At 50.3% G+C, this 1022833-nt stretch overlaps 378 protein-coding genes and 3 non-coding genes across 381 annotated transcripts in view; 183 read left to right on the forward strand and 198 right to left on the reverse strand.

Moving 5' to 3' along the window:
• BGZ61DRAFT_533733 (uncharacterized protein) overlaps positions 1–2472 on the reverse strand; it is a gene marked incomplete at both ends in the record, with an annotated part of 3765 nt that extends 1293 nt beyond the window's left edge. Inside the window, one exon of the mRNA XM_046254046.1 lies at positions 1–2472. This exon is cut by the window's left edge and continues 1293 nt beyond it. Coding sequence (XP_046102554.1) covers positions 1–2472 — 2472 coding nt within the window.
• Positions 2473–3891: 1419 nt separating this feature from the next.
• On the forward strand, positions 3892–5607 carry BGZ61DRAFT_479287 (uncharacterized protein; the record flags this gene model as incomplete). The annotated part of the gene is made up of 1 exon (XM_046249091.1): positions 3892–5607. One exon carries the CDS (start codon positions 3892–3894, stop codon positions 5605–5607), a length of 1716 nt encoding a protein of 571 aa, XP_046102555.1.
• A 1413-nt stretch (positions 5608–7020) lies between these two features.
• BGZ61DRAFT_392750 (heterokaryon incompatibility protein-domain-containing protein) lies at positions 7021–9484 on the forward strand. The gene is made up of 2 exons (XM_046242851.1): positions 7021–7515; positions 7571–9484. The coding sequence occupies exons 1-2, from the start codon at positions 7080–7082 to the stop codon at positions 9151–9153; spliced, it is 2019 nt and encodes a 672-aa protein (XP_046102556.1). The 5' UTR covers positions 7021–7079; the 3' UTR covers positions 9154–9484.
• A 1497-nt stretch (positions 9485–10981) lies between these two features.
• BGZ61DRAFT_507022 (flavonol synthase) lies at positions 10982–12350 on the forward strand (the record flags this gene model as incomplete). Its single annotated transcript, XM_046251887.1, has 5 exons — positions 10982–11060; positions 11136–11432; positions 11511–11587; positions 11645–12013; positions 12072–12350. 5 exons carry the CDS (start codon positions 10982–10984, stop codon positions 12348–12350), a joined length of 1101 nt encoding a protein of 366 aa, XP_046102557.1.
• Positions 12351–14887: 2537 nt separating this feature from the next.
• BGZ61DRAFT_322622 (heterokaryon incompatibility protein-domain-containing protein) lies at positions 14888–15643 on the reverse strand (the record flags this gene model as incomplete). The annotated part of the gene is made up of 1 exon (XM_046238957.1): positions 14888–15643. A coding segment is annotated over one exon (756 nt), but the record flags the coding sequence as incomplete, so codon positions are not given.
• A 2647-nt stretch (positions 15644–18290) lies between these two features.
• On the forward strand, positions 18291–19542 carry BGZ61DRAFT_547771 (uncharacterized protein; the record flags this gene model as incomplete). The annotated part of the gene is made up of 5 exons (XM_046255372.1): positions 18291–18459; positions 18626–18693; positions 18744–19117; positions 19169–19362; positions 19436–19542. The coding sequence occupies 5 exons, from the start codon at positions 18291–18293 to the stop codon at positions 19540–19542; spliced, it is 912 nt and encodes a 303-aa protein (XP_046102559.1).
• A 1144-nt stretch (positions 19543–20686) lies between these two features.
• BGZ61DRAFT_297531 (uncharacterized protein) lies at positions 20687–21326 on the reverse strand (the record flags this gene model as incomplete). The annotated part of the gene is made up of 2 exons (XM_046238652.1): positions 20687–21038; positions 21133–21326. Coding segments are annotated over 2 exons (546 nt in total), but the record flags the coding sequence as incomplete, so codon positions are not given.
• Positions 21327–24617: 3291 nt separating this feature from the next.
• Positions 24618–25867, forward strand: BGZ61DRAFT_354963 (uncharacterized protein; the record flags this gene model as incomplete). The annotated part of the gene is made up of 2 exons (XM_046240671.1): positions 24618–25060; positions 25123–25867. The coding sequence occupies 2 exons, from the start codon at positions 24618–24620 to the stop codon at positions 25865–25867; spliced, it is 1188 nt and encodes a 395-aa protein (XP_046102561.1).
• A 1191-nt stretch (positions 25868–27058) lies between these two features.
• Positions 27059–29282, reverse strand: BGZ61DRAFT_479294 (uncharacterized protein; the record flags this gene model as incomplete). The annotated part of the gene is made up of 2 exons (XM_046249092.1): positions 27059–27585; positions 27650–29282. The coding sequence occupies 2 exons, from the start codon at positions 29280–29282 to the stop codon at positions 27059–27061; spliced, it is 2160 nt and encodes a 719-aa protein (XP_046102562.1).
• On the forward strand, positions 29236–31212 carry BGZ61DRAFT_533740 (uncharacterized protein; the record flags this gene model as incomplete). The annotated part of the gene is made up of 1 exon (XM_046254047.1): positions 29236–31212. The coding sequence occupies one exon, from the start codon at positions 29236–29238 to the stop codon at positions 31210–31212; it is 1977 nt and encodes a 658-aa protein (XP_046102563.1).
• Positions 31213–31250: 38 nt separating this feature from the next.
• BGZ61DRAFT_533741 (uncharacterized protein) lies at positions 31251–32111 on the forward strand (the record flags this gene model as incomplete). Its single annotated transcript, XM_046254048.1, has 1 exon — positions 31251–32111. One exon carries the CDS (start codon positions 31251–31253, stop codon positions 32109–32111), a length of 861 nt encoding a protein of 286 aa, XP_046102564.1.
• Positions 32112–32254: 143 nt separating this feature from the next.
• Positions 32255–34426, reverse strand: BGZ61DRAFT_518956 (uncharacterized protein). Its single transcript, XM_046252377.1, has 5 exons — positions 34385–34426; positions 34174–34337; positions 33461–34121; positions 33248–33408; positions 32255–33177 (listed from the first exon to the last, which is right to left on the reverse strand). Exons 2-5 carry the CDS (start codon positions 34300–34302, stop codon positions 32413–32415), a joined length of 1716 nt encoding a protein of 571 aa, XP_046102565.1. The 5' UTR covers positions 34303–34337; positions 34385–34426; the 3' UTR covers positions 32255–32412.
• Positions 34427–35251: 825 nt separating this feature from the next.
• On the reverse strand, positions 35252–36816 carry BGZ61DRAFT_51108 (uncharacterized protein). The gene is made up of 5 exons (XM_046252098.1): positions 36534–36816; positions 36116–36473; positions 35965–36056; positions 35788–35901; positions 35252–35724 (listed from the first exon to the last, which is right to left on the reverse strand). The coding sequence occupies exons 1-5, from the start codon at positions 36681–36683 to the stop codon at positions 35299–35301; spliced, it is 1140 nt and encodes a 379-aa protein (XP_046102566.1). The 5' UTR covers positions 36684–36816; the 3' UTR covers positions 35252–35298.
• Positions 36817–38028: 1212 nt separating this feature from the next.
• Positions 38029–39106, forward strand: BGZ61DRAFT_355719 (carbon-nitrogen hydrolase; the record flags this gene model as incomplete). Its single annotated transcript, XM_046240732.1, has 2 exons — positions 38029–38195; positions 38254–39106. 2 exons carry the CDS (start codon positions 38029–38031, stop codon positions 39104–39106), a joined length of 1020 nt encoding a protein of 339 aa, XP_046102567.1.
• Positions 39107–39463: 357 nt separating this feature from the next.
• Positions 39464–40883, forward strand: BGZ61DRAFT_494938 (aromatic prenyltransferase; the record flags this gene model as incomplete). The annotated part of the gene is made up of 3 exons (XM_046250813.1): positions 39464–39517; positions 39739–40734; positions 40866–40883. 3 exons carry the CDS (start codon positions 39464–39466, stop codon positions 40881–40883), a joined length of 1068 nt encoding a protein of 355 aa, XP_046102568.1.
• A 671-nt stretch (positions 40884–41554) lies between these two features.
• On the forward strand, positions 41555–42382 carry BGZ61DRAFT_589449 (uncharacterized protein). Its single transcript, XM_046256579.1, has 2 exons — positions 41555–41732; positions 41800–42382. Exon 2 carries the CDS (start codon positions 41928–41930, stop codon positions 42357–42359), a length of 432 nt encoding a protein of 143 aa, XP_046102569.1. The 5' UTR covers positions 41555–41732; positions 41800–41927; the 3' UTR covers positions 42360–42382.
• A 364-nt stretch (positions 42383–42746) lies between these two features.
• On the reverse strand, positions 42747–44518 carry BGZ61DRAFT_355621 (major facilitator superfamily domain-containing protein; the record flags this gene model as incomplete). The annotated part of the gene is made up of 5 exons (XM_046240721.1): positions 42747–43360; positions 43415–43851; positions 43907–44084; positions 44138–44282; positions 44339–44518. The coding sequence occupies 5 exons, from the start codon at positions 44516–44518 to the stop codon at positions 42747–42749; spliced, it is 1554 nt and encodes a 517-aa protein (XP_046102570.1).
• Positions 44519–46228: 1710 nt separating this feature from the next.
• Positions 46229–47590, forward strand: BGZ61DRAFT_454188 (uncharacterized protein). Its single transcript, XM_046246172.1, has one exon. The coding sequence runs from the start codon at positions 46308–46310 to the stop codon at positions 47301–47303; it is 996 nt and encodes a 331-aa protein (XP_046102571.1). The 5' UTR covers positions 46229–46307; the 3' UTR covers positions 47304–47590.
• Positions 47591–48701: 1111 nt separating this feature from the next.
• Positions 48702–50759, reverse strand: BGZ61DRAFT_454191 (cytochrome P450 monooxygenase). Its single transcript, XM_046246173.1, has 5 exons — positions 50586–50759; positions 49710–50507; positions 49295–49609; positions 49048–49214; positions 48702–48941 (listed from the first exon to the last, which is right to left on the reverse strand). The coding sequence occupies exons 1-5, from the start codon at positions 50664–50666 to the stop codon at positions 48785–48787; spliced, it is 1518 nt and encodes a 505-aa protein (XP_046102572.1). The 5' UTR covers positions 50667–50759; the 3' UTR covers positions 48702–48784.
• Positions 50760–53241: 2482 nt separating this feature from the next.
• On the reverse strand, positions 53242–54850 carry BGZ61DRAFT_392772 (uncharacterized protein; the record flags this gene model as incomplete). The annotated part of the gene is made up of 2 exons (XM_046242852.1): positions 53242–54707; positions 54791–54850. The coding sequence occupies 2 exons, from the start codon at positions 54848–54850 to the stop codon at positions 53340–53342; spliced, it is 1428 nt and encodes a 475-aa protein (XP_046102573.1). The 3' UTR covers positions 53242–53339.
• A 470-nt stretch (positions 54851–55320) lies between these two features.
• BGZ61DRAFT_547793 (class I glutamine amidotransferase-like protein) lies at positions 55321–56086 on the reverse strand (the record flags this gene model as incomplete). Its single annotated transcript, XM_046255373.1, has 2 exons — positions 55321–55709; positions 55762–56086. 2 exons carry the CDS (start codon positions 56084–56086, stop codon positions 55321–55323), a joined length of 714 nt encoding a protein of 237 aa, XP_046102574.1.
• Positions 56087–56602: 516 nt separating this feature from the next.
• Positions 56603–56966, forward strand: BGZ61DRAFT_454194 (uncharacterized protein). Its single transcript, XM_046246174.1, has one exon. It carries the CDS (start codon positions 56632–56634, stop codon positions 56869–56871), a length of 240 nt encoding a protein of 79 aa, XP_046102575.1. The 5' UTR covers positions 56603–56631; the 3' UTR covers positions 56872–56966.
• An 8-nt stretch (positions 56967–56974) lies between these two features.
• On the reverse strand, positions 56975–57959 carry BGZ61DRAFT_392778 (uncharacterized protein). The gene is made up of 3 exons (XM_046242853.1): positions 57836–57959; positions 57237–57787; positions 56975–57188 (listed from the first exon to the last, which is right to left on the reverse strand). The coding sequence occupies exons 1-3, from the start codon at positions 57903–57905 to the stop codon at positions 57033–57035; spliced, it is 777 nt and encodes a 258-aa protein (XP_046102576.1). The 5' UTR covers positions 57906–57959; the 3' UTR covers positions 56975–57032.
• Positions 57960–58784: 825 nt separating this feature from the next.
• Positions 58785–61160, reverse strand: BGZ61DRAFT_494947 (FAD binding domain-containing protein; the record flags this gene model as incomplete). The annotated part of the gene is made up of 2 exons (XM_046250814.1): positions 58785–60472; positions 61145–61160. 2 exons carry the CDS (start codon positions 61158–61160, stop codon positions 58785–58787), a joined length of 1704 nt encoding a protein of 567 aa, XP_046102577.1.
• A 1918-nt stretch (positions 61161–63078) lies between these two features.
• On the forward strand, positions 63079–64452 carry BGZ61DRAFT_479307 (uncharacterized protein; the record flags this gene model as incomplete). Its single annotated transcript, XM_046249093.1, has 3 exons — positions 63079–63880; positions 63921–63961; positions 64003–64452. The coding sequence occupies 3 exons, from the start codon at positions 63079–63081 to the stop codon at positions 64450–64452; spliced, it is 1293 nt and encodes a 430-aa protein (XP_046102578.1).
• A 288-nt stretch (positions 64453–64740) lies between these two features.
• Positions 64741–65268, forward strand: BGZ61DRAFT_355603 (uncharacterized protein; the record flags this gene model as incomplete). Its single annotated transcript, XM_046240717.1, has 1 exon — positions 64741–65268. A coding segment is annotated over one exon (528 nt), but the record flags the coding sequence as incomplete, so codon positions are not given.
• A 942-nt stretch (positions 65269–66210) lies between these two features.
• Positions 66211–67902, reverse strand: BGZ61DRAFT_454196 (uncharacterized protein). Its single transcript, XM_046246175.1, has one exon. It carries the CDS (start codon positions 67845–67847, stop codon positions 66327–66329), a length of 1521 nt encoding a protein of 506 aa, XP_046102580.1. The 5' UTR covers positions 67848–67902; the 3' UTR covers positions 66211–66326.
• Positions 67903–68984: 1082 nt separating this feature from the next.
• On the reverse strand, positions 68985–70013 carry BGZ61DRAFT_533756 (uncharacterized protein; the record flags this gene model as incomplete). Its single annotated transcript, XM_046254049.1, has 3 exons — positions 68985–69184; positions 69263–69697; positions 69791–70013. The coding sequence occupies 3 exons, from the start codon at positions 70011–70013 to the stop codon at positions 68985–68987; spliced, it is 858 nt and encodes a 285-aa protein (XP_046102581.1).
• Positions 70014–71269: 1256 nt separating this feature from the next.
• BGZ61DRAFT_454198 (uncharacterized protein) lies at positions 71270–73151 on the forward strand. The gene is made up of 2 exons (XM_046246176.1): positions 71270–71464; positions 71517–73151. Exons 1-2 carry the CDS (start codon positions 71394–71396, stop codon positions 72997–72999), a joined length of 1554 nt encoding a protein of 517 aa, XP_046102582.1. The 5' UTR covers positions 71270–71393; the 3' UTR covers positions 73000–73151.
• Positions 73152–73432: 281 nt separating this feature from the next.
• BGZ61DRAFT_533758 (uncharacterized protein) lies at positions 73433–75713 on the reverse strand (the record flags this gene model as incomplete). The annotated part of the gene is made up of 6 exons (XM_046254050.1): positions 73433–73726; positions 73829–74340; positions 74432–74581; positions 74654–75466; positions 75582–75612; positions 75669–75713. 6 exons carry the CDS (start codon positions 75711–75713, stop codon positions 73433–73435), a joined length of 1845 nt encoding a protein of 614 aa, XP_046102583.1.
• A 480-nt stretch (positions 75714–76193) lies between these two features.
• On the forward strand, positions 76194–84633 carry BGZ61DRAFT_533759 (uncharacterized protein; the record flags this gene model as incomplete). Its single annotated transcript, XM_046254051.1, has 4 exons — positions 76194–76900; positions 76959–77418; positions 77491–78136; positions 78329–84633. 4 exons carry the CDS (start codon positions 76194–76196, stop codon positions 84631–84633), a joined length of 8118 nt encoding a protein of 2705 aa, XP_046102584.1.
• A 961-nt stretch (positions 84634–85594) lies between these two features.
• Positions 85595–87038, forward strand: BGZ61DRAFT_454202 (ankyrin repeat-containing domain protein). The gene has a single exon (XM_046246177.1). The coding sequence runs from the start codon at positions 85685–85687 to the stop codon at positions 86855–86857; it is 1173 nt and encodes a 390-aa protein (XP_046102585.1). The 5' UTR covers positions 85595–85684; the 3' UTR covers positions 86858–87038.
• A 545-nt stretch (positions 87039–87583) lies between these two features.
• On the forward strand, positions 87584–91310 carry BGZ61DRAFT_392794 (uncharacterized protein). Its single transcript, XM_046242854.1, has 3 exons — positions 87584–87858; positions 87912–91051; positions 91120–91310. The coding sequence occupies exons 1-3, from the start codon at positions 87731–87733 to the stop codon at positions 91188–91190; spliced, it is 3339 nt and encodes a 1112-aa protein (XP_046102586.1). The 5' UTR covers positions 87584–87730; the 3' UTR covers positions 91191–91310.
• A 38-nt stretch (positions 91311–91348) lies between these two features.
• On the reverse strand, positions 91349–91789 carry BGZ61DRAFT_533762 (uncharacterized protein; the record flags this gene model as incomplete). The annotated part of the gene is made up of 3 exons (XM_046254052.1): positions 91349–91465; positions 91522–91549; positions 91608–91789. The coding sequence occupies 3 exons, from the start codon at positions 91787–91789 to the stop codon at positions 91349–91351; spliced, it is 327 nt and encodes a 108-aa protein (XP_046102587.1).
• A 706-nt stretch (positions 91790–92495) lies between these two features.
• BGZ61DRAFT_479316 (3-dehydroquinate synthase) lies at positions 92496–94031 on the reverse strand (the record flags this gene model as incomplete). Its single annotated transcript, XM_046249094.1, has 3 exons — positions 92496–93096; positions 93150–93590; positions 93655–94031. The coding sequence occupies 3 exons, from the start codon at positions 94029–94031 to the stop codon at positions 92496–92498; spliced, it is 1419 nt and encodes a 472-aa protein (XP_046102588.1).
• Positions 94032–95119: 1088 nt separating this feature from the next.
• Positions 95120–98115, forward strand: BGZ61DRAFT_494954 (putative O-methyltransferase; the record flags this gene model as incomplete). Its single annotated transcript, XM_046250815.1, has 6 exons — positions 95120–95368; positions 95435–95993; positions 96039–96048; positions 96315–96441; positions 96658–96720; positions 96754–98115. The coding sequence occupies 6 exons, from the start codon at positions 95120–95122 to the stop codon at positions 98113–98115; spliced, it is 2370 nt and encodes a 789-aa protein (XP_046102589.1).
• Positions 98116–98474: 359 nt separating this feature from the next.
• Positions 98475–99647, reverse strand: BGZ61DRAFT_297401 (uncharacterized protein; the record flags this gene model as incomplete). The annotated part of the gene is made up of 1 exon (XM_046238646.1): positions 98475–99647. A coding segment is annotated over one exon (1173 nt), but the record flags the coding sequence as incomplete, so codon positions are not given.
• Positions 99648–100969: 1322 nt separating this feature from the next.
• On the reverse strand, positions 100970–101185 carry BGZ61DRAFT_355508 (glucose-methanol-choline oxidoreductase; the record flags this gene model as incomplete). The annotated part of the gene is made up of 1 exon (XM_046240708.1): positions 100970–101185. A coding segment is annotated over one exon (216 nt), but the record flags the coding sequence as incomplete, so codon positions are not given.
• Positions 101186–101648: 463 nt separating this feature from the next.
• BGZ61DRAFT_454206 (uncharacterized protein) lies at positions 101649–103157 on the reverse strand. The gene is made up of 4 exons (XM_046246178.1): positions 102565–103157; positions 102436–102511; positions 102296–102384; positions 101649–102238 (listed from the first exon to the last, which is right to left on the reverse strand). The coding sequence occupies exons 1-4, from the start codon at positions 102739–102741 to the stop codon at positions 101993–101995; spliced, it is 588 nt and encodes a 195-aa protein (XP_046102592.1). The 5' UTR covers positions 102742–103157; the 3' UTR covers positions 101649–101992.
• Positions 103158–104792: 1635 nt separating this feature from the next.
• On the reverse strand, positions 104793–106903 carry BGZ61DRAFT_422672 (putative allantoin permease; the record flags this gene model as incomplete). The annotated part of the gene is made up of 5 exons (XM_046243534.1): positions 104793–105266; positions 105404–105625; positions 105680–106477; positions 106609–106712; positions 106786–106903. The coding sequence occupies 5 exons, from the start codon at positions 106901–106903 to the stop codon at positions 104793–104795; spliced, it is 1716 nt and encodes a 571-aa protein (XP_046102593.1).
• Positions 106904–107567: 664 nt separating this feature from the next.
• On the forward strand, positions 107568–109574 carry BGZ61DRAFT_392802 (major facilitator superfamily domain-containing protein). Its single transcript, XM_046242855.1, has 4 exons — positions 107568–108330; positions 108413–108532; positions 108620–108875; positions 108977–109574. Exons 1-4 carry the CDS (start codon positions 107607–107609, stop codon positions 109521–109523), a joined length of 1647 nt encoding a protein of 548 aa, XP_046102594.1. The 5' UTR covers positions 107568–107606; the 3' UTR covers positions 109524–109574.
• Positions 109575–109836: 262 nt separating this feature from the next.
• On the reverse strand, positions 109837–111924 carry BGZ61DRAFT_422678 (putative amidase). The gene is made up of 3 exons (XM_046243535.1): positions 111422–111924; positions 110359–111362; positions 109837–110280 (listed from the first exon to the last, which is right to left on the reverse strand). Exons 1-3 carry the CDS (start codon positions 111555–111557, stop codon positions 109858–109860), a joined length of 1563 nt encoding a protein of 520 aa, XP_046102595.1. The 5' UTR covers positions 111558–111924; the 3' UTR covers positions 109837–109857.
• Positions 111925–112262: 338 nt separating this feature from the next.
• BGZ61DRAFT_51261 (uncharacterized protein) lies at positions 112263–112640 on the forward strand. The gene is made up of 3 exons (XM_046252151.1): positions 112263–112363; positions 112424–112499; positions 112552–112640. The coding sequence occupies exons 1-3, from the start codon at positions 112309–112311 to the stop codon at positions 112580–112582; spliced, it is 162 nt and encodes a 53-aa protein (XP_046102596.1). The 5' UTR covers positions 112263–112308; the 3' UTR covers positions 112583–112640.
• Positions 112641–115177: 2537 nt separating this feature from the next.
• On the forward strand, positions 115178–115747 carry BGZ61DRAFT_479324 (chitin deacetylase 1; the record flags this gene model as incomplete). Its single annotated transcript, XM_046249095.1, has 1 exon — positions 115178–115747. One exon carries the CDS (start codon positions 115178–115180, stop codon positions 115745–115747), a length of 570 nt encoding a protein of 189 aa, XP_046102597.1.
• A 470-nt stretch (positions 115748–116217) lies between these two features.
• BGZ61DRAFT_518974 (fungal-specific transcription factor domain-containing protein) lies at positions 116218–118997 on the forward strand (the record flags this gene model as incomplete). Its single annotated transcript, XM_046252378.1, has 5 exons — positions 116218–116239; positions 116431–116434; positions 116541–117300; positions 117424–117786; positions 117964–118997. 5 exons carry the CDS (start codon positions 116218–116220, stop codon positions 118657–118659), a joined length of 1845 nt encoding a protein of 614 aa, XP_046102598.1. The 3' UTR covers positions 118660–118997.
• Positions 118998–119100: 103 nt separating this feature from the next.
• On the forward strand, positions 119101–119604 carry BGZ61DRAFT_547817 (uncharacterized protein; the record flags this gene model as incomplete). The annotated part of the gene is made up of 2 exons (XM_046255374.1): positions 119101–119255; positions 119318–119604. The coding sequence occupies exons 1-2, from the start codon at positions 119183–119185 to the stop codon at positions 119602–119604; spliced, it is 360 nt and encodes a 119-aa protein (XP_046102599.1). The 5' UTR covers positions 119101–119182.
• A 368-nt stretch (positions 119605–119972) lies between these two features.
• BGZ61DRAFT_t134 lies at positions 119973–120044 on the reverse strand. The gene has a single exon. It is a non-coding gene; the product is annotated as a tRNA-Gly (tRNA).
• An 829-nt stretch (positions 120045–120873) lies between these two features.
• Positions 120874–122043, reverse strand: BGZ61DRAFT_355339 (uncharacterized protein; the record flags this gene model as incomplete). Its single annotated transcript, XM_046240697.1, has 2 exons — positions 120874–121316; positions 121371–122043. The coding sequence occupies 2 exons, from the start codon at positions 122041–122043 to the stop codon at positions 120874–120876; spliced, it is 1116 nt and encodes a 371-aa protein (XP_046102600.1).
• Positions 122044–123446: 1403 nt separating this feature from the next.
• Positions 123447–125624, forward strand: BGZ61DRAFT_454217 (cytochrome P450). The gene is made up of 3 exons (XM_046246179.1): positions 123447–123933; positions 123990–124374; positions 124430–125624. The coding sequence occupies exons 1-3, from the start codon at positions 123697–123699 to the stop codon at positions 125419–125421; spliced, it is 1614 nt and encodes a 537-aa protein (XP_046102601.1). The 5' UTR covers positions 123447–123696; the 3' UTR covers positions 125422–125624.
• Positions 125625–126558: 934 nt separating this feature from the next.
• Positions 126559–128771, reverse strand: BGZ61DRAFT_392814 (alcohol oxidase). The gene is made up of 4 exons (XM_046242856.1): positions 128614–128771; positions 128211–128554; positions 127331–128151; positions 126559–127258 (listed from the first exon to the last, which is right to left on the reverse strand). The coding sequence occupies exons 1-4, from the start codon at positions 128672–128674 to the stop codon at positions 126670–126672; spliced, it is 1815 nt and encodes a 604-aa protein (XP_046102602.1). The 5' UTR covers positions 128675–128771; the 3' UTR covers positions 126559–126669.
• Positions 128772–129202: 431 nt separating this feature from the next.
• On the reverse strand, positions 129203–130924 carry BGZ61DRAFT_454220 (uncharacterized protein). Its single transcript, XM_046246180.1, has 5 exons — positions 130385–130924; positions 130310–130332; positions 129897–130261; positions 129800–129840; positions 129203–129744 (listed from the first exon to the last, which is right to left on the reverse strand). Exons 1-5 carry the CDS (start codon positions 130645–130647, stop codon positions 129339–129341), a joined length of 1098 nt encoding a protein of 365 aa, XP_046102603.1. The 5' UTR covers positions 130648–130924; the 3' UTR covers positions 129203–129338.
• A 1638-nt stretch (positions 130925–132562) lies between these two features.
• On the reverse strand, positions 132563–134279 carry BGZ61DRAFT_392820 (amidase signature domain-containing protein; the record flags this gene model as incomplete). Its single annotated transcript, XM_046242857.1, has 1 exon — positions 132563–134279. The coding sequence occupies one exon, from the start codon at positions 134277–134279 to the stop codon at positions 132603–132605; it is 1677 nt and encodes a 558-aa protein (XP_046102604.1). The 3' UTR covers positions 132563–132602.
• A 553-nt stretch (positions 134280–134832) lies between these two features.
• Positions 134833–136659, reverse strand: BGZ61DRAFT_547821 (major facilitator superfamily domain-containing protein). The gene has a single exon (XM_046255375.1). It carries the CDS (start codon positions 136645–136647, stop codon positions 135079–135081), a length of 1569 nt encoding a protein of 522 aa, XP_046102605.1. The 5' UTR covers positions 136648–136659; the 3' UTR covers positions 134833–135078.
• A 1133-nt stretch (positions 136660–137792) lies between these two features.
• Positions 137793–139705, forward strand: BGZ61DRAFT_454224 (uncharacterized protein). Its single transcript, XM_046246181.1, has 3 exons — positions 137793–137907; positions 137975–138570; positions 138631–139705. The coding sequence occupies exons 1-3, from the start codon at positions 137865–137867 to the stop codon at positions 139561–139563; spliced, it is 1572 nt and encodes a 523-aa protein (XP_046102606.1). The 5' UTR covers positions 137793–137864; the 3' UTR covers positions 139564–139705.
• A 1107-nt stretch (positions 139706–140812) lies between these two features.
• BGZ61DRAFT_533780 (ras-like GTPase Ras1) lies at positions 140813–141745 on the reverse strand (the record flags this gene model as incomplete). Its single annotated transcript, XM_046254053.1, has 4 exons — positions 140813–141045; positions 141103–141378; positions 141474–141588; positions 141728–141745. The coding sequence occupies 4 exons, from the start codon at positions 141743–141745 to the stop codon at positions 140813–140815; spliced, it is 642 nt and encodes a 213-aa protein (XP_046102607.1).
• Positions 141746–142971: 1226 nt separating this feature from the next.
• BGZ61DRAFT_479336 (glyoxalase-like domain protein) lies at positions 142972–143441 on the forward strand (the record flags this gene model as incomplete). The annotated part of the gene is made up of 2 exons (XM_046249096.1): positions 142972–143305; positions 143365–143441. 2 exons carry the CDS (start codon positions 142972–142974, stop codon positions 143439–143441), a joined length of 411 nt encoding a protein of 136 aa, XP_046102608.1.
• A 1345-nt stretch (positions 143442–144786) lies between these two features.
• Positions 144787–145798, reverse strand: BGZ61DRAFT_479337 (uncharacterized protein; the record flags this gene model as incomplete). Its single annotated transcript, XM_046249097.1, has 3 exons — positions 144787–145590; positions 145637–145672; positions 145796–145798. 3 exons carry the CDS (start codon positions 145796–145798, stop codon positions 144787–144789), a joined length of 843 nt encoding a protein of 280 aa, XP_046102609.1.
• A 1671-nt stretch (positions 145799–147469) lies between these two features.
• Positions 147470–148360, reverse strand: BGZ61DRAFT_422703 (uncharacterized protein; the record flags this gene model as incomplete). Its single annotated transcript, XM_046243536.1, has 1 exon — positions 147470–148360. One exon carries the CDS (start codon positions 148358–148360, stop codon positions 147470–147472), a length of 891 nt encoding a protein of 296 aa, XP_046102610.1.
• A 1027-nt stretch (positions 148361–149387) lies between these two features.
• On the forward strand, positions 149388–150806 carry BGZ61DRAFT_310691 (thioredoxin-like domain-containing protein; the record flags this gene model as incomplete). The annotated part of the gene is made up of 4 exons (XM_046238805.1): positions 149388–149698; positions 149749–150118; positions 150164–150603; positions 150659–150806. Coding segments are annotated over 4 exons (1269 nt in total), but the record flags the coding sequence as incomplete, so codon positions are not given.
• Positions 150807–150971: 165 nt separating this feature from the next.
• Positions 150972–151418, reverse strand: BGZ61DRAFT_533784 (dhal domain-containing protein; the record flags this gene model as incomplete). The annotated part of the gene is made up of 1 exon (XM_046254054.1): positions 150972–151418. The coding sequence occupies one exon, from the start codon at positions 151416–151418 to the stop codon at positions 150972–150974; it is 447 nt and encodes a 148-aa protein (XP_046102612.1).
• A 699-nt stretch (positions 151419–152117) lies between these two features.
• Positions 152118–153034, forward strand: BGZ61DRAFT_494969 (uncharacterized protein; the record flags this gene model as incomplete). Its single annotated transcript, XM_046250816.1, has 3 exons — positions 152118–152135; positions 152622–152791; positions 152830–153034. The coding sequence occupies 3 exons, from the start codon at positions 152118–152120 to the stop codon at positions 153032–153034; spliced, it is 393 nt and encodes a 130-aa protein (XP_046102613.1).
• Positions 153035–153943: 909 nt separating this feature from the next.
• On the forward strand, positions 153944–157118 carry BGZ61DRAFT_494970 (uncharacterized protein; the record flags this gene model as incomplete). Its single annotated transcript, XM_046250817.1, has 10 exons — positions 153944–154454; positions 154485–154753; positions 154784–154882; positions 154981–155736; positions 155813–155923; positions 155957–156544; positions 156596–156733; positions 156770–156784; positions 156818–156847; positions 157107–157118. 10 exons carry the CDS (start codon positions 153944–153946, stop codon positions 157116–157118), a joined length of 2529 nt encoding a protein of 842 aa, XP_046102614.1.
• A 26-nt stretch (positions 157119–157144) lies between these two features.
• On the reverse strand, positions 157145–159230 carry BGZ61DRAFT_392834 (catalase-like domain-containing protein). The gene is made up of 8 exons (XM_046242858.1): positions 159157–159230; positions 159064–159103; positions 158875–159007; positions 158359–158818; positions 158020–158307; positions 157878–157962; positions 157427–157825; positions 157145–157363 (listed from the first exon to the last, which is right to left on the reverse strand). The coding sequence occupies exons 1-8, from the start codon at positions 159157–159159 to the stop codon at positions 157302–157304; spliced, it is 1470 nt and encodes a 489-aa protein (XP_046102615.1). The 5' UTR covers positions 159160–159230; the 3' UTR covers positions 157145–157301.
• Positions 159231–159935: 705 nt separating this feature from the next.
• On the forward strand, positions 159936–161698 carry BGZ61DRAFT_479345 (Oxidoreductase, molybdopterin-binding domain-containing protein; the record flags this gene model as incomplete). The annotated part of the gene is made up of 2 exons (XM_046249098.1): positions 159936–160138; positions 160219–161698. 2 exons carry the CDS (start codon positions 159936–159938, stop codon positions 161696–161698), a joined length of 1683 nt encoding a protein of 560 aa, XP_046102616.1.
• An 816-nt stretch (positions 161699–162514) lies between these two features.
• Positions 162515–164334, forward strand: BGZ61DRAFT_589479 (uncharacterized protein; the record flags this gene model as incomplete). The annotated part of the gene is made up of 3 exons (XM_046256580.1): positions 162515–163846; positions 163904–164062; positions 164119–164334. 3 exons carry the CDS (start codon positions 162515–162517, stop codon positions 164260–164262), a joined length of 1635 nt encoding a protein of 544 aa, XP_046102617.1. The 3' UTR covers positions 164263–164334.
• Positions 164335–166175: 1841 nt separating this feature from the next.
• On the forward strand, positions 166176–167294 carry BGZ61DRAFT_533790 (uncharacterized protein; the record flags this gene model as incomplete). Its single annotated transcript, XM_046254055.1, has 1 exon — positions 166176–167294. One exon carries the CDS (start codon positions 166176–166178, stop codon positions 167292–167294), a length of 1119 nt encoding a protein of 372 aa, XP_046102618.1.
• A 344-nt stretch (positions 167295–167638) lies between these two features.
• On the reverse strand, positions 167639–169879 carry BGZ61DRAFT_454232 (cytochrome P450). Its single transcript, XM_046246182.1, has 3 exons — positions 169358–169879; positions 168842–169276; positions 167639–168780 (listed from the first exon to the last, which is right to left on the reverse strand). Exons 1-3 carry the CDS (start codon positions 169597–169599, stop codon positions 167859–167861), a joined length of 1599 nt encoding a protein of 532 aa, XP_046102619.1. The 5' UTR covers positions 169600–169879; the 3' UTR covers positions 167639–167858.
• Positions 169880–171079: 1200 nt separating this feature from the next.
• Positions 171080–173200, forward strand: BGZ61DRAFT_518990 (FAD binding domain-containing protein). The gene is made up of 2 exons (XM_046252379.1): positions 171080–171722; positions 171777–173200. The coding sequence occupies exons 1-2, from the start codon at positions 171421–171423 to the stop codon at positions 172795–172797; spliced, it is 1323 nt and encodes a 440-aa protein (XP_046102620.1). The 5' UTR covers positions 171080–171420; the 3' UTR covers positions 172798–173200.
• Positions 173201–173688: 488 nt separating this feature from the next.
• On the forward strand, positions 173689–176551 carry BGZ61DRAFT_51365 (uncharacterized protein). The gene is made up of 4 exons (XM_046252180.1): positions 173689–174377; positions 174422–174894; positions 174949–176012; positions 176061–176551. Exons 1-4 carry the CDS (start codon positions 173977–173979, stop codon positions 176322–176324), a joined length of 2202 nt encoding a protein of 733 aa, XP_046102621.1. The 5' UTR covers positions 173689–173976; the 3' UTR covers positions 176325–176551.
• A 508-nt stretch (positions 176552–177059) lies between these two features.
• On the reverse strand, positions 177060–179165 carry BGZ61DRAFT_354905 (uncharacterized protein; the record flags this gene model as incomplete). The annotated part of the gene is made up of 4 exons (XM_046240669.1): positions 177060–177544; positions 177617–177936; positions 178012–178500; positions 178576–179165. The coding sequence occupies 4 exons, from the start codon at positions 179163–179165 to the stop codon at positions 177060–177062; spliced, it is 1884 nt and encodes a 627-aa protein (XP_046102622.1).
• A 2286-nt stretch (positions 179166–181451) lies between these two features.
• Positions 181452–182536, forward strand: BGZ61DRAFT_454237 (quinone reductase). The gene has a single exon (XM_046246183.1). It carries the CDS (start codon positions 181546–181548, stop codon positions 182527–182529), a length of 984 nt encoding a protein of 327 aa, XP_046102623.1. The 5' UTR covers positions 181452–181545; the 3' UTR covers positions 182530–182536.
• Positions 182537–182864: 328 nt separating this feature from the next.
• On the reverse strand, positions 182865–184038 carry BGZ61DRAFT_518993 (uncharacterized protein). The gene is made up of 4 exons (XM_046252380.1): positions 183877–184038; positions 183732–183818; positions 183515–183670; positions 182865–183460 (listed from the first exon to the last, which is right to left on the reverse strand). Exons 1-4 carry the CDS (start codon positions 183913–183915, stop codon positions 182927–182929), a joined length of 816 nt encoding a protein of 271 aa, XP_046102624.1. The 5' UTR covers positions 183916–184038; the 3' UTR covers positions 182865–182926.
• A 287-nt stretch (positions 184039–184325) lies between these two features.
• Positions 184326–185619, reverse strand: BGZ61DRAFT_454239 (uncharacterized protein). Its single transcript, XM_046246184.1, has one exon. The coding sequence runs from the start codon at positions 185512–185514 to the stop codon at positions 184588–184590; it is 927 nt and encodes a 308-aa protein (XP_046102625.1). The 5' UTR covers positions 185515–185619; the 3' UTR covers positions 184326–184587.
• A 536-nt stretch (positions 185620–186155) lies between these two features.
• BGZ61DRAFT_533798 (uncharacterized protein) lies at positions 186156–187061 on the reverse strand (the record flags this gene model as incomplete). Its single annotated transcript, XM_046254056.1, has 1 exon — positions 186156–187061. One exon carries the CDS (start codon positions 187059–187061, stop codon positions 186156–186158), a length of 906 nt encoding a protein of 301 aa, XP_046102626.1.
• Positions 187062–188985: 1924 nt separating this feature from the next.
• Positions 188986–190934, forward strand: BGZ61DRAFT_392857 (peptidase M24, structural domain-containing protein). The gene is made up of 4 exons (XM_046242859.1): positions 188986–189165; positions 189227–190392; positions 190445–190531; positions 190586–190934. The coding sequence occupies exons 1-4, from the start codon at positions 189120–189122 to the stop codon at positions 190640–190642; spliced, it is 1356 nt and encodes a 451-aa protein (XP_046102627.1). The 5' UTR covers positions 188986–189119; the 3' UTR covers positions 190643–190934.
• A 245-nt stretch (positions 190935–191179) lies between these two features.
• On the reverse strand, positions 191180–193814 carry BGZ61DRAFT_533800 (FAD-binding domain-containing protein; the record flags this gene model as incomplete). Its single annotated transcript, XM_046254057.1, has 5 exons — positions 191180–191927; positions 191980–192725; positions 192775–193145; positions 193192–193463; positions 193513–193814. 5 exons carry the CDS (start codon positions 193812–193814, stop codon positions 191180–191182), a joined length of 2439 nt encoding a protein of 812 aa, XP_046102628.1.
• Positions 193815–194900: 1086 nt separating this feature from the next.
• On the forward strand, positions 194901–195899 carry BGZ61DRAFT_533801 (epoxide hydrolase; the record flags this gene model as incomplete). The annotated part of the gene is made up of 1 exon (XM_046254058.1): positions 194901–195899. The coding sequence occupies one exon, from the start codon at positions 194901–194903 to the stop codon at positions 195897–195899; it is 999 nt and encodes a 332-aa protein (XP_046102629.1).
• Positions 195900–196145: 246 nt separating this feature from the next.
• Positions 196146–197664, reverse strand: BGZ61DRAFT_494982 (aldehyde dehydrogenase mitochondrial precursor; the record flags this gene model as incomplete). The annotated part of the gene is made up of 3 exons (XM_046250818.1): positions 196146–196742; positions 196851–197194; positions 197247–197664. 3 exons carry the CDS (start codon positions 197662–197664, stop codon positions 196146–196148), a joined length of 1359 nt encoding a protein of 452 aa, XP_046102630.1.
• A 464-nt stretch (positions 197665–198128) lies between these two features.
• On the forward strand, positions 198129–199193 carry BGZ61DRAFT_533803 (alcohol dehydrogenase; the record flags this gene model as incomplete). Its single annotated transcript, XM_046254059.1, has 1 exon — positions 198129–199193. The coding sequence occupies one exon, from the start codon at positions 198129–198131 to the stop codon at positions 199191–199193; it is 1065 nt and encodes a 354-aa protein (XP_046102631.1).
• Positions 199194–199763: 570 nt separating this feature from the next.
• Positions 199764–201671, reverse strand: BGZ61DRAFT_494984 (general substrate transporter; the record flags this gene model as incomplete). Its single annotated transcript, XM_046250819.1, has 8 exons — positions 199764–199922; positions 199983–200211; positions 200264–200390; positions 200440–200856; positions 200910–201010; positions 201064–201224; positions 201279–201587; positions 201642–201671. The coding sequence occupies 8 exons, from the start codon at positions 201669–201671 to the stop codon at positions 199764–199766; spliced, it is 1533 nt and encodes a 510-aa protein (XP_046102632.1).
• Positions 201672–202342: 671 nt separating this feature from the next.
• On the reverse strand, positions 202343–204619 carry BGZ61DRAFT_547837 (uncharacterized protein; the record flags this gene model as incomplete). Its single annotated transcript, XM_046255376.1, has 5 exons — positions 202343–203451; positions 203501–204093; positions 204174–204326; positions 204380–204474; positions 204530–204619. 5 exons carry the CDS (start codon positions 204617–204619, stop codon positions 202343–202345), a joined length of 2040 nt encoding a protein of 679 aa, XP_046102633.1.
• Positions 204620–205800: 1181 nt separating this feature from the next.
• Positions 205801–207581, forward strand: BGZ61DRAFT_494986 (cyclohexanone monooxygenase; the record flags this gene model as incomplete). The annotated part of the gene is made up of 2 exons (XM_046250820.1): positions 205801–206089; positions 206173–207581. The coding sequence occupies 2 exons, from the start codon at positions 205801–205803 to the stop codon at positions 207579–207581; spliced, it is 1698 nt and encodes a 565-aa protein (XP_046102634.1).
• A 208-nt stretch (positions 207582–207789) lies between these two features.
• BGZ61DRAFT_454246 (uncharacterized protein) lies at positions 207790–209179 on the reverse strand. Its single transcript, XM_046246185.1, has 8 exons — positions 209021–209179; positions 208866–208970; positions 208610–208813; positions 208327–208557; positions 208146–208269; positions 207990–208089; positions 207920–207928; positions 207790–207869 (listed from the first exon to the last, which is right to left on the reverse strand). Exons 1-8 carry the CDS (start codon positions 209064–209066, stop codon positions 207843–207845), a joined length of 846 nt encoding a protein of 281 aa, XP_046102635.1. The 5' UTR covers positions 209067–209179; the 3' UTR covers positions 207790–207842.
• A 587-nt stretch (positions 209180–209766) lies between these two features.
• On the forward strand, positions 209767–211479 carry BGZ61DRAFT_533808 (cyclopentanone monooxygenase; the record flags this gene model as incomplete). Its single annotated transcript, XM_046254060.1, has 3 exons — positions 209767–210089; positions 210136–211055; positions 211139–211479. 3 exons carry the CDS (start codon positions 209767–209769, stop codon positions 211477–211479), a joined length of 1584 nt encoding a protein of 527 aa, XP_046102636.1.
• Positions 211480–211491: 12 nt separating this feature from the next.
• Positions 211492–212866, reverse strand: BGZ61DRAFT_454249 (uncharacterized protein). Its single transcript, XM_046246186.1, has 2 exons — positions 212641–212866; positions 211492–212570 (listed from the first exon to the last, which is right to left on the reverse strand). The coding sequence occupies exon 2, from the start codon at positions 212551–212553 to the stop codon at positions 211960–211962; it is 594 nt and encodes a 197-aa protein (XP_046102637.1). The 5' UTR covers positions 212554–212570; positions 212641–212866; the 3' UTR covers positions 211492–211959.
• Positions 212867–213056: 190 nt separating this feature from the next.
• Positions 213057–213551, reverse strand: BGZ61DRAFT_479367 (uncharacterized protein; the record flags this gene model as incomplete). Its single annotated transcript, XM_046249099.1, has 1 exon — positions 213057–213551. One exon carries the CDS (start codon positions 213549–213551, stop codon positions 213057–213059), a length of 495 nt encoding a protein of 164 aa, XP_046102638.1.
• A 422-nt stretch (positions 213552–213973) lies between these two features.
• Positions 213974–215035, reverse strand: BGZ61DRAFT_354987 (glycosyl hydrolase; the record flags this gene model as incomplete). Its single annotated transcript, XM_046240676.1, has 2 exons — positions 213974–214608; positions 214675–215035. The coding sequence occupies 2 exons, from the start codon at positions 215033–215035 to the stop codon at positions 213974–213976; spliced, it is 996 nt and encodes a 331-aa protein (XP_046102639.1).
• A 1565-nt stretch (positions 215036–216600) lies between these two features.
• BGZ61DRAFT_355653 (uncharacterized protein) lies at positions 216601–217973 on the reverse strand (the record flags this gene model as incomplete). Its single annotated transcript, XM_046240724.1, has 4 exons — positions 216601–217132; positions 217223–217617; positions 217672–217776; positions 217824–217973. 4 exons carry the CDS (start codon positions 217971–217973, stop codon positions 216601–216603), a joined length of 1182 nt encoding a protein of 393 aa, XP_046102640.1.
• Positions 217974–221253: 3280 nt separating this feature from the next.
• Positions 221254–222750, reverse strand: BGZ61DRAFT_494992 (cytochrome P450; the record flags this gene model as incomplete). The annotated part of the gene is made up of 3 exons (XM_046250821.1): positions 221254–221682; positions 221736–222445; positions 222498–222750. 3 exons carry the CDS (start codon positions 222748–222750, stop codon positions 221254–221256), a joined length of 1392 nt encoding a protein of 463 aa, XP_046102641.1.
• Positions 222751–224031: 1281 nt separating this feature from the next.
• Positions 224032–227018, reverse strand: BGZ61DRAFT_454254 (uncharacterized protein). Its single transcript, XM_046246187.1, has one exon. It carries the CDS (start codon positions 226758–226760, stop codon positions 224121–224123), a length of 2640 nt encoding a protein of 879 aa, XP_046102642.1. The 5' UTR covers positions 226761–227018; the 3' UTR covers positions 224032–224120.
• A 595-nt stretch (positions 227019–227613) lies between these two features.
• On the reverse strand, positions 227614–228276 carry BGZ61DRAFT_454257 (uncharacterized protein; the record flags this gene model as incomplete). The annotated part of the gene is made up of 1 exon (XM_046246188.1): positions 227614–228276. A coding segment is annotated over exon 1 (335 nt), but the record flags the coding sequence as incomplete, so codon positions are not given.
• A 781-nt stretch (positions 228277–229057) lies between these two features.
• Positions 229058–229713, reverse strand: BGZ61DRAFT_479372 (uncharacterized protein; the record flags this gene model as incomplete). Its single annotated transcript, XM_046249100.1, has 2 exons — positions 229058–229115; positions 229184–229713. 2 exons carry the CDS (start codon positions 229711–229713, stop codon positions 229058–229060), a joined length of 588 nt encoding a protein of 195 aa, XP_046102644.1.
• A 430-nt stretch (positions 229714–230143) lies between these two features.
• Positions 230144–233076, reverse strand: BGZ61DRAFT_547850 (caspase domain-containing protein; the record flags this gene model as incomplete). The annotated part of the gene is made up of 3 exons (XM_046255377.1): positions 230144–230898; positions 230933–231024; positions 231197–233076. The coding sequence occupies 3 exons, from the start codon at positions 233074–233076 to the stop codon at positions 230411–230413; spliced, it is 2460 nt and encodes an 819-aa protein (XP_046102645.1). The 3' UTR covers positions 230144–230410.
• A 2319-nt stretch (positions 233077–235395) lies between these two features.
• On the forward strand, positions 235396–238251 carry BGZ61DRAFT_355756 (CHAT domain-containing protein; the record flags this gene model as incomplete). Its single annotated transcript, XM_046240736.1, has 1 exon — positions 235396–238251. The coding sequence occupies one exon, from the start codon at positions 235396–235398 to the stop codon at positions 238249–238251; it is 2856 nt and encodes a 951-aa protein (XP_046102646.1).
• Positions 238252–238814: 563 nt separating this feature from the next.
• BGZ61DRAFT_313724 (uncharacterized protein) lies at positions 238815–242453 on the reverse strand (the record flags this gene model as incomplete). Its single annotated transcript, XM_046238845.1, has 3 exons — positions 238815–239675; positions 239820–240593; positions 240873–242453. Coding segments are annotated over 3 exons (3216 nt in total), but the record flags the coding sequence as incomplete, so codon positions are not given.
• Positions 242454–243441: 988 nt separating this feature from the next.
• BGZ61DRAFT_454261 (uncharacterized protein) lies at positions 243442–244136 on the forward strand. The gene is made up of 2 exons (XM_046246189.1): positions 243442–243591; positions 243645–244136. The coding sequence occupies exons 1-2, from the start codon at positions 243543–243545 to the stop codon at positions 243890–243892; spliced, it is 297 nt and encodes a 98-aa protein (XP_046102648.1). The 5' UTR covers positions 243442–243542; the 3' UTR covers positions 243893–244136.
• A 2430-nt stretch (positions 244137–246566) lies between these two features.
• On the forward strand, positions 246567–247565 carry BGZ61DRAFT_533818 (uncharacterized protein; the record flags this gene model as incomplete). Its single annotated transcript, XM_046254061.1, has 3 exons — positions 246567–246818; positions 246873–247062; positions 247129–247565. 3 exons carry the CDS (start codon positions 246567–246569, stop codon positions 247563–247565), a joined length of 879 nt encoding a protein of 292 aa, XP_046102649.1.
• Positions 247566–249117: 1552 nt separating this feature from the next.
• Positions 249118–249729, forward strand: BGZ61DRAFT_479377 (uncharacterized protein; the record flags this gene model as incomplete). The annotated part of the gene is made up of 3 exons (XM_046249101.1): positions 249118–249278; positions 249326–249399; positions 249452–249729. The coding sequence occupies 3 exons, from the start codon at positions 249118–249120 to the stop codon at positions 249727–249729; spliced, it is 513 nt and encodes a 170-aa protein (XP_046102650.1).
• Positions 249730–250043: 314 nt separating this feature from the next.
• BGZ61DRAFT_422751 (uncharacterized protein) lies at positions 250044–251897 on the reverse strand. The gene is made up of 3 exons (XM_046243537.1): positions 250713–251897; positions 250617–250664; positions 250044–250567 (listed from the first exon to the last, which is right to left on the reverse strand). Exons 1-3 carry the CDS (start codon positions 251753–251755, stop codon positions 250171–250173), a joined length of 1488 nt encoding a protein of 495 aa, XP_046102651.1. The 5' UTR covers positions 251756–251897; the 3' UTR covers positions 250044–250170.
• Positions 251898–252268: 371 nt separating this feature from the next.
• Positions 252269–254324, reverse strand: BGZ61DRAFT_355365 (benzoate 4-monooxygenase cytochrome P450; the record flags this gene model as incomplete). The annotated part of the gene is made up of 7 exons (XM_046240700.1): positions 252269–252467; positions 252510–252615; positions 252669–252964; positions 253015–253139; positions 253287–253594; positions 253664–253846; positions 253898–254324. The coding sequence occupies 7 exons, from the start codon at positions 254322–254324 to the stop codon at positions 252269–252271; spliced, it is 1644 nt and encodes a 547-aa protein (XP_046102652.1).
• An 866-nt stretch (positions 254325–255190) lies between these two features.
• BGZ61DRAFT_355607 (alcohol dehydrogenase) lies at positions 255191–256555 on the reverse strand (the record flags this gene model as incomplete). The annotated part of the gene is made up of 7 exons (XM_046240719.1): positions 255191–255250; positions 255300–255406; positions 255455–256036; positions 256091–256189; positions 256235–256255; positions 256317–256396; positions 256446–256555. 7 exons carry the CDS (start codon positions 256553–256555, stop codon positions 255191–255193), a joined length of 1059 nt encoding a protein of 352 aa, XP_046102653.1.
• A 567-nt stretch (positions 256556–257122) lies between these two features.
• BGZ61DRAFT_495000 (4-trimethylaminobutyraldehyde dehydrogenase) lies at positions 257123–259031 on the forward strand (the record flags this gene model as incomplete). The annotated part of the gene is made up of 9 exons (XM_046250822.1): positions 257123–257413; positions 257472–257601; positions 257666–257695; positions 257815–257872; positions 257924–258139; positions 258187–258247; positions 258302–258334; positions 258387–258696; positions 258742–259031. The coding sequence occupies 9 exons, from the start codon at positions 257123–257125 to the stop codon at positions 259029–259031; spliced, it is 1419 nt and encodes a 472-aa protein (XP_046102654.1).
• A 457-nt stretch (positions 259032–259488) lies between these two features.
• BGZ61DRAFT_355145 (major facilitator superfamily domain-containing protein) lies at positions 259489–260817 on the forward strand (the record flags this gene model as incomplete). Its single annotated transcript, XM_046240684.1, has 2 exons — positions 259489–259616; positions 259674–260817. The coding sequence occupies 2 exons, from the start codon at positions 259489–259491 to the stop codon at positions 260815–260817; spliced, it is 1272 nt and encodes a 423-aa protein (XP_046102655.1).
• A 475-nt stretch (positions 260818–261292) lies between these two features.
• On the reverse strand, positions 261293–270002 carry BGZ61DRAFT_355047 (uncharacterized protein; the record flags this gene model as incomplete). Its single annotated transcript, XM_046240680.1, has 4 exons — positions 261293–262367; positions 262422–268843; positions 268898–269713; positions 269769–270002. 4 exons carry the CDS (start codon positions 270000–270002, stop codon positions 261293–261295), a joined length of 8547 nt encoding a protein of 2848 aa, XP_046102656.1.
• Positions 270003–270949: 947 nt separating this feature from the next.
• Positions 270950–272758, forward strand: BGZ61DRAFT_454267 (uncharacterized protein). Its single transcript, XM_046246190.1, has one exon. It carries the CDS (start codon positions 271098–271100, stop codon positions 272394–272396), a length of 1299 nt encoding a protein of 432 aa, XP_046102657.1. The 5' UTR covers positions 270950–271097; the 3' UTR covers positions 272397–272758.
• Positions 272759–275554: 2796 nt separating this feature from the next.
• BGZ61DRAFT_533827 (uncharacterized protein) lies at positions 275555–278660 on the forward strand (the record flags this gene model as incomplete). Its single annotated transcript, XM_046254062.1, has 2 exons — positions 275555–277014; positions 277064–278660. 2 exons carry the CDS (start codon positions 275555–275557, stop codon positions 278658–278660), a joined length of 3057 nt encoding a protein of 1018 aa, XP_046102658.1.
• Positions 278661–279460: 800 nt separating this feature from the next.
• On the reverse strand, positions 279461–279974 carry BGZ61DRAFT_547863 (uncharacterized protein; the record flags this gene model as incomplete). Its single annotated transcript, XM_046255378.1, has 1 exon — positions 279461–279974. One exon carries the CDS (start codon positions 279972–279974, stop codon positions 279492–279494), a length of 483 nt encoding a protein of 160 aa, XP_046102659.1. The 3' UTR covers positions 279461–279491.
• Positions 279975–281598: 1624 nt separating this feature from the next.
• On the forward strand, positions 281599–283637 carry BGZ61DRAFT_422766 (ergosterol biosynthesis ERG4/ERG24). The gene is made up of 3 exons (XM_046243538.1): positions 281599–281805; positions 281880–282187; positions 282251–283637. Exons 1-3 carry the CDS (start codon positions 281768–281770, stop codon positions 283345–283347), a joined length of 1443 nt encoding a protein of 480 aa, XP_046102660.1. The 5' UTR covers positions 281599–281767; the 3' UTR covers positions 283348–283637.
• Positions 283638–283787: 150 nt separating this feature from the next.
• Positions 283788–287012, reverse strand: BGZ61DRAFT_533830 (heterokaryon incompatibility protein-domain-containing protein; the record flags this gene model as incomplete). Its single annotated transcript, XM_046254063.1, has 1 exon — positions 283788–287012. One exon carries the CDS (start codon positions 287010–287012, stop codon positions 283788–283790), a length of 3225 nt encoding a protein of 1074 aa, XP_046102661.1.
• A 956-nt stretch (positions 287013–287968) lies between these two features.
• Positions 287969–289668, reverse strand: BGZ61DRAFT_422769 (iron transporter; the record flags this gene model as incomplete). Its single annotated transcript, XM_046243539.1, has 4 exons — positions 287969–288232; positions 288288–289025; positions 289097–289266; positions 289410–289668. 4 exons carry the CDS (start codon positions 289666–289668, stop codon positions 287969–287971), a joined length of 1431 nt encoding a protein of 476 aa, XP_046102662.1.
• A 79-nt stretch (positions 289669–289747) lies between these two features.
• Positions 289748–292530, reverse strand: BGZ61DRAFT_454274 (uncharacterized protein). The gene is made up of 6 exons (XM_046246191.1): positions 292409–292530; positions 292228–292331; positions 291376–292177; positions 290542–291314; positions 289944–290493; positions 289748–289893 (listed from the first exon to the last, which is right to left on the reverse strand). The coding sequence occupies exons 1-5, from the start codon at positions 292448–292450 to the stop codon at positions 290232–290234; spliced, it is 1983 nt and encodes a 660-aa protein (XP_046102663.1). The 5' UTR covers positions 292451–292530; the 3' UTR covers positions 289748–289893; positions 289944–290231.
• A 255-nt stretch (positions 292531–292785) lies between these two features.
• BGZ61DRAFT_454276 (POT family protein) lies at positions 292786–294968 on the reverse strand. Its single transcript, XM_046246192.1, has 4 exons — positions 294753–294968; positions 294326–294702; positions 293610–294275; positions 292786–293548 (listed from the first exon to the last, which is right to left on the reverse strand). The coding sequence occupies exons 1-4, from the start codon at positions 294872–294874 to the stop codon at positions 292845–292847; spliced, it is 1869 nt and encodes a 622-aa protein (XP_046102664.1). The 5' UTR covers positions 294875–294968; the 3' UTR covers positions 292786–292844.
• Positions 294969–295411: 443 nt separating this feature from the next.
• BGZ61DRAFT_519014 (uncharacterized protein) lies at positions 295412–296743 on the forward strand (the record flags this gene model as incomplete). Its single annotated transcript, XM_046252381.1, has 3 exons — positions 295412–296093; positions 296297–296346; positions 296523–296743. Exons 1-3 carry the CDS (start codon positions 295549–295551, stop codon positions 296741–296743), a joined length of 816 nt encoding a protein of 271 aa, XP_046102665.1. The 5' UTR covers positions 295412–295548.
• Positions 296744–297887: 1144 nt separating this feature from the next.
• BGZ61DRAFT_495008 (Alpha/Beta hydrolase protein) lies at positions 297888–299092 on the reverse strand (the record flags this gene model as incomplete). Its single annotated transcript, XM_046250823.1, has 2 exons — positions 297888–298975; positions 299035–299092. The coding sequence occupies 2 exons, from the start codon at positions 299090–299092 to the stop codon at positions 297888–297890; spliced, it is 1146 nt and encodes a 381-aa protein (XP_046102666.1).
• Positions 299093–299925: 833 nt separating this feature from the next.
• On the reverse strand, positions 299926–301436 carry BGZ61DRAFT_454281 (uncharacterized protein). The gene has a single exon (XM_046246193.1). The coding sequence runs from the start codon at positions 301028–301030 to the stop codon at positions 300002–300004; it is 1029 nt and encodes a 342-aa protein (XP_046102667.1). The 5' UTR covers positions 301031–301436; the 3' UTR covers positions 299926–300001.
• A 613-nt stretch (positions 301437–302049) lies between these two features.
• BGZ61DRAFT_507075 (TOXD protein) lies at positions 302050–303187 on the forward strand (the record flags this gene model as incomplete). The annotated part of the gene is made up of 1 exon (XM_046251888.1): positions 302050–303187. Exon 1 carries the CDS (start codon positions 302093–302095, stop codon positions 303185–303187), a length of 1095 nt encoding a protein of 364 aa, XP_046102668.1. The 5' UTR covers positions 302050–302092.
• A 279-nt stretch (positions 303188–303466) lies between these two features.
• BGZ61DRAFT_392909 (C6 zinc finger domain-containing protein) lies at positions 303467–305138 on the reverse strand. The gene is made up of 3 exons (XM_046242860.1): positions 305055–305138; positions 304848–304997; positions 303467–304784 (listed from the first exon to the last, which is right to left on the reverse strand). Exons 1-3 carry the CDS (start codon positions 305121–305123, stop codon positions 303732–303734), a joined length of 1272 nt encoding a protein of 423 aa, XP_046102669.1. The 5' UTR covers positions 305124–305138; the 3' UTR covers positions 303467–303731.
• An 804-nt stretch (positions 305139–305942) lies between these two features.
• Positions 305943–307643, reverse strand: BGZ61DRAFT_355699 (Alpha/Beta hydrolase protein; the record flags this gene model as incomplete). The annotated part of the gene is made up of 7 exons (XM_046240731.1): positions 305943–306029; positions 306095–306223; positions 306381–306522; positions 306585–306783; positions 306842–307133; positions 307160–307316; positions 307375–307643. The coding sequence occupies 7 exons, from the start codon at positions 307641–307643 to the stop codon at positions 305943–305945; spliced, it is 1275 nt and encodes a 424-aa protein (XP_046102670.1).
• A 1742-nt stretch (positions 307644–309385) lies between these two features.
• BGZ61DRAFT_454285 (uncharacterized protein) lies at positions 309386–311889 on the reverse strand. The gene is made up of 3 exons (XM_046246194.1): positions 311596–311889; positions 310643–311543; positions 309386–310586 (listed from the first exon to the last, which is right to left on the reverse strand). Exons 1-3 carry the CDS (start codon positions 311652–311654, stop codon positions 309522–309524), a joined length of 2025 nt encoding a protein of 674 aa, XP_046102671.1. The 5' UTR covers positions 311655–311889; the 3' UTR covers positions 309386–309521.
• A 1123-nt stretch (positions 311890–313012) lies between these two features.
• Positions 313013–314730, reverse strand: BGZ61DRAFT_547891 (uncharacterized protein; the record flags this gene model as incomplete). Its single annotated transcript, XM_046255379.1, has 8 exons — positions 314610–314730; positions 314421–314556; positions 314187–314371; positions 314098–314134; positions 313981–314045; positions 313545–313927; positions 313422–313474; positions 313013–313365 (listed from the first exon to the last, which is right to left on the reverse strand). The coding sequence occupies exons 1-8, from the start codon at positions 314706–314708 to the stop codon at positions 313013–313015; spliced, it is 1311 nt and encodes a 436-aa protein (XP_046102672.1). The 5' UTR covers positions 314709–314730.
• Positions 314731–316348: 1618 nt separating this feature from the next.
• Positions 316349–317939, forward strand: BGZ61DRAFT_51580 (oxidase). The gene is made up of 3 exons (XM_046252260.1): positions 316349–317271; positions 317319–317493; positions 317546–317939. Exons 1-3 carry the CDS (start codon positions 316461–316463, stop codon positions 317874–317876), a joined length of 1317 nt encoding a protein of 438 aa, XP_046102673.1. The 5' UTR covers positions 316349–316460; the 3' UTR covers positions 317877–317939.
• A 62-nt stretch (positions 317940–318001) lies between these two features.
• Positions 318002–320092, reverse strand: BGZ61DRAFT_589509 (uncharacterized protein; the record flags this gene model as incomplete). Its single annotated transcript, XM_046256581.1, has 5 exons — positions 319907–320092; positions 319691–319830; positions 319293–319616; positions 318815–319199; positions 318002–318705 (listed from the first exon to the last, which is right to left on the reverse strand). Exons 1-5 carry the CDS (start codon positions 320028–320030, stop codon positions 318002–318004), a joined length of 1677 nt encoding a protein of 558 aa, XP_046102674.1. The 5' UTR covers positions 320031–320092.
• A 650-nt stretch (positions 320093–320742) lies between these two features.
• On the forward strand, positions 320743–321734 carry BGZ61DRAFT_495014 (uncharacterized protein; the record flags this gene model as incomplete). The annotated part of the gene is made up of 3 exons (XM_046250824.1): positions 320743–321186; positions 321260–321607; positions 321672–321734. 3 exons carry the CDS (start codon positions 320743–320745, stop codon positions 321732–321734), a joined length of 855 nt encoding a protein of 284 aa, XP_046102675.1.
• Positions 321735–321923: 189 nt separating this feature from the next.
• BGZ61DRAFT_533841 (uncharacterized protein) lies at positions 321924–323046 on the reverse strand (the record flags this gene model as incomplete). Its single annotated transcript, XM_046254064.1, has 4 exons — positions 321924–322174; positions 322254–322600; positions 322659–322888; positions 322942–323046. The coding sequence occupies 4 exons, from the start codon at positions 323044–323046 to the stop codon at positions 321924–321926; spliced, it is 933 nt and encodes a 310-aa protein (XP_046102676.1).
• A 591-nt stretch (positions 323047–323637) lies between these two features.
• BGZ61DRAFT_355555 (uncharacterized protein) lies at positions 323638–324770 on the forward strand (the record flags this gene model as incomplete). Its single annotated transcript, XM_046240713.1, has 4 exons — positions 323638–323742; positions 323796–324025; positions 324122–324459; positions 324514–324770. The coding sequence occupies 4 exons, from the start codon at positions 323638–323640 to the stop codon at positions 324768–324770; spliced, it is 930 nt and encodes a 309-aa protein (XP_046102677.1).
• A 904-nt stretch (positions 324771–325674) lies between these two features.
• On the forward strand, positions 325675–326383 carry BGZ61DRAFT_454292 (uncharacterized protein). The gene is made up of 4 exons (XM_046246195.1): positions 325675–325812; positions 325862–325990; positions 326038–326221; positions 326270–326383. Exons 1-4 carry the CDS (start codon positions 325800–325802, stop codon positions 326304–326306), a joined length of 363 nt encoding a protein of 120 aa, XP_046102678.1. The 5' UTR covers positions 325675–325799; the 3' UTR covers positions 326307–326383.
• Positions 326384–327620: 1237 nt separating this feature from the next.
• On the reverse strand, positions 327621–328733 carry BGZ61DRAFT_454295 (Alpha/Beta hydrolase protein). The gene has a single exon (XM_046246196.1). The coding sequence runs from the start codon at positions 328640–328642 to the stop codon at positions 327704–327706; it is 939 nt and encodes a 312-aa protein (XP_046102679.1). The 5' UTR covers positions 328643–328733; the 3' UTR covers positions 327621–327703.
• A 1109-nt stretch (positions 328734–329842) lies between these two features.
• On the forward strand, positions 329843–331162 carry BGZ61DRAFT_507083 (uncharacterized protein; the record flags this gene model as incomplete). Its single annotated transcript, XM_046251889.1, has 7 exons — positions 329843–330068; positions 330115–330134; positions 330183–330219; positions 330276–330343; positions 330401–330753; positions 330813–330908; positions 330959–331162. The coding sequence occupies 7 exons, from the start codon at positions 329843–329845 to the stop codon at positions 331146–331148; spliced, it is 990 nt and encodes a 329-aa protein (XP_046102680.1). The 3' UTR covers positions 331149–331162.
• A 570-nt stretch (positions 331163–331732) lies between these two features.
• BGZ61DRAFT_495019 (uncharacterized protein) lies at positions 331733–332668 on the forward strand (the record flags this gene model as incomplete). Its single annotated transcript, XM_046250825.1, has 1 exon — positions 331733–332668. The coding sequence occupies one exon, from the start codon at positions 331733–331735 to the stop codon at positions 332666–332668; it is 936 nt and encodes a 311-aa protein (XP_046102681.1).
• A 677-nt stretch (positions 332669–333345) lies between these two features.
• Positions 333346–334349, reverse strand: BGZ61DRAFT_296845 (uncharacterized protein; the record flags this gene model as incomplete). The annotated part of the gene is made up of 5 exons (XM_046238638.1): positions 333346–333416; positions 333476–333646; positions 333699–333790; positions 333843–334045; positions 334107–334349. Coding segments are annotated over 5 exons (780 nt in total), but the record flags the coding sequence as incomplete, so codon positions are not given.
• Positions 334350–335893: 1544 nt separating this feature from the next.
• On the reverse strand, positions 335894–336468 carry BGZ61DRAFT_51655 (uncharacterized protein). Its single transcript, XM_046252293.1, has 3 exons — positions 336378–336468; positions 336178–336331; positions 335894–336117 (listed from the first exon to the last, which is right to left on the reverse strand). The coding sequence occupies exons 1-3, from the start codon at positions 336419–336421 to the stop codon at positions 336031–336033; spliced, it is 285 nt and encodes a 94-aa protein (XP_046102683.1). The 5' UTR covers positions 336422–336468; the 3' UTR covers positions 335894–336030.
• A 1153-nt stretch (positions 336469–337621) lies between these two features.
• Positions 337622–338383, forward strand: BGZ61DRAFT_454300 (uncharacterized protein). Its single transcript, XM_046246197.1, has 4 exons — positions 337622–337791; positions 337856–337965; positions 338014–338063; positions 338119–338383. Exons 1-4 carry the CDS (start codon positions 337745–337747, stop codon positions 338200–338202), a joined length of 291 nt encoding a protein of 96 aa, XP_046102684.1. The 5' UTR covers positions 337622–337744; the 3' UTR covers positions 338203–338383.
• Positions 338384–339385: 1002 nt separating this feature from the next.
• BGZ61DRAFT_479408 (uncharacterized protein) lies at positions 339386–339936 on the forward strand (the record flags this gene model as incomplete). Its single annotated transcript, XM_046249102.1, has 2 exons — positions 339386–339462; positions 339525–339936. 2 exons carry the CDS (start codon positions 339386–339388, stop codon positions 339934–339936), a joined length of 489 nt encoding a protein of 162 aa, XP_046102685.1.
• Positions 339937–341609: 1673 nt separating this feature from the next.
• On the reverse strand, positions 341610–342779 carry BGZ61DRAFT_495021 (uncharacterized protein; the record flags this gene model as incomplete). The annotated part of the gene is made up of 1 exon (XM_046250826.1): positions 341610–342779. One exon carries the CDS (start codon positions 342777–342779, stop codon positions 341610–341612), a length of 1170 nt encoding a protein of 389 aa, XP_046102686.1.
• A 2718-nt stretch (positions 342780–345497) lies between these two features.
• Positions 345498–346304, forward strand: BGZ61DRAFT_292167 (heterokaryon incompatibility protein-domain-containing protein; the record flags this gene model as incomplete). Its single annotated transcript, XM_046238585.1, has 1 exon — positions 345498–346304. A coding segment is annotated over one exon (807 nt), but the record flags the coding sequence as incomplete, so codon positions are not given.
• Positions 346305–348657: 2353 nt separating this feature from the next.
• BGZ61DRAFT_355728 (Alpha/Beta hydrolase protein) lies at positions 348658–349604 on the forward strand (the record flags this gene model as incomplete). The annotated part of the gene is made up of 2 exons (XM_046240733.1): positions 348658–348822; positions 348885–349604. 2 exons carry the CDS (start codon positions 348658–348660, stop codon positions 349602–349604), a joined length of 885 nt encoding a protein of 294 aa, XP_046102688.1.
• Positions 349605–350950: 1346 nt separating this feature from the next.
• BGZ61DRAFT_355690 (arabinan endo-1,5-alpha-L-arabinosidase A) lies at positions 350951–351910 on the reverse strand (the record flags this gene model as incomplete). Its single annotated transcript, XM_046240730.1, has 1 exon — positions 350951–351910. One exon carries the CDS (start codon positions 351908–351910, stop codon positions 350951–350953), a length of 960 nt encoding a protein of 319 aa, XP_046102689.1.
• Positions 351911–352704: 794 nt separating this feature from the next.
• On the reverse strand, positions 352705–354533 carry BGZ61DRAFT_355206 (major facilitator superfamily domain-containing protein; the record flags this gene model as incomplete). Its single annotated transcript, XM_046240689.1, has 6 exons — positions 352705–353153; positions 353205–353494; positions 353560–353798; positions 353858–353917; positions 353975–354354; positions 354410–354533. 6 exons carry the CDS (start codon positions 354531–354533, stop codon positions 352705–352707), a joined length of 1542 nt encoding a protein of 513 aa, XP_046102690.1.
• A 1428-nt stretch (positions 354534–355961) lies between these two features.
• Positions 355962–356960, forward strand: BGZ61DRAFT_454308 (uncharacterized protein). Its single transcript, XM_046246198.1, has one exon. It carries the CDS (start codon positions 356261–356263, stop codon positions 356705–356707), a length of 447 nt encoding a protein of 148 aa, XP_046102691.1. The 5' UTR covers positions 355962–356260; the 3' UTR covers positions 356708–356960.
• Positions 356961–357169: 209 nt separating this feature from the next.
• BGZ61DRAFT_495027 (Tetratricopeptide repeat-domain-containing protein) lies at positions 357170–359333 on the forward strand (the record flags this gene model as incomplete). Its single annotated transcript, XM_046250827.1, has 9 exons — positions 357170–357225; positions 357415–357483; positions 357547–357718; positions 357752–358213; positions 358337–358531; positions 358595–358627; positions 358670–358765; positions 358799–359096; positions 359209–359333. The coding sequence occupies 9 exons, from the start codon at positions 357170–357172 to the stop codon at positions 359331–359333; spliced, it is 1506 nt and encodes a 501-aa protein (XP_046102692.1).
• Positions 359334–360274: 941 nt separating this feature from the next.
• On the forward strand, positions 360275–361860 carry BGZ61DRAFT_354999 (major facilitator superfamily domain-containing protein; the record flags this gene model as incomplete). The annotated part of the gene is made up of 3 exons (XM_046240677.1): positions 360275–360966; positions 361026–361259; positions 361317–361860. 3 exons carry the CDS (start codon positions 360275–360277, stop codon positions 361858–361860), a joined length of 1470 nt encoding a protein of 489 aa, XP_046102693.1.
• Positions 361861–362042: 182 nt separating this feature from the next.
• On the reverse strand, positions 362043–362995 carry BGZ61DRAFT_354979 (beta-lactamase-like protein; the record flags this gene model as incomplete). Its single annotated transcript, XM_046240674.1, has 2 exons — positions 362043–362455; positions 362512–362995. The coding sequence occupies 2 exons, from the start codon at positions 362993–362995 to the stop codon at positions 362043–362045; spliced, it is 897 nt and encodes a 298-aa protein (XP_046102694.1).
• A 1250-nt stretch (positions 362996–364245) lies between these two features.
• Positions 364246–368974, forward strand: BGZ61DRAFT_547946 (uncharacterized protein; the record flags this gene model as incomplete). Its single annotated transcript, XM_046255380.1, has 3 exons — positions 364246–367466; positions 367515–368074; positions 368148–368974. The coding sequence occupies 3 exons, from the start codon at positions 364246–364248 to the stop codon at positions 368972–368974; spliced, it is 4608 nt and encodes a 1535-aa protein (XP_046102695.1).
• A 634-nt stretch (positions 368975–369608) lies between these two features.
• On the reverse strand, positions 369609–371942 carry BGZ61DRAFT_422818 (uncharacterized protein). Its single transcript, XM_046243540.1, has 4 exons — positions 371561–371942; positions 371123–371508; positions 370200–371055; positions 369609–370139 (listed from the first exon to the last, which is right to left on the reverse strand). The coding sequence occupies exons 1-4, from the start codon at positions 371849–371851 to the stop codon at positions 369723–369725; spliced, it is 1950 nt and encodes a 649-aa protein (XP_046102696.1). The 5' UTR covers positions 371852–371942; the 3' UTR covers positions 369609–369722.
• Positions 371943–372438: 496 nt separating this feature from the next.
• Positions 372439–373547, reverse strand: BGZ61DRAFT_454318 (uncharacterized protein). The gene has a single exon (XM_046246199.1). It carries the CDS (start codon positions 373330–373332, stop codon positions 372604–372606), a length of 729 nt encoding a protein of 242 aa, XP_046102697.1. The 5' UTR covers positions 373333–373547; the 3' UTR covers positions 372439–372603.
• Positions 373548–374576: 1029 nt separating this feature from the next.
• Positions 374577–375250, reverse strand: BGZ61DRAFT_283393 (peptidase S8/S53 domain-containing protein; the record flags this gene model as incomplete). The annotated part of the gene is made up of 2 exons (XM_046238486.1): positions 374577–374999; positions 375059–375250. Coding segments are annotated over 2 exons (615 nt in total), but the record flags the coding sequence as incomplete, so codon positions are not given.
• A 4113-nt stretch (positions 375251–379363) lies between these two features.
• Positions 379364–380305, forward strand: BGZ61DRAFT_533862 (uncharacterized protein; the record flags this gene model as incomplete). Its single annotated transcript, XM_046254065.1, has 1 exon — positions 379364–380305. One exon carries the CDS (start codon positions 379364–379366, stop codon positions 380303–380305), a length of 942 nt encoding a protein of 313 aa, XP_046102699.1.
• Positions 380306–381152: 847 nt separating this feature from the next.
• BGZ61DRAFT_589526 (uncharacterized protein) lies at positions 381153–384652 on the forward strand (the record flags this gene model as incomplete). Its single annotated transcript, XM_046256582.1, has 4 exons — positions 381153–381511; positions 381562–381852; positions 381910–382878; positions 382930–384652. The coding sequence occupies 4 exons, from the start codon at positions 381153–381155 to the stop codon at positions 384650–384652; spliced, it is 3342 nt and encodes a 1113-aa protein (XP_046102700.1).
• Positions 384653–384872: 220 nt separating this feature from the next.
• On the forward strand, positions 384873–385842 carry BGZ61DRAFT_51774 (uncharacterized protein). The gene is made up of 3 exons (XM_046252340.1): positions 384873–385151; positions 385202–385550; positions 385626–385842. The coding sequence occupies exons 1-3, from the start codon at positions 385092–385094 to the stop codon at positions 385661–385663; spliced, it is 447 nt and encodes a 148-aa protein (XP_046102701.1). The 5' UTR covers positions 384873–385091; the 3' UTR covers positions 385664–385842.
• BGZ61DRAFT_51775 (uncharacterized protein) lies at positions 385843–387165 on the forward strand. The gene is made up of 2 exons (XM_046252341.1): positions 385843–386554; positions 386610–387165. Exons 1-2 carry the CDS (start codon positions 386021–386023, stop codon positions 387075–387077), a joined length of 1002 nt encoding a protein of 333 aa, XP_046102702.1. The 5' UTR covers positions 385843–386020; the 3' UTR covers positions 387078–387165.
• Positions 387166–388167: 1002 nt separating this feature from the next.
• On the forward strand, positions 388168–390703 carry BGZ61DRAFT_454320 (uncharacterized protein). Its single transcript, XM_046246200.1, has 5 exons — positions 388168–388300; positions 388369–388638; positions 388687–389426; positions 389494–389765; positions 389864–390703. Exons 1-5 carry the CDS (start codon positions 388238–388240, stop codon positions 390373–390375), a joined length of 1857 nt encoding a protein of 618 aa, XP_046102703.1. The 5' UTR covers positions 388168–388237; the 3' UTR covers positions 390376–390703.
• An 843-nt stretch (positions 390704–391546) lies between these two features.
• Positions 391547–392494, reverse strand: BGZ61DRAFT_495032 (methyltransferase; the record flags this gene model as incomplete). The annotated part of the gene is made up of 2 exons (XM_046250828.1): positions 391547–391782; positions 391834–392494. The coding sequence occupies 2 exons, from the start codon at positions 392492–392494 to the stop codon at positions 391547–391549; spliced, it is 897 nt and encodes a 298-aa protein (XP_046102704.1).
• A 1925-nt stretch (positions 392495–394419) lies between these two features.
• BGZ61DRAFT_355469 (uncharacterized protein) lies at positions 394420–395685 on the reverse strand (the record flags this gene model as incomplete). Its single annotated transcript, XM_046240707.1, has 1 exon — positions 394420–395685. One exon carries the CDS (start codon positions 395683–395685, stop codon positions 394420–394422), a length of 1266 nt encoding a protein of 421 aa, XP_046102705.1.
• A 222-nt stretch (positions 395686–395907) lies between these two features.
• On the reverse strand, positions 395908–397875 carry BGZ61DRAFT_495037 (C6 transcription factor domain-containing protein; the record flags this gene model as incomplete). The annotated part of the gene is made up of 1 exon (XM_046250829.1): positions 395908–397875. The coding sequence occupies one exon, from the start codon at positions 397873–397875 to the stop codon at positions 395908–395910; it is 1968 nt and encodes a 655-aa protein (XP_046102706.1).
• Positions 397876–398036: 161 nt separating this feature from the next.
• Positions 398037–399692, reverse strand: BGZ61DRAFT_454328 (nucleotide-diphospho-sugar transferase). Its single transcript, XM_046246201.1, has one exon. It carries the CDS (start codon positions 399530–399532, stop codon positions 398477–398479), a length of 1056 nt encoding a protein of 351 aa, XP_046102707.1. The 5' UTR covers positions 399533–399692; the 3' UTR covers positions 398037–398476.
• Positions 399693–401443: 1751 nt separating this feature from the next.
• BGZ61DRAFT_479430 (uncharacterized protein) lies at positions 401444–401897 on the forward strand (the record flags this gene model as incomplete). The annotated part of the gene is made up of 2 exons (XM_046249103.1): positions 401444–401511; positions 401636–401897. The coding sequence occupies 2 exons, from the start codon at positions 401444–401446 to the stop codon at positions 401895–401897; spliced, it is 330 nt and encodes a 109-aa protein (XP_046102708.1).
• A 994-nt stretch (positions 401898–402891) lies between these two features.
• Positions 402892–404779, reverse strand: BGZ61DRAFT_355017 (uncharacterized protein; the record flags this gene model as incomplete). The annotated part of the gene is made up of 4 exons (XM_046240678.1): positions 402892–404043; positions 404092–404456; positions 404511–404530; positions 404586–404779. 4 exons carry the CDS (start codon positions 404777–404779, stop codon positions 402892–402894), a joined length of 1731 nt encoding a protein of 576 aa, XP_046102709.1.
• Positions 404780–405500: 721 nt separating this feature from the next.
• On the forward strand, positions 405501–407965 carry BGZ61DRAFT_51888 (uncharacterized protein). The gene is made up of 6 exons (XM_046252373.1): positions 405501–405684; positions 405741–406566; positions 406615–406885; positions 406934–407097; positions 407147–407327; positions 407379–407965. Exons 1-6 carry the CDS (start codon positions 405518–405520, stop codon positions 407774–407776), a joined length of 2007 nt encoding a protein of 668 aa, XP_046102710.1. The 5' UTR covers positions 405501–405517; the 3' UTR covers positions 407777–407965.
• On the reverse strand, positions 407788–409596 carry BGZ61DRAFT_454331 (uncharacterized protein). Its single transcript, XM_046246202.1, has 3 exons — positions 409103–409596; positions 408802–409041; positions 407788–408752 (listed from the first exon to the last, which is right to left on the reverse strand). Exons 1-3 carry the CDS (start codon positions 409451–409453, stop codon positions 407850–407852), a joined length of 1494 nt encoding a protein of 497 aa, XP_046102711.1. The 5' UTR covers positions 409454–409596; the 3' UTR covers positions 407788–407849.
• Positions 409597–409975: 379 nt separating this feature from the next.
• BGZ61DRAFT_454332 (uncharacterized protein) lies at positions 409976–411203 on the forward strand. Its single transcript, XM_046246203.1, has one exon. It carries the CDS (start codon positions 410078–410080, stop codon positions 411029–411031), a length of 954 nt encoding a protein of 317 aa, XP_046102712.1. The 5' UTR covers positions 409976–410077; the 3' UTR covers positions 411032–411203.
• A 1351-nt stretch (positions 411204–412554) lies between these two features.
• Positions 412555–414039, forward strand: BGZ61DRAFT_355420 (uncharacterized protein; the record flags this gene model as incomplete). Its single annotated transcript, XM_046240703.1, has 3 exons — positions 412555–412739; positions 412790–413023; positions 413073–414039. 3 exons carry the CDS (start codon positions 412555–412557, stop codon positions 414037–414039), a joined length of 1386 nt encoding a protein of 461 aa, XP_046102713.1.
• A 555-nt stretch (positions 414040–414594) lies between these two features.
• BGZ61DRAFT_507101 (uncharacterized protein) lies at positions 414595–415674 on the reverse strand. The gene is made up of 4 exons (XM_046251890.1): positions 415524–415674; positions 415427–415473; positions 415342–415379; positions 414595–415281 (listed from the first exon to the last, which is right to left on the reverse strand). The coding sequence occupies exons 1-4, from the start codon at positions 415600–415602 to the stop codon at positions 414720–414722; spliced, it is 726 nt and encodes a 241-aa protein (XP_046102714.1). The 5' UTR covers positions 415603–415674; the 3' UTR covers positions 414595–414719.
• Positions 415675–417055: 1381 nt separating this feature from the next.
• On the forward strand, positions 417056–419297 carry BGZ61DRAFT_589538 (fungal-specific transcription factor domain-containing protein; the record flags this gene model as incomplete). Its single annotated transcript, XM_046256583.1, has 4 exons — positions 417056–417087; positions 417144–417354; positions 417413–418056; positions 418103–419297. The coding sequence occupies 4 exons, from the start codon at positions 417056–417058 to the stop codon at positions 419295–419297; spliced, it is 2082 nt and encodes a 693-aa protein (XP_046102715.1).
• A 281-nt stretch (positions 419298–419578) lies between these two features.
• On the reverse strand, positions 419579–421399 carry BGZ61DRAFT_495044 (uncharacterized protein; the record flags this gene model as incomplete). Its single annotated transcript, XM_046250830.1, has 4 exons — positions 419579–420504; positions 420555–421193; positions 421246–421328; positions 421383–421399. 4 exons carry the CDS (start codon positions 421397–421399, stop codon positions 419579–419581), a joined length of 1665 nt encoding a protein of 554 aa, XP_046102716.1.
• Positions 421400–423976: 2577 nt separating this feature from the next.
• BGZ61DRAFT_392981 (fungal-specific transcription factor domain-containing protein) lies at positions 423977–426062 on the forward strand. Its single transcript, XM_046242861.1, has 2 exons — positions 423977–423994; positions 424117–426062. The coding sequence occupies exon 2, from the start codon at positions 424226–424228 to the stop codon at positions 426041–426043; it is 1818 nt and encodes a 605-aa protein (XP_046102717.1). The 5' UTR covers positions 423977–423994; positions 424117–424225; the 3' UTR covers positions 426044–426062.
• A 570-nt stretch (positions 426063–426632) lies between these two features.
• Positions 426633–427811, reverse strand: BGZ61DRAFT_479440 (uncharacterized protein; the record flags this gene model as incomplete). Its single annotated transcript, XM_046249104.1, has 4 exons — positions 426633–426659; positions 427000–427135; positions 427225–427679; positions 427740–427811. The coding sequence occupies 4 exons, from the start codon at positions 427809–427811 to the stop codon at positions 426633–426635; spliced, it is 690 nt and encodes a 229-aa protein (XP_046102718.1).
• A 2013-nt stretch (positions 427812–429824) lies between these two features.
• BGZ61DRAFT_533879 (uncharacterized protein) lies at positions 429825–431083 on the reverse strand (the record flags this gene model as incomplete). Its single annotated transcript, XM_046254066.1, has 2 exons — positions 429825–430730; positions 430796–431083. 2 exons carry the CDS (start codon positions 431081–431083, stop codon positions 429825–429827), a joined length of 1194 nt encoding a protein of 397 aa, XP_046102719.1.
• Positions 431084–432596: 1513 nt separating this feature from the next.
• Positions 432597–434318, forward strand: BGZ61DRAFT_454336 (uncharacterized protein). Its single transcript, XM_046246204.1, has 5 exons — positions 432597–432696; positions 432805–432859; positions 432928–433455; positions 433538–433861; positions 433943–434318. The coding sequence occupies exons 1-5, from the start codon at positions 432660–432662 to the stop codon at positions 434016–434018; spliced, it is 1020 nt and encodes a 339-aa protein (XP_046102720.1). The 5' UTR covers positions 432597–432659; the 3' UTR covers positions 434019–434318.
• A 655-nt stretch (positions 434319–434973) lies between these two features.
• Positions 434974–436428, forward strand: BGZ61DRAFT_422863 (uncharacterized protein). Its single transcript, XM_046243541.1, has 2 exons — positions 434974–435621; positions 435672–436428. Exons 1-2 carry the CDS (start codon positions 435154–435156, stop codon positions 436290–436292), a joined length of 1089 nt encoding a protein of 362 aa, XP_046102721.1. The 5' UTR covers positions 434974–435153; the 3' UTR covers positions 436293–436428.
• Positions 436429–436900: 472 nt separating this feature from the next.
• On the forward strand, positions 436901–438625 carry BGZ61DRAFT_354969 (fungal-specific transcription factor domain-containing protein; the record flags this gene model as incomplete). Its single annotated transcript, XM_046240672.1, has 1 exon — positions 436901–438625. The coding sequence occupies one exon, from the start codon at positions 436901–436903 to the stop codon at positions 438623–438625; it is 1725 nt and encodes a 574-aa protein (XP_046102722.1).
• Positions 438626–438946: 321 nt separating this feature from the next.
• Positions 438947–441434, reverse strand: BGZ61DRAFT_495049 (OPT family small oligopeptide transporter; the record flags this gene model as incomplete). The annotated part of the gene is made up of 4 exons (XM_046250831.1): positions 438947–439144; positions 439204–440465; positions 440548–440614; positions 440673–441434. The coding sequence occupies 4 exons, from the start codon at positions 441432–441434 to the stop codon at positions 438947–438949; spliced, it is 2289 nt and encodes a 762-aa protein (XP_046102723.1).
• A 574-nt stretch (positions 441435–442008) lies between these two features.
• BGZ61DRAFT_454342 (FAD dependent oxidoreductase) lies at positions 442009–443808 on the forward strand. Its single transcript, XM_046246205.1, has 4 exons — positions 442009–442246; positions 442305–442524; positions 442608–443157; positions 443207–443808. The coding sequence occupies exons 1-4, from the start codon at positions 442191–442193 to the stop codon at positions 443680–443682; spliced, it is 1302 nt and encodes a 433-aa protein (XP_046102724.1). The 5' UTR covers positions 442009–442190; the 3' UTR covers positions 443683–443808.
• Positions 443809–443908: 100 nt separating this feature from the next.
• BGZ61DRAFT_51993 (uncharacterized protein) lies at positions 443909–444296 on the reverse strand. The gene has a single exon (XM_046252425.1). It carries the CDS (start codon positions 444253–444255, stop codon positions 444058–444060), a length of 198 nt encoding a protein of 65 aa, XP_046102725.1. The 5' UTR covers positions 444256–444296; the 3' UTR covers positions 443909–444057.
• Positions 444297–444499: 203 nt separating this feature from the next.
• On the reverse strand, positions 444500–446374 carry BGZ61DRAFT_355657 (uncharacterized protein; the record flags this gene model as incomplete). The annotated part of the gene is made up of 2 exons (XM_046240725.1): positions 444500–445732; positions 445787–446374. The coding sequence occupies 2 exons, from the start codon at positions 446372–446374 to the stop codon at positions 444500–444502; spliced, it is 1821 nt and encodes a 606-aa protein (XP_046102726.1).
• Positions 446375–447506: 1132 nt separating this feature from the next.
• Positions 447507–448817, reverse strand: BGZ61DRAFT_495052 (uncharacterized protein; the record flags this gene model as incomplete). Its single annotated transcript, XM_046250832.1, has 2 exons — positions 447507–448751; positions 448800–448817. The coding sequence occupies 2 exons, from the start codon at positions 448815–448817 to the stop codon at positions 447507–447509; spliced, it is 1263 nt and encodes a 420-aa protein (XP_046102727.1).
• Positions 448818–449270: 453 nt separating this feature from the next.
• BGZ61DRAFT_589546 (uncharacterized protein) lies at positions 449271–451588 on the reverse strand (the record flags this gene model as incomplete). Its single annotated transcript, XM_046256584.1, has 6 exons — positions 449271–449644; positions 449709–450913; positions 450965–451145; positions 451195–451341; positions 451408–451421; positions 451473–451588. The coding sequence occupies 6 exons, from the start codon at positions 451586–451588 to the stop codon at positions 449286–449288; spliced, it is 2022 nt and encodes a 673-aa protein (XP_046102728.1). The 3' UTR covers positions 449271–449285.
• Positions 451589–452879: 1291 nt separating this feature from the next.
• On the reverse strand, positions 452880–455344 carry BGZ61DRAFT_507108 (glycosyl hydrolase family 3 N terminal domain-containing protein; the record flags this gene model as incomplete). Its single annotated transcript, XM_046251891.1, has 3 exons — positions 452880–454824; positions 454883–455195; positions 455254–455344. The coding sequence occupies 3 exons, from the start codon at positions 455342–455344 to the stop codon at positions 452880–452882; spliced, it is 2349 nt and encodes a 782-aa protein (XP_046102729.1).
• A 724-nt stretch (positions 455345–456068) lies between these two features.
• On the forward strand, positions 456069–457142 carry BGZ61DRAFT_479451 (RTA1 like protein-domain-containing protein; the record flags this gene model as incomplete). Its single annotated transcript, XM_046249105.1, has 3 exons — positions 456069–456246; positions 456317–456565; positions 456673–457142. 3 exons carry the CDS (start codon positions 456069–456071, stop codon positions 457140–457142), a joined length of 897 nt encoding a protein of 298 aa, XP_046102730.1.
• Positions 457143–457673: 531 nt separating this feature from the next.
• On the forward strand, positions 457674–459945 carry BGZ61DRAFT_507109 (FAD-dependent monooxygenase; the record flags this gene model as incomplete). Its single annotated transcript, XM_046251892.1, has 3 exons — positions 457674–457713; positions 458090–458423; positions 458482–459945. 3 exons carry the CDS (start codon positions 457674–457676, stop codon positions 459812–459814), a joined length of 1707 nt encoding a protein of 568 aa, XP_046102731.1. The 3' UTR covers positions 459815–459945.
• Positions 459946–461052: 1107 nt separating this feature from the next.
• Positions 461053–463907, forward strand: BGZ61DRAFT_533890 (uncharacterized protein; the record flags this gene model as incomplete). The annotated part of the gene is made up of 7 exons (XM_046254067.1): positions 461053–461128; positions 461202–461925; positions 461986–462143; positions 462193–462556; positions 462622–462972; positions 463024–463625; positions 463702–463907. 7 exons carry the CDS (start codon positions 461053–461055, stop codon positions 463905–463907), a joined length of 2481 nt encoding a protein of 826 aa, XP_046102732.1.
• A 145-nt stretch (positions 463908–464052) lies between these two features.
• Positions 464053–465248, reverse strand: BGZ61DRAFT_589549 (RTA1 like protein-domain-containing protein). Its single transcript, XM_046256585.1, has 2 exons — positions 464836–465248; positions 464053–464771 (listed from the first exon to the last, which is right to left on the reverse strand). The coding sequence occupies exons 1-2, from the start codon at positions 465005–465007 to the stop codon at positions 464095–464097; spliced, it is 849 nt and encodes a 282-aa protein (XP_046102733.1). The 5' UTR covers positions 465008–465248; the 3' UTR covers positions 464053–464094.
• A 328-nt stretch (positions 465249–465576) lies between these two features.
• Positions 465577–466977, forward strand: BGZ61DRAFT_454350 (Upc2 protein). Its single transcript, XM_046246206.1, has one exon. It carries the CDS (start codon positions 465638–465640, stop codon positions 466877–466879), a length of 1242 nt encoding a protein of 413 aa, XP_046102734.1. The 5' UTR covers positions 465577–465637; the 3' UTR covers positions 466880–466977.
• Positions 466978–467690: 713 nt separating this feature from the next.
• On the reverse strand, positions 467691–468426 carry BGZ61DRAFT_454352 (uncharacterized protein). The gene has a single exon (XM_046246207.1). The coding sequence runs from the start codon at positions 468263–468265 to the stop codon at positions 468065–468067; it is 201 nt and encodes a 66-aa protein (XP_046102735.1). The 5' UTR covers positions 468266–468426; the 3' UTR covers positions 467691–468064.
• A 324-nt stretch (positions 468427–468750) lies between these two features.
• Positions 468751–469588, forward strand: BGZ61DRAFT_533893 (uncharacterized protein; the record flags this gene model as incomplete). Its single annotated transcript, XM_046254068.1, has 2 exons — positions 468751–468991; positions 469050–469588. 2 exons carry the CDS (start codon positions 468751–468753, stop codon positions 469586–469588), a joined length of 780 nt encoding a protein of 259 aa, XP_046102736.1.
• A 418-nt stretch (positions 469589–470006) lies between these two features.
• On the forward strand, positions 470007–471476 carry BGZ61DRAFT_548021 (Alpha/Beta hydrolase protein; the record flags this gene model as incomplete). The annotated part of the gene is made up of 3 exons (XM_046255381.1): positions 470007–470155; positions 470532–470921; positions 470977–471476. The coding sequence occupies exons 1-3, from the start codon at positions 470020–470022 to the stop codon at positions 471474–471476; spliced, it is 1026 nt and encodes a 341-aa protein (XP_046102737.1). The 5' UTR covers positions 470007–470019.
• Positions 471477–471837: 361 nt separating this feature from the next.
• BGZ61DRAFT_454354 (uncharacterized protein) lies at positions 471838–475014 on the reverse strand. The gene is made up of 2 exons (XM_046246208.1): positions 474430–475014; positions 471838–473304 (listed from the first exon to the last, which is right to left on the reverse strand). The coding sequence occupies exons 1-2, from the start codon at positions 474886–474888 to the stop codon at positions 471922–471924; spliced, it is 1842 nt and encodes a 613-aa protein (XP_046102738.1). The 5' UTR covers positions 474889–475014; the 3' UTR covers positions 471838–471921.
• Positions 475015–478380: 3366 nt separating this feature from the next.
• On the forward strand, positions 478381–480556 carry BGZ61DRAFT_507112 (putative cytochrome P450; the record flags this gene model as incomplete). Its single annotated transcript, XM_046251893.1, has 6 exons — positions 478381–479172; positions 479204–479306; positions 479367–479434; positions 479504–480059; positions 480117–480247; positions 480278–480556. The coding sequence occupies exons 1-6, from the start codon at positions 478783–478785 to the stop codon at positions 480554–480556; spliced, it is 1527 nt and encodes a 508-aa protein (XP_046102739.1). The 5' UTR covers positions 478381–478782.
• A 593-nt stretch (positions 480557–481149) lies between these two features.
• Positions 481150–482810, reverse strand: BGZ61DRAFT_548031 (major facilitator superfamily domain-containing protein; the record flags this gene model as incomplete). The annotated part of the gene is made up of 5 exons (XM_046255382.1): positions 481150–481686; positions 481740–482282; positions 482339–482436; positions 482496–482598; positions 482652–482810. 5 exons carry the CDS (start codon positions 482808–482810, stop codon positions 481150–481152), a joined length of 1440 nt encoding a protein of 479 aa, XP_046102740.1.
• Positions 482811–486841: 4031 nt separating this feature from the next.
• On the forward strand, positions 486842–487839 carry BGZ61DRAFT_533898 (uncharacterized protein; the record flags this gene model as incomplete). Its single annotated transcript, XM_046254069.1, has 2 exons — positions 486842–487511; positions 487568–487839. 2 exons carry the CDS (start codon positions 486842–486844, stop codon positions 487837–487839), a joined length of 942 nt encoding a protein of 313 aa, XP_046102741.1.
• Positions 487840–488139: 300 nt separating this feature from the next.
• Positions 488140–489966, reverse strand: BGZ61DRAFT_548032 (uncharacterized protein; the record flags this gene model as incomplete). The annotated part of the gene is made up of 2 exons (XM_046255383.1): positions 488140–489359; positions 489415–489966. 2 exons carry the CDS (start codon positions 489964–489966, stop codon positions 488157–488159), a joined length of 1755 nt encoding a protein of 584 aa, XP_046102742.1. The 3' UTR covers positions 488140–488156.
• Positions 489967–490799: 833 nt separating this feature from the next.
• On the forward strand, positions 490800–492111 carry BGZ61DRAFT_479464 (uncharacterized protein; the record flags this gene model as incomplete). The annotated part of the gene is made up of 4 exons (XM_046249106.1): positions 490800–490802; positions 490864–491413; positions 491464–491550; positions 491612–492111. The coding sequence occupies 4 exons, from the start codon at positions 490800–490802 to the stop codon at positions 492109–492111; spliced, it is 1140 nt and encodes a 379-aa protein (XP_046102743.1).
• Positions 492112–493085: 974 nt separating this feature from the next.
• BGZ61DRAFT_533901 (P-loop containing nucleoside triphosphate hydrolase protein) lies at positions 493086–495484 on the reverse strand (the record flags this gene model as incomplete). Its single annotated transcript, XM_046254070.1, has 3 exons — positions 493086–493189; positions 493265–493505; positions 493556–495484. 3 exons carry the CDS (start codon positions 495482–495484, stop codon positions 493086–493088), a joined length of 2274 nt encoding a protein of 757 aa, XP_046102744.1.
• A 1534-nt stretch (positions 495485–497018) lies between these two features.
• BGZ61DRAFT_533902 (uncharacterized protein) lies at positions 497019–498482 on the reverse strand (the record flags this gene model as incomplete). Its single annotated transcript, XM_046254071.1, has 4 exons — positions 497019–497360; positions 498143–498248; positions 498305–498370; positions 498421–498482. The coding sequence occupies 4 exons, from the start codon at positions 498480–498482 to the stop codon at positions 497019–497021; spliced, it is 576 nt and encodes a 191-aa protein (XP_046102745.1).
• Positions 498483–499083: 601 nt separating this feature from the next.
• Positions 499084–499936, forward strand: BGZ61DRAFT_454367 (uncharacterized protein). The gene is made up of 2 exons (XM_046246209.1): positions 499084–499441; positions 499503–499936. Exons 1-2 carry the CDS (start codon positions 499220–499222, stop codon positions 499833–499835), a joined length of 555 nt encoding a protein of 184 aa, XP_046102746.1. The 5' UTR covers positions 499084–499219; the 3' UTR covers positions 499836–499936.
• Positions 499937–500611: 675 nt separating this feature from the next.
• On the reverse strand, positions 500612–501325 carry BGZ61DRAFT_355796 (alginate lyase 2; the record flags this gene model as incomplete). Its single annotated transcript, XM_046240741.1, has 1 exon — positions 500612–501325. A coding segment is annotated over one exon (714 nt), but the record flags the coding sequence as incomplete, so codon positions are not given.
• Positions 501326–501941: 616 nt separating this feature from the next.
• On the reverse strand, positions 501942–503229 carry BGZ61DRAFT_454368 (uncharacterized protein). Its single transcript, XM_046246210.1, has one exon. It carries the CDS (start codon positions 503167–503169, stop codon positions 502348–502350), a length of 822 nt encoding a protein of 273 aa, XP_046102748.1. The 5' UTR covers positions 503170–503229; the 3' UTR covers positions 501942–502347.
• Positions 503230–503429: 200 nt separating this feature from the next.
• Positions 503430–505645, forward strand: BGZ61DRAFT_454372 (uncharacterized protein). The gene is made up of 6 exons (XM_046246211.1): positions 503430–503649; positions 503707–504236; positions 504284–504585; positions 504635–504952; positions 505007–505205; positions 505251–505645. Exons 1-6 carry the CDS (start codon positions 503490–503492, stop codon positions 505596–505598), a joined length of 1857 nt encoding a protein of 618 aa, XP_046102749.1. The 5' UTR covers positions 503430–503489; the 3' UTR covers positions 505599–505645.
• Positions 505646–506683: 1038 nt separating this feature from the next.
• BGZ61DRAFT_454374 (uncharacterized protein) lies at positions 506684–508566 on the forward strand. The gene has a single exon (XM_046246212.1). The coding sequence runs from the start codon at positions 506796–506798 to the stop codon at positions 508353–508355; it is 1560 nt and encodes a 519-aa protein (XP_046102750.1). The 5' UTR covers positions 506684–506795; the 3' UTR covers positions 508356–508566.
• Positions 508567–508829: 263 nt separating this feature from the next.
• BGZ61DRAFT_355382 (serine/threonine protein kinase) lies at positions 508830–510185 on the reverse strand (the record flags this gene model as incomplete). Its single annotated transcript, XM_046240702.1, has 3 exons — positions 508830–509515; positions 509570–509922; positions 509980–510185. The coding sequence occupies 3 exons, from the start codon at positions 510183–510185 to the stop codon at positions 508830–508832; spliced, it is 1245 nt and encodes a 414-aa protein (XP_046102751.1).
• A 349-nt stretch (positions 510186–510534) lies between these two features.
• On the reverse strand, positions 510535–511161 carry BGZ61DRAFT_454377 (uncharacterized protein). Its single transcript, XM_046246213.1, has one exon. It carries the CDS (start codon positions 511151–511153, stop codon positions 510563–510565), a length of 591 nt encoding a protein of 196 aa, XP_046102752.1. The 5' UTR covers positions 511154–511161; the 3' UTR covers positions 510535–510562.
• Positions 511162–514656: 3495 nt separating this feature from the next.
• On the forward strand, positions 514657–515408 carry BGZ61DRAFT_454378 (uncharacterized protein). Its single transcript, XM_046246214.1, has one exon. The coding sequence runs from the start codon at positions 514744–514746 to the stop codon at positions 515308–515310; it is 567 nt and encodes a 188-aa protein (XP_046102753.1). The 5' UTR covers positions 514657–514743; the 3' UTR covers positions 515311–515408.
• A 412-nt stretch (positions 515409–515820) lies between these two features.
• On the reverse strand, positions 515821–516516 carry BGZ61DRAFT_479474 (uncharacterized protein; the record flags this gene model as incomplete). The annotated part of the gene is made up of 1 exon (XM_046249107.1): positions 515821–516516. One exon carries the CDS (start codon positions 516514–516516, stop codon positions 515821–515823), a length of 696 nt encoding a protein of 231 aa, XP_046102754.1.
• Positions 516517–517957: 1441 nt separating this feature from the next.
• On the reverse strand, positions 517958–518792 carry BGZ61DRAFT_533910 (uncharacterized protein; the record flags this gene model as incomplete). Its single annotated transcript, XM_046254072.1, has 2 exons — positions 517958–518606; positions 518650–518792. The coding sequence occupies 2 exons, from the start codon at positions 518790–518792 to the stop codon at positions 517958–517960; spliced, it is 792 nt and encodes a 263-aa protein (XP_046102755.1).
• Positions 518793–519958: 1166 nt separating this feature from the next.
• Positions 519959–522374, forward strand: BGZ61DRAFT_454380 (heterokaryon incompatibility protein-domain-containing protein). The gene has a single exon (XM_046246215.1). It carries the CDS (start codon positions 519975–519977, stop codon positions 522342–522344), a length of 2370 nt encoding a protein of 789 aa, XP_046102756.1. The 5' UTR covers positions 519959–519974; the 3' UTR covers positions 522345–522374.
• Positions 522375–522701: 327 nt separating this feature from the next.
• BGZ61DRAFT_454381 (uncharacterized protein) lies at positions 522702–526037 on the forward strand. The gene is made up of 3 exons (XM_046246216.1): positions 522702–523298; positions 523369–524125; positions 524177–526037. The coding sequence occupies exons 1-3, from the start codon at positions 522731–522733 to the stop codon at positions 525738–525740; spliced, it is 2889 nt and encodes a 962-aa protein (XP_046102757.1). The 5' UTR covers positions 522702–522730; the 3' UTR covers positions 525741–526037.
• Positions 526038–526750: 713 nt separating this feature from the next.
• BGZ61DRAFT_479478 (uncharacterized protein) lies at positions 526751–527476 on the reverse strand (the record flags this gene model as incomplete). The annotated part of the gene is made up of 2 exons (XM_046249108.1): positions 526751–527328; positions 527440–527476. 2 exons carry the CDS (start codon positions 527474–527476, stop codon positions 526751–526753), a joined length of 615 nt encoding a protein of 204 aa, XP_046102758.1.
• Positions 527477–529654: 2178 nt separating this feature from the next.
• On the forward strand, positions 529655–530969 carry BGZ61DRAFT_533913 (uncharacterized protein; the record flags this gene model as incomplete). Its single annotated transcript, XM_046254073.1, has 6 exons — positions 529655–529998; positions 530049–530207; positions 530258–530286; positions 530340–530463; positions 530519–530630; positions 530682–530969. The coding sequence occupies 6 exons, from the start codon at positions 529655–529657 to the stop codon at positions 530967–530969; spliced, it is 1056 nt and encodes a 351-aa protein (XP_046102759.1).
• Positions 530970–530977: 8 nt separating this feature from the next.
• Positions 530978–532315, reverse strand: BGZ61DRAFT_393023 (Alpha/Beta hydrolase protein; the record flags this gene model as incomplete). The annotated part of the gene is made up of 2 exons (XM_046242862.1): positions 530978–531987; positions 532055–532315. The coding sequence occupies 2 exons, from the start codon at positions 532313–532315 to the stop codon at positions 531109–531111; spliced, it is 1140 nt and encodes a 379-aa protein (XP_046102760.1). The 3' UTR covers positions 530978–531108.
• A 3205-nt stretch (positions 532316–535520) lies between these two features.
• Positions 535521–536301, reverse strand: BGZ61DRAFT_479481 (uncharacterized protein; the record flags this gene model as incomplete). Its single annotated transcript, XM_046249109.1, has 3 exons — positions 535521–535579; positions 535664–535970; positions 536086–536301. The coding sequence occupies 3 exons, from the start codon at positions 536299–536301 to the stop codon at positions 535521–535523; spliced, it is 582 nt and encodes a 193-aa protein (XP_046102761.1).
• A 1379-nt stretch (positions 536302–537680) lies between these two features.
• On the forward strand, positions 537681–539288 carry BGZ61DRAFT_422899 (uncharacterized protein; the record flags this gene model as incomplete). The annotated part of the gene is made up of 1 exon (XM_046243542.1): positions 537681–539288. The coding sequence occupies one exon, from the start codon at positions 537681–537683 to the stop codon at positions 539220–539222; it is 1542 nt and encodes a 513-aa protein (XP_046102762.1). The 3' UTR covers positions 539223–539288.
• Positions 539289–547828: 8540 nt separating this feature from the next.
• BGZ61DRAFT_533917 (uncharacterized protein) lies at positions 547829–550753 on the reverse strand (the record flags this gene model as incomplete). Its single annotated transcript, XM_046254074.1, has 3 exons — positions 547829–549650; positions 549700–550405; positions 550465–550753. The coding sequence occupies 3 exons, from the start codon at positions 550751–550753 to the stop codon at positions 547829–547831; spliced, it is 2817 nt and encodes a 938-aa protein (XP_046102763.1).
• Positions 550754–551767: 1014 nt separating this feature from the next.
• BGZ61DRAFT_355595 (peptidase S8/S53 domain-containing protein) lies at positions 551768–554348 on the forward strand (the record flags this gene model as incomplete). Its single annotated transcript, XM_046240715.1, has 4 exons — positions 551768–552167; positions 552266–553193; positions 553258–553648; positions 553734–554348. The coding sequence occupies 4 exons, from the start codon at positions 551768–551770 to the stop codon at positions 554346–554348; spliced, it is 2334 nt and encodes a 777-aa protein (XP_046102764.1).
• An 825-nt stretch (positions 554349–555173) lies between these two features.
• On the forward strand, positions 555174–556186 carry BGZ61DRAFT_548062 (uncharacterized protein). Its single transcript, XM_046255384.1, has one exon. The coding sequence runs from the start codon at positions 555231–555233 to the stop codon at positions 556083–556085; it is 855 nt and encodes a 284-aa protein (XP_046102765.1). The 5' UTR covers positions 555174–555230; the 3' UTR covers positions 556086–556186.
• Positions 556187–557142: 956 nt separating this feature from the next.
• On the reverse strand, positions 557143–558015 carry BGZ61DRAFT_422903 (uncharacterized protein; the record flags this gene model as incomplete). The annotated part of the gene is made up of 2 exons (XM_046243543.1): positions 557566–558015; positions 557143–557512 (listed from the first exon to the last, which is right to left on the reverse strand). The coding sequence occupies exons 1-2, from the start codon at positions 557904–557906 to the stop codon at positions 557143–557145; spliced, it is 711 nt and encodes a 236-aa protein (XP_046102766.1). The 5' UTR covers positions 557907–558015.
• A 3730-nt stretch (positions 558016–561745) lies between these two features.
• BGZ61DRAFT_454396 (uncharacterized protein) lies at positions 561746–563764 on the reverse strand. Its single transcript, XM_046246217.1, has 3 exons — positions 563321–563764; positions 562983–563258; positions 561746–562928 (listed from the first exon to the last, which is right to left on the reverse strand). Exons 1-3 carry the CDS (start codon positions 563713–563715, stop codon positions 561833–561835), a joined length of 1767 nt encoding a protein of 588 aa, XP_046102767.1. The 5' UTR covers positions 563716–563764; the 3' UTR covers positions 561746–561832.
• Positions 563765–564336: 572 nt separating this feature from the next.
• BGZ61DRAFT_454397 (uncharacterized protein) lies at positions 564337–567493 on the reverse strand. The gene is made up of 5 exons (XM_046246218.1): positions 567428–567493; positions 567105–567352; positions 566762–567054; positions 565275–566714; positions 564337–565217 (listed from the first exon to the last, which is right to left on the reverse strand). Exons 1-5 carry the CDS (start codon positions 567452–567454, stop codon positions 564349–564351), a joined length of 2877 nt encoding a protein of 958 aa, XP_046102768.1. The 5' UTR covers positions 567455–567493; the 3' UTR covers positions 564337–564348.
• A 2100-nt stretch (positions 567494–569593) lies between these two features.
• On the forward strand, positions 569594–570007 carry BGZ61DRAFT_533923 (uncharacterized protein; the record flags this gene model as incomplete). The annotated part of the gene is made up of 2 exons (XM_046254075.1): positions 569594–569663; positions 569727–570007. 2 exons carry the CDS (start codon positions 569594–569596, stop codon positions 570005–570007), a joined length of 351 nt encoding a protein of 116 aa, XP_046102769.1.
• Positions 570008–572994: 2987 nt separating this feature from the next.
• On the forward strand, positions 572995–573459 carry BGZ61DRAFT_479491 (uncharacterized protein; the record flags this gene model as incomplete). The annotated part of the gene is made up of 1 exon (XM_046249110.1): positions 572995–573459. The coding sequence occupies one exon, from the start codon at positions 572995–572997 to the stop codon at positions 573457–573459; it is 465 nt and encodes a 154-aa protein (XP_046102770.1).
• A 1166-nt stretch (positions 573460–574625) lies between these two features.
• BGZ61DRAFT_393034 (uncharacterized protein) lies at positions 574626–575506 on the reverse strand. Its single transcript, XM_046242863.1, has one exon. The coding sequence runs from the start codon at positions 575488–575490 to the stop codon at positions 574657–574659; it is 834 nt and encodes a 277-aa protein (XP_046102771.1). The 5' UTR covers positions 575491–575506; the 3' UTR covers positions 574626–574656.
• A 287-nt stretch (positions 575507–575793) lies between these two features.
• Positions 575794–578126, reverse strand: BGZ61DRAFT_479493 (peptidase S8/S53 domain-containing protein; the record flags this gene model as incomplete). Its single annotated transcript, XM_046249111.1, has 2 exons — positions 575794–576884; positions 576965–578126. The coding sequence occupies 2 exons, from the start codon at positions 578124–578126 to the stop codon at positions 575794–575796; spliced, it is 2253 nt and encodes a 750-aa protein (XP_046102772.1).
• Positions 578127–578940: 814 nt separating this feature from the next.
• BGZ61DRAFT_519087 (uncharacterized protein) lies at positions 578941–581426 on the forward strand (the record flags this gene model as incomplete). The annotated part of the gene is made up of 3 exons (XM_046252382.1): positions 578941–579310; positions 579364–579940; positions 579989–581426. The coding sequence occupies exons 1-3, from the start codon at positions 579037–579039 to the stop codon at positions 581424–581426; spliced, it is 2289 nt and encodes a 762-aa protein (XP_046102773.1). The 5' UTR covers positions 578941–579036.
• An 853-nt stretch (positions 581427–582279) lies between these two features.
• On the forward strand, positions 582280–584058 carry BGZ61DRAFT_355204 (P-loop containing nucleoside triphosphate hydrolase protein; the record flags this gene model as incomplete). The annotated part of the gene is made up of 1 exon (XM_046240688.1): positions 582280–584058. The coding sequence occupies one exon, from the start codon at positions 582280–582282 to the stop codon at positions 584056–584058; it is 1779 nt and encodes a 592-aa protein (XP_046102774.1).
• BGZ61DRAFT_589577 (uncharacterized protein) lies at positions 583971–586439 on the reverse strand. The gene is made up of 3 exons (XM_046256586.1): positions 585933–586439; positions 585014–585887; positions 583971–584969 (listed from the first exon to the last, which is right to left on the reverse strand). Exons 1-3 carry the CDS (start codon positions 586170–586172, stop codon positions 584305–584307), a joined length of 1779 nt encoding a protein of 592 aa, XP_046102775.1. The 5' UTR covers positions 586173–586439; the 3' UTR covers positions 583971–584304.
• A 2425-nt stretch (positions 586440–588864) lies between these two features.
• On the forward strand, positions 588865–589264 carry BGZ61DRAFT_495073 (hydrophobin precursor; the record flags this gene model as incomplete). Its single annotated transcript, XM_046250833.1, has 3 exons — positions 588865–589027; positions 589081–589166; positions 589217–589264. 3 exons carry the CDS (start codon positions 588865–588867, stop codon positions 589262–589264), a joined length of 297 nt encoding a protein of 98 aa, XP_046102776.1.
• Positions 589265–590203: 939 nt separating this feature from the next.
• On the forward strand, positions 590204–591979 carry BGZ61DRAFT_507123 (uncharacterized protein). The gene is made up of 5 exons (XM_046251894.1): positions 590204–590641; positions 590707–590729; positions 590782–591146; positions 591199–591239; positions 591298–591979. Exons 1-5 carry the CDS (start codon positions 590382–590384, stop codon positions 591779–591781), a joined length of 1173 nt encoding a protein of 390 aa, XP_046102777.1. The 5' UTR covers positions 590204–590381; the 3' UTR covers positions 591782–591979.
• Positions 591980–592274: 295 nt separating this feature from the next.
• BGZ61DRAFT_52214 (uncharacterized protein) lies at positions 592275–593427 on the reverse strand. Its single transcript, XM_046252531.1, has one exon. It carries the CDS (start codon positions 593270–593272, stop codon positions 592457–592459), a length of 816 nt encoding a protein of 271 aa, XP_046102778.1. The 5' UTR covers positions 593273–593427; the 3' UTR covers positions 592275–592456.
• Positions 593428–595382: 1955 nt separating this feature from the next.
• BGZ61DRAFT_52220 (uncharacterized protein) lies at positions 595383–598417 on the forward strand. The gene is made up of 8 exons (XM_046252538.1): positions 595383–596064; positions 596129–596181; positions 596229–596482; positions 596544–597087; positions 597141–597459; positions 597524–597583; positions 597682–598133; positions 598186–598417. Exons 1-8 carry the CDS (start codon positions 595791–595793, stop codon positions 598213–598215), a joined length of 1986 nt encoding a protein of 661 aa, XP_046102779.1. The 5' UTR covers positions 595383–595790; the 3' UTR covers positions 598216–598417.
• On the reverse strand, positions 598186–602192 carry BGZ61DRAFT_52233 (acyl transferase/acyl hydrolase/lysophospholipase). The gene is made up of 5 exons (XM_046252543.1): positions 601977–602192; positions 601791–601929; positions 601457–601741; positions 600809–601410; positions 598186–600754 (listed from the first exon to the last, which is right to left on the reverse strand). The coding sequence occupies exons 1-5, from the start codon at positions 602014–602016 to the stop codon at positions 598620–598622; spliced, it is 3201 nt and encodes a 1066-aa protein (XP_046102780.1). The 5' UTR covers positions 602017–602192; the 3' UTR covers positions 598186–598619.
• Positions 602193–603019: 827 nt separating this feature from the next.
• Positions 603020–604307, forward strand: BGZ61DRAFT_422926 (uncharacterized protein; the record flags this gene model as incomplete). Its single annotated transcript, XM_046243544.1, has 1 exon — positions 603020–604307. Exon 1 carries the CDS (start codon positions 603072–603074, stop codon positions 604305–604307), a length of 1236 nt encoding a protein of 411 aa, XP_046102781.1. The 5' UTR covers positions 603020–603071.
• A 423-nt stretch (positions 604308–604730) lies between these two features.
• On the reverse strand, positions 604731–606097 carry BGZ61DRAFT_533936 (uncharacterized protein; the record flags this gene model as incomplete). Its single annotated transcript, XM_046254076.1, has 4 exons — positions 604731–605207; positions 605274–605482; positions 605534–605900; positions 605963–606097. 4 exons carry the CDS (start codon positions 606095–606097, stop codon positions 604731–604733), a joined length of 1188 nt encoding a protein of 395 aa, XP_046102782.1.
• A 3196-nt stretch (positions 606098–609293) lies between these two features.
• Positions 609294–609914, forward strand: BGZ61DRAFT_533937 (uncharacterized protein; the record flags this gene model as incomplete). Its single annotated transcript, XM_046254077.1, has 4 exons — positions 609294–609335; positions 609388–609473; positions 609548–609712; positions 609770–609914. 4 exons carry the CDS (start codon positions 609294–609296, stop codon positions 609912–609914), a joined length of 438 nt encoding a protein of 145 aa, XP_046102783.1.
• A 1279-nt stretch (positions 609915–611193) lies between these two features.
• BGZ61DRAFT_454415 (uncharacterized protein) lies at positions 611194–612651 on the reverse strand. The gene has a single exon (XM_046246219.1). It carries the CDS (start codon positions 612620–612622, stop codon positions 611552–611554), a length of 1071 nt encoding a protein of 356 aa, XP_046102784.1. The 5' UTR covers positions 612623–612651; the 3' UTR covers positions 611194–611551.
• A 4084-nt stretch (positions 612652–616735) lies between these two features.
• BGZ61DRAFT_454418 (tyrosinase) lies at positions 616736–618936 on the forward strand. Its single transcript, XM_046246220.1, has 7 exons — positions 616736–617054; positions 617106–617182; positions 617235–617317; positions 617369–617416; positions 617470–617838; positions 617888–618625; positions 618687–618936. The coding sequence occupies exons 1-7, from the start codon at positions 616894–616896 to the stop codon at positions 618849–618851; spliced, it is 1641 nt and encodes a 546-aa protein (XP_046102785.1). The 5' UTR covers positions 616736–616893; the 3' UTR covers positions 618852–618936.
• Positions 618937–619869: 933 nt separating this feature from the next.
• On the reverse strand, positions 619870–621811 carry BGZ61DRAFT_533940 (uncharacterized protein; the record flags this gene model as incomplete). Its single annotated transcript, XM_046254078.1, has 3 exons — positions 619870–620310; positions 620365–620874; positions 620927–621811. The coding sequence occupies 3 exons, from the start codon at positions 621809–621811 to the stop codon at positions 619870–619872; spliced, it is 1836 nt and encodes a 611-aa protein (XP_046102786.1).
• A 1400-nt stretch (positions 621812–623211) lies between these two features.
• Positions 623212–624105, reverse strand: BGZ61DRAFT_355202 (ribonuclease H-like domain-containing protein; the record flags this gene model as incomplete). The annotated part of the gene is made up of 1 exon (XM_046240687.1): positions 623212–624105. One exon carries the CDS (start codon positions 624103–624105, stop codon positions 623212–623214), a length of 894 nt encoding a protein of 297 aa, XP_046102787.1.
• Positions 624106–626493: 2388 nt separating this feature from the next.
• BGZ61DRAFT_355372 (putative aldehyde dehydrogenase) lies at positions 626494–628198 on the forward strand (the record flags this gene model as incomplete). The annotated part of the gene is made up of 3 exons (XM_046240701.1): positions 626494–626526; positions 626617–627327; positions 627377–628198. The coding sequence occupies 3 exons, from the start codon at positions 626494–626496 to the stop codon at positions 628196–628198; spliced, it is 1566 nt and encodes a 521-aa protein (XP_046102788.1).
• A 625-nt stretch (positions 628199–628823) lies between these two features.
• Positions 628824–632596, forward strand: BGZ61DRAFT_454424 (uncharacterized protein). The gene is made up of 5 exons (XM_046246221.1): positions 628824–629342; positions 629393–631277; positions 631331–631929; positions 631980–632313; positions 632373–632596. Exons 1-5 carry the CDS (start codon positions 628885–628887, stop codon positions 632541–632543), a joined length of 3447 nt encoding a protein of 1148 aa, XP_046102789.1. The 5' UTR covers positions 628824–628884; the 3' UTR covers positions 632544–632596.
• Positions 632597–634293: 1697 nt separating this feature from the next.
• Positions 634294–636304, reverse strand: BGZ61DRAFT_355021 (AAA family ATPase-like protein; the record flags this gene model as incomplete). The annotated part of the gene is made up of 4 exons (XM_046240679.1): positions 634294–634545; positions 634606–635267; positions 635329–636097; positions 636155–636304. The coding sequence occupies 4 exons, from the start codon at positions 636302–636304 to the stop codon at positions 634294–634296; spliced, it is 1833 nt and encodes a 610-aa protein (XP_046102790.1).
• A 1233-nt stretch (positions 636305–637537) lies between these two features.
• On the forward strand, positions 637538–642288 carry BGZ61DRAFT_548100 (uncharacterized protein; the record flags this gene model as incomplete). The annotated part of the gene is made up of 6 exons (XM_046255385.1): positions 637538–637938; positions 638148–638996; positions 639031–639240; positions 639300–640301; positions 640387–641402; positions 641462–642288. The coding sequence occupies 6 exons, from the start codon at positions 637538–637540 to the stop codon at positions 642286–642288; spliced, it is 4305 nt and encodes a 1434-aa protein (XP_046102791.1).
• Positions 642289–644466: 2178 nt separating this feature from the next.
• BGZ61DRAFT_533946 (uncharacterized protein) lies at positions 644467–647298 on the reverse strand (the record flags this gene model as incomplete). Its single annotated transcript, XM_046254079.1, has 2 exons — positions 644467–646813; positions 646868–647298. The coding sequence occupies 2 exons, from the start codon at positions 647296–647298 to the stop codon at positions 644467–644469; spliced, it is 2778 nt and encodes a 925-aa protein (XP_046102792.1).
• A 1419-nt stretch (positions 647299–648717) lies between these two features.
• Positions 648718–650602, forward strand: BGZ61DRAFT_454429 (heterokaryon incompatibility protein-domain-containing protein). Its single transcript, XM_046246222.1, has one exon. It carries the CDS (start codon positions 648724–648726, stop codon positions 650563–650565), a length of 1842 nt encoding a protein of 613 aa, XP_046102793.1. The 5' UTR covers positions 648718–648723; the 3' UTR covers positions 650566–650602.
• An 893-nt stretch (positions 650603–651495) lies between these two features.
• BGZ61DRAFT_355467 (uncharacterized protein) lies at positions 651496–651915 on the reverse strand (the record flags this gene model as incomplete). The annotated part of the gene is made up of 2 exons (XM_046240706.1): positions 651496–651672; positions 651802–651915. The coding sequence occupies 2 exons, from the start codon at positions 651913–651915 to the stop codon at positions 651496–651498; spliced, it is 291 nt and encodes a 96-aa protein (XP_046102794.1).
• A 2478-nt stretch (positions 651916–654393) lies between these two features.
• On the reverse strand, positions 654394–655270 carry BGZ61DRAFT_454432 (uncharacterized protein). The gene is made up of 2 exons (XM_046246223.1): positions 655146–655270; positions 654394–655098 (listed from the first exon to the last, which is right to left on the reverse strand). The coding sequence occupies exon 2, from the start codon at positions 654968–654970 to the stop codon at positions 654509–654511; it is 462 nt and encodes a 153-aa protein (XP_046102795.1). The 5' UTR covers positions 654971–655098; positions 655146–655270; the 3' UTR covers positions 654394–654508.
• Positions 655271–655394: 124 nt separating this feature from the next.
• On the reverse strand, positions 655395–657271 carry BGZ61DRAFT_355463 (uncharacterized protein; the record flags this gene model as incomplete). The annotated part of the gene is made up of 3 exons (XM_046240705.1): positions 655395–656145; positions 656356–657152; positions 657218–657271. 3 exons carry the CDS (start codon positions 657269–657271, stop codon positions 655395–655397), a joined length of 1602 nt encoding a protein of 533 aa, XP_046102796.1.
• Positions 657272–658033: 762 nt separating this feature from the next.
• BGZ61DRAFT_454437 (uncharacterized protein) lies at positions 658034–659936 on the reverse strand. The gene is made up of 3 exons (XM_046246224.1): positions 659424–659936; positions 659058–659356; positions 658034–658982 (listed from the first exon to the last, which is right to left on the reverse strand). Exons 1-3 carry the CDS (start codon positions 659564–659566, stop codon positions 658303–658305), a joined length of 1122 nt encoding a protein of 373 aa, XP_046102797.1. The 5' UTR covers positions 659567–659936; the 3' UTR covers positions 658034–658302.
• Positions 659937–662001: 2065 nt separating this feature from the next.
• BGZ61DRAFT_355171 (uncharacterized protein) lies at positions 662002–663624 on the reverse strand (the record flags this gene model as incomplete). The annotated part of the gene is made up of 2 exons (XM_046240685.1): positions 662002–662370; positions 662410–663624. The coding sequence occupies 2 exons, from the start codon at positions 663622–663624 to the stop codon at positions 662002–662004; spliced, it is 1584 nt and encodes a 527-aa protein (XP_046102798.1).
• A 3941-nt stretch (positions 663625–667565) lies between these two features.
• On the reverse strand, positions 667566–668869 carry BGZ61DRAFT_454447 (uncharacterized protein). The gene is made up of 6 exons (XM_046246225.1): positions 668626–668869; positions 668484–668573; positions 668223–668429; positions 667981–668168; positions 667854–667932; positions 667566–667659 (listed from the first exon to the last, which is right to left on the reverse strand). The coding sequence occupies exons 2-5, from the start codon at positions 668491–668493 to the stop codon at positions 667864–667866; spliced, it is 474 nt and encodes a 157-aa protein (XP_046102799.1). The 5' UTR covers positions 668494–668573; positions 668626–668869; the 3' UTR covers positions 667566–667659; positions 667854–667863.
• Positions 668870–669180: 311 nt separating this feature from the next.
• BGZ61DRAFT_454449 (uncharacterized protein) lies at positions 669181–671202 on the forward strand. The gene has a single exon (XM_046246226.1). The coding sequence runs from the start codon at positions 669406–669408 to the stop codon at positions 670894–670896; it is 1491 nt and encodes a 496-aa protein (XP_046102800.1). The 5' UTR covers positions 669181–669405; the 3' UTR covers positions 670897–671202.
• A 746-nt stretch (positions 671203–671948) lies between these two features.
• BGZ61DRAFT_454452 (uncharacterized protein) lies at positions 671949–673615 on the forward strand. The gene is made up of 3 exons (XM_046246227.1): positions 671949–672317; positions 672413–672845; positions 672909–673615. The coding sequence occupies exons 1-3, from the start codon at positions 672150–672152 to the stop codon at positions 673490–673492; spliced, it is 1185 nt and encodes a 394-aa protein (XP_046102801.1). The 5' UTR covers positions 671949–672149; the 3' UTR covers positions 673493–673615.
• A 1840-nt stretch (positions 673616–675455) lies between these two features.
• Positions 675456–677490, reverse strand: BGZ61DRAFT_454454 (uncharacterized protein). The gene is made up of 3 exons (XM_046246228.1): positions 676988–677490; positions 676444–676922; positions 675456–676384 (listed from the first exon to the last, which is right to left on the reverse strand). The coding sequence occupies exons 1-3, from the start codon at positions 677177–677179 to the stop codon at positions 675841–675843; spliced, it is 1215 nt and encodes a 404-aa protein (XP_046102802.1). The 5' UTR covers positions 677180–677490; the 3' UTR covers positions 675456–675840.
• A 778-nt stretch (positions 677491–678268) lies between these two features.
• BGZ61DRAFT_52537 (Alpha/Beta hydrolase protein) lies at positions 678269–679539 on the forward strand. Its single transcript, XM_046252746.1, has 3 exons — positions 678269–678730; positions 678818–679171; positions 679232–679539. The coding sequence occupies exons 1-3, from the start codon at positions 678365–678367 to the stop codon at positions 679403–679405; spliced, it is 894 nt and encodes a 297-aa protein (XP_046102803.1). The 5' UTR covers positions 678269–678364; the 3' UTR covers positions 679406–679539.
• A 1329-nt stretch (positions 679540–680868) lies between these two features.
• Positions 680869–682333, forward strand: BGZ61DRAFT_454457 (family 53 glycosyl hydrolase). Its single transcript, XM_046246229.1, has one exon. It carries the CDS (start codon positions 681204–681206, stop codon positions 682251–682253), a length of 1050 nt encoding a protein of 349 aa, XP_046102804.1. The 5' UTR covers positions 680869–681203; the 3' UTR covers positions 682254–682333.
• Positions 682334–683127: 794 nt separating this feature from the next.
• Positions 683128–686842, reverse strand: BGZ61DRAFT_519112 (uncharacterized protein). The gene is made up of 6 exons (XM_046252384.1): positions 686331–686842; positions 685979–686279; positions 685646–685930; positions 685355–685598; positions 685165–685309; positions 683128–685117 (listed from the first exon to the last, which is right to left on the reverse strand). Exons 1-6 carry the CDS (start codon positions 686699–686701, stop codon positions 683176–683178), a joined length of 3288 nt encoding a protein of 1095 aa, XP_046102805.1. The 5' UTR covers positions 686702–686842; the 3' UTR covers positions 683128–683175.
• Positions 686843–688250: 1408 nt separating this feature from the next.
• BGZ61DRAFT_355343 (major facilitator superfamily domain-containing protein) lies at positions 688251–690095 on the reverse strand (the record flags this gene model as incomplete). Its single annotated transcript, XM_046240698.1, has 1 exon — positions 688251–690095. One exon carries the CDS (start codon positions 690093–690095, stop codon positions 688251–688253), a length of 1845 nt encoding a protein of 614 aa, XP_046102806.1.
• Positions 690096–690681: 586 nt separating this feature from the next.
• BGZ61DRAFT_454460 (uncharacterized protein) lies at positions 690682–693981 on the reverse strand. Its single transcript, XM_046246230.1, has 6 exons — positions 692920–693981; positions 692597–692851; positions 692486–692545; positions 692372–692419; positions 692162–692317; positions 690682–692105 (listed from the first exon to the last, which is right to left on the reverse strand). Exons 1-6 carry the CDS (start codon positions 693824–693826, stop codon positions 690883–690885), a joined length of 2649 nt encoding a protein of 882 aa, XP_046102807.1. The 5' UTR covers positions 693827–693981; the 3' UTR covers positions 690682–690882.
• Positions 693982–696242: 2261 nt separating this feature from the next.
• Positions 696243–698578, forward strand: BGZ61DRAFT_533959 (uncharacterized protein; the record flags this gene model as incomplete). The annotated part of the gene is made up of 6 exons (XM_046254080.1): positions 696243–696842; positions 696903–697098; positions 697172–697309; positions 697360–697494; positions 697561–697593; positions 697662–698578. 6 exons carry the CDS (start codon positions 696243–696245, stop codon positions 698576–698578), a joined length of 2019 nt encoding a protein of 672 aa, XP_046102808.1.
• A 113-nt stretch (positions 698579–698691) lies between these two features.
• Positions 698692–698850, forward strand: BGZ61DRAFT_355179 (uncharacterized protein; the record flags this gene model as incomplete). Its single annotated transcript, XM_046240686.1, has 1 exon — positions 698692–698850. A coding segment is annotated over one exon (159 nt), but the record flags the coding sequence as incomplete, so codon positions are not given.
• Positions 698851–700168: 1318 nt separating this feature from the next.
• Positions 700169–702238, forward strand: BGZ61DRAFT_495101 (uncharacterized protein; the record flags this gene model as incomplete). Its single annotated transcript, XM_046250834.1, has 4 exons — positions 700169–700220; positions 700300–700448; positions 700521–701129; positions 701186–702238. The coding sequence occupies 4 exons, from the start codon at positions 700169–700171 to the stop codon at positions 702236–702238; spliced, it is 1863 nt and encodes a 620-aa protein (XP_046102810.1).
• A 343-nt stretch (positions 702239–702581) lies between these two features.
• Positions 702582–704607, reverse strand: BGZ61DRAFT_589603 (uncharacterized protein). Its single transcript, XM_046256587.1, has 2 exons — positions 704392–704607; positions 702582–704345 (listed from the first exon to the last, which is right to left on the reverse strand). Exons 1-2 carry the CDS (start codon positions 704555–704557, stop codon positions 702625–702627), a joined length of 1887 nt encoding a protein of 628 aa, XP_046102811.1. The 5' UTR covers positions 704558–704607; the 3' UTR covers positions 702582–702624.
• Positions 704608–705070: 463 nt separating this feature from the next.
• On the reverse strand, positions 705071–706675 carry BGZ61DRAFT_495102 (transmembrane amino acid transporter protein-domain-containing protein; the record flags this gene model as incomplete). The annotated part of the gene is made up of 3 exons (XM_046250835.1): positions 705071–705730; positions 705788–706371; positions 706432–706675. The coding sequence occupies 3 exons, from the start codon at positions 706673–706675 to the stop codon at positions 705071–705073; spliced, it is 1488 nt and encodes a 495-aa protein (XP_046102812.1).
• A 1479-nt stretch (positions 706676–708154) lies between these two features.
• BGZ61DRAFT_479530 (fungal-specific transcription factor domain-containing protein) lies at positions 708155–709695 on the forward strand (the record flags this gene model as incomplete). The annotated part of the gene is made up of 2 exons (XM_046249112.1): positions 708155–708191; positions 708248–709695. The coding sequence occupies 2 exons, from the start codon at positions 708155–708157 to the stop codon at positions 709693–709695; spliced, it is 1485 nt and encodes a 494-aa protein (XP_046102813.1).
• Positions 709696–709734: 39 nt separating this feature from the next.
• On the reverse strand, positions 709735–710906 carry BGZ61DRAFT_548183 (uncharacterized protein; the record flags this gene model as incomplete). Its single annotated transcript, XM_046255386.1, has 3 exons — positions 710260–710906; positions 710027–710202; positions 709735–709966 (listed from the first exon to the last, which is right to left on the reverse strand). Exons 1-3 carry the CDS (start codon positions 710773–710775, stop codon positions 709735–709737), a joined length of 924 nt encoding a protein of 307 aa, XP_046102814.1. The 5' UTR covers positions 710776–710906.
• Positions 710907–712920: 2014 nt separating this feature from the next.
• Positions 712921–714216, forward strand: BGZ61DRAFT_355606 (uncharacterized protein; the record flags this gene model as incomplete). The annotated part of the gene is made up of 1 exon (XM_046240718.1): positions 712921–714216. One exon carries the CDS (start codon positions 712921–712923, stop codon positions 714214–714216), a length of 1296 nt encoding a protein of 431 aa, XP_046102815.1.
• Positions 714217–714696: 480 nt separating this feature from the next.
• BGZ61DRAFT_355063 (acyl-CoA N-acyltransferase) lies at positions 714697–715182 on the forward strand (the record flags this gene model as incomplete). The annotated part of the gene is made up of 1 exon (XM_046240682.1): positions 714697–715182. The coding sequence occupies one exon, from the start codon at positions 714697–714699 to the stop codon at positions 715180–715182; it is 486 nt and encodes a 161-aa protein (XP_046102816.1).
• Positions 715183–715444: 262 nt separating this feature from the next.
• On the reverse strand, positions 715445–716827 carry BGZ61DRAFT_52597 (uncharacterized protein). The gene is made up of 3 exons (XM_046252860.1): positions 716742–716827; positions 715642–716692; positions 715445–715552 (listed from the first exon to the last, which is right to left on the reverse strand). Exons 1-2 carry the CDS (start codon positions 716788–716790, stop codon positions 715797–715799), a joined length of 945 nt encoding a protein of 314 aa, XP_046102817.1. The 5' UTR covers positions 716791–716827; the 3' UTR covers positions 715445–715552; positions 715642–715796.
• A 482-nt stretch (positions 716828–717309) lies between these two features.
• BGZ61DRAFT_454471 (uncharacterized protein) lies at positions 717310–717942 on the forward strand. Its single transcript, XM_046246231.1, has 2 exons — positions 717310–717447; positions 717507–717942. Exons 1-2 carry the CDS (start codon positions 717360–717362, stop codon positions 717854–717856), a joined length of 438 nt encoding a protein of 145 aa, XP_046102818.1. The 5' UTR covers positions 717310–717359; the 3' UTR covers positions 717857–717942.
• A 1279-nt stretch (positions 717943–719221) lies between these two features.
• BGZ61DRAFT_355331 (putative Zn(II)2Cys6 transcription factor) lies at positions 719222–721045 on the forward strand (the record flags this gene model as incomplete). The annotated part of the gene is made up of 3 exons (XM_046240696.1): positions 719222–719552; positions 719611–720503; positions 720557–721045. The coding sequence occupies 3 exons, from the start codon at positions 719222–719224 to the stop codon at positions 721043–721045; spliced, it is 1713 nt and encodes a 570-aa protein (XP_046102819.1).
• A 61-nt stretch (positions 721046–721106) lies between these two features.
• Positions 721107–722563, reverse strand: BGZ61DRAFT_495108 (Rieske [2Fe-2S] iron-sulfur domain-containing protein; the record flags this gene model as incomplete). The annotated part of the gene is made up of 6 exons (XM_046250836.1): positions 721107–721298; positions 721352–721510; positions 721574–721577; positions 721631–721812; positions 721872–722170; positions 722227–722563. The coding sequence occupies 6 exons, from the start codon at positions 722561–722563 to the stop codon at positions 721107–721109; spliced, it is 1173 nt and encodes a 390-aa protein (XP_046102820.1).
• A 496-nt stretch (positions 722564–723059) lies between these two features.
• BGZ61DRAFT_423001 (FAD dependent oxidoreductase) lies at positions 723060–724411 on the forward strand (the record flags this gene model as incomplete). Its single annotated transcript, XM_046243545.1, has 2 exons — positions 723060–724156; positions 724219–724411. 2 exons carry the CDS (start codon positions 723060–723062, stop codon positions 724409–724411), a joined length of 1290 nt encoding a protein of 429 aa, XP_046102821.1.
• A 633-nt stretch (positions 724412–725044) lies between these two features.
• Positions 725045–727274, forward strand: BGZ61DRAFT_548189 (uncharacterized protein; the record flags this gene model as incomplete). The annotated part of the gene is made up of 7 exons (XM_046255387.1): positions 725045–725103; positions 725168–725187; positions 725239–725337; positions 725386–725455; positions 725505–726487; positions 726538–726702; positions 726760–727274. The coding sequence occupies 7 exons, from the start codon at positions 725045–725047 to the stop codon at positions 727272–727274; spliced, it is 1911 nt and encodes a 636-aa protein (XP_046102822.1).
• Positions 727275–727836: 562 nt separating this feature from the next.
• BGZ61DRAFT_355768 (putative sugar transporter) lies at positions 727837–729601 on the reverse strand (the record flags this gene model as incomplete). Its single annotated transcript, XM_046240737.1, has 6 exons — positions 727837–728047; positions 728105–728413; positions 728462–728867; positions 728923–729033; positions 729093–729363; positions 729419–729601. 6 exons carry the CDS (start codon positions 729599–729601, stop codon positions 727837–727839), a joined length of 1491 nt encoding a protein of 496 aa, XP_046102823.1.
• Positions 729602–730377: 776 nt separating this feature from the next.
• Positions 730378–731099, forward strand: BGZ61DRAFT_479540 (cupin domain protein; the record flags this gene model as incomplete). The annotated part of the gene is made up of 5 exons (XM_046249113.1): positions 730378–730530; positions 730583–730640; positions 730691–730860; positions 730909–731060; positions 731093–731099. The coding sequence occupies 5 exons, from the start codon at positions 730378–730380 to the stop codon at positions 731097–731099; spliced, it is 540 nt and encodes a 179-aa protein (XP_046102824.1).
• A 474-nt stretch (positions 731100–731573) lies between these two features.
• On the reverse strand, positions 731574–733389 carry BGZ61DRAFT_495114 (amino acid permease/ SLC12A domain-containing protein; the record flags this gene model as incomplete). The annotated part of the gene is made up of 5 exons (XM_046250837.1): positions 731574–731611; positions 731646–731830; positions 731942–732754; positions 732872–733296; positions 733336–733389. The coding sequence occupies 5 exons, from the start codon at positions 733387–733389 to the stop codon at positions 731574–731576; spliced, it is 1515 nt and encodes a 504-aa protein (XP_046102825.1).
• Positions 733390–735504: 2115 nt separating this feature from the next.
• On the reverse strand, positions 735505–737157 carry BGZ61DRAFT_355547 (putative flavin-containing polyamine oxidase; the record flags this gene model as incomplete). Its single annotated transcript, XM_046240712.1, has 2 exons — positions 735505–735829; positions 735887–737157. The coding sequence occupies 2 exons, from the start codon at positions 737155–737157 to the stop codon at positions 735505–735507; spliced, it is 1596 nt and encodes a 531-aa protein (XP_046102826.1).
• A 1642-nt stretch (positions 737158–738799) lies between these two features.
• BGZ61DRAFT_507154 (cytochrome P450) lies at positions 738800–740686 on the forward strand (the record flags this gene model as incomplete). Its single annotated transcript, XM_046251895.1, has 6 exons — positions 738800–739045; positions 739079–739213; positions 739282–739379; positions 739471–739849; positions 740077–740262; positions 740329–740686. The coding sequence occupies 6 exons, from the start codon at positions 738800–738802 to the stop codon at positions 740548–740550; spliced, it is 1266 nt and encodes a 421-aa protein (XP_046102827.1). The 3' UTR covers positions 740551–740686.
• A 206-nt stretch (positions 740687–740892) lies between these two features.
• Positions 740893–742190, reverse strand: BGZ61DRAFT_355737 (C6 finger domain-containing protein; the record flags this gene model as incomplete). The annotated part of the gene is made up of 2 exons (XM_046240734.1): positions 740893–741984; positions 742071–742190. The coding sequence occupies 2 exons, from the start codon at positions 742188–742190 to the stop codon at positions 740893–740895; spliced, it is 1212 nt and encodes a 403-aa protein (XP_046102828.1).
• Positions 742191–742290: 100 nt separating this feature from the next.
• Positions 742291–746972, reverse strand: BGZ61DRAFT_507156 (CHAT domain-containing protein; the record flags this gene model as incomplete). Its single annotated transcript, XM_046251896.1, has 7 exons — positions 746572–746972; positions 746047–746442; positions 745603–746007; positions 744340–745569; positions 743335–744304; positions 743134–743238; positions 742291–742377 (listed from the first exon to the last, which is right to left on the reverse strand). The coding sequence occupies exons 1-7, from the start codon at positions 746901–746903 to the stop codon at positions 742291–742293; spliced, it is 3525 nt and encodes a 1174-aa protein (XP_046102829.1). The 5' UTR covers positions 746904–746972.
• An 826-nt stretch (positions 746973–747798) lies between these two features.
• On the forward strand, positions 747799–749795 carry BGZ61DRAFT_454479 (uncharacterized protein). Its single transcript, XM_046246232.1, has one exon. It carries the CDS (start codon positions 748002–748004, stop codon positions 749397–749399), a length of 1398 nt encoding a protein of 465 aa, XP_046102830.1. The 5' UTR covers positions 747799–748001; the 3' UTR covers positions 749400–749795.
• Positions 749796–750291: 496 nt separating this feature from the next.
• BGZ61DRAFT_454481 (aflatoxin biosynthesis ketoreductase nor-1) lies at positions 750292–751256 on the forward strand. Its single transcript, XM_046246233.1, has one exon. It carries the CDS (start codon positions 750422–750424, stop codon positions 751196–751198), a length of 777 nt encoding a protein of 258 aa, XP_046102831.1. The 5' UTR covers positions 750292–750421; the 3' UTR covers positions 751199–751256.
• A 378-nt stretch (positions 751257–751634) lies between these two features.
• Positions 751635–752768, reverse strand: BGZ61DRAFT_548207 (beta-lactamase-like protein; the record flags this gene model as incomplete). The annotated part of the gene is made up of 3 exons (XM_046255388.1): positions 751635–752249; positions 752305–752621; positions 752765–752768. The coding sequence occupies 3 exons, from the start codon at positions 752766–752768 to the stop codon at positions 751635–751637; spliced, it is 936 nt and encodes a 311-aa protein (XP_046102832.1).
• Positions 752769–753859: 1091 nt separating this feature from the next.
• BGZ61DRAFT_423017 (uncharacterized protein) lies at positions 753860–755138 on the reverse strand. The gene is made up of 3 exons (XM_046243546.1): positions 754853–755138; positions 754382–754796; positions 753860–754333 (listed from the first exon to the last, which is right to left on the reverse strand). Exons 1-3 carry the CDS (start codon positions 755024–755026, stop codon positions 754005–754007), a joined length of 918 nt encoding a protein of 305 aa, XP_046102833.1. The 5' UTR covers positions 755027–755138; the 3' UTR covers positions 753860–754004.
• A 640-nt stretch (positions 755139–755778) lies between these two features.
• On the forward strand, positions 755779–756356 carry BGZ61DRAFT_355801 (uncharacterized protein; the record flags this gene model as incomplete). The annotated part of the gene is made up of 2 exons (XM_046240743.1): positions 755779–756198; positions 756297–756356. The coding sequence occupies 2 exons, from the start codon at positions 755779–755781 to the stop codon at positions 756354–756356; spliced, it is 480 nt and encodes a 159-aa protein (XP_046102834.1).
• Positions 756357–756600: 244 nt separating this feature from the next.
• On the reverse strand, positions 756601–758570 carry BGZ61DRAFT_355514 (nucleotide-diphospho-sugar transferase; the record flags this gene model as incomplete). The annotated part of the gene is made up of 4 exons (XM_046240710.1): positions 756601–757023; positions 757076–757267; positions 757320–758220; positions 758293–758570. 4 exons carry the CDS (start codon positions 758568–758570, stop codon positions 756601–756603), a joined length of 1794 nt encoding a protein of 597 aa, XP_046102835.1.
• Positions 758571–760243: 1673 nt separating this feature from the next.
• BGZ61DRAFT_495124 (uncharacterized protein) lies at positions 760244–762213 on the reverse strand (the record flags this gene model as incomplete). Its single annotated transcript, XM_046250838.1, has 2 exons — positions 760244–761722; positions 761773–762213. 2 exons carry the CDS (start codon positions 762211–762213, stop codon positions 760244–760246), a joined length of 1920 nt encoding a protein of 639 aa, XP_046102836.1.
• Positions 762214–762557: 344 nt separating this feature from the next.
• On the forward strand, positions 762558–764201 carry BGZ61DRAFT_354970 (uncharacterized protein; the record flags this gene model as incomplete). Its single annotated transcript, XM_046240673.1, has 2 exons — positions 762558–763378; positions 763667–764201. 2 exons carry the CDS (start codon positions 762558–762560, stop codon positions 764199–764201), a joined length of 1356 nt encoding a protein of 451 aa, XP_046102837.1.
• An 82-nt stretch (positions 764202–764283) lies between these two features.
• On the forward strand, positions 764284–765630 carry BGZ61DRAFT_355681 (kinase-like domain-containing protein; the record flags this gene model as incomplete). The annotated part of the gene is made up of 2 exons (XM_046240726.1): positions 764284–765447; positions 765499–765630. 2 exons carry the CDS (start codon positions 764284–764286, stop codon positions 765628–765630), a joined length of 1296 nt encoding a protein of 431 aa, XP_046102838.1.
• A 192-nt stretch (positions 765631–765822) lies between these two features.
• BGZ61DRAFT_454490 (uncharacterized protein) lies at positions 765823–767459 on the reverse strand. Its single transcript, XM_046246234.1, has 2 exons — positions 767328–767459; positions 765823–767263 (listed from the first exon to the last, which is right to left on the reverse strand). The coding sequence occupies exon 2, from the start codon at positions 767252–767254 to the stop codon at positions 765890–765892; it is 1365 nt and encodes a 454-aa protein (XP_046102839.1). The 5' UTR covers positions 767255–767263; positions 767328–767459; the 3' UTR covers positions 765823–765889.
• A 1330-nt stretch (positions 767460–768789) lies between these two features.
• On the forward strand, positions 768790–769917 carry BGZ61DRAFT_454492 (ankyrin repeat-containing domain protein). The gene has a single exon (XM_046246235.1). The coding sequence runs from the start codon at positions 768841–768843 to the stop codon at positions 769810–769812; it is 972 nt and encodes a 323-aa protein (XP_046102840.1). The 5' UTR covers positions 768790–768840; the 3' UTR covers positions 769813–769917.
• A 287-nt stretch (positions 769918–770204) lies between these two features.
• On the reverse strand, positions 770205–771359 carry BGZ61DRAFT_355684 (uncharacterized protein; the record flags this gene model as incomplete). Its single annotated transcript, XM_046240728.1, has 1 exon — positions 770205–771359. The coding sequence occupies one exon, from the start codon at positions 771357–771359 to the stop codon at positions 770205–770207; it is 1155 nt and encodes a 384-aa protein (XP_046102841.1).
• Positions 771360–772621: 1262 nt separating this feature from the next.
• Positions 772622–773815, forward strand: BGZ61DRAFT_533990 (zinc-binding dehydrogenase; the record flags this gene model as incomplete). Its single annotated transcript, XM_046254081.1, has 2 exons — positions 772622–772835; positions 772905–773815. 2 exons carry the CDS (start codon positions 772622–772624, stop codon positions 773813–773815), a joined length of 1125 nt encoding a protein of 374 aa, XP_046102842.1.
• A 994-nt stretch (positions 773816–774809) lies between these two features.
• On the forward strand, positions 774810–777167 carry BGZ61DRAFT_52682 (multicopper oxidase-domain-containing protein). Its single transcript, XM_046253020.1, has 5 exons — positions 774810–775762; positions 775830–775919; positions 775983–776714; positions 776766–776965; positions 777022–777167. The coding sequence occupies exons 1-5, from the start codon at positions 775001–775003 to the stop codon at positions 777071–777073; spliced, it is 1836 nt and encodes a 611-aa protein (XP_046102843.1). The 5' UTR covers positions 774810–775000; the 3' UTR covers positions 777074–777167.
• A 1045-nt stretch (positions 777168–778212) lies between these two features.
• BGZ61DRAFT_454499 (uncharacterized protein) lies at positions 778213–779200 on the forward strand. Its single transcript, XM_046246236.1, has one exon. The coding sequence runs from the start codon at positions 778302–778304 to the stop codon at positions 779022–779024; it is 723 nt and encodes a 240-aa protein (XP_046102844.1). The 5' UTR covers positions 778213–778301; the 3' UTR covers positions 779025–779200.
• BGZ61DRAFT_423038 (uncharacterized protein) lies at positions 778817–779200 on the forward strand (the record flags this gene model as incomplete). Its single annotated transcript, XM_046243547.1, has 2 exons — positions 778817–778839; positions 778905–779200. A coding segment is annotated over exon 2 (165 nt), but the record flags the coding sequence as incomplete, so codon positions are not given.
• A 170-nt stretch (positions 779201–779370) lies between these two features.
• Positions 779371–780466, reverse strand: BGZ61DRAFT_423039 (uncharacterized protein; the record flags this gene model as incomplete). Its single annotated transcript, XM_046243548.1, has 3 exons — positions 780098–780466; positions 779902–780058; positions 779371–779736 (listed from the first exon to the last, which is right to left on the reverse strand). Exons 1-3 carry the CDS (start codon positions 780328–780330, stop codon positions 779371–779373), a joined length of 756 nt encoding a protein of 251 aa, XP_046102846.1. The 5' UTR covers positions 780331–780466.
• A 3806-nt stretch (positions 780467–784272) lies between these two features.
• On the forward strand, positions 784273–786265 carry BGZ61DRAFT_548222 (maltose permease; the record flags this gene model as incomplete). Its single annotated transcript, XM_046255389.1, has 6 exons — positions 784273–784420; positions 784488–784900; positions 784953–785368; positions 785424–785673; positions 785731–785777; positions 785835–786265. 6 exons carry the CDS (start codon positions 784273–784275, stop codon positions 786151–786153), a joined length of 1593 nt encoding a protein of 530 aa, XP_046102847.1. The 3' UTR covers positions 786154–786265.
• A 241-nt stretch (positions 786266–786506) lies between these two features.
• BGZ61DRAFT_454505 (uncharacterized protein) lies at positions 786507–791040 on the forward strand. Its single transcript, XM_046246237.1, has 4 exons — positions 786507–786774; positions 786833–789757; positions 789814–790514; positions 790646–791040. Exons 1-4 carry the CDS (start codon positions 786713–786715, stop codon positions 790765–790767), a joined length of 3810 nt encoding a protein of 1269 aa, XP_046102848.1. The 5' UTR covers positions 786507–786712; the 3' UTR covers positions 790768–791040.
• Positions 791041–791809: 769 nt separating this feature from the next.
• BGZ61DRAFT_355228 (uncharacterized protein) lies at positions 791810–792936 on the reverse strand (the record flags this gene model as incomplete). Its single annotated transcript, XM_046240691.1, has 2 exons — positions 791810–792227; positions 792278–792936. 2 exons carry the CDS (start codon positions 792934–792936, stop codon positions 791810–791812), a joined length of 1077 nt encoding a protein of 358 aa, XP_046102849.1.
• Positions 792937–795732: 2796 nt separating this feature from the next.
• Positions 795733–796614, forward strand: BGZ61DRAFT_548235 (Kif17 kinesin; the record flags this gene model as incomplete). The annotated part of the gene is made up of 2 exons (XM_046255390.1): positions 795733–795792; positions 795835–796614. The coding sequence occupies 2 exons, from the start codon at positions 795733–795735 to the stop codon at positions 796612–796614; spliced, it is 840 nt and encodes a 279-aa protein (XP_046102850.1).
• Positions 796615–798449: 1835 nt separating this feature from the next.
• On the reverse strand, positions 798450–798536 carry BGZ61DRAFT_t133. The gene has a single exon. It is a non-coding gene; the product is annotated as a tRNA-Tyr (tRNA).
• A 710-nt stretch (positions 798537–799246) lies between these two features.
• BGZ61DRAFT_454508 (uncharacterized protein) lies at positions 799247–800172 on the forward strand. The gene has a single exon (XM_046246238.1). The coding sequence runs from the start codon at positions 799276–799278 to the stop codon at positions 799879–799881; it is 606 nt and encodes a 201-aa protein (XP_046102851.1). The 5' UTR covers positions 799247–799275; the 3' UTR covers positions 799882–800172.
• Positions 799904–800467, forward strand: BGZ61DRAFT_479566 (uncharacterized protein; the record flags this gene model as incomplete). The annotated part of the gene is made up of 2 exons (XM_046249114.1): positions 799904–800146; positions 800288–800467. 2 exons carry the CDS (start codon positions 799904–799906, stop codon positions 800465–800467), a joined length of 423 nt encoding a protein of 140 aa, XP_046102852.1.
• A 306-nt stretch (positions 800468–800773) lies between these two features.
• On the forward strand, positions 800774–801725 carry BGZ61DRAFT_454509 (uncharacterized protein). The gene has a single exon (XM_046246239.1). The coding sequence runs from the start codon at positions 800881–800883 to the stop codon at positions 801634–801636; it is 756 nt and encodes a 251-aa protein (XP_046102853.1). The 5' UTR covers positions 800774–800880; the 3' UTR covers positions 801637–801725.
• Positions 801726–802060: 335 nt separating this feature from the next.
• Positions 802061–803719, reverse strand: BGZ61DRAFT_454510 (uncharacterized protein; the record flags this gene model as incomplete). The annotated part of the gene is made up of 2 exons (XM_046246240.1): positions 802061–803310; positions 803372–803719. Coding segments are annotated over 2 exons (1359 nt in total), but the record flags the coding sequence as incomplete, so codon positions are not given.
• Positions 803720–806885: 3166 nt separating this feature from the next.
• Positions 806886–809037, forward strand: BGZ61DRAFT_52776 (uncharacterized protein). Its single transcript, XM_046253159.1, has 6 exons — positions 806886–807474; positions 807570–807595; positions 807662–807698; positions 807764–808217; positions 808271–808661; positions 808715–809037. Exons 1-6 carry the CDS (start codon positions 807258–807260, stop codon positions 808799–808801), a joined length of 1212 nt encoding a protein of 403 aa, XP_046102855.1. The 5' UTR covers positions 806886–807257; the 3' UTR covers positions 808802–809037.
• Positions 809038–810620: 1583 nt separating this feature from the next.
• Positions 810621–812434, forward strand: BGZ61DRAFT_507169 (ammonium transporter AmtB-like domain-containing protein; the record flags this gene model as incomplete). Its single annotated transcript, XM_046251897.1, has 5 exons — positions 810621–810719; positions 810769–811051; positions 811117–811243; positions 811297–811727; positions 811787–812434. The coding sequence occupies 5 exons, from the start codon at positions 810621–810623 to the stop codon at positions 812299–812301; spliced, it is 1455 nt and encodes a 484-aa protein (XP_046102856.1). The 3' UTR covers positions 812302–812434.
• A 929-nt stretch (positions 812435–813363) lies between these two features.
• BGZ61DRAFT_495137 (uncharacterized protein) lies at positions 813364–814914 on the forward strand (the record flags this gene model as incomplete). The annotated part of the gene is made up of 3 exons (XM_046250839.1): positions 813364–813871; positions 813927–814389; positions 814443–814914. The coding sequence occupies 3 exons, from the start codon at positions 813364–813366 to the stop codon at positions 814912–814914; spliced, it is 1443 nt and encodes a 480-aa protein (XP_046102857.1).
• A 3818-nt stretch (positions 814915–818732) lies between these two features.
• Positions 818733–820180, forward strand: BGZ61DRAFT_454517 (uncharacterized protein). The gene is made up of 2 exons (XM_046246241.1): positions 818733–819779; positions 819829–820180. The coding sequence occupies exons 1-2, from the start codon at positions 818751–818753 to the stop codon at positions 819871–819873; spliced, it is 1074 nt and encodes a 357-aa protein (XP_046102858.1). The 5' UTR covers positions 818733–818750; the 3' UTR covers positions 819874–820180.
• Positions 820181–821578: 1398 nt separating this feature from the next.
• Positions 821579–822476, forward strand: BGZ61DRAFT_393185 (uncharacterized protein; the record flags this gene model as incomplete). Its single annotated transcript, XM_046242864.1, has 2 exons — positions 821579–822148; positions 822216–822476. Coding segments are annotated over exons 1-2 (678 nt in total), but the record flags the coding sequence as incomplete, so codon positions are not given.
• Positions 822477–826902: 4426 nt separating this feature from the next.
• Positions 826903–830132, forward strand: BGZ61DRAFT_519149 (ankyrin repeat-containing domain protein; the record flags this gene model as incomplete). The annotated part of the gene is made up of 3 exons (XM_046252385.1): positions 826903–827035; positions 827085–827204; positions 827262–830132. 3 exons carry the CDS (start codon positions 826903–826905, stop codon positions 830096–830098), a joined length of 3090 nt encoding a protein of 1029 aa, XP_046102860.1. The 3' UTR covers positions 830099–830132.
• Positions 830133–830782: 650 nt separating this feature from the next.
• BGZ61DRAFT_519150 (uncharacterized protein) lies at positions 830783–832016 on the reverse strand. The gene is made up of 2 exons (XM_046252386.1): positions 831849–832016; positions 830783–831779 (listed from the first exon to the last, which is right to left on the reverse strand). Exons 1-2 carry the CDS (start codon positions 831928–831930, stop codon positions 830974–830976), a joined length of 888 nt encoding a protein of 295 aa, XP_046102861.1. The 5' UTR covers positions 831931–832016; the 3' UTR covers positions 830783–830973.
• A 1350-nt stretch (positions 832017–833366) lies between these two features.
• On the reverse strand, positions 833367–834347 carry BGZ61DRAFT_454526 (uncharacterized protein). Its single transcript, XM_046246242.1, has one exon. It carries the CDS (start codon positions 834124–834126, stop codon positions 833749–833751), a length of 378 nt encoding a protein of 125 aa, XP_046102862.1. The 5' UTR covers positions 834127–834347; the 3' UTR covers positions 833367–833748.
• Positions 834348–836103: 1756 nt separating this feature from the next.
• BGZ61DRAFT_393190 (uncharacterized protein) lies at positions 836104–838391 on the reverse strand (the record flags this gene model as incomplete). Its single annotated transcript, XM_046242865.1, has 3 exons — positions 836104–837092; positions 837155–838197; positions 838338–838391. 3 exons carry the CDS (start codon positions 838389–838391, stop codon positions 836156–836158), a joined length of 2034 nt encoding a protein of 677 aa, XP_046102863.1. The 3' UTR covers positions 836104–836155.
• A 1961-nt stretch (positions 838392–840352) lies between these two features.
• On the forward strand, positions 840353–842573 carry BGZ61DRAFT_589634 (fungal-specific transcription factor domain-containing protein). The gene is made up of 2 exons (XM_046256588.1): positions 840353–840496; positions 840566–842573. Exons 1-2 carry the CDS (start codon positions 840386–840388, stop codon positions 842513–842515), a joined length of 2061 nt encoding a protein of 686 aa, XP_046102864.1. The 5' UTR covers positions 840353–840385; the 3' UTR covers positions 842516–842573.
• A 183-nt stretch (positions 842574–842756) lies between these two features.
• Positions 842757–843116, reverse strand: BGZ61DRAFT_423067 (RmlC-like cupin domain-containing protein; the record flags this gene model as incomplete). The annotated part of the gene is made up of 1 exon (XM_046243549.1): positions 842757–843116. One exon carries the CDS (start codon positions 843114–843116, stop codon positions 842757–842759), a length of 360 nt encoding a protein of 119 aa, XP_046102865.1.
• Positions 843117–843975: 859 nt separating this feature from the next.
• Positions 843976–845121, forward strand: BGZ61DRAFT_355346 (uncharacterized protein; the record flags this gene model as incomplete). The annotated part of the gene is made up of 1 exon (XM_046240699.1): positions 843976–845121. The coding sequence occupies one exon, from the start codon at positions 843976–843978 to the stop codon at positions 845119–845121; it is 1146 nt and encodes a 381-aa protein (XP_046102866.1).
• A 758-nt stretch (positions 845122–845879) lies between these two features.
• Positions 845880–847145, reverse strand: BGZ61DRAFT_423069 (uncharacterized protein). Its single transcript, XM_046243550.1, has one exon. The coding sequence runs from the start codon at positions 847110–847112 to the stop codon at positions 846114–846116; it is 999 nt and encodes a 332-aa protein (XP_046102867.1). The 5' UTR covers positions 847113–847145; the 3' UTR covers positions 845880–846113.
• A 455-nt stretch (positions 847146–847600) lies between these two features.
• Positions 847601–848743, forward strand: BGZ61DRAFT_479583 (uncharacterized protein; the record flags this gene model as incomplete). The annotated part of the gene is made up of 2 exons (XM_046249115.1): positions 847601–847754; positions 847830–848743. The coding sequence occupies 2 exons, from the start codon at positions 847601–847603 to the stop codon at positions 848741–848743; spliced, it is 1068 nt and encodes a 355-aa protein (XP_046102868.1).
• Positions 848744–850287: 1544 nt separating this feature from the next.
• On the forward strand, positions 850288–852718 carry BGZ61DRAFT_423074 (Sodium:solute symporter family-domain-containing protein). Its single transcript, XM_046243551.1, has 3 exons — positions 850288–850536; positions 850583–852246; positions 852295–852718. The coding sequence occupies exons 1-3, from the start codon at positions 850461–850463 to the stop codon at positions 852592–852594; spliced, it is 2040 nt and encodes a 679-aa protein (XP_046102869.1). The 5' UTR covers positions 850288–850460; the 3' UTR covers positions 852595–852718.
• On the reverse strand, positions 852699–853861 carry BGZ61DRAFT_355588 (uncharacterized protein; the record flags this gene model as incomplete). The annotated part of the gene is made up of 3 exons (XM_046240714.1): positions 852699–853607; positions 853656–853675; positions 853738–853861. The coding sequence occupies 3 exons, from the start codon at positions 853859–853861 to the stop codon at positions 852699–852701; spliced, it is 1053 nt and encodes a 350-aa protein (XP_046102870.1).
• A 1092-nt stretch (positions 853862–854953) lies between these two features.
• BGZ61DRAFT_454539 (uncharacterized protein) lies at positions 854954–855785 on the forward strand. Its single transcript, XM_046246243.1, has one exon. The coding sequence runs from the start codon at positions 855293–855295 to the stop codon at positions 855701–855703; it is 411 nt and encodes a 136-aa protein (XP_046102871.1). The 5' UTR covers positions 854954–855292; the 3' UTR covers positions 855704–855785.
• Positions 855786–857551: 1766 nt separating this feature from the next.
• BGZ61DRAFT_423077 (pectin lyase fold/virulence factor) lies at positions 857552–859671 on the forward strand. Its single transcript, XM_046243552.1, has 5 exons — positions 857552–858050; positions 858100–858206; positions 858261–858338; positions 858384–858635; positions 858683–859671. The coding sequence occupies exons 1-5, from the start codon at positions 857734–857736 to the stop codon at positions 859642–859644; spliced, it is 1716 nt and encodes a 571-aa protein (XP_046102872.1). The 5' UTR covers positions 857552–857733; the 3' UTR covers positions 859645–859671.
• A 1416-nt stretch (positions 859672–861087) lies between these two features.
• BGZ61DRAFT_495147 (amino acid/polyamine transporter I) lies at positions 861088–862562 on the reverse strand (the record flags this gene model as incomplete). The annotated part of the gene is made up of 4 exons (XM_046250840.1): positions 861088–861230; positions 861283–861894; positions 861982–862171; positions 862221–862562. 4 exons carry the CDS (start codon positions 862560–862562, stop codon positions 861088–861090), a joined length of 1287 nt encoding a protein of 428 aa, XP_046102873.1.
• Positions 862563–864201: 1639 nt separating this feature from the next.
• Positions 864202–866246, reverse strand: BGZ61DRAFT_393208 (uncharacterized protein). The gene is made up of 2 exons (XM_046242866.1): positions 865432–866246; positions 864202–865369 (listed from the first exon to the last, which is right to left on the reverse strand). Exons 1-2 carry the CDS (start codon positions 865949–865951, stop codon positions 864435–864437), a joined length of 1455 nt encoding a protein of 484 aa, XP_046102874.1. The 5' UTR covers positions 865952–866246; the 3' UTR covers positions 864202–864434.
• A 632-nt stretch (positions 866247–866878) lies between these two features.
• Positions 866879–868099, reverse strand: BGZ61DRAFT_355615 (uncharacterized protein; the record flags this gene model as incomplete). The annotated part of the gene is made up of 2 exons (XM_046240720.1): positions 866879–867270; positions 867337–868099. 2 exons carry the CDS (start codon positions 868097–868099, stop codon positions 866879–866881), a joined length of 1155 nt encoding a protein of 384 aa, XP_046102875.1.
• A 510-nt stretch (positions 868100–868609) lies between these two features.
• Positions 868610–871153, forward strand: BGZ61DRAFT_454546 (uncharacterized protein). The gene is made up of 6 exons (XM_046246244.1): positions 868610–868832; positions 868884–869823; positions 869889–869991; positions 870044–870388; positions 870452–870593; positions 870667–871153. The coding sequence occupies exons 1-6, from the start codon at positions 868769–868771 to the stop codon at positions 870894–870896; spliced, it is 1824 nt and encodes a 607-aa protein (XP_046102876.1). The 5' UTR covers positions 868610–868768; the 3' UTR covers positions 870897–871153.
• Positions 871154–871805: 652 nt separating this feature from the next.
• Positions 871806–873112, forward strand: BGZ61DRAFT_548310 (uncharacterized protein; the record flags this gene model as incomplete). The annotated part of the gene is given in 4 exon segments (XM_046255391.1): positions 871806–872140; positions 872170–872171; positions 872190–872555; positions 872602–873112. The coding sequence occupies 4 exon segments, from the start codon at positions 871806–871808 to the stop codon at positions 873036–873038; spliced, it is 1140 nt and encodes a 379-aa protein (XP_046102877.1). The 3' UTR covers positions 873039–873112.
• Positions 873113–873227: 115 nt separating this feature from the next.
• Positions 873228–874314, reverse strand: BGZ61DRAFT_355786 (uncharacterized protein; the record flags this gene model as incomplete). Its single annotated transcript, XM_046240740.1, has 2 exons — positions 873228–873629; positions 873700–874314. 2 exons carry the CDS (start codon positions 874312–874314, stop codon positions 873228–873230), a joined length of 1017 nt encoding a protein of 338 aa, XP_046102878.1.
• Positions 874315–874733: 419 nt separating this feature from the next.
• BGZ61DRAFT_355546 (fungal trichothecene efflux pump) lies at positions 874734–876567 on the reverse strand (the record flags this gene model as incomplete). The annotated part of the gene is made up of 5 exons (XM_046240711.1): positions 874734–875178; positions 875241–875466; positions 875524–875672; positions 875721–876184; positions 876241–876567. Coding segments are annotated over 5 exons (1611 nt in total), but the record flags the coding sequence as incomplete, so codon positions are not given.
• A 2003-nt stretch (positions 876568–878570) lies between these two features.
• BGZ61DRAFT_495153 (Sodium:solute symporter family-domain-containing protein) lies at positions 878571–880863 on the reverse strand (the record flags this gene model as incomplete). Its single annotated transcript, XM_046250841.1, has 6 exons — positions 878571–878654; positions 878696–878870; positions 878927–879915; positions 879973–880243; positions 880297–880497; positions 880556–880863. The coding sequence occupies 6 exons, from the start codon at positions 880861–880863 to the stop codon at positions 878571–878573; spliced, it is 2028 nt and encodes a 675-aa protein (XP_046102880.1).
• A 1591-nt stretch (positions 880864–882454) lies between these two features.
• On the reverse strand, positions 882455–883633 carry BGZ61DRAFT_52901 (uncharacterized protein). Its single transcript, XM_046253340.1, has 2 exons — positions 883214–883633; positions 882455–883156 (listed from the first exon to the last, which is right to left on the reverse strand). The coding sequence occupies exons 1-2, from the start codon at positions 883506–883508 to the stop codon at positions 882636–882638; spliced, it is 816 nt and encodes a 271-aa protein (XP_046102881.1). The 5' UTR covers positions 883509–883633; the 3' UTR covers positions 882455–882635.
• Positions 883634–884294: 661 nt separating this feature from the next.
• On the reverse strand, positions 884295–885426 carry BGZ61DRAFT_454550 (Alpha/Beta hydrolase protein). Its single transcript, XM_046246245.1, has one exon. The coding sequence runs from the start codon at positions 885275–885277 to the stop codon at positions 884432–884434; it is 846 nt and encodes a 281-aa protein (XP_046102882.1). The 5' UTR covers positions 885278–885426; the 3' UTR covers positions 884295–884431.
• Positions 885427–885697: 271 nt separating this feature from the next.
• Positions 885698–886813, reverse strand: BGZ61DRAFT_589646 (putative nucleoside-diphosphate-sugar epimerase). The gene is made up of 3 exons (XM_046256589.1): positions 886473–886813; positions 886151–886367; positions 885698–886083 (listed from the first exon to the last, which is right to left on the reverse strand). The coding sequence occupies exons 1-3, from the start codon at positions 886706–886708 to the stop codon at positions 885796–885798; spliced, it is 741 nt and encodes a 246-aa protein (XP_046102883.1). The 5' UTR covers positions 886709–886813; the 3' UTR covers positions 885698–885795.
• A 1293-nt stretch (positions 886814–888106) lies between these two features.
• Positions 888107–890025, reverse strand: BGZ61DRAFT_548322 (uncharacterized protein; the record flags this gene model as incomplete). The annotated part of the gene is made up of 3 exons (XM_046255392.1): positions 888107–888252; positions 888302–889757; positions 889882–890025. The coding sequence occupies 3 exons, from the start codon at positions 890023–890025 to the stop codon at positions 888107–888109; spliced, it is 1746 nt and encodes a 581-aa protein (XP_046102884.1).
• Positions 890026–891366: 1341 nt separating this feature from the next.
• BGZ61DRAFT_454552 (uncharacterized protein) lies at positions 891367–892395 on the forward strand. The gene has a single exon (XM_046246246.1). The coding sequence runs from the start codon at positions 891601–891603 to the stop codon at positions 892264–892266; it is 666 nt and encodes a 221-aa protein (XP_046102885.1). The 5' UTR covers positions 891367–891600; the 3' UTR covers positions 892267–892395.
• Positions 892396–893534: 1139 nt separating this feature from the next.
• Positions 893535–894491, forward strand: BGZ61DRAFT_534029 (uncharacterized protein; the record flags this gene model as incomplete). The annotated part of the gene is made up of 3 exons (XM_046254082.1): positions 893535–893543; positions 893598–893801; positions 893865–894491. 3 exons carry the CDS (start codon positions 893535–893537, stop codon positions 894489–894491), a joined length of 840 nt encoding a protein of 279 aa, XP_046102886.1.
• A 457-nt stretch (positions 894492–894948) lies between these two features.
• On the reverse strand, positions 894949–895918 carry BGZ61DRAFT_52921 (uncharacterized protein). The gene is made up of 7 exons (XM_046253365.1): positions 895823–895918; positions 895693–895749; positions 895627–895642; positions 895413–895538; positions 895287–895357; positions 895097–895238; positions 894949–895045 (listed from the first exon to the last, which is right to left on the reverse strand). The coding sequence occupies exons 1-7, from the start codon at positions 895823–895825 to the stop codon at positions 895005–895007; spliced, it is 456 nt and encodes a 151-aa protein (XP_046102887.1). The 5' UTR covers positions 895826–895918; the 3' UTR covers positions 894949–895004.
• Positions 895919–896226: 308 nt separating this feature from the next.
• BGZ61DRAFT_479603 (uncharacterized protein) lies at positions 896227–897315 on the reverse strand (the record flags this gene model as incomplete). Its single annotated transcript, XM_046249116.1, has 1 exon — positions 896227–897315. One exon carries the CDS (start codon positions 897313–897315, stop codon positions 896227–896229), a length of 1089 nt encoding a protein of 362 aa, XP_046102888.1.
• Positions 897316–897555: 240 nt separating this feature from the next.
• Positions 897556–899583, reverse strand: BGZ61DRAFT_355313 (uncharacterized protein; the record flags this gene model as incomplete). Its single annotated transcript, XM_046240695.1, has 1 exon — positions 897556–899583. The coding sequence occupies one exon, from the start codon at positions 899581–899583 to the stop codon at positions 897556–897558; it is 2028 nt and encodes a 675-aa protein (XP_046102889.1).
• An 802-nt stretch (positions 899584–900385) lies between these two features.
• BGZ61DRAFT_355217 (cytochrome P450) lies at positions 900386–901948 on the forward strand (the record flags this gene model as incomplete). Its single annotated transcript, XM_046240690.1, has 1 exon — positions 900386–901948. The coding sequence occupies one exon, from the start codon at positions 900386–900388 to the stop codon at positions 901946–901948; it is 1563 nt and encodes a 520-aa protein (XP_046102890.1).
• A 1106-nt stretch (positions 901949–903054) lies between these two features.
• Positions 903055–904832, forward strand: BGZ61DRAFT_479606 (general substrate transporter; the record flags this gene model as incomplete). Its single annotated transcript, XM_046249117.1, has 3 exons — positions 903055–903244; positions 903300–904373; positions 904435–904832. 3 exons carry the CDS (start codon positions 903055–903057, stop codon positions 904830–904832), a joined length of 1662 nt encoding a protein of 553 aa, XP_046102891.1.
• A 549-nt stretch (positions 904833–905381) lies between these two features.
• On the forward strand, positions 905382–909795 carry BGZ61DRAFT_589650 (uncharacterized protein; the record flags this gene model as incomplete). The annotated part of the gene is made up of 7 exons (XM_046256590.1): positions 905382–905478; positions 905548–905562; positions 905612–905761; positions 905811–906430; positions 906498–906810; positions 906863–907497; positions 909367–909795. Exons 1-7 carry the CDS (start codon positions 905430–905432, stop codon positions 909793–909795), a joined length of 2211 nt encoding a protein of 736 aa, XP_046102892.1. The 5' UTR covers positions 905382–905429.
• Positions 909796–912282: 2487 nt separating this feature from the next.
• On the reverse strand, positions 912283–912386 carry BGZ61DRAFT_t132. Its single transcript has one exon. It is a non-coding gene; the product is annotated as a tRNA-Met (tRNA).
• On the reverse strand, positions 912375–914123 carry BGZ61DRAFT_52986 (uncharacterized protein). The gene is made up of 7 exons (XM_046253470.1): positions 913991–914123; positions 913894–913938; positions 913789–913836; positions 913267–913736; positions 912794–913211; positions 912667–912740; positions 912375–912611 (listed from the first exon to the last, which is right to left on the reverse strand). The coding sequence occupies exons 1-7, from the start codon at positions 914042–914044 to the stop codon at positions 912530–912532; spliced, it is 1191 nt and encodes a 396-aa protein (XP_046102893.1). The 5' UTR covers positions 914045–914123; the 3' UTR covers positions 912375–912529.
• A 338-nt stretch (positions 914124–914461) lies between these two features.
• On the reverse strand, positions 914462–915893 carry BGZ61DRAFT_519172 (uncharacterized protein; the record flags this gene model as incomplete). Its single annotated transcript, XM_046252387.1, has 4 exons — positions 914462–915006; positions 915054–915276; positions 915352–915813; positions 915873–915893. The coding sequence occupies 4 exons, from the start codon at positions 915891–915893 to the stop codon at positions 914837–914839; spliced, it is 876 nt and encodes a 291-aa protein (XP_046102894.1). The 3' UTR covers positions 914462–914836.
• A 269-nt stretch (positions 915894–916162) lies between these two features.
• Positions 916163–918384, forward strand: BGZ61DRAFT_589653 (uncharacterized protein). The gene is made up of 6 exons (XM_046256591.1): positions 916163–916437; positions 916565–916776; positions 916837–916891; positions 916951–917170; positions 917221–917360; positions 917415–918384. The coding sequence occupies exons 1-6, from the start codon at positions 916292–916294 to the stop codon at positions 918289–918291; spliced, it is 1650 nt and encodes a 549-aa protein (XP_046102895.1). The 5' UTR covers positions 916163–916291; the 3' UTR covers positions 918292–918384.
• A 3330-nt stretch (positions 918385–921714) lies between these two features.
• On the reverse strand, positions 921715–922098 carry BGZ61DRAFT_393245 (ankyrin repeat protein; the record flags this gene model as incomplete). The annotated part of the gene is made up of 1 exon (XM_046242867.1): positions 921715–922098. A coding segment is annotated over one exon (384 nt), but the record flags the coding sequence as incomplete, so codon positions are not given.
• Positions 922099–930337: 8239 nt separating this feature from the next.
• BGZ61DRAFT_393246 (uncharacterized protein) lies at positions 930338–931893 on the reverse strand. Its single transcript, XM_046242868.1, has 2 exons — positions 931663–931893; positions 930338–931594 (listed from the first exon to the last, which is right to left on the reverse strand). Exons 1-2 carry the CDS (start codon positions 931806–931808, stop codon positions 930577–930579), a joined length of 1164 nt encoding a protein of 387 aa, XP_046102897.1. The 5' UTR covers positions 931809–931893; the 3' UTR covers positions 930338–930576.
• A 449-nt stretch (positions 931894–932342) lies between these two features.
• BGZ61DRAFT_454574 (fungal-specific transcription factor domain-containing protein) lies at positions 932343–935045 on the forward strand. Its single transcript, XM_046246248.1, has 5 exons — positions 932343–932857; positions 932909–933137; positions 933209–933240; positions 933292–934522; positions 934578–935045. Exons 1-5 carry the CDS (start codon positions 932666–932668, stop codon positions 934739–934741), a joined length of 1848 nt encoding a protein of 615 aa, XP_046102898.1. The 5' UTR covers positions 932343–932665; the 3' UTR covers positions 934742–935045.
• A 162-nt stretch (positions 935046–935207) lies between these two features.
• Positions 935208–937303, reverse strand: BGZ61DRAFT_495169 (major facilitator superfamily domain-containing protein; the record flags this gene model as incomplete). Its single annotated transcript, XM_046250842.1, has 6 exons — positions 935208–935314; positions 935387–936022; positions 936076–936256; positions 936321–936656; positions 936756–937037; positions 937115–937303. 6 exons carry the CDS (start codon positions 937301–937303, stop codon positions 935208–935210), a joined length of 1731 nt encoding a protein of 576 aa, XP_046102899.1.
• A 981-nt stretch (positions 937304–938284) lies between these two features.
• On the reverse strand, positions 938285–940541 carry BGZ61DRAFT_507192 (major facilitator superfamily domain-containing protein; the record flags this gene model as incomplete). The annotated part of the gene is made up of 7 exons (XM_046251898.1): positions 938285–938645; positions 938698–939024; positions 939078–939781; positions 939836–939931; positions 940047–940158; positions 940208–940339; positions 940516–940541. 7 exons carry the CDS (start codon positions 940539–940541, stop codon positions 938285–938287), a joined length of 1758 nt encoding a protein of 585 aa, XP_046102900.1.
• A 2115-nt stretch (positions 940542–942656) lies between these two features.
• On the reverse strand, positions 942657–944383 carry BGZ61DRAFT_534044 (major facilitator superfamily domain-containing protein; the record flags this gene model as incomplete). The annotated part of the gene is made up of 5 exons (XM_046254084.1): positions 942657–942908; positions 942961–943542; positions 943603–944052; positions 944105–944111; positions 944163–944383. The coding sequence occupies 5 exons, from the start codon at positions 944381–944383 to the stop codon at positions 942657–942659; spliced, it is 1512 nt and encodes a 503-aa protein (XP_046102901.1).
• Positions 944384–945849: 1466 nt separating this feature from the next.
• On the forward strand, positions 945850–947728 carry BGZ61DRAFT_454577 (S-adenosyl-L-methionine-dependent methyltransferase). The gene is made up of 11 exons (XM_046246249.1): positions 945850–945955; positions 946010–946047; positions 946110–946195; positions 946247–946269; positions 946318–946447; positions 946512–946549; positions 946604–946641; positions 946704–946841; positions 946898–947317; positions 947369–947392; positions 947439–947728. Exons 1-11 carry the CDS (start codon positions 945914–945916, stop codon positions 947446–947448), a joined length of 987 nt encoding a protein of 328 aa, XP_046102902.1. The 5' UTR covers positions 945850–945913; the 3' UTR covers positions 947449–947728.
• Positions 947703–950666, reverse strand: BGZ61DRAFT_53296 (fungal-specific transcription factor domain-containing protein). Its single transcript, XM_046253939.1, has 6 exons — positions 950266–950666; positions 950078–950206; positions 949372–950023; positions 948807–949322; positions 947846–948760; positions 947703–947786 (listed from the first exon to the last, which is right to left on the reverse strand). The coding sequence occupies exons 1-5, from the start codon at positions 950388–950390 to the stop codon at positions 948092–948094; spliced, it is 2091 nt and encodes a 696-aa protein (XP_046102903.1). The 5' UTR covers positions 950391–950666; the 3' UTR covers positions 947703–947786; positions 947846–948091.
• Positions 950667–951517: 851 nt separating this feature from the next.
• On the forward strand, positions 951518–952921 carry BGZ61DRAFT_454591 (major facilitator superfamily domain-containing protein). The gene is made up of 4 exons (XM_046246250.1): positions 951518–951938; positions 951988–952384; positions 952435–952566; positions 952618–952921. Exons 1-4 carry the CDS (start codon positions 951696–951698, stop codon positions 952689–952691), a joined length of 846 nt encoding a protein of 281 aa, XP_046102904.1. The 5' UTR covers positions 951518–951695; the 3' UTR covers positions 952692–952921.
• Positions 952922–954428, reverse strand: BGZ61DRAFT_519183 (uncharacterized protein). The gene is made up of 2 exons (XM_046252388.1): positions 954196–954428; positions 952922–954139 (listed from the first exon to the last, which is right to left on the reverse strand). Exons 1-2 carry the CDS (start codon positions 954326–954328, stop codon positions 953052–953054), a joined length of 1221 nt encoding a protein of 406 aa, XP_046102905.1. The 5' UTR covers positions 954329–954428; the 3' UTR covers positions 952922–953051.
• Positions 954429–954873: 445 nt separating this feature from the next.
• On the forward strand, positions 954874–955857 carry BGZ61DRAFT_355634 (uncharacterized protein; the record flags this gene model as incomplete). Its single annotated transcript, XM_046240723.1, has 1 exon — positions 954874–955857. The coding sequence occupies one exon, from the start codon at positions 954874–954876 to the stop codon at positions 955855–955857; it is 984 nt and encodes a 327-aa protein (XP_046102906.1).
• A 165-nt stretch (positions 955858–956022) lies between these two features.
• Positions 956023–960945, reverse strand: BGZ61DRAFT_534050 (ABC-2 type transporter-domain-containing protein; the record flags this gene model as incomplete). Its single annotated transcript, XM_046254085.1, has 11 exons — positions 956023–956440; positions 956496–956766; positions 956820–957006; positions 957058–957437; positions 957488–958058; positions 958106–958454; positions 958512–959107; positions 959155–959642; positions 959692–959788; positions 959837–960288; positions 960342–960945. The coding sequence occupies 11 exons, from the start codon at positions 960943–960945 to the stop codon at positions 956023–956025; spliced, it is 4413 nt and encodes a 1470-aa protein (XP_046102907.1).
• A 901-nt stretch (positions 960946–961846) lies between these two features.
• On the reverse strand, positions 961847–962882 carry BGZ61DRAFT_393276 (Alpha/Beta hydrolase protein; the record flags this gene model as incomplete). The annotated part of the gene is made up of 3 exons (XM_046242869.1): positions 961847–961932; positions 961985–962411; positions 962466–962882. 3 exons carry the CDS (start codon positions 962880–962882, stop codon positions 961862–961864), a joined length of 915 nt encoding a protein of 304 aa, XP_046102908.1. The 3' UTR covers positions 961847–961861.
• A 555-nt stretch (positions 962883–963437) lies between these two features.
• On the forward strand, positions 963438–964304 carry BGZ61DRAFT_354937 (beta-lactamase-like protein; the record flags this gene model as incomplete). Its single annotated transcript, XM_046240670.1, has 1 exon — positions 963438–964304. One exon carries the CDS (start codon positions 963438–963440, stop codon positions 964302–964304), a length of 867 nt encoding a protein of 288 aa, XP_046102909.1.
• Positions 964305–965179: 875 nt separating this feature from the next.
• On the forward strand, positions 965180–965683 carry BGZ61DRAFT_355240 (uncharacterized protein; the record flags this gene model as incomplete). Its single annotated transcript, XM_046240692.1, has 1 exon — positions 965180–965683. One exon carries the CDS (start codon positions 965180–965182, stop codon positions 965681–965683), a length of 504 nt encoding a protein of 167 aa, XP_046102910.1.
• A 624-nt stretch (positions 965684–966307) lies between these two features.
• On the forward strand, positions 966308–967526 carry BGZ61DRAFT_454595 (thioesterase-like superfamily-domain-containing protein). The gene has a single exon (XM_046246251.1). The coding sequence runs from the start codon at positions 966380–966382 to the stop codon at positions 967346–967348; it is 969 nt and encodes a 322-aa protein (XP_046102911.1). The 5' UTR covers positions 966308–966379; the 3' UTR covers positions 967349–967526.
• Positions 967527–967939: 413 nt separating this feature from the next.
• BGZ61DRAFT_454596 (maleylacetoacetate isomerase) lies at positions 967940–968713 on the forward strand. Its single transcript, XM_046246252.1, has one exon. The coding sequence runs from the start codon at positions 967990–967992 to the stop codon at positions 968650–968652; it is 663 nt and encodes a 220-aa protein (XP_046102912.1). The 5' UTR covers positions 967940–967989; the 3' UTR covers positions 968653–968713.
• BGZ61DRAFT_423156 (uncharacterized protein) lies at positions 968700–970158 on the reverse strand. The gene is made up of 2 exons (XM_046243553.1): positions 969154–970158; positions 968700–969094 (listed from the first exon to the last, which is right to left on the reverse strand). The coding sequence occupies exons 1-2, from the start codon at positions 970085–970087 to the stop codon at positions 968751–968753; spliced, it is 1278 nt and encodes a 425-aa protein (XP_046102913.1). The 5' UTR covers positions 970088–970158; the 3' UTR covers positions 968700–968750.
• Positions 970159–970934: 776 nt separating this feature from the next.
• BGZ61DRAFT_507205 (uncharacterized protein) lies at positions 970935–972672 on the reverse strand. Its single transcript, XM_046251899.1, has 2 exons — positions 971902–972672; positions 970935–971848 (listed from the first exon to the last, which is right to left on the reverse strand). Exons 1-2 carry the CDS (start codon positions 972618–972620, stop codon positions 971269–971271), a joined length of 1299 nt encoding a protein of 432 aa, XP_046102914.1. The 5' UTR covers positions 972621–972672; the 3' UTR covers positions 970935–971268.
• Positions 972673–973809: 1137 nt separating this feature from the next.
• Positions 973810–975546, reverse strand: BGZ61DRAFT_534058 (uncharacterized protein; the record flags this gene model as incomplete). Its single annotated transcript, XM_046254086.1, has 1 exon — positions 973810–975546. One exon carries the CDS (start codon positions 975544–975546, stop codon positions 973810–973812), a length of 1737 nt encoding a protein of 578 aa, XP_046102915.1.
• Positions 975547–976527: 981 nt separating this feature from the next.
• On the forward strand, positions 976528–978044 carry BGZ61DRAFT_479633 (uncharacterized protein; the record flags this gene model as incomplete). The annotated part of the gene is made up of 3 exons (XM_046249118.1): positions 976528–977032; positions 977134–977826; positions 977974–978044. The coding sequence occupies 3 exons, from the start codon at positions 976528–976530 to the stop codon at positions 978042–978044; spliced, it is 1269 nt and encodes a 422-aa protein (XP_046102916.1).
• A 177-nt stretch (positions 978045–978221) lies between these two features.
• Positions 978222–979526, forward strand: BGZ61DRAFT_479634 (uncharacterized protein; the record flags this gene model as incomplete). Its single annotated transcript, XM_046249119.1, has 5 exons — positions 978222–978318; positions 978567–978629; positions 978689–978764; positions 978833–978976; positions 979052–979526. 5 exons carry the CDS (start codon positions 978222–978224, stop codon positions 979524–979526), a joined length of 855 nt encoding a protein of 284 aa, XP_046102917.1.
• An 863-nt stretch (positions 979527–980389) lies between these two features.
• Positions 980390–981401, reverse strand: BGZ61DRAFT_355428 (uncharacterized protein; the record flags this gene model as incomplete). The annotated part of the gene is made up of 2 exons (XM_046240704.1): positions 980390–981025; positions 981093–981401. 2 exons carry the CDS (start codon positions 981399–981401, stop codon positions 980390–980392), a joined length of 945 nt encoding a protein of 314 aa, XP_046102918.1.
• A 748-nt stretch (positions 981402–982149) lies between these two features.
• On the reverse strand, positions 982150–982786 carry BGZ61DRAFT_423161 (Mss4-like protein; the record flags this gene model as incomplete). Its single annotated transcript, XM_046243554.1, has 2 exons — positions 982550–982786; positions 982150–982494 (listed from the first exon to the last, which is right to left on the reverse strand). Exons 1-2 carry the CDS (start codon positions 982622–982624, stop codon positions 982150–982152), a joined length of 420 nt encoding a protein of 139 aa, XP_046102919.1. The 5' UTR covers positions 982625–982786.
• A 397-nt stretch (positions 982787–983183) lies between these two features.
• On the forward strand, positions 983184–984315 carry BGZ61DRAFT_454600 (tryptophan synthase beta subunit-like PLP-dependent enzyme). The gene has a single exon (XM_046246253.1). The coding sequence runs from the start codon at positions 983259–983261 to the stop codon at positions 984198–984200; it is 942 nt and encodes a 313-aa protein (XP_046102920.1). The 5' UTR covers positions 983184–983258; the 3' UTR covers positions 984201–984315.
• A 142-nt stretch (positions 984316–984457) lies between these two features.
• Positions 984458–985940, reverse strand: BGZ61DRAFT_355682 (putative O-methyltransferase; the record flags this gene model as incomplete). Its single annotated transcript, XM_046240727.1, has 3 exons — positions 984458–984985; positions 985080–985646; positions 985698–985940. 3 exons carry the CDS (start codon positions 985938–985940, stop codon positions 984458–984460), a joined length of 1338 nt encoding a protein of 445 aa, XP_046102921.1.
• A 1611-nt stretch (positions 985941–987551) lies between these two features.
• On the forward strand, positions 987552–987974 carry BGZ61DRAFT_479639 (uncharacterized protein; the record flags this gene model as incomplete). Its single annotated transcript, XM_046249120.1, has 1 exon — positions 987552–987974. One exon carries the CDS (start codon positions 987552–987554, stop codon positions 987972–987974), a length of 423 nt encoding a protein of 140 aa, XP_046102922.1.
• A 5518-nt stretch (positions 987975–993492) lies between these two features.
• Positions 993493–994119, reverse strand: BGZ61DRAFT_282220 (uncharacterized protein; the record flags this gene model as incomplete). The annotated part of the gene is made up of 1 exon (XM_046238470.1): positions 993493–994119. A coding segment is annotated over one exon (627 nt), but the record flags the coding sequence as incomplete, so codon positions are not given.
• A 1709-nt stretch (positions 994120–995828) lies between these two features.
• BGZ61DRAFT_548387 (uncharacterized protein) lies at positions 995829–996362 on the forward strand (the record flags this gene model as incomplete). Its single annotated transcript, XM_046255393.1, has 1 exon — positions 995829–996362. A coding segment is annotated over one exon (534 nt), but the record flags the coding sequence as incomplete, so codon positions are not given.
• A 1521-nt stretch (positions 996363–997883) lies between these two features.
• BGZ61DRAFT_479642 (uncharacterized protein) lies at positions 997884–1001115 on the reverse strand (the record flags this gene model as incomplete). The annotated part of the gene is made up of 20 exons (XM_046249121.1): positions 997884–997949; positions 998241–998258; positions 998309–998332; positions 998390–998410; positions 998473–998490; positions 998543–998563; positions 998634–998654; positions 998717–998737; positions 998809–998829; positions 998891–998911; positions 998970–998990; positions 999127–999192; positions 999278–999383; positions 999437–999492; positions 999796–999825; positions 999898–999916; positions 999999–1000014; positions 1000080–1000100; positions 1000276–1000548; positions 1000635–1001115. The coding sequence occupies 20 exons, from the start codon at positions 1001113–1001115 to the stop codon at positions 997884–997886; spliced, it is 1341 nt and encodes a 446-aa protein (XP_046102925.1).
• A 727-nt stretch (positions 1001116–1001842) lies between these two features.
• BGZ61DRAFT_423170 (major facilitator superfamily domain-containing protein) lies at positions 1001843–1004132 on the reverse strand (the record flags this gene model as incomplete). Its single annotated transcript, XM_046243555.1, has 7 exons — positions 1003800–1004132; positions 1003720–1003745; positions 1003565–1003664; positions 1003220–1003503; positions 1002834–1003162; positions 1002473–1002773; positions 1001843–1002419 (listed from the first exon to the last, which is right to left on the reverse strand). The coding sequence occupies exons 1-7, from the start codon at positions 1003938–1003940 to the stop codon at positions 1001843–1001845; spliced, it is 1758 nt and encodes a 585-aa protein (XP_046102926.1). The 5' UTR covers positions 1003941–1004132.
• Positions 1004133–1008048: 3916 nt separating this feature from the next.
• On the forward strand, positions 1008049–1008860 carry BGZ61DRAFT_53404 (uncharacterized protein). The gene is made up of 2 exons (XM_046254083.1): positions 1008049–1008307; positions 1008364–1008860. The coding sequence occupies exons 1-2, from the start codon at positions 1008099–1008101 to the stop codon at positions 1008728–1008730; spliced, it is 576 nt and encodes a 191-aa protein (XP_046102927.1). The 5' UTR covers positions 1008049–1008098; the 3' UTR covers positions 1008731–1008860.
• Positions 1008861–1009516: 656 nt separating this feature from the next.
• On the forward strand, positions 1009517–1010923 carry BGZ61DRAFT_454608 (uncharacterized protein). The gene has a single exon (XM_046246254.1). It carries the CDS (start codon positions 1009586–1009588, stop codon positions 1010831–1010833), a length of 1248 nt encoding a protein of 415 aa, XP_046102928.1. The 5' UTR covers positions 1009517–1009585; the 3' UTR covers positions 1010834–1010923.
• A 433-nt stretch (positions 1010924–1011356) lies between these two features.
• BGZ61DRAFT_534068 (zinc metallo proteinase) lies at positions 1011357–1013756 on the forward strand (the record flags this gene model as incomplete). The annotated part of the gene is made up of 4 exons (XM_046254087.1): positions 1011357–1011614; positions 1011673–1013314; positions 1013406–1013596; positions 1013661–1013756. The coding sequence occupies 4 exons, from the start codon at positions 1011357–1011359 to the stop codon at positions 1013754–1013756; spliced, it is 2187 nt and encodes a 728-aa protein (XP_046102929.1).
• Positions 1013757–1014267: 511 nt separating this feature from the next.
• Positions 1014268–1014948, reverse strand: BGZ61DRAFT_479648 (uncharacterized protein; the record flags this gene model as incomplete). The annotated part of the gene is made up of 1 exon (XM_046249122.1): positions 1014268–1014948. The coding sequence occupies one exon, from the start codon at positions 1014946–1014948 to the stop codon at positions 1014268–1014270; it is 681 nt and encodes a 226-aa protein (XP_046102930.1).
• An 865-nt stretch (positions 1014949–1015813) lies between these two features.
• Positions 1015814–1021978, forward strand: BGZ61DRAFT_534069 (uncharacterized protein; the record flags this gene model as incomplete). Its single annotated transcript, XM_046254088.1, has 9 exons — positions 1015814–1015970; positions 1017748–1018014; positions 1018073–1018484; positions 1018549–1019231; positions 1019293–1019896; positions 1019947–1020054; positions 1020104–1020426; positions 1020482–1021165; positions 1021218–1021978. 9 exons carry the CDS (start codon positions 1015814–1015816, stop codon positions 1021976–1021978), a joined length of 3999 nt encoding a protein of 1332 aa, XP_046102931.1.
• Positions 1021979–1022833: the final 855 nt, after the last annotated feature.

Raw genomic sequence — 1022833 nt, forward strand, 5'->3', positions numbered from 1 at the left:
TTTGATATCATCAATTTGATCAGTCACCAGGGCATCCAAGTCGGCGAGAATCTTTTCAACGGACGAGAGATCTCCCCCTGGCTGCTCAGAGCTAGTGACCTGAGCCGAATCGGTGCCGTTTTGCGTGTGATAGAGCGCCCAGTGAGCTTGCGGGCTGTCTGAGCCTTGAACTTGGTTGGTCTGCTTCTGTTGCGTCCCTATACTCTCGCCGGGGTCGGTCACACCAGCCCACCCATTCACAATATTCTCAGCGTCGACGAAGAAGGTGTCTATATTTGTGGCCATGACATCAATAGAATTGATGAAATTCTGGATCTGAGCCTTCAAGGTATACTTCATGACGCTGTGGGACCGCTTGATATCCTGCCAGGAGAAGATGAAGCCCAGCCAGCGAAATAGATCCTCAAAGGCCACTTCCAACTTCTGGAAGACAAACTCGACGGCGTTGACAACGGCCACCACCGTGTCGAGCACTGCGTGATACACGTCAGTGCCAATCGTGGCGACAAAATGCCACGCCTCGTTCGCAAAGTGCACGACGAACTCCGAGACTGTCTGCGTTGCGAGCTTCAAGAACTGGAAGAAGTCTTCGGCCGCTATCTCAACACTATGCTCCAGCAAATCGACCGTCGAAGTAGAAGAGCCTGTGAGCGAAGGCGCAGTCGGCATGTTTGCATCTACAGTGGGCGGGTTGCTTTGAGGGTTGGCTGAGGCTGTGGTTGAGGACGGAGGATCCACAGAGCCCCCTGTTCCGTTGACTGTGGTATTGGACAGAGATTTTGCATCAATGCCGGATTTGGCTTGCATGAGCTGCGTCAGGGCTTGTGCGGCAGCATTCCGCGTGTCACTGCTGACATTGCTGGAGATCAAGGGCTTCTGGGAGCCATCGTCGGTAGGGATGGTTATGTTGGCAAGATCATCACCAGATTGAATGGACTGAAGCTTTGCGCTGGCTTTGATGAGCGGATCGACTGTACTGCTAACAGGACTTGGACCATCGACGGTTGCCGTGAGCTTGACAGCACCGAGCGTATTTGTTTCTTGAATGACGGTTACCGAGCCTCCGCAATCTGTCTGGACGGTGACAGGAACAGTGGGACCTAGCACATGATATGTGTCGTTGATGTAAACAGACACTGGGACCTCGGAGGTGATGTTCATGTTTTGGAATGGAATCGGAGACCCATAATCATCCTGCAAAGCAATGCGGGTAGTGAAGCTGGTAAACTCAACATATTTGCTCGATTCGCTGGGTGGCATCAAAATGTGTCGTTGAACCCACTCTCCCGAAGGCTGCTGAGTGAATTGTAAAATGTCTTGACCAGACGAGTATGCGAATAAGACGATGTTTGTCGAAGCCGCGTTCAGGAAGAACGCAAACTGGTTGATGTTGGCGGAGAAAGGGACTGGAGTTGACCAGGCCGATGGCGTCGTCTCCTCTCCCGCTGTACAATCGACATGGAAAAGCTGGCCTTGTTGTCCCAAGGCCCAAACCACGGTCTTGTTGCCCGCAGTGTAGGCTGCAAGCGAAGTTATGTTGGCAAACAAATCGACGCCCCCTATGGTTGCGTCGGGCACAACCAAGGTCCCAGAGGCGCCATCATATTGAGCGTTCGGAGCGAACACGTACAGGCCCGATGCCGCGGCAACGAACAGGTTGGAATAGCCCGAGCTGTTGAGTGCCGAGGCTATAGTTCCTGGCTGTTGTGGCAACTGTAATCGCGCAAGTGGAGGCTGTAAATTCTGGTCCCAGAAGTTGTACTCCGGGACAAAGATGAGTTCTTTTGTGCCTTCCAAGCTCCCAAAAGTATAGATACCTGGTATCTCGTCTCCCGTGCGTCGCCCGAGGCAGCTGTCTATCAATCCTGCCCCCAGATTTATAGCCCAAGGGTGGCGAACCCACTTGGTAAGGCCACTTGACAGGACATAATATCGGTCAAGGTCGTTCGTGGGACTATGAATCACATCGACAAAGCAAGTTAAAGTTCCCGGCTGCGACTCATCATCTGGATTGGCAATGGTCATAAGATAGACGTCCGAGACAACCAGCGGGTTCGGAATCGATACCCCAGCGGCGTCAAAAGGGATCTCGGTCCATGTTATGCCGGAAGCCCAGTCAGCCGCAGTATTGCTGTGGTTGGTTGACATGTAGAGCAGATCATTGCCCGAGATGGTGATGACGACAGCCACATCAAACATTTGCGTCTTGGGATTCTGGGCAAGCGCAAAAGTCTTGACGACAATGGCAGCTCCGCCCTGCAGCGTGGAAATCGGGCTTGACAGATCCACGCGAGTCCATCCCGTTTGAGTCTGATTGACTTCTCGGGTAACATAGAAGATGTTGTCTGTGCCAATTGAGAAAAAGAGGGAGTCCCCTTCCGGCGTCTGAAGCACATCAAAGGTCTTGGTTGGAGACAAGACCTCTGCGTGCTTCTGATTTTTCATCAATTCGGATTTGCCGGTGATTTGCATTTTGGATAAACGAATTAACAGAGTTTGGATATGTGGATGTCAAAGTAGAAAGAATAGAATGATGCCAAGTTGGTGGTAGGTTGAATGAAGGAGCAATATTTGGGGTCTTTTAAAGGCTGCGAGGTCGACGATTTTCGCCTTCCTCCTGCTTCAACCACACCACAATCTGCTTTAGCGCACTCAATGTGACTCTGGAAAATGGTGAGCAAACATTCCAGACTCTGAACATTCTCTCTCTATGACGAGTGGCTGGCCTAAGGTACCCAGAACATTCCTCTGGCAATCCTCGACGAGTAAGTGGCTTAAGTTAGCCAGACCATTCACCGGTGTAGAAATCTTTTATCACAAGTGACTGGATGAAGTTACCTGGAACATTCCTCAGTACCAATTCTCGACGAGTAGATGGTCAAGGTTTGCCGGAACATTCAGCAGTGTAGTAGTCTTTGTGACAAGTGGCTGGCTGAGGACACGATCAATAAAGCGCTAGAGACATGGTAAGTATCTCATTGAGGCTTGCACCGACCAAGCTTGATAGAAATTGTGTGTTGAAAAAACGAAAGTTTGCGCTATACTCTGCAATTTTACCGAATCAAAGGCTCACCTCAGGTCTTTTAGAGTCTTGCAGCGATCAGTAGTGGCAAAGTGGATTGCTGATGAACTGTGGCTGGCGGAGGTATGTCACTAGTGGGTGCTCACGACTGAAGTAAATAGACATTTGCTAAGCAGGGTTCAATGTTAGTCAAGCCTTCTTTGTGTTAAGCTGGGTGGATGGTACAGTAAGAATGGCTCAACGTTCTAGTCTATCAAGAGCCCCGCTGAGGCGTATCAGTAGTTCTTTAAGGCTTGTGACTGTAGGCTAGCTTACAAAACTGGAGATTAACTATTATGGCCTGACGGAGAGGAGATAGAATATTCCAGACTCTCACCCCTGTCCCAAAATGGAAATCTAGCTTGGTATCTAGACTTTGGTTGCGACACGAGGTTTCCTATGGTAGGCTTGCAAAGATGGGATGTGAGATGCGACAAAGTAATGGGGAATGGATGTTCAGGGATCGCTAAAACCCCGGACCTAGGTGGATTTGTGCACACCTATACTCCAATTACTAGGTCAGGATAAGTGTAGGCTGCGGAGCCCTCAGGAATGAGTACAGGAATGCTTTTGGAGTGGCCGAAAGATAGCCGTATGACCGACGGCCTCAGCGTCCGAGGCCCAGACATATACGCATTCCTCTGATAAGGTCATTAGTTCGGACACTTGAATGTAGGCTTTCCAATTACGGGTATATAAAGGATTCTATGGCTCAACATATTTTCGGCTTGACCACCACATCATCTCAATCAAAGGCATCTTAAACTCCTTTATCACTACCTCACAGTTCCAGAATTTCTTCAACCCACGAGTCATCAAACGTCTCAGCCATGTCTGCATCCGCCTGCTATCTCTCTGATCCTCACTACGGGTACGACTTCGTCGTGGCTGTCACCCAGGAAAGCATAAATGCTACGCTTAAGGCGTACTTGGCGAGTCTGCAGGAGCCTATGGTCAACGTTTGCTTTGTTGCTGCTGTCGATGGCACTCCAACGCCAATGGATTACGAGAGTTTCTTGACCCTCTCAGGGGGCACGGATCCTTTCACCATGCCGGACGGTGCGAACCCAGAGGGTTCTGATGTTCAAAACCTCATGAAAGCACGCTTCATGGCTGGGTTCAAGGCCCAGCTGGGCATACCATCAGTGCAAAACCCGGCAGATCTCCCGGATATCGTCACACTCAGTTCCAGCATAAGCACTGTCCAGTACAACATGGTCTGCTCCGAGTTTACTATTGTCCAGGTGAACGCGAGTGTCTATGCGCCACCTTCATTCACAAGCATTTCAATGCCCAGTGACAATCCATGGTACATGCAGTCGACGGTCAATCTCGACCTTTCTACCGTTGAAAACGCCAACTACAATGGACTGCCGCCAGCTATACAAGCGCAGATCAAGAACATGTCCGGCTCGGCGTTCAGCGTCCAACAACTGCTCTTTGACTTCAATAGCGCGAAACTTTCGTCACTTCCCAAAGTGGAGGGTGTGAAACCAGGGACTCCAACTTACACGCTGCTCGAGACATGGTTTACCGGGGCCTACTTCACCGAGATGAAGACCGATAGACAACCACTGCTAGGCTGCTCAATTGTACCGCAGACGGCACCTGCAGCTACCATGACAATCACCGATATGAATCTGATGGTTAACCAATACGTCGGCTCTGATGGAAAACCTCAGCCGAGTCCTTCTTATCTTCAACAGAGTCTCAGCACCTTAAACTACCTGTGTGCTGCAGACGGTAAAACACTCGCACCGCCGGCTCCCTTTAGTTGGAACTGGCTCGAGCAAGCCGACATCAGCGACCACGACGGGGTACTCGCCATCAACCGCAACTGCTTCCGAGACTACTTCAACGACAACATCGCAAATTACATCCCCACCGTCTGCTTCCAGGTCGATGCTCACTGTAACGCAGACGGGCTGAGTTCCGACATGAGCGTCGACTTGACTCCCGGTGGGCAGGCTAGTCTGAGCGAAAACACGGGTGAGACGGTATTGAGCTACAGCTACAACACAAGCAGCTACGACGAGGCTGGTCTAAACGGAGACCTCGGCTCACTCTCCGTCGGTACTACCTACAACATGAATACCCAGTTCACCACCGTCAACGGCAATGCAACTGTTGTCATTACCCAGAATCTTGTAATCAGCTGCAACATGAAGAGGAACTTCACCCGGACATCAGGCAACATTGTCGACACGACCATTGTCGACACTTATACACTCGCTGTTGACGAGAGTGGCAAATTGGACGCAACGCTGATTACTAACACGACGGACAACTCAGTCACGCCTTCGACGGATGGTTTCGAAGACTTCTTCACTCACTCCAACGAGGTGGCTGCAACTATCAAACAGCAAGCCGACGCCCTTGTTTCAAGCAACCTCCAGGACATTCCCCTCTCGGTTCTACAGAACTATATCTTCCCAGGCGGTCAAACCTTTGCCTTCAAAGATGTTCGATTCTCAAACAATCAGGACCTGCTTGCTTCTATTTCCTATGTTGATCCTACGGCCCCTCCCACAACTGTGCCTTCATAGGCATTTTGAGTATGCCTGGCAGGGCGGAAAATAAGTGGATGTGAGCAGCATACGAAGCTTTCAGGTTGTTGTGGGGGGAAAGTGCAACTCAAGAACTCTTAGGTTTTTAGTAGTTGAAGGTTGAAACAAGGATAAGGAAGTTGAGATTGAACAGGGATAAGTTTGAGGTTGAAATATGGATAAGTAGTTAATTCTGTTATTTTTAAAATAAAATAAAATCTGTTTTAAAACCTGTTATTGTTTATAAGTATTTCCATTAATGTAAGTTTGAATCCTCACTTGGAAATATTTACCTAAATCAAACTCGATTTGCACTTTCAAATTATTCTAGTTTATAAATCTCTACCCTAAGATTGTAAAATCCAGTTTAATCGGCCATCCAACGCCCACGTAGTTGGGAAAGAATCTGGGTCTTTACTAATTATTCGTAGGAGCCGGGTGTAAATATGGTACCTGTTACTGCTATTGCATTCTGTGAGCAGTAAGGTTCGCTTTGCTTCGTCTACAAAACTCTTTCACCTTGCCAATTACTTTCCAACCTCTCAACCCGATCTTAGTGCGGTGTCAGTTCGGTGACAGAGGTAAAGAGTGGAATTCAGCGACCCAGCCTCTAGTGACAGGGTTAGGCCGGTATCAGATAATTTGGCGTGTAATTGTAAGTCGAAACGTTATTTTAGCTTCCACATTCTTCCCATCTACAGTGAGAACTGTTAGGAGACGATTCACATTACACAGAAACCGACGACAGAAAGAAACAGATTCCGATGCAACTGACCTCGAACAGCTACGCCTTTTCAAGGAATATAAAAATTCAGCGTTGAAACAGCATTGCCTTCATATTGAGGGTTTTATACTGTAGAGTCTATTAACTATCCCTCTGTTGATATCGACGGTAAACTTGTTGCAGGTAGGTGTGACGGCCGTGCTAGGTCTGGGGTGACGGTCTAGGGTAGGGACAGATCGTGGGGTTCAGGTCCTAGTGGGGATCAGGATATTTGACTGTAACTTAAGTCGTGGTACGGTCGTTGCGAACGGGGTAAAGCAGTAGAGTGAAGATGCTAAGTCTGATAATATCTAACTGGTGCAGTAAGCTTGGTGACTAAGTTCTATTGATAGCTGGGGAGCCGGTGTTCTAGGTACATTCAGGTTCCGGGTTTTTTTTAGCCGACTGTGTTGGATCCGCTACAGCCAAATTGATCCAAGGAATAATGCTCCGATTGATGATGATGATGATGTTGATGATCCTTTGTGCCGGTTATCCGGACCGACCTGAAGAGTGTTATCAGACCACCCCGTCTCACTGATTGATGTCAGGATATCGGTCTATCAGAGGTTTCGTAATACAGGGTCATCTTCCAACATCAACCCATATCTTCGGTGCACGTGAAGACGATCTTCTTTGCTGCGCCACCAATCTTATATCCCTCACCAACACAGCAAGTTTCATCAACACATACATCTATACGTCAATAATGGCCTCTCTATGTGCGCTTTGCGAGTCCATGTCTTACGAGGCACTTCCAGATTTCCCAGACGAGAATTACATGCGAACCCTCAGCGGTTATGCAAATCTCCAGCACCTGATCGTGCGAAAGTCCAAGAGGTCAGAGTCCTTGGGCTTCAAGCACCATCCAGACCTGGAGAGCCTGAGGCACTCGGCGAAAGAAGGATGTGACTTGTGCCAGCTTATTGAGGCGCAGGCAGATGATGTGCTATCCGATTTTGAGAAAGAGGAAATGCCGCTGTTGCGAGAGCTGGGAATCGGCGAGGGCGCACATCTCACATTCGATCTATGGGTCACCAAACGCCCAGATGGTCAAGACGGAATCTTGGTTGTTACCAATTGTTCGTGGGAGCCGGGTGTAAAGGTGGTGCCCGTCGCCGCCATCGCATTCTGTGCGCAACAAGGTCCGTTTTGCTTCGTCTACGAAAGGACTTTCACGTTGAGACTAACTCCTCGCAGATGGCCCCTTAGCCGAGATCATAAAAGGCCACGTAATCAGTGACACTCCAGATGAGATCGTTTTAAGTCGTATTTGTGGTTGGGTAGCCGCCTGTGACAAGCATGACCGTTGCGCCCAGCAGGATCGAACCATGCCAACTCGCGTCATTGATGTCGGCGACGAGACGACGGGAAACTCTGTGAAACTGGTCGAAACTACCGTGGACGATCAGGAGAGATATATCGCTTTGAGCTACTGCTGGGGCATTGGCACCAAGCAGTACGTGACAACAGAGGCGATAGTAGCGGAGCGCAAACAGGGCATCGATGTGTCAACTTTGCCCAAGACATTTCAAGATGCTATCGCCTTATCGAGGCAACTTGGTGTGAGATACATCTGGATCGACAGTCTCTGCATCTGCCAGGATCAGATTCATGAGTGGGAGCGAGAATCAACAAAAATGGCCGCGGTCTACACCAACGCCTATCTTACGGTCGCTGCCACGGGCGTCGACAGCAGCGACGGCGGTCTGTTCTTCTCTCGAAACCCCCCAAGAAGCATAGAGTTGCCGTACATATCAGGCGAAACGAGCGGCACCGTTCTCGTGCACCCGTTACCGTTCGACAGGGAGATCATCAAGCAGTACCACACTGAGATGAGGGACGAGCCGCTCACGCAGCGAGCTTGGGGCTTCCAAGAGCGCGTCCTCTCTCGACGAATCCTCCACTTTGCGAAGCACCAAGTGTACTATGAATGCATCGAAGGAACACAGACAGAAAATGGCCTCACACTACCCGATCGATTTCAGTACGCCTATGACGCGTTAGATAAGACCAAGACAGAGATGATCGAAAAAACGTTTAGCGGAAAGCCGAGAAGAAAAAGGTCGTCCAACGAGGTCCTCCAGCAGTGGTACGGGCTCCTTTGGGGCTACGGTGGGAGGAAGCTGACGTGGGCCTCGGACAAGCTGCCTGCCATGTCCGGCCTTGCGAGGATCTACCACGAAATACTCCAAGACGAGTATCTTGCCGGGGTTTGGAAAACCAATATAGTCGAGGGAATCTGTTGGCAGGGGTTGGATTGTTCCTCGCCGCCCAACGACGAGTACCGCGCTCCGTCGTGGTCGTGGGCCTCGGTGGACGGCATCGCCGCAACCGGCTTCTCTGGAAACGACTACCTCGCCACAGCGATTGATTCGCACGTTGAAGTTGACGGAGAGAATCCATTCGGCAAAGTAAAGAACGGCTGGCTTCGACTCAAGGCGCCGCTCGTGCCTCTCACCCTCTCGGACACCAAGGGACCGACGGGACATATGTTTCTTCGGACTCTGGATGGCGACGAAGGGTGCTATGCGGGATTCGATGTGATAGATCGGAATTCTAAAGTGTCGGCGGAAAAGGTCCGCGCCATGCAGTTGTTTGCTCTGATCATGGTACGAACGGCCCCCACTGAGGATGACCCTGATTCAACATATTTCGCACTCATTGTCGAACCGGCGGGTTCTGAGATGGAAACATTCAGAAGGATCGGGTTTCTCCTGTGTGGACGAGAAACATTTGGCCCTAACGATCTTGACAAGATCTCTGAAGTCAAACTAGTTTAGAGAAATGCGCAGCGTGTTTGATTCTATTCGACATGCTGATGCGTGTTGCCGAAAGCTAGCTGAGGTTACGTTGGGTTGTCTCTCCAAATCCTGGCCGTTTGGATGGTTGGTATGTGTAGATGGAAAATAACAGACACACATCAATCGCATACGTTTGTGTTTGCAGGATACTTAGCTATGAAATCGTAAAGCCTTATGTTTGGCTGACGTGTGCTTGCTTAAAATATTGAAAGGCTTGCTCTAGTACTATCCCAGAACTGTAAGCTTCAATATTTGATGTTGTTCATGAGAGCTCAAGACAATCACACTCCTATCTCGTACACGAGTAGATAAAATAGAAGCCGCTCAGTCCATCTTAATCTCAGCCTCATCATACCTTCCGGTACCTTTCTCGGCGTCTCCCCTCGCCATCTCACCCATCATGACCACCAACGCAGACTTGACTCATCACTACTACTCTCCCATCAACGGCTCCAAGACTGGACTCCGCGCTCATGTCGTCGTGTCCGAGCTCTGCAAAGGTTGGCCTGTCTACCTTGGCAACCGTGAATGGTTCAACTCTCCTCCCTCTTCAAAACCACTTGTACTTTATCGATACCTAGTTCAATCCTGAGACTGCACAGCACATGAAGTAGCACAACACATCGAGAGGGCAACCGAACTTGGGACGAGGTCATCTCCATGGACGAGATTTCGGCTACGACGGATGTGAGAAACACTCTGAGTAACGAAAGAATTCGATCCCCCCTATGGCAGAGCGCTATTTGAGGCAGGAATCAACCGTTGTACCACGGGAGTCGGTCTGGGGGCTTCCAAGCTATCATGCTAAGTTGAGAAATTGGCTTAGGACCAAGTCACCATGGGATATTATTCCATCTATAAAAGTTATGATTAATATACCCAACAGGAGATAAGAGACAGCAGACTCACCAGTGCTAGGTACTCTCTTTCCGGGAGGCTGTTCATATTCTTCAACCGGGATAAACCCAGGAGGCCAGAGACGGTAAGTAGATAATGACAATATTATTCCCTGCACAAATGGAAGCAACCCACACGTACCAATCAATCAACTTACTCCGTATTCCCGAAATCCGACTCCGAATATCCCAAAGAGGAAGGCCAGCCGTCAGGGTTGCGCAGCCGTCGAAGCAAACAGGAACATCAGGTCGACTCAAGTGCGTCGATGTTTCGCCTTTGTGTAATTCGCAATGAGTCTCAGCTTGTTGAAGAGTCAAACTTTAGGCTACATGAATGGTGGTTCACAAGATTTCAATTGAACCCTTGAGTTTTCTTGACTAATTCAAAATACCATCAGCTCACCGTACGCCAGCTACTTATTCAACTATTGTTCGCTGTTCTGGAGTACTTCAACATCAAGGCATCTCTATACCGTTCAGCCAAGTTCTGCTTGCTACGCTGTGAGCCTCAATAGCTAGGCAAGGTCTAAAAACGTGGGATAATGATGCAATATGCGCATAATAGCCGCTTTGGGAATGAACATAGTAGATCCATCGGGCACACTGGTAGCGCGGCTTGATGGCGCAATATGACATGAAATGGTGAGATGTGGGATAAAGCTCCGCATGCGTACTTAGGCTAAGCGACCAACATGTTGACCTATTTATGAGCGGGAGATCCGATGACGACATCGATTAGAAATTATATGCCGTATTGCTATTGGCTATCCAGCTTCGACTAACGCTGCATGCTGCACTGACTCTTGGGGTGAGTAGGATATGGGTATTTACATGTTGACATTATATATTGAGCGCCTCTGCCGTGAATGTCATGAGATCTTAGCGTAGCCGTACTTTGAAATGATCTCAAGATGCCGTCTGTAGTTCTTCCCGAGTTAGAACCCTACACCCATGTCCCCGAGACTAAGGAACAGCTCGACTGGGCGTCCCGTGAGTACCCACCTGTTGCATCAAATGGACTTGCATTTTATCTAGTTCCAGTTTGCTTATTATGGTAACTCGTAGTCACAACCATCGACTTGTCCAAGTATGGCACTCCCGAGGGCAACAAGGAACTCTCCCAGACCCTAATTCGAGCCATCAACTCCAAGGGCTTTTTCTACGTCACCAATTTTGGGATCCATCAGCAAGATGTGGACCTCCAATTCGCACTTGGGCAAGCATTCTACAAGCTCTCTCTGGAAGAAAAGTTAAAGTACATTGCCGACTTGGACGCGGGAAACTATACTGGGTATCGACCTGCTGGCAGGCGGCCATTGCCAGGGGGCGTTCCAGAGAAGATAGAGATGTGGAACATGTCGAGTATGTTGTCTTCTAATCTCGTAGTTCCATATCGGCATTTATCAGATCTGTTCTTCGGTACTAATATGGCTCGCGAAGCTGAGGATGGGCAGATTAGGCAATCCCTACCAAAACCACTGAATAACTACCGTGACGAAATCAAAGACTTCTCCAAGGTAAAGAGTCCTATTGTGTGCAAACGCCTCAAGGTCCTGATGCTCTGGAATTTTTAGGCCCTCCATGACAAGATTTTGGACCCCCTGAACCATCTTATTGCCCTGGCACTTGAGCTGCCAGAGGATTACTTCAAAGAACTCCACAGATGGGACACCAACGATGAGTCACACTTGAGGTACATGAAGTACTCCAGGTTTTCTCAAGAGGAGGTTGATTCACTTAAAGATAATCTGTGGATCCGTGGACATACAGATCTAGGTTCTTGGACTCTGCTCTTCCGTCAACCAGTTGCCGGACTTCAGATCCGAGACCCGGAGACAAACGAGTGGAAGTGGGCCAAGCCTCTTGATGGGAGCCTCACTGTCAACGCTGGAGATGCGCTAAGTTACCTGACAGGAGGATACATCAAGTCCACCGTGCATCGGGTAAGCACCCTCCTCTCCCTGTAAAATTTCGGCGAGACTGATCATGCTCGATACACAGGTTGCGGTACCCCCAAAGGATCAGCGAGATGTCGATCGTCTGGGTTTAATGTACTTCACCCGCCCTCAGAACGAGGTGCCGCTCCAGACGGTTGCGTCTCCCTTCCTTCAGAGAGAGGGCTATGCGCAGAATGATTTTGAGGCTGGTGGACACGAGATACCAACCATGGCCGAGTTTACCAGGCTAAAGCAGACGTGGAACCAACGGAAAGACGTCAGCCAAGAACAGCGAGATGGGCAGCAGATTCTTCCCGGTGTTATAGAGAAGCGCTTCCTGTAATCCAAACAAAGAGACCGGTTTGAAACCGATATTTGACGTGCCCCGTATTTATTTGCGAATCGTGTTGACGCCTTGTTAAGTGTGTGGAATCTTAACTCCAATCGTGGACCACTTTCAGCTTAATCGAGGCTTTTGCGCGAAATCTCAACTATTCTAAACTGGACCCTGGTCTCGCAAACGGGTGATTGGCGAAATGGCTCATATAATTCTCCCGCGCAGTCCGAAGCTATGCCGGGAAAGTCTCCCTTGGGGGAAAAAGTCCAAGGGCTTAATCCAACAAACTTGCTGGGCGTTGAACAATCCTAGCTCGTTTTTATCTGCGCCCTCGATGCCCTTATGACAAAGAGGCCTGTGTTATCATTAGTAAAGAGGAAGGCGTCGACAAGTCTAATGTTGTGAGTAGGCTTTAGCCATTAAGAAATTCTGGTTTTGGAATGACTTCTCCGTTGAAGAAAGAGGGCTCTGAGGCTGCAAAGTGTGATTTTCTAGATCTATTGAATCTCATCTTGACCTGGAGGCATTCTTTGAAAAGTCCCACAGAAAGCTCCAGGATGGGAGGAGAATTCGATGAGGCTTTAACTAGGTACTTAAAGTTACAATCCCTAGTAAATGTAAATTAGCATTGGATCTCAGGTAGTTTAAGTATAGCCTGAGTATAATTAAGCAGTATAATATACCTAACATATGTATTCTTTAAGTGTGTATATATACAATGTACAAGTGTAAAGGTTTAATTAAATTAGAAAATTTAAAGTAACAATAAGAATATAATAAAACATAATATACTGAAATTATACTATATATCAAGAATGCTAGTAATGCATTTTTAAAAGAACCTCAATATACTATTCAGGATTCTTATATAAAATCAACTCCTATTCTATTATCTACTTATACAGCTAACATCCTTTCAACCAGCACCACATTCCCGCCCTTCCCCCCTGTCTATATACTCCTCCCGGCCCTGCATACTGACTCGTAGGTGCCGATGCTAAGCCTTGTACAAAGCTCTCACAGAGAGTCAAGTACCATTGGATCGTCATTGTGCGCCCAGCGGCCACTCTGTAGTGCGACGTGATTCCGCCAAGCATAGTGACATACCACCAGTAAAACGTCCAAAACCGTGGAACAACTGGGCCCACAGCAACTCCCAGAATGCAAAAGCAGCCGAGAATAGCCCATTGAGCTCTTCTCCAAATGGATGACCATCTGGGGATCAAACAAGACAGAGCGGGTGCCACAAGGGAGCCATAAGATGCCATCACAGCGGCAACATGTAGCCTGTGAGTCATTTGGATAGCATCCCATTGGAGCAGAGACGTCTCCAGGCTCGTATAAAGAGATCCTTCTGGCATCAAGTGCTTCCTGATGATTTTTTCACCAAGACGGCGAGCAATAAAGGGGCCTCCAAGGTTGCTAAGCAGAAATGCCTGCAGCAAAACTCTTAGCCATCGAAGGTAAAATTCGTCGAAACATTGACATATGTCCCAGATTCTGGCTGCCCTTTTCGATGTTTTCGTCACGGCAGCCTCGAAGCGTTGATACATGGGAAACGAGCTACGCGGGTTGAAGTGGATAGAAGGCTTATCAATGTTAATGTCGAAGAGGCTTCGATCCAGATGTTGCCGTCGAATGGCTTTGACGCTTACTGTGCGACCGTTGACCCGAGTATCCGTCGTCAATCTGTAAAATGGGTTGAAAACTTGACGATGGATATCTCCGACGTTATCGAGGGAGGTCCCTGGGATGATGCGGAAATGAAGTTTTTCCCCGTCAAGCATGAAGAATAAGCTCCGCAAGATCAAGGCGTTCATACTGAGTATAGCATCAGGCGAACCTGCGCCGGAATTCCGCTTCGACGCCGTGATGACGACGGTAAAGCTGTCTCTGGAGTCGTAGGCCTCGAGAAATAGAGCACTTGTCTCGTTGCCGTGCGGGTATCTCAGCAGCGCGTCGTCTGGTTGGCTGTCTTTCGAGACGCTGTACGGCCGCCAGCCGTCTGGCGTGTAGACGTGGAGCCGTTCGATTGTCTTCGGCACGCTCCTTATCCATAAGCTGCTGCCGGGTCCGTTCAATAGGCCAATGCCGGCTGGTCTCTTGGTTTTGAGGAGTATTGCTTGGGGTACCCATTGGTGCCATGCATAGTGGTTAATGGTTCGTACGGGTGCTGAGCATCGGGAGTACGCCATGTTTGCGTCCTGTCTCACAGGGACGGCTAACAGGGTCCAGGGATCGTGCCGCACTCTGCATGGCAGGAGGACGTACGGATCTTTGTCTTCGGACATAGGGAGAATTATTCTGAGCCCTTGCGCAGTGAAGTCCCACTCCAGGGCGACATCGCAGGCCACGACGTCGTTACATTGGGCAAAGTAAGTTGGACTAGGGGCTAGAAGACCCATGAAGACTTCGCTGGTAGGCTCATGAGGACCTGCTCGCAAAGGATGATCACTCCCAGCAAGGGTCTTAATCGCCAGCAGCCACGAGGAGCTTGGCCGCGTTTTCTGCCGCGCCAAGGGCCCTCTGTTGTGCAATGCGTCCCAAGCCAAGATGGTCGGATCAAAAGAGGTCCGCACCACTTCCTCTTGAAGCCTAAGGAAAGCTCTCTCGCCTTCTCCGTAGATGAGCGGCATGTTCACACCCAGGATTCCGAGCAGGCAGTAGGCCATATCCTCCTTTCTAGTGGTTTCCCGCTTCGAAGCCCAGCTCATCTTCTCGGCCACGCTGGTTCTGGCGAGCAGGTCTCGCTGGGCGGCGAGTGTTGCGCCGACAAGGTGTGCTTCCTTGATGTTTGTAATATGGCTGATGCGACTCGCAAGCTCATGTCGGTTCGCAATTAGTGTCCAGTCATTGGCAAAGAAGTCGAGCTTCTGCGGCGCCACGAGCTCCTGCAGCGTCCATCCGCGGGTGAACCAGCGAGACGTGTCGAAGTTGTCATGGGGTGAGCCGAGGGCCGGCGGCACGTCAGACAGGTAGGCAAAGCAAACGAGCGCTTCCTCGTACCAGGGGAACATAGAGTTGATGGCCTCGGAGAGCTCTGCGCTGCTTGTTTTGTCGATGCAGCAGGTGTCGACCCAGACGTGGTGGATGCCGTATTGAAGGGCTTTCTCGCATGCTTTGTGAATCTTCGCGTAGCCAGGTTTGGCTTTAGTGTCAGCCGAGGGTTGGCGGAACTCTTGCATGGATATTTCCCCTTCAGTTTCCCAGGTATGAGATAAGATGGCGTATCCATCGTCAGGCATGGGCTTGCCTGAGAAGTTTTTCAGTTCAAGTGTCTTGGCATCGATGAGGAACATTTTCGTTTTGTCTGGAGGAGGTTAGGCTACGATACGAGGGAGGAGTAAGGTAGCATTGTTATTCAAAATTTAGGCAGACATTTTGATGCAGGGAAATCAGCCTCACACCTCCACAGCAAACCCAGCCATAGGCTTACCTGGCACACGTTTTCCTGGTAGTGATGCATGTAAGATTCAAAGATAACAGCTTTGATAGGAGTGGTAGAGAGAAAAACAGGAGATCCACTGATTAGGTAAAGCGCTTAAAAGGGTAACGTTGAGTACTGAAGTCCTGCACTTTGCTTCTAAAAATGGAAGACTGTTTAAGATAAGGTGGAAACAAGCCGCAGCTTTAATACTCAGCGGATAAAATTACCTGTAGTTTAAGGTTGAAATTTTTATTTCTTTCAAGAAATATATATTAGTTTTTCTTTCTTTAAATTTTATTTTGTCTACTAGTTAAATCCTATGAAATATAGGTAAAGATTTTAAGATTAATACCTAATTATTAGTTAGTAAATACAAAGTATATTATTGTTTCTACTTAATATATAAAAGCTTTCAAGATGTTTACTTAACTATATCGTATAACTAAATACAAACCAGCAAATTATACAAAGTATTTTTAAGGAGGAATTCTATTTTACCTCTTATATATCCATATCCCACATTCTAGCTAACCTATAGTATATCCATAATTCCTTTCAGATCCCTCCCACAGTTAAAGAGATTATCTCCTTGTAAGAAATTCCCTCTGCGCTCTATCGTCGCTGAGACATCAATCATATTATCACGGTACCTTCAGTGGTGTTCATTAATTACGACAGCATTCGAACTCAACAAATGAACGCCAGTGGTGGAAGCGACAAAGGGCTAGCGCAACAACGACACATGCTTGAACTCGACCGAATCCTTGAGAGCAGCGACGTTACCCTCGGGCGAAGTGGCACCGTCTGGTGGCGATGACCACGTATCGGAATAAATGACGCATGCAAGACTTTGGATTTCCAGTTCCACTAGGCCATCGGATAAGATCCTTCAGAGAGGCATAGCATACTGCGCCTTGCCAGATGGGATAGGCGTCACTCCTAGCTCGGTTGCACGCGGATGAGGCCTCGTCACCGAATAGACAAAGATCCAGGGGTCTGACGAGCCAAGGTGGAAATAGCAAGAACTGTTTCGCCCCTAGAAATAACCCCTGGGAACCTCCGTTCGGTGGGGATAAATAACTACGTGAGATTGGGCCCCAGATGGACGACCCGCCCTGACCTGAGACATGAGTGGATATCTGGACCACCCACGTCTCATCGCGGCCAGGGATCATTGTCACGAGCTATCCACAGGGAAGGATTATGGGTTCAGTTGATGCTCCGCAATGGATCGAGGTTTGAGTTTCGGCCGTTTCGCCAAATATCGTCTTTGATTCTTAACACGTGTGTATGTGGCCAGGGTGTTCACGATTGAATCCTCTCAGTAAGCCTAGCAGCCAACCACGTGCAGTTATCCTTCCTGCTTCGACCTCCAGAGTTCATGTCATTGTTCGGAGTTGCTAGAAATCTTGCCATTGGAATTGACATGATCAGTGGGTGGCTGACATCCATTCCTCCTCTCCAGTTCTAGTGTTCTCGCTGGTTCAGAATGAGTCTACTATGGGCCATGGGGACATGGAAGAGTTCAGGTGACTCTTGCCACAGAGAAACGATGTTGATTCTGATTGATGCGGTCTGCCACGTCCAAGATCATCTTCACCATAAATAAGCATAACAAGCAGCGCGGAGAGTACTCGGACCGACGGCGGGCGATGGCGACCCCGTAGCAAGCTAGACAGGGCTCAGTTCTCGGCCCGCTTTGACGTCAGACCCCCTGGTCCTCTAATCTCGGCCCGCTGCCCGATCGGATTCGGATGAGATCAGATGGTGCAATTGTGGCAAATTCGCATTCCAAACACACTCATGTCGGGCATACAGCCATAAATAGTGAACTGATTATAATCCCTTACGGGCATCCCAGACTTTCGTCCCGATCCGTGACCGTGCTACACTGCACAGTCTAGATGAGGAAGGCCACAGGTGACGACCCCTGTTTATCACCGGAGCCCGAGGATAGTGGGCTTATACTGGTCTACGACTGGCTATTCCCGTTGACAGGTTATCACTGAGCGGCTATAGGGGCCTGTATTATAGAGCGAGGACTATCGTTTCGGATGAGGCGGTTGAGGGAAGGGGCATGTGGTGATGAGCTGGCGATGTTGCTTTCCGTCACTATCTGAAGATAGTTTTGGAGGAAGACTTCCTTCCGTAGTGATCTGTTGTGATAGTCCATTCCAAGGCATATTTTGCAGAAAAATAGCAGTGCTAGCACAAACTACCATATTCTAATAGCATATCGCAGTCAATGCGAGGCAGACGTCTCAATGAGAAACGCGTGTGGAGTGCGGCGCCTTTGCACAGACGCAACTGACTCGTGATACTGAATTAGTCATGACCTTGTCTCTTCGATGCTACATTCAAAGCAGCCTCAAACGTCGTATCCAAGCCTCTAGCGTAAAGTCTATTTCGCATGTGTAGCCTCAAAAAGGTATTGGTTCTTCCTTCCCTCGCCACTGTTGATGGCCCATATTCAATATTCATTTCTCTCACCTTCTCATATCTCATTCTGAGACGTCTCAATGACAGCCTCATCATATTCGGAACAATCAAGATCCAATACTGTCATTGGTGTTGTAGTACTTTGTCAATTTCTTGCGACCCTGATAACAGGGCTCCGTTTATGGACGCGGCGGGTCATTCTGAACCAGCTGGGCATTGACGATTGCTTTGCAGCTCTCACTTTGGTTAGTTGGCCACCCTTTGCGTGCTTCCTCACTATAAGTACCAAAGACACATACATAGCTTACCAAGGATGTCATAATAGGTAGTAACGCTTCTTTGCAGCACGTTTGTATTACTCGGTAAGTTGCCTCTGTACCGCTTCTCAATCATTCCGGTACTGAATCATTCATAGAGATCCAATACGGCCTTGGAAAGCATGTCTCGGCTGTCAAAACTACCGACCTGCCAAAGTTTCGCAAGGTTAGTCGTCTTCCAACTCAACGTTGGGCTTTACTCATTAAGAGGCCCAGATGTTCTACTTCAGCATCATGTTCTATAACTTGTCCATGGTATTTGTCAAGTTGACATTCCTCTTCCAATACTACCGGGTCTTGGCCACTCAGGAAATGAGAAAGATTTACATAGCCGTTATTGCAGTAGTCACTGGCTGGACCTTATCCCAAGTATTCGTTTCCATCTTTGGCTGTTGGCCTATCTCCGGATTCTGGGATGATAGCATAGGCGCGCGATGTATTCCCACACAGCCATATTGGTACATCAACGCCGCAGGGCACATCCTCACGGATATTGTCATACTAGTATTACCTATACCTGCTATCAGTCGTCTTAAGCTCCCACGACGTCAGAGATATATCCTCATGGGCATATTCTGCCTGGGATTCTTGTAAATCTACCCCATTCACTCTCGAGAAACTCATTATGCTAACCATATTAGCACTGTGGCCATTTCCATTATTCGAACGACACATCTCGGCGAACAGTCGGATCTGACCTGGGACAACGTGACCTCCGCATTGTGGTCCGTTAGTGAGCTAACCTCGGCTCTTGTGTGCGCCTGCCTTGCCACTCTCCGACCCTTCTTTTCTTCTTACTTCCCTGCGTTGGCCGCAAGATTTGCCCGCTCCACTGGTCGTTATTCCAGGAGCCAGAGTTGGATGGGCCGCGAGAATCCCAGAGATTTTGTGTCTGATGAAGCAGACAGGGTCTCGAACCAGAGTGAAAGACAGCTTTATCGGGGAGGCGGTTCAGCGCCAGAGCTACAGCGCCCAAATACTAGCTATAAAGTTGGGCATACCTGGCATACATTAGAAGAGATGCCCGGCCATCGATAGTAACATAAAGTAGTGTCTTTATACAATAACTGAGTTGTTGAATCTTTTTTTGGATTTATTTTTTCCCTGACCCTGCTAACTCAGACAACGACTGCCACTTAGTATAAACTCAGAAACTTTTAATTAATAATATTAAATTTGTCCTAATGTCTACAATACTTACTCTACTCTTTACTTCTAACTTCAATTCTATCTTTGACAATGGCTAGGTTTTCTTAGTTACTTCAATCTTGACCTACTCGTATATCAATTTTGCTACAATAGACACTGCAACGGTAAGTGGTAATACAGCGACGATGTCAGAAAAGGTCATGTTGATCCCGTTGGCGCCAGTCTTGGAAAGCAACGTCGCAAGACTCAGCATGTTCTTGTTAGTCCCTCCCTCCGTCGACGCGTAACCTACTCAGCACTCCCGCCTATCTGTTAATATTGAGTAAAGCGAAAAAGAAAATTATATGTCTTGGGCGCAGGGATATTTCATTTGTGGGCAATCTGATAGACTTAAGTACTCAAGCCTACAGTCGAAATTCCAGAGATGTAGATAGAATTGAAAGTGTACATAACATATAGCATTGCTTCCACAGCGCCTGCATCGATGCCTTCAATTTTAACAGGGGGGCTACTAGAGAGACAGAAACAGCATCAAATTCCTTTTATAAGTAGGCAATACCTAGATGTTCTTAAAGTAGAAAGGCGGCAATCAGAGGAACCACGTATAGCTGGACTTTGTTCACCATATGACCATGTCCGCCCTCGTTTGGAATAATCTCCGCAGGCCCAGAACTAGTTGGTGCAGCTGTTCCAGTGCTAGTTCCAGTGCCGATACTAGTAAAAGTGCCTGAAGCAGTGGCAAAAGCAGTGCCTGAAGCAGTGGCAAAAGCAGTACCTGAAGCAGTGGCAAATGCAGTGCCTGAAGCAGTGGCAAATGCAGTGCCTGAAGCAGTGGCAAATGCAGTACCAGGAACACTACCAGGAGCAGTGCCAGGGCCAATGCGAGTCTTGGACTCCAAGATAGGGACAGAGCCAGAGCGCCCACCTTTGCCTGTTGCACCAGGGGCTTTGGTTTCCTGACCACCATTAGCAGACTTTGTCTGCGTGGCCTCACCCGGGGTTGCTAAGCTCTTCGCCTCGGCCAACCTGATACCACGGATAGTGACATCCACGGGCTTCGCGCCAGATTCTTGGATTATTTCAAGCTTCGGGTTATCTGAGCTCATAGTCTTTTCACTCTCCACCTCTTTGAACTTCCCCGCCGTGGTCTCAAGCTCTTTATCGTAAATGGTTTTCTGGTCCATAATCATCTGCAGAGTGGAGCCTGTCAAGTCTCGTCGTAAGAGCAACCCAACCTGCGGACTTGGAGCGCCAACTTCTTCAACTCTGATTGAAGCTATGAGCCTGACGAGCTCGCCTGGCGCGATATCCAGCGGTTTCGTGATGTTAAGACTGAAAGATGCATTGCCATTTGGCGGAGCGCTTAGCAGACTATTGTCCATGTCAGCTTATAACAGATGCGAAGTCACTGTTGGGAGGATCTTACATTGCTGTCTCACCGTCCACGGTGATAAACGTTGCGTGTTGGCCGAGCGTGGCGTCGCTGAGGTCTAATTCGATTGACTTGCCCGTTGGCCTTGAAGAAGGGCTAGTAAGTGTCCTAAATCCCGTGGCCTGGGGTTGTGTTGCACCAGTGGGCTCATTGACAGGCCTGGTTGGTTCCTGGGGAGTATTGAAAGTCCCGGCAGCACCTTCCGTGGTCACGAGGGGCCCAATGGCCGTAGACTCAATAGGTATGCTAGTGGGCACATTAGATATCGGTTGAATTGATGTTTGGGTCTGCTCGGATGGTGTTTCGGGCTGCTGAGTAGATGGCTCGACTTGCTGAGTAGATGGCTCGACTTGCTGAGTAGAAATCGGTTGAATAGTTGTTTCGGGAGGCGTTTCGATGGACGTAGGAAGGGCACTGGGTATTGAAGCTTGGGATGTGGGAACTTGGGTTGCAGGAGCTTGGGATGTTGGGATATTGGTTGGAGCTTGTGATGTTGGAACATTGGTTGTTGGAGCTTGGGATGTAGGGGCCTGGGATGGGGGAGTTTGAGACGTGGGGGCTTGCGATGCGGGAGCTTGCGATGTTGGTGGTTCAGATGTGGGAGCTTGTGATGTAACTGGTTGAGATGTGGGAACTTGGGACGCTGGTTGAGATGTGGGAGCTTGAGATGTAGGAGCTTGAGATGTGGGAACTTGGGAGGTGGGAGCCTGAGATGTAGGTAGCTGAGATGTAGGCGGCTGGGATGTAGCTGGTTGCGATGTAGGAGCTTGCGATGTAGCCGGTTGAGATGTAGCTGGTTGAGATGTAGGCAGTGGAGATGTAGGAGCCTGAGAGGTGGGAACCTGGGAGGTGGGAGCCTGAGACGTAGCTGGTTGAGATGTAGCAGGCTGCGATGTAGGACCTTGAGATGTGGGAACTTGGGTGGCCGGTTGAGATGTGGGAACTTGAGATGTAGCTGGTTGAGATGTAGCTGGTTGAGATGTAGCCGGCTGAGATGTGGGAACTTGAGATGTAGCCGGCTGAGATGTGGGAACTTGCGATGTAGGTGGTTGCGATGTAGGTGGTTGCGATGTAGGTGGTTGCGATGTAGGTGGTTGCGATATAGGTGGTTGCGATGTAGGCAATTGAGATGTAGGTAGTTGAGAAGTGGGAGCTTGAGACGTGGGAGCTTGAGATGTAGCTGGTTGAGATGTAGCCGGCTGAAATGTAGGAACTTGAGATGTAGCCGGCTGAGATGTGGGAACTTGCGATGTGGGAACTTGCGATGTAGGTGGTTGCGATGTAGGTGGTTGCGATGTAGGTGGTTGCGATGTAGGTGGTTGCGATATAGGTGGTTGCGATGTAGGCAATTGAGATGTAGGTAGTTGAGAAGTGGGAGCTTGAGACGTGGGAGCTTGAGATGTAGCTGGTTGAGATGTAGCCGGCTGAAATGTAGGAACTTGAGATGTAGCCGGCTGAGATGTGGGAACTTGCGATGTAGGTGGTTGCGATGTAGGTGGTTGCGATGTAGGTGGTTGCGATGTAGGTGGTTGCGATGTAGGTGGTTGCGATGTAGGTGGTTGCGATGTAGGTGGTTGCGATGTAGGTGGTTGCGATGTAGGTGGTTGCGATGTAGGTGGTTGCGATGTAGGTGGTTGCGATGTAGGTGGTTGCGATGTAGGTGGTTGCGATGTAGGTGATTGCGATGTAGCCGGCTGAGAGGTGGGAACTTGCGATGTAGGTGGTTGCGATGTAGGTGGTTGCGATATAGGTGGTTGCGATGTAGGCAATTGAGATGTAGGTAGTTGAGAAGTGGGAGCTTGAGATGTAGCTGGTTGAGATGTAGGAGCCTGTGATGTAGGCAGTTCAGATATGGGAGCTTGAGATGTAGCCGGTTGAGATGTAGGCAGTTGGGATGTAGCCGGTTGAGATGCGGTAACTTGAGATGCAGAAGCTTGAGATGTAACAATTTGAGATGTAGGAACTGGAATCTGAGATGTAGGGGCTTGAGATGTAAAAGCTTGAGACACAGATGCTTGAGACGTAGGAGGTTGAGATGTAGGAGCTGGAAGTGGAGATGTCTGAGGTTCGACTGTGGGCACCCCGGACGTTTGGGCCCGGGCCCTTTCGATTAAAAGGCCGATGATCAGGCCGTTTAACAGACGCATTGTAGTCGATTTCGATTTATGCCGAGAATGACATGGACAGACTGAACAACTGAGCATGTCTCAGGAAGACACAAGCCTTGTCATTAATTGCTATACATATGAGCCGTCTCGTGTCTGCTAATATATCATCCTTTCACATGCTTATGCCTAGCTCGTGAGCGATAGAATTTGGAGTCGGCAAGAAGAGGCTTTGAGTATGTGCTAAGCCATGCGATGCGACTGTGTTGGTTCAATGGCGGCCACTTTGCTTGATTGAGTTCATTGAAGGGGACAGAAGCAGGCTTGTTTCTCCGCGACACTCTTGCTGAGCGATATAATTGGTTCAACTGTATTAAAATGGCGTACGCCACCGGAGGCTGTGGTTTGGCTAATTTTTGGGCAAATCAAGTCACGTCGCTGACGTCCACATCTTCGTATTTAAGGATGTTGTTATGTCGAGAACCAAAGCATCAACAAAGAGAAAAGAAATACAACCGTCGACATATTGACATCATCAATCAACTTGACTAAAATAATCAGACCAGGCTTGACAGCTTCTTTCATTTAAGAGGTCTGGAGCCGAGGAAACCATAGCAGACAAGGACAGGCTAAAGAGCTGAAACGCCTCACCTGCGGGGACAGTATGAGATGGTCACCCGGAACTGTAGGGTACTGCAGCTATATATAATAATACCAAACTTAATGCTGGGGAGAGGTGTGGTATTCTGCGGGACTCCTGATAGGGTGTGCTTACGTATTGAGACTTTGCCACACACCAAGTCAACATCCTTAATCCCTGCGACCTGTACGATTCGGAGTCGACTGATCCGACTGGCTGATCACATGAATAGATCGTCTGTACCCTCTGGGCCGTAATCCGCGGAATTCAACGTCTTTCTCGATGTGCCCAGACTCCAGTGCATGACACTTGGGTAGATAGAGCGGGCGCAGAGGCAAGGAAAGATGATGATTCCCTGGCAGTGAGGCTACACATGGATTCGGAATCTGGAGAAGACGAAATACTCGTTGATCGAAGCGTTTACGAAGAGACTGGGAACTGAGCTGCATCATCATGACCCTTCCCCCGCATCATTAGGCCAGCCTCAGCCTATACCTTCAGCCCTTGTGCGGCTCGCGGACCAAGCCACATCGATTCTAGACTTCAGCGCTGCTAGCCACTCGGGGATCGGTTGGTTGGCATCATTGCGTCCTATAGCGCGAGGGCGTGAGACACCTTATTCTGGTGCCAATCAGGGCCGTCCGACGATGCCTGCATGTCGCCACTGGTGAGCTGATGACATGTAAAACTGAACCCCCGGTCGGTGTTTTGCGAGGCATCCCTACCGACGGTTTCTTCGCCATCTTGCTGCCGTCGACTCCAAGATGAGTAGCCTACTATATTCTTTGATAGCCCTCGTTTTGTGGGGTATACAGCGCTCATACGGACGAGTCCTCTCCCAGCCCACTCAACGACCACGCGAGGCAGACCGTGACCGACCACTTGTGCAAACTCGCATGGTAGAGATCCCTGAGCTCAGACTCAGACAGTTGGCAAAGCGTCAACAAACCAGCCTCTCAAACGCTGTCTTTACCGTCACAATAGCCACAGATGAAACATGCGGTTGGCTGTCAGGGTCTCCGGGGAGCCCGATTACTTGCCAGAACCATCAACCCTGCATGTGGGCTGGTTCACTGGGCATAATCTGCGGCGTGCCTGACAAGCCAAATGACTGGGAGGTTCATGTCAGGTGTGTTGAGAGGGCAGTGGCATTGAACACGGCCCTTTGCAACGATGTCTGCGAATCCAACAGCTTCTTCCTTCGCTGGTGAGCCGAATGTCCCCGCAGTCGTACGGGATATGTTGTTGACGGCTGGACTTGCACTCTAGCACCGACTCTTCGGCCGCTTATTGTCGAACGTATGCCTACCCAGAGGGAATCGTGGACTTTAGATGTGCACCGACGCCCGTGGCCAGAGTTCAAAGCGTGTCTTTTACATACGATGGCCAACACGACGCCGGGTTTCTCACTTCAACCTACACCGATATCAACTCACAAGCCTCATCGACGAAACCGGTTTCTTCCACCACATCGCATCCGCCTCCGCTTCCGCCTCCCCCTTCTCATACAAACCATAGCAATACCGGAGCCATTGTCGGTGGTGCGGTTGGAGGTTTCGTGGCAGTGTCGCTCGTGGCATTTGCCATCTTCTGGTTTGTTCGACGACGGAAGACTGCCCATGCCCAGCAAGTCGCTCCTCCAATGGAGGGTGCTCCGGTGGAACAGGGTCCACCAAATGGGGCAGCGCTGAATGCTGCAAAGGCGAGCCCAAGTCCAAGTTCCGCGGTGCAGTCCGAGTGGCGAGACTCGATGATGACTGTGTTGAGCCCGGGCAGCAATCCCACCTCGCCTCAGGCATGGCTGGATCAACCAGTGTCACCGGGTGATCAGAGTGTTTTGTCTGAAGGTGTATCGCCGCCTGTAGCTCATGAAATGAGCGGGGGTTCCGTTCAACCTCGTGTCTACGAAATGTCCGGAGACCCTGCCCATCCGCAAGTCTATAGAACGATGGGGGATCGTGCCCATCCTCGGGTCTACGAAATGACAGGAGACAATTCTTATTTTCGGACCTAGATTGTTAAAATAATATTAGTTACAGTTAACTAAGTAACAACACCATCATGCGCAATGACAATACGACCATCCGCCCTCCTTGTGAATACCGCCAAGCAAACCAACCAAGAGTCTCAAAGCCACGTATGCGAGCTAAAAGTCCACGTAAGCTAATACGATACATGCAGTCTAGTATTAGGCAGCAATGGGTCGCCTTCTTTCGCCTTCAGCCCTTAGATTGAGTTGCGCGAATCAGATGTCAAAGACGTAGCCACCTAAATCCCCTCGCCAAACTTAGCCGGCAGTTTTGGTGGACGAATCGAATCGTGAGTCGGCTGGCCTTGCACTATTTCTAGATCGCGTACTGAAAAAAATTCTCTCTGGAGCTGGGTTCTCTATCAAACTTGTGTGGGATTTGACTCGAGTGGCTTCCCACGCCGGCAGCACGGTCTAGGCCCAGCTGCCTACATTTCCATTCGAGGATGCCTTTTAGGCTGCTCTGAATAGAAAAGGCCTTGTACAGGCAAACCTTTCTTTGATCTGCCGGCCCAAGGCCTTGTCGGTTGAACTCTTCGACTGGGGCGTTGGGTTCATGATTGAGCTTGATGGAAAGGACACGGGGCGTTCTTTTAGTAGCTATCCTGTCTCCTAGTGTGTACTGGAACAGTTTCCGATAACAGATTTTGTAACGATATCACCAATTGCATTACTTCCTTCCATTGCGAAACAATGGCGATGGGTTCTTATCGTGCCGCAGAGCTGGCGTGGGAGTCACGACACATTACTTTTGGACCTGAGACAAGACATCAATGATAATTGAATAAGCTGACGGGTTTAATTAGCATTGGAGGCTTGGAATTTGTATCCTACCAAAAGGTTCCGAGAATACATGGCTACGTTAACAAAGTAATTTAAGAAGCTGGACCATCCTAGCGTGTTGACTGTTGCAGAGGCAGTGTTGCAGTGTAGGGTAGTGTGGCTGCGTTGGAACCAGGTCTCGGCAAATAGTCTGAATGAAGGATTTGATGAGATGGTAGATTTGTATTAGTTATATAGCCAACTAGTTCTGCAGTAACATTAAGAAATAAAGTTAATTCGGTGAATTTGTAAATAGATTCCCCAAGTGATTTCACACTCTGTGCTGCTAGAGCTCGTTGCCGTAGCCATGTGTGGGTATTTTAAGAGAACCGCTTGAGAACAAAACCTGCCTAGCTATGAGAGCTCGGCATGAGAGCTCGGCTTTGGCTTTGGAGTGAGGTACGGCGGCCAGAGGTAATACGAATCAAAGTTGTCCAGCAGCTCCGGAAGCCTCTCCTTCGGCATCTGCCAGGCAAACTCGCCCTCCTGTAGCTTCTCAGCCTCCCAGCCCAGCTCGTCCAGCCCAACCTTCTTCCAAAGACTGATAGCATCTTCCGCAGGCTTACAGTCCTCACCTGCACTACGCCAGGCGCTTACCACAGCATCCCACTGTCCTGGTTTATGAGCAACTGGGACAGGGGAGGAACCCTCGCTTGATGTCTTAGTGTATGGGCAGGGAAACGATCGGCGTTTGTTTTCATCCTCTACGTCCGAGACAAACATGCGCTTGTATTCAAACGGTTGTAAAGTGTCCAGTGTGGCTGGGAGCGCGCTCGGCGCAGCGATGCTGACCTCGGCGAGGAGCTCGACAGTGGCATCTTTGGTTCCGTCAAGAAGGCCACGGTTGTTGGCGCTGTAGGCTGGATCCGCCGCTTTCGAATCTGCGAGTATGGTCAGTTAGTTGCTTTAAAGGGTTGTTTCGACAGCTCGATGAGCGATGACTACCTGCATTTCCCCCAAAGTCCGGCTGGCATCTTCTTGATAATGCCACGATTATTCTCCCGCAATGGCACCGCCCGCGCGGAGGTTCAAGCATCTTGTCTGCCGGTGTGGGTTTAAAACGAAATTTCACAGTCAAAACGGAAGAGATGGGACTCTCGTCTTTCATAGGTTTAGCAAAGATGGGCATTCCTGAGCCCGGAACTGACGGCTTTTCCTCATCTCCCTCGGTTTCTATGACGGCCTTGTCGATCGGGATTTTGCACGCGATGCTGAAGGCAAAGCCCACGGGTTGTACAACCCACGGCTCGGAGCTTGGTTTCGAGTCTGTTTTGCCGCTGGGGACGAGCCCTGATTCGACTGATAGCACATGCGGTCCGGTGCCGACTGCGGCCGGGGGTTCTGAGTCTTCAGTATCGGAGGCGGACTGCGAATCTGGAGTATAGAGACGCGGTCCTGACGACCTGTCCGAACGATCGAAATCTGAGTACGCGTCTGCGAGTGTCAACCCGCTAAGCGGTGTCGATGCAGTAATAGTGTCAAGAGATGCCTTCTCCCCACCTTCAGACTTTTCGCAGGCCAGTTGAATCATCTCATCAATGGAAATGCCGGGTGGACTATCAGTGCCACTACCAAATGCGATATCAAAGCCAAACACCCAGAAGCACACGTGCACAGTGCCATGGATTGGCGGGCCCTCGATGTGCAAACTCGCCGCAATATCAACCGCGATGTTCAGCGTTACAAGCCAAAGGTCCAAGACAAATCGGACACTAACACTGATGGCTCCGTCGGCGATGAAATGGAAGGGCTGGAAGTTGATCAGGAAGTCAATATGGGCCTCGTAGAAGGCCTCGAGAGGACCGAGTTGCAGAGACACGTTCCACCGCCCACCGCCCATGCACACGGCCGGCGTGATAGCGAAGTAGGCCTCGCCGCGTATTGAGATGGCGTTGCTGAACTGCCAGGAGATGCCCAGACGCGGTGGCTGCGGACACTGCGGCGGCGGCGTGTACTGGCGGTGATAGCCGCCCAGCGAGAAGACCCAGTCACCCTTGAGGTCTGAGTGTTCTCCAAACCACGCGTATAACGCGAAGCCCCCGGAGAGACGGCAGTCGGGGGCCAAGATGAAGGAAGAGGGCGCCAGCTGGCCGTCAATGAAGAGCGTTCCCGCCTCTGCGTCTAGAGTAGCCGTGAGCCCAAGCTCGACATAGGCGAACCGGATGCCACCGGGTATCAATTGAGGCGGCATGCTTGCCGTGGCTACAGCGAAGATGCCTAGGCGAAGACCAGCTCCCCATTCCACCACGGCGACGGCCTGAACTTCGAGCATCTGGAAGGCCTTGACCTTGAGCCCGGCCGCGATCCAGAACCCGCCGTCCTTCGGAGCCACCCAGCCGCTACTGACGATGGAGCCCAACGTCTCAATCAGCGGCGGTTTCTCGGCGTCCTTCTTAGGGCTGGAGCGCGAAAGGAGAGGAAATTCCATGACCTCGGCGGCGGTGGGGAAGCGCATGTGCGTGTTGTAACCAAAGCCGGCCGTGACGCCCGAAATCTGACCAAAGGAGAATGTGATGAGGGGCCCTTCGAGCATGGCGTACAAAAATGCCCACGAGCGTATCGTCAACACCCAGGGCATGGCCGTCGCTGGCGCTGCGAGTGAGGGCGAAAAGGGCACCTTTGGCGTCGTCGTCGGTCAGCGATCCGGCCCGACCAACATCACAGCTCCAACTGCCGTACATGTGCATCTCGTTTCAATCGAAGGGGTCGAACAAATGGAAACTTGGCCCATCACTGGCAAAGCTCAGTATGTAGCCCTGTCATCGCTTCACAGTTGGACGTACATGTGTCTGCCGCCCAGCAGCCGCACCATCTACGATGACTTTGTAGATCTCGGCCAGTCTGTTAGCCTGCTCAAGCCTAGACTGTCTAACGAGGTCAAGGAAAGACTGAAGAACACCAAGCCAGCCGGGCCACGCATGCTAAATAGACTGGAAGAGGGCTTCAGCCTCTCGCGCTACCGCACACAGACGGGAGAGATGACGGGTTGTCTGGTCCACGGACCGCTCGTACCCTGTGATGTGAAGCTTCCAGATTGGTGGAAAGCCATCTCTATGACTGGCCAAGACCTGCAGTTCTTGGACGGGGAGCTCGGCCTCATGGATATCAGCTACTCGGCCGCGTGGCAGCTGGGTAGGTCCATGGCCATGGCGGATGCGGCTTTCACGACATCCTTGTTCCGTATTCGCCAAGATACCCTCGGGTCCGGACATGCAAAGGCTGCCGAGACCTTTATGAAGTCTGCCGCAGGCTACAAGTCTAGAACTGACATGGTCAAGTCGCTAGAAGACGTGGTCGACCGACTTGGAAGCCTCGATGAGCCTAACCGTGTCAACGCAACAGCCATGTCCAAGAGATGGTGCCGCTCGACCGGTCCGGCTACGGATTTTGATCTCTCCTACCACGGAGAAATAGTAGATTCGCTCATCGATGGTGCTCTCCAAGAGCGAGCCACTTGGGTAACGGGCGCGTACGAAGCGGGTAGTTTAACCTGGGCTTCCGACCCGCCGAAGCCGTACAACGAATACAACACGCCCAATTCACCGGATTGGGTCGTCGTTCAGCGCTGGGTGCTCGACAGAATGCTGTTGGATGGAATACCATCGCATTACCTCATAACAGACGCAAGTCATCTGCCGCTCGAAAGCATCCGCTTCTTTCAGATCGACGACGCCTGGTCTGACAGCTTTTTAGACGGCGCACTCAGTCTAGGAAATCTCGTTGACCAGCACGAAGACAAGATCCGGAACTTTATCAAAGAACGCATCAATGACTATCTCAAGGCGTCCCTTCCAGGCATTGACGCCCACCCGCCTATGCCGCGGTATGGATGCTATGTCCGTTCAGGCCTCGTCAAGAAGTTCCCAGACCTGATCGTTACTGTGGAGCCGGCGGATGATGCTACCCCTGCCATCCTTGTTCGCCACAGCGTCCTCGATAATGGGATCATGCTGTGTCTTTTCTCCGCCGCGCCGAACAAGTCCACATTTACCGGACTGAGATTCACCAAGCCACCACACCAGCAGACTTTCATCGCCGGCCGTGACCTCACGGATACAAATCTGACCATGGAGTACCGGCGGGCATACACAGAAAAAGACAGGGTGCGTGATGACAAGGACCACCGTACACTGGTCAGCGAGCCTCGGTGGGATCGTACAAGTCCCGACGAGAAACGCGGCACGGGTTTCCTCTGGGAGGTTTCGAATTCGTTCGACGCAAGTGATGCCAGCCCCATTGCTCTGCGGGTCGTCCATGTAGAGAACCTCGCCGTGGACTACCTACGGCAGCTGAAAGACAAGATGCCTGCGGGATACTTCAAAGATGAATTCGCCAGCTCAGCGCTGTTGGGTTATCAGTTAAGTGAGCCTTCGTACGCTTTACACATCGAGTTCAAGGAAGATGCACCGAATCTGCTAAACGCCGGCCCTGAAGATGAGCCTCACCTGCCCTGCTGCCGACTCGCACGCGGCCACGACCGCCTGTCCCGACGATTCCATCCCCAATGATCCAGCGAGATTTCCCTGCCGAGACCACCGTTGGCGATATGACCTTGGCTCATCGTGAGCAGCGCGTCATCCCGAGCCATGTCCTCGCCCCTTCGCCCACGACTCGCTGCGCCCGCACACTTCCAGACATATTCTCCCCCGATGTACGTGCCGCCATCGACACCCTGAACAGTCGCCAGATGGAACAGCAGCAGACTATTTTCCGCGATGGACTCCTCGGCCTGGATTCACCTAACACAGACACTCCCGTTTTACAAAACACGTACCCTTACTACGAGTATTGGTTCTGGTCAGCCGACCATCCCGGCAAGCCTGGCTCACCCGGTTACATTCCTATGCTCAGCGGCTTGGGGCGTGATGGAGAGCTGCTATCGCTGCCGCAGGACATCATCTTCAGCATCTCCATCCAGGGTGATTCGAGGCCGGGAACCTACAAAATCAAGTTCGTGGATATAAAGCTGGACCTCGGCCCGCCTCCCAAAGGTATGAAATCGGCTTCGTCCTCGCCTCGGGAGTCATCAACTACAAAGCCTGCCATAGTTCCGGGCGCCCTGACAGATCGCAATGCAGACGGCGGTGGACCCCGCGCTTCAATGCTTTCCAACCTCCGCTTCAACCCGAGACTATCATATAGCGCCGACGGTCGGTATATGACCGTGACGCTGCTCCCTCGCGGAGCAAGTCACGTACCCGCAAATCTGGCGCGCGAGTTGTCGTTCATGTTGTCAGGAGTGTGCGTCAACATCGCGCCTCCTGGGATCGATCAGGTCGTTGTGTCGCCGTACATCTCGATCCAGTACGATGGATGGGGACTCCAAGGACCGACTCAGAGGCCCCCACCGCATATGATACTTTCTCGAGACTCACAGCCAGAGTTAGAAAGTTGGAGGCTGACCTAATGATTAGGCTCTCATTGATGCTCCATCGAGGTGGGCGTGAGGAGACTTTGTTGGCATGTATTCCAAATCTTTGTGCTAATATACATGTCGGTTTATGGGGCATTTGGATGGATGTGGCTTTTTATTTACTTATTAACAACCCAGTCCAGACTTAAAATCGTATGAATACAGCTTTTCATCGTGTCCAAACTGGATTCAAGTAATCAGAGTAGTGCCGGCCGCGGAAGAGCCGTCCAAACCCAATGCCAGTAAAGAATGAAACGATGTTGCATCGACAAAATAAATTAATATCTTGCTACATCTAAGCCGTGGAAAGCTTCGTCTGCCGGTGAAGCTCCCTGGTGGGTTGTGTTCCACTCTTCGAAATCGCCTGTCGTCTTGCTCCTCTACTCAAATGCCTCCCGTCGTCGCTGCTTCGGATATAATATGCCAGATCCGCTGTAGGGTCCCACTCAGTTTGAGAGAGGCCGTCACCCAGCCAGGAGAATCGGTTGCCACTGTATTCAAAGTCGTAATCCTCGAAGCGCGGCTCGCGCAAAGCCTCCAAGTAATGGAGAGTCGAGCCAGGCCATGTGATGGAGGACTGCCCCCAGTTGCTGCGGACATTGTGAGAGTTGCGGCAGTTGTCCGACCAGACCATCTTCTTCGTGACCTGCGCTACGTAGGCTTTGAAGTCATAGGACGCGGCGGCTTTGAGATGCATACTATGCATTCCTGGTTCTGTCTGATATTTATCGATGAACGCGCAGACAAAGTCGGTTTGCGATTCAATGGCAACAATGACTGGACCGTTCGAGATTGGCGTCCAGGGCCCTGCAAGTGTGAACGAATTTGGGCATTCGGCGATCCCAACGCCCATGTAGCCCGTAATGGAGGCGTTCCAATCATCCTGAAGGTTGTGACCTTGGAAGAGTATAGGGTAGCGCGGGACGAAGGAGGTGTCGAATCCGGTTGCGCAGATAATCACATCGCCGTCATGGGACTGTCCATCTTCACTGATGCAGCCGGTTTCAGTGAAAGACTTCACACCTGAGTAAATGACTTCCACGTTGTCTTCTTTGATGGCCTATACAATGGAATGAGTATGTGTACTGGCTGTCGCCCGGCAATGGTTCCGGGAACGGTATGCAACTCACGTGGAGGAATTGATCTCCCGAAGGTAAGATCCTTTTGCAGCCGACAGCAAAGTCTGGCACCAGCCTCTTCTGCATCTCTGGATCGGAAATGACTTTCTTCATCTCACTCTCCAAGTGCTTCCGGGCCTGGTCTTGCAATATTGTGCCTTTCATATACATAGCTAATACTGTTAAGGCCTCTCGTAAAATTAGAAAGCATAGGCATTCACTTACTGAAAAAGCTGTTCAGAGTTCGTTCATTTTCTAGCCGGAGATTCAAAACCGTGTTGGGCTCATTGACGAACCTCTCCATCTCTTCTGGCGAGAACTTGCCCTTCTTGGAGTTGACGGAGGGTAATGTCCATCGTGGTGTACGGACGAAAACCCTTGCGGTCTTGACTATCGGCTGAATTGCCGGTAGTATCTGAGCGCTAGACGCGCCTGATCCTATCAAAAGGACATTCTTACCCTCAAGCGAGACGCTTTCGTCCCACTCCGCGCTGTGCAGCTTAGGTCCTTGAAAGGCCTCAGTGCCCGGTACAGAAGGCCACGCTGGCTTGTTGAGGTAACCTGTTGCATGGACCAGAATATGACACCAGTCATCCACAGTCGTCCCAGACTGTAAGTCCGTGACAGTGATATGCCACTGACCTTTCAGCGGGTCCCATGACGTCTCGGTGACACGGTGCAACGTTTGAATATGTTGTTGCAACTCATACTTGGCAGCAAATCCCTCAAAATAGTCTTGGATTTCCTGTGAGCTGGCAAGAACCGATGAGAAGTCTGCCTTTGGCTCAAATGAATACGTGTAGTTGTGTGACGGGACGTCGCAGGCACAGCCTGGGTATACGTTTTCGAACCACGTTCCGCCAAGCTTGGGGTTCTTTTCATAAATCTGCAACCTCCAATTAGCATAATGGCATTAGGAATTACCGGGAGACAGCTACCGTTAGGGAGTAATTCTCGAAAGATCGCCGAAGCTTATACGCAAGACACAGGCCTGAGACTCCAGCGCCAACGCAGACGATCTTGACGAAGCGCTGGTGGTGAATGGCGTCTTCTCGCAGTGGGTCCATATTTCTGGCAAGGTATAGGGTAATTTGAGCATCAACTGAATGGTTAGATATGATGGTGTTATTTGCGGCGTAGCTAACCTACACGCTTTATATCTATATTCCAATTCTGGTTGCTGAAATCCTGTGATAGTTAGAAGTAGGTAAACTTAATGCACCGACAAGTTGCCCATACCTAAATGTGAAACCCCCTGCCATGCAGAGCAGGGGTGTTTCGGCTGAGGGAGAATTTGTCATCGGATCATCAATCTCAGACGTCTTCCACAAGGTTTTCCCCATTCCTTTCTTGGATTCATTATCACATGTTTGGCCTATCTGCTGGCTGAAGCCCTCGGACGACATTCATGGGACGACTCCACTCCACAGAGACAGCTTTCTTTAAATGCCCTCGTACCAAGTCGGAGCTAACACCACATTCGGATTGCCTCGGGCGGACTGCTATTACCTATAACTAAGGCATATAGCCCGCGCCGCCTAATGCAATGCAGGTCTGCGGCGCTGTCACTTCTCGCAGCACCGAGACTATCTTGCAGCTTGCCAGTGGCCTGTCAAGCGTCCCGCCTTCCCGATCTTGACACAGTTAAGGTTTTGGACTGTTTCTGGTTTCTACTGACTTTGTCTTCTTCGCTACCGTGGTAATATCACCGCGTATCCACTCCTCGATCAGGAAATCCGTCTCCCCCAGGACCTTTCTGGTTACCGAGTCTCAGTCAACAGGGGTAGCTGCTTCTCACGGCTCCACCGATTGGTAGTTGAGTGGGTAAGAGAGGCTGCGGGTGAATTTCGCAATTGAAGTTCGGTATTGGTCATTTCATTTCCTATGAAATGGGCCAGTTCTTCTAAAAAATAAATACGATATCTATCCGACAACCTTGCAGGGACTACCAAAATACCACATAGACGGCATCTTCACTTATTTTTGGACCAGCCGGCTGCAGCATCCGCATTACTACCTTAGAACATATTCGCCACCCACATCGAGTCGAACCCTTCCTATTGCTACCAACGGGGATCGCCAGTGTTTTTGTAATCTCCTTCCAATCCTTCAATCTCAATTCTGGACTGCACTAGAATTCCATTGTGAGGTTTTTGGAGCAGTTCCGGTTGCGCTGGGGACTCCAAATTCCTCCTTACCATCTCTTCTTGACTCTCTGACCCTATACCGAGCGTAGTCATTGAATAGGGATCGTGCGCTCTCCTGCTGCTGACAGGGGCTGTCGACCTAAGCTGATAGCTTTCGCCTGGATTGCGGTGGGAGAATTCGCGAATGCGATTATTTGAGCTCCCAGACTTTGACGTAGCGTAGCCAGTATTAACCCAGAAGCGGCGCTTGAGCATTGGCGTGATCATCGGGGCTTGTCCAACGAAGATTCCAACGCAGTCTTCCCGCAGAGACCACATAGCCGACACTCCGCGGTGGTTGAGCTGGTAATCAAGACGTCAGTGGACTTCTCTCTTGTGAACGGGATGTGTGATTGTTGTACGTACATTGAAGATGAGCACGAATCGTAGCACCGCGGCGAACATGCAAAAGAAACCCAGACTGAACAGAAAGTAGAGTCCAACCTTCTGGAAGCGGTTTATTTGGATTCCTCTGAGTACCTACAACCATGATGTGAGCTTGTGGGACTCAACCGATATCCTTGTAGGGAGTGTAAAACGTACTGGAATTGGTACAAGCATAATACAGAGATCCGTGAGCAGATTGAACGTCAACATAACGACGAAAAAGACGATGTTCTGAGGCACACATTGACCTATATCGAACATAATCAGTGCAAGATCAACGAAAAATCACGACTGGTTATTGCCATACTTCCTGGATCAGGCCAGACTTGCCAGAGATGGTTGAAGGGACGACATGTGAGAGCGAGCGTGAAAATAATCGCGGTTGCTGACAATCCCACCATCACCATCAGCGGCTTGACGAACTTCTCGGTCCACAAGCCACGAACGACGCGGCTGTAGAAGCACAACATGTTGAACTTGAGTGTCCAGAGAATAACAAAATACCCTGTTAGGCCCAGGAGAAAAATCTGAGAACCATACGCCCACTCTTTGCGCTCGGATTCACTCATGTTTTTCCTTTCGTTGAACGTCAGGTCAGACGTGTGCCGCCCCTTCGCACCTTGCACGAAGACCTGGCCAATAACGGGCGCCGCTGTCCACATACACTACAGAGACAAATAGATGATAAGTTGGATGCAATCAAGAGAGAGCGATTCAGCACTTACAGCCAAGGCCACTATTAGGTAGTCGTCCCACTGGTAGCCTCTGTAGCCGACTAGCTTTGTGCGGCAAAAGATGCGCGCCGCTATCATGGAGGCACCGATGACGTAAAGAATCCATATCTCGACTATTTGGCCTGTGACAGACTGAGCCATAGCGCAAGAAAGGTGGCAGAATTGTAATCAGAAGCTAGGAATGCCAATATTGTGGGAAAGTCAAAGGTATGTTTCTTGTTGCCCGGGGAAGGCCAGAATATTTGGTTTTGAACCAAGCCATCAAGCCATAGACCACTCTACCTCGCCACAGAAGGAGGTATAAAGATGCATGTAACTGTATCTGTAACCTATACCCCTATCCCTGGTCTGATCCCTGCGCCTGCACAATGCAATTCCAGCTGCTATAGTTATCAAAGTTATGAAAATGCCTGGTTGTGAATCGTTACATGCTCGAATTTTGCTGATCTTTACTCCGTACAAAAGAACCCACTGAGAACCAGGCACAGTGGCGAATTAGCTGGTCTCAAGAACCATGTGGGCGATGTTCATGCAGTTGGTTGGAAGTGTTACGCGCTCCGTATCCACCAACCCGACAAGGCCTTGAGGAATAAGGTTTACGGGGGCAGATGAAGGAAATCGTAAGTTTTCTCGGACGATTTATGGGCCTTCGCTTTGCTGCGTTCCGCCCGGTTTTGATGCAACCGTAATGGTGAATGGAATCCGTGTGCTCGGGGCTCGTTGGCCAGTATGCAGGTGTCAGGTTTGAGCAAACTTCCGGGCGATGCTACTAATGCGGGTGAGGGCTTCGAACTGCAACAGTAACGAAACGGCGTGGGGATTTTCTCGGCGAATTACCGCAGGAGGAAGCTGCGTATATCTCGTAATGAGAACGGTTGCCGAGCAATTACGAAAATGCTGTGGACCAGCTGTTGCTTATAGACATGGCTCAGAGCAAAAGAACTCGGAGTAGATGGATCATCATGCCTAAGCGAGCAACGGGTTGTGGATATCAGTACATATTGTGAGGCGTATGAGAAGCAGCGCGGACCCTTTGCCAGGACGAGAAGTATCTACATAGTATGCGAGTGGGATAGGCCGTTCCTGTTCATATCGCAAATCGGCGGCCTTGACTATGCAAGACATCTCCTATAACCGAGTCTGGGGTGAATACGAAGAAATCCACTCCCCTGCTTTCGCGGGAGCCAAGGGTTCGGGGGGCCGGAAACCAGACTTCCGCCGGCCACACTATGCAAAATATGGTTAGTTCATAGATCTTGGCTTCCGTGCGTCGTATGTTGATGTTGGTCCAGTGTCGCGGCGTAGCCAGATTTGTAAGGCCTTATCCTATCATCCTGCTGCGTGGGTATTTTTCGTAATGGCCCGCGGCCGCAGTGTGCATTACTTAGACGATGGCTCGGCCCATCCCTCCCCCATCTGAGTTTTCCCATTACAGTACCCCATATTACAAACCATCCATCTATCGTCTTTGAACTCTGCTGGAGCCATGGCCGCCCCGATCCGAGTTGCCGTCACACAGGCAGAGCCTGTCTACCTCGATCTGGCAGGTTCTGTGAAAAAAGCATGCGCTCTCATTACTGAAGCGGCACAAAACGGAGCTAAGCTTATTGCTTTCTCCGAATGCTGGCTCCCGGGTTATCCTGCCTGGATCTGGTAAGCGATTACGCTCTTGGCATACGAGTGCTTTACTAATGCGACTTGTTTGTGACAGGGCACGATCGGTCGATTTTGAACTTCAGACTCGGTACATCTACAATTCACTTCCTGTGGAATCAGAAGCAATGGAGCTAGTCAAGGCTACTGCCAAGGAGTGCTCGATCGCGGTCGTGCTTGGGTTTTCGGAGCTGAGCCCATCCCATAGCATCTACATTTCACAGGCTATTATATCTCCCCAGGGTGAGCTTTTGTTGAACCGACGAAAGATCAAGCCCACCCACATGGAGCGTACCGTCTTTGGTGAGGGATCAGGTGGCGATCTAAACAATGTTGTCGAGGTCGATTTCGGGGCGGAGCATGGTAAGATCAAGGTCGGATGCTTTGCCTGCTGGGAGCACACACAACCACTGTTGAAGTATCACAGCATCTCCCAGGGAGCGGCAATCCATATTTCGATGTGGCCACCGATTGATCCTACGACTGGTGTGGACCATCCAGGCCTATGGAGCATGACTGCTGAAGGGTGCCAGAACCTATCCCAAACCTACGCCATCGAAAGCACTGCCTACGTGCTTCACAGCACTTCGGTATGCACTCAGAAGGGGATCGAAGTCTTGAAAACCCAGGATGGCCTGTCTTGCCGGCAGCCGGGTGGTGGCCATAGTTGCGTGATTGGACCTGATGGTCGACGCATGACTCCGCCTCTCGGCGACGGGAAGCCCGACACAGAAGGCATCGTTTACGCCGATCTTGACCTTACCAAGATTGTAGCAACCCGGGGGTGGTTGGACAATGTTGGTCATTATAGCAGACCAGATCTGCTGTGGTTGGGTGTTGATAGACAGCAAAAGGAATGCGTCATTGTAAAGCGGCACAAGTCAACGGAACTGGAAGAGCTGGAAGAATAGCCTAGAAAGAAACTTGTATCCTCTATAGTGTAGTGTCCACGGTAAACATGACCTGTCTCAGTCTTGCATTGACCGCTATAAAAGCTATGTTATAACTGTCTTTTGGGTTAACGCCGAGTATCCGGTAACAGTTCCGATTCACATGGAAGCGGCTTAAATCTAATCAGGCAACTCGCCTCTATATCCGAGATCCCTAGATGGGAATAGGGAGTTGCGACATATCCCTGCGTGAGCGGCATGCCCGATTATGCCTACACCGACATAGCCGATCCACCTACCCGAGAAGATTCTGATCAACGAGTGCAGCCCACTTTCGGAGACATGCGATCAATTCTACGAGGCTAAGGTATTACCGACATGGCAGGGATAAATCCTGGTACAATTAATCTAAATCCACCATACGGAGTAAAGGTTCAGTCATAGCGCTCGGTCGTGAGTCTAAGGATGAGTTTCTATAAAGAGCTGTCCAAACTGCGTCTCAACCGCCAGAGGCCTCTGGATCAGTAATCGAGTCTACCATCCTACGGACTCAGACCAGCAACATGAACCGCCCAGGGAACCTCTCTGGAGACGCCAAACCATGGCACCTCGTCAAAGCTAGGACCGACGGCCTCCTTAGCTCCCAACAGCAGTACTGGTACCAGACAGTTGGATATGTGCTAGCGGCTCTTGTCGACAGCGCTGGGTACAGTCACCCAAGACAAGTCAGAATCCTCAATCACTTCGCGAGTCTGGTTGCGCCATATTTGGGCGTTGCCCCTTGGTCAGATTTGCCTCGCTGGAAGAGCTTCATGACGGACGACCACACTCCCGTCGAACTGAGTTGGGACTTCCACACAGGCATCGAGCAACCCACTATCCGCTATTCCATCGAACCAATTGGTCTTGATGCTGGCACAGTCGCAAATCGCCGCAACGACAGAGCCGCAGCAGACTTCAAGCAAGGCCTGGTCAAGGCATTCCCAGACACAGACACCGCCTGGCTTGACCACTTTGAAGCATGCTTCAATGCGTGTCGGACTGATGGCGTTTCAGAAGGCCACCGTTCCACCATGTTCTGGGCGTTCGACCTGACCGAGCAGGCTATCATGAATAAAGCCTACTTCTTCCCCGGCGCCGTGGCATATGCAAGAAATCGGTCCAAGTTAGCCGTCATTGAAGATGCCATCACCTCTGCCCCTGGATACAGCTCAGAAAGCCTCATGTCTTTCAACGTCTTTACCGACTATGTGGGCCAGCACTTGGACGTGAAGCTCGAGGTAGACATGTTGGCCCTGGACTTGGTCCCGGTAGACAAGTCCAGACTCAAGATCTACTTTCGGGACAGAAGGACAGATTTTCGCGCTGTCCAAGAAAACATGTCTCTAGGGGGCCGGATAAAAGACCCCAACTTTGAGATGGGCATACAAAGGCTAAGGCGGCTTTGGGATGCCTTATTGAGCACACGAGACACACCTGATAACGTCCCCCTCCCCCACAAAGATCACAGGACGGCGGGCATCCTCTATAACGTCGAGTTCCGCACGCACTCCAAAGTCCCAGTGGTGAAGGTTTACATACCCGTGCGACATTATGCAAAAAACGACAAGCAAATCATCAGCGCGTTGACGGGATTCTTAACCGAGGAGGTTGGAAAGCAGCGAGGTCTTGCAGTCGCACCGGCAAATCCCGAGATGTACTCCAGATGTCTACAGAATATTTTGTAAGTCAGATGCGACAACACTTACCACTTTTGCTACATGGAGCTGACTCTTTCCAGCAATGCGGAAGCCCTTGACAGCAGTCTTGGTGTTCACACCTATATTGGCTGCTCTATACAAGACAAGGGAGACCTGCGCTTGGTGTCTTATCTTAACCCCCAACAGTTTAAGATGAAAAGTCGCATAGCGTGTGTCAGAGGTTAGGGTTCTCAATTATCACATGATGAGCAACGAATAGTACATAGGATGTTTGTCTTGGAAGAAGAATGTTTGCGCCAGTTACAATAGAAATAGTTGTATTTTATACTTCCGCGTCCGACTGGGTTCCCATAACATAGAATTGCTGCGTCCTAGACTCGTGGCGCAAAACATGTGGCATCGTAGTAATAGAGAGTAGGTGCCGGCCAAACTGGCACGTCTCCGCAGCCGGGTCTCTCTTAATCAGGTAAGCTTGACTGTCATAAACAGTGTCCAGTGTTCACAGAGATACTCTGATAGATAGCAACACCGGCGTGCCATCTTCGGAGCATTATTTCCACTGTGTTGGAAATTCAGTTTGTATCAAACAGATTGTTTCTTCCCCACACGCACCCTCTTCATTCAGACCCTTGTCGCAGCTGATGACTGGCTACATCTGATGGGTTGATGGGTTGATCCATGAGGCTGTGTCAACCAACACAACACGTGACAGCCGTCTAGATAAAGCGCAGGGCAACATGTGAGAAGATGGTAAAATTCTCCACTCTCACCATCATCTGCAAGACATCAACAATTCTGCTCGAGGTCCACCCAAAATGTCGAACGCGACCAGAACACAACAACACAAGGCTATCATCCAAGAATACGTCTCGCAGAACCAGGACATATCTATCCAGGTGCCCATCATAGGTCATAGCTGGAGCAGTTGTCGCAGCATCTTGCACAGGGTAGGATACACGCCTGTTCCGTAGATCCCTGTAACGTATCGAGTCTCAAGACAGCTAAGTTCATCAGCTTGCCTTTCAACACGACTACTGGTATGATGATCCCACGACAACTGCGAAGAGACAAAAAGTATCGAGGTTGAGGGTCATCGTGTTACTCTGATCCTTTGGGTGTACGAGGGCAACAATCACGCTTTCATGGCCGAAGTACTCCGAAAAAGAAATATCTTTCTGCTCGCATATGACGTCACCGACAGGAATACTTTCGATTATATCAAGAAGTTCCATCCTGAGGTCTTTGGAGCTGATCAGGACGGTAAGCCCATCTTGGTGTGCGCTGGCAAGTCCGAACGCCCGGAGGAGGACTGGGCTGTATCGGCACAAGAGGCCGAGGAGTTTAGCACGACTATCGGAGCTCGGTTCATGAAGTACTCAGGCCGGACTGGATACGGGCTAGACGATGATTTTGCACGTCATATTGCCGCAAATGCGTTGCTGGACTTGGCCGGGGTCAACTATCGGGGGCCTAACAAGATATTGCAGGTGAGATCTGTCCCCAAACGGTGGCGTCTTCATTTGGGTGCCATATGCGAGAAAGTACGAAACTGTTTTCGGAACCCTTCCAAATAGTTTACTGTCTTTGCTTTTGAACGCCAACGTAATCTTTAATTGTCAACGCCTCCACCCAGACTCAAATTTTGTCACGTCATGCATATGTCGATGACTACTGTAGTGTACCAGAAGATACATCCCTGGATGATATCAAGCCTCCGGGGACTCATACAAGCTGCATGGTACAATGTGACGAATGAGATATGTCGGTGGCTATTCGCGGACAGTGGCATGTCGCCAAGGCAACACTAACAATTGACACAACTAATAGATATCGAAGATAGGAGTTGGCTTTAGGTGCAATTCCCAAATAGAGAAAGTCGCAATAGTGGCGAGAACTGGTATTCGAATGCGCATAGCAATAATCCCATCATCAAGCTGTCTACCTCTCCGCAACAGGAATCCTTACAGGACATGTTTAAACAACGGAGACCTGTCTCCCATCTCGAACAATTCCTCCTCGGTGTACTTAATTCTTGCCTCGTCAGCAATCTTGGCCTTCCGCGCATTCTCCATCTTGTAGCTCAATTCGAGGAAAAGCGCAACGATCAATCCTGTGGCACCAAAAGCCAAACTGAGACCAAACCCTGTGTAATACTTTGGCTTCTCTCTCTCGAGGTACATAAAACTGCCAATGATGCCGCCGCAGTTTCCAACGCAGTTCATCAGCGCGATACCGACTGCTCGTCGCGAAGAAGGGGCAATGTTGTTGGCGTTCCAAGAGGCTGCTGCGGCTTGGATAGGATAGATGCCGACAACAGCGAGGACCACGGAGAAGTAAGCGACGGCCTTCTTTTCTTCAAGGGCTCCATTCAGTGATATGATGATGGAATAAGCTGTTGCAACAATTGCCATCGGGGTTACAACGAATGGCATTCGCCAGAAGAAGCGATCGGAAATCTTGGCAAAGACGATAGCTGATATCGCAGCAGCAACATAAGGGGGAGCAGAAGTCAGCTGAGCTTCAGTGTTGTTGAAACCCATAGATTTGGTGATGGTTGGGAGTGTGAACTTGATGCCTGTTCCCTTTGAGTTAGCGCGAAGTTGCGTAGGCTTGTCTGGGATAGTTGTACCGTAGGAAAGTGCCGACTGGCACAGGAGGAAGTAAGCTTGCACGTAGATCCTCCAGTTTGTTATAACCATCTTGATATCCTTCCACTTGACAGCATTCTCCTCGTGGAAACCTCCTCCTTGCTTGATGAACATTGAAATCTCGAGATATCGGATCTCCTCAGGCTCTAGCCAACGCGAAGATAGGGCGGGGGTGTCTACCAGTAGGAAGAAACACCCGATGCCAATCAGAATGGTAGCAAGGCCTTCGAGGATGAAGATCCAGCGCCAGCCTTCATAGCCGCCGACGCCATCCATCTCAGCGATACCAGCAGCGAGCAGGCCGGAAAAGGCACCGGACAAGGCGCTTGCGCAGTAGAAGTATGAGATTCGAACCGACAAGTCTTTGGGCATGTACCAGTATGAGCAGAGATAAATGGCACCAGGGAAGAAGCCTGCTCTATAGTTCAACATGTTAGTGGAGAAAAAGACAGCATTGACACGAAAAGACTTACTCGAAAATGCCCAATAGCACGCGAGTAGTCATTAGACCGCCAAAGTTCTGAACCAAGCCTGTGCAGGTCATGATTGTACCCCAGCAGGTGGTGAGAATGCCGAGGTACATTGATGGACGCTTGAACCTCTTGAGTAGAATGTTGCTAGGGACTTCGAATAGGACATATGGGACAAAGACTGCCGTGTGAAGTATTAGCATGTTCACTGGGCGTTGATCAAGTATCCCTTACAGATAGCCAGAACAGTATTGTATTGCACTCCACTCATGCCCAAGTCCTCCACCATGCCCTCGATCTTGGCATTGCCGATGTTGGCACGGTCGATATGGCAGATCAGATATAAGATCGCTAGTGCAGGGATGAGACGAACATCGACCTTTGCAGGATGTCAGTCTCTGCTGCTTCGCTTGCATAGGACCAAAGCATTCTTACCTTGCGAAAGACCTTCTTGCGTTTCTCCTCGGGGTAGTTCGTGTAGAAATCGGCATCGTCTGGATCCAGGCCGAAGACACGAAAGGTGCCGATTTCGGTTACTTCGGCTGCACCTTCAAGATGAGAGACCTTGTGATCGAGATCAAGGTCATTCTTTTCGATCGAGTTTTTGGTAGCCATGGTGGGCCAGAAGGTGCCAAAAAAATGTTGGAATCTCAGAGGCCGGACCCAGGTGGTGAATGGCGTTGTGACGTTTTCTAGACGGCGTTTGACAGGACTAGGCGACGTCTTATACCCAGAAACCTTCTGGTTCTGTCACATCTTCTACTCAACCCTTGCTACTTTACCCCAGAAAGCCCTGGTCGAGGCAACATCCCGGGTGGACATGTCATCACCAAGTGCGGGGTTAGTCGTATCATAGCACGGAAACACAAATGAGGAGGCCGTGTTTTAGACTCGTGATACGGATAACAAGCGTTAGGTTATCCGATGTAGCATTCCTATGATGCGGAAAACTTAGCGTTGCATTAAGGTGGTCGCGGCGGATAACGTGCCGCGGACTATTCTTCTTAGATCATCTCGTGTAGATCACGGAAATAACCCATCGGATATCTGCCCCAGGCTAGTACCCTGGCATCGTGACGGCTGCATGCCGACTACATATCTATCCCGTAACGCAGATCGCGCAAGTAGCCCTAGTATTCCTTTCCGCCCAAGACAAAAAGCTCCCCGTGACTTATCTTCGTCTCGACGTGTTTCGCCAAGCTAGCGGAGTCACCAATTCAAGGCCCTACTACCTTGTGGTAATTCGGATTTCTATTCAAGGACGAGATCCATCAGCTTCGCGCAAGAGTCTGAGAGAACGCAGGTGTGCATTTGTCTCAAGGTTTGAGACCTTGCACAGGGCTTAGCTTGGGCAACGAATGAGCTGATTGTTTGCTTTTTATGGCAAACATATCACCAATGTATTTGCCCGGTAAGATGTCATTGTAAAATTGTCGGAGCCCTCCCCCGTGAAGGCCCTGTTCTCGGTTGTCATTGTCAGTTCAGGCATGGACCTCTTGAGCCTGAAGCTGAGGACTACTCCCGTTCAGAGAGCGCAAAGTCACAAGCGTACAAGGCAATAAAGAGCTCGCGCTCAGGTATCGTTGCTCGGAATTTTACTATTTGTTATATTCCAACACCAACTCAACCCTCCAACGTTCAAATATCCGACAGCATCATTCCCAACACGGAGCCCCTCGCAGAGTAGCAGGCCACCACCAGCGCTCAATACAACCATACAGCAGAGCACTACTCTCCTAACGGAGAACACTCCTCCTCTTCGACTTCGGTACTTGAGAGGAGCACCGCCGTCGCCATTTGTGTTCGACCTTGTCTCCAGGAAGGACTTGCCAATGGCGAATCCTAGGGTGTCTCGGTGTGCTCGTGGCGAACTAGCGTTGCTGATACCCATGAGTTCCAACGCAATACGATGGGCGTGCTCTCTAATCGCAATGCAGTGCGCTATCTACTCGCTAATATCCATTTTCCTATTGTACCAAGTCACTGTTGCATGTCGTCCATTACACACTTTCTGTCCTCGCATGCGCGGCGGGTTTTCCTCTCACTTCATCAGAGTGTATAGTGAACGAACCTCAGGAAATCACTGCACCTCGTAATCCAGCCACGTGAACAATGAATCAGCGCAGTATTCCTACTCAATATTATTGGCCCGGCCTTGCATACTTTTAGCACGCGCAGTGAGACAGACAGTTTGTGGTACAAAGAATCACATGATGAGTGTGAGCACGGCGTTTGAAAAAGCCCGAAACCCGATGCTGCGGGGTGGCGTTGTTCCGTTTTATCATGTGTTACGCAACAAAAAGGCTGTTCTCCCGTCAGCCTCGCCTTCTTAAAAACCTGACCCGATCACAAATCTGAGAGAAGAGTCTCAACTGCTCTCAACTTCTCTCTTCCACCACCCGCAATGGTTTCTTTCAAAGAAATAAAGGCCTCCAACGCCCTCATCAACGATGCCACCGCCCCAGGCGTCGCCGTCTTCGTTGGCGGCACATCAGGCATCGGACAACTCACAGTGAGAGCCTTGGTCGCCACAGGCGCAAGCGTCAGAATCTACCTCGTCGGGCGCAAGAGTTCCGAGGAGCGCACGCGTGTCTTCATTCTGGAGTTACAGGCCATCAACCCCAAGGCGGAAGTCATTTGGACCGAAGGCGAGGTCTCGCTGCTCGCCGAAACAAAGAGAGTTTGCGAGGTCATCAAAAGCAAGGAGTCACGCATCGACCTACTCTTCCTCACCCCGGGATACGCACCATTCAACACACGCCAGGAGACTGCCGAGGGCTTGGAAATGGTTCAGAGCTTGGCATACTACTCGCGAATGCTGTTCATTCATCATCTTCTGCCTCTTCTGAATAAAGCAGAAGCCCCCAAGGTCGTCAGCGTTCTGGGCGGGGGGCTAGAGCAGACGACTATCCTCTTGGACGACTTGGACCTGAAGAAACCCGAGAACTTTGGCCCTATGAAGGTTCAGCTGCAATACGTAACGATGAATACGACGTCTTTGGAAAAGCTGGCCAACGACAACCCCGATGTGACCTTCATCCACTCCTGGCCCGGGTGGGTCAACACTGGAAATGTATGGAGGGGAGTAGACCCGGGTTCGATCATGGCCTGGTTCATCTGGCTTATTCTTGAGCCCCTTATCCGCATATTTTCGTTCAGCGATGAGGAGTCTGGACAGAGGCATTTGTTCCAAAGCACCAGTGCTGCATATGGCGGTCGGGGTGTACCATGGAACGGCAAGGAAGGTGTGAATTCGCTGGAGAAGCCGACGAATGGGTTGTTTATGGTCAACTATAAGTGTGACTGTACTCCGAATGCAAAGGTCATGCATACTCTTCGAGAAAAGGCGCAGGCAAAGATTTGGGACCATACCCAGGAACTCCTTCGACCTTATCTATAGGCCGGAAACTTCTTCATGAGTTCAATAGACCTTCTTTTGCCCCTTTTTTCATCAACAGGTATCAGAAAGTGGATCTCAAAGACGCAAGTGTCTAGAAAATAGATTAGACGTACTCAACTCTTTATTACACTGAGAAGCAGAAATGCTACGACTCCTCCTGCGCAAAATAATTTCACTTTATAGTTTGCATGATTTCCAGCAGATCTAGCTTTTTCAAGACGCAGCTGTTACTGCAGCTCATTGAGGTATTGGGAAAGGTAATCAGTTGGACTAGAAACCTTAGTCTGTCTAAGTGTACTGTTTGTTAACCTTTAAATAGACCGGGTATGTAGTCTGTATTGTTGATACTAGTGTTGGTGTTTTCTCTTTTTACTTTTGAGCTTCTAGTCCCCCCTCTGGGTATGTGTACTAGGGCACCCTAATCTCTTGATACTTTACATGATATCTCGCATAACTTCAACAACTTCCTTGCTTCAAGTAGACCTGACAACTGCGCTCCATTATGCAGGCGACCAGGTTCTAGTGCTGAGGGCGAACATGAGGCTGGCCCCGCTAACAGTATTAGTGATCTGTGATTCATCAAATGCGACTACTCGATTCCCATCTGCAACTCAATAGAACACTATCTGGCGAGCCAAGTCACGAGAGTGTTTAAACTGTCCAGTTCCTTATTTTCCCAACAATTTCAGGTTCACATTAATCTCCTTCCCCAAGGGAGTCCATACCACATCCCAGCTGAATATCCAAGGTGGCAGTTGTTTAGCCCGCATACGTCGTGGTTACCTCAGGACATCAGACAGTACCCATAAGCAATTCAATAGAACCCATAAATAGAAACATCAACAACATCCAGCTTATTGTAACCCTGCCTCATTATCTGACGAGATTTGAGCTTCTGTCTCCATTTCGCCGAACTCCCACAATGTTTAAGGCCCACGAAACCTTGAACTTAGGGCTCAAGGAAGGATGTGAAAGTTGAAGGAGAAATTCCTAAGAAGCCAAATGGTATATATTGCAGGGTAGGTATTATCATGTTGCCGTGCCTGTCACGCCCACTCACTCCTCCGTCTAGCTAATTTATTCAAGGCGCCTACTATAATAGGGACCGTTACTTAAAGTCGATCACCTTTCACGGAAACGGGAGCATCGGGTCCTTCTAATCAAGGACGAAACATGACGTTCTAGCAAGGGTACGTCATAACTCAGCGCCTCCTTATCTAACGGAAAGCTGGGCGTGCTCTCTTCGTCTAGCTCGTTTTCTAACCATTCCTGCGTCTGCGTCATCTTGGATAGCACCGCCAACACGAACGTCGTCAATACGACCAACTACTGGCGCTTTGCGAATTTGGTCTGCTTACGAACTTCACCCAAGTATTATGTCACTACTTATTTAATTCTTCTCATTGATATTTGCGAATATTTGCCTAGCACCCTTGTAACCAACCGTTGGTCACGATCTTCATCCTTCTCCTTTAAAAATACTAGCTTCTCGGCTTTAGGTACATATTCATGGGGCCTTTCTCCCATAGGAGGTAGAATGCGCTCCGGTCATCCCAACCCCTACTCTCCTCGGCGACCTGGATGTCAAAATTCCACACAAGCCTGGCGAGTATTAAACGCATCTCGGCATACGCAAGGCTGTGCAGATGTAAAAAGAGTCAAGTTAGCGCACATCAGAAACCACAGTAATGGGTATCCTTAAAACCAATAGGCATTGGAAATTGCAGATAGGCTATCAACTCACTTCTTCCCAATACAATTCCGCGAGCCAACCGAAAACGGCTGGAACGCTTCAACTTTATCGTTTGCGAAACGCGGGTCCCCAAGCCAACGCTCGGGGATGAATTCGTCTGGTCTGGTGAAGTTCGCTGGGTTATGGTGTGTAGCCCACTGCCAGACTTCGACTTTTGTCTGTGAATCAACGCAAATATTGCAATGTCAGAGATCGTACGCATTTCTCAGGCAGGCACGCCCATATAAGGACCACTTACACCTGCAGGCATATACATGCCCATGATCTCGTCGCCTCCTTCGCAAATAATCCGTGGCTGACCCCCTGGTGCGGGTGGATACATGCGCATAGCCTCATCTAACACGGCCAGCATGTAAGGCAGCTTCTGCACGCTAAGCAAGTCGATCTCTCCTTCGGTGGAGAACGTCGTGCGAACCTCCTCCGTAAGAATGGCCAGCGCTCGCGGATTTGTTCCTAGGTAATACGCTGCTGCAGACAGGGCAGTGGCTGTTGTTTCGGAACCGGCAGTGATGAGTAGTGATGAGTGTGACGCCAGCTCATCGAAGGTAAGCTCCTAAGTTTCAGTCAGTCGCCGGCCACTTAATCAGCTGAGACTCCTCTAGCGTATATAGTATATGCTAGCTGCCCAGTTATCATATGTTTGAGCTACTTACATCCCCCTTGGACGAACCACGTCTCGTCGTCATGGCTGTGATGAAATCTGGGCGGTTAGTCTCCCTCGCCAGCCTTTGGGACACCTTGGCTGCTGAGAGCTGATTGTGTTCTGCGAGCTTTGTGGCCAGAGTCTTGGGTATAACAAACCTCCTTAACAGAGGACCAATGAGAGCAAAGCGTTGTAGCTGAGCTACATATGTCAGGTTCTTGATGCTGGAGAAAACAAGCGACACCCAACCGTGATACCTCGATTCTTCAAGGCAGCCAAAGGGCTCGCCAAAGGCTAGATCGCCAATGATGTCAAAAGTGGTATAATTGAACCACTGGACCATGTCAACCCGTTTCGTACCGCCAGCACTTTCGTCGTGAAGCTTTTGGATGAACATGTCGACGTATTGCTTGATAATGGGCTCCTGGTCAAGCATGACTTGGGCTGAAAAGCCGTGGGCCAAGGATCGCCGGTATCGTGAATGGTTTGCCCGATCCGCGCCAAGAATGGTCTTGCCTAGGGGTCCAAGGTGCTTTGGGTCTTTGCCGTGCTCTCCCATACCTGCCTTGCGGTGGCCACGAATTTCCTTGGCTGCATCAGGGTGACTAAAGGCTACAACACCGGGCGCCAGTCTCACGGCAGGGCCGTAAGCCTTGTGAAGTTCCAGCACTTCCCGAAGAGCCTTGCCGGACAGGAACATGCGAGTATAGGGTATCAGTGTCATGGCCCAGAGCTTCGGCCCAGGGACATTCCGCAGGGGGTGGAAGTAAACATTGTATATTGCGGTCAGGAGGAAGTATCCAACTCCCTGAAGTGGCAGATTTGCGGTTAGTAGGTGAATGCACGGGAAGGGGCATGCCCGTGGGATTTGGAGTGTCCAGCATACCAGTCCAATTGAAAGCAACGCTAAAGCCGTAGCAAAATGCATCTCAGGAAGTGGCGTGATGTTTTGGGCGAGGAGTCCCATGTTGAAACGTGTGTCGGACTCGTTCAAGATGTTGGAAGTTATTGCAGACTGCTCGACGCAAGAGATTGTATCGCCGTAGTAATGGAAGCTATGATGAAGCTCAAGGAAATCAAAATATTTTAGAAGCCGCGGAGTGAGGTCGCTTTATATCAATTACAACTACGAATGCCGGAGATGAAACCTCCGAGATCAGCATCGGTATCGGGTGCCTTAAGACCGATCAATCTCCATCATGATTTCTTCCTGCATGACGAGAAAGGCATAGATATACATGGACTGGGGATATGGAACTGCCAAGGACAATTCTAGAGGCGGCAGACTGCGGCTAGCAAAGCCGAAGCGGCTGGGCCCGCACATGCATACCCCTTACTCGGGAAATAGCCCGGCTACGTCGGCAGTTGGATGGATTCATTGGTGGAGATAGATTCGGAGAGATCGGTGGCTGCCAAATCCCGCGGGCGTCTCAAGTCCGCGGACCCGGACAAAGGAGAAGCGACACTGGGCAAAGCCTCATTCCCACAGGTAGATGATCTCCTTCAACGTCGCATCCAAATTAAACGTGATGCCGAAAATGACAAAGATGAGGGTCATGGTAGCAGTGGAGGCCATTTATCAGGCGATCTACTGCGACGGGTGACGGCGATAACAAAGGCCCACGGCGATTAACCACCCGCCGTCCACCACCTGCTCCCTTTGTATTGATCTCCAGCACAGATACTTCCTGAAAGTTGATATAATCCCGAAGTAGTTACTACCAAGAGATTCCCCACCAGTGTGGAGAATGCCGATCGCTGCTTTCACCGAGTCAGCGGCATCCCCATCACACTCTGTCCGAGATCAGTCGGGCTTTCATCCCGATCATGTGAAAGACAAAGAACAGTTATTTCCACTTAGCACTCAATCGCTCATCTCCGCTTTTTGGCGCGCCGCCTTTGCAGATGTACACCTCGGGGACGGCGGCTTCACTCCTTCACATGAATGGGAAGCAACGCGAACCATCTTGCATCATCAGCGAGATGACTTGGAAGAGGTGAAGCTACCAACCTCCAGCATGGCTGAGTATCTAGAGTACATGCTCATATGAACTGGTGGTTGGTCACGGTCTGATTGGTACGGCGCCGAGACTTTTTGGAAGTATGCCGATAGTATGAGTGCGCATGAGAGGTTCTGTGTGCTCCGGGCAGTCAGGAGACATATAGTTCCAGCCACAGCCGATCCCTACACGTTTGTAAAATCACGAAACATGGACTGTGTCGGCCGCGGAGTTGCCCTGTCCCAGCTTCCGCCGTCACTGCCGCTCAACTATGGACATGGCGTGAAGATATCGCTCCCCAAGGTTCCTTATCGCACGGAACTATCTTAAAGCTTGTAGCTACCTAAACATTTTCCTAGTTGGTCACTTATAATAAACATTTCACAGTTAACAGTGACTGAAGGGGTGTCCCGACAAGATTTCAAAGGGTTTCCTGCGACTCTTGACACTTCCCAAAAATGATTCTTCAGACCCAATCGCGCCCATAATAAGGTGCTCTAATCCATCCGCAAGCTGTGGCCACACCTTTTCGACGAACTCAGAAACAGGCATACCAAAAGACCGGCCCCTATCAAGTCCCATCTAATTGTGAAGCTCGGCTTTGAATAGTTAGTTTCATCCGATGTGGAAACAATACATGCCCTATGAAGGGTGACCTACCCTGTACAACTGGAGCCGAGACCTCAATGATCTTTGTAGAAGATCCCACATTCTGTCGGTGCAGACAGTCTACTTACGCGGTCAAGGCCGCCTTAGAAGCAGAGTATGCGGGCATAGTGGCGGCTGGAACATGTGCAAGTATGCTACCCGTGATAATCAAGGCAGTTGGGGAGGACTTGCTCAGGAGATGGGGGAGGAACTTGATGGATAGATCCACGAGTCTGGTGAAGTTGGTGGTCATTTCTTGATGGAAGACATACAGGTAAACCTCTGTAGCTTTGGACAGCTTTACTTGGCTTTGTGTTCCAGAATTGAGGAACACGCAATCGAGATCGAGATACTGATTCACGATTCTGCAATTGGGTCAGAATTGTGCCAGCACAATAAGTATATTTACTAGAACCAACTACCCATTGACGAATGCATCCATTCCAGCTGTGTCCGTGACGTCATATCTTACGCCACTGGCCTTGACCGTTCCGTGCTTCTCGACAAAAGCATCAAGTCTCTCCTGGCCCTCCCAACGGCAATGACTTTGCTGCCTTCGAGGATGAACTTGTCTGCCAATGCAGCTCCAATCCCAGAGGTGGCGCCGACCAAGAGAACACGTTTGTATGGAGAAGACCTGGTTAATTTGTGTCGTAAGCTCGAGGAATCAGAGCGTTCTTTGGTCGCGCAATCTGCATTCGGATGGAATGGATGGCGGCTTTATATAATCGTTGAGGCCAGCTCGAGAAATACTCAGATAGCTCCGAGCTGGCTCTTGCGGTAAGATACTAAATTTACCTAATAGGGTAGCCTTCGGGAAGGTTGGCGGGCATTCTGGCCACAGCTGTGAGTAACGGTGACGAGTCTTTCCGTCACGCCCGGATACTGTGGAACAACCATAGAGACGCAAGCGCCCTAGCAGCGATACTACATTCGGGTAGATTCAGAAATCACCGAAGGTCCGTGTGGTTTATTCAATAACCCAGCTGCTCTCATGCAGTCATTGCATAACACCCCGTCATCGCCCATACAGTCCAATAGTCGATATCTGATCTTGTCCTAAGCATATCGGTGATATCTTTGGCTACCCGGATGTTCCCCTTCTCTGCCATATAGTCTATGGAATTGCAGATCCATTCCTGGATATGCGTGTCTGTTGAAACACACGCGGCGAGGTAAAGTGGCGCCAGCAGAGCCCTGCACTGGAGCTTCTGTATAGATGAGAAAGGTTCTGCATTGTCTGGTCTGGCCCCTGGAAGGATGAACTGGGGCACCGTGTGGCATATTCGCCGTGAAATACGGTTGATGGTTTCAGAGGCATCAGGTTCGGAACTCTGATGATAATCTTTGATAATTTTGGCCATCTCTAGACGCATTGCCCTCAAAGTGTTCCAAAGCTGTGTTGCAAAATGGCTGGGGTAGACGTCGTATTGCCCATCGAGAAGCTGTAGCCCATGGTTGTCGGCCGCTAGGACGACTACGGGCTTCCAAAACTCCGGTAGCGTCTTCTCCAAGCTTGCTAGATTTCGATCAATATCCTTTGCCTTCTCAACGACCCTGGTCCTGTCGCCACCTCCGTCGTGATAGACATCGGCTCTCAGATTCACGATATGAAGTAGTATGGCCATAAAGTCCCATTTTTTGTCCACACCAGAAACGTCGAGCTCTTTGCGTAATGATATTATGGATTCGGGAACTGGGACCATGGCAGCTCCGCAACTGATGATTAGTGTTGTGACCACACTTCTGGTCAGCTGGCAAGCGATTGGGTTGGAGAAGTTCAAGGATCCCCGCGCTGCGACCAGCGACATTGCTCCTTGGACATGGCTCATCCATGAAGGCCGTGTGTGAGCTTCGCGATTGGATAACTTCTCGTACACATCCAGGACCAAGACCGATTGCAGAACCTCGTTGCTCTCGAGCGCCTTGGGGTCTCGCAAAGCTTGACCCAGGTTCTGAATGGCTGCCACGTACCTCTTTTTTGCGAAGCTCATGATTTCTTGGCTCTCGAATTGGACAGCTGTAAAGGCCAGACTGACTGCGTCGACACTGCACGCGAGGTGCCCCGTGGCTGGAGCTTGGGTATAGAGGGTGACGAGAGAGGTATAGCTGTGTGAAAACCCTGTAAGATACAGTGAAAAGAAGGTTTCTCGACAGCATGTAGTCATGTCCATACTCAGGCCCCACAAGGAAAAGGGAAGACAGGATGCTTCAGCGGGATAATGCCTCGAGCGGGCTAAAACCTTGTGCCTAGCTGCATCCGTCTCGTCGCGGAAGACCAAGTCCTGCAGATTCCGGTATCCATGGCACACGATTTTGGCTCTCTGGCACTGACCGCAGCTTTCAAGCTTCAAGTCGCACTGCAATCTCTACATTAGCGAACCTCGGACAGGTGATGTACTCTCCTCCTAGGAGGTGGGGGTAAGGGTCAACCACGCCATACCCGGAGCTTCCGCTTCCTACAAGGAAGACAGTCCTTAGAAGGCCGGCCTCTGTTCACCATGGTACTTGGTTCAGGACCTTCTTATTGGCGTAGCTTGTACCTGGCGAGACAACGCCGATGAAAAGATGGAGGTGGCCGAAGTGGATTGAATCTGGATGATAGCGATCTGCTGAATTGGAGGTGAGGCCACTTGTAACGGAAAAGGAAACCCATCCGGAGTTTAGAACAGCCCATTCCGTGATGGGTCAAGCGCTTATCAGTTGGAAGCTTGGAGAGAAGAAACTTTACCGCCTTCTTGGTGGGGAAGAGTCCCTTTCTTGGCATAGCTTCGTGGAGAGTAGATTGAACGATGTGACAACTGCGTAAGGCTAGCCCGATTAGCTTAGTTGGTGGGAATAATTACGACAGCTACATGGTTTAATGGCAGACTACACATGCAGCTCCTGTGGAGCAAACAACCTAGATTTAGATGATTCAAGACGTCAATGTTTCAATTTCGAGCTGCTTGAGCGGAATTTTATCTCTATCGCTCAGGATTGAAGCTTCTGAATCACCTCCACCAAAGTTTTACCGATAACTCCAGCACTGGGCGGGTTCTGTCCAGTCACAAGATTCCCGCTCTTCCCACTAACAACCACCTTGACGCCAAACAACTGATCCGCCTTCTCATACTTTCCGCCGTGGTTTCGCAGCTCATCTTCAAGCAAGAAAGGCATCGCGTCGGTGAACTTATAGGCATCTTCCTCGGCGTTGGAAAACCCCGTGACTGCCTGGTCCTTGACCATATACGTCCCATCCGAGAGCTTGATATTGACCAGGGCCGCAGGGCCGTGACAGACAGCTGAGACAATCTTTCCTGACTCGTAGAATTCCCGAACCAGCGCGTGTGATGTGGTGTCCACGGCGAGGTCAAACATGGCTATTGTGGATACGTTAGTCTCAGCAATGGAAGGGGGTACGAGCGGACTTACGGCCATGGCCACCGATGAAGAAGATACCAGCATAGTCGGAAGACCGACCTAGAAAACTCTCGAGTTTCATGGTGTGTTTCCAGAGGTGCTCTTTGTCTCTCAAAAATTCTTGGCATGCCTCATCCCCTTTGGAGTCCTCAATAGAGTAGGGATCAATCGGGGCCTCGCCTCCCTTCGGGGAAGCCATGACGATATCGACATGAGAGACGAGATCGTTGTATGGGTGGACTAGCTCAGGGAGATACCAACCAGTCTTCATATTATCCCGCGTGGGGAGAACATCCTGAGACGTGAGGACGACGAGCAGCTTCGGTCTGGCAGACATGGTAGATGGATGCGGTCAACGCTGGTGGCTATTCAAATTGTAGGATATTGAAGATGTTGCTTGACTCGAAGCTATGATACACGACAAAATAAGACGGGAAGAGCGTTCGTTTTAATACCGAAGGTTTTCGGAGCTGGGCGTATGCGGAGGGCCCCCGTGCTTACGATGCATCGCTTCACAGAACTTTGACTTTGACTAGCCAAGCCAAATCATGGCCCTAAATGAAGTCATTTGTGGATCAAGATTTACCGTCGGACTTAAGGTAAGGACCACGTAATCATTTAACGCCGAAAATGTCGGCGTTTCCGAGATGTGAATTGGTATAAACTCCCGTCAACCTAGTCAAGTGTCTCGAACCACTTCTCATCTACAACCACGATCGTATCATTCGCTATATATCTTCATCCTCATCTCAAAGCTCCATTACTCATACAAAATAATATTTTCATCTTCAATTTACATCCAAAATGGCCTTCACCGTCACCGTCGTCTTCCCAAATGAGCCCGACGCCAAATACGACATCGACTACTACCTCACAAAGCACATGCCCATGATTCAGGAGCGTTGGGGAAAATACGGTGTCACCAGCTGGTCAGCCACAAAATTCATCGATGGGCTAGATGGCTCGCCTTCCCTCTACGCCTTTGGATCGGTTGTCAACTGGGACAATGCGGGCCAAGTCAAGGCCGCCTTCGCTGGGCCTGAGGTGGCGGAAATCATGGGAGATGTCTCGAACTTCAGCAACAAGCAGGCCATTTTCCTCCTTGGCGAAGTTCTGCACTGAGGAATTTCATCGGGTCTGCGAACCCGGTATGATGCTTGATTGTGGCAAGCTTGCAAATGCAAGGGGCTAGTCAATGGTATTATTTCAAGAGACCTTTTGTGAAATCATGTCATACTTGCGCCTATGATGTCTCAATGAACAGTCTCTACTCGCATTTACCGCTACCATGGAAGTTCCTGCTCATCCCAAGACCAAAACCTTCCCGATGTCTTCTCTCTCGTCGCTTTGTCAATGACGTTAACTATGCCGTTCACACCATCTTCTACGGCAACGGGAGCCTGCGGCAAACCCGAGCTCTGGGCTGCATGATTTCCAAGCTATCAACGGTTAGCACGAACCCCTATGTGATGCTGCAGAAAACACACATCTGTCTGCAGCCAGCCAGGATTGATAGAAAACGCAATCAAATACGAATTCTCGAAGTGGATCTTTCTGGTGATAAAGTTCAACGCTGTTTTGGATGAGCCATAGGCCGTGTTCTCGACCATTAGTTTATCCATTCCGCCAATGCTCCCAGCGCCAGACGAGATGGCGACAAATTTTGGCGTTGGTGATGCCGACAGCAGACGCGACGCGGCCTGGAAAAGGAGCAGGGGGCCAACGGCGTTGATTGTGAAATGATCCAGCATTTGCTGAACCGGGGTAACGGTCGCCTTTCCAAAGTAATTTGAGATGCCTGCGTTGGCAATGACTAGGTCCAGCTTTTCAATGCCGTGCTGCGATCTGAGGGTTTCAATAGCCGTAGGGAAATCTGCCTCGGAGGCGCTGTCGATCTTGACCAGTATGGCTCTGCTGCCTCGTCCAAGGGCAAAGGAATGCAGCGCTTTAGAACTCTCGCTATCAGGGCCCCGTACTGCGGCAATTACAGTGTGGTTGGGCCTACATGCCCAAGCCTTAAAAAGAGCCTTTCCAATTCCTTAGGCAACAATTAGCCCTGTAAACTGCACAAGAAAGAAGAGAATACCTCTGTTAGCCCCCGTGATGAGAACATTCATGGTGTCTTGAGTCTCGGATGGAACTGTTTTCGTGGACATAATGTGTCGCTGCTTCTTGATTTCGGACTGTAGCTTAAGATCTACTAAGGATTCGGTTGTCGGTGAAGTGAGAAGTCCGAGCATGAGACAAGACTTGGGTGGCTTACCTTTTATCATATTGTCAATGGCAGCTAAGTCCAATTCAGCTAGCCTTCCGTAGTAAATTGCATTGCCGACGACAGCTAGGTCAAGTTAGGCTAGCCCTCGGTAATAAATCCTGCCGACTCTCAGTCTACTATTCATTTGTCAGACTCCCACTGCACGCTTTTGAATGCCAGGGCTTAACTGACGATACTTCTAAGCCGTACAAAACTATTAGATCAAGACCCTCTTGTCTATTGCTATTTTTATAGGATAAGAGCAGTAATTCGAGAACTGATAGATTCTCGATATCAAGAGGTTGGGGTGCCTTGGTACAGACATACCCAGAGGGGGGATTAGAAGCTTAACAGTAAAAAAAACACTATTAATAATATGAATAATACAGGCTATTTACCTAGTACAGTCAAAGGCTAATATTTAGTCAGACGGATTAAGGTTTGGTGCGTGATTAATATATCATTATTATTCGTGCAAGCATATTATTATTATTCGTACAAGCATATTATTATTATTCGTACAAGCATATCGGAATTGATAGAAGTGATTATTTTAGCATAAAATATAAGGGTATGTGTAATAATACTGAAAGATAAATTGGAGACTTATAATCGCTCAACCCTTGTGATTTAATATTCGAACTGTTAACTGGTTTGAGGAACTATTTTCTGCACGGATATCTTCCTCTAAATAGGTCCTATTGTGAAATTGTAATCGAAATTATAAACTTTAATAAAAAAAGGATATAGCCATCAAGATAAAAATACATTCAACCCCTGCTCAGCCCTTTGACGCCATATGGTTAATCGCAATATACGCAAAGGTCAAAGCCGGACCCAGCGTCGACCCGGCTCCTAGATAAGCCCTTCCCATAACGCTGGCGGTAGTATTCCCAGCCCCGTACAAGCCCTCCAGAACAGCCCCGTCCTTCTTGAGAACTCGTGAAAATTCATCTGTGAGCAGGCCCCCTTTCGTACCTAGATCTCCAGGATAGATCTTGACGGCGTAGTACGGAGCCTTCTCAACGGGTCCCATGTTTGGATTCGGCCTGATGTTGAGGTCTCCAAAGAACTGATCGTAGGCGTTTGCGCCCTTGTGAAAGTCCTCGTCTCTGCCTTTGACACACATCTCATTCCACCGTTGAATACTACCTGTTAGCCCTGCAGCATCGACGCCGATTTTCTCGGCAAGACCAGCGAGTGTTTCTGAGCAGAACAAACGACCCGCTTCCTCTGCTTTCTTCTCCTTAGCTCGATTCCGAGGCGGTAGGGAGCCTAGTGTGTACATGTCAAGGTACTTCCGATCCATAATCAGCCACGAAGGCACTGCCGGAACCTCTTTGTGTCGTTCGTACATGATACGGCCCGTATCCGTGTAACTTGCGGCTTCGTTCATATACCGCTGCCCAGCCGAATCGACGATAATGCAGAATGGCCGAGTACGTTCAGAAAGGGCAAAATGAGGATTACCCATTACAGGGTCCAGGATTGTCGGACCCCACCAGGCTTCCTCCAGCAACGCCGTTTCTGCGCCGGCATCAACACCTGCTGTGATGGCGTCTCCGTTGTCACCCGGAGGCACACTCGTCCATTCCACGCTGGCGGGTTGGCGTCCATGCTTCTCCCGCAGCTCTTTGTTCCTCGCAAAGCCTCCAGCGCAGAGGAGGACGCCGTGGCGAGCTTTGATTGTGCGTACTGCATCATTGTGCTTTACAGTCGCCCCAATGATGGCGCCGTTAGGTCCAGAAATGAGCGACAATAGCGGCGAGTTGCGCCATATCTCCCGTTCTTTCTGCTTGTTCAAGTATAGAAGCTGTGCAATGAGGGCGTGGCCCAGACCGACTTGCTTCTGGCCCAATGCGCGCCTGACAAGTACCGGTGTCATGAGTCGCGCTGCGTACAAGAAGTCTCGCACAGATGACATTGCCCTCGTCAAGCGAGCTGCTTGATAGATGTGAAATGGCGGAATGTAGCCGTCTCTCGCCAGCACCCAATCTGCCCAATCGCCCAGCTTTCTCTTGTCGAAAAACTCAGGCTCGAGTGTGCGCCCGCCGGTCTCACTGGCTCCGGGCAGATGGGGGTAGTAGTCTGGATAGTGTTGCGTGAAATGCCACCGATATCCCTGGTCTTTCAAGAAGTCAACCATTTGTGGCGCGTTGTCAATGAAGGCCATCCGACGAGCGATGGATGACGCTGGGCCAGGGTCGCCGTGCTGCATGATGCCATGTTCCATGTATTTCAAGAGATTCTCGCGGTTCTCGTTTACGCCATGGGATTTGGCGATTGAGTTTCCGGGCACCCAGCATCCTCCTCCAGAATAAGCTGTCGAACCGCCTACTTTCTGTCCTTTCTCGATGACGATGGAGTTTAAACCGAGGGAACCGGCGCGGAGGGAGGCTGTCAATCCGGCTCCACCACTTCCTACGATGAGGATGTCTGTCTCCGTGTCGAACTTTGTCTCGCGTAGAGCTTGCGTGGAAGCGAAGAATCGAGGTGTAGCTGACAAGGGCCTAGACCATAGCCGAGTTCTGCTGATGGAGGACTGGAAAACAAGTGCACTTGGACACGGCCTGCAGGTCCTGGGTAGAATCATTGCGAATTAGTGTCAGGGCGGCAATATTCAAAAGTGGACGAGCGCACCATTTCCTCAAAGACTAGATTAACATATATAAGACACACATATCACAAGGCCATAAAGCAAATAAGTAATCAAGACACTGGTCAAGGTTCCCCGCAAAGAACGGACGTCTCTTGGAACCCGTACCCGAAAGCGAAAGCGAGCATCCCACCATCTCTCTCGAAGCCAAAGCGATCTTCTGATCTGGGGAAGATGCCACTTTAAGCGGAGTAGCTACTCCATAGGGTTAGTGGATGCAAGGATAGCAACCAGTGATGGCACTTCAATATCGACGAATAACACCTCCTCTTCAAGCCACCAGCCAATTGCTATTGAACATGATGCAGCCCGTCCTCCCTCCTCCCTTGGCTTAAGAAGCAGCGTCCCTGGAAACACGTTGCGTTAGCACGCTTGTCCTCCCTGGCACAACACCAGGCTGCGTTTGTGACGTTTGAACCTCATGAGAAAACTGCTTGGCAATGACTTCCCAAGATTGCCAGTCGGGCTGGTAACGAGACCAGCACTTTCTTCTTGTGACATGTTGATGCGAAGTGAGGGGATTTTGGATTGAATAGCGGAATTCGAAACACGGCAATAGCTCACAAACACCGATTAAACCTCTCCTTTTAAAGACCGCCAAAAGCCTGTATAATATTTTATGACGATTTATGAATAACTCTCGGCATGAGAGCTTCCGATACGCTGGCTAAATAAACCCTGCTCTCGTATACGCGTATATATGCATCCCTCGTATGAAGCATCCCATTCCAATCCTACCGCTTCCCGGTAATCACAATCTACTCACCGTCTTTGCTCGGTTAGTGTACTTCCCTCCCAGGCATCTTTAGGTTAGATTCTGCCAAGGCCGTAGTTGATTAAAAAATAGGTGAACAGGGATGACTCCAAATGCCCTGCTCTGGGTTATTATGGAAGATGTTCGCTATTTTGGGTTTGTGCCAATCACCTTGAGTAGAAAACCACCACCCAAGGTACTCCCTGAGACAGACCCCTTATAAGTAGCGGATTCTGCTCGAGGGGGGAGAGTAATAGGCATCTAGATATATATTGGAGCTATGCATAGTGCTCCTTGTCGATACCGCCGGAATCCTTTGTCACGGCAGATGTATAGGGTAGTTCGGTACCTGAAATGTTCCGACGATCATATTATAAGTCTTGGGTGGCCGGGTCTTTTATCGTATCTCATTGATCGTGGAAAGTGCTTGTGGGGTAGCCTAAACGAATCGGATTTCAGCCGGTACACAACTCAGTTAGCGGATACTATATCTATAGCCGAGCCGACTATGGCAATTGTGGTATCTGTTCAACGTAGGGAAATCCTGAACTGCTCCACAAGCACTTCCACTGTCAAGGAGATTGTCCATGAAAGCTGAGTCGAATTCGACTATCCGTCCTTGGTCAGTCGCATTGTCTAGGAGAGCTAGGTCAAATTAGGCTAGCCTTCCGTCGTAAATCATGCCGAACTGAGACTCCGTCTACCATACTTGTTGATTTGTCGATTAGAGTAGCGGTATGTATGCTTGACGCTGAGGGTTGGGGTCTTGTAGCTAAGCTTAAATATTCTTAAATTACTGGATTATATTTAGAATGCGGCGCGGCCGATTGCTATTCCCGCCTATTTCCGAAGTCTTCTCCTTTCAGTCTATATCCCCTCCAGTAAATTCCTCGTTCATAGAGTAGCACCGACTGCAGAGTGTTGTTACTTGTCGAGGTGGGAGCATTGTGTGGAAGTAGATAGTTGCTCAACCGGAACGCTAGCCTGTTCTGGTCCGTGTAGTTGCTAAGTCTACCTCTGCCGTCACATAGCTAGGAGTCGGCGGGAGAACTCGCGCCCATGCCCGATTACAAAGCAGCATCGGCCTTCGGATAGACCGAGGCTGAAGCCGAAGCTGTAAGACGACCGGTGCAGGGTGCGATCTCGGTCTCGCGACTTCAATCTCGCGACTTTGGTCTCGCGTTTCGGTCTCAACCCCCACGGATTCAAAGCAATATTGCCCGCTCATAGACGGGAGTCCAGAAGCTAGGTTATGAAATCCGTTATGCCATAATATCGACTAATTACCCTTGCCACACATAAGGCCTTTGTACACCCAATGAGAGCCCTACTTTACCCCAGTTGAAAACGGGGGGGCTTGTATGACTCTGTTGTCTCTTCTTGTTCTTTCAGGCCAGATGCTGGGTTTACCTCAAATAGTCTTCTGTCCGGACGTTTCGCTTATTGGATATAACTCGAGTACCTGTGAAAAGCTCTGGACGGATTGTCCATTATGATTTAGCCCTTGCGTCCTACAATATCAGCTATAGCTCCCACGCTGCATCTAACTATTTCGTAGAGTAAACATGCTCGTTCCTAAGACTCTTGTTGATTATTAAATCTCCCCATTAATACCTTCCTCCTGGAACTCCGGGACACGGCTTCGATGGATATCTTGAGACGATAATGGGGAATGGCAGTATATTCCTCGCCTCCCCTCAGGCAACCGAGGTTTTCGAATGCATGGCGGCGGAGGCTGGCCAAAATCCCGCAGACCTGCGGCAGCTCTTAAGCACCGACGCCAACATGCTCAGCTCTGACGGGGATCAGATGACCGGTCTCTCAGGGCTATCCTTTCATGCCAACAACACATGGGGTCGCTACAGCTGGAGGGATCGCGTTCTTGACACATTACACACCATTGATAGAAAAGGCAGGCAGAAGTACCCTCTGGACCTTAAGCTCAACTCATATGCCTCCAAGATTATCTTCAACAAACCCAAGAAGGGCTCGACTCCCCGAGCTATAGGGCTAGAGTATTTGGAAGGTAAAAGTGTCTACCAGGGCGATCTGCGCTACAACTCGTCGAATATAGGAACCCTTCGTCAGGTATATGCGAAGAAAGAAGTCATCCTTAGTGGCGGCGCGTTCAACACGCCGCAGCTGCTGTTGCTGAGCGGTATTGGACCGGGTGCTGACCTCAAGACGCTTAATATCCCAGTTGTTGCCGACCTTCCGGGAGTTGGTGCTAATATGCAAGAGCATAATGAAATTGCTGTCATCGGGGAAGCATCTCAGATCTTCAATTTTGACGCAGCCCCCGGGTTCCCTCGCTCGCAGTGTACATGGGGTGCCCCTGGTGATCCTTGTTATAAGCTCTGGCTACAGGGAGAGGGACCGTATACACAGCCCGGCCTTAACTCGGACGTAACGTTCCTCAAGACCAACCATTCCAACATTGACGAGCGCGACATCGCCATCTTCTCCGGTCCGTTTGCTTTCCGCGGTCTATAGCCTGCAACTCCCAGTCAGTCATGGCAAGATCCCCCCACCACTTGGGGGCTGCATAGTGTGCATATGTATGGGAGCAACCGCGCTGGATACCTCAAGCTTCGCTCCAGTGACCCAACTGTTCCACCCGAGATCAACTTCCGATTCTTTACCGACGAGGGTGCCGACGAGGATATTGTCGCCATGAAGGAATTCATCTGCTGGGGCCGCCGTGTGTTCAACCGCGTCCAGCAGCCGGTTGCTCCCTTTAACATCACCTGGCCCCCTTGCGCGGGCTCGATTGATACAGACGGCAGCTGCTCTATTGTTAAAAATGACGAAGACTTCATTCGCGAGAATAGCTTTGGCCATCATGTCACTGGAACCTGTGCTATTGGTCATAAGGATAACCGGAATGCTGTTCTCGACTCCGACTTCCGTGTTCACGGCGTTTCTGGCCTGCATGTCGTCGACGCGAGTGCTTTCCCTAGGTCCCCAGGGGCCTTTCCCGTTCTCGCAACCTATATGCTCAGTGAGAAAGCAGCAGAGGCTATTTTGTCACACAAATGATTCTTTCTGTCGGGTATCACAACCAGAATAAAAAGTCTATATCTCTCTTAGAGTGCTTTTATTCGGCCACTCTTTGTTTTCTAATTTTCTCCGAGATAAAAATACAACTTTACTTTACTGTTCCTGTTGACGCAGGATAGTGTTTTTTACCTGAATATATTAACTTGGCACATACGCTGCGCTCCATTAAAGTCGCACATTGCTGAGTATCTACGAGCATAAAAGCGCTGAACTTCTTCACGACAAGCCTTCCAACCTAACGGCAATGGGCGGCAGGCTCAATGTTGGCTTCCGTCTTTTTCGCCTGACGGAACAAAGCTGGTGTACCGCCTATGGGACTGGGAGGCTACAATTCTGCTGGGCTTGCGTATCCTCGACCTGACGACGGGCCACACAAGTAGCCTGACATGGGGCTGGGACAACACGACGAGATGGTCCCCTGACGGCGGGCGCATCGTTTTCACCCGGCAGGTTAACTGGACATCAGAGTACGCCAGTGTTTGGTACGAGGACCGCTTCGACATCATGACTATCCGGCCAGACGGCACCGACCTGACGCGTGTGACTGATAGCTTGGTAAACGATGCCCACGTGGTGGGGTTGTATGACGGCCATATCCTGTGGAGCAGCGGCATGTACGGCTTCCGTGACGTGTCAGCCCAGTACGACAACACGTTTCAGCCCTACGGCCAGGTCATGGTGATGGATGCGGATGGCTCCAACAAGCGTATGTTGACCGACAGTTTGTGGGAGGACTCAATGCCAATGTATGTGCCCGTAGGTAGGGGCTCAAGGACGGAGGGCTCTCCCTTGTAGCTGAGATTAAGTCGTAGTAGTAATCCTAGTTGTATGTATTGAAAGTGCTCGCTGGTGAACTGGATGTGGGCCAATCGTGGAACTCGGGGTCTCGTCAGGCTCCAGTCGTAGGTACCATGCTCCCGTTTCTTAGTCGAAGCGTTGTGTATATAGTTTCATGGGCCACTCCGGAGATAAGAGTAGAGACCCAGCTATACCCTTCTCTGAAGACTAATATTAATCAAGATGCAAGGATAATCGAGCAAAGATGATCGAGCAAGGGTGGTTTTTGCGTTACATTAATGATGCGAGTAAATATCAAGCCTGTGGGGTCTGAAAGTCGGTGCCAAGATTTAGGCTGGCTGCCAGGTTGTCTGCCTAGTGCGGCTGAGGTTGTACATACCTACTTACAACACGCTATGTTCCATCGCAGGTGGATTAGTCAACGGAGTAAATACTCCCGCATCGTAGATACTTTATCTTTATCAGTTGCCCAGCCCAAGGCCCGCTCAATTTGCCAGCTATATACTCAGCCCTTCGTCCTGTAAAACCATCATCAGCCTCCCATTCTCAAACGGTAAATTACAATCATGTTTCTGCCCGCCAAGTCCATCCAGTGTGGAATGAGTAAAGAATTAAAGATGCCCGACTTTGCCTTACATGCTTCCATTGGTATCTGGAGAAGTCGGACGAAGCTGAAAGCTCCGTCACCACGACTACGGTGTCACCTCCGTCGACAGCGTCGGGCGCGCCCACGCCTCCGGCCGAGACGCATGAGGGACAGCCGTCGGATTGCAACAAGTGGGACGTCGTTGAACATGGTGGAACGTGCGACTCGATATCTGCCGCCGCCGCCATCTCAACAGCTCAATTCTTTATGTGGAATCCTGCTGTTAGCGAAGATTTCCTTACAAACTTCTAGCTGGGATACGTCTACTGCGTTGGCGGTCTGAAAAGTGAACCCTTCGATAATGGCTGAATAAATGTTGGCAAGTCTGTGTGTTAAATGCACTCCTCAGTCTTAACCCGCTGATTCCGATTATTAAAAAAAGAAGCCCAGTTAGAAACAGAGAAAATGCCTAAGGTTCCAGTCCGTTAAACTCCTTCCAAACCATCTTAAGTTCACCATGCCCACCTAGATCTTCAAACAACTCCATAACGCCCTCGTGCGGTCTCCACGATCCGACCTGCCATTCCAATATCCCCTCAACACCGTCTTTCCCGGGAACGTACCTCAATCCCCATCTACGACCACCATATTCGGCATCGTAGGGCGCCTCATCTCCGTACTCGTCCAATCTTTCTGTCGACGGGTTCCAGGACACATGCGTGAATAGCTCTGCCTCCTCGAGGGCGGGCATGCTTTTCAACGCCACAGCAAACGCCGACAGAAGTGGCTCGATCTGCTCTGCCAGCGGTTCCGTACGGAACATGTCGGGCGTGAGGTCATCCCTGACCCAGTTCTCCTCCCAATCCTCGTCGAACTCCTTATCCGCCTCGTTCGGCCCCGTGGGAGGGTAATGCTCATCGGTGACCTTGTAGCCGTCTGGGTTGGGATTCTCGCCCCGCGGCCCGACAAAGTACCAGCGTCCGTCAGGTCGGCAGGGATGAAATTCAACGCGAAGACGACGCATGCGCAGCCATTGGGCCTTGAAGAGGGCGGGTGTCAGAAAAGCGCGTAGATCAAGCTCCTCGAGGTACGGCGCCATGATGCTAAGCCCAGCTGATACGGGATCCTCGTCGGCGGGGTGCACAAGATCCGGCATCGGAACGGCTTGGTCATCACTGAAGCTGTAACGGCGCTCCCAAAACCAGAACCTGACCTTTCTCAACGACACGGGGATCTGCTCACGGAGTTCGTCTACTGCCCGGCCAAATTCGTGGCGCGAGTCACGCCACAGACCCTCCCAATCACGCGTGTAGATGCGCAGAAAAGGCGACTCGTAGGCGATCAGTGTCCGCTCACCGAGGCCGGGCCAATCGACCTCTTGCAGATCTGGGAGTCGTATTATGCACTCTACTATCGTTCGCGGTGAAACTGGACGAACGTGTTCAATCCCGCTACTGCCGGTGCTGTTGAACCTCAACTTGGTGAAGTACGGCAGTGAAGGTAGCGTGGCTGCATCGCTGAGATGGAGACGACGCGAGTGAAAATCGCGATGCAGGCACACGGGAAAGATGTCGTAGGATTGACGCTCAATTTCAATTTCGAGATAGGAACCATCTTGCTGCAGTGGCTGTCTGTCGGCTTCGGCGCTTGAATCCTGATGGGCTTTGAGGGCGTTAAAAAGGGCGTGAATCTGGGAGGAAAAATATGCGTTGATGTCTTCGAACTCGCCTGGCGTCTCGCGACAGGGCAGAGGTTTCTCTCCTGGGCTTAGCTTAAGGGGCATCCTCATCCTCATGTAATATCTTAGCGGTTCGGAGCACCCTTTCAGTTCATTCAAAATGTGCTCCTCTCGAGACGGCAGCGACTCGTACGAGTACAGCTTTTGGGACTCGTCATAGCCATAATAAAGCAGCGGCGGCGTTTGTTCGGCGGCCGCCTTGGCACGAACAGGAAGAGTCTGGCCTTTCAGTTCCGAGTCAGAAGAAGCCATGATGAGAAAAATCAATGAGGGTTGAGAAAGAACAGATGTCAAGTGTTATGTTGCGTGGAAGGAGTTGCAGAATCTTGCGGGAATGGGAGCGGTTTTATACCGTAGGTGCCTTACTTTACCGAGCTACGTGCCTAAAAACAGGGTGCCTACGACCCCTGTATCGGCTATGATAAGAATTACGTGGGGCGGGCTCCTTACTTGGACCAGGATCCACAAGGCCTTAATTCGGCTGTCAAATATTCGCTTCTACTTGTATTACAGGTATAAATTGTTAAGTAGCTAAAAGAATAGCCGGATCTCACCGGCGAATAGATATTCTAGGGTTATATAGTGCTATTCCAATACTGACTGACCTCGCCACCCGGATCATCCCTACCTCGTCCCCTGGTGTCGCCAAGTGTTGATAATATCTACATCTGTCCTATTCTGAATACTGAGCGAGGACGGAGTTTCTGAAATGACAGCAACGTACGGCACCTAAGGTCTTTTTCGAATGGTCAATTGCACAGTCTACAGTCTGTTCCATTGCCCAGTGCAACCCAAGAACGATGGCAACTTCCTAACCCCAAGGAGTGGTCCAGTGAACTCCGCAAGCACACCACGTACTTGAGCAGATACCCTCAGGAGGCGCTACTGTGTATTAAACGTGTAGATGGTTAACCCGTACTGACGGACCTAGCTACTACTGTACAAAGGAAAGCTTGCGATTTACCAATATACAAAAGTCACTTTCCGTCATAAGCCCCTCGTAGTCTGGTGTAATTCCCTCCAATTTTCCGGAAGGGACGTGAGGAAGGGGAACTATTTCGAAAATTGTTTTCTAGTCTTAACTCCGGTGCTAGAGTGTGGCTGAGGGCAGAAAACGTGCTAGTTGAAGCGCCTTCATATCATATTCTCAGTCTAGATCCCGGGCTCGGCCCAACGTTGCCTCACTTACGCATGAGTCTTATGTGCACTGCAATTGAGACCTGGCGTTTACCTTGGTTTTATATATAAGTCCCATGTTCAAAAGCCAAAGAAGTAATGAACTGTAGCTTTCACAGGTTTCCTTTCATGCATTCTCAACCATCTTGAAACCCCCCATTGTAAAATTAGTTTACCTTGGCCAATACTTCGCGTGGTTGGCAGAATTGTTCGTTAGAAAAGCCGAGCTAAAGGATTCAAGTGCCCTCGTCCTACTGCAGCGGCAGTGCTTATTGGTGCATCTCCAGCCTGCCTGGTGCTCGTGGCGGCCGACTGTGACGCATTGAGCTGTCCCCCGTTAAGAGTTGCGGCAATAAAGTCGTAGCCCATGTCGAATTGAATTCCGTCAGGATTCTTGATGCCGTATTCAGAGTCTACAGCATGTCATGTCAGCTGAAACCGCGCAGTTACGCCGAGAAGGGAGGAAATGAGTTTATGAGGATGATACTTACACCAATCACCAGTCGCCTCTGGATGTGGACCAACAACACCGACCCAGCCTTTACCATAAGGTGTCACGGACGCAGCCACATCTCCATTCTTGGAGTACGTTGCTATCACTCTTCCGTGTCCCTCACTCTCCAAAGCCTTCTTTAGTCCAGTAAAGGCGGCGCCGTCTTGAAAGTAGACCCATCGATTCTTCTCAGTGTGACCGGAAGAGAATGTCCAGTCAACTTGAATAATAGTATCCTTTTCAGAAGTGACCTGGGCTCCGTGCTGGGAGCGCTCGTCCGTAGTATCAGCGCCCCTTGGCAGGAGGCCAAATCCAGGCGAGTTACCTGCAAGATATGCACCAAGGCAGAAGCCCATATAATGCCCGCCAGATGATACAAAGTCGTGTAAAGAGTCGTTGTACTTTTTGACCCTTCCCCATGCGTCATCCAAGTCTGTCACTCTGTGTCAGCCACGCCACCGGAAATAGGGCTGAGTAATTGCCTGCAGAGTTGACATGGGTTTGATCACTGTGAGGGAAATCTTACCGGGACCTCCAGCCTGAGCATAAACTTGTACGCCTTTTAGACTGTTTTCGTCTACATCCACATCTTCATCGGGCCCAGCATACGTGACATGAAATTTCCAGGGAGATGATTCAAGTAACTCGGCAATGGCTTCGGGACAGCCAGGGCACGCAGCTGGGCCACGGTACACCAATGCTCTCGGTGACGAATCTGTAGCTGCCATGGCACCTGTAAGAATGGACATTGTGATTAGCAACGTGTGTCGCATAGTACTCAACCTTGGTTTAGAGCAAGGCTTGAATGAAGAGGAAGGTGTAGACCATAGATGAAGTTGATGAGGGAAAAGTTTAGAGATTAGGAGCGGAACCAAGGCTTAAATATTGGAATGGCGAAGCCGCGCCAACACTGATGCGAACACTGAGATGTGGCCTTTGTGGCGTTTACGATTATACCAATCACAGGTTCAGCTAAATGTTGGCTCGTCATTTTGAGGCCTCTCTCGAATATGGTATAGATCCCCTAGTGCTATTATCCCTTTGAGTGTCGTAAGCCTCCACTTCCGTACCGTATATGGGGCTCCAGCCAATTAACGAAAGACATCTGAGAGGTACTTAAGCAGTCACCCAAATTTGGTGGCAGCAGAAGTCTAGTCCACGTTAGGGCGGTACGAAGATCTACATTGAATAGTGCCAAACCCGACCGTAATTGCTATTGCCACAGGTTCCTCTGGGTCAATCAACATCTTGAAGGGCTCTGTGGGGCTAGGTACGGAGGTGGAGGCTTACGACACTCAAAGGGATATGTTAGCGTGGCTGCGGCAATGGCAAAGTCGCTGGCGCAGTCCCACTCACAAATCTATGGCGTTTTGCGGTGGATGCTACTGGCGCTTTCGTACAGTATTGATCCAATGGAAGTTGGCTGATATTACGGGGTATGTGATCTTCAGAGCTAAAGCTTCAAGGCACCGCGGAATCTAACTCAGACGTTTGGACACCAGCAGCAGTGTGCTCTATATGCTACGCTCTTTAATTCACTTATCTCGTCATCTCATGACATAAGGTGCCGATTGACGGTATATGCCTAAAGTCACCGACTCAGGAGGTTTACATTCCAGACCACCCTATCAATCAAGAGCATGCAATGAAACATGTCACCAAAAGTGTCTTTAATCGGCGCTCTCCCATTTATGTCAGCATCAACCTTCCTGATAAACCTCACATTTCCGGCTGGGGTTACAATATCAACAGTCCCGCGATGGACAGAACATTTCACAACCACAAGACAGGCGAACTTCGCGTACGGGAGCCAGTAATTGGATCCACCACCTCAACACTGATCTGATTGGCTCCTCCGTAAAAATACAAGATGATCGGCCGTTTCCGGGGCTTGCTAAATAGCTCTGACATAAGCTCCCGGGATGACTCAGGCCGTGTTTTGGACTGGTTTTGGTATACGAGGTGCACGTGTTTTTAAGACCAAGCCCGCCACGCATCGTCTTGACTCCATCTCGTAAATTGGCGCAAATCACATCATTTCTCAGCCCAACCGACGCCAGCTCAGCCATGGCAGAGCCTGTAAAGAAGATAAAGTGGACGCGTGCGAGAGCGCCGAGAGTGAGGACGGGATGTGTAACATGGTATGTCGCCAATTCTGCAAGACGTTGAATACCTTACCTATAGTTGATTCACTTAGCAAGTCGGTAGTCCTCTCCCACGTACAGAGGTCGGAGAGCTTATCACCCATATAGAATACGCCATTTGAAATGCGATGAAGGTAAGCCAACCTGCAATCGTTGCGACAAAGATAAGTTCACTTGTGGCGGCTATGTCACTGTACCTGCTTTCATCCGCCGTCCCAAGCGCAAGTCAATCGTCAGGCCTTCGACCAAATTACCCTTCATCGCACCTTCATTATGCATCTCACTCCCGACGCCCTTGTCACTCCAGCCAGATGCCTCGTCAACCGAGCTTGACCTCTTCCACCATGTCCGGGCCTACACCGTCTTAGAACTTGCCAACTCCCTGCCTCCCACCGAATTCTGGCACAACTATGCTCTTCCTCTTAGCCACACCTACCAGCCCATCGAAGCAGCTATCTGCGCCCTCGGCAGCGCGCACAAGTACTTCAAACGTCAGGGTCAAATGGACCTTGTTACTCGAAGGACTTGCGAAGACGAATCTGTTGTGCAATACAACCTAGCTATCCGTGCCGCGCATCAGTACATGGGCTCATCTGAGAGGAAGCTCGAGGTAATCCTCACCTGTTGCCTGATCTTCATCTGCATAGAAAACCTCCACGGCCGCTATCAAAATGCTCTCCGCCATCTTGAGTCCGCTTTCTCGCTACTCAATGCGCCCTACCAATGGAACAGTTTGGAACCTTCAACGACTCCGGGTCAGCGACAGGATCTGACCGTTTTCCTCCGACACATCGAACCTTTGCTCTGCGGACTAGCTTCGGACGCGCAGTTTTACATGGACGATGATATGTCGATGAAAGTCATGTCTGGTCTTATAGCGTGGGTCGAAGCCCAGAAGCCCGTCGACCTCGGGGACACACTGGCTCCGTTCCCTTCTGCTCAAGCTGCAGCCTTGGCATTGAACCGGCTACAGAGCATGTGCGATGTGGAGCTTTGCGCAGACTGCATTTCCTCGGACGGGAACTGTTGCCACACTTCAACATCCAACTGTGACTCGGAGGACTGGTTCATAGAGACGCTGTTTGAGGCCTGGAACGCTCGTTTCAAAGCCTTCAGAGCGCTTTTTGATCCCGAAAAGGCTATCGAATCGGAGATTCACCGAGTGAAAATTCTGGACCTGGAGCAGATCACATGGGAAGCAACTATGAAAATGGACTCCATCAACGACGATCTGGATAGATCAGACTGCGAGGAAATTCTCCGGAGAGCAGAATCGCTGATTCAATATGAGAGCACCGGTCTAGGACGCACCTTCAGCTTTAATGGCCATTTGGTCCCACCGCTTTCGTTGGTGATCATCTCATGTCCAGATCCTGACATTCAGTGGAAAGGTGTGAGTCTGCTCCGATCCATGCACCGGCGGGAGGGTATGTGGGACAGTGAGGAGATGGCGAATGTGTATTCGGAGATGATCACAGCAAAGGAGAAGAAGCTTTTGAGCTGGGATGACATCCCAGGGGACGTGCCGGGCTTGACGGGGTTGCTTGCATCCCTGCAGCTTTCGCCGTCTTCCGTCAAAGACCTTTTGTAGAAGCATCAGGTTTCAGAGCCCCCTTGCTCGGCTCCCATAGTTAGCCAATGCTATCAATATTTGCTCCTGTCTTGAAGCCGATCAATCATCAAAAATATCCCCTTGAGATTCCAGATCTACAAGACGAATATGAAGAATTGACTGCTGTAAAGATTAGACAGGGATTCAAGACCCCCTCTCTCGTGGGAGAGAGAATCGACTATTTACTGTCCATCGCCCAAAATCCGGCGCCTGGCCCAACGTCCAATACGCGAACATCGAAATCCGGCTCAGGACTAATGCAGAGAGCTTTATTAATTTCCCCTCTTTTCCCCTCAAGACCTTGGATCCCTGACACACCAGACGCACCATCCAGCATTATTTGTATCCCGTTGTTGTTTAATATGCCGATAAGTCTGTCAGATATACTTCCAATACCTCCCCCAAAAGATGCTTATGGAAAAGCAGGCGGCATGAACGGCGGCGGCCCGGCCACTTGCCACCATTCATTTGGATGGAAAAACTCATACGGCTTGTCGTTCGCATCCAAGTAGAACAGCACTGAACCGTAGCTCTGTCGTTGATTGTCCGGCGAAGGCATGAGGATGTGAGCCTCGTACTGGAGGTGATCACTGGGCGCATAGTCGTGCGTCTGGAGAAGTGTCTTGAGCGGGCTAGGCTTCAATGTGGTCGACTCCAGGGCTTTTGGGTCCGAGAAGAAGAGGCGATAGTTTCTACCGTTCCCTCTCTAATCAACATCATCATCATTAGCAGGAGTACGTACAGTACACTTTATCTCTTTCGCTTTCTCATTGAAAGTTTTGGGGCAGGTTATTTTGTGATCGCCTACCGGATTGTCGTAAAAGCCCTTCACGATGGCCTGCAGGCTCGACAACCGCGGGTTTCCATGTGTCGAGTGTTGTGCAGAAATGAAATACACATCCGCCCTGACAGCAGAATAGAATTGCGCATGCGTCGTCTTTTCTGACCCATGATGCGGAATCTTCATCGCGCTGAACTTGAACAGTGGCGCCCCGGCAGCTAGGCCATTCTTCCACATGGCGATGCTGTGTCTGATATTTGATTCCTGTTCATACGCATCACCGGTGAATAACATGTCAAAGTCCTTCTCGCGGCGGCCGAACACCGTGACCACAGAGGCCCGGTTCAGGATCTTTTCAGCGTTTTCCGCCTCGTAGATGATGTCTTCGAAGGTGGGATCCTTTGTCTTCGCCTTGAGATAGTTGGGAATGTCGTAGCGCTGGCGCAGTTGATAAACATCCAGCATGGGGCCGACGATGGCTTGCGTTACATCGATGTCGTTGAGGATTCCATTTGTATGTTGACGAAAGACTTTCTGATCTGAGATGAGTTAGATCCAAGCATTTGTTGCTCTACCCATGGCTTGCTTGCAATATAAGAGTGCAGAGAGCAAGAGAGGGAGGCGACTGACCATAAAGAGGCCGTTCGTGGGTAATCTTATTGCTATGTCTCGTCTTGAGCAGCGCCTCCAACTCGGCGATCCGTCTAGTTACCACCTCAAACGGAGGATTCCAAGTGACCATCGGCTCTAGGCCATTTACTACTCCGGAAGTCCGACTAACTATGCGAAGTTCATTGTCAGCTTGGTCCATTAAATGCAGAGAAGAAAGAGAGAGAAAGAGAAGGGATTTACAATGATTCTGCGAGAGGGTATCTCCAATGAACGCCAACATCCACGGTATTACTTTTCGCAAATCTAGCGACATCTCGACATTTTCTCTCAGCACGCTCCTTGGCGCGTAGGAAGTCTCGTTTGTAGTATCGTTAATCTCACACAGGAACCCAAATTCAAACGTGCCTTTTCTTAGTCCATGACCAAATAAGTAATCGGCAAACCCCTTGACCATTGAGATCGGAATCAAGTAGCTTAGCATCTCCGATTCGCTGACTGTCGTCGATGACACGCCAACGCTGAAGCCTTGACCTTGCGTAGTGGACAGCCTGGCCGTGGCACCCGCGAAGATGGGAACGAGTCCAATATTTCCAAGCCGGGTCTGCCATTGGATCAGGTTATCCAGCCGGAACTCGAACCGGATATTAGGCTCGACGACCTCGGCCGCGGTGAAGTGGGCATCGATGTTTGGCATGGCTGGTGGGATATCCGAGTATCGTACGATAAGGGGGACAGAGTCCTGGCCCGGCTGGGGGTCAGGAGGAAGCTGGTCCGAGTTCAAGTTATTGAGGACGGACACAGCATTGCCGATGTGATCTTGGTCCAAATGCGTGACTTGGAGCTCGTAGAGGCGCGGCACGATGGGCTGTGGGTGAGGGGTGGACTCAGGGAGGGGGAGCCCGTGGTTCACGAGGGCGTGGATAATGGCATTGGCGATTTTGTTCTTTTTGGGGCCAGTGTCGATAAGTGAGCGGCGGACGAGGGGGGTGATATACTCATTCTCGAGGCCGAGGGCGAACTCGTACAGGTCGATGATGTTGGAGTCACCGTAGTCTGGGCCCGTCAACACTTTTCTTTGTTTTGATGCCTGCTAACATCAAGCGTTTTACTGTTGCCATCATTTGTTCTCCAGGATTGAAGCCCATTTAGAAGACAGCGAGAGACTGACCTGCGTCAATTACTGTCACTTGGGCCAGCAGCTGTATCCCAATTAGAACGAGCTACATTAATTCTCTACAGAAAGAAAAGAACGTACATTTTCTGGCGGGATATTGTCTGGGTACGGGAGGCATGTCGCCATCGTGGCGGCTTCGTAGAAGATGATTGAGACGAGTACCGACCAAACTGCATCTTGTGATGGGAATTCCAGGCCGCAGTATTCTTTTCTATGTACGTACTCCTCTCCGCAATGCGACCTACTACGTAGTACAGCAGATATTGAGCGTCTGCAGCAATAGTCCGGCCTAGCCATGCAGTCCGTCGATAGTCTGAACTACGCCGTTCAATAGTGCCAACGCTCCCACCCCGGCTCGGCCCGTTCTGGAAAGCTGCATGGCAATAGAGACTGTCGGCCAATAGCCAGTGGTCACTGGTGTGCTGCAATCGGCCACCTTGAGCTCTTTTCTTCTTGCTTCAAGACTATTGAAAGGGTCTCCCATACTAGGTCGGTAGTCCAGTACGTAGTCCTCTTTTAATTTTGGACCTTCAATCACTGAATACATCTTCTCTAGCATGTCTCGATCGCTGGAAAGAAGGCGAAGTAAAATAGCGACAGAAAAACATGTCGGACCCGGGTTCTGGCGTCCAGCAAGCCGTCAGTGATGTGCTATCTAATGTCCTCGCCGGCTTCGCCCTTCCAGTACCAACACCGACTCCACATCCACCTACATCTATCAAACATGCCTCCCAGAAAGATTCTTCTATCAACAATACATCTCCATCTTTGATCGATGCGAATGCCACCACACTCGACTACTCCCTCGACGCCACAGCCACCATCCGCCTCAACACCTCCTGGACGGTCCTCACCGGCTTTGAGCTCACACAGGTACAGTTTGGTGTACGCATCTCCAAGCAGGCTGCCCAGCAGCCCACACTTATCTCGCTGAGTATTCTCGCTCTACTTTCAGTCGACAAGGTCCCCGTCCGCGTCGTCGGCTGGGTTCCGCAGATCGGCATCCAGGCTGACGGCTCCATCACGTCGCCCGTCGAGCTGCACTTCCGGCTCGAAGCAGCCAGCTGCCTCAGCTCGATCAGCGCAAAGCCCTTGGTTGCTATTTGCGCTGGCACCGACTCCAATCAGGGCTCGGCAGCCAGTGCCTTGTCGAACAGCCTGCTGAGCCAAGTCGGGCCAGCTTCGTATGATTCCGGCAATGGACTGGCTACCCACGCAGATATCGTGGTCGTGCGAGATCCTGCTTCTGCGGCTCCCTCCAGCACTGACAATGGAGAGTCAAATGGACCAACGTACTATTTACGCAAGTTCGAGTTCGCCTTGTCTCAACAGACCGACTGGACCATCATCCCCCAAAGTCCTGACCCTCAGCCGGGTCGACACAGCTCTAAGCATCTTCCGCAAGAGAGCAAGTGACCCGTTCGATGGCTACGTCGACGTCTCAGGAACTCTTGCAGTCAAAACAAAGACGACTTTGAAAGCTACGTCAATTCTGTTGAGGGGTAGGATATGGTGGGAGAAGGCCAAAGTTTCAGTTGCAGTCTGGTGCGAAATCGGGACCGAAAGCACCGTCAGCCCAATCGAGGTTGTTGGCGTTTTAACTGCTGGCAGTGACACAGCAAGTGAGTCCCAGAAAGCCTTTTCACCCCCACCGGGCATCAATAAATATCCCGATGCCAACGGTAGGAATGCGTTCCGCGTGTTTGCCGTCTTTGAGATGCCGCTGGGTCCCTCGGGTGGAAGTAATGGCGGCTGGCAACTATCCGAAGTTCGTTCGGCCTTGATCATGCGAGTGTATTGGGAGCCTCTGCCAGATGTTATGCTGAAAGAGGTAACCATTGTCCTCGCTGCATGGTGACCAGGTCTTTTACCCAAGCCAGATACAGACGAGAACGACAAAAAGGTCGTTGAGGAGAGAAAACGGATGATCCCACCAGACCGAGCGCACCTGGACCCAAACCCAACTCTACCTCCACCTCTTACAAGCGACGAGAGTGGCAATGTGAATGAGATGGCCTACAGCGCATTTGTTAGTGGGAGAATCTCACTGGGTGGCAACACCCTCCATGTCTCAGCCTCGTACCAATCCAACACGGATATGCTCTCGCTGCGCTGCGACGTACCCGAGGAGAGCGTCACCTCACTCGTTGCGGTAGTGAGAGACCCCCAGCTAGCCTCCTTCTACGGCCACAAGCCCCAAACCAAAGATCCCAAGCCGCTGTTTGCCCTACTGGAAGAAGAAGAAGAGGAGGAAGAAGAGGAGGAACAGCAAGACGATGAAGAAGATGGCGATTCCGTCACTAGCTTCAGGACGGCTATCAGCACGTACGGCATTGCCTCTAGAAACACCACCAACACTGACCAGGATGCTGTCAACGACGTCCTCAAGACAATGCAGTTCCCAGGCAATTGTCCCGTAAGCCCTACATGGGCTAACTCTCCATTTATGGGCCGCCAGCGGTACTGCGTTGTGTGTATACAGGATTCCAGCATCGACCACATATCGTTTGCTGCCAACTTTTCCAAAGTCGACTGGACCATTGTCAAGGGTTTTGTGCTGAACTAACTCGGTGGTTGGTTCGAGATAAAAAGGCTGCCTGCGCCTCCTACTACTCCTATTTCTGCTTCACCTTCATTGAGTATCAGAGGATGCGCATTCGGCAGATTCACTGTCGCATCGACGATAAATCTGTTCGCTCTTGTCGCAGGATCTACGAACAATACACAAAAAGCCTGTCTAGTCCGGATCTCAGCTACTCCGGTGCCCAGCGGCAGAATCACAAATATCACCCCGGCCCGAATCTTGAACGATCCCCTCTTCTCCTCGACACTGCATCTGCCTGTGCCGGCCAAGGGGGAAACTTGGGATCTGCCAGATACGGTTCCTAGTACTGGCCCCGATACGGCGCTGCAGTCACTGGCCGCAGACCTCGTTCTGAGCTTCTCTACTGTTGCGTCTACCTCCTCGGAAGCTGGTGATCAAATGACTCTGCAGTATGCTCAAGCCAGTGCATCTATCACAGGCAGCTGGGAACTCCTTCCAGGCCTGGTGCTGGAGAAGCTTAATTTTGCCGTGCTCATGTACGCTCCAACAACCGCGAGTGGTACAGCAAAGACAGTTGAAGTTCATCTCGGGGGCCTCTTTACTTTCACACCGACGTCGTCGACGGGTCCTGCGTCCCTACAAGTTACAGCATCATTTGAAAAGACAAGCTCGTCCAGATTCTTTGCAAGCATCAGCGCAGAATCTTCGACATCAACCTCTGATGATGGCCAGGAGAAGAAGGCCCTCGGGATGACGCCCAACACCCTGCTGGCTCTTCCTGAATTTGGAGCCCAGCCCCTAACACAGGCTGAGACTGAAGCCGGCGAACTTGTTATCCCTTCGGCCTTCCCCGTGCAAGAATCCGATCTGGTTGCGGCGACGACTATATCGTGTGAGATTGACGTACTTAAGACTACCAATGCCGTGGGTTATGCTACTCCAGAGTGGAAACTCTCCAGTATGCTGTTCTTATTGAGTGCAACACCCACCCAGGCCGTTGATCTTCTTCCGGGCGTACTCTCCCTCTCTAGTATCTCGCTGTTGCTTATTTTTAAGAATGACCTTGCGTCTGTTACGCTATCGCGTAGTATTATGTTTACAGCAGATGCTACTATGAAGCTCGGCGTGTTACTGACTCTATTAACCCGTATTGAATTCTTTCAGAAAAAAAAGCAAAAGGTGTTGCGCTTCTTAGCAATTGCTGCGCCACAGGATGTCAACCTGGCCGTGCAAGCGCTCACCTTGCAGCCTCTGTCTTCTCTTCTCCCAGATGGAGCTCCTCCACTGGTGGGAAGTGGTAGTACTGTTCTATTGCTTGCGTTTGGGTTTACCTGTATAGGTTCGATTGGTAGTGATAATGCCAGTGAGTCCTTCTTGTTATCTGAAATCTGGGTTTCGTTCGATCCGGCCCAAATATGGACTATCGGCCCTCTCTCACTTACGTCACTGTCTGCTTCTATCTCATGGTCTGCCTCGTCTTCTTCCTCTCGAGGTCAAGTGAAAGGAAACGCCACTTCGGTGCAATTATCAGCCACAGCCGTCATTGGCAACATCCCCACCATGCTGGACATTTTATACCTGCCCTCTTCGGGAACTTCATCCGGCGAGACGCTGTCCTTTAGCGTCTTGGCCACCAATCATCTATACCTCAAAGACCTCATATCCCTCGGGAATACTTCTACGGTTCCTGTTCCCGAAGCGGAACCCCGCGAGTGTCCCGACTTTGGTCTCATCCCACTCGCCTCGCTGACGGGCATGTTGTCCCGGCCCCAGCCCACGCCTGAGACGCCCAACCCGTCATTTGCCCTTACAACATTCGACGCTGCTGTCCACTCATCTACCAGCATTAATATTATGCCGATAACCCCTGATCTCAGCCTGGTTCTGCAGAAGCTTTCGTTCTTGTGGACGTATCACGTTGGAGCCACACCCCCCAACAAGGCTAGTATTTATGCCCTGCTGGAGCTCGGCCCTGCCACACTGCAGCTCGTCTACTCTCAGGACTCGAACAAGAACGACGTGTACGCAGGTGTTCTTGCCGTGGGAAGCTCGCCAGCAGAATACGACAGTATTCTCAGCTCTCTGCTCCCAGGAACCGCGTATGCTATCGATCAGGATCTCAATGCGCCTCCGGCAAGTGCCCTCCCCATGGCGGCTGTTGCAGCTGTCGTGACGAGGAATGTGGGTGCCAAGATCTCTGCACAGGCTAGCGGAGGGACTTCGAACCCGTGGACGTTGCCATTTGAGAAGGTGACTCTCGCTCTGGACTCTGTGGGCATCGACGTGCAAGTGGGAACTAACCTCTTCCTTGTGCGCATCGACGTTGCTCGTGCCGGTGTGACTATCACCAATACACTCCACGAGGATATCAACTGGTGGTTCATGACACTGCATAAGCCGTCCCTGTCCATCTCATCACACTCCTCCACAGGAACTGGACCCTCGTTTACGATCGCCACGGATGCTTCCTTCTTCGACTTCGACACGACCATCAAAACGTCCATCACGTACATCCCACCAGCCTCTGACAAGGAATATCCCACGTATGAGGCCATGCTAGTCTTGCCGGACCCCTTCCCCTCTGTTTCACTTCTTTGGAGCGACGGCGCTTTTGGCATCGGGGGTTGGAATTTTCAACCCTACTGGGGTGAGGTGCTCAGGACCCGGGGCATTGGCAAGCTCGAGGATGCCATTCGTGAGGCCTCCAAACCCACAGGATCGTGTACTTGTGAGGAAATGGTGGATTTGATATTCGAAGACGTCGTCAAGACGAAATTCAACTTTTCATTGGGAAAGCCTAAAAAGGGAACTAAGTTGCTGGATGTGGATGACAAGGGCAACGCCACGCTCAACGGGTCTCTGCACATCACAATCGATATTGTCATTAACTTGGCCGAATCGGAAGCGTCCGGGATTGAAACCACGGAGCCGCCCCTCATCAAGGATCTCGATATCGGCACGTGGCCCGTCTCGCTGACCGGTCCGTTTAAGAAGGATGAGCTTTTCGCAATGTTCCTTAACACGGTGAGAAACAACTTTGTACAGCTTGGCAAGGCGATTCTCGAGGATGGATCAAAGCCTATAGCCAAATTGACGACGTTCATTCTCACCAAAGATCTTACCCGCAAGCTAGTCAAGTCGCTGCTGTGCCGGGACGTCAACGAGAAGCGCGTTGTGGATGCCGGAAACAATCAGGTTGGGTCTGACCAGGATGTTGCCTTCGAAGATGTCGTCAAGGTAGTGAGCAAGCTTGTCTCAGCCATCAAGACGGCAATAGACATCGGAATTGGCATTGGATGTGCCCTGTTTTTCGGGTTCTTGGTGGTTCTTGGCATAGCCGGTGCCGTGGGAAAAGAAATCTCAAAGCTCATGAATGATCTTTACGAGGACGGAGGGTTGGGCAAGCTCTTGACGAGCTTGGAGAATAACGAAAAGAGGGACAATCTTCTTGCGCGGCAGAAGGAGATTCTCGATGCACTGGCGACTGCTGAAGCCCGCAAAGCAGAGCTAATACAACACATGCAAGAAGCCATGGCGCTCAAGGGAGTCCCGTCGCTAACACTCAACGATCCTCCTCTTGTCCCAAGTCTCGAGACGCTGCTGGTCGACTGGACGAATGTCGTCCCGAACTCGCTGAAACCAGACCCAAGCGAACAGCCCCCTCCCGAACTGTCCAGCCTCGTTTGGAATGTCCTCGTCGGCACCACCAGCGATCCTACCGTGGCCAAGCAGGTAGCTACCGTGGCGTACCCTGCAACGACGGCTTTGCTCAACACATCGGCTTTCACGGCCGGGACACTGCATGTGTGGGTGCGTGTTAACCTGGTCAGCAGTGACAAGACCTCTGTGACTGCAGTGCCTGGCCCGGTGGCCACGCTCGACTTTGTCCCCCGGGCTTCTGCTCCCACGAGCGTCGTGTTCGTCACGGAGGGCTTATCAACTGCGTCAACTATGGTACAGATCAATGTGGAAGGCGTCGAAAATGGCGGCACGTATGGCTTGTACGTCGTTCCGGCGGGCATCACCACCATTGACTCGCCACTATTCTCCCAGTCGATGGTAGTGAGCACTTCCGCTACCAATCCCACCTTTTCCCAACTTAGTTTCCCGCTATTTGCGCTTCGTGCCATTCCAAGTGGCGTCACTGGGTTGAGCGTTCTCGTCCAGCATGCGTCGACGGATAACACCAAGTTCCGACCCTCTGCAATTTGTGCTTCGTCTCAGTCCGTATCACTGCAGCAGCATGGTGATTTTTCACAATTTCAGAGCTGGACAACCAACGAGCCATCATCCACGGCGGTGCTCCAGTGGAGCCAGCCACAAGGTCAAGCCGTGGCGTTCGATATCGTCATGCTCGACTCCCTGACATCCAAAACCCCCATCACCTGTACGCAAGCACCCGTTCCAGGAGCATCTGCTGTCGAGCTGGTGTTTGCCGAGCTGTTACAGTCGCAAGCCACGCTCTTCTTTGCTATTCGTCAACGCGTGATCCCAGCCCAGTCAGGAATGGTGGTGCCGTATCTGCTTGCTCAAGCGTCCGTCACCCACCAGCCCGCGCCCACAGCCTCGGGTATCTCGTACGATGCTGCAACTCATATCCTTTCCCTGATCGTCTCGCTTGGCACGGTGCCCCTGTTTCTGAGCCAGACAGTCATGCTCGCCCTGCAGCCAAGCGGAACAACCGTCCCTTGCCATCTTGCCCCCCAAAATCCGCCTCAGTTTCCAACCGGCGTACCCGTTGCCGTCACAGCATCATTAGCTAAGGTCGACAAGAACGTCGTCTCATCAACTCAAAGCATCTGCGTCGCTCTCCAGACACCAGGGCCCAAAGAGGGCCAGCCGACGTTGGGCCCTTGGTCGCCATCACTGCTATTTCCACAAGTGCCAGCCGCCCTCAATATCTCCATGGCCATGATGACTTTGTCTGAGGAAAACACCATTCGCTTCTCATGGTTGCCTCCCAAACTCCCCGCGGGATCCTCATGCAAGATTGTTTTTGTTCCGACGCCCAATACCAGCCGCTCAGCGCTTGAGCCCATTGTCACTCCCGCGGATCCTGGAACCATCTTGCTCAGCTCGTCCCAGCTGGGGAGTAAGCGCTGGTCCAAGGTCTCGTTCCTTCAAACGACGTATTACAGCATCCCAGGAGTCACCGATAGCACGGTCTCGCAGACGTTCGTGTTCTACCGCGCACCCATTACGGCTCTCACACGTCCACCGGACGGAAACCGTAACAACTTCATCACGTTATCAACCAGGGAAACAGCTGTCATTGCCAACGAATCTAGCCTTATTTGGGTCAATGGATCGGATCAAAACTTGCAATACTTCAGCGTCTTGTTCTCCGGCGAAACAACCTTGGGCGCCGTCACCATCGACACCCAGGCGAAACGGTATGAAGATGCGAGCACGTGGGCTGCCACCATACCCAACGCGCAGACAAGTAAGTACGGCTCGAAGATGGCGTCGTACTATTCCAAGGGCAAGTTGTTCATCTTCTGGGCCTCGGCGGTGGACATGGCGGTGCGCTTTGTCTCAACAACGACAACCCCCGCCCAGCGCTCAGGTAACCCTGGCACCTGGACGAGCGAGGCTGTGGCACCTTTCAACAAGGAAGGAGATGCATCCATTGAAAAGGGCGGTGCGATTGCAGCTCTTGATAACAGCGAAATTCCGTTTATGATATGGCAGGCACCGAATTACAATTTACTGATTGCCTGGGAAAGGCGTGACAATGGCGGATGGACCCATGGCACGCTTCTCGCTCACGAAGATCGCAGGATAGTAAGCCTCATTGTCGTCAAACTGCTGGAGCCTCCAAATGCCGTCTCTCCTCGTCCAGTCAACCCCGCCGAGGGACCCGTCTTTGGCGGGCTTGCGGCTTGGTCGACAGAGGCCGGTAGACTGATGCTACAGGTAGTCGGGTCCGGGAGAGAGCCTGAGGCCATCCCCACCGGTGATCTTGCTCCGGGAGAATTGGCCATTCATCAAACGTTGGATTCGGACGGCTCTGTGGTGGTTTTGGTGTTTTACACCGACAGCTATGAGTTGGGGTGCTCGATTGGTCGGATGAATGGATCAGCCACACCTCCCCCATGGACTACGATCCGTGTTGCTACACAGAACTACGCCCACGACTCCTCGCCTATACGTATCTTCCGTCCAAGTATGTCAGGCTCAAAGGAAACGTTCTTGGTTGTGTGGTATGATAGCTGGGGTGGGATGATGGTGGCTGTGCCGTCAATGGTGGTCGATGGCCAGACGGGGCGCAAGTCGCTAGCGTTCTCGGTGCAGACATTTCCGAACCTCTCACGTGGGACGGTTGATCCCGGTGGTTTGCGGATGAATATGAGTGTAGCTGTGGCGAAGGGGAAGCCGACTATGTGGATGATCTTTCCGGCGAGTGGGAATGGAACATTTTTCGGCATGCCGTTTACGTGTGGGCTGCTGCAAGAGATTCAGGTGCCGGATATAGATGGTCGTAGAGAGGATTCTAGATAAGGTAAGTATTATAATAGTTGAGAATTTTTATAGAAAGACTCGTGTATCTATCCAGTCTAGTTATGCTCCACCAAGACGTGGTTGGATTGCGCAGTAGTGTTATTAGCATTCGGGTCGTTACGCATAATATTTGCTCAGGCGGAAAGCAACATTCTCTCAGTACAGAGTGCAAAGGGGCAAATACAAATCAACAGGACATAGAGCCTGTAAAATAAAGAATGCAAATTGTGCGTGATAATGTCTCCTAATTGCAATGTCTTATCTTTATCTGTCGTCATCCTTTCGTGCTGTACTGGTATTTGAAGTCCTACCTGATGATGCGCTACCCTAGACAACAGGAGGACAACTACCTGGGAAAGAAGTAATCTAAGATGGGTCCATGACTACCTATATAAAATAGCATGCCATGACAATTCCATCATCCAAACTTTAATATCTATGGACCAGTGCGTTGTTTTGTCGGTCGCGAATTTCCTCTCCGGTTAGGATTGCTGATGGGGACCACATTTGTTTTGGAAGATCTAGCAAGGAACACTGCCACTCCACAGTGCACTATTAATAACCTGTATCATGTAGCTAACACTCCCCAGTCCTCGATTTTATGTGTAAATGGATTACTTAACAGACCCGATACCTGCAAGAAGCCTTTGAAAGAGCGCAAGGTGATGACGGTGATGGAGATCTCCTGGTGGTGGAATGTGGGTGGCTGAGACAAATCGCTTCTGGTTTAGTCATGTCACTTGTGAAGCGTTCACGCTGTCTTTAGCACTAATAAATCACATTAAACGCCCCGATAACATGGCTTTGGCACTCTACGGGATAGACGTGCGATGGTGAATCTTTGAGCTAATACTTATGACGTCACCCGACAAGAGCGCTGACATGGCATCGTCAGCCGGAGGTACTTTAATTAGTTGCACCCATGGCGGCTCGGACTTTTACCTTGCACCACTAACCCACAATCAGAGCAACGGCCATTTAACACGGAACCACATGCAATTTAACTTGAACGAAGCAAAGGAAAGAAAGACAAAGAAGACCAACTTCGAATATGGCATCACAAGAGGAACAGGCTCTACAGCAGAGCATTTTGCAGGCACGAGAGCGACAATTGCAGGTGCTGGCAGCCAGACAGCTACAACTACAGCAGCAGCAGCAGCAGCAGCGAGGCATGGGTGGTGTGAATCAGATGGGAAATCAGATGGGACAACAAATGGGCCAGCAAACAGCCCAGACTCAACCAAGAATCATGGGAACTATGGGAACCATGGGAATGTCAATGGCCCCAACCATGGGTTCATCCATGGGCACATCCTACGATGATATCCCCATCACAGAGCCAAATGACTTGCAGCTATTCTCAGGCCAACCCGTCTCGCAACCGGATTTCGCTTCATTTCAAGCCGCCTGCCGGGACGGCTCTCTCTCCACCATAGGGTCCATCATCACTTCCAAGCCTCGCACGCCGGCTTTTCTGCATCAAGGCCTGATCCTCGCTCTTGGCTCTGGCAAAGTCGATGCTGCCCGCCGCTTGCTCGAGGCTGGCGCGCCCATTGCCCGGCAAACGCCAACACACATCCTCTCGGCACCGGAAGACCAGAAGATTCCCCTGTTCGAGCTTCTCACGCAGCACGGCTGGACGACCAATACGCCGGGCTTCTACGGTGCCGTGCTGCTCCCGAGAGTCGTCACCAACGACGCCCTGCTCGACTGGTTCCTCGCCCACGGCGCAGATCCCAACCTGGGAGCGCAACGCGACAACCGCGACCGCAATGGCGCGCCCGATGCCGACTCGTGCGTAGCGCTCGAGACAGCCGCATCGCACGGCACCGCCGAGGCAGTGCAGAAGCTGCTAAGCGCCGGCGCGCAAATGCGAAACGGAGCGCCGCTGTACTTTGCAGCGGGCGTTTGCCCTGCCGGCGCGAACCCCCATGCAGGTCCCGTCACGCCAAGCAGGGAAATCGATGCCGGAAGGATTCCCGTCATGGCGCAGCTGGTGGAGAATGGCGCCGACGTGAACCAGAAGCTGGAGTCTCGCCACATGAACCCGCAGTATCCGATTGTCAACGCCGTCATGGCGGGGGCCGTTGAGAGAGTGAAGTGGCTGCTGAGCCAGGGGGCCGATCCTGACTTGCGAGGCGCGTTTGGGAGTGCTACCCAGTATGCTGAGAGGATGGGGAGCGATGAGATGAAAAGGATTCTCCAGGAGGAGCGCAGGGGTTAGTTAGGGCCGTTACAGTACTCCACAAGGCTGTAAAGCAGCAGTTATTACAGGGTTGCAGGGGGTGGACGTGTTTTAAATATAGCGAGTAGCTACGTCGGTACTTTCAATCGTGATTTAGTTTGTATTGTAGGTATACAACGGAAGCTGAGCGAAGTAAATAATTCTCAAAATACACGTACTGCCTTGAAGTCGGCCAGCCACAGAAAATGTAGGCTCGTCAAGCACGGAATTGCTTTCTTCGCTCTTTAATCCCTGGAGCCTGTGAGGGAGACGTTGTAGCGTATGGGGCACTAAGATACGTACTACTGTACAGCATAAATTTAGTACTTCGTACGGACATTTTGACTCCTCCCCTGCAGGGCAGCTGAGTGCAATCTCATCCTTCAGGACCTGAAATAAAACCTGGCAACCTGGCCCTAAGAACGGGCCGTAAGGCAAAGCGCGTACAGCGATGCATCATTGGTAGTACAGGCCATACATACAGGGGGCAGCTCCTGCGGTGCAACAAGGATCGAGCTTGAATTGCACATCTTAATATGGAGTTTCTTGGGGGCCGTAATCTGGGAACAGGGCGAGCCGTGATCCCGGAGGATGGGGGCATTCCTTGAAGGATTTTAGTGCTACGGTGCTAAAATCTGACCCGTTACACGGAACTTTGGCCATTTCGCTAGTTATGACAGCGGATGCATTGTTATTTCTCCGGATGGAGGATATAGAAACAGATATCCTCGATGTTTTGACTGTTGAAGGACAACCACGGGCTGTCGGCCATCCGCTCACGCTCTCCGTTCGTTCATTGTCGACTGCCTCTCAAGTTTATTCTTTCACTTAAACTTCTTCGTTCGTTCTGGCCTTCGACAATTGACGAGCAAAATGCGGTCTCACGGCTGGTCAGTATCAGCCGGTCGCGCATTCCTTGTGCTGGCCTCGCTGCCACTGTACGTGTCTGCGCAAGTAGATATCTTCAATACTCCGGTATCCGTGGCCCAGCCCCCGACAACGTAAGTGATGGTTGGAATCTCTGAAAAAGAAAAGGCCCCTAACTCGATGTTAGCACCCAAGATCCCACCAGCACTACCGTCTTCGTTCCCATCTTCAACACTCCTGTCGAGCAGCCCACCACTGAGACTTCCATCGCTGTTGAGGAGACTACGACAACGAGCTTGATTCCTGATGTTCCCGAAACTGTCGACCCTGTCAATACTCCTGGTAGCGAGACGACGACTACTGAGGTGCTGATTCAGGACACCACGACGACTGAGCTGCCTATTGACACCACCACCACTGCATTGCTTGTTGACACCACGACTACTGAATTGCCTCTCGGTACTCCCACCACTGAGTTGCCGGTTCCTGTTGACACCACCACCACTGAGTTGCCTGTTGACACTACCACCACGGAACTGCCTGTTGCTGCTGATACCACTACTGATCTGCCTCTCGGTACTCCCACCACCACAGATCTGCCTGTTGACGTGACTACCACAACGGAGCAGCTCCCTGAGACTACCACCACCACCCCTGGATTTCCCGAAGATACCACTACCACCGCTGTGCAGCCTATCGATACTACGACTACCACTGCGCTGCCAATTGAGCCTCCCACTACAACTACAGAGCTTGCCGCTGAGACTACTACTACGGTCGAACAAGCCGCTGATACTACAACCACCGCGGGTGATCCTGCGGCCACCATCACCGATGCCCCGGTCCTCACCACTGCTACAGGTGCTGCTGCCACCTCGAGCGTGTCTTCCGTGTCGACTGAGATCCTGGGTCTGATCCCCATCATCAACTCCTGGAAGGACAACGTCGATGCCCTCAAAGATGAGACGAAGAACAAGGTCGACGAAGTAAAGGACCACGTCCTCGCCGTCATCAAGGACCTGGGCGGCGACTCCACCAAGGGCTGCGACAACAAGAGGAAGCGTGGCCTTCTCGGTTTCATCGGCGACATCGTCAACAGTCTGGTCTGTATCGCTCAGGACCTGACTGATATCTCGAGTAATATCGTGATCGGCGATGTCACTGCTGTTACCAGTGTCATAAGCGGTGTCCAGTCCACGACGGAGGAGCTCACTGACGAGGAAAACAACGACCAGAGCGACCAGAACAGCGAACAAGAGTCGACGGAGCAGCAGTCTTCTACAGAAGAGCCCACCTCGACCACGACGTCTCCGTGTACAGACGATACGGCCGAGCACGTAACCATCGTCTGCAAGCCCACCACCATCACGGAAGATGGCAACGTCCGCTCTACAGAGACGTGCTTCGAGTCCATCACCATCGAAGTCACCGGCTGCTCCGTCACCGAAGCAACAACGGTCATCTCAACCACCGGCACAGCGCCGGCCATCACGCCCTGTGCTCCCGACACTTGCGGCGGCGTTGATGCGTGCCCCCTGGGCGAGCTTCCCCTGAGCGGTGCTGCTATGAACTACGTCTCATCCCAGGCAGACTGCGCAGCCCTTTCCACCATCACCACCTCAGAGCTTCCCACCGGCTATGGAACTCTCAACGACATCTCTGTTGCTGAGCCCACAGCTCGCCCTGAGTCTGACTCTCCCGCTGTGAAACGAGGCTTTTCTGACGCCGAGAAGCGAGAATTGTCTGCTCGTACCTTTGCTCACAACACCACTCCTAACCCGTTCTACGTCGCGAGCTTGTCGCCTGTCTGGGTCAGCCAGCTGGGAGATGCGTCTGGACACTGGTTCGACTTCCCTCAGACGGGCCAGGGATTCGCAGGTGTCAACGGCATCTACGGCTGCACGGCCGTTATCATCGCTTCGGAGAGAGGTGTCTATCTCTCACATATCTGGGAGAACCCTGTCTTTATCGACATCGACTGGAATCCGACCGATGATGCGTCCTTCAACGCAAATGCATTTGAGGCCCTCCGCGATGGCACTGCATATGCACAGAGCATCACTGCACTTGTTGGTGACGATGCTAACCCCGGTGTCTTGAACGCCATCTACTCTCCCAAGGTCTTCGTCCTCACTCCCTTCACAGGCCCCAATGACCCCACGGGCGTCACCACCAGGTTCCGATACCAGGACCGCGCTCAGCAGCTTGCCGATAACCTCGCCAGCGTCATCCCCGGCTCTGGCGGCAGCGGCTACCTCCTGGGCTACACCCGCACCAACCAGAAGCTCTCCACCGAGGACATCGGGACTTGGGGTCGAGCTATTTTTGAAGTCGACGTTCTGCAGTCCGTCCTGATGACTCCTTTCGCCCCCGAGGGCAGTCTTGGCCTTCGTATTGGCCGATGGAGGCTGTGGGTTGAGGACCAGCTCATCACGTACCAGGACTTCTGGATTCCCGACGTTACCCCTGCAGGGAACCAGAAGCGACAGGACTCGGATGCCGACGCCTGCTTAGTTGTGGGCAACAGTGATGGTAGTACTACTGAGGCCACTTCTACTGCCACTGGCCTTACCACGACGGACATTCAGACAACGGATACTACTGGGACCCCTGTCGAGACAACAACCGCCGAGCCAACTACTGTCGAGCCCACCACTGAGACCACCGAGACTATCGAGACGACAACGGACTCTACCAAGGTCCCTACAACTTTTGAAACGTCCACCATCTTCACCACGCCCGCGCCAGACACCACTACAGACCAGGAGACCACCACGACTGAGGCAGCCTTCACTGGTCCAGTCTACTGTGTCAACTTTGGCGGTCCTCGCGTCGCTACCCCTTACTGCCAGTGCTCCACTACCACCGCGGGCCAGACTTTCTTTGCCACGGCTCCTCTCATTTCCGGTCACTGCACCGACTATACCAACTTCCCCTCCGCCGTCACCGTTGAGCCCACAGAGGTCGTGACTGCGGCACCCACTACCACTCAAGCCGCGATCCCTGTGACACCACTAACAAGGCAGGCGATTGTTTGTCACAACGAAGCCGACTTCCCCGGGCACGCGGACATTAACGGCGGCTCTCAGGACGACTATTCAACAGATTTTAGCGGACTGAGCGGACCCAACGGGGACGACAACCTTTACGACGGAGCGGGAATTATTGAGTTGAGCAAGTCGGATAAACACGGCGTCTCATACTACTACTCAGTCAACTGGATAGATGGATGTGTAACAACCCAAGACACACAAAACTTCCGGTTTCCCTTGGGCATGGGTGGTATTATCACTGCCTACTTGATGGTGAGAGAAGACTATACAAAGTGTAAGTGATGATAAGATTATATCCCTGAGACCCTTTCAAAGAGGATACGTGCTGACTTTATCCGTTAGGTACCAACGGCGGTGTTGGCGGAAGTGTACAGGTTGGCTGTTTGTTATACACATTCACTGGTGGAAAGTAAAGATAGGGAAAAATCACTTATACTTTCGAGAAGCGAAATTTAGAGCTGCATTTTATAGAATTAACAACTTTATCTACACTGAGTTTACACTTTCATGAATCTAGGATATTAAATGCTTCACTTGGGGTGCAGACGCTTATATAACAAACAAGCTCGCCCTACGCCGCGTAAAAATATCCCTCCATGCGATTGTGGATCTGAAATTGACGGGGCTTGACAAAAAGCGGCTCTGTAGCCTCAAAATAGGGCTTATAATACTCCTTCGTCATTTGGTGCTGCATGATATTAGTTTCTCTCCACTGGGTCGAACAATCTTAGTGCGGTTACAAACCTCCTGGAACCATTTTACCGACGCAGACCTTCGCTTCGTTAGCTCTGCCAGAACCGTACGGGAGCAAGACAAGTAACTGAACATACCAGTTTTCTACCCAGCGGAGTTCTCCTGGATTCTCTGGTGACTGGTACACCTCGAAGAATGTGCATTCGGGCTCGGCAATCACGTTTTCGTAGGCGAGCTTGAAATGCTTGAAAAACTCTGCCACATTCAGTGGATCAATAAAGATCGTGACGTGGAGACTGAATCCTGATTTGGCTGCCATTTGGAGTATCTTAGCAAGGCTGAGATGAATATTTGGAGTACATCGAAGACTCACCTCACCTCGAGGGGAAGCACGAAATTTATGCATCATCATTAAGCTCGCTTAGTCAGAGTGTCACAAGCATGCAAGCATTGCATCTTTATAACCTTGGTGGCGGATTGTTACGTCGATCGAGAGGGTGCGTCAGAATTACATCAGCACTACGAGAAGACTCCCAGACTGACAGGTAGACCTTTAAAAAGACTATGAGGTCTTATTTAGCACTAATACTGCTGTTCTGCAAATTTCGCGTCTTTATTCGCCTTGCTACAAATTTCTTGCGGGCAAATCGAAGAACACTTGGTCTTCTTCCATTGACGTGCTGAGAATAGCCGGCATTATGTACAGCACTTTCACATCGGTTATGGTGGTGCAGCTTACCACACTGTTTTCATTGAAAGCAGGCGAAGATGCGCTGACATACCGATTCGGCGATTTCCACATCCGCGATTTCCACATCCGCGATACTCACGTAGTCATGGTGAAATAATGAACCAATCCGGGGGAAGATCACATCTGACGCGAAGTAATGTTACCCGTCACAGTGGGCCTAAACTTCCAAGTATGGATAGCAAGGGACATGTTTATTTTTGAAGGCAACAACTATCATATGATTCTGAATGGTTAAACTATGCTACATGATACATGGTTAATCATGCAAAAATGCTCAGGCGTTGCCGCTTCCATTGGCAACAACTACTGGAATACGGCCATCCATGCCATGTGCCAAGTCATGGATATCTTTCTGTATGTGGTCGGAAAATGCCCTTGGAGTTTTGTTCTCCCGCTTCGTACTGGCGTGGTTGTCACTCTTTGCCGAATCTAACCCCATTCCCTTTTCAACAGTTGCACCCTGAATCGTATATCCAGTGTCACTAGAGTCAACGTACGCATCCAGGCCCTCGCCCCTTCGTGGAAACTTGTGCATAAGTTTCTTGTGAACCTGCAAAGCCTGGCACATCTCGTCGTGGCTGACATCGTTCAAGAACACACACTCACCCATGGGACTGACAGGCACAGCGGCGCGCAGCTTGCCATCCCTGGTCTTGAGGATTGCACTTGTCGCCTGCTTAAGTAGCGGCCCGTCAAACTGATGATGATCCATGGACAGACCCGCGCGAGAGAACAACTTGAGAATTCTCTCGTGATCAGAAGAGCTGAGAAGTCCTCGGAGGTTTGACAGTGTCGCAGAGTAGGCCATGTCGATTGAAATTGCATGACCGTGACGAAGAGGCGTCTCAGGCACAAGCTCGTGAAGAGGGGACCATCTAAAATGGTTAGCAACAGTAGGTACGGTAGAGTGGATAGAAGATGGGCTCACGTGTGACCATAGGCAATGACCCTGTCAAGCATGATTTCGTGGAGGTTGGGCGTCTCGAGTTTCAGCATCTCATGAATACCCGCCCGGCAAATGCGATCAGCTGCAATCCTGACTTCTTTTGGTGCATCACCTAGCCGCCCAAAGGCCGTCTCAATCAAATCCTCGCAGTAGCGGTCGAGCAGATCAAACGTAGACTTGTGTGCACACGAAGAAATTTTAATAAGCTCTGCAAATCCATTGCGGATCTGAGCTACCGGGAGTGTCCGGAGGAAAGTGAAGTCGAGAAACGTGTGCATAGGTGCATGGTATGCTCCGAGGCGATTTTTGTATCGGCCATAGTTGACCGCCACCTTGATAGAGACGGAAGCGTCAATGAGGCCAATGACTGTTGTAGGAATGCGGATATAGTCGGTGTTGCGTCGGTATGCAGCACAGGCAAATCTGGCGGACAAGTAAGTCAATATTGTGCTTCACTCGGGCTAGAGCGTGGATGAGCGTGGCATACCCGGCGACATCAGTGACTAGTCCTCCTCCAACAACTAACACGGGTTCCTTTCGATATATACCAAACTCGGTCATGCTGTCGACGATCTTCAACATGGTGTCCATGCTCTTGGCCTTTTCGCCAATCATGGTTTTGTGTATTTTTAACTTGATGTCGTAATGGTCGAAATACGTTTGCATTCGACCTCCATACAACTGAAATATGTTCAAATCCATGACCGCTAGGCAGCGCTGCCATGTCTGGTAGTGCTCTGCCAGCTGGCTATTTTTGATGTCAAAAACGCCGTCGAGAAACTCAAAGTCATACTCGATCTTCTCGTAGCCGCAAACAGAGAATCCCTGCTTAGTGGGCTCGACGGTGGCTTTCATATCAGACATGATGGATGAGGTGTTTGTTGAGTATCAAAATTGATGCAGAAAATTGCTGGATGATAGTGAGAGGAGAGGAGAAAAAAGCTTACGGAGCGAATGACGGGCTTTTATGATGTTGCCGGCGCCATCAACAATCCAGCCATAGTCGCACACTTGACAGACCCATTGATGGTCAATCTATTAACAAATATTCCAAATTCTCCACCTCTTAATCGATACATCATCCTGAAACCAAGCCCACGCTGGGTAATGAGCTCATCGACCCGCCTGAGGAGCACTTCATCCAGTGTACTGGATACTGAACGAGCCTAGCTATTTCATGTCTCAAGAGGTACCAGTTTCTCACATGGGAGGTCTATGACGGGATCAGTTTGGTGTGGTACCGATGTCTGGAGTGCTTGGCATGTTAAGGTGAATGCACCATGCACTGCATGTTGTGGAAGCTTAAGCAGTGCATACGGGGCCATCATGGCTACCTATGCACGAAACCGATCATGTATGTAAGTGGTGATGTATTCGAATCTAATATTTGAATCTACTTAGCGCCACGAAATCCATGAATATCTCTAGCTGCGGCCGACTCGGCGAGCGTAAGGGGAAGCTTTCCATCTCATGGTGTCATCCACTAATGACGGCCTCGCATGAGGAGAGCATAGAAAAGTGAAACACGTCCCTGCCCTGACTAATAGCAAGCATTCGGAACGTTAAATTACTTTCATGTCGGATAGATCCATGATTCATCGAAACGATTCCTACCCTTATGATACGTCCCCGCGAATATGCGGCCCGAGACTTTTCGGAATTTAAGGGAAGTCTGGCTTACCTTTCTGAGCTTAATGCATGCCACCCCATTATCCAGGATGGACTGGGCCGTGAAATTTTACGTTACCTATGCGTTGATAATTCACGCTGTTTCAAGTACAGAGAAATATGACTCAACTCAAATGTGCGTGTCATCATTTTCGGTTTCGTGATATTCCGAAAGCTTAACCACCAGGTGGAGTAAAACGTGAAGATGGAGTTAGATCCGAGTTTAAAGATGGTGCGAAGGGAACAGGTTCATCTGGTGAATCTTTTGACGGTGAAGACCGAATATGGCCAGTTTCGACCAGACCAGAGCCTATGCGGCGCAAGAAGATGTCTTCTTCAACGACGGTCGTGAGATTGAACTCCTTCACTTCGTATACGACCATGCAAATCTTGAACAAATTCGGGGATCGCCGCAGCGCGTCTTGGAGGCCATTGATGAGTTTGGTCGCACTCGGAAATATTTGATGAATATTGGCGAAGACAAGGGCAACATTGTGACAGATCTCATCTCAGAGGTCAAACCAAGTGTCATGGTGAGTGCGCTATCGGTCTAAAATGAAGTGTAGTATGCAGACCCGTCTAATCTTTCCCTAACGTAGGTGGAGCTCGGTGGGTATGTTGGATACTCGGCCATCCTCTTTGGTGATGCCTTGAGAAAGGCAGGTGGTCAGAAGTATTGGAGTCTCGAGCGAAACCCGGAATTTGCAGCTGTCATCACTTCCCTCGTCGAGCTCGCAGGGTTACAGGACATTGTCAAGGTCGTTGTTGGCTCCAGCGATCAGTCCCTTCGACGATTACACGCTCAGAAGCATTTGGCAAAGATTGACTTATTATTTCTGGACCATTATAAGCCTGCTTACCTACCGGATCTAAAGTTGTGTGAACAATTGCGCCTCGTCACTTCGGACTCTGTCCTTGCTGCCGACAACGTCATCAAACCCGGAAATCCCCCATACCTGGAATACGTCCGAAGTAGTGTAGAGGAAAAGGAAGTCAAGGCAGACCCGGCATCGACACCTAACGGTGTGACTGATAGCACAAATCAATACGCGGACAAGGAAGGGTCAAAGGAAACGAATACAGGTCTCAGCGGCAACCCACACCTCATATACGAAAGTAAGCTGATTCGGAGCTTTGAGCCAACAGGCATTCCTATAAGTAGGTTGCAATATTTATCCGAACCATTTATACTAATACAAAGAGATACAGGATGGTATTGAGGTCACATACTGCCGTGGTGAAGCTCGTGTTAGTTTATAGAGAAATGTCAATGTGGTCGTACTGTGCTCATATTGAGAAGGAAATGAGGGCTGAGATATATCACCAACGAATAAATTAAAATAGCATTGACTATGTTCAGGTTGTAGTATCATTTCAAGATGAGCTAGGATTGCTACAAAATCCTGAGGTGCCAAGAAGTTAAACAGCCTCTAGCCCAAGAATGAAGCGGGAACAAGACAGATGTCCCCGACAGTGCAGTGAAATAATAAAACACTTCCTACTAATGCGTCGGAGATATGCCCACTGCACTGCCTTGAGCTGTAAAGTGATCAGGTCGCAGCAAAACGAAGATTTATTCTTTCGTGTTTTGAATATTACCAGAAACGTAGGTGTGACGCCTCTTGACGAGGCTCGAAAACTTAGAGGTCCAGTCCGCGAGTCTATGACGTCTGCACTGCCCATCCACACTTATGTACGTGCCACAGATAATCCCTTTTTGTTCCCTCGCGACTGGATTGTTCACTCCTACAAAAGTCCCAAGTCAATCATTTCTGGCTCCGGCTTCAACATGGCTGCCAAAATGCTCTGGCACTTCTCAAAGAATCTCCTTCTCCTTGTTCTAAGCCTTCTATTTCTTCCATTGAACACATCTCTGCTCCTGTTAGTGAGCCTTTGGCAAGCTGTTCTCCCCGCCAAGCACAAACATAATTGTCACACGGATGAATTAGCGACTGCGAGTCCCAGGACCATTCTTGTTACTGGAATCAACATGTCCAAAGGGCTAGCTGTTGCGCGGATGTTCAAACGCAGTGGTCATCGTGTCATTGGAGCGGACTGGCATAGGCTATCTCTTGGAAAGGTTTCGAGTGCGATTGACGCCTACTACGCTGTTCCGCCGCCGTCTGAACTCTCAGATAGGAACCTGGACGACCCATATGCGGAGAAAATGCTGGAAATTGTGCTGAAAGAGGATGTAGATCTGTGGATCTCTGTGTCTGATGTAAATTCCGCACTTCAGGACGCCGCTGTTAAGGAGAGGATTGAGGCTGAATCAAAAACCAAGGCCATTCAATTCGGTGTCGAGTGGACTCGCACTCTCCACAACAAGGAGTCTTTCATGGACCACACTCGAAACATCGGGCTCCGAATTCCCGATGTTGGGACTGTGAAGTCACGAAAGGAACTCATACAATTCTTAGAAGACAGAGGGAGTCTAGAGAAGCGGAGTGGTGGACGACAGTACCTTATCAAACCTTGTGGTGTGGATGATGTTGCCAGATTCGACATGCCTCTACTGCCCTTGGAGAGCAAGGAGGCGACATTGCGGAGAATACAACAGATACCCTTCCAGAAAACTCCTCAGACATTATTTCTCGCACAGGAATTTATCGGCGGTCTGGAGTTCTGTACCCACGCTCTCGTCATTCGCGGCCAAGTTCACGCATTCGTGGCATGCCCGTCTGCAGCTGTCTTGACGCACTACACGGCGCTCCCGTCAGACTCGCCCATTAGCCAAGCCATGGAAGACTTCACGAAGAGGCAGGCTGTAGCTGGCGGCGAGAGTTTCACCGGTCATCTGAGTTTTGATTTCATGCTCAAAGTTGCACGCCCTGCTGAAAAAGAAAAGGTGGAAATTTATGCCATCGAATGCAATCCGCGGGTTCACACCGCGATTGTCCTATTCGGCCGGACACCTCAGCTTGTAGAAGAGTATCTCTCTGCACTTTCACCGTCAGATGGACCTTCTTGTTCTCCGCCACTAACACCCGAGAGCCCTGCCCAGTACTACTGGGTTGGGCAAGACATGGTCGAACAAGTAATTCACCCTTTATACTGCTGGATTTTTGCCGGCACGATATCTGTCAGCCAAGTTTGTCAGTCTACTACAATGTTTTTCAGGCGCTTATTATACTGGAAAGATGGAAGTTGGGATACTTCGGATATTCTTCCATTCTGGTGGTTGTATCATGTGTACTGGCCTCTACACTTTATCAGATACTTGTTTTGGGGGCGTTGGAGCAAGATTAATGTCAGCACCGGAAAAGCCTTTCAGATGTAGATAGCGACGATGGACATTGCATGGGAGTTTGACTGGCTGAAGATGATGAGTGAGAAAAGGAAACTATAATGCAAAAATGAGCGCAGCATTGGATTGAGTGACGGTTCCCACCGGTGAGCCTTCTGCTGGTACGTAGGTCTGTTTTAACTTAGTGTTGCATGTCGGCGACGAAAAGGGCTGGCTAATAATAATACATGCTTGTCTGAGACTATCAAAGTGGGCTAATATGTAGAACATACACAAATTAATTTGAACTTCTGCCCGAGGTTGAAAATTTACTACCGCAATGAGCCTCCTTTTCACCTACTCTGAGACACATCCTATCAGCACTCCAGATACAAAGGGTCGCCAGCTGGCCCAGCTGCAAGCAACATCATCTCCATAAACCCAGCTCCAACCTGCCGGACATTGTCGTGGTACTCGGCCGCATCAGGATAGAACGGGCAGGTTGGATCTGAGCTACTCCCAGCACCAAACTCCATGGTCAGACCGAACATACGACTCGAGCCGCACGCCAGCTTGCCGTAGTATCGTCCCATCGCGTAGTCGTTGCTCGCCCCAGATGTCGGGTATAAACCGACGGCCGGGTACGCGTCATAAGGGACAGAGCCTGCAGCCAGCATGGCCTTGACCATGACAGACGTGACATCCTCCTCCGTCTTGAGGTCCTCAGCGGTAAAGTACTCCTTGTAGACGCTATCAGGTGGATCTTCTCCCACATAGCCGCGCTTGCCGTCAAAAGCAGGGTTAACGAAGTTCTGCTCCGGCTCTTCATGACCGGCATCATCATCGCCCCAAGAGTAAAGGATGCTTCCGGTGTACGAGTGCAGGTCCATGAACCAAGTAATGTTCTGGTACTGGTCGAGGGTCCATACTACAGCTTCAGTCTCAGGTTCGGAAGCGGGACCCGTGCCATAGAAGACCTCGCTTGATGGGTCGTCTGACGCGGGCGAGTCCGAAGCGTTGAGGTTGAAGGCCGTTTTGTAATCCCAGACGAAGTCGTAGTTGCGGTTCAGGTCGACTCCCACGTCACTTCCGTCTGCGGCTCCTGAAGATGATTCCGTATTGCGGTTCTTGCGCCAGCATGTATCTGTGGTTTGGTCGTACGCCACACCGTCGGGGTTCGTCAGCGGAAGAACGACGATGCCCGCGGATAGAGCTGTCTTGACATCCTCAGCGGTGTAGTTCTTGCCGCCGTATGAAAGCCCTGAGCGAGCTTTGCGTGCAGCGAGGAGGTCGGCGAGGAAGTAGATGACGTTGTCCGGACCACCGCGCTCCCGCGCATGGATGCCGCTCATGATGAACACCCTAGGATTGTCGCCCACCACGGCGCCGTGGATCTTTCTACCCTCAAATGTTTTGAAGGGAGGCTCGAAGAGCTGAACTTGGCGGGGATAACCCTTCTTCAGCCCCTTTAGGGCGGAGGTGATTTCCTTGACATTCAAAACGGATTCGAGTTCACGGTCCTTGACACCTAGTCCAACCGGTTTGACACACCCGTGAGCAAACCGATCGCCGGTGCCAATGGGAAATGTAGTGGAAGCTTGGCGGCGGGGAATGGTTGAACGCCGGTCTGGACGGACACCAGTCAGGGCGAATTGGCGGTCAGCCTCGCGCTCTCCAGGCAGAAGACAGGCGTTGACAGAGGATGTAATGCCGAGCGCCGCAACAAACGTGGGAAACCTCATGTTGGCGAGTCTTGCCGAATTTGATCTGCGTGGTGATGGGTATGCCTTGGACGCAAGGGTGAGAGGAGCAGCAGTACAGGAGACAGAATTTAAAGGTAAAAGGGAAGGTCGTGAATCATATGAGGGACTTAAGCATAAAAATGGTACCAGGTTTCGATTCAATGCCAAGTCTTGATGCTTATATTGACCTGCCTAAATAGGCAGGTAGGTATGTGGCATGCCGATCAAGCAACGGGCATTGATCAAAACGCCCCAAACAAAAGGTCATTGCATTTCTCGTATTTTGAGTCTTGGCGGAATTTTTAGCATTGATTTTCGTGCGGCTGAGTGAGAGAAGATTAACATGAAATCTTGTACAACACTCGGAGAAATGATGGTTTTCTCATCGGTGTGGTTAGAGGGAAAGAATGAATGATTTTAGTGTTATTTAGGGATGGCACAGTTGATGTCTCGCATATCTTGAGCTGCTTGTTTGTCTCACCCGTTGGCCATTGTGTTCAACAGCGGATCCAATACCAACCACCATGGCGTTTACTGTTGCACGGAGGCCAAGGGAATTCAGAAACATCACTCATTGCCAAAGACTGGCTTCATTCAAGTTGTAATGAGTCTCAAGAGGTAACAACGTTTCGCTATCCCGCTTGCCAGGTCAAGTCTTGCAGCGGCGAAAGCACCCAAAACTTCTGGGTAAGCTGGATTCGTTGTTCTGTCTCTGCTCATCTTTTTGTAATGGTTTAGGGTGAGTGCACAGTCCTATGTGGCGGTCAGTCATGCACCCATCGTCCTTACTGCATTGGAGTCGTTCCTAGGATCGTGTAAGCACTAGCCGTGCTTGGCGCAGGAGACAAATACAGCTGGATTGGGGTCTCGAGCGCAATGTGACGATAAGGGATCTTGATAATTCTGGACACGTCAAGAGGAGTGCTATGTGCAGATGGAACAACAACTATTATCAGGGCTACTGTAAACACTTATATAAGAGACCCTAAGAGGTGTTGGGAGACTTAATATATTCAGCTATGAAGCAATATCTTGCGTGGACATGAGCCGTGAAGGAGAGTTGCATCTTTGTCTCAGAAAATTGGGAAAAGAAAAAGCTACCGAATAAAGGGACTCCAATAGGGACGTCGACTTTTCATTCTGGAAGCGGTGCCAGACAGACAGAATTATTTGACTAATAGAATAGCTTCTACTGCTTTCTCACTAAGCACATAGGTCGCGAGAATGGGAATGGCCCCTGGGAACCTCGGGAAAGCACTCGCATCAACAGAAACGCCGTGTACAGGGAAGTTGGAGTCGGGAACAGCGTTCCGGTCACCCCTCAGGCTGATGACACAGGTTCCTGTGACATAATGGCCGAAGCTATTCTCGCGAATAAAGTCCTCGTCGTTATGAGCTATGGGTCAACTGCCGTCCACCTCAATCTAGCCCGCGCAAGGAGGCCAGGTGGTGAGATACCTGTTGCAACTCACAGTCCGCACATTGACCATCCGAAAGAGTATAGCACTGGGACATTCTGGCCGCTGACTCAACCGTGGGTTAGGGTAAGAATCCTTGATAGTTTTGGCGGGATATTGCAAGGTGAGGAAGTTATGAGGCTGGCAAGATAGACAACTTTAGAGAAACAATTCCTTCCAATATAGTTTTGCAATACGTTTTGCAATACGGAGTAAGTAAGACGAAGTGTGCGGAGAAGCATATCCAGCTCAACCACTTAGTGTTACTCAAACCTGAGAGAAGCTGAGGGTAGGGTCTTTGAAGACACAAATCTACTGTCCACATTATTGATGCAGCTTTGAACTATCGTAAGACATCGTTTGAGGTACAAGTTCCACTAGATCAAGAGGTTAGGGTGCCCTACTACACACATACCCATAGGGGGGACTAGAATTTCAACAGTAAAAAGAAATACCAGTAGGATCAACAATATAGACCAGATACCCAGTCTATTTAAAGGTCAACAGTTTACTCAGACGACAGTTTACTCAGACAGAGTAAGGTTTTTATGCTATTTATATTAAAGATAAAAAGGAAAGAAAGAAAATTCTCAAGCGCCCTTAAGCTGTAGAACGATTTCCCATTCCTGGCACGCACAAGCCTAGTACGTCTTGCAGTACAGCCGCAAGGATATAGGCCCTGGCCAGTGACACATTCACCCTGCCTCCATAGTCTATTTGCACTCTCAATCTCTAGTGCAAGTCATTCTTGCCGCCAGAGTCACAGCTCTTGAAGGGAAGCTTAGGGCCGCAGTACATGTCGCTCTCAAAGTGATTGGCAGGACCCATAAGAAGGTACCCGTTCCAGGTACCACTGTGAGTCAGGTCCAGGCACTCAGTGCGGCACAGCTCGCCATCAGTCTCGGTCTTAAGATGGTGTTCAAGAGCACCAGCAATAGTCTTCAACTCAGCTGCAGTGTCACAATTACGACCGGTAGCCTACACTCTATGCGTTAGAAAATTGCTGCAGGAATTGAGACAAAAGGATTTACTGACGTAGTAACGATACTTGACTTTTCCGCCGGCAGCCGTGCCACTGACAGTAGCGCAGCTCTTCTCGTCGCTTAATTGTTTTATAGCGGTAGCTGCATAGTTAGCATGTGGAATAGAAATAGTATTCGAGTGCCATTATTTACCAAAAGTCATGACAATCTGCTGTAAACCCACAGCGATAGTAACGCAGTTGGCAGCAACACCAACGTACTGGCAGACCTTCAAGAAATAATTAGCCCCAAATCTCAACTCACGTTCGAGCTTCATCACACCTGAACATTGGTACGCTTCTCAATCGATCCCTGGTCCTCGAAATCTTCAAGCTCGTACAGGTAGGTTGCGCCGGGAAATTTAAAAGGCGGAGGCTCAGTACCCGGCAATGCGGCTCCAGAACAGATGGAAGGCAGCAAGGACATTGAAGCCAACAAGCCCCATATTCCGAGCTTCATCTTGGCGGAAGTAGTCAAAAAGATTGAGAATGAAGAGAATAAGAGTAATGATAGTTGGTCCTGTCGTGAGGATTCTCTGGGCAACACTTTGGGAAGCGCGCTCAGGGTGCTGTAGCTTGGTGGTCTCCATAGAGCTTAGAAATAGAGAATATTATTACTGATTGAGGGAGTCTTTATACTTGGAAGAAATAATCGTTGAATATTGTTGGAAGAGGAAAATTTCAGGAGTCGGAGACAGAGAGCGGACAGATCAAGCTTGCCGATGGGCTGCAGCTAGGGAGCGGGCCGAGCTGAGTCTCCAACATGGTGTGATGTTGTTGGTTGGTGTTGGTCCGAGATGGATCTAGGCCGCAGGATGGCCCGGAGTAGAACCAACAGACATTCTGCAGAACCAACACGCAAAACTAGCCAATGAGGGTTTTATACTCCGGGAAACACGGCATCGCTAAGCTTCAGAACTAATACGTTTATATACATGGAGGGCCCTTTCAAAAGGCATGTCCAAGCGCTAGCAACGCCACATCTCAATACCTTCTCAGTTACCTAAGATATATGGTGGTCGAAGCAGCATACCCGAGAGTCGGAGCCAAGACATCCGCTTTGCCTGCTGTAGCTCCAGGGTATTATGGGCTACTGGCCCTCTATATGTATAGAGAAGTGGGATTTTGAAGGGAACAGGCGTAGAGAGGTTCGAATGGGGGTTAGTGTTAGACTGTTGGTCGGATTCAACACTGCCTGTCTGCAGAGCCAGCGCACATACTACTCACTGATCGTCTTTTCCCCTCCGGAAGTGCGGCATCTCAGAGCTCAGAACTAACCCAGTAGAAGGCAGGGCTGTTTACGAGAAAAAAGTGGGCTTAACTCGGAGAACCTAAGGCACCCTCCCTGCTAGCCCATGGAATAAAAGCCGGTCCGGAGGTGCCTGACAGGGGGTGATAAATAATTAGAAGGGAAGGTTAATCTCGCCTAGCTCAATCGGCCTCGGCTGGTCGGGAGCGGCGCAGCCTGTGCCCCCATACCGAGCCTCAGTCCGTGAGAGGAATAATACACTAGATGGCATTATAAGGGCGGGGTGAAGGGCCTCTAGTAACTATATTCCAGCTCTCTACCTAGTCCAGGATGCTATTTACATTAAAGATAAAGAAGAAAGAAACAAGTTCCTAAATGCCCCTGAGCTATAATCGCGTCAGACGATAAAGGGCCAATTTTCTAAAAGAAATGCCCGTGAAGGGTCCACGCTGTCAAAATCCGACATACAACACCTCTCAGCATAGACTCTCAATAGCCGTCGAATAAAGAATGCAATCCACATGAGAATCAAATGGTGCGCGCAAAACCAACAGCCACTGGACTTAATCAACGTGGAACACGTCACTCGGTTGGCATGTCATGCCGCAACCAAATCTGAGCGACTATCTGAATAAAGTGCGGTAAAAGAAGCGGGAATATCCAGATCGTTAAATGGTCTGGAAGTGTGAAACTTTGTCAACTCATGGGCAAGTAGAGCGGGCTTCCTAGTATTTTATTGCAATTTTAGAATGAGGAATATAATCCCTTTACAAAACTCCTTCGATGACTGACTATTTTCATAAAAGGTTTATGCAAGATATAGATTATACCCCCAACCCTATGACTAAACAGACTACAGCTAGAGCTGCTGCATTTACGGTTGTTTACCCTCGAAAGATAACGATTCCGCTTACCCTATATTAACCACCCAGAGTAATGTCATTTTTACAGCAACATACTGATTCGCTACATCACTTACCTTCCAGTATCCGTCGTGCTCAGTATTTATTTCTAAAATTCCATAATGGTTATGTAGAGCTAAAGATGAGACTCAATATTATCAAGAGGCCAGGGCGCCCTAGTACACACATACCCAGAGGGGGGACTAGAAGCTTAACAGTAAAAAGAAACACCAACAATAGTATCAACAATAGAGACTCAGTATTATAGTATTACTTGAAGCGATGTGTCTAGTGTCTTATTGTCAATCCTGATTGGAAAATGAGAGGCCAATTGTAAAATCTCCTGAATAAACCAAATATTTAGACACTATACTTCTCCCTCGAGGTCTCCGTCATTGAACCCTTATGGTAGTCTCCAGAACCTTGTTCTGTATTATCTACTGCACCAATAACACCTCGAATATCATCCACTGTCTCGCCCTCAAAGAATCCTTCCGACGGCGCCATGAACTCAAAAGTGGTGTCTGCTTCCGCGGCTACCGGGTAGATTGGCGGCGGCCAGATGAGGCAGAGTACGTAATAGACAGCAGAGCCCATCAAGAAAGACAGTAAAAAGCCTAGCTTATACATGTTCTTGCTGGCCTGGTTGACGGAGTTGGGGTCCAGGGAACCTGCAATACCGTGGACTGTGAATGCAACGCCGGAAATCCATGCGGCAACGGCCCTCAAGTTCCAACCGTTGTGGTAGGAGTACGGGCTGCCATCAGCCTTGGTGTAGAGGCTCGGCACATGGATGTTCCCTTTGCGAATAATCCAATAATCCACAACCATAACCTGGATTGACAGTGTTTGTTAGCAACTATACTCTAATTATTGCGGAATGTCAATCGATGACCCCTGTTACACATGGGAGGCAGAAAGAATTTTTGCGAGGGATAACTTCTTTAAAAAATGTTTCCTGGCACACTTACACCGCAAATTGGCATGAGGAAGACAGTGTATGAGCCCAAAAAGGTAAGGAATGATTTAGCACTGGCAATGATCTTCCACGGCACGCACAGTGGCGCCATCAGAGCACAAAACACCTGACCGCGCACAATGTTGATGTACTTTGGCCAGAGACCTGTGATATCAGCGCCAACTGGTAGGGAGTTGGAGCCTGCATTGGTAGCAATGACGGCTAGCATCATACCCTAGATAATATGGTCAGCAATTTTATCAGACTGGCAGAGGGCGTCAATACTGACCAGACAAGCGAAGAAAATGCCGGCACGGGCTGCAGGTCCCCAGTAAGCTGTGAGGATTGCGTCATAAAGATCCCATACGTTCCAGTAGCTCTCTCCCAGAACTCCAGTACAGGCGCTTGTCGTAGCACAGCTCAAGAACATGACGATGACCTTACTGATGAGGATACCAGTCGACTGCGACCACGTTGCCTGCGCTGGACTGGTTGCATATCGGGCGATATCTGGCTGGTTGATGAGAATGGGGCAAAGTGCCGCCATGATGGAGTTGATGGCCTGTATCATCGGCCATACAAGAGCTCCTCCCTTCAATGCCGTACCGCCAAAATCGAAGTCACCAATAGTGCCGCCATTTGCATGGATAGCCCATCCCATTACACCAAAGAGAGCAGCGGTGGTCGCGACAGACTTGACGACGAACAGATGCCTGATTACGGTAGGGTGGACAAACATGACGGGGAACTGAATGATCCAGAAAATAAAAAAGGCAAGCAGATTTTGGGACGTAATTCCCGCGCTCTCGGGAAGTCTGTTGGGGATCTTCTCCCAGCCATGGCCAAAAATGGCGCGCAAGGCAACCGAGGTAATGCGGCCGCCATAGTATGACTGGGTCGCGAAATAGATGATGGCAACAGAGGCCCTCACCGCAATGAACAGCTTGGACCCGGTAATGCCAGCACTGGCACGCACATACGTGGGGAATCCGATGTGGTATCTGGTTGCTCCTCTTGAGTTTAGGATGACGATGATGCTAAGGATGCCGGAGCCGATGACTGCGGCGATGATGCCATGCCACCATTTCTATCGAGTGATGTTAGTTGTGCCAACTTTTAGGGAGGTGAAGTCCTTTGACTTCATCCACATTTCTGGGTTCATTTTTTTTTGGAACTGGAGAGGAGAGGTCAATTGATAATAGCTGGGCCTGCACGTACCAATCCGATAGAGATCAATGTTGCTCCAAGATTATAAGAGCTTGGCGAAAAGGTTTGCGTCAAGTAGTACGCAAAGAAATGCAAAGCTGTCCAAGTGCGATGAGCTGCGGTAGGTGAATAACCAAAGTCAGTCAACTATCTTGAGTGTAAAATAGGTTTGTGTTGGTTATTTCTCACATGGAGGCGAAGGAAGAAGATCCTCGTTGAAGAATTCTCCTCTCTCTTTCGTCTGCAAGAAATTCTTCAATTCCTGCTTGGAGGAGACGGCTTTCTTGACCCGCCGAACGATTGCCATCTCGAATGCACTGTGAGCTTTCGTCTGCGGAATTGTCGATGCCACAAGGCGCTGAATTGATCGGCCAAACCTCGACAAGAGTGCATATGTCGTCTACATATACATGTCGAGATTGCGTCAAAAGAAGAGCCAGCCGTGTGACTCTACCTAATGAAGTTGGATATCTTAATCTATCCGTGCATTGAGTGTGCCTCGACCCAGGTGCTCGCTGAATGAACCTAATGATAACCTTACCTTTGTCAGACTAGTGCCCCCGGTCATGACATTGATAACGGAGATAATGTGGGCGATAATCATCTGCACGACTTCGGACCTCCGACGAAAGTGGCCCCCGATCAATCTCTCACTCGCTTATCATTGCTCGTGGGTCTCTTTCGGAGCTCCGAAGCAGCCCAAGCGTAGTCGGGACAGTCGGAGACCCATCACATCTGCAACAACCAACAAGAGATGAACAGTGAAAGCATTGATATGGAGTATCCACATAGGATTCACCCCTGGATGTGAGCGAATACAGTATTATGTAAAGACAATTCCGGGATTGGAGAACCGACAATTCGGGGCCCCACGATGACGAAGGGAACATCCGCTGGGGGCAAGAGATGTGGTGTTCAAAAGCCACCATAACATATCGCCTGGTATCTCTGTTTCTTTATCTCTTAGCACCGTTTGCTTTCTTCAGATCGATATTTTGCCAATTGTCATTATGGGTAGAAGCCATCAGCATACCACCGTGTCAGAGCGCGCCATCCATGACCAGACGAACCTCCTACCCCGGCCTCAATTAATAGTCGTCTTCACCGCATTGTCGTTGACGCTCTTGATCGCCTTTATTGATCAAAATGGCATCAGTGTCTCACTTCCCACCATCGCTGCGGATCTCAACGCCGAGGATACCATCTCATGGGCCGGCACAACATCATTGGTCGCCAACACCATGTTCCAGATGCTATATGGCCGGCTGTCCGACATCTTCGGTCGCAAAGCAGTTTATCTCACCGCAATCGCTACACTCATCATTGCCGATATACTATGTGGCATAGCTCAGAATGCAGCTTCATTTTATGTTTTCCGTGGGTTGGCCGGTATTGGCGGAGGCGGAATCACCAACCTCAGCATGATCATCATCTCAGATATTGTGACTCTGGAGCAGCGTGGGAAGTACCAAGGCATTATCGGCTCCATGGTGGGCTTGGGCAATGTTGCTGGACCGTTCATAGGGGCGGCCTTCATTCAAAAGACCGGCAGTTGGAGAGGCTTCTTCTATATGTTGGCGCCACTCGGTGCTGTGGTTTGGGTTATCACATTCTTCCTCCTACCATCAAAGCCTCCGTCAGGGTCGTTCCAGGAAAACGCTAGGAAGGTTGACTATATGGGATCCTTTACCTCCTCACTGGGGGTTATTTTCTTGTTAATACCCATATCTGGCGGTATGTCCTTTGGTGTTGGGATTCTTTGGTCCATACACGATTCCTTTGGTTTCTATGTTCACAAACTAATTTTTTATCACAGGAGGCGCATATTTCCCATGGGAGTCTCCAATGGTGGTCAGTATGCTTGTGATTGGCTCTTTGGCTATGATAGTATTCATCATCATTGAATGGAAGCTCGCCAAACTTCCAATGATGCCATGTGCGTGAGCCCTTTTCTGAACCCGGCGCATTCTGTTAGCAAAGTTGATGTCGCTTGGTCATATTTCTAATCATATCGAATTCACAGTGGCCATATTTTCTAACCCAGTCACTACAATCATGCTTGTACAAAGTTTCTTGTTTGGAGCTGTATATCAGTCATACTTGTACTATATCCCGATGTATCTCCAGAACGCCCATCAATTCTCACCCACCATGTCTGCTGCTATTTCAGTTGCCCTGATGGGCTTACAGACGGTATCGTCGGTTCTTTCCGGTCAATACATCTCCCGTATGAAGAGATACGGAGAAGTCATCCAGATAGGCTTCGGATCGTGGACCTTGTAAGTTTAATTCCCCTTCGACTTGTTCTGACAACGAGTTTGCGATTGCCGAGATCATGACACCTATAGATGCTGACAATGGAATGATATGCTTCCATTAGGGGTTCTGGTCTTACATTGCTTCTTGATCGTAAGAGTAGCCCAGGTATCATCATCATTCCACTCATGTTCGTCGGCTTTGGTGTAGGATGTATCTTTCAGCCAACACTCGTTGCATTGCAGGCGCACTCGACCAAATCACGTCGCGCCGTCATTATATCTAACCGGAACTTCTTTCGGTGTTTTGGTGGAGCCTGCGGGTTAGCGGTTTCGGCTGCTGTTTTGCAGGCCGTTCTGAGAGCTAATCTTCCGCCGAAATATGCCTACCTCGCTGATGAGACATACGCCGTTCCTAGGCTGGGCGGTGATGACAAAGACGGAGTTTTGGATGCATATATGGCTGCTAGCAGGGCAGTATTCATACTGCAGATTCCTTTGATTGGATTGTGCTTATTAGGATGCGTTTTCATCAAGGACAATGGGTTGGAGGCCATCGATGAGCGTCCAAACCCTGACGCTGTCGAAGATGGGACGACGAGTACCATGCAAGAATCTCAAATATCATCGACGGAAAATGGATTTGGCGGTGCCATTAAGGAAACGAAATAGATAAAAGCAACCGCACCTAGACAGGGATAGAACTTATAGAGGTTTAGAGCCAATAGCGCACATCTGCGATTTCTTAAGCCAACCTACGATCAGTATTGATTAAGACTGCAGTTCAGCAATGACGATAATAGTATTCAACCCTTTTAACGCTCAGTTTCTCTTGCATCCGTATCATCGTATACGTATATCTGTCATCCAGAGAGTTTTCACTTCACATAATCGAACAAATTGTCCATCTTTGACCAGAGGCACAGCACATGTAACTCTTCACTTTCAAACAAAAGGAGGTAGAGGCGACTTTTCATTTAACAACCGAAATTTCTACAATTCATCTCTAGAATGTTCTCCAGTCAATGCTATTCTCCCAAGCGTAAGCAGCTCGTAGGATCCTTGCTTCATCCCAGTACTTGCCAACGATCTGTATGCTCGCTGGCAACATGATCTTAGGATCATCCTTGGCGGGTACAAAACCAATGGGAACAGCTAAAGCCGGGTGACCGGACGCATTAAATGGCGAAGTATTTTCTAGCTTTCCGGCCGATGCGTCCATATCTTGACGAGGGGTTGCGCCAACGGGAGGAAGCGGGTTGCTCGGTGTTACTGTCGTGGGCATAACGAGGAGATCAACCTCGTCCAACACAGTGTCGTACTCATGCTGTAGTTTTCGGGACAGGTTTATCGCCTTCGCATAAGCGAGTGGATGATTCTGCCATCCAAACTCCCCAGATAACAAACCTTCCTTGCTCACTGTATTCATCTGCAAAAGTGGAAGTGTCAGTGGTTTGTTATTTAATATGAATGGCAGTAGATGTTCATGTAGTTGTCTAACACGCACCTTTGATACGGAATCCTGTGAAAACGGAAAGCTCTTCTTCTCGAGAAGGTCGGTGAGCATGACCTGTCTTCTCCCAGTTGCCCTCCCTTGCATGCCCATATGATTTCCCATTTTGCTCATGACAACGTAAATGGTGCGTGCAAACTGGTGCATGGGAACGCTGACTTCGGTGATTATGGCACCAAGCTTTGCGAATTCCGCAACAGCCGCCTTGAACTTCTTCTCCACCTCGGAGTCAAGCATTGGTGATGAGAGTCCCTCTTTCAAAATTCCAATTCTCATACCCTTTACTCCTTGGCTCCTTGTTGCCTCGAGGATTTCTGCGTATTTGGGAACATCTTTCACAAACGGCGTCCCCGCAATCTGCCGATCGTCCATGCCGTCGGCACCAGCAATAGCTTGTAGCAACTTGGCGCAGTCCAAACACGTCCTTGTCATGGGTCCGACGTAGTCAACACTGGCGTCATTGCTTGCAATTCCAGTATAGGGAACCAGACCTACAGTAGCTTTGAAGCCGTAGAGCCCACAAAGACCAGCAGGAATCCTGATACTCCCGCCTTGATCGCATCCGATGCCCATGTCGACCGCTCCAGATCCAACGAGAGCAGCAGTACCAGAGCTACTCCCACCGGCAGAGTACCCTTTCGCATACGGATTGTGAACAGGGCCCGTAGCAGCCGTAGAGCTGACGGCACCGCGGGACAAGTTCTCGCAAACTGCCTTGCCGGAAATTGTGCCACTGTGCGACAATATGCGAGTAACTACCGTGGCGTCTGTCTTTGGAATCCAACCAGTGAAGCTCTCGGTGCCTAGGAGGCAGGGAACACCGGCCATTGCGATGTTGTCCTTGAGACAAAATGTCTTGTTCTCGAGGAGAAGAGATGGAGGTTCTCTGTGTACACATGTACAACGCCATGCCCAACCTCCGAGTGCATTGTCGGCTTCTTCTGGGAAATGGACATTTGTACGGGCGGATGCCTCAAAATCCGGCACCGGCTGGTAATCTGATTGGAGGTTAGCTTTTCCGAATGTGCATTTCATACTCCAGCCGGGGATTTCAAACCTTCAGAATTGGTAATTGCTTCCAGACTGGATTCAAACTTCTCCAGTAACTCTACATAATCCTTGAGATCTGCGTCTGGGATAGCGAAGCCCACTCCGCTGGCGATGCCATGGACAGCATCGTCAGTGATGGCCATTATGTTGAGGGTTTGAAATATTGGTGGCTAGCTAAAGCATTTGCGGGTGAAAAGGCCTAATCGAGTGAGATATTCTGTGATATCTGAAGTGATTTCTTACCAAAGCCGGACTCGCACTTTTGAATGGTTAATCAATCTCGATTTTCGGACAATGGAATGTCTTCTCGCGTGTGCTTGCAACTTTGAGACCGCAACTGTGAGCGAATCACAAGTAGTGAGACGCTATCTTCACGACAGCGGGTCGCCAATGGCATTCCAGATTGACATCAGCCAAGATCTGATCCGGTCATGCCATTTCCTGTCGGACCTCCGATGATTGCCAGAGATGCCGATAACGTGGTGGGTTCGGCAATGAGCTATCGTCAAGAAGAGGGGGCGGTCCAAACCATTCCGAAGGGTTCTCGGAATAGACCCAGTTATTCATTCCCTTATCTATCGGACGACCGATGCCGATCACCAAGAGCTGGCGATAACAGATTGCCATTGAACGTGAACCCCGCAAGTAGGCCCTGGTCTTATCAGCGTGTCTTGATAGGTCCAATGTTTCGGCTGATCCAGGATCTGGCTCTTTGCAAGAGGCTTGCTTATTCTTTGATTGAGCTTGAGGTGTTGGTGGCTCCATAACTAACATTGGGACTGGTGCTATAAATGCCCAGAGATCTGAAAAGGCCGTAGGCTGCGCATTGCACTGCTACAGATTGCATAATTTCTTGTCCCATACCTAATAAAACGGGAATAATTCCACTAGTTTATGAGAACCATGGTTCATATTGAAGAGTCGCTCCAGCTCCCCAGAGACTTTGAGGGTAAGTATTCAAACTTGTGCATAATTTAATCAGTGCATATCATCTCTAACTATTTTACAGGTTTTGGAGAGGAGGGCTTTGACCCAAAGTGGCCAAATGGTGCCCAAATTGCCGTATCGTTTGTCTTGAATTATGAGTAAAATACCCTACCCTACACTCCCATTCAACCCAGTACGCTAACCGGTAAGGGATTTCCCGGTGATCTGCCGGATCTGGTGATTCGCCGGACTTACACCTACTTGCATTCCAGACATCAATCTATAATAGCTCCACAGCCGCAGTCCCAAATCTTCCAAAATTAAACACATAATGAAAATGCAACTATAAGATATGTCTCAGTCTATTTCGCAGTCATCAAGCCATCGTGGTCGCTTGCTATTCCGCTGCGGCCGCCCGGTACCCCGAAATGCGACTACCATCTCCCGATCACTCTCAACAGCTAGACAGGGTCTTTTCGGACGAGCGGTACGGATTGGAGTGGTCGCTGCCTTCCCTTTTCGGTTGTCTTTTGGTAGATCTAGGGCCTGTGATGCTACCGGCGGCTCTGGTATGAGTGGAAGAGCGACGATTATCTCGTCTCGAACGTCCGGACTCTTCTCGCGGCCTTCAGAAGCCACCCGTCGTTCATGTTGCATTTCATGTGCCATTTCCAGATTGCGACGCTTAAGTTCTTGTCGAATCTGTCGATTGGTCTCCTTCTCTTGCTGCCTGGCCTCCCTTACCTGCCGTTTTCTCTCTATTTCCGCCTCTCGTTGCCTCCTCTTCTCCAGAGCGAGAGCTTTTTGCTCCGCCGCCTTCTGCTGTCGCTGAGCCTTTTGCGATTCCTTCTGCAGAACCTCCTCTTTCTTTTGGGCGTCCATCGCCGCTTTCTTTAGGCGGGCTTGAGCGACTTTTGCTGGGCTAAACACCTGAGCTGAATTTGGATCTGTACGATCAAAGAGCAGATCTTTCAGAGCTTTACCGCGCTGTCTGCGCTTCTTTTCTTGGCTAATTGTCTCGCGGAGTCCTTGATTCTCATATCGAAGCAGTTCAACCTCAGATTGCAGGCTTTCGAGGGTGTTCTTCAGCTTTCGGCTGTTGCGGTCAGCATCGATAGAGGATTTGTCGACTACTTTGTCAATAAGTCGGCGTAAATCTCGGGCCGTAGGTTGCTGAAGGGCTAGTGATTCTGCCGAGTCGCTACCCGTATTCGAATCATCATCTTTTTTCTCAGTGATCTGCGATAGGACCACTTCTGGGTCAAAAGGCAGGAGACCAGTCCGTTTCCACCCACTCGCAATGTTCTCGGAAGAGAAGGAAGTCTCAAATGCGTTCCAAAATAAAGTCCAGAACTCACGTTTCGATAGGCCAATAAGGCCTTGTGTTTTTGCTGTCCACTGGATAAGCTGATTTGAGTATGCGGTCGAAAGGGGGCTGAATAGCGACACGTCCAAGGGTTGCAGCCGATGCGTGGAATGGGGGGGAAACACCGCAACGATAATCCGGTGCTGGTCACACCACTCCAGAAAGTCCATATTAACATGGCTAGAGTGGCCGTCGGTAATGAGAAGGCGATAATCACGACCGTTTCGAGCTTTTGCCTTAGTAAAGCGATCGAAAACACCGACGAGCCACTCTTTTCCAAGCTCGTGATTTGTCCACCCCGTTTCTGAGGTGGTAAAGAAGGCTGATTGATGTTCTGGGTCAAATTCATTGAGCCAAGAGTCCTGGACTTGTCCTGGTTTGCCTTGATAGATGAGGAATGGGGGCAGCGATGTCATGTCCTGGCTGATGCACGCCAGGAACGTAATCCAAGATCGATTACCATCTTGCGACGCACCGAGCAATTTGCCTTGCTTTTTGACGTTAATGGAAAATACTCTCTTCGTTCGATTGATCACACCCAAGAGAAATCCTTTCTCATCCGCGTTATACGTGTTGCAGGGTAGGATGTTGTATTTCTCGATTTTTGTGCGGATCTTCCACTGTCAGTTGTGAAAGGGAAGCTTCGTGCATTGGCTTACAAGCTCAAAATAAGCCCTATACCTAGAGGCATTATCGGCTCTCTTTCGCGCGATGTCCAACCCGTCGAACCATGTACAACCTAACTCATCACGATTGCGTCGAACGAAGCTGTACGGCCAGTCCTTTCCGACCTCGATTTTGGCGATATCCTGGGCGAAGTTCTTTATCATAGGTAAGGTAGGGGGAATGCCACGCGATGAAAGCTTATGAATATAAGCGATAAGATCCCGTTCTTGTTGTTTTGACAGACGTGACTTATACAAACTGTCGGCATCTCGTCTTGACCGCTGTTTGCCTTGATGTCGGCGTCGCAAGGTCGTCTCGTCGCAATTGAAACGCCGTGCAGTCTCAGCATAATTAACTGATTCCGACGATTTCAGGAAATCAAGGGCCTCATCAATCGGCGCCATGGTTGTTGAGTAATTGTCGATTGATGTTGAGTGTGCGAAGTGGCGGTGATCCGGCGGATCACCAGATCCGGCAGATCACCGGGAAATCCCTTATCGCAGGGAGGGCGGAGAGCGGAACATTCTGGACGGCGACCCTTGCAGTGAGCCCTACCTCTGGGAAAAGGGAGCTTCGGGTGGCGGGAGAGATGGCGCTCGGTACATTAATGCAGAGCAAGATTTCGAATATGGTAGTCGGGTTGCTTCGTGGAGAATCTTGCGCCTTTTCAAGGAGTTCGGTTGGAATTTCACCACGTACGCTGTGGGAGTCGCTTTGAAGAGGAATCCCACGTATGCCAAAGCATTGGTTCGTGAGGGACATGAGATCTCTTGCCACGGCCTCCGATGGTTAGACATCTGGGACATGACCATTGAGGAGGAAACCGAGTACATCAAGGAGAATATCCGGATGCTCACCGAGGTCTCAGGCGAGGCTCCCGTCGGCGTGTACTATGGAAGAGGGACTCCCAACACGCGTGCCTTGTTCCCAGAGATCTGGAAGAGCCTTGGATTGCCATTTCTGTGGTCTTCCGAGTGCTACAACGATGATGTTCCATACTGGGTGGATCTTCCCAGGGAACAGAGCCTCCCCGAGGACCAACGCGAGGGCATGCTACTGATTCCGTACAACTATGACTGCAACGATGGAAAGTTCCACATGTCGCCTGGATTTGGAAGCTCCGTCGCCGAGACATACGAGCAATACCTCAAGAACACGTTCGACTGCCTCTACCGCGAGGGCGGCAAGATGATGAACATCCCGCTGCACACGCGCATTATCGGCAAACCCGGACGATCGGAGGCGCTGCGTAAGTTCATGAAGTATGTTTCTGAGAAGCCCCGTGTTTGGGTTACAACGAGGAGGGATATCGCAAAGCACATGAGGAGTGAGTTTCCATACAAGCCAGAAGGGGCGTGGAAGCCAGCAAACTAGATTATCAAGCATGAATAGTATGGATTAGCCATCACAGCATGGAGTTCGAAATTCGACTTGCCTCTTTTTTCGTATCATTAAATCCGTGTCGTAAACATAGGATTCGCTGTCATCGCATCTCCAACCTACAATCCGCATGAGATTGTGCATTCCGTGAAATCCCGGGATCTGACCAGACCCACAACTCGTAGCCTCAACCTTGCAATCAGTCCTCGAGCGATAAAGAAGCCCCGCCTCTGTCTTATCTCTGCTGCTGTGGTCATAAGTCTTCTTCTTCGAGAGATTGGACTGGGGTGCAGACGGCTCTCCCACTTCATCGTTCATTGCACCTTGTCGGCACGCAAATTGTCAGTACCTATTGACAAAAACAGGCTTCCCTCATCTCAGGAGTTTTCAGGCATGTCATCATTTTCTAATTCTGTGGGAACGGGTTTAAATCCGAGAAAGAGGAATAGGACAGCATGCACACGATGCCAAAGGCGCAAGCAAAAGGTTAGCTTCCTCCAGGCCCATCCCGTTGCAGACCCGAGTGGTTGCACCCTTAGTACTTGATCTTGGAAATGGCTGCAAATTCATCACTGATTGCTTGAGTCAGTGCGACGATCAGCTGCCATCTTGTTCCAATTGTCTCCTTGCAAGAGCACGTTGTGACAAGTCTATTGTTGCAAATGAAACCTTTTCAGTTGCGTACGTGATATTCCCATTCATAAATGGAAATGGAGAAACATATCTCAAGGACGCTTTATTCTCGCATCTATGTGGCTCGTCACTAATAACACCATAACACATCCAGGTATACAAAGGCGCTTGAGGATCGAGTAGCATCCCTTGAGATACAACTGGCTCAGAGTGCAAGCAACAATAGCCCTTCCAGGCAACTTGATGAAGGCGCACATTCACAGCAACATGAACGACTACATCAACCTACACCAAGCGTTGGAGTTGGCGTGATGAATACTCCAAGCCCAGCAACCACAGCAGATATTCGATGCCCAGATGCCCTAAGCGAGGTAGTCGACATGATTTCCATGGGTAATTTCGAGGCCCCTGCCTATGTAGGACCATCTGCTGGCCTGTCCCTGGCCCTAAATCTAGGAGAAATGGTGCAAGCAACAGTTTGGAAGGAAGCGATCCCGAGCATGACCCACGATCCCAATCCAAGTCCTATTGGTGACAGCAACGAACTCAAGCGAGGCCCAGAAGACCACGTTTCGACCCCAGGCGCAGGTCACAAGAGCCACCTATATGGACCGAATGTTACCGCGCGTGCGATGACAATGGAGGAAATAATGAAATACGGTGCCAAGGAGCCTCCCGATGAGAGTCTGGGAAGCCGGATCCTGAACGCGTATCTACTACGGTTGCATCCTCGATATCCATTCCTTGATCCAGCGGAAGTATGGGAACTGCACAGAGAGAGAACAGACTTGACATCTTCAGCTAATGCAGCCCAAATTCTGTCTCGTCGGTTCAAAATATTCAAGTTGTACATGGTTTATGCCATTGGATCGACGTTGCTTCAGCTTACGGATAATGTGACGGTGTCACCTGAGGTGAGTAGTTGTTTGCATGAGGCAGTTCTACAATGCCCAAAGTATACGATACTCATTGAACGAACGGGAGCTAAATTAAACTCTCTTTACCATCTATAGAGCTTCTACATGACTGCGCTACAGCATATAGCAGTCGCAAAAGAGGGCAGAACTGTCCACAATGTTGAGGCAATGACACTACTTGTGATCTACCATCTCCGATCTGCATCTGGCCACGGCTTATGGTACATGATCGGACTAGCAATGCGAACATGCATCGACCTCGGCATGCACCGTAAGGGATATGAGCAAGGTCTACTGCCTAGTATCGTTCACAAGCGCCGACGTCTTTTCTGGACCGTTTATTCACTCGAACGAACCATTGCAATATCGCTCGGGCGCCCTTTGAGTATAGCAGAGCGAGACATTGATGTCGAGCTCCCTGAAGCGATGCCGGAAGATTCGCCATCGTCTACCTGCACCACTGCATCCCCTCCAACGGCCTCGGTACAACCAACAGAGTATATACAACATGCCATTTTTCTCTTCCAGCTGCGCCGAATCGAGTCACGCATATACCACTCCATTTACCGCGCGGACAAGTCTCTGACTGCTCTTCGCCCCAAACTCGACCATCTCTACCAGACACTGGAGGAATAGCGTGCCTCACTGACAAAGTGGCAGCTCCCGGATTCCTCAATGTTTGATTATCTCATGCTGCACTATTTCCGCGCCGTTCGCATGCTTGTCCAGCCATTCCTGACGCTTCTTCAAGTATCCGACCCATACTACGCACTGTGCCTACGAGCAGCCGGCGACATTTGCCAGACACATAAGCGCTTGCACCAGACCCTCGACTACGGGCACAGCTTCATTGCTGTGCAGACTGTCTTCGTAGCGGGGGTGACCCTGCTGTATGGGCTGTGGACTCAAGCCAACGCCATGTGGTCTGTATCGTTCGCAGATGACGTTCGAGCATGCTCGCTGGTGCTCTTCGTCATGGGTGAGAGGGCATCGTGGGTTCGAAAATACCGTGACGCCTTTGAGATACTCGTTGGTGCAGCGATGGAGAAACTGCGGATGGGCGAGGCTGGCGTCATGGGAGCATCTCACAATCAGTCTCATGGGGAGCAGCGGCAAGCCCAAGACTTGCCCCGTGAAGCCGGTGTAAACAGCGGGGAAGATCGAAGTGCAGGAACCCACAGCATCGGGGATATGCTTGGCTCAAATTCAGCGTGGTCCGGTGGTAATGCAGCCATGAACGGCGAGGATGGTGATGCCTGGCGAGTTGTTATGGAGTTGGCTCATTGGATTGATCGGGATGATGAAGAGCCTCTGTGGATGCCGAATTTTGAGCATTTACAGAACCTCTCCGGTTGAAATGTGGGAACTGGTGGTTCGGTAGGGGGGTAACTCAAGGCCGCTGACCGGAACCCATATCGAGGGAACATAATGTTGCAATCACGCTACAGAGGAGCCGGCCTTGGCAGAAGGGTTGAAGACAGGGTGTTGCAGCACATTATGCACACTATGAGCTCTCTAGTGGAGCGTTCCTTTCTTCTTGTTGGTCCAACGAAGGGAAATACGGCACAGCATGGAGCAGTGCGTTGGCGACAGCCGGTGAGAAGGATCGTGTTCGGCGATCATTTCGGGGACCATTTTATATTAGCCAATGATATTACCGCAACCCCGTATCAGCACAAGGCAAATTTAGGCATGAAACAAGCTGCCAGGGTTCCCTGATGTCTTTGCTATTGTTAAATAGACGATGCCCAAACCCAATCCGTTTGCGCGTTGGGAGACACTCATCACCTTCCAAAGCTTCGTTTCGTCCTAAGCCAGTAAATTGATTACAACGCACTCAAGACTGCACCCAAACCGCACACCGCACACACTTTGCACTATGGCCCACGTTAGCAGGCAAGACGACAGCTATCATCAGCTCATGGACCAATCGGACCGTGGTAATGGCACCTGTACGGCGGTCCTCCTTCTTTCTTCCTCAGCCCCCGTATGCATTCTAACCTGCTCCCAACAGACCAACAAAATGGCGGCCATCTCGAGAATGCGGGAATTACCCCGGCACCGCAACGGCCGGTCTTAAAATTGTCGGACAAGATCTCCTTCGTTGCTATTCTGGTCATGCAGCTGTCCTACATTGCCATAATTATCATGATAGCAATGAAGTGGAAGGGTTGGGATAAAGAAGCAACAACCGATAAGATATGGGTGATTGGAGGTGCTATAGTCCTCGTACTTTCAGTGGTGTATCAAGTCCGCTTCTTTCGTCTCTGGCGCAAATCTAGGAAAGGCATTCGGGCATAACCCACCGGTATAATATCAAGGGCAGGGGAGAGTTCAATAAAAGCAGACAGAACCATTGTCTTCTGAGACATGACGAATAGCGAAACCAAGAGTGAAGTACAAACCAGATGCCCAAATCGTGAAAAGAACCTCCTAACCGCCTCTATCTCGTTACTATATGTCCAGTCCGGGCCACTATGAGGGAGGATGAATTTGTAAGAGCAATATATCTAGCACAGGCCGGATACAGGCATAATCCAGCTCAATTAAAGATGAGAAAAAAAAGCGGTTCAATCTTGCCCGGGTGGATAACAATGGACTTCGAGCATCCACAAATACCCTGTGCCCCAAAAATATTAGGAGATAAAAAGTATTGACAGCAAAAAGAATGCGACTAAGGGGAATTGAACCCCTCCCTATTGCTTGGAAGGCAACAATGCTAACCACTACACCATAGACGCTTGGTTTGTCCGTCTACGAGGAACCGTGCCGCTTAAGTGATACTATCTTCTATTGAGCTGACTGAATTTTTTCAACACTTATACTCGACTCATAGGCCCCTCAGTCTTCATTTGCCGACTCTGTTTGCTACTCACTTGGTAATGTGGAGGCGGAGGTTAGAATAAACCGAGCTGTCAAAAGCCCATAAGAGTTCTTTAAGCAGGTGGAATGCTGCTTCCGGGAACCCACCGGCACCTTTCAACTAATAATGAGCGCGACAAACACAACTGGTTCCAGGGGATGGGAGTAGTCACAATACCATTCCAATCTAACAAGCAATGCGAAAACCTTAGACCTAATGCCGATGATAGAGAGTATGGTCGGTACCCAACCACCACTATCTGGACATGATTAATATGCGTCAGAATATTTCAGGCTATAGAAAACCTGCAGCTTCAGTCGGGTCTATGAATACGGCCGGTATGGCGTCGATTATTGTTCTGATGGACGGCTCCGTTGCGTTGGAGGAGAACATCAGCTAGAAATTCTTCTTGCTGTTAATCATACACCACATTCTACTGGTTTGCCATCTAGTATTTACTCCCAGAACCCGGGAAGCGGCCACTAGAAGATACCAGCGAAAGCTTTAGGGAAAGGTTGCAGTGCACTACTATAGAACGACCAAAGGTGAACAGGAATACATGGATGCTATGGAGGGCAGCACCGACCAGGGACACGGTATTCAACTGAAAGATATAGGTTCTCGAGCAGAGCATCTGGAAACCAGAGTTGTGTATTAACGCACCTAACAACACATAGCACTGCACACTTGTCCGTCATGTAAAATAGCTAAGGCGAGAGACTAGAAATGTCCCCATGCTCTAGCCGGCATTCCCTGTCCTTGCTCGACATCTCTCCCCTCTTAAGACAGTCCAAGCATCCAAACCATCCTTTCTGCTTGGGAATATTCATGGACAGTACATTCAAATTCTTTGTCAAGCTTTCTTTTTTGTCTCCCGAACAATCGCAATTGTACCGATTTGTGCAGTCCTTCACAGCGAGATACGGCAACCCAGACGAAGCCCTGAGTAGGAATCCGAGTCGATGATCCCTCAGGTCTACCTCGTAAGGCACAATACCCGATTTCCTGAGGGCTTCGGTATATCTTCCAATGACGTCTCTTGCCCGGTAGCATCCCGAACTTAGACTTACCCATTTCCATGTCGTCCACGGCCCCGTTATCGCGCGATGAAAAGCCTCGCAGAATCGAAATCGCTTCCGGTCCAAGTAACCTACACGGATGTGTTAGTAAATCCCTTCCATGCAATTCTGAGTTGCATTCTTACTTCCGACATCTTGGTACAGAAGAGGATGATCGATCAGCTGGACCGCCTGGGTCTGCTCTCCCGCAAGAGGTCCTTTGTGATGAAGAAGCAGCCTCCATGCCACCTCGCAAAACTCATACGGCAAATCTGCCACGTATGAAAAGATCAGGAGGCGACAAATGTCCTCGATTGGCGGTTGGCTTAGAAGGTCTAGGTAAAGGAGCCAGTTTCTAACCCACAAGGCGCCGCAGTATTTGAGTGTCTGAGTGCACTGGTACTTGTCACAAACGCTGGCCAAGGCCAAGAGCAAGTCGGAGTTGGGTCGGGCGGCGATATCGCTGACTTTGAAATGCAGCACTTTGCAAAGAAGCAACATTGCTGCAAAGTCGTCGTCGGGAAGCGAAAGCCGAAATGGTTCCTTGTCGGGCGACGTTTTCGCGTCTGACAACTGAACGCCCTCGCGAAACCTCCCATCCAGCATGACTTGGAAAACGGGTGATGCAGTTGAAAGGATCTTGGAGGAGACCAGTATGTCTCTCGTCTCAGGCTTTGAAGGGTCATCATTTGGGTCAGTCTTGGAAAAAGGCTCTGCGTCTGGAGGCTCGGATGGCTCGTCAGATACATCTGTCTCAAGGTCGTACGGCACAACGAGCACCATATCTCCAGTAGAATCGACAGTGCGTATTGATAGCATCACCTCGGCTTTCGACATTGCGGAAATGACCTGCAGCGCGTTTCGGTTGCGAAAGGTGTTTCTGGATGTCCTTTTGAAGCAATTACGGATGAAAGAGCAAGAGAGCAAATTCGTCCGGCGTCAGCTGAGATCACGCACTGAAGATTAGCCACGGCGCTTCGTCGACGAGTTGACTGGTGATTACGTGGGCCTCAAACTTGGCGCGCTGGGATTGATGTTTTAAGCGCCCAGAATGCAGGGATGAGCCCAATCACATGTGGCCTCGAGAAGAGACCGCGCCGAACAACGTCAAGAAGCCAATTATCAATCGACGGTCGATTGAGATCAGCAAAAGACAGGATTTAAGGCTATTGGGGCATGTTGTTAACTCAGATCTCGGCCACTGGGGCATCAGCGTCAACCCAATCTAAGCCGCGGACCCGGGCAGCCTTGGCCGTGCTCAAGGTGCGATAATTACAGCAATGCAACCAATCCAGCATCCTTGCCCATTTCTGCTTTATCTCTCGGCCAGGTGACCTATCGCAGAGGTTATGGAAATCTTTGAGGTCAGTCCCAGCTGCGGTGAAGATGCGGAGGTGCGGTTTCTTCTCGGCTTTCCTCATCGTTCCTGTCCAAGATTATCTTCGGCGACAACGACTATGACGAGATGTTTCGATAACTTGGACCAGTTACATGTGGGAAGGAAACCCGCTATAGATTATCTTCCGAGACCAACGACAAGCAGAGCATCACTTTGTTCAGTATGCTATTGGCGACGACCAGGCTCATGTCATCGCTGCGTCCATGGCTAGTGCGCCCTTTGCCGAGGATATGACTGGATTTAGCTTTGGCGATGTCGAGAGTACAATGATGAGAGCGCTGGAGCCACATCATTGTCTCCGTTGCTCTAATGCTGCGACCTGCTGGCAACCACACTACGGAGGATGAACATCTTGAGACGATAAAAAAAAAACCCCAATAAATGAGCTAAAGGGACGCAGTATATACAGCAAACTAAAATAACAGAATTGTAGGCAAATTTTATATTTGCAGATCAATGGAAAAATTGATTACCCTCAAAGAGATTGGCGTAATATTCGAGGGTCACACACATGGACCTGGACGTTACCTTGACGGAAGTCCTTGAGGGCGAATCAGTCGCGGAAGCTAGCGATCAGGTTTCAAAGCTCAAGGACTGAATTCTATTCACAGCAGGTATTGGTTGTCATCGGGTAATGGGTGATTAAATAGACAAGCTGAATGGAGGACTCGTAGGGCAATTATTATTTAATAGATGTGGGGATATTCCTGAACATTTGCTTTGTAGATTCGAACATCGATCTGATTACCTCATCGACCTAATCTGGCGTTTATCGCGTGGAGACACACCGCCCCCTCAGCCCTACACCCAACCTCTTGATAATCTGGATGGGACTTCAGTTGGGGACTTGTGGCTAAATACAAGACGGCTGGCCAACCACGCAATGGCAATTTGATGGACGTCAGCACTAGTAGTGGCACTGCAGCGTGATGTCAGACAAGACGAATTGATTTGGCCTCGATCCGTCACGTTATCGGAGCCATCGGAACAGAGACCACGTCCATTTATCTGGGTATCGACCGTCTCACCATCTTTTAATTCTTACATCTCACCCAACGCGTGTCAGATTCAGCATGGCACCCGTATTTCTCGACCATCTGCCCCCGTTGGCGAGTCCTCTCGGCTTCGCCTTGGTCGCCGTGGCAGGATTCGTTCTTCTCTATCTGATTGAGCGCTATGTTCTCGCCGTCCCTTATCCCCAAGGGATCCCTATTGTCGGACAGTCTGCAGGGAGCCGTCGCCTGAGCCTGCGCACCAGATTGAGGTATTATACCGACTGCGAGAGCCTGTTCCGCGAGGCCTACGACAATGTGTGTCCCCTCGTCGACCCCGCGCTTTCGGCTGCCAGACTAATCGCCCTGTTCAGTATGTCAAGAAGGGCAAGCCAGTCATCCTCCCTGGCTTCGGCTTCCGCAAAGAGGTCATCATGCCTCAGAGCGCCATGAAATGGGTCCTTGCCCAACCAGACGACGTGCTAAGCGTCGACGCAGCATTTGTTGAGGTCGATCAGGTCAAGTGGGGGCTGGGCCACGAGAAGATTGTCGCGGATGCATGGCAGGCCATGCTCGTCAAGAAGGAATTGAACCAGGTCCTCGAGGCCATCTGTGCGGCCATGAACAATGAGCTGGGCTTGGTGTTTGACGAGCACTTCGGTACCGATACCGCCAACTGGAAAGAAATCGATCTCGGTCCAACTATCCAGATTATCGTTGCCCAGGCTGCCAGTCGATTTACTGTCGGTCTTCCGCTCTGTATGTCTCAGCCGCCGGCGACATGTTCCTCAGAGTATCATGCTAACAACAATAGGCCGCGATAAGGGGTACATCCGCAATGCCCTGAAAATCAACGAATGGCTCATCATCAATGCTGGCGTCACCGGCGGAACCCCTCGTATCCTGCAGCCCATCGTTGGCTTCCTCCTCAATATTCCAACACGTCGACTGCTCTCCGAGATGAAGAAATGGTTCGTCCCCCTATGGGAGAAGCGTCTAGAGCTCCTCCCAGTCGACCCCCAAAGCCCTGGCCACGAAGAGCCCCAAGATCACCTCCAGTTGATCCTCCGCTACGCCCAGCGCGAGCGGCAGCACGAGCTCCATGACTTCCCACTTATCCTCCGCCGCCTTGCAGCCACCAACTTTGGCTCCATGCATCAAACCAAAATCCAGGTGACGAACGTCATTCTCAATGTTCTGGGCTCCGACGCAGAGTACAACACCATCGCCGTCTTGCGCGATGAAGTGGATCGTATCCTTGGAGACGACAAGAACGCCGCCTGGACCAAAGCCAAAGTAAGCCAAATGACACGCGCCGACAGCGTTTCCCGCGAGACCCTTCGACTCCAGTCCTTCGGGGGCCGCGCCATCTTTAGAAAGGTCATGACGTCCAACTTTGAGACACCGGACGGTTACCATCTCCCCAAAGGCACGCTGCTGTCGTTTCTCAGTCAGCCGGCGCACGTAGACCACGACAAGATGGACGATGCGGCAAAGTACGACCCTTTTCGCTTCTCTCGGCTGCGCGAGCTTGCCGAGAGTCGCAATGAGAAGATCGCGCCCGTAAGCCTCGTGTCTACGTCGCCCGAGTTTCTACCCTTTGGTCATGGAAAACACGCGTGCCCGGGACGGTTTTTGATTGATTTTGAGCTGAAGATGATTCTGGCATATGTGCTGAGGAATTACGATATTGCCTTTGCAGACGAACTCAATGGGAAACGACCTCCTAATATTTGGTTGACAGAGGCCATGCTCCCGCCGAACGGGGTCAAGATTCGAGTGAAGAGAAGGGAAAGGAATACATAGAGACAGCAGGGAGAGGGTAGACCTGTAGAGATGCATGTGATAGAGAGCATCACGGCCAGAGCTAGATCCAAGAAAATGTTCAGTTCGAGTCTCTCTCTGGAATTCGAGGGCCGTGATAACCTAAGACGAATCTCAGAGTTTTCACAGTGTTGTATATATGCCGAGGTACAGACCTCATCTCTCCAATATATCCCAGATTCGAGCACGAATTCGGCCTTTTTCCTGCTCTGCTACCACAGAACAGGTAAAAAGGTTCAGCGTAATTAGATCGAGCTGACTTGTAGTCTTGAGGCCTGACGTTGGCTATCTGAGGGATAGCAGAAAAGAAGTAGTAACCGGCAATCGCAGACAAGTGTCCAAGAACCTCAGTATACTCTTCGCTTAACACAATTACTATTTCTCATCTTCAAATAGCACTACCAAGCCTCCCTAAAAATAAGGGGCACTTGACCGACGAAAGTCAGCAAAGTTGTAGTCGAAAATATCCCATCCAATGGGTTCATCCTCCCGGTACATCTGCCTCTTCATTGTCGCTCTAGAAAAGAGTGATCAGTATGTAATCTCAAAAGCAACACCCAGGTTACATACCAGTATTTAGAAATGTCAGTAGAATTCCCTCGCATAAGATCTCAGAACAAGAAACGAGGCTTTCATCTTCAGTTAAGCAGTTCTGGGTCGAAGTCTTGCCGAAGCCCTCCAAATTTTGTGGTTCTCGTGGTGATTTCATCCAGTTTTCAGTCACCAAGGTCAAAGAGAACAGCGGAAACACGCCCCTCAGAAGGGAATGTAAGGTAAAGAAAAAAGGTAGGACAACAAGGGAAGTCAAGACGAAAAATTTTCAAGAGAAGGACCAAGTAGTCTGCTCCATAGTAAATTTCTTATTGAGTTATAATGACCAAACTTAACTGCACAGTAAATTAGAGCTTCTGTGACCATTTCGGTGCTTACTGTAGAAAGTGAGCTTGATCAATTTACACGACATCGACTAACACCGAGGCTTAGGCTCATTATACGACCAACAACTACAAGACAGGATAGTATTTATGGTACGTAGTGAGAAATTACAATCAACGGGTGTGTGACAACTGTGCAATCATTTGACCACATCATTATTCTCCGGTCTAGGGGCCTCGCAAGTGAAGCAAAATAATAGATCATTCATATTTGCCTTTCTAAGTTGGTTGCTTGAGGTAGTCCTGGGATGGCGTAGTGAAAGCATCATAAGTGCGATCAGAAATATTCAACTATTTAAAGCCCCAGCTCCTTAATGAGAATAGCTGCCGCCTTCTCTCCCACGACAATAGCAGTATTGTTCGTGTTCGCACCTACATTCATAGGCGGGATACTCAAGTCTGCAATCTTGAGCTTCTTTGTTCCCCACACGTCCAGAGACTCGCTGACAACACCGCCTTCTTCGCGAGGAGCCATCTTTGCAGTACCTAGCGAGTGCCAAGTCGTGCCGATATTCTCTCGCAGCCACTTCTCAATGGCTGCATCATCCTCAGCCGTGTACTTGAGGTCCTCGACATTGGAGAGTGGCGCTTCGGCTTCAATGCATGCGGCTGCAGATCCCTCGGGGAAGGCCGGGTGACCGGGGGCAAGCTCGCCGCGATACATGGCCGTGCGACGCATGATCTCACGATGCTTCTTGTAGGCCCAGATCTGCTTCTTCACGTCGATGTCGTGTTGGTCCGAGAAGAAGCCAACATCGAAGTCGAGGGGATCGCTGAGCTCCGGCCCAGTGATGTGCATGTGTCCACGGGAGTAGGGGTATGCTGTATAGTTTCCAACCGTGACGTACTGTGCCTCCGGGACAGATGACGGGTCGCCCAAAAAACTAAGTCCGGCTGTCAGCACCTATGCTAAGGGAATTTTGCAAAGACTTTGGAAGTGGTCCGGGAAAACTTACCATGACACAACGCCCATGAGCATCAGTGGCCTGTCAGGGGAGTTCTTGTAGTCCCGGTTCCAGGCAGCTTGGAACTCGGGGGCAAAACCTGCCACATCTTCTTCACTCGGTCGAAGCTTCGACGAGATGTCGATGGAGTTCCAGCCCAAGACATCATCTTTATCGTCAATAAGCTTCTGTCGGTTACCCGGGTTCCTCAGGACGCGGTCAATAGTCTCGTGAGGTTGGAGACTTGTCCTGTAAGGGTAAAGAGCCAAGTGGTGATCTTGGTAATTACGACCCACTCCCGGGAGATCGACAACGACAGGAACGCCAACCTTCTTCAGTAGCTCGGGATCGCCCAGGCCAGATCTCTCAAGGACTGGCGGGGTGCCGCATGCGCCGCAGGATACAATGACCTGCTTCCTTGCTCGGACAGTGAGCTTGGGGTGCTGCGGAGTCTGTACAGCGGGTTGGAGGTCTGGGTTGGGCGTGTACTCTACGCCAACAGCTTGCTTGTCGTCGTCGAAGAGAACACGCAGAACCTTTGACTCAACCAGCACATGCAAGTTGGGGTAGTTTCCTGACTGGAGCTTCTCATGGACGTATTTGTGCGCCGTGTCTTGTCGCTTGCCGTCCTCTGAGATGTAGTTCTGCCATCGCTCGATGCCGTTGTTTGCATCCAGAGTCTGAAGGTCCTTGATCTCAGGCCAACCGACCTTGGCCGCAGCGCCGAGGAAGTCGTCCTGGAGTCCGCGGGCGCGGAATGTACTGTCGGAAATATGGACCGGGCCGTCGTAGCCGTGATGATCCTTTTCGCCTTGACCGCTGTAGTTCTCCAACTGTTGGATTGACGAATTAGCACAAACGCGCCCCTGCTAGCATAAATAGCTAGACGTACCTTCTTCATATATGGCAATAGATCATCCGCAGACCAGCCGCTGGACTTCCATGAATCGAAGTCAGATCGTTGGCCTCGTGTGTACATCATGAAGTTGATAGATGATCCACCGCCAAGGGTTCCACCTGAAGGCACGATGACCTCGCGGTCCGCGAGCTGAGCCGCTTTGTTGCCCTTGTAGAAGATGGTGGTCTTGCTGGTGGGGAGAAGGTGATCAAGGAAGAACACCGGGTGAACAATGTTTGGAACGTTGTAGTTGTTTGGGCCACCCTCGATAAGCAAGATCGAGAGCTTGGGATCGGCCTCGGCCAATCTGCCGGCCACCACGCATGCCGCAGTGCCACCTAAGATCAATGAGATGTGAGCAGACGATCATGAACCAATACAGGGCGATTGTACGTACCGCCGGCAATGATCACATCCACCTCCGCAAGGTCATCGGCCAGTTTGGTATACACGCCCATAATGATTCGGCAAAGTAAAAAGATGCTCAAGATTGTTTATGGTTTATGCTAAGAGAAGTCGAAACAAGGCTGCAGTCTGCAATAATGAACAAGAATGTATTCCCACCCCACCATATATAACTTCTCCCGTTAGCATCGCCTTTAACCACCCATGATACGCGGCAATTACCGCACAGGCCCTGGCCAACGGCATGTTCTTGCCCCTGTCTCTGCTACATGGGGGAAACCTAGTCGTGGCTAAGCTAACCCCTGGCTCCGCTTGGAATGTCACCGCGGTTCCCCGATTTCGACCTGTTGGCGGGGACCCCGTTGGGCGAGGACCCGTTGGAGCGAAGGCTACCAGGCTCGGCTGCTTTGGTACAATATTGGAAAAAGCTCCGGTTCCGCAATGGGATCTACAGATCAATCCGGTATCACTTGGCGGGGCCAGTATGGGGCTTTGCTACTCCTACAGGATCCCTTGTCTTACTGGCGGTGTGTCCTCGTACCGGCATTGTGCAGATACGCAGGTCCCGATGCAAGTCAAAATGAACCAAAACAGTGTGCCTTAGTCTCATTATGTTTGGCCAATCTACTATGTACCAAACTGATGTGCCGCTGGGCGTGTCCCGCCGTCTAATCTAGTACCGGTACTCAAGAAAATTACAAGTTCGATCCCGCGAAATCATACGAATTGGCCTCGGTATGGCTCCGAGTGGTCCTTCAGCCGACGCGTCGATGACTGCGAGCTCCCATCTTCATTATCCTCCACCTCGTCATGATTCCGCGGCGTCACCGTGATCCGCGTCTGCACCATTTTTGTGATTCCACGGGGAAAGCCCTTGGGAGCGTCATCGCCCGTCTCAGCTTCAACCTGCGTCTGAGTGCCGTGATTTCCGGAGAACATGTGGTTTGACGGCACGGTAGCCCCGGATCGGTTGTTCGGTTTCGACTGCAGTTCGGTGCCGGTTGTGCCATTTGCATACGAGCTGTTGTCGCCTGTCGCGCGGACAACCTTGACGATTAGTGCCGAGATGTTCATCTCGATGTGTAGCTTCAGCATGTACACCAGCGGGTGAAATTGGACATAACTAGGTGGAATATGGTAAGCGTAAGCCACAAAACGATAGAAACTCGGTGACGTACATGAATCCATTTCCAATCGACATGCTGCCAATGAGGATTACCTACAATCTCCAAGTCAGTGACCAGACTGCAGCAACTGCACTCGGGATTCGCTTACATCTAGACTCATCGACACTGCCACCATCATCAGGTTGAACCTGAACAACGGGACGTACTTCTCAAGCCCGTTCGCTATCAACTTGACTCGAAGGAGGTAGATGAAGTACAGGTGCAGACATGCGTCAATGACCAAGAACAGCACCTTCTCGATTCGATCGTAGATTTCGTTGACGTGCACCCACATGGGCGATATCTGCAGGCGCGCAGGAATCCAGACGATGAAGACGCTGATGTTGATCAAGCCCAGGGCAAGAGCCGCGCCCCATCGAATCTTGTTGGCGTTGCGCTTGTCCACCATGAGGAGAGCGATTCGGTTGATGATGATGCCGCAGATGCATTGAATCTGGACGACCCAGAGACACACTGGAAGGGGTTAGCAAACGATGGCGCTGAAGGAATGGGTTGGCGGACAGAATGTAAAGTAAATCCAAAAGCTGCACGCCGTCGTTAGCATCAAATCCGCATCCGATTCGCAGTGCAACTCACCTTGGCGTAATGAATCCGCGAATAAAGGTCCAAGACAGAACGCCGATGACCATGGACACAGTCCACTCAGCCCAGATCATTATCGCGTACGCATGCAGGCGGTGCGACCGTCTCCATGTGGCCCAAGTCTGCTTGAACGCCTTTGTGCCCGAAAAGACGCCCGTCGCCAGGGTGAATCCCCAGATGATACTTGCAATCAACAAGTCATTGAGGCTTGGTTGTACCACCACGTAGGTGTCTGGCACGAGGAAGCCGAACGCCATGATAGAAAGTCGAGAAGTCGCAGACCTCTCCAGACAGCAGCGATTGGGACGAGAATGAGTGGTTCGAGAGTTGGTCTCGTTTCATGCTAATGAGGGCGCTGAAGGAGAGTATATCTACGCCGGGTTGACCTGGCTCCAACGTGCCGGCAGCGCCGTGACGAGCAGAGGTGCGCTCCATCGGGCCGCAAGGCTCCGCGTTGAGTCGCTGGCTCAAATTTTAGCTGTCAATGCTCATTGCTACGGAGTCATTGCTACGGAGTGACGACCATGATGGATCGGATCCGCGGTGGCAGCGTATTCCTAGATTCCGGGACGGCGTTAAAGAATCTAGTCCCCTAGCAGTACTACCCTGGGTCTCTAGTACTGTCCAGTCCTAGTACTGTCCAGTCCTACCCTGAGTCTCTACGGTACTACCCTGGGGTATATGGAACATCTCCGTGCCGATCTCACTTTCCATGCATGCTCTGGACAAGCGGAGTTAACCGTCGCCCGTTGAGCTTGTTTCACGACCCGCTACAGCCATTGTCACCTCGTGGAGCCGCGTCCAACGCTGGATGGAATAGCGTGTTATGCAGCTTGCAGGGGTCCTTTACTCGCGGCCCCCGAACTAGTGAACTGAATCCACAAGACCGTTGCAGGCACGACTCGCGAGGCGTGGAGCGTGGGGTTTAAAAGCCGGGGACTCTGCACGCACTCCGCCCTCAGATTGGCGCCAGGCGTCGCGAGAGGTCACCCACGGCATCTGGAAGAAGAAAAGGAAAGGGATTTACAGAGCTAGGGCAGGTGGTTGTCGCCACTCAATTGCCCGAGTAAGTCAGACGTCATTGTATCCGAATCCGTTTCCCATGTAGTCTACCAGCATCAAGTATATGCCACGTACATAGTACGCCGACAGTTCCCAGAAATGGTACGAAAAAGGAGACCCCAGCTACGCCACTCCCGCTAGTACTACGTTGCACATCTAGCTGGTCACTCAATGCAACGCCAGGTAGGATTTGTGCCTCAACGCGTCAGTTCTCACGTCTCGGCGGTCCAGGTGCAGCCCATGTTGGCGTTGCCGATCTCCAGATTCATCCCTGGCATACCCGTTATTGCCACAACGGTTCGGACGCTACGCTACGCTATTCGTGCTTCGTACATCCATGAAGCGCGGAAACAGTCACGGATTGGCTCAAGGTTGCATTCGCCTACCTCTCTTGTGACAGTCCACTTTTGATGTCCCGCGTTTTCCGTCACGAAAAAATGGCTGGGTCCAAGGGGGGAAGCGATTGATAGACACTACATGAAGCCGCACTCATGTGGTGACAACGTCGGATGCGACCCTTTTGGAGGCAAAATTCCCTCCCCCTGGTCCGTTCGTTGCAGAAGTTCTAATGATGAGCGATACGATACAGCCAGACGTTTCTGCTTGTTTCATCATACTTGCCCGAGGCCACTAGGTTACGGCCAAGCAACGAGTGACAGCCGCCTCACCGCCAAATTACAGCCACACGCGTGTTTGATAAAACATTCTCTCAACGACGATCATTCTAGTAGCTCTTCAAATTGGCTAGCTATTCACTTGCTGCGAAATCCCGCTTAGTAAATTGACAAGTCACAAATCGGCCAAATCCTGACTCGAATGCCTTAGGCGACTCATAGGTCAACCACAGCATTGGCGATCCGAAATTAGATTCCGCAAGATGCATTGACCCATTGGAGGTCTTTCCGTCTATCGTAATCCAACCAATACACAGCTTTCACAAAAAGTGGTTCCACATCCATTCACCCGCGCTGCTGAAGCGGTCTCAAGCAGGTCAGCTATCGTATGGCTGTAGGGTAGACCGGCAAGGAAATGCAGTCGGATCTGGGCAATGGTACTGGTAACAAAGTATCGTGGGAATGAGAGGAATAGTTTTTGGTTTATTTTATCTCTCTCGACAAAGCAAATGAAGACTGTAATACAACAGAAGAATTTATTCGTTGACCCTTTGAAGGACATCTTTCAACATGTCCAACGCAACAAACAAGCCATTATCATCGTATCTTCTTGCAACAATTTGGATATTAATTGGAGCGCCCTCAAAGTCTCCGTTGGTCCACAATTCTCGAACATGCTTGCACTGATCGCTAAGCGGAGTTCTTGAAGCATAGCTTTCAGCCCCTGCACAACCAGCTTTGACTGGGGTAGGGACTACGGCCGCAGGATAATCAACATAGTTCCACAACGCGGTGTAGTTCCAGTAAAAGGCTGTGTCGTGTTCACACGCAGGGCCGACAAACACGGGACAGATGACCACATCGACATCTTGAGCCTCCCAATGTCGCGCAAAGCTGCAGCGGAATTCATCCCGAGCTATGCGCTGCTCCAGAACGCATGAGGCTGTGAGTTCGGCTCCCTCGGCGTCTTTGATGATCCATTGAGTTAACGGGAACATTGGTTCGCCAGTGGCTGCTAAATGTGCCTTCACGGCACGGCCTCCATCAGGCCAATATGCCAATCTGATGTTCTGCATCGCTTTTGCTGTCTCATAAGGCTGAAATGGCTTCAGAATCAAGTCGGATGATTTTTGAATCTGGGATTGTGCCCATTCCAAGGCCCGAGTGACTGGAGGTTGAGGCTCAATCACCCCATCGTTCATCATAATTCCAATCTTCAAGGGTGCTCTCGGCTTCTGAGTCAGTGCGGACCCTGTCCAAGGGATCGGAATAAGTCGAGGATCCTCTAGATAAGGTTTCGCAGATGCCACCACAGACATAAAGTATTCCAGGTCTCGTAGAGATGTGCACATGGGCCCCGTTGAACACAGCACATTCAGCTCCGCCCCAAAACCACCCGCGAGAAAATCCTTCATCGGGAGGGTATAAGATGTGGGTTTGAACCCATATATACCACAGAAGCCTGCAGGGCCACGGATGCTCCCACCAATATCCGTCCCAACCCCGAGGATTGAGCCGCGAAGAGCTATCAATGCTGCCTCGCCGCCAGTAGAGCCTCCAGCGGAGAGACCGATGTTGCAAGGGTTGAGTACCCTCCCTAAGGACGAATGGCTCTCCAAATGCATAATGGATTGGGGTTGGTTGGTCTTGCAATAAAAGACGGCACCTGCTCTCCGCAGGATCTCAACCATTTGGCAGTCGACCGTATCCTTTCTTCTTGTCTCCAGATATCCGACACTGCTCCAATGGCCAGCTATCGGGATATGCTCTTTGATGCTGATAGGGACACCGTGAAGCGGCCCCACAGGTTTCCCTGTCTTAAGGTGAGCATCCAGGATCCTGGCACGCTCAACAGCCTCGTCCATGAACCATTCTGAAAGACAGCCGCTGAGCTGGTGAGAAATGATGGCTCGCTTTGCAAACGCAGTTGCTACAGAAACAGCTGTAAGCTTCTGAGAAGCAATCGCTTGAGCAAGTGCAGTAGCATCGTATGTTTCCGTGATTTCCAGTTCCCTGTCGGAGAGAATCGAGCATTTTTGAGGGATGCCCGTGACATCTTTAGGAGGGTTCTGAATCATGGAGTCTGGTAGGAGAAGCTCTTGGGGAACAGATGACCAGAGTTCAGTCCGTATAGAGTCCCGCAAGGCTTCATATTCGGGGGAACCCGAAATTACTGACCCTCTTTGGATGGTCACAAGAGATTTGGAGGACATGGTGATGGGAAGTAGAGTAGATGGACAAGAGAATGTGGCCTATTGGGGGAAGAAGGTGTCTATGCCTGTAGGTTCGGCCTTGGCCTTATATATGTACAGAGTGAACCAACGCTCCCAACCTCGGGGTGAGACAACCAATTAAACACATTACCGCGAGCCGCGACACAGGGTCAAGTGAGATACCCCGCACTCCGATTATGACAAATATGGCTTCCCAATATGAGGGACATCTGGGTCTTTGTGGTGGGGGGAGGGCCTAAGAAGGGAGGACCCAATGAGGAAAGACATCCTTATCTCGGCTCTGAGCCCCTTTCTGGAGAAGATGAGGGCATCTTTGGTCTTAGCCACTTCAGCTGCGGTCAAAAGTCCGCTAGAGTTATCTTCTGGTGTCTGCTGTGGTCGCAAAGTGGCCACGGAGCAGTTATGTCACGGTTACGAACACAACAGACCAAAGCTATCGGAATTTATGCCACTTTTGTGTTTCTCGATTCCCAAAAGTGTGATTTCGTCATGGCTACTATTTTAATAAGGCACACTTGTATGTGATTAATGGGCGATTTCTTCGATGTAGCTTATGAAACCTATGTAAAGAGTGTCGATTTCTGACCGCAATACACAACAGGAATAGTGCGGTTCACCCCTTGAGATATCAATGTCCATCTACATACAATAAATGTCCAATCCAACTATGAGAGCCCTTTATCCAGAGACTTCTGTGAATAGGACAGGGGGAGAATTAAAATGTTCTTGGACTGTCCGTGGCAACAGGCCCAAAACGAACACATAGAGCAGAGCTGGCCTAATGCCCGCCAGCAGCCCGATCTTCGGAGACATAAGCCCAGTACCTTGCGGCAGAAAACATGCGGAGTTTCTTTCCCCACACAACCATGAGAAGAAATGTACCGGTCGAAAACAAAGAGATCATAGCGACGGAAATGAAGCAGTTCTGAAGTCCGAGACTGTCGATCCAAGGGTTTATGGCGTAATTGAATGCAAAGCCGAGAGAGTTGCGAATGAGGATGACAGTAACAAGAGACTCTCCAGCTATTTCCTTGAAGCAGTCCACTGCATAGGACAGGGAAATGGCGCCCCCGCAGACAACTCCAAAGGTTGTAAAGCCAATGCCAAAGATCAGTCCCATGAAATGAAGGTCGTGACTGGCGCCCACTCCCCACATGACTAAACCGCCCGTTGAGACAATGGCCGATAAGATGAGAGCCCAAAGTCGATGTTCTGGTTCTCGAATACCATGATTGCGTCTTGCTAACCGAAGGGCAACCAAGTCCGCAAACCAACCCGACCAAATTGAGGCGACGGCACTAAAGGCCAAAGGCGATAGATAGGCAACTCCAACCATTGCCGGTGAGAAGTTGTAGGGGCTCCCTCCAAGAATGCTCGACATTGTTCCATTGATGACGCTGTACCAGGCAAGGTTGGTACCGTATAACAGACCCGCCCACACAATGTTGGGAAACCAGATTAAAATCTCAAAGGCCCGCCACACCTTCTCGATTGTTTGTCGCGGGGTGGGGCCTCCTTGGGCGACCGTGAACAGCCGAAGCTTTTGCAAGTATGGTTTAGGTGCTGGAATAGATGTTTCCGAGGTTTCGTGGTATGGTGACGAGGTCTTTTCGTCCGTGGTGATGGTGCCACCTTCTGTGGTTTCTCGGAAGTACATGGTTTCTTCCATGAAGAAGAATAAAAGTATCGCACAAGCAACCAGCAAGATGGCAGCAAAGTACATAACCCAATGCCAACCGGCGCCGTCGTTGATGAACCCTGCGAGAAAGGGCGCAAAAAAGTTGGACCCAAAGAGCACCAGGGCATAGTATGCCATAAAGCTACCGCGCTCATGGGCGAAGAAGAGATCCGGCACCGAAACTTCCGGGAGAGACTCGATTGGGGCTGCAATGAAACCGAGGATGATGCGATGGGCGTACCATTGACTGGCACCATGAGAAAAGGGAGTCCAAAGGACGGGGGCAATGCAGAGGACTATAGAGGCAATGTAGACTCCTCTACGGCCGTATGCCATAGCAATGGGCTGCCAGAACAAGTTCCCCCACCCCAAGAAAAGGAACATCAGGCCTGTTCCGAGATTGAGTTGGCTGACTTGAAGATTTTGAGCGTCGGCGATCTGAGTCAAGACGGAATAATGCACTGTCGTGCAAATACCAACTCCCAGGACATAGACATAGACCATACCGATGGCTAATGACTTCCTCGACCTGCTCCAGTTGAGTGGATCGTCGGGATCACTGCTTGGCTGGGGCTGAAGCACAACTTGGCCCTCATGACTGAGCGCGTTTGGGGTTTCGGTTGCATCCCAGAGGAGGATTGTGCCTGGCACATCATCGGGATGTGACATGTTTGCAGGACTCGTGCTCACGAGAAGAAAGAAGATGGATTGGGTTGGGGGTTCGAGTTTGTGTGAGAGGAAAAGGTATCACAACTCCTTTGACTGATGTGCGGAACCATCTCCAGACTTTCGGTGCTTTTATGATAAAGTCGGAGTACCTAACGGCCGCAGATGTGAGGGAGGTATGGCTTTCAACGTCCCACCGTTCGGTTCACCGGACATGTGAGTTTGATTAGTCTAGAGAAGCAACGAGGCTTATCGGTGAAGTCCAGAACACAGCGCGGCAATGAAGGCCATTGGCTCACGAGGTGGAAGATGTGTGAATCCATCACGAGTCATGCCATGAGTTGAGATCTTCTCCGGCGATGCTACCCCGCCTATACGCGAAGCCACGAATCACCTCGAAAGCTGGGGGCGGAGACATTGTGTTGGCCAATTGTATCAAATTGCGAGAGATAGTCTAGGCCCGACGCTGGATTCTGATGATGGAAGGGTGGGACCGGGAAAGGTCCAACTCCATGAACTGGCCAATATCAGACAATGGTTATCTCTTGGACCAATCATTTTGAATTGCGAGAACTTGATAAGCCATCTTTTGCTAGCCCCCATGAATTCTGGACTAACCCAAAGCATTCTTGCTGCGGGTCAAACCCCAGATGCAAATAATCAGTGCCGAGCTGACCAGACGTCGTCTACAAGACGTCGTGGCAAGTCTAACTGGGCTGGCTGATGTTGGATTTGATCGTTGCTCCACAGAGACACTCCAATCTGCAACCAACATTACGCATCTACCATTTCAAAGCGCGCGTCCGAGGCCAACGCGGGTCGCATGGGCGAACGGATCGAGTTGAATCCGCTGCACCGGTAGTTTTCCGTGACAGGGATTACCTCTTGCGTCATCGAATTTGCATTATGCCTCTAAATTGAACGTCCGAGACACCTTATTCATAGGTATCTTCAATGAGATGGCCAGATCGAAGTTACATGAATCACAATGGCCCTGTTCACTTGTATTAGCCTTGCCAGAATATCTTGACAGACTAATGCAACCCCGCATCACAGATGATAACGTGACCCACCCCGAGATAGCAAAAGGACGGCCATTTCCCGCACATGGCCCACATCTGGCAGCTTCACAGTCTCTCCACCGTCAAGTGAAGTCGACTCATCGCTCCGGCCAGTGGACGACGTGACATGCTACAGGCATTGGGCACAACTCCATCGCCATGGGGAACGCGAGATTGCGGACCAAGACCGGATGCCTGAATTGTAAGTTGTCTAGCCGCCCCTGCACTCTTCTATCATGCCTTACCAACGCATCCGGCTCGTGTCCCAGGTAGGAAACGCAAGGTGAAATGCGGAGAAGAGAGGCCATCGTGCCGGAACTGCTTTACTAGTCGTCGCCAATGCCATTGGCCTTCATCTGCCGATCTCCGGGACCGCCGGAATCTTCCCCGTAAAGGCCAGGGCCATGTATCACCAGGCAGTCCTGGCTCGGCAACATCGTCAGAGGATCCAGAATGCCGAGGCGATGCACCTCCGAAGACGTCGGAACTGACCCTGTCGACGAGCCTGAACACGGCAGCTTCGGCCATTCGCTCCGAGGTTAAGGTCGAGCTGATCTACCACTTTCTCAACAAGTTCTTTTCGCTCCTGGTGCTTCCGACCTGGAACAAGACGTATTTCCTGGAATATCAATTCCAGCTCGTGAGCATGATGATGCACTGCGACAGCGTCAAGTACGCTGTTCTTGCTAGCTGTGCCGCCAACAAATGCATCCTGTCTAACGACCGTCGGTATCAGCATCACGCTCTAGTCTACTACTCTAGGGCGGTACGAGGAGTCAACCAAGCAGTACTTCAGCTGCATTCTCGCCCAAGAGTTCCCGATGATTCACTACTAGCTACAGTCGTTTTTCTATATCTTCACGATGTACGTCCCTGATCTCTCCTTTCCTCATCTTATTAGTGTTGCGACCAACGTTCAAACCAGTTTTGGGGCCTTGATACTGTGGTGGATCCGCGGCAACATGTGGCTGGTGCCATTAAACTCCTCAACTTGCGATACAATGACCAATCTTGTCCGCTTTCCATGTCGCGACCCTTCGACCGTCTAACAGCAGAAAGCGTCCTCTATCAAGCATTCCTACTTGCTTCGAGGCGACCATTCTCATCTAATTTCCATGTTGACGGAGAGTTTCTTGATAATACAGAGAATATTCTTGATTGCAAGAAGCTAATAGACGCTCTCCCCATGGATTCTTTTCCTGTCTTGGGCATTCCTCTACCATTATTTCGCCATATTCTCGACATCATTAACTTTTACAACTCGACTCAAAGTCAGAGTTCCGAAACTCTTGTCCAGTTGAGGCTGGGTATGAATTATTGGGAAGCCGAGGTTTTCAGCCCAAATGTCATGGACTGTTATCCGCCATTGCTCCAAAGCTTCCACTCCGATACTGTTACCCTCTACGTCCATGCAGCTTCATTACTTCTCGACTGGATTACGGATTCTTATAGCGCCCAGCCCCGAATTGACGTCATTGGCTTGCTGGACAAGTCTTTCCGTTGCAAATGTACTCAGAGTCCACGCCCTTGGCAGCTCGACAGCGCATTATCCATCTTGCGTCAGCCAACCTTTTTCGAAACCTGGAGTCGTTGTTTTATAGGAGCTTGGCCCATGTTGATATTCGGATATGCTGTCAGCAATGACGATGACATCAGATTGATACGGGATGTCCTTCGTCGAACTCGGCAGCGCGTGGGGTATGGCGAGATGCAAAGGATCTGGGATGAGCTGGAGCTGAGATGGGCTTGGCCCGATAATCATTGGAGAGTCGAATCAATCGCAACGTCCGAGGAGCGTTTCACAGATGGTAATCAAGATGTAGGGAAATTAGGCAATATGCTTCCTGAGGAGGTATGAAGTCCCACCGATAAGGATCACTGCACTCCAAAGGGTTAGTGTTGGGGCAGCTGGAAGAAACCACGAGATATCATCTTGCTGTATCCCCCAACTAGAGATGTGCTTCATAATGAAATGCTCTGAAGCAGGATTCTCCTCCTGGTCAGAAGCTGCTTCGACAGCGCCGTTTCTGTGCTCGCTAGGTGAGCCGCTGACCTTAAGTCGGTCTACTTCCGCATTATAAGCAAGACCCTCGCGTAGTTTTCTTGCAATCAGGGTGTTGCGAGCTGGGCCATCATCCATAAAAACCTTTACACGCTCTTCCAGGCTGATTCCTCGGTAGGACTTCCAGTTGACGCTGGACGCGGGATTGCACAATCTGGTCTTTCAGCTGTTGGGGGCCGTGAGAGGTCGCCATCTTGGCTGCAGTTTGAAGCCACAGCCAATATTGTGAGGCTGCTTCAGCTTAGACACCCGCCATGAGTGCATGAGGATAATGATAATAGCTTCCGAAGGCAAATGTCAAGACTGTTCGAAGAAATGGACGGGACGCGTTTCGCGAAGTGCCCAGCCGGTGAGTCACGTGTCATTTTGGCAGGTCAGGCACGTGACTATTAGCGAGACAAGTCGTACGGTAAAAACACTTGACTTTAATCATAAACAAGCCTTAAATTCCATGCCGGAGAGGCATGCCTACCGGTATTGGAAGCGAAAGCTGCCCTGAACCTATACTCTGATGTGTTTGGGGCACCAAGATTCATTCATCGATCCGCTCTGTACGATACGTGGCACAACCCACGGCAAAATAACGCCGCGAAGAGTAACATTGTCCGGCTGTTTTCTACCTCAACTTCGGAGAAAATTCGATCCCGAACAGCCTGAAAGTTACCACGTCAGGCCGCTGTTGAAAGTCCAACCACGGCCGACTGTTGATTTACTGGCAGTTCGCCTTCAAAGACTCAATCTAGCTCTGATACAATTCTCAGCAAGGCCCTTTCTAACTTGATCAACGAGATCAAGGCACCCCTTGGAAATCATTGCGGAGACGAGCTCAGTGTTTTAGCAATGTCACTGAACACCGACACCTTAACAGGAGACAAAACAGTGGCAGGTGCTAACTTAGGTAGTGGCGTTATTACAGTCGTGAGGCGCTCGCTCATCATACACGTACATCAAGAATTTCCTGACAATCTACCCATTTGAAAATACGGTCGTGAGGCCATGATAGAAGGAAGAGAAGCGCAGCAGAAGACAGGGTAGAATGGGTCCTTTACATTACCACACACTTGGAGCAACATCCAGCTTGTTGATCTCCATCATCAATATCAATGGGCTTGAGAGGGCCGTTTCTGCCGCCGGCACCAGTCGATGAACTTTGCATCTCTCGGTTGTATCTCCGAATCTCTCGCACAAGATCGTAGAAAGCCTTTTCGACATTGATTCGGGCCTTGGCTGATGTCTCGATGAACTTACAGCTGAAAGCCTTCGCAAGTGCCTCGCCCTCTATGTATGAACGTTAGAAATCTTTAACCAATTGATGTAGTATAGCTCTTGGTGTACCTTGTTGCGTAACTTCTCGTCTGCCCTCTAAATCGCACTTATTGCCAACAACGACCATGGGGAAATAGTCTCTATCCTTGACTCGCAAAACTTGTTGCTGGAAAGTACTAATTTCCTCAAAACTTTGTCGGGATGTGATGGAATAGACCAGCAGAACACCTTCGCCGGTTTGCAGGTACTGATCTCGTAGAGCGCTGTACTCCTCCTGGCCGGCGGTATCGAGGATGTCGAGGAGGGAGACCTCATCATCTATAATACACCGCTTTTGGTAGGCATCTATTCAAAGTGGGATTTGAATCAGCATAATGAAGATGGAACCCAGATATGGTGTAATGGAGGTTTGAGGGCTGGGGGGTGTTGTAGCAACGAACCTTCAATTGTAGGATCATATTCATCGGCGAAACGGTTTTGGATTAACTGAATGGTCAAGCACGATTTACCGACACCGCCACCGCCGAAAATGACGAGCTTGTACTCTCGCATCAACTGAACAATGGGCGTAGGGTTAGCAGTAGGAATAGCAGCAGGAAAGCGGAGAAGGAGGAGAGGGAGGGCATGGAGCAAGAGTGGAGCGGCCAACGCGGTAGCACTACTGGGACCCAACAGGAATTTCGGAGCATCGTACCTTGGTCAATGAAGCCATTGTGTTCCGTAATTTGACGCAGATATCGAGGCAATTTTGTTTCGAGACTCAGAATTAACTCGTGTAGAGGGGCTAGTCGTCCCCGAATCATAGGACAGACGGCGGGGATTGGGACACTGGGGATGATATGAAAGGAAATAGAAAAGATGTCGAAAAGGGGGGGAATTGAAGGCAGCTGAGCTTTGTGGCGTTTGATGAGTCGCGAACGCTAGGCACTAGACACATACTACGCAGGCATCCCATACCACACTCGGGTAATCTCAAAATCTGCACGCGTTCGCAAGGCTGACACGGGGCTTAATCGACACAAGGTCGATTTCACTCTGGCAAGTCTTTTCCGCACCTCCCACTTCAGAACGCTCGCCCGGTCAGTGTTTGCTCGCTTCACTGGGCCATTCGTGGTTTGTTTTAGACACCCAAGGAGCTTGTACAATAACCTGACCCACAGACAGCCTTCTCGTGACCTTGCCTTAAAGTCCAAAATAAGGCAGAGTTCCCACATGATCGTGGGTTGTAACGATAAAGATGCGTCTGCAACTGCAAGGAGGGTCGAGGCGAGGGTCAATGAAAATGAACAAAAGAGACAAGACTGATGGATGCCACGCACGCAGTCTAAGCTCGATCTTATTGGAATTACGGGTATTGATACAAGTGAGAATAGGTGACTAAAAGGAGTGATTGAATTGAACCCGCAGCCTCCGAGGCTCGAACCTAGCGACGTTACGTACTGCTCACACTTCGGTTGCTATAGCAAATAGTCGTTGGCGCAGAGCCTTAGCACAGGATTGTGGCGTGGATAGCCCAAAGTTAGTCTTGTAAGCGAGAGACTGGTCACCCATCCTCTTCTGTTCGATTGGACTTGTGAGGGATTTACAGGGCAAAGACGGAATCCCACCTCCGATCAAAAAGAGGGGAAGGAGACACAATGTATCAATACGATCAAGACTTGTTCCTCATCGAGCCTAGATCATCAAGAAAACGTCCCGCGTTTGGAACATCCACGTCAGGTTCACGTCGCGGTGCACGAATTCAAGGACTCAGCAGTGCACAAATTCACGCACTAAGTGATGCCTGAATCCGGATTGATGGTACTTCACGAAGTGATTGTTTTGAGTGTCAGAGGAGATACTTAACCACAGCCCGTCCACAACGAGTCTCATCTCGGTAGCGATTTCTTCTCAAGGATTCAAGTTCCATACCAGCTTGCGGTTCTTTCTCCTGTCAAAATGCTTGGCCACGTTTCTATCCGTGTTTCAGATCTTGAAGCCTCAATCGACTTTTATTTGGCGGCTCTAGCCCCTCTGTCCTATAAAGAGATGCGTTTCCCAACTGTTGTCGGACTTGGCCCAACTTCATCCGCAGCTCCCATTCCTGACTTCTGGCTCCGCCAGCATAGCCGTGGGCCACAAAACGGCCACGCAACCAAGCCAACGCCGGTGCACGTCTCATTCTATGTCAGCGAGCGCAGGCTTGTGGATGACTTTCATGCTGCAGGAATTCGCGCTGGAGGATCGGACAATGGGCAGCCTGGAGAGCGGCCTTGGTTAGAGGGATACTACGGTAAGGGGTCTGGAATCCTGCGTACTCCGAGATGTAGGCACTGATAGTCATGAACTTAGCTGCTTACGTTTTGGACTTGGATGGCAATAACATTGAAGTGGTTTGCTTTTCTAAGCAGACTGAGGCTGCCTCGTGATTGCCTTCGGTTCCGTCCCCGCTGTTTTCCGTGAGGCAATTAGGATATATGCCTTCAAGGTTACAACTAAGGTTTACGATCTTGTATAATTACAAGGGGTAGTTTGAGAGCTAAATAAAAAAGGCGGGGGAAATCATTCACAGTTTGATTGCATCCATGTTACGCTTGTCACTTGCTCTCAGACTCGACTGTCCCGAGACCACGACGGGATATAGCATAAAGCTATGTTGTGACTTAACTTGCTTTATCTAGTATGCAATAACCATCAAAAGCGATGGTCACTGGTTATTCTCCGTATCGAAATAGTAGAGCAGTATCTTGGCAGTTCACAAAGGATGCCAACGGCAATGGTCCGGCAACGTCTTGTGATCAACTACGATGCTCTTGATGAGTTCTGTTGAGTTCTAGGTATATTACTAGGCTTTATGAAGAGGAAAACGATGCCGGGTAATTTCAGAGTAATTTCAGCAGCACGGCTGGCTCATGGAAAGTTGTCGGGCACATCTACAGCACAGCTGCAACTCAGCATGCAATTTGGGCACATAAATACCTTCCTACCCTAATTTGTGGACAACTAGATGTCTATAAACTCTACTATATAAACATTCGCACGTTTAATCCATAGCACATCTTATAATCATGCCATGCCAGTCCCATTGAAGGCTCTAGCTCGGATGACTCTGATGAGATAGAGAGTCCTGCGATGGACATTCGGCCGCTCAACCGCTGTTCCTTGTTCAAGGTAGTTGCCACGCTGACATTAGATTCGAGCCAGCAGGTTGCGAGAATCGTCATGTTGTTGGCGATTGGTTGTGACTGCAGTAGCGTGTTACGCCTTCTGCGGGAGGCCCACCGTTGTGTACCATGAGGCAATCTTGGGCAGACCACGTTGATTATTCCTTATACTCCGCACATCCCAGTAATCTTTTGTTCTTTCTTCATCTGTTTCAATAACTCTGTAGCGTAAATCGAAAGATGGCTACGAATGAAACTTTCCTGCTTACTGTGCTCTTTCACCACCTCGTGCTCCCCCGAAGCTCCCACGGAGCTTCGACGGTGACAACATCGCCCTGACCCGAAGCCTCGGGCAAAGGCTACTGAATGGCTTGGCTTTATTTAGCCACGTTGGCGACACGAGGGTCTGGCGGACGCTAGTGGCTTCGTTACAAGCCACAGCAGACTTGAATCAAAGCCCTCTATATCGTGATGATCTTCAGAAGGCACTCGAACTCGTCAGAGATTCCGATGAGAATGTTTGGCTGGGGCTCCATGTCGTGCCGCAGAATGCTGCACTGATCGTCCACCAAGACACTGCGTATGTCCACCACGGCTCTCTGATTTTCAGTTATAAATATCTGACTTCTCCTGCAGCACTGGCGGTGTCATCTTCGAGCAATTCCAGGCCGCGGCGCCTGTTTCCGATGTTCTCAAGGCAGACCATGCCCTCGCCTGGGACTTCCCTAACCGGGCCGTCACGGTCCTGCTCAGCGACTTCAGCAACAATTCCTTCCTGAGGAACTTGTCCCTTTTTCTTGAACAGGCCAGCACTCAAGCTTTTGACCGGTTTTCTGCGCGAGCCTCTAAAGGCGGCCAGTCCGTTGTCGAGACTCGCGACTGCCCGAGCCCGGCTCTCATCAGCGAAATGCTCATGTCTCTTCTCGAGGGACTCGGAAGGCCGGCGAATGTTCATCGACTGCGCAAGCAGGTGTGGGATGATGCCGTCTTGGATGCTTCCGAGATCCCCTGGAGGTGCTCGTCGTACTGGCTCGTCCTTCGCGTCACCGTCGGGCGGCTCCTCTCCACGCTGTTGGAGGATGCTGACGAGGCGATGGGACGCGTGTATTACAAGTTCATCATTTGTGCGGTATTGAGCAATCTTCTCAGGGACTGCGTGGGAAAGCTGCACCCGGAGATGATGCTGATGTTGCAGGCAAAGCTCTGTCGTCGCCTCGCCAAGCTCGAGTCGGAGAGGAAGTCTGTCTCCGGGCCTCTGCAGACCGTATATGGCGATTTCTTCGCCACCAGTCGCGACTATTTCGAGGCCATTGTAACTGATGCCAGGAACCGCGTTGCCAGCTCGTGGGAGGAGTATAAAAGGGGCATCGTCCGTCGGATCCCGACCCTCCCTCTTCGCGCTTCCAGGAACGACCTGTTACTACATTTACCCAACAGCCACGCCACTCTTCTACGCTTACTATCCCAAAGCTTCGACTCTCCCTGCCGGAACGTGTCTGTTAACCTTTCGTCACTGAGGGAAGGGACATTCTTTCAGGTCAACCAGCTTGCAACTCAGCACATCCAACTTATCAACTACAAGGCGAGTATAACAGGCGATAACGCTCTGTATTCTTTACCATCTCCAGGGGACAGATACACAGAGCTTGCAAAGAGTATTTAGGAGGCTCTATAATATCATACTATATATTAAAGCTAGCCCTCAACAGCGCCAATTCTTCAGATCCATACAAATTGGCGGCGATCTGGCTACATTTGACGGATTGGAGGTAAGCCCCCCTAGTGCGCGTCGCAAGGTAGTTGCGGCGTCCTACACTTCCGGTTTCAGTACTGATATTGGAGTTTGTTGTAGCTTGTCCAAAGTTAGTCCATGCACTGGAATTCTTATTTCTTATTAATTAGATGCGCTCTTAATGTTAAAGAACGTATCCAGCTCTTCTGCGATCAATATGAGCCTCTCCAAAGCGACAGAGACATCCTAAACCAACGCCTCAGCCCATGGCAATGGGACGAACTGGGACACCTCCATGACCAACTCAAGATATTCTACAAGGCCACAGTAATAAATAAAGGCAGATAGTAGACTCTTGTAGATCATTTTCAATTGCTGGACTGGCTTATGGATGAAATCCACCTTGCTCGGCGAAAGTTTGAATAGCTCGCTAAAGACGCCCTGTAGAAGCGTGGCCCGAATAGACAGGCAGAACGAATTTGACAACTATAACTGGCTTGCTGCGGCTGCAGAAGTTGCCTGGCAGAAATGCAAGAAGTACTATAACAAGACCGATAAGTCGCCCGCTTACTACGCCGCCATATCGTTGAATCCAAGCCTTAAGAACCAATGATACTACTAGGTTTGGAATAGCAGTAATGATAAGCGTGCCTGGATCCAAGCTGCTGTTGGAGTAGTTAAGGAGCTCTGGGTTGACGAATATAAAGGCAAGTTCGCCTACGGCGTGCCAGTTCCTACCCACGTCTTTAAGGCCCCAGAACTAAAAGAGAAATCATTTACTTTAGTAAGAAACCATAAGCATCTCAAACTACGCCACCTCAATCCTAATTCAAGCCCCAAACTGCCCTCAACCAATCACTACAATGAGTTTATCACCGGTGACGTTATCGGCCTTAATGATGACGAGGAATTCGACCCCATCCAGTACTGGAATGAGCATTACCACTTACAGGTGGACCTAGCTTGTATAGCGCTGGATGTTTTAGCCCTACCTCCTATGTCAGATAAGTGTAAGCGCCTTTTTAGCAGCGCCAAGCTCCTCCTTACAGATCATCGCTCACAGCTCTGGATGGACGTTATTGAAGCCAGCGAGTGCTTACGAGCTTGATATGGTCGCCCGGAGCAGAAGGCATTTAATAACTCTTCCATCGGTTTGATGGAGGGTGAGGCAGGGAATACAGTTAGGGCGGATGGGCTGGGTGAGGGAGAGGAAGGCGGCGAAGATGATGGAAGTGAGAAGTCGAATATTCAGCAGCACATTGATTGTCCCAAAAGGGTAAAAATACGAACTGGATCGGTTCTGGATATCCTGGAGGCTGCCCGTCCCTACATCTGGACTGGATTGAATCGGGGCTCGGATCCAGCTCCAATCCAATCCAATAACATCACTGCTTCTAACGGTATGTGTCATGAATTTGATTTATCGAGGCTGTACAGTATCCTTTCCATCTCGAAATCTCTCCAAGACTAAGACCCAGTTCCATCCCAGCTAGCATCACCCCCGACCTCAACCTCACTCTCACCCTTGCATCCGTTCTAATCTGACTCTTGTCCTTAGAGTCTACTGATACAGACAGTTGATACGAAGACCAGTAGCAAAGTAGGGACCGACAATCGGGATGAAGTCAGCAACAAAGGCAGCAATAGCCCCTGCCTTTCCACAGCCACCCGAACCAAGTGCCTGGGAGGCGACTCGCGCTTGGTAGGCATCGGCACGGAGCGATCCGTCGCGGTTGTAGACGTTCATGCGCATGATACTAGGAAGCCAGGTGCCCCATTTCATGCCAGTGCACTCCATACCTTCCAAGGGGCAGTCCTTGTTCTTCGGACATTTGGTCTTTGACAAGCCTCCACAGGCCGAGTTGGCCTTGTTAGGCTTTCCCTCCTGCCAAGTAAAGCCGTAGCAATTGTTGTAGACAGTGTAGCCGTTCTTCTGGCCAAGTCCATCGGCCATCTTCCACATAGAGCGAATCAAGGCATCTCGCATCGCCCAGCCAGTCACACGGCCCACAGCGCCCCATTGCCCATCAAGGACAAAGTTCGTGCTGACGCCGGCGCCTGCAGAAGGACCGTTGCAAAACTTGCTCCAAGCACCACGGCTGACGTCGGAGAGACCTCCGCGGTCGTTGCTTACGTCGTACATGCGCTGCCAGAGCATGTAGAAGGTATCGACATCACCCACGTTGACCAGACGGTCAGTGTACATTCCATAGATTTGGAAGATCCAACTATCTCTGGAATCGATGGCGTCGGTTTCGTTGAAGGCTAAGGCTTCCTGCTTGGCAGCTTCTTCCTTGACCGCCTGGAGCCAGTTGTCAGGGTCGACTTGATAGATCTTGGCCAGCGCGTCAGGCAGCTTTGCTTGTTCGACAGAGTGTTGAACTTCAGCTGGCAGAGCGAGAGCCAGAGGAATGCTTGCAAGAATTGCAAGGGAAGTAGAGGAGAACTTCATGATGGTCGATAGTTGGAGACCAGATAGGTAATTGAGGAATGAATGTTTGGGTACGGATTCTAAGTTATCTGTGGGAGGGGAGTGCTCTTCTTGTACTGCTGGGAACCATAGCACCGGCAAATCTCCTCTAATTGTAACTATCACAGCTTCCTCATGTACAAGGGAGCAATACGAATCTCTAGACTGGACCTGGCTACCGCTATTGATCCAAGCTTAGCTTGGTAAGAAATCTGGTTACCGAGAGCTTGTGCACAACCGCCTTCCCTATGAAGTCCATCCTCTTAGCGGTGACTGAAGATGAAGAAACCTTAGTCGATATCTCAATGAGTTGTTTTGGGGGCAACAAGGCTACCATCACGAACCACGCCAGATGTTACTCCACAATTGATATATGACTTTTAGCGACTGACAGCTATGGGTAGTTTTTACACCAATCATACAGGAGGGAATACGGAGAGACCGAAACTCTACCACTTTGTCTTAGCAAGTCTAGTCCTCTTTAAGAAGCGATTCGCAGATGAAGTTGAAACCTTAAGCTAAGCGTGATCAATTTCCCAGGATCTTGCGATAATTAACATGTTATCGGTCTGCCCCTGCAATCGTACCCCTTGTAGGCTTTTAGCTTTCAGATGGAGTCATGAACGGTTCTATTCGTATTCCAGAACGTGCTAAAAGTGGCCATTAGTGCCGTAACCGACTCTGGTCCACTAGTTTACAATACCTGCCGCTATGAGCTAGCTTTGAGATGAAAATTGCGCAGTTTATAATTTGCGCTAACCTTCAGTAGCATGGTCACCTGAGATAGCAACTACCAATGGGTTGTCTCTTATCTGAAATAAGATGGCTTGACGGACCAGTTGTGATAATTCGTAATCAAGACAGGCAATTCGTATCATGATGGAGAAGCTTCATGAATGGGCAATTATTCGAATATATGCTTCAAGCTTTCAACCTACTTTCTGATAAGCTTCAAGTTCTCATCCTCCTTTCTAAACCGGTTCATCGTATCACCATGCGTCTCTTTGCCCTGCTCTTACTTGCTGCTCTTTACACTCCAACGACATGCATCAAACTCCGCAAAGCCGAGTTCAACGTTTTGATATTCTCAAGACAGTCGCTCATCCTGTTCACAGCAGACGGCTGTAAGGAATGCGATCGAGTACAAGGGTTGCTGGACAGTGCATCCTCAGTACTCACCAAGACAGCCATTGCCTCAGTCAATTGCAACGAGGAGCCGTCTGCCTGTGATGATGCACAGGTATTCACCGTCCCTACGTTGAAGTATACAACAGGCGACGGCAACTTGGTTACGTACAAGGAAGCTTTGGACGCGTCTTCGTAGGCTTCTACCTCGACATCTACCTGTGCACTACTGACCATGATGACAGAGTTGTCAAGTATATCGAAAGACAATCTGGTTCTCCAGTCACGGATCTGACCAGTAAGGGTCACATTGATTTCGCGACTTCAGCCCGAGTGGCGGTCGTTGCATTTCTTGGCTCATCAGACCGCCAACAAGACCGCAAGAATTTTTACAATGTTGCTGAGCGGTGGCGGGCGCATTACAGCTTTGGTTCTGTTGATGCTTTAGACGGACACAGTACGCAACCTTCCATCGCTGTTTATACACAGGAGGAAGACGATCCTGTCTACTACCGCGGGCCCTTCAACGTGGACTATATTAATACTTTCTTGCAAAACGCAACTACGCCTCTGATCCGCGAACATGATCCGGTGATTTATGAACAAGCCATTGCAGTAAGCCATCCTTACTTGACACATTCTTCCCGCTGACCGATTTAGGACGGAAAACCACTGGCTCAAATCTTCTTCAGTAAACGTGAAGAAAGGGTTGAGCTTACCAAGTCTTTGATTCCTCTTGCCAAAAAGTATCAGTATCAAATGACATTTCTGACAGTCTTTGCCCCGGATTACCCTGCGAGATGCAAGCAGATGCATCTAAGAAATGATGTCAAGCGTGGGTTCGCTATTGCAGATCCCCGAGGAAGGGCGTATCCTATGTCGACATCGGCATTCAATGCCAATAGGATTGACAAGCACATATCTGCATACTTGAAAGGGACATTAACACCGACTATCAAATCCGAGCCAGTATCTACACCATCTGCTTCCCAGCCTTTCTTGACCACGTTGGTTGGCAGCAACTTTGACGAGTTCGTCTATGACAAGACTCGGGATGTCCTTGTTGAGTTCCACGTCCCATGGTGTCAATACTGCACAGAGTAAGTCCACCAATCTCCAAAGTCGCTCTACATAATTACTGACAGGCTTGGATAGCCTTCATGGGACGATGAAAGAGCTTGGGTCCAGATACTCAAAGTCGGGTCTTTCCAAGCAGGTTTCTATAGCTGTGATCAACGTCGATGCTAATGATGTGCCGATTGAGATTGACTCATATCCGTCGATCAGGTTGTATCGCGCTGGCACGAATGAGATCATATCTTTCAAAGGCAAATTTACTCATATGCTGACAGAAGAACAACTGGATAATTTTATATTTACAAGTGGAAGTCATGGAGCTAGCGTCTTTAATCAGGATAGATTAAAGCACCATGATGAGCTGTAGATTAGAAGAACTATAATATATTTGTTAAGCCTTTTTACTTCTGTATAGAATTCCTTTTAATTTCGATCTTCCCCCAAGACCAATACCCAATTCCACTCCACCCAGCATCTCATACAAAGCCCAAGCCCCCGGATCCGGCACCTGTTGCTCGCTCGCCTCACCCACATACAGAGCTCTTCCCAGTTTCGACTTCAGAAAACGTGTAGCTTCTGCCTTCTCCTTCGCCTTTCGCATTGCAGCCTCAAAGCTCCTCGTCTGCACAAGCTCGTCTGTAAATGGGATCAGAACATCCATGACCGTACGGTCTCCCTCTCGTGCTGTAGTATACACCTTGAGGGACTCAACAGCTATGCCAAGAGCGTCGGAGAAAATCGCAGCGGTGACAGCTCCTTGAGATGTGAATTGGCGCTTGAAGGCGTTGTTAAAGGCTGTGAGTAGGATGCCTAGAATAGCTCCTAGTGTTCCGCCCATATCGTCGACAGTATCGGTGATTGCTCGGGGTATGTTGAGTTGCCGAATGCGTCTCTTTATATACTTGACGAGGATACGATCTTTTTGGTCGTTGCTCTCCTTGAGGTCAGAGAGAAGCTGTGTGATATCTTCTGCTTTGAATTCCCCCGAGCGCACACCGTACGGCCCTATCCCCACTCATCCTGCCTCAAGTCCGCGTTTGTCAAGGGGCCAAGTCGAGCAACATCAGGTACATCGCACCCGACAAGTGATTCTGATGAAGCCGGCACGAAGGGAGTGCCAATTCCGCACCGATGATGGAGTCGGCCTGATTTACTATGCGAATTCCGGTCCTTTGGACTGTCTAGCTAGCACACACACCTTTTAAAGGGTGACCCGGCCAGGGCCCGATGGACCTAATCAAGTATCCTTCGTTCATCTACACGAATTACACCGTGGCGTCAGCGTTCGCTCTCGTATTCCGGAACAACCCTCGGACATATCCCCACAACCCCCCAGCACAAAGCTGCACCAACAGGTGGAGAGGAAGCAACAGCTTGGGATCAGCGGGGATTATCGTTCTGATTTAGACCGAACGACGAAGCTGCACGGACAGCAGAATGAGACGAATCAAAAGATCATCGTGTGATCCCTTATGATAAACCCAAGACACCCTAGGATTCCCCGCATCCCCACACTTCTTCCCTAGCTCTCCACGTCATGATCTTGTGTCTGGAGGTCTGGAAGGCATACTAAAGACGGGATCATTTTGATTAGATGTAGGTAGGCATGGCAAACCCTAGGATCAGTCTATGAACTGAAGAAACATTCTGTTCTGTGTGTACTACGATTATTAGGTGATTTCGCCATATTCATGTGCGCCCACTCATCATCAGCTTAGGTAGGGACAGGCAGGTGTCTATCGTAACCCCTGGATCTTAGCTCTGGCACTGATGAATAACTTGCTATCTCCAGAGTCATTTCTCCGTACCCATACATACCTCTCGGTTCTTGTCGAAGCTTGAATCGAGCTACAAGGGTCTCAGTTAAGCCTTTCTCCTCACCTTGGTAATCGGGCATCGGTGTAAGTCAGGGCGAAGATCGACAGACAACTATAGTTTTAGAATTGGCCAGGCTTCTGTGTGACCTTCAATGTGCCACATCCATCATTACTCCTAACCGTTGCCCAATATGGCGCTGTGAAAACACGATTTGCGAGGTCAGACACTCGTTCTGGCCATCACTTTGGCATCATGCCAGGCTTTTCTGTTCCTCGGTTTCGACCAAGGGGTTATGGCTGGGCTGATTGGAGCAGAAAATCGTTTTGAAAGAGACTTTAATCACCCTGATGCTGATATGCAGGGTAATATTACAGCTTTGTACGACATTGGCCGGTGGTCGGGTTGATCATGTGCTACTTTATCGCCGAGAGATTTGGTCGCAGAACCATGTTGATCGCTGGCCGTAGTATCATGATTGTTGGAGCTGCAATTTTGGCTTCATCTTACACAGTCGCACAACTCATCGTCGGTCGCATCGTCACGGGGATTGGGAACGGAATGAACTCTTCGACGGCCCCCGTTTACCAGAGGGAATGTTCATCGGCTGCTATCCGAGGTGCGCTGTTGACCCTATAGGGCACAGTGACGATTCTAGGAGTTGTGATTTCTTACTGGTGAGTACACGTCGATGGCTTGGACATGGTATGGTGTCGCTAACTCAAGTTTCCCCAGGATGGACTATGGGACTAGCTTCACCGAGTCCTCGCTTCAGTGGAGATTCCCTCTTGCATTCCAAGCTCTATTTGCCATCTTGCTCATCTTGCTCATCTTGCAAGTCATTGGTCTTCCCGAATCCCCTCGATGGCTCGTCCAGCACGAGCAGTACGAAGAGGCTCGCCATATCATCGCGGCCATTGCCGATAAGCCCGATGACGATGCGGATGTTAATCGAACCTTACTCGATATCCGCAATGGCTTGGAAGAGGAGCAAAAAGATGGCCCTTCAGCATCAAGGAACTTCTCTTCTGGGGCGAGGTCCAGAACTTGCGGAGACTGCTCATTGCCATCTCCATCCAGCTTGTACAGCAGTTCTCGGGCAGCAACATGATCAACTACTATGCGCCCGTAATCTTCCAAGGTAGCATTAGACTCAGTCGAAATACTTCCCTCATTGTCGGAGGGTTTTCGCAAATCACCTACCTTATTGGAAGCTGCATTCCAGTCTTCTGGATGGATCGCTATGTAGGTAAGCTGAGTTTAAGCATTCAAGTCAGCAAACCCGAATTTTCTTTTTTAAAAAAAACATATAGTATAACTAATTATGCATTCTTAATCTTAAGTAACCTAAATATAATTATAAGAAAGATTGAAGGTTGATTTGGAATTTAAAACTTATTTCTCTTTCCATCATCTCCCCGGCTTCTGGATCCAATTCGGTTCTCCAGATGAACATGGGCCAAGGTTTGTCCTCCCTTCTCTCACTTCTGCTCCGCGAAGATGCTAAATTTATTCCCTCATTTAGGCAAGACTTCATGTATCATGCCCATGGCTGTGGCCGTTCTGGCCGATAAGATCTTTCTATGTAGGCTGGTCGTTCCTCGTCCTCTTCTCCTACAAACGGCGCAGGTGATCCAGAGCCGAATCGGTGGACTTGTTGGTCGGGCTGTTCGTCACATCCCCTATTATCGACGATCACCGACACAAATGGACAACCTTGATCTTTTTCAGAGCATCCATCAAGACATGCGCAGTTCAGGCAGCATCATGCTCTGTCTTCCCGAGCACATGTTGTCATTCAAGCTGAGCGGGATCCAGCGACTGGCAGACGGAGGGCTCAAGTTGGCCAAGAGGATGATTGAAATTCAGAAATGGCTAGAAAATTTGTGTCGCGACGTTCTCGATGAATCGGACTATACGCTCTCGGCAAAGATGCAGCTGATATACCCCAGTGGCACCCCAATGACGATCGACGGCCATCCTCAGCGTTGGCAATTAGTCGAGGAGCTCTTGTTACTTATTGAAGATCACGTTCCATACCTTCAATCGAGATTCGGGGGTGGCATCGACATATTGTAGCGGCACCAAGGCTATCCGATCATCCATTTCTTGCGCGCCGAAGTCGAGGATAGGCTCAACGCACTTCTTGTCAACGACGTTCGCGAAGGCCGTCTTCCTCAGCTCCAGTTAAAGAACACAAGCAACGTCAATGCGCTGAGGGACGTTGGCTTGATCGTATCGGGCGTCGATGTCGACCTGCCTACCTGGGAACAAGCTGCTGAATCCCTAACAGACGACGTCTTTGGCTTGAAGAACCTTTACCTGCTTCGGGGTCTCATTTCCCAACGTTTGTTGCTGGTATGCCTAAAGAAATGATGGAACGTGCAGTATAGTCTGCATCCCCAACGAGCCCCTATTGCAGTCCCTTTTGAAGCAAAAGGCATTCCCTCGCCAACTGCGGAGTATGGCTATCCGGATACAGCCTTAGTGTTAACATACCTTGCCTTCTACTAGATAGGACTTACAAAGCACCAGGTAACTCAAGCCTCCTGCATATTCTACAGTCTGATGATCCTCCTACATAGTACAAGCAATTGGTTCACGGGTATAAGCTACCGGCCCGCCTCAAACACTGGAACTTGCTCCACACCGACGATGAGGCCCAGATCGAGGAACTATGGACATACTTGAGGCTCGACAGAGGCGTACTAAACTACTTCATAGACAACTTTGCATTCCTAGTATATGCAAAACAGTTTAGGACCAAGCTTCAGACTTTAGGCTGGGACATCCCCCTTTTGTCAAATAACGCCTCCTCAAGGAATCTCACCATGGGCTTCAGCAGGACTAATGATAACAAGACCATGCTCCCTCAGTCAATTAAGCAGGACGACTTACCCAGCCTCGTACAGACAAATGCAGAAGTTCTCGGTTACCTCTTAGAGCCGCGGAACCAGAAGTGCATTCAAGCCGTCAACAGAAATGGTCGGCACCTGACCGAGAAGGGACTGCTGGAACTTCTTGGCAACAAACAGATACGCATTCTCATCGATGCGGGAGCTTACATCTTGGAGATGGAGAATCTAGATCTTGCAGCCGCCTGGCTTGACATCTATTCCGAGGCTCAAGATGCCGTCTACTTTGACCGTAATAACAGAATCATGGTCCGCGCCCGTTTTCAGAAGGCCCCTGTGCCTCTTCTTGCAAGTCTATTTGCCGAGAATCTCGAGGAATGCGTTGTATACATCGATGAAGCACACACGCGTGGTACGGATCTAAAGCTACCTGTTAACGCCAGAGGGGCCGTGACGCTTGGCCTTGGCCAGACAAAAGACCAGACAGTTCAAGATGAGCAGGCGACCTAACTTCGCACGAGCATGATAATTGACAGGCATAGCGACGATGAGACTCAGACAGCTTGGCTCGATGCAGTCCATAGCACTCGTTATGCCTCTTGAGGTGTACCAGAACGTTCTCGATCTCCGACCTAGCGAGGACCGCACGCAATCACAGGTGGTATCTGCGGACGTAGTGTACTGGCTGCTCGAGTAGAGCTGTAAGGCAAATGAGAATATGATGTCTCTCCATACGGTACAGGGGTTTGACTTCTATCGGCGCACTAATGCATTGTGGAAGTACTCGGACTTTTCCACTAATATAGAAGACAGGCTACAGCTTCTCAATGCCATCCAACGGCGAGAAGACCAGACTCTTGAGCAGCTTTATGGTCCCAGACAGTCCAGACTGACCTCGGGAGCCACGGCCCAGCTCGAATTTGAATGCTTGAAGGCGTTTGCCACCAATTTGAGCCAGCAGAACGTTGACCCATCGGGACACGACTCGTCAGCATTCCAAGAGGTTGAGCAGGAGCGAGAGGTCGAGTTTGAGATCGAGCAGCTTCGTGAGAAGCAAAAGCCCGTGAACTACCTCGCGCTCACTTTCCCTGGGCTCGATCCCACCATCTTACGTTTCGCCCAGACCGGAGAGCTTCAAGAAGGCGGCAATTTCACCCAGGGGTTTGACTTCCTAAGTAGGACGAAGATAGGACGGAAATTCAGCATAAAGAAGACTCCCTCTAGGTTCTTTACCTCGAGGCAGTTCTCCAGAAGTATCGGAAGTGGTCGTTCTAATAAAACCTACGATTTTGTGGTAAGTCTTCCATAAAAAGAATAAGTTAAAACAATTAACTAACGCATGTAGCGGCCCGTTGAATGGGTTCTCTGGAGCGCGGAGACGGAGACAGCCCTCATCGTTATTCCTGAAGAGGCCGAGCTTCTTATTGCGATGTTTCGCGACACGAGCAAGATATGTGTGTTGCTGCTGACTTATTCTGCACCAGTTACGAAGTCTATGTAGCTGTTCAACACGCTTAAGTACTTTACAATACCAGTGCGAGAGAAGAGCCCAGCGTTTCCTCTATAGCTCTTAATTGAGATTGGGGTTCTTGTGCTTGTACTTTGATTTCACAGAGTATACGCCGCTTGTTATATGGTTGGGAGTCGATGAAGCGACCGCGCCGTCAACCGGTCTTTTGAATGAGCCATCGCAGGAGACAATTTCAGTTGCGCGCGGCTTATTCGTCGACCAGCCTCTGAAGTTTCTCCTAGAGTGGCTGACATATCGACGCCAGACGTTAGACATTATGCGCACCCGGATGGGCTATATATGTCAGAGGCGGAGGCTGTACAGTGAGCATTCTTTTTTCACTCAGGCAGTTGATTAGTCCTGGATTTGAGGGGCCGGGGTTGGCTAAGAAAGAGATTTGGATATTGGTAGATAGGTAGATATACCACTTCATTATTTGGACCTGAAATCACTTTGAGATTCGATACAAACTGAACCAGCATATCACAGTTTTTTTCCCCAGGAGGCAGTTGACAAGCCACCCGTTGAAGAACAGGTTTAATTACTTTGAAAGCTCTTCCTTAAGAAGCTCCTTCAAGTCGTCGTCAACACGTCCAAAATAATCTGTACATCAGTTAACACTGCAATAGTAGCTAAAGACATCATCAGAGAGCGAGCGTAACTTACCCAACACCTTGTTCTTCAACCTATCGGGAATATCTCGCAACGTTGGCAGAATATTATGCAGGAACTGCTCCTTGTCATCCGGCTCCTTGCAAATGATATCCCAGAGCATTCGAGCCTGGACAAAATCCTTGTCGTTAACAGACGTCGAGAACGCAGTCACATGTCCGGCCCATAGCTCATGGGTTGGCATCTGCACCCGCTTGCTCACGGTGACAGGGCGGAGTTCCGAGAAGACGTAGTCGGGATCGCCACCGTAGTTGCCATTCGAGGTCCCAGGGCCATCTCGGACGTACGGAGAGTACACGGTATTGGTTGGCTTGTTGCACGGGAGCTGGAAGTAATTCGGCCCAACTCTGTAGCGGTGGGCGTCGGGATAACTGAACATCCTGGCTTGAAGGACTGTGGTAATCTCAGTTAGCTACGTTGTGAGAGACATGGTGTTTGTACATACCGGGATCAGCAGATGGTCCAATGCCTGGAACCATGTTGGAAGGTGAGAAGCAGGCTTGCTCAATGTCCTGGAAGTAGTTCCTGGGCTATTTAAATACCGTCAGCTGTTCGTGTCATACATGCTGGAATTTAGGGATACTCACATTCTCGTTGAGCGTCAACTTTCCAACGAGACGCAAGGGATACTCGTCAAACGGCCAAGTGTAGGTGTCATCAAAGATGTCAATCGGAGCAGACCTGACCTCTTCAGGCCTCATGACCTGGATGAAAACCGACCAGCTGGGATAATCGCCCTTCTCAATGGCCTTGAAGAGATCCTTGACGTGGTAGTCGGGCTCGGATCCGGCCAGGCGGACAGCGGTATCGGCATCCATGGTCTTGATGCCATCATCGGGCTGCCAATGCCACTTCACGTAGACATAGCTTCCATCCTAGATTCCGTGAGCTTGAGTCAACGGCAAATAACAAGAAACAAGGCTTACGGCTTTGTTCAAGGTGTAGGTATGGACACTGAATCCGTTGATGTTTCTCAGCGAAGCCGGAATCCCGCGCTGCCCAAACAGATGCATCAATGCATGGATTCCTTCGGGATTGTTGACGTGAAAGTCCCAGAACATGGTGTTGTCGGGGCAATTGGTCTGAGGATGCCGCTTATGGCTTCGGTTCATCGAGGGAAACTTGATGGGATCCCGAATGAAAAAGACCGGAAGATCATTGAAGACAAAGTCCTGAATACCTTCTTCGGTATAGAACTTGGTTGCCCAACCTCGAACATCGCGAACTGTGTCGCTGGATCCCTTCTCGCCCCCGACAGTTGACATGCGAGTGAGCACTTTGGTCTTCTTTCCAACGCCGGTCAGGAAATTGGCGTCGGTAAAATCCGAGACATCTTCAAGAACCTCGAATTCACCAAAGGCACCCGCGGCCTTTGCATGAACGCTTCTGCAGTAGGGTATGAGTCTATACGAGCTCACAAAACAGGGCCGACTGGTTCTTACCGCTCAGGAATGCGCTCACGGGCGAAATGAGCCAGAACCTCGACGGTTTGCACGTCGCTCAGGACGACCAAGCCACCATTGCTGGTGCCGTAGCGGACCTGCTGAACTGAACCGGGGTTCTCACTCGGCTGGCCTAGAGAATGGCGGTCAGGGAGCATTCGGCCAGGACAGAAAGGGAAACGGTCTTACCGTTGGCGAGTGTGTACAGAGGATTCTCGGTCGAGGTGGACTATGATAGGTGGGCCAAGGATACTTGAACATGCATCAGAATTCAAAGCTCACCATGATGATATCTTGTACTTGATTGTAGTCGAATGTAGTCAATTCTAGTCAATTCAACGAGCCGAAGACGAGGACAGCGATGCACCGACGACGCCTTCACTCGCCAGATTCCTCAAGTGAAACACCATTGTCTTATCATTTTCCCTCCAACATGCCTGTCTCGCACAACGCCATGATTGGAATAAGCTCTCATCAATTGACTTCAAGGTGCAACGCCGCAGTAGCATTACGCCCGCCATTGCGTCACGATGATGACCATCCGCCGCATCCGAGTCCTCGCAGTGGCCGAACCCCGCCCTGTAACCTCGTGTTAGCGTTGGGTCATGATGGCATCACCAGTCATCACACACTTCCAGATGCGACTGCTGCAACCCCAACAGCCAATGCTTTGAGACACATTGGGCCGAAACAAAGCAAAAAGGCGGAGAGTTGTGGAAGCGAGAAACACACTTTCTTATCGCACCAATCTGTGCCATCTAATGTGTCGCGCTAATCCAGCCCAGTCTCTCTGCGAAAGCTTGCATAAACTCGACGGTTGTCATTGGGTCGATTGTCATGCCAGAATCGTCTAGATCTCTGATCATCACATCTTGGCACTACTGCCGACCCTCCATTTGAAACTGGGATGAGGGCACACGACCCTCTTCTGAGTCAACCAGGCCACGGCCAGCATACTTCGACGGGCTCAGATATGAGGGTAGAAGTACTTCCGTCTGTCACTCTCCCCTCCCACTCCATCGTTGCAATTTTTGACCTGTAGAACACACATTGTCGCAATCATGAAGACTACAAACCGTCCAGATGAGTGGAAGATCGAGCAGGGACTGTCTGGAGCTGTGCTCCCAGTCCTTGACATGACAGGACCCAAGACCGAGCGTCTAGATCCCCAGGTTTTTGGCGAGCTCACCAAAGATGAGAAAGCTATCAAGGATGTTGGCGACCCCGAGAAACTCTTTTCCAGGGAGCGAAAGGGCTGGATCGGGTAAGTTGCAGCTTTGGTCAAGACATGGAGCATCTATCGCTCTAGGATTGAGATTTGTGCTGACCGATTCTCGCCTCCAGCTTCGTCGAGTGGGAGAACTACCCCGAGAAGAAGGCCGCCGCACACAAGATCTTGACGTCCCAGACCTTCCCGCCAAACCCCGAGTTCCAGCTCGGCCCCATCCCTGGAACAAACCCAGTGCTTCCCGGTACCCATTGGAAGATGTGGCACCATGCTCTCGGCGGCGAACTCGACAAAATCCCCGAGGACTCTTGGTCTACCGTCCTCAAAGAGAAGCACGCCGACATGCTCCACCTGCTCCAATTCCCGTACAACGGAGAGCCTCCGAAGCGTCTCGTCACCGACAAGGTGATTACTCCCAACCCGCTGCATTTCGTGAGGAACCACGGAGGCATCCCCATTGTCAACAAGGAAGACTTCAGCTTCATCCTCGACGGCCTCGTGGCCAAACCTCAGTCGTTCACGCTGGACGACATCATGGATGAGTCCAGGTTCCCGCGCATGGAGAAGACCATCACGATGCAGTGCTCTGGAACGCGCCGCATTGAGCAGATCCTCAAGTACCCTGGCCAGGGCGACGAAGTTCCCCAGGCACCATGGGCGGAGGGCGCAATCGGCAATGCTCGATACACTGGTATCAGCCTCAAGAAGGTTATCAAGGCCTGTGGCGGATTGATTGATGGTGCGAAGCACTTGGAATTCTACGGTGCCGACACCTACTTCAAGGACGACAAGACCATGAACTATCTCGTCAGCGTTCCATGGTCCAAGGTCAAAGCAAATGAAGTCATGCTGGCTTGGGACATGAACGGAGAGCCTCTACCTCGCATCCACGGATATCCACTGCGTATCATGGTCTTTGGATATATCGGAGCTCGAAGCGTAAAGTGGCTCTATCGCATCAAGGCCATCAAAAACCCTTCCCTCGCCCCAGTGCAGAGCCAAGAGTACCTCTACTTCCCCCAACAGGTGGGAAAGCACAACTTCAAGCTCACAGACGGCATTCAGATTCAGGAAATGCCAGTCAGCTCAGCCATCATGTCGCCATGGACCAAGCAGGTCGTCATCCACAATGGCAAGATTCGCTGCAAGGGCTGGGCGTACTCTGGAGGTGGCCGCTGGCCTGAACGCGTTGAACTGTCCGCTGACGGTGGCTTCAACTGGTACACGGTCCCGGTTGAGAACATGTCCAAGAAGCGGCAGTGGACTTGGCGTACCTGGGAGATCGACCTGCCTTGCGATGTTGAGGGCTGGGTTGAAATTGTTTGCCGTTGTTGGGACAACTCATTGAATACCCAGCCACCGGATGTCCGAACCGCTTGGAACTGGGGTCTGCACGTCACAAGCTCTTGTCATCGAATCTCGGTGTACAGCGTCAACAAGAGCAAGCCTCTGACCAAGGCTCGTCTTGATGAGTTTGAGAACAAGCACATTCCGTTCGGCCCCATCACTGTACCTTTGGCATTCCCTGCTCAGAGTTGGGAGGAGTACGGCAAGTACTGGGAAAATCATGATCCGCGTGATGCGGAGGATGATTGATTCGATCGTTCTATACTCAGAATAAAAGTATCCCCCATGGCAGCTTCTATCCCGTAGTCTAGTCATTTTCTAATTATCATTATCTGTATTACTCCATATCGACTATCGCTGGACACCTCTCCTAGAGGAGATAGACATTGACATTTGTGATAGTGGACGCTACAAGTAGAATACTCAAACATACACGCACCGATTTCAAATATACATACACAGCAGGGATACCTTAATAAAACTAGTCCCAATTAGGAAAGGCCTGTTTCTTCTCAGACCCCCCAAGCAATTCTTCCTTTATCTCAAGTGAGGCCGAGGTACGAGAGCCCCCGCAAGAGCGTAGCGATAGAGGGTGCCCCGGAGCTGCCCCGGAGCGCAGCGTAGGTCGCAGCGTAGGTCGCGGCGGGCCGAACGTATTCTGTCAATTCACCAAAAGAAAGCCAAAAGATATAAAAGCCAGCTGCAGGCATTATAGTAAGAGAGTGTACCTGTTATTAGCAGGTCGAGAGAGAGGAAATTAGTTCTATCCGAATTGGGGCTAGTAAGATTAGCTAGATAATAGCTATTAAGCTCGGGCAGGCTCGTCATAAAGAAGCGCCACACTCACAACTGGCTAATCCTGCGTTACAGTCTGCAGTTTGTTTCTAGCGCCAATGCGGGAGGCCGACCAGGAGCCGTGAGGGGTCTCCATGACCAACACAGGGAAAAAAGGGAATAACTTGGCTCTCTGCTCCCTCACGATGATCTTTGTTAACAAGCTTCCCTCTCCCCAAGCTGACCACAACACGCCAGAAGTCTTTCACAGAAGCCACAGCCATCTTCCTCATGGCTGATACCAACCCTCTATATCTCGTCCAAGGCGTCCCCGGAAAGGGTCACGGTCTTGTTGCAGCTTCAAAGATCTCCAAAGGCACACGCATCCTCTCCGAGGCTCCCCTGATACAGGTGCCTCGAGATGTGAATGACAAGGATCAACTTCGTCGTTCCATAGCCGCCAAGCTTGCCTCCCTCTCAGAGGATCAACGACGGTCATACTTCGCATTGAAGAATTCTCATGCAGAAGAGGGCAGCGAACTCGGGATCGCTAAGACGAACGCTCTCCCTTTGGGCTCGGGTGCGCCTAAAGGGGCCGTTTTCTTGGTTGCGTCTCGCATCAATCATTGCTGCCATCAGAACGCCCAGAATACCTGGAATGAGAAGCTTCAGAAACTCACAATTCATGCCTGTCAAGACATTGAAGAAGGAGAAGAAATCACCATCACGTACCTGTCAGAGCATGCAGGCTATGTGGCCCGCCAGCGCACTCTTCAAGCCAGGTTTCGCTTTCGCTGCTCCTGCCATGTCTGTTCTCTGCCCATTTCCGATCGCAAACTGAGTGATGGCAGGCTGCATGAGATTCAGAAGCTAGACGATGCAATCGGTGACGGAATGGCGCTTCTTTCCACCCCTCTCGACACCCTCCACAACGTGCAGAGATTGTTGGAGCTGCTCAAAGTCGAGGGCCTTGGCGATGCAAGCGTCCCCAGAGCTTATTATGACGCATTTCAGGTCACTGTCACTCATGGAGATCTAGCGAGGGCTAAAGTCTTTGCTGAGCGAGCAATGTCGAGTCGAAAGGTTCTGGAAGGAGACGACAGCCCTGACGTGGAAAGGCTACAGCGACTATACCACAATCCATCTCAGCATAGATCCTACGGCATCTCAAACAAGTGGAAATCTAGTATTGGAGACTTCCCAAAAGAATTGGCGGCTGATGAGCTTGAACTTTGGCTTTGGCGGCAGCAAAAGCCTTGCGACTTGCAATTTGCAGACCTACGATGCGAGCCAACCTTCCCAGCGTTTGAAAATCTTCCTGGGGAACACGACGTCAACTTCGAGTTCTACGAAAGTACGGTCGGGGTTACTCTTCATCCAAACAAGCATTGGGCTTTCTTGGGCGAAATCGTGGACGTGGAAGCTATGTTCCGCTTGAGGCTTATCGTCAAGGACAGGAACGAGCAAGAGATCCCGGTTGCTTTCTACACTAACCAAGCTGGGTACGAACTAGCTCCCTCGATGCGCGTGGTTGGATATACTGTTGTAATACTCTACGCCGAACAACATGGATTTTTGGATCTTACTTTCGGTATCCGTCTTGAGAGACCAGAGCTTCTGAGGGTAAGCCCGGAATAACATCCACAATGGGGCTTTCCTGCTAATCGTTATTAAAAATAGATATTTCCTGTCTCTCTAAATGAATTGCATCTGCTGAGTGACAGAGTGCAAAAGCATGCCAAGGTTGTCGATGGCATGAGAACTTGCCAGGGCTGCAATAGCAAATCAGCTTCCCTACGGAAATGCGCCAGGTGTGGTTTCTTCTGGTACTGTAACAAGGTAGGAGACCCCAGAACAACAGAAACTCGTACCTTTCTGATCACCCGATATCCTAGTTCTGCCAGACTATGGGTTGGAATGACAACGGCCACAAGAAGGATTGCAAACTTCTAAAAGATCCTGACCTGAGGGGACTGTTTCTTCTGAAGTGGAACAACTATGACAGGCACATGACCTTTCCTTTGAGGTTGGAAGATTAAATATGTAGCAGCTTAGGGCTGTTCGATGGAGACACACCTCTACACCGGGCTGCGTACAAGGGACTTAAGGACGTCGTTACATATCTACAAGAAAATGCGAACAAAAAGCTGCGAGACAACAACAGTAGAACTGCCTTGCATCTAAGCAGCGATAGCGGGAATAGAGGAAGGAGTAAAGTCGCTCGTTGAGATAAGTACCGACAAGGAGGCCAATAATAGGGACGGCTGGACGCTGCTGCACCTACGGCCTGGAGCGGGCACACGGGGACGGTGTGGGCGCTCGTCAAGGAGCTCGAGGCCGACAAGGAGGCGCAGGATGAGGCCGGCCGGACGCCGCTGCACTTGACAGCCAGTAAGGGATAGCTAGGCTACTCGCGTAACATTTTAGCCAACACCCCGCCCATGTCCTGCTGCCCTTCTTTGTTTATATAGGTGCCGTCGTCCTAAGACAGTGATAGTCCCTGGACTTCAGTCTTAGGACTAAGCTAGCCCTGGAACTCCGGTCGTCACAGGACAGAGATAGTCCTGGCATAGGGGCAGCCTGGGGATATAGGTTGTCATGGGACGTTTCTAGGCCTAGAATAATGGTAGTTCTAGGGCTTCAATCGTTCGGCGGTATTCGGACGTCGTAGGAAATCGGGGAGGCTTGTTCAAAGTCGGGCTTGAGATACTACAATTCCTGGCATTGATGACTATGAGATGTCGAGGAAAGAAGTGGGTGATACATAGTGGGATACGAAGCGTTGTTTTCTTTCGCTTCCTGTGGTGCATCCTTGATGCCGAAGGCGCCTAAGCGTTCAGACCTGTCATTGACGGCTCCGGACAGTTCAGGTCCACCTACAGATGACGCGGCCTGCACGAATAATGGTACGTACGACCAATAGAAATAAAACTACAGCCAGAAAACACGCCCCTCTATGCGCGTGACCTCTCTGGCCTCAGCTACGGCGCTTCGGGGCTGTCCTGCCTACCCAATCGACTTAGATTCTTAGGCAATTTAGAATTGAAACCTGATTAGACAAAGCCGAGTATTAGGTGGAGTATAGGTACAAAGTCATAAAACCAAGGGCTAACTGACCCGAGAGAGCCTGGAATTGTATATATATTAGTAGAGGGCCTCTACCTGAGGTGGGCGGGGTTGATTTTGACGGTGCTAGCAAAGTCTGCTTAGTCAAGCCCCTGGGTACCCTTGGTACCCTCATTTAGAGCATGTTAATTGGACCGGGATTCTAGTCGATACCAGTCCGGAGGCTTGTGAGCATCCGGAGATTGGGGAAATCTCCCCGGGCAGAATTATCATCACCTGATCAGCTACTCCGTAGAATATGGTGTACTACTAATGCCAGCCTCTACCAAAAAGCTCTCATGCTGTGTCAGGCTTAACAGCTTTCTTCTTTAGTAACTAGATATACATATCCGCATGCGTTAATAACCGGCGGTATATACTGGATACTGCCACTCTCACGTCGACTAGAGAAGTATCAGAAGTGCATGTACAAGCGAGTCAAGTAACGAATTAACGGCCCCACCCCCTTCTATAGGATGTCCTCATTAACTCTTCACCCAAATAGAGACAGCGTAAGACGAGCACTCGATGAACCGGCTGCCAATTTGCTGTTTTGGTAAAGGAATAGCTAGGTAAGACCATGTAGACGTTACGACGCTCACAGAAGCTGAAGCAAGCATCTTAACGTAGACAAACGTCATGTTTGAGCTAGCGCCAGTCTCGTTTCGGCCGGAGGGCTTCGGTGCTGTCCCGGCCGGTTGGCTTTGGTCCCGTCGCCGCGGAGGGCCTCAGTTCCGTTCCGGATATGGATAATAGCGCCAGCGACAAATCCGCAATGTAGAATATCGAACATTTCCTTATTCACCGTTGGACCTTGTCCCTCAAGTGCACCTTTACGTGATCCACCATGGAGGATCGGACTGCTCCATACAAGATTTGCGTTTTCGGCCCTGGCGACGCCGGCTGCATCATCATCCGCGAAGCTTGCCGCCTACCAGAGTTTGAAATCGTCGGAGTTTTCGTGTTTCAAGAACAAAAGGACGGTGTTGATGCAGGCACACTGGCCGGTATCAACCCAATTGAGGTCAGAGCAACGCGCAGCTGGGAAGAGTTCTTGGCCATCGACTGCGATGTTGTGGTTCACACGGCTCTCGATTCTCCGGCGACACCTCCGCTTTCGACGTATATAAGACTACTCGATGCAGGCAAAAATGTCCTGACGACCCATCCGTACAGCTACCTTCCAGCACGGGACAAACGTTTCGGAGACGAGATCAAGGCAGCATGTCAGCGAGGAAAAGCAACTTTTCATGCTGGAGGTCTTAACCCCGACTTCATGACACAGCGCTTCACTACCTTGCTGACGGGGCTTTCAAACGATGTTAAACGAATCAAGATCGAAGAGTATTTCGATTGTGCCGATCAAAAAAATACAGGCCTGCTGAAAGTCATTGGTCTGGGAGGAGTTCCAGATGAGACTATCGACGAGAACAGCCCTGCAATATGGTATCAGAAGCATTATAACTACCAAATGATCCAGCATCTGGGCGAAGAGTTTGGGGTCAAGATTTCGAGGATCGGCGGGGACAAGCAAGTATTCGCCGCGCCGCGAGACATCACCCGGCCGGTTATGGAAATCAAAAAGGGCGAGACCGGCCGCATTTCATATACGTCCACAGGATATCTCGAAGACGACGCTCCTTTTATCAGTATCACGATTACATATTTCTTCGACACTTTGATGAGGCCTGAGCATCTTGAGCCTGATAACACATATATCGTCACTATTGAAGGTCGTCCTTCAACTCGAACAGTTCTCAGCATCCGGCCGTCATATCTGACAGAGACAAAGGAGATGCAGAATGAGCCTGCGGCACCCGCTTACTTTACGTTTGCTGTTACGATACTCCAGGCTGTACCTGTTGTTGTCGCGGCGCCGCCCGGGTTTAAAGCACCGGATATCCCTGTGGTGCATTGGAAGAAGGACCAGAGGAAGAGTGTAGGCAGATGTTACGCAGAGCATTAGTATTAGTCGGATCAACATTGAAAGAATTATCCTAGTAGCATGAGAAACGTGTTTCAGTGACGGAAACCTGAAATCTTTTCGGGTGATAGCATTCCCGTCCCCTTGGTTGGTTGTCATTGACTTGACTCGCAGGTTGATCTTGCAGGCCCGTGGGACTAGATAGGCGGACACCTTTTAGCCACAAAATATGGATTTATTGTCCTTTCCAACTTTCATACGTTGTCAATGTTCTTCCCACGTCTTTAAGCCCAGAAGAGCCTTGAATTTGTCTTGGCGATTTTAGATGTGGGAACTGACCTCGCAAAAGCGGCTTTGTTTATTCCACGTCATCCAGAACCGCGAGACCTCATTGAAAGGCATGAGTGACATCTGATATTAGCACCATCAACTTAGTAATAGAGGCCAATAAAAGTCCCTGATTGCCTATTCGCCGATTCAAAATGCGGATGGTCCCGTGATTAATGACGTTGGGAATGGTGTAACATCAGCTGCATTGCCTTTTTGGCTGTGTTACCAATAACTAGATTTCTCTCCACCAATGATAAACCGAGTGTTCAGCTGCTTCTAAGACAAAAACAACCATTTGGTCGATTCCCAGCCCTTCTTCTTCTGAATTCGGACCCCAAATCCTTCGCCATTATTAATCGGCTTGCCCGCCGCTTCAGAGAAACTACATCTCATCTTGACTGGGACCTTGAAGTCAACATCCTGGCCCAATGGCGAAACGTCAAAGCCCAGGAGCAGACAGGTCACAAAGCCCAAGTTCTCCGCAAAGGCAAAGTTGCGCCCGGGGCACAGGTTTCGGCCGCCGCCAAAGGGAATAAACGACAACCGCTTTGCCTTTTCAGTCTGAACATTCTCTTTTCCACTCATCTCGATAAACCGCTCGGGGTCGAATTCGTCTACGTTGTCACCCCAAACACCCTTCAGACTGTGGAGAACCTCGGCGGACATCTGTACGTTGAGACCCTTCTTCAGCAGATACGAATTGCCCTTTCCGTCCGAGACGGTGGTGTCCTCCAATACTCTGCGGTTACCCACAGCCTGGTTGGAGAGTCGAATAGCCTCGCGGTAGCAGCTGACGAGTAGTGGGCACTTCTGGTCTAACGTGGTGATATCGATGGTTACCTCGTTTTCAGTGCCATGTTGTGCCGCCGGCAACGCTTCTTCTCTGAGCCGCATCACGAGTTCGGGCCGGGTGAATATTTGTGCCATGAACCAAAACAGCGTGGGTATAGTGTTGGCCGTGGCGACATGCAGCAAAGCAAGCTCAAAATTGCCAACTTCTGTGCCGGGAAAGCCGTAACTTCGGAGAACGTTTGCTCGGGTTTTCACGATCTGGGCTGCGTCCTCGTGATGGTCCTTTTCCGCACCGTAGTATTCTGCCAGGGCAGCTTGTAGCTTGGCCCTTGCATTGTGAGCTGCTCGTGCTGTGATGGCTGGAAACACGTTCAACAGCAGCATCGGCAAGTCTCGCTCGAAAGTCCTAGAGTGGTCAGTCAGTTTAACCACTAACAAATGTTTACAAATTCCGGGACTCTCCGCACCAAAGATCTTGAACCAGGTCAGGATACTTCTTCATCGGATTGTCGGGTCCGTATAGGGCTTCTGTGGTTGCCAGTGTCATCAAATCTCGCACCCATTGGTAGAGATTAAGAACTTCCAAGGGCTTGCCACTGCTGCCAATGGCGTATAGCTCATTCGATACATAATTGAGAGCGGTTGCGTTCATCCGATGCAGATGTGCACCCGTCATTGCTGGGTGAATCACGGAGAAAAACTCAGGTACAAGGGTAGTTTCCTGAATGATCTTGAGCGCGTCGTTGCTAAACCTGAGCTCCCTCTGTGCAAACTCCACCGCAAAAGGCTCGAACGACAATTTCTTGTTACGATACGCGGACTGAATTATGGCGGAGTCAAATATGACGTAAAGTTTGCCATTGAGGATGGGCAGAGTAGCAATCTGTTCTCGCGTCGAGTCGCTGGGCGATGCATCAGTTTAGGCCCGGATTGTGCTCGTACGAGCCGTGGCTTCCGGACGATTTCGTCTGCCTCGCACTTACTACAGGATCTTGATGTAGCCACCTTGGTGTCGAAGAAGCCCGATTAAGTGTCCGAGAACCGGAATCCTAGGCTTAAGCAGAGGAGGCTCCCGGCTGTCGTTATGTGGAGAGAACAGCTTGTGCAAGAGGGTTGCCGAGATAAGCACGCCCAGAACTGTCAGATATGCTGCCTTTGACTGCTTGTAGTCATCTGCCAGAAAGTTCAGGAAGCCCTGAGACTCCGATGTGACGTTCCCGGCCATGATTTCGACGGAGGTCGTGGTTCGTTGACAGAGATGTGGCAACGGGTCTCCGATGGCAAGGTCCGCCAATGCCTTGCGAGATCGTTAGGACAGAGTGATTCAAAGTTTGGAGAGAAGACAGAGTTTGAAGATACGCAGCGGGAATTTCCAGCCGTTAGCTACTTGGCGTTCGCTTGCCATCACAGGGTACGGATTGGGATGGAGCAATGACGATTAGGTGAGATTTTAGTGCTAGGATGGACCCTGGTCTATGACAACTCGTCATCTTAATCAAGGTTTGATTAGCAAGCGGAAGAAATGATTCGCCAGTTTGGCGCTTTGGGGGGCATCTTACTTCGACGGGTGTTGGCGCTAGGCTTAATTAGTTCCGTCATGATACGATACAATTTATGACTCCCGGATGAATCCCCCTCTTATATTTACTTGTAGATTGTGAAGGGGATAAGTAAAAGCTCAACGATTCCAGAGTCACAGGCTTCGAGCCAGCCGTGAAAACACCGATAAACCTTCCACAGGAATCCCGATGTTGGTCAGGATGTTAGTGAAGAAGTATCAGTCTCGGCTATCTCCGTCAGTCTTGTGAGTCACTTCGACCAGACGCTCTCACACAGTAGATATCTACTCGGATTATGCAATAGCATTTTCATATTACCACCCGCTCTCAATTTGAACTATGCTTTATCTCGCTGTTGATACATTGTTCTCCAAACTTAACGATGACGACGAAAAGTCATTTGCCAAACCTTCAACTGCCGAGTGTGTTGAGTTGTAGTGCGCAATTTCGCTTACTGATCAGGCCAAAGGGTGAAAATACACGCTACACAACCAACGTACGTATTGAAGATAAGAGCCCGAAGCCTTTTAGGTTATATGCGAGGTTACCTAGAGAATACATAATAACAATTACTGGACCTTGACCCCGGTATATCACTGATCGGGATGCCATGGTCAACCATCATACCTCCGCATTCCCGCCTACCCTAGACTACCACGGGGACGTGCACGATTGATACACAACTGTTGCTCCAATTGCTCCAGATATTGATTTATTTATTATTCTTACTCTATTTAACTAGTAGCGATTATCTAGATTATCTGCTGTGTCTAGGGTACGAACTGTGTAGGTCTAGTCGAGATCCAGCCGACTACACTTAGTGTGGGGAGGTATGATAACTCATGCGTTAACGCTGTCCCACAATTTACGTCGCTTCAGGTCATCAATTCGATCATTCTGTCTCCAAACGTGCCTCCAATGGGCAAAAATGACCGTCCTGCGCGTGTGAAATAGGACACAGATTCGATCCTGGGCTGTTCAGAACTTCAGTCGGTCCGCAGGGCTTAAACGGCTGTGGGGCAAAAAGGTAGATCGCATTCTGGAACGTCGAAAGAATGAAGTATAAATCTAGAGCGAGTCATGAAAATGCGGCATGCACCAAAAACGCCGTAGATGGTAATATTGGGTTCCCTCATTAAGGGGCGAGGCCTTTCGTGGAACGCCGCTCTACCTCCTTACCACAGCCTGCGCCCCATTTCACGGCCCTTATCTATTCCTTTACAGCCAACCCTTTACGATATCAGCTATTGATCGGTCCCCATGCTGACCATAATCCCTCCTAGTCTGCGTTAGACATCTGGTGTCGATGCCTTAGGCCTGTGCAAGCTGACACCCCCTGAATCTGAATAAGCTCCGGGCTAGTGGAACGTCTTGAATAAGCGTCGATGCTGACCAAAGTCCCATTCTCACTCCTCCGTGACTCTTCACGGCCTTCTAACCATTACATCTCAAGAAAGATCCCTTCCAGCCATTAAATCTCAAGAAAAATGTCGACATCTGAGGGCAAGTTTCGTGTCGTGATCGTCGGTGGCGGCCCGGTAGGTCTCTGCCTTGCCCACAGCCTGTCTCTCGCCGGGATAGACTACATCCTGCTCGAAGGCCGCAGTACCGTTGTGGAAAAGACCGGGTTGGGCCTGGCTCTATGGCCACATGGCGTCCGGATTCTCGACCAAATTGGTCTGCTCGAAGAAGGCCGTAAGGTGTATTTGCCAGTGAAGGACAAGTACAACCACTTGCCTGACGGCTCTGAGATCAATCATTCTGACCTGTACCAAGAAATCGAGAAGAAGTGAGTGATTGTGGGTCCCTATTGTGGCTTTGAACTGCAGCTAATTCCTGGTAGCCACGGCCATCCTTGGATGCTCTTTCATCGACAGAAGCTCCTTGAGCTGCTCTACACCCATATTCCAGAGAACGACAAGCGGATTCTTACCGACAAAAAGGTCGTCGCTATTGACACACATGATCAAGGCGTCACGGTGCATTGCTCTGACGACACCACCGTAGAGGGGTCCATAGTCGTTGGGTGCGATGGCGTCCACAGCAGGGTACGCCAAATCATGCGCGATGCGATGCTGAAAGCCTCAGTCAAAGTCAGGGACAGCGATTCACCCATGGTGGCGCAATATCAAATGCTGGCCGGCCATATTGGTCGACTCCCCGACATGGAAGCTGGTCGCTTGTGGGAAACCCGCTACGACAGAGGGAATATACAGACATTCATGCTGGAAGACGAAGGTTGGTTCCTCGCCTATAAGCGGCTGCCCGTCCCGATCAGCGAGTCGACACGATACACCGATGAAGATGCCGAGTCGTTTGCCAATTCAATCATGGAGAGCCAAATCACGCCGGACAAGAAGTTCAGCGATCTTTGGGCTGTTCGAAAGTGGTTCCACTTGTTTAACCTGGAAGAAGGATTTGTCCGGTCTTGGCACTGGGATCGTATTGTGCTGCTGGGTGACTCGGTCCACAAGATGACCCCAAACTCAGGCCTGGGACTGAATCAGGGCTGGCAGGGTGTGGCTGCCTTGACCAATATCCTCCGCAAGCTGCTGATCGACAACCCGAGCCCCAATACGAAGACACTAGGGGCGGCATTTGCAGAGTACAAGAATCAGACGGAAGGGATGGCTAGGGACAGCATGCGGCTTTCAAGTTTGTATACCCGCATTACGTCCTGGCATAACCTGTTCTACAAGGCGGCCGATTACGTGGGGCCGTATGTGGGAGGTGATTTGTTGCTGTTCAGGATGCTGGCTTCTCCGATTGTGAAGAGGGGGATCGTTCTAGACTTTGTGCCCGAGAGCGGACTTGTCCCTGGTAGGATCAAGTGGGTCAATGATGCACCTCATGAGAGTATATGAGTGAAAGAGGCGGGAACGGAAGTGTGTACAGACAGATTGTTTCAGGGATAAGCCAGTGCTTGGGTACGGGATCCACGCTGGTCTAGGCCGTAACCAGCAGACAGACAGATAAACCAGACAGATAAACCAGACAGATAGACCGAAAGAGACAAGTAAAGAATCAGACCTAAGCCCGAGAGAGCCAAGCCAGCCTGCGAGTTTCCACCTGACCCTTGTTCGGAGCGGAGGTCGGAAAATGAGAAGGACAGATGATCTTGTCGACTGAATTCCTTTGTCTAGAATCCCGCGGCATATTTCTACTTCGAGTATGGTTGGCCTTGGCTTTTGCTGCTTTGTTCTTTCTCAACCTCTGCTGAACTTCAGCAATACTGTTTGCAAGACACACAATGTTGTAGAATTGAAGCTCGACAAGCCGAGTGTGGTCAAGTTGGTCTGCACTAAGTATGTTCTCCATTTTACTCCGTAAAGCTGCAGTCTAACCCAAGTAAATGTCATGCGGATGGCGTCAGCCCATATCCCTGCTACTTAAGCCGACCCTCAACTTGCTGTGCCATTTCATGAGCCATGCTCGTGATAGAATTAGGCGTCGATATTGTCGAGCTTTCCTACTGAACAATGAATCCAGCTTCGTCCACGCTGACGTGAACATCGGTTACGTTCGGTTCTTCCAAGCGCCAGCTCGCTTCGTCTAACCTTTCTGGGCATGGACTGCCTCCACACCACCGGTATAAAGCTATCTGTCTTTATGCCATACAACGCATATCGACCCGAGCATTCGGTAAGACGTTATCCCGTTCCGTATTTCTAAGCTCTCGTCGAGTGGGCCGAGACTTGAGGCGTGCCACGTATTCTGCGGTGGCTCCATTTTGCCGCCGCTTAAACCCACTATGGAAATCTCAAGGTAACATTGGGCATGCGACTGGTTGCCACGTTCGCGTTGACGTGTATCGCCGAGACAACAGCGCACTTCACCGCTTGTTCCGGCGCTGTCAAGTTCGCAGATGACTGGTTGGCGATCCTCCACCATGTGGATCGCGTTGGGTTCGCATCGCCCTAGTAGATCTGCACGAATGCCTTAGCCACAGACCCCGGTGGGATCATCGAGCAGCCGAAGTGAGTCAACAAAACAGGAGGCATCGAGGGGGAAACTTGAGGATTGGTTCTCACTCTGGTTGAGACATGGAAGCCATGAATGGGAATAGCATCACTGAGCTGGGCATTCCTCGGCTCATCGAATCCACATCCATCCTGTACAAGACTCTCGAGGACCACGTGACTGGCAGCGTGACTCTGGACACGCCCAAGGAGTTGCATGATGAAGTTGCCGAGTGGATGAGGCTCCTGGAGCACATCAGCCAGGTGCAAATACCAGGCAGTGGTCTGGAGAACAAACTCCATGAAGGCCAAAACCTCTTCGGCAAATACGCTACGACACTGTTTGACATCAACATCCATCTTGAGATCTCCAAGCGATCCATGGACCCAGAGAAGAGTTCTTGGGCCAGAGATGAGTTGTACACGCTTCGACGGTCACTTCAAGAGCAGCGTGGTGATGTGGAAAGGTGGATGACAGAAACAACGTAAGGAGACCCATTTTAATCATGCTTGATCTAACATTGTGCAGGGTTGTGCCGACCTATTCAGAGGGTACTATGCGAGGAACATATCTTGACCCTCAGCCTATGGACCTCCGTGTCGGTGCCATTTTGAGAGATGCGCCAAAGGTTCAACTCAGCAACCGTTGGAAGGAGGGAGAGCCGAATTTCCAACATGGGTCTCCCAACCAGCAGACCTGGGGCCATTCGCCAGACGTCCCAGAACGCCAGCGTCTACAAACTCCGGCTCCAGAGCCCACTGAGCAACAACAGTCTTGGCATTCACAGATGATGGAAAAAGCCAAGTGCATTGCCACAGGCATGGAGGAGATGGGGCTTCACCTGAACAACCTCAACAAGTTTGATATCTCGGCCCACGACTCAACGCAAAGTCGAGGGCACCTCACGACGCTATTCGACCAGACAAAGGAGGACTTTTGGAAGTTCCTGCAAGATTTCCATGATCTCGAAGCGAAATTGGCCACCGAGGGCCCTGCCAAAGGTAGTGTGTATACTATTCTCCGAAAGACGCATGCTGACATAGAAGCTCCTTCAGAGAAACAGAGGATGGCTAGTAACAGCACTCAAACCGGACACAGGTTCCACTCGAACTCTGAACTGCGCAAGTCCGTCGACTCCACAAACTCTGCCAACGAGTGGCGGCAATTCGACCAAACGAGAGACTCCCCTCGACGGCTGTCCTATCACCAATCGCATGCGGTCGAGTCACGCGAAATACATGATGGTGATGGCAGCACCATCGTTGCGCCGTTGACAGAAATGGCACTCAACGGCACTCACACTATTGACGCAACATCTACAATCGAAACTTTCCTTACAGCGCTCCCCGAAACCCATCCGATGTCCCCCATTGTCAGCGATCGAGAAAGCGAGGCCCTGGTCCTAAAGTACCCTTCATTTATTGGTGTCGACAGCATATCAAAGGCTATCATTGAAAAGGACACCAGGCCATTCACCAAGTCATTCTCTCAGATTGTTGGCGGGTCTCTCGGCAAAACCGGCTTGGAGTTGGGTGTCCTCGAGGTCGACGGGAGCAATTGGGTGGCTCAATTCTGCGACACGCACCGTTATCTCTGCGGAATTCTGATTGCCATTACTGTTCCAAAGGACCTTTTCCTGTGGCATACCCGACACTTCCCCGTTGATTCCGACACCTGGACCAAGGGAGCCCTTGTCAGAACGATGTCCATCGTGACAGAACCGCCTCGATATCTACACTCTTATCCGCTGCGCCACGGCCGAAACCTATCGTTAAGCAACCCCAACTTCCTTTTGCACTGGAACCTCGAAGATATCAAGGAACCTCACGTCTCGGCCCGATTCAAAGAGCTAGTGCAGGTGGGAGGTGAGCTGCAGAAGAGAGTTGGGTCCTTTTCCTACAAGCAGCTGGTTGTCTGCATCACGATTCCGTGGTGGATATGCTACAAAGACACGTCCGGAGACCGGAAACAGGCAATGGAGTTTTTGGAACGAATGGGAATTGTCGGAGCGATACCCGTGAATGAGAAGTCCGACGGAGGAGTTCGGAAAACGCTATGGTGTCCGTCACGCATCAAACTCGGCGGATCGGACCAGAGCGTGCACGCATTCCTTCAAGAGGTAAGTCATCTTAGCCTTGGACATGCGAACGATATACTGACTTCTTAGACCACATTTACCGGATCGCCAGAACTGCAACCAGCCATTTCTGCCACGCCCACACGGTTCGTCGTGGTCACAGTTCGGAGAGGTCACGTTTCCGACTGGGTGGATGCCGTCCAATATGCTCTTGGGATGGACAGCAAGACCCTACGGTACTCGGTACCGACTAAAGAGCCCATCAGCTTCAGCCAGCTGAACAGATTTTATCGGAATGGCAGGAACCCAGGTCCAGAGCAATCGAAGAAAGTTGCACCGTCAGATAGATCATGAAATACTAGTTTGTTTTCATTTTTCTTTTAAGATTTCTTATGTTAGTCTTCTTCATTTCCTCGGCGATCTCGAACAGTTATCACTCCGGCTCAGCCTGTACCAAATGCATCTTCCACGGAGAGTCTAGGCACCTTTGTTTCCTTCCTTGATTATAGTGACGTTTCATGAGGTGCGTTAACCTATCCGTGAGCCCAACCCTCTACGTAGCTGGCACCGGATCACTTCACCACCTCATTCCGTTGCTGGACTTATACGTATGGTATCTCTCGCCTTGTCTATGCTAGGTATCTTTCCCCGTAAGAAGCCAAACTCAAGTGTCAAAATCCATAGTCTGTACTAAAAGTGTCCCTACTGTTCAATTAACTAATCGTAATAAAATGATATAGCCAGTGATTGAATTCTCAACCAACTTGCATACGAGTCCTCTAGCTCTCCTATTTTGGGATCCTCGTGAGACATCTGGAATAGTTTCCAGACCGGGTGGCAGGAATCTGGACGGCGGTCTTAAGCCCTTGGACCTCGGCCCCGGAGGCTGCTGGAGGCTGCCCTCATCTTCATCAGTAAGACCGACCCCTAGCCCTTGGCTTGATAGGAAATAAAGGGCTTTCATAATCGTCATTCTGATCTTATCTACTAATTGTGACAGCAGCTAGTTTTCTTGATTGGTAACTAGGCAACGGAGAATTCAGAGCATTTAGGCAAATTTAATGTTATTTATTCTGCTTAAATCGAGCCTCAGCTATAGTGAATTCCTGCTCTGACACCCTGTTTATCCTTCCTGGCACTTGCATCCTTAATTTGTTGTCTGCATTGACCTTCTTCTTCTGTCCCATCACTGTCCCCCAATACAATTTCCAACTGTTGATTCTCACCCACCGCCCTCACCCTTGCGGTTGCTGTCCATGTTTGAGAACTCTCAACGCCTCCACCCACCTTCCCTAAGCTACTGGGAGATGTTGAACGCAATGCAAGTATTAGCATCTGCCCAACGCTACCCCAGCTGGAGCTGTGCCATGGATGAGAAGATAAAAGAATTGTTGCTATATGAACGAGAACAATGATGATATGCAGGATAAGAATGGCGAACGCACAAGGTATAGCGCGGCTATTTAGAAAATTGTACATGAATGGCTTGTTATACACAGTATTGTGAATAATCGTATAATTCTGGGGATCTTTTTCGTTGATATGAACCGCTTCCGTGTAGGCTGAATAAGGCGCTAGTTTGTCGTGGAAGGACTTAACTTTCTGTTCATTTTGACTATCACAAGAGTCCACTTCCCTGCTGTGACTCCCCGATAGTGCGTCGGCAAGGTGAGCTGCAAGGGACATCGGGAGGCAGTTTTCAAAAAATCCATGATTGTTGCCGCAGAATCGGAGTATTTGCTGATATGCAGAGTTTGATGGCGTGATGTCTGGAAAGTCTATGCCAGTGAACCATCCATCTCCCATCCGAATGAGGTCTCCTGTTGATAAAGACCCATTCGAACGTTCAAACCCATCATCGATCGGAAGATCCAAGTGGCTTTGGATGACATTCGCCTTTTTCTCAATCCAGATGTCCGCCTGAACCCAGTGAGCCGAAATAATACAAAGACTGAGTTTTAAGACGCTTGGGTTGACGGGATTCCACATGGGATTGCTCCCTTCATTGAGTTGCATGCTCTCGTTAACACGCGTTGCGAACAGAATGCTGGCGCTGATTGGCTGACTTGTGATATGGTTGATGTTCAGAAATCTATAGCTTACAGGGCCTGGCGGAGTCTCGACCTCATTCAGGTCTTTAAGAGGAGAAGTATTTTTGACATTTAGAGAAATTGTGTCATTTAGAACCTTGGAGTTAAATTTGAACGCCGCAGTTCCTTTGTCCATCTGTGCATCGGAACAAGATACAGACACAGAAGGCTGTTTCCACTTCAACAAATCAGGAGAATCCGCCCTCTTCTGAGCGGACCTCACAAGCCACTCCGTTGTATTTGACTGGAATGAACAGACGTAATTGTGAAGTGACATAGCCACTAAATCCATGGGACACGTCGCGGTGATCAAAACGTCCGGCTGTGTAGGGGCAAAGTCCGCGAAAAGCGATATGTATCGCCACTCGAGGTTGTAAAAGTAAAAAGCGGAGTGTGTAATGTTTCCGAGAAAGACATCCGTAGTGCCGTACCCATAGTCCCTTTCAGGCCGAGAAATGATGTTGTGAATGAGAGGAACAAAATTTTCCAACAGCAAAGTTGGACTGGATTTAGACCCTAGCTGGATGGTCCCTAATGCATTCCAGGCATGTCGAGAGTCGAGATTTGTCTCGAAAGCCAGGCCATTAACGCACCAGGTGTTCCAATCGCTGTCAAAAAATGACCACCCTTGGCGTGGAATCATTATGATTGCTGAAAGAGGTCCCAAACTTATGGCAAGTAGAGAGATTAAGATGATCAAGATACCCGTCATTTGGTGCAGCAGGCGATTCGCCGCTGGCTTTAGCAAGACTCCCCATAACTCCCAACTCACTAAATACTGAATCGGGGAGCCAAGGTGAAACGGTGAAGAAATGAAGCCGAGGGGAATGCCGCCATCTTCAATGAGGCCGTAGCATATCCTATGCAGGAGGATGTCCGTAAGAGAAACCAGCACCGAAGCTTCATGTGCCTTAGCTGCAAATTGGAGGGCATTTAGCTGTTCATTTGTAGGTTCTGCCCATTGTAAGTTTGATGTGTAGAATGAGAGTAAGACCAAGGTAATCGTGATTGACGGTAGATGAATCAGTGCGAAGCGGCGTAGAGCCGACTTTTTTCTCCCACTACAGACGACCTTTGAGGGCTCGACACCATTTAGCCTCTCCATGTAGGCCGCCAAGGATCGATGCAACGTTGGCCCATTTTCGGTAGCATTTGTGGGCACAGCTTCGTATGAATGTCGGACCGTATCAGTACTGTCGTAGACGGATTCGGCTCCAATGCTGGAGGTGGCTGCTTCTATGGGCGTAATTTCTTCAGGCAATGTCGATGCCCGAGATTCGGCTTCCGAGTGGAGTCGAAGACGACAAGTTATGGGTTCTTTATGCAACTCGGATGTTAGAGACGGCCGGATCAACAGCGCATTTTCTTGCAACTCTTCATCTTCGACGCTCTATGAGTGGTTAGAATTAGAAAGCAAGATGCAGTTAAAAGGCATGAATACCTTTTGCTCCTGTGCATCTCTGCCCGGATCAAGAGGCTTGGGATTTGACGATTCGAGATCGTTGTTGTGGCACATGATTGCTCCTTGCGTTGGGTTGCGATGGAGATTTTGGTGTTGAAGAAAAGGATTGCGAAGATTTTGGTTGGTCGATGGCAGCAGTGAAGAGAAAAGCAGGCAGTAGAGTAAGGAGTGGACTTGACATAGAAACTCATCAGATCGCGGAATGATCGATCGGGGACAGTAAGGGGTTATTTGTGACCACTCCAGCAGTAAGCGCGCTTAGTATGTTGATGGTAGGTCAGTTTTCATGCAGGCATCACCAAAAATATGCTGTGGTACGTTGGCTATGAATACGCCACCTCCTTTCCGAAGTAATACATGGCGCTGTTAGGTGTGACGGATGGAAAGATGGTGTACATTCATCGGGCCGATGGAGCGAGAAGTTTTGTGTACAACATAAACCCCATCTCGAGAAGCAGCCGACTTGTACTAGTGCCGCGGTAGCGATTGGAGACTGCATGATGTATCGACCAGAATCAAGGGACCATATCTAAAGGATGGCTGGGGAGCACAACCTCTTTGTATTAGCTTGAGGTTTGGTCTTGAGAATCTATACCTGGAGACACGTGTATGCAAAATCGAAGGAGAATCAAGAAGAATCTAGCAACTCTTTAGATGCAAGTGGCTACCTCTTGTATCCACAAGTTCGCTAGAATGAGGATGACTGCATTGAAAGTGCAACTGCCCCTCATGCGGTGTCTCGCGAATGAAGGGCCGATAGTCATGGACCCTAATGCAAGCCTTGTTCCACCACATACACGAGGCTCATTCATGTCTCTGCTTCTCACTTGGTTAGGCGCCAATCTTTCAGCGTCACTAGATTGATCCTGCTCTTCAGGGCAGCTGAGCATACATATGCCTGTCCGACTTCATAAGGTGGTTGGACTCCCTGGCATATACATGGGCCTTTCCAAGATACTTACACCTGGCTAGGCCCCCCCCCCCCCCCCCCCCCCCACCAAGAGCTGACGCTTTGTGGTATTTCCCCTCTGAATCGAGATAGCAGAGCCGCAACGTCGGACAATTCTCAGGGTCTCCGGGCACCCCCGCTGTCATTTTCTCGCGGTTGTGCAGCAGTTTCATCTCTTATAGGTGTCCATAATATTACGATCTACGCGATCCCCCAGGCTTCGCTGTGCAGCAACATAGTCGAGAAACAGTATACCCCCTTCCAGCCCATTGCCGTGATCTTATGTAAACACATAGTGGCAAATTACTATGTGCCGGCCTTCCGATCGTACTTATTTCGTAGATGCTTTACGCCCGTAATGCCTGCCCAATCCCTGTTGGTCCTAAGTCGAGGCGGTTGGAATAGTGAGGTCAAGTCCAAAATACCATGAACCCTGCTTACTTCCCGCAATGGCCGGTAGCAGTTATAGGATCACATATCGACGGCTTCCTTAAGCCAATCGTCCTTCTCGATATAGGCAATGAAGGTCATATTCCGTCGAAAACAATGTGCTGGAGTTCTTTGGGAGTCCACTTCGGCTGACACGCTGACAGGCGACGGATGACTCGGAGGTTTGACCGCGTCCTGAGCCCTCCCCCACCTCTGCTGCCGGAGCTAACTTAGTTTCCAGGCCCGGTGCCTCATCTTGAATTCGTGTTTTTGGCCTCCTATTCCAGCATGGACTGTCGAGTTGTAGCACTTGTAGGGCGCCCAAACCTACAGCTGATTAACATGTGAAGAGGGGAATAGGGCACTGCAACACTCGTCCGCGTCATCCGGGGAAGAAGCGCTTTAGGCTGTAATTTACTCACTGATCCCTGCTTCTTGTGGTTCTTGACCTCATGACTGCGTCACAGGTATTGCCGAGATCCGGCCAGAATTCCCTTCCTTCAGCAAACATTTCACTAAATGAGATACAAAAGAATTCGCACAGCTGCCGGAATTCCAATCGGTCAGCTTCTCCTCACGATTTATTTCTAGAGGCATACTTATTCTCCCATTGTCATTTTCGGGCTCCGGGGCATAAGCGGCGCGATGGCAGCAGGCACTATGGAAGCCGTTGTTCTTCACGAAGCTGGAGGTCCCGACAATTTAAAACTGGAAAGGATTCCAATTCCGCAGCCAAGCCGCGGGCAAGTCCTTATCCGCGTCAAGGCCTTTGGACTCAATCGGTCTGAACTATTCACTCGTCAGGGTCATTCTCCCGATGTTCGCTTTCCTCGTGTGCTAGGGATCGAAGCGGTTGGATTGGTTGAAGAAGCGCCAGGCGGGGAGTTTGAGAAAGGAAGCATCGTCGCGACTGCAATGGGCGGGATGGGAAGGGCATTTGACGGAAGCTACGCGGAATACACCTGCGTTCCGGTTCAGCAAGCCCAGGTTATCTCTACGAAACTGCCCTGGAGTGTCCTCGGTGCCTTGCCAGAGATGCTACAAACAGCGTACGGTTCGCTCTTCAAGTCACTCCGCCTCAAAAAGGGCGAACGCTTGCTCATCCGCGGCGGCACCACGTCAGTAGGATTAGCTGCAGCTGCGATTGCCAAATCACACGGTGCCTTCGTAACATCAACAAGCCGCAGGGCCGACCGTGACCAAATGCTGCGTGAACACGGGGCGGACGACACGGTCGCCGATGACGGCGGCATATCTCAGAAGATCAAAGAACCCTTTGACAAAGTTCTGGAAATGGTGGGAACCGAAACATTGCGCGATTCATTGCTCTGTGCAAAGGAGGGGGGAATCGTCTGCATGACAGGTATAGTCGGAAATAAGTGGACGCTGAGCAACATCAACCCGATGGAATTTATCCCATCAGCGGTGTGCTTGACGGCCTATGCGGGAGGGTCTGGCGATTTCATGGCAACGCCATTAGATGAATTGGCCAAGACTATCGCGGCAGGGAGCTTGAAGGTTAAAGTTGGGAAAACCTTTCAGCTCAAGGACATTGCTGCGGCACATCGAGTAATGGAGGAAAATACTGCTGGTGGGAAAATTGTTGTTCTAACCGGGGAAGGGGAGTGAGTTAGGCTTGAAAAATATTTTTTCTATTGTTATTTTGTGCTATGGTGTCCTTTCCGTTTTCGCGGTGGAAAAATTTGAACTTATCTAACGGCGAAAACGGGAAGGGTCTCGTAGTCGAGGTATTCTATATCGAAGGCCACCCTTGACACCAAGTCAAAGAAAGCCACGCTAGATGCAAGTGGAAATCTAAGGAACATCTAGCTTCCCTTGTAATACCTTCCGATATTCATCAGAAGCAGCCTGGTCACTTTGACATTGAGATTGACCGTAACGACCCAGGAGCAGGACCTGTAAATACTACACTAAAAGACTCGTTGAAGGGACAGATGATTTAGCTCGAGTATCGACGCTTTGTCATTTATTTCTCTACTGCTCCACGACACGACAAAGAGGATTTCTACTCATTTTCCCGACGGGAGTTCCATTCTCGATCGAAGCGGGTCAACGCTCTCTGAGCTGTAGGAACACAGTCCAAAGCCTTGATGGAGATTCTTTCTGGTGCCCTCAGCATGTAGATAACCGAGTTGGCCAAGTCCTCGGCGATCAGTGGTTCGTATCCTTTAAAAAACTCATCCATGGCCTCCTTGTCGTACTGGACGCGTTGCAGGTGGAAGTGTGTATCAACACAGCCAGGACGCAGGGTAAGAACTCGAATGTCGGACTCAGAAGTCTCCATTCGCAAGCTGTTGCTAAATCCCTCTAGAAATGCCTTGCTTGCGTGGTACACAGCCTCACCATTAAATGGGGGGCATTCTAGACCCGTCACAGAAGAAACATTGATGATGGTACCCTTCTTGCGAGGCCACATGCTGCGGTTGATTACCGAATGAGTGGTGAACATGACACCGTTGATGTTGGTGCCAGACATTTGCTGCACAAGCTCTATCGGAAGCTCCCAGAACCTCGCAGGAGCCCCAAGAGCGAGACCAGCCTGGCAAGAGTTAGTCCAGAGGGCATATTTGCCTGGATTCAAGAAAAGACTCACATTGTTGACGAGAATATCAATCTGTCCAAGGTCCGAAATTGCTTGCGCCACTGCCTTGTCGACATCGCTGTGGTTCTGTATGTCCACCGCGTACACTCCAATCTTAACTTGGTACCCTTTTTCTAGGATCGCGACCCGGGTAGCTTCGAGTTTGTCCTTTCGCGCAACGTCAATTTCCATCTGTTCATGGCACACAATTTTACAAAAATGTATATACCTTGCTTCTGGACACGAGAGCGACGTTTACGCCATGCTTAGCAAGCTTTATGGCAATAGCCTGGCCAATGCCCATAGAGGCGCCGGTCTGGTAAATCCGATGATCAGCATATTACTGCGTATTCCAGGGACGGTGGGTGCCTCACAATCAGCGCAGTTCGTCCGGTCAAAGATTGAGATTCCATGGTTAAGATTGGATCTTGTATCGCCGTGCCGAAAGGAGTAGTGAAGTAACCTGTACTTGGGCCAGGTATATTATTGTCGAGATGGATACGGGCACGACGCTTGTCTCTAGAAGCTCAGTCCTTGCGTATTTAACAACTTCGTGATGACAAATCCACAGTGGAGAAACATCATCGATTTCATGGAGCAATGGATCGACTAGGTTCCCCTTGAGAGGCGGGGAACCCACGCGTGATTAAATTCCCCGCGGTTTGATCTCCGCGCGGGTTGATCTCCGCGCGGGTTGATGAATCTGCACGCGGGCTAGTCTTCGCTGGCACTATATCCACACACTTAACACTACAGTATCAACTCGGTAAATTCGTACTGAATTTCTCCCCCATTTAAAGTGGCTTATCGGTCCGCTAGCAGTTATCGGGACGACTATAGCGAATCATTCAACTTAAGCTATGGGATTTGTGGGCTTAGTGGAGAAGAAATTCAGTACGAATTTACCGAGTTGATACGGTAGACCAGGACGCCTTAAGCTCCATAGCTATCGACGCAATTGGCGACGTCCTAATCCCACTTGATGATACAATCCACATCCCAAGCTACCCTATACATCCACCTTGGTGCAACCATGTTGGTCCAGCCGGATCGTTACACACAACTCAAGCCATTGTCTTCCGACATCACCAACGCTCCCAGCCTAGCTTCACAGCATTTTCCGTTGCTCTATCAGCCTCCTTCACCCAATGTGAACGGTTGCTCCGTGACATCCAATAGGAAAGCATACTTTCAGACTCAGGGCCCAAGGCCTCCATCCGTTTTGAACAAATAGGATGCTCCATTGGGTCGAATGTGGCACCCTCTTCCTCATACCAGTCCTGAGGAATAGGGTCGAACGTGACAAGGTAGACATCGTGAACTTCGCCGGCGGCACCTTTGAACCTGACTTCTACGTCTGGATATATGAAGAACCAGCCGCGATACCAGATATCTTCAACATCCCGATCGCATTTCGGCCAGACCAAGCCAGGAAGTTGATTGTCCGCATTAGTGTCTTCATCAGAGGCGGACTCTTCATCAAAAGATGACTCTTCCTCAGGACTGGGATCTTCAACAGAAGTGGACACTTGAATAAAGGTGGACTCTTGCGCGGAATTATCCTCCGGCTCTTTGCCCTGCTTCATATTCTTGACGGCTCGCTTGACCTTGCGGATTTGGCGCCACATGGTACCGCGAGCCTCCATCTCTCCAAGGTAGTGCGCGTGGCATTCTTCGGGTGTGGCGCCAGGAAGAAAGAAGAACTCGTACCGATGGTCCCGATCATGGACTTGAGCTAAACTGTGGGCATTCTCAAGGCTATCGCGAAATTCACAGCCGTCGAAGTCATTTGGCACACCCGGATGGACCATGTAGAAGACCCAGGAGGCGAGGGGAGGCAATGCACGCTTGACTCCCAAGCTCCACCATGACATCAAGGCTGGTCTGCCGGCGTGGTCCTTGAAGATGAGGTTATTGTTGATTTGTTGGACTGCCAGTGGCAAGCGAATGTTGGGGGGACCGTTCGGGTAACATTCTGAGAAAGTTCGGGCCCGCGTCTTTGTTCGGACCATATTGACAAGATGGTCGGTTTTTTTAAAAAAAAAAAAAACGATGGACAGCTTGTGGACCGAATGGTATCATTCTAAAGGGGAAGTGAGATAGAAAATAGTGTCTGGAGATGAAAAACGTTCTGGAGTACAGAGTGTTGGTCGAACGTGTTTTATACATGACCGCTTCGAAGGACGGCGGTCAAATATGGCAGAATCTCAACAAGGGTCTGTCCATACCACTATCACTCTCAACTTGCTGGCCCCGCTAGATCGTGGAAATGGACTTGGCAACTTCTACAGTTTGTCTTTTCAAGTAGAAAATGAAAGAAATTGTAAAGCAGTGAAAAATTTAGTAGCAATTTACCTATAAGGATGAACTAGTAGTTTATTAACTAAAACAAAAGAGACTAATAGCAAGGTTTAGGCAGACCAAAATACCCAGTCGATAACTCAAACAAAGGAAAAGATAAAAGAACGACTAGCTATAACTGGCTAAAGGGGTTTTTCCCCATCGTACTGCCGAAGTTGAAAGGGGCTGATGATGATCTTGTCTGCTGCAGAGACCTCCGTCGACACATCACCCCCTGATTGGCCTTGGAAGAGTTGACACCTTGGTCCAATCCACTTGCCTCCATTTCTTTTGTGCTAATAAACTTGCCATTTTAATAGTTCTCCATCCAAGATCTCCACTTCCAAACATTGTAAGATACCACTCTCTCAATCGTTCTCTCAGAGGTCCAAGCTAATTTGCTCGTGAACTTGATTTGCCGGTAAGTAAAGCGCGCGACCCTGGTGTATTCGTAAAGAAATCGTCCGATGTATGTGAAAAGGGGATACTTTTCGCTGTAAAAGTACTGAAAGATATAATACCACACTGCCAGCGAGAAAAAGAGGATGAAACCGAGTCCCAGTAGGCCAGTATGGACCTTGCAGATGATCCTGCTCAGATCCCCTAGTAGACCCCATGCGAATCTGGCAAGTTGTCTAGACAACCGAAAGATATTTGCGGCAGTATTTCGAACAAACCGTAAGATATCCTTGGAAATTACCACCCAAAAGTGGACCAGCGGTGTAACAAGGATAGCGCAAGTAAATCCGAAAAACACTTTGTCTCCGAATACAAGGTACGGTGTGAAGATGTGAGCGGCCAGAGCGGAAGATACCGCAGTAATGATTGCGAAGTTCAAGTACCATCTTTTAAGATAGGTTCTTACGTACTTCACAACCTTGAGTCCAATGTAGATGACTGCCGAGCTCGTAAGAGTGAGAGCAATCCAGAGTAGGTGCTTGTTTGACAAAAGGGGGTAAAGAAGAAAAACCAAAACGGCGAGGCAAAGGTACCACCCCCCAAGGTGTTTGGTTCGAAGTGCCAGTGCTGCAAGAAGGGAAATTCCTTCTAAGAGGGCGTAGAAAAATGCAAGTAGCTTAGATGGCCACAAAAACGTATCGCTCAGTTTGTGGAATTCATCCAGGAGAGCAGAGAGCCACGCCTTGACACTCCAGTATCTGGGCACTTCTGGCTCCATATCCTCCCGCACCCGGTTTTCCATGCGCATTTCCTCAGCCATTTTGGCACTCAGTTGGCAGACTTTTTCCAGGAAGATGAAGGAGGTGGTTGACTCTCAGAGGTTGACTTTATTCTGGAGACTCTGCTGTTAGTCTTGGGGAGTGGTTCGCTTTGCTGGGGGGGCGGCCTGAAAAGTCTGCTGTTGTTGCGTTGCTTTTGTTGTTCGTGGTGTGATCCTATTTTCTAGAGCTAGTTTGAAGCAGACTTTATAGAAATTAGACATTGCACGTGAGGAATCATTTGAGTACAGTGGATGAAAAGGTGTTCGTCGAAATCAGTGGCCAGTTCTGATTTCTCCCGCGCTGTTTGGATCTGTTATCAACTATAGACAAAGAGGGTCGCAAGCAGAGGCTCTTAAACTACCGGTCGTTGTTTATACTCCTTTGCGAAGTGTTCACACGTTCTTCTTTGACGACCAGGAACTTCTTAAAATGTGTATGGAAATCAGTGGCAGTTCGCTCCGTATCCATGGAAGACAAAGAAGGCTCACAAGTCGGGGCGCTCGGACCACCAGTATTGGCTCTGGTTTATTGGTTTAGTTCTTAATCTTGCTTTTTTGTGTCTAAGTCTAACATCTTGATGTCAATCTAACTTGTTTATGTCTTGATATCAATTGTACTTGTCGATGTGGTCCTTTTTATTTTCAAGCTCTTAAGTTCTCTTACCCAGCCTTCAGGGCAATCTTTGTCTTGATATGGGTCTGGTTCAGTGTTCTTGTTCCAGCGTTCGATCTAATTTCTTTCACGACATCGGCATCGTCCAGTTTTCTCTCCACAACAAAGAGGGCCCAACATAAGGTGATCTCTAAACACCGAACTATGCTTCGCTCTTGTGTCATTTCGTCTTGATACCCAAAATTTGCTCACTTGGAAGGGGGCGAATGGTTGTAGCTTAGTTTGACTCCGTACCGTCGATATCGACCAGGTGGGGTGTTTGGTGGGGTGTTGGGAGCAGTAATTGAGTGGTCCTGAAGTGCATGTCCATTCATTCTATCTTGATCTCACCTGGCGTCGAAAATTTCCACCTCCTTCGGCTTGGAATAGTCCGGAGTGTCGGGCTCTAGTATAAGTCCGACAAGGTAGGTATATAGTCATAGTCGTCGGAGTCACTGGTGTTCCTAGCAACTTGCCCATCCTTGAAGGAGATAGATATTTCTACCGATCTAGAGAATGATTGGAGAGGAGAACAATTTTACGATACCAAAGTAAGATAAAAACAAATTTGGTAATAATTACTGAGAAGGATGAGACCGTTTCCTAAGGTAGTCTCTTCCCGCCTCCAACATGGCACTAAGGTGATGATACCACGGTTCTCGGCGGGGGGATCGTGTAATATCTGGGTAGGCCCCAGATATTTCGCTCCGGCTAAGTCCAGCACTTCTTCGGTGGCAATTCGATGCATAAAAGTATCGTCCAATTCGAGTCCGGTCTGACTTGAAAAGTTCAGAAACCGGGCTCCGATTAGGATGTATAACCTTGCTTCTTGTAACTTGCCACGGCTTGGGATCGTTTCCGTAGATACTCGACTAATTTGAGATCATTGACAATCTTGTCTTCTTTCTGTTTAGCCAATTTTGTTGGAGCATTCCCATGAAGCACGAGCCGGCTCATCAAATTGATGAAATCCGATGTAAAGTGTGTGATGCTGGAATGGAAGCATTTGAACAACCGATAGGGCAGTTGAGCGCGAGCTTAATTACACCGCCATCCCACATGACTGAGCTTAAATTAATGCAATATACTTATGACACTTTTTTGCAAAATTTCTTCTAGACTTGTGGGCTCGATGCCCACGTCGACGCATCACTGAAAACGTCACGCCCTTGAGATAACACCACGCCCTTTGCACTACATGGCGACACGTGACCATGGGTCGGTACTTAACAGCAACAATCAGCTGTTTATGCATGCTCTCGTATCTCTCTCAATCAACATCGTTGGATTCAGTTCATTCATCACTGATCATCACTCAGCTTCTGTGAATTCTGGCTGTGCAGTAGCTAACGCCAAGACTGACTACTGATTGCACCAAACTCCAACAGACCTCTCCTGTCGTCAAAATGGCTGCCAAGGAAGTCCCCATGGATGAGGCGAACAAGTCCAGCGGTGCGCCATTTGTCTCTTGAAGGAATTAGAAAGCGACAGGGACTAATAGACGCTTGAATAGCCGATCAATCTGGAAAGGCGAACGGCTCCGCCCATGCTAACGGAACCGCGAACGGCTCGGCCGCAGAAAACCCTGGCGGGGAATCAGATGACGACCCTGACGAACATGTCATTGATGCCAGTGCTGTCGCTGGTGAAGGTGGTGCCAAGAAGAAGAAGAACAAAAAGAAGAACAAGAAGAAGAAGAGAAAGGGTCTGACTGTGCAGACCGATCCTCCCTCCGTCCTCATGTCCCAACTGTTTCCAAACAACAGCTACCCCAAGGGCGAAGAGGTTGAATACCAGAACGAGAATGCATATCGCACCACCGACGAAGAGAAGCGCCATTTGGATAACATCAACAGCGACTTCCTCTCCGATTACCGCCAGGCCGCTGAAACGCATCGCCAGGTTCGTCAGTGGGCACAGAAGAATATCAAGCCAGGCCAAACCCTCACTGAAATTGCCAACGGCATCGAGGATAGTGTACGTCGTCTAGTCGGACACGATGGCTTATCCGAAGGCGACGCGATTGTCGCCGGAATGGGATTCCCAACTGGCTTGAACCTCGACGAAATTGCCGCACATTTCAGCCCAAATGCCGGTAACAAAACGGTGCTTCAGCAAAACAACGTCATGAAGGTTGACATTGGCGTCCACGTGAATGGTCGCATCGTGGACAGCGCCTTCACCATGGCGTTTGATCCTACATATGACAACCTGCTCGCAGCCGTAAAGGACGCGACAAATACTGGTGTCCGCGAAGCCGGGATTGATGTTCGCCTCGGCGAGTTAGGTGGCCTCATCCAGGAGGCTATGGAAAGCTACGAGTGCGAGATCAACGGAACTACACATCCGATCAAGCCGATTCGCGGCCTAGCCGGGCATACCATCTTACCGTACAGCATCCATGGCACAAAGAGCGTCCCCCTTATAAAGACGGACGACATGACCAAGATGGAAGAGGGCGATGTCTTTGCCATTGAAACATTTGGCAGCACTGGCACCGGCCGGGTTTGGGACGAGGGTGAAACCTCGCATTACGCCCTCCGCAAGGATGCGCCCAAGATGGACTTGCGTCTGTCTTCGGCCAGATCCCTGTTGAACACGATCCAGAAGAATTTCAGCACCATTCCGTTCTGTCGACGCTATTTGGACAGAATTGGACAGGAGAAGTATCTGCTTGGTGTATGCCATCCCAGTCAGAAAACATGGATATTAGTGACTAACAATTGGGTAGCTCCACAATCTCGTGAAATCCGGCATTGTTGAAGATTATCCTCCTTTGGTTGATAAGAAAGGGTCATACACGGCCCAATTTGAACATGTAAGTGCCTGTCTTGGTAGCCTTGGAATATCCCGTATTAATGAAGAATACCAGACGATCTTGCTCAGACCTACTGTGAAGGAGGTCATCAGTCGTGGAGACGACTACTGAGTAGGCTAGGACTTTTTGAGCGGTCATGGCATATCAAGAGCTCGGGGATCGTGGTTTCCCGTGCTATACAGATTGAAACATATCTGGCACCCACGAGTCAATGAAGTATTCTCTTCGCCTCCTTCCAGAGAAGGAACCTCACTGTCATTACATTCTTTCTAAACACACAAGATTGTTAAGTATTCTCTACGACTCATTTCAGCGGAGCAACCACACCGTCATTACATAGTTATCTACTCAGACTCGCTTGCAGAATGCAGACTCTGAGAATCTTATTCGTGTATTGTCACTACCCCGAGACCCTCTGTGCTTGTGAATGCTATGGAATCTCTTGGGTGGCATGATAAACATTTCTCTGACGAGACCCGACATAGCAAGTCAATTACATAACACCAGCTCCTCGCCACAACGGAGAAAGGTAGTAGGATTGATGAACCTGTTGATAACTTCTTGCTTAGGTTTAAGATAGAGATATCTCGGACATATTAAACCTTGAAATATGTGCTGCCCATACCTCCGAAGTGCCAGAGCATGCAGTTAGTTCAGGCCTTGAGTGAAACAGGTCCTGGCTAGGGCGTTCTCTCTCCAATACCAAACCGCTGACATAGTAGCACCGGGGCCGATAATGAGGCTGCTTAAAGCGATGATGGTTGAAGCATTGCCAACGTTGACTGCTGTCCTGCCCATTCGCTTTAAATCCCAAACAGCCATGCACAGCCAAGCGTAGGTGGCAATGTGGAAGCCCCAGAAGTCTGCCAAGAAGAGAGCGATAAGACCTTGGCCAAATGACTTTGATTGTCCAGTAAAGTCAGGCCAGAAGACTGACGCCAAGCTGATATTGGGGGACAACGTGATCTTGGCAACGCAGTAGACATGTAGCACTAGACCAAGCACACCAGTAACAACGTAAACCATGTTGAGATGTGGAACGTCAGGGAAAAGCTGGTTGGCTTTCTTGGGGGTCTGAACGAGGCTATGTCTCCTGGTATAAAGGTGCCCAAGAATCCCGCACATGAGCGGGACAAGCATTGGGGACACTTGCCAAAGAGACTCAAGGTTTTGTACTGTGTTGGGGCTATTCCACGGTATGAACATGAGAATTGTTGGAAGCGTGTAGCCGATCAGAACGGCCGGTAGGAGTGATGAAGCAAATTGAATCTGAACTTCTCGGTTGAGTGGCCACCAGTACGTTTCCGCCTCAGAAATGTACGTATAGACGGCGTAGTAGATTGGCATGTAGATGCCAATGCCGGCCGACTGGAAAAGTGTGAACCAGATCGTAATTCTGAAAGCAAGTAAGCCAATAAGTTGAGCCATGAGCAAAGAAGGATACCCACAGTGATACTGGCGTCAGCATGTTGCGTTTGCGATATGCTTCAACAGTCCACACCGCAATGGGTTGGATGAGCATTCCCAGGAAATACAATTGCAAGACCCTGAAGTCCTGATCCCAATTATTCAAACCTGGCATGAATACTGCTGCCAAGAACACCAAATAGTCATCGATTGGCTTGATACCAATATAGTTGCGCTTGAGGGTGAAAGCCGGATCGAACGTGAACCCCCCAGTCTTCAGCACAGCCTCCAAATGATCTCCAAGGCCGTAATGGGCAGACCAGACCCACATGCCATAGTAAACGATGGCGGCAATTAGCAAGTAGAATCCCATAAAGTACCACTTCTTGACACCTCGGGGCTGTGGGCTGCTTAGAAGCTCGTCTTTGTAAGGCACGAGTCTCGAGACAGGGCTCAATTTCGGATTGTCCAGCTTTTCAGCGAGCGGCATGTTGCGGGAGAAATTAAAGGTGACGTCCTCCTTGTCAGTCATCGGCAACAGATAGAAGGCCGCGAGCTGATGGAACGGCGTGTCGATTGACTCAGTTCGCTGTTGTTCGTGCGAGTGTTCTTTGAGGGTGGTCGCCCGTTCCTGGCGAACCTTTTGAGTCGTAGCAAACACATGTTCAATCTGTTCCAGTGTTGGCTTGCCGCCTCGAGATTTCGCAAGCACTTTACGAAGGGCGTTGACAAGAACTGCTGCTGATTCGAAACAAGCATTGCCACCATGACCACCGATTGGATGGAACTGCGGATTGTCAGCGTTGCCTGGTGTCTACAGAGCATGGTATGCGTACCTTGTGTGCGGCGTCACCTATGGTGATGATACGCTTGAAATACCACTGTCGAAAGACGTATTCCTGCAAAGGCACCAAAGCCGTCGTAACCCTACGATCTATAAGTTCCTTGAACTTGAGATTCGGCGTGATGTTGTCATTTTCTCGCTGCGCGAGTAGCTTCTCCTCGTCTTGTTTAGTGTAGGTTGGAATGTCGTCGCCGTAGGCTCGCCGCGCCAGCTTGAAGAAATAGAACCAGTAGACGCGACCCTCCGGACCACCGTTGACGATGTAAGACTCATGCTTCTTAAACACCGAGTTCGACGCACCGGGCTCAATGCCCTTGCAATTGTTGGAAATTCCGAAAACACATCCATAATCGCAAGGGACCGCTGAAACAGGTTAATACAGATCGGTATGAGAGATGCCTGAACTCACAAACGGGCTCATCGGATGGAATCCACCCAGGCGAAATTTCATTCGCAATCCTCAACATTTCTCCTCTCACAGAGCTGTGGATTCCATCGGCCCCAATGAGGATGTCGCCTTTGTAGGAAGAGCCGTCAGAAGTCTTCACCACCACGCCGTCATCAGTCATGTCGACCTTTTGGACGTGTTTCTTTGTGAGAATTTTGGTTTTGTCACGGATGTTGTCGTATAGCACTTGAAGCACCATTTGACGATCCAAGAATGCGATTGGATAACCGTGCCTAGAGAGTTTAGATTTTATGTCGTCTCGATCCCATGTAGTAGCCTTACCTCTCCCTCATCGACTGGTCCATGCCTCGGAATTCGCAAATTATGTTGCCCGTCTCATCACGAAAGTGGAATGAGTCCAAAGGGGGACATAGATCCAGAACCTTCTGGTACAAGCCGAGTTGGTCTAATATCCGGTTCCCATGTGGCAATATGCCAATACTTGCGCCCACCTGGGGCGCAATATCCGGATATGACTCGAGCACGACGAAATCGATATCGTACAGCTGCAGCATGTTGGCCACGGTAAGACCGGTGATGCTGCCGCCTCCAATCACAACCTTGAAATCGCTTTTGGCGTCCATTTTGTTTGTAGCTGTTGCGAATGAATGTCTGAGTAAGAAACACAGATCAAGGAGTAACAGTTACGCAACTAAAGTAGGACGTGTTGGCTTATATTTCCAACTCGAATCGGAAAGTTAGATCGGGAATGCTTAATCGAGTCAATCCGCAGCCTCACGCCTCAAAGGCTCGATGGGGATAGCCGCAAAAGCCAGCTCGGATAACCCCGAATCGGTTCGGAGTTCCACCGACAGATAAATTGACTTGGTAACCATCCGGGTTCCTACTAGGGCTCCGAGGGCCGGCCTCACGCCTCGAAGGGCCTATGGGGTGGCCTCAACAGCCCGGTCGGATGACCCGAATCGGTTTGAAGTTGTACGCATAGATGAAAGGATTTGATAACCATTCGGGTTCCGACAAGAGCTGCAAGGGTCGGCATACGCCTCGAAGGACCGGTGAGGATGGATTCGGGTTTCGACTGATGTTACGTTGTACAAGAGGGGCCTCAGAATCGACACCACCCCGGTGTGATTCCTTCTTCCTTCACACGAATCCAAGGGGAGCCGCTTTTGAGGCCCCCCTTGTACAACGGTAAGGATATCCGAAGTAACAACCCGAAGAACCGGAATTGCGGCCCGACCGATTATGCACTAGTGCGCTGGCCTTGAACGCGCCAATTCGTAGCTTCACGAGTAGTCATTCAATTTACAGGTGCTGTGCTATTCGGAATGCTGTAATTTAGTTCGGCAATTGCAGGGAGGTCGTGCTTAACTGTGCCACCGTTGGCTGATCGGAAATCCTCAACACATTGGGCTAGGATCTGGAGACGTGGCCGACAGTTCAGGCTCTCGGTCTGGCGTTTCACTGTTTCAGGCTCCCGGTCCGACTTAACCGGTGTGATACAAACCGATCTTCCGAGAGAGAAGCAGCCCTAGGCAAAGAAATTGCTCCTTTAATCTATAAACAAGAGAACGATTCGAAGCAGGGGAATTGTCGGTCTTTTTTGAGGCGCGTATCATAACAAATTCTTTTCTGCGGATCCTCCATTGGTCTGAAATCATACCTTCGCGCCGTCTCGATATTTCTTTAGATAATCACCAGTTTTCACCATGGACACCTTCCAGCGAAAAGAGCTCGTCACACAGCGTTCGCTCAAGTACAGATACTTCGTGTCACCTTCGGGTGAATCTACCAAGCAGCATCCCGCCTTGTTTTTTATTCACGGCTTTCCCGATTCGGCGCATCTATGGTCAAGTGTGATCGCCTCACTTTGCGACCTACCAAACAAAATAATTATTCCTGATTGCTTGGGATATGCGGGTACCGACAAACCAGAAGACACAAATCTGTATGCGTACAAAGGTCAAGCCGACGACCTTGTAGATATCCTCAATAACGAGGACGCTAAATCCACAATCATCATCGGACACGATTGGGGTAGCGCACTCGCCCAGCGCACCTATCTTCACCACCGAGAACTATTCAGCGGCGTGGTCCTCCTCAATACCGGGTACATGGTGCCATCAAATCAACCATTCGACCTGACCTCCATAAATGAGTTCACGGAAAAGGCCTTGGGCTATCCACAGTTTTCGTATTGGGAGTTCTTCACGGCACCCGATGCTGCCAAGATAGTAGACGAGAATCTGGACAAAATGTGGCAGGTGTTGCACGGCGATAAAGAAGATTGGATGAAGAAGTTGTTCTGTGTTCCAAACGCTATGCGCGAGTATTTACTCGGCAGCAAGGAAGTGCCGTTGAAATCATACGCCCGCCAGCCAGAATGGAAAGACAAGTTTATGCAGCAATTCAGCACAGATGGTTTTGGCTCAACTTTGCAGATGTACAAAGCTACTGCTTCCAACATACAGACCATATCGGACTCGGCTATTCCTAAGGAGAGCTTAGCGATCGAGGTGCCAATACTGTTTTTCATTTGCACTAAAGATGCCGTCTGTGTGCCAGAAATGATGAGTCCAGCGAAGGATCAAGGTCTCGTGCCTAATTTAAAGGAAGTTGTTCTTGAGTGTGCACATTGGTCGCCGATGGAGAAGCCGGATGAAATCGCATCACACATTAGAGACTTTGTGATCAAGGCTTGTATTTAATTAAAATCTTTCCTACCTGAATCTCAATCAAAGCATACATTCATCTTGCACACCTATTCTGTAAAGGCGAGCTTATAAATTTGTTTGAATAACATTGATACAATCCAAGATACATGTCAATAAATTGGAGACCTTCTTGACCTTGCACATTGTACAGCGAACTCTTACAATTTTAAGCACATTTATTTGCGAAGATGAAGATCCAGATTCTCTTCAAGGGGTTCTATTCCATTATGACTATAATAGCTACGCGGCCATGTTGATAAGGACCGTCTTTGGCTCGGTAAATAGCCTCAGCGCATACTCACCGAATTCCCGCCCAACCCCACTCTGCTTCTTGCCCCCGAAAGGCACTTGCATGTTTTGCAGGCTGACACAGTTGATGCCAACGACTCCCGATTCCAGTGCTGAAGACATACGCAGGGCTCGCGTGATGTCCCGGGTGAAGACTCCAGACATCAGCCCGTACTCGGTGTCGTTGGCCAGCTTCAAAACCTCTTCCTCCGTCTCGAAAGTCTTGATGATGCTGACCGGGCCAAAGATCTCGTTGCGGTAGATTTCGGCATCATCCTTTGGGTTCAAAAATACCGTGGGCTCCATGTAACACCCGGTATCGCCATGCTGAACACCGCCGACAACCAGCTCAGCCTCAGATCTTCCTCGCTCCACCATCTGTTTTACCCGCTCAAGCTGTCCCTCGTCAACCATAGGCCCCAATCGAACATCTGGATCTTGAGGATCTCCCAAGTCATTCGCAGCTGCCTTCATCCTTTTCTTGTATTCGTTGATGAATTGATCTGCGATGCCCTTCTGGACATACACTCTTGTGGCAGCGACACAAAGCTGCCCACTTCGTGTCAAGACTGCGTTTATTGTCCACGTAAGTGCGTTTTCGAGGTTGGCGTCGTCGAAAATGACTGCCGGACTCTTTCCTCCCAGCTCAAGTGTGACTCGTTTCAAGTTACTTCTGGCAGCAGCCTCTTGGATCCTTCTGCCCGTTGCGATTGAGCCAGTAAAGCTGATTTTGCGGATCCTCATATGCTCGGCAAGCAAAGCACCAGTAGATCCGGGTCCTGTAATAACTTGTATGACTCCAGGAGGAAAGCCGGCCTTTTCAAATAGGGATGCGACAGCCAAGGATCCCAGTGGTGTTTTCTCACTGGGCTTCACAATCATGACGTTTCCAGTCGCCAGTGCCGGTGCAGCCTTGAGAAAGAAGCATGCCAAGGGTGCATTAAAAGGGTTGATGGCAGCACAGACACCAAGCGGTTCATGCCGAACCAACTTTACAAATCCTGATACCGGGTGGTCAGTTACCAATAACAGCTATTGCCAATATTCACTCACCATCATCAGCGGGGAAGTAATCGCCTTTCTGCTTGTCCGTCCACCCTGCGTAATACAGGACACAGTTTCTGATATAACTTCGCTCACGAACTGGGGCCAACGAAACTGGGATCCCAGATGTGAGTGAGTCAAGTGTTAAAATTGACATAAGCTCCTCCTCAAGCAGCGAGGCTAATTTTAGTAGGCACTCAGTCCGCTGGATGGCTGTAAATCGACTCCATGGTCCATGGAATGCCTCCTCAGCGTGCTTAACGGCCGCCTCGACATCTGCAGGCCCAGCGATGGGGATTTTATCGCAGACGATGGTGTTATCCTTGGGGTTTTTGAGGCTATAGGTTTCGTCGTTCTGCGCTGTGACGTATTGTCCGTTCAAGAACAACTTGGTGTAAGATTTCGGGTCCAGGCCAGTACAAGCCATTGCTAAGTCGTTCAATCTTATTTCCGGCTAAACAGGAAGCTGGTCAGGTCAAAGCGCCTAATAATGATTGCAACACTCTACTGACGTGTGTTTCTCATTAGACATTTAAATTCCGTTTGCTAGACTTGTTTGGTTACCGAGGTCGACTAGCACCCCGGCCCGGGCCGAAAGTTGTACAATTTCGAGTCTTGGACAAACGCAACATGTCGGTTCGGATATGCATTGCCTGTAGATCTCGTTTCAACTCCAGACTAGTCGTATTCAGGCTTCGGGAGAGCTTCCGGACCCGTCTACCGCTTCGCAACCCCACGTCGGTGACGGCCGGGCGTGTGGAGCCTCTACCTCTACGGCAATTGACGAGAGCTCGGCCAACGCCGACAAGGCTTGGTTACCGTAATAAATGCCGGCGAGTTGCTGCTACAGGACTGAATTTCTCAAATCACAAGCTATTCGATCAACCAATAATGGAAAACCTAATGGATGTCTGGGCCTTGACAGAATGGGATAAGCCTCTCCAGAAGATCCGCCAGCCCATTCCAACACCACAGGGAACAGATGTTCTAATTAAAGTCACCCACGCTGGCGTTTGCCATTCAGACCTGCATACGGCCGAGGGTTTCTATGATATTGGAGGAGGACAGCGGTTTTACGTCAAAGACCGCGGCATTCAATTACCTATCGCCTTGGGACACGAAATACTCGGAGAAGTCGCTGCTGTTGGGCCCGGTGCAGGGTCCATCCCGGTAGGGTCGCGTCAGATCGTGTACCCGTGGCTTGGTTGTGGTTCATGTACACGCTGCAGCCAGGAAGAAGACAACTTGTGCGCCGGGCAGAAAGGACTTGGAACACTCCGAAATGGCGGCTTCGGCGAGTATGTCGTGGTACCACATCCAAAGTACCTTGTCGACCTAGGCAACCTTGATCCTGCGGTGGCATGTACATTTGGCTGTTCTGGAATCACAACTCTCAGTGCAGTCAGTAAGGTTATGCCCCTGCCGTCGGATGAGCCGGTCCTCCTCATCGGCGCGGGAGGTCTAGGCCTCGCTGCGATCTCAGTGCTGAAATCGTGGGGGCACAAGTTCATTGTCACTGCAGACATAAACGACGAGAAGCTAGCTGCTGCTTCTGCTGCTGGTGCAACAAGGACCGTCAACACCTCTGGCCCTTCAGCATCCAAGGACATTCTTGCGGCAACAAACGGGCCAGTCATTGCCGTGATTGACTTTGTGAACAGTTCAAGCACTGCCAGCCTAGTGAATAGTCTAGTTGCTAAGGGAGCCAAGTGGGTGCAGGTTGGAGTCATGGGAGGCTCAATTGAGATGTCACTTGTGGGGAACATTTTCAAAGGCCTAACCATTTATTCAAACATTACCGGGAATTTGGACGAGTTTCGAAGACTTGTACAAATGGCAAAGGAAGGAAAGTTAAGCCCGGTACCGATCCAAGAGATGGCGTGGGACTCGGTGAATGAAGCAATGGACCTGCTCAAGGCGGGGAGGGTTTCAGGGCGAATTGTGCTTGTAAAGTAATTCGATCAATGCAAGTAGCCGAAATGAGTAGCCGTAAATATATTTCATGCACGGGAAACTCGCTTTGGAGGACCAGCAACTGCGGGCATGTTGACCGTAATTGGTTGGGTTGGTAAAGGTGTACATGACATATCAACAGACCTCAGTAAAAAATCGAGAAGCGCACCATAGAAACTTAGTTATCTCGTCCAAGTTGTTACCTGTATAAAAAGAAAGAGTAATTAATTAAACCAGTTCTTTATAGATACTTCTACGGTTAACAGTGGAAATACAGAGACTAATAGTGGAAATATGGATATAATGTGGAGGCGCTACTGGAAGAGTCGAGTGGGTTTCCACGGTAAGTAATTGGCAAAAAGAGAACATACAACAGCGAGGATTCCCCGGTCGTCACCGACCCGAGTACTAATTCGCCGCTTCTCAGCTTGACTAAGGGAGAGCGGACGGGATCCCGTATTTTCTAAGAGCTATGGTCGTATGTACCAGACGCAGCATCAACACAGCTTCTAAGCGCGGGCGACAATGAAGAGACGCTCTCTTCATGGGTGGACCCCGTATCTACTGCTACCGTTACATGTCCTGCTTTCGTTCCATCGGGATACTGTTGGTAGTAGCCTCAACATGGTTTGAATCTCCTCTCTCCGCGCCTATATCGATTTTCCCGTCTTGGGAAAGACCGTCACCACCACCCATCGCACAGTCCATCTCCTCCAGATGCCAACCACCAGTCTACACGTAATGTTAGGATTTGCTGACTCCGGACTAGAATACCTGAAAATCGATACATACCTCCGGGAGGTTAAAGAATAGATGTATAGTGTGTACCACAGCTAGACACACAAAGATCAGGTAATATTTCCAGCCGATGGTTGCTGTGGCAGTAGGCAAGAGGTTTAGCCAGAGGATATCTGCTAGAAAAAGGCCACTGATAGCCACAGCCGATGCTTGGTTCCTAATATGGGTCGGAAATATCTCGGTTGCCACGGTAAACTGGTTGAGATCAATGAATGAGTTATAACTGTTGGTGAGTTAGATTAGCACTGCAATACCAGAACTCAAAGACATCTTACCAAACCACAAATAAGTAGATCATGACTGTGGCACCGACAGCCCAACTCTTTGTTGGATTATTGTTGTATTTTGCAATCATTCCAGTCAAGGTCGCAAAAACACACGTTATCAACACATATCCAGTGACTATGTCCATATTAGCTTTGCTGACGAAATTGACTTGAAGAGAACCCACTCATAGACTTCCTCCGACCCAGACGGTCCGCCATCAAGCCACCGATGCAAGATATAATGAAACCCACGGTATTATAAACAGCTGAAAGTAGCAGGGAGGTGGTAGGCCCTAGCCCGAGTGAGCCGTAGAGCAAGACATTGTAGTTGTTGATGACGAGAGGGCCAATGTTCTGGCCCCCAGCCATGACGAGCCATGCAAGCACGAGTCTCTGACGGTTAGCCTTCTTCGTGAACAATCTCCACCTCCCATCAACTCTGACAACTTCTTTCTCCGCCTGCCATCGCTGCACAATCATCTCCAACTCTTGGTGTGCAAAGGTGTTGTTGGGATCGTTGGGATCATGATGTAGTCGGACTAGGATGTCGAGTGCTTTCTGATGATCGTCGTGCTGAACCAAGAATCTTGGGCTTTCCGGAACTACAGAAAATCAGAACCTCGAATAAAGTTTTTGTTCGCACGATGTATGGTACCGTAGAATGATCCTGCAAGGAGGCAAAGAGCCCAGATTATGACAACTGCGAAGGGGAACCGCCACGCAAACTCAGAATCAGGAGTGAAATAGCATCCAAATCTTGAAAGAGACAATCGTTAGCAAATAGAACACGACGAATGTGGTGCACTTACCCTATCCATCCTGCAATACAATACCCGACGTTGATGAAGATACCGTGTGCACCGGTTATCAAACCCCGAGAATGAGGGGGGGCTACTTCAGTGAAATATGTTGGCATCGCGGCCATCGTGTGGCCTGCTGCTAAACCAGCTACAGCTCGTGAGACCAAGAACTGTTCATGCTTATTAGCCAAGTGAAAGGGTACTCCAGGGGTTGTTGTACGAACCATCGCTGGTGACTGTGATGCACATTGGAGTACACCACCAATAATTCCAGTTATGGCAGCGATACGAAAACCATTGACTCTTCCAAAGCGGTTTCCCGCCCAGCCCGCCAAAAAGCAACCAAAGAAGCCAGTGCCGAAAAACACCCCATTTGACGCCCCAATGATGTCGTTGGTGTGGCTATACCCGGGGACCGTAGGATCTTGTTCAAGGCCGAGCGAGGAATAGAAGGTCGGCTGACCCAAAGTGAATGCGAAGACGGCAAGAGAGTACCCGGTGAATAGAGACCCGAAGGCTGCAAAACACACCACCTGTATTCATCAGCATCAGTGTAGGAGAGGATCGTCTCGGATGTTTGTATTTACCGTGACATTGTACCAACTATAGGTTTCCATGGCAGAAGCGCTTTTTATTTATACTTGTGCAGTGAAGACAATCTGCAAATGGAGAGGGTTGTGGTATATGTCGTGGCTTTATCTAAGTTATACGGATATAGGACTATCAACTCCCACTAATGAATCGGTGTTGGCCGAAGTGGATTCCGGCAACCGTCGTAATTGGGTATGGGTACGTCGGAAGGAAACTATTAATTTTAAACTGTAGAACCACGCGAAATCTGGTCTCGCCTCGAAGTTCTATGAAAATGAGGAAGTTTAGAGCAGCTCCAAACTGGTACACTGCTACCCTGTAGCTATTGCTTTGATTAATGCCTTATCGGCGAACGTTATTACCCCGGATCTGCAGTTTATCATGCTACGGAAAGCTATGGATGGTAGTGTTGTAGTTAAGGATGCCCAAACTTAGCCTCGGCTATGGAGCCGAAGGCACAAATAGCAGCTTTCACAAGCGGCTCCCACCGACCAGATCCCGATACAACGGTACTGGACACCCGGGATAACAAAAGCCGGGTTCGTCTTGGATCAATTTGGCTTGCATACGTGTGGGGTCCGCTTCGGCGAAAGCCGACCCTTCCTCCTCCCTACTTGCGTTTGTTCACAGTGCACTCTTATGCTCGCAATAGCAATCAGACGTAAGAAGTATACATTTAAGGACCAGTGTCAGGTAGCTAAGGGAGTGTTTGAGCTAAGCCAGAGATCAAAACTTCTGATGGAAGGAGATCTAAAAGAGAGCTGTCAAATCCACCTGATGCGAAGCCGCCTCGTGTGATTTCCGTGTCAAAACAATCCCAGAAATCAGGGCCATTTCCAGCTACAAAGGAATCATCTTGGGTAAGATTAGATCCAGAATTTAGTTCTGGTAACGGGTTTGAAGCCGACGCCTCTTGAGAAGGACCTTCCGTTGAGTCCCAATACGTAGACGGAAACATGATACTGAGTAGTCCTCCCCCGCAAATCTGCTTCAGTGATTCGAGCATGCGCCCTACAATTGGGAAGTGTGGCTGCACCGATTCCATGCTCTTTACCAGTTGGCGAAGCCAGGTAGTCTGGCGCTTCATTTCGTTAACGTTGTCCGCTTTGTTGAGGTGCTCAATCATCGCAGTTGCTGCCACCACTGCGTTGTCGAGCATGATGGAGGGTATCTTTTCCATCCCAAAAGCCTCGCGGTAAGTGACAACTAGACGTGCGACCCGGAGTGCATATTGATAAATAATGACGTCTGAATCATCGGATGACGTCCGCATGGCACTGTCACCTGCGATCTGAGAGTGCCTTCGCTTCCTCGTCTTCGGCGGCTTCGCCAGCGCTCGTCTCAAGAGTATTTGCACTTTGCAGTACTGGGTGTGTAAGCCGTATCCCGCCAGATCCATGTTCGTCAGACGGTTTTCGTTGTACGTCAACTCTGGCGGAAGGCTTTCATACCATTCCTCAACCTGTCCAAACAGCTTGCGCAGCGAAGCAGTTCTATCGGAATTGTCGATTGAGTGTTCGTTCAGCACTTGGGATATCTCGGCCATGGGCACGCAAAGCCTTACCCAGGCGTTAAGCCACGGGGAATCTGATTTTCGGCCTGCCTTGCAGCGTGAAGCCGCAATACTCATGACTGATCTCGGGATGGAGCTGGGTCTACCAAGATATAGAGTCCACACCCCTTCGTACACCACGCAAGCTGACAGCAGCGCATATGCAACATCGCTTCCTTTGGTGGGCTCCTGTGCACCCATGTTACTTGCAAGCTCATGAAGACCAAGATCGGACAACATTCGACAAGCCACCCCTATACCAGTCAGCTATCATTAATAAAGAGTCTTCGCAGAATGGCTCACCACAAAACATCCAGCCCGGGCGCAGATTACCCTGTGTGACTTCGTATTCACTCAGGACCAGAAACCCTTGCAGGTTCGCGGGTGTCGGCTCAGACATAGCTTTCAATGCTTCATCCTTCGCCCACTCACAGTACTTGGAGCCCAATGCGCGTACTGACTTCGAGGTACTCAATCGCGTCCCACATGCCAACATGGCATTTTCCAAAAACTTGGAGTACCATCGAGATTGATTACCAGTGGCTTGGTGGGTCATGAACTGTTCCTTGCCCACAATGTCAACCCAGAGTGATTGATATTTGAAGAAGGACTGTAGGAGGTGTTCGCGCAAGTGGGGTGAAGATGGGTCAAGGTCAATATCGACTCCATCAGATTCTTCGAAGGAGCTGAGACGGGACTCGTCACCGGGAGAGACAACATGAGGGTGGGATGTTGCGCCGAAGAAACTTGGCGACTCATCACGAGTCTTTTCGGGAGAGGTTCCATTAATCAAGGTCGACGCAGGCAGAGTTTGATGGGAACTGTAGGAGACCCTTGTCACCACTGGATGCGTGGAGTCGTCGCCCTGAGGAGGCGCCGTATTAGGAGGTGCGGCACTTGAAACCGTCAGTAATGCTACACGCGCCGAGTCCGACCGAGAGGTCATCCGGGCAATTCCTCGTTCGCAGTAACGTACCTTGGACCGAATGATGGCACAGATGTGTCGGTGAGAGGAACAGTAGCATCCTCGGTGGGTCTACAAGTCGATGGGTCACCAGTCCTTTGATTGAGAGCTTCCAGCGTTTCTATGCGCTGTTGGAGCTTGTCGACAAATTTCCGGCTGACAGATCTGTCTCTCGTGCTTAGCCGCTGCTAATATCCTCTTGTTGGTCAATAAATTACCTTCTTCCGTCTGATAAAGGGTCCAGCAAGCACTCCTGTCCAGCTCGTTGACATGGACCACACCCTTCGTCTGATGGAACAGACTGGGCATCGCACTGGAGAGAAACGTTCAATATCCGGGCACGCAAAGCGGAGCAGCGGGAATCTTGCCTTGACCTTGCGGAGTCGACAACTCTGGCAGGCAATTGCGGCGCGCCTGAAGGTACTTGTCGTCGACGAGGTTCTCGGCCGATCCACCATTGGTAACGCTATCAAAGGAGCTCAAGATAAGTTCAATCTCAAATCGATTCTGCAGAATAGCACGATAATCCGGGGTTGAATGCGGAGCTCGATCCAAGCATGCTGCATTTGCGGGGTACGAAGAGCACGAAGAGCCTAGCGGCTTGTCGGCCGAGGGCCGAGTCTATATTGGAGATATCGGCCATTGCCGTAGTTGGGACCAGGGCAGAGCAGGGCTAATATGGTCGTCTAACTTGGTTCGTCCCAAGATCAGCGCAATTTTGCGCTGGGATCTCACTGACAATACTGACAGTGGAGTGTCCAATTCAAAACGCCGAGGTGAACCCATCGTGTATGTTATATATGTGCAGGCGGATGAGAGAGCTGATCCACATCAGATGCTTGTCTATCCACAGCCGTAAGACAGTGGGGACGGTGGGACAATGAGATAGGCTGCATTGCCGTGATTCCAAGACTGCCTTGGCAGCCAGAGAGGAGCATACATCACTGGCAGACACATCTGTTAAACGGTCGAAGATATTCCCGTTCCGGCTAGATTGGTTGGGTAGGTTCTCTTCCGTCGGTGAAAGCCGATGACATCTTTGCCGCTTGCGCCAATCTTCAAGTCCAGGAATATTCTGGCATCAGTGCCGTGAAATTTGCTTCACACTACACTGTTATTAGCTCTATAGTATCAGTCATGTCCTATCGAAGCATATTTCAGATATCAGATATCTGTTTGTTGGGACGCGTCTCGGGAGGTCGATGGGTGCTGCTGCTTGGTTCTCGTCAGGGTGGATTGTCGTGTTCCTGAACGGGATTTTATGCCATGCTTGATTTAGCCACCCAATCTTCTCATATAGCGCCAATTTTACGTAAGCTATGACTTCATGGATCGGAATACATTCAGTCCGCGGGTGGTGCGTAATTTCGGAAATACTAGGACTACGACGTAAATTCAACCGCGCCGAATCTCCTTGTCCCGGCTATCCCGGTCGGCATCTACCGAGCTGGGAATCCACGGACCAGACCGACGACTGCAATTTGGGACAATGACGCACAGCGTTGGGACCGATTGGTCCGCCCGTAGTTGGATATATTATCATACATGGTGCAAAGACCAAACCACCTGATCATGATACCTTCTAACTCTATCAAGTCATTCTAAAGCCTGATTAGTATTTCGCCTTCCTGCATAACCAATGTCGTCCCACAAGACTACCGATTATGATACCATCGTTGTCGGCGCAGGCTTCGGTGGTATTCGGTCGCTCTGGGAACTTAGTCAGCTAGGCCTAACCGCAAAGTGCTTCGAGGCTGGATCAGATGTGGGCGGCGCATGGTATTGGAATCGCTATCCTGGAGCCCGAACAGATAGTGAAGCATGGGTGTACAGTATGAACTTTGCGCCCGAGTTGAGGGACGAATGGGATTATCGTGAGCGGTACCCTTCTCAGGAAGAGGTTCAGCGGTATTTAGGCCGCGTTGTTGGTCAGTTCTTCACTCCCCAAATAATCAATTTCCCTTCGTACTGTGGAAACTTGGTCTTCAGTTATTAACATTTCAAAACATAGATCGATTCGATCTGCGCAAGAATATTGAGTTCAACACGCGTATCGGGGCCGCGCATTACAATGATGCTGAGAGCACCTGGACGATTACCACCGCAAACGGAATTTCCGCGACTTGCCGCTACTTCCTCCCTGCGACCGGGCCTTTGTCGGTTACAAAAGATCCGCCTTTTGCAGGGCTCAAGTCATACACTGGCGAGTGGTATCAAGCATCCAATTGGCCCAAGCACAAAGTCGATTTCCACGGGAAGCGCATCGCAATTGTTGGCACCGGCGCTACAGGAGTCCAGATCATTCCCAAGGTTGCCCCTGTTGCCAAGGAGTTGACAGTGTTTCAACGTACTCCGAACTACGTGCTTCCGGGGCGAAACTATGTCATCGACGAGCATCAGGCTGCGGAAATCAAGCACAACTATGATGCCACATGGAATCATGCAAGCTCGCACCCCTTCGGTCTGGCTATGACTCCCTCGGGGAAAACAGTCAAGGATGCGACAGACCCGGAAATCATCAAACAGGTCTTGGACTCTGGCTGGGAATCCGGTGGATTCCATTATCAGTTCGAGACTTTGGATGACCTTTTCACAAGCCAAGAATCCAATGACATTGCCTCGGAATATCTTCGCCAAAAGATTCAAGCCATCGTCAAGGACCCCAAAACGGCAGAACTACTCTCCCCAAAATATCCCTTCCTATCCAAGCGTCCGCCTTGTGGACACTTCTACTACGAGGCATTCAATCGGCCCAACGTCAAGCTGGTTGACATCAAACGTGACGATATTGATCTCTACGAGAAAGGAATCCGCACCAGCTCCGGGGGCGAATACGAGTTCGACATGATCATTTTCGCTCTGGGATTCGATGCCGCCACTGGCGCGCTTAGTGAGATGGATGTCAAAGGTATCCACGACAAATCACTGGCGAACTTTTGGGCAAGCAGGCTTGAAACTTTCGCCGGGGTCCTTGTGCCTGGATTTCCAAACATGTTCTTGGTCTGTGGCCCTCACGTGCCTTTTGGAAACATGCCAGTTGTCGTCGACATAGAAGTGAACTGGATCGGCAAAACCATTGGGTATATGGAGAAGAACAAAGTCGCCAATATCAACGTCACTGAGAAAGCCGTGGTTGCATGGTCTTCTCACCTGCATGAAGCATTCAACGCCACTCTTTTTGCGGAATCTGCCACGGCATCTGGCGCTTGGTTCGTTGGCGCAAATATACCAGGAAAGGCCCTCGATATCTTGTTCTATTTTGGGGGTGTGCCGACTTGGACTGCTTGGCTCGACAATGAGAGTAAGGCGGGGTGGGAAAACATGGAATTTCATCCTCCCGTCGTCTCCGACACGGAGACTGAAGCTACTTCGGATCAACACCGTAGCCAGATAGCAGTTGGTATTACAACAGTAGCATGATTGGGCTAGACTAAAGGTAGATCAATATATACTTAGCTTTTTTACCCTCACCCAACATCACCAGAGAGATCAAAGATGTACTGTACTTCCAAATAGTGTAAGGCACACACGTAGCACCACAACCAGTACCGAGAGACAGAGTATTTCTGCAATAAAGTAATCAACATGCACCACTTCAACAACAAAACCGCGAGTTTCAAGCATAAATCGACTGGTTCAGTTACTTTACGCACTAGCTTCTACCATGCTGACCGCTTTGCACTACATCCCACCCCTGCCTCCAGTGACCTTCTGATGGTTATTGCCTGATTATATAGATTCCATTGACTCGCACTTACCATGATTGTCTACAAGTTCATCTGTTAGAATGCTTCTCAAATGCTTGCTACAAATAATGGGTTGACTTACCTGTCCACTCACATATGAGAAGAGTGGAGAGACTACGGCCAAGATCGCCCTCCCGGCGTCTGTGGGAGATCCAACCCGTCGAAGAGGGATGTCTCCGACCCTATCGGTATAGATGTGAGAGTTGATCGACAATATTTGGGAACCGAGCAAACTTACCATTTCTCTTCCTCATCGTAGCCGCCATGAAACCCGACAGCATGTTTCGTGCCATCTGGTCTTACGACATACTCACCAACAGGAGCCTGTGTAAGTCTAGTTTTGATGGCTCCGAAAGCGACAGCTGTGGATTAAATGATTAGTCTGGGCGGCGCTCAACGGCCTTGGACATTATACATACTATTAACTCTCACTCCATACTCGGGTCCCCATTCTTGGGCCAGTGTTTTGGTAAGCCCTACTAATCCTGCTTTAGCCAAAGCATAGCTAGCTTGTCCCGCGTTACCATAAATTCCAGATGTAGATGAGATATTGACGATTGATCTCGGTTCACCGTCTTTGAGCATAAAGTATGGTGCCGCTGCCCGTATGAGCTTGAATGGTGCCGTGTTATGTAGGGCAATAATGGTATCTTCGTCTGTTAGAGTAAAATATGAAGCTGGTAGGTTGATAGAAAGGCTCACCCCATTGTTCGTCCCGGATTTTCTCAATAGGGTCGTCCCATGCATAACCTGCATTATTGATGATGATGTTAATTTTGCCACCACTAAACTCGACCGTCTTTTGGACCAGGTTGCTGATGGCTTCATTGTTCGTAATATCTCCCGCAACAGCAATCGCAGTGCCCCCATCTGAATTGATGGCTTGAGCGGTCTTATCGGCCTTCCCTGGTCTCTGTATCAGCATCATCGTCACGTCATTCTATTTATGAACCAATACCGGCATCGATGTCTGCGATGACAACCTTGCACCCCTCGCGTGCCAGAATTGTGGCCGTCTCAGCACCTATACCTTGAGCTGCGCCTGTAATTATAGCAGTTTGGCCTGATGCGAGCTGTCAGTCAGGCCATGGAGTAGTGGTACATGGACATTACCCGCCAGCATCCCTTGGGGGAAGTTGAGTCGTGGAATAGCACTCATGGTTGTGCCTGTTAGAGCCTGGAGAAAGGGCGAAGTCTTCGACGATTTGCGGAATTGCCGGAATTCACAAATCAGGATAATATTTTGCTGCCATCAAATTCTAAAGATTGAAACAGGCCCAAGGTAGACATCACACTTAGTATGAAGGTAGCTATACTTTTATCGGCGAACGCCGAGAAGGCGGGGGCCAAATGACCAGGTCCGGATTATCTCCGACTCGTCTACAGCCGTACTCCGATCACTGACTGCGGAGACTCCATCGTCAGTCAGCTCCCTTCGCTAAGACTCTTAATTCGTCGGCTACCTTGAGTTACCGAGCTCGTGATTGAGAGCAAAATGTGATTCGATGTCAGTAGAAGTTGAGGCCGGTGAATGGCGGTTCCGACCGGTGATTCTTTGCACTCAAGGGACAAATACGACGCTTCGGCAAGGGCCGAATATCCGGTCCTCGGCTACTTATCCCGCCAAAGACGAGGAGTGGCATTTCGTGCAAGTCACGTCATCTCAACTTAGCCACTCAGCTATGTCGGGATAGTGTAGTCTTGGCTGTATTCAACGTCAATCGGAGTGAGCATGATTCGCCGGCTTCACCAAGACTTTAAATTATCACGTTTCACCTTGATGTTATTAGTCTCATGGCACATTTGTATCATATTATCCCTTTCAATAATTTCACAGCTCGCACATTATCAGTCACAAGATGAATTCAGCAAAGCCTTTCGCTAATGGGGACAACGGAGCAAGAGAGCTCGATGTTTTGATCATCGGTGCTGGCTTCGGCGGATGTTATGCTCTCTACAAGCTTCGCCAACTGGGGCTTAATGTTCATGTTTTCGACGCGGCCTCTTATCTTGGAGGAGTCTGGCATTGGAATACCTATCCTGGAGCTCGCGTCGACTCGGAGATGCCATACTACCAATTCTCAATGCCTGAAGTGTGGCGGAAATGGAACTGGTCTGAGAGATTCCCAAGCGGGGAGGAATTGAAGGCCTACTTCAAGCATGTTGATGAGACTTTGGATCTGTCCAAAGATATCACATACATACTCTGCCAATGTAATCGACGGTAGATACGACGAGTTCTCGGGGAAGTGGACCGTGACAACAGAAAATGGGCAGAAAGCGGTATGCAAATACCTCGTTTGCGCGACTGGCAGCTCATTCAAGCCACACTATCCCGACTTCAAAAACTTGGACAAATTCCAGGGTCAACTCATTCACTCGACTCGCTGGCCCACTGCGGCAAATACGAAGAACAAACGTGTCGCCATCGTCGGGTCCGGTGCAACAGCGATCCAGTGCACCCAGGAGATTGCAAAAGAGGCACGCCATTTGACAGTGTATATCCGTACTGCTAGCATCTCGCTGCCTATGTTCCAGCGTTCCTTGAGTGAATCTGAGCAACGGGTGAACAAGTCGACCTATCGAAGAATGTTTGCGTATTGCCGGAAGACAAAGTCTGGTCTTGGGTACGATATTCAACCAGGCTCCGTGTTCGACTTGAGCGACCAAGAACGAGAGGAGCTTTGGGAAGAGCTGTGGAACCGCGGCGGATTCAACTTCAACCAAGCCAACTATCGAGACTTCTTGGTTGATCCGAAAGCCAGCAACTTGATGTATGAGTTCTGGGCAAAGAAGACACGACCAAGGCTCAAGAACGCTGCCAAGTCCGCATTTCTCGTGCCCGAGAAGGCGCCTTTTGCGTTCGGCACGAAGCGGAGTAGTCTGGAACAAGACTATTACGAGTGTCTTGATCAAGATAATGTTGACATTGTGGACCTCAAAGTCAATGCTATTCAAGAGATCACAGAAAAGGGCATCATTTGTCAAGATGGGGTGGAGCGCGAATTCGATACCATCGTTATGGCTACAGGCTTCGACGCCATGACTGGAAGCTTGACCAATATGAATATACATGGTAGAGACGGTTTGACCTTCCAGGAACGATGGAAAGATGGTGTCTTCACTCATCTCGGCCTCTGCAGCAGTGGTTGCCCTAACATGTTTATGATATATGGACCTCAAGGCAAGTCTCCTTTGATCTAAAGACACACCTGCTAACAGTCAGGCCAGCGCCGACGGCGTTTACCAACGGACCGGTATTCATTGAAGCCCAAGTCGACATAATCGTCGATTTGCTCAAGAAACTCCAGAGTCAAGGTATCAAGTCGATCGAAGCACAGCGAACTTACGAGGAAAAGTGGAAGCAAGCGATCCAAGAAGCAAATGACAAAACCTTGATGCCGTTGACAGATTCTTGGTATATGGGAGCGAATATCCCAGGAAAGAAGCGAGAACAGTTGGTCTACTTAGGAGGCATTGAGAAGTATGAAGATGAATGTCGGAGAGCTTTGGCAACCTTGGAGGGATTTACGGTGGTCTATGGTCCCGATAGAGAGTCTGATGGCATATAGAAAACGCCAACAGGGTCTTTCATCGGTACAATAATGCTCTTTGCCACCTTGAATGCAACTTTTGCATTCGTCATAGTAAAGCTTTGCTTTTATCTTGTCTACGCCTAATCTGCTGTGTATTTTGACGCCGTGCTTAGCAAACATCACCTCTCGGATTTGGTAGACGAAGGATGGTCAACCCTGCAATTTGCGGCATTTCGCCCGAAACCCGGCTCCGTGTGGTTATGCTGACCATCTGCATAAGCTCAGCCACACCATCTTGTCTCGACCTCATTCGCTCTAGTAGAGCTCTCCCAGAGCTACTACTGCTACTTATAAGATACATACCGTCTATTTAGTTTGCAATCTCATTCATCGAGTCTGCTATCCGTAAGACAACAGTTTAGCTCGGCAAACCACTTGTGAACAGTTTAGAATCGAAACCAGTCGTGTATCGCTCTGTGGTATCAATTATCGCCCCCAACAAACTAAAACTATAAGCTAGGGTGTATTAACAAAGTAACTCTTAAATACCTCGTCCACAATCCGTCCACTCATCTCGCGGAGAATCTTACAAGTCATCGGAAAAATAAAGGGTATCATAAGACTGTTCGCCTCAAGGTGTGTCTCCCCGTACAGCTCCCACTCTTCTCCCAAAGCGGTCATTGTGCCTGGGCTATCGTCCAAACTGGCCACCGTGCCAGGGCTACCGTCCAAGTTGGTGGAGACGGTGGCCTCGCTCAGTGGACGAACGGTCCACTGGGTCCACGTTATAATACCGCCCGGGGCGTTAACTCGACACAGGGCGCCATTAGGTACACACTGGAAGACGATGGGCCACTTTGTTTCTCGGCGAAGGCCAGGGGCAAGTTGGATAACCTCACGGACCTCAAAGGCGCGAACAGTGTTGTCCCAAGGCCCAAAGTAGGGATCGTTTTCAATAAGGCTGGGGTTAGACGGCGATTCCTCAAAGCTGACCATGCCAGGGTTATGGCGTATGATGGGAGTAAAGGTCTGCAGAAAGGCCACGACGACCTCAGATGGTAAATTGCCGGGGATGGGGCTCGTAATGTCTGCGCGGTATCGTGACCGCATTGCTGGTTGATGTATAACTAGGAGTGTCAATTGAAGATTCCTCTTCCTGCAAAGACATGGCTCGCATGCAGAACCGGCTGTATCTACCTCTGAGGGGTGGCGGGTTGCTAGCTTAGTATATGCGCCTTGTTTGGCAGTGAGGGATTAATCTGGTCGACGTCTCTGGAGTCCCTGAGACAGAGGAGACGGCCTAAGTCATAGTACAGACACAGGAGACGGCGAATCCAACCACTTGCTGCTGTGGTAGAAGCCGGGGCTGCAGGCGTGGCTTGATTGCTATACGAAAGGTGCAGCTGGTCTCACGAGAGCGGAGTTGGAGATTGTGGCGGAGGTCGCATGATCTGTCACGTGATACGATTATGCACGGCTTTAAACAAGGTTCAACAGGGGTAAAAATCCCTTGAAACAAATTAAAATTAACTTGTGCGGCCATAAATAGATATTTAGAGGTACCAATTCTGATTCAATCAGTGAGAATACGGTATCTCTTTACGGAGTAATATCTAGGCAAATGGCTTTATAATCTCCTTCAGCTCATTCTCTGTCATGCGCGTTATCCCTGCGAGATGATTCTGAGTCCCATCAATCTGACCTCCACATCCAGGTGTAAACATAATCTTGAACACCATCGGGTCGACGACCGAAATAGAAAATTGGCCTGCAAACATCTTTTGCTCGGCAGTCTCAGCATTCTTGTCCATGTCCACGTACTCGACCTGCCAGTCGCCAGGCAGCACTTCCCCAGCCGATGCGAGGATCTGGAGCTGCGTGGGTCGGTAGGATTCTATCAGCATCACCTTGTTCTCGGTATCTTCCGGGTGGCTAAAAGCACCCACGAATGCTTTCGCGTAGTCATTCGTCTTGGTTATGGGAAATGGTATGTTTCCGCCAAGGAGTTTACAGTGTTTCAACGTACTCCGAACTACGTGTTTCCAGGGCGAAACTATGGGGCTTCCTCGGCCGCGAAACTGCGCCGGGCTTCTAGACCCCGCGCCCATTGTTTGTTGACCAATTCTACCGCCTCCCGGATAAGGCTAGGCTTCTGTCCGGGAATTATAATTAGAAATGGTCGCGTACGTACATGGTGAGCGAGCGCCAGAGACAAGCGAGTGCTACACCTCCAAATTCCATGCAAAAACTATCAACTTCTAATCAAATTTCTTAAATCTGTCTCTACGTATGAGATATAACGAATGGATAACAAACTCTCCCTTAGAATCTCTTTAAACTTGACTTTGGAGAAGGCGATTGTTGGTAGTTGGCTGATGTGGGCAGCCGGAGATAGCGCGAGACAGATATATTCCTGTTCCTCATAGGTTTACTTAGACCTCTATTTACCATCAACAATGTAGATACGGATGCAAAAATGCCAAATGAATCAGCTGGTTACCGTAGCTTCTAATCTTCTTTCACTAGAACCTTAAGCATTTCCACCGCTTGGCTCTGGCCACACAAATGAAAATCCCTCGGCAATCCCAAAGTTGGGTGACCCATCCTCATTGGCCGTTAGAGGCTGTACCATGGCATACCGTGAATCATCGCATGCTCCCGCCGAATTCGAAGTGGCATGAAACGTGATCCAAGTTTCACTTCCATCGGGGCTGGTGAAGAAGCTGTTGTGACCGGTACCGAAATTGCCGTTTGCGCTCGATAAATGACATCCGTCCGATTTGGTCCACGCGCCAGAAAGCGCCGGATCAGTCGCGCCGTCCCACTCCAAGAGGGCAATACAGTAGTCAGGTGTCCAGCAATAGTTAGCAGAGTATGCAATGTACGTTTTGTTTCCAAAGTAGAGACCAACTTGGCCTTCATGCACAGGGACGCCACTCTGTTCCCAGGGCTGATCAGGCTGAGATATGATGCTCAGATCACCAGTAGAGACATAATCGTCGCCCAGCTTGCGGATACATGTCGATTGGTTGGGCACACCGGTCATGCAAGAGTAAACAAAGTAGTTCCCCCATCCACTGAACCTCAGGATGGAGCCATCGATGCCCCAGTCGGGGGCCATTTGGCCGACATAAGCCCAATCATCATCCCAAGGAGAGGCACCGCCTAAGATCGAAATTGTCAGTCGCTTTGAACGAAGTCGTCAATCAGTTATCGGGTGTGTAATTCTACCTTTGATCACATGGGACCTCTGGTTGTCCAAGTTGGTGGCACCGGAGTTGCCTGCGGTATAGTACAGATACCAATTTCCATCAAAGAAGTGAAGCTCAGGGGCCCAGACATTGCAGCACCGAGACGCGTTCGTGTCGGAATAAATGATCTTCGACTCGGCAGTCTTCAGCCCCTCGATGGTCTCTGCACGAGCAAGCTGCAAGTTGTCCCACTCCGTCGAGATGAGATAGTACCAGCCACCGGAGTAAGTCACCTGGGGGTCGCTTCCTCCGGGGCTCCGGATCGGATTCGTAAAGGCACTCGTGGAGCCAAAGAGGCTTCCAACCACGAGACCAGCTTTCAAGATTCGGAGGAGAGCCATCATTCCCCAGTGAAATGGTGGTGAGGGGTGATTTAAGATGGTGTTCGCATTTCATAAATGGGCAAACCAAGCGTGGTTTTATACATGGATGTGCCCAGCTTTTCACCTCCTCCTGGCCCTGTTCAAGATCCAGGACTCGAACGTCGGTGATAGATGACCCGGGACGCTTGTAAGGGTTCTTATAGCCTCAAAATACTAGCGACCCAGTGTCGTTTCTCGAAAGAGTAGCGGAGACGCTCTGACGTAGTATGGGCCTGATGATTCATGTGCCATTCCAATTCTATTGGAGCGCTTTTTCGGAATAGCCCCGGTTTCGTCATTGCCAAGACGGGGTGCAAGGAAGCCCGCGGGGTGTTGATTCGTGGGGATTTGTATGTTTTCTTTGTCTCAAACCTACCCCACAGCAGACATTAATGGATCGGCGCATTAACAGGTGGTGCACAGTGACCCCCGCCCTCCGTTGAGGTGGTGACTTCAATAAGCATAGTTGATAAGCTTAATTGTTGTTTCTTGCAGCCAGCTGGTGCGGTGTCTGGTAGAACTCATTCCTGACTATTATAAAATGACCAGCTTCGCCCCCACATCCCCGGATCATGACCCCACGCCTGCGGGTCTAGGAGAAGTTCCAGAAGCCGGTACTTCAGACACTGGTAAAGCGTATGACTCTCTAAGACAGACTTAAAGGCTGTGTGAGTCTTCTATCTAGACATCAGCGATTTGTCGCGCGCAATTTCTTATTGCTGAACCAATAGGGCGAAAGCTGCAGCTGAAACACGATTCATATCCACAACTCTTGCTTCACTGTTGGACGAGACTTGAACCATGTGTCGAGATTCAGAAGCAAAGGCCATGTAGAACTCACATTATTTATGGCCGAAGGAGGCTCTGCGCACTTTCAATAAAGTGCACGGCCAACCCTGGGGTATTGAGCTACCCAGCTCAGAGAGTCTCTTCGAAACGAGCAAATTAACAAATAATTATTCCAAGCAATCGATACTCAGCGCTACACAAGCCAGGGTTCGTCGTGGTTGAATATATTTTTTACCATCTCAATACTCTAGGCCTAGGCAAAGGGAAACCTACCGTTATCCAGTGTCAAGAAACAATGTTAAATGTAAGCTTAGTTGACCTCCCAAGTGGATGAAAAGGAAAAAGTCAGCTATAGGGTAGGTTTAGTGAAAAGGTGAAATATGGCAAACGAATTCGCGTTTGCCACACATTCTCACGTAAATCAATTTATCTGAAGTCGTCACCCGGACCTAGTGACCTACTCGCTGCTCAAAAATGTCTACCGCCCGACCGGTATGATTATTTTTTACTACCAGTTAGAGTCGGATATGTTAAGCCACCAAAGTATCCAGCCCAAAGTGGTTGCGGAGAATGCCACTTGCGCCCTTATACAAACAGAACGCGGGGTTCGAACATCAGTTTGTACTACAGCCTCTCGTCGGGTCTCCTCCAAGAATATCAGTGTTATTATTTATTCATCGGGCTAGTGTCCCATCTGGTCTTATTCCTGTTCATATCATCTACATTAGGCAGCTTGCTATTATTAATGGACGGCTTTAAACGCCTCTGGTTTGAACAATCGACTTTTTAACTGTGATGTTCCATCCTCCTTGTCCGGCCTGAGTCTCTTCCTTTCTCTCTGCAAGGTTTGACTGGCTGTTATTCCAATCGTCTGTACCCCCAACGGAACCTTCCGACCTACTATCTGCCTTATACTTCTGGCCCTCGAGGTCAGAGTCGGCAGCATCGTCATGGTTGATGACGGTTGTAACTCCGATGCGCTTTCCAGCATTATCATGAAGTTCAAACGCTGTGCCGTTCTCGCCTTGGCTCCGGATGTATCCTGCTTTCGGGTGGCCGCTATCTGTTCGGTGCCATTGTCGAGCGGAGGTTCCGTTGCTTTGTGCTGTAGAACCACCGAAGAAGGTTCGGAGAAGGGGTCGGAGGGTTGCCACTCCTGACGCAGTGATGCCAAGGCCAGTTTCGACTGTCGACCAGATGGCGACGTCTGAAGTTGAGTAGAGGAAATCTTCGATGTCGGTTAAAGAGTAGAGGTAGGGAAAACGAACGATCGTCGCACTCGAAGCACTGTTAATCGCATTAGCTTGAGTCAAAACCATCGAAATAGGTAGAGAGAAGACAAAATTCATGCTGGGAAAGGAAGGGGACCAATCATACATTGCGCCGGCAGCTAGAATCAGTACAACTGAGATTTTCATTCTCAAGTTCATCTGTAGCTTCCAAACAAGGAATATGGGAAGGATGCTGAATGTCCAGTCGGTCCAGCAACTAATGGCGGAGTAGCCATAGAAGGCATTCGAAACCACCTTTGCATCTAAGCAACTTCCCTCGGGCGGGTTGCTGGTGTATCGGAGCCAAAAGAGTGATGTAGGTCGGCACTGCAGTACGAACAGCAGGAAGAAAAACAAGCTGTAAATCTCAGTGACACCTGTCACGATCCAGATGGTGATTTTGTGGGATCTGTGAACGCAGATTCGCAATAAGAAGATGGCAATGCTGGCTTTGATGGCCATATTAGTTAGGACGTAAAGAGGTTCGCAAGTCCACCACATCTTTGCAACGTCAGTATCTACAACTTGATCAACCAACTCAGTCGGGGTACTCACCTGCATCGCCTTGGGGATTTTCTCCTCGGGGATGTTGACAATGTGCTGTCCAGTGCCATAACGAACGCCTGTGATCTCATAGGAACAAAAGACAATAAAGAGAATCTGTCACATGTTAACGAGGGACAGGTAGATCAAAGGTTGAGACATACCTGGGCGGCCACAGCTAGCCAATCATCCGCAGCAAATGCCTTGATGACCCAGCCACGACAGTAAACTCGAAGGATTGTTGCAATGGAGGAGACGATGACAAATGTGTATGCAATGGCACCAATTTGCGGTCCGCGGCTCTCGGCCGCCATCTTGTCGAGTAGTGAGCGAAAGTGACCAACGTGCGATATTATGCAGGGCGATGTAAAAGAACGAAGCAGCAGCCAAGGGAAACAGAGTTTGGAGCGAGGTTAGTCGGGGATATTAAAGAAGCAAGGGGTAGGCTACCTGTCAGTCTTTCCAAACTGCCGGCAGCGGCTCCGCGATCAAACAATCTTGAGTGGGAACCAGAATAATGAGTGGCTGCAATCCCCCGTCTCGGTGTATCCAGTCCGCTTGTGGCTAATTCTGGTGTCTCTAGCGTGCGGACTCGACATGACTCGAGTCAAGAGCGGTTCGCCTATTGGTTTCACATGAGCGTGGCAAGTGGCGACCATCTCAAGCAGTTTAGCGCTACGCTTTGATGATCTTCATCTTGGGAGCACTAACGGCGACTTTATCAAAGCACACCGTCGTTCCTCCACATCGGACCCATCGACTACGGATCCAGAAGAAATCCATGTGGAGATCTCAGGCACAATTATCCACAGGATGTGCAACCATGACACGCGTAGCGCCCGAGAGCTGGCCGCTTGGGAAGTAGTTCAGGGTCATGGCGACAATTAGTACGGTGTACATTCCGCATTATCCGGCAGGGCTAGAATGTGCATCACGGGGCATTGGGGAGGGCTACAAAAGTCGACAACAGCCAGAACGGATACTTACTGTTCTCGGAAGTCGTCCATGTGGGTTTAAGCTGGATAATCTGACCTGGTTCATCTCGGTTCGGGCTCAGTGTTGATCAATAATGTAGCGTGAGCTACGGTAGATCCGGGGATGAAGAGACTGAAGTAAATGGCACGCTGGAGCCTTGATATCGCCGCATAACCCGCGGGAGGCAGATGCGGCACGCGCGGCGAACGCTCAGGCACCAAACGACGAGGCTGATGGCGTGGCAAGGATGAGGCTGGCGATGAAGACAGCGAGAGAACCTGTGCATCGCGGTCCGCGCGGCGGCTGAACGCCACACCACGTGGTGACAACGCCGCGAGAAAGGCCTAGATTAGCCGCGGAGCAGAAGGACCTGAGTTTATACGTAGTACACTAGATTCTTAGGACTCGGAGTTGTGCCTTTACGTAGACGCATGGCCGAGAAGGCCGAGAAAGCCGGGAGCTTGGAGTAGAAATCCCGAATTGCCACAAGCCCAAGCCCTAATTATGACTCGCCTCGTTCCAGCACACAGTCGCTCTGCTCGCGGTTATAGCCATGGATGCCCTGTAATCGGACCGAGGACGCCAAGAAAGGGGCTTTCGCTGTCAAGACGACCTCGGCTTCAAGCCCTGTATGTCAGAAGCACCTACCATCACCACGGCGCAATTCTTCGCTTTGAGTCGTGCCGTAACATCGTCGGGGAACTGACGTCCCCTGTTACGTAACGATATCCACATTGGCGATCTGCTCCGAGGTCATGCAAAGAATTCGAGGGAAGAGGGAGGGCCAGCCAGGGTATGTGGAAATAACAGGCAATGAATGTTGAACCAGAGCCGGAGATTAATGGACAAAATCCCATCTGCCATCACCAGATTCACAGATAATTAATTAGCTTGGGCTGTCACTTATCTACAGCATCTGATGAATCCCACTGCCGATCGGGTTAATTGCCACCGGCCCGCAGCCCTAATGCCGATCGTGAAGATCTCTGATTGCCACGCTGACATACCAATCGGGTCGGCTAATATTACCCTCAACCCCTGTGCAAAGATGAGCTGGTGGTAATTCCGAATGGCAACATGATGATGCGTATCGCAAATGCAGTTTTGCACTATCCCATGGCCTGTCAACTGCATGTTAGAATAGGTTCATGCGAATTCATGGTTGATTTGTAAGCAGAGCAATTGGACTGAATATTCTAAGAAGAGGTCATGCAGCATCAGAAGAAAACCATCTTGCAATAAATCTATCCTGATCATGAGGGAGCATGATATATCCTGGCGAAAGAGAAGTACCTCATCAAATGTGAGGATGGGAACATCTCTACGGAGTTTAGTGACGGCCGCTTCTACGAGCGTAGTTTGCGTTTGCTCAACAAGGTCCATCGCTGTTAGGTGTACTGCACCAAGCACGAGTGGCCCAATGATATCGTTTGAGTAACGGATCCGCTCTTCTCTTATCTCTGTCGACCACCGTTGGTTGCACAGACGTCAGACGATGGGGTGAGCCTTATTCCTTTTCCGTGTCTCGGGTATTCTAGCGTGGCCTCGCCTAGTGTTGAGTGACAGCTTCTTGTTGATCATTATTTCTTAGACCACAACCACCCTTGCACGTGGGTATAGAATCCAATCCACGTGCCACTATGCATCCTAGGAGAATGAATTGCAATCTTGTCTGATAGCCTTGTGATAACAACGCAAGAAACTATACAAGGTATATTGACAGGAATGTTGGGAACCGCGGAAGGATCCGCTTTTGTTTTTAATCTACCCTGTGGGACATAGGAGATAGCTCCCAGTCTCAAATTACACTTCTCCGCGCTTTGTTGATGCCTGAATACTTTTTGATCTTTTAATAATCTAATAATTTTGTATTGAAGAAGCAACAAGTCCGCTGCGGCACAAAGCTCCCGAACATTAGACCGGACCGAGCCTGAACGGCAGAATCACAAATCTGAACGACTAGGCTGACCTACCTACCCATCGAATGTAAGTCGAACCACCGCAGCAAATAATACACGGCGAGCCCTGGGTGACGTGCATCACGACGCCGAAAAATAGCATGCCCAGCACCCTCAAATTTGATGAGGGCTGTTGGGACCCGCAGGTGTTTGAGCAACCTGAACATCATTTCTCCCCAGCACCGCAGTGGGCGTCCGGACATGTTTGTTCCCCGTTATGAACGGCTTCTTGCCTCCCTTGGCAAAAACGCAAATGTTAGAATAACGGGCATATCATTTTATCCTACTTTCATTTTTAGTTGGAAGGACTTGTCGTATCATGGTGCGAGCTTGCACACTTTTAAATCCGAATTCATTGCAGTAATAGACAGAGTTGAGTATAATCTGGTCCCGTGAGGAGTGACTTCAGACATTTACCATCTAGCTAAGAGCTGGCATCGCTCATACTAAGACAATACGGACTGAAACAGCTCCATTCTTTGTGTGCGGCACAATCAAGTCATGGTCATACTTGATGTCCTCTATCGTTGTTTCATAGAGACGCGCCCTCGGTAGAACACGGAATGCCATCAATGCGACCATAATATAAATTTCGCAATATGCTAAACTGCGAGCCATATCAGCATTGGGTAAAAATGCGGTATCATAGGTTACGAGGGACTCACTTCTCGCCGAGACACGAACGACTACCCTTGCCGAAAGATATCAACATCTTTTCAAGTCTGTGGTTTGGCTGGCCATTCATTAACCATCGCTCGGGCAAGAACTCGTCGGGGCTTGGGAAGAGTTCTTTATTCCAGTGGTTGATCATGGAGGTCATGCCGATAGGAGTGCCTCTAGGAATTACCCACTCGACCTCGCCATCTTGGCTTTTGTAGACTAGGTCTTCGGTACGAGCAATTCTGGCTGCCCTAGACGAGATGCCAGGAGTCATCCGTAAGGCCTCGTGTATGACCGCCCATAGGTAAGGCCGCCCTTCAAGATCAATCCATTTGAGATTCGAAGGGTCAATGTCCTGGAGGTCTTCCATCAAACGCGCATAAATGGCAGGCTGATCAAGAAGGTGGTACATGATTACCGTGAGCGTAGTCTAGGAAGCGTCAGTATAATGCGGGACGTTCACTAAAAGTAATGGCACCATACAGCGGTGGTTTCTGTTCCCGCAAGCAAGAAAACAGACCCTTCGCCGGAAAGTCGATACATAGACTTGTCGGACTCTGGCAGCGTTTTCGACTGCACAAGGTCTGCAAACACTCTTCCATTTTCCGGGTTATCCAGGGCGTCCTTGATATATCCGGGAATAATAACATTCATGTGCCTCGCGACGGCCTTGATGTCTTCGCCCATATAATCAGCCAGCCAGGGGAGAAGATCAGCAAGCTTTCTCGCAAGTGCATTATATCTCATTATATACGCGTTCCTTAGAAAAGGCTTGACCATGGTGGCAAAGTTGGGCTCCCAGCCATCTTGTGATAGGAATCCCATGGGCTCACCAAAGCAATACTGGGAAATAATGTCTGCGGTAAAGCAGTTGAAGGCTTCTTTGATGTCGAATGGCTTCTTACCAGCAGAGCGTAACATCTTGTTCACCAGGAGTTGGGCAAACTCGTGTACCTCGTCTTCGAGTTTGAGCATTTGTTGACGTGAGAAAAACCTTGACAAGGCGCTTCTCCGGATACGATGGACCTCGTGAGCGACAGTCGAGAAAGCACTCACTGACACTGGACCGGCGCCTCCAGTATTGAGTTGGTGTTGCCATTTGTCGCGGACGCGGCCGCCCCCGGCGTAAATCTCGTCGGTAAAGTATGGATCAGAGCAATGAAGCTCGTGAGGGTTGATTCTGACGATTGGCCCTGCGACTTCAGTTAGACTCGACTGGCCGAAAATGTGCTTTACTCAACTCACCATAGCGCTCATGCATTCGCCTGATCTCGTGGCCATATCTTCCCATCAGCCACCATTCAAAGTATGCTTCATACAAGTAGGTCGCAGCAGCCAGTTTGGGGCCGGGAAATCGGGACAACGGGTGGAACGGTGATGCGTTATACAAAGCTGTCAGAATGCCATGTGCAACCCATACACTGATCAGGTAGAGTATGTTTTCTGGAGAGAGGAGGGCTCTGACACTGCCGACATTGAATTCAGCCATTGACTCCATATTTAGCACGAGCCAAAGGATATCTCCAGGTGTATGTATCGGTGGAGGGTTATTCGAGGAAAGAGACGTTTTTGAACGGATTTATGTATCAAATGCGCCTTGATTTGAGGGTTACTCAAAATATAAGCGGCTGAAAGAGTATCTTGTTCTTCGCTGTCCACCAGTAGGCATTCTTAAGTCACGGGCTGTCTCGCTGAATAAAGGGAGTATTATGCCCCCGTCAGTCCAAGAGCGACACACCATCAATCTGAATCATTGAGGGGTTAGGCAGCCATGCATAGTTATCATCCAGCCTTGTTTTCGGAGCAAAGACGGGATTGTTACAGTTTCCTTTTTGCGATCTCTGAGCATAACGCTAGCTGTATTGTGCAAGACATGCATTCCCAACGCGAATGATTGGGTATGGGCTGTCGAGATGGCTCAGATGACGCGCCGCATGCAGATATATGATGACGCCAAGTTCTTGCAGGATGATAGAGGCGCAGTATGACTTTCTTGATTGGTGCTCACCCATTCACGTTCGCCTCGATGTGTGTTAGTTCTATTCAGTTGAACAAAGCAATATGTGATCCTATCCCATGACTGAAACCAGGGGCCACAATTGGTAGTGAAAATGATGAGGGTAGTCTAGAATTGGCTCAGGTGGCAATCAATGATGTAACCCTTGATCTGGCATAATTGGGGCCGTCCCAACATTTCCTTTGCATGTAGATAAGCACAATGCCCATCTTAGCTGAGACATCTGCGCCCCGTACCAACATCACAAATGGATATGGAAAAGAATTCCTATAATATTACCAAGGTTGGAAGATATCAGATCACTAGTAGTCAGAGTTTATACGGCCCGCACTTGTGTCGCTAGACCGTTGTAAACCATTTTAAAACTCCATTGTCAATCATGCTGATTGCATGCACATATTCCTGGTAACACCAAGTCTCTCCCTTCACCGTGCAAACACCATCCATATTGGGGACTTATCAATGTTCATCTTTGCCTGCGAAGGGGACCAAGTTTTCGACCATAGCGCATACCATGGCACTGCGAACGTTTCCGTAGGTGAACTTCATTCTAGAATCCCCCTGCCTTCAAAAAGTCCTTGCAATCTTCGAAGACACCACAAAGCGCAGGGTTTGGGCGTACGCGGCTCCGCTATGATAATCGAGGTAGCGAAAAAATACAGGAATCCCTTTAGGATCCATGGATCGGTAATAATCCAGATACGAAGCTCACAGCTTTGTATTCCGGTAATCACGAGAACAACTGAGACAGATCCATTTAGGGTCAACAACATGAATATCAACTACTTAGAATAATGTAGGATATTTAAACGCCTGTAGATGCACCTTTTCCATGACGCCTTGCATTTCGCTCACCAGGCGATCTTGGCCAAGAACGAGCCCGGGAACTTCCTCACGATAAGCTTCCTAATCTCATCCACACACAAAATCCCAAGGCCTAGAGGGATCGGGATGAACCAAAACTCAATCGGCACCGAAGCGGTTCCGAAAAGCTTCTGAATCCCCGGCACCTCGGTAACAAAGACGGCAATGACCAAGCTGATAAGCATGCTGAGAAGCAACCAAGGGTTCTGCTTCTCCTTCGTAAACGGGTTGGACTGGAAGATACTCAACCTCCGGTTCCGCACAGCGAGGATATTTCCCCACTGCAAGAAGACAAGAGTGACGAAGTAGACACATTGTCCAGTGTTGTTGAACTGCACTAGCTGATCCTCGGTGTAGCCGTGATATCCCGGTTTATAGCCCTCGAAAAGCAAGAACAGTTCGCTCACGGGCATCTTAGCATACTTCCACATGTAGAGAAAGAACATTGAGTGGGCAATGATTGTCTCCATGGAGCCCGTGAACAGGTACGCCTGGGTGTAGATCTTGGCGTTGATCAGATGGTCATGTTTGTGGTTGCGAGGAGGCAGCGACAATAGGTCGAACTCTTCCTTCTCCATGATGAGAGAAAGACTCAGGAAAAGATCAGTGAAGACGCAAATGATAATCATCAGGAACGCGCTCAGTGGAAGGGGCACGCCGAGGAAAACGTTGAGAATGACGGGCCAGATTTCAGACCAACTGCCTGCGGGGAGGAGGTAGGAGATGACTTTCTGAAGGTTCTGGAAGACAAGACGACCGAGGCGAATAGCATCAATAATGGAGTCGAAACGGTCAAGAAGCACCAAGTCTGCCGCTTCGATGGCAACGTCGCTGCCCGTGACGATGGCGACTCCAACGTCGGCGGCTCGCAGTGCGGGAGCATCGTTGACTCCATCGCCTGTAACAGCGACGACGTTGTCGCGAGCGCGCAGCTCGTTTACGATTCGCAGCTTTTGCTCTGGCGTCGTTCGTGCAAAGACAATTTCGTCGTAGGCGCACACGATGTCCCAGTTTTCTTGCGTCAGGCGACTCAGATTTGAGCCTTCGAGGAGCAGGCTTCGCTTGATCAGAGGAGCTCGTTCCCTCTTCCTCTTGGACTTTGGTTTTTCGCTGAGCTCGTTGTTATCAACGCCACTATAGAGACTGTCGATCGTATCGGGGTCGCTGCTGCAAGTGAAGATGCCAGTGTTGCGAGCAATCGCAGCCGCAGTCAGCGCGTAATCGCCCGTGACCATGAAGAAGCGGGTTCCAGCGCGGCGACATTGCTCAACAGTAACAGGAATCTCAGGACGATGCGGATCAATGATACCGAGCATGCCAACAATGGTGAGATTTTGAACGACGGAGTGGGTAATTTCGTCACTGAATGCGTTCGTTCCGGCGATAGCGTTGGGGGAGATGAGTTTCTCGCACAGGACAATGACTCTCTCAGCACGGCGAGAAGCTTCGTCTTGGATGTGCTGGAACTTGCTGCGGGCAGCCTGGTCAAGAGGGAGGACCGAATTAGAGTCGTAGGACCAGTATTGAGTGCAGCCAGCGAGAAGAATGTCCGGAGCACCTTTGATGATGGCACGGTATTTGCCTCTTTTATCTTCCGACTCGAAGAGTGCCAGCATCCACTTGTTTTTGGAGTTGAAAGGGATTTCGAAGACGCGGGCGTTTGTCTTCCTGAGGCTATCTCCAGAGGCACCGGATGCAGCAAACCGAAAGACGGCGCTATCAGTAGCATTGCCTTGAACTGTTCGTTTGTGGACGGGAAGATGGATCGTGGTTGGGTCAAACGATGCGTCGTTGCACAAGAGGGACGCTCGATGCATCGCTACCGCAGCATGGTTTGGCTCAATTCCCTCATGCAAATGATGGAAGTCATCGGCTGAGTCAAGACTGTGATCGACAAACGCAACAGAGTTGACAAACATCTGGTTCTGCGTGAGAGTGCCAGTCTTGTCTGAACAAATGACATTCACGCAGCCCAGTGTCTCAACAGTCGACAGTCCTTTCGGCAATACATTGACGGCCTTCATTCGACGGGCAACCATCATGAGTGTCAACGCGACAGCAACAGGCATACCCTCGGGAATGAAAGCCACGACGCAAGCCATGACGTTGACAAGCATGGCGGGGACACTCATGAAGCCAGGATGGTCGACACGCAGCCAGCCAGCCCAAGACAATAAGATGAGCAAGGCAAGCAAGATGGTCATGCATACGATGATTTTGACAAAGCGAGTGATCTCTTTCTGGATAAGGGCAGCAGAGTCTTTGACACTGGCGGTCGAGCTTGCGATACGGCCCATGACGCTTCGGGCACCGGTGAGGACGACCACACCGACACCATTGCCGTTCATGACGGTTGTACCCATCAAGGCGATATTGCGACTCTCAAGGAAGTTTCGGTCGGTCGGGTCCACGGCGCCCTCGACCTCATCCGACTCACCGGTAAGGACAGATCGATCGAAGCGGATGTCACCAGAGTGGCTGATGAGGCGGAGATCAGCTGGCACTTTGTCGCCAACCTGGAGATGAACCACGTCGCCGGCCACGAGGCTGATGGTGGGCAAGCTCTTGAGGTCTCCATCACGCTTGACCAATGCAAAAGACGGCAACAGGTCCAGGATGGCATTCATGGTCTTTGCGGTCGACCAGTCCTGGAAGGCGGAGAAGCCAGCCTGAAGGAAGATGACGATGAGGATGAGGACAGCAAGAGCCAGATTCTGCGCCGACGGGGGGCTGCTCAGGGGCTGCCAGCAGAGGAAGAATATGATGGTACCGACCCAAAGAACCGAACAGAAGCCACCGAAGATGTACTTGAGCGTTTTCTTGATGTAGTTTGTCTTGGGATGCGGCAGGGAGTTGTTTCCATCTCGCTCAAGGCGAACCGCGGCGGCACTTTCTGAAAGGCCCTCTCCAGAACTAACGTTGAGCTGTTGGCAGAGCTGCTCAACTTGGAGCTCATGGTATTGAAGCTTGGCGAAATAGTCCTCGTCGTCTTTGTTGCCGAGGCCAGTCGCGTTTTTAGCCTCTTCGATCTCGTCGTCGTTCTGCTTCGCCTCAGTCACCTGGTAGGACAACGTTCGGTATTCGATCTGGACGCCCGAGTACGGCGAGGTAGGCTGGATGCGGCTGCGAGAGCTAGAACGCGATCGGGTGCGACGGCGAGAAAGCGAGCGGGTGCGAGAGCGTCCATAGTATGCGTCCGCGTCATTGGACGCGCCATCCCTGCCGAGACCGCTCTGGAAGGTGATGCGAGGATTATTCGCAGCTTCCAGATCGGCCTCGTCGAGTTGGATGTCGGGGTCTGACATGTTGATTGCTGTTGCGGCGGTGTGTCTGATGCAAGGTTGCAGAGAGGAGGGTGGCAGGAAGGAATAGAATGCACAAGGATGGATGTTACAGAGGCAAGATCGGCAGTTGTCAGAGTGAGAAAGGTTTCAGTATGAATTTGCACTGGCACCTAAGTATGCAACTCGCGGTTCTGCTCCCTTTCCTCACCGGTATCCAGGAGGCCTCTCCCCTCAAATACCCAGGCAGCGCAGCGCCATGGAAAATGCCTCATAGACCTGCTGGCCTCGGCTTGCAGCGCAATGGAATACGGTGTAGCCAGTGCCGGTGCTATACAGAGCGGTACGAGCCACCCGCCAGCAAGAGGTTGTGTGGGTGAGGTCCCGGCCGGGTAGCGGTCAGCGCAACTACCTGTCCCTCAGATTGTAGGGCCTAGGCCCGGCCATCGGTTGGTCTGCTAGCCCTTGTATGCGGAGATGACGAATAGCTCATAGCTAACTAGATGCGGATGTCTGCGTTTCTGTCATCTCGAACTCGGCCCCTGGTGCTGAGGACTTGGGGTTGGCGCGGCATGCCGGATCTGGACGAGGTACTCGATACCGGGGAGATGGGGCATACGTAATGTGCGGGGAGGTCATGGGCTCTGAGAAGCTTTCCAGGTGGTCCTTTGACGTCTTTGACGAAGATGGACAAGCTCGCCGGTTGGCGATTGGGGCGTCTTTTTCAGTGGGGAGGTGAGGCACTTTTGGAGTACGCTGGCGTGTGTGAGAGGAGACGGGCGGAGGAGAAAGAAAGACGGAGAAAAAGAGACGGACAATTGCAAACGAAGCCATCTCGTTTGTTTCGTCTCATGGGCTCTACGTCACATCAAGAATTGCAGATGGGATCACGGTTCCTGGATTGACGTCCTCGACGTGGGTGTACCCGTCTTGGCATTTCTTGGCACTGTCTTAGCATTTCTCTTCCCATTCCTGATTCGGCAGTGGCAGTGCTCGCCGCGATTGAGCTCCTTGATTGGCCGACCCCCTGGTGTCGTCACTTCGTGTAAGTTGGGGTTAGGGCATCCAGTTTGGCAATTGCCGTTAGTATGCCACGCTGCGTCGGACAAAATCCCTCATAGAAGCCAATAAGGGGACGGAACGCGAGAAATCAGGATTTACGACCAGAAATGAGGGGGGTTCTTACCGACTGACTGTTTGCATCCGAGCCCCGATGGTCTAGATCCACCTTGACTGCGTTACGCATCCTCCACTCTCCATTAAGCTATTTCTCATCTCATTATGAGCGATTACTCGAATACTTTTCTCAATGCCATGACTCTGAAGGTTAGGGCCTACTCAGCCAGAAAATCAGGGCTACAGGGTATCCTCGCCGGCTTGCTTCGGTTCCAAGTCCAGACACCCCGTGTTGACGCAGTGGAAGTTGTGACTTGTCACCGGGGCTGCTTGGTAGTGAAAGCCTCACCATCGTATTTACGCCAATGCCAATGGTTTTATTCCATTATGTACAAGAAACTCTCCTCCGCGCCCCAGCTCGGCATACTGCGAAGAGTTAGACGCAATCTGACATCAGCCCCCAATGTCCTGCCCGCCGCACTTTCGACAAGCGGTGTGTTCCATGTTGTCCATCGCCGTTAATCATGCTATCGTGTAGCGCTTGCAGAGGATGCTGGGGGAGGCTGCACTCGAAACTTTGCGCGACTGCATCACATCGTCAGTCGAAACGCCAGCAACGTCCACGTTCTTCGCACAATCTGGGCACAGCATACCATAGAGGACAAGTACGAGCCCGCCGCTCAAGCCATGGGTCGATGCACTCCGGGTGAAACATGTGGCCGCAGAGTAATAGGCGCAGCAAAACGCCATCAATAAAATCTTCGGTGCAAATAGAACATTCAGACTGGTCGCCGTATCCTGACTCTGGCTGTTTCCGGGTTGGTTTTGAGTGCCGTATGAAGACGGGCTTTGGAATCTGTACCCCGCCGTCACTTGGCTCGTGTTCAGATGTCTTGTTCTTCGCCTTCAATGTATGAGCATCTTCTAAATGGCTTGGCTGGGGATGATAGACGACTAGTGGGATATAGTGTGCTGTGTTCCGACCTAGGCCGCCCGTGGTGTTGACGTTGGTGTTGATGTTCGCAGGGTGGTGCCTTTCCCGTTGACGGATGCTCAGGAGTGAACCTGGTCTAGCGACATATGCTAAACCGCCGATGACAAGTACAAAAACAATTACCAAAATGACAGATACCGTGGTTCGTATGCTGTCTTGATTTGATGACGTTGCTTGGCTATCAGCCATATTTTGCGACGAGCTCGAAATTATTGGGGACCAGGAGATGCTAGAGGCAGGATTATAACCGTCCCCCAGATTGGAAAATCAATCCATGACATGGTTTCAATGATTGGGCTTGAGATCCAGCGGTGTGAAGTCACTATGACATGCTTGTGCTGTTGTTTGGAAGCTGTTGTTCAGCAGCGGGCGTTTCAAAGTGCTTGATACTACCGCCTTGAGAGTGTTGGCCACGCCCTCTCATGTGCAATTGCGGCCAGGTTTCTATTGTGTACTGGAGACTTGCTTTGGTCGCTACGAGATCAGGTGGATGAGTGATTTATGGCCATCGACGGCGGGTTGAACGACCACGTCGCCCGAACTTGCAGAATACGCATGAGGATAGGTATTCAGTACAATGCGCAATGTCTCTCTTCTGTTGATCAATGTCTTAATCCGCCCTGCTTCTCCGGCCCGCCTCCAGCCCTCCTCCAGCCCTAGCAAGTCATGCGACATGACTATGCAGCTAGACGAGGGAGTGTATATTTTATGATGGTAATAAGAAAGCAAAGAGGCTGGTCTGGACCTTTGCGATAATTTACCAACGTAAACGCGGTCAATTTCGTTGGGTGAAGCTGCGAGACATCAAAAGTTCCCTGCTGACTCCGCTCGTCCATCGGAACTTGCACATGACACGGTTGCCGAGGCATGCTGGCATACGAGGGATTTAGAAGCGCACGAGACAAGCCGTGAATTCCGTTGCGTTATCGATTCCGAAGCCTTGTATCTTCTTAACTGACTTACAGCAAAGAATAAGGATGTCTAGTTTACGGAAGAGATCTGTCTCCCCGCTCAAGACCATGTCCTGGTGGGTCCGATGGAGGCCGCCCATCAGGGGGTGTGAGCGCGAAAAGAGCGCGAAAAGAGCAAAGCCCAAGACAAAATCGGCTTTGGTGACGTCGTCTGCGTATCTAGCGCGACGTCGGACCTTTTGCACTCCTTTCCTGGCTTGGCTTGGATGTGAAAAGTAGCTCCCGCCGGTAATTAAGGGATGGAGCCAACTGAGTCTTTTTTGGTCTGAACCAATGGCCTTTGTGCGACTGATTCTCTCCCGTAGCCCTGTACCCGTCAGCTTGGGCTTGAGCTTGAGCTTGAGGCGTCGCAAGATCCCTGTTCGAACGAAATATCGCTTGTCCTGCGGGCGCTCTGGACGCTCTAGACACTGGTGCATTCGCTTGCTACAGCTCACTCATCTCCTGACGGGTAATGGATCTGGCCATGATGTCCATTGGACATTGGAAATTGGCTGGGCCTGTTCCACAGAGACCAGAAAGAGAGAAACTGCATAAAAAAAGAGACATTGTTTTAGCCCTACAGACAATAGCGTGAACGATTCCCCAGGATTAACGGGGTTAAACCCTCATTAGCCTCTCCTAAAAATAAACAATGTCGCGTCTGTCAATTCTCCGCATCCTTATTTGCTATTGAGCTCTGTTCCTCGCATTTCACACACCTCACTTCCCTGTCCACCACCCACCAACTAAACCCTTTATCCTGTGGCACCATATCCCTTCTCCATCGAATCAAGTCCCCGCATTGACTGGCATTCCAGATGTCCGGCAACTCTAAAATCTTCCATGAGAACTCTCTGCCTATGGTGACAATTGTGCGGAAGATGTCTCGATGAATGTTATCAGTCGTCTGAGCCGTTTTCAACTCGTCTGGAATCCTGAGTGTCCAAGAGAACGAGTCTTCTTTGCCTGGGTCCACCGTTGCTGAATGGTCGGCGGAAGGGTAGGCCTGCTTCACGTGAAACCCGGGACTCAAGCCCAGTACGGTGAAGTGCAGCGGATCTTCGCCTTTGTTCGCAACTATGAGCTTGAACTGTTGGTGTTCGTGGAATGTCTCTTTGCCGTTTATATTCGGCCCGGGATCCCAGGTTAAATCGAATGGCTTCTTTGCGTTTGAGGCTTGCTCAGAAAGATCAAGTATCTGTCCGAAACGGGTCAGATGTGATAGGGCGATGGCTGCGATGTCCTCGACATTGTCACCGCTGAGATTTAAGCCACGCACAGCGCTTTTGTACCCGATCAAGGACTGAGGACCGAAGATATCAATGCTGCCGTCTCCCTTGCCCTTGGCTAGTCTCAGTGAGTCGGGATCTGGCCGGCCGACTTCGTGATTCCTGACCTTGATCGACCCGACAATGCGCTTCTGGAGGGACTCATATAGGGCCGCCTGGAACTCACTCCCGAGACTTGCGTCAACAAGAATCTGAAGAGCGTCCTTACCCAAACTCCACCGGGATGGAACGACCTCACAAACAGATTTTTGTAGTATCTGTAAAACGTGAGGGGGCACCGTTGCGCTGCAATTGTCCTCCCCCACCTTATCTATTTGGAAGGTCGCCTCTGAAGCTGGCGCGATAGTCGTGAACTCGCATCCTTCATGAATACCATGGACCTTTCCGATTGGGAGAGAAACTTCATCCTTGTCGACTTTCACAACAAGGCGTGTAGGAAAGAACGGTTCTTGACTTCCTAAGAAAAGAAGTCTGTCTCGACCAAACACCCTTGGAGTCTGGTCATTCCCCGTAAGTTGCTGCGCTATGTGGTCGCGAAGGGCGCGGTATGTCAGATTAACTTCACTCTGCTTGCTCCGTTTCACGGGCTTCAAAGACTCCAGTAGTCCACAAGTGAATTCCCCGCCCGCTTTCCCATTGATAATGGTCTCGAAAGCCTTCTCATCACCTTTGCAGGCCGCCATCAACGTGAACCCTTCCGGGTTGATGGACCAGGATACATCCAACTCGCCATCGCGGCTATTCGACATGACAGGAGTCTCAATAGTAGGATCTCCATCGATAGGAAGGTTGGGAACCGTGGCCAAGCCTTCTGGAGATCTCCAACGGCCACCCGAATCGCCTGATCGCCATCCGCCCCCGGCGTAGCAACTGTCGATAATGACGACGATCTGAATTTTCTTTTCATTCAAATTCTTCAACCATTGATTGATTTCCCATCCCCGCACTGCACGCTGCTCGCGGAAGTAGTCTACTGTAAGAAGACAAGGGTCATGTTGGGTCTCGCTGGGTGACCCTGACACCTTAGGAAGTCGTGCGCCGTGACCTGAGAACTGGAAGAAGAAGAAATCGCCAGGGCTCGCCACTTCCTCGACTTTTTCGAACTCCTTCTTGATATTGGCAAATGTCGGCCAACATTTCAGGGGCTCTGATGGTTCCGTACGGTTCTGGTCGACAGACGAGGTAAGAACGGAAGGAGTCATTACTTGAAATCTTTGTGCTGTGTCTTCTCGAAGGAAACGCTCGATGTTTCTCACATCATTGACACATCCTTGAAGATTTGTCGATGGGAATGCGCTTGCCTTGCGCATTCTTTCTTTCGCCGCTCAAGTACAGGTCGATACCAACGAGCAGTGAAAATAGTTTTGGAGGGTTTCTGGCTGGCATGATGGACTGGAGAAGGTTGAAGAGGAATGCCGACCCAAACGTCGTTTCCTCGCTCTGGAGACTCGTCTGTCACGACAACAGTGGATTTTTCTGTTCAATAAAGCGGAGGAGAGTGAATGACCCAGGTTATCCAGCCAGTAAAAGGGAACATTTTCTACTCTTAATGTGTGGTTCGCGTCACCAGGCGTCTGGTGAGGCGCTCTTTTGCCTCGCGTCCGGACTTGCAGGCAGCGGCCTGTTGAAGACAGCCCAATTTAATGGCTGACCACCCTCTCGCACCGCTCAGCGAGAACTAATCTACCGGTCTGAAATGGCGTCTGGCAGATATTCCCGCCACTCCGGCCACCTTGCCAACACAATTGCACATCTCATGGGGGCAAACTGCGAAGCCAGTGGCTATAGGCTTTCTGAAGTCGGCATTAGACGGGGAGAGGGGATTCGTGGGCCAACCACCGAATCAACTCCCATTTCGGCACTGTAAGCTCGCTCAGAGGCCGACAAGATGATTCTCAGTATGAATATCACTAGCGACTTATAAAAGTACGTCAACAATGTATCATGTATACAAAATCCCTCGCAGTGGCAAGTCATAAACGCTCATGAAATTGAGGACATCAGCGCTGAAACTCAAGCAAGAGTCCCGCCCGCAACATGACGCTCGTCACTCCGCTGCACCAATGAGCCATTTCCGTTGGCCTTGCCAAGAAAGGAGCTATCACGGTAGTGAAGTGGCACTGTCGCACCATCGATTGTCTCGGCTGGACTTGCTAAGGTGGCTGAAGGTCACATCGAGGAAGCGCCGAGGAGTGTCGCTGATTGGAGACATGATGGGTCGGGTAGGCATTACGTGGAGGAATGCGGGAGCTCCCTGCGTCGGTTTGGTCTGATATTGGCCAGATACGCGAGGTAGCATAGGCTAAGAAAAGACAAAAGCAAAACAAGCCTGACCGGTGTGATGGACTCGGATGGAGTTGCATGCAGGAGAAGGCGACCAGGCTAAATATGCGGGATGCGCCAAGTCGTCGCAACCCAATGTGACAGCGTTAACGTAGATTGGTGAGAGTGTGATAGCTTGACATGACAGAGTGGTCAGAAGCTTGCGCGGGGGCAGTATAGGAGGCAAATGTCTCATGCAGCTCTCAAGCATGACCCCTCACCGCAACCAAGGGGATCACCCAGCGAAGACTGGGCGTTATTTGCCAAGCAACGAGGCGTCATGTGGCTAGCTGAGGGCTGTGGTGGCCGCAATCAATGGGTCATGAACGGGATGCCTCGTTATCCCACGGTTATACGGTTTCATCATTGAGCACGCTCCCGCCCTCTGCAAAAAGAATGCCGGCACACGTAGCCATGTATAAGACAACTCAGTACAAGGTATGTCTCCACAGCCTCCTCGAGAGTCATCGCCAGCGGATAAGATCCTGAAGCTGCATCGAGGCATTTGTACCGCATCGCAGCATGGATATGCAGGCTGATGTGACGCGTCATTCGGCGCAAATCGCCTTCGGGTTGGACTATGGCTTACGGGGTCCTGTCTGCAGTCGGGCGTCAAGCACTGGGGTTTCCTCAGCGAATAAAACACAAAACAGATAGCAGTTGCGAGAGTGAGGCGTTGTGCCCGCTCAATCAGAGAAAAGTGCATTGCATCAAGCTGTGTGCGTGTGATCAGGCGACCGGCAGTTCTCACCGACACGGGTGAAATAGAAGATATCACATCTAGCTAGGCGCTTACTAGATTGCGCCATTGGATGCATATTTCTAAACGCTTCAGCTCTTGAATGATGCGTCATTTGAAGCTGCAGATGACTCTTAACCCAATATTGCACCCCCTTGACTCTCGGTACCCCATAATCGCGTACGGAATTGAAGGCTTAGATGTTCCCTTTTACTCAACCTTGGAAGGAATTTGGCACTGGACAACTTAGGCATATTACTTATTTCAATGCACATCAAGTCACCCATTCTTTTGCCATCGCATAAGCGTTTTAGCGACACAATCTATTCATAGACGCATTCTCATACTCACCATGTCACCAACAGACGAAGTTGTCGACCAAACCCAAGGGAACGACCCGTGTCGAGCCCTCCTGCAGAAAGACCCCAGTGACCCAATTGCCCCCATCGACAAACTCGATGCCAAGTTCAGACACCCGAATGCCGCAGAGGACGGCAACGAAGCGATTAGAGTGACCCGCAAGCTGCTCGACGCCATGTCGGAGAACGATCCAGAACGCATGGGCATAATGCGGAACCTCGGGACTAAACTTAGTGAGATTTACGACCGCACGGGTAAATTGAAAGACTTGCAAGATTCCATTGACTTGGCTCGCACGGTTCTTGAGTCGATTCCCGAAAGTGACCTCGGCTGGCTTTCTACACAGAACAACCTTGCGGTTCGACTCTTGAAAAGATACGTGCGTCTTGAAAATGAGGAGGATCTAGAAGCCTCCCTCGCGACAGCTGACCGAGTTGCCGCGGCTACCCCAGAAGACGATCCAGCTTGGGTATCCAGGCACGCCAACCTCTCCGTCCAACTCGGTCACCAGTACTATCAAACTGGAAGATTAGAAGATCTCGAAAAAGCCATCAATGTTGCGCAGAGATTCGCGAAGTCCATCCCGAAGGACCACACTGACAGAGCCCTCTGTCTGCGCGGCCTTGGGATCCGGCTCAACGATAGATACTTGCGTACTGGGAAGCTAGATGATCTCAACGAAGCGATTCGTGTGGGCCGAGAGGCCGAGAGCATTACGCCAAAGGACGAAGGGGATCTACCCACACTATGGAGCAACCTTGGAATGTGTCTTGGCAATAGATACTCCCGAACCGGCCTGATGGAAGATCTTGACAATGCCATTGGAATAATTCGCCAGGCCATCGACAAACTCCAGGCGATGACGGCGAACTCCGAGGCTCATTTCGATATGGCTGGACTCGAGAATAACCTCGGACTCCTGCTCGGCAAGAAGTATGCGCGAACAAAAACAAAGGAGATTCTCGACGAAGCTATCTCTGCGGCTCAGAAGTCAGTACAGGCGGTCGCAGAAAACCACATCGGGCGGCCACTCCTATTGAACAATCTCGGCCTGCGGCTCGGCGAAAGGTTCTTGTTAGAGAACAGAGTACAGGACCTTGATGAAGCTGTCAAATTGTCTCGCCAGGCCGTGGAGGCAACGAGAGACCACCCTTACCGCGCTGGATGGTTCGTAAACCATCGCAACTTGCTGGATGAGAGATACGCTCACACTCAATTGGAACTTGACCGTGAGAAAGCTATTCAAGTATCACGCGACGCCATGAATGCCACATCATTGGACGACCCTGCTCGATGTGCACTATTGAAGGGCTTCGGAGACCAGCTTCTCAACAGATATCGGCAGGGTAAAAAAGCCGAAGACTTTTCCGAGGCGATGGAATGCTTTCGAACTGCCCTGCATCAGGAGACGTCTCCTATTAGTGACCGCATAGCGGCTGGTCGCCAACTCCTCCTATCTCCAACAACGATGGAGGAAAGCCCCAGTCTAGACATAGACAAGGCTGCTGAGGCTACTATCAATCTAGTTACCTTTCTTGCTCCCAAGTCTTTGCAAATCACGGACAAGCAATTTCTCCTTTGGCAGGTCGTTGGATTCGCTTCAGATGCGGCGGCTGTTGCGCTGGCTGTTGGCAAGGGGCCTATCGAGGCGATAGCGCGCCTTGAAAAGGGCCGTGGTATCCTCGCAAGCTCTCTTCAAGATCTACGCACAGATCTCTCCCTGCTGAAGCAGAAGCATCCAGAGTTGGAACGTTCCTTCATCGACATCCGAGATACACTGGACGGATCGTACCAGACTGATCTCCTAGCTCGCGTCACGGACGAGTCCACCCAAGTCTTCCAGACCAAGGTCGACGAACGCCATGAAGCCGACAAGCAAATGTTGCTTCTCCTCGAGGATATTCGTGCCAAAGCTGGCTTCGAGCGGTTCCTCCTCCCGTTATCTGAAGCCGAGATGCGAAAGGCAGCATCACAAGGGCCAATCATCATCATTAATATCAGCATTTTTCGATGCGATGCTTTGATCATCGAGGAGTCTGACATAAAGGCGGTTCCGTTAGTCCGCCTTGCTCGCCAAGATGTCTTGAATCGGAGCTCGCGTCCGCGGTCTCTTGAAACACTTGCCTGGCTCTGGGATGACATAGTAAATCCGGTGTTCGAGGCCCTGGGGCTCAACAAGTCTCCTTCTGAAGATTCCTTGAAGCACATCTGGTGGATTCCCACAGGGCCACTCGTCGGCTTTCCGCTTCACGCAGCAGGATACCACCTGGAGCCCGGCTTCAATACAGCACTTGACAGAGCCATCTCATCGTATAGTTCGACCATCAAGACAATTGTACACAGTCGTGAACAGCCCATACAGGAGATGCCAGCCACAGGACGCGGCCAAGCTGTTGTCATTGCCATGCCTCAAACCCCCGGCCAGAATCCACTTTCCAACGCCGAAGACGAGAGGAAAGAGGTGCACCGGATTTGCATAGAGATGGGACTACATTCAGTTCCACTCCAACCCTTCAGGGATGAAGTCTTATCGGCGTTGCAAGATTGCAAGGTGTTCCATTTCGCTGGACACGGCAATAGCTGCCAGGGAGACCCGTTGCAGAGCCATCTCCCACTCCAAGACTGGGAAGAAAGTCCCCTAACTGTGGAGAGGATGATGGGGACAAACGTCGGTTCCAGGTCGCCGTTACTTGCCTATCTCTCAGCCTGCCGGACAGGCCAGATACGGCACGAGGCATCAGTGGACGAAAGTATCCATCTCATGACTGCTTTCCAACTAGCAGGATTCCGACATGTAGTGGGCACCCTTTGGGAGGTCGATGACGAGCAATGTGTGTCCATTGCCAAATCGATGTACGAGTTTCTACAGAAGAATGGCATACGTGACTCGTCTGTGAGTAGCGGGCTTCACCAAGCTCTCAGGGAGAGTCGGGATGAGTGGGTGAAAAGTGTCCAACATCGCCGAAGCAGCAACGTAGAGGATGGCAGGGACATCCAGGGGTTGGCAGGAAGTGAAGCCCTGGATATACCGCCTTGGGTTCCATATGTACATTACGGAGTTTGAATTTTGTCTTCTTTAGTTATTGACTCTGCTCTATGGTGGTATTCTTTACAGCCTCTGTGCCTAGTTTTTCGAATAAAGCTGAGATGTACAAATCAATGTCCCTAGCTCGCCGGAACCCGATCAGTAGGCCTAGCGAGTACTTGTTGATTCACCCCTCGGCGACTTCGTCATATGAACGAATGACCCTATGCCTCGATCTGTCATCCATGAGAATCCCGGCAGTATGAATCAGACAGTTTTGTAGCTCGGGATGCTGACAATCACTAGGAGTGGGCCTGAATTCCTGTTCCAATCATAAATGGATCAGTACTTGATGTTTTCAGATTATATTTACATCTAGATGCGTACGACCCGAGAAGACCAAGATATTGCCGCATTCGCGTACGAGAAATATTACTCTATATCAAACAAGGTATAATTTAACAGGAACGGAAGAGTCCGTTACTAAAAGTTGCATATCTTTATGCTGATGCCTTGTACTTTTGACCCATACTCTCTCCAATATCAACGCCAAACCGGGCGTGATCTGTTTTAACTGTCGATGCTTCACCATCAGCTGTCATCCACCATCCAAGGCTAAACACGCGCCGGTCGAATACTCGCTTCAGCTGCTGATCACTCATTAACTCTGCGCCATGAGGAATGATGCCGGTCCTGCGATCGCAGAGTTGTGAGCCAGCGAGGAACGCCATCGTGCTCGCAATACTGCATGGGTCACGCGGGAGCGTGCCTCGGAGCTTGACGAGGGAGTAGCCCAGAAAGCCAAAGACTGTCATTACGGCTAACAGAACTTGGAGGATGAGCCTCGATGTTCGATGAATGGCTAGGCGAGTAATGATCCTGGATACTATTCCACTAACTTCCGTGTTGGCCGCGGATGGAACTGGAGACAAGGTGCCGTTGGCAGCGCTGACGAGGTTGATATGGGTTGCATTGCTCCCCGCCCGGAAATTGAGATCTATGACATGCCTCATGTACTCGCTGTATTCTCTCGTCACAGCGCTGATCAATTTCTCGGCGTTCTCAGGACCTTCGAGTTCTTCCTCTCGTTGTCCATTGGGGCCGTAGAGGAGGTGGTTGAAGAAGGCGTCATATGTCCACTTCGCGTCATGGTCGTCGTGATCAAAGGGAAAGAACTGACCCTCCATAAACCCCCCCAGTCTAGGACGAAACGTGTGCGCATTATTCGTACCGTTTCGCAAACTCTGGGCCTTCTCGGGTGATAATCTTGGTGGTTGACCACTGCTAATCTCCCCCAAGATTGGGTCGCCATTGTACGTGATGGTCAATGGAATTTCATTCACTTCTTGAGAGCAGAGCAGTGCAGTGATATTTGCGTGTATAGTGATGTTGTCCGAAGGGGAGCTTTTGCTACTGTTAAGCGACCCGTACAGGATGCCGATTGAAGGGCATGCCGTGCTGACCTCGCCTGCAGTTGAATCAAGCAAGTCGAAGTAGCGGCCCACTCGGTATAGACCAGGGATGTACGTCGCCATCCCTATCTCCATGGCGTAAGAAAGGCTCGCCGTTCCGCTGATCCATGAACTTGAACACTCAGGCGGAATAACGGGGCTGGCCGCGATACTACTTGAAACGTTGATGTCTTGTTGAGGAACCACTGTACAATTCAGCACAGGCTGAAGGGCCATGATCTCGTAAGTATAATTGGTGCCATGCGGTGCACCATCGGATAGTGATGGCAAAGATATCCTGGGAACCACGACGTCTTTCCAGATTCCTGGCGGGGTGTTGGTACCGTTCCTTCGTATGCTGTTCAACCTGATGGCGGCCCCTCCGTCATCGAGAGGGTTATTCAGCCAACTAGAATCCCAGTGATTTATTATTGCTGTTGAAGCCTGCTCTGCGCTCATAGGGTCCGTCACAACCCATAAGCCAGACACTATAATTGTAAGAGAACTGGCAATGAGTGATGACAAGTGAGAAGCCGCAGGGCCGTAATGGCGATTGCGTAAAGATTTAACCAGAATGAGGAATGGTGATACCGAAAGAAGATGAAAGAGGATGCTCTGATCTGCCCGAGCATTTCCCGATCGTAGGCTGCTATAAGGTGCAAATGCAGTAATGGTGGAGTCGAGACTGTCGATCATGGTTGCAATAGCAAACACTAACAGAGTGGAAGCAATTCGAACGATATAGGAATTGGCAGTCATGTCGCTGTCGTTCATGTTGACTAGGCCGTGCCTTTGGTCTGAGAGACGTTGGAGAAGCCCAAGTACGACAACGGCGACGATAGGGAGCGTAAAAACAGTGATAACCATGGGTAGGCGAGCGGCCAGAGGCGACCAGGGTCCAGTCTCCTTCTCTTTCTTCTCCGCAGGCGACTTGGTTTCTGACTGAATACCATCTGTCACTTTGACGAGAAACCCTCCGGTAGTATCTCTTCCAGCAGAGAATCGCATCCCATCCAGCCTGAGTCTCAACTCAGTTTCTTTGCAATGCCCTGTACCCCTAAGGACCCCTTTCAAGGACGGACTACTGGCGAGTATGGCCGCATGTCCAGCAATAGAACCACACATGGCAGGGGACCAGGGACTGCTTTCAGCTTGAAACATAAACAATAGAAGCAGACAAATCACTGCTAACAAGCAGAATCCATCCACCATTGCCCAAAGTGCAAAAGGTCTTGCGTAGAGCCTGTCCTCGCTGACCAGGCCCTTCGCGAATCCCTCGCTTCCATTGGACACCAGTAGCGACTGTCGGGCAAACTCCGTGGATATGCCCCCCAATACTGAGACGAATGTGTCCTTGAGTACTGAGGGCTGGTGGAAGATATCGAGGTCGTCTGGGTACCCCAGCTTCGCAAACATGAGTTGGAAGAGCGGACTGCTAGGTGGTGTACGGCTTTGCGTGGCACTTTCAGTAAGTAGCTTGATATCGACGACAAGCGAAGTCGACGCCCCGAGGTTGGTCAAGAGCATTTCCGTTAGAGCGATGGATGAAAGATTGTGCAATCTTTTTGTCTCCCCATCGAAGGCGCCGTCTGGAAAGCCAACCTTGCCAGTGAACGGGTCAAGCGTAGCGTTCTCTGACAGAATTCCATACCCTATCTTGCAGATGATAGAGGAATATTTGACAGGGTCCGTTGGGATCTCACTGACACCACCAATTGTGTTGTTCAGGGTCTGCATCTCGTGCTTAGTAACTGTGATGGCGTAGCGGATGTCGTAGGGCTCATAGTCCTCAGGGAAAAATCTCCGGTGATCCCAGTTAATGTCCTTGTCGGATTTATCATGACCAGAGGAACAGTTTAACCGGAACAACGTGTAGGTTCGGGGGACTTTTGGACAGCCAACCTGTGACGCGTCCGGGTCGTTGCCTTTCTCAAAACATGGCTCGACGACACCTCCATCTGCTGAACATGTTGCGGACTCGAAGTCGAACTTGGAGGAGCCGGAAGCTGGGTCTGAGATCGACAGAGTAGCGTCTTCACAACTAATGCGTGGAACAAACATGTCCACAGGAGCTTCCAGAGAACTGGCATTTGCTTCTACGGCTGGCGGACGAAAACTCTGCGTCACCAAGCCGTTCTGGGGATTCCAATGAGTATTGTTTGTTGCGCCTTCGTTTAGCTTCGCTAGATACGCCCAAACGGACGCGTCTGAACCGCCAGTGAAGGCGCCATAGCCTCTTTTGTAGCGCCAGCTCGAGTCATAGCAGCATCTTTTGTTGTTTCCTCTTGCGCTATAGTCGAGAGACGCCCAGGCGTCTGCCGCATCAAACTTATTCTCATACTGAATTGCGAAGGTTTCTGCGTGTAGAGATGGTGCAACAACAAATAAAGTAGTTGACACAAGAATGATGAGCTTGAGAAGAAAAAAAGAGGAAATAGTCGCGGCAACAGCGTAGTGGCCATTTTGTATGGCGCGTATCATGCTAGTGCCTTGGAAGGGAGTTATGTAGTCGAGGAGGAGGGACTTGTCCGCTGGAACTGGCCGAGCCCATAACTCGCGCCAGGGTTGTAATGACTTGTAATAGTAGTCGACACGCCTCCAGAAACTCAGGATGACAACGAGGATTGCGGTAGGGCCGTACGTCCATGAGTAGGAGCTTGAGGATATGGTGAGTGCCAGACCATCTCGAGATGCAATAAGTCGGTCCAAAGTAATGAGAGACGCGGCACATGTAAGGAAGAGTAGACAGAACAAGACCAATGCTGCATTACTTAGCCAGAAAGACCTTCGTGCGGGGGAAGCAGGCTGAGGATCACCCTGCTGGGTTGTTGAAGAAGAGTCCATATCGTCGTACATTGATGTAGCTTTCCAGTTGTTGCAACTGGCATGTGGGAGCGGAATGCTTCAAGGCAAGCTTTGTTGTAAATTTTCAAGAATTAAGTACCGATAAAAGGGAGCGATTCGAACGCAAAGTAACCCGTTTACACATTCAGGCGCACCTTTCATGTCGGCGGTTAACGCGGCCGAGCCTGATTTGGAGGTTGGCCGCATGTTCTGTACGGCCTCTCGTGGATCATGGCCACGTTCATCGTGGTCCAATGCTATTTGAAGCCAAGCAGCCAACTTCAGCCACGTCTGTACCTAAAGCGCCGCATGCTGAAAATTACCCACAACTTGGCCAAAATTTGGCCTGGCTCAAATTGTTTTTAAGTTTCAATGCTCATGAACTGCCAGCAGCACCTGTTTCTTCGGACGACAGACCGCCATGATAGCCACGTGTGGATGTGTTCTGTTTCAGCCTCAGCGTCTAATCAGCCTCACCATTTCTTTAGCTGCTGAAATGCTTGTGGGGCAGCTCGGGACCTGCAGAAGTTTAAGAGACACCTAGTCTTCTATGTCGGCTCGGGTATAAGAAAGGTATTTGCTAACTGAGCTACGCTGCGGCCCGAAACTGGAGCTGGCAACTGCAGCATTGCCCCCAATGTTGGGAGTGGGTGGGTTTAAACGGGGCTGAAGGATGTCGAGTGCGAGGCTCAGATCCGATCACCCTCGGTTCAGGTTAAAGCGGCCACAGCTCAGACCCAGTGCTCAATACAGATTCGGAGGTGGAAAGTCGACGGGATTAACCGGAGGCAAGTGGACGCCGGCCAACGACAAGGGAAATTCGCTCAATTGGATGGATTATGGGGGGACTCCTGCGCCTCAGGAGGTGGCTGAATGGGGGCTTTGTTTCAGCTCAAGGCGGCTGTGCATGGGGCGAGGTCATTCATAACAGAGCTCTCGGTCCAGTCTGGTTGAGGACCTCGTTTTCCACCCACACAGTACACTTCTCACCCGACACAAAATCATATACCATTAAGCTTCAAGGGACATCAAAGAATGGCTAGCGAGAAAGAAAACCTCGTCCGCGTCACTGGCGATGGAGACGGTACGTATTTCTCCTCTTAATTCCGCGACCCTCCCTCTAACCATTTTATCCAGAGAGTCACAAACCAATACCCACTCAAGTCATTACTAGGGGTGATGTGAGACGTTTCGGGATTCTTATCATCTGGCAGATGTTTAACATGATAAACATGGCTGTGAGATTGGTTGATTGGAAGGGTTGGAGCCAGGAAAGCCGCTCAAACAAAGGATGGCTTATAGCAGGAACTATTCAAACAATACTTACAATCTTCGCGGTTATCGCGGATTATATAGTGTGGCTACGGACATTGAAGGAGAGATAGAACCAAGGTCAGGGCGAAAGAAGTAGGTCCCACACTCCCGAATCTCCCCGCGATTAGCAGAAAACAAGGCAAACGCCTTCTCTCCGATCTGGGATCAGCTTTGAATCAGCTTTGACGTGGCAGAATCGGCGTGAAGCGACACGGATCAGTTGTTTATTTCGAAGGATGAGGAATATTATTAATCTACCCGAATTTCTAAATGACGCTCCAGCGGTGATAAATCCAATCGGTACGATCAGAAGCAAATTTCACGCAATTTTTAGCGCTTCGTTTCTCAGGTGTAGACCCATAACGGATGCATGGCCGCGCGGCCACTGATGCAATCCTTGCGTCCCCTGAGGAGGGAGATGGGCCCTGTAGGGTACCTACTTAGGTAGGGGTGGATAAATGGACAGCCAGCCAGCAGAAGGAAGACAAGGCCAAGGCGCAGTAGTAAGGCTTCTATTGTTAATGGGACTACGATGAGGCACTCGAGCGATATTCTCTAGTAATTAAATAGGCTATTATCAACGATGGATTCTGAGATTGAATGGGAAATTCACGACTACAGATTCATACAATCTGGGAGCTGAAATAAACTTAACTTTAGGGTTAAAGATGGTCGCAGATTTGCTCCCCTAAGCGCTGAAAGCCCTGTCTAGCTCCCTAGAAGGAGGATTTCTGAAACCCAGCTCTATGATCAACAGGGGCTCAATAGGTTACTCATGTTGCTATGGTGAAACAGGAGAATTCTTGCGTGCTTGACTGATTGATCGATGGTACAGAGGAGCTATGGCCAGTATGACGCCAAGCGTTTGCGGAGATGCGGGGTGAAACCAAGGAAGCTCTTCTTCCGCTCAGCGTCCGGTTTTGTCCTGAACCTCAAGGGCGCGCACAGAGCCTAAGGTTTCATAATAGCTGCCATCTCTGGTTACCCTCTGTTTCGGAGGCCTCAATTAAGCGCAAGAGATTGGGCCGGTATCGCATTCAGGGGCCATCTTCAAACATCGGGACGTACCCCTTCCGAGCTGGGATCTTCGGGATCTACATCTCCCGGCCAGAACCTCAAATCCGACTTCTCCGGACCAGGCGTCGTCATCTTCCTCTATAAGACTGACCCTTAGGCCATCAATTGAAGGAGGAGAAGTTAAGAGCCTGGAAGACCAGACCGAGCTCTTTACCTCTGGCGTTTTTTTTATACCTGGTCATAATCACCTCCTGCTCGGCTACTCGGGGAGAGACTTTCGGCTGAAATGGACAGGGTTATTGAAACGCCCGCATAGCTAGAGATCCGCCCGTTTGATCGCCAACAGCCCAATGATATTTCATCCCTGCTTTCATCCACTGGGGTTTGGAAAATCTGGTTAGAGTATAGGGTAGGAGTAATTCATGTCGGCTAGCAAAAGTTGAACGCTCGACTCGAAAGCCCTGGTATTGTCGAATATCACTGTTTAACAATTCACGCACATTTGCAACTTGAGAGCACCCTGTTTTGACCTGTATGACATCTAGCATTGGTGTAATCAGGGTGGTCTAGTCCAAATTTCCATTCCCTTCTACGTCTCTCGCTAGCTGTGTGGGGATTGACTCGCCTCACGCTAACGTCATGCTTCACTGTAGGCGCCCAGCCTCGATATCGACAAACCGCCTTGGCCATTGGGAATGAGTGGTTTATTCTTGAATAGGCTCTAGCCGAGATGTAGAATTTTTGCTTAAATTAGCTGCAGTGAGCATCTTGTGAGCATCACTTGGCATCACGCGACCACCTACTATAATTAGACAGAATCGATATCTCCAAGTTGTGCAATGCTGCCGCCAAGTGTTTTAAGCTTTTAAAGTTGACTGTTTTATCTTTCTCGCGTGGATTTTACTGGCAGGGGGTCTCGGAGAATACGCGGAGACAGGGTGGTAGTGGTGACTACAGTGTGAGACGAAGCCCTGTTTCACCACTTCATCCCTTCCCCCGCCACCTGGTGATCCCGTCTGGTGTTTGGCAGCTGTTCTGGAATTGGGAATGACGAGGCCTATGTTTGAAATTTTGGTCGAACTGAAGAAATTTACGGGTTTGTTGTGGTGGTTCTTTTATTTTCTGGGACTTGGGTCTGGAGACGGGGTATTTTCGGCGGGCCGGGGAAGCCATGCTGGATCTCATCCAAGCTCGTGGGCACGACTCTTGGCCATTTATCTCGACCAATTGCCATGAGACGTCAAGAACTAATAATAAAGACGTTCTTGGCGTGTTGGGTTACGTTTGTGTCAAATCGATCCTCATTCTAGGCATTGGGACTATTCTTGGTGGAGCCAAGCAATACGCCGTTTTGGAAGTCTTGGCTCTTGACCAATATCCCCCAGTGACGGCCTTGGCGATAGTTTCATTGAGTTTCCAGGGCGTGTAACGTCCCTGGAGACTGTCACAGCCAAGACAACGATGCGCCCAAGGCCCATTATTCTTAGCGATCCTAAACATCGGTACGGAGTACTACGACAATGTCTATAAAGCCGTTTTGACATCCGGTGAAAACGTTTCTTCCTTCCTCTCCATCCACTTCAAGCACAATATTCACTTTGCATTTCAACCCGCTTCTTCTCTTCTCTACTCTTCGCAGGTTCGAAGATTCTTTATTTCCGGTTATTTTAACCCCTTCGTCCTCTTCACCTTCCCAACACTTTATCCTTCACGAGCCCTTCTCTCAAAATGCGTCTCACTCAAGCCGCCGCCCTCGGGCTCTCTCTGCTTTTCGCCACTGCTACCGCCGCTCCCACTCACCAACACTCTGCTCGCTTGGCCATCAAAGTCGGAAATGAAACTGAGACCCCGGCGGCTGGCGAGGAGGCTGGTGAGGCTGAAGGCGAAGAGGGCAATGAGGTTGAGACCGAGGGAGCTTTCGGGACTGCTGTTGCCCTGACCGGAGGCGATGTCAAGCAGGATGTGCTTTTCCCTCCAGGAGTAAGCCTCAGACAATGCACCTGAAATATTAACGTACTGCTGACAATTGTCTAGACGAATGGAGTCTTGGAGGTTGAGTTCCAGAACGCCGAAGGGAGAACGCTCACAGTCACTGAAAACACGACTCCGGCCCCTCCCCCAGATGGCTTTGTGGCTGCCGAGGCCGTCTCTTACAAGATCGACCTCGCTGAAGGCGCCGATAACCTCACGCTATCGAAGGTGGACTACATTCTCAACGCAGGAAGTAAGTGCCCCTCAATTTGTCTGCTAGAAACATTGTATAGTGCGAATACTAATCTCCATGATTTAGGCACTCTCGACATTAGTGGAGGCAAGATTGGTCGATTGTGCACTGAGGCAAATGCCTTCTTGATTGATTCTGCAGTTGGCGAATTGGAGTTCGAGGCAGAGGAGAATGAGCTCACTCTGTCAGTCGCCAATATTAACGGAGAATGGGCAATCTTCTTGCCCGCTGAAGCCGGTGCAGCTGATCCTGCGGCTGGGGAAGAGGCCGCAGCGACTGAGACTCCTGCGGCTGGAGAAGAGGCCACAGCGACTGAGACTCCTGCGGCTGGTGAAGAGGCCGCAGCAACTGAGACTCCCGCGGCTACGGCTACCCCTGCCGCTGGTGAAGGGGCTGAAGAGACCCCTGCCGCTGACGAGGGAGCCGAAGATACGGAGTCCACCCCCGAGTCCAGGCTCATCGATGCTATCACAGAGCTACTGAGTGGAAACCAGGCCGCCTAACTCAGAGGTAGTTAGAGGTACCGCGTGGCTTGGAAGGGAAGAAGAGCAAGGGGGGTGTTTGGTATTAGGAGCGATTGATGCATTTCAACTACGGCGGTGGTGAGCAACGTTCCCAAAAGAAAAAAAAAATATGGCTGGCGGTTGCCAAGTGCAGAAGTAGAAGTACGGCTGCTGTGATTCAGGTGAGAGCCTGTTGTTGCCCTACCAGTCACGATGTGGGTGGGGTTGTATCTAGATACTTCGTGCTCAATGTCAATAAATAGAAACCTCAGCCTGGAGAAATAGCAGTCTGGCCTTTTTGTTACATTTTTACGATTCAATTATTTAGAAAATCGTTCCGATTCATCCACTTTGCTAATCTGTACGGGGATATACGACTTGGGCGACGTCGGTAAATTTAACCATATTTAGTCGTGTTAAGGTGCAGATTCATCGCGCTGTTTGATATGCCACGCTAACCCTTGGAAGTTGAATCTGTATGGAAATAGTCTTGGACTTGGTGTCGCTGGGACGCTGGAGGTGCAGCTCGTGAAAAATGGAGCAAGCGAAGTCATGGCTTTCCGCGGCGCATTGTACTCTGGAGCTGCATGGACCGTTGTAGCTCTAGCCTTGGATCTTGCATTTGTTAGAATGCAAAAGCAAGATCGATTAATGCCATGGATGCACATGATGGCTTTCTTCGTCGCATTTCTCATGTCGCTTGCGGCAGGTCTAGTAACCTAGCTAATCGGAATCGGGTTTCGTTGGGTCACAAACCAGTTCTATACCCCGTACCACTCGTCGTTGCAGTGAGTCGATTCTGGTCGATGCTCTGGCGAGAGAGATGCTGTTGGACCCAGCGATGCCCGCTCAGCAAAATGATAAGGTGGCGGACCAGGAGCTGGATAAAGAGATGCTGGGGTCTGTCACCCGTGGTAGATTTAGCGCATAATTTCCTGTTCCTTGTCTACAGATTTCCCCTCGCACACAGCTATTGCCACAGATCTCCACTACTCCGTGGAGATGAGAGCCAGTGGGATTATTTTCGGAGTCAATTAATAAGCGCCTCAGATCCCCAATTTTGGCAGATATCCAAGAGACGGGAATGGTACAGATGAAGATCGCGACCTGATAGCGTCAGGAATATTTCAACGATCAACATGGCCGAGATAAAGGTCAGAGATAGTGATAGCAGGTCAGATAGCCTTGGTTTAACCCAAATGCGATACGATAAGAACTGTTGCAAGCTCCGAGACCCTAAAATACTCGGCTAACCACCAAAATGGAAAAGATAAGCTCTCAGTTCTCATGATTCTGTATCCGCACTCTCCAGCAAGCGGACATGTCGAGATTTAGGGACGAATCAGAACAATTGCAATAATCCTGTTACCGACATCGTCAAGCATGGCAGCTACCAATGCGACGAGATAGACAGTCCAGAGTCATCAACCCTCTGTCTCCTGGGATACTGGGCCAACGCTCGGCTGTAACATGTGTTTAAAAGCACGCGGCATCCATAAATCTATCCTTCCTGCTCGCTAGAAAGCCACAATTTTGGCATCTCGCCTGCATCATGTCTCCGACAACCATGCAAGAAGACCACCTTCCGCACACATTTGGGCTGTGGAGCGGCATCAGCGTTGGCTGGCTGACCCTTAACGTTTTCGGAGGCTTGTCGTTTATTCTGTTTGTCAGTCTTTCTGCAGGAGGTACTCCGGCTCTTCTCTATGGCTTGTAAGTTCTCTCGGGGGTCCATCTATAATCTCTACTAATTTACGAAGTATTGGCTCAACTGTTTGTGTCTTCTGCATCATCTTGGTGTTTGCGCAGTGTGCATCCAGATTCTCGACGGCCAGTAAGCCCAAGTGTCAACCAGTCTCAATAAGACCTTACGAACATAATCACAGGCGGTGCCTACCATTATGAACGCGGAGAAAGCAACACGACTGACTGGTCATGCAGTGTACCTATCGTGGAGCTTATCGGGCTCGCAACTGGCAGCGATGCATCAGCTGTTTTGTCTTGTCTGATTCTCATTATCAAGAACGGAACTTCTGCTCTGAGAAGCGACATCGCAATGAGCAGGCAAGGTTATGCCTTTTCGAGGGATGGTGGTTTGTTCTGGAACGAAAGGTCGGCTGGATACGCCACATCATCGCTTGACAAAGTTTCTGACATAAGTTAGACTTACGCGACTGTCTCCAAAGTCACACTTGCCAACCTGGTCAATCAACTTACCTTCGGCCCTAGTCACCCTCATTGGCCTTGTTTCAGTATCCCCATCGTTGATAGCATGGCATTTGCTCATACAATCCTGCAGCTATCTGTTCTCAAGTGCAGCTTTTAACGCCATCATCGGGTCTCAAGCTGTGTGCATGATTATAAGTTTTGGTAAGACAACGTCAGAGGGGTTTCATGGTTTCCCACAATACTAATTGCTTCCAGGCTCTCCGGCCTTGATCCTTCTCATCACCCGCAAGAAATCATTGCCCGTTGGTGGTAGGTATAAATATATATATTTTTTTTTAAGCTTTACTCAATATCATCAGATAGATCAAAGCCATACAGTATTCTCAAACAGTATGTATAAATATATTATGACAGAGATACTTCCATCCTGGAAGAGTTATAAATCGACCACCTCGACCATGGGCTCCTTTGGTGGAGTGTTCCTACTCCTACTTCTCCGATACGCCTCCCGCTGGGCTTCTTGCACATATGGCACCAGCCCCCCAGACCCCATGTTGCTCACGCTTGCGGGCACGCTTAGATACGTGGGAATGTCCCCGTAGAGCTCCGGGAACTGCACGAAGAAGTCCGGGCACATGGTCCAGGCGCTAATATCCCTGATGCGCTCCTCGAAGAGAGGCGACAGGTGGTATCGGCCTGTTTCCGAGTTGTGCATGTAGGTATCTCGGAAGTCGTACGGCCACATGATTTTGAAGTTGCCGCGGAAGAGATCCCAGAACATGTTTGTGCAGTATTGGTGTTGCGAGAAGACGAATCGCTCTCGTATGCCGGGCCTTGGCCTCGTTAGTGCCGTTTCTGTGCTGAATGAATAGAGGGTCTTACCAAACAAAGTAGTCGATGGCGTATGAGTGTGCTATGGCTTGTGAAGGTCTAGATGATTTGTTAACTTCATACTCGCTCCGGGGCATGGGTACTCACCTCATAAGAAACCAATGCGGGACAGAGGCATGTCTCTCCAGGGTTGGATCGCCGTGGTACGTCATCAAGATATGCATCATCCTCAAGATGGCGAGGCGCTCTATCTGGGAGCACGTCTTGAAGCAGACCTGGTCAACGCCTTGCAGCTTTCGCCAAGACTCGGTCATCCTGCCCTCCTGTTCGACGCTGTCCCATCCCTCTAAGACGGCGCGGATGGGCGTGTCCTCGCTCGTCAGGTCTTCGGCCATGATTTCTGCGCGGGACAGCCTCGTGGACCTCCCCAGCGACTCGTTTGCGGCCCGCCATTTGTTCACGGGGCTCTGGGATCCTTGTCGGCCAGGATCGGACGAGTTGCAGAAGCATTCAATTGCCGGTCTGGGGACAATGACATCGTCGACGTACGAGCCATCACCGCTCGAGACGCTGCCTGGGGGGAGATTCAGCACGCTGAGGTCGTCGATAGGATTGGCGTGATGGTCGAAGCCGCAGCCCACAGCGGGATTAGCTTGTAGTCCGCTGAGGCAGCCTACGGCCGCATTGGGCTGGATCCCGGCGAGGCCGCACATGGGGTCGTCCCAGATGGCCGAGTCAGTTGAGCCGGGGGGAATCTGCAGTGGTGGAGGATGGGATGGTAGGCCTGGATGGGATTCCGGGTAAATGACGCTCCGTGATGGTCGTGAAGGCTGCGACTGCGACTGCGACTGCGTGACGAGAGCTCCAGCACCAGACTCGGACGGGCTGCCCTCGTTAAGATGGCGATGGATGGTGCTGTCCAGAGACCGCAGAACCTGCCTCGCCTTGTCCCTCTCCTTGGTCACCTGCGACAGCTGGTCCATCAGCGACAGGATCTGGGTGTTGGCATCGCTGTGGCGGAGATGCTCCACCATGGCCTCGAGCTCAGCGATGCGGCTCTTTGTGCGTTCGCGCGCGAGCCGCTGCGCTTTGCGGTCCAGCTCGCGCTTCTTGAGGCGACGCGAGTCGGTGCTGTCGTCGGGCGGCTTGTCGGCAGCGACGGGCGGTTTTGACGGCGGATATTCCATCATGAGAGACGTCTGGACAGTCTGGAGAGCGGTTTGAGAGAGGCTCTGGTATGTGGGCAAGTGGAGATTCCCAGGATGTGGAGGATCTGGAGATGGAGGATGTGGCGGGTTGGGTGGGGACAGAATGGGGACAAGGGGACAAGGGGATAATGGACAAGGGGGACAAAATGGACCAAAACTACAAGGAATCAGCAGCGAGATGCCCGTCTTATCAACAATGCGGGGAAGCGGGCTCTCGTGACGCCGACAGATCGATCCCATCACTAAGAGTCGACGCCAATTGGTTCGTCCTGAGACACTTTGCTTTTGCCAAAACTCCAAGGCAGCTGAAATGCCACTGTAAATTCGCCACGGCGATTCTTTGCGTTTCCTTTGCTCCCTTTAATGCCTCTCTCTCTCTCTCTCTCTCTCTCTGTATGTCTCCCTCTCACCCTTGATGACGACATGGATTCGTTCCGTATTCGTCCGTCTTCATTCCATAAGTAATGCCCACCCTGTTCTCTCCTCCATCACCCCCTATCCCGTCTTCCGCCTCGTCAACACCAAATTCAACCCCGGCGACGCCAGCGTAAATCCATCCTTCAACCCTCCCAAGAACTGCTCAGGGGTGCACCCCGGCGACAGCTTCACGTCGTATCGTCGCAGCACTTGACTCGTTACGTAACGAAGCTCCATTAGGCCCAATTGCTTGCCGACACACGAATAGCGGCCTAGGCTCGAATTAGCATAGTCCAAATTGGAGAGACGCGTCAGTGACATACCCATGGAAAAGGGATGGAAAACAGACGCGTCCTTGGTCAGTTCCGGTTGACTTGTCCATCTCTCGGGAATGAATTCGTTAGGATGGTCAAATAGTCTCTTGTCTGTAATATTCATTAGCTCATTCAATATCCACCATCCCCATCTCTATACTCACCTCGGTATAGGGTATGCGCCGGAATTTGCACAATCGTATCCCCGGGAATGAAGACATCTCCAACCTGTAGGCCCTGGGGAGGCGTCATCCTCTGGAGTCCGGAAGGAACGGGCGGGTGAAGTCGGAGGGACTCGTCGATGCAGGCTTGTAGATATTTTAGTTTTGAGAGGGCAAGATGATCCGGCTCGTTTCGTTCCGTATAGTATTGGTCAATCTCTTCCTGTAGTCGACGGCAGGCCTCTGGGTTGGTGGCGAGCTCGAAGAAGAGGCACGTCAGGGATGCAGCAGTAGTATCACTAGGAAATATGAGTACGAGACAAAGACACGAGCACACATATCCACTCACCTTCCAGCCACGACGATCAAGTGAGCGTCTCCGTGGAGGTCGACCGTGTCTTGCTTAACCGGCTTCTCAATCGCATTATAATCGGATAGAATCCACGAAAAGACATCTGGATCATCGGGTTTGTTCTAGAAACGCGTTAGTCAGACGACAGTTGATAGGTGACCTCCCAGTGCGCCGTCACATTACAGACCACACTAATGCAACTAGATGTGCTACTTGTCGCCCAGCAAATAGGGAATCATTGTCTCGCATACCTTTTGTCTTTCAACCACTTGCGACGAGAGCCAACTCTGGAACTTCAAGTGCTCGTAGTTGAGACCTGGAATCTCCTTGAACAGCGGGAAGATCCAGACCAAGTGGCTAAAGGCGCTGACGGCCAACATGTTGGTGTGAACCGACTTCATAAAGTAGTGCACCACCCCGTTCTTGACCATGTCAAAACTCTTGCCGAAAGCGAGATCGCCCATGACGTCGAAGCTGTAAAAGTTGAACATTGTCGACGCATCGAAAGGCAGCCCTTGCACCTCTTCCAGCTTTTCGAGGAGCAGGTTCGTGTACTTTGCGACTCGGGGCTCGTAATCTCGGAGGGCTTGAAGTCACGTTAGCGAAACTCGGGGTTCCTATGTGAAGAAGCCGTCTAAATACGTACCCTTTGTGCTGAAAGCCTTGTCCCAGGTCTTTCTGCGTACGGCATGCGCCTTGTTATCGCGCATCATGTGCAGGGAGAGCACAGGGTACAGGATATTGTACCAAGGACCCTTTGTGCATGGTGAAGTGTTAGAATGGATGAGAGGAAAGGCTTTTGGGTCAGAAATGGATAGTTCGGAAGGGCCTATAATTGTCAATGGGTGTTCGGTTCGAAATGGATCGAGAAACAACTCACCGAGGCGAACGATGTCGCCGTATTTTTCGTGCAACTGCTGCACTTCCTCGTAGAGTTGGAATTTCTTGACAGACAGAGATGTAACGTAGAAATTAGAAATCCTGGCCCAAAAAGGACCGGGGAAGCGATTGAGTCGATGAAAGGCGCCTCGATAGACCAGGATACTCGAGTAGAGGCCCGCCCAGACGGCCGAAGACAAAAGCGAAGCCGCTTTGAATGCCTCCCAGCGAGTGCCAAACTCCTCAGCGCCAGAGTAGAAAAGAACACCGGCGAGGGAAGCATTAAGGATAATGGAAGTTCCTAAAAGTTTGGTCGTGTAGAGATCCCATTCTCCGCGGGTGAAGACGCCAACGTGCAGCAAAACGCCCACCGCGAAGGCCGCCGCATAGCCAGTCTGGCTTTGCACATGCGCAAGCAAAGAATCCATAGTTGACGTGTCGTTTGTGGAATCCAGCCGCGACTCAAAAGCCGTCACGGGCAAGGTAATAAATATCCCCAGTCTTTGACTTTCGGTTTCCTAATCTCCCTTCCATCGAATGATGCCAACACGATACGAACAGTCATGTCATGGTCTGCACGGTCAGACAGTGCAATTGATTCATAGTACGTTCCCCCGCCTGGTCATGGCTATGTTTGCAGTTTCGCTCATTGGTGGGCGGACTGGCGCATATCTGAGCTGCCCGCTCGACTGGGCTGCGAGTCAGGTCGAGTCAGACGGCCCTGACATGGCGAACCTGGGAAGCGGGGGCTTGGATGTATCCCCGGGGTTCCCAGTCTAGCCATTCCGCGTTACGGCGAGAAGACAGCACCGAGCCTCCGCGTCTTGATGCTTGTTTGCGGGGAGCTCTGCGGGGAAGCCAATGGAGCCTCTGTGATAGGATAAAGTCGCCGGTTATAAGTATGGGGTATCTCCCCAGCCGAGGTCAGCGGGGGCGGCCCGGATCGATATCGTTGGCGCCAGGATGCGAGTCCATGCCAAGAGATTCAGGGGTCCTGTATGGAGTATGGAGTATGTCTGGGGTATTTTAGGCTCCTTCCGCTTGGCCCCTCTTGACTCATAAAGCTGGCCAGCCCGTTCAGTTTGATTACCAACATTGATGTCGACGTCGAGGATGTTGACTTGCGCCGATCTCGACTGTGGGGTAGATGAACAGGCAACAATAAACAGGGAAAACGTGGGATTTTGTATGAATGCATCGCGAGGAAGAAGACTGCTTCAAGTGTATTGCAATGAATTGAACGGCTTAATGTCAAGTAATATTTCAGAAATTACACTGTTCGTAGACCGCTAAACTACCTCAAATCGAGAACTACTCTGCCCTGGATCTTACCACTCTCTATTTCCTCAAATACCTATGGAGCAAGTTAGAGTCAGAGCTCACGTACACAGTTCTGTACTTACGCTTGAAAGATCTTCCATCTTGCGGAGCTGATACTGCGGAGTAACGCCACCCGACGCTGCAAGCTCTAGGCACTGCTTCGCATCCAGTCGGTTACCGGTTTTCGTAGCTGATGCGTGTGAGACAATGCCCTGGATATACAGCAGAGAATACATACCGATAATCCTGAGTTCATCCGTCACCATTGCGACGATATTCGGGATCAAGGCCCCCTCCTTCTCCGGGATGCCAACGCAGGCCACGGTTCCTCTAAATCCAAGCCATGACATTGCCTGCGCGTATGCCCTTGAGCTTGACGCGCACATCAATGCGACTCGTGCACCGCCGCTGGTGATGTCCTTTACTCTAGCGGCGAGATCCGCGTCCGTAGAAAACTTGGTGAAGTCGACGAATTCGTTGGCCCCTAGACTGCGACAGAGTTCTTCCTTTGCCCCGGTATCAACGGCGAGGACCTTTCCACCGAGTGCTTTGGCATATTGAATGGCCAAGTGGCCCAGACCACCACCGGCTCCTGAAATGACGACCCAGTCTCCTACTCGCATACCGGCCGTTCGTAAGGATGTGTAAACTGTAATTCCGCCGCACATGAGCGGCGCGGCGGCGGCAAGATCCAGGCCGCTTGGGATGGGTGTAACATAGTGAGCGGGGGCAAGGCAGTACTGCTGGAAGGTCCCTGGTGTAAAGTATCCGGATATCTTGGTTTTCTTACACGAAGACTCTCCGCCTTCGAGGCAATTGTCTTGGTCGAACAGTTAGGCTCCGTCGAATCCTCCACGATCTTAGAATCACTCACCACATGTAAGACAGGCATCGGCGGCGTATTTGATGCCTACGTTGGATCCGATAGCAGGAAACTCAACCCCTTCACCGTGTGCAACGACTTGGCCAGCGCCTACGGAATTAGAATACTGATGTCAAGAATGTCAAACAGACATACCTTCATGGCCTCCAATCTGACCTGTACCGGTGGCGACATTAGTTCCATAATGATTAATACGCTTCATTGTTCTAAAACATACCTGGTTGTGTTGGAGCTGGCAGATTTGGGAAGTGGTTCATGCAAAATCCGATATCGGTATGACAAACGCCAGAGTACAGCCTTTGGTATGTTTAACACGAGCCAAGATAACCTGAGGGAGGCAGCTTACAGGCGCACCAAAACCTCTCCTCTTCCAGGCTTCGGGATAGGTAACTCGACGACCTCCGTCTTTAGAGTTCCTGGCTCGGAGTAGATGACCGCGCGGTTGGAAGTGGGCATTGTGACGTGTCCATTTGATTGAGACGAAACATCCGCGCTGGGACTCATCTTTGCTACTATTGTGATGGTTGATGGAGATCTTGCATGGACTTGGTTTATTAGTTGGTCTATATTTATAAAAACTGCTCTACCGAGGCAGCTCACAACCATGCATAGCCCAACAGATGGTCATCCCGTGATGCCTGTTCTTGACATCGACATAACCCTAACCCTTGCTAAACCATGGATCTAGCCCTGTTTGGACATCCAGATGCTCAGCCGACATCATTGGAGGCGATTCATGTAGCGCTAAAACCCCGCCTTGACTCAGAATTTACCTTGTCAGAATTATCCGATCGACTTCGCAAGCACGACTGACATGCTTCTCCGCACGATCCTGACATTGAAACCCCGTGATGGAGTTTCGCCATTATGGGGGAATGACCCGGGAAAGGGTTAGCCGGTGCATTAATAATTATTGCCTCGGTAGTTTGACCATCCCCGTATATATAGAGACTTTGGTAGGAAGGACTAGTTGTGAGGAGAAGGGCTATTATCCACAAAGTACAAGACAAAAACAACAAGAAAATGGAACCTCTAAGTTTTGACCAGTTCCGCAATGTCATTGACGGCAAACTCGTCGACTCTGAGACTACTCGCCATGGCATCAACCCTGCGACGCTCGAGGCACTCCCACCCGTTCCCAACAGCACACCCAAGGACGTAGATGCTGCCATAGCTGCGGCAAAGAAAGCTGCCGCAGGATGGGCCGACACGCCACTCGCCGAGCGCCAACAGGCTGTCTCCAAATACGCCGACGCCCTTGCTGCAAATGCAGAGGCCTTTGCAAAGATGTTGGTGCTTGAGCAGGGTAAACCGGTAGGTGATGAGAATGCACTTGCAACTTATTTTAGTTCATTGTCTGATGTTTTTTAAGCTGGCCGTTGCGACAGCAGAGATCAACATAACTGTTGGGCTTCTGAAGGGCGTTACGGAACTTCCTTTTCCGGAGCAAGTGGTCGATGATAACCCAGAACGCCGCGTCGTTACACGATATGTGCCACTAGGTTGGTTTAGATTCTTATGGTTTCGTGATCATAGGGCTGTGGAAATAACCATGTGAACATCTAGGCGTTGCGGTTGGTATCGTCCCTTGGAACTGTAAGTACCTATCGACCGTTTTCTGTGGCACATTAACTAATTCTACTAGTTCCGGTATCATTATGTTGGTAACCTTCCAATCATTGTGCCATCGATTAATACTAACCAATTTACTCCAGCTTCGTTCAAATTAGGACCAGCCCTCGTTGCTGGAAATGCCATGATTCTTAAGCCTTCGTATGTTCTGGCGGCTCTGTCCTGTATGAAGCCATGTACTGACCATTCCAGGCCATTTACACCCTACTGCGGCCTCAAGCTTGCAGAACTAGGTCGCGGCATCTTCCCTCCTGGAGTTTTGCAGGCGTTGAGTGGCGATGACAATCTTGGTCCCTGGTTGACATCCCACCCTGGTGTCAACAAGGTCAGCTTTACAGGCTCAACCCAGACTGGCATGAGAGTGATGCAAAGCTGCGCGAGCACATTGAAGAGAGTGACACTTGAGTTGTGAGTCTCCTTGAACAGATATCTGGAACTGTACTAACTGGGGTTAGGGGAGGAAATGACCCAGCAATTATCTGTGCGAATGTTGATGTTCCAACAGTTGCTGCTAGGGTAAGCAGATCTTGCTTGAATGTAATAAATATCGACGGTGCCTAACTATGACAGGTGACATCTCTCGCCCTTTACAACTCTGGCCAGGTAAGTTATGCGATGGGCTTGTAGGAACCACACGTGCTGATATCTGCAACAGGTCTGCATTGCTATTAAGCGAGTTTATGTTCACTCCGATATTTACGAAGAGTTCATCACTGAGGTGGCCCGCTGCGTGAATGCACTCAAGGTGGGCAATGGGTTGGACGAGGCTGTCTCAATCGGCCCAGTCCAAAACGCTCTTCAATTCGACCGCGTCAAGGATCTCGTATTATCCCTGAAAAAAGACGGTGCCAAGGTTCTGGCTGGAAGCGTCGACAATTTGTCGAGTGAGAAGGGATATTTTATCAACCCGATCGTTATTGAGAACCCGTCAGACGATTCGAGAATCGTCAAGGAGGAGCCATTCGGTACGTGCGCTATTCAAGCTGGGAGGCTAAGCTAATGACGTCCAGGTCCTGTGTTCCCGGTTCTCAAGTGGACTAGCGAAGAGGATGTAATCCGACGTGCGAATGATAGCGACATGGGTCTTGGAGCTTCTGTCTGGACACGAGATACGGAACAGGCGGATCGATTAGCCAAGAAGTTGGAGGCTGGTAACGTCTGGATTAATGCCCATTTGGAGCTTCAGGCTAATGCGACATTCGGTGGCCACAAGTTCAGTGGAATTGGGTCGGAGCTGGGACTCGATGGGCTGAAGTCATACTGCAATGCGCAGACTGTCTACTATAAGAAGGATGTCTAAGAGCGTTTGAAGTTATTTACGATGAAGTCTACTAGAAATATCATGCTCTTCCTGTCTACTCAATTGCAATTATTCCTACCCTGGACTTTCGATCAGCTCAGTCGACATCCTGGGCGTTGGTGGGGCTTCACTGTGGAGAACAACTCAGTCAGATGACGCTGATTAAGTGATACGGCAATAAAAGACGGGAGTTTATTACTCCACTGCACTGAACTGCAGAGTCATTATCCGCCCGCTGGGCGTCAGCTTCTGCCAACTTCGGTTGTGATTCTGTTGAGCGGGAATTGAAAACACCAACTGGAACGTCGATATGTCAGATCTAAACAAGGGGAGTCGTTCGTCGACATTCGCTTCTGCAGACAAGATTGGCTCGGAGCCTGTGAGCAAGGATGAGCCGCGAAATGGCTCAGATCCGAACGACGAGCTTCCCTCACCGGTTGACGGCCTGAAGACGACAATGAAAACGGAATCCGAATTTACACCTTCTACAACTCTTCCTCCGCCCCAACCCAACAATGACGCCGAAGGAGGTGTATTGGCATGGTTGCAAGTCGCCGGTTGCTTTTGTCTATATTGGAATAGTCTGTACGTATTTTTATGTTCCCACGCTCCTTAAAATGCACCAAGCCAATTGATCAACAGGGGACTCATAAATACCTTTGGCGTATTCCAGACCTTCTACGAAAACCACCTTCTCACAAACATGTCCTCATCAGACATCTCCTGGATCGGTTCCATCCAAATGTTCTTCCTCATGTCGGTTGGCATCATCATCGGCCCGCTGTACGATGCCGGCCACTGCCGTCTCCTTATCATCACTGGAGCATTCCTCGTCGTCTTCGGATTTATGATGACGAGCCTTTGTACAACCTACTGGCAAGTCATGCTTGCCCATGCTGTGTGTGTTGGCCTAGGAACCAGCTGCTTGTCAATTCCGTCCATCGCAATCGTCCCGCAATACTTTAAAGCTCGGCGTGCGCGAGCCATGAGCATTGCTACTGTCGGAAGCTGCGTGGGCGGAACTGTCTACCCGCTGATATTCCAAGGCTTGCAGCCGCGAATAGGCTTTCCATGGACCGTCCGGATCTTTGCTTTCATTTCACTCGCCATGTGCTGCTTCTCGCTCGCTGTATTGCGTCCGCGACTGCATGGAGGAAGGCGCTTCTCGGGAATTAAATCACTCATTGACCGTTCGGCATTCAGCAGTCCCTCGTACTCTGTATACGCAGTTGGCATCTTCTTCACCAATGTCGCCTGGTTTGTGCCTGTCTTCTACTTGCAGTCATATGCACTGGGCCACGGCCTCCGAGGTCAGGCTGTGGCTCTGTATCTCGTTGCGATACTCAACGCGGCCTCGATTCCTGGCCGAATTATCCTAGCCATGGTTTCCGACCGAGTTGGACCCCTTAATACCCTGGTATTCATCACAGCCTCCACAGCTATTGTCACGTTCTCATGGGCGGCGGTAAACACCGGTGCTGGAAATATCGTCTTTTCAATCTTTTATGGGTTCTTCTCCGGGAGCCTTGTGGCGGTGGCCCCAGTTGTCCTTGCATCCTTCACAACTGACCTGAGCCGCCTCGGGACAAGACTTGGGATGGTATCTTTTCTAAAGGGAATCGGATCACTGATAGGATCACCAGTTGCTGGAGCTATCCTCGCTCGTTCTGGTGGCGGCTACTTGGGTGTTCAGCTTTTTGCCGGTCTCTGCTTTCTGGTAACATTTTCGTTTCTCGTCATTTTGCGCATTATTCTTGGCGGAAAGCAGTGGAGTACTAGACTGTGACAATACACTTAGTAGAGTTGTACCTCAAACTGGCGCATAGCAGAATAGGAAAATTCCAGAGTGTAGTTAAGTCGAAAAAAATATATCGCCTGAAAAGAAACATGATATAAATGACACAATATTGAAGCCGGGACTCCAACCGATGGCAATGGGAGATGTCAACAAAGCAAGCAGCTCTTCAAATTAGTCTAACTATCAGTGCTTAAAACGTTTGCAATTTTGATAAGATACCTGCATCATTATGTACATTTAATTATCATATGGGCAAATTTGAACATGATGATCAATTGGGGATTAAGTTTTTAGTAGAGTACATGATAATGTGGTATGAAAGCGCTGACAAAGGGAAAGTTGATGTAATTTTCAAAGATATACATCGGGTTTGTGCGATTGGTACGCATGAGGTAAACAAATGAAACTATCAAATGAAATGTGAGGCAGTCTATACCCTTGTGTATCCTTCCCGATTCTATCCTCAAACAACACTCACAAATGAGTATGGCCGCTGTCTTCTCAGAATCTTACTCATTCTGGCTCCTGACTTTCGTCTTGGTGGCCCTTGGCCTTCAAGCACCTGCCACTGTTCAAGCATGATTGGCTGCGACCAGTCGATCTTTGTTTCTTCCTCCAAGTCCTCGTTGTCATCCTCGACGTACCGGAGCGGCACAGGCGTTCCAAACTTGTACCGGTTGTTGGCCCGGGCCTGAATATGTTCCTCTGCCTTCATCTTGCTTTGGTGCCATTGGATCCAGAACATCTGTTCGTGTTCCCGTAGGTACCGGTTCCCGTGGAAACTGTGGAGGACGACCTTGCGCGAGAGCATACCAAGCTCTCGACGATACTCTGCTTTCGCATAGAATCGTTTCGTAAGCCACTCCACATCAGTAGGTGTAATCTCGTCGGGGAGAGTTGGCGTATTCTTCTGCCCGGCCTCGTCGGTGAAATTGGTCCACTGGCCTACCATGCTGAGAATACTGATCTGGGCGCGGGCCAGGGCCAGAGGGTCATTAGGCGGCACGACCTCGCCATAGCGAAGATCTGGATTCTGAGGGTCCGTTAAGACCAGAGCTGTGGCACCAACCTCAGTGGCGACAATAGGCACACCGGCAAGAGCTGCCTCGCCAATGGCCAGAGGAAGGCCTTCAGAGATAGAGGAGTTCATGAACAACCAGGCATCCTTGAGGATTACCTTGGGATTGCCAAAGCCAGCGAGAATGACCTTATCTGACAGGTTATTATCAGTGATGAACTTTTCCATCTCCAGTGCGTACGCCGGCTGGCGGTCCTTTGCGCCATAAACGATAAGCTGGTAGTCAGTGAAGCCGAACCGGTTGATGATAATCTCAGCTGCTTGGATAGCTGCCTTGACTCCCTTGATAACTTGAACGTTGGACAGCATGAGAACAGTGGGTTTCTCTGTTCGGATTTTGTCGACCGGCGTGAACGCATCCATGTTGCTAATACCGTTGACAATCGGGTCAATCTTGCGTTTGAAGAGGTTTCTGTTGCCAACGGTACCCTTTTCTGTGCCAATCTCAATTTCCCAAGTACTGCAACCAAGGGTTAGCTTTCGCGTCTATGCGAAGGTGCATAGAAAAACTTACGGGTTGAAGAGAGATGCACATGGTGTGATCACATCCGCGTGGAAGTAAGCGAGACGACTGGCCAGACCAATGCTAGCCAGAAGCATAGACTGCACAGAGAGTGGGAGCTCACATTGTGCAGCACTAATGTTAAGGCAGCACTCTCGCCAGAGGATAGCATGGTCCCAAATACCAAAGCTAGCACCGTGGCGATGCTTAAGAACCAGTCCAAAGAGACTGCTAATGCCATGATGGGTACTCTGGAAGACCCGTGGACAATCCTCAGGAATGCCAACGGCGAATATGAAGAAATAGGCCCGGAAAATACCCAGCGCAACACGGAAGTCAGGAATACTCGGCCGTTCGATCTCGAAAGTCTCTGATGGGTTGACAACATTAGGATCATGGTAGTGGACAAGCCAGGCAGCCACCCAGGTATCTTCTACCTCCTTAGATGACCAAGTGAGGGTATAGTCCTTGTGTTCGTAGTACTTGGCCATAGAGAGGATGACGTTGCTGAACTTGATGAGATCAGGTCGGGCCAGACGTCTAGTACGGGCTCCCCTGACGAACTCCATCAGGAGGGGGACAAACGTGCCGATGATGTCTCGTTGCACACCGGTGTCAGCGACCTTCTTATCAACCACAGACTCCAGCATGTTGTCGATCACGCCGTGATTGGCAGTGCCGCCATCAATTCCCCAAAGCGGCAGAAGCTTGAGAGACTGCACACTCTTCTCAATCTGGAAGCGGGGAATGCCATAGTCATTAGCACACTCAGACAAAACGTGATTTCGAATCGTGGTGTGCCCATTGACAAGATCGCGTCGACAGTTGGAGACGCCTCCGGGCGCCACTGGCCAGCATCCAATGTCATTGAAGACGACTGAAATACGGTCACTCGTATCATTGAAACAGTCTTGCGGCCGCGTAGTCACCTGAGGAGCATCGTTGCTCAGTCCCATGGCGTACAAATCAGCTGTCTTCATGGCAAGGACGGTAACCTCGGACACATCGGTGTCGATATCCATAGCGGCTACAATCTGATCAATATTCGCATCCAGGATGCTGCGAGCGCTGTCGAGACGTCCGATATCTCGCTCACTCCAATAAGGTCGAAGTAGAGGTTCCTCGCGAAGAATGAGCTCATCCATCCAACAAGCCGTCACCGCGTCGAGCGTGGCGCCCTTGAGCCAAAGACTCCAAAGCTCCGTACGTAACCGCCAAGTTGGCACAGGACGGTACTTGTGTTTATTCAACCGGTCAATCCACGACAGAGGGTTCATGAGTGAGACGAGAGAAGGCTTCGCGCTGGCATACCGTCTCATGAGCCGGATCTGTCGTCGACTGTGGTAGATCAGCAGGTCGTCTGAGTCAAAACACGCGTTGCGCGGACGAGCGAACAATTCAGCCTCTCGAGGGAAGACCGCAGGCGAGTCAGTAATAGCAGTCTGGGCGCGTTGACCCTCTTGCACGAAATGGGTAATTGCAGGATCACGTCGATGGAGGTACTCATATTCGCTGGTGTATGTCTTGCCATTGGTAAGCTTGACAATGCGACCGATGTTCTTGGATGGCGTCCAGTTGTACTCTTCAACAACCACAGGCTTGCCCCAGAACACAGAGAGCATGTCGTCTGAGTTAGGATCAGCCAATTTGTAGTCGACGCGGAGGACGTCGGAATTGCCCTTTGGTGCAGACTTGTAGTGGTACTGGAACACAAATTCGACGTCGCCGAGAGTCCGCGTGCCTCGTACAATACGCCCATAGTTGTCGTAGTATCCCACGCTTGTAGAATCCTCTTTGGAGATCACCTTTGCAGTCGGCCAGCGAGAGTTTCCGTCGTACTGGTATGTGCAAACACCGCCATCGCTGCTGTCCTGTTTGCTCCTGAGACGCAATCTCTCATCATAGGTATCCACGAACAACGGGTCTCCAGTGGCGGGGGCCTCCTTGAGAGATCCAGGATACACTTTGAGAGCCAATACCTTGCTCTCGTCGACTGACGCAATTCCAGTGATGTTCTTTCGCGATAGTTCGACGACGACGGTGTCTTTGATAATCGTTCGACGGGCACCTTTCTGGGCAAGGCGAGTGATGTTGACGAGTGCAGGTCGGTGATAGATCAGAATCCAATAGACCCAGAAGTGACTGACAGCGCGACAGATATTCCAAATACGCAGGATCGTCCAGGCGAGAGTACTTCTCATTGGTGTTTTGTTAAGACAGTGGAGGAGCTCTCTTTCGACATTGGATGCTCCTGAGCTGATGAATGCGATCCACTTGACGCACACGTAGGGTGAAGAGATCATCCTTGCCCAGAGATTTTGGAAAAAGGTAGCAGTCTCAGCGCTCTCGATATCGACCGTTTTCAATTCTGGGGGAGGCGGCGGTAAAATATCTTGCCCCAGGACTGAGAAGGACGTGGTCGGGCTGAGTTTCTCTTGGCACTTCCGATAGACCTCTAGAGTGAGGCCGACGTAGAAATCCTCCGTCTCCAGGTCGATCTTGGCTCCAGATGCCCACTGAGTGAACTCAAACGTCAAAGCAACTGGTTCCCCGAAAATTCGTCGCAAGACGCCCTCGCGGACAGATTGAGGGGTTGTTGGCCAGTCGGCGTCAACATCAAAGTCCAGACACAGATGTTTCATCATTTCCATCTCTGTTTTGAGAGACAGACGGGTGAGTTGTTGCCGGGAGTCTGAAGAGATCTCAAACTCGAGTCTCCTGGAAATGAACTCCGTATCATAGAGAAAGTGCTCGGCTCGAAGCGCACGGCTGCTCGAGAGGTTGAACTGGGACCGAGCTACATGATACAAGATGGACTCGCTGATAACAGTGGCCAGTAATGGCTGCCACGCAGGCAAACACAGCTGAGCTTCACCCATGAATCCGACCGTGATATGAAGGTTGGTGCCTCGCTGTACGCTGAACGAGCTCATGTCACCCAAGCCATCCTCCCAAAAGTCTTCTCGGCGGACGATTTTGACAGTGATTTTGTGGTTGAACCACATCTCCCTCGCCGTCTTCACAAGCTTTCGGGCCCAGGGTGTGCCTCGAGTCATTTTATTGGGGTACTCGAGAGAGCGATGCAGGTTTTCTGTGACTCTCTTGGACGTTGGTTTGCCATCCTCATGGGTGATCTTCACGCCAAACAAGCTGTTTTGAATAGCCTCCGTCGGAATCTTTGATGGAATGGACTCCTCGGCACTGTATCTTCGTTGGATGTAGGTGTCACGTTCGCCATCAACGGACTCAGACGTCGAGTGAGAGGGGGGTGACGCGGTCCAATCCTTGTAGCTCCAAAGGGATGTTCCGGCGGCTGCAAGGAGGGAAGCTGTGTTCTGCGCAATAATATCATTGTAGAGCCATTGGGAGGTGGCGGGAATAGAATGGAGGACGCAGCCAACGACGAAGCCTATGATTGCTGAAAAGTAGAGAATGGCGATGTAGACATTGACATTAGTGGTGAAGCATCGATTGAACTGGAAGATGATGGTCGCAGTATATCCCAGGGTGTACATATAGTAAAGAACTGTCGTTTCCCAGCTCTCAACGAAAACGCAAAGGAGGAGGGTAGAGACACCGACAACGATGAAAAGCTTCCCCATGATATCTGTGAGTGCCTTGAGGATGCTCGTACGACGGAATGTTTCGAACTCTGCGGCGAGTTTCTGAGCATGCTCAAAGTCCCGAAGCTTTTCGTCTGAGATCTGGTCCTTCAGGCCCCAATATTTATAGAGCGTCGAATCGAGCAGCATAGCCGCCACGCAGAAGTAACTGATGGACATGCAAATGCCATAACGAGCTCTGGAGTCACTATACATACTCGGATAGGGTCCACCTGCGCTCCAGACCATCATGACCCAGCGGTCCATGAGAGCGACCAAGAACAGTGCAAGGGTTTGGCCAATGTCGTAACGAGCAAGGCGGAAGAGCGTGAAGACATTATGGTCCTTGAGGCCGCGGATCAAGCCAAGCTGTGCATTCTTGGATTCGTTGAGCTGAGTGAACCAGGCGGTGCTGAACATGTCTGGATGATCATCACGATTGGGGTTGGTCTTTCTGAATAGCCAATCGATAAAGGGCAGCCCTTTTGCGATGCGAGCTACAAATGGGTCTGAGAGGACACCAGAAGAGCGGGAGTCCTTTGTGCGGCGTTGGTATGACTCCAGAAACGCAGTGAAGGTCTGCAAGGCCACAGCCTCTTGGTCTTTCAGGTCTGCTTCGTTCGTATCAGGATCTTGCCTCGCAGCATACCATTCAAGAACATCTTTGTGCGAGAACTTCGGAATGTTGTCCATCCAATTGGACCATTCGTGACACAGTCGTCGGTATCGATATAGGGACACGAACAGGTAGGTGTACATGACAAGGAGGTAGATCTCGATGTCACGACCATTGATGAAGGATGAGATTGTCGGTGATAGTAGGAGGATCGACATGTCTTGAATAAACATGGTGCGACCCGACAAGATTGGGCTTTCATGCTGGTGCATAGAACTCATAATTCCCAAGAGATTGAAATGAGTCGTGATACAGATGACGTAGGCCACGAAGACGAACCCTATTTCAACAGAGTATCGCAAGCCGAACATGATAAGGCCCGCCATTGCGACAAGAAGCGTCAGGATAAAACCTCCAGCCAGCCTTTGAACGTGGAAGTAGACCATATTGTCATAGGCATAATGGGCCAGGTAGTAATTGCCGATACTACCGGCCCAACCCGTGACTCCAGCAGTAAGTAACAGGGAAACAAGCAGCGCATAGCCAGCCGCCTCCAGGGCTCTATAGTCCATGAATGCAGTCATGAAGCATCCCCGCCCCACGAAGGTGAGGAGTATAACGTCCACGAGCGCGGGGAGACAAAAGATGGACAGAGCGCCAGCTTCGGCGAACTTCTTCTTCCACAACCGAATTCTTTCATAACGAGTGCGCTTCATCCCTGAAGATCCTGGAAAGGCTCCTTCATCACCTTCCTTGATGATGGGTGGCGCACTCGGACTGAAGTACATAGTCATGATCTCGTTGTTGACTCGATCGGCGGCTGTGGGGGGACGCTGATCCAGGTGTGTGCGATAGCGTTGGTAGATGATGTTGCCAATATCCCGGGGAAGCAATCCAAAATAGATATCGCATTGAGATCCAAGAATCCAAAGCTCTGAGAATACTGCTGCTTGATCGGGCTGCGATACAAAGATAGGGCAGCGGTCAATGGACTCATTATAGACCTCTTCAAAGGCCGCCCTTCGAAGGACAGTGAACAAGATGAGAGCGTAAAGTTCAGCGTTGATGTCAACGTAATCGCAATCAGTCCAGGATTTCCAAGGGTCGTAGGCGCGAAGTAGAGCCTGTGTCAGTGCATTGATGGTGTCTCGACGCCCAAAGAAGAGAGCATCCACAATAGTCTTGCTTGTCAGCTTATACAACGCGACGACATTCTCTAGAGTTGGTAGCTCTGTCGCGCCCTGTCTGGCGTAGTACTCGAGACGCATTCGGAGAATGTCTTGCATGCTTGTAGACCCGTCGAGGGCGGCTTTGGCGCAGGTCAAGTTCCAGGCTGACTTGGTAGTTTCGCTGATCAGCATAGACCGACAATAGGCCTTAATCGCGTCGGCAAAAGGATGATTTAATTGAGACGCTCGTAGCTTCTGGAGGAGACTCAGAACTTCCGAATACGTCGCTTGGTCAATCGTTGCTCGGATACTGAGAGGGAGACCTGAGGAGTCGCTCTGGTTGTTGACAATTTCCAGATGAAGCTCTTCCTCATATCGGTGCAAACGAGGAATTTGTCTGTGAGCGAACCAAGAGTGAAGAACTGTGGCTGCATCGCTGGGGGCCTTTTGAGAGACGAAGATGTCGACACAGTTAGCAGTAGGGCCTGGTCGATCTTTTGAGACACCCCAAAAGTGGGCGTCGCTTTCGGGAACGCCAAACCCGGTATCCATTCCCTTGTAGACGCGGATTTGATGGTCTCGAAGGCCCTCGATGAGCTCATGTACAGCAGCGTTACACTCCCCGCGTTGAGTTAACGAGGTCAAGGCGACCACCAACAGCTCCAATTCGGGACCTTCCACGGAATGAAGCATTTCGAGTTCCTTCAGGTGATGTTGAGTGGAACTGATTGCCTGATAATGATCTGCATGAGGCTCAGAGGTGAGCGGAAAGCATCCAGCAGGTGAAAGATGCTTCCTATCACTGGAGGAGTCCCAAAAGCTGACTCGGGCTGGTACGAGGTCGATATAATCGGGAGATACGTAGTATCTTGGCACCTCATCTTTGATGGCCCTCAGTGCCAGCGGGAGATCTTGATGTGTCAGAAGGTATGACGCGTTGGGCATCACAGCCTCAAGATCTTCTAGCGACAGTTCCGCTACCTTGGCAAAAGGGGATCCATCGGGAATCCAGACCCCCCTCGCCTCGGTGGCCCAGGATTTCTGAAGCTATAAAGTTGTCAGCAAAATCCTTAAGATATACGCATCAAATCTCGTGCATACCTCGATGGTTTCTGCACGACGAAGATACTCAAAACCGCTAAGCGTCTCCGTGGGACTTGGCATAGGCTCCTTAAGACTCGTGGCATGGTCGAGGGGACTGTGATCGAAAACAGCACCAAAGTGTTCGGCGAGCTTTACGGCTCGACGGACTGTAGCAGGATGTGGTCGCTTCTCCCATCGGGTAAGGAACCCGATAAAGAAGCTAGGCCTCTCTTCTCGCTCCTTGTGACACCTGGCCATGATGTTTCGGAGCCGTTGAGCCCTGAAATAATCCCGTGCCTCTCCGTTTGGCAAAATGAGCGCATTTTCAACAATCAGGCCAGACACATAAGTGAAACTGATTGCGTCGAGAGCTTCGGAATCATGACAGCATGAAAGAAGAACGGGAATTCTCGCGTCATGGAGTCGTCCTAGTAGTTCATCTACCTGTTCAGGCTTCTCGGCTGCAGAAACCTGAAGCGCGTATCCGGCCAAGCTATTGTCCATGTACGTCTGGGTGAGGAAGTCGCAAGTGCCGTCAATTCGAGACTGGTCGAGCGCATCGGGGCCCAAGGAATCGATGCTAATATTGGCAAGACGCATCTTGGCGACGATGGTATCGGACGTGCCAATGGACGAGCGCGAGGCTCCATCTTCACCAGCGATGCTCCCATTCATTGACAGTGGGAGGATAACGAAATCGTATGTTCGGGTGGATCGCTTGGACGAGAGGGCATCGGACTCGGAGAGGATCGTGAATGTTTTCGTCGGTCTGAACGAGTGCATAGGAGCCACGGTGGAGTTGATTCCTCCATCTAGGCTGAGAAGGCGATTCCGCTGGCTGAAGGGCAATTAGAGAAAGAATTACGAAACTTGGATCACAAATAAGAACTTGCCTTGACGCCTTTGGTCTTCTTGCTTTACGTGACTGAATGAACCTGTAGACGAGATAAAGAATTAAAGGGACAAACGTAGCTGTAAGGCCAAACGTAAAGTTCACGACTTGGAACAAGTGAATGAACCTGTGGCCTGCGGGGAGGACACTATTGCAGTAGACTTGATACTTCTGCTCACCGCATGCATCGCGGGTCGGGTCATCCTTCCCGGGCTGGAAAAACGAAGCCATTGCGAGATCGACAGTTGGAAAACAATGAACAGGACGTGGAACAGCTTGCGCTGTGAATTATCACCCAGTCACAATGCTGATGGTAGAAAAAAACAGTCAAAACAGGCGAAGCTATAGGAGTTGAAGCAAGCTCCTGCACCTAGAGCAGGGCGCTTCGGGACGCATTGGGGATTACATTGAGCGCATCGGGATACATCAGGGACGCATTTGGAGGACCTCACACAGCTTAGCAACTGAACAGCTGATAGCAACGAGAGTTTGACGGAATGCGGAGCAAGCGTAAGTGGCGGAGCAAGCTGGATCTGGAGCCGAGGAATGCGGAGACGTGGAATGTAGATGGGAGGAATGCGGATGCAGAGTGCGTTCCCACAACACGCCCCCATCAACAAGGACTAGCCTCATTTAAAGTGAGATTCCAGATGGAGAACAATGCGCCGGAACGGATCAACCAAGATCTAGAATCACTCGGCGACTAAGTTGTCTGGAGCCAATTAAGGCGGGGATCAGTTCGAGACCTTTCTCTTTTGATATTCGTGCGCCGGAAACCCTCAAGCCGATATCACGCTATTCCTCGGATTAGTCTTCGTCTTCCGCACGTAGGCCCATTCACAATTAGTCTTAGCATCACGCATCGTTTAGCTTTGTTCCGAAGACCACAGTTTAGCAGGTAGTATGCCAGTCCAAACAGGGAACACCATGGCCTAGATTAGTTCTCTATCGGTTTGGCCGCCCACGCCCAGGATATCAGAGTTTGCAAGTCACGGAAATGGAACCTACTTATCGCGCCAGTTCTAGTATTGGTGAAGCTTTTTCCCGAATCCGTGGGCGGTAACGCCGTCACCCGAGTGAAAATGAGGTTTAAGCATCCTCGCTGAGAGTAAAAAGTAGCGTGTCAAGTAGCGTATTTGGCGGGTATATGATAAAGGGCAAGGTCGGCAAAGAGTAGAAGTCATCAGCCTCAGTCACTTCTCTCCTTCGATTCCACCTGCCTACAACACTTTCATTGTCACTGAACACTCATTTCCAAACTTCTCCAAACTTCAGTAAGAAACCTCACTTTGCGTGTCAAGCTCAGACTCCATTGCCACTCTCACCATGTATTCTTCTCTACCTCACGATGATGGCGCCTCCTCCCGCCCGTCGACATCCTCTTCGATGTCGATGTTCGGCTCCTCGGCAGCGACTAGTCAAGGCTCAGAGCATGCCCTCAATGCCAGAGCGCCTGGCTCCACTGGCAGCTTCATCCTCGTAACCGGTGGTCTTGGTTACATTGGATCCCACACTTCTCTGGAGCTGCTAAAGGCCGGCTACAATGTCATCATCGTCGATGATCTCAGCAACAGCTTCCACAGCGTCTTCACTCGCGTTCAGCAGCTCGCAGAGAAATATTGTCACGAGAAGAACCGCATCATGCCTGTGTTGCACTTCCACAAGGTTGACTACCGCAGCAAGTCCATGCGCTTTTTGCTGGAGTCCTACTCAGACTTTGTTCCGGGTCCTACAACGACAACTGAGACGCCTGAATTGAGACGACAATCACGAATTGCTGGCGTCATTCATTTTGCTGCCTTCAAGTCTGTCACTGACTCAATTGAGAACCCCGTTTCCTATTATCGCAACAATGTATCCGGTCTCGTTGATCTGGTTGAGCTTCTTGGAAAGCATAACATTCGAAACTTTGTCTTTTCGTCCTCTGCTACCGTTTACGGTACTAAGGCTGATGAAGGATTCCCTCTCAAGGAGGAAGACCTCGTGCATCACCCTGAAAATTACATCGATGCCAACGGTCAGGAGCAGGTAAGGATGCCACAGGCTACTGGACTGCTCAGCCCATATGCTCGGTCCAAGTACTTCTGCGAAGCCATCCTCGCCGACATCGCCCATTCAGACCCTGCTTGGCGAATTATTGCCCTCCGTTATTTCAACCCCATCGGATGTGATGTATCTGGAGTTCTTGGCGAGGATCCCAAGGGCGTGCCAACGAACCTCTTCCCTGTCATTACGCAAGTTTTGACCGGACAGCGCGAGCAACTAGACATTTTCGGATCCGATTGGGATACACGCGATGGCACTGCTATCCGTGATTTCATTCACGTTTCTGATCTAGCTAGAGGACACATTGCTGCCGTAGGCGCTTCCATCAAGGAGCCCTTCCGCACCTTCAACCTCGGCACTGGAAATGGTACCACTGTCAGAGAGGCTGTCGATAGCCTCGAAGCGGCCTCAGGAAGGAACATCCCCGTGAACATGGCCCCCAGAAGGGAAGGTGACGTTGGATCATGCGTCGCAGCCAACGCGCGAGCAGTCAAGGAACTTGGCTGGACAGCGACAGAGAGCATCAACCAGTGTGCTACTGACCTGTGGAACTTCGTGTCTAAGACGCATGAAACTTAGATGTTTGAATATTCTTTGTACACTGTGTCTTACTTCTATTGGGTCGGCGTTTTCTATAGTTGAGATTGATGCGACAATTTCTTTTCCTTCCTTGGTTGGAGTTACATTGAAGAACTTAGATCAAACCCCAGGTATGGGTAGCGTGGAACAAGATTGGGCCAAGATGGAGGGGGAAAAAATGAGGAACGGACTTCACAGTCGTTTACGGAAGAGTCAGTATTGTACATTGTACTACCCAAATTGAAAGTAATATACTCTGTTGTATCTCTCATATTCACTCTTCCTGTATCTGCTCGCATAAGTGAACATGTGCCATTGACATGATCAAATTAACGTCATCAAACAGCTAACCAGCACACTTCAAGCCCCTCTCCCAACACTCTCAGACAAGGGGTGTACAGTATGCGAATCGCCCAAACCAAGACGGTCCATGGAAATGGTACTCGGGTCCGATGAAGCCGTCTATCCGATTAGTGCCACGAATGCATTCCTCTCCTGATAAACCTAGAACTCTCAAAGTTTCGTTAGCCTCTACTTAAGAGAAGGTCGCATTTCAACTCCCTTAGGTCGGAGCTAAGAAATCTAGCCGATGGGGGAGATTCGCATCGAGGCCGGAGTCCACCGGTGGATGGACTGAGGAAACGGGTCACTGGGGGGATTGACTTCACGAGTATCACTGAGTTGGCCCGGCGATCGATCGGCTGATTTGCAAGCATTTGGTGAAATTGTATGATGTGAGACACGGTGTGAGACAACTCGTGGGGTCGAACCACCGTCGCAGATTTTGTAGCAGCCGACTGAGGTGTCCACAGTTCTGGATATCCAAGGGCTCACTTGGAACCCTTGCTAAATCAACATGGCAACTGAGAATTGCGACCCGTAGTGGATTCTGACTCTAGAGATTATTTGCAAGTGTTCAATAGAATTATTTCTACTCTGTGCATTTGTTCCAGCCACAGGTGAGCCCACGTTTTAACGCAGCCTCTTTATACCTACCCTGAAGCCTATTAACCTCTCCTCTGTGTTGTATTCAATCACCACCACTTTTCTCTCACGTTCAGCCAATTCTAATTTGAACGGTTAAATATTCTATTACCCTGCTATTGTTCCCTCTTCGTATTATTAACTTTAAACCCCAAATTCCGCACGAACATTCTGGTCTTGGAATAGTTATCTTATAAAACATTAGACCCGTAAATATTCTGGCTGATTTCATTATGCTTTGCACATGCAGTTCATCGATCTTTTAATCCATGGTGGTAATGGCATATTTAGGTGTTTCGTTTCTGGCTTTTACGTCGGTGTGACCCTTCCGCACTCTGGACATTGGACGGATATTTTAATTACGAACATTGAAATAGACATGTCTACTTCCTCAAGATAATCTCTTAATTATTAGAGCTGCACTGGATACAGAATCTTTAGAATCTTTGATTACATTTAATCTAGCAGACGCAGCAACGCGTCTCTTCTAGGCCGTCATCGGTGACCTTCGTCACACTTCCTCCGAAATTCGGGTTGTCGCTCTTCTACTTTCTCAAGTTCCAGCGCCAAATAACAATGCCATTGTGCCCAAATCCTCGTGTCTTGACACCAGGGGATATGTTGGTGTGAGGTTTGACCGAATTTAGAACAATAGCTCGCCACGAGTCGATGGTAGTTGACTTCCAAGCATTTGCGCTGTTGCCTCCCGCGCGCGAAGTTGGTCTATTCCATGAGCTCCTCTGCGAGCTATGCCAACACCGACTCCCACACCCAAGGGAACGGCGATTATGAGCCAAAGCCCGACGACGGCGAACTTTTTCCACAGTGGCCATGTGTTTGTTGCCGACTGGTCGTCTGATTCTTCTTTCAGCTCGGCCATGGCTTGTAAATCTCGACTTCCTCGAGGGAAGTCGAGACCAAAGGAGTAGGCACCCGTGACGACGGGTGGAGAGGAGAGTTGGGGTCGATTGTGTGATGCGCACGAGCAATCGTGGTTGGCAAATTATGCGGATAAAGGTAACTGGAGAGGCAATTGGAGTTCAAGATGGAATTGGGGTCCCGATGAATTTGAATAGATGCTTGTTGATCAAAGAATGAAGCTTTACTGTCTTTTGCTTCGAAGGTGAAAGTGTTCCGTGAAGGCGATGAATGAAACCAAGTCTAAACCGGTCCATCCGTGCCGACGACGACGGCAATAATAGACGTCGCCCGATAAATGACATCGACGGTCTAGGCCAGCACGCATATAGATTTAGAATTGACGCCTATCTCCAACCAAACGCCGTAGCCAGCTTCGGCGAACCTAATCACCAACAATTGCCAAGACAGCTCTCTAGCGTCGATGCTCCTGGCGATACGCCTCCACAGAGGATCTGAAATGCGCCACGCGGGCCAAGCCCGCGGAACTCAGAGAGATCCGGCGAAGATCGGGTTCGGCAACGACACAGCGGAGCGAGCGAGATTCCCCAGACACTTAGCTCAGTTGCTGTGGCGCTTTGTCTAGGCCTTCGTTGCTGAATGGACCCCCGGACGCATAGTCTGCATTCCAGAGCCGTCAATGGGCCTCACAACCGCCAAGTCCACCGGATGCAGCCCAGTAGGGTTAGGGTTACTTGGCGATCTGCGCTACGTCTAAAACAGAGCTTGGATAGTTGCTCGCGGGGACTCGAGACCCGTCTCGCGCGGCGGAAGACGCCTCCTCCAGGGCGTCGACGTAGCTGCATTTCCCGCCAACAAGACCGGCCCAGTGGATTTCAGACCAAGAGCGTGTATCTCCGGCGTACTGGATCAGCTACCGGATCGGCCGCGCTGACTGATGTGGCCCAGAATGTCTCGACCACCGGACACTCCGTCATTGCCTCTTTCGGCCGTTCGCTCTGCAACCAAGCGTGCCGGGTTTCGTTGGCTTGGATGCCTTCGATGTTCGATATGAATCAGCATTTTTTGCCGCTTTTGATGCCATCTCCACCAACCGTCCCTCAGGGCCTCATCGTTTTAAAGACTCAACTGTCGAGGTTGTTCGTTCCTCTTCATCCTTCTTTTCTTCAGTCTTGTACAAAGCCGAGCGTTCATTCACCCGGATCGACATCGAGATCCAAACAACCGCCAACTTCCCTTCGACTCTTTTCAGTTCATTATCTTTCTCTGGTTCCTTTGGGACCCCCTCCACAGCGATGCGGTACATCGCCATTGCCACCGCCGCCCTCGGCATGCTGAGGGTCAGCGAGGCCAACGTCATGTGCAACCCAAGCGTCACCGGTTATGAAGCGTCCCAGACCCCGACCGGAGCCAATAAAATCGTCAACGGCGACTTCTCTAATGGTCTCGAGGGCTTCAACACCAGTGGTTCGGTCGAACATATCCCTCTCGCCGGCTCGGATGGCTGCAGCGACTCCGACAGTGTCATTCAGATGATCGCCGTCCCCCAGGATGAGCAATCCACGAGCGTCTATCCCGTCGAGTCGACGGGCGGGAGTATCTCCAAGCGAGATTCCTGGACCAGCAGCAGCATGAGCACGACGATCAAGAGTTTGACGGTTGGCGCCAAATACGCCGTCGAGTTTTACTACTACGTCGTGTACAGCCCCAAGGCCAACACCTGCCGCATCCAAGCCACCTGGGACGGCGTCAACATTGGCAACTCGAGCTATTTCCCCGTCGTCTTGATCATCGGCAGTGACTGGAAGAAATTCAACGGAACTGCCACTGCCTCCAAAGCCAATGGAGTCCTCAAGGTGGTCGTGGCATGTACCGCCGGTACGGCCCAGGTGTATATCGACAGCATCTCAGTCACCAAGACGACTGCGGCGGCGGTCGTATCCACGTCCTCGACCTCAAGCAAAGCTATCGCCACTATCACGAGCACGCTCACCAGCTCCAGCTCTGCGCCGTCTCTCACCACATCGGCCAAAGCAACCACCACTTCGGCGACGGCGGCCACCACATTGTCCAGCCAGGCCAATACCTCGTCCTCCGCTGCGGCGTCTTCAACTGCATCTTCAGCTGCTGGGTCATCTAGCTCGGCAGGTTCTACGTCTTCCGACTCTGGCTCTAGCTCAAACACTGGTACCTCTTCTGTCTCCGGCTCCAGTTCAAACACTGCTTCCTCCTCCGACACTGGCTCAGGCACATCGAATAGCGCTTCGTCTTCTGGCTCCGGCACCTCCAGCTCCTCTGCTGCTTCGTCCAGCTCCACCGGAGCCCTCCACGGAGCGGGTGCTACTGTGGACGCCACCATCCTCGTCATTGCGGCAGACAGTGACACCGCCGCTGCCGGAAGCCTTGGCCTTCTCGCATACGGCATCCCCTACGAGACCTTTGTTGTGTCTGCCGACGGTTCCGACCTGCCTCCGCTGAGCTCGTCTTCCACTCACGGAAACTATGGTGGAATCATTATTCTGTCGTCCATTGCCGTCTCAAAGAGCTCTGGTTGGGGCAGTGCCCTTACCGACAATCAGTGGACCGCTCTCTATGCTTACCAGACTGACTATAATGTCCGTATGGTCCGCATCAACGAGTACCCCGGTTCCAAGTTCGGCACTACTCCTGTTGGCAGCGGATGTTGTGACAGCAGCGCCGATCAGTCCATCAGCTTTACCGACGTTAGCGATTTCCCCACAGCAAACCTCAAGGCGTAAGTCTACTTATCTTATATCTACAGAATCCACCTAACACCTCTTTAGAAAGGCCACAGTCTCTACGAGCGGCCTCTGGCACGTCCCTGCCAGCATCACCGACACGAGTACCACCAAGCAAATCGCCAAGTTCGGAATCTCCACGGGCTACACCAGCGAAACGGTCGCCGCCGTCATCAACAACTTCAATGGCCGCGAGCAATTTGTCTGGTTCATCGGCTGGGCTCCCGCTTGGTCTCTTACCTCCAACTACCTGCAGCACGCCCATATCCATTGGCTGACCCGTGGACTCTTCCTTGGCAAGCGCAAGACGCACCTGAGCTGCCAGATTGACGACGTTCAGATCGCTACAGAACTGTACTACCCTACCGGTCTCGACGACTTTAAGATCCAGATTGCCGACCTCGAGGCCCACGTCACCTGGCAGAACAGTATTGTTAGCCGTATGCCTTCAGGGTCGGTGTTCTGGCTAGAGCTTGCGCACAACGGCAACGGCGATATTATCACTTCAACTCTCAAGGATCAGTCGGGAACCTGCGACCCCGAAGACGCAGTCTACTACGATTCTCCCAATGCCACCGCCCTCGAGTTTCAGAAGGAACTTGGCACCGGTACGGATCTGTGGCCAACTGGATATGAGACCTACTCTTGGTCCAAGGCCTGTTCTGGCATGGATTCTTTTTCCTCTTGGTTCACCAAAACCGACAACCTCAACCAGTTTGCCCATCTCTCTCATACCTTCTCCCATATGAGTCTGAATAACGCCACCTACCACGATACGTCACGAGAGATCAAATTCAACCAGGCGTGGATGAAGCAGCTCGGTATTGACCAGGCTACGCTTTTCTCGGCCCATGGTCTTGTTCCTCCAGCTATTACTGGTCTGCACAATGGAGATGCTATCAAGGCCTGGATGGACAATGGAATTGTGAACGTTGTTGGCGACAATACACGTCCTCTTCTGCGAAACCCAAATAACCCCTACTGGCCTCTTACTAGTACTGTTGCAGCCAATGGCTATGATGGATTGACTATCGTCCCCCGATTCTCTACAGCTATTTACTTCAACTGTCACACAATGGAATGTACCTTGAACGAGTGGATTGCAACATCCGCTGGTAAGGGCACCTACTTCGACCTTCTGGCCAGCTCCAAGGCATCTACTATCCGAAACTTGCTTGCGCTTCAGTCGGACCCTTACATGTTCCATCAGGCCAACATGCACCAGACCACAGTGTCATCTATTACCATTGGCACCCAGAGCGGCCAGATGTCACTAGTTATGTCTTGGACTGAAACTATGGTTCAAGAAATGATGCGCTTGACGAACTGGCCTATGCAATCTCTGAAGCACGACGATATTGCTCAGTACTTCCTGGACCGTCAGGCTTTGGATAACTGCAACCCCAAGCTCTCGTATAGCTTTTCCGGTGACGGCACCAAGCTTAAGGCTGTTACAGTCACTGCCGATGGGAACAGCTGTTCTGTTCCTGTTCCTGTCACTATCCCATCTGGCTCTGTTTCCGCATCTGGAGGTTCAATTAAATCGGACGTTGTTGGCTCCGAGCCTCCCATTCAGTGGGTGACCCTTTCGGGCTCGCCTGTTACGCTCTCTCTTAGCTCCCCGATCTCTATTTCCTTTTAATTTTTCTTTGTACCTCGCGCCGAGCAGACATGTCACAGCACACTGTGCCACTATTGTAATTTAATCTAGTCATATAAACATTTGCCTTAATTGATTTGTTGTTAACTGGGTACTATCTAGCATGTTCTACCACCGTGCTACCTACAGCATGGTCCCTCGAGGCAGCAATAGCTAAAAGAAGGGAATCCCAATCTCGCCTAGCTACGGCACGGAACAGTTTGTGGTTTTGTACGGGACCTCAGCTGGTGACATATGCTAGCCCTATAAGGCTTAATCCTCCTGGGCCATCCATCCCTTCATTTCGCTTGACATCCACATTGTCTCCGACCGTATGATTCTAAATACCTCTCAATGATTTCATTGGTGGGACATGCACTTGGTACAAACCGGGCCGGAGACATAGAGAATATGGGATGACCCAAGGGATTGGACTTGAGGGAGAGCTTCTGGTAGGATCAGCTGAAGGAAGAGGCCAATTGGGTAGTTTAGGAACTTGATCAAATGCTTCCAAATATAACCAAGGGAAAAATTGCGTAAGGTGGGCAAGATAAGCTGCTGCGACAGCTATTCAGGAAATGCAGGGCAAGACAGGCTATGTCTCAAATTGAAAATTCAAGAAGGGAAAAAGCATGCCCTTCCAATGACTCGAAAGGTGCATTTGCTTTAAGTATTAGCTAGTACGCCAGGCTAGCCCTGCTGTCATTAAACCCCAATGCGTCTATCAACACTATCACCGTATCTCATTTTCCTATGACAATCCTAAGTTTTCTCATCATCGGCGTGAAACTCCATACACAATCCTCCTGACATGTGCGTATTTCCAACGAGCTCTTAGAACAGCGCCAGCGGATTTGTGGCGTTGGCCGGCAGCTGGAGGAACACATCCCAATGTTCAACAATGCAGGTTCCCTCGAACCTGAAAATATCCACCACCGCGAAAAATGGTGCGCCCGGAATCTCCATCTTAGTATGGGCCCAGCCAGTGCTGTTGCTGAAGGACGTACGGGCGACCGTGAAGTTGGCGATTTCGAACGTAGGGCCAACATAGTCGATGGCGTTTTGGCGTCCGCTCAAGGCGTCGGGGTTGTGTTGGATGTAATCGACGGCCATATTCTCCAGAATGGCCGCTTTAGGCTCCTTTAGAACGTAGAACTTGTGAACAAAGGCATCGAATTTCTTCTCCTGGATCCAGGGGCTGACTGGGTGACGGGAGCATTCAGTTTTCGCCTTGGATGTTTTCGGTTCTGCACAAGTGGGAGCGGCGTTGAGTGGCACCAATGCGCCGGCGATGGCAAAAAGATTGAGCAAGCGCATCTTGTATCTTGAATTGACGTGGAGGTAGGGCTTAAGAAAACCGAGGTACTGATTATTGGGGAGGCACTACAGTGAGACATAGTAACGATATCTATACTTCTCAATTATAATTACACCGTCAACTTCAATTGTTGCTATTACGTGTATAATCCGTCGCGGTGCTGACTTCGTACAACTGACCACAACTGAAAGTTTAGATGTTCACGATGGCGGGATGATAATTGGACCGACGGGAGAAAGATATGCCGTCCCCATTTCGCTAGGCCATGTTCCAGAGCTTGGTCAGCATAATCTTGGGTTATGACCCTGTATTGACCTTCCTCGCAAGTAATGACATAAAACCCCGAATCCTAGATCCAGACAATCATCACCTTTATTAATCTCCACATCGTCTTGAACTCTATCGTCCTGATCCAATTGACCGCATTGGACCCAACAATCAACAGTCAGGATTGCGTGAAGAGGCTATTCGTGCTACGGCCTGACCAGCCGTTAGAATAGCTGGTCACCGGCCTTAAGTACCCTATGTCCGAAGAATCCCTTCACAAAGGATCGAGCCCGAACGACTCCGGTAAATCCGACAGCCAGCCAGTCAAGGGTCTAGCCAGACCCTCGTTCCGATCTGTATCCATGAGACACCTGATCCGTTCCAATGCACCGATCTATTACAGAATTGACTGCTGAAGACAGGGCTGCTTATCAGTCTGTTCGCAAGGGTTGCAGACAGAACTATAGGCAGTCTAAAACAGCAACACTATTGGATTGATAAGACGAAGGATTAGGTAGTGGATACAGTTGCGGATGGCCCAGCTGCGAGTATCTGTGATTCCGAACAGGATCTAAGGAACTGGCATGTCAACCTTTGAAACGGCATTGGGGCTACAATGCCTAAGTAGCAAAGCAAAGCTTCGGCTAAATATCAGAAGATTGTATTTGCTGGACGGCCTGTGACGATCCGGCTAATCCTTCTGCGATAGTATAGGGTAGGCTGGGACGTGGGTGTAAGATTGAGTGGATCAGGACGTCAAGGTGAGCAATGTAGGTCACGGTCAGGTGATGTGTCAAAGATAGTTTGATGTAACTAAGCGCGTCGATAGCAGGAGCTTGGGGCTCTAATATAGTGTTCTGACTCTTCTATGTGGCTCAATGTCATTGGCAGTGGTTTCATTGCTGAGATTTGGTCTCTGTACAATGAGACTGGGCTCTTGTGTTTGTGCCGAGGACCAAAGAAAGTGTGGGTACTGTTACAGCCGGTTTTACGGGCTGTGACAGTCAGTATCGCGCTGGAGGTTCCATTCGGGCTCGCAAGCTTCCTTGCTCTTCGCCTACTTGACCAAGAAACCGACGGCCGTATTGGCTTCATCGACACGATGGAACCCGCGTCGCCCGTCTTCAGGAGGCCGAGCAGCCCGTCCCCGCTCCATCTCAACCATGCGCCAACAAGTTCGTGCTTGGCGTATTTCGACGCGTAGACGAGCCAACCACAGTCGCGAATTTGTCAATCCCGGCCACACCAGATGCGCTTAGAGCGACGGTACGACAATATTGCGGGGCGGAGCAAGTCACTTCCGATGCTCCCAGACTGGCCTGATGTTCTAAAAACACCAATACATAAGAGCCAGCTGTCGACTTAAAAGCGCTTCATCTTCGCTGAGAGTATGATTGTATACTTGAAGCCACCAACGCTCGATTCCCTTTTTCCCGTCTCCGAAATCTTTCCAGCGTGAGCTGAATTGATAAGACTTCCCTCAGCACCCCTGTTCTCGCGTGCCAAGCGGTGGGTCGGGCCCAGTATGGTTACCCTACAGCATCAATATGAATTTGGCGGCCCGTAAGTAAACAAGCCATTGTCGAGTGATGCCGTGATTTCAGTTCACTTTGTTGACAATAACACCATCTCGGCAGTGCTGGCGCTACAGGAATCGTCTTTGGTCTCCCCATCTTGATGAATGTTCTCTTTCTCGGCTGCAACGACATCTCAGGCTGTCCTCCTCCCTCTTTGCTAGATCCTCGCACCCTCACTTGGGACAAGCTCAAGTCCGAGATTCCGTGGCCTGACGATGGCCTTTGGGGATTTGCAAGCTGGAAGGCCACAGGCTGGTTGTCCGCCTACTACCTCCTCAGCCTGATCCTCTATCGAGTGCTGCCTGCCCACGAAGTATACGGCACGAAGTTGCGCGAGTCTGGCCGGCCTCTTAAATATCGCTTTAATGGTAAACCCTCCTGGCTTAGGCTGCCGTTTTTACTTGCAAATATTAATGAGTCGCGTCTTTTAGCTTTCTACGCCACAGCCGTCCAGTTTGCCGGTTGTGCTGTCGGAACCTACCTCTACGGGGCCGAATTCGCCGTGTGGACGTTCATCTCCGAAAACTACCTGCAGCTCCTGACGGCAAATATCATCCTCGCCTACGCCATCTCCATCTACGTGTACATCGGCAGCTTCAGCGTCAAGCAGGGCAATCCTGAGTTGCGTGAGTTGGCCAGGGGCGGGCACACCGGAAACCTCATCTACGACTTCTTCATTGGCCGTGAGCTCAATCCCCGAATCACGATTCCTCTGATTGGAGAAATTGATATCAAAGCCTGGTTGGAGATGCGTCCTGGCCTTACTGGATGGGCTCTTCTGGATTGCGCCTTCATCGCGAAACAGTACCGCACCTACGGTTATGTATCCGATAGCATCATCATTGTGGGCCTGGTTCAGTCATACTATGTTCTGGAAGGCCAGTACGCAGAGGCTGGCCTCTTGGGCATGATGGACATCACCACAGACGGAATGGGATTCATGCTGAGTTTTGGTGACATAGTTTGGGTGCCATTTCTCTACTCCACGCAGTGTCGTTACCTGTCCACCTACCCGGTTCACCTGGGATGGCCTGCCGTTGCGGCTATCGGGGCCGTCTTTTCCACTGGCGTGTACATTTTCAGAGCCACGAATTCTCAGAAGAACATGTTCCGCACCAATCCCACTCACCCGGCGGTGGCAAACATGCCGTATATCCAAACCAAGAGAGGAACGAGGCTCCTCACTGGTGGCTGGTGGGGAAGGGCCCGCCATATCAACTACTTTGGAGATTGGGTACAATCCCTGCCCTTTTGTCTGCCCACAGGACTTGCCGGCTATCTCATTGTTCCAGCGGGAACTGCCCTGACCAGCGTAGGCATTACGAAAATGCTAGACGGCCGCGAAGTGGTCCAGGAAGGCGCAGCAGGATGGGGAATGCTCTTCACTTACTTCTATTCGGCTTGGTTTGGATTTTTGTTGATTCACCGTGAGCGGAGAGACGATGCCGCTTGCTCAGAGAAGTATGGGGAGGACTGGGAAAAGTATAAGAAGACAGTGAAGTGGAGGATCATTCCCAAGATTTACTAAACGGTTACTGTTTTGCAGGGGCAGCTTCTTTGCATCTTGTGCATACATCTTGACGTTGGCAAAGTTGATGGTATGTATTAGCAATTGACAGTCTCAGGGTAGCCGTTGAGAAGCTAGCTCGACCAAAGAAGTTTAACTAAGGTACACACTGAATACATGTCAATCTTCCACAATTGACCCCGTCCAACTGGTAGTTCGAACCGTTGTCAGTCACTTCATTGAATGAGCAGACTAGGATCTTGACAAGATTGGTTATTTGCAAACGTCGCATCTCCACCACTCGTCAGGGCGCTGATACAGCATTTGGACAGTTGGGGGGGGGGGGTAATGCCTTTTGAACCACTGTAAATGAGAAAGTCACCATGGTCTTCTATAAAACCCGTATCTTTTAATAGGAAGCAAAGAAAATTGGATTTTGGAATCTAAACATGCTGGCCACTCTATCCCAAAACAACAACCTCCTCTCTACTTGGTACAAGCCGCCACGCTTTCTTGGTGAGCCTTCCCATCGCCTCGCGTCGAGCAAATGGCCGCCCTCCATCTTCCCGGCTCAGAAGCATGACATTGAAGAGCGGATAGTCCGTAAAATCGACACAGTCCTCGTCGCCAAAGTACTGCGCCTCGGAAATGAGGGCAAAGTCATAGAGCAGCTGGCCCGGCGTGTGTCCGTCCGGGTCCGGGAGCCAGACCCGGCCGACCTCGATACCACCTCCCATGATGGGAGTCTCGCGTATCTTGAGCTGTGAGGATACGATGAGCTTTCCGGTGTCGTTTCGCTTCCAGGTAGTATCGGTCCTGATGCGTGTCTTCCCGAGGCGGAACTGGGCGATTTTCGTCCTGAAGACGAGGTGTTGGTCCGTTAGCAGCCTAGTTATGCTGTTGTCAAGGGAGGGCATGCTACAGTTTAGGTTGCCCGTAGCCGCGCTGACCAATATGTTCCACTCTTTGATATCGACGTCGTTGTTCAAGGCGAGGCCGAGGCCAGTCTTGTTCAAAGGTCGAAGGCGTGGGTGAGTCTGATTAGGAAAAACCCGATCCACCACGTACCACTTCAATAGCGGTCTCATAAATTCTTCTGCTTTGTCTCCTTCATCTGGAACAACTTTCTTCAGTCCTCCATCGTCATCAGTCTGGGCTCTAAACGGTGCTTCGTAGCGCACGCCCCCATCACATCCTTCAGTATCTTCAACGGCTGTCCATGCGGCCCATGACCAACTCGGGAACATGAACCTCGTATTACCAGAGTTGTTCGAGGTTACTCGTAGCTTGAGGCGGACGTTCTCGCCCGCCGCCGGTTGCCAGTGCAACGCCTGGTCCAAGAACTCCTCGGGGAGACCGCTCAGCGGTGGCGTCTTTCGCTGCGAGTCCTGCTGGTTGGTGATGAGAATTTGAAGCATGCCTGATATAGCGTTTATAGCATCCGACGTCGTTGACATCTTCCGCGGCGTGTACTGCTCGATCAAAGACGTGTACTGTGCAAAGACAGGCGAGCGTAGTAGTCGCAGCCCGGGTGTCGTCAACGAAACGAGACGCCCAACGGACAACCCGACAAGAGGGGGCGGTTTGCTAATGCAGGAGTCATCGGCCGCCATGTCCTCGTAAGAAACGCCACAAGAGCAGTAGAAGTCAACCATCCCGTCGTGGAAGACGAGAAGTCGTTTAGACAGCAATTTCTCCTGCAGAGTCCAGGCCCTTGTCGACCACGGTCTCAAACTTGTATTGCGTTTACAAGGCACGAGTACATTGATCTGAGGGTCCGCTGTTACTTGCTCGGCGAGTTGGGTGACGGAACGCTCTGTGGTGACACCGACGATAGGCTCATCGAGATGATTACAAGACGCAGCGGCGATGGTGACCACAGCGCTGCCGTAAATTCGATCCATTTGCTGTAGTTGTTCTTCCTTGTCGTTCTGTTGATGCTGTAGGATGCAAAGACGATCGGCCCAAAGATAGCGCAGTCCAAGCTTGCGTGTAATCTCCATTGCATCCGCAATGACGTTCCCAACACGTTTACCACTGAGACTCATAGGCTTGAAGAGGTCAGATTTGTTGGTGCTTTTCAAACACTCAATGCCCTTCGAGTGCTGTTCAGGTCCCCAGACATATGACAAAGCGGCGTAGCTGTATTGAGTTGTCATCTTATTCGGCTCAACAATTGCCATCTTTAACACGTCGATGAGCCTGAAGTCGGTTCCCGTCGGCCTCTGAAGGGTCTTTGACCATTTGGGTTTGTTGCATGTATCCCCATGTTTATTCCGGCAGTGATCCACCCATTTCCGACAAAGCTCCATATCAATCTTGGTCTTGTTGATAATCTTGCCGTAGCGGAGACTCTGGTCTTCCGTGTAGACCTCTGGCGAGGCAACACGGAGTCGAAAGTGGCTCAGCGTCTTCAAGACGTGGGTGATACGCTTACTGCAGCCGAAAACAGTGACTTCCATGACTCCCGAGTTTTTGTGCGACGCGCCATACACAATTATCCAGAGTGCGGCGGGAACTTTCTTCTTCTCCATCTCGTTGAAGAAGGCTGGGTCTGGGATCATCTCGCGGATGAACGTGTACCATCGTGTGCGTTCTTCATTATTGTCGAACTCCTCGGCCACTCGAAAGGCTTTCTTGGCCCCTTCGCCGACTACTCGGGAATTGATGTCCAGGCCGTGTGATTCCTGAAACTCGACGTTGGTCGAAATTTCGACGTTGCGTTTGATCTCCATCTCAGCATTAGAATCAACATCCGTCTCCGTATTCGACTCTTCGAAGGCTTTAATCTTGTTTTTCTTAGTCTTCTTGGTGATTTTCATCCGTGCTTGCATCTCGAAGCTATCTTTTGTGTGCCCACCAAACGGCCAACGAGAGTCCTTCTTGATGAGGAATGCATTATTCTTCGTGCTCCATATATTCTCGCGCACCTGGGCCCATGTTTCGAAGTTGACTTGATCGTTCTGGGGGAAGCTCTTATCCTCCTTGATGGTTGTCTGCAGATCTTTATCACGCAAGGGGTCATTTTCGGGCAGGCAAAGGGCCTGGAAGAGTAACCCGCAGAAGCTGCATGTCTTTCGCTCCTTGAGAAGATGCTTCAGTTCAATAGAGTATTGTTCGCCATCTTGGTTCGAGGAGATGGTATTCGGGTCAAATTGACTGAAATTGATCTTGGTGCACACCCTGCAGAGAGGGCCGGACTTGAAGATGCTGCTGAATCGGTTGGAAGGTCGTTGAATAGGTTCAAGAGTGGGGGGAGGATCTTGAGTCCCTAGCGATGAGACTGACGCGGAGCGCGTGTCGGAAGCGCTAGAATGATCGGGCAATGAACGCGGACGGCAAGGTAGAGGCGGCGGTGGACGCGGACGACAAGGTGGAGGCGGCGGTGGAAAAGAACGAGGTGGAATAGAGGGAGGTGGGACAGACGGTGGCATATGAGGCTTGCTCTTAAACTTGGCGGGCTTTGAGGGCCTTCCAGGTGCGTTTCTTGGAAGATTCACACTCGAACGTGGCGTGGAAGGATTCGAGAATGCTGGTGAATTGCTGGTGTTCGTCATGGATTTGTAGTTGGGAGTCGATGTTGAATTGCCCTGCTCAAACACCTTCCTTATATCTTTGACGCCTTTGGGTGATAGTTGCTCCAGCTCATATCCGCTTGACAGGAATTCTGCTTCGTTTGGTGCCATTTTGCTTTCGGTTGAGCCGCCGTCGTTACTTTTTTGATAGAGGGTGCAAGAGTCTGGTCGGAAAGTGGAAAAGTGGACTGAAGGGAAGAGAAATACTCGGGGATTGAGCCCCCAATTCCCCCCCGACGAAGTGAATACTGAATCGGTTGACACGTACTGCATGATGTACTTCGTATTCGACCTGCTGTGTTACCATTGCGCCTCAGTTCAATCGTTTATGTCCACGAATCAATATGTCCCTGGGCGGTGTCTATTCTCAAGGCAGTACGCCATCTGACGCAAATCTCCCGAGAACTTGCATATTGCATGCCACTGCAAGTGGCAAAGTGCAGTGCCAAGCATGAGGAGGATTATGTGGCTGCAGTTTCGTTCCTTATTGGCGTTGCCTGCTTGTATTGCTGCGCTACAACCACTCAGCCGCACGAGGCTCGGCGACATTTCGGCCAGAGAATGACGTTTACATGCCCCCTTAACATTTTGCTGTCCAGTAATCACTCATGGCGGTTCACCCGATGACATCGGCGGCCGATGCTATAAATAAATCCTCAATGGTTCTCCTTGACACCCCGGGATAGTCGCTTTTCTTAGAACCCTCCTTCTGGAGCCTGAAACAAGGACAACTGTCCAATAACAGTGTCACCTTGAGTTTATGATCCCAAAGTCAGCCTTTCTTAAAATTTCCACCGAAAGCTAGCCCGGAGTCCAGTCAATTTCAATGCAAGTTCCTCCTCGCTCAGGCACAGCCGTCAACACGATATGAGTGCTTAGCCTAGTGCGAGGGTAGTGACAGACACACGCGTTTGTAGGCGGCTCAGTACCAAGCTTCTTTGGCTTAAGATTGTGCCCAAATTTATGAGTAAAAATGGACATGGATTTTCCTCTCTACGACTAAGATGCACCTTCACACTTCAATTTACTCGATATCCCAGGCTACGTAGTATGTAGTACTCTGTAGTCTAGAGGCAAGTAGTACCTCCGGCCTCCTTCCATAAAAGGTCTGTGAGCTTTTCCAAGTGCAACAAGTGACCTCTTCGACGGTAGACGTAGATAGTGTAGGCGAAGCTTGCTGTAGTGACGGCTGTACCAGAAATGAATGATGGCCAAAAGAACTGTGAGGGACGAAAGAACACAATTGTTGAAAAGTAGGAAAGCAGCTCAAAGGCATTTTGCCAGGCAGCTTCAACCGAAGAGAAAGAGCCACGGCTCTCAGCCTCTACTTCCTAACCAAAGAATTAGTCTTTAAGTTGAGGTTCGGTTGTTGACTGAAATCGTTACCTCCTGCACAATGACTTGCATACACAAGTCGAAACCTCGGAGACCTAGTCGACTCACAATGGTCCCAATGACTAGACCGCCAGCAGAGATGACTGGATTGTCCATGAAACCCCCAAAAACTGTGATGCCAGCGATAAGAGGTATGACCTGGCAATTACTCAACCAGAGACCTGCTCGCACCGGTCCAATCCGACTTATCAGCCAAGGCGCAACCCAGGTGGCCATGACCTCAAACGCAACGCTTAAAGTTCTCGCAATGGTTATTTGTGTTGCATTATAACCAGAGGCAACCAGGTACGTGACCATTTGACCGGAAAAGCTAAGAACAGTGAGATATAGTAGCGCGCCCGCGATTGACGGGAGAAATACGCGATGGTGGAAGTAAAAGCTGAAATCAGCAATGAACCGACTGAAAGCGCTGCGAGTCTGGGTAATGGCCCCTGCAGTCGCAATAGAATCTCTCTGAGGCGACGGTGGGCCTGGTTGCGCTGACCGAGGCTTTGATCTACTCTCTTGGAGGTCTGGGACTTCGTAGTAGATCCAAGCTATTGCGAAGTATTCTACCACTACCGAAGTGATGTTCATGGTGAAATTGGCGATAATAGCTGCTTCTGTCGATAGGCCATCAATGAGTGCAATGCACAGAGGCCCGAGGAGCTTGCACAGCAGGTCGATTCGTCGCATCTGCGCATTTAAGGTAGCCAGGGCGGATATATCATTCTCAGCGAGGACAACGACCTATGAAAGTGATATCGTTAGATGGGACTAGGATGTGACTAGGAATATGTCGTAATTACGAAAGTACTTACCCAGTCTTTCTCAATCGAGACGAGGTTTACGATGGAGTACAGCTTCTCGACACAGGCTAAGAAGGAGACAACGCTGAGCATGACTATGCGACCATTGTTACTAGATGAGAGGCGGATGTATAAGATGTAGAATATGGCGCAAGAGGATGCCACAGCTAATCGCTGGAAGACTGCGATCTGATTGTTAGTTAATGATCTTGGAGCTGACAAAGGTGGCGGGGCGACATGCCTATAGACGCGCGTACGACTTGGAGGCGGTCATTAGTATCGATGTGTTGCCCGATCGCGGGTGCGAATATCACAGCGGAGAGACCTCGCGTGAGAGCATACACCGACATGGGAAGCAACGTGCCGGGAAATATGGTTGCAAGGTACAGCACTGCGCCGAACTCGAAGACTCGAGAGTTCCAAGTAGATAAGAAGTGAGATAGATAGAGACGGTGTGCGATCCGAGGGGATATTCGATGTGTCAAGGTGACCGAGTCGTCATTTGGAATGTCAGCTCTGAGGAGAGAAGTATGTTCGTCTGGTGGAGCGACTTCCACATCGATACGAGGTCGTCGTGATTGCATCTTGGCGAACAAATGAGACGAGCAGAGGAAAAAATAAATTGTAGACAAATAGGCCGTAATTTCCCTACGAAGTAAGAGACTTTTATATACAAGCATAAGTAGCCAACAGCTTTTGTGAGCTGATCTCAGGGAATGCCGTCACTCAGCGCCTCGCAGTTCCGATATTGACGGAGGCATCAAAGCTCCGTACTCCGTGGCCTGTGCAGAGCATGTCCCCAGGCTAATCTACAACCAGATTAGATGCGGGAATGAGATCAGAGCCAGGGGAGACATACTCCACAGAAGTCAAGCAATCGCCAGATCAGGGAAGAATGATCGGAGTTGAAGCGTGTTTACCGGTCGTGGACGGGGCGATACTTACTTGTACTTGCCCGAATCTGAATTTGAGGTTGAGCGATGCACCGCTGTACGAAGCTCCAGCAATGTCACAATTCTCGGACCTCGCCGTGAGCATTCGGTAGTTTTAATTTGTGATTTCAATTGCACGCCGCTTGCACGTTTCACTCCAGCTCTCTATCATACCGATTTGTACGGAATGACTATTGTCGGCAATACGCTCCCACCTAACCCAGTTCGTATCTTTCTTCTCTCTTTGCCTTCGAGATAGCGCAACTCCCAAGCCGTACTAGCTCTATTATAAAGTCATTTGTTTGTTGTACATGGTCAACCTCGTCGTGTGTTAGTGTACCCAATGGCATACTGCGGATTATGCCGACGGCCGATACTAAAAGTTCAATATCTAGTTGTACTCGGGTATCGAGGGGGTGCAGTAGGATGTTTGTGAACAGAGACATGGCAGCCACGGTAGAATAGAAGACGATGTGCCTATTTGCACATCAGCATTGGTCCTTGCGAAACATCATTTAGACTCACCAAAATGCTTCTTCCGCCAACGTCGATATGGGGGCCTTCAAAAATAGGAGAGTTGAGCGGCTCGCTTCTAAGGTAAGGTCGGTGCTTGAATGAGCAACGATATGGAGATCCTCGGGCAAATCATCGGCCTCAGGGCTACCGGCGCCGCACCTCCTAACCGTCGTATGAATTGCCGTCGTAAGGTAGTGATAATCTAGTTGCAGGTTGATATATCGAATGATTTGCGGGGCCTTCATCCCAGCTGGAAGCAGAGGGCGATTTGGAGGAATGGAAAGTTTGGGGCGGAATTCAGGGGGGATGGAGATTCGCCAGCTCTCAAGCTCGTCATCTAGCTGGCGAATATGGAGGAGTAGTTGGCTGTCGGTCATCCTAAATGCCTGAGGTGAATAGAGAAGACGGCAAGTTTTCTCTTTAAGATAGCTTAGGCCAGGGTCTCCAGGGAAATGAGAGGTGAAGATCCCATCGGTATCGCCACTAGTCCTTGAGACTCCATCATCCGGCCCGGGCGAGCAAGAGTAACAACTCAAATAATCTTCGGGCGGGGTTAGATCACAATAATCCTCCGTGAGAAGGGGAGGTTGCCCGGAACGGAGAGAGATATCCTTGTCCAACCCGTAGCACAACCAGAAAAGCATTCGGATGTGGCTGCTCTGTCGTTCTGTACAGGGCAAAGGCTGATATATGTGTCCGCCAAGCCCGCAAACCATGCGGCAGGCAATTGAGTGCATAAAGGTGGCATTTTTCCATTGGCCTGTATGTGTCTGATGCATTTGCTAACTGATATGAGTCCCGATCCCAGGATGATTGAGCTAAGGATGCAGAAGCTGAGCTTACCAACATGAGCACTGTCTGGAGGTTTACCAAGGTTGCATCCCCAGTGATATGTCCTAGCATGCATTGCGCCTTGGTAGCACAAGCATCGCTCTTGATAGAAGAAGAGACCTCCCTGGACCGTTTTAGCTGACACATAATGGAGAGAGCGGCGTTAACACAAGCTATGGCCGACACATGTGCGGGCGAGGAGGGCATTCCATTGAATGGTTCATATGCTGTTTCCAAGGTATCTTCAAACAGTATTTTGTCCAGTATCGGGAAAGCCAGCCGAGAAGGCGAACTGAAGAAACCACTGAGAATCTTTTGAGTCACACTCTTATCAGGTAGCTCCCATAATTCTTGAGAAGAGATATGCAATTGAAAAGCTGAGAATGTCGAAGCAAACAGACCTTCCTGACTGCCAAACAGATGGAACTTGCCTAGATTAACATCTTGGCCAGTTCGGGATGATATCCAGTTCTGGCCCGCCTCGGAAAGCAAAGGCGTTCCCTTGTAGTACCAGTTCTGTCCTAAATGGCGCCCGGAGAAGCGAATTTGCCCAAATGAGAAATTGGGGAGCTGCGTGTTTGGCTGTGGTGAAACCAAGGGGGACTGCGTAGATTCGGGAACACAGGACTGCCCGCCAAGACTGGATGGAGTCACGTATTGAAGAGATTCATCTTGTGCGGTAGCTGGAGTTGTTATCTCTGCGGGACTGGATGACACTTCACGAGGCGTCTGCTTATTGGCCGTACTCTGAGCTAGAGCACCCTCAAGCTGCTCAATGCGATTGAACAACTCTTTTATGTCACTCAATCTGGCTCTAGTACGCACGTTAGACAGGAGCTTGGGGTGCGAAGAACGCAAACGTACCTGTTCTTTGTGTTTCTTTGCTTTGCCCTTGTAAATTTGCAAGTCAGATTATGGTGACTGCACCAGTTGCAGGGTGCATCTGGATCGGGGATAGAGCACTGGATCTATGGAGAGGAAAGTCGGCATATCGTTCCATCGCAAGGATGTCTGCTCGGGAGAGGCGGAAGATTTCGGGATGTACCTTTCTCTTGTAACATATGTCACATGCTCGTCTGGGAGGCATGTTGGCGAGGCGTTAATACGATACCGTTGATTCTCCGCTCTGGAAGCGCCCAGCAATGAAGCTGGAAAGTTGGAAACAATGCTGCGGAATACTGAGATGATTCTGTCGGAGCATCGGAGCCCACATGACCGGGCTGTACTGGTGCCACGCCGATTCCGAAAAGCAAGCTTGGGCTAACTGGGACAAGTCTCTCCACTATGGAAAACATCACCAATTGTACACGTCGTACGTTGCGATCTATGCCTAGTTCGTATGGGTAGTGGGTACAATTGTCACTGACTCAGCGGAACAAGAATCAATTCACTCCGATTACATAACTCAAGACACCTGACAAGTCACGTTTGAATCAGTCATTGTACTGAGCTTGAATGTATTTCAGCTATCTACTCTCTACCTAATCCTCCAACTTCTTTGCAGGGTCCTCCGTCAGAGAAGGCTGGTCGCGGTCAAGATCGTACATCTTTTCCTCCTCAGCATCATAGTGGTGGAAGATGAACCAAAAGATGCAGCCAGTAACAAATGAAGAGCAAGCGACGCCAGTGTACATCCACACAAACTTGGGGTCCACAGCCACAGAGACAAGAGCCTCGGAAATGGCGGAACCGAAAGCGTTGGTAAAGAGGTAGATACTCTGGACGAACGACTTCATGCTGGGAGGGGCCTTGGTGTAAGCGTACTCGAGACCCGTGACAGAAATGAAAATCTCCGAGAGACCGATGAAGATGTAGGCTGGTGTCTGAACAGCAATGTGGACGTTGTTGGACAGGTAACCGTTTCCGTCTTTGCCGGCCTCACAGTTGCCGGGCGAATCGTAGCAAGGACCAGCGTTGTAGATGAGGTGCTGGACGATAGCGGCGTAGGCGAGACAGATGGCGGCTAGCCAGAATCCAATGGTGATTCGCATGATGGGGCGCAGCTCGATTCCGGCCTTGCGAAGCAGGGGATAAACGACGCTTTCGAGGATGGGTGTGAAGACCAAAATGGAGACGGGATCAAAGTTCTGCATAAAGTCGTTCGGCATGCCGTGGCCTCGCATTTGACCGGCTTGAGTCACGAAGTTGGTCGAGAATTGGCCGTAGCAAACCCAGAAGATGGGGTCTAGAAGAAACAAGGTTAGCATGCACAATGAATCAAAACAGCACGAGATGCAGTGACTTACAGAAGATGAAGACCTTGCAGGCACGGAGAGCTCGCTTGAGTTCCTCAACAAAGTGGTCATTCCAGGGAACCACTCTGGTCTTGCCGTTGGCCTCACGCCACGAGGGCTTTGCTGCGTCCAAATTGCGCGCGGCAATCATCATTCCAAGTGCCTTGAAGGCATCGGTAATGACAGAACCCTGAGGAGGGCGATCAATGAAAGAGTGTCGACGTGTCACAAGAACAGTAATGCCGAGGTTGAACATGACGAAGCACATCAGGAAGGCGGTCCAGAAGCCCTTGTACTTCTCCATGAAAGGCGTCGCCATCAACGAGAGTGAACCCAAGTTGATGCACCAATAGAAGATCATGTAGATTCTCTGGTACGTGATGGCGGGATCAATGATGACGCGCTCTCCGCTCTTCTCCGTCTTAACGGCCATCCGGCGGCGCTGATATTGGTCGGCAATCAGAGGCGCGATGTTGGACTTGATACCACCGGTGCCCAATCCAATGACGATGATGGCGACGATGTATCCAGGCATGCTGGCACCGTGTGCCAAAGCAGATGGCAGAGCGGTGGTCCAGAGAATGACCAAACCAACCCAGTAGAAGCTACAGAAGATGAGAATAGTCTTGTACTTTCCGAGATACTGGTCGGCAATAATGGCACCGAGAATGGGAGTGACTGCGCATGGATGTCAGATTGATTTCATCAGGCATGTAGAGCAAATCTACCGTAGCAAAACCACTGGAAGAACAGGTTCAGACCAGTGGCGGCTTGGTGGCCCATCCCAAGGCCTTTGGCACCATCGGATCCATCTTTACTGTTGCTAATGTAGTTCTGGAACAAGCCCTGGGCACCGTAGTAGGTGAAGCGCTCTGTGAGCTCGACCACGGCGATGAGGTAGGCTGAGGCGGGAAGATTCTCGCCAATACGGCGTAGGGTGCCCTTCTCGTATTCATTGGGCTCCTCTCCCTCTGCGGTAGGGGCCGACTCTGCACTGGCGTTTAACGCGGCAGCGGCCTTCTCGTCCAAGCCGTACTGGATAACATTGCCGCTCGCGATGTCCGTCTCCGGCCTGAACGTGGGCTGAGCGACGGGATCGGCGCGTCTAAAAAGGATCAGCGAGGCGTTCCCCCACTTGTAATATGCAAGACGTACTTGTCGCTTTCTTTCTCTTGCGTGGATGCCATGTTAACGTGAATCACAAGTCTACACAGAGAGGCAGATGGAAAAGAAAAGCAAAGCGGCCCAGATATAATATACGAAAGCCAAATGACCATTCAAAGACACGCAATTCGGCCATTTCTCAGCTGGTGTTGTATACAACGTAGTATGGCACTTTTGCTCTTTGGCATTGTCGTACCACACCCGCTCACGGCTCGTCGGCATCAAATCCTTTCCCAAGTTGGAAGCTCCATCCAAGGACCTTTTGAAGAGCCTCTCCTATCCGGGCCGAAGAGCGCAATAAGCGGGGAGTCGGAACTCGCCCGTGCATTAAAACCGGGGATAACTTGGCCGACGAGTCAACGACTGGGTTTACGAAGGCTCCATGAGCTGCAAATTTTCTAGAATTATCACCGCATCTCCGGACCCGCATAACCCCACAGAAGCCGCGAGACCCGGCATTGCCACTCGTAATACGTACGATTTATTAAGTAATAGCTACGGAAGGGGAGGGATTAATACGCACTCGACGAGGAAATTGTCACCCGAGCGAGATAAGGGAATAGACCGGGGATTGTTTTCTCTGGAGTAAGACGTCTTATAAATAAGCATCAGTGCAAGTCTGGTGACAATTGCTCCAATAGGTCATGCTAAGTGATGTCACGATTTACGATCAGATTTCCCCTCATCGTTAGCCAACATGTGGTTACCGAAAAATGCCTTCCTAAATGGGTCTTGGCCTTCAGCTACTTGTTTCGGAGACTTTTAATGTCCGGGGCAATGTCCGTACATGCAAAGAAATATGGGCCAGTTTGAGTCGTCTCTCCACAATGGCCCGGCCTCCACATCTTCCTTTCATATCAACACCACGTCCTCCTTCATTTCAGCATTGTCAGTCTCAAACGGGGTAATCACGCTGGCGAGTCTCCATCACTGCCCTAAATCAAGAAAACGCCGTCTCGAACTCAGCATACTCGTCATCATTGTTCCTTTCCGCCGGCACAACCACCAGTCCAGCATCCAGCAGTTCTTCTCTTATGTTAGCGGGAATGTCACTGGCGGGGCACTTGAATTCCCTTGTGTTCTCTTCGCTGTTTCGGTTGCCACCTTTCCAGCATTTTCAAGATCATCGAATGCCCCTTTGGAGGTTGAGATACCATACTATCACAGGTATCGTCATGGACGTACTTCATTGCTTTGCCAGGCTCTATCCGCAGCGCCTGGCTCGCTACATGCTCCCCAGAAGGTAACAGCCAAAATGAATCCTTCCCACTCCAACTTTGTCGAGACTCTTCGGGTCCTCGGTCGGACCGTCAAGCCACTGAAGTCACCGAGGTAAGCATGACTCGACAGCAGGTTTGGCTCGTCAAATTATACCACCTGTAACCTGACAATGTCTTCTGCGACCGCGAACACATGGTGGGGTAGATTAAAAAGTCTACCTCGCCACGTTCCGCAAATGGTTCCTGTGTCAAAGAAGGGACTGAGAACTATGTCCACAATGGAGTTGACATCTGCTATTGCTTTTGCTGATACAGCCCTCTGACCTATGCTGAGGTCGGAAAATTCTTTCCAGATTTACAGCAAGGTATGAGAAGCCCGTTTTTGTCTGAACAACTCGAGCAACTCCTGCACACGCAATAGCCCTGTACTTTCGGACTTCGGCTGCCAGTCAGTCATATTGCACCAACAATCCCCTTTGTCTGCGGAAAGTCTTGTCGAATTTGGCACCTTGTGCAAAACTGGTGCGAAATCCTCATTTAGATCACGCTATTGTCCGGCAGCCCATAAAACTCGTCTCTTATCGACAAAACACACCCATACCAGTCGACTACGGTCTTCATGGACAATACAGGCACAGAGTAATCACTCCTGGAATGCGCATCCCCTTGAAAGTGGTGGCCCCGAATGGTTCACAGCGGGAAGTGTTGCCACTCTATGGACTTGCCCGACGCGGGATACTCAGTCCTCCCAGGAATGCCTGAACCATGTGATACCACATGGTTGGACACGTCGCTTCAGTGGTTGGTGATATGCCTCGAGAGCAGCTCTACATCTTGGAGTGCTTCTCATTTGTAACGTTCTGCACATGCTATTCAATAATCATTTAACTATAGAATAACACGATCTTCATCTTGAGAAACCCGTCAAGGCCCCCCCTGTGCATCGAATCGACCCCATCTACTAGACTTGAATTCTTCGTAAAAAAGATTGAGATTGTCGAGAACCGTCATTGAGTTGCTATAGACTGCTCTGCTTTAAATTTCCTTGGCAATCTTCGGTGCTCGTCGCAGGTCCTGGCTAAAAACGGCAAAGCTGTGCCCATACGCGGTGTCATTGGCAATGCCAATCACCTCTTTATCGCTCTTAATAGATATTAGCGAAACAGTAGGACCAAGCCATTTTTTAAACTCAATGTTCGTAGTAAGATCAACCGCGACAAGAATAGTATGACGCGATCTATGCTTCTCTTCTCCGCCGTTGACCCTGCTCGGCTTTTCTCTAGCAATGATATCTGCCCCCGCGGAATGCCCATGTGCAATGAGTCTTCGGTTTTTTTCCGCACCAGCAGACATGGCAAGATCAGGCGCTGGCTCAGATTTCGGAGCTGTCATGTTCTGCGCTTTCACCAACGCAAACTTGAACTGTTCAAAGATCTAATAGTGAACTAATATCCTCTCAGTCGACATACAATCTGCCCGGTCTGAAAAGAATCAGTACAAACCCTCAATTCAGAGGATGATTGATATTATTACGTGAAAGACAGCACTGGCTCCAGTTTCTTCCGCCTCGAATTGGGCAAACTCAGCTCGCTGTTCGAGCAGCGTCGCGGCCCGTAGGAAGATGTATCATCGCTCAATTACTTTCGCTTTGACCATGCGGAGAAGGCTACAGAGGCTGTCTCCACCGCCTTCACTGCCTCTGCCTTGGACACGCTTGTGAAATGCCCCAAGACTAGGGGAGGTTAGGTCCAATAACATTTCCATTCAGCACCAGATGTGCAGTTTACGGAGCATATACTACCCTCCATAGAAGTAGATCCTGCTTAACATTATAGAGAATTTAAAACGGGACTTTTGATGGGTTCTATAACTCGCCGTGTATTGATACTAGCTGAAATGGCGTCTTTCAAGAATTTGCAATTAATATACTCCTTGTCCATTTTTTCAACGCTTCGATGCACTCTCCGTTTCGTTTATCGTCGCCTTCAATTAAGATAAAATCGTGTGCCATCGTTTCTTGAAGATCAAACTGTAGCTTCATCTCGGGGCTGTTCTTCTGCACTTGTCCCACAAAATCGATGCATTGGTCCCGAAACACCTCGTGGTATCCCACCGACACGTACATCTGGTTTGTAAGGGCGCTCAGATGGTGTATCCAGGGCTTCTCCATGTCGAGGGCAAATAAATGACAGCGTTCTTCCATTGACCTCGTCTCCCAATCGTCATAACCCACCACTACACCTATGATTGACTTCACAAAGTCGGCAGAGAGCATATCAATCGAGCCGTTTTCAACAAATGCTCGATCGTTTGTTTCTTTTGTGAGCCACGGCGAGATGAGGAATACTCCAGCGAATGGCTTGGCCAGGCTGATCTGAACGGCTTCGGGATGCGGCCACACCAAATGGCACATCAACTGGCCTGTCAAGTTGCCGCCAGCAGAATCTCCGCCGATGATGATATTCTCTGGGAGAATTCCAGATGCAAGCAAATGAGATAGGCCACTGGCGGCCTGACGCAGTTGCATGGGATACCGCGCAACGGGGCAGAGCGTGTACTCGAGGATTGCCACTGCAACTTCAGTCTCTGCCTCGATACCAGCCACGATAAACGATCGCCACAGCCACTCCATATATGAAGTGAGCATTGGGGTAGTGAAGCCTCCTCCGTGGAAGAAGAGCACTACTTTCTTAGCCTTGTGGCGGTCTCCGAGCCAGAGGATCGAGGAGTTCCCGTCCTCCAGTGGTTCAATGTCGCAGCTCAATCGACCAGCCTTTTCTGAATCCGCTCCTGGACTCAGCTTGGATATTTCCACCTCAACCCATGATTTGAACACCTCTTTGGTTGGGGGGCACAAATATTGAGTTTCGCGTGCGTCAAAAACATCCTGGAGCGCTTTGTAAACTCCACACAGAACGTAGTCTCGAAGGGGGAGTCCTCGAAATCCAGCAATAACTGTAGCACGGGCGACGTATGCCGAGACGTAGAATGGAGCTGACAGGAACCGTTAACATTGATGCACCGAGGTCCCAAGTCATACAATCTCGACATACCTTGGAGAAACCGGAATGCCAAACGGAATTTGTCCGCGTTGGAGAAGGGAGACGCCATGGGTAAAAGAAGACGAGTTATGGTTGACAGTTGTGTGACCAGAAAGTCGCAACAGCAGTGAGTTGCAGGTGAACAGGAGATGGTCAAATCAAGGAGAGAAAGCTGATATTTATGTTTTAGCTTCATGCGGTTGCATCATGCCCGCTATTAGTAGCCCCAGACAATAACCGCGCCCAGGGCTCAATACTAATCCATCATCTCTCTGCCTTGGATCGGCTAGGGATATTGAGACCTCGGATCATTCGTCTCAAATTGACGGTCAATGACACTAACAAACTCCGTAGCGTCATGCATACAGAGAGTATAACAACCGAAATGTCATTGTCAACCTGTTTTGAGTGTAGTGGTGGAGGCTGGAACCCTCGTAGCCAAGGGTCAGATACGCTATCATCTTGACGGAATTCGCGGGAATGGGGATGTCGTAATTGCCGGTGGTAGTTCCGCATAACCACGCGACCTGGCGGATCCCGCGGAGGCCTTGACTCCCGAAAGCCGTCGCAGAAAGCGCGCGCACACGGGCCATGCGCGGTCTTGGCGAGTCTCTGAACAATGCCGAAGCGAAGGGATTGTTCATTTGCATACCATGTGTTTTAGCTGGTGGTAATGGCTGCTAGTCAATGGATAGTTGGCAGACAACGTGGCAGGGTTACTCAGTGAACGGAGAAAGGGAGAAGTGCCGTCCCAATGACGCCGGGGAGCAAGTTAGGCCGTGGAAATTGAAACATATTCGCTAACGGTTTCATCCGCCAATCGAGTCTCGTCGCGATTATCATATCATTAATACACAGGAAATACGGTTTCCCGCAGAGAGATATCGCGGGCGGTGAATCGATCCGACGATAATCGTGAAATAAGAAGATGTTTATACATCATGTCTAATACTCTATTGTAAACCCGTGCCGTGATACTTTAGTATCTCAGTATGGCACCAGATACAATCCTCGATTTATAAGCACCCCAGCACCAGAATAGGAAAATAACAACGCCGGTGAACAAAGCAAATGCTTGATCCAACTCTGATATCGAATTTCCAGACAGGCGGAAGGGGTTGTAGATAGGAAATTTATCTGGGCGCCCCTGAAGTAGGGCAACAGCCGCGAGAAAATGAAAGCTACCTGTCTGGGTGTAGATATAAGAAGACATGTTTGTTCTTAAAAGACCCCAAACTGTTCGCAACGTCTCCGTTATTCTCTTCAATAATATGATAGGAGCCGTTCTTTCGATGTTCCAATCAAGACAGTGAAATAAGGCTGCCAATATTGAGATAAGAAATGGATATGCCAGGCTTATCCCTTGGGCAAGATAAAAGCTGTATGTCATGAGGAAAACGACGTGATAAAAAAAGGAGCTGAATATTTTGCCCTGGCCCATTTTCCAACATGAGATGATGAATGGTTCGTAGGCGTCTATTCCCAACGACTTGAGATGGTCATCATCGTAGGACTCATGGGGACCCCGATAATACCGCTTCGCACAAGCCACGCAACATATAAACCAAGTAACTGAAACGGCCAGGGCTCTTTTTCGGACAACCAGCTTGGGAACATTCGCCTTGCCCATGACGTGCAGTATATTCATTGGGTGAATTTTCAGCCGCTGGGAAACCAGAATCATCCAGGGCGCGAAGGTGCAAAAGAGGATGACCACGGAGAGCGGGGCCTGTAGCGCGAGACGATGTTGTATCTGCGCAAGCTTGGAGTCGGCTTCTGACTCAAATTCTTGAGAGTAATTGGCTATCTGTGAAAGCACATCGCAGGCTGCAATGAAAGGGTATGCCAATGCCACTATGAGATCCGCATCGAGAGAGTCATGTGTGCGATACTCTGAATGCAGAGTCCACGAAACAAAGGTAGATGCAATAGATAGTATCCAGCAGGCGAGAACTCCAGGGCCATATTGCGACGAGACAAGGTCGAATTGAGTCAATGTGCCGCTCATGGCTGCGACCGACTCGCGGCTGAGGCGTTTTCAAGTGGAGGACCAACTGGCGGCGGAGGGAAGCTTTTCTTATTTGTTGCCGGAATTCGTCTGCGATCCAGGTTGCTCGAATTTGTCGACATGATAGAAGGGCGGATAAATATGTCTCAATAAAGATGTAAGATCAACGGCTGATGCCTTATCGCCAGCCTCATCCGTCTGACATTTGCTCATCGTCAGCGTCACGTGCAGACCTCAGTCAGCACTCAACTCGGGCCGGCTTTTTTGCGTGCAGGGGTGTTTGTGAGAGGGCATCGACATTCATCTAAAACCTGGCAGCAAGAAACTTGGCGGTATCTGGGGCATCAGACGGGTAGTAGATGGATCTGAGAGTCTAGTAGAATCGAGATTGCAAGCCGCGTGCATGCTTCTGAGCTTGATCAGTGGAGTCTCAGATCAACTTTGAGGGAGGCTAAGGCTTTTAGACTAGAGCCATTCGGTCTCAAGACCGTGAGTATTATTGGCTGGCTGGATCCCCGTCTGGTCAGCTTATGTCGAACATTGATAAAGCAAGTATGCTATATTCTGACGGCAACCTGTAGCAGATGATTCAAGCATACCATACCAGTACTCGACGTTATTCCATCTGGTTGTTGGCTGCTCTACGTCGTCCGTTTGTTACCGTAGCGAATGCGAGATCCACGATGAATGCGAGATGGTGTGCTTTATCATCGGCGCAAATGGCCCCACTCGGACTGCAATTGCCCCGAAACTCAGACACGCGGACCAAGTAGGTAACAGTTCCGACTCAGCTCCCTGATTACACAGCATTGTGTCTAGATGTTATGCCCATTCGAGTCAGGCGCCAGATGAAAGGTTCAATCCGAGGCTCCGTAACGGAGCAACAGTCGGTCCATTTGTGATGGCGCCGTCAAGTTTCTGAAATTCGCACAGTTTCCGCCGCGGCTGGGGCCACGCTGGGCAGAATTGTATAATACTAGAGTGGCCGCCGCCTTGTAATGGTGACATCAACACTTTCCCCAATTTCAACACATATTCTTCATCTCATTTCCATCATCCATCATGAAAGCCCTTCTATCAAACAACTCCATTGTGTCCAGGATCAGCAACCTGACTCTGGGCAAATCCTTCGGTGGACGCGGTGGCGTGTTCAAGGACATCCCCGTGCCAACCATCTCCAGTGACGAGATCCTCGTCAAGGTCAAATCCGTAGCGCTGAACCCCACCGACTTCAAGCACATCGACATCATCTCTCCCCCAAACTCCATCATCGGCTGCGACTATGCCGGCGAGGTAGCTGCCGTCGGCGCCAATGCAGCCAAGTTCTGGAAAGTCGGCGAGCGGGTAGCCGGCGCAGTCCATGGCGGCCTGTACCCTGACCGCGGTGCCTTTGCCGAGTATCTCAAGGCAGATCACGACCTCGCCTGGAAGATCCCGCCCGAGGTGTCCGATGCTGATGCAACGACATATGGCGTCTCGGCCATCACTGCTGCGCTGGCCCTCAACAACCGCCATGGCTTGCCGTGGGCCAACGAGGGTCCCAAGACAGGCCAAGCAGCATCTGCAGAACGTCGGTCAATCTTCATTTATGCAGGCTCAACCGCTGCCGGCCTCTTCCACATACAGCTAGCCAAGGCTGCGGGACTTACCGTCGTCGCCACCGCATCGCCTCATTCCTTTGATCTCGTCAAGAAATACGGCGCAGACAGCGTCTTCAATTACAAGTCGCCAACGGTTGCCGAAGAAATCGTCAAAGAGTTTCCCAATATCTCAATGGCCGTGGACTGCTTCTCTGAAGGCAAATCGATTGAAATCTGTGCCAAGGTCATCCAGAACAAAGGCGGCAAGGTCGTGACGCTTCTTGACCCTGGCAAGTCCAAAACTCTCGGCGTCGAATACGAAATGATCCTGGCGTACACAATGTACGGCCACAGCTTCCAATGGTTGGCGCCTATCGGACCCAAGTTCGCAGCCAGTTCGTTAGACCGCGAGACCCTTGTCCACTTCTGCTCCATCCTGCCAGAGCTTACGAAGACCATTAAGCCAACCCCGGTCACAGAGTTGGAGGGTGGTTTTGACGCCATTCTCGGTGGATTAGATCAGTTGCGAGCGGGAAAGGTATCTGGAGGCAAGTTGGTGGTCAAGGTGTCTGAGTAGCGTATGTAGCTTCTGTTTTCCTATTGTAAGGTTATAGGTCAGCTTGTTGATTGCTAGAGTTCAAGGCTCTGGATTGATTATGGGAATGAATAATGAGATAGTATAATTTAGAATGATTTTTACACCCACAACGACAAAATGATCTCAAAGTAGTAGGATTACGATTTACTTACTACTTGAGATGAAATATGATATTATGACCAGGCAATCCCATGGGTTCCTCGAAGCTGCATTTGGCGGTAAAACACGAGATGTAGAATAAGATCCGAAACCTGAGATTTTGAAGATGGAGGAGGGAAAGTTGGTCCCGTCTGCTGTTATTAGTCTTTACATAACATCTATTTCTAGCTGATATTTGTGCACACTGTCTCGGCCTAGCAACGGAAAACCAGTGAGTTGATCTCAAGGGGCCAGGTACTCCAAATCCGAATGCATACACCCAATTTCTTTCATTCCTCCAAACTTCTTTCGTAAAGCAGGAACTATCAATACTACTATAATATTATATTTTTAAAGCTAAAACAATGTCTGGCAGTTTCAGTTGCTAGTTGGCTATATCTTGCCCAGCAATATAGCCCATTGGCCACTCTATAATACTATTCCATAACGGATCGATAGTATTTGCAATAGACCTTGCCACACCGAGCCCCCATCCCTTCATAAACCAAAATGTCGATTCAGTAATGCGCAAGACAACACAGAAATACGCCAAGAGGGCCACTGCGGCAGGTTGTCGTTGGCGAAGAAGAGTGATAAAGTCTGGGTTAAGATGCATCGGCCAAGTCGAGACAACTCGCACTTCAGGCATCGGGGCAGTAGCATTTGCATTGTGAATGCATGAAATGAGACTGATAATCTCAGCCTCGACCAGGGCCTGGATATGGTCATCCAACTGGTGGGTCTCTAGCTGCAGTTGAAGATCAATAATTTTGTCGAGGAGAGTCTGTAGACCGGCGGGCATCGACGGAACGGGATGTTTAGGTAGCCCAAAGAATTCATGTAAAGCGCCTTTGGAGATGTTATCCTCCTCTGTCTTCAGAACACCATCGATGCCTCTGGTGAGGAGAAAGATATCCAAGATATCATCGACAGACGGCTCTAATCCATTTGTCTGGTTCGTCACGCCAGAAAATCCTCCAAAAGAGAATAAGAGGGAGGCCGCAAAGAGCGCATCGCAATTCTCGGCTGTTATCTCTGCCAGCGCTATCCTCATTAGACGGACGGCGTGATCCTGATGCTGCGATGCCCGCAGTGCGTAAACATGGCGCTGACCTGGGTTCAGGTAGGCAAGGTGAAAGGCCGAAAGTGCGAGAAGCTGGTTCATAAGGAACTGATGCTTGATTGCTATCTTTGGCACTTCAAACTGCCACACATCATTGGCGTCCTTTGCTCTTGGCAACGTCGAGTGAGTATGCGTTGACCAGTGGTGCATGAGCTCGAGATCACCTATCCAGGAACCGGTGTTGGACCTGGCATGTTTCTCCGTCTGATGACTGGTGAATCTTGCAAAATACGAGTACGGATCGAAACTGAACAACAGCTCGTTGCTGGACAGGGCCGGGTCAATCGCTGGATGGGATATCGAGGCGCCGAGCTGCTGGTTGGCGTATGGCTCAATCAGTACTTAGGAATATTGGCGTATCAAATTAGAAGAACCTACCGCGGTGACTACGGCATTCTCCTGTGGCAGTTGCTCTCCTCCTTGACTTAACCCGGCTGAGGACGGCTGAGCTTGTTCCGGGGGGCACACCACAAGGGTGCATACAACACCGTGTCTGACGCAGGCAAGGCAAGGGCGGTTTTCGTCGCACTATAGTAATTAGTCTTAACTGGTAGCGTAATATGGGAGAACAGGGCTAATTCGCACCTTGACTTTTCGTTGCTTGCATCGTAAGCACCCTGTGCGAGACTTCTTGTACCCTAGAGCCGGTGGCATTCTGGCAGTAATTGTGGAGGATGAAGTGAGTACCTTGGTGCTGGTCATAGCCTCGTGTACCAGGCGGTCAAATGCGGCAGAATGAGGAGACCCGTAATTCCCACCAATATGAACGGTCCAACCTGAATCGCGTGGTAAAACTATAGTGTGGTTCGGTGGGCGGAGTAACAGTCTCGTTGACGACGTCTACCTTAAACTTTCCCATGTACTCAACACCTGACTGTCTAGTGTAAATTATAAACAGGAAGCAGTAATGCATCCGAGGAACCTCATGATTTAAATTGTTATGGCATAGCTCGTAAAATGGTGGGTGGCCCTATTTAGCTGCGAGCAGCTAGATTGAACGTGTGTAATAGAATAAGAATGACTAGCTACTTGAGAGTTCAGAGACCCTCATTTATTTTAATGGTGGGAGAGGTCTTTAGACTACACCCTTTCGCAGGGTCGTAGCTGGAGAGGGATAAAATATAAAACAAAGCAACAGAAAAACCGACTCCTGAGGGTAAAAGATACAGAGAGCAAGTAGTTTACTGCTTTTTAATATCTCTAAGAAGAAAAGAAATAAAAATATCAACAAGAGCCACTGCTACATCTGTATTATAAGAAGCATACTGAAGCCAAAGGTATCTGATAATTCAGTGAAGGAAAAAAGCGTGCCGTCTTATTTTTCAAGCAGACTCAACGCCTTAAGTAGGGTCATCCTAAACTAGCTGCTGGCCACTACTGAATTAAACTCCAGGTGGATTGTCGGTCCCATTACAGTATCCTAGCCGTTGGGGAGCCTGCTAGGGCTCCACACTAAGACAGAAATTCATTCTACTACTCAGCCTTCCGGACCTTCGACGTAAAGTCCATAATATCCCCCCAGAGTGTAACAGGTTGCTCGGTCGGACTAAAGTGACCACCCTATAATTAAAACGTCAGCATTATTAAATCTAAGATTTCAATATTTAAACAGCAAGGATACCTACCTTATCGTGTTGGTAGAAGTAAGTGAAGACGTCACTATTACGCTCAAAGTATGATTTCGGTGGAAGGCCAACATCGTTCGGAAACCACGAGAACCCCTCCGGTTTTCCAGTTCTCGTCGGCAATGCAATCTTCGCAGTATCATTGGTTGCCTAGCGATGGTCAGTATACTGCTGTAGTGTATATAAGTGATCGTGTCCACTCCTTCAGACATGGTTTAATAAATGGGTAGAGTTCGCGAGCGGAAGGGAGAGGGATTGGCAGTGCCGTGGTGTTCTGTTCACTTACCGGCTCCGACCTAAATGCGGCATATATCCAGTACGAGGTAGGATAGGTCTGTGTGAACCAATACAACGAAGCCGTAGCTACGATAGTTTCCAAGGACAGTGGTTTCTTCGGGTCCGACCATAAGACCATTCTCTCACCGATCCTGTTTTATTTATCAGCCAATATTATTGGACATTCGTTGCCAAACACATAAACGAAACTTACCACACAAGCATTGAAATCGGGTTACCACCGATTGTGAGCCCCGCTGTGCTTGATCTATCTGAATGCAACAGGACGTTCGCTTGGCCCCATTGCCGAGTCTCGGCCATGCGCTGCAACCCATACTTCTCTAGATCGGAAGAGGGAAGATCCGTAGCAGGGTCATACGCCGGGTGACCCCACCAAAGGGTGACATGGGCGGCTAATGTTTCTTGTCAACATATACGCCCTTGGTCCACGCGTAGTTATGGGACTATTACCTTTGCACTCGTCATACTCCAGCATGTAATCTGACACCATTGAGCCGACATCTTGGCCCTGAGCGATGTAACCCTTTTCGCCGAAGCCGAGAGCCACCATAAGCTTATTAAGGATACGTGCCGTGTCGCTTGTGTAAAATGCTTCCGTCCGAGGAGGTGGGGACGAAAATCCCATGCCGATGAGGGACGGCACGATGAGGTGGTATGTCAGCTCGTGGGGTTTACCTGAGTATTGCTTTTGCACTCTCTGGAGGATGGGCATATATATCATATATGAGTCTGGATAATACGTCTCATTAGTTCAGGTTCTCGTGTCACTCTCTTTCCCTGAAAGCCGTGGCTGAGGATGATAGGAATAGCATCCTTCTTGGCGGAGAAGAGTGCGGCAAAATGAACAGAGTATTCCTCCCCATTGTCATCTTTCAAATCTAATCGAAATTGCGGGATACTGTTGATCTCGCGTTCCTGCTTACGCCTATTGGAGTTCGCGTCAGCTGAGGGCAAAAGGAGCCCAAGGATAAAGTGCCTCTTACCAGTCGAACTCGTGCCGCCAGTAGTCAACCGCATATATGAGCCAGTCCTTGGGCACACCATATTTCCAGCCATTGTCGGAGTTCTCATACGTCGGGTGCGGTGCGCGAAAGAGTTTCAGATGATCGTTCAATTCATGAATCTCCTTGTTGGAGATATTGACACGGAACTCTGTGAGCTTTGCGTCGTGAGCAATAGGGTGAGGCGGAGTTGAAAGGATACGAGCTGAGGCAAGCGTTGACCGGACAAGTATGCACAGGGCTAGTGCCATCCAGGCAAGTCGCGCCATGGTTTTTGAATCGAAAAATCTGAAAAAAAGATAGGAGGTAGTGAGGATTGGATGCTTGGATTCTGGTGAGAGGTAGCAATTAGAAAAGGTTCGATGACTTGTGCTCGCAGATGCCTTTATTATAGCTACGAGCCGTGTAGACCGTAGAGTCTCTGATTGGTTTGCTCGGTTTCTTATCTTAGTCTCGGTTCCATATCTTAGCCTCGGTATCGTATCCTTAGTCTCGGTATCGTATTTCAGTCTCGCCTTGGTCGTCGAAAACATTCGAGCTGACAAGCATATACATGCCACTGAAAAGCTCTTAACCTGTGACCTGGAGTCAATTAATTTAAGGGTGTTTATTTGACACACCGTCTCGGGTACTTGTATACCCAAGCAGCTGTTTGGCCGCTACGACACTCTGTCAACCTTTGGTGCACGGCTTCCCCCCAAATAGGCACTACAGTCCCGAACGGCCCCCGTTGCTGCACCAATTTCACAAAGGCACTTTAATTTCGTGAGCATCAGTGTGCTCCTCGTTAATCTGGCTAGTAATGAGAATGCTATGGATGCTAGGCATTACACTTACAGTATACTTGGGGTGCTATACCAAGACCTACGCGGCACAATTATTACAACCTATAGGAAGGACTGTATGCAGCGGGTCTATGAGGTTTTACGGGAAGACTGGCGGAGACCCTGTCCTGTGTACATGCTTCAGCCAATACTGCCCGAGTTCTCATTTCGCCCGCCGCACGAGGGCGTTCTCAGCAGCGTTATAATTCTCTGTTTTCATGCGGCGCTCAATCGAAGACAACGGGTCTTTCTCCTCCACGAGGGCTCTATAGCCCGGTGCAAAGTTTCAAGCTATCAGGTTTATGCCTATTCGTATATACGAAAAAGAGATGGTTGAAACTAATGCAGGCATATACTATCGAGTCTATATGTGAGTATGCGTTGCATAGAATGGCTTGCGCTCTGCTAAGCGAAAATGACATGAAGGTTCGCACGAGCACAGGAATCATCAAGGCTCCCGACAATTCAAGGTAATCCGCCTCCCTAGGTAAATTGTATTAGACGCCGTTGAGGTTGAATTGAGGGGGTCCGACTTGAATTAATTGAACTACTTCATACTCCTTTAATCAGACAGTCGTGGAGAGAGCGACTATACTTTTTTTTCCCCAGCTGCTTTTGAGGGTTCTGTTATAAAGCGCTGAAATTAGCGATATTTCGATGCAGTTGTTGCAGTGCTTCAGTATAATTAGGGGCTCTAGCCACTATAGCGCTGTGAGTTATAGGTGCAGCCTGGGAATCCACCTACCCTATAGCACATCTCATAAAATGTAAATCTGAAATAAACGTGGTAAAAGATTATCAGTATGTCAACTTGGATTGTATCCAATTAATTAAATAGCCTGTTTTAAATCGAATTGAATTCGCTGGTAGAGTACTTTGAATTAAACTCATTCAAATTGAAGTTACCTACTTTGATTGCATACAGCTTCTGCAGACACCACCTTGATGGTTGAGTGGCAAATGAGCCGCGTGAATGTGTTCCCAATTCCAATGACTAATTGAAGCTCCTTTTACCTTATTCGCATGTGGAAACCTCACTTGGGCAGTGTGCAGAATTGTGTCTCAAGGTCTTGCTCCCAATCTAACTCCTTAACCTTCATAACGGCTTTGGTCCCATTTCACTGCGTGGACCACCGATTTGTTAGAATACCAAAATGAAAGGAGACGTCGTGATTTATTCAAATGGTTATGTATAATTGAAATCTATATTTACATTTTCGACATTTGCCGAGAACAAGACAATTAGATACAAGTTCCTTGCGATTAAGATCCCAGGGCGTCCGAAATGGGCAGAAGTTGAACCGACTACGCCTGAGCCGCCTTGATGATGACATCGCTCGCCTTCTCTGACACAACAAAGAGGGGCAGAGCAATGTAGAAGCCAGGGATCTTGGGGAACACGCTGGCGTCGACAACTCTCAAGCCCTCGGTGCCGCGGACCTGGAATTTGGAGTCGAGAACAGCCATCGGGTCGCTATCAGGGCCAATGGGACAGGTGCATGATGCGTGGTGACCCCAGGCCTCGTCCTTGATGAATTGCTTGGCATCTGCCTTGGTCGATACATTCTTGCCCGGCCAGACTTCAGGGAAGCTGCCGTCAAGCGGAATCATATCGGCAAAGGCCTGTCGAGCGAACTGGAAGCCTTCATAAGTAGCCTGGAGGTCCTTGTCGCCTTCTCCGTTGCTGTTGACACCAGTGTTGTAATAGTTGAAGTTGATGAGGGGCATATCCCTTGGATCGGTCGACTTCAGTGTGACGGTTCCGGCATTGTTTCGGCTGTGAGCCTTGAGGATAATCCAAGCCCAATGCCTGGCATCGGCGAGGGAGTCAGTGGAATAGCCGGGGAAGTACCCCTTGAACTTGGCCGGAGCGCCAGAAATAAGCAAGTCAGGCTCCTTTTCGGCAACGGAAGACTTGAGGACGACGGCAATGGCAATACCGTTTGTACCATAGACGCCCTTGGTGATGGGATCGATTCCGCTCTGATACTGCTCTAGGCAAGGATCAGGCATGGTCTCCAAGAAGGTGCATTTGGAGGTGATGACGAAGTCACTGGTGGTCTTGCCGATGACAGTGGCCTCATAACGATCCTGCATGTTGGTTCCGACACCGGGAAGGTCGACGACAACAGGGATGTTAAACGACCCAAGCTCCGCCTTGGGTCCAATGCCACTGAGCTTAAGCAGCTGGGGTGTATTGAAAGCGCCAGCGGAAATGATGATCTCGCGGCTGGCGTCGACACTGCCCGACCCAGTGGCCTTGGCCGATCCGGAACGGGGGTCGGCACGGTATAAGCTTGATCCTTCCAAGAAGTCGACACCAGTGGCCCGAGGCTTAGATCCAGTCTTGTCGAACCGAATGTTGGTAACCTGTGATGTTGTAAGCACTGGCGTAAGTGGTGAAATTCATTCATGAGAGCGCTTACCAAAGTATCCAGCTTGATATCAAGGTGGTATTTGCGCGAACCATCCGAGTTGATAGCGTTGGCAGTGTTCAGAATGAAATCCCTGTGGCCGCCGCGGACATTGTCAGTCATTGCTAGCGGGACTTGGTACAGACCAGTCTTGCTAGCCTGACCCGGGGCATTGATATCGCGGAGTAGGACCTGGCCAAGTCCAACGACAGTGTTCAACAACAAGCCTAAGAGACTCTTTCCCATAGCGGTAGCAGCAGAAATAATCATAGACAGCAGCTTCTGGTCTTCCACAACCAGGGAGAGGGTTGTAAGCGACAAGCCAAGCCAGCCGCCGTATCCATGGCCGATAATACTGCTGGGCAGATACATATTGTTCTCTAGCTTCATGAAGTACGATCTCATGTTAGTCGGGCTCCACGAGTCATCGCCAGTGAGAGTAGCAATACTGCTCCAGTCACTGTCGTGAGCATAGATGGAGATGAGTGCGTTGTGACGAGAACATCCGCCCAGTGTACCAGTACGAGGGTACCAGACGCCAAGGGGCTTGGCACCAGAGGGAGGCTCGAGGCCAACATAAAAGCTGCCGTCTGCCTTCTGATAAGTCATCTTGGAGTCCTTCTTCTGTTGCTCGAGGTCGGAGTAGTGGTTGACGAAATAGTTCCATCTAGTATCCTCAAACTCGGTGGACATGAGATGCAGCGCCGGAAGCGTTTCAGTCAAACTCTCACCAGAGTCACCGCCGGCATCGATCAGCAAGACCTTGTAGCCAGCGATGGCGAGGTTGGCGGCAACAGGACCTCCGCCTGGGCCAGACCCTACGACGACATACTCGTAGCCGTCCAATGTATCGCGCTTGCCGATGAATGGGTTATGCCGAGGTTGCTGTGTGGTTGTCTTCCAAGGAACGGCACTGTTTACTAGTTGGTTTCGTATTTCTGCTTTCGGATTGCGATGGTACCTACATCGACGTAGCCGAGTCGGCTAGGAGTGAAACGAGTGTGAAGGCGATTGAGCCACGCATTTTGGCTGTGGACTGATTTAAGTCGTAGAAGGAGAGTAGAGTGGCCAGCGCCTCAAATGGATCAAAGAGATCTCAAAACATCAGTCAAAATCACCAAATTGGCGGTAGAAGGCTTAGACGACCTTAGCAAAAAGGTACGTCTGGGCGAGGCGAAGGGAAGAATAAAGAGAGTGGCGAGCTTGTAGCCAGAAACTGTTAGCTAAGCTTGGCGGTCAGCGTGCTCTTAAGGGGCGACTATTAGGCGCGCTAGGGCAAAGACCAGAATAAAGGTGGTGTGTTCTGCATCGTGTGAGTGCGTACATAGCCGGTAGTACGCTTAGACTACCTATTCGCCGATGCATTGGGCGCGTCTGTAAGCAGAAGACGCTGACATTTCGATGAAGGGGTTGCGCTTCAGTAGCGAACAGTTGATCAGGCAGGGGTTAAGCAGGCTGGAAACTCCACTACGTAGTACTAATCTCGTTCTAGTTACTAGGTGAGGCGATCGCGGACCTGGGGTGTGCGTGTTACGGAGTCTCATTTCCAATGAATGGTCATCCAACGTCCCGTGACTCGCGTCTTGGCTAATTTTATCGGATCTAGTGGCGGGGAATCGGCTTTAGTCTCCTGTAGAGGCAAAGAGATCAACACGGCAGTTATCGCGTGGTGCTTGATTTCTGGACATGATCGCCCCGGCAGAGTCAGCTTCCGTAGAGCGACCTTTAGGACGATATGGCGAGGTTGGGTCGTATTTTGCTCAATTAGGATGCTGCAGACTCACTTGTCAGTCCTGTTTCGTGCAGACGATCATAATGGTGACAGTAAGAAAGGACAAGCATTCGCGAACCTAGCTTCCGGGAAACAGGCGGCCCCGAGGGGCTGGACGGGTATGAAACGGTAGTCGGCACAGGGATTAGCAAAGTCTTTGCCAAACGAGGAGATAAACGATGCAGAGACCAGAACACCCCGGGATTGCTGAAGATTGACATTGCCACGATGGTAAGGAGAACCTGGCAATGCCCTTGCTAGCCTTACGCACGGCTACTATTCATGGGTGCTCCCCATGCTTCTGCTAACTGCAATCGGCTTGTCTCCACTGCACGCATGAACTACGTAATTAGAACTTTGAGGGCGGGGACGGTTTCAACCGCAAGGTTGGGCGATGAAGTTCCCCGGACGATCTTAGCTTTGTTTGAGCAAGTGCAGAATGCTAGCAGGGTCGCTACTTTTTATACGGATATTGCGGATCCCGAAGAATATACGGCGAAACGGCATCTCGATCGCGACAGCTTGAACATTTGTTTGGATTGGCTCACTCTATGTCTATAGCGGAAAATTAAGAAGCAAAGGAATGGACTATTTAGTCGGGTATCGTATGATTATACTGGCTCGCGCGGAGTCGTGGGTCTTCCTTGGGAAGAGTGGTGTCGTTCGTGCGACATGTTTGTGAGTTCGACAGTGGATGAGTTGTCGTGGTCGCTTGACCTGACGGAGAATTCTGTTTTGACCCGAATGGATGGCTGGGATTCAGCCTTAGACGGCGTTTTCTGGGAGTGTGATATCGGTTTCGACTGGTTCGAAAGATTGGCATAAGGTGGCATGCTCCGTTGTGTGCTGCCAAACACCTTTGGAAAGATTTGACTAAAGAGAGAGCGGATGGCGGGCATGCATGCGCATATGATGCCCACTGGGACTTCGATGGTGCTCCAGTACCCAACTTCGACGTAATCCTCTGATGGCATGTCAGTACAAAGAGTCATGCAAGCATTGGTCGGGGAGTCCACGTACGCGTAACATTGTGGGTTGTAGCGTAACTGGCCAACGAGCGCAGTCGAACAACACTGACGATGGTAACACTGACAAGGCATTAGCGAGATTACCAAACAGGGAAACCCAGAAGAGAGAACATACAAGAATCCAACACTGAACATTGCCATGATCTGGACCTTCTTTCTTACAGACAGGTTGAGCCTGATCAGCTCCCTGAGCGGCAGGACAAGTGTGCCCAAGTCCAACACAATGTTGAAAACAGCAGCCATCCAACCCTGCATGTTGATGTTGTTGCATTTTGCTGGAAACTCCTTGTCCCAAGCCCTCCAAGCACCTTCAATGGGGCTGCATTGGAAGATTGACACGAGCTCAAAAGCGATGAAGTATCCGACATTGAGGCCGATGAGAACCCAACAGGCGATTCTGATCTCTCTGTTGGGGAAGATCTTGAGGTAGAAGAGCAAGATGGATATTTTCGTCACTGGCAGGGCCCCCAGGTAGAGAAGCTCGTCCCAAAAGAATAACTGTATGCCCTGTTCAGTCCAGCAATTTTGGAGACAATAGCCAGAAGACTCACGTAAAGGAAATCCGTAATGTCGTCTGGATGGAGATTCCAGATATCTTTGCCCAACATTCTGGAAACTAGACAACCGGTAAATGTTTGCACAGACAACCGAGGATCAAGGACACATACTAGGGAAAGAGATGGCATTCAGCGGTATCATCATAGCCTGTTCACGAAGTCAGCTTGCAATTCAACCCGTATGTGTGAAGTCGACATACCACTGCAAGAAGCATGACCCAGTCGTCAGGTCCCCAGGTATGAGTACCCAAGAAGAACCTAGCCATGACTCTAAAGGCAAAAGAGAGGAGTCCAAGGACAAGAAATACGACGCCTACAACCCATACCAAGGTCGACCGGTCTCTAGACGGTGCGCCGCACGCGTGCTTTGAGTAGCTCTGGACCACTTCAACGCATTGTTAGCGACATCACAACGACGGCCGTGGAGAACATACGCAGCGACTCCCGGACGGTGCAGTTGGCAGCCACACATAGTGAAATCTGCTCGTTCAATTCGACATTCGTGCAGATACAGGTGGCGTTGGTCGGCGAACAGGTCGACTTCAACGTCTCCTGCTGAATACAACTGACCTAGTCGATTGTGAACCCAAAGATCATCCCGCATGGCCAGAAGAGGAACTTACGCCGCACAAGGGGGGTGTCTCGGTGGTGGTGTTGGCAGCAGCCCACACACCGACCTGGGCCACGGCCAGAATCAACGATGCGAAAGCGAGGAGCCTCATGGTTCCTTGGGGATGCTGAAAGAGGCACAGCAGCCGGAGACACGAGAGAAGGGAAAAAGGGACAAGGACAAAGAAAAAGAACGGCACCGTTGAATACGGAACGAGGGTGAATAACTATTCAAGCTGCTTAATGCCGCGTGGGAAAAAAGATTCAGGCACATCTGCCGAAGCGCTACGTAACTAACGCGATGCCCGGGCCTCCCATGCCGGGTCCGGGTGTGTTGCTTTGGGTTCCCCGTTTCGAGGCGATAGAGACAGGCCAGGGAAGTAATTGGCGATAGACGTTGCCGCAGTATCCATAACAACGCAGCCGCGCAGTTAGTCGAGGTGGATATGCCCTGAAAGAATGGAAGCTCGCAGGCCTTTGCCTGTTGAAATCATGGCCAAGCGCGCTAAAAGCGAAGCCATTCAAGGGATCCGTGCTAGCGGTTTCAGCGCCAAGAGACAGACTGGGATGTATGCTAGGCCCAGCCTGGCAGCCAGCCTTGGTGGAGTCGACTCATGTGGAGAGATGATTAGCGTTTTTACGACACAAACCATAGGAGCCTTGTTATGTGTGGGCTCCCTCGAGGACAATGTTGCACTGCGAGAACCGGCGAAGGGGCTCGCAAGGGTTCGACCCTGACGTCTATCCGATGACGGCAGATTATACTATGCAGTATGACGAGCCATGGTACTGGGTTGGATGGAGAATCTTCATGACACACAGGGGCTATACCAAGATACGCGGCTGTCGGGATGGAGAAGCAGCAACAACGATGACTCGCGCCGCCCCGGCCGCCCAGCACGAACTGGCGATAGTAGAGACTAGAGAAGCTATTCACATTGGGCAGCATCGTCAACATTAGCGTCTGATCCGTGCGGTTAGTCTGCCCTCCGGTTTACGGGCTGGAGGGTAATCGTCGGATCGTCTGCTCCGTAAGGCTTTAAACAGCTCGCAGGGCTGTCCTGGACATGGAAGCACGTCAAGCTCTGAGCGATACTACGTCGTGAGCGATACTACGTCGTCAAAGTAGTTCATCGGTGTAATTTATGTAAACGCCGATCGATGCCGATCACGGCCAGTTGTCGACGGAAGTTTAAGGCTTCCGGGGTAGTCTGGAGCTAACACGTTCATAACATTTTAGTGTCGTTTACACACGCAGACTCGCGACTGAAACCAGCTAGATGTGAACGAGATAAGCGCAAAGTGTTCCCAGTCGGGATGCTAACTCGCACAGACTGGTCCCATGACATTACGATGCTCATAGGGCCACCCAGAAATGGTGCGATGCTCATAAGGCAGCTGCATAGGGTGCCATTGACAATCATCTCTATCGCCGATCTTTGCCTTGCGCGCTGCTCATCATTTTTATGACCTTCCGGGGCCCAGTAAACGGGCTCCCGGATGTCATTGTCATTGCGAACTGTGGATCTCGCCTCGCGGAATCCACCCTTTGGCTATCTACACCCTCGCAGCCCGCTTCTCCTCCCGCTGAGGCATCATCTCCCTTCAATTACAGGTTAGACGAACCCTCGGGCGTTGTTTCAGCTCTTCTCGAAAAGGGAGACGCCATCTCATGCGTGGCTCAACGGGGTAGTTGCTGCCGCCCACCTTAAAGCATTCTCTATACCCCAATAAAATTGTTTCAATTTCCAATCTGACACTGTTTCCGAGGATTGCGGCGCATTGCGGATGGCACGATTCTCCAACGTCGCTCTTTCAAATACTACCATATTCACTTCTTACGCTCCTTTGCTTGCTGCGACATCATGAAGTGGCGCCATCTTTTGTCTATTCTGCCCTGCCTCGGGAGTGGCGTGCTTGGCTTCCCAGCCCATTCCCACGCCCCCATTACTCCCGAGGTGGCTGCGCGACTGTCAGTAGCTCTCGCCGGGGTTGTTCAAGAATCGCACGACAAGAGGGTCCTCTTCGACCCATTGACTACTCCGATCGAGGTCACCGGCGACCACAAGTTCATTGCGCCCGACTTCAAGAATGGTGCTCAGCGAGGACCCTGCCCTGGCCTGAATGCCTTGGCGAACCATGGGTACATCAGCCGGAAGGGTGTGACGAGCCTGACTGAGGTTACGGGGGCCATCAACAAAGTTCTCGGAATGGGGTTGGAACTCGCGACTATCCTGGCCGTCATGGGCACCGTCTTCGTGGGGAATCCTCTGTCCCTTAACCCAGGTTTCTCCATTGGAGATACCTCCAGCGGCGCTCAGAACATCTTGGGAAATGTCCTTGGGCTTGTGGGCACACCAAGAGGCCTCAATGGCTCGCACAACATCATTGAGGGAGACTCATCCAACACCCGCGCCGACCTCTACATGACCGGAGATGCCTCCACCATGGTCATGGAGCAATTCCAGTCTCTTTACGACATGTCGTCTGGCGAGGGTGACTACAACTTTGAGCTCTTCACCAAGCGGGCCGGGACACGCTTCCATGAATCGGTAGCGACCAACCCGAACTTTTACTACGGACCATTCACTGGCATGGTGGCTCGGAATGCAGGCTACCTCTTCGCCTGCCGCATGTTTGCCAACCACTCTGCCGAAAATCCCACCGGTCTCTTGAGTGAGTAACTCCAGTACTAGAAGGGTTTCAATGCTGACTTTTTACAGACAAGGCAACCCTGAAGAGCTTCTTTGCCGTCCAAGGTGAAGAGGGCAAGCTCACCTACAAGCGAGGCTGGGAGAGGATCCCAGAGAATTGGTATCGCACTCCTGTCGACTACGGGTTGGTCCAGCTCAACCTCGACATTCTTGCCTTCATTGCCGAGTACCCTGAGCTTGGAAGGTATGTTGATGTGGTACTATAAAGCGGTGAAACAATAACTAACATATTCTAGCATCGGAGGCAACCTGGGAGCAGTCAACACCTATGCCGGCGTCGACCCGAGCGACGTGACCGGTGGAGTGTTGAACCTGACGAAGCTTCTAGAAAGCAACAATCTTCTGTGCTTCGTCTTCGAGATCGTCAAGACCGTATCGCCGAATTCCTTGTCTACCCTCTTCTCCATCATCCAGGTGCCTCTCGATCTCATCACGGACGCTCTTGGAGCATCCATCTTGAACCTCGGATGCCCGGCGTTTAATGACATGACTGTCGGCGGAAAGAGTTTCGACAAAGGTATCAAGAGCCAGTTCCCTGGCGCAAAGTGGTCCGGGAATGTCCTCTAATATACCACGCTTCAACACCTCCGGCAACAGACATTTAATATTCACCGAAGGGGTCAAATTAGACATGTACCGCCACTGTAGCGTGGTCAAGTGTACCATTAATCTGTAAATTATTATAAACAACTTCATGCTCCCCATTCTCTACGTAGTCTGTGAATGAGCTTATCGAGGCGCCATCCTGCTGTCTTGACATTTTCTAAGCATGCGAGCAACTCCCTTTGCTGGGTCTGGTGCGTCATACGCCGTGCTGCAAAGAAGAAGGCCGCGATCATACACGGGTCCCAACACTGCGCGTACTGTTCCTTTCCAGTTAATGCAATGCCACAAACTCGTCGCGAGTGCCAGAGAGGTGACGTGTTTGCGGCTTCGGCCCGATCCTGATCCAGCTCGTGGGCGTGGTGTGGCATGGCTCGTGGCTTATGACTCAACAGGAGGTGCATAGCCATGTGGTAGATGACATTGGCGGACATGCCGGCGCTGCTGGTAAATAGCACGGTTGGGAATACAGTCTCTTGGTTTTCAAGCTCGGCCAGAGATCGAAGTTCGGGAGGGCGACCGTCGTACCACCCTTGCAGCTCAGCAAGGACGGCTTTCCATCTGTCAAGGCGGGACCCACGAGGATGCGCTGGCTCTGCGGCCTGGGTAGTAGTGCTGTGTTCAGAGGGCTCGAAGCATAGGCCCATGACCTCTCCCAGTAGAGAAAGACAGTGGAGAGATGTGTTCAGAACTCGTTGGAAGTCATCGCTCCCGGATGACTTCAATATGATATCGCGGAGAACTTCCGGGGCCCAGGTCGGAGCGACTTCGTGCATCAGGCAGTAGGCGATTTCTTAATCACGATATCGTGGTCAGTCATCAAACACATACCCAAATGAGGAGAGATTGAGGTAAAGCACAGGCTGGCATTGGCGAGAGACTAGGAGGAGGAGACAACATACCTAGTCTTGACATTAAAGAGACGGTACCGTGCCACATCCTCTGGTGGCTAGTGTCTGTGAAATGGTACATGGAAAATTCCGGTTGAGCCCCCCCTCCCACGAATATGGGTTCCCATGCGTCTGGGACGGCCTCGATGAAGCTCCCGATTATCGACAGCACGAAGCTAAGTAATATCTGGAGGGCCACGAAGGATGGTATTTCGCTGGGAGAGAGGGACGCATGCTGCAGAAGCACAGAGCCCATATTCCGTTGGGCTGCCTCATTCGGCCTGGACCCAGAGGAAATGACGGACAGTTGCAAAACTGCGTCTAGCACGGGCGGCGAAGTCATGGCGAGCTGTGGGACTAGCAATCCGAAGGTCCGACCTAGGTCAAAGATGTCTAACTGTGTATCGAAGTCAGCAGGCGGAGTGAATTTTAACTAAATCAAGTAAAAATATTTCTGATGGCAGGCTGGATGAAAAAGGATGGAGCTTACCCAGGGGGAGACATTGGTCTCGTAGTGCTTCAAGAGGTAGATTGTGTGACTTGTCATCGAGGGTCCTGGCGTTGGGGCCCTCAACTGAGCTATATCTGAACTGGGTGGGTAGTTTGAGGCCCCAAGTAACGGCTCCTCATCCCCGAGGAGCGATTCCTGCGAGGACTTTCCTGGGTGCTCTCTTCCAGCCAGGTGGCCTAACGAGACCAAACCGTTGGGGACTCCATTTCCCCCATCGGCGATCTGCCTCGGCTGCAGGGAACCGAGGGCAGGAGAAGTACAAGTCGGAAGAAGGTCCCTAGCTGACGCTTGATCGTAAACGAACTGAATCCCGGGCATCGATATTAGTAGGCAAGGCAAAAGCATGTCTCGTGAATGAGACGTAGGGTAGTGATTACCTGTATAGCAGAGTACTTAGGTCTTTCCGAGGCCGTTGCCAGCGTCTGGGAGTTCCTCTCGAGAAATGACAGTCGGGTGAGATACTGGCACACGACCCCGGCATCTAAACAGCGCCCGCACCGCGGTTTGCTTTCGTCACCTGAGCAACTCTCTACATATTAGCTAGAGTCACGGAACTTTCTGTCGTGTTCCTTGGAATGGTGTGCGAAGCTCACATTTGCGACGTCTCGCGCGGCATCGCTCGCAGCCGGTACGGGTTCGCGTGTGTCGGATCACATGCTGCTTCTGAGTATCCCCTTTACCAAGAGCGTCGGTATGTCTGGAGTCTTCTCTGACCATGAGAAAGGTGTATGAGTCAATTGGATGAGTTTAGGGCGTGCGGTGTGAGCTCTATTCGCTGGGTAGGAACGATTGCAGGATAAGAAATGGGAATCCGCATCCGCCCCAGGCGCAAAAGAGGAATACATATCCACCTCAGATGCGAGCTAGTGGATAATTTGCAGATGCTGATTCGACAATTTCTGCTTGCTCAGCCAGGAGGTGGATGGGATTCCCCTTCTCGGCCATGGACAGGCGGATGCAAATGGCGTTACCCTTTTAGGAAATGGACAGGCGGATGGGTAAACTCGATTGAGCTGCTGTGTAATAATTCAACTCCATGGCCTCTTCGATTCCTTCACGGCTTACATATCTTGCCGGCTCAGCAATTCTTTCTCCATGAGAAATGGCATGGCACCGACCTTAAAAGGAATACTCGGTCGTTCGTCTTTTTGTTGGAGGGAACTTCACTCTACACCTTGACTCTTCATCCTTCACTTTAATCCTCCACTCTTTTTTCGCCGCGCCAATCCCCCATCCAACCGCAAACCGTGCAAGAAAATAAATGGCAGCACTACCAAAAACCATGAAGGCTTGGGTCATCAAGCGAACTGGCCAACCCAAGGATGTCCTCGAGTTGAGACCCGACTGGCCCACCCCAGCATCCCCCAAAGGCGGAGACATCATGGTCAGAGTCTCCCACGTCGCCCTGAACCCTCTTGATCTCGTTATGATGCGTATGCCAAGACCTTTCATGGGAAATGCCATTCCTGGGGCGGACTTTGTTGGCCAGGTTGTTCAGACTGGGCCGTCTATACCCTCCTGTTCCAATGTGCGCGTGGGCATGACTGTCTGTGGCACCATTCCCACCATGCAGATCTTCTCTGGCGGTGGCACGCTGGCCGAATATCTCATCCTGCCGGCGCACATGGTTGTGGAGAAGCCACTGACCCTGGAAGACGGCGCCGCGGCTGCTCTTGTGGGGGTTCCCGGGCAGACGACCGCCATCGTGATGCGTGCCACCGAGTTCCGCAAGGGGGACAGGGTTCTTGTGAAGGGTGCTAGCGGGGGTGTGGGTAGCGTTCTGGTGCAGGTGCTTCGATCAACCGGCGTTCATGTCACTGCAATATGTTCTGGCAAGAATGAGGCCATGGTCCGGCGGCTCGGCGCTGAAGAGGTACTGTTATCTGACTTAGTCCCAGCAGCGATACATTACTAGAAGAAGACTTACTAATTAATCTGCCCCGTAGGTCATCGACTACACCGCCCACAAGTCACTATACGACCATCTGATTACGACATACAAAGATAATCCCTTCGACACTATCATTGACTGCATCGGAGACGAGACCCTCTACAAGAAATGCCCCGGATACCTCAAGCCAGACGGCAAATTCCTCTCCATCGCCGGCGGTCTGATGACTGGCATAAAATTCAAAATGCTTCCAGCTATGCTTGGGGGTACGAAACGAACCTACTTGCACGTCATGAACGCACCATCTGGCACGGGTGCGAAGGAGGTTGCGGGCTGGGTTGACAAGGGGTGGATCAAGCAGGTTACGATCGACTCGACTTTTGACATGGAAAATGCCATAGAGGCAAGTTTACTCTTCCCGTCTCGTCTACTTCTTCGCAGAAATGCAGTTGAGCTAACGTATCCAGGCATATGAGAAACTAGCATCGAAGCGCGCAGCAGGCAAAATCCTTATCAAGGTTGGAAACTAACCGACACAGTTAGCGTCGTGATTATTAGAGAGTTGGTTGAGGTGTGCGAGTAGCTGGACTTTGGGAAATGACTTTGGGAAATGGGTTTAATAATTCATGTTACACTACTAGAATAACTAAAGGTCCAGTCAGATGATAGTTGAGCTATATACGCTAATCTTCGGGTGCGTTCTACTCAGAACCGCTCCTCTATTTCCCCTTCCAATGGCTCAGCATCTCCTTCACAGTGGTGACCTTGATGTCCGGGAACTTCTTGTTCAGGGCCTTTTCATCGGGGAAATCGAAGACGCTTTCCGTGACCCAGTATCCAAAGACCGAGAACAGGCCCTGCACCCACTTCTTAGGGAAATACGAGTAAGCAGCGACCTGACCTGGCAGTTCGGTGATTTCGCCACTCTTCAGCTTCTCCACGCTGTCGTACGTGACGGTGAACTTTTCGCCTGCGTTGGGGTTGGCATATGTTAGCGTATCTCTTCATTTGGCAATTTAATAAACTTAGAAGCAAGGCGGCGAACATACCTCGAGCCTCTTCAGCGAGCTTCACAAATTCCTCCCAAGTCATCTTGTCTCCAATGACGATAGTGTCCCGGTCCCATTTCGGTAGGTCGAGCGCTGCGATGACGAACTTGGCGACATCAAGAGAGTATGTAAAGGTCATCTTCTGCTTGCCATCACCCGGAATCGAAGCACTCTTGCCAGCCATGTCGACCACGAAAGTAGTTTGCTGGATATATGTCTTGACGTGCGGCATGCCGAAGTACTCCAAGAACCACCCGATGTTGAAGGCGGTCCACTCCAGGTTGGTCTTCTCGAGTTCTGCGTAGGCGGCTACATGCTGGTATCCATGAGGCAGCATCTTGACATAGCTTGATGCCGAGTTAGCCTATGCTTCCATATTCAGAAATAGGGCCAGGTGCTACTCACTGCTCGGCAGCTCGGACAGCCCATGAACTGGCCACGAAACGCTTCGTGACTGACGACTTATCGGCCGCCCTGATGAGTTTGAGCTGGGCCTCTCCTACACCGTGGATATGGAGAGCGAGCGTAGAGATGACCGTGTTGATATTGTGCTTTTCCAAGACCTCAGTGAGGCTATCGACGCTTTCGTAGTCGACCTCGACGATGGGCAGTCCGAGATCCTCTGCGCCCGTAGACTACACATGGATTTAGTTATTTGGAGTAAAAGCATGAGAATTTGATTGAATACCTTGCGGGATAACACGACTGCAGTGTGTCTCGGGTCATTTTTAATGGCTTCGACGATGGCGCGACCGACACCGCCCGTGCCACCAGCGATTGCGACGTTGACCATTTTCGTTTGTGGATGGTGTTGAGTATGGAAGTCTAGGGTGGATGTGTGAAGGATGCATCTTGTAAAAATCGGCCGTCTTCATGTCTTAAATCATTCTCCTTGTTTCTTCAATCCCCCAAATCGAAGAAGCGCAACCAGAAGAGTAGAGATCGTCCAGCATGCCGGAGCTTGGTCTAGCCGAGTAAAAGCGCCGGTCGGCGAAATTGACTATACTCCTCTGTGTTTATGAGAAATCAGGCGACACTATTCTCCGACGGAGTGATTAGAAAGGCATTGCCAAGGACGCCGACAGTGCTATTCGATATGCCGGCCGCGATGAAGGTCTCACTCTCCACTGTATGGACTGTAGTGGGGAATATCACGGACGCCGAACGGACGAAACCAGCGGACGAACGACGGACGACGGATGGACGACGGTCGTTACACGTAAATTCTCCGAGCCAATAGTGGATTAATACACCGCCGCGTTTAAGGTGCATTGACGACGTATCTGCAAGCTTGGGAATATATATGATATTCATGGAACCCTTTCAGATTTGAGGATCCTAATACCAAAATTGTTTTACCATCTTCACCCCGCATTCCAAAAATATGGTTACCATTGCAGTTGCAGGAGGCACTCGCGGTATTGGCCGCACGATAGCCGAGACTATCAAGGGCCAAGGTAAACATGACGTGAAGATATTCAGCCGAGCGGTAAGTGTCGCATATGAAATGCCATGGGCAGCCCTGTGAACTGACTGGAGAAGGCGAACCCTACTCTCGAAGCCGAAAGCGGCTGCGAGGTCATTGCGGTCGACTACGACAACGTCGAGGCTTTGACCAAAGTCCTCGTCGACAATAAGATTGACACGGTGATATCGACCCTCTTTCTCACAACCACAGGCTTACCACAAGTCAACCTCGTTCGGGCCTCCGAGGCATCCCAATACACCAGGCGGTTTATCCCAAGCATTTGGGGAATTCCATACACGATGGAGTGAGTCGAACGATCCTCTCTCTGCTCTCTCAATCCTAGGTCGGGTTCTCAGTGAGATCAGAATTCGGTATTAATCTTGTGAAATAGCCAGCTTAGGGACTTTGAAATTGGCCGAGCCAAGCTCGAGGCCCTGGAAGAGCTCCAGGTGAGCACACTTGAGTACACCCTCTTCTACGTCGGATACTTTCTCGACTTTTGGGGCCACCCGCGCGTGAAGACGAATCAGTTACCCAACATCATTGCCGTCGACATTGAGCACAACGTGGCTGCAATTCCGGGCTCCGGTGATGTGCCCGTGACATTTACACACACCCGCGACGTTGCCAAGTTCGTTGCAGCCAGTCTGGAGCTCCCGAAATGGGACCGGGAGAGCTATGTCATTGGCGACACCGTGACGTGGAATGAGTTTGTGCGGATCGCAGAAGAGGTCAAGGGTGAGTGCTCGGTACACTTGTACGTAGGGCTTGGCTAACAAATGTCGGCATCAGGCGTGGAATTCGAAGTCAGCTATGACTCTGTCGAACTTCTCCGAACTGGAAAGGTGACGAAGCTTCCCTCTCACCCTCCGCTGTACGCGCACATGACCAAGGAGCAGATTCAGTCCATCTTTTCTGTTTTTGGGATCTGGTTCGAGCAGGGGATGTTTGAGCTGAAGCCTCCGAAGGGAACGCTTAATGAAGTGTTCCCGGATATCAAGGCTTGGACGGTGAAGGAGCTGCTGGAGCTGGGCTGGGGGCAGGAATAGCGGTGTCAAGGGATATGAAATGGAGGGTTCAATTCAAAATGTCTGGAGAATTTCCTCATGCGAATATCCCATAATGGCGGTGAGCGTTCAATACAACTCTCGTCTGCTGCTTTGAGGGCCACGTCTCCGAAATTGACGGACCCTGATGAACTAAATCGAAGCTGACGTACGCCAGACAGTGTCCACTGGTGAACTAAAGATGGTGTAGACGCCACTGTGGCTCAACCCCGACTTAGAGTCGGAATGCTCCATGCGTCCATGCAGGAGGTGAGCGTACGACGTAGTATAACCGGTATACCGCCTCCCCGTGGGCACATCTAGTGGCCATGGCGATAACCCCGCACGGCGCATTCAGGAGACGCTCAATCCAGCTTTCCAATGCTTCAGTCGGAATCTCGGCAGCGCGTAGTCGGTCGCCTCAGCTCCCATTGCGCGTAAGTCTCCATCTGCTAGCGTCTCGGACATCAGCCGGCTGGGTGGAGACGTGCCGAGATTCCGGATTGACCATCGGACGGCGAAGTCATTGGTCAGACACGGCGCTGCTCTTCCGGAACTCCGCCCGCTTCAGTCGCAACGTGTTTGTGATGTTCAGGGAAAGCGGCCATTCTGATACTTGGGATGACGATGGATGGTGATATTGAGGGGCAATAATTGCTCGTAAACCATGCCGAGTGTTTAAAATAACAACAGATGCATTGACGCCATGTAAAGTGACGAGCCACATATGACGTACTCGTATCATGCCTCTGTTTCGTCGACGTCGTCTAGCACGGCACATGCAAGCTGAAAGTAATTCGATGGAGCCGCATTAGGTTCAACTCACAGGGGAAAGTGAGGGGTAGACTGGCTATATAAATGCAACCGACACTCCCACTTCAACTCTACTACAACAACAACAACAACAACAACAACAACAACAACAACAACAACAACAACAACAACAACAACAACAACAACAACAACAACAACAACAACAACAACAACAACAACCATCCAATACTCCCAATCACACCTTATTCATTTATCAACATGTTCGAATTCGGTCGGCATACCTCTCTCCTGACTTTTGAATTGATTCTCACACATTGTAGACGAGGGCCGTGAGCAGCGCGACGAGGTGTACAACGGTGAGCACCAGAGCCACTTCACCCATGAGCTCATTGGTGGTGGTGCCGCCTTTGAGGCCATGAAGCTGTTCGAGGACAGCCAGCGCAAGAAGGGTCAGCTCGCACTCTGTTCCTGCCTTTGCCTTGACTGACACATCCAGGCGAGACTGTCAACCATGGCTTTGCCAAGGAGGTCCTTGCTGGCCTTGCTGGTGCCGAAGTCGACAAGCTGTTCGAGACCAAGGGACTCGACTTTGTCGACAAGGAGAAGGCCAAGCACCACGCCAAGAGGCAAGCCGAGCAGCTGTACGACCAGCAGTATGGTCAAGACGATCAGTACGACCCGTAAGTGACAATACCGGAAAATAAAAGGGATAGCTCTAATGGATGCAGCAACCAATCTCGCCGCCACGAGTCTATGGACTACTAGAGCAGGACTCATGCATATGTCAAGCAGAGTGTTGGATTAAGTAAATGAAATACAAAGTGGAATAAATCATCATCTCATTTCTTCTGTGCCTGATTCTACGCCGGTATCTGCGGCTAGAAAGCGAATGTGTGTGAGGCCATCTTCAACTTGGCCAACTAGTAGTTGTGACCCACCGATGTCAATAAGACACCTGCTTAGAACTATGGTTCGAATTGATCGACGTAGATATGCTTGCGGCAGATACGGATGTACAGCCCCATTGCGGACCTCGCTGACATTTGACGAGGTCGTGGACGGTAGTGAGGAGATGAATTATGTTTATCTGGGAACTATAAAACCCTGAATTAAATTAAAATATGCATAAAAGTCTTAGTCTACCCAAGTGGAAGATGTAAACACCAATTCAGCCTCTCTGGTACCTTTTTATTTCGTTTATCCCAAGCATGTATTAGCATTAAATGCCGAGATGCTATCCAACAAACATCAACAGCAACAGCACCGATGCACTGAAATGGAAACCGCGCTGTCTAATATCCATCATGATGCACAATGTCGATATCACTTTTAATCATTTCGTACCTACTGTCCAACAGTCATGGGCGCCAGGCCGATAGCGTTTCCCTTTTGAGTTGAACCAACATAGACCTCGAACGTGCAAGTCCCCGAGACAAAATTTTGATTTGTCCCAAGGCATAGTTCGCCATGAGCTTATAATGTTTACTGGTTTCGAAGTTGAGAACATTTTGGCTGACCAAGGCAGAAATAGTTGTTCCCAAAGATGCAATGGGAAGGTAATTGCCTGTCAGCGATGACGAATAACACCGGAGAAAGAGGGTATGTGTGTTGTAAGGCTGAGGCTGAGCTTGCAAGTACTTGACTTGATTCTCTGCAGCAATATCTCCATTTGTTGGCCCGATTGCACCTTGGAAGTTACTCCAGGACGTGAAGTCATCCCCGAGGCTACGGTGGTTAACCGGGCTGGTCGGGACACAGGTGCCAGTGGTGGTCGTTATAGAAGCAATATATTCTATGGTAGTGGTAGTGGCGATTCCGAAGAGCTAGGAGTAAACGTAGGAGTTGTCGCGAGAGAGGTAGCTGAACTGAGTTTGCACGGAGCTGCGGCTTGGACGCCCAAGGCCGAGAAGACCAAGGTAGTCTGGAGACCATTGTTGATTTCCCTGAGCGGGACCAAAAAAAAGCTGCCAAGCAACGAGAAAACGAGAGAGCGCGCCGCGATGAACAATGGTGACCAGAGGCTCATGCGATACCACCGCCTTATAAAAATCACATCTTCCTCATCAAGGACGTCGTTCATAGAAAGAGAAACTCTTGGCCTGCAGATGATATATATCATTGGGCCGTTGCATTAACCTCGAAAAGGTCTAGAATTATGAAAACTATATACCAAGTGCCTCCTTGAGATTTTCAACAGAAATCTTGTGCATGTATTCCCGCTGCTCCCACTCATTTGTCCCTGGCTCACACCCTTTATCGAACGCATGATGAGTACCCTTGAGATTTATGTTGATAACCTTTCGCTGCCCATCGTCCAACTTCTCTGCTAGAGCGATGCCCTCTGGTGCCAGTGTATCTCCTTCGCAAGTGAACATGGCGACTGTGGCTGGGAACAATGCCGGCTCCGCGTACGTGGGAGAAATCCGGGGGTCGGCTCGCAGCTCGACTTCGGGCACGTAGCAGTCGTTGAAAATGGCAGCCACGCTGGCAGGGATCGGCCTTTTAGGATTGGGGACCGTTTTTGACGCAGCATCAACGGCTAGATTCGTCGGAGGATAAGCGGCAACGACAATCGGTATTTGGATTTGTGGCAACTGCTTCCTCAGAGTCGAAGCCGCAACCAACGCGAGATTAGCACCGGCACTGAATCCAGAAACAGCGACGCGGTCGAGGTCAAACTGCTCCGGCTGGCTTGCAACCCATTTGAGCGTGTCCTCTACATCGTAGACGGCTGCCGGGAACGGGTCCTCCGGGCCCTTGCGATAATCGGCATCGAGAACCACAGCTCCGGTCTCGCGCGCAACATGGCTGCAGAAGGCAACGTCTTGGCCAAAACTAGGGATGAGGAAGCCGCTTCCGTGCCAGTTGATGACGACCGGTTTCTTGGTCTGTGGCGTGGTGGAGTCGGGTGGTGAATAGAGCCAAGCCTTGATGGATCGGCCTGGATCACGCGATGGAATGTACACAATCTTTCGTTGATGAACAGATCTCGCTAAATCCTTGGTGAGTCCCGGGCCTGCCATCCGGCCGACCACGAAGCGGATGAAGATTGCGGCGACCTTGAGTCGGATATACTCGAAGAAGCCGTGTCGTTGCGCCATGTTGCCGGCTGTGAGAAATAAGTATGGGAACGAGATTTCGGTACGTGAGGAATAGCGACTGTATAATGGGAATGGCACGGGTGAGTATTTATTGTTCATTGCCGCAGCTCATGAAATGCGGAGATGGGCCGAGCCGAGGCGAACAAACCCCACGCAACACGACGAAAGGAGGGGCACGCTGCGAAACTAATCCTCATAGAGCTAGCAAATGTGGGAGCTACAGCGGCATGATTCTTGATTCTACACGGGACGATGTCTTGGCTGTTTAAGAAATTGCAATGAAGGCGGTTTGTTGACTTGGTAATGTAATAGGATTATGGCTGACAGCTTACAGCTCATCTTTTCACGTTCGCCTTCAGTGCATCTAACAAGCAACCAATGATACCACATTACAGTATCATCTACTAAAACTGGAGCTTAGCCGGTTTGGAACACGGCCTCGAACATCGGCATGTGGCCTCCAGCATCGGGTCTTCCGGGTCCGGATCCGGGTCTTCCGTATCGGGGCTGTCTACGTCCCATAAGTTACGCCTTTACATTTTTATCCCTAAAGCTACACTAAGATAGCAAGCCAATACTTTCTTGTCCTCATTCCCCATCAATCAATGTCAAACGACGGGGCCCTCATCACGCTATGGCCTCGCCTTGGCGCGGGGAGTGGAGTGGAGTGGCGAATTGAATTCCTAGAGGATTGGCAAGTCGCATGATCAAAAGAACGGAGCACAACTGCGACGATAGTCGCTAGATGGCTGTGCGGTTGTATTATAATTGACGGCAATGTGCTGCGTCTAATCTAACAGGTCGGCTTGTATTTTATACCCGTACAGTCGCAAGACCGCCGCACATTCCTCAACCCTTGTTGGAAGGGAGACTTCTAGGGCATTTGTGGCGTTATCCTCGACACAATCACAAAATGCAACCAAGACACTTAGGTCGAAAGCCTATTGACGCCGCTTGATTCAGATCTCCGGGGTCCTAAGCTTAAATAGAATTTAGATGCAATTTAACCACTCAGCATCCAGCGACCACCTTTCCCCTTCCCAACCGTCATGCCGAGGCGAGTTGTGAAGCCAAAAACCGGCTTGGAGATGCCGCGATAGGTGCACACGTCCAGCGCCCAAGGCCAACGATCAAGCAACCCAGGGTCTATCTGTCTGCCGTGGCGAAATCCGCGTCGCTCCCGGCATTGATACTCCCGCCATGGCGGCCGCAACCAGTTTGCAGATTTCAGCGCCGGCGACTCCTCTGGCGACTCCTCAACCGACTGTGGTGCTTGGGGAACCAGTGGGCCTATTCTCGCACACCGGTGGTCGCAGCGACACGGTGTTCTACCTGGCTGTGATCTTCCCCGTCGTCTCTGTGCCTATAATACTATTGCGACTGTGGGCGAGTAAATTCATCGTCAAGAAATGGCATATCGACGATAGTAAGTACCTCTACTCCAGACCTTTCTCACTACTAACGCCAAACAGCTCTCACTGTTATAGCGACTGTACGTTCAAGACATGAATTCACGCATACAATTACTAAATCGTGCCAGATTTTCGCCGTCTTGCAATCAGTAGCTGTTGCTGTCGGTATGGCCTTTTCCGAAGTCACCCCAAAGATCACGATGCTAATGTTTGGCGTTAAGAGGCACGACTCGGTGCGGGGGATCACATCATCACTATGACGCCAGAGGGAATATCCCTTCTGTTAAAGGTACGTGCATCAGGGGAGCATTAGAGTGCCGGGACACGAAAGCTAATAGCGTGGCAGATTGGAAAATGGGCGGGAGTTCCACTGTATAACCTAACGACTCTATTCATCAAAGCCTCCGTCTTGATGTTCTACTTGCGATTCTTTGTCGATGCCACGTTCCGCATGGTCACATACGGCGTCCTCTTTGTGGTTATTGCCTACAGCATGGTCAACGTCATCGCCACCTTTGCACTAAACTGCGAAAACAATGCCGCCTGCGACCAGCTCTTCAGAGTGTACATAACCTGTGCAGCCGTCAACGTCGCGACGGATTTCGCCATCCTGCTACTTCCGTTTTGGCTTCTGCGGCCCATGAAAGTTCCCTTTGCTCGCAAGGTTGGAATTGCGGTTGTTCTGATGGGCGGCGGATTGTGAGTATGAGCCAAGATCGTACAGCACCTCGACTTTTACTTACTCTAGTATCCTTGAGCGTCACTGGTGTGAGCATTTACCGCCTTGTGATTACGATCAGGGTCGATAGCGAGGCAGATGTAACCTACGGATGGGGCGAGAGTGTCAAATGGAGGTATCCACGCATTGTTCACTCATCTGTGACAGTCGCTAACGAAGCTGCAGTCTCATCGAATCCTGGTCCGGGATTATCTGCGCCTCATTACCATGTCTCAAGACTGTCTTTTCTCGATACCTCCCCAACTTTCCTCTATGGCGGCGACTCAGTGACGCGAGTGCGTCTCTTGCACATCGACGACTCGCTACCATCAGTGGTCAACCCGCGCCAGAGACCCGTGAGATTCCGGCCGCGTAGTCTTGTCATCAGCGTATTGTTTTAGGCCTCAGTGAAAAGTGAGGTGAAAAATTGATAGACTATAAAATGGGTATTTATACGTAATACAAGACATCCTGTCGGAATCGGCAGCTGGCTCACATCTCCGACTCCGCGTTCCGTCAACGACACGTATGTGCGACTCCGTCCGGGACCGGTAATTAAAGCCCACGCCGGAGTGGTCCGCACTTTTGCTGAAAGCGCCGTGTCCGGCCGAGGGAGTAATTTGCTTGACAAGCTTGCAAGGCTCGATGATTGCAGCATCCGTAGAGAAGAAACAACAACATGCATCTGGTTTGTCTCACCGTCTGTCCATTCCACGAAAAAAATCACGATGCGGCCTCGCCCGGACTTGCAGTATCAATCGCCGGCCCGTTCTATCACTACAAAAGCAGCAATACGGATAGGTCTTAACAAATAGACACAGCTTCTAGATAGCACTCATGAGACTCACGCGCCTGACGCAAAGCTTCTCCAACTCTATCTGGTCGTATATGCACATCTCGACATCACCTGTTTACCGCATCCAACAACGCGCAGCATTCCACCACTGCCCGTCTCTCGCAATGAAGGCCGCTCGCGTCACATCCTGGGGCTCACCACCTGAGTACGTCACGGTCCCAGACCTTCCGGCGCCATCGGCCAACGAGCTGCAGCTCAAGGTCCTCGCCGTGGGCATCCCGCGTGTAGTCAGAGGCCGCGCGGCGGGCAAGCACCCCAGCGCTTTCAAGGCCTCGCTGCCGTATGATCCCAGCATCGACGGCGTCGGCCTGGACGAGGCTACAAACGAGCGCTACTTCATCACCGTTTCCCCCGCGCCGCTGCTTGCTGAGCGCGTCAACATCAATCGTAGCCAGCTTGTCAAGCTCGACGCAGCCGCCGACGCCGTCACCGTAGCGGCCCTCGCCAATCCTGCGGCGAGCAGCTGGTTAGCTCTGCGATGCCGAGCTGTCGGGGGCTGCGTCGACCGCACTGTCGCCATCATCGGCGCCACGAGTGCCAGTGGCCGCATCGCGGTATCAGTGGCTCGCTCGCTGGGTGCTGCCCGAGTGGTTGGTCTGGCACGCAACGAGGAAGCTCTCGCAGCCGTCGAGGGCCTGGACGAGCGCGTCGTCCTGACAAGCCCGCTTGTTCTGCCTCAGAGTGTTGGACCCGTAGACATTGTAATTGACTACGTGGGCGGTCCTACCGCCGTCGAGCTCCTCCAGGCCGCTGAGATTAAGCGTGGCGAGAACTTGCAGTACATCCAAGTCGGCGGCCTGGCAGGCTGCGAGAATCACGTCTTGCCAGCGCGCCTCATCAATCTCAAGCCAATCCGCATCATGGGGTCCGGCCTGGGGAGCGTCAACAGGGAGGAGATAGAGCGGGAGACGCCTGAGCTGCTGGCCCTGATAAGCAAGATGAAGCCGCCCTTTGAGATCATCTCTGCGCCGCTAGCTGACGTGGGGTCGATCTGGGAATCGGAGGATGCCAAGGAGAAGAGGCTTGTGCTGGTTCCGTGAAGTTCCTGGGGTTCTCTAAGTAGTTAGTATATGCGCAATCGCATCGTGGTCTTGCTCCATTCAGCATCTATTGCCGCGTGCCTTCATAGTGTGTGCGACCATCGACCCTCCACAAGCCACCCCCTGAGAAGTCGGATCACGCTTTCGCTGTGATGCCATCAATTGCTCCGCTGCCCATCTCTTTAATCTGCCTGACTCGTGTCTCTCTGGGCTGTTTATGGTTTGTTTCTCCTCTCAATCAAGAAGCTTTGGTGGCGCTGACCATCCCAGGAGCCAGGGCCAAAGCGTACCACCCCCCATGTACGCTTGAACCTCCTGGTCGGCGATCACTCGTGCTGCATGTGAGCGCGAGTGCACTGAGCTTAGGGCGTAAGTGCGCTATAATTCAGGAAATGCGCAGAAATTAGGTGCTAAGGGCGCTAGGAATTACACCAGAACATCCATCATCTCAGCTCTGTCTTTATTTGCACCAGCTCAACATCGCTCGCGTTGCTCTTCTTCCCACTCCACGGGTCATCGTCGAAGCCATTCGAGTTAGATGACGGAGCCACAGAGGCGGCCGTCCTAATATTCTGCTCACGGTAGGGTTCATTGATTACCTTGAAGCCAGCCTCTGAGGGTCGGGTTATAGTCGTGGCCTTGGCGTAGGATGGATAATCCGATCCTCGCATACCTCGGAGATATGGTCGTAGAGATGGCAAGCAGGCAATTACAAGGCCAATATTGCAATCAAGGGTGCTCCATAGGGCTACAGAGATCAATCATACATCAGTTAGTGCTAGCGGTTGAAAAGGGAAGGGTACCTACAAATCAGACTGACAGGGACTGCATCATTTACCAACGAGGTTTGGATGGTGACAAAACGGACGAGGCAGAACGTGATGTTCACTAAACCCAACAGGAACGTGCAGTATACTCCGGTTTTCATCATCGTCTTCATCTGGAGTCCAGGTACGATGAGCCAGGGGATGGCAAAAACTGTCCGTAGCGTGAGCACGATCCACTTGCCACCAGCACACGAGAGTTTTACCTAGAAGATCTCCCGAGAAGTGCAAGGCCCAGCCAACCTGAAAGACCAATCCAACAGATTTTGGCGGGCATGCTGTTTTCGAGTCCAGAGACCTGGCCGGGTTAGCTCACAGATCCTGTTTGGTAGAATGGCGATAGCACGAACCAATTTGATTTAATCGGTAGGCAAACGCAAAGGACCATTAAGATACTGGTGATGTACGAGATGACGACAAAGCCCACAGTTCCCCATAGGAAAGTCCGCCGTTTCCGCATCGACTTGGGGAAAACTTGCAGATACACGGCAAGTAGCGCACCCTTGCAGAGGTAAAGAGCCGTAAAGAATGGGATGCTGCAAACCCAGAACATCTAAAGAAGACTGATGTTAGTTCCCATCGTTACATCCCACAAAATTCGGCATAGTGCCTACCTTGAGGACAAAGGCAAGCTCCTCAGAGCTCCCCTCGAAGCCCTCAAATGTCGACTTGACCTTTGGATCCAGGGCGTTTGACTGGGCCAATTTGATGGTAAATGCTTCAGTGACGACAGAGGCAACCCACGCCAGGGACATGAGAATGTCGCTGCTCAATAGGCGTCGCTTTTGGATCCCAAGGCGGAGATACAAACGAGCTCCGATGGCTACAGCCGCGATGAAGATGAGAGTGCCACCCGTTGCCTGTCGGTATTTTGTCAGCGGGCGGGCAAATGGATTTCTTGGAGTGAAGAACAAACCAGCACTGCGGCGGGGGTTGGAGCCGGAAAGGCCATGGCTGCCGGGCAATGCGCAATTCAGATAATGAGTGTGAAGCTCAGGACACGGTAAAATCATCTACGTAGGGCAGATAAAGCAACCGCAGAGGTCATGTCGGACCGCGTCACACTCAATGCCAACGCGTCGTCATTCACTTCCTCGAGTACAGAGCATGGCATCTATATACCCGACACGACAAAGTCAAGCCCCGGGTGGCTTTCTTAGAGCATTCACAGCACTCAGCCGGGCGCATCAAGCTGCTACTAATGGATGCTTTCATCCCCGGCCCTTGTAATCTGCACTAACGAATGCGCTGCAGCCCCCGGACGTCCGGGATCGCCTCCCGCGAGGGCCTGTCTTGGATTGACGCCTTTCGATCATCTTGCGATCTATCTAATCAAGGGGGAGCAGAAAACAGGGCCTAGAGCACGAAACCATACGAAGCTTGGCCCGATAAGTCATAGACGGGATTATGTCTCCAGCGCCGCTAGGCTATTTCTAGGGGTTGCATGCGCTCAATCGTGGCCCGCCATCCTCACCCCGGAATTCTTATCTGTCATTTTCCCCAGGTGAATTTTAAACGGTGCGACTAGATACAATAACTATCCCATCCCTATCCGAAACTAGTCTGGCCTCCCTAATTATGCGAATTACCCTTTTGGGCTGGCGGGAAATCTGTTTGACAGGTCTAGGGTAAACATCGAGTTTGTTCCATCCATTGAGAAGCCCTCTTTCGTCGGATACAGCTCCTTGTACATGACCAGGAATCAACCCTGGATTGAGTCTTAGGCCGGCCAAAATACTTCTAACCGCCATGGTTGATGTTGGAAAGAACACTTGGTTTACTATGATGACCCTGTTCGGAACAGTTACCACCACAGCCGACATGCTGATTCTAGTTGGTGATAAATACCAACTAATTAATCCTGCTTTACTGGACAATTTGGGATAAATACAATTATGGCAAATAGTATAGCTATTCTGCAAGTAAGAATAATATATGAATATAATCAGGCTACCTCTAACCTCTCTTCTTCTAGACTGGTTTGATATCTTCTTACTAAAAGCTGAAGATTAGTGTATCAAATAATTGTGTAAATCTCGTGTGAATTTAACATTTATTGAATCAGGCTGCAATATGTACTTTATGTTTATTATTCTATATCAGCTACACAGCGCAGTCGGCGGACTCCTTTAGTGGTCTGACGCAACAACATCTCCGCGGATGCATGCATACTGAATAATTTCCTTCCTGTGCTGATTTCATTATGCACACATACCGCTTGCAGAAAACAATGCACTCATGCCCCTTTCCCAATACAGTTTCCATCTTCCTCAGAATGCTAGTCCATGCATCATGGGCTGTTTCTTGCTGACCTTATTCCAGGCGAATCAAACCTAGATTGTATATATTGGTCACGGTAGAAATACTGGACGGAGTAGAACTTTGGGACATTGCTGTTCGCCTTGAAATAAGAGGTTGATTGATTGAAATATAATAGACCATGTTGAATGGCTGACTGCTGTACAAAAAATCCACTTCTAAAGCATCCACTATACCAACATTGTCCGAGTGTGATACAAACGGCCAATTACTAACACTTCACCACGGGCACGCACTATCTCCACGGCTGAGGAATTGGCGGCAGCAGTTATGGAAAGAGTCACCATCGATGTTGTTTTTCAGACACTATAAATTTACATCCCTCTGTCAGTCGGAGCAAATCACTCGAAGCGGAGCAAGACTTACATATTCGCCTGCGAAGCGGACTTTCCCGCTGGTAGAAAGATAGGTGGATGTTCCTCCAAATCTCTGGCAGCAGGTTTGCGTAGCATCCGTGTCGATTGCCCCATCAGAGTTGATTTGGCAGCCGCATGCACCATGCGAGTCAGCGTTGGCGCCCCTAAGGAGGGTTAGTAATTCCCTGTTAATGTTAGAACGTGACTTACAGGAGGAGGCCACTGAGGGCAACGAGAATTGCGACGGCCTTCATATTGGTAGGTGAAATAGTGGTGGACTGAAGTAGAATGTGGTGTAGAGGTTTGCTGCTGGAAGTTGAATCATGGAAGAGCAGTACATACTTATACAATGCAACAACAATTGACCTTAATAAAATCAGGAGATGTAGGGAAATTTCTTCCGGAAGATTCGGATAACCCTTTTTTGGTATAAACCTTGCCTTCATCAAAGCGCTGAATTCTAACAAACTAATACATATGTGACCGGTAGGCCCATGTGGGGCTTAAGCAGTCGCTTGCGCTTCAATAGACGTATAGGGAGCGGTTCATCGTCAGGGAAATACTTAGATCATTCGATATTGCTAATATTTGCAAGGACCTGGCATACACGAGAAAGTGAACAACTGCTGAGGCATGTTCCGAAGTAAGTGCCGAGAGAGATTCCGGAGCGGGTGCCGAAATATGGTCATTGACAAGGGGCTTGAACATACGAGAAAGCTAATTAATGTAAGAATGGAGCGGTCAAGAGAGACTGGAGAACTCAAGAGCCCACCTGGAAGACAGACTGGTAGGGACTGTGTTGGCACTGCATATGCAATAGCAAGAAAGGCAGAGACTGAAGGTAGGGGAAATGAAAAACAGACAAAGCAAACAGCTACTACTCTCAGTACTGTCTGACCAAGTAATCCACTAATTATACGACAAGATCTAGCTAAAATACTGATAATGCTATAAGATGATAATAATACTTGCTGGCAAGAGTGGACAGTCCATCTCGCTGTACCCGAAGACCTCCCCATCAAGATCCGAGACCGACTGATGGAATTGAACTAACAGCCCAAAGGCAAAGCGGAACTTCCCGTTAATGCGAGCCAGACCTAATGATGACTCTGGATCGGCAAAGCAGGGAGTCTGACCTCGCTCTGTATCCCTGACACACTAATAGTCAGAATATCCAATACTATTGCCATTTACAAGGGCCTTACATAAACGAGCAAGTAAGTAAGTGCCGAATGATCCGACAGAATAAACATTTACAAGGTCTTTGCATACACGGGAAAGGAAGTAAGTGTCGAATGACTCGAGAGAATAAACATTTACAAGGGCCTTGCATAAACGAGAAAGGAAGTGAGTGTCGAATGATTCGAGAGAACAAGCATTGACAAGGGATTTGCTCGTGTAAGGAAGTAAGTATACCAAAGAACCCAATAGTATGAATACCTAGTTATTTAAACAGAACCGCCATCCAACTTTAGATAAATCACCCCGATCTGTCTCAAGCAATTCTCTACTTCTTCAACCTCACATCTTTCGTTATCTTAACTTACACAATTCGTCTGAAATCCAACTCCTTTATCATGAAGGTCGCCACTACTCTTCTCGTGAGCGCTTGGCTCCTCTTTGCGTACGTACTTTACTCCCAAAAGCTTCGACAGTGCCTGTATGAGCTAACGAGACACTTGCGGTAGCCCTGTTCTCGGCGATGGGCATTCCTTGTGCGCCTGCCAGTCGAGATCGAATGGGCCTACCGTCGATTCGGCAACTCAGGCTTGCTGCAGCAGAGTCGGAGCACAGTTGAGTATGAACGCCTGAAGCTTTGTCGAAAGTTAGAATCTAAATATTGCAGCTCAGGACCGCCTGCCAGCCTCGGGGGGGATCAAATACGCCGGCCAATACGTGAGTCATGTAGTATCCTCGTATTTTTAACCAAAGCCTAACACAGTCTTCTTAGTGCCAGGGCAAGGATATAAGCGGAGACCAATTTTACGATTGCTGTCGAAACAATGGCGGTGGAGATTCTACTTGTCCATTCTAGGACGCATCAGGACAGACCCTTAGCCGAGTACCAATATTTGCTATGAGGCTGGACAATCCCTTAGACTAGTTTGGCGTACTAGCCCATGTTCAAACCATCTCATAGGGGTGGGTAGCGAAGACTTTTATTTAGCTGCGTAGCCATTCAACATGGCGTTTATCAATTTGACTGCTGTTTTAAATTTATTATGCACTGCAGTTGTGCGGGTATAGCGGAGGCCTCTTGCATGATATTCTGAGACTTAGGCAAATTGTAAAGATACGAGGTCTGCGGCATGTGTCCCTTGCTAGGACACATGGAAGTTACGGCACAGCTCAAAGTAACGCTCGTAAGGAGAGCAAAACTAGACAGAAGAGTCTCGCCACCGACTTACTACGGAAAGATTCCCTCACCAAGGTTCGCTGTCCTGCCGGACCCGCTCTCTCGGCTGGCAATTCCGGCTTGAAGTCGACCGGGAGGTCCTTCGTCGTGACGGCACTAGCATGGGCCGTATGCCAGCAACACGAATAGATCTTGGATATATGCTATTGGTTCTGCCGTGTGTCCAATATTGCATCCTCCTCCACTATGCGTAATAATATGTAACTAGGCAGTAGTTAGAAGCGTTACATCGCTCCAGTTCGACGTTACCAAATAATTGCGAACCCTAAACAAGAGCAGATCACTGTTGTTTTATGCCGTCGTAAGTTTACGAACCTTGTACAAGGGTCCTTGGATAGCACAGTAGGACTCGGAGAAAACAAGCGCCAAAATGAGTTTGTAGATACTTCAGTCAGATGTGGTTCGAAATATCATAGGCCCTCCTTCGTTGGCAAGTATCCTCGTGTCCGTTCTCGTGTAGCCATCGTTCGGATGTCAGTCGATTCTAACAAATATGCATAGTGTTACAACGGTACCCCAATCCTAGAATAGAGTAGTGCTAAACGCTAATGCTCCTGCAGCGTCGCATTGTATTTACGAACAACAGACATAAAGTTTAATTTCGTAAAATAATGCTTCAAACACGAGCCCTTTGTTCAAACCATTCCGATGATTCCGAATAATAATCAGTCGGAATGATCGAAGATGAAATAAATAATGCCCGACGCCTCCAGCATCACTTTATTAAACAATACTCTAACAACTAGCTTCTTCAAACCCAAACTATTGTACAGCGACACTGTGATATCAATCCTCTTTCACGATGAAGTTCTTTGCTCTTCTTTCTGGACTGGCTTTAGCCGCCGCCCTCCCTTCCCAGCCTGACTCAGAGGCGCTCAGGTACGAGTCTTTAACTTATTGCATTGGAAGTCGTGAGAAGTGTGACTAATTTGCTACTTCAGCCTCCGATCCGAGCCAAGCATTCTCCATGACCTTGTTTTGAATGTCACCTCTTTCCCTGAGCAGAATGAGGTCCTCATTGACTACTTGTACAAACCGGGAGTCGACTTCTATCAAGAGATGGGGTTTTCGGCCGATACCTCCCTCGCTCGACGCACTGATGTCAATATTCCTGGCATCGGCGAACGCATTTCTGTCGCATTTCGAATTGCCACCGTTACGATTATTCGTGCAGCTGCGGATGTTCTCCGTGTTGAAATCGACAATCTGGTGAACTATACTATCACTGTCACTCTGAACTGGGCTACTGGCACTGAGGAAGAGAAGGTTCCCGGCAGTGCTACGGTGAAAGAAAGTATCACTATTCCTGACCGAAACGGTCAGATTAGGGTTACTGCATCCAGGTTTTCCTAAATTATTTCAGGAGCTATTTGGCGTCACATCAGTATGTCGACCTTGCGCACAGAAGGTGGTCACAACTGGTATAATCCTTGAATTCTACGCTTGGTGTGGCGCCAAACCTGACCGGTGGACCGGAAATTCACTTCTTTTCATTCAGACTCACTACTGAGCCAGCACAATTTTACTGAGATTTACCTTATCTATAAAACACTTGCGCATTCCAATACGCGTTCATGACTGCCTATGACCTGTCAAATTACATCCACACGTACCCGCCCAAGACTCGTATATTGCTTTATGTTTAGCAACCTTATTATCTACCAAGGAATTCTTTCTAGATCAATAAAAACAAATAGGCCCAGTCTGACTTGACCTGCCATTCAATCGTTGCCCTAAAATAATTCTCCATAGTTGCTGAACTCGTTGTTCTAGTTTCCAAAAGTGTATTGTGAAACAGAGAGTGAATCGCAAGGGCTGCGGGGAATATGAACTGCCTAAATCCTGTCACGATTTTGAAACAACTGTATATTCTGGATGCCAAATCTCTTGTGAAATTCAATCTTTGTCACACTGGCCATGAAGTGGTTGTGCAGATCTTCCTTTTGCCTGCTACGTAGGCGACTGGGGCTAGGAAGACACTTCGCCTGAAGACGCCCACTTTTCAACCATCAAATCACAGACGGTGAATTCGATTCCGTTGCCTGAGGCTTAGACGTATCAACAGTCGAGTTATTATTATTGCTTAGATGTATGTACCTGCGTAACTTATCTTCCGGTCATGTTGCCCGATATTTGGAGCTTCGAGAACATGACCAACTTAAAATATCGTGATGGGCGCTATTTTTCTATCCACAAAAATGGAGTAAAAGTTTATGTTTCCAAAAAATACATGCGAATAAGGTTGCTATCTTTATCTTGGTGTAAATTAATCGAGCGATAGCCGAGCGATTTGTCGCAAATGATTGAATCCCCTCCATCGCTATCAGGCATCTTGGCGAGCGCATCCACCATGATCCACCATGGAGCCACTTTCATGTCGCCATAGCTTCGCCGAAAGCAAGGGTAAATGATCCGCGACTTGCACGGGCTCAAGTCGGAATTCTGGAACTACCATCCGCGATCAACAGTGGATGAATACGACTTATGTGACGGAGCAGGAGCTTCAGAAGAATAGCTCAACGCTTCTCGAAGCCATATCATCCCCCAAAGATATCAAGGCAACAGGGAAAAGTCATTACCGGAAGGTTTCTGGTGGTGAAATGCGACTCTTCATTCGTCTAATACCAAGGAAAATGGAGGGAATTCGGATGTCTGAAGTTTAGCTGATAGGACCATGGCCGACCTCCTTCTTTCGCTTTATTACTTTCCTCATACAGCGAATTTTATTCAGACTGTTCATTTCAACTCTCGTTGGAGGAGGGCGTTTGGAGCTAGTCACGTTCGAACCTAATCTGTCGTGGTCAGAATGGCCATGAAAGAGAACATTTAGGCGGTCCTGCGTTCATATTTCCCTACCTCCACTGTTATATAACCTTCCCACGTCTCGTCGCCAATAGAGCATATTGGTAATAACCAGATTCAAATGGTTCGATCTTAACTAGGTATCGGGAAACCACAAGTAATGACATTCAAGAAACGAGAAAAAGTCTCCGCGACAAGTCAAGAAATCAACAATTTGGCCAGCCCTACTTCTGCGTAAGCTCAATCTCCGCCTTCGCACCGCTGACATGGTAAGAAACAATCCAAGAATACGGCATGATCTTGAAGAGGATGTTTCGCAACCAGTACCAGAATCTGTTCTTGGGGATATACATGGCTGCCATCTTGCGACTCCGAAGTTGCAGGCTGTCGATCGGTGGACGGAGTTTCTTCTCATGATTTGCAAGAGCTTGCAGGACATCCTTGGTGGCCATCAGCTCTTTGCCTAGGATCTCGGCAGAAGCGATGGCCATGCCGGCGCCCTGACCGGACATCAATGTGAGGCAGTGCGCTGCGTCGCCCAGGAGGAGGATACGGCCTTTGGACCAATGCTGGAGGTTGACCATGGTCAAGCTGTCGATGAGGGGCGAAGCGTCGGCTTTCTCAGCCAGATCGATGACCTCTGTGACTAACTCGGCACCTCCAGAAGTGACTCCTCGCAGGGTTTCAAACCGCTGGTTCCGATCTTGAAGTTTCGTGTGGTCGTCTCGCCAAATGTGCAAGGCTGCAAGGCGGTTGTTGCGCAGAGCGTAGAGCATATCAAGATGCCCCGGGCTGTTGAAGGAGACGCACTTGGCTTCAAGCTCCTTCTTTTGCTCGACGTCGTATACGGCGTACGAATAGCCGAGATCTTCGAGGCAATCTTCGCCTTTCCAGAACATGCTGCGAACGGAGGACCGAATGCCGTCGGCACCGATCAGAAGATCTGCCTCGATCGTCTGGCCGCTTTTGAGAGTAGCTTTGACCTTGTCCCCGTCTTCGACAGCGGCTTCCAACGTCTCGCCAAAATGAATCGCCGCAGTTTCTGGCAGCACCTTGGCGAGGATACGCGCAAGGTCATCTCGGCCAACCGAGTGATTATCCACTGCACCATGGACATCTTCGTATGCAACCCGCAGCAGCTCTCGGCCTTGTGAGTCTCTGATGACATTGTAGTCGAACGTGTAAGATATAGCCTTGAGTTGTTCTTCGATGTCCATCTCCTTGATGGTGTTGATACACAGTCCCGAAAGGCCGACAATGAAGCCACCATCTCGAATGCTGGGGGCCTTGTCGATCAGGATTGACGTCCAGCCGGCCCTGTCCAGCCACCAAGCCGCGGCAAGCCCAGCAATTCCCGCACCGACGATGAGAGCTTTCGGTCTTGATTCCTCCATTGGTGTCTCGGGGGATATAACCAGAAGAAATGCTTAAATACCTGGTGCTTCGAAAATGCGACAATGGCTTGAGGCTATCATAGGAGAAAGATTGTCTGCGCGCACAGATATCCGGTGGGCAGACTGGTTTGTCGTCAGCTCAGGCGCCTCCGGGCTCGGCCTTTTAGTTGGGCCAAAATCGCGCGTACACCTCAAAAGGTGTAGTTTGACTGTGAAAGTGGCACGAGAGTTATCGCTGAATGACCGAGCAATTCTAGCTTTCACTCACCAGATCTCTTGGTCAGTACCCTCATCAATTGCAGCAGTGTACCTATACAGTTCACACTTTGCGGCAGGTTTGGGTCTTGAATATAGCCATACAATAGGCCAGCTTTTGCTGAAATAATGGCACCGCCTCCGTGGTCAGGTCGGACCTCCATCTGACCTTGCACTTGCTTCCATCCAAGCTCGCATCCACTCGGACAATGCCCAGGCCTACTAGACATCTTCCAGCTAATTTAAAACCCTGACTCTCGGCCGGAAAACAGTAGGAGGTTCATTGCAAGTAGGCATTCAACACGACGGTGCGTCAAAGTAGACTATTGCCTCATGTTGTTGGCACCTGCATCAGGGCCACATTCACTCAAGGGCATCCGATATCGCATTGAAGCCCTGCTTCCGACCTTGTCCTAAGACCCGATTTTCTTCCATTTCATTAGTAACAGCTGAACTGTTCTCAAACCTAGAGGCCCACAGGACCCCAGTCTGTTGCCCAGCGATATCGGACTTTGATGATGACAGACTTTGGGCCTGTCCCTTCGCTAGAAATCAAGATACTTTATCCCTACTGCTTTTATGTATCGATTGCAACAATTGAGAAAGGAAATTGGCACTCTGCCGGCTTCTGTCGAGCAATGGCAAGGTGACGCTTGGAATTCTCGTTGTCCGTGATGGCTACAAAATCGTTGCCAAGCAGAGGTAGTATGGAACGTGCTCTAACTAGCAAATTCAATTAGCTTGATGGCAGAACTTGCATTTTAAGATAGAGATTCTATCATATTTGTTGCAACATCATTAATGGCAGTGTGGGCGGCCGAGTAGCCGGATATCTTGTCTTGGGAGCCTCAGGAGGTCCGGGACAAAATGCGTCCTTTATCGAGAGCAACACCATTTTCGGCCACCTACTTCCCGACGTTGGTCTGCGTGAATTTCGCCATGAAACTCTACATATACAACGCTTGAGAATTTAAAGAACTGAGTTTCCTGTTATGCAACCTGTAACTACGAATTGCTTAATGCCAACATCCTAATCCTCTGGCATTCTACTTACCCCACACTAACCTCTAAGATACACCTAATTGTCATAATGATTTCGCGAGACTATAAAACCTCGGGTTGTTACATACTGGGAATCTTATTCAACAACTTCAGCTCGTGAATTCTTATACATGTTCAGTTGACTAATTTTCCAGAACTTAACTATGACTTGATCTATTCTCACCCTCATCACCGCACGTCTAACCTACCTGATGTGCCGATCCTGTTTAAGCTAGAGGCACTCCTGGGTTTAGACACGATCGTTGCATGAAGCTCCGGCATAGAATGAGATGACGCAGATGGAGAGGCCATGTATCATTCCATCAGGAGCGAAGATGAAAACCCCCCGTACTACCAACGAGCGGCCGAGGTCGGAGTACTCACCGCCACCGAGGAGTAAGGCGTCCAGGCTGTTAGCCTCGGCACCACCTGAATCTTCGGTGAAGGGACGGGTTTGTTCAACAAGCAAGGGCTCGTCGTGTCGTGCACCCTGATGTACGTGGTCCAGCACGGATACGGCTTCAGGCTGAGCGACACATGCAACCTTGACTAGATAGGTTCACGTTGAGGACCGCGCCGATTTCTACGTGCTGTTGATGCGTAAAATTCTGCAACGAGAAAACATAGGCGTGGGATACATCCCCTTCGGCAAGAAGGGCATCATATTCCCCGCCGTTGAGGGGATTAAACACTCGGAAATTATGCAAAAGTGCCTCGATGCTGCTTTTGAGGCTGGCGTGCTCCCACGGGCTGATACCCCAAAGGAGACAAAGATCCGACAGGTCGGTTTGGGAGAAATTGCGAACGAGGCGATGGCCGGGGACATGCAGACAGCCGAGCAAGGCTTAGCGGGACACAAAGGCCGAAAGGTAACAATCGCAAAAGAAATACTGGGACGGAAGCCGAGTCGATTGCGGGACGCATGGCACAAGGATTCTGCCGATTCGCTAAAGTTGTTGACAGAGGGGTGGAAAGGTTGGACAATGGAAAGCTGCATTGGAGTAGCGGGTCCTCCAGCAGCGTGGTTTCTATACATGTGTCGACTTGCAGTAGATAACAGCTAAGGCCGGGCAGAAGAGAGATCTTAGAAATATTTCTGGTAATACCGTGAGGTTGATCGCTGGCCTCAATTTCCGGAGTGTCACACTTGGGCCCCATCCAAGGTTACCATTTACCAATTATGAGTTGCCACAGCCAAAAGTCTGAAACTGCCGTACTACAAGCTCCTTCGTGCTACGGCACTAGTAACGATGCTGTCGTCCCGTCTCGAGTGATGATGGGCGAGGACCTTGGGCTGTGTCGTTAGGATTCTTGTAGAACTCTCCTCTCCATTTTATCTAGCAACCTCTCAGCCACCTTGGGTTTGGATTGCTACGCGATATCACCAACCTTCGCAACTTCCTATTGCTCTTGAATGACAAAATGAGACTGATCCATACTTCGACACTCCAACTCGAATCGTTCCTCGGCCAGGATATCCCTCCCTATGCCATCCTCTCCCACACCTGGGGCGAGGATGAGGTTTCTTACGACCACGTCCGCCGCGGTATCCAATACAACCTAAAGAAGCCCTCCAGAGGTCTTTGTAAAGTACTCAACACATGCGCGCAAGCCCGGCAGGACAATCTGCACTACGCGTGGATTGATACGTGCTGCATCGACAAAACCAACAGCACCGAGCTGTTCGAGGCTATCAACTCCATGTTCAAGTGGTATAAAAACTCGGCTGCCTGTTACGTGTATATGGAGGACGTCATCCTGGAACTGGATGGGACGGTCACAAACTTCGAGACCAGCAGGTGGTTTACTCGAGGATGGACGTTACAGGAACTGATTGCACCACATGGCCTCACCTTCTTTGACTGCAACTGGAGCTACTTGAAAAGCAGACACGAGATTTCAGAGCCGCTCGCAGAAATCACCGGCATCTACCAGCATATACTCCTGCGACGTCACTCGTACTCGCCCGGGCCGCCTCGTCCTGACATCGACTGCCGCGCCTGTACAAGTTACGACTGCCTGCAGTCCGCTTTAGACGACGCTTCAATTGCGGGAAGGATGAAGTGGGCTGCTAAGCGAGTGACGACTCGTGAAGAGGACATGGCTTATTGCCTGATGGGGCTGTTTGGGGTCACAATGCCACTGCTGTACGGGGAAGGGAAAACAGCTTTCCAGCGCCTTCAACAAGAGATTCTGAGGATCAGCCCCGACCAAACCATTTTGGCCTGGACAGCACCTCCGTTTGAGATGACATCTCGTCGCTCACACACATCTTACCTGCCAGACAAGCCGTCTGCTTTCCAACTCGAGGCATTCCACCACAAAGACTGGCAGCTTGGGCCTAGTGACATCGCCGCAACTACACAGGGACTGGAGGTCGAGGTTGTCCTCGGGCCCTGCGCTGTAGCAGCTCGAGATTCCGACGGCAAGACAATCATGGCATATGATTTGTGGTTGGCAGCGCTTGGTTGCACTGTGGAGGCCGACTACCTCACGCGGGTTGCCATCTTCGTCCACCCTCTTCGCGGAAATTCGCCTCAACGAGGCTATATCAGAGATCACACCAACTCGCTGGTGATTTTAAAGCCAGACGCCAATCCACAGGTTATCGGCAACCTGTCGATCTTCTCCAGTGAACTGGATCCACTAGTCAAGACAGTTTCGGGTACGTGTTGTGCGTATTTCTCAGGAATCTGCTGTTGAAGTATATTCGCCGCTGTACATTGCTGATGCTACTACTATTAGTCGATTATAACATTAAAAAGTTTAAGCCCCAGCGAATTCTTCTTTCGTCTGGGCCATTCGGCCGAAATAATTACGATGAGCCCCCACAGTTGACACTGACTGTACGAGGATCTAATGGCTGGCGTCTACAGTCGGCACAGCCGTCATTAACTGATGGCAGGATCCTTCCTTTCGAAAACCTTTTCCCAGATATCAATCCCACGATTGATGGTGTGACGGTCTTTGACACTCTATGTTTCAGCAACGGCAGATCTTGTTTCTTTGTACTCTGGGGCGTGAAGAATTCTGGGTTCTGGGGGCCAACGTCTACGCAATGCAAATTCGTGAGTTGGATTGAGGATTGGGACTCATTCAGACCTGAAGATCCTCTGAGAATGACAGCGGGCAACGTTACACCTGAGATTCTTAAAAGGTCTCGTGCTCACTACGCCAGACACTTCGAGGAACATCCTTTCACCGATCCTGGACCAGAGCTTTCTGGCCCGGATTTCCGAGCCAGTGCGCAAATTTCGAGGGTCGACTTCATGGGAAGGAGAAGCTACACTCTCAGTGTTGAAATCGAGAGTTTGACTGATGAGGAGCACAAAGCGGTGGAAGGTGTGTTTCCGGGCACCAATCTTGAAACAATGTTGATGCTAACGACCATCAAGTGATTGAATAGCTTTGATTGGAGACGAGCGAGGGATCGTGCACATATCACGCCAATCTAGGTTGAAATAGTCAAGTAAACATGCTACTGTAGTCATGACATTGTTTCACATTGATAGTGTAATACTGGGTGTTAAAACGCATTAAATGATTGTAGGGGTACTCCGTAGAATTCTTTAGAAAGTTCTACTTGGCGAGACTGCTGCTTCTTCTCTTTGGAGAAGTGTTTTGTATCTCGACTGATGAAAAGGACGCTTCGGCGTCGTATCAGAAGGCAATTGCTTGGCAGTTTCCCACACCCAGCATGACTTTTGTCAATATAGCCATAATAGGGCTATACGAGGGACAAATATCCGATTTGCAGGATTGTACAAGGATCAAGATACACTATCAATCACCTACCTTAACAAGAGACACCGCCCGATAGACCTTTGTCAAATTGTAAAGCCTAGTATAGGGCCGATAGGGGCTTGCCAAATTCCCCTGGCCAGACCCTTGCTTGTCGCAGACCAGTAGGGCGCGAAGGACAACACGATCGGAACTAGAGTTACCAACCCAGTTTCAAGGCACATATGGTCTCATTTTGAGTAAAGTCGCCTTAGTGGATGATTTAATCGTCCCTTTTTCGTTCCTTTCACATGTGATGCTGGTCCTTTGACTGCACATGCCGCGAAGAAGTTCCTTGCCTTGTCTTGCACAAGAGACAGGTGACTCCTGCATTTTAAGTATTCACCGCCCGAGCCAGACTCGTCTTCGCTAGATGTAGCCCATAGCCCTCGATGTCTGCTCGGATGATCAATTTAGACCCCTCTATGAGGGGCTCGGCGATTTACAAAGGAAGGTTTCATGGAAGCACCCGATCGTGCATGAATACCACCCCCTGACCCCTGCACAAATTTTAGCGTCCGATCCTGTCTTTAGCCAGCTAGGATTCCAGTAAGAATCCTGCTCTGCGGGGAAAGCCATATGGAGGAAGACCTCCGTCTATCCTGAAAGATCATCCACCGGTGTGGTTACATATTGAGTTGAGGATGGCGTGCCTCGGCAACTTCCCGGCATTGCATGTCGGCAAATATTACATGCACAGGATGATATTAGGCGTGATGATATATAATACTGGCATGAAACGGACAGAAAAGATCGAACCGACTCGAATGCTCCAAGGCATTCTATCACTCGCTATTCCACAATGACTTCTTTTCGTGTTCTGGCCATGAGCCTTGCGGTCGCTAGCTTTGTCTCGGCCAATGAGCTTCAAACAGTGATAGACTTTGGACCGGTCTATAATACGTCGTTGAAGATGCAAATCTATGTTCCCGAGACTCTTGCATCTAGTCCACCCATCGTTCTTGCCGTAAGCTCTCTGGTTGAACTAAACTCCATATATGCCTTTTTAGGAACTGATCTTTTGGATAGCTTCACGGCTGCTTTGGGAGCGGCGACCAATACTTTGCGCAGGCTGGATATGACACATACGCCGAGTCTCTGGGTGCTCTCCTTATTTTTCCGACATCCCAAAAGGATTCCAATTGCTGGGATGTCTCAAGCGATACGGTGCTTTCCCATGACAAACACGCGGACAATGAGGTCCTCGTCAACATGATCAACTATACCATCAAGACGTACAACGCTGACCCGTCTCGCGTCTTCGTCACTGGCACTAGCAGCGGCTGCATGATGACGAATGTTCTCTGTGCCACTTATCCGGAAGTTTTTGCTGCTGCTACATGCTACTCCGGCGTTGCTGCTGGCTGTTTTGCTGGCTCGCCTGGTTCCAGTCCAATCAGCTCCAACCGATCCTGCGCGAACGGCGACGTTCAAAAGACGGGTGAAGAGTGGGCAGCTCAGGTTCATGCTATGTATCCTAGTTACTCTGGCGACTATCCCAGCTTGAAAACTTGGCACGGCACTGCCGATAGCCTTGTTTTCTACCAGAACCTCAAGGAACAGATCAAGCTATGGACTACTATTAATGGGCTGGATTTCTCGTATAATGAGACTTCAACACCACAGGCCGATTACACAACTATGGTATTTGGTGATGGAACAAAATTTGAGGCAGTTTCCGCTGTAGGCGTTGGCCACACTGTACCCATTCATCAGGAGTTGGATTTCAAGTGGTTCGGTCTTCTATGAGTAGCATGAGCCAATAATAACCTGACTGGTCGGTTGATATATCTGATGTACTTTGTTACTGAGCTTTACTACACTATCAGAGAAAGACAGTGGTGGATGGTTCTGCGATGGAGCTTGTCGCTGTAGACGACATTTTCTTTGAAGATGTCGTTTTCTTGATTGTCGACGTCGGCAAGGTAGTTGACGTCACTGTTGTTGACTCCGGCATCTGCTAAAGCGTTCTGCAACTGTCTTTATCACTAGCTGGTGTTGCGTCATTGCGCTGGTGTATGTTCCGGATTGCTGCGCATTCTGCAGGTGCAGCCGTTACTCCGCCGCGTACGTGACACGTCCAACAGAGTCTCTTATATTGGCCGTTGAAGCACTTTTCCATATTTGGCAACGTATTAACTTTGCATTTGTTGGTCGACATTCTTTTCCAGGTTTATCTGCGACAAGTCACCGCTGGCGGGTGAATGGAAAACTCAGCCGGGCAAGCGAGACACAAGGTTTCAATTGAGAAGAGTCATTGATCCATGTTTCGTTAATACACTACACAGGAACGGTACCGATTTTTCGTTCCTGCGTCTATTGAAAGCAATTCAGCGGAGCCCGCCCGGATCCATGAAGCATGACCAATACGATCGGCTTTCGAAAGAGACCACAGGCTCGAGTTCAGAAACCCTCATCACATTTTCCGAAGACGCCCTACAAGACACGCGAAATCCATCGTCGAGGTCGAGGTTGCCGAGTCTCCTCGAGCGCATCGGCGCCCGGAAAAGTGATTTGATCTCCCTACGTCCAGGACATCAACGTTCAAAGTTCTTTTGAAGCGCAGCCGATGTCGGGAGCTGCCAGGAACGTCCAATCTCTCGTTGTCGGAAAAATGTTCAGCGGCATCTGGGCACTGCGCTCCAGGACCTGCGGTGGCTTCATATTGACGGAGTCGGACTGTCTGAGGTAGCAGTAGCTGGGCTTGAGTAATGGGTCTATGCTTTAGCATGACGGAGGTTGGTACAGGTCCCGCCGTTCCCAAATTGACCGCCGAAACCAGGTAGGCTTTGACTAGTGCCAAGGGCTCAATGGAATAATTTGGATGGATTCGCACATATTGAACTAATGTTGCATTGGAGAGTGTCCATAGACAAATTTAAGGCAATATAAGGTAGCCAGGCTGCGCATGGCCATGCAGTACCGTGCATGGAGCCCAGTACGGATTCTTCGGCAAGTGTGTTGGTGGGTGTAGAAAATGCCGGTTCTTAACAGCTGAATGGACTTGAATTACTAGCTGAGTCAAGTAAAGCAAAAGAAGGGTATAGCTTCAATACTAAGTACAACAGAATAGAAGACTACGTGAGAAACTGCACTTAGTAAATGACAGGCCAGCCATTCTCATACTTGATAAGGTTGATGCCCAGTCGTGCAGCTCCAGCGTCGTTGTAGTAATGGTAAACCAGCACGTCACCATCGCCATCAGTGAAGACGGCGTTATGACCGGGCCCGTGAATCGAGCCGTGGCTTGCGATCATCTCGGTGCCACCGCCCTGCATCATAGACACGCCGTTGCGGTCGACGTACGGGCCTGTGACGCTGGTGGATCGGCCGACCATGATGCGGTAGGTGCTGGCAGCGCCCTTGCAGCAGCTGTCAAAGGACACCCAAAGGTAGTAGTAGCTGCCATGGCGGATGATGTAGGGCGCTTCAACGGCGCCGCCATTGTTGGGGCGAGCGGCGATGGCGACCATGCTGGTGCCAGAGCGTTTGCCGGTGCTGGAGTCTAGCGCGATGATCTTCAGGCCCGACCAGAACGAGCCGAAAGATAGCCACCACTTGCCCTGGGCATCGACAATCAGGTTGGGGTCAATGGCATTATAGCCGCTTGTGGCGGTCGACTCGACCACCAAGCCCTGGTTGGTCCAGGAGCCAGACGCGCCGGTGGAGCTCGTCGCGAGAAAGATGGCCGACTTGGACGTTCCAAAGGACGAGGCCGAGTAGTAGAGATAGTATTTGCCGTTATGGTACGAGAGATCCGGAGCCCAGAGGTTCTTCGCGCCGCCAGTGTAGGCCGTGGTCCAGGGCGCGCCATTCGGGAACGCGGAACCAGCATCGCGCCACACGGTGCGGTCGGTAGATGTTTTGAGTCCGACGTTGTCTGCCGTGAACGCAGCCAGATAACTGCCGCTCGGCGTCTTGACCACGGTTGGGTCGTGGATGAAGGTGTCGCCAGAGACGGGGCCTGGTTGGCCAACGAACCCTCTGGCAACAATCGCCGCCATGGTAGTGACAGCCAGCATGCTGCCAATGGTGAATTTGCGTAGGGACATCATCTTGGGCTTTTCTGATCTCGGGCGCCTGTGAGCCTTTGCAGCTTGCTTGCAATGATATCGTCGCAGGTGGCGCCTTATATATTAACCTCTATCGTACTCATTCACAATGCCTCCTTTTGCACCAAGTCCGTCCATATCCACACTCTACGGCGGTGTATGTAAATTCTTCCAATTGGTTCCTATAGCTAGCTAGAGCTGCATCGCACCCCTGCCGCGAATTAAGCTTGTATATCCTCTCGGTCTTCTCGGTCTCTTTACCCTCAACATGAAACTTCCAGCCTTAAATCCCGTAAGCGGATGCCAGAAACCCGTTTACATTACGCTTTCCGGCTTAGTGCTCGCATGCGTGGCTCCGCCTACTACCTTGTGACGTCTAAATGGCACAGGCGCCCCAATAACTTGGCCTCCTTGAAACCGCCAAGCAACTTAAGTGCTCGTACAAAGTACACGGAGTTTTTCATTCCGAGGATGATTCTCCACAACACCTAATCCCCATGCGGCGCGGCTTTGAGTTCCGAACGGTAACCTTAGATAATCATACCGCGTTTACTCGAGGTTTAGCTGATCAGGGGCCTATAGCACGTGAGAGAATGTGGCCAGAGCATTATGTTACGTGGCAGTAGCTAGTGCGTAATTTGGCAATGCGAGTAGATCCTATACAGATTGAAGGGGTGGTTAAACCCGTTAATTATCAGCTGTATCATTATCGGGGTTGCAGCTTTAAAAGGTACTGTGCTAAGAGCATTCAACCACACAACTAAAACATCACTCTAATGCTTTGGTCTAATAGGCCCTCAAAATACAAAGATAAACTCATCGTTCATCAAATCGGTCAAGTCATCAAACGCGCGTGCACCAACACCAGATCCCGTCCCATCCCTGGCATTTTCCACATGCTCCGCCCCAATCGCCTTAACCCTGCGCAGCCGATCTGCTTCTTCTGGCGAGTACAAGCTGTAATCAACTATAAGAGCATCCTTTCCAGCCAGAACCCGGCGGCGACTATGATCGCGGTTGAGATAGGCGAGATACATGGTCGTGACGCCGACGAGGACTATGATGGCGCAGTATAGTAACAGGTTCCAGTATAAACCAGTATAATACTCAGGCGCCTCTGATGGTTTGTATAACAGAGGGCCAATGATGTTTCCAAGAGATTGGCCGACGAAAAGGACAGACGAGTTGCATTTGCTCTTGGTATCGCCAGCTGTATTGGAGGCCGACCACGAGTATATCAAGGGAACTAATACGGATATCAGCCATTTGTATTGGAGTAGCAGTAAGTCATTCATACCTATGCCCGGGAACACTGAGATCATGTAGTAGCCGCACAGCAATGTTGCCTTAGTGTCAGGCGTGTGAGGCGTTGCCAGCATGATCATGCACCCAGCAATGGGGAATATGGTCAAAAAAGCGATGACAGGACCTTTCTTGTGGTATTTTGTAGCCATGTACGACCCGCCAACGGTGGATATTAGCTGCACGATGCCGAATGGGGCATTGAACAGAATGGCGTGAAATGAGTCGAAACCGAATGACTTGACAAGCAGAGGACCGAAAGATGCGACACCGCCGGAAGGGACACTATACAAAAATCGAAATGGTAAGCGGTGTCGAACAAAAATAGATTGAAGATGAGAATTGCGTACGAAATGCTAAAGATGAGTGCGAACCAAAGCCAAGTCTTGACGTCTCGGATCATCTCCCAGAGGTGATCCCATCGCCATTCACGCGACATGACGCCGGTCTGGTTCATCCTCAATCGCTCAATGGCGATGAGTTTGTCATGCTTGCCGAGAAATTTGGCCTCGGCAGGAGAATCGGGCATGTACGAGAATAGGATGGATGAGAAGCAGACGGTGATGATTCCAAAGAAGATGAATATTGTCTATTCGAGTAGTCAAAAGTCTGTCCTTAGGGGTCTAGGAGACAACACTGGGTGCTCACTTGGTATGGTTTAAGTCCGAATGGCAACTGCGCAAGTCCCCATGTGATCAGGCTGCCGAACTATATCGCATCAGTTCCAGGCTATGCGCGAATGTCGCTTGGAAAGGTACGACCTACCACGTTGGTAAAGCCGTTCATGGCGTACCAATAAGACATACGCAGAGGCTGCTCCCTGCGACGCCAGAACATTTGCGTAATGGCGATGAAGCTAGGAGCGATACTTGCCTCGAAAGCACCCAGCCAGAACCGAGCCACAAGTAGGCTTTCAAAAGAATGTGCCCCAGCCATGAGCGCAAGGGTCAGGCCCCAGAGCGTAACCATACAACTAGTGAATTTTCCGATTGGCAGCTTCACAAGTAGCCACGCAAGAGGGAATTGCGCTATGAGCTGAGCGACGTAGACTATGGAGCCTAGCCAGGAGAATTGGTCGCCTTTGAGGCCGGTGTCTTCGATGAGGCCGAAGATGGACGCGTAGGCGATTGTGGCCTTGTCGAGACCTGCAACCATGTCAGCTGCAAACGTTGGGAAGATAATAAAAAAGGGTCAATCCACCTTGCAAAAAGTAGACAGCCAGCATCAAGGGCAGAACGACAGAGTCGACACGATGTAGCACGCGAGCATCATCCTCGGCTGTCACCTTGATGCGTCGCTCGGGCGAAACCCCAAGCCTCCTCATCAGGTCCGCTGCAGGGGTATTTTTGCCGCTATCTTTACGGTTAATTGGCCTGCCGCGTCTCCCGTCCATGCCATCGTCGATGTTCTCCTGCCCATCTACGAGCTGTAATAGGGGATATTGATCAGAGGATGACGTCACGTCTGCGTCTGGAGAGGGAGAGGCAGAGCCATGACCACGACGGCCACCATGGTCTGAAGCAGACATGACAGTTTCGGTGCTTGGTGGATGTTTGCCGCAAGGGGGAAACCAAAGTGTCGGACGATATGCCGTCTGGTGTAGCTTAGTTGACCGAGGCTGGGGACGGGTTCATGATGGGAAATGGCCAGTCAAGGGATAAGTTGACGAATGGCGGCCTTGGCCAATCAAGGATGCACTGCCGAGATTAGATAAGCCCTTGTCGTCGCCACGCTGGACTAAATGAATGTGTGAGCGTGAAGTTACCAGTGCATGGGGAAGCAAAGAAAGACGTAATAATAATGGATAAGTACAGTTTTGGGCATAATTAGCTTCCTATTTTACTAAGCATGAAAATGTGGTCAGGCGCAGCTACAGCGCCTATAGCACCCTAATCTTCCAGCAGCTACAGCGCCTACAGCACCCTAATCTTTCAGCAGCTATAGCACCTATAGTATCTTTATCTTTTAACAGCTATAATATTATATATACTAAAAAAAATATGTAGATACTATAGCTTTAAGAAGATTAAGATATTATGGATATTATAGCTGCTAAAAAATTAAAATACTATTGAGTCGGGGCTTTCCGGTCTTCGGGGATAAAGGTCATCTGATCGGATGCTTGCAGCCACTAGGGCTAGGATTGGTGGGTTCCTTCAACAGGAAATACCGTACCGGGTAGAGACCAGTAGCCAGACCTATTGGAGCCATAAATTGGGAAGGTCTCAGACAGGACCTTCAGGACAGCATCATCCTTCTAGCATCTCATTCAATTGATAGGTATTTGACTTACCCTTTGGGGGCCTATTGAAGGTCCATTTGATCAAACGGTATCAACTGAAAAGGCTGTCTATTTTACCCAGCTGTGTAATTTATCCGGACCCCAAACCTGACCCTATCCGACCTTTCCACCAAAACACTATCGCAGTCATCACAGCTCTGCCTCTGGGTGGGTTGTGTGTTCTTAGTGTCCTCTGCTCACTCTCTCACTCAGTACAATCGGATGGGTTATAATCTTAGGTTATATCTAGAGCTACACTCTTACACTACTTCTCTTTATAATTACTCATTTGTAAATTGATAAGATTTTGTAGTTAATACTGGATGAAATGCCAGTATTCTAACGATATTATGATGTTCACGTGATCGCCTGGCATAGAAAACTATGGAAGGCGTTAGAAGGAGCGCACGGCCACGGAAAGTTAAGGACAGGTGTCCTTTGTCCCGCGTTGGTAGAGAGCGAACGTTGAAGCGGCAAGGCAGACACATCCCTTGCAAGCATTTGAATCCTTCAACACTATCCCCTGAAAGGCAATAGCCGAGACGAAAATCATACCACCTGTCAGCGCTTGGAATTCAGCAGACTCGAGACAGGTCTGCAATCACAACACATAATAAGTAAATGGTCCGTGTAACACTTGTTAGGCACCAATTTAATCCTCGAATTTCCGAGAATATTTAACATCAGCTGTCTCTGGTTCATCACCCTTATTACTCAACACCTTCTCAAGACAAAACAACCTCAATCCAAATCCCAGACCGCTTTCAACAATGCAGACCAAGGCCTTCATCACCGCTCTTCTCGCTGCGCTTCCCGCCATCCAAGCCTTCAAGTTCACAGGCCCCGATCCCTCCAAAGTCCTCGACGTCAGCAAGGAGATCATCATCACTTGGAGCGGTGGCGTCCCCGATAATCTCCCACGCAAGCTTGATTTCGGCTGGCATTGTGAGCCTGACCAGCTCAATACTCTCGAATCAGATATCAGCCAAATGCGGGATGACATCTATCTGTCCGACGGCGAGTACAAGATCAAATTCGGCGACAACTTCCACCGCATGCTTGACGAATTTGCCGACAAACTAGCTAAAGACAAGCTGTTCACTTTCCAGGCTATCTTCAATGATCGAACAGATGACCGTGTTGTTTACTGGAGCCAGAACTACACTCTTAGTGGTCTAGACAAGGGAGCTGGTTCGGAGCCTGAGGTTGAGCTATAGGGAAATGATATGTTGGTCTTGAGGCTGGTATCGACGAGTTGCAATGCCATAGGTCTTTCGCTACGATTGTTTCTTTCATAGTGGAAAGTCAGGCTTTTGCTTCTATAGAACTGAAGTAATTAGTTTGGAAATGTCTTGACGGGCGAATTACGAGTCACAAAAAGTCATTTGTATTAAGTTTAATTATCAAGCTATTATCAGCTCTATGAACTACTAGGTGAATATCTATATATCAAACTATATAAGCTCCCAACTCTTCTCTAAGTATTCGACGCTAATTGAGTAGAGGAAGTCTTAAGCCTTATGTTATTCAACTGTTACTCGTAGTGTTATCGCGAGTGTTGGTATAGTTAGCCTAGTCCTTGTCTTTGACCAAATTTACCCTATTTACAATTCTTTCGACTGCTTGAATCTTAGTGCAAATGATGCGGAAAGCCCTTACCTTGGCCTCACAGCCAGGGAATGGGCTTGATGCCTCAGGCCTCGGGCCTGCGGGTCGGAACCTTACGGCTCCGACCGTAGCTAGCTAGCTGTAGAGATCATCAATCCTTCATCACACACATTTAGACCTACGGTCCCATCCCATCTCGTATCAGCTAACCTATTTTAGTGAGTGGTAACGGAATCGTCATTAAGAAGAAAGGAGAACTATAGCCGCAAGAATAATACGTTGCTTTTTACTATAAATAAGCCAGATTTACTTACAGACTAGATCAGCTTTTGCCACCGACGCCGGGATCCCGTAGCGCCGCTCTCTGGGGCCTAGGTGGGTCAGGGTAGGTCTCCACTCTCGGCATGCTACGGTTATCACGAAAGGGCTAATAGAGGAACGAACCAAGCAAGATACAGATCGCGCTAGACTATGCGTATCGACGATGCGACGCCGACGACGACTGCTGCGTCTTCTGGGTGCACGCCGATAACGAAGCGACTTTTTTGGCCGATTATAAGACGATCAGCAAGAAGCTCGGGGTCGACGCGCGGCTTGACGGGTCAGACCTGCTTGATGCGGTACGCAACGAGATCGAAGCTCGATCGAAATAGATAATAATTCTTGGCAACGCGGATGACTTGAGGTTGTTCGGAGTTGGTCAACAAGCAAAAGCAGAAGAAATGAGCGAGCATCAGAACCAGAACCTCCACAAATACGTGCCTTGCACATCACAAGGGACGGTGCTACGGACGAGTCGAGACGCGCACATTCTTGGCCCCCTTGTTGGATCTCGTCGCGGCATCAAAGTGCGGTCTATGGCGATGAACGAGGCAACAACACTTCTTGCGAGGACCCGAGATGAGCCATCGACTGCAGAAGAGGCATTGGGGGAGACAGGAGTGGATGCTCAGCTGGAAGAGCTACAACGTCTCCCGCTAGCGATCTCGCAAGCCGGGGCATATATGCGGCGCATGTCGATGACGGCCGAGCAGTACCTGAGCCTCCTCAGACAAGGCAAGACTCGATGGGAGGTGCTGAAGGTGACCGACGCTGACCGACGTCGACGGCTCGAGGTATCGAACAGCGTGCTTGAGACGTGGAGGATCTCGACAGAGCGGATCCGAGCGGAGAGCGAGATATCTTACTAGATATTGCATGTAATTATATATATGGACAGTTAAGATATACTGCATAAGCTAGTAGCAGAGGCGGCTTGTCGATATGATGAAGACGATAAAGACTCAACCAGGCAAGCCTTGGAGCTTAAGGTCCTGGAGGCTGTTGCACAACTGAAAGAGTTTTCTTTCCTCAGTCTGTATGAGACAGAGGATAGTAGCCGAAGGTACGAGATGCACAAGCTTATGCAAGAGGCTATACGATATAGGCTAAGGGTAAGAAGCTCTGCAGCAACGACCGTTAGTAAGGTATCAGGGGTAAATAATAGGCCAAAAGAGGATAAGGAATTCTACAGTGGCAGGGCGTTGCAGGTAGTAGATGACCTCTTCCCGTCATCGGAACCTGCCGCATAGGCACGATGCGAGCGCTACCTGATATATGCCATTCGAGTAGGGGAGTGGGCGGAGGTAGGCGAGACAGAGACGGAGACAGCAAACTTACTTCAGAGAGTATCATACTTTCTATACAAGCAAGGTCGATAGAAAGAGAAGGAGCCGGTAGACAGTCGCGCTTGGGGTCTCCGGCGGGAGGTGCTTGGGGAGAAGTATCCAGATACAATCAGCAGCATGGCGGACCTCGCGGCGATGTATCATGCTCAGGGCCGATATGACGAAGCCGAAGGCATCTACCAGCAAGTACTGAAAGTCAGACAGAAAGTGCCTGAAGAGAAGCATCCAGATACGATCAGCAGCATGGCATCCCTCGCGACGACGTACCATCAGCAGGGTCGATATGCTGAGGCAGAACAGCTCCACCAGACCGCTCTAGACCTCCGTCGACGTGTTCTGGGAGAAAGTCATCCCGCCACAATACAGAGTATAGAGTACCTCGCCTTGACGCAAGAGGCATTACAACAATTTCCGTCTCACAGAATCTCTGCAATCTTTGACAGTAACGCAAGTAGGCAATTCGAAAGGACGGGAGAAGCTAGGGCAAGGATCTTTGTGGGAGACTATACGCAGAAAAGCTGATAATTTCTGCAAATTGAGGTTTTCTCGAACACAAGGGCCTCGATGAAGCTGTATTTCTACATGTGCGAATCTATCTGTTTCTACTCGATTGTCTGGCATAGTAATCAACGAACGTTTTCGGTGCTTACTATATATAGAATTAAGTGTGCGGGTGTCATTTTTTTGGGTAATCGTAGCTTTCGGCCAGAAGGCGACCATGGGACAATTATGGATAGTGTTCAGAGAGATACATGACAAGACGTTGGCAGCTGTTGGGTTGTTTACTTGTTTGCTGGTATGTGACACAGTCACTTCTAAGAACCGCACCCTCTCCATCACGTGGCCTGGCGAAGTGCCCTGTCACGTGACGCTCACAGCTACTCTGTGCAATCTCAAGACATCGTACCTTCATCATCTTTTTAAAGTAACAGGCATCCCGCTCTGCTTCACTGGTTAACCTAGGCTACCACATAAGCTCATGTCAATATATTTCTTATCTTTCTCAATGGATGCATTGGTAGTCCTATATTCGGTGTTCCAATCCCAGATTTGCTTTCCACATCCTCGGTTCAGGTTGACTTAGTCTTTCTACCACTCTGCTAGCGACAACCTCCTTCTGTTTCGGGTTCTATAATGACTTATTAATAAACAAATTTCCGTGTCTCTGGAACAAAACAAGGGCCCCAAAGTGAGGGGCCAATTAACAGGATCTCAATCGTGACTCCATCTCGGAATTAGCGCTTATTCCGGCGCCTGCAATCATCATCGGCGATGAGTCATTAGAATCCTTCTGTCAATAAAAAGTTACAACCAGTCTCCAATCATTTTTCTCCAGTACTCGACTTTGAACGTTGTGTGTTTGAGCTATTTGCTAACATGGCGACAACTCAGACACAGGCCATCTCGGTCCCTTATTCTGCCAATGCATTCTCTCCAGAATCCAATGCATCGCCGACTCCACTCCCGGGAATTCTGTTGGATTCGTTCCAGGATGATCAAGTGCCCGTAATGCCCCAAACCTCGGCCAAGACATCCCGCCTACAGAATGCCATTCTGGTAGTTCTTATGTCCGGAATCACTTTCACTGGATCCCTCATCAATGGCCTCGTCACGGTTGGTTTACCCGCAATTACAGCAGATCTGAAGATCCCTCCATCATTGGCCTTCTGGCCCGCTTCCGTCTCCAGCCTTGCTACCGCGTCCACTTTGCTGCTAGCTGGATCTGTTGCAGATGTTCTGGGTCCTCGACGAGTTGATCTCGTTGGATCTTTCGCGAGTGGTGCTCTGATGATTGCCGCTGGTGCTTCCCGTCAAGGCTCCGAGCTGATTGCCTTGCGAGCACTCCAAGGTGTAGGCCTTTCCTTGCACCTTGCATCATCCGTATCGATCATCACGAAAGCCCTTCCTCAAGGTAGAGGCCGCAATCTGGCTTTCTCATGCCTTGGTTTGAGCCAGCCACTGGGTCTGTCGGTTGGCCTTGTCTTGGGTGGTGTTTTTGTGGACACAATTGGTTGGCGGGCAGGTTGGTATCTATCAGGCGGCTTGACCCTCCTGCTTGCGAGTATTGCTATTTGGGCTTTGCCTAGGAGCAATGATCTAAGAAGCATGAAGAATATCTGGCACGACATGAAGATAAAAGTGGATTGGGTCGGTGCCATGCTAGCATCCGCTTTCATGACGCTGTTGTGCTACCTTCTGGCGTAAGTTCGGCCAATTCTCCAAGCTAGCAGTTTTCAATGATGCTAACTTGATATTCTAGTATCTTGAGTGCGGATGTGACTCGGATTAAGGAACCCTTGAGTAGTGCATTTCTCTGCCTAAGTGTAGTTGCATTGATGACATTCATTTACTGGATGCACATCCAGGTCAAGGCAAACAGGCCAGCACTTATCCCCAACTCTCTCTGGAGAAATACAACATTCTCGGGGGTTTGTATGACTATTGCCCTCTCTAACGCCGTCATTAACTCGATGGAACTATTTTGTAGTCTATTGTAAGTTTGATATACGAAGGGCCCGAGGATTCCGTCCAGCATTCTAATATTTCACAGTTTCCAAGATATACAGCTACTTCCTGCCCTCCAAGCTTCCATCCGCATATTACCCTCGACGACGGTCGGAATAATTATGAACTTTACGGTCGGTCTCTTTGTACACAAAGTCCCTGTGGTCTGGATCGTCATGTCTACTTCAATCCTCTGCGCTGGCGCGTCGCTATTAATGGCCGTCATCCAACCGTCGTGGCCATACTGGGGCAATGCATTCGTTGCTCAGCTGTTGATGCCTCTAAGCTGTGACGCCTTGTTTACGGTGGGGCTTATTATCATCTCGGATGTTTTCCCTGATGATACGCAAGCACTTGCTGGAGCTGTATTCAACACAGCCGCTCAATTTGGAGGTGCCCTTGGCCTTGCAATTTTGCAAGTCATATCCACAACAGTTACAGAAAAGCAGACTGGAATGGAGATGATCTCGGCACTTATGGAAGGATATCGAGCCAGTTTTTGGACGATGTTCGCATTTATGATCTTGTGTGCAGCTATCGGTACATTGGGGCTGAAAAACACTGGAAAGATTGGGCTCAAGAAAGACTAAACTCAATAGCCCGGTGCCTGAGCGTAGGTACCAAAAACAAATAGGCTTTCGCAAAGGTATCAAAAGAGAGACTACTTCCATACAGCCGAAAAAATATACCGTACATTGCCGATTTGTTACATCAATATCCTTTCCGCCGCGCCCATTCAAAAACTCCTACGTGCGCGACCTCGACCTGTTGGTTATGCCCAGCCGAGCTGGATGGGAAGATGCAACAACATATCACCCGCCGCATTCTTTGAAGGCATCTTCCCAGCTCTGATATTAAGCTGGAGGGATTGGTGGAGCAGTCGTGGAGCGGCAAGGTTGGCGTCGCGCTCCGTGCGCCACTGCACGAATTCCGCCTCGGGGACCTGATCTTTTAGATGCTTGTTGGCTTGATTTTGCTCGGAAACCGTAGTCACGGCAAGAGGATCGGCGCGACCGTCGGCGCCGCCTGGGGGGTAGTCATGGCCGGTCCAGATTTTGAACTTCTCTGGCAAGCTGAGCATCTTCCTCACCGAGGCGTATAGGGTGGAGGCATCACCGCCTGGGAAGTCGCAGCGGGCTGAGCCAACGTCAGGGTTGAAAAGAGAGTCGCCGCAGAATACGTTTTCTATGAGCCAAAACAAGTTAGCTGGGATATCGTCTTCTGTTATTGATGATACATACCTCCGATAACGTAGCCAAGATGGTCGGGTGTGTGTCCAGGCAGGTGGATTGCCTTGGCTTCAAGCTCCCCGATGGAAAAGACTTCGTCGTCGTCCAGGAGATGATCAAACGCGTCCTTGTACTCGCTTTCGGGAATTCCATATCGCTGGCCGAAACGATCTTGCGTCTGCCCGACGCGCTTACCAATGCAAATGTCGGGGCGCAGATCTTGAGACGCGGTAAGTTTCAGTTGCAGATAGTTCGAAGAGGTGATGTGATCGGCGTGCACGTGAGTTTCCAGCACCCTCACGACGATGTACTCATTTGCCTTGGCCAAGGAGATCAGCGCATCCGCGCTTTCAGTGGTTAGAGCATTCTTGACGGGGTCAAAGTCGAGCACGGGATCGATGATGACGGCATGCTTTGTCTTGGGATCGGCCACGATATACTGCCAAGTGGAAGTCTTGGGCTCGAAGATGTTGTGAATGATGGGCTCGACAGGCATTTTGTTTCGGGTAGTGTTGCGTTGCGAGGGTGGCTGCATGGACGGCGTTGGATGTGGAAAACCGATTTAGAGAGCTTGCAAGTGCATCTTATAGCACCATCTCACCTTCATTTCTACGCATTGACAGATAATAGACGTCTCTTTAACCAGTGTCCTCACTAATCGCCGTTGCCAAAGTCCCCGAGCACGGCGACCTCCCGCTACGATAACTAAGTTTTGGTGGTGACGACTGGTCGCCGAAATGGTGGGTCCTCCGGGGAAGTGGGGTCCGAGCCTCCGAGGCAGGTCGCCGAGGCGGCCACACGCTTCATCATGATGTCACTGTTCGCCGGGGATGTATCCATCAAACCTTGCATGGAGTTTTGGATTGTAATTTCAAGGCTAATTATAATTTAGAGAGCCTGGTAAATCACGGACCGACACCCGAGGGCCCACGTCCTGGCTAGCGAAAGCTGTTGGTCCGCGTCTCTGAGATTGTGGGATGTCTCAGATATCTTCTTAAGCTTAAACATGCATGATCTCCATAATAATTGCTTCTATTCACCTGAACGAGCACAACCAACCAACCAACCAACCAACCAACCACGTTCTAGACTCTCCGGGAATGTGTAGCCGAGCAACCATGTCTTGCCAAGGCCCTCCCTTGACCGTAAGTAAGCAAATGGGAGCCGTCTCTCCGGGGGGTTCTCTCCATGATCCTCCTCATGGAAGTAGGGAGAGAAATTGACGCTGCAGGTCAGGCTCTCCTCAAATGCATGTCTCTTTCGTTAAATGATGTGGCGATATTCTTTTCCCACCACGCCGACGCAAGGGGCCGGGAAATGAACTCCTAGTACACACCGCTTCTACCATCCTTTTTACTCTCAGCCTATGAAGCTTCCGTTGGCTTGCAGCGTTTAATTAGATTGGCAGCAATAGCCGCGTTCCGTTGGCAATGAGGCGCAAATCGGATCGCGTGAAATGTCTCAACGGACCGCCTCGCCACAGACACGCGGATAAGACAGCGTGCTTTTAAACATCATTTCGTTAATTATAAGCGAATATTCAATAGTGCATTCTCGACTGGACATGTGGCTGGCTGGAGGACGAAAAGGGAACTGAACCAGCTGTTGCGGCCTGTACAACCAACAGGTGTGGACCGCAGAGTGGGCATTCCTCAGAGACAGTGAGCAGATATAAGTTATCCATGAACACCATTTCGTCATTATGGAAATCAATTGGTAGACATCACAACACGACTCGAATACACCATGGTTCCAAAACCCAGCTGGCATACGCTGCTAGTACTCGCGTCCCTCGCAATCACACCCATCACGGCACACGGCACACATCATGTCGGCACTCAAATCAGCGAACTTCTGTCTCGAAACGATCTTGACAGTGATGGCTGCGCCCACCCGAACCTCTGCGTATGGGGCAACTGCACCGATGTCACAATCGGAATCGACCCAATGAACTGCGGACGAGCCGGAAACGCTTGCAGCTCTGGAGAGTTGTGTGTCGGAGGAGCTTGCTTGCCTCTCAAATTCGAACCCACCCTTCCTTGTGGTGCTTCGGGAGACAACTGCCTCCCTGGACAATGGTGCTATAAGGGTGCATGCACACCCATCCAAGTCGTCACAAACCCCCGTCATTGCGGCCTGTCTCCAGTGGAATGCAACGCCGGCGAGCTCTGTGTCAACGTTGTGTGCATCAAGATCGACATCGGATCCGATCCCTCCTCCTGTGGCAAGTCTCAGACAGCCTGTAACCCCGGAAACTGGTGCATGGATGGTATCTGCACGCCATTCGTCCTTGGAACGTCTGCTTCAACATGCTCATCCGACAAAAGCTGTTCTCTTGGAGCTCCGTGCCATGATGGCGTCTGTCAATCTTACAATACTGGCACCGATCCTTGGAATTGCGGTGCCGATCGTCGCCAATGCTCCGCCGGAGAGCTCTGTGTGTCTGGGAGCTGCAAGCCACTCAACATCACGACCAACCCCAAATCTGAAAAGTGTCATCCAGGCAGCCTAGAATACGACAGGCACTGTTTGCCTATACACATCAGCACCTTCCTGTCCGCGTGCGGGTACAATAGCCAAGGATGCAAAAATGGAGAGGTGTGTGTATCTGGAGTGTGTGTAAGCGGACTGGAACATACTGAGGACATTGCGATTATCGGCTGCAGCAAAGGCCCTGGAGAGCCTGACTCGCCTAGTCATTACGTTCAGTCCGCTGGATACAGCAACAGTGGAAGTACAAGTATCGAAGGTACACACAGTGGCAGCGAGAGCGGCGGAAGCAAAGGAAATGGACACAAAAGCAGTGCAGGCAAAAGCCATGGAAGCGAAACTTCTGGAAGCAAACACAGTGAAAGCACCAACAGTGGAGGCTCAATCAACAATGGCCATTCATGGAACAGCCACGGAAAAGGGGACACTCTCCATTCATCCAGCAGTGGCAACGGTACTCGGCGACAAAGCTACGGTTGCCCAGCAGGACAAGTCTGTGGTGCCGGCCTTTCCTTCGACATCTTTGGCGACTCTCAGAACTGCGCAGGTCCAGGAGACGTCTGCCCTGGGAACAACCTGTGCTGCAATGACACTTGTCTCCCCGTCGACATTAGCACGAACGCACACCTCTCGGACTGCAAGAACAATAAATGCAAGGCCGGATGCATTTGCAAAGTTGACCAGACATGCCGCTCTGTTGTGATTGAGTTGTTGTCCTCCGCTTGCGAACCAGTGTGTCGCACTGGTGAGATATGTGTCTCCGGCACTTGCATCAACATCGCTGGTGATGCTACAGGCTGTGGTATATCTGGATACGCCTGTCCTGCAAACCATTTTTGCATTCTAGGGACGTGTATCCCAGTCGACACCGGTAGCGACCCTAAAAACTGCGGTACTGGGGGACTTACTTGTCCTGCTGGCACGCTTTGCTTCGCCGGAGCCTGCATCCCCATTGAGGAGAATGCGGAGGAGAAGCCTGCCGTCTGCGATCCAGTCTGCGCCAAAGACCAAATCTGTGTTAAGGGATCATGTCTTGCCATTCAAGATCCGGCTTCATGCAAGGTTCCCAGTGGCGGCTTGTCCAGTCGACAGGACGTCAGTGGATGCCTCGTCGGTACAATCTGTGTCGGCGATCAATGTGTCATCGTCGAACCTGCCCTGAACTGCGGAGATCCCGGGAACGATTGCCCTGCCGGTAGTGTCTGCATCATGCGAGCCTGCGTGCCGACGGAGGATCCCTCAGGTTGCGGAGTAGGAGGCGCCGTCTGTGAGGTGGATGAACTCTGCATAGGCGGTTTCTGCACTCCTATTCAGACCGCCGGTGATTGCTATAATGTCACCTGCGAAGACGGGGAAGTTTGTGACGACGGCATTTGCGTTCCGGAGACCAAGCTTGGGTGCACCAAAGATTCCGATTGCGTTGGCGAAGAGGTTTGCCAGGACAGTTTCTGCGTGGTTGAGGCCACGTTCCAGCGCCAAGAATATGCGGACTGCGAGGAAGGAGAGCTCTGCCAGGACAATTTCTGCGTCTTATCCACGGCATTTGAATGCACGAGGGACTCGGAGTGCGTTGATGGAGAGGTTTGCCAGCAGGGTGTCTGCGTGCCAGATTCTCCGTCCGAGTGTATAAAGGACTCTGACTGCCTCGACGGGGAGGTGTGCGAAAAGAGTGTCTGCGCCTTGGATGCCACGGTCGAATGCGCAAAGGACTCGGACTGTCTTGACAACACGATCTGCCGGGAGAGTATCTGCGTGGTGGCTCCCACGTTGTTCGAGTGCACAAAAGACTCGGACTGCCTCGGCGAAGAGATGTGCCAGAAGAATGTGTGCGTGGTAGCTCCGGAGTCATCTGAGTGCACCAAAGATTCAGACTGCATTAGGGGACAGTTGTGTGAGAAAGGCTTCTGCGTGGTAGCTCCCACATCTCTCGAATGCGAGAAAGATTCAGACTGCCTCGACGGAGAGGTGTGCGAGGAGAGTGTCTGCGTAGTAGCCCCCACGTCATCTGAGTGCACCAAAGACTCAGATTGCACTGATGGAGAGGTGTGCGAGAAAGGGTTCCGTGTTCTCGTTCCCACGTCGCTCCCATGCACACAAGATGCTGACTGTCTTGACGGGGAGACATGTCAAGACAGCGTCTGTGTGATAAATGTTGAATGCGGAAAGGATTCAGACTGCACTGATGGTGAGGTGTGTGAGAAAGGCTTTTGCGCTCTCGCTCCCAGTGTCAAGTGCACAACCGACTCCGAATGTGATACGGGAGAAGTTTGCGATAAAGGTCTCTGCGTGCTCGCTCCAGTACCAAATGCACAGCTGACTCTCAGTGTGCTACGGGAGAGGTCTGCGAGAAAGGATCCTGCGTACCAGCTCCACGTATCCCATGCACATCAGATCCCGACTGCCCCAGCGGCGAACAGTGTGTGGATGGAGTGTGCTCTCCAGAGGCTTGCGGGTGCGCTTCTGATTCCGACTGCGCTGTAGGCGACTATTGCGACTATTGCATTTGCCTACACTCTACCAAGTAGTGTGTCATTGACCTGGATTGCATCGGTGTTGAGCGCTGTCAGGGGAGAGTATGCACTTGCGTCGCGGAAACCTGCATCGCCTCAGAGGAAATCGGTTGCACCAGCGACGACGACTGCGACTCTGGCAGCACTTGTACTGATGAGATCTGCGTGCCGATTACGGGATGTTCCAACGACGACGATTGCCCGGATTCTAGTACTTGCAATCAATCGACAGGCCAATGCGAACCTGGGACACCCGAGACGCCTGACTGTACGGCGGATGCCCAATGCCAGCAAGAGCTTGTTTGCAAGTCTGGTAAATGCGTTCCGGAATGTATCAGCGATTCCGATTGCTCTGGCGGTCTTTCTTGTGTCGACAACAGATGCAGCGATCCTGTTCCAGATTGTTGTGAAACGGATAGCGAATGTGCCGCTGGCTTTTTCTGTCGAGTGCACCAGCGATACCGATTGCTCTGATGGTCTTTCTTGCATCGACAGTAGATGCAGCGCCCCGGATCCGCAAATTTGCTCAACCGACAGCGACTGTGATGCTGGCTATACCTGTGTTAACAGCGCATGTATAGTCTCTGATTCAGCGAGTTGTTCGACTGACGGCGACTGTGATGCTGGCCTTTCTTGCATCGATAGTAGATGCAGCACCCCGGATCCGCAAAGTTGCTCGACCGATAGCGACTGTGATACTGGCTTTACCTGTGTCGACAGCAGATGCATCGCCACTGATTCGGGAAGCTGTTCAACCGATAGTGATTGTGATACTGGCCTCAACTGTGTCGACGGTACGTGTATCGTCCCCGATTCAGAAGATTGTTCGACCGATAGCGACTGTAACGCCGGCTTCAACTGTGTCGACAACACATGCATCATCCCTGATCCAGGCACTTGTTCCGCCGACAGTGACTGTCAACCTGGATCTACTTGCGTCGGCAACACATGCATTCTTTCCAATTCACCTTGCTCAATTGACACCGACTGTCAGGCTGGATTTAATTGTATCAGCGACGTATGCCTTGCGTCTAGTTCGGGGTGTTCAGCTGACAGCGACTGCGATTCTGGCTCTATTTGCGAGAACAGCTCATGTGTTCCGGAGCCGCAGTCCTGTTCCCTCGACTCCGACTGCGGTCCAAGTACTTTCTGTCAGAACGGCGTCTGTACCCCTGATCCAAACAGTTGCTCAGCTGACAGCGACTGTCAAGTTGGATCTACTTGCGTCGGCAACACATGCATTGTTTCTGATCCACCTTGTTCAGCTGACAGCGACTGCGGTACAGGTGATGTCTGTCAAAACGGCGTTTGTACCACACCCGATCCGAACAGTTGTTCAATTGACTTCAACTGCGGCGTTGGAGCCTTCTGTCTTCGGGTCCATTGCTACGTCACCGGTGTTGAAGCGTGTAGCGCGGACAACGACTGCGTGTCTGGTTCTATTTGCACCAGCAACACATGCTTCGATCCAGTAAATTGCTCCACGAATAACGACTGTCCTTCCCGCTCTATTTGCTACAACAGGAGATGCACCGCCCCTATTCCGGATTGTTTAGAGGACGCCGACTGCCTTGATGGCGGCGAGTGTGATGGCGGCGAGTGCGTCTCGCAACCTTGATACTTGTCTGGCGGCCGCACTCTGCAATATCTGCGCCTCAACTGCGTGTTTGGCCCGAATATTGTTATCTTCCGGGCTCCAAGCGTCTTCCGGCGAGTGCTTTTGCATTCAGGGTTGTTTACAAGAGCGGGTGTCGGGCTAAATATTCCTTGCAGTCTGCGATAGTAACAGTGCATGGGCAGACCGAGCGTGTGCAACTTCATAGTACTTGAATCTATTTGACGATTGTCAGGAGGGTTCTCTTGCAACGAGCCAATATATATATGGGTTATTTGTGATCGAGTAAGAGGCAAAGTAGATAGCTAGAGACGGTATGCGATGATCACTTTCGGGGATTCAAAGGATCAGCAAGTCCTTAGCTCCGGAAAAGGAGCGTTTTAATTACACGATTTGCATCTCGATGTGCCATATTTCCTTTCTCACGAGATCCCAAGCTGGTGCCGCGTTACCCTGAGGTGCGAGTGAGCGATTCCCCTTTCCCAATTTCAGTTGCAGGACATAAATCAAGACAATGTTGTGTTTCACTATCAACTATACAAAAGTCATTCTCCGTAGCTGCCTTCCATCCCAACCTTGATACAACCCAGAAATGCATGATTCAGTGCTCAATCAATATCCCTGGCCGCTCTCTCCACCCACTCATACGAGGGATCATAACCAATGTGTATACCCATTTGCATGGTTCTCGTAATATCCTGGTAAAACACCTCGCGCGCTCCATCACCCTCGCTACTTATCTTTTGCGGCTTCACCATGCGCTTCTTGGCCTTTCCGAAATTTGACCCAACGTCCCATGCCCGGTAGCTGACAGACACGCGTTTGAGCCTGGAGTGGTCCTCCCAGTTGAATTTCCCACTGCCACTGCCACTGCCGCCATCACGAGACAAGACACCTTGTACGATGCCGTTTAGGATGGTGAAACCGGGCTCAGCTGGTTGAGGATAACCTGCCCAGCTGTCATGGGGGAAGCAAGTGATGGTGGTCAGGTTAGTGCCACGGGCAAGTGCTTTTCCGATTTCATCCTATCAATTCAGGTCAGTAATGCTTGGTAGAATTGGGTACGAGTGATGGAAACTGCCTACAATTTCCGCTTCCTCTGGTGCAAACTCGAATTCTTCCAATTCAGGGAGCGCATCAATGATGGTTGCCACAGTTGCTGCTGATAGGTACGGGATCCTGCGGTCGCTGATGATTCCCCGATAAGATAATTTCAAGCTTCTCAACTTTTTATGCTTGATAATAGCTTGCAACAGCATGGTCGGTAGTCCAGGGTTTGTGGCGATCTCTCTCGGATACTGGTTGTAATCCGGGAGTAGCAGGGTCGTCAGAGTGTCAAACGAAGAAATGAAACGACACTTAGCCTCGAGGTCCCCCGGGTTCTCTGTAGCAGCCCGTGTGTAGCCTTCATTTGTCATGCCCAAGCGCAAGGTCCGCAAGCTTATATCTGCTCCTGAGCTTTGAGCGGAAGAAGTCAAGCTCGTCAGATGGTCAAGGAAGAGGTGCTGGCCCTCTGACAAAAGACCCAGTGAAAGCTGAGTCAACCCGATGAAGTCAATAGCCCTGTCTAACGCCTTGATGAAAGCTGCATCAAATGAGACGCCGGAAAGACTAAATAACTCCAGTGCGGTAAGATCGTGGTTTTGACTGCGAGTGGTACCTCCAGCAGAGATCTTCTTCTCCCAATCTTTCAAAAAGTTGGGCGCGTATGGGTTTGTCTCCACAGCCAGAGTCTGAAGTGTCGACAGCGAGTTTAGAAGTATAGACCGGACGACGTTATTTTCGTCGTCAAGCTCAGATACATAGCTGTGATCTTGCAAACTAAAGTGCTTCAAATTCTTGATTTTGACCAGTGGTTTCAGAGCTCCAGCTTCGAAATCGGTCGAGAATAGGGACAAGGCTTGCAGGTTCTTCAGTGATGCAATGCTCTGTCCCATTGACCTATGAATAGCGTCAACATGCTACAACATGATGTGTGCAAATGGGAAGGGTGCCATGAATTACTTACTTTGTAAGCACCCGCGTCTCCACAATCTCCAGATTGCTCAAATTCTTGAATGCCTCGTCCAAGTATCTGTGGACAATATACTGATGCTTTCGTCCCGGATCTGAGACCCCAACAACTATCTGGCGCACATAGTCTGCACAAGCTGGCTTCAAGTTTTCGTCGAGGTGGCTTGGATACCGTTCCTGTTGACCTTTGTATTTGCCGTCCTTCTTCAACTGCTTCTTCTGTGCGATTGTAAGATATGGTTCGAGGGCACGGATGACCTTTTGGATGTGCGCGTGAAACATGGCCGCAACAGCAATGCGCTTGTGAAGCCGTGGCATCATGACCGAATAGTAGCTTTTGCATGTTCGCCCCAGTTTGCCCATGGTTGATGGGGAGTCGATCTGGTGTACATGAGCATAGTTGCGACACAATACCTTGGGTTTGTTTACTTACGCTGTTAAGAATCATGTGCAGTATTTCCGGGGGCAAGGACGATAAATCGTCGTTCGATGAGGGGAGCTGGGTTCGAGCAGGTGGTTCTTTGCTCTTATCTTTACCCTTTCCTTTCGCCTTGCCGGTTGTTAATTTCGGTGCTTTTTTCTTGCTTTTGTCGGTGGCATCTGGTTCAGCTGCTGGTGCTTTCCGCTTCTTGCTTGGGACAACTTCAATAGGGGCAGGTTGCTGGATCTCGACTGGTTCTTGAGCCACCTGCTTTTGAAGCCTGGAGCTTCTCCTTGTTGCCATTTTGTTCGCTTCAGAGACTGGGTCGGACACGATGCAAAGAGCGAGTGTCTTGGCAAAGATGATTCTCAGGAGTTCAATCTCACGCGACGTGGTGTGCCTAGAAGGGACCGGGACTGTGTCAGAACACGTCGCGGTATCACGTGATATCGTGCTGAGAATGTAAGCACTAATCGCCTTTGCTGCCTACAAAACTGGGCCACTAAGAGTGGAGATAACAATTGAGAGAGTCAGAGAGTATAGGTGAAAAACAGTAAACACCTAGAGCCGTTACTGGAAGCGAGAATATGCTGAAGGAGCAATATTCAAGATCTGGGTTCCATGCCAGTTTAATTTATTTAGGGATACACCACAATTGTCATTTAGTCTTATATTCCCGTGAGATCCCCAAAATGGCAGCGTCAAACTTGGCTTGCTCCAGGGTAAGTTAAGAGCTAATATTTTACCAAACCAAGATTCCAGGTTCTTCAACGTAGTTATTAGGTTTATAGCTAAAGTATTCACCGATGAAATAAAAAAATGCGCATTCGGTATTCGTCAAGTAAAATGTCAGAACTGATTTACTTCTGTAGGTCAATTGCAGGCGAGTAGCTCCTCCAGTATGCCAATTGACACAGACAATACTCTACGCAGAAGGCTATTACAACTACGAGATTTGCTCATAGCACCACTAAATTTAGGTAGAGACTAACAGGGCTTAAGTATATAGACTAAATATACTTTTCTTCAGAAGTCTTTCCCGAGAGATGCTCACATTACTTGAATATCCATGGCAAAAGCCTCCCTGTCTTGGAATGCCACTCCTCCCACTCAACGCCAAATCTAGCCTTCAACATACGTTCTTCCTGCCTCACACGAGTCCATACGCCAAACAAGAAGATACCCACTCCAACGGGGGCAGATACCCAGCCCAAGAAAGAGACGGCTTGGTACCACGAAGGCGGGATCCAGCAGCTCAGAACGCCGTCGGTGCGACATAGCAACGACAAGTTCGAGAGAAAAAGCACCACCAGCCCGGTATAACTGGGATGCTGCACGTAGCTGTACATGCCGCCCTTCTCTAGCCGGTCGGGTGGCGCAAGCGCAAAAGTGAAGTTCTTGCCGAGGGAGGCATATGAAGCCAGGCGCAGGGGAACGCCAGCACAGAGAATGAGTGCGAGCGGGACGGCTGTTGCTGTTGACCACGTGACAAGGCCAACCTCCAAGCCGTTCTCAGCGCCGTGATGGAGGAGGAATGAGGGTATATTCGGGCTGGTGTAGGCGAGACTGGAGGTGTGCAGCGCCAAGAGACCCAATGGGGCGAGTACCACCTTGGTTGTGTGCTTGCTAGTGAGACTTAAGCGGCTGATCGAGTCGGAGACCTCGGAGGAAGAGCGAGGATTCGGGCTGGGATTGGGAGGGGAGAGGGCAATATAGGTCCCGATAGTAGACGCGAGAATGGTTGCAGCTAGGGAGGCTTGCGAGAGGGAGGCTGAGAGCACCATGTTTGTTGCTTCTGGTGTGTATGCGTTGTATGTAGAGATGAGATGCCAGGCTCAAATCAATCTGAGTTGGTGATTGTAAACAACTGCCCTTTGGCGCCACCAGCGTGGTATTGGCGATGTGGTTGCTGGTGTTGTGGTGGGAATGTTGTTGAATGGTGGACGGCTGGTCCGGCACAGCCCGGTGAGTCCTTTTTCGCCACATCGGTCAAGGCGAGGGGTCCAGCGACGATCCTAGCCTGAAACCGATCGATTGCCTCATATAGCGCTGTGGAGTCCCTGGAGCCTCACCGCCTGAACGCCAATGTACAGTGTGGCGGCGGTGCTGAGCAAGAAAAACCGCCTGTTCCAACCATATCTACGACAAACATCAGGGGGTAGTTTCCTATGCCTTCGGCAACCGCGCACGCCTAGCGGCTTTTGCGAGTGCCAAGCGCTCTTCTCGCCCTTGAGAGTGACGTGAACCTCATCGGGCCCAATTATCGGGTGAGTATGGATATTGTGGAGGGAATCCGCTCCCAAAAAACAGCCATTGGAATGCTGTTGAGGGTCTCCTTGTACCACCGTTCTTTGCTGGCGACCGATTCCAGGGATAAGATCTACGGCTTTCTTGGGCTATGCACACACGAAATAGTCTAGGATGACGACCGTTTAGCTCTGCGAGAATTATACAAGCTGTTGATAAAGAAATACTTCTTTAAGGATAGTAAGCTCCAAGCCGTTACGGCCCCAAGCGATCCCGTCTCTCGAGAACCCGACTCGTTGCCCAGCTGGGTGCCAAATTGTACAGGTGCATTTTAGTTATCATTCTTATCAAGTCTTTCTCCTGACGTCAAGCGCCTATTCCCGACAACACATATCTTTCCAGTGGTAGAAAAACGGTTGAAACCAAATAACTCTTCCAGCAAGTTAGCTATATGAATATTATCTTCCTGGAAGCTGGAAGACTTTCACGTTTGGCACATTTCTTTATCTAGGTTGGCGTCTCGCTGTGAGGGTCAGTTGGAGGTTTGCGATCTTGGTTCTAGAATTCTTGCCGTGGAAATTTGTCTTGACTCAAGTACTCATCCCTAATTAAGCCACGGGTACATTTCTTCATTATCCTTGTCCTGCAAAAAGTTGGAAAACTTCCTTAGCTGTATATATCGCTGGCTGTTTGGGTCGCTCTCATTGCCTTGGTTGGAAATATTATTCAACATGGCTTCGACAAACTGCTTTTTCGAATAATACTCAACCCCGTTGACTCCGAAAGTTTCCTCTGGGAATTGCATGCGACGGCACGAGAGCATGAGCGACGAGACCCCGGCCACTATAGCGGTAGCAACGGAGCTTCCAGATATGCTGTCATTGGACTCCAAGTACGGCACTGCACCGGCCGAGATGTCAGTACCGTGGACCTTGTAGTCATACTGTCCTACATGGCGATCGGAAAAATTGCCAAACTCGTTGCATGCCACGATGACCTTGGTTTCACTGCAGCTGGCGGGCCACGAGTCCTTCACATTCCAGCCTTCATCATGGTGGCTGCAGTACTGAATGATGCCCTTGTGGTCCGCCTCCGTGACCGCCTTCCGAAGCATGTTGGAATATTGGTTGTTGTTGGTAAAATCCGGAATAGAAAAGCTCATGGAAATAATGTCCACGTCTCTGCTGATCGCCCAGTTTATAGCCTGTTCAAGTCAGAATGACGCGGGAGCTGGAGAAAGTTTAGACGCCTTACCTCGGCAACATTGTCAGGCAAAATGCCCTGTCTGCCTTCAACGACCTTCGCAACATATAATTCGCAATGTGGGTCAATTGCACATATCAGATTTGCCATTTGGGTGCCATGGGGATCGGATGCGAATAGCCATGATCCCAACCGGCTTGCATCGTCGACAAACGAGTGCCCATCCTCTATGCGCGGCCACAGCCCTTTGTGATTCTGACTCCCTCGCCGCGGAGGTATGTTCAGAATTCCATTGTCCAGGATTGCAATACGAGTCGGTCGGACCTGTTTGCCTATGTTCAGGGATTCCGAGACCCAGCTGCTGTAACGTGTGATGTAGGCAAAGAGGTCTGGCACTGCTCTTTCGGCACTGGGCGCGGGTTAGTTCTAGTTGCGCCCTGAGGGATGGTGACTGGTAGTTTCCTTACATTTCCGAGAGGTTCTTGGTATTATTAGGTGGCAAGGAATTCCACATCTGAACCACCATGGTGAATTGAAAACCCTTCCGGCGGCTTTTCAGCTCCCTGAGTACCGGAGCAATTTTTGCTTTTAACCTTGTGCAACATTCTGGTGTCATCAAATCCTGGTGACAGATGTTAGCTATTGTATGTGGAATTGGTAGGGATGATAAAAATTACTTGGATAAAGTGGATTTTGACCGACTTGAGCTGTGAAATAGGCATGTTAGACAGGAGAATATTAGAGAGAGGGGGGGAGACAGAGAGCATCAGCGACAATCCTTGCCTAACTTACCTTTTCCAAGGACTTAATCCCATCCGCGCTTAACCAATGATCCACGACTGCCATCTTGCCGCTCGAATACAGGTGAAGCTCAGTTAGACGCTTCTTGGTCTTGGGCTTAAAGCATGAGATTGCGATATCCAGGTGTCTCCAGTCCAACGACAACACCCCAAGCTCCTCTACTTCCTCGCCAATCTTCTCCTCATCGTGGGGATTGTACATTCGGTCTAGGACTTTGAGCTTCATGACCTTACGCACGCCCTTCCGCTTTAGCCAACGCAGGGTTTCGAAGACCTCGCTATGTACATGCACGCACCGTTCCGGGCCCTTTTCCCAAACGTCGAGGTCCAAGGCGGGAAAATCGGCATATCGGAGCACCTCTTCGAACTTGAGGTGGTGTTTGGTCTCTTCAACTGAGAGAGCTTTGAGGGATTGTACAAACTCGTCAACCGAATATAGCCTCGACGCAAAGCGCGAGAGGTCAAAGCAGACCTGGCCAACTATAGCAGAAATTTTATTAGAGAGCTCAATGGATTTTACGTTTTCGGGTAGCATGCAAGATGCGGAATGAACTTACCAGACTCTTCATTCGGTGTTAGCTAGGTTTCTAGAACGGGAACAGCGGTGATTAAACTCATAAACACGAAGCAGGAGACACTCACCATCCGACTCACGAAATATCTTGGCTATCGTCTTCATTCCATCTGCATGTTCAATAGTGGCGTGGACCAATAACTGGCGGATTTCTGCACCAGGATCCGCCTCCGCTTTGGCTTTCGGCTTGTTGTCTGGGCTTGGAGCCGTTCCTGGCGCAACCCTTGATGACTTTGATGGAAATTTAGGCGATGGGCTCCTCAACTCGATCGCCGAGTCCATAGAAGCTGTATCGGTACCGACAGTGGGGATTGATGTTTCGATACCAGGTGATGTAGAGGCCCTGCGGTTGGCCTTACCGTCAATAGCGACGAAGTTCAGATGCCAGAGAGGATATGCATCCAGATCCGCAATCCCCTTCACCGGAACCGCTTTCATCACTGAGTTTGGATCCTCTTCCAGGAGCTGCTTCACAAGTTCAACCTTCTGGTGCTGGACAGCGATATGGAGCATGCAGCGGTCATGTTCCTTCTCGTTGATCTCTTTCCAGCGAGCCTGGACAGAACTAAGCTTCCAGATGTCCAAGTGACCGCATTTCACAATTTCGCTCATGAGCTCAAAGTCAAGTATGCGATGGAACTGAGGAGCACCCGCAATGTTTTGCAAAAAGCACAAGTCCTTGTCCAGCTTGAGGGCGGTGTGAAAGAGTGCTTTGGCTGTTGGGCCGTCCGCCATCAGGCGCTCAACTGCGCGCTGGATCGGTGCCAGTAACCACACGAAGACGAGGTCGTGTTCCATGATCAGCTGCAAAACTTCTTCATCGACTATGAGCTCTGCGTCAGTGGTGAAAATCTCGACGAGTTGGGCTCTTGTCCGCTCCATCTCCTTTTCGGCGTTTAATCTGAAGTTGCGGTCCCGTCCTGGGAATTTGCTGTTGGCCCATGATGATTTATAATTCAACACGCCCAGAATGGCGTCCTTTGTCTTGAGGTCACCTCTGTACCGGAGCATCATCTTGACAACGGGCAAAACGTGATTGTCGTCCGCGTTGGAGCCTGGGTCACTTTGCCCGTCGTCGCTCGTCATGTCGTCCTCAGGAAATACAATGCGTCTATCATCAACCATTCTGATGGCCATAAATGTCTGTTGAACGACCTGACCGAGTATGATCTCATCTGCGAGATAACCAACTGTGACATCATCATCTAGCTTGAGAAGTATCTCTATCACCTTGAGTTGCTTCTCATTGTGGTTCTGCATGTAATTGCTGACCGCGCGCTGGAGTACTGTGGATTGCGGATTGCTCTCTTTCATGACCCTAGCTAGGTACTTGGTCGGGCTAGATATGCCTCGAAGCAAAGGAGACCGGTCGGCAGTCTTTTTAGCGCCATCCATGATGAACTTGCGGCACTCGCCGATCATGAATTCCATAAGCTCGGTTTCTCCCTTGTCCATTGCGTGGGAGAAGGCAGGTGTTCCTTTGACCTTGTTTGTTTGATGCTCCTTTGGCTCCTGGCAATGAATTTTTAAGAATCCTGCAGGCAGCCGAAATGCTAGCATTGGGTGGACGCCGATAAGGACTTTGCTGAGCATGTAATACGCATCGCGGGAAGTAACCAAGGGACGACTGGACGACTGAGAATAGCGACTGTCCCTAGATTGGAGTGCTGGGAAGAATTGATGAGAGGGAGGGGGAGGAAATGGCATGCTGATCCCCTCATCGTCGCTGCCATCGTCGTGACAGTTGGCGTTTGGCATGAGCTGCACCGCATCCCTCATCATGCACCATAAAACACAAGCATCAACTCCGTCGGGAGGTTGTTGGATAAATCGGCGAACTTCTTGCGCGACATCGTCGTCCCAAAAGAAGTCCTGCTGGCGCTGTTCCGATGTGGCTGCTTCTGGTCGCTCCTCTCCAAGACCTGCAACCCTGGCATTCTGTTCCATCTGGTTCATAATGACCAAGTGTAAGGTATCGAGGAGAGTGGCTGCCTTAACGCCAACGTTGATGACTCTGAATTCGTCCATCCTCCCTCGCCATGCGTTTATTTTCTCCCGCAGCGTTTCCTCAAGCGTGTCATTATGAGGATTCAATGGTGTTGCAGGGGCTTTGGTGCTCGTTGCTGGGTCGCTGTGGAGTTCCAACGCAGGAAGTCGCTGGATTGTAGTGACATGCTGGCTTGTTTGAGTCATTGTCGCAACACTGGTTTGCATAGTGACGGCCTAGATGTTTTCCAGTTGGATCTCAACTATCATGAAATGCGAGAAAATTCTACAAAAGTCTGCCGAGACGGACAAAGCGTGGCATTTCACGAACCCACATATGCAGAGTAAAGCAGGTGTCAGACACCTTCGGCTCATACAGCGGGCTCTCCGGGAATGGAACCAGAGCCTCATCTTCCTCAATGTATCCCCCACACTGTGAACCACATTGTTAGCCGAGCTGAAAAATGTTGCATTTCGTGCAAGGGTGATGATTGGTTCTGGCTGGCACTGCCTTGTCGCACTCCAAGACTAGCCTGAACGGTCCGTCCGATGCTTGACAAGTCAGTATTCAATATGCAAGAATGAGCACTACGCAATGTGTTTTCAGCCTCATTTCCGGAAACCGACCTCCGCGTCATCCGGTTGGCCACCGAAAGGGTCCCATGACAAATGAAAGGGCAAATTATCTCACGCTCCTCTCTGTGGCTGCTTCTCAAGCCAATGAAGCAACTATGAGTTATCGTCGCGTCACTAGTGTTGGACTCATGCGGCCAGGTTCGAAGATGACAATGCATGACCGGCAGACCTGCCCCGGCGGGCGCTGGATTGCGGGGAGAATGAGGCTCCCGGGGTATCGTCTCGAGAGTGCGTCAATTAGAAATTGGATGGCCCGTATGTGGATAAAGGTTTGGGATGTTGAGCGTCCGATTTTAGAGCATCATCCAGTCCAGGATAGTTCGCGCTACGACAAGCCTGCAATACGAATCTCACACCCATCTCGCTACCATGGCCGAAGAGTGGGATAACGACTACGCGGACTTCGACGACGATACTGAAGTTGAACTCTTCGAAACCAAAGATCGAACAACACAGGACCATGGTGGCCTCAAATCCTTCAAGACTAAGGATGGTGGGCTTGTCTACTATTCTGACGATCCGTCTGGATTTACTGTGAGCACAGAGAGGCTCTTGCAGGTCGATGGCTTCGAGGACGATACGGAACAGCAGCGAATGACTCTCATTATCCTGAAAGTGGTCCTGGCTTCCAACGATGGTGAGCAGAGGATCCGACATGTCACATTTAGCATGGAGCTACAAGACCAAAAGCTCCCAGAGAAAGCCGAGCCAAGGCTCGTCGCCTGGGCGCCGTTCGACTCCATGGTTCGGTCTAATATGACAAAGGTCGACGTGGAGAAAACAGTCAATACCGGGTCAAAGGTCGGCGGCGGAGGTGGAGGCGTCACTGCAGAGGCCTCTTTGGGCTACGAAAAGAAGATTTCGTGGTCCCAGACCTACTTCAACTCAGGCCACGCGTACCCCATCATGGACAAAAAGACCCAGGAACGCAACGGGGTGCGCTGGGTTCTGGCGTCGAACCCCAAAGAGGTCACTGGGGTACCGCCAGGAATCACAGTGGCGATACTACTGTCTCGTTCGACGGACAAGCCGTACCTTGCTGATTTCAACATCTCGGTCACTGGAGGAACAATGCATAACCTGAAAAGGAACATCAAGACGGTGCTGGGCATGAAGCCTGGAACAACGAGGCCGTACAAAATTACCCCGTCTAAAACGCCAATCAAGCGCGGGGAGGGGGAGAGCCTGTTCAAGTTGGCCCAAATCCAGCCGAACAGACTGGGTAGACTGAGGGAGGGAGGGGAGCTAACCAATTTGACTCTCGTGTGGGGTGACGACGTGCAGACGAAGGAGGAGGAGACGGGAGAGTAGAGGTAGAAAATGCCCTCTAGACGGATAGCTCCGTGGTGTAATGCATGCTTTTGTAGGGCTCACTTTGTAATGAGTACCATTTTAGATTAGTTGGATACATTTTAACTTGCTTTTAAATGACGTGCTATTCAGGACGGGGAAACTTCACTTGCATGTTGGTCAAATCCACGGGGAATACCGGCTGCTTACGCCCTCAGCTTTGAGATGGCTGAGCTGAGCAACCATTACGACGTGCCCAGCCTGAAGAGACGAATGAGATCAGTATATCGCTGGCATTCTGCTACCCCACTTGGAAAGTAACACTGGGAATCAGCTAGAGCGTCTGCAGGCCACACGGCATTGCATATTGACTAGGGCATCTATGGATAAGTCCGGACATCAGGTTCCGCGGCTCTCTTTGGACGCCACGAAGTCCAGCCTGATGCTCGAGTAGCCATTGTTGGGATCCCAACTCAGTCAAGCCCAGGCCGGCCCCTCCTGCGTAATCGATCCTCCGAGAGATATTGCTTTGCGTCGCCCAAACTCAATGGCATCCTTAATGACAGGCTTCATTCGGCTACCACGCCGAGAAAGCGGCACCTTCGACCAAAGTCACGACCAGTCTCGCAGATATGACACAGAAAGCCCCGGTGCTCCCCTCGCTGACGAGCCCCAGAGCCCCAGCGATCGTTCAAGACAAGCTTCCGATCGAGATTGTGCTTCCCCACCAGACTCTCATGTGAACCTCAGACATATCACGACGTTCATCAATAGTGCCGTTAGCAAAGTTCAACATGCTATTAGTACTCTGCTCAGGTCCCTTAGAGAGGAGGGGAAGGGACCTGATGGCCGAGGTATGCGTGCCGCCATGCTGTCTCTGCAGCAGATGAAGCTCCAGGGAGTTGCTCTGCAGGAACGTCTGTCGCAGGATCCCGCAAGCTTTGAAAGCGTAGCTCCTCACGCTCTGACATTATCTTCTTACATGGGGGATCTCGAAAACACAGTGCATGGCCTCCTGCGGCGACGAACAAACAGCTGGCTAAACCTGGCTGTTTCTCCCCGGCAGCGTTCCGATAGCGAGCACATGAGCGATGTTAGGTTGGAACAAGAACTTCAACGCTTCAAAGACACATTGGAATGGGCGATGCCAGTGGTCAGAGAATTCAGCAATATGGCCAAGGCCGGAGCCTACCTGGAAAGGCAGTCGATGGCTGCTCAGAACTCACGGTGCCACCCCATGTCCATACTAGATGCCAGTTCAGTTCTAACATGAATAGCAGCACGAAAAACTGGCAACAGATGAGATCTCGACAATCTAGAGAAGATTCTATACCACCCTTTCATGAGAGGATAAGGGAACTTGCGACTCGCGTATATCATCCCTCAAAGCCACATCGCGATGTCCCGGGCGCCTCCCCCAAGCGACACCTCCGTATCAAATCCTCCAGAGTCATGGGGTCTGCTATATGGTTCATTGAAAACGCCCAATTTGTTAGTTGGCTATATGGCCCGAACTATACAGTGTTCGAATGCCATGGTCCGGAGGGCGTAGGCAAAAGCGTACTTGTGTGAGTATTTTGAATTGGAACTGTAACCTTCACCGTCCCGAAGCTGATATCAACAAGATCAAAAGCAATCGATCTCTTTGAGAAGATTGAAATCACGCATGCATACTTTTACCTGGGGCGTGGCAAGGTGCAGACGGCCATGGGTGTGACTCACGCGCTACTTGAGCAACTTTGCCTCTTTGCAGGAGATATTTCGTTTTCCTCAGGGATCAATGGTCTCCGAAGGACCTACTCGACAAAATCTCAAGCCAGTGATTGGAGCATATCGACTAACCAGTCCAAACGACCGAAAGCTCCGCAGCGACGGCTGTCAGTTTCCCTCGGGAAGGCCATCGTCCCACCGTCCATCTCACAGGACTTGGGCGCGGGCACTATCAGCACTGTTGAGAAAAGCGCCACGACATGTCTCTACAAATTGAACTCAGGGCAGCAGCCACCAGACCACCAGCAGGTCCCGGAACAAAGTTCTTTGCATGTGCAGAGAGATCCAGCAGTCAACAGGCAGACTCTATCCGACAACTCAGTATCACCGATGGCCCCCCAGAGTTTGAGAGGTCCTGCAGACATCTCAGAACCATCTTATTCGAGCACAGCACAGTCGCCAGTCACTTTAATGCAGCTCATTGATAAGATGAATCTTTCCCAGGATCCACCCGCCATGACGGCCTTGTTCGACGTGTTGCGCAAAACGCTCGAAAAGTTTGATGACCAGGTCGTCATTATCTTGGACGGATGGGATGAGGACAACATGGTGGATCCGCCGGCGTTTGCAGACCTCCTGCAGACTTTGCTAAACTTGAAGTGCAAGATATTCATCACGAGTCACTCTACACAGGACTTCCAGGCAGATGACATGATCTTGCGGATGGACTTGTCTCCAAACTTAGACCACCGAGGCCGATGGAGTGATGTTCAGATGTTTGTTGAAGATCTACTTCAGAAGGGCCAACATCACCAGAGCTTCAAGTTATCTCCGGATTTCATTTCCATTTGCGCAAAGAGGGTAGCAGATATGTCAAGCGGAATGTGGGTTGCATAGTCACTCATTATTTGATCACGTTAATTTACTCTACACAGGTTCATCAAAGCGAGATTATACACTATGATACTGCTACGACAGCAGCACTTGACCCGAGAAAGCCCGCGGATCTTGGAAGAATTGCTTGAAATGCGGCAACCTCTCGCCACCTATGGGTTGAGGCAATTCCGCAACGACTCGACGCCGGTGGCTGCTGCATCTCTGGCGTTGGTGATGTGGCTACAGCTATCTGGGAAATACCCGCTCTCAACGGAATACGAGGACGCGTTTCAGGCAATCCTCGACTATTTCATGGGACCTTCAGCACAGAAAGTAGAATACGGGGACGTTTTGGAGAAGGTCGAGCCTTTTGTGACGGTGGACCATGGTAACAACCTCCTCCACTTTACTTCGCCAGAGGTAGCGACGTTGGTCCAACGCGAATCCAACGACACAGAACAGAGCATGAAAATGCAAGTTGCTATTGCGAAAGCTTACTTGGACTATCTGCAACAGATCGACTTCAATGTGGGTTGCTGTGATACCGAATCAGCGCTCATGGAATTGCTCAGAAAATACAAATTTGTTGAAACCGCAGCGCGTTGGGGAAGCCATTGCCGAAGCATTCTGCAAAGATCCCCGCAAGATCATGCCTTTCAGGAACATATCATGGACTTCCTTCACACACCAAATTGTAGTTTGGCAATGCAAATTTTACTCTACACGAACCTGGAACATCTGGACCGACGTTTCGAAACTTGGGACTCCTTTGCTGAATGGATCACTACCCTACCCAAACTTCACATCTTGTTACATCTCGGATTGGAAGATTCTGTGGAAACTCTGTTGCAGAGAAACGAGGACCACATAAAGGAGCGGGACGTTCATGAGTCAACAGCCCTTCACGAAGCTGCCAAACGAGGTTTTGCGAGTGCAGTGAGGATTCTCTTGATACGAGATCCTGAACTTGCCGCCACCTTGGACAAGTGGGGCAAGTCGCCGCTTTTCTATGCTTGGAAGAATCACCATACAGATGCGTTTGTGCGGCTCTTCGAAGCCCAGGGGAATGATCTCTGGTCTACCGACGGTTTTGTCCCTGGCAACATCTGCCTCGATGACATGGTTAGAGAATACTGCTTGGTCAAAAGCGGCTTGCCAGCAGAGTCGAACCTCGACGCGACCAGCATTTCATTACTCAAGGCAATACAAAACAGTCAGCCCAAAGTCACAGAATTATTAATGAGATTCCAAGCGAATCTAGACATTGTGTTTCAGGATACATCGCTGCTATATGCTGCTGTCGAACGGAAGCAAGATAACATAGCCGCTCAATTGGTTGTGGCAGGCGCCAACCCATCACTCGAAATCACGGACAGTAACGGGCTCAAAGATCCAATCCTGCATCTGGTTATAAGAAAGTCACTCAGGAAGACATTTGTTGTTTTGATGGATTCGGGCCGTTTGGATGTCAACGTCGTCGATGCGTCTGGAAAGACGGCACTTTTCGCTGCGCTGGATGGGGACGATGAGAAAGAGTCATCTCGACTGGCAAGACGCTTGATTAGGCATGGCATAGACGTCAATAAAGTTGACGCTGAAGGTTCACATGTCCTACATATTGCGGCAAGAAAGGGATTTGTTTCCATCATCTCAGATATCATTTTCTCATCTCAACTCACGACAGCACCCAAGGATGCAAAGGGCTTCACACCAGCGCATTATGCATCCGAATGTGGTCACTACCAAGGTGCAGTGATTCTTCTAGCTGCATATGGGGAATGAAGGGGACCGTAGCTTAGTAACTTTCTCTGGTCCAGAATATACAATGTGTCTTGTTGATTATTACCAGCTAGCTAGGCGGCCAGGGAATTGGAGCATGTTCGAAGTTCCGGCGGCTTGAGGCTAAGGTTGTTATTGGTGGATGTGGGTTTTGTAATATTACAAAGAGCAACATTCTGATTGGCTGAGCAGCCCTTCCTCCTCAATGAGCGATTTTCCGTAGAAGGAACAAGGCATTCAACCTCTACTTTCTACGCTCTACTGCGACCTATCTGCGCGAGTTGTGTCATCATACAATAAGGGAACCTATGAATTGGGTGCCAATTCACGGCTTCGCAAATATATCCACCGTTTGTTCTATTTTCCAGTGCCAACTTTACGTTTTCCTCAGCAATCGCGAGACACACCAAGTCAGCGTGAGAGACAGGATACACATCGTAATATGAGTCCGTCGATGTTGGATAGTATTCCCGGGGAGATCCACACTATGATACTCAAGTTGGTAAGAGACAACGCAAAGCCAATGAGTTTTATCAACTGACCGGATCTCAGTTAGATGATCGGCGAGACATCAACAACTTGTGCCAGGTTTCCAAGATACTATACGAAAAGACTGTGCCTTATCTATACCGATCAATCTCCCTGTATGCACTTGAGGACGACCTCGAGGATATCTTCGATTCAGGTCTCGACGAGGCTGGAGAGAGAGGCCTCCTTCGCCACACTCGGGACATCAAACTCTGGTCTCACTTCTATGAAAAACATTTTTTCGATGCATGCATACGCGTCAGGAGAAGTATGACATTTACACTAGCCAGTTCAAAGAGGGAGTCGAAGATGTGGCAGAACGACTGGGGATTTTGCTCGGTTTCTGTGAAACTGGCGCAATCCGATCACTTAGGTGAGCCTGTCATTCCCTTGATATATGGTCTTTTGTCTCCCAGTCGCCAAACCACTGACTTGCTCGACTCGACAGTTGGAACTTGGGAACCTGTGTGCCCCAGGCACTTCTAGAACCTCCTGGCTACTTCCCCTTAAAACAACAAAATCTCGAGAGTATTCGCTTAGTGACGGATGCCAGGTGCGAGTGGAACGTAGGACGCATGGATTATTTGGCCTTATCGGCATTCCCACACCTCAAGCGCCTCTCTTGGACAGGGCTGACGTCGCCAACTGACCTCGAATCCCTCGCCGATGTACTCGAGGAGAGGTCACACCAGCTTGAGGAGCTCGAGATCGATCTAACACACCATCAGGATATGTTGTCCGACATTGACTCTGATGACGAAAAAGAGCATGATGAGTTCGCAGTGCAGATCCTGAAGCTGCCCAGGCATAGGTCCATGAGATTTCCAGTTTTGAAAAAAAAAAATGGCTCTAGCCGCCGTTTCGGTCGCCCCCGGGAGCTCAAGGGCTGTCAGTCAGCAAGTCCTCGAGTATATTCACGATGTCTTCGACTTCGGTTCTCTTCAGTCGCTGAAGTTACGGCACTACCATGGCTGGCAAGACCTGATTATACTGATCTGTAAAGGCGCGGAGCCTCTCAAATTGAGATCTCTCGAGATTCAGTGGTCATTCAAAGATAACCTAACTAAACCATATGAGTCGATTTCGGCACTTCTTGACAAGATTCAGGGGCTCGAGGAGTTGTTCCTCTACACCACCGCCGCTGAATATTCACTTGGGCCCTGGCGAGCGCTGCTACGTCACCGTACTTCACTTCGGAGATTTGTCCATCACCAACGAAGCCTCGACCTGCGCGACGATGACTACCTTTTTGGGAAAGTGTGCGATACACCGGAGCCGATTTTTATGAGTCCCGAAGACGAAGACGACAGTCCAGGTGGCTCTTTAGGGAAATTAAACCTAACCTGCCTCGGAATCGCTTGCATTCCTGAGTTTATGGTAAGAATCGTCTCCAGCACGTAAAAGACACAAGTGCGGCTAACGTTCCAAATAGGGAAGTTTCGTGTCTGGGTTGGCTTCGAAATCATCCTTGCAAGTCTTGCATATGAGGCAATCAGGCGGGGACCTGATAAGGTACTATTTAGGTTGGGACAAACCACTCGAGCGGGACGTTGAGCTCTTCGATTTTTTCGGCATCGACCTTCCCGTCGAGCGTTTCCCCATGGTAGGAGATGCTTTCATCGACTTTGCTCAATGGGTATTCGGGCCTACCGGAATTCGTTCATTGCGACTGCTAGCCTACGGCGACTTCTCTTACGAGGGACGCTTCGGGCAATCCACGCTGCTGCTGTGCCGACGGGATCCTTCTTGCGGTACTGAATATTCTGCTGGTGAAGAAGCTAGTCAAGTTCTTCGTTTCCGAGAGGTCAAAAAAGGCGAGGACGCGGAATTGTGGGGATTATTCGAACGCGAGAAGCACGTACTCACAGCCTGTCCCTGCGATACTATTTTCCATGTGTAATGTACCGGCGCAGCTGTCCCGTAGAACTCAGGTAAAAGGATGTTATGGCGCAGAGTGGTCCTCTAGCAATAATCACAGTTCTGTTCCCTTGAGTCATGAATGCTCCTTCATGTACTGTGGGAGCAACGTCGTCCAACTTACCGCAGCTAAAAAATCGATACTTTTCACACAAGGATACTCTCTTTGGACTATGGTATCGCGACGCTGGCTGGAGTTTTGCACAGGGGATGGGCAAAGATGTGGCTACGCTCCGATAGACACCGGAGCTCTCTGGCAAGATACCTGAGGCTCACAGCAGACATGAGCTTTCGCCAGCTGAGCGGTATATCCGACATATAATAGGGCGAAGGGACACTACTAGTAGAAATACGGGGACGATGCTAGAACCTGATGAACTGCGTGATGCTACGTGTGACAGACGGGTGTGTCCTGGGGACGATCACCTCTGTCCCGTAAGCCTAACATCTCAGGCGTAAAACGAGACAAGTCGGAACAAGGATCCGACCTCGGGTCCACCAACAACTACTTCTTCCCTCCGAGATAAGCCTTTTCCCTCCCATTGGCCACAGCCGTCAGCAAGCGAAAATAACGGCCTGATCATGATGCCATTAATCTCTGATTGGATTACAACATATTCAGCGAGCAACGAGTGCCTCCGGTTTGCAGCAGAACCCGGCAATTGCAAAGTAATCCCTGTGGGGGCCAGTCACTCACTAGGCATCACTTTCGCTTTGCTTGGGGAGTAGCAGTTCCTCTTGGATCTGGCTCAGTGCTAATCACGACAATGTTATGGGATCGTTCTAACAGAGGGGTGTCCTGAAAGTTTTCCGGATTAATATTAGCTTAATATTGATTCTATTAGCTATTTATTAAATATCACGGTACTAAATTTCTCTACATTTAAGGCAGGCAGTGTTACTAAGAAAAACCCCCACAATGGATGGAAGCTGTGCGCGGGAAGTTGTGCGCATATGCGCACAACTTCGGCAGTCAAATGACACGGAGCAAATGCATCTGATTGGCCAATAGATGCAACTCTCCATTTATTTAAGGGTGGCACGCCCCAAACCAATTTATTTCGTCCCCATCGCTTTATTGACTGTCAATTATTGGACACTGATTGAGGTGGATTGAGCACATGTACAGCTCCACCCGCAGTTATGTTGTCCGTACAGCAAGCATTGGCACACAATACTTCTTCAGATGGGTTGCACAATTTTTCTGTATGGTTTTTGTCACGCTGGGGATCGTAAGAAACCCTATCACTCAGGAATTTGGCTAATATCTCCAGGGACTCACGAGCCATGCTCATCATGTACAGGCACTTGGACTTGTTGAAGAAATGGGCCAGGTGGCAAAGGAGCAGGGTTATCTGGCCGGTTCCTCCAGCCATGGGAACGGCAATACAAATGCGATGGATTCTCCCTTGCAACTGAAGCCGAGATTCAGTAAGAATGAGGTTGAGCTGCTGGAAACCGAATTTTGTCGAAACCCGAAGCCAAGTACCGGCAGGAAGCGCGAAATCGCAGAAAGTTTCCAGGTTGATACTTCAAGAATCAATGTCAGTCTTTGCCCTTCACCTCGCTAGATATCTGGCTCATTGCTGAAGACGCCACAGAATTGGTTTCAAAACCGACGAGCCAGGGCCAAAAAGATGCGAAACTTGAAAGAATATGAACAGAGGCGAAAAGGTGAAATCGGAGACCTAAACTCTCCCGGTCTTGAGGCCTCTCCGACACCTGAGTTGCGTGCGCTTAGTCCGGAGAGGCAAAGGCGCTCATATGTCGCCGCAGCGTTCCCACCCACATCGGAATTGAAGGGTCCCAGTGCACACGCCCCAAATACGTGGGTCGATATTGAAGCCGCTCCGCGGTTTCGACAAGAGTCAGACGACCACAAATTTCTTACAGACTACTCTACACTTCCAAGGTGGAAGAAAGATGAGCAGGGAAAAGCTATCCTTGCTCGACTAATGGGTTACCTCTATTTCCTCATTGGGTGTTGGTACTTCAAGAAGCGGGCGTCAGCCATCAACGGTTTCAGAACCGTGCCGCAATATGGAAGCTCTGATAATTATTCAAATGGCACCAGAGAGAGTTCAGGCCCCAGCATGTCAAATGGACATCAACCTAGAGAAAGAAATGCTCGCCCATCCATGAAGCGGCGATTTCAAAGGCAGGAAGATGACGACTCACAAGAGGAAAATGACCCCAAGCAACAAAAGTTGGTCGAAAGGGATGTTACATCCCAGAGAAGATTTGCTTGTCCATTCTTCAAAAAGAACCCACTCCATTTTCGGGAATGGCGCTCCTGTCCAGGACCGGGTTGGGGGACGACACATCGGGTAAAGTATGTCAATGTTCCAGTGTCTAACGGCTTCATCGGTTACTTGATCGTGGCTAATCGTCATCTACAGGGAACATCTTTACAGAAGTCATTTGCTACCAATCACTTGTCCCCGGTGCCATGAGGCGTTTGAATCGGAGAAAACACAATTGGAGCACCTAACTGCTGAGAAGCCCTGCCAGAAACGTGAGAAGCCGAAGCTGGAAGGCGTCGACTCGTCTACAGAAAAATTTCTGCGAAGCCGCAAGCATATGCAAAAGCACAATAACGAGGAGGATCGGTGGAGAGAGATCTATGTCATTTTATTTCCCGGTACTAATGCGGAGAGCATACCCAACCCTTGTAAGTCGTCAACAGCTTGGTTATGTCTACTTCAGTTAACTGCAAATGCCCACACAATGAACCAAGTATCAACAGTACTAACAAATATCTTTGTCTAGATTATGAATACCACAAAAGCGCACACAGCGAGCAGCCAGACGCGGTTGAGTCAGAATTTGCCAAATATGAGCAATTTCTTGGCGCCGAGCTGCCATCGCGAGTTCGTCAACAGCTTGAGATTCGAATCGAAGCGGCTCTCAATCCGCTGGATGAGTTTAAAACACTGAAGGGTCAAATCATTGATATCGTTCGGGATACTCAATTGCAACTGTTCAAGTTGTACAAGACAGGAAGCTCAAATCCGCCCACGGAAACGGACTCCACCCCAGGAGAGCAAGGAGGTATTTCAGATGTGCCAAATCTAAGGAGCTCCAACCCCAGCACGCCAAGTGATAACAATCTTGAGATTATGGACCCCGAACTTCACGGCACTAGCGGCAAGCAGGATTTGGGCATGGATTTTGACTTTGGGTTGTTTGATGGCGTTATTTTTGACCTAACTGATATCACGGGGAGTGATCAAGTGTCTGCAACGGGGCTGTATGATTGGAATGATCCCGTCTTTACCTGACAAGCTGAAGCCTTACCGCGTTTGCTACAGGTGAAGTGTTATCCAGCCTAGTTAACTTCAATCGATTCACATCTCTGAGAGACAACATAATATAACTCTTAGATACCTTTGCAATATGGAGAGCTATCGGGGCGATTTTATAGTTTCTAATCCGATTGCCAGAATCCTGTCCGAACCACGTAGAACTGGCGTTCGTGTGAACTACCAAGCAATTTTGAGGTACGGACTAGCAAAGCCAAGTCTTTTAACACTGCCTCGCGGTACAGAACCGTCAGGGATACGAGCGATATCCCCAAGTGGATAGCAATCATGGTAATACTGATTTCGTTGCACTTGTTCACGTTGTTCGGATGGGTTGGATCGCTGCCTTGCACGAGGCAGCTCTCTATCCAGATATTGTCTGTGGAATCCCCGGCTTGGCCAAGGCCATCTGCAGTGATGGCGTACAGAGTATACCGAACGAGATTCGAAAGTTCTTCCCTTGGAATTCGGGCTCAACGCCTACTTTCCCCCCACAGCATTATTACACGGGGACCAGGATTCATACGTCAATGTTGCGCAGAGTGTCCTGGCAGCGGAAAAGCTAAAAAGTGCCTGAATCAAGACCTGTCTTGAGGTCGTTCCGGGTAAAGACCACGGGTTCGACGCTATGGAAGTGGCGGCCGGTGTTATCTTTGAAGCAGAGGGGGTGGTTGCTGGCTATCTAAAATCCATCATGAGCTTCCTCGAAGAAGCCATCGGCCGATAGATTAAAATAAATATACATGTGTTATGAATAGAGGAGCCTTACATTCTGTTACATAACCATTGCAGTAGATTTATGAGAGCTTATGTATTACGCGGCTTGGCGTGTGTAGATTTTATAGCTTAAATGTCAAGAAACTAACCAGAGCGACGGTTGTCGAGACCCCACAAGTCTCTAGCGGAATACCGACATTCACCTGGCTTCGGAAGACAGGAGATCACACAGTTTACCCAGCCTAGCTACAGTTCGCCTTGCCGGCTCTCTTGCTGATGCTCCCAGTATCAGAATCATAGCATACATTAGCCTCTTTGCATGTGTTGTCGCAAACGTGTAAGCGACAAAAGTATATGGCAATAGTAACTTCAGGGAGGATTAAAAACGACAGTGGTATTTGACATGACTAATTTGCCTCATGTGAACTTGTACTCATTCGTAAAATACCAAGCATCTCACTTCGATACTCTGGCGACCTTTTGCGTCTGCCGGTGTTGCAGGGTCAATAAACGCGGTATGTGGTGTCAACACGGCAAGCCCTTCCTTGCCACCTGGTTGCCCCTGGCCCCTTGAGTCGTAGCACTTGATGAACATGGCTTCATCAGGAGTCATGTCCTTGGCATAGTAGAATTTATGGTTTTCATTTGGTGCAATCGCCCAGAGTTCACCTATTACACGGGTCAGTTGTATTTCGTATTAGAAACGCAATTTCCACTAACCTTTCACCTCGTATCCTTCCGCCGACTGCGCAGACTGAGGATCAGGGCGCACCTCCTTTCCCCGGTCATCATCATCTGCTCCATCCTCCCGCTTGGGGTACAGCAAGTCCACTTTGACCAGGTCCTTTGGCACCGTCGACCGCCAGTCAATCACAGCCAGCGGGAAGTCTGTTGCAGGGTGCGAGATGGGCCTCCACACGTTGATGATTTGATAGCGGCCCTTGAGCAGTTCCTCAGCCTCATTTGCAGGAACATGACGCCTCACGCGAACTTCAGCGGCGCGAGGTGTTTGATCGACATGGACTTGCTGCACCGGCTGGCGCGGCGACGACGCCTCACGCCGACGGATGGTGTGGTCGAAGATGACGACCTTTTTTATTCCAGGGAGCTTGGCCCGAAGCAATTCCTCGACCTCGGTGTAATACCCGGTCCGCACAGCTGCATCATCGGTGAAGCTCTTCTCGTTGGCCGGGGAGTTGTAGACAGCGAAGCCGGAAATGTCAGTGCCAAAGTCGAGGCTGGATGTGCGGATGTCGGCAACCGAGCGGCGACGCTCGCTGCGGCTGTAGGAGCTCACGTCAGTGTCGACTTTGGTCCAAGCTGCGGATCCGACCTTGTTGAGGCTCGTAGGATCAAGGTATTGGAAAACACCCGTCGTCATTGTGGTCGGAGTTTTCAGGTTGAATGTTGGTTTTGGTGTGCGGGGTGAAGATCAAGAAGAAAACGCTGTGGGGGGGATTAGAGCTACCAGCACAATGGAGATGTTATTAGAAGTCTTACTAGATATATTAACCAAGGTTACGCTAACACATTAATCAGCCGGCTTGCAATTAGTAATCGAAGCTTGCATTTCTAATGCTTCATGTCGTATTGTGTGCCTGCAACTCTTACGAAGGGCGTGAGTTTGAGGGAACCCCCGCACTTGTGTGCAGTCTTTAACACCTCATTTCCACCTCTGACCAACAGAATTTTGCTTGATTACGTGGGACGTCGCCGAAATACTGGGAACAACTCGGGGACCACATTCAAACTAGAAACAAGGTGTGGACGTGTTGGATTCATCGTGGATGGATTCATTGACAAAGCTATAGGGTAGCAGCAAGAAAGTTATGACGTCAGTTTATTGTCGAGGATAGCAGGTTGCCTGGTCAACACAAGATCACATGACCGCAGCGCTACTTAAATTTTTTGCCACGGCTCGCCTTCCAAACTAGCCATCTTCCCGACATGAACGACGTCAACCGGCACCATCGCCCTTCGGCCTCAGCATGTTTCCAGACATTGCCTCGTGCCTGCGCGATGCTGATGACGATCCAGCCTGATCCCAGGAGCTTGCTGTGTTAGGGCGGAAGCGCACTCGATCGCCCGACGACCTTCGTACGCTCAAGCCCACCGGTCTGTCCTCGAGGCATTGAGTTGCATCCAGCATCCCGTGTCAATTCCCCAGCATCTCTCCACGACTCGTTGCCTCCCTGCAAGACCGGGAGGCCATCCTCGAAAGCAGAAACCTGAGCTGGACACCTTCGACGCGTCCCTCTACCGAAGAAGATGGTGGTGAGGTGCTAGAAGAGAGGGCTCGCGCCTCTTTGCAGCCGCCACGCAAAGACGATTGCTCCAAGCCGATGCAATATGCCCGTGGCCAGGGAATTATGGGAGCACCCGCCCGGGACTCTACTGACTCCTGGCTTGCTACATCTGGACTTCAAACTTTTGGGGTCCGACCCCAGCTCAGACTTGTCGTCGCAACGAGTCTGGACTGACGCTGACACAACCTGTCGGCCTTCTAGCAAAGGTTAGTCCAATTACACGGTTTCCTTCTTCGCCATCCGGATGATTATAGAAATGATCAAGAGCTTTTTAACCCTGATCTACTTGAAGACACACACATCACCACCCTATGACGGATTTACTTTGAACCACAAGTTGCAAGTTGCTTTGGAAGAGTGTCAAGGCTAACATTCAAGGCATTACAGGTTGATATAGCTGTCTCGTAAAGCCCCCCACAAAGTTGGCCAAAACATAGTATCCAATTCGTTGCAAGGTTAGTCGCACACACGTTTTTCTTCTCTCCGGATGATTATACAAATGATCAAGAGCTTTTTAACCCTGATCTTTCTTGATGACACACATCACCACCCTATGACGGACCACACACAATGCCATGCGTTTGAAGTTGGTTTGGGAACATCAAGCTAACTAGGCATCACAGATCCCTTTCCTAGCTGACGATCCCACTGAACTGATGCAAACCAGACGGCTCACAACCATTCCGCCCAATGCCACTTTCCATCGTAGCCTTGCTGGTACTGAGATGCCTCGTAGATTGATCCACAACCACACAACCAGTGACACATCACATTTGAGCCCTGGTATTTATGAGCGTTGGTGTTGGATTATCAAGTTGACTTAGAGCGCGTACTTTGACACTGGGGAATTTCCACAATGAGTTTCTGGTTGATATTATAGCACTAAACAGTTGAATCTAACGATATCCTAACCACCACCCAGTTGCCTGTGCCCTTGTCTGTGTCCTCGTAGCATACAGTGGCGAAGCCTCGCATAAATAAATCACTGCACATTTAGTCCTTACTCTACCCATTTATAATCCTCCAGCTTGTACTTATCACTGCTCGCAAAAGAATTGGCAAAGTGCTTCTGGACGAATTGTATAACCCCGCTCCAGCAAATGAAGCCGAAAATGTTGTTTCGTAGCCATATCCCCCAGGCCGTCTGCGGCGCAAGGATGGTATGCACGAGCGGTGGGATCTTTTGCAAGTCGCGGATGATGGGCCGCATTTGCTCCTCGTAACCCTTGAGGCCAGCGGCTAGATCGCCTTTGTGCTTGGTGACTTCGCCCGCCAGTATGTAGGCGCCGGTGATGGCGAGGCTTGTGCCAGTGCCCGTAGGGCCCGGTGCGTAGCCTGCGTCGCCAACAAACACCAGGCGTCCTTTGTACAGGCTTGGAATCTTGACCTGAACAATCTCGTTGGCGTAGAAGTCTTGGGATTTCATCATGCCCTTGATGGCCTCATCGCACTTCCAGCCGGCACCCTGGTAGTGCTGGGCCACGTGTTGCTTGAGCGCGTCGTCTCCTTGCTTCATGGCTTCACGGAATGGCGCCGTGGCGTCGGCATTGCCGCGTGGTTGAATGCCCATGAACACGACTCGGCTCACGCCTGCTGGGTCGAGTCCGGCGGCGATGAAGCGGCCACCAAGAGCGCTGTACGCTTGTCCCATTTTGCTCCCCCCGACGAGATCTTGGTCAACGGAGAAGTAGGCGGCCCATGAGTTGGTCGGTTCCATGTGGTCTCGGACACTGCAGCCAAAAGCCATCGCTCGAGTCTTGGAGGTTGTGCCATCACAGGCGACGACGAGGTCGAATTCCGCAGTCGGCAAGCCGTTGGCGAACTCGACTGTGATGGGCCCGTCATCCTGTTTTTGATGCTGCATTGAAGCGATCTGCTCGCCAAAAACATAATTGATGTTTTCGTTGTCCTTGGTCAGATCGAACAGAATCTTGGACAACTCGCCGCGGTAGATCTCGTACTCAGAGACAAGCGACTGCTGGTCTGGGTTCCCAGTGGCCGTGATGGTCCCATATGGTCTTCCGTCAGCGCGCACGAAGCTGATGCCTTCCATGGGCGTTATCCTCGCCCTCACGGCGGCCTCCATGCCCGGTATCTTGCGCATGATGGTGACGCCGGTGGTGCGGATATCGACGTTTTGGCCGTTGGTGCGTAGTTGGGGGAAACGCTCGATGACGGTGACGCTTGCTCCGGCTTTGGCGAACCAGTACGCTGTGGTTGGGCCTGCGATGGATGCACCGACAACGAGAACTTTGAGCTTGGACATTGTAATGAAGTGTTTGTATGAAGGGAGATGCTTGCTGTAAGTTGAACTGGAGGACGAGCAGTACGTCGATTATATAGTAGGTCCTGGAGCTTACACCAAGCATCACGGCCGAGACAGCTGGATGTTGATTGGTCGACTCATCTTCACCGGGTCCTCAAACCCGACTGCTCGGCCGCTGAGGACCCGAGGATCTGACCAATCACAGGATGTTACAGTCTCAGTCTAAACCTGCGTCTGATTGTCCTGGATTAATTGATCCCAGAACATCCAGTCTGCGGCATCGAGGCTGAACTCGTCGCCCGTGTCGAGGCCCATGCCGTCAGGGAGGCTGCTCGATGATGCATTTGCGTCGCTGGAAGGCGAGGGGAAAATCGACAACAAATCCGTCATCGTGTCAAGAGTGCTGGTATTTGCGCTGTCGACCTGCTTCTTTCCCTTCCGCAGAGACTCCAAAGTGGTGATGAAGGCCGGCTCTGGCACGCCGCCGCTTCGCGGGTGCGCATTCCAGGCCTTCAGAGTGAGACGTCCAAACGCGACATACAGCGCTCGCTTCGACTGGAGCAGCTCGTAGTGGTCCTGGTAGAGCTGCTGCACCCTGTTCCACGCGGCGTCAGTTTCCGCGGGCGAGAGCAGGTCGCTCCTAGTCCACAGCGTCGTCAGGACGAAGATCATCGAGTCCCACGTCCCCCACAGGAAGAACGGCTTCACATGCCACTGGTATTTCTTCAGGCCTGCGTGAGCGCACGCTGCTGCATCGGTATCTAAGATCTTCTGCGCGAGCTGCAATAATTCTCGCCTCTCCGCGTCGGTGGCCGTCTGGTTGCGGACTTTGAGGAGCCGGATCCGGAGGCGCATGGCTGTGATGCCCGACCTGGCGAGGCCGACACTCAGGAAATGCAGCGGATTGACAATGTCGCAGTAGCGAATGTACTTCTCCTCGACCTCGCTTTCGGCCTCGTTGATGGCCCGCTCGGCTTCGAGGTAGTCTTTGAACTGCGACGAGCCTGCGCCGCTGGGTGGTTTTCCGGCCCTGGCGAAGAATCTCCCGATGCACGAGCGCGACAGACAGAAGATCATGTCCGTGGCACCCTTCTTTTCTTCCGGCGTCTCCGTCATGCCTGGCCAAATCTGGTCGTCATTGATGTTGAGCGGTTGCTTGGTGTCCCAGGCTTCTGGTATGATCGATATGCCGCTGCCCGACAGTTGGCTCGCATTGCCATCCAGTGGCAGAAGTTGGTAGAATAGCCGTCGTCTCATCTGCACGTCAAACGGTGGCAGGCCGAGCTTCTCTCCATCCCGATGAAGCCCTAAACGCTGCGCTATTCGGACGGCAACCCCCGTCAGGATCCAGTACGTGTGTGAGTCGTAAGAATACCGGCACGGCATGAGGAACAGCACGAGGGCTTGCAGCACTGATATCTCGGTGGTCTTGAGAAACGATGCATTGACGAGGGCTTGCCGCGTCGCAAAGTGGTATCGCTGCAAGAGTGTAGCTCGGGAGTGGCCCAATTTCTCGCTGCATTCCTCCTCCGTCATGGAGAAGACGGCAAAGTGGTATATGGCAAATAGTAGGCACTCGTAGGTCCTGGATGCCATTTCAGGCTGTTGCGAAGCCGTCTCGACCATCTTGGCGGTTGATGGAATGTGCAAGATTTTGCAGATGGGTTCCACAGCTTCGACGTGCGTCTCCCAAAGCACCATGGCTTTCGCGTGGGTTGGGTGATATTGGAGTATGCTCTGCTGATATCCCATGAATGCGCCCGTCAAAGGATCCGAAGCGATATCCCCGGTGTCCAATTGGTCTTCTTCATCATCGGACACGCGCTGCATCTCACCATCGTCGAGGGTACGCCAGAGATTGCTGTCGATGTATCTGGACTTGCCCTGACCTGCAAGAAGCTTGCCCTTTCCCGACGGTTCAGGCTCGTTCCAATACATCGATATTGGTTCTTGGGATGTCTCTCCCGCAGAAGGCGACGTGTCAGCATCCAACAAGCCGTGTTCGTGGAGAATGCGCTCGTACCGAGCGAGTCTTTCGAGGATGTCGCCGCTAAACTTTCTCTTCCGCCATCGCGGCTGGGGCGCTTGATACACGCAATCGAGCTTGGTCTTGCGACAGCTGGAACACGTTGGAACTGCCTTGTCACACTTTACCTTGCGCTTCGCACAGGTCTGGCAAGTATATGTCATGGCTGGCCGAGACGAGTCACTCTTGGCGCCACCATTAGGCGCTGGGGCAATGGCTACTGGCCTGTTACGTGTTTGGCCGTCGGTTGATGCCATTTGTGCGTCCAACGCCCATTGAAAAGACGCCGGTGTTACTCTGATTGTTCGAGGTCGTAAGCTTCAACGACGTCTTTTCGTCTCCACTCGTCGACACAAGTGCTTATCATCACGTGCTAGAATTACACAGCATAGTGGTATCAGGTATTATTTATCAAGAGTATTTCTTACTCTCTCTCTAGTAAAATAGTATCTATTCAACAGGGACGGAGTTGTTGGTTTTTTTTTATGGCGCGAAGCAGAAATGCGCCACGCTATTGGCCGCAATACCAGCTGCGGGAATGGGAGACCGGGGTGATCAGATGTGGAAGATAAATGGATTGTCCAAGTGTTGCGATACTGGTGTCAGCGCGCCAGCATTCAATCGAAGATGTCCACAATACTTTGTAATCAGCTGCCATGCTGTTTTCCCACGACCTTGACCGTCCATCCAAGGATGAGATTCTGTCCTCCAACTCCCAGGCTGAGTTTTCGTCCAGGGGTGTTCTTTTCGGCAGGTGATTGCCCTTTAACATAACCCATTGCCAACTACCAAAGTCCTCCTTTTTAGAACACGGCGTTGTTGGTAGCAAGTGAAGATGGTAATAGCAGCGGCAAATTCTGCAATCATGAAAACGTTCTGCCACAAGAAGGAAATCACCTGGACATCCCAGCCGTGCCATGATGATCCGGGATGGTGCGTGAAGAATGAGTACTTTGCCGAAGCATATAGCTCGTGCGGAATAACGCGCACTGTTCCTTCGATGGACGAGGATGCAGGAACCGCAACGTTACTTTGGTTCTGCTTGGTTCGTAGAAAATTGGCCAGCTGCTGAGTGACAAATACCGGGCCAGTCGACCACATAACCGTCGGGTACTTTGTGCCAACTCGGTAACTGTGTCCCTTCAGCTCTGTTATAAGTTGCTTGAAGAACACATGTCCCTTAAACGCGGCCATCATGTCGTTGCTGACCCCAAATGGCTGCGTCTTGGGGAAAATCGCGTCGAATTGTTGGAAGGGCTCGAGTGGTTTCCGGCAGCCTATGTCGAGATCGAGGTAGAATCCACCGAAATGGTAGATGACGAAATAGCGGATTGCATCGACGCGTTGGATGGCGTAAGGATAGCTATCGTAGGTTGGAAGAAACCAGGGATAAGACTCCTCGATCAAATTCCTTGCCGTATCATCAGTCCACAGCACATGCGTCCAGGTGCTATCGTTGTGAACTTGTTGGCATGACCTGTAGGCTGGCAGCCATTTCTCGGGAATCTGATTGTTGATGTATGTTTGATGTATGATTCGAGGTATTATTTCGGCCGTTTTCTCTCCGTGATGATTCTGTTCGACTGAGGTTCGGTGGTCGTCAAGGTTGAGAAGATAGTCCCTTAGGACGTCGTCATCGCGTTCGAATTGATAGATGATGTACAACGGAATGGTAGAGATGAGGAGAAGAAGACTCATAGAGATGATGATAGGATGGCAAAGCCATCTTCGAAACCGCCGGATAGACATGTTGTTTTGTTGATATGGGAATCGGAGGAGGCAACTTGGCTGTTTGTTTCTCTTTGTTTTTGGGCAAGGCATTGTTGATCTGTGAAGTAACAACTGGGAGACGTAATGATGTTTTTATTGACGGACAAATGCTTTACTGTCTTTGTTCTCTGAGTCTCTCGTCTGTAATTGTTAGATGCACTTGTCCCTGGTACATGCCCGGCGCCAACCATCCGACCTAACATGCCAACTGAGCGCCGTCGGCGTTTACACAATCCGGGCAACCAGCATCAAGTTGCGGTCATTGCCGCCCCTCCAAACAACCTCGTATTCAGGGACATAAGCTTTTCCCAGTCAATATGGGGGCGCGCCATCGCGTCGCGTGGGAAACATCTAAGCCTCGTCGTCGAGTGGGACCGCGTGGTAAGGAGGCATCTAAGCCTCGATTGCATGTGGTCCGTGACCCACCAGCGAAGAACCTTTTGTCTAGCGGATATCCACGGCGTAGTGGTTGTTCTCGTATTCAGATTAAGGAGGTTTTTGAATCAACGTGTGTCCGTTTCATCTTGGACTGTTGCACGAAGCCTCCATGTCTAAGCCTCCTCAGTTTGAGAGACATGGTCCACTGACGATGTTTTCACTCAGCATGAGTGTTTCACGTTGGAGATACACAAACAACTCCTCAAGGGTTCTAAAACAGACACTGATCGACGTTTTGTTGGATGAGACGAAAAGCCTGTTTGTACCAGGGGTTTCTTGGAGCACAACATGCATACAACCATGACAAATAATGGAGAATAAAGGGTTGGTTAGCGTTCATGGCCACCTTTTACGGTTAAAGGTGATATTTCTCAATGCTTGAATAATCGCGCGGTCCGGTCCTGCAATTAGTGGAAACGCCTCTCAGCTGGACGCTACAGAAATCCAAGCGAGCACCGTGAAGTCGGTACTGCTAAGCGATAGGCTCGCCCTGTGAGGCTATCCGGCATAGCCTTGGCTGTAGCTTTCCACAAAAAGCCGTCTAAAACAATCTAGGGACGGAAACGGGTAGGCTATGCTGTGGATGTGGGCGTAGTGACAGCCCTTAACGGAATGCGGGCGGAACACATCCGACTTCAGTCTTCTGCAGCTCGCGATCCTTACTCCCCAGTAAAACCATCCAACCACACATACCATTATCCGACCTAGGCTTCATCTGGAAAACTACTGTAAGGGGCAGAACCTAACGAGGCTCACGCGACAGCCGACGCTCTGACTACCCCTGCATAGCTCGAACCACAATCAAGATTAAGTGATGACCTACTGGTGATGGCTTTGCCTCAGCCTAACTAGGCTAAAGGTCCGTAAATCAGAGTAGGCCTCCAGCCTGTGACAGCTACTGATAGGTGAATGCTGGATCACAGCTGAACGTCACCGTTTTAGAAGTTGCGGCATATTTTCATCCTAGAAAAGGCTGAACACAGCCACATGCCTCGTCATGCCTTGAGTTCATCGACGAGTCTGGAACAATGTAACAGGGTCCCTTTGTAATGCCACCAACGCAACGTTTCTCCAGAGAGTCGGCCCTGAAAAGGAGGCTGTGTGATGATGTATGGCGGCATGTCGCGTGCCAGTGCTATCTCATTAAGCCGTATCACGTTCTAGAACATACATGGATCTCATAGTGTCATGATTGAGCCGGCACGGAATCATATTCGGTACACTTGGATAAATGTGCATCCGAAAGGCCTGTCGATGAGGGGATCGGCCCGGCCGACAGCAAGGGGGCTTTGATCACGCCAGGTTCAAAGGAGTCACGGTCAATCAAGGCCAAATGAATGTAACGGACGGCTTAGATAAGTGCCATCTGTATTTAGTGATGGGATTGGACCACACCCATCTGCTTGCTTTCCGAAAAGTCCATACTTAATTCATCACACGCCCAGGCCACGAGCATCAGGGGCTGAGCACTCGAGAAAAAAAGATTAGCCATCCCCGGAATTCATCAAATGGTGGGAATCCGCCATGCTACTTGGGTCCCGATTGAACGTCTTTCCGTGGCTAGCGTCAGGGAAATCAGCGCAACGGAAAACGTAAGTAGGTACTGTCAAGGCTGTCTTGTACTCGATGTAGACATTTCATGCGCGTGATCTAAAGAGAAGAACATTCACGTACTTCTAAATACACTCTAATCGTAGCAGACATCATGTTAGTTAGCCCGGTAACCCTGGAGACATTCACCGTTCACCCAACACCCCGCTCTCCTAACTTCCAGCGTCACCCCGTGGTCTACAGAAATGACTTGAACGAAAAAAGCCCGGAGCTCATTCTCAAACTCTTCCACACGAGCGGCGACTGGGCTAAAGGAGGCTACTGGAAGCTTGCAAACGAAGATCTGGCTACCAGGCCGCATTTCCTGTCCGATACACATGAGTGCTACACCGTCTTGCAAAGAAGGGGTACTCACCAGCTTGGCTAGTCCCCCCTGGATGCTGAGGTTGACGGGGATGGCAATTGGCAAACCTTTGGGCGTGCTATTCGTTGCTTATGCTGAGGCGTATTCGTGTTTGTGGTAAGGCCCACTAGAGCTAATGGAATCACGAATGCTAATTTGATGCAGTCGAGCGTTATCCACAACGGTGTCAAGGCAGAAGAAGGCTACGAGATTCCCAGATTTCACCCCCTATCATGTCTCTTGTGTCAAATGGGGACCAATTCCGTTTTATAACGAGAATAAACCCGTGGAAGGACTATTTGACAGGCAGGATGAGTTAGATTCGGTTGAAGAAACCAACGTGCTTTGTGAAAGATGTGACGCATTCGCAGTCCCTGAGAAGAATCCTTGTGTGGCCTAGGTGGACCGCTGTGGAGACTTTGAAAGTAGGAATGAGAATGTTCTAAAACCTGATACGAAAACTTTAGGTGGGGATGAACTTCTCCTTGGTCAGAAATCTATGGGAGATAAGATGATAGGCTCTTTAGGGCATGATGCGTGTACTGTAGGGTGCCACGTTATCCGATCGGATCCTTGATCCGTGAGACACAAACATCCATGTGGCTAATTATATCGCCGCCGTGCATCCGAGTGGGAGTGGGCTTTGTCTCTTGGCATCAGCCTAGAACGGGGTCCACCAGAGAGAGTCTGAACAGGGGGATTTGGGAAGTCTTCCGTAGCAACGTAACATTTGTTGTAAATCTTTAGTCAATAATAACTAGGGTGCGTAATCAGAAATTTATAAGCATGTTTGAGAATGAGAGGATAATGATGGATATATGTATACCTTAGTAGTGCATATGTGGGATTTAAATATTCTGAGGAATCCGAAATTCATGCGTTTGATCTAATGAGGTCAATTTATCGCAAAAAATACGGAGTTATCTGGCTACAACGGGTCCCATCCCACAGCCTCATCAAAAGAGCTCCTGTTTCGAAGTACAAAATATCCCCTCAACAAGTTCCTCACACAGACCCACTAACTCAACGGCTCGTCAAGGAAATTCGTCCCGTTCAAGTACCAAGTCAATTCCTCCTTGCTGTTACTAGGATCCCCATCAGCCACAGTCAGCCCATTGCCAAACCAACCAAAGTCGTTGCCATCAGAGGCCTCCATGTCGAAATCCTCCCATCGGACTGAACTAAACGCATGAAGTGCATGAACGCTACTTCCTGGCCAGAGCGCACTCACCCTAGCCGCTTTTCGCTCGTTGTTTGTGGTGCCGGCAGGTGATGATTTGTACCAACTGACACAATCGGTGACGTAGACGGTTTGCTTGAAGTACTCGTCACAGAAATTGGTGAAGTTGTCAACCTGTTTGCGTTTGGGCTCAATGGTCAAGATATTCCCATGTGCGAGACGATGGAGAATCTTGGCCATATAAAGATGGGCGTGTTCTATGGTGATGAGAAGACTGCCAGCGCCCTGGAAGCCGTTTGGACCCAGGGATTGGAAGAAGTTTGGAAAGTTATCGGTGCAGAGACTCAAGTACGTTCGAGGCCGAGTCTTGTACTTGTCTCGCAAATTGATTCCATCTCGACCATAGATTGGAAAACCCTTGCCTGGATTCGTCTCAAATCCGGTAGCACAAATAATGGCATCAACCGGCCTTCTGACTCCGTCTGCCGTAATAACGGCATCGGAATCGATGCGAACTACCGCCTCAGATATGACGTTGACGTGAGGCTCCGTGAGAGCTTCCAGATACCCCGGACCAGGGGTCAACCGCTTGCAAAGGGGCGGAAAACTCGGGATAAGTTGATCCATTAGTTCGGGCTTGGCAACGAGTCGTTCTTTCATGTACTTTTCATACGAGACCCTCGCATTAGCGTGCTGCGGGGTGTTCAGATGCGTGATCTTGACCATGCTCTGCAGATCAAGCTCCAGCGTCTTGCGATATGCGATGTAAGATGCAGCATCTCCCTTCCAGGCTTCCTTCTCCTTTATGTCGTAATCGAAGTTGGTCGACTTATTATCGGCTGTTCTCTGCTTGAGCGCGCCCTCACTCTGTTGATTGGAGATCCAGGTTTTCCCACGAACGTAGTGATCCATTGCCTTCACTTTGGAGACCAATGCTGGAACAACCTGGATACCACTGCTCCCCGCTCCAATAACTGCAACTGTTTTGTCCTACAAATTGATTAGTCGGAAGGATCGAATTCGCATGGGGAAGTTTACCGTTGCGTCCCATTTCTGGTTCCAGTTTGCGGTATGGAGTAGCTCCCCTTTGAAAGAGTGGAGGCCGTCAATCGCAGGCCACTTCCATTCGTTCAATAGCCCTGTACCCGTAATGAATACATCGGCTTCATCATGTATGAGAGTGGGAGGGTTCGTATCCAATCGCTCAATCTTCACAGTCCATTTGGACCTTCTTTCGTCCCACGATGCTTCGATGCACTTGTGGTTGAAGCGGACATCCTTCTTAACGTTGTATTTGTTGGCAACCCGATTCCAGTACTCCCATATCTCTGGACCAGTAGCATAGAACTGGCCCCATTCAGTCCATGATTCAAAGCTCAGCTGGTAGGAATGAGAGGGAATATCTGGCTTAGGTTAGCTCAACTTCTCTAGGCCTGCATTGCCATCTTGTCACATACCACATGCCACGCCGGGGTATCTTCAAAAAACAATTAGAATACTTTTCAATTGTAGTGGTCTTTGACAGGTCTTACACATTCTCATACCATGTACCGCCAATCTCGGGGTTCTTTTCGTAAATGGCCAAATCTATCGAGGGCACAAGCTTCCGGAACTGGATGGCGGCGATGATCCCCGATACCCCTGCCCCAATATAAATGACCTTCAAGGGTCGTGGGGCATTGATGGGTCTGTCAGAGATAATGCGTTGCGTGGGCTGCGGCGACATCTTGGTCATGGTTGCGGATTTGGCAATTGAATGATAATGATTGTTGATGAGTACTGTGAGACGACAGAGAGTGCGTAAGATGTTCTTTTCATGGCTTCTACTCGAGCCATCACATCAATAAGCCATGATACTTGAGTCGGATGACCCCGCTGATTGCTAGTAGATCGGATAACACTCCGAGTCGTGACTCAAGCCACAAATCGGATGTGCTATCCGATGTGGCATTGACAGTGTCACACGACGCAAGTTGCTTGTCAGTCAATGCGGGGGACATATCCGATTAGGCACGAATGGGTGGGTATGATCATGTCAAATAGCCGACTTCATTCCCATGGCGATAAGCTGCCATCTTGTGCGCATTCTCTATTCAGGTTTGCCTTATTCACGGCTGGTTTTCCCCGTGCTCTGGTTGCCAGTCATTGGATTCGGTCTCGCCTGCTCTTTTGGGCAAGTTAACTTCAGCTACCTAGATTGTGGGCTTTGTAGATTCGGATCATACAGGCTAGGGGGATAGTCTATTCCTGAACACTCAAAGGGACTCTAGTACTGGAAAGCGAGAGCGACCCAATAGGATGATGTCCATTAGCCGTAGTTTCACCAGGTACACACTAAATACATGAGGTAAGCCATATTCAGCCCCTCACCAGAAGCGGAGCTGGCGGCATCGGAGCTAAACATCTCCCCACTTGAGAATGATAACCACTGTAACCCAACTTTCCTCACATCACTCAACACAAGATGCAGACCAACCAAGGCAGATTGAGAAAGCGGGTCGTAAATGCGTGCCAGCGCTGCCGCAAGCACAAGATTAAATGTTCTGGCGCAAGTCCCTGCAGGACGTGTCACCTTCGGGGGCTCGAGTGTCAGTTCAGTTCAGATGATAAGAAAGTTGTCATCTCCGAGAGGTAAGCAAACAAGACTATTGAAATTGTGTCACGGTCGTCACTCATCCGGGATCTAGCGTTCTTAAGAATCTTCGGAGAAGGCTTGCAGAGTTAGAGAGGCAACAGAAGAGTCAAGAACCACGAGAGCAAAGCCAACCTCCTTCTCGAGAGGACGAAACGCATCACACTCCAAGTCAATATTCGCAGCGTCAAGATTTGACCGAGACGCAATATATTACTCCGAGAGAATCACAAGAAACGCATTTGTCATATGAGTCGCCGAGTCTTGAGGATGCGGCCGTGGAAAATCCTCTCGTCCCTGAGAAACCTGCCTATTTCTCCGAGGCCTCAGGAAGACTAAGATACATGGGTCACTCGTCGACTTGGTCTTTTAGCCGCCAGGTTCTCGACATGGCGTACCAGAGCCCGAGTGCAGAACACTCTCCTTCGGCCTCAAGTCGCCTCGATGGAGAAATATATAGGATTCTCCCCGAGCCAGGACCCATATTCAACTCCTGGAGCTTTGAGGGCCTTCCTTCACTAGATCTGTCTCTATACTACCTTCATACCGTCAAATTCCGAACCCACCCTTTTTTTCACCTATTCGACGAATCCGAGTTTACCAGCAGACTACACCAATTTTATCAGGAGCCCGAAACTTTCGCCCAAACGAATAGACTGTGGTACGTCCACTATCTGCTTATCATGGCCTTTGGGAAGTCATTTATCTCTCAAGGCAATGCCCAAAGTGGGCCTGCGGGCTCAGAGCTTTTTGCGAGGGCTATGGGTGTGCTTCCTGATACTACCCAGCTTTGCTCTGATCCTGTCAAAGCAACAGAGATATTCTGTTGCATCGCGCTCTTTCTCCAATCTGTTGACCACCGCGTTGCAGCTCATTTATATGTAAGTGCTGTTCCTCTATGAACCTACCTTATCTGACTCTTGACAAAGGTTGGCCAGGCAATCAGAATGGCTCAGATTCATGGGTTACATACTGATATGCAACCAAATGATGTCGGGGCGCAATTAGTACACCGAGGTCGCTGTATATGGTGGACCGTATATGCCCTGGACCGGAGACTCTCATCAATAATGGGTGTTCCAGACTCCATACGGGACGAAGAAATCACGGCGAAATTCCCACTCATCGAGGATGACACCACAATGACAGCACTCTTAATTCATTTTAGAATTAGTCGCTTATTCGGGAATGTCATTAGCAGTAAGTGCACCATGGTGGAAACGATGCATTACTAACCGCTCAGTGCAGCTGTTTACAGTTCTCATCAGGAGGTGAAAAAGGCATTTGTGGCAACAACAAGAACCGTGCTCACGGGCATCGGCGACCTTGCTGAAGAGCTAATTCCTTTTTCCGATCGCGGTTTCGGAGAGATTTCCCGCGTTTCCGCACATCTGAACCTGGCCTACCATCAAGTAAGCTCCTGTTTGTTGATCTTGCCTCGAGTATCCGCTGACAAGTCAGTGTATCATACTCACGAGTAGACCGGTTCTCTTTTATCTGCTTAAACAACGGATGGAAAACGCATCTGAATCCCAGAACCTTCCACTCTCATCGTCAATTAGGGGGCTCTTGCAGGTTTGCATCGATTCTGCAGTCCAGATGGCCACTATCTTGGCACAATTACAACAATGCGACCTCCTAGGTGATTTTCCGCATGAAGAAGAAATTCAAAACATAGGCTAACACTGTATAGACGCTTTTCTGCCCTTTGACCTTGAGAGCGCCTTTTCTGCTGCTTTTGTGTTGGTTATGGCTTCGAGCATTCACAGCAAGCTTTTACCACAACATGACTGGCTTGTGGATCTCGGAAGGGTTTTTGATTACATTTCTTTAAAGGGTAACATCTTGGCAGGGATGTGTAAGTCAGAGGTAGAAGAGCTGACCCAAGCACTGAGTGGAATTGACCCGCGTCTCTTTGCATCCGCCGAGCAACCGGCCACGACACCATTATTCGATCAAATGAGCACATCAGTCCTGGGAGACCCTTTCTTTGAAGACTGGAACACTACTAATGGATTGTCTGGAGCCCAAATTCTTGACCTGGCCGAAGCGCTAGAAGTTGGCGGGTTGGAGGATATCTGGAGTGTGTAAAACATTCAAAGACCACGGATATGTATATTTGAGCTGCAATAGTATATCCCATCGAGTCAAGGCCGTAAATATATCAGTCTTGGCGTATCACTGAACAAAACCAAGATCCCCCAGTGCTGACAGCGCAGATTCGACCGCCGCTACTACGCCATATACCCAAGCCTAGAAGCTTTCCACCGACGACATGATATGTGCCAACAATTGCATACCGCGTCCTATCCCCTGACGCCTTCAACACAACATCGTACAACCGCGGTACAATGAGGCGTTGCACCACGCAGGTCGTAGCAGAGACCACACCAGGCACTCGAAGACCATCCAAAGCACGCACCCACTCATCCGTACTTAATTCATCACCGAATAGAATTCCAGCCCCTTTACCGCCACGAATCGGTTTCAAGATGTACTTGTTCTTCAACTCGGGGCAGTCCTTTGAGTCTCTGACGAATTGCTGTAGCTCTTGTGAAGCAGGAAGTATCGTGTCCACAATTCCTCTGTCAAGAGCCTCTGCCTGTGCCAAGGTGAGCACTTCACGTGTAACCAGTGACTGAAGTTCCTGCTTCACAATACCGAGCATGCGCTTGTCGTGGACCAATAGAATAGTACGCATGTCGTTGAAACAGCGGAGACTAATCTGGCGCAGCATCTCCGGGGCCAATGCGAGCAACTCACGCTGATGCAACTCAAGACCGACTTGGTGGATCTCTTCCACGACTTCTCCCTCACTAGTCATGAAGGCAGAAGTGAGAGGAGTCAGGCCACCATTATTCTTGACGATAGCGAACAGCCGGAACTTGCTCTTACTTTGAGGGTCAGGGATTAATCTGAGCTCTGTTGGGGTTATGAGCTTCGGCGTGACTCCCAGGCGACGTCGAACGACGTCTATGAACATGTGGATGTCGATCCCACGTTCCTCGCCCTTGAGAAGAAACAACGGCATGCTCGGATCAAAGAGAGTGAATAGACCTTCAAGGAGCTGCCGTTTATTAGGATGTGGTTACCGAGAGATGGACATGGTGGCTTACCTTTTCTGAATCTGTTGCATTGGCCAGGTTGGCACCCACGCCTACATCATCCAGAGCTTGCTGCCCGTAGGCCTGGTGCATGAACCCGTTGAATGAGAAGCGGGCGTTGATTTCGGTGATGCGGAAATTCTCCACAATGGCGCCGTCCTCACTGTCCTCGACCAAAAAGTCAGGCCTCCATGAACCCAAGCACTCCGTGAACTTTTTCAGATTTCCACACGAGACTTGGTCTTCTAACCACTATGGAAGATATTAATGTCAGCTCAGATGATGTTAGAACTTTGATGGGAGGACAATTCACCCGTAGGAGCTCCTCTTCTCTCTCCTCTAGAGGCATGCGCGCCGGGAATCGCGCGTCCCTGTCAGTCCACCATCGCTGAACAATGTCAGTGATGGCAGACGTCAATGCTTCTTGAAGGTCTTGTAACTGCTGCTGGTGATGCTTGCTGATCAGGATTGGTCGAGGACAAGCCGTTGTATAGGAGTCATGGGGCCACAAATGGGCAGGGCATCTGTCCAGGAGACTGGCTTCTAGCTTGTCATGCTCTTCCGCGTAGGTGGTACTCTGGGTCTCGTATTGCGCCACAGGCTCATAGCCATGAGGGCTCAACCCAATGTGGATTTGCTGCAGGGGCGCGGTGATTGAAGTCATCGTAGACTTTCCTGTCTGTTCAATGGAAAGGGCGGTAAGATGATCGACGGTGGCATGAACTCAGAGCGGACAGGCACACCTCTGTACTTATAAGACACACAGGTACATTTTGGGACAAGGGGCTTCCAAACCAGGCATACGTCTCACACGTAATTGTCAAGTCCCCGGGAAGCAGGCCCGAGGACAGGCCGCAGTGGCGCGGCTAAAACCCCTCGCTCGCGCTCGCTCACACGGGACGGGTTACCGGGTCACAATGTCTCGCATTAACCAGCAAACAAGACACTTGCACGTATGTACGCGATGGCACTAAGCGTGCCGTAATTGCATGTTTAACATCCCGTCCGGATGCCTCCCGGGGAGTGCGTTGGGCCGAGGGCGTGTGAGACAGACCACCAGGCTGCAGGGGGGAGGCGGGAGGCGGGATGTGCAACCCATCACATAGTGGCACCGGCATCGTGGGCTATTGTTGAGTCTCATAGGTCCTGCGTAATCTAGGCAGCTTTGATGCTTAATAAGGTCAGAGTCCAGTCAGGAGAATCTGGAGATGAGTGGGAATTCTTGTCTGTGCCGATTCCATTCATTCTTACTACCACGCTTCTCAATAGCCTCCCAACATTGTCAATCATGAATCTAGTTTCCCGCCTCGCTCGCAAGGCCGTTTCCGCACATATCCCTACCCGAAATCCATCCGCTACGTCAAGTCTTTTGCGGTTTTCAGGATGCAATCGCCATGGCGCCCGCTTCCTTGCCACTCATGCCTCACAAATGGTGCCTCATATTGAGGCTCCCGATCTGAGCTATGCCAGAGAGGCTCACCATGTTCGCCGAGTCGCCGATCAGCTCCAGCAAAGCGGCATACTCAAAGTCAGCCTCCAGTTCCCGGACGACAAAAGCGAGTACCTTCAGCAATTGCTACTCAGTCTGAATAAGAACCACAACCACCAGCTACCCATCTCGCACAGCGCAACGCGGGGCTGGTTCTGGGACGTCCGCCCCAGTACCACGGACTTCCAGACTGGGAATCATCAGGCTCGGTCAGAAACCATGGAAGAGTTCCCTTGGCACACAGATTGCAGCTATGAGAACCCACCCCCGAGGTACTTTGCTCTCCAAGTGCTCCAGCATGATCGATTCGGCGGTGGAACGCTGTCCGTCATGAACGTCGAGCGACTGAGCCAGCTTCTGTCCCCAACAACCCGGGCCGCTCTGGTAAACCCCGACTACCGGATCACCATTCCTCCCGAATTCATCAAAGATGCTGCCCAGCAAGACATTGTTGGTAGCGTGTTGGTGGCTGACGCAGAAGACCGATCCACTATGATGCGATTTAGGGAAGATATCCTTACACCACTGAGCGACAAGGCATCGGGAGCGCTCAATGAACTTAAGCAAGCCCTGCAGAGCGCCGAGGCTCAATCACATTCAACAGTGCATCTGACAGCCGACGACTTGCCGCAGAGGAGCATCATTCTCGTGGACAATCGTCGATGGCTGCACGCGCGGAATGATGTCAAGGACCCAGAGCGCCATCTCCGCCGGGTACGATGGGATGCTGTCCCGTTCAGCGGGTCCAATTAGGTGGCATTTTTTGTATTTGAGATTTCATCTTTCGGAGGCGCAAGTTTGGCGGATTCGCCGATGCACACGGGTATGCAAAGGGATGGATTAAAATTGTGAGACTTTGTACGTAATAGGACCTCGCTTAAGGTAGCTGTTGAATTTAATTTCAGGTGCGTCTGTATTGCGTTGAGCTGAACTCGGTGAATAAGCACTACGTGCCGTGCCGTCCATGGCTGAGACAATAACTATGCAATGCATCGTTAGTGACCAACATCGAGTTGTCGTTATTACAAGCAAGTGATTGGCATCTCCTGCTTCTTTTTCAGTGATCCACCTCGTGTAACACGTAGGTCTGTCCATAAAGCTTGTGGCTGGCTGACTAGGGCAATTCTTAGGGGTGTTGTACAACCAAGACGTCCCGCGGCATCTAGCGGGCGATCCCCCGGACAAGAAGCATCTGGACCCTCCTCGGTATCTGCGAGTATCTATGATGTATCATATTTTTCTGTTGTTGGGAGAAACAAGATGCCGATGCTACGCCACACACGGGCGTATGCATTGGAGAATCAGATTCGCCATTGACTGCAGTTAATACCATGCCGCCGCTATACGAACGCCGAGTCCCACCCCAACCTATCAGGCACTCATCCAAATATATTAGCATGCGGGATGTAAATTGCTCAAAGGCGGGACACGATTGATCGTCACAGGTGTTTCCGGTTACAGTCCTGTGCCGCCAATTGTCTCAGAATACGGGCCAGCTTTTGCAACGCCTCACCGCTGGGGCGCAGAAGAAGACGGCTGGGAATGGCGGGCCGCGGCAGGAAAGATCCACTACGGGCCGTAATTTACTTGCATAAGTACAGGCGGTGACCGGACGGGCCGCAGCCACACAATGCAGATCTGCCGATTAAGCTGGCGGCATGCTGAAATCCGGGTTGCCAGAACCAATGAAGCACCTCAACATTCCGGGAGGTAAGGGGGCCAGCTGAAGGAGCCGATGCTAGTGCTTGTAATTCTCAGTTGAGGGGAAAGGGAAGCAATGACTGAAATGCTGGCGTGCCATCTCGCTACACCTCTCCCGGATTCAGATCCGCTTGGTCACATCGCCGGGCTCTAGTCTGTGGCACTGATGTCTATCATGCTCGGCTATTGGCTAGTCTATTGTGACGATATGAGGAAAAGCAAGCCGGCTCAATTACAAGGATGCTGCAGCTGTGTTCCCACCTCACAGCAGAACTGATTTCTGGGGTCTCGGACATAAGCCCCGCAGATGGTATTGTTGACATGCTGGCATATGTGATCTAGACCAAGTCCATGCGCAAATTTCGCGGTGTAACCAGCGCCTCCACGTCATCTCAGACATTAGAGTAATACGATTTATAATACCATGAGAGATTAGATTGTCGAGGCCTTCAGAGAAAGCAAATACCTCATCAGTGAGTTTGTAGCCGTAAATCACTCCTTGTCCCATTTGAGAGATCTCCTGATAACCCCCAGCCCTAACCTCCGTATCTGTGATGCTTCTTGAATCTCCAACGATGATACCCAACTCCAATTACTCCTTGGCCGATGTCCTTTCTGTTGCCAAAATTCACCCCTTCTACGTCACCGATGCCCAATACCCGCCTGATGCACGCACCATTCAAGCAGCCAGGGAACAGGCCCCAAAAGAGCCAATTGAAGCAAACTTGAGGGCACAACCATTGCTCCGCAAGAAGGATCTGTAAGAGTACCGAGTTACTCGATACATGAAATGACACTCATCCTCCCTAGCTATACAACCATCGAGCGGCTGATCAACGACACTGACCCACGAAATGCCTATCGCCACAGCGTCTACGCGAGCGTCACAGGAGGTGGCTTTGGGTCAAAGCCTCTGTTCTTCGCCACAGACGTACATGAGAACCGCCGGCACAGGGCCAACTTTGGCAGCTTCATTCAGAACATGGGAATCATCAAACATGGGGACTGGGTTCTAACTATGCACACTGCGGGGGAGCTTTACAGGTAAGTCATCTACAGTCTTGACAGGGAACAACGACAGCTAACATGTTAGATCCCTGGATCTCATTTTAGAGCTCCTTGAAAACGCCGGAGCCTCCGTCCTCGGCGCAGGACACTTAATGTCGCCTGCTGATGTTGTTCGGCTGTTGGTGGACTACCATGTCAACATCTTATGCGGTGATAGTAGCCAGATGGCTCAGACTGTGCACTACATTTCAACACTACCTCAGGAAGAACGAGCAAAGCTCCACATTGATCAGATCATCTACACCTCAGAGACACTCACCGCAGCTCAAAGGGCGCATATCAGTGCAGTTCTTGGTCCAGTCAAAATCTGCTCCATCATGGGTAGCGCGGAAGCCGGTCCTTACGCAGTCAGTAATCCCGACCTCACTGGAAAGAATGCGGCTGCTGGCTATGAAGACTTTATCTATGACACGCGCGACACTTTGTTTGAGATTCTTCCTCCCTCGTTCTCCGAGAATGGTTCTGATCCTGTTCCGATGCTTGAAGGAGAACAGGGGATTATTGCCCAAACCTCCCTTGCCCGCCTGCGAAATCCCCTCGTGCGGTATATTACTGGAGATGTTGGATCACTCCATCCTCTACCTGAGCAGGCTCGGGGTCTGATCCCAGACATTGATTGGCCGCATTTGCGTGTTCTTCGTCTCCAAGGACGCGATCGTCGATTCAGCTTCGACTGGGACGGGGAGTACATCGAGTTCCATCACCTAACCACTTTGCTGAACAACGAGGAGTGCGGAGTTCTTCAGTGGCAGGTCATCTTGGACAAGATGGAAGGTTCCCCAGAGTCATCACTTGAAATCCGCCTGCTTTGCTCCCCGCGCGATAGGGACCTGATTTCTGAACAGGCACTCATCGATCGCATTAGGACATTTTTTCATGCTTATTCCGGGAATGAATATCGTTTCCGTCTCACCTTGTTGAAAGATTTGAGCGGATTTCAAAGGAGCAGCACTGGGAGGAAGGTGATCAAGTTTATAGATCGCTTTAATTGAGCTAAACTAGAGGCTGTCATGTTACCGCAAAGGGTCAGTCTCATAATCGAGCAAGAGCAAAGGGGGACTTGTTTCATCTCTAGATCAGTTCTCGGGTGTTGTAAATAATGGCACCAATTTACAGTGGTGATACTCACCATCGTCCGTTTTAGCTGCATATGTTTAATTTACGATGTATTCTGGTTACTGCTACCGGAATAGTTCCATGCTCAACCATAAGCTTCCACCTGGTTCTCAACGTGGCTGATTGATACAACTTTGTGAGACACCCCTGATTAAGTACGCTCTGCATCAATGTCAAGGCTTAAAATAGCTCAGTTCCGACTATCCTCGTACTCAAATACAGTTACTTGATCAACATCTGGTCGGAATGGAAACAGTTCGGGACCCGGATGGTAAGTGAAGAGCCATATTGACAGAGCGAGTGCAATTCTACGACATAGCATAATAATGGTCTTCAGAGTTGCAGATGCTACTGCTACAGTCTCGTTAGATACTGCATGTCACTGACCTTGGATTAAACCGGCGGAGGCGAGCACGACGCCGAGTCTCTCGCACTTTATGCCAATTCTTGTATTATGCTCTCTACTAATTCTGGAATCAGGTGTTTTGCTGCAGACTTCCATTCAAAGGCGAGGTGGGCATTGCTATAGCATATGTGGATTGCAACTTCAATTCCCCTAATCATTTCGCCCTGTCCACGGACTCAACGCATCCAAAAACTTCGTATGCGTCTCAGCGTCTCCGCTCCTCGTTAGCACTTCTTGATACTCTTCATCGCCCAGGCACTTGAAGAAAAGCAAGATAGCGGCCCATATAAAATCAGTGTAGCTGACAACATCGCCCAAAAAGTACGGCCCCGAGGAAGTCTCGTTCAGCAGCGCCGTCATCTCACGCGCAAATGGCTCGGCTCGTTCAAACGCCCCAGGACCCTGCAGCTTCCCATATTCGAATAGTGGCATGCCTACATCCTTGTGACGCGTGGTGAGGAAGAAGTCGAGGCTCTCGTCGCCGAGGATGCGCTGCGCTACTCCCGGGACGTAGATTGGTGTGAGCTCTCCCATGAATTTTATCATGATATCTCTAAACCTGGCCTGCAATGGCGCGTTCAGAGGCAAGCTTGGCTCTGGGTGCTTTTCCTCAATGATACCGGCAATCTTGTAGGAGTCCATGACGTAGGAGCCGTCGGGCATTTGTACTGCTGGGAGTGTAAAGTTGGGTTCACTTTCATTGGGAGGGACACTAATATTACCACTTCGTCAATAATGTTCCCACTGTTCTTGAAATCTAGCCTTTACTTACTGCTGATTGAGCCGCGGCCCGATCTCAGGATATTCAACCTGCCAGGGTTAGGGTTGATGGCCCAGTTCACATGGTTCTAACTCACCCATTCTGTTTTGTAGTCGAGACCCTTGTAGTTCAAAAGCAATCTCGCTTCATCTTGTTTAGCATTTATTTATGCGAATTTGACTGAGCGGACTTACTCCTCCAGGTGTTCATCGACCAGCACACCCGTGGTGCCTTGGTGGGGATGTCGAATAATGTGTAACTGCCAGACGACATATTGCTGGCTGGTGCCCTTGAGATTTCTAAATGGAAGATGCAAAAGAAGAATTTCGCAAGTGTAGCAAAGCGAGGCTTATGTTGACAGAAAGGAGGAGAGATAGATGGTCGATAAGACCCCATCTGCATAGCCACAAATTAATCAGCTGATTACTCCGTAGATGCAGGCCAATCATGCACCGTTATCCCACATTCCCACCATGACCGAGCAGGGATTCCGATTGTGACCTGCTGTTTGCTGCTTAGCGGGTTGCTATGCCCCTCACTCCAAATGTCCACAGGTCTGCCTCGTTCCGTACTCTCTTTGGAATTCAACACGATATGTTCGAGCTAATTCCGACCTTTGCTAGCCTGGTAAGGTTTACCATACAATCCAGGGAATATCGTGAACAAACGGTGAATTCAGGAGCTATTAAGTTAGTCCATGAGGGCGTAAAGTGGGGTGTTATAGGGTAAGTGTGGGCTGACTTGGAGCTGCACCCAGATCCTTCTGCATCCATGGGGTCAGAGTCTCAAGGATCGGTGGTTTATATTGGAAAATCTTGGGGAATGACCCCCTATAAATACAGCGCGTAGGTGATGGGGACAAGGAGACTTAACGCACGCCATAATTGGAATGAACTTGAGGGCTAGTACGATGACCTAGTGGTCATAACTAGACTTTCGAGTTTCACCACGATGGTCGGACGAACGAGGTTGAGACTTCAAGCCGGAGAGCCCGGGCATTAAGGGTGGTCTACATCTTCCGCAGCGCCAATCTCAGCTCCGAGGCATCATCCTTCCTCGGGTCCTCCACGCAGTAATCTCGGTGCTACGCGGCAACGGTAAACGCAAGTCATGAAGAAACTGCACCAGGAAGAATTTCCTTGTTGGCTGAGCTTTTATCACCTAGGACAGAGCCAGATTATCTACCTTAGATTTGATGCTTAACATTACTGAATCATATGTTTGTCCAACTCTTTTGCCGATTCTTTACCCGCTGTAACAATCCCTGTCGTCTCTTCCCCGCCATCGCCAGAAGAAGAATGGTTACCCCGGACCTCCGCGATCTTGGCCCCGCAATCTGAGACGTCTCCTCTTTTCCACCGCGCGTTGTCCTTGCTTCCTCTGATCGACAACGCGACACGAAGGCCCTCTATCAGCGAACAGGATTATCGCTACGTGGTTTTGTCTACGGTCAGCAGCAACTAGAGACATGCCCGGCACGCGCCGCCAAGGGTCTCAGCGGAGCCCTGCCTCTCCGCCAGCCGCTGAACGATCCACGTCTGGTGGTACCAGGGGGCTGCAGAATGCAAGAGCACGTAACGCATGCATGCGATGTTACAAGCAAAAGTTAAAGGCAAGTTTATTTCCATCTTTTGGTAGCCGAAATCGAGGGAGATGGCGACTAACAACCAGTCATGGGGCACAGTGTGATAATGAGAGGCCATGTGCGCTTTGTACTCGTTCCAACATGGAATGCAAAGAAAACAACACAAGAAGAAAGTAAGTCATGACATATGTAGTGGACAAGAACATTGCTCACTGTATCCATATTCAAGGCGGCATCGCAAAGCCACGTCCCCTGCAGATACCCATCGCCCATCCCCTCAGCCTGCACCCGTTCAAACCTTCCAGACTATCCGAGACGCCATACATAGCCCAGACGTCCCTGCAAGCGATATTGGCCCACCGTCTCCTGTGTCTGAAGCACAGACTAGCACCCGAGTTGTGACTCAGGAGACTCCAAACTCATACCGACTATATTTCCATGTAGGTAGCCAACTCATTATCCTTGGCCGCCCCTTCCTAGCTCACGGGATATTCTTAGATATATGACCACTGGCATTCCCCTTCAAGCGCCATTGAAAACACTGAATCGACTTACAAACCCACTCCGCACCCATCCACCTCCTCTCGCACGCAGGAGAGGGTTCCAGTTGTGGACTTGGTCGACATGCAGTTGCCACCATCGGAAATTGCTTCCTTACTCCTGGATTCATACATCCACAACACCCATTGGTATCAACTCGTAGTTCACGAGCCGTCATTCAGGTTAGAATTCAACGAGATGATCCGATGTGGGTCTATTCAACCCCATCGCTTCTCATTCCTCGTACTTTCTATGGTCGTTCTTGCCATGGGCTGTACCTTTGCCAACGAAAGAGCCATCGATCAAATTCGTCCCGGCTTTGACCTGAAGGCGCTCCAGAAGAAGATGATTCGCAAGGTTGAAGCAAACTTCCTTGAGATATTTGAAATCCCGACGATTGAGTCTGCACAGGTGGGAACTCTGCTGACGACATATTTGGGCTTCCACGATAACAGACCAAGACGTGCTTACGTCGTCCTTGGGGCGGCGTTGAAAGCGGCCTTATCTATTGGATTGCACAATGAATCATCCTGGAGAGAAATAGACCCGACTCAAAGAGAAATACGCAAGAGATGCTGGCTGACACTCTGCATTTCAGAGACGTATGGATGCCTGGCTATCCAACGGAAATTTGCTAATACTCGTTAGTTTCATTGCTGTCAATTGTGGAAGACCTTCTCTCATCAACCAAACACACTGGGAGACGAAAATGCTGCGAAATATCGATGACACGCAGATAAGATGCCCAGGATTCGACTCTACCGAGCTTTTGGAGGACGGCTCCCGCCAAGACGTAACAATCCTATCCTATCAGATGCACAAGTTCAACATCTACAAGATCATGTTTGACATTATGGAAATATTCTATCGTCAAAAGGCCACACCCATCCAGCACATTGTTGATCAAGCCAAGTCCATCAGAGAGCGATTAGCTGCATGGAAAAGGAACATTCCGCCTGAACTGATAGTGTCATCTTTCAAACCAGATCGTCTTGAACCAGAAGTCAACGGAATGATTGAGGTCTTCAAAGTCCAAGCTCTTTCACTCGAATTGCATTACTACAACGCTCAGATCATCCTATACCGTCCGTTTCTGACGTACAATTCAGCTCGTCACATGGACATGAACAAACCGAGCACACCAATCCATTCGTCTGAAATACCGCGTGCGGTAGAGGGTACGGCCGTGAAAGAGATTGATCTGGAATTTTATCAGATGTGCAGAAGTGAGTGTTGGGAAGCAGCCATGAAGACGACAAAAATCCGCGATTATCAAGATATCCTCAGGTGGGCTGGAAGAACGCCCGTGGCTCCGTTCATTGGGATCCATTGCTTCACTGCGGGAGCGGTATTGTGCTTGTTTGCACTTTCATGTCCCTTGACAGCAACTGCGCAAGAGTCAAAACGAGCTTTGGGCAAGCTTGTTACAATGCCGCAGCTCTTGAACTCGCCGACAACTTTGTCCAAGCAGTCGGCAAACATCATGAAGGACCTCTTGCAACTGATCCTTACAGAAGAGATGAAGGTTTTGACGTCTGGAAGATTGGACCATATGGACAGTCCTGAGCTCAGTCGAGAGTCCGCCGAGACTATCGCCCAATCTTCGCAGTCGTTAGATGTGCTTGCGGCTTCTCGGCCTAGGGAAAGCCCATACCCGACGCAGAGCAGCAGAAACGCTACCAACGACGGCAGGGTGTCATCCTCGATTACTGCGACGGAGGATATAACGGGTGCCAATCGGACCAGAAACGAAGGTCATGTGCCTCCACAGCATCGTCCCATAATGGGTACGGATACCTTCGATGACGCTGTAACGGCTTTACAAAGTGGTATGGATTCCTAAGACCTCTGCTTGTGTTAACGTGACCAATCTGATGTCTTGCAGTGTTTCGAGATGGAAGAATGAGATCCAATCCACCACAGCCACCTCTGCAAGGCCGAACGCAGCATCAAGACGAGTGGCAAACCTCCGACATCGCTCGCGGGTCTGTGGACTCAGCGGCATCTCCGGGATATCCAAGTTTTGGGGACATGGAACTTTCACTGGATGGCGCAACACAAATGTGGATCTGGGACAACACGTTCAATTTCTGATAGAGGGCTATTTCTTAACGAAGCCATTCTCTACAACTTAGACTGGATAGTCTCCGCCTCTTGCTTAGCCTTGTCTACCAAAACACGCCTCAAAATCTTGCCAGCAGCGCTTTTAGGCACCACGTCGACGAATCTAACGCCGCCCCTCAATTGCTTGTGAGCCGCGACTCTAGCACTCAACCATTGAACAATGCTATTTGCAGTCTCCGGTGTCGCTTCAACTCCTCGTCTTGGCACAATGTATGCCCTTGGAACCTCGGTAGCACGCGCCTTGTCGTAGACCCCAATGACTGCCACGTCGTCAATATCGTGATGGCTGAGAAGGAGCCCTTCAAGCTCAGCTGGCGCGACTTGGAAGCCCTTGTACTTGATCAACTCCTTGATACGGTCGGTGATGTAGAAGTCCCCGTTCTCGTCCTGGTGCCCAACATCTCCAGTCCTGAAGTAGCCATCTTCCGTGAGGGCATTCTTTGTCCCGGCAGGGTTGTTGAGATACCCCAGGAAGATATTGGGACCTTTCAGCCAAAGCTCGCCAGTCTGTCCAGCCGGAACTTCTTTTTCGTCGGAAGACATGTACTTGGCTACCATGTTTGGAAGCAATGGCCCTACAGAACCGATGGTGCTTTGCCATTGATCCCACATCTGGACGTGAGTTGCTGGAGAAGTCTCAGAGAGGCCGTACCCTTGCTTGACAGGCACCTTGATCCTCTGGTAAACAGTGTCGACAAGCTCCTTTGTCAATGGAGCCGCCCCAGAGCTCAACATTCGTAGTGAGCTTAGGTCGTAGTTTTCCACGATCGGATGCTTTCCGAGTAAGAGCAGGACTGGGGGGACAACAGGTGCAATGGTGATCTTCATCGTCTGCACATAGGAACAAAACTTGTCTAGCTCGAACTTTGGCATGACAACCAGTTCAAAACCAGTGTACATGGAGAGATGCATAAGACATACCAAACCTGTCTCGAAATCAGTGACTATCATCTTGAAACATGAAGTTTCGACGTACCATATATGTGATAGAAGGGGAGGAATGCCAACATCCGGTCGCCAGAATTGTTGAAACCGCCACTCCAGGTCAAGTTTTGGCCTTCAGTAGAGTTGAGCATTAGAATATTGGAGACGATGTTTGTATGCGACAGCATAACTCCTTTGGGAAGGCCAGTAGTACCACTACTGTATGCCAAAAACGAGAGGTCAGTTTTGGGGGCCTTTGAGAGTGTTCGTTGATGTCGTGAGTCCCCCTGCGTCACCCACAGCTCCTTGAAGTGCAAGAACGATTTCTTCTCGTCCTTGGCATCCCCAACTAGCACGATGCGGTCCTTTGGAATACCGGCAATCTTTGCCGCTGCGCACGCTACTTCCAGAAATTCGAACTGCGTCACCAAGACTCTGGCTTGCGAGTCTTTCAACTGGAACGCGAGCTCGTCAGCCGTGTAGGCCGGATTCGCTGGGGACACTACTCCACCCGCCCAGTGAGTTCCCCAGACGATGGAAGGAACGTCGATGCAGTTTGGGGTAAAGGTCGCCAAGACATCGCCTCGTTTCCATTGCCATATCGACTTCAACGTCTTGCCAAAGTTGATGGATGTTTTCTTCACTTGAGCAAAAGTGTACGCGCGCTGCGTCTCAGCATCTCGGAGAACAACTATTTGTCGTTAGCTAACCTTTGTTCAGGGAGGAGACAAGTAACAACTCACCTTTGCTGTCGGGGAATGGTCGATCGGTTCTCTCAAACAACAAATCCCAGATATCAATGTCAGGGATGTGGATGTCGGGAAAGCTAGATCCTGTTAGCGAGGCGGCAATTATCTGAACCTTGGAAGCGGTACTGTACCTAGATTTCGTAGGCATCTTGTCGATGTTTGATACAGAGTCAGTAGAACAATTCAGCGAGGCATACGCAGATGGCTCATCTGAGGATACCATCATCCAGAGTACCATATATACCCCCCTCAAACGCGGGGAATACCCATACCCCAGTGTCTTTACCCCAGACTTGATGGGGTCAATCCACAACACCAACCATTCATGGACCTTCATAGGACAGATTTGCTTGTTGAGGGCTTCAAGGATGCCGAGTACCGAGGCTCGTCGGTCGCCCCACTTCTTTCGACTCTGCAGACGCCGGCATTTCAGGACAACTCAACTCTTCACTCTCATGACCACTGTGCCTGAGAACCGGATTCCCTTTTATAGACGCTTAAATATCCTCCAGCCATCAATGAAGAGATATATTCACTTATCAGTGTTCGGGCGGCCCTTGTTTGAATCGCACGACTGCGTGTTCTGGTTGAGCATTGTGGTGCATGCAGTAGCGCCATGGAGACTCTGGGGTTGATGGGTATAACCTATTTCCAGCGCGCTGAATCAGGCGACTTGGCCACTAACGAAGTCCGCTAAAATCCAGTGAGAAATGTGTAGATCGGTGAATGTCATTGGGACGAGTCGTCCCAGCCACCAACAGGGGCCAGGAGTGTCCGGAATCTTCGCCTCAACGAGGTGGCATCAAGTGTCTCAACGCCCTTCTTTTGAAGGGAGGAGTGAATGAGCGCATAGAAAGAGTGGGATGAAAAGACATGCCGCCCATAAGACCGAATGGCTCAATTAATCATCGTCTGCAGAAATTCTCGCGACAATCTCAGCACCTAGTCGAAGGATGAAGCGGAAAGAACATTGATGCCAGCTTTTAACCAAGCTGCCACGCGTCAATGCTTGCACACCATAATTTACACAATTCCAGGCTCTCCCAATATACGAAATACTCAACCGGTGAGCTGAAAAAGCCTTCGGACTTTCGGGCTGCCGGGGAGCGTTTCAAATCTCCGGTGGCTTTGACCGGCCCGGTTTCGTGCAGCCACCGGCTTTTGAGAATTTGGGCCGGTGGCCGTCGTCTAGCGGCATACGGAATCCCCATGGGGTCGAGTTACAATCTCCGGTGGCATTTCTTTACGGCACATCCCAGCTGCACCAGCTCAGAAATCCCTTTTTGTGGCTGGAGGCAGTGCCCAACCATGCAAATTCCCCACGCGACATGACTCCTTGGGCTATTAAAAGATGGGCTCAGATCTACTGTCTTTCGAGGCGCCCGCCAGTCGTCAAAGGGGGATTGCCGGATTTTGTGGAGCATATACCGTTGGACTTCCTCGAGGGCCTAACAATATGCAAAGGCGATGCTTGATTATAGTGTGAAGGCGTAAGTTTGATGGTTTTAATCCTAGCGCTCAGGATCTAAAACATCCAGGGACTACGTCTTCTTCTTTCCTATATACAAGTCTAGACGGAGCCTAGTACTTCTATGGGCGAATGTAGAGGGAGGAAATGGGGAAATTAGCCGAATCGTGGGGTTCCATGGGTGGTCTACCCATCTTAATCTCGACCGTGTCCACACTGGCATCAATTCTAGATACGCTCTGTAGATTGCAAGTAGGGGATGTTCATTGTTAAAACCGCTAAAAGTACAGCCATCACAGGCTTTTGTGTAGCACAAAGAGGTCACGTAAGAGAGGAAGTTGAAAATTAATAGATGCCAGCTCGGAGTACACCGTAAACACAGTGACATTTACGAGGCGTCTCCAGCCAGCTAACTTCAAGGCCCTGGAAAATTGAAACGTTGCACCCCAACGTGGCCTAGTTTAATACGCCGCACTGCCTCCTCGCGGTCGCCGAGAACCCCGAGCATCCGTACTGCGTCGCGTCGCAGGTTTTCCACCGGAACATCCGACGGACGCCACACGAAGGGAAATCATCCGACGGACACGCACCAGAGGAAAAGGAGACGCGAGTTGCTCCGCGGAGGCTGACTTAGGGGAGGCGCTATTTCCCGCTCCCCTACTTTATGCAGCTTGCTGGATTGAAATCGCCTCATTGTGCTGCATCTTGTTCCCTGAGTGGCACATATTAAGCCTGGCAACGCCCCCGTAGCCCCGTTACATCCGGAGGTTTTGCCACACCGCTTCACCACATCAACGACGATCATCAATAGGAATATTTTATCTTAACCCGACATCTGTATTTGTTCTCATTATTGGGAAACATTACTACTCCCACATAGAATTCCCCCGACTGGGCGACCATTCTCACATTCAAAATGACGACCCAGACCCGGCGTCCCATCACCCCACACCCATACCTAGTCCCTCATGTCGGCTCACCCGCCTCAGTCCGCAACTATCTCTCCGCTTCCATTGAAGCAGGAAGGGAATATTTGAGCGGCCCCAAATTGACAGCCAATGCGCGCACACACACAAAAACCAAAGACATATCTTCACCCTTCACCCTGCCGAGAACAGAATTACCGCAGCGCAATGGCTCAAGGCGCCGAGCTGTCGCTGCCTGCCTGCGCTGCCGGGCTCGCAGGCTGCGTTGCAACAAGATGGAAGGTGCTCCATGCGCTAGATGTCGGTGGGATAACACCGAGTGCATCTTGAAAAAAGGCACTCAATCCAAGTGAGTTATTTTGTTCCCTGAAATTCCGTCACTGGACCCTCATGAAGGGGGTTTGCCTTCAAGTCCACACCACAGGCGTGATCTGGTGCAAGATAGCATGCTAATTATATCATGAATTTAAGGAATGTCGTCTCGCCTGATTCAAAGCTCACAGAGCACATAAAGGCTGAACCGGAGCCTGCTATTGTGTCCCAAACGGCCATCGAAAAGGACATCGGAATTGGTTGGCGTATGACTACCCCGTTTCCCAACACACCCTCTACTGGTAACCTCCCTGCCTTCATACAGCCTCTCTCTCCACGAATAGCTGGAGAAGACATCACCTATCTCTACGACAAAGGAGCTTTGACTCTTCCTCCCCTCCCACTACGGAATGCCCTCCTTCATGCCTACACCAACTACGTCCACCCTTACATGCCACTGTTGGACATGCACAATTTCATAGCAGTCATCAATGCTTGCGACCAGAATTTTGGCCAGACGAGCCTCTTGTTGTTCCAAGCTGTAATGTTCACCGCCGCAGCGTTTGTCGATGTCGACCATCTCTACAACGCTGGCTACTCAGACAGGAAGTCTGCGAGACAAGCTCTCTTTCAGAAGACAAAGCTACTCTACGAGTTTGACTCCGAATCAGACCGCCTCGTCGTGGTCCAGAGCCTCCTGCTGATGACATATTGGCAAAAAGGACTCGACGACAGCAAGGACATGTGGCATTGGGCAGGAATCGCCATTTCTGTGGCTCAAACCATTGGATTGCACCGAGATCCCTCTACTTTGGGAGAGTATCCTCGCCAACAGAAATTAAGACGACGGATATGGTGGTGCTGCGTCATGCGCGACCACTTGATTGCCTTGGGAATGCGCCAGCCAAGTCGGATCCAAGCTCAAGAATGCGAAGTTCCGATGCTCCAGCTATCCGATTTCGATATTGAGCTGTTGCCAAACGATATCACTATTCTTCCAGCTGAAGGTGTTTGTCTGCGAGACATCGCTGTACAGCAAGAGTTGGCGGCCCTTTGCATCGCCAAGGCCAAGCTCTGTATCTGCATTGGCAGCATGCTCGCGGCTCAGTATCCCCCTGTTGTACGACATAAGGAAATGGGCCAAAATACCGTCGAGAGCACCATGAAATTGTGCCCTAAGACGGGGTTGGAGAACTCTGAGAGCGTAATGATGTTGGACACTCAGCTATCCACTTGGGCGGAATCTTTGTCCTCGGAATGTCAGTACCAACCATTGACGACCCTTGATGCAACGAATGGGAGAGAACCCATCGCTCTTCACCGCACGTTGCTGCACATGCTATACTACACGACAATCTCAGCGCTACACAGGCCTAACCTACTTCTCCCTGAAACCCATACATCGACAGCACAAGGTCAAATGCGGGAGCTATCCCTACTACGAGTTCGAATGGCAGCCCTGAATGTGACCAAAATGGCCACCGAGCTTCATGAGCTTCGCCTCGACAAATATCTCCCAACCACCGGAGTCACCGTGATGCTCTTTGCCATGGTCGTCAACGTTCAAGATATGAAGAACTTGACCGAGGATTTGCGCGACAATGGCAAGCGCTGCTTCTACGAATGCATGCGGGTTCTAGAGAAGCTCCGATACATCTACGATTCTGCCGATTGGGCGACCGTCTTGCTAGATACAGCGATGCGCACGCTGGGCGTCCACAGCAATCCTCTTCCGGTGTCAATCCAGCAGGGCGTTACAGCATCTAAATCCTTCAACACCAGCCCAGCTGGTTCATCAGGCTCAACTGAGGACAACATCTTCACTGTCCCGCCAGCTTCAGACAATGAACCCCTTTGGTTAATCGATCCAGCTGCTCAGGATTTGACAGGATCAGAGACCGGGAGCTTGGCTTATAATGCAGGATGGACGATGCCAGACCCTTGCGCGGACGGTCAACAGTTATGCCCACAAGGCCTCGAGCACCCACAAGATTTCGAGGATATCGATTGGAGTGCTGTCTTGGAGGACATGGTGGACACCAGCAAGGATATTGAGTTGCTGGATGCCTTTAACCAGATGTGTTAGATAAGAGCATAATATAAAGTGTCAAATTCCATTCGGCAGTCCCAGACCTACATGCTTCTAAACCTTTTGTTGAGACTTTTGGCCTTCTACGGTTTCGCCCTGCTCGCCATATAACTACTGTGTTGTCAAATAGAGTTTGTACTACCGTTACCAACGCCAGCCTTTTCCAGGTTTGTAGTTGTGCATTTGCCCTTCGCCTGGCCTGACGGCTCCCGGGGTCAAGGAGATGACGCTGGAGTCCCTAACTTGGGGCTCGAGTGACCAGGCCGGCCGACCAGGCCCGGAATCTCTCTTTCTCCTATATCTTTCTAAAAAGAAAAAGGGTTAAACAATTTCAGTGCATTTATTACATTGCGAACTTCTTAAATAAAGTCTCAATTTCTTTTATCAAGAAATTGACGTAGCCTTTATCAAGAGGTTAGGGTGTCCTAGTACACACATACCCAGAGGGGGGACTAGAAGCTCAACAATAAAAAAGAAACACCAACAATAGAATCAACAATACAGAATACATACCCAGTCTATTCAAAGGTCAACAGTTTACTCAGACTAAGGTTTCTAATCCAATGCAGCAACAGCGACGTAGCCTTTATAAATAAGTAATTGAGTGAACCAACTATATAAATGAGTAGTTTATCGTATTCTCATCCCATATGTAAAGAGCGAAATCGAGCGTCTCTAAGATCTGGTGCTTCAGAGCCATCCCGTAGCCAATTCACATTAAATGCGTTGGGCTTGGGATCATAAGTTTTGTAACCAGACGGGATACCACTTTTCCAATCACTAGTTGGAAGGTGGTATTCGCCAAGGTTCGGCCATATATACCCCAAGTTTTGTCTATCCAAAACGCCCTGACGACAAAGCCAGCGACCCTGTTGGTGAACCCGTTAGTATGATGAGCAATTCAACCTTGATGTAATATATATATGAAGCAAGACGGCGCAAGTAATACCTACAAACTCATTTAACACTTTATAAAAATCTCGAGGCCTATAAACATCTTGACGTTCTTGAACCCTTCGGCCTGAACCAGGAAACCACCGCAACTTCTCATCCCAATGACAGTCAAGTGCTTTAAGCCGAGGTATGTCCCTATATTCAATCAGTCTTTAAGTAATACAGCCAAGGGCGAGGAATGAATGATGTATGATCAAATGCGAAGTGCGCAGAGAATGACTTACTTGTGCGTAGGCTGCCAATGAGCGTGGTACCCAGCGCGGCAACCAGCGCTGCGTTGAGAGTGGCAATTGGCCGGACATTTGGCGTGACAGTCATCGGGGCAATCATTTGAACAACTCAAATGGAAAGGATACGGTAGAGGCTGGTGAACGGTGTTGGTGTCAAATATGGTGACACCAGTGACACCCACGAGCCAGTCGACGGAATTATCGTTAGAAGATGGTGCAGCAAAGGTACTCTGATCCAAGGGGATGTGCAGATGCACAACAGTCATGTCGCCGGGATAATTGGTGCAATGGTTGAAATTGCGGTTCGCGTGGGGCAATGCTGTCAAAAGCGGCAGGCTGTCGTGAGAGGGTTCTGTAAAGAATACCAGCTCCAGGATGACTTGACCGTACTTGGACACACGATTGCTGTCGGAGTGTATCCAACGACAACAATAAAACTTGTTCTCAGGCTAAGACATTGACAATTATTTCTGCAACGTTGCGAGTAGGACAGACATGACCTGGCTTACCATTCTCGAAATACCCCTGAGGACAAGCATTATAGACGCAGAGTCATCGACCGATGGAGTTGAACGAGCCATGACGAGAGTGAGGCAGGGGGTAGTGTCCAGAGACACAGATGTTTCATAGATCAAAAGAAGAACCTAGTGTCTCACATAGATGGGAAGGCAAACGGGGAGGGGGCTTTATACGGATCAGTTCGGCGAGAGCCGAGAGGTGAGCAGTGGTAAGGGACATATCTGTGTGGGGTGTGAGGCCACCGATCCCCTTGGCTTGGTAGATTATGGAGTAAGCCTTGCAATCGGTACGACGTGGAGACGGTACGACGAGCGATGCGAGCCGTTCGGGCCATGTGAGACCTGCACGGCCTCTCAACGCAGCTCTGCAGCAGCTGAGAGCAGAGTGACGACTCATTGTGGACGTTGGGACATGAAATGAGACGCAAGCCTCACTCTCGCCTCTCATTCTGCTCTCACTCTCATCCCTTTCTCCTTTCTTTAGTCTCCCTCCTCTCCCGATCTAGATGTTTTTCATCCCCCGTTGCGGTTCATCGTGTCACTCGCACTCGAGCTGCTGTAACATAGAACATGCATGTTGGCTCGTGACCGCGGTCGTCGAGCCCGAAAGGAGTGCGATAGCCGACAGAGGTGTGGCAAACAACCAAACGCGTGAATCAAGTACGCTGTAAAGAGCGTGAGTCGTCGCGGTTGGGATGCTGCAGTGAGTGACTCAGAGACTCGGAGTAAGCAGTCGCACAATAATCCGACAGTGATGCTGGTGCAATTGATCATACAGTCAAAGCTACGTTTCCCGTTCTTCTCGTTGCTACCCGACTACGGAGGCCGCCGAGTCCATGGATGGGTTGCGTGTAACGATGCGGCGATGGCTGTGTTTCCGGCAAGCAAGAGTCACCGCCATGATTTGAAGGCGGAGCACTGATTCTTTGATATATCGCCGAGCATGTGATGCTGAACATCGACGTGATTCAGACGTCTTCGGCTCTCCGGCATTGCAAGTGTGTACACGTACATGCATCAGCAGAACCAAGTGCTGAATCAGTCAACTCTTTGCGGTGAGTCTTTGTCTGAATGAGCGTCGACACCAGCTGTAGCCTTGAATCAAACCCCTTTGGCCTCAACAATATACCATCATATGGTATCATCATGATTCAATGACCTGTCACAACGCCTCGACACAGATTTGTGCGCATCAGCTCCAATCAACAAGGAGAAGCATTATCCGGGCGATATCGACGACATAGACGTCACGAATTCAAGACGCTAACATGGTCCTCAGCTCACATGTATCCTCTTACCCATATCACGCCTAAACGGTACGCACCCTTTTCCCCTCCGCCTTATCCGTACATCTCCTTGCTGAATTCCCCAAATCACATCACACCATCTAACATTGCAATGTAGGGGGTTTCAAGCCCGCCGCTCGTACACCTGTAGTTGGGGCCATGACATGCCTGCTGCCTCGATCAGCTAGTCCTTTATGTAGGGACTGAAGACTGGCCACAAAAAGAGTGAGATACTTTTTGTTGGGAACTCGATGTCGCGCTTTCCTGTAGGGAAAGTGGCAGCTACGCAACGTTTACGGCAGATATTGGCTTCAAATATTATTGATACTATTCTTCGTTTTTCTTTTTACTGTTGAGCTTCTAGTCTCCCCTCTGGGTATGTGTGTACTAGGGCACCCTAACCTCTTGATTAACTTCAATACTAGTAGAGGCAGCAAGTTTGAGCTTTAGTATAACCTCGGACTACACACTGCTATGCCTGGCCTTAGTTGTTGGTGCTCGGTGAAGGCATACCCAAGATAAATCACCACGAGGGTCAGACACGTAAACTTCAACAGTGACTTTCATAAAGGTATGTACTACACGGCTTGATAAGAGCCGATTGTATATAATTAACTAGCGAAATAAACTTCCAGCACGATACTGAAAGTAAAGTTTTTTGTACAATCTCAAGAGCCATCTGGACAAAGCAGTCCATCCTACTGCCAGGATGATATACCAATTTTACCAGGATCTTTCACTCCAACTATATCACCGTCTCCTCCAGGTAAGTCCACTTCAGAAGTCTTGCTCAGACAAAGAGAGCCATTCCCTGCGCCCTGTTGCTAGCACCCAAGCCTTTGAGGTCAAAGTGCTGTACCTGGACTTTCTTCATCGCGTCGACCACTGTCACGGCCGGGTGTGTCTTGCCAACACCAGGGGCCAGGGCGTAAACATACTTTCCAGTTGCCTTGAGGTCAATCATACCAGGGTCGCCGTTAGCGCTGAGATCAATCTCGGCGATGATGGATGCGTCGTTCAGAGACATCTCAACAAGTCTGTTAACGGCCACATCGGTCACGAAGGCGGTGTTGGTCGCCGGGGAGATGGTAGCCCAGCAGGTAGCCTTCTGGCCGGCGACAGTACTCTTCCCCTTGACGCTTGCCACCCCAGCAGAGTTGAAAGAGAGCACAGCACCGCCGAATGAGGCATCGGTAACGAAGAGGTTGCTTGAACCCCGAATGGGCGACGAGCCGAAGAGCACCGCAGTGCCTGTCGGGGAAGAAAACGTGCCTTTGTGGCTGACAACGGGCCCTTTGCTGGTCGTCTTGACGGCGTAGGAAACGAGGAATCCCATCTTCTTCGTGGCCGGATCGCCCTTGACCGTTGCATATAGCGTGTTCTCGTCTTCAGAGAAGAACACCTCAGAGACAGTGTTGGTAGGTCCCATCGGTGGGGTCGTCTGCTTCAGGTCAAATGGTCGGAGAGCATCCATGGTTCCCACAGCATGCTTGGTAAACGAGCTGCATGATATTCCGGCAACTGCACCGGTAGTGCCAACACAAACAATTTTGTGCTTTCGCGATGCCGCGACGGTGTTGGGGAACTGTCCCGGGACTGCCACTGGCTTGCCAACCATCTTCAATTTCGTGGCATCATTCGAATCAATCGACAGCATGGAAACAGTATTGGAGCCGGCATTTACTGCAAACAGTTTCTGAAAACGAGTTAGTAATCTCTCCATGTGCTGAAATCTCCACTTCGCAAATGAAAATTACTTACGTGACCAGCTACAGTCAGACAGGACTGAGAAACCAGACCATCTGATAGAGGGGGCATGTGGGTTGCTCCGTCAATCGTGGTGGCACCCATTCCGCCCGTTGCCGTACAAGTACCACCGTAGAGTTTGCCGTCCATGCCAATTGGCACAGCGATGACGCTATTCGCCGGCTCATTGGACATGATATAGATCGATTTCTTGGGTTGCGGCGGGGGCTGGTACCGCGACGGTCGCGCTGCGCCCTCCTGGACGAGCAACGCCGATAAGATGAAAGAGGCAGAGACACGCATCTTGGCAGATGTAAGTATGAGTACAAAGAGGTGAGAGTTGTGCCAAATTAGGTGATGTGTGGGTGGGAGAGAGATGTGAGACAGCAATGAGAATAACAAGTAAGTTTGCCAAGGATTGAAAGATGTGGGTGAATGGTGAGTGAATGGTAGACTGAAGGTGAGAGTTGGGTGGCAGAAACTCTCCTTCGAAGCTACAAAGGGTCTTTATACTTAACAAGTCGTCTCTGTTGCTTCTCGGCATCAAGCTTCGGGTGAGTATGGTCTGCTAGTAAGCTGATTGTCGAGGGAATAATGTATAAGCCTCCATCTTGACGACCAGATTTCTGGTAATCAGAATTTCCTCTTTTGGACGCAGAGGCTTGGAAGCGATGATGTCAACACAGCCAATTACAAGGATATAAATGGGACGTGTGGATCTGTACGAACTCGCCTGTTTTCGCGCGTAATCAGAATTTCCTATTTAGGATAAGTCCCTGCTACAACGGAGGAGCCGCCAGGATTGGCGCTGGTCAAGGCCGCCCTGGCCGGCACTGTTTCATCCGCACAGATTGTTGAGCATAGCAATTTTCCCTAATGTGACCTGTTGATACGTACAAGAGCGTTTTGGTACCGAGGCTGGGTTCAAAAAGTACAATTAACTATGGCAATAGCCCCTTGGATCAGATGGGAGATGAGCTCGATTTTAGCCGTATACAGCAGGAGTATTATGTTGTGAGGCGAGACTGAGACAGCAATCGGTGTGCCTCTTGCAGACATTTGACGGTACATGCATTTTTGCGATCACTTGCTTCGCATCCTTCAGGTTTTTATTTTAACGACCTTCTCTCACGGTTCATGCTGAATGTGCCACTTGGTCTCTCTAAACGCCTATGATTGTTTCTTCTTTTCTCCCCGCACTCCAATGGCAATCCTCGGCTCAGCTCGCCCGATCAATGTGTCGATTATAAATAAGGATTCAATACCCGTCTGTTCCGGCCTTGGGTAAATGGCCAATTACACACGAGATGCGCAAAGAACAATCTCGTTCAGGCTGCTTGATAGGCCAATTCTGCAAGGAGGGCGTCTAGTCAGGTCCGGCAAGCCGGCAAGGTAATTAAGTTCTCGGTTAACGTCTAGATGACATTTGTCCCGCGCTTGAAACCTGAATACCTTCCCATTGGGTAGCTGAATGATCCGCAGCATAGTCGACTGGCACAAGCAGCTTGAAGTCTGCCCAGCCACCGGAAGTAGCCAGAACATACAGCCCCACTGGGACCTGGGATGTTCGAAACGTGAACAGAAGCAATCTACGGCGCTGAAACAGTCACTGAACCTGCGTAGACGCTTTAGGCCTAGCGAAGTCGCCACGATTTGGCATCACCATTCAAGGGGGAAGCGGCGGAGCGGGGAAACTCACAACCTAGCGCTTATGTGGTCTCATCGCCCTGGTGGCGCGGAATGTGATCCCGTGAGAATCCCCGGTTAACATTGCTCCTCGCCTTTCCCTTGCGGTTCGATCTTGATTGCCTGTGAACCGCAAACGACCGACCTTCCATCCCCTGGCTTTCCACCTCCCGCCATTTCCCGCTATATCGCGATGGCGCCTCCCATCTTCCGCATTTTCAATCCCGCAGGTAAGCTAGTGACGCCAGAGCTTCCTCATTCCCAGTGGGCCAAGTCTTCGTCGCGAAGCTTGCAACTAAACCATACGTGGCACGCCCGTTGACTGTGTGTGATATCAGCGCCGAAGGAGGATCCTGCAGAGAAGCGACGCGCTCAATTGCGACAGGCCCAGCAGTAAGAAAATCTCAATTCGCTCATCGCAATCGTATCTCGAGGTTGTAAATTTGACACTAGACCAACAGGTCGTATCGCAAACGTAAAAGCAGATATGCAAAGGGCCTTGAAGATGATCTTGCCGCCTCAAAAACGCATACGGTCCATCTGATGCTCAAGAACGAGGAGCTGAGCAATACTGTCCAAGCCCTTCTACAGATTCTTGCGCAGAATGGCATCGATATTCCAGATGACTCGTGCATCAACATTCCCGTTTACCAGGATACCAATCGCCTCCAACAAAAATCTTTCATCCTGCCGCCGGACAACATCCACACTGGTGATCATGAGGTGAGATATGACGCGAGATCGAACCGCGCTCCTCCTCAACTAGGCCGGGGCGATTACACCACCTCGGTGCAGCAGTTGGCCTCGCCCGAGTCACTCAACGACTATGAGGTCCTAGAGCCTCAGAGAGCGCCGCAACATCAGACATCGAATGGCGGTGAAGTGGATGAGTGGCCTCAATTCAGCCAAGACCTCCAAACACCGCCGAGCGCTGGCATAAGAGTCTGCGATGTGGATCAGATTACAGTTGGGATGGAATTTGTCTTGAAGTAAGTCACTGACTTTCCAACACGAGATATCCGACCGACGAGCAGGAGACCGGATCACAAGAACTCTCACTGACGGTTGCAGAATTGAAGAACCTTGCCTGGGCCATGTTCATGGCGACCCAAAACAACCGCAAGAGCCGTCTGGACATGCGTTAACCGCCACGTCGCAATTGCACTATCTCTGTCCAACACCTCGTCATATCCAAAGCCCTCCGTCATTCCAAGACACACCGGCAGAAATACTAGAACGGCTTTTAGCTCTTACCCCGGAGGTCGCCTCAGATGGAGAAATGACTCCAATCCAAGCGTGGAATAGCCTTCGAAAGCGGCCGGTTTTCGCTGGACTGCAACTCAAATCCCTGATGATTCTGGCTGAGAGGTTGCGCGACGCAGTGAGCTGTCACGGGTATGTCAACACAACACAAGACGTCTTGGGCACCTAATTATCCCATTGCAAACCTTGAATCATTTGGCTGATATGACATAGTTTTGGAGCGGTAGTCAAGCACGAGGTCTTCGAGACCATGGTATTTGAATCCGTAATGCTTAAAGGTGCGGTGTAGCCTGACTAGGTAGGTTAAATAGGTTTCGGCACACAGGAGAATGTGCAAGGTTTCGGAAAGTCTGATGTGGGTGGCATGGATAAGACATCGTGGCATGTTTCATTGTATGCCAGGGAAGAGTTCCAGTATCGAAAACACGACCATTGGGCTCAAATGCTACAATTTTTTGTGGGATAAGAGAATCGAATCACTACAGCCTAGCGGCGTCTGGGTAGGGCACCGATAAAAACCATTTACAAGCGGGGAACTTTACGTTCGATATGGAGGACAATTATGAATAGGGACATTATTTAATGCTATAGACTTGTGTTTCTGTATTTCTACTTTGCAATGACTCCGCAAGCTTCTCTCGCTATCTGTTCTATAGTTATTATCCCATGCTCCAATGACGTTCTACAGTGTACATCATGCTGTAGCCTAAAACAAGTGACTAAGAACATGGCCCCACGATCTATACGCTCAGAGAGGTTGAACGTTGGGGAAAATAATTTGCCTAGCTCTCCGTTCCAGTCACCTCTTGAGTTGCAAGCGGATGGTGCAGAAGATATCTCGAGCGGTTTCGAAGGGAGGGAAAGAGCAGGGAGCAATGGTATTATGTGGGATTCCTTCAAATGCTGGCGTGGTTGTGTTCGAGACTTTCCAACCGGCGTTTGCTGCACCGCCTTCGGATCGGTTCAAACGTCCTTGAGCCAAAATACGTCTTAATCTGTTAGGATGATGTGCTCAGGGGAGTTAACTGCTATAATTACTTTAATTAAGCGTTTTTAATGCAATATAAAATCACGGGTTGAATGAATTTAGTGTGCTAGAGTTTCTTCTCCGACTTATGTGGTTTACAGACCACGTCATGTCTAGAGATGCCACAAATTGCTGCGCCGCACAGGTTGCATCATCCCATAGTTACATCAGAGGAAGTCGCGTGACACCCCGCGTCTGACAGAAACGTCCCCGCGTTTCACGGCCAAGTTACTTCTTGCTCAGTGTCATCCCTCACATTACACCACTGTTCTAGAACAAGCCAGGCTTGGGAGCCTTGTACTGCGAGCATCGCAGACGTTATTCATCCAACAGATTCGAGCCATCTAGCAGCTCGAAACGACCACGTGCAATATCGGCACCCTGTCAGACGAAAGACATGAACACTATCTCAACGCCGCCACCGTCCGTTCTCTGGAGAATCCAGCAGGCATTGAAAGGAACGAATGCTACGCTTTTAACAAACAGCGAGGTTCCAGAGAAAGACTTGACAGGCAAGTGGATTATAATCACGGGAGCCAACAACGGTATCGGGTTCGAAGCAGCCAAGACATTTGCTAAATGGGGCGCAAACCTGATCATGGCTTGCCGTGAGCCTCCAGAATGGGAAACTCACCCATCAGTGGCCGAAAAAGAGTGCAAGACCTTGGCAGAATCGGCGGGCCACGCCTCAAGAATCGAGTGGTGGGAGCTTGACTTGACGGATCTTGGTAGCATTGACCGTTTCGCAACAAAATGGGTAGATGCAAATCGTCCGCTACATATTCTCTGCAACAATGCCGGGGTTACCGCGACGCCAGGTGCCGAGACGATCTACACCAAGGACGGATTTGAATACACGCACCAGGTAAGTGGTACGCCTCGCATCGGGGCGTCCAACCAGCACTAACAAGTCAGATCAACTTTCTGTCCCACGTCTACCTGACGTTTCGGCTGCTTCCATCCTTAGCACAAAGTTCCGAGCCAAGAGTTGTCTGTACCACATCGTGCCACCACTTTCTCGGCACATTTGACTTGGAGCATTTCAACGGCGGCCCGGGCATGCGGGGAGAGCCATACGGGAACAACAAACTGTACTACCAAGTGTGGGTAACCGAGCTCCAGAAGCGCTTGCTCCGCAGCGAGAAGCTGAAGCACATCACCGTGAATGGCATCAACCCCGGATACGTGAACTCGGGGATTTGGAACAACCCTCGGCCAGACATAAGGCAATCATTTTTGGAGGCACGCAGAATGAAATTATTCCAGTTCTTAGCACGCAAGTTGGCAATCACTCCCGAGCAAGGTAGTATCGCCATCGTCAACGCCGCTACCAGTCCCACACTTGGTCCAGATCCAGAGATTCAAGGTGTCGGAGCTCCGGGCGGAAAGGGCGGAGGGCACTATATCAATCGTATTTGGTTGGCTGAGCCGATGCCCTACTGCGCTGACGAGAACGCAAGGCGAGAGGTTTGGGAGAGAGTCGGCGAGGAACTACGTTTGGCGGAGCGAGGGCTATATGACGTGTTCGATAATTGAGAGAAGATCATTTAGTCAATGATCGCACGGGAGAGGGAATGTCAGTATATTGGTGGATTTTATCGGGCGTTGCATCAGTCTCTATCAACCCCAGTGAAATATTCCCAAAGTACCATGCCATACCATTGCCTTCAAAGCTTTCAAAATTGACTGAATCCAGAACTGACCATAGCATTATGCAGGTTCATTGATATATCTTCTCAATTTGTAGAAAATGCCTTTAGTAAGAATGTTGCGTCAATATCTGGTCCAAAACCCCCTGCTACCCTACCCTACGGCTTGTTTGTTAGTCGGGTTTCTGATAAGTGACCAGGATTCCCCGCCATCTGTTAGACTACCGGTACAAATTCCCTCCAGAGCAGATAAAGGACATGTACACGCGCTGTACTATGGATCCACTACCCCTCATCTACGCCGCTTCGTGAATCTCCACTTCGCATCATCCATCCGACCATCTCCATGCTGAACCCTGACAGAAAGCTGCCGGTATCAAAGGATCCGTCTAAGAGAAACCAAGCTCCGGGTCATCAAAAGATCTGTCTACAGGGAAACCAAGCTCAAACTCTTAGTCCTCACTCCTTGTTCACTCACGTGTCCTCCGCCTCGAAATGCCGCGGAAGAGGGCAACTGCCAAGCCACTATCCCAGCGGAGCCACCACGGCTGTCAGCGATGCCGCCTGCATAAGATCCGCTGCGATGAGGTCAAGCCAAGCTGTGGGTCCTGTACCTCTCGCGGCTATGTCGACTGTGCCTTTCTGGTCGTGCTCAAGTGGGAGGCCGACTACAGACACGTAGGCCGCGCCTTCGGGAGGACCGGAGTGTGGTCTAAGGCTGGGAGGACCATGGCCCAGCAGTCGCCGGTTATCTGTCGGTCTGGCTTAAGCCGAGTCCCTTATATTCACCAATCTGGCTTTTTGAACCTGGCTCTAAGTGACTTTGAAGACGGGAAGAAGGTAGGCGATGAGGAACACCTGTTCTCACTCACCGCTTCATCAACTCGAGGCTCGCTCAGCCCTGGCAAGGCAGCTCCTCAGAATATCACCATACGGCCAGGTCCCATACCCCGGAATCCACATGATCCTCTCTTGGAGAACTTACACCTGGCGGATCCGCCTCTTGTGTCTTACTATCTACACCGGGTGTGCGCTCTTAGTGTTCCGTCCGCCGACTACACTACCGGATCACCCTTTTCGGCCTTGCTGCTCCCCTTTGCCCTCTCATCCTCTTCTCCAGCTCTGCTGCATGCTTTGTTGGGTCTTGCTGCCTCCCATCGGGCCCGCTTCGACAGCTCATTCACTCCAACCGCCCTCAGCTTCTCAAGTTTGGCATTGCGCTCATTACGAACATTACTGGCTTCCAAGACATCCCTCGAAATCGCGGTGGACCCGGAGACCCTGGTCCTGATGATGCTTCTCTGTCAGACTGAACTCATCAAAGACGGTGACAGCCATTGGGTCATCCATCTTCGTGGCGCCCGGAACCTCATGTCCTTTCGAAGGCGGCAGCAGCAGCTTTCCTTGGCCGAATCAACACGTCAACAAGAGCATCCGTGGGAACCCGTAGTCACATTCGCCGAGCGGTTCTTTGCCTTTTGCGATGTCATGGGAAGGACAGCCTGCGGAGAGGAGCCGATCTTTGGAAACGACTTTTGGAGTATCCAGGAAAGTAAGGTGGATCTTTGGATGGGATGCTCGCCACATCTCGTCAGTATCATCAGCACCATTGCCGAGCTGAGCTGGAAGTACCACGGCCGAAGTCCATCACACGACGAGCAAGAGGAGCTTGAACGCCAACGCAACCAGCTGCAAGACCTCCTCCAGCAACCAGATCTAGGCCTGATTGCCGCTGAAGCAGGCGACGACGGCATTCTTCAGCGCTGCGTTGAGTTGAAGCGACTCACTGTGGACTTGTACCTACACGCAGCCTTGGCGAACACAACACCGGTTACATCGACCATTCGACAAAGAGTACAGAAGATTCTACGCCTCGTCTACGACTTGCTGCACCTGGGCGTAAAGTCTGGACTGGCCTGGCCACTATTCATGGCGGCTTGTCAGCTTGACCCGGAGGAAGAGCTAGAATGGACAACAGGTGAGGGCGAGCGGAAGGACGACGTTCCTACCTACGCTCGCCCATTTATCCTTTATGCTCTAGAAAAGCTTTCGGAATCTCTTTTCAACGTCGACCGGACGAGGGCAGTAATCGAGAAAGTCTGGATGAAGAGAGAGTCCTCACGTTTGTTGAGAGGCCAAAACCGCCCGCTGGTGTCGGGTGCCTTTAACGACTGGGCTCGTTTTGTGGCGCCGCTCTGTCATAATATTAGTCTGGCCTGAGAGCTGTTACTGAAGATTTACTGTTCTATTGTTCTTGGGAAGGGCTTGAAAATAAAGATGCAGGGACTGCATAAGAATGAGGCTACTCGATGTGTGCTGCATGCCGTCTTTGCGCTCTTAAACGCCTGCTGGCGATTTGAACTGTGGTTGGTGGTTTGGTTGGAGATCCATTCTCATAATGATTTCATGACATCGTGTTACATCTAGCAGATGGAAATGACTATATGTGCGAAAAGCTCTCGATATCCTTCCCATCTAACGACGGACCTTGGGTCAGGCTTACAGACTAGAGTAAAAAAGTTTCACTGCCGTAACTTCCGTTCACGACCAAGTTGCCGGACCAAACGTGCCGTTCTCAGGGAGGGCCTTGAGAGGAATGCCTTGACCGTCAACAGTGGTTCCCTGGACGTTGTTACCCCACCAACTTAGGCTAACCCCTGGGAACACCAAAGCAAAGAAGATGACGATGGCGGAGATGGCAAGGCCGGAATCAAGAGCGGCCGAGAGAACGTAGTTGTACTGTCATGCAGTGGTCAGCAACAATACTAGACTTGTGCATCAATAAAGAGAAATATTACCTTGGCCCACCAATGAGGGTACTTGCTCTTGATCCATTTATTAAAAATAAACGAAACTGCAAAGGCGGACGTGTAGTTGAGACCTGTTGCAGGGGGCACGTTGCCCGTTCCCGCAAAGAACAGCGGCCAATGCAAGTAAGCCAGGTACTTGTTATCCGGGAACCTCCTCTTGAGAAAAAACGTCACGACGGGCAGCAGCGCACCCAGCCAGAATAGATGCAGCAGCCCGGAGTAGATCTTGCCGATGCTGTACAGCCGCGCGGGACCGACGGCTCCCCATACGACGCTGGACGAGAAGTTCACTCGCCCTTGAGGACAGGTGTAGCCGTTGGCCTGGTCTGTCTCGCAGATGTCGTCGACGTGGTGGAGCATCCAGAGGACTACGGCGTTCTGCGTCAGCGAACCGACGACACACGACGTCAACTGCGCGGCGAACAGCGTCCGCCGCGGGATCTTCATGTACAGGCCCAGCTTCATGTCCGAGGCGAAGATCATGGCTTGGCTGAGGCCGGTGTAGGCGTAGAACTTGAAGATGAGCATGACGATGGGTTTGCCTGGGATGAGGTAGCCGGAGATGATCTCGCCGAGGACCGTCAGCACGTTGCTGTTGAGGTTGGCGACGGCGAACACGCTGCCGGTGGGAATGAGGTAGAACAGTGCCAGTCCGAAGGCGATCACCACGCCCCAGGCGGGCATCTGCGTGTGGTATACCTCCTGCACCATGATGGTGAGGCCGAAAACCACAGCGCTCAGAAGAGCATACCACCACCAGGGAATGTCCTTGTACCGCTCAATCATGCGGGCGTGAATGTCCTTCTTGCGGCTCGGGTTAAAGGCGCCAATAATCTCCCTCCAGTGGTTGAGGAAGATGTACGTGGGCACGCAGCTCATGACGGCGAAGGAGATGCCGTAGCTCAGAGCGAAGGTGACGGGCATGAAGATGGGGCTGTACTTGCGGTACTCGTCCACCAGGAAGTTGCCGTGCTTGTCGACGACGCGCGTGGCGTTGTAGATGCTGCCCGTGTTGTCGTACGTGTCGGCTCCGGAGAAGGGGAGGTACGCCGTGTTCCAGGTGTTGGTGTAGTACAGGATGGGCGTGACGACGGCGAAGACGATGACCCAGCCTGCAAAGACATTTGCTTGAGCCCAGAAGGGGACCACCAGCGGGGAGCCGTTGTAAGCTATTTGGGACCAGTCGAAGGTGACAGGGAGATAGGCCAGCCCGGTGGTCATGCCGAAGAGATTATTGACGATTTTGTTGTCTATCTCGGGTGTTAGTCTTGACTGTATCTGACATTCAGAATTCCCTTGGTAGTTGCTACGCCAAGAGTTGTCCAGACTTACTTGGTGCTGCCCAACAGATAAAGGCAAAAGTGCTGAGTCCCGTAAAGAGAAACCCAGGGAGCCAGTACTGCCATCATTAGCACAACCGAACATGCGGCACGTTGGGTAGAAAATCAGGAACTCACCCAAACCCAGGCGCCCACAAAGACGTATACGAAGAAACGATATCGGGAAATGTTCCACCCATCCGCACTGGGATTCGCCTTGCTGTGCAGCGTCTGGAAAAGCGCAGCGTTGGCAAGCGTCGACGGCCAAATCATGTGCGGCGGCTCCACGATGAACCTGTACGCCAGTCCGGCCAACCCGAGGCCAAAGAGCTGCATCGTCAGCGCAAGGAGGAACTGGTAGCCGATGGGCGTGTCCAGCGCGTAGAACGCCGTGGCCTTTTGCGCCTGGATGATGTCGGTGGCCCACGACGGGCCGAAGGAGAGGTTGGACATGATGGTGATGACGGCGTGCTCCTTAATGTTGAAGTAGTGGTCCGGGTTGAGCACGATGTCTCGCCCGAAGAAGCGCACTTTCATGATGGGCAGCAGATGGGCTACGGCGCGGCCGATGGGGAACGCGACGAGCTGGGCCACCAGCGACGAGATGCTGACGCTGGGGTACCGCATGGAGAAGAACTGGTTGATGCCGGTGCCGACGATGGTGAAGAGAATGCCAATGGCCCACATGCGCAGCGTGTTGACGGGCATGGACGGGTCGTCGACGTTGGGAACGTTGGCGCGGACTTCCGGGCACGGCGAGTTGTCCGAGTCAATGTCGAACTGCTCCTCAATAGTGCCAATCGCGAAGTCGATGGCCTTGTCAGGGCTCTGGAAGTCATCGAGGCCCTCCTCGTTGGCCTCTCTCGGGGGGTCGGCATGGCTGGCTTTGGACGGCGCCATCTCCAACTACCTCTGGGTGGATGAGGAAACTTGGGAGTAAGTGAGCCAACGACTGGATGAAGAGGAAGCCAGCCAGCTCGTAAATGACGGGCTCAATTGGCCATCTTCACCGTCTATTATATACACCACTTTGCTGTCTGCTTATCGTGGAAGTTGACATACGGTGAACATGTCCCCCGCATTCCCGACCAGCTCGCGTGGGCCAGAGGCGATTTGGGAGCTGGTGCGAACCTACATTTGCAGCAAGGAAGGTCCAAGACTGTCTGACAGGGATACACAATGTCAAACTTGGGAATTGTACCGCTATCTTCAGGGGGTTGCGAAATCACGCCAGCGTCATGCCACGAGGGCGCGAGGCTATTGGCCCGCGTGGGAGCGCTAGATAGACGGAGTAGCAGAGTTCGAAGCTGTCACTATCTCGACCGAGTCATGCCGGTGCGGGGTGAATACCAAGGTGGGTCAAGGTGAGGAGTAATTCGAGCAGAGGGAAGGTCCAGCACGATGGATCCGCCTTAGTTAGTCTGGATATTACCGGCTGAAAGTGGAGGCCGGATTGAGCTATCGCGAGAGTGCTGTAATCGAGTTGTGACGATATTGACACTTGTTTGTTGGTTTTAATCTTTCACTTTCCCTTATCGATGGCCTCAGGTTGTCCATCCGCTATTTTATGCTACAACACCAAGTTGGTTGGTCCCCTCCTCAGTGTCAGCCCGACATCTAACCCTCACACACTATTATCCTTAATACCACCCAACCATGGCAGCCAACCAACTTCCTTTGAGCAAAGACTCCAGCATTCTCATCATCGGCGCGTACGTACAAGCAACTTCTCAATTTCATCCAAGCCTCGCCCTTAATCCGTTCATCTAGCGGGACTTTTGGCATCAGTACTGCGTACCACCTGGCCAAACGCGGCTACTCCAATGTCACTTGCATTGACCGAAATCCATTCCCGAGCGTGGACTCTGCCGGCAATGACCTCAACAAGATCATCCGGACTGAGTATGAGGAGCCTCTGTATGTCGAGCTGGCACTGCAGGCACTCGATGCCTGGAGGAGACCTGAGTGGGAAGGTATTTTCCATGAAACAGTGCGTGTTCTCGTCACTCTCTAATTGATGCATTACTCCTTACCACCCCATTCCTGCTTTCCAACTAACCGTGTTTAATACAGGGCCGATTGGTCATTACAACAGGCAACGACCAGGCCGAGAAACATCTGCATGAATCATACGAAAATCTCTCCAAGGTAGGCCAGGCTGGGAAAATCGAGTTCGTGCAAGGCAAGGAGCAGATCTTGCGCCACGTGCCTCAGCTGCGAGGCGCGCCAGGCATTGAAAACTGGAAAGGCTCGTTCAACAGCCAAGGCGGCTGGGCCCATGCAAGGAAAGCCCTGGAGAAATGGGGAGCCGAGGCCCAGCAACTGGGAGTCAACTTTGTGTCAGGTCCGCAAGGCGCCATGACTGGGCTGCAGGTTGATGGCTCGGGGGCTCTCAGCGGGATCCGCGTTGCTTCGGGTGACCTTCTCCATGCGGATCGGTACATCTTGAGCACAGGCGCGGCGTCTCCTGAAGTTCTCCCAGAATTGGCGCAGGAGCTGTGGTCTAAATGCTGGCCGTTGGCTCACGTCGAGCTGACAGAAGATGAGCTGGCGGAGTGGAAGGGGATTCCTGTCGTCGACCATTTTGAACTGGGATTCACATTTGAGCCCGACCCCGAGACAAGTACGCGAAGCCCTACTCCAGCGACCAGAGCGTGTTAACAGATGAACAGGGTTGATGAAAATCTGCGATAATTGTCCTGGCTATCAGTACCAGGTTGGGTCTTCCACCGACGATGCTGGGGAGGTCTCGTCCTACTCGATCCCAAGGTATGCAAGCTCCAACCCAGACGATGGCATCCCAGCGGAAGCTACGTCCGCCATCAAACGCTTCATTGATGCCGTCATGCCCCAATTTTCTGGGAGACCCCTTATCGACGCGAAAGTGTGCTGGTGTACCGACTCCCCGGACAGTCACTGGCTAATAGATGCGCATCCCAAGCATCGGGATTTGCTGTTGGCAACTGGAGACTCTGGCCATGCCTTCAAAATGTTTCCAATCATTGGTGGCTTCATTGCAGATGCACTAGAGGGCCGTGCGAACGGCTTGAGGCCAGAGTGGAAGTATGGGAATAGGAAGGCTGCGCCCGCTGCTACCAGACTGGGCACTGAGGTAAAGGACTTGCGAGACGTCTCTGCCTTGTCATAGATGAGACTACGGGGAATAAAAGCGTCACTGTTGCCTTGTTCATTCTTTACCGATTGCTTCGTAATTCCTCCTCGTGTGGCTTGCCGTTTGATCTCTACTCTTTACCACCCAATACGATAAACGAACCATTTTTTACCTGAAGGATATCAAGATCCCTGTGGAGATGGTGCGAAAGCGAGTTCTCAGTTCCTCACTAACTCACAATGCTTGGGGGAGAATGAGCCAGGGGGCCGTTGCGATGACGTGAGGTTGTCATGTTTAGGCCAACTTTGCCGCATAATATTCTGAAGCCTTCCTCTCGCATTCTACACAGATCCTGGGCGTCTTTACGCACACGGCTGATTGATTCGCAGGATTAATGGGGGTCATATGACTTTAACTCCAATGCGGGAGGAGTATCCACACGCGACTAGGTTCAATGGTGCTAGGGTGGTCTGATCCGGCGTCTGATATATGGGCTTTGGGCATGCGATATATGCTCCTTGCATACATTAGGAATGAATGATCAGACAAGATGTTGTTGACACACCTACCGGCATCATCGATCAAATTATTCACATATGATAGCCACATTAGTGGACTGAAAATGCTATTGATTGAACATTGTGTAGGAGATGCCTGCTTATAAAGGTGGACAAATGAGAATCTATTCTAGTAATGATAGTGATACGAATAAGAAATACAAAGGAAAGATACAATCTACTAAACAAGTCCCCCTTGCTCTTCTCATTCTCCCTTACACAGGCCTAACTCGAACCGTACCTTTCTCTAGCCTCCCACCTCGCGTTAAACCACAACCATTCAGCTGGGTTTGTGTCTAAACCTCCCATTTGGCAATGTACCAATCTAGTTTCTGTGTCTGCGCTGGCTCATTGCCTACAGTCTTAGCCAAAGCTTTCATCTCCCGTCTTGCCTCGACGCATGCGGTTTCTGTAGCTTGAATAAGACTGTCAGGCCCTGAGCTGTACACCCAAGCTGAATTTCCGGCACCTTGAGTAGCTTCAGTTCCAGATAAGCCAGCAGCCTTCTCAGTGAGCCCAAGATGCTGCCGAAGATGGACCGATGGGTCCAGCCTGCCGTCTTCAGAGCTGACATGTGCCATGATCTTCATGTTTGAAGTTGACCTAGCAATGTCTCCAAGTTCATGCCACTCCTTGATATTGACCATATCTCGGTTTCGTACGGTCCATATGAGAGTGAACTTGGTATTCGCCTCCATAGAACGCGCCTTGAGCCACCAGAATGCGAGACTACAAGCGCCTGTAATTCCGGTGCCGCCGACCACACAAATGATGTGAGAGGCCGACTTGAATCGTACGTCACGAGGTTGGTATGGCCCTTCCACCCGAACCTTCAGCCCGGATTCTCTCCCAAAGCCGGAAAGCTTGGTCGCTAGCTTCCAGGTCCACTCTTTGTTAAGAGCTTTTCCGTTCTTGCGTTGTGCTCGTTGGAAGAGAAAGACTGGGCCGGAATCGGCTGACGCGGGGATGGCTGCGGTGAAGGCATGGTTTTGGATCCTGCTGATAGTGGGGACGATTAAGTAGTAATAGGCGAGAGGAGAACACAGTGGCGCAGCTTTCTCAATCGCTTCCAAATCAGAGTGCTGGTCGGAGGCAGTCTTTGACATGGTTGGAAGCGAAATCCTGTACCAGCCGTTACCAGCGTCCTCGCCAGTTGCCACCAGCGACGAATGCAACCCTTTAGTATCTCCTCCAAAGAGGCGCATTCCCCAATCAACAATCCACAGGAATAGACCTGGCAAAAGCAGGTAGAAATCGGTGCTGGCGTGGATGCTTGCTCCCACAAAAACGCAGATACTTGTCACAATGTGACAGTAGTAAAACACATTATAAAAGCGACGTCGTATGTATGGAAGTGCTGTGAGTGTGATGACGATCATAAAGACGATTGTGCCCGCGCCAGTATATGTAGTATATGTATACCAAGTACTTCGTTCTTCGCTTTCGGCGAGGGTCATGCCGGGGTTGCCAGTGGCGAATGCCTCCTCTTTCTCGTGGCTTCCCTCACTGCTAGGGTCGAGAGCATAGGCCTATAGCTTGGTTAACGAAATGGAGATCGCCGTTGAAATGAGAAGGTAACTTACGGCATAGGCACCGCCATGTGCCAACCCAGCGAGCAGGAATAGGTAGGCGACGAGCTTATGCGCATATAGCAAAGTGCTGTGATGCAGCTCAAACACTCGTCCCATCAAACTGTTTCGCGACACCGGAATAATCAACAAACCGAGGAGAATGTCGGCGTAATGCCCCGTCACACCGGTGATTGTGAGTGTGATTTTAGCAGAAGTCCAGTCAAGTGGATCTGTTCTCTCTCCCCAAAAGTCGAGCTGGGCTGGAAGCCAGAAGGCGGCGGTCGCAAGCGTGGCCAAGATAATCGAGATTGAAATAGTCAGGCCTCCGAAGGTTATTCGTTTGCCGAAAATAGGCAGTTTTGGTGAAATGTGACGTCCGCTTAGCGAGCGTACAGACTCGCTCGAGGCCCTCAGGAGAAGCATGCAGGTCGTGATTGCGAGCAAGCCAAAGAATGCCCCCAAATGTAGTCTTGTCTCCAGTGGGAAGTAATCCTCCGGGCACAGCGTGGCATAGCAAGGCAAGTATGTCAACCCCAAAACCAAGCCGCCAGATACAGCCAGGAATAGAAAAATAGCCGCAGCTCTAAGAGGTTCTTTCATTGCGAAGGACTGGAAAAGGGTCCAAAAATAAATGTTGTAAAATAATTTCAGTTGTCAAAGTCTTAACTGAGCAGATGTTTGTAGACGAGTGGCACTGATCCTATGTATTTTGAAGATACAGAGCAAATCTATTTAATGTTCTTGATGTAGTAAACCACTTCTTGCCAAGAAATCTCAATACGAATTTGCCAAGCTAAGCCACACACTCAGTCGAGCCGATCGCACGACAGCCTCTTGGAAGCATTAAGCTTACGTAGAAAGCATATGTTAGAAGCTTATTGAGTGGGTTTCTAATTTAGGGATCTCACTATTCAGGCGTCATTGCTTCAAGGATAAAGCTAAATTATGAACGACGGCATATGATCAGGCCGACGGAGTCCTACTTGAGACTGACTCCGCATTCATTGTAGAGGCCATCATCAGTTGAAGTGGCTATAAAATGCAAGCTATGCCTCATTCGGAAATGATCCGAAGACTGATAGTTCCTCCGGCAGGGTAAAGCTTGGGCGCAGCTTGGACGAGAGTGCGCCCTGTTCCAGATTGTAGATTCATTTAGTCGCAGGTCGAAATCCGCCAAGCTGCCACTGCCCAATCCAAAACCAGCATTTGCATTAGGTGCTCAGTCCACTCCAGTCCAGGACCATTCTAGGGGTTCTAGGCACGGGCAGTGCACTGACGTGGAACACAGACGAGAGTGTGGAGGGGATATGGGTTTTAGGGGGCCGGAGGGAATAATGTAAGCCGAGGAGCGAAAAAGACGGAGAAGAAGATGCCGAGGCGCGAGCGAGGCGTGAGAGACAGACAGGGTAGAACTTGTACTTGGCGGAGGCGGTGGAGAGCCCGCGAAGAGTAGGAAGTTGGAGGTTAGGAAGATGGGCGCGTTTATCAGTAGGTCAGGGGAAAGTACAGAGGGCTTTCGAAATTGAATAGACCATACAAAAGTGATACCGTACTATCGCTCCAGTGGTCATATTTCTTTTATTAAGTACAGGCACTGGGTAATGGGACTGCGTCAACTGTTGGAGCAAGAATCAAGCATTGCATTATCGTACAGCGTTTTACAACCTTTCTTCCAGCAACGGTTCAAAAGGCAAGACCAGAACAAAATACACTAAATTACATACTCGACACACTAAAACTTCTCTTCGTCGATATCGTAAGCAAGAGGCTGCTGACCGAACCCAAATTTCTCCAACCCTGCCATTTTGTAAACCCACAGACCTCCAGAAATTGCCAGCTCGGTGGCCCAGAGCTTCAAAGGCGTCTTCTTTTGACGCACCGTGCCATTCTGCTCTGCCGTCTTGAGCATCTTCTCCGTCCTGGCCTTTCGCTTCTCCTCGTACGCCTTTAACCCAACGTCGATCTGGTCACAGCCGCTTTCGAGCAGTTTCGAAAAGAGGAACACGTCCTCGAGCGCCATGGAAATGCCCTGGCTGGCGTGCGGGGGCATAGCGTGGGCTGCATCTCCAATGATGAGGCAGCGTCCCTTGGACCAGGGACGCCCAAGAGGGACCTTGTAAATGGGGTAGAAGTGGATGGCCTCTGTTTTGTGGAGGACCTCGCGTAGGAAATCCATCCAGTCACTGTCGTCGTCGCCGAGTAGGTGCAGCAAGTTGCTCTTTAGGTTGTCGATTTCCTTCTTGCTCTGCTCTGCCCAACCCTCACGAACGTCGCCAGTCGTTGGCATTGGAATTTCTCTAGAGAAGAACCAGTAAAGTAGATCTCGAGCGGGGGTAACAGGTGAGATCCCGAACAGGCCATCAGACGTCAGTGTCATGTTGAGGTTATCCAATGACGGGGCGGAAGCTGGGAAGTCGGTGACCGGAATGAGGGAGTACATGTTTGAGATGCCCGAATATTCCGGAACACATTCGGGGTCAACGTAGAGCTTTCGCACAGCGGAGTGAATTCCGTCGCAGCCAAGAAGGAAATCGGCAGTATCATGAGTGCCGTCAGAGAAAGACGCGGTAACAATGGCATCCATTTCCTCAATGCCGACAAGACGCTTGCCGTAGAGAACCGGAATACCAGCTTTCTCCACGGCATCAAGCAGGACGTCCATGACATCAGTTCTTCTGATTCTCACGTATCCGAAGCCGGTTTGCTCCTTGCTCCAGGATACCATGGACATCTCGCCCATGGTCTTTCCATTTACAGAATGGAGAACAAGGTTGCATGTCTCAGTGCCCTTGGCAAGAAACCCATCGTGAATCCCGAGACGGTTCAATAGTCGAAGACCATTGGAGGGAATGCCAATCGCTCCGCCAATGGTGGTGGGTTCGGTGCGGATTTCGTAAATAACTGGCGATATTCCATGGCTCTGCTTGAGCCGCAGAGCTGCGAGTAACCCGGCCGGGCCACCTCCGATAATAATGACCTACTCAGGTCAGCACAGAACAAATGAAAAAGGGGCGGAACATATTACCTTCTTAATGTCGTTCATTTTGTCAAGTCGCTCGAGATAACACCTACAATGAATGCCAAGGACGGCTTGATTTGCTTGGCCGCAGTCGCTGCATTTATTGGCATTCAATTAGTGAAGTGAACGAGTCTTTGTCAGCGGCCCCCGGAGCTCATCGCCGACATTGGAATTGCCGTCGCGAGCGCGAAGTGGCTTTTCGCAAGTACATCTTGGCGCAAGGCCAAGCTACGGACCGGAGTTTCACTCTATTCTCCGGTCCGATGCTACTACGTCAGCTGCTGAGGCGGCGCCGTCTCATTTCGTACGACGGCGCGTTTCACTCGGATGCGGGAACTTGGTCGTATTTCCAGCGGACTTTTCAGGCCGTGGTTTTCGACCGGCGTGAAATGACCAAAAAGACTGAAGAATAACCCGAAGCACTCTGACAGACAAGCAATCGACGAGTTGATGGCGATGATGTTTAAGATTGCGTGTATCATATTTTGTACCCTAGGGTGGCTCATTGAAGCTCCCGCTGTCCCAGGACTGGACACTATCTCCAATCTCAAATGCATTCCCAAATTCAAAGACATTCCCGAATTCAAAGATATTGCCCAGTTCATAATTATTCCCAAATTCAAGGTTGTGAGTTGGTGGACATGCTTCGCCAGTACCTGCCACCACAACAGATGGCGAATTGGTTGAGACTGACAATTTGCTAGGTCCAATCATGGCAAATTTTGGAGGTACGAGAGAAAGGAAAGTCAGCCACTTCTGATGCAGTGGGCCGTTGAACTGATCCGTGACCTGCTTGATATCTTCAGGCTGTAAAGGCTCGACGATTTTGTGTACCAGCGCATCGTAACAGTCTATGAATCAAATAGTCAGAAATCGGAGGTCTCGCTCATTGTTTGAGAGAAGATAACCACGTACCAAGGAGAAATTGAGGTAGAGTCCAGTGTCTGGCGTAGTTATGTAGAAAAAGTCTGACGATATTCTTTCGCCTGACAACTTGTTCGCGCAGCTGTGGCCTGGACACGCCACTGGATAGTCCATGCAAATGCAACAGCATGAGAAGAGATAGGCAGATGAAGCACACGGCTGGGTCGATGGATGGGGGACACGGCGAATCCCACTGTTGGATAACCTCGACCATGCGGTAGCAAACCTCGAGATTTTCCTGCCATCGAGCATCCCACTCAGATGGGTTGAGAGAATGACACGGAAGACGGATGATGAGACGTGCGCTGTGGACTTTCAGCAACGTTAGCAGCCGCCAATGGAAGTGGGCATCTGATTCTCCGTGAAGGATGTCACGCGTCTGCCGCATATAGTTGGTTGGCAACGCCAGCTGCACGGCGCTCAAATGGTCTTCCAACGCCGACATCCGCTCCCCAAGCGAGGTACATGGGTTTTGGCCATACAAGCGGTGCGTGGTTACGACTTCTTTGAGCAGGATGCTGACAACCAGATGAAGGCTGGAAGCCTTGTCGCCTTCGGATCGCGAGATGTCCTGGACAAGCGTCCACAAACCTGCCGCATCTGGCGGTAGGAAAAGCTTTTGCGGTGTGAGGTTCTGGTTAGGATCGAGCTGCGGTGTGCTTCCCACGAGCGCTGTCCGTATGCTCTGCGTCTCAACTTGGTGTGGTGTTGCCGTCGAGAAGCTGGCGTAGCAGTCCAGAATATACACGCACCACCAGATATGGCGCCAATCTTCCAACATCGGCTCGCTCATCTTGTCCCAACCGAACGAAACTCGGTTTTGGACACTGTCGATCTGGTGCAGTCCACATTGGTACGCCTTCTGGGTTAGAACGGCAATGCGAATTGCCTCAGCCTTCCCCGGGGTCTGGTGAAAACAATACCACGCGAGAAGACAGGCTGTGCGCCATTGATTGAGGGCGAGCGGTTCGACGACACTATCCACATCGACCGTCGTAGAGTCAGCCAAGCTCGATAGCGCCGCATGTACATCCACATTGCCGCACCAGAAGTCTGTCTCCATGGCTTTTGTAGACAGCGCGTATATGACAGACGGCAAGGGATCAACTATCGCGCCATTCTCGACCTGCTCCAAGAGTGTTCCCTGCCGGAATAAAGGAAAAACAGCGTTTATAGTGCAGTCAAAACGCTGACCCCTAGACTTGGCATTAGTTTCGTTTACGGCCTCCTTTCGATTCATGACTGACAATTCAAAGACCTGGCTCGGGAAAAGGACTGAACAGTATAATGCTAGTGTCTCTGTGGCATCAAATGAGAGATGCGGTGTGATGGGCTGGGTCTGGTCGGGAGAAGTAGACGGTTGATCTGCTCCCGGCGGCGTAAAATTCGGCGTCGCTTTGTCAGTGATTTGACGAGCTGTCGTGTGGTCTATGTCAGAGTCAATAAACGAAGTCATCTCGTCTTCGAGCCAACGCACCATCTTCAGGGGTCTGTTGCAGCTTCCGAGAAACTTTCACAGTTCTACGTGAGCCTTTGGTAGGCCCTGGTCTCTTCCGCACGTGCGAATAAGTGCAAGGTTCTCCAGCATCGCTGCAGTTTAAGCAGCTTGGTTGCGTCAAGTCGCCTACATACGTTCACCGCCAGCGATCAGTAAAAGCGCCGGCGTCCTCTGTCGCATCCGAGCACCTACACTTGATCTTTTTCCTAGCTCAAGTCAGTAGAGGGAATATATGGGGACGGTGAGCCAATGCTTACAAGATACAACGGTCACACACCCGATTCAGTTGAGCAGGTCGGTCGGAGTGGGCCACGCTCGATGCCCATCGGATTGGACCGCCGGGGTTTGGTGGAGACGGCTTCGCCCCGGACATGGTGGAGGAGGTGTGATGGATGGTCTTTCAGGCTGGGAACGGCTAACGGCAGGTCTGCAGCTGCGTAACGAGGTGTAGAGTGTTGACTAGTCAATCCTGCCACAGTCGGTGTGATGCTCTCGGGATGCTTGATCAAGCTTCTGATTCGGACTGCCAACAAGTCAGCATTCCAGAGTCGACGGTCGACAGAGCACGAGACGAGAGTGGGCGAGCAAGGGAAGCCGAGTTTAAATTCAGGGGCGAAAACACAGAGCGCACCAAATGGCTTGTGCAATTCGAAACGCGTCATTGGGCTGTGCGTCTGCGTCTGCGCCGTGCTGACATTCGAATTCCGGCTGCTCCGCCGACTCCAATGAAGCCGCGGATCGACGGATCCACTACCGGTGAATTAGTACTACTACCGGTATTTAGACATACCTTAGTACAGTACTACTCAGACACGCGTCCAGCCTCGTTAAGAATAGCAAAGTGTGGAGATTGAAGAGCTATATAGACCGGCTCGAGTGCTTGAGGCTATGTAAGATGGAGCAACCATCATGAGATGACAGTTTTGTATCGATACATGAACATCTACGGACACCGAGGCAGTTTCAGCCAGATTCACTACCAAACCAACTGCCAAGCTGGCTACCCTATACCTCTAGTGAAATCGGTCTCCGCGGGGTGGCGGATACCTATCCCTTCATTAGGCGGCGAGACGGAACTAGGTAACGACGAGGGGTCAGTAAGGATTGTAAAAGCAGGGGAGATATCCAGAGGTGTCAGGAAATGAGGAGTTTTAAGTATTTGGTAAGGGTCTGTTATGTTTTCTCAATCTTTGCATGAGCTTTGCCAAGCAAATGCGCCAAAAGACGGCATAGGGCAGATGCGGACGCAAAGGAAAGCCACGAACATGTCGCTCTGTTGCAGGTATCGGTACAGAAATATACTTTTTCCCATATATCTTTATGCTCTGTTTTCTTGCTGAAAAATTCTGGATTATTCCGTACAACTTGAACAACCCCATCGTCCGGCGCCCTGAGATGCTCATGGAGTGGCAGATAGCATACACCGTAAATGTATCATTTCGTGGCGCTGTTCTCGGACGAATCAAAGCGTTTGATATGAATGTCTGTCCGTGTTCATCTTAGTGTATCTGCATATATTGAGAGCTTTTCAGACATTTAATGCGGAGGCGTATAGTGCCCGAGGAGGATTTGCGTGCTACTATATAAAGACGATTGTCTGGCAAGGGTCACCGCTGCTCACACAGGTATCAGAGAGACTGCTCGTCCTGCTGCTGCCGTTGAACTCATTTTGAAATGGTAGCCTTGGCCTCAACCATCAAAAGCTTGGAGCTGAATCCAGCTCGAAAAGTAAACTTTCCATCGGGAATTACCCACCTCTTTTCAGTCGCAGCCCAGAAGCTCAAATCCCTTCTCATAAGTTCAAACGATACCTTCTTCTTTTCCCCACGCTTAAGATGCACTTTCTCGAAGCCCCTAAGCACTTTGACAGGCGTGTTTTCAGGAGTGGTGTCCTTGGGGAAGGAGACATATAGTTGAGGCACAGCGTAGCCTGCAGAGCTTCCCACGTTGCTTATCTCGACTGTAACATTTGCGACAGTCGCCCAAAGATCTTTAAGTCCTCCAGGAGCAATACCCTTGGATTTATCTGCGAGACTGGATACCCCAGACTTGACCTTGATCTGAAGATCACGCCCCATCTGGAACTTTGTGTAAGAAAGCCCGAACCCGAACTCATACGCCGGGTCGATACCTTCAGCATCGAAGTGCCGGTAATCGATCATCTGCCCCTCGTTGAAATCTGCATTCCATGCATCGGGACTGATGTCTGAAGACGTCAGGTTGACTATAGCTGGGCCGTAGTCTGACTGGTTCTTGGGAATCGAATATGGGAGACGGCCCGATGGCTCAACGTCGCCCCAGAGAAGATCGACGATAGAATTGCCAGACTGCTCTCCTGGGTAGTGGGCCAACAAGATGGCTGTGACATTCTCGTTGTCCGCCCATGGCATCGAAATAACCCCAGGGGCGTGTACGACGACAATCGTGTTTGTACATATAGATGCTGTACTCTCCACAACTGCCGTGGCGTTCCACTCGAGGTCAATTGACTGCCTGTCATGACCTTCTCCAGCGTATGCCTTGAGGAAGACAAGACAGACTTCAGGAGTCGGATAAATCGTCCTGAATCGGCCATCCATTATCTCGTTGTTGTCAAGGAGGACCTGCACCCGACCGCCGAGGGCATCGACACGCTTCTGAATAGCCTCCAGAGGTGTCACAAGCTTCGTATGTCGAACGGTTCCTGACCCGCCGCCAATATCGACCGTGCCCATCTCAAAGCCTTCTGTTTGGCTACCGAGGAAGACCGAGCCAATAGTCGGATACGAAGCGTCGTTTCCGAAAACGCCGAATTGCTTCTCCCCTGTCAAGGGCAGAGTTCCGTTCAGATTCTTAAGCAGGACTGTTCCCGCAGCGCCAACTTCGCGGATCAGCTTCGCGTGGTCACGGCGAACATCGCGGGCGGGGACTTCTGGGTAGTACGCGGCAAGGCTGGAACCATGGCCGTACTGGTAGGTCAACATGGCAGCCCCGTTGGCAGGATCCAAGGAAGGAAAGTTCTTGTCTTGGCGCAAAGCGAAATATGGTGTGAGAACTCTTTCAGCCATGTTGCTGAGGCGGGCTTTCGATACAGTGCCGTTGTTGACGGCCTCGAGAAGCAACTCGCCAAAATACGCTGGACCCGCGAGCGCGCTCACATTGCCTGGCATTTCAACATCCAGCCCAGCATTGGCAAAGTCCGTCGTTCCATGGGTGGCGTACCAGTCAGATACGACATATCCTGGAAACGCCAGCTCGTCCTTCAGGATCGACAGCGTCTCCGGGTTAGCGCAGGAGTAGGTTCCGTTGACGCGATTATAGGAGCACATAACAGTTGCCGTCCCCGCCTGGACGGCATTTGCAAAGGGCCACAGATATAGTTCGTGGAGTGTGCGATCGTCAATGTTGGCAGAAATGGCTTCTATGACAGTTCCGTCATCCTGGGTGGTTTGAGTTCGCTGGGTTTCTTGTTCGTTTCCAATGTAGTGTTTGGAGCATGCCTGAACACTGACGGACTGGATACCAGATACTGAAGCAGCCATGGCAATGCCTGCGAGGTATGGATCCGGACCAAAGCTTTCCCAGTTTCTTCCTCCCAGCGCATGGCGACCTATTGGCCCCGACGAAGGTCTGTGTAATGGTTAATTGATGTTGTCAAGTTGCAACACGAATTCCAGGTATAACTTGCCCTAGATGAACGTGAGAGCCTTTGTCTCTGAACTCGGTTCCAATGGCGACAGCGCGCTGGTACATGAGTTGTCTGTCCCAAGTCGCTGCCACAGTGATTCCAGACGGGAACACGCTAACGCCATCTGAGCGAGCATAACCACTCGGCCCATCTGAGAAGCATATCCCCTCGAAACCAAGGCGTTCAATAGCTCCAATTGCCCCGACGCAAGCCAGGCTTTTGCTAAGGTAGCCTCCGGAGACGAGGCCGACCTTCTCGGACGTGTCAAGTTGGGACACAAAACGGCTGGCCTTTTCAGATGCCGCCTTCCAGGCTGTATCAAAACAAGTCAGAAGCTGCTTCGTGCGTAAACTGTCTAGGTGGGGACTTACAAAGCGGCGATCCCGGGGACGATGCAGCTGCTGAGTCTAGCTGCAACAGCACAGCGGTGGCCACGAGGGCCCAAGTGTCACGAAAACGCATGGGAGAGAAGTAGTTGGGACAAGTCGAGTATAGGATGGAGGATAATGTTTCCTTCTTTTCTTCAAGACTCGACGGCTCTTAGACAGATATTTAAACTACGGATCACGAACTATCGTTATGGGGTACCCGAGGCAATGGGTCTGCTGCCGCCATACTCCATCATTCACCTCTGGAGCCGGTAGCGAAATATGGGGTAAAGAACGGGCCGAATAGAATAGACCGGAACCCTAGTCTAACTGGGACCGGGGAATGCGCACGCTAAGGTGTGTCTCCAGTTGGCACTTGACAGCGAACAAACTGGGGAAGAGACTGGCTGAATCGATCCCCGCTGAATACGTCGTATTCACGTATTAATGCGTATTCGCGTCCCCCTGCGTTCTCGTAGCCTGGGTTCTACCAAACTTGAGCCGGTGAGACGTGGATGCAACTGATCCACAGGCAATCCGAGCCTCTCTCGTAGCCGATACGTGAATGCGATGGACACAGCCTTGATCAGATCCACCAACCGGCCGACAAAATGGCCCAGTACTCATGCATTGAATAATCTCAAGGGAGGTCAATTTGAGACAACTCAGAGGCAGCCGTGCAGGACAAAATGAAGATATAAATTATCTTTTCTCAGGTGTCTCGCTCTCATCCATCCGGTTTCCCTATACTCTCTTCGATACGCTCTTTTCTACAGCCGACTCTGGTATTTTTCCATCGATTTGACAAACAAGTCGCCATGTCTTCAGATTCCGACGCGAGTGCCGACACCGGGTTCAAATTATATCACTATGACCCTTCCGTTGCCGGGGCGGTTATTTTCGCTCTTTTCTTTGGCGCCGCCTCGTTCCGTCATATCCAGCTCATCATCAAGACGAGGACTTGGTCTTTCATCCCCTTCTTCGTAGGATGCCTATGTAAGATTGCTAGAGACTGGTGCTTTTGACGTTCTTGCTCGCCTTTTGCTGACGCTGTTCTTGGCTCAAGTCGAAACCATCGGATACGCCGCGCGCGCGTACTCCGCCAAACAAACTCCCGACTGGAGCCTGGTTCCGTACATCATTCAGAGCATGTTGATCCTTCTCGGTCCGGCCTTTTTCGCCGCATCCATCTATATGGTCCTCGGTCGTCTTATTCGAAACCTCGATGGGCAAGATTATTCTTTAATCCGGGTAAATTGGCTCACGAAGTTCTTCCTCCTGGGAGATATTCTGTCATTATTTGGACAATCTGGAGGTATGTCACCACTTGATGCCAGGAAGAATATTTCCAGATGCATCTCAAATCGCCAATAGTTTAATCGTCTATATCGGGAACCACTAGATGATCTGACAAACTCATAGGTGGCGGTTTACTCGCAATGGCCGACTCCGAATCATCCATTAACACCGGTAACAATGTCATCCTGCTTGGCCTGGCTATCCAACTCATCTTTTTTGGCTTTTTCATTATTGTCACTGCTGTATTCCACGTCAGAATCTCGAGACGCCCGACTATAAAATCACAGACCACCAGCAGCCCATGGAGGAAGTTCATCTTGGTGCTCTATTTCGCCAGCCTGCTTATCAGCGTGCGTTCCGTATTCCGCATGATAGAGTATGCGCAGGGGAACAACGGCAGCTTGATGCAGAAGGAGGTCTATTCCTACGTCTTGGATGCCCTGCTGATGCTTGCCGTTACGGCAGTGTTCGCCGTGTTCCATCCAAGCACTATTCTTGTGGAACATAAGATTTTAGATAGCGGTGTGGATTTTGAGGGAGTCCCCGACAGTTACCCTATGGCACCAGGACGTGGCGGCTACATGAGGAGTTGATTAAAATATCGGCGGCTCGGGGCAGAAGGTTAGAGGCTCTCAGTGATGGGTCAACAGGGCAACATTTTGGTAGATTGAATGCATTGGCTGCAATTAGAGTGTTCATATTTGGTATATGAGATTTCCTACAATATCGATTCATTTGTTACTAAACCACGTATCTCAAGTGAATGCGGGTTCTAACAGCTTATGACTTTGACTATAACGTACAAGAGACCAAGATAACAAGTAGCTCCACGTCACAGAAATCACAGCGTTGCATACTACACACCGCCTGCTTTCTTATCCTCTAGTAGCCATAACTCCATGAAGAGGTGGCGCGAATATTTTCGTCTACTCTCTCCCGCATTTGCTTCACCTGTTGTTGACGATTAGTCAGTACGAGACCGTGGATTGAGGTCTGGAAACTGCGCCGGTAACACCAAAGGATCGCAATGCGAAAACTCCCAGTTTACAGAGTGATGTCAATAATTCCAATTAACTTTGCTGCTTGGCATCTCTAATGGCTGCTATTTCACCGCCGATACGCGTATGCAATTAGACTTGCCAGACGTGATACGATCACCCACAGGTGAGTTTCGTCTGAGCGCTGTACGACAGACACGAACAAATGGATTGGGTGGAGCTTGTAATTCAGGCCGACAATATTGGTTTAAACCGCGTATTCGGTACCTTGGCAAGATTTTCTGCCGATCTGCCGGCTTTGGCCCTACCCCTTAACTAGGTTGCCATATATTTTCGAATACATGGCCAAGTATATAATACCCCTTCAAGCCTCGTAGTAAGATTTCAACTACACCAACAATCCGTCATGTGCAAACCAGCCTTCCTTGCGAGCTCGCTACTTTTTGGCTCTACCTACGGAGCTGTTTCTTGCAAGACCACTCCTTTCGACCCGACCTGGCCAAGCACTGAGTAATGGAATGCTTTGAACCAATCGGTCGGAGGTGAGTTGATCAAGACTCGACCGGTAGCATCATCATGCCTTGACGATAACCCCTTTGACTCGACTGTCAGCTGCGACACGGTGCAGGAAAACTGGTTCCACTCTGCTTTTCATGCCAGGCTCCCTGAGTCAATCGATTATTCCTACTGGGCCAACAGCTCCTGCGTGCCTCCAAACGACTACGCTTACAGCGAGCAGACATGTGAGATTGGTGGTCTGCCGCAGTACATCCTCAATGCGTCCACGGCGGAGACTATAGCAACAACAACGGCGTGGGCGAGCTCGCGGAACATCCGGCTCGTCATCAAAGGAACCGGACATGATCTCAACGGCAGGTGAGTGGATATGCTAGCCAGCCTAAATTCCTGGGGCAAAAGGTTGACGTGTTTAAAGGTCGAGCGGGGCATACGCGTTGTCAATTTGGACCCACCAGCTCAAGGAGATCGAGTTCGATGCACAATGGGCCCGTCCTCTCGGTAATGGAACAGAGCACGCAGCAATCATTGGGAGCGGTAGCAACTGGGGTGAAGTCCTCCAGGCTGCAGTTGCAATTGGTAGGACTGTGATAAGTGGACAGGACTCAACAGTTGGCCTCGGGGGCTTCATCGGGGGCGGTGGCCACGGTCCTCTTTCGAGTCACTACGGCCTCGCCGCCGACCAAGTCTTGCAGGCTACCGTTGTCACCACAGAGGGACAGGTCCTGGTAGCCAACGAGGCCCAGAACCAAGACTTGCTATGGGCCATCAGAGGCGGTGGGCCGGGTGTATTTGGCGTCGTAACCGAGTACGTGCTGCGTACATACCCTGTCCCCAGAAACGTTGTCATGAGCACCTTGTCTATTTCAATAATGGACAACTCGACGGAAGCTGCAAATGCATCTTGGGACGCTTTGGCATTATTCTACCGGTCTCTGCCGGATCTGATGGACCTTGGCATGACAGGGAACGGTAGGGCAACGACGGTCAACATGCCGCGGTCCGGCGAGGCCTTCGAGCGGGGAGTCGAGCTGTCGATGACCTTCTTTGCCTTCAACATCACTGCGGCTGCCTTTAAGTCGCTTCTGGAGCCCCTAAACCAAGAGATTCTTTCAGATGGGAGGAATCAGTCGTTGTCGGTCCAGCTTTCGGACCCAACCACCTTCTCCAGTTATATGTCCTTTTTCGCCGACCTGAACTCGTCTCCCAGTCGTGGAGGAGACATTAGCTTGGTTTCGAGCCGCTTGCTTGGTCGCCGGGAGCTGTCCTTCATCGAATTTCCCAGCTTGCGATCATACCTTCAAAAGATCACGCGGTCGCAGGTAGAAGGACGGACTTCTATGTTGGTCTTTGGCCTCCAAGGCGGACTTGGGCCTAAGGGAGTCGAGCCCGCCATGCGAGGCGCCTTAAACCCAGCCTGGAGGGAGGCCTACGTGCACCTCATCAGTACCGGAGCCAATATAAACATGACGGATTCTGCGCCGCACGACGCTTTGGCTGTTGCAGCTACATGGGTAGAGGAGAACAAGGAGGCTGTGTGGCGCGAGTGGGCGCCGAAGTCTGGCTCTTACATCGACGAGGCCAATCCTTTCAACGGAAACTTCCAATACGACTATTTCGGAGGAAATTACGATCGCTTGGTCCGTATCAAGGAGAAGTACGACCCCACTGCTAGCCTGTTTGCACTCTCCGGTGTGGGCAGTCACTTGTGGGATTACAACCTGAACAGCGGAAAACTCTGTCGAAAGTAGTGGAGTCTATTCACCTTGCATATCATGTGGAAATTTTGGGGCAGTGGAAGTAGACTATGCGCTGTAAGGGTGCTGGGGATGAATGGGTAGTATCTTTGGGCCCATACAGTTTTAACATTCTGACCGATAGCTAGCCTGGTTAGTGCTTGAAGTGGTGGTGCTACTTCTTATATAGAGATCACGCTTTTTTTTCTTTCTTAAAATAGACAAACCCTTTTATCTTGGCTCTGTTTCCATGGCCAAGGTGTCACAACAGCTCATGTCGTTGTACCGTACCTATCGACGGTAAATTGACGCGGAATCCTTCCCCCACTTATTGCCTTCGGGCTTTTGTATAACCAATGATTTAGGAAATCTAAACCTCATACAGCTTAGCTTTTGCCCATAAAAACCGCGTCAGTTTACCGAGTCGATACTTTGTTCTATCGAGGTGCATGCAAAAGCACTGTACCTAGGATTCCACAATGTCATATGTGCATCCTTGATCTGTAAATCCTTCCTAACTTCCTCTTTCCATTACATGTTGCTGCGGACGACGTCCTCCTCTGTCGGGTGGGTTTGGTCTTCACTAAGTCATCTCTCATCAGCAGAGCGCGCTACAATGTTCGAGTCAGGGATGATATGTGCCTCTACATTCAAGACTTCGCCACTAGTTGAAGTCAACATCGGAATTTGTCTTTCGTCCAAGCTACCATGAATTAAGATGTGGATGGTCGAAGGGCACCCTGTCTATTCAGGGGCTAACCTCAAGGCAGGTCTAGATTATGCAACATTGATCAGCCTTTCGGCTGTGAAAAGCTAGCGGTGAGATCAAGGAGGCTGCTGTAAGGGGCGAGCGCGGATCGCCGCTAGTTGGCACAGCCCGGAAGCGCGAAGGTTGGCTAGCGTAGCAGAATACTTGAATACGACGTATCCGTACCACGTATCAGCTAAGGTATGTTACATGTATCAAGATCGTCACCCCCAGAAATAAATATAGACTTGCGAAGTGGAAACGACTGGTGCAAATATAAAGCCACTTGGCACAAAGGACGCGTAGGTAATCTTAAAGAACCCTAGAACACTAGATAGGCTATTTGGCATCTTGAATTCGGTGTCTTTCTCCATTTCATTGCATGAGGAATCACGATTCTTTACCTCAACTCCCACCCCAGTCAGTCTGGCCATCTTCTACCAGATCTTTGCTTGCGATTGACACGCCAACCCCTCGACATCCGATTTTAATGTCTGTCCCAGACATGGCCGACAACAAAGCTGTTGATCTCGACTTCGTTGTGCCAGGAGACTTGCTCACCAAGCAGCCTGCAGTTAAAGGTTTGGGAACTCCAAGAATCACGACTCCATCACGCGCTTAGGGTTATTTGTATCTAAACGAAGTCATGAACAGATGATGGACGCCTCGATGTCGACCTGGATTCGCGCGTCGTCAAGTCTCTCTCGCTTTTCCTTCCAAACCTCAAGGGCATCCCAACACAAGATTACGAAGACGACTCCGAAGCGCCGCCCTACGAATATATAACCCCCCGAAATCCCGACTCGGAGCCGTTTCGAATCAAGCTCAACATCGTCATTCAGGTGGTCGGCAGTCGTGGCGACGTCCAACCATTCATCGCACTCGGCACGGAACTTCAAAAGCATGGACATCGAGTGCGGTTGGCGACGCACAATGTTTTCGACTCTTTTGTCCGCACGGCTGGACTAGAGTTCTTTCCTATTGGCGGCGACCCGGCCGAGTTGATGGCATATATGGTGCGCAATCCTGGATTAATCCCTAGTATGCAGAGTCTACGAGATGGCGATATCCAGAAGAAACGGAAAATGATGTCAGAAATGCTCAAAGGCTTCTGGCGATCCTGCATCGAATCTGATCCGATATCATCAGCCCCCTTCGTTGCGGATGCAATTATCGCTAACCCTCCGAGTTTTGCTCATCTGCACTGCGCGCAAGCTCTTGGCATACCCGTTCACCTGATGTTTACAATGCCGTGGACGAGCACCAGGGCGTTTCCCCATCCGTTGGCGAATATTAAGATTGGCAAAGGCTCTGGGACTGAACCTCTGACTGCCAATTATATATCCTACGCGGTTGTTGAATTTCTGACTTGGCAAGGGTACGTCACATGCATCCCCTTTGGAAATGCCAGGGTGAATAACTGATGTATTAATGATAGCCTCGGCGATATAATCAACGAGTGGAGGGAGGATATTGATTTAGAGCCGGTGGCCTTCTCAGAAGGGCCACGTCTTGCGGAAACATTACGGGTCCCCTTCACCTATTGCTGGTCTCCTGCACTGGTGCCCAAGCCAGCAGATTGGGGATCACATATTGGTAAGTCCCAGAATCAATCCAGGAACTTCATCACTTCTAACTAGAGGAGATGTTTGCGGATTCTTCTTTCGCGAGCCACCCAACTATACACCTCCGACCGATCTCGACGAATTCCTTCAACGCGGCCCACCGCCTGTCTACATTGGGTTCGGCAGTATTGTCATCGATGATCCGCAAAAGATGTCCGCGATGATAAACGAAGCTGTTCGCGTTACCGGAACACGGGCGCTTATCTCGAGGGGCTGGAGCAAGCTTGACGGTCCCGAGTCGGAGAACGTCATGTACCTAGGCGACTGCCCCCATGAGTGGCTATTCCAGCATGTGGCAGCCGTTGTCCATCACGGCGGTGCAGGCACAACCGCGTGTGGGCTTCTGAACGGACGGCCGACCACTATTGTCCCCTTCTTCGGAGAGTCAGTTTCCTAGTCCTCGAGTTACGCAACTCCCCGCCGTCAAGAACCAACTGACAATGGAATAGTCAGCCGTTCTGGGGCGACATGGTCGCCGCCGCAGGGGCTGGTCCGAAGCCTATCCCTCAAAAGTCTCTGACTGTTGAGACTCTTGCCGCAGCCATTCGTTTCTGTCTGACGCCAGAGGCTGCTGATGCGGCCCAGGAAATCGCAGCGAAGATGAAGACAGAGTCAGGAGTGAAAGCAGCCGTGTCGTCCTTCCACGCAAACCTTCCTACAAGGTACCTCGAATGCGACATTCTCAAGGGCTATCCAGCCGCGTGGGCCTTCAAGAAAGGACGAACTCGGATTACTCTATCCAAAGTTGCGGCCGAGATTCTCTCTACTCATCTCAAGATCGAGTTCAGTCGCATCCAGCTGTAAGGCGCCTCAAACTTCGAGACTGAAAACCCAAGGCTGACACTTTCTAGCAATGAAAGCCATCGAACCATCATCGAGACTCGCCGGTGGGACCCCATCACAGGTACCGTGTCCGCCGCAATGGGTGTGAGTTCCAGCTTGATAAAGGCTGCCACGGATGTTGTCGCGAGACCAGTGCAGGCATATCAAGATCAAAGAAAGAGCGGACCTGAGGATTCGAATATTTTACAGCCTACCACACATGTGAGTTTACCGCCTGCATTACCCGGGGTCCAGATGTCCGTAATCCCGAGAACGAAGCAGAATACAAGAGGATGTGTTGACCCTACGGCTGTGATGACGGCCGCTTCGTCTAGCATGGGAACTTTCTTGAAGCACTATGCTAGCGGTCTAATCATCATACCCTTCGCCTTTACCGAGGGCTTTCGAAGCATGCCGCTGCTGTACGGCGAAGAGGTCCGAGATTACGGGGAGATTCACGACTGGAGGTCTGGAGCTGTCGTTGGCGCCAAGTCTGTCTTCTACGGCGTTGTAGACGGAGTAGGGGGGCTTTTCATCCTTCCATATCGAGGTGCCCAGAGACAAGGTCCACTTGGGGCCGTGAAAGGCGTCGGTAAGGGATTTGCCGGTCTTTTTAGTAAGCTCTTTACTGGTAAGTCATCGTCCTCCATGGCCATAGCGATTGGATACTACATCAGTGTATAATCTAATGCGGATGTAATCAACAGCTACAATGGGGATGGCCGTGTATCCGCTCCAGGGCATTTACAAAAGCGTGTGGGCTACTGCCAATTCCAGAACTCGTCGTTCGATTCAGCTAGCAAAGCGTATAGAGGGTCGATACTTGACAGATAAGGCCCGAAAGGAGGGTGTTGAGGATAAAGTAGTGATGGATATATTTGACGCAATGAGAAAGGGAGAGTTGCCTGCTTGAGATTTTGGTATTTGACTTCGATTTGGGTAAATGAGGTCGACTCTTCAAATCGCAAGGATTCACCACAGGAGTTAACAATTATGTCATACTTAGTTCTTCCAAAGACAAGCCCATGCGCTTAAGAGGAAAGTTGATTAATTAAAAACACGTTCTTAATGAATTGATCTCCCAGCATCTTACTACCTATTTACACGTACGGAGGTCTCTCCACTCTCCCATCTCTTGTTTCCATCTCAACCTCACTCGTCTCCTCAAGACGAAAGTTACCAGGGAATCTCCACGCAAACGCCACGACAACCCCAAACATCAAAACTGCGTCAAAGACATAAAGAGTCCACTCGTTACGCAGTGGATAGCCATCATACCCCATTATATACTCCACAACGCGGAAAATCGAACGTACCATGATCAAGGCGCTGACAACGTAAAGCATCAACATTGTGCTCTTCCAGGTGGACTTTTCATCAAGAGATGCTGCCGAGGGCTGCCGCCGGATCCTGACGTGGAACATGGCCGCTGTTGTGGCGAATAGCCCAAACATGATGATTTGGACAAATAGTCCCCCCAGGATAATGTTCTCCCCCATCTTCATTGAATCAGCGGTAACCAAGACCCCAGCGCCACTGGCTTGAACAACAAAAGATAGAATGTCGCCGCTGACAAAGATCTTGGTGAGCCACTTCAAGGGAACGATGGATAGCGATTCAGCGCCGACACTCCGAATCACGCGAGCCAAAACCATGTATACCGACGCGGCGAAAAGGGCTGGTGCGACGAGGATGAAGGTGCTCTGGATGACATAAGGCATGAGCTTCTCGGTTTGGTCTCTGGCCGTTGCCCGAGCGGCGTAGCCGACGAGCTCAACTGAAGGGACTCGAATCAGAAACAGATACAACGCGCGAGCATTTTGGGGAAGGACGAGACGAACGGAGGCCACCGATAACAAAGGCGGTGCAGAACCATGCACGGCTCTTGAACATGCGCCATGCTATGTAGGCGGTTCCCAAGGCGAACAAGGCTGTGAATATGCCTGCAGCTGGTGTCGATGGGATGTAACGCCAGAGGTAATAATCCCCTCTGTAAGGCTTCAATTCTGGCATCTTGGGTCGTAGGTGGAGTATCCTCGGCGGGGAACGGCAGCAATTCGACGAGATGGAGGGTTCGGTCGGTAATACAGGCAGGCCAGTGGCGCGAGAGTAACGAGAGGGTTGTTCCAATGCGAGGGGAGGCAGAGGCTAAAATAGCAAGAAGATGTTTACAACCTGACCCAGCTGCGGGGTAGAGGAGCATGATATATAAACAATGATATCTTAATCCTTGACACTGAGCCCATAATTAAAGTGACAACGGTTGACGCGTAAAAGATCTCATTCGCTCGTATAAAGCGAGAGAGATACGGTCTTGTTAGCTTGAGCTAGTCTACTCGGCGGATCAACCCGATTTGCCCATTTCCGGCACGAAAGTACTTCTACCTGCATCGCAGTAGCGCCATCCTCGAAATACGAGTATTCAGATACGAGTATATACGTATACGTATTCAATACGGTGATGGAACAAGCTAGTTCGTGCGGGGCGACTGCTCATCCACAGTGCGTCCGGGGTTGAGACGAAGCCAAGCAGAACTCCCTTGGGTGGCCATTAGTAGCCAGAGCCCTCTATTTTCCCCTTTCAATATTCCCATCCATCTCCGCTGTACGACGTATTCGTTCCATTTCGGCCGCCGGAACGAGATGACACCCCCAGAATCCGCGCAAATCAAGTCCCGTCGACCGCACCGAAAATCAAGGCGCGGGTGCGCCGTGTGCAAGAAACGTCGTATCAAATGCGATGAGCGCCATCCGCAGTGCGGCAACTGCGTCGTCACCCATCGCGTGTGCTCGTACCTGGAGCAAAGCGCCGGGAATGGCTCCGGCGCCTCCACGGGAGCGGTCACGGCCGCACCCAGAAGCTCCGGGGCGAGTCCGGGGCCAAGCCTGAGCAGCGGCGCCGGCGAAGGCGGACGACGATCGGCCGGGCCTATAGATTTGGGCGCGGTTTTCGATGCTCCCGGCGGAGGACCTACCTTCACAGTCATTCATATGGCTCTGCTTCACCATGCTGAGGTTAATATGGCCGAATACATGGCGCTCCAGGGCGTCATTCGGCCCATCATCGACGCCGCTATCCACAACGCCGTCACGGCACCCTACCTTCTCGACCAGCTCCTCGCCCTCTCCGCGCTGCATCTATCAACCCAAGACTTGACCAAGGCATCGAACTACCGGCAACAAGCTACCGAACTGCAGACTCGTGCCCTGGGTATGTTCAACCAGATACGAGAGGATATATCCGAGTGCAACTACATGCCTACATTTCTCTTTGCCACGCTCCTTGGTATCCACGTGCTGCGAGAGACCTTGGCTGATCACCACCTCGCGCTGAGCGATTTCGTCGGTGCCTTTGTTGGATATGCACGCCTCCATCGCGGGGTCCGGGCTGTCACAAACGTATACTGGGAATCCATCGTCCATTCAGACTTGAAGCCACTGCTTTACATCACGAACTGGACCGATCTGGCCGAGAATCGGACCCCAGGGCTTGAGACTGCCGACTTAAAAGGGTTCCTTGAATCGTCAGATCTTGCACCCTCGTCTATCAAGGCTTGTATCGGCGCGTTAGATTGGGTCCAGTGGGTAATAGACATGATCGCAATGGAGCCCTCCAGGTTTGATCTGGCGGTGCATGCAACCATGGCATGGCCTTTGATGATCCCGGACGAGTACATCGACGGTGTATATCAACACCGGCCAGAGGCTCTCGTTGTGCTAGCCTACTATGCTGCGATTCTTCATCAACACCGACGTTATTGGGTTTTTGGGAATGCTGGATCAAGTTTGATACAATTTATAACCTTGCATGTTGGCGGCTTCTGGGCTGATGTATTGACTTGGCCACAAAATGTCATTTCCTCAGAGAGGTCTTTGTCAGAATAAAGCTTGAGTACTGATGACCAGAATGTACGTATATGCAAAATAAGTTTAGCTTCAAGTTCATATTCTTGTCCCTGGGGCGGTGGAAGTGACAACTCGATCAATACTGTCATACTTCAAAATGCAGCACATATTAATTTATAATTTAATTGTTCGTCTCTATTCACTGGGTTCGCGAGCTAACCTCGTGCAATATAGAAGCGACGCAAGACAATAGCATTTAAAAACGAAACGTGTAATTAAGGGTCAATCTCCACAACCGATGAGCACCCCAGGGATTATGAGTTGCACGCAGCATGCTGTAGCCAATCCAAAGCTTAAAATCTACCCGTTTAGGTCTAAGTCCTTTCGTCAGGCTGCTTCTATCAGTGGCTGGCGCACTGGTTGCGAGACCGTTTGCGTTGAAACAGGGCCCCTGATCTGACGCTTTTGCAACAGGCATGTAACCGGATGCCAACATAACCGTGCCCAGGTGTCTAAATAGGCATTCTGTGCGAAGGAGTCTCTCACGCGTCAAATGTTTTATTCTCAACCAGCCGCCAAATGCGATGAACGCGGATGGCCCGGAAGTCCGATGTCAGCCTCTCGAAAATGGTGCTGACATTGCCAGCGATTGAATGTGTGGAGAACTCAGGTCCACATCGTCTTGTGCATCACTCAATCAACCTCTGAGTCTTAGTAGTGGGGATATTTAACAGGGAATGATGGCTCGGCCACGAACTATAGGTGAGGGTTATTAATCTGTAGGGCGGGCATCAATCGTTGGGATTATGGCTGTCCTCGGAGCGAGCAATGAAATGGCAAGTTATATTTATCCCTGCAGAGACTTAGCCACAGGCCATAGCCTCGGGCCGGTCTGACTAGCTTACAGCACCATCCGATAAGCTGGTTATTTCATCGGGCGTCAGAATGACGCGAATGAAGACGAAGATGGACGAGGACGGGAGGAATCACTATGACATGATGCTCATCGCAATAGCAAATCCAGTAGGATGGAATCGATAGCCATCAACCCAGATTTTACTCGATTCTTCGCATGTTCAATTACTAATCCCTGCGATATTCATCTCGCGTGCGTCGATGCTTTTCTGCGACGACGAGAACAAGGCTGAATCGGACGCGCCCCGGTAAAAGCGGCGGAGTAAGGCGGTGTTGTGTCGATCCCACAGGGCACAATTCTATGAGAGTTTACCAGGATACAGGGGAAATTAGCTGCACGCGACCTGCTTGCCCGAGCCTGTGCTGAAGCTCATTCTGACCCAGCAACTGAATCGTCAGCTTCTTCGAATCTGCACGCGGCGGTCCGGGAGCTAATATACGGGTATCCCCCGTCCTTCCCTCCCACGGAATCACAGAAAAGACCGAGAAATGAGAAAAACAACACGCCATCACGGCCGTTATCTCCGGGGGCTGAGGGCGCTGGCCGAGCTACAGTCTGTGCTGAAGCGACGGTGCGATTCAAGGATGGCCTGTGGGGGCCGAAGGAGCGGCAAGCATGTCGCACTATCACCAGGCCGGCGTAGGGCTTACAATCCCTGCTATTATTGGACAAGACGAGGCTTTTACTGGAGTCTCTAGACGCATTCCCAGCCTTGGATTGAGGCTTACGCAGCCATATGCGCCGTTTCCCCTGTCCAAGACGGAGCTGGCCACCAACCGGAGGCTGGCAACTCCAGACTTATATTGCCGCCGATCCGTTTCTCCACAGTGACAACTAGCCTCCGAAACGTACAAGGGACGAACAGCCCCCAGCCTGAAAACCGGACGGGCTTCTCTCGTCCGATCTTCAGTCCTGCTGCTGGCCTGGACACGCTCGTTTTCCCTCGGGTCGACCACGACGGCTGCTTTTCTGGCTTCAATCACCAATTTTCGCCATGTTCTCTCCGGTGCTCTTCGGCGGGCTGCTCGTCGCTCTCATCACGGGCGTACACTCACAGAGCGCCTTCGTCCTGCCTCCCAACGCCGGCCCCGCCAACAACTATCAGGACAATCCTTCTTACCAAGTAGGCAAAACGATCAATGTGGAATGGAGCGCCGACCTCTCCAGCATGGATGTTGTCATCTGGCAGCAGTATCCCACCTCTAGTGACTCGGACGGCTTCGTGCGACTGGTTGGTAAGCGGACTCATGCCTAGCTCTCCGTGGCTTTAGGTCGAGGCTAATTGAGATGCAGACCACACGACACTACTTTCTATCGACTGGAAAGTCAGCTTAAAGGGCTTCCAGACAAACGTTTCCGAAGGCGAACAAGTCATCCTCTACATGGGACTATACGAGACCGGGCAAACGAACCTGAACGCGAGCAGTCATTACTTCAACGTTACTGTCCCGAGCTCGTACACCACATTATCAACGTCAACAACAGCGTCAGCGACCTCAACAGGCACCGCCGACGCGGTATCAACGACTACAGAAGCCACCACCACAGCAGCAACGACAGAAGCGACAAAGAACTCAGATTCGAATTTATCGACAGGAGCGGTCGCGGGCATTGGCGTCGGCTCAGCGCTCGGTGGCATTCTGCTACTCGGCGGTGTCGGATTCTTTTTCTGGAAGCGATCTCGCAAAGGAGACGCCAGCGGCGCATACACACAGAGCCAACAATCGCCACCGCCCGAGGAGGTCAAGCACGAGCTGGCAGAGGGAAGTTGGAACCATCCGCCACCCCAGAGACCAGCAGTCGGCCCTGGAGGACTATATGAGGCTCCGTAAAGTGTTACGGAAGATATTAGAAGGGAATAGGACACGGACGCTGAGGCAGGATGTGCCGTCCTATTGATATAATCAGCCTGGCATATACACGTATAAAACAAGGGGAGGGGCTTGGTGTTCCCAATGGATTTGCGAGCGGGGAATGGAGTAAGTTAGGCGCAGACTTCTGATTGATATGTTTAGATACCCCCAAATCACAATTCATCATTGGACATGTGACTTAACTTATGCTGCTATACCCGAATTCCGACGCAATACCCACCACTTCATGATATCTTCTCGGCATCCCTCACCCAGCATTCCCAAAACACATGAAGCCTCTGAATGGAGAGATGCTCAGTCCGTTGTTGATAGGCAAGCGTCCTTCACAACGGCTCCGTGTACTAAAAGGAGCTGAATAGTAGCTTCTTGTCCTGGAAATTCCCCATGATATGCCCGTTAACCAAAGACACACCCGAGAAAGATTGTACCCGAGTGGGGAAGTGCTCGGTCCGTCGTCGATAAGCAAATGTTCCGAAGAGGCTCTGGACCTTGCGAAGTCAAATCAGTGGGTCATCTCAAACATAGGTATACCCCAGAAAGATATATTTAGTTATCACATTGTATCTAATGTCGTATCTAATGTCAATCGTCTACGTGGTTTAAATAACACGGTTCCTGCTTCCTCGACTCCGCTTTCTCCGCTGCGGCGAAAAGAATATCACATTGTTGCTGAACAGGTATAATCGTTTGATACTGAATTCTTTAACAATTTCTTCCTCCAAATATACAGTTACCGTTTGCGGAAAGGCCCTCAGAGTCGACTTAATCGACGGAACATATGTCGGGGAGCACTATGCGAAACTCGACGAAGACATCGAAGACTACCCTATGCGCAGCCGCCTGTGGAAATCTGCGCTTTGAGATTCCCCACTCTCTGAAGAGCAGCTGTAAAGGGGTCAAGAAAGCGACGAGGTTTTCTCCTACTCGGGCAACGCCTGCAGAGGGGGCTTGGGTGTCTCCGAAGATTGCTTGACCCTCAATGTCGTCCGTCCGAGCGGCTTCGTCCCGGGCAACGAGCTACCGGTGGTGATTTGGATTTATGGAGGCGGCCTCCGAGCTGGAGGTAGCTCCCTAGCCTCGTATAACCAATCGTGGATTGTCCACCAATCTATCCGACGGAAAACTCCAATCATTGCAGTGAGCATCAACTATAGCCTGGCTGCGTTCGGATGGCTCTGGAGAAAAGAAATGGAAGCCACTAGAGCATCGAACTTGGGACTGAAGGATCAGAGGTTGGCGATGAAATGGGTACAGGAGAATATTGCTGCGTTTGTAGGTGACCCTAAGAAAGGTATACCCAAGAGGAGGTCGTTCTTTCTCTCACCGGTGCTAACGCATTCCACAAGTCACCATTCAAGATGAAAGCGCTGGGGCCGTTAGAGTTGGATACCATCTTTTCGTCTACATTGGCCGCGACGATGGTCTCTTTCGCGGTGCAATTGCCGAAAGTGGCACACCCGCCAGTTACAAGTATTGTGAAGACGCAGCACCTTGGCAGCCCTTCTTTGACAATTTCACCCAGGCTACAAACTGTTCTTCCGCAGCGAGCAGACTTTATTGTCTCAAGACGATCCCGGTGTTGACACTCAGCGCTGGCTTCATTGAATATGCTCCAAACGAGAACCCCTACCCTCCCTTCATTGATGGCGACATGATCACACAATCATCGACCACCAGCCTAAAGGAGGAAAGGCCTTTGAAGGTTCCACTCATTTGCGGAACCAGTTTTGACGAGGGTACTGCGTTTGGTGCTAGAAACAGTGCGGGCATGTCCAGTGTTCAATGGCCCGACTATGAGTTGGACAATCCACAAAACCTGGTTTCGAGGCGAATGCCACTGATTTAGCATATATAGATGAATATTTTTGCGCTGTGGCAATTAATTTTCTTATCGATAATTATGAAGTCTATTAGGGGCGGTAGAAGGTAGAACCGATCGGGGTTGTGAGAGGCTAAGGAAAATGGTATTATCTCTTTCGACCCACCTTCCCGGATTGAGGCAGCAATGGTATAAGCGCATGCAGGAAAAGTAAATTGATGTTTGAAGGGTTGGACTAGATTCTCCGACGCTACTAGCGTATTTATTGACCCATTTTCGGGGTTTCTTTTCGTTAAAGCTAGAGATCCGCTCGATGCGGGCATGGGAAGAGGCCGGGTCTGCTCCAGCCAAGGGTCATTATCACCAATCGAGAATAGGATGTGGATTATTCAAGTCCAAACGCTGCGTGTATTTTCAAACTATATGCATACTATGTCTACCGGTCTAATATTCATGACTCATCATTACATAACTAAAGGAAAAAGGCAATAACAGCAAGAGCTGCGGTCATCAATTCAAAGCCACCAGCGACACGACCAGCGGTGCCAGTGACTGGAACGGGGTTTGTAGCGGTAGAGGAAGGAGCGTACTTGACCGCACTGGAGCTTGTGTCAACGACGGCAGCAGCCTGGACAGCATAGTCTTCAATGGGTACAAGGTAGGTGGGCTTAGAGCCAGCCTCCGAGACCGGGGTAGTCGGGATGGGCTGTTCGTAAGTCTTAGTGGTTGTGGTGGGCAGCGCGTAGACAGCCGTGGTCGAGACAGACTCTTCCGGAACCAACTTGGTTGTGCTCGTCTCCCTGACATAGGTCAAAGTAGAGTTCTTTCCGGTGGCGGACTCGGTGATGGTGACAATAGTGTCCGAGGTAGGTCGGACCACAGAGCTCCACTGGGAAATGCAAGTCGTGGCAGTGGGATACACGGTAGTTGTAACCTGACCGACTGAGCAGCTATGCTTCTCGGGAGCGCAGCTTGTGACGGTGTAGGACTGGGTGGTGTAGAGCGTCGAGGTCACGCTAACAGGCACAGGAGCAGTCGTCTCAGTGACTGGGCAAACGGTAGTCGAGATACCAATAGTCTCGGTCGTCACATAAGGACCGTTCGAGCAAGGAATGTTAGGTCCACAGTAAGTGACAGTGCGGATCTGGGTAGTGTAGATCGTAGACGTGGTGTACTTGGTAGTCGACTCGGCGAACCGGGTAGTGTTGCCGTAATACGGGACGTTGATGGTCTTCGTAGTGTGCGGGACAACAGGAGGCTGGGTGTAAACCTTGGTAGTAACGGGAGGAGCCACCGTAGTAACAGGAGGAATCACCACGGTGGTAACGGGGCAAACAGTAGTCGAGACGGGAATGGTAACCGTGACTACCTTGCTTCCATGGGGGCAATCGGGGACCTCGGGACCGCAAGAGGTGATGGTGTGGTAGGATGTCGTATAGATGGTCGAGGTGGAATACTTAGTGGTCTGATGGTAAGGCGGCTTAGTAACCGTTTCAACTGCCTTGGTGGTAGTAAACCCAGCCTGTGTCTCGGAGCCCTTGGCAGTCGTCTCAGGCGTCTCGGTGACAGGGCACACGGTGGTTGAGATGGCAATAGTCTCAGTAGTAACATGAGGCTTGCCGGGCTTGCCAGGGCAGTTGGTGACCTCGGGGGCGCAAGACGTGATGGTGCGGACCTGAGTTGTGTAGATAGTCGAGGTCGTCCATACACTGGTGGAGGGCTTGTGGGACTCGTGCTTTGTCGAGGTCTTGGAAGCCAACTCCGAGACAGAAGTATGCTTGACAGGGGCGGTAGTCTCGGGGGTCTCCGTGACGGGGCAGACTGTGGTTGAGATGGCGATGGTCTCGGTGGTGACATGGGGCTTGCCAGGCTTTCCGGGGCAGTTGGTGACCTCGGGGGCGCAGGAAGTGATGGTGCGGACCGTGGTGGTGTAAATGGTCGAGGTAGTCCACGAGCTAGTAGAGGCCGGGTGAGATGCGCTAATGGTCGAGGTCACGGAGGCGAGCCCGGATGAGACCACAGAAGTGTGCGGGACAGAGACTGTCTCGGGAGTCTCCGTGACGGGGCAGACGGTAGTTGAGATAGCAATGGTCTCGGTGGTAACGTGAGGCTTTCCAGGCTTTCCGGGGCAGTTGGTGACCTCAGGGGCGCAGGAAGTGATGGTTCGCACTGTCGTGGTATAGATAGTGGATGTTGTCCACGAGCTAGTGGACGCGGTACCAGGTGTGGTCTCAGCCGTCTCAGTGGTCTTGGTGATCAGAGTAGTCGTGGGCGCTCCGGCACTCTCAGTTGTCTTAATAGTCTCGGTGCTCTTCGGGGTCTCAGTCTCCTTGGTCTCGGTCGTCTTTACAGTGTAGAAGGTCGACAAGGTGGTGGAGTGAGAAGCACTGGGGGTCTCATAAACCTTGGTTGATAGAGAGGCGCTTGGGGTCTCATAAACCTTCGATGTAGTGGAATGAGAGGCACTTGGAGTCTCATAAACCTTGGTTGACAGAGAGGCGCTTGGGGTCTCATAAACCTTCGATGTGGTTGACAGAGAGGACACTGGAGTCTCAGATGTCTTGGTCTCTACAGTGGTCTGGGTAGATGCTGAGTTTTCAGCTGTCTCAGTGACAGGGCAGACGGTGGTCGAGATTGCAATGGTCTCGGTAGTGACATGAGGCCTGTTGGGGCAGTTTGTCACCTCGGGAGCGCAAGAGGTGATGGTGCGGACCTGGGTTGTGTAGACGGTTGAAGTGGTCAGCTTCTGCGTGGTGGTTCCCGATGCGGACTCAAAAGTCGAGGTCTCGGAGTTGACGGGCGTCGTGGAAGTCTCCACCACCTTAGTGGTGGTTGTGGCTGCCGATTGGGACTCAAAGGTCGAGGTCTCGGTGTTGCCAGGCGCGGTGGAAGTCTCCGTCACCTTAGTGCTGGTGGTGGTTACCTCAGCCTCAGTGACAGGGCAAACAGTGGTTGAGATGGCGATGGTCTCGGTAGTAACATGGGGCCTGTTGGGGCAGTTTGTGACTTCAGGAGCACACGAAGTGATGGTGCGGACTTGAGTGGTGTAGACAGTTGAGGTCGTCAGCTTCTCGGTGGTGGCCGTGAGTGCGGTCGTAGTGAGAGATGTTGGTGTGTTGTGAGGAGTCTCGTACACGTGCGATGACGAGGCTGACACTGAAGGGGTGTTCTGGGGAGTCTCATACACGTGCGATGTAGAGGGTGACACAGATGGCGTGTTCTGGGGAGTCGAATACACGTCCGATGTAGAGACGTCCGGGACTGTTTCAGACGTCGTGGGGATCTCAACAGTGGATCCAGCCTCAGTAACGGGACAGACAGTGGTGGAGATGGCGATGGTCTCGGTGACGACATGAGGCCTGTTGGGGCAGTTTGTCACCTCGGGAGCACAAGAAGTGACGGTTCGGATTTGCGTGGTGTAGACGGTCGAAGTAGTCATCTGCTGAGTAGTGGCAGACTCAGTCGCAGTAGAGGCAGACTCGGCTTCGGTTGAGAGAGACTCGGCTGCGGTCGATGTTCCTCCAACTGGGTACCCGGGTGTAGTGGTGGAGAGAGACTCGACTGCAGTTGATGTTGTGCCAATGTTGGGGTATCCGACGCTAGTCGAGGTAGATTCGGCTGCGGTGGATGATGTTTCGACTTCAGTGGTGGAGAGAGACTCGACTGCAGTAGATGTTGTGCCAATATCAGGGTATCCGGGGCCAGTAGAGATAGACTCGGCGGCGGTGGATGATGTTACGGCTTCGGTTGAGAGAGACTCGACTGCAGTGGATGTTGTGCCGATAACTGGGTATCCAGGGCCAGTGGAGATGGACTCAACTGCAGTTGATGTTTCTCCCACAACCGGGTATGTGGCTTCGGTAGAGAGAGACTCGACTGCAGTAGATGTTTCTCCCACAACTGGGTATGTGGCTTCAGTAGGAATAGACTCTACCGCAGTGGTTGTTTCTCCCTGTCCCGGAACTGGGTAGTACATTGCGGAGGCGTTGGCCACGGCCGCAGCGAATGCGGAAAAGACCAGAAGGCCCTTCATGGTAGCGAACAGTGAAGTGTGAGCGAATGTGGGTTGAAGCTATCAGCGAGTGTAAGTTCAAGGGTGTGCAAGTGCCAAGAAAAAGAAGAGTGGTGCGGAATGAATTGTTTCAAAACCGTCGGAACAAAGGCGTTTATAACAAAGAAAATGAACAAGATGTCGATCTGGTTGCTCTCCCAGCCGCCTACCATGGCGTCGATCAAAATTGGGCCTGGCGATACGAAGCTCTGCAAATAGTCATCTGGTGTTGGCAACATGTTGTTAAGCGCTAGCGGCAAATACGAGCGGCGGGTCGAAAAGTGGTCGCCATGCAGCTTTCGCCCGCAACCAACCAACGCCGGCGACCGGGATATGGCCACGATACGAAGAGGGCTGCCGAGCAAGGGCTGCCAACTTGGGCGCTGGCAGAGTGCTTATACGGGCCGGCGCTAGACGCTGGGAGCGTGAGGTTTGCTGGTATTTCTAGATCGTGGCTCCACGCTCTTGCTTAAGTGTTGCTCGTACATGCACGCGGTACGGGCAGAGGAGAGGGCACGTCATGGAAAACCCTTGATGGGATGGATGCATTGCGAGCCGAGTCGTATCAACAACTTGCACAGAAACGGCTTCTCGTAAAAGTGGTAGGAAAATCTGTGCCCGTACTTGGAGGACAGCTCACGACCCAACTTCGGCGCGTACTGAATCAAAGCGTAGACGCCCATCGCTAAATTAGCTTGGGCACTGGTGATCCTCAACTTACGCGCGCGCTCAGTGCGATCGTCGCCAAAAAGAGGCGTCCAACTTCAACTTCAACAACCGCCGTCAATCGCCCTCCGCTGCGCTACTGTTTGACGTTCCCCAGAACAACCGCCAGGGCGAGCGAAGCCCGAGTCGCGGGTTTTCGGGAGCGGCGTCCCCCCACCAAAGTCCAAATTTAGAGGCTCGAAATAGACGGGACGGTGAGCGAGATATGCGCCCTTCACGATGGAATCCGCCCTCCCTATTGGTCACCGGCTAGACGGGCGCCAAGGCGTCCTATATTTAGGCCGTTTGTCTGCACGTCGCCCCGCTGTTCGCTCGTTTCGCTGCACGTCGCGTCGTATTGGAGAGAACCAGGAGTGAGCCGAGTCCCGAAGAACCCATCTGGGCCAATTATCTCCAGATTGGGGCAAGGCGGTGGCCTGAGTTGCCGCTGAATCAACCGTTTTCAGGTGGTGAAACACTGACATGCTGCATTTGCACCATTTCGGCCGAGACCTTTTCAGCTGGCATGGCCGTGGCCCTGGCAATATCTCGTTCATGCACCAAGTTGTGCGCCGCTGGTACCAGGATCGCGCCATCTCGATTCAGGTGTTTACCATTGAAGATGAGAGTCGCACATCTTCCGGGGATGCAAGGCACATGGGAGCTGCCAGTACCACCTTGACCACGTCGGCCCTTGCACGTTCGGTGACATTGCATCAAGTCCACGAGTTCAATATGCTCCCATGACGTCTGAAACCACATGTCTGTGCTACTGAAATGCTGAATGCGGCTCGTTGTGTGCTCTCCATCCGCATGGTTTGAGCATCCCACGATGATGCCAGTGCAACAGTGCGGGGAAGCGCTTCCAGTAAATCTTGTGGTGGTGAGGGTGCACTCTGAAAAACCCCACGCAGGCAGATGCGCTTACCCTAGAGGCAGATAGAGAGCGCTGCGGGAAAGGGTCCAAGAAGGGAAAGGAGGCAATCTAATCAGATAGATTGAAATAAATAATTCAAAGGAACAATTAAGAATTGGATATTAGCTAATACTGGGAGGATGTCGGATATTCCATGGGCTGTTAAAATTGAAATTGTTGGTGATGGTGAGTGGTCTGCCCCACCATAGCAGCTTGGGTTATGGGTTAACCGGAAAGTGAACTTGGCTTCACTCATTGATCTAGCCATCGGACTTAAAGCACTGGCATCCAAGCTGATGACTTATTAGGCAGTAGAGCCGTACCTATTACAAAACCCAGAAGGTCGGAACTTAGCATCCGGGGTTCTTGAAGTGATGACGTACCTGGTGGAATCATTCTTTTGTGACAACATGAGATGCCGGCTAGGGCCAACCAGGCCCAGACCGCCGCTGACTAACGTTGGCCTAAATTTAGCGCCCACGGGCTTTCGTCCACCAGCCAACCACATCATACGAGCTCGTTGAGATTGTTCTTTGCGCCCAAGCTGACCTGACACGCGCTGTGGACGCGTAATTCCGCAACGAGTTTGCTGATAAAAGCCCGCGCTCCATCCATCTATATTGGGCAATATGCGGTGTTTGAGTGTTGCAGAAGTTGACCATCTCCGGACTTTTGGACCTACGGAGTCCGGACAGTGGAGAGATCTGCTTCGTGGACGCTGCGTTTGGATTGCAAAACCCCACTGGATAGGCGTGCCATCGCGGCGGAAACGTCATCGGCGTTAGGGGCGCAGCCTTAATCCGCCGAGCCAACGGCATTTTGCTGATATACAAGTTCTTGCCTGTCATGTTTGGACGTGAATCCCTGATCGATACGATTCAGGAACCCTTGGTCCTTTCGTAGAAGACAGATTAAGTGAAAAGGAGGCCAAAGCTAACTGCCTCTGTACCACCGGTCCGACGGGGGATTTATCTCTGAATGAAGAGTAACAACTGCAATTGCACCGACTTGTGCTTGTTCTGTCCGCCGAGAAAACCAGTGACTACGGTGTAGAAGGTGCAAACTACCCCGAAGGAACCTATAGGACGTTTTGGCTACTGGACAGTTCTCGGTGACGTAACGCGTCGGGGCAATTCTCGCATGCATCAGACAATTGAAAGGCACGAATAGATAATTTATCAAATCGGCCACCAAGGCTGCCGTGCTTTACATGCCCGCTGAACAATCTCAAAGCTCCACACGTCACACAACACATGCATGATTTGCACCATGGAGTCCTCTCGCAAGTTCTGTTGTCCGATTCATGCACCCTCTGCTCCGCCAAGGACACCGGCGCTTTGTCCGTGCGACATGCAGCATCGCGACGTCGATCCCGGACTTTTGGGTGTCCGATCATGCTGTTTCAATTGTCATTTGGGACTCGCCTGATTGGTCACCTTGTGGGCATGGTGAACATTGACGCAGAGGCCGATGCAACTACCACCAACTGTCGTTGCAGATCATCTGCCGGGAATGAGGCCAAAAGTCCGACAGTCCGACATGTTCAATATGATGGCCATAAATGAGTTAATCTAGTTCCCTTGGATTCTCAAACAAAAGAACACCCATTCCTCACTTTCCGCATCAAACCCTCAATCATTCTCCTGTCTAACGTTACCGAAATGGCGACATCAACCAACGACCCTCTCGCAAACATAGCCTTTGACTATGAGATCACTCAAACGGCAGCCCCGTACATTGCGGCCGTTGGGCTGATTCTGCTCGGATTCCTTCTGTTTAGGGACAAAGGCACCAAGCTCCCATACGTCAACCCAAAAAGCCCGTTTGAATTGTCCGATAAAAGAGCAGTCTCGGAATTCATTTACGCCTCGAAACACATGCTTTACAACGTGGCGAGATCATTCATGGGAAAGCCCTATCGGGTCCTGAGCGATCTCGGCGACGTCATCATCCTCCCGCCTCACATTGGCGACGAAATTCGCAATGACAAGCGTTTCAGCTTCTCCGAAGGACCTGTGGAGGTTCGCACAGCCCATACCCTCGTCGCTTCTGTCCGCTGGATTCTAACCCTTGGCTATCCAGGATTTCCAAGGCCGTTATGCTGGGTTTGATGCTTACAAGGAAGCCTGCCATCCATCTCAGAGATTGCAGAACGTTGTCAAGCTACGGCTGACCAAGACCCTCGGTACACTCTTTGAAGTCTACTTCGTTACCAATTACATGACCCTGACATTGTTATCTGTAGCGAAAATCACTCAACCACTGTCGGAGGAATGCGAAATCATGATGCGTGAGACTTTACGGACAACAAAGGTAAAGTATGATGGTTTACGAATGATCGCAAGCTGACCGAGGTTAGAATGGCACACCGTTGTCCTACAGGAGGGTATTCTCTCAATTGTCGCACGATTGTCATCCCGCATCTCCGTCGGCAAGGAGCTCGGCTGTGACCCGAAGTGGCTGTCGACTATCATGGGATACGCTGAGCTTAGTATCCAAGCTATGCAGCCGCTGCGACTCTGGCCTAAGATCCCGCGGCCACTTGTTGTTTGGTTCTTGCGCGACCCTACCAGACTTAGAGCCTACATCAGAGACGCCGACGCCCTCGTTCTTGCCGAAATCCGCAGGCGAGGTGCCGAGAGCCAAGAACGCGAGTTGACCGATGTCATCGACTGGTTTCAGGAGATTGCCAAAGGGGAGAGGGACAATACTGGGCTGTCACAGCTGATTCTTGCGACGGTCGCCATTCACACTACATCGGACCTTATCACTCAAACAATGTACGACATTATGGGAAATCCCGAGCTTGTTGATGACCTGCGCAAAGAGATCGTCACTGTTATTGGAGAGGGAGGCTGGAGGAAGACTTCGCTGTACAATCTGAAGTTGATGGACAGTGTCCTGAAAGAGAGTCAGGGCTTGAAGCCCAACCAAATCGGTAGATTGCAACTTTTGACGTCTTTTTGGATGAAGATACCTAACTAGAATGACTTAGTGGGCACGTATCGCCGAGTTATGGAGGATGTAGTGCTTTCGGACGGCAAGTACATCGCCCGCGGAAGTGCCATGGCCGTATCATCAGAGAAGATGTGGGATCCCAGCATCTACCCGGACCCAAACAAGTTTGTCGGCTACCGATTCTACCGAGGACGATAGAACGGCGCCGATGCTGCTAATCAGCTTGTCACTACCAGCACCAACCAAATGGGCTTCGGACATGGCATGCACTCTTGCCCAGGCAGATTCTTCGCGTCCAACGAAGCAAAAGTCGCGCTCTGCCACCTCTTGATGAAGTATGACTTCAAGCTCGCGCCCGGGGAGAAGCCCAAGGTTTCCCAGTTTGGGTTCACCTTTGAGGCGGATGCTGCAGTCAAGGTTTTGATCCGCAGACGCAAGGAAGAGATTGAACTGTCTGCCAAGGTCACGGAAAACTAGTTTGAACACGTGGAAGCCATTGAGGTTTTGTGCAGTTCCATATTAGAGGGCAACCAGAGGGCGCGAGAAAAGTTGGACTTAGGAGTCGATACTTAGGCGCATTATGACAGTGGTATCCGCCACCGTTTATTTTGAGTATTCATGTCTGCTACTTTCAGACCTAGCCTGCTTTCGGCACCTACTGAAAAGAACACATCAATATGCTAGCTTGACGACATTTGCTGTGAGTAACGAATTCGGTTTCTGTAGGCCTCATTAACCTGTGTGTACGGCCATTTCCGCTAAGGGAAGTCGCAAGACACTAAGAACAGAAAAGACAAGCTCTAAATTCGTGATCCGCTTCAATTGATTCCTGGGTGTGGGCTTGCATTGGCACATAGATGGGCTCACGACGGCATATCACAGTGGCATCTAATTATCTGGTTCATACAGAGGTCCATCAAAATGTCAACGCTGGAATATGACAATCGATCATTCGAGTCAATTGTGGCTATCAACAAACTAGATGCTAACGATACAGCTGGAAATGAGGAATTCGATATCAAGACGGCACAGCCAGTCCCTCATGTTGCTGTCGTAGTTGGCTTGTGAACTTAATACACGTAGTAATTTGTGACCTCGTCATCACTGGCCCGCAGCTGCTTGTTGCGCCTGAGCATAATGATCTTTGCCACCCAAGCCAAGGCAGCCGTAGCGATACTAAAGGCAGCGCTGCTAGCCATGGCCGTGACATATCGAGGCTCATCGCTCTTGGGCCACAGGTATGGGGTCCAGATGAAGCTGATGTTCATAATCATGGTCACCATGCTGATAGCAACAGCCTTCTTCTCCTTTGTCTGACCGCAAACACTGGAGCACCAGCCAAGAATCAGGCTGTTCACTCCGTATGTGCCGATGGTGAATACTACCATGGAGGCATATCGGCCGGCTGTGCTCGAGGTGCCTGCTGCAGCGGCAAAGCCGACGACAGCTACGGCCTTGGAAATGGTAATGTGCCACGTTCGCTCGTTGAACTTGCCAGATGACCAGGACACAAGAATGGTGATGGCTCCAGCAACAAGGTAAGGCGGGCAAGTGAGAACAAGGGTGATGGTGGTGTTGAAGCCGAGCGTCTTGACAACGGAAGGAAACTGCGAATACACTATTAGTGAGAGCTTTGGAGTGAAATTTCAGGAATCCTTACAAAGTTCTTGAAGCCGTTGGCAGCGAGATGCATGTGGGCCATAGCGCAGAAGAGCCACACCGTAGGGTCGCTGGCGGCCTGCTTGAGACCCTGCATGGTGCTGGTTTCACCCTTGTTGGCGACGGTATCGAGCTCCATTCGGTTGTAGGCGAGGTCCCGCTCGTCCTGTGTGAGCCACCAAGTGGTCAAGGGGAAGTCGGGCAGCAGGAAAAAGCCGGCAACGGCGATGACAAATGTGACAGCGCCCTGGAGGATGAAGAGCCACTTCCAGCCTGCGATGCCGGCGACGTTATCCATGCCGTGGAAGATGCCGGCAGCGATGAGGCCGGCGAAAGCAGTAGCCAGAATGTTACCGGTGTAGAGAATCGCGATTCGGGTAGCGACCTCCTTGCGCGTGTAGAAGATGGAGAGGATGTAGACGGCGCCGGGGTAATAGGGCGCTTCTGTGAGCCCCAGGAAGAAGCGAGTGAGGAGGAGGCCTTTGAAGTCCTTGGCCACAGCCGTGAGAGCGCTCACAACAGCCCAGAGCATCATCATGGCACCCTATTGGGAATATGAGCACAATGTCACGATTTGACCATTTGTGGATTGAGACTAACCATGTAGCGGCTTGGGCGAGTGCGGGTGAGGAACATGTTGGATGGGATCTGTCCAAGAATGTAGCCGACGAAAAGGATCGAGACACAGGTCTGGTACTCTGCAAGTGAGGCTCGTTAGCGGATGCTTTGGATTACTTTTCTGGGAGCTGGGACTTACGATTGCCTGTGAGCTTGAGATCCTCCTCAAGGTCGTTGAGACGGGCCAAAGCAATGGCATTTCGATCAAGGTAATTGAGCCAGTACATGCTCCAGAGCATGGGCTGTGGATGTCAGCAACGGATGATTGATTCAATAGCCGAAAGGTGGAACTGACCATGATCCATTTATCCAGCTTCCTCACGAGGGCAATTTCCTTGGGGTCAGTTTTCTCATGAGCACCCGAGTAGTCGGTCTTTTCGACAATGGGGACCTGTTTCTGGGGGTTCTCATCCTGGAAGACCCGAGGCTCCGACTGGGCCTTGGTGACGTCCATGATTGCAGATGAGGTTGGAAAGAAGTGGGCTGAAGGTAGATTGAGAAGTAGAGTAGTGTGCACCCAGGCGTGAGTGTCTTGATCCACGACGAGCAAGATGGAGAGAATCTGGGGAAGTGTCGATGCCTTATATGTGTTCCTCCCACGACGGCGAGGCGACGGCCGCAAAGCTGACCTTAGTGGCAACTCCGCATTTACTACTGCCAAGCCCCCACGATGGAGAGGCAACGGCCGCATGGTTGTCCTAGTGGCGACTCCGCATTTACTATTGCCAAGCTACGCAAGTGGCGCCTTGATCCCTCCAGGTTGATGGTCGGTAAGGGCATCTCCGGTCAGTCCCGACCTCCACGATGAGCGGCAGCAATCCAGCCATCCACGGCCAGCGGCTAGCGATCCAGCTATCCACGTTGAGTAGCCAGCACGCTTACAATTGGATGACTAGAGGGCACTTGGTGTAGTCCCATGAGATGGAAGGCTGGAGGAATCAGCGCTAGAAGCCAGGATCTCTCCCCTTCCGGAGCCAAGACGAACAGATTTCGGGAGGCTGACGATGCTCACACATTGATACGAACCATTCCCCGCGTCAGGTTGCATGGTCGCATGGATGGCCATGGAGATTAAGGTTCGGTCTGGCGCGGCTTCCCCGCGTCGACTAGATGGAAGAGGAAGGTCTCAACTGCGCGGTGACGATGATTGGACAGAGCATTCGAGGTGGTGATCTTCCCCGCATGGAGTCGTAGCTGGAGTCGCAGCGGGGGAGGGTCTAGGCGGGCCTGGAACCGTGGAATCCTGGCCAAGCGAAGGCCAAGATGAGGCCAAGACAAGACCAAGCGCACGCCAAGCGGAGCGGTGTCAACTTAAAGTCAAGCTTATTCGGCTCTCGAACGCCACTATGGGTCAGAACGGTGGCCGGGCTGGTATTAGTGCTTGGCGACTATCACGACCCAACAGACTAGTCGTCGTCAACGGGCTGAACATGATTCAAGTAACGCTGACAGAGGCCACACAGACCACATGGTGCCAATTGCGTCTTCCCTTTCCCTGCTCCTCCCTGCTTTCCCTCCTTTTCTCCCGGCACTTTTCTCGGGGGTTATCGGGTGACAGATATTCAGCACGGCTGGGGAATGCCTTCCCCCCCATGACCTGAGACGCTCTAGAGCGAGGTTTAGCCAGCTCATTGCCCGACCGTAGTGAAGAGCTAGACGAGGCATCAACCCAAATCGTCCTTATCTGCGGCGCTAGAGTCTTAGACTTGGGGAAAGCGGGGGAACTCGGGTCACTGAGGCAGACTACAAGGCAATGCGGAGATACACGTCTTGGATGGGGAAAGACTTGGCTTGCCAAGATAGCACTTGGGGTTCTAATGTGTTGCCTATTGTCGTAATGGGAACTTGTGCAGATGCTATTGGACGCTGCCACGCATTGTTGGCTTCCCCCTCTGTTGGAACCGCCCGCCAAGCAGCGTCATCGGTTTCGGTCTCCGCGACACGAGGCATTTTGTTCGTCTGCTGAGTAACGCAAGCGATGGCGTTTGAGGCATAATCCTGCCAAGGGCTGAGATGTGATGAAGCTGTAGCGCGGTGCAGTCTTGCGGGCGGAATCGAGGTCCAATCGGGTTCCAGCCTGAGAGTTCACTCAGAAACCTGGAGCGTGATATGCCATGGGTCGGGTGTGCTAGGAGATTGCGACTATATCCCGCTATACTGCCTTGTTCTGAGGAAGATGTCGGTTGACTTGGCCGGTTCATTATCGCCACGTAGTTCGGTGCTTACCATATTCTCTTCACGGTGAGTGTTGGAGGTAGCTCTACATGTTAGATATCCGGGTACAATAAACCTCCGGTGAGATATCGAGGGGCCAAAACTTGCTGCCTCCGCCAAGAAAGCTGATCCGTTCTCTGGCTGAGCCCTTCGTTGGTCGAATCACAGGTACTGTGCTGGCGCTGAAGAGCACACCGGTGCTTTGATGACCGGTGGACCGGCCCACTGGCATGAAGTACTGCTACTTGACATGACTGTACGACGGAAGCAATTGAATGAACATGCCTTGTCACTCGTTTAAATATGACTATACTTTCATCATCTTGCTTCGTCACTTTGACAAAACACGTCAGGGCAGCTTGTGTCGCATTTCCCTCTTTATTTCTTGCAGGTTGTACCAAAGGGCAGTTAAACAAGTGTACGGAAATCCTAGACTGCCTCTTCTCCTCTCGTCACGGCCTGGATTTTTCTTCCTGTCTGTCTGGCAGGTTGTACCGAAAGAAATTTTTGCAAGTGCTGGGAAGCCTCAGTCTGCTTCTTCCCTCCCTCCTCTCTCGTCACGACCTGGACTCCTTTTCCTCTCCTGTTGGCTGTACCGAGACGTTGTGGATCAACTGCGAGAAAGCCCAGTCTTGTATCTTCTCCTCTCCAGTCACAACCTGGATCCCCTTCCGTTTTTTGTAACTTGTAACAAATGACACAAGTACCAAGGAAGCCCAGTCTAACTCCCCCTCTCAAGTCAAGATCTGGATCCCTCTTCCTCTCGTGGATTGTTCCGAGAGCCATTGGACCAACTGCCGAAAGAGTCCACTCTGCCTGGTCCCCTCTCTAGCCACGACCCAGATCCGTTTCTCTCTCTTCTAGATTTTACCAAGAGGCATGTGATGGAGTACGACGAAAGTTTAATATGCCTGGTCAGGGCCTGGATCCCCCTTTTCCACATTTCCTTTCTGGATCTTATCAGCCCCTGCCTCAGCTGGTCTGCACTAAGTGTATTTGCCACCACCAAAGCACTCATGAAGAACAAATGGTGCTCAATGCATAGCACATAGCTCGTGCAAGAAAGCTACTTGTGCCTTAGGGAATACAGAGGCTTGGGTAGTGTGCTGACCTGACACTGGAGGATGAGAATGCCACCTTTGGGATGCCCCTGAATCTAGACTCCATTGATACCAAACGAAATGAACTCATAAATAGAGCAGTAAAATCACGCAAACGGCGATGGCTAAACATAAGCCAGTAAAAGTAATAGATCGATCAAAATTGTCCCGTCTGCCATCTGCCGTGTCGACGGATGATGCTTAGGCGGCCACGTTAAGCTGAAAGTATGCGCAGACCATCATGCACTAACTAAAGCATAACTTGCGTCCGATCGAGCTACTTCTCTCACATCACGCTGTACTTCATGCCGGTCCGCAGAAACGCCATCCCCACATCATGATGCAGCTACTCGGTCCCATGCCAACGCCAGCAGGTCTCGTGGAGCCTTCCTGGCCACTCGAGCAACACCACCAAGTCAAGCACAGTGTGAGAATACCTGTGAGACTTCTCCGGAAGCTGTGTACCCAAGCCCGGTGACGATAGGAAGTGACTGCCGACGCCACCGCTGCCCCATCCAAATTAGTGTCTCCTGAGTACGAGGGCACTCACTTGCTTATCTTGCAGAGACCTTCTCCTTTGAAGTTAGTCTCTTCCAGCCGTTCTCACTTGCAGCTGCGGCCGACACGCATTGTTCCGCTGTTTCCGCGCTTTGGAAATCTCTCTTTACGGCTCCGTGACACCACCAGGCTTTAGAGCCCCCCCAGATTGTGAATACAAGCACACCCGGATATGCAGACTACAGCCCATGACTATACCGTGCCGTTTCCATCATGTCATAGATATCCCATCGAGCCACGTCTCGTGGGTGATAGGCGTGTTGGCCAGGGTTGATGGATGGTTTGCGCATGCGTGTTTGGGTGGACCGGCACCGGACTTGGCGCTGTTACCGGTGTGGGAATATTATAAGTGGCTTGCTGACTGACTGCGCCTTCTGATGGTTGCAAGAGTTCGGCCGTTCTAGCCCTCTCACTCTCCCTTCCCACGGTCCTGCCGGCTCCCCCGTGGTCCTCCTGTTTGCCAACACATCGTTCATCTTGCGAGACCCCGCTTTTAATCACTATTCGGACCTCGCTTTTAGTTCAGTCTCATCTGATTGACCTAATCTTGTTACCGTTTATTACCTTGAAGTGTCTAGGCCCATTGTCTTAAGCTCAGTCAAGGTTCAGCGCCATGGCAGACGAGAAAGGGGTCGCGAGATCAACCCGCAGGTATTCTCAGCGAAGATATCACACCCGACAATCCTCTGGGCGCCGTGGACGTCATGGGGGATCAAGACGCCAATCTGGCGTCTTTTCAGCCCCAGAATTCCCTCGGCCTCCCACACCAGCCCCCGATGAACCACTCCCATCTCCAGATCTTTCGCAACCAGGCGATAAACTTGTTTCAAGGCTTTTTCAATCCACCGTTAGGTTTTGGAACTTGATCCTTCAGGAAGAGGATTGGCCGCTTAGACTTGCTCCGGGTGGCATTACCCCAGCCTTGCCATCTCCGCCCGCTGATAAGAGTCTCCCATTCGCCACCGACGACGAGAGCAACATCGTCGATGGGACAACGATTAGTGACAGCGAGGCGCCAGAGCCCAGCGACGAACCGAACAGCCCTGAAAGTGCCGACCGACAGGAGGGCGAGACTACGACTCCGACGATTGACCAGGGCAGGAACTGGAAGGAGTTGGTGCTTGCGCGCCTCGTCCTACAAGAGGAATTGAGTCGACTGCGTTTATGGAAGATCACTTTCACTGATGACGACTTGGATCTTTTGTCCAAATCAAGACATGAAATTTTTCATGCTATTTTAAAATGCCTCGTCAATGTTTCGAACACGTTGATCGAGGAATACGGTAGGTACCATTTATTGTCCCAATGTTCTTCGCTAACGCGGTTGATTTTCCAATAGCCGGCCCACTAAACCCACCGCGAAAACAACTCGATGACGAAGAAGATGTCCTGACGGAGCTTGCGAAGCAGGTTGGGGGATTGATTGAACAGGTGCCATACGAGGACGATTTTATGACAACAGAGGGCGACTGCTCTGAGACACACGGATCCAACACCACTGCTGGAGGTCAGACATTTCTCAAGAACCTTACAGAGAATATTGATCGCTTACATAGACTGTCGCATTCAATGTGTCTTGTGCTGGATGATATTAAAGGTAGGTTCACGTGAAACTCGTTCACAGGCTATAGGCTGATCAAACAGGATAACAAACGTTACCTGGATGTTCAGGGCGTGCACTCATTAGGAAGGGATGGCTGATTCAAAAGAGATTTCCAGGCGATCAGTGGCAGAAATGACTTAGCTGTGGTGCATTGAATGTGCTCTGTAGTGAGATGGTGAGAATCCGTACCGTCATCGCCCGCTAGTAATCTAAGGAAGCATGTCAATTGGGGTACTGCATCAGTGAAATATATGATGAATTAATTCTACCATTGTGCCACTATAACTTCAAGACGGACGTAGAATTGCCTCCCTTGTACAAGCCATTACAACGATGCCAACTTCTTCAAAGGACTGACCACCTTCTGGTAAAAAGTCTCCTGGAAAGATCCATCCTCCAAACCTCCATCTCCAGTGCCCGGAAACTGCAAACAATACTGTACGACCTCTTGGTAATGGGCCCCTGATTTCTTCAACAGCCTGGTCAGATATTGTTGGATAAGATCTTGGTCAAAAATTCCCGGTTGTTTGAGTCCCTTGAGCTCTTCCCACAGGCCGACTTCGAGTAGGACGATGCCGAGACAAAACAGGGAATTCCCGTGATCAATGCAACCTCGGTCGCCCATTTGAATCTTCAGAAAAGGAAGCAAGTCATTGCCGACGGGATAAAAGACGACGTTGCCGCTGTCCCATGTCTCCCCCAGCCACTCACTCCATCCGTACCGCAGAGTGGCCTCTGCAATTCTGGTGGCCATCTCGAACCTGATTGCCTTGAGCGTGTGACTCTGCTTGAACAGATTTATTTCACCCCCAGGTTGGCCCTGTTCAATGATGTGGGAAAGTAGCAGGGGTTTTGACTCGACTTTGGGACGTCGATTTTCGCGCAAGTAGAATATTTGATGTCTGCAGCTCTCTTGGTCGCCCATGTACATGGCTAAGTGGCCGTCTCCCTGAGCTAAGCTTCCAGGGCAGACTTGTATCTGCTCATTGGTTCCCATGTTGCTGTTGCGTCGGGAAGCGCTGAAATCCTCCTTGGACGTGGAATACCCAGAATCTCGCCTCGACCGCAATTCCGTCAGAACGGAGGGTGAAGCTCCGCAGCTGCCGTCAATGACATCTTTGGGCGTGCAAGGGATCTGCAACATTGAGTTCGCTTCGAACCAAATGAGTCCTTTGTCCAGGGTAGACTCGATGGCGATAAGGTGCGCTATTAAAGCCGTTGCGTTTGGCTCTATGGACAAGGGCTCCTTGTCGGGGACGAGACACAGCAACGCGCTATGACGATCATGGTCTTGTCCACGTCCGGACAGTGGGCACGCCCTGCAGAGACAGCGATACAGTGTCCTCGTGGCCAGACTGGCAATAAAGAGTCTGGCGAATCCATGCGTTGACTCAAGAGGCCGTCGAGTAGCTGAATGCTGGAAGACTTGACTCTCGAGAGAGGTGATGCAGTTTTGAACCTTGTTGATACTCTCCTCAATTGCCTTGAAGTTGGGCGATTTTTTGACAGGCTGCCTGTGAGATCTGTCCTGTTACGTGCGCATGTCAGGAAGATCGAAGCCTCTCTTGCGCGAGTTAACTCACCAGGCAATATTCCCTGAGACCAGACACTTGATTCACGGCCATCTTTAGCATTTTGGAGATGGAGTCAAGGTTCTTCTGGATACAGTCTCTCCTTGAGCGAATGGTTTCGTTGCATGAAGAGTTTGCTTGGGAACGCCCCGGAATTTCCTCAGGCCACCGCGAAATAGTCTCGATGTGACGCGCAATCGATAACCTTTGGTCATTGACGGTACCTCTCAATTGAATCACGCATCGGCTTCGTAGCCGTTTGGACTCCTTGATGATACAGTCATACTGACCCTGAATCGTATTTCCAGTGGTATGAATGACGCGCTTTTCTGACAGGGACATGGTCGGTGGGATGGTAGAGACAGGAGCAGGATCAGCAGCTTCATTTGGTTCGCTGTCTGGTGGTATGATGGACCCAAAACTGAAGCCGTAGTCTGGCAACGGCGGTCTCGGGGCCACACTTGGCGTCACTGGGGATGGGAGGTAGGTTATCGTCGTCTTTTGTTCTCCAATGTTGACCTGGTGTGACCCATGGTTGCTCTGACAGCCGTGGATTCCATTCATCTTGTCGACCTTGCTACAGATGAACAAACTAGCTGAGGATGAATTGCATAAATCCGGTAAGATCGGGGAGTGCCTCAGAACTTGTTAAAATTGCCACAAAGCGAGGCAACCAACCGAGGAGTAGTTGAGCCGCAATCTCTCCCACTGTGATGCTGCTCCCCCACGCTGACCAATACGCAACGTCTCACCCTGCACACCGTCATCTATCACGCATATGCATGCGAGTATGCATGCTCGAACTTGCCAGACAAGTGCATCAAGTACACAGTGCAAAGATGCAGGCTGACCAGATGCAGCCTGAGGAGGCTGAATAGGTGCATTCTCCGATATTCAGCGGCCCACGCAAAACCAATCGGACTGCTCATCACCCTTGTTGGTGGGTTGCGGTATTTTGCGGCCCACACACGCATCACGCAAGCTGAATAGTTGCGAATGCAGAGCCACATCAGCTGTGATAGAGAGCGGATCCTATTCGCAGAGTTGTTGCCAATGGTTGACGTCGGGGTCCAAAACGAGCAGATTATCTATCGATGCACCCTCACACTCGAGCGGATGGCCATACAGGATGCAGCTGGCACGTCAGCGACACAAGAGTCAGACCACGCTCGCAGCGAGTTGCAGCAAGATTACTGCAGGCTGCTACGTGCTGGAATCAGCTGCAGGCGAAACTCAACTTTCAGTTGAAGGGTGTGTGACGCTGTTGTACTTTAGGTAGTGATCTAAGTAGCCAGCATTTCCCTCGCGATACTCCTTAGTTACTCACTTCGAGCAGCTGCAGGTCCGTCCGCACTTACTAACACCATTCAGTTGCATCCAAGTCTTTGACTATAAACATGGTAAGCTGTTGATTCTCAACAATTTCTCTTGAATGATTCTGATAACATTCTCCTGCCATAGGCCGACCCAATCTCGGTCGCTGCTGCTGGCACAGAAGCCGTCAAGTTGTGCTTGGAATTGGTGCATCGGGTCTCCACGGCAATAGACCTCCAGAAAACAGGGAACGCCAAACTCGAGACCATTTCTGATGATCTCACCAGTGTCAGCGATGTCATCAAACTGGTAAATGCGCAAGAAGAACTGAAAACGAAAGGCGTCCTCAAGGCTGTGACCAACATTCAGAAGATCACCATCAATGTGCACAAATACGTTGAGCGCGTGAAAGAAAAATCGACGACTGGGTCCAAGGCTCGCCAAATTACTTACCAGTTCATGAAGGGTCCTGGTGAGTGGGAGACGCTGAGCGTAATGATGATCCATCTCACTGCAGCCAAGGCCACTCTGAGTTTGCACATCCAAATGGCCCATGTTGGATTGACGGCAGCCCAAGGGCCTCAAGCCGTTAATGTGGTGAACATCAATGTTCTAGGAGATGTCAATCAGAAAGTCGAGAAGAAGCTGGGTCGAGGGTTGTTAATCGCCCAAGTGTTCAAAGACAAAAAGCCAGATCGTAAGAATCCGGTTTCTAACGTCATCTGTACCAGAACTGATTCAAAACAGACAAGGGGATGATATACCTTACCAGCGACGAATGCGATGCTCTTCCATTCGCCGAGGCAGATCCCGTTGAAGGGATCCTCGCAGCAGGTATGCCCCGGACTCCACTGGCCTGCATTGAATCCACCTTTAAGACTAACTGAACGACAAGGGACTCTCCAAGTTCTAAACAACAGAACCTTCGACCAAGCTCTGCAGATCAACGGCATGGTTGGTATGGAGACGTGGAGCAAGTTCAGCCAGAATCTCATCATCGAAAACAACGAGGCCAGAGGGTTCAGCACGCAGATCAATGTTCCGATTAAGGATGACACGTACAGAGATGCTCTACAGAACCGGTTGGAACTTGCAAAGGCAATGGCAGGAGCGGGGACAGGGTGGCAACCTCCGCCGTACGGACAACATTGGGGGTATCCAGCTCCGCCAATGCCTAGCACACAGATGTATGGCCAGCCGCCGCAGATGTGGATGAATCCGGCGCTTCCCCCTGGGCAAGGCGGGCTGGAGAAGGGAGAAACTCCTAGGTCGTTAATGTCTTCGTACGAACAGCAACAGCTACCTAACTACGGACTGTATTCCGGATACCCGTATCGGGTCGACACGCCAGCTCAACAAGGGAGCCCAAACACAAAGATGGATACCGCAGATTAGCAAGTAGTTGGGTATCAAATAGTAATAGTTCTCTTATTACCGTTTTCTTAACCTAATAATAACATGTAATCTTTGCGTTCAACTACAAGGCAGTATAGATCCTCCATAGTCTTCGTTTTTGCAACGGACAGTGATAAGGGGCTGGCTCCACAGAAATGTACACCAGAATCAATAAACATGATGCCTAAAGTAGTAATACACCATTCAGACACCTTAACCTCAATTCCTCTGGAGAATACCCTTTATGTACGGAAGAAGCACAAATGTGTCGGAAACTCTCTTTGGCTCCGTTGTCACTAGTCAGCTCGGTAGGAATCCAATAAGACTCCGGAACGGGGGCTGGGAGATCTTTTGTTGGAGAAGAGACTCTGGTTAGAAAGATTAATCTTCAATGGGATGACGAGCGCGTTGCCTCACCTTTTCTTTTTGCAGTCGAATCCCACGCTGTCGATACCGGTGAAGAATTACTACCAAGTACGTTTTTGGGAGTCGTAATGTTTGCCTTGTCTTCCGGTTCAATCTTTACTCCGCTGCCAGTAGTACCTCCTCCCTGCACATAGCTGCCGAATGGCTGTACGCTAGTAGCCCAGAATGGCTTATTGTCGCTGTTTGAACCAGTTACGGACATTCTGCCAAAGGCATTACCGACAGAGGCGCTGAAGGCAGATGAACCAGGGGCGAAGCTGCTTCTGCCAGAGAGGCTATCTGTCTTATCACCACTCATGGAGTCTTTTTTCGAATCGAATCCGCTCCAGCTACTTCCAAATACGCTTCTGCCAGTCGGTAAGCTCGCTTTCTCGTCGCTCTTTACTTCAGTTTTAGGATCTGCGTCGCTACTGTCGACAAGCCTCAGCGGACCACTTCCAACAGACTTGGTACCGCTGTTGCTGAGAGTACTCCGAGGTTGATTCGAAACAGACTTGTTTGCTACAGATTCCAGAAGCGGAAGGTATATCGGAGTAAACTGGGAATCCTTAGGTGCTGCAACAGCCGATAAATCGCTTAGCGCTGTGGAAAGAGGTTTCAGCGCATCGCGTGTCGTGGGAGTACTCTGGGTTGCCGAACGTATCGGAGTAACCTGGAATGCTGCATTTTATGAGTAAATTTAGCCTGCCTCAGTTTAATGAATGATATGGCAATTGGAATAACTAACCTGTAGACTTGCGCGGCTGATATTTCTTACAGATCGCCAGGCCTGATTTAAGGACGGCAATGTCATTTTCCAAGTCGGACCTCTCGCACCGGATCTCCGAGGATTCAGCAGCCAATCTCGAAAGGGTTTCGTCGTCCATTCCAAGCACCATCATCGGAGTAAAAAGAGTCGACATTTTCGAAATGAGACAGTTCTCAACGGCAAGAATCATGACGTTGTCCGTAAAGGTTCTCAGCGACATCTAGAAGGCGGTCAGTACATTGTTGTCATTGAGAACTCTGTTCATCAAACCTCATAGTATGTGATCATCATATCGAAAACCCCTTCAAGCCCAAACTCGCTGACTTGGCCATCTGGCGCGTTCGCGATGGCCTCTTTAACGTCGGCAGCGGTAATTTCCCCAACCGAATTAGGGCGGTCAGACAGTAAGAGTTGCTGGACCTGATTACCTAGGCGTGGTTTTGTCTGAAAAGACAACCGCAGGCGAAACTCCTCCTCTAGACAGACAGCATCACCCTCTTGATAATGGATCAGCAATTCGTCCAACTTCTCCTCTAGCGCGCTGGACCTTTCGTCGAAGAACGGTACGACGTATTCTGCAAATATTGCGTCTCGGGTGTTTTCGTCGGCCAGGATGACGTGTTGCAATATCAACTCAACAAATGCTTTCGCAGCATCGATGGCAAGTTCGATGTATGTCTTGGCGATGTCCTTCCACCTTTGTGACTGCTCCCGGAACAACTCTAAGGCGAGCCTGTCATTTGCGGATCCTGGAAACTGAGTACCTTGGTTGTTCGAGGCTTGCAGTTCTAGCCTAGCCCTCAGATCAGTCCAGGATACTGTTACTGGCTCCTCGACTTGGAATTGATCAACCCAGCCCCTCAGGGATTCCGATACAGTACGATCTTGTTCGTTGCCAAATTGGATGTCGTCATTCCCGACTATGCGCATCTTTGAACCGCGTACCGAAATCACGGTGTCGAATGCTCGGTTCAGGTTTCTGATGACGGCACGGAGCTTTCGTTGGTCACTAGAAATCTGCCCTTGCTCCAAGTCGTTCATGTGAAGGTCGGTAAAGAACTTTCCATCGTACGTGCCTCTCACCGCAATGCGAGTGAGATCTCGTACGCGTTCGGCAATGTCAACTAGGTACTGACGAATTTCTAACGTGTTAGATCGCGCCTTGCCGAGACTCTGAAGTCTCTCTTGCTGGGCCTCCAGTTTGTTCTCGATGTCCTCGATCACGCCCGGCAGACTGAGGTGGATGTGCTTGGTGAGCACTTTGCTCAATTTGTGTCTCAATGACCCAACGCCCTTGTTGTTGGATGAATAGTTTGCCCAGACGCCAGAGTCAAAGAACTTTTTTTCCGCATTGTCCCTTGATTCATTTGACGTCCTTTCAGCTCCTGCGTTTCTCTCGTCGCTTTCTTGGCCATCTCTGTTCCGAAGGACGTGCCACCCATGCTTGAAAATGTGAGAGCTCTCTTGATTTTTCGCAAGTTGGACGTATTTTTCCTCTTCGAGAGACCCAGGAGTAAGTGTGTCGGGCTTTGTGACTATGCCCATGGTGCGTTCCCTCAAAGGGTCATGCCTTTGTACTTCGCCCAATACCTTTTGCTGCACAATTTCGTTTTTGGCGGAAACGACGGCGAGGATAATGCTATTCTTCTGTTTCATGTACCTTTCCACGAGGCGCAAGACGGTGGATATCCCCTCTGGAGACTGGTCGGATGTCCCGGCATGGTAGAAGCCTGGCAAGTCGACGAGGGTGAGGGGCTCTAGGTCAGGGCCGGAGACCTCGACGCGGAGCGTGTCCTCGGAAAAGCTGGAAGCATCGTCGCCGATACCCATTAGCTTCTTGGCCTGTTCGATGATTTCTGGCAAATCATGCTTGCTGAATCGCCTCTCGTTGAAGTCGGGCTGTCGGTCGGGGTTGCTGGCTCTGATTTTGACGACAAGTTCTTCCTTTGGTTTCTTGCGAAGCACCAGCTCCGTAGCAAAGCGGGTGCACAATCCACCTTTAACAGGGAAGCGCACGCGCGAGATGGCCTCGAGAACGGAGCTTTTGCCAGACGATTGGTCACCCACAACAATGATCTGTGGGAGGTTCACCAGTTTGCCGACACCTAGACTGCGCAGGCTGTCGATGCAGTCTAGTAAAACCTTTTGGTCGCGACTCAGTTGGCCCAGGGCCTCGGAGTCTAAAGACACGTCTGTCATGGTGATTTGACGATACCTTGCGATTGAATGGATGGTCGCACCTCAAGTGGGCTAGATGATGGAAGGACGCGGAAGGGAGATGTGACGGGAATGATCAGTTGCAGAGGAAATGAGCCCATGGGACGTGCATAAATAACACGAGAGTTGCACAACCAGCCGCACTAAATATGCTCCTCCTATTGGTTGATGCGTGTGATAGTGATAGCCGGCGGGTGGGCTGTCAATTCATTGGCAGATATCGACACAGCTGACTCTGAAACAATAAACTTTACAGGCTTTCAATACCCTGGACCTGTTGATGTTGAGACGCAAATCTGACATTTAGGAAAGGCTGAGCAGCAAGCTTGTACCGGATGGGGAGTAACTGAATAATGAAACAGTTCGGCAGTGGGTTATCGCTGTTGTGAATATCTAGAGTTCGCTCAAGTCACTGCCGGACGCTTATCGTTCGCCCATCGTTATCGTCCTTCTTGGTGTTGAGGTTGTCATTCAACGGGGGGACATCAGTAGCAAGTGAGGCAAGATAAAGAAGACCAAATTAGTAGATTCCTATTAAGATTAATCGCTAATATTTATCTGTACATAGTATAACTTCGGGCGAGTTTTGTCTAAGCCTTGTACTACTCTATCTTTCCCTTCGCTTCGCCCACAGTGAAAATATACAAGATAGGCTGCTTGCCGGCACGTAATACAGACGGCACTATTTATTCAATGACGACCACATATATCCCCATATGCCTTCGTATTTCGTTTCCTAACCATAAAAATCCCCAAAATACTGCCCTTAGCGCTTTTGGGAACATCGGAGCGATATTCCAACCGCCAATCTAGTGCTTGGAGAGTGGTCTCCGACAAGCCATCCACTGGGTCTCAAGCGAGGTGTCCCACCAATTGGTGGAAGCAGAGACGTACCTGGTGATAATATTGGCTACCTCGAAATCCAGAACAAGAAAAAAAACCCTTTCTTGTTCATTGGGGAGGATGGAATCGAGTCAGTGGATCTCGTGTTAAGCCTCTCAAGATTAGGCGGGTGGTCTCTCGCTATCAAGATCGGTGAAATCGGACCTTCGAGTGGTAGAGTGTACAAGGCTTAATAGACGCGATCTGCAACCGGAGGGCTTCGAACTTCCCTCCTTGCTCCCTCCAGTGGACCGTTGTCGTCAGAATTCTGAAGTACTTCTCATTATCCATCACTTAGCCAAGCGCAGCCAGGCTCAGTGAAGGATGCCATCATGGACCAAACCACACCTCTAAACCACTTGAACAGGTCCCAATCTGCAAATCGGTCCACCGATACAGAGTCTGTCTGATCGTGACATAATGGCTATTCGACATCGTCGATGACGCGGCCTGAATGCCAGTTCCTCGATGGTTGGCAAGCGTCGTGAGCAGGCTCCAGTCCGCAATTAAGTGGAAGGAAAAAAGAAAATGGACAGGCGACGGGGTTTGAGGGTTTTTTCAGCTTCCGATCCAGGTATCAGATTGCCATCAATGGGAATAAGGTTCGTGTTCGGCCGCTGGGACATGACTCTCGTCAGAGCATTTGATTCATCAACGAGAAGGTGACATGTGCTGGTGCGCAGGTTAACCACTGGTCCTGAGGTGCAATTTTGTATTCCAAGTACAGCATTCGCTCCTTTCGTTGGCCAGCAAGTGGCGTGGGTTCGGTATAATTCTCCTCCTCATCGATTTTCCCGTTCGTGAGTAATATCCCAGGATTGTGGTCCTCCGGGTGAATGAGGCCTCGCATGGTGTAGTCCTCTGGTAGAGGCCTAGGGACTTCGTACTTCTCCGGACTTGGGAACTTTCCGCCCATTTCTCGTTTGTACTCAAACGACGCTGGCATGACGATGACCAACTTCCACGAAAACGGCGTCTGCGGTATCATATCATAATTGGATATTGTGCCATCTTAGACATGAATACCGGTATTGTATGAACTGGCGACAGAGTGTATATATCCACCTAGCGACGAGTGGCGATGATGTAAGCCGGGGCAGAGGCTTCAAAGCAGCCGTCTGGGTCCAAGACTTACCCAGTGGCGGTAGTATCCCGAAGGGGTCCATGGAAGGAGTGGATACCATGCGTCCACATCCGTGCAGGCATGGCGTATTTGGCAGCGAGTCGGCGAAGTGAGGCGCTAGGTGAGGGTTGTTGGCTTGCAAGGAAGAAGTCGTGGTGTTCGTGTAGGTGTGTGCGGTGAAGAGCAATGGCTTGGAATTGGGGTTGATAGTGTCATGATTCGCATCAGATTGGGCATTGTCGACTTCTATGCACTTCTTCTATACCATGACTAGCCCGGCATAGATGCCTTTAACTTCGGCTACCAGTTGATCTTGAGAAATCGGCTGCATCTCAGGCTGACATATTAACGAGTAAGAGATATATCCCTCGCTGATCTGAGGGCATTTGAATACCTAAATCGCCTTGTCGCATGAGTTCGTGGGAGGAGCGAAGAGGTTAAGGCGCCGGTCGGGAGAAGTTGTGAATGATGGCTTGGCAGATACTTGGCCCATTTCGTAGTTAACTTCCTTCTAGTGATTGGGGAAGGGGACGTAGCGCATTTTCCAATTGTCGTAGTACACTTTCCAAATAAAGGTCTCCTTCCTGCTGCGACCCTCGATTGTGATACCAACTTAGGCACAGAGCCGAGATTACGATGGAGATTGGAATGAGGAGAATCGCGTCGGTTAGCGATGGCTGCAGGGCTGTGATCATGATTGACCACATCGGGGGGATTCCGAGAATCATCCAAGTAGGATTCCTAGAAAAGCGTTAGACCAGCCATAAATCGTCGCGACGGTAACGAGACAAACGTACGCGAGAAGCGTCTGTTCGTGGATGACGAGGAGAGCAAAGACCGTCACTACCCACGCAAGCAATGATCTGTAGTGCATTAGAAATACAGAAAAATAGAACGGAGGGGATAGTCTTACATGCCTATCGCTACGGATGCGCCCGCAAGGTGGTCCTGCTGGCTCCTGGCCAAGAGTACCATGACGGCGGAGCAAAGATTGCTTGCGACGAGGCATTCTTTCCACCGCATGACAGACTTGAGCTGTGATTTCCAGTGGTGCCGCAGAATGAAGTCGTGAAATTCGGATATAAACAATCGCACTGTAGTCGCAATATTGTCGTCGAGTAAACAATGCAGTGTTGCGCAAGAGACCCGGAGTGAAGTTGGCCGATGCGGATGGATGGCATGGATTCAATCCCGGATCTGGGGTGTGATTTATGACAGCGGGCAAGCGCCATGGCAACTTGGACTTTGCGAACTGAAGGCGAACCACAACAGGGATCTTCTCATCTCGGCCCGTTTGCCCTGGTGCAATGGGTGGCGAAGACGCGTATCATGTTGACGCTATGAGGCTTGAGGCTACACCGCTAGGATGGAGGACAGGTCGTAGGCGAACCATTGCGAACCAGCTGTGGCTTAAAGCATTATTACGAAGTAATTGCGTGCTGTGATCTGGTTGGCTGGTGCCGCTATTCCCCCTCTTTGCCTAGTTCTGCCTGCTGATCCTTTACGATGGGCCTTTATTTCAGCACATTTTGATGCTGTGTTCGGCTGGGCCGGCGATATAATTTATCTGCATCGACAGCTAGATTCGACAGAAATCTGTTGCAATGTCACCATATAATCAAATTTCATCTTTTGCGAACCATCAGTGAAAGCCATCGGCCAACATCTGGCTGTAGACGAAAGACGACTGCGTTGTCAACCGCTTCACCAACATGGTCAGGCAAAGCCAGCCGGAAGATGCGAAAGCCATTTTACCAGTCACGGCGAAAGCTGGTATGCTCTGTCCGGTACCAGAGCAAGATGGAGAGACCCGCCATCCACGACACGCCCTGCTCGCGTCTTTCGCAGCTTGCGGCTGCACCGTCGTCTTAAACACTGTCCCAATTTACTTCAACCATGGCTCGACTGACCAAGAATGCGGGGGCAAATTTCCAGTAGGACTACCATCGCATTCTTCTCATGTTAGAATTGTGCTAATCAATTGCAACTATATAGGCGTGCGACCCGCAAACCCTCCAGCCCCCGTCGCGATTACCACATGTCCTCCAACAATACTTCACCTGCCATACTCTGCTTTTCATCTTGGCTCTGTCAACCTTTATACACTGGATATTGATATTCAATCTGTTCCAACAAGGACGGTGGAAGGACTCGTATCTCAATGTGGTTTTGTGCACTACGATGGTGTGTCTTATCCCAGCAGCCTTCTTTGCCCAGGACCCTGCCACCACCTTCGTCCAGATTTTGCCCATTATCACAGATGTCTGTGTGGCTGGGTGTCTTTTCAGAGAACATCTGCTCACGAAGAGACCATGGACGGAAAAATAAGTCTCGTTATGAAGGTGAAAGTTTGGGAGGGGGGAATGGTGGCCAACCGATCGGCCGACGGGGAGGGTGCTACCCATAGTGTTGCCGAATGTCAAAATCATAGTCATGTAATTAGTTTCTTTAATTTGGTTCTGAAAGAATATTTTATGCTGTTTTACTTGACATCCATTACTCGGATGATGGAATGGGGTTGAATTTATGGACTTTGTTTTAAAAGATGGTCTGGTTCAGATCCAACACAACTGATCTTAGCGCCTCGCAATCTTGAAGCTGTTCCACGTAGCTCCATCTCTCCAGCATTTAGCCTCGTTTGTCAACTTGAAACTGGACTCGGTTCCAGAGCAGTCCTTTCCAGTGTATGCGTATACGCGGATGTTCCGGCCAAACATGCCTGATCCTACAGCCTCATAGAAACCCTGGAAGGGACTGCTAGCGTTGTGGCAGGTGTTGAGGTTTCCGATCTTGGTGGTCTGGACGGCCGAACAGCAGTTTGAATCGGTGAAGAGTCTGAGATTGACCGTATAGTCGGAGGAGATGCTGGGAATGGTAGCGCAGGTCGGGTTGTCGGTGTATTCTGGACCGGCTGGGTTTGTCGAGGTTGACTGGGTTGCGTGGGGAATTTCAGTTCCGCTTGGCAGAGTCACAAAAGTCGAGCTTGGTTGAGCTAGCTCGGTAGAGGTAGACTCCGATACTTCGGTAGAGCTGAATTGTACGTCTTTGGTGGAGGTGGGCTGAGTTGCAACAATCGAGCTGCTTCCGTCCTCATCACTCTCCGTGTGAGACACTCGTATCTCGAAGAAATGCACTTCAGTTGGCCCGTCGCCCTGGTTGTAGTTGCCAGCCTTAAAATAGCTGTCGGGTGCATCCAACTCAAAGGTGTCGAGAGTTTTAAAGGTCCCCCCATTGATGCTGACGGACAGCTCGTTGCTCTCATACCGAATCTCGTAAGTGAACCTTTCGCCCTTGGGTACGTTGCTGATGTCGAAACGCTCCTGGGAGCAGGTACGGCAAGTTTGCACTCCCATGGTCAAGGCACCACTGGAACTGTAATAGAGCTCGGCCACAGGCTTTGATGAGATGGAGTCGTCAATGTGGATTTGCCCAATGCAGACGGAGCCATCGTTCTCCGTCACAACCAAGTCAGCGAAGAGGCGGTTGTATGACCCCAACGGACTCCACGAGTCTGGATCATCCTCGCGAAATTCGGTGCGACAATGTTTGCTGTTCGGTGTCGTGACACAATCAGAAGTATCAGGGCCTCCGGGAACCTTCATTACCAAAGCGCCGTCGGCTTCGTTGGTATAAAAGTACTCGGAGTCCTTGAAGCCGCTGCAGCCCTGGAGCTCAGAGCTGGAGATTGTATCTGGGCTTCCTTGGCTACCTGTAGGCATCTGCAGCCTCCATTTTGACAGGTCAAAGTTGCCACCAGGAGCACAACTGGAATCGAGGGCCGCCACGCAAGATATGCTCCTTAGAAAGAGCGGAGACATTATAGTTGACTGAACGAGATGCTTAATCGACATGGTGAAAGTCGTGGTTCGGATTCGCTTCTTGTTTCAACTCGGTGTAAGGCAGTGCGTCTACTGGAACAGAAATTACTGCCTGCGGTCATCTCAAGACTTTAAGTAGACATCCCGAACCATTGTGGATTGCGTTCAGATGAAATCACAACCACTGTAATCCTTGAAACGGCTGTTTATTAGACATGCCGTCAATCACAATCCCGAACACTCTGTGTCTGACGATGTTAATCGACGTCCATCATGCGATGCATCCCATGGCATGAAGAAGTATAGCACCAATTAAATGCCCCTCCTGGACCATCCCTTACGCTGGTAACAGGTCGGACGTAACTTTTCAACTGAAGGATTGGCGAAGTGTTTCAATTCATAAACCTCTTTCCTAATTCATTGTTGGCCCGGAACTGCGGCCGATCCCTGTGCTTGACGGATGTTTCGACGGCACGGATCGGCCGCCAGGGAAAGGCATAATCCCTGCTCTCTGCACGGAGATTTTTATTCTCCAGTGCCATGTTGAGTTTATTTACCCAAGCATTTTCTCCGCGTGGTCAGGAATTTCGCCATATCTTCCGATTCAACGATCCTTCGAGGAGTTAAGGCCTACTCCTGTCTTTCAGCTCCGAGGTATCAAACTCTGCATGGGCAATGTTTACTGTGTACATGTTGACATCTGAGAAAGTTGACGCTAGTTGCATGTGTAAATTAGGTGTTAAAGCTGGAGTGAAAGCTATGACAGCCTTCCTCTCAGCCTGTCTAGCAAATGTGGATCATGACTGGAAACATGTTTTAGATCTGCTGGAGAGATTCGAAATGACAATCAGCAGGACGATGTGGGACAACGTGGGACTGTGAGGATTTTTGGCCTGCCGCATAAATCTGACAGACCACTAAGACTAACCCCTGAATCCTGTCCCCCATTGTAACCCCATCATCTGTATCATCCTCACCATGCCTGCCAATGAAGAGTAAATAGACATTGACAGAATATGCAATCATATCGTCCCCCATGCGATGACATCCTCCCGCACTTGCTTGACCAACACCTCATTGTACCCATCAGCATCCTCATTAAACGCCTCCTGAAGACTCTTTACATGTTCGGGCACTTCCTCCAGACGATTGTATGCGCTCGGGATAGGCTCAAGCATGTGTTCCACCATCGGAATATACCCCGACCACACGTTCGCCATTACCTCAGCATCCTCAACATCCTCCTTGTCATCTGCTGGCGGCCCTGCGCGGACCTTTGCACTGCCGCTGGTGACTCGCACCCGCAGGATCTGCGTCTGCACGAGCTCGACCTTGTTCGGTGGCTGGCGGACCTGGTCCCATCTGCCGGGGATGATCTTGTTGGTGAGCAGCTCCAGCGCCCACAGCTTCTCCGCGTCATCGGTCACGAGACTTGCGTGGCCGAATAGGACTGCTGAGCGGTAGTTGCACGAGTGTGTGAATGCGCTCAAGGCCAGGACGAGGCCGTCTACCTTTGCGACGGAGACGCAGACGGGTAAGCCTGGCAGGCCGTCGTCCATTGCCTTTCTCGCCAAGTTGGTCATCCGGGCCGAGATGTAGCCGTGGATGTAGCAGTCCTGCGGTTCGTTCAGGCTGGCACTTGGGTAGTCGAAGTTCCCCATGGCGCCGAGCATGGGGATGGTGGTTGGGAATGGGTCTTCAGCGTCGGGCTGGAACGAGATGTGGAAGACTAGCGATCGGTTCATGATATCATGGACTGTTTCAAGATCGTACGCCGCTCGTTTTTCGGCCAGCCGATGCACTGTGTTGTGCTGGCCGGCTGGGTATCGCAATGGATTTCTCATGTTTGGTTGTAGGCGTGAAGGTGAAAGAAAGAGACAGAGGAAGCAATAAAGAAGTTGATTTGGAAGTACGAGATTGAGAAGCTCATTCTTCATTATTTGTACAATTGTACAAGACCCTGACAGGCCATTTGTCGGCTTTTTCGGACTTCATCACGTCCAATGAGTGAAGGAGCATCTGGAAGCTGTGGGGCTGAAAAGCCGATAGTCTCCGAAACGAGGGGCGCGTCGGAGTTTGTAAGTTAGACCAACAAAGGTGCAACCTTTCCAACACCATCGCAATTGATCGGACGAAACGGCCTTCCCTCGCACCAACGCGCGCCATGCATCCAGATCAAAGCTCAGCAGCGGGTTCTACACAGCCCAAAAAGCCGAGACTCCGGCGGAAGAAAGCAACGGCATGCCAACGATGCAGAGCAAGAAAGCAGCGCTGCGAGGGCCAAGGCCGGGGTGTTTGTCAAAATTGCACGGCTGCACAAGCTGGTAAAATCTCATTATTGGCTTTCCGTCTCATCACAGCTGAGCTCTGACACCTTGCAGAATGTATACCTGCTAGCCATGACCCTACAGATACCTACTCCGTCTCGTATGTGAAGGACCTTGAACAGCAGGTCGCGCATCTTCAGGGACGTCTCTCCGAAGTGACTGACCCCTTGGTCCGAAACGCGCAAGCAGATGTCGGTCCGGATTTACAGAGCTTCACCCATCTTGCGGACCCGCTCTACCTGCCTCCGATATCCTCAGAGAACACGACTTTCGACTTTCTGTCATATCAAGACGACAACTTGTTCTCTATCACCCAGCCGCCACCTACCCAGATGACCAACCCGGTAGACCCAGGGAGCTACTCGGCAGATGCTACGTACTCTCTAGATCCCTCAGCAGACGCTAGCGTGGCCGACATCTCAGCCTGTGAAGGCGCCTCCTTCTTCCAGACGTACTTTGAGATTATCCACCCTCGTTATCCATTCCTCGACGTCGAGGAGTGCAGCACCGCGTATCTCAAGTGGAAGACGGGCGAGATAGACACCTGCAATGACAAAAGCTGGTCCTTGTGCCTTCTGAAACTGGTACGCATCAGATCCGTCACTCGCAACCCTCTCATTAACATGTACAGATCTTTGCCAATGGTGCAATCCTGCAGCATGCGTGGCTGGATCATATACCCCGCCGACAGCGCCAGGAACTAACCCTTCACGAACAAAGCATCATGGCCGACACCACCTTTAAACCGCTTTCTCGAGTCCGGGAAATGCTTCTCCACGCCTTCCACGCGCTCCACGGGGAGAACACAGCCCGAGTTGTGCGCATTACTGGGATGGCAATGCGCTTTGCAATCATGCATGGCTTTCATAATTTGACTGACGATGGTACTGTTGAAACAGACATGAAGATCAAAGCGTGGTGGTGCATTTACTGGTAAGTTTAGAATCTTGCCCTCTTGACGAATCTAGTTAACAGTGCTCAGCTTAGATAAAGTCGTCGCAATAACACTCCGAATCCCTCCCTACCCGCCAGATGAGTTGATTGAAACACCTGCATATCAACCCAAGCCCGAACCTCAGTTCTTCATGCCCTGGGCGGCTGATGTCCCCGGTTCTTCGGAAGGCGTGCTGTACAGTTTTGACCTACGATATTTTGCATACATGTGCAAGATCAGGCGGCTTCACTCAGAGATACTCGCCACCACGCCAAGGGTACAGTCTGGCTCGATAGATCAACGTCTTCGGGAGCTGCGGGCAGAGATCGATAGATGGACCAAGCCCGAGGAGGTGTTTTCGAATGGGCAAGTCTAATCTTATTACTTGGACGCGATTTGCTTGGCTAATGAGCTGAATAGTCTTCGGAATAGCGAAGGCTACGTCAGCCCTCTTGGCATGATGTACGTCGCAAACATGACTCGAGTCGTGCTGTATAGCTCGATCCCTTTCGAAACGGCTTCAGAAACCACGGACGAGCTCCTCCAAGCGTGTTGTGATTCCTGCGCAACATTTCGAGCACTCCAAAAGAGAAAGCATCTGCCGAAGCACTGGTTTGATGTAAGTGCCAAAGCACTGGTCATGCTCTTTGCTAATCTGCCAAAGATGCTATTCATTTTCCAAGTAGGCGTGACGATGATATACATCGTTTGGCGCCGGGCCATCCCCATAGTGAGAGCCGTCGACCGCGCCATTAGGGATTGCACCACGATACTTTCCATCTTTGCGGACCGGTCACGGAATGCGGACGTGTACCGCGATTGTATGGATCTCCTGGCAAGCAGCATATCTAGAGCAGCTCCATCTGGGAACATTGACACAGAATCGAAGCAAGAACTTGCGACCTTGGTTAGTCAGATGGAGGAAAACCGGCTTGCTAAGCATACTCATGCCAAGTTATTGGAAATGTCGAGGACAACGTGGCACGGAGAAAATAATCACACCACCAATTGATATTATCAGCATCTAGACTCAATTACAACCTCCCTCACATGCCCTCACCTCTAGCGAAGTCACATTACTTTATAATAATCCCGCTCTCCAGAACCATACTCCCCCGTTGACTACAACAAAGTAGCCCCCCTCCCTAACTGACTAATTATCTTAATACGACCTAAGTACCACAGGCATAACAGCAGCCTCGTGTCACAGCCAGGGCCGACCAACCCACGACCTACGCCGTGGGCCTGCTTTTTCGGGATGGAACAACGCATCCACTGTCTCGGAAATCCCGTTCCTGTGGTGATTCTTTGAAATGAGTGGACAAGGGCAGTTTTGCCCGGCGACAAAGGACTGCCTCTTCGAGATTGGGAACAAAGAGACGAAAAAAAAAGAAGAAGAAATGACTGTGGGTGGTCCTACTGTTATTAAACTCCAGAGTGCCGGTCACCACCATCACAGCACGCCAAAAAAGGCGGCGACGGAGAACCTCCGTTTGTCGCAGACACACCACCGCACGGTTCTCAGTCCCAAGAGTATTCCCCCAACCCCGGGTGGATAGTAATTGTAATTTATGCATATAAATGATATCAATATCAGACCGCCATTGTATCCTGTACTCAAGCTCTGATGTCGGAGGCGGAAGTTGGAGCTTTCGCTCGTTCTACAGCTTTTGACGACTTGGATTGAGAAAAATATCTTAGATAATTGGGACGACTTGGGTTGGTCGCTCAATGCCTAGTGACCAGTTTCCCTGCAGAGGAGTGCTTCAAGTCTCTAATAATAACCACTTTGATTCAGGCATAGCCACTGTCGATCAATCGCCAAGGCGCCTTTCCAGTCAGCATACTGCTGATTGGTTTGCGGCACTCAGTGCGATCACCGCTGTACGCGGAGCAACGGTGGCTATGCGAGCCGCTATCGCCAATTGGTAACTTCTGCATCAGTTGCGGCCCCCAACACGGCAAAGACGGCAACGAGCGCAACAGGATGCACCATGACATAATGAAGGATGCTTATTGCTGATGCGGAATATGAGACCGTTGTCGAAATAAAACGCTTTGCTTCTCCACTGTTCTTGTTATCTTATTGATCTCGCCCTCTCGTCATATCACAAAATTGCCTCAAAGCCCTTCCTCGGCCAGGGTAATAGTGATACATTTATGACCTTGCCCGTACCTACTGCATCAACCTTTCAGTTATCCCATTCAAATGCATCCAAAACACCACACAATGCACGCCTCCACGTTTTCATACAATATAAGCAGACCATATCCGTTTGTATGGTTTACTCCAGTCGTTGTGGTGGGGGGGTTGGTGGCAGGAGCCTTGACGGCATTTCTCAGCGTCGCGACTCAGGGCTACGAAATGTCTACCGTATACTCGCCCAACCCCAATTCAACGAACCCGGATGGGAATGTCTTCGCTCGCTGGCCTTCGTTCCTCACGGCAAATACAAAAACTCTCTGCTCTTCCACCACGATACCAGTCGGCACCGATTTCTACACAAACAACACTGCGCTTCAATACAAACTGTCGAGTATTTGGCAGGGCGATAATGGTATGAACCCGCAGAGTTTGTTTGGCTCGCTGCCATATCACAACAATCAGCTGGAAAATTGCTCTGTTGGTGCCATGACAATCACCTTTGAGGGACTCGACCGCAGTGCATTGCAGATTGCCGAACAACAATGGGGAGCAGACTTGACAGCGTTGGTCAACTGCGGCGTAGCCACCCCGGACGGTGTGATGAATGTGAATTTAACCACAACATACAACTTCAACCCAACTGAGAGGTGGTTTGGCGTCAACTCGGCTCGATTTCCTGGCAGAAACAAAACTACCAAGGCGAGCCTGTGGTGGGGAGAATCATTGCTGGCCTGGTATTCAATCGCCTTAACCGACGACATGAACGTCGCAAACGGCAAGTTGGAGCAAGAGCTCAAGCCTGTCTTCAAGGGCTACGCGACTTTTGTTCGCAACGGTACTGGCAAGCCTCTTGGCTCGGAGATCAAATCCCTCGAATTCTTCAACGCAGGCTGCTTCTTTGTCCCGTTTAGCGACAATGGTATTGAGTCGCCCGTTTACTTCTGTCACCGCGAGGGGATGGGCAACTTTGACCTCATCGACAACCTGGTGCATGCCGGCGACAGCGATGCAAACGCGCCACTTCCTGGAATCTGGATTTCAGCGGATAGTTTGTCCAAGGCTTTCTACTTTACGGTTCTGGCGGATCTTGGCCAAACCACTCCGGGTCCTAACATCCTTGCGGACCCAGGATTGCTTGAGTTCTTTTCAAGAAACATCACCGATATCAAAACCAAATCCATGGCTTGGGGGGATAATCTCGGACTTCGAGACATCGCCGACCTCGCCACGTCTCCGTTTAAAGAATCATCGAACTCATCGCTTGGCATCAATTCGTCTGTTATTGCAGCCTCATATCTTTGCCAAGTGCCGCGGCTCAAGAGCGCTCCCTCGCTAGCTGTATCAGTCCTGGTTAACAGCTTCGTGTTACTCTCAGCCTTATGGACATTCTACAAATGGTGCACGGATTCTCTTTTGGCACGCAGGCACCCAGAATTAGCGAATTCTTGCGAGGGCTGCTTGGCGAGGCTGTCTGACAAGGCTAGCCAGAGTTATGATTCTCTACAAAAGCCATCTGGGGACGGACATTCCAGGTCTGTTAGTTATACGGATGAGACTTCTGACGAGGCACATTTTAACTCCCTTCCACGACATGGTTACCATGTAGTTCAACAAGTAGACTAGGGTAGATTTACGGTGTGTGATAATTGGCATGGGAGCAAATAATTACTTTCTGGGATAAATAACAGCTATATGCAAGGTTCCAAAGAAGAAATATCTCAACCAAAATTCTCCATCACTTTGTGGCATCATGAGGCTGGGTGTCCTGACAGGGAATATCAACTTGCAAGCATATAAAACTTAATACAATAGGCCAGTAGCTTAAGCAGATCGCCACAGGATAGATTTAAACTTCTATGTTTTGCCCTAATTTAAGCAACGTGATATTATCACTTTCAAACTAGAGTGAGAATAATATAGAGTGACAGGATAGAAACTGTCGCCCCTGAATGAACAGAGATTATTTTCAGGACAATAGGACGTCGACGACCGTAAGTGCCCTTCAAGGAGCGAGATATGAGATATGACAATTCCACCACCAGCCTTCCACATCGCGATAACCGCGCGCCTTCAGCGCACCCATTAAGGGATACAGAACTAGGAACTAGATCCGTGTCCAAGCCAGGGGTGCCGAAGAAGGTCATTTGCGGAAAGGCGGGCTTCTGGGTCAATCTTCATGAGTGCGTGAAGAAATGATACAAACTTCTGCCGTGGTTCCTCTGAAAGATCCTCCATAAACTCATCTGAGCTTAGGGTTGGCCGGTCCATAGGAGGGGCATCCTTGATGTTGCCAGTTGCGTCAAAGTAAGCAGTAATCTCAGGACTGCCCTTGTTAAGAAGCGCTCGGGGGAATGGACCAAAGAAATCTACAATCTCTCGCAAATGCTCCTTCACCTCATAATGTCCATCGGGATCAACGCGGCCGCTAAACATGCGTACCGCTCGAAATACCTCGAGAATTACTGCACCAAGGTTCCACCAGTCCGTGGTCTGATCCCACGGTGCTCCAATAAGCACCTCCGGGGACCGGAGTGCAACGGGCTGGATCAAGTAGGTCAGATGGTTTTTCGCCCAGCTGGAAACGCCCCAATCTCCCAAGGCAACATCAAAACCCATCGGTGAGTCGGTCGGGTTGAAGTAAAACCCGTTGAGAGGCTGTGAAGGGACTATAGTATACGTGTCGCCGTTCTTGTCTTTCTCGGGTACCGGGACTTGTTTCAAGTATCCTGTTTCGATCAATGAAGGGTCCCTGAATTTGACAAAGATGTTATCCGGTTTGATGTCTATCAGGATTAGAAAATTGACATGTTTAATAGCGATTGATGATGGTCCATTACCTGTATGAATGACGTTGCTGTCGTGGGCGTAATCCAGTGCAGCGAGAAGTTGGATTGTGAATTTTTTCATGACTGGGTTTGGTATCATGTCCCCCTTGAATAATGTACCAAAGCTGCTCAGTGTTTCGCCCATGAGATCAAAGACAAGGCAGACATGAATCCCATTGGTCCCGCGATGTTCAAAGTCATCCACAAGGTGGCAGATGTACTTGTATCCACGATTCAATTTGTTGCTGTCCCGGAGATGCTTCAGGATCTCCCTCTCTTGTATTGGCTTTTCCGAGTGATAAGCCTCGGCGCTTAGAACTTTGAGTGCGAAGTACTCGCAATAATCGGCATTGGCATCGGCATCTCTACTACAAGACAGTTTGAGGTATTATTCCGGAAGGAAACAATGGGCAGTCACTCACAGAGTAGATATATCCTTAACTAGCCATACTGTCGAGTATTGGCCATAACCGATTTTGTTCAATACTTGATACCTGTCGTGATAGACGTCGCCGATATAAACGGGATGGAAGTGACCAGGGCGATATGACGATATACCCTCCTCAATGTCCTGAGCTTCCTCATCATCATCCTGCGCAACTTCGGCTGCTGCCCCTTGGCTTGTCATCTGAGTTTCCCCCTCTGGGCTCAGGTCTGTACCGGATGTTTGCTCATTGGCCGGATAGAAAATGCCAGGTTGAGGGTTGATAATTGCGCTTGCCTCATTGCCTGTCACGTCATGTGTGGATGCCATAATTTTGCCGTTGGACGTGTGCGTCTGAAATGCGGATGAGTTCAAATCTGAGTCGCGGTGATGGACACTGAGTTGCGAAGCACAAAAATCAACATGTCTCCGGCAAAGACGGATAAACACGTCGTATTCCAAGTCGATTAAGATGGACATGCTTCCGCAGTATCCTTCTTCCGGCGCGGCTCCACAGCAACTTCATGGCCTCATTGGGCAACGTGCAAATGTGCAAATTCAAGTTCTTGTCATTCAGAGCTTCACTCCAAAACTACCTCAACCAGCTGCGACGGGTCTTCGATTGTTGATTCCCCATGCATAATCCCAAAAACAAAAGCCTCTCCAATAAACCGAAACGATTCTGACTCTCCCTTCCTTATGATCATTGGAACATCAGCTCCATCCAACGCCCAAATTTCGTCCGTTTCAAGCAAAGACTGAGGGCCTACGCCGATGCGACCATCCTCGGTGACGAACAACCGTCTGGAGTCCAACTTCATTCCGATGGCCGCCTTGAATCTATCAATACGGGCCCGTATATTTTTGACACCTGGGCCGTCTACGCGGAGAGGGTCGAGTTTATCAGCTGTAACACGGATTCGCTCAGCATTTGGGAAAATATCGTCTTGGGCAAGTTGCGACAGCCGGATAAGCGCAGTTTCCAACTTCTTCGCCGTCTTGACGTCGTCCTTTATACGCTTCTCCTGGTTGTATTTCTCTATTGAGTCAAACCACAGTTCTGGGGTCGGTAGGGAATCTTCCAGTGAATCTTTACTGCTTTCCAATACACCAAGGCTGTTTCTGCCAAATGCCATGATGTCGAATTTTTTGTCGTCCATGCGATATGCCATCTGTATAGTCTCTGCCATCCATCCGTCTTCATAGTTGGTATTAGGATTTCGAAGCGATGAGAGTAGCGAGATGCACCAGTCACCAAATTCTTCGTCCAAGTCAACGGTAGAAGCACCTTTCCCAGAGGATGGATCGGTAGATGTAATCAGGGTTCTCCACAGGGCTTCACCGAGCTTGAAAGGGCCGGTTTTGACATCAGACAACCCACTCATGAAGTCAAAGAGCTGGAACCATTCATCACTCTCCGACAAAATGTTGAATGGCACCGCACAGTGCGTAATGCCGCAGATTCTTTGGCCATGTACACGAAGTGAGCTGCCGTCAATGGATGGTGGCTTCTTTGATGGCGCATTTCCTCTCACTCTCCAAGGGCTAGAGGCCTTGCCATGGGTGACGCCGGCATCGAGTGGCAATGGCAGCAGGGGAGCTGCCGGGTCTGGGAGCCATGACGGAAAATCTTGATTCCCTGGTGTCCGGTTCGCTGAATCTTCAACTTGGGAGAGGATGTTTAAGGACCCTGAAGTTCGAAGGTAGTACTTGGCGAAGTCAAGGGCCACCTCTTGAAGACTTCGACCATAGTCGATTGTTGGAAAATTGGTCAAGCCAGAGATTTTGAGTCGAAGTTGGGCTAGTCCAACCATGGCGTAAAATTTGTCCACGGTCACCGTGGCATCAAACTGCCGGCCGACAAGTAGCAGAGTTTCGGAGGATGCAGAGACGTCCTTGATTGTGTCCCGGGCCTTCAAGACTGCTGAAAGCTGCCCACCAAAGCGGACATGTGACCTTAACCTGTTCGAGCTCATCTGATCTTTGACAGGCCCAAAAACAATAGCAAAGCGTGACAACATCGTCCAAGCTCTGGACTCTTCCAGAATTCGGGAGCAGTGAACGAGATCATCCCAGGGAATTGCGAAGTCTCCGCAAACAACAATAAGCTCATTTGCCATCGCTATCTCCTGCACTATCCATGCTCGTTTGAAGTATGGTCTTGAAAGAAGAGCTCCAAGAGCAACCCAGTCGTGGTTCGACGTGTTCTTGACAAACTGAGCAACGTCAAAGTCGGGCCGTGTGATCAAGCTTTGAGGGATGCTGCGCAGGCTATTCAGGACAGTGACAGCTTTGTTTGTTTGTATGTCGGACTCCCCAAGCCAAGACACCACACTCCGAGCCTGCGAATAGACTCGATTCATCATCGACACTTGAGCCGCTTTCTCTGTGTCGTCCGATTGATTGACGCAAAGCTGGTCAATCCAAATGCGGGTATCTTTGACATTCCACAATGGCCCGCTTGGTAATGCAGCAGTCAGTCGCCTGAGGAAGCAGAAGAGATTATAGGTAACCCGTTTCTTGCGGCCGTTGCAGATGATGTGGAAGATTTGCTCGGCGCGCTTGCTGTTGTACTTTTGGTTGACGGGAGGCCGATGATCTCCCCAGACATAAGAAAGAGCGTTGAAAACGGGATTCTGGTTCAAGTCGACATGTTCAAGGTGTACGAAAATGTAGTTCTGGTTGGTTTCTGTGCTGGGCGTGTTCACGAATGTCAGCAGCCGGATCGTGGTTCCCGTTTCGAGGCCCTGGTACTGGAAATCGTAAATGGAGCTGAGGTCCGGTAGATACTGTTGCTCGAATGCGGAGTGGAACTGTTCCATCAAGGTAGGGTCAAGCACTTGGTCAAGGAACTGTTTCATGCCAGGAATATCGATCTGAGGGACGAAGCTAATTGCTTCGCGGATGCCATCTTGGCAGGATGCCATGGCCGACGCCAACTCTGAGGTATTCATTTTCTCTAGTTGGTCATCCGAAATCGCGTCAGGGTCTTGCTCTGGGCCACTAGCGAAGGCATGTAAAGCTTTGATTGCACCCAGGATGCCATCCAGCACCTTCTTCTCTTCATCGTTGAAATGAACATTTTGCATTTGATTCAAAAGGGTTTGAAGAGTCGCGTCGAAGTCGCTCGAAAGAGTGTCATTGTAAAACTCCTGTGTCAAATTGTCTGCTTGTGGCGAGTGTTGCTTCGCTGCTGCCTTAGACCGCCCGGGGATGGTTGAGTCTTCTGTCAGGAATTCGTCGAGACCAACTGTGTCGGGATCCTGGGATCCGGAAGGTGGCGAATTTGAGGTGAAGAATGCAGTTCTCATCGCTTCCTCGAGCCGTACCAATGTGGCATCTTCTTCGCCATCGTGCGAGGCTTGTCGGCCCGTCATGGTTTGGTGATTTCGTTCAGTAAAGGCTCTATTCCTTATCGCGAAATGAAAAGCCAACAACAGCCTTTGGATCGGAGATGGGGGCGGGATGATGTGACATTTCTAGAAGTGAATATTTATTGGGCATAAATTGAGGCCTCCAACGCCAGTCTCAGTTGGGAACCCTAGTGCGACTCAAGTAGCCCGAATGAAACTGGATAATGGGCGATGAGGCGCTGAGGCGTTTCTCGTGCAAATGTGTGACATTATCGCAGCTGAATCTGCCTCGCCTAAGGTAGTGGCTGCATGCCAAGTTACCCTAGAGGCATCCAGATTCGCTCAGAGATAACCGACGATGCAGCTGCAACTTTCGTCATGCACCATGGTATCTATTGACGGCCGCACTGGAGTAACTTATTAAATTGATAACTGCGTCTGTCCACATCCTCAATGACACCATATGAGACACCAGGCGGTATCAAGACGAAGAGCAAAACCTGCCTCCTTCCACCCGAAATCCAGACACGATTAAAAAACTCATCGTAGAATACAAGATATTCAAGGTTCTAAAACATTAACACTTCTTAATACTTCTTAATACAAATCACCAAATTCGAAGTATACCACTGTCAAAGTTAGTTCACAACACCCACAACCATGAGTGGGCCAAATACGTTGATGCTCACCCACAGCCCGATCTCGTGTCTTTCCACTGGTCGGAGTTTAGTGTAGAATTCTTTCAAAAAATTGGAAATCTAACAATCGAATGGATTGAGTATATTGATAGCCACCTAAAATTAGATGCTGAAGGTTGATAAGTCAGTGTGTTTTGGTTTGGGTTCGTAGTGGAGGCCTGCCATATCTTTCCTTCAGTTCAACTAAGCTCTGAATAGTCAATGCCGGTGACATTAGCATCTTGATTCACTCAAGTGTAGGATGTAGAAAATGCGATACGGCATTCTGCTATGAAAAGCTCTCCGAAAGCGGGATATTTCTGGAACTTTGCGACACTTACTCGATCGATGGTGTTCAGATCTCGCCAGGAAACGGATGGTATGGATTTAGTCCAGTATGGCCGTCTAACGCCGGGGCTTCGCCAGTGTCCTACAAAATTCCACATGATTTCGAGAAGTCTACGAACTGTATCTTGTCGATGTTTCTGGGTCCTGTAAGGGAATCTGGGTCCAAGGGTTGACCCAATCGCGATGGCGAGCTTGGGGGTATGCACCTGCATCTCCAGGCAGCAGGAAATGGTCGTCATTGACAGGGCATTTATTCCCTCGTCGTAGCTGATGTCAAGATTCCAACCCCACACCATACAACTTGCTATTATTGTGGCCATAACTTTCCAGCCAATTTTTGTCCCCATTTAAATCAGAGAACTGTCATCGATATTTTTCGTCATCATGAGCATTGTTACACCAGGTTTACTCCGCATGCACTACGATGAAGCGCACCGGGAAATGATTGAGGGCCCCAATAACCAAGACAACAAATCCTGGGAGTTCTGGCAGCAACTTGTAATCTCGGCCTTTCACGAAGTCAACAGGAGCTCAATAATTGCCGGATCTTCGTCTAGAACATCCATTCGACAGACTGAAATTGTGGTACGGCGATACGATGAGGAGAGTGACGGGTTGTTCTCTGCCATGTGCGTTCGTTGCCGGCGCCCTGACATCAGCCTGGGAAAGATTGAGCAAATGGCCCTCGACGCAGCGAGAAGTCACATTGACAAAGAGAAGCTTGAATGGATCTGGGCCATGACCACCTTCGGTGTCTCGTTCCGCGTGTGGTTCGTCGACAAAGACGCCGTCCGGCTGATTCCGATGCACGGGACGGCCACTGACGGCGACGAAGGGCAATACATCGACGTGGCCTCGCCTGAAGCTAGCGTTATCTCCAATGTCGCTCAGCTTATTAGAGAGGGGTTGCCACTTGATGCAGCTTCTATTCCCACCCCGGGGACTGATTGAGGGGAATGAGGTGCCGGGAGATGATGGCAAAAGCATGTATTGACATCTCAGGCGGAATACTCCAGCTAAACCTAACTAATAATCTATTTGCTCGCAACAATCTACTCGCTGTGATACAGCAAGGAGACTCTCAGGCCGAGGTAACTACTCCCGTATCTATGGTGAAATCTAAAGTCGCCAAGAACCTAAAGGCCGAACAGGAAAATCTGAATTCTAAGAAGCCTGGGCCCGCTACGTCTGAGAACCTCTAGGATAATAAAACTTTTAATTTCGGAATGCCTGAGCCTATTAAATAGAGAATAATCATCTGGACTGATAAGAAACGGTAAGCTCTGGATGGCGAGCCAGAATCAGAAGTAGAGCCAGCGTCAAAAAAAAAAAAGAGGTAACTGTCAAATCTAAAGCCTACCCTCAAGGTAAAGCCTAACGTCAAGTTAAAGCCTAACCAAAATTATAGCCTGACTAAAAGTTAAAGCCTGTCCCCAAGAATCCACTGCCGCCTCCTTTAGGTCATAAGTCTATAACTAAGTTAGAAGCCAGGCCGCCCAACAGCATAGGCATACGCAGCAGACCGAGGATAATACTAACAAACCATAATATACATTTAAGGATATAGAGCAGACCGAGGCTGATGCCGACAAAACACCCGAAGATGCGCCCAAAGACGAGATGGCCAAGGCCGATAACACCACCGCCGCCGGGGCAAGTTAAGTCAATCAAGGACACACCACCCTGTTGGCGAGCCATCCATTGTTCATATTCCGTCTTGGGAAGACGGGTGATATATTCCTTCAGGTCGTCGACATGGACTCTCTGCTCTCTTTTCACCGTCAGTCCATGCAATGGCCCATGATCTGCTCCTAGCGTCGGTGGACTGCGTCGCGGGGGGTACGGCCGCCACGTGCGACAAAACCAAGGCACTAGGCTACCAGGGCACCTCCCATGAGGCGAGCTGAGAGACGCGCCGAGAGGGGGCCAGCGACGGCTGAGAACCGGGTTGGGGAGGAGACGGGGCCGGGGACGCGCTGGTGGAGACAGCAGCGGAGACAGACCGAGAGGTAGGGCCGGAGCCGGAGCTAGAGCGAGAGCCAGAGCCAGGACCGACGGCAGAACCGGAGACGGGGACGGAGCCGGAGACCGGGGGACCAGAGACGAGGCGTATCCCGGTGTCGATCTTCTGGCGGGAACGGTAGCGGGAGCGGCCATTGTGTGTGCGTGTGTGTGTCTGCGGGTGGTTCGTCGCCGTGGCTGTCAAGAACAACACTCAGTTTCGGAGCTGAGGAACATAGGGAAGGAACGGCCCCTCAAAACCTGTGTAGACAGTCCCAATAGAGCCGTGACGACCGACGTGACTACTGCCCGCGCCAAGGCCTAGGTGCGATTGTCAGTAGTGATCGTCCAGCGCCTTCCCATATCCCAGGTTCTTCCACGAAGTAAGAACCACCGCGACAGACCCGTCCAGGAGATTCCGGTGACCAACCGCGACGTCGGTATAGCACACCGAACAAGATTGGACGGACCTTAGATGTCTACCTACTGCATCTGGGCAGAATCGACTTGGCGCTAGATGCCAGCAGCTTATCCTGTGTGTCCAGAGGCACTGGTGTTTGGCCCGAGATGCACCGCCCGACTCGAAGATGAAGTCGTGCACGTCATGCCACTTGAGATGTGCGCGGCAGTCTTCAAATCGTGGGTGTTTTCTCATCAACTGTCACAGATGGCTGACTCGGCGAAGCGACTGAGATCGCTCGATCATGGGTACAGTGCCGTTTCAGTCTTGAGGAGAAAGCGCCCGTCGTCAACTCGAACTGAGGTTCAATCCACGTGCGGATGGTTATTATTTTCAGTCTTGTTGAGTATTGCAGAAAGAGAAAATGCGATATGTTGTGGTGAAGAGAAAACTGGGGTAGCGATGGTCTGATGGTCTCGTTTAAATGTAGTTTGGTATAAATTAAGCTGTTTTGGGACGCCGCAAAAGCGTAGATGGCCGAAACCCAAAAACTGATAAACCGCAGTACATTTCATTCCAGTTCATCTCGACGGATCAGTGCTTAATCTGTCATTCCCCTAATATTCAGTGGATTCAGCCCTTGATCCCCTAAGATACTCACTACCTAACCTTTAGGTTAGGACTACAGTTACCCTCAGTTATTATCAGGGGACCACCTACATTGATTCTTTAGTACACTTAGTTTCTGCTCCTTCTCGCCAGTGCTGAACTTGCTGGACTTGTCTGGCCCACTTGTTAACTGCGTCTTCACTGATCTAATCGATATGGGCTATGTTTTAGCCTACGTCTGCTGTCCAATGTGATTTTGGCCTAAAAAAAATCGATTGCATGTAAGAGGCACTACATACCGAACCCATTTAAGGAAGGAACCTTTTGAACATTGAGTTATGCATCAACGTTGGATGGTCTTTTGATGGCAACTCATTTACGTTTCTTAGTCATGCGAAGAACGGAATGTTTAAGATTTGGAAACTATCTAGAATAGATCTCAACTGCCAAGAAGAGATCTCCTCTTACATCGACAAGCCAGCACCGATAATGACAAAACAAGAAGCCCAAGTAACAAATCAGGCAAAACCACATTTAGCAAGCTGGGCCAATCCACTGTCAGAAATTTCCTCAGCAAGAGCCAGCGCACTAGACGTAAAAGTCGGGGGAGATCTGGGTCTGAACCTGTAGCGGCGTATCGGCATGCTTCGATTGGTGATATCTGACGAGGTCATTTTCTCTAAAGTAGCCCTTGGCCCCAATCCTGTCGCAACCAGGGACCAAGCATGGAAAGTGAGACAGGTTGTGGACGGATCTCATGTGTTTGTGGTAGTCTGCGTTCTTGGCAAACGGCCTCGTCTGTTCCTGGACCTCTTCAGGCAGGAGGAAGAAGTCATGTCCCCGGTAATGGGTGCAATCAAGGGCCGGGCAAGGCGGGACGAAGGTAAAGCCCGATCGGCGCCGTGAAGGCGCAACGTCCAGAACAACTTCGTCCGGGTCGCATTTGTGGTATTCCACGAGGTGCTGGCGGAGGTGATCCGCGCGATAGAAGGCGCTTTGCCCCCGACGCTTGCTGCATAGTGGGCAATGATGGTCGGGTTCTCCATTTTCGGCCTTCAAGTGACGAGAGAGGTTGTCAGATCTGGCAAACCTTTGGCCGCAGGTGCAGGCAAAGGGCTGGTGGAGGTATGATCCATGACGATCTAGAGCTGTCTTGGTTTGTAGGACTTCTCCACAAGAAATGCATTGGCGGCTGTCTCGAACAACAGCGGCATGCGTGATGATTGTGCGTGTTGTGCTGCTCGGAACCCCATTGGATAGTTAGTAAAAAAAAAAAATACCTGGGTTGGGCCGCGTGGTTCGTAATCAGCTCGTGGAGATTGGGTCGAATGGGAGCTAGGTCCTCATCAGGAAGACCGGGAACGAATAGTGTCTGATTGGCCTCGAGGCCATGCATGAGCTCGTTGTCATTCTGGTGAGACATGGTGGCGTTGTGCGTTGTCTTGAAAGCGGCGTTGTCTTGAAAGCGGCGGTGTCTTGAAAGCGGCGATGTAGGCTGATTGGTTGTTGTCGGGTGTGGTGCTGATGAAACAGACCGTTAGAGTGAGTGCATCTGAAGGGGGAGCACGCTACTATTGACTCTGCGTCTGGTGTCGCTCTCGCTGCTTTAACGAAACACATCAGCATAATAGGGCGGACAACATGCAGCTGCAAGTCTCACGTCCGAGCCTCCTTATAGGTGGCCCAGAGACCTAGCCACGTCAGAAGACGTCCGCCCTATTCTGCTTATTGGCCAATCCGACAACAGCCCTGCGTTGCCTCGTTGCCTTCTTTTCACGCGTGCGTGCCCAATCCAATTGTTCGCATGGGATGTAGCATTCTGTATGATGACGTTGCTATTTTCTGTAGTTGCAACGACCACCAGACTCCGCGTGGGAAGTACGTGTCAAATCACACGTCCTGACACTGATGAGACGTGGCACCCACAGCATCTTGAATTTCAAGACAAGAGGGTATTTCGAGTTAGCGCATTCGATTCCTCGGTCTTTGAAGTTTCTTTTATGCATACTTCTTGCCACTATAATGTTTGACATCCTCGACGTGGATTCAGGTATTCGAAACCACGCTCACAGGCTAACGGGTTGCAATTTGGTACTACTCACGCCGATACATTAAATTCGAAGAATTCGCGTAGCTTATTCACTCTTGTTTTATGTCATCGAAACCACGGGTCATATTTATCTTTGTGTATTTCATTTTCTCCAGACTGAATCGGCACATCTAAATTGATTCGCTCTCTCTAACCAAAAAATGAATAGATGAACCGCCGACCGAAATGCCTCACGCAGTATATAGATGCACGATACGAATGCTTCCAACCACGTCCTTTACTTTCAATCAATTCCACTAGTAACTCAGTAATTAGCTAGCTCGTGGCTTCTTCGATCGCTGTTATTTCTTCCCCTCAGGCTAGCATCACCTTCCATGTCCTACTGTTTCAGGTATGATGGAGTGCAGCTGCTGACTGCATCTAAACCGAATGATGAAACCAACGAATAGACATCTGCCACGAGGTAAGACCCACCACAGTAAATATCTCCAATTTCTCCATCTTGGAACCAGCAAAACCCAAGATCATTTTCTGAGCAACCTGAACACCGACACGATGGACAGCCAAGCTATTGTCCAGTACATGGATGAACGTATTGAAGTTCTCCAACAGACGAATCCTACCTTTCACAGAACTTCATTTACCTTTGAAAACCCACACACTTGCCAGCATTGCCAGCAGGAAGCCATCCAAATTGAGACGCGCTCTAACACAAACCTCTGCTTTGAGTGCATGTGGAGTGGGGTGGGAAAGGCAGCAGAGGATGAGCGACATAGAAGATGCGGAGGATGCAGCAGACTTCTTGAAAATCCCGACATGAGAGTGTACTCGGCAACTCTAAGCTACAGTCCATCTCAGGCCATCGGCGCTTCTCAGTCCGGTTGTGCTTTCTACGAATTACTGGTAGACGACCTCCTCTTGTCTCAAAAGATGTTCGGGTGGACGAGGGCCAAACCCATCTTCTCAAACGATTCAAACAGATTCATGTTATCTTTTTCCTCCTCTGCTTCCGATCCACATCCTACGTGTACGCTTTCAGTTCGGTTTGGACCGGCCGACGGCACAGCAACCGGATTCAACTCCATAGATTCCAGACAACTAGAGGCATGGACAACGGCGACTAGCAAGGCTTCGAGATACATTTCATCCCGGCCGTACGAACGAGATGTTACGTCCTCTGCATCGATAAACTTCGCTCAAAAATGTCTAAAATCCTGCTTGGAAACACACTATCGATGTCGCGGACGGCTAACAGAGGAATCCGACCGTCAAGCACGTCGTCCCGACTACGTAATGGCTACAGAGTCAGTTGAGATCGCTGATATCCCATCACGTCTTCTGCATATCCCCCCCGACATTAGTCAAACTCGTGCCAAGCTGGTACAGGTCCGCGATCTCCCCCACGAAGAGAAACTCGAAATATCGCAGTCGGGTTTTGCTGTTCTGTCGTACTGTTGGGGAGGTAGCCAGCCCGTCATGTTGACTACGGCGAACTTGCTACACCTCACCTCTGGGTTTGATGCATCTGAAATGGCACAAACAATTCGAGATGCTATGTGGGTGGCCCAGGAGATCGGTCAGAAGTACTTATGGGTTGATGCACTCTGCATTCTGCAAGATGATGGACGGGACAAGGAGCGCGAGATTGCTCGGATGGGAAAATACTACGGCGGCGCCACAGTTACCATTTGTGCGGCTTCTGCTTCAACTGCCCGAGAAGGGTTTCTCTCCAAGCGAGAGGCGCGTTCATACGCAGCGGGGCCAATTCGTCTACCACTACGAAGCAAAAATGGCGATGGGGAGGGAGAGGTCTTCGTGCTCACGGAGGATCTGGATGTGGAAGAACCAACGACAACCAGAGGGTGGACTCTGCAAGAGTCTCTCCTATCTCGGCGTATTTTGATCTTCACGCAGAAGCAAATCTACTGGTGTTGTGTCAACTCATACGCCGGCTGCGGCGGCATGCATGTGAGCCTTGTGGACCGATTTGTGGGAGGCAAAGAATCGCTAGTTGAGAACATTTATCCCATGGGTTCTATGCTGGACAGGGATATGCTTTCTCGCTGGATCCTCCTCGTCGAGCAATACACCAAACGTCGCCTAGGATTCGAGGGAGACAAGCTCCTGGCATTCTCAGCTGTTGCTGCTGATTCTGTGGATGTTTACAAAGGCCGTGGCAAGGATGTCATATACCTAGCCGGCCTGCTTGTGGAGCACAAAAACCAGATGTCTTGGCTAGATCAGCTCCTTTGGTATCCTTTTCCGGATATTGCAAATTCAACACGGGCAAAGGGTTATCGAGCTCCATCGTGGTCCTGGGTAGCACTGGATGGCCGTATCGCTGTTGGATCGAATCTAATAACGGAAACAGAGACACACTTCGAGATGGCCGCAAGGGTAGAGGCCCATCATATTGACCTCTCCGATCCAAAAGCTCCGTACGGCAGCGTTCTAGGAGGACATCTCACGCTGTGGGCGAAAGTGCTACCAGTACGCGACTGCATGAAGCTATCGCTCCCAATTGAGGTTGTGGCCGATTGGACTACTGTGGCTTCTGTCGGATCGTTTTTTGCCGATCCTAAGGATGGCTTACCAGCCAGGATTGAGCTATTCCCCGATACGAAGGAAGATCAGCAAATCATCGAGGAACAGAGTATTGATCCAAAGTCTCCATCCCATGACAAAATTCAGCTTGTTTGTCTCTTTGAGGCCGATGCTGAAATGGGAGGGGTACAGAGGGTAGGCGATGCTGGTCTTATAGTAGCAGTTTGTCCTGGTCCTGCGGAGGATACGTTTTCACGCATCGGTCTCTTCCGAATTCGCAGAGATCTGAAGTCGTTAGAGTCCAGCACGGGGGGTATCTCAGGACGTAATGGTCGAAGCGTTTTCGATGGGGTTCAAAATCGATTGATACAGATTGTCTAGTAATGAGAGCCATGGACGTTTGAGGATGACGGTGATTAAAATCTAGTCGGTCCGACCCAGCAGTGCTAAACCAGGCGGAATCATGTACCACTGAATTGGTGTGCGCCCTATCAAGGGCCAACCCCCATTTCTTTTTCCTAGATTTTGGCATTTTCTTTCCCAAATTCCAAATATTTTCCAGCTGCATCAGAGACGGAAAAGCCTCACCAAGTATGCCTGCAGCACCGCCCCAGCTTGGCGCTACACAGCCTCACCAAGGCTCTCCACTAGGCTTTCTCAGCCGCTCAAGATCTCAAAAGACATGGCGTATCGCTGTCTCCATGCCCTGCTAACCTTTCTTACTCAACCCGCTGCTAACGAAAGTCCATTGATGGCATGTCAAAGAGATGGATCCCCTTAGCGTCGTGGCTAGCATCTTCGCGGTGGTCCAGATCGCTGACAGGGTCATATCGCTGTGCAAGTATTACCTCGAACTTTCGCGCGACGCTCCCACCGATCTTCGAGCCATCTTGATCGAGACGTCAGCTCTGCGGACAATATTGGATAACATACAATTCCTCGCCTCTAGTGGACATGGACCGACCACTTTGAACACCCTAACTAGAGATGACGGTCCTATCGAGGGCTGTCGCAAAACCCTCAACCAGCTGGACGGACTATTCTCGTCTGATTACCTGCATCAGACGTCAGGCAACAGGTCCAAGAGACGCAAAGTGAAGGCCACCTTGACAACTCTGGCCTGGCCCTTCAAAGAAAACACGGCAAGGAAACTGCTGGTAGAGGTGGTGCAACACAAGACTACGCTTAATCTTGCTCTTACAGTTGACATGTGGTGCGAAATCAAGCGTGCCATAGGTACTTCGCGTACAATGGTGTCGGATACTAATATTGGATGTAGTCATGACATCAAAATCATCAAATCCCAAGCAAGCGAAATACAGGCAACTCTCACAGGTATGACAGCTTTTAGGCACATTTGCCTTCCAAGTCCATGGTTTCTTGCTAATAATTCTCCTCATTCAAGAGTTTCAACGCCACGAGGTTTACAAGTGGCTTGGTGACATAAATACATCACCTATCCACCATCGAGCTTGCAGTCAGTACGAATCCGGCACTGGAGACTGGGTACTTCGCTCCGATGATTGGAAGTCATGGATCTCAGGTCAGAAACGCTCACTGTGGATCCACGGAATTCCAGGTGCTGGTAAAACGATTCTTACGTCCCATTTGGTTGAGACTGTTAAGACACACTGCAATGCTAGCGGTTCCAAGAGCGCATACGTCTACTACTACTGCTACTTTGGACATAACACAGACGAAGCCTCACCCTTCTTAAAATGGACAATCAGTCAACTATGTCGGAAGGCAGACATCGTGCCAACTAGCTTGTACAAGCTCTACAAGTGTGGTGAAGAATTGAGCTTAGCCAATCTGCTGAGTGTGCTCGAGGCAATCCTCCAGGAGTTTGACTGCGTTTATGTCATCCTTGACGCTATCGATGAGAGCATTCCGAGGACTGGCCTACTTCACGTCCTTCAAAATCTCATCAGCGACTTGAGATTCTCAAAGATACGCACCTTAGCCACCAGTCGAGAGTACATCGACATTGAAGAGATGATGGAGGGTATTTCGGTACCGATTTCTATGAGAAACCCTTTACTCGACGAAGACATACGACTTTTTGTCCAATCACAGCTTGGGACTCACCCAAAGCTCAAGCGCTGGCCAGCTAGCGTACGAGACCGCGCTTTGGAAGCACTGTCCACAAAAGCCAAAGGAATGTGAGTGATACTTTATTCCTCGTCGCCACCATGTTCTAAACACGTAAAAAGGTTCCGCTGGGTTGTCTGTCAAATTGATGTACTGCAGCATCTGAAACCCGACGGCGATATCATTGAGAAAGCACTTGCAGGATTGCCGCGAACTCTGGACGAAACATATGAGCAAATATTTCTTCGAGTCCCCGATGAAGCCCGGCTGGTCGTTCACCACGCATTGAAGTGGATTTATGCCCACAATGCATTGCACCGGGGCAACATACCTCTCTCTAATCTCGTCCAAGCCTTGCAGAAATGCGCTGATAGAGGCGACTCAAGTGAATTTGAGTATGACTACAACGAAGCCCTCCTCCGCGAGTTCTGTGGATGCTTGATTTGGGTGTCACCGCAAGCTTGCAGGCCCAGCACGGGCGAGCACTTGCAGCCCAGGGCTGTCGTATCTATTGCGCATTACACAGTCTTGGAGTTTTTGGAGTCCGCGAGGATACGAAATGGACCTGCTTCTCTCTTCGCCATCGATAAGGAGATTGCCAAACTCGAGTTTGCTAAGATTGTCATGGACGAAGCTCTGAACAGTAAAGAGAACGAGCTCTGGGAACCAGACCCCGATAATTTGGGAGAAAGAATTGAGGATGCCATAGAACAAGATTTCAATTTGTTCAGCATCGTATCATCTATACTTGCTGTGCATGCTTGGGGACCCATGCTCTCAAGAGACATCACACTGTCCGACTTGGCGTTGGCGATGTTCGACCCACTGAATCAGCATTTCCAGCACTTCAAAAAGGCCGCAATTTATATCGGAAATTATACCGACACCTTCTTAGACCACAGCCTCCCTAATTCTGAACAATTCTGGGATCCAGAGTGGACTCAGCGCGCATCGAATGACAATGTGGAAACACTCCTCAACTTACTGTTAGCCGATAAAAGCGGTAGACTCGGACGGAGTTTCCTCCAAAAAGTCCCCCCAGAGGTCTGGCTACGAGATAGCTTTGGTCTGAAATTCGAGGCATGGGATCTACATAATAGTGATGATTTGGATGCTTATAACTTTCAAGGAACAATCGTCGAGTTCTTTGCCCAGTTGGCCAAGATATGGCCAAGTCATCTTAGATTATTTCTTGACCATGCAGTTGGGTTTTTCGACCCTTCGAGGATTCTTGTGACATCGGTTGCCTGGAATCATCACGACGGAAAACGGTACTGCAAAAACCACTGTCTGGTAGCGCGACTTATTCAACTAGGAGCAGACCCTAACGGTCATGGGTATGGGGTTTGTCCGTTGCAAATCGCAGCCGGAGCGTGGGACTTGGAAGGAGTGAAAGTCTTGCTTGAAGCCGGCGCAGATCCAAACAACACTGGAGATCGAAGTGGAATCGTCTGGGAAGATGGCACTATCCCCGCTCTCTTCAACGGTTACCAGGATCGCAGTCCTCTCAACATCGTGCAAACTGTGGTTGGCGAAGACGACGATCGCGTTGAGCAGCAAAGAGAAGAAAAACGGTCTAAGATAATAGCAGTACTGCGTCAGTATGGGGGGAGGGATTTTACGATGTCGGAGACGCAATACCGTCATCAGCAACGGATGCTACGGTATCGGAAGACTTACCATTAGGAAGTGAGTTGTGCAGGTAGATATTAAGTATCAGGGTCCGAGATGGAGACTCTGAAGACGATTGGAGCAAATTAATAGTTGCACAAAGCAAGTCTCATCACGGCCGCCTTGCTGTGTAATTATGGCTCGTGCAGTGTGCGTTGAGGAAGGAAAGGTCTCTATGCTCTCACTCTCCCTAGTTCGGAGCATCCACGAGACTGAGACACCAAACTTGGGCTAATTTAAACGGGGATCGCACGAGCAACGGATTTTTAAATGTAAATATCTAGCAATTTCCAAATTACCGGGACCAACCTCATTCCTCAAGGCTCTTCAGGCAAACCGCTTGTGGTCTGCATCACCCGTGTGGTGTTCTAGTTTGATTTGAGTAAGTAGTCTCGGTCTACAGCTTCGCACTGTCCACGAAATAGATTGCGTAGTCCTTTTAGTTAACGAGAACCCCCTAAAGTTTACTCCTCGTGATGCGACCCTGCTCAGGTCCCGTATCCAGCCCACTCCACCCGGTCTGGCTGAAGCGTTCCAACCCCGTCGTATATCAACACGCACATCGTGACGCAGCATCCGGAAATTGCCAAGTGAATTATATTCTGAATCCAGAAATTTAAATGAAGGTACTACCTCTACTGACTAATTTGAGGCAGGCCTTGGGAGCCCGCCAGCTAAAGGAGAGAAAAATTATCAGTGCTATTACTATCACATAATAGAGGGCAGTGAATATGCTCTACGGACAAGGCAGATTAAACTTTTGAAAGGTGTCAGGATCTTTTCTCTATGCGTGCAGATTCTCAGGTTGAATGCCATATTGCTATCATCCATATCTCTGTCATGACAGTCGCGGATGCATCAGACTCTATGTTGGAAGTCAGAGCCTCGGTTGGCTGATTGTCCTATGAAACCACTTTGTTATTTTCTGAGAGGCAATTAGAGACTCTGCAACCTGCGTGAAATTTTGGTTAGCCGATGGCTCGTCTGGCTGCATCAGGATGATAAACTGGAGGCACAAGTACGGATCAGCAAAACCGAGGCAGAGCGCTAACACCGGCGCTGCCCCCTCCACGACGCAAGTCTTGAGCAGGACGAACAGGGACAGTAGTCGTGGTGTTGAATAACCGACCGGACTGATACCCCGACTGAGACGTGATTATGCGAACAATGTCTGTGGTTGCCTTGCCACTATGGCGTCGGTAGTTGGAACCCCGATAGATCATGCAAGCCGCGCAGAACCCTCGTAGGCTCCGCACCTTGAGAAGAACAGCTAGTACAAGGAGGGATATCACAATGCACTCATAGATCCCGTAGACTGGTACCAGACGCCAGAACCAGGGCCCAGGCCTGCGGTAGAGCAGAGAGCCCCGGGGCTGTGTGAGCAGTGTCAACCAAGCGCCGAAGATGGTTGCGAAGGCAGTCGACTTGAGAAAAAGGTTGTTCACATCTCGGACGAAATCTTGCTCCGATTGCTTTGGGTCATTTTTTACGCCCATTCCCTGCGGACGAGGGCGGCTTCTTCCGTCTCCAACCCCTTGGTCAAGTTTGCGAGGAAACGGCCGCCCGTCCTGGTCAACGTCCGGACTCCGATGCCACAGGAGAGCTGCAGGCCAGGGTTCGTCGGCAGCAATTCAGTGCTTCTGCGACGACTGTGAGCCTAGATCGGACAGGTCGTCGGCTCTAAAGCTGGCATGGCAAACGCTTAAAACATCACCATTCGTGGTCCATTCGGAGGTATCGCTCAGCCACATGACGGTACCGCTTGGTATGACTCGATGGAGTTCCAACCCAGAAGGGAAATTTCTGCTCGGCGACGCTATTATGTCGACATGTTCCTAAACCGCCGAAAGTCGTGGCTATTGGTGTACTCTAATAACCCCTATCCTGTGCATTTATCGGAGAGGTCCATACCCTATACCTCCAGGAAGTCTTGCTGCTGGCCCCCTTGGTAAGGATGGAGACACCACACCAAGCCACATAATGGCTCGTCTAGTTCAGCTATGAAAGCAAAGGCCGAAGTGTCAATGTACATTCTAGATTGGCCAAGTAGGCCGACAATGTAGATAGAGGGATACCTGCAGGTATCCCACGACACCGTGCTGATTTCAACCGCGGCACAAAATCGCTCACCTTGAGGGAGCAGACAGATGTTAGATTAGAGCAGGCGCTGAGCAATAAAATCGGTCAAACTCTTTGGTGTTACTCGTCGCTGTAGAAGTTAGGATGCTCTCCCAACACCGGAGGCCTCGCGGTTCTAGATTCAGAGAGCTGCTTACTTTCATCGCCACAACCACAGCTTGAAACTCGGCCACGCTACAGATGTCTTGATTGTCGGACCCGTGAACATGGCGATCGAAGGACAGTCCCGATACAGGGATACATGCCCTGGATGAGGGCCAAATAGGCTTTCTCAATCGAAGGGAAGTGCAACAACATTCCAATGTGATGATACTGCGTTGTTGATCTCCGAATACGCACCTTCACAATAGCCCTCGGATTGTACTGGGCAATAGAAGAAACGATCGCGCCCGACGCAACAAGCGACGGTAGAATCATAGAGCGTCTGACATCTCTCCCGCATTAGGTCCTCATGGCGGGGGCGGGACACGAGGTGAATCATGCAGACAGGGGTCTACGAACACTAGCTAGTCATCGCGAGCCGTTTGTTCCGGTACAGATGGATATAATCAGCTCTACATTTTGGAGTGTTCCCTGGCGCAACAGCAATGAGTTAGGGAAATTACTTAGTATAAGTCTTTGCAAGACCTGCGACTGTTACTCGTCCTTTGTTCGATGATACCTATTCAAGAAAAGGATCAGTATTCCAGTATGGATTTCGCAGTTTTCATTCAACCTGAAGGGGTGTGATGCAGTACGTAATGTACATATTCAGCTCTGCATTTTGGTTACCCCGAACCGGTCAATTTCGCCTAGCCTCTGTCAGGATGTCTCCTAGCGCGTTCTGGCGAGCAATCCATCCTCCATGACTCGGCTTGTGGCGCTGCTTAGTGGGACTCAAACGCATTCAGCTTCAGCCACTTCGTAGTCGAGAATGTTCTCGCTTGCCGGATGCGCCCGTTCCTGTCACACTAGCTGTATTTTGCATCAAACACCGCGGAGTCTCGGTGGTATTTAGTCAACGAGATGTCACGCAGATTACAAAATCGACTGAATCTAATTTCTACTGGCTCTGCACTCGTCGTTGATATTTCTTTAGCAAATCCAGGGAGGGAATCTAGACAGGCACATGGCAAAGTAAATACTACCAAGATGCAGCATCTTCGGTAACGAGGGTACGCATCCATTAACTTCATTATGTCAGGCCCTGTGAAAAAAACACAAGGTCTCTTGGCGTTTCCCTTTACTGAGGGAGTGCTCAAGGTCACCGATCCACATTCTCCTCGGCAAAGTTGATCTCCTGACGTTTTGGTCCCGCTTCAGCCTCAACCTGCCCCCCGACTCAACGGTCGATAGCTCCTTTTCAAGTTTCATTTTCACGATTCATGGAGGGGTGACATCCGGGAGCTACGGTATTGGTACGGCAACGCCAGGCCCGAAGCCCTGCTTGATTTGGAACGGATTTATCAGCGTTCTTGCCCTTTCTAGCCTTTCCTCAGACGGGTAAATCACTGCATTGCCCCGCTGCGCCCGCACTACGCGGCGCTATGTATGCACACTGTTGGGCTTCTTTGCGGGGTTGGAGGTTTGACGGGAGAGTAATATTTCCCCGGAATTCTCTCCGCAATCATTCAGGGGTAAAAGCTTTCCTGACCCATACAGTGTCAAATGAACAATGGATGAAAGTGCTTCAGAGATCTTATCTGGGTGCCATAATGCCTTAAGTAGTTGGCTTATGCCGCTCCCACTCTCGTAGATCCCACATCCAACATTACCCCAGCCCCTACAAGCATAGCCCCCGATGTACGAATATGACTCTTCCTTCACACGTGAACCTCATCATCGCAACCGCTACGATATGCACCATCCTTATCATCACCCGCTGCAGCTATCGCCTGTTCTTCCCATGCAAGCAACACCCCGAGTGCCACCGACGATGGCGTGTTGACGATAGTTATATGGCCTTTGCCCTACTACCGCTCATTGTACGCACGGTACTGATGACCTGGAGCTTCTCCCTTGACCCAGAGACTTCACACGACCCGGCGACACTAAGAGAGGCACATGCCTTAGGGAAGACTGTGGACGAGATCGACGCGGACCGCAAGCTGGCGTTGATACTCCTAATGCCTGTCCGTATCACCTACGCTCTCTTGTACGTCCCGTATATGCACACAATATCGCACGCCACTCACCCGTGCTCAGTCTATGGTCATTGAAGCTTTGCCTGCTCTCGTTTTACTCACGCTTTGTGAGTCACCTAAAATGGGGAAAGGTGGCTACCATTACGCTGTGGTGGACAATCATGTTTACTTTCGTTGGCGTCTTGATCACCACTCTGGCAGAGTGCCGGCCGCTCCATTTGTTGGTAGCTTCAATCACTTTTGGTCGACAGCATACTGATACATGTATAGGAATTGGGATATTGTGCCCGAGAACGAGCGTACGTAGATGTCTATGAGCAGCAGAGACAATGGAGTTAACTTCGTTATATAGGTGACTCTTGTAGTCAAGGAGTAGCGAACCTCTTGGTCATGGCGGTTTCCAACGCCGTGACAGACATTGCGCTTCTCATTCTTCCCTTTCCTATGCTGTACAATACACAGCTTGATCGCAAACAGTATGATGATTCCAGCATTATACAAATATCTTGAGAATGCTGACGTACCATTCAGCAAAGGCCAGCTTTCGGTTCTTTTCGGAATCGGTATCATTGTTGTCGCCATCACTATTGTCCGAATCCCCCTTATCTTCATGTCTTCCGTCACACAAAGCTCCCGCTCCCTGGTACGTCATGTCGAATCTTGGTCGGTATCGTAGCTAACATACTCTCAACAGTGGGCTTCGATTGAGATCCTCTGCGCTTGTGTCGTGGCTAACGCAGCCTTTTTCTACGCAATTGTCAAAGACCTCCAGAGTCGCAGCCATTCTCACGGCAGCTCTAACAACATGCCCAGCAATGATTTCTACCTTCAGAGTCTCCAGTCCACCTCTCGAGCCCCTAATGAGCGTAAGAGAGGAGAGGTAGTCGAGCAGATTGACTTAGAGGAGTCTCGGCCTCCAACTGGAAACGGATCTGATCATTCGCTTTGGACTGGGTTACATTCTGGGAACAATAAGTCATAGGGTTTTTTAATTGCTTGTTAGATATCATTAATATCGGGGAAAATAGGGTACATAGGAAAGAACCTTTGCTTTTTTATCATAAAGAAGTCTACACCAGGACTACAACTCTCCTTTCTCCAAGTTTGGTGACAAACTTCAATCACCGTGACCGAACCCAGCGCTCCAAAACGGCCTGAATTCTATCACTGTTTTTCTCCATAAACATCATGTGTCCATTGCCATGGATACCAGCTGCTCCAAGCTCAATGTGCTTGGTCTTGGAACAGCCAGCCTGACGCAGGAACTGGGCCACGCAGTAATCATATGGCATATGGTAGGAAGCTTCCCTAGTGACAATCAGGATGGGCTTGCCCTGTAGGTTAATCAAGCGGCGCGGCGTGGGTTCGTCGGCTTGAAGAACACACTGCACAAAGTCCTCGCCTCGGTTGGGCTGAATCTTTTGGACAAGGTCGGCAGCAGGGTTGACAACGGCAGGACTGTAGGTGATGGGGATATCGGTCAAGCCCCAAGCTCGAGCGGCTCTGGTGCTGAAGACGGCGTCTCGGAATGGAGGGCCGGAGGGTTCAAGAAGGATAAGGCCCTTGGTGAGCTTAGGGCGTGCGTCTGCGATAAGGATAGGCATGATCCCACCTTGACTGTGGCCGAGAAGGATGACAGGCTTGCCAATCTTTTCAAGCAGTGCAGCACCAGCAGCCTGCACAGTCTCTTGCTGATATGTGGTATTATTAATAAATTGGACGTTGGAGCTATAAAAGGCATCAAAGACCGGGTCACCTCGCAGACCAGTACCAGGCCACTGGGTGTGGTTGACTGCCTGCGGCCAGAGGCTGAAGTCCTGGCCAGCAGTGAAGCGCTGTTCGATGATCTCGGCCGAGTAGGTCGAGGGCGTGATGGCTCCGTCGGCTGGCATCCATGCTGATCGGCCTCGCAAGGTTTGATCGACGATGTAGACTATGTATCCTTGGCTAATGAACTGTGATGCCCAACCACGGCCGCCGTCGGGCTTGTTTAGGAAGTTCTATTAAAAGTTGAGCCTCTGAGTAAGCTTGAAATGGTTGTTTTCTTCAGCAAACGGGCAAACTTACGCTGCCTGTCTGCCCCTGGCCATGGATAAAGACAATCGGGGTTCGTTGCTTGGCACCACCGACTGGTACCAGCTTCTCGACGTACATCTGGTCGCGGAAGATGTTCCCTCCCGCTCCGTCACTGACATAGCCTCCACCTACATAAAAGTAGGAGCGGGTGGAAGGGACTTCGCCCTGGGAGCCACTAGGTTGGCCGTGGGAGGTAGCGGCACATTGGGTGATTGTCGCAGCCGCAAAAGCGACTAGTGTGGAGAAGCGCATGGCAAGCAAATGAAGGGATCCGGGATCTCGAATGTGACGACGTGGCAGATCGTTTTGGAAAAGAGGAGAACGAGTGCAATAGTCATGCAGCGAAGAGGGGGTTGTGACGGATTGGGCCACAATGGGCTGCAACAAGTATTTGTCCGTTGCGACAGAAGACTAAAATCCAGGGGCTATACACCCTCACCCCGGCAGAATGGTATTTATCCTGCTACTCTCGCCCGTCACCTTCGCCAATAAGAGGATGCGTCTCAATTGCCCTAAGTGTATCGCATGCCTGAGGGAATTGACCCATGTCGCGCGATAAACGCCCGACCACTACTGACCCATACGCCACTCTTTTTAACCTTTTCCCCCATGAGCTTGATCGTCTCTTGGCATTTCAGCTTTTGACACGGAATGAACTCTATTTTCCATACCCCGGCTTTTGGGCCAGCGTTAAAATGGGCGACCGGCGGAAACCGGGGACGTCTTTGGGCGCAGGTTCACAGGGGACACGCCACGTGCTGCGTGCTCACGACCAACAAATGACACAAGAATCCTTCGTGTGATGGAGCGAGCTAAAGAGCGGTGGCACTGACGGTCCTGACTTGAAGCCGGATTTTGGTGGTATGGCGAGGGATTTTGGTTGAAGATGATGAGTGGTCTACCGGTATTATGATAAGTGAACGTTTTCTCATTTTCCCCCATCTTTGTTGTTGTTTTCCTCGGCATTGCAATGGATGGCGTGACGCTTCTCTGACTCTTCAGCTGTCTGTCTCTCCTCGCTATGGGGTTGAGATTGGCCTGGAGGAAGTTTACCAAGGAGCCAATCAACCTAGGCGACTACCTGACCAACGTCTGGCGTGTCTGTACTGCATGGTCCGGCTTGCATTGATCCACGTCGTGTTACTGTCGGGAACCAACACTGTGCCAGCAGCGGTACCGCAGACAATGAATTAAAAACGCGGAAATTTATCGGCCAAAAATCGGGAGTAAATTTGCCAACCACAACTTCTATAATTTGGTGTCAATTTTTGTTGCCCTAGCCGTTACCGCTGGAATGTATCGTGTTAAATGAAGTTAATCTTCTTTAATCCCCTGGTTGCAGAAAATCTGCCTTCTTGATATCTATTGGCGCCTACTTTTAAACTTGAAGTGCAAGAAGATCGTCATCATTTCTTTCCTCGTCGTCTTCATCGCGCACGTCGTGGTGCAGGTGGTCACCTCTAGCGGATGCAATCCCTTCCATCTGTACTGCCAAGTAGCTTCCGATCCCAGTGAGTTCCAAAATTCGATCATTGGTGCTTGGCCGGCGGTATCTAGATCCTGCGCGAAGGCGCAGCTGCAACTTGTCGTTGGCGTCCTGAACATCGTCACCGACGTCATAGTCCTTGCCGTCCCGATAACTTTATCTGTTTGATTGAAGACCTCTTAAAAGCGCAAGCTGCGAGTATACGTCCTGTATGCTCTAGGCGTCTTCATCGTAACCACCACGATCATTCGACTACCAATCAACTCGATGTACAAGAACAGCCAAGTCAACCAAACAACACACACAAGCGCCGAGCCTCTCGCGGCTACAATAGTCGTCAATGCCCCAACGATTTACAGTCTCTGGAATAAGAAAGCCAGGACTCAACTTACCGCCACTCTTACGAAACTGGGCAACCAAGCCACCTCAGCCGGAAGAACGAGACAATTCCGCGCTCCTCCAACGATGATCTCAGGACAAAAGCCTATCCTTCTAGCTCTATGAACTACAAACGAGATTCGTCGCTTGGTCGAATTTTGCAAACGCAGGAGATCACTGTCACCGAGTATATCGGGCCGAAGGAAAATGCGAAGGGATGGTCGAGGCAGCTAGATGATGTTGAGGTTATGTCTAACTCAAGTCAACGAGGGATACTGAGAGACTAAGAAATCGCGTTTTAAGATCATCTATACAGTTACGGTGACATACTTTGTGACTTCTGATGGCCTTAAATCTCACTTTGCTAAATGAGGCCCACTCTTCCCACTTTTATACTCGAAAGATTATTAGAAGGCATAACCGAATACAGCGAAGCAGGAATGGACAAGGCCGTGTTTGGTATAGTGATAACAGTGATAAGCCTTAACCTTTGCCGGAAATAGAGGAATGAGAAGAGAGTGTCGGCGCCGATGCTGGAGCCCCCAAGTCGTGCGTCGCCGCATCCACTTCCTACTAGAGGAGCTCCTTGCCCCACACGAAAGTAATGAGATTGAAGAGTGCCCAGTAGTTCTACTGTGCCATCCAAAACTCCAGGACAGGGATAAATAAGGATCAGATCACAAGACTGCATGCAAATCGTAGGTAACATCTAAGCACTAACGAAGGCAGAAGGCAAATAGGCAAAAAGAAGACATACAACAGCGAGGATTCCCCGGTCGTCACCGACCCGAGTACTAATTCGCCGCTTCTCAGCTTGACTAAGGGAGAGCGGACGGGATCCCGTATTTTCTAAGAGCTATGGTCGTATGTGGTGGTGACGGCTTCAAACACAGCTTATGTGCAAGACTGGTTGAGGCGGAATACAAAAAACCGGCGCTCGTAGAAATACGACCTGAAATTGCCAGCGATTCCATAGCAATTCGGTAAATAGATGACTATCGACTTCTCTGAAAATTTTAATAGCACTCTCTCGTCCCGTCGTAATAAAAAGGTCTGCCTCTATCGCAGTGGTTGGTTTCTGCAGGCGGCGTCGACAGCGCTAACACCTGGGATAATATATAATGAAGATCGATAGAGAATCTTGCACTTGCTTAACCTGGTCTAAGAAGTGCCTTTCCACTTAAGGTAGTCACCGAAATATGTTTAGCTTCCTTGTGCATTATTTTAAACATCGAGATTATTGGCTTAGATGCAGAACAACTAACCCTCCTCGCTAAGACGGATGACTTCAACTGTTATCAACCGATGGAGACAAGACATACCTAAAATATATCTTACATACATGAGCCTCAGATGAAAAAAATCGTAGTGTTCAACCCCCGGACCAAATAAGATAATCGTCTTTTCTTTTTACTCACCGGCCAAATTTTCGATGCGTCCAGGGTAGGTGGAGATGAGTTCAGCCAAAACCCCACTTTTTAGCTTCAAATGAAATAGAAGCAACACTCTGCTTAGGTACTTTCGCACATGAGATTTAATATTTTCAAGGTAGATATACTAGGCTTGTAATGTTATTGAGAAGGTGGATCTCACCTAACTGTCTAACTTCAGATATCCGCTCAACTTCTCTCGGTCTTTCCACGGTTTTGTCACTGTTTTAGACGTTAGTAAACCTTGTTCATCAACCTCTACGAGAACTTCATAATGTTCTTCTAGAGTTGCTCGCATGAGCTCACAAGCCTTTCGTAGCGACTGGTTCTCTGAGCGCAGATTTGAGTTTCGCTGTTTGAGCCTGCATGGGCCGCACAGTTTTGAAGAGGAAGTGCAGCCGCAGGAAGTTGCCAAGGTGGTTTCCGCTTCAAAGACGTTGTCCGGGATGGTACGGGACATGGGCGGATCAAAAAGGGTCGTGACTGATTTGAGACGAATTTCTTCAGATGGGAAGTTCTTTCCGACGCAAAATCCGCCTTGTATCACTGAGTGGCGAGAAGGGGTGTTCCAACTTGGATATGGTGGCTTCCTCGTGTTGAGCTTCAAGTGGATCTACCATATCTATAATATACGAATTATTCTCGTTTGATAAAAAACCTGTCATTGAGCCGAACGCACTGTTCAGTGTTTGAAGCGATTCAGGGGGTAACAACGAAGGGTTCTCCACCATTGATGCGCATCCACTGCGAGGCGTTCCGATAGGGGAAACCGAGGCCGGAGATGAAGCCGTGGTTGGAGTTTGGGTCCACGGTGGTAAGGGGGGGCCAGGGGAAGGCACAGCTTCGGAGAAGTTGGCCCAGCCCGTTTGATCTTTGGGTGGTGCATGGAATGATTGGCCATGGGGTGGGCCCATATGGATTGGCTTAGCACTGCAGGGATACATGTTGACAAGGTTACCTTTGATGCCTGCATGGTGTAGAAGAAGTGGCCTTATCTTCGGAGAAATGTTGGGCTGGTTGATGTAACAACAGCAATGGCTGTCTGAGTGAGTTGATCGCTGTGTGGCATAATGCAACTCCTCGCCTGTAATCGGAGGCTGAGAGTCCAACCGGGCGGCGAGCTGAGATCCTATACGTGAACTGGAGCCATCCATGATACTCGACATTGACGGGAATTATTGAGCTGCTTCGTAGCAATCGAGAGGTCCGACAAAGTCAGGAGGCGGTATCCATGCTTGGCTGAGCTTGGACGAGGGAATGCTTTCGGTTTGTCTCCGGCGCTGTCTCGTGAAGTCGAGTCGACACTGTTTCAGTCGCTGGAACTTTCCAGGATCTGAGCGGCGAGAGGTAACAAAATCAGCTGGATGCTCTATCACGGTCGCCTTCTCTTCTGGGCTAGCGTACCTGGTATTTTCCTCGAGCTGTGTACTGTTGGTATCATTTGCTACCGCTAGGCTAGGGTGTTTGATGAAGGGAAAGTCGGTGGATAGTCAATTTGGATGACAGGACTCACCTCCCGACGAGGCATCGAGGGAGTTAGCTGAGGGAAAAAAGAAGGTGAGTGAATGGAACCATCGGAGGCAACATTCGCAGCCGGTCCTCGTGTCATGTGTGAATGCCAGAGCTTGATAATCCATATGCGCACACTAAAACAGGTGTGGACGGAGCGTGGTAACAAGGCACGGCGTCTTTCAGCGAGCCGACGTATGCACATATGGGTGATAAGTCAGATGAGTCCAGCCACGGGCGCACATATGATAATGCGCGCAAAGAGTCATCTGAAACAGCGACATGTGCGTCCTAAACAGGCCAGAAGCTTGAGTAATTGTAGCAGAACAGCGACCTGAACCTGACTTGCAACCAATATTAGGCAGAAATGCATGCAGGTTGCCAGGCTGCACAGCCCCATGACTACACGCTGGAGAGGCATAAAATGTTAGATATAGCGGTAATGCTAAAAAACGAGTAAGCATGTCTCGGCATCCTCAAGCGACACCCAATCGCTTTGCCAGGCAAAAGGCGGAGCGGGCAGTCCACGTTGGCAATGTTACGGGGATGGCTAGCAGCTGACATGAGGGGAAAGCCGCCTGCATTTTCGGAACAAGGTCCCGTTCTACAATTGGATCAGCGAATCTCCAAATTATTCACGCCATGTTAGCTTATCCAATGATGGCGACCTTATGACGCCTGCTCCGAGTTGAGGCGGGGATTTGTACAACAGGCAGACGCCGTCGAAAGGTATTAAGACCATCATGTCCCCTGCTCGCATCTGCTTTTGCTCCTGGTTGTAAGGGACTGATCTCGAGAGTACAACGTCATCACCATGTCCCAACACGACATCTTCACGCGCATCCGACTGCTTGGAGTATTCTCTCTGGCTGCCCTTTTTGGCGGCGGCCTGATCTTGGTTCTTGCTGGCCTCACCGCTTTCCTCCCTCCCACGCCTGCAGACATCCAAGAAGTGGAATCACCTCTCATCGACGGCTCCCAGCGCGTGTTTCTTGTTTTTGCTCATCTCAGTATTCGCGTTTGGTTCGCCACCCTCGCTGTTAGCTGTGCACTTCTTTGGTATGGGTTCCATCAAGCATACGTCCACCTGTCCGCCTGCCGGTGCGGTAACACATCGACGAGGGGGCCTGGACTCGACGATAACCGACACGCCGATTCGATCGCCCGAACACCGATGCTACTCATCGTGCGATACCTATTTCCAATACTGTGTATTGTTGCTGCCGTCGGATACGAGTTTGGCCTTGTCCAAATTGATGTTTTCGTCAACAGTGTCATCGACAGGGGGATGTTGAAGTTCTCTCTGCCCCCGCCACTTGGGTCTAATGATACCGTCATAAGCCCCTGGACTCCAGATGGGGCGTGGACTTTTGAAGACCAACTTTACTTCCATGAAATGGATCCGGTGCAAGAACCAGGAGAACCCCCGTCAGCTGTCGTGGTGTCCGGTGTATTGGATTGCCAAAGTGTTTTGCGCCCTTTGGCCCTGGATATGGGAGTACTCACCACACGCGAAATCGTCATGGTTGCCAATCTGACAAACGACGACGGGTCTTTCGAGATGACGCGGGATCATAATGGCTGGATGCGGACGCGTACTTCAAACAAGGACTGGTTCGATGAAGAAACGAGCCAGGATCGCGCTGTTGTCGACTACCGCATTGTGGAGCCGGGCAAGGTCCAGATTCAGTGGGCGCGAGACGGACCTTGGTTTAGCGACGACCCGAATGCCAAGAGGATCTCGGAGGGCTCCGCCGTTGCTCGTCGCATAACCTACGATGTTCACTACGCAGTCGCGTTAGTTGGAAGAGACGTCAATGATATAGACGAGGGCTGTACCGCAGGACTCGACGTGGACCTCTTGGTCCACGATAGCAACCCACCTGACACAGAGTTCAAGAATGGATCTCTGCCACATATATGGGATTGGGTGGGCGCGATGCTTGAGTCAGAAGACTCGGATGTGGACGAAGGAGTACGGTCTTTCCTTCATGCCGTCATGGCGGGGTGGGGATCTACAGCACTGGACAAAGCCCATGGCCCGAAGCTCAGGTTTCTCCGAGACGACGAGGAGCCTTTTGGCCCCGAGCAAAATGCTACCTGGAAGATTCCGGGGGAACCATACTACAGCGGGACACGTAAGGGCATGTACAGGGGGTGCTACTTGAATGCAGGTTGCGTCTATTTGGTTGTGGGATGTCTCGCCATCATTATTGGACTGGCGCGGATTGAGAGCGGGCCATGCGACCTTCCCCTGGAAATCGGACAGGATGGGTATATGCCTATAAGTGGTGAACAGTTGATCAAAGAGAAGGTAGATGGTACGACCGTGGAATTCACGGATGATGATGAATGATTTGGGTCGTGAGGATGGTTTAGTACGGGGCCTGGTTGGACAGACGGGTTACTCTGTCGATTTGGGCACAATTTGTCAACTACTATTCTGGGGGAAAGTCTGTCACTGGCTGTTGATTTAAAAATCACTTACGTTACTAGTATCACTAAATACTCAGAACAATCACCTGGAGATGTGTCACGATCTATCTTCAATCTATTCGCACACAGTTTATATTGCGATATTGTTTAAAACCCCTCTCAGTACCTAGAACTAGAAGCCTTCAGTGCGTCGATAAAACAACAAGCTGATTGCAAAATGGAGATTTATCAACCCGCTACTCATGCGGAGCTAGAAAGCCTAAAGCACCCCCAAATGCATTCTTTACTGCCAACATGTGCTCTTTGTAGCGAAGTGATACCTTGACGTGGAATGGCATTGGACTGGCCAGGACCGATGAAGTGTAGGCTATGGAATCCAGAGGATGCTCTGTGTTCTCCTGTATGTCAAATGCCCATATCAATTTGGCAGTCATGCGCCAATTGTTTCGCTCCGTGAGGCATATCTCGGGGCACATTCGGCGGCCTGAGCTATAGCCATAATGATACATTCTGCGCTATTAGTTTGTTTTCCAATTAGATGAAGCAAACGTTTTTGGATGTTACTTGGATTATTTACTTCTATTATTGTACTCTGGTGAGATGGCGTATTCATGGGCGAGCTTAGTATGCCTGGAATACTCATCAGGGCTGAAACTGTTAAGTAATAAAATCAGTTAAAAGCACTTCCAATTTTCTTTTTAGCTTTACTTAATATCATCAGATAGATTAAAGCCATAAAATATTCTTAAATAGTAGAAATAAACAGCAAATACTCCCTCGATGAAGGAACCGAATATTTAAACTTACTCTATTTTCCTTATGTATATTACAGTTGCTAAGGCCTAAGTTTGGGTTTTAAGCTACTTTTTTCTTCTCTGCTGGAATCCTGTCTAACCTTTTCGACCTGTAGCCATTCTAAACGTAATGTATGCACTAACAATTCCTACGACCCGACCTAACGCCCAAGGTCAGAAGGGAAGTTGGTCTCTTGACGATGGAAGACGCCTTCCTTATATCCTATTACTCGGAATAAGGTTACTATCTCAAGATTATTAACTGCAGACAGCAAGGTCGTTAACTGCAGATAATAGAGTTGTTAACTGACCCTATTATCTATAGATAGCAGGGTTGAAGTTAGAAGAGTTAAATAGAAGCTTTAGGCAGAGACTAGTGGGTAATAATCTTATTATTCAGCTACTATTTCTTCTGGTACTAGATATAGTACTTATTATTTATTTCTACTATTTAAGATTACTATATAGCTTTAATCTATCTAGTAATATTAAGTAGGGCTGAAAAAAAATAGTAAATACTATACCCAGTACTAGAAGAAATAGTAGCTAAATAATAAAGTTATTACTTACTAGTCTCTATTAAAAGCTTTAATTTAACTCTTATAATTTTAACCCTACTATAAAAAAGTAAGATAGGATTCTAGTAGAAGAAAATAAAAGCAGCTTTAAATCCAAATTTAAGCTAACATACTTAATAAGTAAGTAAGCCAGATAAGTAAGTAAGCTACTTTTCCTTATCCCTCTAGATAGATATTATAATAAAAGCACTATAAGCTATTTAATTAATTAAAACTACTTACTATACTCTTCTCTAAATATCTTAATTACTACCTAATAGATTCTTATATTATAGCCGGGCTTACTATAAATACTATAATATTAAATACCTAGTCTAACTAACCTTCCTTAATTATTACTCCTTAATAATTTAATTACTACCTATATATTTATATTTATTTAATTAATTACTTACCTTCTCTCTTTTATTATTATAACTTCTTTTTTCTATAATTTAGTTTTTTTTACTCTTTAATATTAGCTTAATATCTTATTTACCTTTTAAAAGTTTTTATTCTTAGCTATTAATAAGATAATTTTATATATAACTATTTTTATTCTCTTTATAAGAAACTATATAGCTTTAAGAATTAACTCTAAAAAGCTACTCTTATATCTTTTAATTTATCTTTTAAGAAATTAAAATTAAAATTTAGTTTTAATAACTATCTTTAGGATTCTTAATATTTAAGGGGTTAATAATTTAGCTACCTTCTTAGTAGGTATTAGAGTTTATAGCTATATATTAAGCTTTAAGATTATAGCTTCTAGGTTAAGAAAAATAAAACTAGCTTCTTTAAAAGCTCTCTTAATATTTCTTTTTATTATAGTAGTCTTATATTGTGATGGTGCTGACAGACACACGGGAGTTTAATAGCAGTGGGTCTAGCCTGTAAGACTAGATACTACTTAAAGGACAAGCTCATCCTCTACAAGGAAGGGCATGCTTTTTCCCTTTTTCAATTTTAAACTTTTGAAGACAATCTTTGTCGCTTGACTTGCTATTTGACCAGCTGTCGCAGCAGCTCTTATCCCTTCCTGATTGATTATTCTATCCTATTCCATTCAGAAGCACTTGATCAAGTGCTTGACATCTCTTCTATGCCGATTTCCCTCCGCTAGTCTTAGCTGCAGGACCTTCTTGTCCCTGAACTGTAGGGTATCTCTGACTCTTACTGTGCAGGCCCTGTCCGCACTAAGTGCATCTCCCACCAACAAAATAGGTATTCTACTAGCTAGTTTCTTATAAGGTTATTGTATATTTATTGCGTTTATTTGCTGTGCTATATGTATTATATTAAGCTTTAAATAATATAAGGGGATAGATTTATTGATATTATATAAAGGGAAATGCTATATATTAATTATCTATTTAAAGCTATTAAAAAAGAAGAGTCTTACTTATAATTTTAAAGCAAGCTTTTATCTAGGTAGCTATAAGAATAGTATATTCTAGTAGTAGGTTTCTCTCTAACTAAATATAGTATAGCTATATTCTTTAATTTAAGGCTTTAGCTTGTAATATCAGCTAAGTTATATAATATGCCTATTTCTATTTAAATAAATATAATATTAATATTAGTAGCTTAACTTCTTTATAAATTAGCTTTATTTCTATTATTAAGAAATAGACTATATCTAAAAATAACTAATATAATTCTTTAATTTCTATTTAGGTATTTTAAATAGTATAGTAAGAGGTCTAGGAGGTTTCTTTTTTTAAGGAATTTTAAATAGTTATTTAATTTGTATCTTTCTCTTTTATCTTAAAGATTCTAATAGAATTCTATACTATATTAGAATCTAGATTTATATTCCTAATATATAGAGATATATATAATAAGAGCCTTATAATTAATAGTTAATATAATAATAAGTTATTTAAATAAAATTTATTAAGATAGGATAAGTATTAGAAGAAAAGTTAATCTCTTAATAATAGGAGATATTAGTCTTTCTTATATTCTATTACTTAAAATAAGATTACTATCTTAAGGTTATTAACTATAGATAGTAAGATTATTAACTATAGATAGTAAGGTTATTAACTATAAATAATAAAATTAAAGTTAGAGGGGTTAAATAGAAGTTTTAAGTAGAGACTAATAGGTAATAATCTTATTATTTAGCTACTATTTCTTTTAATACTAGGTATAGTTCTTATTATTTATTTCTACTATTTAAGATTATTATATAGCTTTAATTTATTTAATAATATTAAATAAAGCTAAAAAAACTAAATAATTATATCTATAAAAAAACTAGTTTTATTAAAATTATAAATATTATTTAATTAAATATTATACTTTATAATTATATTTATTATAAATTAAAATTAATTATAAATAATAATTAGATTTTTATATTTAGCTTTTTAATAATTATACTTATAAATTTTTTTTTTTTAAAATTTAAATATTATTTAATAAAGTTATAAGTTTAATATATACTAACTAATAGTATATTATAATTAATAAGTAATTAATTAGCTATTTTTTTTATATTATATAGCTATAGGAAAAATTCTTATAAATTTAAGTTAAGAATAAAATAAATAAAAGTCTCTTCTTTTAAATTAAATAGCTTATATAAATTTAAAATAGTATTATATTAAAATTAAATACTGTAACAGGCGGTTAGGGACACTTGGGCTAGCTAGTCGCTAGCGGGGATGTCTCTAGGGTGACCCAGATGGGGTTAAAAGGGGAGGTCAGTGCCGTTACTGGGGGAAATCATCGTTTTTCCTTTCATCAGAGATTCTTCCTAGAAGTCAGAGAGGCCGAAAGGGCTCGAGGCTGCTAGGGAGTCTATTAATTGATTGCCTTCATTTTTGAGAGATTTATTTGAGCCTTCTTGCCGTCACTACGTTCCCTGTCCAACTTCCGTCTTCGACCTCCCTCAGATATCGGGCTGCCGCAGGCCCCATTGATGCCTTGCCAGCGAACCTTCCTGCGACCGACCCGATATTCTATCTCATGAGATGCTTCCCTATCAGGAGACATAAGCCTCAGACTGGCCCGACCTCATACGCGTAATCTGGTGCAGCTTCGGGCTGACCGGCCAAGACGCCTGTGTGACGACTCTCTGTGCATTTCCCCTAGGGTAAGTTAATGAGTTGGGTGTTGTTTTCCGTCCCTTCCTGCTGCTAAAATACTCTTTTACTAGCAACTTAAAGTATAATAATTAACTATATAAATCTCTATAGTATATTAAATATATAAGTTTAGGTTATTTTAAAGAGCCTAAAGAGTAAGAAGTATTCTAGCTTTATAATTAAACTATAATATATTAAGTAGTTAAGAATTAATTAATTAAATAGAGATAATATAGGTTAAGGGATTTTTAGCTTACTTACTTATCTAGCTTACTCACTTATTAAGTACATTATAGTAACTATAATATATAAAAAGAAAATAACGTGCATGATAAGCGAGTGCCGCAGACAAGCAAGTGCCGCAAAAATCCTAGGATCACTTCTTATTTCATTAAATCAATTATTTCTCAACCACCAAATATGTCACAATCAAATAATGAGGCAAGAATTCTTCTTGCTCTTCAAGCCCTTCAAAATAACCCAAAGCTAAGCATCCGACGCGCCGCAACGATCTATACAGTGCCCGAATGGATGATACGTCGCCGACAAAATGGCATGCTTTCTCGACGCGATATTATCCCTAAGTCACGGAAGCTCTCTGATCTAGAGGAACAGATTATTGTTCAGTTTATTCTCGACCTAGATTCGCGAGGATTTCCCCCGCGACTGCGTGGTGTTGAAGAAATGGCCAACCGACTGCTCGCCGACCGCGACGCGTCACCTGTCGGCAAGCGCTGGGCTTCCAACTTCATCAGGCGACAACCAGAGCTTAAGACGCGTTTTTTTCGTAAATACGACTATCAGAGGGCCAAATGCGAAGATCCAACCATTATTCGAAATTGGTTCCGGCTCGTGGAGAACACAATCGCGAAATATAATATCAACCTAGCCGATATCTACAACTTTAATGAGACCGGCTTTATGATGGGCATAATCGCAAGCGGAATGGTCATCACAGGCGCAGATAGGCGTGGAAACCCGAAATCAGTGCAGCCTGGAAACCGGGAATGGGTTACAGTCATTCAGGCGATTAATGCGGAAGGCTGGGCGATCCAGCCGTTTATCGTGGTTGCGGGCCAATATCACCTCGCCAACTGGTACCGGGAAAGCAACCTCCCGGGCGATTGGGCTATTGCGACGACTCAAAATGGCTGGACCGACAATAAGACAGGTCTTGAGTGGCTCAAGCACTTTGACCGGCACACAAAGAATCGATCAACCGGTCGCTATCGTCTTCTGATCCTCGACGGGCACGAAAGTCACCACTCAGTCGACTTTGAGAAATATTGTGAAGAGAACGACATTATTACGCTTTGTATGCCGCCTCATTCGTCTCACCTACTTCAGCCTCTTAATATCGGGTGCTTTGGGCCGCTCAAAAAGGCATACGGTCGAGAAATAGAGCATCTAATCAGGTACTCGATAACTCATGTTTCAAAGATTGAGTTCTTTCCGGCCTTTTATGCCGCCTACCAAGCCGCTATAACGGAAAGTAACATCAAAGGGGGTTTTAGAGGGGCCGGGCTTATTCCTTTAGATCCGGAAACTGTGATATCTAAGCTTGATGTGCAGCTGCGGACTCCAACACCGGTTGAGGAGGAGGCTAGCCTCCCCGACCCTTGGGTCTCAAAGACGCCAAAGACGGTGCTTGAGGCTACCTCTCAGTCTGAATACCTCAAAAGACGGGTTAGAAGGCACCAAAGCAGCTCTCCGACATCTATTCTTGAGGCGCTTGAGTCTTTTTCTAAGGGAACAAAGGCAATAATGCATGAGATGGCATTAATGAAGTCTGAGATCCAGATCCTTCAACAGGCAAATGAGACTCTTAGCAAACAGCGCAGAGCAAAAAGAACTCGACTACAGAATAGAGGGAAGATGACTGTAGATGAGGGAAGGGATGCAATTGATCAGAAAGACATTGATGCGCAGGTGGTGGCCGAATTGTCAAGAAGTGGTGGTCAAGGAAGATCAGCGCCGGTGAGAGAAAGGCGCTGTGGAACATGCGGCAAGACCGGTCATAATATAAGAACATGCCAGATAGTTGTTAATATGTCGGAGGAAGAGTATAGTAATTGATTTTAATTGATTAGATATTTAGTTGCTTTTTTATTTGAGTTTTTATTTTGAAGGTTGAGAAAAGTGCGGCACTCACTTGTCTGCGGCACTCGCTTATCATATACGTTAGAGTAAGTTTAAATATTTAGTTTCTTTACCGAGAGAGTACTTCTAAATATAATTATAGCTAATATAATTAATAAGATAAATAAAGAAGAGATTAAAATAATAAGCTAGAATAAAATATAGTTATTGGATCTATTAGAGCTGTCAAAGAAGACTTAAGAGTTGCCTGCTTTATAAGTTTTTTAGAGGGTGGAGGGTTTCTTTATTAAGAGCTTGGAGATGAAGGTTTGGGGGACAGGAGCGGGTCATCATATAATAAACCTTTCTTCAATTTACCTTGTTGAGCAACACAATAGTTCTCGTGAACAGCTTAGGCTGTGGATGTCTCGCGACTCTTCCTTGGACCTCCTTTCCAATTTATGGAAAAGTATCGAAATTATCCCCATCATCATCTACAATGCGGAAGATCCTACCTCCAAACGTCGCTGCCATCAGACTGTGAGTAAAGCGGCTTAGCATGCCGCCCCCTAGTCTCCAGTGACCCACGAGTAATTTCAGTCGTAATTGGGCCTGAGCATTCGAACTGCTCATTGACTACAAAGGACTAGGTATGTTTCCCAATTTAATGGCCATCTTCAACATCACACACTCCCATTTCTGAACTATATAGTAGTCAGACCCGTCACCCACTGAGTCTGTGAAGTGCATGAAGATAACCCCACGACCTCCATCTCATGGCAGTTCAACCACGCCTATCACCAGCCTTCAATCTCATCACTAGCGAAATATACAGCGACAAAATAGATTTCTTCACATAATAAAAGCTTTGCGCCGAGTAAGTTCGGCCGGCCTGCAAACAATGCACTGAAATGAGAGAACAAATGCAACGCACCACCTCCAAGGCGACAGCAATTGCGGTGCTCTGACTCCATCTGCCATGGTCACCTCCTCGATGGTGTGGAGTCGGCCACTTACGCTGCCAATATAGGTGGCTGATCTAAATGAACCCGAATGAGACGCAAGAGATGGGATAGTCAGTTTAGCAGCCGAAAATGACGCATACTAACATCCAACTTATTAAATTACCCATAGGGAGATGTACAGAAACTCGTCACACAGGCGTCTTATAAGGTCAGCCCGAGGCTGCACCAGACTACGCGTATATAGTCAGATAGATCTGAGGCTTATATCTCCCAATAGGAAAGCATCTGATATGATAGACAATGAGGTCGGTTGCAGGAAGTTTCCCTGGTAAGGCCTCAATAAGGCCTGCAGCAACTCGAGATGTAGTAAGGTAGAAGATGGAGGTTGAATAAAGATCGTAGCGTCAGTCGTAAATAGACTGAAATATATCACTGAAAATAAAAGCAATAAATTTATTAACTCTGACAATAAGTCTCTCGAACCTTATCGTTGACTTTGAGGGAAAAGTCTCTAGAAAACAAAACACGACCATCCTCCCCTCTGTCTGCTGGTACCTCCCCTTTTTAGCCCCTGTGGTGTCTCTGCTTGCGGCCGACTAGCCTAGAAGTCTTTGAACGTTCGCTACATTAGTTGGCTTAGTCAGGATGCAGTGAAGGGAATGTGCTGCCTCAGCGTTCCAGGGCAAGTTGCCAACGCTTCGAGGATTGCTAGTCATCCCCGACATAAAGACTTTTGTAAAAGAGATGGGGAATGAACCTCTGACGGAAGATGGGATACACTCTTAGATCGACTAAGATTCCCGGCGGCCTTTCTCATAAATATAGCGGAGAAGATAGCTAATATAGTCGGCCTTGAATCCGACAGCGTCAAATTGGACCAGTTGTGAATGCTTCTTGGAGATCTCGGCATACCCCAGATTCTTAGGATGAGCTGGTGAACTTCCGGTTGATGCGGAAGTTGGCCCTGGACAGTGTTTATGAAGAACTGTGTCCGCGGCTGTACCCTGAACGTGTGTTGGTACAGTCCGTCGTAAAATTATTTGACACATACCTCAGATGCCGTCTGCGACACATATCCCTGGTGGAAGCAAAACATTTTGTCATCCCATCTGGGTGTGACGCCTTTTCTGAACATCGTTTCTCGCGCCTCTGCAAGTGCTTGGGAGAACCCATCCGATGTGGTGAGTTGAATTGGAATATCCGTGTCAGATTGTTGCAGTTGCTTGTCCTCGTCGCTGTGAGGGAACCCAAAAGAAATGACTCCAGATAGCTTCAGCACCGCGTGCAAACCCACCACCCTTTGCAGCCGAAACTCCAATCCCCTAAGTAAGAGCCCACCAAGACCGTGACTAATAAGGAGGAATTTGTCGTGTTTGCGGCGGAATATGGGAAGCCAGAGAAGTTCATCCAAAATCTCCGCGGCAATATTTTTCACGTCAGATGAACTCGAGCTGTGACGTTGCAAGCGTTTGTAGCCAAAGATCAGGACGGTCGCTGTTGGAATTTCTAGTGGTAGGCTGTCGCTCAGCCACATATGCCCGTCTTGCGGGTTCATGAAGGATTCAAACGGATGGTTGCCGAAATCTGCAAAGACAATGACAATTGTTTCGTGAGGAGGTTGGAAAGATCTAGGGGAGGAAAACACAATGGTGTGGCCATTAAAATGCTGGTCAATTGTGGAAACAAAATGAGGTGACATGTTGATTTTCAACTCATCGGATATGTCGAGCGTGGCGAGCTTCTCTGGGAGTCTTTGAAAGCGGACAGTGGCATGCGGATGCCGTCCAATATTTGCCAATGTGTGCACAAATGCACCGTTGTCGTCTTCTGGGAGGGCGTTGGCGACTTGAAGATCTGGGTGATGCCGAAGAGCATCTGTCAATTCTTTCTTAGTCCAAGAACGTGGCACATGACGTATCCTCCACGTCCTTTGACCGATACACATTTCGCTTGTTGACTGTTCACTGGCCGACGCGTCTTCGTTTTCCGACACAGGTTTATCAAACGATAGATTTCCCATCTGATCTTCAATCTCTCGAAAAGAAGCATTGGAGGTGTCGCTTCGCGACTCCTGGGTCTCCGGCAAGTCATCCATCGGTTGATCTTTTTCAGCCTCTGGTGGCTGCCTCTCGACGCGAGCGTCCGACTTCCCTGACTCACCAAGCTCAGATTCGGTATCGGATTCTGATTCGGTGGACGAAATTTCTGGGACACTGGACCCGGATTCGAACTCTACGGGTCGCGGGTCACGGCCAAGACCTCTTATCGAGAGAAATGCCAACTCTTCCAGGTGTCTACCGACATGTCTGGCAAGCTTTCGACGCTTGGCGGAAACTAGCTTGGCCTGACGTTGAGCTTCTGCATCATCAATCCGATAGGACTCTATGCATTCATCGCTATCAGAGGCTGACAACTCTTCAGAGTCTTCGACTTCGACTCTCTGTTGTGACTCGGGGGCATTCTCCCGTTCCTTACCCTTATTCGGCTTCTTCAGATATTGTGACCCAGCTTTAAGGCCAGTGAAAATGTCCCTGTTGCATATAGGACAGTAGTCTGGCCCCCGTAGACGGGTTAGAAAATTCCACCCAAGCTTCAGGCTCATTTGAGCATCCGTGAGCTCGTGAGAATGCCAATCATTCATATGTTGAACGAAATTATTCCTGTTAGTGAAGTTGATATAGCCACACGAGGGCATGTTGCAAAAGTAACTGAGTGGATAGACCTCTTCGGACCAGCTAGGTCGGTGAGCTTTCTTCATATGCTTATACCACTCGGAAAAGGTTTTGAAGTAGACAGTCGGATTACAGCAATCGTGGGAGATGCAGACGTATATATCCAAGTCGTTTTCGACATGTTTCCTTGCTATGTCAGTACCGCGAAATTCACAATAATATGGGTGTCACAAACCTCCACCATCCGGGTGTGTTGAGATCAGTCTCGTCGAGTATCTCAGGACACCAAGGGCAACGGCAGGAATGCTCGCCATTTATAAGCCTCGGCGGTTGAGGGAAAACATAATCCAGGCCGAAGGAAGTCGGACAGGCATCGTCTTCTTCACCTGAAGAATCGGTCTCATCAATATCACTAGGAGTGTCGTCACTCGTATGAGTCGACCCATCCTTGGTTGTAGAAGTGATAGTGGCTTCGACTTCGGCTGTTGAGGGGAGGTCCAGTGGTGATGCGTTGGATTCAGGTTCGGCTGGAGTATTTAGTGCCGCATCTAGTACTGCATATAGGTCGAACACCGGGAGCGGTACATAGGGCCGGGATTGCAGTTTCTGATTATGAGTTGTTTCGTAAAGAAGCCGGATTCTCCGGAACGTGATTCCCATTGTCAGCCGATCTGCAAGCGTGTCCTCAATTCCAGGAGCATACTGGTTGACCAATTGCAGCGTTTCCTTCTCAAAACTGGTGATTTCAGAAGGATGTACATTGAGACCAAATGTTTCGGCTTTGGCGGCTAATGTGCTTGTGTCGGACTCATGCATTATATCAGCTTGACCCAATAGTCCGTCAATCGCGTTGTGTATTCGCTTGAGGGCTCTGGCCAATGGCTTTCGCTTGTACCGGAACTCAACATCCTCAGGTGAAGTGGGAGTTTTGAACCAGAAGGCTGTTTCGCGGTTAGTACTCCATCAAAGGCGCTCCATAACTTGCTTTGATCATACTCACACTGGTTAAGACTACTCTTTAGGCTGCTAAGATTCGCCGATACCACGCCATATGCACCGGGATAGTCCTCTAGGCGGCTGTCCAAAGAAACCGTACTATCAGAAAAGACACAGAGCCTACGAGCCCACAGGGTGAACTTCTGATGGTATTCCTTGATCTCTTGATTAAGATTCTCCTGAACACTCATATTACTGACAACAACCAAGAGCCTCTGGAAGTCCTCTTCGCAAGCCAATGCCTCGTCGTGCACTGGGCGGTCATCCTTTTGAATAGGGATGTATATCGACATGGTGGTGAGGGCTTGGATCTTTTAAGGTGGCTGGATGTTTCAATACTCTGCAATATGTTGCACGATAGAATGGGCGTTGTGGGATTGTCGTAATGAATCACACACGAGGGAGGGATCAAGATATAAGGATGGGTGGGAAGCAAGCGGACCCCCTCTTCGCTTCGCCATCCTCCTCTCAGCTACTTGGGTACCTGGCAAGCCTCACCACTCGTTGGTCCTTGCTTGGACCCCCAAAGGATTCGACGTGGTGGCGCTATTGCGGGCGCATCACAAGGCCCGATTTATGCTGTGTGACCACCACTACCATTGACCGCTTTTCCAGCCCCAAAGCCACTTTAGGGAGGCCGGGTCACCTGGTTGAAGTACAAAGGACGCTGGTCCCCAGTGTAGCTTTACAGCCACCTTCTGCCCTTTGCGTAGGCTTGGGTCATGTCATGAGATCTTGTCCGTCATTATTTCTTTGTTTCCTGCAATAACAAACCCTATAACTGAATCCAGGTAGCGATGGTTAAGCTTCTGGTTTCGACTGCCCCGGAATACCGCATTCTCATGGCCGTCCAGCCCATCTTTGATGGTGATCTGCATTGGTCCGGTAATGTCACGCCCAGAAGCCACCACGAAATCGACAAATCGGACTCATCCTCTAGCGAGAGTGATGAATCCTCACACGAAGCGTCAGAAAGTTGCGAAATAGGCCAAATAAGGGACGACTTTCAGAACGTAATGAATTTGGTGCGACAGAACCTCAACCGTATCCCTGATATAGGCGTGAGTGAGCGGAAGTTTCAGAACTGCGTCCAAAAAATGTCGGAGCTTCTTAAGTTTCTGAATAGTCTTGTTAAGGGCGACATTCTTAAGCATAATTCGACATCGACCGGAACATATTCAAGTCACCCACAGCACAGTGTGTCTTCAACTGTCCCAACGAGCCCACCTTTCCAGTCTAGGATTGCCACTGCCCCACCTCGAAAACCAGTTCGCACGCATCGGTACAAGAGGCTTGAAGCCATGGAAATGATTTTGGTCGCGCTCAACCAGACCGGACAAGACTCGACCCAAATCTGCCGCGACTATATTTGCCTGTCTCAATCATCAAAGTATCTCAATAAGGGCATTGCCAAGGCGCAGAGGGTCAATCTGTTCCTGGACGAAGTTGTGGAGAAGCCGAAACGCTCTCCGATAAGAGTTCCAGAAACCCAGGAGATACCAGTGACGATTTGGGAAAACAAGTTTGCCTGGAAGTTGTCCAATTTGCTCTTTAAGAGACTAAGCGGGACTTTTTGCGAGGAACGGATGCATACGGTCAAGTTCCAGCTGGATGGTTTAAGACTGGGCAAGTCGTCTAACCACCCCCTGGTTTTCGACATGTTCTTGTCTCCATGTGAACCCACAAACCACTGGCAAGAAACGCGCTGTACATCCGCCAAAGAATGCAAGTAAGTGACTAACCGGAGTTAACCTTCAACGAAAAGCGACCCGTGCTTACACTAGGTAAATCTAGGATGGTAATAGGGAGCCCATATTCTTTTGACGTTGTGGTTGATTTGTGCGAAAAGCGTCAACAAATTTCACACCTGCCCCAAACAACGCTCTTGTATTTACAATTTAACAAGAGTTACCTGTCTTACCCCCACGAGAGCTCCGAATCTTCACGCTACTCCGATGGCTCGTTCATGGTCTCCTTGGATCGTTTGATGGACGGCGACTTTCTTCGGGGTAGTGTTGGTTTTAATGCGAACGACAAAACCATACTTTCTCTGTCTCTGGCTACAGCCTTGCTGCACATGTTGGGAGGTACTTGGCTGCAACAGCGGTGGACTGCGAAGAATATTCAATTCCTCAGCAACTCAGAGAAGCTTCTCGACCTCTACCGTCCTTTTATTACTTGCGCAGTCGAGAAGTCCGAACATGCCAAGAAAAGGCTGGACTCTAGTACGGACAGTCTTGAGTCCATCATGTTGTCATTTGCGCAACTGATTCTCGAAATTGAAATTGGTGAAAGGATTTCCGTGGTGGCCGCCTCCACGCCCAGGAATATGGAAACTACCATCCTATCTGTGTTGAAGCAAAGAAACAGAGATAATGCCGGAGGGGCTTACACTTTTGCCGTGATGGGATGCTTGACCTTCCTCGAACCTCAAGATCGACCACTGGAAGATGTCGCAAACAGTGACGATGCTCGGCTGCAACGAATACGATCGGACTTCTACCAATTCGTTATCAAACCTCTCGAGGCAAGCTTTGCCCTGATCCCGGAAGTTTCCATGTCGCTGAAGTCGAGGACAATGCCACTTAATCGCGTTCTCCTGGACCCTTCGCTCGACCATGCTTTATATGGAACGGGAGCATTGGATGATAGACTCAGGACTGTTCCAGCCGCAAGCATGGAAACCTTGCCGGGGATTATCATCGAAGGCGACGAGCCAACCAACACCGCAGCGTATGTCTTGTTTGAGCCATTGCCATCCGTCCACGCCAGTAAAAGTATTCTAAATTATTCACAGGATGCAAGAAAACACGAAATTTTCCAAGGGCTTTTGGAAGAATCTCGAGGAGTTTCAGAATCGCATCATTGTCCCCAAGATGCCAAAGAGTATCGACGAACAGAGCCGCATTAAGATTGCCATCTTGGACACGGGCATCTCGACACAGGACACGACTTTGAGCGGAGTGTGTGAGATGATCAAGGAATCTCGCGAAAAGGAACAGTACCCCGAACCCTTTTGGAATCCTATTAGAGCTGTTGAATCATTCATCGACGGCGATGGCGACGACACCGTTGGGCATGGAACCCACGTTGCCTTAATGGCCCTCAAGGCTGCCCCCCATGCAGATTTCTACATTGCGAAGATTTCCAATGGTTTGGCTTTTGATAACATAGACTCAATTGCAAAGGTACGTAGGATATCTCTTCCACCTCGAGCTATACTTTTACTGCACCTCTGCCACTGGTGCCAAATACTTGACTCATGCACCACAGGCGATTGACTGGGCCGTACGCAAAAACGTCCATATTATCAACATGTCCTTTGGGTTTGAGAATTACAATGCCAAAGTGCACCAGGCCATTGCAGAAGCGATGAAGACAACACGACCACCCATTTTCTTCGCAGCGGCATCTAATGGAGGCTTCAACAATGAACCGTTGTATCCAGCCATCCACGAAGATGTAATCGCTATGCACTCGCTCGACGGAAATGGAAACGATAGTGGAGGACAGAATCCGCCGGCACACGAAATGCTTGGCAACTTCGGCACTTTGGGAATCGGGATAACGCTGTTGTGGAAGGGAAAGTCTGCGGTCAAGTCGGGAAGTTCGTATGCGTCGCCGATTGCCGCGGGCATCGCGGCCAACTGCTTGCAGTGGCTTGAGTGGGCGAAGGAACAGGGGAAGCTAGATAACGATGATTACTTGAGGCTAAGGACTGGCAAGGGCATGCGATATATGTTCAAGAAGCAAGCGAAGAGCAGAAAAATCCCCGGCGGTATCAAGTATGTCGCTCCATGGAACCTATGGAGAGGCAAACTGACAGACGGGGATGTCTGCGGAGTGCTCAAAGAGAAGATAGACACAGTCCAACCACGAGAGATGTGAGAGTGTGTATTGAATTTCACAATTACGAGCTGCTAAGTGCATAACCACGAAGCCTAGTGATCTGATCTAGGATCTCTTACCTCCACCACTCCAAAGCTATCATCAACCACACACGGCGACTTACCACATGACGAAAAAGACTGGCCGCGATTTTTGTGTAACCAAAAAAATCCGATCCAACCCTGATTGACTGTGTCACTTGAAGGTACATGCGAAGGAAGTAGCTATCGGGTTGCATTTTCGCCAAGCATTTGAGGCCGAGCCAGCCGATGGGAGCAGTCACTCAACGACACCGCTCGAGTGAAACTAATGAGCTACTACACACATCTAAACCGAATCTGATGGGCTGTGTCACCGAGATTGCGCAATTTACCATCCATTGGATTGTCGGTGAGTAGCTGAGCCTCTTCCAGCCGGTGAATGCCGTGGCATAACGTCACGACTTGGAGGCAGCTGACACACGTCCACAGAGATCTAGACCAGCTCCGGTGTGCTGTGTCACCCAAGACCGATAAGGTAGCTATTCTAGTCAATGTTAAGCGAGTGGCTGATCTCGTATAAGCACGTTCCCATACACCTGAGACGAACAAAATACGCCTCGCCGCATCCCAAGTGGTCGCCGGTGGTCTGTCCGCCAGCCTCACTTTTCGTGCCAAGAGAAAGAACCCGAGAGACGAAAACAACTGCCGAGCCTGACCGTTCTTGTATTATTTTGGTTGAAGCAAATAGACTAGGTCTCTCCACTTGTCTTATTTGTTCTTCCCAGTCCCCAATCATGACACTGCCACCCACACCATCTCTTCAACAAAGGATTCTTTCAGCACCGCGTCTTTGCCACACAACTTCTTCCCAGCACACCCTCTTTTCAACCGATCCGCCGCGATGACAAAGACCTACATCATAGCCCCCAACTTTTCAACCCAGCCAGACGCCCTGCGTCTCGGCGACATTCTCAAGGATCCGTTGGGAGGGGACCTGGACCCGCTCAACGGGGAGTGTCGGGTCGACATTGACCCTAAGCACTTGAACGCTGTTAGCATCGATAGCAGTTTCTCAGCCACACGGAAGGCGCTGTTGAGCGGGCGTTTTGGGCTCTGGTCAACCTTCTTAGCCACAATCGGGATGCCCGTTGGTGTTGACGTTGGCCTCTTCCTCGAGCGCAACTCGACGGATATCATCAAGGCTGACATCCTTGAGACGCACACATTCAGGGTCACCGACAAGTACGTCAATGACGTTGTCCAAAGCCCCAATGTCAAGGCCTACCTCGAATGCCGCAAGTATGAGAAGCCCATCTACATGGTCACGGGCCTGAAGGTCACAAAGGGTGCGTCGGTCAACGTGGAACGAGATACCACCGCAGACGTCAAGGTCGGGCCACATGGCCCCGTAAATGTTCATCCCATCTTCCAATGCATTCGGAAGCTCAGCGAAAATATCTCTTTCGATTCTCAAACACCTTTCATCCTCGCCTTTCGCGTCCGACGCATCACCTTTGTTCAGCAGAAGCCAACCCACAAGCTCTCTCTAAAGGCTGCAACCATGCTGGATGGCGACGGGGAATCCAGTGACGAGCCACAGCCAATTCAGGGAGACGACATGTCGTATGCCGAGGTCAAAGAGGTTGCTAAAATATCCCGTGTCAATTTCCTTGTCGCCAAAGATGAGGAAGAGGAGGATGAGGAGGAGGGGGTGGAGTGGATTGTGATGAATGGCAAGTCGCCATCCAGCCAGTAAAGATTGCTGTCTGAATCTGCCTTTCGGTTTTAAAGACTACTGTCTCAAGCGATAGCATCCTTCAGCACGGCTTTTTTCACTGACACGGGATCCGTCTCCTTGGAACCTGACACTGTGGATGAATTAAACAGGGGAGTTTGGATAGAGATAGTGGCAGATTATGCATAAACATACATGGTATTAAACACCACTCGGATTAGCATTGGCAGTCTGTCACTAGCATCGTTTAAACCACCCCTAAGATGACGACCTCACTCATACCCAACCCTCCCAACTCCAGCCAGCCCACGGGGCACAATTAGGTTTGGCATTCTCCAGTCTGGCGTTTGACTTCCCCGATAGCCGAGGCTATGGCATCAGAGTGGCAGTGGCAGTACTACTGCGTGCTAAGTTCTAGAACACGCCTCCGCCTTTTTACGGTTTCGGCCGATTTGAGTTCGTAGTCACTGGATGTCTCACTTCCCCTTACAAGACACCCTCTTCGCAAGCAATGACGACCCTTTCATGACTGGTCATCCCTCTTGTCATGTCGCTGAGGGCGAAACCGCGATAGCTTGGCCATTGTGTATTCTGGTCCTTGAGCCACTAACAGTGCGTCCAGTTCAGGCTAATTGTTCTCATTTTGCAAGCTTGCGACCAAATCTGCATTCACCGTGCGCCTACCGTACGTACGATTAACGCCATCTCAGATCCAAGGTAGTCCGGCGGGAAGTTAACCCAGAGTGTGATGACTACGACTGTGGCAAGTTCAAACACACGTATCGTTCTTATGCGACCCCCTGTCTACTATTGCGCCGCCACATGTCTCTCTCCAAGTTTTGCTTCGCGAACAATCCTAGACCTATGAATAGGGCCGGACAGCCAAGTCAACTCCATCCGATGATTCAGACTCATTACATCTCGGAAGGACTCCTCCATATAGATGAGGGTGTCTTGTGTCCCTTGGAAGTGTCCGCCCTCCCATCGATGGTTTCGGTTGTGCCGTCCACTCATGGGACAAGGGTTTGCTCCAATTGCTGCCAAGAAAACTGGTGTCGACATATGGAACCTGCGACAGTCAATGAGAAATAAATCCATCAGACGATTGGAAAAGTCTAGACCTACAAGTCATATGAGCACAACCACCGTTCTTCTCCACCGGAGCATTGCATCCTGGACATGGCTTGGTATGCTGCAGTAGCCAATCACGAGTCTTCGTATAGTAGTCATCGCTCTCTGCGCATAGGACATCAAGCTGGTTACAAGTGTAGCTTTCGTGCCAGGGTGTTTGGTGGTTGAAACACATCTTGAAGTTGCATTTTGTGCAGGAAACACACGGGTTCGTTGATCTGTTCTCGTAGATCTCACCGTTTGAGCATCCTGGCTGAAGACACCATCGGAAGTTGGAACATCCGCTTAGAAACTGTAGTGCAAGGTGAGTGTCGTATCTGCGCGTAGAGTAAGTATTCAGCCAAGGTACCTCCCCATGACACCAACTAACCTTGCAAACGTATCTTGGTCGGCATAAAGTCGGATTTCGTCGAAAGTGAGAACACGATTGCATTCAAACGATGGGCAAGCTATCTTTTCGCAGCAACTTCTCCCACGTTGATGCACTTGACTAGCCAGGTATTTTTTAAGGCAAGATGAGCATACATCGATTTCGTGAGAGCATCGAGCCCCAAGCTTCTCCGGGAATTTTAAGATCGTCCACATACCCCGGCCGTGAAAACCATCCCAGAGCCCAAGCCATTCTTCCAAAGAGTGGTATTGCAGATCATGAATTGACTCGGTGCAAATCGAGCACTCTCTCGCCTTTGTATTGTGGTGGATGAGCCCCATGAAAATTGGAACACTCACTGTAGTACCTTCTTCACCATCCACATCGCAAAGTTCGACCGGTCCATTTTCAATACTTTGAGTTCGTCTGTGCCCAAAACTGCCTCTCTTCACTGGGTCGAAAAATGAGCGCATTTTGCCTCTGGTTATCATTCGCGTGTGTAAAGCAGCGGCTATTTCCAACGCCTTTGGTCCTGGTCGAGTATCTAACGCCCGCAATTGGGTACGCATGGCCATTACGGTGTCATATCTGGAGTGTATTGAGTCATAGCAACTTTGAAATTCGGGCAGTCAATCTAGCGACTTACTCAGCTAGTGTTATCCTCTTTGCCTCGGCAGGCATGTGCTGGAATACCTCGCGCCACTGATGACGATGATAAATCACCATGTATCCATTTAAACAGTCTCCCAGACACTTCAGCCGCAGATGTGATGTACTGCAATCCCACAATCCTGTATTAAGTGATGACGCGAGATGATCCACTAGGCATTCTGAGCAAAAAAACTTGGAACAACATGAGGTTGGTGACGAAAGGTCGGGAAATTCAGCAATCGTTCGATAGGAAATCATTGAGGATTGCCGGAATTTTCCTCTCTGACACCCGTCACATGTTTGAATCAAAGTCTGCTCCAGAAGGTTGGCCTGGTTCCGGTGTGGGCCAATCTCCTGAGACAACCGTAGACTGATTTCCGGGCTCAAAGCAACATCGAACAAGTTAGGCGTGAGAATTGGAACTAGTGGCAACCGTGTCCTGAGTCGTATGGACTTGTTGAATTCCAATACGTCATGTTCTTCCTCGTTCCTCTTCGCTAAATATTGATGAGATAAAATCTTGCCCATCAGGATCAGTCGTGGAGTCAAATCAGTGCCGAACGTCGATTGGAACTGGGCCAGCTCTGCCTCCACCTTTTGTAAATCTTTCCGCATCGATATGCATTCCTCTAGGTATTGACGCTTGCACTCGCGCTCATGGAGCAGCTCTTTCTCCAACTGTTCGAGCTTGGCTTCGAGAGTGCACGTCGCTTGAGACAAGTCTGTTGATGGAGTCCGAGGGCTTGTCGGATTTTCCTCGTTTTGAAGTTCTTCGTCCCTCGCCTTAAACAGAGCTTGCATGTTTGCCAGCCCGTTGAACGCGGTTCGGCGAAGTGCATCATTGGCATCTAGCAGTCTTTCGAGTTCTGTTCCCTGCCTTCGCATTGTTTCTCCCAACCGCTCAATCGTATCTAGCGAGGTGCCTGGATCTCCATCCAGATTTTCGGTTCGGTTCGGTAGCGTTGACATGGTGGGTTCTCTAACTTCTAGCCGTTGGCCATGAATAACATGGTTCGTGTCAGACTCAGGTTCAAACTGCCGCCGTCGGGCCTTGGTCGAGCATGTCGGTTTATCCCGTTGTTTGGATGATTTGTGAACGTACATCTGAGCGAGATTTTGTGATTAATCCTTGGTAACGGGAACTTTGCTGTCATTGAAACTGATGAGGGGGTGAAAGATGACTCAAAGGGTGGTGGGCCTCCCGCAGTTGTATTTTGTCATTATTACGCACCCGTGTATTTACACTTCGCGATGAGAAGACAAGTTATTGGTCGCCCGTTGCGACCAAAAGCAGCCGCCGGCATATCTTCGAGGCGGAATCAACTCCACATCCATTGGTCACTCGCATCTCCTCCAACAAGGAGCCACTGCTATTAGTGACGGGGCCATGGCATGAATTAATCGTTGACCACGTGCCAGTGCTTGGTTTGGGTTTGTGAGGGGCTCAATTATAACAAATCTGTCAGAGAGTACAGGTCGCCTTTTCAACTTTGAAGGAAAACATAGTTGCATCATAGTCGAGGCTTCCCTGGACGAATTGGTAAAGAAAAAGCGACTGGAAATTATAGCTTCACCAGTGTTTAATTAAATACTCAACAGAGTAATGCACAAAAATGAAATGAATCAGTGTTGAATAGAATGCCCTAGTACAAATACTCACCTCTAGCCTATGTACTTGGTAGATTCTTACCACCTACCACCCGACAGTGCACCTACACGTAATGCCAACCTTCTTGAATGCCTCCTTGATAGGTTCCCTCTCGTTCCTATCCAGATCGCAAAACTCGACGAGGCGCAGGTTTGGAAACATTTCAGGTGCAGCGTCTGCCAGGTTCAGAATATCCTGCTTATTACCTCGCTGACGGGATGTGAGTTTGAATACGCGGATAGTCTTTGGTAGAAGGTCTACCAATCGATTCCCGTCAGTGGGCATTTCATCCTCCCTCTCCCAATGGATGGCTTGGCTGTCGACAGAAAGATGTGTAAGTTTACTCCAGTTGAACGCCGACATCGTTTCCCTATCTTCCCCATCATCAAGCCTCATCCCCATTCCAACCCCGATACTGATATCAAGGTGTCGAAGCGTATTACGACGGATCTAAATAGCCTGTTCGATATCTGTAGGTTCGGCCTCATCATCAACAACAATGGCTGCGTCACCGGATTGGAAAGTAAATGACTGAAGCTGAGGGAACGCTCTCATGAGTCTTTCGAAGTCTTCGGCTGCCATGGCACTGAACAACAACTTCAGGGTCTTGAGGTTCTGAAGGATGGGGACATTCGGCGCTGAGCAGATCCGGGATGCTGTGATGGATCGGAGATTCGGTGCTGCTTCAAGAATGTTTTGGGCAACATCCAACGAGAGCTCGGATGTATCAGGGGTAGGTTTCAGCGTGAAGTGCGCAAGGTGAGACAGATGATCCTTCTTGATGAACGGGATCCTGGCGGTGTCCAGGCAAACCTCGAGCCGCTCCAGGTTCGGCGCCAGTGCAATGGCAAACCCGAGCTGAATCAGCTCGAGATTGCAATTGAGGGAGGTTTTCCACGGTTGTTGGATCCAATCTGCGCGTATCTTAAGGCGGCGGCCCAAGCGATCAACATGGAATTCCTCCCTCAATTCGTTGAACAGGGCGAAATCACGATGACGAACACGGTCGGATGACCAGTATCCAACGATGGAGGTGATTTCTCTGATGTTGGGGGCAAGGACCGGGTTCTTGGAGAGCGTTCCCAACAAGAAAATGACACTACGATCTTTCGCCGCGGGTGCACGATATAAATACGGGGTGGCAACCCCTTGCAATGTCTTGCAAGACCGTGCAAAGGCCCGCGAGGCCAGCAAGACGAGGAGGATCCAAGTGATCGCGACTCCACGACTCGTTGGGCGTGTGGTATGGGCACAGGTGCTGGCAGATACGGGCCAGCACGCTGTTGGGGAGATGGACGAGTGAGGGCATCATGGAATGCGGGCGTGAGCAGGTGGAGATGGCTTCAAGCGATTGCAAAAAAAAGTTAAGAAACAAGAGAATTGGACATTTTCCAAAAGGTTGTGCGTTCAATTTTACGCAAATGCATCACATGGGCGCGCGGTATTGCTTTTGCCCTAAGTTCCGTCTCTCGGGCCGTGAATTGTTCCATTGTCTGCAAAGTGGCATTTTGGCTGTTATTTTGGAGCTATGTGTTGGGTGCTCGAAAACTGGTCTTCTCGAGCGTGTGTTAAGGTCAAACGAGAGTTGAGAAACGATCGCATTTCGAGCACAATTACATCAAAGCGGGGCAGTAGGTTTAGCCAATTACAGCGCTTTTAGAGCCCCACCTAGGGAGAATTAAGCCAATAGGCGTTGATTATGTGCTTATCTAATCCACAAAAGGGTCAGTGCGCCATAGAGAACAATCGATGTCGGTCAAAGTCAACCAAAGTCAACAACGGAAGACGGTGAGTTTTTGCTGACTCAGCCAACTGAATTATCAACAAGCGCTCTATTTCCATCACTCTTGTCACGGGCTGATGTTATTTAGGGAACAAGTATACAAGAAAAATCGTGTTACTCTAAGTATAGCAATCATATAGTCCAAATGCAGAAGAGAATTCCGTGTCTCCCGTATCAATCTGTCGTTAATCCCTTCCACACCCCTCCAGAGCCCGAATCACAATCTCAAAAACAACGAGCATGTTAGAATCGGCGTGTTCACGTTTGAAGGCATTAATAATGTCTGAAAATCGAGCCAGAACAACCTGGAATCTCTCTTCGTCGCCAACGGAGATATCCCTGTCAACAATCAGACCGGGCATTTGCAACGAAATCCTCAGCCATGAAAAGTCACAATGAAGAGGAACCTCTTCAACCAGCCGCCGCAGGGACATTTGACTGAGCCCAATTCTTGGTACCCAGTTACTGTTCCTACCTCCTGGGCTAGTCACACTGAAATCAAGGTGTGTCTTCAGCAATTTCACTGCCGTTGGTGGCCGAGAGTCGCGAGACAATGCACACTCAAACGAACCAGGTCCTGGCCACTCTGCTGTGCCTGCAGGATAAATGTTTCTCTCTGTTCCTTGCTGAGAAGGCCCTGGGTCGCGCAAAGGGACAAGTTGCGACTGCTGGGAAGAAGATGCACTCGAGAGTCCTCCTTGCATGTTGTTTCCACATCCTCCCGCTAAGCCCTCGAGACGTTGTCGTGACACCGGCAGAGTGCACAGTAGGCCACCACTCGTTTTTGGCCCCTGATTTGGCTTCACGGTCTGGTTTGGGTTAACAAGCAATGGTCGATCTGCATTGACTCGGCTTGGTTCGCCTCTACCACTGTTGAGTGATCCTCGCCGCTGTCCGAACTGTCGTCTAGATCGAGAACCAAGGACTGTGTGACCATTAGATTGACGTGCATCATGCGAAAGGTCACCAAAGCGACCATTGAATCCACCGTAGATGGGCTGCTTGCCCTTTTGGCGTTTCGTAGGACGGTTCTGTGCACCCTCTGGGTATTGAGCAGGCCGCTTGCTGTTGTTTTGGCTCTGTCCACGATCAGCGTTGGACTCGGTTGGGAACGGAGCATTAGTGCGAGGGCTGGCGACGGGGGCTAATTCGTCCGGACTGGAGTTTCGATCTCGTGGATCATTGGTCACGTTCGTAGACTGGCAAAAGAACTCGTCAAGTGCATCCTCCACAGATGCCCTTGGTGGGCGCCGAAGGGGGACTCTATCAGCTGCCTCCGTTCTATCCCGAGCTGTGAGTGAGTACACTGTGCAGGTTCGAGTGGTCTGAACTTACAATGTATATTCCTCAGGTCCAGTTTCATTGTTGTGGGAGAGACTGTCCAAGTTGATGGGATCATCAATCGCGCCCTCTCTATTAACATTGATATGGACAGGGCCCAGAGGATAAACGTGATCTGGACCTTCTTGCCTTGGAGCCTGTTCTGGTTCGGGAATTGGAGGATTGGCATCTCCCGCTTCCACGTTACTAGTTGGAGCCATCGCTGGAGTGTGGTCGTTAGGGGATTCGTCTGTTATCTGAAAAAACAGCTGAAGCATTGTCTGTAGAATTCTACCGTAGTGGTATCAGAATCATAGTCATGTTTGAAGGCCGGAATCGCAAGCTCGACTTACATGCGGGAGTCTTTTACGTATTGATGCCGACGACCGTAGTCTTCATGCTCTGCATCATCAGGCCAATAGAACATTCCTCTGCCCTCGGCGTTTAAGAAGCTCGTCGTCATCTCAATTAAGAGATCCTGGTGATTCGAGTTAGTCCATCGAAGGGGTCGTGTGTGAGGCATTTTGGTTGTGGTCATAAAGCCCGCGCTGTATCTCTCGACGTCGTTGTAGAACTCCACATGCTGGCGTTGTTCGGAACATTCGTAGTCGAGCTGTTTGCAGAGAGCGCGAATGTCTGGGATTGACGAGGCCTTGATATTTTTGAAGAAAGCGCGGGAAAGTGCTTTTTTTGGGCGTCCGCGTCGACGTCCACTCCCACGAGGCGGGTTCACAATAGCAGACGGCATGGTCAAAGAAAGAGTGTGAGTAAAATTGCAGTCGTCGTGGGAGTCGATGCGAAGATTCTCGCCTATCCAAGTGCTGCTCCTATGTTGAACTAAGTACCCCCAAACCCAACTTTCCGGCGTGGGAGGTCCGTACGTCACCAGGCAGATTCGCAAGGCAGCAAAGGCCGATGACGACTATGCATGTTTCAGCTCACTGCGTTGTTGACTAAATAACAGGGGTATATGCAGTAGATGCCAGGGAAAAATAGTTGCTGTGCCGCATTCGTTAGCCATGATCCCAGTTGGTTGGGAGGCCGCCAAATGCAAGGGAGTCAATCAGGCAGCGCGCAGTCACTGTTACTCTGTGCCACATGCAGTGTTAAGGGGCGACTAGGCAGATTTTGCGCATACGCCGCGAAACCAAGGTAGGAAGACTTCAGCTGGTTTCTATTCTGTGAGAGGCCTCATTCAATCCATTAACTTCGCACCCCAACATATCGGCAAAACTGTAGACACCTGTGATGTAGTATTGGACATAATAGGTAGTCGGATATTTAGTAGCTTACTAGAGGCGAGTTTACCAGGGAGTTGTCTTAAAACTAGGATAAAACTAGGAAAGTCTGCATCTGTAGATTGAGACTATCTCTAATAACATTATAGGATAAGGCGCATCTGTTGATATAGAGGAAGGTCATCCTTGAGCGGTGCGGCTTCCAGATCAAACTTCACTCGGCCTTTTTTGTCAAGCCAGGCTCCATCGTCGAAACTCGGGAGCACCTCTCTCGTAAGAGCAATCTCTCGTTGACTCACAAGAGCCTCATCGCGGGGAATCCATAGCTTTGGTTTCAGAAGCCAAACCTCCGGAGGCAGGTAACGTTGGGATTCGTACTCGGCAGGGAATTCTTCCTCCGCAGGTGTGTGGGAAACTAGGCGTTGCAACACTTCGAAACTCTCAAAAGCCAGGGGCCGGAACCACTTCTTGTATGTACTGCTTTTGCTTGGCTGTGGCGGTTGCTGGCTTAGAAAAGCTTCGTCTAAGGTTGCTGGCGTGACATCCCATGGGGGATTCGCGGCCTCCATGTCGACAGGCAGCTCTCCCGCGGAAACATCAGTGTTGACGCCACGACGACGAAGGAAGCCCGATTCTGCCGCGCTCTCTCTGTTCTCTTGCGGCGCTGCATGCTCATCGTCATGGCTCAGCGTCCTAGGGAAGTTGTCAAGAAGAGGATTGATAGCGTTTCTGATGGAGATGTGCAAAAACACAGTCGAGAAGGACAGCAATACCATCAGAGCCAGCTGCCCCCATGCAGAGAGCAGAACAAAATAGCAAATAAAAAATATTTGGGCCAGGTATGGCCCTGCTATGATGTGCATAACAGCCCGAGGGTAGAACAGGCCCGTCGTTTCCAGCGTCCTTGTGTCGTACACGTACATCAGGTTGTACTTGTAGACAAAGTACACAAAGGCAAGCCCCGTTGCTGCAAATACGAGGATGAGAGGTGCAATGCAAGCGTAGCAAACGGCTGTATTTGAGGCTCAGTGATCTTAAGTCTAACGGAAGTTCAAATTTGAATACTCACCGATTACTCCGATATTCGTAAAAACGGGATACACACCACCCCAGTGGATAACACTTAGATCATACCACCTCTTGTAGCCAGCCTGTGGGGTTCCGGAGAACTTACCTTTGATTTGGTGCCGAAACAACTCCCAGAGTTGCGTCAGTTCCCAAGCACCAGCCGAAAAGCACCGCACTAGAATATACGTGAAATACAAGTTGGACGCCCTCGGCACATTGATCGAAAGGATAGACCTGGGGTCTCTTGTGATGTCCGGCATCAGCGTCGGGGCCAAGAATATCTGGAGAACCTGGAAGACAAAGTATCTGCTTTGGACGAACAACTCGACGGCGGAGAGAGTTGGCGATCCTGTGAATTTGGCGCATGTTCTCAAGAAAAAAGGGACAGTCTCTAGCAAGAGCCATAAAAGGATCGCTCGTCCCAAGCCAGAAATGATGTTCGTGGCCAGTTGCGGAAATCTGTTGATGTCGGGCATTTGCTGCTCGAGAAAGGCGGGGCTCGCCACTATGCTCACGAGCGTTTGCGGAATCCACCAAATGATAACGCACGCGATGATGATGAGCACAACGACGTACTCGCGTATGAGTCGCTGCCACTGCGGGATTCGAAGAGAATCCCAGACAATCTCCCCCGGCCTCATGCCGATGACTGTTTCAGACATTTGAAACGGCTGGTGGTGCGTAGGCGTTTGGTAAGCTGCTTGTGCATTGGCAGAGGAGTCGAACTCAACGAAAACCGCATTCATTGGCTTTCCTTTGCCAGCATGGATTTTCTGGCGCAGCTCTTCGATCTGTTCATTTAGCAGCTTCAAGTGCGATCTGGCCCAATTGATCGTGTCGACGCTGCGGCCAAATTTGCTGACTGGCCGGTGACTCGGCCTTGCATAAGCTGCGATCTTCTGCGATTCCAGAGATAGCTTTTGACCTGGAAAGTCCGAATCGTGGACGCAAAGGTGGCTGTGCTCTGAGTATGTCGATACCGACTCCGTGCTGTGGCCATCCAAAGTTTTGGCTTGAAGTTCGGTGACTGTTGGTGATTGATGATTCTTTCCCCAACTAGTTCCACGCTCTGGGTCTTGGAATTCGGATTTTGGTGTCTTCATCCAGTCCCAATGGGTCATGCTGAATTGCGGATGGCCTTTGCTTGGTGAATTGGCCCTCTTGATGAGCGTGATTTCAGCCTCCTCCAATTTAACTGCTGTCTTTTCCCTTTCTCGTAAAAGCTTCTTCAACTTTCCTGTCATCCTAGGTATCCAGAAGTTGACTACAGAATCTCCAAACAGCTTGCGTAACTTTCCGTCATCCAGATACTGGGCTGGAACGGCGGTAAAGAGGACGGTTTTGGAAGAACTGCGGCTTGTGTAGTTGGGTGACAAAAGATAGGCATGTCGTATGTTGATGTAGTAGAGACATTCGCGCCATATCATGAACAAGATAAAACCTTTGCTCCAATTAGTCACGTCGTCTGGGAGACGGCGAATAACTCACCAGTAAACACCCAGGATACTGCAACGTGGGCATAGAGTTTATTTGAATCGTCCAGATTAAGAATTGTCAGAGATCCTGGAGGCGAGAGCGATTTGCCCCCTATTCCGTGGATGGGGAGAAGGATCGGCAACACGAAAAAGATACCGCCGAGGCAGATGATGCAGAGAACCCTGAGGTGACGGAGAAAAAGAAAACCGTCCAGAGAGCACCTTTCCAGAATATATGTGTCCTGAATTTGGAAAAACGGCTTTATCCAGTCGGTCCATCCAGCCGGCAGTTCTGGGCTGCGTGCTCTGCAGTCTATTAGCCCCATAGCTCCATATTCAAGAAAATGGATGCTTACTGTTGGGACTGAATTCCTGACAGGCTCTTTGGAGCGTATAGCCTGGGTATCTTTCGACGGAGAGCAAGGAATAGGATACAACACACTACCGTGTAGATGATCGTGGGGCCAGCGGCTACGAGGACGGGTCCAAAAGGAGTATTTAGAAGAGCTGATGGGATAGAAGAGCCATCGCTGGAGAGGGTGCCATTTCCTTCTTCCCCTACTCTGATGTCTTTGATCCTCGGGTCATTCTCTTCAACTGTTGGCTACTGGATAATTAGCAACGCTTTTGGCTGGGATCGAGATGACGATGCTCTTTGCCCTCATTCAAAAATACTCACTTCAAGCCTTGCTCCTAAACCACGCATCGTAGCCGTTATCTTATCACTGATGCTGCAATCGCCCGTGATGGAAACGACATCTTGCACAAGAAGAGCAATTATGACTGTTAATATACGGGCAATGATCTGTGTGAGTGTAACTTGATACCCCCTGCATTATGCCGGCCGCTCCTTGCGATGTCTTGCGGCATGCGCTTATGCCTTGCGCTGTGGCCAGTTTTCATGCGTACATGCATTAGCTCTGTCGTGATCCCTGAACAGCTGAAGTTGAGTGATCGGCAATTGATTAGGGGGATTACTATTCGTCCAACCCTTTCTCGCTATTTATACAACCTTGATCATGTAGTCCCACTTTCACTCCTACAGCAGCAGCGACACGACAGCGCCCGTTGCGCTAAAATTACACAATATCCCTCGGATTGCCGTAAGGCAACACATGGGTCGCGAGCAGGGGGCTTCAGCCAACCAAGTAGGAATCAATACAAAGTACCTCTTTGCCAAGCTAAAATCGATGATTATAAATGTGGCTCCAGTCCCAGTGGGGATGTCATACTGATAATTTTTCTTACCGTGTTTGACCATGCTCCTTCTGATGAACTTGCTTTTGTTGAAGAATACTCGCCACTGATAAGCAAAGGTTTCTGAGCCAGTTGGAGCACGATAATTTATGTAAGTGTTGCCTTGTCACAGTCAAAGGATTGGATACCTAACTGAGGGAGCGCTCTGAACTACATGTTGAAATTCCCTGCAGCCAGCCAGCCTTCACGCAAGAGCGCTCACTAACGCCCACTAATACACACCGACACGCACCAACACAAGCCAGAGCAGCTGTTGCAGCTTTTAACAGCACAATTCCATTGTCTTTGCATGTCCCTTTCCTTCCACAATCGCTGCAGCTCTGTATCTCGAGGTCCGAGATAACAGATACTAGTACTCCGCTATGAGCGTCCAATTGCACTTCTGTAAGAATAGTATACGAATTAAAGCACTTAAACTACGTGAGATAATCGTCGTCTTGTACCTCTATAGAACACTTTCTTAACCAAGGGCCGTGTTAAAAAACAACTGTATTTCGACGCTCGAATATGTCTTGGTACATCAGTTGAAGTGAGCTCCGGGTTCGCCAATTGTTGTTGTCAGCTTGCAGAGGCCATTATACACGGCTGTTCAGATTCTATCTGACCATTCTCAAGCAGCTTGGGAATGTGATGGACCAAGTCACGAGTCCCCGTGTTATAATGGATGGTAGAATCCAGGATATGATCCTTTCAGACTTCCATACTTTGAATAGCGTGGGTCGAAATTTAGACCGCAGAGAAGATTCAACCTAGAGGCAGGCGACACATTTTTCTGAGTGCCCCAAGAGAAACGCTGGTGTTCTGTGATAGAAGATGGAAGGTAGGTCTCTCGAACTCTTGTAATACTCGGAGAGGTCTGTAACGGAATTTTATGAGTGTCGCCCTGATCAAAGAATTGATTGAGGAAATTTGTATTGGCGAAGCCGCAGTCGAAAATGCGGTGAGAATGGTTCTCGTCGCTGGCTGCTGCGCTCTGCGGGCTAGTCGTAAAGCATGCCGCATCCGTAGTTGGTAATCATACCGCTACTGTTTGCTAGGGCTGGGGCCGTTTTTGCCACCGCCTGTGCCGTTCACAGTCGGTAACCTTGAAGCTAGATTCACATCGCACTGTCCGATTATGTCGACGATATGGAATGATGGGTTTGAACTTAATTCATTTTTACAACGTAAGTTTACGACGCCGTGGGACTTTCAAGCACTCTGAGAAGATATTTTGTGCTCATTCACACGCAAAATTAATGACGTTCCTTCATTCTTCATGCTACCCAGGGCGGCAGTCTTTCGACCTCGTTAAGTAGTGGGTGATGCAAAACCGGTGCTCTTAAAATAGACACTAAGTATTTAACCATAAGCCGAACACTAGCGTTGGGTTTCGGCAAATGTAACGGGCCGAGACTGGTCTCTGATGGTTTAAGTGGCTGGCAGACAGTGAGGCTGACACCCTCTCGTGTGACGTGCAGAAAGCTCATCTGACAATGAATCATCAGGGTGGGGTACACTTCTATTCTACAACTGCACTGTGAACAGAGGGATTTGACGTCTGTTGGATTCTGTTGAACCCCCTCGACCATCTCAGGACATACCAATCATGTCTAGGGTGAAGGGCAGCACAAGGGAAATCGTCGGGAGTCCTCAGTGGCCTGCGACAGAGACTATCGGTGAGTGCGGCCTAACCACCTCGCAGCACTGGTGACATCTTGCTGACAAAAGCGATTGCAAAGAAGAGTCGGAAATTCTGGATGAGGCCGACCTCGTACCCAGTGCCCTGGACCAAACACCACCCAGTGCAGATGAGCAGCGATGGACTCGATTGCCTGTCGCTGTGTTTGCGGCCCTGATTTACTGGCCAATCATCAAACCTCTGGACGCCATCTTGTCAAACCCGGTTCTTTTCGTGCTCCTCTTGATCGTCTTTCTTTATGGCTGTCTGCCGTTTATGATTACCTCGGGCTTTCTGTCCAGTGTCTTGGTTGGAAGGGAGACTAAGATCCGTCCTCTTTGAATCACCCGGTTTAGCTCTAGCTATACGTGGCACATACGATGAGTGAAGAAACGAAGGAACGCGGCGGATTATTCTTATTTTAGGTGTCTGAGAAAACCGTTGATACCTCTTAGCCAAGTGCATGAGGAGAACAAGATTCTTTCAATGCACTACCTAACAACGTCTGAATTTCTGCAAGCTGTGATATCCATGCTTTCGGCGAAACCAACATATTGTACTCGCCCAACGAGGTTGGCAATATCTTACCGAACCTCCATCAGTGTAACTCCGTTCATTTGAATGTCTTAAATTTTGCTGAAAAGGTTACCTGCATCTTGTGTACGTTGATTGATCTTGTTTGCTTCCGGTCGAGTACCTTCAGGCTGGCTGGCGAGGCTGTAAGTAACCCTGGGTCTAAGTATGCTCCACGGGCGAGGCGGGCTTCTTGTAGTTAGCCGGAGAGCCAGGTTTGATCTTAGGCCTGTGTACACTCTTTACCCTAGCTGGTTTGAGTGGTGTCTTCTTGGCTTCCCGAGGGTCGGCTCCTGCTCTCGCGAGGCGATCTGCCTGCAGGTTTCCTTCAATGCCCTTATGCGCTGGGACCCAATGGAACTCAATCTGGGATTTCGGGAATTTCCGCCGTAATTCTGGGAATACATGCTGAGATTTAGCGGAGACTTCGTTAAGCAGCTGTTGAATAAGCGAGGTACTGTCAATGCAGGCGTGGATTCGGGCGCTTTGATCAATACAGCAGGCATGATAGAGCCCGCGTCGGGTGCCCTCAGCCTCTCCGTCAATGACTTCTGCAAGACCAAGTCGACCCTCCCCTTCTGCAATCTTCCTGCGATCTCGATGGATAACGTAGCCCCAGCCGACAGTCCCCGTAAGATTCTTTGATCCATCCGAGTAGACTATTAAGTCGTTATCCGGTACTGTGTTCAGCCAGGCTCTGAAACTCTTAGCTCTTTCCTTCTTTGTCTCTTTCTCTGCTTGCATTACTGGATGTGGTTGATGGCTCTTCAGTGGGAGTTTTGCTTGGGAGAGCCCAGATAACGTCCTTTTTGTCGTTGTCCGCTCAAACGATTGGGACAGAATGCGGGCCGAGGAAAACATCGTTCTTGTTGAAACACTTCAATTTGTAGAAGTGGCAGGTGATAAGTTGAAAGTAGAGCAGAGTATCTCGATAGGCCTTCTGGGAATGGAAGAGAACGTGATGAGGGAGGATGAGTGAGCCGATGGAAATCCGTGGCAATAAATACTGCTACGGTCAGGACAAGGTTATTGTCTACAGATAGCAAGGTTATTTTCTGCAGTCAACAAGGTCGAAGACAGAAGGGTTAGATTGAAAGCTTGAGGTAAGGCCAATTTGCAATAATCTTAATGTCAAACTGCTGTATCTTTTAGTCCTAAGCGTAGTGCCAAGAGTGCTTCTATTATTTGCAAGTACTGTATAACTTTAATCTATCTGGTTGTGTTAAATAAAGCAAGAAGAAAAACCTAAATAAATGCTGCGACTATCGTTGACACTATTGTGGGTGTTTTTTCTTTACTGTTGAGCTTCTAGTCCCCCGTCTGGGTATGTCTGTACTGGGGCACCCTAACCTCTTGAAATGCTGCTACATCATCACCCGCTCTCTTTATCCTATGACTACAACCCTTGAGAAGGTTTGTCCAAGCTAATTTTAGTTCGTCACCTCTGTGGCAGCATACCTTGCACGGAAAAGCAAGAAACACAAGGCGCTGCGCGGGTATTCCAGCATCACGTGGTGCAGGCGAATTGGCGTCACAACCAAGGCAATCTGATGCATTTTAGATCAAAAGCAAATATCGCAAGTAGAGTAAGAGACGTTAATTTCGGGAGTATTCTTTAATGAAGGTTCCCCTTCTCCACTCGTTGATTGTATGCTACTTCAGAGTTTGAGCTCGTTAGTTTCTTAAGCAATTTGAGATGATGGCGAGCGAGCACAATATTTACTGACTGAAGAAGAAGTAGTAGATCATCACGTAATTCCATAATTCAGTGTAGGTAATAAATAACTAGTACGAATAGTTTCCAAATTCTTAGAGAATCATTACCACTCACTGAAAAGACGACCAATTATCGATCAGCGGCTCTGGAATTCAGTTCCCGATGAGTGGTGTCACTGCTTTTATCTCATCATCATTTCACATTCCAGTGCACAACCAAGTTGAAATACACTGGCCTGTCAGGCTTATCATTCAATACGTCAGTATGCGGCAGAATTATGATCACCGTTGTTGTCATGGTGCACAGCACTAAGCGCAACTAGCAATTGAGAATGCTCAATAATTCCAGACTTCTGACGGACATTATATCCAATGATAGAGGGCAGAACTATTAAGCCTCCAACTAAGCCATAGGTTCCAAGCTTTGTGCTACTTTAGATACAATAGATAATCAGATAAAGTAAAAGGATCAAAGGTAGTAAACACATAAACTGGTCTATTACCGCGTTTTATGATGGGTGTCTTAAATATCTATCAGACTTTAAACTTTTTGACTTTGTTCCCTGACTCATAACCCTTGAGTGACGCCATGGGTCGTTCCACTTTGATCTCTTTCATTGTGAGATCAGAGATCAGCATTGGCATTCCACGCTTGCTCGCCACACATCCCTTTCCATTCCCAACCGCAAATCGGACCCACACCAAGGTGATTTATTTCTTCTATTATTTGCCAGAGCCTATTTCTGTACTCCATTTGTTCGAAGTTCTCTGACACCGAACATGATATTCACTGGTGCCTGATGTCCGTTGGTATTGAGCCACGGAAACGGGGAGGCACTGCGTCATTCTTTAGTCGCGCCGAGATAATCACTTTGAGTTTGAATTCCGGCCCATATGCCCGTTGATTATTATAAATTATCGCGGAACTCCTCTACATCTTCTTTTTTGTTCTCGCTCCTAACTACCTAACAAGCACCAGAAAGACTCACCTTGGTTTTGACATTATACCTGACAACCTACTCTTACATCCGACCTTGACAATGAAATCGGTTCTCGTTGCCTTTGTTTTTCTTATTAACACCGGCATTTCTGCTCCATTGCCGACCAATACTCCTGCTCTAGTTGCCGACCCAGATGGTCCGTTCGGGCACATCCCGGGTCCTCCAGTTATTCCTCCTACAATACCGGTTCCGCCTCACGAGCCCCTGATTCCGGCTCCTCTACCTACTCCTCCTATCCAGTCTCCGTACCCTTCACCCATCCCGGCTCCTCCACCCGGTACTCCAACCTCGGGTCTTCCGCTTCTTCCTCCCATACCTACCCCGATCCTGGATCCCTTCGATCCTCCAAGACGCCTTGTCAGAAACCTGAAGGAAAGAGACGACATGGGTAGCATATTTAATGCTACCGAACTTGGTATCTCCGTTTCTGGAAAGATTCGCGAGACGAAGATTCATATCCGTGATGAGAGATCGGAGAAACGCCAGCTGGCAACGACACATTGACCGTATCATTTTGGAACAGTTACTCTCCGCTTTCGATTGGAAATGAGAAGTATCATTGTTGAGAGCAAAAATTAGAGCACTTGACATCTTTTCCATGCCTTGGAGCCGGAGAACCTTTGTCTGTCAGGGTGACAGCACTGAAAATGTTTTTCCCAAGCGAACCTTCGATGAATTAGTCTGAATTTTGTGGGATCTTGTTACCAAATGGTTTGAAAATTTAAGAATGCAGGAGTATTTTCCGATTATGACGGAGATTTAGCACGAAGAGGTCGAGACGGAGTAGCTGTTTGGGAGAATTGGGAACTTGAGAAATTATTTACATTGGTCGCGTCTTATGTAGACAAGAATGCCAATGGCACTAAAATATTTATTGGTCAATCGCCGGAAGTATTGTCACCAATTAGACTGATATCATTCGCCCTTGCATTTTGTAAGTCGAGGTGGCAGCTGCCTGTGAGGAATTTTGTAGCAAGAAAATAGATCCTGCTCGACAAATGACCCCACATCCCTTCAGGGGATAAATTCAATTGTTGCTATAGGGTGAATTAGCAGGTAAGGGGAAAAGGTTGAAGCTACTTTTTTCCGTCTGCCGAAATCCTGTAAACTTCGTTGAGTTGAAGCTCAAGGCAAAGACAAGAGCTCAACAACTGTCTCTTCTAGTCCTAATGTAGCACGTGCGGTTTGTCTCTATTGTTAGAAAATATTATTTGGTTTTTTTAGCTCTACTCAATATCATCAGATAGATCACAACCTTACAGTATTCTCAAACAGTAGAAATAAATAATAAGTACTACACCCAGCACCAGATGAAACAGTAGCTGAACAATAAGGTTGTTACACACTGGTCTCTGTCTGAAGCTTCCATTCAACCCCTCTGACTTCAACCCTGCTGTCTGCAGTCAACGACCTTGAAGTATTGATATATATTGTACTTTCCTTAGCACGGTTTATTGATTCAATAGTTGCACGCAAATAACCGAGAATATTGATCAGGTTAGACAGACGGGGCCAGTTTGGTAGCATTACTCCTGGCGTTGACTTCGGGAAGCGGCCCCCTGGCATTCCGTTACTCGAGCCGCCCTTGGGTATCAATCTACAGCATGTGGTTAATGCTGAGCACTCTACGGACAATTGGAACTGGAACCAACTCTCAGATGTAACCGTGTCTCAGGTAAAGCTCTAAATTCAACACTCCGCCTAAATCGCCACGTGTTTCGGACTTTCAAACACAATGCATAGCCCATCAACCTCCACTATTTGGGCCCCTGGTAGTTCCTGCAGATCCTCCAAGCTAATCTGCTCAGTCTCACCCTCAACTTCCTTGTGTTTCTTCTCCTCGGCCGCAAGGAAGGCTTGATAGTGCTGGTACTCCATTGTCGCGAACTTCTTCTCTTTCGTCCAACCTTTGGGCTTAATCTTCATCACCTGGTATGCGAAGATAATATCACCATCAGCCTCGAAACCAGTTCCAACTCTCCTCTGTTCCAAACTACCTGTCCCAGCCCCAGCGCTAACTTCCGGGGCCACTTCAGTGCGAATATTGCTCTCAAAACCATCACTCACAGCAGCCTGGCCTTCAAATTTGAAGCCTTTGGCGATTTTCACACCAGTGACCATGTAGACAGGACTGCATAAAATGCTATCGAGTTTCATGTATTCTCGCACCTCCGGCTGGTTGCAGCGACTTTTGATCTCTTCCGCTGTTGGGTCCTCCGAGAGGTACTTGGTGTCGAGAGAAGTTATTGAGAACTGGCCGTTTTTTACTCGCTCTCGGTTGGCTATGTTCTTAAGAGAGAGTTTCTCAAGGAATGCCCCCCAAATACTGAGGTGTTTGTTGTTCTTTGTGTCGAGGGAAAGACGGAAATTGATTTCCGTTGAGACATTGATACTGAGCTTGTTTTGGTCCGCCTTGGAGATTGGAAGGTGGGGTTTCAGCGGATTTCTGATAATGTTGCCAATTGCAATCCTGCCATTTGGGGGGAATGTCCAGTTTGGCGCAAGGAAATACGTCGGATTCTGGACGTTACTCATGACTGGTAGCGTTCTTGAAGGTCATTGAATCCAGACAAGAAATGAAATCCGGGATCCTCAGACCAGATGGTATAATCTACACTTGTCATTTAATCCACTTGTCATTTAATCCCCTCAACCGTAATCCGATTACCCCGCTCGAGGCAATGCAGTCTGCATGATATCTACGTGTCGGATTGGTCACCGAGGTTGAAAGAAGGCGCGTCTGCAGGCATAGCCTCAGCCTGATTGATATAAGGCGAACCACCCGGTAAGCTACAATTTTGGTTCGCAAAATTGGGCCAAGACATTATTTTCTCTCGGCTAAGCCGCAGTTATCTGTGGTAGTAGAGACAGCGCATATTCGACCAGACTCCGTGGAGACTGATTGTTCTTGAACAGTTGCCATGGCGCCAAATAGACTCTTCGGCTCCTTTCAGGTTGTCCATCAGCCATATGATTGAAAACAGACAGCATTCCCCGCCTGGTCCGAATGAGATTTCTGTGGTGTATTAGGTGCGTTTCCTGTTCCACGAATGATATCAGTCCAGCCGCTATCGCAACCATTATAGGTGTTGCTACCGAGCAGCCTGATTTCATGAAACTCTCGTCTTGCACCCACCCCCAGTACACATCGCGTGCTAGCGTGCCGCAGTGTGACCCCTCCTTGTGGCCCCATGTTTTGGGATCATACTGTGCAATAAATGACCCGTCATAGTTTGTGCCTCGAACAGAGATGACGGATTCATAGAGTGCGGGGAACATTTCGGGTCCGTTTAGCCCGTCGTTGTTGGCAGCCGCGAAAAATAGCAACCTACCCTCTTTTATCCTCTTAGCCTGTTCCATCGCATCGACAATTGACATGACTTGATCGCTAAAGCCAAATGACATGGAGATGATATCAACATCCCACTCTCGAACAGCATGCAATATAGCCTGAGAACATATTATTAGCCCAAAGTAGCTAGAAGCGAATGTAGAATGGTAATGAGATTGACCCGCCTTTGCTACAATTTCTCTGGCCACTGAAAGGCCATCGGAATCTCTTGCAACACGAGCAACAAAGATAGTAGCGTCGGGAGCTAGTCGCAGTAACAAGCATGTAAGAGCTGTGCCGTGTTGTTCTTGGTCTTCGTCAACTGGTTCAAGAGTTCCGTCTACGAAGTCAATCCACCTCACAGTTGGATCGGCGCGGTAAATCCCGGGACCTGCGAAAAAAGGATCGTCCATGTTGCAGCCAGTGTCGAGAATGGCAATTTTGACTGGATGTGACTGGTTGCAGTTGGCGAAACTCGCCAGTTGTCTGTTGGCAATATCAAATCTTTCTAGCCAGGACCAACTGTCAGTAGTCTGTACGGTGTCCAATAAAAGAGGCCGGTTGCTTGTTGTTGCGATTTGCATCGTTGGTGTCGGAGCTGAGAGGACCGTAGCAGAAGAGGTGTTAGACCCAGTGAGCACGGTCGTCTGAAGAGTCCTTGGAGCGGTGGTTGAAGACATTCTGTGTTCATAGTTGCAGAGATATATCTTTGGTCAAGCTGTTGCCTCTCGCTAAAATGAGATTTCAACGAGGGAGATGGTACCGGTCTTGAAACCACTCCCTTGGTGTTGGTAATCCGAGGCTGGTAAGACTTCAGACACTCGCGCAGCGGCTTGAAGATTGTGATGTATAGATTGGTGCGAAGTTTTTCGTTATCCAACTCATCCTCACTGTATGCATTAAGACAGTTGGAAATGATGTCCAGCCACGGCACGTTATCTCCAGCGCATGTCCGGCGCACCTTGTTCATTTCACGATTCAGCGCATTGAAGAGTGGTAACGTTTCGTCCTCTTCGTCGGCCTCTTCGTCATCTTCAGTCACGTTGATTTTCTGTGCATAAAATGATTCCCAGAGCAGCAAACCGAGGTCGAGTATAACGGATCTTTTGCTGGAGGGAGAGGTCAACTTCCCAAGAGCGTTGGTCTGTACCTCTTCCAACATGTAGATTTTCTTTTGCTCGTCATCGGCTTCCGTGGTGTTCTTCGAAAACAATATGTCTGCTGATTTCCAGGCTCCTTGGAGGAATGGACTACCGATCAGACAGAGCAGTGATCTCACCACTTTTACTGAAAGATCTAGTCGGTCCGCCGTCTCGAGCAATACGGCCTCTGCAGTTAGGACCTCCTGCAAGGCGGTGTTAGGACAAATTGCATAGCTGGCCATACGATCCATCGGTTCCGGAGGTAGTCGCTTCCAAGAGCCGCTGGGATAGACTTCGATACGGAGGCGAGTCTTTGGTGGTCTTGACCTGGTCACATGCTCGCAGATTGTCGGTGTTGGGTTTCGAGATGCCTCATTCTCCGATCCTTGCTTGGGACTGCGTATCCACCTAACAGGATGCCATTTTGGTATATTGCTTGGGCGACACACCGTCATGATTGTATCGATTTTGCCTTCATGAAACCCATTCAACTGTAGCAGAACAGTATGTGGATTCTGACAAGACGGGTTTGCAATGTGCCGCAAGGCTGCATCCGCAAGCTTCCTCGCGACATGAATCTCAGCCAAGTCATTTTCCTCCTCCTCTAGCCTATGTTCGCTATCAAATCGGTCTTCATGAAAGACTTGCTTCACTTGACTATCCATATCGACCATGTAGTATGAGAAAATGGACTCCATTGCGGCATTGAATCGCTTCGCTTCTCGGGCTGATTGGCGATATTGAACAGCCACTGGTTTCCCTGGCTTGGCGTAAGATATACACCTAAGGGCCTCGGGCGGGATCTGCAATGACCCATCCGGATCCCTGAGGTCACAGTTGAGGATGATCTGTTGAAGGGCCTCAAGTTTAGAGAAATAAGCACACTGACATAAATAAATCGTGAGCTTCTTCTGGAACTAAGCAGGAGGTTTTGTATACACTAACAGGTTGAACATCAATCAGATACAGAATGCTATCGTCAATTAGATCATCAAGGATGTTGAAAAGTTCCTGAAGGTGTCGAGTGGCCCCGCGGTTGTCATCACCCGGTATGTCGAACTCGGCGCGCTCCTTTGTCAAAGTCTGACGTAGAACTTTTATTTCAAATATCAAGGCTCTCAGGGAATTTAATAACTCAAGGCTATCATAATCCACCGTTTCCTTACTCCGGCTAGGAGCAGATGGAAGGCATGCGACAAAAGCAGGGATAGTAACGAGGAAGAGATTCGTTTGGTGGTGGTCAAGTTTCATTATCGCGAGTCATCAAAGCAATCCAGCTCCTTGAACCTGCTGAAGCTTTTAGGCGGTCGATCGGTGAGGAACGTTGTTGATATCGGGTTGTGAAATGGCGCGTTTGGGACCAGGCTGAGGCTTTGTTGTAGGAGTGTACATTGCTGCCTGAGCCTCCAGGCTCAGATCATACTCCCGAGCGGGGTCACTGCCAGCACATCATTTGAATGCCAGGTCAGACGAGCCATTTTCTATTATTTTAGATATGATATCCATGTTCCGTTGAAAAAGCACGAGGAGCAGCTGCTTGATCAATGTCTGAATTCTAATATGAAGACTTCACTATTTATTCCCACGAACTAACTCACAAATCCGGAGATGGATCAGACGCCGAGCGAAGACCAGGAGCCGATCTATTCAGACTCACGACGATGTTCAGAGCTTTTTGACAAGTTTCTTGATAAGTCGAGCATCCCGAAAGAAACATACTCGATTCTCCTTGAGCTACGGAGCCATTTCACTCAGTGGGCGTCGTACGCTGGTGCTTTTGCTATGCCAAGGGCATCTTTAGATGCACGACTATCGCCACATGAGGATATCAAGGGCATGGTCCTTGACCTATTAAACATGCTGGAGCTTAATTTGAATTGGGGTTTGTGACATTTGTCAACATTAAACCGGCTATGACTCTAACAGGGGAGACAGCGATGAACAATGTTCTTGACAAGCAAGACCCAGAAGCTCCTGTTGGACTTCCCGTGGTCGAGTCTACAATAGACCGACTATTTTTCCTTGCAGTTGGGATACGACGGTCCTCGCGGAAAGGGCATAAACTGAGAGGGGAGAGTCAAGCCGGGAACTTGAGCTCCCTTTTACTGTACGTCGAGACACGGTTCCCTATGGCCAGGAAGAGTTTGCAAACTCAGCTGGCCAATTCCATCCACGTGAGAGGAACATCTCTCCAATATCTCCAGTCACACAGTTTGAAGCTTGCCTGCCACCGAGAGGACCAGAACCTACCTGCGATGGAGGTCACCAAGGGACCAGGAACGGCGGCATCGGTATTATCACCCTCCGAAATTGTTCAGTTTCATCACGCAGTCCTGGGGAAGCCGAGGCGATCTCCTTCCATCATAAGCACAGCCTCGACGATTGCAGATGAAACGGAAGACGAGTTTCTGTACCCTCCAATGCCAAAGGAAGAGTATGGAACAAAATATTCTCCCTGCACTATTTGTGCCGAGCCGCTTGAAATCGGCAAGCTGACGCAAAAGAAATGGGAGTAAGCTTAACCATGAATAATTTTAAGAATTGTCTGACCATCTATCAGGAAGCATGTCATCAGAGATCTGGAGCCCTTCGTTTGCATCTCCGATGAATGCAGAGAGCCCCTTCAATTCTTCCATCGCAGCCGAGATTGGATCAACCATATGCAAAGTCGACACACGATGGATTGGTCGCAGAAGATTCATACGTATCGTTGGCGCTGTGAGCTGGATCATAAAAAGGCCCAGTATTACGAAGAAAAGGAAGAGTTTATCTCTCATTTGAGAACAGACCATGGGCACCGACTCACATCCTCGCAGCTGCATGGCCGAGCTCTACGCAATAGGATACTCGACGCAAGAGACCCCTTCGTTTGCCCTCTGTGCGGATGTGTCCCAGACGAACTCGCAGGTCGAGTAGCTGAAAGACCTTACAAGTTGCTGTCCAATCATGTTGGTCGACACCTGAAGCTCTTGTCTTTCCAGTCAATATCCTACCTCGACATTGATATTGCGTCCAATGGGAGCACTGGTGACTCGAAAATTTCGTGCCCATCGGAAGAAGCCGACAGGTCTGACTTCTGTGAAGATGGGCTGGACCCTCTAAATGCATCATCTCACACGGCCGAGCAAAGCCCTTCACTGTCGAGTCCGGAATATCGTGCTTTCGAAAATGGACTTGAGATCCTGAGAAACTCGACAGGAGCTACAGAGGCGTTTCTCACTGCAAGCCCGTCGCTCACCGGACAAGGAGTCCAATCTAACAACAACGAGGACGATGAAAATTATAAAGACCAGATGCACGACCCACGAAGTGAGACATCAACGGCCCGTCCTCCGACTTACTGCGTAGTACGTCAACTCACGGATGAGGACTTTGAAGACACTTACGTATACTGCTTCTACTATCTCTTTAATCCCTATAAGTACATACAAAAACCCTTCCTCTCCTGTCATAAACCGCATGCCGAAATCTCGCACCTCATAAGACACGTTATCAGTAATCACGGTCTGATCAGAGGTCGTCACTCGACACGCAAAGTCCAGCGTTACCTAACGCAGTGCGCGAGCGATAACATTGATATCCAGGGTAAATCGACATGCACCCATTGCAAGGACGTGGAGCTCTGGACAGGGGAAGACCTGGCAAACGATGCCCATGCCGGCAAGGCCGTTTGTATTCGATGCTATACGCAGCTTCTCACTAAGGCCGATCTTTTTAAGCACTTACATGAAGACACAATCTGCCAATATAACGAGGATTGGAATTGGCGGACAAAGTCGAGAATTTTGTACAGTGTCTTCTGTGCACCAGATCAAGTGCCAAAATTCCAGCCTCCAACACGCCCAATATTAGTTAGTACACGTCGACAAAACGTTCGGGGCGCCAGGCTACGCAACATGGTCTCCACGCACCCTGTACAAGCATCATCATCTGATGAACCGGCCTCATCGCTTACAGCCATCTCAGAAGGGTTAGGTGAAACTGAATCAGGGAGCTAATGCCCCCCCGCGAATCCTATTAACGATGCGGGAGGTTGGCAATAAGCGGCCCAAGACTCTGGACAACACACTAAGGATATACAAACCAGTTCTATGCTACGCCAGGATCTCCTAAATTCGGACGGGTGGAATCAAGTGCTGGATTCTCAGTCTCTGCCCGGCTCTTACGAGGGAGAGCACGGTGGACAACGCAAGACATATAAGAAGGTCGATTTATGGAGGATACAGTGCGATAGCAAGCTCGCAATTAACAGACGGACATCAAAGTAGTTATTTTGAACTCAACGATTAGGAGTCAGACTCTGGTTTTGGAAGCGTCTGCCAACATCACTGGTTACCTACCTATGGACAACAGGATGAGAAGCTGAACCCAAAATGAGATCGGGGAACTTCAACTACGTCATCGTTTATCACGTGACTCAACAGTCCTTCCGGTCCGGGGCAAGTATGAGCCTAAATGCAAAGGAGAATCGCACGATGCGTCTGTGAATTCTATTTGCCTGGATTCCATTGAAAATATCCCTTGCATCCCTATCGAATTTTAATTTTTAAGATTTATGTCTTTGTTAACCCTGACCGACTCCTTTGTCTGCAACTGTTGCTGACAACAGGCAGTTGACGGTGAACGGTGAACGGTGAGCGGTGAGGTACCGACGCTAGTGTCGGTACGTACCCCGTATCTCAGAAAAACTCAGTTGCCCCACTTTATTTTCAGATGGAATGCACGTCAGATCTGGTCTTTGAGATATCAGAATTGCTGCGACAACACACACAGTCACCATCACGCAACACCAAGCATCATCCGCAACACACACTCAAGAGTCCACGCAACTCATCACACACCTTCCTTCAGATGGACAAGCAGCAGCGCCGGCCCGACCGTCGCCGTGGCGCAGGCAGACGCGGCCCCGGGCGAGGAGGAGCCAAACCTCAGCATGAGAATGAGCATGCATCCCACAGCGCATCAAACGGATCAAATGGAGGCCCTCACCGCGCTCCCTTCGCCTCGTCCGCTCCGGCCGACCTGTCGCAGGCCCTGGACCAGACGGCCGCTCCCCCGCTGAGCGAGCCCATCCCCATGGACACGCCCCGGTTCGCCGAGCTGGCGGGCTCCAACCTGGTGCATCCCACCATCATCCAGACCATCACCGACGACCTCAAGTTTGACCACATGACGCCCGTCCAGGCCGCCACGCTCACGCAGCTGCTGCCGCCCAACCGCAGCGACTGCCTCGTCCAGGCCAAGACCGGAACCGGCAAGACCGTCGCCTTCCTGCTGCCCGCCCTGCAGACCATGATCACCCAGAGCCGCGGTGCGGATTCTGGCGTCTCGCTGCTCGTCATCTCGCCCACGCGCGAGCTGGCCATGCAGATCGCCAAGGAGGCCACTAACCTGCTACAGCGCCTGCCGCAGTACCGCGTGCGCATCGCCATCGGCGGCACCAACAAGGACCGCGAGGAGAAGCAGATCCTGGGCGGCTGCGACATCCTCATCGCCACGCCGGGCCGCCTTATCGACCACATGTCCAACGAAGACATCATCTACTCGCTGCGTCGGCTGGACACGCTCGTCCTCGATGAGGCCGACCGTCTGCTCGACATGGGCTTCATGAAGGCCCTACGCGACATTGTCGGCCATCTGCCCGACAAGAAGAGCACCAACCGCCAGGGCATGCTCTTCTCCGCCACCATGGCCCCCCACGTCGAGCAGGTCGCTGGTCTTGTGCTCTCGCCTGGCTACAAGTTCATCTCCACCATCCCGGTCGGCGAGGTCAACACCCACCAGCGCGTTCCCCAGCTCCTCGTCAAGGTGCCCAACTTCTCCTCTGTGACGCCCGCCATGGTCGGCTGCATCCGCGAGGAGGCCCCTCAGCACGCCGCCTTCAAGGCCATCATCTTCGCTCCTACCGCTGCCCTGGCCGACTTTTACGGACACATTCTCTCCAACATGTCCGGCCTCCCTCCCGTCTCCATCCTGCACAGCCGCATCTCCCAGAGCAAGCGTACCAAGGTCACCAACGACTTCCGCGATGCTAGCACTGCCATCCTCGTCGCCACCGACGTCGTTGCCCGAGGCATGGATTTCCCTGGCGTCACCACCGTATTCCAGGTCGGCATCCCTCTCGACAAGCAGAGCTACATCCACCGTCTGGGTCGAACCGCCCGTGCGGAAGCCGACGGCCGGGGCATCTTCATCGTCACCGAGGCCGAGGCCTGGTTCCCCAAGTGGTCCCTCAAGGAGATCACCTTCATCCAGCACAACGCCAACATCTCGTCGGCCGCCGAGGTCCACAGCATCGCCGAGCGCATGGAGGACAGCGACAAGGCCAAGATCTACCAGGCCTGGCTGGGCTACTACAACAACCACCTGAAGAACCTGAAGTGGGACAAGGAGGACCTGGTGGCCGAAGGCAACGTCTATGCACGCGAGGGTCTGGGTTCTCCCGACACGCCGCCCATCGCGAAGACGACGGCCGGCAAGATGGGTCTGCGCGGAACCAAGGGTCTGGTGATCGTCCCTGACCCGCCCAAGCAGGGGCGCGGCCGGGGCGGTGGTGGCGGAGGCGGAGGTGGAGGTGGTGGAGGACGTGGCGGCCGAGGAGGAGGTCGCGGTCGACGCGGTGGCTTTTAACGGTTGTCTTTTTGCTCTTGAACGGCTTCGGAAAACTAGACTTTTGGCTGACCATGGCGTCTCTTGACCATGTGTTATGATACCCGATTTTCATGCTTGATGCAGGCTGACGACCTGATACGGTACACGAATACCCCCGGGCAACTACAGATAGATGAGAGGTGGACATGCCCAACCAATCAGACAGTATCATGACTTTGAACTTAGACTTACTCTGTGTTTCGGACACTACTTAATTGCCAGATACTACCGTTCGTGATAGTCCTTCAGATCCACCTTGTTGTGAAATGCCTCTACTCTCAACCACGGCGTCAAATCGACCTCGACACCCTCTGTGCCATTCGTCACAAGCACATCCTTCGTCGTCCATCCATTTCCCAACCACCCAAACCTATTCCCCTGCGCATTCCAGTACGTATACTCGAAATCCTCCCACCGCGGCTCCTTTCTCACCAGATCGACATGCGCACCGCTGCCCGGCCACAACCCGTGGATCCGCCCGCCTTTGATCCCCCCGTTGTACCACGAGCTGCAGTGGTGGCTCATGACGGTCCGCGGGAAGAAGGCCTCGCAGTACGCGCGGAAGTCGCGCGTCGCCGCCGCCGAGGGCGCCATGCTGCGGATGCCCTGCCCGGCCGCCTTGCGCAGCACCTTGGCCACGTACGTGACCTGGTTCTCGACCGCGTGGCAGAGCGTGCCTGCTGGGCCGGTGGAGTTGGGCCCGAGGAGCATCAGGAAGTTGGGGACGGTGGGCGCGGCGACGCCGAGGTATGTGTCGGGGAAGCCGGGGCTGCCGCCGGGGCGCCAGGCGGTCTGGAGGTTGATGCCGTTGTGGATTACGGGGAATTGCGTGCTGAAGGTGATGTCGTGGCCGGTGCTGCAGATGATGCCGTCGACTTCGCGGTGCGTGCCTGTCTCGGTCAGCTTCATCGTGAACTGGAGGAAGGCCACATACCGTCAACAGTCCGAATCCCCGTCTCTGTGAACTCGGCGATATGGTCCGTCACATACGTCACATTCTCCGCCGTCAACGCTTCCAAGTATCCCGGCCCCGGCGTCAACCGACGACAATTCGGCGGAAACTCAGGAATAATATCTTTCGCAAGCGCTGCGTCTCCGCCCAGCCGCGCAGTCATCAGCTTCCGAATCGCCGCTTCGGCTGCTTTGTTCTTGCCGCCTTCTTTAAAGATGCCACCGAAGCGGCTGAACAGCCGCGCCTCCAGCGTCTTGCGGAACGCGAGGTATTCGTCGGGGCTGGTTCGCGCCCGGTCGATGTTGTCGGCGACGAGCTGGGCGAGGTCCTCGCCGCCAATGGGCGCGGCGACCCAGGTCTTGTTGCGGGCGTAGTGGTCGATGTGTGCGGCTACCTTTTGCAGTTGGGGGAGGACTTGGATTCCGGATGCGCCGTTGCCGATGACGGCGATGCGTTTGCCCGCGGGCTCAAAGTTCGGATCCCAGTTGGACGTGTGGCGGAGATGGCCTTTGAAGTCGCCGAGTCCAGGATAATCCGGCAGTCTTGGATCGCTAAAGTGACCCGTAGCCGTCACGAGGAAGTTGGCCTCGTCTACAAACTCGCCGTCGGTGGACTGAATCGTAATCCGCCATTTGCCCTTCTCCTCAGACCACTCAGCAGAGACTATGCGACACCCAGTCCGGATGTACTTGCGCACGTCGTAGTCCCTAGCCACCTTTTTCCAGTACGCGTTGATTTCAGGACCCGTGGCATATGCCTCTGTCCACGAGTCTGACGGCGCAAAGGTGGCCTGGTACGCGTGCGCTGGGACGTCGCACCGAACACCGGGGTAGACGTTCGAATGCCAGACGCCTCCCTATGTTTATTAGCAGAGGATATACAGCGATTGAAGCGTGCTCACGATGTCGTCGTTTCTCTCGTAAATGACAAGATCGAGGCCGGGGACTTTGGCGGGTAATAGAATGCCTGCAATGAGGCCGCTTATGCCTGCGCCGACGACTACGACGCGGATGGGAGCGTGTTCATCGACGGGGTGGTCTTCGAGTTCCAGTCCAGGCAGAACCGTCTTCAGAACCGAGCCTTTCAAACCGGCGTCCGCCTTTGTCGGCTCGTTCTCGTGAATAAGCGCACCTGGTGTCATCTTCTGGTGTGAGGGGCTTGGTTACACGGAGAAAAGGGTCTCTGGTCGCATGTAGTTCGCTGGCGGTATTATACATCAGAGCCCATGGCGTGCGATATCGGGATGCAACCCGAGATAACAGGTCAAAGGATCCGTGGACATTAATAATACGCGAGAGCCAATCTATGTTGCATATTGCGAAGCACATAATTGTCGTCAGTCGTTGCGAATTGCTTGGTATCGCGATAACCGGGGCGGCCCGTATCACGCAATGCGGGGATAATTGCCGTGTCTTCGGCCCATCCCGCACCCTCACTACGCTGCTTCTCGAGGTATTGTGGTACAATCGCTTGTCTCTTACTTATCTAACGTACTTGCATTGCCAGTTTCTGTACCGGGGAAACGTCAACGCCTCATTCACCGACAAATATGGCCAACATGATGTCTACAAGGTTGTGCTCAGCCCACGATCCACGCAACGTGCCAGTACTCCATGGACTATCCAGCAGTAGTGTTTTTGTCGCGAGGATGATGGGATATCTCAATAAAACTCCCACGCGATGCATCACCCATGGCGGCCGTCACGAGAAGCCTGGAGTTTATCTTCAAGCGAGTACAAGTACAAGCTACAAGTGGCTGTTCATCGTTGCAAGGCGATTCTCAACCCTGGGTCATTTGAGAAAGAGCCGATTTAGTGGGATATTACTAGTTCGCTCAAGGAGTCGACAGCCAGGGCAGTGTGTCGAATGGTGAATTTGTTGCTAGTATGCGCTGACTTGATGCGGGTTGGATGCCGTTCGTAGAGCGCGACCGCAGGTACCAGATTGCCGACGAGTTCGTTGAGGTGCGGTACAAGTAAGCTCCTACATCTCCGAAATCGAATGTGGACTTGCGTTTTGGAATCCGGGATGGTTCTTGGGCCGACGATGTGCCCCGAGAGGACGCCCAACATGATGTATACGCAGAATCTAAGCGTATCCGCTAGATCAACCACAACAGCGCGAACTTCAGTGTTGGTGCGCCGCGTGTCCTAGACCCCTCAACCCAACGCACTCGGTTTCTGCTGCAAACTGGAATAAAGTACCAACTTCAAGGTCTTTGGATTTCTTCAAGCAATAGACCAAAACGACTGGCTTCACCGTAAGCCATGTCGTCATTACCGGTAGTTTCGATGACTTGGTCGACCTGGTCGTGCTCGAGCTGCGTCACAGGGGCGTGTATGCCCCTCGCAGAGGAGCGGTCAATTCCAGAGAGAATATACAGGCCTGGGCAGACGCAACTACCCACGATCATGTGGCAGTCGCTTCAAGTACGATACTTATCCAGACGAATTGAACTGCCCGGCCAAGTGAGTAAACGCGCATCCCGGAAGTCGGCTCATCTCGTCCAAGATGTGATAATCCTCGGCCTAGAGATGGTGATGCAGGTACAAGCCGTTGCGGTAATTAACCACAAGTTGCATGATATTGATCTGCAGGCAAATATCCCATCTTGCCAATTAATCGCCATTCTCGTCGATAGCCAGGGTCGCCTGCGCCGGAGCATCGCCTCAGCTCAACAGGCATGCGAAATCAACCACACCAGCTGAATGATTGACAGTTACGCATGTGGCGTATATGAATAGCTGTATTTTATTGGTCGATTTGCCTTGTTTTCTGTGATCTTGGCTGGGGTACTTTGAAATGAGGAGTCTGAGGCCGTTAATGCTACGAGGTCACATCGCCAAATATCGTGTGGGGTTACATTCGGTCAATTGGCCAACGTCATCGATTCTTGATGTTTCGACTTCCTCGTCATACATTTTGCAGGCTGGCCAAGTTCAATTGTACGGCAGTCTTTGCGAGGCCATTCCAATGACAGATTCCCCGTGTCCCATTTAATTTGTCAACTATGTCCTACTGCAATTGGATTAATTCTCATGCTTCGCTTGAACGAGCCTTCATTCATGTGCCTTACCCGCTCTCCTGCATCGCGTACCTGCTGGACAACATGATGGATGCATGCAAAAGCAATGCCGTCGTGCCTTCCCCTGAAGATATATCGATTTGCCACTTATTTCCCGTTTCGCCCCTTGACTAGTGTTCTGGAAAACAGACGATCCAAATCCTTGTCAAACGTCCCATCAGCTGAAGCGTGGCAAGATCGTCCCCTCCATGTTGTATTCATAGATTGCTGTAGCAAGATTTCCCCTTCTACTCTTGGACTCAATGCTACATCCAATTGGACCTTTGTAGCTGTAATTTTAGAAGTGATGTAAATCGGCAAATACGCTGTAATCCTTGGAGAAGAATGATAGGAAACTGCCGCTGCAGAGCCGATCCCTACTCCCTTCAGATAGGTCAAGTTGATTGGTCGACCGATACATGGGTTGTGTGATATATCCTTCACTGAAGAACAAACCGAGTTGGTTTTGTGTTCGTCTTATTGACATGGTCCTCAATTAAGACGCATAATTCTCAGCTGGCCCACGATGAGAGTTACATCGCGTGCAAGAGCCAAGGAGACAGAGGCAAACCTAGGATGACGATGGTTGCGTTTCTTGCGGCGTAGATTTACGGAATAGGCCTCCAGATGGCCCAACAATCAGCTATAAATACAGCTCACATCACCGTGATCCTTTATCTCCTACTTCATACTCATCACCAGCAGTTCCAGAACACAAGCTTCTTTGACACTACCCCAATACCTTCACCACTTCAAAATCACCGCCAATATGCAGTTCACCGTCGCCGTTGTTGCCCTCTTCGCTGGCCTTGCTGCTGCTGTTCCCATGGGGGAGAAGCGCCAGACCTATATCCCATGCTCTGGACTCTATGGTACTTCTCAGTGCTGTGCCACTGATGTTCTTGGAGTTGCGGACCTCGATTGCGGAACTCGTAAGTCGGACGACTTGAATCCTTTACTCCTTGAGCCATGCTAACTTCAACAGCTTCTGACGTTCCCGTAAGCGCTGACAACTTTAGCGCCATCTGCGCGGAGATTGGCCAGCGAGCACGATGTTGTGTGCTTCCGATTGTGAGTTTCACCCGAAATGCCACAGGTCATGTCGCTGATTATTGTCGTAGCTCGAGCAAGGAATCCTGTGCAACACCCCCTCAGGTGTCCAAGATTAGGAGTCTGGCCAGGATTAATCACTGGAAAGGTGGTTTCACCAGACAATTACGGACAGTATCTATATTCTAAAGAAATTTTGCAACAATGTCAAACGAGTGGGAATCAGGAGGAGTTGAGTTTATGTGTGCTTGTACATAAGGATTGCAAATTGGAGGATACATACACGCGCCTACAAAATGAAACCCGTTAAATCAGTATATTAATCATGCATGGTTCAAAGGTGAATTCACTTATCTCATTATTTAATGCCGTTGTTGTCATCGATTCTTCGTCTCAATGGCATGGCTCCAGGGTAAGCGACTTTCCACTGCGTCTATTCCACGAATCTCAACGAGTCTTGGGGATCCAATGATTTGTCTACCTTTGAGGATATAAACTTCCGGCTTGTGGGTTGCCGGAAGCGTCATTCTTGGTTGCTCTCGGCTACTGTTAACTTTGACCTGAGCCAAATCCGGTCGACTGGAATGTTGTTGGCTTTCGCATACCAATGGGATGACGGACCCTTCCGATAGCCTCATTTATACCAAGAACCTCATAGCGAATGAAATATGAGAAGAGCGGTATTAAATGAATAGATCAAACAATTTGTATATATAATTTTTAAAACAAGAGTCATTCATTTACTTGAGATCGGCTCTGTCATCGTGGTCTGGCCCGACATCGCGTCACGGAAATCCAGCCTCGCCTCATTTGAGATCCCGTAAGGTCTGAGCCTCGGCTAGGATCAAGGCTGAAAGTATACCACTACTGGCTCTGATATTAAGAAAGTCAATAGCCGATCGTAATGTGGGGGCATCTGCTTGCGGTGCGATGCGGGCGTGTTTAACCTGGGCGGGCCGCAGATTAACGACGATTCAATCGACGCCACCCGAAATCGACAAAGATCTAACTTTTAACTTTTAAATCTCCTACCTGCCCTCAGCATTCTTACTCACCATATCTACCTCCAGTGCTCCTGTCAGTAAAACCAGAATACGCAAACCCTCCTTCTATCCTGATCGCTCTTCGAAGTTGAACGGCCTCCCGTGAGCTAGTCGGCCTGGCAATTCTTCCCTCCCTACGCATCCCATGGATCTGATCACATCTCCCATGAGCCTCGAAAAATCATGAGAGATTATGCCTGGAACACTCATACCCCCGTGGTATCAATCCATCACCCCGGTATGCAGTGATTTCGTCATTGTGAGCCTCGTCTGGGGCATCTCGCTAGGACTGAGCGGCTTTGCCGTCATCCGCATCGCGGACCAGACACGTAACCAATACAGACGCCGGAAAAAGGTCACATCGTACATGGTCTTCATATGGCTGGAGTTAATCGCAAGCACCGTCTTCGGCGGCGTGGGGTGGGGGTATGTAACCGGGACAATTCCACCCAGGTAAGTCTCCCAAAGGCTAGGTGATGTGATCTTCATTGGAGCTCCACTGACAAGTTACTCCATAGTTTCGAGTTTTTCTTCGGGATAAGTATGCGATTCTCGCCAACCGTCCTTTGAAATTATACCAACTCATCTCGCAGTTATCATTTGGATAGTTCAGGTCCACTGTATCATGCAAATCATCATTAATCGCATTGCTCTCCTTGCCGTCTCCGAAGTCACTGTCCGTCGCCTGCGGTGGACGGTCTTTTCGATTCTCGTCCTTAACAACATTGCAGTCAGCTGCATCTGGATACCAGCTCGGTTACAAATCAACCAGGAATGGATCCACCTCAACAAGATCTTCGATCGCTCCCAAAAGGGCATATTTCTTCTTATCGATGCTGGCCTTAATTCCTACTTCGTATATCTGGTTCGGTCGTCACTCATTGCATATGGCCTCAAGAAGTACGTCTTCTTGTATTGGTTTAACATAGCCATGATCTTGTTGTCAGTCTCAATGGATGTGAGTTGCCGATTCCCTTTATCCATTCGTCAACACTAATCTTCGGCTGTAGATCTTGATCATTGGGATGATGTTTCTTCCCGATAACTTCGTGTATGTTGAAGTTCTTATGCCCTGTACTATTTCACCATTCACTAATATAATGTCATAGATACATCATCTTCCACCCCTTAGCATACCTGGTTAAACTTCACATCGAGCTTTGCATGTCTGACCTAATCGCCAAGCTCGTAAAGAGCACCGGTAATCAATCTACGTGTGACTGTTCTTGCCACGTCGACAACCCCTACTTTCTCGGCCAAGACCTTGACTTGGCAAACCACACCGCACCTGCCGTGGTTCAGAGGGGTCACTATGTCCGTGGCCGTAGAAGACACATCCGCAACGCCTCTTGGCGTAGAACTATGCGATTCTTCAGCGTTCAGGAGGCCCGATGGCAACAGGATCCTGAAATGCAGAGGGGAAGCGTTTCCACAGCAGGAGAGACGCTATGTTCCAGAAGGCCGGCGTATACGGAACGCTCAAAGTCCTGGGCTGGGCCGCAACCTACCCGCAAGGACTTGGGATTTTGCCCTTCAAGCTTTGCAAGCATGAACCGGAGTAATGACTATGACGAAGAAAACCAAGATCAATAGCGACAGAATCTTATTTAGTTCTACGGCAATATTGTCTAGTAGTTTAACACCGACATCTACAAGTTCAGTCCCTGCAATCGTCTAGGAAACCTTAAGTCGTTGTATCCTATGGAGCAACGGGAAAGCGATTCTGAGGACCTCCAGTTCTTCAGATGTAAAGCTACTCTGAGTGACGAATTATACGTCTTCAGTAGCAGGAGAATTGATGCAGCGAGGTTATGTTAACCCAATTGCGAAGCCGGTCCATATGGCGGTCTGTAAAATAAAAACGTTTTGATACATAACGCTTGTCTTTTCATCGCATTCCCTAGGATCCTCAGGTGTCTCATGAACAGTCTGTTTTACTTTCGGAAATAATTTTGGTCAGATATCGAATATGATGAAAGAAGCGGTGGGCGGAGCGGTGAATGTTCGAACAATGCTTGTGTCTCCCAGTCGAAGGTCTATTATTTACTAACTCACAAGACTAACATTATCTATGGAACAGAACATTGCGACCCAAATGAGTTGAGAATGGCGAAGTATATCGTATGTGGACCCGACGAATACATCTCAACTGCGAAGTCGGGGTTCATCTCGAATGTGCGAGACACGCGCGTCCATTCCCCCCCCAGTCGACTCGATGCCAGGCCAACTCCAAAACCCCATATGATAATCGAGGTTTACGCCGAGAACTCATCCGTCTGTAATAGCTACCGATAAGCTTATAGTGTATGTGTGCCTTGCACACAGGATAACGTCCTGTGCTAGCGCAGGGCCATACCAATAACCCGGTCCACCTCGAACAGCGAACACTACCTCGCCCGATCCGGAATTTCCGGCTTCAAGGCCCCAAGAAACTTCCCCAGTCACAAATTGGGTGTCTACGCGCCAAGGTGCCATGTCCGTATTTGACGCTTCGAAGTCGGTGTTTTGAAATACCTCGGCCGGGGTAGGGCAGGTGTAGGATATGACTGTCGTCGTCACAACCTGAGTAGTGGCTTTTGTCTCGGTACTGGTCTCGGTTTTTGTCTCGGTGCCAGACACTGAAGTAATGGTCGATGTGATAGTCTTTGTTTGGACTTCCGTAGCTCCAGTGGTGATTGTGATTGTTGTTGTTCCCTTAGGGACAGAAACGGTCGATGTTTTGGTAACGGTTGGGCATTTGGTGTGGGTAGTCGTGGCAGTAGAGATCTTAGTGATATTACGAGTAGTCTTTACCGTACGGGGTGGCAAAGTCTTTGTGATCGTAGAAACGATCTGCTTGGTAATGAAGACCGATTTGGTTCGGCATTTCGTTCGGGTAGATGTGATAGTGGTCGTCTTTGGAATACAGTAATTGTTTGCAGCTGCTAAAGCAGTAGATATCAGCATCAATAATAGAAAGAACAAAGATAGGCATGCCATGTTAAGATTTTGGGCGGATGCCGAGTCTGAGGAATTGACAAGAGCTTGGTTGGGAAATTGCTCTTCTTTATCCCCAAGGCGTACTGAGTATCCAACAGTACCCATTCAGACTGCTTATCGAATGTGTCAAGATCTGCAGCGGTAGTGGCATGCGGATTATTACATCCGTAGTGTTAGATCGCACACTGATTCGTGCTTTCGTTAAATGAATCTGGCCTGTGGCGTATCGCTTGGACCAGTGCAACCAACCTGTTGGCTCATTCTGGGCTGGTGGGTGGTATTCGGGGATCTCAATCTCAGCTTCGTTATTTACCCGCACACCGCTCGTATTTCAATGCGTCATTTGACAGAGTCGCCTACGATTCGTGATTGATCGGTGGAATTTGACCTTCATGCTATTTACTGTCAGGTTGCATCACGAGAATATATAGAAATGATATAAAGGGTGTACATCATCGATCTAAAGGAGGCATTAGCTGATTGTCAGGTAAGGTTGACCAAGTTGAGGGCTCCCCAACTTGAGAAAATGCAATGTGATGTTTGCCCCATGTACGGACAACGCAGCAACAGCTGTTACAAGAGCGGGGGGTCAGCACACTGTGGTGTGACGAGTCAACCACCATTTCCTCTTTCAGCATTGCCAAGCGCCCAAAAAGGTAACGAGCATAACTCGTCTGACGGGCTGACCATTGGGAAGAGTATGCTTATTTGCAGGCACTCAAAGGATGCTTACGGTGTTATCATTTCGGCCTAGACATGGCTAGCTGACCTGATCCGGGACCTCGAGATTGCGTTCGAGACCTACAAGCCTTGCAATATGAAATAAATGTCTTGGACAAGTTTTCACAACGCAGTCCCGCTCTAGCCCCGGTTGATCTGAGCTACTTTAACGAGAGTAGGCAGACAAGAGCCACATTCATTAGCAGTGGACCAGGGCTGGTCCGGGCTTATTACATTTCCTCTCATCGCGCATGGAAGCACACGGATTAAGTCTTGTTCTCTCATCCAAAGACGGAGCCTCGGGGTTCGATAAACCCAGAAAACCGGCACCCGGTGGTTCTAACACCAAAGACCCCGCATCACCATTTCCGTCTTCTTCCAAATGCAGTGTTTAATCCGATTAGGGATATTGCCTTAAGTTGATTCATCGTGAGAGCGCTCCTCGTTATCTTCATTGAGACTAAAAGTGTGAAGAATCTGCTACAGCCGTGCAACAAATATGTCATGGTTGAATCCTCGACAATTATAATGACTCAAGATATTCAGTGGAATGTCAAGTCAGCTTGGGCGACCAACTTCTTGCATAGATGCTCGGAGAAGTCCAAAGGGAGCACAGAATATGACGCAATATCAGTGATATTCCACTTAGCGAATCGAATAATATCGATTTAAGTGCCTCATAATGCTGTTCTTCCTCATCAGCCGACGCGGCTACGACTTATTACTAAAAAAGATGCAGCCTCGCATAGTTTACTTGCGTGTTGAAATCGCTACAGAGTAGCATGATAGGTAGGTTGAGTAATGATGCGCTCTCTCGACACTTCGCTGTTGCTCCCTGGCCCTGAATTGATCTTATCTCGGATACTAGGCCTTCAAGCTATTGAATTGAGCCTTTTAGCATTCAGAGACATCAAAGGCTTCGGTACGGAAGCATGATCGATGGTTTGACGTGAACTTGATTTGTCGAATTATCGTGAGGCCGACTTCTCCTCATGGTATCAGACTAGGTCTAAGTAATTCACTCTTCACATAACTAAGCGTAAGGCTGCTAATCGTGATGTCTAACGGGTATTACGATGTAGTTGTTTGGATTTCTCATAAACTTCGTGTGGTACAAGGGATACATGCGATCCCAACTGAAGTTGGTCGAGTTTACTCGCGTCCATTTCTCCTTGATTTGCTACTCAATGCACTTCGATTCTCAATTCGCAAATCTTCAATGCCGATATTGTCAACGTCATCCTCTTGGAGACCTCCAACTATCCTTTCGGCCAACGGCGAAAGAGAGCAACCCTACCGACACCTCTATTTGCGCCGTATAATCGTTGGTTCGTATAAGATACGAAAATAAAACGGGTTGAGCTGCTTGCAGATTACCCCTCTCGGTCCGCAGATCCGTCGGTCCGCCACTCGGATGTGTTGCAGCCACGTCAGCGGTCTATTCATAAATAAATGGTACCATTATTGAATCATCAACTCGCACAGCTGTCCGCATCCGGATGCCAAACCCCTCTATTGTCAAGATTATAAACAGGAAGATACGAGGATGTTTCTGGACAAAATGTATTTGGGATTCAAGCTAACAGCAATTTCACTCATCACAAGCTTTTTGCATTTCTCAAGCCCAAGTTCTCGCAACATCTATGGCCTCTTCACCTCCACCATCTGGCCATTTGGAGAATGCTAACGACTCAGATACACGGCGCCTAGCTCCTCCGCCCTACGATGACTATGAACCTCGAGTAATCGACGAACGGGATGAAGCCGAGCTCAATGAGGCCTTCTACGCATTGGATCTATGCTCTTCACCAACAGAACCTACGGTCGACACGTGCTTGGCGCATCTCAAGCTACTTTTCGCATTCGAAGAGCTGAAGATCAAGATTGGCAACACTGATGGTCTATGGGATATATGGGACTCTCGAGCCATCAGTCCGTCCGGGGGATCATCTGTGAATCCGACCGACATCCTCTCAAGCTGCGCGAGAAGAGATGGGCAGTGTATGTGGCGAGGGCAATTGATCGATATGAGGCTTGGTGGGCCAGCTTTGTACCAGATATGCTTCGGGTCGCGAACATGTTGACTGCAGCTGAAGATGATGATGCATTTCACTATGAAAGCTTTACATCTCAGAGTCAGCCGATCAAATGGACACCCGATAGCCTTCCACCATTGGGTATGATGGAGTCCATTGCATTGCTCAAATCGTGGTTTTAGTTAAGCTGAGTTCGCGTCGGTAGATGTCCTCCTTGTTTGGCATGCTCACATGCTAAACCCCAGAAATTTTCTCGAGGTTAGAAAAAAGCCTCCCCAAGATTTAGCTGCTAATATCTGGAACAGGACTGCCTGCGCCATGGCTACGGTTCATTTTGGTCAGCAGGGATGCCGTGGGCTCTTTTGAACAGATCAATTGACCCACAGTTCCAGTACTGTGTTGCTGATGGATGCAAAGACGCCTGGAAGATCCGAACTGGCCGCGACTGGGTTAATGAGGTAGGCCCAGCCACAAAACAAATCCAGTGCCCGGCGTGTTCTGCTAAAAACGAGATACCCTGGACCACTTGCGGCCAGGGTCAAGACGCGAAAGGTAGTCGGTAAGTTGAAAATCGCAGAAAATGGTGTTTGGCTTCCATCTTGCTGATTTGCTGGGAAAAGGCCTGGTCTCGTGGGGACAGGATACGGGGATGGAAAGCTATCCTGGATCTGCAACAGCTGCAAAATGTCCATTGACCATGAAGTCCATCGATTCACGAAATTTAGGAACGACGTCAAGAATCTAGTCAAAAACGACTATCCAATGCCTGGCACCATTATCGACGCAGAAAATGGATTGGTGACGAAGATCGCCGTGGACAGCGACCAGCTCTTCCCGAATCGCCTTGTCCGACAAGGCCTCCTCGTCGAAGTCTTGGAAACCATAAAGCCAGGGTCTTCCGAGAAACCAAGCATGGAAAAGATTCGAGATACGATTGAGGACATCACCAGGCAAACAAAGATCCGCCACAGCAGCACAGAACTCAAGAAGATCGACAAGGGCATTTCTGGCCTTGCAACTCTTGGGAAGCACCATCTTTCCCTTTCGGCTCGCCTCCATACTAGGAGAATGATGTCTCGATACTGGGAGAATTCTTCCATATTTTCCATCGATCTTTGCGGTTGCGTGATGCGCCAGGGAGTTTTCACGAACAAAATGTTCAAGGTGGGTGAAGAGTCCCACTAGATTTAGGATCACACAAGATAACCAGAAGCCAGATTGATTGGTTGCACACTAGTACGGCACGGGAGACAATGCTGAAGCTCCTCAGCAAGTATGAGCGGTTCATCGAGATCATCGCCACACATCCAAACAAGGTGGTAGTGCCAACACTCGACATTGACTTAGCATGGCATACGCATCAACTCAGCCCTCAAGTTTACTTCAACTTCACCGTCAACAAAACTTCGTCCTTTATCGACCATAATGACAAAGTTGACGAAGATCAACTAGCTATATCTTTTGAGTGGATGAGCAAGATTTACCAGGAGACGTACGGAGAAGATTATGCACAATGCACCTGTTGGTTTTGTGAAAGTGCGACACCTTCCAACCCCATCACAGAAGCCAAGTCCCATCCTCTGCGCTAACAAAACACAAGGTATTCGAACTATGAATCCCACGAGCAGCAAATCGGCTGAAAGTGGGAAGCCAAAGCCCGGTAAGTTCTTTCTTAATGAAAGCGGGTTTTATCGGACACATTCGTTTCTGGCTGTTGAATAATAGCAGAGTAACTGACCTGATATATCATCTCCAAAGCAGTCATCCAACAACCACCTCCCAGTGAGCCAGCACACATATCCTCTCACCCTGCAATGCAAGTCGAAAGGGAAACAAACAGTCATCGCCGCACTCAAAAGTTTCTGTTTCACAATAAATTGAGCGAATCCTATGACAAAGCACGAGGTCGTACGCAGAAAGGCTTCAGGTCTTTATTCAGTCAGACCGCTCGCTCAGGCCCATCCGGCAACCCGAGGACAATTGGTCCTCGTGGTGAAGACTCATGCGAGCACTGGGGCAAGACCATTCCAATATCCGGTCCGTGGACTTCTCAGACGCTGGCTACGTTGACTGCTGAGATGTATGCAACGTCGCCGGGGACATTTCATACCCAGCATGGAAAGCCTGGTGCCTGCGCGGCCGGTACCTGCGGAGGACAAGGGCGTTGTGCATCAGGAGCTGTGTCTGTTTGTGGGGCTGGATGTACCGGGGTAAGACAACAAGAATGTTCTTACATTTTGTTCTTTGCTAACATAGTCATAGACCGCAAGAGATGGGCTCACTGCTGCGTGATATGGTGGCGGCTAGGTATATAAAGTTGGTCATTAGACTTCGTTCATATCCAACTAAGATTGTTGGTGTTACGTAGGGATTGTTTCAGCCGGCGAATCCTTTCTCGCTGTCTACTATGGGTCAAAACATCAGTCCAAGTTCGTGGGTCTCTGAACTTTCGAAGCCATATTCATGCCAGGATCAAGAACTGAAGAGAATAGTGCAGATCAGGTCATCGCTATCGCTTCGTGACCGCAGAAGCTACATTGGGTTAGATGTAACCTGGTCTACCTACGATAAGATAATGCAACACAAGGGGATAACAAGTCAACTTATCTTAGATGGCTCACATTTCGATCTCATTTGTATATCTTCCCGCAATAAAAAGAGACATTGGCGACAAACTCAATCTATAAGCCGATTTCTTACACCCCCCCATCTTCTCGAATCTTGCAAATTCGCCACCGGACTCGCTCTGATCTGAGTCTGCTACTACTGTCCTCGGGTAATGTCTTCTTCTTTACAGCCACAACTTGCTCCATCAGATGCTCTGCCTCCTGTATCCTCCTGGTCTGCTCATATGCACTTGCAAGACTGTGCTGTGATCGTAGTCGACCGGGATGCTCCGGTGCTAGTGTAATTGCCCGTATCGATACCACATGCTCAAGCAGCTTGACTGCCTCCTCTATCCGTCCGGTCTTCGCATATGCTCTTGCAAGCTTGTGCTGTGATATTAGTCGATCGGGATTCTCCGGTGCTAGTATATTTTCCCGTATCGATACCTCATACTCAAGCAGCTTGACTGCCTCTTCTATCCGTCCAGTCATTTCGTATGCTTTTGCAAGCTGGTGCTGTGATGCTAGTCGATAAGGATTCTCTGTTGCGGTTGTATTTGCCCATTTCGATACCACATCTTCAAGCAGCTTGACTGCCTCTTCTATCCGTCCAATCTTTGTATACACTACTGCAAGCTGGTGCTGTGATGCTAGTCGATCAGGATGCTCCGTTGATAGCGTATTTTCCTCAATCAATGCTATATCCTCAAGCAATTTGACTGCCTCTTCCATTTGCCCGTTTTTTGCATATGCACTTGCAAGATGGCGCTGTAATTTGAGCCGATCACGATGCTTCGTTGCTGGTGTATTTGCCTGTATCGATACCACATCCTCAAGTAGCTGAATCGCTCTTTTCGCTTGCCTATCCTCTTTGTATGCCACTGCGAGTTCGTACTTGGGGTCTAGTTGATCACCGTATTTTGGTTTCAAGGTGCTGTCCCAATCCACTACACGCTCTAGGATATTGACTGCTTCTTTCATCCGCCTATCCACGCGTAAACAACGACCCACATAGATCCCGAGAGAGCACAAAGTAACATCGTCGGTCTTCTCACTTGCTTGGAGCACTCGAAGAGCATGAGGTAGACACTGCTGCCATAACTCACGATTTCGCCAGTCATATGATGGGAATACTTTCGCAAGCTGTTTGGCTGCATCTTGCGCGGTTGATTTTGTAGTACTTTGTGTATCGGTCCATACCCGCGTCGCTAAATGAACAAGCCGATGCATCTCAAACGTCTCGCCGTCTTCTCGTCTGTTTAGGAACCCATATCCACAGAGTGTACCGATGGCTTTTGTTAATTGCTGTTCCGACTCCATGGTGGGTAGAATCCATCGAGGGATGGCCTTTGGCTCGATATGTGATATAAATGAAAGTAGAGTTGCAGCAGACTTGTTATTGTTGTGAATCTGAGCGAACGATATACTCCACGTAGTCGCTACTGCATTTTGACTGCTGTTGTAGTGGGTACTATCGTGGAATTTGCTGCTCAGCAGCTCAATCATGTCTTCGTTTGTGTTTTGACAAAGTCGAAGGTATTCGCTGATGGGAACCTTGTTGATACTCATATAAGCTGCCGCCTGAGCAATCGCTAGTGGAAGGTAAGTGAGTTCCTCTAAGAGCTTGGTGACAGCCTCTTCATCCTGGAGTCGATTCTTGTGGAAGAGTGCCTTTTCCAAGACAGACTTCGATTCTGCTCGGCTCATTTCTTGCAGTTCAATGACATCACCTGCTGCAACACTGACGGCTACCTCCTGGGATCTTGTTGTAAATAGAACCCGCCCATGCTCGCTTTGTGGGAGATAGTGATGTATTCCAAACGGCTGCTGTGATGAGCCATAGAGGACATCCATGTCATCAGCATTGTCGATAATAAGGAGCCATTTCCCTGCATTCTCTAAGCTCAGGTGCCTTCGGACAGCCTCTTTAGGCTCTTCATCGACGTTGGGAATGGCGAGCTTCTTCTTTATCTCGGTGCATGCCTGTTCAAAGCTCGCGTTGCTCAAAGCTGGCACCCATAGCACAGAATGGTCTGGTTTGTTTTCTTTCACCCAATGCGCAAATTGTAAGGCGACTTGAGTTTTGCCCATGCCACCAAGGCCAACGATGGCGACGCGCCGGGTGTCAGTCTGTGTGAACAGCAATTGGGTCAGCTTGTCAGTCACTTTCTTGCGCCCAACAAAACTAGTATTTTTGTCGAAAGGAATGTGGTGAACGACACGATCTTGTGTGTTGTTAGCTCTAACAATTCTCAGTCCGTAATCCAGCCTCTACTGACTTGTTTCTATGCTCAATTCCACTACCCGTTGCGTCGAGGGATTGACAGGTGCGATACCGGAAAAGGCATCCACAAATTTCCGTATCTCCATCTCGTTTTCGCGCAAGTAGTTTGACGTATGTGAGGAGATGGTACTCGACTTCTCCCAGTCTGACAATGTGATGTCTTTCAAGCCAACATCGACATTAAACCGGTAGTATTGGTTGGTATCACCAAATCTGCTCTTCAGATTGAACGCCACCTTCTTGGATGATGTTGCCATTTTCTTCAGTGCCTTGAGGATAGATTTTCGCGTGTTGTCGATGGTGACAACATCTCCAAGGCCGGTTCCAATGCTAAGGATTTGCAAGTCTGTGCGATTTGGAAATTGTCTCTGAGCCTCCTGAATGAGAACATCGCAGGGGTTATTGTGCCCGAATCCAGCGTCAATGTATTCAATTCCATCTCGTCCGATCTTGATCGACTTGAAGAATGTTGTCGCTGCCGATGTCGCTCGTGCTACCTGCCAGATTTTGGACCCATTGAGGCGGGCAGATTGGTCGTATGTCGTGAAGAGGGTCGGCGGGGCATCAACGTTGTCCTTTGTGATAGCCAACACAACACTAAAATGGTCAGAAACTAGTGTTGGAGAGAGGTTGAGGGACATACGTCTTAGTGCATGAACCATCGCGAAAGTCCAACTCGTCATGTTCGCAAGTGTCGATAGTTGGCCGACCTTGTTCCCTTTGAGCAACACAGCCTGGAGCTGTACAGAATTCCCGGACCGTCTGTTTGATAGCTGCTTCTAGTGCTTTTGCAGAGAAGTTTCCGGATGGTGGCGCCGGGAGAATCGAGGTTCGCTTCGGGGTAAAAGCCTTCTGGGCCACGTTTATGTATGCTTGAATGCATTGGTCAACAGTCATGCCCAGTCTCCCAAGCATAATCGCGATGATTCTGCACAATCGTCAATAGGATGAGCAGTTGGATGGTTAGGAAAGCATACCCTCCAGTGCTTGTGCCGCCAATCAAGTCGAAGTGGTCGCATGGTCTGGGTACTCGATCGAGGCCACGTTTCTCGCGCAACTTCTCCATAACGTCCTCTAGAATCAGGAGGCTGGATACCCCTCGGATACCCCCTCCATCTGAAGCAGTTAGCAATAGGACCATCTCAAGGGTTGAGTCACACTACCAAGAGAGAGGACCCTCAGTGGCCCGGCGGAGTGATCCATTGTCGTCGCTCGGCTTATCCTCTGAGGAAGAGGCTAAGATTGGACCGGGGATGGAAGGAACGAAGTACTATCCCGCTGTGGGCGATGGCAATCAAGGTACTCGACGGATAGTCTATCGCTGATCACTTCGACAGCCAGATCTGACAGACGCGAGTGGAAATTAATTGATCGAAATGTGAAGATGATTGCCCATGAACCTCATGTGCGGGGTTGGGTCGCGACTCCAGAGGAATTTCAAGGCGAACAGTCCCGTGACAAGGCAGCAATGGATTCATCGTTGGGGGCCATGCATGTAGGCAATTAATTGCCTCTATCGAGATGTAATTGTAATTTGAACAAGAAGTAAGGCTGGCTGTGCTCACGTGTTGGCTTGCAGACGCGACATTTTGCGCGAGGATGAATCTAGAAGTATTTACCTAGTTTGGGGAAAACAAATTCAATTTGAAGCCGTAACCCAGTCCTGAGAATTTAATACAGACTGATTCATCGCGATGGTTTTTCTACTACCAGGCTTGGCAAGAAATCTGAAATGGCTCTTCTCATTCTTGGTGGCTCGACTGCTCGCCAAATCGCAACGAGACGTCATCACATTAAATGCTGTGACATGGATTGATCTCGAATTTGAAATTCGCCGAGACCAATCAGTGATACACATTATTAATGACGACAATTTTTCTACTCATCAGTGCTCGCGCTGATGACGATTTCGTGTCGCGAGTCTGACCCGAATCGGGCCAACTTCTCCCCCGTCAGCCAAACTTGTAGCCAATGGTAACGCTGTAGTGGGCAAGTCAGCAACTCCCGGAGCCGAAAATGGGTCGGTCAATTCACTCGGCCGATTGTAAGCTCTCGGGATTTTGAACGGAGCCGAACAGGATGAGACGGCTTATGTGCTCCGTCACCAATCTTGATGGTTGTCTGTCAGTTAGAATTAAGTATAAGTAGCGGTAATCCTCCAGGAATAGTGAGAAAAGAACAAATCATCACTCCCAACTAAACCAACAAACCAACAATCCTCATCAGACTCCCATACCTTCAACCTCATCTCCACCAACATGGCCTCCACAAATCCCATCGCAATTATCGGTGCCGGTCTCTCGGGACTCAGCTTAGCTCTAGCTCTCCACAACCAGAACATCTCATCCGTCCTCTACGAAACTCAATCCGCTCCCCTCGACATCGGAGGCGCCATCATGCTCTCCCCCAACGCCCTACGCATCCTGGACCGCTTGGGCGTGCTTCAGCTTCTAGAGCCGCGCGGGTACAAGTTCGAGCAGCTCTATTTCCGCTCCGGAGACGATAAACTTGTCGATGAGTTCGAGTTTGGCTCGGCCGAGAAATACGGCTACTCTGCACTCCGTGTCTATCGATACGAGCTGATCAACGTCTTACTGGATTTGGTCAAACAGGCTGACATCCGCATCGAGTACGGCAAGAAGTTTGACCACGTCATCAGCGAAACCGATGAGAGCGTCACCTGGCAGTTCGCCGACGGCTCTGAGGGCAATGCTCCCTTGCTAGTCGGCGCCGACGGCATCCACTCCCGCGTGCGCCAGCATCTCTACCCAGGCTTGGTCGCCAAGTTCACCAACATGCTCGGCATCACGGCCGCCATCCCCACGGCACAGCTCCAAGCCGACGACGATTATCCTATTCCAGTCACCATCATGAACCCCAAGCACGGCGCCTTTGTCATTGCGCCACAGTTAACTGACGGCTCCGAGGTCTTGATTGGCAAGCAGTATCGCTTCACCGGCCCTGAGCCAGACCGCGAGGGGTGGAAGAAGATCACCTCAGACAAGCAATGGGCGGTCGACTTCCTTCGCCAGGGCCACGAAGACTTTCCAGCCATTGTGCACCGCGCCACCTCCTCCGTCTCTGAGGCAAAGGTCAATGTGTGGCCCTTCTACCTGCTCCCTAAGCTCGACACCTGGGCTTCTGAGAAGCACGCCCGAGTGGTTATCCTCGGTGACGCAGCGCATGCCATTCCTCCCACGGCAGGACAAGGCGTGAACCAAGCTTTTGAGGATATCTACATCTTCGCCGGTGTCATTGCCAAACTAAGAAATGAGTCGCAACCAGGAGCACCTGAAAAGTTGAAGACCGCGCTGAGGAACTGGCAGAACGGCCGCCAAGCTCGTATCGACCGGGTGCTTCAGGTGAACGATCAAATTAACGAGAGGAGAATGCCTTCAAATGAGAATGTCGAGTTCAAACCGTTTGACCTCGAGTGGCTCTATTCTGCCGATTTCGATAAGATGGTTGCTGAGTATGCCGGAAGCTTGGAGTGATGCGGGCAACCTCCAGCGTCTTTTCTTTCGTTATCAATATTTCTTTTTACCGTGTATAAAAACAATCGCCAGTGACGAATGGAAGGCGGTTTCTCACACCTATTGTATCAGCTAGCCAATGTCTGTCATTTATGCACACAAACCACATTAATTCCACCAAGTTCTCAAATTCGCACGTCGTCACGCAGAATGGATTCGAAGAGAATCAACCCAGATAGGATATGCATGACGGAGCTCCGTGTTCACGCCTCATTGTCACATTAATCCGCAAACTACGACAATACAGAAAGGAGAGTGTTTAATTCCCTGAAGTTATCGTACATCGAGTCTACTACCATCACTATAATACATAAACTTTTAACGTGGATTCCATCATTTATTTACATGCAGACAATAACTTTTCCCACCCGTGTTCGGTATCTCTTACTTAATCCAATAGTACTGTGTCTGCTCCCTAGACCTTGATAGGTCAAGTTCCGAGCTCGCATTCTCGGGCAAATTTGGCCCCAGGCTCGTTCCAAGTCTCCGTTCAGTCTCGTCGTCGAGTCTGATTTCCTGAAATATCCGCACCTCGATGTCCCTTCGAATCCTATGTTGCTGATTGAGGTTATCAGTGCTTCCATCAAATACGCTGTCTCTCCTAACAGGGCATGATGACAGTGTTTTCAGTATCGTGTCTGTTCTTCTTCGCAGGTACCCGTTATCCGATGGAGGGTGATCCTCGAGGCGAACAGGATCAGGTTGATGAACTCCACTGCGTTTTGGAGAGTATGCCTCCCAGGTGTTCAAAATCATTCGCTGCAGTGGAGGAAATACAATGGGAAAGTTGGTTGTTATGATGGCAACAAATGATTCTCGACACGCCCAGCTGCCTGATTCCTCAGCGCCTCGGATTGGATGCTGTCACGATGCTGTCAGTTCGAGTTGTGGATTGACAAGAGTACGATGAATGTCAATTTTACGCACCTTCAAAATAAGAACGCATCGCCAGACACCAGCCATGGTCACAAAAATGCCACCCGAGAAGACTGCAGTCAGAGCCAGCTTCCTACGAAGAGGCATCCGTGCAGCCCACAGCATCGGCATCGGAATAATGAGCAGGTATAGATCGGTCCCACCATTAAGCGTTACCATGGTGAATAAATTAACCTTGGAAACTGCCGGTTGGCAAACATCTAGAGATGTTCTGGTCAGAACAGGGTCTCTGGGGGAAAGAATAGACGTACTGCCTGGGTTGGGATTGATCTGCCAATTCTTCTCAAATGGCCGACACGCAAATAGAATGCAACATATCACGGTAACCCAAGTGATGAAAATCAGGAAATACCCGACATAAATACGCGTTCGGTAGCCATCCAGTCCGTCTGTGAGCCTCATATACACAGTACACATCGCCGCTTTGAGGCACCACAGGACACACGCGTAGGCTGACCAGCTCCTTACCTGGGTTTTTGATCCTTCCACCCTCCATCGGTATTCATCACTATTGGGATCGAGCAATGTTCTTTCCACATCGGACATGGTATTATTAGCTAATCCGTGGGCGAGAGCACCGACGTTGTAACCTTGTATTGTCTCAATACTGTACGAGAGCTTGGTTTCAAATTGTTAACCACGCGTGAAGGGAAGCGTCATACGGCTTCTAGGGGACTCACCACTACTAATACCATCAGGAAGTCATCTGCCTGCAGGCCGCGAAACCCAACGGCGTTGATCCGCACTATCCATCGCAGGATGATGAAGGCGATGCCGACGCCTAGCAACGTAAAGGCTTCCGTCGTAAAAGACATCTTGACGACCGGATTGCAAGGCGAGAAATGCGGCAGTTGGGCATGGCTGGCTTTCGCAAAAGATGAAGCCAGGGGGTGGTTTATGTAGTAAAGGATCAATCCAAGAACTGAAATGGTGGCGGTTTGGCGATCAGACCTTAGTCCCGCCACACACACCGTTGAATGTTGATGAGAGAACAGCTAAATATCAGACTAACGATTCTGCATTGCCTAACATCTTATCTCACCCGAGGAAACAATATCGGAAAGGGACTCGTGCATTGGGCTGAACTTTGCCTCACTCTCAGCTCCCCAAAGTTAGGTGACAAGACACACGGCTCTGAATTCTGAGTCTCCATGTGGCTAGTCCACGCTGAAGAGGCTAGTCTTGTTGCCTCCGCCGCTTTGTTGAGGCGTCGATCGGGTATATCAACGTTGGGACATGATACCACCTCCTTTGTTATATGCATCGCTCGGGCCTCTTAACGTGGCCGTCATAAGGCAAACTAGCTGCTGAACTTTCCAAGCGATTGGTACCGGCGAGAACCGCGGGTCATCCGCCGTATCCTTAGCGTCAGAGGCTGCTGCGTTAGCCAGGGGGGATGCTGCATCTGGCCAAATGGAGGGAAGAGTGCGGCGTAGCATGGGATGAAAATTCTGCATTCGGATTGAATCCTCCGAGTCTGTATTGATCTACTCTTCATCCGGCTAGATGCAGACTGGGACCATGATCTTGACGCCTCGGGGTCCACGTTGGTGTACCCGTGATAAGAGGCTATTCTCGGCTGATGGAAAGATAATTAAGAACTTTTTGCACCGCGTTATTCGACTGTTCGCTACATTAGTATTGATTCGCGTCTATCAGGCAAGATGTAGAGGTGAGTTGTCTCTACCGACTGATGGATTCCAAGAACACCCACCACATGCGCATTCGTAGACACAGCCTTCGAGCAGAACATAAACTTTGTGGCTGATTGAGGCAACAAGCCTAAGGCGGGCCCCGGCCCTGACAGAAGCCGCAGTTTACCGACAGGATGGTCTGAAAACTGTTTCGTGCGTCGTTAGGCCGGAGTTTATGTCAGATTGCTCGCATCTGAGCTTGAGATCGCCACGGAGATGCCTAACACGCCGGTTCCTGTCACACGCTAAAGATAACCAAGGCCCCCTTGTGGCTCTGTGTTACACAGAAACATAGGATAACTGATGGTGGAAGGGTCTCGTCATATGCAGACAGATACTTGCGTCAGTGGCCACGCGTCTCCAGAGCCCGCCAATGAAGCCAAGTGTGTTCCAAATGCTGACAATAAACCTTGTCACCAGAGTATGGTGTAGTTATGACGTTGTCGTATTCATGCATGATTTCTAGCCATTTCAGGGGCGTTTCGCTCCCCGATAAGTTGATGGGACGAAAATTTCCACCTTAGGAAGTATCAGCTCACAAACTAACGTCTCGTGGTCCAGACCCACGGCTACTACTTCGTTACCCAAGCCACATGGTTCCGGCTGCCCTAGACCATCCCCAGATTTCGGGCGTCTGGTTCTCACGTCCCTGGAGCAGGTTAGCTTGTGCAGGTACACGGGTAGAAATCCCCGGAAAGCGGACTGTCAAGCCCCTGCACCGTGGAAGTGAGAATGGACGATCATAAAACTGTAAAGGCACTGTTGTCCTTCTCCCCGGAATTTCTGTCGCTCATCCTAATGTTAAACTCGACGGAATAATCGAGCTGCAATTAAAAAAGATTGCGATTAATCCTTTTCAGGCGTCAACGAATGTGGCTTCATGTTTCCGGCCAGTTTTGAGACCTCGGCATCATTTCCAATTTGAAGAAGGAATGGATTTTCAGAGGTCGTCTGCAATGATGAGACTCGGGCTCCTTATTTCATCAAGATATTTCGAGTATAAATTAGTTGCACGTTTCGCGCAGTGATGGTCTGTTACGTTGCCAGTTGGCATAAGGCGGCCATTGAACGACGCCATCTCGCCGTCCTTGAGCGCTGGATTTTCGACTGGTCTTGCCTTGCCAAACATGTCAGTGTTTGCCCAGATTCCAGGTGGCACTTCCGGCACCCTTCCAAACTTGTCCATCAACCACAGTATGGACTCTCGGCCGAGCCACAATGAGCAGCCTGGATGTGTCCCGCCCGTAACCTTTTCACCGTTAAGCTCAGCTACCCAACGAATAGATAGCATGGCCCATGGAAATACCGGGAATCTCAGCTTTGTCTGATCCAAAGCCCTCCCTAAATCCGCATTGATGTGGCGCTAGCTGCATGCCAAGGGCAGTTAGTAAACACGGGGCTGGCTGAACTATTGAAGGACGAGACCAAGCACACGCCAAAAGAGGACCAAGCGTGAATATGTAGTGAGGCTATTGAGCTGTGGGGACGTCCAGAACGTGGGATCTAGTCCATTCTGAACGCCGGTTTTCAATTTATGGTCCAGATGCGGCCGAGGTACAAGTCTAGGCAAGAATAGATCTCGTACAATGTCCCCATGATGCCATGTTCATGGTTAGCGCTGGGGCTGAAGGCGTCTAGTGCGGACGATCTGCCCAGTGCCCAGCTTATCCAGATTCCAGACCATCACGCGGTATTTAGTGAGGAGTAGAATAGCGCGGGGATGCCAACTGAAGTTCTCACTGCCCGTGTGTATTTTGAACGATAATAATCCCAATGGCAGGAGAATTCCACTGACACCTCACACTGTACGATTTTGATAGATGGTTATAGTGTATGCGTCTACAATTTATCCTCTTCAGCCGCGGGGGGCCGAGAGGTGGGCCGCTAGCAGTTGTCGCTGCTGAGCCACAGCGGTCATCCACTGCACCACAGCGGTCGTCCACTAAAACCTGAGCGCATATCAGGGGATCCGCAACTCGTGAGGCGTGGAACATATTCACACTCCCCATATCGCAGCATGAGCGTCTCCGCCAAGCGACCCATCCGGTGTCATGCGGCGCGTCGGTCCTCAGCTGAAGTCAAGTTGTATGCAGATAATACAATAGTTCAGCTGCGTTGCATAGGTCGCTCTAGGAATGCCAATAGTCTCTGCTACATCAGGTCTAGAACCAATAGCTCAGCTAGCCACCATCCACGACTGCCACTATTGAACAGGTCTCGATTCAGATGCGCAGTATAAAGCCCAGCTTCAAAGCCACCAACGTGTCATGGTCCAGATAATCATCTACTACATCGTCTTCATTCTCCATTCTACATCATGTCTTCCAGCAACGTCGCAGATTTTGTCAGCTCGATTGAGGTGCCCCTTTCTCACCTCTACTCGAGCGATGCATCCAACTGACATCCAACAGGTTCTCTACGACGACGACCAGCCCGCCAACACCGTCGGTGAAATCAATGGCAACTCTGCTGATATCAACAAAGGCCAAGGCGGCAGGTACGTGTTTCTCCTTCACCCTATGCCATCTTCCTTCGTCTTACCGTCATGACGTTGTTAACTCCTGTGCTTAGTTACGTCTGGCTTCGTGTCCATCGGGCCAACTCCCCAGCAGCTACTGTGAACAACATCTGGGTCGAGATTCGCGGCGACGATGACGGCGTTAGCAAGGATCTAGCCAAGGGAGCTGGTGGTCACTATCGCTTTCTCAAGTGGTCTAACAACGAGGCGGACCGCACGTAAGACTCTCCCATTTTCCCGCAGCTTTTCCAGAACTAAACTTATATCCACGATAGAAAAATCACAGACGTTGCTCTTTGGAGATCTGATGACAAACAATCCGACCCTCCTAATGGCTGGAATGGCATGACCACAGATATTAACAATGGTCGAGGTGGTGATTATCTCTACCTTGTTTGGAAAACCAAGCGGTTCCTGTAGAGATGAGATACTCTAGCCTCAATGCATATTCTATTATATTGATGTCAGACAACGTTCAACTCATGATGCCTCTTACTGTCATACCCGCAGAATCCTGCTCACTCCCGCAATACGAGCTGTTCACAGGGGGACGTATGCCTCTGAACTACCAACCTCTTGAGTGTCCAGTTGTACAATGTGTGCAACCTCCAGCTATTCAACCGTTCTATGGCACTTCCATGCGTGATTGAACGCTACCTCATCATAATGGTCAATAGTTTCCAAATTGAGAAGACACAAGAGCATCCTTGACGCTAGTCTGGGGATATGGAATGCCTTCAATCCTCCTGTGATGCAAACCAGACAGCCAGACTTACCGATATTTACTCTTTGGTGAGGGAAAAGTCGCTGTGGTGTCAAAATGCAAGGTTTTGTCAATGCGACACCGCAAGTCTCAGCTGAATCTTCATGCGGTGTCAAAACGTAGCACAATGTCAACTAAGGCAGCCCAGTAAATGCCAGCGATTCTAGTGGCTCAATAGTCCAAAATTGACTGCTCGGCTTTTCAAGTCGTTGAAATGTTCATCAGATTATGTTGTCGCCTTTGTTCTAGATAAGCGATATATCACATTACATCTTCGATAGCCTGACCACCCATGCATCTTCAGTATTCATCCTATCATCAGGGTCCCCTGGCATCACCAAGCCTTTCCCATGGTTCGAGTAATTACTGCCCTTGCTCCTAAACTAAGGAGATATTTAGCTAACAATGTATAGGTCATCTATACTAAAGACGTAACAAACCGCGCGATACCATTTCCCAAATCAACGATGAATCAAGTGATATCAAGGGATTCGGCAGAGGGTGAGTGTTTCTAACTCGATATCATATCCTCTCTCTCCATATCATTGTCCAAAGTTGCAAACTTTTTTTTTCTGGCGTTGTTTGAGCTATGTTTAGCCTCATGTTCACCGAGCCTCTCAGTCATCAATCATGGTGAACGCCTTCCGAGTACTCTCCCAGAACAGACCCCTTCTCGGTTCGAATGAAAAGGGCTGGCGGTATTTTACGATATATTTTATGGGAATTGCGATAGAAACTCCAACAAGGCCAAGGCTGCTCAACCCCAACTTGCAACACACCAAGCAACTCTCAGGCTGCTCTCTGGCAGACCAGTGAAAATCTCAAGCTAATACGGTGTTTGTATTCAAGACTTTCTAGGCTAGCTATTGGTCCTGCAGGTTCCAGGTGGACCAGTGAAAATAAGAGAGGCCGACCGGATGGGTGGGATTGCAGGACTGGCGGTATCAATATTGGCCGCTGTGCTCTATCTTGTTTGCGGAATCAAGCAGTACGTTCTACCTAAGTGAAAGTCGGAGGCGTTACTAGCCAAAGCTATCCGAGCTGTTCGGTATCAATACCTCGATATTTTGATACACATCTATTGAAATGTTGCATTGATGGATTAATTTTAAGAGGAGAATGGAGACACGGTTCCTGTTAAATAAAGGCGTCGTATATCTCGTATATCTACGTTGCTCTGAGCAGTGTGTTGACGAGAAATTAGGACATAGTTTTGTATTTCGTGACGACCATGCTTTCCTCCCTATCAATCTGAACCTGAAAACTCGTTACCCTCATCCACATCTCTCCGACCTTACAATCCCTCATCCGAGGACTCGGCGCCTTCTTCTTCAGACTCGTCTGGAGATTCCCAATGCATAGTTTCAAGTATGGAAAACGGAGGATAGCCCAGGTTCGGCAGCCTCGGCAGATCCAGCCTCATTTTTTCCGCATCGAAGATGTCGTTTTCGGCAAAGTTTCTGGCCACGTCGTCGATCCTTCCGCCGCGTCGTTCAATTTCGGGCTCCGGCCGAAACCTTACGGACAAGATGTAGTACTGGATCTTGCCGGGCTCCGTCTCATCCCGGGTCCATCTGTTCTTTTGCCAACAGCTCGACCCAGTCCAGATGTCTCCTGTTATGCTTCCGCCAGTCGCCTCGGGGTACAGGACGACGCCGTCTGTTCTCTTGAAGGACCAGCGTTCAATCATCTGCGTTGCGATGGCGTTGATCTGGATCTTCTTCCGCAGGACGGATTCAATCTCAATGCATACCTCCCGCACGCTGGGACGCAGTGTTTCATTAACAGCCTTAATCCACTGGCCCTCGAAGCGCAACGGCTCGTCGTTCTCCCACCACCACCAGTCGGCGTGGCGGATGGTAAGCGTCACGGTGCGAGGGTTCAGATGGGGAAGCTTCAGCACATCGGCGAGGCCTCCCTGCTCCAGCTTCCACATCTGCGCAAACACCCGTAGCCTTTCAACCTCAATGTCTTTACCGCCCTGCTGCTCGACGATCTGCTTGAGCGTCTCAGTAAACTTATTGATGGCCTGGTCCGCTTGGTAGTGGGGTGGGGCGCGGTCTTCATGGCCGATCCAGTGCGTGTGCTCCTTGAGAACAAAGGGCATGAACCAACACTCGCGATAGACGGCGCGGCAGGTTCGCAGCAGTCGGGTATCATTCATGCGCGGCGCAGAGTATGTTGGCCTCTTATAGATGGTCCAATCCTTGTAGCGCTTTTTTGGCGAGGGATCCGGGTAGTCCATGAGTGCGTAGGAGAAAATCTGGCTGCGCACCTCTGGGGGCAAGAGGCTGAAGAGTGGCGAGTTGTCTTGCGGTGCTTCAGGGCCCGAGAGGATCTGGTTGGAGGGTTCTGGTGACGACATGTTGGTGGATGCTGTCTGATGGATGCTGTCTGATGGATGCTGTCTGATGGATGCTGTCTGATGGATGCTGTCTGATGGATCTGGTCTGATAGAGATGAATGAATGACGCAGTTGAAAGTATTCACGTCACAACTTGCATCTTAAAGGTAGTTTCATCCTGAGGATTTAGGCAGAAGTGCGGGGTCGATATCTATGCTCGAATGTTCGAAAGGCTGTTGGTTGTTGATTGATGGTTGGTCGCCTGATGAATATAGTACATGTCAGTTCAAGCGTGCGTGAATCTTTCAGTGAAGGTTGTGTGTGACTGTGACATTTTTTTTGGCTGGCGGTATTTCATTCATCGTCAGCGATTTTAAAGAATATGTACACGTCAAATATTATTCATCACGTCTCATTCTACGGCTGCAGTCTTCACTTCAAACCGGGATGCTGGTGGTGATAGTCTTCGTGCTGTATGGTTGCAAAGTAAAAGCATCCCATTTTACCATTGCGGTTAAAAAGGCAGCTTGGAACGGTATAGTCACAAAATCCGTCGGATAATTATTGATACAGGGTAGGTGATTTCCGGTGCACGACGCATGAGGCTAGCTTGCGCGACTCAGCAAAAAACTTAGCTCGTTTCGCAATTTCCCCTTTCCAGACCAGCTCAACGGCGAGTTTCGGGGCTAGAAGACAGTCATTTCCGCAATATTGCCCCCCCTATTTGCCACCGACAGTTGGTTGAGGTTCGGCGGCACCTTGACGCCAATGTCGGCTCACCGTGCCTAGCGTTAGTACGTGGTGAGGACGCCGTACGCGACGGCCACAGCAGTCCTTTGGCCGTGTACCTAATTGCTGTCCCCACAGTGGTCGCAGTGGTCACAGCGGTCGCAGTGCGTGCTGCTCAGGGGATCGACTCCACTGTGCTAGACGGCATTTGTCCCCTGGGCCTTGTGAGGCTGCGCCCCCTACAGCCTGCGATTCCCCAGATTGTCCAAGATAGCCGTGAGATCCGTTGGTTGTGGAGACTAGATTGCTACGTAGTACGGATACTTCGACTGCGAATGGCTGGTTTAGCTTGGGAAGAAGGACAATCACGGTGAGATTCTCTCCCCCCAAACACGCCATTGACTGGTTGGATCATCTTAGGGCTACTCATCAGCTGACATTCAGTCTGGCCCGACAATAACCATCTGCACTTCTACTGGACCTCGTCGCGAGGAAGCGACATGGAGTCACCTGAGAACTGCGTTAACCACGGAACAGTTCCGTCGCCAAAATGAATGAATGATACGTTGAGACAGGCCCAATGAGCCTCACCGTAATGTCAGCTGCCAGCTCAAGGCTTGGCCTCGTGGTGGACGACCGCGGCGGGTAGTGCCTTTATTGTCCGGCGGGAGAGACCGTAAGTTAACCGCCCAGCTCAGAAGCGCAGCCCTATTCTTGGCGTGGGCGATACGCTAGGGTCGGCCTGGGAATTGGGCTCTATAGATAGAATTGGAAGCCTCATGGCCAATTGTCAATACCATGATGATGATGGCTATTGTCCCCTTGAGTGATGCTCGGTAGCGACGGTTGCTTGCTGCTGTCATCGTATACAGAGATTACGTTGTTTCATGCCCTTGCGATTGAGCATGGGTTGCGCTGCGACTGTGCGGTACGATGTCGCATTTTTCCTCGCTCTCGGAATGGAGAGAGCACCGCTTGTAGTGCATATTCACCGCATCATGCTTGAGCAAATAGGTTACAAATAAGCTTCAAAATGGGCCGACGGTCAGTGTGTGTAAGCGGGCTCCGCGGATCAAGTCATGATGGAAAGATTAGATTCAGGCTGCTTGCAACCTCGATTCAATAGGTCGTGAGAAGCCGCAACATGTCGTCATCCGTCACGATGCGGGGCTGCAGCCAATGGCGCCGGGTCATGGGCCTACTCAGCCTCAGAAACACCACAAAGAAGTGCAAGCTGAGGGCATCGTATTGGGCGGCCGTTTTGCACGAGTGGGTGGCAATCATGCGCGGATGTGAACGCCACGAACCCGTTTGGCCTAAAAAAAACCAGTTCTGTTTAAGCTTACGAGCTGACTCAATGGCTTTTGCGCAGTCGACGACGTCGTTGGGCATGAAGGCGTGAGGAGGTGCATCTCGTGCGTGCATCTCTCGTCTTGCAGTAGGGCGAGCAATCAATCAATAGAACGGCGACTTCCTTTTGTTTCGACAAAGCCGGTTGGATGGGCCATGGCGGAGCTGCAGCTGAAAATAAAACCAAACGCCATAGACCAGGATTGATCCACTGCCGGACCTGCTGATGTCTGTCGATCCTGGGGATTGTGTGAGTGCGACTGGTGAGCAATTGCTCTGGGCGGCCCCGGTTGACCCGAGAGCCAAGAGGCCAAGAGGCCAAGAGCCAAGAGGCTCGGATACGACAGTTGGCAAACCATGACAATGACAATGACAATGACAGAATCCTCCCCCCCGCCGCCCCCTCCGGGTCGTGCTTCAGGTCGTGCTCACTTCTTCTGAGTCGTGAACCAGTTCGACCCTGAAGTGCGGCGGCGCGGCTGCTGCGGTGCCGTGTCTTACGGTGGACGGACGCAGGAGAACTTGCTTGGGCCGCTCAGGTACCCGATGCAGCGAGCGCGTGTCTTGGGTTAATTTGCTTGCTTGTTCTGTTTCCTCCGTCAAAGGGATGACATACGGATGGATACACGGCCGCACCCATAGAGCAAACAGATCGTCATAGGTACCTTTGCAAGTCCCCGTTCATCCAGAGCACGTCGCACATGGCGTCCGTCAACTTTCGTCCGTGTGCTGCTTCGCATGGCTTCACACATATTGACGCTCGCCGTGGCACCGCTGCCACCTCACGCCTGCATTTCAGCTTGATTGGCGTCTGCTAGCTCCGATCCCATGGCACCAGGCGCTGGATTGATCGCCGCTGCCCAGCCCTTTGGTGTCGTTGCGAGCCGGGATTGAAAGACATGCCGTGCTGACACCCTCCAGCAGATGGATGGTCGGTCTGTTGGGCACCCGCCGTGACAAGTCCATTACATCAACCGTTATTGTTTTTGCTCCGGGGGGAACCGCTAGAATCAACCTGGTCTCGGTTCTCGGCTTCAAGGTGCAAATCCAACCCTGTTCCTCCTGTCCCTCCGGTCCCCGCTAGGTTATTTTAAGGGAAGCCCTGGGTCGTCTGGCTGCGCCGGGCGTGTCTTAGCGAAGCGCTAGCAGGCGTGTGGCTTCTAGACCTCCGTAATTTCCATGTCATCTTCTTCGTATCCCGGAAAAGACCCAATGCTTGAAAGCCCTCCTCCACCCCCTCCCCCTGGCAGCCCTTTTCATCTCGTATTCTGCCTGCAGTTTTGTGTTGTCGCTGCAGCGCGGGGGGAGCCAAGCATAACTTTTACTTTATGCCCCCGTGGCGTCCCGGTGCGTGTGGAAAGGGCTGACGGGCTTGGACGCGAGCACCACTCAGGGCTTCGTCCGCAGCCGCTGATCACTCAGGGGCCGGAGTCTATGTGTCACGGTAATGCCCAAATTGGCTGGCCGCCTTGCCGGGGTGCTGGAAGAGGGCTTTGGCCTTTTGGAGGCTTTGCCCAATTTGGTGCGAATTGTGCCATCAACACCACGCCGCCAACACGTCGTGGCGTCTGTGTCCGGGGGGGAGGCGCCTAGGGCAAGGGGAGCTGACCCAACAGAGCAGCGCCGAGAAGGAATTATGCAGCCTTACACGCGCCGGAGCTGACCGGCCGCTTGTTGTGTGGCCCATTGTCCTGTCGTGTGGATGTGGCTGCTCCCTCTTTTCTCCCTCTCCTCTCCCACCCCCTTCCCCTTGGCAAGTCATGTATGGTTAAACGTAAATGCAACTATTGCTGTGCCCTCCACAACGGGCTCCAGTCGCTCGTCCACTCCCATCCAGTCCCGTCTGGCTCCAGATTGGGCCCCGGACTACCCGCCCACTCGGGACTGGGCGTTCTCGTTGTCGCCCCGTCCAGGAAATGCACCGTATGGCTGACCCCCCTCGTCCCCGGCCAGGGGGGGCCATGCATAGCGTTACGAGGGGCAAGGAAGATGCCTACCCGTGTGCTAAATTTACTGACAGGGCGCTCACTGGGTCCCCGGCAGTCTGTGCTGCGCAGCTAGGAGGTTAGGAGGCACCAGGCCGATGATCCCGCGTTGGTATAACTTCTGCTGCCCTCCCCCCGCCTCGATGGTGTTCCTCACAGCGGTAGCAACCACTGCAACAATTTATCAAAGACACTCGTTTGGTTGCGCAGCTGCACACAACACTCACCATGTTGTTCCGTTTCTCCCTTCTGGTCTCGGCCCTTGCCGGTCTGTCCATGGTCGCCGGCCAAAAGTACCCCATCACCGGAGTCAAGGTCGGAGTCAGCAGCACCAACGTGCCCATTCGCAAGAACATCAACGACCTCCAGTCCGCTGGCGGCCCGCAATGGTAAGACAGGGCGCTCTGCCTCTTCCGCGTATTGTGCTCACTCGTCCGCAGGTCTCTTTACATTCGCTCTCTCATTAATATGTACAAGGAGGATGCTTCCAACCAGCTCTCCTTCTTCCAGGTTGCCGGTATGTGCCCTTCTAATTGCAGTAATTGTTCGATGTCTAACACTCTTCCCAGGTATTCACGGCAAGCCCTACGTTGAGTGGAACGGTGCCGGCAAGAGCACCTCCAATGGCTGGATGGGATACTGCCCTCACGGCGTAAGTACTCTGACATCTGCCTCTCGTCCAACAACGCTAACAACATGACAGGAGAACCTCTTCCTGCCGTGGCACCGACCTTATCTTGCTCTGTACGAGGTACGTCGGCTTCACCCAACAAATCCCGAGCTCCTCAACTAACTCCCATACAGCAACGCCTAGTCGCTACCGCTGTCAAGCTCGCCAATGGATATCCCGCCAACGTCCGCGCCACCTGGGTCAAGGCTGCTCAGACCCTCCGCGCTCCCTACTGGGACTGGGCTCTTCAGGACTCGGTTCCCACCGCCACTGTCACCAAGAGACTGACCATCACCATCCCCAACGGCTCGACCGGCACCAAGCAGTACACCGTCGACAACCCTCTGGCCGCCTACTACTTCCCCAAGAAGGCCCTCGATGGAACCTTTGGCAACTTCGACCAGCCCGCCAACCGACCTCAGATCTACCGTTGCCGTAGCCCGCAGAGCTACCCCGGATCGGCCAACTCCGCCATGCGTGCCCGTCCCTACAAGTCGTGGGTGGTGAGTAGCCATTGTCTGATGCTGATGAAATCTATGCTGACTTGAATAGTACGATGCCTTCACTTCCTCCACCACCTTTGACCAGTTTGCCTCCACTGGCAGCACCGGTGTGAGTCTGGAGCAGATTCACAACGCCATCCACTGGGACGGAGCTTGCGGTTACCAGTTCCTCGACGCCGACTTCTCCGCCTTCGACCCTCTTTTCATGCTGCACCACGCCAACGTCGACCGACTCTGGACCTACTGGCAGTTCATCCGACCCAACCAGGCCATCTTCAAGGGCAGCTACAAGGGCGGTGCTCGCTTCAACAACCGCGACGGCGCCACCATCACCCCCGACTCGCCTCTCCAGCCCTTCTACCAGTCCAACGGCAAGTTCCACACCCCCAACTCGGTCACCAGCATCCGCAACTTCGGCTACACCTACGAGGGTCTCGAGTACTGGCGTAAGTCGTCCGACACCTTGAAGAAGGACGCCACTGCCATCATCAACCGCCTGTACGGATCAGGCAGCTCCAAGAAGGCCAAGCGCGACGACGCCACCCTCACTCGTTACTTTGCCCAGATCCAGGTCGACGTTGAGCAGCTCGACCGCCCTTGCGCCATTGGCCTTTTCGTCAACACCACCAGCGTTGGCAACTTCATCGTGCTCAAGCAGCCCGCCAACGGTCTTTTCTACGGAAAGTTCTCTCTGGACCGCGCCGCCGACCCCGTCGATCTTGCGGATTCCAAGACCACCGTTGTTGTCAAGGACATCCTCGCCGGCCTCAGAGTCGAGATCAAGAACGTAAGTTTACCCCACACATGCTGCATTCGTCAAGTCAGAAACTAATTGCATCATTTTATAGCACGCTGGAGAGATCATTGACCTCGCCACCGTTCCCAGCTTGAAGATCGAGCTGGAGAACGCCGACATTGTTCCTCCGGACAACACGGAACAGCTGCCCGAGTACACCGACGCCGAGAAGCGTCCTGCACCCAAGAAGCAGAAGCAACCGCCTGTCAAGGCTTAATATGTTTACTTATAGTCAAGTTCGATTCGTCTAAAATCTATTCGTCGCAAGTCGACACTGTAGTATATATAACTTCTGCTACGAATTATTGGCATCCTCCTGCCTTGGTGAATGTTACTTGTACTTGCCGCTTGAGAAGCCGTGCATGATGCTCAAGTTGGTCTGAACTAGAACCATCCAGCACAACGTAACCGGACGTGTGAATATCGCGCCTGTAGGTTTACAGTGAGATAAATTTGACCCCCAATAGGTCCTGATGTCTGGATCTTACAGCGCACTCTAGCGCAGTTGGGGATGGATTGAACAACATTAGTGGGGTAGGACCGGATATTCCAATCCGCATTTTTACAGCAACCACTCGGAAAGCAAAGTTCCTGGTGGCAAAGTGCCGCGGTTCGCGCAAGCAAGGGACAGCGACTGAGACTCCCGTGGACGTGGTTGCGCTGATTGTGAGACAGCACCAGAGGGAGGGTGCAGGAGTGCTTTAAGGGAGACCGGCGCTGGCACTACCCACAGTTCACGGTTGACCGGACAAATTTCGAGAGGATGGATTATTCATTTGGAGATGGCGTGCTAGGAATTGAGATCAGGATGGGTATCAAGGTGGCAGAACCAACATAGGAGGGGCTGAGCGCCGAAGATTGTCGACACGGGAGCGGTCCCAGCCCATCCATCCAGGGCTAATTTGATTCAGAATAAACCCGAAAATTTAGTGGAAGGTTGGGAAGCGAGACATTGTACCAATGTGTCCCCACTGCCAGCTCAGGCTGTTCCGTTCCGTCTCATCTGATTGCCCGTGAAATCGCCGACTGGCTTCACCGCAAATGTCTCTTAATCCCACCGCTAGAGCTGGATGTGACGATCGAAATGATAGACTCGGCTAACACGAATCAGGCTTCAATAGACCTTGGCATCCAATGGAGGGTCATTACAGTACTGTCTCAAACACCTATCTTGCAACCACATCCGCAGCAGGCTAAAATATTGCTATCAATACACCAGTCTTTCAAATAGTTCCTCAAAAAACGGCATAGCGTAGGGCGGATGAAATGAATAAGAAAAAAGTCAACACAAATGCCCCAACAGCAAAACCTCCTTGAACGTCATTTTTAAGGACTGTCCAGAGGATCGACGCCAAGAGACACAGTGCAAACCCAAGACAGCCGCAAATGAAGATTGCGTATCCGTTGAGTGACTCGACGAACTGGACTCCCCAACCAACGGAATAGCCCTTTTGGGAGCAGGCCTGAAGTCTGCGTAGTTTCTTCTTGGGGAACCGGCGGAATAATATGGGAAGTACGTCTGCGTGATCAGGATTTTCAAAGAGGTGGAGGAGCATGTTCGTTCCGATCGGAGGATCAGTGTCGGATGGTTCATACTCATACTCGGCTTGAGCTTGGGCTCCGGGCATTGAAGCTGATGAGCAGATATTGACGAGCTCATTGCGAAATATCTCGAACTAGACAGTTCAATTAGTCTGCATCTTCCACGCTCGACGATATTGCGGAGGTACCTGGACAAAGTGCATCGATGAGACGCGTCTCAAACCCTTCCACCGATGCGATACATTGTGTTCGGAGTGGGTAGCTCTGAGAAGCCTGAAGAACTCCCTATCGGAACGAACGCGACACACGTCCGGCTGGTGAGCCTTGATGCCCCATCGCATAAAGGGGATGCAAAGAATGAGAAAGTTGTGATTTGGGCCTTGTCCTGCCCCTTCCAACGTGGATGAGCAACCAAAAATATCATGACCAGAGCCTCTGGGTTCCTCATTGGGTAGCTTGCCAGGTCTCTGAGCTTGAAAGGCATTTTTTATTGCCCGCAGCATCTCTGAAACGATGAATCGGTTGCGTTGCGGATTTGGGTCGGAGTTTTGACTCTCGTCATCATCGACCTGAAGGGGATCTTTCATCGGGCTCATTGATAGATTAGGAGAGCGGTAGTTGTCAATGAAGTTTTTTAGATCCTTGACAGAGTCAGGTCTCGTTTCAGTGAAATCGTCATATATATTCCGACCACAACCCTAAGGGAGGATGTTAGATGGGCATGATTTAGATTGAGTGGTTGCTTCATACACAAGTCCACCGAATTCGCGTGAGCTTTGGGGTTTTGGGTGGTTCCGAAAACTTATCATATAGGTTGCGAAAGTGAGTTTGAGAACTGTTAATCATGCTTGTGAACACTGAGGTGTAACTCTCAATAAGGCTCGATGACGCCACAACAAGCTTGATACTAGCCTTGAAGTTTTGGAACGAGATTGAGCAGAAGAGAAACTCGTGAATCTCTGGGTATAAAACACCCCTCCCTTCATCTTCGTCATCTTCCGCTTCTGTTTCTTCGTCTTCTTCTACTTCTGCTTCGGTTGGTTGTTCGGCGACGTCATCTGAAACTTGGGTTTCCGGAGCCTCAGGTTTGATGGAGGCTTCCCTAATCTCAGCTTCGTGGCGATTGACGATGTGTCTAGCAATCTGGTATCGACGAGACCGGATGAATCTCGAAGCTTTGACTTTAAGAACTGACTGCCCCTCTTGCCGCAGATCTTGGGAGTAGAGTCGAAGTAAATTCGCGATGATCCTTCGTGCTAGGTACTTTGTCCCCGAAAAGCCCACAAGTTGGGGCCACAGATATTGGAGGTCAGGTTCAACTAGAAGATCGTGCAACAGGGTCTCGACGGTGTCTTCTTTGATGCCCTCCGGTATGGTGAGTTCTGTGGAGACTGTGGACGCCGCGGAGGAGTCAGTCTCACGGCCAGTATCGATGTCACTGTCGGTATTGATGTCCGAATTTATATATAAATCCACGTCGCAGGGCCCTGAATGGCTGGAGCATGCATAGCCGACATAGATGGTCCTCTGTTGAACCTTGTGTCCAGGCCGACCGTACGCTGAGCACCTGTCGATCGCGCTCTGATAGTAGAGACATCGGCATGCGGAGTAGAGCTCAACAAATTGGTAGCACATTCTGAACGTCTAAGCTGAAAGAGGTGGTCATAAAAAAACAGGATTGAATAGTTGGGATCAAAACTGTGATTCATGTTGATTGAGCGATTTAAGTGCGGGTCAGCCTTGCTTAGGCAGAAATGTAACACCGTTGCTACTGTCCAAAATGGCATGTTGATCGCATGCACTGCCTCTCCCCTTGGATACTTAAATCGCATCCTCATATCAATTCAATATATTGTGACAAGGCGAGGGTCAAACTCTTCCATATTCCTTGCGGGCTTCCTGCGTTAGTGGTCAGAATGACTCTGGCCACGGCGGCTCTGGGCTGGACGGAGCGGTTTCGCGACATGGAACCGCTGTCCCATGAGGAAGCAATACACACTCCTAATTAGATGACACTAGCAAAATCCACGGCGAAAGCGATCATGTGGAACTTGTACCGGATTCTTCACGGGTTATTTCCGGAATCACCCTGCTTTTTGAATACGTCAGCCCAGTAGTTCGGCGTCTGAGAGACTGGAGGAGTTCTATATCGGGTGTGACGACGCCATGTTGTACATCGTGCAAGTAAAGGTTCACATACATCGTACACAAATTTATTTATGTCTGTATTTGAAACAGATGGTCGATCTCCGTTACTTGATCATCGTCCTTGCATCTTTGCGGCTGATCTTGAGGCAGTATGACGCGTGGCTCCAATCGATTTTGGATCACTGCAACGCGACACACATGCGATATCAATATTGGCCGATTGTTGACGAATCTGCCAGCTGGTGACACGGCTCAGATGCACTGCATGCACCATGCACCACGGACCACACATTGGGCTGATGGTTGCGCTTTGTGGTTCGGAGAGCACGATATTGTACATGGTGGATATATATGCATTCTGCAAGCTCCGTTTTTGTATAGCAACTGGCTGTAGATTGCACTGGATCCACTCATTATGTTGTCCATAGCCGTGAACTAATCCCATGTCGGAGCTAACACGCGTTCAAAAGTCGGCATTTGTCGCTCATTACTTACTTTGTTTTCTATTTTCTTACATGCAGCACATCCCCAGCAATCCCATTGGCCTCACAACCTGCGTCAAGCAACCAGGCCTTCTCAGCTGCTCAAAGTCTCCTCGCACATAAATCTCGCAACGATGTCGCCAGTCATCAGCCATCGTCCATCGGAGAAGGAAATATTTGCTGACATCGCCATGACACGCAAGAAAGCCAAGGTCTTCTAGAAGCAGCCATAATGGTGCGTAGCTGGGCCAAGAAATTTGAGGAGTCCTGGGAAACGGGCCATGCCACCATCCTTCAACCGCTCTTTTATCGAGGGCACTACTATATCTGGTTATAGCACCTGATTTTCATGCTTCGATACTGAGGGCACCCTCCACGATCGGTACCAGTAACCAGTTTGCGAGCTTAGTCGGAATAGTAAAAGCGGTAGTCGCTGTCGTCGATGATATCCCTACAACTGGTGGGGCCGTCATCATAGTAGTCCACATCATCGCCATCTCCAACCATATCCTCTGCAAGATCCTCTATTCTCCAACCCTCCCACTCTTCGAGTATATTATCCGACGACCTGACATGGTTCCCAGTCCCTGACCCCCAAGGTCCCAGCGTTCTCGTGGCCGGCCGAGTCTCGTATGTAGGAGAGCAAGCTTCGCCTACCCGGCGCGAACTCTCCTCCTTTGCTCTCCCAAGCCAATCAGCACTAATGCGCCTCAAGTAGAGGGCATGCAGGTCCGGTAGATGGATAACATCATTAGTGCAGTACTGCGCCGTCTTAGCCTCTACTGGCCGGATTGCGAAGATGTTAGTGGGCATGAGACGCTTAATCTCCTTTTTAGAGCGGAGCCAACGATCGAGCTCCGCAAACTTGAGCTTCAGGTCGAACTGGATGGCTTTATCCAACCCGTAGAGGTATGTTTTATTGCCAATACGAGACGCATTCTCTAGAAGTTGGATGTCAATAACATTGGCAAGGCCGACTTGGTAGAGAGCCCAAAGCGCATCGGCGTCGTTCCGCACGTCCCAGAGGCATTTTGGGATGTCCGGATCTTCGAGAATGGATTTGAGAGACTTTCCGTCTTTCGATGTCGTGTTGAAGGCCGATTTCCCCAGAGATAACACGTCAATAAGTCTCACCACTCCCTGTGGATGGAGGAGAATAGTGATGAGGGAGATGGTTCCATGCCGACAGAGGCAGTTTCCTTCTAGATCCAAGTAAAGTGTGCTAGAAGGCGGGATGGAAGAAAGAAATGCCTCGAGTTCCGCCGTAGAAGAGATGAGAGTCGTGGCCGCTGTAGGCATAGCCATATTGGGTGTAAAACAGACTTATAAAGGTGGAATGGCCGTGATAATGGGTAGTAGGTCGCAATTCGGCGGCAGCTGCTAGGGACATTATGCACTTGAGTGCGCCTTGATATCATGGAGCTTCTTTATGAGAAGAATTTCAATGGCTTGCGGAGGTCGGCTCGCCGCTGTCGAAAGTCAATGTATTGGATTTTCAAGCTAGGCAAAGCTGTACGGTGGGGAATGAAAGGTGATAGGTGCTAACACACGGTAGAAGGCACTGGATCTCAAATTAGTGCGTGACACGATATCATCATGACGACACAACAATAGATGACAAAACGGTAGGTGTGGGTCAAAGCATCAAACGCTAGTATTAGGTTCAATGCGGGCTGGATTTATTTCGGATACTGTTGGATATACAATTTGATATATGCGGAGTTGTTGATCAAGTGATGTCAATTGAGAAGGCTATTCCTTTATCAATTGAGTGTTATAAGGCCCCTATTTTATACTAATAGGGATCTAGATTAGGATGCCAAGCATATTGACTTACCACATCCAGCATTCCGCATCCGGCAGTCCGGATCAGCCATATTATGCTGCCACACGAGGTCTCAATCTGACAGATACTATAAGTGGAAGATCAGCTCCTCCAGTCAAGTGGTATACTCAACAGCAAAGATTGCATCCGCATAAATCGAATGGTAGCATAACGAACGCATACCGCAAAGCCAATAATCCACTCCGAGGAATACTAGAGCTTGATTGTTGGTACTGTGGCCAATAATCGCGTGCGTGTATCAACCAGATTGAGTATGTCAGTGGGACTTTGGCATCCCATAGTGGTCGCTTCTGTTATGGCCTTCAGGCGATGCAAACGTTTAATATTGCTCCTTTGAGTTTGCGCTGTTTCGCCAAGCGTGATGGTTAATTGAGCGCTTGCCCGATATGCCCAACGAAGTAGACCTTGACAGCGCCTCTGCCACTAGCCCAACCTAATGAACTCATGGTGTTGAGCTTAATCATCAGTGATATTTCACTCATCGTATAAATGGCTATCGGGTCTCCATCTGGTACACCATCAACCATATTGATTTTTAAGGATGCGCATTTCCGTGTGGCTTCCTCGTACACCGACCGCCGAGATTCAGTACGCGGCTACCCTGGCCGCCGCAATCTCCCAATGGATGTCCACTCCAGGCCTGTGATCAGTTGCAAGAAGTGGATTATGTCGCTTCTTTGTCACAAATCTAGTTCAATCTTCAATTGCCCGAGTCAATGATTCAATCTCAATATAAGCCATGCAGATACACTGCCAAGCTCATATTTCATTTCCTACTCTTTAGTACTGTGCCGGGAATACGGTCTGGCCGGGTTTGTCAAATGACTGGACCCGGCTACTTCGCAGGACGCGCGATAGTTCTTCTATTGACAGTAGGCAATAGGCGCGTACTAAATGCGATATCGGCCGAAAGGCATCAATTAATAGCGATTCATAGCCACATAGCCCGCCCAATTCCCGAACCTAGCAACTTCCTCGCGGAGCGGGTCAAAGATCCAGGGTGATGCATGATTGTGCCCTGTCATATTGGCAGGCATTACTCCGGACAAAGGAGCACCATTGGCCGATCTCCCTTACTTAATCTTAGACTCAATTCCCACCGTTTAACTGGGGTTTGATACGGACAATGCTTGATCTAATTTCATAGAGACGCGCTCGCGGAGCCGATGAGGTCACCGTGTCCTTCGACCAGTATGCAGACTCGGGGCATACTATTAAGACTTGCGCCTCCTCCAAGTTGACATTGTTTTATTTTCTGACAGTATTAGTATTAGTTCACATGGTATGCATGTGATTGAGCGAGGAGTGACCTGCCGAGGTCTAGTTGAACCTGGCCCTGCTGCTGTGCCGTCCCGTCCTATTCCCTCTGGGCCATGAGTGCGGAGAAGTTTCTAAAAGTAGAGGCACACAACTTTCCGTCAACTATCTCTCGGAGGGCCGAACCTCCGCCGCTCCGAGTCCAATACGTAGTCTGCACCCACCCACTGAGATTGGGTCTCCTCGAGATTCCGGATCTAACGCATTTCGCCAAGGAGAAAATAAGCTAAGACAAGAAGGGGGGCCTTCACCGTGGAATATGGTTATGTCATGCCGGTAATCATGTTGAATGGTCTTGACTTGCCGAGGCATTTGTGGGGTAGAGCCACACGGCCGGGACGCATCCGGATTGTGGAGCAGGACCGCCGGCCTAACAATTAACCCGATAATTCTGGCGTCGTTTTCCATAAAACTATCCATCACTCGCACCGTCATTTTCGCATTGGTCGTTTCTATCTAGTTCCATATTTCCGATTTAGAAACCACAAATGGGCGAAAATTACGCCCAAGAGATACCAGTCAAAATGAAGTACACCTCCGAGTCCCTTGTCGATGAGGTAAAGCCATCCCTGATAATAAATCCCCGATTGACCATCCACAGCCCTGTCCCGATCGTACACGCCAGAGGCTCACTCTCTACTTCTTAGGCTTACCTCACGACATCTGAAACCTTCGCCTCCCATCGCACCAAGCCTCTTAGCTGGCGCATTGACCAGCTGCGAAAGACATGGTGGATGATCGAGGACAACAAAGAGCGGATTGCAGAGGCGCTTTACAAAGACATGAATAAGCACAAGCAAGATTCCCTGTCCGTTGATGCAGGCGGAATTCAAACCGCCTGTCTCGAGGCGCTGAAGCACCTCAAAGAATGGACCGCGGACGACAAACCCAACAGGACCGAGCCCCTCAACTTCCTTGGCGGCGCAAGAATCCGCAAGGAGCCCAAAGGCGTCGCCCTCATCATATCGGCGTGGAACTACCCCTTCATGGAGCTACTTGAGCCCATGATATGTGCCATCGCTGCAGGGTGCACCATGGTCCTCAAGCCGAGCGAACTGGCAGTGGCCTCCCAAGACTTGATCGCGGAGATTGTGCCCACGTACCTGGACCAAGACGCCATCAGAGTCGTCACTGCCGGACCTGAAGGGATGAACCACATTCTGGACAAGAAGTGGGACCACATCTTCTTCACTGGCTCGACTCCTGTTGGCAAAATCATCTACGCCAAAGCCGCTGTTCACTTAACCACGGTGACACTTGAGTTGGGTGGAAGGGGCCCGGCAATCGTTACTCCCAAGGCCAATATCGATCTGGCTGCAAAGAGAATCGCTTCAGCTAAAATCATGAATGCTGGACAGGTATGAGCCCACTCCTAAACCAGGACGCGTCAGACGCTAACTCTCGCAGGTGTGCCTAAGCGTGAACCACGTATTCGTCGATCCCTCGATCAAGGAGGAATTCGTGAAAGCCCTACTCAAATACTTCAATTTATTCCTTTCCGAGACGTCTGAGCAACCGACTTATTACAGCTCGATCATCAACGAGCGCAACTTCGATCGTCTAGAACGTCTCCTTCAGCAAAGTTCTGGCAAGATCATTTACGGCGGCAATCTCGATAAGAAGACGCGGTACTTCTCTCCAACAATTGTCGACGGCGTTTTACCATCGGACTCACTCATGACGGAGGAGCTATTCGGGCCTATCCTTCCCATCTTGGAGGGTACTTTGGATGAAGCCATCGCGTACACCAACAAGTTCGATCATCCGTTAGCACTGTACGGATTCACCGACTCTCAAGAAGAGAAGAACAAAATCCTCAGCCAGACGTCCTCCGGAGGTGTGACTTTGAATGACTGCATTCTGCACATGACGATCAAGGGTGCGCCATTCGGAGGTGTCGGGGGCTCCGGAATTGGATCCTATCACGGACCATACGGCTTCAAGGAATTCACGCACTTGAGAACGGTGGTCAACGTTCCAGGCTGGATGGAATTTCTATTCAAGTTCAGATACCCACCCTACACCGATGAGACGGCGGCGGCAATGATCAAGTTCTCGGCGCCCGTGACAAAGGTACCGTTTGACAGGCACGGCAAGGATACGACGTCTTGGCTTAGCCGGGCAGTCAAATTCTTGACAAAGGGCGCGGTAGCTGTACTCCTACTTGCTTTTCTGAAATTGAAAGGATGGGCATCGTTGGACATGCTGAAGGGCCTGAGGAAAAGTTAGCAATCTGGATGGTAAGGTTTTGTGAAACGGCCTGTATGACTATTAAAATACAGCCAAGTGTATCGATATTTGAGAATTAATTTGCCTCTGAAGAGATAGCAAGATATGAGAAAAGTTTGTTAGTCAATTCCTTCATCGAAACAGACATGTCTCTAAATTTGTGCACACTAACACGTAGTCAGAGAGAAGTGTCGCCGGTAAATTGGGTGAATTGTCTTATTTTATTTCAATAATAAACTCTTATCGAGCTATTAAAAATCTTTATAAGAGTATAAATCACTATCTTAAACGTGCCAAACGTCTAATTGTTCATACATGATGTGATTCAAGACCAGCGACTAGATCTACCCTATACCTTAAACTTCTTCAAGCGAGGTTGGTTGTCGAGGAGATTGTTCCCGTCCCAAGTGTGCTCCTGCCAACAACTGATGTTGGATCATCGTGCGTATACTCCATTCTCCCAACGTTTGAGGAAGAATATTGAGCACTATGCGTATATTCACTCTGGTTTCAACCTCAGTGAGGACTTTGGTGAACAGTCACGTGAAGCTTTAGTCATGGTGATAATAGACTGACGCCGCTGAAGCATGTATACCTCAGGCATGAACAATCATCTCAGCCGCAAGTCGCCCCCAAACTGAGGGGATTCAAGATGTATCGTGTCTCGTCTTTCGTCCGCAAGAGCGATGGATCCGCTATCAATCGCAGCGAGCGCCGCGGGACTCGCTTCCGGCTGTGCAGGCATCATCGGTATTCTGTACACCTGGATCGATGACACCATCGACGTCGACGAGAATGTCTCTGGCTTGGTCGAAGAGGTCACGGCGCTCTCACGTGTGCTGGAGTCTGTCAGCAATGCCTCTACCAAGGCGCGGAAAGTCGTTGTTGCCGAGATCGACCCGGACGGAAACCTGTGGATCAGCGTGAGGGATACGTTGGGAGATATCAGCAGCACTCTTGAGAAGCTCAAGGTGCTACTCGCTGACGTCCAGAAGAGCAGCACCAGCGTCTTCAGTCGTGGGTTCCTCAGGAAGCCAACCAAGCAGATCAAATTCAGTCTGCGATTAAAGGATATCAACAATTTCAAGGAGCGTATCAAGTCTTATAACACCGCCATGACCAGTGCCCTTCAGATGATCAACGTGTACGTGACCCCCTTGCCACTGCTGTGTTGCTACTGACGAGAAACATTAGCTGCCTCTTAATCCAAAACAACTCATCTCAAGAGTACGTCGTCCAGGTTCTCTCCGGCCTGAAATCCCAAGTCAGGCGAGTCGAATTTGCCCTGCAAGCCGGAAATCCTCTTGGCGCTGGCCCAGTTGAGGCGAGGGAAGAAAACGATCGCATCTCGCGAAACATGCGAAAACTCGTCCGCGTAGCCGAAGATTTCCATTCTAGTGCAAGCACCATCGTCATGGACGGACCCCGGTCGACAGTGTACGGCGGCAGCATTATGGGAGACCCCTTGACAGACGAGCAAGTCTCAGGCATCCACAACTGGATACCTCCGCCTATTGAGGAGGAACCCGTTCCTGGGGATCATCCACAAAGTGACGGAACCTCAACCACAGCCGTTGAAGTAGGCCGCCTCTCGGATTCCGATGACGACATCGACAAGGAGCTTGCCAAGAGGCTCGAAGAGCTCGCCATGACAAACCAAAAGGCCGGAGAGTATCAAAAGGCCGAGAACTTTTACCGCAGAGCGATTGATAGTGGAGAAACCAGCCACAGATCTTCCCAAGACCTTGCAATGATGAAGACGAATCTAGCATACGTCTGCGTGCGTCAAGAAAAGTGGTCCGAGGCCAAGGAAATTGTTGATCCGTTGGCATTTGAGAAGAAAGTGCACGATGTACTGGTGTACCATAGCATACATGCTCTGGCCATGGTGTCGGCCAAGAATTCGGAACTTGACGCTGCTTATCGGTACGGCATGCGGGCGCTCTGGGGAAAGCGAAAAGTCATGGGCAAGTCACATCCGTCATGTTGGGATACGTCGGCTCTGCTTTCAAGAATATGCTTCGCAAGGGGCGATGTTGTCGACGCGGAAGTCCATAAGAGTTTCATCCCATCTTCGTCTTTCCAAGAAGGACATCAGAGGAATTCCATCTACTCTCCGTCTCGAGAACTTTCGGATCTCGATGCTCTGGCGTACCTGGACCGCGCCGTGTTGACAGAACAAGCTGTCTCACCACCAGTTGATGCCAGCGATGCCGGATCGTCATTTACAACTGGAACTCCAGACCTAGGGCAGATGCAGCGGCCTGGATCATCGAATCGACTTGTGCCTCCCACCTCAGCTGCAGCAATGATGCGACGCTTGGCGGCTCCCCAACTTAGACCGACCGAAGCGGGATCTGGCCAAACTTTGCCAGCACAACAGACTCCGCCAGTGATAACACCAGTTCCACCACGTCCAACTCCTCCTTCAAACATCCTCACTAGGATTTTGGGCAAGCAACAAGCTACTCAGAGTTTAGCACAGAATCCGCCCCAGCAACTGCCTCACTATCCAGGGTTAGCTGGTAGGATCAACGACGATCAACAGCCTACTCAAAATTCACAACAGAACTTCCCTCAACATTCAAATTTTCCCGGTAGAGTTGTGCACGAACAGCAACATATCCAGAATTCACCACAGTATCCCTCTCTGCCTCAGAGTTGGGCTCAGCAGACATCTCCCCAGAACACACCCCAATATCTTCCAGCGACGAGTCCCGCCAAACATCTGGCTCGAACCACACCTCAATACCCTCCAGCGACGAATCTAGCCCCTACCCAGTCTGAGAACGTCCAGCAGTATGTATCTCCAAGACAGAGTTGGGTTAACAATCCTCCTCTACAGCAGCAACCCGAATATTTATCCTACACCAACTACACTGCACCACCGCAACAATCGCCAGTTCCATCCCCAAGGTTTCAAAATATTCCAGAAACTCCTTCTAAGGCGCGCCTTGTTATTGGTGTTAGATTTGGGACGGTACATTCCGCTGTCGCCTTCGCCTTTGTTAACGGTATGGATGCTAGGGAAGATGTTATTACTGAGTGGCCCGGCGCTGGGATGAGGACTGAACCCACGGTTGGTCTATATAATCCTTTCACTGTTAAAATTGTGAGTCTAATGCACCATAGGTTCCGTCCGTACTATATTACGACCCATACGAAAAGGTGGTTGGTTGGGGCCATGATATCGCAGACGCGCTGGCCCCTACCGGTTATCCGAAACCAGGAATACAAAAGGTCGAGTGGTTCAAATTATACCTGATGCTGGGGGGAAATCAACATGTGAATGCCAAAGAATTTCCTCCTCTTCCTATCGGCAAAGACGCTAGAGATATTTCAGCAGACTATCTCTTTCATCTCCGTCAAGCTATTCGGCTAGACTTACAGAAACAACTGGGTGACGTCTTCAACCGCGAGGAAAGAAACATCCATTGGAGCTTTACAATACCCGCAGCTTGCAACGAGAGTGGGAAAACCGCCCTCCGAACCGCAATTGAACGAGCTGGCTATCTCAGAGATGAGCATGACCCACGCCTTTCATTCGTCACGCAGTCTGAGGCTGCGATCCTGTTCACTTCCAGAACGGGACTCATAAATGTTAAGAAACACGATGCAATTCTTGTAATTGACTGCGGCAAGGGGACGGTGGATATGATGGCCCACGAGGTGGAGGACGCGGATCCCTTGAGAGTGTCAGACCTTACTGCTTCATCTGGGGACAGCTGTGGGTAAGTCACCCCGATTCCTCTTTTCATCATCAGATCTAACCTGTCTCCAGGTCGACTGCTTTAAATCGAAACTTCGGCGATCTTGTGCGGAGGAAACTCAAAACGATGCGGCTACCCGAGGGATCAAAAACAGTCGGTCGTGTGTATGCCAAAGCAATTATGGACTTTGACAAACGGATCAAGGATGAGTTCCGCAATAACGGTCAAGAGTGGGCCGTCGATGTCGGCATCGAATCTGTGTGGCCGGAAGCAGGTATTGACGAAGGATATATGGTTTTCACAAATGACGAGATTCAAAAATGTTTTGAGCCCGTCATCGGGCGTATCCTGGAGTTGATGAAGAATCAGGTCCTCGCGGTGCAAAGTCAATACAAGACCCTGGGGGTAAGGACTACCGAGGCATTCTCCTTGGGCATTACAACACTGACTAGGTGTATATTTAGGCCGTTCTCCTCATTGGCGAATTTGGGATGTCCGAGTATCTATTTCAACAAGTTAAGATGCAGGTACTCCCTAGGTTCCAAGTCGATGTCTTTCGGCCGATGGACGCCAGGTGGGTTGTTGTTAAAGGGGCCATCATAGCGGGCATGCACCGCCTTACTAGTGGAAGATGAGCGAGACCGTAATTATTGGAAACTAGTAGTGAGGAATATATGACTCTTCCTTATGCTTTAGTATTGTGTGAGGAAGAAGTGAGGACATGATCGTCCTCCTTCGTGTATGGTTGTGCCGTTCGCAGGTGCCTAAGTAACATTCTAAACACGAAAGAAAACGACGAAATACCACACAGTTGAATGATATTTTCAGGTCGTAATTGTATGGCGGGAAAATCATCAAGGCGTGAAGTAGGGTCCCGGAAGACCAAGTATGTAAAGCAAGGTACAATCACGCTTCCCCAGGGATGCATTTCCCACCCCAGTGTTTAAAGCTCCGGACTTTGCTCTTAATTTATTCCAGGTAGTATAAGATGCGATTCACCTACGTTCCACTCCTTCTCACCCGTCGTGATTAAGGCCTCGGTCAAGGAATCGGCTAAGGGTCTGCCAGAGCCTGACTGTGGCGTGGATGATCCCTACGGGTTTGAGAATAAACTAGACGGTCTGATAAGTCTCGTTCAGGGAAGGGCTTGCCCTAAGGAGTACCCTCGACTGCACTCTATCAGCAACCTGATTTGTTGCAAGACGACGAAGTTCTGCAAGAAAGGGTGCGGTACGAACATTTCAAAGTACTGTGTCAAGGGTCAGAGTTACGCATAACTGTACGAGTGCAAACGCATTATTGTCTGGTCAGCGGTTGGGGATTTCTCTTCTCTTGGCTGATTTCGTGACGAATTGCTAACCTTGGTAGAAACTAAATTGATATCCAAATATCGGGACAGATAAGTTATTCCTCATCGTTAGTAAACCAATCGGGTCGACACCGTAAGAAAGAAAAAGAATGACATGTGAGTTTCTAAAGTGATTTTATGAACCACCCTATTACAGGAACGAACCAACGACTTATTAAATATGGAAATATATTAATTATGTGCTTTTATTAAACTAGTACGGGTCACTGTCTCGTTTCTACTTCGACCACTGACAGCGCTAATAAAGCTCTGTCCCGAACTCCACCACGAGGCCGATCTCCACTCCCAAGCACCACAGGTCAAAATTAGATGCAAAAAAAGCCCCCAAAAAAAAAAACATACAACAGCGAGGATTCCCCGGTCGTCACCGACCCGAGTACTAATTCGCCGCTTCTCAGCTTGACTAAGGGAGAGCGGACGGGATCCCGTATTTTCTAAGAGCTATGGTCGTATGTGCTCGATTTGGGCGTTGGCTGGCTGATCTACGAAAGGATGCCATCGTGATGAGGGAGTCGAAAAGAGGAAGGAGAAACACAGCAGGGAGGATTTAATATTATGAGTGGAACGACCCGTTCTCGACAGATAGCTGGGAAGCGTGGCAAGTTGCCTCCACAGCCCCTCCTGCTTTGGTTTGCAGTTTGGAGAAGGGGAGCCGTAGAACAAAGCTTTCACCGCGGACTGGAGCATATGTTGATACTCAAGGCATTAGTCTCAAACATAAGCGTCTTCCCAATATTACATTTCCGGCAATTGATACCGTAAAACATCTCAATTGCCGAGTTTGAAGACCTAAGGGGCATAGTGGCTCACACACCGGAGTGGGGACGACAGTATGTATAGTGCAAAATAAAAAGTGGTAAAAAAAAGAATAATACTAATGCTAGATATCGAATACCTAGTTACTGGATGAACAGTTCTTACCAAGTCATAATGAACCACGTTAATCAAATATAACACTCAAGTCATTACTTATAAACTCATATCTGACATTCATGCTATAGGTACGCAGACAAAACTCATCCTTCAATACCCCACTCAACCCTATAAGAACCCGGGATGAGATCGGAGGTCCGATGTAAACTTAGGTCTTGTATTGGCGAAGATTCATCGCCTTTTTGACTCTCTTGCTTGTGGATTCCGTTTGTCATCGGCGTTTCATCCGTTGGCCACGAGCTTGTGACTCTCAAAATACCATGAATGTGGTCAACGGAGACTACGCTCTCCGACTCCTTGACAATTGCCCGAGCGCAACCAACAATATTTTTGATCTGAGGTTGTTCTATTAGCAGACTCAACTTATATAGAGTGCAAATCAGCATTAACCCTACCTGTCTGCCGTTCACTGGTATCTGTGCCAGGCGTGACACATCTTCGTCGCTCACATTCACCGCAACACTCGTGCCAGCTTTCATGAGGAACGTCTTCCAGATGACCTCTCTGGCTCGCTCATCGAGCTCCGGGTACGAGACTTTGACATGGATTCTACTGTTGAAGGCCATGTCGCACTGGACAATCCGATTTGTCGTCAAAATGAGGATTCCCTGGAAGTACTCCAACTGTCGTAGGAAGATGCTAACAATGGCGTTCCTCCCGATGTCATTCTGGGTTCGCTGCTCGAGAAAGACATCGGCCTCATCAATGAGGAGTACGGCATTCCAGTTTTCCGTCATATTCAGGATGCGACTCAAGTTTTCGTCAACGTCATATGCGTCAACGCCTAAGTCGCCGGCTGAAACGCTGTACAGTGGTCGTTTGGTTACCTCAGCTACAGCCTCGGCCGTCAGCGTCTTACCGCAGCCTGGCGGTCCGCTGAATAAGCAAATCATTCCCTTGCCTTTTCCCATGATGATGTCATCAAATTCATCGTCCTGGGCAGAATGTTGCTTGACCAAGGAGTGGATTATCTTCTTCCTCTCCTCGTCCATCACAAGATCTTGAAAAGCTTGCATATTCCAGGTGATATCCACGAGCCGGGCCATAGCAAAGCCACCTAGCAATAGGAAACAGAGTAAGTATAGGAGGACAAATAGAAAGCAGAGCTGAATACTCACCCCATTTTTTGTCGCCGAAGCTGAAACCCAAAATAACTGGCGTGCAAATAACGAGCTGCTCATCGGTAAGACCAGTCCGAGGAAAGTTCCTGTGGACTTTATATGTGAAGGCAGTGTTGGAGTTGAAGTAGCGGAATCCAGGAGGGTCGACGATGACCCTCCCGTGAGACATGAATTTGTAGCAGTGTGGCTTCCAACCTCCATCGCGCTTCTCGCTCATGGCTGAACCACTAGTCTTCATAATCCGTGGCTTGCTAAGATCTGCAAACCGGCGACCTCGCTCTAGGGCCTCTTTGTGTAGCTGAGCGGCATTGGCCTTGAAACTGAGTGGATAAAGAGGCAGATCCGAGATCTTGCGCGTCCCGACGAATTCGTCGATCTCCATGCCGTAGTATTCGTCAGCAAGGCCAAATTTGGCGCCATCATCGGCAACTACATGGCAGCTCAGGTCCCAATATCTCGACTTATCGTAACGCGTCGCCATACTCATCGTTCGAAACTTCATGATCTGGTCCTGCTCGACGAGGTTGTGATATCTGTACACCAGGACATTAGGCGGGAAGATAGTCCACATATCTTCCCAGGTGATTTCGCCTTCTGCGTGTAGAGGCTCAAGCCGAGCTTTGTGCTCGCCATACTCTTCTTCCACAAATTTGTTGACCTCCACGAGGTCCAAAACCATGCTTTCATTCACTGGCACAGCGTTTTTGGCCTCGTCCAGCTTCTCCTGGAGTATCAGTCTGTTGTGGTAGAACAGTTCCAACGGTACCTTATTTAAATCAGTCATAGTTCAGGAGTCTCTTGAAACAAGGCTTGTGCTCCGTACCACGGGCGGATTTGTCAGAAGCGAGATCCCCTCCACATCCGCGTTGATATCTCGCATGAGTTGAGCAACCGACTCAGATTTGATATCGACTTCTGTCCCAGTGTGTAGGCCTTTTCCGTCTATCTGTCTGCGAACGACGAGGAATTTCATTTGACTTTTCTGCTTTTTGCGGGCTGACTTGACTGATGGAATGAGCCGTGTCTGGCTCGCATTCCTTGAGGTAATGTTAGCTACTCATCCTTACCTAAGCGGTGACCATGTCGGGCTTTCTATACTTACACATCAAAGCTGATGGATATGGCTCAGTAATTAGTCATAAAACCTTCTTCTTCTTCTTCAAATTGGGTGTTTTAACTTACACCTCATCAAAGCGCAAGATCTTACGCGTTCTTTTTGACTCCGCTTTCGAGTCGTCCTTGTTGTTGTCCACATGGTCCATCGGCAAAATATTTTACAGGCTTGAAATTTGCGTTTCCGTTGCAGGTGTGGGGTGAAAGAGGTTTGATGCTACCTGTGAGGGTGGTTGTCCAACTCTTCCTCTATACAGCGACTGAAGGCGTGTTGCACGCACACAGGAGTTTAATAGAGGTTTCAGACGATGGGAGTGCACACTACCGCACAGAATGGACGCTCGACACGAATTCGTATTATGCCTACCTACTTAAGTTCGGTTGCCTTTCTGCGCCTGCCTGTCTTAGGCAGATTATTTCAAGGCAATCGATCCACAGACCAATCAAAAACCGAAGCCTGAACTTTTGTTTTGCACTTCTTGATAGCCTGGCGGCCTCAACATGCAGTCAGCAGCAGTCACCATTGCGGTCGTTCTCACAAGCGAACGAATCAAGTCATACCACATTACCAAGTAGTTTCAAGCAATGCATATGCAGCACGCAATAAGTCATGCCTCAGCGCCACGTCGTCAGTTAGCCTGTCTTCCTTACTATACTGCGATAGCGGTCGCTGATGCCTGTTGCGAACCAACGAATGAAGCATAGCCACGTAAGCTCAGGTATTGCACAATCAGTATGCCTCAAACTAAACCTCGGCATTACGACACTAGTTAGCCTGTCAGCCCCAACATAGGTAGGTACAACGAATAGCAGTCTCTCAAAGCCCATGCTTGGTTAATGTTTGTTTAGTAATCTGAGGCCGATTCAGCATGCCGGAACACGTATGATTCGCATGGCTCTGTCCAAAAAGATTCAGTATGGGCCCTCTGCACCTCCTCAGACCAAGCCTTACTATTATTACTGGTCATAGTCTTCTGTTCTTAAATATTGGGCTCTCCCACGACTAGCGATGATAGTCATCGCCAACAAGGCTTTTTTGCGGTGCGCGACAACTCCACATCATACCTTACCTTGGTAGGTAGGTCACGATATAATGGACCCATTCAGCCTCATAGCGGGCACGGCCGGCCTTTTGCAAGGAATAGCTGCATGTGTCAAGCTAGCCAAGAAGCACGTCGGACCCTCCCAGCTCCCAGTCGCCGAGGCAGAGAGTCTTTCTCAAACTCTGTCCGAGTTTCACATGGTGATGAGCAACTTCAGGTCGTACCTAGAGCTTCGTGACGATGATGAGGTGCACATGTCATCTCTCGGATACCTTCAGCCCATCATAATCAGATCCCAGAGCGCAGCCAAGATTATCAGGGACTACCTCGACAGCAAGCCTATCTCTAAACTACTTCGAGGGTCAAAGTTTGACAAGGAGTTGAAGCCCTCGCTCAGGTTGCTTGAGATTACTAGACAGCATTTCAATACGATACTCCTTGCAGATTCCCAGTAAGTACTTTGACTATCCTGGTTCCTCGCAAGACTTGTCGGCTAAGTTTCAGAAAATCTCTACTCAATGTCCATAAGCACGTCAAGGAATTGAGTGAGGATCTTCAGGGACTTCGAACAACACAACTAAGAACCGAGAAAGGTAGACTACCGATAATAAGAAGTTGTGGGAAGGTTTCTCGATTCTAATCTAGCTCTACAGATAATAGGTACCGGGACGTAAGAAGATGGCTTGGCGCAGAGCGAGACAACAACAGGAATAGCGCTCTACACTCTGAGCATCTCTCAACCCGACACTTGGGCAGTGGCGAGTGGCTGCTAAAACATTCCGACTTCCAAAATTGGTTGAATTCAACACATGAGCAGGCTTCTCCAAATTTGTGGTTGAAAGGTTCACCAGCATTTGGGAAATCATATCTCTGCTCCACGGCCATTGATCACATCGCCAACGAACAGAAAAGAGTCTGCGTCTACTACTTCTACCGCTTCGACGATCAAGTGGTGGTCGACTCGGCGAGTAAAGAGTCTGGACTCTACGGTGTCCGATTAACAGCCATCCTTGTCGACCAGCTTTTCACACATTTTCAGAGACGAGACAGCCGCGTCGCCGACCGCATTGCCGCTTATATCGAGACCGCTGAGATGAACATTTCAAGTCTTACGGAAGTCACTCACCTCCTTCTCGAACATGGACACCGCAATTCACAAGAACATGGGATGATATCAGCTACAGATCGAATCAGCCTCTATGTGTTCCTCGATGGGTTCGGCGAGTCCAAATCACTGAAAGCGGTGGAAAAGATCTGGAGATTATTCAGTGTTCTTGGAAAGAATTCCCTAGTTGAGCTGAAGATCTGGATCAGCTCTCAAGATGCCGATGGCTTGAGGCGGCTCCTAGACCTCAATCAGACCCTAGTCATCAACGCTGATGATCATAACAAACCAGACGTCAACGGCTATTTGGAAGAGCGGTTGTCAAATTTGGGAGACGAGACCGAGAGAAACCAAGAAGTTGACGGAAAGCCATGTGAGAGCCCAATCCAACTTCTTCAGGCAAGGTCAGATCACTTTTGACTTGGATTCGCTAACCAGCGTAGTCGGCCAGTGGGCTTTAGAGAATTTACAAGAGAAGTCCAACGGCAACTTCCTGTACGCCAAACTGATGGCCGAGAAATTGACAGCCGGCGTCTTTAGTGTCTATGACATTAAGCGGCTCATCACATCCATGATTCCCAACGACTTGGCTGAATTATACCGGCGCATTTACCTACAGTATCCAGAGGACCAGCGCGAATACATCAGGTATGCGATATGAAAGGACATTACGATAGTCTTCAGTCACTAGTCTAACATTCTCACAGCCTTTTGTTCTCTATTATTGCTTTCGCCCGCAGACCTCTTCATCTCGACGAGATTCGAGAAGCCATGACAAGTGAATTATCAGGTCCGGCCAAGGCATTGGACCCGATGAGAACCCCGAAGAACTTGCATCGACTCTTTGCCCCGCTGGTTAAAGTGGAATATGATCCAAACAGCCCTGAGAGTCCACTACACCGCCTCTGTCACTCGACTGTCAAAGACTTCGTCACAAATAACCCGAATGTGCTGTGTACAGATGCACGAGGCCAATCGGAATATGTATTCACCATCTCTCCAGCTAAAGTGGGAGAACTCGGCCTCCGCTACCTATCTCGAAGCAGATACTCGGCTCTGCAACCAGTGCCTAAAAATTTCAGCTATGTGCCTCCGTCTCGCCAACATGACGACGCCCAGCAAGACGCTCTATTGACGTACTGCGCGAAATACTGGTGCCATCATTTAGATGACCTAGAAGCATCGCCCGAGCTACAAGCGAGATTATGTGACTTCCTCCAATCGCCAAACTTTCAAACTCTTCTGCAGACGCAGAGTTTGTACGTCGAACACCAGTTTTCGCAATTTTGGCAAATTTCAGCCATGGAGGCCGGAATTGCCCGTTCGCGATTTATGTTCCGCCGAGCCTTCCCCAAGTGGCTCACCGTGCTTCAAGGGCTGGAGACCACTGAGGACGAGGCAGCGGAGACTTGGGAGTATAGAAGTTGCTACCGACACTTTGTTAGCGAGTGGGGTTATCTCCTGAGCCAAGGTACCAAAACCTGCACTGTGGACGGGTGCAAGAAGCTCGCGGGTGACTATTTTCGAGGAGAAGTTGATCGCTGCTTGTCTGGGCTCCTTGGCCCAAATAACTTCATGAGAAATATGAAAGAGAGGTACCGGAGTTTTATGCTGACTCAAAACTCATTTGATTATCATCTCAACAAGGAGTTCTTCATTGGTGAAGCGATTTCGTCGTCTAACTTACAGTTTATGGTTATAAGTTCAAGGTGCGTGAATAATGGTTCTTCGAAGAGCCTTGTTGATCCTACCTACATCATACATGGGATATCATTAACAGGCTTGCTTCTTTAGTAATCAGGATGAAATCCATCTGCAAACATGGGATCTCAGCCATCCAGCTCCCTTTGAGGTTGTATCGACTGCCGTTCTGCCTGGCTCCAACATTGACTTTCGTTCCAATGCGGCAAAATCTGTTGCCTTCTCGAGCGAGTTGGGCAGTTTCAGGTTTGGGAACACAATACTTAGTACACTGGACACAACTGGCACGCCAATTTTGCTGGACCAAACCTCAAGCGAGCAAGACGTGGACAGACTTTCAGCAGACTTGGATCAAAGGCAAGACATTATCATCATCACCAGTCGCGACGTCCGTAAGCAGGCGAAAAAGATATCGAAGAAAAAATTGTCATTGAGGATGCGTAAACCTGGAGTCTCCACCAGTCTTGCAGACGGCTCAGGCAGCGATGGGTCAGGTTACAGCAGCAGCAGCAGCAGCAGTGATGATTTGAACCATGAGGATCTTGCCGACTCTGAAGAAGAGAACTCGGCTTACGAGTATTATAGCGATGGGTCGACTGAACTTGACACGGAAGATTTTGGCTCTGATGGCTTAGATAAGCCATCGTCGTCCGAGAGTGAGGATACAACTTCAGCAGATGAATCGGACGACGACATCGACACAGCTTCTGAAAACTCGGACAGCGATTCAGGCGACGAAGAAAAAACTCAACCAAGACAAAAGGTTGTCGTGAACTCCAGCAAACTAGTGGGCGACAAGGATGAGATCGAGGGCGACTTTTTCCAGCCAAAGAGTGACCGTCCAAGATATCCTGGCACGCCAGGGCGGTTCATGGACCCGAGAGACCAGATCACGGCGAGGGTTGCAATCTACAGGGTCAGCACGGGTCCTCCAGAGCGTCTTTTTTACTACAAGCACCCAATTCCTACTATGTTGTACCACTCACCCCCGCTGCTACATCCCACAGAGCCGTTGGCAGTTTGGCCGTTGGGTGGCGGCGAGGTACTTTTTGCCGACTACGAGCAGAACACATATTTCATCCGGGCAATGACTCCCACCACGCCTCAGAGTAAGTCGCCGTCTTGAGCCCGACACGAGTTGATCCATGTACTAAGATAGACGTTGCAGCTCGACAGATTTGCGTGAAGCCTCGATTCTCCCCAGACGGACGACATCTCCACATTGCCAGCCTCGAGGGGCAGATGGAATCCGTCTCGAACCGGTGCACCTCAGCAGAGTGCAGATCCAGTGCCTCCAAAGAGTTTATTCTCTCGCTTTTAGTCACCACACACCGCCTGTCTGAACAAAAAACAACCCGAAGTCCTCCCCAGCTCATACATAAAGCCAAAATCACCCTCGGCGCAGTCACCGGGCTTTCATTAGCCAAGCTCCCCTTCACATTTACGTGGACCGCAGACCACTTGCTGTTCTGCCCTAGTGGCACCCAACTGAAAGTCTTTCGATTCGAGCTCTTCCGGCCTGCCCAGGGTATGCCGGCCATTCTCGTTCCACAGCTCCCCGTGATGCTCCCCCGGTCCGCATCGTGCCGGCAAGTTCACTATCTCCCACGCGGAGACGGCATGGGAGATGACCGTCGAGGGGGCATTGTCCTCATTGGGAGTTACGGTGGCCATTTCCAGATACAGCTACGACACAGCAACACTCGGCTCCTCTTGCTTGGCATGGGCAGCGGTGAGCTGGAGGCGGAGGACGATCCACCACTAAACTACCCATGCCCAGCTGTAGGCTTCTTCGTTGATGAGGACCTCGACCTGGGTGGTTGGTGCGCTCCGAGCGAGGAGGCAGTCGTCACACACGCTATGCAGACAATCAATCCGTTCTACGAGGGACGTCTTGTGCGGAAGATGGAATACTTTAACACCCAAGATGACGTTGACCTAGAGGGTATATGTGATTGGTGCAATGGCTTTCTGACTTTCAGACCAGGCAAATAGGAGTTCGGCATTAGTATGTAAAGTTCAGGGTAATGCTATGAATTTGTGATCTATTCATCATTCACTGATTGAAGGTCTATTCAGATCATCCGTATACAGAATGAAGAATATCTCATTGGTGTTAATTTGAAGTATATTAGCATTGTGAGATGAAACTCAAGCGACACGTAGAATTAGGACATCTGACCCCTTTCACGGTCTCTTTTCTCAACTCCTCTCAGTCCCCCGTTGACCCCATATCTGCTCTGTTCAACCTTTTTTAGTTGAGTAAGAGTCTAGCAGCTGCTCTCGTCCCCGTTTTTTGATACTCAAGCTCGCGATCATGTCCGAGTCGTCTAGCCTTTACGAACAACCCCAGGCGCGAAGTCAACCTCGGGTGTTTTATAGGTCCCAGATCCTCGTTTCCAGCCCTTTAACGAAAGTCCTAGAACTGAACCATAATTAGATTGTTCTATATCTAGGAGCAATAGTACTGGGAAGTAGACGGGATCACAGCGTGTTAGGTGATTAGGTGGTCACGGCAGATCTAGTTGCACACGTTCGGTCATAAGGCAGCTGAAATGATATTAGTACCCATGGATTCTCGCATCTCCACGCTCGATCATGTGCACCCAGCACTGTGTTAGGAGCGGGGCAGCCGTCTTTGGAGCAGCCGAGGTATGAGCGCGGATACGCGAGAATCCACGGGCTCCCCAAGACAGTGATGGGTGCAGTGCCTGGATACGTGAGAATCTGAGGTCGTGACTTGCTGGGTTCTCCTCTTTTTGATGGGGGCTTTAAAGGTACGGAAAATGCGCGCTTTGCTCCAGGCGCTCCCGTTGGAACTCTCCTGCGGCCCAAATCCACTTGTACGAATCCGTAAGAAGGCCACCTTGGGTATCCTTGATATGCGTCTTGTCGTCGAGGGATTCAATCAATCGGAGGTCTACAAGGCATCGATTTCGGTTTGGTTCGTTGTATCTGAGGTTGTCGGTGGTAAGAGATACTGGCGGTCCGGAATTGGGCTCGACAGCCCTTGTGCGAACCATTGAGGTGGGCGCTTAGAAACCTTTATTGCATGGATTTCTGGTCCAAGGGTTGGATTAAACGCCTCCGAAACTAGGGGCCTTGAGACTCCGTTTTTGGAGGCGTGGGATTCAAAAAGTAGAGGCACATCGTTAGCAGACCAGAATTTGACGGGATCCCGTATTTTCTAAGAGCTATGGTCGTATGCGTTGGTATTGGTTCAGCACGAGGTGATATACACTCAATATGGATCTGTGCTGAACGATGCAAAGTGAAAACTGAAGAAAAACACAAAGAGAGCGAGTGAACAAAGACCTATCTGAACATTAGTCCGCCCTTCTTCTTACAATTCCTTTCAAGGTTTCGCTTAAATAAGAATAGCAGCGATATAGTTGTATCTCTAATAGTCCAGCCTCTATAGGGTACTAACGTCGATTGGCTCCATATTGGGTTATCTGAGCCTTGTAATGTCAACAAGAACTGAGTTCGGAGATTAGCAATGTTGGAAGTAGCGTTCCTCCATACATTCTCAGTGTAGATGCAGATGGAAAAGGAGACTCCCCTCGTGAAGTAATGGACTTAGTCTTAGCAATAGCTCCAGGCCAGATGTCAAAAGCAATATCGGGATTGATTAGACAAAACCTCAATGTCTTAATAAGATTAGAATAGAAATTGGTGGAAAAGCTGCTATAACTGGAGCCGGACGACGAAAAGGTAGTATGAGATGAATGGTAGGAATAGTTTTAAATCAACTGTGGGGGCCTTATAAGTCTTGAGCTTGGTTGGGAGACACGAGTGGGGTTTCCGTACATGTACCTTGTCAAGAGGCCGGGGGCATTGGAAGACTAAAGGCAAATCACTCTTCACTTGACGATTTGATACAACCTTGAAGTGAACATAATTTTCTAAAAGTTAGCCCAGTCGTTACAAGATCGGGAATGAAGTGTGTCGGAAGTATGTAGTACGAGTCTTGCGTGTCGGCCCTAAGTGATTGGCATAACCTCCCTCTCGGTGAAAGTCCAAGCGAACAGCTTCATCTCGATTGTCTAAAAACTAGTGGCTTCATGATGAGTTAGTCTAAGTCAAGTGGAAATATTTAGCTATCAAAATCAATTTAATCTGTTCCTTTTGTTCTCGCCAATGTGTAGCTACTGTTCGGTGGGTTTCTTCATTCTAAGAAACCCATGAAGTGATCCACGAAAGTACAGATTGTTTACTTCCATTCTTCTCGATGAGCTGTTTGATTTGTCCCGTCTGATATGTTGACAAGCCGAGTCTGTCTACGATATCCGTAATGTCGACAACTGTACCGTCATCAAGCTTAAGAGAGCAGGGCGTCTTTGCCCCATGTGATATCATCAGCTGAATGGTTGCCCCGATGTCCTCGATATTGTTATCAATGTCAAGTCCACTTCCCGCATGTTGGAAACAAGCCTCCAAGAAGAGCTCCCAGGCAGTCTTCCCGTCATAGACATAGACACTGTGATTCGGGTCTGCCTTGAAATCCAACAGCAGTTTCACAATGCGTAATTCGGGGCCTTCTTCTAGACTGAGAACTCTCAGTGGGGTAACCATAGTCGGGCGAAGTGCGTAATCAAGTAGAGGGCGGCCGCGCTTTTGTCGGAGCTGTGTCAAATTTTGACGAAGCCGCTCTTCGACATACATGAACAACCTGCTTTGTATGGCGCTGGCAAGGAATGTCTTTTTTCCATACTCTTGGAACATTCCTTTTGGTGAATCCTTCAAATTCGTCCAGTGGAAGCCGAACTGCTTCAACAGTTCCGAGTTCGACCTGTCTAGCTCATCTAGGATGTTGAAAGCTTCGGTAGGGCGAGATTGATCTTGTTGATTCTCTCCATCCTGTGAAGACTGTAGGCAGTTCTTCTCGATTTGCCAAGCATAATACATTAAGCTGTCCGCAAGAATGAATATGTGGTTGAAGACTTCAGAATGGGTGTTGTTGACATCAAGAGTCTTGCTTAGTGCTAGCATCATCTTGCAGAGAGACAAATGTGGATTGAATTGGCGAGTAGGTCTTTGCCTGAAAATTTCGTCGATGACGTTGGTATCCAGGAAGAAATCCCTGACGGTTCGATGCAAAAAGTCGACTTGGAAACTGAGTAGCCCCACTTCCCCGGCTTCATCATGGACATATAGCAAGTCCCGACAACGAGCATTGAGACGTTTCTTCAATCTCTGCCAAATGATCGCGATCGCTTTTGCTGATAGCGGTCGCGTCTCCATTCTGATCGCGTATCCAGGATCGACCATTTCCTGTTCCAAGAATTCGAAGCCGAGAAGGGGTAGAGATTGCTCAGCTTCGATGGCGACTCTGAAGATCCTCGTGGTTTGATCCCAGTATACTGTTTCGATGGATTGCAGCATGTGTCTGAAGTATTCCTCAAGGTCGTCTGGGAGCTGGTTCAGCCTTTGCTGAAGATCCGAGTAGTTGTCCTCATCAGAGAGACCCCTTTTGAGCGAGAGAACAACGAGATAGACCCAAAGAAACACTCCTTGAGCTCGTGTGACGATGGTGTCTGGAATTTGAGTACATCGACTGTCCCTCAGTGCCAGATGTTGAAAGTGTGGGTCGCTAGTTAGTTCATCTTGCACGTATCGTCTGATATCCTCTTTGGTAACACTTTCGAGCTGAAGATTCCAGTTTCCCTGGCCAAACGAATCGTTAAAGGCATTCCAGGGCCGACTAGATATACAAATCTTGATCGAGTCAGAAGAACTGATTGCTTTCAAGACTTCGATCAGCTCGCTGAACGTGCCATGGTAGCGCTTCGCCCCTGCGGTATACTCATCGAGCCCATCAATGAAGAAGCAAAACTTGAGCGAAGACAGATTCTGATGGGAAAGTTCGTTGAAGGCCGAAAGCAGTTCCGCATCGTCCCAAGGGTCGGAATGTGTAGACTCAAAGGTTTTCCAGCGAGAATCACAGACGACTTCAATCAGTTCGGGGCACTCTTTTAGAACCTGATAGAGCAGGGTTTGCAAGAGTCCTGTGAGTGACTTTTGCATTGCGTTTCCAGCGCTCCAGAAAAAATGACTAGCCATGACAACCCGCCGTGGCCCACCCCAGGTTTGAAGTTTAGCCTGAGTGTCGTTGTGAGTGGCAAGGAATTTCATGAGAGTTGATTTGCCGCTTCCAGCTTTTCCACTAATCCAGAAGAAGCCATCGCCGTGTTCCAACCACTCGCAGAACCGTGTCTTGTTGGCAGTAAAGATCCAATGGAACGTAGCTTTGTGATGCTCTTGAATAGCGATGTGCCTCTGTTTGATCTTCGAGAATAGCAGACTTGACAGAATCTTTTGTTGTCTCTGGACGCTGCGTACTTCGGCTGCCAACTGATCAAGGTGTGAGATGATCTCGACAGATCTGTTTGCATCGGATGCCTGAGTATTTTGCAATAGCGATTGGATAGACTCTAGCTTGGTCATGGTTTTGGCCTCCAATTTTTCATTCTGGCTTTTAAGATTCTGCACCACTGTCAGGGTGACAGATTGTCGGTTGCTGCAATGAATTAGCCGGCTTGTTGCGCATAAGCGTGTTGCAAAAGCAACCTACCTAGAAGTGGTGACAAGATGAAGAATGAGATTTTCCCTCAAATTTCTCAGTCGTCCTTCCCTTTTCTCAATCTCTGTTTTCTTGAACTCTTGACGGAGTGCTTTGCGGAAACTTTCCCATCGACGGTTGCGCCCCGTTCCGACGCCTAGTTCGTCAAGAGTGTCGATGAGAGCGGTGGCGACAACATCACAAGACCTGGCGATTTCGTACAAATGAACCTCAATGAGCTGCTTGTCTGGAATGGAATTCCCTTCGTGTATGAGGCGCGCTAGAGACCGAACGCGCTGTGTGTCTGTAATGAGCTCCTCGTCCTCTTCACTAATTCCTGAAACCGACTGGTACTTTGCCCGGCCCTTGGAATAGAGTTTTATTCCAAGTTCTAGGAATTGAAGGATATTGCTTGCGAGGCCGATCGCGGCCAGCTCGGCCATCCTGTCAGGTTATAGAACGAGCCGCGAGGAGGAGAAACCGACGTATCGACTGAGAAGGAAACACGGGCTTTGCAACAAGATTGACAATAGCGGCGGCAAAGGGCCAGGCTCGTTGAGAGAATGGGTTATGATGAACCGTGGGTATTGAAAGAGAGGCAGCAGTCGTTTATTTCGGATGATCAGCCGCAGTCATCAACACGTCAGATGTCACCTGACTACCCCGCGTTGTTATTGTACGCCGAATTTCGCGTCGAGTTTAGCAGCAATAAACTTAACCTGAACGAACTAAAATACTCACCATCATCTGTCTATTGAACTATACTCAACCGGATTTTCCACTACTCATCCAAGCTTTGGCCTTTGCTACCCTGCTAGAATAATGTTCAGGGCAAAAGGCAGTACAAGAGCAGTTCTAGGCGGTCTTCGGTGGCCTAGGCAAATCGCTGGTAAGCACGCTGCACAGCCTCGTTTTCTGAACACCGCAGGAGCTTCGCTGACTAAACAATCGTTGAAAGAGGAATCGGGCTTTTCGAATGAAAATCGGGCAATAAGTGGCGAGCTTGCGACTGTGCCACTCACCAAGGACGAGCGGCCATGGATTCGTTGGCCCGTCTCAGCCTTCATGATTCTCGTCTACCGGCCTCTATTAAAACCCCTCGGCCTTTTTTTCTCGGACCCAAGGTTCTTTGTATTTTTCTTGATGACCTTTTTGTTTGTCGGTCTTCCCTTGATGATCACCTCTGGCTTTTTGACTAGGTTGTTTGGTCCTGCCAAGTCTCCACAGGTCATACCGACCAGGTGAGCTCGGGAACGAACCAGGTCTTAGGCCCACTGTTGCAAATTAAGCCACCGCATTTGTACTGGGTGGTCGTTGGAAAGGAGCTCTAAGTGTTAAAATGCACAGTATATATTGTATCACTAGGATTTTGTCTGCAGCTAAAGAGGGTTGGGTTTCAATTTTGTAAAAAGAAATGACCTTGGTGTCTGTCTAAGTACTCTGTTACAGCGTTCCGAACCATGTGCAGCAAATGAAATCAGTCTAATTAATTTGATATTCTGTATCACAGGTCTTTGGGGACAACAGAAATCGCAGAAACAAAACCTTCTTGGAAATGCCACCGAGACATTTCGAGGACAGCCGCTTCTCATCGCTCCATGTACCTTACTTCATTCGCAGCCTTCAATCTGATTTGAGTAGCGCGCGGAAAAGGATCGCCTCAGTTAGCCTGACGTGCCTCGGCAGCCTAACTTGCATGTCGCAGTCAGCCTAACCTCGAATATGATAGCTGAGTAAAGAGTAGATAGGCACCGACGCTCGCTACCCCGCACACATCCGAACACGATATGTTCATCTACAAGCTGTTTCCTATTATATCAAGTTAACAAAACCTCCGAAACTTCCTGTCCATCACGGCCCCGCCCACCATGTCAGGTTTTCACTATCATCCTCTCGCCCAAAACAAAAAGCAGATACGTCTCTTGACGGTGAAGCCGGCCCTACTAGGCTCAGACGTCGAATGCGATCTGCAGGCCGTGGATTTAGACGAGTCAATTTCCTACGACGCCTTGTCGTACGTTTGGGGCGACAACACTCCTCCAGGAAGAATTCTCCTCCAGGGTACTGAGCACAGAGTCACACCAAATCTTGAGTCAGCTTTACGGCATCTGAGATACGAAAATCGTCCTCGACTACTCTGGGTAGACGCCGTCTGCATTAACCAGAATGACATTGCGGAGCGAACCGCTCAGGTGCAGATGATGGCCAATATCTACTCTAAGGCTAAGACGACTGTATCATGGCTTGGAGAGGCAGCCAACGAGAGTGATGGTGCGGTGGAGCTCATCCGTAAACTCGGGGACTGGGTACGAGAACATGAAGGCGAGATACTCGAGGGTGAGGGCGAGGAACCACCAAGCGATGGGTCTATCCAAACCGCTGCAGACTTCATTGAATGGCTTGGATTTCCGCTACGTAGCCAGAACTGGCCAGCCCTGTGGCGCTTTCTCGAACGGCCCTATTGGACCAGAGTCTGGATAATACAAGAACTTGCGGTTCGAGGACGATTTACCAAGGCATCTGGCATATTCTACTGTGGAACGACGCGGTTTGAGAGGACCCAGTTCGACCACTTTTGTGGCTTGATTTTGTTCATGATCACCAACACATCGGGCAAGACTTTTCGGACCGACACTCACGAGCTGGACGAGCCACTTAGGTCTATGCTCACTAACGGGCACCCACCGGGGCTTACTATGTCTCAGACGCTGGCTGCCTGCACTGGCGGGGAGAATCGAAATACAGACTGGCTGTTGCGCGTCACTGCAAGATTCAAGGCAACCGACCCGCGAGACAAGCTTTATGCGTTGCTTGGTATGGCCCAGGACGGCAACATCCTTAAGCCGGATTATTCTACGAGCTACGAGCAAGTGCTTATGAGTTTCGTGTCATCGCATATTGAGAGATATAAATCCTTGAGGGTGCTGTTGGGCAATCGGTGTAGAGAAATGCCGACCAATCCTTCTTGGGTTCCGGACTTACTTGACGTCGATTTTCACGGCGGCCAAGGGTTGATACCGGCCATGGAAAACGATTACTTCCAAGCAGCAGGCACTAGAGCCGCAGTCGTATCAATTAATGCCACGCTCAACTCCTTGTCGTCGCTCGGTGTATTTGTTGGAGAAATCGACAAGGTGATTGGTCCTTTGATGGTAGCAGAGAAGCAATTTGATCCGGCGTCTCAGAACATCCAGAGCATATCCACGTCACTTGGCCAGGACAAGTTTTTCGAAGCTCTCAGGGATCTTTACAAAGGCCTGCCTGAGTCTGACAGGGAAACGTTTTGGCGGACCTTGTGTTTGAACGGCGACTGGACTGGGGAAGACACGATTTTCCCTGCCCCAGCCGACTTCGCATTGAAGCAACAGGTGGCATTTGGGTTCAAGTCTATACCAGTGGATTTCATGGCGGGAGAGCCCGAAGGTACAAGATATACCGCATTTGTGGGGCCATTCATTGCAAGCTTGCAGACGGCCATGTCAAACCGCACCTTCATTACAACACAAGATGGTAGGATGGGGGTCGGACCCTTTTTGACACGGGCAGGAGATGTTATTGTCGTCATGTTTGGAGCTCCCTTCTGCTTGATTCTGCGTCCTGTGGGCCATCAGTATCAATTGGTGGGCGATGCATATGTCCACGGCATCATGCATGGAGAACTTGTCGAGGGCCTCGAGCAGGACAACGGCCAGATGTTTGAGATCATATGAATTCTTAGCTTCCGCGTTATTAGTACTCAGAAATGTGCTACAAGAATTAGTCAGACTGTTGGCTCTATCTGGAATCCTCACTTCTTGGCGAACGGGACGAAGAATGAGAATAAACACCTCCTCAGAGGTATGAGATATCTCTTAACCATCCCACAGTATGAACCAAGGGGCAAGGCTTTAAGCGAGCTGGGTTTACTATCAACAACAAGGAGCAGTCCCTGTTGCGTGGAGTGCAAGGCTTGACAGGTTTCTCTCCAGGCCGAAACTCTGCAACGCAATAGTGCTGCTCCAAGCCATTCCTTGCAAGCGAAACAGTCACGCTGCAACGGGTTAGCATCCATCTCTTTTCCTAATGCACACCAGGGGGGATGGAGCTAGTAGGCGAGATTTATTAGAGAAACCCTGTTCCGACTGTGCGTAAGACATTCGACCTGTGAACCAAACGCCGCTGGAGCGTTGCTACTGGTACCAAAGGCGCTCTCTGCTTTTGCACCTAACAACTTCGTCCAAATAAACGTCTGAATTGTAAGTACGTGCAATTTATGCACGCTGTGAGTTAGTGAAATTTGTATTCGGTGCAGCTAGTGCATGCAGGCGTTGTGCGAATTTGTTGCCGACTGCCCGAAGTGGGTGGTTGGCTGTAGCTTACATAAAGACTACAAAAAGACGGACAAGATACTATATGTAATACTACCTCTACATATGGTAGGATAATTTATCTCACATTTTGTATAATACTGTAAAGTCTTATACTCCGGAGCGGAAGAGATAGATGGAACATGGGGCTTAGTAGGATTGGAGTAAAGAGGAAGTGAATGCTATTTAGAGAAGGATTAGGCTAAAGGCTAGAAGCTAAAAGCTTAAGGTTAAAGCCAATTGCTTAATCAATATCCATCCCTCCCCCTGAGCTTAAGTAGGGAGCCATCACGTTTAAGTCCAGCACTGTCCAGAACCAGGTCCGGGCTGGCACTGGGTCCGGCCCCCATTGCATGACCAGCAGCCATAGGCACCAGCACACTGACATTTTCCAGGCGAACAGTCCGCATGGGGCGAGTAGCATGGGAAACAGTCGCAACGAGCTTCGAGGTGGCGCTTGGTCAAGATTCCCTAAAGCGATGGCAATGTTAGTGCCTTGTAGCACCTAAGCTGTAGAAAGACGAATCTGAAAGATGGGAGCTGATGGATTGGTGACCGCCTTGGCGACGGGCTCCAATATCAGATAGGCTAGGAGCTTACTTTGTCGATACCCGTGTAGGTAAATTCACCTTCGGTGATCACCACATTGTCGGGCTCGGGCATGGCGGAAACGCCAAAGGCCAAGAGAAAAGTGGCGAAAAAGGCGGCCTTCATGATGTATAGAAAATCCGTTTGGATTATGTGGTGTTTTCTGGTAGTGATGTGGAGTTGAATGTAGACTTGTGGTGCAAGATTGCTGACTTGAATTTCATGGAAGACGAACAACTCCTGTGCTTATTATACCCATTTCAAAGTCAGACACGCTGCCTGTTCAGTCGATGTCTGCCCAGTTACAACTCTGTGCCATGAGTTTACCCAGGGAGCCGGAGGATTCAGCAAAGGTCCCTTCCATACGGTTAATCTCGTATCAATGCATGCATTCGCGCCGCTGGGCTGTGAATCCTTGGATAACTAGACCGATGCAGCTTGCCGGTTGCATTGCAGTGTTTCTGTCGCCTAGCTCGATACTCCCATAGCAGTGGCGAGGTGTGGAAGCCCACAATTCAGTCCGGGAAGCCCTTTTTCTTCTGAGACTCCTTACTCCCGTCGCCTCTCTTTGAATTCAATCACCTGTTTTCAGTCTCTCAGACAAGCAAGCAGACTACTTAACTCTCCATAGAAGAAGCAAAATAAGAAAATGGCGATGTTCTTTGTTGTCGTCATTCCCAAGTCGTAGCTGCATAGAGTACGGCTCGTCGCCCGACCATCCGTACAGGGAAGGTCGCAGTGAACCTTCGCCTCTTGCATGTGCATTCGAATGAAGGAGATTCGGTCCCGATTCGGTCCCGGCGGAAGCATTGGCACACTCCCGCAGGTTTAAAAATTGCCAGCCGATGTTTATTTATTTACTAATGTAAAATGGGAGATACGATCTTGCCATTCCTTTCTAATCTCCAGAAGTTTGCCTTGTGGGGTTAATGCGACAAAAAGCATCAAATCACGCTGGCAGTCTGACGCGCATCAACATATCGAACTTCGGCCCAATCGAAGACAGCCACGAGTACATTCTCTGCCATTTTGAAGTAGCAATAATCTATATGAGGCAAATAAAATTCTTCTCGCGATCCCATGGCCGATTGAGAGTATTTCCACCTGCTTCCGCAAGCCCTTGACCTTGCCCCATCTTGTCGAATCCATCTGTCTTTGCAGCTGAGGGAAAAAAGAATCACCATCACCACACAAACATAAGCTGCCTAGTCATCTTTAGGTATGGAAATAAAATGTGACCGATAGCTTAGGTAGATCGAGGGGCTCCCAGTTTGTTACATCGGAATCGATCGGTTGCTTCCGAACAGGCCGAGGTGGCTCGTATAATCCCAGCATTCTCGGGGGGACTTTTGGCCATGCATACCCTTGTAAAACACTCAGGCCATTCGAGGATAGGAGCCCAAAATATAGCCCGATCTCAAACCGGTGGAACATATTGCTGGTGATGGACTTTTCGGCCGTCACCATTAACCGTTTCAACCGAGGGCCGAGCTGCCGAGCAGGTTCCCACACAACCTCGACAACAGAGAGCAAGAGAGGGAGACGGGTGCATTGAACGTGGAAGCGAACGTGAGATGCTGTAGTCTCCCTGGGGGCAGGTGGCGTGCAGAAGACTGTCGAACGGCTAGTGACTAGCATCACCGTATGATGTCCTGCACATCTGGCCTTTTACCTACGAAATTCGCAACTAGCTCATGGGATTCTTCATTCGAACTCATGTTCCATCTATGGACTGGTGGGGGAGTCCTCAAGTTAAGTTCCAGGTTTGTCGAATCTATCAAGTGCTCCTAGAGCTCCTAGGAGGGATATTGCAGTGATCTGTTGGCATAGATATTGTAAGAAAACAGGAAAACTGTCTTCAGGCACGGAGTGGCCTTAGAAAAGAATGCATGGTCTGCAGGGCTAGCTCTTAGGTGCAGCCAAGAGTTTTAGTGTCTTGGGCATACGATTATCCCTTGGCTGTTATGCCTACTAAGTCATCGTGAATAATATACCCTCGAGCCTGAAGCCCTCCGCATTAAGCGCGTTGGTTATTTTTGTGTTTGGACTGGTAATGAGAGTAGTCGAAGTCCACAAAGCCTGACCTCTAACATTACCTACTGCTGTTTGAAATGATTGCACTTCTCAAACAATTGGCCGACATGCCTTTTGCTTCTTTAGTTTGAAGTGTACAATTCTTGTAACTCCGAACAAGCTGTCGCAGCCTGTACGCATTTTCCACCCCCTTGTACATTGTACGGAAAGACATTTGATGTCTGAAATATTCAATTTGCATGTTCCCCTTCCTGGCCACGACCTAAATCCCTCTCGCTCAGATTCCCTTGCTGGATCTCATCCGCTCTCTCTCTTCGGCCCGATCTACACTAAGTGGGTCTCCCACAATAACATCCATGAGAAGGTCTTGATATGCGAGTCATTTTGTTTTGATTCTTCGGGTACTCAACATATTGCCATCCTTGCTTGTTGCCCGCAATTCCCTCTTATAGTTAGATCCCATTCAGAGTTTTGAAGGAATGAGGGGGAGTTGAGGAGCGAGACAGCGATTTCTGGGACCCCGCTTCCTGAGCATGACAATGGAATACGTGTTACATTATCCGACGTTACATGAGCAGTGCGCGGGACTTTAAAGGAGACCCTAGGGGTGTAGTTCAGACAGAATTTCTGACTGGGGGAGGGGGGTGAGCGTTAGCGCTTATAATACGAGGCGCATCGATTCCTTTTAACTCGGGAGAGTGCATCCGTGCCGAATAAGATATGCTTTTCTGCGGTTGAAGCTCATGGTGGAGTAGTATGCTTGTTTGCGGCGGCTAGCCGGGTGTGCGGAAGAGGATCCGGGCGTCCCGAAGCAGAAGTGGAATCCGATTAGGAAAGCGCCGTAACATCCAGCCCGTCTTCCACGTTCTAATTCAGACTTCGTGACTGGGTTATGGTAGATCATTGTTGTTGCTTGGGCAGGGGTTAAAAAGTAACAATAAAAAAAGGTCCAGACCTGTCCCAGCCCATAGTGACTCGACCGACTGCCAGTTCTCTCGATTTCTTTGCCTTTTACAACATTATCCATGGTTCTCCTTCGCCCGCTATGCACATGCGACACATTATTAAACCATACACTCTCAGCACCTGCAGGGCTTATCGATTTCTTCAGGTGTAGTCTTTGGGTCATGGTGCAACGGCTTATCATAATTAATGTCTTTGTTGGAAAAGGGCAACCTACTATCCAGGCAGCCAGCTGCTTCTGGGCTGTAGGTGATGAAATAAACGCTTTGCAATATGCTCTGCTCCATTATTTCACTTAAAACACGGCTCCTTCTATATCAGGTCAGCAATTGAAAACTTTTCCATCTCTTTTCGATTACCATAACCACAGTGCCCTCTCTTTCTTTCAAATGATTACCCCCCCACACCAGGAATCTTGTTGATAATTTTGGGTTGACGCTCCTTGGTTCTCTTCCTGGTTTAGAGTCGTGCCAACGATAGTATCAATGTTCGTCGATACTATAGCGAAAGCTTGTTTGTCACTCAGACCCGCGCACTTGACCGCCCATCGACCCTTTGCACTAGGCTGAGGATCTTGGTAACAAGATTATTATTTAGGCTCCCTGTTGCTAAGTTGTGGTTACACGCCTGATTGGCACTTTTGGACGAGTCCTCCCAGGAGAAACGCCGCTTCCCTCGGAGGCAAGGAACTCAGTATGGAGATAGATAGTGTCGTCCGCAGTGCGCATAAAGAATCCCACTATCCTGCCACGTATCTCAAAGCCACGCATGCTGGTATGCACAGATGCCTTTGGCTCCGTCGAAGTATCTCGCACTCTCATCTCGTCAGGCGGCAGCCCAGGGCGCAAAGCCGGAGCCGACGGCCGGTCAGACTCGTCCAAGAGCACGTCGTGCTCAATCTCGATAACCCGCCGACCAACGCCGTGCGTGGTGCTCACCTCCCAGAGGTTCTCGCGGGCAATGCCAAGGATCTTCATCAGACGCAGGGCTTCTAGTCGCGTGTCCAAGCAGCGACACTTGATCGCAATGAAGAATAACATGGGGATGACGCCCGTCTCGAAAATGAACTTGGCGGATTTGGTCGTCATTCGGTACGCGTCTGGGACGGTGGTGTTGAGAGTCTGGGCCCGGGCAATCAGCCAGCGGAAACTATCGAGGTACGCATCGTAGCCGGTTTCGTCAGCGCTAAAGGCCATTTCCGACCAGATCCGGCAGATCTCGTGGCGCATGAGTAGAAAGCCTCGTAGCATCTCTTTGATGAAGTCTTCGCCAAGCTTGAAGTGTTTCGTTGCTGTGGTTAGTGACGTTAGGCCGACGTCAAAGTCTGCGGATAAAAGCTGCCACTGCTCCAAGAGAGTCCTGATCCTCTCCTGTTCTGCTAGTAGTCCGGCCGAGGCCGGCTGATATCTCGAGATTCGACAGATTTCATGGCGCATAAGGAGAAATCCTCGTATCATCTCTTTAATACAATCGTCTCCAAGCTTGAAATGGTGGATAACGGGTATACCTGTCGAAGCAAGTCCGGCCTCGAAGTTTGCGAGCATTATCAACCACTGCTCCAAGAGGGACCTTATCTTCTCTTGTTCCGCCAGCAGTTCTAACGAAACTGGCTGGTGTCTCAAATTTCCGATCCGATGTGCATCGCCCCATCGCACAAGGCGCACCGTCCGGCAAAAGATGTCGTCCATCATAGTTTGCGCATCGGAGAATGAGCAGAATTCAATCGGAACAGATTCATCCCATGCAATGAGATTGGGAACATCGTCACTACTATTTCCAAAGAAGAAAGGAAGCATGCTCAACCGTCTAAAAATGGGCCGCAGGTGTTCTTTCGCCCATGAGGGGACAGACGTGGCATTTTCCATAATGGCAATACCGGACTTGCAATGTGTGATGGCGGCTTCTCGGTTGGACTGGAGGCACTCAATACAGGTGAACAGAATGCAGACGAGCAGCACCACGGCCGGACTATCCATGGTTTTCAGTTCGTGGATCGCAGCATTATAGTGTCGCAGCGCCAGAGGATTGTCCCGCAGCCGAACATCCCCCTCGGCTTCAGCGTTGAACTGCTCATACAGGGCGCTGATGGCCACGACGGAATGCCTCACGGCGGGCTCGTAGCAGCTAAACTGCATCACCAGCCGCGTCCAGAACTGCGGGTCCGTCGCGCCCGACAGAAACGGCCCGGCCGTCTCGCGAAAGAACTGCAGGGCCCGTCGCTCGCTTGCGGCGTGGATTCCGGGGAGCGCTTGGCGCGGGCGGTAGATGGCGAGCGCGGTGTAGATGGTGGGCGGCGCGTAGCCGTCGCATTTGCGGTGTCCCGACGTGCAGCGCTCGCAGATCGGTTTGCGCTCGTCGCATTTCACCTTGCGGATCCTGGCTATGGTTAGTACGGGCGATGTGAGGCTCGGTGAGGTTGCGTGCGGGAGACTTGCTTGCACGTCAAACAGCCGGTCCTGACCTTGCGGCTTCCTCGTCGCGCCATTGATTCCCGGGGCGATGGAGCTTGAAAATCCCAGCGGAAGTGGTGTTTGCGTTGTAGGCTTCAGGTTTCCCCTTACAATTCGATTTGTAAGATAAAATCCCAACACCAAGATTCTACCTGAGCTCCGGCATCAAGGGGAACTGACATCATCTTCAAGCCTGGATCCTTCCACTCAAACGGGTTAGACGCGCATTGAGACGAACTGGAGACAAGTCCGAGCCGGCCAATACGAGCTTCCCCCTTTTGAGGCGCAGCAGTTCTGCAGCGAATGTCATTGGTGGCTCCGAGAATCCCTCTTCCCATCGCTTCGACAATTGGCTTCTCGCCCTGCACTCTGCTGTACCTAGTACAGTGATGTGATGTGATCCTTCGTGGGTATTCTCGAGTATCCGTAGTGCACTCGTCTATCGGGTTTAATATCTTCAGGGTCGGTCGCTAGAGGGCTTGGCAAACGTACTCTATCTCACTAGACCGACCCGACTTGGGGGCTGACTGCGGATTGGTCCGATGTCTCGCAGACTAAATCCTTCAAGCCATGTCCCTGCTGACGGCTTTCGACTACATGTCTTGAAATGTTGAAACCAAACAACACTTGCTTGCTTCGTGTGTGAGAGAAACCGTCTAAGCCATTCGCGACTCAGGCTGCACGACCGTACCCACACTATGTCTCACACTTCCATCCCGGTGCGAGATGTCTCACCTGCAAATGAATTCTCCGGGCCTGTTTCTCCTCAGCTGTTTCTCCTTGGGATGACAGGCGCCCAACGTCTTAATGTACCTGATTCAGGGTCACAAGTGTACTGACTTAAGCAGCTTCACATTGGCCCATGGCACTTCGGCAACGGCACGTCGGCACGCTATCCACCAGTTACACGGAGTGGATCACCGCCTAAGGTGCCGGTAGCCGTCACCCTTTCGCACCAAATAACCCCGGTCTGGACAACTCCACTTGCGGGAAGGGAATCCAGGGTACTTGAACTTATTAATTTCTAACACTAACTATACACACAGGTCTCGCTAATGACCCGTGATTAAACGTGCAAATCTAAGGGGTATGATTCTTGGTGGGCGTCCAGGTAGTACTCGTCCTTCTCGGCGTGGAAGTTGCTATGCATCCGGCGCATGAACAAGTCCAGCACGGCCTCCTTCAGGTTCCGCACCGTCAGGTGCTTGTGGAACCAGTGATGGCGGATAAAGACGCCGCCGCACTTCTTGTCGCCAATGTACGGCGCGCCGTTGCCGTCCATGCACGAAATCACCCGCAGCTCGTCCGTCGCGTTGTAGTCGTACCGCACGTGGTTGCTGAAGGCTGCCTGCTCGTGCGCCCAGTCCTTGTCCCAGTGGCCGCACTCCTTGTAGCGCTCGCCCGTCGGGCACTTGTCCCACACGTCGAAGAGTTCCTGCGTGCGGTTGCTCTGCTGCGCGATGATGAAGCCCGTGTTCCACATGACCCAGCCGTTGTGGTCGCGGTTGCGCCCGGCGTTGGGATCCTCGGCCATGGCGACGAGGGTTTCCGTCGTGACGTTCCACATGCTCATCAGCCACTCGAAGGGCATGTGCGGGTACATGAAGACGGCGTCGGCGTCGAGGAAGACGACAAAGTCGTGCGTCTTGAGGGCTTCCTTGATCATCGGGACCTTGACCCAGGTGCCGTGACGGCCCTCGTAGGTGGGCGCGCGGACGAGGCGGTAGTCGTATCCGTGGATCATGGCTGCGCAGAGTTAGTCTCGTGTCGAGAGTCAAGCCCAGGCGTGGAAACAGCCGGAGACGGTAGGCGAGAGCATACCGTAGAGTTGGTGGTTCATCCAGCCGCCAGTCCTTCCCGTCATGTTCTTGTAATTCATCGGGTGTGTGTTCATCAAGTCACCGTCCTTTTCCTCCATGCGAGTGTCGACGTCGAGGATGAGCAACTTCTTGCCCAGCCCCGACCAGCGGTGGACACCCTCTGGGAGATCGTATCGGTAGCCCTCGTCGGTGACAAAGTGCGTGTCGTTCATGGGGTGCAGCGTCGGCTTCCATAATTGCGCTATCAGGCCCGGGAAGTCTTTGGGGATGTTGTCCGGCTGCATCCCTTCATTGTACACCCTGTGCGCCGAGATGATGTGTCAGTGACAGATGGCCTTTTACACCTTGGTGGAGGGGCTCGACTCACCGATGCGGCAAAGCGTTCTCCGTTGCCGCGGCCAGGTAGAACTTCTGGGTGTAAAAGACGAGCCCGAAGACCAGCAGAGTGCCGACGCTCATCAGCGCGCATTTCCGCTGGTTCTGCGGGCTTTGTAGTGATGATAGAATCATGGCTGTGTGTGAGGGGAGGCGCGGGGCCGAGGCGAGAGGACGGTCCAAAGGAGTGGATGGAGGGAGTCGTTTTTTTTCCCGCTTCCCTTGGAGGACGGCAGACAGAAGAAGAGCAGCGCAAAGTGAGGCGATCCAAGGCCCTTTTACTGCTGTTGCGGTGTACACAACTCCGGGAGGGACTATCTCATATTGCAGGGCGGTGATGCGATACGAGACGATGGTAAACGAGGACCGAAAAAGCTCTAGAGGATTGAAAGGAGGAAGAATGCGGCAATGCAGCACCAGGTCGGTCTAGGTTTGGAGAGAGCGGAGCTGTATAATTTACTCCATCTCGTATTTTAATTCTCGGTTGCTTGTTCGATTCGACCCCCCCTCCCCTTTGCGGGCTCTGCGGGCTGTGCGCGCCTCGTATTGGCCTCTGTCTCTTGTCTCTCTCTCTCGTGCTGCGCAGTTTCAGCACCACGGCCTTTTCCACAGCAGCGACGCCCCCGGGTGCCGGCACAGTGGATATCGTATCAGGTATTCAGGGAGCCGCCAAACCCGTGGGCTGGAACGGGGCCAGTCGAGGACCCTTTGACGGGGCCCACCCGGGCGAAGTTTTGCTGTTACGACGGGACCAACAAGAACGCCCAGGAGCGGAAGCACGCCCCCTGTGGGTCGATATCGATGGGGTCTAGATCGGGAAGGGTCTGCGGCTTTGCTAGGGGGGGGGGAAAGCTTAGTAGGGGAGGTAAAGGGACAGGCTGCGATTGTGACTGGGGGGGGGGGGGGGAGGACCGAGAAAACAAGCCAGTCAAAGCAGGACGCCGCAGCCGAGGGGCAAAAGGAGCGTCGTCGTCATGGTGTCTCTCTGCTCTAGACATGGTGTCACTCACTACGGGGACTCCGTCTTAACCGTGCTCTCTCTCTGTGTGCTATGTATAGCTGGACGATTGAGCCGTAGGGCTAGAATGACATGACCCCCTCGTACTCAAGCTCGCCACGTCTCCAGACGAACCCCGTCCGCCCCAGGCCTTCGTCTCATCTCCTTGCTCCTCTTGCCTCTTGGCAATCAATCGGCATTGTCCGCGTCGTAAAACCTAATCTTTCTCGACGGTTGCGTGCCTGGCTGTCCTCGCGACAGTCCTGTAGGGTAGCCACGCGTCTCCACTGCTACACTGCCCCCGGCCGTCTGCAGCCACGGCCAATCTGGGTTCGTCTGTGACAGGTGGTCGCATCACATCATGTTTATCGTGCGAAGAGGTTTAGTGGTCGGGTTGATTCCGCAGCGGACAGTTTGAGTATTCGCCGAACCCACCGAACCGGATTTGCTTTTGCTTTTGCTTTTGTTCTGTAGGCACCTGTGTTTGTGTTTGACACTTGACGGTTCACCAGCCACTACAGCTTACTGCGGGTGCCTTGCGCTGCCTCGCCGTCTCGCAAACTGGCCGCAATTGATTTGCTGCACCGTAGAATTCATTCTCCGTTAATCCCCCCCCGTCGTTTTCTTTGCTACACCACCCTGTCCATAAGCCCTCCCATACTTTAAACATGTCCTGGGATTTTAAGCTTGTTGATTAGCTCACGCATCCACGACGCGTCCGCATCCGTCAAAATCGGTCCGGACGACGATACAGACGCCTTCTGGAATGACGCGTGCTTGGAAATATACCGACAATCTGGACAGGATCGATTGTGGCTTGGCGAGAGCGTCGAATAAGCTTTGTTTCAGGCACAGTAACAGGGCACAGTAACAGGGCACAGTACGGATAACAGGCACAGTAACAGGCACAGCAGCAAGGACAACAATCCCGGTTCGTGATGCTGTCATTACTCACCCGTGATTTGGCATGGCGCACTTCAGTTGAAACAACTCCATGCATCCGTCACCAGCATTCACACCGACCCGACTGAGCTCGGCCCTGGCCGTTGGACCACCTAAATTGGCATTAATCAGGGCATGCACGCACCCTGGTTTCAGCTGCACAATACCGGCCCCGTTTCCGCCAAATCACACGCGACTCGCGAGGGCCACCAGCGCATTAATACGAGGTGCTCCGTCCACGGCCAGCTCAGTGACACGACAAGCAAGACCCAGATCTTTTTAGCGCCTGCAGGTACATCAATCCACACACGACAGCCCCGATTCTTCTCTCGTATAAAGAAAGGCGCTGAAGGGATAAAACATCGTTGGCCGCCCTTTCTCCCCGCCCCTCGACTCTGAGCACAATTTTGAGCGCGGAACTCTGCCGGTTCGAATCGTGTAAAGATGATAAGGAGTCGATTCGACCGAGGAAATTGGCCTGCGACAGTCCGCGCCAACCCGTATCCTGATATATCACGAGCGCTTAGTCGAAGGTTACGACATAGAGTTGACAAGGTGTTGGGATACGAGACGATGAGCACGGCTGGTGCAAAACGGCCACCACAGTCACCACAACCGAGGCACTTCGATGCTAGTTCTCTCGAGAGACTGCCTTCCGCCTCGCCTCAACCGACGACCGGAAAATATCGAGCGCTGCCTCGTCTCGGCCTCGATTGCCATCGTCCATCTCCCAGCCTCCACCTTCCCTCCGAGGTTCGAGAAAGTCTGCCGACTCATCATCCTCTACCATTTCTCGTTCGTACTCAGTCCCATTGACATACGTTTCGCAATCCATCCACTCGTTTTCCGTGTAGTACGCATATTCCAATCCAGCCTCGGCCGATTCAGACATGCCAGTTCTGTACCGAAATACATCTTGGCCAGAGATTTCTGGCGAAGGGCAATCGAAGTAACGGAAGTCGTTCCATATAACCCCGTGGCTTCTGGTCGCCCCGATCATCTGATTGTAAGGATTGCCAGCATATCCGGAACCGTCAACGGTAGCCGGATAATCCCATCTCGTAGAACCCATCTTGAAGACTCTCAAGTTCGTCATTGAGCCGGTCCAGTGAGAAAAGAGGCGGTGCCATCGTAGTGTCCCAACAAAAGTCTCCACAGGTCCTTCGGAACTCGGGTTGGCATAGTATCCCTCGTGCGAGATGATGACCTCTTCTCCGTTGGCTTGACGAACAGCCGACGTTCCATGATTGAGTTCGACCCCCAGCGCATGTGCCAAGATGGCGCAGGTATCCAAGTACAACTCTTCCAGGCCTCGAGACCCAAACCACTCAATTTGCCATTCGTGACTGAAGATGAAATTGCGAAGCGCTAAAACCCTCAAATTGGGCATGCCGCAACCAACAAGCCGGAAGTCCATTTTGGGATACCAGCCCCACGGTGCGTGGGAATGCAGCGAGAGCACCTTGAGGTTGGCGGCGACTGGCGAGGACAACCATGTGTAGGGTATACTCTCGAAAAAGTCGTGGCCTGTGGCGCTGGGCACTCCATACGCGCCGCGAGTTTGTCTTGCGATGAGTAGTCTCAAGTCGGTCAGGCGCTCGGAGCCAAGGATTGTTTTGAAAGCATCCGAACCTACTAGTCGGGATTCAAGACGAGCCTCCAAGTTGGAAATTGTGATGCATTTAAGGACAATGGGGCCTTGCGACATGCCAACCGGATACTTCTTCATCTCGTACTTGTACACCTCCTCTATGTTAAGCCCGGCGTCCACATTTTGCTGGCTCTCCTTGGACCATGATCCTGCCAGGGTATTGAAGACGGTGTGAAGAATCCGATAGCGAAAGTCGGAGGATTCTTCGGGAAACGAGTCATCTCCACACTCGGGGGGAAATCGTAGATGAAGAGCGCTGAGCTGGCGGAAGCAGGACAAGAACGCCAACGCATCAAAAAAGCTCGACGGGATCTCATAGTGCCACCCTGAGCGATAACGGAAGTGGGAACCGATCCAAGGATCGCAAGTGACTTCTCTCACAAACCCACGTAGCTTTTCCGACTCGGCAATCTCCATAAACCGCTCTGGATCATCGCCGGTGGCCTGGAGGCGGATACTGCGAAACACAGCGGGCGTCGCAATGGAGACCAAGTCGCGGCTGGTACGTCGCAGGCTGCTGGCAGAAAATCTAGGCAGAAGGGATACTATCTGGCCGAGGATCTCCGGCGGAAGCGAGGTGAGTTGTGAGGCGTCGCGAGACATGTTGTCGGATTGGCGGCCCTGGGGGTCCGGGTATTCTCGACTGTAGCCTGTCCCTAGAAGATGTTGGCCGAGTGTGCTCGCAAACAAGACGTATTAGCGGGGAGGCTGAGTAGGGTCGCATTATGTACACAAGTTTGGTAGAGTCCAACCCTTGTTCCGGCTGCCACCCCATTCGAGTAGCGCGATCTAGTGACTCATGCGCAATGGGCTGACAAGGGGCTATGCAGGCTAGAGCCCGTATTAATTCTTACACTATTCTGTGACTCTAATGTTTAATCTGCTCTTAATTCGGGGTCGAATAAACGAATCCTAACATTTTAAACTGGCTTATGAATCAAGGCGTATTTGTTGTTCTATATTCCTGGAACCAAGATATCTCATCCTCAATATCCTCTCACTGCTGCTGCTATCGTCAGTACCGCGCTGCGCAGGGGCTTAAAATCCACGCATTGCACTGAGAAACGCGAATACTGTCTTCAAATGCTCGATATGTCGGTCGAGAATAATGGCGTTTCTCTCGGTGTAGAGTTGGTTTAAGAAAACCGGACCAGCTAAGAACAAAGAATATCCAAGAAATGGGGGCTGTTGAGAGAGAACCTGTCAGCAAGAGAGCCCTGTTGTTGGGTATTTCTTGAATAATATGGACATGCAATTAGGACATTATGACTTATAATGTTCTCACAAATCATGGTTATACTTCGTGCACTGCGAATGCAAGCCGCGGATCGCTCTTTCAGGAAAAGAGCTGGAGCACGGGGGAATTGTACTGTTCTTGCTGATAATGAGGCACGACGCCTGTTGACACTGGAATACTCGGTATCATCGTCACTAACTTCGTTATGCTGAGCTTCCCCACTGTCAGAGTCGGAGGTGCTGGTAGCAACGCCGATTGGTAAGGAGACGTGATTTAGTAGCATTTGTAGACGGTGTGATATGAGGGAGAGAATATATTTTCCGTGGTCACTTTCTTGATTTGTGGGCAACTCAAACCTTTCGATGTCAAATTGGAGCTGTTTCTACGCCCTGCAGAACCTGGCATCCACCTCCCCTCTCTCTATTGTGCGGAACTATTTATATCCAAGGAAAAAAAGCTCATGAAAGGTGGATTTCCCTTATCTCTGATTCTGGTGCCATTAATTGCACTGGCCTCTGTGAACTGACCCGCCCCAGTCTCTCTTTTCCCCTGACGGAATGCAGGCTTGGAAGACGCTCGGCGCCAGGGCGTAGTTGGAGTCGTTGACCAGCCATGGAGGGGGAGTGCCACAGTGCCTTGATGGGCCTGGCTTGGCTGGGCTGGGCTTGGCTCCAGAACCGGAGCCAGGTTGGCCAGGTCGGGGCTAAGCAGACCTAAAGCCAACGAAGGACCTCTCGGTGGGTCCCTCCTCCGACCTTGACCAACGCCAACCCCCAGGTCTACTGGCCAAACCCCCCCCCAAAAAGACTGACCGGGTGGTCAACGAAGCTCTTAAGATGTGTCGCGAGGTCCTCTCCCCTTATCTCCACCACGGATTCGAAGCTTGTCTCCTTCTATCCCATCACCCCACTGCCTTCAAGCACGCCGCCACCGTCATGCTGCGCAAGGCAGGGAAAAAGAGTCACCATGTCCCCAAAAGTTGGAGACCCATCGCATTGCTGCCAGTCGTTGGAAAGGTCCTGGAAAAGATCGTCACAAACCGCCTCAAGGCTCTTGTCGTCGAACACAATCTTCTTCCCAATACCCAGTTTGGCGTCCCTGGCAAATGCACAACCAAAGCTCTCCAGTTTCTTCTTAATCCAATATACACCGCCTGGACACGCAGCCCTGCAAAGAAAGCAACATTGATGGGCATTGATATTCTGGGTGCCTTTAACCACGTCGATCGCGAAAAACTCCTCGAAGTCTTGGCCGAGTGTGGCATACCTGACTGGATTATCTACTTCATCTCATCTTTTCTATCAAGTCGCAGCACTTACCTCGAGACACCAGGCCATACCTCGAGCCAATTCTGGGTCGATATTGGCATTCCACAAGGTAGTCCTTTGTCACCCCTCCTCTTTCTCTTCTTTTCATCACCCATCCTGAGAACGATTCCCATCGTGTTGGATATGCAAGTCAAAATATTTGCCTTTGCTTACATCGACGACACCTACATCCTAGTTACGTCAAATTCCTACGCCAAGAACTGCAAAACATTGGAAATGTGTCACAAAAAGCTCATGGACTGGGCTACAACATCCGGCGTTACCTTTGAGCCCTCCAAGTACGCCATTATGCATTTCAAACGTCCCTACAGCAGGGATGCTGATTGTCAGCTGCTACCTAATATCAACGGACTCGAACGTGGAAAAGACGACGATAAACAACCCAAGACGCAACTTCGCATACTCGGCGTATTAGTGGACCATGGGTTACGATAGACTGGACACGTGGAAGAGGTGAGAGTATATCTTCCATTGGTACCTTTGTATCAGCTAACAAGGTTTATCATGTAGGTACAGGCCAAAGTCAGGAAACAGATGCAATATCTGAAACGTATTTCTGGGTCTATCTGGGGACCGTCATTGTGCAAGATGCGACAGCTTTACGTTACAAAGATTCGACCCATCATCTCATACGCATGTCCCGCGTGGTTCATGCACATCGATGGCGTCAAGTTGAAATATGGCATCACGGAAGGGCTGATCGAGCAACTGGAGTCTCTCCAGTATCAATGTCTTGTTCAAATTTCGGGAGCAATGCAACGCACCTCGCGGCAGGTTCTTGAGAAAGAACTAAACGTTGAAAGCATTCGAGTTTTTCTCTGTCGTCTAGGGGCATCTCAGCGAGCCCGAGCCCTCTCAGACCCCGACCACGGAATGATCCTTCAAATCACAATACCGCCGAGTTGGGAGCCGCTGTCCCCAGCTGTTCACCCATACCGGGTACTTGAAAACACCTCGCAGCTCTTGAAAGCCGAAACACTCCGGAAACTGTACGAGCTGAACGAGAAGTCCGAGGTGCTTAAGATTTGGTCCGACCCAACGAGACAGAAGAAGGCCATCAACAGCCATGTTGCACACAAGTCGCAGGAGTGGAGTGCGAAGTTGTGGACCACTTACCAGCGGAAGCGTGCCCAAGAGAGGAAGCATCGGACTGAAGCTACCGACGATGCTTGGGGCCCAATGGCCTTGAGCTATTACAAACCCCTCACACGGGCCCAGAGCACCATGCTGCTGCATTGTCGAACTGGGGTCATCGGTCTCAACTACTACTTGTTTTCAATTGGTTCGCTACCGGATAGAGTACGTTCCCAAGCTCGCAATGACATCTACTTTGACTGACAGGTACTACAGGAAGCCTCCAGGTGCCCATGCGGAACTGGGGAACACACGGCCGAGCATTTATTCCTTCATTGTCCTGACCTGCGGAAGGCAAGGTCAAAGCTGAGATTCAAGCTGAGCTACATCGACATGCACAGTTTGTTGACACGCAACGCTGCCGTCGCTGCCGATTGGGCCCTGACATACTTTGGAATCGAACAATTCCAATCGGCAAAGGCGGATTCCCAGTTCCAAGACCCCAACAAGCTCGAATGGTTCATGAGGGAACACCAGTTCGAGCATCCCAAAAAGCAACCCCATTCCCTCGATGAGGGAACCTAGTGTTTGAATTTACTGCATTTTGTAAGTAGGCCCATGCTCGAAGATATCATGGAGACGCCGGCTGACATTTCGGTGGGTTTAAGCGTTGCGCGCACGTCACAGTTGCCAAGGCCCAAGTTTTGGGTTTCAAGCTGCTTTTTTCTTCTCTGCCGGAATCCTGTCTAACTTTTTCGACGTAAGAATATTGGAACCGTTTTTATATGGGTCAAGTTGCTGACGTGTATTGAGAAGCCAGTCTAACCTTGATGAATGTAAGTAAACCCATTCTGGGTGATGCGTCACCTTTGTTGTGTTCGTATACTTATCAAGAAAGGCACTGAAAACTCCCACGACCCGACCTGTGAGTATGTCTCCAGTAACAAAAGCAGATTGATAACTTTCTGATACTAAGGAAGCTAGAACGCCCCGAGATCCGTAAGTTGCCCTGCCAGAACGCCCTGAAGTCGTACCTGATCGTCTCGAAGCCAACGCCCATGATGTCCCGTTTGTATTCCAACCCACTGTCGGAGTTGCAGAATGTGATCGCTAATTAATTGCAAGAAGTCATTCGAATCCCCCTCCGTAGGCATTCCAAAATACTAATCTAGGGTTATTGCTAATCATGTTAGAGCCAGCACCCTAGGTGGCTAGCATCCGTACCAGCCCGACGCAGCACAATAACTCCTGGAACCAGGGGTTGTATTTTTCGTAAGTGGGGTGTTTGAATTACCAGACTTCATTCTAATCTATCTGTAGACGGCCAATTTCTGCGAGGAACTTTTGGCCCCTGTCGTCGTCGGTGTTTTCGATATCATCGGCCAGGTCATACAATGCGCCCATTTCTATCCGGATGAATGTAATGTCGATGCCGGTGGCCTGACTTCCCTGCGGATTGGCTCTGTTCCTATCGTCAAGAAACAGACCGCATCCGAAAATGGCTAACGGTATATTCAGAGAATTTATAATTCCATGTTCTATTGCTAACAGTCTCTCTCTAGCAATCCTTTGGTTTCTATCCAGGCGTTCTGGGTGGTGTGGTGAGAGGTCTAGGAGGTTCCTTTCTCTAAGGAATTTTAGATGGTTATCCAGCTTGCGTCTTTCCCTTTCGTCTCGAAGATTCCAATGGAATCCTGTGCTGTGCCGGAATCCAGATTCGTATCCCTGATGCGCAGGGATATATGTAACAAGGGCCTTGCGATTGATGGGTAAGTATTAATTCTATATTCTTAGAATACCGGACTAACTGCAATTGGTAAAAGCAGTCGACATGGTGACAAGTTATTCAGATGAAATTTATTGAGATGGGATGAGTGTCAGAAGGGAAGTTGGTCCCTTGACGATGGGAGACGGTTAGTATATATATTCCCTGAACAGTTTGGAGACTAATGTGTGATATATAAGTCAGTCTCCCTTATATCCTATTGCTCGGAATAAGGTTACTATCTCAAGGTTGTTGACTGCAGACAGCAAGGTCGTTGACTGCAGACAGCAAGGTCGTTGACTGCAGACAATAGGGTTGAAGTCAGAGGGGTTGAATGGAAGCTTCAGGCAGAGACCGGTGGGCAACAACCTTATTGTTCAGCTACTGTTTCTTCTGGTGCTGGGTGTAGCCCTTATTGTTTATTCCTACTGTTTGAGATTACTGTATGGCTTTGATCTATCTGATGATATTGAGTAAAGCTAAAAAAACCAAATAAATCGCGACACTCCCGCAAACCAAGTTCCACGTATTTCCTACTACAACTGTGAGATGATAATTATATGGCTCGGGTTGCCCGCCTGGCATCGAATATGTCGTTGGAACTGTACAAGTAATTATAAGGTTATTAATGACGTCATCTATCTCCAGCCTCTGCACTGCTGCCTGAAGGTTGTGTTCCAGATGCTTCAGAGCGGGGCAACCTTTGTGGACGTGTCTGACGGATAAAACCCGGCCGTGATCCCTCCTCATTCCAACTTCATTCTTCGCCATCCACCATCATCTCACACATTCCATCATCAACCTCGAGTTGCATCTCCCTCCCACATCACAGTCATTTGATCTTTCTCGCAACGCTGCTTGCCTCCATCTATCTCTATCTCGGCCAGCGTCGTCCCTCTTTCACGCACCTCAACGACACTTTCACGCACCTCAACGTCGCTTTCACGCACCTCAACGTCACTTTCACGCACCTCAACGCCATGTCTTCACGTCCCTCCATCTTGAAGCTTCCTGCCGAGCTCCGAAACAAAATCTACCAGGAATACTTTACCGTCCAAGGTGGCTACGTCTTCAACTTCGACTCGCGAAAACTGGTGGCGGCTAATGGTCGCCCCATCGACCTCGCCCTAATGTACACCTGCCGGCTTATTGCAGAGGATACAAAACACATTCCGATCACTCTGAATACCATCACCTTCTCCACGGCCAACTCTGAAAACTGGGTTGAGGAAGCAGCTTTCTTTCATAATGCGTTAAACCAATTATGCTACTCTGAGAAAGTTCGTCTGGAGCAGGCCCGACACCTGTTGGCCCCAGACATCGTCTCTCAAATCACGCAGAAGTTCCCTGATTTTGCTCCATGCATGCGTCAGATATTGTCCCCGGGCCTTCCTCATGACCTAATAACTTCTCGTTACGATAAATCACCCACCTATCACCGAAGAGCTTTTTTGTATTCGTTACAGCTTCTTGATCGTCAAAATTGGGGCTATGACTATATCGAAGAACTTGGCAGCCTGGCCGTCTCCCCTAGGTCTACCATATTTCAGTGTATTGACGGATTAAGTCTTCCTCGTGTGCCGTGGGCTTTTGTCGATGACGACCGCCTTACAAGACTGTGTCATCGTTTTGCACATAGGGTCTTACAACCCATTGACGGTCTGCAATACCGGTATTCCGCAGCTGCTGTTGCAATCCGCTTTCTGGACTCCATCCCTGCTAGCATGCGCCTTAAGATACGGAATATCGTGTTACACGAAGATCGTCGAGCCATTGCTTTCCCTGAGTCTCACGCCCGCGGCCTGATCCCGTTCTGCCAAGAAAACCCACTCCTTCGCATTGAACGACGCGTTGACCTGTGGAGAACCATTTTCCAGGCAGAAGAGATGAATATGCTGGAAAAATCTAGAGGCCGGGTGCGAGAAAAGGATGGAAAGTTTTCAACTAACGGGCTTTGTGGCTCGTTAGCTGATTGGCTCATTGAAGCTGCTGAGCTACCCCAGGATGGAATGCCTCCCAATTCTTTCTCCCTCGTCTTGGACGGTGATCCAGCAACCGACCTATGTGCTGAGATTTTTCAAACACTCGTTCATCCACATGTCGCCTTCGGTAAAGTTTTTGAGGCGCTACGCTATCAAGGTATACATCCAATCACATTTGAGTCGAACGACTTGCCGAAGCGCCGGTCCACTTTTACCAAGGAGCTACGCCATCTTGTTAACCAAACCTCCAATGTGCGATGCAACTTCGATCCCGGCCAAAGTTGCGATTTTGGAAAAATTCTCCTGGAGGGTTTTGGATGGGACAATGATCAATGGAGGAGAACCTACTACCAACGCATGCCATCTGATTTCGACATAACCCCGATCCTCCCAAAGTGGCATGACCTACTACTTGAGAATTTCGACAGGAGGGATATGGATCTTTCGAAGCTACGAAGAGCACGCCCCGGCGCGGAACTCAGCTCGTAGGATGACTATTAGTATCAAACAGACGATTAGTGTAAATCCTAGAACTACTGCGAAGTGTTCAAGGATCTCTATTTCGGGTCACACCGAACCAATTAGCGGCATCAATTTGCGTCTTCTATAAGCAGTCCTGTTCGAGTTAGATATGAATTATGAGATAATGATTGGAGACTCTCTTTGGGAAATCTGGTAGTATTAATGAGAAGGATTTGGGCAAAGATACTAAATTAACCCACAGGCCCACGTCCTTTTTTATTACGATAGAAATGCCCGGGTTTTGTTTAATCCCCAGAGTCCATGCAATTTTCCCCTCCAAGGTGAAATTCCTCCCATCTAATAATGTCTGTTAACTGTGCCAGGGAAGTATTATCCCAACAAGAAATATTCTTTGCTTGCATGCTAATACTATGAGAGCGTAAAGACAATTACGGGGCCGAAGTTTGCTCTGAAACCACATGAGCCAGTCCATTCAGCCAGGGTAACCAGTCCACCAGCATGCCAAACCCCTTGCCAACTCTACAACTCAACTTCTATACAGCTAGTCTGTGACCAGTCGAGTTCGAATAAAACAACCTAGTCCACTTCTGAGACTCATCGTAAATGTGGTCCAGGGTGGCAGCCATACGACGCCGGCAGCTTCTCCCCCCCAGAACCTCAACATGCCCATCACCGCCTGAACGGAAAAATTCTCAGTTTGGCGGTGGGATGAATGCTCTTGTCGGATGCAGCACTACTGCCAAGATTTGACAGACGCAGGAATATCTGAGGGAAGACCCCCCTAGTAATTACACCCCACACTGTACGTGGATCATGCGCGACCCAGCTCGTAACCACGGCCAAAAAAATGCATGTTAGTAATTGTCATTCATGCAAGTTCCGGTATTGAAATGAAAGTTCTCAAAAGCAGGACACACGAATTACTCCTGTATTGAGCTTCTAGAACGTTTCTAAGGAATACGAAATCTTGGTGCTAGGTCCGGAATATTGAAAACCCGGTTCCGGCTGATCTTGGAGACACATTTTCGCATGGGCCAAAGCCAGTTCCGACAATTCATCAGATGTTCATCCATTGGCCACTTTAGTATCTGAGCCCTCCACTGTTCGTTCCGACGGAATAAATGGAGTCGCATAGAGAATGCGGTTAAACCTACCCCTGGGAGTATTCTCAAGCCGTATCCATTCAGCGCACCACCCCGATCACTTCACCCAGATTGAAGACCTCAAGAACCGAAATAATCTGATTAACGTTGCCTTTCATGGAGAACAACGTACCCGACTCGCCGTCGGCTAGTCCGTCTGACAGCATAGGAAAGGCATCGACCTCAGCCTCTCAGCCTCGCAACCGGGCTCTAGCCAAAGCTTCGCGGCGAAATCATTCCAAGACGAGGACGGGGTGTTATACCTGCAAGAGACGCAAGATAAAGGTTTGTCCTATTTCTCTCAAACAAGCTTGAATGTGGTGTTCTTGAGCGGTATCCAACCTACCCATATCCCGAACAATGCGCTTACTCTCTGCTAGTGCGACGAGCAACGACCGTCCTGTAAGAACTGCGTTAAACACGGAGTTACTTGTGACTTTGCACAGGCGACTCAGACCACCCTTCGCCAAAATCCCAGCGCAGATTCCGAGTTAAACCTACTGGACCTCGAACTTCTGCACAACTTCACCACCTTGACTTATTCGACCCTCACTCATGACCCTGCTATCCAAAATCTTTGGAAGTTTGGTATTATTCGCTTGGCTGTCGGCTGCGACTATCTCATGCGGAGTATTCTCGCCGTTTCGGCCCTCCATATAGCCCAGCACCGCCCAGAGCAGAAGGACTTCTACGTCTCTAATGCCATTATATACCATCAAATTGCAAGCCGCACTGCGATAAGGCTGATGGCGGAAGCTAAGCCCGAGAATAGCGAGTGCCTCTGGGCCTTTAGTATCTCAACAATATATTTCGGTAAGCCTCTCATCCCATATCCTCTAACCTCTCTTGTTTCATCCTTAACAATACCGGTGTCAGCTATGGGAAGCCCGAGGGATAACAATACTTCACTCTTGATCGGAGAGTCTTCGTTTCCAGACTGGCTTTTCCTGTTGGACGGAGTGCGTCACATTCTGAATAGTCTTCAGACCACGTCCTATACTGGAGTCCTTTCACCGATGATTGCCGACGGTGCGAAGAGATGGATCGCCTCTCACGAGCCTCAACACGTGAAATCCAACATCCTGGACAACCTCGAAACCCAAATCAGATCAAATGTGACCGACCCGGCTCTCATGTCAATTTACGGCGTAGCTATCGACGAGCTACGACCCCAACTGAGCTTTGCGTTTTCTCCGGAATGCCAGAACCTGGATATAATGGACGCCTTTGTGTGGCAGTTTGCCGTAGTAGAGAACTTTATGCCTCTATTGAAGGTGCCAACGCAAGAGGCGGTGGTTATTTTCGCTCACCATTGCTTGATCCTCAATAAACTGCAGAGCATTTGGTGGTTGCGAGGCTGGGACAAGTTTATCATGTCAAGAGCGTGGGAGATTCTGGATCAGGAACACAGGTTGTGGATTCAGTGGCCTATAGAGGAGATAGGCTGGGTTCCACCCTGATCTTTGACTCTGTATCCATAATTGGTCGCATATATAGTGTCGTGTCCGGTCAATTTGTTTTTAAATGCCACGGCTTAATGTTAAGTTCTTGTTGACCTAACACTCAAAATCACCATTGCCCCATCCAATTGTCCATCTGTTCGTCTCAAATTGGGCCTAGTGTTGCTTAAACGTCCGAGATAAAGTGGCAGTATCATTTGCCTGTAGAAGGTTTGTTTCAGAGGTGCTATTGACTAACCTTCAAATAAGCTAATGATCTTAATTGCTGGATTATATGCCATCTCTTCAAACCTGGAGACACTTCCCACCACCGCCTCCAAGCACGTCTCAAGCGGCACAATCTCGATATCCCTCGCAGTACTAAGAGGTCGCATGATAACAGCTATGAGAGTTTCTCAACTAAAGGGTTTACCGTATGAAAGACAGCAGCACCAGCCTGATCCAAGCTCTGTGAGTTGGTCGCAAGCTCACCAATGCTGTGGCCAAGCATCAACTGGAATGCAATTGACCGTATCATGTGACCTGGAGACTCTGGCAGCTTACCCAAGTACTTTGAGCTCGCAATGAGGCTGAGAAGCCATACTTACTTTGGCCACATGCCAGCTGCAGTGGCTAGGCCAGCGATTTGGCCCACGCGGCAAATGATGCAAAGGATATCCGCTTCCCTTGCCGCTGTGTCTGGCAGACAATTTAAAACGAAGTTTGACCGCTAGTAGCCCATATCTTGAGGAACATTCCAGTCTTCGTAGACTTGCTCGAGGACTGTACCTCTAAGTCCCGCAACAGTGCTGATACTAGATATAAAGGGTCAGACAGCCTGATAAGATCCGTGCCGTAGCTGCCGTTGAAATTTAGTCTGTTACATTTTGGGACGATTATATAATATCTGAAACGGCTTCCAAACGGGCTGCTAGAAATCCAGTCTAAACTACCTAGGTTTTAGAGCTTCAGCTCGAGGGTCTGTCAGTTTTAGAGCTCTAGCAGGTGGGCCTTTAAAGTTAAGACTTCTGAACTTGAAGCCTGAAGGCTGTTAGAGGCCGATTTCATCTTTATCTATAAATTAATCTCGAGCTTTTTAATAAATAGACAAGTTAAATAATCCTATTATTATTAAAGTAATTTTGGGTTATTTATTTTCAATTGAATAATTATAAGCGGTTTTCGTTTTAGCTTTACTCAACATTATCAGATAGATTAAAACCATATAGTAATCTCAAACAGTAGAGACAAAGAGTAACTGCTATGCTCAGCACCAGAAGATATAGTAGCTGAACAATAATAGATAATAAAGGTATTTAGTGGGGACCTCACCTTAATCTGACTGGCAGTTGCAGCATCTCACTTGCCCTAAGCAGCAACAGAGACATCCCTGCCCTGGCCACGACTCCAGCATTTCACTCGTCCAAGTCATCAGCCGATTCATTGTGTTTATCGCTACCAATTTTATCGTTGATCTCCGCCCGAAGAGCAAAGTCTGAATCGCGGTCTTGAGCTCATTGGGTGGAATGGCATTATGGAACGGTAGGAATCGATATGGCCCAGCCGGGTAAACAGACCACTCCAAGTCACGGTTGTTATGCCTGAGGCGGATAGTTAAAAGATGGTGAAATTCACCAACTCTGTCGCAAGATGCTCAATGGGAATACATGCAAGGTCTGCTGAGTAAAGAATAAGAGGTAGTCTTGGGCGCATTCGATCACAAAATTTACTGTTGAAAATAAATATCAAGATCGCATTAGTGCGATTCATTGTTTTGGCTGCGCTTTAAATCCTGTGCCGTAGGCTGCTAGAATTCACTGCTAGGTTCAAGGCGCACAGATGACCCAATGAGAGTTGCATTCGTGCCAAATTTTTGCCTCATTGGGCGAAAATTGTTCGTCCAAAGGGCCTCTTGGGGGTGGGGGTGGGGGAGGGTGGAAGCATCTTTTGGACACGATGGATCCACTGGTAGGATTGCTAAAGATGATCGACCTTAATTTCTATTACTTGTATAGCGCAAAGAAGGCCGTTGCTGAGCTCATGAAAGAGGGGCAGTCAGTCCAAGACAGATCGGCAAGTAAATCCTTGACCAATATTCTAGCCAGGTGGGGGAGACGTCCCTATGTCGCCCATTCTCTTCCTCTTCTTCTTCGCCATGCTAAAAACGATCGAGGCCAGTACGTAGCAGAACCAGAGATGCTCCCCTCGGCGGTCCTTTAAGTTGGTTCTTGGGAAAAGTGATATCAAACCAGATCTATAGTCTACACTCTATTTTACAGAATTGTGAACAAAATCGTATTGATGACCAGAAGCTCTCAGTGTTTCGAGGTACGAGTGACCAGGTATTCTAGGCAAACTCCAACCCTGGATCAGATGCCCGACGTCGACCGCCTGAACTGCCTTTGGACGCGAATGCCTTGCAAAGGAATTTCGTCGCCGCTCTCGTCACCTCTGTCGGTATTTGACTTGTAACTCTTGACGGTAAACTCGTAGCCCTTGATATCCGGCCTCAGGTCATCGACGACTGGCGACAACGCCGAGTTTGCTTTTTTCACCGTGCCATCCGACTCCGTGTCGTCCGGCAGTCGATAAAACGCATCCCCCCTTCCATTGGGCTCAGCGTTTGGCGCGGGTCGTGCCTCGGCGTCCTCCCGGGATGTGCCCTTGCTGAATGCCGATCGGTCGGCCTTGGACCGGGATGCTGAGCCGCGCACAGTCCCGACCAGGGACTGGAGACCGGTGTACCGTGCAAATAGCCGCAGAACGGGCAACATGGTGGGGAGGTTGGCGGAGACGATGCCGGCTGACATTTCAATGGCTGTCCAGCCGACCGTCGGGGCGAGGCTGTAAGTCGGGTCGGTGGCAGTGTAGGTAAACAGGACGCTCGTTCGGTATGCAGAAGCGAATACGACGCTGCGGAGAATTAACGTCAGCATTTAAAGCCGCGAGGGATCAGCAGAGGTAAAACTTACAAGAATCCAAGGCCGAATGCAACCATGAGACCGAACTTCTCGCCCTTGCCCAGCTGCAGTCTCCAGATTGGCCGCAGCGGCAGCAGCAAGATGATGAAGTCGGTCAAGATGGTCGAGGCGGCATTGGCAATCCACGTGCCAACCTGGTTGATGCAGTGCCCCGGCAGGTGAGGGTACCAAAGCTTCTCGACCGGGATGCAGATGAAGACGAAGAGGAAGGTGATTGTGACGACCCAGGCCATGACGAAGGTGCCGACGATCCACGCCATCTTCTTGAAGTAAGGCACGCGGAAGATGCGGTAGTACATGAGCAGCAGGCTCAGCTTGGTCCAGCCGAGGTTGAAGGCGTACAGGATCTCGGCCACGACGAGCCACTTCGCCATCATGACAATGTCCTTTGGGTCGACCAGGTCGGCGTGGATGCCCATGCCGCACGAGTACATGGCGAAGATGAAGCCGACGACGACCAGATTCCAGCCCTAGCACGCACCGCAAAGTCAGCGCCGCCGCAAAACCTACGACGGAGGAAAACGCCCCAACTCACCGCGGAGAACAGAATGACCCAGTCATCCCACCACAGCTGCTGGCCCTTGAGATGGCGGCTCAGGAGGCGCAGGGCGACGGACGTCAGCGACAGCACCGTCATGGAGACGACGACCTGCATGGTCCATGGCTGGAGGTCGTGCGGGTCGTAGCCCGGCAGGCCGGGGAGCTGGGACTCAGAGGACGACGGCATTGGGGTCACGACGTGCAACTATCGACGGCGGGAGCGCAGCAAGCATCGAGAGTTGAGTTCGCAGCTGGCCGGCAGCGGAGTTCGTCAACGTCAACGGGAGCAGGAGGGAAAAAATGGATGTGCACTATTTTCAGTCAGGGTGGCCAGAGCCTCTTTACGACGTCGTACCCAGGCCCTCAGGTCCCGACAAAAGCATTCCACTCGGGACAAATGGGTAGCAAATGCCGATCATTATTGTGGGCTCTGCGGTGCGCCGGCAGGGATAGAACTGGGCCTGAAAGGGGTACGATGTAACTCGGGTCAACTTAGTTTGACGGTATAAACCCACAAGTGCTACGCAAAAACCCACAGCAGCCAGGGCAAGGGGGTTGTCGGCGAACAGCCGCGAGCGACCCCGGTTGAAGCCAGTTACCCAGGAAATGCCTCGGTTACGGTTAAGCCCCTGTTGCGCTCGTGGTGATCTGAGGTTTGTTTCAGCGATGTCGTGCTTGTAACATAGTGCAAAGCATATATATATCCTGCAAGGTTCCCCAGTCTCGTCGACTGTCCTCGGGCCTGATAGACGACGGCATCTCTGCAACTCAACCTCCCAGACTAGCTGATCTCGCTGCCCAACACCACCCACCGGGTCGGTCCGGCAGCCACACGACGGACGATGCTTAAATCATGAGACGGCCAATTACCAACACCGGGCGTTTCGAAAACCGCCCCTGTGGCGAGCGTAGCCGCGTCCGCTTGTCAGTTCCGCGGCGGCCCCTTTCCGGATGCGGTTCACGTCAACGCTGCAGACCAGGGCCGCCTGCGTTAGTCCACCAGTCCGTCGGCGCCACTCGGTCGTTTTGTCCTGTTGCGGGCTTGATCGCCGTGCGATGTCACCTTGATTTGGCTCCGGCATCCACTTGGTCGCCGGCGGCTCCACTGCGCTGGTGCCAGACGTGACACTATCGCGGACGCGGGCTGCGCGGAACATCGTCGAACGCTCCGGTGCGTCATGCGTTACGCTCCACAGCGGGAGTCGTCCGTTTACTTAGGGAGTCGGCTCGCGTTGACGCCGGCCGCGTCTCTCCATTTCCCCTCGCTCTCTCTTCTCGCTGGTTGTGCCGCCATTGCCTTGCACAAACTGTACCGTCTTTCCACAGCTCGCTAGTCCGTAATACAATCCAACCCTCTCACCGAACGCTCGAAATGGCAGCCACCACGACAATCAAGGTTCCCCACCTCGGCGGCATCACTGCCGGCTACCGACTCTCCGGTGACGCTGTCGATGCCAGCAAGCCCACCGTTGTCCTCGTCAACTCTATGTGCACCACGTCTTCACTCTTCAACGCCCAGTTCGAGAGCAAGACGCTCACCGATGCCGTCAACCTCCTCGCGATTGAGCCGCTCGGCCATGGCGCCACCAGCTGCCCCCAGGAGCACTTCACCTACTGGGACTCGGCCCTAATGTCGCTCCAGGTCATGGAGGCATTGGGTGTCCAGAAGGCATTCGCGTTGGGCACCAGCCAGGGAGGCTGGATCGTCACTCGCATGGCCCTGTTGGCCCCGGAAAGGGTACTATCCACCGTCACCGCAACGCTTGCCGATCAATTGCGCACGCAAATGCTATCAATTAACCCCTGCTAACCTTTATCTACCCAGATCCTTGGTCTCCTGCCCCTCGGCACCTCAATGGACTACGAGTCGGCCGCATCTCGCGAGAAGGGCTGCTGGGATCCCAAGACCCAGCTCATCTCCTTCTACGAGAGCTGGGGCAGCGCGGAGCCGACGCCGGACTTTGTTGTCGACGAGATCTGGCGAGGCCTGGTCGCTTCGGTCGGCTTCGGCAGCACCGTCACCCCCGAGACGCTGGCATTCTGGCACGCCACTCTGAAGGACGTTTACAAGGGCGACGAGGGCCGAAAGAAGCTGCGGGTAGCCGTGGCCTGTCTTTTGGAGCGAGACGGACTGATGCTTCGTGTACGAGACATCAAGTGCCCGGTTTACTGGCTCCAGGTGAGTGTCTTCTAAATCACAAGTCCGTAACGTGAGTGTATGCTAATATCTGGTTTCCAGGGCACCGAGGATCCCGTTTTCGGCGTGACTGTGCCAGCTGAGCATATCAAGCTGTTCACGTCGTCCCCCGAGGCCACGTTGACTTTTGTCGAGGGCGGTGGTCACTATTTGAGTGCGACCAGCCCTAAAGAGATTGAGGAGGCGCTGTTGAAGATAGTTGCTAAGTATGCTTGATATCTACAACGCTTTGGGTGGCATTTTTCAAGCGAATCAGACAATACTCAGGATAGATATTGATCATTGCGATTTTGAGCACTACAGCACCCTTATTTATTCTCTTGTCCCTTGTTCCCTTGGAATCATCTGAATGATATCCCGATCATTCTTTGTAGTTGTGTTCGGCCAAAAGTTCAAGGCCAAGTATAGCACTCATCGACTTGGAGCAATGCCCATTCTTTTCAAGCCCATCCAATTGGTGTAAGTACCCAGGCTCTTGTCGTTTCTTTTGCAACATGTGATACTGTGGGGGTGGCGCTCGACAGGGCAGTTTATTCGCGAATGCAACCCTCGATCTGCCGGTACTCAAGTCGAATGACAGGTGTCAGTAGCCAACGTCTCACGCCGGAACATGTTTCGACCTATCTAGATAACTTCGATTGGTCGAGCTCGTCGTTTCTGGTCAATTTTGGACGAGATGGACAACCCTGAAGCAGATCCGATGGCAATAAATAGGTTGACTGCGGGGTCTCTCCCATCCCACTCGGTTGCTTTCTTTTATCCGCCCCAACCAGATCCTCTGTGAATAGTTTACAATTCCGCACCAGGGCAAACTCTCCGCTCGAACTCTCTTCCTTCCACCACCGTGCCCATCGTCAGAAAAATATTGCCGGTGCGAGAAAAGGAATATTGGGAATCTCTTGACCCAAATGACGTAGCCGAAGTAACAGAGGCAGTCCAGAAAGCTACGGAGGCAAGGAAAGGGGGCATTTTAATCCCTGCTAGTACTGCCGGTCGGAACCCGCGGCCGACATTCACTACTTTGGAAACGGAGCACCAATCACATCGCCCACTTCCGTCAGAGTGTCTGTCGGGTGTTATTATCTCCGCGATTGTGCCATTTTCCTGCTTCGGGGCCAGTTCGCCGTTGAGGGGCAGGCATGGGCAGCTGAGGCCGGCTTTGCATATGCCGTCAAACCGTCAAAGACGAGGAAAAGATGAAACTGGTCGGCGGTTGCATTGTCTTGGTCATAGAGGAGGGAGACATAAAAGGAGTATGTCGCAAGAAGACGGAACAAAATCAAAACGCCTATTGGAGCGGGAATGGTTCTTGGAATCGGTCCTTATTGGCACATGGCTTTCTACACAATCACCCCGCCCTATGAATACGAGCTGATGTGATGCCAGATCGCATCGCATTTGGCCAAGTATGGTGGTTATTCGGAGCTTCGGCTCCATTAGGAACTGTCAGATTCCCTTTCTTCCGTGTCGTTTGTAGAGTTTGTAGCCGCGTAACCAATCGAAACATGTCATCAGACGTGTTGCTCCATAATCACGTTGCGAAAGCGAGCGGGGGTAAATAACCGGATGAAACTCTGGAGATTTAGAGTTTTTACTGGCTTGAGGAGGCAAAGGAGTGCTGATATTGGGATTGATTATCTTTACTACCAAGTGATGATATGGCATATTCCATAACAATCGTACATTGATGCCTCGATTGGCGGAATTTACGCTACAGGGTAGGACAATTCGGCCGCGCGTTGGATAATTAGAGGGCTGAGATTCCCCACACGTTGGCTGAGCATGAAACAACCCAACGGTGAGGACTAGCACCATGGCGACAACACTCATTGGAGCAAAAATAACAATCCCAGCAATGTGCCCCTAATATGGCGTTGGGAATTGATGAATTTGTAAGTCACGACATCTATTAAGAGCCGCAGCTCCCGGCTTTAGTTCTGTACACTTGATCTATCCAACATCTTACACTCCTCCCATAAGCGACTCCGGCTGGTCCAAATCATCGCCATTCAAGATGCTGGCATCATTTGTTTCCTCCGTCCTCCTCCTGACGTCGGCCGTCTCGGCGACCCTGTCGTACCGCGGCGTCGACTGGTCGTCCACCCTGCTTGAAGAAGACGCCGGCATCTCGTACACCAGCGGCGGCACGAAGCAGTCGCTCGAGAAGATCCTCGTCGCCAACAACGTCAACTCGGTCCGCCAGCGCGTCTGGGTGAACCCGTCCAATGGCGACTACAACCTCGACTACAACCTGGAGCTCGCTAAGCGGGCCAAGGCGGCTGGCTTGAGCGTCTACCTCACGATGCACTTCAGCGACACCTGGGCCGACCCGGCCAACCAGAAGATCCCGTCTGGCTGGCCTACCGACATTGAAAACCTCGCGTGGAAGCTGTACAACTACACGCTCGCCGTGTCCAACTCGTTCCAGGCCGCTGGCGTGCAGCCCGCCATCATCTCCATCGGCAACGAGATCACCTCGGGCCTGCTCTTCCCGACCGGATCGACCAAGTCGTACGCCAACATCGCGCGCCTGCTCAACTCTGCGGCGTGGGGCATCAAGGACTCTAAGCTCAGCCCTAAGCCTAAGATCATGATCCACCTGGACCGCGGCTGGAGCTGGGACGTCCAGGAGTACTTCTACACTACCGTCCTGGCCCAGGGCTACATCACCACCAGCGACTTCGACATGATGGGCGTCTCGTACTACCCCTTCTACGGCAGCGGCGCTACTCTGGCCGCCCTCAAGTCGACGTTGACCAACATGGCCAACAAGTGGGGAAAGCAGATTGTCGTCAGCGAGCTGGACTGGCCGACGTCGTGCCCGTCGCCTGCCTACGCGTTCCCTAGCGATCTGAAGGATATTCCGTTCAGTGCTGCCGGCCAAACCGAGTTCATCAAACGGGTTGCCGCTGTCGTCGCGGGCGTGAGCAAGGGTGTTGGACTGTACTACTGGGAGCCGGCGTGGGTGAACAACCAGGCGCTCGGGTCGTCTTGCAGCTCCAACACGCTGTTCTCGTGGCCGGGTACCGCGCTTTCCAGTGTTTCTGCCTTCAAGTCCATTTGATCTACAGGAGGGCAGCGTGCTTCTTGCACATATTAGTCAATCATACGTATATATGGGAATAAAGAGTGTTTGAAATCGAGAACTATCTGATCGCGTTTTGAATCATGATGCAAACTGGGAAGTCGGAGAAAGCCCGTCAATTTCCTGGCCTGTGTAATTGCTTTCGCTATCTCAGTTTGAATTGCGGTGGCTTTCGCCAGAACCCCAAATTCCTAGTGTGCCCGTCTCGTGTATTCCCTGGAAACCACTTACCCACCTATTGATGCTTTGACTGCTTAGATATTGGCAGCAGCACTTATCCATAGAGGCGGCGAACATTTGCAAAAAGTTATTGAAACTGAAAGGTTGGTCATTGGTGGTCGCACCTCTATAGAATAGAATTCCTAGTTTAAAGAGATTTCCGGCGTTTTGAGGGGTTTGACGATCGATAACAGTGCTAACAAGTAGATAGCACACACCTGCCAACTTTCACCTTCGGGGATCTCCATAAGCACATTTTAGGCTGGTCGTCTTGAAGACATGCTTCTGCAACATCAATACTATATCATCAACTACGTCTGACGAATTCCTTTTGAAAAAGACTTCTTTCAAATCATGTCATTTTTCCCACCTTGTTTTATGAACTGGAATTCCTTACCTTTTGCTACATATATAAAGCTTTTTGACCATGATTTCGAGGACCGGAACCCACATGTCCTGACTTCCGGCCGGTGACACAGCCTGCCTGAGATTACAGCATCCAGCAGCCGCTGCCGTCTTCATGTATGAAAGTCGGGCTTCAAGCCATAGCAATCAAGAGTATAATACTATATTGTAGTCACTAGATGTGACCCTGTTCTCGTGAATGAAATACGTTAGTAAGAATAATGAAGTCGTATTGAAACGCGACAACAGGCATGCGAAAATGCTCATAAAATCTATCTTATATCTCCTCAAGCCATGTGTTCAGACAAGCCAGAGAACTCTTAGTACCGGGATGGTCTGAGCCCAATCTTTGTTGCCGAATAGAAAGGCACTCCTGCAACAAGGTTATAACATCGTTTGTTCTGCCACCATCCTTCCATGTGCGAGCGAGTTGCTGCATCATGATTACCGTCTGGAGATGATCCTCTCCCCAAAGTCGCTTGCCCATCTCTATTCCCTGCACCAGCAGCTCCTCAGACTCCTTCAGCCGGCCTTGCATGTAAAATATCCTGGCTAGGTGGCCTGTATGCTTGATTGTACGACGATGCTCCAGTCCTCGAACTCGCTTTGATAACTCCAGTGCTTGTGTCCCTAGCTCCTCAGCTTCCTTCAATTGACCTTGGTCCATAAGTATCTTAGCCAGATTGCCTATACTAGTCAGTGTATTAGGGTGCTCATCTCCATTTACTCGCTTTCTTGTCTCCAATACTCGTACCTCCAGCTCCTCAGCCTCCTTTCTTCGGCCTTGCTTGCGAATTGCACAAGCTAGCATGCTTGTTGCTTTGAGTGTAAGATTATGCTCCTGTCCGTTAATTCGAATTGACGCCGTCATTACTTGTATCTCTAGCTCTTCACACTTCTTCCATCGGCCTTGGTTATCAAATATACGAGCCAGACGGTGTTTGTTGTGCAGGGTCGTAGGATGTTCCTCTCCTTTGGACACTTCAAGAAGTGCTATGGCTTGAGTTTGGTGCTGTTCAGCCTCCTTCACATATCCTTCCTGTGACAAATAGTGCACCATGGAACCCAACAGTATAGCTCGTGCAGTGCTTGCACCATTTGCGCGGGTACCATCCTGACTCAGTACAGAATTCGCATGCGGTAGATATTTAAGACACAACAGTCGACTGCCGGAGGTTCTTTTTGGGTATTCGTCCGCCACCGTTTTGAGGGCATGCTGTGCGAAACCGACCATGGCACCCTTAACCAGCAGCCACTTGCGTGTTACCAATTGAACCAGCCGATGCATGTCCACGGTCTCATTCTTCTCTTTCGTGATGAAAGAAAATGCTTTGAGTAGACCGAGGGACTTGGTTAGCTTGGCAGCATCGATGGCATTAAGTCCCTGAGGCTGGGCATGGAAACAATAAATGGTAATAAACTCCTTTGGGATAGCCTGGCGATCAAGAAGGCTGATGAAGGACAGGATGTTACTTGTGAATGAATCTTGCTGTTCGATCATTTCAAATGAAATAATCCAAGTTGCTGTGAGTGAACGCGGCGTTTCGGAGTCTCTCCCGACTGTGTTGAATGGTTCGCTCAGGCGATCCACTAACGCCACGTCGCTGTCATCCAAGAGTTTGATGTATTCTCCGATTGTGATGGAGTTTCCTTGGATGAATGCTGCAGCCTGCGCCAGTGCAAGGGGTAGCTTTTCCAGCCGCGATGCAAGGACCGTTGTCTCTCCAATATTGACTTCCTGATCATCCATCAATGCACGCATGAGCATGTTTGCCTCTGCATCAGTTAACTTGTCGACTTCAATTGGAGGTTTTCCTTGAGCCAACTTCAATCCCACTTGTTTGTTCCTGGTTGTGACAAGGATCGATCCATGAGCACACTCGGGCACATAGCGTCCTAGGCTCGCTCCTTTATTGACAGTGGAATTGGATGGAGTGATCTCATCACTTCCTTCCTGCGATCCAAAGAATAGCTCTATGTCGTCGGCATTATCGATAACCATGAGCCAGCGCTGCTGATAATTCTTTTCAAGCCAAGTCTTGACGAGCGATAACACGTCGATTTGTGGGTCATCACGTCCTGGGATGTTGAGTTCCTGAGCGATGGAGGAATATCCCCCGCGGAAGCGTTCAGCGTTGCCTCCGTGAACCCAAAATACCGAAATACCAGGATGTGTTTGTCGTAGCCAGTAGACATAGGCTATGGCAATCTGGGTTTTCCTATGAAATGTCAGGCTGTATTCCGCCGTCACCGTAATCTAGCTTACCCAACACCACCAAGACCGTATAGTGAGATCCTTGATCGTAGCTTGACAGCTCTCTGGGGCTGACCTATGCTAAGCCGTTCTTCCAGATCACGGAGGATTTCAGATCGCCCTACAAAGTCTTCGTTTTGATTGTATGGAACCAGAACTAACTCTATTAGTAGGTGCTGTCACGGTGACTCTCTTTACATACAATTTGCAGTTGAGCGTTGAAAGCGATTGCGCGATGATAGCGCCCGTCGGGTGAGGCCCTTAAGCCTCTCGCATGCTTTCTCATACTCGTGATCCTGAGGCCCAAATTTCACCATCAGAGAGTGGGTACGGGCGATGGCGCAGATGTACTCCGGTCGATTTTCCCAAGGGCGGCAGACAGTAGCGGAAGATTTAGTGACTAGGACTTTAGGTGGTCCATTCATCTTCCAGTTACCATGTTCATCCTGTTCGTTGTTAAGAGTGTATGTTTATGAGAGTGGGAGACAAATACCTTTTGTGCTGTCGGTGACTCAACTGTTTCGTAGAAGCAGATAATCTCGGCCTCACCTTCTTCACCCAGAGCCTTATAAAATCCTCGTTGTTGCATGGTAAGGATTTGGGAATTGATACGGTTGATAGATTCAATCAGGAAACGATTCGGTCCGTCCCCAGCCATAGGGATTAGCGAGCTAATATCCATTCCGTCGTTGGGAACCCCAAAGAAGGCGATTCCACGTACAGCTTGAAGAAGGTTAATATCGTCCTCTACAGTAGATTTTGACAGGGATATCAGGGTCTGTTTTGAATTAGCTTTCGTCAAGTACACTAAATGTACAGAGCTTACCTGCTTGATGATCAACCCTCCCAAGCTATGAGCAACGAAGATGATCAGTCGCATCGTCGACTTGCTGGCCAATGCGAGCAAACTTGTGTGTAATGCAGTTGCGAGGTCCTCCAAGTTTTGCATATTCTCGCTTTGTGAGACTTTCGATTCATAACCGTAAATCATAGTCCGCGTCATTGGTATGTCGGTGTCTGGGAGGATAAGATCGTAGGGCAAAGAATCCCGCAGCCACATGTAGTCCCCGCCCTTCTCTTTGAATGACCCGAATGCATGGCCACCAAGACCAGATATGGCAATGACGCTTGAACCATTAGCACGAGCTTCGTGGAGTGCTCTACCCTTGCAACCTTACTCAGCCTTGTGATCCTTTGGAGGAGGTGTGTACAGCGTAGTGATGCCGAAGAAGTCATGGTCAAGGGTGAGATATTCGTCTCGGCTGGGTAGATTTTCGTTTGTCTTTGGGAGTCGAAAGCTTCGACTCCCTCCGGCGCGCAGTTCTCGGAGCGGAGGGAGGAGGTTTTGAAATGTGACAGTCGCCGTCTTCGTCCGGCCGTTGATTTCGTTTGCAAGAGACCGTATAGTCATACCTGTGGAGTTCTCATGGTCTGTGAGGAACGACTCTAGTCGGGCGGGGTCCCATGAGTCAGGTACGCCGCGGACGCGGAACGTCCTAATATCTCCCGGTGCTAGAGTGCCAGCCTGACTTCGAATAGGCGGCTCCATTTTGGGTGAAGTGGGATGTGCAGTCTAATCGGTGACGACGCTTGCTGAACCTGTCCGAGTAGACATCGGTGGGTCGCGCCCAATTTCCAGAGCTGTTGACCTAGTCGATACGTTTATCGTGTGTGAAATAGAAGCCTGTTGTGAGGAGGTAGAAGCTGAGAGAGAAAACAATCCAAGGGATTTGCGGCTGAGGGAAGCGTGAAGTAAGCATTGAAAAGTGGCGGACGCTGGGAGCCTCAGGCATCAGAGGCTTGCAGTACTCTTGGCCTCTCAACAGCCAGCCTTCACTTTACGCGGTAACCAACTAATACAGATCAGGCTGTGGCGCCGAAAATGCATGGCCCAACAAACACGGTGGCTATTTTCCTGCACAGATACAAGCCTGTTGACGGTAGCCTAGACAAACTAAAATACCCAGGTAACATGTAAGTAAGAGGGCGTATTCTCAATTAAGCATTCCATGTTATTTCGTATCTGTATATCTCTTTGAGTGCTGTGAGGCTTCCCGCAGACAGCCTGCAGAGATCTCAACCAATAAGAGAGTAAAGACTTAGGGATGCTTGAAATCAGGTATTAGGTGAGCTGAGACAGAAGTCTTTGAATCCTGACTGATTCCTACTAGTGCAGAAGGGGGTGTGAATCTCGTAATCTAAGAGAAATTTATAGCAATTAAAGAGATACAAGTTCATTATGCTAACTATCAACGAATAGGTATTTTCCCGTTGCTATTAATATAATATCCAGCCTTATAAATAAATAGAATGCCCATAACAAAATAGTTACCAGAGAATAAGACTGCAGCGATCAAACCCGAGTGACATAGCCCTCATTGCGTTGCTCGAGGTTAAGATAAACCCCACACAGCGACTGAATACCGCCAGCCAGGAGAGCGGCCTCAAGTATTGCTGCGCCCCCGAGTCATTCAAGCAGCAGGAATTACTGGGACGCGTCGTACGAAGAAGAGGCAGGCAATGCGGAAATGCCACGCGTCGTTCCGACGTTTGTCGAGATGAATTGTGTCTCGAGGGCAGTGCACGGGCTCAGTGGTGAGCGATACTATACCCGACTAGGGGTGCTTGTACTTGAACAGCCCGAGGATATGAAAGCGCTATGGGATGCGTTGGAGAAATTTGATCAGCTCAACCCGGGAACTCGGTCAGGATCTATCATTTGCGATGGGATCCCGCGACCTGTAGGTGGGCGGGAGTATGTGGAGATGGATGGAACCTCGCAGCGTGTTATTTGTATTCAGTGAGATGAGCTCAAATAGTTCATGATTCGTGTCCCTAATAGAACGCTAGGATATCTTGGATGCAATAGAACACCGCTAGGCTATGATAAAACATTCGACACAGTTTAAACACTTCTCGTCCCTCAACCCGTTGATTAGGTTCTTCCATCCCCTCTGCCAGATATAGCAGGGTCCGGCAAATCATAAACATGCATAAATCAAGTCATGCTAACAAAGAGTAAACTCCACTTGGCTCTAGCTATCAGCGTTCTGTGGCCCGGATTGCAAAAGTCTATATGCTCATAAACACATCTATGTCTAGTTCAGGTCTCGCGACCACGATTCAGGGTTGACGTCCGTCTCGGCTTCCGGTTGGACTTGCTCCTCGGACAACCGTGGATTTCGCAGTGCCAGGGCGAATCCAATCATGGGAATGCAAAGGCACATGCCAGCAATGCAGAGCAGCTTCTGCACATGTGAATAGCTGGCGATGATGGCGTCTCGGATTTCTCCTCCGACGGGATAGTTGGGTACCACGGAAAAGGGGGAGTCGTAGATGGCCTGAGCCAGCGTGGCGTTGGGTTGGAATGCGAGGTTGGCTTGTAGAGTGCCGTAGAGTGTCTGGGTCCAGATTGCACCGGACAAGCACGTTCCGAAGGCGCTACCGACGTTGTAAAATGACAAGTACAAACCAGTCAGAATGGCCATGTGTTCGCGCGAGGCGGAGGCTTGGATAGACGCCTGGGTGGGATACGCAAACAAGCCGCCGGCCACGCCCAACAGGACCTGTGCGCCGATGATGCCAGTTCTGGAGGCCTCGGAAGCACCACCGGGGTGCAAAATCAAAAGGCCAAAGGCCAGCATGAAGAGACAAGTGCCTCCGACGATGATGAACTTGAGGCGGCGAATCTTGAAGATGACCAGACCAGCTGCCATGCCGCTGAGGACGCCGAAGAAAGAAAAGAAGGAGAGAATGCGGGTAGCACTCTCGACGGAAAAGTCAAATGCGACGACGAGGACAGTAAAGAGGTAGTTGCCCTGGGTGTACCACGCAAAGTTGAGCATGCTGCGGACGGCCAATGCAGACCAGACACCTCGATCGCGCAGAAGATGGAAAGGGACGAGAGGGTTCTTGGCGCCGCGCTTCTCCCAGAGGACGAAGAGAGGGACGAGGAAGAGGCCCAAGGTCAGGGGAACAATGACCTGCCAGTTGCCCCAATGGCTGACCTTGCCACCGGCTGCTGTTAGCGGTGCGAGGACGAGGGAGAATGCTGCGATGAGGGTGACGAGGCCGACCATGTCCAGCTGCTCCAAGAGGTCAGAGTTGAACCATTTCTTGGGCGAATGGTGGCGCGACTCGGGTCGAAAGGCCTCGATCTTCTTCGCACGGCGTTCAACGGTGTACAGGAAGGTGAGCAGCGGCAGCGAAGCAATCGGGTAGATGATGGCCCACATGCCCAGACCCCATCGCCAAGTGGTCGCCTCCAGGACGGCCGACGTAATGATGCCGCTAATCCAGGTGTTGACGAGGAAGGGAATGGCGGGGATGTAGCTGAAGAAGACACGGGCTCGCATGGACGAAAAGTCGGCAATCAGGACCTCCATCAGCAGCACAATGCACGTGTAGCCGGCCTGGTAGATGATGCTCCCGGTGCAAAATGCCTCAACCGACTGGGCACTCGCCTCGATGGCGATGCCGGCCGTGTACAGCAGCGTGGACGCGGCGATGACCTCGAAGCGGCCCAGCACGTCGGCGACCTTGGCGGCAGTGGGCTGGACGGCGACGGCGACGACGCTGCGGAAGACGTTGATGGTCGAGAGGTACGAGTGCAGCGAGAAGCTGGAGGTTGCGTAGGGCTGGTAGGCGGAGCGCACCTGGCTCTCGAGGCCGTAGGCGTAGCCGACGAGGAAGATGGCGACGAACAGCCACACGCGGTCGGCGGTCGAGAAGCTGGCGGACACGGCGGCCATGCGCTCGACGCCCGAGGAGCGAAGCGATGGTTTCTGCGTCGAGTCGTCGTAGCTGGTCGAGATGCTGCGGGTCGAGCTGCTGCTGGAGGCGAGCAGCACCTGGCGGTCGGACACCCGTCGTAGGGCAGCCACAGCGCCAGACGCGTTGTCGCTGGCTCCCAAAAGGGGCGCTCGCTCGTCGGTGCGGTCCATGGCGATGCGATGCGATGCGATGGATGCGACTGTGCGAAGCGGCGAGAGCGTGGTTTCGTTGGTGGTGTAGGTTCCAGGCCACAGGCTGCTAGAGCATGCAGCTGCGGGATGGCACCTCAGGCAGGCCACGCTGTAGGTATTTGTCACGCCGCACTTCGCAGGTCACGCGGGACAGGCGTCACGCTGTGTACCTACATAGAGCACAACGTACTGTGTACTTTACAATTCAGGAGGATCAGATAAGATAAATGTCCAATAGCGGCGGTTCTAGCCGGGGCTAATGTGCCCGCTGTGGATATTACTTTCCGCTTTACCCGCCATGAACCAGCTAGATGATCCGTCTGTGCTGGAATGCTACTATACTGTACTCCCGCTATCGGCCTGGAAATGACGCCTAAGATCCATCAGACAGGGATCCGCCATGCGGGAAATGCGGGAAATGCGGCCCAAGCATCGTCCATTGACAATCGGTTTTCGGTTATTTGCCGAAATCCCATCGTACAGAGTACAAGCGGGAGGATGTGTCTGAGATACCCTGCCGAAACTCCATCCCAGGGTGTCTATTTTCTCGAGATCTCAGGGATGGAGCATTAAAACATGTGGGAATTATTTATTCTACCAGTACTCCAGCGTCCATCTACTACTTCATGCTCTACCCTGGTATCTGGAATTGTTAAACGGCCGCCTCCCGTCAATCCAAACTCTATCTCGCCAAGACGCAACGCAGCGCCTTTGATCTAAACCGAAACAGTCTGGATGCAAAAGTATACCGATAAAAATACGCCCGCTAGTGATGTCCAACTGGACCCTGATTTCCAACTGGACCCTGATTTCCAACTGGACCCTGATTTCCTAGTCCCTGATTTCCTGGACCTTGCTGGCCGGATCCAAATCCTCCTCCTCCTCCTCCCACCGCTGCGAGATTGCCCTGCTGGAATTGTCCAGACTCTTGTTGACCCGATGCCACGTACATGTCCTGGATGCCCTGATTAAACCACGTAGGACTGCGACGCGGCTGTGGCATTGCTTCCCCATCTCCTTGTCCAAACCCAAACTGCGATCCCTGCAAGGAACCGCCCGGAACATTTGAAGATGCAATATTCGCACCTTGGCTGCCGGGGAATTGCTGTCCTTGTATCGCCATCTGGGTTGCACCGCCGTAACCTGGCTGGGGTGCGCTAATATTTGGATGGTTTTGCGGCTGCTGTTCCTGCATTCCTCCACCGGGTTGCTGGAAACCTTGCTGCTGCTGTTGCTGCTGGAAATGCTGGTTCTGCTGAAACCCTTGCTGCTGGACAGCTTGCGGTTGTTGGAATCCTTGATTCTGCTGGAACCCTTGGTTTTGTTGGAACCCCTGATTCTGTTGATAGCCTTGCGGTTGCTGATAATTCTGCTGTTGGAAGCCTTGTTGCGGGAATCCTCCCGGCTGAGAACTCGACCGCAACGCACGCGCAAACGCAGCTTTCCTATCAACACCAGCCCCTCCAACAATCCGATCATTCTCATCTATCCAAATAGCCCGCAACTTGGCCTCCTTCGCCCGCCGCGCCGTATTGGACCCGTACAAATCATTCATGTACCTGTTGAACTCGAGATACACGTTGCGCACCGTGTCGAAGTGCCCGACCGTCAGCTTCACCACGGCGTCGGGCTTGAGGATCGCCTGGTGGCTGTTGCCCTGGGCCTCGAACTCGGCGAGCGCCAGCGCCGTCTGGCAGGCGTTGCGGATCTGGCGCCCGTTCCACCGCGCGTGCGGGTGCTCGGCGAAGTGCTTGGCCGCGAAGCTGCCGATGCCCATCTTGTCGATGTCGATGCGGCGCTGCTTGTGCGTGAAGCGCTCCTCGATCATCTCCATGTTGATTTTGAATACTTCGACTGTCTTTTCGGCGTTGAGCTCGGGGTAGTATAGGCTGATGTGAATGCGGGATGTGAAAGCTTCGTCAAAGTCGCCGACTCGGTTGGTTGTCAGGAAGAGGATGCCGGAATAGTACTCTAGGACGCGGAGGAAGGCTGCAGAGCTTCATTAGCACCATGAATACGGCAGAGTGCTCCGTGTATGTGCTCACCTGCAACGAGTCCATTTCGCTTGAAATCCTCCTTGGTTCTCTCAGCGAGGAAAACGTCTGCCTCGTCAAGCAGAAGAATACATCCCCACCTACTAGCGAGAGTGAAGTTCGTCTCTAGTGTCTGCTCGACCTCTTTTGCCGTGGTTCCTAAATCGCCTGTACCAACCTATGTTAGGAGCTATCGTCGAACGCCAGGTAAGTAACACTTACCACATGTGATCTGGAGCAGTGGCTTTTTAAATAACTCCGCCACGCCCTCTATTTAAAGATTATCAGCAAGACAGAGCATGACAGTAAATCCTGCTAAAGGTGAGTAGTGCGTACCCGCTGTAGATGTTTTTCCTACTCCTGGAGCACCGTGGAGAAGCAAGATTAGGCCCTTTCCTATAGTCAAAGTCAGCCATGCGCCTCACCTCAATTCAAATTATATCCCACCTTTTCCCTTGACAATATCAACTTGCTCCGTTTGGCCTCCCTTGGACTCTTTGTCTCGGAAGTGCTGGGCGATGAGAGACACAATCATTGGCTTGTGCCCCTGCTCGAGAACTAGGCGGTCAAAGGCTGCGACGGGGTCCTTCTTGTCACTCCCTTCCCCTTCTCTCTCACCTTTTGCCTGGTCTTCTCCGGTCGTTCCAGTGGGAATATTGTCAGAGGTTTGAACATCTGAAAGATAAGTGAGATCTAATTGGGCTACATAAAGACAATATGGTTAGCATGCTATCGGCCGACGGATGGGGAATCAAAGAAAGAAAACTCGCCCCATTTCCGGCTCCGCAGAACGAATCCAAAGACGCGGTACGACATGATGACGAGCTCATCGTCCGCCATGACTGGGCGGTTTCCAGGCCCGGTCTGGATCTCCTTCAAGGGCCGAGGAATGATGGCAACCGATGGGACATCCTGCGAGGGCGTGTTGGGCAGCAGTCCGTTAACGTACTCGGTGCGCTGGTTGTCGTCGACGTATGAGTCGTTGTGAACAAATAGCTCTCCCCGACAGCAAGCGCCCCTGCAAGGCTCGTCCACGCCCTCATCCTCCCCGTCGCCGGCCGATGGAATATTTCCGACGAGAACCTCCAGGTCAGGTTTCTTCAGATGCTCCTTGGGGGTGTCCTCGAAGGAAAAGGCAGTCTCAAAGTCCACCACCACTTGGCTTTCGACTTCTTCACGTACCTCCAACGTCGGCCCGTCATAGTACATGTGCTTTACGCCGCGGCGGATGAGTTTCTGCCTGAAGCGTTGTTCGACTGGGTACTGTTGGAGCTCCTTCCACTCCGCCTCGCTCGTGTCAGCTCGGCTGAGACGGTGGTAGCGCAGAGGGTAGACCTCGAGAGAAGTCACGTCCCTCTGGCCCTCGAAGCGCTTGATATCAAAGGTGCGCGTCACAGGCCCCAGTTGCTTCCCGTCAAAGTCAACGTACACACAAGTGATGCTGAAGGCTGCCTTGACTCGCTTCTTCCCCTGGTTTGGGCCGCTGTACCAGCTCTGCCAGGCCGGTACCACGCGGTGTGGCGCGCTCGTGACGTGGACGACGCGGTATGCTTGCTTGCCATCGGGACGAACCACCTCCATGCCCGGGCGGAAAAAGTGCCAGAGGTCTGAGAAGAAGACGGTGCGGCAGTCGTCACTGCGGACGTAAGCGATTTTGCCAGAGATATTGGTGTCCATGAACTCAATGAGACATTTCAGGTGCTCCAGAGCCTTCTCTGACTTCGTTATGTGGCTCACGCGAGATGATGAAGTCGAAGAGCCAGAATCTTGTGAGCTGACCGAAGTCACTGAGCCGGCATCATCATCTTCTTTCCCCGTATCCTCCTTTTTTTCACTTGCTTCAGGCTTATCGTCGTTTGCACTTGTGTCGATATGATGTTCTTTAATTTCCTCTTTTGTGACCACTGAGTTGTTTGCAAGCGGCGACGCGTCAGAATCAAGGCTAGACGTTGAGATGTGTTTTGATTCTGTCCCCGCTGGTTCTGTTGATCTCGAATCATCCTCCTCCATAATTTCGTCTGGCGGTGAGCTGCCTCTGGCGGTAGCCGTGGTGTCCTCATTTGATTTCAATGTGGCCTTGTTGAACTTCTTCTCCAGTCCCGCGCACCAGTCTCTCAGCCTTTGTTCGCAGTAGATGAGTGCTTTGAACGGCCGAATGAGGAGAACCGACTCCCGACCGGTTGCCTCCAGCTTCAAGTCAGTTGATCCAAGAATCTTGGAAAGAATCATCAGGATCGCCCCCGAGTTGATTCGGATCCTCTCAGGGAGCGGATTTTGTCCCAACACCATTGCCGTCGTCTTGCGAGTCTGAGGATTCTCTGTTTCACCGAGCCGGCTCGAGTGGCCATACCAGGTTCGAAAGCCCACAATGTCATTGTCGAAGATAGGCTCGCCATCGAGAACGTTGATGACAGACGAACGCGTCAGGTCCACACCGGCGAGATGCTTAAAAGTAATCCAGTCGATGTATTTAATGCCTGGCTGGGGGAACTGGGACAACGACGGTGGCGGCGGTGGTACACTGCGGCCTATGTCGCCTGCAGCATCTCTCCCATTACCCCTGTGAGTGCCCCATTTGGCGGTGCTTGCTTCCCTCAGGCGCTGTTCCTTGTCTTCTTTCACCTTCGTACGCCTCCGAATACCCGTTTCCTCGGCCAAGTAAAGGCGGTCCATCTCCCATTCGAATGTCTTGCGAAGTCGGTCTCGGCGGTTGCCAAAATCGATGGTGCGGTCATATTCGTCCGGAACGTCTTGTCTGGCATCCTCATGATCGCTTCCACATTGGTGAGCCGGGTCAAACGGATCTGGTCGATGGTAGGGGGGATGGTAGTCATAAGACGTTATATCCCAATTAAACAGCCACGGACCGTGGGGAAAGCCGTACTCGAGAGGTACGTTTCGGACATCCATTCCCATGCTAAATCTTTCTATGGGAGATTTTGCGTTCCACTCCTTTCGGTGTTTGTACAGGCAAGCTTCCATTCGTCTATATTCCTCCATCTTATCGACCAACGGCAGGTTCTGTTTGTCTTGGCCCTGGCTAGCTTGAACGGATTCGGCTTGCTGCTCGAGTTCAAGGATCTTCCTCTTCAGGGCCTGAAGCTCATCGGTAAAGCCCATAGCGCGAGCCGCTTGATTCTGGCCATCCAGGCGTAGGGCGCCTGGCAGACTGTTCCCAGGCGAACCAAAGCCGGGCGGGCTCGAAGGCGTATTATCTTGTTGAGATGATGTCTGTGGAGTTGACAGTCCGCCGCTGAAGGGTTTCGGGCCACCGGACTCCAAATTCACAGCGTCTGACACCATCGTCGCAGCTTCTTTGGCTTCGGCCAAGCAAGGCTGTGCCTTCCACGCTGCAGAGAAAGGAAGAGTCGACACAATATGCGTTAAGGGGGAAAATAGGAAACACTTTAGGATGCAGAAGCGGTCAGATGTTTGGTGAGTAGGAGAACAATTTTACGATGCGGGAGGTGGAGTGATGGCTATCAGCGCAGAATATGCATGTTACCCAGGCTCGCCGCACAATTTCCCGTGATCAATTCGGCCCCCAGCGTAGGGTCTTAATAGCCGCGGCCTTGAGAGTGACCTCAATCTCTCGTTAAAAGCCGCAAGTATGGTTCCATCACGCGCCCAACCCCTGCAGCCCTGTCACCCGAGTGTGCTGTACGATGCTAGGCTGAGTGTCTTGTGCGTCCTAGCTGCGTGTTCACTGCAGACACGAGAGCTGAACGACGTGTTTCACTGGCTGCGTTTCAGTAGTCAATTGTTGATAGGTTCGGCTTAAGGTGGATGGCTTATTAGGCCGGCTCATGGTGCATTGATATGCACATTGCCTCGACAAGGCCTCAAGTGTGGTCCGATTGATCGGAGAACCATGCCGCTTCGAAGCCACGGCGCGTATTATTTGAGGGGCCGTTTTCACATCACGCATAAGGCAGTCATCCCCCCGCAGCAGCATATTCGCAATTCGACGCTGCTTGCGACCGGACGATCAGCTCTGGAATAGACAAAACGACTGATATTGATCGTGTGGGTGATTTAGGAGATTCTTCGCTAATATTGACACCGAGCCTCACTCTTTTCCAGCATTCCCATCATGGCTGATCCAAACTCGGCCGTGCCGAGGCTCCAACTTCAGCCCCCAGCCGTTGACTTCATGGACAATCGCTTGCCACAGCACCACCAAATGTTTTTGAATCCGCCTACTTACTATGATCCCTCGTCGGGTAATTATGTACCGAGCAGCCAGGCGTTAGTGCCGCGTCCAAACAACAGCGCGCTGGCACCTCCAGGGGCCCATTCTATGACTCCGCCAACAGCCCTGCCAGCGCTGATGAGTGACGACTCGTTCCCTTCCAGGCCGGCTTGGACAGATACCAAGGCCATGAAGTTTTGGAACGGCATATTTCCTGAGGCGTTAGAAAAATTCAAGACGACGACAGAACCCAAAGGTCGGTCCAAAACTGACTTCAGTATCCGCAATGAGGACGACTGGGACGCCATCTACGACAAACTAGAAAAGGCCCGGGCCAAGTATCAGAACGAAGGAGGAAAGGTTGGATGGCTTCGAAAAGTACGGCGGAAGGCCGCAGACCACGTCACCCCAGTGGCGGAATCAGCAAAAAACATCGGAAAGCTTGTCCCAGATAGCCCGTATTCGACTCCCGTCGCAGGAGCTGTACAACTTCTCCTAGATGTAGGTTGCATGGTGACGTGAGGTAGAGCAGTTTTACGGGCTAACGAGTTATGTATCTAGGCTGTCAACACTGCGGCAAGTGTGCGCGGCCAGGCGCTCCAGGGCTTTGATGGTTTAATCCCAATATTCTCTGACGTGGAGGTGTTCCTGGGGACGTTTCCCAAGGATGTGGGTATCCAGAACGCCTCTGTAGAATTGCTGGTCACAACACTGGACGCTATTGAACGAGCTATTGGATTCTTCATCAGCAATGAGGGTGGGTCTTTCTCCCTCTGCTTCTCCGATCCACAGACTATAAAGAGCTAACCAGCGTGATATCGGAATTGCAGTGCTGAGGAGTCTTAAAGCTGTGAGTATGGGAACTGTCTATGAGTCTAAACTAGTTGGGAGCTTGGGAGCAATCGACCAAAAGAGCAAGAGCCTCATGGAAGAAGCCACAAAGTCACACATATTCGAGTTCCACATGTGTAAGTGTGTTCCTATCACTGAATCAAACCGGGCTGACCCTTCCATGAAGACTCACAGGAGACGCGGAAATTTGCGCAAGAGATGCTCAATCAACAGCAGAAGCTAGGAAATCAACAACAGAAGCTAAGCACCGACTTTACCAACATGATGGATTTGTTGACAGACCATGTTCAAGAAAGAGATCGTAAGCATAACCCTGTGTGGTCCTGATGCAGACAATTTGTTTCTAACTCCTCGTGATTCACTACAGGACAGTTCGCAATAGAAAGGGAAAGACACCGACGTAAGTCACTCAATCACCAACACGTGGTGACGGTCTTGCTAATATTTAAACTCCTTACCCGTCTGCAGAAGAAATCAAAACTGCTCAACAAGAGATTGTCTTCCTCCAGATTGAGAACGGCCGGCTGCGCAGTGTATCGCCTACACCTCAAAGCATGTGGCCTGCACCGCCACCTCAACACCTTCCTGCGCTGGAATGGCACGTCGATCAACGAATGCTGCGACAGATGATCAATAGCGGCGACATTGACTTCGCAGACGCTGCGTTTGCCTTAGACAAGAAGGAGCAACTCCCAGCCCGGGAACGAAGTCAGGCCGAGCAGATCGCCAATGCGCAGCTGTTCAAGACGTGGATCACGTCGACCTCCTCGGCCAAGCTCCTGGTGCACTGGGACCGGACGCCGCCCCGAACAATCGCCAATATTTCGCCTCTGTCAATCTTCTGCGTCTCGATGTCACAGATGGTGCAAGCTCACGGCCGCTTTGTTACAGCAATGTGGCTCTGCGGGCGGCATATCGATCCAACCGAGAGCGCTGTCGGTGGCCGCTCGATGCTTGCGAGTCTGACCGATCAACTGCTACGCCAGCACGCCTTCGACACACGCTCGCTCGCGGCAGATGGCTTCGACTTTGAACGTTTGCGGCTTGGCAACCTTGAGGAGTTGGTTCGACTACTGGAATGGCTGGTGCGAAGACTACCTGGAACAATTACATTTGTGTGCCTCATTGATGGCGTCATCCTTTACGAGCGCGAGGAAATGGAGGCATTGGATTCCTTGGCATGCCTGATCAGACTGGCTACAGATCATAACATCCGTGCCGCCGTCAAATTGCTCTTTACGAGCACGCCCGGGACTGACATCGTTAGAGGCGCGTTTGAGGAAGAAGACTTGATCATGAACGTGGATACACTACCGAAGTTCGTGTGGGCGCCAAGCGACGAGCGTGTAGTGAGAGAGCTAGGGAGGGACCTGAGTGGAGTCTGAAAGGAAAGATAGAGAATATATGTATTAATCTTTCTATCTTTAAACAGTTGTTCCTTCCATATTTGGCCTTCTTGATGAACCTCGACCTTGCCATCAGAACACAATAAGAGGGCGCCTCCGGTGCTCAGGGAAAAATAGGCACAGTGGCATTTATGGCGATCGGGGCATTGCCAGGCAACAAGAAGCATTCTATTAAGCACGACGTCGAGTCATTCTTCTGGGTGCTGTTCTGGATATGTATTCACTATAAAAAGCACGGCAAATGTTGGTAGATAGAGGCTATAGCATATGAAAAACCCATGAAATGCATGGGGTCCCATACTTTTGACAGCAAAGATCTTGGACGAACTGGATCTGAGAGCTGGAACTATGAGGATGACTGGGAACTTGCTTGTTCGAAGCTTGGCACTATAGGTGACAAAGGTATGTTTCTTAATATTGCGAGAGAGAAATTTTCGGCTCTTCATCTACCATTAATCCCGTGTGTCAATAGATTGCGGAGTCTAGTTTTCCCAAATGGTGAGAGGTGGAAGAAAGAAGATTCAGACCTATATTTAAAAATGAAGTAGGTATTGCAGGAAGCACGGGAGACAAAGGAATCAAGCCTCTGATCTTTTTTGGGACTAATCTGCGACATTTGCAAATTGGAGCCTGCTTTTTCGCCTACCAGCAACTCAACCTTAATGAAGCAGCCAGCAATACCTAGTAACTCTGTATAGACTTAGCAACACCATCTGTATATGCCTTTCACTTACTACTCTCGTCAGCTCGGCCCCCTACTCAGTACAGAAGTAGTGGTTTATGAAACTCAAAAGGGATAGGAAGCTGGTACTCTGGAGGAGATGTGATGCTGTACAAAGTTGATGTCATCGTTACAAGGGGCGGAGGGCCTCTCCGCAGCTGTGATGGAACCCAACATCGGCCGTTGGTACTTGTTATGCGAAATGTTGTCGACTTGACCACTTATGAAGTAAACCAGCATGTTCATGCCCCGAAAGTGATATGCCATTGACTGCTTAGTCCAAGTTCGGTATGCCGTCCAGTTTTGCGTCAAGTTCTTTATGTTCCGAACTGATAAATAGATCAACAGTAGTCTGAGCTGATCATTTCGAGTCGCGAACGCTTCGATGAAGGCCTGGACGCCACAGATCTGAACATGCAACACAAGGAGGTAAATTGGCGAATCAGTCGCATTCATATATTCGTAGGCTGTGCAGCTCTGTGGCTTTTCAGACATGGCTCCATTTGCTGCACATTGGCAGGTGGCGGAGGCTGTACAACGGCGGCATCGGCCCTATAAGCCATTCGCCCCCCTCTCTAGACACGTCTCTCTTTTGTCCTTCATTTTATTTCTATAATTCTTTAAAATATATGCGTCTAACCTCTCGTTGAAACATCATCGCCATCCCCATGAAACGCCAACTATATGAACTTGTTCGGTTGCGTAAGACAAATCGCTTTGGCATCTCGCGCGAACTCCCTAGTTAACGTCTATTGTTATTAGCTGGAGATGGAAACATACGGTCAAGCAACACATCGGCTTGGCCGCCAAACCCCCGCGAACTGCCGAAATCCCCGATAGCCTCCCTCATGCGCGCCGCGGCCTTCTTGCCGCTTCTTGGGTTTGCAATACCGTTCACAGGTAAAACCACTGTAGCCTTCGCGGATTGATCCTGTTGCTGACCTTGATCACGTTTTGACTGTCTTTATGAGTCGTTTAGATGGTCAGCCCATTTCGTCACATGGTACCAACGTTTTTGAAACCATGGGGCTGGCCTCGACGCTCTGGCCTATTGCCTTCGCCGCCGTTCTTGGGTCCCTGGCTCGAGCAATAGCGCTCTATAAAGCTGAGAAAGGAACAAAGCTTGGTGTAAGAATATCTATTTTTCCTTTTCATCCAATTATGGACCCAGAGTCCCTACTGAATACGATGCCGGTATAGACAATTGGGGTGCTCCTTGGTAGCCAAACTCTCATGAACACACTGACCAATGCCGTATCTCTTCGAATCCTTTCTCTTTGGGTTTTACTATTGTCTATTTTATGGACGTTTAGCCCGGCTGGCGGTCAAGCGGTCCTCCGAGCCATCCGTGTTACGTCCGTTGCCGAAGTCCGAGACTATGACTTGATGTACAGTCCTAGGGCCGACATTGGGATCCCCTTTAACGATGCTCTCTGGGTAAGCATTGGTATTCGAAGCCCCCGGCTCAGCCATATCTACCCCATATTCGGCGCAGCGCTCTCTGCACCGGGCTCTTTAGGCCAGGCTGCGAACGGAACGAGTGCTGTCTTCAATGACGCAGTGCAGCAGCTTGGTGGGGCGGAAGCCGCGAGCTTATTGGCAACAAGAGATCTTTGGGGAAATATGCGGGTTCCTCAGATTACTTCTCTGCCAGGGTACCATTTAGCAAAACCATATGAATGGGTAGATGTTCCGAGAGATCAGCTGGTGACCTACGAGTCTCTAATTGGTATCCCGATCCGGGGTTTGCCTTTAGGGTCGCCTGGAAACTTGACTGTACAAATATCAGCCACGTATGTCGCCCTCGAGGTATGTTGTGGCCTTGTGTAAGACATTCTGCAAGTCTAGTAGCTGACCCCGATAAGTGCTCTCCCTGGTTCAACACAACCGAGTGGCTACTAGCTATTCCTGGTGGATTGTATATGGACAAAAGAACCCCGAAAAACTTATCCAGCAGCAGTCTTTATGAGATGAGGAATGGTAGGGCTCATTTTTATATGGACGTACCCGCTCCTGATAGTGGCTTCAACTTTTCCGCCAAAGCTATCACCAGTAGAGGGCCCATAACACGAGGAACCCTGGTTTTTGGAAATAACCATAACAGCACCGTCTGCGATATCAACCACATCCATGTTGACGTCGACGCTGTATGTGAACGATCAAACAACTTTGAGCGAATGGTGTGCAGAGCCAACAGAATCCGCCATTCTCCATCTCAACCGATTTCAAAACCCGATGACCAGCTATTGCCAGATTTCAGCCATGGCCCAGCTGTATTCATCTCGGATCTTCCATCGCTTGCGCCTACTTGGTATGTTGGACGCTTTTCGCCTTTGGAGAGTTATCTTGCCGATCCGGCGCAGGGCATTACCCTCACCGCCGATTATATTACCGATCAATTTACCAAGCTACCATTAGCCGTGTTCTCTGAACGCCTATCCCTACTCATTAATACTGCCCTGTGGGCTTCTTGGTCTACTGCTTCGGTGTTGAACATCGACATGGCAAATATCACATCTGAGACAGAATTACTGGGGAACGTGTACGGGAACACAACGGGCCAGTTTACCTCGACCATGGAAGTCTACCAGATTCAAAAAGCGTGGATGGTATTATTCATCTTGTCTCTGGCAATCATGTTCGCAGCTGCAGCAGGTACTATCGCCTTGAGACTGATGATTCGGGCACCAGATTTTCTCACACATGTCGCCGCTTTGACACGAGATTCTAAGCACATGAGCATGACGCCGGGAGGAAGCACACTGAGTGGCGAAGAAAGAGCGCGGCTACTGAAAGACGTGCCGTTAAAGATCAGAGACGTACAGCCAGACGAATCTGTTGGGTATATTGCTCTTTCAGATGAGCTTGATGAAGGGGCTGCTGGTGGACTGGGCCAAGATGGCAGAGTATACAAGTAAGAAGTTATTTATTGGTATCAGTTTGATAGATAGATGGGGAAGAGAATGCTAAAAATACGAGCATTTATAAAAAGTTAAATCTGTATAGTTGAATCTTGGGACTAGGCAATTGGACCACTGTTGATCTATTGTTGATTTTTCTAACTGCTCAGCCTCGATTCCCTCATCCGTGTGCGTGTACTGCTAGAGCTACTTAGCCTTGTGACAACCCTCAAGTTACGCAAGTTGCTTTCACGATGAACGACATTCGGAATTATAAACGTAGATACACTACCGAAGCTCGCATAGGCGCCAAGCAACGAGCGTGTATGTAGTGACAGAGTTGGGGAGAGACGTTGGCGGGCTCTAAAAAAAAAGGTAGGGAATATATATTAATCTCTCTATCTTTACAAAGTCAATCCTTCCATATTTGGCCTTCGAAACGGGAGTATTGAACTTGGTATTGAACGGGGTTGGGGGATTGAACCTGAGTCCTGGAAAGTGCTGAGTAGAAAGCCTTTCACTTTATCAGCATCAATAACGGGTGTTCCGGAGCCCGTCTCTCCCTGTGTCGCTTTGATGCGGTCGCACTCGCTCAGTAGATCGGCCATTTCAAACACGCCAAGTCGAGCGAAGGATTTCCAGAGTTCTTGCCACTTGATCTCCCGACCTTTGTCATAATGATGATCCCACTCATCTCTCTGGACATTTGCGCCTACTATGCGTGGCTTGCAGCTAAGCATGGCAGCAACAACCAACCATTCTCTCGTCGTGCCATGAAACCTAGGGTCGAGTAGGGGATCAGCACCATTTAGATGATCTCTGTAATGGCACATCAACAGAGGCAATATGATCGGCATTGGCCCTTTCTCCTCGGTTTCAATCACAAACATGTGAGAGTTGCCGTACCAGTAGGTCTGGTCTCTATGAGGATCTGACCCGTTGTCGAGTAGGAGCTTCATACTAGCCAAGTCTCGGTTGTCGATGCAGATTTTTATCGGAGCAAATGATTTCGCATGATACGACCAGTTTACCGGGGTCGAATGAGTGAATACCCGGAACGGCTGTTTCATGTCCCCTTTCTTTATGAAGTTCGGCGCCGTTGTGGGTTGGCGACAGGAGAGAATGGCCTCAACAACAGCACCGTCCTTATGGTGGCAGGCTTCTCGAAGAGCAGACTCGATGACGCCCAGTTTGCCTACCCAATCAATCTTGCGTAGGCCTTCTTCTTCGCCCTCTTCTTGGGGAAAGCAATGCTCGATCAACTCGCGGGAGATGTCTGCATATCCTGAGCAAACTGCGCTCAAGATGAGCGAAGTGATATCTGCCCTCTGTCTGATTCGCCGCTGTACGAGTATCTCTATGGCGTCGGACTCGCCGGAGTAAATAGCAAGGTGAAGAAAATGGCCGTCGTAGAAGGGCTTTCTCGCCTTCTTTACCTCTCCGCCCTTGACCTTCTTTCTGGACGGGGTCATGTCAATATCATTCCTCAAGAGAAAAGATATGAGGTCCAGGTTTCGTGTCCTAATAGCAGCCTCAAGGAAGCAACCGAAAAGCGGCTTGTCCCTTTTGTGCTTTTCGTTGAAGGTGGATAATGGCCGTGGGCCCTTATCCAACAAGAGCGACCGAAGCTTTGTTACGGTATCAGGCCGTTTGAGATAAATCTGCGCCAGGATGACGTGTGTTTCGAAGCTAGCCTCTGTGATGGTCGCTCGGGTTGGGAAAATGAGAGAGAAACCCCGTGGTGAGAATAGGTCCCACATGCCAAAATCACGGCTCTGGTGTCCTTGGGTGATCGGCAGGGCGTTCTGACAAATCTCGAAGAGGTAATTGTATCGCTCTGGAGCGTCAACCTCGAGGCCATCTTCTGACATGATGTTGTCAACAACAGCGTTGATAACCGTGAACATGGTGGCGTTCCATGCTGCCGCCCTATCTCGAGGTTGCATGACCATGTAACGTGCCAAGAAAGCGGCTGCGTTGCCCTTGAGAGACGCAACACACTGTTTCGATTTTCTCTCCCGCTCGATGGCCGCTTGACGAAGTTGCGTGAGTGAGCGGCCTCGCTTCATTTTCCAAAACAGGCCAGTGAGGCATATTAGATGCATCACCTCGATGTCAAAGGTCCCTTCACAAATGAGACAAGGCCTTCGTTCTGGGTGGCGTGGACTTACGGCAGACAAGTCGAAGGCGAATGAGTGGACACAGATCGACAGGGCCTTCTTCTTCGTACTCTACACATCGCTCGACGATAAGGCGAATGCAATCCGCTGGGAGCATCTGTGACAGAGACACATTCGCCGAGTCCAGCGAATCATCTGAGGGCATTTTGGCCGACATTTTTAGCGAAGATGCGCAGTGATGCGATGATCAAATGAAGTTGATTAATAAAAGGCTTCGGGCTAATCGTCAACTTTTATTCTACATCTCTTATTAGCTTACAGTCGGTGACTCACAATATTGCAGTCACGGCCCTGGTCATTTACTCAGCCCCCGTTGCAACCACACACCACTAACGAAGACCGGTTTCACGCCATGGCAGCCCGCTAATTGGAGCGCAGGTCTTAGCGTCATCGTATTCATTTCAGCTGCGTCTGCTGCCTGGAGAATGCACATGGTGCAACAAGAAGTAATTCATGTGTCTAAAACCTATTGCTTGCTAAAAACGTTTCTTTTTCTAATGGCATGGGTGCATGAAAGAATGTCGTCTTGAAATGTCACCTTGTAGTATTTTTTGTTCGCTCAGCCTTCCACATTTTCCGCCCTCTTTAAATACCGTCCCGCTTCGTGATGTCATACTCATGGTGAGCTCATTGTCAGCGATTAAACTGATGTCTTCGGTGAATAAAACTATTAGAAAGACGAGTTGTCGCCACAAGAAAAGGCCCCCTTAACTTTGCTGCTGTCGCTCTCGAAAATGCTGATGAGCTCGGTAATTGACGACCACAGGCCACCCGCGTTCATAAACAGGGACTGGATAATAAGCAGCGAGTTCAGAATTGTGAGAAGAATCATCTTCCAGTCATTGAACAAAGAGCCCTTGTTCAGGTGGAACCAAAACACCGCACTGAGTCCAAACGTAAACCAGGCGATCGTCGTGGCGGAGGAAATGGCGAGGATGGAGTCGAATACGGGGATGGCGTTGGAGATGACCCAGACGATGATCCAGTAAAGGGTGACGCATGCAATCCAAGTGCTCCAAGACTTGGCGCTGCGGTCGGTGACCTGATGCGTCGCCTTCATCCATCGCATGGCCACCACATACATGTACTTGATACCAGTGTGGCCAAAGGCCATGGCAGTGGCGAAAACGGCTGGAAGCACGATGCCATACGCGACCTTCGCGGCAATGTGAGGTGCTGAGCCCAAAGCGGGAGAAGTAGTGTACTGGCCAGCGAGGCAATAGATGGCGATAGCAACGACGGTGTAGATGCTGATGGAGAAAACCTCGAGGCAGGCCAACGCCATGGGGAAATCCTTGGTGGGGTTTCTCATCTCAGCCATATATGAAACCTAATCGTTTATGTCAGTGTCGATCCAACCGAAGTCTTGTCATGGATTTGGTCTTACGAAGCTAATGTTTCCAGCGTAGGCGTAGCAAATCTTGAGACAGGCATTCACTCCCTCACGGAAGGTAGGGTTGCCAATAACCTGGATCTCTTTGTCCCAGCCAGGAGGCGCCTGAGTAGGCTTACCCACACCCAAGCTAATCATGACAATCATGGCAGCTGCGAGAATGCTGATGGTGGACGGGATTCCACTTTGGGACACAAACTTGACCGTTCTTGGGAGGCAAAGAACCCAGCAGGCGATGATGGCGATTGTGATGAAGGCAACGGTGCAGAAGGCGTGGTTACTGAGCGTGTTGAAAGAGACCGATAGTGTCACACTTGCGGAAGCGCAAGTCATCATGACCTTGACCATCAATCCAATTCCGGCAATGATTTCAAGTGGCCTACCACCAATGATGCCGCACATGTCAACAACGTTGACGACATGAGGGTAGCGTCGATAGAACTGGAGGAGCTGGTAGGCAGTGTATGCAGATAGGGAACCAAGACCGATGATGGCGATGATTCCGGGGACGACACCAAGAACCTTCAGACAGGAAGGCAAGGATAGGATTCCCAAGCCAACTTGGTTGGTAACCAGGACTTTTGTCACGAGTTAGTATCCAGGGTGAAGCATTGATTAGGATAGAATTGGATACTTACCGAAAACGGTGTCCCATCGACTGAGTGTACGGTAATTCTTGCCACCTTGGCTGAATATATTTTCGACAGGTTCAGTCTCACCGGGCTTAGTGTCGTTCAGTTCAATATCATCCTCTGCAGTCACAATCTGGTCGTCTTGGTGTCGCAAGGAGTCTTGAGTGGGCTGGTGCTTCTCGGCCGCGACGGACCGGCTGTTGACATTTGTAGTCTCGCCCGCGGGTACCGCAATGTTATCCGTCGCCATTGTTGTTCACGATTGTATTTAGGAAGTTGGCACTCAAGTTCGGAAGTCGATTCCTGAGAAGTGCAGACGGTCACGCAGGTGGTACTACAGTCGTCGGAGAACCTTGAGGAAGGTATGTAAAAGGAAGAAAAGTTTGAGAAAACTGCATGGGAAGAGACGAGGGTTTTAGGGAACAATAGACTCGCTGTCAAACCTTTTCAAGCGGATCCTTGGGCCGGCTACGTAGGTCCATAGATGGAGTCGCCCACAAAGGTCATCCCATCTCCACCATCAAACGCCGACGATCCAACAGCGCTTCCATTTAACCCCGCGACGAGTTTTCCATTCCTGCGGACTCTCCTGCGGAGTTGGCCTCATTCTTTGGCAAGGATACGATCCGGATTGACCAGAGAAACTGCTGCCATGCCCACTATTCCTCGCAGTGGAACCCCGTAGCAAAACCCGTCGTGGAGCCCCACGGGACTCGGTGCTTGGCGGAGGACCCGTTCAGGATGCAGATCCCACTGCGGCGCTGTCACGTAAAATTTAGCAAATGGAATCCTCTCCATGACCTAAATATCAAGTCATCACTCCCCATATTAACGGGGCCGCACGTTATTGCTGCTCCATATTGCGAGAGAATGGGTCGTGAACGGACGCTGGATTATGAAACAATGGAACGCACATCTACCTTGACGACTCCCATTTAACACTATTACGAAGCATCTCGCTGATCTTGGTTGATGCTTCTCCTCAAAACTGGGGGTTCGTGAGGGGAATCTTGGGGTATAATCCCCATCTCTCCTCATGCGACCCCAGATCAAGGGTATGGGGAAATGTGAGAAGTACAGAAGAGGTTCTTGGCATTAGGAAGACCCAATAATGTCATCGTAGTCGGATAGGACGGCCACCTCCGACTCATTTGCTAGCAGGGATCTGTCATATCTAGAGGGTTGATGACTCGGTAACGCGTGTCTAGGCCGGCAAAATGAACATTTACGTATTCTGGCAACTAAGTGACGGTTATCGCGCAATCAGAGAGATATTGATTGCACGCTGATTCACCCCGGAATTGAGGCCAATTGGACTGCTTTTCGGGTGAGCCTGGCGGCCATTGAGATATCAACAGTGGTGACGATAAACTGGCGAATTTGGATCAAATATTATAGTGATTTATTCGTATCTGAAATACTATAATTTTGCGAACAGTTCAAGAATCCCGTGTCTTTCTTGCGTCAATTGCACTATTTGCTGAGCAGAACGGAATGCGTTCCGTGTCACATGACCTTTCCCGCCCCACGTGACCGGAAATTCTTATCTTGCACCGAACCAAGAGGTTAGAATAGCAGCCGTCCATTTCAATGCCCCTTCCAGTGACACATTTTGAGGAGAAGGGTGTGTTTATACCGGAACTGATCTACTGCTTCTGAGCGAAAGCAGATACATGGTATTTCTGCCTCTCTCTTCTCGCATAGACGCCTCATCAATACCGTTGCGGGGATGGCCACCCCTCAAAAGCATAAAGATCCAGCAAAAGGTAGATACGTGTTCATCATCAACTTAAGTGGCGCGTTTGGCGCTGATACTATACAGGCTGTAAAGTTTGCGACCGTCGGCGCATTCGCTGTGATCTTGAACGTCCCTTCTGCCAAAAATGCCAAAAGAAAGGACTCAAGTGCCCAGGGTACGGTCCTCAACTGAAATGGATCGGTGGTGTTGCAGCACGAGGTCGATTGAAAGGTCTGAACACGCCGGGTTATCAAGGTGTTTCTCCAGGAAAGTCTCAGGCTTCGACGAGACCGCTTGTCTTGCCCACAGCAGACCTCGAGAGCGCTGGATACAGCCCACACAGACTCGACCTCCTAACTGCCGGTGCTGATTTTCAATCTTTCACATCTGGGCTTCTCGAATACTACAGCAAAAGCATCGCGGGACTTATGGTGTGGTTAGACACAGACCAGAACGACTACCGAAGACGCGTGCTCCCCTTGGCCAAGAATGAACCCGGCCTCCGTCTCGCAGTCGCAGCGATATCTGCACAGCATGGGTCCGCCCTCTTTCCCCACAGCCCACCCGAATTTCCTGAGTTGGCTCGAGACGCATGTTTGGGATTCATACAGCGTAGCGCTGAGGAAATGACTCATAGACTCACTACAGGATCTGTACTGGATTCATGTACAGATCTGGTCACTGCAGAGTGGATGCTGGCGTCCATCCTCATCATGATCTGCTTCGAGATGGTGCAGTCTCGGCTTGAAGCCGCTGAGTGTCACCTGAAAGCCGCTCGAAGGCTTATAAATATCTTCAGTTCAACCAATGCTGGTACTAGCGAGCTGTTCGGCTTCCTCCAGAACCAATTGTCCATCCACGACGTACTTGCCTCGACAACATCGTTTAATTTGCAAGACCTGGAGAACACCATAACACCACCGCCCAATACTAAGATGACCATATTTTCCGAGTACCTTACGTTACTACACCGCGTAACTCTAACATCTCGACAAGCCGCATGCCGCTCAGACACCGATTCGTCAACTCTGCCACAGCAGTTGAGTGCCAATTTTGTTCGATCTCAGTTTGAGCAAGCAAGGGGCGCCACCTTGTTAACAGCGGGCAAGCTGCATCTTGAGCACTCAACACCACGCCATGACCTAGTTCACCTTGTTGAGACCTACCACAACGCTGCCCTGCTTTATTCGTATCGATGCGTAGGTCTCGAAAAATTGGATCCTGCAACGCGTCTAGAGCAGCAATTATTGTCTTTACGACTCCTGGATCAACTTCTGCAGTTTGACGACCAGAAATTGCACCTCCAGAATCTTCCCTGGCCTGCCCTGATTGCGGGCACGGAATGTCACGGGAATGTAGACCAGCAAGGCAAAGTCGTCAAAGTCTTTCTCGATATTTACGAGTCGACAAAGTTTAAACACTATCTGGAGATACTTGAATTTCTTCAAACTTTCTGGAATGGCACACAAACTGACTGGCGGATCCTCGCCCAGGATTGGGAGGCCGCTGGGCGTCGCATCCTGGCTGTCTAGGCCAGGGCACCGTTATCCAACCGACACGCTCATAACCCACTACCTCCGAACTGTTTCCTCGTCAATAACGCCAAATATCTGTTCCATTGGATCCTTGTATTTGTATAGACCAAGTGCGGGTGGACAAATTCCATAGCCAAGCAATCGTAACAGCTGTGGCGAAAAGTTTCTAGCTCGGGCGACATCAGGAGGTAGTTCAAGATACTGGTTTTCCTCTTGGCGGAGAGTTCCCTTGCACAAGAAAACTCCGATAGTCTCGCGCGCCTCGTTCCTGTGGAGTGTCTCAATCAGCAATCGCATTCATTGACCGTGTTGACATCTCGCATCATACTTGGTTGTATTAGAGCCTCCGGCATGATACACATTGCCGAAGAAGATCATCGAATCGCCTACTTCGAGCTCCCCTGCGATAGCTTCATGATCCAAGGGGCACCGATCAGGTCCCCAGAGGTGACTCTTGGGAATGACGATGGTGGCGCCGTTTTCCTTGGTCGTTTTCGTCAATGCCTATTCCCGATCATTAGCATGGCACTATCAAATGTTATCAAGAAGGATGCTTCCTACCGTCACGCAACCAAGCATCACCGGCATATCGCAGTTTCTCGTGTGGTAGTCGGCGTCATCTCGGTGAAGAGCTTGTTGGGTACCTCCAGGTTGAACACGAAACCCAACAATGCTAGCGATCTGCGGCTTTCCCACGACACTCAACTGCTTTTGGCCTTCCCAGTAGGTATACTTACTATCCAGAACTCGACTTGCGACCGACTGGAATAGAGGATTGACGACAAGTTCAGCGCAAGCATCAGAGTAGGCGAGAATACCGGTAGCTCGCTTCGTTGTTGAAGGGAAGAAGCCTGCAGCGTCGCTTCGATCAGTGTCGAAGTGCGGCTTCAAATCTTCCTTCAGCTGCTTGCAGAGCTCCTGCGACACCAGAGACTTGACAATGACGGCCCCGTCGCGGTTCAAAATGGACTCGAGCAACGTGGCGTTGACTTCCTGGTCGGTTGCAGAAACCGTCGTGAGAGTTGTCCCGGCTTCCGTAGGGAAGGTATGGGTTGGATCATGTTCCGAACACGGCATTTTGACAGCAATTGAGTTGAAGATAAAGTGCTAGAAAGGTCCAACTGACAATCTACTTGGCGTGAAAATGAGGAGAGGCTGAATGCCAGCACAGGGTCAGGGTCTGAGTTTTAATTATGCCCGGAGGAGTCGTGTCTCTTATAATAATGGACTCCATTGAAATGGTGAGAACGTCACCGGATTTCTCGAGATAATAACCAAACTGGGAATAGCAATCGTCTCAAGAGTTGAGGCCTCGACGTTTCTCTTCCTAGTTCCCCGAAACGGATTAGCTAACGTCAATCATCGTGTATGCCCCACTTGCTAAGACTCAACAATAGCTTGTCACTAGTCTAGACCTAGACTTTATTAGCGTCTCCAGGTATATACCAATTTGAGTTAGCCAGGTCAAATATGGAGATCAGCGATGGAACCTGCTTCTCTATTGTGGCTCACTCGGACTGATGCGTTTCCTCGAGAAGTGCCACCCAATCGCACAGATGTTACTATCTCTTGATGTTACAATGTGATGAGGTACTTTTGCATTTCCCTCTGGATTTCCGAAACACCAGTGGGATGCACCAGGTTCACTATGGAGAACGTCGCTAACCCGAACCATTTAAGACCAAATGTGATCTGGCGACAAAACAACTTGTGACGTCAACCTCCAATTCTTAACCCGACATTCTGTCTGCTTGAGGATACCTCGAAGGTTCTCTCATGTGTGGAGGCATACCCAGTGGCTGAATTCCTTCTTCGCCGTAACGTCGGTGGGCCACTTTTCGGTTACAATTCTTGCTACGGGAACAATACCAATCAGCGATCATGGTTCAAATTCAGGAGCTGAATTAATCTGCTTCACCAAAGACAGTGTTCGAGAGCTTGTTACACCATGTTCCGAAGCGGTTCCTTCCATCTTGGCAACCGCACCGCGCTGAAAAGCCCAAACATCAATCTTACTTCTGTCTTTATCCACAGTACAAGCATTTCTTACCCAATGCCACCACAATGACCAAATATCAAGCTTTTTTACTTGAAAAAGTTAAACCTCGTATGAATATATAAGCTGTAGTTCGCTCAGGAAGACTGGAGATGGCTCGGTGTTCGACTATATGGGTCTTCCGGGGGCAGAGGGTTTCTGGGTCGAAGATTTACAGGCGAAGGCTTTGGTGGCCTTCGTTCGTCAACCTTCGACCAAACCCTCCGCCCCTGGAAGACCCATTCCTGGCCCCGAATCTTCTCCAGCAGCTTTAGCGGCTCTAACAGCCACGCCCTGTTCCGGCCTATCCTATCCAGCACTTCTTCGTCTGTTTCAGTAGTCGTATTGCTTGTAACTGTATCTTAGAGGGCTTTGAGCCTGCTCTGTTATTTGCGGTAAATCTGTTTAGATTTATATTAGTAGCCATGATAAAAATTAATCAGCTTAGAATCAGACAAGGTCTGGAGGGGGGAGGGGGCCAAACCTAGTGGTGGGAGTTGCAACACGTAAGCGCCGGATGGAGTCTAGAAGGCCAATGAATTCAATAAGTGATTTTCTTCAGTTTCTTTCATTACTCATTGTATCAGCGCTTTCAGGTATTACATCCCTCGTAGACATAAACCCCACAGAGTATCAGAACACTGCCTATCGGATACTAATATTCAGTGGGGAGTTCGGCTCGACTAGCCACTTTGGCTCATCTAAATCCGTTGTCGGATGTATCGCACTCGCTGATTCATTTTCCAACGCCATAACCACAAAATTGCGGCCGGCTCTCCGAAATATTTCCTTCTTTTCCGGAGTTATGGAAATCTCCTGCGGATGACCCCACTGACGTCGTGTCAAATCTCGGAGACCGAAGGAGCTGTTGACGGCATCACCAGAATTAGCGGAGCGCACCAGCGAAATTCACATCATGCCACTCGCGGGCAATTAATTTTCTTGTCAAATGCCGAGCGTCATGCAGCCAACGGCAAATCGAAATACGGTGATTTGCTAAATGGCTAGCTACAAATATGCTGTCAGCCCATATCGGTCAGTGAAAATTAGCAGAGCAACCAACTGATCAACAATCTTTCCTTCAGCCGTGTCTCATTACCACATCTCTCATTTTACTTTCGATCTCTCAAATCCCATTACTATAGCTTCCAAACCACCTGTACCAGGAAGTCATCATGGGACCACCAATGGAAGAAGCCTTTTCTGTCGAAGAGTTGGGTCGACGACGGTTCCGACATCCCGAATGGGACGGCCGGCGAAAGTCTTTCATTATCCCCAAGGTAATGATGGGCGCCATAATTCTCGTCATGTTCCTAGCAATCATGTCCAATTTCTTTGGAACAGCCTTCAGACAGACTGGCCGAATCAAGGCCCTCAAGATTCTCGCCATTGACTACGACGGAGGCAACATCGGCGAAGCTACCCAGAAAGCCTACTCTGAACTGCAACGCGACTCCTTCCCGACCGTCGAATTCCGATCAGCAACTGACTACCCTGACTCTGCTTCCGTCTGCCGTGCTGTCTGCAGTGGCCACTACTGGGCCGGCATATACACTCATTCGAACGCTTCTTCTCGATTATCAGCTGCCCTCGACGGTGGCATTGCAGCATCTTCGTACAATTCGACCGACACGTTCACATACATTTACAACCAAGCACGTTATCCAACTGTGGCAGACGGCCAAATCCGCACTGGCATTGAGGAATTGATAGAAGGTGCCCGGAGCGCCTACTACTTGTCCACGGGCGGGAAAAATGGGTTTTCTTCTATCAACAGTTCCGACGAAAAGGCCGTCATCGCATATCTCAACCCTTTCAGTGCCACTATCGACCTTATCATGCCCACTACCCAAGGCACCCGTGTCTATTATAACACGGCATTTATGGTGGTGCCGATTCTAGCGCAGTTCTTTCTCGTCCTCGCTATGAATGGCATTAGCTCGCAGCATCAAGTCTTCACGCATGCTAGTATTCGGGATGTTTGGCTGATCCGTTTCGCAATCGGAAAGGTCTACTCCTTTGTCGGCGCCTTGGTTATGGCTGGGTACTTGTGGGCGTTTCGCGAGGACTGGAACGTTACTGGACGACAATTTGTCTTGACTTGGCTCGTGATGTGGCTTCATACTGAGGTCAACTGGGTGTTAATGGAGTCCCTTATTGCGAGCTACATTCCGCTGCAATTCATTTCTCTCTTCGTTGTCAGCTGGGTGATGGTCAATGTCGCCAGTTCCATCTTTCCCTTTGAGCTAAGTCCTGGCTGGTATCGTTGGGGGTATGCACTACCCGCCCATGAGACATACGAGATGCTTGTGTATGTTTGGTCTGGCTGCGCAAACCCAATGCGAGTGGCTCTTCCTGTTATGTTTAGTTGGCTGGTTCTTGGGCATGTCATCGCCTGGTTCTCAATTCGAAAGCGATGTCTTGATGCCGAGCGAGAGTTGAAAATGGCCAACGGCAGTCGTGACAATTCTGAGTCCAACTAGAACCTAGAATAATGCATTGATACACATAGACATAGACTGATCTATACCGTATCACCAAACTCCAGACAATGTGTGATTCCACACGGTCAACTTTCTTTCGTGTATTGGATTCAACCCGATCTAGTCATTGTGACTCAACCCTGAAACTTGGCAAGATTGATGATTTTACACCTAATACAGATGACTCTTGGCGGAGATCCTACGCTCCAGGCTTACAGATAATCCCAAAACTGCCTAAATTTACCTAGCGTAGGATGTCCAGATTATCAATCCTCGAGTCGAGCAGCTCATTGCGGGCCGGATTAGTCCGACACCGGTAGGTCTGACTCACAATTGCCAACGAACGATAAGAAACCCAGAATTAAAAGCACGAGGCCTAAGTGCACTACGAAGACCTTCCAAATTGTTTTCTCGTGCATGACTAGAGAATCGCCCGCTTGGTTGTCATATCAGGTGCCATCAACTTTCGCAACCAAAAAAATGTCCGAAATCCGCCCGCCGATCGAAGGTGTTACCATCACGAAAGCCAAAACTGAAGATATAGCAGCTGTCAAGGCTATAGTCAAAGATGCGTACTCGAAATATGTCGAGCGCATAGGCAAGGAGCCCGCTCCAATGACAACAGACTACTACGAACTCATGGACACGCATGATATCTTTGTCCTCAAAACCGACATCAACGACACCGTCGTCGGTTCGATCGTGCTTGCTACGGATAGCGAGTCAGCTTCAATCAAAATCAACAACTTAGCTGTTGATACTGCGGCCCAAGGTCGCGGGTACGGACGCGTTCTGATGAACTACGCCGAAGACTTGGCACGATCTCAGGGCATTTCCGCTCTCACGTTATTTACAAACATCAAGATGTATGAGAATCTCAGTCTCTACGCGAAGATGGGCTTCATTGAGACTGGAAGGAAGACTGAGTCGGGCTACGAACGCATGTACTTTCGCAAGGAATTGTAACAAAAGGCACTCGATGCTTCAGCACTCAGGAGATCCATTTCGATAGTGAACAGGCATCAATTTGCAGGGAATGGAATTTTGACCGCCTGAGGCATCAGTACCATTATGATGTTAAATGTGACTAAATGCAAGCACAGCAATTGCTAGGAACAAACTTCCAAAGACCCAAGGCTCATGACTAGCTGCAAGACTAGCCATCAGATCGACCGTGTTGTAACAATCGTAATACTCGGCCAAAACACCGGTTTTGTTTAATTCGTCAAAGGGTGCGCAATTGAAATCCAATACAAGGGCTGGATTTACAGAGAACCTTTGGAGGACTTTGGGGATTTTCGAGTTGGTCTCATTGTATCTCTCTCGGAAACTTTTGCTGTAGGTAGATTAGTAAAGGATAATAAGTCTCGCGTAAAGTCCAGTCATCCTGAAGCGTTGATAGGGAAATGAAAACTTGAAACTTACAAGAACTCATTAGCCGTGGGGGTGGAATCAATGTTGATGAGTGTGATATTGTTTGGCCAATACCAGCTTTTCTCATTCTCGCCATCGCTATTGATGTGATATTCGGAACTGAGATTTAGATTCAAACACGATCTGATGTGTAGTCTAAAGTCTTCCTAGTCGATAGCCTTGGGGGGAACCTGCGAAGTCTTGAGGCCATCGCACTGATTGATCTCCAGGGTGGACAACTGATCGAAAGACACATTTAAGTGTGTCATGTCAAAGTTGTCTTTGACTATTAGCTGCCCGACAGTAAGATTTGTGAACACGTCTCCTTGAGCCAAGTCGGTGATGTTGCCTAGAAGTGAGAGAATGCCAATATCCATGGACGTGGTATTTTCCGTGCCAAGGGTGACGCCGAGGTTGTCTCCCTTGATGGTGACTTGTTTCACCCTAGGCCATCCAATATTAATGTGTCTGATGTTAGGGAGCTCGTAGACATCTATGAACGACTGGGAATCGGAGGCGTCCTCTGCGATTTCAATTGGATAGTTGAAGAAACTGTCCACTGAGTCGACACCAGCAGCCCATAAAGTGACTGAACCAGCGTTGTTCGTAAATGATTTTAAGCTCTCATGCTCCAAGGTCGTCATGTTCGGCGCTTCGAGTAAGATGCTGCCAACGTGCGAGAGCTTTGTGATGTCAAGTCGCTCGAGATCATAGAGGTGGAACAGAGTAATGGCGCCCTCTACAGTCGTGAGATTCGGGAATCGAAGCTCCTTTAGTCCATTAAAAAACTTAAGGGATACAGTACCCTTTACAGTCGTGAGGGTGGAACCAGAGATGGAGAACGGTGACGGTGACGGGCAATCTGATGTTTCAGGAAATGCCCTGCAACCAGAGTGATAAATTCCTCCTTGTATTTCTTCAACCCCATCGAGATTGATGGTGCTGTTGAAATCATAGGTGAAGTCGAGGTCTCCACTGATTACAGTGCAGGTGCTCCTGATTTCAGCTGCATCGGCGGCGCTAGAAATCGTGACGTTGCCGCATGGCACGGCCTGGGTGATTCCTAAGAATTGTATGAGCGTGGAATTTTTGACTCGATGTATGCTACTTACCAAAATAAAGCGGCAGCCCAAGGCCCATAAAACGGCGTAGTCGCATCATAGAGTAGCCTTCACTAGGGAAAGTCGTAAAGGTTGTGGCATTGTTGTTGGTAACGACAGCGAAGGGATGTGGGCTGTTTTATAAACTCCAACCAACACAGTCCTCTCGTAGGTCACGCCAGAGGAAATGTGGCGCAAGAGGTGAGGGTTTTACCATCCTGGTATAGTTACGTGAACTGCCTGGGGTATACCCCCATGCAATATAGATACCCACCAACCGAAGTTGGATAATCCAAGAGCCAAGAAATTGTCAAGTGGTGCGAACGGTGAGCGGCCTGATCGCAACCAACACCGCCAGGAACTCCAATAGCAATCTGGAATGCTCGCAATTGCCCCACAGATCACAAACAGCCTTGTCAGTCTAAACCCAACCAACAAACAATCATGTATTTAAGCCTATCCATGTCAAATGCATCATTTTCACGTGACTTCGTCATCGTGGAGATCCATGCTGAAAGGGCGCTAGTGCTGATGTGAGGTCATCGCGATGGAATGTAAAAGCTCCAAATATTTGCCCAACATCCAATCTCCCTCTTCAAAAAACTTCATTTTCAGGTTGGCACGCGCAAAATGACGAACCCCACTCCTATCATTCTATGCGGCAAGACTGAACAGATTGGCAAAGGTGTTATCGAAGGCCTCAAGCCTGAGTATGAAGGCACGTACCAACCCTGACTCGCCAGTAACAATGGCCAGTTGCCTAATTCGATCACACAGTCGTGCACTTTGTCCTCACCCCGGAAGCGGGGGCCAAAGAAATCCCCCAGGTATTGCAAGGAATAATGCCCGAAGTCAAGAGCAGCGACATCGGGTCCGGGAACCTAGACCGCGGCGTCAAGGCAGTCGTCCTCGGAGCAGCATATCACCACAAAGGAATAGATGCGATGAAGGAGGCAGCGTCTTCGGTCGCCAACATCCCCTGGGTCAAACAGGATATAACTCTGCCTACACCGCCGCTGGGACCAGAGTATGGTAAGGCGATGGTCGCGAGGGTAAAAGAGTCCCTCGGTAAACTTGAGGCATCGGGGAAGCTCGGAGCGGGTGAAGGAGGCATATTTTGGTACTGAATAAAGTTGAGTAAATATCAAGCCTTATTGTTGAGCGCAGCGTACATGTCATAGGAGATAAAGTATACACAAGTGTTTTCATTGCATCATTAATCACCAGAGCAAGGAGGAGCAACGAGTTGCCAAACATGGTGAGACAAATGCGTCTACCCTACACCTAAATAAAATATTTATAATTTACCCGTTAAAATGGATTGGTGTAGGAAAGGGCATTTAAGTTCAATAATTATAGAATATCTTAATGGAAATGGAAAATGCATTTCCTCGCTGATCACGGAGGTCTGAGCCCTTATATCACGACCTTTCGTTTTGTATGTATGATCTTGATGTTGAGATATAGCTGTTACTTAGGACCATGAGATAGTCTTTGTGGCCTTCATCATTGACAACCAGCACCAATATGTAGGACCGAAGTGATCTTGACGACATGGGCTAAAATATTGGCGCAACACACCAATCTTTCTGCTATCTGGTTATCTGGTGAGGCTTCAGCTGTTGAAAATCCTGTCCATGCCATAGGCTAACGACTTATCTCGTACCCACTAGATTGTCACCAAAATCGGCTACCTCTAGCCAATCAAAACTGATGATACTAAGCATCGCTATACCAGACCGCGTTAGCACGCTTTCCCCGCATTCCACGTCTTGTTTAAGAGGTCAACCCTCGCCATTCAAGTCCATGCCGGGCCATCTCCGAACTGACCGACGACTCGGGAAATGGCCACACGCATGCCCTCTCTGCAAAAAAAGCTGCGACACCAAAAAAGAATCGCCCAATGGACGATTCAAGAGCGATGAGACGGGCGCATCAGGCGTGCGAGCCTTGTCGGTGCGCATTATATAATGAATGCGGAATACATTGGCAGATCTGACCTTGGTGAAATAGGAGAAAAAAGTCAAAATGTCCGGGAGAACGACCGATATGCTCTTATTGCCAGCGACTGGGACAGCAATGCATCTACAGTGCAGCCGAGGCCGACTCCAGTCAATTCAGACACAACCGGAAGATTGTAAGTTCGAATCTTTAAAGATCAAAACTTGCAAGACTTTTTGAGTAACACCAGCTGCTATCAAGGAATACCGGATGGAAGCCCTGGAAGGAAAGCTGGACCGTTTGATCGAGAATTTAAGGTAAGTGAGCAATATTAAATGATAGGATATCCTTTACTCTGACGACTGCTGACCTGTCTCATCGTAGCCCTACGACTACAACATCACGTCCCATAGCGCCGTCATGTCGGCAGGCTCCGACGCCTCAATCTCAGATCATATCCGACGAGCTGTGGAACAACCAAAACCAACCAAGAGTTCAACCTCTATAGTTAGTGATACCAAACGCCGTTTTCTACCGTCTCAGCGCTGATAATGTTTCTTGATAGCGATGCCGCCGTGACTGATCAAACCCTGGTCGAGACGGGCCAGCTCTACCTAACTTGGTGCCATAACCAGCCTATCGCTCTCTTTAGGGAGGAAAACTTCCTCGACTCTTTGAAAAGTCGGGACCGCGAAGTTCTCCTTGCTGTCAAGTCCCTGAGCTTGCGATTCCCCCCTGGCACTCTAACCCCCCAGAAGCGGGAACGACTGCAGGTTATGGCCAAGGCTTCTCGGAGGCTAGTCATGGATCGTATCGCAGACGGCCACGTTAGACTGTCGACATTGCAGACTTTGTGTTTGCTGAGCCAGCTAGATTTCGTAGGTACGTACGGCTTTAACCCGAGTGAACCTGTTGCAGCATGCTAAATCCAGGATAATAGACGGAAACGTTGTACAAGCTGGCTTGAATCTCAGCATGGCAACCCATCTTGTTCACAGTATCCCGCCGAGAACATCCCTTGGGGATGTGACAGAATGCAATTACTGCACTCAGGGTATTATGACGCTACAGAACATCCATGGGTCTCTCACCTCACTATCGGCCCCACCGCATGTAGCGATTCCCTCGCAAAGCCAAAGAACCTCTCCCATGCTTGCCAGCCGCGTTACTGGCCAACAAGCCCAAGACTCAACACTCCCGAACGAACTTGCTCAAAAAAACCAGCCGGGGTCCGTTATTGTTGCCTACGCAGCTGAGCTGACAGACGCTTGGCGGATGGCTAGGGCGTACGCGGCCTCCTATGTGAGCTCGGATGCGCCGCCGCCTTGGAATCCGGACTCCGATTACTCGTCCGTCATGCTGCGACATCTTGAGGTCGATTGCAAAGTACCGCTCAAGTACCGATTCGCGGCAAACGATTTCGCCGGGCACGACATAGAAACGCTGCAGAGCCAGCGAAGTTACTGGGGACCATGGCTATTCCTCCAGATCATGTACGCAGCTATCCCGTGCCTTCTGAACCATCCTTTCCTACTATCTATGCGCCTCCGGAACTTCCGCTACACGATGCCGCAGTCTTTCATCCAGCAATCATTTGACCAGATTACACGGCACGCGGGCTGGATCATCTACTTCCTTGACCAGCTGGAGAAGAAGGACTTTCAAGCATCGGACCCAGTGCTCGCGCATTGTGTAGCTATAGTGGCTACAATTCACCTGCAGCATAGCTTCGTGAAGGAGTACACGCTTCGAGACAAGGCCCAGGCTGGTTTTGAGACGTGCATGCGATTTCTGCAGCGAATGGGCTCGGTCTGGCCGAGCGTCTCGCTTATGGTGCGTTTCATGAGATCTTTTGTCCAGATTGGAGCTGACTGGACAATCTACAGGCCCAGAATTTGCGAAAGTTGCAAGAAAGCATCGTCTTCGTCCCATCACCGAGACCAGAATCGGCAGAAAATGAAGATAACCAAGAGTCATGGTCAATCGACGCGCAATTACTTTGGGACATCCTGATCTACGAGAAAGCGGGATGTGAAGGCGCAGCTCGGGACTGTTCCATCTTCGAAGACGCACTCACAGCCGGACCGGAGAACCGAAGGCAAGATGTGGCCGAGTTCGACTTGGTAGGCTCTGCTGGCATCTTCGGCCACAAGACAGCTCCAAAAGAAGTACCTGTTTATGCACCGGATGAGGACACGAGCCCGACTCAAAGGTCCAACACTCGCGCAACACGCGCGCTGACGGAGACGGCTGGATTTAATGAAGATCGAGCTTACGAAAGGTTCGTGGGATTGAATGAACAAGATGCGTTGTTTCTACAGCCAAATGACTTTGGGAGGGCAATTGATAATTGGTTTAATTTTGACTTGGTGTAAATAATTCACATACAATTTATTGGATCATTACTTGGAAAAATCTTTTCACTAAGTCTGGAAACTACCATGCTAACTCCGCTGGCCCGTTTCCAGAAGCACAGTCAAGACTCTTGCAGAAATCGATCTCTTCCTTGTTCTTCTCTGACACAAGGTGTTTTGGGGTAGCTGGCCAGATCTCCTGTCCAGCAGCTTCCTCTTGTTCACGATGCTTCATGACCAGCCCTCGTGTGAGATCCTGGAAGAACAACGGGCCCTAAGAGGCAGTAAGTTAGCGTTGGGACTTGAATAGGAGATGGCGGTGACAACCTTTTCAACTCGAGGGTGGAGTTCGCCATTGGTGAAGATTCCAGCGTTGAGATTCTTCTGAGCGGCGTTGCACAAATCTTTGTCCTCTTTCAACACCTGCTTGAACATTTCGTTGATGTAGGTAAACTTCTCATCTGAAGCGTCGTTGTGACGATACACCTCGTATTCCATCTTCGTTTGCGAAGAGGAGATTGGGATGCAGCGCATGATGTAGAAGAACACCGGCCTGTTTGATGTTAGTGACCGACGAGCCAAGTGCATAGCTGCTGATGGACTCACGAGATCGTGATGGAGGCATTTGGGTAGTAGAACGTGCTATATATGCCTGGTGTCGCGTCTTCGGAAATTCCTTCTTTGTCGACATTGAAATGCTGTATGTGACCACCTGTCGTTTCGACCCAGTACTTGGTCATGTCGGAGATGGTATTGAGGGCCGGGTGGCCCGTAGGACAGTGATAGCACTTCGTGGTCGGTAAGTTAGCTTCTCTGGCAAAGCACCAACAGATGCTGGTGAACAAACCTCGTTGTAATTATCTGCGAGTGTCTTCCAATTGTAATCGCCAACCATTCCCCACTGATGATCGAAGTGGTACTGACTCATGTCGAATTTCTGCAGCCGATCTTGCCGATCAACAGAGGAGAAGTACTCTGACCAGGACACCGTCGGCTCAGGTTCTGAATCGAGGTTAATCCAGACGAAACCGAGATGGTCAACATGAACATGGATCTGAAATAGCCCATTGGCAGACTTGTCGAAGGTCGGGAGCTCTTGGTACTTGGGAGCCTTGGCGAGCTTCCCATCGAAGCCGTACGACCACCCTAGACACTATGAGAACTGCGTTCCTCCCAGCAGCATGATAGGTGAGTCAACATACCATGGTACTTGCACGCTAGGATTGACACCTTGCCAGACTCCTTCTCCACCAAGGGATACGCGCGATGACGGCAGACGTTATGGTGGGCTCTGATGTTCCCTTGGCGGTCTTTGATGAGAAAGAAGGCAAAGCCGGCCTCGGTGATTTGCACAAAGTCGCCGGCGTTCACAAACCTCGCCTTGTGGGACACGACAATCCAGTGCTTGGAAAAAATGGACCGTCTCTCCAGCTGGTACATGGCCTCGGAGCGATACCATGATGCTGGCAGGGCTCGCACGACCCCGTCTCCGCTCTTGTCATTGTTGGCAGTTTTGCCGAATCCGAACCAGGAGCTCATCTTGCAGATTGGGTCTGTTGATAAAATGGAATGGGATGGAATGAGATTGTGTTAATCTCTAATGCTTGGGGTATGGTTTACTATCCGAACTGATCTTTTGCTATCCCGGCCTTCATTCTATTCCCCTTATACCCATTATCTGGCCGGCCCCGTGACACTCAATCCTCATGTATCTGAACTCGGTATCACAACTGACTAGCTGTGAAGCTAAGAAGTGGGGACGGAGCGTGCGGAGTTGGCGTGGATAAGAGGATGGGTCCGGGCCGCCCTCCGTACCCACAGCGATAGATAGTTGTAAGCGAGGCCGGCGGAGCTTCCGGGTTGGATTGTGACGGTGGGAGTAGACGCTCGTGTGTGTAGGTAGTCGGCGAATGACATGTCTATGACTTCAAGTGACCCGATTCCAATGCCAAACTGCTTGGTTCAACGACATTTCCTCTCTCTGATTTCAATTTCCCTGCACTGGAATACCCTACTACTCTCAACAACACCAATCATGACCACACGAAACCCCATCGCCAAGAGCGACTCCATCGTCATTATCGGGGCTGGAGTCTTTGGCCTTTCCACCGCATTGGAACTCAAGAAGCGCGGATTCCAAAACATTACCGTGCTGGACCGCTACCAGCCGCCCGTGGCTGACGGCAGTAGTGTTGACATTTCTCGAGTCATCCGAGTTGAGTATGCCGACGAGCTGTACGCCAAGATGGCTCGTGAGGCGCTCCAGGGATGGACGACGCAGTTCAAAAAACACTACTTCTCCTCGGGCTTCGTCATGTTGGCGAGCAAGTCGGGAAACTCCTATCTCGAGAGCTCCAAGACTATTAACAAGTCTCTTGGTGGTGAGCTCACTGAGTATAGTGAGGCGTCAGAGGTCCTCAAAAAGTACCCGAGTATCCCCTCTAATCTGGAAGGACTGACAGCCTCTGTCAATGACAAAGGAGGATGGGCAGATGCCGAAAAGAGCATCAATCAGTTGAGCCAGGAATGCAGTCTTGCAGGCGTCAGTTTCATCACAGGACCTCGGGGCATGGTTCTCTCGCTTCGTTATAGTGGAAAACGTGTCGTTGGAGTGAATGTGGCTCAAGGAGACCCCATTCTCGCATCCCAAGTCATTATAGCTACCGGTGCTTGGTCTAATCGATTGTTATCAATGGGTCATGCTTCCACCGCATCCGGACAACCAGTTGGCTTCATTCAGCTTACTCCAGAGGAGGCGGAACCGTTGAGGAAGATGCCAGTCATCATCAATCTCAGCACTGGCATTTTTTGCTTCCCTCCTACTCCGGATACAAATATTCTCAAAATCGCCCGACATGGTTATGGCTTTGCCACTCGGGTTCCCATTGAGGACAGTCCCCGGTTCGTGTCATCACCAAAGCGAGATGGAAACAATGCGGAAGCTTCATTTCTACCGGAAGATGCCGACCAAGGACTGAGGGATGGACTACGCCAGTTGTTGCCGGCCTTTGCAAACTCCCCATGGATGGATCGTCGCCTCTGCTGGTACTCCGACACTCCAGAAGGCCATTTCGTCGTCGACTACCACCCGCAAGCTGATGGGCTTTTTGTGGCTACTGGAGGGGCTGGACAGTACGTTTTATGCCCCGTATTGACAATTGTATCATTCTTTGCTAACCCGTGGAACACAACAGCGCCTTCAAGTTCTTGCCCGTTCTGGGGCGGTACATCGCCGACTGCTTCGAGAACAAGGCTTCTTCAGAGGTTCGCCAAAAGTGGAGGTTTCGCCTGCCAAACGGAAAGGAGGGGATGGTCAAGTTCGGTGACGGGAGCCGCGGCGGTCCACCACTTCGAACTTTGGCTGGACATGAGCAGGCCAAGTTGTAGAAGCCGCCATGCCGGTAGCGCCGGACTCATAGAGTCAGATTTAGATACAAATGTAGCTACGTATTCAAAACCGCTTTAGTGCTAGCCATTCTAAGTTACATGAAATCGTGTATATGATCTTCTTAAGTTCTTGAATCTACGGCGAGTGGGAATGTCTGCCGCACAGTCTTGAAGAGTTCCGTAGTAATCTAAGATTGAAACAACCCGCCCGCACCTTATCTTTTGAGAACTGTCTATCGCTTGCAACCGGCATCTCTCCAATGCATTTAGCGTATGTAATGAGCGTAATACTGATTCGCGGATCACTTGATACGGGTGGTAGTCTGGTGCGATCTATAATTGTGTTGCCCGGAGGCCGCTCATTGCACGTCCGTCCCCACTCCGGCCCCAGATCCGGGTTACCTCCCCGCCGCCACCGTTGATAGGGAATGTGGAATGATGGTCAGCTGTGCGGATACCGCCTGATAGGCAATCGGCGCACTATTGGCCTGCGTCCGGGCCGCTTCCGGGCCATACTGGCGACCAAATCTAAGACATCTTGAGCAACTAATACCACCAATACATCTCAGCCAGTCTTGAGAAGTAATCGCAATCAGTCCGAACACCCAATTCAACGACTTCTAGCCCCTGAAGATGAACGGTACCTTTCACTCCGAGCCCCGGAGGCTCCGCTGCACGATCATTGGCGCAGGGTGAGTGTGCAAACCATCACTAGAATAATTGTGTTTGGGCTCCTAGCTGACTTGCTGTTCTTAGCGTGTCTGGTCTACTGATGGGTAAGAAGGAATAGGCAAGATCTTGGGGACTTACCGCTCACAGTTTATTAGCATATAAGCTACGGAAGAATTTGGCAGATTATGTCGACTTCACCATCTACGAAAAATCCGCAGACCTAGGCGGAACCTGGCACGAGAACGTTTATCCAGGTGAGTAATGCACCAAATTATGCAAAAGATTACTAATTGGAAACTTAGGGTGTGCCTGCGATGTTCCCAGTCACTGCTACCAATATTCATTTGCACCAAACCCAGCCTGGTCTAAGTTGTAAGTAATTCACTCCAATTTTAACATTGCTTGCTCATCAGGTTACCAGCTATGCCTCCTCGGGAGAGATCAAGAACTATCTCAAAGGCGTGGCAAATCACTTTGGACTGGAGCAATTCATCCGCTACAATAGCAAAATTGTTTGCGCTCGATGGTCAACCGCGAAAAGCACATGGACCATTGAGATCCAGGGGGGGAAAGTTGTGGAGTCTGAGGTCCTGGTAAATGCAGGCGGAATCTTAAACAACCCTCAAATGCCAGACATCAAGGGACTCGACGGATTCTCCGGGCCATTGCTACACACTGCCGCTTGGGATTCGTCAGTTGACTTGAAGGGTAAGCGCATTGCTGTCATCGGATCTGGAGCCAGTTCAGTTCAGTTGCTTCCGCAGCTGCAACCGCTGGCAAAGAAAATCCAGGTCTACATCCGGACGCCCTCTTGGATTTGCCCGCCAATCGCGCTACCAAAACCGGATGTAACCAACTACGATTACACCGAGAATGAGAAGGACAAGTTTAGATGGAACGACGAAAGCTACCTGAAGACCCGGAAAGACCTCGAGAGCCAATTCAACGCCATGTTTCGCGCATTCTTCAAGAATAGCCCGGAGCAAAACGACATTCGGCGCAAGTTCCAAGAACGCATGGAGAGCTTGATTCCCGATGAGAATTTGCGGAAACACCTGATACCCTCCTTCGAGGCTGGTTGTCGACGCATCAACCCAGGAGAAGATTTTCTCATCGCGTTGCAGAAACCAAATGTCAAACCCGTTTTTGACCCAATTGAGAGAATAACTGCGAATGGCATTGTTGCTGGTGGTGAAGAATTCGAAGCCGACGTCCTTGTGACAGCAACGGGATTCAACACCACGTTTAAACCTCGATTTCCCATCTATGGCGCCAGTGGCTTCAACCTACAGGACCTGTGGTCTGACAGCCCAGTTTCTTATATGGGAACTGGCGTCTCTGGTTTTCCGAATTATTTCATATTTCTCGGGCCTAACACACCGATCTCCAACGGAAGCCTGATGGGTAAGTCTCGGGTTCAAGTCTGATCACAGAAGCGCTAACATGATAAATAGGACCCGTGGAAGCAACTGGAGATTACTTCATCAGAATTATGCGCAAGATGATCCGCCAGCGCATTCTCTCTTTTGATGTGCGAAGTGAGGCCCAAAGCGACTTCGATGCACACACGCAATCTCGTATGAAGGACATGGTTTGGACTGGCACATGCCGCAGCTGGTGTAAGTTTCCCACTATTCACATTATTCTCGAGGAATTTGTTGACAGGATAATTACAGTCAAGCGTGGAACCAACGGCAAGGTGACTGCCCTGTGGCCGGGCAGTTCACTTCATTACATACAAGTCCTTGCCGAGAATAGGTGGGAAGACTACAACTGGGCGTATGAAGGAGAACGCTATGCATACTGGGGCCACGGCATCTCATGGGTCGAGAGCCCTGAGCTTGACCCCCTCGGAGTCGAGGAGCAGGAAAGTCTCAAGCACAGCACCACGATACCTGGAAAGGACTCTGATTTGAGCTTTTATCTCTGGAAGAGCACTCCACTGCCACAGAACTTCGTGGCTTTCGGAGAGACGAACGAGTCACATTCCGAGTCCAGCACAGAGCCGGGACTCGGTAAAACTAATGGAGTGGTGAATGGGATTGAGAACGGCGTGAAGAAGTTGGCCGTCGATAAAGCTGAGAGCGGAGTTGGGAACGGATTCGTGAATGGGATTGTAAATGGAGTCTCGGGTGCTGGACTGAGCGAGAAATGTAACGGGCATGCGGCCGTTGTTGCAATTCCGGTATAGGTTGATAGTTTATCATGGTTTAGTCATTTTCCGCGAACTTATTTCTTATTGAAGGCTATCTTCACATGCAAACGTCAGGAAAGCAATTATATTTAAATAATCCTAGCTAAATATTTTGAAGCATAGATGTAACAAAAATTGCCGACAGACCAAGAGTTGAAACCAGAGGCTTACAAATTCCTATGCGATGCAGAAAAACACCAGCAACTGTACCTATGAGATTGCCATCTATTCTAGCTAGGTATAATTCTTGATCCCCGAATCCCTGAGCAGGGGTTACTGGTGATTAGGCCATAGTATACTGCCACCACAGCATTTACCATTGGTTGAACAAAGACTCATGCTAATTCATGAAGTCTTGACCAAGAAATATTTGACCAGTCACTACATGGTCCATCAATAACGAGAGCATTGGCTACTTGTAGGAGCGTTGTGGAAACCATGTCAATAATTTAGCACTATCGAAGCAGAGATAAAGGTCACCTATGGAATCTAGATAGACGACTATTGTAAAGTAGTTTGTTGTATCTACATTCCACTCAATGCAACAGTATGTATAAGTTCAGTGGAAAGTCGCCGTGTCCACCGGAAGGGCAAGCGCAACAAGTCCAATAGCAACGTAACAACCGCAGGACACCCAGATCGGGGCAGAGCTAGTCACATCCGAAAAGGTAGCGATGAAGGGTGCGCTCAGGGAGGACATTCGACCGACAGCCATCAAAAAGCCAGCCCCCAGTCCGCGATGTTCTACATTCAAAGCGAGTGGGGTGTATCTGTGATGTGAATATTAGCAATCATGGTATTCTAAAACGTTACAAGTTATGACTCACGAGTAGATGATAGCGTAGAGCCCATTGAGAGAGAAGTTGATCATCGACGAGAACCCAAGATTCTGCCCGGCAGTTCTGACTGTGGTGAAGGCGCCAGAAAAGGCCGTACAAACGCAGGCCATGACAAAGAGTGATCTCTTGGACCGGAACCACTTCAGCGACACCATGTACATGGACACGAAAGGGCCGACAACTCCTACGGCGGAGGAGACCGTCCAATCACGGTATGCTGTGTAGGTGCTTCCGTCACCTAGATCAGCTCCATGAGCAGCAAGATAGTATGGCAAGAAGATGGTGTATAGTGGGTATCTGCATTCGTTAGTTCAAAGACGATCGGGTTGATGGAAATAAACGTACGCAATGCCAATGAGGATCCACATCAAGATCAGGCAAAGCATCAGGCGAAGTTGTTTTGGCCCGGAGAACAGTTTCCCCGCCCTTCGTAAGTTGTCGTGGATAGACACGGTCTCATTCTGGCTTCGTTCAGGGACCGGAATGAACTGGTCGGCGGACACAGTGTAGTTGGATCCATTCGTGGAGCTGATCGCATTGAGCACGTCAACTGCCTCGGGAATTCTTCCGCAAGCAATGAGCCATCTCGGTGATTCTTGGGACCTCAAAACGAAAGAGCGTATGAGTGACATGATGAGGCACAGTCCTCCGAGAACAATGTACAGGTATCTCCAACCCATGTTGTCGCTCTTGGAGCAAGTTTCAGGCGTCGAGCCACTGGCACAGCCAAAGTTGACCAACAGTGGCCATGCTAGAGTCGTCAGCATGGGGGAATCACTACAGTCGAAGACAGCTATAAGACTTACCGATGAGGCCAGTGAATACATTCCCGACTCCCCAGACGCCGGCAAGTCCAGGAAGCACGAATGACCATCTTCTAGGGATGCTTTCAGCCAGAATAGCCAAGTCAATCGCGACTGTAAAAAGAGTCATGATCAGTACCTGTACATTCATTTTAAAAAGCACCATTACTTACGATTGCCACCACCAAAGAGACCACAGATCATCAAAAAGACGTTCAGTGAAGCCCAATTGGGGGAACTTGCGGCCACCATGGTAAAAATGGAGATTCCAAAGATGGAAACCTGCCACACAAGCCTGCGTCCGATATTGTCTGCTAGCATGCCAAGTGCGACAGCGCCCACAAGCAAGCCAGCGTAGTTCGATGCCGACAGAAGGGTCGGGTACTTGGGACCGAATTCCATGGCAGCTTGGGGGGTGACCAAACTAATGGACACGAGAAGCATCTATTTGCACAAGTGTCAGTGTCAAGTTCACAGCAAGTTGAGATGCATGACGAACCTGGTCTACGAGGAAACCAAAGCCACACGAGAAGGTGAGCTGCCACTGAAACTTGCCGAAGCCAATGGCCTCGATGGTTTCGTCGACAATGACATTGTTGGTTACGAGATCCCCATGAGCGTCGTGAACAGGACTGATGCTGCCCTGGTCTTGGCTCGTCGTGCGCTCAATTGGTTTGACCATGGAGTTCCTCTTCTCCAAGTTGGATTCGTCAGACGCCATTGCGTCAGGGATTTATCCCAAGGGAGGATTATTGTTGAAATGAATAAGGTAAAAATTGGTAGTAAGGTGACACTCAGGCAGGCTGAGGGCTATTGTAGAGCCAATGGTGAATGAAGCATTGGGGAGGGGCTCCAGCGATCAATATATAGCATACTTTCAACTGTACGTTGTGATGTACATGTGCCACGACTATCTCAACAGTCAGGCCGCATACTTGCAACTGATAGCGCCGCGGACTATGAGTAGCCCAATGGTAATCTTGAAGGTTGATGGATGTTCCTTGAGAACAATGCTAACGAGAATTCCGGGGGATATCTCAAGGAGCGGGCGCTCACGGGCCGGGTGCTCCGGCGACGCGGTGCCAGCGCTGATAGCTGCTAGCGGGAGACTACGTTGCGGGGGCGGGCAGTTTCTAGCCGTCTCGGGCTGTCTATCTTTGATAGCGTTGGAAATACGTAGATAAGCACGCACGAGGGACTGGTCTAGATCATCCGCTGATTAGGAGCTGCTCATGTGGTCCGGAGGCGGGCCGTGATGGCCGTGTCTCGCCGTGCCCCTCGATAGGCGGGCGACACGGAATCCTCCCGCCCTGGCATCGCTCTCAAGATCACCCAAGACTACAATCTACGAAATGAAAGTACATGTGTGCAGCACCATTATGAAAGATACGTGCACCAATTCTTTCAGCTTGACGTTCCCCGATTCACACATACCAATTTCACTGCTCACATTTGACAATGGCGCAGACCGTTCAATGCTACTTCCTAAGCGGGAGTCCTGATGTCCCGAACAACAGGCTGCCTGTATTACACTACCGTGGTGTATTGCCAGAGCCATACACAGAAGAAACTGCCACACAATTTTTAACCTCAAATAAATGGGAGAAACGGGTGCGTAAATCTACTGCCTCGATGAACTGCTGTATTTATCACGTGGCAACAGGGTACTTGGGGTCATATTGGAATTCGCCATTTTCACCCTAATAGTCATGAATGTTATGGTGAGCGATTCATTCACTAGTTAAAAGAAATCCCGGCTGACATTTTCAAGGGGTATTTAGAGGTCACTCGACGATGCTTTTGGGTCAAATTTCCCCCACTGGAGGAAACGGCATTGAGATCAACGTCAACACTGGCGATGTCATCGTTCTACCCGCAGGCACAGCCCACTCCTCGCTTCGGAGTTCCTCAGACTATCGCTACATTGGTGTATACCCAGAGGTAATTGAATCACTCCTTGAAGTGAAAACGAGAAGCTAAATTAAGCAGGGTTGTCCTCGATGGAGAAACGAGACTGGTAAAAAGCCGGCCACAAACTTCACACAGGATATTAAAGCAGTAGGAATGCCAGAGATGGATCCTGTCTATGGTTCTGAGGGTCCACTGATGAAACTCTGGGAGAAGCCCGTTCTTTCTAAACTGTAAGGAGAAAAATATGCCTACCAATTTATAGGATTTGAGCGACTTAGTGGATGAGACCTTACTTTCATGCCACTATCCAAGTTGCTGAGCAGCACGCCTAAGATTAATTCTTCGAATTGAGGTTAGTAAGTATAAGCTATTGTGTTTCTTGGCCTAAATCTTTCATCCTCCTGCACCAGCAACAGCCTGGCAGAAACCCTGATAGAGGCTCCGTTGACTTTCCAACAAGAACTTGTTGATTCTATCCACCCAGTCGCTTCCCAGCGTCGGACTCGTCTTCCCGCTGTGGCATGGGAACTAAGCCATACCGCTCGCCGAAGTCATTCGTAAAGAACTCGGTGATAGTCACGCCAATGGTTATTGTAGCTGTCTGAGGGAATGGTGGGTGCAATATTCCGATATCAAAACCCCATACTAACACGACATTACCATCAGGTGTCCGACCGCTCTCCTCGACGTCTCTTGGAGCTTTCAGATAAGAAAGACATAGCTTGGCTCTCCAAGCGTCAAATCTAAGCATCAATCTGCACATTGGTGTTCTGCCGTAAGCCTACAAGGTAACCCATTTCAGTCCAGAATCCCACCGCTGGCGTCGTGAATAGAGTTCTCGTAGGACTCAATGATGGGCCGTTCCCAAACTAGATCAACGTTGCTGGGCGTGATATATCGGGCCTTCTTGATAAACTTCCATCCAAAGAACAGACAAAGAGCCAGTATCTGCATGGTATAGTTGGCGAAAAAGTCGGAGACGCTCCAGGGAGTAAAAGAGCTATATCCATAAGCAAAGAGAATTATGGTCTAAGAGACAAGAGCTATCCAGGCACAATAAGGTTGAAAGTAACCAAAATAGGGCATGGTCGTTCGGTCGATTCCTTGGGACTGACAGGCTCGATAGTAATTGAGGAATGTAATCGAAATAACGATGAAAGTAATCACGCCGCCACCTGTCACAAGGGTAATCAGCCAGGTCAAGACCTTGGCTGATCCGTTGCTGAGCTGCAAGAACGAAAGAAGAGGGAAAAGCATGACTACCACGAAACAATAGATCGGAACGCCGCTGCGATTGCAGTAGCGTAGGAACCGAGGAGCTCGCCATTCAAGCGCCAAGGCGTACAACGTCCGCGTTGCACAGTAGGTGTATGTGTTTCCGGCCGAGAAGATAGAGGTCAGGATCAAGGCATTAACCAGATGCGGCAGTGCGCCGATGTCCAGAGTTTCCATGGCAATAACGTACGGCGAGGCTGCTGCAGTGCCGCCTCCACCGCTTCCGAAGTAGATTTCGACAAGGGTTGGGTGGTTGTAGGGAACAACGATTCCGACAGCCAGCGCACCGACGATAAAGAAAATACAGAATCGATAGTAAACCGTCTGAAAGGCTGACTTGATGTAGATACTGGGGCGCTTGGCCTCAGCCGCGACCATGGAGATGTATTCAGGGCCGACGATCGTGAAGGCAGCGCTCCAAATAGCAGCAAGGAAGCCCTCAAATCGGCCAAGATCACCCTGAGTGTGATATTCTGCAAATGGTCCTGGGTGTGACCAGTATCGAAAGCCGTATGCATCGTGTTGGGGGTTGCCTCCAACCATCGTAATAAAGGTAAATGCGAAGAGCATGAAGATCAAGACGAGTTTCCCTCCAGAGAGCCAAAATTCGGCTTCTCCGTAGAATCGCACTGCCACTATGTTGAGAATTCTGTACGCGTCCAAGTCAGTACATATTTAATACTCAGGGATGCTGATTCGTTTTGAAGGCAGGGAGTGTTGGGTACAATGATGATGGCAATATGTCATCTAAAAGTAAAGTCCTTACCCATAGCAATTAATAACACCAGCGCAGACACCCGCTGTTGGGCCTGGATTCGTCATATCTGCGTTCCAAAATGACAAAACCAAGTTCAGAGCAGTAATCTCGAATGGGATGAGCAGGGCTTCGTAGAGGAAGAAATTCCAGCCAGCGAGGAAGCCCAGCGCATCATCAACCCAGTAGCCTGCCAAGCGGACGAAGCCACCTACAGTGGGCATGTATGTATTCATTTCGGCAATCGAGTTGTTGACAAGGGCGAGGATAATGGAGTAGATGGTGTAAGCGATGAGTAGGCTGCCCGGGCCACCCTTGGCGAGAGCACCACCAATGCTGATAAAAAGGGCTGTTCCAATGGAACCGCCAGCTGCGATGAGTTGGATCTGGCGATTGCCAAGCCGACGGTGCAGACCGCCCACGATGGCATTGCTTTGCTGGTATCGTAAGCCATTGGCATCATCAATGCTACCTACGTAGACTGAGCGAGAAGGCTCAAGTTTGGCATTTTCCTTTTCGTCTGACGCCATCTTGCTTGGCCCAGAAAGGTGCGAGAATTGTTGAATGGCGTTCAGTAACTCAGTTGAAGGACTTGTTCACGTGAGATATTAAGGGTTAAGCTGATTGAGATGACCGTAGAAACAGGGACAAGACAATAGAATGGTAAAGGACAGAAGAGTTGTGTTTTCAAGGTGGAGTAGTGTTGTTGAGAGGAGCACCTTGTGTAATAGAAGGTAAAATCATGGATAGGATGGAACTATTTATTACATTTGAGGCCCTTGGGGATAGATACCCAACGACTTCTTGTTCGAATCATTTCATCTGGGTAGGCAATCACCATAGCCTCTAGTCGACAGGCGCCAACAAGGTAAGGTGGGCAGGGAGAGGAAGACTAACCGAGGTTATCTGTGAGATAGTCCAGCGTCCATGAGTATACCTTACACTATTTTCGACCCCAATGAGTCGTGTCTCATTGAGTATTCTGAAATATCCTAGTATCCTGACTGCTCTCATAGCCGGCCTCATGCACCCCGCGTCTGGGGAAGTGCGGGGGTAACTGGGACTCCGCTCATGGCGTTGCGTCACGCCATCCATTGGTGGTCCAGGAAATCCACGACACCATCGTTAATGTTTCCCCAGCTTCCCCCAGGAAACCCTGCCTCTTTTTGGATTAGCCCCATCACTCGTCTGTCCTTAGTACGTCCCGGGGCTTGGTCTTGGGTCTGGATTTAGATGCTTGACTCGAGCTCAAGAAGGGGGCGGAGGAGGCAAGTTCATCAAAATTCCATCAATACAGAGAGTCACTGTGTCAAAATACAGGATCAAGATGAAATTCCGGCCAATATCTTGTGCGGGAGTGTACATTACCTAGGTAGAGATCGTCAGCAAGAGATGTCGAAGTGTCCAGCTCGACGATACTAACTTTTGCATATCGTTAGGTTCCAACCCCGCATTTCGAAACTAGAACGATGGTTAAATTCGAAATGTCTACTTCCTCGGCTTTCCTTTGCTCCCTTTGTCCATTTCTTGCTCCGCGGTTATGATGCTTGGTAGCGTATCATCAGCTTCACGGCGCCAGTGCCTCATCGGGATACTGTTATGAGAGCAAGACGTAACCTGTGGGTCGACTAGCTTTAGCTTGCTTGTTCGAATCTTAGCAACCAATGAGCAGGGTAACGTCCCCAATCTTACTCCGCACTATGGTGGCACATCAGCCAGAGTCGTTCTCCGACTACCGCTCTACGGGGATTATCTCAGCCCGGCTTACTCTACACGGCAGGCATCTTGAATAGGGAAGCAGATTCGCTATTTCGTTGACAGTGAATCAAGAACATCCGCATTCTAGACACTTTTTTGACTGCATCTAACAAGTACGGGCCCATTGTGACATTGATCGCGTTGTTAGAACTGGAATGTGCAAATTATGTACTCCGGATGCCCAACTATCACCATTCCCGTCGGGCAGGTCTTGAAACATTGTTCATTCAAGCCTTTCGCAAAATACGGTGTGGAGCATTCAAGTAGGGCTCCAGCTTCAACAGGCTAATATTAGACAGCGCTTGGTCGATTTCAAGGTTTGTCCCATTGCCACTTGCGGGGAAACGTGGCGTCAGATCTGTCGCAATAACCGCTACGGCAAAAGGGAATGATCACTCCTCTTACCGGTAGCGTTATTGTGGTCCATATCTTCCGTCTGACAAGATCCAGATCCACCCAGTCCAATAAGGATAGCTTGATGCTTCCTTCGATGCAAGATACTGTGAATATCAGTCAAGGCAATTAATAACAAAGCTCGCTCTCGCACTCGTACTCGGTTCTATCAAGGGGCCTTTCTCTAGCTATTTCGGTATGGACGAACCCCTTCACCTAGCGGCTTTTAACACGCCAGATCTCGTGATATTGACCGAAATGTTTCTAAGAGCTTGTAGCTCATCTATCTAATATTAGGCTTTTATTTTCTCAGATTCTGATAGATATAATTCATTGTCAGTAAGAACACAGAGCCCAAACTTTGAATAACTGTTGTTTTGGGGAATCCATCTCGATTATATAACTAGCAGGTGATTTATATAGTCTGCAAGGTAATAGCTTTATGCTAAATTAAATTTAACATGGGCGTTGCCCAAGAAGCTGCGTCAACTTCCTTACCCTTCAACACCCCAGGTTAAAAAGCTACTCGCAGCCCACCCATTAACAGAATCATATTCACCATACTCCGAAGTTCCGTGCAAGACCTCGTATCTCCTCATCTCTCCCGTGGGGACGTTGCCACGCAAGTTGGCTCCAAGGAGGCCGGCGATACGGAGGCCAACTTCCCGTCCCTCAAACCAGGCACCGTGCAAGAAGCCGTAATATTGGGCCGAGTTTGCCTCGCCGGCAAACCACAGCCGGTCGACATTGGCCCGGAGATTTTGGTGCTTCTCGAGCGTCATACCAACAGGCCAGTTAGAGTATGAGCCGAAGGACATCCTATAGAATGTGTTAGAAGTGTCAAGAAACATCAAATGGAAGAAAATCATCACTCACTCTTCTTCACTCCATCTGGGATACATAAATGCAGTCGGCTCAGGGATATCCTTGTCGGGGAACATGGACTTGAGGACTTTCATCATTTCGGCCTTGGTCTCTTCGTCCGACTGTTGCTCAATGCGATGGGCTTCTGAGTCAACCACAGTAGCGAAGATGATGTGCGAACCCTCAATGAAACCCTTGGTATCCAGCGATTGCCACACGGGGTAATAGCCGCGAGTAGTTGGGTCGGCGTACAGGAAGTACTGCTTGTCAGTTCCCCAGAAGGTTTCATTGAACTGCATGAAGATTTTGGTGTAGGTGCCCATCTGGAACTGCTCGATAGCATCGGTTTTCCAGCCAGGCAGAGCAGGACTAAACTTAACGGCCTCATTTTGAAGCACACCGACTGAAAAAGTGCAAATGGCATACTCAGCCTTGATGCACTCGTCATCATCCATGTGAACCGTCACACCCTCGTCCGTATATGCGATCGACTTCACTGTTGTGTTCAACAGAAGACGGCGGTCATTCTTCTTGAGGTATTGATTGGCCTCCCCGATCACGAAACGGTTGAAACCACGCTGATCGGTGACAAAATTGTTTTCGTCACTGAACTGGTAGAAAGTGAGGTTGTAGCCAGTAATTCCGAACTGGAATCCAGACTGCTGAGGAGGGTATGACGTCTCCCAGTCCCAATTCCACCACTCCACTGCTTGGGCCAGCATGTTCTTCTTGGGCTTCCAGTCTGCTGCGGAGAGACCAGCGCGCATACTGGTATCTTGGAGGTTTTCTAGAAGAGCATTCCCGGCAATCTCGGCTGCGACATCGTACTTTGTAGAAAAGTCGTCCAAGATATCGGTATAGTCGTTGTAGCCGTTTTCGTCAAATGTTGAGATCGAATCGTAGTTAGAATATGTGTTCTTAATGCCATACTTCTTCCCCAGCGTCCAGATGGGGTTTTCGGGACCGCCGGGCGACCCGAGACCCTGGATCCAGTTGGCACCGAGCTCGACCAGATAGGGCGAGCCGTCGGGTTTTGAGCCGAATGAGGTGTGTTTTACACGGCCCCCAACGTAGTCATTGCGCTCCACAATGATGAAGTCGGAGATGGATGAATTTGAAAGGGCTTGGGCTGCAGTAATGCCAGCCACACCGGCTCCAAGGACGGCCACTTTGGTCTTGCGGCATGTTTTTCCACTTGCGCTGCGTGGGAGGGCTGCCGCATCCGACGTGGTAAGCAGGACGCTACAGGCCCCAACGACGAGAGGTTTTGATGAGAGCTTCATGTTTGCTGATGCTAGCAGGGAATAAATAGAAGAGTATGAGGAGTAAAGGGTCAAAGGGCGCCTTAGGGAGTATCCGGGAGTCAATTGGTCTAGTACGAGGGCGACATGCCGGTTTATATACCCATCAAGCACAAGTAGCCAACCAACAATCTCACGACGATTTCAACGCTTCCCAACTCAGATGCTATCTTGCAATCTGCATCTTAAGGTACATTCCCCCCCCTACGCCGGAAGGTGGCGGCAGGATGTCCTGGGGAGATCCCAGCCAATTTCCAGGATCAATTCGAAACACTGGGGTCATCTCGACGGGATCCCCGCGCCGATGAGGATTTAGGTCGACGGCGGGAAGAAACTCAACTGCTTCCGGAAGGTAGAATGGGCTCGCAGCTAACGGTCTGGGCACGAGGCATCAATTTATATACGACATGAGCGTCATGGCTCAGGGAATGGACGCGCTAGCACTTTTGCAACCACAATAGGCATAGGCTCCGGTGAGGTTAATAAGTTCCACGGGTGGGGACGGCAGTTGGGCCAGAGCTCTTATCGGCCTGTGTAGTAACTTATCGCTGTGTCATTTTATCTCTCTGGTTACTCCGTAAGTATACGACGAAGGATTCCAGGAGCAGGGGCACGAACTTATCCCAGATACCCCGCCTACCTCGAGCACCACCGCTCGGCCGCCGACGGTCCCGGCAGGACTCGTGTCAATTAAGTTAGATATTATCATTACTACTGAGTAATCAATCGATACGATAAGCATATAAGCTTACGATCAAAAACTCCGTGACAGAGCTGTGGAATGAACTCGGGCCCACATGAGCTAGCTATCCGCGAGAGCCGAACGATTCGTCATGATGTGTGAAATGCGATGACAAATATTACACAGCCAGCCATTCAAACTAGCTATCATTTATTGTAAATAAACTGCAGGAAAATGGCTCTTAGCTTTCTTCCCTTTCCTTTCCCTCTCTTTGTGCTAATTGTCACAAGACTGGTTGCCCTTATTTTCGGTGGTGCCCCCTAACCTGGCTCCTCCATGGTAAAGAGCGAATCGTGATTTTCATTGCTCTCATGACGAGACACATAATCAAACTTCCGAGTCCCTCTTGCGGATGGATTGCATTGCTTAGAGGCCATGCTAAATAGATATCCCTGCGGTGCTCCCATCCGGAATCGTTGGGATGAGCCAAGATGCGGGGCCTACCCTAAAGCCAACAAGGTCGAAGCGGAGGCATCGGCCTTCGGTATGCGAATACCGGCCGGGTTGAGATGTTCACCTGTTTATCTGAATGCAATCCGATTGGCCGGCCTTGATCAGGTGCCGCAAGTTTTGAGCTTCCCTTGCACTGCGAGAGGATAATCCGGGGAAAGGTTGCATCCATTTGGGAGCTTCGGCCGGTTGATACGGCTATCCTAGAGCTCGACTCAACCCTCCAATCTATATAAAATACGGCTTGGATTTCCACAAGTCTCAAACGTCAGAGTTTCAAGAATCATTTATTGCAAAAATTGTGCAACCATCTCTTTATTCTCCACTTAAATACCGCTTTGGTGAGGTAGTTTCTGCCAACGAGAAATCTCACATATTCTCTGAGAGCTGTCCTGCCTCAGTTTGTGCTCCGAGCACCTCTTAACCACAATAATGGAATTGTCTGCATTGCCCCTACTGGCGGCCGTAATTGCTATCGTCTATGGCGTGCTTTACGTTGTGTACGGCTACATCAAAGTCCTCTACCTGAGGCGTCGCATGCCTCCCGGACCCTTTCCGTTTCCGGTGTTTGGCAATATCTTCCAAATCGTTCCTATTAGGCACTGGATGCAATTTGAGAACTGGTCTCATACCTACAACAGTCCGATCATCACCGTTTGGGAGGGTCGCAAGCCAACTGTTATCTGCAACGACTCGTAGTCCATGTCTGAGCTGTGCGACAAGCGGGCCAACCTCTATTCCTCCAGAGCCATCAAAAATGTTTCTGGCAAGATTTTTGGCCTGCACAAGTTAAACCAGGCAGGCCTTCCGTACGGAGAGCAGTGGAAAGTGTATCGTCGCTTGACGGTTGGTCAATTCTTCTTCTAGACTTGTCCAACGGAAAGGTCATTGCTAATGTCGCGAACGCATTGTAGCATGCTGCCGCCAACGCTCAGGTTGTCCAGACCTACCGCCCCGTGCAAAAATGGGAAGCCAAAATCCTCCCGTACGATTGTATGCGTAATCCTGAGATGTTGGCCGATAACCTGCTGCGGCTCACCATCTCTCTTGCCTCGATTGTTGCCTGGGGTCGACGAACCAAGGGCTATGATGCAGTCCTGAAGGTTGCACGAGAGTTTTTTTGGAAGCGCTAATCTCGGGTTCCCTGGAAAAACATACACCGAAGCTATCCCAGAACTGATGTATCTTCCGTCGTGGCTCAACCCTCTGCCCAGCATTGTCAGGGGCCTTGCTGTCACGTCCAATAAGTACTTATATGCTCTGTGCGTTGAGGCGCAGGAGAGCACCCAAGACAACTTTACCAAGCGGCTTCTGCGCGAGAAAAAAGAGCAGGGCCTTACCAAGATCGAGATTGCCAACCTGACCGGCAACTTTATCGGAGGCGGCGTTGATACAACCACTAGTACCATCCTGAGCTTCATTTTAGCCATGGTTCTGCACCCGGACACTAAAAAGAGGGCGCAGAAGGAAACCGACGCCGTGGTTGGCCCAGATCAATCCCCGACATAGGCGCATCATAGTGAACTTCCATGCTGATGGTTATTCTGACAGAAACGCTGAGATGGCGTCCCGCATTCCCTCTTGGTGGCCCGCCTCACGCACCCATCGTGGATGATGTCTATCAGCAGTATCTCATTCTCAAGGGCATTTCGGTGATTGGGAATTTGTACGCAATCTCACGAAACCCATGGCAGTATCCGCAGCCATAGCGATTCTGGCCGGATCGCTTCCTTGACGACTTCGATAAGCCACCATACCCCAATAAAAGAGGCCACCACACATTTGGCTGTGGCCGACGAGTGTGTAGCGGCGAGCCGTTGGTGCACCAGAGCATGTACATCATTACTGTCAACTTCCTCTGGGCCTTCAACATCCGACCTGGGTTGGACGACAAGGTTAGTTCCGTGCAAAGTCTACAGGATCCCATCAAAAATTTGCTAAAAATGAGTTAAGGCCAAGAGACACGGTCAGACTCTGAAGCCTATGGCGTGTCCCAGGTTAGCAGTCCGCTCCCGTTCCGAGTCAGGCTTGAGCCGAGGAGCGAGGCCATTCGGGATATGTTGGGTGAAACGGCTGTGGCTGGTGCTTCGGGTCTCCAAGCATATGACGGAGAGACGCATGTTACATTTGAGAGTGCTCAATCGGTTTCTTTTGACATGCCAGTTGCACCAGCCGAAGCTTGAATGCATGTTGGAGTTTTGCAGCTAAGTTTGTGGGACTGGGATGGGCATTATTCTCATGCATTAGACATATCTACTGAAGCTCCTCATTCTTCATCGTGATTGAGGAGTGTAGCTACGACTCAAGATTAAGTTATTCTGCCCCTTCAAGTGAGGAATTGATGATCTGTTGTTTCTATCTAAATTCCTGTTGCTGCCGATGACTGTGTACACTCTTGCGGATGGTCGGAGACTCGGCCGAGCGCGGCCGTCGGGAAAACATGTCGCTCATTTTGCCCCATGGACGAGTCGAGAAGCCAAGATATGCCCGCATTCCATGCCGTCTGCAAGCCGATTGCTAAAGCATTATTTCGTTCTTGTCACTTCCTCTCCAGTAAACACAATTTGCTGTTCCAAAATCTCTAGAGGCCAACTCATCGCGCCCTGCCATTCCACAGGCATAACCTCCGCGATTGCGTGAACCTCACGTTGCCCGACATCTCCCACCCACCAAAAACAGCGCAGCATCGCGAGAAGTGCAAAGTAATGTGCTAAAATCGCCAACGCTCGCGGCCTCTGCTCTTCAACCAGGTCGATAAAACGCTTGTTGACTAGCATCGGGAAAATGACGAGTCTTCTGGCAACTCCCGCCGGTGGCTCGTGGTCGTTCATTGCGATCCAGATGCCACCAATATAGCTCAGAGTCGACTCGTACGCTTCCTGCACTTCCGCGTCCCAACTCTCAGCTAACTCGTGGCTTTCCTGGCGCCGCAGCAAATGCAGCAAGCCTCGGCGATTTTCTTCTCCCGTCCTAGCTTCCACGTCTCTAATGACAGGGGTGTACGTGATCATCTGGAAGGCAATTGAATCGGGATTGTCTTTAACCATGGGCCAGGCCTGGCGAAATATCGCGGAACTGCTTCCAGTAGCTCTCATCCACTCTGTTGGTGGTCGATATGGTTGCAAAGAGCGTTCTTGAAGTGTGAGGAAGTAGTATATACGGAGCATGCTCGATGTGAGGCACAGTGCGTCCACATTTTCCTTGCTGAGCTGCGACACCTCTTTTGCGTGTTCCCGCACAGTCATGTCAAGGTACGTGTGGCAGATGCTCATGTGGTGATCTTTCTTCGCCTCGTCTTGACTTGCCGAGTGAAGAGCCGCCAGGGAGAACATTGAGTACAGCAAAGCATCGGACTGCAGTGCTAAGCGGGGAAGAGGAGCTACCCATAAGTCGTACGATGCTTTGTCGACGGCAAGTGATGGGCCCGTTTCAGTTGTATAGTGATAGAAGAGTTGTAGTTCAAGTTTGCGCCGGTCTCGGGATTCGGGAGGATCGCCCATGGTTTCTGTTCTGGCCGATGAACTCGTCGCCGCATTGTTGCCTAGTCGTTGGCGGTCATAAACGCAGGTCAATTCAAGTCGTTGGCAACCACCGCAGATGGGCTTTGCTTCATTACACTGCATAGATCGTGAGCTGTTTGGTTCTCGTCACACCCAGTGCGCCGTCTCAGGCTGGGCCATAGGGCTGATTCTGCGGGGCTTACCTTGACGCGGCGGGCTCTGCATTGTTGGCACCCGTTCCTTGACTTTTTATGGAACAGTTTGGCTGGCCGCTTTCGCTCTGGTTCAGTTGGCTCATGGCCGTCGTGGTCTATTCCATCCATGGACTCGTAGCTGGCCATTTCTTCTTGTTACGGGATATGTTGACCTGAAAGTTGAATCTGGTCAGCACGGGGGAGGATTCCATGGCGCTGAATTATGCAATTAGGGAGGGTGGCTATCAAGTTGGTGCCGTCTTATCCGAGCGTTGTCGGCCTTTGATGAGCGAACCTTACGGGTGGATCCCCAGTTCTTCCCAAGATCGACATCGGACTGACTAACTTAATCCATCCAATAACTTAATATTCCCTAGTCCTTGGGCCACGCGACCGCTGCGACTATATTTGACTCGAGAATGATAAGCCACTGTATGTTGAACTTGTTGCTCGACCGGCTTGAGTTTGTGGTGTGTCAGCTTGATCGTTCAGGACCTGAAGAAAGAATCGCCGATGTCGAGGTATTTACCAACAATGATCTTGAGCAAATATGGGAATATAGGTCGAGGTTTACAGAGAGTGAGTCAAAGTCAAGGAAGTCGAAAGTTAGATCTAGGAGCGCATGATAGATGAGATTGTGGCCGTCGTTGGAGCCATTATTTATCAAGAGATAGAAAGTGACTGGAGTTCGTTTTAAATTTGGGTCTTACTTTAACGGCAGAAATGGACAGGAACAACACCCAACTCATTGACTTACCCTAGGGGAGATACACACACAGGCGTCTTAGCTGGTCAGCCAAAAGCTGCACCAGAGTATGCATATAGGGTCGGATAGGTCTGAGGCTTATACTTCCTCATAGGGAAGTATCTAATGAGATAGAATATCAGGTCCGTCGCAGGAAAGTCTGTTAGCAAGGCATTAATGGTACCCGCGGCAGCCCGATATTCAGGGGAGGTGGGAGACAGAGGTCGGACAAGAAGTCAAGAACTGAAGTGACGAACAAAATAGGCTCAAATAAATCTCTCAAAATTAAAGGCAGCAAATTAAGAGACTTTCTAGTCCTCTTGAGACCTTCCGGTCTCTTTGACTCTCAGGAAGAATCTTTGAAGAATTAAAAACTGATGTCCCTCCCTCCATACGGCTCCGGCCGTCCCTTTTAACCTTGTCCGGACCACCCTAGAGACAGCCCTGCTAGCAACCAGCTAGCCCAAGTGTCTCTAATCGCCTGTCACATTACGTAGCCAGAAGATTCAACTAAGCGCCAAAGTGAACGTAGGGGATCCAGTGCGTGCTCACAGGTCCTTGCCGCTGCGCCTCCGAACCCAATTGCTCGGGATTCCTTGTGTACCCATCACGTAGCGTCCGGAGAGTTCGATGGAGTGCTCGACAAACAGTCATACCGGTAATGCACTCGTCAAATAGCGTTTCGTAAAACACCCTCGCTACTTCAACACGGTGCTCATCCGATACATTCCAAAGTGTCCCAACAACATGTCGAAAACCCATCAGCTGGAACGCACTGACTAGATGGATTCCTTCGCCAGAGAGTCTCAGGTTTTTGTTTGACACTGTCGAGCAGGCAGAGAGATACGCAAAGGAAGGGCGGTTCTCTTGCATTTGGCTCTGGCAGAGATTTTGCACAGTCAGCGGGTTGAGCTCCCAGTCCCTGAGGAGTAAGAAGCTCCGTGAAGGTTCCCTTGGGTTTGACAGTGCGTTACCTGCGAAATGAAACACTGTCCACCTTTGTAGGCGCTCAAGAACGTCGCCTTTCAATGGACGTGGCGTGATTGGATCTAGCCCGATCGGAGGACACAGGTTTCTCAACATATCCACTTCATCGCCAGCGTACGGGAGTGGTCTACTCCATGGTGTTTCTTGCATGGCAACCAGAAGGGCAGACGGTATCGGGGACTTTCCCATTAAGTTTTCATCTTGTCGACGTCCATGAAGCAATGACTTGATGGACACCGCGTACGATGACATGGTCCTATCCAGGACTGTCTCTGTCGACCCCTGGCCGTGGTACCCAGCTGCATGAAGCGGCATCTGACTAAGTACGCCGGTGGGAATCCACCAGACGTGAGGCCAATTGTCATCTGACACTGCGGACGTCAATTGAAGAGCGTTCAAACAGGGGCGGCAGATAGCGTGCCAGAGCCATTCCAGCAGAGGCGTCAGATCATCAGACGCCGACAAAACATTGGCAGCCCATTCCTCGGCTTTCTTTTGTGACAAGGCAGCTCTACCACCTGAATTCCGGTGCGGTCGATGATGAACGCGTCGCATCGGTAGAAGCTCATGTTGACGACAATGATGGGATCTGGACTCGCCGCTGCTATCAGCTCCGCCTCGGTGGGCGACTGCAGAAAGGATTGGAAATCGGGCTTTGTGCGGATCGTTTCAATAAGCTCATTCAATTCCTGATCCACTGCGTAATATCGCTCTCGTCGTAGTTCCCAGTTTAACGATTCAATCGCTGACGAGGTGGTACGAGGGCCATCGTCCACGGGCCGGTCGAGTTCATCCCGGAGCGAGACAAATCTTTTTGCCAGGTCAGGGTACGCCTGCTCAAGATCCGAGACGTCGTTGCGTATATCCATGAGGAAACCTGGAATCAAACCACGGCCTGATTCAAGAAGCCGCAAGGCATTGTACGGTCCTTTGTTTGCGCTGAGAGCCGTGGCAGCGGCCATCGAGGCCATGGCATACAGCCGAGCGAGTAAATCTTGCTGGTCCGTGTGTGTCTTATATCGTGGGCTCATTTTCGGAAGAAGGTTCACGGCCTTTTCCAGCAGCAAACTGGCACTCTCCCACAGTTCGTCCAGCGCAATCACATTGGCAGCAGACCCAGCAGACCGGATCCAAATGGACGGAGGAGTAGCTTTGCAATACAATGCCGCAGTATACGCAATAAGCTGCTGATCCAAATCGATCTCTGCATTCGCTCTCTCGAATCGCTTGCCGAGCCAGTTCCCGAGGTTGTTGAACAAAGAAGGGCAACTAGGATGATCATCAGGTATTGTGCCCACTGCCCAACCGACATTCTCAACACCACGATCCAAATCCTCCATGGAGCCCGTCTTTTCGAATCGCCTACCAAACTGATTTCCGAGATTATTCATGTAGATAGCGCGGTCGGGGTGGTCAGGGGGTGTCATGTCTACCGCTTTGGTTATGACTTTGATTGCATGATCGATATCGTCTTGGGCACCCGTCTTCTCGAACTGCTTGCCAAGCAAGAGTCCTAGGGCATTTAAATAGCTACCGGGAATGTAACCACCCTGAGGTGAGGCATTTGCAGCGTTGGTCATGTTTTCGATAGCATCCTGTAGATCGTCTAATGCACCTGTCCTTTCGAATCGTAGGCCTAGCGTATCTCCGTAGTTGCTGAGGAACGTAGGGAGGTAAGTATTATCTGGAGGCGTGATAGCTACCGATTCCTTCGTAGCATCGACGGCACGATCTAGGTCCTCCATTACGCCTGTACTCTTGAATCGATCCTTGAGCCTGTCGGAGAGGTTGTACAAACGGATGGCTAACTGGGGATCGTCCTCGGGTGTTGCGCGCACCGCTCCAGTTGAAGCGACGATGGCATGATCCAGGTCTTCCATGACTCCCATCCTTTGGGATCGTAGCGCTAAAGCGACGCTAAGGTTGTCCGAGAAGTGAGCAAAACCTGTGGTATCATCGGATGCCGCATCCACCGCTTTGGAAGCAGCATCAACTGCACGATCCAGGTCTTCTTTTGAGACTGTTCTATTGTATCGTCTATTAAGACTGCAATGGAGGGTGTTTAAGCATTTTGCGCGTTGGGGATGATCTTGAGGTATCAAGTCCACCGTGCTGCTCGCAAGATTGATTGTGCAATTCAAGTCCTCCATTGCACCCGTCTCGTCAAAACGGATCGCAAGCCATGCTCCCAGGTTATTCAAGTAATTTATCAACCTGGCATCGCCCTGAGGTGTGGATAACATCGCTGTATACGTAGCATCGACGGCTCGATCTAGATCCTCCACTGCGCCCGTCGTCTCGAATCGTTTGCCGAATTTTTGGCCGAGAATGTTTAGGTAGCCATCGAGATTCGGGTCGCACTGACGTGTGACATCCACTGCTTGGGTCGGAGCGTCGATGGCACGAGCTATACCCTCCATTACGCCCGTTCGATGAAATTGCCTCTGGAACATCACCACAAGGTCGTTCCACAGTTCAGGCTCGTTGTAGCGATTGTTCTCATGCACTAGCTGTGCCACGATTCCAATGGCCTTGTCATAGTCCTCAATGTGGTTGTACTGCATGTAATCAAACAACAGCTTGGCTACTCGATCTATGAAAAGCTTTCTGCGAAAGCCCATGTCATCAGACGGCGATTCATGATCCATCCTAAAGGTATTGCCAAGTTAGCAATTTGCTATTTCTGTACCATAATATTGGGCTTCCAGCCACATCCTCAGTGATTGTGTGCTAGAAGCACCCTTACGATTGCACCGGGATGGAGAAGGTGTAACTCACAGCTGCCCTAATGGCGCAGGAGAGACGACTTCTTCCAAGTGCTCACACTGGCACATCCGGGCCAAAAGCATGCCTAGAATGTCGAATCGCCTGTCGCGGTCCGGATGATGCAAAAATGATGCCGCAATCCATCCCTCAGTCCAATGGATGGCTCGCTCCAAGTGTTGTTTCGAGGCTGACTTCTCGAAGATGAGGTAGAGGGCACAGATACGCATTTCGGTCTGTTCGTCATTTTCAGGGCATTCTTGCCCTTCCGCAACAGAACGCAGTATGGCTTCGGGTATGTCGTGAAGAAAGGCAGTGAGCTTTGACTCAAATTTGGGTCGCGCCATCTTGATGGTCGGGATGGCTGGCGGCTGCGATTTGCCTGGTGGGACACCGTCTTCTTCGGGTTACTGAGGAACGTATTTAGATCCGAACGTGCTCGCCTGGGTGCCAGAGAGTTATTATGTGGCGCAGCGTATGGAGAGTCTCCCTTTTGAAAACTCTGATGTTGGTCTGGCTGTGCTTTTTCCTGGATCAATCATGGTGTGCGCCACATTGCTGGGCATGCAAGGGAGTGCTGGGCGAGCAAGTGAGAAGAGGAAGATAGGATTGGGCGTGCATTAGGCGTCAATAATGTTTCACTGCTACATAAGCGAGCACTGCCACCGCCATCTTAACTAATTTCCTTCAAATGGGTTAGATTATGCCCAAGTTGGACATCTATGGCTTCACCTACTCCGGGTGCTGAACGTGGAAATGGGCGAAGAAGAGACGGGCGTCTGCCACAATGTTGGCTCCAAATAGCTACCAAACACGTTCTGTCTCTCACGCACCAATCGTCTCAAGGCCAAACGTAAATCGTGAAGAAAGAATGCACATACTTCTCTACATTTACTCTTGGAAAGTGGTGGTGGCTCACGAAAGGGTTATGAATTGAGGTGCGGGTTTATGCAGCATCATCCAGTGCCGTTATATCCGCACCAGCCTCGCAGACGTGGACTAACGCAAACAAGCATGTTGTCTCCACCCGTCGTTCTCGCTTAAGGGCGATCCTGCTTGTAAGCTTAACTTACCTTGTACTAGGGAGACCCAAAAGCGTCCCCCCGTGCGTATTGTTCTCTGGAACGAGTGCAAGGGGGTCCTGTTTTGAGGCCCCCCTAGTCCTGCAATTTACTGGCTGTGCACGCCGTAAGTAGCTGACAGCGTCGTTCTCGTTCTCGTTCATCGAAACCACAAGGACGCCGAAATGATGCCTACAGCGCCGTATATTCTCCTCCTCATGGGGTTCATTAGACGACGGTTGACATATATATTGTCCCATCATTCCCCGTAATCAACATGTTTTGCTCATTCAGACAGACATCAAACACTCACACGCACAAGCCTCCAAATTTTCCTGCCCAACATCTCTTTCTCTCGTCATACCGCCAACCGCATCCTTCAACATGTCCAATGAAGGCCTCGATCCACTCAAGCGATTTATCGTCAAAGGTATCGCCGGAGGAATTGGCCTAGCTTCTGAGAGCATTTCGTCCTACCAGGCGCGGCGAAAAGCGTCTCCCAAAGACGCAAGCACTCCAAGTAAATCCGCTTCGGAAACCGAGTCAGCAACATTAAACGACGGTTTCCATCCACTGGAGGGAGGTATTCCTGGCAATGGTATCTCACATACTCGGGATGAAGAGTCCCAATGGAGGCTAGATGAGACCCAGGACCAGCTCCTACCCCCCCGTTCACTCGAAAAAGACCAGGCTGTTCAGCTCGATGAACATCTAGCCCGGCTCCGGGTAGATGACTTGAACGATTCACTCGCCCGTCGATATCCTCCGCCACTCGATGTCAAGAGCATACCAAAATTATCTATGCCCGTCATCTTGCCCCAAAGGAGGCCCAAGAGTCGACAGCGCGGCTTCATTCGCGCCTATGCACCTATCCTCGACAGTGCCACCATCTCTCAGGACATGTTCCTTGATTTCCTCGAAACATTCCACAAGTCCAGTCAAGCATCCCCATGGTTTGCTGCGATCAATCTGGCAGCCATGGGGCTGACTTTCATCCCGCATCTACCCATGATTGTCGGTATTGCTATCCAGGCCTCGGTGATGATTGCAGAGGACGTGCAAACCAGGACCAGGACCAATTCCTTCTTGGACAAGGCCAACGCTGACTTCTTTCGCCCCCGCGGCCTCTATTGCCTCATCATGACGTACAATCCCGACTCGGCAGAGGGAAACGCAATCGACCAAGCACAACTGTCGTCGACCATCACCTCAACACTCAACCCTTCTGGCTTGCAGAAGTACAAGCAGAAGCTCCGCTCTTCGAGCGGCGAAATAGAATTTCCAGAGGCTGCGCCACTCGTGTTTCCAGGTCTTGATAATTTGGATGACCAGCAATGGGATGAAACCACAGGGAAGAAAGAGAAGTCTGGAGCTAAGCAGTACATCGATGAGTATTACGACAAGAGGGCACAGGCCAAATTCGCCGGCAAACATCCCGACAGTGTCCTGGCCCAAGGTCCTCAGCCAACTTTCACGTCTCGGTACGCAGATCCGAACCACCCTGCTAGCAGTGGATCATTCCGATCACTCATCACCGGGGGGTATATTAATCCCCCATCGATGTCAAGCCATCAATTAGGTGGCTTTGACAGGTCTCAACAAGGAGGTTTTCTCGGGTCAGATACGCTTCGACGTGCTGCATCTACCAAAGGCGAGGAGCAGAGTAGGTTTGGTGCAAGGAGGGAAGTGGTGAATGACCGGGGTCAAGGCGGCCTCTTGGGGCTCCCAAGTCTTAGTGCGGTGATGAAGAAGGCACTGAAGAAGGTGAGATATCCAAAATGATGGATCCATGCCAACAAACGCTAACGAAGATACAGAATGTCCTCTACCTGATGGTTGTGAACATGCCCTCCGAGGAGGAACTTGCGGATGCAATGGCCGAAATTCAGCGGCAGCGGGAGGGGGGGTTCAAGCTGCCAGGGTTCCTTGCTAAGTTTTAGGAGGCAGTGGCCATGAAGAATGATGGCAAAGGCGCCAAAGTCCTCGCATCACATGCTTCTTCTTGTTCATCCAGGGGATGATTACCCACGTTTTCTAGAAACCTTGACCTGTTCGAAGGTGTGTGAATGAGCGTCGTTGTGTGCGAATAGTAAGATGGTCAAATTCCAGAAGCATCGCTCCCGGTCTTTAAATAACCTGTATTCCAAGATAAATCAAGGCAGAGACAGGGGTTTGACCAGTTATAACCAGAGAATCATCCGATTGCCCACTCTAATTTGCATGGGTCTTTTTGCTACGATCTAAGCGCCGCAAAGCACAGAGCCGGCCCCATCGACTAACTTAGCTTCTCTCGGTGCAGAATTAGGCCTGCTCGGAGTTTTTATATAAATATTTAGCACAAAAGCCTCACATTTGTCATCGGGAACAATCGGCTTCGGACCAACGTCGCCACAGGGGCTCCGATCCAACCCAAACCCAAATGAGCCCAGAGCTGTGATTCCATACTAACTCCGTCGCCGTCTGATTATCAAAAATTCCGCCATCAACTGCAAGTGGACACTTGGCCGTTATCGATGCCGTCATGCAGGTCAACGGACGCCGCACACCTCTAGAGTGCGGAGTATGACTAGTATCATCCGGCAACACCACGTAAATCTGTCCATAGCAATGCGCGTGCACGTTTGTAAGCTGCATTCGGAGGCCATGTGCATTGTAGAAAACATGTAGTTCGAATGGCATGCCGTGACCCTATAAAGAAGAGAATCTTCCCTCGACTTTCAATCTCGTCGTTATCAACAGCCACTCATCCTTCAATCCACTCAGCATCAACAACCGTCCAGAAATAAATCTCCACATCATTCATCATGAGCTCACCCCAGACTATTCTGGTCACCGGAGCCAACCGTGGCATTGGCCAGGGCATCGTGACGGCTCTCCTCCTGAAGCCCTCCACCACTGTCATTGCCGCCGTCCGTGATACTTCCAAAGAATCTTCCATCGCACTGGCCAACCTCCCCAAGGCCGCCGATTCTCGCCTTATCACTGTCAAGCTGGACTCGAGTGTGGAGTCCGACCCTGCGGCCGCAGTGGAGACCCTACGAAAAGAACACGGCATCCAGTCTCTGGACGTTGTCGTTGCGAACGCAGGCATTGCCCATTCCGGCGGTACCGTGCTCCAAGGCTCTCCCAGTGTCATCACCGAGCACCTGGCCGTCAACGCCGTCGGGCCCGTGGTTCTCCTCCAGGCCACTGCGCCACTGCTCAAGGCTGCCAAGAACCCTCGCTTCATCTCTATCTCGACTATGATTGGGAGCCTCAACGGAATGCAGATGGTCGTCGGGCTGTTCGCCGAGGCCCCTCCCACCGCCAGCCCGTACGGAGGAAGTAAGGCTGCTCTCAACTGGTTCATGCAACGGGTCCACTTTGAGGAGCCTTGGTTGACCAGCTTGATCCTGCACCCGGGCTTGGTCCTGACCGACATGGCCAACATCATGTTCGAAAAGGCGGGAGTGGACCCCAAGACTAAGGGTGCCATTACGGTCGAGGAGAGTGCCGCTGGCATCGTTGAGAGACTCATCACGGCCGACAGATCGGTCAGTGGTACGTTCCAAAACTACGACGGCAAGCCCCTTCCGTGGTAAGCCGGTGGGCAGGTCTAGAGGGAATTCGTATTCTAGAATGTATTGAACCTATGTAGTCATGACTTTATTTTTTACATTTTACTTCACACGCATTCTCAATTATGTGAATTGCACAATGCTTTGCTCCCAGGCGGTCGGTCGCCTTCCGAAAAGCCGCCAGCCTGCCTACCAGGGTCGGGGGAATCCTAGAGATGATTCCAGGTGGATCATGCCAAAACACAACAACCGATTTTTCTCGTACTAAAATGCTTATCGTATTTGATGTAATATTCTATAACTCCAAGTATGTGAGCTACGATTCTATTTATTCTTCTTTTCAACGCCCAAATACATCCATAGTACATTTATTTGCTCCATGTGGGGCTGTCGCCGATTTGTGGTCCCGCAGCTAAAATCTCAAGCCTCTGCCACCCAGCGCCGTTCCACCCCGATGCAATCAAAGCCTCCAACCCTCCAGCGCAGTGGCATTGTTGAAAGAAGCTAGGTCGACGTAGTGAAGCTGGCGTTGTCCGCTACGGCCGAATTGTTCGCTGGTGATATTGAGCAAAGTGGCCGACGTCTGGGATGTCTTTGAGAGGAGGTTGGGGAAGGCAGAATTGATCTTCTTGTATATCTGCTGAGGGGTGAAGAAATCCTCTCCCTTGGCCTCGATCTTGTTCTTAAAGTACGTGACGTACTTTTGGGTATGTTCCAGATCGATGTGAGATCCAAACTTCTTGGTGAGGGAGTGGCCGGGGATGATTTTCTGGGGCTTGAGAGACTGAATGAACTCCAGGGTGGACAGCCAAGCCTCCGTCAGGGAAGGCGACAGAAGATCCGCAAGCCAGAGATGCATGGTGTGGCTGTAAACCGCGTCGCCGGCAATCAACGTAGAGATTGAGGGAATCCAGAACATGGTCTCATCGATGGTGTCGCCAACAAGAGGGCTCACGAGGTGAATGGGAGTGCTCTCGTCCCCCGGCAAGGTGAAGAAGGAAAAGTCATAAGAAGTAGGAATAGTGACATTCTCTACCACGACGTCATCTCCGAGTATGCCTCTCCAGAATTTGGCCTTGAATAAAGTTAGCAAGGAGATGTAGCGAGTCTTGGAAGCTCCAATGGCGTACCTTTATCGGTGCTTCGTTCTTGATAAGTGTCACAGCCTCAGAGCTGGCGTAGTACTTGGTATCCGGGAAGCGAGCGAGAAACGCGGTGCTACCTAAGTAGTGGTCGGGGTGGGAATGTGTAGAAAAAGCAGCCACGAGCGGCTTATCCGTGGTCTTAGATATCCAATTAGCGAGGGCCTCGGCCTGGGGAATGCCCAGTGGTAGGTCGATAATCACGGCTGCTTCGGAACCAATGATCAAGGATGACACCATGTCGAGCGATGGGCCGGAGCTGATAAAAGTCTCAACGCAGAGAGCCTTATTGTAAGATGGACGCGCTGCCACGGTAGCAAAGGCGGCCCCGAGGGTGACAAAGATGTTCAACTTCATGGTGAAGGCGGGTTTAAAACGATTGTTTAGACTTGTGTGCTTTGGCTGCGGTGCTTGCGTGTAGGTTGCTGCGAAAGGCAAGATCCTGGACACATGGCAATAATGTGACTTTATATGTAGAAGTCAATGCCATGAGACTTCCAGATTACCGATCACTGCCTCCAATAGTAGGTAATCTTATTCTTACCAAGACCTCGGCATTCTGCTGCTTATTCTACAATGGGGCTATACGATGAGCGCTCATTACCAGAGTTTCAGTGAAATTGGGCTAGGCGCCTCGAAAACACCGCCCGATGATCCCGCTGCCATTCAACAAGGCCATCCCACTCGGCCATCCCACTCTATCCCACCGTGGCCCACTAGCGCATCCCTCACGCAGCTGTCATCCCACAGGCACTCTTCTTTTCATGGCTGAACGAATGACCAAGAGATGACTGAAATCTAAGTTTGATTTAGCCATCATGTAACTGGCGTGGCTTGGCTTAGAGATAGATGACGTTTCTACAGTATATCTTGAACTGGAGTTGAAGCATGGCAAATTTGGTGTTTTTCTGTCGCACCAGCAGTGACCATCGAGAATTAACAGTCATAATTACGATGTAGACATTTGAGCATTTGAAGCTCTGCAACGGCCAAACAGTCTATTAGACCTTATTTTACACCACAAATACTTCCCCCATGACCTTGTTCGAGTGCAAAATGCATCAAGGGTCGTGTGCCGCTGTTCCATCCTGTGTGCGCCCCCAGCTCGGGCCGACGCTGAAAGCCCAGTGGCATATCCGTGAGCCACCAGAAGGAGAAGGATTACTAGTTTCAAACGCGACATACAATTTAAATTTAAACTCTGGCAGGGAGGGATGCAAGTGCTGCCTTGACCAACTATCTTCATTTGCTCAATCCCTTACTAGACTTTTTTCCGCAAGTACCTGTTCGCTCAAATGTCATCGCAGGGTTCCCTATTTTGATGGTTGGAGAGTTCTTTAGTGCAGACCACACCCGTCTGTAGGGTAGGGGCCAGCGGGGATAAGGGATGAGGAAAAGCAGAAGAAAAGCAATCTCCTAAGGACAAGAGATACTAAGAGCAATTGATCAATTGCCCCCGAATCTCAAGAAGAAGAAGCGAAATGAAAATGTCGTCATGAGCTGCTGCGACAGCTATAGTAAAATGAGTGTGCTGAGACGAAAGGTGTCATATCAATTGAAGAAGGGAAAAAGCGTTCCTCTTCTTTTTCTAGCAGACTTATTAACGCCTTAAAGGATAGAAAGTAACCCAACAGCAACAGGTCTCTATTTCTCTTACATAACTCAAGTTTTCCCAGCAGCCCTGCTATCTAAGCCCACTTCTCCTTAAACGACTCGGCAAATTCCTTCCATGTGATTGGCTTCTCGCTCAGGAGGCTCAAGCTCTCCTTCAAATCAGCTCCTCCATAGTAACCAGGGTCCTCTAGGAGCTTCATGTTCTCAAGCAGCTCCTGGGCCGCGTGCGGAGGCAAAAACGACTTGAACACGTCGTCGGGGATCTGAATTGATACAGCAGGCTTTCCAATCACGGTGGAGAAGTCAGCTGCAATCTGCGCTGGCGAGTAGTAATCCGTAGCCGCATAAATTCTCTGGCCGAGGGACTTTGGGTAGTGTCGAATTGCAGCAGCCACAAATTTGCCTATGCAAGTTAGTATTTTAGAATACACTGGTTGATATTATGGCTTACCAGTATCTCCGCTCGCATCGAGGAGAGGAACCTGGGCCTTCTCGGGAGAGACAGGAAGGGCCATGGTGTAGCCACCCTGGTCGTTCTTCTTGAACCATTCGAAGAGGTTGGACATGAACAGGCCAGGCAGAACAAAAGAGGCCGGGACACCACTGCTGCGGATGTACTCCTCGACCTTGGCCTTGGAGTCGAAATGAGAGATGTTGGGGAGTTTGCCTCCGCTGATTTCTGTGGTGTTGAGAAGGGAAGAGAAGATGAGATGCTTCACGCCGGCGGCCTTGGAGGCATCGGTGACAGCTTTTCCTTGAGCGATTTCGGTATCCGCAGAAAAGGTTTCCCAGAAGTTGGTGACCCCGAAGACGGTGTGCGCGCCGCTAACCGCCGGACCGAGTGCATCAGCGGAAGACATGTCGGCCTAAGTCCGATGGTCAGTATTTGTCGGCCGCGGCGAGATTATTGGCTTGTACTCACTGCAACGACCTCGATACCCTTGGCAGCAAGTGCCTGGGCCGATGGCTTGTTCACATCTCGGGTAATAGCCCGGATCTTGAATTCCTTGGAGAGGACGGCATCGTTGAGAATGGCTTTGATAACTGAGCCACCCTGGTTGCCGGTAGCGCCAAAGACAGTGATGAGCTTGGACATGATTGCGATGGAGGAGTGTTGATTGATTAGTGGGTGGATTCAGTGTGATGCGTGTGTGTTCAAGTGTTGTGTTGAAGAGTTGATGTATGTGATGAATGAAGGAACTATCTATTGAACCTACGAAAACATGGTCGTCTTTTATTTATAAATTATTTCTAGTCTTGTATGACGGTTAACGCAAGACACTTACAAATTGCGTTCGGCGGACGATTGGAACGCGAGCGGCAAATGCCAAGACTTCCGAAAGGCGGGGATCACGGAAGCATCCAAAAAGACGCTAAAAATTCGTCCAAAAGACGCTAGGAAAACGCCAAGACTCCCGAAGTCGCGAGCGGAGAAGATGCCATCGCCATCGTCATCTTCTATTGGCTGCCTTTTTCTGCCGAGTTCTGGGAGCAGCATCAAACTTACGTCATTATTCTTATTCATCAGAGCCGACTCGCGGTCGCGCCAAGCCTCGGGACGCGAAGCTTTCCCCGGTTGGTTGAAGTCGGAGCATCGCGAAAAAGGGTCTCCACAGCCAAATCCCATCAACGCCACCACCTCCACGGGATTATTCACACCAGATTATTCACTCGAGATTATTCACTCGGTGTTCATACGTTTCCCGAGTTACATACTCGCTGACTACGGGGGATTCAACTCCTACTTGCGGTTCATACAAAATATATAAAATAACAGAGTTCTAAATAATTGAAGCTATTCTCACTATCACACACTAATTCCACTCCTCCTCCTACACACTTGTCAAAATGGCCGTCATCAACATTGCCTTTACTTCCCCAATCAATGCACCAGACGCTTCGCCCATCCTTACTCAGGAACAAGTCTGGACTGGACTCAAGCGCAAAGTTCGCCGCGCTTATGAATTCGTCCCTGTCATTACCGCCTGCGAGGTGATATCCGAGGAGGGTCCCGAAGATGGCTACAAAGTAGTGCGACGAGCCACCTTTGCGCCTGGCATCCGAGAAGTCGATACAGCCGTAGAGACCTGCATTCATTACCCGCCGAATCGTGTCGATTTCCATCAGGAGGATGGAAGCCACGTCGCCAATATTGTGAGCAAGGGCCCCGATGGGGAGCTGCTCATGACGTACTCTTTCGGATGGCGACATCCAGATATCGCACAGGACAGTGAAGAGGCTCATAAAATAGAGGAGAATTATTGGAAGGTAAGACGCCGAGCAGCGATGTGGAAACATTCCGTATCATACACCTACATGATGTATTACGTACGATGTGCTAACAACCCGATTGATAGATGTCCAAGATAGCTGTTGAAGGGAGCATCAACACCATCCGCCGGCTTGTTACAGAGGGAGAGATATAATCGGAGCCATGTAACAATAAATGGCGACATGTATCCTACGTCAGCGTTTACGTATGGTCCTGATTAAACGATGCCATGCACACATGGACAAATGGGGGAAATGTTCAACGGGATTCATAATTGTTGTATTCATACGAAGTGTTAAAATTAGCAAGTTGATTGCATACCGGTCTAATATCTATTAATAGTATTCGTGAGGTAAACAAAAGAAAGAAACGGTAGTTCTCATATGATGTCTGTGCAATCAAACATCCTCCACCTTGAGAACAGACTTAGGTCCGAACAGTCTTGAAAACCTATTCTGGGGTACGTTGGGAGATTTTGGCAAGTCCGCAAACTGAACACTGATCCCCCTACCGCTCTTACTGGAACGTTTGGCTCTAGCTTGGCTTCCAGTAAGTAGCGGGACCGGGATATTCATGTCGTTTCCTGAGACGCTCATCCTGGTAATGACAGTTGTCACGCTCATCTTGCGACCTTGGAATGGAAGACCTGGCGTTTGTAGCATTTTCTGGTCCGTGGCATCTTCAAGACGGAGAACAATCTCGACCGTGTTCTCGTCTTCGATAACCTTGGGCTGGCGATTGGCAAAGCATCTGGCATGTTTGAAGATGGCACAGTAGCAGCTGACAACGTCGATGGCTGTGAGCATAATCTTATACGGCATCTGGAGCTGGATTAGTATACGGAATATCAGATCGAAACGCTCAACTACTTACATAATAGAAGATGAGAACTATGTAGCTAACACGCTCTTTTTTGAGGCGCAGATGGAGTTCGTTGAAGATGATGCAATTGACGACGTATAGGCCAACCGTGCCCGCAACGAGGCAGCCACAGAGTTCCGGCTGGACGATGAGTGAAATTGGAAGAACGAATGGAGTGAGGAGATATGAGATTGTCTCATATACCTGTGCCAGATTGTTAGCCTCATGATTGTGAGATGATTCACGACGTGCTTACCTCCTGGAAGACAAATAACTTCGTACCGAGCTCCGACCAACCCAGGTTCCAGCTGGTGACGATGTAGGACATATTGTACCAGATTCGGCTGATCAAGAACATATTCCATCTCGAGAATCGCTGTTGGAACACCGTCATCTCGCCGACACCACCACGGCCACCACCAGGGTTGTAGAAGACAGCGGGCGGCGTTTCAGTCGCGACAAAGACGGCAGAGCACATCTCGATGCGACCACCGAGACGACGACAGCTATGTCCAAAGAACCAATCCTCAGACACGGAGAAGCCGGGGTGATCGTGGAACACGCGAATGAGAAACTCGCGGTCCCAGAGCGAGATGGCGCCGTGCGGGAAGGTCGCGCTGCCGATGAAGCCCGCAAAAGCACGGTGGATGCCGGAAATCTTGTACTCGAAATCCTGCGCCTGCTGGCAGTAGTTGCCCTTTGACCCGTCGGCGGCGACGCTCTTGATGGTGTATCCGATTGACTTGACCTTGCCCACCAGCCGGTCGCCGGCGATGGGGAAATCCGCGGGCAGCGTGCAGTCATCGTCGATGAGCAAGACGTGCTGGAAGTCCTTGGCGGCGTAGCAACCGACGAACTGCGCGACAATCTTGGAGCCGATGGGAGACCAGAGGTGTGTGACGCCGTACTGCGAACAGATGTCCTCGGTGTCGTCCAGCGGCGTTGGGGAATTGCCATTTGCGACGACGAAGATGTGAGACGCCGGGAATATCTTCAAGGCTGCTTCGAGAGTTGCTCCGATGATGGATGCTGATCTGCAGCAGGGAATGAGGAGTGCAGTGTTTTGCGCGGTGTAGTCCTTGGTTGCGTCGTAATGCGGGTTGTGGTTGGGCGTCGGGTCGCGTTCGAATAGCATGAGCAGCGGGACGCAGGCGTATCTGGGATAATAAAGTCAGTCAAGTTCGATCGGGGTTTGTATGAGGGGAGAATCTCAAATCCGGTGCACTTACAATGCCGCAATGCCAAAGACGACGACGAATGCCACCGTCACGGCGAACTTGTGCTGGAACGCCCAGTATAGCCACCACACTGCACCTTCCCAGAGGGGAATGCCGACGAACACAAAGTAAGTAAATGCCAGCAAGAAGACGTAGAAGGTGTATTCAAAAAGGAGCTGCGCCCATCGCTTTCGATGCAGCTCCCCGCCCCTGAACGTGGCCTTGTCATCGACCTCGTAAGGGGTGCTCCCGAGAACGGCCTGGCTCAGTCTCCGCCCAACCCTCTGCATGATAGGAGGCGCTGCACTTCCCGCTCGATGGCGCCTCGTAGCCTGCGGCGGCTCAATGGGGGCAACGGCGGACCCGCGTGGATTGTACGAGGCACCACGCGGCAGAGCGAAGCCGCTATCGCGCGCGGAAGCCTTGCTACGAGGAAACCATGAGGTCCGTGGAAACCACGAGTTTCGTGCATGCGGGTCTCTCTCGGTAAAGTCCTGGGGCGCTCCGGAGCCCTCGGAGCTGATTGTGTAGGCGTTCAGATCGCGGAACAGGTTCGTAACAGGAGAGTGCGGCTCCTCGGCGAAGCGGACGGTGCACTTCTTCTCCTCGGCTGCCCACTCGGCTTCCTCGAAATTGGCCGTGGCAATTTGGCTGTTTTTGCGAAAGCGTACCCCGTCGTCTCGGGCTTCATCGTCGTCGATTACAATATGGCTGTTCTTCCGAAAACGTACTCCGTCCTCCCCATCGTTGGGGCCTACTTCGGGACGGGAAATGGCGATGTTGACTGTCCTATTGTACTCTCCGTGTTGGACTTGATTGAGATGTGCATCGACGGCTTGCTGGACGGGGCCCTTCTTGGCAGGAGCAGCGTCAACTCCATTGATTCGGTAATCGCGATTACGCTTGGATTTCGTGGGTGCCCACAGTAGCCTTTCGGGAATGACAATGTCCGTAATCACCTGCTCCCTAGGCGCCTCGTTTTCCATTTTGAGGATGTGACCAGCCGAGGATGGCTGTGCGGCAACGGGTGTATGAAGAAGGGGAAGATGCTAGGCATATGGCACTGATCAAGTATGAACTTCAAGTAATTATAATGACACTGTGGCAAAGCTCAAAATTTGAATGGTGACGCGAAGATCGCTGAATGTTGGGTTAGCATTCCAGGAAGCATTCCAAGCGACGGACCCGGTTGAAGCTAAGAACGGATCGCATCGAGACCGTTCGTGGCATTAAAGTGGACTGGCAAGCTAAGTCAATCGGCGGATCTGGAATTTGCAAGAGCTCAAGCTCTAGACCCTTCTTGACCGAGATAAGCCTCGTGTCGTTCTCGGGGGCTTAACGATCGGACATCATCGTAGCTAGAGTTTGAGGGATTCCGGTTATTTGTATCTAGAATATTCGAGGAAAGCTTATATTAAGGGGGACTCAAAAGCGTCCCCCATGTCACTCGTTCCTCATAGGGAACGAGTCCAAGGGGGCCGGTTCCGAGGCCCCCCCCCCCTAGTAGTGGAAGAGGCCTGCCCATCCAGAAGCCACAACCTGCCAACTCGCAGATGTACCAGTAATGAGTATCAATGTAGATCTTTCGATGCTGTTTTCACAGGTGACACCGCCCCAACGCCCCCATGTGCAAGGAGAGGAAACAGAGCGAGCGTGGGGTAGCTGAGTTCAACTTCTTGATAGATACATCCGACTGGGCAGGGCAGGTGAGACGTGCCTAGTTTTAGGACAGATCGACGGATGCGTGGAATGCTTGTTTCCGGGACATCCACAACAGCCATCGACTAACGGATGAAGCGAGACTAGCACTCTGCATAAAGGCATTGTTCTTTCTATTTCCGGGTGAAGATAGTGGAATGTCTTGCACTACTTCGCATTCATAGCCCACTCTCATTGCCACGGTCTAGAAAGTTCTTTTCGTACGGTAGCGAAACCTGGCCTTTGTGAGACGCCGCCATTTCTTTCAAATACAGATCGATGTCTCGCCATTCAGCTTCGCGCCGAGCTGCTGAAGCTCACCCACCACGTCCTCCAAAAACTTCCGCTGCAGCTCCTCATTATCAAGGTCCGTCTCTCCCAGTCCAAAGTCACATCCCAAGCATTTTCGGATAACTCTCGGGTACGTCAATCCCATCTGGCGCACCAGTAGCTGCGCGAGCTTCTCTGCAATCTCATAGTTGGAGGGCTCATCGCCGTCAATAGTCTTCAAGATGTTGCCTTTCAGCACTGACCATGGCCGTCCAAAACCTATTTCGAGTAGGAGTATGCCAAAGTTGAACAGTAGGTCGTTTCTCGCACCAAAGAATGGAGCGCATGACGGCTCGATGGCCTTGTTGCGCCCCAACGGTACCACGGCCCTCTCCTTTCCCTTCGAAGGACGCTCGAGTTTAACCATGAAATGGGGACTCTTCAGCTGGATCGCCGCGCTCGGAGCAGCCAACGCTTCGAAGAACCTAACGCTCTCACCTAAGCCCGATTTCGGTAACCAAGGCGTCGAGTAGAATTGCATTATTCCGTCTGCCAATGTGCCCGCAAGTCTGATTATGCACGGTCGTGGTATGCATCTAAGCACGGGTTCCTCGGCGACCCAGGCGATGATATCTGCCAAAGAATGAGAGCCACAGGAAGCGACACTGATAGGGGATGAGTAAAATCGTTGAAGGTGAGCATCTCTCAGAAAGCCTAGATATAACCTGTCTGTGGAACTCAGTTGCAAGTGTTGGAAATAATGGCAAAAGTCCTCGACCAGGTGAAGGTCTTTATCTGGCCCAGAAACCGTCTGCAAAGTGTTTTTGGTACAAGGCGCGATGCTTTGTATTGTTGGTTGGGTTTGTTGAATCTGGTCGAATCTCACACTCTTTCGAGGCTTGGAGTTGCTAGCCGGAGCTTTCAGAGAAAATGGCTCTGTACTGGACTCGAGTAAATTGGTAAGCTCCTCAATGGCTGCTTTGCTCTTTTCATCTAGAGATATTGATGGTTGGGGCTCTTCGTCGTATTGTTCGATCTTAAGCCAGATCGGGTGCTGGTTCTCAGGCACGTCCTGCTCATGCGATATAGCTATTTCGAAGGAGACATGCTGGGTAGCTCTAGTGTTGACAGGAGTGTCGTCTTCTCCGTGTGCTAGACAAAGATTGGCGATGTGACCAAGATGTGATGAACATGCCCATTGCATTGTCAATGTAGAATAAAGTCTCAAAGACGCGGTGCGAATTTGGTGGCATCTTTGTAAACTGTTGATAGTCTTGGTAGACTTCGGTAGAGCAATGGACTGCTGACTCTTCGTGTTGAGCAATTGAAGAGCGTTGATAATGTGGTTGGTGATTAAACAGAAGTCTGTATTGAAGTCCCGAAGTTCTCCTATAGCCTTTTCAATTTGAGGCTTGTTCAGACTCAATTTGAAGCGGGTGCGAACTTGCTTCAGTCTTTCTGCAACAGTTGGCGTCTGGAATAAAGAGTCAGGTTGCCCAGTATGACGCAGAGCAAGTAGCTTACACTCGTGGTCGTAGAGCCTCCACCTTGATTCCGGTTCAAATCCCCATGAAAAGCCTGAGCTTCGGTGTAAAGAAGATTCAATGAGTTTTTGATCTGCACCAAAGTTTGCTGGCAGCTCATAAATGAATCCTTGAGTGAGTCAACGCGATTGCGATACAAGGTGCTCAACGTCAGCCCTCGCTTGGCTTCTTCTGATGAGGGCTGACACATGAGGTCCTGAACCTTTTGAGGGTCATTTGTAATAGTCATAAGGAGGTTGATCGCATGGTTGCGGAAAATAGTCCGTTGGGCACCCAGCTTGGCGTCGAGTTTGACCACTTCGCGAGGGTATTGTTTGAACACCGAAAAGACTTCAAAGACGCGCTCGGAATGGTCGTAGGCTTCTATGGCGAGTGGTATCACAGCCAGAACGGCCGAAAGAATGAACTCGACCCCACTCATCCTCGTTTGCTTGAGAGGAGAGGTAATGGTAGAATTCAAACTGCCCGTGGTGTTTTTCCAGCCTGATCCTGAGGGGCTCAGGTGATCTGGTCATCCCAGTCAGCCTGCATATCAGCATCACAAACCAATCATCGCTTCAGATACACGAATACCCCGCATGAGGCCTTTATCTACCACATCCGGATTTCTAAGGCTAACTTAGATAAGGATGGGAACGTTCCTGGCTTGTGCCAAAATCTCCTCCACTTTTCAGACTCCCCGACTCATCGACATGACTCCCCCCCAGGTCGACCTTGAATCGAATACTTCTTGTTCAGTTTCTAACACATGTCAAGTCTCCGCAGATGTCTCATCTAACTCGTCAAGATGTTGAATCATGGCTGCCGGATCCATCTTCGACGAAAAGCGTTGGGCTTGTCGGCCAACTATTCACAACGATAAGCGCCATCCTCTCAGATCTGCCAGAACAGCTTTATGCAAAGGAAAGTGGTTCAGCGAGCCAAAGCTATCAAAACGAAAGAGAGCGGCTCTTCCTCTGGGGTCAAGGTCTCTCCGCGGAGAGCGGGTCCCTGGATGAGCGGCTTGACACATCGACTGAACTTCGGTCGCGCGTCCTCTCTCTTCTTTTTAGCCTCGGACATGCAGTTTACCAAGCCAGCTTGCGGGGAAATAGTCCCCTGCCTGAGAGACTTGTCGAAAAATGCAGTAACCTGCGAAGGCAGCTGGACGCCACACAGACGCTTCTCCAAGACTTCTCTCAAATAACTACAGATTTAGATGCTCTGTCGGACTCAGACATGTCTGAATATGACCACGAAGACTTTCTAGATGACCTCATGACATACATAGATTGTCTCCTAGACCTGGCGCCCGCTCTAGAACGACCTGCCCTTGACTTCAATCGAGAGGATCCGCCGCCGATAAATGTGGAATTCTTCTCAACCAGCGATCCGCAAGCCTTGGTTTTTTGTCGGAAGATTCGAGATAGATTCCCACACCTACCCCAGTTTCTTGTCGAACGACTCGCAGACGCGAATGCTGTCAGGGCGAACGAGATTCTTCGTGCACATGCTGCCCATGCGGACTCTACCGCGATCGATGATCACGAGGCTGTAACTTCTGGAAGTCGACTGCAAGTTTCCGACACGACGTACTCACATTTTCAGTCCGATTCTGTCTTCGACAAGGCGATTACCATTCTAAAACCAGACGAACCTTTTGATGAAGCAGATGACGCCGATACCAGATCTGACGCGACATTTGCTTCGTTTTGCACCACAAAATCTACTATCGAACACGGACGACCTCGTGTTCCGCCTATCCCCGATCCTATCAACAGGTTTCGCTGCCCAGTATGCTCTGAGTTGATGTCTGGAATATCCACGAGGAAAGCATGGAAGTAAATAATAATTCAATGTTGACCCATCTCGAAATATTTAACTAATCATGACAGGGAACATGTTTTCAACGATCTCAAGCCCTATGTTTGCACCGTTGAAGGCTGCACTCAGCCAGCTACTCGCTATGCACGTAGCCAAGCATGGGCGCAGCATGAAACTATCCATAAAATCCAGGGAGCGACAACAGGAACATGTCACTTCTGCACAAAAGTGTGTTCGTGGGCGTCTCCTGACTACTTCAATCATGTTTCTGCTCATCTCCGAGAGATTTCTCTTTCCGTTCTGCCCCCGCGGGGAGATGACGAAGAGGACAAATCTGACTCGTCTAACGGATCTGAAATTAGTGATGATAGCCTTTCAAATCTCGCAGCAGCATGTAAACTGCTCGCCGCGGAAGTGGGATTTGCTGAGGTCAATGATGGTTCCCAAATCCCGGATTTCGTCTGGAATTCCTACAAACCTCTGATTAACAGGTTGGGGAAGACACACAAACTGGAAGGTATCATGGACTATATGAAAAGGGAGTGCGGGTTTACCGCTAGGTATGTCAAGATATTTCCAACTCATTTGTCTCATTTATTTATCTAATCACTCTGAAAGTCGCGTTCAATACAATCATCGCTTGGGAATCTGGAGCTTGGACGAAGGGTCTTTGGATCAAAAACAGAGCATGGGAGAGGATATCACGAGGGAGCAACTGACCCAGGAGCACCCAATTGCAGTTGCTCAACACCAGGATAAAATTTCCCAACCTCCAGATGAGAAAGCTCCCTCCACTACCAAGGGCACCGAGAAGGCCGGCCTCAAAACTATCTTCAAGGCTTTCTCCTCAGACAAGTCTGCAAAGATTACCGCCACAACGGAGCCCCACCACCGCTTCGCCCTTGTTCCCGACGCACCAGGCGGCCATGAGCACTATCTGAAATCGAGTCACCGGCAAGAGAAACTCTCTGACATGTGGAGATCCCTCTTAGGCCGGAAGCAGAAGCCAGAGGCCGATCAGGACCTTTCGCTTGTCTCCAACTGGGTCGATTCACTAAAACTCGAGAATGAATTGGCCGGCGATAAGAAGGGTGGACCTAATGCGTCGTCCACCCTAGTCGAGAAGTACGGAACATGCCAGGAAGTGGTCGGCCGCGGCGCCTTTGGCATCGTCCGAATTGCGCACAAAAAGGTGGGTGGCAACGTCGACCAGCTCTTCGCTGTTAAGGAGTTCCGTCGCCGACCCGACGAGACAGAGAAGAAGTACAGTAAACGCCTTATTTCTGAGTACTGTATATCATCTTCTCTTCGACACCCGAATATTGTCCATTCCCTCGACCTACTGAAAGATAGTAAAGGTGACTACTGCGAAGTTATGGAGTTCTGTGCTGGTGGTGATTTATATACCCTCATTCTCTCAAGTGGCAAGCTGGAGGTTGAGGAGTCCGACTGCTTCTTTAAACAACTAATACGAGGCCTGGAGTATATGCATGAGATGGGCGTTACACACCGCGACCTCAAACCAGAGAATCTCCTGCTCACCACCCACGGCAATCTTAAGATCAGCGGCTTTGCCAATGCAGAGTGCTTCCGAATGGCCTGGGAGACGGATGCTCATATGGTCTCGGGCCTGTGTGGCTCCGCGCCGTACATTTCTCCCGAGGAGTATACGGACAAGGAGTTCGATCCTAGAGCCGTCGATGCCTGGGCCTGTGGCGTCATCTATATGGCTATGCGAACAGGTCGCCATCTCTGGCGCCAAGCCAAGAAGGATGAGGATGAATTCTACGCTCGCTATCTAGAAGGTCGAAGGGATGAGGAGGGCTACGGACCTATAGAGTCCCTACATCGGGTATGGCTCATGCTCTTGAAGAAGATATGAGGACTTGCTGACATGGAACAGGCACGATGTCGAAACGTCATCTACTCGGTTCTGGACCCTCATCCTACCCGTCGCTTGACAGCTACCCAAGTCCTCAAGTCGGAATGGGTTCGTGGAATCAAGCTATGCAGGGCTGGTGAAGAGGCTCTGTAACGAATCAGCCTTATAGTAGCAGGTCTTGGGAAGAATGGTATGAGATACTCAATCGCCAACAATATGAATTGGAAAGATTTATAGAAGGTGTCAGGGTCATATGTGTTCGGTTGCGATAAACTTAATTCATCTGGAATTCATGTACTCACATCCGCTTGTCTATTTCATGAGTGTTTTCTTATACACCAGAAGAACGTCATGGGACAAGTAAAGTAATCGAATTTCCAATACTAAAGAGACTAGACCTTCGTTCTATCTATTACTGAAGACAAAACGCAGATTCCTCAGATATCTCAAACGACACCCCGCTAGCTTCCATCGCATCCTTCACGGGCTTAACAGCATGAGAGGGAAATTTCCAGTCAAATCGTGTCTCCTTGACAGTCTTGAGGAAGGGGAATTTCTGGTTTCGCACCTCCGATGCCAATGCGAGGAGAGGGTTGTAGAGTCCGGTGTAATTACCCTCGATGATGAGGGTCTCGATTGAAGGTGGAAGAAGGTCAACGAAGGAGACCGCAACTTCCGACTGGTCGCCGGGCGTACCATGAAGGATCATGCTGGCATCGAGCAACCCCACACAATCACCTGTCAAGATGAGGGTTTTCAACGATCCAAACTCCTTCAGTGAAACAATCGAATAATTTGGCACGACTTGTCCGGCACTCCGATCGACGAAGTGAATCTCCAAATGCCGCAGGGTGTCCTTGCATGGAAGAACTCCTTCCGCGAATGCTCGGGGGGTGCAGTGATCAACATCGTCTAACGTGGCGTTCCGATTATGAGAGATGAAAGTCTCTAGATTCGGGCAGCTTTCAGCTAGAGTGTGCACATGCTCCCGGAAAAGCATGCAATCTACCAACTTGAGCCATCTCACGGTTCCAAGATCCAAGCGTCTACCGATCGAAGTGCACAATGTAAGTTGGAGGCGTTCAAGGTTGGCGGGTTTCGTTAACAGGCCAGCGCATGTCTCGAGATGAAACCCGTTAATACCCTTGGTCTCCAGCTGGATGGCTTTCAGAGCTGACAACAAAGTTGGCGATTGCGGCAGTAGTGCGCCATATGGAGAATAACTGAGTATGCTCAGATGAAGCTGTGTCATGTTGGGCAGCGTGGAAAGGATCAAATCCACACATAGCTCGGACCACGTGTTATGGATTGTACAATCTTCCCTAGACTCATCTATATTCGCCATGTACAACTTTCCGTCAAAACCCGGTGGGAGCACAAGGTTGTCCCTGATTAACTGGCCTTGGATACTTAGAGAACTCGGTTCCTCGAAGTCTTTTGAAGCCAAGGATAGACGCTGGACAAGGGCAGCTAGGTCGGGCCGCTCCAAAATGGTACGAAAGAAGCCAGCCACATGTGATGTTTTCCATTGTTCAGATACATACTCGTGATAGACAACTGGCCTCGCGATTGGGTATAGCTTGCGACAAGTTTGACTCAGAGCGATCAAAGCCTTGGTGTCGTTCTTTGGTCTCGATACATCTGGAAGGGATGGGGAGCCCGTTTCAAGTCGCTTGGGGGGCGTGAAGTCGGATCCTGAGGTGCAGTGGGCACATAGTTGCTGACAGATTGCCTGGAGGATCTCGACTGGAAGATCCAGTAGTTGAGGGGGAGCCATTTGACAGTCCTGCGTTTCGAGTGTTAGAAAAAGCAAATATCGAGTGAACTCGAGTGCTGGGAGACACGCTGACTTCCGTTCAAACGTCGAGGGTGTAAGGCGGGGTAGGGTTCGGGGAGACCAACTTGGATACTCGTGCAGCCTGAGAAACGCCGGTTTAGGCGGTGACCAATTGCAAAGCCACACGGCACTTGAATGGTGGAAGATGCAAGTTGGGGATGGAAATGAAAGATTGCAGCGCCCAACAGATCAAGCATGCCGGAATAATTGTGACTCCGAGAGCGGGTGTGTTACACAACTCTTCATGCCTGAGGCTTTGTGCCTTATGCACCCTCCTCTTACTCAGCTCTCTTTAGTCATCATGGCGAGTAGGAAACGATTGATCACTAGGTAGGTAGAGCGGCTCCGGAATCAGTCCTTGGAAAGATTCAAAGAAATATGCTGAAATACGAGGAGATTTCCCGAAGCATACATCGCATACGTCATAAATCCTTGCTTATTTATATTCCCCTCGCCCCATCAAAATTATTCAATTCGATAATCTGAAATGATAATGTCTGCATTTGTATCTATGATGATAGGTCCAAGAAATTGCGGCCTGATGAGGCGTCCGTTGCAGCCCAATAAGGCGAACCGTTGCCGCCAGACAAGGCAAAATCGTGCAGCCCAAAGACTACCTTCGTATCTCGACAACATTATTCGCAATGCGCTTCTCGCGAATACATTTAAGAAATCATCAGGGTAGCTGGACCATCTACGAAGAACGCACATCGTGGTCACATTACATTACGCCGCGGTATCATCTGGAACTGGTGTGATCGCTCTCCACTTGGGGCCTGGATGCTGGCGCGGATGTTCTCAAGTGCTGAAGCAACAGCAATCTGGCTTCAGCTCGTTGACTGTAGGCTGAAAGAGCTTGAGGAGAAGTCAGACCCGACCAAAGTGCATGGCATCACAGCCCTCTACACGGCAGAACATGGTCGACAAATTATGAGAGACAACTTGGCCCGGTGGGATGCGAGCGCGCGTGCATGGTTTCAGGCCGCTAACCAGGTAAAGCTGTCTGAAGAGGCGCAAATGAGAATCATTGTAAAGAATTCCATCGGAATCTGCACGCAGATGGCGAGGAAAATCCCTCGTCAATCAGACATTCATGCTTGAGTAGTGGAATTGAAGAAAAGCACAACCATCAGAGTCGTCGTGTAAGAGGGGACTTTGGGAATAAGGACACCACTGTAACGCTGACGTCTGATCCCGTCCCTGCTGTGCATTAAGTTTAGTTCGCCTAGCCATGATAGGCGCCCACCTCCAGGCAACTGCACTACGAGATGCCTTCATACAGCTCTAACGCCTTATAATTGGATCTCGTCGCATAAACCCGCATGCGATCCTGGCTCGGCTGTAACTTAATACACTTCACGCTGAACAAGGTAAACACGAGAGGTGCCCACTCGCCTACTCCGCAATCCGTGAATACCTAGGCACCAAAGGCCCGTGCCATCAACACCTGTGCTATTTAAGTCTGCACCGCTGCCAGCAGATCAACGCCGCTGCACAAAACATCTTCATCAATATACTCACCAACAATGACTGAACCCGTCACCACTCTTAAAAGGACTTCATCTGAAATCTCCTTCGTCACCATGACGATCGGGGACATGGACGTCGCCGACGGCAATCAGATGGTCACGCGACTCCCCGACCCGCCCAAACCGCCCAAGAACGATCTGCTCCTCGATTGCAAAGACGACGAGGAGAGCCGCACGCCGCTGTCGTACGCTGCTGAACTGGGGCACTACGATGTTGCGAAGCTACTCCTAGAAACCGGGAACGTCGACATCAATGCGCAAGACAAGAATGGCAAAACTCCACTTATCTGGGCAGTGAAGAGGGGTCACGGCGAGTTGGTACAGCTGTTCCTCGCGATGAAGAATGTCGACATTGAATTGGCGGATACTTACTACGGCCAATCTCCGCTATCCTGGGCTTGTGAGTATGGCCGTGAGGACGTGGTACGGTTGCTTCTCGCCACGGGTGAAGTTGACATTCACTCAACCGACATCAAGTCCCGGACACCTTTCTTATGGGCTTGTATGGAAGGCCACAAAGATGTCGCCAAACTGCTCCTCGAAGCTAGAGAACCCGACATCAACCACAAGGATTCCCAGCACTACCAATCACCGCTTTCATGGGCTGCTGAGAATGACCATCGTGACGTGGTTGAGCTCTTGCTACAGACTGGCAAAGCCGACATCAACTCGAAGGATGAGAGGGGTCGAACACCCCTTTGGTGGGCCGTCGAACGTGGCCGAACAGCTATGGTCGAGATCTTGTTGAAGGTGGATGGCATAGATGTCGACGCAAAGGATACTGAGGATGACGAGACGACGCTGTTATCCGCTGCGAAGAATGGCCACACAGATATCGTCAGATTGCTCCTGGACACGAACCGGGTTGACATTAATGCGAAGAAAGTCAGGGGGAATACAGCTTTGCTTTATGCTGCAAAGGCTGGCAACAGCAGCATCGTCGAATTGTTGCTCCGTCACTCTAATTGAGATCCCGATAGCTCTAGGGCGTATGATCAAACAATACTTGCTATCCTGTTTGCTAGCTATCAAAATGGCATCATTCTATTTTGACAAGACTTAGTTAAATCCAGGCCGTTATTGATTTCTTCCCTACACGCCGCCCCTTCGGTGACTGCACTGTAGAGAAATTTTCTTCAATCATAAGAAGCGGAACAGGGCTCTGTGGGATATTGTAGTCCTTCGGGTGAATCAGTGTGTCCGTGCCGGTAATTAATACTAATCATGACTTGATGTATCTCTGGTCTTGGCCGGAGTGGCTCAGCAACCGCCTCCCAGGCCGAGACAGGTCCCTTCTACTATACCGTCATCCACTCGTTTTCGACATTGTCACGCTGCCTGATCTTGCACAGAGATTTGTTTCAACAGAACGAATAGTATTCGTTACTGATCCAAGTCGGTGCTGCCCCCATGTCGCCTTTGTCATCGTACCACAGCCCGCTAGCAATGTGCTTGTCTCGTTCAGATAAAACATGGTCGATCCCGCTCTTAGCTACCAAGTCTTGGACCAAGGGTGTAGGATCCCACAGCTTGACGTGATCAAGGCGCCATCGAGCCGCCTCGGCCTGGGCAGCCTGAATCACGGCCTTCAGGTAGCCCGCCTGGTGGCCAGAGTCAGTCGTCTCGGCCAGTGGTTTCCCTCTGCTCTCATCACCCTCGACAACCAGTCGTAGAATGTAGAGGACGTTTCTGGTAGATGGCCAGTCTGGATGTCCGTAGTAGCGATAGTACCAGATTGCCCAAACCTGACTTCCTAGGGGCCCCGCGATGGCTCCCTTCACTGTCGGTATTTTCCCAAAGATGTGTTGGGTAGTGAAGTCTTCCTTTCTGATGTGGAAGAGCATGTGTTCAAGAGTTGGGACGATTGTCAAACGCCTCTGCACCCGAGCCGGTGTAGCCATGGCCTTTCGAACAATCCCTTCGTCTCTTTCACAGAGACGAGCCAAATCGTCTTCCACGACCTCCTGGGCTGAGCTTGACGCCGGAGCCGGAATGGATGGGAAAACAAGCTGCGCGTTGTTGGGGTGAGGCAGCCATCCCAGCCTAGTGTAGTAAATCTTCCCAATGTCTGAGTAGAGGATAGATCCAACACATTTGCCTTGGTCCGGCTTCCATCTGTAGAGGGCCTTGGCCATCTCCCGCATGTGCCGTGCCGCATAGCCACGACGACGGTACTCCTCGGGGCAGAAGACACTAGCGATGCCGTGGACAATGTTATCGTCCGTATTGCCGTCGGCATCGCTCGTGATGGTGCGCTTGACAAAACTTTCGCAGGAGCATAGGATCGGTCGCTCATTTGGTGGCAGGTTCTTGTCGACGAGAATCCATATGGTCATGCCGCCTTCCTTGGCAAGTGGCACAGTTGTGAGATACTTGGATTCCTCAAGAAATACAGGAACGGTGAAAGAATCTTTCCACGAGGCCGCGACATTGGTCCAGATTTCGACACGTTCTTCCGGGGTTGGGTGAGCAAGCCCCAGGTCGGGAGAGTTGGAGTCTGGCAAGTCGGAGCCCATTGGAAGCAATATCCTGCTGAAGTTCAATGGCAACAGTAGTGATTGTGAATGTGCTGAAAAGTCAATATTGCTCGGTAATTTTGAGTGTGAGTATAAAATTTGAGACTGAGTTTCGGAAGGCTGGGCAACAGTTCCAACCCAGAAACGATACGTATTACATTGGCGAGAACCCATCTGCCTCGAATATTACAAAAGTGATAAACCTAATAGGCGACATTTTTCAGCTTCGTCGGAAGAGGTGCTTGAACGGATCGGTCCATCAGGTATCTGCATCCGTCATTAAGACGGCCCTGGAGAGTTCGACCGCTACCATCAACAACCTAGGGGATCGCTTATCACAGATATCTATCTCTAGCATTTCAGCAGTACGCCGGGCGCGATGGGTTCAGAGTGCATCGACTGTCACTAAACTTCATGGTCGGCTGAAGGACAGACCCTCATGCTTCGAACCTTTCTAGCCATCACCCATGCGTTGGCAGCCGTTTCCCGTTGTTTGCCAACTTAACTTTGTCAGGTATTTGGCTTAAATTGGTCTGCTTGGGATTTTGTAGGACGGCGATAATTACCTTCAGCGTGTGGGAGCAGGTACAGGAATCGTTGACAGCCGGCTCTGTCCTCCTGTCCATAATTCCCGATATTGAGAACTAGGAAACTCCTCAACCTCTTACCTGCATGATCTAGTACGATTTCATATTATTATACGGCTACATTTTATCCTTTTTGTGGCCTATTCTAAATTGCCAGTGAGTGAAATCTGGGAGTAGTTATTTTGGGATCGGTCTCGTCGGCTCTGCCATCGCCAGATTGCGGGGTTATGCATACAGTTGTCGGATAACCAGTTAGCTACTGCACCATAAAATGGGTTTGCTATAATATAGTATTATATTGGCTCTTATTTGACTAGGGTCCTCTTATCATAGTGATCTCACCAAGAGGGAGTGTTATCAGGTCGTATGTATCTCTGATTGTGCGTAGCAATCACCCAGTGACCCAGCATCATCTCCCATGGCTATCGCCGGTTGCCGTCGGAGCAGCCCGCCCAAACCCCTCATTCATCGTCCTTCTCTAAAGAGACATGATGAAGGAAGTGCGGGGTTTGCACTAATTGAAATATGCTACTTGTCACGATTTGAGAGCGACTCTAGTATTCGAAGCCCTCATTTTCCTTTCCTTACCTGAACTTTGTGTCTCTTTTCTTTCTTGAGCTACCTTGTTACACGCAATAGCCACCATCTACCCCACTGGCTCAGCGCTCACATCAAATGGCTTTCAAGTCAGAGGCAATCGTCGCCAGAGGTCCGTTCTCGGAGGGAAAATGGGCCATTGAACCCGTTACCCTCCGAGAGGTTCGCGCGGACGAGGTTCTGGTTGAGATGGTTGCGTCTGGCATCTGTCACACGGATTTGCACTGCGGCAACACGGCCGAAGACTTGGGTGTTCCGGGCGTCTACTATCCACGCGTGCTTGGACATGAAGGTGAGCAAGTCTGTCCCCAATAGAGACCTCGGGTTCGTTGGCCAAGATGCTAAAGAACGGGTACCATAGGCTCTGGGTATGTGGTTCAAGTCGGCACCGGCGTCACCAAAGTAAAGCCCGGCGACGCCGTTCTGCTCTCCTTCTCCTACTGCGGCAAATGCTACGTCTGCAAGACAGGCCCGCCATCCCATTGCATCAACTTCTTCGACATCAACTTCATGGGCGAGCCGGTGTTTTCCGACGGCATTGGTGGACGCTTCTTTGGCCAGTCAAGCCTTGCCCGCCACTCGATCGTGAGTGACAAATCAGTCGTCAACGTGAGTGGCCTGGGCCTGAGTAGAGACGATCTCAAGGTACTAGCCCCCTTCGGGTGCGGGTTTCAGACAGGCAGCGGAACCGTTGTCAACGTTGCAAAGGCTGGGGCGGACGACTGTGTCGCTATTGCTGGTATGGGGGGCGTAGGGCTTGCGGCAGTCATTGCGGCAAAGAACAGGAACTGTGAAGCCGTTATTGGTATCGACCGTGTTGAGTCGCGACTGGAACTGGCAAAATCGCTCGGAGCGACGCACGTCATCAACACGACAGGTCTTGACATGGCACAAGTGACGGAGAAGATCAAACAGGTAACAGGCGGGCTGGGAGCAACAGTCTGCATCGACACGAGCGCGCATCCACCTCTGGTGGCCGCTCAGATCGACGGAACTCGGTACATGGGCAAGATTATCCAAGTCGGCACCGGCATGCCGGATGCCAACCTGTCGATTCACATGCAGAGCTTTATGGTCAGCGCGAAGCAGTACTTTGGGGCGGTCCAGGGACACTCCAGAACTGAGGAGTACATTCCTCAGATGGTTCAGTGGTGGAGAGATGGGGCCTTTCCAGTCGAAAAGCTGGTCAAGGTTTTTGAGTATTCGAATTTTGGACAAGCGGTTGAGGCTATGGGGAAAGGTGAAGTCGTCAAGCCTATTATTGCGTGGTAAACAAGTTAAATCACAGCTACGTTTGAGGCGCTTGATAAGATGTGAAAGCGAAGACCATGTGCTGACAGAATTCGATAAATTGTCGAGAATGATATGTATGACATGGGGTGAAATGTCATAGGCTCGAACTGATCAAGCTGCAGATCGTGAGACAGCTAAGAATAATCAAACCCTGGTTGATCTAGCGATTAAGAGCTCGTCCATAGAATTGTACATCCCCCTCTCTATCTTTACTCCTCATAATGTCTCTCAAACTGCCCCATTCATCATCACGGGCCACGGCATTGACGGCATCAAAGCAGCCGGGCTGGCACCTTCGCGACGGCCTTTACATCTCATGGATACGTCGCTGTTGCATTTGACTATCTCTATTTTCGCGAAAGCGGGGGTGAACCACGCATCATGGTGGACATTTCGCAAGATCTTCAAGACTTCGGAGACGTGGTAGCCTGGGTCCGGCATCAAGCCAAGAGATTCGATGTCGATCGCATCGTGACTTGGGGCACAAGTTTCGGAGGTTGCGCGTCTGGTGCTGTCACCGAATCGGGCGGCAGCGACAGATTGATGTACGCACGTCTAGACCAACCGTTTCGCTGAAGTCGATTCGCGCCAGGAGCCGGATGTGTCTACAAATATAGGTATTTATTAATTGGTGCAGTCTACCATAAAGGACGTGCAACACCGCCAAACTTGCAGTGAAATTCAGCACATTACTTCCGCGTAATTACGGTCATTTCTCACATCATCCAACTTGCTTCCTGCTCATCGTGCCAATCAACGCATCATATATCTTTTTATTCCCAAACTTCGGCCGCACACCACACGTCAGAGACATTGGGACTCTTCTAACTTAGGTGTGTGCTGCGAATACGACGGCGGGAAATATCGCTAATAGCTCCGTTTAAATGGGGCTGGGCCGGAGAATCTTACTTCCAGGACAGCGTGTTTCGTACCTGCGACGCGGCGCGTCGGAGAACTGATTGAAAGGTATTATCGTACGATAATTTTGTTTCTTCCCGTCGACAAGAGAGACCTCTGTCCCCAGTCGCCGATCTGCACTGTTTTGTTCTTCTTGGAATAATTTCTCGATTTCTTGTGACTGATGTCAAGACGACGCGCGCGCCTCTTCCCGTCTGCGTATCTCCAATTGGCAACCTCAACTTAGACACTGTGATTGCTGTGCTGATGGTCGCAAACAGAGCCCCTGGCGATGGGCATCACGAAACCGCCATAATGCTGGATTCTAGGTCATCCTCTGGTCGCGAAACCGAACCCCAGCTGGACTGGGCTTCAGATACTCGGAAAAACCAGCGTCGAAATAGGAGGCAGCTAACCTGGTCATGTTTCCTGACACTTTGCTGTCTTTCCACCCTGGCCTTAGCTGGCCTATTCTTTTTTCGGCTATCTCGCGAACAGGCGCAACTACCTAGACCTGAACACCACGAAATAAACACTGGAGCATCAATCATCTCATCGATTGCTGCACCATCTCAGACACAATCTCATGAGGACGAAAACAAACCAGAGACTGCGCTGGTGTCATCTGACCAACTCGACCTGAAGACAGGGTTCATAATTTCAGAAAAACCGACAATACGAGACTATGTGTTTAATATTACTCGTGAGCTTGCTGCCCCGGATGGATTCCAAAAGTCAATGATCCTTGTCAATGGCCAGTCTCCGGGGCCACTCATTGAGGCTAACACGGGCGATGTCATCCGCGTTATCGTCAACAACAAGATGCCAGAAGCCAGCACTACCATCCATTGGCACGGTATTGACCAGAGAAACACGGTGTGGATGGACGGCGTCCACGGCGTAACGCAGTGCGGTATACCCCCCGGAGAAAGCTTTACGTATGAGTTCAACGTAACCGACCAACGAGGAACCTTTTGGTATCACTCCCATTCATCAGTTCAATACACCGACGGTCTTTATGGCCCAATTGTGAGATACTCCTATCCTTAACCCATATGGTTGTTAGTATGCTGTCGCTTTTCTGACCACGACGCAGATAATACACAGTCCTGATGAGAATATTTCTCTGATAGATGACGATAAGATAGTTATGGTCGGAGATCTGTTCCATGAGCAGGCAGAACAAGTACGCATACGCCACGCGTAAACTACATCAATACAGGACTGTTAACTCGGTAAAACCATCTAGCTCTCATCCGAATACCTGGGTGAATCGCCGTCCTGGAATCCCGGAAGGCCGGGTATGGAGCCGCCTCCAGACAACATTATCATGAATGGCCAGCATGTTTTCAATTGCTCGATATTACAGAACACGGGGTCCAGCTCTAGACATTCTATGTCCACAGATTGCACCGGTGGCTCACTATATGCGACGCGCATCAAAACTGGACACCAAGTCCGTTTCAGACTGATCAGTCACAGTACCTCCACACCACTCTATTTCACGATTGACAACCACACTTTAATGATCATTGAGATTGACGGCGTGGAAATAGAACCAATTCCGACAACCCGAGTGTTCTTAAACCCTGGACAGCGCTACTCGGTATTGGTCACAGCCAACCAAACTGTCGGGAATTACATGATGCGCACGGCTGCGGCCACGGGGTGTTTTCACCTCGCCCACGCACACGACGGCACCCCGGGACTTGCTAGCATCCAATATGAGGCCACGGGGATCTTGTCATATGATGACACAGAAATCAGTGCCAAGCTCATCGGCTCGTCCTGGGAGTTAGGGGACATGTCCAATCCCGCCTTCGGCAGTGAACCTTGGCAACGCGCTTGCAGAGATTTACCTTTTGATATCCCTCGTCCGATGGAGAAAAAGAAGGCGTACGACGTTGGTGAGAGAAATCACCATTACTTTTCGTTTCATCAAGAAATGGTTGAAGGCGTGTACCGCACTTACGTCAATAAGGTTCCCAACTCATCCCTCCATTTTGGTGGGTTTCTTACTGACTCCTAGCAGACAATATTTGCTCCTTTGCAAGATGACGCGACCATCTGGAAAGTTCTCCAACCTGGTATGGAGTCCAAAGACATTCATGCCAAGGGGATGGGATGGGACTTTGGACCAAACCAACAAGTCCTTGTCTCCCAAGATGCAGATAAAGCCGCACAGATTGTCATCAACTCCGAGACTATGATGATTCATCCATGGCACCTTCAGTGAGTTATCTACTATAAGCCTAGCCCGTAACGGTCTACTAACCCAGTGAAACTAGCGGTATGTTTTTAAATCAACCACCTTTCTTAATACGCTCATGGTGGTACTGATATAAAGCTGCAGGTCAAAACTTTCAGGTCGTTGGGTGGGGTGATGGTGTGTTTGGAGAACGCGACACGACTTGGAACTACGACAACCCAATGAGACGAGACACAATCACCATTCCAGGCTTCTCTCATGTTGTTATTCGAATCGTGGCGGATAACCCGGGAGTTTGGGCATTCCACTGCCACATATTATGGCATGCCGAAGGTTGTTATATTTCCTAGTACCTACCCCATTACTCTGGATACTAGCTCACAATTCAATCTCAGGCGGTATGTTTATATCAATCGCCAGTCGATTAGAAGAGCTAGAGACTATGTTAAGCTCACTAGAAGGTTCTACCAACGGTGTCGGCATCAAGCAGAAATTTTGTTCCGCTGTCAATAATAATCAGACGATGAGAGACGAGTCATTTGAATAAAGCGACCATAAATGGCTTAGATTTATCAAGTGAGAGTTTTGGAGTAAGGCCATGTATCAGAATAAAGTATCAAAAAGTCTTTGTACCTTTCTTTCCAATCCCATGTGCGGCAGACGGTCGAATATTCTCTTTATCGATGTCAGGATTATCAGGATAGAGCCTTAAGCTCCTGCATAATGCGATTGAGCATCAGGCCCAATTTCTTTCGAAGGTCTTCGGCCCCCTCCCCTACGAACCAAAAGTTTCCAGGGGACATTAAGATGCGTCACAGTGGACTGGGCATACTGATATTTGTTGCGAATTAGACGAAATAATCCCCGTTTCGTCGATGGCGGACGGCGGAAAGACTACCGCAGGGCGCAGGGCGCAGGGCGCATGTGGAATCATCGTAATTATCAACCAGAGACGGAAGCATTTCGAAAGCCTCACATACATCGATACCGCCTTACTAAATACAAGTTCGGTTTGTCGGTGGGTGTATGGTGTTAGGTACCATAAGAGGAAGCTTGTGCGGCCAGATGAGAGACTGTTTAATTTGACTGGGGACCAGCCAGAGTCAGATCGACATGATACAAAGGTGGACAGCCAATAAAATGAATAACGTCTCTATGGCTTTCTATTTGTTCAACTTCATTTACTGGTACGTGTCATTGTTGCCTGTTTGCATGACATATCGCCAACCCCGCCTCCGCTGGTGCCTAATAGGTGCACATTGATCAAAACCTCTTTCAGACCTCCGTCGACGCAGCGAATTCTCCCTCACCTCGGATTTCAACGCCTTTGATCAACTTACTCTTCTAATTCGATCCAGAATGGCGTCTGTGTCGTCACGAATCCCACATATCCACCTGCTCTGCGTTGCAGACGAGTTCATCGTTGCATTTAAGAAAGCAGCTGCGGAGCATGGCGTGTATTCGCTGACATCAGTGGAAATTCACGACTGTGCACTCTCTACACTGCCGGCATCTGTCCAGTTCGATACCATTGTCTCACCGGCAAATTCTTATGGGAGACTTGACGGCGGATTCGACGACGCTATATCCCGGGCCTTCTCACCACGAGACGACTACCTAGCTCTCACCCGCGCGGCACAGACAGAGTTGTATGAGGAATGGCGTGGATTTGCACCTCCAGGAACATGCACGCTTCTACGAATACCTGAGAGCTTCCGCGACCGATCGAGGAACATTTGGGGAGCCAAGCATCTTGCGCTTTGTCCAACAATGCGCGTGCCCATGAATGTAACGTGGGATAGAGAGATCGTCTACGACACTATCTGGAGCTTGCTTTGTGCCATCGACAAGCACAATAGACTTGCGCAGGTTAATTCGCCAGATGAGAAGATATCGAGTATTCTCATGACCCCTATGGCTACGGGTACTGGATTTGTCAGTGCTGATCGGTGGGCTCACCAGACAGTTTTGGCCATCAAACACTTCATAGAGGCATTGGATGACCCCGCCAAATGGAGCGGCTTGACTTGGCACGATATATTTGACACCGCAAATGAGGTAGAGAAAACATGGTCGCCTTGATGAACTGGAATGCATGGCTTTGGGTGGTTTGAGAAGCTTGAAAGATGCACCTTGTCAAATTATACAGATATGCTTCGCAATGCAGACTTCATTGATGAAACTACTTTTGACGAAATTGTAATCATTTCACTCGGAGAGATAAGTAGTTGCAGCACATCTATGGAAGCAATCTGGAGTAGAAAGAATTGAGAGATATGATTCTATAAAGTAGTCTATGCCGAAGGAAGTAAAAAGAAAGATAATGCGATGCTATGCTGATACAAAAGGAATGTGGAACTGAAGTCTAATAAAAACGCCCGACCCAATGATCCATGCCCCAATCTCAGAAGACGGCCTAGGTCTTGTCTCACTTGTCTTCATGGTACTTGCCATCGTTGAACGGAGTGCCCTCACCCTCGTACTTGCCAGGGTGCCACGAACCGTCATCCTCCCTCTTGTCACCATGGTATTTACCATCGTCGAAAGGAGTGCCCTCACCCTCGTACTTGCCGGGGTGCCACGAGCCATCATCCTCCCTCTTAGCCTTGTCTCCGTGGTACTTGCCATCATCGAAGGGAGTGCCCTCACCCTCGTACTTCCCGGGGTGCCACGAACCGTCATCCTCCCTCTTGTCGCCATGGTATTTACCATCGTCGAAAGGGGTACCCTCACCCTCATACTTTCCAGGGTGCCACGAACCATCATCCTCTCTCTTGGCCTTGCCTCCATGGTACTTCCCGTCGTCGAAAGGGGTACCCTCGCCCTCGTACTTCCCGGGGTGCCAGCTTCCATCGTCTTCCCTCTTCACCTTGCCACCGTGGTACTTTCCGTCATCGAAAGGAGTTCCCTCGCCCTCGTATTTGCCAGGGCGCCAGGAACCGTCATCCTCTCGCTTGACCTTGCCGCCATGGTACTTTCCGTCGTCGAAAGGAGTTCCCTCGCCCTCGTACTTGCCAGGACGCCAGCTTCCATCATCGGCTCTCTTAGCCTTGCCGCCGTGGTACTTTCCGTCATCGAACGGGGTGCCCTCGCCTTCATACTTCCCGGGGTGCCAGCTTCCATCATCGGCTCGCTTAGCCTTGCCGCCCCGGTACTTTCCATCATTGAAAGGAGTGCCCTCACCCTCGTACTTTCCGGGATGCCATGAGCCGTCGTCCTCTCGCTTTGCCTTGTGGTCGTTTGTGCTAGGGTGCCACTTTCCATCGTCGAAGGGAGTGCCCTCACCCTCATATTTGCCTGGAGCCCAAGAGCCATCGTCGTTGGGCTTGGCTGTGGGAAGCGCCAAAGCTGTCACAGCAAAGGCGAGGAGAGTCAAGGAGTAACGCATTTTGAAGGTTTTGATGGATGACTAGGAAAGGTCGAATTTGATGGTGCGGATTGTTGAATGAGCTGAGTACTTTGGTTGAATGGTTTGATTGTATTGAAGTTGTTGTTAGGTGAGAATGATGATGAGGGGTAGAAGATGCTGTTGATGATAATGATAGAAACGAGAATTAAGAAGGCGCACCTTGGTATCCTATATACTTCCAAGTCGTCACCAAAAGATAATGTGCTCACGAGAATAACCAGCTGTTAGAACTGCACTTCATGAGCCTTGGAAGCATGGCGCAGCTTGTAGCTCCAAATCCTTTTTCGGTGTCTATTTCGATGGCACTGTGAAGTAATTCTTACCATGCCGCTTAGCTTAGGTGCTGCATTTAGCAGAAGGTCGCCGAACGGACTCGTATGCAGCTATTGGTGCTATTTTCAGGGCTGCCAAGCAAGCCGCAGCAAGCTGGACTCCTCCAAACGGAGAAGCCAATGAGCCACGCCTACAATCCTCCAGCTCAATTAGCAAGGCGTCCAGTAGGTCAGCACTAGCTCTTTGGGCATATTTTTATGTCGTGGTGGCTGAGCTCGGATTACATCCCGATCCCCTGTTAAAATCTCACCATGGTGCCGCATTGGGGCTAGGGTCGGCGATGCCAGAGCCCTCTCTCACAGAAATCACAGCCAGCATCGTGGCAATTGAGTGCTTAGCCACAATATTTGCTATAAGCTTAGATATGAGGTAAGACAGGTCGGCGATGGAGGCGGTTTTCTGACTGTACTGGGAGAAATAATAGCATAATTTGCTCGTATTGAACATATCATGATGCTCGCCGAGGCAATCCAGAGCACGCCATTCGGCGATTGATCAAAGACTTGCTCTCCAGCAAGGTTTCGGCGCGCTCTCGGCGTCACTGTGGGATAAATCTTGGAGGCCTACTTTCGCGGCAGTGTTGGACCAAAATAAAGGAGAAAAGGGTTCTAGGGGGTATGTGTGCTCTCTTTCCCACGAGGAAGTTCGGGCCCATCAGGTCTTCAATAGTTTCATGGGCACCCCAACTTCACTTCAGACTTTTTCCACATTTAAAACTTTGCTCTTGCCTCGGACGGGCTACAGCTAACTCACCCAAGCAGGCAGAAAGACCTTACAATTTAGGACTGCAATTTGCTGAGCTGAGTAACTACAAGTAACGTTTGCATTTTCTCATGGGGATGAAGAGGGTCATAGAGTAAGTAAAAGCTGTGGACTGGATATAGGCAACACTAGAAGAAGGCTTTCCTGATCTTAGACACAGGTAAACCTTTCACGATACTGAGTCTTCCAATTTCCGTGGGGTTGAAACGATGTCAATGTGTCTCTTTATGTAACCCCACCGTTCATTAGTGTGGGAAAAATCACTTTCGTTTCCGTGAGCGCAGGTAAGAAGCCACGTCTCAATAATCTCTGCAGTGCTAGCCATATAGGGGATCTAACGGGGGATGGATGTACTGGCCATCATTTAGATCGACTCCGGAGCGAAATACAAGTTAAATTAAGTATCTTGATGCTCCGGTAGCCGCTAGGAGTCCACCGGCAGCCTACTTTGCCCTGTGCCAATAAAACATGGGCGATGATTAGGATGGCCGTTGAACCGTATGGCCGCGCCCCTTGACGTCGGCAGTTGGTCAGCTTTTAGCCCAACACGAAAATATGAGCAAAATACATTTCAGTTCGAGGAGTTAGGCAAAGCTATTCGCATTCAACCGTTTCTCTAGCGTTACTCCTTCCATGGCATCATGTAGCTGCTAAGGAATACTCCACGACTCCTGGGCCTACCTCGTAGCCGGGTATTGGGCTGATTTGGAATGGTGGTCGATGTCCCCATGCCGCACTAGGAGGACCACTGCGGCAATATTAAGCGGAGGCCTACGATCGCATAAATTGCCCCTTGTAATAATGTTACAGGTCAGAGTGGTTTTGGTGTCCAATCTAGTCCAAAAGCTCATTCCAGACCTCCCACACATGGTCTGACAAGCACGAGATACGCCACAATTTCAAATAGCCTAATCTTAAGCATAGACCAGATTGAGTGGCATATTACCCCCGCTTTAGATCGTCGTCTTACAAGCGAGTTGTGCGTGCGCTTCGCGACGTAACGCAGCGAGTGCGACTGAAGTTTCCCGATGGCTGTAGGGTAGATTGGGACAATTAATCATATCTTGCGCGACAGCTTTAGCGACCGCTTACTGCGATTGCTGGGAGGAGAATATAGATCCATGCCGCGGATCGTCCTTTATGTATGCGTTAGAGCCTCATCATACCCATAGTCGAGGAAATCGTCCATACCCTGTCCAATTTCGCACGAGGCTAAGGGCGATCTTGCGAGATCCCAAGTACAACATACCCTGCCCCATATGGCTTCGAGTACAACAAAAGAAATTTCTGTGATTTTATTGGCCGATGATACCCAAATTTGAGACGTATTTTTGTCAATCTCTTTCGTGAACTGCCGTGCCATCCCATTTCTCCTGTCAAGGTGTTCCAAAAATGCAAAATGCTGGTGGTACTGATGTGGAGAGATGTGGAGAAATCTGGGGACCGGTTCACTGTGGCTGCAACGAGCAATTCTTCAAATTCACTGGCGAGGCAAAGCGTTTAATACTTCCAATTCCAGTCATTAATCCCAGTCATCAATCCCAGCATCTCCTTCAACTCCCCGGACGACGACCGAAACTGGGACTCGCGGTGTGTATTAGCCGGCATCACGACCAACTGCCATTCGGAGTTGCAGCTTATTGGCCAGCGAGTGGCCTTTTAACCGAAGCTCGGCAGCCACATTTCGGAACGATTGTCTATTGGCTAGATTCTTCAACTCCAAAACTGAGCGGAATCCGGAACCACCGTCCATTGGTTGGACTTAAAGTGTGGCCCGGTGATGAGGGGACAGCTCTCCAATTGCCTTGACGTCATGGGAGTACACCCGGGATCGCGAGTTTTCGGTTCTGATGCTCTAGATCTCTGGCCGATCTGTGATGGTTCTAGAGCGGGTTTGGCTGTCGCTTGGGCCATGAGGTGTGCCGGTTTTAGTAGCTGACTTGCTCGAAGGGCTTCAATCTTTGCGTCAAACGCAGACTCGTCATTCACCTGTCCAGTATATAGCGGGCATGTCTCCAATCGATACTGGATGCTTGAGGCGATTTATTGTAGCAATTAAGTCGGCATTTTTTTGCTCAAGGAAGTTCGTAAGTGGTAGCTGTATTAAGTCAATTAGAGGGACCGGAATGACATTCTGTTGATAGTTCATGCAAAGAAGCGCCAAGGTCTCGTGCGTCAACCACTCCAAGTCAAAGGCAAGCTCTCAAACCGCATGTATGGAAATGCGTCAAGGTACGGTTGTCCATTATTAGATCTGCACTGTGGAGCGTTCCCTTGTGTTGGCCGACTTGACAAAATGTCTTCCCGTTTGGATCAGCCGTGGCCGCAGGGGTGGTGCTTAAACGTGCCTCTCTCGTGCATCGCCCAACTTGCCGCACGTTTTACCGGCATTCCCCAACTGCCAAGGCGTCGTCTAACACCGACTAGGCGCATTTAATTCCGTCATATGATATCCCGGTCGTCTTCTTTCGGGGATACAGTGCCTACTCCTACCGAATTGGAAACAACCCATGTCCTGAGAACTCTGGTTCCGAGCTCTGCTTGCTTCCGGGCCCACACAAGTTCCGGGGTTGTGGGGGAACCCCATGGGCCTCACAGCTTGCTTGCGTGACATCGGGCCACCCGAGTTCGTTTGCGGGGAAACGGTCTAAAAAGTCGGCGAGTCAGTGCTCGTACCGGCTTCGCGGTGCGAGAAAATATAAGAAGCCAATGCGACCCTCGCCAAGTCGAGATCGCTACACCACAGCACCGGGATTCATCCATTGGCCCCTACAGCCGTTCTTCTCGATTAACATACACCGGTATCGACTCGCCCGTGCCGAGAAGATGGGGATCACCGCCGAGGCAAAGGCCAAAAATGACGTCTCTCAGTTGGAGGACACTGGCGCTGCGGCCTTCCACACGACGCCTGACCACGCCGAGGAGAAGCTGACGTTCCGCGATTTCTGGGAGCATCGACGCGTCTTGGGTTTCTGTAAGTCTCGCGGTGACGTTTCCGACTTTGCGCCGGGCTCTGAGTCTAACCGACACCTTGCTGCTAGGTTTCATCATCTATCTCCTCCCCATCAACTTCGGCTATGAGGTCTCCATGGTTGGAAAGCTCTTTGCCGTGACTCCCTTCGCCCAGCACTTCGGCTACGAGGTCGACGGAGTTTGGGTTGTCAAAGCCACCGACCAGCAACTCGTCAACGCCGCCAGCACCATTGGCCTCTTCACGTCCGCGTTTGCAACCGGCATCATCAGCGACTACATCGGCCGAAAGAAGACCATCGTCATGGCCTGCTTTATTTGCATCAGCGGCGTCATTCTCCAATACTTCAGCACCACCATTTACATGATCTTTGGCGGCAAGCTCCTGTCAACTCTGGGCTTTGGTCTCGGCCACTCGCTTGGTCCTGTGTTTGTTGCCGAGCTTGCCCCAACCAAGATGCGTGGTGTTTGCCTCGTCCTCATTGTAAGCAACTCCACTCTTCCGTCCTGAAAGACTAAAGTCTAACCATTTCCAGAATACCACGATTGTCATGGGACAATGGCTCAACTCGCTCGTCGTCTACTTTTGCAAGAACTACGAAGGCGACATGGCGTGGAGAATCCCCATCATCACCCAGGTCTGCCCCCCAGGCTTGCTGCTCCTCGCCCTCGCATTCCTTCCCGAATCGCCGACTTGGCTGCTCATCAATGGCCGTCATGAAGAGGCTGCCAAGTCTTACCGCCGCTTCAACGGAGCAAACTTCGATGTCGACGCCGCTGTCGAGGTGGCCACCGTTGCCATTGCGAAGGAGGAAGACGCCAGGAAAGAGCAGGAAGGTTCCAGCTGGTTGGAGTGCTTTAAGGGCACCAACCGCCGCAGGACGCTTATTATTGTGATGGTGTACATCTCACAGCAGTTCATTGGTGTCAACTTTATCAGTGGATATCTTACGTGAGTGCCTCTCCTTTTATCTGCTGGAGTTCTTCAGTCTCTAACAGAAAGATAGGTATTATTTCCGACTTGCCGGCGTCAACGACCCCCTTGCTCTTGGACAGATCGCAAATGCCATTCAGCTTTTCGGTAATATTTGCTCGTGGCCGCTGGTGGATCGTCTTGGAAGACGGCCCATGATTGTCGGCGGTTATACCATCATGTCCGGTCTGCTCCTCGTCATTGGCGGTATCAGCACTATTGGCACCTCCCCTTCTCTGTTGGCGCAGGTAGCTCTTATGTGCGTCTGGGGATTTTTGTATCAGGTAAGCCCGAAAATGGGTTCATAAACTCGTGAAACTTCGAACTGACCTTCTTCGTAGGCAACTCTCGGCGCTGTCGCATATGCCATCGGAGGAGAGACCGCCAGGTACGCTTCAGCACCCTTTCGTATTAGGTCTGTGATCAGTGACTAATTTAATTATAGTGTGCGCCTCCGACAAAAGACTTACAGCATCAACATTATGGTTGCCACAGCCTTCTCGTGCCTGATCACCCAGGTGATGCCCTACCTGCTCAACACCGACCAGGCCAACCTCGGCGGCAAGATCAGCTTCGTCTTCTTCGGCTTGTCGGTCCCCGTGTTGATCTACCTCTACTTCTGCCTTCCCGAGCTCAAGGGTCGTAACTACGCCGAGGTCCAGGAGATGTTCGAGAACAAGGTGCCGGCGAGAAAGTTCAAGACTTACAAGTGCGATTCGGCATTGTTGGAGCACAGCGAGACGAAGAAGGATCTGGAGCTGTGATTGGCGGGAGAAGCAACCGGTAGATGAACTAGTTAGTTGCTAGAGATAGTCAGAAATGCCTGTCCAAGACAAAGCCTGACTGCTAGTGGTGCAGCCCTACCTTCGCGAGCTTGTGTCACATAAAGATGCCGCTGATGTTAGAGTGTTTCAAGTATATCAGCTTCACCTCTGCTCATTGTGATGACGTCACAACTCATAGCTAACTAACCCTTCTTAGATGCCCACAATCGAGCTGTTCTAGACCGAACCATAAGGTTTCGCCACATGGGTCTGCGGGTGAATGACCAATCCTGTACGACGATAGTAAAATGAATCTCCACCAAAGCGGGGGATACCTTTTTCTGAAGCCGATCTCCTGGCCGCCGCCTCTTTTTGATCGCTTCCTATCTTCCAAGGCCCATTCTAGACGAGTATCTAAGGACGCAGAGGCAGGGTTGAGCGACACTCGTCGTGGTTAGAGCTGTCCTTGCTCCGAGCCGCGGGGCGATTGAGATAGCCTCAGCCACTCAGTCAACCTCCCCGCACAAACCACGCAGAAAGCGTGGCGATACAGTCCACCATGGACCAGGTGAAGCCGCTGAAGCAGGTTTCCGAGGGCATCCGCGAGCGGGAAACCTTTAGGTATGGTCCCTGCCTGCGCCGCCCACGCCGTCATCCGTTTATCAGGTCCATGTCGCAGGTATTACTCGTCTCTGCTCCGCGTCGCGAAGTTCAACAACACCGGCCGATCGCTTCCGAGCTCTGAGCTGTCGACCTCGGACGACTCGATCCTCACTGCCCTCGCCCAGCTCGGAACCTGCCAGACGGGGACCGAACGCGCCCTCGTATCCCTCTTCGATACCGACCGCCAATACATCATCGCCGAAGCCACGCCCTCAATATCTCTGCGCCCATCGCTCCGCAGCTCCGACTGCTGCAAGCCGCTCGGGTCATGCGGTACCGCTATTCCTCGCAGCCACGGCGCGTGCGAAATACCGCTTCTCGGCACTCCCTCCGCGCATGATATCACGGAAAACGAGGGCCATGATTCCACGCAGCTTCCACTCACCTTGTCGCAAGATCTTACCACCGATGCTCGATTTTCTTCCAAACGCAACTGCCAGCCAGGCGGCGCGACCCGATTCTACGCGGCAGTGCCGATCCGAACCCGACGAGGCATCAATATTGGCGTGTACTGTGTGATGAATTCGACGGCCGGGGGGAAATGGACTGGCGAATATACCCGCCGGCTGCGGGAGATATCGCAAACCATCATGGATCACCTCGAGTCGCAAAGACTGAAGGAGTCGAGCCGGCGAAGCGACCGCATGAATAAGGGCCTGGGATCCTTCATCGAGGGCAAGTCGGCTATATCTGATACGCAACTCGGTCGTGGGGATTTCTGGGAGCAGGAGGATGCTCTCACTCCGACGAAACCAGCATCACAGCACAGACAGGAGCCACAGACCATGCAAGCGCACGCTGCGACAGCTGAAATTCCGACAGAATTTCCAGCAGAGCCGTCTCGAAATGAAGATAGCCCGTCGGCTCACTCGTCAACATGGGAAGACATGGGTCATGAGTCGGGCGATGATGGGAATCCGACAGCTATCTTCTCAAAAGCCGCCAACATCATCCGGGAGTCGATTGACGTCGAAGGCTGCCTATTCCTTGATGCCACAATGAGCTCATATCGCCTCCTACGCACGGCACATGGCACAGGTGAAACGCTGGACCAGTCCTCCTCGGGCAGCAGCCATGATGAACCTCTAGATTCTGATTCTGGCGAGGAACTCTGGCCTCGTTGTCAGTTACTTGGGTCTTCCACGTCGGATTCGGTGAGCCTTGAACAAGGTGCTCCACGACAACCGAGCCCGAGGGTGGCGGAGCAGTTCCTTGCCAAACTCCTTCGGCGCTACCCAAAGGGCAAGATTTTTAACTTCGGCGCCGACGGGGCACTGCAGTCTTCCGACTCATCCGAAGACGATGGCGCCTTTTTGTCATCCTCTCTCGCCAGCCCGCCACCATTACAGAAAGGCCCCGGAGATTCGGCCTCGCTCTCATCCCGGCCCAGGCGTTCGAGAGACCCCTGGGCTAGGCAGCGGGAGGGAAGCGTCCTCCTCAAGGCATTCCCGGAGGCCCGGAGCGTGGCTTTCGTACCCATTTGGGACCCGAGAAAGGAACGGTGGTACGCGGGAGGCTTCATCTACACCAACTCTCCGAGCCGCAATTTTTCCCTCCAAGGAGAGCTGAACTACCTGATGGTATTTGGGATGCTTGCTATCGCCGAGGTCCTTCGCTTTAATACTCTACTCGAAAACAAAGCAAAGTCCGACGCTCTAGGGTCGCTCTCGCATGAGCTACGCTCTCCTCTGCACGGAGTGTTGCTGAGTGCCGAGCTCTTGATGGACACTGACCTCACCGTGTTTCAAGGCAACGCGGCTCATACCATCGAAACCTGCTCCCGAACACTCCTCGACACGATAGACCACCTTCTAGACTATTCTAAAATCAACAGCTTCGCAAAAGGGAATAATGCCTTTAAGAGCGCCCTGGCGGCCCCGGTAGCTGGCGCCCCGGTAGATTGGAGACACTTTGGCCAGAAGAGCTTGATTTGCAACTCTCGGCTTGACGGGCTCGTCGAGGAGGTCATGGAAAGTGTCTTCGCAGGCTTCCACTTCAAGCATCTGTCTGCCCAGCCACTCTCTGACGGACGACCAAGATCAAAAAGCAGCGACGTCAGAGCCAATCATCACTTGGACTTCCTACAGGCCAGAGAACAACTCGACCCCAGGCTGATCAACAGTTCAGAGCTGCAGTTAAACTTCGGACAAGTGTCGATATTTTTCTCCGTCGATCCATCTCGTAACTGGTCTTATTTAGTCCAGGTTGGAGCATTTCGCCGAATCATCATGAATCTTTTTGGCAATGCACTGAAATACACGCACAAGGGCAGGATCAAGGTATCGCTTACGCAAGAAACAATGTCACTAAGGCAACGTAAAAAGGAGAGCGTTGTCAAAGTGACAGTGCAAGACACGGGAAGGGGCATTGGCGCCGACTTTCTCAAGCAGGGCCTCTTTAAACCCTTCAGTCAAGAAGACAACCTAGCGCCAGGAACAGGCTTAGGTCTCAGTCTGGTAAAGCAGATTACGTCCCAGTTGGGCGGTCAAATCTCGGTGGAGAGCCAGGTTGGTGTTGGGACTACTGTCTCAGTTGCACTCCCGCTCGAGCAGGTACCACAACAACCAGGGGATGTCCAATCTCTCTCAGAGGAGGACCAAGAATTTGACGCGCGAGTCCGCGATCTAAAAGGCCTACGAGTCCGAATGATGTACCCTGGCCATGGTGATGGAACGGATCCCGACGGCCACAAAGACAAATTGGAAGGCGTATGCACTGGGTGGCTACGCATGGAACTCGTGTCGGATGCAGAATGCGGAGCGGTGGCGCCGGATCTCCTCATTTGGTCACAGGATGCGTTGCCAAAGAGTTCCAAGGAAATCGAGGCGCTGTCTTCAACTCCCAACATTGTCATATGTCCAAATTCCCTGGAAGCCTATGTTCAATCTCACTCTTTCGAGGCAGCTGGCCACACCGGAATCTTTGAGTTCCTTTCTCAACCGTAAGTTCCTCTTCAGTAACACTGAACTTTGTGTTCTCTCACTAACACCAAACCAGTATTGGCCCTCGCAAGCTTTCAAAGACACTACTTCTCGCGTATAAGCGATGGACAGGGCTACCGAAGTCTCGGGGTTCTGGCACAGCAAGTCCGCCGATCTTGGTCAAACGGCCGGCTGGACCCAACAGAACGCCGAGTTCATTTACCATACCCGACGTTAGCAAAGTGGAGCTAGTGCGTGTGCCATCGACGTCTGAGGGTGAAATCCCGCCTAACATGGAGGTCAAAGACGTTCCAACAGCCCCTCCTCCCGGAACCGAAACATTGATAAACGCAGATTTGTGTGAAAGTCCCTCAGATCTCGCGCTTCCCACACCCCGGACACAATTCTTGCTTGTCGACGATAATCACATCAACCTGAAGCTATTATCGGCGTTCATGACTAAACTTGGCCACCAATATCAGACAGCGATGAACGGAAAGGAAGCTGTCACTTGCTTCGTCAAAAACCCACGTTCATACTCGTGCGTATTGATGGACATATCAATGCCAGTCATGGACGGCTTCGAGGCTACCAGGCGCATTCGGGCTTATGAGTGCCAAGAGGAGCTGCAACCTGTGTCCATTATTGCGCTCTCCGGCCTAGCCTCGGAGGACGCGCAGCGAGAGGCGTTTGGCAGTGGGATGGATTTATTCCTCTCCAAGCCGGTGAAACTAAAATCTCTGGGGGCGTTACTTGAATCGAAGAGTCTTTTGAACGGTCAGTAGTGGATTGAAGCTCACGTTTTCATAGTGAAGAAAGGCCGAATTGGAGCGATGACTGACTGCGCTTGTTTCATGTGACAAGATTTCTTTCATAGTCCTCGATCTCCGAACTGACATGTAACCTAGATGATTTCTACAATGAGGCTCCGGGCCCAAATACACGTGAGGGCCATCTGGAGGGGAAATACATGGAAAATAGACATCACGGCGAACCCCATAGAAGTGATGTCGAGAATCGTACATCCTAAATCATGATAATTACTAGCCATGAATTCAAAACTACCTTCTGATCTTCTCTAGGCTCTCTGTATCACAATCCATTGTGAAGGCCAGACTCGAAAACCTTCCAAAATGCACCCGAGATTTATATAACGTTTTAACCGTGAGCCTCAATTTTTCTTTGAATTGGTCACCGCTCGCCCCAGGTATGCCAAAGTCGCTGGCTCTCGTACATCATAGATAAACGCCGCAATTTAGTCGCCGCAATTTAGTCGCCGCCTTCGTTGGCGCCACAGTCAAAGTCCGTTCGGGGGATGAGGCTTCACTAAAATATCTGGCTACGTAGGTACTAGATTAAGTCCCGGAACATGAAACTCTTCAAAAGCTTTCTCCATAAAGCCTTCCTTCCAGAATCTTGACTCTTGACTGCATCCGCGCGGGTACCAAAACTATATGTGAAGCCCCGTCGCGTTCCTCGATCGAGTAGCCCACGGGTTCGCACTTATCCAGCTCTCTACTCAGCTCGTCGTCCGAGTAGGCACATGTGTTCGCTCCTAGATCTCGCCTCACGCCCTCAGCTAAATCTAGCGACGCTCGGATCTCGCCGCCGCTGCGCCGGAACTTGACAAGCTGGCTGTTGACCTGCGCATCCAGCCACAAGGCCCAGCAGCCTATGGCCCAAATGGCCTCAAGTATTAGACCAAGCAGTGCCAAGACGGCCGATAAGCCCCATGCGTACCCCTGCCTTTGAACGCATCGGAGGTTGTCTGGAAGGAAAAATGTTTCCACGACCACTGGTACGAAGTTCGGAGCAGGGGGGGCTCAAAAGCGGTCCCGGTACATCCCCTCGCCATTTGTTTCACATAGACCTACTGCTCAGATTCAGGGCTCCACAGCAGGTGTCACGACCCAAATTTATTAGGGATGCTCGTAGTCCTGCGAGTGAGTTAACGCAAGTTTCATGCATGCCAATCCGAGCTCAGGAGGTCACTCAAGTAAGTGCTGGAATGGCCACCCAGAGAAAAAGAGCGCACATATTCTAGAATCAAATGCTTGTGCCCCTTCAATTTTTCAGGCTGTTTCTGGGCCACTGTTTGGATTAGTAGCATCTTTCCACGCCCTCCATGCAATCCAGACCTGAAGTCCTGAGAGCCCTAGCGAGAGGACCCCAACGATAATCGATATCACCAAAGCGCCAAGAGCCACAATAAAAGCATTGCTTTCAGAGGTTTGCCATTTGACCCATCTCTCAAACTTGTTTCGCGGCGGTCGGTTTATAACGAGATCATGCAACACCGCAAGCCGTTCGCCCCAATAGAGATATTCTAGGAGTGGTTCGGATCTCTTCTTTTCGGCGCAGTCTGCGTCAAACCCTTTCTTTTTAATCAACCCCTCTAAGAGTTTGACCGACTTTTCATCTCTCCAGTGAAATAAAATATCTTGTATGGAGTGAAGCGTTTCTGAAAGCAGCCGTGGCGGAAGAGAGCCCCTAGAGAGAGTGAGCTACTATATCTCCAGTCAAACTTCCTATGTGCTTACCTTTCAAGGCAGGATGCTAAGAGTTCCTCCTGGCCAATATTAGAGGCTTCGGAACGACGCAAATGTGCGTTGAGATATGAAGTGTGGTGGAATAAATAGAGCACTTTGTTGTCCGCATCGAGCAGCAAGTGTTTAGTAATGTTGTCGGTCCCCATGAACTTGATACCGAATCGAGATTTCAGCTTCCAAGCCTTGATTGATTTTATATCATCCAGTGCCGTTACCGAGGCCTTGGGAAGAGAATTCTGCACGAATTCCTGAAATGATTCGCTTGGCTGCCATGAAATGGGTCGATAATGGCCAATCCGGAATCCTTCTCCATGTGAATCGGCCACTGCTGGATCAAGCATAAACATCGCGCGAATAGCCATAAAGACGACGAATCTAGCTTGATGGCTTGGTTGGATATGTGTGAATCTCATCTGGAGATCAGTTGTGATTCGCTGGAGAGGCTTTTGCGGGTCACTTCGGACAAGTTGAGCGGCCGCAATGACATCGTGATCACTAGGCCGAGTGAAATCGCCCAGTTGGGGTTGTTCAATGTGAACAGCCCCGGCCATCAACCGATCGTAAACCTTAAAGTAAGAGAAAAAGGGGCGGCTGGTGGTACCGAGAAATTCATTTGCTATGAGCTTTTGGTAATCAGGGGTTGTGGCCATGGCGATGCGTTCTTGGTAGTCATGAGTAGTAGTCATGGCGATCCGCGACGGGCCTTGGGTTTCATGGCCAGCCCGAGTGACTCGAATATGGGGACAGATGTATAAGGAAATATCGGTCCTGTTGGTCCCTTAGAGTTGTGTGCAACGTTGGTTGCGTACAGGAAAACCCAGCTCCTGTTGGGAATTTAAATGATAGTAAGGCTGGGAAGTTGCATGTGACCTCACTTTGTAATTTCACAGGCTGACTGCATGAGGTCACACAGTTACGACTTAAAGAGGGGTAATGGAAGGTAGACCCTTGTTATACCCAATCAACTGCGCTCTGTCAAAGTGACATCTTGACAAATGTTCATAATTGGTTCGCCAGCACTGTCCGTCGGCTATCTCGCGCATCAGCAAGCATTCGAGTTTTCTCGTCCACACCTAGAGAAAACATACGCAAGATAGTCGTCGATGACTAGTCCTGTAGTCCTGAATCATGGGGCTGGGTGACCCTTACGATCTCTTTCGAACTCGCCGATCACGGTCATCTCTCTCCGACCGATAGATTGCTGATGGCTTTGCCTCTTGCACTCCAATCACTTATCTGCGAACGATCACCAGCGGGTCTGGAGGTGTGCAATATGGAAATGTGGAAGGGTAAAGCGCCTGACGTGGATTTGTCTGAAGAGGAACCGCGACATCAGCCACATGTTCTTCGACCTCTTTCACCGCCTCCAGACATGCCGGATTTTGCAACTACCAGCCCAGCCTCGAGCCGAACGAACGCATCTCAACAGCACCTTACAAGCCCCGCCAATCCTTCGCGAATCTTCAGTCCATCCTGGAGAAGTCCCGTACGGAGCCGCGTCCGATCTCCAACAGACAGCCTTCCATCTCCGAATGACCGCGGCGAATCTTCCAAAGCGATTGAATCCTTTAGAGATTATGCCGAGTCCTCACATGGGCATATTGAACCCTCGATAAAGCTCAACGAACCCTTGAAAACGACCGTCGAATCATCGAATACCTCTATCGAAGTTCGCACACAAGATGTTGAGGATTCAAGTCCTGCAGATCTGCCAATTACTGCAAATGTGAGGCCCACAGATCGCCTGGATGTGGAAGAAAACCCCTTTGCAAATCCTGAACCTGTTCCTGGTAGCAAATTCAAAAAGCAGGTTTATCCCCAGGCTCTAGTGAAATCAGACAATTGGAGTGAGCAGGAATATCAAGAGAGATTCCAGTTTGTCAAAGGGGAGTTGAAATCTGAAGTGGACCGCCATCCTGAGCTCCGCGACCTCGCAATCGTCTACGAGCTCCGTATGGTGGGAACAAGTCCAGAAAATGCAATTCCAAGCATCGTCATCAAGTGTCTCTGTGAACCAAAGGACATAAAATCTCTACAATCACTCTTCAAGAGCAGAGCACAAAAACAACTACATTGTGGTAAGAGTCCTTCCACAAGCTGGATTTTGAGTCCCTCTGCAAGTCGGTCTTGGAGTCCCTCGTCAAGCCGGACTTTGAACATACCGCCTTTCGCACTGGTATATTTCAGGTTAACGATATCTCCAATCAGACGTATGGGGTCAGGGAAACCTCTAATCGCGTTCTTTGACAACAATGCGACATATTGTGGTGGTCTCATACAATATCAGAATGTCTCGGCTACACTGGGCGTGTCCATTCAAATCGACAATATTGTCGCATACCTCACGGTCGATCATATATTCAGTCCAGATGAGGACCCGTTGTCCATGTCGACAAGCTTGACCAAGGAACCAGATTTGGATATCTCAGGTCCTTCTTCCAACACATCACACAACTGGGCCAAGCCGCAGGAGTTTCAAAAGCATGACGACGACTCAAGGGTTTCAACCGAACATTGGGAGAACGAAGATGACGAATTGGGGGATGCAAGTGAACTATGGAAGGACGACGACGACGAATATAACTACGAAGATGAGCCAGAAAGCGACAAGGAGTACCATATGTCTAGCACCATCCTCTCAGCATCCATACAGGCAGAGTCTACACATATTGAAACTTGGGAGAAGCTCATTCCTACAGTCAAGTTAGACCCCTTGTGTCCTTATTTGGACTGGAGCTTAGTTCGTCCCAAACCTGAGTACCAAAGAAAATGTCAACCAAACGTCTTCTTGCTAGACGATTTACATTCTGAACCAACAGTTCTGAGGCAGATACGGGATATACCCCGAGGCCACCTTGTTCGAGTCAAGTTGGTTTCCGCTATTCGGGGAGTACTCCTAGGTCGGATACTGTACGGTTCGAGCTTTTTGGGATCACCACTTGGATCGCCTTCTGGACGAGAGGATTGCGAGGTTCTGACAGTCTTCTTGGATAACCCCGAGGGTAAGAAAGTTGTATATCCTACATGAAGCCGCCCGCTAATGCAACAGCATGTCAGGGCTTCTTGAAGGCGAATGTGGATCAATTGTTGTTGACCAAGAAACCAATGAGGCATATGGCCATACTGTGGGATGCGATTCTCTCGGTAATCCTTTTATTGTGCCATTGGGGCACATCTTCAACCAAGTGAAGGCAAGCTTCGGGGCAATGCAGGTCGGACTTGCGCCTTTATCCCCGAATTCGAAAAAGATTACAGATCCAATTTCGAAACCAGCATTCGGACCAAAACCATTGGATCAGGCTCCAGCACTGAAAGATTTTACTTGGTACCAGGACATTTCGGCTACTTCCCGCGAACTCCAGGACAAGAACAGGGGACCTGAGTTTCAACAAAAGGAGCCGGAAATTCCAGAAAAGAAGCCATTGAAACAGCCAATGGAGTTGGCGATGCAACAAAAGGAGCTAGCACAACGACAGGCTAGGCTAGGCCCAGAGCACCCTGATACAGTAGCTAGCATGAACAAGCTTGCACTGATATTTGACAATCAGGGGAATTACAGAGAGGCCGAGCGGATGCACCGTCAGATACTCACGATCCTAGAAAAACGCTTGGGTGGTGAGCATACCGCCACGCTCACGAGTATGTTCAACCTCGCACTTGCGCTCGAAAGCCAGGGGATCAATGTTGAGGCAGAACGCATACACCGCCAAGTCCTTCAGCACCGAGAAAAGATACTAGGCAAGGAACATCCGGACTCATTTGCTAGCATGAATGAACTCGCCCTTGCGTTCTACAACCTGGGGAAATACGGAGAAGCGGAACAGCTGCATCGACACGTCTTGCAGCAACGAGAGAAAATACTTGGCGAAGAGCACACTGATACGCTCACTAGTATGAATAACCTTGCACTTGTTTTCGAGAGCCTGAACAAGTACACTGAAGCTGAAGAGTTACACCTGCGAACTCTTCGATTGCGACATCGCATATTCGGCGAAGAACATCCAAAGACACTCACCACCATGAGCAACCTCGCCGTCCTACTCGATAGCCGTGGAAGTCACGAAAATGCGATGCAGCTCAACCAGGAAATTTTGGCGGCTCGCAAAAAAGTGCTGGGCGAAACCCATCCTGACACACTCATAAGCATGAATAATCTCGCAATCGCACTCGATAACCTCGGGGAATACCATCAAGCGGCACGGTTACTGGAAGACACTGTCGCGCTACGAGCAAGGGTGCTAGGGATGCATCATCCTGACACTGTCGAGAGCAGAAATACCCTTGTTGCTGTGCTTGAGAGACTGAGGGGGAAGGAAATCGGTTTTTGAGGACGAACTGCTTGGTTCACAAGATCGATTAAAGTAATTACTATTTCCGTACTTGGCAGAAACATAATTTGGTTCATGATGCCCAATAACAAATGCGTGCCGCATAGTCGAGCCTTGTGAATATGCATGGTGTACGACCAGACGGCGTAAAATTTGTCCGAGCGAGCAAAACTTCTAAACAAGTCCGGGTTAAACAATCAGGCCATGACGATGTTGCAAGGGCCTTATTATTTATCGTAAGAGAATTTTCTCACTAGTCATTTATCATTCATTTTATCTCATCGTCAATGCCGCCGAATAGTTATTGCATCTTAACCGAGCAGGGTGCGGTCGAGTAATCCTTAAAATAACCTGAAGCACCAGTGACTCGAGCGATCTTCAGTTGCGTCAAGAGAATTGCATAATCGCAGAACGATCATGTCACGCCTATTCCCTCATCCTCCTTATGCTGAGGATCAACCTCTGCCTGGAACATTCATGACCGTTCACATTCTCACCCGAGCCGTTGTCTCCAGAAGCCTTCTTGCCAACAACTCATCCCTTCCTGACGCCGATCTCTCCCGCAATTCACATCGCGCTTGCTTCGCACCTCCCTCGCCACTTCATTGATCACCATGTGTCTATCAGAGGCATTTCTGTTGTTCCATATGCGGGACAGGGAGGAGATGGCAGGATCGCAGCTGGCGGCCTCTAGAAAGCGAGACGCAGCGGGGAATTGATGATTGGACATATGTAGGGATGGTTGCGGGACCGGCCATGGTGCTAGCAAGCAAGTTCACAGCGCTGGGCTTGGCTGCGACACTTGGTGCGAGCGGGTTGGGAGCGAACGTGGGAGTGACGGGATATCTAGCTTGGAAGTTTGGCATCCGTAGGCTTTTCGAGTCAAAGGAGACCGAGAAACCGTTTAAATCGTGATGACTGATAGAGGGCCCAGAGAAATTGGTATTGGGACTACATTGTACTCTAGAGAATAAGTGAATTAGGGCATGGGCATCCATCCACTTTACACATTGCTTGATGTATCCTTTTACTTATTCCTAGTAGTCACTAGTTACCTTTGCAACCACTCATCTCTTTAGTCAAAGACCTGCCATTCACTTGCATCCATAGCCTTCGTTCCGGATATTGAAATACTTGGTGAAATCGGCACCAATCTCGTGAATAGAAGTGCGTTCAAGAGCCATAACGGTCTGCGCTATTTGTGAGAAATCCATGAAAGAATTCATTGCCCAGCCACAACACGTCCCTCTGCCTTTCAGCCGCTTCACAGACAAAATCCAGCTAGTCCAGCAAATTTAATCGAGGTAGTAGCTGCAGCCGAGAGTGGCGTGGCACTGAGTCAGTTCTGTTGCACAAGCAACAACCAAGAACAGCCAGCTTTGGCACACCATGTTAAATAGGTAAATAGTTGAGATTCACTTTCAACTCGTATCATTTATCACCGATGGGACGAAACGCGCGAGCGAGGGGGACATGAACGGCGTGGTATACTCAGCATTCTGGTCGCTTCACTGTGCAGGCGAGTGCAGGTGCAAGTATCTAACCGTTTATCGCTGTACTCCACGGCCTAATTTTTTATGTATAGTATCTGAGAGGACATGAGACGGCATACAGAAGAGTCTTGAAGTTCGTTCAGATACGACTTGCTTTACTTCCTTGCTATCCAACAATCGCATAGCAAGCAAACCCGAGTATCGAGTCTACTACTCACCCGTGGAGCCATTGGCAGTTATTCAGTATTGGTGGCACAAGCCAGAGTCTTCTCTAGCTTGCGACTTGAAGAAATTAACGTCGGAGCTGATGAATGCTGGTAGAGAGCCAAAAAGATAGTGAGATCCCCAAGACCTGGCTCGAACAGGTGACCTTTCGGTAACGAAAGAAGCGGTTACAGCCGAACGCTCTTCCAGCTGAGCTACTCGGGGATTGTATATTGATTGTGGTGATGCATTGGTATATAGGTGAGGTTCTGATACGCTGACGTGAGGTAAGAATGCGGCGCGGGGTGGGGTTTCGGGCTTTACTATGCATTGTGATAGGATGTGGCGTGAGGAAGGTCCCCGAGATGAGGGGAAGAAGATGCAAAGGATTATACAAAAGGAATGAAGTAGAAAGAAAGGAAATTCACTGTGGTCGTGGTGAGGAGGTGGAGGTGAAATTGAGGACAGCATTGTGGGAAATAAATCACCAAACTAAACCACTTAGATCATAACGATAAATAGGACAGAGTCCCCTTGAAATGAGGCTGCTCTTTCGCCATGCGACATATTCTACGATGAAAAGTGCGAGACCTCAGAGCTTGTTAGCCGAGATGTGGTCATAGCAAGGAGGAGCGGATGCGGATCTTGCCTATTTCACTAGATTGAACTGGCCCTGTTCTATGGCGACAAGAAAGGAATACAATTTAGAGTCACGTTAGAAAAGCAAGACAGTAATTCTTTTCATCCTTTTATTTCGCTAGTCTAGAAGAGAACAAAGCCAGCAAGGGGATTCTCTTTGGATTTAGCTACACATCTCCGGCGGCTGGTTCAAAGAGGCCGAAAGGTGGAGTGTGCACGGAAGCATGGTGTGGAGCATTCGCAGCTGTGGCGTCGAGGCGTTTTCGGAAAATTTTCGCTCTTCAATCTCAACTGCGCCTCATTTCACAACACTCCTCCCATAATCATGAATCCCCTTGCGATCAAGTTAAAGGAGGAACCGATTCGTCACGCAGACTGTTGCCTCAGTCTATCTTCAAAGCTACTAGACACTTTAACGGCTATTTTCTCCGACAGAGGGCTTGCTGGCCACCCGCGAACTGTGCTTTCCATCGGCAGCGGCACAGGATTGCTGGAGACTTTGTGGCTCACACACATTGAATCACAGTCACGATCAGATGGTGCTTCAGAAGGTCTTGTCATAGAGGGCGTGGAGGTGCACCAGCTTGGTTCCAGGGCTCCTGCCAATAAATATCTACCAGAGCAGGCCATTAATACCGTTCGCGGAACGTGGGAGCTGTCATCGAGGCTGCAGGGTCAAGATATGTCAGGGTTGATGTTTACATATCCTCGTCAGCCTGCTTTGGTGGCACGGTACATCGAATCTGTTACTAAGACAAAGCTTAGCATTGGCTTTGTCATCTGGCTGGGTCCTCTGGCCGACTGGGATGAATTCGAGCCTTGTTTTCGGGTCAGTGGCGACGATGGGGAAGCATTCCGGTTGGAGGGCATAAAAAAAGGAGCCGAAGCTGGGCTGGGCGAGTACGAGATGATGGCTATATTTAAGCAGTAGGCATGATAGCCGCACGGACAACATGACAGGTCTTGAATTGTGTCCAAACGACAACCGGGCTGAACTTGATGCTGGTAGAAATGGGATAACGAGACTATTGATGCTGGCCATAATAATGAGTTTCACTCATATGATCTCGATGGCTGCTGGGACTTTCGGCTTCATAATTGGCTGGAATGACATTGGGATCAGTCCAGCTGCAAAAACCAGCCACCCAGGATCGAGGAACCTGCATTTTACAAAGTTTCCATCTTCCGAGAAATTGGTCCGTCAATGAATGTGATCATTCCACTTGGTACTCGTGGCAAATTCCATAATTTCTTGGTCTACAGGCAACCGCATTGGAGAAACACAAAATACGCGTCCCGTTGCGGCTCAGCCTACATGCACTTACTGTAGGTATCAGACAAATGCTGGGTTGGTTGAGACAGATTTTGTGACGATGGATGATCCTGTCTTTTGGTCTAGGAAGAAAGAAAGCTATCCATTTGTACCTATGGATCTGACTGATCCAGATGCCCTTGATCCGATGCCGGATGCCCTTGATCTGATGATGCCGTCAATAGCCGACGTTCTAAGTTTTTGAGGACATCTAGGTTCAAAGGAAACCGCGGTACGGATCCGGTCCTATGCAAAGCTGACTTTTCCCATCAGGGTGTTTGACAGTAGGAAGCAAGGCGGTTTAAGGTATAGGATCAACATGGGAGCCAATGAGCGAAGCTGAATACGGGAGGTTGCGGATATAAGCAAAATGGAGGAAAGGGATTGGTACTGAAGCGACTGGAGGATTAATCAGGTGGTCAGCAGCTCCAATCAGGCAACCAGCCCGAATGCGGCCTTACTGAGGTAGAATGATATTGCATAATCACTCGGAAACGTCGGCCATCCTCCCTCTGACAATAAAAGCTTGACCGCAGACACTCACCGCGAGCACTCCATCAATCTAGCTTCATCTCATCCAGTCCACATATCGGTCTCAGCGCCTCTACCCTGACAACGATGTGGAACCAAGACCCATACGAGTACCTTACCAGCGACACATTCTGGGCTCTGGGCATCTTCATTGCGGCAAACGCCGTTTGGATAGATCGGCAGAAGAAGCTCTTGGGCAAGCCTAAGAATGAGGATATCATCTTGGAAGAGCAAGCCTCGGTGACCGACAATGGCCCGGTCGGTAATGCTCCGGCCGACAACGTCTCTGTCGACAACACCTCTATCGAGAGCGCCCCTGTAGAGAACGTCCCTACAGACAATGAACCTACCAACAATACATCCAGCGTTAGTTCACCTCTAGCGAACGCGTCCACCCCGAGCCCCGAATATGCCTGGCTAGACCTGCACATCACCTCCCGCCCTCGCCAGATCATCGCCACTGCCGTCGCCACCCTTATCTTACCGCTGCTGCTTCTCGAAGGCGTATGGGCCATCATACTGGCATTTCTTGTAACGGTCGAAATGCTGAAGGCTACGTATCCCTCATTTAAGCCGCGAATCCTGGGCTTTGTTCTATACCTGCCTCTTACACTCATCATGCTACTCGTGTGGTTCATACTGTTGAATACGAGCTCGTACTTGGTCATTGCGCAGTGGAAATATATTCACATGCTGGTCCATTACAGGCCGAGTGCCGGTGACCGTTCAAGCCCTGAGGAGGAAGGTTTGATGGATTCTGATGGGGAATGGCGGGACCTTGAGAATGGGGAAGGGGTGCAGAGTGGAGAAAGGAGTGAGGGCGAGGAGAAGGCTAGCAAGTAGTGGCCAAACCATGGGAGATTGGCGCATAGGGATTCTTTCCTTTCTCCGAGATGTTTCATAACATGCAAACGTTCATGCTCTTTTGATACCACTACCGTTTCTTTACAGTAACAATTCAATCGGAAGAGCTTCAAGAATCAGGAACCTTTCGTCCCGTCCCAGGCGCCTATATATACGTGAGTGATCCTTCGATGGTCTTGGCAAGTTTTCTGAGTCCAATAGGCAATCAAACTGTAATGCACGGGCGTACGAGACTGGCTAGTGAAGCACATGGGTGACTATGAGTTTTCGTGTTGGTAACAAAATGGCTGCGCTAAGATCCTCCCGCTACGCCCCCATCTCATCTTACAACAGACTTTTCAGGGTTTTACGCAGAGCCACCACACACCCATGGGGTGCGGAAAATTGCCCTACATATTATGCAGGGAATATTACGGGATGGCAATTTCAGGCTTCAGTCATGGGAAAGTCATGTGCGAAAGACGCGAGAATATCAATATTGACAAGTACGTATCTATTATGTTCAAATACCCAACATGATGCTGGGGGATAAATAAAACTATAATAACATTGGCTGGCATTAGGTCAATAGGTGGACGTCTATGTACTTATTGCGCCTAAAGAAGCGAATAGTAACGAGCGTGATCGTGCATGCCATGAATTTTAAACGCGGCACAGGCGGCCGTTCTGGGTGGGAACACCATCGACCTGGCCGGTGATGTACCACTCGTCGCTGCCAACACCCTGGAGGGCGTAGAAGAGATCGGTAGGATCGACCTGGTTCTTGATGGAGAGCAGACGAGCGTACTTGTCAGTGCCGTAGAAGGACTGCTTGAAGTTGGGCTCGGTGACATCGGACTCGGAGGCGTAGGTGCCGCTGCCGGGGGTGGCATCGCGCCACGGCTGCATCCAGTCGTTGGTCAGGAGCTTGCTCTTCTGCGCAATGACATCCCACGAGCTGCCAGTGTCCCAGCTGATGACGGAGATGGCGAACATGGAGGCGTTGCGCCACGCGGGGTTGACAGCATTGTCAGGGTAGGGGCCAGGGCCACCAGTGATGCCGAAGGCAATGATGTTACCGCCCTTGTCAGAGAGGCCCTTGAAGGCGCTGAAGGAAGTCTCGAACTTGACGGGATCGGTAAGGGTGTCCTTGGGGAACAGACGACCGGCAGTCTTGGAGGTGGTGCCGCCGACAGACTCACGGGGGAAACCAGCCTTCCAGGCAGGGTAGTAGCTGGCATGCTCAGACTCAGTGACATCAAAAGTGATGCCGAGGCTGGCCCAAGTGTCAAAGAGAGGCTTGGCAAGAGTGTGCAGCTCAGCAAGGGTGTGGCCAGGCGCGAACCAAGGAACCATGGAGAAGGTCAGGGTGTTGGGGCCGGTGTGCCAGATGTTCCAGTACTCGTAGTTGCCAGCGGCGTTGAAGGTAGGGATGAGCTTCATGAAGGCCTTGACGGCAAGCCAGAAAGTATCGTAGGAGACGGAAGAGCTGGTGCTGAAGTTGAAGCTCATGACAGCAGTCTTGAGCTTGGGGTAGGCCTTGACGGTGTAGGAGGTGACGACACCGAAGGTGCTGCCGCCTCCACCGCGAAGGGCCCAGAAGAGATCAGTGTTCTGGGTGCCGCTGCAGGTGATGAAGCGACCATCAGGGGTGACAACCTCGAGGCTCAGGATCTGTAACGGTTCAGGTGGTTAGAAGACTGTGGAGTAAAGGATCAAGAGGAGAAAGACTTACCTGATCGGCACCCATGCCGTACAGGGGAGACAGAGGAGAGTGGCCACCACCAGCAAGGTAACCACCGGCATATCCAACACTCATACCCTCACCACCGACAACGGTGACACCGTAGTTCTCAGCGGCCTGGTAGACCTCCTGGCCAACAACACCAGCTCCGACCTTGATGGCAGCGCCGGTGTAAGAGCCAATCTGGATGGACTTGTAGTAGTTGATGCTCTTGAAGCGCTGGGTCCAGATGGACAGAGCGCCAGCACCGACGGAGCGACCATTGAAGTCGTGGCCGGTGTTCTTGACAACGAGACGCAGGTTCAGCGTACGGGCAAAGTTGACGGCCAGCTGGATATGGGCCACGTTCTTGGCGTCGACCACGTACGAGGGGAATCCTCCGAGGGTGCAGGTACCAGCGGGATCCTCTGAGGGCTGGCAGGTCAGACCCTGGTACAGGGGCGACATGGACGAGGTAGGGTCCGCAATGCTGTGGGCTGCGTCAGCTGCAGGTCTAGATCGGAGCGAGGGGGGTAGGGATCTGGCTTACTGCAGAGAGGAGTTGGTGAACTGGCTGATAACGAAGCTGCATCGGGTAGCGTCGTAATTGCCAAAGTCATCGTAGCAAGCAGCGCCAATGGGGACCGTCTTGATGAGCGAGCCGCCGGTGACGAGGTTCAGAACCTGCCAGATGATCTGGTTGGGCCAGAGGAAGTCGCCGGGGAAGGTCTTGCAGTTGGGCAGACTCCTGGCGGCGCGCTTCCGGCTGGCCTCGCCATCGTCAAAGTACAGGAGAGTGACATTGGTGAGCTCGAGATCGGTCAAGTTGGCCAAGACATCGGTGGTCAGCTGGATCTTCTCCTCAGGAAGGTAGTTTCCAGTGACGACCTCGGACGCCTCGTCAATGTTGCTCTCGGTGGCGTCTAATCGGAGTCAGTATTTTCAGCCCAGTGCTACCCCTCTCGGAAGGAAGCCGAGAGGCATGCGAGGTACGCGAGATCACTTACCAATCTCTTCACCGTCGACAACGATAGTCTGTGCCACCACGTGGGAAGCGCAGAAGGCGACGAGACCCCCGACCAAGAGGCGTCGGTTGAGCTGCATCTTGGCAGAATGGGTATGAAACACCGACTGATGGGTTTGCGGCGGACACGAGGAACCTTTGGCAACCTTCTGGCTGAATCGGTCAAGATCGACAACCGGCCGGGAGGATCAGGGTACGAGACAGGAACAGGCGTGAAAAGAGCGTGATAGGATGCGAGAAGCAGAGAGAAGAGGCTTGGTGTCGGGCGTATATAACATCCACGTGAGCCCCCCGTCGAAGAACGGGACCCAGTTCCAAGCTCAAATTGACGGCCAGTTGATTCATGCGAAGGCCGCTTCCTTCGATAGTTCCGGAAGCCAGGGCAGGTTGGATGCAAGTTGGGACCTGTCTAGGCAGCTCTGGGCACAGCATTGCGGTGGGGGAGATGGGCATCTCACTGCCTCATCCCGTCTTGGGCCATGTTGACGGCCACGTTCGGGCTAGAGGTATTGGATTCTTACCGTTTCCTCGCCTTTGCTGGTCTCCACATATGCCGCATCTGGGAAACTCTTGCGACGACGGCTCGCCACGATCCATGTCCTCGCTTTCGGATTGTAGGCCAGGGAGATGACTCGCCTGCTTACAGATCAGGCAAGATCGGCACCTGCAAGTGAGAAGGCCTGGCTTTACCACCAGCGCTCCATGCCGCCGTTGAGGGTACGATACCCCGGCGCCAAGTTCATCCCGTCTCCGGAGGCGTCAACCCAGTCTCCGGGACGCAGGAGCAGGCATCGGCCGTCCTCTAGCGGTAAGCTTATGATGTAGCGGGAGGTGGCGTCGACATCGCTTATGCCGCTGCCTGGCCCTGGCAGACGTATGGATGGATATTCCATGGCTGAGTCCTTGGCTGTTAGTGGCCCGGATCAGCGAGGACCGGGATGTGAGCCGTGTAGGTAATAAGTCAGGGGTTCCGACAACCACGTAGTGCCATGCGAGGCTCTCTTAGCAGGCCAAGTGCTGCAGAAGCACCTGACTAGTAGACTGTTAGTCGTTGATGCATACTAAATACTCTAGATATTACGTAGTCCCTTAAGTCCCCGGGCTAAATCCCCTGGTGGCGCCATTGTTTTTGCGGATCCGGGACGTTCCAGAATGGCCAACAAGGGCACTTGTGGATCCTCCCCCTCGTCTGCATGGGAATGCGAACAATTTCCCATGTCCTCGCAAATGCCGCACCCTAGCACAATTAACTACCGGCCGCTGGAGAGCCGTCCTTGTCTGTTCGGCGGGCCTACAAGCCATCGTGCGGGGAGAGAGAGGACCCGAAGACCCTTTGTGACCCTCTATTATCCTCGGCGACCCTCTATTACCCTCGATTACCCTCGGTGACCCTCTATTACCCTTGAGTACCCTCGCAGACCCTCGCTGATCTCTGACCCTCGCTGTGCGGGGGATCTGATCTGCCTTGTCAACACCACCAGACATGTTCACAGATGTCTTCATGCAGGCACGATTCGTTGCCAGGTTGATATAAGCCAGTGACCATCCCAGTGACAATTTAGCCCCCTTCGTCATCTCAACAGTTCGCCGCGATCCCACGCGACAAAACCTTCCTGTGTCGCCCCGGCGAACTCGGTTGGCGACCCTTGCCCCTGAGCGCACCTCAATCAGGCGCCGTTGCTGCTGGCAGCTTAGCCGAAGCAACACACTGCTTGCAATGCTTGGTGGCTTGCAAGGTTTGGCTGTCCAAAACCGCTCGTCTGCGCCGTGAGGCGAAAGCTTGTCGGGGCTTCGTTCTGCCAAAGGCCTACTGGTACTAACCGCCACCAGCCAAATGCCTAGCCAAGGAGCTAGAGCGTCGACTAACGCACAGACTGGACTGCCTGAGTGGCCCGGGAGGCCGGAAGATGAGGCCAAGACGACCGCCGGGGTTCTCATCCTTGCAGTAGCCCAGGTCTAGCGCCGGGGAGCGGATGTTCACGGCCTCGCGCCGGGGAAACTGGTTGCATCCGATTGCGTTCTGCAATCTCGGGCAACACGCTGGCCTCGAATCTGGGTACGGGACGCATGAGATAGCGTGCCTTGGCCCTCCTCTTCTTGATTCCTTTCTGGCCCTCCCCCGCGCGGAGCGCGCAGTGAAGCCAGTCTGTTCGCCGTCCCGTTGCGGCTGAGGGGCGGACCCAGAAGGCACAGTAGTCCCAGACGGTACTACGTAGTACTACGTAGCAAGTTAGTCAGTCCCAGAAGCCAATCCCGGAAGCCAGAAGCCAGTCCCAGAACCCAGAAGTCAAAACGCCGAAACTCCAGCGAGACACCACCATGGCTTGTCTTGTGGCGGCCACCAGCCAGTTGCGCGGCCACCATCCGCTAGAATCAGCTAGAGAAGACCGGGTTGGCTCGACGGGAGACCCGGGACGCTGGACCTGAGCAGCGAGGTCTCGCCTTTGGGGTCTGGCGCAGAAATTGTCGTGGTGTGTGGTATCGTCCAGTTCATATAGGAGCACGGAGTACGGAGCAGTAGCTCACACTCGCCTGCTAGCGACGATGCTAAGATGACACACTCACACTAATCCCAAGGAGTCGGTTCGTCGTAATAGTTCATGTACGCACAGTCGCATCGCTCTCTCTCACGCGCAACCTAGGTATATAGCATTTGCACGGCCCACTCCAGGCTTGGCTGCGCGGCGTGCACATCTTCTGGAAAAAAGGCTGCGAGGTTAAGACACACGACACATCCCGTGTTCTGTCCAAGGCTTTCTCCGGGTGCTGGGCTGGTGATTTACTCTCCGACGACTGTCGCGTCTCCCCTTCGGGCATCTCCTCTCCACTGCGTCCTCCTCGAGGCCTCGCCACTCCTTTGTAGAATCTCCCGCCATGATGCTGGGGACGAGAGACGAGCTGGGCGCCATCGGCATGGGCGTCGCGGCGGTAGACACGAGCATCAAGGCCCGCTACATCCCCGTCACTGAGCTGCCGACCACGCCCATGCAGCAGGGCGCCATCGCCATCATCTTCCTGATGACGTTTCTGGCATTTGCCATCTGGGGCGTCCGCGTCTACTCGCGTGTGTCGACGAAGCAGTTTGGTATCGGTACGTGCCTGACTCTCTCTCCCGACGATCAGTCCTGCTTTGGACCTGGTCATCACAGGGAATGCCCTTCGACTAACCTCGCGTGTGCCATCTAGATGACTGGCTTGTTACCGGCGCAATGGTTCGTTAAGGTTCTGTCATGTCGATTGCCGGAACGTGCGCTGATCAGGGTTCGTCCCTACCTTAGGCCTTTTCGTTGGCGTTGGTTGGTCCCAACTACATGTGTGAGTTCCGGAAGATTTCTGCAAGACAACCAACAGCATCCATGTCGCTAACAGCTCGCTTGCAGTCTTCAAATACGACTACGTCGGCTTCCGTACCAAGTCGCTGCCTGAGACTTACGACCTAGAGCCCGTGTTGTTCTGGAACTGGATTATGCAGGTCCTGTACAACCCGATCCTCGCTTTGGTCAAGTCGTCAATCCTCATCTTCCTGCTTCGCCTGGGAGGCCATCGCCGAAGCATCCGATGGTCGGTGTACGCGCTCAACGCGTTCAACATTGCGCTCGGTGTTGCCATCTTCCTCACAGTCATCTTCCAGACCATCCCCATCAACGCGTACTGGGATCTCAAAGTTGAGAAGAAGAGACAGATCGACGGTCCCATGTTCTACATATCGTCGGCCATCGTCACCATCTGCACCGACGTTCTCGTCCTCGTGATTCCCTTTTGGGTTTTCCTGGGCCTGCGAATGCGCCTCGCCGCCAAGATCGGCTTGCTGGTGGTGTTCCTCATGGGTGGAGTGTAAGTTGTGCCCACATGCAATCCATGATATTGTGCTAACTTGATGAATACAGTGTCACCGTTGTTGCGATTGTCCGTGTCAACGAACTCCGCAAGAAATTCTACGACCTCAATCCCAACTACGACGCGAGACACACACTCGGAGACACATACAGTAGTATCGAGGTCAACCTGGCCATCATCGCCTCGTGTGGTCCCGCACTCCGCCCCTTGTTCCGCAGAATGTTCCCTGGTCTGTTCTCCAACAAGAGCAGCAACGACAGAGACTACAACACGCCGAGCAACTATGGCACCGGCACTGCCAGACGACACACGAATATCACTGGAAACTTCCCTCTCAAGGAAATCAACGGTGGCAAGACACACACGGAGATCCGTGGCCATTCACCAAATGAGAGTGAGGAGGAGATTATGACATACAACGGTATCATCCGGAGTACAACTGTAAGGATTTCGTCTGACATCAAGTGTTGTATCTGCCTGCTAACCATGAATAGGTCAACATCAAGTACGACCAAGCGACGTTGGAAGGTGGGGACTCGACCCCAGACTTTGAGGAGCCTGTAAAGCCCCGGCACACATAATCAACATTATATACCATTAGAGCGAACATTCGTTGGGATTTTCTTTTTTTTAAGATTAAGATGTACGGAGCGTGTCAGGGGTAATTGTCCCCACATCGATCGATCTCATGTTACTTCGATGATCGAGCTTGGCTGCATTACAGCGACATGGGATGGCAATGTATGTAAATTATGACGAGTAAAATATTTGGGGATACCTGTCAATGGATATGACGATACTTAATAATAATTTTTCCCAATACCATGAAGATCGTTGGTTATTTGTGTATACCCCATATTTCTGGTGGAGTATTTTCTCTTGCGCGGGCCGTCTCCTAGCTCTAATTCCACGATTAAGCATGTATCCAACCCTCAACGCAATCTCAGCTAAATATCTTGCCATTCTAAGCCATATGCTTAATTACTAGTGCCCGTCATATAGTTGCACGGTCAAGCTTGTTGAATAGCATCACATGATGGCAAGCGAAGATGGCAAGCTCAACACCACATCGCATGAAACGCATTCAACAAATACTCAAACATAATAGAGAAAAATACATACCGGCTTTTTTGAATAGGATTATCCAACGATACCTAAGCTCTCGAGTGGAGCACTCCACTTTCAGCAGTTTGCAACTTTCTTTTCTTGCCCCATAGTATAGGGTATTTTTGTTCATGCACATGCACATTGCTCAGTACATGCTCCCAAAGACAGTTGAGAACAATGCACCTAATGAGCAGTTTGGGGAATGGCATTGGAGAAGATCAATTCTTAGTATTTGTTTCTCTCAGTGGTCTTTTTCTTTTCTATTTATCAGGTTAAATAGAGTACTGCTTCTAGAGTCTTGGCTTAAGAACTTCAACTGTGCGCATACCAGGTATGTTGGTTTTGCTTAGGCTTGGATGAAATAATTTGTGCCTGTGTGCAGGGAGCAGTATGCAAGCATATGAATAACCGCTCTTGATGTATGTTTCTAATCGGACTCCAGAGTGTTTCGGGACTGGGTTGCTTATCGTGACTTTTGTGGTGTTGATAGCTATTGATAGCATTTAAGCTTATCTGAGTAGACGAATGGGTGTGCCCTGAATCTATTTAACCTGCATGTTCTGGATGCACCCACCTAGATTTAGTTAAATACACCATACCCAAACTCCATTAATACTTTGATGATGTTTTCCAACCCATCCGGACCCTCAACACCAATCGGTGCTTTTCTTCCACCCTTCCGAGACCAGCTCTAGGGTAAGCTGCACAGCATGTCTTGGCACATCTCAGCTCCGGCTCGCTTAAAGGTCGGTATCTACGGAGTCGACTGAGTATCTGGAGTAACTGGGGCGTCATGTGGGCGGATAAGGCTTAATCAAGACACGAAGGCTTTATCTCTTGGCAACTCAGACCTCCCCGGCCTAGGGCGGAGCAGCGAATCTAGGGAGAGCAACTGATAAGCGGCGCAGGCCAGTCCCAGGCCGCCATTCGCAGATTGGGTGTCTGGTGCTTATCTCGACTCCTGTTTGCGCGTCGACACCGCGCTCCGGGCTCCGCAACTCATCGCCATTATTGGGCTGCGGGCCGTTTTTAGAGGAGCCGCCAAGACATGTGTCGTCGTAAGGGGAGTTGGGCGAGTTCGCGGAGGCCGTGGACGCGGGAGGCGAGCCCAGGTATAAGTATCCGCCTCCCTGCTTCGCCTTTGCTTGTTTCCGTCTGACAGCTTAAGTGGAATCGGTGCAAGTGGACTCTCCAGATATCCTCGGTCGACCAGACCCTCGAGCCAATTGCACGTGGCGAGGCTGAATACAGCACTTCATCAAGACAAGACATATCCCACCGCAGCCAAGCACCATGTCCGAGATCACACCCGTCACCGAGTGGCCCGACTATGCCGTCGACCCTCAGGGCGGCAACCCCATCACCCAGGATCTCAACGCCCCCTACGACAAGGTACGTGATGGTCGCGCTCACGATGCGAATACAGCTGACATCAAACAAGGGCGACCTCTGCTGGCTGCTAGTATGCACCATCCTGTGCTGGCAGATCACTCCGGCCATCGGCTTCCTGTACGCGGGCATGCACCGCCGCAAGTCCGCCATGACCATGATCCTGCAGTCGCTGTTCTGCGCCTGCGCGTGTGGCATCCAGTTCTGGGTGTACGGCTACTCCCTCTACCAGTCCCGAACCACCAACCCGATCTTGGGCGATCTCTCCCTGGCAGGGTTGCACAACGTCCTCGCCTCCCCGTCGCTCGCCAACACGGACATTCCGGACATTCTCTGTACGTCGGCATCTTCGGGAGCGCACACACACACCCATTCGCGTGGCTAACAATGATTCGTGTAGATGCTGCCTTTGGCTTCACCTTCGTCACTGCGACCGCCATGATCTTGGCCGGAGCCATGCTGGAGCGTGGCCGGCTCTGGCCTAGCATGGTGTTCCTCCTCTGCTGGACCACCTTTGTGTACTACATGTGAGTCGCGTCCATATCACACCTGAGACACGCATGCTGACCATCCATCACAGTCTCGCCTACTGGGAATGGAACCCCAGCGGCTGGCTGTACAAGCTCGGCCTCTACGACTTTGCAGGCTCGGGTCCCGTCCACATCGCCAGTGGCTTCGGCGCCCTCGCCTGGTCCTTCATGCTGGGTCCCCGTCTCACCGACAAGGCCGCTGAGGCCAAGAAGGGCGTGCACTACAAGCCGCACAACCCTCTGCTCATGTGCATCGGCACTGTCTTCATCTGGTTCGGATGGTTCGCCTTCAACGGCGCCAGCACGGCCAACCTCAGCCTGCGATCCATCTACGTCGTCGTCAACACCAACTTTGCGGCATGTGGTGGCGGTATTGGCTGGGTCCTTCTTGACTACATCTACACCAAGAAGTTCAGCTTGGTGGGCTTCTGCTCGGGCATCATCTCTGGTCTGGTCGGAATCACACCGGCTGCAGGTTTCGGTAAGCACTTCTCTGGTGTGACTCGGCGATTAGCCATTTATTGACTTTGGCATGCATAGTGGTCGTTGAGTGTTCTGCGCTCATTGGGTTTCTGACATCGATTGTCTGCTTCTACGCCGCCCGGTACAAGTACCTCCTCTCCGTTGACGACGGCCTCGACATCTTCGCCATCCACGGCGTTGGCGGCTACTTCGGCGACATTCTGACGGGACTCTTCGCCGCGCAATTCGTGCCCGCTCTCGACGGCGTCAGTGGCGACGCGTACGCAGGAGGCTGGTGGAACCACAACTGGCGTCAGCTTGGACTGCAGCTCGCGGGTGCCACGACATGCGCCGTGTGGTCGTTTGTCATCTCGTGCATCCTGCTATTCGTCATCAACAAGATTCCCGGCCTGCACATCCGCGCCAGCGAGGAGAGCGAGGTGCTCGGCCTGGACTTTGCGTATCTGTCGGAGATGGATTGGGAGGATGGGCTCATGAGTGATCAGAGCATGACGATGACCGAGGGCGTTCGCGGGTCTGGCTCTCTTAAGGGTGCTACACCGCCTGTGGTTGAGGAGACTAAGAAGGATTGAGTGCGTTGATTTTGAGACTCAAGGAAGGCGATTGCTTGTTTACTGATACTCTAGAGGGTTGTTTTGCTGCTGCGTATTCTAGCGGGGCATTGGCTGAAACAGCGCGTTTGAGAGACACAATTATAATTGTATCCTGATCTACGATCAATTACATTCTCAAATGCATCCCTGATGATTCGAATTTGATGTCTGGTGGCCGAATATGTGAATAGGTAGATGAGATCCTCGCGTGGTAGCAGGGGGCCGCGATGCTCAAACCTCCGAGAAGCCCGTAGCACACCAAGCTTGTTTTAGCTGCATAACGAAACCGGGATCCACCGAGCGCGGGATAGCTTAATCGAAGAATTTCCAGTATGAGGACTAATGAGTTGCTCTAACAGCGTCACATCCTCGAGATACGCCTGATCGGGCCGCGCTGTCAGCTTAGGCTCAGCGGCTCGGTAGTCCTCTTCCCTGAATAGATGGAATCCCGCCTGGAACGACCACGTATCACCGGCAACTTCGTCATCTTCACAGGCTATCCGAGGCTTCCAGCCCCTTATCCCGCGTCCTCATACGACTTGTTATCACTGCTTCCCCGAAGTGGGGGTGCTGCGACCCTCCAAGATTATCTGGATCTGGCTAGCGCACGCTGTTCGCGACGCAGGCTTGCAACCACGGCGACAATCTCGTGGCGCATCTTTATCTTCCCCACGGCCAATGAGCATCACCAAGATTTGCTGATCTGAGGTCATGTTTGGTACATCTTCCCCGCGTTTCGTCGTCTCCTAACCGGATCCAGGAATCTTTTCCTAACCCTGACGCTCCCGTGCCCCTCTTATCCTAACATGTCCACTTCCGGTCTTGATAGACGGGTCGCGCTGCAGAATGGCCAGGAATCGCGGCACCAGGTAGCCGTCCATCCATTCCTATCTACTCTGGTTGGCTCGCTCCAGTAATGAAGCCAGTATGCATAAAAAAGCTAGTTGCTGTCATCTCATGCGATTACGTTCCAGGAACCCATTCGCCTTATCTCTCCGCCCGCCATAGAGCACAAACCACCCTAGACCAGCATCAACCGCCATGCTTGTGCTCTCTGAAATTGCCCAACTCAGTTTGGGCCCTGCAATTCTTGGCGTTGTGATTTCTTTGGGTGCCTTCTCGGTCATCGTCCACACACTACTCCATAACCGGAAAGCCCTAAGTCGCATCTCTCAGTTGGCAGCGACACCGACGCCCGAAAAGTCCAAGAAATCTATTGAAGCAGAGTATGTGAAGGTATTCCCGCCTTCGCAGCGTACGACGCTCCAGGAAGTCAACCCGAAGCTTTGGCCCGCTCCCAAGGCATTCGACTTGTCGGTCGCACCACAGTCTTCAATTCTCAAGTTGGACGAGGACTACCGACTCGCCAAGCCTTCCAGCTATGTATTCAGTGGCTTCAGCGTTGGCGATATCCGGGGCCTAGGCAATTTCCCAAATTATGCCGCCATTTCTGGTGTTCCTTTGCCCTCGCCTGTCAAGAACTTCAATATCCAGAATGCTCTGGCACGGCCTTATCGGCCATTCCGATGGGCCTACCATCAAACCATGTGTATGTAACGGCCTCTGAACTCAAGACCATCGCTAATATATGTTTTTACGAGCAGCATACAAGAAGATGGACCCCGATTTTTGGATTGAACTCGAAAACACCTACGTAGAGCGAATCCGTCAGCGTCAAGAAATTTACGCAAAGCACGGCAAGGACGTGCTGGACTGGTTGCCAGGATCCGAACTCGCCTGCAAAGAACTTATGGAAATGGTTCTGCAATTCATCTGCGCCCGATACCCGAACCAATTCGAGCTGATTGGCAATACGTTTGTTAATCACATCCTCAACACCAAGCAGGATCTCAGCGCAATCGACCCTCTTCTCGTTCTCTTGAACAACGTACCTGAAGATTTCGCCATGACTCTGCGAGACCCCGAGACCGGTCGATACGTGTTGCGAGCTGGCGTTGTTTGCTCTTCTGTGGGATGGAACATTGGAGAGAAGATGGGTCTTGGGCTGCCTGCGATCCATCGCACCGTGCCCGATTACAAGGAGAAGATGGAATTCAGCATGGACCGGTAAGTTTTGAAACCAGACACGCATGAAATGATTGAAACTAACGTTGTTCCAGATTTTTTACCAAGATGCCGACCTCCAGCCCAATCCAGAGAGGATCGTGGGGCCTTGAAATCGGACAACCGCTCTACTTGCCATCTGACCATCCCGATTTCAGCCACCGAGAAACCCAGAACCCATCGCTGAAACCAGAGGATCTTCACCTACGTGTGGACTGGCAAACATTGCGCCGGCTCCCCCTCTCTGGCGCCATCGTGTTCAACTTCAAAGCGCTATTCACTCCTATTACTGAATTCCAAGACGAGCCGTACATTCCATCCATTGTTCTCAAGGTTCTCAACGAAGGAAAGGAGAACCTCATGAAGTACAAGGGTACTTGGCATGTGGAGCACGTTGCCAAGCCTACTATGGAGAAGTATGAGAAGCAGCAGATTGAGCAGGGTTTGATTGAGAAAGACTGGAAGGTGCAGACTTTGGACGAGAGTCCGTATTTTAAGGACTGGGAGAGGAAATGGAGATTGGAATGATACCTGCATGACTGGAACGACTTTAATGATGGCATGTTGAATTACATTGGCAGCATGCGAATAGCGTCTGATTGGAAATCATGTGCTTGAATGATTCAGTGCCGGCGATGGGTTCTTCTAGGTGCATCGTACACCGAGCCCAAGGTTGTTCGGTGGGGCATTGTGTTTGAGGGCCACGGGATGTCCGTCGCCAGGCTCGTTTTTATTGACGTGGCTTAGAAAGAAAAGTGGAAAGAACCTTTTCGAGATGATATTCAATACGTGGTAGGAGATGACTCGCACGAGGGGCTGCATGGTTTGGCTGAGAATGTTTTAAAGTCGCGTTAGCAGTAACACTCCATCGGCTACAAACCAATTGGCCAGGTCAAGAAACTTCTCTGGAAAGCAATGCCTTTCAGGGGGGGATGCGTCTAACTATCAGAACCGTTGTGTTTGGGACTCTGGACGATCTCCGTAGGCCCATGACAAGAAGCAACCTGTAATGTTGGTTGACTATTCAAATAACTGGCGTGTGTCAATATTTCAGGAACTTGATATTAAACATGGGAATTAGTTCACAATTACTACTTGTAGTTCTGGCCAAGGGTCTGCTAGCTTGCTTGCGAAACGCCCGATTCTTGTGGGGAGATAAGGTAAGTGGAATATCCATGGGTAACTTACCCGGTTTCATTACGGGTCTTAAGATGCTACCTATAGGTACCCATAGAAAATTATGGGCACGTAGATCTTGAGATCGTCACCCATGGGGTATATTAATGATCTGTATATAAATAGTACGGAATGATTTCATCACTATAACGACAAACTAATGGAGGTTCCCGCACTCATTTGCACGACAATTTAAATTTCAAAATTTCAACTACAGCCGTGTTATTGGGTTCTAGTTTATGGCATACCAAAATGAGGCATTGAATAAGTGCCACAGGTCTGATATTTGGGATTTCTGGTATTTCCGGTGTCGATTGCATCACCATCCCCAAGCCCCCGACCACACTAGATTCGTGGATCAACGTGCTATTGAACTTTGACGAGATGGCCGTCACCTCGAAATCAATAGCAGTATCGCCGCCGTAACTGCCTAACTTAATATACGTCTAGTAATCAACGAACGTGATTGATTTCGTAGAGAATTGATTGCACGTGGCACCAATATGTGAGAGAGATGGTTAATCAAGGGCGGACTTTCGCTTCACCTAGAAGACCAGTACATCATTTTTAAAGCAGCCCCTCTTATATTATAGAGTTTATAAGAAAGTTATTATCCCCAAATAGCAAGGGGTTTCCCTGTCGATAGCAACACCACAAGCTGGAGATAACAAGATTACTACCTGTCTTTAGCAAGTCGAAGACAGAAAGACCGAATTAAAAGCTTGAGGTAAAGATCAAGTGACAACCTTACTGTCAAGCTATTGTGTTTCTGGCACTAAGCGTACCGCTAAGTATGTGCTTCTATTATGCTTCTATTATTTGCATCTACTGTATGGCTTTGATCTATCGGACGGTATCGAGTAAAGCTAAAAGAAACCTAAATAAAGGGACTTTGAGAGTAAAGGTGCTAAGTTACGACTAGGTGGTAGTCTGGAACTAGGATCTGGATAATAGAAGAATACTCCGCCTCTTTCCAGCTACCCGGCGTTGGCAGACTCACTCATCCAGCCACACGATCGCCAATGGCCGCGCGTGTTGCAATTTCAACATGCATCCATGCCGCACCTAATACAGGAGAAAAACACTAACTAGACGAGACTATCACCTATCTACCGCTGGAGTGGAGAGTGTATTGATGGGAATTCGGCACCTCAACGCATGACTTGTTCTCCCAGATCCATCTTCGAGAGGCTTTTCAAGCGTGACCATTAGGCGTCAAACGCAACCATCTTGAAGGCCTGCATTTAGCTATGCGGAAAAGATGCAATCTAATTGTTAGATTAATAGACAAAACGTGCATCCAATCTTCCCATTCGCTGATGAGGGAAATCCTGGCTTCGGTGAACCAGATTATGAGAAACAAGATTCGGACTGTGCTTTTAGCCGAAGAATTGCGGAAAAAAGCGCCAAGGGACATTGCAGAAAATAATTGGAGGAGAAACCTATAAGAGTGGATTGAAGGGGCTTATTCAATGGTGCCGCGATGCTTACCAGAAGTCAACAATAGCGAATTTTGGCATTTGCCCTTTTGTCAATTTGAAAAGTGCGTTCATGCTTTGTGTACCTAGGTCAGCGAGGCGTGCCTCAATACGTTAGCTACTCCTAGCACGCCTAGGCTAACGAAGGTGCCTGGAGGAACTACGAAGTAAGTTCCGAAAGGTTCTTTAAGGGACCGCAAGGTGGCTGCGCCTGGAGGAAGAAGGAAGAAAAAACTTACTGCCTAGGCTTGACCAGACCCTATAAAAGCACAGACCACTCTTCCTTCCGTATTGGGCCATCACACGGTGTATTACATAGTGGGTGGCCTTTGCTTTTACTGTACTGCACTAGCTTGAACTTCATGGGTCCAAGCCACACAGCCACAAGAGGCTTGAAATGACGCAAAGCAGCGAACGCAAGCTGAATAGCTATGCGACATTATCGCCCTATCTGGCATTGATTGCTCGATCCTCTTCGCCCAAGTATTTCAGATATGTCCTTGACTCTCGCTCTCGCGGACTGCAGATAAGACGCCGCTTGCAACGGGATAGGTTACTTGCTTATATATTGATGAATCTATCTTGAATATACTATAATATTTAGTAAGCAGGAGTTAATAAATAGAAATTGGTTAAGCCCTTGGGCCTGTAGAAGGGCATGAGGGATGAACAGAAATAAGTAACTTGAAAATATGTGAATATGTTGGATACGCAATTTGCTGTATGCAATAGCAGGAGTAATTGATCAAAATGATGTAAATTGATGTGATTATCCTCCATTGACTGAGGGTCATAGGGGCCCTATTTTATACTCAAAGGGATCTAGATCAGGGTGTCAAAGGGAGACGGATCCGGCGTTGTCATGATGCCGGATCCGGCTTATTACCTGATCCGGCGTTCCGCATCCGGCGTTCCGGATCAGGCAGTCCGGATCAGGCATGTTATGCCGCCACACGAGGTCTCAATCCAACAGAATACTATACTCCTCGAATTATTCAAGCCAAGCTAGCAGTTCTGTTGAGCTAGCAGGAAGTTGACATCATCGATATCCTCTACCCCACATATTTGCACACCCGGTACACTAGGGTGCGGGTCCAGCGTCAGCAATCAATCATTGTAATTTTGCCAAAAAAGGCCAAAAATGGACCAGTGTGGCGCATACACAGTGCGTAGCTAGTGCGAATACACGCCCTGTCGTCTTCTAACAATAACAACATATAGGTGTTGAATAGTGGCAAGGAAGGCTGCTGGATGCCGTGGCGAATATCGCCACCAGTGGCAAGAGCTGATAAATCAAGCCATATATACTCCGTAGCATGCCTCAAATTCTCCAGCAGAAAACACACAGACATCATGAATACAAGCAATTCACATCTGACAGTATTCCCAATGGGGCAAACATCAATTTGAGTCGCCATTAAGTGGCATTAAAGGCTAGTCGCTCACTGCGCCTTTTAACATAGATGCAACTTAAATTCGTGAATAGTCAATAGTTAATTTGTTTCTTCGCAGTCGATGCTGGCTAAATTGCTAGCACTAGTCATTGTGATGCTCTCATGATCTGAAGTATAGAAAGAAGGTCGTGGAAGGCCATCGAATACTAGGGAGAGGTATGGATACGTGTCCATGGCTCACTGGTGCAAATTAGGTCACGTAACCACACATCCGCCCCGACACTCCCCTGCCGCAGCAACCCTCTTTCTTCAGAACATGTACTCATTTTTCCTACCCAACATTTCACATTGTCTTCATTTTAAGATTCTTTCCATCGAGTCATTGAGGTCTTCAGCAAAGGTGCTCGCTAAAACCTTGGCGCATAAGTACAAACAATCTACAGCCGAGATGACACCATGGGGCTCGCTTGTCCATCGCAGCGTGGAGGCCTGGGACCCACTCACTCAAACCGGGCACGCGATAGAAAAAGAAGTCTTGCAAAAGTGTACCAGTCTGGATGAATTTTTGTGTAAAGGGTCGGCAAATCCCATGTTTTGGTTTTTCCAACGAAGAGCGGCATTTCTATCTCAGAAAACGATGCCAAAATGGAGCAGTGATCGTTTAGACGATTATGTTCTTCTTCCTGCTTCTAACGGATTTGTCAAACGGACCGAATGCTTCTTTGTTAGTCACTTCTGGCAGACGAAAGATCACCCTGATCCTAACGGCGAATATCTACACCTTCTTCAAGAAAATCTCCGGCTACAAACCTGGTCATACATCTGGATTGACTGGACGTGCATACCCCAGTATCCCCGCAGTCAGAAAGAGGAGGCCTACTTCCTGCGAACGCTACAAACAATGTCGGGAATCATTCGAAATTCTGGATTTGTGTGGTTTTACCCGCCCTTCGAAGCACGCATGTGGATTTTGTACGAAGTTGCTGAATACACTCTGACATCCACAGGCGAGTTTCAGGTAACCACAGACATCAAGGAATTCGCAGACCATGTCAAGGAGATGTTACAGGGCGGAGTGCGCTCTACACTGAACAAGCACGGCTATACATGCACGTACGACCGCGACAAAGAATTCCTCACCTCATGGCTAGAAGTTCTTGTTCTTTTGAGAAGACTCCGCGTCAACATTTATGATGTCCGACGGTTGCTGGATTACCTCACGTGGCTTCCTAGTGCACGATCGATATTCATGTATACCATCGACGGCCCTGTGGAACTTCTCCGGTATGAAGGCACTTTAATTCTCGGCGGAGAGCGCTATACGTTCACGCCATTTCCCAAATGGGTAAGTTGTCTGTTCTGATAAATGGTCTCTATTAAGCCATATCAAATAGGAAGAAGGTAAATATTCTGCGAACGCTACGTCTGAAATCGCATAGAAGGAGGAAATCACTCTGCATTATACTGTACTGTACAGCAGAAAGCCGATTGTAGAATTACTACAGTACAAGAGCGTGAGGTTGGGGTAATCGCTATCTCCCTCCCATAGATCAGTGCCATACCTTACGAGATGGTTTGCGACTCTTGGGGCATCCCCAACAATGGACAAATGGAGATAGGTTATATATTTCATCTTAGGTAAAGGTGAAAAGCTAAGAGATCTTGTGTCAATTGAAACATCGTAAGGAAAAATGTTGCTGGCGAAAACCTGCCCATCCAACTTGATGCTGAACTTATGGTAAACGAGCCACTGTATCACATGTTGCGAGTAGTGTTTGATAGCAAGAAACAAACTTCACAATAACCGGTTCGAGTCGCAGGCGTTTGGCTGCTTCTTAAAAGCAAGATTTAAGAGCTCGTTAGAAGCCCAGCAGTGAGTAGAATGACCACAGCAACCAAGAGAAGTCAAATCTTGCCACCGGGTTAACTATTGTACGATCTCCAGCAATAGTTCCACCGGGAGGTCTGTGTTATGAGCCCTGTCTGACGGATTTCACAGTCTTGCCGAAGGGTAGAATTAGGGAGGTGCGAGGTACATCAATGGACTTATTAGCAGGTGTGGGGGCCTATGTTATGGATCGATTTACTCGGACTTGGTAATGTTGAATAGTGGCAAAAGGAAGCTCATAGAAATGGCTTGAAAGGCTGATAAATATTGTCATTAAAGATGACAGTTGCCACCTATTACTACAGGCTTAGCAAGCAGCTTCCAGTTGATTCCACATATAGTAGCACAGAAAAGGCAAATAGAGCTTGCTTTGAAGCCTCAAGCAGCAAGCAGGAAACAGACGAACATAAATTCACCCCAATATATGCCTGAATACTGAGGCACTCAATTTCTGTTACTGCTGGAGGGTAACCAAGGGCATACTCGCACTAGCCACACACTGTGCATGCGCCACGGTTGGTCCATTTTTGGCCATTTTTAGCCATTTTTGGAAAAGCTACAATGATAGATTACTGACGCTGAACCCGCACCCCATTGTACTACAAATCGGCAGTTGAATAACCAACTAGAAAGACCGCTATAAAGTTACGGCGAGAGACTAGCGAGTTACCAGAAGAGAGTGACAGATTAATGAACCTTATTATATAGGACCACTAAAGCGGGGCGGATTGGGCTGGTGCTGTGAAGGGTAGCTTAATGGCTAGGGCCTAAAGAGGCCTAGCTGTGGGGAGCCATTTTTGGCTAAAGAAGATCGGCATCGTCCTCTTCAACTGGCGATCTGTCAGACAGACTGATAGAAAAGTCAGCCATGTAGAGGACCATAACAAACTCTACTGTGACTTTTTACGGTGACGTAACACGTGCTTCCTTCAGTGTCAGGCCGGAAAATCGGTCCCGGACCGATGACTAAGGATGAGGAGCCTGACTCTGCTGATCGACTGGTCTTGGAATACTAATACCAGTTACTTTAATATTAGAAATCCAACTACCGAGATCATTTTTCTACTAGGTGGTCTTCGTCCTAGCAACCCATAGTGGTATGCTCATATGCAAGCCGAAGAGAACCTAAGTGCTCTGCTTGACTTCTACGACCCTATTCCTATGTCAACCCCTACGAATAAACATACGTCCTTTGCGGTGTAGATCACGTGATTTAGGAGCAGTGGTTTATCCGTTTCAAATTCATCCTCAGATGACTATCCCCCGCTTTTCTTCCAACCCCGCTCTTACCTAGCCTCCGCATTAAGCATCATCAGTTCGAGCCAGGGCCAAGAGATCGACTATTCCCGAGCTATCCGTTTCCCCACCTGACCTCTAAAGCATGACGACGAGACTCGACATTCCCCGATGGATGGACTCAGTGTTGCTGCCAACGTCATCGCAGTCGTTGAGTTGTCCGCCAATGTGATTAGGCATTGCGTGCAGTACGCCCAGGACATCAAACACGCCAAAGACGACAAAGCACGACTATCCCAAGAAGCAACCCGCCTACATTTAGCATTGAAGAATGCTGACGATTTACTAAATGGCCCGCAGGGCGCGAGGCTCAAGGGTTCCAGGGCACTCTCTGTCGCAACGGGAAACAGCGAGGCCCAACTTCGACGGCTGGACGAACTGCTTGCCTTTGGACAGACGACCAAGTCTGGGAAAAATGCAGGCTTAGTTGCCATGAAGTGGCCGTTTCAAAGCAAGGAGGTTGAAACGCTTATCCAAGGCCTCCAGCGGTGCACTGAGGCCATCTCTTCAGCCCTGCAAGTTGATCAGACGTCAGTATTAATATGCTCTCGTCCCTCTGACCGTCTGACGCACTAGGCTAATGAGATTGGAGTTCAGTACAATCATTCTTGACACCGACCAGAGGACCACTCTCGACCGACTCCCTGTCGCCGAAGGGGCAAGCTATGACTCTCGGGCTGAGGAATGTAACCCGACCTGCCTGCAAAATACCCGGGTCGACCTCCTCCGCCAAATACAGAAATGGGCCAAGGACCCTACTGCCAAGGCTATTTTTTGGCTCAACGGTATGGCTGGCACGGGAAAGTCTACAATATCCCGTACGGTTGCTCAGTCTTTTGCAAGCTCAGGCTGTCTCGGTGCGAGCTTCTTCTTCAAGAGAGGAGAGGCTGACCGTGGAAGCTTGGCCAAGTTCTTCACAACACTCGCAGCCCAGTTGGCAGAGAGAGAACCGGCCATCGCCCCACGCATCAAGGCTGCTATCGATGCTGATCCCCATATTGCTAGAAAGGCAGTACGAGAGCAATTTGAGAGGCTTATTATGCTGCCACTGGGAAATACCCCTCGAGATGCTCGGAGATCAGTTTCCTTAGTGATTATTATTGATGCTCTTGACGAGTGTGACCGGGATAAGGATATTAAACTTCTTATTAATCTTCTCTCTTCTACTATAGATCTACGGTTTCTAAAACTAAAGATCCTCGTTACAAGCAGACCAGAGCTGCCTATTTAACTTGGATTTCACGCTGTAAAGGGCATATACCAAGATCTTGTGCTTCATAAAATACCATCTGGTATTATTAAGTATGATATCTCTGTATTTTTCAACTATAAGCTTGTAAAAATCAAGACTGAGTATAACTTATCTATATCTAAAGATCAATATCTATTACTTAACTAGCCTGGAGAAGAAAATATTCAATATTTAGTAAAAATAGCTATTCCTCTTTTTATTTTTACTACTACAATCTGCCATTTTCTTTCCAATTGCAGATTTAGTAATCCCAATAAGTAATTAAGGGAAGTTTTATAACTTCAAGAAGAAAGCCAAACATCACAACTTAATACTATATATCTACCTATTCTTAACAAGCTAATTAATAGCGTAGAAAACTAGCAGCAGGATAATCTTATTAAGCAGTTTCAACATATCGTCGGCTTTATCATAGTTCTAGGGAACCCCCTCCCTATATCTACCCTTAGACGACTTCTTAACATCCAGAAAGAGACTATCGATAACCAATTAGACCTGCTTCATTCAGTCCTGAGTATCCCTCTATCAGCACAATCCCCTATCAGAATACTACATCTCTCCTTCCGCGACTTTCTAGTAGACCCTAGGAAGCATGGCGAGTATCTATTCTGGGTAGATAAGAAAAACATTCATAATTAATTAGCAGTATACTGCCTTGATATTATAAATAAATGCCTAAAAACGGATATATACGTGCTCGTACAGCCAGGAACAGAGCATACATCTATCAGCCCTCGGGAAATCGGTTTCTATATCCTTCTAGAGGTGCAATATACTTATCTTTACTGGGTTTATTATATACAACAAGCCAATATTTATATTAATAACAATAGACCAATCTACGAATTCTTATTATAACATTTTCTCCACTGGCTAGAAGTATTAACCCTAATTAGAAGGGCTTTAGAAAGCCTTACTATTATTAAGGACTTACAAGCAATTTATAAGGTAAGTGATATTAAGAAGTAGAGGACTAGGTATACTAATAATATTTTAGATAGAAGAGAGTGGGAAGCTAGGGGATTTTCTACAAGATGCACAGCGATTCATCCTAGCCAACATATTAACAATAGACTCAACGCCTCTTTAGATCTACTCCTCAGTTCTTGCCTTTACGCCCAAGAACAGTATTGTACGCAATGCTTTTTTCCAAGATCATTAGATTCCAAAGTGGATATCTCGTGCACTAGAACCAGACGACAATTGGGACCTCTGTCAACAGACCCTAGAGGGCCACACAAGCACAGTAACATCAGTAGCCTTCTCACATGACTCGACCATCGTGGCCTCCGCTTCTAGCGACAAGACGATCCGGCTCTGGCGTGTTGATGGTGGCACCTGCATCCAAGAGCTCAAGGGCCACGCACGTTCGGTAACATCAGCAGCCTTCTCGCACGACTTGACCCTCATAGCCTCAGCCTCTGATGATAGGACCATCCGGCTCTGGCGCATTGATGATGGCACATGCATCCAAGAGCTCAAGGGACATACGAACCGGGTAACGTCAGTAGCCTTCTCGCACGACTCGACCCTCGTAGCCTCAGCCTCTGACGATATGACCATCCGACTCTGGCGCATTAATGATAGCATATGCATCCAAGAGCTCAAGGGCCATATGGGCTGGGTAAGGTCAGTAGCCTTCTCGCATGACTCGACTATTGTAGCCTCTGCTTCTGGCGATAAGACGATCCGGCTCTGGCGCGTTAATGATGGAAACTGTATCCAAGAGCTTAAGGGCCACGCACGTTCGGTCAGGTCAGTAGCCTTCTCGCATGACTCAACTATCGTGGCCTCAGCCTCTCATGATAAGACCATCCGGCTCTGGCGCGTTGATAATGGCACATATATCCAAGAGCTCAAGGGCCACGCAGACTCAGTAACGTCAGTAGCCTTCTCGGACGACTCGACCCTCGTGGCCTCCGCTTCTGGCGATGAGACGATCCGGCTCTGGCGCGTTGATGATGGCACCTGCATCCAACAGCTCAAGGGCCACGCAGACTGGGTAAGGTCAGTAGCCTTCTCGCATGACTCAACCCTCGTGGCCTCTGCTTCTCATGATAAGACGATCCGGCTCTGGCATGTTGATGATAGTACCTCCATCCAAGAGCTCAAAGGCCACGCAGACTCAGTAACATCAGTAGCCTTCTCGCACGACTCAACCCTCGTGGCCTCTGCTTCTGACGACGAGACTATTCGGCTCTGGCGCGTTAATGATGGCACCTGCATCCAAGAGCTCAAGGGCCACGCAGACTCAATAACATCAGTAGCCTTCTCACATGACTCGACCCTCGTAGCCTCTGCTTCTAGCGATGAGACGATCCGGCTCTGGCGCGTTGATGATGGCACCTGCATCCAACAGCTTAAGGGCCACGCAGACTGGGTAAGGTCAGTAGCCTTCTCGCATGACTCAACCCTCGTGGCCTCTGCTTCTCATGATAAGACGATCCGGCTCTGGTATGTTGATGATGGCACATACATCCAAGAGCTCAAGGGCCACGCAGACTGGGTAACGTCAGTAGCCTTCTCGGACGACTCGACCATCGTGGCCTCCGCTTCTGACGACAAGACGATCCGGCTCTGGAGCATTGATAATGGCACATGCATCCAAGAGCTAGCTGGGATTTCCTCTTCTCAACTGCAATTTGACTCTAAGAATTCATGTCTCTTAACTGATGCTGGCCCTATCTCTATTAAGAGTCCGGTTTTACCACCTGGAAATATCACTATACCTTTTACCAACTGCCTCTCCGGCATTGGGATTAGTGAAGATAGGTGCTGGATTATGTGGCAGGAAAAGAGACTACTCTGGTTACCGACGTCATTTCGTCCTAGTTGTTCAACGGTATCTGGATTGTCTGTTATTATTGGCTGTTACTCGGGGAGGGTGGTTATTATGAGATTTGTTGATCTGTGGCTGCTAGACTAGTATTAGATTGACCCTCAGGTGCCGTGCTAGGGCCCGGATAGGCACATTCCTCTGATATATCAATATCCTGATCTTAGTTATAGGGTGTGAGATTGACCCAAAACCCCTCACACAAACAGGGGGGCTGGAAGCATCCTAGATCCTACAATAAACACAATCATCATCTTTGGTCTCCACAGTTAACCCTCTCTTGAAATCCCCGATCATCCTAGCCGTATTGGATCCATCACTAGACTAAAACGCGGACTCTCATCGTTGCTTATATTATGACACAACCTTTAAATCCGGCATCTTACTGATACTGTAATACCTGTTAATTACGCTAGAACAGTTCCTCCAGGCTCCTTTGGCGGGCCGCTTGCCGGACCGGTCCCTCCTGTATTATGCATTGATTGCCTGGGTGGCCTCGCTGGCCAGAATTCGCTTTTCAGCGACTCACAGCATGTACCAGAGGTACTTTAGCAAGGCGTTCCAGACGATGACGTTCTGGACCATGCCGGCATTTCCTATACGAGACTAGTCTTTATGCATGTTTCGCAATTCTTTCAGCTGTGGCTGGGCAAGCGGGCCGGGATGGATTGACATGGTTGTGAGTCGCTGGAAAGCGAATTCTGGCCATCATCACGTGTACGTACAGTGTGCCATCAGGCTGAGCTCTTGCTGATGCATAAATCAGGCCGTCACCTACTCCATTTCTCTCCATCAAAGAACTACGAAGTACTCCAACTACACCTTCAATCTAGTCTATTGCTTCATCGCTCTGGCCTATCCTACTGGACTTACTCGTTCTTATTCCTCATTGCCTACCTCTCACTCATCTGTTCAACACCATGTTTCGGGCACCACAGATCCCCGACGTCCTGTGGGACAGACACAAAGAGCGGATATGTGACCTTTATCTGAACAAAAACATGCAACTGAAAGTCATCATGGATTGTATGGCCAAAGAGCATGGATTCTCAGCCACATGAGTCACTTCCACGAGCACCTATCCTCCGAAGCCATCCAGCTCATGCTGGAATAGCAAGGCGCAATTCGTCCGCAAGCTAGAAGTTTGGGGAATAAAGAAAAATCACACCAAGGAAGCGTGGATCTATGCAGAAGCTATGCACCAAAAGCGAAAGCGGGAAGGCAAAGACAGCGAGGTGCTCATCGACGGCAAGCTGATTCCGCAGAAGAGAATGAAAAAGGAATTAGGCAGATATGGCAACTACAAAAATGTCTTCCAGACACTGCTGGGTAAGTTGAGAGCCTTAATTCCTAGGACCGAGGACTGACCATCTGCAAGCTACGGCGGAGCAAGCGCCTGAGGGCGTCATCGTTCGCACCCCACCCTCCACAGACAACGACCATGTTATATCATTTTGTATACCGTGGTTCCAGGTTCGCGACTGCATTGAGAAGATATGTACGTGAGGTAGATTATCTTCCTGAACGATGCAACGCTGATCCTCGATTATTTCAGTTGCCAGCCAGCTGGCTCTTCCGACCCAACCCTCAGCGTCCATTACTTCATCATCGCAGCAACAAGCCCTAAGCTTATTCAATGCCCTTTTTGGCCATGCATGTGGAAAAGATGAAATAAATCTTCCAAACCTCTATGGGGTGACATCCCTCCTCGAGGAAGAACTGCCACTGAAGCAGAAGAGTAATGCCAGTCTCCAGTCCAGGAATTCCATACGCTCAAGGCCTATCTCCACATTTCTAACGCATGCCATATATGAATCTTCTAATGCCAATCTCAGAACTTCCAAAACGGACAATTTCCTAAATTGGGTAGTTGAGAGTGAAACCGTTGGATTCATCATGCAGGTTACACGGCTCAAAGAACCATTAAGCCAGGCCTTCGCATCAAATATGCTATTAAGCGCCATTAGGACTGGAAATGAATCACTTGTTCGCATGCTCCTTGATCAAGGAGTCAGTCCGGAAAGCATAGGCTCGTCGACTGTCCCTCTTGTGTCAAAAAACCCCCTTCAAACAGCAGCGGATGCACAAAGGTCGGAAATTGTACAAGTTTTGCTAGACTGCGGGGCTGATCCGAATGGTACTGGAAACTCCAGATGCGCGCCTCTACAACTTGCTCTCGGAGGTGGTAAATGGGGAGGTGCTTCCATCAATGACATCATCGACAGAGGATCTTCGATCTGGGACCCGATAGACGAAGAAACCGCGATGATACTGATCAAAGCAGGAGCAGATGTGACCAAACTCTTCGACCTACTAGATAGATTCCCTCTCTCACAGGCCGCACGACACGGAAACATACATCTTGTGGAGGCAATTCTGAAGGCTACTCCAGAGGCACAGCGAAGCTCTGCCATGTTGGACCAGGCACTTCAAAGCGCCGCTTTCGGCAACAATCTTCCTGTGATCAAACTTCTCAGAGGAGCTGGAGCAAACACCAATTTTACCCTGGCACCCGATGATCTTGAGATGCGTGACTGGGCTCGCCGGAGATTGCTTGAGGGTGATACTCTATACCTGGAAGCATTTTCTCCACCAATTCAGATTGCAGCCCGGCAGCGGAACCAAGAGATGGTTCGGTACCTGATCGAACAGGGTGCAGATGTCAACGCAAGCACAGATTTCGGTTCCCGGTCAGAAGAGATCTTGGATTGGATTGTGTTGTACTGTGAAGGGGATAATCGAAAGATTATGGAGGTCTATTCGCTGACAGGATGCCTGACACCGTTGCAACAAGCTGTATACGACGGAAACTTCGCCATGGCCGATTATCTATTAAAAGAAGGAGCTTCTGTCGGCGAGGTTGGAATCACAGAGTGGACCGCCCTGCAAATGGCTTGCATGTCAAGATCCCCAACACGGATTGCGGTGGCCCAGCTACTGCTTGATTGGGGGGCTGATGTCAACGCACCTGCGAGTCATTGGTATGGAAGGACGGCTCTCCAGGCAGCAGCACACACTGAAGATGCCAACTTGGTCAGCCTCTTACTCAAGAATGATGCCGATGTCAACGCTCCTGCAGGCCAAAAAGGTGGCCGAACAGCCTTACAAGCCGCTAGCGAGACAGGAAACGAGGATCTGGTCACTCAACTATTTGTCCACGGAGGAGATGTCAACGCCGAGGCAGCTGAATCAAATGGGCTCACCTGTGTCCAAGCTGCAGTCTCCTCAGGAAACTTTCTCCTCGTTGACATGTTACTTATACTTGGGGCTGACATCAACGCGCAATCGAACGGAAAGACTATCTTACAAGTTGCTATTGAGAAAGGGTCTCAACCAGGAGTAGAACGACTACTCCAGGCCGGCGCACATATCAATCGGGTTGGAGGCGGAATAACTCCTCTTTGTACAGCAGTTTTGAACAAGGATCGCAGCATGTTGGACTTGCTACTGGAGAATGGAGCAGTGACTGACCATCCCGACTGCCTCGTCACTCCCCTTCTGGCGGCGATTGACATGGATTGGGTCGAAGGAGTGCAGCAGATTCTACGCCGTGGCGCGAACGTGGACAGTTGCTCGATGGTACCGATTGTGCAAGGATTATCCTCGTACATGGACCACAGAAATATTCCACCCTATCGTTTTGTATACGAAGTTAGGGTCTATCATGATAAGGCTTTTCATGATCTTCGCTCTAGAAAGGGTGGTAGTTCACCTCTCTACAGGGCAATCTGTCACCAAAACCCCGACATTGTTCGAGAACTCATTCAACATGGGGCTAACGTGGATACACCCTGCATACATAGGAGTCCGATTCACCTGGCCGCACTATACGGCGGTAAGAGGATAGTGCAGATGCTGCTCGATGCAAAAGTCGACATCAACGCACCGCCCTCTGACAGCTTACAGATGACAGCGCTCCAGTTAGCCATTAGCCAGGGGCACTGCGTCGTCGTGGATATGCTTATGGATGCTGGCGCAAGCGTGAATGCCCCGACAGGATCACAAACCGGGAGAACCGCCTTACAAGCCGCTGTCGAGAGACAAGATATTTCTCTCGTCGAAGATCTGATCTCACTAAGAGCTGATGTCAACGCACCGCCAGCTGGAAAGTATGGCGCAACCGCATTGCAGCTTGCGGCGGTTGGAGGAGCCTTCAACATTGCCGTTTTACTGCTCGAAGAAGGAGCACAGATCGACGCTGCACCGGCACGAATTGGAGGGTACACAGCACTTGAAGGTGCCGCAATGAATGGGCGCATCGATGTACTTCATCTGCTGCTACAGAACTACCAAGGCCTCAGCTCCTTTGAGATGCATCACCAGAAGGCTCTGGAGGTCGCGGAGTCGAACGGACAGGTAGTTGTTGCCGAGGTGCTTCGGAATTGGAAGTAGATATGAATGAGTATTTCTTAGGTAGAATATGCTGGAATTAGATTTTTATGAGACAACTTCTTCGAATATCCTCATCTAACAGAATAGTGCAAGAACAGAGTGGTAGCAGCTTCGAGCTTTGCTTCTTTAAGAAGGGTATTGCAGGTTTAGCTACTACAATTTTAAGTTACACTGCCTCCGTGCTATATGGAATCAAGCAGCAATTAGCTGCAACAGAAATTCTGGTATATGCAGCCTATAAAGAATATTTAAAAAATAATATGAATAGCGAGAGCTACTATATACATACTTTAATTATAAAGAAGGGAGGGGGGGAAGGGTTGTATACTAGTATCTAAATATTGCCAATGTAGGAATTAATATAGAAAAAAGAAATGAACAATGATTATGCACTTATCTACAATAATTGGTGTTATGGAATTTGACTTGTTATATGCTTCTATTATGACATTTATGGGTGTATTCCTTTTTCCCAGCTGTATTCAATATTATAAGATAGATTAAAGCCATGCAGTATTGCAAAAAATAGAGTGGGCTGTCATTATCGGGTATTTGATGCTGGACAACATGGCACTAGTAGCTGCCCATCCTGGCCGATGGGTCGAGACTTTCACGCCAGAATGAGGGTAATTTTGGTTTGGGAAAGGAGTTCGTGGAACTGTGACTACCTAAGAAAGAGGCTCTTCGTCACTTGATGGCGGCAAAACTTGCGCCGTTGTTATATTCCAGTCTAGAACATACGAAATCAAGGTAGTCTATAGGGGCTACAGGCTTGACATTTTATTCTCTCCGGGGATTCTGGTATCCGTCGCCCCAAGATACCCAAGCCCCTTACCACATCATATTGATGGATCAACATGCCATTGAACTTTTTTTTAGACAGCCTCCACCCCAAAATCAATAGCAGTATAGCCGCCGGGGCTGCCCGAGCCAATAAACGTGAAGTAACCTAAACCTGAAGCGTACCTGGTGAAAAATTGATTGAATGTGGCACCAGTCTGCGAGCAGAGCACGGTGGCCGTTCCAGGTATGGCGCCGCAGGAACCAGCTGGAGCAGTGCACGCAAGTTTGCCATCGCCTGTCTTCTCACAAGTGACGTACCAAGTGGCTGAGCTTTCGACTTCGCAGTTCGCAAGGACGGCAGGATTGCCTGCAGTGCCCCAGACCGCACACATGTATTTTCCATTGGCTTGGATGGCTCGGCCGGTGTCGGCCTCGATAGAAAAGGTAGTGACACTGAAGCCCGACAATCCTGGGTTGAAATATAGGATGCCCCCATTGTTTCCGTTGGATTGCAAGGACGCGCCGGATATGGCACCCGCGCCGGCGACGACATGGAAGTTGGTGATTTCCGGGGCGATTGAGGTGGTCGATGTAGTCGATTCAGTCGATGATGAGCTTACGGACTCGGAAGTCGTAGTCGAGTCAATTGAGGTTGATGATAGAGTCGAGGACGTAGTCGAGATGTCCGAAGTCGCAGAAGACGTAGTCGAGATAATCGGGGTGGAGGATGGAGTCGAGGATGGAGTCGAGGACGGCGTCAAGGTGTCCGATGTTGCTGAGGACGTAGTCGAAACGACCGATGTCGACGACGGCGTTGAGGATGGAGTCGAGATATACGATGTCACAGAAGACGCAGTAGAGGATGGTGTCGAGATGTCGGATGCCACAGAAGATGAACCTGGAAAAGGTTGGATCAGTAATAGACTACGACTTGTTATGCACCATGCCAGTGCCTAGATGGACTTACTGGATGGCCTGCATGGACCTGCAATGGCGGAGTCGGCCGCAATAAGGCCAATGGCCAAAGACAGCAGAAAGTTGGAATGCATGATGATTCAATGAGAGACTGTAGTTCAAAAGAGTAATCACGGACAAGCAACGAGCCAAACAGGAACATGGACATGTTGGACTGTGGGATGTTTATAAATGGATTTTGAGAGTACAGGGGCCAACTTAATTCCGCTCGTTACGCAGTAGTCTGGAACTAGAGACCTGACTGACAAGAGAATGCTCCATCTCTTTCCGGCTTCCCGACCTCGGTAGACTCACTCACTCATCTAGTCTCGCTTTGCTGACAGAGTATTGGTGGTACCTGCAGACCGTTGCAATTTTAACCTGCATCCGTCTATTGGCATCGCGTACAGAAGAGGACTAACCAGACGAGACTATTGACAATCTAGCGCCGCAGTGGAGTGCGTATTGATGGGAATTCGGGACCAAAGCATGGGTATGTCACCCTCGGATCCACCATCCTGTCAATCGTGACCGTTTGGCGTCAAACACAACCATGTCTAGGACCTGCATTCAGCCGCCTTGAAAATCTGCACTCTAACGGTTGGGTTAAGTGGCAAGAATCGTGACATTGATGCAAATTTTCCAATCGCCGATGAGGCCGATCATGGCTCTTTAGTTGGGCTCCATCATCCCTTGCCCAGATCCATTGGTTACCAATAACCATTTGACAAATCCACTGCAGCCTGGGCTAACTTATAAGGATGTACCGTAACCCTCGTATAATAACGGCGCAAGTACGACAAGTGTCAGGCCTCTGCGACAGAAAGGCGCTAACTGCAATACTGCGCGTCATCTGCGAGGCGATTGGTTTGTTTATATCGTTCAAGCATCAGATTTGACACAACATCCTATCACTCCTAATTCTTGCTGGGAACCCGCGCAAGAAATTTTCTCACCATGGGAGTATAAAAGGGTCATCTTTCTTCGACCCATCTTCGTACGGACCTACCTTGTTATGCCGAGTGATACTCCCTTCACAGGGACACGGCACCTAGATGAGGGGAAAGAGGCACCTGTGGCGGTCTGTGCAACAAAGGATGGCTGGGAAAAGTTCGATTTATGTCGCCTGGCTACGGAACTCCTGGATACTACGGAGGGCTCTTTCAAAAGTCTTGTCCAAGCGCTAGTAACATTATATCCATTTATCCCTGTCGGTTACCTGAGATACATGAAGCTGTCACAGTCTCGTTAAACGGCCGCTGTAACTTCAGGAGTAGTACGCTGCTGATCAGGATATAGCGGTTGCTGTGTGCTGTAGCCTGCTATCCCTTAGGGCCTATAGAAATCAGGAAGTACTTACTGTACTTATTATCTAACCTAATGATGAGGAATTACTTCTTCTGGATAAGACTTTTGAAAGGGCCCTCCGTAATGAGCTATGGGTAGAAGAGTAGGATTGGAGAGGGGTATACAAAGAAGCCCCTTATGGATTCGTCACCGCATCAGCATTCATTTTGCAAACAGCACAGCCCCAGCCTATAAGAAATATATTAACAAAAACGAATAGCTACGTTTTTGATGAAATGAGACTTCACTAAGTAATGGCCGAGTGAGCATCAAAGATGTGGATATATCTGCGGTCGTCGTAGAAGCTTACGCGCCCAGTAGCGGTTGAGCTGATGACCAAGAAAAGAATGTTGTAACGGCCCGATGACTAGGAAAAGAACCAAGGGGCCGATGTGGCAGTTCCAACGTGCAATGGGGCAAATAAGGAATGAAATATGCTCAAAGTTACGGGGTCATCCTCCCTCTCCTCGCCCTAACCCGGCCAAATGCGAAGGATACAAAAGACCGGAATCGTTCTTCCCAAACCCTCTCACACTGGATGATTTCCAAAGGCACGGCGCGTCGCCTTACTTCTTCCATTCCTTGACATCGTCAATGACCACGACCTTCATCCTGCTTCGATCCCAAAATCCTGCCTCGTCTGCCTCGATCTTGGCCTTAGCCTCCTCCGTCCCTAAGGCACCGCAAAACCTGCCCCAGGCAGCCTCGTCCTCGAAGACCATGGTCGCGATGGTGTCGTAGTACATATCTTCGGCATTTCCAGCCAGCAGGACCGGCTTGTCGTCCACTCCGGCGTGCTGGGGGTACCACCTCGTGTGCGAGAGGGGGGCCGCATCGCCACACAGCTCAGCCACCATGAGCATGTGCTGCTCGTAGCGGGTTTTGAATTCGGCATGGGTGATGCCAGCCTTACGGGGCGCAAAGATCATGAGACTGTACACCATTGTGTCTAGCGTGCGAGTATTTGCTTGGGCGGGATGGGTGTACGTGTTTGGCTAGGGTAACGAGGCCTTGCTTATCAAGGCGAAAAGTGTGTTGTTCAAGATTTGTTGTTATTGTTGCCAATGGCAATGCGAGCCTTGACTCGAGTATAGATATCGAGGAGCCAGATACAGGTTGTGGTGCTGGAACTGAGTGGCTAAACTCCTGGGACAATCGATCACTTATTCGTCGTGGCGGCGTGATTATATACCGGAACGTCGCATTCGGAGACTTATGGGATCCATGTATCTTCCACGGCCTTCGTGTGTCTTCCACGGCCGTCCTGCATCTTCCGTGGCCCTCTTGGCATTTTCGTGTGGCTTCTCGCACCTTCCAGTGGCTTGCTGCCTAACAGTGGCTGGCAAGGATCTGCTGGTCGCTCAAATAGGTCAGCTTACTGAGATTGCGACACAAATGGGTAAAAGGAATGACTGTGGCATTCAAAATTAGGTCTAATCATTGAAACTTTAGGGTAATTACACCTATAAGAGTACCTAAACAACAAAGGATTTAGTTCCAGACGGCAATTATCCACGCCGTAGCTTTCCTCATTCTTCACACTAATATAATGGGGCTAATGATGCGATCGGCATATCAATAGCCAATGAATTTCTAACTGCCTTGTTTGAATTCGAATTTATGTCAAGGATGAATTGGCAGATGCGACGCATTAACCCACAATGCAAGCCACGGTCGATGTACATGTTGACCACCTCGTCTGCGAGAGAGGTGACGTGTGACACCAAAGGTGCGGCAACTTCCATACGCTGATCTTCAGCCAGATATGGACGCCATCACGGCCGAGTTACCCCGCATCAGAGTTTGACGTGGTGAACATTCTAGATTTTGGTGTTGTCCGTAATCGCCGGCAACGCAAATTGGTTTGTACTGTGTCAGTGTCACACAGGAACAACTCTAATCCATCCCGCTTCAGTAGTCGCCCTAGACGAAAACTGATTTGCCATGTTGGTTTCGTCGCTATGAGAGAGGAAATTCGTAGACTATGACATATGGGGTAGCAACCATAAACGCAAACCAATCAGCCCCTATTTGATATCCACCAGAATCAGGACCATGCTTTTGCGATGTGCGAATCCTTCTCACAAATACGCGGTAACCATATCACGCGCAACAGGCCCAGATCACAGCCATGGGATCGGTCGATCATAAACTTCAAGACAAGAAGACCAGAGTGAAGTTGATTCCTTGCCCGATTTCTACAGAGTACAGTGGAATGTGGAGTTCAAGACAAACACACTGAAACTACAACAGACTTGGACCTGGTTACTACAAGATGGTTGATTGTGAACATTCTTGACAGGTATTCTAATCTAACTTCTGTCTGCTCCCTCAAGGTGAGCAAGTTGCCGGCACAAGGTCAAAAAACACAGTTTTATCCACAATTCAAGCATTTGTTACCCAATGCTGCCACGATGACCAAATATCAAGCTTTTCAGCTTGCTTGACAGGTATTCTTGATAGCCTAATACTCTACATACTGTATTAAGCCTTATTCAGGCGATTACCCTGGGTGCTTAATGTGACGTTTCAGGGGGTGATTAATTCTAGAGCCCTGTATCTTTTCCAGCGTGCTCTCGACTTGAAGCGTTTGTCGTTTTCACAATGATGGCCCCATTACCTAGTTTACTTGGCATAATACCCAAATTATACCACCTTGAAAAATCAGGTTCCCAGCTGGTCCTCTCCACCAAGCTTGAGCAAAATATTTCGTCCAAGTGACTCGATCAAGAATTATTCAATGCTGCGTGCAGCGGCCGGGGGCAGAACTTCTCATTTCTTTGGCGGGCCGAAGATAACCAGCGCCACACTGGATGCATGCGACACCGAACCAATGTTGACGATGACGATGATGATGATTGCGATACGAATTGGTGCCTGGGAGTGAACGAAAAGAGGCCATGACGTCTTGTACCTATATACGGCAAATGATTTAACTCCAAACACCAGTGCACCCGCGAACCTAGTTACATCTTATCCCATGATCGTTTCCCAGCCGTTCTCGATCATAATGTCAATCCAAAAGACCGAATCTTGAGCATCTTCTGAACATTCTGCACCAGGAATGACAGCAGACAGGGCATCCATCTTCTTCCAGATTTCCTTGACGACGGATATGCACTGCCTATGCGGCTTTGGCGCGAGAAGATGAGCCAACTGCTCCAGGCGTCCTAAAACCATACCGCGGGCGCGCAAGACCTCGACGGCCTTTAGAGATACCGCGGGCACAAAGTCGAGATTTTCACCGCATTGTGGCTTGAGCCCTGCAGCTATGCTGCCCTCGGGGGTTTTGGATTGCGGCACGCGTAGTTCACTCCCGCAAGCGACGAGCAAGAATGGTTGGAACGCGCGCGTTCCAGACTCAACGGGGATGTGACGGAATATCTCCAAGATATTCAGGGCAAATATGGTAAGCCAACTGCCCAGATCCTGCCGTGCCGGGTTGTGTGGCAGGTATCCTCGCTCGTTGTCCCAAGGGGTCGTGTGATGACCTAACTTTTCGAAGAATGGCCGGATGTCAGCGCTCAACTCGCTAGTTGGCGATTGCAGTCGTTGCCAAAGAATGTCGGGAAATATGCGGTAGAGCTGCAAAAGGCCGACCAGTCTGTATATCTGGGCCAAGTTGACCAGATGTTGGACAGGGGTGTTGACGTCCGCCGGGTTGATGATCTGATCTTCGGAGGGCAGCGTTAGCTGTAAGAGACGGCCCTCGAGCTCAAAAGCCTTTATGATGCTGTTTTGTAGTCGGTCTATGTGGCCCTGGGTTATCGTAACTGGCAATCGAGCGTGTTGCCGTTGTGATCGTACGAGGTGACCAATGTCGCAGAGGACTTTTTGCACTTCATGCCCCACGCCAGTCCAAGGATGGGGCGCCTGCATAGTTCCAGAAGGAAGTTGCACCGGTCCCAATCTACTTTATTAGTGAGTGATGAATAGCAGGCATAAGATGCAACTCACAGTGGACCCGCCCACATTTGATAGGATCCCATCCGAAAATCGTCGACGACGTATGAGAGTAGCATCTGCCAGTATATCAAGGACTCGTGGAAGAACCGGTAATTGTTGCTATTCTCCAAAAAGTACGCCCTCGCCGTTGCGCGTTGCATGCGATTCTGGAAAGAGTTGAACAAGGAAACGCCGCTGGCCGTTGGATCGTGCCAGCTGGAAGATGCTCCAATCATCAGGAGCGCCAACAACGACGTCTCATCGCAGTCGTCGTTTCCCATCAGAAGGGCAACAGTTTCACGCCGATATTCCTTTCCTATAGGCCCTAGAGAAGGATAAAGATTCTCCAGGCCTGTTGCGGCCATGCTTTGCATTGCGCAGTAGATGACGCGAGACTGGCTCCAGAGGCGACCAACTAATGATCGGAAGGGGTTCATTCCTCCGTCGTAGACTGAGAAACTCCTGGCAGTCTCTTGGAAGTAAAAGTCGGATAATAGAGTCGTGGAGTCGGTGAGGCTGGCCATTATTGAAGAGGCGAGAGGGGACACGAGGGTTTCTTCGTCATCTTGGGAGAGCTCCATAACCTGCGATGATTTGGGACTCTCTTCGAGAGGAAGGAGGTTGATTTCTCCATCGGATGGTTCTGGCTGAATGCCTTCTTCAAATTCATTGCTCGTTTCTGGGGGGAGCCACGGCATGGACGGGGAATGACTTTGTCCTCCGACGGTCAGTATTTGTTGAGGCCCAGCACTTGGGAAAGCAAAGGTCGCCAAGTCCCCAAGCCAGTCCGAGACATCGAAATTTGGGCCGCCGATTCGACTGTTATGCGACATCAAGTCGTTGGTCGCATCTTCGAGGCTATCCTCGGCGATGGATAGTAGAGTGCCGGGGTCTGTGGGAAGTATTGACGACCTCGATGGACTTAGAAGTTGGGTTTCTTGTTGAGTGGTTTCATCTTCGGAGTGAAACTCGTGTTTTCGGGACCATTTGATGACTTTTTGATATCCTGGACATGGCTTTTTGGCTCTGAGGCAGCGTCCACAAGAGGGCCGTTGCTCATCGCATTTCATCTATAAATGTTGTTAGAGATAGGTGTTATCGACAAAGCAAAAAGAAGAAAGCAAAAAAATCACTTGATTGCAAAATCAACATGCTATATTCATCTAATAATCAAGTGCAAAAGCAAAGATGCGATAATTACAGTACGTACGTGCTGGCCCTTGCATCGTGCACAACCACTTCGAGATCGCGATCCGCGGGGCATTCTGCAGGACCGTCGAATGATGTCATGGGCAAATTCCGAAAGGAGAAGAGGACGGATAGACGGGCGCGATGGGAGGACGAGCCCAGGCAAATACCAACGTCGAATGGCCGGGTTTGTCCAACCCTGGCTTCCTAGATAAGGGGGAGAGAGCAGGGCTGTGGGAGGGGGCAAGGGAGTTGAAGCAGCGAGACCGCAGCAGCGCGAGATAAGGAATTCTGCAGTTGTTGACACGGTCTCGCCCAATGTCGACGACGGCCACGATAATCCCCTGGCTTGTGACTGGCCCGGCTTGTCTCTGGCTGGCCGCTATCGCTTCCCCACAGAATGGCCCAGGATGTGACGGGCGAAGCTATTCCGCTTCAGGTCCGGGTTCCCGGCCGGTCTGAAAGAGTGGGCGGGGGGCCGGGGAAACAATCCCTGAGCTGCGATCGGGTACCCGTACATTGCCTTGCGCCATGTAATGTATCGGTATCGGTATCTTGATGACGCTGGATCGCGGCGGGTGCGCTGCAGGTTTCGAATATAAACGGCGGAGGGGGGCCGGGATTTGCATCTGGGGAAGCACTTTGTTCTTTTGCAACCTCCTCGATTGTCATGTTGCCGTTGCTGGCCTTGCTTCCAGCAGGATAGCACGCTGTATTGTCCTGTACTGCTCTGTAAGATATCATATCTGTTACAACCAACGACATCTCCCCCATTCTTCGGCAAGTCTACCTACGCAATCCTTCCCCGGTCCGTCGCGCTCAGGTCGCTGGCTGGCTCTTCCCCGCACCTACGTACCACCCTGTCTCCGGCTCAATCCTCCGGCTCACGCGTATGATGGTTGACTCGTTGACGGCTGTGTTGATGGCTGTGTAGGCGAGCCGGTTTGTCTGCTGACTTCTAGGTGTCTCGGAGCACCAGCATAGAGGGCCTCTGTGACTGTCTGTTCGAGATGCGAGCTAGAGAGGAGCAGCCAGTCCACGCGGGAATACAAACATAAACCTGCCCAAGTAACGGCTCCTCTCCCTCAGCTTCGTACCGCCTCGCACCATCAAAGGTGGTGGTCACAGCTTTAGACAAGCGACATGCCTGCCGATGGTTCCGATAAGGAGACGGTGAGATGGAAAAAGCCTTTTCCTTCCTTGACCCTGCAGCCAGTACGGAGTAGGCAGATATCTCGTTGTGTGTGGCGAGGAGGCTCCCACGTTTTCTATCTGGTATCGCGTGTTTCAGTGAGGGTGAGGGTGCTATCGTCGACACCCACATCCACACCTCGTTCATACTATGTATGTCTAGTAGACGGCGTGCAACCTGCAACCTGCAACCTGCAACCACAGCCTCAACGGCTGCAAGAGAACCGAAATTAGCTTCAAATCACGGCCCCAAAACACGGCGCCGGAAACACGGTGCCGCGGGCAACAAACCCCGTCCACCGTCCATCCGCGACGGATCCAAGCCTCATCCATGCCGGCGTCTCGGCGATATCTCGCCCTCAAGCGCCAACTGTCTCTCGTCGCCCGGGATTCGTGATTTCGGGGCCCTCACGTGGCCCATGGTCCAAGACGCCAGGTCTCGTTAGTGACATTAGCGCTGCTTTCCCTCGCCCTGGGAAGCAGAGGGCTGGCATCCACGAACCAGTCGTCTGCCGCTTATCAGTGCGACCCAAACCTTTTGACCCCCCTACGGCGGCTGGATCAGGAATGGACTTTGCACGCCGTGCAGCGCGTTTCCCCGCATTTCCAGCGCATCCGATGCCCGAGATCTCTTCGTCCTGGGTCCCCTGAGTCGTTATAAAGCGCCCTCCCATGGCTTGCTCCCTGCGACGCGTAAACATCACCCAAACTCCAGCTATTGACAGACAAACGCGGCTCTGTAAACGGCTTCTTTGCTCGTCTCTATTAATATACACGCTATTTCGTCTTCGTCGTCTTGTCCGCCATCGCCGCCTCGTAAAAATCTAGCCCTCCCAGTCCCACACCCACCGCCCCAAAGTCCCGTCCCAGGGCCCAATAATGGTCGCCAAACGACACTCCAAAGTCGACGACAGCCTCACTGCATTCAAGCCGCGGGCTGGCACCAACCCCCGATCGCGGGCGGGGTGTCTGACCTGCAAGGCCAAACACGTATGGCCATGGCCCTCTCCTCTGCTCCTGCTTGGTCGCTCGCCGTGACCGCCGCTGACTCTGCTCAAGACAAAATGCGACGAGACGAGGCCCGAATGCCTCCGGTGCACGCGCAAGGGCATCAAGTGCGGCGGCTACTGGCGGGAGTTCAAGTGGTCCTTCAAGCATCAGCCGGGCTCCAAGGACGCAGCGGTTGAAGGCCCCGATGCAAATCCCGATGAAAATCCCGCAGAGGGTGTGTTTCTTATCACGGAGCAGGGCGCGCCAGCCTCACTTCCTCGGCGGCCCCGTGATAGTGAATCTTTCTCGCCCGATAACACCTTAGCGTCAGTTTCAAGTGCAACAGACAACGAGAACAGCGAGGCCATCATTATCCCCGTCTCGGGAGGCTCCGGAGAGTCCGTCAGCCCCCGCCAGAAGACTGCGCGCCGGACATCCGTCCCACGGCCCGCTTCAAGGAGAGCGTCATCCTCGCGGTTCTGCCGAGACGCGGAGCACGATGTATCCACATCCAGCCTCATAACCTCGGACCGGTTTCCCGGGGGACCCACGTTTGTGCCAGCCTCCATCACGGACACTTCGTCGCTGCTCATAAGCAACTGGTTCGAACAGGTTTGTCCCGCTTGGTCGGGCTTCGACTCGGCTGCAAACCTCAATCGACGACTCGCCACAGAGCTGTGGCACGAGTCTCGTTCCGTCTTCAGCTCGCTCCAGAGCATGTCGGCCGCCTTCTTGTCCACACGGCTTCCGCACATGCGGCTGCCCGCCGTCAGATTCATGCAAACCGCAACCGAGTCCATCCAAGCCGAGGTCAAGGCAATCCGGGGCCGCGTTCACCTGGATACCATCCCCACTGGTCTTCTTTTCTCCTTGTTTTGCCTGGGCACCACTGTCTGCTGGATAGACGCGGCCCAGCTAGGCCTGCCCTTCTTCCGGGAGGCTAGATTGCTCCTGGACCGGTTGAACAGACGGCTGCCAGCTTTGTACGAGAAGGATGCCGAACTCTTGACCTTTTTCAACAAGAGCTTGACGTACTGTGAGATGCTTCTTGCAGTAGTAAGCGACGGCGAGCCCTCAACCAGGATTGATAATATGCAGACACAAGCCAGCATGGGAAAGGCCGGACCCGAACAACAGGTGAAGATGATCGACGTCTGCAGCCCGCACCCGTGGACCGGTATTTCAACACCCACCTCCCGCCTCTTCGCCCAGTCGATGCGGCTATGCCGAAGCTTTCGCCACAATATCAGGCAACAGAGACACTCGGGGAGGGATTTCCAAACTGCGTTGCTGGAGATACAAGAGGCGCAGAGCCTGGAGGAGCAACTGCTTGGACTCGAGTTCCCGTCGATACTCAATACGAATGACACCGGCGACCACCTAACACCCTATCTTCACCTGGCCAAGATTGCCGAAGCCTACCAGCTGGCATCGTTGCTACAGCTTTACCAGACGTTCCCCGATTTGGTCTCGCTACGACTGCCGATTAACTCTGCTATTTCGAGTGGCGGGCAGATTTCATGGGAGGAATGGATCATCCCTCTCAGTCTTCGCCTGGTCAGGGTTCTGGAGCACATTCCCCCATCGTCCGGGAGCCGTGCCATCCAGCCACTACTATATATTTCGGCGAGCACAGGACTCCGATACGACACCAAGGCTTCCATGGACACCCTTGATCTTGGGTGGAATCTAGACATGGAATCAATGGAGGTGCCATTCCAGCCTAGTTACGACGATGGCAGCAGCCCTCTCGATATTGAGCCAATCGACGCCTCCCAGATGACAGCAATGGGGCCGGCCTTGATATCACGAATGTCACTCGATATTAGCAACGCACGGCATTTCATCACGGGCCGGCTCAGCATGTTGGAAAATAGCCTACCGCCGAAGCCCATCATCATGGCCAAAACGCTTATTCAAGCGGTTTGGGACGCGTATGATAGCGAAATGCCGGGATCAACCACAGTTCACTGGGTTGACGTAATGGAAGACAATAATTTGCGTACCATGTTTGGATGACGCCCTGGTTGAAAAGAATTGTTTTAGCGTTGTCAAATTGAATCTTCATGAACACTACATTTGACAATTGGCCTTTTTCGCGACTTTTTAATCTCACGATGAAGCGAACAATGACGTATTAGCAATTTTTTTGTATTGCTATCTCGGAAAGCTAGTATATGCCCGATTCCTGAACCATTTCCATTGATTGAATTATCCATCTATTCCCATCCCTTATCCCCAGATGCATAGGTCATAACATTTAGAAGTCGCTCTCCTTTCGCTGGCCGACGTAGAACGCCAGGCCGTAGTCGGTAGTGGTGAAGGTAATGGTGGCGCCGGCGGGGAAGTAAAAGACATCGCCCTTGGTGGCGGTAACGCTCTGGCCAGTCTCGTCGGAGATGGTGTAGTCGCCCTCGAGGATGATCTTCATCTCGTCGTACTTGTAGGTGTAGGTCAGGGGCTCGCCCTTCTTGAGGCGGAAGAGGCCGGCCGAGATGGGCTTCTCGGGGTTGGTCTTGTCGCTGGAGAAGACGTCGCCGAGGAAGGCGTTGTCGCCAGCGAGGAGAGGGATCTGGAAGTCGGCCTGGGCCTTGGGGTGGTACTTCATAGCGGTGGCCATTGTGTAGGTTTGGTGGTTGTTTTTGGTGGAAAATGGTGAGTATTGGAGTAAACCTTGAGATGGATGATGGTAAAGAGTTTGAGATTGGATGATGAGAACTTGGTATGAATCGTGGCGACATTCACTCTCATATACTCATCCCTTGGACCTGTAAGCAGGAAGTCTTACCCGAGGCTTACTGTGACAACTTGGACACAATCCAATCGAGAATCTAATCGCTATCCCGCACGTCAGCTTAGCATCGCATTTCGATTCCCATTTCCGACAAGGTTCCCGGCCCTCATCGGATTTCCGAGACGAGCCTAGCCCGCCTGTCGCCGCCAACTACCGACGGTTAGCGGCGCGATGATCGTGACCCCCCCGCAGCGTCACTTATCGCGTTGCGTTCCCTATCTTGGAGATGGTTGCCGGTCCGTATCGCGAGAAACTGCGGGGTAAAACGACCTCGCGAGATGCGGCATGTATTGAGGGATGGGACCAATCGGGACTTGCCAATCGTCTATCTTGTCCGAGAGGAGCATAAGCCGGATGTGGCAAGGGAGATAGGGAAGGTGTCGAGCGAGGTAGATTGCTCCAGATGCAGCGCGGGCTTGGCCGGACGATTAAGAAGAAACCAATCGTCGATTGGCAAATGTCGTGATTAATAACTACCGCCTTAGCCACAAGATTTGAATCGCTTAACCAAATGAAACAAGCCGGTTCTTTCTCAGGTTGCCATCATTGATTCCAACTCATACGGCTTCTGCCATTTGATAACATTCTACTCCATTCCTCTACCTCTGACTGGCTCATGATGGACTTCTTCGTAGCCTCGGTCCCACACGTGGGCGTCGTTGTGCCCGCCATGGTGCTGATCATCATGTCCGGCGTCTTGTACTACCTGCGTCTACCCAGCAGCTTTCTGCGACGCATCACTGGGAACTCAAAGACGAAAAAGGTCAACGTCCCTTATCCCGCGAGCAAGCAGCCGGAGGCGTTCAAAACTCCGGTCCCGACACCGTTCCCCAACTGGTCGATCGAGACGACCAAGCCGATGCCTTATCGCGCGTTCCGATACGGACCCAAGTACAATGTCACCATGGGCCTTCGATCTATCCAGCCCGAGCAGTGGATTGAGCTCGACAATCAGTTCCCCAAGTACCACGCCGAGAAGAAGGCCCGAATCGCAGACCGAGGCCGTAAATGTGTCGACACCCACCCGGACGCTTATCCCGCAGCCATGGAGCTTCTCCAAGAGTTGGTCGATTACCTCCCCGGTCGATACCCTACATTGTTCAAGAGGACTGCGGTTGGCATTGACAACATCTGGTCTGGAGAGTCTTTCAACATCGTCGAGTCTCCGCTCGCCGAGGACCCCATGGCAATCTGTGCCCGCCTTGTGCAGGATGACTTGGCTCTGATGATTGAGCGACCAGATGGACAATACTACTTGCTCGCCGGTGCTATTCTCTTGGCAGGCTTCTGGAGGTTGTCGGACAAGTACGGCATGACGTTGTCGGACATTCACTACTCGGGCGACGTGCCTCATTACAAGGAGAAGTTGGAGACTGGCATGCTCAAGTTTTTCAAGCGCCTCAAGTGCGACACCTTCTTCACCCGCAACAACTACTTCATCCAAGTAGATGACTCTTTGTCCTGGAGCTGGAGTATCGGCAGCGAGGATGGCGAGACCGTCAGCTGGAGCACTGCCCAACGGGACAAGCCCGTCGAAAACCACTGGTTCCGCTCTGAGAGACAATCCCTCCGCAGACTGCCCAAGACCGGCGCCGTCTGCTTCACGGTTCGCACGTACTTCCTGCCTGTCACCGAGATGGCCCAGGAGGACTACGTGCCGGGTAGACTGGCGAGTGCTGTCCGCAGCTGGGATGGGCCGGTCTCTGTTTACAAGGGCAAGGAGAAGTACGGCAATGTCCTGCTTGACTACCTCGACAAGGAGCACGAGAAGCAAGTTGAGAACGGGTTGAAGCTGGAGGAGGAGGATGAAGTGAGAAAGTACCCGTGGTAATGATGCGACGTGAATAAGTAGTTACGAATTCCCTTTAGCGGTGGAGTCTATTTCTTTTGTACCTTCATCATACCTCTGAATCCCGACAGACTGTGCGGATAGGTGTCTGTGGAGCATTGGGACGATCCTTGGCCCGTCGTCATTCTACTCCTCGCGAAGCGAAATGGATATGGACGGAGTAAAAATCTGTTTAGTATCAATACCAACATTCAGCTTTGCATCATAAATAAATGTCCGCCGACCGTCTTCTCGAGGATATGCTAGCTGCCTGCTCCAAAAGTAGAGACGCTCCACAAGTTCTGGACACAGATTGACTAGTCCTCTACTGCATTACTTTATTAGGAATACTATGTATTTGTTAATCAACCCCAGGATAGACGTCAGCATTGAATGATGTAGCTCAGGGTATGACAGGGTTTTGCTATTCGCACATACCTACCTATGACTATTTGGACACGTAATGACCATCTTAATCCTAAAAGAGCAGGTAAGAAAATATCCTTTTCAAGACTAATTCTCAAATTAGTCTTTCACGGTATTATTAAAAATCTTTTTTATCAGGTATAATTTAACAAGGATAGCAAGCATTCACTACCCAGACATTTGACTACGTTACACATATAGTAGGTAGGCATCTTAGCCCAGCGGCGCTTTAATAAAGAAGCTTGTACCGGGTGCGAATAGCAATACTCTTTTCAAGTGTCATAATACCAGATAATGCTAGGATGGGCTAAATTCTCACTCGACCTCTCGCTACCCTACACTGTCGATGTAGATCTGGTGAAACCTAACCCTCCCACAGTCTACAAATGCCCTCAATTCAACAACATCGGTCTTTCTTCATTCTACAATATAATCAATCTTGAATCAGCATCTCATGACGTGATTTGAGCCACATACAATATGATACGGCCGCGCTCATTTATAATCATGATGTAGAGATTTCCCTTGCTAACAGCTGTTCAACTCAATAACCCCATGCCCGGAGCTCCTCAGCTCTCCTCCGGCAATCCAACCATCCTCAAGGAGTCCTTCCACAGTCTAGCCTCTTCCTTGGCATTGTAAGTGTGGCTCACATATGATCCTTTGGCAGGCACACCGTCATCTTCACCACGCTCCGCCTCAGCGCAATCGTTGAGGTAAACACCCCCGCGACCTTCCCACTCGTTGCCAATCGCAGCCCAAATCGTAGTCGCAGCTCCTTGCTCCGTAGATTTGATCACGGGGCCTAAATCTAGACTCATCTTTTCCACCACCTCTGCGGGGATGTACTTGACTAGGCCAGTGCCAATGACCCCGGGATGGAGACTTGTTGCGTGGAGCCCCAGACGACCGTAGTCGCGCTCGATCTGGTTGGCCATGTAGATGTTGGCCGTCTTCGAGCGCGCGTAGGCCATCCAAGGCACATATGTTGACCTTTGGAAATTGTAATCGTCCGAGTCGCCGATAGGGCTGATTCGATGAGCTGCGGCGGAGACTACGACAACCCGGGAATGGAAGTCGGGTGTAGTCGCTTTGAGCAGCGCTGGCTTCAGCAATTCGAAGAGGAGGAAATGAGAAAGGTGATTCACGGCGAATTGAGACTCGTAGCCATCTTTGCTCAGCTGAAGATCGGGGACAGCCATGATTCCAGCGTTGTTGACGAGGATGTTGACCTTGTCCGTCTTGGCCAGTATGATCTTTGCGGCGACTCGAACGCTCTCAAGCGAATTCTGGTCCATCTCGACAAGTTCCATCTTGTCCTCTTGCCATATACCAGCCAGGGCAGTCTTTGCCTTGGCCAAGTCCCTGGCGGTAAGGATGAGCCTTGCACCGGTCGCTGCGAGTGCTCGGGATGTCTCAATACCGAGGCCGGACGAAACTCCAGTAACGACGGCCGCTTTCCCAACCAGTTTGCCTTCCATGTCGTTGTCGCTGACAATTTGGAGAGCTGTAGGACGAGAATCGCCAGGACCCTGAGGGTTTGCATGGGCGGCGGCGTAGCGAGACATTGTAATTGATTGGAAATTCCGAGTTGATCAAGGTACGAACGAAGAAGAGGTGTGCTGTGCTGATGAGAATAAAAAGGCAATGAAGAGAGAGGAAGCTTTCCATTTTATACTGGATGTTCCGCCCATTCAATGCTGCCATGTTCTTCACTTGACCCCTTCTCAGCACACAGATCGCAGTGGGTCTGGTAAACTCCCGCCTTACCGGAGGTTGTCGGCCATAACGGAGTAACGAGAGGCGACGCTTCGTGCTTGGCCTGACATTTTTACCAATTCGGGGTTAGTTCGATCTAGGCGACTGATCACTCCACAATGACGAAAATAGCGAGGTGCCCATTTAACCTGACAATTTCGCCTCTTTCTGACTAGCAACTGCACACGTTCTGTTCCTACGAGGCAATCTTTGGCATCTTGACAAAGCGTCATTCGACGTCTCCCTTCTCGGCTTGAAAGTTCACCCTTTGTGCCGCCCTTGACGGATTTATCCTGCCATGCCGCTCCCTATGTCCGATTCAACATGTCTGCATGCTCCAGCAACGGATGCCGACGCTGCCGATACAACGGATGCCGGGGTTGCGGATACAACGAATCCCGACGAGAAATCACGGAAGAGACTCCAGAATCGGGTGTATCAAAGGACGCACAGTAAGTCTGATTGGCGAAGAGGGACACTTTGTTTGGGGTTTCTTATAGCACACCAGCTTGCTGACTCGTTGACAGGGGCCCGCATGAAGAACTCTGGCCCTGGTTCCAAAAAACGGCAGCGTCCATACGAAACTGATCGTTGGAGACTTGATGAAGTTGAAAATACTCCATCAGCTGCTTCGTTACCAGACTCAGTGACCCGTTGCGTGGACAATAGCATCAGAATCAGAGCCAGCAAGGTCAACAACAGCTGCTTCACTTCAAGGCTTGACGTGACACTCCAGACACTAGGAGAGGATGAGGTCGAGGTATATGGCCGACAGCTGCAAGTACTTTCCGTCTCGGTTGGGACAGAACCGTGCTTGTGGCCGCCGCCGCCACCTCTTGCGGATCATTTGTTGCACCTGGTCAATTACAACGTGTTTAGGGGATTCTTCACGAACAAGGCTGCTCTTTCGCGAGTCACTACACATATCATCCAGAGCCCTGACCGGAGCCACGTGGTGGACATTATGAAGACGCTACCGTGCCAAACCATAATCGTACCAACAGGGTCCAACATCCCTCGGCATCTCATTCCGACGGCACTGCAAACGCAGAAACCGCACGCTACGTGGATTGATTTTATCCCTTTCCCCAAGATACGAGATAATCTGATAGCGCAAGAGGACCGATTCGACCACCTGGACTTTATGGAGGACGTTGTTGGCGATGTACTCCAGAAATTATTGTTTTCAAACCGAAAATCAACAGTGGAGCCTCAAGGTTCTAGCCACTTGGTACCAAGCAAAGGCCTTGACGATGGAATGACGGCAAACCGAAAAGGGCTCGTCCTGTGGGGAGAACCGCACAATCCAGAAAACTGGGAGGCCACGCCTGAGTTCTTGCGGAAATGGGGGTGGACTGTAGATGGGTGTGATGAGTTGATAAAGTCCAGTAATCATTGGAGGATGCTGAGAGGGGAAGAGATGATGCAGTTTTCGACGTGAGAGCGATATAAAGAATGAGACAAATTACTGCTTCAAGTCAATGTCGTCTGAAGAGATGGTTTTGGATTTCGCCTCCCAGATTAGATGGTGGCAAAAGACGGGACGGGACGAACAGCCAACCCCACTTCATTGAGCCGCATTGTTTGTCATTTCAAGCCGCATCAAATTCAAGCAATCTTTCAGACTCAACTCTGAGCCATGAGGTGCAGCAAATTCCAGAACTTGTACGAAAATGACGCCGGAAAACAGGGTTGCAATCGTAGGGACAGGGATGCAGGTCGCCGACAAGCGGTGTGATTTCCACAACTGCGACCAGGTGAGAGCGGCATCGGTACGACGGCTCCCACCAGCCAAATCTCCCCGCGCTTACAACCTGTGTTGGCGAGGCTTCTGGTACATACGACCATAGCTCTTAGAAAATACGGGATCCCGTCCGCTCTCCCTTAGTCAAGCTGAGAAGCGGTGAATTAGTACTCGGGTCGGTGACGACCGGGGAATCCTCACTGTTGTATGTTCTTTTTGCCATTTCTTCCTGTTGTTTGTTGGCGATGAAAGTGGTGGTCGCTGGAAACGCAGGCGTCGGTCGTGTATCGCCTCGGTGAGGAATGAACGTAGCTCGAGATAAGCTTCAATCGAGCTTGGGCAAACTAAAGACGCCACGGGCTGCGGGTGTTCAGCTTCCACGTCTTCTTCTCATGTGGTAATGGATTCAGCTTCGTCTTATCGACGGCGAATTTGAAGGCGACGGCCGGCGATGATTGTGTCGAGGGAACTTCTCATCCCCCCCACATCTGGAGGCCTGGATGCGAAAAGCCACTGTGGGTGTGGCAGCCCAGCCGATCAGCGAGCTGGAGATGTGTAACGCGAAGGGCTGGGCCATGATAGAGACGAGCTGGATTGGATTGATTACCTCAAGCTTGTTAGTCATTTTGCAACGCAGAAAAAAAAACCTGTTGTCAATCAACCGGCGGCGCATATCCGGACAAGTCAGTATTATACAACCAGCGCGACGGCGACCCCATCGTTCGCGGGGCCTTTATCTCCGCGGTCGCAAGCCCGGCGGGGGGACTTCTACTACCAAGCTACGTAGTAATCGCCCGCGCGCCGGCACTTCCCCACGATTCCCCAGCGCCAGTGCGACGCGCGCCGCCAATGAGGTTACACGCAAGCATCGCCCGGCGGGGATTGCGCCGGCGGCCAGCGAGTCCCACGTAGCCTAATAAGGCGTGGCCTAATAAGGCGTGGAGGGAGGGAACCATGTCCCACAGCTAAGGAGTGGATGGAGCTATGTCCCACGTAGCTAGGGCCCTGCAGGGCAATGCTAGAACGCTCACACGCCATTGGGGACTCCGTTATCTCTGCGGTCGGACGGTGCAACAAGAAACTTCGGTGTCATGGTTCGGCGCGGCGGGGCAGCGCTGTGATAAGGCGGCGCCGGCTTGTGTGTAATGGAATGGCAGACGCAGACGGCACCACGGCTTATCACGACGCATGCGACGATCCTTTGTGAAAAATTTCAATTGCTACTCTACAGCACAGAAACAATTTTATACTTAAGCTCCGCCAAGATCCGGGGGCGACCTTGGCTGTTGCTCTGTGCTCCTCAGTCCCACTTGGCCCATCATCGCATCCACCATCTCCATCTCCATCACCAACGAACCGCACTTACACGCCCACTCGCGCGCATTGGCAATCCCGCCACAACCGTCTATCCACCATGGGGGCCACAGTCGCATTGGACCAGAGCTACGGCTACGGCATCGTGCTGGGCCTTGGCTTTGCCTTTGCCTTTGGTAGGCCAATTGCGACCCATTCTGTTTCCTCGCTAACACCCCGCAGCCATGATCCTGGTCACCTTCATCCTGCGCCGCTACAACTCGGAGCTGCAGACGTCGGAGCACTTCACCACGGCCGGCCGCACCGTCAAGTCGGGCCTCGTCGGCTCGGCCGTCGTCTCTTCGTGGACCTGGGCCGCGACTCTATTGCAATCCTCCGGCGTGTGCTATCGCTACGGCGTCAGCGGGCCGTTCTGGTATGCGTCGGGCGCCACCGTCCAGATCCTGCTGTTCGCGACGCTCGCCATTGAGCTCAAGCGCCGCGCGCCCAACGCCCACACCTTCCTCGAAGTCATCCGGGCGCGCTACGGCACCGTGGCGCATGTTGTGTTTATGGTGTTTGGCCTGGTGACCAATATCCTCGTCTCGCTGATGCTCATCGTCGGCGGCTCGGCCACCGTCTCGGCCTTGACCGGCATGCACACCATCGCCGCCATCTACTTGCTCCCGCTGGGCGTCGTCATGTACACGCTCGTCGGCGGGCTCAAGGCCACCTTCCTGACGGACTGGGCACACACGTTTATCCTGCTCATCATCATCATCATCTTTTCGCTGACCACGTATGCGACGTCCGACACCCTCGGCTCTCCGGCGGCCGTCTACGATGCCCTCGTCGCCGCGTCGGAGCGCCACCCCGTCTCCGGCAATGCGCACGGCAGCTACCTGACGATGCGGTCCAAGGAAGGCGCCATCTTCTTCGTCATCAACATCGTCGGCAACTTCGGCACCGTCTTCCTCGACAATGGCTACTACAACAAGGCCATTGCCGCGTCGCCGGTGCACGCGCTGCCCGGCTATCTGATCGGCGGCCTGTCTTGGTTCGCCATCCCCTGGTTGACCGCTACCACCATGGGACTGGCTGCTCTGTCTCTCGAGGACAACCCTCTCTTCCCGACGTACCCCGATCGCATGCCCGACGAGGCCGTCAGCGCCGGTCTCGTGCTGCCCTACGCCGCTGTCGCTCTCCTCGGCAAGGGCGGTGCCGTGGCGACGCTCCTCATCATCTTCATGGCCGTCACCAGCGCCACGTCGGCCGAGCTGATTGCCGTGTCGTCCATCTTCACCTACGACTTCTACCGCACGTACATCAAGCCCGACGCGCCGGGCAAGCAGCTCATTTACATTTCCCACTGCATCGTCTGCGCGTACGCCCTCTTCATCTCCAGCTTCTCCGTGGGTCTGTGGTACGCCGGCATTTCCATGGGATACCTGTATCTGATGATGGGATGCATTATTTCCTCCGCCGTCCTGCCGGCCACCTTGACATTGACGTGGACCAAGCAAAACAAGTGGGCTGCCAGTCTGTCGCCCATCTTGGGCCTCATCGTCGCTCTTATTGCGTGGCTGGTCACCGCCAAGAAGGAGTGCGGCTCCCTCAACGTCGCCTGCACCGGATCCAACGATGCTATGCTTGCGGGCAATGTTGTTGCTTTACTCTCGCCCATCGTTTTTATCCCCATCCTGACCTACGCCCTGGGCCCCCAAAACTACGACTGGAAGAGCATGATGGATATCCGCAAGGGCGATGATCACGATCTTGCCGCCGCAGCTGGTGTCGATTTGGAGAACACCTCCGATGACAACGCCGAGGCGGTAACCGCACACGCCGAGGAGCAGAGGAAGTTGCTCAGAGCTGGCAAAATTAGCAAGACGACGACAATTGTCATGGTAAGTCAAAACACACAAACCACATCTCCAATGCTAACATCTATTTAGACCATTGCCTTCCTTGTCCTTTGGCCTCTTCCCATGTACGGCACCGCCTACATATTTTCCAAGCCCTTCTTCACTGGTTGGGTTAGTGTTGGAATCATCTGGATTTTCTGCTCCTTCATCGCCGTCGGCCTGTTCCCCGTCTTCGAGGGCCGCAAGACTCTCGTGCGCACTGCCAAGTACATCTATCTTGATTTGACTGGTTCTCGGTCCTTCAAGACCGGTGGCACAACCGTTCACGAGGCAGAGGGGTCTGCAGCAAGTGGACAGGTCACCCCGAAGGTTGAAGAGAAGGGAGAATAAGATTGGTTGAAGGAGTAAATAGTCGATACCCAATGTCGTATATGGACACACTCGTTTTTAGTTGATGTTTTGGTAGTAATATATTACTACATGAACGCCCGCATCTAAGAAATTTCGATGCATACCTTCCCCTGGTGCTTACCCGACCACTGATACTCATAGGCCTCCCTGACCTGGTCCAGAGTAAAGACTGTAGGGTCAACCACAGGACGCAATTTGTCCAGGTTGGCCTGGATGGCTTGGCACATCTCCTCCATCTGGACCCGATTACCAACCCACACGCCACGAGCTGTGCACAGATTAATCCAACACTCGAGTAGACCAGGCTGTTCCTTGACCTCGCCCCCGACGGAGCCAATGATGCTGATGGTGCCGTCGAGTTTGAGACAGGCGATACTCTGCTTCATCGAGGTGCCAGCAACCTCGACCACGAGGTCAACACCAACTCCCCCCGTCAGCTTCTTGGCAACGGGGCCCCAATCGGCGGTCTCGCGATAGTTGATAATATGGTCAGCGCCTAGTTTCTCTAGAAGCTTGCCTTTCTCGGTGGAGCTTGTCGTGGCAATGACCCTCGCGCCGACGGCTTTGGCGAACTGGATGGCGAAGACGCTAACTCCTCCAGTTCCCTGAGTGAGCACCCATTGGCCCGCAGCAAGGCTTTTTCCAGCCAACCCAAAAAGAGCATTCCAGGCAGTCAATCCAGCGCAGCTAAGAGTTGCGGCTTCGGTGAAGCTCAAGCCCTTGGGCATCGCCACGAGGCCCTGCTCGTCGAAAGCGCCAACAGACCGCAGGGTGCCATCAACGGAGCCGCCAAGTCCGTATTTCAGGGAGTGAGGATTCATAGACCCTCCAATGTGCTGTGGGTTGATTATTGTGACCACGTTGTCGCCTGGTTGGAACCGAGTAACGTGTTTACCGACGGCCAGGACGGTTCCAGCTCCATCGGATCCAGGAACGACATTGGGTTTGAGGGCCCAGGGGTACTTTCCGTGTGGTATGATGAGGTCGCGATACTAATTTATCTTTAGTGAAAGCGGGAACGAATAGAGGCTGAGATGTACATTGATAGAGGCTCCTCGGACTGGAACCACGATTAGCTACGCTGCAGATGACGGCTTTTCCGTTGAAGAACTGGGAACTTACTTTTGATCAAGACTTGGTTATCGCCAAGTTCCGGTATAGGTTGCTCAGAATATTCGAGCGAATCAAACCCGTTATGGCCTACAACGCGCCACTGCTTGGTGGTCTTGGGAATCGATTGAGACATTGCCGGAATGCTATTGGAAATGATGTGGGACCACGATAAGGGCAATAGTCCATATAATTTACTGAGGTTTGCGTAGTACATAACTCTCAATATGGTAGTTAACCTGTTTTTATTTTATTTGGCTTATTTTTGCCGCATTGATTTGTAAGATCTTTGCAGTGTTGATTCATAAGTCATAACGTTATGCACCGACCCACTGAGCACATGGGCCAAAGTAGCATACCTACCCGCCCTCGCGATATTTAGAAACATGCGTGCTGATCTATTTCGGAACTCCGCACGTCCTCAATCCGCATTAATAATAGACGAGTGCAGGCCTAGTGCGGTCATTGACTCGTATGATCGACCACTGTGAACACTCCTCGATCAAACAGATAAGCGAGCGCGCAAAACAGCTGCCCCTATTGATTTCGAAACTCCAAGGTTGACCACTAAATTCAACGGGGCATAGAAGTTGGGGCTCAGAGAAACAAGACTAACGCTTTTACAACACAGTGGGAAACACGAAGTTTGCACCTGAATACTTTTACCGTGAGAGCTTGACTAAATATAGTAGGATGGTATGATGCCTTATATTAAGAGGTTAGGGTGCCCTAATACACACATACCCAGAGGGGGGACTAGACGCTTGACAGTATAAAAAAAAAACAATAATAGTATTAATAATACAGGCTATATATCTAGTCTATTTAAAGATTAATAGTATACTCAGAGACTATTGTTCCTAGTCCAACTCGGTACCCTTCCCAATACCTTAAACAATGCTTTATATGAGGTATAATTTTGCATAAAAAGGAAAAAAAAGAAAATGAAGGTAATAAAATAGACAAATAAAATACAGCGAAATAAAACCCTTTACCCTAATCTTGATCTGAAACTTTATAGTAATGAACTAAGCCCTAGTATAGACCAGTGTATTGTACAAGTAACTTAGGTCGGGTGTACCCTTTGTGCATCCTGATGTAAAAAAGCAGTGTCCGAGTCATATTAGAAAATATTATGACATTAGTCACAGATTCACAAGATTTATCATGGCTATTCGTCATGAAAGGATAATGGGACTGGAGTGTTTAGCTGATGATAAAGCACGCATTGTTATCCTGCCAGGGAAGCATATTCCAGGTCAATTTAATTACTGAATAACTATTTAGTTAACCACTTAGGTGACTAACAACATTACACCAATGGAATCGAAGATCGCCCATTTTCTAGCTCCTCCTATTAATTGAAGAAGAGTAAATACCCTTCCCGTCCTTGTACCTGTACGTTCGCTCCGAATGCTGTTTACTGAGCAGAGCCGAGACGAGTGGCGGCAACACCCTCGATCTCCTCGACAGCCGCGGTCAGCTTGGCGCTGGCACTCTTCAGCTCGGGGATCTGCTCAGCAAGAGCAGCGACCATGGTGCTGATGGCGCCGAGAGCACCGCCTAGATGTTGTTAGAGCGATTCTATTTGTTTGTGTCATGTTCACTTGCCCTCAGCAGCATCCGCCTCATCACGCTTGTTGGCAAGGGGCCGAAGAGAACCAGTGAGGGCACCGAGAAGACCGTCGGGGGATCCACCGAGGCCCTTGACAAGGCCGTCGACAAGACCGGTGACTCCTTTGAGGAGTCCGTTGACGACGGTGCCGCCAAGCTTGACGATCAGGTCGCTCTGCTCGCGCTCGACAAGCTCATCGTTGCGCTTGCTGATGTCGGCAACGAGCCTGTCGAAGAGGAGGACCTCGTCACGAGCAACGACTGCGTTTTTGGTCTCCTGGATAGCAGGTGCGGCCATGGCAACGGCGGCCAGGAGAGGAAGGGCGACAGAGATGAACTTCATTTTGAAGGTTGGGTTGTTTGAAAGACGGGAGTGAAGTGAAGAGTGTGAGTGTTGAGAGTGAGTTGTGGTTGTGATGATGGTTGTGATTGCAAGTGTGAGTGTGATGAAGAGAGTTAGTTCTTGGGGAAGGAATTCATGTTCCTTTATACTTGTTCAACTCCAGTGACGTCCTGATTGTTGCCGATCTGGCGACACTACTGTCTCGGTGCGTTCTCGGTGCCATTCTAGATAGCAAAGATGCTCAAGGTACGCAAGTATTGGCTACAAAACGTGTTTAACAAAGGTCTCTGAAAGAATGGGCTAAATAGCGGGTCCCGGTTCAAGGGAGCACTGGTCCTCTTGCTTCGCAAGATGGTAGGCAGCAGGACAACATGTCGCACTCTGAGAGGAAAGATCTACAGTTGGCGGGGACTGGAATGCAAATACTCCCACACTGAACACATTACAGCAAGGGAATATCCAATGTAACCAACCATCCTACTGCCGGAGCGCATCTTGAATGAAACAAAGAATTCGTAACTAACTTACTTGGGCAAAGGAGTCAGCCGGCTGCAGGCCGTATAATAAGGCCGGCTTGGCTACAGTCATCATGGACATTTTGGCGATCACTTCCTCAGATACTCGGCTGGAGCCAGCTTAGAGACAGCAGTTTGGGTCGCTCTAACTTAACCCGGAGCGAACCAAAGCGCAGAAACATAATTACGGCGGCTCTGATTTTGCAAAATGGGGCCAACATGCAGAAGCGGGACGCTGTCCGCATCAATGTCTCATACTTCGCTTCGGGAGTGGCTGGGTAGGCGTCACCGCTACACTTGCTCTTGCAACCGCCTCGTCTACTATTTTTATTGGACCTGAAATGAGGATATAAGAGCATGCATAGACGACTGTAGTTGTATATCGGTTGGCAAGCCTCCAGGGAGTAATAAAGGGCAGGTTCAAATCAATTGGCTACGCCAGCTCCCCCACAAGTCTTAGATATGGGGCGCTCCCGGCCACATCGCGCAAAGGGGGAACAGATCTATCGTTTTTTCAGCTGTACCCTGTTCAATTGGTTCATGTCTCGCATGCGCAACAAAAGGGCTGGTGTTAGTTGGACGATGCAGATCCGCGGAATAACCCCCGACGCGCATGGCGATTTCATGATCGCCATGCTGATCAAACATGCCAATTTCTGGCACAAAGAGCAAGGGGTGAGAGAGACGGGATAGATGTTGGCCAATTTTATCAAACGGCAGGCAATGACGGACTCGTCAAGCGCATACGTCACAAGGGAGACGAGAGAAATAGATGGTTGACGCAGTGTCAGAGAGAAATGGTTGGTGATTTTAATTGAGTTCTTTCATCTCAACAAATACGGGCCTTTACTTTGGCGGTTTCACCTCTCGTTATCCACCCTCAGTCATCTCCCATCTTATCCTTGCGTCCATCAATTTCTTGGCACCGTTTTGGGTGGTAAACATACGAAAATCTTCCCAGGTTGCATACGCGCATTTTGACATTCTGGAACCCATCTTGTCAGTCCCAAGCCAACATTGACAGCCGTCAACGCCGGGCATTTGCTTCAGCCTCACCGTCCTCGCGAGTTGTTTCGACAGGGAAACGACAGCCATTTGTGGATTATTAACTCCGGTTACAGGTGTTGCGACCCACCAAAGCCCTGCTGGCGTACGTGTCCCGGCCCTGGCGATGCGCTAAATCGACCCGCGAGAGCTGTTTTATATGGAGGCGATGGTTTCAACCCCCTGCATCTACCCATCACGAACCCATTATTGGGAAACGTCCCCTGTTATCGCGCTCCTTGGTCAGGTCATTGTTAATTAAAATGGCACCCATGTATGGCCGGATTGTCGGCATCGTCCCCCTACTATACCTGAACCAATGCTCGGGCACGTTCTATAAAAACAGTTGGCGGGCATGTCCCTTTCCGCGTTCGGTGTTTCTCACTATCTTCCATTCGTTTGTTTGTCCGCTCTTTTCGTCGTCAGTGTCGACGATTGTCCTATAGCCATCCATTCCTTCGTTTCTAATCCGATCGCTTACCGCTCTTTACCATGGCTCGATTCGGATTTTCGGCATTGATTGCCGCGGCGTTCAGCCTCCATGCTGCTGCGCAGCTGAGTGGCTCCGTTGGCCCCCTCACATCCCGAGCTGCCAAGGCGGCCATCAAGACGTGCAATATTATGGACTACGGCGGTGTGGCTTCTGCCACTACCGACAACAGCCAGGCCATCACGGACGCTTGGGATGCTTGCAAAGCCACAGGCGGCGAGGTCTACATCCCGGAAGGCGACTATGGCCTGTCCACCTGGCTGAAGCTGTCTGGAGACGCCATGTCTTTCCGCCTCGACGGCATCATCTACCGCATTGGGTGAGACTCAAACCTCTCCGTGTCTGCTGCTCGGCTAACACAGATTCAGTACTGATGGCGGTAATATGCTCTTCTTCCAGCACATGAAAGACTTTGAGTTTTACAGCAGCAACTCGAAGGGTGCCATCCAGGGTTATGGATATAAGTTCCATGAGAGTAAGATTGCATGTCTGTCTTGGTTGAACGTGCAATAAGGCTAAGATAATTCAGATGACGAGTACGGTCCTCGTATTCTCCGCTTCTACGACGTCAACGGCTTCTCGATCCACGATGTCGCCCTCGTTGACTGTAAGACTGCCCAGTCCATTCCTAGGATAATCTAACTCTGTTCAGCTCCCCAATTCCATTTCGCCATGGATACCTGCACGGACGGAGAGGTCTACAACATGGTCATCCACGGTGGAAACCGGGGTGGTCTGGACGGCATCAGCCTCTGGAGTACCAACATCTGGGTCCACGATGTCGAAGTCAGCAACAAGGACGAGTGCGTGACTGTCAAGAGCCCCGCCAACAACGTTTTGATCGAGAACATCTTCTGCAACTGGTCTGGCGGTTGTGCCATGGGATCCCTTGGCGCCGACACCGGTGAGTACAACGTTGACTTTATCATGTGCACTGCTAATTCCTGTTAGCTGTCTCCAACGTCATTTACAACAACGTCTACACCCAGAACTCCAACCAGATGTACATGTTCAAGTCGTACGGCGGCAGCGGAACCGTCGCCAACGTGCAGCTCAACAACTTCATTGGCCACTCCAACGCCTACACTTTTGATCTGGATGCCACCTGGTCATCCATGTCTCAGGTCAACGGTGATGGCATCCTTTACACCAACTTCACCGTCTCGGGCTGGGGTGGCACATGTCTCAACGGTCACCAGCGCGGACCTATCAAGTTCAACTGCCCTCCCGATGTTCCTTGCACTGAGATGGTTGTCGACGACTTCAACGTGTGGACCGAGGCTGGCGATTATGTTGAGCACTGGTGCAAGAACTCCTATGGCTCTGGTGCGTGCTTGGATGAGGGCAGCGGATCGTCCACCTTCACCACGACCCAGACTGTGACTGCGGTTACCGACTACGCCATCTCCACCATGGACAATGAGATCTCGACTGGCTTGGGTCTCACTGTCTCCATCGCGATCCCGACTCTTCGAGCTTCGTTCTACCCTGGTGTCGCTGCTTACAGCGCTCTAATGGCTGGTTCTGATTCTGCGGAATCTGCTGAGACAACTGCCGCCGCGGCCGCTTCTACCGCTGCAGTGGCTTCTTCAGCCGCCTCCTCGGCCGCAGCTGTAGTGGTTTCTTCCGCTGCTTCTTCGGCCGCCGCCGTGGTGCCTACCAGTGCTGCAGTGGAGAGTGACGTCCAGGCCACCACTCCGGTTGCCGTCTCCAACACTCCCACTTTGGATGGCCCGTCTTTTATCTCCATTATCACCACCACCCCTGCTGCGGTCCTCTCTGCCTCTGAAGTTCTCGAGGCTACCGAGTCTACCCCCGAGGCTGCACCCAGCTCCGTCGTTTCCGTGGCGCCCGTTGGTTCTTCCGCTTGCAAGGCGGCCAGAAGACGCCGCCATCTCTCGCACCACCTGTAAATAAATATCTTTCTCGGTGCATGTGAGGTGTGAAATGTTGAGAAGTGAGTCTCTCATATTGATCGACGGCGAAAGTTCTTTAGCAGTAGGATTTGCATAGAAATAGCTTTAATAGATGTAAATCACGGCATTGTCGATTCAATGCGAATATGAAGTTTTTTATCGACTTTGAAAGTACATAGTAAGGCAGCCAAGGATGAGGTTTATGATGCCTTGGTACCCGTAAAATGCCATAAAAACTATTTTCTCGGAATATTTTTGAAGTTGCATGAAACCCTCTGGGTGCCGTGAGGGCGTGTAATGTTTGTCCTATTGCTGGTGAACGCAGTTACCCTACAGCTAAAAAGAATACCATCTCACGGTGAGGGAATCATCAGTGACGAGAGGTTGAGGATTAGTAGAGCCCAATCCGACTGGAAAAATGAAGTAATCCCATATTTAAATACCGGTACCAAGCTAAATGTTCCAGGTTAGCCATTGTTATGTAAAATTAATATGTCTCAATCGTGGAAGACTAGCCACAATTCGCCTAAAGCCAGGAAACGGACATTGCCAAACGTCTGAGACTGATACGCCTGCCTTCCTCGACTATGGGCCATTCTGACCGTCAATCAAGTTCTAACCTAGTCTACATTACCTCGTATAGCAATTCAAGATATCTTTGCAGTTTTAGTAGGGCCTTGCGATAGACAATGATTGAGCGGCAGAGTCCATGTTTAGGCTACCTCGGTAGAGAACACGACAATTTGAGACAATATAAAGAAGTCATAAATCTATACACAAACCTTGAGCTTGATAGCAACTGCTGGTTGATGCCTCTTTTAGAATTGCATTGTTGAACCAAATGATGCAAAATGCCAAGCCAAACATATGACTTCGTTACTGAAGCCGCTGGCACCACAGTGGTTCTCATAATTTTGCCGTTCAGCGCGTAAACGTCAAAGTATTTGGAAAATGTGATGCGTTGTCGCGTTATACCGCGTGGATGAACAGGTGTCGTGCACTTTACACCCACTGCGATGCGATCAGCAAATATGCAAAGGAGACAAGACACGGCATGGTATGAGAAATTATAATTTTGATTAAGTTTCAGTTGAATTGGCCCAAGCCATGAATAAACTAACGCTTTCTATGTTATTGGAAGTGCTATGAGACATGCATCACTGTAGCGTCCTCCAACGCGTTACAATCAATCCGCAAATGTCATTGGCGGGGTAGTGTAACGCGACCTCGCGAAGTAGAACCAACTCAGTGTGCTTGCTACGATGAAAGCACCAAAGACAAAGCAAGTGAAGTCTACATGAGGTTAGGGATCATGTATCCGAATACAGAGGTAGATTGTAGCTTACTCATAGTCGTTGACAAATCAACCGTGGTTGACCATGGAAATTGGAAGAAAACAATCGCAATCAAGGTATATGCAATGGAGATGATATTGTAGGCTCATCCTATAGCATTGGGAACCTTGAATGGTCTGTCTTTCGGAAGGTACTTAGGGTCGCGCCGACGGTAGATGAGCATGGCGGAGGGAAAGGCAAGCGTGATCTGCTGCAAGACGACCGATATGTTCAAAATGGCGATAAAGGCTGATATTTGGTCAGTACTTGGTAGAGAAATGTGCCATGGGATCACGTTTACCAGTTGATGAGATCAGATAGAGACAACCAATGAGAAATATGAGGAATGCATTGAAAGTGAGAGCCATGAGGGGGACTCTAGTCTTGGGAGACACGCTGCTGAGGCGATCCGAAAAGAGCAGAGCTTTGTCATTGGCGAAACTCCAAGTCATTCTGGACACGATTTGGGCCGTGGTGAAAGTACCGGCTGGCACCATGACAAGAAGAAACACCATAAATGCGACGGCCCAAGCATTTGAGTTCATGGCTTGTCGCCAAATCTCAAAAGCAGGAAACCCAATTCTTGACGCGAGAGCGGTATCGAAGTTTGAGATGCAATAAGTTGTGGCAATCCCAAATGCAGTTGCTGACACGAACGATAAGACGAGTGCAGACATTATTGCTCTTGGGATAACGACCCTGGGCTTTTTGGTATCCTCAACCAGATGGACGACGCCATCAATAGGACAGTACATTACGGTCGGACCACTTAGAGTAATTAGGAATGCAATTTCAGATGGCCACCCAGTATTGTTTGTGAGAGTCGTCCAGACAAACTCGGACGATTGCTTTTCCTTTTGGCTGACAAGAATGGCGATGAGAATAGTAATGCAGGCGAACAAGCTGAAAATAACTAACGCCAGGAGATTTAGTGTGTGATGCGACTTGTGCAAATGGAGGATACTGACAGGACGCTTGAAGATCTTTGGCAAAAGAAAACTGCCAAATGCGTTGACCACGAAGCTAAGTAAGTTTGTGAATTGGAAGATGAGAAAGACGTGCCACTTTTTAATGACATAATCTGGATCGTACCACGATATCAAAGCAATCATGTAATTCCCCAGACTGCCCATACTTGCAGCAGCGAGGGTGACCCATGAGAACCAGCTGATGCTTCCACAAATATAGCTCTAATTGCCTAATTAGACAGCAGAAAACGCGTATAAGGACCTCACTCACGATGATTCGGCGGTGCTTTGGAGGAGCAAGAATACCTACCCAATGGTACTGGCCACCGATAGTGGGATACGCAGAAACCAGTTCGCATAGCGTGATGGAGATGGGAATGAAAATGAGCCCAACGAGGAGAATTCCCCAAACTGTGGCGGCCGGTCTTCCGTAGACGAAAGATACCAGCAGCGTCGACGGAAACGTATTCCACGTTGCCATGCAGTCAAAGGAAGCGGCGACAATGGACAGCCAGCCCATGTCCTTCTTGAAATGGGTAGCTTCCGAGTCGACGTATACTATATTGGCAAGCTCAGCCTGCACTGACTGGTCGTCGGTTGTGTCATTGTCCATTCCATTGGTCGCTGTTCATGTGATCAGGATACTGTATCATTATTTTGGGATGTGACATGAGGCTTACGAGGTGACTCCGCCTTTTCAGTGGAATCTTTGGTAGACATTTCCGTCGGGTTAATTCCAGGCCTGTTCACTCCGAATCTGTTGATGTAGGAGAGCGATATGAGATTTAGGGCTCATTAAGGCTTGAAAGGCTGTTTGGATCTCTGAAGGGACTATGGCTGAGTCTTATCACTCCCGGCTTGGTCGGAAAACAAGCGAGTCCGGGTTTTCTGTCTCTTGACCGTGTCGGAGGAAAGTGATTATCCGATTGGCTAAGGAATTGCGGTTGACCCCAAACCACACTGGAACTAGAATCAGCCATGTTGCCAAACCGATCAACGTATTTCCCGAATTCTAATCTGCTTAGCGAATTGCGGGGGAAATGTGTGGCGATGACGCTCCTCGCCAAATCCAGATAAGACGGTCCCCGCCACTTATTAGTCTCAGGCCTTTGGCTGGGATAGAAGCGAGGCATGGCAGACAGATGTCACTTGATATCATCTCTAGTTTTGTATTTGGCAATCTGTAATTAGTATCTGGACTGACTTAAATCGTATACAATAGCTACTGAATGTATTTGAATCATTAAACTGTTTGATTTCAGGATATGTAAGGGATTAATGGGACAGGTGTTGACGAGGGGCAAGGTGTGGATTGTAATTAAATCTTGGCTCGCTAAGCCAAGACGTCCAATTTGGCATATTTCCTGTGCAAAGACTGAGGAGCGAGGCGTTAGCATGGTGCTTGAGGGACTGGGGAGGCTGTACGCTAGTCGACCTCACTTCCGGACAATGAACGCCTGCGAAGAATTCATTTCCTCCGGTCCATCCGTACTGTTGCGCCAAGGTATTGTCACCTCCCGTCGTGACATGCGAGAAGCGGAAAATCTGGGGAACCGACCAAGTCGGAACACTCGGGGAACCGTTATGCGGCTGTTGCACGGAGGGACGGTATTGTCAGACTGTTGTCGAGTGGGTGCGGATCTCTTCATGGACCAAAACGTGTGGATTGAACCGGATATGCCGGCCACAATATCAAGCCTCGCAAGATAATATTTTCTTAGGAGAAGAGGGTGAGGACCATAGTGTGACCGTTGGGCGAATCTTCATTCACTGAGGCCTCTCGCTAAAATTACCGCTGCAGAACGAAACGATTAATTCATTCATAGTTTGCACACTTTCTCGGTACAAGCTTAATGGAGAATAAGCTTAATGGAGAGTAAGCTTAATGGAGAGTTATTGGGGCTGATGTTTATTAGCCGTAAGTTTGTGGTCGTTTGGAGAAGTGAGGGCAACAGGGTTAGATATGTGATGCTCAACGTAGGCCTCCTTTCACCGAGCCCCGAATCTGTTACCGATCTACTTCTTCTTGCTGCTACTATCACCCTAATCTAGGCTCCCAAAAATTAAGTATTTCGCACCCAACTGCATCACTGGTTTGCTCCCTCTAATTGGTGCTGCGCCTCGTACCTATTGCGTCTACAAGCGCAATTCGCGCTCCCCAAGCGGTCCTCTCCATCCATGCATTCAGCTCATAGCTTCATCAAGCATCCGAATGAGTCGTTAGTATACTGGACTTAAGCACTGGGGCAGTAGTCAGTCATTTCATCAATTGCTACGGCAGGATCGCGGAGCTGCATTAATCATGGCAACCACAAATAGTGTACAAAGAGGTTAATTCTCGCTTTATCACCCCTGGTATTATCCCTTCAATCCATGCCATCTTGCCTCCGAAAATCATGGCCTGACTCTTATTTACGTACTCATCCATCGAAGATTTCTCACCAGCCCTCTCTGAAATGTGTCAATTGGATTCAAGTGGCAAATCTCACTTCTTGGGGATGTGTATCAACTCAGGTGGAATAGTACTCAGACTCTGCATCTGTCCACTCTGGGTGATGGCTTTTGTAACTGGTGTTTGAGTCATCGGAACGGAGTGTGCGAATAGATGCCGCAGGCTTGTCACGTCCGAGACTGATTTGGTCAAACCCGGGGCTTGTGGCTGAGGGCTTGATGATGTGACTGGTGGAACCCAGGAAGATCCAGTGGAAGATGGCCTCGAAGAATGTTGTTGTTTTGGATGCGCTGAAGATAAAGTACTTTGTGGTTGGATGTTGGCTGGATATGTTGACAGTGATGCCCTATGTTGTCGGGGTTGCTTGTTAGATGTTACCGATGGTAAAGACGATTGGTGAGTCAACTTTGGCTGATGCCAACCGGGGGTTGGTTCTGTCAACTCATCCTTCGAGTCGGAATTTGTCAAGAGTTGATTTGATGTAGTCCGTCTCATAATTGATAAATCTGCAGCAAGTCGGCCTGACACTGGAGTCGATAGTGATGTCACTTGCTGAGCTGGTAGTGTGTAGTCTAGCGATATTTGAGACACTGAAGCGACTGATGCGGCATGAATTTGAGGAGAAGAGCAGGGTGTCACTTCAGTACCATCTCCAAACAAAAGTGATAGTCCGCTATTGTCGTTCGGGTTCAAGACTATGCGCTCGCCATCAGTCTTTTCTTGCCTGTCCTGCACAACCTCCTTCTCATCGTCGTATACTAGTATTGGAAATGCCGGCGGTGTCTGATTCAAGCTTGGGTTGAGGCCTTCAAGGGCTGGCTTGGACGAAGAGTCGTTTAGATCATGTCGCATAGATGATGAAGGCCAAGAAGACAGGGTCGTTTGGCTCAAGTTCAAACTAGCAAGGGGGGGCGGCGTCAGAGTTGCTGGTGCATTGTCGGGAGTGGAGATGGGGCTATGGTTGGACGCTGTAAAATATTAGAATGCATTCCGAAAGGGCAGTGAAACATGGAATAAAATTTTGACGTGCCTGATACGTCTCCCATGAGCTCTCCTAAGAGCGCAATATTTTCAAATACTGGCGGGCTCTTCTCAATACTCTGGCTTTGTTCTATCTTCTTCTGCTGCTCGGCAACGGGAGCCCAAAGTACAATTTGCCGCACAAAGATCAACTCTGCGAGCACCGAAGTATGATGGCGACTTATCACTGGCTCCTGATTTCGAAACAGCATCGAATCAACGAAGATCCATTTCATTCGGTTCCGAAACGGCGTCTTTCCCCGATGCGCCTCCGGTCGGCACTTTTCCACAATCTCGCAGACCTCGACAAGGCCCGTTTGGGCCGCCTCGATGATCTTATTGACCCGGTCGAGGGCCTCGGGTTGCTTCTCGAGAAGAACGAGATGTTCATTGCGGAGTTCAATGAGGCGCTGCAGGTCTTGATCACAGGTGCGAAGGAGCTCTAGGCAGCATCGGACTTCGTTCGGAACTTGGTCATACTCGACAGCCAAGGTGGCTAGGTGGCGGAGAGGATTCAGGGAGCCACGCATTGTGGCGTCATGGGACGTCTGTCAATTAAAACCGACTGAGCGTCCTTGACTAGTTCATTCAGTGGGGGAGACGATTCAGAATCTGAATGCCACCGTTGAAGGCACCCTGACTGTTAAGTCGTGTGGGAATACGGATTTCCGGGTTCAAAATAACTCGCATCAACTGAGGGTCAAATGCCTGAACAAGGAGCGAGGATGAAGAGGGGAGAAGAGGGCGACCTTCCCCATACGGCAGCCTTTCTAATTGGTATCCAGCGTTACGTCTACCGGCAAGCTGAGTCGGGCGGGACCATCCGTATGCGTAGTTGATGCACCAGTCTTGTTTGGATAGAATGTGTTGGTGGCTTGGTTTCACGGACGCTCAAGTGTGGGTCGGGGCTACTGCAAGAAGACGAGGAAACTCGGAGCCTGATTCAAATTGGGCTGAGCTGAATCCAAGGCGGGTCTAAAAAGGGGATCTCAGAGATCTGAAGGGTTAACCCACAAATCGTCCAGCTGACGATTGACTGAAAGAGGTAGGTGGTGCTCGCTTGGTGAGTTTCCCCAGGGTCCCCAGCCGAAAGATATCGACGGAAGACAAGAGTGGTAGAGAACTCTGACGATTCAACTGCAAATCTCAGGCGTTGCATTAGGAGGCCCATTCCAACCTGGTCATGCAGCTGTTGTGGGTCGAAGGATGATGCAAGAGTCAAAGACGCAACCAACAGCAACAGGCCCCCTGGTAGCTATTCAGGTGTCTAATTGGTCGCCTGGTCTGAACCAACAGAGACATACTAACCGCAACTTGTGAGCATGTTGGCTCTTGACTCTTAAGTGGGGTGCGGAAACAAAGAGAGACAACAAGGAACGGCGATAACGAATTACCAACCCGACAGGATGCAAGGGCGGGGGTTTTAAATTTCATTGTCTGACCAACAGCTGGGTATCTTAGACGGAAGTAACAAGGGGCTCCACAACTCGTCGCGGAGAGCTGTATCGCGTTCCATCCCCGTGGCCGAGTTTTTCCAATCCAGCGCAGACCACCACCGGCTGCTTCCTTGTACTTGCGCCGTCAGTTTCAAACACAAACTGCCAGTCACTCGGTTGCGAAAGCAGCACGTAGCCAAGCTTTGTACACTCGATGATGACCGCTTGCAAGTGGCTCGTCTGCTCGTCTGATGCGACGAAGTGGTGGAGGAAGGTGTTGAGAGCGTTTGCCAGGGCCAGAGCTTGAGGGCCTACCACGTCCTCGGAGACGGGAAGTGGGCTCCGTTCGACAGGGTTGGGGTGGAGAAGCAGGGCAGAGAGACTGCGCCATTTGGACAACGCAAGAGATGTAACTAGTGGTGTTGGTCGCATTAGGGGACTGGCACGATGACTGGGGCTTGTCTCACTAGGGTGCTTACCTAGAAGGTTGGTGTGCTGTTGCTCAGCTGGAGGGATCGACTGAAGAAAGGCCGCGAGAGGTGCAGGAAGCATGGAGAGAGAGCTTCGCGAGTTGAGGTCGATGCTCCTGAAGATGATGTGCGAGAGAACATGTCGTAAGCCGGCTTGACGCGATTCCGGTCGGATACACAAGGCAGCAAGGGCATTTGCACTCAGACCCGAGCCTTGTGTAAAACCGAGATTGACGAGGCTTTGCGACAGGACCGATGCGCTGGCGGGTGACGGTCCGAACTCGTAGTGGTTTTCGACGTGCTGGTGGATGAGGTCTCCTAGCGACTGTAATTCTGTCCCAATTTCCTTGTCGGGTGTTGCGATCAACAGGAACTGGTCGATTTGGGCTTCACTACCAGAGGGAGTGACGGAGACGCTCGCATAATCCTTTGACTCAGGGGTGGTAGCAATGGCAGCTACACCGTCCGGTCGGCCAGTATCGTTCTTCCTCCAACGACGGCGAAGGAGAAGCCAGGCGACGACAAACCCAAATATCAGTCCAGCGACTGCACAGCCGACCGCAGCCCCAGCAATGGCACCGGTGGAAACTCCCGATGAGGGGACGGATTGGACGATAGTCGGGGTTGTCTCTGAAGCAGCAGCTCCTCCCGTGGATGTAGTGCGTGTGCTCGAGACGATAGAATTGGAAGCTGTCGCCGTGATCTGCCTCGTAGTGGTTATTTCGATTGTTGTAAACACTGTTTCCTCTCCGGGGAGGATCACGAAGGTCATCCAAGCCACGGCGGACATCCCACTCGTGGTAGTCAACCCCGCGCATGAGTATGCCGTGGACAACGTCGTCGTGAATGCTGCCATTTTGAGAGAGAAGAGGACGATTCGAGCGGAGTAGAAGGGAAGATGAATTTACCCAGTCGACGGCGTTGAGTCGAGTGGAAAAAATGCAACGTGTACCAGGTGGTATATCTGGTGAGATCTTCACATCCTAATACCTGCGTTAACAAGCCGCTTTTAACGCCGCCGCGCCCTGGGTCACAGCCTGCAGTCAATCCTGATGATGGATCTCAAGCTAACCTTTCGCAATCGTAGCTCCGGACGTGCCGCAACATGATGATCAACCTGAAGACAAGGCTCTGGGCCCAGGGTTCCTGTTGTTGGTTGGGGCCATGCAAGTTGTTGTTGGCTGAGGTCCTACCGCAGCCAGCTAACGGCGGACCCTTGCTCGTTAGAACCAACACACAAAACCTAGCGTGCAGCTTGCATCTATGACGGGTGACTTGCATATTTTAATTTGAATTTCCGTTGCATCAGATAACGCTCTAATTTTACCCGGGCAACGTTCCTCAGGGGCTGGAGCCACAGCCTGGATAGGACTGAGCCCATTCAACATTGAGGGCCTGCGCGCACACCCTCGACGGAGTTCCACGGAGACATTACCACGAAATGAACAAGATGGACGACCAAGCAGATATCCTCGTATCTGTCGATCTGGGCACAACCTTTACAGGTAGGTGGCTTGACTTGATGCTGCATGGGACACAATCGTTGACATGTTTAGGTGTCGCCTGGATGACTCCACGAACGCCAATCCAGGTCATAAACGACTGGCCTGGCAGTGGGGACCGTGGAGAGCGCAAAGTCCCAACGACGCTCATCTACAATGAAGACGACACCTTGAACTCATGGGGCTTCATGTGTGCCGATGATGACGAATCTGTGCCAGGCAGGACACGGCGTGAGTTCTTCAAGATATTCATTGACGCAGACACCTTGGCCGCAGCGCAGCAACAGGGACTTTCAAGTGCGCCTAGAACCACTGCAGACGCCAGGCGATTTCTGACGGATTACTTGAAGCAAATCTACATTCACGTGAAGGAGAGCATTGAGATGCAGATCGGAAAACGCCACGTTGGAGGCTGGAAAGATATGGCTGTCAAGTTCCTGTTCAGTGTGCCCACAACATGGACGAACATGGGCATCATCAACACATTCAAGGGCATTGTTCGCGATGCTGGATTCGGTATTGAAGGACTCAAACATACAGCAGAGGTTGACTTGACTGAAGCGGAGGCTGCATCTGTGGCGACGCTCAAAACCAGCGCCATCAACTTCAACGTGGGCAGTCTGTTCCTAACTGTTGACGCGGGCGGCGGCACAACGGATCTCGCACTGATGCGCATCACTTCAAACAGTACAGCATTCCCGCAGATGTCACAGGTCGCAGCTGTGAGGGGTGTCGGCATAGGGTCTTCCCTCATCGATAGGGCCTTTATCCGCTTGGTTGCACAACGTCTGGCCGAGTACCCCGATGTCCAAGACAAACTTCCCGCCGACTTTGCGATGCGGATTTCGAGGAATCACCATTTCAAGACGGTTAAGCACAAATTTGGCGAGAAGGTATATATGCAGAAGGTCTTTAAGATCCAGATGGAGGGAGTGGCATACGACTTTAGCCATCCAGGTCTCCGGATTGAGGGTGGGCGGATGCTGTTTACCAAGTGAGTGGCCACCATGTCAATGGCATTGATTCAATACCACGACATGAAAGTACTAAGCTAAACAGGGAAGAAATCCAATCACTATTCGATCAGCAGATCGAAGGCATCATGAAACGGATAATAGAGCAATTAGACTGGATGAGCGAAAATGGACGCACTGAGCAAGTTGTGAGTCTTATCGCTGTCATCGATCGAAGTGCCTGCTAATATCTTCCAATAGGAGTATATGATTCTGGCCGGAGGACTTGGAAGTTCTGCCTACGTGCGAGAGACGATTCAGCAGCAACTCATGGCCTGCAACCATCCCAATGCACGCCAAGTTGTTGTCATCCCATGTCAGGAGCCTCAGCTAGTGGTCGTCCGCGGGCTCCTCCTCGATGAACAGCAGAAGATTGAAACGGGAAATATGGCAGTCCTGGCATCACGCATAGCCCGGGCGAGCTACGGCATTGTGATCAGGGAGCCGTACACACCGGCCATTCACTTTGATGAGGAGATTATTCAGGATCCTTTCAACCCTAAGCAGAAATGGGCTTTGAATCAAATCCAGTGGCTTATCCGTAAGGTGCGTATACGATCGTGTCATCGGGTATTTTCCTTCTCGGTTCAGTGCTGACATCTGGGATAGGGTGATGTGATCAACCCGGGCTCCCCACTGGCCAAGACTTTCGAGATTCAACTGGGTCCGGGAGACACAACAAGATCTTGGGACGCCGTGGTCGTCACCTCTCAAAATGAGCCTTCATTCCTTCCCCGAAGCTTAAAGCAAGGTTCGTCGCGGATTCAATAATCAATACTAGAAAGGAAAAGGCAACTGACTAAGCTTCACCCATGCGAAAACAGCTGGCGCAACGAAATTATGCTCGGTGAAGAGCAATCTTGCCGGTGTTCAACAGCATCAGATGGTTCTAAGGAAAAAGCGAAGATCCTGGTTCCGAAAGGGCAACTCATTTTACATTTGCCAATTCGACGTGCGGGTCATCGTCGCTCCTGCAGACCTGCGGTTTGAGCTGTGGTTTGGTGGCTACAAATTCTCCGGCAACCATGAGCCAATCGCTGTCAAATGGGACTAAGAAGGTCCGACTCTTCTTACAGTGGATAAGCAAGCCCGAAATCGAACTGAAAGAAGACCAAATATCAACTGAGAGACGGAATTGAAATAATGAAGAGGGGTAATTTGTCACAAGTAAATGTGTTGATATCAAGGAGTGGAGCTGAGATCTTTCCTATATACCCACGAGTCAAGACAGTGTAGAATGATAGACGGTCGGGTAGATAGCGTGAGTATCGTTTAATAGTATTAAATTTGCGAATGACACATAAATACGCCATGCGTTTCACATGTGGACTAGAATATAGGCAGATCTAAATCTTGCAAGTCCCAGTTTGTTCGAGTTCATGTTTGGTATCTAAACAGCAATTATAAGAAATAATTATTTGTCTCGAATTCAGTGACTAGTAATATCATATGAAACAAATTTCATGCCCAGTTGCCAAATTGGCCTATGTCTTTTTGCAGACTCCAGAGGATACTCCAGAGAGGCAAGCACAAATACACAGCGACCAGTGAAGGTGTGTCATTCAACCAAACGCCCGAAGTACGTAGGTGAGGTTCTATTAGAATGGGAAATACGGTATTCTTGCAATGCTACTGGTGCAGGAACGGGCATTGAACGTGGCGCAGCAAAACAGCCCTGCTGCATTGGTTTGGCGCACGCAATCTGCCCTCTCTTGTCGTCGCTCGTATTCTAATTCTCGTATTTAAGATGATGCCTCGAGTTTTAAGATCATGGGCACTGCCACCCCCTTGATCGATGGTCTCAATAATTTGCTCTTTGGAGGACTGTCGCTTTAAATCGTGTCTGGAAGTGTCCATTCAGTCACTACCGATTCCGAACACAAAACTTGAGACCCTTCATCTTGAAGTTTGAGATCTTACCTCGCCACCGTCAATCACTTACTTGACCTTTCCTGTCGTTATGATGTCAGAAAACATTGAAAAACATCCAGTGAGCAGTGCCAACAGCTACTTTACCCCCCGCAAAGCTCCCGACCGTGGCACTATTGGCAATGGCATCTCGGCCTCACTCTCCAAACTCGAGCACAGCCCTGCTGCCTCCATTCTTGCTTATTGCCTGAGCTCGATTAGTATGACTGTGGTCAACAAATACGTGGTTTCAGGGGTTGGCTGGAACTTGAATTTTCTCTACCTGGCTGTACAGTCGGTGGTCTGCACTATCACCGTCATGGCTTGCAAGAAAACCAGCTTGCTGGGGAACCTGACCCCTTTTGATTGGGGCAAGGCAAAAACATGCAAGTTATTCCATTCTGCCTGCTGAGAAGAAGATGTTGACTAATTAACTCAGGGTTCCCGATTTCCCTTCTTCTGGTTGGCATGATCTACACCTGCGTTAAAACCTTGCAATTCATATCAGTCCCAGTGTATACCATCCTCAAGAACCTGGCCATCATCGTCATAGCATATGGAGAGGTTTTCTTGTTTGGAAGCACTGTAAGTCCGCTAGCGTTGTTGGCTTTTGCACTGATGATCCTCAGCTCAGTTGTCGCTGGCTGGGCTGATATCCAGAGTGCCATCTCCGCGTCAGACCCTACCGCTCTTTCAACTCTAAACAGTGGCTACATCTGGATGGGATTGAATGTAATCTGCTCCGCTACCTACTCATTGGGGATGAACAAGGGAATCAAGATTACAGAGTTCAGTAACTGGGATGGTAGGTGGCTAGCCTCATCCTATAGTACATCACTGACTCGATCTAGTAATTTTCTACAACAACTTACTTTCCATTCCTATCCTGCTAGCTTCCTCATTGCTACTTGAGGGTTACTCCGCCCCGAATCTGGCAATAAACTTTCCAGTCGGGTCCCGCAATCACCTACTCATCGGCATGGTCTATTCTGGTATGGCAGCGCTCTTCATCTGCTATTCTACAGCTTGGTGCATTCGAAATACCTCCTCGACAACATATGCCATGACAGGCGCGTTGAATAAGCTTCCTCTGGCTATCAGTGGATTTGTGTTATTTTCAACTCCGGTCACCTGTGGTAATGTGTCTGCTATCGGTATTATGTTTCTTAGTGGCATAGTCTATGCTTTGGCAAAGATCAGACACGACCGATCAGCGAAGGAATCATCGCTGCCTATAGCTAACCAACCGGTCATGTCCGCTAATTCGCGGAGCGAGAAGAGAATGTAGACACAAAATCCAAGATGCACGATCTGCACACAGACATAGCAGGGCTTGAATCATGATTCGCAGTCTAACAAAAGAGAAATAATACAATTTTCTATATGACGCTGGGTCCTTGCGACCATGAACCTTGCCACAAAATATCTCGATGTCGATCTAAGAAGCCAGTGCGCGTGCAATAAGTGCGGTTAGCAATCATTCCTGAAACTCCTCAGCAATCTCTTCGAGTAGATCAAAAATCTTGTGGCGAAGCCGATGCTCCGCCTCCACAGCAATCCAACAAGTCAAAACAATGGCCTCTTCAGTAATATTTCCTGAATGCGAGCCTCCGGCATTCAAATTCTGGCTTTCTTTTCCCACTTCACCCATGTTCCAACAATGGGGCGCTTCTTGGTTCGCGACGATAGTGGTGCCACTGCCCTGTTTGAGCTGATCAGTCTCAGAAGCGGCTTCGGCGTAAGCTGCTGGATAAATGCGAAGCGTTCCAACGAGTGATTTCTTTTTGTTTGGAGGAACACCAGTCCTTTCGGATGGCCTGACGAATGCCCAGCGGTCCTTCTCGACTGTTGCAAGGACGCGCTTGTTTGAATCGACAAGCTGCGGGGACACATTTCGTTAGCATCATGCTACAAGTGAGTTAGGTCATATTTCGACATGGGGATATTACCTTCATATCATGCGATATGCCTTTCCAACGTCGTACGCCAGAAGGTAGAAACGTTCTCGTTCCCTTCCACCGATACTCTTCGCCTCCCAACTCCCATTTGAGCGTTCTCTTCAGAAAGCCAACTCTCCGCACACTCAGAGCCATAACAAAACCATTTACGTCTTTCTCATCCTCAAGTTCCTTTTTGGGGGGTTTTTCTTTCATTCGAAACCGCTTCCTGGTCCTTTGCTTGCGCTCGTAACTCTTCCTCTCCTTCACTCTCCTCTTATTCTCAAGAACCTCCTCGATGCCGTCTCCCAATTCGATCTGGAAAGAATTCCACATGCCGGTCCTCCGGATGCGAGCTATGGCCTTGCTCGTGGGCGTGTACTTGGGGTTATCTCCCCGATAGAAGACCGGTTTCCATGTGTTGGCATGCTTGTGTGGGACAGGGTTTTGAAGGAAATACTGGGCCTCCTCAGAACTTGACGGCGTGAATAAGTGCTTCCGACCGAATGCGATGCGCCGGTAAAGTTGCAGCGATTTTTGAGGCGGCGGCAGCGCAGGACAGAGGGTATCGTGTGGGTCGTTGGTGGGATCTAATGGAGAGGCTTGATCATTGCTGAATGCGGCCATTTTGTTGGTGTTCAATAGTTAAGTGATGTATTAGAGCAGGACAACATGTAATCCCCATCAACAGCGACGATATTTATCCTGCTCCGCCCGTGTCACCAGCACCGTCGTTTCGCTCGGGAAAAGCGAGAATACGAAATACGGATATTTGCACCCCTGATTTCAGCTTCAGCCGCTAATTAAGCATGGGGCACAAACTTGGAGCACGTGCTGTGAACTGCATGCAAAGATGAGGTTTTGACTGGACGAAGCATCCGTGACGCAAATTGCTGCTACGCCACACAACGCCAACCAAATGACATTCACGGGCTGAGTGGATTGTCTTACACCATGTTTCACAAGAGGCACTTTTCCATTAAGCTTACTGTCTTGATCGACAGCGCTATTTGTAATCGGTGAGTGAAATCTCGCTTGTTGCACATTCACGCGCCTGATCCCTGTAGCTTCTTGTCCTGCAAGATCTTGCGATCCTGTTCCTGCAGAGCAACTGTCTTTTTCGTGTACTTCCGCCGATCGATACTTGGAATCCAAAACGCAGCAATGCATCCGACAATGCCAAAAGCCATAGCGATCAGGTACGAAAGGTGTGCGCCGTCAAGATACGCAAGTTGATTGCCCCGTGTCGCGGCAGCCTGGACCTCTGCAGTGATACCGGGAACAGCAGCATATGCAGCGGGAGTATTGAGTCGAGCAGCTATGAGGAGTGCGGCTAGGTTCTCCTCATTGAAACCAAGCCCGCTGATCTCTTCCGGGACTCGGACGGGTAGAGAGGTTGCATAGCGGCCGTTGGTCACATTGCCAAAAATGGCGACAGCGATAGCACCGGCGATGAGGCGAGCTGTACCCGCAAGACCAGCAGCGGTTCCGCTTTGCAGAATGTTAATATTATTGCTGTAAATCGAGCAGGAGGCTGCGGGGGTTCAACTCACATGTCATTCTGGTCCACGATGCCAAAGCCAACTAGCACAAAGCAGTTCAGCATCACAAGCGCTGTGGTCATGGATACAATAACCGTCAGGACGATTGATTTGACCGGATTGTCGATTGTGGATGTTGATAGAGCTCCAACGCATCCTGTCTGAAGGGCGATGAAAAAGACAATTTGCCATCGTTGATGACCCAGTTTCTTACTGCCAAGAACCGCAAGGCCACCGACTAGAATGTTTGCTTATCAGAAAGAGCCCGTAGCAAGTCCAGGACATTGACACTCACGAATAGTTCCCAGAGGAACCACCTCGGCATAGAGCCCTTTCGAGATCTCATCCGTTGCGTAGAGAAGCTGAGACATTCTTGGCCAGAGTGTCGCGTTGGAGTAGTACTGCATGCCGACCACCGACATCACAACCATTGGCATGGTGAAGCTAGGGATATTAGTAGGAAGATAGAATGCTGGATGGGCAAAAGCTTACTGTCGAACCTGCTTGAAAAGGCGAGCTGGTAACAGAGGTTCCTGGATCTTCCCATATGCCTCGTAAAAGCCAAGAGCTACCAGAAGTAGCAGTCCGAGAATAATCGGGACAAGTGTGGCCGCGCTCGTCCAAGGATGGAGGGTTCCACCCCAGTTGACGCCAATGATGAAGAGAGTACAGCCGGTGATGAACATGCCCAAGCCAATCCAGTCAAATGACTTCAGCAAGTCCGTCTTAGTTCGAGCCGAGGTGCCGTGCTTGGTGCTGAAGGATGGTGGATGATAAAATGCATAGAGGAAGCCGGTGTTGAATACTTGAAAGGCAATCATCACGTAGTAGGCATTGCGCCATTGACCGGTATACTTGATGATGGCCCAAGAAATTATGGGCATTACTTGGGCAATGATTGACGATGCGTCGAATAAGCCAATGGTTACCATTCGCCACTCATTTGGCACGATCTCCTATCATCAAGTTAGCATTTACAACAAACCCCTGAAACTTTCATTCGATGCCGTACCTGCACAGCGCCAAACGCCATCTCCAACAGTCCAGCACCCGATCCGAAAATGGCACCAGACGCAATCATCTGGCCGATGCTCTGGCCGGTGGCGCCGACGATGGATCCGACGATGAGTGTTGCGGCACCGCAGATGAAGAACCAGCGACGCCCAAATATGTCCGATAATCGACCGCCAATTGTGACGAAAATGGCGCCGCCCAGGTTCCATGATATTGTTATCCACGTGTACGTGGTATCTGGGCCGAGCTCTGCATTGATGAAGCTTAGAATCGCTGGGGGGATGAGAAGAGTGAAGAGATAGGCATTATACGACATGGCCATTGACTACGCAAATCATCCCATATTAGTACCACTGCAATTTCGCAGACGGGTATACCAGGGCTGGGACTCACAGCGGCGGCCATGAAGCTCCTCCATGTCATGCCAACCTCTTCACCGGTATGCTGCAGGGCTGCCACAATATCATCTGGGCTACTGCCATCCTGCCCATCTTGATGAGTGTCAGGGCGATTGCTGTGGTGAGCGGCGGGTTCGATAAAATCAGTGTGCGTGACGCCAATTTTATCTTCACCTTCTGTAGCCATCTTTGTGTCTATTTGAAGAGCTTGAAAACAGATGAAACGAAGAATGAAAGGCAATAGTATTGTCAAAGGTGTGCCTCCTCACAGAACCAAATATGTTCTCTTTACGGTTTCCTAGGTGGCATCCGTATCTTAAAAATCACATGGTGATCGCTGTGGATAAAGGTAACCGTCATGCCGCCCTGCCTGAGAATTGCCTAACCATACCATGCAGACATTCGCCACCCCGCTTCATCGAACCGCAGGCACTCTGGCAAAACAAGTCCGCTGGGCTTTTTGGTCTTACTGGTTCCTTCAGGGCGACTTGTACTGGCATCGGGTCCTTGTTGATTCCCAACGCACTTATAGCCTGGGGTAGTGGGAATCAGAGCTATGAGGCAATAGTCGTAAATTGAGATAATGGTCCCCATCTTCTCTCGTAACCTGTGTATCCGGCAGTTTTGTTCTGTTTACAGGTGCCCATTGCGGGCACTATGATGTGATAGAGGTCAAATGAGACGACCCTGGGGGCTTTTTTGCAAGTCGTAGGATGATGAATCTGCGGGGTACAGATGAGTTGGTCAGCTTCGGCTTCGGCAAATCCTCAATAATTTTAGCTCGATGATAGGTCACTCTCACAAGGTAAAAGCGTGCAATTGCTTTTGGTGCATCTTCAAACCTCTAAGATTCCTGGCTGGATGACAGTACGTTGTACTGCGGGGGATGCTATGGCCCCATCCGCAACGGGACCGTTGATGCTTTACCAGGCCACCTCGTGCTGAGTGTGCCGGACTCTCATAGAGAGGGAATATAACCGTTATCTTCTTCCCTAGATCTTTCAAGTCTACGCTAGGGTACAAGCTATTTCGGTAGCTCGCACCATGGCGCGGAGCTTCAGGGACAGCCCGGTGACCTCAACGGCATCGCTGAGACCTGGTGATTAGTGTGCTTCACGAACTAAGGCCATCGCCAACGTTATGAATAATTATAGAATCACTAACCGCGATGAGAACCAGAAGTATGGAAATGATACAGCCTTAATCTGCCAATGCAACCCCCTAGGATTCGATTCATATGTACCTCTTCACCAGTTCAACGTGAAGGCACACACAGATAAAGCTGCAGGTTCACTTGGTGACGAAAATGGCTGGCAGCTTAGATCCATGTACACCCACCAAGAGCGTCAGTTTATCGAGCCAAACGCACGAAGGCGAGATCTATGACACCGCCTCATTCACTCGAAAAATGAGCTTCCGCATGATCCATGTGACGGTGTTTGCACTGTGTCTGCTTTGTCGGGATGCAGGTGCTGTTGTGAGCGGGTGTGTATTTCCGAAGCAAGGGGTCCAAGATGTACCCACCAGCCTCGGTTGGGTCGACCGCATATTGTATTCCAGTCCCATTAATAGCATTATTAAGTAGTTCAGGCCATCTAATCGGGAATGCTAAATTTTATGATGACGAGAAATTCCGCGCCACTCCTGCAGAGTAATGCTCTTGGTACACATAAACCACAGCAATGTGCAGACATAGAGTACATGCCTCGATGCTTCAAACGGGGATCAAGAACGCACACAATACAGTAACTTGGGAAATTTATTTTCATCGCTGCATTTGATAATATAGGTAAGCGTTTGGCCTAAGAACATAACCTTCACGCCGCGTAGATTGGTTTAGCTGGAGGGGAAGGTGAGACGGCGTATAGCTGTGTGGGAATGAGAAAGTTCATATGTGCAAATAGCAATACTCGGTATGTATTGTTTTTCTTTATAACCTTCTGGCCTGGTATAAACCCCGATGACCCCCGTCAACATTAATCAACCAGAACTCGAGCCGGTCGCCTCCTTGTCGCTATTTTGAGTTCGAGAGTCAAGGTCAGGTTCTTCAATTACAGGTGTGCCAGTCTTCAACCCCCGATAAACATTACGCAATTGTTGCCAGCCATCAATAATGGGGTAGAAACCCGCGATAAGCATCGTTATCCAGACCCAGATAATAGCCACGACGATCCAGGCCACGAAAAATCCCTTTCCAAACACATACTTGGAAGCGTACATGGGAAGAGGCCTAGTATCATAAGTTAGCTATTTTCGAAGGAACGTGGCGGTTGGAGGGAGACTTACCATAGAACCCAGTGCCCAAGAAATGTTGCCGCCGCCCAGACCGCCGCCAGTGTTCCCCAATTCTTTAGTCTTGCCTTGTCTGCAGTGTAGTTTGCAACCTTTTCCTCATGGGATACTGGCTCTTGGGAAGTCGCGGCTCCGGTCTGCTCAAATGCGAGACGTTCATTTCTGAGGTCCGCCCAGTTGTAATTGTCCGGCCTAATTAGAGAGATGATGATCGAGTAAACTCCTGGACTAAACGCAGACGCGACAGTTCCGTAAACACAAGGTAATGTCTGGCCAGTCGTGGCCACAGTGACGCCTCCGTACAGAGACGATGCGGACCCAATCCAGACAGCAATTCCAGTAGCCATTCCGAGCAATGGTGAGATCACAGCGGCGGCTTTGGACTGCTTCTTCCAAAGGATAGTGAAAACAGTAGGGAAAATACCAGGGCATGTTAAGACACCAAGCATATACAATGTCCAGCCGAGGTCGACGTTTCCATAGTACAGCGCGGTGGAAAATGCAGCTGAAAAGAGGCCAAAGAAGACAACTCCGATGTGACTCCACCGAATCGCATCGCTATCAGTCGCATTGCGGTTGAAGTACTGACGGTAGATGTCGAAGCTAATGATGGACGAGACTGAGATGACTTGGGCTGAGATGGTCGATGTCACAGCCATGAAGGTAATGAGAAGAACAGCTACTGCACCACCTTTACCTGCCAGGGCAATAGCTGCGTAGGGCAAGACGAGGCCATTTGAAATCTCAATCGTGTCCATTCGTCTAGGATACGTTGGGAAACGCTCGGTACCCTCCAAACCAAGTGCGGTAAAGCTCATCAGTGTTCCAAGACACCAGGGGATCGCGAAATACGCAATGCCGCCAACGATGTATCCTGGAACCACGGCCTGGGGAGCAGCACTGAAAGCCTTGGCGAAGAAGCCAGTGTCCATAATGACGAGACCGAAGTTGGCAAGGAGGTGGATGATGCCAAAAAGGATAGCCTGTTACATATTGAATGAGCATTAGAATTAGTTTAATTCGTTATGAGGGCCACTTACTCCTTTGCTGGTCATTGTCAAATATGAACCATCTTCATTACCCGCAACAGGATGCGCTTTTCCGGCCTCGACAATGAGATCAAAAAGACCAGCGGGGGACCCGATTTCTGGGACGGTGAAGGTCTTGATGGTGAAGAAGCAAATGATGATGGTGATGACGAAAGTATGGAAGTAATCTGTGAGGAAGGTGGCCTTGATGCCTCCAACGAAGGTGTATATAACCACTCCGACAGGGAGCAAGAATGTCGCAGCAATAATATGCATACCAGTTCTGTCTTGTTATTAGTCCATGGCAATTAAGATCGATGTATGACTTGTACTCACAGGGCGGTGATAGCGGCACTGGCACCCAGCAACATATTGGCAACGGCAATGATATTATTGATGAGGCAAAGTCCAATCCAGACAATGTGACCGGTTGTTCCATATCGGATCCGGACAATCTCAAGGAGAGTGTGCGCTTCTGGAACCCTCATCTTGCACGCAATGCCCAAAAGTGAGAAGAAAACAATCATGGGTGAGCAACTACCGATACATGTGAGCCATTGAGTTGCTTTGTTTCTTTCTCGCACGGGATGCTTACCCTGCTGCGAACCAAAACGGCCCAGCGACACCAAAGTTGTAGCCCACAAGAGTGCTTCCAAGCATGGCAGTACTCCATAGCCATGATGAGATGACGGCAGAGGCGGTAAGGCCAGTTCCAACACTTCTGTTTGCTGTCATGAACATTTCTGTGGTTTTGTTGTCCTCGCCAACTGTCTTCTTTAGGACACGGGTCGCAAAGATCATGATGAACGCGATCAAGAAGCCAATGGCAACAACGACGGCATAGCCGGCGGCCTGGGGGAGCGGTGGCTCGATGGAGCCATCGGCCCTTTTGTCTATCAACATGGCTGAACGTTTCAATGTCAAGTAGGAGCTCCGGTTGAGATTTAGAGAAGCACTGTCCAATTGCAATTTCTCCCTTTACAAGGCCTTTTTTCAGGCAGCGGGATGGTGTTTCTGGTTACCGGGTTGGTAGAACGGCCGGGAAAAAAGGGAGTGATCAGAATGGCGCTCAGCCGTGTATTCTGAAATTGAAGAACAGCGGAGACTCGAGGAACCGAATTATGTCAACCATCCGTACAATTCTGGGACGGGGTGCCAAGGGCCCCATTTATCGTTATCACGAATCTGGTCAAGCACGCAATATGTGTGTGTGTATCGCGCAAGTTTCGACACCCCGACCTGACAGGCCCAATCAGTATCACGCCATCGGTAACTATACAATCACAATGGAGCCAGCAGAGGACTTATCACTTAGCGTCAACTAGCGTCTCTAAAGACTGCAATACTTCATTGTACTTGTTGAAAGCCGTCTTGAGCATTTCATATTATCTCGCGTACGAAGTAGTCCTGATCTGGTGCTGCCTCTGAGTAGGTAGTAGCGTAGCTGCATGAGTCCAGGGCCGATGGATGCTGTAGAGGCGCCTTTTCTACCCCCCACGCGGTTAGAGTTGCCACTAACTTTCAACTAATAAGATGTAAACAGGGATGCAGTATTCATTTCTTGGTTCAAAGGCAGTTTTAGTGCCAACTGGAGCACGTTTATCTGGAAATCACGGCACATCTCCGTCCGCTGCTGAGAGAGAGCTTTTATCTTCCAGACATAAATGCACCTTCTTTCAAATCGCTCGACATAGAAGCTCTCGGTGACGCAATCCAAACAGGGCTGTTCAACTAACCCAACTCGACTTCTTGACCCGCATTCGCGGTGGCACTAGTGATGCAGTTCGCCTTTTGGCATCCTGAAACCTCAGCCAAAGTATTCAACCGACGGCAGAGACTTCAGTAAGATGAACTGGCCTTGATATAATTATTGAATAATCAACATATTCATAGTCTTCAAAATATTGTTAAAATCAATGAACGTAATATTTAGGGTTCATTTCATCTTAGGCTTCAGGCCGTATTTAATATCGTTACTCGAAAACTGTGACCCCTCTGCGTCCAAGTAGTTTGAGCCCCGAATTTTCTCAGTACTAAGTGCATTGTTCTAGGCTCTCACCAGATTCTAGATTGAAGACCCATGTCGCTTGTTGTGGCTGGCGCCTCGCTGTTAGCCACCAGGTTGACCGATGCCTAAACATGTCGACGATCCCAATGATCGGACGAAGCTAGCCTGGGCTGAAGCCGGACTATGCCCTATGCTTCTTACCGACGGCTGGAAAGTGACGCAACACAACGCACCTAAAGGTTTACCACGCTTGCTGAACGTACAAGAAGATGCCTGGAGGCAGCTCTCATGACGCTTACCATCAATTATCGCGGACCAATACATCTTGGGCTATGTACCACGGAGTGGTTGATTACGTTCAGCGGCATCATAGCCCTTGCCGGCACCCACTCGTGTCGTCATTGTGTACGACTTCTTGGATGCCGCGTGGGCAACGAGACACAAGTACACTCGCTGCCGGCAGTCACAGGTTGCACAGTTCTAATTCAGCTGAGAAGGTAATGCCATTCATTGAAAACACAAAGGGATATCAGTTTACATGAAGCAAGGGCATGAACGCTCTCTTAACCACAAGTCACACATGCCCTTGGCGGTGCCGAATAAAATTGAGGGAGAAGGTGTAAATATCCGATCAAGAAGCGAAAACAGATGAAAGGACCTATCAAGTCTACCAAGCTTGGACGCCCCCATTTCGACAGACAACCTTGCCGACATCCGCGTCTCTCTCCCCCTCAATCACCTGGCGCATCAGGTTCCCTCCAATCGACGGATCGCCCGCTCCCATCTTCTCCAAGCGGCTCTTGCTCCCACCGAGGTTCGTGGCCAATAAACCCGGGTTGATGCACCAAACCTTGACATTGTCGTCTTTGAGGATCGTCTGCCATGTCACCATGACCATGTTGAGGGCGACCTTGGCGCACCGATAGCCCTGGGCAAGCCAGAAACTTCCAATTCCCTTGGGCCACCCAGGCCCGAATGCGGACGCCTTGTCGTCGTACTCGGCCTCTTTGGCTAGGCTAGACCTGCCAGAGGTGTTGAAGAGAAGCCGGGGAGCCGACGACTTGACAAGCAGGGGGGCAAACGTGTAGGTGACGACTTGTGTCCCTGCCACGTTGACGTTGTATGTTTCGTTGAAAATCTTACGAAAGTTCTTGCCGTCATTCTCAAAGTGGTCGTCAAAGCACACACCTAACAATGGAAATTCGTGATCAGCATAGGGATGAATAGTTAGCATGGCCAGCTTACCCGCATTGTTAACGAGAACATCGACACGTCCAAACTTGTCCCGAACCATTTCGAAAGCTCGCTGGATCGAATCATCATCCGAAATGTCAATCTCCACTGGCTCAACGATGCTGTGGCTATTGTCTGTTTCCTCAGCAAGTTTTGCAATGGCTGCATTGCCTTTCAGCAAGGAGCGGCAGCCGAGGAGAATGTGGTAGGGCTTAGGAGACTGGAGGAGGCTCTTGACCGCCGCATATCCGATACCAGTATTGGCTCCAGTGATGAAGACGATTTCTTTGGTCGCCGGGATGGTCATGATGAAGCGTTGAATGAGATCAAGGTAGCTGATATCGTGGAAGGAAGAGTGCTGGTTTGCTCTTGATTCCCCGAGGTCTTTTGGTCCTTAAATACATGAATATAGAAAACCTTATTCATTGTATGTCCACGTGGATAAATCACATGCGCATGATACCTTATTTCGTCCATCACCACCTGGTCGGCAAATTCAGGGCCGCGATAGTCCGAATGACGTAAAAGTCGCATCACAGTGCTCCAATGCGACATACATTAAATAGATGCTTATCTGCTGCGGCTGAAGCTACGTGTCTATCGTCTGATCGACACTAACGGGATAATGAATCGCACCTAATGGAAACAATTTATGAACCCCGAAGATAGCCAGTCTTGAATTATGATGCCCGGAGATAAGGAGATGTTGGGCGTGGAGATATCGCCTCCGTTCCGACTGGCTCCACGGAGTGAACTTTGGACGCCCGTAGTTGATACACAGGTGCATATACGAGCGGCGGGTTTATGTGGGTGAGATATCCGATTATCAAGCACTGGCTCAGCTACGATGTGCGTTGGATGCAGCCCTATCGCATTCGAGCAAGTATAGCGCAAGTGCCGGAGGTGGATATTGAGGCAAACCCGAAGCTGAGACCCGAAGCCCGAGCGGCGCACACTTCCCATGCCGTGTATCCTGGTGTTTCTTTTGAAATCTCATGATCTAATTGAGCATCCTACGCATCATGTCACCTCTCAAATCCCGGAGGTGGATGTTCAACGCCAAGTCCGTAGCTGAAGCCCGAAGGCCGAAACCCAAAACACTGCCCACATGTAGTACAACATCTCATTTCGTATTAAATCCCCGTACAGAACCCAACCCAATTAGTTCTACTTCCGGTTTCAGGTCTGCAGATCTATTTTAGAGGATCGATGCAAGCCCAACAGCGCGGGTCAGCCAAGGCTCTCGAACTCGTTGGGGAGCTCACGTTGCGCGACCCAGGCCAGTATCCCCTGTGCAAAGAGCTCTGGGAGCTGCAGATTCCAGGGATGAAAGGCCTTCTTTACGACCACGGCTTTGCTCTCCGAACATCCAGCCCGGAGCGCGGCGCCCTGTAGTTGTGTTGCCCCAACATCATCCATTCGTCCACCGGCCACCACCAACGTTCGTACGGCCACTTTCTCCATCCCGTCAATTTGCACATGACCCAGGCTGGTAAATACCTCGACCGTCACCTCAGATGAGTGGTTTGCTGTCATATCTCGCCTCAATTCCTCTGGGACGGTCAAGCCTTGAGCTGACCATGCCATCTCGTCCAGCCACGCACCCAGCCTCTGGAGTAACCCCGTATGCATAATCGTGTTCATCGCTCCCAGCACCTGCGGGTGTTTTGCGGCCCACATTCGAAATCCCGAGAAGGGCGCAGCACCCGTGGCGAAGGCTGAACGTACGACGTGTGGATGCGTGCGAGCGAGTTCGACCGTCACAAACCCGCCCATCGACAGTCCAACAACATGCGCAGTGCCTCCATGGGCCTTTGCCTTGATCAGAACAGCAACGTGCTCAGCTTGGTCTGGGATTGTCGCCGGTCTGATGTGAGATGATGCGGAATGCCCGCACATGTCGACGGCGAGCACATGGTACGATGTGAGAAATGGCCAGACGAGCATCCATTCCCTATGCGATGTGCCCAGTCCATGCAGCATGACAATGGTCTCGTCGGCAGATTCATTCAGCGACAGACACCACAGCTGCTTGTGTGGGGCGTCGCTATTCGGTGTGATTGTTGTCTCGTCCATAGCTGCGAATTTCAATCTGTACTCCGTCAGCGTGAGAATATTAATTGATTGGAATTAAACATGCAATCAAGTTCCGCTCGGTAATAAACTGATGAAGATGGTAAAGGCGATGCAGTGCCCGGCCAATTGATCAGCCATCAAGCTACGGAGTACGTAGGTACGTGATAATAAGTACTCCTTGCCCCCGCCCTCCCAAGTGATCTTTGATTTAAGTGGCAGCCTGGTGAATTAGGCAACCATTTCTTAAGATTAGATGCGAAATCACTCGTAATAAGCCCGTAACAAAGCCCCTTGTTTTTCTATTGACAGCTGTCAAGGGTTTATCAAAATATCCAAGTAATGATGCGGAGTGGTGCTGTTGTAATAAAGAGTTACATGTGCTACATGCTCGAAAGGAGCACACTTTATTTCTCGATAAAGCACACACTCTCATTATATATGCCGCCGTATCTACATCATTTCTATCTATTTACGTTCGACCAAGTTGACAAAACGTGATAGATGTACCTCCAAGCCCACTACGCCTTTTGGCCCTCTCCTAGAACTCTCTGGCCGAGCTTCAAAATTTCCTCGTTGCGCAGTGTGTCTTTCTCAGCCCCAAAAAGCGCCATATTTATCAAGGCAGCTGCGATCTCATCTAGACCGATGACTGGGAGGCCGATAACAGTGCCACCAATAGCCCGTACAGTCCTGGTGAGTAGATTACCCCCGCCAGTCGCGTTGATCAGCCCAGGTTTGATGATGAATGATTCAACGCGACCTTCAGATTCTTTTGCGTAGTTGAGGACTTTGGACTCTGTCTCTCCCTATAACCCATTTATCAGTCAACTGTGCAAAATACGATCAGATGTTAAAGGCGGAAAAAGAGCTTACCCTCATCAAAGAGTATTCGCCGAGAATCAAGGGTTTCTTATTGGGATCCCGTTCTGCTCTGTCACCACTTGTGTAAATAAACCGCATTGGTCCAGCCGATCTGTCACCTGAGAGATGTGACAATGTCTCTATTCCTGTCACCGTGTAGTCAAGGCAGACCTTGCGCACCTCGTCCCAAGGCCTTGTCTTTGACTTTGATGGAGTTATGGCAATCAACCTGTGGCGGTGTTCAGTTTATCGAAAATATTTCTCCCAAGTTTAGATTCGTATTTAGATGGCAATGGTTGACGAGATTCGAACCAAGAGAATGCGTGACACGTACCAGATAACGGCATCAGCGCCTGTTAAGTCCCCCTTGATGCTCTCGGGGTAATTGCTGAAATCATCACAGACGACAGATTTGAACTTGGTGGTGTCGGCATCGGAGGCTACATTCGGAGGGATTGAAGTTGCCCGGCGTGCCAGCGCCACGAGTGAGGTAATTTGCTTGTTGGATAGAGCCTGGCGGATGACCTCCGTCGCCACGTAGCCCGTAGCGCCAGCAACAATTACCTTCATGGTAAACAGCAGACGAAGTAGTAGATGGAGATGAGAACCGAGACGTGTATATGGAATCCAGCAATCCTTTGTGCGCAGTATCGAGCTCGGAAGCTCGGACGCAGGAGATGCAAGGTGGAAATGAAACTCCACCTCGTGGATCAGTTGCCTGGAAGGATCAGTGGCATCACAGCGTGGTGCCAATTTACCGTTGCATTTGGCGTTTGCGTCTCAGAGTACTCCACTCATCCTTTTCAAATCTCCAATCCTTATGAGGAATGGGATGAAGGCCGCGTCAGATGACGTTTGATGATACACCACTCGGCTAGTGCTTACTGAGACCAACTGGGCTTAGTCGGGATGTAGGGGACGATGGAGGATGCCTTCCGAAGCCTCCGTTCGCCGTTGTATATTTATTTACAGTGATGAGGTGCTACAGAAGAACTAAGTAGATACCGTAAATGTCATGTTTCAATGCTAGGTTATTTCTCATCCATTTACCTCTGACTTCTTGATCGCATCATGAATGCCTTTGTAGCTCATGTTGAAATCCATCCTCGAAAATCTCTCATCAATCGACCTTGGTTTTTGGTATTCGGATGCTGTCAATTTTCTCAAGCACAGCAGGCACTTCATCGCGGGTGACATTGGAAGCAAGACGCCAAAAGCTCTCTCCATTCTCGACGGAATCATTACCTCCTTGGCCCTGTAGTACTGACATGGCATGCGCTGCATCACCGACGAGTAGAGTCCGTTTTTTCGTGGATGTAGGCAAGGGGTCAACGACAGCGTGCAAGTTTGGATGGGATTCAGGTTGAAGAGGACTTCTTTTAAAGCCGGCCCTCCGGCCTTATTGAACCTGGCACGAACAACTCGTACACGGTGATTCGTAGGCCTGTTTGTTCCGTGAGCCCAAAATGAGGTAACATGAGAGGCAAATTCGACTAAAGAAGGACCTATATCCGAGTATCCGGCTGTTTCTTTAATTTCCACGATTTTATTGGATGTGATGCGGGGTCTTCAATATCGGTCTACCTATACTGCCAGGGTTGCGATGTATTGGATACTTGTGTTTGGAAATCTAGCCTGTACTACAGTGAGCCGGTAGATTCATCTCGGCCGAATGGCCCAAGGAATTGAGCGAGTGGCAATTAATCGAATGAATATGCCGACTAAAATATCCAGTTTGAGATTGCATGGGACAGGTCAAAAGGCGCGTTTTCACATTGCTCACGTAATTATTAAATTCCATCACTTCTTCAGAATAGCGGCTTCTTGCTCCGAGTAGAGCCGAGCTTTAAAGTGTGTAACAAATGGAACCTGTTCTATGCTACCGACGAAACTCGATTATAATGTTAAGTTTAAACCGAACTACTGCCTCAAAATTGAAAATATACCATATCGCTCGCCAATAGCCTCTTACGCCTTCTTTGCCGCCAGTCGCTTTTCGGCCACCTTGTGGATGTTCTCAACAATCTGGGCGAGCTTCTGGCTATCAGCCTTGAGTTCGGGCATATCGTCGGCAATCTTGGCCACCATCCTGCTGACAACATTAAGCAGAGCACCTGTAGAATCGTAAGCATCATTTCATGGAGGTTATCAGTGTCAACGTACGATCATCCGACCGCTTAGTCGCGGGGGTATCAGAAACGACGGACTCGGAGATGTCGCGCTCCTCGAAGACGTCGTCGCGCTTGGCGGGGGTACAGATGCAGTTCTGTCCCTTCACAACGCTGATGAGGGCATTGACATCAATCTTCTTGCCCTTGGTCGCAGCACTGATCAGAGCATTGTTCAAGAGGCTGATATTGGCAAAACCACCCAGGGACGTAGTCAGATCGCCCAGGAGACCAGAGTTACTTCCACCTTGGCTCCCCTGGGTTGATCCAATGCTGCCGGAGCCACCAACCATAACAGTTCCCACGGCGCCAAGACTGCCAAGGTTACCCAGGTTTCCAGGAGTGCGTGAGCCGCCCTTGCCTCCGTCCAAGAGCGTTGTAGCCGTGTTGCCCGCATTGTTGACGGCCGTTCCTAGGCTGGTTCCCAGGTTGCCTGCTGTCGACCCGAGGTTTCCAGCTGTGTTTCCGAGGTTGCCGGCGGTAGTTCCCAAGCTTCCTGCTGCACTTCCGATAGTACCAGCTGCATTTCCCAGGCTGCCCGAGCCATCTTTGCCTCCATCCAAGAGCGTGGTCGCAGTGTTGCCCGCGTTGTTGGCAGCCGTTCCTAGGCTAGTTCCCAAGCTGCCTGCGCCACCCTTACCTCCGTTCAATAGATCAGTAGCTGTGTTACCCAGGTTGTTCACTGCAGTTCCCAGGCTGCCAGCTGTATTTCCGAGGTTTCCGGCGGTGCTTCCCAAGTTTCCTGCTGCACTTCCGATAGTGCCAGTTGCAGTTCCCAGGTTGCCCGAGCCGCCTTTGCCTCCATTCAAGAGATTGGTAGCCGTGTTACCCAGGTTGTTCGCTGCAGTTCCCAAGCTACCCGCTGTGTTTCCAAGATTGCCAGCGGTGTTTCCGAGGTTACCGGCGGTGGTTCCCAAGTTTCCTGCTGTGGTTCCGAGGCTGCCAGCTGCAGTTCCCAAGCCACCGGCAGTGTTTCCTATCGCGCTATTCACAGCACCACCCAACCCGCTCTGAGCGAGGCCGTTCAGTGTAGTGGACAACCCATCGATGATCTGACCCTGGTTGGCTTTCACACCTCCTCCTAGCAGGCCTCCCAGCAGCCCAGTGAGTAGACCACCGACGCCATTCAACAGGCCGCCTGTGACACCGGTTACAGCTACACCGACACCATTTAGAGTACCAGTCAGGGCACCGAGAAGCTGGTCGCTATTAATGTCAGTGCCGGCGGAAACGACCTTTCCGCCGGTACCAATGCTGCCAACGCCAGCTAGAAGGCCATCCAGGAGGTCGCCGACAGTATTGAGAATTCCGCAGAGGATGGCGCCAGTCTTATGAACCGCTTCCTCTCGCGCGGCAATGCTTGTTCCATCCCGCCTCTGATAAATGGCACTGAGATGGAAAGCCGACCGCCCAGCCTGCGCGAGCTCCGAGGGAAGCAAACTACCTGTCTCCTAAATGTTATGCCGTGTCAGTAGAATATCATTTAGGAAACATGGAAAGAGCTTGATTCTTCACGACATAATGAAGGGAGAATCGGAATCCAAGGTTGGAGGACTTTGGATTGGCAAAACATACCGTTGCCTTAACTGCGGTACCTTGAAGAACGGCATCCAGGACAGTGGCTTGGTCTCGAGCTTCCAAGGCCGCATAAGTGTTCCCAGCAGGAGCAGCGATAGTGTTGCTGAGAAGGAGGGCGAGCATAAGAGAGATGGACTTCATTTTGTCGGATAAAGGGTTGAAAGATATGTTGATCAAAGAAGATTGGAAAAAAAGGTGTAAGGAGTGTATGAAGGAGTGTGTGTGAAAGAGTGTTGAGAAGCTGATGATGCTGAAGATGGCAAGAACACTTTTCTGGATGAAATATCGCTGCTCCTTTATACTCACAAATCCCCCTTGTGGTGTTGTTTCTTGAATCCCTTCATATCGGCAGGACTCTTGCCGCAGTCTCAACATGTTGTATTCGGCCCGTTCTCACAATGCCGGAGTTGAGCTCGTGGCCGTCGGCTTCCAAGTGGCAAGCCATTGACGGCCCGCCATTCCACCATCGGCACCACGGAAGGTCCCTCGGCGGTAATGCTTCGAGAAGGACCCCGACCAAATAGGTGGGTTTGATGCTAAACAAAGCCCGTACGGCAAATATTTGATTTGGCTTGCCCTAAGAAGGGATTAGGACGTGAATGGCCTGCAGGGAGGAGTCTATATTGTTGGAATGAACGCGGGGATAATGTCTCAGGGTTCGGGAAAATTTACACAATGCATGTTTGCCCAGCGGTGGCGGACAAGCCACTGCTAGGTGGCATACCATGCCACCGGATAGCACAAAGCCGATCTACGAGTAGAATGTGGAAGGTAAGGTCTATGGAAACAAAGCGATCATCATATGCAACTACAAATCCCTGCATCGCGTGGTCTCCCGGACGAGTGGAGAATGTAAGGTTTTAGCATTAATCTACTGGCCGCTATTTGAGTGATATTTGTATATTGGCGATATTTGTTTGACTAATATCAGCTACTTAGCCATCGGCTAGTTTTGATGTGAGGGCTCGGTGAGGTAATGAGTACAGCCTCGGGAATGGTGTTTGAATTCCGCCACTGAACGAGCGTCCGATTTATACTCCTCTCCCTAGAATGAACAAAAATATCCTAAGATTCCTCATTTCGTGATGACCTAGGGTGTTATCGGATGGGAGTGATGTATAGCTTCATGCTTGAATTAGTTGGTCTCGAATGATAAAATTACCTGAGTGTTTATTAAATCCACCGGGCGAATCACCGGTGCCAGTTCTACCCTATACGGAAGCGACTGCTTCAAGGGGAAAACAAAGCACTATCTACGGTATCAATCTTGGCCTATCTACATGTCTATAATATTAAGCGAACTTTGCTATGCGGCAATCGATCACGATTTGTGTTGCGGGAAGGTAATTGTCTATAACTCACCGTAAAGGAGCAAATAATGGACCCATGGGCGGGTGGAGAGTATCTGAACAATATTAAGACTAGTCACAGAAAAGAAAATATTTTCCTCCCTTGCAGTTAATCCCCTCGATTATCCCTCTAGCAATATCTTTGCTTCTACTTGCTGCTTCCTTTTCTCGCTTGCTAAGGCCGACTTGTGCTCGCCTTTTGTTTTGGTTGAACAATCACGTGATACTATACCCCTCATGACAACATATTGATGACATTTCGAGATGAAATCTGAAGATTTTCCTCATCTCAAGTGAATCTTCTCGTCAACGGGCTGCCATTAATTACAATCACGGCCTTAAGAGCAACAGAGAACCAACCGTCACCATGGCCGCCGAAATCCCAACAAAGCCTGGGGTTTTGCTCATATCCCTCGAATACAAATCATTCTTTGATGAAATGTACGAGGCCCTCCTCGCTGTATTCCACTCAAAAGCAACCATACAACGCGTCAAGAAAGCAAATTCGACCATTTCTCAGCTTTCCAGACAGCAACAACCATCTGCCGTGCTCGTAACAGACGAGGGGCTAACTACGAATGAGAATTCACATGTGTGGGAGGCAGTTCTGCGGTATGTTCGGGATGGGGGCATATGTGTAGTCATGGGAAACTTCCCTGCCTTCGTCTTGCCGGACAGCATGAAGCCGTTCTTCGCCAAAGCTGGCCTCCCTTGGGAGAGTGGTCCATATCACCGCACGACACTGGTGCTCAACGCAGAGGCGACAGGTCAAGATTTGGCTACTCGCCTTCCTTCACAGTACAGCCAGAAGGCCTTGTTCGTTAAGAATGTCACGCCTGCTGATTCTTGGTACGTCACCAATGTGGACTCTGTGATTGAGTCGCGAGTCTTCCCTCCAGATAACGCCGATACCCCTGGAAAAACCCCCGTCGCATTTGCGCGAGTTGGAGATGGAAAGCTGGGCTATGTTGGTGACGTGAACGCAGAAAAAGGGTCAGACGCTGCGATCCTTGCCATGTGTGGGTTTTTGTGATAATGAAACTTGAGTAAATGTGATTCAATGCCAAGTGGACCGGAAGTTTATTGGGAGATAGTTAAAAGGAAGAAGATTTAACCTTTGAAGGATAGCCAGATGAAAGAAATGTGCGAAATTTCTCTTAGACACCTTGTTCTCCTTATTTCTCCCTTGGAACAGGTTCCCGTCTCGTGAAAACCTACGGAGTTGAGTTGTCACTTTGCACTGAGATAATGCGAGACAGTTTATGAGCGGCACAGTATTGCATTACATCTAGCATAAAGAGTGCAATATGTTTCACATAATCAGTTCACTATGTGGTGCTGCATGTTTCATTCCCCGTTCCCAAATTTGATTCCTTGCATTCCTATTCTTATTCTTCCTGTGTCTATTGATGCTAAACGGTCCACCACGTTATGTCCAGTGGCACGTGAATCCCAACAGCCCCTTAACCAATTCTTGAAATTGTGACAAGTTGTTCATAGGCCATCCTTCGTCTTTGAACTGGGTGGGATATCCATGTTGATGTCGATTTTGTCGTTTCCAAGGACAGCGCACTAATTAGAGGCAGGCATGTCGAGTGCCATCTGCTTTGAAAATCGGTGTCCCGCCGTTGTCTTCGCACTCCATGAGATCCTCGCAAACAGTGGGTTTGGGGCATCTCACCGGGGGGACATTCTGGCTCCTCACACTTGGACTTGGGGCAAACTGGTTGGGAGCATGTAGGGGCAAGGCAGGATTGAGCAGATCCGCCGCCTCCAAGATTCTAAGTGAGGAGAGGTAAAGGTTTAAGCAGAGGCAGTGGGATAGGCTTGAACAAGAAGCCTCCTCCTGAGGCGACAATGACGCCTCTGGCAACGTTCCATCCCACTCCTGCCCCCAGCACAACCTGAAGACATACAATGTGTAAGCTATCTGTCAGTCCATTTGCTAAAGGGGTGCTGAAATGTAGACAGCGGTGAAATTACCTACGAAATGCGGCCCCTGGCATTAACGGAGACGCTTGGTACCGGGTTACCTGCCCCAAAGTTCGGGCCACTGAAGCAAACAAGAAGCCCGAGATCACAAAGAGCCTTGTCTACCCTCAGAGTACGACTGCGGCTCACCATTCAATCTTTGACCAAGTCTCCAACACTTTCGGTAGATGACGGAAAGGTCTTTGAGGGATCTGACGGAACTTGGTAATATCTCCAGTGCTGCACTGACACCGACGGTGCCTCCATTCTTGGCCTCGAGACCGCCTCCAGCCACAACGATTGTCTTGAGAAGTGCGTCGCCAACAAGAAATGCAAGAGGTATGTGTACAAACCAACTTATGAACTGTACACGTTGCTAAAGTAATAAATCAGTGTCACCTACGCTGCTGGCGATGGTTCCACCCCAACTGCAAGCTGTATGGTCACGGCCTCTTTTCCCAGACTGCCATCGCGGGCGTGCACCACGCCTTCTTCACTGACCCTCCTACGGAAGAGCCCAAGGTTTCTGAGACCAAGTTGTGCTCTACGGAATGTCCTGCTGCTCATGGTCAGCTCTTCGTTAGCGCCACTGGCGAGGTGAGTAACTACAATATCAATTAGAGCATGGACATGAATGTGATTAGCTAACCTAAGTCTTAGAACTTCCAAATGTCCCGCGACAGGCGTCACGGCACTACCTACCTCAAGATTGATCGCCAGCTTTCCTTTGAGGCCTGCATGAGCTCCTGTGCTGCTATGCCCGCTTGCCACAGCGCTGAGTATGAGCCACGCACTAAGAAATGTTTCTACGGCAACAACCACAACCAACCCGCCATCGACGCGAAGGCCTTCCTCTCCGCTCACTCTCTCGGATGCGCCGGTGCTTGCTCCAGCTGCAAGAAGGGCTGTGACCAACTGAACTCGGCTGCCCTGTCCGCTGATGTCGCTGGCTGCGAGGCCGATCACGGAAAGCTCATCACTTCTGGTGGCGAGGACTTCCGCCTCCAGTGCAAACACTGCTACCGCAGCACCGCCTACTTCAAGCTGGAGGCCAAGACCATGGCTGAGTGTGCCAAGGCTTGTGCCGAGAACCCCAACTGCCATGGTGTCAACTGGATGGGTCCTGTGACTGGCTGTAGCGCTCACCCTGCTACCCAGCCTGGCGGAGCTGCCCCTGTCTTCTACCGAGATGCTCGCTGTGATGCCCTGATGCCTCAGGGCCGCAGCTTGCCTCACTATGATACCATTGGCGCGGACAGCCCCGAGATTACCGCTCGTGACTGGTAAATATTACGACGCTGCAATATGAAGGGGAGGCGTATGTGGCGGTTGTATTTAATGCGACAGTTCGCCCACATATAGATTATTGAGACAGGCTAAAGGTTGGAGGTGGTTGAGACACGGATGGAATTTGAAATATTGGGATGTTACCATACGAGAATAAAAAACGTTGGATAAACTCTGTTGCGATTACAGATTTATGGACGTGCTCCCAGCTTTTGTATCGAGGAAACCAGACACTCGTTGCGTCCTCTCCGTCAACATCTATGCTAAACAATAAGTCTCAAAGATTTGTCCGTGTCGAACGGCGAACTGGGAGGCTCCCTCGATGTTTAGTGGGATCACCACAACCGCGGGCTCCGTCCAGCTATTGTTGCTCAACAGCAGTCCCATCCCATCCAGCATAGCTCTTCCCCACGATTGGAAAACGCCATGGGGTTTCCTCTTCACTCGCAAGCAAGAAAGACGAGTAAATAAATATATAGAGCCAGGTATCTAGCCCCACGGGTATCAATGTCGTTACTTGGACAGGTCTGTCATGATGTGCACAAATTCGTTGTCTATTGTAATGTTAAACAGGCCGCATGGTTAATAGGAGTGGAAAGTCTCACAGTCTATCGTGCCGTTTCCATCTTTGTCAGCTACTTTAAGCATCTCGTTGATTTCTTCTTCGGTGAGCCTTTCGCCAAGAGAGAGCATGACTTGGCGAATTTCGTCGCGGGAAATGGTGCCGCTGCCGTCTTTATCGAATACCTGCATGGAGTTAGTGGCAAATTATGAACGGCATGTGGCGTTTCAGACTTTGAATGCATCAAGGAGGCCTTCTTGAATATCGTTGATATTTCTTTTCTTCGACATGATAGCTAGGAATTCTGAGCCAGTTAGCTTACAGAATTGAACGAATACGAGGCGAGTTCTTGGACGAACCGAAAAAGTCAATGGTGCCGTTCTTGTCGACATCGATCTCGTTGACCATGTCTTGCAACTCGGCGTCGGAGAGATTTTGACCCAAGGAGCGCATAACGGTGCCGATATCCTTGGCTGTGACCTGGCCTGGAGTTGTGTTAATGATATCCTTTGGGGATTGTGAGGGTCATCGCGATGCTATGGCTTGTGATTTTCAAGAAAGAGGGTCACGTACCATCCCCATTTGAGTCCTAGGTCGGGATGTCAGTTTGGTTGGTAAAATCAACGACCGAAGACTCACAAAAAGGGAGAAGGCTTGCCTGAACTCGGCGATCTGCTGGTCACTGAAGGAAACAGCCTGTACACGATAGACCACATTAGCCAGTTGTGTTCAAGGGGCATACATCCCTTCTGGGAGCGAGCGATCTAACCATGATGTCTGGATAGTTGTCAGGGAGTCGTTTGGAGCAGTTCTGAATGATTAAAGACGCAGGTTACGCGTCAGGCTGAGCATCGAGGGAGCAATGTGGGGTCATCTGCATTTGGCACTGCCATCGAGCGGTGTGGGAGGGCAGAATTAGGTAGAGCTGGAATGAAGGCATCGAGGAATTGGTATTGAGGCTGTTCTCGTCCATAGTATCGACATTTATCTTGTATCCGCCACTGATAGCTCAACGCCATACAACCGGGTCAATACTATATTTAGCCACTTCTCCATCTGCCGTGGCGTTCTTCTGCTTGCAGGTCGCCGATCTGACCCGGCCAATCAGTGCCACGGCCGTGTGGAGATGACAGGGGATGAGGCGCCGGTTGCAAAATAGCTCCAGATCTGGCCCTACTCTTGTCGTGTAAATCCAACTCGCTTCATCTGGCCCTGTCCGATTCTTTGTTGAATGGTCGCGATATTGTCGTGTCCGCTCTTCTTTAGAGCCTCGTAGGCTTTGCGATGCACTCGGACATTCTGTGAGAACAGCGACCGCTTGTCCGTCCACCCAATCGCTTGTCGGATCTTGTCGCTGCCAACCCACTGGCTGAAGCTGAGGACGGAGTGCAGCCCAGTAGGGAACGAAGCTGGAGCATCCGCGGCGAAAACAAACTCAACACCGCCCTCGAACCCGTACTCCTTGGCCAATGCCTCTGTCACTTCTTGCATCGTCTCGTAGCGGTGACCGGAAATGTTGAAAGCCTGTCCAGCCACTGCCTTTCTGTCCTCGTGCTGCGCCAGTTGCAAGTATGCCTCCGCACAATCGTCGACGTGCGTGGCATGCATGATGCTGTTCGGGTTGCCGGGAACCTTGAGCACCTTGGCACCGGATGCTGCTTCTTCGGACACGAAATCAAACATGGCTCCGTAGTAGCTGCTCGAGTATCCAAAAACGCATGTCGGCCGCAGGAGGATTGCGTCAAAGAGCTCAGGGTGGTCGAAGATGGTGACGCAGCTCTCTTGTCGTTCTCGGAGGAGTTCCGGGCCATTGAGCGGGGATTCTTCTGTTTGGGCAGACAGGCCTGGTGTTCCATGGGCACCTGTCATGCCGTAGTCCTTGCAGCCGGATGACCAAAGGACGAGCGGCCGCACGCCGTTTTCGTTGCTCTTGGCGGCAAGGACACGAACAAGGCCCATGACCTCTTGGAAATGGGCCCCATAGCCAGGGAATTGCTCAGTGCAGCTCACAATGGCATCGAAAGTCTGGGACTGTTCGTACAGGCCGTCGAGAAAACCATGGTCGGTAAATGTGCCCACCACTGGAATCGCCTCTGAGAGCGTCAACTCGGCCGTAGCTGAGGCCTTCCGAACTAGGCCAAATGTCTTCCAGCCGGCTCTGACAAAGGCTCGACAGATTGCGGAGCCGATGTAGCCATTGGCGCCCGTGACCAAGACTGTTCGAGTCCGGTTTGGCTGGGATTGGTCGTTTGTAGGTGCCATGTTGTTGTATTTCGCGTTGTGTGTAACAAACTGTAGGTTACACACTCGTTTTCAACTCGATGTTGCCATCTCCGCTTCGCAGTCCATTCGTCACCCTGTGGAGAACAGTAAAGATGGATGCACCGTGATTTGTAAGCCTCGGACAGACACCAAACCCGATTGCCTCTATGAGTGGACCAAAATACTACCGAGTAACTTAACGTTATTTTCATGCCTCGGCTCGGCTTTATAATTATCAATCTAACTCCACACGTCCTCGAACCAGCGATTTTCCTTCTTTCTGAGCGCCCTCCAGTTGAGAGCCTCGGTCTCGGACCACTCGCGGACCTCCATCGTTGCCTCAGTCAAGACACTACCAACCGCTTTTGCCATGGTCGCCGCGCCGCAGATATAGAATGCAGCATCGTCATCTCCAAGCATCCGGATGACGTCCATCCTTCGCGATTGGACCATGTCTTGCACATACGTCTTCTTGCCATCGGCGCGGGAAAAGGCCGTGACAATCTCAAGTTTCCCAGCCAGTGGGCCTGACCTCAACTCACCAAGCTCCTCCTCATACAAATAGTCAGCCTGGTTCTGACAGCCGAAGAACAGAATCATCGGGCCAATTTGTTTTCCAACGGAACTGAGGCGGGCTCGCTCGTGCAGAAATGCTCGAAATGGAGCGATTCCGGTTCCTGCAGCAACCATAACCAAAGGAATCGCAGAGTTTGTGGGGAGCTTGAATGTTGACTTGCGGATCTGAATATACATGCTCGGCGAGTCTGTCGAATTATTTTCAGACGGCTTCTTGGTTGAAAGGAAAGTGCTGGCCAGTCCTGGGATCATCACATCGGGATTCGCACGTAACGTCGATGGCTTGACTGAAACCGTAAGAGTCACGGCACGGGGAGATGTGACCCTCGAGCTGGCGATGGAGTAAAGGCGCGGCTGCATCGTCGGCAATGCATCAATGATAAAACAGAGTGGTAGCGAATCCCAAGAAATGGAAGGGTCGATGGCAACCGCGTAATCCAAAAGTCGGGAAAGCGTAAGATGATTGTTCTCCAGAAATGAGGCGTAGATTTCTCGGTTCTTGCTGATAGTTTCCAGAGCCTGTTTGACTTTGACGCTGGGAGACATCAGAGACAATGCTGAGACGGTCTCGCGAGGAACAGGACTGCAAACTTCTAGGTAAAACCGAAAGAGAGCCTCGACGGTGGTCAAACTTGGCACTTTGGCGTCGTCGTAGTCTGACTTTTGCATAATTTTGATAGGAATATCTCGTTTCGATTCGATTTTGAGAACACGAAGAAGACGGTCTACTTCTTCCGCAGAATTCTCAGGCCACACAGCGATATGGTCTCCAGTTTTATACTTGATCTGCGCATGGGCAGACAAGTCCACTGTCACCTCAATGCAAGCCCTGTCTTGGGTTGCATATCGCGTAAGCACCTTGTTCGAGACCACGGGGACTGAGACAATATCCATGCCCATGGTGTTCCGTGATCCCATCTTTTGGAAGGGACGTCCAAGGTGCAGTTGGTCTGCTGGTGTTGAGGGCTGTTCGATGACGTCGACCAGAGGTTCGTATGCGCTTTCTTGTTCCGAAAGACCAAGGTTAGAAGCCAAGGTAGAAAACAGCCTCTCCTTCCAGTCCATGAAATCCTCTTCCGTGGTACGAGTGGCTTCATTCCCTTTTCCAGTCGGGAGGATCTGGGTTGCGCCAAATTTAGCCATTGCCGTTACGACTTCGTCGACGGTTTTGTTGAAGTATCTGTAGTTGGAGTTTCCACACCCAAAGGCTGCGAACTTGACATGCTCTAGGGATGCTTTGGCCGTAGAATTCATCCAGGAGACAAAGTCCTGGGCATTGTCACTCGGGTCGCCCTCGCCGTATGTCGAGACGATAAAAACAACCAGGGTTTGTGCCGAGAGGCGAGCAACAGACTCGGCATCATACTCGGACAAGTCTGCCACCACTGGCTTCAACTTGAATCGCTGATGAGATTCCCGTGCCAGACGTTGGGCAAAACCCTCGGCTGTGCCAGATTGAGAACCCCAGAAGACCACCAGATCAGCATTGTTCTGGCTAACCAGGTCTGCAATGTTTCGCGACCGACTCTGGGTTTGGACGGCGATGCCTGAGGATTGCTGCGGCCGCTCAAAGAATTTGTACCGGTATGGATCCGACTTGGGAAAGATGCTTCCCCGATTGATGACATATACAGAGCCAAGGACAACTGCGGGAAGTAAGAAGAGGTCCACGGGGCTTAAAGTCTTGGACATTGACTGAACAACATCGTTCCAGATTTTGGGCTGAGAGTCTGAGAGGGCAAACGAATTAGCCATGTCGTCGACGCTACAAGGTATGTAATGAGAAAAAGAATGGTAAGCGCACCTGTGACACCATTTGGAGATAGAAAGTCAGCCTGCCTCTTGATATAGGAAATATACATTAGAGACGCCGGATTGCTTCACAGAAACTCGTTGAGCATCCCGAGAGTCAGTAGAATCCCAAACCAGAAGGCTTTCGCCGAAATACACCCAAACCAGAGGATGGCGAACCTCGCGAATTCGGCGACCGCTCTCGGGAATGTCTGCGATGCTCCTTTCCATTTTAGGAAAGTTTTCGCCGGGTCTTCGCTAGAGCAGAGCTGACTAGTGGTTGAGATTTGGTCTGGATGACCATGGCAGCCACATGGCAGACTTTATTTTGGAGGGATAATAGAGCCCGGATTGTCTTGAATTCGGCGACTGTTGTCCTTCTGGAGTTAGCCTGGCAGGTTTTGCACGGCTACGTCAATCTTACCCCACGTCCAAAAATAAGATGCAGATCTGAAAGGCGTCTCTTACGGCTTTCTTCCCCGCGGGGTTGTGCGAGCCTGTGTAAGGTGGCGGGATTTATTTCCTAAAGCGACTTCCAAGGCAATAACTCAAAATATTCTGATATCCAGTCTCCGTCTTAGATGTATAAGAACCCGTCCTAGAGGATTAGATGGTGTGTGCCAACCAAGCTTCTATCACCCTCCCTTGCCTTTTTGTCCTTCTTTCAAGATTTATCTACTTGAGATTTGAGACTTTTCCCGCCATGTTAGGCTACTTGGCTTTCGGCATCGTGGCCTTCGTCGCATTTGCCTACCTCATCGTCAAACCGATTGTCTACTACTTCTACGACCCCAAAGGTTTTCGAAAGTATCCCAACTATGCGCTACTGTCTGGCATTACAGACTTCAGGCACTGCTACTTGGCAGCACAGGGATTTCGATCCAGAGATCTAGCCGAAGCCCACAAGAAGACTGGGGAGCCAATTCTGCGGATTGGCCCCAACTCTCTGTCCTTTGGCGATGTTCGCGCCATCAAAGCAATCTACGGCCATGGCACCAAATGCCTCAAGGATAACAACTATGTGGTGATGGCTGGCACCCATCGGCACCTCTTCGATGTTGTGGATAGGGCCGACCACACTCGGAAGAGACGCCAACTATCCGCCGCATTTGCACTCAAGAACCTGGAGAACTGGGAGTACAAGGTTGCGTACACCGCGCAGAGGCTCTTCAAGGCGTTTGACCAGAAGTGCACACTCCCGTTGAAGGGTACAATCCCAGACCCAGCCGATGTCAACCTCGACTTCAACCACTGGATCAACTTGTGGACGATTGAAGCCATCAACTACATTACTCTGTCTACTGAAATGGACTTGCTCGACACAGGCACCGACGTCGTTGTTGCAGAGAGGCGCGACGGCACCCGCTACCAGGGTCGGTACCGCCATGCGATGAACCAGACCGCTATTGTCCAGGCCGTCCTCGTGTGGGATTTCAAACTCTGGCCATGGATCGAATGGCTCTCCAAGTCCATCCCAAGCAAGTACAAGAAGCTTTGGGACAATGGAGCGGCTTCGGAGGACATATTCTATCACCTGGCAGCCGAGCGTCTGCGGAGATATCAGGCTGGAGAGAAGTTGGATGACTTCTTCTCTTGCATGATGGAAGACAAAGCCGGTAACCCTACTGACATGGAATGGGGCGAGGTCGTGGCCGAGGTCGGCGCCATTATCAACGCCGGCTCCGACACGACTGCCATTGCTCTGACGCACATTCTGGAGCTTCTCATCAAACACCCGCAACACTTGGACAAGCTACGACAGGAAGTTGACAGCGTCCTTGAGGACGACGAAGTTATTGCTCCATACGACAAGGTCAAGGATCTGCCTTTTCTTCGCGCTTGCATCGACGAGGGTCTGCGAATCATTCCTCCCACATCTGCTGGCCTCCCTCGTCGAACACCTCCCGAAGGGGCACGCATTCTCGATGAATGGATCCCCGGCGACACCAGTGTCAACATGACTGCGTACGCCACGCACCACGACGCCAAGATTTTCCCAGACCCCGGCACCTTCAATCCCAACCGGTGGCTGGATGTCGAGGAACGAAAGCGCATGGAGCCCTTCTTCATCCCCTTCTCCACCGGAGGACGGGGTTGCATCGGGCGCAACATTTCCTATCTCGAGCAGGTTGTTGTTCTGTCTTCCTTGGTTCACCGCTACGAATTTGCGCTGCCCAGGCCGGATTTCGAGTTGGAGCGAATTGAGGCGTTCAACATTGTGTGTGGCGCGTTGCCAGTGAAGATCTGGAAACGGGAGATTATGTAGAGATGTCGAATATTGCACAACGGGCAGGTTACTTGTATGGCTATGATAGTGGGAAATGCTAGAATGTCTTGGTTAGACTTGGGTTGATGAAAATTCACTACACGTTGCTGATCATTGCTCTCTTACCATTTATCAGTAAGTGATATGAACTGAGTAGCGGGGTTGTTGATGTTCCATCTGAATAGAACCATGCAGTTTATGTCATTAAAATTAGTCGAAGTTATCAACACATTGTCCAACTTGATGGCTCTATGTGGGCTGTGATGCCTGTCGAAGAGCCATGGATGCTGTGGTCCCGTATTCCCAGTTTCAGGCATTCAGATAGAGACCAGTCGGCCCAACATTTCCTGTTGGAAGTTGGACGACCAACTCCGAGTTCCCGTACGGGCGAGATTCACCGAGGTGGTATCTCCTTTCCATCAGCTTGGGTATGAATCATGTCGAGCATGGGCCACTATCACCAGATCACAAGTCCACATTGGAAGCGTCCAGGCCTTATCCAAGACGAACCGTCTGAATTCAAGCCACCGCACTGGGTCACGGTCCAATAAAATGCCTCTAAAATGACGGCTCCAATCTTTCAGGCCAAGTCTAATGCAAAACCCCGCAGAAGAGACGCACGCCGTCTCCGCCTCTTGTCCAAAAGAGGCAATATTTCGCCGGATTGATGCCAAAACACACCGGCGAAACCACCGAGCTGCCCTCTCCCCGCGGGGAAGAGTGCCGGCGCGAGCTGAATAACCAATCAGGAATCTCAAAGTTCAGTCTCCCAGAGTAAGCAGATTGAGAACGAGGGGCCCGCAGCCAGCCTCTATCGAGAAGTCTCCAGATTCCCCGGGGCTTGGGAGAGCGCTAAGGCAAGGTATCCCCGTGGGGGATGCGGAGAAGGCAAACGCTTTCGCCTGTTCGTGGCGTGGCCGAAATCCGATGGCAAGGTGGCCATGCACACCTCATCCCTGAAGACTTGGATGACGTCCCTAGACAGAAAACTATTAAAGGACTGCAACACCATGCCTTTGACATTCCAACAATTCACAGCAGCTCGCAATCAGCACATCCAATCCCACTCTCATCTCCCCTCTCTTACCTCCTCCGCGACAGCCAACATGGAGACCAAGGAATCTCTGAACAATTCCCAAGCGGCCGACAGTCAGGTCGAGGACGCTGACGGTCCGATCCAGCATGGAACCGCCATCATCTCCTACGACTCCAATGGCCTGGGTGGCATTGTGCGCTCGCCATACGTGCTTGGAGCTGCCGCTCTGGCCTCGTTTGGCGGATTTTCCTTTGGATACGGTATGCAACAGTGAGACTCTGCGGTGGTTCCCGGGCTAACCTTGCACGTTGACAGACCAGGGAGTCATTTCCATCATCCTGGCTATGGAACAGTTCCACAAGTACTTCCCCGAAACCGCCCCGGGACATCCTGGCTACGGCTTCAACGTTGGTTTCATGACGGGCATGTTGGAGCTCGGAGCCTTTGTCGGATGTCTCTTTCTTCCCTACCTGGCTGATCGCATCTCTCGAAAGTGGTCGCTGACTGTGGCTACCGGCTTCTTCTGCGTCGGTGCCATCATCCAAACCGCCGCCAACAACTACGCCGCTCTCGTGGCCGGTCGCACTATTGGTGGCGTCGGTGTTGGAACCCTCGCCATGGGAGCACCCTTGTACATCTCTGAAATCGCTCCCCCAAACCTGAGAGGATCTCTTCTCGTGCTCGAGGCCATCAGCATCGTCATTGGCGCCATTATCGCCTACTGGATCACATACGGCACAAGAGAGATTGCTGGGGAATGGGCATTCCGTCTTCCATTCCTTCTCCAGATGGTCCCGGCGCTCTTGGTCGGTGGAGGAATTCACTTCTTCCCCTACTCCCCGCGATGGCTGGCAATGAGAGGCCGTGATGACGACAGCCTCCAGTCGCTCTCCAAGCTCCGCAGAGTGCCGCCCAATGATGATCGTGTGCAGGCAGAGTGGAAGGGCATTCTCTCTGAAGTTCGTTTCCAGGAGGAAATTCTCCGACTGGAACACCCAACCGACAATCGCTTCAAGGCCGAGTTGGCCCAGTGGGCTGACCTTTTCCGACCCAAGTATCTCAAGCGCACTGCCATCGCCCTGGGAATTCCCTTCTTCCAGCAATTCTCCGGCATCAACGCCTTCGTATACTATGCCCCTACGTTCTTCGCTGCACTCGGTCAGTCGAGCGAAATGGCACTGATCTTATCCGGAATGGTCAACATCTGCCAGCTCGTGGCCGGTATTCCCACCTTTCTCTTCCTCGACCAGTTTGGCCGCCGCAAGTTGGCCATTGGTGGAGGCATCGCCATGGCAATTCCCCACTTGATTATGGCCGGAGTTGTGGCCAAATTCCAGGGTAAATGGGATGATAACCAGGCCATGGGATGGTTCGGTGTTGCCCTGATCTGTAAGTTTCCTGTGATTTTCCTCAAGGGGGTTGAGTTCTCACTGACACAATGTCTTAACAGATATTTACGTTCTTTGCTACGCTGTCTCATATGGCCCTCTTGCATGGACTCTGCCCGCAGAAGTCTTCCCCAGCTCCAAGCGTGCAAAGGGTGTCGGTGCAGCCACTGCCATGATTTGGCTTGCCAACTTTATCATTGGTGTTGTAGTTCCTGAAATGATGATCAAGCTCGGTTGGGGCACATACCTGTTCTTTGGCGTCTTCTGTGTTGCTGCTGCCATCTTCTCCTTCTTCTTGGTTCCTGAGACATCGGGCAAGTCTCTAGAGCAGATTTCGGAACTTTTTGGCGATAACAACATTGTGGCAGAGGAGGAGATTCGTCGACGCATTGATCGGGAGATTTGGACTGATCCCAAGTACCAGGTTTCTGCTGTTGCTGCGCCTACTACGTCCATGTAGAGACATGGCCGTTGGATTGGGTTCAAGATATTTAACCACCACCATACATAAGGCTACCATAACAATTCCTAGTCTACTCTTCAATTCTTGGTGTTCATAACCATTTTCTCGATAATCAAGTAACCTTCTGTCCATGAATGAGCTTCTCGTATTGCCGTCAACAATATCTTCACTGTGCCCATAAGCTCTGGTCAGCACCCAACCCAATAATCCTTACCTATTTATCCTGAGACCATTTAGATACAGCGAATGAACAAAAGATCTGAAAATCCATTTCAACCTGCAACCTTGTGGCGTGCTTTCCCACGAGCAGCGGAGGACCCGAGTCCCACCACGACCAGTACATGAATCTAGCTCCGGACACTGTGCAATGCAACATGGCACTCTAACTCACTCTAGCTTTAGCGTGAGGACGCAAATTCTGAGGAGTTGACTAGTCTGTATCTGTGGGGAATTGTGGATCGGGTGGAAATCCGATGTGCCCGTCGACAGGCATTCAAAACACGAGCACCACCCATGTCGACATCTCGGCGAACTGCTTCCTTAATCGGCCATTTCTGGGGTCCTGCACCCTTACTTCTTCCTCACAATACTGCCATGGCTCCGCAACCCCGCAAACGTACTGTTCCTTGCGACAAATGCAGAGGTACGTCGTGTTCTGTCGAATGTTGAGCTCTTCCGTCATGGCAAGCTGACCGAGATTGCTTATCTCCAGAGAAACACCTGAAATGTGAGTTCATTCGTACCCACGCCATCCCGAGTGGGCTGACAATAAACAGGCGATGGCGGAACGCCGTGTTCCAACTGCAGCAAAGCATCCACGAGCTGTGTGCGGATGGTCAAGAAGTTTCGAGTAAAGAGGTTGATTACATCCCACGACAGCTTCAAGTTTGACCCGGATCAAACGTGGATCCAGACTGGAAGCCAAAGTAAATGTGGTTTGATACTTGACGCGACCGGATGGCTGACAAAACCCAGAGCAACAACACTCCCTCTCCATCATCGACGAATCCGACGGCGCCTCCAATCGCACGACCCTAAAACCTACCCCCCCGATAGATGAGCCAGAGGAAAGCTGCCTGAGTGCTGCCGCTGAAGTGCTGCAGTCCTTTTCCAGAAGTGGACAAGCAGGGCCATACGAAAACGCGACTTCACATTCTACACTCGATGAAGACGAATCTCTGGATACAAGTCCTCGCGATGGGCTCTTGGAACGATGCAATATCCAAGACACCGCCAGTACAGACGATAACGGAAGTCATTCTCAGTTTTCCACGCCCAGCACCTCTACCTACGATCAGACCCCAGTCCCCCCATATCTCGAGCCTAGTCGCGGTCTTCCCAATGATTTCCACTCGGTATGGCAGCATTCACATCCAGACAGTTCCTTGGCAGACTCTGTAGATCATGCGAGCTCTCACTCCGACTCCCCATATCAGACGAATTATCTGATCCATCAGCGCCTCCCCTCCCGTTCAGTTTCGGATTATGCCACTCCGGCATCAATCCCAGGTGTTTCCAACAGTGGCAATCCGCTAGCCTGGAACTTACAGGAGGCTTGTCTTGTGCGTTGCTTTATTGAGACGATAGCCACGTCTGTAAGTCCATCAAAACATCTTCGCGATACAATCGTCCCGAATTCGAACTAACTCCCCCACTTGACAGTTTGATACAAGTGACAGAGACCACCACTATCTTAACGTGGTGCCTATCCGCGCCATGTATAGTCCCTTGCTTCTAAATGCCATTTGTACTGCATCAGCGAGGTATCTCACCCAAATCTGGTCACGACGCGAGCCTCACAGCATCGTAAGTTACAACGGCACTGAGCTCCCAGGCCTCACTGAAGAATCGGTTATACACTATCACAACAAGTGTATATCAGAGCTCATGGATGTCTCTGCGGATCCCATTAATTCGTGCAGCGACGATGCCTTAACAGCCATCACCATTCTTCGCTACCACGAGCAGGTCGATAGTAAGGTCTTCTTCTTCCAGGCGTGGCAGATGCACCATTGACTCTTTTCAAGCGCACTTCACAGGCATCGATGGCGAAACATTTTCGATAGCAGTACAAGCTGTGTTTCAGGCCCAGCAAGACCGATCGCTCGGGCAATGGCGACTCACCCTCCAACCACCGCGGGATCGAGATATGTTTGCGGTATCTATGCCATCTCTACGACACTCGGCATGCTTAATCGCTCTTCGGCAGGAAATTTGGTCCGTTCTGATCCACCGTCGGCCATTCCGATTACCCATTTTAACCGTCGACGATTACGCCAACTTCGACGACACGAGTACGCTCGACGACCACGATTGGACAAATTGTGTTATATTCTGGTGTGCCCACGTCCTCAAGTTTTGTTTCAGTGATGAGGGCTTTCTCAGTGTTGAGAACAAGAGGACAAGATCAGAGCAGTGGAATGCACTCAAAGCATTTGAGAAGAACTGGGACGAGAGGCCACCGCCGCATTTCGCGCCCCTTTATTATGAAGAGAGAAACCCCAGTGAAGGTCGGTACTTTCCAACAATATGGCTCGCAAATCATTCTCAAGTCATGGCTCTGCAACATGTGGAGCTAGCTCGCATCGTCCTCGCGGTTCACGACTCAAAGCTGCAGCGGATCGGCATCGGTGCAAGCGCCGCCTATCAAGCTCTCGAAGAGGTACTGATGCAATCTACCAGGCGAATATGTGCCTTGGGTATGGGTGATCTGAAATTTCAGGCCACAATGGTCACGGCGGGTGTGGGTATATCCATGTGTGGGGAGTACTTCCATGACGCCGGGGAGCAAGCAGCGATAATAAACGTCCTGACCACGTTGGAAAGCCAGCATGCTTGGCCTACAAGCACAGCAGTTGATGCGCTTCAAACAGCATGGAATGAACATAGAGCACGGAATACTTGAAAAGGGTGAGTTGAGGAATATCAATAAATAAAACTCCACCACTCAAGTTTCGCACCCAGACTATAACGACCATCAATTCTTAAAATCATAGATCTAACCAATCGTACCACAACGCACATGTCTAAATCGGAGGTCTACTAATCCCAAATTATGAGAGCTACAAATAGTATGGGACATGTAGTCCATCGGTTCACAATTAGCGTCTCCTGTAAAGTTGAGATGTAAGACTCCCATCCTGAAAAAAAGAGGGGGAAAAGGCACTCGCCAACTGCAACTGGTACGATATATCTCAGACGTACAAATAATACCTACCTAGTGTACCACAGCAGCTTAGGATAACTCGGGCTGTCATTGACGTTCGAACTATTAAGAGATTCCAAATATTAGACAAATGGTAGGGAGGTAGGCTGTTTCGCTAGCTAGGCGTCCATAAGGCCCTGATCTGCTAGTTCTCAAACCGAGAACCGAAAAGTACAAAGGCACATTTCAAATGCATAAGCCGCCGTGCTATACCCGATGTACCTTTCCACCATTGGTCTCAAAATAAGAGTCCAAGTTAGAATATAATTACCCAGGCATAGCAGCTCTTTCTATACCGTTTTTCAATTTCTGCTGTAACAAAAGGCGAAGTTGCCTGGTCAGCCAAAACAACCACGCCCACCCACAGGATCCTTGTAGTGTAGAAGAATCACCTACTGCTCTGGAGGAACTGTCAAGTGCACTAATAGTGTAGCACCTAGAAACAGCTTGAGAAGAGTGAAAAGGGGCGTCATCATAGTCACTTACTCTGAGTAGATCGGCAAGAACGCGCAAAATACAATAGTAAAGTATTGGAAGGTTTGGATTGAGATCCAAAATTAGAAAGTAACTATAAGATATTTAAACAAACTTCAAGCCGCCTCTCATAGCCTCTACTGTCCAGTATTGTATGCAGTACGTTCTTACTGTAGACCCAGGCACCGGTCCGTACTGGAGGCTTCCGGAAGTCCCTCAGGGGTAGTCTGGGCTCTTGTAGAGAAGCACGGCTGAGCCCGAGAGGGCCTCGGTCCAAATTACCCTCATAGAGTTAATTGACAAGTTACAAGCGGAGCTGCTCGTCGGCCGATAGGATATTCACTTCCAGACTTCAGTAGAATAACAACCAACATCTTGAATGCAATAAGTTTAACCGAACCCTTCAGATCTGTTACAACGAGATTCCCAGCCGCGTCACCTCAGGTCATCCACCAGTCTATAAAAACTAGCAATCCCAGCCACGTCACCACGCGTCAGCCGTCTATCACAACAAATATCTCCACTGGAATACTGTTAAGCGAAACTTCAACCCTTGCTATCACAATATTCCCAGCCACGTCACCTCGGGCGATCCATTCGCCTATCACAGCCAACATGCCGTATGTAATAAGATTAAGCTAATCTTCCATTCCTGCTACCAACAAGAGTCCCAGGTACATCACCTCAGGCCGTCCGTCGTAATTCTAGAATAGAGAGGCTAACTGTCATACAACTATTATCCAACCTTTTCGAACATTCGCCAAGATTAATCGCTCCCGAAAGACAGTCTGAGGCATGCGTATCCCAGAGGATTTGGATTTATGCTTCACCGATGTATCCAACTGGAACTAGAATACCGACCTCGTACGAATCGCGCGGGACCGCGGCGCAGTACAGCGATATTTTGAGGCCCTCGACCAAGGCTTTCTTGGCCAAGCAATACGAGAGCGCTACGCCTTCGATGGCCAGGTCGGTCCGGACGGCATCGTTCAGGACACTGGAATGCGCATAGACGAACTTGTTATCAGCGACTTGCAAGAGTACCTAGACGAAGACGACGACCGCCTCGAGGCCACTAAAATGGTCCTGACTCAAGGACTTGCAAATATCCACGATCCCGGCATAGAGCTCGTGCGTACAATGATCAACATGATGGACGCCGACCCTCCCGCCGCTCGGCGCAAAAGATCAATCAGGGCCCAGTTGCTTGAATTTCTGGAGGAGCATGAGCTAGACCTTGGCAAAGTCGACCGTTTGGTCGACATCTTGTTCGAAGAGTGATAGAGGTGCTTCTCCAGGATCACCGAGAGTCCATAATTACGCCTGATTACTTTACTTGACAACTAGCGACACAGCCGGTCCCTTCCGAGAAAGCAGCACCACCGCTTTAGTTAGCAAGTCAGATCAATCGTACCACATGATTCCTGTGCTTCCTACCGCAGCCACAAGCGCGTAACCTACACGCCACCCCGTAAGACTGAAGCTCGCGCAGATCAATCAGGCTGCCAATATGCTTATAGGGAACTCGCGGCGAGTTCCGGCAGCGCTGACAGTAATTTTAGTAAATAGGGACACATGCTATATTCGGGCTTCTGGATCGACGACTGTGACATACAGGAACCTGGCATCAGAGGTGGGGATAATTCCCTTGAGGCACCTATGCGCCTTCAGTATCTTCAAAAAAAGAATGCCCAAAGTCATATTAGAAAGACATCAGGTTGTAGGAAGGGCTGCGTCCAGGTTAGTTCAGCTCATTGTCAGTATAATAAAGACACTAGTTTCTTTAGTGCAATTAGCAATAGTTTTAAATAGTTAGCTAAGGACTATTATTCTCTCCCCTCTAGCTATTATTTAATGCTACTTACGAGCTAGCTGATTCTTCGCTATCTGAATCAATTCTGTTTATGTAGTAGGGAATGGCGTGCTGGACAAGAATCCAGATGAAAACCTACCCTGTTTCGTAGCTACCACGTCTCTTCAACCCAGGACGTCTCTGCATACATCAGAAGATGTTATTTCCGTTTTACACTGGGTGTGTTCAACATGCGGGTAGCCCGATCCTATTTTCCCCTCTCTCTTTATGTTAGAATCTTCTTTCTTAAGCCGTCCAAAGGCCCGGTAGGGGCTGTTAGATATGCGGCGGTCCCCTAGAATGAGACTGGTTTCCAGTCGAAACCCGCGACAGCCAGCTATACCTCAAACATGAGCCCGTGCTGAGACCGGTGGTGCCATGATGCTGGGCTGATGTAACGTCCGGTCCTCTGCCGTCTCCGGCGAGTGTCCCGATTTATCAGCCATGAAATTTGTATGATTGATTTATGCTATTAGAAGTGTCTGATGAAACAGTTTTTCTTGTAGTAATATAAACCTTGCCAGAAGGAGGTGAGAATAGAGTGTCTGCCAAAAATAAAGCCGCTTCCAATAGTTCATGCTGATTGTAAAGATTATTTCACCCCAATATGCCCCATAATAAGCTTTGGGGAAGGAACCTGAAAGATTCAAGACCAGCTATGGAGTAAAAAGGAACAAAAAACATACAACAGCGAGGATTCCCCGGTCGTCACCGACCCGAGTACTAATTCGCCGCTTCTCAGCTTGACTAAGGGAGAGCGGACGGGATCCCGTATTTTCTAAGAGCTATGGTCGTATGTGCTTGGAGGAGGAGCACAACCTGATTTTAAGCCCGGGGTTTAGTATTGTACGCACCATAATCGTACAGGAGTAATTGCATGACCGAAGCGGCAGTTTCAAGTGCTGGAATTTATCAAAATCGAGCTAGGCAACTCTAGCAGTTTTATACAACTGAGCGGAGTGGATACCGGGGTGCTAGAGGATAAGTTAATTAGGTAGGTCGTAAGCTGACGAGTCGCAAGGCATGATGGGCGAAGACACCAAGCCTTCAAAGAGCGATTATAAATGAAAACTTGCACTAGAATGGAATAGTAACTTATAATGTTGTTGCATATGGAAAAGTAAGCGATTGTTGACCCTGAGACTGACTCCCTAAAGGCGGTATCGTGGACAATCCTAACCCTCACGTAATATCACACATCAGCACCTAATAAATAGGGTCCTTATATAAATAAACCTTATATCATAAAGCCAGCCAAACTATCTCTTGTTTATGTTTGGAGGCAACTCTACCAACGCTGACCCAGTTACTGTTGTGTTAATCTTAAGACGGTACGGCTGCCTCTTGGTAATCTGGACTCAATGGGAAAGCCTTCAGCTTGCAAGTTACAACTAACGTATATAAATAAGCGTTTCTCATTCATACTCAAAGCGCAGGTGAAGCCACCCTTGTGGCATTGGATAGTCTACTGACCAACTGTGTGAGGCCCGGAATTCGCAAAGTATCTCACACCCATCCATGGTCGCCCTGTAGCAGATTTTCTTGAACAATTGGTTTGTTTGCGCCAGAAGCTAAAACTACAACAGCACGATAAAAGGTTCAATCCCCAAATTCATGGTGCGATCATAGCTCATTACTTACCTGACATGTTTAGCAACAGCGTTCGCAGTTCCTTCACTCACACAATAGAGAGGACGTAAAGAACTGTTGATATTAACTAGTTGATGTGACCCTCCACAACCAAGGGAGGCGTGCAATTGGAACGAATATAACAAAAAGGTTGAATCAAATTCGGGCCGATCGAAACGAACCGACCTATTATTCGGCACGTGAGTCTCACTCAGCAACTGCATCTTACACCATCAAAACACAGCAGATGCAAACAACGGCTCCCACATCGAGGAAACAAAAAGAACTGTCGGTGGAGAGGCTCGAACTCTCGACCTTTGGATGTCCCTGACCTATGGCCAAGTCATATGTTCTATGAGACCAACGCTCTAACCAACTGAGCCACACCGACGAAGGCACTGGATGAAGTGCTAATCCCTTTCCGGATTTTCTGTCTACGCTAGTTTTTTCGACTGGCTTTATAGCTTCAGTCAGAATCTTCTACGCTGTTTCTAATTATACGCCTCTATCCCCACTAGATAATGCAAATCCTCCTTAAAGATGATACTCTTCGGACCTGTTCACCTTCACACCCCGCCTTTCCCAAACGCCGGTGATTCCCATGTCTGCTACTCCACTAAATTCGGTTAGTAATTTGTTTCAAGTTCATCCTTTCCAATTAAGGAACTTACTCGTCCCTCCAGGTGATAACAGGCTCCGTGGCGCCACTCTTGGTATCAGGGTTCCGGAAGATCATGTTCTTCGTCTGTTCACGCAATTAGTCTTTTATCTTTGTATGTTGTGAGAAACTTTTCTTACCAGGCCCAGGGTAAGATGAATAGCTGGAGGTGTCACGGTGATATGTTCGCTAGGTTGGCGGCCAGCAATCATGGCAAGAATGTTGTCAGCGACGACTCGGGCTTGTCCCGCACCGGGACGAGCGGCTTTATGAGCTCCGCTGTCGGCAATATCGCCGGCGGCAAAGAAGTTGGGGTACTTAGGGTCCTTGAACTGTAAAGTTGGGAGGACATTGATAAATCCATTCGTGGGGTTGATGAGTGAACTGTCAGGGGATGGCTCAAGTGTCTCCAGGAACTGGGTGTTCGGGGTCTGGCCTGTGGCAGCAATAACAAAGTCGGTCGGAACCTTGCGGCCGTCCTTCAATTCCAGCTCAAAGTTGGATCCATCGTTAGGGAAGCCACCCGGAGGGACAACTGCACGAGTGCCAGTGATCACGCTGGTATAGGCAGGTTAGTTCTATCGACATTGTAGACCGTTTCGACGATGCTTACCTCACTCCGAGCTCTGTGAAGCGGTCTCTGATAATTTGATCCATCTTAGGGTGATAGAGCTGCATTATTCGGTCTCGTGAGTGGACCAGAGTCACGCTCTTCTCTGGGTAGATTTCCTTCAGGTCTGTGGCCATTTGCACACCCACAGCTCCACCGCCCACAATGACAATGGCCTTGGCGTTCTTGACTCCTTGTTGATACGCCTTAAAGTAGTTGATCGATAAGGGCTTTTCGTCATGTTCCATGGAGCCAGGAGGCGAGAGACGCGTACCCGTCGTGACAACAGCATACTCGAATGGGACCTTGTTAGACCCTTGCCAGTCTCTGTCGAGGACAACATGGTCCGACGCGAGAGATATAGCGCGGGCCCGAATCACGGCATGCTGTGACGGGTCTGAGGCAGAGGCGAATGCCCCAGAATAGGGAATGAAGGCCTTGTGCTCATGGCTTGGCAAGATCGCAAATCGGGGCTGTGGGGTCAGTCAGAATGCATGCCAAGACTGCCTCATCAGAACGACCCACAAACGCGAACAGATGGTGGAAATGGCTGTGCGGCTCTACCAGGAGTACCTGTAGCTCAATATTAGAATTCCGTTTTAGTGAGTCCTGTATGGGTGATGAAATTACCCGATGAGTCTTGGGCAGAGCAGCCGTCAGCTCTTTCACCGCTGCCTGCAAATACTGGTTAGCGGTCGCACTGAAAATGGGGAATCTCAGAACCCACCAGCCCGACATACGAGCCGCCCAGAACAACGACATTTTTGAGTGGCACGGCCATGTTGATGTGTAAATTATCGTCTTTGTGGGGTAACGGGGTAGTTTGTCTTAATTTAACAAAATAAAACGACCAAAATCCCAAAAATAGAAGGATCCCAATGCAGCTTCTCCTGTAGTCGCTCTGTGGAGGCTTTTTATGTCCCCTGCGGATATCCGGATTTACGGATTTACGGAGGTCCGACACGGGGGCCGAGTTCGGTCTTTGCCGCGGTCGGCCCTTTGGTTGCTGTGTCTTTTGGACAGAAGATTCCGTCATTTTCGAGCATAATAAAATGTGAAATCATCGGGATATTTATAATTGTTTCTTCGATTGGTGATTAAATCCGATATTGCCGAGCCTGGTCTTCAGATGGTGCTCGTCCGATTTGCTGGTTATCACGGCATGACGCGCGTCAACTCAAGAATTTTAACGTCACAGCAAGATCGCGACGGAATTACACCATACTCCCTTTTCAGATTCCCTCTAATTTGACAACCATATCCTAAAATTTATACACATAATATTCGTTTCCCAGACTGGTCCTGCCAATTTATCCCCGCCTCAACTCCCGACCAAAGTGCCGGTGACTCTAGGGTAGCTTGAAATAGTGGTCCCGACTTCATCTGCCGAGCTGGTCGGAATGTGGAGGGCATTACAAATCATTCGCCTCAAGGAACGGCAAACCATTGAGGGGTTGAAAAGTCTCTGCTAAATTAAGCCACGTTTAGAACAAAGAGCGAGAACGGAGATGACAAAGCGATTGATTTTCCAACGAGCTCAAGTTGTGATCGCTAGCATTTGTTGGTCGACTGTCTAAAGACCTTTCACTCCGACCTTCAGCAGCCACGGGTCTGCCTCAAGCTCAGCCTTGATCTTGCTCGAAGCCAAGTCATTCACATCCCAGGTTGACCAAACAAAGCGGCCATGGAGAAACCGAGCCTCCGACGATGCGGCCCAGACAGCGAATTGACCAGGTAAGTTTTCTAATATATTTAGCAAAGCTGCACCTTACTAGGGTAGTGAGGCATACCATCAGTCCAAGGCAGAGTGTCCCTAGTGTACCCTGCTTTCGCTGCCGCTTCTGTGAATACAATAGAAGGATGGAAACTGAGCACTTGCATCGCATCCGATGGAGTGTCGCGTGCGATTTGTTGGAGTACACAGGTGAACGAGTTTTTGGTCAGCTGGTACCCCGGCATCTGGGGAGCGCTGTCCCAACAATGAATGTCTTGTGTTGAGACATATACGCAATACTAGGTCCATGGCGCCTACTGTCAGTCCTCAAGAAGTATACAAATGACCGCGTAGTAGCTGATCAGTGACGGTACCTTTTGTCCGGAGTGGTTGGGTTGCTTGTAAAACCTCTCGACCAAGTACAACGGAGCTCGTACGTTCGCCTCGAAGTCTTGCCAGAGCCTGTCAGTACCCTGATCCAGAATAGTTTTAAGCTCCGGCTGATGCACTGCATTCAAAATGAGGACATCGAAAGTGATGAAATCCTTTTCAAACTTGTCGTAGACGGCTTGCGCCTCCGCTCGGTTGAAGATGTCGCATGTTTGGCCGATAACTTCAGTATTGGGGTAAGCCTCGTGAAGTTTGGAAGCAGATTCCTGTAGAACCTCGGACCGGCGACCTAGGATGACGACCTTGGATGCACCAGCTTCACAAAAGTTTCTGGCAATGGCATGACCGATGCCGGTAGAGCCGCCGCAGACCAAGACCGTCTTTCCCGTCTGTGCCAACTCGGGCCGAAGGGGAGAAATGGCCTCATAGGGCTCACTGTGTAGCTTCTATTTACCAATTATTTAAGCACGGTATCCCGGGATAAGAGATCGGGCCGTAAACTCACCACCGAATGTCCGTTGAACATGGCTTCTGTGGTCGATGCTTGAACAAATGGTTGGAGGAAGTCTTTCTTAGAATAATGAAAGGGGCAAAGCTGATGTCTGACGCACAAATTGGCTGGATATCTTGAGCATTAAATAGCAATTTGACACCAGACTCTTATCCAACATGACGATGGCCTCGCCAATCCAGGATGCCGAGTATTCGTCCAAAAGAGGCCTAGTCTACTTCATGGTCCGTGTCTCTGACGTAGCAACCGGTGGGAGGTTTTTAGCGTCGACCGTCGACGATCCCCTGAAATTGAGAAATATCGCGTGTCCACCACCGCGTGTTCCCCAGATATTCAATCGGCCAGCGCCACCTTCTTCAAGACTCCGGCTATCCCGGCTCTTTAGTCTCCCTTGAATTGCTCACCGACTGAAAATGACGCTCAGTTCGTCCACACCAGCAGCAAGGGTCGCAGACGTGAGCGTGACGCTGAGGCCCCGAAAACCCTACTCCCGGAGTCGGACTGGATGTCTCACCTGCAGACAGAAACATCTTAAATGCGATGAGAATCGGCCTATCTGGTCCGTCAGCCCCGATATTTCCCTTTTTGGCCAAATAGCCGCCTTCCCTGCAGCCCATTCGTCTTGCGGGGGACGCAATCTTCAGCTGCCGTGGGGTGACGGATGTCGCTAACCGTCCTGCTCCTAGTGCCAATTGTGTGAATACAGACCGACCCTGCGAATATCCTATCATGGGGCTCCCTCTTCGCGAACGTCGGAAGAAGTGGCTACCAGGCGAGCAACAACCTTGGGCGGCGCCTCACACGTCAAGCATGCCCATTGTGCTGTCTTCTAAAGTGGACCCATTTCATTGCCTCCCAAACGGCATGCCGTTCAGGTCATCCGAGCTTTTGCAGTACTGTGAGTAACTACCTCTCTACGCGCAGGATCACAGAGTCGTTGATATTGTGCTCAATGTAGTTTCACAGTTGGAAAACCCAATTGGCCACGGCTTAACAAATAAACAGAGTCAATGGTACGTATTCTCTCTGCCCCCTCTCCTGGTAGGTTGTATTTGCTAACCACTTGATTCAGTCTATCCCTTGCGGTTCAAAGCCCAGATGCACTCCGTAATACTCTTCTCATTGCAGGATTGCATTATGCGTGGCACTCAGGCCAACTGCGAAACTATGAGTCGACATTCTTCTTCCACAAAGTTGAAGCCATGCGCCTTGTCAACGGATGGCTGAAATCCCTCCAACCGAAGATGGTTGCGGTGTGTATAAGAGAGATATCCACACTCGCATTTACAGAGGCAAGAACCACGCAATGATCTCAACTTTCAGAGTTATTAACACTGCGTAGTGCGGCCTGGGCGATCTGGCAACTGCTGAGACCCATCTTGACGGTCTCACAAGGTTCATGGACCTCCATAAGCCTGTTACTATCCGAAACCGGCCCGAACTTGGCGTTGAAGATGAACTTGCCCACAGATACTTCATGCTGTCAGCTGAATCTCCCCTTCTCACTACAGCCGCATTGATTGACTAAATTGACAGGTCATACACCTTTATACACGGCGTCAAAAGCCGACTGAAGGATATTATCGACACAATAGACCCCTTGGGAACTAACGCTAAGCTTGAACCCTTCGAGGTTGAGTCACTCATGCATAAGTGGCATTTGGAAGAGATTGGCGGTTTAGAAACGAGGCTGAAGGCGATGACTCTGTTCCCTGCCTTTTTCAGCCCGCCTCCGCCGCGAACGGTGTTCCAAGACATTGACGGACTTCCCATAATTGAGACTTTGCGGCAGATGACAAAAATGGTGGTTCTTAGTCGAAGACGAGACTGTGTCTCCCCGTCTGGAAATGGAGAGCCTCTGGATCAAGTTTGGCTCGAGGGCGCACCTACTAGAATGCTGCTTGCTTTTGTCAACTCACATTCGCAATCCATGTCCCACTCTGGCAAAATCATGATGGTATCCAATGCTTCAGACTACATGATGGCCTCCTGGTCGGGAGTATTTTCAGCCACAAGTCTTTATCTCCAGTCAGTACTGGTGTTGTGGAACGCTGGTCAGCCATTGGAACCCAGGCTTCATCGACGGGTGCTGCTCATTCTCAAGCACGACCTGGACCGACTCGACTACATGGAGGAGTCTGGAAATACAGTGGCCTCAGACTTCTGGCTTTGGAGGGCTTTCTTGGGAGCATTTAGCCTTGCGAGGCATCATAAATGCACACAAGAAATGGTGCAGACCCTCCAGCCGTATTTTGAACATTTGATCGGGACGTGGATCCTGAAAACGGGAGTTACTGCGTGGGCTAAAGCAAAAGAGCGATTGGCATCGATTGTCTGGCCTGATGGCTTCCGTCACGACGATGTGGCAGAGGCGGTTTGGAACCGCGCGGTCCTGCGATTAACGAGACGGTAAACTGAGCCAATTTTGTCGGAGTTGTTTTCAAATGTAAACGGCAGACAGTTTGGGTGGCTTCAAAATATAAAAATTACTCATCTAAGGACCCTATTTAATGAGCGCTCATGTCTGACGCTGTGCTATCTCATTGACTGCTATGGGAAAAGTTGGATGATCCATCAGCTAATACACATTGTAATGAAGGCCGGTATTACACATGACAGGCTCCCTAAAATCTGCTGCTTACAGGGCGCAAGGAAGCCTAATAAAGCTGACAAGGGCAACACTATGGCGGTGGATGCTCGCACATCCGCGGACTTGTCTCAGAGCTCGAACATCCGCGGACTTGTCTCGGAGCTCGAACATGCGAGCTAAATTAAATTTGTGATCAGTGGTTGACGCAGTGCCGTAGTTCCTCTACCCCCCTGTGATGGCTCTAAAACATCACCAAAGTCCGTCATGGGGTTAGGTTGTGTTCTTTAAGGCTAAGAATAAATGGACCAACTCGATGCGGCTGGTATTTTATTGTATTGGAGGACGGTGTCCGTAATCTCTTCCATTCTAGAGTGCTACTTGAACTAACCTACCCGTAGTCGTTCACTCCAATGACTAGTCGGGCATATACTTGCCGTACAGTGGGGATATAGGAGAAAACACCCTTGAACCAATATTAATAAAGAAACCCTGATATATTTCTCTGTACTTCTTGCAGAATTTGGGCTCTCCAAAGAATTGGACGACCGTGCATTGCCCAAGTGCCAAATGTAATCGCCGACATAAGACTCCGACACATGACTGAACGTTTAACCTTCTCCCCTAAACGTTAAAGTAAGCAATGACAGACCCACCCCGGGATCTGGGTCCTAGTGGGTTTTGACTTTCCGCGGTTTCTAGCAGTTCGGCAACCTTCCTGTGGCCCATCTGCTCAGCCCAGTCCCTAGCAGACCTCCCAACATTGTCTTTAATGGAGAGGTACATGTTCCCGTAAAAATTAGAATAGATGAGTTCCTGCACGGCGGTCGTGTTTCCCCCTTTTGCAGCAATATGCAAGCAAGTCTCGCCATTGAAATTCCGTCCAAATATATTCGCGCCAGCCTCAAGCAAGAGCTGCACCATCTCACATAGTTTGTGTTGGCCAGGTTTCTTAAAGGCGAGGTGCAGTGGCATCTCCTGAACCCTGCACTTGGTTCCGAATTCATGTCTTAAGAGAGAGGCACGGATTCTGTCAGTTGTCGGGGCTGTGTCTATCGCATTGGGATTCGCTCCTGCAGCGAGCAGTACTTTCATGCATCCGACGGCACTGTGGATAACAGCCAGATGTAACGCAGTCTGCCTGTTTTCATCTACAGCATCAACGTCTGCTCTGTGGCCCAAGAGAGCTGATACTATGTCTGCATTTCCCATTATAGCTGCCCAGTGTAGTGGATTTCGTTTTTGACAGTCAATTGCATCGACGCTGGCCCCGTTATCAAGGAGAAATGTGATGATCTCCGAGTTGCTAGGACTCTCCGCGATGGAATCATATCCTGCCCGAGTCGGTGTCAGGTTCTTTCCTCTCATGCCATTCCAGTAGTTGAGGAATCTCGTCGGTGCGGTGAGGTACTCTCTAGGAGGATCAGACCAGTCGCGGATGATTGCCCACATTAGCGGCGTTTGGCTGTTGCAATCTCTTGCATTGATGTCTCGCCGGCCATCGAGTTCGATCAAATGCCTGGCCATCCAGTAGTTCTCAGCGCCGCAGGCCGTGTGGAGAGCGGAAGCTCGCCGTTCTCCTACTTGTGCTGTTGATGCGTTGAGACGGAGAAGCTCCCTGCACGTCAGCTCCATCCCTGGACCTTTGCTAAGAATGGCTAGGTGCAGAGCGGTTCGCCCTATTTCGTCGCAGATATCAATGGGTACTCCCGTCTCGACAAGCTTTTGCAGAACAAAAGGTCTTTCCCTGTCCACAGCTAAATGCAAGACTGGTTCATCTTCATAACGTTCTTCAACTGCCCGAGCTCCCGCATTGAGAAGTAGAGGTGCTGCCTCTTCAAAGAAAGCATCATTGTCGCTGTTGATGACTTCAACAAGTGGCGGCCCTCTCATCTTCCACCTCCCTGGCAGCACATCAAGATTCGGATTAACACCGGCATCTAAGAGTAATCTGACCAGGTCTAAGTTCTGTGACGAGCAAGCCTTAGTCAGAGCGAGCCCTTCCAGTGGTGCCCCGGCGGATAGAAGCATCCCCACAATCGTAGTGTTGCAATGTGAAGGCCCGCACGCTACGGTAATCAGTTGTGAACCGCCGGGGGCTCTTAGAGATGTATCGGCCCCAGATTCAAGTAGACAGGCCACGATATCTGGGTTGCCAGCCCTGATTGCCCAGGCGAGAGGAGTCCCGAATTCAGAGTCCAATTCGTTCAAGTCGAGACCACTATCTATTTGTCCTTGGAGCTCTGTTAGGTCATTTTTTGAAATTGCACTGAAGAGGCCCCTTAGTGGTTTAGAAATAACAGGGCGGCGGCGCCAGGTCGTGATTACCGGAAGTCTTGGTTCTGTCAAGGACTCCCGTTGATCGTCGTTACTAGGCATTCTCTTCAGTTGTCCACCAAGGTTGATAAGGTATGGCCAATCTCCCTTGGGATCTTCGAGGTCCGGCGGTTGTCTTTGTCGTTTTGTCAGCAAACTTAGGATTTCGACATTTCTTGCAAGAACCGCTGCATCGAGAGCGGTAAGATGCTCGCGGTTGTGACCCTCAAAGTTTTCTTCATCCGGTAGTGAGCTGAACTCAATTGGGTTGACTTTCCCCTCCAAGAGAAATTTAACCATCGGCAAATTCTGTCCTTGGGCGGCGCACCCCAGAGGCGTTGGATATTGCTTATTTTGCACGGTGGATTTTGAAAGATCAAAGCCTAGGCCAACTAAAAACTCGGCGAAGGCCCTGTTTCCATCGCGAAACGTTTTGTTAAAGACGTTTAGCGTTACACATGTAGGTAAGTGTAGATTCTGCGGTGCATATGAAAACAGGCTGGCCAATATTGTGACATTGTCGCGTTCTACTGCGGCTTGGATGGCAGCGTTGATTGGCGATTTCTCACAAAATGTGAAACTCTTAGGTGCGGTCGTAGCAGCTGCGGACCACGCGATTGGAGCAAGGATAGAGACAATGCCAACGTGGAGGTTCCTGACGGCGATAGCTAACGGGATACGATGCTTCCCAGAGTTTCCGCATGACTCGTGATTGGCATTTGCATCAAGTAGAATTCGGACGACTGACTCCTGTCCAGCATCACAAGCTTTCTGAAGTGCTGTCTCGTAATTGGGTCCCTTCTTGTCTACATCAGCCCCATGTTCAAGGAGGTAGCTGACAGTGGCTGTGTGGCCCATCTCGGCCGCGTAATGGAGCGGAGGTCCGGACGCGGTCAAGTTAGGCGCATCGTTCCGTCGCAACTGTTGAGATAGCTCTCCGTCATTTGGATCCACTCCTAACCCAAGGAGAAGACTCAACACTTCGGTGAAGCCCCCTGCTGAGGCAAAGTGGGTAAGGGATAACCCACTTGAATCACGGCTAACTGGGCTTGCGCCAGCCTGCAGGAGCGTCTGGACGATTTCAAGGTCTCCAATTCGCACAGCACGATTGAGTGGAGTTCTTCCGTCACTGTCGTGGGCATCGACAGTTGCACCGTAGGTAATAAGAAGCTTCACAACGTCGTGGTGTTCATTTCGACATGCCCAGTGCAAGGAAGTCCAGGAGTTCTTGTCTGCCCCGTTGAGGTCTAGAAGGGCATGTTGGAGAAGATATTCGACAACGTTGGCATGTCCGTTTGCGGATGAGAGGAAAAGAGAATTTAGGGTCACACCGTTGTGAGACCTCGAAATTAGAGCAGTAAGACTTTGGATATCACCAATAGCCGCTGCACCATCTGCTGCATTGTACCCTGCGGGCGAGACGACACATACGTCGACGTCTTGTCTGAGCAGTTCGTTGATAACCGCAGTGTGACCGTGGGAGCAGGCGTGCATCAGAGCAGACCGACCAAACAAATCAATGGCATTGGCATCCCATCCCGTTTCAACAATCAGATACCGAACCACTGCATGGTGTCCATTTCGAGCAGCAACATGTAGTAGGAACTTGTCTTGTGTATTCCAACTTCCGCTGTCGCTGGCGCGCTGGTGGAATAAGCGTAGGATGTCTAGAGAACCTCTCGCAGCCGCAATCATCTCAGGAAATGATGAAGTAGAGTGTCTCGATGGACTTTGAATAATGGCCATCGCCCAAGAAGTGATGTTAAAATAGGCTGCAATCTCCAGGCATGAGGGAAGTCCATTCCTGTCTAGCAGAAACGTTTTTTGAAAAGCATAATCGAGTTTTGATCGTCTTGCAACCCAGTCTACGAACCACTTTTGCTCCGGAGCCATTGTTTCGAAAAGCGATGGTATGTCGACCAAGTCGTCTTGGTGAGACTCCGATAGGTGTTCCGGCCAATACTTAGTCGAGTAGTCTGAGAACGCCGAGCATGCATCTCCTGTCACGTCTGAAATTGACCATTCTGGGCCAAATCGCAGAAAATTAATGCATGCAAGTGCGATCTCCTGGCTAGCCTGCGTATGGGTGAGCAGAAGGGTCGAATCCTGCTCAGGATGGGCGTTCATGCCTGTATTTAGTATGTACGCAGCAACTGAACAGTGCACCAGTTGAGCGATACCACTTTCAGTAACCTCCAGCAATGGAAAACATATCGATCTGATCTGTTTCAGAGGATCCAAGAGGCGAGTCTCATCAACGTCGTCTTTTGTTGGACCTGCGACGCTAGGTATCCTGGATAAAGCTTGGCTTTGAAGTGCAACCAAAACGGTGTCAACATGCATCGGCTCGTGTGAGGTTGTGACCCATGCGAGCAGATTTCGGGCAAGCTCGCGAGTACTGTCAGTATTATTGCTGATTCGCCTGAAGACGGTCTCGTAGTAGTCATTTAAGGACCTCGGGAATTTTCCTAAACGAAGTCGAACTGCTCCAACAGATGATTCAATCTCCAATTCATCGAGCATGAGACGGACGTAGAGGAACATCCCCTCTGCTCGGGCAGTGACGTCTTTCTTGATCTGTTGGGCCACAGCTGGATGCCTCAGCTTGCTTGAACGTAGGATGCGACTGTCGATGTAGGTTTCAATGTCTCGAGCTGCTGCTGCATCTGGAATCTTAAACTCGGAAATAGCCTGAGACAAGCTACTGATCCCAGAAGACTTCTCAACCCATGCGACGATGTCTTCATCTGGCCGCCCGGTAATGAGAACACGGATAGATGGTGCAAGAGAGACAAGCCTTGCTAGTGAATCCAAAATGTCTTCCCGTTCATCCTGGTCAGCTTCGTCAATGGCGTCGACTATCAGGTAAACCGGTGTGTTGGCTAAACCGCGCGCAAGCTGGAACAACCCAGCCCACAATTTTGGGGGAGATTGTGCTTCCGACTTTCCACTGCTCGCCCGGAGGGAGTGAAGAGCCTCGAAAGTTGAAGAAGTGTTGATGTTTTTGTTGATCAGGAGCTGATACAGGATTGTCCTGACAAAAAGCAGATTACTGCGCCTAATTCCCTGCCCTTGCTTCGTGCTGAAGAGGTACTGGACGACATTGCAGTGGTCGCCGGCAAGAGTTTTCGCAATGAAGTGTGCCAGGAAGGTTTTCCCAGAGCCGACGCCTCCCCTAAGCCATAGAAACTTCAGGGCCCCGTCTCCATCTTGATTTTTGGTCCATCTGAGATATTCGGGCTGTTGCAAAATCCATTCGGAGGTACCTGGGACCCATTGCTTGGAGTAAACTGTGTTGTCGTGTTCAAGGTTGACAGGGGAAAGCCATTTAAGGCTTTTTTCACGTTGTTGGCCTATATTTGTTAGTTCAAAACAATATAATCGTAAAAATTGGTCAACACCCACTCTCTCGTTGAATAATGCCAGTGTCCTTCAATTCCGTTGTAATGTGCTTCACATCTTGCACATATAATAGTGACACGGCTGCCGCAGTGTTCTCAACTTCGTTCCGGTGTCTATCTATTGAAGCAAAGATGTCGAGAAACTGTCGATCAAATGAGCTTGACATTGATCTCAACAGGTTGACTATTGAGAGATTAGCCATCGACGGTCAACAACCAGTGTTCCTGTTGGAGCGCACCCAAGCCATCGCTCTCCCAATAACGCACAGCTGCGAAACAGAATTCAATGTAGCTGACGAATAGATTCCCCAAGGCCTTTTGGAGAATCGTGTTGTCCCGAAAGTATTGACCGTAAAGGTTGTATCGAGGCAGGGCATCGACCAGATGATTGAGCTTTTCGGCGAGTTTGTCAAAGCCGCGACCACGCTTCTCTAACACCAACAGGACGAGCTTCAAAGGTGCCCAGACTACAGAACTAGAAATATTGTCAGAGAGTTGCATGTCCGCAAGCCTTAATGCTCACTTACCCAATCCTTCCATCGATTTGGACCAGTACGTCGGCAACAGTTTGGAAGTCTCTGAGTGGGGCAGTGGCGCGATTAACCACATCTAGAAGCTTGTTAACCTTGCGATTGCTGGAGTTTCTTTGTGCTCGTTCTAGAATTGATACGATATCCTCCGGTGTTGTTACCGAGGAGAGAGTGTGTTGATGCTGAGGCGAGATCGAGGATAGGTGGGTCTGTAGAGCTATCTCCCACCCCGTATTCAATGTGATCGGTGATGCGCTCATGATTTTGGCGAAAGGTTTGTTGAAGATAGGGCAAACGGCGGGTGTTACGGTAGGTAGGTTTTGTATTCGTGGACGAAATCCGGTCAGCAAAACGCCCCCAGCACAGTTGCTGCAGCTATTGCCACATCCGCTACACTGAGTTTCAACCAAAAGTACCAGTTGAGACCGCTGTGGATGTGCTCCTCAATAGCAGGAAGGTGCTCTGGTGGCTCGGCAGAGACGCAATACGGTGGCGGTTATCAAGTTCCAAAGACACAGATTGAATTGTCGCTGTCAGGACCACGGAAGCAGTGCCCGGGTCGTGAACAGACACGAGCTTATTTATGATTTCTTAAATTGCCAAGAATTCATTCGCACAGCCTCAAATCCAAGTCACCAGATGACCCGAGCAAAACCAAAAGGGTACAAAACTCGGGGACTTACGTGCTTGTGCAGGTACTTGTGTCCCCGCACAGAGAAAAAATGCCTCACTGCGGCTGGCTTTTTTTCAACCGGACGCTTTTGTGTAACCTCATCGTCTGCCGAGTGCGTAGAGATGACGTGGCAGACTGTGGTGTGGAAGCGGTCTCACTAGTTTACCGCCAACAAGGCAGATTCCTGCCTACAAGAAGCAATGGAACAACGCCACAAAGAGATCGTCGCTGCCTTCCCTAATTAGACCATCCGGTTGCCTCGTAGGCTGAATACAGTACGTATGGTGTTACTAAATTATAATCTAACTACAACACTATTGCTAACTGCAAAACCTAAGATAGAGAATAGATGGATATTTTCAAGCTCTACAGTTGAGTGAATAATTATTACTCTACAGTTAATTGTGAAATTAATAGACAGAGAATAGATGGATATTTTCAAGCTCTACAGCTAAGTGAATAATTATTACTCTACAGTTAATTGTGAAATCAATAGATACTAATTATTTATCAATAATATTATTTTAAATTCCTTTTTTTTCCTTTTCACAATTACACATTAAGTCAAATTTTAGCCTGAATAATACCATCATATTACTAATTCACCAAAAAGAATCCAGGCTTCTAGCTGCTCCTCTCGGCAACACTCGAGCAAAAAAAAAAAAATTCAAAGGGCCTCGCTCCAAATTCATTTAATGCTGTGTCCAGCAACTGATCAAAACGATTCTCCACCACACAAGTTGCATTTGAGACAACCGAACTTGTTCATTTTAAATCTTTAATTTGCATCCATTTACTCTCGGCTACCGTTACCATTAAAAGTTTCTTGATGATGTCCATGGACACTTTCGCATAGCTTGTCCCTCTAAATCTTCCTGCCCTGCGCCCTCAGCCATGATTCTAAATCCAGCTCCATAGCCTCATCACAAAATTCACTGACATCTTCTTCTGAATCCGCTATCTCCATATCTAGTGGATATTGAAGTTCATAAAAATCACCGACATCTTCTTCTGAATCTGGTATCTCCATATCTCGTGGATATTGTAGTGTAGGTTGTGAAGTCGCAGGCTTTGAACTGTCGGCGCTCGTTTCCGAGTCCCGCTGTAATTGAGGAGCATTTGGGTCTTGAGAGCGGTGGTGGGATTCCATTGTCGTATCAACTTCCGCTGAGGAAGGCTCAATGCTTGAAATTATGACTGGAGGAGCACGGCGTGGAGGGCGAGGTTTTGGCGTCGATGGCCTCGCGGGTGATCGATCATTTTGCCTCTAGACGCAGGTTAGAATACTTGCTTAATATTTTAAAGACAAATAAAGTATCTCACGATGTGACTTGGAGTGTGGAGGTGGAGTTTCAGAGTACCAGTCTTTCTGTAGTCGTATTCGTAACCAGGTAAACTCACACGCGACAAGTATATTTTGGGTCGTCAAGATCCCAATCAATTTCGACATTTCCCAGATGCGCATAGAGGTAACCGATGTAAAATCGCAGCACAAACCTTTTTCATCAAGACGTTCATCTTCCTCTCGATGGAGGTTTTCCTCTGTATGAATGTTAGGATCTCTATATAAATATTAGGATCTCTGTATAAATATTAGGATCTATGTATGAATGTTAGGATGCAGTAGTTGTGATCAATTGAGAAACTTACAGTCGTCCGGTTGGACTTAAGTGGGCTGCAGTTGGGCTTCTACCAGAGACAAGGAAGATGGGAGGGGATGTGAAAATAGAGGAGCGGGTGCAGGCGGTAGAAAATCCGGCCACTTAATCTCTCGGGCTGGGTCGAATGCACCCTGATGCATGCCAAGATTGGAGGTGTGCTCTCGCGAGTCCATTTCCACGCCAACGGCAGCAGCCATGCATGGGATGGTATTCCTGGTGATGGTTAAGAAAAAGAAATCTGTCCATGGCAGACGGAGGAAAAACGTGTCATAGTAGCTAAGATAAAATGCAGTAGCTAGTTGTGAAAAGCACCCATACCGGGGGGTTCATCGTCGCAACTAGACGCTCGATCAATCCCCATTGTCATTACACCGTACTGGTCCGCTCGTTGTGCAAACTCCCGAAGGCCATAATCTCCATGCCCCAGACACTGCTTTCCTGATGTCGTACTCCAACCGCGACCGTATTAGTTCACATCGGTGAAGAAACTTCAAGTCGCGGAATGCATTCGATGGAAGCATCGGGAAGCCCCTTATTGTCCAGCTCAGGAAGTTCTTGCTTTTCCAGCTGAGTGGTGTCGACCGTAGGTGCGTTGATGTCAAGGGGATAGTCCTGGACAACGGGTGTTGTCTCTTTGGACGCACGGTGCTTCGGTTTGGGAAGAAACGAGGACAGTGGGCTAGGCATCTCCACTGTAACTGAAGTGTGAGATTCAGCATCAGCTCCATGTTCAAGGAGGTAGCTGACAGTAGTTGTGTGGTCCGTCGCGGCCGCGTGATGGAGCAGAAGTCCGGACACGGTCAAGTTAGGCGCATCGTCCCGTCGCGATTGTTGAGATAACTCCCCGTCATTTGCCGCAGAACATGAATGCATGCAAGTGTGATTTCCTACCTAACTTAAGGGGGGGCCATGGCGGGAATCCGAGGACAATGCACATCCATCCACAGTCATTCCCCTGTAGTTTGACAGGCATAATGAAATGTAGCAAGTAAATATTTTACTACAAACTATTTGGATTGGCCTTTTGTCCGATGTGATAATCCTACGTCCAGAGATGTGCTCGAGCTTTGTTGTTGTGATTGGTTGTGCTTAACTCGACGAGCTTACTCTTCCCCTCGCGCTTAGAAGCTGCGTTGACGCCGCATCTGATACATACGACCATAGCTCTTAGAAAATACGGGATCCCGTCCGCTCTCCCTTAGTCAAGCTGAGAAGCGGCGAATTAGTACTCGGGTCGGTGACGACCGGGGAATCCTCGCTGTTGTATGTTTTCTTTTTGCTCATTGTTACGCCTTCTTGCCCACCACCGAAGTCACCCAATCGAGCTCCGGGAACATATACGACCGTTCTTACATTTTTGACCCCACGAAGCAGCTTCGGTACCCAGCTGGCCTCCGAAGCTCTCTGCTTCTCATCTTTTTCTCGCTTTTCATCATGGCATTCCCTTGGAGGCATTAACTATACCAGTTCGGGTAATTGCTCCACCAGAAGCGAGATTTGGAATCGTGTTGGACGAGGAATCCCATGTCAACAAGGTCAAGGTCACAAAAACTACCGCTTTGGATGTTGATGAGAACTATGGACGTGAGACGCGCTGCATTAAAGGGAGCGAGTTGCACTTGCGTTTGTTGACGCGCAATTTGCTTCAGTCAGTCAGCCGACAGTATCCATATTACTTCAGTTATTTTGCTAGGTAAGAAGGTCCTTTAGTTCCTTCAGGTACTCCCACACTTTGTTCTGTCCCAGCCAAAAGTCGGAGGTTGTGTTATGTGGCTCCGGGAAAGTTGCCTCAACCAATTTCTTTTAATTGTGAATAAATGGGTGGCGGGGGGGGGGGGGGGGGGGGACTTGCAGCTTCCAAAATGTACACGATGTCAACCAAATAATTCTCCATTATTTGGGTCCTTCTCGAAACTGGTCAATTTTAGCATAAATCCGAATTTGGCACGGTTAGGCCTGCATTTCTAGAATCACCAAAAGTCGCGCCAACTGGATTTTGCTCGTGTCTTCATGCAAGTAGTCCGAAGTCGAGGCCCTCTGCAAAATAAATATCAGCTTACTCATAAAACTCATCCCTACGACAATTTGATCTTGTATGCTGTAATTTTCCATGCTCTTGTATCATCATTCTTCTTGGGGGCTTCCCTTGTCTGCCATATCTTTGTCATCTGGTTAACACGGAGTGTTAGAATAATTAGTGAACGTCGTTGTTGTCAACTTGAAGTCTTTTATTTTTATTAACGCGTACATTAAATCATGTTTCAAACACACCTTTTCTCCTCGCCGCTTGAAACCATGTTGCAAGAATTCGCCCTCCAGCCGCCCTTCAATCACATTGCTCAAAATCTCCTTTTATTCTGAAACCTTTGAAGCACTGAGCTGTTTTTCAGTGTCTCAATTTGTATTCAAGTCTTAATTACTCGTATAGTGAAGTTTTAATCTGAGAAGGATTCAATAGTCTGAATGCTTTTCAGCGTCTTAAATGGGACCTGGATCTTATCTACCTCTTATTTTGCATTTTTCTCATTAGAAAAAGATGTACCCGTGATTTGTACAAGTAAATACCTCGGATATAACCCTGTGACAGACAAGCGTCATATGCGGACCGACATGTTGATTATTCGAGGGTCGCGTGATTAGTAAATCAACCCTTGGTCAAGTTGCTCCTCAAATATCATGTCTGTTTCATTTGGCTAATATTGCAGTGTGACCAGTGAAAGTTAAACAGCTGGGGGGCACTCTCACTATTAACCTAACCCCTAAAGCTTTACGAGGGATGCCTAAGCCTCACAGAGCGTGAACGAGTGAGCACAATTCTCGGCCAAAAGGAAGTGGCATTTTAGCTCGAGGTGCTCAGCCTTTTACAGATGCCCTTTTTGGATATGCCCGGCTGGGACGTGTCAGGAATACGGAAATTGGCGGTCAAATCGGGTGCGCTCCATGATGGTGGTGATATTAGTGGCCGGAGCTTTTACGCCCAACTGGCTGCGTCGCTCAGATGCCTCGATTCGGTTTGGACAGCTCACTGCCAAGCGGCCAAAGGGCTGGCTTGGCTGCAGACTGGAACAGAAGTTCGCAAGGGTATGTCTTGGCGAAGCTTGCGCAGGGGTTGCCTTGAGTCGCTTACAAGGCTAATCAGCGGAGGGAATCAGCGTATCCTTGACCAATAGAATCAAATGAATGTCATAAAATAGGTCTAGTATGAAAAGCGTATCTCGGAACTTCACGATGTCCTACAGTCTTGCGACCATTCTTTTTGGCAACTGATTTGTGGTCGAGATATTGCTTTTGGTCGACGTGTCCTATCCCGCGAATTTCAGGAAATACGACGTATCTATTTTCCAATTGCCCTTCGCAACTAGGCCCGAAAGAGGCTGTTAGGCATGGTGTTGCTTGAGCCGTGGTGGTTCAGTGGCATGTTGGCCTGTTGGGAATACGAGGCTGACAGGCACCACTTAAAACCTCCTCAAACAGAGCCGACATACCCCGGACAACGATTGAAATCTCCATAATTAGAATACACGTACCAATTATAACTCTAGTCTCTCATCCTCGGAGCGACTGGCTTCCTTGGCTCGCTGACCTTTACAGTCCCGCGGCTCCTCGCACCCAATCGGCGCCTCTTGCCTCCGCCTCGCATACTGCGCTGCACCCCTGGCGCTCGCAAACACAGGGTCAATCACACCACCCTCGTCGCCAATAACTAACACTTGTCCTTCGTTGTCACCCAGAACATACTCGCTTTCCATCAGAGCCTCCCGGAGAGCGATGAGGAAGCCGGTATGCGTCGCCTTTTCTCCCGTGAGCAGGACCATCGTAAGCCTTATTGGGAGCTTCATCAGCAGTGTCTGGAGCTGACTGCGAACGTATGCCCAGTACGCTGTATGCGACTCAAAATTATCCATCGCATCCAGCCCAGCTGACAAGTCCACGAGCCTCTCCTCAACCCCTTGGTTCCAACCGAATGGGGCGCGAAGCCTTAACACCTCGGCCCGTAGGTCCCCTTTCGTAAAACCTACGACCATGAGCGCCTGCAGTTCCATCCGGTCCTCCTCCTCCATACAATCCCATAGATTTTGGTATTTCTCGCAAAGCCCCTGTCCATGGGCTGCAAAGACGGCGCGACCCTCTGTCAGTCCCTCTGGGTACAGCCCTGCTTCGGGCAACGGAGGCCAACCGATCTTCGGCCGGGGGAGGTTAGAGGCAAGCCAGGGCCGTAAACCGATGTGCTCGAGTGCGTCAGAAAGGTCGTACTCTGCGAGGCCGGGGATGGGCGGGTGCGTCACGGCGACCCGGTCAAGCGGGCTGGCGAGGGCGATGGTAGTAGCATCGCGGAGGGAGGCCAACATGCCGGCTAGTATTCCGACTTCCCGCGTTGCCGGCCATCCGAGCTTCTTATTGATAGAGCGGTGCCATTTGTTCCATTTGCTCAGTGATGAGGGCTTCGGCGAGGTGACAAGGCGGGTCATGAGCGCAACGTAGTCTGGCGACGCGGCAACGAGAGCGACATCCGCAATGGTGCCATTGTAGAGATGTGCGGCAGAAGTTCTGAGAGGCCAATTAGCTACCGTCTCTTTCAGTGGATTTACAGAGCCTCAAAGAGAAGAGTTGCCCACCCAGAGGAAAATGAGAGCCCGAATCCGATCCCAGGTGCATTATGAACGTTGGTGGGGAGACAAGCCTCGCATCTTGGGAAAGGCTCCTCGTAGATGACGGCGCGTACGCCCGCAAAAAGGAAATTGACGAGATAATGTGGTCGCATCGCTTAGAGAATAAAGACTTGGTGAAATGTCGGCCGTGCAAGCCCAAATGAACAGAATTGAGAATTGTTGAAGAATGGGAATAATGCGAGCAGTGACGTCAAGTACAAGTGAGGGACAGCGGGGTGAACAAACCCTCTTATAAGGCCTTGCTGCTTATCTACTTATTATTGCACCAAGGATTAAACTTCTTGCCGCGCTATCTAGGACTGGACTGGTCTGTAGCCAGATTCCCCTTGGCAGGGCATCCTTGCAGGCCGATGCTTGGCTGCATCCTTCGTATTCAGTCGAAAGACCCGAATAGCGAGCAGCGAATTACGCGGATTTTCGTGTCGCGCAGTTCGGGATGAGCGTAAACAATTCGTAGAATTTGTTAAGGTGCATTATGTCTCGGTGATTGCCATTTTTAGACGGGCGAAGGAAGTGTGGCCAGTTTGCGTACATGGACCAATTAATTCCTTTGGCGCAGACACGTGAGTCAGCTAAAAACCCATGTTAGAGAGAGCTTTGGACACTTCAGCTCGGCTCGGCTTTATCCCAGTCTCCTCCAAATCCTCTAAATGATGCCGCAATCAGCACCCCACAATCGGAGACGAGACAAGCCCATCTTGAGCTGCACCTTTTGCAGGGGACGCAAGTGAGTCTGTCCCTCTTCGTTATAGCACAGAGCGTATTAAACCCATGTAGACTTCGTTGCGATAGACAATCTCCATGTGGCGCTTGTGCGCGACGCAGAAAGCCCGCCGAATGCATCTTCACCTGCTCAGAGCAAGAGCGAAAAGATGCCATCGACTACAGGCCTGCCAGGAGCCAGCAGACTCGTCAGAGAATTGCCCGCCTTGAGAACCTCGTCACCGAGATGAGAGACATTGTGCAGAGCTCACGTCAGCCGTCGGGCGATAATGCGTCGCGAAGTGAAATGCCAGCGTACACTGAGCCACCGCTCAATCCTTCCGATGGCCGTGCAACAGATGACATGGGTAAATTGAGTCTCACTGATGACCATGCAGTCTACACCGGCAGTTCTCATTGGGTTACTATTTTGGAAGACGTACGTTATTTTGACGACAAGTATTGAGTAGCCCAATAATGATATTTCCAGATCCAATGCCTCAAGGATGAACTGTCCGAGGAGTACTCTAACCCAAACACAAGCCTCGAATCGACTCCATTTGATACCGGCTCCAGGAATGAATCGCCTCTCACTAGAATCTCTCTCCTCAACAGCTCACCCTGTCTTCCAAGGGAGCAAATTCTGGGCATGATCCCTCCACGCAAGGTAGTGGATAGACTCGTCTCCCAATTCTTCAATGCTTTCGATATGGCCCCTTGTGAGTCTTACAATCAATACTTGAACTTCATCGCGACCGTGGTTGGCTAACGCGGTGCTGGGAGTTACCAGTCATTCTACACCGAGGCAAGTTCCTCGCTGAGGTAAACGGTCTATTCCATCGCTCTTGGCTTATTTTCTCACCCTCCGTGTAGTACGCAAACTTCTGGGACAACCGTTCATCAGTTCCCATCATGTGGGTGGGCCTCCTATGCAGTGTCATGAGCATGTCCGCATTTCTTCAGCAGCAAGATGTCGCAGCTCTTGGGTTGTCCACCGCGGAATCACAGGACATGCTAGAAACCTATCGGACTCTTACCATCCATTGCTTGCTCGCCGGGGACTATCTCCAGCCGACCAGATACACCATAGAGACGCTGACTATACACTTTGGTGTTGACCAAAACGTGAACCTCGATGCGTCAATTGGCAACTGGGTCCTGATTGGCGTCGTCATCCGGATTGCCTTGCGCGTGGGACTGCACCGCGATCCCTCTCACTGGCCAGGTATTCGACCACTGCAAGCAGAACTTCGACGACGTCTCTGGATGACCCTATACCAGATGGATTTCTTTACCAGCACCCAAGTTGGATTGCCTCGTATCATTAAGGATTCCCAATCCGATACGCGTCCGCCCACGCACTTGTTTGCCAATGACATTGGCTTTGAGCATGACCAGATCCCACCCGAGCGGCCATTGACAGAACCTACTGCGCTTTTATTCGTCATCCAGAGGAATACCATCATCAAAGTCGCAGCAGAAATATACGATGCAACTGAAGCAGGACCGCCATCGTCGGCCACAACTGCTGCGCTAAGTGCCAAACTGGAAAAAGCTATCGATGGCATCCCTACATGGTTAAAGTATGGGTCGCTCGAGACATCAGTCGCAGACGACCCTGCTACGATATTGCATCAAATGTTCTTGGATATTCTAATACAAAAGGCCGTTTATCTTCTTCATCGACGGAGTTTCGTGAAAGATTCTGTTGGAGAAGAAAACACGAGATCCAACGAGCTTTGTATCAAAGCTGCCCTGGCGATTCTGGAACATCAACGAAAAATGAGCGAAGAGACTAAACCTGGAGGCCTTGTGTTTGGCATTCGCTGGAAAGTCGCTACGTCGCTCAACCACGAATTTCTACAAGCCACAATGATGCTCTGTTTCGCAATGAGCAGACTTAACGAGGGACATGTTGGCACGGCGAGTTATTGCGCTTTTGGCAGGCGAGATGACATATTGGAAGCTTTAACCATTGCAAAAGGGCTGTGGGAGAAGAATGCCGACCGGTCCGTGGAGGCGCGAAGAGCAGCAAAGGCCATCACAGCCGTGCTGCAGCAAGATTTGGACAAATCGGGCGCGGCCGCTTTGGCAGCTTCAGATGGTGAGCGAAATTTGAATTAGTCTTTAACACTCAGCTAATTGTGATCATTCGATAGGATTCTTTGATCAAATGCCAGGGGTGGAGGCACAAAGCTATTTCGGTAACTTCGACTACGGGCATGGCATGGCTTTGGACCCCTCCCTTTTGACTGTTGATGATGATATGGCAGTGTTTGGAAGCATGTTAGACCAGTTCGTGACTGAGGAGACCCAACTATAGCGTGTACGGTCTACCGGCAGTACGCTGGGTAGATCAAGCTTCGTATCGCGCCAGGGAAGCCATCACGTTTGGGACAAACATTGTGGCGCGTTATTGAATATCGTCTTTGGTTTAAGGAATTCGGAGTATCTCCACAATCTGAGTCATTGTATGTACAACTTCGACGACTCGCAACCTCCATTGAGAAGGTGTGTAATCAGGGACCAAAGAAAAGGTGAGCTCGAATTCATAGAAAGAAAAGGTGTGCTTTATCCAATAACTAGACGAAGCTATCACTGTAATTAAAGACAACATGATCTGTTGGTCCTACTTTACTAAACCCCGGATGTTCACTCGCGTATCACACTATCGTACACTTCTATCCTATCCCATTCTTTATAAATGAGCCGAAAAGACCGCAGACACCAGTATTCCTCAATGCGGGTCCTCGATTTGCACGAGTGTGATTATCCCGGATACGTTCTTCTCAAAACCCTGCATTCTTTCCAGTGGCTGCATCCTCACACTCATCTTTCTCCTGATCAAACGTAGCCCCGGTCAGATTAATCGAGAATGCATAGTTTGCGTCCTTCTCTTACTCATCTATTGGATCGCTCCAACTCTCTTGAATGCTTGATTGCTTTTAGGATTCTTGAGCGGATGAACTCTCCTTCTGCTTTTTCACACTTCGCCACTCCATGCCGAGTCCGCCAAGAATGCAAAGACAAGACACAACGAGAGCGACTTGGAAGCATACGCGCAGAGAATCATTGTAGGCCTCCAGGGCTATCGTGTGATGCTGAGGTGGGACAGTTTCCAAGATGCCGGTGACGCCAGCATTCTCAATTTGTTTGGGGGTGATGGTTGTAATGCCGGCGAGCCGTCTGCTGAGTTCACCGTCGAGGACGTTCTGGCCGATGGAGACAAAGATGGCACCGAAAAGGGTCTGAGCGAAAAGCATAAGTGAGGCCCCGATAGAAACTTCCTCGCGTGGTAGCACCGTTTGAGCAGCCATGTTAGGAGCCTGGATACAAGCGCCAAAGCCCCAGCCGTACAGGATCTGGTAACCGATCCACTGGCCCATCGTCGAGTCGATACCGAGGGTGGTGAGTAGACCGGCACCAACCGCTGTGACGCAAATGCCGAAGATCAAGAAGGGCGTGTAGTAGCCGACGCGGCCTGTTAGTACGCCAGTGAGGATGGACGCAACAACAAGAGCAAGCACCTGTGGCAGGAGGTGGATGCCGCTCTCGACGGCCGAGTCGCCCTTGATAGCCTGGAACCAGATGGGAAGATAGTAGACTGGTGTAGCATTAGCAAGTGGCGACAACTTTATCGAACCGGAGTAGACCTACGCAACAACGTCTGGTGCGCGCCAATGCAACAACTCACGAAGAAGCCGCTGGCAATGCTACGCTGGATAAAAATGCGTGGTGGGACCGTGGCTCGCTCCGGCTTCCAGATTTGGATCAAGACGAAGGTGATCAACAGTACGAAAGCAAGCACAAGCAATGCGATGATGCGTCCGTCGCTCCACTAAGCCTGGTCAGCCATGCCAGCCAACTGAAAGGGCAGCGCTAAAAACACACTCGGCACTTACACTGTAGGTGAAACCACCCCATTGTAGGGCCAGGCACAAGCAAATTACCCCGGGGATGAGAGCGATCAAGCCCTCGGCATTGAGCTGCTGAAGTTTGTGCTTCAGAGTGTTTGTGTTCTTGGAACGACTCGGGATATGCAGGAAGAGGAAGACAAATAGCATTACAACGCCTCCCAAAGGAAGGTTGATGTAAAAGCACCATCTCCAGGTGACGTTGGTGGTGAAGGCGCCGCCGACCAGAGGGCCTAGAACTGACGAGATACCATAAACAACACCAAAGAGGCCCTGGTATAGAGGCCGTTTCTCGAGCGGAACAGCGTAGACGATGATGGTGATCTAATATACCATGATGTGAGCAAGCTGGACAAGAAATACGAAACCAAAAGGTGAATGCTGATGGTTGGGCAATGGTTTAGTAAAAGAAGGAAGACATACGACGCCAGACTGAACGCCTCCAGCTCCCAGGCCCGCAATGGCCCTGCCAATAATAAAAGCGATTGAACTCGGCGCCGCGCCGCAGATGGCCGAGCCAATCTCAAATAGTAGGACCGCAGCCAGGAAAGTGGCTTTGACATCCAAGAAAGTGTATAGTTTTCCGAATACCAGTAGAAAGGCGCAGTTGGGCAGCAAGTAGGCCGTGCCGTACCAGCCGACATCATTCGCTGCGTGAAATTCGTTGGTTATGGCGGGTATCGCGGTCGTGATGATGAGTTTATCCTACAAAGAAGGGTCATCAGTTTGTGTGTTCTATATGTAGACGTGCTCCTGGTGGAATCTTATCCTTGCTCACGTACCAATGCCACGAGAAACATCCCGATGTAGATGGAGATTAGAAGGAGGGCGAGTTTAAAGCCTGAAGGGTAGAAGAAGTCGGTGGGGTCCGCGGGCTGCGTCGCATTGTCCGACGCAGGCGGAGCTGTCTTCTCATCGTCCTGTCGCTCATATTCATGACGTGGCTCCTTTTCCTTCGTAGCAGTGAACATGGCTATGAATGGGGGTGCTGGTGTGGATCAGGGTTTACATAAGCTTCTCGAAGAAGATCGGGATTGCAGTGCTAGGACTCTGTGTCAATGAAGTACGGTGTAGGAATAGGCATAGGATTGATGGGGAATAGAATAAATGAGGAAGAAAGAAAGTCGGATGTGTTTGTCAGAGGCTTCCAGGAGACCACACTTCGCTTGACTTTATCTACACCTCCCACGCCGCCCATTGTCACGGAGGGTGCTCAAAGCCATTACTATGCTAAGTATGCTGTCGCGGAGGGTGCTTTAAACACTCACTGTACACCAAGTCAACGAATGAGCTTCGTTGAACAGTGTTAGCGTCATCCGCTTCTGATGGTGACCGTCCGACCGTCCGCACTCCGACCCTCCATAATGCGGATCGGCGCGTGCGTCAAGCGGACGGTTCTTTAGCGCGTTCATGCAATATTTCACCATTTGAGCAGTGTTATGATGTGTAAGGTTACTCGAATTATATCTATTTGATCTTCAAAGTCTATGTCTAGCGACTTTTGACCCTGGGCGGGAGGAAAGCAAGTCTCAATCACCATCCTTTCTAGTGAGTTTGAAAGACCCCAAGGCTGACTTTTAATGCTACTGTGCTGCTTAAACTGATACTTGATTGTTTCAAAGTTCATAGCGTTAACTTTGCGTATCGCTTCCCTTTAACATCGAGAAAATCCCAAGAGTTCTCCATTCCGAACACAGGTGGCGATGCCATTTCCATAACGCTAGCCGTATACTTTTCTTTACTCGTCTCAATCACTTTGGGCTTCAAGTCCGACAGACATGTCCGTGACTGCTGAGGCAAAGGTGAGTTCGCCTCGACAAGAGAACATTCTAAACAATTAAAGGACATCAATATCCATAGAAATTAAGATACAATTGAGCTTTCAAATCATTCAACACTTGTAAGATACTCTTGGATCTCGGGAGCAACATTTAGGTGCGCCATTCTGGATGTCATTTATCTTCACTCTTGGTCTGCTCCTTCACTCCACTCTTGGTGACGACTTCCGCTTCGTCGCCATCTGTCGACTTGTTCTCATCAGATCTCTCCTCTTCGTCCTTGCTGAGGTCAACAGTCTTGAGTGCAAACATGATGAGAAGCATAGGAACCAGAGCTGCTGTAGCCGCAATCGCAAGCAGCTGCTGTGTCTCGCGGTATGCCTTATCAATTCCAGTTCGGACGACCGTGCCCTTCGCGTACTTCTGTGCAATGACAATCGATTTGTAAATAGCCATAGCTTGGTCCTTCGCGTTTTCAGGGAGATAATTGTTGAGCTTCTTGGGGAGGAGGTTGTTCCAAATTGCGCCGCTCACACTGTGAGGATGTTAGCATAAATGTTCATCCCTACCAGAAGTGAGATACCGACCTAGTGCCTATTGCACCACCGAAATTCATGGCGGCAAAATACACTCCAGTAACCACAGGGACATCCTCCCTTGAGACTAGAGCCTGGATAGAGACCTGGGCGGCGGTTTGGTAGAACGCACGACCAACACCGACAAGACTCTTTGCCGTAACAAACGAGGCCTCATTAGCGCTAGCACCATTCATGTTGACAAAGTAGATCTGGAGACCCTGTCCCAGAACCACAAGTGGCACGCCGATGAACACATAAACCTGAGAGCGCTTTGTGTATTTCATCAGAAGTCCAACAAAGACAGAGCCTATCTGGAAAGCCACTCGAAGGGCGTTACTGTGGTCCGTTTGTCAGCGTGCAGTATATGTTCAAGACCCAAATAAACTTACTCAATTCGGGTGGAGTGACCTGGAGCAAACCCGCCGGCGACTTGGAGGTAGCTGGGAAAGAAGATGGTGAAGCAAGAATAGTGAAAGAAATCGAGCATGGACAACATGCAAGCGGCGACGACGGTGCGCTCCTTGATCATTCGGAAGGGCATGAACGGAACTTGGGCATATTTGGCATCCCAGACGAAGAAAGCGCCCACAACCACCACACCAATGACGAGCATGGCAATGTAGGACCCTTGATCCCAACGGTCGCTATTTCTCGAGCCCGTCAGCGACAGAGGGATGAGCGCCAGTCCAAGGCCAACGACAAGGAGGACGGCGCCCAAGATGTCAAGGTCGATCCATAAAACGTTTACAAGGCGCTTGCCAAAGCTCTCGGACTTGTCTCCTGCAGCCCAGGACTTTTCTCTCTTGAATCCGTTCTTTCTGGCACGCCTCTGGAGAATATACAAGGTGGTAATCAGTGGTGCAGAACAGAACGGGATGATGAGAGCCCACATTCCGTAGCCCCACCGCCAGGTCGAGTGCTTTAGGACGCTATCTCCAACAATAGACCCTAGATAGAGTGTGGGGATCGAAGCAACCGACTCGGGGAGGGAGGACCAAAGACCTCGGTTGATCAGGCTGGTGGTGTCGGCAATGAAGACCTGTTGCATAATAGCGTATCCAGTATCTCCAATAGACTCAAAGATGCCTCCGGCCTATGGCGAATAACGTCAGCGCTGGTTACGAGTAGCCATTGGGAACAAACTCACAATGTAAGTGCCAATATCTTGGCAAGCGGCGTACATGATCTGGGAAAGAACCAAGCAAAAGATGGAAATAGTAAGACCCTCAGCTCGGCCGAACACCTAAATTCAATCAGCATGGAGCTTCTCAAGCGATTGCAAAATTCCTCTTGCGGTGGCGTACGTTGGCGAATTTAGCCATGATTGGATATGTGACGAGGCCGATGATGGTTCCCACAACATTAGCGGTTGTGAGAGCCGAGTGCTTCGCAAATGCGCTGGTAGCATAGGCATCGTAGACTTTGGTGGAATACTTCAAGAAGGAAATGATGAATGTTGTCGCAAACAACCTACACGGGAATGTTAGCAATCTGGGTTAACAACTAGAGATAGACTTACCCAGAAAAGGCAATGATCAGATCCTTGCGGGACCACGACTGTCGTAAAACTTCAGTGTTTTCTAACACGTGAGGGCTTTTATCCTGGGCCTTCTCGGCGTCGCCCGAGGTGCGAGGGTTGGAAACCTCGGGACTGATACTGGGATCTACAGTCGCCATATTTGGGTACTTGTCGTGTTGCTGCTGTGTTAAAATCATCTGCAACAGATATTCGAGCCCATCATCGTAGCTAGATGTCCTCGTGTTTATATCCTTTCCCCCTCATTGAAGACACGGGAATCGTTCCGCACCTCACAGGCACGAGGTCACGGTCCGAGATCGGTTGCGGCCGTCATACCACCCTGGGCCAAAATTCCTGCTTGCTGGATGGCAGTAAACGTGGGTATTGTACCATCTAATCTTATCAGATCCGCAAAAGCTAGTTCGTCAACGACACAAACGTGGACCCTGCGAGTGTGCCGACGTATGGCATCAACACGAGCATTGTCTCCATACCCGGCCCTCTGCATGGACGCTAAGGCCCTTGTCGCAACACTTTGGTGACACGCGTAGCGTCGGCCATTTGGCCCACATCAGGTGCTGTGGGCTGACTTTGCGACCAGTTTGCTAGAAGGAAGTCTTGGCCATGTGGATTAAACCGTGATCTTCACAAGCTACCCACAAGCGAAGAGCCGCTTCTCCCAGTTAGGAGTAGGGTGGAGCGGCACACGCGTACTGAATTCTTCTTTTCAACCTCGGTTGAGCCCCGTCCACGCTTGGCTCGTGAGAGTCCGTACCGGTAATATAAAGCCCATCCTTTGCCAAGACAAAACGGCCAGAGTTGTGGTGCTAGAGAGGCAACCTGCTTTGTGTTCAGACTGGGGTTTGCGAACCAAAACTCCACATGATTCAGGCCGGACCTTTGCTCACCCGATTTGACCAGATGCATCCGAGACCCCCACGATCTTATTACCGAAAACTGGTCTTTCAAGCAGACTGTAGGCGGTAAAATTCTCGGTCAGTTACAATAACAGCAGCTCATGGGCATTTTTGTAGTAATGGGCTCGGAATATGTCCACTGATGAGTTCTAGTGCAGTCGGTGAGGAAGAATGAATTAGTAATGCCAAGATCCAGTCCCCTTTGCTAGAAGAGAAATCATGGATCAGTCCAAAGCGTCCCAAGAACCATCCTCCGGGCTTTTACTTGCACGATCGGTGTTTTTGGACTTGATGGAATATGCCGCGGGGATCGCCACCAAAACACTCCAGGACACAGGGGTCCGGGCCCAATGATTTCGGGAACAATTCCATGCTAACAACCTGGGTGTCACTGGCCATACTCTATAAGCGCCCCCGACTTCCCGATGAAGATTTTGCCGGCCACAAGTTAAGCCGTAGCTGCCAAGTCGACTGGGGTCAGCATGACTCGACAGTGGTGGTGACGTGGCGTGAGAGCTCCCGAACGAACTCCGTCAATCTTATCAGATGAGCGAAGAAAACAGCTCAAGGACGTGGTTCATCATCCAATTCGCACCTGAAACAGTTCACGCTGGGTTGTCACGTCATCAGTTACCCTGCTAAGAGAATTGGCCCACTCGCACTTGATCCATCTGGTGAGGATCCATAATGACCAAGTCGTCGGTTCAGCTACGTCTCACAGGGCTGGTCACTGATGCGCCACGCAGAGGTTATTTCCTACTTGCTAACGCAGTTAACCAAATTGGAACACTTGAGCAAGTTTCTTGGAGGTGGTGATTTTGTGTTTCCTCGCTTGGCTTTTGCATGATGCCATAATTCCTCGCAGTATCCCCGGAATGAAAACCCTGTCTTTAAGGTGGTCCGAACACGATATCATCTTAAATCTAAGCCCTTGATCCTGCAGTAGGAAGCATAAAATCCTGATCGGAAATAATGTACTGCATTGCTCGCTTACTTGATATAGCTAGCGCACTTTGCCACTTTATTCTGTACTCTATTTAAGAAGTAGAATAAAATCACATGAATAATATAAAAAGAATAAAATGTCTACCTTATTATTTTATATATACTAAATCATTTCGTATACTTTAGGATCTAACGTAAAGATCTTTGTACTCACCCTCACCCTAACCCTTAAGATAGTAATACATTGTACCCTAATGCAGATTAGCAGTGCGTAACCCAGTGCCGTACTTTGGATCAGGACTTTGTGCTTCCCACAGTGGGCCTACTGCAAATTCTGACGCGACCACGGCGGATCATTTTCGCAACTTAAAGTTGAGCTTAGTGCTACTGATCCTTGCGCAAACTTTTCTTCACTACGCGAGCTCTAATTCCAAGAAAATAGAATGAAAATGTGTTCGTCTATGATTATGTAGTTATTGTACAAGGCTCTATATATGTATGAGTGATGGCTATTCCTGATGCTCCAATTTAAGATTTCCCCTGTATAAAAAAAACGCTTGAATGTCAAATATGCCACATATGCCCCTCTACCCCAAATTATCCGGGCTCATAGCACGAATCTTGGGGCCATAATAACGGAAGACGACAGGTACCGGCACTAAAACTAGTGAAAGGAATGCTAGCACGCTGTTTCCCCAACCCAATCCCAGACTGTTGTACATTGACAATCCAGCAAGGGGCAACATGGCACCCAAAAGGGATCGGAGGACAGTGACAGCGGCAATTACAGAGGCGGCGTAGGTGATGTAGACATCCATGAGGTAGATTTGAAGACACATCTTCAGGTATTGTCAGTTTTGGTAGCCACATCGAGATAGGGGTATTGCTCACCATGATGCCCATCAGGCCGAAACAGAACAATGCCACTCCAAACATGGGTACTATCCAATGAGTGTTGCTCTCCACCGACCATCCATACCAGAAGAGGGATACGACGATGAGTAATCCGCAAGGAAGAGTCAACCAAACCGGCACGCGGTCCTCGGGAACTGTGGCCTCCCCCTTGGCCATCTTCTTCTTGATGATGATATCCGTGAGGACACCGAAGACCATTGTTCCCAACAACATGCCCACGCCCGTGGGAATGTATGACAAGCCAATAATGCCGGTGCCGAACCCGTATTGTTGCGCGAAAACAAAGGTGAAGGTGCTGAACATGAGGTAGAGGATTCCGTACACCACCGCAATGTAGAGCGAGATGATAAAGACTGGCGGTTGCGTGAGCAGCATCTTAAGAGGGCGAACAATAGCATGCTCGAATTTCGTCTTGGTGGAAACTTTTCCCACGTCAAGGGCAGAGTATAAGTCGGCGTTGTTGGTTTCCTTCTTCAGGCGGTTGACCTTGGCCTGGAGTAAAGTGGGGTGGTACGTTTCGGTGACAACGAAGTAGCAAAGAACGGAGATGACGCCAGCCTAGCACGTTGTTAGTTCTGCGCGTCAAAGAAGAAACGTTTGAAAACTGGTAACACTTACGGCAATCGCAATGACCCAAAATGCCCATCTCCAGCCGACATCTTGGATCATGAAGCCTCCGGCCACAGGTCCAATGCACGGTCCCAAAAGTGGTCCCATGGCCCAGACTGCCATAGCTTTACCACGCTGCTCGACAGGGAACATGTCCGAAATGGTGCCACTGCCGTTGGTGACGGGCGTGGATCCGGCAAATCCCATGAAAAACCGGAAGGCAATCATCATGCCCATGTTCTGGCTGAGCGCAGTTGCCACGGTGAAGATGATGAAGAGGACGTTGGCAATGTTGAAGATCATGGCTCGGCCGTAGATCTCGCTGAGGGGTGCCGCGAGGAGAGGCCCGAAGGCGAAGCCGAGAACGTATACGGAGACGAGAAAGGTTGCGAGGTTTTCGTTGGATGATTTGAACTCGACCATGATATCGGGGACGCCAGGGGCGAACATCGACGAACCCTACGCGTGAGTTAGCAAACGAGACTTGGTGGGATTCCGAGAAAGGACTGACGAGGGGACTAAAGACCGGGTTAGCACAGTAAAATGGACCTAAAGGAGGTGGAACTTACGTCAAGAGAGTCATGAGTGATAGCGCGGCGATGTTTGACCACTTCCTCTTCGCAGGCCAGTTCATGGGGTTTTGAGGGTCGTCAGGACCATCCCATCCAATAGCATTCGGGTTGTCCCCCGCGCTGGATCCAGGAGATGTATTTCCCTTCTCTGGATCCTGGCTCGTAGCCTCTGCATCGGTCGTCTTTGGTCGGTCCGTACCGAGACTGGCGTCTGACATGGCGAGGGTGCGTTGGCTTTCCGGACGGGGCAAGTCGCCGAGCTGAATGTTCTTTGTTGACTCGTCCATGACGCTGTGGAAAGAAGAAAACCGGTGTTGGCAATAGCAGATGGTCAAATCTGTGGTGGGACATGGGGAATTTAAGGGAAAAGGCATCCTCCTCAACTACACCAAAATGGCTCCACCTGCAAGGCGCATGGGGAGCGAGAGCGAAAGCGAGGGCCCGAAAATGGCGTCGTGCAGCCAGCAAATTATCAAAATATGAACGCTACCGAGTGGAAATTGGAGAAGCCGAGCTCCAAGTTATGCTTAACCCCATATTCTAGCTCATCGGGTCCCTCGAAGACCCCGAAACCCGGGACATGGCGGCGATCCCGTGGCGTTCAGGAGGTCCGGCGCCGATTTTATGCGGGCCGCCTCCGGAAGCGATGCCTTCCGGACGGGTTTTATGCAAATGGTGCGATGGATGGTGTTGGCTGACGTGTCGATGGGTCCACTTTTCATAAGTTATGAATCCGTGGCGAAATTACCTACCCTACACTTTGGCGCGATTCGTCCCCCAAGGATGCCTTCCAGCCTCTAAATCGACCCAACGCTGTAATATTTTACTTACATTCAGCTAGAATGTATTGAACCTTATAGCTAGTACTCAAAAACACTGGGTAATGAACCATATAACTGCTTGGTAGCTGTTTTCCATTTCCATCTTGCGCGTCAATTATTCCCCACCTGCTTTACACTCCGAAATGGCTGCATCCTTTGCGGGGTAAGTTACCTCATGATCAGAATGATCATGGGATGACGTCGGGTCACAACCCTTACGTTGATTTCAATTCCAACTATCTCCCTTATTGGCTGATGCATATTGCATGAGATGGGGATTAACCAGATTGTTAAAGTCGATGCGGAGAATCGCACGCTGATTGTTAGAGAGTGTTCAGCCACCAATTTGAAGCAGTGTTTAGCGCTGCACTATCGCCATTAAGCGGGACGGCCCGATGGTGAACGCAACGGCGACTCTCCTGGCGATAGTGGCGTCTTTACCGTTGTGATTCTTAAAGACATGCGGCCACAACCCGACAAATGAGCATATTGGACACATGTGTGTTTGTATTGAGGACCTCTCAGTCTACAAAAGCTGTTACTGCGAACTTGCAATTGTGAATGCTGCTACAACTCGAGCTTCTTTCTGAGCCGACATGTCTGTCAATGCCAGGATACCCTTGACACTCAAGATGCGACTGAGGCGTGAAAGAATCATTTTGAGACACCCAACCAGCGACCGAAACTAATTCACCTGATCAATACGATCGACGAACAGGAGTCTTGGCAGGGTTCAGACCAACAGGGCTTCAGACCGCCTGCGATTAGTCAACCGCCAGAGTGGGAATCTCGCTTCTGCAATCGGACCGGGTGTCGAATTATCACGCACTGTGGCTCGCTTTTGCCCTACTACCCCTCCCTCCCCACAATCCCGCTCGTTTGGATCTCACCTTTTCATCAAGCTTGTTCCTAGCGACGTGATCGACAATGGCTGAACCGGAAGTACCCCACATCGAGGTTGATAACGGAGTGAGTCGTGTGAGGACATGCTTGGCTGCTGGATGCTCATTATTCGGACCATAGGGTGAATCCGATGCGGAATCTGGCATCGACAGCCGTTTGTATGAGATATCTCCGCTCCTCATTTAATCTGTGCTTTGTTGCTCACTGCCTCGGCCCTTAGGTCCACGTACACGGCATCTCTAACCTCGAGCGTTGTCGACTATCCGTACGAGCACGGTAGACGATACCATGCATTCCGTGGAGGCTGTATCTACCCTCAATCCATTTCATAGTCTCGCATGCGCTGATGTCGTCCAGCCTACATCTTACCAAATGACGAGGTACGTGGCAGAATTGGGTTCTTGGACCTCGGCTGATGCGCGGAACAGACGGAAATGGACCGGCTCGACCTAAACCACGCTTTGATGACAAAAGTAATCGGTGATCGTCTGTATCTTGCGCCGCTCGTTGAAAATGACCTCCACCGAGTTCTCGACATAGGAACTGGAACGGGCATTTGTACGCTGGATAACCATGACCATTGACTATTGACCACTCTTCCCCGCTGACACCCCGCTTTTAGGGGCTATTGAGATGGGCGATGCCCACCCGAACGCTCAAGTAAGTTCAGTGATGCCTATTGATTTGAGAGACAATTCCTTATTCCAATGGTAGATTCTTGGCAATGATTTGAGCCCCATCCAGCCCGCCTGGTATGTCGGAACCACCGGCATGGTGCAGTTGTGCGTGTTCTGACATGGCAATTATCATATAGGGTCCCACCAAACGTCAAATTTGAAGTTGACGACGCGGAGAGCCAATGGATGCATGAATCTCCATTCGATTTCATCTTTTGCCGATACATGGCTTGCTGTATTCTGGACTGGCCTAAACTGACCAAAAGCACTTACGAGTTGAGTTTCGTGAGAGCGCGTTGTAAATAAACATGTGCTAATGATGATTGTATAGTAACCTCAAGCCTGGCGGCTGGGTCGAGTTTCAAGACTACGATTTGCAGTACTACGCCGACGACGGGTCCCTGAAGGAGGAGCACAGCACGCTCACCTGGATCAACACCCTGCTCGACGCAGCGCGAACGCTGAAGCGCGAACCGTGCCCTGGCCCCAAGCAAGAGGAGTGGGTGAAGGCGGCCGGGTTCAAAAACGTCAAGCATCAGATGTTCAAGATCCCCATCGGCCCGTGGGCCAAAGACAAGAGGATGAAGGATCTGGGCATGTGCAACCTGGCGCAGACCTTGGAGGGACTCGAGGGCTTCTCGCTCCGCCTGTTCTGCGGGATTCTCAAGTGGCCCGAGGAAGAGGTTTTGCTTCTGCTGTCGAAGGTCAGGAGCGAGCTGAAGGGAAATGACTTTCACGCTATTTTCAACTTGTAAGCTGGATACCTTGATGGTAGTGCTCGAATCGCTAACTTGGACTACAGCCATGTTACTTACGGCCAGAAACCGTAAGCATGTCTCAGCTCTGACGTCGATAAACGCTAACGTTCACAGTGAGGAATAAGTATTAGGAACTCGCATAACAACTTGTGAAGTATTTCAAGTTCATGGCTTTGCTCGGTTGGAATTCTGGCAATATCTTGGGGGTAAAATATGGGTAGCTGCATTTCTTCTGGGAGGTGAAATTTGCCTTGTTTTAATTTCACCGAAGTTGCATCTGAGCGCACAGCTCTGCATTGCGAGATACGGCATGATGAATGATTTCTGCGTTGCCCATATGGTTTATTCTAGAGTATTCCTATTTGTACACACACCTATTTGGTACTTACACACAGAACTGCATGTCTCAATCGTACTGACTTGATTTAACCTCGGTCGTGCAATCGAAATGATATGTATAAACTAACCACTGGTTAGATTTGCCAACTCATCTGTCACGTAGAAAAAGGTGTGTGATTTACCCTTAACGTTTTCATGGTGTACTAATAGGTGAAAACCGATGTAATGCACCTTATCATTGCCAGTATAGCGGTAACTCCATTTTACGTCCCTACGTTTCTCTCCTAATGCTTTTGAGAAAGTAAAACAAGCCTCCGATCAATAACGCCTGTCTCCAAAAAGTTCACTATTCCAACCCTCCTGTTACTTGGTATGCGACTTCAGCTTATCCCCGACATCAATACGAAAAAGGCCCACCAATCTTGTATTTAGGTGGGCACCCAAGGATCCGCACCCCAGCTTTCAGGTGAAATATCCGGCCAATACAGCCCCTGGGATTCGTCTTGGTACATGGACGCATTGATGAATTGCAGGTCCAATACTGGCTGAGACAGCAGCTCTTGCAACGAGGGCTCTGACAATGCCATACCGGCTGTGGCCCCGGCAAAGGCCGCTCCTACGTCAAGAGCGCCGAGGGAAGAGCCATCCATCAGGGCGGGAGTACCGCCGGGCATCGAAAAGTCTCCCCTACGTGCCTGCGCAGCCGCCATGGTGACTTTCATGGCGTCGGTGTGCTGGCAGAACTCCCCTGCCGCAAAGTTGCCCGTCTCTCTGAGCTGCTCTAGGAACTGGACCGAGGACTCGAATTGCTCCCTGTCGTTTCGGCAATCCTTCCCATCTAACAAACTAGAGATGGCAAGAACAGTGGCGGCGGAGAATAGATACTGAGTGTAGAAGTAGTCAAAGGTGGCGAATGATCCGTCAATCCAGCACTCGATGAGAAGGCGGCAGGAATGTCGAGCGCATCTCACACACGCCTCGGCCAAGGTCATTGCAGAAGCCGGTACCTGTGGCTCTGAGATTGGTTGAGTGTCCCAGGTAGCTACATGTGTACGGAGCACATGGAGTAGGATAGGTCGAGTCGCACTAATCACACACTGGATACTGTAAGAATGGGAACAAACGAAGCCAGACAGGACTTACCTGGTTAAAGTAAAGGTGCAATGAGAGTGGCTTTGGACTTGGCTCAACAGTGTTGTCCTTGGGGTCGATGTGAAGGTGGTCCGGCAATTCCTCGACCCAATTGCGAAGATCTTTCAACGCTTCCTGTACCCGTTGGGATAATGAGGTTTCCTGGGGGTTTCTGTTATAAATAGAATAACCAATTCGCCCAGCCAGGCGTGCCAGCCGGACGCTAGCTACCAGATAGGCCGCGTCCTTGAAGTCATCCTGGTTACTTGCCAACACAGGGTCCGACGGAAGATCGACCTCAATGAACTCATCCTGTATGGCGACGGGATGCCCAAGCCTAGAAGCCCACATGCGATCGAAACTGTAGGCGGTCCACCAAACACGATTTCGGTGCTCTCTCACACTCGGGTCGCTGAGCTGGGATTCGGGGACGTTGAGATGCAAGCCCATGACGACGGACAGTCGCACGGAAGATCCGGCCAATGCGTACGCCGTATAGCGACGGTTCAATGCAAGTGAGTAGAAAGACTGCGAATAAATGATTAGTTGATACGACAAGGCATCGCGGGGAACATACGAGCAGCAGTCTAATCTCGACGGCGTCGATCCTCGGTCGCTCGCTAATGATTCGCAAAACCCGCGTCGCTCTTGCAAAGTATCCCATCCCCGGGAAATTCGATTCTGCCGCTGCGGTCCTGGTTGAATACATCTCGCCGATGGCAAACAGCGCCCACAGTTTGCTCTTTAGCAACGAGTCGCTGGAGTGGGGATTCTGAATCGTCTGCTCAAGTCCCTCCAAGATCTGACTCCTGCGCACAATATGATAGCAACGGGTAACATATTTGAGGGCGACATTGACCAGAAGCCGAGCTCGAGAAGGAAATGGCCAAGGGCAGTCAATGTCCGAGAGTGCAAGTAGACGTTCATCTGTTGGATAGTTAATTCTGGGAAGATGATTGTGTCGAGCAGACGAGATGGCTTGGCGGAAGCGCGTGGCAAACGCCGCATCTGAGGCCTCCCCGATTAGAATGGGAGTATGGGGAATGTTCATGTTGAAGAACCAAGGGTGGGTCTCCAATGAAGGCGCCTGAATCGCGGATGGAGCATCTGCAGAGCTTGTCCCAGAAACGACAACTGAGACATCCTTTTGGGTGGAGTCAGTTCTCGACCTACTGCTCCCTTCACGATTGCGAAGCCGTTGATTCTCGGCAACAAGGTCGTCGATGTACCTGGCTCATTAGACAAGCCGAGGAACGACGGGGAAATGCCAGCTCGGAACATACTGCTGGCTGACCTTGACGAGGCGATTCTTCCGAGGATACGAACACTCGGTGGGTTTGCCCGCGTGAGTGCAGTTCTCACAGGGGCTACCTCCGGAGCATTTCACCTTCCGGGAATGGCATCTGCGGCACCTGCGACGACAATCGAGTAAGTAGAGGCTCTACGCAAACCTGATCCGGCTCTCACTGACGCTGTTGACTTGGTCCTTCGCTGGGGCCCGCGGCGGCTGGGAGCTGACTGAGAGCCGACATCATCCTTGCCGTCTGGCTCTGAGGCGGTAACTGAACCACGAGGACTGGCATTGGGCGACGTCATTGCCGGCGGCGAGTTTGCCAGCGCCTATCTGGGTGGAGGAGAGGGACGGTGAGGAGATGTATTGGCCGGGGAAACGGAGCCCAGATACGAAAACCGGAGCTGGAACACGCTGGTCGTGTGACCGTTACGCAGTGTCTCAGAGATGAGCGAATGCGGCGTGCGGTCTTGTGCCGATTGGATCCTTGTCTACTGCGTAATACGGGCATCGGTGCAGAGTTCTTTGCGCCTTTGGCCGGCGTCCTCGGTCAAGACGGGCCGTTGACCGTGATGACTCAGCTCGGATTCCTCCGATCCGGCAAAGTCCTTTTTTCGCCGAGCCAATGGCCCTTGCGGCTCGGTTACTTCCAGGCATTCTAGTCGGCGTCTTGACTCGGGTTCCGGGAATAACCTCCTTTTGGAGTCACAATGTCGGGTTTTGCGCCCGACTTCGCAACAAAACCACCTGCGGTCCCACTAAACGAGTTCGTCATGATGCTAAGCGAAGAAAAAATTCATTTGCTCTTTGCGAGAGGGTTGTTCATATATATCTACTGGTGTCGGTTACGAAGCCGGTTATCCTACTTTGTGCTCCATCGTTAAACCTCGGCGTTGATGTAGTCGGCACGAATCATTCCTCAACTTCTCCTCCAGCCCCGCACCTCCTTTGTCCGATCCCTCCCCGACCGATTTAAACATGGCGGGTGAACCAAAAAACGCCGGGTTGGCATCACCGGCGTCGCAGCTGGAACCACTTCCTCCGGTGGGAGCCATCGATGATGAAGCGATTGAACTCCCCTCGTGGCGGAAATGGGTAATTCTCTTCGTTGTCTGCTGGATGCCGCTCCCAATGACATTTTGGAGCACGGCAATCATGCCGGCAACGAACGAGATTGCGTCCGGCTTTGGCGTCAGCATAACGAGTATTAACACGGCCAACGCCGGCGTCTTCGTTGCCATGGCACTCTCGGGGTTGATATGGTTGCCCATTAGCACCATCATTGGCCGTCGAACTACATACCTCGTTGCCAATGTTGTTTTGTGCTCGTGTTCTATTGGGGCGTCCTTGTCCCCCAACTTGGCCTGTTTTGCGGTCTTGTGGTTCATCGGCGGAACAACTGGGCCGTTCTTCTTGGTTGCTGGACAAACAATCCTAGCAGACATTTTCGAACCCGTCAGTTTCCCTCGCCACTGTTGCTTCTTGTATGGGTCTAACATATTACTAGACCGTCCGTGGCACCGCAGTGGGTTTCTTCCTCGGCAGTTGCGTCAGTGCAAACTCGATCGGTGAGTAGCAAATTCACCTCACCGCCAAACCGTACTGACCAGATGCCAGCACCCTTGGTGGGAAGTGTCATAGCTACCTTTACCAGCTGGAGAGTCATCTATGCCGTCGAGGCTGGCATGTCGATGGTCGGTCTGATTCTCGCTTACTTCTTCGTTCCAAGAGCGAGTGAAATTGGGAACCCCAAAACAATTGAGACCCCTCCACAGACCAAGAAAGAAATCATCGGGGCCTTTAACCCGATGGTTGTCTTTTGCCAATTCACCTACCCCAGGATTCTTCTCGCCGTACGTACTACCCAACAAGCACAAGCGAAGTTATTCTAACTCATCTCAGAACATCGCCTGTGGATTGTTGTCATTCAACCAGTACGGCCTCCTCAGTTCTGTGCGACGCATCATCAATCCTCGTTTTGGTCTCAGCTCTCCGCTGGAAAGCGGATTGTTCTACTTGGCGCCGGGCGCTGGCTTTCTGATCGGTAGCACGCTTGGGGGTAAGCTATCTGATCAGATCGTGAAGGTGTACATCCGGAAACGAAATGGTCTTCGACTGCCAGAGGATCGACTGAACAGCAGCCTTCCGGCCATCCTTGTGGTGTTGCCTTTTGGTACCCTCCTTTATGGATGGAGTGTGAAAAAAGAATTGGGTGGTATGGCTTTGCCCGTAGTAGCATCGTTCATTCAGGGAGTTGGACTCATGGCTTCATTTAGCGCCCTAAACACCTATGCAGCTGGTAAGCTTTCACTCCTGGATATCTGGAAATCGTTGCTAATTCCACAACAGAAGCTCGACCTGCACACAGAACTGCAGTAATAAGCGGTAAATACGTTATCCAGTACAGTTTCGCCGCTGGAAGTGTCGGTGGCGTCGTGCCGATGATCGACGGCATCGGCGTAGGTTGGGCCGTTACAATTTGTGAGTTCTTGAGGTAGACAAATCACAAGCGCACTTACTAACATGATTTAGCGGCCGCGGCAGCATTTATTGCGGGCATTATGGTGTTTTTAATTGCTCGAATGAGCAAAAATTGGAAGCATTGATACGACAAAGCAACAGAGCGATGGACTTTTACGATACACAATTGGGCCGTTATGAAATCGGTTCTGTGCATGGGTGGGCGACAAAAATAGCATGGCAACGGCGTTGGGGTTCTCTTGCATACACGGATGGAAAACTCGCTGGATGGATTGGGAAAATAAAGTAAAGATGATAGAATAAACCATTAAAGTTAGACATTTAGATTGATCCACGGTAATAATAATTGTCATCATTATTAATTGACAAGAGGCTGTGCATAGGTGCTCAGTTTATTGACGTTGACCAATTCTGCCTTTCATATTGACATATTAACCGACCACCTGCATCTATTGTATAAACGTGAAAGAAAGACATGCTGCATTTTAGCCATGTTCAACTCCTCTCAATGAGTGCCACCATGTACTCTGCTTCCAGAAAGGGCTATCCTTGCCCCCAACTACCATGCACCACTTCTGCAAGAACCACGGTGTTGCCTCCCAGCTTCTCATATCCCAGGGCTGGTAGCTGGTGCAAGTGGATGAGCTTTCTTGCCCTGATCGATCTTGTTGCCAGATTATAAGCCCACCTCGATGATAGATGTCGAATTTCAGTTCCCACATGTTGAAAGTCTCCGGCATCACGGCAGCTAACATAATGGCCCTCTCGCGAAGAAAAGGTAGCGGAATGAGATCTAAGCTGGCATCGTGCGGAATAAGGATTTGGGCCAAAGTCGGACGGAGGTGCACCGGGATGGTCCGGTTGCAGGTGTTGGAGCTGACCCTTGCAATAGCTGATGCAATCAAAGCTTCCGGGTCATTTTGAGGCGAGGCAAGAGGTTCGTAGAACGGTGAGATATAGTCACCGCGACATTCGGCTAACCTGGCCAGATCGTAGTTGAGTGAGAGAGCGTTTTCGAAGACGGCGGAGACGATGAAGGTTGGTACGAGTCGTAGAGAATTTCGTTTAAGGCATGGCAGCAACGGCGATACTTCGGAAGAGACAGTGTAGGAAAGAGATGATCCTCCAGCATCCAAGGGTGTGACATCGGTCGCCCAGACATCATCGTTCGTTGTGGTTGCTGAGCAGTGGCTGCTTGACCCGGCCAAGAGCTGCGCAGCGCAAAATGAGATTAAATCACCACTAGGGTAAGTGAGGTCCGCCAAAGGCTGTAATTCAATTGAAGTCAACGCTTTGGACTGGACACTGAGCTCTGTACAGTGGCCGTTCAGATTAGGTCCCTGAGATGGCCGCAAGTTGGCCTGATTGGCATCTTGCCGTTGACCATCGGAGTGACATGTACGGGCCAGATTAGTTGGTGACCCAGCTTCCCTTCTGATATCATTTTGGCCTTCGCCCCGAAATTGACAAATATCAGTTCCGGTTTCTTCACGTGGTCGCAACACTGGCAGTTTCTGGTCCCATTTCCGGGCATCAGCTCGGAGTGTCTGCCGACGTTCCCGCTGTCGTTGCCCTTTGAACCACTTAGTAAGTAAAAATACACGGTTAGGTTAGGACTTGGGATCTCACTGTACGCCTTTTGGGCGACGCGATTTTGTTCCTTTCGAGCGGCAGTCATGACTCGTTTGGGAGGCTGTCTAGCATGCTCGGTTGAGCTTGGGGGCTGTCCCGCAGACTCCGCCCCTGTCTCGCGGTCCGACATGATCCTGTGTACACAACGGTCTTGGAGTATGAGATGGCGAGAAGATAACTGGGTAAGCCTGTGTTGTCGGGACTTCGGAATTGAATGAGGTGTGATGTTGAATAAGCAGCCTCACAACGAGCCGCTGTGAGGTGACGTGCCCACATTAATCCCGTAATCACCAAAGTCCGCCAACCCAAAGGCGGAGCTGGCTTACGCCCGAGGTGGGATAGTGGCGTTGGCTTACGGCTTGAGGGCCAATCACAATGAGCAATAGGCGTAAGCCAGGTGTTCCTTCAATTGCGACTTCATCATGAGTTGTTAGATGTGATTATTGATGAAATGCAAGGAAATGGGTTGTACCATTACAATGGCAATAACTATGCGGACCTGCAGAATGAAGAATACACAAGAACTGGCTATAAATGGTCTTTTCCCACACAGCTATCCATAGAAGTAAGAATCAACATTCCATCCCATCATCCAGCAGAAAGCACTCAACACCCAATACGTCAACGACGCTCGCCACCTAAAAACAATTTTTACATTCTCCCATCCAAAGCACAATGGCTCCTTCAAAGATCATTGCAGTCGTTGGCGCGACGGGAAATCAAGGCTCCTCTGTCGCAAAGGTCTTTCTGAGCCTTCCCGGCTGGAATGTCCGCTGCGTCACTCGCCAGCCAAACTCGGACAAGGCGAAAGCTCTCGGCGCACTTGGCGCCGACCTCGTCCAAGCCGACCTCAAGGATATTGAATCGCTCTCACGCGCCTTCCAAGGTGTCAATGCCATCTTTGTCAACACGACCTTCTTGGAAATTACCCAGACCGCCCTAGAGGCTGGCAAGGACCAAATCACTGGTTCTCAGATCGCGCATGATGAGGAGCTGCAGTATGCTAAAAATGCAGCAATAGCTGCTTCTAAGATTCCAGGGCTTGAGATATACATCTACTCAGCCTTTGCTTCCATCAATGCAGCCTCGGGTGGGAAATACACTCGCGCTCTTCATTGGGAGTCCAAGGCCGCCGCCGTAGCCTTCATTGAAAAGGAACTACCTGAGCTTTCCAAGAAAGCGTCCTTCATCTACGTCGGGGGTTATTACGACAACCTCTTCCTTCACCCCCAGCTCAACCCAGAGAATGGAAAGTACTCACTGGTCCTCCCTACTCCGGCAGAGCTGCGGTTTGGGATCATCAATGCCGCGGAGTCTACTGGCTACTACGTGCGGGCGCTGGTTGAAGAGGAAGAGCCTGGTACCAAGCTTCTAGCATACGACGACGACATAAGCATTGACCAGGCTCTTGAAATCTGGACCAAAGTCTCAGGAACGGAGGCCGATTTTGCGCAGATGGATATGCAGACTATGCATGAACTGTTCGGTGTGCCGCTTGGGTACCTTGAAGCAGCGGCGTTTGTCGCCGACTACGGCTACACGGCTGGGATTGAAGGTGTCATCACTCCCGATCAGCTGAGGACCAAGGTGAAGAGGCCGAGCTACGAGGAATATCTTCTATCGCTGGGCGCTGAACATTTGCTGGGTCCCACAAAATAAAGGTGCAATTCAGACAGAATCTGGCCCCGCGATTCAGATGTCAAAATTTGCCGGTAGGGTCAAGTGTCTATTACGGTTATTGCTACAGGTCTAGCCTTTTCTATCTAGTGTTTTATACAGAATAGAATATACATGAATCTTGCCAAAGTTTCATACCTCTATTGATTAGTTTCGCTTAACGCCCTTTCCCTTGGGAACTCTGAAAACCCAGTACAGAGCAAGAGCGCCGGCGATGTTGGCGAGCACGTACACCCACAGCAGACCGAAATCTCTCCATCTATCATCATAAGAGATATCGAAGCGGGACAAGAACTCCTCAGTCGAGTTTAGGGCACAGTAGTTACATGCCTCAGTGGACGAAGGATTCAGGAGACGTCCACCAGCGTACTCGACAAATGGACCCAGAAATTCACTGCAGGTCATGTTCGCTGGGGGAGCCATGCTGAGAATCTCGTTATCGGCACATTTAACCTCTGAGCCGTAAACTGCCGTAGACATGATGCCGCCGATGAGATAGGTTCCGGGTGAGGTGCGGTACATGAAATGCCAGAATCCTGGAATGTCGCTAGGAGGAACACCGACGCTATGAACTTGTTAGCATTTTGAGTTCTAAAAGGTTCGTTAATGGGAGAACTTACCCGCAGAAGGCGATGCAAAGCATCCACAGCAATGTGGCCAACACTCCAGCCTCCTCAGCCGTCTCGATCCAAGTGATGGAAAAGTGGGAAAAGGTGCTGGTGAAGAGCATGAACATCAACAAGAAAAGGAAGATCAAGAATCCGCGGATTTGCTGATCGTCCGATGTCGTGTTTTGCACAAAGCCGACAGGGTAGTACCAACAAAAGTACATAATAGCAGCCATGAGAGTATTCCATGCCATTTCGACGAGAATGTTGGCCAAAATGAAGGCTGATTTAACTTGTTAGCAAATGTAAGATGTAGACTAGAAATCGGGGACTCACTATTCCATCGATAAATCTTGGACGGCCTTTCGCGGACTTCGTAAAGCGCCCGTTGGGGAACAAACATGGGCATGATTTGCTCATTGATGTTACCGAAAAGAACGAGATACATGAAGATGGCGTAAAGCTGGTTTTGCAATCCTTGGATGCTGTTGTTGGCGCTGAAGCTGAAGCCGAGGTACAAAGACTATATGTATTTGATTAGCTAGGAAGTCCTGTTGGGAAAAGTTGAGCTTACAGAAATGACAATGAGAATGGCCTTGGACCAGATATAGGCTGGGGACCTCCAGAAGTGCTTCCAGGTTCGGATGAGAACCTGCCAGAACTGAGTCGAGAACGATGTAACGAATTCCTGGTGCTGAGAACTTTCGCCTCCCATGGGATCGATATCCGCGGACTGCGTGACTGGAAGAGCGTTCAGACGAGAGAGTTCCTTCTTGACACCTTGGTATTCGGGGGAGTTGCGCCAAACTTCGTGCCAGTTGGTGGTTTCAGAGCCATCTGCCGGCGGCTGGATCATCTCGAGCATGTATTCCGCAGGATTAGCGTCTGGAGGACAGGGGGGAGCACCGTTTCGCTCAAAGTATTCGAGGAGGGTGCTTGACCCTTGACCCAAGTCTTGAACAAAGTTAGCGTGACACATTGTAGGGAATAGATAGAATACGTACCTCCAAAGTAGACGGTCTTGCCACCGGGTGCCAGGAGAAGGAGCCTGTCGAATCGCTGGAACAGAATGGCTGACGGCTGATGAATGGTGCAGAGGACAGCTTGGCCGCTTGCAGTCAACTTTTCAATCAGATCACAAATGGCCCATGAAGTTTGCGAATCCAGACCAGACGTAGGCTCGTCAAGAAAGACCAGAAGTTGAGGACGAGCAGCCAATTCAACACCGATGGTGAGTCGCTTTCGCTGCTCAACATTCAGGCCCTCACCGGGAACTCCAATAACAGCGTCCGAGAACTCTTGCATGTCAAGCATATCAATTACATGCTCGACATACTGAAGCTTCTCTTCTCGGGGGATCTCTGCGGATTGGCGAAGAATGGCACTAAACTCGAGTGCCTCTCGGACTGTCATGGTATTCAGGTGAAGATCTTGCTGCTGCACATAGCCGACTCTGTGTTGGAATGATGCATCCGTTGGCTTTCCATCAATGTGGGTATCTCCGCTGACGACTCCCATGGTGACTCGAGTTGCAAGGACATCCAGTAGGGTGGTTTTACCAGCGCCAGAGACTCCCTGTTCAAAATTAGTGAAGGTTCATTAGTGAGAAGGACTGATCATACCATGAGGGCTGTGGAAACACCGGGCTTGACCCAACCATCAACTTGATCCAAGATGCGACGGTCCTTGCCCTTGATTTGAATATCATAGCAGAGATCTTCCCAGTGGAAAACAGAGGCTCCTGCGGTTAGGCCACTCTGTCCCTTAGTGCCTCCGGTCTTTTCCGCAACAACAGGTCGGGTTCCCGGAGCTTCGACATCGATATTGCCACTACTCTCTGAGTTTAATGGCATCTTGCCCTTGCGGAATACTAGGACTTCGCCCTTGCTCTTCGGGGGCTTTGCGAACTCGGCTGACACAATGTAGGCGAAGAAGAAGGCTACCAAAAACAAACAGAGGATGCCAATGTTTCTGAATCCGAGTTAGTACAGGACTTGTATTAGCAACGCTTGCAGGGATTTGACTTACCTCCACTTGTGGGAGTTGTAATAGTTAAAGGACATGTTAATGTACCTGTCTCCATTTACCATCGATGATCCAACCTCGGCTCCAATGACTGAACAGATCTGAGATGCGGAGGGCAGAGAATCGTAGCCGGGGCCTTTGGGGATCATCTGCGCACAAGGGAATTCCCTTGCGTGAAACTCGTTTGCCATCAGCGACTCGAAGGCATAAGCAAGAGGGTTGAGGTAGTTCATCCAGCGAGACCAACCGAGCATGTAGTTGGTCGGGATCGTGAAGCCGGTGTAGATCATGAGCCCGAGACTGAGAATTGCTGCTGGCACCATGGCTTGGTGGGATGTCCGGGTGAGACAGGCCAGTGTGCGGTAGAGCAATGACATGACGAGTGTCGTGAGATACGTCGTCAAACAGAAGAAGAAGAAGGCACCAGGTTCTCGTCGTAGATTGGACATGAAGTATATCATAAGGTTGAAAACGAACATGTTGACGGTTTTGTACGGCAGATCGATGATGTAGCTTGCAATAGCCTGTGCAGATTGGTGGTAGAAGGCATACCGGTTATGCTTCTGAACGACGGGCCGTTCGATGTATACGGTCAAGACCTATGGCCTATTAGCGGTCTTCTCAATAGAATATCGATGTCCCTTACCTCAAGCTGACTAGCGAATGCGTTGAACAGCAAAGAGAAGAAGATCATGCCACCGCGGTAGTAAAAGCTCGAAGAGTCCGGTGTGAGATTGAAGAACAAGCTACCCAACACGACAGCCATGACGACATTGAACATAAGAGACGCAATGGTGAATCCGGGGTCAGCCAACAGTCTCCTCCAGCTGCGCCAGATGGTAAGCGACACCTGCCGGGAGTACGAGATGGTGTAGGGGGACTGCTCTCGCTGGCGCTTGAACTGCTCGGCACGGCGGGATTCCTTGTACTCCGCCAGTCGCTCTTGCGGGGGGTGATTCTTCTCGTAGTCGCCCAGTTCGCGCAGGAGAATCTTTCGCTGCTCGCTTGTCTGCCATCGATTCGCAAACTCGTCGGGGGTTCGGGGTGCGGTGGCCTCGAAGCCGGCGCGGACTTGACGTTCTTGGGGACTGGTCATGGAGGTTAAGAAGTCGGGCGTTGTCTGTCTGTCGGGGCCTATCTTGTGTCAGTTAAAGGGCCAAATGCATGTTTTGGAGTCGCTTACAATGGAAGCCCAGCTCCTCAAAGTATCGTCTGGCCTCGGTGGCCTTGCCGAAAAAGATCTGCCTGCCTTCGTACAGGACAGTAACGCGATCAAAGAGCTAGAAGATAATTAGCGGTTGTCTATAACGCACTGGCAAGGAACTCACGTCGTAAGCAGACTGCGGTGCCTGATAGATTGCCACCGCGCCTGCAACCCCGAGAAGATCGGCCTGCAGCCGCAAGTTCTTGCAGAAGTTGATGGCGTTGCCACTGTCCAGACCGCGAGTTGTGTTGTCCCAGCACTGCAACTTCGCTCCAGTCAGGGCGGCTTCGGCGATGGAGACGCGCTTGCGTTCTCCGCCGGACACGCCTCTCACAAAGTCATCGCCAACTCGCGTGTCCACGGTGTGACTGATGCCGAAGATGGCCATCATGACATTTCGCATCATCGTGTCGGCTTCCTCTCGGCTGACGCCGCCGGGAACATGGCGAACGGAATGGGCGCTGGCTGCGAAGGATAGGGTCTCGCCAACGGTCAGATGGGCGAGATGGCTGTCGACTTCGGCGTTGTAGAGGACGTCGCCGCGGAAGGTCTTTCGTATATGGCTGGCGTCGATACCTGCAGATGATTAGTGTTTCTTGTACAGCATAGGATAGGAAATGATATCCTACCTCGGAAGTTCATGTACGAGTCGGAGCTGACTTCAAGACCGGATGTCTCGCCTGCGATTGTCTTGAGGAGGGTTGAGCAGCCGGAACCTGGCGGCCCAAGGACAAGCAATAGCTCGCCCTTATCAACGACGCCCTCAAAGTTGCGGAGAATGTCAATTCGCCTCTTGTTTCGGTTGCCGCCGAACAAATCAACGAAGGAGGACACAATGTCCAAAGGGTAGTCGAGGACGCTTTTCTGGTGCTCAGCGCCGCTCCCCCATCCAAACACATCGAGCTTCTGGAAGGCAACGCCCAGGCTTCGAGGAGGCGCAGCGCCAGGATCCGATTCAGTTAGCTTGATCAGCGCCCTCACCCACTCGCGGGAGTCGAAGTTTGTCGATCCGGGGTCCAGTTGCGTGCCGGGCTGGGGATTGAAAGCGTGCAGCTCTGTGTCGAAGGCGGCAGAGGCGTGGGTGAGCTGCCGCGCAAGCGCCTCGATTTCGGTTTGCATCTCTGGCGGGTTGTTGTCGCCATTGTCGTTGGCCTGGGTGCTGGCGCGAGAGTACGAAGTCGAAGGCGGTTCGTTTTGATTGATTGTTTCTCGTTCAATTGCGTTTGTTGACATGTCGCCCGTCCCATTGTTTTGAGACGCGGCCATTTTGCCCAACAGTCTGGGCGTGGGTTTGGCGATGTCGTACTGCAAGGGGTTTTCGGATGCGAGAATAACAAGGCCGATGATTTCGACTTCGACAAAAGCCGTGAGAACAAGAGAACACTGCTGGTTTAGATGTCGGTTAAAACCATGAGACGCGATCTCTTAATAAGTAGCAGCATGTTCGCCAAACATCTCCGTAGTCCGCAACACAAATCCGCGACAAACAAACAAAGCCGCGGAGTTTGCAGCGCAGAACAGAAGAACTCATTGACAGCCTGACAGCCTGACAGATCCCTGGAACTCGGAGACGCGCGGGAAGGCTTGGCACACGTTGCCCCCTGTTCATGCGTCCTCGCCTTGGAATTGGCCCGACGGACACTCCTTACCACTCGCGTAAGGCTTTACGACGCCGACGGAGCAAACATTCTGTGTGGATCTGCCCCCACACTGACTCGACGGACGCCCGCGGACGCCCGGCTCGGTGATCCGCGGGAGGTGGGTTGCGTAAATCAACCAACAAAGAAAGACATGACAAGATCGGAGGCATTTAACATTGACAGACGCGTGGAAATCCTCCGATAGACGCTAAATCTCCGCCATTCTAGTGAACACGTCCCTGCGCCCATTCGCCAACTCGGCCTGTCCTTGTCCCGATCACGGACACTAGTCTTGCAGGAGATCACCAGCCAAGAACATGGCATCTCAGCCTGGCTGCATCCATCACGTGGTGGCCATCAGGCAATGACTGCCTGGTCCCTGATGTCCAGGCATTCCCCAGTTTTCTGCCTCGTGTTTTCTTTTTTCGCTTCCCTGGTGCGCATAACTTCGCTGGCGGCGCTCCAGGGCGGAACAACAGTGTCCCCCCTTCGACCACAACTCCGCCACTTTAACTCCGCGCGGCGTCGGCAAATTCCAGAATATCTCGGAGAAGCTGCTCGGGGTGGGACAGAACCAAGACTTTGCGGTTTATTAGTGAAATTAATCCGCAAGCACGGGGGAATTGACTCACCGTGTCCCCCGTCTTCATACACAATCACCTTGGCTCTGGGCACCAACTGCTTGACTCGATGAGCGCTTGCCTCGATTGGCACACCACCATCCATACCGCCATGGACCAGTAGAAGCGGAGCGTCGCTGCTGTTTGCGAACTGCGCCAACTGGTCTGTCAAGTTCTCCGAAGTATATATTTGGACGGCTCGCTCTATCGCCAGCCCATCCGCAGCATCAACAATCCGCTCGTAGAGTTCAATGTCCTTTTCTGAGACCTGCGTTGCCGAACCAACCCCCAGTGGTCCAGTAAAGCCTGTAGAGACAAACTGCGATCGATGGCTTCGCAGGGATGCGAGAACGGTATCCCACAGCTCTCTTGGTGGCGCGTTTGGAAAGTCTGTTGATAAGACAGGGTGTGGAAGCGAGGTACTAATCCACACAAATCCCTAGAGTCTTGTTCTAAATATGATGTCCAGTGATATACGCAATTCACAACTTACCTTGCACTGTGCTCTGACATATGAGCTGAGGGAATGGGCAAGCAGCGTCTCCCCAGTGCCCATGCTGGCACCCACAAATATGAATGGACCAGGTTTTATCTTTTCTAAGAGGTCAACAACGTCACTAGCGAACACATCATAGTTGATATCTCCATCCAGATTCAGGCCTGACCAATCACTCTGACCAAAACCACGCCTATCTGGGGCGATACAGCGGAACCGATAAGTCTCGCAGAGTTTCAGTAGCAATGGCTCATACATGCGAGATGACAGAGGCCACTGGTGGAGGAATACAAATGTCAGGTCCTGCTTGTTTCCGTATTGTTCATTTGCAGCGAAAGGTGGCGGTTGGCTAGCTGGAACAAGATCTCGATAAAATAACTGTGCGCCGTCGAAGGAGCTGTTGTATCGAGGCATCTTGGTGATTTGGGTTATGATCGTAAAACAGGAGTGTTCTGGAACAGAGTTGGGTAGGATGATTACAATTCCCAACAGCAACCTGGGCATTATTTAAGTCCTTAAATAATAGAATAATCATTTCCATCCTCGTTGATATTATCTACCCGGTATTCATCCTCGATTTCAGACGCCAAGGATCCTCGGCCGTAAAGCAACCACAACATTAGAGAAAAGGCCGACGGAGTTTATGCAATGCGAGCCCCACATCAAGCCGACCATCTAAACAATAGCCAACACACACAGAGCAGATAGAACAGATAATAGGCTTCGGAAAAACGTCATAATCGTGTCGGAGCATTAAATAAAACTGCCGCGCTTATTAATTACCTCGGCTAACAACTCAGAATGGGTGTGTGTAATCCAGGAGGGGAGGCTTTGGCTTTATGTAGCTCGGCGGGGCTCTCCAGGTTCACAGAAGGGACCAAACAGACCAACGACTCCTCACAATATCAAAGCATCAAGTAAAATCTTCTCTAGCTTTGAATCGCTTGTATCACCATCAGCAGCGTCAATATGGAGTATAAATCACCGCTCAGAGCCGATGTTTACGTGTCTTCACGGCTGCCAATTGCCATTCAGAGGAACGGCGAGCAGAGCCTATTCTCGCCGATATCGTGTACGTTGATCCATGGACCAACGGAAGCGGTCCTTGTCGATACACCTATCTCAATAGCCCAGACAGAAGATCTCATCGGTTGGATCAAAGAAATCATTGGGGACAAGCCGCTCAAGTACATTTACATTACGCATGGGCACGGAGACCATTTCTTTGGAATCACCGTTTTGAAAAAAAATTGGCCAGATGTCCGAGCCATTGCCACCCCAGGAACTGTTGCTCACATGAAGCAACAGCTCGAGCCCGAATGGTGGACTGGCGTGTGGCTCAAGTTCTTTCCAGGTGATCAGATTGCGACGCCTGTCACCATCGCTGATCCAATGGAGACCGACACGTTCTATGTAGACGGGCACCTTGTTCATGTTATCGAGGTCGGACATACGGATACGTTTAACACGACGATTTTGCACATTCCAGGTCTCGAGTTGGTAGTCGCGGGCGATGCAGTGTACGGAGATGTACACCAGTATTTCGGAGAGGCGGACACGAGTGAGAAGAGAATGGAATGGATCAAAGCCATTGAAAAGATTGAGGCTCTGAACCCCAAAGTTGTCATTGCAGGACATAAGAGGCCTGGGTCGGTCGACGGGGCGTATTATCTTCAGTCAACAAAGGAGTATATCAGAGTTTTTGAGGAGATAGTGAGAGCGTCAGATACTGCTGAGGAGATTGTATCCCAGATGGAAACCAGGTATCCAGACCGGATCAATCCTCATGCCATTCTCGCGGGAGCCTTTAGGGCAATCGAGGCGAGACAGATGTAGTTGGATAAATGGGATCAAAGCCGACTGGTTGTTTCAGCCCTCCATAAATAACCATGATAAAAGACAATTCATTCTCTTTTAATTTATCTTAAAGGTATACGAAGGCATACACCGGGATCTTGAACATAAATAAATATCATATTTTCTCAAGATATGAATATTTACTGAGCTTAATCATTAGCATGGATCCATCCTAATACATCTTTTCTGCTATTTATCCATATCGCCCTTTTTACACCCTCACTTAAGGCCCTAAGTCTGTCTTAAACTTATTATCATAAATCGCCACGTCGTCTTTGGAATCAGTTTCACTGAGTCTAGATAGAGGGCGAGAGTAGTCGTTGCTCACGTAGTCTAAATTGTAACAATCACTTAGATGGAAGAGAATTGATACCCGCATTTGGACGGCTGTGCCTACCCGTGCATTGCGCACACTCAGCAATCCATTCACTGGTAGCCTCCATTGTGAAGCGCCTGAGTGGGAAGAAATGACCCCATGACGTGCCCCAACTCCCATCCCCACCTCCAAATACTACCCCAGACACACACTCAAATGTGTCTTCATGTCGAGGCCTTGATTACACTGTCGGCAAGATGTGGGGCATACTCGGCCCAGTCTGCTGGGCTCGTTCGCTATGCATGTTCCCGCTTCCCCAGGTTTTACAGTTCTGGGCAACTCTCCGTCGGACTTATTTTTCGTGTTGACGGATCTATAGTCGTCGGGTATGGCATGTCATGACATGTCATGACACGTTCGGGATGTATAAAACGTTGATACTGTCTTCTTCAATTAGATGAAATAAGCTGCCAGATAGCGCCAATACAATTGCCTCTCTTTCATCTCACGCCAAGCAAACACTGCGAAAGATTTCACCATGGCATCTCAAGGCAATCACTCCTACCAAGTCATCATTACCTCTGAGGAAGACAAACCACAAGCCGAGAAGCGTCGGGCAATATACTTGAGGCCCTTCTTGCTCTTCTGGCTCAGCTCCTTCATCTTCGAGGTCACGATGCTGCTGATCAGTATCGTTGTCTTCTCAGGGTTCCGAGATTTCTTTCCCCGATTCATGTGGACAATCTTCTTCTGCCCTCTTGGTATGGGCGGGGCAATGGGGGGTCTTGTGAATTTCTTCATTGTCGACAAGCATTACGGCAGTAGGGCTGTTCATTTCTGCGCCATTATGAGTCTGCTTGTCCTGGGCACTTGCAACGATCTCTGCTACAACCTGGATCTTGTATTTGGTTGGTTCGGCGCTCACGATCATTTCTGGTGGTGGCAAGGACGCTATCCCCTCATTTATGGCGTCGGGTTTGGGATGGGGAAGCTTTTGTTCACCGACAGGGGACAAGAAACCCTGTCTCAGTGGGGAGTTTGAAGGCCGGACGCTACCTTTGTTTAATGCACGGGTTTATCAACGGCATGTTGGATAGCGTGCGATAGCCAGTGCTCTGGATACCAGCATCTCGGTGGCTATTGGTACTGGGTGGGTCTTGCGCCCCGGATCTGTGGAAGGGTGTGGAGACGGAGAAGTGGCGAACTCGAAGGGATCAGGAGATTAGCGAGAGGAATCCTTCCAAGATGGGCATGAGAGCTTATATACGTTATGAAATCTCTAAATTCCTCAGAGTATAACCTGTAAAGAAATTTCCTATCAATTATAAACCGCATTGTCCTCCTAGCACTGCCGTAGGTGAGCGTCTATGGCTGCTTGACCAACCAACACCTCGAGCTCTGAAGCTCAGCACTGTAAATACATTCAGGAATAGCATGATACCGAAAGTGCAAAAAAAGAAGATATAACCCCGGATTTAACATGACAATAACACCTACCTTATCGTCCCTGCGGCAGAATCAGTCCTGGCTGGTACCTTTCCATTCTTGGCGCCACCTCGAGAGATTGAACTAGCTCGCTTGGCAGGCTTCAGCCGAGGCAGGCCCATAAAATACTCATTCCCCGTTCCCCACGTGCCGAGGCGATGGTACAACCGTCCCTGATTAATAAACCGTGAACACTTGTCTCCCCTTTAAGAAGAACTGGTTGTCCGTGTTGTGCCATTAACCCTCCTCAACCATGACCGCCACCCTATCAGAGCAAGTTGCTGTCGAGCAGCTTGGGCCTGGAGAGTATGTCTCCAAACTGTGCCCAATCCGGATGGGCAACTCCATGCCCATTGCGTACGGAGGTTGCACCGCAGCTGTCGCTGTGAGCGCGGCTTGCTCAACCATCCCGGAAAACCTCTCGCTGTACTCAGTCCTCGGCCACTTTCTCGGACCTGCGTCAATCGATCAAAAACTTTACTGCAGTGTAACCAACACCAGAGACACCAGGTCATTCGCCACCCGACGCGTCCAAGTCAAGCAGAAACAACCCGACGGCCAGTTTCGCGTTTGTCTCGAGCTTATTGCCGACTTTCACGTCCAGGAACCGTCCTCGCTCACCTATTCGGCGCCTCCCGAGTCCACATGGCCTGGACCTGAAGATTGTCCAACCGCTCAGGCGCATGCGGAGGTTTTGAAGGCTAGAGGAGTAGTCACCGAGAGCCAGTACCAAGATTTCGTCAAATCTTTTGGGGTGTCGGAAAAGTTCTTTGAGACGAGACATTGCGTCAATGGAGTCGCTGGCCAGACCCTAGCCGGTGCTTCCAAGCACACCATTACGACGCAGGAAGCGCGACACATTACTGCCAAAACATCGGCAGAATGGCAGAGAGCTAGGGAATCGCTTTCATCACCTGCCCAGAACCTGGGGGCCCTGTCTTTCCTTATGGACGGGGGGCTTTCCTTTTTGCCTCTGACACACAATCATCTGTGGTTCGAAGACGTGGCGGCTTGCTCGACCCTGGATTTCGCCCTGCGTGTTTTTACCCCAGAGGTCAAGATGGATGCGTGGCATCTCAGAGAGAGGACAACATCCCGTGGCGGCAGCGGGCGAACATTCTCAGAAGGGAAGCTTTGGGATGAGCAGGGCAACATGGTTGCTTCCATGAGCCAGCAGTCGATTATGCGAATGAAGAAAGGATTTGAGTTATCCAAGTTGTAATCGGGTGGCGATCTTTTTCAGAGCCCGGGGCGGCGTCTCTCCAGGTGCTTATTTAGATCTTTGCAATGCGCGCCGGTTATTTGCTTCTTGTACACGGTTTGAGCTTTGGGACTTTAGAGTACGATGTAGACCATTAGATGAGATCACTAGAGGAGTAACGGTGATGTGATAATCGAACAATGTTACAATATTGATTTCGCTACCTAAATTGGTTTGAACGGAAAGTTTATCATTAAATTCGACGCTACCTCACCAGCCCTGTCCATGTCTCGCCAATATTGCAACGTCAATGCATCCTGTCATCTGGGAAACAAATTAAAAAAAGCATCTCGACGTCATCCCGTGATCATCTTAATCCACCCGTCTTTGTTCCGGGCCAGGTGACTTCTCCCCGCACCGCTCCGGAACCGATTCCGCATGTACCCCAATTGACCTCGTTCGTTAAAGGTTTCCCGCACTGCAACCTCTTCCTCGGCCCCTCAAGGTTAGCACCGGATGTCCTCGGTAGCTGACATCAGAGTCAATTGAGTTATCACGGACTGAAAAGGGACCACGTCCAGCTGAGTTGGCACAGAAATCAACACTCGCAGAGCAGCATTCAGAGAACAGTTAACATTCCCCAACCGTCTACATCAAACAAAATGGCAGATTACACTCTCTATACCTACTTCAGGTCATCCTGTTCCGCTCGCCTCCGCATCGCCATGAATCTAAAATCGATCCCGTACGAGATGGTACCTGTCAACATCCTCAAGAATGAGCAGCTGTCCGAGGAGCACAAGACTCTCAACCCGTCTGCATCCGTTCCGGTCCTCATATGCCGCCAATCGCAGGGCAACGCCTTCAAGATCGGACAGTCGGTGGCCGCACTCGAGTACCTGGAGGAGCGACACCCGGAGACGCCCCTGCTTCCCTCTGACCTGGAGGCACGATCTCTGGTACGCACACTGGTTGCAATTGTATGCTCGGATATCCAGCCGGTGACCAACCTTCGAATCATGCGCCGTGTGAGGGAACTGGGAGGAAACGCTGAGGAGTGGAACCGCGAGCTGATGACGAACGGCTTACGGGCTTACGAAACCGTCGCTGAAAGGTCTGCGGGGAAATATTCTGTCGCAGATGAGGTTTCTATGGCGGATGCGTGTCTCATGCCTGCAGTTTGGAATGCCGAAAGGTTTGGCGTCGACATTTCGCAGTTCCCGGCGGTGGAGCGGATTGCTGCGAACTTGAAGCAGCATCCAGCAGTGATTCGAGCTTCCTACTTCACTCAACCGGACACGCCAGAGGAGTTGAGGACGAAGTAGCTTGAAGATCAAATCAGTAGCATGCAGAATTCAAAACAAGAATAAGATTAGTAAATCAGTGCATTTCTTGTCTAGTTTTGGTAGAGTCAAGTCTATAGCTAGAATAGAGGAAGAGGGGCTTGAACCGTGCCTGAAACTTCGCCAAAGCCAATTATAGAATCACCGCTGCCGAAGGAGCCGCGGATGACCAGAGTATCACCGTCCTGGAGGAACTTGCGCTCCTCGCCACCCTCAAGCTTCAAAGGGATTTTGCCGCCCTTTGTCTGCTCTAGAATACTACCCTCCGTGCCTGGCTCTGTGCCTGAAATCGTTCCAGAGCCGAGTAAGTCACCAGGGCGCAGATTGCATCCGGTGATGGTGTGGTGCGCAATCATTTGCGGCCACGACCAGAGGAGGTTTCTGGAGCTTGTCCGGCTGATCGTCGTGGTTGCGCCCGCCGCGGCTGCGTGTCTTGATTAGTATGTCATGACGCAAACATCTGGCCTGAAAAGGTGGACTTACTGATGACGTCGACCTCTAGGTTGATCCCCAAGACATTGTCCTTCGCGTCCTGTCTTAAATAGGGCAGCAGCTCGGTGTCATTGGCGATACCTGGACCCTTTGATGCCTCGAGCGCATCGGCGAGCACCACCCAGGCACTGATGCTGGTGCCCATATTCTTGGCAGTGAAAGGACCGAGGGGAACATACTCCCAGGCCTGCACGTCTCGCGCACTCCAGTCATTCATCAACACGTAGCCAAAGATGTGATTCTCTGCCTCGTTGACCGGCACCGGGGCCCCAAGGCTGTTCTCGCGGCAGATGAACATTCCCATCTCCAGCTCGAGGTCCAGCTTCTCACACGGCGCCAGCGTAGGGGTCTTGTCGCCCGGTCGCAGAATCTGGCCCCAGGGACGTCGGATGGGAGTTCCGGATGTGACAACGCTGCTGGCTCGGCCATGATAGGCCACAGGCAAGTGTGTGTAATTAGGCTGCAGGGCATTGGCGGGGCCGCGGAAGAGGACTCCAACATTGTATGCGTGGTTCTTCCCCGCGTAGAAGTCTGTGTAATCACCGATCGCCAAGGGCAGGTGGTTCTGCACTTCCGAGCGTGGCAGAATTGCTGTGCTTCGAAGCTTTTCGTTGTCTTTGAGGAGCTCTGGGAACTTGGTGTCGGCGGCGAGCACAGCCTGGAGATAGCTGCGAGTGGCTTGGTGGAACGGACGGCCAAGGGCGGCGAAGGCATTCAGAGTGGTCGTCGCGAAGCAAGCCTCACGCTCCTGGACCGATGGGGAGCCAGAGAAGCCCCCGCCGCTGGCGAACGCGTGAAGATCGAGGACATTGTCGCCGATGGCGATTGCGGGTCTGGGGGTTTGGTTGGCGGCTGTGGAGATGATGCCGAAGGGGATGTTGGCGATGGAGAAATGGGAGCCGGTTGGGATTGGGAGCCAGGACATGATGACGGTCGGGATCAATCGGTCAATCTCGCTGAGACGTTCTTGGATACCACGAAGTTGTTACAATTGAGGGAGCAAGAGTATAATAAGCTGCGACGCACTGAAGACGTCACACTCACTTACAATTGTTCCCCAAGCCGCGGCAAGCCGAATCCACGGGCCAGGCCGAGTGAGGCCGAGTGGGGCCGGGCGGAAATCCACCCGCAGTCGGTTTCAATTAGACCTTACTCAGCCGAGCCGACATTTTCCAGCCGTCTTCGGCATAAAATCTACACTGTAAGAGACTAATGTGTCTCGGTTTAAGGGTTCAAGTATTTCTTAATGTTTTATTCCGCACTCAGGATGAAGAAGTTCTCACCAGCTATATTTCCCAACTGTAGCAAAAACCAAGACCGGTGGAGAATAAGACCTGCCATCGATTCCGTCTGAAGCCGATTCCGTCGTGTGCTCAACGATTCCGCGGGGCCCTCTTCGATTCCGTGTGCGTTTCGTTGATTCCGTCGGGTCTTGGCTGCGGAACATGAATAGCAGACGACTTAAGCAATGTTTTCTGTAACCGAGCCCGTAGAACAGTGAATTGTTGTTTGAGCCAGGTAATAATTTTGGATTCTTGATGTTAGCGCCTAATATCCAATTGATGTGGGAGCTCGCTCACGTTAGACTGTGGCGAGAATTCCTCTTTCGACATCTGTCATCCCCTGTGTAACCCACAGGTTTTACGTTGCAATAAAAAAATACCTAAACAGAAAATGACAAAAGATAACCAAGGCTTATAAAGTAAAGACGAAATTGATTTGGCTTAAGACAAGCTGGTTGATTCAACAGTAAATCCCTATGTTGATTTGCTGTGATGTGTGCTAAATAGTTCATTTTACAATGAAGTTGGGGTAGTAATAATATGGCAAGAGATAGCTCAGCTGACGCAAAACTACCCACTAAAGTGTGCGCGAAGACTAATTGACGCGACTGCAACCAGTGTGTCCCATGCAGTACATATCTGCCTAATAGTTTGCCATGACACGCCCTCCTAACACTGTTACTAGTAGCTAACTGCCTCACTACCTGCCTTATGGCTAAGCCTCAAAGATAGCGAATCGAACACGCATGTGCCGTCTGTCAGCAAAGACCTGCTGTTTGTAGACAATGACCCTATCTGGCAGTACCATTCAATTTCATAATCGTCAACCTCGGAGAATAACGTCCCGAAGCCACGGCCAGTACTCATCCTTGACCCACTGGCGTAGGACCTGCAGAATGTGAACGATCTGGTAGACCCCTCTGGCACTAGATGTGCCCCCAATTGCTACTTTTTGCCAGAACAACGTCTGCTCTCCCTCCAAAGTAGTGAAGTTGAGATACCACTCGTGGCCTTGAATTATTATGCCAGGAATAAACGGGGGCAATTTGGTTGGGCCATCAGTCTTCTCTCCCCCTTCTGCCTCCGCCTGAGCCTCGGCTGTCAGTCTCTCAGCCAGACATCGCAAGAAACTCCAGTGAGCCATCTGCCAAATACCAAGTTGCAACTTGGCGCTATCAAAGCCCTCGCTCGGCTTCACAGTCTCGATGCTGAAGGCAATGAGTTTCTTCTCGAGGGGGGGAAAGTCCGTGAAATTCAATATTCTATCAGGTAGAGTGTCGCGAAATGTCAGAATGGCTCGTTGAGTCAGAAATTCATCATTTTCTGGGTCGATATAGATACAAAAGTCGACGTTTTTCGAAGTAGATGGTTTGCCGTATGTCGGAGTGATGGCTGCTGTAGTGCTGGGTGAAGTCTTAGCTGGGGTTGGGTAACATAGATTCCACGAATGCCTTACCTGCCCGTAAAGTTGACGAGATGATTGAACGGCGCCTGATATGGTGGTCGAAACGCCAACTTGAGAACCGGCTGATGGACCTCAAGATTCCAGTTTGCTTCTGGGTGCCCATATGTGCTGCACTCAGCTGCCGCAGCCACAACACTGAGCACGTCTTCTAGAGATGGGGTATGACCGACATTGTCACGGGTTTCAGAGAAGTATTCGCTGCTTCTCAAAACCCATTTGAAGTCTGTGTGTGACTGTGCAGCAAGTTCAAGTTCCTCTCGAGCTGATGACGAAATGATGCCTCTTCCTTCCATGACGACGTCTACCACTTCAAGCAGCACTTCTAGGCTATGCGGCTTGTCCTCAAAGTAAGTTAGATCTCGAAATTTTATGCCATGAGGGCTGAGTCTGAGTATTTGCAAATGTTTCTGCGGCGAAAGTCGTCCCCATCGTTCTGACGACTGTCGTGACTGTCCTGACAGTGAGTACCCAGCCTCTGATCCGTGCGTTATTCGCGTGTAAGGGACCTGGGATGTTTCATCATCGATGGCTTTGGGGCGCATATCTGGACTCTCACCACCTTCATGAGACATGATGATGTCATTGTTGGCTGATTCTGGTGGTGTAAAGTTGAGGCGACGCCGCTTGCCCAACGGATGCGCTCTTTTTGAAATAGGGTCTGTGAGATCTTTGGGAATCTCGTCTAGCCAGGCAAAAATGTCCGTCGACATGTCGGCCTACTGCTTGAACGGCAGGATTTGATCCGATGCACTGGTTGACGATGGTGTTTTGGCCAGCTTTCGAGAACATTGGCGGGGTAACAATACAGTTGCCTATCACGTCAGTTTAGTAATCGCCTACCCTAGATTTTAGCATAGGCTTGGGCAAGGGAGCCCTCATTAGAGCAGGAACCCATCTACAGATGATCCAAACAAGTTGAATCCGCGAAACCATCAATGCCATGTTTTCCAATACAAGAGTGATACCTAGATCATATCACCAGTAAACCCGCTTAGTCCAATGCCCATCTTCGCTACACAGTCCTTCTCCAACCAAACAATTGAAGTTCTAGGGCCTGCTGGCGGAAAAGTAGTCACGTTGACCAGCGTCGTCTTTGCCTTACTACTATTACTGCATGAGCTCTTATGGTTTGTCAGGCAAACCACATCGAAACCTAGGACTTAAGATAAGATACTAAATATCTGAATGATGAGGCATGGCGATGATGAGGTTGCAGAATCGAGTCAGAAACTACGCACGGAACATGTTACTGGCTCTTGCGACATACTAAGAACTCAAGCAGAGGATAGCGCCGAAGATGAAGCCGAAGAACATAGGGCGCTGCTATTTGTTATTCCCTCTTTTGTGGAGAGTTTGTTTCATGATGGGCAATGAAGGCGATCGTCTACTCCATCTTGGTCATGACAGCCCGACGTTAAGTGAGATCCGTCGACTAACCACACTCTTGCACCGATTACAATAGCCTCGGTATCACAATGGACCCAGAATTTGTATCTCAATGCCTATTTAAAGGGCTAGCCATTGCACTTTGTGGGTATCTGGTGCTAAGTTTTGACCTTTCCCCTGTAGGATATAAGCCCCAATCTTGACTAGCAACATGGGCTCGGGCGACGATGAACACATCCCAGACTCTTCCTCTAGAGACGGCACCCGCTGCAGGATCACCCCCCAGTCCAAGCTTCTTGGCCCGCCGTAGCAGAGACATACGGCGTAAATATCTTCACCGCCCGGCCGGAATCCGTCAATCCACTCTTGTAGGTCGAAGTTGCCCACCACCACCTCCTCCTGGTTGGCATCTCCGAGAGCCATGATGGATGCCGTCAAACCGCAAGCGGGTGGGACGTGCAATGAGTTGTCGGAGACTCTAGCCGCGACAATGCCGACCTCGTCCATCTCCACTCATCCGTCTGGGCAGATCCTCCACCCGCTGACTGAGGGGTGGTCGTGATGTTCTTGGCCCCAAACGTGTGAGCCCCGCCGTCGGGCAGCATTCGACGAGAACGGCATCATGGAGCCTATCACTGTGTACCCGAACCTCCTGATGCTCCCACTATCGGAGACGCCGATGTCGGGATATTCAGGCGACAGGCTCACCGAACCAAAGAATGACGCGCCGAGCTGCTGTCGGATCTCATTGATAAACATGAGCGGGAACCTGCCCAACACCAACTCGGTCTCCGGCGGCGGCTCTCCGACTCTCTGCACGTGGTCGCGCCACCAAGCTGTAGCCCCAATCGCCGACATGACGGCACGCGCGCGGCTGTGATGGCAGTACCGCTGGTTGGTCATGCCTAGCACCTTCAGGGGGTTGATATCAAGGAGAAAATCGAGCTGGAACTCGTTGCTAAGCCGGAACAGCTCGGCCGGCCCTCGGGGGATCTCGACGCCGAGAAGAGGGTAATTCCGCGTGGTAAGTTGGAGGAGGACCCAGGATTCAAGAGCAAGCAGTCCATCCAGTGTCACGGTGTCGTCATTAACGAAGAGCGCCTTTCCCTCGCTGTTTAAGAATCCCATTTGAGGGCGGAGGCAGGTCTCTTGGAGCGTCCAGAGGGAGGAGAACCACCCCGAAGGCTCGGTTGCAGCGGTGTCGTCTCCAAATAGGCCGGTGGGTTTCTGCGCCTGGCCAGCGATCGAATCGATCTGGGTCGGGAGAAGGCTTCGGACGTTGGGATGAGAGAGCTCCAGACACTGCAGGCACAGCCACGAGATGGTCGCATTCAGTCCACTCCAGGAGTTGATGTCATTCAGCCAGATAACCCCTGAGTGGGCACTGGCAAATATGTCGGCCTGGCGATCAACTTCAGAGTTGTACACTACGGCCTGCTCCGGCTTGGATCTGTCCTGCGGAATGCAAAACAGGTCAACCCAGATATATCGCGTCGTGATATCCATGCGCCGCAGCATGTCTGGGAGCCCCTGGACATCGAACCGAGAATTCTGGGGAACGAGCCACGGCACGCCGTCGACCGTCACCGAGGGTTTCTGCGAGCGCCATCGGCCCCATGTGTGACTGACGACTGCGTAGAGAGGGCGGCGATCTAATTGTGCAGTTTCTACGGTACACCCGCCTTCTTTGTCCCACAAGTAGTATGGGAGATTGTTTCTGGTGCCTTGGTTGGAGATGTTGGTTTCTCGAAGCTTGAGCCAAGGGCATGGCTCGATGACCCAACTCATGCTCCGTGTTCGATACTCGACTGTTGGGTCGCCCCCCAGATTCGTTCCAGAGCTTGTTGCACCCGCGACTGCGGCTTCCGGCACTGGTATCTCCTCGCGCTCCAAGAATTGATGGAAGAGGCGCCAGGATGTCCGCTGGCAAGACGCCATCACTGCCGCATCGTGCCGGTGCCGTTGCAGCGTGGCGAGGTACTCAATATCGTCATTATCGTAGCCAGAGAGAAACTCAGCCTGCCAGAGCAAGAATAGCTCCTCGTGGTACTTGTACCTCGCGGCCACCTCCTGGCCCTGTCTCAGTGACTGGAGCAATTCCGGGTGCAAGGCCTGATTCGAGGGCAGCTTTTCGCGCATTGCGGACGTGGCGATGATGGTCTCGCCCACTTTGGACAGCACGGGGTTTTGGATCTTCGCAAACCACCACTCGGTGAGGAGGTGGCTGGAGAGAGCTTGTGATCCAGACATGGAATTGATGAAGTCGGGTCTGCGCGGGTTTGGCGCCGAGGAGAAGACAATTCTGAGGAGCTGAAGCCAGTTGCGAAACGCGCGAGAGTACCTCTGGTTGTCTCCCCGCTGACCCAAGAAGGTTTCAACAAAAACCCCAAGAGTCCCTGAGCCACGGCTCTGTCATTCCTCGAGGTGGTGCTCATTTTGTCGCGATTTGGACAGTTGCTTCGACTGCGTCAATTCTTCTGCAATTTGGGAGTCAATTCTGGAGAGCGCTTGCTCGCCAATTTGTACTGCGACAGCACATGCTTCCCCGCTCTAGACCTCCATAAGCCTTAGCATCTTTGTTACTAATTGTTATGTCGTGGCTGGTCCTTCAGCATGTGTTCGAAGGTGAATGGTGGGAGAGGCCATCACATGCGTCGATGAGTAGTTTGGGTAGGCAATTACCGTCAATCCACTGCCAAAGTCCTAGCAAGATCCTATCCCATACTGACCAATTCAGGTATGGTTAGAAGTGATGTTAGTCACACTTAGCACACACACACTCCTTAGGGAATCCAGTAGAATAAGGCGTATCGGACTCAGCCGCCGCCACTCAACCTACTTCAAGCCTCCCCATTCCGTAATGCAGGTTGAGCCACCACCAAAACGACTAACGGGTGGATGCCTAACTGCTTTACGGCATTATGACCTATGCGTGACGACAAACTGTTCTAATCCGCTTTCATATTTGACTTCTCTTTCCTTGCAACCTCCACTACAGAAACTTTCCCCACGCCATTCTTTCGATTTCGCTCAGTATTCCCAGAAGAGGGCAGCGGCTGATATCCTGCTAGTGGAACGGCTAGGAGCTAATCACTCTGACCCTACGCGAACATCTTGCCTAACCCCTCTATCTGTCCGCTCCAGCTTTCAGCGTCCTCAATCGAGAGCAAACCACTTTCTCTGATCATTCTTCTTAAGCATCATCGGCAACACAACGTGTCAAGACAAGCCATGTCGATCATAATTGGCGCCCTCGGCTCTATAATCGGCTACCTCGGCGCCGAAGCAGCGACAGAATCCTTCTTCGAACGCCTGCTCTGGCCTGAGCGCTTCTACAACGACACTCATCCATATGTCTTGTTCATACTCTCGATTTGCTTGCCCATGGCGGGCCCCCTCCACGGAGCGGCTCTCGAGTCCCTTGACACGTTCCGCAAGAATGGGCTATATCTTGGCATGCGACGAGGCAACATGCTTGGAACTACTTTTTTCCACGACACGGAGACTAAATACTATCAGCTGAAGGGACCGAATACAAATGAAAAAGGAGATGCGAAGGAATCGAGAAATGGTTTTTGGGTACAGGTTTTAAGAGAAGTGAAATGCCGGAACCGCGCTGCTCGATTGGCGCCGCAGGATCTGACAGATCCCGCGACGGATGAGATTCCGCCGTATCGTTCAATGCAGCTGGTACATCATCTCAGGTTACATTACGCAACAGATGCGGATCATGCTGGTGAGAATGCTATACAAATCACCGAGGCAAGTGTCACTTGGAGGACGGTCTTGGGTACTATCCTAAGCGAGCTTCCATCGACTGCTACGCGATCACGGCAGCGGTTGCAAAGCCTTTCAAAACATATTGGTTGACGTGCTATTTGCTCGTGCCATTGGTTCTGAAGCTTATAGCCCTGTTTGTACGAGTCCGTCGAGATTCGATCCTCGACGACAAAGAGAACACTGAGGGCCATCCAGAATCCGAAGACGAGCTGTACGAGATTGAGGATCCGACACACGGCTTTGCCATAATTCAAGGGCCCCCGAGCGTGGTCCTACAGTTCTTCAGGCATTATGGGCATCCAACAAGGGACAGCGGAGCAGCCGGTCGTAGAAATCGGGCGAGGGAGCTCCTGTCAATGATCCTCATTTACCTCTTCGTACTTTATTTCCCCGCGGGGTTGATCAGCTCTTTATGGATGCCGAGCAATGTGCAGCTTCTGTGGCTTAGCTTTCAGGTCTATTCAATTTTGGCGATGCACGTTGTTCGGATTGTTGGCTGGGACCAGTGTGGCAGGACCGAGGCGCGAGTCGCGAGGCATTTGGAGCAGAGGAGACGTGTCTGGCTGCGGCGTCCGGATGGGTTGGGAATAGTTGCTTGGCTGGAGACGATAGATGTTCCCAATGTCGACAGTGCGAAGCGAGAGGTGGATGCAATCGTTCGAGACCATTTTCGGAATCGACAAGCACCCTGGGGTCGCCTGCAGCAGTTGATGGAGAACATACGGCGAACCTCGTTGGGTATGAGCATTAGTATGCGTACAAACTTATCGGTTCTGGCTCATCGGTTCTGGCAGCCATCCAGTCATCGCCAGATCTTTAGATGTAGTATTGTCCAATAATGAAGGAACACAACGCCTTGATGGACGTAATAGGCGTGCTCTGAGACTAAACTATCAGAGAATGGGCCTCAAACTATCGAGCTTGGGCGCAACTTGGGCCAAAACTGGTTCAAATCTGTCAAAACCTGATTTACCAAGGCTCTCAGCCTGGGTAATCAAAGCGTGTTTCACTGCTCTTCTTAAAAAATATATAAACGAGCCATCAATACCCTCGAAGCAAATAGCTTTGAGCAATTTCGTTCAAGTATCAAGGTTTTGCCTTCTTGCGTCAAAGGGTAAGGGACTCTTCTCCCCACAAACTTGAAGATGGAAGGACTTTGGACTGACAATTTCGAGAATGACAGTAACAACTTCAATTACTCTGGCGATGTCTCTAATAACGAGCCAACTCTCGCCGAAACAGGTTTGTCTAGACACAACTGTCATTGCACCAGAACACAGCGCTCATTAACAATACAGGGTGGCCTAGTTCTTCCGAAAGCAATGCATTAGGTACTCTTTTATTCACCCTATGGTGCTTCACGTAATCTAATTGAGAGAACAGCTATAATACCCGGCAATTTGACGTTGTTTGACAACACTATCTATACAATCGGTACAAAGGAGCCTTCTCATTCCCTTTCTTGCTGAACTAACTTCATGTTCTTCCAGCAGCATCAAACAGTGATCTGGAGCAGTTGTGGGCACAAGCATCTATGTCCTTAATGGCGGCGGGTACAAACACTACGGGTGTTATTTTAGTAGACTGTTGTGTACTGACAGAAGCCACACAGATTCTGAACGAGTTCCCCAGGCTGGGAATCACCAGTTCTTAGCCGAACCCTCCGAAGAGACTCCATTACCTCAACTGTGAGTTTCAGACAATCGATGCGTCGAAACAAGTGCAATGAGATCAATAGACTGATAAATTCTCTTAGTTCGCAAGAAACCGATTTTCGGTCAACGATTCACGGCATAGGCGACATCCCTCCAGGAGATGGACAGGTCAATGCCGAAGGGTTATTCACCATTGACAAAGAACCAGAATTGCTCGATCATACTGTCCAGAGCGGCAATGAGAGGTCTGTCCCCCAATCCATCATCGCTGAAGTCAGTTTAAAAATGGTTCGCAATAATCCATTCTGATATTGCTACAGGAGTCCCAAAGACAAGCACACCCCTATATACTCATGCTTGTATTTATCCTGTTGCAACAAGAGTTTCGGTGACAAAGGCGGTCTCGACCGACATATGCGCGAGGTTCACAGCTCCCTGACATTCATTTGTCCAGTTGTGTCTTGCCCGCGCAATAAAAGGGGATTCAACAAGAAGTACAATCTGCTGGATCACCAGAAACGACGACACAAAAGGGAGATCTCAAGGTCTCTGCACGGCTCCGGTGTCTCGGAGGAACAACCCGAGCACCTGGATGGAGGTCAGACATTTCGATATGGAGACAATACCTCTGAGTCAAATCCAGATGATGCAGCCCATGCACTCATACCTAGTGAGAATGAAGGCGTATGCTTGCGGTCGAAATTAAAATCCCTCAGAGCGACAAGGGCGGAGATTGACAAGGACATCAAGTTATTAGAGAGAGCATTGAACATCATTAGCGACATGCATGAGTGATCCCCTCTTAGCACTTGCCGAGACATATTCAGAGTGCTCACACTCGGAATGCTATTTTATAAATATTCAATCAAGGGAGAACTTTTCTTTTGCTCGACTATGATCCTCGTCGTACCGATGTGTGTATCTCAGTCATGTTCCAGATGTGCTGGCGCCATTTTATTAGACAGCTGTCATGTCACTTGGCGCAACTAAGATGGCTTGGCTGAGAGGGCAAATGATCCCAATATCTGTGGGATCTCAATCAAAAGTGAACCGTCAAAACCAAGGACTTCTCGCCGCTCCTGTCATCTCTCATTCCGTGTCACAAATGAAAAGAAAAGTGACGCAAAAAAAGGACAGACTATCGCATTGACTGATGCGGGAAAAGTAGAATGAACACTGCGTTCATGCATAATGTAACAGACTTGTTCCTACTAAGTAAAGGCTCTTAATTTATTAAAAGTGGATCAAAAGATGAGCATGAGATTAATGTAGTGTTTGTAACGCCATGATTTGTTGGCCTGTTACTGCTGCGCACCGGCTTTGGCTGTCGTGGCTTGCTGGGTTATGAGACAACAAGTTTGAACGTGATGCAATGCTTGGTTCCGCGACGGAAAAGAGAGCCGCGTAGGTGTTCTGGTAAATGAAGGCATTGCCGTATCAGGACGTCGTTGGGCTACCATTGTGAACCAAAGATGCTAGAGTCGCAAGAGGCACTTCCAAGATATGCGGTGGAAGACAACTAGAGAGTCAGAGAATTCCTGGCTATTATAGCACGCAAAGAGGCAGTACTGGGGCCTAACCACATGGAGAAAACTGGGGACACTGCTTATATGCTTCTTTTGACGGCCTATGTTGCTTGCATAATGAGAAGGCTATCCTTATTCTAGTAGCTCAGAACTCAACTGTACCCATCCCAGTCGATCAAGAAAAGTCCTGGCCTGCTCCCTTTGATGCTCGCATGGGCTGTAGCAGCTAACAACCTCAATTGGGAAAACAAGCTGAATACATGAGCCAGCATTCAGCCGATCCTGCAGACTGCGAGTGAACAGACCATGTGCAAAGTCTAGGATAGACGAGCATCTCGCCATGGACTCATTTCTCATAAGTTGATTGCATTCTACCCCGGTAAGCATGAGATGATAGATCATAATCCAAACGGCATGGTACACTGTGGACGAGGTTGTGGAACAAAAGTCACCCCCTCCAAGCCAGAGCCTGTCATCAAGTTCTCCGGCTTCGCCCAAGCTGAGGGGAGGGCGATGCCCAAGAGTTTGCTTCGCTGACATCTCATCCCACAGCTTTTCACTCTGGAAAACAGCATCGATGAGCATTTGAATGCGGGCGGTCCATTCCGTCGGCTGCTCTATGTTAGATGGCTTCAGCATCGACGATAAGTTGTAAATGACGTCTAACAGAGTGTCTACTCCCGTCTTCTGGCATTGTGAGAACGGTACGATGCGCCATTCAGAAGAAGCAAAGCATGATGGAAGTCCAGACCGGATAGAGACGTGAGCCTAAACGTGATAAATGTTAGTACCAACACAATTTGTTTGGAACCAGAATTGTCAACTTAAGACTCACCATCAAGAGCCTCAGGGACCTGAACATGAGGTGGTATGAGCCTTGTTGACACTTCTCCGGTCCGCTCAGCATCAGGAGGGCAACAGTCCCTCTCATGTGTGTCATCCAGCTCCCAATGGCGGTTGGCTTGAGGAGCTCGTAGTACATCAACAGTAGCGACGCACAAATGTCTTGTTCAGTTGGCACATTTCTTGTGGCTTCCAAAGTATTTTGTGACGTCTGAGAATGTCTTCTGACGCAACTCTGCTGGATCTGAAGTGCACGGGCGTAACATTTATCAGCTTCTCTGCAAAACGCTTCATTATTCATCTTCTGCCCATAAAATAGGAGTGTAGTTGCGCGTATGGACCATGCTGCAGTCGGCGATGAGACCCACGCAGATAGATATTGTGTCCAGGATTGTGGGTTCGCTTGTCCTGGTGCGACTGCAAAAGATTCGATGAAGGTAGAGATGATGCTGTGTTCGAACAGGGGGGTCTCGGAGGGTTCGAACAGCCGGCAGGGATGAATACTAAGAGTCTCTGCGTCTTCGACACGCCTTGGTATTACCCTCCGTTCTTCCGAGGTATGAACTATGAACACCCCTGTGTATGCTCCGGGACATGGCTTTCCCACCCGCCCACAAGGGGAGCACACCGGTTGTCGCTCATCACACTAGCGAAAGTTAACACAGGAGTACTATTAATCAAGAATGCCTCGATGATTTACCTTGATTTTGCGTTGTAGACACCTACCGCATCCTCGACTTCGACTTACCGATCGAACCATCGTAGAATTGTCGTAGACGTTGATGACAAGGAGGAGGATGATGTGAGATGATGAGACAAAAGAGACGAAAAGTGGAACATCATTGATCCGACCATGGTCGCCAGATTCGCGCTACCAGAGGACTGCGCCTCTCCAATAAGTTCAATGTCACAAATAAGGCGGCCGCCACTTGTCCACAATTTAAATCAACACATGTTTCACCTTAAAGTAGTGTACAGAATACTGAAAATTGAATAAATAAAGTGGAACGATAAAAATGAAGTGACTAGTAACAGAGAAATGGTGTAACCTAAAAGTCTTTGCTCTGAGCAGCCGCTTCGATCGGAACCAGCCACGAGGCCCTCTCCGGAACATAGAACTCTGCATCCACCTTTCCATCCAATTTCTTCGCATCTGTCAATGTTCCCGCCTGTATCAGCTTCACACCTTTGAACTGCGCTGCCGTAGCCTCCTTCCACAAAGTGCATCCACAGTCAGGGCAGAAGAAAACAGTGAGCGTCATTCCATACTCATGCTCTGCTGCGTAAGACTTGGGTTGTCCCTTTGTGAGAGTGAACTTGTCCTCGGGAATGACGAAGTTGAGGGTATTGGTTGCACCGGAAATTTTGCGGCAAGGGGTACAATAACAGAGAGCCTGACTATGTGTAAGCTACCGCAAACAATCACTGGAGACATTTGGAGGATAATACCCTCATGACCGGCTCGTCGGTATAAGAGTAGGCAGAATTGCCGCAGAGGCAAGAACCAGAGGTTACAGCAGCCATGTCGAATGAAGTTGATTGAATATATGAGTGTGGGTTTCGAGTACGAACGGTCGAGTGATTGAGTACATATCGGCAACGGGGGAGCAGCGTTGATATAAATATTCATGAGATACTTCAAACTATGTCACTCAATTTGCCTCTAACACAGTCTGTTCTTTACACCAACCTCAAAAAACCACCAATTCAGTTAGCTTTCCGAGGTTGTCAGCCAGGTGTCACCGCTACCTTTTAGGCTTGGTGTTTGTCCGTCTTTGGGCGGAGTTACCCCGCGCAGCTGAGCGTCTGCTCCCACCGGATGACGACTCATTTATCTCACATAAGCAAGCCGATTGTCTTGGTGAAGATGATTGGAGCAATCAATAAATGGGTGAAGAGAACAGTGGAGCAAGCATGCCGAGACAGATTCCTCGGGCCAGTTACAAACGATCACAAACGATTGCTCTCCACGTCAACCTGTAGCTCGGAAAACTAACCTGATTTGGCTTTTTTTTGGACAAGTCCAATGGACTTATTCTTTACCACGGTGACAGCTTCCAATGTCCATTTAAAGTCCATTTATATCAAGTAGAAACCTTACTGCTTGAAGTGGCGATTTTCTTACCACCCTCCCTCTTCTGTCATCTGACACTTCACCATGGTCCTGCCTCCAACTAACACCGTGCTTGATGCCATTGGCAACACACCCTGCGTCAGCCTCAAACACATCGTCCCGGAAGGCTATGCCAATGTTTTTCTCAAGCTTGAGTATTTCAACCCGACCGGCTCATACAAAGACCGAATGGCAAAGGCCATGGTCGAGGAGGCTGAGAAAAGAGGCGACATCAAAGCGGGGATGACGGTGGTCGAAGCAAGCGGCGGAAGTACCGGGTCGTCATTGGCGCTTGTCTGCGCAGCCAAGGGCCACAAATGTCGTGTGGTAACTTCAAATGCCTTTGCCACTGAAAAGCTCCAGACGATGCGAGCTTTCGGCACCCAAGTCGACATCATCCAAAGTCCCTCCGGCAAAATCCACGCTGATCTCATCCCATCGATGATCCGACGAGTAACAGAATACTCGAAAGATCCTCAAGTTTACTGGACTGATCAGTTCAATAACCGCGATGCTTTCATGGGATACCGGGTGCTGGGCTCAGAGCTGACAGACCAATTCCCAAACGGGGTCGATGCATTCTGCGGCGCTGTTGGAACTGCCGGTATGGCTATGGGTGTCGCTGACGTTCTGAAAAGCCGTTGGCCTGAGTGTCGTGTCGCGATTCTCGAACCCGCATCGTCGCCTTGCATTTCTGAAGGTCGAGCTGGAACCCACCATATTGAGGGTATCGGAATCGGGATTGTCCCGCCACTTCTCAACGAGGATTTGTACGACGATGCTTGGGCTATCGAGGAAGAGGAAGCTAGGGTAATGTGCCGTCGGCTAGCCAGGGAGGAAGGTCTTTTGGTGGGAACTTCGACAGGGTTGAATGTTGTCGGCGCTCTTAGACTTGCCAAGGAATTGGGTTCGGGCAAGACGGTAATTACAGTTGCTTGCGATACAGGACTCAAGTACATGAATGGTGACTTGTTCGCTGAAACTTGAGACGGTCTAGGGTGGCCAGAATAACGGGTAACTTTCTCCTTATTGACGGGTCATGCGATCTCTGCTCTTCGCTGAATAGCACGTTATGACAATCTAGTAGCGAGAATTTAATAACGAATAATGTATATCCCTTCTTGATGAATGGCAATTTGATATGGCTCTACATAATAACACTATAGCAATAGTAAAAGCCATGTGCCAGACTAACCTGACTTGACTATGTAGTCCGACCAATTCACAAGCAGTCTAACAACGCTCTAGAAGTTAAGCACCACCTCTAAGATACTCTGAATAGAACCCGGAACTGTAACGACTGAGCGAATCTCAAAGTGTTCATCTGCCTCTTTGATCAATGCGTCCCACTGCTCTATCGTCCGCTCAAGGTTGTTAAAGACCGCCAACATTTGCAAGTCAAGGCAAGATGCCATTCGATGGGCCGTTACAGGCAGGATACGATTGCCTTCTTGATCGAAAGCTGCTGGCTGAACATTCTCACAGAGAAGAATAACAGCTCCTGGCTTGAGATTATGTTTCAAGTTCTGCAGGATTGAAATGGCTTGCTTGTTTGGCCAATCGTGCAGAATCATTTTCAACATATATACATCGGCTGATATAGGCTGTGGCGTAAAGAAGTCGTGTGTCTGAAAGGATATCCGCGATACCAAGTCTGCAGGTAGATTTGATTGGAATCTGGCTTCGTTTGCCGACTGATCTTGGACAATGAACTTGAGTGAAGGAAACGACATAGCCAAGTTCATTGCATCGTGCCCTGAGGAGCCTCCGACCTGATCAGGTTCAGTCATCATCGATCAACATGTTTTCTTGGAGTCAAGGATCAAAGGGACTGGATCTGAAATGAAATGGTAGCATCGAACTCACATCAACTACCGTTGCGTTTCCCAAGCGTGCCCAATCGTATGTACTCAAAAGATCCTCTGTCTTGACAGCTGAACTCAAAGCAGCTGCCTGCATCGCCTCTGCAAAACGATTAACGCGGTAATCTGATGGCATTCCCTCCGGTGTCCTCTCTAGATACTCCCAAAGCGACGAGGGATGGCCGACGCGGTCAAAATCAGCAATTGCGCAGCCAGACTGTAAGATATCATCGCTTGGCACATCCTTGCCTACACTGAACTTTTTGAGAGACTCTGGCAGATAAACGATCCCAGGTCGCATGTCCTCCATATTGTGTGCCACCCAGCTCCGCCAGATTGGGTTCTTAGACATAAACGCCGTAGTGGATGTGTGGACAATTTTACCTGAATAAGACGGCTTTTCGTCAAACAACCTCATGGTCATGGCGTGACGAAGGATTCGTCGCACAAGAGACTCTGGAAGCGTAGTTCGGGCAGCGATGTCGCTGTAAGTGGCGGATCCTCCAACCGGCACAGAGGTGAAGAAGCCAAATCGATTGAGAACATCGAGGATGGTCGTATCATGGTTCCACTGCATTTCATACAGTCAGTTGCATTCTTATTGGTATGGATAAATGCTTACAAAAAGCGGTTGCAAAAATCCCATGTCTGCTGGCCCAAGAGCCAAATGATACAAGTCTGAAGCCGCCTCAAGGAGCTGAAACCGGAGACCCGTCACCAATTCATTTTTGGGGTACTGCTCCAGGCCGCCTTCTTCAAATGATGGGGCAGAATGCCCATTCTGCTCCAAGTATGCTGTAAGGGCTTTGGCAGTCTCAGAGATAGCTTCTGCCAGGCAATTTATAGTTGCTTCCGATACAGCCATCCTGAAGCCAGTACACAAGTGGTGGTTAAGAATAAAATAGTGTGTCAAGTAGATGCAGGGAGAACAGAGCTTGTAGAGGTTTTCAATCACCGTGGCGAACCCCATTTAAACAAACTGCTTAGCAATCGAAGCCTCCGGTAACTATGGACCCCGTGCAGCAAACTATAGCGAGTGGTAATAAGGATCCTTATCTGTTTCGTACTGAATACGATGCCGTCATGCTATTCTGACATAACCTTGACCTCGCAATCTATTTAATTACTCAGCTCCTTCCTATTCCAGTGTCCCACTTGATAAGTTATACTTTTTGAGTGTCGGCCCAAATCCTGCAGATATCAGTTCATCATATGGGGACCGGTATTTGTAAACGTCGACGCCGAACAGCGACAAGACCTTGCTCGATAGGTACCTGGGAGCTCAAGCATCACACTAGCCACCACAATCGTTATCAATTTTGAGTCTCCAGTTCATTGACGCGGGAGCTAGGACTGTCAGAACATGCCCGGTGTATATTTTGCCTAATTGCCGAGGTCCACAAGACATGCCAGTATTTGGAATTTAGGCAGTTTCTTTGCTATTCGGCTGATTATTCACTCGGTAATAAGCACCAGCGGCCGCTTGAGTATTCGAGTCCCTCGGGTATCCTGCACTATCCCGCGGAGTTAGGGATCGGATACTCCAGACACCCTATCCCCGTCTATCCCGCGGGACAATTCCGTTCCGGCTGAAATTTTAGCCCTCTAGAGAGTAATACGAAACCATGTAGAAACTGCACCAGGCGATAAACTCCCACAATGGCTATGAAAACAGTGGTGATCTTGATTGATTGACGTGGTGAGGTCATATCACTGGCCACACGTTCGAAGAATGGGGCTATGGTGGTGCAATACACTCCCTTTGCAATAACGCCATGCTTGTGTGCGATTATATTGATTCCGATAAATATCTCCAGAACTACTCATCGGTTGAGCTCTGTGCCATGAAGATCAGGATGTGAGGGATACAGCTTCAGGACTGGGTATTCGCCACTCGACTCCTTGAGTTACACCCAGATTTGATGCTCAGTATCGCCATCTTCAAGTACATACGACCATAGCTCTTAGAAAATACGGGATCCCGTCCGCTCTCCCTTAGTCAAGCTGAGAAGCGGTGGATTAGTACTCGGGTCGGTGACGACCGGGGAATCCCCACTGTTGTATGTTTTTTTTTTGCGTCTTATGCTAATAGTCTTCTTTTTGTCAATGCTTCTCAACACCACCACCCGCATATGTGGTCACAGCTGTTGGAAAATCTGGAGTCCCGTCTGGTTTTTGTCTTCGGGACTTGATCTCCTCTCTCCTTACCTATGGGCCTCCAGAGAAAGAAAACCAGCTACCCTAAATTAGTTGGCGATTGATCCAGCCTTGAAATGAGTTAACTCGGCGGTGAACGTGTTCATAATCAGTTGCGGTTGCTCACTCGTCACGTGGCTCGTGAGGTTAGGCTTACTTGGGCTTACATGCTTCAGCCTCATACGTGCGGACCCCTCATCTGCAGGAATTGAGATCCAACCCTCTAACCAACTTTCAACAATATCCCTCAACGAAGCGGCCTGGTTCTCATTCAACAACGATGGAGGCAATCGGCGTCGCTGCCAACGTCATCGCAGTTGTTGATTTATCTGTCAAGGTCGCGTCACTCTGTTTGCAGTACGCCAAAGATGTCAGAAATGCCGCCGCCGACATCGAACGCCTTCGAGAAGAGGTGACCAATCTACGAAAGGTCTCCGAACAAGTCCGAGACTTACTGGATGGCCCAAACGGGGCGAGGCTCAAAAACTCCCAGAATCTAGATGATGTCCTGGGGCGCAGTGTCTCTCACCTTCTTGAGCTAGAACGGAACCTCAAGCCTAAAACCTCCAGCAAGGTCAAGCGAAGGCTAGGTCTGCGTGCATTCCAATGGCCCTTTCAACGTGAAGAACACGAGGCTTTAATTAAAAACCTTCGGCAACTCAGCCAGACAGTATCTCAGACTCTCCAAGTAGATCAAACGTAAGACCCTATTCACACCCTTCTTAATCACATTCTAATCAGCCTCTGATTTAGTGGAGTCCTCCTCGACGTCGACCAAAACGTCGTGCGAATTGACAAAAGTCTCCTCAACCTCGAACAAAAGACACTCCTTGGTACGCTGCCAGTAGCGACAGGGGCGTCTTTCGACTCTCGCGACGAGGAACATAATCCGACTTGTCTGCAAAACACGCGGGTTGATCTCCTACTCCGAATACATGAATGGGCGAATGACCCTGATGCGAAGCCTCTTTTTTGGCTTAATGGAATGGCTGGAACGGGGAAGTCTACCATATCTCGCACCGTCGCTCGGCAGTTTGCGCAGTCTAAACAACTCAGTGGAAGTTTCTTCTTCAAGAGAGGAGAGGCAGACCGGGGCAGCTTATCCAAGTTTTTCACCACCATTGCAGCCCAATTGGCAGAAAGACATCCTATCATTGCACCACACATCAAATCGGCTGTTGATGCCAACCCTTATGTCGCTGGAAAAGCCATACAAGACCAGTTTGATAAGCTGATTTTACAGCCGTTAGGCAGTATTCCCCCTAATACTTGGAGGGCGACTTCGCTGGTATTTGTCATTGATGCTCTTGACGAGTGCGATGAAGACAAAGATGTCAAGCTCATCATCAACCTCTTCTCACGTACGAAAGAACTACAACTTCCGAAGCTAAGATTCCTCATCACCAGTAGGCCAGAATTGCCTATTCGTCTCGGTTTTAATGCTGTGGAGGGTGCATACCAGGATCTGATTCTCCATGAAATACCACACGACATTATTGAGCACGACATTGCCGCCTTCTTGGAATATGAGCTCATTAAAATCAACAAAGAGTTCAATTCATCTGTATCCGCTGACCGGCAGCTCCCAACCGATTGGCCTGGAACGGAACAGATGCAAATTCTTATCAAGATGGCCATTCCGCTCTTCATATTTGCTGCGACAGTGTGTCGCTTCCTCGCCGATCGAAGAGGTGGCCGGAGTCCGAGCGAAAAGCTCCAAACTGTGCTACAATTACAAACTAGGAGCCAGAAATCCAAGCTGGATGCAACCTATCTACCAATTTTGGCCAACCTCATTGATGGATTGGATGGAGAAGACAAGGAATTTACGCTACGGCAATTTCGAGACATCGTCGGCCCTATTGTCATTTTAGAAAGTCCCCTGTCAACATCCGCGCTTGCCCGAATTCTCAAGGTGTCGAAAGATGCAGTCTATAGCCAACTAGACATGCTTCATTCAGTCCTAAGTATTCCCATGTCACCTGAGTCTCCCGTGAGACTGCTACATCTATCCTTCCGCGAGTTTCTAGTGGATCCTGAGAAACGGGAAAAGAACCCGTTTTGGGTGGATGAACGAGACACTCATAAGAAGATGGCTATAAATTGCCTGCGAGTTATGAATGAGCACTTGCGGACAGACATTTGCCGCCTTGGGAGACCGGGAAAACGACGCTTGTCTGTTGCGACTCAAGCTGCAGACTCATCCATGCCGCCAGAATTGCAATATTCATGTCTTTACTGGGTATATCACATACAACAAGCATCGCAACTTCTTGATGACAGCAGCGAGGTCTATGAGTTTCTGTTGAGCCATATTCTGCATTGGCTGGAGGCATTGGGACTTATGGGAAGGGCTTCAGAAGGCTTGAAGATTCTCAAGGCTTTGCCATCAGTTCTAAATGTAAGTGGTCATTAAATAGTAACGTTACAAATAAACTAACTCTTCAAAGCCAGAGGGGAGTGAAAAGCTAGGTGCCTTTTTGCAAGACGCTTTACGAATGGCTCTGGCGAATTTATCGACAATGGACTCTGCACCGCTTCAGATCTACTCTTCCATCCTTGCCTTTGCGCCGAAGAACAGTCTGGTACGACAAGTCTTTGAAAATCAGATCCCTGAGTGGATGACTCTTAGGCCAGAACCGGAGGACGATTGGGACCAATGTCAGCAGATCTTAGAAGGCCACGAGGAAATGGTAAAATCAGTGACATTTTCGCCTGATGGTACCCTCATAGCTTCGGCCTCAAATGATGAGACGGTTCGTATCTGGCGCAGCGACGATGGAGCCTGTGTGCAGGAGCTCAGGGGTCACGATTCCACGACGACTTCAGTGGCTTTTTCGCCCGATGGTACACTCCTGGCCTCGGCTTCAGACGATATGACAGTCCGGATCTGGCGCTGTGATGATGGAGTTTGTGTTCAAACACTCAAGGGCCATGATAATGCGGTCAGTTCAGTGGCTTTTTCGCCCGATGGCATGCTCTTAGCCACGGCTTCAGATGATAGGACAGTCCGGATGTGGCGCAGCAAGGATGGCGCCTGTGTGCAGGAGCTGAAGGGCCATACGGACTGGATAAGATCAGTGGCCTTTTCGCCTGATGGCTTGCTTATAGCCTCGGCCTCAGGTGATGAGACAATCCGGATCTGGCGCACCGAAGATGGAACATGTTTGCGGGAACTGAAGGGCCATTCTAACTGGATAAATTCAGTGACATTTTCGCCTGATGGCACACTCTTAGCTACGGCTTCGAGCGATGAGACAGTCCGCGTCTGGCGCAGCACAGATGGCGTCTGTGTGCAGGAGCTGAAGGGCTATGAAGCCCGGGTGACTTCAGTGGCCTTTTCGCCTGATGGCACACTCTTAGCTACGACTTCGAGCGATGAGACAGTCCGTGTCTTGCGCAGCAAGGATGGCACCTGCATACAAGAGCTCAAGAGCGGCAGTGCAATGACCTCGGTGGCCTTTTCGCCTGACGGCACATTCTTAGTCTCGGCTTCGGAAGATTCCACAGTCCGGATCTGGAGCTTCGATGACAGCGCCAGTGTGCAGAAGCCTAAGGGTCATGCAGACTGGATAGATTCAGTGACCTTTTCGCCTGATGGTACACTCATAGCGTCAGGTTCAAGCGATAAGACGATCCGGATCTGGCGCAGTGACGATGGTGTCTGTGTGCAGGAGCTTAAGGGCCATATAACCAGGGTGACTGAAGTGGCCTTTTCGCCTAATGGCACACTTATAGCTTCATCTGACGATAGGACGATCCGGATTTGGCGCAGCAATGACGGTGCCTGTATGCAGGAGCTCATCGGCCATATTGGCAAAATATCATCATTAGCCTTTGCGCCTGATAGTATGTCTGTAGCATCGGCTGCGCAAGATAAGACAGTCCGAATCTGGCGCACTGACGATGGTGCCATGCAAAATCTCGAGGGTCACAAGTCTGGGGTATATTCAGTCGTCTTTTCACCCGATGGTAGACAAATTGCCTCAACTTCAGGTGATAGGAGGGTCCGACTGTGGCTCAGCGAGAGTGGCGCCTGTGTGCAAGATCTAGAGGTGCCTATCAACGCCGTATCGGCATTCTTTTCGCCTGATAGTACACTCTTAGCCTCGGTTTCAGTCGATGACACGATGCGGATCTGGCGTACTAAGGATGGAACGTATTTAAAAATGCTAAAGGGCCACCCCCGGAGAACTCCAGTCCATTTTTCGTCTGATAGTACACTCGTGGCCTCAGCTCCAGACAGTACGACGCTCCGGGTCTGGCGCATCGAGGACGGCGTCCGAGTTCAGGACATCCGAGACACTTGGACTTCACGCCTTCAATTTGACCTTTCGGAGCCAAACATTCTTACTGACCAGAGCCCCATCACTCTTCGCGACACTGCTCCGTCCAGTCAGGTGGCTACTAGACCACTTTTCAAATGTCTCGATGATGTTTCGATTAGTCCGGATGGCTCTTGGATATTATGGCGGGGTGCTCAAATACTTTGGCTGCCTCCTCCATTTCGCGGTATGCGCTCAGAAGTCTACGGATCTACTGTGGTACTCGGCTGTTCGTCTGGGAGAGTGATTGTTATGAGATTTAAGGATCCAGGATTTTAGAATAAATGTTTACTGGGGTTGATTGTGGGCAAACCACCTGCCAACATTGTCCCGAATGCCAACGGGTATGCTCATTCGCCCCAATGTGACTTATTCGCACCGCAGCAGTAGGTCGCCCGGTACTCCGTATACAGCATTCTTGATGCTAAGGTTATTGAACACACTGTCATAAGCGAAGAAACATCACTGGTGTTATCTACCCGTAGATGCATGAGATTTACGAACCAATAGTAGGAACACAATGGATTGCATCCGGCACTGAAGCTTGCCGGACTGGAGAAACATCAATCTCGTGCACCAAGTGAACACAATAGCCGCAGGGCCAGCAAACTTCTGGGTGTCTAAGAGAAATGTCACTACCATGTCAACCCTTTAGAGACACAAGACGGCCGAAGCGGAGCAGCGAAGCAAAGGTGGCTACGGGTACTTCCTCTGGAGTGCTCGTGGCGCGTCACCCTTTTCGTGCGTGTTTTTGGGCCCAGCGACGGCAAATGGCCGCTCTATCATTTTTATATTCGTTCACTGAATCACTTCTATCATCTTAATGCATGATGACGGCTGTGACTCTTCCCTGGAATATCCTCTCGGGTTTCCCGATGACCTTCCACCATCCATCGTCAAGGATCCTGGAAGACCCCATCCAAGATTTGGAGAATCAGGGCATGGGTAATGAACGAGTTGCTCTTAGCATCTTGGGATAGTCAAGGTCATCCACCTGAGCGAGTGGCTGACGGTTCCTCACTCATGTGCTGAAGTGGCAACCAGTGCACGGTTCGATCCCGCAGCTCCTGTACGGTGGCGAGAGGATTCAGGGCGCTGTTGTCAGATTCGTCATTGCGGTCACTGACTCCGGTGAGACGGCCTTAGGGTCTAAATGAAGGCAGTTAAGGGGCCGAACTGTGGTGGCTTTTGGATCTCTAATCTCACATTGATGCGTACGGCCACCCAATCCCAAATTCCAGCATCAAACAGCCACATCAAACAACTCTCTTCACTTGAGCCGTCCTGCAAAAGACGCTGAGGTACTTTTGGTGACCTTGGCGAGAAATTAAATGACAATGCACCTCAGTTTAGTCGCAATGGGATCTAGAAGCGTCCTCGTCCTTTCTGAATGTCGAATTATCTTGTAACTGAATAGCTAGCCAAAGCACGATCCTATCTTGGACGCAAAACCCACAAGGCCAGAATTTGCCCAATCCAACTTCAATCAAATGGCTCATAGGCTAAAACGCCAAAGTTACTACAGCAGAGGTCGTACCTGTTCTTTTCGAGAAACTCGTTCAAGTAGTCACGGAGGTCCGGTAAGCAAGCCCAGCCCCACCCAAATTCAATGCTATCCCATGTAGAGTACCAGCCCTTATCGTAATCGGCGACTTCAACATATCTTCCAGAGCTGTTGTAGAAGACATGGCGTTTGTCTTCTTCGAACGGGACCTCAGGCCTCCGCTTTAAACGGGGGTCGATGAGCCATATGCGGAGCTCAGGAGATACAGAAAAAGCGGCTTCCTCGAAACAGTCAGTGACTTTTTTGCTGAATTCACCGTGAATGTAATAGTCTTCCTCAGGCATCGGTTGCGGGGCTGTAGGAAAGGGTGGCACATGGTAGTCGTGCTTTGGGTCGAACTCGATAGCAATGTGTTTGAGCTGGAACCCATGGCAATAGGAAAACAACTGTGCGGAGACCGAAATAGAAGACCATGTAACTGTGCTGAAGTTATATGGCTGGAGACAGAAGAGATCTCTTTTTGGAATAACCGTAAAGCATTGCGTCTCGCCGTTTGACGTAAAGATTCCCGTCGCTGGAGTGTCATGTCGTGGATCCTGAAAGTCCCAGCGGTAGTCAGCAGGGTCCTTTGGGCGATTGGCCCTCCAAGTGCGCGTGTCAAATCGCTTCTCCATGATGTCTCTAGATTCCTTGCACGCTGTCCACATGCCGCTATCGGTCAAATAGATTGAAGGATTGGACACGGTCCATGAAATTGTTTTAATGTCCGACTTGTTACTGCGAGGTGCCGCTAAGTCGCAATATTCCGGGACCTTGTGATGCATAGCATAGCTTTGCAAAGCGGATAACTCCTCCGCTTTTTGGGCGTTGAATATGGTAAAACAGTGAGCTGACGGCCGATCAGGGCGCAGAGCGAGAGTCCATATTTGCTCTCGCAGCTCGAATGGCAGCTCGCAGAACGAATGGAAGGTCGAGGCCGCCATTTTGTATGGCTGAAGGACCGAAGGACTCAGGAGTGTGTGAGGAGGGCCGTGGAAGATTTTGTGACACGCGAGCGAGAAAGTTTGGAAGGGTATTGTCGAGGAGTGAAAGTTGAATGGACGGCAAAGGGCGAGGGCAGTGGGATAAATACTTATTCGCCGACCTTACCTTGTTGGAGCGGAGGGGCGGGGAGACCTGGATGATTGAGTTTGCGCTGAGTAACGCAAGGGATTTGTGTTTGGGCATACCTTGTGGGCTCGAGAGGCATGGGTCCCAGTTGAAGGGGAGTGATGCCGAGACGTCACAATCTTGCTGCACATCCGCACTCAGTTAGGGCACTTGCCATGGGGCCTTTGCACGCTGCAAGCAACAAGAGAACTCACGTCTCGTTGATATGGAAACGGCCTATGTGAGATGAAATGACGCCTTTCAATGGCTACCTAGGCGTTGGGCCAAGAAGTATGGGTATTGATGCTTGAGTTCCTATTGTGGTTGCCAGTGTGTCGGTAGAGAAATTGGGTAAAGGTCTCAAGTAAGATGCACGAAGTTTGCAGCCGAAAGTCGTTCATCCAATGTGCCAGTTCGTATTAGGGTATGATTTATCGCCGATATCAGGGTCAAGGTAAAGATTATGGATGAGGGCAAGTACTTTTATATATCTTTTGTTGTTTATTCTTATTTTATTTTATATTTATTTCAAGACGACTTCTGCTAAGCCTGTAGTCTTAACTGAAATCAAGGCCCGTGTTGGTTCCATCAAGCATCATGACCATACCAGTAGTTGGTCTGGCAAACAGGGAGCAGGCAGCGCGCCACCACCCGCGGCTGCCCAGTCGGGTGACATCGATGGAGGCTTAGCAAGCTTGGGGAGGAGTGGGCCACCATCAACAGTGAAGGGCCCCAGGACAACTGATGTCCTCAGGCCCTGGCATGGAAACTGAGTGGGTGTGCGTAGGTTTCGACCTGGCGACGGGAGGAAGGTGCATCGCCCAGGCCCACGTGACTGGCCTCGACGACAATGCCTCGACGACAATGCCACGACTCAGTCCCTCCACCATCAACCCAGCCATCAAGTTAACCGCATCGTTTCAAAGATAACCAAAATCCCAACAAAGCTATTCCAACGCTCAAAACTTTCCAACTTGATATCATTCAGTTATCTCAAACGATTCACAATCTCAAGGCTTGACCCCACCTTGTTACAGTTACCATGGCTAATATGTCAGGTTCTTCGTCCTCCGATCGCTCCCCCCGTCTCTCCTCCCGTCTTGAGAGTCTCATCGAAGAGCTCCAGGCGATGAGCGACAAACCAGCGTCCAACAAGAAACTGGTCAGGGAGGCATTGAAGAATGCTGCGAAGCTCCGACGACGCCCCAAGCCGGATGTTACCCCAGTTGAGTTCGCTTGCAAGGTCCTTCGCAAACTTCGCAAGTCCCAGCAGTCGCATCGTCGTTGTCAGAACAAGCTACGTCGCAGCAAGAAAACGATTCGTCGCACCAGGGAAAGGCTCAATGCGTCCCAAGAGGAGCTGCACGAGGCCAAGTACTACCTGGACATTGGTGATTGGGCGGCTCATCTCTGCACCACGGTAAAGGGGAAAAACGGAGAGGCCATTGCCCAGCAAAGAACGCGCGTAGCCAAAGGGCTTCAACTAGCTGACCCAAATCTTAGCTAGAATCAAGCTTGGGAAAGCGAGTCGGCAACGCGCTGCCTCCAAAAGTCTTCGGGCTCGAGATGCGATGACATCCTGGCCAACCTCACCGCAGAGTTCGCCTTGGTGAAGGACTGGAGAGCCAACGGCGAGGACATCACTTCGGCGCCAGACACTCCTTGTTTTGACCGTTGTCAGACCCTGTGCACCCTAGCCGAATTGGACTTTGGGAACTATCTCCAAGCTCTGAGGACGAGTACCGACCGAAACGTGTTATGCCACCACCCTCCTCCCCGCATCGAAGACCACCTCAACGCAGACAATACTGTTAATTGGCGGAGTCTGTACGAAGCGGGCGAAGACTGCAGACGGAGGATCCAACGGGATCATCGCAGTGGTCGGTTGACGAATGATAGGTTTCACCTATTCTCGAACATGATCGACTGGTGGTTCGCAAGCTACGTCCGTGGCTGGGACCAACACAACAAAGCCATACCGACACACTCTTCGATCTCAGCTACAACCAGTGCTTTAAAAGCAGTCGCGAATAGGTTGACAGTAGCGGAAACGTCCCCCCCCCCAGAACCGTACGAGCCAGGGAAGTGGGATATCATCCCACACGATGAGTGATTTCGTCGTTGACCCTTGCGTTGCCATGCTGAAGTACGCGCGCTCCGGGAGAGAGACTGATGCGAATGCTGATGTCTCGGTCTGACCTGCCATCTGGTGGAAAGCTCGCTGCCGGGAGACTGGTATGCTTGTCGCTCGACTTTGGGGTTGGTACTTGGGTCTCACGCAAGACGTGATTCCCAGTTCGACGGCCGCTTGCGGTTACCATGAACTGTGTGGTTTAGAGCCCCAGTATCGTGTAGTCGGACGGGCAACAAAATCGGACTCTGCAACCTCCACGCGGTGTTGCCTGGGAACCTGGCCTCCGTGGCCAGAGCCAGTGCAGAGACGTACGCAATGTGCACGCCGAAATATCAGATGTGAGTACTCAGGTTTGATTGCAAGGTGACATGTCCCGAATGAAACACCTCTCTAACAGGGTTGTGCAGCCGACATATACTTCCGACAGTACGAGCTACCGAGTCGCAAACTTCGAGCCTACTTTGCCCTTTGATCCGCCAATCAAGTCCCCGGTATCTCATGCCTCCACCACCCTGTCGACAGGTCGAAACGCGCACCCGCTCAGTTTCCACGTCAGGGTTTGATGACACCACCTGTCCCGGGGCCCTTCACTCTTGATGGTGACCCAGTCCCCCCAAGCTTGCTAAGCCTCCATAGACGACACTGGGCAGCCGCGGGTGGTGGCGCGCGGGGTGCTACCTGTTTGCCAGACCAACTACTGATATAATCATGATGCTTGATTGAAACTAACGTGGGACTTGATTCCAGCCAAGACCACTGCCATCTTCCTGCTTTGCTCGTAGAACCTTGACCTAGTCCCTCTGCGGAGACACTGAACGCATAGCGCTGGTTCTGCCTGTCCCATTCCTTCCCATCTCAACATTCCATTTGTCCCATACCGTCCAGTCTTATACCCGCCTGACTTCCCAACCTTCGACTCTCTGGCACAGACTGACCTAGATCTGAACCATGTCCTCAGTAGCCTCATGCCCCCCTACCTCTCCCACACTACTCTAGCAACTGTATGCTATCCCGAGAATTCTCCCGTCTTCCATTACCAGGAATAACCCATCGCTTCATTGTGTACTCGTGCGACTGAATTTTCCTGCAGACTTTTTCGCGGGGCGCAAGCGGGTGCTGGGCCCTAAAGGCTGGGTGGTCACTCTATCGTCAGCATACCGGCCAGCACCATCGGATGGCATTTGTTCACATACTCGTCTTCATATCCTGGCTGGCAGGTATTGACATCTAGCATCTTGGAAGGTTATTCGTAGCTTTTGTCAGGTCAGCAAGGCCGTCTAGTTCACTGCGTAAACAGGGAACCTACTTGAAGCGGTTAGTGACATTTCTTGTCCAAAAAGATATGTTTGTGGCCTAGAAGCTGGGTGAGCGCATTATCCATGGTTGCATCGAATTCACCATCAGTATGTAAGCAATAATGCCAGGCGATAATCCACTCTCATTGGAGAGCGCTGCCGACGCGCACTACTCTTGGTAGTTACATAAATGATCTGCCTGAGGTTAGCGTGATCTTTTGATGAATGGGGCAAACCAGCAAACGAACTCTCGATTCCCCAAAGTGTTCCGCTGGGAACATGTTAGCATATGCCAGGAATCACAAGTAAAGACAAGAGAATTTACCAGCGGATCATGGCAGATGAGTTTGCTAGCAGGTGAGACGTTAGTGTCATCTGTCCAAAGTAGTGAGAATGAACAATGCTCACTTGGTATCCACAGACTTTTCACCCCAACTAATTAGCTGACATAAAGAATGAAACTGGAAGGCGAAATACTGACCTCATTCGGCAGGAGTAGTAGCAGCAGCCTCCTAGTTCACCTGTCAATTGTTTTCCACTGTCGCGAGCAAGACATGCGAACCTTCTCCTTGACACGTTTCTATGTACTGTCAGAATATCACTTGAGCAAAGGGCCGAGTAGTCACATACCTCCGCAAGCTCCTTGGCAAGAGACTGTTGACAATCGAGTAAGCAATGATCTATTTTTGATATTGGAAGTAGCAGACTCACCAGAATTTTGGCCTTGCCATCCTGTGAAAAGATATCAATTAGAACCTTCACGGACAGTCTAAATCAGTGAGTTTGGTACTTACGGCCATGGCGGGAGCGGCCTAGGAAATCGGTCAGAACCTATGAATATCTGAAAGGTAATAAAAAACTTACGGCAATCTCTTCTTGGAGATCCTATTCATTGTGTCGAGCGTCAGAATCTTCATGCATGACAAGTGGCGCATACATCAAAGCGTATACTCACGACAATCTCGTTCAGAGTTTTCTAAAATCAGCGAATTAGCCTGTGAAACAAGTGTCTAGGATCGGGGGAGGAGAGCGACTTACATCGGCAAGTTTGCCGAAGTGCTGCAATGATACGTAACTTAGCTCCAGTTCATCGCGTAAGGGCAGACACTCATGGTGTCTCAGTCACTTACGTCTCGTTGCTTGGCGTAGTGCTAATAAAGAATCATTAGTCAGTGCAACGTTACCCTCATGCAGAATAGTTGCTTCGCTTACGGCCGCCAACTCCACCTTTTTCTACAACTATGTAAGCAATTCTAGTTCACACAAGTTCCATGGAAGAGTCAGAACTTACCTCCAGCTTTTCTGCCAGAAACTGAAGATGCAAAATTTGTTAAACAATCATAAGCGACGGATAGGGGAAATTAGTCAACCAACCTCCTTGGTGCCAGGCTATATATAAAGAACAATAATGTTAGAGAAGATGACATCCAAGGAGTGGCGAAACTTACCACCGGATTGGGTTTGGCCTCGGAGGCCGGAGCCCCCGAGACCACGACAGCCATGGTCTCACTGGCCTATCATCGCGGATATGTTAGACACTGTCTGGGAGTGTACTGTGCTTTTCGCTTCTGAAAATGTGGAAAGTTGATGAACACCTACGACACGCTGGCCCCGTCGGCCAGAGGGAACTCTTCCACCCTTCAAGATGTTAGTAAACAACAATCCCGCTGGACACTGAGAGACTAGCTCTGGAAGATTGACGATTCTGTGGAGTTGGTCAATGGTATATCGTGTTTGAAACATGCGATGGGAACTCACGCCACGAATGGCCGGCTGCTGGGACTATCCAGGAGGCAGAGTATCAGTATACGGCCCTAGTATAATATCAAAGCTTGGATGTTGGTCAAGGAAGGTGTTCTCACGGAAATGCGGGCACCCTTGAAAGAAGTCAGCTTCAAACAGCGCAGAAAATGCCAAAGTAATTTCGTAGAGAAAACTGACCTTGCGAGCCATGTTGCCTGCACAGGAAGAAAGGACGTGTTAGCTGGGTCTTGTCCATCCACATGAGTATGAGATGGGAGCTCACAACGATTTGAACGTCTGTCTAGTGATGGTGTCCAGTCAGCGGCCCAATCCTGCACAAATCATCGACGATTGGAGTTTGGTTCACTACTTACAGGCGACGAAAAAAAAAAGGGGGGCTCAAGCTGTTCAGTATTGTTAGTCGTCAAATTCATGCGCGATGATTGACGCGAAGCGGAGTTTGGTTGTCGACTCACAGGTTCAAAGAACAGAATTCTGTCAAGGCCATGCCACCAAGTCAGTTCTCCAATCCATACACGAACGATGGATATCGACTGGGCTCGGACTTCTTACTTACTGATTAGAGAGAGAATCTATCCCAGTCATGGCGCCAAGTTAGTTATCGCTTTCATACAGGTAGTGCCAGGTCTGCACTCACGGATGGGCGAAAAGTCGAAAACTACTCAGAAGTGTCAGAGACGCCACGGATGCAACAGAAATGGGTTGGGACGGGACAATACTTGCCTGGTAGTATAACAATCTAGCTTCCGGGACCCTTGCCGTCAGTACTTGACCCAAAGAGTCTCGCCCTTCGGCTTGGAGTCCGGTTTTCACAAGAGGGGGGAGGGGCTTACCGAGACGTGATGGATTGCTTGCGTTGGGAGAGAGAAGGACGAGAGAAGTCGAGTTCACCTGGTCCACGAGGTGGTCCATGCGCTTCAGCACTGGCCTCTCATGCCCGGCCTCCGGCTCCGGAGAGCCGAGCCACCTCTTGGAAGTTGCGGCTTTGAGGGACCCACGTGACACGCCCCAGGACTCAGATGCAGGCTGCATTCGGTCTAACTGAGGTGTTACTGGTTCGCCCAAAGCTGTTGGTTTGAGATGCCGAAAAATGTCTTCAATTGACACTATGACACATTACAATCTCTTGTTGGAGACTATGCACACTGTTCCCTGCCTATTTCGCCTTGTTGAATGGACTGTAGAGAAGTACATCCCATGGGTGATTTCCATATCCACGAGACATCAGTTCTCTGTTGCTTGCGGGGTATGGATCGCTGAAGCATGCTGCAACAAGCGACCTTGGGCGCTCTTCCAATCGCTCGTTCCTGGGACGGGCTCAACGCGATGGGACACACCAACATTACAGCACTTCCGCACGCGCTCTGTCCTCGACAACCGTTCTCAGAATGCCCACAACCTTTGGTCTTGTGAGCCTGGGTAGCCTCAAGAGAGCCACTGAAGCGGCAGGACCGTGGGCGCACACGGGGTGCGACAAATGCGGCTTTGGCAAGAAGGGCATCGAGTGGGTGTCTGCCGCCTCCTATCGCCATCATCCCACTACCAAGACTGTTGTGCCCTTCGGCCGCGCCAAGCTGGGCGATCTGATAAGGCCGCCGAGACGACGACGCATGTCCCCACTCAAACTTCCCGAAGGCGAATCTGGCCTGGAGGGCCAGTGAGAGATTCTTCATGATGCATTGCACCAAGTTTTCGCATGGTGGGCTAGGACCAGGTTACGCTTTATATACTTAGCAGTCCCCCTCCAAGTCCCAGACAATTGTTTTATATACCAATCCACCGTTTTTAAAGGTGCTGAACGAGATCCAGGTGTGACTAACAAAGACAGCGACCCCTTTTAGGCGCAGGCCGCAGGCCTGCATCGACACTGAGATTCTTCTCGATCATTTGTTACAACCATACGAGCAGCTGATCTGGCAGGATTCCACGGACGCGGCGGGCGATGACAATCCCACGGGGGACGGGCAGCATCTTACCACGGGGTCGCACATTGGCGTTCGGTCTGGATTAGGTGTTTGAGCACCGCCGAGGAATATTGACATGAGCTGGATCGCCTTGCTTTCGAGCCCTGGATGCGCACTTTACTAGCTCAGATAGGCTGGCATGGGCTTTCTTTGATCACATGTTGCAAACCAGGACAGGAAAGCTCACCTGGGACAGGCTTCCTCTCCTATGGGATTCGCCAGTAGGTAGGCTACTTGTCCTTAGAGATGACGGCTGTGTCCGTCATTAATTGAATTCGTACGAGTCGGATCTTCTTCCACCGCGATTTGTCGTCATTTGCTAATTCCAAATACGATGTCACTTGGGCGTGGAAAACTTGAAATGCACACGAGAAGCTGTGCCTTATGGGGCCCGGAAATTAGGTGCTACTATAAATACGGAATGAGTAGTCTCATACTATGCTGTCGTCCCCTTTTCATCTCCATCCAATTTACCCAGTTCGACATGTTCTACTGTAGCCTCGATCTTCTCAGTCATCAGCTCCTTCACGCCCTTGAGACAAGCAACAGCGACAATGGCCAAGACAGCAAATGGGATGACGCTTGACCAAGCCAAGCGATAGGCGTATGCATATTGCCATCTGCTCTCCGATATAGCCGCATCCCAAACTGCGCTGTCGGCGCCCTGTACGTCGCTGGAGTCGATTAGGCCCGTGGCCAGGGCCTGCAGCAACGCCGGCACACTCTTTTCTGGCAACCCTGCAGCCATAGCAGACTTAGCCACGGCCGAGGCGTAATGCGATTTCAACCGGCCGTTAATTATGGCATCGATAATGGCTGACCCGAAGGCTCCTCCAATTGCTCGAACGGAAAATGCGAGTCCCGTGGCCGTAGACAGGTATGCGTGCGGAGCGGTGAATTGAACACAGGCGACCAGAAGTGTCAGAGGTGCTGACTGTCCGATGCCTGTAAGGACATTCAAAGCATGCTGGGCATTGTTCCACGAGGGTCGGATCGCCGCATAGCAGCTTGATCTGTCGGGCATGATTAGAGCGCGCCAAACAACAATCAACAAGCTGGTACTTACACGATAAGGAAGAAAGTGAAAGACACGATGAGAGGAGACTTGAGGTCCTTATACTTGGTGGAGTATAGCATAATAGGGACTGAAAGACCCAAGTTTACCAAGGTAAAGCCAAGGAGGCGGACAGAAATCCGCCACGGGTCCGTCTGGAACCCCAAGTTGAGAATTATCTGCGGCACAATGGAGTTGACAGCCGAGTAGAAGACCCAGCCCTCAACACCGAAGGCGAAGACAGAGAGGGCAAAGTTTGCGTTTTGCGAGAAGAAAATATGGGCCACAAGGCCATCTTCTCTTCCTTTCCACTCTAGAAGGAGTCAGCAACGTCAATATCAATCCAGTATGCCAGTCTCTTGGGAATGCTTACCGTATAGGCCGAACAAGACAAGCAAGACAAGACCAACAACCAACGGGGCGATGACATGGACATCGGACCAAGAATAGGTTCCTCCAGACCAGTTCAGGGCCAGGAGCATAAGCGAGACACTGCCGATGAAGAGGACGGATCCAATGGGGTCGCATGCCCAAAGAACCTCCTTGATGGACATCTTGGGAGACTCTGTTCGCTTCGGAGGCCAGTAAAAGATGAAGAGACCCAAAGAGGTGGCACCGTGAAATGCGGCCTGCATCCAAAAGATGTACCTCCATCCAGATGCATTGACATTCGTGACGGCTCCAGCCCCCAAAGAGCCAATGCTGCAAGCAAATCGTCAGCGTCGCGGCGCAGTGGACTGCCTAAAATGGAAGACTCACATTCCACCAAGAGAGCCGCCGATAAAGGCCAGCCCGTTTGCGATAGCTCGATACTTGAGCGGGAGAATTTCCGAGGGAATAGCCTGGACAATAGCAATCGTAGATAACGTCGTGCCAATCAGAATGCCGCCGCCAATGAGCATGCCCATGGAAGTCGCTTTAGCCGAGATAACAGCCCCGACGAAGGCAATGAGGGGCGGGACTGAAGCCAGATACTTGCGGTCGAGGACGTCAGAAAGGCGCCCGACAATGGGCGACAGCACGCTTTGCATCAGTAAGGGACCCTGCGACAGTCATGAGCGAGAATTCCAAAATCTTGCGGGGGCCAGAAGAGTTGGTAAATACCTGGATAATCCATCCTGCGACGGCCCCGTCACCAAGGTCGCGGATGATAAAGGCGATGACTGATCCGGCTGCTACCACAACGAACACCTGGGCCATGATACTGAACCGCTCGTTAGCTGGAGCCACGAAGGGATCGGGAGGCGACTAAAACGTACGCAAAACAGGTGCAAAAAACCACAATCTTTTTTTGCTACGTCAGCAACTTATCCGGCGTGTTGCTGGGATGCTCGCTTACCCACGATCTCCAACTGAGCTTGACATGATAGGCGTCCTCAACAGCGGCCTGCTGGATCGGCACGACGTCGAGTTCTTTGCGGTGCGGCTGCACAGGTGCCTCGCCCATGCTGACAGTGGGCTTGTCGTCAACGGAAGTCATTGTTGCGGATGGCTCCCGTTCAGGTTCATTACTCTTGTCGCAAGGGTTCGACGTCAAGACTGCACGCAGCTGCTGTTATGTATTCTGGCTGCATTTGGAGATAGGGGCTTGAAATATCCGAGGCATCCTACGCGGCAGATGTATTTCGACGCTACCCCTCCAACCGTCGAGTTAGTCCGCCCTGATAATTCCACATGACTCGCCAGATGTGCGCCTGGATTGGCCAGGATATGAACCGGTTTCGCCCAAGGCCCCTTTGAGTATGGGCTTGTCAATAGTGTGGTGGTGGTGGAAGCTCGACTAGCAGGGCATCGGCAGTTTCTTGCGGGGTTGCGTGCAGGGGATCCCCGCAGTTACTCCAGGTCGCGGACGCCCTCGCTTACAGCCTTTCTGCTGAGACACGTACGAGACGAGGAACGGTTCCGGGTCTGCGGTACTCCGTGAGTTAGCTGCTGGACTTTTGCTGGGGAGAGTTTCGCTCGGAGTAAATTAACCGAGATGGCGCGTTTCTTAAAGATGCTGCTCCCCCGCGCCCACGTTCTGGTCGGCGGCAACGGGCCGATGCAGCCTTTCCAACTGCGGGCGCTATTTCCAGCCTGACCTGATTGCGACGATATATCTATCATGTTTTTCCTTCAATCCGGCTGTCCCTTGAAATTTGTCTCTTCGGACCAATTACGTTGAGGGCCCGAATGCAGAGACTGTCCCGAGGGTCATCCTCCCGACCGAGCGTCAAGATGGACTGAAGCAGTCTGTAGATGGCGGTCTCAATGCATACACGATTCCGGCGCTTGTCGGGCACGACCAAGGCTACCAGTAGTATGTGTCCCGTCCACTTTCCGTTGCTCTTCGTATTTTTGCCCATCTCTTTCCCCGTAGAGCATTGCGACAGGACCTTCCACCTCTTCCAGATCCTTAGTATCTTCCCGATCCATATCATTATGTGAGTCTCATTTTGCAAGAACATGGCCGAGAAAAGAGACACCCCGTTCGAAATATTTTGCTAGCCTGTACCAGCTGTCAGCAAGCCTTCCACCATCTTGTCGGGTGGCCAGCGGTATGCCAAGGACGACTGGCCCCAGATGCCGGACTACTGCAGTTATTATGGCATGCAACAGCTCGACCTTGCCGGCAGAAAAAAAGCCTTTTCTACTATACCCGGGATGCAAAACTTCTTGTGCAGGAAATCGAAGACAATTTTGGTGCTAGGAGCGTTGACATTTCCCATGTCAGCAAAGGTCCAACAACTTCGCGTGTTTCCCGACACAACTCGTCTGCCTCTATGCCTCCAAGTAGAGGTTGCTGAACGTCATCGCTTTGCATCAGGGCTTCATTTGAAGCTATCAGATCGGCGGAATGTCCTGGTTCGCTTCGCTCGGGGCAACGTCAATATGCCCAACTAGGACTGGTCTGGCATGAGGTATATTTTCGAGAGCTTCATTTTGGAGCTGCTACATGCGCTTCCCTGAAAGGGAACCCAGCCATACCTGTTTCTCGACCTGTCTACTTCCGTATGCCTGCTCAGCACCCCGGACACAAAGTTAATGTCCCCACCAACACTGATGGCCGACGCGTCATAGTTTTTGAAAGGGTGGAGGGTAAGGATAAGGTCCAGGTTAGCCGGATCTGTATCTAACAGTACGAAAGTTTTCTTCAATTCTGCCCATCTCTATTCCTTCGCTTCATCCCGCGCGTACTCCCCGCTGCTAATGAAAATGCGAGGACTCCTTGTACCGCCTAGTCCTTGAGCATTGGGATTACGGCATACAACATGTCGATTGTAGTAGATACAGACCAAGAAACTCGACAGAGCCTCCGTATCACATCGCTTTACGACTGGAAAACTGGTTGCATTCTGCCTGCGCTCTTGGCTGACCCAGAAATGGCTGTCCACGTTGACCTCGCCGCAGATGACAAAGAAGAATCGTCGATCACATGGGTCCACGAAAGTGCAACCGGGGAATATGGCATCAAGTGTATGAAGCATGTGGAACGCTGCATACATTGTAGTACCAAGCAATAGCAGTGAGAAATATGACCAGAATAAGTTTATAGCAGTCAGTTCCGCATTTAGCAAGAGAAATTCAAGGTTTAGAGTCCATGGAAAGTGTGGCAAAGGCTAGCATAAGCATAAAACAAACCTGGCGCTGACAGGGAAGTAGTCCTTGGTGGTGGTGGTGGCGAGCTGATTTGCAATTGACCTACCCGTACTTCGGGACAAGTGCCTCAGACACATAACTCCTGGAACCGACACTGGTACAGTTGTCCAACCCCGTTGCTCTTGAATTTAGATATGCACGCAAATTGCTCATGCAAGCTAGTAGCTCAATCCTGCGAATTTGGTATCTGTGACGGCCCGCTTATTCTACCTGTGAGGTATAGGGTAGGCCAGGACGTTGGGAGTATGAGGGGTGGACGTGAGCAATGTATGTCACAGTTGATAATGTGTCAAAGGGAGTATGATATCAACAGGTATCTAAGTTGGTAGCTAAGGAGCGTAAGGCTTGGTTGCTGCGCATATAGTCTGTCTATTCGTCATGGTTTTGTTGAAGTTTCCACCTTTTGCCTTTGCGGCTACGTGTGATGCGAGGTCAAAGGAGATCGTGACCGCGCCTGCGTCTCGACTCATGTCGTTCGAGAGTCACGTACAAAAAGGAAAGAGATGCAAAAAGAGAAACATACAACAGCGAGGATTCCCCGGTCGTCACCGACCCGAGTACTAATTCGCCGCTTCTCAGCTTGACTAAGGGAGAGCGGACGGGATCCCGTATTTTCTAAGAGCTATGGTCGTATGTGCTATGTTGGCGAGCCATTGCCAGTTATCAAGGGGAGTCAGAAAGTACCGTGAGCTCACATCTGGCCTGGGGAATTGAAACCTCTTCCGCACACACGAGGGATTGTGAAGATTCGAAACACAGACCCCTTTCGACGGGCAGACCCGCCGGTCCGTACCATGCTCCACACCGCCCCAAATGGCAAAAATAAACCTGGGGGAACCTGTGGAAATGGTGGTTACGATGGTACGGCGAGACGTAGAGTGTAAATATTTGCAGCACACGAAAAATGAGACATCTGTTCAACTTAATAATGGAATTCGGCGCCGGTGTACATCTCTGCCTCTCAACTTCAATTGGCTGAAGTAGGCTTGGTTTGTACTGAAACATCTCCCATAAAAGAAAGACACGCTTTTAGAGTCGATATAGGCGTCGAATAAAGCCTCATATTTGATTAGACAATTTAATGAGATATGGTATGGCGCGAAGTAAATCGATAATCGTACGACGTTATCAGTCTGGTTGAAACGATTGTCTTATTTCAGAACCATCGCATTTGAAGACCGGAAGAGAATCCCACTGTCGTAGACTCTCAACATCCACTTTTTTTTTTGAGAAGAACAGGGCGTAGAAAAGTGGCTGACTTAAAATGAACAGAACCATTACTACGTGCTGGATCAATTGGAGTATGCGGTGCAGGCTGTTCGGTCAGGGCCTAGACGGCAGTTGGCGTTGATCCAACCACGATCTTGTGCGCCCTGGTTGGTTACTTGTCAATTTTATTAACACCGAGATCCGGATGATCAGGTAGCCGAGTCGATGGGGATGGTTTGCGAGCTGACTCACGGGAAGCCTAGCACTAGGTAATGCCGGGTACGAATATTTCAGTCCGTTAGCTTCGGATGCACAGATCAGCGGTGTCTCTTGCTTCCATACTAGACGACCATGGGGAGATTGCTTTGACCTAGCTCTGTCCTTATGTTCAGCTATCCAACTCTGTCTTAGTTTTAACAATGTCGTCAATTCATGCTCAGCCCGTCGAATGTTCCCCGAACCGATCGGTAATCACGGCACCCTAGTATGGGGGTATCAGGGGAGATTACTGTATTAGTCTTAGCATTGTGGATATTTGAGTCGCCGGTATTCTTTGCAATTAAAATATTAGCAGGCTAGTAACAGACTATTGGCTGGTAGGCCGACCTACCGGTTTTAGCTGTCCGCTCTCTTGAGTAAGGTTCAGATCGGCCCATGGATGGCTAACTTCGGAGTACATACTCCGTAGATGCGCGAGCATTTAAACAAGGCCTGATCCGCCCAGCTCCTTAGTGCCCTCTGTTCGAGAAGCAGTCCCTACACGTTTACTCCGCCAGTCTCTACCTTCATTATGCTTTCATTCAAGTCTCTCGTTTTTGCCTTTGCGGCCCTTAGTGTTGCGGGCGTCGAAGGAAGTCCTTGCCGCACTTGCGTCCCGACAAATATCGTTCAAGACTCGGATTTCGAAGGTGATGCCTCGCCATGGGCCTTGACTTCCGGCGTGGAAATCAGAGCCGACACCTCTGATGCGGCTTTGGCCCATTCACCAGATCACTACGTGTGAGCAATTTAGTTTTCTTCATCGCTGCTCTTTTCTAATCAAATCCATCTCCTAGATATGTGAACATTGCCAATCGAGACGATCGGACGAGATACGATATCTCACAACAGCTTTCGGGGCTCAGCGTGAACCAAGAGTACTCACTCAAGTACTTTTGGGCGGTCAACTACGCCGGCGGCATTTACGATGGCGGTTGTGAGATTGCAACCTACCTCGACGGCGTTCAAGTTGATTCCACACGCTTCAATGGGCGACCCGCCTTGAATATCTGGGCCGAGAAGGAGGTGCTCGTCACGCCGGCTTCAGCGAACCCAGTCCTGAAATTGTCCATGGGCTGTGGCGGAAACTACTTTTACGGTGCAGTACTCCTTTTGGATGATATCTCCATGGGCAAGACTTGCAGTACTGTACGTAGAAGCTGATAGGAATGAGTTTAAATTGCCGGGGTCTATTGAGGAGAGAAACGTATTTTTCCTGTATATTCGAGTAATTATCTCCACAATTAGAAAGTTGTATAATTTGTTACGGAAAAAAGATCACATTTATCCTTCCCTATGTAATCCAAATAACTACATCATGCGGAAACTACAAATGGTAGGTTAGTGGCAGGACCAGATAAAGTAGCAGGCCCACAAGCAACACAAGGCTGGCGAACAGATCATTTTGACACGGGAACAATAGAAAAAATGGATAGGCAACCTTGAATAGTTGAATAATATACCCCCTTGACCTGACGGTCGCCCCCTTAGCTGAGTTTGAGGAACCTCAAGCCAGTAGTTTGAAGGGAAAAGCTAAGTAAGGTTGTTCAAAGTGAATGTTCCATTAATCCACATCTTTACAGGGGCTGAACAATTTATCTCAATAGATTTGACATCTGCTGGGGTCTAGGTGTGACGCTGGTGGGTTTGACTGCTCAAAGTCAATCAGAAGGAACATCATATCAGACGCAAGCCTATGCTGGACTAAAATAAATGAACGAACAAAAAAGAACGCCTGAAGTCTCTTTACTTCGTCGCATTTTGACCAATTTACTGTTGCCAGGAAAGCCATGCAACACCCTAGAACTCGCGCAATTAGTGATGCAGGGTCGACCCTAAAGCAACTGCGCCTCAAAGGATTGACGTATTTGCCTAAAACAGGTATGACTCACAGTGTGTAAGCAACGTCGATGCGTTGTCTTCCCATGCTGACAGCCTCTTCACCAGCAACAAACTATCTCAATTTTATTCCAACTCACAGGAGTCTTAACCTACCATAATAACCACCCCCAGTGAACGATGGAAGGTACATCTTTTCGGCTATTTCGAGATCTTCCTCCTGAAATACAGGACGCCATTTGGGATGCCGCTGTTCGTCCAGCTACCAAAAGCCATGTTCACTCGTTCATCATCGCTGATCATCACTGCCAAACTTTCGATTCGGTTTCCGTTCCGGGGTTCTTCCTCCGATTCGGAGCCTACGGGAAAGTGAACGGGGGCTTCAAACTCGCCGTCCCACACGATGATCCAAATAGCGGCCCAAATAGCTCCGTGTATCTCTCGGATAGCGGGCTTTGGATGGCGTGCAAACAGTCTCGAGCTGCGATGAACCGACGTTTTCCGATGAATGAGTGGTGGTCAGAGATTCCCGGCAAAGGCCAGCCAGAGCGGAAGGCCCGAGCAGGAGAATGCTTTGGCCAACAAAATGTTGCCCACACCACTTCTTACATCGACTCAAATGCCCAGGTGCGGCACATCACCATCCAACCCGTCGAAGATCTGTTCTACTTCAGCCCTCTCCAACTAGACTCGATTAATTGGTTTCATCACTACGCATTCAACGATGTGCCGCTTATTGATTACCGAGGCTACAATACCGCATCGCCGGCGTCGAGTTTCCTGGGACTGCATGTGGCGTTGGACTATGATCCGCTGATGTTGGAGACGCTGGCTGGGCGGACGGTAAACTGCCCTCATCGGCGTGTTACATTCTCCACGACGTCCATAGTTGACATGGTGGATGTGTTCCATGAATCAGCGGCACGGACAATATGGTTCATCGACCACCGACTTAGACGCCTAGAGGGAACATTAGAAAATGATGCAAAGACCGACGCTCATTCTAGAATGGGTTTGCTAACGGCCTCTGCTTCTATTTCTCTCGGCGATACGCAAGATGGGCGGCGAGTCTTCTATTCCAACGATTGCGTGTTCACCGAAGTTCAGAGAGAGGACCACCTTTCCGAGTGGTTCATGGGCGAGGAAAATGGCCATGGTACTGTCTTTGCATTCTTTGACCTTCTTCATCAAGTTGCCGGTGGCCGGCTAGAGGTTGAAGGCTCTGCTAGAATGAAAGTCCTAGCATGTGAGGTAGCACCAGGTGCGGCCCCGAGGCCTGCGACGGCGAGAACGGGGAGCGTTGTGTGTGTGGCTTGTGCTGAGGAAAAGCAAGAGACGTTGTTTCGCAAAACGGACCGTTTGAGAGATGCTGAATCAGACGATGATGGGTTCAGTTTGGAGGACTTTGCTCATTTAAATCTGCTATAATTTTCGAAGATAAGCCGTTGCTGCGCTTTTCGTCTTTTGAGACGAGAATGGATCGCTGAAAACAATAGGACTGAGTTAACGCATTATCTGGCAGTGAATGGATGCAGCAAGCGATTCTCCGCGTCTCTCCTCTCAGTAAATCGGGCATGGTCGTTATCCTGGCCGCCATGCCGGTTCCGGTGGTTACCCTTTGCGGGCTAGTTGGCAATGAAGTCGGCTGTTGCGGCTTCAATGGCCAACGAACTGGTGGAGTATCTTGTCACGGAGATAATAAGCGACTGGGCGCAATTTAACTTGTAATCTGCCCCTTCATTCACGCTGCTATTTGCGACCGTGCTGCGACACCGCGACGGTGGTATTCCCATGTGTCGTGATCCTCCGCCCCGCTAATGCCTACCGCTGCCTAGACAACCCATCCCACTGTCGATTATAAAACTGATGAAGCAAGACTACAATTCCCATACTGCATCAGCAATTCATTTCAATCAAGCCCAAAATCTCCCAAGAATTATCAGCTCCAATCATGTTTACCTTTGAAAACATCCAGGACCACGAAGTGGTGCACCAGCGATGCGTTCTCATTTCGGGGCGATGCGAAACTGCTACAGAGGGCAGCGATAGCTTCGTTCAGATTGAAACCAAGGCGAATGGCGACAACATCTCTTTTCCAACGCAAAAATGGCCAATGTCACATGGCTGGTTCAAGGCTCTAGTTATTCTAACTCCAGGAGAGAATGCTATTAGCATCATCTCTGCAGAAAACGAGTCTCACTCAACTGTTGTAAGTCCCACGGTCGTGTGGTCAATTGTTTCTCAAGCATAGTTCTAATACTCGCAAGATCAACCTCCGGTATATTCCATTGCTGCAGACACCGCCTCTACACCTTGCCATTCTGGTTGCCACGGACTCGCCTCTTCTGATCGACTGTCCACCTCGCAAGTTTGGAGCGCTGTCGGGGGCCCACTCGAGCATCAACGCTGCCGTTGCGAAGTTCCGCTTGTCAGCATACATGTGGCAGGCTCTCACTGCCGAGGAGCTGCGCGCAAATGGACTCGGTCGGCGGTCGTTTCGTCTGGAAGAAGAGTGGGCTCCCGATACGCTGAGCCAGACCAGCGAACGTCAAGTCACAATGGATTCCACAGCCAAGGTCCATCTCATTCCAGCTGGCAAGACCGTTGCTGAACTCAGGAGCGCCCAATTTGCACAGCAGAATCCCAGAGCAGCCAAACCAAATGAGCTGCATGAGATCTTTTCCCGGGCTTTGAAGAACTACGGAGGACCGTTCGTTTCTGAAGCCAAACCAGTCGTTGCCGGGTTGATTCTCGATTCCACATACGATGTGAAGAACAATCTGATTCTTGCCCATGCGGCGCTCGGAGCTCACAACTCCAACGGACTGTCTCTAGGCATTATGGGCAGTCATTTGACATACTCATGGCCACGATTCATGGAGGAAGTCCCTGATTGTCTGTTGGACCAGTCACCTCCTGGTGACCAAGTTGGAAACGATAATGGGGAGTGCGTATCCATGTGGGAAGCCTGCTCTGTTGGCCAAGGAGCTTTCTTGCATGAAGTTGGACACGCCTTTTCCGCGCCACACACGACTGGTATCATGGCTAGAGGCTATTCGAAGGACTGGCCGAAATGCTTCCTCGCCAAGACTGCGTTCTCCGTTCACGCAGGGACTGAGGGTATTGAACCGGTCACACCTACCACGCCCAACAACTGCCATTGGGATATCCGCGACATCCTTCGCTTTGTCAACCTCCCCCATTTCCGCCACCCTCACGATACCACCCCCGACAAGAATTGTCCCGTTGTTGAAATCCAAGACGAGGAGGACATCTCAACACTGGCCATCACTTGCGAGGCCGGAATTGTCCAAGTCTTGTTCAATGGCGTCGCCGAAGACAGGGCCTCCCCTAATAACCCTCAAAAGTCCATTCGGTACACCCTGGACGAACTTGAGGATAGATTTGACTTCCAAAATGCCCTTGAAATTGAGGTACTCGCGATGAATGGTAAGCACATTACCAGGGACGTTGCAAAACTGTTCTCCAACCAGACATCGATCCGCGTCCCTGGAACTGGAATCCGCTTGCAGAAAAAGAGCGCCATGAGTGAATCTACACCAGCAGACAGCTGGTCCTGGGCTGTGATGCTGAAAAAGCGCGGTCGCGATGGTACTATCGTCCCGGCGTCCAAGATTGACCTGCGCGTTGGTTGCGTGCTTGACGGAGCCATCGTCTATTACAAAGACGGTTCGAGAGTCCCATGCGGTCCGCGCGGCAAAAATGGCAAAGACTTGGATATGGGTGGTCATCAAGCAAGGAAGATTGCGCTTCCGAGGAACGTTGATGTGGTCAAGGTTGCGGTGGCGAAGGATCACGAGGAGCTACGGGGTTTGAGAATCTGGCTGTCCAATGGAAAAGCTATGGGTGCGCTGAACAAGCGTGGGAGCGAGTCGGTGGAGATTCTCGGTACGTCGTTTTGTTCTCTTTATCCCTATCGTCCTTGTATATTTCTGCCACTGATCTGGCGTGTACTGGATTGCAACTAACGTTGAAACAGTTCCCGATAAGGGCCAAAGAATCATCGGGTTCTATGGTGGCAGCAATAATGGCGGATGGCAATCGATTCATGAGTTTGGCATCGTCACAGCTCCGGTGGATCAGCCAATCCCCGATTCTGTCTACGACATGCCCGAGCTACAAAACAACCCACATGTTGGAGTTGGAAGGCCGTCCAAGCGACGAAAATTGGTACGTGTATCGTCTAGATCTTACTGAATTCTCCGTGAATTATGCTAACCAGATCCTTAAATAGGACCAAGCTGAGACTGAGACTGAGGATGAGGGTACATCTGAGGATAATGACGATGGATATGATGACGATTCGGAGATTAGTGAGAATGAGGATTGACTAACCTGCCATCGTATAAAGAGGAAGTTTGGCATGGGGGGCGACGCAAAGCCCAGAGACAAACGTTTCTACTTTATGCTTCTGGGCTGGGCATGCTTCGGTCTCTTCCTTTTCCTCTTCGGTCACTGTCTCAACCCCTCAACCGCATTCTACTATCTGTCGCGTTCTCACTGTCGCCTTATATACTAAATTGATAATGAATCCATTGGGTGGCTATATGAAATTACCAGTGTACTTTATCGTAAAGGTGCCCGAGATTCTCTCCCATTTCATAGTTGATATCCGATGCCACTGAATAAAATACGGCCTGTTATGACTCAAAAGGACCACTACTCATAATCAATCACGCTAAAAACTAACCTCGAAGTATCTGAAGTGAATTTGTGAGTGATCTTTATTGTTGGGTCGTGTACTTGTGCGTGAATGATAGTAATACTCAAATTAATAGCTCAGAAGTTGCAAAATGGTGTCAATCAATATCTATTCCACATGAAAGAAAAGATACAACGCCCTAGCAACCATTGATAGTCTCAAACAACCTGGTACCCACTCCTACCATCGCCATTTTCGCACTCATAACCAAATGCGGACTGTCCACAATGTGTCCGATCAGCATTGCCGTCTGCAGCGTAACGAGGAACGTAAACGCAAACACTGCACCTGTCTCTTCGCCCTTTGCAGACTTCAACAAGACCCGCGCCTCTTGGAAAATATCGTCATTGCCAGCATATCTCTGAACCAGCTTGCCCAGAGCCTTACCGCAGGTATCGCGTACACAAAGCATGTTGCACCCCGCATCACCACCGGGTTCGTCATTCAGCACTATGTCGTAGTAACACCGCTTGAAATCTAGGTCAGTAAACTCCTCCCGGATTACCGGCAAACAAAATCCTTCGTGTGTGTAAGTGTTGCTCTTGCCCTGACTCGGCACACCGCGTTTGATAGTAGAGCGGCAAACGTACCGGCCTGCCACGCCCGCTATGTTATAGAGACTCGACAGCAGTTCCGTCCACCTTTTTTGATTGTAGAGGTCTCCCCCTCCATCACAGTAGCGGTCCCATGTCAAGGTCTCCAAAGCACTCTGCAACTTCCCGCTGTGTTTACGGAAAGCATGATATGTCTCTCGACTCAAAACACACCCGTACAAAATCTGATCTGAGCTCGCCTGTGGAGAGTCAGAAGTGATAGCCATGGCGATATCTCACTTCTTGTCTGCGTCTCGCCCAGCTTGTCGAGGTAATATAGAGCACCAGCTGGGTGCAGAGACGAAACCAAATGTGGATTTTCTTTGCGGATGCGGGTCGTGTGAGGTGTCGAGGTTTGTTTATTGCGGGTCCAAGTCGTCAATAAGTTAGTCTTGGCGATGAAGTATTGTCATTACCTTTACTACGACGCTACTGTGGTTTATAGACATCCGCCGCTCTATCTATGATTGTGTCAAATCGTTCATCTCCCGTTCATCGTCCATTGTTCCCGTCGCAATCTCAGAACCCCACTGAATTGTTCATCTCTTTCCATTCTATTCTATTCCACAGTGCTCGCGAATACCTAGGTTTTAGTCGACTCTCTTCTCGACTAGTGAGCGTGTTATTGTTGTAGGTGGAGCCAGATCTAGAAACATCAATTCGTTGTCTTTCAAAAGAGCCCGCAAGGTGATGAGTTGTGATGAACAGCAGTGACGGGCTCAACAAGAACATAAGGTGACAGATCCGAGGACACTGAGTTGTATGCAAATTGGGATTCTGTTTTGCAAAGCATTTAAAGCCAATAGCCCCCCAGAAAAATGACACTGTAGTCATGTCAAGCTGCAGAAGTCGACGTTGCACTGATACATCCCACTACGCACAACACAATTCGAAAGAGTTGGCTGAATCCACCCAGCCACCATGTGCCGCATTATCCGTTGGCGTTTCAATTGCGAGAATTGTTATGAGCATATACGGTCCGAATCTGAAGACGATGCATGCGACATTGCTTTGGGGTTAGTTGATGGCATTTGTATCCACTTGTTGGATCCGACAGGCAATCATAGAGCCCTACTTGATCGCTGTGTTCCTATGGAGCGGGAACAGTGCGCCACTTGTAAGGACTCTGGAAAAGAAGAGAAAAATGATATTGGCAACGATGAGAAAAAGGACACCGGAAAAGATGAGAAAAAGAACGCCGGCAAAGATGAGAAAAATGACAATGGGGAAGGAGAGAAACAGAACAACAGTGAGTGTCCCAAAGATACTCGCGCCTCCCTGAAGTCTTTGTGTGATTCATAGGGTCCCCGAACATAGGTTCAATTCAGTCCGTGCATGACTGTTCTTAGATCTCAACAATGATAAGTTCTCACGCGTCAAATCCAATGTAGGCTATCAGTTTTGCAAAGAGCGAAGCCTCCCACTTCCCTGAAAGTGATGTATGTAATTCCCCCGCGTTAGTCAATCCAATCCATGTCCTGAATGCCCCATCTCACGTCAGATGGATCAGCCACGGATGCCACTTCGGATGTTGCCGTCAGTAACATCATCTTTCGCCCAGTGGCCTCCAGTAGCTGCGCCTCTGAAGTGATTGCTCGCTTAAGTAGTCTTTGAACTAGCTTAGCCACATTGTCTTACAGCCTGGGCGACGTGCTAGCACCCGTTGGGCATCCATCAAACCATCTGCAGCCTGGCGATATCAATTCAATACACCCTGTAGATCACATCCTTAGGCCGTTGCACTTTCTATGACTCGCTCCAATGGTATCGATCATCATCGCCGACACTGCACACGATGGAGCTTTCGCATATGCCTCACAAGGCCCCATTGCAGACCGACCTGCTTCGGCGCTCCCCTTGCACCGCTGGATCACGGGGCGAGCCGTGGCGGCACCAGGCGGGTCTGGACCTGGCGATGAGGCTACAGAAGCGCTTGCCAAGAAGAGGCGCCTCCCCACGCTCTATATCCATGCTGTCCTTGATATCCACCATTAAATCACGCGACAGGAACACACGTGTAGATGCGCATCAAGTGCAGTGCATAGAAGCGCTTCGAAGTACGGACTCGCATTGCTAACCTCGTACAAATGTGATAACTAACCAGCATCAACTTCCACTCACCCCTCTGCGCCACTCTAGATCTAGACCGTCTTAGTGGACAGGCTAATGCTGTCAGTTTCAGTTGTGAAAAGACGACGATCTGCCCTGCCGCCATGGCCCTCCCGGACCTGTTTCCAAGCTTCAAATGCGTGCGAAGCCATTAACAGCAAAGCCTAGTATCAGTCTATATGTCACCAACGCGTACAACTCTTGAGAATTTTTTTCATTCTCATAGGCCTTTTACTTGTCTCAGTGTCGGACTCGGAAGTGGAATCAGGCTACGCTCAGCCGCAACCTAATATTTGCTTCTCCATGACTGCATACCAGCCCCCAAGCCACGCAGGGCGCCTCGAGACTAGGGTCTAGACTTGAGACAATACCATAGTCACTTGATACAAAGCCTCTTGGTAGCCTTTTAAGGACCCCGCGCCTTGCGCCGTCGTATCTCTCCTTCTACCCCTCTTGCCTCTAGCTCTTGGCCTTTACACACCCAAAACGATCCGATGCCTTCTCCCCCAGAATACTCAACGTTGCCAGAGGTCGTTGAAACTCCGAGGGACGGCCCCCCCAAACGCGACTGTCGTCCCCCAGTGCCACCGAAACCAAGTCACTTCAAGCGTCCCTCAGCGCCGTCTTTGCTCGTGCCGCCTCCGAAACCGCAGCTAGTGCAACCCCAGTCTCAAGTACCGACGCTCTGTTGTGTATGCAATTGTTCCAAAAAGGCCTGGAAATGTGTTCAATGCGATGACTTTTTTTGTGACGCCTGCTGGCCACTGGAACGACCTCATCGCGTTAGTACTATATTTTCCTTACATCTACTCAATGTTGTTCGGTTGCCGCCTCCCTTGTACACATATGTCGCCCTCAAAAACAGGCTTATAACGCTGCATCTGATCTCGACTGCTAACATGATGAATTGTAGCCAGGAAAAGTTGGGATCGATGGCCGTCAACACGAAAAGGTCGACGAGGAGGTCATCCATCGGCTGAAACAAATCTTTGGTCAGCCTACACAGGAAGAGCAGTATAGACGCCATGGGACCGATATCAACACTACTTGGTTTGGTGTGGTCAAGGAGGCCAACCAGCCGTACCTACACTATTCGAATCGGCTTGTCGACATCCTACGTGAGAGTCAGGTGGGGGTTCATTCGGATCGATTCCCACAGCTTGTCTCCTTTGTCGGACAGACCGGTATGTTCTCGTTTAACCCTTGAGCCGTCTGCCATAGCTTACCGTTTCCAATGTACAGGCGCTGGAAAGAGCACAGTAATCAAGATGCTGATCGATCGCGAGCAAGCCAGGACCGGAAACACTCACAACTATGCGGCGCCGGTTCCCGGCCTCGTTGGTGACAACATTCCCACGACAGGCGACGTACACCTATACGAGGACCCCGGGACCCACTACGCCCAGAAACCCATCCTGTACGCCGACTGCGAGGGCATGACTGGCGGAGAGAGCGCACCGCGAGGCTTGGCATGTCGAGAGAAGATGGAGAGCGCGAAACGGCCTGGAAAATTTATGGGGAAGAAACTCCGCAAGAAGCTCGCTTGGGCGGATAATCCCAAGATGCAGTCGCGGGAGTATGCAGTGAGGATCCTTTTCCCGAGGATCCTGTACACTTTCTCGGATGTCGTGGTCTTTGTGCTCCGCGAGGTTCGGTATGTTTTGCTTCCTCAAAGACAACCCATGATCGATCTAGTGCTGATTCAATCGCTGTGGCAGGACCTTCCAGACCGACGTCTTGACGCAGTTGGTCAATTGGGCAGCCATGTCTATCGACAAGTCTATCAACCAGCCAAGCCTGCCGCATATCGTCATCGTCCTCAACGCGACCGAGAGCCAAATCGACGAGAAACAATGGGATACAGAGACAGCCACACACGGACTCCTCGATGACTATCAGTACTCAGTACATCAAGTCCCGGCCCTGAGAGATACCCTTGCCAGACTGGCGGCGCTGGGAAAGGTCATCACGACCACCAAGCAGCTCCTGGAGTACTACTACTCTTCCGTCACAGTGGTGAGGATTCCCGCCAAAGGACGTTACATGCAGATAGATGAGCAGATCGGAAAGCTGTATGACATTATCGGTAGGAAATGTGCTTTGTCTCATGCCCAGAAAAAGAAGTTCCGCATGTTACTAAATGCAGAGGTGCTTCCGCAATACGTCAACGCAGCCTACGACCACTTTTCGAGACGACTAGATGAGCCGTTCGACTTCGTAGAAGAAGCTCGCCGTCATGCCCCATTGCCGCAGGACTTTGGCGGACACATACTAAATCTCATCCTGTCCATGTACAGAAACTACGACCGGCGCAGAGGTCGTGTGAGAGATCTCTTCATGAAACTTAGCCGTCCAATTGCCTCGTGTATCGCGCTGGCTGCTACGAGAGACAATACACAGGGTAACATGAGACTCCTCGCACTCCTAGTCGCGTAATTGATCAAAAGGTTAACATTTCTCAGGAACTTACTCGAATCTACTCCGCAACACCTACCTCGATCCCCTGCTTGCCGCCCTGCTAGAGTTCTGCAATCACTGGCTACGCTGTTCTTTTGAGCGAGATGGCGCAGAATGCCGTAATGTCAGAAACTCGCACAAGAAGGGCCACCAAGCTCACACAGGTAGGATACTGGCTCGCGGCCATTTCGAGTCAGCCTTCGTTGCCGACGAGTTTTTCCCGGTATGGATCGATGAAATAGACAGGCACATCAGAAACCTGGATGCACGCCTGGGACACTTCGATCGTGACGAGAGTGCTACTATTCCAAGGATACACATCGACATCATGGCCGACTTCTACAGAACTCTGGATCCCAACAAGCCCGCCGCGAGCTTTAGGAGCAATCTGACGTGTCTTTGCTGCGTAAGAAGCATCCCTGAGAACGTCCTTCCATGTGGCCATATTTTCTGCAAGGCTTGCATTCAGTCTTATGGGATAAATGCAGGACAAGGCTTGTTCAGACTACACTATTGCCCTCTTCACCCACGAGACACAGACTGGCCGGAGCCAGCCAAGATCAAATTCAAGCCAGACGAGGCTGGCGTGAGAATTCTTTGCCTGGATGGGTGAGTCACCTTGCCATATTTTTTAACTTAGTAGTTGACGTGATACTTAGGGGTGGAATACGAGCTATTGTCCAGCTTGAGATTTTGCGGGCGATCGAGGAGGCCCTTGGACGCCATATCCCTATTCAAAAATTCTTTGACCTCATAGTCGGGACGAGGTTCGTCATGTAACATCCAAGTACGCAATCAAATGACTGACAGCTACAGCACCGGTGGCATCGTTGCTTTAGGCCTAGGTGTCAAAGGCTGGAGCGTGTCGTATTGCAAGGAGCAATTCAAGACCATCTGCAGGCAGGCATTCACTCCGCGAGGCTTTAAACCCCTTGCAATGGTCAGTAACAAGAGCTATTACAAGACGAAACCACTGGAGAGGGCTTTGCAGTCCTCCTTTGACGACTACTCCCCCTTGTATGGCGGAACTAAGGTCGAAAAGTCCACTGCAACACGAGTTGCAGTCACTTCAACACTGGCAAGCGAAAATAGGCCAGTTATCTTCTCGAACTACAACACTGAAGGTGAACGTGATACTAGTGAGCGATCCTAAAAATATTCTAGGCTACAAACGTCAACTGATTGGTCGCTTAGTGCCGTACAAGTTCTTGAGGCCACAGGACCCCGCCATGGAGCTTATGATCTGGGAAGCTGCCCGAGCAACTGCCGCAACAGCCCCGTATTTCAAGTCATTCGTTCAAACGGAAACAATGGCTGCATATTCAGATGGTGCGATTCACCATAACTGCCCGGCTTTAGTCGCGGACTATGAGCGAAGACTGCTTTGGAAGGAGGTCAGCACCTGGGCCCCGGATATCTTCTTGTCGATTGGAACTGGCCTCAGCAACCCTCGAGTGTCACCTCAATCCCCAGGCATGTTCTCGTTGAGTCCTTCGGAAGGCTCGCGGCCTAAAGGGTCCCCACGTCAGCGGAACGTCGCTGGCCTAGGCTACATGTGGCGAGCTGCTCCTACCGACGACCAAGTGGACTGCGAGGAAGCTTGGAGTCAGTACCGTGCCATGGCTACAGCGCCAAACCAAATAAACCGGCCAGTGGGAGAAGAGAGCAGCGTGCGTATCAATGTCGAGTTCGAGGGTGAGCGACCCGAGCTTGATAAGGTTGAGGAGTTGGAAAATATGGAGCGGCATGCGATGAACATGATGAGGGACAACCCCGGGATCTACGAAGTCGCTCGTAAGCTTGTGGCGAGCTGTTTTTATTTTGAAAGAGCAGGTGGCCACACTCAGCATGGGGACACAGGGGAGTACATGTGTTCTGGTAAGTAAAGACTCACGCACCCGACGGCTTTAACAGTACTGACTTTGTACAGGAGACATCCGGTGTCGCTTCGATGAAGGTAGCCATGACCTCATAGGCCTTGGTCACATCCTGCGAGAATACATCCTTGGCAACACCTTCGTACCGTTTTTCTTGTTGGAAGAGAACTACGGCTCACTCAACCAAAGACAACAACAGGTGCCAATTCCCGTCCAAACCATCAACAGCATGTGCTACTCCGGCTGCTTCCAGCTTCCGACCCTCCGAATTGGCTCAGAGTTCCAGTTTAGTGTAACCTGTCTATCCTTATGTCTTCAACCGGGGAGCTACAGCCACAACGAGAAGCGCCCCTTCATCCAGGAGTGTGTAAGTGTACATACCCGCCGATTATTTTCCATCAGTGGTTTCCCCCGGAAGCTCGTCACTCAGGACAGCCCTCCGTTAAACAACGCCGAAGACGAGTCTGAGAGCGAAGGGGAAGGGCCTGTGGAACTCCCGGTGCCCGACACTGCGCCATCGTCACCGGAGGTTCAAAGATCGTGGGGCACAAGGCTGTTCAAGAGTCCTAGTCTGTACAAGACACTTTCGCAACGTTCCGCTACACCTAAGCCCAAGAGCTCGGGCGGTATGGCTACGGAGATCTATAGTAGCAGAGATACAAACTCGGTCGACCTATCCGGCCAAGCATCGAGCTCGAGGTTGGCGACGAGCAGCGGCGAGTCACGCTCCTCAGCTGAGACAGCTAATGGTCGTCTGGAGTCAGATTCTACATCTCGAGATGAAACGGACTATGCAAGATATAGATGGGCCTAGGCATTACAGTAGCCCCTTATCAGGAGTAAGAAGCATCCGGGCTCACGCCCGTTGCCCACAGCGACGCCAGCCAATATTGACCTTACTATTGCCATTTTTTGATCCAAATTTGACGTGAATAAATGTATCCTGTCGTTACCATCCCTCTATGAAGCGATGCAGATAGCTGATACAGTAAACAGAACAATGAATGGAAATACTACTGTCGTGCTTGATGTTCCAGCTTGACCAACATAAGAACACCTACAAGTAACCTAGGCATCTCACTAGGTATCTCCCAATTGAAATAAGAAGAATGAATAACAGCTTCGGCTTTTTGGCATAGTAACTACATCGGGTATACACAGAAGCGGGATGTCGCCGAGTCTCACCTACATATATCCGTCGTGCCATGCCATACCCAATCACTAATCAGAAATTCCTCACATAGGTCTATATGCGACCGACCCATGTGAATGACATCTCGTCTACCTGGGTAGGAAGCAGACCGCCTTCGCATTTTCTGCACTGTCTGACTGTCTTTCGAGGCCTCAAAGGCGGCAATATCATGCGTGCATAAATTTCTGGTACTTCATTTGATCGCCCTTTTCGTTAACATAAGTACATAGTAAGTAAGCGGTGAATATATGGGAGCGGTGGAACGTTTCCCCGACTACGTAATTATACATTTTAGCCTGAATTTGCAACTACATATGTCGTTGCTAATTAACAAGGCAAATATCAATCTTGCTCTTCAAGCCCCTAAGGATAACTCCACTATCTACCGCACTTGAAAGATCGACAAAGTCTCCGATACGACACTATATCGCCGTCAGAATAGCATTCCTTAAGTAAGCTTTACTAACCCTTGCGAAT

Source organism: Ilyonectria robusta (assembly GCF_021365365.1).
Source record: "Ilyonectria robusta strain PMI_751 chromosome Unknown BGZ61scaffold_13, whole genome shotgun sequence".
NCBI lineage: Eukaryota > Fungi > Ascomycota > Sordariomycetes > Hypocreales > Nectriaceae > Ilyonectria > Ilyonectria robusta.

What these genes read in the sequence shown, in the direction of transcription:
- BGZ61DRAFT_392750 (XM_046242851.1), top strand. Translation starts at nt 7,080, where the DNA reads ATGGCCTCTCTATGTGCGCTTTGCGAGTCCATGTCTTACGAGGCACTT. An exon ending in CGCATTCTGTGCGCAACAAG is followed by an intron (nt 7,516 to 7,570) that starts GTCCGTTTTGCT and finishes AACTCCTCGCAG; the next exon opens with ATGGCCCCTTAGCCGAGATC.
- BGZ61DRAFT_518956 (XM_046252377.1), bottom strand. Translation starts at nt 34,302, where the DNA reads ATGGACCCACTGCGAGAAGACGCCATTCACCACCAGCGCTTCGTCAAG. An exon ending in AACTCTGAACAGCTTTTTCA is followed by an intron (nt 33,409 to 33,460) that starts GTAAGTGAATGC and finishes TAACAGTATTAG; the next exon opens with CTATGTATATGAAAGGCACA. An exon ending in CGGGAGATCAATTCCTCCAC is followed by an intron (nt 33,178 to 33,247) that starts GTGAGTTGCATA and finishes TCCATTGTATAG; the next exon opens with GCCATCAAAGAAGACAACGT.
- BGZ61DRAFT_51108 (XM_046252098.1), bottom strand. Translation starts at nt 36,683, where the DNA reads ATGGCTCAGTCTGTCACAGGCCAAATAGTCGAGATATGGATTCTTTAC. An exon ending in ACCTAATAGTGGCCTTGGCT is followed by an intron (nt 36,474 to 36,533) that starts GTAAGTGCTGAA and finishes TTGTCTCTGTAG; the next exon opens with TGTATGTGGACAGCGGCGCC. An exon ending in GATTCGTGCTCATCTTCAAT is followed by an intron (nt 35,725 to 35,787) that starts GTACGTACAACA and finishes CTTGATTACCAG; the next exon opens with CTCAACCACCGCGGAGTGTC.
- BGZ61DRAFT_589449 (XM_046256579.1), top strand. Translation starts at nt 41,928, where the DNA reads ATGGCCGAAGTACTCCGAAAAAGAAATATCTTTCTGCTCGCATATGAC.
- BGZ61DRAFT_454188 (XM_046246172.1), top strand. Translation starts at nt 46,308, where the DNA reads ATGGTTTCTTTCAAAGAAATAAAGGCCTCCAACGCCCTCATCAACGAT.
- BGZ61DRAFT_454191 (XM_046246173.1), bottom strand. Translation starts at nt 50,666, where the DNA reads ATGGGACTCCTCGCCCAAAACATCACGCCACTTCCTGAGATGCATTTT. An exon ending in CGTTGCTTTCAATTGGACTG is followed by an intron (nt 50,508 to 50,585) that starts GTATGCTGGACA and finishes CTGCCACTTCAG; the next exon opens with GGAGTTGGATACTTCCTCCT. An exon ending in CGGAATTGTATTGGGAAGAA is followed by an intron (nt 48,942 to 49,047) that starts GTGAGTTGATAG and finishes ACATCTGCACAG; the next exon opens with CCTTGCGTATGCCGAGATGC.
- BGZ61DRAFT_454194 (XM_046246174.1), top strand. Translation starts at nt 56,632, where the DNA reads ATGCCCATGATTCAGGAGCGTTGGGGAAAATACGGTGTCACCAGCTGG.
- BGZ61DRAFT_392778 (XM_046242853.1), bottom strand. Translation starts at nt 57,905, where the DNA reads ATGTCCACGAAAACAGTTCCATCCGAGACTCAAGACACCATGAATGTT. An exon ending in CATCACGGGGGCTAACAGAG is followed by an intron (nt 57,788 to 57,835) that starts GTATTCTCTTCT and finishes TTGTTGCCTAAG; the next exon opens with GAATTGGAAAGGCTCTTTTT. An exon ending in CTGGCTGGCTGCAGACAGAT is followed by an intron (nt 57,189 to 57,236) that starts GTGTGTTTTCTG and finishes AACCGTTGATAG; the next exon opens with CTTGGAAATCATGCAGCCCA.
- BGZ61DRAFT_454196 (XM_046246175.1), bottom strand. Translation starts at nt 67,847, where the DNA reads ATGGCTTCTTCTGACTCGGAACTGAAAGGCCAGACTCTTCCTGTTCGT.
- BGZ61DRAFT_454198 (XM_046246176.1), top strand. Translation starts at nt 71,394, where the DNA reads ATGTGTAACATGGTATGTCGCCAATTCTGCAAGACGTTGAATACCTTA. An exon ending in ATAGTTGATTCACTTAGCAA is followed by an intron (nt 71,465 to 71,516) that starts GTCGGTAGTCCT and finishes TCACCCATATAG; the next exon opens with AATACGCCATTTGAAATGCG.
- BGZ61DRAFT_454202 (XM_046246177.1), top strand. Translation starts at nt 85,685, where the DNA reads ATGGCATCACAAGAGGAACAGGCTCTACAGCAGAGCATTTTGCAGGCA.
- BGZ61DRAFT_392794 (XM_046242854.1), top strand. Translation starts at nt 87,731, where the DNA reads ATGCGGTCTCACGGCTGGTCAGTATCAGCCGGTCGCGCATTCCTTGTG. An exon ending in GTGGCCCAGCCCCCGACAAC is followed by an intron (nt 87,859 to 87,911) that starts GTAAGTGATGGT and finishes ACTCGATGTTAG; the next exon opens with CACCCAAGATCCCACCAGCA. An exon ending in GAGAGAAGACTATACAAAGT is followed by an intron (nt 91,052 to 91,119) that starts GTAAGTGATGAT and finishes TTTATCCGTTAG; the next exon opens with GTACCAACGGCGGTGTTGGC.
- BGZ61DRAFT_454206 (XM_046246178.1), bottom strand. Translation starts at nt 102,741, where the DNA reads ATGAAGCTCGGAATATGGGGCTTGTTGGCTTCAATGTCCTTGCTGCCT. An exon ending in AGAAGCGTACCAATGTTCAG is followed by an intron (nt 102,512 to 102,564) that starts GTGTGATGAAGC and finishes TATTTCTTGAAG; the next exon opens with GTCTGCCAGTACGTTGGTGT. An exon ending in AAGTCAAGTATCGTTACTAC is followed by an intron (nt 102,239 to 102,295) that starts GTCAGTAAATCC and finishes CATAGAGTGTAG; the next exon opens with GCTACCGGTCGTAATTGTGA.
- BGZ61DRAFT_392802 (XM_046242855.1), top strand. Translation starts at nt 107,607, where the DNA reads ATGGGTAGAAGCCATCAGCATACCACCGTGTCAGAGCGCGCCATCCAT. An exon ending in CAAACTTCCAATGATGCCAT is followed by an intron (nt 108,533 to 108,619) that starts GTGCGTGAGCCC and finishes TCGAATTCACAG; the next exon opens with TGGCCATATTTTCTAACCCA. An exon ending in GGCTTCGGATCGTGGACCTT is followed by an intron (nt 108,876 to 108,976) that starts GTAAGTTTAATT and finishes TGCTTCCATTAG; the next exon opens with GGGTTCTGGTCTTACATTGC.
- BGZ61DRAFT_422678 (XM_046243535.1), bottom strand. Translation starts at nt 111,557, where the DNA reads ATGGCCATCACTGACGATGCTGTCCATGGCATCGCCAGCGGAGTGGGC. An exon ending in AGCAATTACCAATTCTGAAG is followed by an intron (nt 111,363 to 111,421) that starts GTTTGAAATCCC and finishes ACCTCCAATCAG; the next exon opens with ATTACCAGCCGGTGCCGGAT. An exon ending in CACAGGATTCCGTATCAAAG is followed by an intron (nt 110,281 to 110,358) that starts GTGCGTGTTAGA and finishes CCACTTTTGCAG; the next exon opens with ATGAATACAGTGAGCAAGGA.
- BGZ61DRAFT_51261 (XM_046252151.1), top strand. Translation starts at nt 112,309, where the DNA reads ATGAGAACCATGGTTCATATTGAAGAGTCGCTCCAGCTCCCCAGAGAC. An exon ending in GCTCCCCAGAGACTTTGAGG is followed by an intron (nt 112,364 to 112,423) that starts GTAAGTATTCAA and finishes ACTATTTTACAG; the next exon opens with GTTTTGGAGAGGAGGGCTTT. An exon ending in TCGTTTGTCTTGAATTATGA is followed by an intron (nt 112,500 to 112,551) that starts GTAAAATACCCT and finishes CTAACCGGTAAG; the next exon opens with GGATTTCCCGGTGATCTGCC.
- BGZ61DRAFT_454217 (XM_046246179.1), top strand. Translation starts at nt 123,697, where the DNA reads ATGGCACCCGTATTTCTCGACCATCTGCCCCCGTTGGCGAGTCCTCTC. An exon ending in TCCGCGAGGCCTACGACAAT is followed by an intron (nt 123,934 to 123,989) that starts GTGTGTCCCCTC and finishes CGCCCTGTTCAG; the next exon opens with TATGTCAAGAAGGGCAAGCC. An exon ending in TACTGTCGGTCTTCCGCTCT is followed by an intron (nt 124,375 to 124,429) that starts GTATGTCTCAGC and finishes TAACAACAATAG; the next exon opens with GCCGCGATAAGGGGTACATC.
- BGZ61DRAFT_392814 (XM_046242856.1), bottom strand. Translation starts at nt 128,674, where the DNA reads ATGGGCGTGTATACCAAACTGGCCGATGACCTTGCGGAGGTGGATGTG. An exon ending in GGATGTGATCATTGCCGGCG is followed by an intron (nt 128,555 to 128,613) that starts GTACGTACAATC and finishes CATTGATCTTAG; the next exon opens with GTGGCACTGCGGCATGCGTG. An exon ending in CTCATGGGCGTTGTGTCATG is followed by an intron (nt 127,259 to 127,330) that starts GTAAGTTTTCCC and finishes AGCCGGACTTAG; the next exon opens with TTTTTTGGGCGACCCGTCAT.
- BGZ61DRAFT_454220 (XM_046246180.1), bottom strand. Translation starts at nt 130,647, where the DNA reads ATGGCGTTCGGCTTCCTCGTGCCAGACACCTACGTGGTGGTACAACCA. An exon ending in TTGGATTTACTTTACATTCT is followed by an intron (nt 130,262 to 130,309) that starts GTCCGCCAACCC and finishes AACCCCTTCCAG; the next exon opens with TGTGTCTCTGGGTCGTCCAG. An exon ending in TCGATTGGAAATGGATTCAT is followed by an intron (nt 129,745 to 129,799) that starts GTACGTCACCGA and finishes TATTCCACCTAG; the next exon opens with TTATGTCCAATTTCACCCGC.
- BGZ61DRAFT_547821 (XM_046255375.1), bottom strand. Translation starts at nt 136,647, where the DNA reads ATGTCACATCCCGATGATGTGCCAGGCACAATCCTCCTCTGGGATGCA.
- BGZ61DRAFT_454224 (XM_046246181.1), top strand. Translation starts at nt 137,865, where the DNA reads ATGGGGAACGCGAGATTGCGGACCAAGACCGGATGCCTGAATT. An exon ending in CAAGACCGGATGCCTGAATT is followed by an intron (nt 137,908 to 137,974) that starts GTAAGTTGTCTA and finishes CTCGTGTCCCAG; the next exon opens with GTAGGAAACGCAAGGTGAAA. An exon ending in TTTTTCTATATCTTCACGAT is followed by an intron (nt 138,571 to 138,630) that starts GTACGTCCCTGA and finishes CGTTCAAACCAG; the next exon opens with TTTTGGGGCCTTGATACTGT.
- BGZ61DRAFT_392834 (XM_046242858.1), bottom strand. An exon ending in CGTGAGCGCATTCCTGAGCG is followed by an intron (nt 158,819 to 158,874) that starts GTAAGAACCAGT and finishes ACCCTACTGCAG; the next exon opens with AAGCGTTCATGCAAAGGCCG. An exon ending in AGTTGACGCTCAACGAGAAT is followed by an intron (nt 157,963 to 158,019) that starts GTGAGTATCCCT and finishes GTATTTAAATAG; the next exon opens with CCCAGGAACTACTTCCAGGA.
- BGZ61DRAFT_454232 (XM_046246182.1), bottom strand. Translation starts at nt 169,599, where the DNA reads ATGGCCGGGAACGTCACATCGGAGTCTCAGGGCTTCCTGAACTTTCTG. An exon ending in GGCTACATCAAGATCCTGTA is followed by an intron (nt 169,277 to 169,357) that starts GTAAGTGCGAGG and finishes TGCATCGCCCAG; the next exon opens with CGACTCGACGCGAGAACAGA. An exon ending in GACCTGGTTCAAGATCTTTG is followed by an intron (nt 168,781 to 168,841) that starts GTGCGGAGAGTC and finishes TGACCACTCTAG; the next exon opens with GACTTTCGAGCGAGACTTGC.
- BGZ61DRAFT_518990 (XM_046252379.1), top strand. Translation starts at nt 171,421, where the DNA reads ATGTCGACATCTGAGGGCAAGTTTCGTGTCGTGATCGTCGGTGGCGGC. An exon ending in TACCAAGAAATCGAGAAGAA is followed by an intron (nt 171,723 to 171,776) that starts GTGAGTGATTGT and finishes AATTCCTGGTAG; the next exon opens with CCACGGCCATCCTTGGATGC.
- BGZ61DRAFT_51365 (XM_046252180.1), top strand. Translation starts at nt 173,977, where the DNA reads ATGGAAGCCATGAATGGGAATAGCATCACTGAGCTGGGCATTCCTCGG. An exon ending in AGGTGGATGACAGAAACAAC is followed by an intron (nt 174,378 to 174,421) that starts GTAAGGAGACCC and finishes AACATTGTGCAG; the next exon opens with GGTTGTGCCGACCTATTCAG. An exon ending in TGCACGCATTCCTTCAAGAG is followed by an intron (nt 176,013 to 176,060) that starts GTAAGTCATCTT and finishes CTGACTTCTTAG; the next exon opens with ACCACATTTACCGGATCGCC.
- BGZ61DRAFT_454237 (XM_046246183.1), top strand. Translation starts at nt 181,546, where the DNA reads ATGGCAGCAGGCACTATGGAAGCCGTTGTTCTTCACGAAGCTGGAGGT.
- BGZ61DRAFT_518993 (XM_046252380.1), bottom strand. Translation starts at nt 183,915, where the DNA reads ATGGAATCTCAATCTTTGACCGGACGAACTGCGCTGATT. An exon ending in CTCTCGTGTCCAGAAGCAAG is followed by an intron (nt 183,671 to 183,731) that starts GTATATACATTT and finishes GTTGCGCGAAAG; the next exon opens with GACAAACTCGAAGCTACCCG. An exon ending in TTGATATTCTCGTCAACAAT is followed by an intron (nt 183,461 to 183,514) that starts GTGAGTCTTTTC and finishes AACTCTTGCCAG; the next exon opens with GCTGGTCTCGCTCTTGGGGC.
- BGZ61DRAFT_454239 (XM_046246184.1), bottom strand. Translation starts at nt 185,514, where the DNA reads ATGGTCCGAACAAAGACGCGGGCCCGAACTTTCTCAGAATGTTACCCG.
- BGZ61DRAFT_392857 (XM_046242859.1), top strand. Translation starts at nt 189,120, where the DNA reads ATGGCTGCCAAGGAAGTCCCCATGGATGAGGCGAACAAGTCCAGCG. An exon ending in AGGAGAAGTATCTGCTTGGT is followed by an intron (nt 190,393 to 190,444) that starts GTATGCCATCCC and finishes ACAATTGGGTAG; the next exon opens with CTCCACAATCTCGTGAAATC. An exon ending in ACACGGCCCAATTTGAACAT is followed by an intron (nt 190,532 to 190,585) that starts GTAAGTGCCTGT and finishes GAAGAATACCAG; the next exon opens with ACGATCTTGCTCAGACCTAC.
- BGZ61DRAFT_454246 (XM_046246185.1), bottom strand. Translation starts at nt 209,066, where the DNA reads ATGAGTGCTATTCCACGACTCAACTTCCCCCAAGGGATGCTGGCGG. An exon ending in CATCGCAGACATCGATGCCG is followed by an intron (nt 208,814 to 208,865) that starts GTATTGGTTCAT and finishes TACAGAGACCAG; the next exon opens with GGAAGGCCGATAAGACCGCT. An exon ending in AATCCGGGACGAACAATGGG is followed by an intron (nt 208,558 to 208,609) that starts GTGAGCCTTTCT and finishes TAACAGACGAAG; the next exon opens with ATACCATTATTGCCCTACAT.
- BGZ61DRAFT_454249 (XM_046246186.1), bottom strand. Translation starts at nt 212,553, where the DNA reads ATGCGGTCACGATACCGCGCAGACATTACGAGCCCCATCCCCGGCAAT.
- BGZ61DRAFT_454254 (XM_046246187.1), bottom strand. Translation starts at nt 226,760, where the DNA reads ATGAATGCCATCCTGGACCTGTTGCCGTCTTTTGCATTGGTCAAGCGT.
- BGZ61DRAFT_454261 (XM_046246189.1), top strand. Translation starts at nt 243,543, where the DNA reads ATGGCTAGCGAGAAAGAAAACCTCGTCCGCGTCACTGGCGATGGAGAC. An exon ending in CGTCACTGGCGATGGAGACG is followed by an intron (nt 243,592 to 243,644) that starts GTACGTATTTCT and finishes CATTTTATCCAG; the next exon opens with AGAGTCACAAACCAATACCC.
- BGZ61DRAFT_422751 (XM_046243537.1), bottom strand. Translation starts at nt 251,755, where the DNA reads ATGATGGAATATCCGCCGTCAAAACCGCCCGTCGCTGCCGACAAGCCG. An exon ending in CCGCATTGGTTTCTTATGAG is followed by an intron (nt 250,665 to 250,712) that starts GTGAGTACCCAT and finishes CAAATCATCTAG; the next exon opens with ACCTTCACAAGCCATAGCAC. An exon ending in GCCATCGACTACTTTGTTTG is followed by an intron (nt 250,568 to 250,616) that starts GTAAGACCCTCT and finishes AACGAGGCCAAG; the next exon opens with GCCCGGCATACGAGAGCGAT.
- BGZ61DRAFT_454267 (XM_046246190.1), top strand. Translation starts at nt 271,098, where the DNA reads ATGTATTCTTCTCTACCTCACGATGATGGCGCCTCCTCCCGCCCGTCG.
- BGZ61DRAFT_422766 (XM_046243538.1), top strand. Translation starts at nt 281,768, where the DNA reads ATGGTTACCCTACAGCATCAATATGAATTTGGCGGCCC. An exon ending in CAATATGAATTTGGCGGCCC is followed by an intron (nt 281,806 to 281,879) that starts GTAAGTAAACAA and finishes CCATCTCGGCAG; the next exon opens with TGCTGGCGCTACAGGAATCG. An exon ending in TCTTAAATATCGCTTTAATG is followed by an intron (nt 282,188 to 282,250) that starts GTAAACCCTCCT and finishes CGCGTCTTTTAG; the next exon opens with CTTTCTACGCCACAGCCGTC.
- BGZ61DRAFT_454274 (XM_046246191.1), bottom strand. Translation starts at nt 292,450, where the DNA reads ATGCCTCCCAGACGAGCATGTGACATATGTTACAAGAGAAAG. An exon ending in CAAAGAAACACAAAGAACAG is followed by an intron (nt 292,178 to 292,227) that starts GTACGTTTGCGT and finishes CGTGCGTACTAG; the next exon opens with AGCCAGATTGAGTGACATAA. An exon ending in TTGGCGGAAGAAGCATTTTG is followed by an intron (nt 290,494 to 290,541) that starts GTGAGTCTAAAT and finishes ATGTGCAAATAG; the next exon opens with GCACATCGTCTTCTATTCTA.
- BGZ61DRAFT_454276 (XM_046246192.1), bottom strand. Translation starts at nt 294,874, where the DNA reads ATGGTCATTTGGCTTTCGTATATTATATCTGGGCCGCTTTGCTTTTCT. An exon ending in CAAGAGAAAGAAAGCGACAA is followed by an intron (nt 294,703 to 294,752) that starts GTACGTCTTGCA and finishes GATCCTTTTTAG; the next exon opens with ACGCGCCGATCCCGTCGCTC. An exon ending in CTTCCAGTGGTTTTGCTACG is followed by an intron (nt 294,276 to 294,325) that starts GTAGATTTGCTC and finishes ATCCATGCGCAG; the next exon opens with TCACTCCCATTCTCGGTGCC.
- BGZ61DRAFT_454281 (XM_046246193.1), bottom strand. Translation starts at nt 301,030, where the DNA reads ATGAGCGGCACATTGACTCAATTCGACCTTGTCTCGTCGCAATATGGC.
- BGZ61DRAFT_392909 (XM_046242860.1), bottom strand. Translation starts at nt 305,123, where the DNA reads ATGCCACCGGCTCTAGGGTACAAGAAGTCTCGCACAGGGTGCTTACGA. An exon ending in GCAAGCAACGAAAAGTCAAG is followed by an intron (nt 304,998 to 305,054) that starts GTGCGAATTAGC and finishes TAATTACTATAG; the next exon opens with TGCGACGAAAACCGCCCTTG. An exon ending in AGAATGCCGTAGTCACCGCG is followed by an intron (nt 304,785 to 304,847) that starts GTAGGTTCTTCT and finishes TACGCCAACCAG; the next exon opens with CAGCTCGGCGCCTCGATATC.
- BGZ61DRAFT_454285 (XM_046246194.1), bottom strand. Translation starts at nt 311,654, where the DNA reads ATGCGTGGCTCAATCGCCTTCACACTCGTTTCACTCCTAGCCGACTCG. An exon ending in GCCGACTCGGCTACGTCGAT is followed by an intron (nt 311,544 to 311,595) that starts GTAGGTACCATC and finishes ACTAGTAAACAG; the next exon opens with TGCCGTTCCTTGGAAGACAA. An exon ending in ATATCAAGCTGGATACTTTG is followed by an intron (nt 310,587 to 310,642) that starts GTAAGCGCTCTC and finishes ACAACATCACAG; the next exon opens with GTTACCAACATTCGGTTCGA.
- BGZ61DRAFT_51580 (XM_046252260.1), top strand. Translation starts at nt 316,461, where the DNA reads ATGAAGTGGCGCCATCTTTTGTCTATTCTGCCCTGCCTCGGGAGTGGC. An exon ending in AAATCCCACCGGTCTCTTGA is followed by an intron (nt 317,272 to 317,318) that starts GTGAGTAACTCC and finishes GACTTTTTACAG; the next exon opens with ACAAGGCAACCCTGAAGAGC. An exon ending in GAGTACCCTGAGCTTGGAAG is followed by an intron (nt 317,494 to 317,545) that starts GTATGTTGATGT and finishes AACATATTCTAG; the next exon opens with CATCGGAGGCAACCTGGGAG.
- BGZ61DRAFT_454292 (XM_046246195.1), top strand. An exon ending in GGACAGCCAGCGCAAGAAGG is followed by an intron (nt 325,991 to 326,037) that starts GTCAGCTCGCAC and finishes TGACACATCCAG; the next exon opens with GCGAGACTGTCAACCATGGC. An exon ending in CAAGACGATCAGTACGACCC is followed by an intron (nt 326,222 to 326,269) that starts GTAAGTGACAAT and finishes TAATGGATGCAG; the next exon opens with CAACCAATCTCGCCGCCACG.
- BGZ61DRAFT_454295 (XM_046246196.1), bottom strand. Translation starts at nt 328,642, where the DNA reads ATGGCGCAACGACACGGCTTCTTCGAGTATATCCGACTCAAGGTCGCC.
- BGZ61DRAFT_51655 (XM_046252293.1), bottom strand. Translation starts at nt 336,421, where the DNA reads ATGAAGGCCGTCGCAATTCTCGTTGCCCTCAGTGGCCTCCTCCT. An exon ending in GCCCTCAGTGGCCTCCTCCT is followed by an intron (nt 336,332 to 336,377) that starts GTAAGTCACGTT and finishes AACCCTCCTTAG; the next exon opens with GGGCGCCAACGCTGACTCGC. An exon ending in TCCGCTTCGCAGGCGAATAT is followed by an intron (nt 336,118 to 336,177) that starts GTAAGTCTTGCT and finishes GTAAATTTATAG; the next exon opens with TGTCTGAAAAACAACATCGA.
- BGZ61DRAFT_454300 (XM_046246197.1), top strand. Translation starts at nt 337,745, where the DNA reads ATGAAGGTCGCCACTACTCTTCTCGTGAGCGCTTGGCTCCTCTTTGC. An exon ending in AGCGCTTGGCTCCTCTTTGC is followed by an intron (nt 337,792 to 337,855) that starts GTACGTACTTTA and finishes CACTTGCGGTAG; the next exon opens with CCCTGTTCTCGGCGATGGGC. An exon ending in CAGAGTCGGAGCACAGTTGA is followed by an intron (nt 337,966 to 338,013) that starts GTATGAACGCCT and finishes TAAATATTGCAG; the next exon opens with CTCAGGACCGCCTGCCAGCC.
- BGZ61DRAFT_454308 (XM_046246198.1), top strand. Translation starts at nt 356,261, where the DNA reads ATGCAGACCAAGGCCTTCATCACCGCTCTTCTCGCTGCGCTTCCCGCC.
- BGZ61DRAFT_422818 (XM_046243540.1), bottom strand. Translation starts at nt 371,851, where the DNA reads ATGGCAACAAGGAGAAGCTCCAGGCTTCAAAAGCAGGTGGCTCAAGAA. An exon ending in TGCACATGATTCTTAACAGC is followed by an intron (nt 371,509 to 371,560) that starts GTAAGTAAACAA and finishes CATGTACACCAG; the next exon opens with ATCGACTCCCCATCAACCAT. An exon ending in CACCAGAGGAAGCGGAAATT is followed by an intron (nt 370,140 to 370,199) that starts GTAGGCAGTTTC and finishes CTGAATTGATAG; the next exon opens with GATGAAATCGGAAAAGCACT.
- BGZ61DRAFT_454318 (XM_046246199.1), bottom strand. Translation starts at nt 373,332, where the DNA reads ATGGTGCTCTCAGCCTCCCTCTCGCAAGCCTCCCTAGCTGCAACCATT.
- BGZ61DRAFT_51774 (XM_046252340.1), top strand. Translation starts at nt 385,092, where the DNA reads ATGAGTCCGTCGATGTTGGATAGTATTCCCGGGGAGATCCACACTATG. An exon ending in ACACTATGATACTCAAGTTG is followed by an intron (nt 385,152 to 385,201) that starts GTAAGAGACAAC and finishes ACCGGATCTCAG; the next exon opens with TTAGATGATCGGCGAGACAT. An exon ending in GGCGCAATCCGATCACTTAG is followed by an intron (nt 385,551 to 385,625) that starts GTGAGCCTGTCA and finishes TCGACTCGACAG; the next exon opens with TTGGAACTTGGGAACCTGTG.
- BGZ61DRAFT_51775 (XM_046252341.1), top strand. Translation starts at nt 386,021, where the DNA reads ATGGCTCTAGCCGCCGTTTCGGTCGCCCCCGGGAGCTCAAGGGCTGTC. An exon ending in CTTGCATTCCTGAGTTTATG is followed by an intron (nt 386,555 to 386,609) that starts GTAAGAATCGTC and finishes CGTTCCAAATAG; the next exon opens with GGAAGTTTCGTGTCTGGGTT.
- BGZ61DRAFT_454320 (XM_046246200.1), top strand. Translation starts at nt 388,238, where the DNA reads ATGTTGTCCGTACAGCAAGCATTGGCACACAATACTTCTTCAGATGGG. An exon ending in ATGGGTTGCACAATTTTTCT is followed by an intron (nt 388,301 to 388,368) that starts GTATGGTTTTTG and finishes TAATATCTCCAG; the next exon opens with GGACTCACGAGCCATGCTCA. An exon ending in GGGACGACACATCGGGTAAA is followed by an intron (nt 389,427 to 389,493) that starts GTATGTCAATGT and finishes CGTCATCTACAG; the next exon opens with GGAACATCTTTACAGAAGTC.
- BGZ61DRAFT_454328 (XM_046246201.1), bottom strand. Translation starts at nt 399,532, where the DNA reads ATGCCTTGCCCAAAAACAAAGAGAAACAAACAGCCAAGTTGCCTCCTC.
- BGZ61DRAFT_51888 (XM_046252373.1), top strand. Translation starts at nt 405,518, where the DNA reads ATGCAGACCAACCAAGGCAGATTGAGAAAGCGGGTCGTAAATGCGTGC. An exon ending in AAAGTTGTCATCTCCGAGAG is followed by an intron (nt 405,685 to 405,740) that starts GTAAGCAAACAA and finishes TCCGGGATCTAG; the next exon opens with CGTTCTTAAGAATCTTCGGA. An exon ending in ATTCGGGAATGTCATTAGCA is followed by an intron (nt 406,886 to 406,933) that starts GTAAGTGCACCA and finishes CGCTCAGTGCAG; the next exon opens with CTGTTTACAGTTCTCATCAG.
- BGZ61DRAFT_454331 (XM_046246202.1), bottom strand. Translation starts at nt 409,453, where the DNA reads ATGACTTCAATCACCGCGCCCCTGCAGCAAATCCACATTGGGTTGAGC. An exon ending in GAGAAGAGGAGCTCCTACGG is followed by an intron (nt 409,042 to 409,102) that starts GTGAATTGTCCT and finishes TATCTTCCATAG; the next exon opens with TGGTTAGAAGACCAAGTCTC. An exon ending in ATGCAACAGATTCAGAAAAG is followed by an intron (nt 408,753 to 408,801) that starts GTAAGCCACCAT and finishes AATAAACGGCAG; the next exon opens with CTCCTTGAAGGTCTATTCAC.
- BGZ61DRAFT_454332 (XM_046246203.1), top strand. Translation starts at nt 410,078, where the DNA reads ATGAATCTAGTTTCCCGCCTCGCTCGCAAGGCCGTTTCCGCACATATC.
- BGZ61DRAFT_507101 (XM_046251890.1), bottom strand. Translation starts at nt 415,602, where the DNA reads ATGTCGTCTGGCAGTTACACATTATTCGACATCCCCACCAAGGCACCA. An exon ending in TCGACTACAAAACAGAATGG is followed by an intron (nt 415,380 to 415,426) that starts GTGAGTTAGAAC and finishes TAACCCTGGCAG; the next exon opens with GTTGAATATCCTGAGATCGG. An exon ending in GGGCCGCGGCTCAATCAGCA is followed by an intron (nt 415,282 to 415,341) that starts GTAAGTAAAGGC and finishes TGGTAATATTAG; the next exon opens with TGTCCCTCCCAATGAAAGTG.
- BGZ61DRAFT_392981 (XM_046242861.1), top strand. Translation starts at nt 424,226, where the DNA reads ATGACTACCCCGTTTCCCAACACACCCTCTACTGGTAACCTCCCTGCC.
- BGZ61DRAFT_454336 (XM_046246204.1), top strand. Translation starts at nt 432,660, where the DNA reads ATGGCGCCTCCCATCTTCCGCATTTTCAATCCCGCAG. An exon ending in CCGCATTTTCAATCCCGCAG is followed by an intron (nt 432,697 to 432,804) that starts GTAAGCTAGTGA and finishes GTGTGATATCAG; the next exon opens with CGCCGAAGGAGGATCCTGCA. An exon ending in CAATTGCGACAGGCCCAGCA is followed by an intron (nt 432,860 to 432,927) that starts GTAAGAAAATCT and finishes CTAGACCAACAG; the next exon opens with GTCGTATCGCAAACGTAAAA.
- BGZ61DRAFT_422863 (XM_046243541.1), top strand. Translation starts at nt 435,154, where the DNA reads ATGAACACTATCTCAACGCCGCCACCGTCCGTTCTCTGGAGAATCCAG. An exon ending in GATTTGAATACACGCACCAG is followed by an intron (nt 435,622 to 435,671) that starts GTAAGTGGTACG and finishes CTAACAAGTCAG; the next exon opens with ATCAACTTTCTGTCCCACGT.
- BGZ61DRAFT_454342 (XM_046246205.1), top strand. Translation starts at nt 442,191, where the DNA reads ATGGCAGCCAACCAACTTCCTTTGAGCAAAGACTCCAGCATTCTCATC. An exon ending in AGCATTCTCATCATCGGCGC is followed by an intron (nt 442,247 to 442,304) that starts GTACGTACAAGC and finishes CCGTTCATCTAG; the next exon opens with CGGGACTTTTGGCATCAGTA. An exon ending in AAGGTATTTTCCATGAAACA is followed by an intron (nt 442,525 to 442,607) that starts GTGCGTGTTCTC and finishes TGTTTAATACAG; the next exon opens with GGCCGATTGGTCATTACAAC.
- BGZ61DRAFT_51993 (XM_046252425.1), bottom strand. Translation starts at nt 444,255, where the DNA reads ATGTGGCTATCATATGTGAATAATTTGATCGATGATGCCGGTAGGTGT.
- BGZ61DRAFT_589549 (XM_046256585.1), bottom strand. Translation starts at nt 465,007, where the DNA reads ATGCCAGAATTGAAGCCTTACAGAGGGGATTATTACCTCTGGCGTTAC. An exon ending in CTTTGTTATCGGTGGCCTCC is followed by an intron (nt 464,772 to 464,835) that starts GTTCGTCTCGTC and finishes GAGTCCCTTCAG; the next exon opens with TTGAGCTCGTCGGCTACGCC.
- BGZ61DRAFT_454350 (XM_046246206.1), top strand. Translation starts at nt 465,638, where the DNA reads ATGACACCCCCAGAATCCGCGCAAATCAAGTCCCGTCGACCGCACCGA.
- BGZ61DRAFT_454352 (XM_046246207.1), bottom strand. Translation starts at nt 468,265, where the DNA reads ATGGCGTGTTGTTTTTCTCATTTCTCGGTCTTTTCTGTGATTCCGTGG.
- BGZ61DRAFT_454354 (XM_046246208.1), bottom strand. Translation starts at nt 474,888, where the DNA reads ATGACTACTTCGACCGTCTACACCACGCAAATCCGAACCGTCACTTCT. An exon ending in ACTGCCCCAACAGGCCCCAT is followed by an intron (nt 473,305 to 474,429) that starts GTTACTACCGAG and finishes GGCAAGCCCCAT; the next exon opens with GTCACCACCGAGACCATCGC.
- BGZ61DRAFT_454367 (XM_046246209.1), top strand. Translation starts at nt 499,220, where the DNA reads ATGGTCAGGCAAAGCCAGCCGGAAGATGCGAAAGCCATTTTACCAGTC. An exon ending in AATGCGGGGGCAAATTTCCA is followed by an intron (nt 499,442 to 499,502) that starts GTAGGACTACCA and finishes GCAACTATATAG; the next exon opens with GCGTGCGACCCGCAAACCCT.
- BGZ61DRAFT_454368 (XM_046246210.1), bottom strand. Translation starts at nt 503,169, where the DNA reads ATGAGAAATCCATTGCGATACCCAGCCGGCCAGCACAACACAGTGCAT.
- BGZ61DRAFT_454372 (XM_046246211.1), top strand. Translation starts at nt 503,490, where the DNA reads ATGCATCCAGATCAAAGCTCAGCAGCGGGTTCTACACAGCCCAAAAAG. An exon ending in CCTTGTGCCTTCTGAAACTG is followed by an intron (nt 504,237 to 504,283) that starts GTACGCATCAGA and finishes TAACATGTACAG; the next exon opens with ATCTTTGCCAATGGTGCAAT. An exon ending in GCGTGGTGGTGCATTTACTG is followed by an intron (nt 504,586 to 504,634) that starts GTAAGTTTAGAA and finishes AACAGTGCTCAG; the next exon opens with CTTAGATAAAGTCGTCGCAA.
- BGZ61DRAFT_454374 (XM_046246212.1), top strand. Translation starts at nt 506,796, where the DNA reads ATGCATCCAAAACACCACACAATGCACGCCTCCACGTTTTCATACAAT.
- BGZ61DRAFT_454377 (XM_046246213.1), bottom strand. Translation starts at nt 511,153, where the DNA reads ATGGCATATCGCATGGACGACAAAAAATTCGACATCATGGCATTTGGC.
- BGZ61DRAFT_454378 (XM_046246214.1), top strand. Translation starts at nt 514,744, where the DNA reads ATGAGCATTGTTACACCAGGTTTACTCCGCATGCACTACGATGAAGCG.
- BGZ61DRAFT_454380 (XM_046246215.1), top strand. Translation starts at nt 519,975, where the DNA reads ATGGACAGCCAAGCTATTGTCCAGTACATGGATGAACGTATTGAAGTT.
- BGZ61DRAFT_454381 (XM_046246216.1), top strand. Translation starts at nt 522,731, where the DNA reads ATGGATCCCCTTAGCGTCGTGGCTAGCATCTTCGCGGTGGTCCAGATC. An exon ending in AATACAGGCAACTCTCACAG is followed by an intron (nt 523,299 to 523,368) that starts GTATGACAGCTT and finishes TCCTCATTCAAG; the next exon opens with AGTTTCAACGCCACGAGGTT. An exon ending in TCCACAAAAGCCAAAGGAAT is followed by an intron (nt 524,126 to 524,176) that starts GTGAGTGATACT and finishes ACACGTAAAAAG; the next exon opens with GTTCCGCTGGGTTGTCTGTC.
- BGZ61DRAFT_548062 (XM_046255384.1), top strand. Translation starts at nt 555,231, where the DNA reads ATGACAAAGACCTACATCATAGCCCCCAACTTTTCAACCCAGCCAGAC.
- BGZ61DRAFT_454396 (XM_046246217.1), bottom strand. Translation starts at nt 563,715, where the DNA reads ATGCCGTCTGCTATTGTGAACCCGCCTCGTGGGAGTGGACGTCGACGC. An exon ending in TACGTAAAAGACTCCCGCAT is followed by an intron (nt 563,259 to 563,320) that starts GTAAGTCGAGCT and finishes CCACTACGGTAG; the next exon opens with AATTCTACAGACAATGCTTC. An exon ending in GGACCTGAGGAATATACATT is followed by an intron (nt 562,929 to 562,982) that starts GTAAGTTCAGAC and finishes AGCTCGGGATAG; the next exon opens with AACGGAGGCAGCTGATAGAG.
- BGZ61DRAFT_454397 (XM_046246218.1), bottom strand. Translation starts at nt 567,454, where the DNA reads ATGCGTGGTTTAGGAGCAAGGCTTGAA. An exon ending in TCAGGAATTCAGTCCCAACA is followed by an intron (nt 567,055 to 567,104) that starts GTAAGCATCCAT and finishes AATAGACTGCAG; the next exon opens with AGCACGCAGCCCAGAACTGC. An exon ending in TACGAATATCGGAGTAATCG is followed by an intron (nt 565,218 to 565,274) that starts GTGAGTATTCAA and finishes CCTCAAATACAG; the next exon opens with CCGTTTGCTACGCTTGCATT.
- BGZ61DRAFT_393034 (XM_046242863.1), bottom strand. Translation starts at nt 575,490, where the DNA reads ATGAGTAACGTCCAGAATCCGACGTATTTCCTTGCGCCAAACTGGACA.
- BGZ61DRAFT_589577 (XM_046256586.1), bottom strand. Translation starts at nt 586,172, where the DNA reads ATGACACCAGGTGCGCTTATTCACGAGAACGAGCCGACAAAGGCGGAC. An exon ending in ACGAGAGAAACGACGACATC is followed by an intron (nt 585,888 to 585,932) that starts GTGAGCACGCTT and finishes TAATAAACATAG; the next exon opens with GGAGGCGTCTGGCATTCGAA. An exon ending in GGGGATTCGGACTGTTGACG is followed by an intron (nt 584,970 to 585,013) that starts GTATGTGGCCTT and finishes TGACCGAGACAG; the next exon opens with GCACGCACCGCGAAGTCGAC.
- BGZ61DRAFT_507123 (XM_046251894.1), top strand. Translation starts at nt 590,382, where the DNA reads ATGCCTGGAACACTCATACCCCCGTGGTATCAATCCATCACCCCGGTA. An exon ending in ACCGGGACAATTCCACCCAG is followed by an intron (nt 590,642 to 590,706) that starts GTAAGTCTCCCA and finishes GTTACTCCATAG; the next exon opens with TTTCGAGTTTTTCTTCGGGA. An exon ending in TTTCTTCCCGATAACTTCGT is followed by an intron (nt 591,240 to 591,297) that starts GTATGTTGAAGT and finishes ATAATGTCATAG; the next exon opens with ATACATCATCTTCCACCCCT.
- BGZ61DRAFT_52214 (XM_046252531.1), bottom strand. Translation starts at nt 593,272, where the DNA reads ATGGGTACTGTTGGATACTCAGTACGCCTTGGGGATAAAGAAGAGCAA.
- BGZ61DRAFT_52220 (XM_046252538.1), top strand. Translation starts at nt 595,791, where the DNA reads ATGGGATATATGGGACTCTCGAGCCATCAGTCCGTCCGGGGGATCATC. An exon ending in CAAGACGCGAAAGGTAGTCG is followed by an intron (nt 596,483 to 596,543) that starts GTAAGTTGAAAA and finishes TGCTGGGAAAAG; the next exon opens with GCCTGGTCTCGTGGGGACAG. An exon ending in GTGGGGCTGGATGTACCGGG is followed by an intron (nt 598,134 to 598,185) that starts GTAAGACAACAA and finishes ACATAGTCATAG; the next exon opens with ACCGCAAGAGATGGGCTCAC.
- BGZ61DRAFT_52233 (XM_046252543.1), bottom strand. Translation starts at nt 602,016, where the DNA reads ATGGATCACTCCGCCGGGCCACTGAGGGTCCTCTCTCTTG. An exon ending in GGCGGCACAAGCACTGGAGG is followed by an intron (nt 601,742 to 601,790) that starts GTATGCTTTCCT and finishes ACGATTGTGCAG; the next exon opens with AATCATCGCGATTATGCTTG. An exon ending in GATGGTTCATGCACTAAGAC is followed by an intron (nt 601,411 to 601,456) that starts GTATGTCCCTCA and finishes TGACCATTTTAG; the next exon opens with TGTTGTGTTGGCTATCACAA.
- BGZ61DRAFT_454415 (XM_046246219.1), bottom strand. Translation starts at nt 612,622, where the DNA reads ATGTCGTCACCAGAACCCTCCAACCAGATCCTCTCGGGCCCTGAAGCA.
- BGZ61DRAFT_454418 (XM_046246220.1), top strand. Translation starts at nt 616,894, where the DNA reads ATGTTGTTCCGTTTCTCCCTTCTGGTCTCGGCCCTTGCCGGTCTGTCC. An exon ending in TGGGATACTGCCCTCACGGC is followed by an intron (nt 617,318 to 617,368) that starts GTAAGTACTCTG and finishes ACAACATGACAG; the next exon opens with GAGAACCTCTTCCTGCCGTG. An exon ending in CTTATCTTGCTCTGTACGAG is followed by an intron (nt 617,417 to 617,469) that starts GTACGTCGGCTT and finishes ACTCCCATACAG; the next exon opens with CAACGCCTAGTCGCTACCGC.
- BGZ61DRAFT_454424 (XM_046246221.1), top strand. Translation starts at nt 628,885, where the DNA reads ATGGATCCGCTATCAATCGCAGCGAGCGCCGCGGGACTCGCTTCCGGC. An exon ending in GGATGAGGACTGAACCCACG is followed by an intron (nt 631,278 to 631,330) that starts GTTGGTCTATAT and finishes AATGCACCATAG; the next exon opens with GTTCCGTCCGTACTATATTA. An exon ending in GTCAATACAAGACCCTGGGG is followed by an intron (nt 632,314 to 632,372) that starts GTAAGGACTACC and finishes GTGTATATTTAG; the next exon opens with GCCGTTCTCCTCATTGGCGA.
- BGZ61DRAFT_454429 (XM_046246222.1), top strand. Translation starts at nt 648,724, where the DNA reads ATGTCAGGTTTTCACTATCATCCTCTCGCCCAAAACAAAAAGCAGATA.
- BGZ61DRAFT_454432 (XM_046246223.1), bottom strand. Translation starts at nt 654,970, where the DNA reads ATGATAAGCCGTTGCACCATGACCCAAAGACTACACCTGAAGAAATCG.
- BGZ61DRAFT_454437 (XM_046246224.1), bottom strand. Translation starts at nt 659,566, where the DNA reads ATGATTCTATCATCACTACAAAGCCCGCAGAACCAGCGGAAATGCGCG. An exon ending in GAGAACGCTTTGCCGCATCG is followed by an intron (nt 659,357 to 659,423) that starts GTGAGTCGAGCC and finishes CTCGGCGCACAG; the next exon opens with GGTGTACAATGAAGGGATGC. An exon ending in GATGAACCACCAACTCTACG is followed by an intron (nt 658,983 to 659,057) that starts GTATGCTCTCGC and finishes AACTCTGCGCAG; the next exon opens with CCATGATCCACGGATACGAC.
- BGZ61DRAFT_454447 (XM_046246225.1), bottom strand. An exon ending in GGATAGAAACCAAAGGATTG is followed by an intron (nt 668,169 to 668,222) that starts CTAGAGAGAGAC and finishes CTCTGAATATAC; the next exon opens with CGTTAGCCATTTTCGGATGC. An exon ending in TCCTCGCAGAAATTGGCCGT is followed by an intron (nt 667,933 to 667,980) that starts CTACAGATAGAT and finishes CACCCCACTTAC; the next exon opens with GAAAAATACAACCCCTGGTT.
- BGZ61DRAFT_454449 (XM_046246226.1), top strand. Translation starts at nt 669,406, where the DNA reads ATGTCTTCACGTCCCTCCATCTTGAAGCTTCCTGCCGAGCTCCGAAAC.
- BGZ61DRAFT_454452 (XM_046246227.1), top strand. Translation starts at nt 672,150, where the DNA reads ATGGAGAACAACGTACCCGACTCGCCGTCGGCTAGTCCGTCTGACAGC. An exon ending in GCAAGAGACGCAAGATAAAG is followed by an intron (nt 672,318 to 672,412) that starts GTTTGTCCTATT and finishes ACTCTCTGCTAG; the next exon opens with TGCGACGAGCAACGACCGTC. An exon ending in TATCTCAACAATATATTTCG is followed by an intron (nt 672,846 to 672,908) that starts GTAAGCCTCTCA and finishes TACCGGTGTCAG; the next exon opens with CTATGGGAAGCCCGAGGGAT.
- BGZ61DRAFT_454454 (XM_046246228.1), bottom strand. Translation starts at nt 677,179, where the DNA reads ATGCCGTCGTCCTCTGAGTCCCAGCTCCCCGGCCTGCCGGGCTACGAC. An exon ending in GGGTCATTCTGTTCTCCGCG is followed by an intron (nt 676,923 to 676,987) that starts GTGAGTTGGGGC and finishes GGTGCGTGCTAG; the next exon opens with GGCTGGAATCTGGTCGTCGT. An exon ending in GCATTCGGCCTTGGATTCTT is followed by an intron (nt 676,385 to 676,443) that starts GTAAGTTTTACC and finishes AATTCTCCGCAG; the next exon opens with CGTCGTATTCGCTTCTGCAT.
- BGZ61DRAFT_52537 (XM_046252746.1), top strand. Translation starts at nt 678,365, where the DNA reads ATGGCAGCCACCACGACAATCAAGGTTCCCCACCTCGGCGGCATCACT. An exon ending in CCCTGTTGGCCCCGGAAAGG is followed by an intron (nt 678,731 to 678,817) that starts GTACTATCCACC and finishes TTATCTACCCAG; the next exon opens with ATCCTTGGTCTCCTGCCCCT. An exon ending in GCCCGGTTTACTGGCTCCAG is followed by an intron (nt 679,172 to 679,231) that starts GTGAGTGTCTTC and finishes TCTGGTTTCCAG; the next exon opens with GGCACCGAGGATCCCGTTTT.
- BGZ61DRAFT_454457 (XM_046246229.1), top strand. Translation starts at nt 681,204, where the DNA reads ATGCTGGCATCATTTGTTTCCTCCGTCCTCCTCCTGACGTCGGCCGTC.
- BGZ61DRAFT_519112 (XM_046252384.1), bottom strand. Translation starts at nt 686,701, where the DNA reads ATGGAGCCGCCTATTCGAAGTCAGGCTGGCACTCTAGCACCGGGAGAT. An exon ending in AGTCACCGACAGCACAAAAG is followed by an intron (nt 685,599 to 685,645) that starts GTATTTGTCTCC and finishes AACAACGAACAG; the next exon opens with GATGAACATGGTAACTGGAA. An exon ending in TCAACGCTCAACTGCAAATT is followed by an intron (nt 685,310 to 685,354) that starts GTATGTAAAGAG and finishes TAATAGAGTTAG; the next exon opens with TTCTGGTTCCATACAATCAA.
- BGZ61DRAFT_454460 (XM_046246230.1), bottom strand. Translation starts at nt 693,826, where the DNA reads ATGGACACCAATATCTCTGGCAAAATCGCTTACGTCCGCAGTGACGAC. An exon ending in AGGAAAAACATCTACAGCGG is followed by an intron (nt 692,420 to 692,485) that starts GTACGCACTACT and finishes ATCTTTAAATAG; the next exon opens with AGGGCGTGGCGGAGTTATTT. An exon ending in ACTGCTCCAGATCACATGTG is followed by an intron (nt 692,318 to 692,371) that starts GTAAGTGTTACT and finishes AGGTTGGTACAG; the next exon opens with GCGATTTAGGAACCACGGCA.
- BGZ61DRAFT_589603 (XM_046256587.1), bottom strand. Translation starts at nt 704,557, where the DNA reads ATGTCGGCCAAAATGCCCTCAGATGATTCGCTGGACTCGGCGAATGTG. An exon ending in TCGCCTTCGACTTGTCTGCC is followed by an intron (nt 704,346 to 704,391) that starts GTAAGTCCACGC and finishes TCATTTGTGAAG; the next exon opens with GGACCTTTGACATCGAGGTG.
- BGZ61DRAFT_52597 (XM_046252860.1), bottom strand. Translation starts at nt 716,790, where the DNA reads ATGATGCGACTACGCCGTTTTATGGGCCTTGGGCTGCCGCTTTATTTT. An exon ending in TGGGCTGCCGCTTTATTTTG is followed by an intron (nt 716,693 to 716,741) that starts GTAAGTAGCATA and finishes TACAATTCTTAG; the next exon opens with GAATCACCCAGGCCGTGCCA.
- BGZ61DRAFT_454471 (XM_046246231.1), top strand. Translation starts at nt 717,360, where the DNA reads ATGACGAACCCCACTCCTATCATTCTATGCGGCAAGACTGAACAGATT. An exon ending in CCTCAAGCCTGAGTATGAAG is followed by an intron (nt 717,448 to 717,506) that starts GCACGTACCAAC and finishes TCGATCACACAG; the next exon opens with TCGTGCACTTTGTCCTCACC.
- BGZ61DRAFT_454479 (XM_046246232.1), top strand. Translation starts at nt 748,002, where the DNA reads ATGTCCAATGAAGGCCTCGATCCACTCAAGCGATTTATCGTCAAAGGT.
- BGZ61DRAFT_454481 (XM_046246233.1), top strand. Translation starts at nt 750,422, where the DNA reads ATGAGCTCACCCCAGACTATTCTGGTCACCGGAGCCAACCGTGGCATT.
- BGZ61DRAFT_423017 (XM_046243546.1), bottom strand. Translation starts at nt 755,026, where the DNA reads ATGTCCAAGCTCATCACTGTCTTTGGCGCTACCGGCAACCAGGGTGGC. An exon ending in AGGGTATCGAGGTCGTTGCA is followed by an intron (nt 754,797 to 754,852) that starts GTGAGTACAAGC and finishes CATCGGACTTAG; the next exon opens with GCCGACATGTCTTCCGCTGA. An exon ending in CGATGCGAGCGGAGATACTG is followed by an intron (nt 754,334 to 754,381) that starts GTAAGCCATAAT and finishes TAACTTGCATAG; the next exon opens with GCAAATTTGTGGCTGCTGCA.
- BGZ61DRAFT_454490 (XM_046246234.1), bottom strand. Translation starts at nt 767,254, where the DNA reads ATGGCTCCCCCTCAACTACTGGATCTTCCAGTCGAGATCCTCCAGGCA.
- BGZ61DRAFT_454492 (XM_046246235.1), top strand. Translation starts at nt 768,841, where the DNA reads ATGACTGAACCCGTCACCACTCTTAAAAGGACTTCATCTGAAATCTCC.
- BGZ61DRAFT_52682 (XM_046253020.1), top strand. Translation starts at nt 775,001, where the DNA reads ATGGTCGCAAACAGAGCCCCTGGCGATGGGCATCACGAAACCGCCATA. An exon ending in ACGGTCTTTATGGCCCAATT is followed by an intron (nt 775,763 to 775,829) that starts GTGAGATACTCC and finishes ACCACGACGCAG; the next exon opens with ATAATACACAGTCCTGATGA. An exon ending in ACCGCACTTACGTCAATAAG is followed by an intron (nt 776,715 to 776,765) that starts GTTCCCAACTCA and finishes GACTCCTAGCAG; the next exon opens with ACAATATTTGCTCCTTTGCA.
- BGZ61DRAFT_454499 (XM_046246236.1), top strand. Translation starts at nt 778,302, where the DNA reads ATGGCGTCTGTGTCGTCACGAATCCCACATATCCACCTGCTCTGCGTT.
- BGZ61DRAFT_454505 (XM_046246237.1), top strand. Translation starts at nt 786,713, where the DNA reads ATGGACCAGGTGAAGCCGCTGAAGCAGGTTTCCGAGGGCATCCGCGAG. An exon ending in CGCGAGCGGGAAACCTTTAG is followed by an intron (nt 786,775 to 786,832) that starts GTATGGTCCCTG and finishes TCCATGTCGCAG; the next exon opens with GTATTACTCGTCTCTGCTCC. An exon ending in TTTGAGTTCCTTTCTCAACC is followed by an intron (nt 789,758 to 789,813) that starts GTAAGTTCCTCT and finishes ACACCAAACCAG; the next exon opens with TATTGGCCCTCGCAAGCTTT.
- BGZ61DRAFT_454508 (XM_046246238.1), top strand. Translation starts at nt 799,276, where the DNA reads ATGAATCCCCTTGCGATCAAGTTAAAGGAGGAACCGATTCGTCACGCA.
- BGZ61DRAFT_454509 (XM_046246239.1), top strand. Translation starts at nt 800,881, where the DNA reads ATGTGGAACCAAGACCCATACGAGTACCTTACCAGCGACACATTCTGG.
- BGZ61DRAFT_52776 (XM_046253159.1), top strand. Translation starts at nt 807,258, where the DNA reads ATGATGCTGGGGACGAGAGACGAGCTGGGCGCCATCGGCATGGGCGTC. An exon ending in GACGAAGCAGTTTGGTATCG is followed by an intron (nt 807,475 to 807,569) that starts GTACGTGCCTGA and finishes TGTGCCATCTAG; the next exon opens with ATGACTGGCTTGTTACCGGC. An exon ending in GGCTTGTTACCGGCGCAATG is followed by an intron (nt 807,596 to 807,661) that starts GTTCGTTAAGGT and finishes TCCCTACCTTAG; the next exon opens with GCCTTTTCGTTGGCGTTGGT.
- BGZ61DRAFT_454517 (XM_046246241.1), top strand. Translation starts at nt 818,751, where the DNA reads ATGTACTCATTTTTCCTACCCAACATTTCACATTGTCTTCATTTTAAG. An exon ending in TCACGCCATTTCCCAAATGG is followed by an intron (nt 819,780 to 819,828) that starts GTAAGTTGTCTG and finishes CATATCAAATAG; the next exon opens with GAAGAAGGTAAATATTCTGC.
- BGZ61DRAFT_519150 (XM_046252386.1), bottom strand. Translation starts at nt 831,930, where the DNA reads ATGCATTCCAACTTTCTGCTGTCTTTGGCCATTGGCCTTATTGCGGCC. An exon ending in AGGTCCATGCAGGCCATCCA is followed by an intron (nt 831,780 to 831,848) that starts GTAAGTCCATCT and finishes AACCTTTTCCAG; the next exon opens with GTTCATCTTCTGTGGCATCC.
- BGZ61DRAFT_454526 (XM_046246242.1), bottom strand. Translation starts at nt 834,126, where the DNA reads ATGGTGTACAGTCTCATGATCTTTGCGCCCCGTAAGGCTGGCATCACC.
- BGZ61DRAFT_589634 (XM_046256588.1), top strand. Translation starts at nt 840,386, where the DNA reads ATGGTCGCCAAACGACACTCCAAAGTCGACGACAGCCTCACTGCATTC. An exon ending in TGACCTGCAAGGCCAAACAC is followed by an intron (nt 840,497 to 840,565) that starts GTATGGCCATGG and finishes ACTCTGCTCAAG; the next exon opens with ACAAAATGCGACGAGACGAG.
- BGZ61DRAFT_423069 (XM_046243550.1), bottom strand. Translation starts at nt 847,112, where the DNA reads ATGTCTCGCTACGCCGCCGCCCATGCAAACCCTCAGGGTCCTGGCGAT.
- BGZ61DRAFT_423074 (XM_046243551.1), top strand. Translation starts at nt 850,461, where the DNA reads ATGGGGGCCACAGTCGCATTGGACCAGAGCTACGGCTACGGCATCGTG. An exon ending in TGGCTTTGCCTTTGCCTTTG is followed by an intron (nt 850,537 to 850,582) that starts GTAGGCCAATTG and finishes AACACCCCGCAG; the next exon opens with CCATGATCCTGGTCACCTTC. An exon ending in AGACGACGACAATTGTCATG is followed by an intron (nt 852,247 to 852,294) that starts GTAAGTCAAAAC and finishes ACATCTATTTAG; the next exon opens with ACCATTGCCTTCCTTGTCCT.
- BGZ61DRAFT_454539 (XM_046246243.1), top strand. Translation starts at nt 855,293, where the DNA reads ATGTTGTTAGAGCGATTCTATTTGTTTGTGTCATGTTCACTTGCCCTC.
- BGZ61DRAFT_423077 (XM_046243552.1), top strand. Translation starts at nt 857,734, where the DNA reads ATGGCTCGATTCGGATTTTCGGCATTGATTGCCGCGGCGTTCAGCCTC. An exon ending in GGCATCATCTACCGCATTGG is followed by an intron (nt 858,051 to 858,099) that starts GTGAGACTCAAA and finishes ACACAGATTCAG; the next exon opens with TACTGATGGCGGTAATATGC. An exon ending in ATCCCTTGGCGCCGACACCG is followed by an intron (nt 858,636 to 858,682) that starts GTGAGTACAACG and finishes AATTCCTGTTAG; the next exon opens with CTGTCTCCAACGTCATTTAC.
- BGZ61DRAFT_393208 (XM_046242866.1), bottom strand. Translation starts at nt 865,951, where the DNA reads ATGCGTGGCTCCCTGAATCCTCTCCGCCACCTAGCCACCTTGGCTGTC. An exon ending in GCTCATGGGAGACGTATCAG is followed by an intron (nt 865,370 to 865,431) that starts GCACGTCAAAAT and finishes AATATTTTACAG; the next exon opens with CGTCCAACCATAGCCCCATC.
- BGZ61DRAFT_454546 (XM_046246244.1), top strand. Translation starts at nt 868,769, where the DNA reads ATGAACAAGATGGACGACCAAGCAGATATCCTCGTATCTGTCGATCTG. An exon ending in GGGCGGATGCTGTTTACCAA is followed by an intron (nt 869,824 to 869,888) that starts GTGAGTGGCCAC and finishes TAAGCTAAACAG; the next exon opens with GGAAGAAATCCAATCACTAT. An exon ending in TCCAGTGGCTTATCCGTAAG is followed by an intron (nt 870,389 to 870,451) that starts GTGCGTATACGA and finishes CATCTGGGATAG; the next exon opens with GGTGATGTGATCAACCCGGG.
- BGZ61DRAFT_52901 (XM_046253340.1), bottom strand. Translation starts at nt 883,508, where the DNA reads ATGACCATCCCGGCGACCAAAGAAATCGTCTTCATCACTGGAGCCAAT. An exon ending in TGTTCTCGTTAACAATGCGG is followed by an intron (nt 883,157 to 883,213) that starts GTAAGCTGGCCA and finishes TTCCATTGTTAG; the next exon opens with GTGTGTGCTTTGACGACCAC.
- BGZ61DRAFT_454550 (XM_046246245.1), bottom strand. Translation starts at nt 885,277, where the DNA reads ATGGACGAGACAACAATCACACCGAATAGCGACGCCCCACACAAGCAG.
- BGZ61DRAFT_589646 (XM_046256589.1), bottom strand. Translation starts at nt 886,708, where the DNA reads ATGAAGGTAATTGTTGCTGGCGCTACGGGCTACGTGGCGACGGAGGTC. An exon ending in GGCGCTGATGCCGTTATCTG is followed by an intron (nt 886,368 to 886,472) that starts GTACGTGTCACG and finishes ACACCGCCACAG; the next exon opens with GTTGATTGCCATAACTCCAT. An exon ending in GCGAATACTCTTTGATGAGG is followed by an intron (nt 886,084 to 886,150) that starts GTAAGCTCTTTT and finishes AATGGGTTATAG; the next exon opens with GGAGAGACAGAGTCCAAAGT.
- BGZ61DRAFT_454552 (XM_046246246.1), top strand. Translation starts at nt 891,601, where the DNA reads ATGGCCGCCGAAATCCCAACAAAGCCTGGGGTTTTGCTCATATCCCTC.
- BGZ61DRAFT_52921 (XM_046253365.1), bottom strand. An exon ending in CGGCACCATTGACTTTTTCG is followed by an intron (nt 895,358 to 895,412) that starts GTTCGTCCAAGA and finishes TAACTGGCTCAG; the next exon opens with AATTCCTAGCTATCATGTCG. An exon ending in TGGAAACGGCACGATAGACT is followed by an intron (nt 895,046 to 895,096) that starts GTGAGACTTTCC and finishes ACATTACAATAG; the next exon opens with ACAACGAATTTGTGCACATC.
- BGZ61DRAFT_52986 (XM_046253470.1), bottom strand. Translation starts at nt 914,044, where the DNA reads ATGGCCGTGCCACTCAAAAATGTCGTTGTTCTGGGCGGCTCGTATGTC. An exon ending in TTCATCTTACCCTGGGCCTG is followed by an intron (nt 912,741 to 912,793) that starts GTAAGAAAAGTT and finishes TTGCGTGAACAG; the next exon opens with ACGAAGAACATGATCTTCCG. An exon ending in GTTATCACCTGGAGGGACGA is followed by an intron (nt 912,612 to 912,666) that starts GTAAGTTCCTTA and finishes AACCGAATTTAG; the next exon opens with TGGAGTAGCAGACATGGGAA.
- BGZ61DRAFT_589653 (XM_046256591.1), top strand. Translation starts at nt 916,292, where the DNA reads ATGACGCTCAGTTCGTCCACACCAGCAGCAAGGGTCGCAGACGTGAGC. An exon ending in CCACACTCGCATTTACAGAG is followed by an intron (nt 917,171 to 917,220) that starts GCAAGAACCACG and finishes AACACTGCGTAG; the next exon opens with TGCGGCCTGGGCGATCTGGC. An exon ending in GCCCACAGATACTTCATGCT is followed by an intron (nt 917,361 to 917,414) that starts GTCAGCTGAATC and finishes CTAAATTGACAG; the next exon opens with GTCATACACCTTTATACACG.
- BGZ61DRAFT_393246 (XM_046242868.1), bottom strand. Translation starts at nt 931,808, where the DNA reads ATGCGACCACATTATCTCGTCAATTTCCTTTTTGCGGGCGTACGCGCC. An exon ending in GGGCTCTCATTTTCCTCTGG is followed by an intron (nt 931,595 to 931,662) that starts GTGGGCAACTCT and finishes TTGGCCTCTCAG; the next exon opens with AACTTCTGCCGCACATCTCT.
- BGZ61DRAFT_454574 (XM_046246248.1), top strand. Translation starts at nt 932,666, where the DNA reads ATGAGAGACATTGTGCAGAGCTCACGTCAGCCGTCGGGCGATAATGCG. An exon ending in TGCTTTCGATATGGCCCCTT is followed by an intron (nt 933,138 to 933,208) that starts GTGAGTCTTACA and finishes GGGAGTTACCAG; the next exon opens with TCATTCTACACCGAGGCAAG. An exon ending in GAGGCAAGTTCCTCGCTGAG is followed by an intron (nt 933,241 to 933,291) that starts GTAAACGGTCTA and finishes CCCTCCGTGTAG; the next exon opens with TACGCAAACTTCTGGGACAA.
- BGZ61DRAFT_454577 (XM_046246249.1), top strand. Translation starts at nt 945,914, where the DNA reads ATGGCTGAACCGGAAGTACCCCACATCGAGGTTGATAACGGA. An exon ending in AGGAACTGGAACGGGCATTT is followed by an intron (nt 946,448 to 946,511) that starts GTACGCTGGATA and finishes CCCCGCTTTTAG; the next exon opens with GGGCTATTGAGATGGGCGAT. An exon ending in ATGCCCACCCGAACGCTCAA is followed by an intron (nt 946,550 to 946,603) that starts GTAAGTTCAGTG and finishes TTCCAATGGTAG; the next exon opens with ATTCTTGGCAATGATTTGAG.
- BGZ61DRAFT_53296 (XM_046253939.1), bottom strand. Translation starts at nt 950,390, where the DNA reads ATGACGTCGCCCAATGCCAGTCCTCGTGGTTCAGTTACCGCCTCAGAG. An exon ending in TCGAGATTAGACTGCTGCTC is followed by an intron (nt 949,323 to 949,371) that starts GTATGTTCCCCG and finishes ATTTATTCGCAG; the next exon opens with TCTTTCTACTCACTTGCATT. An exon ending in TGCACCTTTACTTTAACCAG is followed by an intron (nt 948,761 to 948,806) that starts GTAAGTCCTGTC and finishes TACAGTATCCAG; the next exon opens with TGTGTGATTAGTGCGACTCG.
- BGZ61DRAFT_454591 (XM_046246250.1), top strand. Translation starts at nt 951,696, where the DNA reads ATGCCAGCACCCTTGGTGGGAAGTGTCATAGCTACCTTTACCAGCTGG. An exon ending in ACCCCAGGATTCTTCTCGCC is followed by an intron (nt 951,939 to 951,987) that starts GTACGTACTACC and finishes AACTCATCTCAG; the next exon opens with AACATCGCCTGTGGATTGTT. An exon ending in AGGTTGGGCCGTTACAATTT is followed by an intron (nt 952,567 to 952,617) that starts GTGAGTTCTTGA and finishes AACATGATTTAG; the next exon opens with CGGCCGCGGCAGCATTTATT.
- BGZ61DRAFT_519183 (XM_046252388.1), bottom strand. Translation starts at nt 954,328, where the DNA reads ATGTCGGACCGCGAGACAGGGGCGGAGTCTGCGGGACAGCCCCCAAGC. An exon ending in CGTCGCCCAAAAGGCGTACA is followed by an intron (nt 954,140 to 954,195) that starts GTGAGATCCCAA and finishes AGTGGTTCAAAG; the next exon opens with GGCAACGACAGCGGGAACGT.
- BGZ61DRAFT_454595 (XM_046246251.1), top strand. Translation starts at nt 966,380, where the DNA reads ATGACCGCCACCCTATCAGAGCAAGTTGCTGTCGAGCAGCTTGGGCCT.
- BGZ61DRAFT_454596 (XM_046246252.1), top strand. Translation starts at nt 967,990, where the DNA reads ATGGCAGATTACACTCTCTATACCTACTTCAGGTCATCCTGTTCCGCT.
- BGZ61DRAFT_423156 (XM_046243553.1), bottom strand. Translation starts at nt 970,087, where the DNA reads ATGTCCTGGCTCCCAATCCCAACCGGCTCCCATTTCTCCATCGCCAAC. An exon ending in CCTAGAGGTCGACGTCATCA is followed by an intron (nt 969,095 to 969,153) that starts GTAAGTCCACCT and finishes CAAGACACGCAG; the next exon opens with CCGCGGCGGGCGCAACCACG.
- BGZ61DRAFT_507205 (XM_046251899.1), bottom strand. Translation starts at nt 972,620, where the DNA reads ATGTCGACGGACATTTTTGCCTGGCTAGACGAGATTCCCAAAGATCTC. An exon ending in CTCGTCAACTTTACGGGCAG is followed by an intron (nt 971,849 to 971,901) that starts GTAAGGCATTCG and finishes GACTTCACCCAG; the next exon opens with CACTACAGCAGCCATCACTC.
- BGZ61DRAFT_454600 (XM_046246253.1), top strand. Translation starts at nt 983,259, where the DNA reads ATGGTCCTGCCTCCAACTAACACCGTGCTTGATGCCATTGGCAACACA.
- BGZ61DRAFT_53404 (XM_046254083.1), top strand. Translation starts at nt 1,008,099, where the DNA reads ATGCTTTCATTCAAGTCTCTCGTTTTTGCCTTTGCGGCCCTTAGTGTT. An exon ending in CATTCACCAGATCACTACGT is followed by an intron (nt 1,008,308 to 1,008,363) that starts GTGAGCAATTTA and finishes TCCATCTCCTAG; the next exon opens with ATATGTGAACATTGCCAATC.
- BGZ61DRAFT_454608 (XM_046246254.1), top strand. Translation starts at nt 1,009,586, where the DNA reads ATGGAAGGTACATCTTTTCGGCTATTTCGAGATCTTCCTCCTGAAATA.